Source organism: Bombus fervidus, chromosome 1 (assembly GCF_041682495.2).
Source record: "Bombus fervidus isolate BK054 chromosome 1, iyBomFerv1, whole genome shotgun sequence".
NCBI lineage: Eukaryota > Metazoa > Arthropoda > Insecta > Hymenoptera > Apidae > Bombus > Bombus fervidus.
The window spans coordinates 13,724,472-14,697,875 of record NC_091517.1 but is presented as its reverse complement, the minus strand read 5'-3'; the positions used below and the strand labels follow the sequence as shown (position 1 = coordinate 14,697,875).

General features: G+C 37.9%; 9 protein-coding genes and 1 long non-coding RNA gene across 23 annotated transcripts; 6 read left to right on the top strand and 4 right to left on the bottom strand.

Moving 5' to 3' along the window:
• The first annotated feature begins 11,043 nt into the window (after positions 1 to 11,043).
• On the top strand, positions 11,044 to 124,371 carry LOC139987277 (uncharacterized). 5 transcript variants are annotated; one of them, XM_072003363.1, is made up of 5 exons: positions 11,355 to 15,286; positions 104,933 to 105,174; positions 122,143 to 122,258; positions 123,032 to 123,362; positions 124,019 to 124,371. In XM_072003363.1, the coding sequence occupies exons 2-5, from the start codon at positions 105,142 to 105,144 to the stop codon at positions 124,223 to 124,225; spliced, it is 687 nt and encodes a 228-aa protein (XP_071859464.1). In that variant the 5' UTR covers positions 11,355 to 15,286; positions 104,933 to 105,141; the 3' UTR covers positions 124,226 to 124,371. The 5 variants fall into 5 exon arrangements, 4 of the variants coding, with proteins under 4 accessions (XP_071859464.1, XP_071859491.1, XP_071859481.1 ...); XM_072003390.1 differs by lacking the exon at positions 11,355 to 15,286 and adding an exon at positions 65,336 to 65,615; XM_072003380.1 differs by lacking the exon at positions 11,355 to 15,286 and adding an exon at positions 83,057 to 83,367.
• A 2,576-nt stretch (positions 124,372 to 126,947) lies between these two features.
• LOC139987272 (BTB/POZ domain-containing protein 1) lies at positions 126,948 to 130,694 on the top strand. The gene is given in 8 exon segments (XM_072003331.1): positions 126,948 to 127,305; positions 127,399 to 127,507; positions 127,510 to 127,798; positions 127,912 to 128,598; positions 128,679 to 128,838; positions 128,917 to 129,074; positions 129,154 to 129,388; positions 129,458 to 130,694. Coding segments are annotated over 7 exon segments (1,719 nt in total). The 5' UTR covers positions 126,948 to 127,305; positions 127,399 to 127,479; the 3' UTR covers positions 129,620 to 130,694.
• A 289-nt stretch (positions 130,695 to 130,983) lies between these two features.
• LOC139987228 (uncharacterized) lies at positions 130,984 to 139,192 on the top strand. 7 transcript variants are annotated; one of them, XM_072003250.1, is made up of 17 exons: positions 130,984 to 131,164; positions 131,326 to 131,462; positions 131,533 to 131,665; positions 131,778 to 131,891; positions 131,964 to 132,085; positions 132,169 to 132,365; positions 132,453 to 132,601; positions 132,678 to 132,743; positions 132,817 to 132,974; positions 133,060 to 134,004; positions 134,074 to 134,301; positions 134,391 to 134,443; positions 135,446 to 135,526; positions 135,610 to 135,713; positions 137,175 to 137,219; positions 137,311 to 137,526; positions 137,845 to 139,192. In XM_072003250.1, exons 2-17 carry the CDS (start codon positions 131,421 to 131,423, stop codon positions 138,108 to 138,110), a joined length of 2,919 nt encoding a protein of 972 aa, XP_071859351.1. In that variant the 5' UTR covers positions 130,984 to 131,164; positions 131,326 to 131,420; the 3' UTR covers positions 138,111 to 139,192. The 7 variants fall into 7 exon arrangements, with proteins under 7 accessions (XP_071859351.1, XP_071859344.1, XP_071859393.1 ...); XM_072003243.1 differs by having other exon boundaries at positions 130,984 to 131,168; positions 131,274 to 131,462; XM_072003292.1 differs by lacking the exon at positions 132,678 to 132,743 and having other exon boundaries at positions 130,984 to 131,168; positions 131,274 to 131,462; positions 132,880 to 132,974.
• Positions 139,193 to 139,840: 648 nt separating this feature from the next.
• On the top strand, positions 139,841 to 144,099 carry LOC139987273 (uncharacterized). The gene is made up of 5 exons (XM_072003347.1): positions 139,841 to 141,029; positions 141,275 to 141,570; positions 142,172 to 142,365; positions 142,485 to 142,725; positions 143,224 to 144,099. The coding sequence occupies exons 1-5, from the start codon at positions 140,901 to 140,903 to the stop codon at positions 143,795 to 143,797; spliced, it is 1,434 nt and encodes a 477-aa protein (XP_071859448.1). The 5' UTR covers positions 139,841 to 140,900; the 3' UTR covers positions 143,798 to 144,099.
• Positions 144,100 to 144,423: 324 nt separating this feature from the next.
• On the bottom strand, positions 144,424 to 150,292 carry LOC139985960 (uncharacterized). The gene is made up of 12 exons (XM_072000875.1): positions 149,967 to 150,292; positions 148,007 to 148,927; positions 147,464 to 147,548; positions 147,211 to 147,340; positions 146,482 to 146,623; positions 146,231 to 146,410; positions 145,905 to 146,066; positions 145,292 to 145,532; positions 145,134 to 145,187; positions 144,814 to 145,059; positions 144,735 to 144,757; positions 144,424 to 144,647 (listed from the first exon to the last, which is right to left on the bottom strand). The coding sequence occupies exons 2-12, from the start codon at positions 148,094 to 148,096 to the stop codon at positions 144,429 to 144,431; spliced, it is 1,572 nt and encodes a 523-aa protein (XP_071856976.1). The 5' UTR covers positions 148,097 to 148,927; positions 149,967 to 150,292; the 3' UTR covers positions 144,424 to 144,428.
• Positions 150,293 to 150,537: 245 nt separating this feature from the next.
• Positions 150,538 to 159,260, top strand: LOC139987268 (modular serine protease-like). 2 transcript variants are annotated; one of them, XM_072003315.1, is made up of 10 exons: positions 150,538 to 150,666; positions 151,366 to 151,569; positions 151,675 to 151,867; positions 153,974 to 154,078; positions 154,587 to 154,798; positions 155,913 to 156,128; positions 156,602 to 156,766; positions 157,383 to 157,681; positions 158,029 to 158,185; positions 158,662 to 159,260. In XM_072003315.1, exons 1-10 carry the CDS (start codon positions 150,609 to 150,611, stop codon positions 158,847 to 158,849), a joined length of 1,797 nt encoding a protein of 598 aa, XP_071859416.1. In that variant the 5' UTR covers positions 150,538 to 150,608; the 3' UTR covers positions 158,850 to 159,260. The 2 variants fall into 2 exon arrangements, with proteins under 2 accessions (XP_071859416.1, XP_071859405.1); XM_072003304.1 differs by having other exon boundaries at positions 151,366 to 151,867.
• An 11,960-nt stretch (positions 159,261 to 171,220) lies between these two features.
• LOC139987307 (NAD kinase 2, mitochondrial) lies at positions 171,221 to 174,882 on the bottom strand. Its single transcript, XM_072003413.1, has 4 exons — positions 174,416 to 174,882; positions 172,401 to 172,485; positions 172,048 to 172,306; positions 171,221 to 171,832 (listed from the first exon to the last, which is right to left on the bottom strand). The coding sequence occupies exons 1-4, from the start codon at positions 174,775 to 174,777 to the stop codon at positions 171,603 to 171,605; spliced, it is 936 nt and encodes a 311-aa protein (XP_071859514.1). The 5' UTR covers positions 174,778 to 174,882; the 3' UTR covers positions 171,221 to 171,602.
• Positions 174,883 to 177,717: 2,835 nt separating this feature from the next.
• On the bottom strand, positions 177,718 to 189,509 carry LOC139987222 (uncharacterized). Its single transcript, XM_072003230.1, has 8 exons — positions 187,134 to 189,509; positions 186,516 to 187,060; positions 186,096 to 186,164; positions 185,270 to 186,010; positions 183,806 to 184,230; positions 181,602 to 183,349; positions 181,118 to 181,452; positions 177,718 to 180,619 (listed from the first exon to the last, which is right to left on the bottom strand). The coding sequence occupies exons 2-7, from the start codon at positions 187,034 to 187,036 to the stop codon at positions 181,222 to 181,224; spliced, it is 3,735 nt and encodes a 1,244-aa protein (XP_071859331.1). The 5' UTR covers positions 187,037 to 187,060; positions 187,134 to 189,509; the 3' UTR covers positions 177,718 to 180,619; positions 181,118 to 181,221.
• Positions 189,510 to 234,813: 45,304 nt separating this feature from the next.
• Positions 234,814 to 794,011, top strand: Sema2a (Semaphorin 2a). 3 transcript variants are annotated; one of them, XM_072003211.1, is made up of 13 exons: positions 234,814 to 235,553; positions 358,872 to 359,099; positions 511,504 to 511,630; positions 719,942 to 720,029; positions 733,075 to 733,126; positions 766,937 to 766,999; positions 768,908 to 769,015; positions 770,256 to 770,526; positions 780,217 to 780,447; positions 781,058 to 781,471; positions 782,885 to 783,161; positions 785,242 to 785,689; positions 786,830 to 794,011. In XM_072003211.1, the coding sequence occupies exons 3-13, from the start codon at positions 511,522 to 511,524 to the stop codon at positions 786,902 to 786,904; spliced, it is 2,136 nt and encodes a 711-aa protein (XP_071859312.1). In that variant the 5' UTR covers positions 234,814 to 235,553; positions 358,872 to 359,099; positions 511,504 to 511,521; the 3' UTR covers positions 786,905 to 794,011. The 3 variants fall into 3 exon arrangements, with proteins under 3 accessions (XP_071859312.1, XP_071859304.1, XP_071859292.1); XM_072003203.1 differs by lacking the exon at positions 234,814 to 235,553 and adding an exon at positions 332,231 to 333,295; XM_072003191.1 differs by lacking the exons at positions 234,814 to 235,553; positions 358,872 to 359,099; positions 511,504 to 511,630 and adding an exon at positions 532,032 to 533,475.
• A 3,869-nt stretch (positions 794,012 to 797,880) lies between these two features.
• LOC139987217 (uncharacterized) lies at positions 797,881 to 943,615 on the bottom strand. Its single transcript, XR_011799809.1, has 3 exons — positions 943,326 to 943,615; positions 878,216 to 878,318; positions 797,881 to 799,700 (listed from the first exon to the last, which is right to left on the bottom strand). It is a non-coding gene; the product is annotated as an uncharacterized lncRNA (long non-coding RNA).
• Between the last annotated feature and the right edge of the window lie 29,789 nt (positions 943,616 to 973,404).

The following is a 973,404-nucleotide window of genomic DNA, read 5'->3' as shown; positions in this document are numbered from 1 at the left end:
GGTCTTGCTTTCTTGGCTATTTATTTGTGAGGCCGCAAGACGCAACGGATACGCGACTCCATTCATTTCCGCGAGGCTAGTCCGCGCGTGTACGTTCCGTAATAAAAGACAAAAACTAAAAAATTGCTCGCGGGACATAAACTGTCGGTATCTGAGCGTCGTAAAGTTTTCTCGTTATCCTGCCAGTATCCGGATGCGGCGTTCATCTTCAGCGAATATACATAGAAAGAAAACATGGAGCGAGGACCCCGGTTTCTCGATTTTCATTCAACACGAACTCCGGACGCCCGTACACCGAAGGAATTATGCGTAACGCGTTTTCAGTATGTGAACATTCTTGCCACATCGACTTAGATCTTTTTACACGCTTTTTATTGGCACGAGCGCCGCTCAAATGATATGCATGAATCTCCTCTTCTTTCTGAGATACACGATTCCGTGGAAATTTCACAGGAAATCACGATGAATGCTTTCAATCTTGTCCACTTTATCGTGCCAAAGTATCTGTTTCGCTGTTTTTCAGAGATGCGGTGGCTCACGAAAGTATTTCAATACTTGTAAAGACTTTTTATGAACCTATTACGTGTATTACGCAGAACATTTCGAAACTTCATTAGGTATAGCAAGACGCAACCATCGCGATTACTTTGATAAAGTTTGAAATCTGCTGGAAAATATATGTAATATTTGATGCGGTGGTTTAAGATCGCTATTCATATCGTATACTAATTTTGTACTCGCTATGTGCTGGCAATATACGTCTTGTAACTTGTACATGTGTATATACAATTTTCGATTGTTTCCAAATTTGACCAATATGATCACGACAGTCGTGTTTCGCTATAGTTTGGATGTAATTGGAAAAAGTTTCAAATAACATACATGGTATATTCAGTTCTCTATGCCAAGTGTTCGGATGTTTACATGAACGAACCATATCTCATCATTGCTACGTTGAATATCAAAGTAAAAAAAAAAAAAAAGTAAATTGTATACTTTCCACAATAAATATGTTACGAAAGTTATATTCTCTTGATTTAAAAAATTCGATATATAATATTTCTTCGATCAGCCTTGGCTTTCCTTCGATCAATTATGCTTTATAGCAGAGAGTTCTTCGTGCAATCTTGTTCAGCACCTAAACGTCCATCTCAATGACAACGCAATTATCTCGCACAATGAAATTACTCGCTTATTTACGTGACCTCAAAGCACTCTTTAACGTTGAAGGAAAGCACAAATGAACACTAAACGTCGATTCTCTTCGGAAACCATTTATTAGGAGGTCTCAGAACTATAAAGCGTAGGTGAGGAACAGTCTTGTGAGAGAGTTTACCGAAAGGGAGCCGAGGAAGAAGACATTTCCTTTCGATTGGCCTTCGTAATTCACATTACGCGCTTAAGAGGAACAGCCTCTATGGTTTGGGCGGAACAGGGGCCACAACAGACGTGCATGGGTACGATACAGATTTTTATGGGCGGCGTAAATCTTACGACGGGTGCATCAAATGACTAGGAATAGTGAAAGGCGCGGCCAATTCCCTAATGATTCTGATTTATCGTCGATGGTTTGTTCCGGTAAGTCATTATATCCCGTGTAACGCGTATCATGCACATCTTTCGAAGACCTCACGCAGGATGCGTCAACTCAACATCAAGAAACACCGATTCTTGTTTTATAGCGCGTCCAATAGTCGTATTTCATGAGGGTTCTTGTATATTGGATCTAATTCTTTACGCATCAATTAACAGATTTCGGTTTGGAAAAAAAAAAGAGAAAGAGAAATAAGTTAGAAGCTTTTTTAAAGAGATTATAGTTTTTAAATTTTTCGAGTTTTGTGATTTTTCCAATAATTCCACTATTAAGATTCGTGTGCATGCGTATAAATGGTAAGAATCTGAAGCATATTTTTTCAAAAATGAGCAATTATTTACAGAAAGCATGTCTGTGAATCATTCTGAAATGAATAAAATTTTCATAGTCATAATATATGAAAATCGTCTTTCTCTATAAATTGCACAAGTATTTTAGGCTAATCACAACATTTTTTCTCATGTATATATTTCTTTTAATAAGAAGTCTGAATTTTTCCACGAAAAGATTGATACTTCCAATAGTACACGTGACACTGAATCTTTCCCTCTACGAATTTCCTTAACTGTCGCTCACTTAGAAAGCTATCCATCCAGTCTGTCCCAGTTTCCAGAATTACCCTGTACAACGCCGGTGGTCAGGTCCAAGTACGAAACTGGTGGTTCGTTCGAGGAGAAAGATCCAAACGACAAGTAACGAACCTTCGAAAATAGTTACGTAGATCCACGCAGTCAAATAAAATCAGTGACGAATTGATGCGTGCGCTAAAACAAATTTTCTCGAAGAGAAAGTAGCAGTTGGACATAGACACAGAGACGATCAAACAGAGATTTAATTATTTTCAAGACGTCCCGGTCGAAATAAATATTTTATTACTATTTAATATCCATAGCAAATTGTCTAAAAGCTGCTTTTCTCTTTCCTTTCCTTTCTCTACTTTTCTTCAGACACTCTGCTTTGCTATTGTTGAAATTGTTCTCACCATTGAATACGCAACTTTTTCTTAAATAAAAACATACGAAGAGTAAAGATCATGTATTAAATTCGAAATTGAAAACCATTCATCCATTGAGACGAGAAAGCTCGGTTTCTACTAATATTCAGAAAAATTGCGTCATGCATTTGTTTAAAAAGATCGACACTTTTATTACAATTTATTTGATTTTCTTTTGTTACATATCTTTAATTATAACATTATTGAGTTACGTGTCGGAACGACTCTTAACACTCATTCTCACCTTCCCACACAAAATACCAACTGAACGTGTAATGAAATCTTCTGATGTATAAATACAAGACATAATGAATCGATTTAAATGATCAAATGTACCGATATACATGTTCTATGGAAGTAAGGATAGCGTGGTCGTCAGCCGAGAGTCACGTTACTCAGGAGCTAGCCGGAATAAAGCTATATAGTGCCAGAAGAAGGAGAGAAGCAGGTGACGTGCATCAGATATGGAGGCGACGAAAGTGCGTCGGCGAAGATCCTATCTAAAAGAGGTTTAGGTGTAAATTTTCAGTCATTATAGTTGCCGATACTTCGACATTCTCGGAAAAAGATCTGCATTAGTGGACGTGGCTAGGTTAATAATCTATCCGGCTAACGTGCTATTAAGTAGGCGTTCATGAACTATGAAGATTTTCTACGTCGTTGACATTACCTATGAAACAGTACAATCCAAAGACTAATGCGAATCTCTCGTCTTCGTAATCAGCATATATCAGACTGATTAATAATTACGCTCGACCCGTTTCACTATCCTCTCTGCTTACATACGTAACCGATAATTGAACAGTATTCGATCGAAATAAATTTCTACGCGTTTTGAAAAATCTGTGTTCGTAAGTTATATGCGATTCAGTGATAATGTTAGTAACTTATATCAAACAGGCTAGAATCGCTTTCGTAATATGCTTCCGCTACAAATGAAAGAATTTTACCGAGTGTTATCGTAAAATAATGAAATTTGTCAGTCGAGAAAAACGTTCTCGTTATAGCTTTCAAAAGACAGTTACATGATAAGTAATTAGGAGTATAGTTCTTATCTCCATTCGATGTCGCGGAGATCTTACTTTTCCATGAATTAAAAGGAAATCAATTACGTGATTTTACGACGTTAATTTAAGCTTCTACGAACATTCACTTCATAGAAATCTCATTATACGTGGATAAAAAGCCCGATTTATGAATATTTAAATATACACGGTGAATATTTACGCGGCGGTAGAACTGTGGTAATCAGTTTCACCGTTTCCCGCCGCGTCTGTATATCGACGGTGACAAAAATTTCAGCCTCACCCGTCGAACACCACGTGAAAGAAAGATAAAGCTCGACGTTGGAAAATTTCGTAACATACGAGGAATTCACGTCTCATAGCGAACGGTACTTCACTCGGAACGGCAAAACGGAATTCGTCGTCACAGACGGATAGGAGAGCGCAAAATGTCTCGGCTACATTGCCGTATCTATTTTCATCCGACATGTTTTAGATGCTCCACTATTGAATCCGACAGGCGAAACGAGTTACGCATTGGCTTATGGCAGAAGAACAGACCAACGGAAAATACGAACGAAGAGGACTGATGTTGTATAGTGTGGTTGAACAACGGGACATCCGAGGTATTTCATCCGCCTTTTTATCAAACTATCTTTTAATTTTTCATAAAACTTTACCGAAAGTAGGTTTTTGGTAAAGTCATTTTTATTTAACAATTTTCTCTATTCGTATACCTAACATTTTTTCATTTATTCATTTAATCACCGTTTCACGACCGCAACAATCTAATCTAATCCTATGAAAACAATTTATTTGATATTCTCTACGACATATACCGCTATTCTCAGTTAAAACGTCTTATCTAGCAGTTTTCCATTTTTCGAAATATGTTGAAATATTTAAAGTTGCCCATGTTTTCTTGCCTTCTAAATAAAGTTATTTTAAATTCATTAATTTTAAGTAAAGTTATGTTGGTGTATCTTTGAGATTTTTAAGAATAGTACAGTTAGCACGAGAAAGGAGAAAAATGTTTAGTACGTTATTATTAATGAAGTCAAGAAAACTGTAGTGGAAATGTCTACAACTGTGTAAGCAACTGGTTACATCTGAAAGATTTTATCTTGTAATAGAGGAAGTGCATGCTTACATATTATTAATTTCTTTGTTAAATAACAGATTATTGATCGCACGATTGCAACGTCCCAGTTAATTTGATAAATGAACTGACTTCATAAATATGAAAAGCATCCGCATTGTTAGCACAGAATACAAACTCGTTTCCTAATACATATTCAAAACCATCCGAAAGGTTAAATTCAACGAATTACACGCAATCCTCTAACCTTTTAACAATTCAACTAAACTCAACATTATATAGAAAAATTCGTATCAAAGTCTAGACAAATGTTAAAAATCAACAGTGAGAAAATTTCTCTAAAAGGTCTAAAAGCATTCGGATTAAACTTCACGTGGACAAAGAAACATAATACATATTATTTATCGATTATTTTAAACATTTATAAATAATTCTATCAGAACTACAAAAACGTATGATTCAAAAAATACATATCACGGAGATAGTTCGACCAAGGATGCTTAAACATCGTATGAAATAATTTACAGTTGACCAACGGTGTTCAAGCAGTGACAAAATCGTAGACGCACGTCGATACACGGCGTCGTGCTTGAGCAACGATGCAAGACGAGTTGATACGCTTATCGATGCGCTCCATCGCGAGATGTCAATGTTGAACAGTACCGCAAGAGCGCAGAAAGTATCGATTCCTGGTCGATTGCTCACCAATTCCTGACCAATTTCTGCGGTTCTCTGATTCAGGGCAACGTGACGGTCGCCTCGCCTCTGGCGCCGTGGTCTGTTTAATTTTAGGGTATTACGCGTGCAGGCGGCAGCCTGGCCGATGTTAAAGGGTTCCTCAGCCTCGATATTTGCCGAGATATTATCGTGAAAAAGGGAAAAGGGAGAAGCCGTGGGTAACAAGGAGGGCGTGACCGTTCCTTGGAGCCGGGCCTCTAGGATGCCTCCGACACCGTTTCGCGAATTAGCCCCGTCTCTCATCATCATCGTCCATCGAGAACCGAGGAAATCGTCGTGACTCGGGGCTACTCCCCAATAAGCTAAAAACGTATACTGTTCTTTGAAATCGTACAAGTCGGCTCGCTATCGTTTCAAACAATGATACATGCTATTGGTATGATTGCTTTAATTTCTTGGAAATTTTCTTGAATATTTCGTGTATCATGAAGTTTGTATTGACTTTTCTGATTTTGTTATGTAATTATTTAATTGTTTCCAGCGAACAAAATTTTGGATAGTTTCTTGTAAAAGAAATGTTCGGCGGTATTTTCAGATTGAAATTCTCGTCTTCGTGGGACTGCGTGTTTGTTTTTAAATTATAATAAGTACCAGAAGTTAAATAGAAATGTGCAAGAAATTTAGTAATAAAATGTTGGCAAAAGTAGGCTTAGGAAAAAGAAAGTACAGTGACGGTGATAGTAACTTCGGATAAAAGAAGAGGAACTCGCAATGCATGTACTGCTTTCTCATTTTACGTTTCTCATTTAATCCAAATTATTATTTATTCCTTCGTGAATGATACCATCGTTTAACGATCAAGTACTAAGAATATGTAAATATGCAAATGAAAATTAATCTATGTCTAAAATTTGTTAGATTAAAAAATAAAAGTTAAAATATTCCTTAAAGTACGTCTACATTAGACTTGAAATAGAAATTCTTCTACCTGAGCTATCGAGGCGCCGTGCCACACCGGTTTTTTATCTGCCGATGAAATCGCATAGTACGATTATGATATTTGCATACATTTCTTTCTGGCTGCGAGCGATCGATATTCGCAATGTAAATGAAACCTTCTATTCGAGACAATCATCTCCGGTTTTAATTTGCGGCTTCGAGGGAAAAAGGGGGCGTAATGCACATCATGTTTTCCAACGATTCGGACACGTTAATCTACACCGCGATCACGTATCTATGTTTCTTAGATGCGATCGGTAATAATTAATAAAGTTGCATGATAGATCATTTCGTGGTACGTTAAAAGCGTGTATGTACTAAAGTATAACTTGAATTACTTTTTGCCTTTAGGATGAACAGACATTGAAGACACGCGTTTAAGTATGTTAAGTGATCTGTAATACAGTAGTCTCTTATTATAAGTGATTTAGTATACATGTGTATCTAAAACTTAAAATCTCATTTAAAATTTAAACGATCGCAGTTACTAGAGAATTAACTTTACCATGTTCTTTTGCATGATTGCTTATGCAAATGTATTTTTCCAACGTTAAAAAATATCTCGAGCTTGAACAAAATATGAGAAAACCGTTGTTGATAAGTATGATTGCTTGTTTTAACTTAAAATTAAATATTTTTGTAAAATATTAAAAATCTCTTTTGTTTGCTAACACGAAAGAAAGGTAAAAATATAAAAATTCGATGATTACAGCGGGATTAAATAATACTTATATATTTCAAATCTTTTAGTTCATGTATATTTTGTAAACTCGATTATTCAATAAATAGATAGGAATTTTTCAAATTGAGAAATATGAAAGGATTAAGTTCCTAGTATCTTCATTTATGTATTAAGATTATTTGTTTTATCTAACATTCTCAAACAGAATTCTGATTATTTACAACAGGAAACTGTGTTATCAATAGACAATTATATTCGATACGACTATAAATCTAATCAGATAGTTGCTATAAATAATACCTTTAAAAAAAGTCTCGAAGGCCTAAAGATACAATATCTTAATATACCAAACTTCTTCAGCATTTCCATAGATCAATCTCCAAGCAGAAAGGACGAGCGGTTCGTACGTTAAAGGAATATCGACATGAATTATTATACTAAATAACCACAGGTATAATTATATATCGCAGGAAATATATTATAAAACGATGTACTGTTGAAACTTTGATATACTTAACAGTGACTGCACGATCGAGATATAAGTTTGATATCGCGGTTGCGTGCAGAACCATCGAATTATTATCGACTTACAGCGATTGAATTGCGAAGCGTGCCAACGATCGTGTATAGAATTTATAATCGATTTTTCAATAAACTCGAGAAACATCTATCCATTTTTTTTATACTCAAATTATATAAGTTTCCCATTCATCACAGAGACAATACAAGGAACAAGCAACCGTTACCACATCAAATCAGATCTTTACACCATAGCAGAGTTCTAAAAAACTGAGAAGGCCTCAGTCAAACCAGCTGGCACCAAATGAGATACAGAAGGTCTCCTCATCAACCATCATCATAAAATATAAAGGATCTAAGCCTAATCAGCAAATTAGCCTATAGAATCCTCATTTCAATAGTGATTACTGATATAAAAGGAACCAAAAAAGATTATATAAGTTCGTTCAATCGTTAGCTGTGACAGTATTTTGTGAAATTGTATTTTCTGAGTATACGCTTTATTTCTTTACAAACAACTTACAATTAACATTTATTTCATCGAAAAACTCGGTGATTAAATGTAAATCAGTTTAACATGCAACATACGAGTACACCATAGAGTACGTGAGTTAAATAGCTGCAAGAATAAAGAGTTTAACGAGACTAGAATAATGGCACCATGTATACACGAAGATTTCTCCTTCCTTATAAATTGCAAATAGATCTAAAATGGAAAATCTATAAAACTAGATCAAGGTCAGGTATGGGATAATTACTTCAAGTATTACTTATCGTTTAAGAAGGACTTCAGATTCTAGGTTTTTGACTCTGAACTTATCCTAAAACTTGGAAGACTTGTCCTAAACTTCTATATAGTCTTCTCTAGATTTCTATCCAAGTCCCGGTCTTCGGACCTAGATAACTCTGAGGCACAACTCTAACATCAGATTCCACTCAGACTTTAAAGTCGTAGTACTGGATCTCATTGCTGAACTCTCTTTGATATAGATAGTTTTGGGATATATCGAAGAACCACTTTTTAGTCTGGAGTCTCTCATTGAGACACTGATCAAAATCATAAAAATCTTTACTTTTTGTAAGGTTTGATAGCGCTGATGCGGAACTTGACAAGTACTTTTTCTAGTAAAAGAAATTTGCTGCTCTATGATTTAAGTACGAATGAATAAGCTCATACATAAATTGTGCTTATGCTTTTCTATTATTCAATGTATGCATAAGATCTTGATATATTAAAAAATTAGGTAACTAACGAGTTGAGATACGAATTGCAAACCTGTGAAGTACCCAAATCATAAATTTTCGCATTAGTAATGCTCTACCAAGAAAAATCTCTGTATCAATGTAAGTAGTTACGTAAGAAGAATGATCTAGTGACTACGGACAGTTGTTAAATTTGACAAAAATCATAATCTTGCGCTATAAATCCAGTCAACGCGGGCTTCCTAAGAGCTTTATCTGAAAAGACAGTGCGGATGGAAGGAACTACTCTAATCGAAGTTTAATCCTGTTGTAAGCACCAGCTGAATGTGTCTCGTTTCTCGCTTTATATCGTTCTTAAATCTTTCTCGAGATAAGCCTTACCAGTCTACCAGATTCTAAGGCCGTGTTTCCCTTCGTGAAGTTGCGAAAGAGTGAAATTTGCAGGTGGCGTAAATTCTAGGGTGGATGCATCCATTCTTGGAACGAGAGCAAGGATAATTGAAGTGGTTGCAGTGGCGGGAACTGAGATACCGAAACGGATCATAAACGAGTTCGAAAGATGAGATAAGGAGACCATAATGCTTGACAAGATGAATTGCACAGTACATGAAGGGTAAATCCTCGAAGGTTCTTCGTATTTTATGGTTCATTTTGTTACGCTTTGCTGTTCAGTCCTTACATTGACACCCATCGTTCTTAAATCCTAATTGTTTAAAGACTAGTTGTCTTCAAAACGTACATAACTTGTCAAACGTATTGATGACTTTTATTTAGTGTAGTGCTTCATACCAATTTCTGAATATGAATGAATATAATGTTGGACTATTTGGTGCGAAAAACGCACTTGTAGATTATGACACAACAATAAGTAGTAGTAGAATGTAAATAGTAGTGGTATTCTACGATAATCATATCTTGTAACAAAATTTGTTTCTCCTAATTTAAATTTACTTTTAGCTTTGTACAATATACAAAGTTGATTAAGTTTATTGCTTTCAAATTTACGTAACGATTCTGGTATCTTAATTGAAAAATTAAGCAAAACGGGACACATATGTGTATAATACATATAATTTAGGCGCAATTATTAAGTCGCTTTATTAAAGGTTTCAATGAAAACAGATATAAAAACTGTTAAAGTTAAGAAATAAATAATTTACTATATTGCGCTCAAATCTTTGATATTTAGAAAAATAACTAAATTTTAGGTATTCTTAATTAATTGGACATACATTTATAAATATATCGAAACAAACAACATCATCAATCATTTTTAATTCACCTTATATTAACTAAATATATATTCACATTTATAAGATACCTTATACCACATATTTACGCGTTCTAAAACGACTATTCTTATTAAATTGACAAGTGATTAATCACGAAGGATTTCGTTCACTTTGATAAATTTATCCTATCTCTTACGACTATAACAAAGAATCTACGAGAGATTATAGTTAATGAATTAAAATGAATATAGAATTTTCCAATCTCATTAAATACTCAAGAAATGCTAAATTACCATGCTTCCTGCAAACCAAGCAACATTTAAACATAATCCTATATAACCGGTTAAAGAAAAATCCTTGAAGCAAGAGTATAAGCTTTAAACGATTTCGTGAGACGAAAATAATGTGTATTCAGAAAAACGAGAGGGTTAATATTGGCGCAATTAAAAGGAATTCAGTAATTCGCGTGACTCCGCGTTAAAAATTTTTTCCTGCTATTTTTAGTGCGGCGCCCTGTGTAGAGCGACCAGTATCTCCACGCCTGGTGCATCGAACCCCGCGATCGGTTCCAAGATTGAGGTAAGCGGCTTGCGAAGAAATAAGTAGTTTAAGCCTGTTCGCGTGGACGGAGATTGGTCTGACGTCGTCTTGAAACCGAGAAGTGGGGATGTTTTATGCATGGACCCTGCGTTATGCATCATTCCAGGTGCATCTCGAACAGAACCCGTCGAACTCTGGTTCCGTGCAAAGGACATGTCACGTTCGATCGACGAAGTGTTTCCGATAAAATATCGATTACGTTCGACCGATGCTGCGGTCGAAAAGTCACGACGATTCAACGAATACGTTCATCCTCGGATTCAAAAAAATAAGTGGTAAATTAATGCTATAATTAAATCGATAAAGTGCTGTTAATTAGCTAAAGACTATTAGTAACAAAAATATATTAGTATTACGCGGACTGTGCAGAATATACGAACATTTAATATTAATGCTGTGCAAAAATTGTTGAACATCGCTGATCTGATAATTTTTAAACAAACAGACGGTGAAATGTATCGTTATTTTTAAACTCAAGGTTACTATATGGTTTTAAAATAGCCCTCGGATTTATATAGCAACGTTAAAAGGCAACGCGGGTCACGAGTGAAACGGTGTGCATACACAACTTTTCTAAAATACGGGAATTGGTTGCGTGACGGTTGATCTTCGGCAACGGGGATGTTAGACAGAAGCGTATTGGTGGGGAAACGTCCGAGGGAGAGTGGGGGCGTGCGTTACGCAGGATTTAGGGTTCTACGTGGTGGTGAGGAGCCACGACAGCACGGTACTCGTACCGTGGTGGAGAAGCAGCCAACAGCAGCACCAGCATACACGGTTTTGCCGTTGCGGAGAAGCCTCGCTGCTCTCGGTCAGAGCAGTCTGCGGCGATCATCGGCCCTCACGGTGTTCCGTATGGCCATGCGTCGTTCCAACCTTCCCAGCACCACGCCAAAATTTCTCATCGACCCTGCGCGAAATTACACCGCCGGTAACGTGACCGAGGACACTTTGAGAGCCACGCTCGTCGAACCACGTCGCCGAAACAACACCGGAGGACGAGATACCGCTTCCAGCGTTTCGATCATTAATCGACATTCAGGAGATCTTTCTATCAGGAAGCTGATCGTATTTTACATACGCGAGAAGATAGGAAGAGACACAACTAACGTCGCGAACTTTACGTCGTTGCAGTTACTCGTTAATGCTTGCTCGAAGAAATTGTTTAACGGAACAAACATAACCTTACTTGGTAGCAACAGATTCCCGCGAAAGTGGCGTATAAAAAATAAACTTACCATCATTCCTGACTGGAGTACTGAGAATTCTTTCGATAATATCGTCGTTTCATCCAGAAAGTGTAAGCGCAAATGCGACGACGTTGGTGAAATCAGGAGAAACTTGAAATTCTTGGCCGGTGTTGTTAAACGAACACGAAGTACTCTTAATCACGAGGTCGGTCATTTGGTTAAAAGGAAGGCTATAGATATCGTATTTGTCGAGAACACCGAATATACCGTTGACGCTCTCGCCATTGTTTATCCTATCGATTTTATATCGAGCGGCGTACGCGTTGCAACTATCGCACACGCACCCCGAACTTGCTACGCTTCGCATGCGGGAGGACCAACTCGCACGTACGGTCCACCTATCGCTCCACAACTCGACGATCGAGTCAGTGTTACTCTTGATTTCCACGCGAGCGCCGGTCTCGGCTTACCGGGGACGATACCATCGCGCCACTTCATTCGTTTTCGACGATCCTCCGCGTTTCTGTCGTCTCGCGTTCGGACCAGTCAAACCATAGATCGAGAAATCGAACGAACCGAATTTTCTCGAAAATCGAACCGTGATCGATACGAGTTGCCCACTTTGCCGCCTTTTCTCTGAACGTGGGACGTTCGCGTCGTGTGAAAACATTGAGAAAATGTTCAGTGTCGCAAGTTTATGGAGTTTTCCTTTCGATAATCGTTTACATCGAAGAAACTTTCTGAGAAGTTCGTAGAACGCGTATTGTAATTGTTCGAATTTAATCGGTAATTTCGTTGAAATTCGTAGTCGTTAAATAAGATTACACGAAGGTGGACGATAAAAGTACAAACGTTACGCGAAATGTTGAGTTTCAAAGTGATCAAGTGAATCTTGTGGCACAGGTATTCGTCGAATATAAACGATATTCGAAGATTTCCGATTGAAGAACTTTGACGTTGAACAAGGTTAAAGTGTTAGCTTCGAGTTAAATCACACGAATCGCCTAACGACATCACACGAGATAACCCGTTATCGAAGTATGTGTACCGCGATCTGTATCGATTCGATAAACGTAATTCCTCAGTTATTTTCATGCTTGATGAGAAATTGAATTATCCGCGAGTATTATATTTCTTCACGATTCTTTTCGTTATCGAAGACACGTGTCAGCTCGAATGATTTTATCCATGTTTGAATCAAAATTAATATTCGTTTCGTATGCATTTCGTGTTAATGTGATATATTTTGTCGCGAGAACCACGGAATGGACAAAACTCTTGGAATGGTTACGTAGACAGGCAACGACTGCAATTATGCATTGAACGAGACTAGTGGTGATTTCTCGTAAAAGAAAGTTAAAAGATCTCAGCAAGTGGCGCCAGTATTAACTTCTTCCAATGCATGGTGCAGCGTCGATACCGAGATACATAATTATTTCGAGCCACTTTTGCAGGGAATCTATACCCGTTGCGTAACAGCGAGGAATTATCCTATCTCGTTACGAACGTGTGTGCGTGACGTCGTGACATCGAAATTGTCTAAATTTGTACACGCGATATATATAATATATACGTCGAAGAAAATTATGTGGAAGAACAGGAAATTCCAATTGGTAAATTCTGCAATTTATTAAAAGCCAGCAAGCACTTCATTAGAAGGATTAAAAAGAGCGTAACTGGTTTTGCAAGAAGATTCAGGGAACTTCTTAAGATGGATCAAAATATAAACTGAAAATTCGAATATCGATCGATGACAACGGCCGATCGATGACAAATATTCTACGCAATCTCATTGGAGCAATCTTCATCCCCTCGCACACCGTCCGAATGACTCGTCCAGTCGTCGCGTCGTCTTAGACATATAAAATAATCGTTATTATCAGCGACGCTCAACAGCGACGAGATAACGCGGACAAGAAACCTACCGACCAGAGATCAGATTGCGATCGATCTCGAGAAAAGAAAATTACAAGAGATCCGAACACACCACCTTTTGCCGGTGAATTCTATTACCGCTGGGGGGCAGGTTTCGAGGAGCATAGGAAGGATCGGAAGGAAGTAACGTATAGTCCTCGTCGTTAGCATCTTGGAACGTCATATATCTTGGCAGTAATGCGCACAAATTATGCGTCTCGCGCCACCACGGAGCAACGGCCATTGAGAACCGAGCAACGGTTGCACGTTTACTCTTACGGATAATCCAACATCCATCAATTCCTTCGCCTTTCTTGCTTTCCATATTCTTTCTACGCCTTATTCCACCACGCGTTTCTCCTTCTTCTCTCTTCCATTCTTCCCACCGAGCCCTTTCTCTTCCCTTTTGACGTTAAAGAAACGATCGTCCCATCCATTTGTTCAGACACCGCTTTGGGCGTCGTTTATTCGTGAAATTCGTTCAGTCTGCTTCGACGCTAACGCCTCTGCGGGGCACGAGATGCATTCCTCATCTACGTGACGTGTTGTGTCTTTATGCCGCGTGAATCGTCCTGGCAGCCGAGCAAGGTGCACGCACGTGTGACCGGTGTTCCTAACAGTTTTCGTTGTTCGAGGAAGCCTGTTTCGTGATCGTTGTTATTTGGCAAGATCGCACGCCAAAGTGCCAACGAAATTCCCGATTTGGATTACTAATCTTTCTACATATGGATAACGATGTTTATATCGTGTAGATGATAAACAATTGGTCAAATATTTATCGACGTTTCATAAGGTAATTACCATACGATGGTAGTTTCAAGAAGACAATAGAGATGCTGAAAGAAAGTGAAAACGCGCGATCGAATGTTTTCGAGACGAACAGAAGATCGTGAAGTTAGCGAGAACTTCAAACGTAGACTACAGCGACGCTCTGTCGGGGAACTTTGTATTTAAAATTGACATGGTGCAACGGAAACGTGTGTAGCGATGTTTATTCGGAATCGAGGAGATTGAAACGTTACAAACTGAAACATCTTTAAATATTGTAAGGTAATCTTTCTGCCGACTGTCTGGGGAACTTTTGTGACACTGTTGCACAGCTGTCAGTGAAGATAGGAAACATCGCGTACCGTTATATAGTATTCTACTGAGGCATCGTTCGTTTACCTAGATCTCGAAAGTGAACAGGCACGTGTCGAAAGTGCAATTGCTTCGCATTTCGAAGATTGTCAACGCCCTCGCCAATTGACCCTGAATATTCTTAAGTATTACGAAAGCGATTGTGTCCAAACATATCAGCGCCAAAATGTTCAAGTGTCTAATTATTATATTATTTATACACTTCTCGACATTTTTTATGTTGCGATAACAATTAAGTGAAGATAAAATGAAATATAAATAAATCGTGGAACGACAGTGAAATTGTTCAGTGAAGAATTCATAGAAGAAGAATAGAATTTCGACTTCCAAGATTTTCATCGAAAATACATCATCGCGTCTGTGTTAAGGATAACATCAAGCTTGAAGTGACATTTGCCACGAATGGTACCTGCAGAATTTCGTGCAGTATTCAGTTTGGTGAGTACCTACCATTATTACGCTTTTCAAAATTGCAAAATATATTTGAGGCTTTCGATGCTATTTGACATTTAATGCTTTGAATTGAATTAGAAATATAGGTTAAAATTTACATTTCAGTATGTAATTATATAACGTCTACATATAGTTAAAAGATACTTTAGGTTTTTATTCCTATTAAGAAATGGCCCCAAACATCTAAATACATAGAAAATTATATACGTATATATATCTATACATATTCTATTTAGAAATAGATTTATTAAAATTAACTATTGAGTTATAATAATTAGAAGATTTTTATTTACTTATTATTTAGCATTAAATTAAACATACTACTTGTCAAACGCTTAATGAGATGTATATTATTTAATTATTTATATACAAATTTATTTCTTCGTTCGCTTATATTTTATACAGACGAATTTCTTAAGAGATACATTTAAAAATTGTTTGCTTATCGAAGTATAAACAATCCAAGTTAACGAAGATAATATCAATCAAAGATAGTAGATCGTCAAAACAAAAGATTCATTATTACCGAAGTCTCAATATCGAAATATTTCGACCTACAACTCTGTTATTGTAAAGCAGCCATATTTCACGACTAATTGCAACTTGTGTCTTATAAAGTGTGCAAAACCCATTCATTTGCATGCACAGACATATGAAATAAAAATTCCGAACACGACGCGAATGCATGGTAGATGTGTCCGTTCGTTGACTCTGTTCTTCAAGTTTCGGCGAATCTGTGTTCCGCGTTGTTTCATACTTTAATGCGTTCCGTAGCACAAATCAAGTTTCAAGGGATGCGATTACCTTGATAATAAACTATGGCGTACCATAGTTAGAACATAATACTTTTAACCACTATTTTGTCGCGACTCCAATGACGTAGCATTTAGAGTCCCGGTTGGTGCTAATAAAACATCCAAATATATAGTTCGATATCAATCGAAAGATTAAAATTTTTGCTATTAACACGTAGATTCTGATAAGATACGTTTAACAGTTAAATAGAAACAGTGACAAAAATTTTATATAAGAATCTGGCGTATTTTGTATAAATGGGACAAGTTTATTTATATATTTGTGAAATTTCGCAATTTTTCTATTTGGTTTTATTTTTTTAGCGTTGCTAATAAATCTTAATTTCGAAGTACTAGTTAAGGATATTAGTATCCAATGATCTAGTTAAAAGAAAATGGTTTCTCATTTTTCCTTCAAATAAAATTTCCAACAAAATCTGACAAGATCAAGCAAGTGTTTTCTACGATTATTGAGTAAGATAAGTATCCTTTCGCAAAACACAAACATTCACGCGATGCTTTATTGATTAACCATTACTCCACTTACGATGCCGCCGCGCAGCGATATTACCATGAATTAACATATACGATAAGAATGACGTTAGCATTCTGTAAGTACCTCAATCGTATCTAAAGCTATTCAATCGTTAGTATTGCGAAATTGTGGCGTACGCGTGGTACGCATAGGACACCTCGATACAGTTTGATTTAAGTATACGCGGGCAAGCTTAAAATTCCCCTGTCTGAATATATGGCAAAACCTTGTCTTCAATACGCTACAACAATTTGAAAACGATATTAGAATGCTATTACATTAGAATTCCAGAATTATTAGACTTCTATTACGTTTTACATTCCATCTTATTTATTCGTCACAATTAGAGCCGTTCGCAATGTAACCCAACATTTACCAAGACATATATCTACACACTATTAACTAACGTTAACCTAAATTCGATTTAGTAAAATCAGAAGTAATTCCTATATCAACTCACAAGTTGAAGGCAACTTTTCACCGTTTAACGTCTTAATATACCACTAAATTTTTCAATATTCGCATTCCAAGGTACCATTATGAACTGAATCTGTTCAAAAATGGTTGAAAATTGGCTCAAAACTGTCCAACCTTTAAAACGCAGCCACGCGTCATGCAGTCGCTAATACCATAAACATATTCGAACACGTACGATTGATATCGCCGATAATATTCATCCAGCCTGAATAAACACATCGAGCGAGGTTTAATACGACCACACAGAGGGAAACGAGCGATCGAAGGGAAGAAGCAGGGTTCAGTGCACGTGCGGGCACACCGCGTTCGCGCGCGTTTTCTGTGTAATGATGGTCCGTTAATATCGGTAGAAGAAACAATAAATTCACGTGCGTACCGAGGAAAGGTGCGCAGGTTTCGTAAATGGTAGATAGAAGGTGCGTGAAACGCGAGAGTGTAAATCGTAGTCTTACTGTTTCACCGAGGCACGCCCCGTTAACTCGTGGGTTAAACGTTAAACCCCGCCCATTTTTGGGGTGAGCAGCCAGATTTTGTTCTCCCTTTTACCAGACCGCCTTGTCTCTTCCTTCTCTCCTTACCCAAACACGGTTTTACACGAGAGAGAAGGAGAGGAACGTGGACGACCTCTCCACCGATTTTCTATCGGGTTAAGCAAACAGCGACTGGTTCTCACCTTTATCGTGATAATAGCTGTAATTTCGGCGGTCCTCGTCCTGGCGAGACGCGCACCACGTAAACCGCGTACGTGCAGGTCTTGAGATTGCAGACGCATCGTTGGTTGATTGCATGGCGCAGCTTCTTCGCGCGACCGCGATTTATTACGAGAACCTGTCCCACTCGTGCTGCTCTTCGATCGACACCGGCTGGTTCCCTTAACACATAACATAGGGTGTTCCGTGAATTTGTTTGCGATCGGAAGGAGCAGCTTCGCGATCGTGTACCTTTTTTTCACGGTGTTTATTTGTGTCGTTAGTCGGTGCGGTATAGAGGGTGATGTGAAAAAAGGATCGGGTAATTTAGGGGCGTGTAGTATTTGTTAAAGGAAGCAAAAAACATTCCATCAACGCAAATTAATCTTGGAAATTAATCTGGAAATTTGGGTATCTTTCTTTTGTTTGTTGCCACAGAAATTTGACTTGAAGTATATACTTATCTTCCGAAATATGTTTGTTTATCTATATCGATAGGAAATTGTTTGACTTAATAAGTACTGTATTTATGCCTTTCGGTTATTCGATCATTTTTCTGATCATTCTACATTAATTCCTTGACGAGTTTTAATTATCTTTACGATTGTTTTATTAGTAATTTAAACCCGAAGAAGTATTTAGTATTTAAACGACACGGCATAGATTATTCATTTATCGTTAATTAACTTCCTCGTTGTTATTCGTACATATAATCTAACATTCTTGATCAAACAACTTGACTGTTGCCAGTTCGATACTTTACCGATAGATCGTTGAATAAATTTCGAAAGAACATTTTTCGTCTGTTTTGTTAATTCACTTTCGATAGTATTTCTTAATGAGTTGCCAAATAAGTGTTTGTCTCGCTATGTTCTTTCCAAGATGTCTACTATTTCTTATCCATATCTTAACCACGAAATTTCTAATCGTAAACACTGAATTTTTGTAAGACCTTTCAAAATACTGGTTTTCCATATGATCAACTTATTTATGCAACTTATTTAAATAGAGAAATCTTGAACTTTTCTTCGATATCCCAAGAATTTCTATTATCAATCGTACGATCTTGATAATTAATCGGTTACGTTCAAGGGAAACTGGTGCCATTTCTTATTAATTCACGAAGCTGTAATTTTATTAGAAATTTTCCACATAAAGGAAGCCTGAACGAGACTCATTGCACCCGACGCGAGCAAATCCACCTCGATCGACGTGTTTTAGTTGTTTTGTTCGTTCGGTGTTTGCGCTACGCTGCTTACGAAAGACAAGCGTGTACGCGAGTGTACCCGGGGGTTCAATGAAGTGCACATCCGACAAGCGTGCGTCTAGACGTCGAGGTTCGGTGAGTAATGCTAATGTGGAATACATGATAATCGATGGGTTTGTACGGTAAAAAAAAAAAAAAAACGAACCTTTTTGACGGCCAGGTTATTTCAAGTGAGAAAAGAGCTTGTCCCTGAAAATGGTGTATAGTACTTTCATACGGTATGCCTTTGACGATCTAGCTTCAAGAAGACATTTAACCCTAGAAGTATAACTTTATTGCTTTTCTTCGATCGATCAGTGCCGATTAGGCGATGAAATAAATTTTTCTATATAAATTAGTAAAGAAGTATGCGAGAAAAAGTTTGAAATTCATAAATACGAAGCTTCAGAGAAGTCGACACGTTTACATAAAATTTGCATCTTTTTATAAACATTACTTATCTCGTACATTAAGAAGATGTTGATAAAATTGTCTATAAACATCTATTGCAAATATTATACTTGCTCGTGGAAGATTCGAAAGATTCTAAATCATTTCAAGAATCATGCGCTCGTGATTGAAATTATACAACACCTATAATCACACTATAGAGAAATATCGTGGTTATATTCGACGATCTCGAACCTTGAACATGACAATGTAAATATTACGTAAAGTGCTTCACCGTTTTAATGCATATTTATATAAACGATTATTTCTCCTTTGCGCGGTGCGCCTCTTCAAATTTGCTATTTAAATAGGAAATCGAATTAGGCTTGACGATTAGCACGCGCATCATTGGCCGCCGTTCGCGGGACACTAAATGTCGTGAGCCATGTTTACCTAACGATCGTTCATTCAACGGTTAGTTATCCACTTATTCTTAGTAACTAGTTCCCGTCGCGGAACTATCTCGTTCTCTCGGATTCCTTTTATTTTTAAAAGTTCAAAGCTACGAGTTGACCGTAGGAAACCGACTAGTAGTTCTAAAACTTCCAAGGCTCGGTATGGTTTACTTTCGTGGCCGTTTGAAGTGGCGCTCATCTGCACGGGACCAGACGCTCGCATAGTACACATACGCTTTAGGATTAACGCCTTAGGATTCCATCTCAAAGAGTAAATTTAATTATCCGCGAGAAGAAGTTTACCTTGCGAGACAAAATAACGAACACAATGTTAATTCGTAAAAAGGTATTCCATAATAAATAATATGAAATAACGATATTTCGTAAGGTCGGTATTCTTTAATTTCATAGTTTATATATACTTTATTTCACTCGATAAATCATGTACATATATCAATAGTCAAAAATTCAAGGAACAAATCCACACATTATATATTGTTGCCCTCTACCGGATATGTAACTCCACTCCCATAAACAAACTCCCTTCCACACCCAGCGATAGCCATTTAAATCGTCAAATTAAACCTACCAAAACTTTCCATTCATTTACAAGGAGATTTATTCTGTCGGTCGATACAATGTCATTAAGGAAACACGTAATAATAAGAAAATGGTTGATCGAAACGTCACGGAGAAATGATTCGAATAAAAAAGGGACGCGTTAGTCACGCACGGTTTGGCAAAGTTGAACGAACGTGGGGACCACGACCCGATCGAAATTGGCTCGGCACAGGGAAATCAGCGTTTACCGTTTTCGCCAGTCACTTCCGTTAGTGTAGATCCGGGCCAGCGACGGCACCCTACAGACTGTCCATCTAATTTCGAATGATCTAAGCGCGCCGGTTGTTTAGGCACGACGCGCGTCTGGCAACTACACATAGTAGTAGTTAGAGGAGTGAGAGCGTGTCGAGGGGTGGGGGTAGCTGTGAATGAAGCTAACCACGCGCTCTCTGAATGAAGGCGAAGCCACACTCGGTGGATCTCTCGGTGTATTTCCGTTCGTGTTTATACAGGAATGCGCCCGAGGAGCCCGGGACATTTGAAACGTAGCAGAACCTCTATCTAGAGGCCATCCTTTCTCCAAGGGTGCAACGGATATCCCACGAGGTATCAGTACCCACCGACTGTCGTCGTCCAAATAACGACTATTTTCGGACGCCTACTTATACTCACTTTTACGATCAACGATCCAACTGTTTCGCGCAAAGGGGTTTATTTTCAGTTGATTTTTAATATAATAGAACTGAATTTATTTGAACGAGATTTTAGTTAACGCTCGATTAAATGAACTTAAACCAGTTGAATCCACTTATATGTTGGTTCCTATTACACGAACGAAATATTTTAGGTAGTGAGAAGAATTTATATAATTACCGATAATCACGTGTAGCGCAGTTGAATAATTTCTGTATAATTTTTCTTGAATAATTTCGTTCCCCTTTGATTTATAGAGCGAATAAGAATTTCGTAATAATTCAAGATATACAGATCAATTTTTTAAGAAAATTCCTCAATCGTATTTTAATAAGTTTTCTACTAAAATTTACTCTTCAAGGTGAAAGTCAAATTAGGAATATCTTAAAAAAAATTTATTTGAAGTTTCAGCTAAATCGATAAGTTACTACAGAGTTTTAGCGTCTTAACGTTTTAGCGTCTGTCTTTTTCTTTAAAATTTTGATTTTTATCTGATTTTATAGACGAGATATCTCGCTCATAAACGTAAGCAGCTTATTACCCGACTTTCGTTTCGTTTGTCGCGGTTCGTTTGCAAAAATCTGATTTACAGTCAGTTAGTTTAGCTGCCCCTGGTCCTCCGTTTCGCGACACGCGGCATGACGCCTATTATCTGACATTCATTGCGAGCGATTAATGGCGCTTATCGGGGCTTACAGCGTGGGATTCGGTGGTTTTGTCGGTTGTTTTAAGTAAAAAGGTGTGGTGAAGGTGTGTACTGAAAAGTGGGCGCGGAACTTCTTTATGTAGTGCTTATACGTATTCATGATTTTCGATCAGAATTGTTCTTTTGTTTTTTTGGAGAAAGACAAACACGGACAAGGGCCGTCTTTGTTTCAAGCCCTTCGATCGATTTTTCTTTTATAACATCTGTAACACTAGACATTCGTGTTTATAAAATATTTCTCAGAGAAAGTTATTTATTTCTCCAAGTGTCACTCGACGTTTCAAGTCGTTCGATAAACAAACACATCGATTCTATGCAACATACAAGTTTCATTATCTCTCGATAACGGAGCTTAGAAAAAACTTTTAATGAGAAAAGGCAGAAACGATGTAAAATTCACTTCGATGATAACGCGTTGTTATCAGAAAACGACGCAAAAGAGGTAGTATTTTAGAAAAAAGAAAACAATGGATGCGCTGGCACAATCGATACCGTAACTATGATACATTATATTCCTTTTACGAGACACGTATTCGTGCGTTTTGCTCCATTTCGTGATGGTATACTGGTATACGCCACGGGAACATTGGGTCTTTATCGAAATTTTCACGTGAGATAAGAGAGCTTCTAAGAGAACTCTGTTTAAATAGAGATGTCCGACGCACACCTGTGTTACTGTAAAACGTTCGTTAAAATCTACATAGGCGCCATACGGTGCAGAGAACCAATAGAGGGGGTCGTCTTCTTATCTGCGGAATGTTCGATAAAGAGTTGGCCGATAGTGTTCCTCGGTGTTTTGCTGTTTTGCCGTAAGGTAAAAGTCTCGATCTGTGGTATGAAACTGGTACGTTTCACGAATCGAGTCCATCGCATGTTGTTTATATCCATAACCCTAGCTTTATCGGAGAATTTGTTGACCAAGGCGACCTATCGATCGATTCGAGATATCTTTCAATCCTTTTCTGCAACAATATACCTCTATCGATCACCTATTGGCCGTGATTCTGGAAAATCTTTTATCATTTCTCCATCAAACACGATGGAATTTTATCAGCTGCCTCGAGTGTTCACGTTTTCCAATTTTTTTTTTCCGCTGAGAAATTATCGGTCGAAAGGGCATGCACTTTTTAAAATATCTTTAACATATAGATATAGATAACAAATAAGCGTTGCGTAATTCGAAGGTAATGACCCTTTCATCGCGATTAACAAGTTCGCAGAAAGTTAAAATCTCCCTTCCAAAGACTTATGGCTAATACATAAAACGGAGCAATAAAATGGCAGACGAAAGACTCGTATAAATTCTCGTAGATCCTATGCTGGCCGATGTTTACACGTTAATAGTCGTTGTTCGTAAAACGGATCAAATTATCAGCTCGTAAAACGACGAAATCAAGCCGCTTATCCCTGACGACGAGAGCGACAGTTAATTAAGGAACGAAACTCGCGTGTTCCAGGACTGGTAATCGCTTTAAAGGTAAACGCGTGTGTAACACGTGTGGTTTGGTCGACAAGTCTTGGACCATTTCCGTGGCGATACAATAAAAGACAAAATATGAGACAGACTGAAAGGTGGGATAAAAAGGAACGGTGACCAGGATCGATTAATATCTCTGGGATCCGCCATACTATCGACCGATTTCGTGTCGGTAGATCGATGTTACGGTACCATTTCGTCTACCGTTATAGCCGTGTCCACGACGAACCAATGACGGAGCGTATTCGACGCAACGATACACTGCGATTGGTCGATTACGATGGCAATTAACGAGATAAATTAACCCGGTGAGGTGGCTCGACCGGCTGCTTGGCTAGCTGTCCCTCGATCTCGCCACGGACTTTTCCAGAGATTCGAGCCGGTAAATCGTCTTTACGATGCCGCGATAATTGCAGGCGTCGGTAAGGCGATCACTTTGCCGATCGACTGAAATAGCTTTTGTAACTGTCAGGATTAATTAGTTATGCGCCAGCGATGCGCGGAACCGGCACGGCGTGACAGTTTGTCTCTAAAAGTTGGTGCGCGTCGCGAAATTCTCCCTCGTTTGGTCGCGCCTGCTTATCGGCCTTAACGTTTTAAGCTGACAACCATGAGCTTCGCGGCCGCAGAATAAAACCTTTTGACGAAAGGTCACACTGTACATTTGGCGTATATTCACGATACACGTACGAGTCGGTTTCCCTTTTATTCACCGACAACTACGCGCCAAGGAAAGCCTGCTATCTATCGTAGCAAGTGAGAATTCTGGTCGAAATCCTTAGTCCGCCAAATCTATTTATTGCCATCCATAAAGCCGTATTTGGATAGATTACGGCGTTATTTGTTGTTTAACGCGAAATGTGGATTTTTTAGATCTCTTTTCGAGAGACATAATATATGTTTATATTGGAATTTTCGGATTTTGCGACTTAGGTGTAATTATCGGTCAAGAAGATTAATTTGTTTGTTGTATGAATCATAGAGCGTTATGTATATTTTTATTATTCTTGTTAATCAATCTATATTTGGAAAGTATCAGAGACGATATGTTCTCTCTGGTGAAATACATCTCGCAAAAAGACTAGAAACGATATAGGAAAAATAGCTAAAAGAAAGTTTCTTGGCTTGTTGCTTGACAAACCACACAAGCCACGTGTTTTTGTACGGAAGAGAAACTATTTCAATCAGACATTTATTGTAAAAATGCCACGAACTCGTAATTCATAATTAAAATTGGCAAAAACTAATTCTCTATCGTAGTTATTTTTACATGCGCAGAATAAATTTATGTTTGTAAAAATATATATTAAATACAAAAATTACTTTCATATCAACAGTTCAATACTAGGATGAAGTATTCAGATATTTTATAAATACATGTTCGTATATGTCTACAGTGTATAACCTTTTAAACTGAATTCGTAGTGACTATAAAAAGACAAATGAAAATACCACGAACTGTGAGTGACGGCAAAGAAGCACTCGATGACATGGCGGTGGTACTCAGATTTAAGTACCAAGTACTCGAGATGGAGACGCGAATGACATACACTTTAGGCATTATAATTCCGTTTGTGGACACTTTCTCTTTACGATTTGGTATGTTCTTCTGTAAAATCGTCCGGGAATTCGAAGCGCGACACTTCGTTCGTGGAATCTGTGTCAAAATACTCGAAATCATATAGGTCGAGATTCTGGAACGGTTTTCAAATGTTTCTTTTAGATGTTGAATCTCTGTCATTTCCGAATCGTACGATCATGTTAATAACCTTTATAAATAACATTTTGTATTATGAATATTCAACATTATTTTACGTTCAATATTTAACGAATTTAATTAATGCTTATTTAAGCAATTTGAAATGTTTGATCTTATCGTTTGAAACTCTTAGAATGTCGAATTTGTGTTATTTCGTATTTTTGAGTTTTTGAAGCGTTAAGTTATAAAATCTGCATTTAAATTCCTAGAATTTCCTAGAATTATTTCAATAACGTTTCATGCGAAGATATATTAACACGATTCGATTAAAAATTCTAAACAGAGTATTATTTTAATTGCCTATTTTAATAAACCTATTGCTATGAATATCACGCTTTACTATTAATGTCTTCCACTTAACATTCGAAAGAATCACAGAAAGAAACTCAATTTTTGTCGCTTGCTCGGCTTGTGCAACGTTCGTTGCGAATTAATGATACAGCCTATAAAAAAAAAAAAAAAACTACGAAGACAAATGCTATCATTTTATCCGTGGATTATGAAAGCGCATAGTTCGTTCCGTAAGGAAAACGCACGGTGTAAAATCAGTCATCGTTGCGGGCGTTAAGGTCGTAATTTGTTTCGAAACGTGCGAAGTATGCGTATTAGAGCTGGTATTATTTTTATCGACTGGATCGCGGCTAAGTGGAGCTTTATGCGCGATTGGGCACAATGATGAATTTAATTGAACGTTGATAATTAATCGGTTCTCGGCACGTTGACTGGGTTCACGGTGTCGATTTCAGTATCTGCAATCAGCTTGCCTTCGGGTGGTTTGTCGATTAACGTAGATAATTTTCTTTCTAAAAACAGTGCTATTTCTCTTATGCAATATGTTTAATAACGAAGTTGCCTCCTATTTTCGTCATCAATGCGCGTGATTTAAAAAATCACATCTATTTTAATCCGCGATTCGAGCGTAATACATAATTAGGTTTCGTTTAAAAGCCAAGTTCTTAGAATATAATTTCTAATATCCTTTCGATACGTGGAACGTTTTATCCCACCTTTAACCTCGTGTATAATAAAATATAAGTAAACAAACAACATTCGTAATGGACGACGTTGTATAATCGTCTTTCGATATCACTGCTTGGGAAACGTGTACAAATACTTGGTCGAGGTAGCCCGATAATCTTATCGATGCCGATCTGTGACCCACTTGAATGATTTATAAAGTCTCGTCTCGAGTATAATGAGTTTTTATACGTTTCTAAATATCGAATAGGAGATACGTATAGATCCAAGGATTCTTCGCTATTAGGCTTAATTAACTATTAAGTGTAAATATGTTCATGTTAAAAACAGTAATTATAATTCAGTGCATTTAATACACTAAAACGAAGCATTCGTCTACGTCGTACTGTTCATTTATTCATAGGTTGGAAAGGAAATTCGTTCTTTACGTATCATCATTAAACCCCAAATAGGCATTTTTGCAAATTCATATCTTTATGAATTAAACTAAAAAACAAAAAAAAAAAAAAAGAAAAATGGTATCTCTCTATTTTAAATATGTTTGCCTATTTTGCGCATTTTCGCACCTTTACATGCGTAAAAACCCGGTAGTCTAAACGTAATTAATTATAATATCACGAATATTTTGTATTTGAATTACTTTCGAATTAATTATCGTATCTTACGATTGATATTCATGTATTACGATCGTTGACTGTAGAATTACGAAAGGTGTTTTCAACTGAATGTAAATTTCAGTTGACGCTGCGACATCGCGGAAATCGATTCATGAAACCGCAGAATCTAATTTGAGAATGAACCATAAAGAAGAACGTTTCGGAGTAAGCAACGATCGACGGTGCGTTGACACGTGCCTCTTTATGCGAATTTACGCGACTTTAACCTTCGTCGTATTTTAGTTCTCGGCGTGGAAACGTCGTCAGGTTCGCGTAATGAATTTGTTACCGCGCCATCGATACCGAGAATTCATTTAAATTCGAAGACCAACCGCTTGAGATTTCAACTTGCTTGGAGAAAATTCGAGGGAAAGAAATCCTTTGTGATTGCCACGATACGTTTAAGTCACGTGCATATAGTGTAGTATACATACAATGGATCACGAAAATATTTGAATATCATCTTTGGTTCTTATATCGCGTATGTTATATAAAGCATTTTGAAATTTTCTTAACGCTATAGGGAGATACGACTGTCATTATCATATCGATAAAATTTGGAAGCAATCTGAAAATGTATCTACGATATAGAAATTATAAGATACAAGTCACAAATATACATTGTAAACATATACATGTTTAGTAAAGCCAGTATGACTAACCATCTTAAACATATAATAAGAAAGTATTTTATCGGGAGATTGAAAATTAAATTTTAAGAAATTAATTTTTATTTGGGACATATTTTTAGATTGCTCGAGTTACTTTTATCTTTATTTTATTTGATTAAGATAATTCAAAGGAATGTAAAGATATTTGAAAAGACATTTTTCTTGACTGATAAACATTTGAAAAGATATTTTTATTAATCGATAAAGATATTTTCATTAAATGACTGAAAAGGTATTTTTACTATTCGATTAATATCTGAGGAGATAAGAGGAGGAATGACGATGAAAAGACAAAAGAGATTACGAAAGGGGCATTCGTTGTCACTTAATCGAATTACTATTTCATGCATAACTATGTTCAGTTAATGTGTCAAGTTTAATAAAATTATATAAAATTTAGAATATTTGCATGAAAATTAATTTGAAGAAAAATCTTGAAATAATATCGGAACTTCCATCGATGATTCTGATAATCTGATTGGTTAGTCGTGAATTACTATCGTGAAACGCGCGAATTAAATGTCGAATAATCGAGGGGCAACCGCAACATTAACAGTACACGCGCATGGAAACCGTAGAGCGATTATTATAAAGACGTTCGCGGTAAGTTTACGAGTCTCAACCTTACACGGGGATGCCATTAAGCAGCTTGACTGATAGTAGGTACAAGTTACGTGCAAGTCTTTTGCGGCAACTAGTTATCGTCAGCTATGTAGATGATTTTTCGAACATTAAATAACACCCCGCGGAGGATAGGTTGCGAAGTGATCGCTGTTGGAAGATCGCTGTTGGAAGATCGCAGTAGAGATACGGAAGAAAATCATCTTAGAAAACTCGACGCACCTGAATCTCCACTGCAGAGAAATAAAATTCTCGTAAAATATATTTAAAAATTATTCTACCTCTCTTTTTATGAATATTTAATCTTTGAATATTCATCTTGCTATCTATAAACGCTTCCAATTATTCTTCATTATTCGAACGAATAAATATTATTGATATTCAAAATCATTTAAATTTCATAGCATTATTTCTATAATATATTAGGTTGACGCATATGAAACATCTGTTATCAATTATATCGAAAAAGAACCAGTTTCATTACAAAAAGCTGTGAATACTAAAATCGACGATTGACTGAAGCGACGAAACCAGTTATTTGTTAAAAATATCTATTGATCAGGTTTATGTAAAATATTTTAAAGAAGCCATAAAGATGGCTAAAGATTTATCTTTACTTCGTTTTTATTTTTCCCCTATTCTACATACCTGATAGGTTACAAATTACATACCGCGTTACATTATTAATTAATTACCATAATATCAGCATAAACGTCACTCTTTCCGAATAATTAACATCGCGTGCTGCCATTTGTACAATAACGTGTGTTTCATATTTTTCGTTCAAAGTTGCGTATCGTGTCGCGCGAAAGTTTATTTCTACGGAAATTCTTGTCGGTATCACGAAACGCACTAAATCAGCCTAACGTACAGAGGGTCAGTCGTTTTTCGCGTATTGCGGGAAAGCCAAGGGTCAATTAGCGGCGATTTCACGAGCGAAATGATCGAAACGTTACGAGCGTTTACGCGGCAGTTACGATAAGCAGCATCGTAAATACGATTCACCACGCCACGGTACAATATGATGTTTTGGCACGCCTCGTTTAATGTTCAAGGGTTATACTGTTTTGACAAGGCGGAATTACTGCCATTTTATGCAAACACCGGTTTCTCAGTACCTTGGTATGTAGCAATCTATGTATCGTGATTCATCCTGAAAATTGATGGGGCTGACGTGCTGCCATTTTTATAATTTCTCATAATTTTAACTCTCTGTAATATCACGTGACTTGGGAATTTATTTTTTAATTCTTATTTTATTCAGTTATATTCAATTTTCAGATCACAGTGAGAAGATATGATCAATTTTTTAAAATTATTTTTCCAATGATTCAAATGTATTTGTTTCTTTCCTACTAAAGTTGTAATATATAATTTACGTTAATCTAATAAATGGATACGTACGATGTTACGAAAATAATAAAAGGGGGGAGAAGGTCGCGGCAAATTAATTCGAGAGGATGATGTTTCGCTGTGAAAGTGTAGAAATGTCCACGACTGAAAGTGAAGGTTGTTAAAATTGACACACGATCTCACCTTTGAAATGACGTAATAACGAAGGACTGGGCGGTTTGTTCAATTACATGTGATTGTTTGCTGCGCGATAAGGACACAGAATGTTAAGAATGAACTTAGAGAAGAATAAGTATTTTAATTTATCGGTTTAGGTATACATTAATGCCCAAAGAAATGCAAGTAGTACTATTTCACATGAATCTTAAACAGTTAGCTATTAATATAAAAGTTTTCTAATGGATAAGTAAATAACATTATTGAGTGAACTTAACCACTGAACATTAAAGAATAATATCCATACTAAATGAATAAACTCAACGTATCAAATGTTTAGCAATCTCTAAACACATAATATATTTACGATCTTTTAAACAGATTTCCAGATTTCTATAAATAAAAGAATAAATTTTTACGAACCACCTCACCTCATGTAGTCAAGTAATCGTTCGAGTAAGCAAGTTCGATAAGCAGGAAACACATAAATAAGAACGCCTTTATTATTTCCAGTTTATTGATAACAAGGTTCCGTTTAATGAATCTTTCAAAGACTTAAAGCACCGGTATCAGGCGCAGACTGAACAGGACACATGGATATGAACGTCGGCTATGCAAATCAGGAAATTGACCGTGGGGTTCATTAGCCATGCGTGTAAGACTAATTTTTGTAATCGGCATAATTCCTCATTGGCGCATACCCTTGATGCGAGCAGCATCAATTAAACACATGTAGGATGCTTGATAGACGCGTAATTAGTAGATACGGGTCGCTTATCCAGTTCCTGTTTTCTTGGTGTTCGATGCTGAATTATGAGCAGGCGAATTTTCCTTGCACGCTATCATACTCGCCTTGATGCCTGGTGCACACGAAAGTGGAACGTGATCTTTCATTTGAAAAATATTTGGCATACCTGATCGGATACGAAGCTATCAACGCGCTATAGATTATACGACTATATAACATGCGACACGATCTTAGACCATCCACTTCTATCTGTTAGTTCGTTTTTACAACAAATGATACATTAATGACGTCCAAAGAGCTTTCTTGTAAAGAAGATCGAGTTATAAATACTTTGTATATTTAAAATGGTTGAAATGGCTAATTAAGACATTTGGGATATGTTTGGACACTTTATAATTAACTTTATTGGAAGATTATTTATCTGACGAGAATTTTAGTATTTCCATACAGTAATTATAAATGAAAATCCTTCAGTGTTAGCTTCCCATTTCGTCAATTTTCAAATTGAAATTTTCTTCCGAAGATTCTAAATTTCTTAAGCTACTCTACAAAATTTCAATACTTATTTTATATTTTTCTGTGTTAATATCTTTAAAGATCTCTGAATTAACAATAGAGGATTAGGAATATACAGTACACATAGAAATACATAACACGTAACACACTTATTAATACGAGAACGTTTAGACTTATGAAACAGGCACAAAAATAATCCTTCGATTAACTCTTATCCCTTGTATTTTCGTATAATTCTGAGGACCACCTACACTCTGCTGCATCGATTAGCATCGAGCAATAAGTTACCGAATCCCGTAGCTCGAAGCTATGTGCGTTCCAACATTATCGGCTCATTTGATTCACACTGTCCTGTAATTTTGGTCTTCGCGGAAGAATAATGGTAGAATCCGCAGACTTTCACCCGAGGCAGCCGGATGGAGCTTTTGCAGGTCGTGAAGAGTATAAACCACGTTCGATGCACCTGCCAGATTTACATGACACTCGTTCCCGGTCGATTATCTTAATCACTATATCGTCTTGCACAGTTCGAGACATTTTCTATTCTCGTAAATCCGATAATTCGATTTTGGGAATTGCTCGTTTCGTTTCGAAATTATTAAGGAGTCGTTTCTCTGAAAACAGTATCATTTTACTTCAAATGAATGTTATATTTCGATATATTTATATTATTAAAATATAGTTAGTTTCTAAATACTTGATTTTATTATTCGATATTTTATATTTTACTTCTTTCATGTACTCGGTGTTTCTTATGACTAAAATATTTCAAAAAGAGAAACTATCTGAAGAGATAGAAATATGAAAAAGAAACGAGAAGAACAGCAGCGTTAATGTTAACATTTGATTATTACAATTATATGTTTCTAAATCAGGTTACGAGAAGAATATAATAGGTGAACAGAGTTTGAGAAATATTAATTTAAAAATATTAAATGTCGTTCGAGTGAAAACCGTACGAGTTTGCGAAGTTCACGGAACAAGTGGAGCTTTACATCAATATATAAATTATCTTGATTGGGAGACTGGTATTTAGTTTGCGAAACGCGTTGAGTTTAGACGTTCGTGGATGGGTGCAGTTGATGGACTACGTATGATGATTCTGTTCAGATGAAGCAGTCACGCGTTCATAATCTTCTCGCAGAGAAATTCATTTGCACAGTTGCGGCAAATTTTGCTTGTTAAATTATATTCCTTCAACGATGCAGAATGTTAAACTATCGGATTTAATTTACCTTAGTATAAATATACCGATCGTTTCGTTTTTCGTCTCTACTTAAAACAGATTATACCAACGTACAGTTGACGATGAAATTTCAAAGTGTTTTGTGTAACACGCATAATATATTCACAAAAGATATCTATAAGTATTAATATACATTCGTGAGTCACGGTATATGTGTCTGTTACACGTTTAACGCAAATACAAATACCATGCTCGGCGTCTATTAGAAATGCTTCAAGCAGATAAATACGAACAGATTGGAAATTACGCGGAGTTATCGAGTTTAATTAATAGTTGATCATTTAGAAGATCATCGAAACAAGCGAACCACATTATGAAGTTACTCAACATAGGGCGATTCGTGAGTAAATCGTTGCTCGTTCCACGCTGAGTAGATCGCCGATAAATATTTCACGTCGTTAAACGTGGAGCAAAATGATCGATGACCAAATCAAGAAAAAAGTTTGATTGTGTATCTAAAAGCTTTCAGTAGTACGTTTAATAGATTATATAATAGAGCCAGTGTAAATTAATTACCCAACGAAGATCAATACGCAGCGCATGAGTGGCGGTTATTAGTGAAAACATCGGATTCGATGAACTTCCAGGCGACAATGACACACACTCTCCTTTTCCTTCAAGGACAATGTCGTCGAGGAGGAGAGAGAACTTGCTTAAGAGAACTCGTGCGCTTCTCTCGTGACGGCACTCGATTTCTCTTCATAATCTCGGATGAGCGTGGATGGACAAGCCTGGACAGAAAGGACCAACGATTTATTTGACGGTTAGAACGCTGTTAAGGTGTTGGCGATTTAGATTTAGGATCAGAAGAAATCCTGATAAATTTCCGTGAAGAATTCCTGACCCGTGAAGCTCCTCTGCGAATGTGAACAGTTACCTTTTCCATTGATATGCTAATAAAACGACACACGAGTCGAAGATCCTGGATATTTTTCATTTTTACGGGAAGTTCGGACGTATCGTTCGTCCGACATCGAGCAACGAATACATATTCTCCTCGTCGTAAAATTGCATAACGCGTAGCACCGTTCATCGAGATGTTCGTTCTCTTTAATATTTTTTGTCATTCCGTTTACCACGCACGTGTGTGAAGGACTCACGGATGAAGACTTTTGAACGGCTTGAGAGGACCTATAAACGTCGTAGGTAGTTTCTTCGGTCGTAAAATCGGCTTTTCCTGTCCCGTGCGAGAGTTTTGCGACCTCGGCGTGAAATTCGTGGGTTTCCCGTGTGCGATGAGCGGCCACAGCGTCTGCGTGCCTAACAATAAGTACCTCGAAGATCTCCAAATTACCGTCGTAAAATTAGCAAACGGTAAACGACTGGGCGGCTGACTTTGCCTTGTAGAAATTTGTCGTCGTCGCCGCTACGTGTAATTTTCGACAAGCGCGCAGCGGTTCAGAACGACCGGCTGAAAGCGAACGTTTAATGGTGCCATCCCTCGATATCTCGATTCGATGAAAATATAAAGTCCTATAACGAACGAGTTAAATGTTTTCGTCGGTATGCACGTAAGAGTGCCAAGCTCGTTTAAACTGTGCGTGCGGAAAGGGTTACTTACGTTTCCTGAACTAAGTTTGGATTTCTCCATACTTGACACTAACAATAACTGGCGCGCGATAGCGTGGCACGTTCGCTTTTAGTGTTTGCACGCACTCGAAAATACCGTTCTGAGAACTTCGAAGCTCTAATACGAGTATGCTATGTAAGATTTTTTTTACTATTATAACATGAAATATTTTTCAAATCATGAACAGGATGGAACATATAGGTTCAGCTGGAAAAATAAATAAAAATAATTTTAATAACATGTTCCATTTTGTTGAATTCTGAAAAGTGACTCGTCGTGTTCGTTTTCCGTAGTCTTCGTGTTCCAATAATACCTATTGAAATATTTTCATTCCGGGTCATACAGACTCAAGGAGGATAGAAGGGTTACGAGATTAGACAAGCTGCATGAGGTTCTCGAGGAGAAGAGGTTTGAAATAATACGGTTAAGGTCGTACGTCAGATTACTAATTGAACGAATCAATTGTTTAAATCCTATCTGAGGGTCGATCGGCTGTTGGAAAGCTTTTAGCGGCGATGTAATAGCTGTGGGTCTGATTTACGAATGTTTATTAGATAAACGGCTGTTGGACCGCTGCAGGCACTTCTTGGACCGGTGAAATTCACGCGACCGCATTTACTCGTTGACAATTACGATCACATTGGTACGAATGGCGTAGTCGTTAACGACATTTTACGATTCACGCAAATGTTTGAAAATATACTTTCGCGAATGATTAATATATTTAGTGGGTGGAACACGTTCGCAGTAGCGTTGATTATCTAAAGTCTAAGTAGATCGATTTTGGAGTATTGTACATATATATAAATTATTGTTTAAATCGTTATTGTTAAAATCTGCGAGTTTGAAGAAATGAGAAAGCGAAAGTCCAGTTATTGAAACGAGATTTTAGTTAATGCTCAATTAACTCAATTCTTATGGAATTTATTTATTTTAATGGGAACTCCTATTATGCAAATAGAAGCAGCAAGTAGCGAGATAAAATGACGAACTGCATTATACGAACTTCAATTGTATAAATTATTTCTTCTCTAATAAATTCAAACGAGTAAAGTTCTACTATATGAAATGGATATAATTTCTAGGAAATAATAAAATGTTAACTTTAACATATAAAGTCACAATGAGTGGTAAGATAAGGGATTAGGAAAATAAATTTGCATGAGATTGAAATAGATGAAGCATTAAAGTAAGAATATTTTTATAAATATAACTAAGTACAGTTTATTTACACTTAGCTTTGATTTTATAAGACTCGTTTAAGTGTCTTTACATCTGATTGGGATGGAATGAAAATTTTATTAACTACGTGGAATGTTTTCAAGTTCTATATGCTACAAAGCCTATTTTATTGCTCGTTAATAACCTACGAATTCTCTTATTTTCTCTATAAAATTCGCTATATTAATGGTAGCAAATATTTTTATTCAATTTTATGTACGTATCGAACGTGTTCCATGAGAGGAAAAATTCAGATGACGTTTGACAGGTATAATATTTAATGGTTTTGCATAATGTACAAGTCATAAGGACTATCTATGAAAGGGTATTAGATAGAGTAATTATTGTTGCAACTATTTACCGTTTGTAATAAATGTATCAGTGCCAGGGGAAAAAAGAGACCGCAATACCGATGCTTTATGACTGGACGGATTTTTATGACAACAAGAAATGTCAAAAGATTGCTGTCAGATTAGTTGTAAATTAATGCTGGCGCCAGAATTCATTATAGCTTATGACTCATTAATACCACCACATTTCTCTGCCATAAATAGTGTGTATACTTCTTCTGAAGCGTGACTACGCTGTTTGACATTTTAGATCTTGCAACCTGATGCGGTTGATTGTTAATAAAGCCGTCTCTAAAATGTTAACGTAATGTCCAACGTTATGGACTATTACCAACCAACATTTCAAAAGTACATACACGATGCTTTTCCATTTCTGTTTCACTTTTGACAATTCTTTACAAGTTTCCCTATTATGACGTATATGTATATACATATTCAAAGAGTTAATCTTACTACAGTACGATTATCTCGTTACTATTTATACAACAACATGTCCATTCGCATTAGAACCTTCTAACAGAACTCTGATTAAGGTAATCGTCGTGTCAATAGAGCTAACTCGTTACTTTTTACCAGTTCACCGTTAAAACATACACGTTCCTATTAACCAAACTCTACTGCAAGTCTATCTACTTGAAGAAACAATTTGAAACAAGGTAGAAGACACTAGTTATCGAACTTTCACTATTGCTTTTATCTGAAGATATTCCAACAAAGTCGCATCTTCTTCAAAGATTCTATTCCCTTCGAAATATCCAGGAATTCCTTAAAACGGCACCAAATTAGTATAGTTATCGGTTTTGTTCAAACATCTAATTGTGGGAAATTCCCACACCGTACCGGCCATGAACGTACACGTACAAAAGAAGATAACGAAAGAAATAACAGAGGACGATGCAGCATAAAGATGTTTCATTTTGACGCCTGTACAGATTCCCTTTTATCTTAATTAAAGTTCCATCGGTATTTCTTTTGTAATACCCTTTTGGCTAGGATCTATCGGGTGCCGGTTAGATCCCATCGATCCTTTTTCTTAGCGTTGTCTCGAATCACGAAATCCATCAAAGCGGTACCCCTAATGTCCTTAGAAAACCAAGTCGGCAAACAGGTCACATTAGTACAATTATCGAGCCCCTTTTCTAGGATCTAGCTGTGGGAAAACTGTCCACCGATAAGCGACACGGTGGCGGACGATCCGTGCCCTTCGGTTTGTACAGCCAATTATTATCTTAATGCAGCGCCTCGCTAAAGCCACTGTCACACCTTGTCATTGACCGAGAAAGGAAATGCCTTGCTTCGTCAAAATAAAAATTAATAATGACATTTACGATGTATCTTCGCGTCGGAGAAACGAAAGTTTACGAAGGTATTCGGACACTTACGCGTAGAAACTTTCTATGAACATACTACACGTGTTATGTAAAATATTTTGAAACTTTGTCGCTACCATAATGGAGCACAGCTATCGAGATTACGTTTGGTAAAATTTGAAATCAATCTAAAAATACGTATATTCCATCGATCCTCGATCATGGTCGATAAAGATGCTGAAGTAATTGATAGAGGAGGTTGATTACACACTCGGTAAAAATTGGAATTGCTAGAAAGTTAGGAAGAGATCGGAGAAGTGTGACGTTCAAGAAAGATTGCTCTTAGACATTTTACGTATATTCGATTGGAAGCTGCGTTATGAAGGATTGGCTCGATTTAAGATTCATTGGTTTCCAACGGAGAAAGTTTCTGTGGTTATTTTCTATAACTATCGAGTGCAATCCATACATCATGGGTCAGATACATGATTGCTAGTCTGCGGTATGTCAATGGCGATTATTAAAAGTTGTAAAAAGATGCAAAGTAAAACCAAAGGAAGAAAGTTAAAAACAGTGATATCTTGACTTATAACTTTACGTTTCAAACGTAACGACATCGATAACTTAAGTAGCTAAATATCAATTAATAAATTCTTCGTGACCACCTAAATCACTCTTCACTGTACGTATGTTTAAACTGAAATTAATCGACACTTTCATCCCTCACGAAGCTTTCTCGATTTCAAAAAGGACGACGCTATTTCACCAACAGCATTCCGCTTAACGGTAACGCGTCGTAAATATTCCAGGATCTAAATCTTCTGGCTGGCATCGCTGAAACGCGATCGGTGAATGCCGATGACTCGTTAGAATCGAAGCTGGACGCACGGATTATACACGGGCACGCCGGTTACGAAGTGCGTAACCGCTTTTCAATATGCATTTACACGAGGCGAGATAATATCGGGACGTTTATAACAGCCCTGGGCCGGTCGACTGCACCTTGTATCTTTACGGCGCTCGCAAACTTTCAGGTGCCTCCGTCTGACGCGACCGAATGGAGCTACCTTTCGCGACTTTTCTCGCCTCAACTCGCCGATAGGCGTTTCCCCTTCTTATCCTATGGCACACGCCGCCGCCTTTGCACGTTCAAACTCTGTATAAATCTACGTATGTTCAAACTGCACGCCTTTCGAAATTATATATATAGGTTGTATGGTATTTTTCTTTTTTTTGTTTTCCTCCTCTTTTTTTTTTTTTTTTTTTTATTTTGAAACGATATCGAGTATTGTAAAACGGTTTGCGTCACAACATTTCGACATCACGATAGTATTGTTCTCATTTTTGGATCATCGATGTGAAACGTAGTTCAGCTACTTGATAATGGACGTTTATCGACTTATGGATAAAGGTGGTTGACGGCTATATGCAATTCTGTGCTTTTGTAAGTTGTGAACCTTTGCGTAATATGCGGATAACGATGACGATTGTTTTGGAAAATATGTGTTTACGTAACGTAGCCGGTAACAATGATCGTCGTCGTTCTGATAGACAACTCGTGTTAACCTTTAGGCGAAGATATTTGAATTTGAATTGGTCCATGGGTCGATAAAGTTTATTCTTATTCATTGTGAAGATCAACAGTGTACATATTAATAAAACTAAAACATCGAAGGTTATGTAATTTTTTTTGCAAAAACTTTTTTTGTAACTTTTCAAAAACAGTTATAGAAATTGGTGCTAAAAATGGACCCATTAAATGGCTTATTAATATTTTGGCGATCTGTAAAGCCCTAATATATATCTTGTAACTCCCATATATGGGAAACTAGTTTTCCAATTGATATTTAACCAATACGATCATGACAGTCCTGTTTTATTACAGTGCTAATTAGACGAAATTACAATACGCTTTATACAGCACACGCGATACATAACATAAATAACAGGTTTTTATGGTAAATGTTCAAATACATTCCTAAGCCACTGTACGTGTACACTCGTAATGTATAGAGATGTATAGTCCACGAGGAACAGATGGCTATCTGAATTATAGCACGAGGCATAGCACAAGTTACTGCATGGACACGTGGTTGAAACCGAGTGCTCAGGTAATTTGTTGCGGTGTACGTGCTCTCGAAGCTAGCATTGGACTGGATCCAGTATCACGTTCTCTGGAGCATCCGTGATATCCCATGGTATCCCGATATCCGTCGGTCTCCCGAGATATCGACATGGTAGACAAGTAGCGACGATGGAAGCATTGCGTGATTGAAATTTCTAATCGTCGGCCTGTCGGCTGATTTGATATTCCATGCACAGAAAATCGTCGTAGGTTGGCTGTGTTAAGGGAGCCGAGAGACGACGGTGTTCCACATAAAGAATTCGTAGAAGGACGCGAGGATTATTTAACGCGAGCGGATTCTTAATTGACGGCCGTCTCGTTACCGATATGATATGTCTTCCAAGTTTTGTTTTCATTGTTGCCTTTGATTGGTGATGTAGTCGGTTGTTATTTTTTTGGATTGTTTATGGTTGTTATCAGTTGCAAACAGGATTGCTCGGTCGATGATTTCATACGTATGAATATTGATTCGAAAAACTGGTTCATTTGGTTCCAGTACCTCTAGCTTTCTTATTTTAAAGGATCAAACAAAAATATTGTTGCGTGCGTGTGTATATATAATTTTTAGCCTAAAAACGTTTTGAATATTAGTCTAGTGCTTTTCTTAATAAACTATTTCCGGATGAATAGAATAAGATAAATTAGGAACGTCAGTATGGACAGCGCACAGTATATTGAAAGGATACTATGATAAAAGAAAATGGAACGCCATCTTATTTGCATAAATATTATTCACGGTTGTCAGAAACTACTTTGTTCTTCTTCTCTAATTCATTCTCTACGTAATGTTAAGAGTCAAAATGTTGGAAATATTTTAAACAACTAAAGACTCCAGAAAATTTATATTTTTAATTATATTCATAACTTTGTTTTTCACTGAATAACCGCGTACAAAAGTTTCAAAAATTTAGAATAATTTAAAAAGCTACTGGTAAAGAAACGGGATTTTCTAGCAAACACGCGATTCCTTTGACCTGCAATTATCCTGAAGAAACTGTCTGTCATCATACGTAGAGCATGAAATTGTGGAAAGCTGGTTCCATGGACTCTCCGTGGGGTTCCTTGGGTGCCGTCGTTCGCGTTGCCCCAGAACCCGGCGAGAAGAGGGGCAGAAAAAATGGCTGGTTTCTTAAGCGCCAAGCAGGTTTACGAGACGTTTATTTCCGCTCGGTTGGCGATCCACCAGGCGTATCAGAGACGCACGGTGGCAGTTCTTCGTCCGAGTACGAGTCCTTGTCGCTCGTAAATCTTGCTCGCAACAAGACTAAAGGATACGTTTCGTGAATGAGTTACCGGATCCTCGCTGCATCGGCCTAACGAAATTAGCCCTCGGGGTGGAGTCCGATCGTGAATAAATTCTTCTTTATCCTCGTGTCGCTAATGGACGCGATACTGACACCACAGCAGTCGGCCTTTCGCGCTCCAGCACGCCGTTCAATTTCTTTTTGTTTGCTTTCTTCCTTGATATGATATATGTTACGAATATGTTGGTTTAATGATTTTAAGATGATTGGTTTTGCAATGAAATATACTTCAAGGAAGGGAGTAATGGAATATAATTCATGGAAATTGGTTCGTGTTGGACGTATGAAATATTACGAATTCTTGGTAACCAATTTTGATGGATAATAGAAAATATCTGTATCGTTTTTTAGTAACGTTAAAAATTGGAATTGAATCGAGCGATTTTAAAATATTTTAGCATAGATGTTCTTTTTACTAGTCAGATTATTATCAAAGTAGAAAGAAATAATAATTTTGTATAGAATAATCGATGAGTTACATTTATAGGATTAGTTATGTAGCTTAAAAGCGTTCGCCGTTTAAATCATTTATCAATTTTAATCCAATTTATCTATTGAAACAATTTTCTTGATTTCCGAACCACAGAAACGCGAGAATTTCAAGGAATTCGTTAAAATAGCAGATTAATCCTTAAAAGATTGAAAATCGTTAAGAAATACACGAAATCAGAACTTCTTGTCTGTCTTAATCTTCGTGTATAAATTTAAAAGTACAGAAAATTTTGTTTTGATTCGAGCCTATTAATCTGATACCGTACTAGTTTAACGATCAGACGTTTGTTAATACGTACAAAAGAAATTGTGAAACAAGTTTCAAAGGAGATACCGTTTTGAAAGTCGGTTTGTGACATCCTGATTGTCAATTACAAATATACTTTATATCTCTGTTTCGTATCTTGTCACAGATTCACTCGATTTAATTTACTCGAACGGATACACAAACGAGTAACATGTTTATCCGAGTACGACGTCCTGTTTGCATCGAATGAATTCATAAACGACACGACGAAAACGAAAGGGTTAGACATTCATTAAAGACACTGCGGTTGTCGTCTCGCTATAAATGAATACTATTCGTATTATAATCACACCGTGTAACTTTCTTCTTCCCTATTGTCTTCTTCAACTTCTGTCTTTACGATTCTTCAAGACGTGTCGCACGCACATCGTTATTTCGCTCCAGACACAGTAAAGCCATTTATCGTAACGATTCGGTACTTAAGCCTGCCATTAGTATTCCATTATGATTTCGGTATATCTTGTTCGTTTAGGGGACTTGAATTACATCGGTAACATGTATTACAAATGTGTAAATTCATGGATCGTACTATGAATATACAAAGTATGGATGCGCCAGTGTTATTTGGGAAAAGAAATTTTCATGCATAATCAAACAGAACGAACTAACTAGGAATTTTATATAAATAAAATAGTCGCTCTACCTTTCATGAAATGTCTAGTTTGAACGTAGAGAAACATTCAAAGTTTGGAAATTACTTAATCTATTAAGGACCGAGCAGTAAAAGTTGCTAAAAATGTAGATGAATTTCTATAATTTGAAAAATCTAGGTAATCACATTAATAGAAAATATTTATTCAAATCACATAAGAAAATCCTCGAAGTCTCTTTCAATCTCGGATGTAGGTAATTATAATATTATGTTGTCCGAAAAGTGGCTTTCTTTTACAGACACGTCTTTTACAACAACGCATCTTTATACAAACATGAAACCTAATCTGTCAGACGTTGTGATTTTTACTTTGATAGAACAAAATGGATCATACGCAATTCGATAAAATAATATAAAATGAAAAATATTGTGCGTTCATCATTTCTTTACAAAACGAAAGAAACTTTTCGGACGACCTAATATATAGATTCGATCGATCGTAATGATATAAATCGATTAAAAAGAAATTGCAAATGAAGCGTAGCGTTAACGCCTTAAATTAATATCTTCCCAATTTCATATTTCAGCCTTCCGATTTCTTCACACTTCTCGAAATATAACGGGGGGAAGAAAAGATAGGGAAACGTATCTACGTACGCAATTTGCATATTAAATAGCCTTAGCAACGAGACAAAAAGTTGATCGTAATGACACCATGTGATCGTTCGTGTCAAACAAATTGAGCGTACCGACATAGGGAAAGTCCGTGCGTAAGATTTCAATATGAGAGCGACGTACTCGAAGGTGGCTCCTCTCGCTGTGGAAGGATATCCGGAGTAGCTGGCATTATTTTACACGAGAGTAGACACGTAGACGACCGGTACCAGGGGAAGGCCGAGCTCGAAACAACTCACTCAACCTGATCCAAAGCCGGCAGGCATCAACATGGTTTCTCTCTACTATGTTTGGTCTGTCCGGTTTCGTTCCTCTGTTCGTTCGTCCTGCTTGAACGTTTGTCGGCTGTCGGACAGGATGATCCTTAACGCGTGTTTTGACGCGATTAGCGGCCACGGTTTCTGAACAACGCGGCCCATTGTTCCCGGTGCGTGATCTCGCGTGTGAACCGCCTCGTTTAGACGTGCTTCTGCGTGGTCCTTGCCAAGGACATGTCCATACTCCTCCGCTTTCAGGCCTTTATCAGGATTAATCCCGTAAATCGAACGATTTATTGGGATTTAGAAGCTTTTTTTTCTTCTAGTGTAGGGACTTTGGATGGAATTCTAAGAAGGAATTTTCTTAAGTATGATTATATGCTTTAATCCCTTATTTACGAGTAGCTTTGGAGGGATGTTAAGGTAATTCATAATCATTTTCGATATATTTGTTAAGTTGGTATTTTTATTCTCGTACAATTAGTTGAATCAATCAGGTTGGTTTTAGTGCCTACAAGTATAAGCGTTGTTGCACGATCGAGATTCTTGTTCATTATTATCTTGGTTTACGATAATCTATCAATTATTAAGATATGCAATATACAATCATTTAAATCATGCGTATAACAGTAATTCAGTTTGTCATACAATATTCATAAGAATACTAATCTTAAAACGTCAATATGATATGTTAGTCGATAGAAAATTCTCAGCAAATAGATTTGCGTTAACTCGTTTTTCCCATTCACCGATTCAATAAATTAACGATACGTAAAAGACTGACATGAAAGATCATTTTCTCTTAATTAAAACATCTAGCATACGTAATTAGTACAATTCACCATTACGTCATTGTGTATTTCGTTCGCAACTCCATTTTAATTTTAATTGCATTAAGTGTCGCTCACTCCAAACTTCACATCTCGAAACTTCATTCCTCATCGATAAGCAAATCTTTCCAGGGTCGATTTCTTTTCGGATAATGATTAAATTCCTCGAACGGACGACCCAATGAGAGCTAAATCACGGGACGGCGATAAAATCCAGTCACGCGTTCTTTATCGCGACACCATTGATCGAGCTCGAGCACTTAGCAGTCACGAGTCATTAGGAACCGATCAGGGCGTATTTCAGGTGCCCTGGATGGAACGAAATGCCTTTTCCACGCGACACGGTATAATCAGCGAACAAAGCGATGGCGCGCACGCGACGCGCTGAATCAGGTATCCGCGCGGAACGAACCAACTATGTTGAGCTAAGCTATGTTCTGGCCGCGAGATCGATCGCGAATTTTTTCCTAGCGCCTCGAGACACCGTAACCACCGGATAATATACGCGTTGGCGCACGCATAGGAGCAGGTACGAGCAATTAGATTTTTTTTGATACCGCCAATCGGCGCCAATGTCGTTGTCCGTCTATCATGGAACGTCGATCGGGCCAATAAACGACCGGCTTCGTTGGAGCCGCGCGTAATTTCACCGCGACACGGGCCCGAATGATTGGTAGTTGGATCGGAGGCCGTATTTATCGTTCGATCGTTAGACAAACAACGCGGTCACCTTGCATAATTCTAGCTGGAGGCAGCGGTGGCGGCAGCAGCCACAACAGCGTCCTCGCGTCGTCGTTTCGTGCGCGGTTTTCCCGCCAGACGTTAAATCAACCGCGGCGTTCTTCCGGCTCTCGCGTTCGTTTGCCCTTCGGCGTCGAAATCTGACTGATTTATTGGCTGACACCTGGTTAATGATTGCGCCGGTTCTCCTTCCCCTTTCTTTTTTCCTTCCACTTTTTGCAAACCTCGGCTTCCAGTCGCGATAAATAGTTTGTCGTGGCTGTAACTAATTGTCACGACTCCGTTTCCAGTTCCAGAAGGCTGCCACGTGTTTCTGTGTGATACATTGGCGCACAGGGACCTGCGTGACTATCGTGTTACAGCTTTCCTTCACGCGGGAAGGTTTTTTGGATGTTTGGTTCGATTTTAAGGTGTTCTTGTGAATTGTTTGGAATTGTTTGTAAATTGAATAGGATGAACCGAAGTTGGAAAGCAATTGTTTCGTAAAGATTTCTTAGGCAGAGTAGTTAGGTATGCTTGAATTTGAATAGAAAATGTTATTTTTATAACGAATAATTGTTTAGATAAAAGGAAGGTGTCGATCGAATTTGTATCGCGATATTTTATTTTAACTTCTTCGTCATAAATCACTGGCATCAGAAGTAATCCTATGTTAATTACACCTGACTTTGATTATTTTTAACAAATATATCCTGTTATATATATTTGAAAATATGTATAAATATAAGATTTTACATTTGTATATTCTTTTCGAAACAGTGTTATTTCCAAGAATAAGTTGTAGGATCCAATGCAATCTCGTTATCGTTACCGCGTTTACACATCCATCACAATATTAGTAACAAGCGTAGAACTGTACGGTTATCAGCTTCAATTTCCACGAGTTAAACAGTGGATTCCGAGTATCATCCATTTACCGCTGATATTTTGTCTACGGCCCTTGGTTAGGTATAAACGTTGCTCGGGTCGCGCCACATAACGCGTAAATCATTTGAAAAGACGTGTATACGAATACGCGCGTTTATGCGTCTTTGACTCTCGTATACCTGCTGAATACCATCGTATAAATCGGGTGCTCTAACGCTTGATATATATCTTTTGCATCGGAGGATTTAAACGCGTCAAGCTTGAAACTATTTTAAAATAAACTATTTTGAAATAGAATATGATCTGGATTCTTACAGATGTTAGCGTGGTCTGTCTTAAATATAATTTCGAATTATTTAGCAATAATTTCCGAGGCCAACGATCAAACACTATGTTAATCTCACAATCTATAGATATTTATAATAATACATATGTACGTAATATGTCTCACGGAAATATTTGAACACCTACCGTAAAAATCTTTTGTGTCCATATCGTACGTGTGACGTAAAACATCTTGTAATTTCATTAGCATTGTAACGAGATACGACCGTCACGCTGCAAACATTGACTGATCATATACTTTTGTGATTTCTCTGAAATACATAACTTGTACTAAATACATTATTATTTCTATATATACTTTTAGATTTGTTTCAAACTGTACCAATGTAATCACGATAGTTGAATCTCATAAAAGCGCTAACTAAATTTCAAACTGTTTGATATAACACGCTTAATATATCCGTAAAATGTTCGAATACTTCCTCGAGCCTGTGTACATATTCTCCAACGTAAGTATCCTGTCGAATTCATCGATCGGTTCAATTCACTGTCAGTTTCTATCGCCACTCGATAATCACCAAGCAGCGGAAAACCAAGAAAGGAAAAAGTACAGAAAAAAGAAAGGAATACGTACAAATAGGAACATGTTCGATTATAACTGTTTCGATTATAAGGTACGCATGCCAAACGGGAACTCTCACCGATAAGATGTCGTCTTGGCGTGCCGTCACGCTGGTTGACAGTGCAGTAATTGAGACGCGATTTCTCAGCGATAATCCGACAGGTAAATTACTCCAGATACGTAAGCCGTTGTCTCGTGAAGCGTTTGACCGTCCTCACGGGCCAGTTCCGGCTCGTTATATGCTCGTTTCGCTCGACTGTTCTGCTTTTGGTAACATCGTGTACGGGGAATCACCTGTGCGTGACAAAACCATCGAGAGATTATGTTTTCGTGGATTAAGAACAACGTTGCTTGTTACCGTTTCTGTCATTCATCGCGGATTCGAAGGACCATGAACGGGCACCGATGTTACTCGTTGCTTACACCTATGTCTATTTTTGATAGAGTATGTGTATGTGATCGAATGGCGTGTAGTGTACACGAAGATAATAAGTATGCTAATTTTGTCGATGGGAACGATAGCTGCGTCTTCTTGGCGGATTAACATATAAAAATTGTCGAGAAATACGTTTGTGTAAGATTCATTTATCTCCAGGAAGATGTTTCAATATAAGATTATCGAGATCTTAATAAAAGCGTATCGTGTAACTTTTAACCAACTCTGCTGGATACTTGGAATTTGTGTTTCGTGACACGTAGTTCATAAAGAAGTTATGCAATTATACGATATGTATGTAGATAATACATATAAACGAAGCGTATAGACTCTGTGATACTGATCCTATTATATCGGAGTATTGTGTATTTCAACCAGGAAAATAAATAAAAATAGGTTTCAGAAGGTTGGATATTATAATTTTCACATTTCCTTTCCTCTTGCCACGAAACATAGATATTACTTAAGAATTCGATATTGTAATTTATACATACGATATTTTTACATCTACCTTGTTACGTATTATGAAATTGGAACGACCGAGCCAGTTTTCATCTCTCGTTTAATCTCGACGTATTCGACTTAATCTCACTGCAGAAAGTTCCGACATTTGCCAATAAAGACTTCGATCGGAGAGAAAGCAGTGTCGAGATGGAATTATCTCGGACGGTTTATTCGAACGCGTGTTCTTCATCTTTCGATCGATTCGATTTCACGTTGATTACGGAGCAAACTCGGCCCGAATTTTAAAGCTTAAAGGTAAACGGAACTGGACGCTTGAAATTATCCTGCAGCACCGCGATCGAGAAATTGGAACGTCAACAAATTGTTACGAATCGAGTTAAACTGACGTTTATCTTAATTCCGTTTGAGTATGTTCTTGAATATTCATCGACATTACGAACGTGCGGTGCTATCGATTAGTTCAATTATTCGTGTAGGATAGTACGATACGACGGTGAGAAAGATACGAGCCGCTTTTCCACGTCGTAAAATAAGTTTCTTCGTTTCGTTTCACCATTATCCTGTGTGGTTGGTAGATAAATTTCGTATTCAAACGACCGAGTAGATTCACGGTCCGGTGTACAAATTGAATGCTCTTTCGACCACGAGCCGAGATACCACGGCCCGTCTCTCACGATAGAATCCGAATTTTAAAAGGGGACTAGAGGGAGGAAACTCTTCGCCCAGTGCTAATAAATTCTGTATCTTATTGTGACGCCACGATAAATTCCTGGGGTGGATAAAAGAAGGCGCCGAACAGTCCATGGCGCCTTCTCACACTCCCTCTATGCAGGTAATCTCTTTTATACCTGACCTTTCTTCCATTTCCTTCTTTATATCCTTGTTACAGTTATAATATACAATGTACATGTCGTATATTATGAAACAATCGTAATGAGATCGTTATCTATCCTAGGAAGTAGACGTATACACAGGGTGTTCTAGCTTTCTGACTAAACTTCCATAAATGAGAGAGAAAATGTTACATAAATATCGGTCATTTGAGATTTTATTAATTTATTAAATTAGAATAAAGATAGGAAATATGAAACTATATTAAATTGTCCCAAAAGCTTCTTCCGTTTTATAAGAAAATAATAGACGTACAACTTTTGTTGTTTTATATTATTTTATCGAATTACGTATGATCCATTTTGTTCTATTATTACGAAACAAAAAATGTTGTGTATTTATTATTTCGTTAAAAAATTAAAGAAACTTTTATGGCAACTTAATACCATTCGAAGTAGAAATAGTTGAGCAATATTTATCTACTTAAAGATAGAACAGTATTCTTAGCGCTCTTGAAAATAATTATTACGTAATTGCAAAATTCGTTCCTTGTTGAGGAATAGAAAACAAATAGAAATAGCTGATCGAATTTTTTCTTCGCGGTTAAAAAAAAAATTTCAAATTTATCAAATGTCCAGCTGGACAAATTGTAAAGTACAAATTAAATAATAAAAAAAAAGTTCAATTTCATTTTGTTCCCTCTTGATACAACTAATGGAAGTTGTATCCAATGCATAAACGAACTAGATGTAAATATCGCCAATCTATTTCTGCTTTAATAGCATAGTAAGTTTTCTTATTCTTTTAATAAAGCTTCAAACAACGTATGTTTGTATAATATCTTTTTCCCTATCGATATTCACAGAATACAGTAATAAAATTGGAAAGACCTGGGACCCCCTGTATGTTTATAAACTACCTACAATTTTAGTACCTACTAAAAATTAATATAGAAGTCCTGTGAGTCTCTGTAGATGACGTTTCCGCTTAAACGAATGAGAATTTATTGAAGAAAGATATTTATGCATCTAAACGAGACGCCATTCGAGCGTAATCGTCGGAGGACTAGAATTATTTTAAGCGGCGGGCATCGGACTTAGTTGAGGGAACCAGGAGACAAATATTTTCTTTTCGTCGGGTAAACGCGACAAATCGTGCGTGCTGCGTGAAAGTGTGAACGCATGCACGCACGTCGCACAGAGTTGTTCACACGGTGCATGCGTGCGTGCCTGGAAATCGGAGAATTTTTCATGAAATATCCGTGAACCGTAAATTATAACGCCCGATCCTCTTGTATCGAGGAAAGCGTGTTTGCAATAGGATCTACCATATACAATGGTTCTAAGCTTCGAGGAAATAGAAGCATATGGTCGACACGCTGCTTTCGCTTTCGTCACACTGTTTGTCGCTGTTGCTTTTGTGCTGAATCTTCGAATTTTTGTCAGCCTTTGAAATACTTTTCCGATACATTTTTCTATATCATTCGATACCACATTTAGATATCTCGGATGAAACTCATAATATTAAACTAAACACTTGAAGCATCATAAATTCATTATTTTGAAAGTTAGCATTGGGTTTTATTTTTCTGAAAATCTTCAAATCTTCTTATTCATTTTATAGATGCACAACTTTTTTTATTTTGTATTATTTCATTGAATTATGTATGATTCTCCATCTAGTGGAACAAAATGGATCATACATAATTCAATAAAATAATACAAGACAAAAAATCTTGTTCACCTATAAAACGAAAGAAACTTTTGGGAGAACCTGATAATAAAATCAATAATTAGCATTAATTCCTAGTACTGATTATTTTACCAACTTTCTTTCGAGGTATTATATAGTTTTCTATATAGATGGAACTACTCGGGTTTTCCAAACGTAAATACGTATTAATCTCGAGATTACAACGCAACCAGGACGAGAGATGATCCTAAATGAACTCAGGAAGATCATAAGCCGTCATTGGCATGTCGCTCGAATTCCACCAGGGAAAATCCGACCAGTCACGCTTCTTAATCTGAGGAAGCAACCACGCTAGCCGCAAGACTGCTCCAAAGAACAAATTGTGGAATATAACGAGTGGTCGAACGAGATCGACCGTGGCTCTGACGGCGGGAAAAAATCGTTACTGAAGTTCCACGCGGAGAATTAATCCGATTCATTGAGCGACGACTGATATTTTTATTAAATAAATATGAATCGAACGTGGAGGCACGATGTGTCGATCTATATATCCAGATTAGATGAACTTAATTCCTAGTTGACAACAGTAATGCCCTGTAAACTGCTTTGTCGCGTTAAATATTCGCGCCAATAATCCGCAACATTTTATATTTTGCGTCGATTTTAATCCTTGTTCGATTCTAATCGATTTGATGTAAAGTAAGGTTCTTCGATGACGAATGTTCATCTGCTCTTACTTCGTTTTAATGTTCTCTAATTCTCTCGCAGCAGTAGACATTTTGTGAAAGTTTCAATGTGCATACGTATTTTTCAGAAATTTTTCAGAACACTAATCACTATTTCATTCCTTACTTAATATATAAATTTCGTAGCTTCTGAAACGTCTAATCTTATGATACCCACAATTTTTTACGATTCTCTATATAATCCAAAAATCATACACAACATACAAAGACTTATGAACGCGATAAAAAAAACCACTTCGAAACAGATACTGCCAGAATTAAATCCTATATCTACACACAAGAGCAAATCCTCTTTGAACGGTACATAATAAAGTTTATACCAAACTCGATATATTCGCTGCTGAAATTCTACTTAATACGATCACGTCCAAAAGCTGAGTCCAGCTAATTTCTCTGAGGATGCAGTTAACGAACCAGTAAAAAGAACACTTTCGGTTACATATATGTACTACGTTTGCGGCACAGATAAGTTAAACACAGTATGGAGAATGCGTTCAGCGAGCAACAAGTTGCAAGTTCAATGGAAATACAAGACGTTTACGATTGATAAATACAGATTACGTGGATGAGTCGATTTCGCCAAGAAGACCGAGAATCGCACGAGTCAATAATAAGCGTGTGCAGCTACCTCCATGAACGATCCTCATTTGCATGCGTTCCGCGGAGTTCGTAATATTCGTTTATTTCTTAATAATACGGGAGAAAGCATGCGGATATGCGTACGCGCACGATCGCCTCGTTGAGCGTTCATTGTTGCAAGCTAGTGTTCGTATTTGTATCACATATATGTATATAGATCGAACTAACATAAATCAACAGCTTGCAAATATTCTTCGAAATATCGATTTTTATCGAGTTAAATACCCTCTCTGTAGACACGCGAAAACCTGTAAAGATAATATAATACGAGGAATCTGCGATACGTAGAAACGTGGTACGCCTAATTTCTTTGCCATTCGAATACAATAAACTCGACGAATGATTTATTCGTATAACAATAAACGGTGGAGCAATTCGTTAGGTCATCTAACGCAACGACGTTTCAAGAGGTTATTTCGTGGGAGAGAAACGCATAAAGTGGAGCAGAATTATTATACGTGCAATCTCGTAGCAAAAATGATTCTCTTCTGGTCTAATTTTTCACTTTTCAAAGTTATATAGATTATTAGGAAATCGTAACCACCAGGATATTCTAAGCTTGTCGCGGAACTAGAGAAACCCTGATGATAGTCGTATTTCTCGCGAGTGTCGATATCAACGTGAAAAAGATTCTGGTCTAGCTCGTAACTGTGGAACGACGGGGACGCACATTTATGACGGACATAATTCTTATTAAATTACGCTTCTCGTTACGGATGTGGCCCCGTTCGACGTGGCTACATTCCTGGCTGCGGTGTGACAATACTTTCGAACATAGGGAAATATTATATATTCGACGGCTTGCACGTTCGTATCCATACGATGATTCACGAAAGTATTCGAACATTTGGAGACACATTTTATATTTATTACGCGCGTTATGTGAAACATTTTGAAATTTTATTAGCACTGTGACGAGATCCGATCATCGTGATATTATAATATATATATGTACATTGTCCGATTGGTTTCAAGTGGAGAATCCAAGAAGTTTTATGTAAGTCATTAATCTTTAAATAAAAAAAAAAAGCAAGTTAGATAACATGGAAATATATAGTTTATAGCATATAACATTATATTTTACGATAGCTTTCCTATAAAAGACGGAGGTGTATTTTATCATGTTTCTCCTCTGAAGTTTTCAAATCTTATCGACATAACAATAACGATCCTGTCTCATTACAATGCTATTGAAATTTCAAAAAGTTTTATATTAGCACACGCAATACGCATATAAAAGCTTCCCACGATAGCTGTTCGAATACTTTCGCCAATCATTGCGCACATATAGGCCGTGTACAATTGTCGATTGACGAACCCGATCGACCGGACTCGTAAAACGAAAATAGCGAATCGAGAAACGCGTCCAGCCTGGAGCACGGAATTCGAGATATCGAATCTCAATCGGCGGTCGTTTGGTAGTGTTCCAGGAACCGGAGGGCCTCGTCAGGGGGTCCTCAAAGACAGGACCGACTATGAAATCGAAATCGAAAGCGAAGCGTGCCGGTATTAATCAATTTCGCGCCCCGACTCGAATATGTGAGCGCACCAGGCTACCTTCTCCGGGCCGAGACGCGAGTCGGATTGGCTCGTAGCACGGTTGATCGATTAAAAAGGAGCAGAGCGAAAATCGTACACGGCCCGGCCAATACGTCGCCACGCATGCCACGTAAAATGTAAACGGGATAGGGCGGCGACGCGCGTTTCTTTGCCGTGGAATTTCGCTAACCTGTCGTGCAAACATGCGGCAGACCCGAGGAACGACTATTGACTAGGCTGACCATTTTAATGGCGCCAGAAATACCGCACGGAACGGTCACACTTGAATACGTCTTAGTATTTCCTTCAGGGTAGTTGACTGACGCGAGGAGACCACTTTCTATGGGGATGATGACGATTCTCGAAGATGACAATCTCGTGTCGTCGAGTGAAGAACTTTGATCGTAAAATGATGGTAAGGATATTTTATGGCTGACTTGCCAAATCGTCGGGAATGTATCGATTACGTACTTCGGTAGGGGCAGGTGGGATGAAATATGATGGTAATAAAGTTTTAAAGTCGCCGTATTTATTGTCGTTGGAAGTTAGTCGCAGGTTTATGTTGATACGTTGGTTCGACTGAAATCGTGTTTCGAGGTTAATAATCGGAGAATATTAGGTTTTATGGCGGAGATTTTATTTCGATGACGGTTGGCTTGGTGGTTTTAATACGCGTTGAATAAGCTCCTGTTGGATATGGACTGTTTTTAATCCTGTGAATGCTTGCTTTTAAGAGTGTAATTCAAGCTTTTCGACGTAGTAAAAAATAGCAAAATTATGCGATTCTTTTAATTTAGTACGTAAAAAAAAATAGGCTTCCTTTATCTTTAGTTTTTTTTTTATAAATTACAAGCACAAGTTTGAAACGTTTAGGACTGATCAGAAGGTAATCGAAGAACGAAATAACTCTGTTTAAGCATGAAAACCATCGTTCGAAGAAAATTGCAAACTTCGCGAAGCTCGCGCAGCAATTTAATGGTAAGAAAATAAGAACGAAGAAATAATATACGTGCTATTGAAAGTACTATGCTTGTCGAGGAAAATTAATACTCGTCGCGAGACATTCATTTTCAAACATAATTACTCTCCTTCCTATAATTACAATAATCGTTGCCGACGTGCAGGTTTCGATTACCTACGTTTAATATAATTTAGTATAATTTAGTCGTCCTACAGAAACTCAGATGTTTCTCCTATCGTTTACGTAATATTGTCTCTCCGAGAATTTTTTCCTCGCGTTCGAGTCGCGCGAATAAATTATGCAACGACTAGAATTTCGTGTTTGCCTATGTAATACGAAACCCAAAATTAGTCTTAAGTATACCGATACTATTGTCCAGTCATTCTTTCAACATTATATCTCGTGGTTCTCCTTTGATTCTTTAAATTTAAAACTCTAAATCTAGAAATTTTAATTTAAACGAAAAGACGCGATAGGACACATTTCCTGTCTTTTATAGCACAACAGTTTTAAAAGTCAGTATGCTGTCAACTAATTCTACATCGAAATTATTTTTGCCATTTCACTTTGGCATCGAATAGCTGTTTTTGTCTCTTCACCGTTGAAAAGATATTAAGAATTTGAATCATTATATACAGTCTAATATTAACTGAGTTAAACAGAGACATAATAAACATAACAATTAAACTGTTATTATTCGTCCATCTTTAAAAAATTTGTTTCTTCGAATCTATCAGATTATTCTCTTTCCCGAATATTCAGTACTCGGAGAATACTTCGTTCAGCCTTCAAGTAACATAAAACTCAACGGACAAAAATGAGCATCGTAATATCTTTGCCGTGTAGTCGTCAAATATAGAAATCCAAATGTGAGAAATGTGTTGTTTCCTTCTTATGAAGTAACCAACGTAGCTTTTACGAGTTGAACGATCAGTTTTGTTAGGAAAAATAGCAAAAGATTCATAACACGATAGTGGACGAGAAGTCGGAAAGGAGGAGTTGAGTGGAAATATGTAAAGTGGTTGCTGGCTGGTCGTCTTGTTGCTTGATACGATTCACTGGCACGATAAGAGAGAGAATCGGCCTGCGAACGAGCTAGTTTTACGAACAACGTTGTTTCGCGTTCAGCGTCGAAATGCGTGCGCTCTGTCAACGAAGAAATACAAAATAAAAATGAAACAAGATAAATAATCAGTGCATCATCGATTGGTCACACCTCCTGGTAACTTATTATTCATTACCGTAGCAACGTTGAACTGGTTTAGAAATTGTGCGCCTCCGTAAATAGCGGCCTTGTCTTCGAATTACGATGGATACGTCGACTCTACTTAAGGAGAAACAAAGGCAACAAGTCGACGTAAGATCATTGATTAAATCTACCGCTTAATTTTACTTGACAACTCGTTATCATAGGTCTATCGTGGCCGTGGAGGAATTGTGCTACATCGTATGTGGCTTCCATACTAATGAGCGGGAAAATTGTTTATGTAGCGGAGGAGCAAAGGGCATGATACCGTTTAATAAATTTGAATGTATTATTACAATGTTGCGAGCGAATATTTCTTTCGAGTATCTTCTATTTTCCGTTCATTCTTTCGCTTCAATTTTGCAACAAAGTGCATAGACGTTGAAAAACCGAAATGTGAAGTTTTAATTCGAGTTATTCTTTCGTTTTATAAATTAGCGAATCGAGATTAAAAAAAAAAAATATCAGAAAGCATATAAAATTTGTATCTTTGATTAAAAATGTCTTCGTAAAAATATATTCTCATAGAACTCGTGATGAGCAAATTGGTTAATAATTTGTGTTGCACGTAGTTCGTTTAATGCGCGATCGATTTCATCTAGCATTCGATGAATTTTGTGACAATCCAAGACCCTACCACGTATGCACGCAACTTTGCTTGGAATGTCGCTAACTGGGTATGCAAATACTCATGTCCGGTACTTATACACTGCTATTGGCCGGGCGTGCCATTTAATGGCATCAGAAACTTGAAACCTGGTTCGCGTGCTTCGAATGCACGCATTTCGTGTCTTCGCCTCGTAGAAATTATTTTTGATCCCTTATTACGATTTACTAATCCTAATCGTTCAATTGAGTACAAAAAGATCTTGGAATATGCATAACGACATGCTATGAATTACACTTTTACAATTTTATTATATACTATTTCCTAAGAAAAATAACTACAGTCATTGACAAAAATCTCTGTACACCTTGTAAAAAGTTAATTTCGCCCTATTATTATTATTTCTTTATATGTTAAGGAATAAATATATTTTTATACATCACTATATCTATATAGTTTGATAAAAATTATAGATATATTCATAGATGATTAAATAAATTTATTTATTTCTAAAAAATTTATTTCTAAAAAATTGATACAGTTATCTTCTAAAAGGATATACGAAGACTTTTACAGACAACTGTGTTTAAAATAACTCGTATCACAAATACTAAAAGAAACCATTCTCTAACGAGTTGTCAAGATTATTTCTAAAGACCTTCGAAACAAAATTCTCTGGATCCACTAAAGAGAATAATAAAAGCTAGCTTCGTTAGAGGACATGTGGAAACAGCGTGGTTTGGAAGCACGCGACCGCGCAACGGTCTCTCCTCAGGAGGGAAGAAAAGAGATTTATAAAGCAGCGGAACATTTCAAAGAAGTCGTCCTTCATGGTGCGTTGACATACAACCTCGTGCGACCTACCCATCTAGAACACTACCTAGAAAACTGAATTTGTCGGCTTGGAAACGCGGAACAAGGTAAAGACGCGAGGCAACGGCATCCCGCTGTGCACCCTGTTGCGAAGGGTCAGCACCCTCGTGTTGACCACGTGTATTCCGTACCTTCCAGGCAAATATGCCTGATGAAATCATATCCGTAATATATGTGAAGTGGTCTCGTGTTGATTTCTTTACCATACGAATTGCCATACGAATTGTCACACGCACACACAGATACGAATTGTCGATTCTTCGACGTTTCAATGACCGGCCTCGCTATTGCGAATAAATTTCGCTTTCGAATAGCGTTTCATAGAGATAGAGATGCAAGTATATTGTTGGGTTTATGGGATATGATATTTTGCCTAATAGAGGGAATGCGATATAAATATGGAAATGTGAAAGAAAGAGATGTTTAAGTTTCTTAATTATTTCGTTGGTATCGTTAATTTGTAATTCTATTGTTATCGTTAAATTAAATTTAACATCAAGTCACTCTGCTTATCGATGTAAGGAACGTGATACAAATATCGAAATATGAAAGAGAGAAACGTTTAAGTGTCTTAATTATTTCATTGATATTGGTAGTTTGAAATTGACAAATTTCGTATAAGTAGAGTAGTAAAAGTTGTCAGTGCTGTAATAGTTATACATTACGAATTCTGAATGGGTCGTAAAAGTTTCAAATACAGTTAACGTGATACATTAGTCCATCGTAATGTACTATTAGAGATGTTTAGGTTAATGGCACAGCGATCAAAGTTACAGTACTTTAACTTCCGTATGAAGAAGTTTAGTGCTCGGTCGTTAACGAGCTGCCGCTATGAATTGTTACTATGACTAATAACGAACTATGACTTATACGACGCTCTATATTGTAAATTTTAATGTTATTCAAGATCGTTATTTTATCATAGAAATCTCGCAGGTGACACGTTGAAGCTCGATTTAATTCTAAATATAACTACACGATTAGAAACACGATCTGTGCGCAGGTTTAACAATATTTATCAAATAATATCAATTGAACTTGCAGTGCACGTTCGACACAGAACATTGGTTACGAAATGTATTATATCGTAAACTTTGTTCTTTACTGTCTGATAATTCCGTTCACAATACCCAATTCGAAAAGCTAGAACAAAGCTAGAACAATACGATATCTTAAAACAAAATGTTTATACGTTTGATACGCGCATAAAGTTTATTCTATTCTCGTATTAAAATTGAATAATGCAATGTATTGAATTATTATTAGTAGCTAGAAGCAATTGCATTCCACCGTATAGGACGCAGATGTTGATAATCGCACTTGCTCCGTGATATATCATTGCGTAATATCTTATTTAGCCGGTGCGCGTTTCCTCATCGAAACGTGGACATTTTTCCTCTCGAGAAAACGCGAACACGTTCACGAACAATACTCTCGATCTCAGAATAAGGAAAAATATACGCTCTATCTATATTCGAATATTTTCTTCGATATCACGTAATCGATGGTAAGTTCAAATAAATTCAAAGCGTTATGTTATACCGGAACGATAAGTATACTTCTTGTTTCATAAGAACGTGAATAATTTGATAGGAAACAGTAATATTTAAATAAACGACACTGTTTCACATTCATCTACAATTCCTATGCCAAGATTTCTACCTTCGAAAGGATTAACATGTTACTATGATGTGAGACTAGTTAGAAATAATGGTTCGACTGTCAACCCACCCAAGAGTGGATAACCTAAGATTTTAAATCGATATGACAAGGAACGAACGATATTGCAATCGTTTAGTAATAATGAATATATCTTTATTAGAATTTCAAATTCATTAAGGATAACATGAAAAACTGGATAATTTTCCTGATTTTTCTAACGATTCGATTCCACTCGTTTACAAGATACCTTATCCTGTACGAAGAACTTTCATAATTCATAAGGATCGATTTACATATGAAGCAAGAGACACAGTGCGTACAAAAATTACTCGCATACTATTGTATTTATTATAACATTTACATACTAATTAATTAGGTCCGGGCATATCAAGTTTCGTATCGTTTACTTTTTAAAAATAAAATGTAGAATTTGTTGAAAAAGAAACGGGAGATTTTATTGGAAAATAATGATATACGCAAATATCTTGTTATATTTTTGTAGCCACCGTATCGACAAGTATTTATAATTTCTTGATCAAATTTACAAATTTTTTGCTTATCTATTTTGGAAACTCAGAAATACTCGGAACGCTAAATGTTGCATAATGCAACGTGACACACGAATGTGGTTCCTCCATGTGTTTTTCTGTTTTACGAACCACTTGTGGCCCAAACGAGATTAACCCTAGCTTTCAAAATAAGTGTAAGGGGAAAGTATGTGACTTGCAGTGAAACCTTTTTTTTTCCATGCATGTCGACTGATTTACATGGCAGCGTACCGTGGATCGTAATCCCCATAAGCGCCACATTTCTTTCATGCTCGAGGAACCGACACATGGTTTTGTATTTGTCCCCGGGTGCACCGGTAAAATTACGAGCTCGTAACTGTGAAACGTCGAACGATGGAGTATAATTTATGTGCTTGATTCGCTGCACCCCCATTTTTACCCATATAATTTACTTTTAATTCGAAAAATAACTATGTCAACGTTGAGAAAGTGATTCTGATCGCACGACGATGATTCGATCCGGATTTGTTTCATAATAACAACTGTGATTGCTCGAACGTGAATGCATATATAATAGAACCGTGGAAACGTTTTAAGTTGAAAGCAGATTTTTGATGAGTACAGAGGATAGTGAAAGCAGCGTGAAGTATAACCGGCATTTCTGTCCTCGTTGAGATTCGAAATATCGAACGTCTAAACGGTCATTAATTAGTAGGCAAATTAAGGGTAAACATTTAAAAATCGTTGGAATTCTTTTTTTTCAAGGGCCCACACGTGTGATGCCCGCGTGTGATTCTGAAGTTAACCAACACATCGGTCGTATACACACGCATGTACGTGAATATCATGGCTGTTAGTACTTAACATACATTTTCATATGTCGAGTCCCATACCGGTGATTTATAAATTTCCTTAATGAACCTGCTCGAGAACGACCACGGTGGACACTTGAAGGTTTTTCTGTTCAAGTTCTGCTCTCTGCTGAAGAAGATATCATGTTTTTCTGTATATTTTTTTTCTTTCTTTCTTCTTTTCTTTTTTTCTCTCTTCTTCTTTTTTTTTTGTAACGGAAATTAGAGAAGAATTATTAGAGAAATGGATACGAAGCCAATAATCGCAGCATGAGGTTTGCATTTTATTATCGATTGCCACCATATCCTGCCACGGATCCTGCTTCTCCACATTTGCACATATCGTAAATTTGATTTTAGGGTTGGCAGGTACATCGTAATAATTTATGTGCCACAAGTTGACGTTAAAGCCGCTGCTTCGATTGCGCTGCAAATCAAAACAGTCGTATGATCTACGATCAAAGCTAGTTCCACCGCCTGCGATTCCGAGAAACTCTTGGCACGACGCGACGCTGCTTAGGGACTTCGTCCAACGAGACGCCATTTCGAAACTCGTTCAAACTATCCGGACCTCTTCATGATCATTACAAAAGTGTATCTTTGATACACCATGTCCCTTGTAATAATTTTAACGGCGCTGTCAAATTCTTGCCAAGAAATAAATAATGGCAATATACCGTCTATTGAGTTACGACGAACATAAATCTTTAATTGTCTGGGATTAAGATAGAAAATCTATAATTAAAGTAGGAAGAGTTTTTGTCTATGACAGACTTGCTTTCGGGGACTTTGTTCCAGTTGTTAGCTCTCGATTTATATAATTTTACTTTCGTTCGTTTCTAATTAAATTTCGAATATTTATATAAACTCGTGTTTTCATGAATATGATTAAAAAACTAGCATCTAGACAAAGATTTGTTTCGCTTATTAACCCTTTGCACTCCGAGTTTTATTTCAATTTCGTTACCAGCAGCTGCCAACGCTTTTATGTGTTTTATTTAAAATTTACTTTAACTAAGAAATAAGACAATTTAAATAAATAAAGGAAGAAACAAATTCGCTTAAATACCAGTTTTATTCACAATATTGTTGTATTTTTTAATTTTTAAGTATATGATATATCTTGAAACAATTTCCAGGATGCAATCCTGGTTTTCTTTCGCACCTTTCACAAAAAAAGGTGGGAATGAAAGAATGTCGAGTGGAACTCGACAAAGGAGCTCTTGAGATAAAAACTGATGTCGAGTCACACTCGACATAGGTTAAATATCATAAGGATATTCGGATATTTTATATCCCGTGAATTTTACGTATTTACATCTCTTCAAGCAAAAATTATAAAAATTTTGGAATCCATTCTTAAATCTCCTACTAAGAAGAAGCGAACCTTCAAGCACTATACTTACGTCGCACAGAATGTAAACACGTTAATGATATTCACATTCGTTCCATGTGCATTAAATGTATGATGTATAAACCTCTCTCTAGAACTTTTTAGTAGTTTTTAAACGACGGGTGTTTATCTGGAAGATAAAGGATCCCGAGAAGTTGTGGTAGAACGTGCAGCAGCGAATCTCGTGGCATGACACGAAATGGGATCAATTAGGGACGCTTCTTCTCGGCAGATACAAAGGGCGGGCTAAAGGGGAGGGCGGTGGTTATTTTATTTTCTTGCGAATTTCCATTGCGCCAGAAGGGGCTCACGCCTCTCACCGCCCACAATCCTGTCGACTGTCAGAACTGTCAGTGTTTCGTGTGTCGGTCGGCTCGCTGGTTTTAATCACCAGGCATATCTCGTGTTCTTCGTTTCTCTCCAACTCTTTCATTCTTTCCGTTCTTTCTTCCTTCTTTTTTCATTTTTCTTCTCCCTTTTATTTTGTCCTTTTCGCATTTTTTCCCTTCAAGCAGGCTCGTGACCGTCCGACTTTGATGGAAGTAATTAGTACGTTTCCTACGAAATTAGCGGTGATCTTTTACTCTATTATCTGTTTACGTTCGTCTATTATACTTTATTACCGTGGTTAAACGATAACCAATTATTATCACAAGTTACAACGTTATAAGCGGATACACTGTTAGTTTCGCCTTTACATTTTTATTTGCCTCATTCTCGAAACTTACGTTTACGTTGAATTCTTTTACGTTAGACTTTATCGAACTATATTTCCAATATTACTACCTAATTGTGTGAATAATGCCTCATATAAAGAATACTTTATTCTGTCCTTGTAAGGATAAAACACAAACGATGAATTCACTTTCTATGAAAATTATGACAGCAATTATAAAAATTAAATACTATAACAGAAATTTGGAGAAGCAGGACTTTGCAACAAATATGATGCAACAGGCCTTCGAGTAAATTCCTATGAGAATTATGAAAAGAATTCCAGAAATTAAATACTATAACAGAAATTTGAAGAAATAGGAGTTTCAACAAATACGATACAGAAAAAGAAAAAGGAGTTGTAACAAATATGATGCAACAGGCATTCGAGTAAATTCCTATGAGAATTATGAAAAGAATTTGAGAAACTAAATACTATAACAGAAATTTGAAGAAATAGGAGTTTCAACAAATACGATACGGAAAAAGAAAAAGGAGTTGTAACAAATATGATGCAACAGGCATTCGAGTAAATTCCTATGAGAATTATGAAAAGAATTTGAGAAACTAAATACTATAACAGAAATTTGAAGAAATAGGAGTTTCAACAAATACGATACAGAAAAAGAAAAAGGAGTTGTAACAAATATGATGCAACAGGCATTCGAGTAAATTCCTATGAGAATTATGAAAAGAATTTGAGAAAGTAAATACTATAACAGAAATTTGAAGAAATAGGAGTTTCAACAAATGAGGACGCGGAGAAAGAAAAAGGAGTTGTATCAAATATGATACAACGGACATTCGTATGATAGCTTGTAGAAGATTTATAATTATTATTAGTTTTGCAAGGAGATGTTGGAAGATCAATCGCAATTATCATTCATTCTTTCCAATGATTTGATTTGGAATAAAAAATTTGTCCTAGGAGCAAAAACGTTTCTCGTTAACGCAAAGGTTTCCTTATCGTTTTAAGAAAGGTTGCGACTATTCAAACAACCGGTTAAGTACCACACCGAAAGCGTTAAGATGTGCTAAGAGCCCATGGCATTCACGCGTGCACCCTTGCGGCCGGGTATTTCCGCGGCTTCATAACGTACCGTTTGACAATATTATAAACGCCTTCGTTTAAGCTGCATTCAGCTCGGATTTACGCCATGCAGCCGGCCCAACTTTGACACTTGCTATTTAAGCGATTCGCATTTTCAGAATTACCGACCGAATTCACTACAACTTATTACGATTCTCTTTTTCTCCTTTCAGTTATATCACTCAGTGTATTTTAAAATAACGACGACCTCATTTTGTCAGTTACATACGATATATAGCTTCTGCGATATTGTATGTGCACAAAGAAAATTATAAGAAAGAAAGTTATCACGTTATTGTCCTCGCTGTGATAACGAATTCCAACGAAGATTTAAAGGAAGAATTTTTCTTTTAAGTTTGACTTCAATGTAGATGTTAATTCCATCGGACGATATATGTAACATTCTTGTCGTAAGACTTCTTGAAATTGTCTCATTGTTCCCCCCCCCCCCCGTCTCCATTTTTTGGCTACAAAATTTTAGAAAAATTGTTAGCACGTAGTAGCATTTACTTGGTTAACAAGTAATGATTTACTTGATTAAACTACAATTTGCAATTTACAAATTACCTTTTTTTTGTATTATGTAAGGTTTCCTACGATTTTATTAATTAACAGCTTTTAGCGAGACTTTCACAGTGAAATTAAAAAATTGAATTACATACCTGATTTGAAGGAAAACGTCGATACTGTTGAATCTTCGGCTTTCTCATTCAGTTCTTCCAGACTCGTTCAGCTCGCTGATCTGAATCGTAGAACGTCTTGCATCTTGTAATAAAAATCTTACTATTATCGTGGGCAATCACCTGGACACAGAATTCGTTGACTATATTTAACCTAGTCGACGTCAAATTTCTCACATTGTTGCCCACCGACTGTGTCGTAACATAAATTCCGAAGAACTTGTATTTAACCGCTTGAGACGAGCTTTAATTATGAGACGACTATTAGAAAATTTACGCACAGCCTTGTCAACTACATCGTCTTGTTCTTATCACAGAGCGCCGATAACTGTGAACCATGAATAAGCAAACGAAGCTGAGCTTGTCCGTGGCAAAAGTCGTAAAACTACTTATCGTCAACGACTTCTGTAATATCGTCCCTGATGCACCATGTTTCATTAAGAAATTTCAGAGCATCTTTTTTTTTACTCAACATTCATTGAGACTACGTTCAATAATGACACTTGATAAGAAATGAACGCGGCATCTTGTGTACTGATATGATTTGCGAAACTTTCCTTGGTTATCTATCTTTTAGAATTTAAACTACGAGGATTTGGTTAATTATGCGGAGATGTTCACTAGTTTCCAATGAAATGAAGAGAATAAATTATTTGATAATTGACGGGAAATATTTATGAATAAATGTTCGCTGGCATTATTAATATTTGGTATTCTTTTATATATATATAAAATAAAATATTAAATAAGTATATATGTATTTATTATGACAATTTTTCTGGCTCAGTTAATGGCTTTTTGTTTTATTGAAAAATAACTTGATGTTCCTCTGAAAGAAAATATGGGATTAATTCAAGGTAATCGTGAAACTTGTCATTTTTGTCTGGTTAATCTTTTCGAATAACGAGCAGGTACATATCGATAATCAACGTTTCTGCTAATTATTTCAATTAGTAAGTTGGTAAGAAATGAGTAATTTATATCGCTCCCTGTTCAAGGATATTAGTACGTGAAAAGGCAATGTGAATGTGTCGTGCATATTTCTCAGAATACATTACGTTCAAATTGAAGTAGAAGATAAAGTCATCGTACATAAACGGGAAATTAGTCGAGCATCGAATAAAATATTTTTCTTGAAATAAAGATTCTTCGTTATCTAATTAGTCAATTAGCGAACGCAGAAGAAAAAGTGTTATATATGTCTTTTTGCCGAAAACGAGATAACTATAGAAAATGTTATATAATATTTCTACTTACCTCGAGAATTTTATTACGAATTTTCAAACTTTCATAAGTTTGTAAGGAAACACGCACATTTTTCTATTATAATTTCACGTTGCTCCTAGTTTTCACAAATGAAAAATTTGTACGACTCTTCTTCTCCTAAAATCCCTCAATTAGTAGAATTCTTTGCACGAGGCATCCACAACTATTTTACAAAACCAACTTACACCGCTCCCTGTAGACTATAGACTGTAGACCCTTGAACACATCGAACAGCGACAGCTAATCCAAATGTAAGAATAGTTTCCATGTTCGTGGCTTGAAACCATGGTTTCACGCCAAAAGTAAATACACGAAGGTGTTTCTTATCTAGTGGAAGGGTATTTGTTTGGTCGGTTCGTGTTTCGAACCCTTCTAAAAATTTACATAATTACTGTGAGAATGGTAGCTTCTTGGCTAGCGCCACTCGACGAACCACGAGATATTCCTCTCGTGTTTCACTCACGCCCTTTGATGGATTCGTTTGCTTAGGTGGAAAGAGGCCGATCTTTTGTTTCTGTATCTTGTTGCGCGCACAGGGGATACACTCGTAACGATGGGGTGTGTGCAGCGTCTTATTCCTCGAGGAGCAGCCAAATCGTGGCTAGTTGGAACGCGAAGCTTTTCAGCTTGAGAAGAAGATACGCAGGTAACGCGTCATCTCTTCGAACAAGACGGAATTCCTTTTGAGCCATTCGTCTTGGGGAATTAAAACGTGAGAACGATAAATAATCGAGCCGACGCGAGACATCGCTCGGTTGATCGTGATCCCTATGGATCGCTCTTTTTTAGGAGCTTTGCTTTCATGGCGTGAATAGCGGGAAATTTGAGATTCACGCGGCGGAAAAAAGAGGCGCGTTTTTATATTTTTATTCAAACAGCTGTAATCGAATAATTTTTAACGTTACGAATACGATAAATCCAAAGTGGATACGTAGATGTACTTTGGAAATTCGAATGGGACACATTGCCACAAGTGTGAAAATTTCGTTGTTGGTCATTTTTCGTTAAGTTAATTTTCTTCGCACGAATAGCTAGATGTTCCAAATTTCATCCCACGGAAGAAATAAATTTCAATATCTCGGTGGAAAAACTTTGCATACCGATACCCTAATCAAACAATTTCTAATGGGTATTTCAAATATGATAGATCGAGTAGCGAATCTTACATATAGTCGGAGCTTGATGAATGGAACAGGCAGGGAACGAGTCTCGGCTTGTAAGAAGCATACAGTGAATTTGAAACGTTGGACTAGATTAGATACTGCGAATGTCAGTCAACCGAAATCCAACTCGCTTATTACGCACTCCCCTTCACCCACGCTTAAGAAAATAACATTCTTCGACTTCCTTGAGGCAGCGGGGGTGGCCGGCATAAATATTATTGAAACAGTGCGCTCCGCGTGACGCTCCACAGATCACTGACGTTCCCATATTTTTTTTCTTTCGTTTACCACGAACCACCGGATTCGTAGGTGGCGATGACGCACGTCATCGATACGTAAGAACACTTGGTGGTGACGTTCAAGTACAGTATAATCTACGGCGGGAGCACGTTGAACGTTATCTAAGAGCGGCTGTCGGGTCGCGTAAGTGTAATCTACGATCGAACTCTGCAAAGTGTTAGATAATCGAGTGAGAACGTCATCGACTGCCGGCTGTTAACAGGTCTCTTCGTAACGAAATCGTCGTTCGACCACTCATTCTTGTTACGGGGAGATTCATCGCCCGCCGTATCGTTCCCTTGTGGGGTCAGTCACGAGCGATGTTTCATCGTTTACCAGCAACCAAGCCGGTGATATCCACGTGTTTGATGATATGACATCAGTTGTCTGCGAAACAGTAAGTTCTTTGTGGAACTCCTTAATCTAAGAATAGATTTTCTCTTTTTTGTACGCCAATTGCTGTATAGACACAGTTGTATTTTCCTATCGATGAGCTTGTAATATTTGCTACGTACGCTGGACAGGTTCTAAAAATTGCAAGGGAATACTTTCATAATATTTTTTTAGCGAGTTATTCGTAATATCCTCCATGACGTTTTATCGTCTTTTAATTTTACTACCTATAAGTCAGGTCAAAACGAACGAAGCAGAAACTATGTCGAAGCGGTTATATCTAAAATCTAAAGCTCATTACTAGATTCCATAGATGTAATCCAGTCGCTGGTTTTTGTATATTAGACGAGAATGAAAAATTATCTGTTGGCGATGAATTTCCTCGTATTTTCTATAACTCTACTCTTTTCTATGAGATCTTTCTTTCCGATTTTACGATAGTAACAATCTTCATAGCATTTTTACATTGAACTCTGAAGAAATCACATTAATCGTAGAATAATCTAATAGAATTATCTATTAAAAATTAGAAAAAATACTGTTTGAATATTTCCTGTGCATGTTCGCACCTTTCAGTTTCCCACAAATACATAACAATCGACAGGCTAACAATCACCAACGTGCACGTACGCGATCAAAGAAAATGGATCGATTGAAACGACGAGACAGAAGCAGAACCCGTAGGATGGAGTCGATTAGAGTGGCTTTATGGTACACTGTGTCATATGTGACAGGAACGACAGTGGTCGCAGAAACAGTTCTTATTATTAGCCGGCATCCCCTGTCTCGTACATTGATTTACTTCGACTGTCACTGCTCGATAAGCTGGTCGTAAGTCGTAATGCATTGCTTGGCGGTGGGTTTGCCGTACGGATGCAAATATATCTCGTGGCACCGTGACGCGTTCGGTTGAACCTGGTTCGTTTCTTCGTCTAGTGGCGATCGTATAAATGTTCGTCACTTAACAAGATTCTCGGATTTCAGAGAGGCAGTTCCGCACCAATATGTTGCGTTGAGACAGCACGTTCGTCAGCCTTTTCACGCAGGGTGGTTCGGTGGTCTCCGACAAAGATTGAGTTGGTACAGCTGAATAATGAAACTGTTCATTTGTTACGTGTAAAGTATTCATTTATCTGAAAGAACATTTCAGAAATGAATCGAAGTTGTAAGAGTTGAAATTTCCTTGTCTATTTTGAGGATTTTCTATTTGCAGTTTCTTGAAATTCAAGAGGGAATATATAGAGTGAAATATGGTAAGCCTATTTCTTATTTTCCTAAAGTAAAATGTGTGATTACTCATTGTATGTAAGCATCTAATATAGCACATTGAATGAAATATATTTCTACTTATCTGTTTTTAGATTTACGTAAACGTATAGGAAACAGAGAAAGTTCATTAATCATAAAGAAATAGAACAAATTCACGCTGTCAATTACCAGTCACGTTCATTTAACATATCCTTCGCTTTCTCAATTTCGTCGTGTCCAATGGACTTCTATCTAAACGCACCTGTTTATTATTATGATATATTGGATATATATGTCGGGTTATAGTTAGATTTAGGGGCGTGTAACGAATCTTCATTCGGACTAGTCATCGTTGTTGTACAATAGAGATTATATTTTACTGGTATAAATATGATTTTTACAAAGTTTGACAAATGACCGTGGTGATTAGACACTCGAGATGTTAATGACAATGTTCTTAGGTTCAATAACGAATCCACGGTCAACGGGCTAATTCTTTGTTAAACGTAGAATATATTTTGAAGCACAAAGTAACGTTCGCTGTGACGCTCGGTATATACTATACTTAAAGACGATGTGAAAACTCTCCAAGATGATCGCAAGAATAAGCGACTGATGAAAACTTTCCTCTCCTTACGATCGCGTTCGTTTTGTTGTATGTTGGCCGGGGATAGCAACAAAATTCTAGCCGCCGTTGCTAGGCAGACCCGCGTAGTGGCGACATTGCTCCTGCCCGGGGTTTGATTGTTAATACAACGTGTGTCTCATAATATTGGCACTTCTCTGTTATGTAAAAACGTCCATCCCGTTACCGTGGCTACGTTCAGCGACCAGTTGTGTCACCTCGAACCCAAGACCACTGTCACAAATTTCGGGCAAACATAATCGGATTGAATCGTAACAACTACTTCTAAGTTTTATTATTTAAGTACAGCTATAATAAATAGTCTAGACTATAGTATTGGGGATCTTCCCAAAAATTCCAAAAGAAAGGCCCCGATGTCCTTTCATCTCCGACATATAGTATATTGAATATATCGAATATATCGACTGAAATACTAGTGTATGAAAGAAATTATAACACTAGACATTACCAAAGAAGTACACTTTATAAACTTCATTTTTATGAAAATAACATTACCATGAAAAACCATTATACCAACTACTAATCAATAAATTTCTCAAACCAATGAATTCCTACAATCTCCCTTTAAAAAAAAAATTTTTTTTTAATATCTTCTTCAATCACGTTTAAAAGATGCATTCCTTTGGAAACACGAAACTACAGCGAAGATTATTTTACATTTCGATAGCAATAGAATGTAACCTGAGGACCGATAAATCAATTACAGATTTGTTTCCAATAAATCGCGTATCTTGAATCAATTCGATTTCTTTTCGAGCGTAGATTGCATGCAAATATCCTCAGGGCCACGGAACATTTCAATCAAATCCGGTTCGCCTGCCGTCAATACGCATTAACGTTCTTCATTTACACGGCACTTGTTAAGTCTTGACATTTTATGGTGGCGCCGTCTGACAGGCGTGACAGCATCGGCGCGGCAATGCACGTTGCGGCCAACACTTAATTGCCGCTTAATAACCACCTGAGAAAAGTTCACTGGCATTGTCTACAACCTGAAAAAGAAACGTCGACGATCGATTTGCGATCGCTTTTACTACCAAGGATCGAGAAAGACCGAGAAATAGCAAGAAAGATCAAGAAAGATGAATAAAACGCACCTAACTTTCTCTCCATGCCGGTTTTACCGTGGGTCGATGGTTTTTCGTTCACGCCATCGGAGAATCACCTTATCACCGATTTAATTAACATTTCGCCAGTTGGCGCAGTATCAATGGTCGTGGAATGTTGATTAAAAATTCCAGGTACAGGGGAAAAAAGTCGACAATTCGCTGGTTTCACTCGTTCACGTATGTCTAATAGCGTCAACAGTCTGGTTTCGTTTCGTTCGCGATCCAATTAAATATCTCCGATATCTACGATTTTAGGTTTACCAATGTTCGCACTTTAAAACGTTCGGTTAATCGTACACCCGGTATAATTAGTTTCGATTTTATCCGGGAAAAATGGCTTGTTACCACAGGTTCGATTAGAGGCGACACTTACTAAAAGTGCCACTTATTGACTCCACTCGATTCCAGAAGATTTTTCCAATATTCGTAAGTCGATCGTAAGAAGGTATTGGCTGGTGATAGGAGTTTCTATTCGATACATTGTATGTATTGAGCAATGTTAACTCGATTCGTTTATCGTGAAACGGAGTTACGAGTCGATAAGATAGAACCGCGTTGTTCAACTATTTTCAGAGGTATGCCGTATAGTATATTGGTATACCGGACCGATTTAGCTCTTATATTATGAATTCACAGGCAGATACGATCATCGAGAAAACCATTCGATTTCCAATTTTACTTACTGCCCCTTCAGGTTAATGACGTCCGAGAACTGCACGATACCGCGTTGTACAAATGTGATACTGACACAGAAAGTAAGCATTACTAATTTTGACATAACCATTTCGTAACGTGGTAGAAATAGTTTGCCGATGAAATTTATTCGACTACGAATCACGTGCCGTTTGTTATTTATCGACAAAATTAACTTTCGAATGATTCCTCATACTATTTTCAATTGTGTTCTCAGATATTATTCCACCAAAATATTAACTTACTATCTTCGTCGATTCTCATCGATAGAATATTTGAAAAATAGTCTCGAATTTCAGAATTCTTTTCGTTTAAACAGGATATTCTATTTAAAAGAAATTACGATATCGTATATTGTAGTTCAGTTCACTATATCTGTGGTAACAATACACACGCTAGAAAAAGAATTATTTTCTTTGAAACCTTTCACGCTTCATGTGGTGTACGTGTAACGTCGTATTTTACCATTAATTAAGTAAATAAAAGATGAATGTATCTGTCTCCGGTAAAATCGATCCTAAATTTTAACATCAACATCAGACAAAATTTCTCTCTATAATTAATCATTGATAAAAGAAAATTATTCCCCAGCTTGAAATAAATTCTTTTCTGATGGAATTAATTATGATTTCTCTTATCTCAAAATATGTGAGGTACATATAACTCGTATATAATATAAGATGTGAACCTTATTATCTAGTTAATGTTGTTTACAGGTGGGCATAAATTTTGTACGTCACAGTAGCTTCAACTTAATATGAATAATTCTTCATATAAATATGCTAACTCTCATGTCAATTAAATTCATATCGATTCAGTCCCATTTTACTTAATTTTGATCATCGTCTAAAGACGCACTCGACTTGATTATCACATGTACTAAATCTCCCAGCTAGTTAATAAAGACAAGTGAAGATTCCTTGCTTTACGAATTGCTTAAACAAACTGTCTAATCGATTTGTACCTAAATCGATTTGTGTCTAGATCGATTTGTGTCGACTAAATATACGAGCGTGAATAATCTTTTCATTGCTAAATATATGTATGTATATTACTCGTAACACATGCCCGTAGCCAAGATTTAACCATGACGCAAATTCACGCAGTGATTATAGATTAAAAATCACAGAAAGTCATGCACAGTGACAAGGGAGATCGGTCGATGTAAATAGAGCGAGGGAATTTTTAAGGAGCGGCTCTTTTACATCGAAAGCTGTTCTAAACGCATTTATCATCCCCCTGTTCAATTTAATCCTACTTAATAGCGCGCATACGATAAAACTGGATCGCTTTGTAATATCTAACACCAGGATTATTTTTTTCCCGATTTTAGGTTAATCCGTGATGATTATCTATCTTTGCCTTGCGTTCCATTTTTTTCTTTTTTTGAATAGGAAATCTTGAATATAATAAGAATGTAAATGATGATAATTTATAAAGGCGAAAGGGGGCGCAGAAATGTTAGAAAAAGAATTTTATTAGGTTTCTTTTGGAACAGCGTGTTTGGAATAAAATTAAATGGAAAAATGAGAGACGAATGCCTTTAGAATTACCTACATAAATACCGAATTATATTGTTATATCCATAAAAGTTGTATTGAATTTGATGTGCTTCTACTTTTTAATAATACAAATATTGAACCTCGTTATGTTTAATCTTTAAGAAGAATCGAGACACATTTGATTAGCGTTCGCAAGCAGGTTTCCAATCGTGCGATAAGCTGGCGCGTAATTGGTACAGCTAATTATAATCATATACGGCCATTTCTAATTAGAATCGTAATAACTTTAATAATTGGTCGTGAAATATCGAATCAATGCGAGATAGGTACCTCACCGCGATATTTATTCATGCTATTTATTATTATTTCGCTAGACGTTATCATCCGAGTGTGTTCATACCAGGTGATTATATTATAATTAATTCCAGTTTTAATTTTAGCGTACAACCCTGCGCGCAATTATTCACTAAAAGATTCTCGTTTTTGAACGATGGAACTGGTTCCAGCGGGATAGTGTTTCACCCCTCGTAATTGCCAATGCTAATAAATAATTTGCTCTAGCTATCATATTAAAAAGCAGATTTTCTCGTAAATCAAGCTGTGCTCGTAACAAAATGACACGGTAATCTATTAAAAGGAGTAGGATAATAGCAATCTCCGTGGAGCAACCGTGATTTAAATTAACATTCCTTGATAGTTTGTTTCACTTCAAAATTGCTCTAAGTGGCACAATGTATCTATGTATACCGTGCCCGTATAAATAGCGTTGATATCGTTAGAGAGTAAGGATATCGGAATCGTTTCAATTTTTAGTCAAGCAGCATAAATTTAGTCCGTTGGAGTAATTTATGCAACTTGTCCATTAAGGAAATTGAGCCTAGTGATTTCCATAATGATTTAACGTAGGTTTTTCGCGCAAATCTGACTTTACGGAAGGAAGCTTTTTCTTATGTGCGATGATAAGCGTTTACCTTTAGCGTTGCCATAGCTTTTGTACAAATAGCAATTGATTCTTTATTTTGGAACGAGTAAATAATTAATGAACTAAGTTATGAAATAGGAGTTTGGGATATTGATTATTTAGGAGCGAGAATTTTGATTTCATTGTTGTCAGATAAATTTCGTCATCGTTTCACCTATTTGACATAAGACCTCTATGGGCAATTAATCTTATTATATATGTATCGGGCCCACTCCTGGGTTTACTCACAATGGGACATACGTTATAAAATGGTGGAGATTAAATGTAGGAGTAGACATTTACGATATAATAAATTGTTTACTTGCTAAGCAACTTCAGCGTTACAACAAAGTTTTCGAAGCATTAAACGACCCACTAACATTCTCCATTACTTCGAGTAGGCGATCCTCTCAACAATCTATCATTCCATTAATCATTCCACGTTACAACATTCATTCGATAATTCATCTTTCTACGTTACTTTTCAATCGCATCCTAATTGGTCGTTAATTAGAAAACATTACCAACTAATGAGCATAAATAAAATGAGTATATGAATCATTAATAAGTTAGACTAGCAAGGATCGAATTAAGTAGAATCAGCTCTTTATAAGCAAGCGAGATCGTTGAATTTATAGAGGGGAAATTATTTCATCCTTAAATTTTTTCCAGCGAAATTTTTATTTTATTGAGAAAATGTTTCAAACATTTGGCTTCAAAATCGGTGATATAGTATAGCAAAAACATTAATAAACATTTCACAATTTTGAAAGCCTAGTAAAAAAGTTTCATTGCGTGGACATAAATGGCCCAATTTGCTTACACAGAGCTAACAAATTTTCATTCTAATAGACTCGTCAAATGACATTGTTCAACGAAAACTGTCAAACTAATTGAAATAACTAATTTATAATTTTTTATTATATCCCCATAAATGATTTTTTGTGAACTATAAATGTTTGATTTTGTGTTATATGTAGATATATCTTTTATGTATATAGATACATCTTACACGCTTCTCGTGTGGCTTTCTTGAATACAAATCTTGTACGTATGTCGTCGATAATCCTACTGTCAATGCACTTTAAATCAATGAGAAAGATGAAGGTGGTATAACAAATAAAAATTTCAGAAAGAAATTGAATAAATCGATAGAAGTCTGATAGAGAAGTAACTTCAAAGTGTACGCTTAATGTACACTGTTTCGTAATGCAGAGATCTCCCCCATGTACCGACGCGATTTATCAAGTTGTAAAACGGCCAATGGATGTTAGCTGTCAGGTCGGCCGAGCAACGATTTGTCATCCAGCCGCGGCAGCTGACTCCCGCTACGCAACAGAGGGTTCCACTAACTTTGTTAGGATTCCGTGGCAGTCGGTGCTGATCGCATTCTGACATAGCTTTTACGCGACTGTCAGATCGATATGGCCCCCGCGAAATCGTCTGATAAAAGCGTGACAGTCCCAAAAAATAAGGTGCACTTTAGATGTCACTTAAGTGTGAATAATAAGCTTCCAGAAGGGCAGAGCTGAATAACCTTTTTAGTCTCGAAAGTTTTGTTGCGCGAGGACATAAAAAGCAAAGGGACAGGTGTTTCTTGATAATTGTAAAACTATCGTCTTAGTCATTCTAAACAGGGAAAGATAAATATAGCAATTTAGAGGGCACGAGTCACTCATCACTAAAAAGACTATAACCTTGTGTATGATTGAATTCGTGCTATTTACGAATTTTTAGAAGATTCCTGATCAAAGGTATCTAATCTTTTGCTTTATTATTATTGTTATTTTTTTGTGAATACGTTAGGGTTTGTTATTTACGGATTAGCATGTCTAAAGTAAAAAGAGCGAAACATTGAAATTTCTTAGACAATTTTTATCTGGTAATTGACAGTCCTGTAATTTAGAATAAAAATCAAATTTAATAAAATCGAGCTTCCTTGAATTCACTTTATTCGTTTTAACAGTTTACAGATCTCGTCTTTCAATTTCTGATTATCTCCATACTACATTAAAACTAAGTTAAAACAACGAATTGCTATTTAGAATAAAATATAGCTGATTTGGATGTATAATAAAGTATAATAAAAGATACTTTGTAAAAGTACAACAGGCATTTCATAACACACTATTTGCACACATACGTTATAGTTATCGTAGCTTATAGCTTAGGTTGCTCGTGTATCGAACGATAGAAACATTCATTAATGGTAATTCAAGACCCTCTAAGCTTGCGCATACGACGAATGGAAAGAGTATTAATATTAAACAATAGCTGTCAGAAATAAATAGCAGCGCGTGTCTTATTAGTACCTTTTCACGCATGCTTAACGTGTCTCACGGAGCTCGAGGCCATAGATGAAATAGTAACTCTCCGAACGAATTTGCCTACCGTGACATTTCATTTTACTCGGGACAATTTCATTTGAATTCACAGCAGCCTTCGTTTTTGAGCCACTGTCGCGATATTCAGTCGCTCAATAATATGTAATTAGTCGCAATCATGTCAACAGATATTAATCCTTAGATATTCTTTGAGTAGAAATGACATATTTAGATTGCACGAGTTCTGTCACGTGAAATTCCCGTATCTGAAGAAATACAAACATAGATACATTATACATAATACTATGATACGAAACTTTAGTCAGATCATCTTCCAGGAGCAAATAAAATCATGTCAATTATCGAAGGAAGATAAACGCGTCTCTGTGTTTTGTTTAAAATAATAGCGGATTATTCTTGTGCAATTGTTTCTAAGCTAAAATAAAGGCGTATTTAAATGGAAAATTTAATTAATTAAAGAACATTGGTAAGAGAAAAATTCTGTTATTAGGAATGACAAAATCTTTAATCGTAGGAAACTTAAATTCCAACAGAGAAACTTGTACGCTTCTCAACATGCAAACACATAAGAGTACTTGTTCGTAAAGACTTTGAAGCGATAACAAAATCCTTTAGATGAATAGGATGTTACGTATCGTTTTCTGTACGTAGCTATTTCATTATTAGAGAAACATACGCTTACATATGCTCATTTGCACTGATCTCTTCAAACGATCCAAACACATTTGCTTCAAAATAAGTCGTCAGATAATGAGTTAATGTATGAATGAGACGTAAGTAATATACATGATTGATAGTGCTGCCTGTCAAGACAGTCGCTAATGTATTTGAATTACCTGTAATTATTACTCTACATTGAAATAATCGTCTTTTTCTTCGTCGACGATTTAACAAGCCGCTTTAACCATTACACAAACCGACGCAATGATAGGTACGAGAAAATCTCGCAGTGAGTTAGTGGTCTCGCAACAATGAGAAATTGGAAGCGGTAAACGAAGCATATGGTCGTAGCGGTGCGTTTCCATGCATATTAAGCAGAGAACCCGAGGGGCTCGTAACTATTCCACGTACAAGAATAACTCCGACGTGCTACGCTACTGAGGAGAACCAGTAAGCCGCGTAAACGACCGTAACACAGCCGTAATATTTTTTCACACAACTGACAATTCGCCGTGTCTTTGCGAACACGGCTCCTTACAACTTTATCTACGCCGAGAATCTTGGGAACGACGTCGCGCAAACTATTCGAAACTAAGCGTTCCATCGTTCGAACGTTTCCTCTTCGTTTCACTTTGTTAACTTGTAAACAACTGGTATGGAACTTGCTACATTATCTTTTCAACGTTACCATTACTAAGTTCATATATTATCGTCAGACCTTGCTTTCAAATCAAAGGCATCCTCGCATCCAACGAGTAATGCGACTAACACTTGTGTTAGCGTGACTGAAAAAATCAGGACAATAGGAGGCTCTGGTATGCACCTGCACCGTGTAATTGGAATGTTAAGACGGTCATAGTTTTACGATTGTCTCTTGGATATCTTCAAAATTTAATCGTTCGATGATAAGTAATTTCTTACACTTAATTCTAATACAAATATAGTAATAGAAAAAAGATACGAATAAGGCACAATGGGATATATGTCAGCGATAAACGAGCCATACGAAAGTCAAGTTCATCAACTCTACCACGGGGAATCTTGAAAAGTTAAACACTAGTCACGAACGTATTTCACATTTTGTTTTTGTTTTATTTATCACATTTGGTTTTCACTAGTCAGTAAGTTAAATGTCAAAATCGAAGCATTAAGTTGTCCGAAAATCTTCTTTATTTTATTTTATGAGGAAATAATAGACGCACAACGTTTTTTGTTTTATATTATTTTGTCGAATTACGTACAATCCATTCTGTTCTGTTGAGATAAACACCGCGATATTTCACAGACTTGGTTTCACGTTTGTACGAAGGTGCACTGTTGTAAAAAACACGTTTGCGAAAGAAAGACAATTTTCGGACAACCTAATACATATTATCTTGTATATAGTAACTAAAGGCAATCACGAATATAATACTTAATAAAGTATCCAGTTTAGTTTACGTGTATCAAATTTAACCTCGTACGTAATTGCTCTCAAAGTTTGTGTTGGAAGATGGAACCATATATCGAAAACTTGTTCCCAAATTACCAAACCAAACTGATCAAGAGTAAGTATCCGCTTAAATCCCCTGGTTGGTGTTCGCACCTGTTTTTGCGAAAGATCCACCGGGAATTAAGGCTGTGAAGAGATTGCGGAATGAACGAGACATCTTGGGATTCAGGCTCGTTGGTATGCAGTCGGCTTGGTTTCTTGCAAATTCGCAGTCTCTTTACCGCGTAAAATGACGTTAGACCGTTACAGCTTCCTCATGTTTTCACCCCGTTTATGCATTATGCAAGTAGAAAGCGGGAGGCGAAGAGAAGGTGAGAGGGCCAAGGAAACCGGGCGCGGATAATAAGAGGGCGGTCAATGATGCGGGTTTAATCGTCTCGTGAAACACCTAAAGCCACGTATCCACAGGATATCGCTACTCAAAATATAAATATTAACTGTAACGTTCATCAACGTTCGAATCTTTTAATTTAGATATCTAGCAAACTTTAACAAACGTTGATAAATGAAATGTTTCATCCAGAATATGATCGGTCAAATTTTCTATTTCTTTCTTCTTTTTTACAGAGAAGCTATTTTAAAACTCAGTATATTGTTAAATCTTAAAATTATTATTTTCTTCTACTTTCTACGAACGTAAAGGAACAACACAATTTTCTTTAATGTAGCAACATTGTTTTAAAGCCATACAAATTTTCACGATCGTTTACAATTGCTTACGCTGTACGTCCGCTACCTGCCAAAGAAAATTCACATTAACGAACGTTAGTGAACGTTTACAAACATTGACAAAAGTTTTTCGCGACCAATGGAAATCTGCCTTTAAAAAGCATTCATGACGAATATCTGTTAACGTCAGATACGTGATTTATATATCAATTTCCACGTGCACCAACTTTCTAAAGGCTGAACCGTTTCACAAACCTTCATAAACCACTTGCGTCTGACCAGTGGATACGCGGCTTAATAGCTGTTCCGCGCAGACGTCATTGACCATCTTCACTGACGACGAACGTCTCTCGTTTCTTGCCCTTCGAACACCAGAACGCTGTTTTACATACCATAAATCACTGTAACAATATCGGCTCGACCATGTTAATTTGCCTGATATTTTTCATTATACCGGAAGCGATATACCTGGACTGGTTTTTGGCGACGCTACGCTTTTATGCGTTTTTTTTCCCAGGATTCCTTTCGTCAATGGTCGAATGGATACTTTCGTCGGTGTGGATTTTGATGGAAATTCAGTTCCGGTCAAATGTTACTAACAATCAACGTTCGTAATCGTCGAAGATGAAAAGTGGTAATCGACGAAATTCGATTTTTACGAGTACTTAGTCTTACATTTAACATGTTGCGTTGTAAGACGTAATTATTATAGTAGTGGTTTTAACACGTAGATAGAAACATTGAGAAATTTACAGCGGGTGGTACAGTGGGTTACGCAACTGCTTGTTCTCCCAAACTGCCTATTTCTTCTTCCAAATTATCTCAAAGATAAAAATTTTTATGGTTTCATAAAACCCATCTTACTAATTATAGATTAAAATTTCTATCAAGATACGGAAAAGAAGAATTCTTCCGAAAAGTATGCCAGCAAGATCGTAATTCGTTATTGATCATAATTTATAAAAAAGAAGTATAAACTCATTCCCACGTCGAGATTTATATGAAAAAGAAATACTCTTAATGCATTAATAAATATCTTCGTTTCATCGTTATCTCCTAAATTTCCCATATTATTTATGAAATAACTTGACTCGAGCAATCGTATAGTACCGTTCATCCCCATTGAAATGGTTTTCGAACTTGTTGGTACGCAATATCCGGCGAACGATATCTTCGGACTGGTTCGTCGGTTATTGCACAATACGTGCACGCGCTTTCAAAGCAATCCCCGCAATCAGGAGCACGCAGAGAGCAGTACACTGGCAATTTCGTTAAGTAGCTGTTCTCCCAGTCCCGGCTATTTGCACCAATTGACCGTTTACCGTTAAACAGTTCGTACATACCAGATTCCGTCGCATATAATTACAAGTAGATTGGATACACACGGAGGCTCGGCGCGAAATTCCGATCGTTATCTGCCAGCTCGGACTTAAACGGAACTTATTACTCGTCGTGTTCCCTTCGAGGTCCATAGAATTCGAACGACCTATAAATACCCACCGTTCCACTGGTCTCCCTTCCTTTCTTCGTCCGCTAATCTATTCGTTCTCTTCTCCTTTAACAAACTTGAACCGCTCCGAGAAGAGAAGGTACTTCTTCGGAAGCCACGATCGACTCGGGTAGGAGCGTAAAAGCGGTCTGACCTTTAGCCAATGTGTAACTCGTCGAGATTGGACGTATGGTAAATTACCAAACGACAACCAGTCAGATAGCATCTGACACAACATTTTTACGGTTCTCTGGTTGGCGTACGAGGGGCCATTACTTACTCGTAATGGGATTAAGGGCGCGCTGATGCAATCCTTGCCGCGAACATCGACTCCAGGAGCTGCCCGATCTTCTGGCTGTATTTCTTCTACTACCACCCGCGCTTTGTGGTTCTTATTAACGTCGGATTCGAGTATCTAGCGATAAAACGTTGTCGCTAACGCGGCGCCGCCACACGAGCTATCTGAAATCGAAGCGCGGCGGCGTTAACCCGTGAAATTGTAATTAAATTAGCCCCTGTCTGGTCTTGAGTGCCGATAATTTGCATCATGCAAGAAAGAATACAGAAACGTGACTGCTTATCGATTGCTACCGTGGATCGAACGGTTGCCGCGGTAGGTTCGCGTGTCTCTCATGCATTGATTATGTATTATGGAGATTCTAGCGTTTCCTTACATGACTATACTCGTTTTGACCATCCAATCCTTTATATCGTGACTTGTTTCGTGGAATTATATCGCATATCTTTATTTCTATCATTATATAATTATATCTATATATCTCGTATATTTCAGAAATGATGCATACAGCTCGAACAAGTTTCTTAGGAAAAACGAGAAGCTATGCTTGGAATTGTTTGCAACAGCGGTTAAATATTTTTCTAATTTTCTGTTCGTAGCCCTTGAAACCCTTCCTTGACGATCTTGACGTTCTTCTAACACAGGATTCAATTACACGTTTTGAATTACCACACTTTTTAAATACGCGTACGATGTATGGTGATTTAAATCCAAGTGGATTCGTCGTGCTCCAGGATTTAATTTTCATCGATGCTTTAATCGTTTCGTAACGCTTAATCTTTCATTATCAATCTAACCCACTCAACTTCCTATTACACCCACAAACATTTCTTTTCCTCGGAACTCTACACTAGAACACCTGTCTCGATCCAACCTCATTCACAAAAATCACATCCTGCACAGTACACTCTATAAACAAGTCGAAACAACACTTCGAACCTACCTAACATTAACTTGGCCGGTTCGTTACAGCCGCGCGACACCATGATCACAAATCTAATTGAGCCAGTCGGTAACGAGGTTTCGAATATCCAGCAGCAGAATGACACGAGAGAGTCCAACATCTGGTATACTCTCCCCCCGCGATTTCGAAACGATTCATTCATTCGTCCCACACCGACCGGTTATTTTCATTGCACGAAACTGTTGCTAGGCCCTTGTTACGTGAACACAGGGCACGCGGTTTCCTCGCTAACAATGAGTCGTTGTCGTTGCCACAGTTTACCAGATAAGGCGGACGGCTACCGCTTGGGATTACTCGAGCCCGTTCCCGTGCAACTGGTCTAAAAAGTCGAAATCAACGACACCCGTGTGTCAAGCATTGTCGACTGTATCGACAGTGAATAACGTAACTCTGCTACCCGTAACTATTGCGTGAAGGTAGGATTTCTTGTGTCAAACAAGAGCGTCTAGACGTAGTATGCAGACACGATCAGACAGATTTTCTCTAAGGTTACATGGTTAGGACGTGTGTTTCGACAAAGTGTCGTCTTGATAAGCGAAACATCCGGAGACTGAATCTATATACAGTGGCTGCAGAAATATTTCCACATATTCTTGTTTCTCAATGAAATGTTTTCCTATCAGTCTATACATCCCATTCTTACATTATCAAATCTTCATAGTCACGCGATAGTAGTATACTTTGTGACACGAAGTTTAATATACTTGGAATGAATTAACAGATATGTAAATGCTATAGTAGATAACGGTGTGCAAACACCTTTTGTAGCCTCTGTATTCGATTGCTCGCGTGTTAATTGGGACGACAATTCGTCACAACGCGTATTGACTGTAACCATAGCCTTGAACATACATTGCCGCGTCTCAAATATATCATCTTTCGTTTCTAACTATGGCTTGATTCCATCTGTAATATTTAAAGTTCCAAGAAGTTCTATCAGCCTCCAATCTCATTTCGAATTGCCCACAACTCGGAAACCCGTTCTGGAATCGTCCAAGAAGCCAATCAAACTGTAAAGAGCAAAAAGTCATCGACATTTATCGCCGATAAATCTGCAATCCTCGTTAGTCGACAATTAATCTAAATCCCCGTCAATTAACGCGACGTCGCGATCTGGATCGCGGTTGTCCACAATGTCCACGCCTCGAGCACGGGCGATCGAGACCGCAGATTAAACGTCTCTTTCTCTTCTGCGACGCGTAACCTGAAAAATCGCCGTGACATCGGCCCTTTTAGAATTCTTGTTCCCTTCTTTCCGCATCACAGACTGATCGATACGATCTCGATCGACGATGTCGCTCGATAAATCGATCCCCGATGCGATCTCTTCGTTGGCGTCTGGGATCTTGTGGCGGTGACATGACAGCGAAAATGGGCGCAGCAGCTCGCTTCTGGGTAGCAGACATTCACCGTCTGTTCAACTTTACTTTCAGTTCTTAAGTCAATTATATCTCTTTAACGTTGAAAAATGTCTCAATCTTGAACAAAATATATATAAAAAAAAAATTGTTATCGAGAGGAATAGTTTCTCGTTTCAATTTTGTATGAAATATCTTCTTAAGTCTTAAACCATTACAAATCCTTGTTAATTACTCGAACTAGAGCAAGTACGAGATATAAAAATTCGAGGATCACAGCAGATTTACAGTGGGATTTCTGGCAATGTTGTCAGACGCGTTTATACCGATTTATATGTTTGGACATGATCGAATACGTGTAATAACGTGACTTTGAAGTATTTAACAACGTGACTTCCAAGATTGAAGCGAAATACGAGAAAATTGTCGTGAACAACAGAAGACAATTTACGAATGCATAAAAACGTGTTTACCTTGGAACGTTTTCTGCATCGTCATAATTTAAAAAAGATAATGAGATGACTTGCTTCGAGCAAACACCCTGTATGTTCTCACTTCGTTGTATTAACTCATCAAAGAGTTCTAGTCTTTTTATTTCCGCAATTACTGTAAAAACATCATGTTGAACTATGTTATTGAAATAAAAACGTAATTATACATTTCTTCTCATTGTACTTTATTAATTGTAATCATCAACACGTTTATATAGTATACACACATGGCGGTACGCCCAGTACTTCTAGCGTTAAAAATAACAACTCAACCAGCTCGCATAATCACTCTTCTCACAAGCAATTACCTTTCTCTGCTCATTAAGATAAAATATTAAGCGTCGTACACAAAGCGACCGAGTAATGAAAGCAAATATAATGTTACCGTGAACCGCAAATGGAGCCGGATAGTTTCGACAAATGGCGGTAATTTATATCGTAATTCATCGGTTTGTCGGTCTGTCTTACGAGTCATTCTCACCAGATAAACACGTAAATCGCCGTCTATGGCTAACTACCCTCGTATACATCATATCGGCCGTATTATATTCCTCTTCCTCATCCTTCTTTTCATCCGTTTTCTACGTTCACATACGATTCATCTTGTTTGGCGCGTGCCGAGGGCGATGAGCGAAACGCGCGTTCTCCAACGTGTGTTTAGACCGAATATTTCTTCGGGAACGTGAAATTGCAACGGGAGATATAATTCAAGGCCCATGAAATCACGTTCCATTCCGTTAAGTCGACTCTCGGCTGCTCGATCCGATCGACAATTTATTCGAGAATTATTAATGCGCTGTAGAAAGGAGAAGCAAAAATTGAAGAAACTGTAAAATATGGTTTGAAGCCGTACAATTAGTCAGATTAATCATGTTACTCGAGCTTAAGACTTCTGAGTTTGTTCAAAAATGTTGGATGCGCGTGTATGAGAGAGAAATTAAATATTATAATAGAATTCCATGAATGGAATTCTTATGACTGGAGTTCGCGAGTTAAGTTACATAAATTTGAGATGTTTGAATTTATAGGAATTATCAGATGAAAATAGAACCCTATTTTTGTAAAAACTCCATGATTTATTTAGATATAATTCTTCTATGATACAGCTACATATAGGCTCGTAAAAATTACATAATACGATGAATATTTTGTTGGAAGAAAGGGAAATGTGTCGAACAAAAATTAAAGATGTGCTTCCTTCGGAAGTATCGCCTAAAATTTCGTTCCAATAAATGAATTTCGACCGGTATAATCTAACGTGGTGTTTTCATCAGAGCATCAACAATTTTACGTTACATACGCTTAAGGCGTAGGTATAGCTAAGCGTAACAAAGTAATCGTAAATTCTGTAGAACCGACGAAACAATGACGCTAACTATCTGAAGCAACGTATAATTATCCCCACACGTGTTCTGCTTCCGTACAATAAACGTTTATGCATATTTCATAGTGATTGTCATTTAAATCGGACCTGAGGCAGTTTAAACGGATTCCAGGAACGATCGAACGCTTGAAATGGAAGAAAGAAAAAAAGAAGAAAAGAAAAAAAAATGGGATCGTGAGAATTACACGGTGGAAAAAATGGAAAAAGAAGGGAAACTAGAAAATACTTGTGTCGCGACCGAAACGACGGAAACATTCCCTGTTTAACTTTGAAGTTTACCGAGACGTTGACATCGATACCGTGCTATAGTGATGCAAATGAAGCCGCAACGCGGTTCCCTGGTACTAGTAACAGACCTCGTATGTTTGAACGTTTGTCGCGAGGACGATCTCTACGAAGCGAACGAACTTTTCACGGTTGACCCATCGCTGGAGACGAGAATTTTCAGTGAGTACATATATTGCCCAAAAAAGAAAACATAGCACGTTTGTCGTTCGTTTGTCATTGTGCAGCGGACAGATACTTTGAAACACGGTTCTCAGAATGGTTTTGTTTATGTTGCGCGCTTTTGATTTTCGATTAGAAAGTGCATTCTCCTGAACTATGTTACCCAGACGTTTCTACATAGTGATATCTGGCAACTGGATTCTTATACGTTTGGAGATAGAAAGAGGAATGTTTTGAGGTTTCGTAATAGTTTGTTGTATTGTTATTAAACTGCAGAGTTTCACGCGCTTAAGGGAAATTTAAATGTAAGAAACTTATAGAATACGTGTAATATGCAAAAATTATGTATAAAATTCTGAGGAGTAGGTGAGTTTAACAATGAGTTTAATAGATGAAAGAAATTTCTTTTACTACAAATTATAGATATAGAAAATATTCAGAGAGTCGTACATTTAATATTCTATGTTTAATAATTCCAACTATTATTTCCCATTTCTTGAACTATGTGAAAATATAAAATTCCATAAACGTCTATAGTTTAGTCATGAGTAGACTATAGATACATCTATATTGTCCATGAATTTATGGAAAATTTCAATTTATGTAGAAGTTTGCAGAGCACGTATAAGATGCAGAAAGATTGAAATATTCCATGTATTAAGTAAGTGAAATAAATCTCCATTTAGGCCCCGTTTCTTTTATTATGTTCATAAGGTATAAATATGAAATTGCGTAAATATTCGCACTCTAGTCATGAATATATATAATAAAGAACAAACACTGTCGATTGCATGACCGTTGTCTAATATAAATCGTAAATAATAGTAGTATCAGATATACGCAAGTACGAATAGAGTCGTCACGATACGAAGGTATATATTTTGATTCGTAACATGTGTTTTCAGCTGGGAAACGGTTGTTTGACTCATTTCGTTTTTTATGCGTAAACTGAGAAGGTTGAGCGTAATGATTTATAGCCATTCGAATATTGGATATATCATAAACTGTGCTTGCTTGTTCATGTGTTTAGAAATTCTGATGTATGAATACCGAAATATCTTCATTTTGTATAGCCACGGTTATTTAAATGCACGTATGTTGACAGCGTTTCAATATTCAAAGATGTTTGAACCGTATTCTTATGACAATTTGAAAATCCAGTTCTGTGAATTTCTTGGAGGATTATCGCTTTCTCCAAAAATATTATTTACTATATGAAAAACGGCTTACAAATCACTCGTACATTACTAGATATATTAAATTCTTTTCAATTATTCCAAGTTTGTTCAAGATTATGTTAATTCAATGAGTAATATATTATTCAGATGCAAACTTATTCGACGTATATTATTTGGAAATATACAACAAATCAGTTTAGTAAACTACGTTGTACCTCGATCTCTCCTAAACTTTGTCAGATACGTCCAATTTTCCGAATCAGTCTATTCCTCATCGTAATAAGTTCGAAACGAGATTCGTTTTAATATATAGCAAAGAACTCGACTGTTTTGTATCGTAATTCATACTACGTGCAGTTATATATACAAACTATTTAATTATGTATGAACAAACGCACGTATAAAATTTATATGAACGATAAATTATAAAATCCACAAACAATATCAAATATTCCATATGTCTACGTTTCAATTTTTAACAAATCTGGATTCTAACAGTTGAAACCCGAACGTATTCTTGGGAATCTACAACAAAAATCTCTCGTATCTCATCTCCATAGGAGATAAGTTGGTCGAAAATTTCAGAAAACAAGATTTAGGGATTACCAAATGATGTAGCGAGGAAAGCGGTGTTTAATCAGAGATGCCTGGCTTTCTTCTTTCTTTCGTTGGATTCTCTCGTCTTGTTTTCGGCGTGGTTCTACCTGCCGCATTGCTGGTGGCCGAGTTTCACGTGCCGTTAACCTTGAATCCGGATTTAACGGCTGCGTTTATGCTAATATACCAACCCGGCGAAGAAAGCACGCCGCTCAGGGAACACGAAGTAAGTTCCCCCGTGCACCTTTTTATCCCGCGGGACCACCGTGAACTAATGACAATCGGTTGGAAAGTTGCGTTTTGCGAACGCGTTCTCTCCCCCTTTCTGCATCATTTTAAATGCATCGATAGCATGTTAGACGATAATTGGTCGTAAAGGACGATTAAAACTGTATGCAAATTCGATGTAATTCAGAGAGCCAGGCTTTTCTTTTTTCTCCAGGCAATCACGTGTAATGATAACCGGCGAACATCGAATGTTTGCTTAATAATTTTGAAAGTTACGCTAACCTTGTGTGGGATCGTGATTATGGATCAGCTGTGACGCGAGAGAAACCTGTTGATGGAAATTGATGTTGGCTGTTGTCAGAAAACGAGGTTTATGTAGATGTTTTAACCTGTTAATTGGGTTATTTTAACTGGAAATTTCTATAATCACGAAATTAGAAGTTAAAAATAATTGAAAGAAAGAATTTAAGGAATAAAAGTAATTTTTGTATACGTAAATATGATGTTTAGTTTTAATAGAAATGAAAGAAAATATTACAAAATAGAGGAATTAAATACAAAGATCATTATGTCAAAGAGATTAGGAACTCAATGGAAGCATTAAATTCCTCTTCAGTCAACAGATTAAGTGCCCGTTTCTTGCGTCAAACTCGTTTGTATCAGAATTGGCGAATAATCAGCTTTTTCTATACAATTGCATACGATGTCCGAAATTTTAAATCACATAATACGTAATCTTTTTTGCATATTGTCACTGTTTTGTAATCGTTTTATTCATTTTAATTTTAAATTCTACGTGGTTTCGCTTCATGAATTTAAATTCGATTTCAATGAGACAACACGAAACATTGTTAAGATATGGATGTTTTCAATATTTTTATAGAAATCTGTATTCATTATATATTCATACGAAGCAACTGGAAACATCGTATAAAACTACATTAATTTTCATATTTATCGTTATGATACTTTTAATAAATTTATATTTCTTTACCAGCTGTCAATCATCGCTGTTCGTTTTAAAATGAAAGTTGTGGAATTACTTAATGGTCGTCGTCTTTATGCTAATTCAATTTTTTATTAAACACCTTACACATGATTTACAAAAATATATTTCATACGTCATTTCTTGTTAAAGCAAGATTTAAAATTAAAAACACTTAAATACTACTTCTACAAACAAAATGTTTGGCGTTGCCATTCTAGAAAACCGATTTAAATTAATGCTACACGGAAGCATCATCGAGATCAACGATCGAGTTTCTAAAATTTACATACCAATTTATCGTCACATGTTGGCTAAACAATAGCGCGTTCAACGTGGTCAAAACATTGTCTTCGAAATGTTGAAAAAAATATTTAAACGACTGTAAATGTCCTGGTTGCGGTTTCTCAACGCTGTAGTTCCGTTTTACCTGTAAATGTCGCGGGGGTGGCTTGTTTTAACGCATTTCGCGGTTCGAAGATTTACATCGTTCTGTTCTCTTCCCTTGAGAAACGACGACGTTCAGCGGTTAAGGCATTGTTTGCAACGTGCACCAACTTTCACGAAGTCGATGTCTCCGTTTGTTTTTTTCAGACAACGTGAACGTCAATCTTCATTTTCTTGCTGAGCGATTTCTGCGCGAACCAACTCCGACAGGTTGGCTCCTCGCCGACAGAACGTCAGTTTCCTACTGAATCAGTTGTATACGATATTCGGGTTTCGTTTGAGTTGCACTTGTGCAAGGAATGTATTTCATGATATCGGTAATTGATTGTGATCGTGTAAAATGTGTGGTAACAAAGATTTATTTACGTAACCCAGATATTCCCGAGCATACTTCTCTTTTAAATAATGTCTTTTCGTGTTTGAAATTTAAGTCGAATATGCGATTGTTTATTACGTTACAACTACCTATTTGTTCTAACTACGTGTACATTTACTTGTGATCAAAATTCTTTAGGTCGATAAATTGTTGCTTGTGCAAATATCGCTATCCACCGAACTTGTTTGACACTAGAACTACCACATCAGTCAAATTGACCAGTTTTATAGTTTTATTTTAAAATTCCTACTTCATGTTATATTCTTCCCAATGATGTAATGACTTTTACAACGACAACTAAAAGAATAATATAATGAATTTTACTTTGTTTTTTATGTAATCAAACTCAAAATAATTTCATATCGAAGCTACTTATACCAATACCAGTGAAAACGACTAGTACTTGTCAAAGTGTAAAAGGGTCCTGCAATCTGTTTATCGAACCCCAATTAATCAGTTTCCTTATTTTGTACAACCTTCCACACGTTTTTAAAATTTTTACCGCGTATCATTCGATATGTTGATATCAGTTATCAGGAAAATTCCGGATCGATCGTTAGATCGCTGGATGCTAACGCTAGAAATACCACAGCACTCAAAATGACTGGTTCTATAATTTTATAAATGTGTCAACACTCCTTTAGGTCGATCATGGTCCCCGATGGATTAATAATACCAAAAATGTACTACATGACATGGAATTCTTTCTCTAAGAAAATAATAAATCAATAACTATAAAAATATTCTATTATTACGTATTTTTTAAAGACCAGTCATTTCGATTGGTTTTTAAAATTCTTATCTTTTACATGTAAACACCAACAGCAACGCCAAAGTTTTTCTGGAAACGCGTTTTCGAAAGGACGTAGCATTTGTTAAACCAAGAACGAGGATTTTGCATAAAAATTGAAAGAATTTTCCAAGGTTAAATATGATTTCTAAAGTCATGAGTTTCTTTCTCAGAATATGAAACAAGATACCAACGAGCGGTGATTAATTACAATGGTGTCGTATTGTCCTTACGGTTCATTATTATTAAACAAATCCACGGTCTTGCGGATGTGGCTACCTCGATTTCTACGATTCGTGGCGCCGCATATATCGTGGTAATGAAGGCAATTCATTCGCTTATTCAGCGTGCCGTGTTCGTAGGAGTAAGACATTAATGTGTGCGCGCGCGCGATTACCGCTTCGCCAAAGCGCACCACGAATCTTGCTAGAGAAATATAAACGGCGGGGATGACGTGGGCGAAAACACGCATTGAGATGTGTTTCTTTTCTCGCCGGCTACCCACCCGCAAGTACACGTTGCCCCGTCAGTTCTCTCGTTGATTTTGCACTCTCGGGCCTGCGACAGGAAAGCGAATTGCAGCCGAATGATTCATGTGGTCACGGTGGTCGCGAACGCGTGTGCTTGCTTCGTTTCACGCAAAGGGTGCTGGCCTGTTATGTTTTGTTTCTTTTTATTTAAAAAAAATTTCTTTTTAACGTAATTGGTAAAAGATGGGAGAAAGTTTTTGGACGATATATGCATTTCACGTCCGATAGCTACGTGAAGTATTATGCGATTTTACTTTACATAAATTTTTCTCTTATTTTTTAATTCCTTTCTCTATCTTTATTCTACGGTTTTTCTGAACCTTGGAAAGTTTATGTTAATTTTTATACAGTGTTTTATGGTCTAGTACTTTAGTCGCGAACGTGTGTTCTACAAATGGCTGGTTTCGTTTAACGAAAACCGTGCTGCCTATTTTTATTTCCTTTGTATTCTTGAGAAATATTTTTCCTCGCAAACGCGGAAAAAACGCGAGAGATTTTCCTGCTTTTATCTGCCTTGGCTTGTCGTGGGTATTGAACAGTTTATGTTAAATTTCATAAATGCAAGTTTGGTATCTTTAAAGTTCTGTTTCAATGTTTCTGCAAAATTGCAGTATTGGTATTTATTCTGTGAGAGATGTGAATTTTAAATACGTATAGCTTTATCAGTTAAAAATATATATAGTTTTCCTAGTTAGAAGAGTTGATTATCCGATATCGAGTTTACCGTGTGATCGAAGATAATGAGCTGACTGACACTAGAACGTTTATTGTGGCTAATGTCAGTAGGGTAACATTTGAAATTAAAATTTGTTATTTCAACAGTTCATACTACTCCCATTCAAATCAAAATACGGTGAACGATCCATCGATTGTTTTAGTAGTGTACTATATATCTAATTTAACACTGAAATATCTGAATAATCCATATGCTTTTCGTGTATCTAATTATTTAACTTTGTCGACCCAATGGAATAAAACGTCGTGAAACGAATATACAAAAATCTCATTGCGATATAACCACGAAAGACAATGAGAACCAAGAAAGAAAAATATAAAAGCTATTAAATTATGTTATTAATATATCTGCATAACTTATGGTACTTCTTTTGTATTTCGCTATTCACGATCCTCGATAGCTTTATTGATTCCGCTAAATATCTTCCGAGCAATTGCTCATGCTCGTAGCGTTCGCTTGTATTTCGTATCGACCAATTAATCATTTCCCAGCTGGCGCGTGCATAAAATGTTGAAATTGTCCTGGCTGATCGCGTCGAACGTCTCAACCAGTACTTCCACTTACTTAATCAATCTTCACGAACGAATGAATATTGAAAACTCGTGTATCTGCCGGAAAAGTTCTCTTACACGCGTGTTCGACTATGATAATCGCATAGATGATAAATTCAGGTAGTATCATTTCTAACGATACATCGTTTATCCTCTTTTCATTTTAATTGACTTATGGAATCGGAAGAAGCACAGGTAGGAGTTTGGTAAACGAGCACTCATTTAGGACAAAGTATCAATATGCGTTGTGCTGTTACTCGTCAATTAATTGTACCAGGTATTTGAGTTTATATTTGTAACTGCTTTGTATTAATAGTAATTGTGATTCAATCTTGTTTTGACTCGAGCTTGCTACGATCTGTGGATTCTAATCAAATTAATCTGGTTTTTATTATTTCAAGAGACTTTGTAATTGTATCGTAATGGTAAGAAAGAAAAAATAGGTATTCTTCCTATCTTTTTTAAGATCGAGAGATCTTCAAAAATGACATAAAATATATTTGTCTGTTAAACGAAAAAGATTTCAAGAACCTTGTTACAGGGTATTAGTTCTGATATGTTAGATTCGTCGTCGAATGATAGAAATCTTTTGTTTGATAATAACAAATTTTGGAGAAAATTAAAAAACACATAGCTAAAAGACAAGGATTCGTAAGGAGAACTGGACGAATCCCATGTGTAAGTTCTCAAAGCAAGAAATAAATTCCAAGATAAAAACATATTTAAATCGAAAACTATCCAGGAACTGTAGCGAAATGAAAGAAGTTATAACTAAAGAGTTAATCGCTTATCGTATAAATCCATTCAAAAAAGATCTCACTTTATCCTTCTTCGTTTTTTCTCCGACTGGATTCGCGATTAAATTATCGTCCCATCAAAACGTGTACCTGTTCGTCCACACATAGAAAACACTACGAAATAGCCATGTTCGAAAATATCGAGGTCACCGTGCAATCACCAGGACGAAACGATGCAACGAACACGAATTTCAGGTTTTCGTGGCGAAAAAAATTATTAGAATGGGTTAATGCGTAATAAAGTTGGTCCATCGTGTTTCTTAGCCTGTGTCGCTTTAATTGGCGACTGGTTTCGGAACCAGTCTTCTTTCTCTCTCTCTTGTGTGCCTTCGCTCACCGATGCGTCGGTCTCGCGTACCATTCACAAACAACGTCATGAATGAGTTCTCACCCTCGTCGCGCCATCGGGAACCATTTTTTCCTTTCCTTTCTTCTTTATTTAACGATACACGCAGTCGATATAACTGTATTGGTATAACTGCGCCGTCTATTCGTACGTCATACTCGCGTAAAATTGTAAATTACGCTTCTTCCTACGAACGTTGATTGCATTTTATGATCTTAATCCTCGGCATAATGCTGCACGCCGAAGCGTGAGGTATATTTATTTTAACGATTTAAGTAACACGTCGTGAGAGTTCCTTTTCTTTCCTTTATCGTTTATTCCGTATGGATCAGAGTTGTTTCGTAGAAAGGATTAGTAGAAGTAGAATGAACATCTTTTATGCGCTCGGTTTACAATGTCCAAGTGTGAAGAGAGTGAAATCCTGTGTGGAAGAAACGATTTCGACGGATAGTAAAACAAGCTGGAAAATTGCTTTCGTACGTAGTACGTTGCAAAGCGGATCAAGGGATCGTGAAACGCGTACTAAATTGGCAAGCACTTGGTTGATGTTAAATTGACTGTTATTAGACCCGACGAATGCTATATCGACTTACTTGATACACGCATATCAATCTCTGGAATTAAAGAGTTAAAGTGTGTTCCTTGTAAATTAATTAATTAATCGTAGCCGTAGCTTCGATACTTTCTAACGTTAATAGGATTTCACTCGTTTTCTACTTCCGTCAGTTTTAATCAAGGAACTTATCCATATCTTTGATTGATAAATTATTTATAGAGCTCGGAGAGAAAGTGGTGCGTGTAACGAAATCTTTAATTTGAGTAATTTTATAGAAAAATCTGTATGCTTTCGAACATTAAAATACATCGCTACAGGCAATAATAGAAAGGTAGAAATTTATTAACCGTTTCTAGTAGTGACCATGGTAATAATAATGCTAATAATAATAACATGGACTATTTGCTTAAAAAAAAGAAGTACGTGTAATTTTTAAAGTAGCAAAAATGGAAAAATGAGAAAACTATAACAATGTAATCTCATTACAAATAATATTGAGACGCATAGTGGTTTTTGCAAGAAGCTACATATACACACTTTATTATATATCACTTTTCCACAGGTCCTCGTTATTTAATTATATCTATTATTTTTCTGTCCCGTTATTTTCCATTACATACATTATCTATTACTTCTTCCCACACCAGTAAGTATTAATAAATCTAAGAGAAAAAATACTAGAAATGGCTTGGACAGCTTAATTAGTCAAAACGCAGGTCGCAACTTTCTTCACGGATAAATTTCCAGGGAGCCACTGGCGAACGAAGTTTTTCAATTAAGCTCGTCTACCCCCCTGTTGCGTGCTTTCTCTGTGGGGTTTCCTCGCATGCTAAGACGTCAAATCGCTCACGTTACAAGCCCTTAATAGCCAACGTCCGCAAATTGCCGTACAGCCTCGCTTCGACGGCTGGAAAAATGCGCGATTGTCGAGGGATCACTTTGGAGAAGCTGGTCTTGCGAGGCGTGTCTGAGCAATCGCGTATAAATCACGCGACGACCAGGGTTAAGGAAGTCATTATTAAAGTATGGGCGAGAATCACGTCGTTGTGCGCGAGTCATGAGTGATACGACGTCTAACGGATTTGACGATTAGCCTCGGACACGTTGCTCTTGCTCTACAGCTACTCGTGGGCGTTTTACACCCGGTAGTTGTCAAACGGTTACCACTGGTTCTTATGCAGTTGATTAAGTGCGTCGAGCACTTGACCCTTGCTTCCAGAATCGCGAAAGCCGCACGATGAAAAATCGCGGGACGCGATTAGCAGCCTGAATCCAATTCACGCTCTACTTCGCGGTTTATGATGGTTTCATCTTCTTTTGAAAAAGGTAAATTTGTTCGTTGACGTTGGCAAAATATACCGCAACTACGTGAACTTCTTTCTTACGAAAGATTTTATAATTAGATCGTAAATTTATATTTGTTACACAAGATCCGGGATTTTGTCATTTCAGAGCCCAGCAAAAGATAAAGAAGAATGGCATCGCATCATGAAACGCAGTAAACTGTGACAAATATTTGCATGTATGTTACAATATGTAATACTTCGTTTAATTCCACTGTTTAGTTAGACTTTAATTGTTTTACATCACTGGATTCCTAAAGTTATCGGTTGAGAAGTAGAAATCAGAGAGTCTGATAGATTTTGTTTCTGTAGAATTCAGAAGAAATTTAGGTTCGCTTGAGTTTGCTTGTCAGCCTCTTGAAGGGAAAGGTTTTGAATTACAGTATAGCAACGGACTTGAAGTTTTCTTCTTTCGTAGTACAGGTAACGATAACAAAGGAGTTGTCAAGTTAATTGCAGAATTGCAGAATCTCTGATATAAGAAACTAAAAAGAAACGAAGAAACTTATGAATCGTTTTCTACGAAATGTCTATTATATATTCGCTTCCCGACTCGTAGCAAAGAAGCGCGTGGTCCGCCAAGCACCTTGTGCATATTACCGTTTCTTCGACTGTACAGGAGCAGTGGAAGAAGTCGGCAATGGCTGGTAATGGGACAACTTCTTCGAGCATCCAAGGTATCCAGGTGTTACGGTATAATTTACAAGAAGGGGAGTAATGTTACTTCTCGATGTAACCTCGTTCCAGGCATCGATGTCCCCTCGAGGGCAGCGCGTAGGAGAGTTTATAATACGTAGATCGAATCAGGTTCGGCTCGTCTTACCGATCTCGAGCTTGTGCATTAATCGTTATTTTATGTAAATTGTACCAAATCGATTGGAATATTGAAAGAGGAAGAAAATGAGGAAATCAATGGAAAAAAGTCAGCGATGGATAAAGACGAGGAAATGCCGGGGGACGAAGAAAGAGAAATCGTTTATCGAATAATCTAAACGCGTCCCGCGCTTATTTATCGATACTGATAAATACTTTTTGCTTATATTTGCTATGCGTTTCTCGACTCATTAGAAAAATCCATTCGACTAGTTCCTCCTTGATACACGATCATTGGGTAGGAGTAGTCTTTGTTCGTCTCGGTGATTATTCCATAAAATCTACGGCCATTAAAACGCACGCTATGAAAAGAGAAAAACGAGGAAACAAGAATGAATTAGCAGCTCGTTATCGGTGGAAAGACTGGCGAGTATGAAATTGTAGGTTGCTTGGTGACAAGCAGAAACTATGAATTACATTTTGTAACGTTACCCTAGTTGCTGTATACGCAACGGTGTTTGGAACGCAGACAGATAGCGAGATGGACAGGAAACCTCGCCAACAACGTTTCCGCGCGTAAAATCCACGCCAATCGTCCGAACGCTGTTTGTTTTACTATGCTTCCTCGTTACCGAACACCGTAAGCGACGACGTAAATGAATGGTTGCACGGTCATTAAGACGCGTCGTCTAACCAGGAGTAATTGCAACGTCAAGGGGATCGTAAAATCGTCACGACGCAACTGTTGGATTCTTGCAGCCATTCTGTCGATGGTTTTCCACTCTGACAAGGATATTTATAACAACGAACACGCATTCAGCTTCGGGTTAAGCGACGTTCTTCGCTATTATTTCAGGAATTTGCAATCTCTAGGGTCTACCGCATAAACGAACTGTTGGTATCCTTTGCCTTTCTTAGTTTTTCGAATGTTCTCTGTAGTTTTTTCCTGGGTTGTTAAATGATTACGAAGGAAGAAAATTGAATATAACAAGCTAGGGTTATTTGAGTCGGCTAACTTTCGACATCTTGAAATTCAATTGTGAACTCCGCGTAGAATAATCAAACTTGTTGCATATTATGAAATATCATTGGTCTTTGCTATAACGACGAAAGAACGAGAGAATATCGCGTACTTTAGGTTTCTTGAATCAACGAGGAGGCATTTACGAGAACTAATAAAATGAACAACAAAATTGTTCGCAAAACTAATGTGATGTACACAGGCTACTGAATTATATTATTATAATTCCGAATGGGGATATTAATATTTGACGAACGAACAACTTCTTTCACCTCGATGAGTAAAAGTTACATACTTCGAGAAAAATGTGCTCATCGAGCTGTCAATCTATAAAATATACTTCCGTTTTCGAACGTAGATCGCTTAAGAATCGTTCATAATCAAATTTAGCGAACTTTACGAGGCAAATTATAATACTTAGCTTGTTTGAAATATCCTTCTGATTCATATAATTCTACTTTCACCCTACTTCGTGTGGATCACCCTTGTAAAAAAGATAATCGCGTGTTTCATTCGGATCTTTATCTGAAACTATATCTTGCATTCTAGACTGATCTACACAAAACCAGTTTTTTCTTTTTTCCTTTGCTACAAAGAACGGGCGCCAATGTGCATTAGCTAGTGGCATTAAATGAATCCTATGCACAAAGGATTTATCGCGTTATCGAAGTGCTAAAATAGTATCGTTAATATCCGATTTGATCATTGTTTAATATATTGCAAGAGACATGCTTTTATGTGTTTTCGTTATCATTGATGTTTCGCGATAAGGAATTAGGTATTAATCATCCGTTTCCTTTTTTTACAGTAGAATTTATGTTTCGTGGAAATGCTAATAAAAATAGTGCATATATTTTAATTAATAATTCCTTACGTTCATTAACAAGCTTGTTTATTACATAACGAAGTATATAATTAGGCTATATTATAGCTTCTAATATGCACATATATTGTAATTCAGAATCACAAGGCAAACACGTATGAATTCACTTTTCTTAATTTTATAATTTTAATGTAAATCTGAATGTTATTTGGTGGTTAATATACTTACAGAGTTGGAAGAAAGACTTTTTAAATCCAAAGGTACAAACCTTGCGAAACTTCCCGAAATCTTTTCATTACGAAAATATCTAGGAAGTTTCATAATGAACCGGATCGTAGAACGTTATGACAATCGAAATTCAAGATGAAATAAAGATAAGAAAATTGATAATACAAAATACTGTAAAATATGAGAAATGTCAGGTTTGTCTCCTGTGATCTTCGATTATATGATAATTAATTATTAGATGATGTGTTATGTGCAACGTATTGCAAGATAATTCGAAATGAAGATTCAAATCGTCTAAATAAAAAGTAAGACCAAAAACGTGGTACTTTCAAAAGGTATGAATAAAATGTGATGAAGTAATCATACACAGTTTGTGATTATGAGGCGCCAGTGCTATCGCACTGGAAAACTGCAAGTAATATACGTACTCATCGATATTATCGGAAATCAGTAAGATCTTGTTGGTATATGATTCAAAGCAAGGCGTCTATCAGTTTCCTTTCTGCTAAGTATCGACATCCTATCGCGAATCTTCGTTTATCGAAATTTCATAATAATGTCTATTGCACGAAGAATTTATTCTCGGAGACATTCACAAAGTTAGCAACCACTTTAGATATACCTTGATCGATTGTTCCTTATTTTTTTTAAGCAATTAGAACAATTAAAATCGAAACTTAATTATTTATCCGAGTTCTATGTATATAGTAACTTGTGTAATGAATTTATTATTTATCTCAATACGACCAAATTCGATCTTATAAGATTCATATTTGAATTGGTGTGAGAGGTGATCAGATATTTCCTCTGTGAAGTATAAACATACAATTGTATATGATATCATCGAAATTAGAAAAATATAATCGAACTTTGTCCTGTGCAATTGAATTTTCTGTAACCAGACTTATCAGATCTGACCAGACGACTGTAGAATCTATTGTTACTAGACTCTATCAGACTTTATTGAAAATAATCAAATTACAATCCATTGTACCCTATCGAGCATCACTAGGATCTATTGAACGTCACAATAGTCGATTGGAGTCCATTGATTTCATAAATCATATTCGCTCGAAGCGTTACGGACTTTATCAAACATTATACAACACGATAAAAAATTAGTAGACTTCGTTAGACCGTATTAAACGCAATCTAATGTTGCTTGACTTTCTCGAATTTGATTAGTCATTCTCGGAATTTGAGAAACTCGATTGAACATTGACACGACGTTCATAGCCGTAACAATAGATTGAACTTATAATCATAGATGATTAACATGCCAATTATGCCATCATCTGTATTTCAATTCCATGGGTTAAGGTTAATGTCCTACTTCGAAATTTTGAATCTTCAGTTTAGATTTGCAATTAGATGTATTTTTCAGATCCAGATCTTGTATTCGAGATCGAATTCGTGATCGAAACTTGAGTTTCAGATCTGAGTTTATTATACCGAATGTTAATATCTGTGTGTTGTGCGCGAGTTGGATTCTGGATTGATCTCGTAGTTGAGATTTAAATCAGAAATTTAGCTTTAAGATTGGAATCGTCTTCAACACTGAGGTTCTGATTCTCAGATCAGAATTTAGGCTTGAATTTGTTGCTGGAATCCACCGTGAACACTGAGGTTCTGATTCTCAGATCAGAATTTTGACTTGAATTTATTGCTGGAATTCAACCAATTTCGATGTTCGTTCATAGCTGAGATTTCTGTTTCTTGGTTCTTTAATTTCGGTTCGTGACACTTGGAAATTAAATTCAAAATTTGGTTTGCATCGGAATTTGAATTCAGATCGTTTAGATCCAAGCGTCGGGGTCTAGATTTACATTTACCGCTATATACTTTGTCAATGTACAATTCAGTATGATATAATCTTGATCGTGGGGAAGATCCGTAAGATATTACAATTGGGAGTCTATGATAGGATCTCTTGAACCTTATTCCAATTAAAATCTTTTCGATTCATTCTTTCTGATAAAATAGTGTGGATTGATGTCGTTTGATACGCGATCTAGCTGTATGTAATTGCATGCAATCGTATCTGATATGTTAAATTGAATTTCATCGTGCGATTAGATCTCCAACGATTAACTAATGATATAGAATTCTATGCAAACAAGATTGACTACATTTTTCGATATTTGTTATTATGTAGCGATCTGCTACACTATCCACTAAGTTATAATTAGATCCAGTGACTGTGTTTTAATAGGAAAGCTATCTAGTACGACTAACTGCCTCTAGATCATATAAATCATGAACGACAATATAAAATATAAATTTTTCTCCATACGTAAACTTGAATCGCGAGCCACGATTGGATCGCGTTCCATTGTGTGTAACATTTTAATAGGTTCTTATCTGTCGTACGCTATCAATGTCGCCGATGAAAGACAATTTGTATGTCAAACCGAATTATCTTCATCGATCAATGATCTGTGACCACACATACGTTCATGCGGCGCTGTATACCTTCATTTAGCTATGTAATGACGATAATAACGATCGTTATTGCGCAACTAAAATGAGTAATTACATAACATTGAATACTATCAGGAAACCTAAAAAAATAAAAAGAATAATGGAGAGATTATTATCATTACGAGATGCAATTTACTTGTAATTCCGACGAAACTCGTCGAACTATAAAGTTTCTTGTACAAGTTTAAATCGTTCTCGACTGGCAATTAAAGTGCAGCCTTTCTATCCGGTCCGCGATCGAACAACACGACCTGATCACCGCCGATCGATCCGTAATATTCGCCAATCGATATTTCACTATGCCTCCCCGATAATGTACAGTAATAGCGTGCCATTTGCATTCGAGTCGAATACGCGGACCAAGGCGATACCAAACGTCATAACTTGTCCATTATTCATAAATAACATTTCAATTAAAGCACGATCTGCCCGAGCGTTTTGCAATTTTTCCGCCGTTTTACGAGGACACTTCGAAGCAAGATCGTTTGATTTCCTCGCGATACCGTAAATTACAATTATTTTGATTCGCGTATGTAAAAGGTCGTTCGAGTAGGGGGATTTTTCAAGATTCAGTAGGAAGATTGTAAATTATTCATCTACGACGCGTGTCGCAAAAGTAAAAGCCAGATTACTGTATCGTTATCGTACGTCGAAATCGAGTTCGTATATATTCTACACAAAGGGTTGTTCCATCAAGGAGGAGAAAGTTTCTCGATTTTCGATCGTAGGTGGATATTTTTCATGCACATCGTGATACGGTTTCGTGATCAGTTTCACTTTCTACCAAAAGCTCGCTTCCTGCCTCCGCACTTATGACGAAATGCTTTACGACGCGGAATTCCTCGGTTTATCTTTCCCGATGAATCATGTGCGTGTTCCTAGAGCCGATATTTCTAAGGATAGACGATTCATTGCTCCTAACGAATCTTCTAAATGCCCACTTCGATTTATTCTCATCGATAATAAGAGGAAACTATGCGTAGCTTTACTTCTTGTATTCAGTGTTGTCCCTATTTCTACGTTTCTTCGTATAAAGCCGGAAGAGCTAACTTAACGATTAATCATACGATAAATTGGTACACTAACGGTAAAATAGAAAATTTGATTTACTTCTTCGTTTGTTATATTCCCTATCGATTATGATAGTTTTTTTTTTTTTACTTATCTCTACTTCCTTATCCGTTTCGAAAATTTTTACCCCTGTGATGAACGATCGAAGAATGGACCACTCAACGAGCAAATTATTAAAAATATCTGAATTTTAGCTTATGTGGGTAGAGTTTAATTCTTGAGAAACCAGGCCGTTAATTTATAAAGTTGATCAATTAAAGTTCCGCGTGTTTCAAATATTCCTCTCTAAGAAGATTATATTAAAACGTATACTATAAAAATTATCTAGTATCTTCTTCCAAACTATACAATCTTCTCAAAGATGAAAAGTATAACATTTGTAATATTTTTACGAAAAGCACACCGTACATACGTTTGGGATTTCGATGCGTATCTTTACACAATGTTACCGGCATTTACCAATCAAGATACGCTCATGCAAAAACGAATTAATTCACCGCACAGCGTGTCGAATCGGCGGACACGTGTTCGCGGTTTCGTGAGTCAGGATAACGCAGGAAGGTGTTTGTGACGTTCGGAGCAAGGTGTTCGTGACGTGCCGCTGAGTCTACATCCGATTAGCCATCCACGTCGACGTGTATCGCTGATAAGTCGCGATGATTCAAGCGACGTTCGAAATGTCAGTGCAAGAGGAAACGAGGGCAAGTATGCCGAATCCTTCCAGCTAAACAGTAATTCGATCATCACCGGTGAAAAAACCTAGATAAGAGATTCCGACACCGTCTGTCGCCGAATACCTGCGCGTTATCAACGATTTCGTAAGAGGAGCAGCTATAAATGACCGGTGATGTTATTATACGCTGTGGTCACACGAGTAGCGAAACGATGGACGTTAATTTCGATGGATATTTCAGGCTGCGGTGTAGTAGAATTTAGTTTTATCTCTTATTTATTTGAAAGAGATTTTGGTTAGTGACTGATTAACACGTTCAATACGCAAGACACGGATCGGAGTCAGCATATATCTTTTTCTTTTATTTTATTCTTATGTACTTTTTAATACGCCTTAGATCTTCATGATAGACCTATACATGTACTTACTTTTAAAAAGTCACAAAAATGTAGACTTCAAAATTTGCTCGTTGAAACGAGAGTCGCATTTGTATAAAATGTGTGAAATGAATTTTTATGATCTAGTGGGTTTACCCAAACGCGAACTTCTATTATATGAACGAGAAATCGTAGATAGCGAATCAGTGAATTTATTCCATACTATTGTCTGACCTCTTACTGTTATATAAACTCCAGTTATAAAATCCTATGAATTCCACATATGATCGCACGTATGATATCGTCCCTCGATAAATGAAGTTCTATTGTAATATCCATTTAAATGAATTCCCGTTGATCGAATCCGTTTTTCTGAATGCGAACAATTATATAAAATGATAACGAATCATTGGAAGCATGGAAAACGATTGGATTCCTATGATATGAAACCGTTTGTTCCTCGAAAGGTTTATGTAATCGGAGGTCTGCCGTAACATGAGTATCGATATTATTATAACGTGCGTCATAACACACGTTTTTTTCAATGCTCGAGTGAGCACACCGATAATCCGAAATTATAATCCAAATTTCCAACGTGGCGGCGATAATCCGAAATGATATTCCTAATCCGCTTACGATTACGCGGTAGCCGCGCTTTCATCAAACCGGTGAACGCCCACTCGATTTCATCGAACTTCCCATGAGTTCTTGAGCTACTAGCGAAAAGAGGATTCCACCGAATGGATGATAAACAGGCTGATTCGTGGAATCTGTTGGTGAGTTAGTTTCTCGGTGACGGAGACCGTGATAATGGTTTCGTAAGATCTGCTGATGGATCTTGCGATTATGTAGATGAGTGCATATTTTGGAATCTTTGAATACGTTTGATAGAGTTTGTCAAGCAAAAGCGATCATGTAAGATACACTCACGAATGGTTTGTATTTAGGGAAGTGAAGTTACTGGTGAAATAAATTACATTATTTGAGAAAGTAGGAAAAATGTATGTTTTAAAGAAATGTTTGTGTAACATTTAAATTATATACCGAGTATTTAGTTGTGTCATAAATGCTTCTTGTACAATACATGTACGAAAACAGGATTAATTTATGTATGTTGCAAAACAACCCAATATTTACTGTCCATTAATGATAAATATTTATTATGCAATACCTGATAAATATCATGAATTTCATTTGAAATAGAAAACGAGCAGTTAATTCACTCTAATTACTTACTACTTTTACCGACAAGCGTTCTCTACTATTTAGTAAGAATTTTTGACCGACATTCCTCTGTTTCCTGTTCTTTTAATTGCCGTTCGAGCGATTTCACAAGTGTTTGGCAATAGAGACGATCCACGATAAGACTGTTCTCGGATCGTTGTTTAAAAGTAGATGCAATCAGATCGAGAGTGATTTGCATGGAATAAGCTTTACGATCGTAAAGAAAACACGACGCAGTTACGATGCAAAGCAGTCGACATTTTAACCGAGCCGTTTCGTGTTCACGATGATATTTAAAAATCGTGAAGACCTTTCCCTGTTTATAGTCTCGTTTGACTGTTGCAATCATTTCATTAATTAAAAAAAAAAAAAAAAAAAATGAAACGATCTTAAAATACCGACAGAATTGGAAATTTGAGTACACTTGACAGGCTATATTTATTATATAATTATACTGCATTGTTTAGTATAATTACATAGTATAGAAATGTAGTATAGTAACAATTATAATTCTATAGTATAGGAATGATAATTGTATTTTAAAATAAACATTTATTCACCTCATTTTTTTTAATGAAATAATTTATAGTAATTGATTTATAAATCACTTCACCGATGCCATTGACTCTCTAATACATTCGCCTAATAAATTGGAAAATTAATAATTCAGTGCAACAGGTTTCCGTAATTTAACCACCTACACAATATTTTATATTGTACACTCAGGTGTGTGCGCTTCTTGCTTCGGTCGTCGGAGTCGCGTGGACTTTTTGTCACGAAGCCAAACTGGTTCCGCGAGACTGTGTAATAGGACACCATAAATCTTCCTTTTCTCATCAGAAATATTTTAGCCTCCCTCCTTCCGCAATTAATAAAGTCGCGCCGTTACTTCTTCATCGTTTAAATTAATATGTAAAAAATTAATCGAAACGCTTATGAGGTAAACGCCTATAATGAAACAATTCCATTCCCGCTGAAAATTTGTTCTCGTTTTGTTTTAACGAAGCTTCTGTATTTGATGTAATAAATTATGAAGCTTAAGAAAATGCATGTAATCATATTTGGCTTCTGAAAAACTCGTTTTTAAAATACATTGATTTGTCTTAAGATTTTCGAATAGCGGCGTACCACACTGTATCGATTACAAATGGACAAATTCAAGATCTACGAGGTAGAAATGCTCGAAAATACATTTAAACGAGTATTTGATAGATCGCGCGCGTGAAACCGTGGAAAATCGTTTGCCACCCCGTTTACCGTTCGAAATGTAACTCTCGTCCATTACATTACGTGAGAAGGCGTGTTTACACGGTGTGAAAGGCGTCGCGGCTTCAGGACGGACCAATCGATGATTTCTCGAGAGTCATTAACTCATATAACGAATGATCCTGAGAGCGGTGAGCGTTTGCTGGATCTGTAATACCGCCATGCTATAGCTATGCCTGTCAATCGCGTCGGTTTCAAGAAATCACGGACAGTTTCGCGATCTAAAAACCGACAACGACTGCTCGTTTCACCCTACTTTCAGGTGAAAATCCATCGAATTTCTTTTCGTGTCTTACTGCTGTCTAACTCTCTAACTCCCGTACGCATTCAAATTGCAAATTGATAATTCTACTCAGTGTGTCAATTCATAGCAGCGCCAGTAGAATCTTTGGTTTCGTTTGTTTTTCAATCTTTTCAGTAAGAAATTATAATTTTCAATAGAAAGTTTTCGATAAAAATGAAACATCGTGGTTTGGAAATCGGAAGATTAAATATTTAAAAAATTATTCGCAAATTTGGCAGAGTAATGTGAAAAATATTAAAAGTTATTATACAATTTAACAAATATTATAGATTATCGATAGATCGATATTAATATATACCTGTAGACGTTTAAAAAATTGTCTACTGCGAGTAAATCCGACAGAATAAACTAGCGATAGATATTTTTAGCTATGAACGGCTTTCAAGACATTTTCATGTAATTTATTTATTTGATCGTGACCGGAAAGCGTAGGTTCAATGTTTAGATTTGAGTTTTTATATTCTCTGATTTTACCTGTTTAGTTATCCTTGAAAGCTTTTCCATTTTATCATATATATTATAATGTACATAATATCGCGACATAAACTCGTTGGTTTAGTTTTTGGGATTTTAGTTTAGTTAGCGTTTAGTTTTTAGTTAACGAAGCAAAATATTTACTGTCGTTAAATCACGCGGAAAATTGGTAAAAATAAAGTCGAGAACCATGTTCGAAGGAGAATGCCACACGTGCAACGCTCGAGTTTGAATGCATCAATTCGATAGGTCAGTGCATGTCTGACACGAACGTAATTGGTATCTATCGGAAACACGTCAAGATAAGATATCGGTTAACAACGTTATCGTGCTCGTCCGTGTGACGTGAAACGTGGTTGTCTTCTTTTAACCGAAACGCCGGCGTTTAACTTGGCCTCGTTACTTTTATCGACAAATCTTAAAGATCGATCCAGTCTAGCGCAACGTTTCGCGTCGCGCGATCGTGTCTTCTCCCTGATATTAACACCGTACTTTGCTATTTGTGATACGCCGTTTTCAGTCATCCAGTGAAATATATTCTCAAATAATCGAAATAAAATTCATTATTTTCGTTGTGCTCCATTTCGCGTAATAAATATAAGCTTCGTGGCATGTTGCTCTGCTACAATTGTATTCAACTGAAGTAAAATTCAGTTGCGGTGCGGGTTTATGATGTCATAAGTGACATGTACTAGGTATATTTTTCTTTGGAAACGCGTAGACGTAAAATCGAACTGTTTTTACCGTGGTACATAAACTAACACGTTTTCGAACGAAAGTTCCTGTGGATAGACGTTAATTGATGATGTTCTACTGAGGTGTTAAATTAATCATCGACGGAGGTATCGATAAGACTTTATTAGAAATTCCTCTATTACGGGTTCTCTCGTTATAAATAGAAACGAAGAAGAGAAATATAATACCTTAAGTCAATTTTTCATTATCAAGATTAAATCTTGATCGACCGGGCTGAGTTGTACGGTTGTTGGGTTTCTAACCATTAATCTTGTTTATCGTTTTCTTCTTTGTTTTCTTTTTTTTTTCATACGTCATTTATTATTTTCTGTTATCTTTTTTACATAATATAGGTTATTGCAATTTTCTGCTTTCTTGTTTTCTTCTTTTTGCATTTATATGGCTGTGTATGTATATCTGGTAATAAAAGAACTAAAGAAAACGAGAGAGAAAGAAAGAGAGAAGAATCGTAATTTTCAGTCGTATTATTGTTAATTAATTTGTACGTTAATCATATTACTATTAGGTGTATTACGTATGATACATTTTAATTATATATTTATATCATTTATTTACGTTTTAATTTTTACTAATTATAATTCTCTTTTTTTACAGATCGGCGCAGGAGCCATGTCATCGGATCGGCATCACGGATCGCGAGAAATCGACGTAGAACCGGGAGAATCGGATCACCTGCCGGATACTTTCCGAACCGAGTGAAATCGAATACGAAAGATCGTCGGCCAATAATCGGGGATCGACACACGTGATCGGCCCACAACAGCTTGCAACCTACGGCCTCCCCGCTGGCCTGGCCAGCTACTATGCGAATTGAAGCTCTCAGCACCCTCGTCGCGGTGAGTTTGCCATTTTCAAACCTTTCAACGCGATAGATATCACTTCTTCTCGGTCCATTCTTTCCTATGATCGATATATTTAATATTTGAGGACTGTATCGTCATTTTTGCGTGATCGATTCGGTTTTATTGCGTGAGTTGAAAAAAGTATACGAAAATGACGTTTGCTTTATTTATAGCAGAATACATATACAGGGTATTTCACCTAACTTGACCATCTTAAATGTCTCGTTTATTTTTTATGATGGGGAAAAATTTCGAAGGAAGAGAATATTCGGTTCAAAGGGGCAAATGTAGTGATGGGCGAAAAAATGTTCTCGAGGGCACTTTTTTCGAGATTCAACTATGTACAATGTGTCGCCGAGAAAATCTAAAATTTCTATACTCGTTCGGCGACGGTAAATGAAGGAATCTCAATTTCATTGGAACAGTGTGTTGTGTAAGTGTTCCTGATGCTTAGAAGCAGAATGTTTCCCGATCGTTGGATAGAATGTGGTGCAAGAATTTGATGGCTAGCTCGATCGTCGGGTCTTACGCCACTTGATTCCTTCCTGTAGAGTTTAGAGGATGTGCATCAATTATTATTATAAGTACTTAAAAATGTAGAGAAATCATTCATTTGCCGTCTCCAAAAGCGTATTAAAATTAATTTTAAACACTTTTTGAAATAAATATTTTTCACTGAAACATACTAATCTTACCTTTACCTTCTCTTCATTACGCGAAGATTACGCGAAGATCAACATATTGTACATCGTTGAATTTGTTTTTTTTATGAACTATAAGACTGTTGCAATGAAAATGTGTAGTTCCATTTAAAAATACTTCGATGTCTTTGAAATCTCGAAAAAAGTGTCGCTGAGAAAATGTTTTGCTTATCACCACGTTTGCCCCTTCGAACCGAATATTCTTTTCTTCTGATATTTTTTACTATCATAAAAAATAAGCGAGATACGTAAAATAGATCAAGTTAAGTGATATATAGCAACCTCAATTTTAAGGTAAATGATTGGAAAGAATATATCGAACGATTCAATATATGTATCTAATATGAGATGAGATAGGATTGGAAACTTTTCAGATTTCTTAATATGAAAATTATCAAGATTTTTTTATTTTAGAGCAATTACTTAAATTCCAATATTCCTCACGAAAAACGTAGTAGTACTCGTTATTTCATTGTCTGTTTTCTTTTCTTTTTTTTTAATAGCTTTTTACGGTAATAAAATTTAATTAAACTTCGTTCGTAACAAACGTAAAGAAAAATTACGAACTGCGATTTAACATCTACGTATATTAAGAAGCAGGCTAAACTATAAAGTTACTATATGAATTAGACTTTCCCTGTTCTTTTTATATCAAACAACAGATGTAGCTTGAAAGCACCCCTAAATCGCTTTTGCTAGACGTTGTTGATACAAGAATGCTTCATAGTTTTATTGGCAAAACAGTGCCACGTTTATTTGGCTAGCAGGTGTTAAAATAACATTTGCATAAATCTGGCTTACCGCTACAATAAGTAATGTTGCGCGCATGTTAATGCCGTACAACTCGAATGCCAACACACACGATAACCGTGATAACTATCCGGATTTAAATCATCGCCCATGGAGAGTGGGTGTAATTACCGTACTATTCTCACGTACTTTCGACGACATTCAGCCCACAAGATCAAGAATTGCACGGTTGAAATATATTCCACGATCCAAATGAATATCAAGATTCGTTGTTCGCAGGGTTACAAAATTTTACAATCATATTCTAACGCCGTCTCATCCTTTTTCTTTGACTCATCGTTCCTTTTAGCTCGCCGCTGGGCGTCTTCGGTGTATTTTATTATAATTTTCGGACATAAATCCCTGTGGTCAAGCCAACCAACGGTTAAGTTTTTCTAATGACGAAAATTTCCAACCCACGCGTTCTTTCGTTCATCGTCGGCAACGTGTCTTTCTTTTTAACTATTCTTTCACGAGCGTTAGGAAATAATCCGGCTCAGGGGATAAATAAAGCAATACGAAGTTTATTACCTGATAAATCAACGTCAACTTTGTTGCACTCTGTTCTCTATTACAAGTTTTTATAGGCAATGTGCAAAGCAGTTTCTTCGTGGCTTTGAATAATTATAAATATTTAGCGTCTTGATTCAATAAACATAATACCTTTGAACAAAATATGTTGGAAGTAATAAGATGTAGAAATTTATGTCAGCTCGCCATGAGTTGGTCTTTTACGACCTGAACTATCAAGCTTCGATGTGCATCTAATAACACTAGGTTTAACGATTACAATTAATGTTTTACGACGAAAATAGATATTCGCCTTCTGTATATACGTATACTGCCATGCTCTAAAAATTGTAATGTTACAATATCAAATACTACTACTACTACTATGTAATAAATAACCAGAAAATGTCGTTGTCCCACTATAAATTCCAGTGTGTGTTAAATTAAACCATAACTTCAATCATCGTCTGTCGACCCACGTTTAATGACATGAATAGCGTGTTCGATACCTCAGTTATTCACCCTCATCGTGGAAAAATTTACAATACTCTGGCACCTGCGTGATATAATTCGCTATTCTTTTCGCATTCCACGGTCCGAGATTTTAACGAGATTACAGGAGATATACTGTTTCTTACGGCTTGAAACACGTTACACTGGGCTCGAGGTGTTCGTGAGCTGTTTTAATGACACGGTTATTCGGTCGGCGGCGTTGCGAGAATATCGGGAACGCATTGATTTTTGCGGCGAAGATCGATTACCGTCGGTGCAAATTAATAATACTGCCTTTCACCGCGAGATTTCCAAGGCGATTCGCCAGTCTCGACGCGTAGATCATAATATTAAAACGCATTACGAGCAATGCGACAATGGCGGGAATCGGCGCCGGTCTGGCGTTCGTTCTATAATCAAAAGTCCCTAAAACCAGATGACTCGATATCGAATAGTATTAGAATTACTGAAGTGGATTTACGACGGTACATTTTTGAAGATTTGTATGGCTGTTCGTGTATAGACGAAGATTCGTTCCTTTTTTTATCTCTCCCCTTATCTTTCATTCTGATTTCTTTGGTGCAAGATTTCTTTGTACTTTAGTCATTGATAATTAATATATTGAATTTATTGGAAAAAATATCGATATTCTCATGTTACTCTCTGTTACGCTCGTTGAATATTTAATTTAACAAATTTTAAGAATAAAATCAAAGACGTTGATTCTAATAAAAAATCCTAAAAACTGAAGAAATCTATGGCAAATTATCTTACGATCATTGAACCATCCACTATGATTTGAGCGCATGGAGAATTCTTGTCATCGACGTAACGAATGGCAAATCATTACAATAAGCTTGGAAACTATTAGAATTCCTTCTAAACATATGTATATTTTATATTTTTATCTTTTATAATTTATCACGTACGGTAAAGGAGCGTTAATCCCCCAAAAATCTTACAGCCAACTGTAAATATACCGTGCTGCAACATAAATTCCTACTCGTTAGACTTTGCATCTGAAGATTTCGCGAGGAATCACGATCCTCTGGTTTTAAAGAGATTTGATTTATTACTTGCCGCTGCGAATTTGCCTACTCCTGTTTCGTGGAGGTAATTGTGGTAAAGTATGCGGAAGTTAGCCATGCTAAGATACTCGTGAGTTTTCGCGTTGCTATGTATACATGTTATACACGTGGGAGGTGATTTAAGCGGTTTATTTAATTAGTTTTTTTCTATTTCGTGCCGCTATCCGCTCTTTGTCTCGAGAGAAACGATTATATATCAGTTCTTGGAAACGTTATCACGTTATTAATGGAGAAAATTCCTTTCATCTTGTAGTAAATTTAAGTGCTTCTGTTCTTTGACGAATCTCGTTGTTGAGTTGAATTCTTAATTGGCCAATTCGATACTATTGGTATCTTAAGTAATTTTCTTATCAGCCTCCTTTCCTATAAATAACCTACAAAGATATCTATATATAAACGTTATTAAATCTTAATACTTCTTCGATATAATCATTTCAGTTTATATTACCAAACACCGTAAAATTCATAGTCCATCAGCCAAACTTTATACGTATTCCCTATTAAAATATTCCACAACCTATCATTAAAACTAACAATCGATAAACCACTATTTACGATCGAACTCAAAGTTTCCTCTTCCTTCGATCCACACCACTGTAATCATAACCCCGATATGAACCAGACGAATCCCATTACCATATGTATAATCGCGATTTCTACCAGCTAATTAGGTTTAAAGCTTCCTCTTTCGCACCTGGAATTAATCTATTCTATACCGCTACGCGAGGCGTCATCGAGTTTCCTTCGATCAATTTCTGACCGGAAGCGCACCTCGATCCCAATCATTTCGCGGCTCGCGCGATCGCTATCCCTATTAAAGGCAACGGCCGATATCGCATACCAGTTTTATCTGGGCGACATTATGTGCTGACGTACGAATATCCCTAGCCGATTAATATCACCATCGCGATGTTGTCCCATGATATTGATAAATGATAATCGCCGGTGCGCCGCGGCCACGGCGCGCCCCCTGTAACGCAAATAATTTAATAATGGCAGATTAGCACTGTCGCGGACGAGAGGTAGGATCGGCTTGCGAACGACGCAAGGAAAATCGTCGAGGACATTAGTATGCTAATCGTTTCGTCGGCGCCAATGGCCCCAATAAATAATTCTCTTAACGCGAGAGTCGGACGACAGCCTGTCCGCTGCTTGTAACCGCTACCGTTACCTGTTCATCCCCCATGTGCACTGCCAGCCTCGGTCACGGTCTCTCTTCGATGATTTTCTAGGTTTATCACGGTTTCGCTAAGAAAAAAGAAAGAGAAAAGAAAAAAAGGAAAAAAAAAGATAGACATCGGCGATTCACCCGTAATCGCGCGATAAATTACATAAAACGCTATATTTCACTCGTCGTGTATCATTCGGCTTGTCCCTCGTGTATCATTATCAGGATTCAGGATTATTTTGCTTGCCACAGCGGTTAAAACTCTCCTGCGGACGACGCTCGAAGCGAGACGAGTAAACACGGACCTGGCGTTCCAGTGATAAGAGTTGTTAAGCGCAGGCTCGTTGTTGAGCAACCTAGCAAATCGAGATTTTTCTGGTTTTCTTAGCTTTTCTTCAGGGGATTAGGTGATTGGGAGATTCAGGTTGTGAGTGGAAGATCTTGGCTCGTGATGTAAGGCTGTTTATAGGCAAATCTATATTTATTGCTTGTCGACCTGAGAAGGATACGTTGGGCATTATATGAATGACTGATCGATGTGCTTATCGACGTATTACGCGTTTATTAAAAATTTTATAAGACTTTACAGGTGTCCTGTTATGAAAAGTCATGCAACGATAATTATTCCTAAATCATGATAAATAAAAATACATTGGACTAATTGTATTTTAATACGATAATTTTCGAAACATGATCATATCGAAACATAACACTTTGTGCGTTTGTCATGAACGCGACCCGTGTTTGCCAATATTATCACACGACGTGTGTTATTCGTGTGATTCGATATTATAAGACAATGGGATAATATGACTAGCAGAGGTGTAACAGCGAGTAAGAAAAATCGATCAATCATGAGAATGAGGGGGATTGCGAGTCTAACAACACTATGCTATAGCATCCAGTTACTTTTATGAAACTTTCATGCTAGTTTCTCGTTGATGAAAAGATAACGAAATTTCTTTCGAAAGAAATCACAGTATGTTCTTTTTACAGAGAACTTATTAATCATTAGCTCTTATCCAAAAGCAACGCGAGTTCTTCTCGGATACTGGTTTGAAAATTTCGCCAACGAGAAATAAGGCGAGCGTTAAAAATAAAATTCATCGATCACGCGGTGATTTTGTGGAGCAAAACAACGGGTAAAAATGACAGCACGCGTCAACTTTGGCGTTAGGAAATTAAGTCACGATTAAATACATCGTGTAATTTCTCAGTTTCGCCGGCGTATAATTTGCCCCTCTAATGACAGTGATTGGCTAATTAATTGATCGGTAGCGAATAAATCCATGATTAAATGATCGCGTGTCTCTCGATAATGATACTTTGAATATCGCGCCGGTTAAGTGGAATAAGCGTGCTCTTTCACCAAGCCTCCTGCGAAGAATACCTGACGATCGATCGAATACACCTGCGATCGAGGAAAAAAGGCGAGATCGTCTTTCAGGGTTTCGAAGCCACCACGATTGAAATACCACTCGATTCTATTGGGAATCATGCGATGACGTTGTGTATCGATTTCAAAGCAGCCGGCCTCCTCCGGCTGAATCATCCACCCACGCGTGCTTCTTACTGTTCGTGATCTCCATCACATCGTTCAACTCATCGATCAGTTCGTTCTTTCATTGTTAATTCGTGGAACTATGAAATTAGGTGCGAAATTTTCACGGTGGCAAACCTGTGTAACTTTGAATTACATATTCGTCTTTTTAAAATTTTATTTTAGCTACTTATCATTAGATTGTATCATTATATTAGCACGAATTCATTTATTTATAATAATTATTAATTTCCATGTTATTATAGTTGGTTACTTTTATAGTCAGAAATTCTGTTTATGAAAGAGTAACAATTTTTGACAATCAACGTAGATTAATGTTCATGCAATAAGAATAGTTCGGTGGATATGAAAATTAATTACGTTATTCTGTATCTACTTGGATCTTTAGAATAATTCAAAGTATGAACAAAAAATTTGAGAATCGAGTAATGAAGAATTTAATAAGATATTTTTATGCCAACCAAATTTCTATTTTATATAATTCTATCATAAATAATTAAACAGAATTCTCTGATATTTACACCTTTTCGTCTTTTTTAATTTATACAAGAACATCATTCAGACACGTACAATTAGTGTAGAACGCCTTCTGCTATTATCATCGAAACGCATCGTGGCTATCGAGCCTGTAATTTAAAAGAATTTAAAAATAATATATTACGAATCGTTGTTTGGAAATATAAAAGAGGGTTGGTCCACTCGTGTGGACCCTGTGTTTGCTTTGTTCCGGTTCTTTATCTTCCGGTGATTTAGCATGTCGTGGGTGGATTTTCGCCTCTGGCGCGTTATCCTGTAGAAGGGCTTTTGGTAGAAACCCTCTTTCGATAGAAATCACTTCACAAATGGATGACGTTTCACTATTGAAAAAGTGCATTTACTCGTACAATACGTTTCAAAGCTTGAAGGGAATATGCTTCTTTTACTTGTAATTCATTTTTACTTAATCCTCATTTGATATTATATAACTTAAAATTTTACTGAATTTCAGTATTTTAGTTCGCTTAAAATATTTTTAACCAACCAGATTCATAAATAAGAATTATGAACGAGACGAGGACCATTTTTACGGTATGTAGTAGAAATTCTTTTTTACGTAATCACCAGTTTCCATACGTACCGCAGAACGAAATTTTACTTCAAGGTCCAAAGTTACACATCCTCGAGCTTCAAATATGTGTTCCCCCTTTTTTCTGTAGAAATCTTTCATTTCATCCATGTACTTATCAGATTTCCTTTTTATCATGTATCGTATTATATCATATTCTTCGTAGGAATATCCAATCATTCTATATTAATTTCTGCTTCAACTATAAATAGTTTTTTTCAATCTTAACGCTGATATTTTCTACGATATTCAAATTCTTTCTTTCACGCATACAAAAGTAAATTTCATCGCTGATAAGTCACAGTACGCTTAAACCATGGAATTCGATTCGTTTTCGATCTTTACACTTCTAAATTCAACAAACCACGAAAAAGAAGCGATTCACAGGCATCTGCGTGGGTTTACGCGTGGCGCAAGAATCGTTAATTTGTCGCGTCGGGAAGTACAAGTGTCCTGCGATCTCATGTGGTCCTACTCGCTCGTTTATGAACGACCTTTACTATTGTAAACGTATGCAGGATACGTGGTGCAGGATTTACGCGTGTACGATACACGTACGAAACGGTGAAGCGACTAACCAAATATTTATACATGTCAATCATAAGAGACGACGAAGCGTCGTACGCTGTCTAAACAGGCCGCAGGGGCCTCGTGCAACGCACAAACCATCCGGTAGCGTTCAACATCGTGGACCTTTCCGTTGCTCGTTGCTCTATCTCTAACAAGCCTCTCGATAGTTACCGTTTGTCATGCGCTCCAAGTCGTGTTTGCTTCCCTATGGAAGAAAATCATAGGCCGATCCGTAAGGCCATCTAATTTTCGTCTCGACTGCTGTTTAAGTGAAATTACAGTAGACTATGTTACGTGCTTCGAAAAGTAGTATTGCCTGTTCAGAATAAAGAATGTAATGTTTCTGATTCAAATTGTTTCATGAACTCATTTCTTAGGTATTTCTTTTGTTTGATCTTTCTATTTGTACTTTTACTTTATCTTTTATTGACTTTTCTAATTTTGGTTACCAGCATATTTTTCTTTTCTTAAATAAATAATAAATGTAACGTGCCTTAACACACATTTAATTCAATTATTATTTCTGAAACAGCAATCCTTATACCTATATTTATTTCTGACGTTGAATTACCAGTTAAGATTTATATCTTTCTTCGCACGAAAGAAAAAAAAGAAAGAAATACAATTAATCTAAATCTAATTCAAATTTGCACGAGAGATATAAAACAATGGAAATACTACAAAGTAGCCCAGAAAATGGCAAAAGGCTGTTGTTGAAACTCTCGGTAAACTGCTATAAGTCACAAGTGCGTTCGCTCGTGGCAGATGCACAAAGAGTATGCTAATAATACGAGTCGTTGCATTGACGTTCAATAAACACGAGTTTCGAATTCTATCACGAGTTTATCCAGTAAACCGCTATTAACGTTTGCACACGACAAAACGCGTCAAGATGGGAGGATGCTTCACTTCAAAGCCATTCCATTTAATTCAACGCTCATTGTAACTGCATTTGCACGAATCCTCAACAATCAACCATCACCACGTCGACCACATCATAGACGTTGAGAGTTTCATACAACTTCGATCATCTAATCATCGTAAAAGTTTAAAATCTAAAAAAAAAAAAAAAAAAGAGAAAAAAAAAAGAAGAAAAAGAAGACAGTGTACCATACTCGAAGAAACCTTGCTTTCCTCCACTATTTTATTCGATTAGTTTAAGCAAACACGTATTTAGGTGTATGTATGTAAGTCGGTTACCAATTAACGGCCTGCTTGACAAATTTATCGACGACTCGAAATTCTATCCCGGTCTGCTCGCGAATTTATGATGCGTTCCGCGTTCTACACGCTTTACAACTCTTATTACGCTAATTGGTCCTGCCGTGTGTACGTATCTGTTTACTACCGTTAATTTGCACCTTGGTTTTTATTTCTCGCGTAACGAGCCACCGATCTTTCGTTAATATATGCATACTCGACCGGAGAAAGTTCCTTACAACGGATTACATGCATAATCGACGACTTCTTTCCACTGTCTGTGAGCTGTTGCGGTTGCGGAACGCGATACACGTCCGTAGATCGAGCCTTTTCTGCGGCTCATCGTGTGATCGCAGGTTGTCAAAGGTTAATAAGTTCTGCCACTGACATTTTCGGTTGCCGGATCTTAACACTAGTTACGTCTACGGTTATATGGCTTCTAGGGAATAAACTTAATACTTAGGAAGGATTAGAGTGTACGATTAGCATAATCGAAGTTTACTACTAAAGTACATGGTTGGACAAGTGATTTATGATAGTAAGTTATTATGTACTATTAGTTCAGCGGCTCAACTACAATTTTATTAATACTCGACCTTTTACGATCAACCATGTATTTTGTTTCAGTCTATATCGGTAATTTACGAAGTTAAAGATATTGTACTTAGAAGATTATTCGAGTTGTATCAAATAGTATGAAAATATCTTGATATCTACAGCTTGACATTTGACCATGTTAATTCAATTAGTTCCATTAAACTTATTAATTATGTTGTTCATGGAGCACAACCAATGTTTTAAGTTTCGTTTCTTTGTTTATCGAAATAGGAGCTAAGGGGCTCTCAGATCACGTTCTAAAATTTAAACTTTTCGTCCGATTTTGATATTTTTCTATTATCAACAACGAGCAAAAAGTAGATACTTAATACTAGAAATCTTTAACAACTAGTAATACAGACGCGTAAAGCATTCGATATTGGATGAGAGGCAAAGGAAATAGCTTGTCATAAACCATGAAGATAAAGGCGACAAAAATTGATTTAACAATGGATTGCATCGCCGTCGTCGTATCCTGGTGGCAACATAGCAATTAGGCGTGTCTATGATTTTCTCACGTTCCACGCGTCGATCCGCCGCAAAAAGCGAAACAGGGACGACGGGGATTGCGTAAAATTTTTATGCACATTTCGAAAGACCTTTCGTCGCAGCCAACGATGTCGTAGACGCGATATATTCAAATCACCGCCACCTTATTACGATACGACAAGCTTATTACGATAGGCAGGCGGCGTATATCGAGAGCCACGGGTGTATACGCGCGTCTATCTCCGGTTATTTGCCATATAACGGAACAGTTCTCAGCTCTACGGTGAAACGTTGAGGCTCGTGGAGACCTATAAATTATTGCCGTACGTCTATCCAATCGCAGCTCGGCCGGCTGGTGAGTTAAAAAGAATCACGGACCAATGGTGGCAGAGAATGTCCAACGCTCGTAACTACCGCCTCCGGTTCAGGACGGGCGCAGTAAAATCGGAAATATCGCCGTAGAAATGCGTTACGCTATCCGATCGATCGACGAGCGTATCATATTGTATGATAATCGTGGCCGATATCGGTTGTGGCGATCCATCATACGGAATTCCATTCTCTGACCTGGAAATTCGTCGCCCTGTCGCGCGTTGCACGCGAAACGATGCCAAGGATCTCAAGGAGTAAAAATTGTAGGCGGTAGCCATTTCGATGGTTGATAGGTGAGTTGGTCGTGATGTGATTTCATTGGTTGAAACGGGCAGCTAGGAAACCGTGGAACGATTTCCAGATTGTGAAAACCGTGTCGATTGATCTTGTTTCCTATCCCGGGAGATTTGTTGCTTCGACAGTCTATGCAGGATTTAAGAGACAGTTTAATTAGATGCAGTGTCGTGCTGTGCACGGTGTATGACTTACGTCAGAGAGTAAGAAATAGATTATTTTTTATTTCAGATGAAGTTCTATTGCCTCTTTGTTGTATGCCAGTTGAATGTCTTTCAGATTTTATTGAAGAAGTATTTCGTATTGAAAGTACATTACATATACTCTTTGATATTTCATAGAAAGCAAATCTTATTTTACTTAAGAACGTTCTATTCAAAATTGTTATCTTTAATCATTTTAATGACTACTTATAATACCTGTTTCTCTTTCAATAAAAGCGTTAATTACAGAAATGATGCATTTTCACGTAAAACGAAGTGACTCGATAAAAAATTTCCCCGTTATTCCATCTACTCTTCACCTACAAAATGCTTGTATGCTCATTATTTTAAAATCGCAATAAAATCAAGCAACTCTAGGATTAACTCTTAATTAGCTTTTTCCGTTTAACCACGTTGATCCAGTATATCGAATTAAATTAACTCGGTGCGTACTCGTTCAACGTATTCTTAATAGACCATTAGGCACGACTTGTGGTTGTATTGCATCGTCACTTGGAGCACCACGGACGAGTTCTTCAGGTAGCATAAGTTTTCGCGTGAAATCGTTGCATCGACACACCCTCTTCGTACGGTATACCCTAAACAGACAACACGAACGCATAAACTCTGGTTGTAAGAGATAATCCGGTGTCCGTACACATACAATCCTGATTTTCGACTGGTAACCCAAAGTACAAAGAACCAGATACCAAGCGGGTGCACAAGCGCGAACAGACATAAAGAAACACTTCGATAGGTCCCGTCTTTTCGATACCAGCGTTGCCTCTTTCAATGTTATCGGTCTACCCTGCACGACGCGGTTCATATATCGGGATGTATGTGTATATCGATAGTAGTCTCGCTTGTACAGAATGCTGGTTTCCATTTAGTCAAGGCTACCTGAAATTTTATATTTTGTTTAAATAATTGATGGTCGTTTCTGGTGGTAATAGTATTATTGTATGGAGATTAGGAAGACGATAGATTCCTTACAAGATTCTTTAATCGGATTAAAATATGTATTTAAATTTATTGTATACAGAATTTTTAAGTGAGAAGCTTTGGTTTATATAAAATTTTATTTGAAGATATTAAGAAATAAGTATCACGTTCTTACGATAAATTAGCAGTTTCACGTACGTGTAATATTGTATATGCGGTATTTAATAAGCTATTGATTAATTTCAGTGCTTTTTACGTCTTCTTTACAAGACCATTTAAAAACTATATTTTTTTTATTTTTAATATTAAATTTATTTTTCTCGCACGTTAAAGAGTAACAGAAACGTGTGTTTTTTATATTTAACGTCAATGGTACAATATAATCGATCGTAGCGTGTTTTTGCTACTACATTAACAATTTAGCGATTTATTAAAATACGAGAATGCAGAAGTAGAAGCTTTTGCTAACAAACCTACCATAACATCGTTCAACCACAACAGAGGGTAACGAGGAGATATCGCAAGTTTATAGTGGTAGTTCATCCAAGTCCCAATATCTTGCCCCGGACCCTGATATTACGAGGTTAATCTGAAAGTACATGTCCAATAAATCCTCCCGCCGAATATTTCGTATCTCACATGTAAAAACCACTGGTTGCATTGAACCTCTCATTCCCTGACTTATAGCAGATCGGCTCGTATTTTTTCTCATACAAGAAACCTCATCCCTCTACAGGTACATGATCAGGAAACGAGTTTGCAATTCAAATGCCATACTTCATAGCCTTTTTATACTTTGCGTCTCACATGGATGGTCTTAAATATTTATCCTCTAACATTTTTCCGATCTTAGTGTTCTTGCGAATTAAGAACGATAATCGATGACACAGAACGTGTATCTTTACAAGCTATAGACTATGTCACAGCAAAATTATCACGTTCTTTTTCCTTTATTTTGTCATTTTGATGCATAAGAGAGATTATGCTAATTTATGATTGGAAAATTACAGTTAGAATTAAAAGGAAAGTGGCGGAGCATGGAGGATGTTATAAAATTTAGTATTCAGTAGATGATAGACTTGTGTATTGCAAGTACGTAGTAAGTAGCGTTGTAATAGGTTTGATCAGCTGGTAGTTCATGAAGTGATTTTTATTCTATTAATAAGATCGAAATATATTCGCAAAGAATGAGATCTACGAACTACGCGTGAACATCTAACTATTTTTAATTTTTAACCATTTACAGGCAATCCAGATCGTTCGTTTGATCGAAATTTCACTCAAGAATTAAAAAAGACCCTTACGAGGCTTTTAAACATTTAACTTAACAACTATATAATTGCAAGATTTTAAAGAAGTCTAGAACAGAGAAAAGATGGCTATGGACGTAAATACGAAAAATAGGAACGTACGCTTTGTCATCGTAGGATTAGTTCATCGAATAAATGGTTCACGAAAAATTTCCTCGTCGATTGAAAACTGCACTTTGCAATTTCACTTCGATGATGTGATTAGGGTGAAAATTAGCCGTCTTTCAAAACGTGCCAGTGCACGTTGCTAAAGCACGTCGTAGAGACGTGTCTCGTGGAAATATCCCACGACGATCGTGCGTACGCGAGCTGCCAACGAGCGACCGGCTAATTTCGACTTTCGAAAATACGCTTGGCATACCGGCTGACTGGGCATTTCATTATCAGGCGGAAGACGACTCCGCAACGAATTCGAGACGCTAATTAGCGTGTTTCGGGCCGTGGCTTGCCTCCTAACACATTGGTGGGATCTTTAAATGCGTCGTCGACTCGCAGTACCGCTCGTGAGGGGATGTATACGATTTAACGGAGTTACAGTATCCGCGACGAACACGATGTTACGGTACAATATACTTTATGAGCCGGAATGAGTGGTGCTTTTCAGTCTGAAAGGAGTTTCGTCACTGTTTGTATAGATTTTTTTAACGTGTCACCATAGATACACTCGTGTGGACGTTGTCCGAAATACGCTTTTTGTTTGGTTTCACTTGTTAAAGAAAGGTTTACGCGATGGAAGCTCAGGGCTTTGATTGAGTTATTGCATCGAAGATAGAGGAACCTTGGAATAATGATACAATTTATGATTATGGAAATGTTTGAACATCAAAGTTAAAATTTACGTTATAACAAAAATATGTGCCTCGATTATTGACTATTCATTTAGCAAGGAATAAAAACTGCTTTATAATAAATGGAATTATCAAGTTCGAGTAAGCAAACTCAACAAATTATTAACGATAACTATTTCATAACTAACGAATAAGATTAATAGCTTTGAGCTATAATTTGCTGCGAATGAAAACAATTATCAGAGTGAACGATTGTAACAGAGTTTAGAAGATCGAATTAACAAATATCTAATGTGTTGATTGCCACTGTCGTCGGATACTAAAAGAAGAATTTTCACAGACATATATATACTTAGAGTACTTAGTGGGGGAAGGATGGTTTTAGCCCTTAGTTGCTACACGAGTTGGGTAGATCGTACTTTGCATAAGTTAAACTTTGAAGCAAAAGTAGATGACAGTGGTAACAACAACGTTCGTCAATAAATTCACGTTCAGCAAGCACAACTGAAAAATAAAAAGTAATTATCATTTTCTGATCTTCCTAATAAAATCCCCAAAGCGGTTGAAGTATCCGTACGAAATATCCTAACGACGTGAAATTAAAAAAAAATTACTCGAAACTTTTAGGAATTCGACGTGAATAGCGTTTGGCCAAATTTGGCAAAATCGATAAATCGAGCCTCTGTTTCCTCGTAACTTCCACCGACTCGTGCCGTATCTCAAATTCCAACTCCCACATTCGCAATCAGCACGAAACGTATCTCTTCGAGTACCGTTCACTTGGCGATGATTATTCCAGTATTTCAGTGGAGTCAGCAATTAACGATAAACATTATGTCGTCGTCGTAGTCGGCGTAATGCCGCGTGTATGACGCGGTTCGTATAAGGAGGATCGATTAAAATCGCAGTGCCAGTGAGAGGAGGCCGGTCGGCAATGAGGCAACAAACCGATAAGGATCCGAGAACTCGGTGTGTGGTCCGTTTGTGTGTGAATATCCGGCCGATCAGAAACAGCGTTGGCCACATCGCGACGTCGAGTTCCTCGTACGGGAGGCGCCAGTTAGTTAACCGCCTCAACCCTGAGGGACGATGGCTTAATTAAACGACAGGGGCGCCGAACGCTATCTTTTATTGTCCCATTTCTATAAATCTCTGGAAACCGAGCTCTCTTCGCTATTCTAGACATCGTTGCCTGCCACTGTGCGGGATAGACAGACAACATCGTAGGCGCGACACTGTTGAAATTCTAATTTGTGCTGCTGTATTCGTTGAACGTCGTGAAAAGGAGGGCGTGGAGATTCGTTACGGACGATTGGTGAGACTCGTGCATGTTACAGAAGATTGATAGCGTCGTAAGATAAGCACGATAATGGGAATTTGCGCGCGCTCGATGGATCGTTAATGCGCTAATTTAGAATTCTGATGTGACGATGATTGAGGATTATGGGATAATTAGTCGTTGTAATAGTGAAATATCTGTGAAATAGGATTTCTAGTAGTTAATGGAATTGGGTAGGAGTAGCTTGTAATATGGGAATATTTTTGATACATAGTTTTAAATAATCATAAATTTACGTTAAATGTACGAATTGAGTTTCTAATTCAATACAGAAGTTACCAATGCTGGAATAAAATAGATTTTTGTATAGTTACTAGAATTTTTCATTAATAAGCCTACAATTTTTAACGGAGAATCTGCATTAAAAAAGATAAATAATATTAATAGGTTTTTTTTTTAGCACGATATAGATGAAGGAAAAACGTGTTGGATCTTTACCTATTTATTTAAAGAAAAATGATTTTTCATATTAGTAGTGACATGGAATATTTTAATATCTGAGAACATATGGATCCTTTTATTAAAATTTCAATTCAAATCTTGTCAATTTGAAGATTTTCTTACTTATAGCACTGTTCGCCTGAACTCCTCGATCGATAAAACTAATCAAATTTTACAAAACTTCATTTCATTTCTAATTCGCGAAGTTAATCACGACTTAATCAGACAATGACTTAAGCGATTTATGCAAAATTTCGTAGGACACGATGAGCGTATTATTCAGGTGTTCTCGTCATCGTAAGGGCGAGTCCATAGCATCTCGTGAGAAAGTACCGGTGATACAGGATCGGTATTAACGTGCAATAAACCACTGTGTTAGTCACGCAGCGCACATGAGCGCTGGTACGCGTTTACAGAGGTGAAAACATTAATTCGGCTTATAATTTTTATGCAAAACAGGCCTCTCGGGCGTTCAGCTTCGTTCCGTACGATCGCTCGTCTTCTCTTTCTCCCCTCTTTTGCCAAGACTTTTGGTTTAATTGCAGAATATATCTTGTCGCTAAGAATTAGAAGCCGGATCGCGCGATTCGTTCACCACCATAAGCTATTTAATTCAATTTTATCGATATTTCAAGAGAAAGATTACCCGTTGCTTCCTCCTTCTGGTTGTTCAATGATTTATGTACATTCATTGCTCGATGAATAGTTCGATGAAATCGTAACATCGAAGTTAGCGAACATAGCAAGCTATCGCGTTATATTTGAAAGTATTAATTTTTTATGCAAATATTTAGAGAAAGTTTAAAAGAATTGAAGTATAAAAGAATTTAATTGGCTTATCTTCATCTTCTCGTGTATTTATTTCGAGATTCTTAAAAAATGAATTTTCAATAAATTCCATTGAAACTAATTTATACATAAACTTGGAGCACTTTCACTGAACGTTCACACCGAACCAACGATAAATTAGAGATTCAATGCAACTTTTTCTTTTTTCTTGCAGGTGGTTTGGCTGACCGCAGTCCTGTGCCCGCGGCTTGCTGCCGCCAACAACTTGACTTTATCCTTCTCGTCTCGTAAGGCCAGGCAACATCCATTCAGGGGACATATCTCTCGCTGGTAAGTTTTCACTTTCCTCGTTACTTCTCTCCCTTTTGTTATTATAATATCAATAAACGCGTGTAATTTTGTTATAAGACATACTATGTGTAAAACGATCGACGATACGATCGAGAATACGGTTAACAGAACGAACGACGAAATACCTTGGCATCATTCAAGCTTGGCATCGCGCTCGCAAATTATATCGACACGCCAGTGACACTATTTTGCACGGCTGAATTTCAATTTTCAATCAGCAACCGTGGCGCCCGTATATCTCCTACGCTCCACGACGCTACGCCATTATTTATCCTGTCTGTCACGAACTGTCTTAATTATTATTAATGACTCGTACAAGAGGTTCGACAGGTGAATACGGAATTAGGGGCGAATTATCGGTTCTCGAACGGCTTTTTCACTTGTCTTATGCTACATTCTGTCGCGTGTGGTTTAGACACGAGTCATTTGCTTTTAGAAGCACGCGTGAAATGTTATGCGTTCTCTGTCGGGTTTCAAGTTCTTCGATTGGCTTTGCTTTGAAATGTTACGCATTCTCCCGAGTTTTAAATTCCTTGATCGGCCTTCGAGCTTCTCTTCTTCGTATCGTAGCATAGCTCGTAGCGAAGCCTCGATGATTTCAAGTTCTTCGATTGGTTTTGCTTTAAATGGCGTGCATTCTCGCCGGTTTTAAATTCTTCGACCGGCCTTCAACTTTTTCTAGTTCCTATCATAGTTCAGTGAAATTTCGATGGCTGTTTGAATATTGTCTACATGTCGTCTGAATGTTGTAGGACGCAGACCTTGGAGGACACGACCAAGCGGATGACTTATCGAGAGATGAACATGATTCTACGACACGAAGGAGGCGAGGACGGCCTTCCAGTTGATTGCTGCCCTACGGTAGAGGAAATGGTGGAACCGGTCGGCGGTCGAAATCGGGAAAACATGTACGTCCAGCTGTATCGGGATGGCCAGAACGCCCAGAGGTTCTTCGAGTACTCCTGTAGGCCAGACGTCCTCGACAAGCCGTGCAGGTTCATCGACCGGAAGTTCACCAACCAGTCCAGATGTGTGCAGAAGTTCTCATACACTTACGCTATCATTGAAAATTCTGGATCGACGGTACGTAATGTAAAGTGATCCTGATCTAGTTTCCATTAGGCTTTCGCGAGTGCTTCTTTTCTGTCGATGTTGTGCGATGTGTTCGTTACTCGTGGTACGTATTTCGAGCGATTTTTACTAAATAGAGCCAGAGATTAAAAGAATCTAATTCGTCTATTATTATACATATATTTTTAAAATTTATTTACTATCTTTACAATGGTAGCGAAATTGATTTGGTGTTAATATTATTGTGATTAAAAGGTTCCATTAACAATAGATCGGAGAACAAATTTAGACTTTAAAAATCGATTAAAAAATTGTCCTTATTTTCAACGACAGTATTGTCCACGTTTTTCCTCGATGGAAGAAAGTAGGATGAATGGAAATCAGTTTTCTACAGTCATCGATCTAATCATCTCAAAAACCCTAACTCTATATTATACAGATAATTATTATAATACATATATGTAGATATTAGTATGAACAGAAACTACTTCAAATTGTATGCCAAAAATATCATCAGTTCTTAGAGTATCATAGTGAAAGTGTAAAACTAGCTATTCTTGTTCCTAGAAAATTTAGTGATTTGAAAAGAAACCGAGGTTTCGCCAAGTCAACGCGACTTTAATGTAAAAGAATATATTATCCATTTGAGGAACGTGTTCTGCTTACAGGGCGGAAAGGAGGAACGCGGGAGGCATCGGCACAGAGAACGCATGATCCCTACGTTTCCCGGGAACACGGTGGGTGGATCGATGTGGACGTTGGACTACATTAAGGTGCGAAGTGGGTGCAGCTGCGAGGTCATGCCGAAACCGAAGAAAAAGAAGAAGTACAAGAAGAGCAAGCTAAGGGACCAAGATTTGGATTCGGAGACCTGAGATCTGTATTACCGTGGGATCAGAACAGATCCCTCTACCTCCGTGCACGCGATACCACCGATGAAAAGAAGATTGCGATCCGATCGAAACGCGTTCCAAACTGATACAAAATCTAATGTGACATGGAGAGTATTCGTTTTTCGGATTGTACAGGATTAAAATGTTACCAATGGAAGGGTTCTCTCTTTTAACGAGGGTTAAATATTATCGTTAAAAGTACTTTTTTTTTTACGTTAAAAGTGCCTTGATGGAAGCTTGTATTGTTTCTAGCAATAGATCATCGACGATAGTTATTATTTTAGGACGATTCTATTATCGTATTTATTATATACATATAAGTAGATAACAAACTATGTAATTCAAGAGTATGATAAGGTATTAATAAGATTCTAGAGAAGAGGTTCCGCCAAACTGTATTCCGCTTATTTTTAATAAGATTGATATTTTTAGATAATGGTGAAGTATAAAGTGTAGTAGTACAACAAAGTTAGTAGAATCTCCTTCGAATGAATAAATAGTGGATAGACTGATATTACGATTCAAAGAGTTGAACGTGAAAGGTGTTTGAATATCTGCGTTTTCTAAATTGTTATTGTAATTTCAGAAATGTAATCGTATGCTAAAAGGGAAGCGTACTTGATACATTGTCTTGTATTAGTAGCAGACGAATGTCTCGATTAAATTTGTATTTAACATTTAGGAAATATTTTCATTTTCACCCGCGGCCAGTTACTATAGTGTGCTCCTATAATGCATGTACATTCTAAAGTTACGTTTATTTTTAAGTTAGAGAGGAGAGGTAGATTTTATATTTATAAATTTTACCTCTAATTGTAAGGTATAACGTGTTATGTTTCATAGATCTGCGTATGATTCGTTATATATGGATAACGAGAACCAAACAAAAAACTGCTTAAATTTATTTAACGTAATAAAGCCCTATTTAATTAAGCGATTAAGTCTGTTTTATCTTTTAAAGCACTGACTAGAAGAATTAGAGGGTGCGACGAGCGAAACGTTGCATTAGCTAGTAACCATGACGATTATTAATAAATCTGAATATATAATAAGAAGAAAAGAATAGAAATTTATTGTATAATCTAAAATATAAGTTAAAGGATATGTAGAATTTATTTTACGTATGATGATATATAGGTACTTTTATACGAGAAGATAATTTTTAAACGTATATATAGACAAAAGTCTACATTAATTTAACGCATACGTTACAAATAGAAAGCTGCCATTATTTTAATAAAACTTTACTGATTTATCTGTCGTTTTGTACATATAGAAAAGTACATAAACATTAACATAAATACGCTTTTATGCGTTATATTAGTGTAATGTATAAATTATAAGACAAATAACTTTTACATTTAGAACTAAAAACGTTCGAGAATGTTGTACTTAAATAGTTAAAATCGTATTAATTAGATTAAATAATGAACGTATTATAATACCAGTTTTTTTAGTTTAACATATTTATGAATGTACTATAGTAAATTACGGCGTACGTTTAATTAACGAGGAACCTTTCCAATATGCATATTCTCTTTTTCTATCACTGTAGTTGTCGTATTAATATTCTAACAAGTGGTTTCAACTTGATAACACTCATGTATTATAATCAAGCATTAGGCTTACAGACTTGTTTTCTGTACTGCCATGTATACATTGTACATAAATGATATTAATACAATTGTTATAAAAGTATTCGTTATTTCTCTTCCTGCGTTGAATGCAGTAATTGATTTACATTCTTATTCATAATCATATTTTCTTTTTTCTATTACAAATTCTTTGTTAGTTAATTTATTAAATATGTGTGTTGATTATAACGCGTTACAATGCGATGTATCGAAGGTTCCGTTAGACCAGGCAGATTTATGCCACCAAGAACAATCGGAAAAATGAAATTTTATTGCTACGACCGTAATGTACTACGACCAAAGTACATGAGTAATTTAATGGATTTGCAATATCATGTAATTTTAACTTCTTCTCAGTACTTTTCCACAGTTCAATAGCTGAGACCTTATGGTACCTAATGGTTCCTGAGATATAACTCATACACTTATACTCCATCGGATATTCCACAGGGATGTACATACTACCACCTTGACGTACATCTCCGTATAATACTGAGCCCAGCCTCGATACCCTTTCTAAAAGCATAACGTGCAATGAAAGTGAAGACACGAGGTATTAAAAGTGCTGAAACAGCGCATTTTGGCGGAACTGCAATCATATCTCAGAAAAGTCAAGTTAAATTGCTATAAATTGCTCGCTAATCGCTTCATATGTCGCGAAACCATTTAAGTACATATGATAAAAACATCGCTGCGCATTTCTGTACACATACACACAGCAATTTTGCGCGTGAATATATTAAAAAATCACAATCAATCAATCGTCATCAATCTATCCCCTTCAATCACTCATCGCGGGAGCGAACAATTGCAACCCTTGACCAAACGTGAATCTTTCAGTGGATTCTAAAATGTTTGTATTTAAAATGTTGCGAAAATATTATAAAATATGATTGTAAGTAGTGAGTCTATTATATTTACAGTAAATTTGATAAACTATTCATATTTACAAAATTAGCATTAATATTAGAATACAATATAATATTTTAATGAATCCAAAAATTATCCATTGCATTCTTAATACCTACAACGTCCTCTGTAAGAAATAACGTGAACTGTATTTGCAAACCACGAGTCAATTACGTAGATAACAGTTTTCAACATCTCGTTCTTTTGTTCGTTATCTAGTAAATAAAGAAATAATTATCAACATCATGTAAAAATTCATGAAAGTTTATCTCGAGTAAATGTTAATTGCACAGATTTTAATACGTACTTCCGAATAGAGTAAGTATGTATTTACGTTGTAGATGCACTGACTATACTATAAGCGATCGAATACCTATGCATGAATATCCTGTCGTAATAGATACGGACGCTACGGTATAGTCTGTGGCAACTGGCAATCTAGCAAGCAGAATTTATTTCAGTGCCATTCGTCAAAACACATGTATGTAGCCATTATGAGTGGTACCTGCCAGTGAACAGGTGAAAAAATTTTTTCTATACAATGACATTTCTACTTTTTAACCATTTATTTTAATACTATCATGTCCAATTCTTTGATATTCGTTTGTGCAGAACGTTAAATGAGCGCAACAAGACCAACGAACTGATGTGAATGATCGTGCCGCTTTTGTTGACACGATTCGGAATACTTCGATGAAACGGGATAATACATCAAAAATAATCCGTTTCATTGTGTGAAAATGTCCTCGGAATCTCCCTTGAGCGATGTGCCAACTGTCGTGTCAAGACTGCATAATTTGCGCTTAGGTCAAGAAGACGGTGACGAACTTCAACAGAATGTAAATCTCGCCGTATCTGGCGATTCGTCTCCAGAACCTGTACGAAATACCCAACCTATTGGCAATGTTATCCTTTCACGTGCCAGACGTGCGCTTAATTTCGTTTGCGATGAAGATCAATCAACTTCATCAACAGCAAGAGCTGGAGAGTCCTCATCTTCGAATGGTGATAAGTAAGTACTTTAATAAATCTTTTGTATTTCTTAAAAGTGATAAATTTTAAATCAATTACAATTATAATACTTTTATAAACAACATTTTCATAATGTTGATATTAATTTTTTAGTAGACCTCCAACAAATGTAGCAAATACGTTGCATTTGGTAGGAATATCTCAAGATACTACTGCTTTGGAAAGTACTTCTACGAATGGTCAGGCAACAGTGGCTTATAATTGGCAAGGTACAAAAGCAACAATGCGTGAAAGAATTGTTTTTCTTTTTAACAATGAAATATTGTCGGACGTAAGCTTCATAGTAGGAAGGGGAGTACAAAAGCAGCGTATACCAGCTCATAAACTAGTCTTGTCTTCTGGAAGTGCCGTTTTTGATGCAATGTTTAATGGAACACTTGCAACAGCTTCTTCGGAAATAGAAGTACCTGATGTAGAACCTGCTGCTTTCTTGGCAGTGCTTCTTTTTTTATATACAGATGAGATACAGATAGATCCTGAAACTGTGATGACTACATTATATACAGCTAAAAAGTATGCGGTATCTGCTTTAGAGAAGCACTGTGTGGATTATTTGAAAAATAATTTAACCAGTGATAATGCATTTTTGCTTTTAACGCAAGCTCGACTTTTTGATGAATCACAACTGGCTGCAGTATGTTTGGATACTATTGATAGATTTACTACAGAAGCTTTAAATGCAGATGGATTTACAGATATTGATATTGATACATTAAAAATTGTTTTGGAAAGAGACACCCTTCGTGTTAGAGAATCTAAAATATTTCAAGCAGTTTTAAGGTAGAATAGTATGATATATGAAGTATCTGATATTTGATGAATATGCGTATGTATAATTATTTGTTATTTCATCTAAATAGATGGTCAGAAGCAGAATGTGTAAGGCATCGTTTACCAGTTACCCCAGAAAATCAGCGGTTTGTTTTGGGTAGTGCTTTTTCATTGATTCGTTTTCCCTTAATGTCAAAAGAAGAATTTACAGCTGGCCCAGCAAAATCTGGACTTCTTAATTATTCAGAAGTTAGTATCAACTGTATCATTTAATATATATCCTATATATATTTATGAAATTATTTATTTAAAAACTACTTGTTTTAGGTTCTTTCTTTATTCTCATATTTTATATTAAATCCCAAACCAGTGGTAGGATTTCAAACAATGCCTCGATGTTGCATGACTGGTAAAGAACAAACTGTATGCAGATTTCAACATACCAAAAGTAGATGGGGATACAATGGGACGAGTGACCGTATAAGGTGATTTTCAAGACAAAACGTAAAGAGATTTTCATGTTTATAGTATTTTATATAACTTAGATAGATTTTTCTTTCTTAGATTTAGCGTTGATAGACGCATATTTCTTATTGGCTATGGTGTCTATGGTAGTATGCATGGCTCTGCTATATACGAAGTATTAATAGAATTGATACATACTGCTTCTGGAAAGGTGATTGCTACAAATTCAACAAGTTTCAGCTGTGATGGTTCAAAATACACTTATCGATTAATGTTTAAAGAGTTAGCAGAAATTTTACCAAATACAATTTACACTGCATCAGCAACATTTAAGGTCGGTATATAATAGTTATTTTCAATGTATTATTACGTTGATTATCATTGTGCATTGTAACTATTTTAGGGCCCCTATTCTCATTTTGGAACTAAGGGTTTAAAAACAGTCATGGTAGATAGTGATTCAGGGAATGGAAAAGTTAAGTTTGAATTTAGTATTGAGACTGGAGATAATAATGGAACATCTACTGATGAGGGACAAATTCCTGAACTTATATTTTACACTTAATAACTCATGTACATAGTAACGACATTCCTTTTTATCAGCTTCATTGTCTTTCAGATCTTATTACATTAAATTGTTTTATATAACAAATGTTATATATCAGTTTCTTTGTCAACTATATATTTTATTACAACTGAGTGCAGTTTACATAATGAGCATGGTTAAAAGTCTTTTAAGATCTGTTTGTACTGCAAGTTAAAACATGTTTTATATCTTATATTTATAATTGAAAATATTGAAAGTGGAATTTGTAGATTTTAAAAGGGCCTTATTGGGAGAAGAGACTGATTCGTGCCACTGATGTAAAATTAAAATTGAACTAAATTACTTATTTTTAATTAATTATTTTAATGGCAAATTTCTTCAAAAAGTAATTTTGAAGAAGGTAACCATACATTGAGTAAGTTATAAATATTAATATATTTATGACTAAGGACAATCTATTTTTCTATTTCTTCAAACAATATGTACATGAGTGGTATATTTATATATATAATAGTTAAGCTTTATGTGGCAAAATAATAGATGAATTTTCATTGTCATTGTTTAGAATGTCTTTCTGTCTAGTAACTTTTTTCCTGAGAAATATATAAAATAATGTAAAATTCTAATAAATAATCAAGATTATTATATTCTGCATGAGAAAACAATATAATACAGTCTAAAACTTAACAAATATTTTTTAGAAGAATTATTAATAAAAATGTCTATAATTCTTGGTAGGAAGCTATGTATTATCTAAATGCATACATATAATAACTAAATAGAAACAATATATTGTTATATTTTTTAGTATTATTCAAGTTTAGGAGTTGTAATATTCTAAGAAAGATTAACGCATTTTTTGTAACAATAGTACATAATGAATTTTTCAAGCTGTTCTTTATATTAATTAAATGCGCAAACTAGTCAAATATGATTTGTTTATATTTGCACAATAAACGAAGTATATATATGTATGTCGGCGCGATATTTCTGTCCATAGCACGCAATTATTTATATTTTAATTATATTACAAAATAAGAAGATGCACATATTATAATGAAAGAATTAAATAAACTATTTATTCAATAAAAAATTCCTTATATTATTTCTTTCTTTTCCTCTAAATACATTCTTGAAAAACTATGCTTTAATTTTAATTTAATCTTGATATTCACTATGTGTAATGTAAAAGATATTTCAAATACTTTATATGCTACTTCAATTAAATCTATAATCTATAAAATCTATAATAACTTATCGTAAAATTTTTTAAAGTCATGATTGAGGAATACATGGAAAAATTAAAATATTACTTGTTTAGTTACATAATCTTTTGTTTTTCATATATGTAAAATTAACATGGCAACTTTATCTAATACGCGCAAGTCTGTCACTGTCACAGCGTCTCACACAACGATAGAGTACTAAAAAATGGTAGTAAGTGATTTGTAGTACCGATTAATAATTTTGCGACATCATTTTAAAATTAATTCGCTGTTAAGTATTTTGATCGCGAGTTTGTCATGTGAAATCGTAAATCACTCTTAGATTTAGTAAATAACAGTATGTGTAGCAATAAAATTCAAGTCATTGGTGTTTAATTGGAAATTTATTACTATGTATCTGCAATAACCTAAAATTTATACCATTTACGTGATTTACTTACTGCTAGAAAAGGAAGTATTGTAATGGAGATATTACAATCATTTATTTCCTTTTTCTAGTACGATGAAAAAATGTTCGAATGACGTTAATCCTTTGTATGTTTTGACGTTATGAAAAAAGAAATATCTGACAAAGTTGTATATATTTTATCCCTATGGCTAAAGGAAAACTAAGGGGTTCAGATTCAAACAATAAGGTATGTTCATGAAATAATTTAATTTTGGTATAAGTATTTTTTAAGTCAATTTTATTTCTACAACAAATAGTTAACAACATCAAATGCAACCTTTAAAAATGGGGAAACATATACATCAGAGTTTGAAATTAATGAAATACCACCTAGTGCCCGCACACTGCTTACGAAGGGTTACATACAAGATGAAATTAATTCTTACTCAGGTATATTTTTTATATTTTATAATATTTTCTTATGGAACTCTTTATTCTACATGTTACTTGCATTTCTTTTATATAACAATTATTTATGTTGGACATGTTAATTAACTTTTAGGTGCTACTGTTTCAACACGTGGACGTTTTATGACAGAACAAGAAAAGTTACGTTGCCCTAATGAGCGACCTTTGTATCTTTATATTCAAGGACATGCAAAACATAATGTAGATTGTATGTTTTTTTACTTTTGTTTATTTCTCTTTTGCAAATTGTTAATAATTTAGGATTTTATCCTCTTTATAGCGGCTATACAAAAAATTAACGATATTATTAAAACAGAACATCAAAGTTCTTTAAATAGGCCAAGTAGATTTACTAATGCACCGCCACCTCTTATGAGTTTACATTCCGGAGTTACATCTGTGGTATGCAATACTTTTATATTATGCATAGTTACTAACTATGTGTATATATATGTCTTTTATTGTCATTAAAATTATTTTTATAGGAAAAAATCTGTGTTGGGATAGAAAATGCTCCAGAAGGATTTGATTTAAGAGGCAGAATTATAGGTGCAGGTGGAGCAAATCTATTATACATTAGGGGTGAAACAGGTGCAAATATAACTTTAAGGGGTAGAGGGTCGCAATTCATTGATCCTGTTTTAGGCACTGAATCTCCAGAACCACTGCATTTGTATATAGAGTAAGATGAATTATACATTTTATTATTCTAAAGATAATAATTTTGAATTTATAATAATTAATTATATTATACATTCTGTTTGTATAGGCATCCAAAGCCAGAAGCATTACAAAATGCAAAACAGTTAGCAATTAATTTAATCCAGACAATGCAATCGGAATTACAATCATATATACAGCAGCAACCACCACCAGTACAGTCACAGCAAGTTATAGAACAGTCGCAAATGCCACAAAGTATGAATCAATTACATTTTATAAATATTAAATGTGATTATAGATTTTCATTTGTTATCACTTTCATCTTTTATAGCACAATTTCAAACCATGAACATTGGTACTTTGGGACAGCCTAATGTTGTTACTATACAACATCAAGGTAGAGCACATACACTAATAGTTCATGGCTGTTAGAAATTCTGTCTGTAATTGTCGCAAATCATTCTTAACAGATATTATACAACACCCACAAAGTAGTGTAGTAACATTGCCAGCAACCATTCTGACTGCTACAGTGACTGGTGCACCAGGCTCTGGTATAACAGTTCCTCCACCTGGAGTACACATTCCACCTCATTCTGGACCATTGGTACCACCACCACAAACACAGGTAACAAACAAACAAATTTATAGATGTAGTCACTACTTATTAAATCTAATATTAGTTCTGTTATAATGGAATGTTTTGCTTGAAGGAAATACAAACATTTATGCCACCTCCACCAGTTGGACAAGTGCAATTAATTGGTCCTCCATCAACAGTTAGTCAAGTGCAATATCAAATTCATCCTGGGCAACCGCTACAAATTCAAGGGATTCAACCTGGATCACAATCATCACCGCAACCTGTAGCCCAAATGTATGTCATGAGTCAACCACCACCACAGAGTCCAGCTCAACAAAACTTCATTACAAGTAGTAGTGCGCCAGTTAGTGGTGCGGTTTCTTATGTTTATACACAACCAAATGTACAAAGGCCTTCTACGCCGCCACAAGGGATAATCGAAGCTGTTAACGTGAATTTACAACAGCCACCTCCAACAGCTCCAATTAATATAACTCAACAACCACCTCCACCGTTATTACACCTTCATTTTCCTCCGCCAAACTTCCCGCCAAATCAACCACCACCTCCAGTACCACAAACTTACCAAATACAATATCAGCAGGTGCAAGCAGCTGCATCACAATCTCAAACACAGTTTGTGTTGCAACCTGGGGAGCATATTGTTCCACCACAGTTGCAGCAAAATCATGAACAATCTCAGGCTGTGGCTCAGCATATGTTACCACCACAGTTTGAAGGTCATGCTCCCCAATTTCATTTACAAGTACCTCCTCCGTCTACGCAAACATTTTTGGTCCCTAATGCTCAATCGCCCCAACATCCTCAACAACATCCTCTTCCTCCTGGAGGTGAGGTTCAACATCAACAAGAAGGACCAGTCGATCAAGGGCCACAGCCACAACCAGTACCACCTCCACAAATTGTACCACCGCCCGCTGCTCAAATGTCGAACTCTATGAACGTTCTTACTAGTATTCCACCGCCGACGCAAGCACCTTCTTCACAAAATGCTCCATGGCTATATCAAGCACAACAACCGCAACAAATGATGCAATCGCAGGGTCAACTACAGGTAATGTTATAGTATGTATACATTTTTATGAATTAAAGTATACAGGAATAAGAATGTAAAATTTAATAGGTTCAGATGCCACCCGCAAATATACCTCTACATAATGTACCTCCACCGCAAGTTCAAGCACAGATACAGTATCATGCACAGCATATGCAATATCAGAATGGTCATATACCCCCTCAAGTACATTATACAGTTCAACCACCACCTCAACAGTTTGAACAAAAGCCAGATTCCCCAGAACAAAAGTCTCATGGTGTAAAAAGAAGATTTTCAGACGTTGAAACAAATTCGGTTAGTTTTTAGAATTCATGTTTGATAAAATAAAAATTTACTACTGTGTAAGACATTAAAAACACAAATAAAATTTTGCATTATAATAGGAAGCATCACCTTATCAGTGTGGTCCTCTACCTGCTCAGCGCCATGGAACAGGGTAAGTAAAATCGTTGAAACTTTTATTCATTTACTTCTATTAGTTATAGTTATGTCATTTATACATATGAAGTAAAAGTTTCTTGCAATATGCGAGAACATTAAAATTTATTAGGTGAATAAAGCAGGTTTAATGAACCTCAATTATATTTAAATACATATTTAAAATACAAAATAAACATGTTTATTTATAGTGTCTGATTAATATTAAAGCTGAAAAAGAAATATGTATAATTATACACATTTAATGTTTGCAATTACATTTTGTATTAGTACCAACTGTGATGGAATCTCTAATTTTGTGAAAGCTGCTTAATAATTCATTGCTTAGATATGAAAAAAAATTGTAACTTATATATAGTCATTTTATTTTATATTATAGTAAGCTTAAACACATGCAATTCAATAAAATTAAATTTTTTTCAGAAACCTGCTTTGATCAAGATGTACCAAACTCAATAGATAGCAGGAAGTTTTTTAGTTGTTCCTTACTCACAAATTTATAATTATAAAGAAAGAAAAAAATAAAATAAAATAAAAAATAAAAAAGCTAAATATATTTGATATTATAGAGTAAGGAACATCAATTTATTCTTGCAACTATAATTTGGTATACAAAATTTTATATATTCACAATCAAACTATTTTCAAATATACTTATTCTGTTTTTTACTTGTAAAAAAGTATAAAATTATTATAAAGATAGATCCGAGTACTCAAAATGTTTAAAGTAAATGATTGTGAATATAACTAATTTTTTCACAGAATATTATGCAGAGAAAAAATATTTAGGTATTTATATATTTCTTTTGGCAAACTTTTTTGTAAATATATACACTGTCAGTATTGCTTATTTTATTATTATTATTCTCAATGAAAATAATAAAATGACATTACAATAATAAAATTACAATTTATAAATTGTGTAAAGAGTAATTGGATCTAATTCTTTTAGTATAATATTCTGTGCTATTAAGTTATAACACAATTAAGTACTTTTTAGACAAAGTTTGGTATCATTAACTATAACCTGGAGACACCAGGTGCTTTTAACATTTCAGAAATATCCATGGCTGTGCATCAGGTGATATTTGCTTAAATTTTGAAATGTTTACTTTATAATCATCAATTGTGAATTAATAATTTGAAACTGAATTGTTTAAGCAGAGAAGGTGATCGACAGCAACAAGTCTTACATGGTCCATCACAAGCAGCTGCAGGCCTTCCTCATGGAGATCGAAACAAGCTGCTAATGCCACCTCCACATCCAGGTCTGTAACTAAGAGTATTCAAAATGAAAGAATGCTGGATACCTTTTGAAAATTAACACGAGTGTAGTTCTTCATAGATAATAATGATTAAGTGAAATATATTGAATGTATTTAATAATATACATATATTTTTTCAAAATAAATATTTTAATTTCATTACATGAACTAGTCGGAATTAATAATTTCTATATTTATCAGTACTGTCTTTATATTTTCATTTCAGATGGGTATCTAGCATTGTTTCTTAATACTCTTAGCTTGTAGTACATTACTTACTGTAAATATATTTTTTACTAAACAATACGAATTTGCTCTTACTCTTAATCCATATGTCTTAGCGATTCGCTTTTTCATGTACTCATCCGGACACTTTGCAGATAGACTTCCGGAATTGTCTACGAAGTTTACGATACCACAGATAGATTGCTTTCCATTTATCTTTATTTGTTATTATTTAGAATTAACAAAACTTTCGCTACATTATATTATATAATTAAAATAGTTAACTTAAGCATCCTAATTTTAATGCTTTTTCATATGTTTTTTATTAAAGTATGTATATGTGTTTTCAGATCTCTGTGCAATGAAGTGATTTTATATTTCAGTGATTACTTTTAACCAGTATTAACTATAATTATTATCGTTCGTGTTCTGTTGAAATGCATTCTATGTTTTAATATGAGTATTTTAAGTTTAACAAGTCGAAATGCCAGGGACATGTATCTTGGAATTAGATCTCTGACGCTGGACATGTGAATACATGGAGCAGCAGCCTGTCATATTGACATTAATGATTGGTGTTTACAAATTATTTAATGTAGCTTTTTCTATAAATGTGTACAAAGTTTACAGAGTAAAAATGTTGGATCTTTTAAATAATTGTATGTAATTGATTTCATTATTTGTTTTACAGTGAATTGAATAATAATCTGATGGATGTCTTAAACCAAGAATTTGGATGATGGAGATGAAAACAAATTTTTAATAATAAATTTTATTTTGCAGATCACGAATGAAACAGACAACATAAACTAAGGAGGCTTTACAGCAATCGTGACCTAATGTCATGGATATATTTATTATGCGCTTCCAGATGCATTTAGTCGTCATAATCACTATTTTTTTTCTTTTTTAAGAAATGGTGAACAGCGTGAAATATTGTTAGTGTTCCGTAGAACTTTAAGAAATACTTAAAGAAGTTATCACTGCGCAGCATTGATTTAAACAAATCAACTAATATTTTAATCTGCATATTAACAAATTGTAGCTTGAGTTTTAAGTAAAAGGAAAGGATATAATATAATTTTATTTTATTTTTAATTTATCATTAACTAATAGTTGTATTACAATATTTCATCACGTTATTTGCCATATTTAATTTTATAATATATTTTATATATAGTTATTCCACATCATCTTGTATATGTACTTTATTTCATTTCATGAATTTTCATTATTTAGGTGAGAAACGCAGCTTGGATCAAAAAACTGCAGGCATAAATACAGGTATATCTAACATTTGTTCTGGTATATTTATTTTTATGTTTTCCATGAGCTGGAGAACAGATTTCATTGTATGTATAAATGTATGTAATAGGAAATGAGCAAAATCCGATCGGAGATTCGATAAACATGCATCCTGGAGGTGGACCACCTCTGCCTCCTTCACTTCCACCACAGGCACCATGGCAAACACATCATGTTAGAGTTCCATGGGGCAGACCACCACCAATGCCAAGGGATGGAGAGCATCAAGGAGTGTGTCCTACATTACCTCCAACAAATATGCCACCACCACAAATTAGACCCAGAGGTATTCACAACGAATAACAATACTGTCGATAATTGTATAGTTGTATATGTTTGTAAATAAAATCCACATGATTATGACTCAATTTTAATATGGAACACTTGATTATGTCTGATAAATATTTAAGAGAAGCTTTTAAAATTGTACGCCTACAATTGATGTGGCTTTCAAATTATTGAAAATAATCATTTATTTTTCAATATGTTTTGAAATAGCTTTTCATTCATTTGTAATTTTCTTTACAAGAGTGTTCATTTTTTATATTTTACTCCCAAATTTCGGTATATAGAATAATGATTAAATGTTTTCGTAATTATTTAGGACACATTGAAGGCAATCGTTCGCCTATACAAAATGCGATATTGGAGCATCCGTTGAATGTTGAGTATAATCAAATGCCACCGTATACGACAAAACCTCCTCCTTACAATTCACACCCATTGATGCAATCCATTTGCAATCCACCGCCACCACCACCGCCGCATCATCAGCAGCGACCGCAGCATCCTCAAAATGTGCAGCATTATCAGGTGCCAATTTCACAGACATATCAACCACCGACTTCCTGTCCACCGTGGATGAATTGAAATATGATACAATACGAATGGAGTTCTTACGTTAGTACCTTAAAAGATGGTTGATGCAGTCCGTCCGATTTCACATCGTTCTATCAATAAATTTATACGAATGGCGTTGATTCTGAAGAGCATAATGAACATAAATGGATGGTATTGCATTATCTTATCTTTATCGAATTGTTCCTTGCGATAGTAACTATTTCATTGCTAATATGTCGTTGCAAAGATGCTGTTTTGTAAAAAATGTGTATATTTTACAAATTATTTATAGTGAATGTCTTAAAGGCTTAGGTAGCGAATGATAGTATAAACGAATTTATAAATGCAGCGTTACGAACGAACAATGCGCGTGATCAGTGAGATAAAGAATTTGATCAATGATGCGTAATCATGTAACGCTGAGACCGCGATTGTGAATTGCGATTTGCAAGAAAGAGTATATATGTATTGGGAGCATTGCGAGTGCATACAAGGAGAAACGATTCTGATTAGTTCCAAGAAATGCTTTAGTATTCACGCACATACATAATCACACGAGGACTTAGAAGTATAATTTTTTGTATTCATAGAACGTAATTAATCCAGTCTCAAATTTATCGTATAGGTGTCTATTTCTTCTTTTGTTGTTGGCATACTTTATACATACCGTACATCCATGTAAGATAGTATAACCTCATGGTGTATACGAGTTTCTATACAAACGTGAATAAATCGTTGCCTGTAATCTTACGAGGCGTTGATATTAAAATCGCGGATGTCTCGTTCATGCGAAAGTTTGCTGTAATTTTCATACGGATCTGTAAAAGCAAAATGTAAATTCATTAATTGCCGTTATAGTACAATATTCTTGATTTAACAATTAAGTAAATAGGGTCAGTATCAATGACCATCATTTGTGTTTTTATGAAAACCTTGATGCACTATGATATTTTATTGTTATAAGTTTAAAGCATCAAGCTGGAATCTATTGAATTTTGGTCGATGTATAAAATCTTTCGCTTTCGTTTAAGTCACTATATTTTTATGATTTAATTATAAATATATATCTTCCGGTGAAAAGTGACTTTTTCAATAAATTAATTTGATAGCAATGGTTTCTTTGTATTTTGGATATGTTTCTTTTATGTATAACTTACGTATAACTCATTTAATTAGATCTAAAAGATCTAATACTACATAAATATCCATATCTCTAAATAGAATGTTATTTCTGAATTAATAGTTCTAGACATATTTTTAATAATTTATTTAGAAGAAAGTATTTTCATTCGCTACTTTTATTACAATTTATTACCAAATAGGATACCATACTCCGCTTTGAATTGCGCAATAGCGCATTATCTTTTATGCTTGTATCAGTCGCACGAACTGACAAGCTACTTCTATCTGGAACGAGTGATCATACCAATGGGAATTGTAGTCTGTATAAGATCCCCTGCTGGCGTGTACATTGACCCATGGACACAATAATTTGAGAATTTGCCATGGCATAATTCACGGAAACGATTTGGGACGAACGATTTATACATCGGGTTAGCTTGGAACATTTACAAGAAATAAAGTAGTTGATCCTCATATATGTACGGTAATGGCTATTTTCAAATAGCTATTACTTTAAATTACAACTGTTTTACTTTGATATACTGATGTAATCAAATTGCAAGAGTTTTGGAACTATTTTATTGAATGATATTAAGTTCTTAATTTTTTTAAAATCATCAGCGCATTTTTAATTAACTTCAACCAGTGTCAAATAACATTCCTCAGTTATTTCATCGTTAATTAAAATTATGATAACTAGAAACGATGTATTTTCTGTTGATTATCGATCACGAGATTCGTTCTTATTATTTTTCACCCATTTCCAGTAGCGATTATTTTATTGTATAATTAACTATGCGATTTTTCTTAAGACTGAAAACATTATCAGAGAGTAATATAATTTTCCTTTCTAATGGTTTCTATTTACTTTAATGAAATTGAAATGTGTTTCGTTGATGAAATGTTAACTTAATGATTATCCGATATCACGTAGAAGCTTTGATATACGTTCAACGGATCCACATGTTTGTTTTACAATTATTCATTTTGAAGAAACATGAAATTAACAAGATTTACTGTTCCATTTAGTCAATGGATGTTAAAACAGATCTGTTTTTGCTACCAATCGGCTATCGTTCTAATTAAAGTCGTTAAACGTTTCGATACGAAATGTGCGGTGATCGAATATTGGCTTAGGTTTTCATACTGCACGAAATACTGTTTAATACAAATCCAATGAAATTGTATGCCGCCGGAATTCTCTATCGTTATACAGAGCGAACTACACGCTAAATGCTGTAATAGAATCAGATATCGTAAAATCGTGCTGGTGTTCCGGGTAATTAACAGAAGGCTCTTAGATTTTGTAGGAATAATATACATTTAAAACGGATTGTCTAATTTAAAAATCTTAATTTTTCAGTGATTTAATTTCAAATATATAAATCAACAAAATTTTCATTAAGTAGTTTTAGTTTTAAGAATCGAAAATTTTTCAATACAAGAAATTAAATTTATAAACAGAAGACTGTCGTTAGTTATTGTACTATACTTGTCATTTGTATTAGTTTCGAATTGTTCTCATCGATAGGAGAATCGAATTCGATTTTTTGCAAATTATTCGTGAAATAGCGCGACTCACTTCAACGTCAATTACCATTTTCCCCATAGCAAACTTAACCAATTACTCCGAATGATAAATTGGACATTTTTAAAATTTGGGAAATATTCGAACCGGTTCATACGACTTTTTCAGCCATGTCCCAGGTTTGTCCGTCATCCTCGCATCAACTGGTCGCAGCCGCGGTAGCTTTTCGCCGAGCTCGACGTAAATTTCCGAAAAATTTTGGTTTGTATAGCAACATAGAAGAAACAAAGTTTGATAAGGTATTTTCACTGCTAATATCCTACAAATTTTTTCGGTATTCGTGTTTATGTCATATTATATTGAACCAGGTTATACATGCAAATTAATTTTTTTATGTATCATTCAATGATTCGATCTTAAGAATTCCCAGGCCTTGGGATTCTCAGCTGCTTGATTTAGATTATTAAATTTAGATTAAAGATTTCTGAAGCATTTTTAATAACATTTTTCTGCAAATTATCGTCCTTGACAATGTTGAAATCAGACTGAAAGCGTCAGCGGAAACGAGGAGCTAAACGATCAAGAAAATTCGTCGCTTCCATCGAGAAACTGTTCAAACGGAAGATCGAATCGTGTGGAAGCAAAGGCATTCTGGAACGACGAGTGCGGCGAAAGTGGCTCGATCAAGGAAAACTTACTCCAGAAGCCAATAATCTGCAGTTGTTGTCGTAAACGTAACGATCAATGCAATGCTGGAGATGCACTCGACATCGTCCCAAGCAAAGAGCACAATGGGATCACGCAGAAAAGCGAATTTTTTAAATCGGAACAAACAGAAAGGTATGGCGCGTTTTGTACACGAGAATCGATTATCAGGAACGTTTTAATTTGACAAATATTTTTGTGGCCAGCTGTTTACAGTTATCGTAGGAATTTTAGGAAAATACGTTGTAATTATACGAAGAATATCACATTCTAATTTAATTTTAATATTTCATTTTTCTATATGATAGTAGTGAGATATTCTGAACTAAATTACACAATTACAACACGAATTTATATCTAGTATAGTTTAGTATTCACAATTTATATTAATCACCGACGGAAGTAATATTATTAAATTAATCGTAATATTATTTTATGAGTCTTTATCATTTTTAGCTTCAAGCAATTTTCAGAATGTTATTAAAGACACTAATTTATAAATGATACATCGAAAGCTGAGAATTATGTCAACATGTAGTTCATGTCTTATTGTATATCGTACATTGAGCGATTGTATTCCGAAAATTTTATAAAATTGAAATTTTTAAACTTCTCCTTTTTTCTTTTAATTTTACGTCGGTGAAATAAGAATTTCATTATCGGGTTATCAATTTTGTCGTATAAGCACTAAAAGAATACAAAGAAATAACACATACTCGTTTGCTTCTTTTGTTAGTTGTAACTCGAAGGCAATAAAAAGTTTTATAACGGAACCTCGAAATTCTAGTCGTTGTCGTGGCTCATATTCTTATTTTCCAAGACGAAACCCGAAGGAAACTTCCACTAAATTGGATTCCGTTAATCTTCTGTACGGCTGCGATCAGAACGAAGTGGACAATGTTAAAAGCAGCGACTCGTCCGAGAAACGAAGTAAATCAAAGTTGCTCGCGTTTTTAAATCTGCAGTTGTCGATAAATCGAATTTGTCATTGAATTTGTCGATATGAATTATATTACCGTGAATTACCTTAATAATTTCGTCTTGTTTAGATTGCAATATAAACGAGCACGAGCGTAATGCCGGAGGGAGAGATCATAAATCGTATCATCGAAACTCGCAAAAGGATAACCACCCATCGTCGTCTAGTATTTCGCGCACATTCCGTTGTGCGAAACATTCGACTCTTGATCTTCTACGACCTCATCGGGATTATTGGTATCGTCAGAATCGTCATTATTGCTGCCATTCTCACGATCACTGCCATCATCGTTGCGACAACGAGTACAACAGGTTAATAAAAATAAAGTTGCAGCATAAAACGGGATTAGTTTGTATTATTATAGAACTGTGTCAGAATGGAACTATTTATAACTCCTTTCTTGTTATAAGTGACAAAATATGACAAAAGGTTGTAGGTAACGTTAAATTTTTATTTTACGTTCATAAAAGCTCTTGTAAAGTGCACTTGGTGATAGCAGGTAAACGTAAAACATACGAAATATTTATCTGTTATTCTCTACATTTATCCTATTGAGGATTAAAATCGATATCTTCTATATTTTATTCTATCTTCTATATTTAAGATTATCTTCTATATTTAAAAATACTGGGGCTGTAAATCTTGTTATAAGCGAATAATGGGTTAAAATGTATTTGGAATAAAGTACACTCGGGTTGTACATTTGCAAATTATATAGATTAATCGATCAGACACGAATTTTAATCATTCAATATTATAAGTCGTCAAAGAGTTAGTTCACGATCTTTATTGAAAATTTTCCCAAACAGTTATTCATCAAAGGAAAAGCGCCTCGCGTCAGACACGTGTCTCTGCTCCTCAAACTCCAACAATCAGAGAAATTGCTGTTCCAAGGACCAAACCCCGCACGAATCTATCTGCGGTCACAACTGTTGCGCGAACAATTCAGAAAAGATTTCGACGGTGCAAGAGCAGAACGACGAGGAACTGGACGATTCCGTGGGCACGATCAATCACAAGGACTCTTTGTGTATTCTGGTGGAAAAGTACAAGACTAATAAAAAGTGCAAGCACAAGACATATCCCGGCGGCCCTGAATTTTCGAGCGAACGAACTAAAGACGAATGCGATAAATCGTTCACCTCGGAAAACAGTTGTCAACTGGATGAAATCGTGAACGCGAAACAAGGGGAGAAATATTCGAGCAGCAATAAATGCCGTTTCCGAGACAATCGTGTGTCGATGGGGAGAACGTGCAGACACGGCTGCGGTCCGATCTTCAGGGAAGGGGACTGCAATCAATTCAAAAAACTCAAGTCTCGTTTAATAAAGACTGGTACTTGTTGTTCAGCGAAAGGCACACCGTGGAGACACACGTTTTAAATTCAACGAAGATTCTTCACTTCAAGTTCCACTTTTTCATACCAAGTTTTTGTATTTATATCGTTTCTAGTTCGCACGTTCGTTGGCTACTCGTCCTTTTTACACACAGTAGCTAGCTGCTATAAATGTATTTATATCGCTATTTATTGGTTATTATTTATTATTTATTAAGAAATTCGAGTTTAACAAAAAAGGTAGAAAAAAAGATCATATCACATATATATTTTACCTTTGTACGAAGACATCGCTCTATGTATTTAACAAATTTACATTAAAACCGCTATAAGATTTCTGCATACGAATTTTCACTTCTAATTTTTATCTTTGCCCACAAAAAGGGGCAAAGAAGTTTCGGACAGTAGTTCAATTTCAAGGTTGGCGCATCGTCGCTCCTCCGGATGGTTATTTTTTAAGGTATATTGCGCTAATAAAGTTAATAAACTTATTTTGGAAGTATATTGCTTTAATAAAGTTAATAAACGAGCGCATTTATATCATTCCGCTACAACGGGCTCTGTACCGCCAGCCTCTTGGGCATCATTTGGACACTCTTGCGTCTCTCCTTTTTTCTTTTCCATCTCCTCCACTTTTCCCTCCGTTTCTTCTACTTCTTTTGCCTTCTTCTCTCTCTCTATTCTTCCTCCTTCTCTTTCGTTTCTTTTTCTTCTAATTTTTCATCCTCTTCATCCTCCTCTTCTTCCTTCTCTGCTTCCCTTTCTTCTTCCTCATCTTTCTTCTCTGCTTCCTTTTCTTCTTTCTCTTCTTCCTTCTCTGCTTCCTCTTCTTCCTTCTCTGCTTCCTCTTCTTCCTTCTCTGCTTCCTTTTCTTCCTTCTCTGCTTCTTTTTCTTCCTTCTCTGCTTCTTTTTCTTCCTTCTCTGCTTCCTTTTCTTCTTCCTCTTCTTTTTCCTCTTCTTTTTCCTCTTCTTTTTCCTCTACTACATCTTCTTTCGTCTCACGCACTGTAAGGATTTCGTTATTAATTACCACGCACAGCGTATAAAATTATCATTAATACCTTCATCTTCCTCGATTTCGTCGACGAGTTCTGACCGCTCTGTTTCGGGTTCCGTTTGTAAATCCGGACTTACGGTCAACGGCTCCGTAATTTCAGTTTCTGTCGCTTGCAGTTCTTCCGTTTCTTCTTCTTCTTCTGTCAATGGTTCTTCCCTGTATTCTGTTCTCGATGGTAGAACTCGTGGTTCTACCGGACGATATTTAGGCTTGGGCGCAGGTTCAGTAGGCACAACTTCCTCCACCTCTTCTTTAAATTAAAATTTTCAATTTTTCTCTTATATTATTCTTATATTAATTTTTTGAGTGAAATTTTCCAGTTACTTTGCTCTTTGTATTCTTCCTCGTCCTCCTCGTATTCGCTAGGTTTTAAGTCACCTAATAAAAACCAGTATTATTATGTACATACGGGAAAGCATAATTTTTGAACAGTTCATCACTTATAAGTATCGTATATGTATCACGTATATTAAATGCTGTACTTTCTTTTATTAAGCGGCTCATCTTCATATGTTCTTTGAAAGTAAGCTGAAGTTGCGTGCTCGTGGCCATCATTTCCTCGCGAGTGCCATATTCGGTGGGGATGTCTGGACGTGAGGTGACCTTTTCAAAAATCTTGCGATGTACCGTATCGACGATAGCTTCAGCGATCATTGTCTGCGTTGTCACCAATTGTTGTACGTCGTAGCATCGTCTTCTCGCACGATATTCTTTGTAAGCTCTCTGTTTTAAAAAGAAAAAAGTAAATCTATCGATCATTCGTATTTCCATAAAAAATCCATCAAGGCATTGCGTATTTTACGAGATAATTTTACGTGAATTCAGCAACGAATTAAGATTAACTAGGTAAATTTATTAATTTTGCTGTGGCTGCGGATAAGAATGCTCATTATCATGAATATGGCTAAAACTGTAGACCCTACTATTTCTCAGAACCTACTTATTTTCTTATCTATTAAATATTATAGCGAGTACTATACCTACTTTGCATATTGCATGCATTCTATGCTCTTTTTCACTTTCAAATTTCCCATAAATGTATAAAAATGCGCAGTCTCTCGTTAATCACTACATTCATATGCATCGTATCGTTACCTGGATAATTGCAGCAGCCTCGTTGGCCTTTTCCAATGTTAATCCAGAGTCTTGGTACATCATTTCCATCCAAGCGACCGCTTGAACAGCTTCCACGGGTTCGAGTATACGTTCATCCTTCTTCAGAGGTTCTTCTTCCGTTCCCGCTGCGAACATCAACAGTCATCAACGTCGAATTTTTCAACGTATCCAGAATTTACACCGAATTCGTGACATCACGATCGTGACGTGCAATTACGATCTTACGAGCATCGATCCTCTGATTTCTTCTAGTGTAGTATCCACGATAGGCAAACTATGCGTGATTAATTATCAAATGATTGTTAGTAGCGCCGTGTTAAAGAGAGAAAAATTACTTTTACGAGTCTTGCGGCTTTAGAAATTTCCGCTTGCGTGGCACCAGCTTTTCTCAAGATATCCAGTGTATTCGCCACTGCTCTTTGCCATTGAATCTTCCCTTCAGCTTCGCTCAACACCATTCTCTCGTAATGGCCACGAAACGCAGCCTGATTTTAATTTATCGATCCGATATTTTAATATATTTCACTTCGAAAGTACTTTTAATTTAAACACTGACTTGTATCACTGTGGCAGCACGCTCTGCATCTTCTCGTACAGCTCCCGTAGCTTCTAGGATATCTCGTATCGATATCATAGATTTTTCGTCGCAAGTTGGATCTACGTTTAAGATAGTTGTACGGGAAATTAAAAGCACTCGATATTACTTTGCTGAAATTACTGTAATCACGTGTATTATATTCTTTCATCGAGAGTTCGTGATATAAAATGACGTAGGTAATACTGGTATTTTTAGTTTTACAACCCCCGTTATATCCACTTTATGATAATATAATAACTCTGAGTTAACATATCAAGCCATTCCTTAGCTTTTACCTCCTATATAGATAACCATTCGCATTAACCGAGGATCGTAAAAAAATTTCGATCTAAAGGATCACTAAATTTCCTATGATAACGATCATGGCTACCGAAAAGCCGCACGTATCTTTATTCCGCTTCATTTTATAACTTTACCCTCAAACGAGCCCGCGTTACAGCCGGTCGCTTAAAACAATAACGTTTACCTACCAGTTTCTTTTTACGATTCATTCGCAGTTCTCTTACCTTCGCATGCCTGTACCGGTTGCGTGTCAACCTCGTCCAAATACTCGCGGAATGCTTTCTGGGAAATGAAAAAAAATAAAAAGGAGCGACATACTAAAAGGAAAATTGCAGAAAGGGAAGGAGAAAAGAAAAGGAAGAAAGGACTGGAAATATCGCGTAGCCATCGACAAGCGGTCAGCACGCGACAATAAAATTCACTTGGATCTTCGGAGCCGCGACTGCGATCTGCTCCAAAGTGAAACCAGTCCGGTAAAGTATGCACAGAATAGCTTGGCTCTCAAGTAAAATGTTGTTTACGACTTTAACCGCAACTGAAACGATAGACTTTTAATAACATGGTCGCTCGTGCCGAGAATAAAAAAATAAATAAAGAAAAAAGTAATAAGGCAAGAAGATTGCGGAAGAAGAAGGATACATCGAGGAGAGAAATGTACCTTTCGTGTTTTCGCGTGTGATCAGAAGCGTATCCACGTAATCGGCGATAAAGGCGATTAAATTGGCTGGCTGGGAACGAAGAACCTGTTTCAATTATTAAATTAGGAATTAACCGTTAACACGAGATTAGAGATTACGTCGATAGGGAAATCGAAGAATTTATTGCATTTATGATGGTATTTTATCATTCAGTAGAATGTGTATGTGCTGCTTACATATGTATATGCAGATAAATAGTTTGTTGTTAACGTTAAGTGCTGTCCTCGTTATGCGATTGGAATTTCTTTCAACGTTTAGAAATGAAGATTAAAAAAAAAAACAATTAAAAAGAAAAAAATGTATGGGTTTTACAGATAGAAAGAACTAGACGTAATTCGAACGAATATCTTTTTCTTTATTGAATTTCTATATACGTATTTATAAAAATGACTAAAAGAAATTATTAGTGATTTACATTAAAGAAGTTTTTGTAATTTTATCTCGACCGTAATAAATTTTATATAAAATCGTAGAGTATTTTACGAATTTAGAAAAATGCTTACTTCCCGCGAGATATCAGTACACAATTCCCTTAGTCCTTCTGGTACTTTGTATATATGCTTCGCCCCGTGTGTCTGAAGCACTACGTTCATTTTTTAAATCTATTCAACGGCTGAGTGTAAAAAGGAATCGTGATGTCTATACAAAAAAAAAAAACAACCCTCTATTATTTCGGGCGTTTTAAACGTCGTACTCGATTTTTCAGTCGTTGTTCGAGGCGAAATGAAGTTCTCTTTTGTTTTGCAATTTGCATGACGGCTGCATTCAATTCGTGTTCTAAATGTTCCACGAGATCGTGTTATTAACCTATCAGTGCTTCTACTTTGGAACTACTAAATTTATTAAAAAAGAAAAAAAGTATAATATTTGGTATTTTGATTGTTTCAACGCCCCTGGATGATGCTGCGCGGCGGTCTATCATTTTTTCAGAATTTCCACTACAAATTGAATTATCCTCGAGAATTCGTTAGTATTTGCTATTGCGTCAATCAAATTTTTTTTCCAAACTCGCTGTCTAGTTATTTCGTGTTTAAAACGAGTTTCACACATTCTACGATATTTTCGAGCGAGCGTAATCATCGCGATGACTATGTTGAAGATGCCTGAAACTCGTAGCAATCTAACGAACGAACACACAGATTCAATCTACGTACAAACGAATACATACATACATATGTGATGCTATGAAGATACAGATTCACGTAGAGAATTACGCAATCGCAATCTGTCTTGCGCAACGAATTTCGCATCATCTTTGAACAACTTCATTCAGAATTAATAACTTCTCTGGAAATGCTGGTACACGCGATAAACATCTGTTTTCATCGTAGACAAGCGTAGCAGTTCATATTATACGCTATATTGCCATATCGTCTCCTCCAGAAATGGAATAAAATGTTCTCAGTGAATTCATCTTCTAGAATCTAGAATATTCGCGACGAATCGATTTAAAATGGTATGTTTGTTATACTACGAATATACCGTATATATATATGTCGGGTTGACGTCGGGGCTTGGGTTATGGGCGTGTAAAGAATCTTCGCCTGAGTTGTTCATTGTTGTTGCACAATCGAGATAGCGTTTATTATCACGGATACAGATGAAATAAGATCGACCAGTGACCGCGGTAACTAGACGCTAATGGCAATGACCTTAAGTTCGATATAGCGAATCCACGGTTCACGGGCTCACTCTTTGTTAAACTCAGAATAGAATTTTATGCACAAAAGTAACGTTCGCTGTAACGCTCGGTATATTGCTCTCTAGACGATATGTCACTCTCCAAGGAGATCATAAGAATAATTGACTGATGGAAACTTTCCTCTCCTTACGATCGCGTTAGCTTTGTTGAACGTTAACCCGGGATACCAACAAAACTGCAGCCACCGTTGCTAGGCAGACCCGCGTAGCTGCGACGTTGCTCTTGCCCGGGGTTTGATTATTAACACAACGTGTGTCTCATAATATTGGTACTTTTCTGTTAGGTGGAACGTTCATCCCGTGATCGTGGCTACGCTCGGCGACCGGTTGTCGCCTCGAGCCTAAGCTCATTGTCTCAAGTTTCGAATGAACTGTGTTTGGGTTATTTCGTGAATGCTATTGAGATTTTTCCAAGTAATTCCAACGGGTGACCCCGTTGTCCTTTCATCTCCGACATATATATATATATGCAAAATAGTCGTCCAGGAGTTGTTTCGTATCCATCTATAGAAGGACAATTTGCATGTTTGATTGTGGGCTCGCTGATAAATTGTTTTGTGGAAGTGTCATTTTCAAATATTTTTTCGAGCTTCACACGAGAGACGTCTATTAAACAATCTTAGTCCTTTTTTTTTATAAATGTGATTATTTTTTTCTTTAACGTCTCTTACGGTTTTGTTTATAACGGAATTGTTAATACGGATTTGTTAATTTTTTAGTATTGTTTATACGAGTTTTCGATGAATAATCAATCAAGGATACCTTTCATTCATTTTATCGAACATATCAACATCACATAAGCTCGTGACATTTTAGCGATGATCAAAACAAAGTACGTAAAGAGATCAATCAATTACAGATAATCAAATAAAGTCTAAATAATACAGTATCAAATAGGAAGACCATGAATATTCAAAAATCCCAAAAATCCCAAGAATCATTAATTATAATCAGCCACTCGATTCCACGAAAATCACTTTACGAACAGGTATACGATTTTACGAAATCACTCAAAAAATCTTCCTGTATCAATTATTTTCTCCCGAAGCTTTCTCTTCCTAAATCACAACTAATTACATCCAAAAACATATATGTATATACACACACTTTTAACAGATTGGAATCTTCTGACATGTTCACGGTCATCGTACAGCTGCTATACTGTAGTATAGTTCTCGTAGCATCCTACAGTCGACTTTCAGTTTGGTGATGACGCGAAGTGAAGGCGACTAGTTCATCGTTGCCTATCAAGGTTCCCACTTCTCTTGGAACTCGTGTGTGTGATCGTGGGACGGCCCAGATATTCGTGGACGAGCAACAAATCGGTTTTTAAGTCACCACGATTGTCAGTCATTTCTCCACTATTGTCCATGGTCGCAATGATTTTGTGGAGTTAGCACAGTTATGAATGCGTGCGTTGTACTTTTGGTGGTCTTCTTGTTGACTGATCTATCAGCATCGCGTGAGTAGCTGATGTTAAGGTCGATTTCCATGACTGATCGTCATCAAGTTTCATGGGAGCAAAGAACATGTGCATGGCGTGCATGGGATACATACGGGGTACAAAAGTTGCGCTTCGAGAGATTTTTAAATGGTTGCTATTGGTTGACGCTTTTTTGAAAAGTTTAATTTTTTTTTTAATGTAGGGTAGAGAGTTTAGCGGACGAAAGATAAGTGCGCAGTGAAGATGATTTTGGTGACTGGAAATTATATTGTTTGAGATGAATGATAGTTTAGATGTGTGTTTGAATCATTTTGAGAGACCTGGACGTTTAGCAACACTTTATAAATTAAAATTATCGTTTTACGAAACAGAGCCGAGAATTTCAATACTTTATCATTTTTATCACATGAAGACTTGTATACTTTGAAAAAACAGTATGTTTTTAAATTTATAATTATATGTAGGTGTTCGTCTTTGAACAAATGGTAGATTAATTAATTCACTCATGTTTAAAAAAAGATTCGTTGCATCAAACTTTAGTTATATTTTCTTAAACGCTCACTGAAGTAAACATTTTAATGAGTTCTTTCATAACTCACGCCTCTTCCGGAAGCGATTCGCACGACATAGCGACGAACCGGCGCGGCATAACAATGTGCTCACGATAACGTTTAGAAATTTATCATCACGATACAATTATTATTTCTACCTTGTTAGTGGCCGATCAGAATGACGCTGGCAGATTGAAAAGAAGCCCACAACGGGGACCTTCCCCTGATCCTCCTGGTCGTGGACGAAACAAATTTAATGCACCACGAGGTCCTCCAGGTGGTTGGGGGCCTCCTGGATTAAACCGTGGTGGTGGTCCTCCTGGACTTCCACCTGGATTAAACCGTGGTGGTGGTCCTCCTGGACTTCCACCTGGATTAAATCGTGATGATGGTTCTTCTGGACTTCCACCTGGATTAAACCGTGGTGGTGGTCCTCCTGGATTAAACCGTGGTGGTGGTCCTCCTGGACATGGACCCCCTGGACATAGGCCTCCTGAATACAACCCTGTTGATGATCCAGTTGATAAAGAAAAACAGAATTTTGATTATGACAACGACAAACCACAGAAAAACCATAACGTGTTACCTTCGAGAAATGGTGCACCGCGTGATGATGAGGAAATCGAGATATCCAGTGAACGGTTTTCCGATGACAAAACTCAGTGCAGGTGAGTTTTGTTCTTCAACTAAATAAGAGTGAAAAATATGATTGGTAGATTTTTCGAGGTTATCAAGGTTCATTGATCCTTTTACAACGGATTAAAACATCGAAGAAAGATAAGATAAATGAAATAGAAAATAATTTCTTCATCTGTTACTTCCAATTTTGTATAGAAAGTAAACGTTAACAATTGCATTATGTATGCACATGACGGTTTTTCGGATTAAGTCTTTATCAGACAACGTTGCTTAAAAGTGTTGTATTTAAAAGTGTGAAAGCTTAAAACCGTATAGCAAACGTGCGTATAATACGGTATTTGCATATGTTGAAGCGCGTAGCCACAGACCTGATCATAAGGACTGTATTGTACTGCGTGGTTGATAAATATGCTTGTGAAACTGAGCAATTCGAACGTTCAAGAATAGCTAGTGATACGGTCACGTAGCAACTGAGTATTATAGGATTGATTGTGTGAAAGATACTTGGAATAATTTAGAGATGGCAAGCAGCTTGATGTTAAACGTTATGTTCGTCTAAAATAATAGCAACATTGTTCCTAGATGATCTCGATCTATCTCTGGAATGAGGAATTATCGCAAATTAGTATCGAATGAATATCTAAGTAGATTGTTCAACTTATACCATAATATATTATGAATATATTACGGTACATTTCTTTTTATAATTCCTAATAGTCACGTTAAATTTCGATCGATACGAAATAAAATTATTGAGTACGAAAGAAAAAAGCAAGACAATAGGGATATGGTAAATTTTAATTTATAATTAAGCAAAATGAAAAATATAGCCGATGTATAGCTTGACAGGTTGATAAGTCTGTCTGAATATCCAAGTATAATAAATGGACTCGTATACACTCGGCCGTAATATTTCATAATTTGCATGAAATAAAAATTAAGTATCAGTCAATTCATCCATAGACGGAAACGTTTTATTTCAGAAACGAAGACATATTTTTGGTATTTTTAATATTGCACTTCGAAGTTATTTTTATAGTGTGTTTTTATATATAGCTATTGTATTGTATTTTCGTTATTTGTATAATTCGAAGGAATCGCGTAATAAGCGTGACATACGGTACAAATGACAAACAGATGAACAATAAAATTCGTAACGATTAAATATGATACGACATGATACGATACGATACGATACGATACGAACGGTATCGTATCGCGCGGATTGCTTTTCAGTAAACGCGTATTCGACAATCGAGGCAGTTTTGCTATATCCGGCTATGAAATATTTCGCCCATTCAAATTGTCCTAATGAATTTCAGTTAACTAAAAGTGACAAACGTGCGCCATGGTGAGATTACTGATGGAAACTCGATTCGGGAACACGATCTACTCGGGTAAATAGCGATAGAAACAAGTGTACGTTTGTAGCTTGATTTCGAATCGTTAGTTTCGCTTCCTGTTAACTGATACGTGAAATCCGACATCGCTATACGATTCCATTTTGTATCGAACAATCGTTCCCCATTCTTTTTTTAAATTCTCGTAATTTGTACGTTGTACAATGCTTCATTTTGTATCGGATTTTGTTGGAAGTTGTGAGATATTCGACGAGCAGTTTGGATCCTTAGATTGAGCAAAATGAACCTGAAGCGGAAAAAAATTTGCTGACCGTTTGTATTAAAAATTCCAGTCAGATGATGATTCTAGATTTAGCTTTTCAGTGAACGTTATAATACTATGGAATTTTAGATAAAAGAGCGCAGATAATGGAATATAATATATTTATATTTTAATTCTTTCCAGCGTATACGTCCAAGATTTACTGTAATACAGGATCTCACATAATAATGGCCCTTACTTTAAAAATTATCCTATGAAAATTAGCCTGTCATTATTTCTAGAATTACATTACATCTAGAGCGTATTACAGTTAATGTCATTGCTTTATCGCGTTATGATTAAAAAAAAAAAAATTCGTCCCGAAATGGTTAGACAAATTCCTCGAATTTTTCCCTGATTTCGTTTCTGCTTCCTCTCCTTTATCCGAAGTGCAACGATACAATCGCAGAAATACACTGCACGCCATGTGTTTTCAAACACGTAATCAACGTTTGTTGTCATTTCGAAAACAGGAAAAACGAGTTCCGTTGTGGAAGCGGCGAATGTTTACCGAAGACAGCAAGGTGCAACGATAAATTCGATTGTCGCGATTTGAGCGACGAGCGCGAATGTGTCAAGTAAGTTAATTTACTTTGATGAAAGATAAATACAAGTCACAACAAAATATTTAAGGACCAAGAAAAAGTACGTGTTACACGGGAAATTTTTCGACTGTTTGCGTAGAAAATGTTATGAAAAATGCAAAGATAGCGAAACTCAGCACGTTGATTGTCGTAATGCTCGTCGATGACCCACGTTACTAAAGCTTTTATAATGATTAAAATAATCGTCTTTTTTTTTTTTTTATAATATAATTTTCATGAAATAAAACTTTTTACAATGTAAATGTCTTAGATAACATCGTCGCAGAAAAAATGCACCAATACAATATAATATGTTGCAAGAATTAAATGTCATGGTGTAGTATATTTTATTCCCAAGGAAAAATATATAAAAAACGTGTGACAGTCAACGTGTTAACCAAGAAACGGCAAAAGAAAACTCTGCTGTAACGAATTCAATTATTCTCTTATTTGCTGTCCGTTTAATTACGACACTGTTAATTATCGTGGCTGGACATTGTAGAAAATCGGAAAACGGCTGCGTCCTTCCCGAACAACCCGAAGGTGGAAGTTACGAACTGGGTGGCTGTGGTAAACCTTGCCCGAAACGTCCGGGAGATAAAGTTCCTAGTAACAGCATTCTGAATTACACCTGTCGGCACAATTACATTTTGAACGGAAGTGCCGTTCCTGTTTGCTTCAACGACAAATGGTACAACCTGCCCTCGTGTCTCAGTAAGTTCATTCGATTACGGATTTTACCAAATTAGCGAAAGTAATTTACGTCGAGAATTCTGAAAGAGTAAAACAGTGTCAATCGAAAAGAAAATTCAGAGATCTCGATTTAGAATTATCGACGTATTTATCTTCCGTTAAATTCCAGCTTGACTTTGATGGCTTGATGGTAGTTCCTTGCTTTATGTCACGCTTTATTTAATTTATATTATTTCAACGTATAAGTGATGTAACGATTGCATGTTTCCATGGAATTATTACGAGTTATGATATTTACAAATAGTTAAATATTAGATGTGTACAACAATGATTACTGTCGTGTTTGTGTTGGAATAGTTAGAGATCTAGCGCTAACGTAAAAAGAATCAATTAACTATGCGACTGGACTAATGTAAACGATGGAAGATAAGGAAATAATTGTACGATATCAAAGGTTTAGTCTTACGAAATACTAAAATTTCAAGGTGCATGTGTGACATTTTTTAAAATCTATCTTATGATTTATACTTCACGCACGTATAAAACTGAAATTTTTCGAGAAATATTTATTTGACGAAATATATTACGATAGAAACGAGCGTGAGCCATAAAGATTTCTCGGTTCTACCGTTTACCATTCTACCATTTTCAACTCGAATGATAGTAATAGATTCTAGTACAAACTGATTTCGAATTCGAGAATATTCGCTCGCTTTGTTTACATTAAATCTATATAGTTAACTAAATAGGATGAAATTTATATAATTCACTGGTATTTCGTAAATTAATTGATTAATTACTGTGTTATCCGACGTGTTATTTGAATTATTGATTATTCCCTCTTCGTTGCAGTTTTTCTACCCCAGCTCTTCTGTATAAAATATACATAATTAAGTATCATGTGACAGTAGTTTAAATAATGACATTTCAAACATAATCAAAATAATAACGTTATAATATAATACTTAATAAATGATATATTCAACAATATTTCGTATAGATGGAACAAACCTTTTTATAAAAAATATTGAATTTAAAGTAAAAAGCGAGAAAAATAGAAAGAATCTTTTTATTATTTGTTTAGGAATTAATATTTCACTAATATTTCTCTTTCATCAAAATTTCATTGTAACAGGGATATGTCCACCATTGAACAGTACCACGGTGAATATTTTATGCTCGTACCAAGGAAACGAAGTGTCTTGCAGCGATCGAATTAAACCTGGAACGGTGGCGACTTTGTCGTGCAAATCGTTTTACAAATTGTCCGTGACGAATGACCCAGCGTATCGTACAGTCACTTGTCTAGAAGACGGATTATGGGACCGTCGTCTTTTCCGTTGTCTTCCAGGTAATGATGATTTTACGTATCTTGTTTCCAACATGCTGCTCTGATTCTTGGAACAGAGCAAAGAATAATTTACACGCTTGTAATCATAAATAGTACGTGTGTAAAATTAATAAGAGCAGTTAATGCATTCTTGATAAGTTTTGGTCATTGAGACTGAATAAATTTTGTAAAAAACAACAAACCAGCCAAATACTGTTAAATATTTCCCAAATACATTTTCTACTTGGAATTTCTACTTGGAATCTACTTGGAATCTACTTGGAAATTTCTTTTTTTAAATAAATTAAATTTTTAGAAAAAGGAAGACATAGAAACGACCAATGTTACTGCATGTTGCTAAAAAAAAAAAAAAATATTTTATGAAAAATATGAATCAGACATTTTATGAATTAGCCTTGCTTGTTTCTCCACTGTTATTAATTCAAGGAAAGTTTAATGTATTCGATCTAATTTAATTTATTCTGCTTCGTCAGAGTGTGGAATACCCATTTCACAAGGTAACACGTTGGTCGTGAACGGATTCGAGGCAAAGTTCGGAGTATTTCCGTGGCATGTTGGCATCTACCGCAAAAACTCAGCAAACGAGTACGAGCAAATTTGCGGGGGCACACTTATAAGCAACAATCTAGTTGTATCAGGTAATTTCGTTCGAGAAAATAAATTCCTGCTTCGAAGTCACGCGAATATATTTGACAGTTGCATTTCATATTCACAGATAAAATAAAAGATATCACAAAAATGTGCTTTCCATTAGGTACACTGGCGTTAAGTATTTGCAATTAGTGTGCAATTTAATTACAAGATATTTAGCTCAACTATACATTTCGCATAGAACGCGGAACTATTTAAATGACAATTATCCAATATATTATTAAACATCGACATTCAACGAGATCATATTTAATACTTATTGTATGCTTAAGATGGCTATTCACGCTGTATGTCAATTTCCTACTAAACACATACGTTTGCAATGAAAATCTTGTAATTTTCATATACATTTTCAGATAGTTTTTAGATTCTATCGATATAATTATGACAGTCGTGTCTCATAATAATGCTAATAATATCTCAAAATATTTCATATAACACATACCATATGGACGTTTTCTATGATAAATGTTCGAATACCTTTGAACCAGAGTGTATATTTTACATATTTGCAATAATCTGAAAGTACCCAAATACTACTCGTATACAATATACACAGTAGCACATATCACGGATAAAGGATGGCAAACATTGTTTCGATAGCTGCCCACTGTTTCTACGACGAGGTGTACAATACAGTGCTTGACAAATCGAAGTACGCGGTGGCAACGGGCAAGCACTATCGCGATTGGAACGCGGACGAGAATTACGAGCAAAAATCGATGTTGGCCGAGATTTTGACACCGGAACGATATATAGGGGCGAGAGGGAATTTCGCTCAAGATATAGCCCTTTTGAGATTGACTACTTCTTTCGAGTTAACTGCTCAGGTGCGTCCGATCTGCATGGATTGGGACAATATATACGAACGGAAACAGCTGCAAGTTGGCCAAAACGGAAAGGTAAGATCTTGGTTATTAATTAAGAAATATCCAGCTACGGCAACGTATTACCTTGATTAATTTCAGCCAAGTTGCAACGCTATTTTCTCGCCAGATTTCCGGCCTTTTTACCTACCTTTCCTCTTCCGTGACTGGTTTCAGCTGGCTAATTAAGTCACGCTGGATTATATTTCCGTAATTAATTCACACGCCCGTTATGCCGCGACATCGTTCTATTTCAGCAATTAATTTGATTCCCATCTGCCAGCGATTTTTCTTTCTTTATTTTCTCCGCTTTGTTATGAAAGTAATGTGCTTTTAATTGGGAATCGTGAATGGTTCTAGGTTTTAGACGTTGTTCATTTCAGGCTGTTGGCTGGGGCAAAACGATTGAAGATGAGCCGAGTAAGGTCCTGCAGGAAGTGAACTTGCCGTATATACCGTATGACCAATGTTTATTGGCTGTACCATTTGATTTCCGCGGGTACATTACGTCTGACAAGTTCTGTGCCGGTAATTTGAATGGTAAGTAGACGTTTAGAATGAATTATATTATCAATCGGTGAATTTTATTAATTTTTTAAACTATTGCACAATTCGTATCTATATGTTTAATTAGAACTATATACCTTCCGAGATTATAATCGTATTAATGCAGACACTTTGCGATCCTGTATAAAAAAGTAATAATTATTCCTTTATTTTGTTTTTCTCTTTTTTTTTAAATTTGTAATTTATAATTTCCAAAAACCTACTGCAACGAGCATAATAAATATACCGAGTGATTCTACGCTTCAAAATCAAAAAGTCGATTAAACAGTACACACGCACAGTTGACTTTTATTTGAACGTTTGTTTCCATCGTATCGTACAAATGCTAGTAAAGGAAATACACTGAAACACAGTCATTCGACGAAACTCGATCATTAAACTGCTAAGCTATGTTTATCAGCAGCGGAAATAGAATTGACAATAACCATGATAAATCATTCTATTTGCAGGATCCAGTCTCTGCGAAGGTGACAGCGGAGGAGGACTGTTCTTTCAAATGGAGGAAACCTGGTATCTACGCGGTATAATTAGCGTCAGTCCAGTGAAGGATCATAAGTGTGATTACCACACCTACACGGTGTTTACCTCGACTGGTTTTTTCCGGGACTGGATTCGCGACGCTTTTATCGCTACTTAAACAACACGCACGTTCACTCGTTTCGTAAACTTACAAGTTCGTTCAACGATCGAGAATTGAGCGATTCTGTATCTGATGAACAGCGAGAATGAGTTCGTCACAATGGCTTTCGTCTGAGAATGGAAAACATCACCTCAAATGAGATGAGAGAACGTCATTGTAGAAAATGTTATTTTCGAAACGTTACTTCGTTACAAGCACCAGAATTGCTTTTACACCGGTGAAAATTTGCATACCTTGGAAAGATTAATTTAGGTACGTCAATCTGGAGTAATCATTTCGAACGAATAAACTTTCTATTTTTAAATAAATTAGATAAGTCACTCTGTTTGATTTATGTTGATTAATAACTTGAAAAACTATTTCTCGCGAATTTCTCTTAGAAAATATTTTCCATCATTTATGTGATTATCTCGTCTAATAAATTTCGTAACATTTCTAATTTTTCCAATATCATGCGCAGTTCGTAAACCTTGGCAACTTGGCAAGCGACTGCTAATCTCGCGTAAATCGTACTTTCAGTTTTCAGGAGTGCAATTTTATAGGGTATACGTGCAATATTTTTTGTGCGTCGTGTTTTCGCAGCAATCTCGCCGCGATAAACGTTTTACCAGAGCAACGGCACTGTAACACAAACGGGCAAAGACATTTCGATGATTCACCAAAAAACAAAACAAAAAAAAAAAAAAAAAAAGAAGAGTGCTGTTTGATCTACGACAAAAGCGCGATGGCTGTGGCGCTGAAACGGTCCAACCGGGCTCTAGAACGAATACTACCTTTGATATTGGCTTTATCCGGCCAGGGATCTAAATTAGCACCGGCTCGTTATTTATATCGCAACTCCGTTATTTATGACTCCGGCTCGCCGCTACATGAACTTTTTTGTCCGATCCGAATGTATCGTATTTCCCGTAGGAATTTCCAAACGGTGTTGAGATTTTTTTTTATCTACGACGATGTTCTGCGCCGTAATCCGCGTTGACTTTTATTTCACGGCTTCGTCGGCTTCGATCACTTTCATTTGCGGATAAATTCAACTACGAAATGTGTTTACCGTTAATAGATATTTTAATCAATCCATTCCGGAGAACGCATATTTATAGCGAAGGAAATGGATACCAGTTTTATAGAACGGTGCACGAAATTGGGAAAAATCATATCTTTTTTCTGTTTGCTGTTAGAAACAAATGTTAGAGGAGAAAAAGGAGAATGGTTGCAGAAGGACTAGTTTTATCTCTTTATCGATTTAGGATCGTATATTTTCGTGATTACAATAGGAGGTATATGTGTATTACGAAGTTGCGATATACTGCTCATTAATTATATATGAAATTTGTTATTAAAATAATGTAAACTTTTTGGTTTTCGTATTAGTAAAATACTACGAGTTTTGAATATCAAGTCAACCGTATGTGAATGTTAACGACGATAATGAATAGCGAAAATATCGTGGGATGAGATCTTATTATGGAATATTATACATTTTTTAAAAGGAGAACAATTTTGAAATTTTGTTATTCACCGAAAGTTATCTTGATCTAACATTTAGAACTAAACTGTAATATCTAGGATAGCTAAACAGAAGGTTCTAATCGAACAGTATTTTAGCAATTAAAAACATCACACGTTTGTGAGTCATATTAGAAGATTAGATGTGAACGTGTAAATCTATCATTGCTAATTTGATCCAAGTCTATTTAGTATTATCTCCTGTTTACGATCAAGATTTGCAATATTAACAAATTCTTACTCATCTTCTAGCGCGTATGATGCTGCGTAGTTTTTCTATTTATAATATGAGATTGTACGTAATTAACGAGAAAAATTAGATAAGAACGAAATCGTATTTTGATATAAAGCAAGGAGCGCAGAATCTGCGTGTAATATTGGTCCAATCACATTGGTCTGTCTAATACGATAACAATTAATTATTTAATTAGCTGGTTTGCAATCGTCGACGTCGAATATTGGCAGAATGCTCGTATTGAGCAGTGTGCGAGGTGCGGTATACGTTTGTGGCAATCGATGTTTGCTTTGCATACTATTCATACGTTTATGGCTGACGCGTGTTTGCCCATTTGTGAACGGGCTTGCGATTGTGCAACTAAAGGGGTAGATGGATTATTTGATAAAATTGATACTCGACGTTTAAAACTTTTGTACGTATCACGGACAGCATGAATACGAATACAGCAAATAAAAACGATTCACCGCTTTTTTAATACATATGTATATGTATATGTATATATATATATATATATATATATGTGTTTCAATGTTTGATTACGTGCGTGGCAGCGAGAAATTTTCATTTGGAATTGATAAGCGTGAACAGATATTTAAATCGCAACAAACGCGCGCGTAGTGGGTCAACGTTTGCCTGGATCCATAGTTTGCGCGAGCGAGATATTTCAATATTTGAAGAACGATTGAAATTATTATATAATAGTCTCACACATTTATCAAGGAGAGGAAGGGATCATGCGATTTGTGGAGTTTGGATTTTGAAATAAAAGACTGCGAATAATTAACTTCCATGTTCAGGCTAAATTCCAATGTTGATTTCTCTCCTTTAAATGATTCAAAGTAGATATTTAAATAGCCTGAAAGAATTTTAATATAATGCTTGTATCTTCTATCTATATATGTACACCCTATAAAGGGTGTAATAAGAACACCGGTCAATATGCAAAACAAAATGAAGATATTCTTTGCTTTGTTGGCAATCTGGTCGATCTTCGACGTGCTCAATGTTTTTGGAGTAACAGCCCCGTGGAATCCTTCTTCCGCTGTCGAAAGGAAGTAAGTGTGACGGATTATGCCTTGGTAATTTATTATGTAATAAAAACGGTGACACGTAGTCGATTGGTACTTTAGATGTTGAGATCGTAGATTAATAGCGAAGGTTTTCCTCGATGTCGAGGGGTTTCTTATAAAGGCGAACGATTTATTTCACAGACTTTCAGCACAGTAACAGAAGGTATTTCTCACAGGATCGGCAGTTTTGTAAGCTCGACCTATCATGTAACCAGAAATATGTTCGGACACGTGTTGAGCGCACTACAAAAATTACAGTGACAAGTGTTTCCTTTAAATTTAACAATACACACGACGGGATATTTTTTATCGAAACAACGAACGATTGTTATATTTGTTTGAATGTTTCTGGCTGTAAATATGTAGTTAAATATGTTTACCATGTAACGTGTCCGTATAGTGGCGTAAATAAGAACAAAGCATGAAGTATAATCAGCCGTTTTTATTACAGACGGAGATATTAATTTTGTTAAAAGACCTGGCGAAAAGACGAAAACAAAGAAGAAAGTTCTTTTATGTATGTAAAGACAGCTTGAAGGAAGCTGTAAGGTATTCTCTTCTGGGTTTTCTTGGTCTCGCAATCTTTCGGAAGATTATTGAAGAAAGATCAACAAATGGAAAGCAACTTTTATCCACAAAGACATAGAATATTACTTCTGTTGCCATTTCTCTTTGAAACTTTAATATTTGTTGTTTCATTCTTTTACACTGGACCAGAGATATTTTCCTCGGAAGATGCTTCACACTTTTAACACGTACTATTTTTTATTAGAAATCCAATTATCGAAGAGAATAATTCACATTCACATTCGCATCCATATTCGTTTAAAAGTTAATTATGATCAAAAACCAATTATCCTCTATCTGAAGGTACAAAGAACGAATGTGGGAAGATGGCGAACGAAAAAGTTATTAGTTAGGAGGCAATACGCGTTTTATCATTTCTTTCAATTACCACCTACGATTTGCCTTTATGAATGAGCCTGGAACGAGTGTTTTAGAGACCTCTTACGTCGACGGCGTTAGGGGTCGGTTGGCCGGCGCGTGGCTGTATTTTTCTTTGGGCTTTTAATTAGTCCGGTCATTAATTAAACACAACTTAGCCCGGTTCGGAACCCGGTTGCCGCCGCTGCTCGACATCCGCCGGCTCCTAACCCTTTTTTTCCGGTTCACCATCCACCTTTTCTGTTCCGCTTTGCTACACTCCACGAATTTTTACCTAGTATGCCTCCAACGTGTAAACATGCCGGCGCCAATTTATTTCATCGCGGGGAACATTTTAAAACAGCGGTCCAGGGGATAGTTTCTTCCTCCATCCTTCTCTCTTCGCCCTTACAATCCACCTCCACCGGTTTGTTCTTCCACTTCCTACGAATCTCCATTTTCTCCAAGGATCAAGTTAACGCAATGCTATGTCTGCCAGCTGCGGCTTTTATTAAAAAATGTATTTTATCAAAATTTGTGTTTAAAACAATCAAATGGGTTATAGATGGAAGTACACATCGTTGACGTAGTACGTATTAGAACACTATATTTTTATTGACAAACTCTAACAAACATTGCTTTATTTTAAATTATAAGATACAAAGGGAGAGATTTCTAACGAAAGAAAATTATAAAATAAAAGACTATAATATAAGAAAAAGCACATTTTTTTAAATGATAAAATAACTAGAAAGTAGAAGTAATTAAAAGCATTCAATTTGTACTAAATATTACGTTCTCTGATACTTACGACCGGCAATGCACGTATTCTCCTTTCTTCCAACTTCTATCAATCGTTTCACCGTTTTATCAACCTTCTCCTCCATCTTTGACTTGTCTTCTATCTGTTCTCCGCTGTCTGTCTTTTGCCAAGCGTCGTGTAGTACCAGTTTTTCTCCTTCTCTTTCCGTATGCTTGCCTCTCTCGTGGCGATTTACGAGGTTGCGGAATAGCCGCAGGCTTTGAAACGGAGAAAGCCCGGCAGGGATAAGTGGTCGTTTTGTGTCTACGCCGGCTAGAGGGTGGTATTTCTTGTTCGGTGATTAATGCAGAGTTTTATAGCGGCTAGTATTATCGGGGAATATAATATTTATGTAGGGTGTCGAAATTGATGTTGTACGGGCGCCATTGGTTCCGTGAAATTACCCTTCCGTTGTTGCGACAGAGCGCAACAACGTCGAAGCAAGAATTTGCCTGCGGATACAAGAGGTTTATACTGGTTTGGTTTCGGTATAGGTTACGTATACATATATACATATATATCGTTACGAAATAAGAAGGTTGACTTAAATTTTCGATTTGTAAATTTTCTCTTGAAGTCAAACAGAGAAGATGTTTCCGATCTAATACGAATCGACCTCAAATATTTCTTTCGTATTTGGTGTGTAACGAACGGTGTATATGTCGCGAGGGTTTGGTCTTTTGGAAGCTTCGGAAGCTTCAAATTTCTTTCATTAAATTTACAGACGTAATTCTAAATGTTATTTTGAAACCGGCGCCAACTTTAATTATTCACGTCGTCGATTAAAATTGGGTTCTTTCTAACTTTGAGGATTCCTGGATATTCCTTCTATTAAAAATAAGATGTATCATAGTTACGTTTGCAAGAGTTAGAAGGAAATCAATTGGTCTTTAATAGAACTTCCTGTTCCGAGATTGTTCTGAGAAGCTCTTGCTTCAAACAGAACATAAGATCTGATTGTTAGATTAAAGCGACATGTGAAAAACGAACATACTGTTCAAACTGTTTGATGCAGATTTACAATGTATACTAGATGCATCTTATACCTCATCCTTAGACAATGTCCATAGATAAACAGGTCAAAAGGTACAGCGATCGCGACGTCGAAGACCGAACAAAAATATCTTACAATAATTTAACGATCATCCTCCTTTCAATTGTATTCTCCAAGGAAGGAGGGTCTCCTTTATGTTCTTATCCTTTGAAATCTTTTAATGGGAATTTTCTACGCGGATGGCAAGGTGACTTAACTGACTGACTGATAATATTATTGTACCCTGTAGAAATGGAAGAACTTTTAATACGCAAGTCTGGAACGAATCGAGTTATTTCAAGGCAGAGGCAAGGCCGACGCGACCTCCACGAAGGATGGTAACTGCTTATAAATTGATTTCTGAAGAACTCTTGGACCTACTCACTCTTGTTTCCTTTATTATGAAGTACGATCGATGGTCAAGAAGAACCTCCCTTGTCATAATTGGTTTGGAAATTCGAGAATTGGACAGATTTTAACGTTTAACGTTATTTTTTTATTTTCTAAAACGCGATGTTATTTCCAGTCGTGATTTATATTCCCATCCGTTTGTATGTTTCGACACTGACTATTATTATTTGTTGCTATATTATTATACAATTATTATATTATTGTTTTACCTCTAAATAATTCAATACTACGATAGTCATTAGTCCTTGTTCTTTCGCTAGAACGAAAAATTCCAGTCAATAGCAATCCTTTATTCTGAAAGAAAAATTTCGCTTCTAAAAGTTAAATGATCAAAACGATTGTAGCGCATATTTGGCAAGCTTTCAGATCTTCAAGATATTTGAATAAAAGGTAGACTACTTGTTGTAGTAGAGCAGTTGAAACGTACAACCGATAGTACTTCGATCACAGCTGTAATTACAATCGGTAATTAAAGAAACGATATCACACTAACAATGTTATCCATTCCACGAGATACAAAAGCGTTCGACGCGTTTTCGCTTTGAATTCAACGTCACTGATACTCTTTGAAAAGCAAAGAGAGAGGGTACAGTTTAACGCGATCGCCTGCTGCTGTTGGAATGGTCGCGCTGATAAACCGAATTCCCTGTCACTTCGATAAGGCAGCGAAACAAAATGGTCTATCGCCATCCCTCGCTACCGTCTGCTAGGAAAGAATCGCGTTGCTTTCGTCGGTCTTATTGTGATTTCCGATTCCGTTCGATTTGTCGTCTCGGCCGATTCCGTTCAGTCGCTGAACTTGCAAATGCAGCCAGGTGCATCGATCGCGGACACTCGGCAGCACGACGCGACGCGAGGGTGCAACCAGAGGTTTGGGCGGATGGGGAGGGGAAATGGTCTGGAGGCGTACCTGTGTAAAGGGGAAAACGAGCGACGAGAAACGATCGTGAGAGCTCGTGGAGGGATAGAAACGGGCTGCATAGAGGCGCGCGAAAGAGAAATGGATAAGAAGAGGACGTCCTTGTTGGTGGAGAGCAGACAGAGGGCATCTGATAAAAAGAAAGAGGACGAGAAACAAGCGACGGTGTGAGAGAGACACGTGTAGAGACAAGACGGAGACGACGAGTACAACGAAATGTTAGAGTGAACGGTGATCGTTTTATAGAGAGAAGATGGTGGCGTGGGTCGATCGGCGAACAAGCGACAACCGATGCAAACGAAAGGTAAGATAATGGAAAATCAGAAAGAACGAGCCGGTTGGATTGTCGCGGGACCGGAGACAGGTGGAAATGTAAAATGGCAATACTTCAAATTCATTTGCGTGACAATCTCCGGTTCCTTCCGCTCGATCGACCGTCTCTCCGCCTCGATAAAATCAGAAGTTCGTCTGCTCGAAAATCGGAGGGCTGATACTAATACGAGAGGAGGCCGTCGTTGAGGAAGAAACGTAACACGTAAGGCGGCGGGAGAATCGTTGGACGAAGAAAGAAATAAAGGAAAAGAAGGGAACGAGATGGAAATCATAAAGAGGAAAACGAGAGGTGAATATTCTTGATCCTTTTCGGTAGTTCCGCGGTTCGTTCGCTCCGACGATTTGCCCTCAAAACTCATTGGTCGTGGCGAAAGGGAAATGAGCCTCGGCTCTCTTTCGTTTACCTCCATCGTTCGTCTTTTCGCCCACCCTCGTAACAGCTATCTTCCGAGACATTCGCGTTAATTCGCCGCCGTTGTACGATTCCTTGTACCAAGATTTGGGGTATAATTATCAGATCTACGAGGCTCCATAATATCTTTCGCGTATATTTATCAAGTATCACCGTAGATACATAGAGCTGGAAATTAGTAATAAACTTTAGAAAGGAATAAATTCTTGTACGCCGTCATAACAATCGTTAAATATTTAATCTATTCTGAAAAAAAATTTCGAAATATAAAATAATCAAAAATTCATCCATTATCGATGCAATATGAACGTAATCGATCTTGAACATTGCGCTCTCAAATTGAAATTATCAAATATTTACAAAATTTCCTTTACCCCTAGGAACCGAAAATCTTGTCGATATCGAAATAAAACTTTAACGATACGTACCTACAATTTTTATACCGTTATTAAATATTTTTATCGGATCACGTGTTACGAAAAGAACATTAAACACGGCTAAAGTATTGAGATTCATTTAGCTTTTGTTTCTTGGTAACATCGACGAGTCCAATTTCGTTTTACCGCCTTCCCCCACTCTCACGCGGTTACCGTAGCCATCAAATTTCCTTGCAAAGCCGAAACAGCGTTCACAGAAAGAAGCGGAACAAGAATGAATCAAATTACACAGGCACGCAGGTGGATTAAAACGCTAAAGAGGAAAGAATTTCCATTGGCCTGAAAAAATGACATTAGCGAAATCCCCGTCGGTCCTTTTCGTTTTCACCCTTCCCCCTCTTCCTTCTCTCGTCGCGATTCTTTGTTTCTACCAGTATACGCTCTTCCTTCTTTCGTTTCTCTATCCTCCTTCGTCATTCTCATTTCCCTTGGCCGTTTCGTTTCGGTGCGCTCGTTTTATTTTACCCGCCTCTTGTTCAATGATCCTCCAGTTCCCTTCCGACCTTTTCGAATTAACGTTTCACCACGAATCCGCAAATAAATTTCGCGAACCACTATTACCGGTCCGGTCAGGGGAAGGAAGTAAATCTCCGGATAAGAGAAACCGACCACCGTCGTGGTTATCATTGAAGAATTTATGTGATTTCGAATGTCCATTAACTAGTTTCGTATCGGTGGACAGTTAGCCGAGAATAGAAATTGAAATCAAGCCGCGAGTGAATCGACTGAATCGTTATAGATGAGTGTTCTCGAAATAGGATACATGAATCATCCTGATCGTATCCTGATCTTTAATTATTTCGAAGGGAACGTTCTCGATGGTGAAGCACTCGAGCTTTTCTGTTTGCTAAAAACAACGTTGAAATAGACGTTAAAGATAGTATTCGAATGTATTTGCACTCCGGAAAGATTTAAAGCTTGGAAATTTTAAAGACAGTCTTGAGGGTTCTAGAGTTTCCAATGCTCCAGATTCTCATTGTGAGCGGGGTCGAAGACTTGACGTTAGATTCAAGATTTCGATTGGGTGTAAGGTTTTCATCTGATTTTCAAATTCAATAGGCGACTCATGAATTTGATTGGAATTAAATATTCAGTTGAGTGCAAGGGTCTGATGAAACATAAAGAAATAGAAATACTTCGATTGAAATTAGATGAAATATATTAAATTAGATATAGAGATTCAGTCGAGTGGCATTTCAGAAAATTTTATATTCTGTCGTTCTTTAGATTTTGTAGCTCTTATGTTGCACATTATAAATTCGAGTAAATACCGTAAGCATTGTTATTTCGCTAATGAAAGTAAAATTTGTCTGTCAATTTATGTATTGCTTTAATATTTGTATTGCGTTAAGTAGGTTAATCTATCTTGTCACGCTAGAAATAGGATAATAACAGAGAAGGAAAGAGAACAGGGGAGAAGCAGAAAAGCTGGGTTCACGAGAAGAATAAGACGAAAAGTAAGAGAAGAGAAACGAAGAATTATAGAATTTAGTAGTAACCAAGGGTACAGTGCATTCAGGTCGAATGTTGGGGCGACGTACGCAAATAGAATGCGAAATGTCAATTACGCCGTTCGTACTGTGCTTTATTAAATTCCGTTTCAGTTATTAGAGTTTGCAGAAAGTTCTGGAAATGCTGGAGATACGATACTGTTTCGTTAATGCGATACAGGAACGTAGAAAGGACGATCAACGAATAGACTTTAAAACCATTTTCGTCCTCTCTTCAACAAACTTCCGATATTGTATTAGTCAGTGTTTCAATTCAATATGTATTGAAACCATAGGAAAATTGTGTTTTCAGTTTCTTGGTATCTCGTCTATTCCTCAAACTGCTTTAACACGTGTTAAAAATTTCGTTTACGATTTTTACCTTTCATCTTTTTGACGTCGATTTCACGTTTATTGCTTTTTATAAAATATTTTACCTATTAACTTGGTTGTTTTTCAATTTTGTGTTCAATATTGGAACAAATATGTCTACAATAATACAGTGCATCTTCTCTTAATCAGATCGTGTAATCGTTAATTTCAAAATAAATTTAATTTGATATTATGATAATATTTGATGAATAATTAATAATAAAAAATAATCATCGATCACTATTATCGACCAAATTAAGGGTCACTACAGAAATTGAACAAATTCCGAGAAAGGGGACGATCGATATACTTGAAGTTTCTGTAAAAGTATCAAATTTCGTTGTTCCAAAATTCCCAGTTCTGTTTCCTTTTAGTCGAACCTTTGTTGGGTTGGAAGCGTCTAAAACTTGTGCGAGCAGAAGACAGCGGCGTTCAATTACGAAGTACAAAGGCTTGGTCGATGTCGTCCGTTGTTCTTGGTCGGCCGTGCGTTTGTTTGTCTTCGATGAGTCCGTCTGGGGCGGATCTCCATTGTTCTTCACGGATTGGGTCTTTCGTAGGGATTAATGAGACTGGTTCTTGGTTTCTCAGACTTCCGATTGAGAACCTATTTTAATAAGTTGATGATTCTACTCCCGAATTTTTTTGAATTTATCCTAATTAATCTTCGTAAAGTTGGACACTTTCTAAATCCATTATTCGACTATCTATTATCGACTATTCTATGAAAACAAAATTATCCGAGATCACATGAACAATAATTTGTGTTTGCCTTCTACGAAGATTTTTCCAAGCAACTCTATTCAAATTACTATTCTGATGTTTTCTTGTTTTCATAAATAGAATAAAGAAATTCAGATATACAGTCAACCATAAAAGTCCTCGTACACCAGAAAGGCTATTTCTATTTAAATAAAGCATACGTAACACGATAGCATATTTACTTTCTAACATAGACATAAAGCAATAATAAAATAGCTTTTAGGCGTCTTGGCATAAAACGAACTACCTTTGCACTGAATTTTTGTGACATTTTAGTTTAATAGAAGTGGACTATAAAACATTCCTCTTTATAGAGTATACGAATATTTTTGACGATGAATTGGAACAATGAACTTTTGACTCAGGTATATTCAAACAAAGAGCGAAAAATATTCTTCAAGTCGCAAAATGATTATTGACGCAAGTTCAAGGATGACAATTTTCGGGCATCGTTTTAAATAACACTAAAGTTTCCGACGTATTCGGTTGGTACGCGTAAAGCCCGACCTTTACAGCCTTTCAACTTTTTTACAACGGCTGCTTTACGTGCTTGTCCCGAAAATGTCGGTAGTGGCTACTTTACTTAGGTATCCTGTGTCTCAAGCATTCACAATTTGCGCTCGAGGAGTACGAAAACAGTGCACATAGCCGAACGAGTATGTATATAGTAATATACATATAGGGTGTGTTGTTAACTGACAAATTTCATTTTCAGGCTTCCTAATTACAATTCGTTTAATACATTTGGTAAATTAAAACAATCTTCCGCCAGTTTGAAATAAACAGAAGTAAATGGAACGCCAACAGCGCGCAGCAAAGAATTTCTTATTTAAATAATTACGAAATCTGCTGCAATTAACCTTTGACAAAGTGTACTTACATTTTATTTTCATATCTTTTCATTTCTTTCATTTGTTTGATATACTTCCAGGTTTATTACTACTGTTTTATGACATCGTCTTCTTCCTTGTTCTCGAAATTGCCTGTGAAGTGTACTATTTTAGAGTTTGGAGCGGTGCCACGTATCTTTTTATTTCTATTATACCATTTCTTATCTCGTCGTTTTCATTTTATAACTTCAGTCTTTCTCTTAGAATTTTAAGCTTTCTCTCTTCCTTTTTTCCTTTTTTACTCTTGTATAATTTCATTTTTAATTATCACAGTTCCAGGCGTACTTTCATGTAAGAATACATTTCTGTGAAAGATCTTATCTTCAAAGACATGAGATAGGAGACACGAAGCAGAGTTAACTATATAATAAAGTGCTATTATTTCTGGTTAAGAAATCTAAACCAGGATTCGTGTATTTGACCAGAGCAGCAAGTAAACCATCTTGTATACCTTGCGGACTGTGTGAGTATCTTTGAATGTTTATTCGTACACAAACAGCAAGTATGAACACCTGATCTCGAAGGTCGGGGTGTCTGCGGTTCAGCCAAAACCGAAATTACGGGGTTAATGGAAGTCTGGACGTGGTTCGCCTCCTTGCAAGGAAACGGAAAACGGAGCTGGAAAGGTATTTCACTCTCCCTCTTGTTGTAGAAAAAGACCAGGCTGCCCTTTGCCGGTGAAATAACCGGCTCTTCCTATCTTTTGGCCTCAGACTACCTTCATTTTCGGAACAAATGCGCGCAATTACTTGCTACTTTGCCCTACGCCTTCGTCATTAGAGATAAATAAGAAATCGGACTGCATTAAAGCCGAAAGCGGAAGATCGTAAAAGGAAAAGCTCTCTTGCTTCGTTTGTCCATATGAAAGGAAAATCGTTATTTATTAGATAATTTTTATATGCAATTGCAAAAGTTAGATAAATTAAACGATAGCGAAATTTCGATATTCCGCATAAAATAAATTTTCATAAATGGAATAAGATTAAACAATAGAAAATAAAAATACGAAACGGGAAGTAGAAAAGAGAAATGCGAGAAGAAGTTTACTTTTAATTTGTTGATCAGACACTTATATTCCTGTGAAAAGTTCTACCACACAAGCTCGCTTCCCAGAGAAACTTGTTTTAATGCAGCTACATGATAACTGTACATCAAGTGAGCATGATGCTTCTCAACGAATACTCAGGTTTGATATCGAAAGTTGCGATAGTGCCGTCGTTGAAGGGCAAAGAAATGCTTCCGTCTATCACCAAGCCAGCGTCAAAGCCACAGGATTTCACAGTAAGCTTGTTGCACTTTTGTCTGTCCGGGCAACATTTCTGGTTCTTGCAACGTGTAGTATGATACATTTCGCGGATCATGTATACCATGTTCAAATCCTCTGAAAAAGCATCTGCACTAAAAACGTTTTCTCAGAGCAAGCAAATTCGAGACAAAAGGTTTTATTATTTTTTCCTCTACTTTGTCTTATCATTTCTTATATCATCAGATTTTACCAAAGTTATAATTGTAAATTCTTCATTCACTAGCCGAAACGTTATTACCTTAGCTATTATTTACTTGATCATAGTTACTGACGTTGAACAATTCAGTTACCTGGAGAATAGATGAGAGCTTGATGATATTTGTGGAGTAATTCGTTGGTTTCCTCGTTGCTTAATTTAATGCCGGTGGCTATTTCGACGATACATCGAACGGTTTCGGCCGATTGAATGTTAATAGATTTGTACCAGAATTGGGAGCCAGTACCTGTACAAACGCACATACCTGAACTTCGAACTTGATGCGGCTCTTGATTTTCAATTCTGATTTGTAAAGTTATTGGTCTGACTGCCAAAAATTCTCCTATGAATACCTAAATTTCACGTAAGAAATATCGACCATGAATTATCGAATATTCTTATAAATGTCGTATAGCGCAGGATTAAACGAAATTTCGTGCAACTAACTTCGTTCAATGCCAGCCAAGGTAAAGTCCTCTGCCGTGGTTGAAGTGAGTCCGCTATTTTCCTTTGTGCCGTTCGTGCAAGAGCTCTGAGAATTCAATTAACCTTAATTAAAGCGGTTAATGAGATTGATCAATGCTTGGTCGTGTTTTACATTCGTTTCTTCTTGCGTTTCTGCAGGAACGAAGGTGACGAAGGGAAGAACTTCTCGTCGAAGAATAAGAATACGTAAAAACGTATAAAGCGCTTGGTGCTCGGAGAAACGAGCTTATTTAGTTTTAATGGCATTAATGAAGGACGAGCGTGGAAGAGGACGAAGAAATTTTAATGAAGAGTAATGAAGAACGACGTTAATGATGAACTCTCGATGCATTTAGAATAACGAAACTCCAGCGATAGAGTAATTACATTAATATTAAACGTTTTCCTATAAATAGAAAATTCGATCAATATTAACGAATAATTGCTATTACATTAATTAATAAACTTTTGTTAAGCGTTACAATAGGTGAACTCGGTTGTAAAATATTCACAATATAATCGATAATTGCGTGTATACAATATAATATTTACGATAACAATTATTAATAACTGGATATAATTTCTCATCGACTTGTATTTTTTTTAGTAAATTTTTTTCCTCTATCATACACGAGCAAAGACTTGCGATCGATCTGTACAGATTTATAAATTTTACCTTTACGTTGAGCAACCTTTATAGTGAGTAAATTCGATTATCTAATATTCCTATAGGATAATTAAAGATATCAAAGTGACGATAGCAAATTGAATGCAATTTGTCTCGCATTTTTTTCCGATAAATTGTCCAAATAAATGGAAATCCACGATTCTGCTTTCTTCCATCCGTGTAAATTACGATTTCTCGTAAAATTCCTGTTATATACAATTAAAAAGTTACGTCTTCTTTGTATAACTCGTAACTACACGGTTATTGTAATTTACAAGTTCTAACTGCCGAAGTTCCGGCGTACAGGAGGTTATAACTTGAAACTACTCGGTAGAGAGGACCGGCCGTGAAATGAAGACGCATTACAGCCTTTATGAAAACGTAGAATCGGCGATACGTACGGCTTACTTAAAACTTAAGAGAATAGATTGCCCGGAGAAAGAACTCCGTTATGCGATTCCTTCAAGGAGAGAGTGAGAGAAAGGTAGCTTGTTGCGGGCATTTTATCGTTTTTACCAACGTAATTTAAGTCTAAGAACCACCGAAGGAACGCGTAAAGTTTAATCTGCAGAATGGGAGCCGAAACAAAGACTCGAAACATAGCGTACGTAACAAATTCACGAGAATAAGAAAATAAATATTCTGTTGCTCGCGTGTTATTCTCTGCCTACGTTTTGTTGCACACGTTTTATCAACTAATAATATTAGAGGAGTAATAATATTATGATGGAAGCTATGGCTTATAGATTTCTGTTGCATAATTTTAGTACTTCACGTGATTAGATGGCATTGGATGGCTTGCAATTTGTAAAATTGACGTGTAGAGCTGTACCTGATTTATTATCAAACATGTTACCGTGCCATATAGAAGAATTTATCGACGCTATTAATTTGCAACTGGTGATTTGTAAAACTTCACTAAAAGTAGATACTATATTACTTCAATTGCAATTCTGTTATAAAATGGACAGAGAAATTTATATCGTTTTCAACAACTCTAGAGTTTGTAAATTACAAATTGATAAAAAATGCGTTATGTGAATATCAAAACGCGGTCGTGGATTTCAAGATATGATAGAACGGAAATGACAGGAATATTATGAACATATAGGGCATAATGTAAGTGTGTATGAATTGACAGAAGATTAAAAGTACATCTTGTGAACGAAAGTGGGGAGGAAGGGAAGAAGAGGAATCGAGAGTCTCGAAAAAGAAAAATTTCCTGCAGCTACCGCATTGTAAAAGTAACGAATAAAAATGCACATATTGATTTCTGACAGGGTAGAACAAACGCGGATCAGAGAGAATAACTTCTCTATAATGTACCCACTCGGCTCTTTTCTCTCCTTGTGTACGGCTCTTCTCGTGTATATGAAAAGGTCGTCTGTAAAGTCCTTCTCCATTCATCACTGTTCGAATGCGACTCCGCATCAATAGCGTGTATTTTCCTGTATGAAGTCGCTCAAATATGCTTTCGATGTCCGTCGCGTATTTCGGAGGAAGCGTAAAAATGTTATTGTCGTTCGATCGGATGCTCGGATTGATGCCCAACACAGGTTTCACGTTGTCTGTAATTAATTTGGAGGATAGCAAAAACGTGCCATCTCCACCTATTGGAATCACCAAATCCGCCCAATTCATAAATTTCCATGCGTCTGCTATCCTGTGCAATGAAATATAAATAATATACATGTAACGAAAGTTCGAATATTATCGTAACAAATATTATCATAACAGTGATATTAATAGTATCATCGCAAAATTATTCTAAGCAAACAACGCGAGTTTAAAAGTAACATTCAATATTTAAAAAAAAAAAAAAGGTACACAAATATTAATTTCAAAATTTGGTAGAATTTCTTTCGATAAATAAGAATACTTTGCTGCAAATTTTTAAAATTATAAAAATCGTAAATTTCTTTTTATAGAAATTAATAGATAGTATAATAATTCGGAAATAATGTTTATCGTATCTGCTGAAGAAGAAAATTTAACGAATACGAGTGAAGTTAACGAATAAGAGTGAAGCATCGTTTCTTATAATATGACGAGCGATGAGACACGAAATGATAAATCTATTCGAACGGTTGTCAATGCGTTAATTACAGAGGTAATTAAGCTACTATCTGAAAATATAAAAGTGAGAAATCATAAAGTCATAAAGGGAAAGAAACGCGAACATTTCTGAAGCACCCGTTCCATTTTATCTTTCTTCTTTATATTTGTTGCATACAGGCGTAGCCGTTTCATCGGACATTAAACTTTATTACGTAATAATCTTTCGCGTTACCTTTTCGTAATAGAAAAATTGATGTCGAGCTTTTTTAGAATCGCTGCTAAATTTTGTTCGCAAGTAATCTGTTGTTGATGCTCGGCAAAAATTTCGTTCGGATCCTTTCCACGCTCTTGCAACATTGACAATATTTGATCTTCGTTCAGATTGGGATTCTGTGATCGCAGGAACTCCAACGAGGATAGTTTCGAAACGCAGAGGACTCTACGCGGTCGATAAGGCGTATTGTTTAAACAATTAAAGATTTTCATGATTAATAGCGAAATTGTTCTCGAATGGCAGAAACTTTGTCGATTTAGGTTAGATTATACGAAAAATATTGAAACCTTTGCGAACAACGCTCGGCGCAGTCACTTCAGATCAATACTAATTACACGGGAAAATTAGTTTGGTTTCGTTATGATATTAAATATTGAATCAAGAGATTGTTCCGTTGCCGTTGCTTTCAAACCAAATATCCAATGTATTGTGTAACATTTAAACACTGGCGAAGTTTCAACTTTATTTTAACGAATTATCGACGAGTTTATCCCGTTTATTGAGGGCTGGAAATTTCGTTTCGAGCACCTTTATAACTACATTATTACTTGATAAATCCTGGAGTAACCAGACACATTTACCCTTCTCGCTGATGGTTTATTTCGTTACCTAATTCAATTCTGTGAAATTGAGTGCTTCGTCCGATTTCTAAAAGCATGTCCGAATATTACGTTTAAATTACGAGTAACATTAGGAAATTATAAACGAAATTAAATTTACACATAACGAAGAAAAGTGACTTTGAAGAAGACAGTCATGTATAAAAATTAAATAATTAATATAGTTGCAACGAAAATGGTCAATCTGCATTTTACAGTATGAATTCATTTTATTTGACGAACATACGATATAGAATGCCAAATATTAAATTGAAAGCATGATTCCAAATAAATTAATTAAGTTAAAATATATTTATTTATATTTTCCCTCAATTTTTATTTATTATCAATTAAGGATAAATAATAATAATATCATACCGCTGAATTTGCCACATGATTTCAATCATCGATAAAAAAATTCGCTAATCGAAGAATTTCGCCAATCATCTTTTTTCGTCTAAGCTTCAAAATCTTTCGCCATAGTCCTTACAACCGTTCTCGGTTTTCAAACTCGTGTCCTCGTCTCAACTTTGCAAATCACATCGTCTCTCTGCGGTTTCGTAACGTTGCTTCAACTCGCCAACCGTAGAATATTCGGTACTGATGACGACGTTGCATCGAGGTATACGTGTTCTTCTCAGGATTACTCACGTGTCCTAAGTGATACTTGGCACTCAGGCGGTGGCAGAGGCCGCGTGTCTTGTACGCTGGCTTCTGGCAAACTTCGGGGCGAAGTTGCTTGAAATTTTCGTCTCAATGGACACTGACCATTAAAGCCACTTAAGGTACCAGGATCTTCTCTTAAGCTCGCTCGTACGGGGATGTTACGCCGGCCACGAAATATTCCTGAACAGCGCGCTGTCGAGATTTTAGCAGAGGGACGCTGAAGAGTTCTCGAGTTTCCTTGAAAGCCATCGTTTTATGAGCTTCGTGACATTTTTACCTCTTCCCTCATATTTCCGGATACGCAGTAACCGCTTGGATTCGCCGTTTTTCCCATCGACCTGACCGTGCGATAGTTTTTTCTCTTAGAAAATAACGGGAAAAAGGAGAAGAGAGGAAAAAAGAAGGGAGAAGAAACGAGTTTCCTTGGAGAAAAAATTATAGCGAGGTACAACGCGAGAAAATCGTACTCTCAGTGGCGCATCTTGTACACGGTTTTTGGTGGAGTCGAGGTGGTCTAGTCGAGTTTCCGGTAGCTGGAAGACAGAAGAAGCTCGCGGTAAACTTCGTTGAAGTTTTCGTCTCGAGTATAGCTGACCGCGAAAGCCATTTACGGTACCGGAATGTTCTCTTAAGACCCGTTGTCGCGAAATATCCGAGCGTTTTATATTTTACGAGCCGCAGACTGCTGTTGCAACTTTGCTGCACAACGTCCGCTGTGTTCGTGTATAATATTTCTTTCGCGGGATGTGTGCAATTTCTTCATTGAAGATATGTTATTACCGTTTTTATTTTTATTATTACTTCTATGTGTGTAATTATTGCTTTTATACCTATAGAACATTGTTTAAAAATTAAAAAATAAATAGAAGAAACAAATTTTGATGTACATAATAAGCAGTGCTAAAACTATTTTAGAGTTGTATATAATTCAAAGTAAAATTTTACTCCTTCTACAATATCTTCAAAACTCAGATGTACATTTTCTGTAGATGTATCATTTATTTGCAGTATTTTAAAACTAAAATGAAAGGAATATAGTCAAAATATTGAGAAAGTATATAAGAAAAATTGCATCGTGTTTAAACTGCTAAAGATAATGTACAGGGTAAAATTACTCTTTGCGACAGTAATTATAATTACTTCTTAGCACGGCCCGAATAAACACGTACCTTTTTTTTCCAAAGCAACAAAAATATCACATTTCCTCCCTAGTTTCCTAGCAATTTTCTAAATTTCATGCATATGCAGCGGTAGCGTTTAAAATGCCTTGTTAAAATTGGTACTGCGGGACACGATAATTGTATTTCCCTAGAATTTTTATTACACTCGGCGACATGACAACGAGCCACCCGACAGTAATTACACGTCGTACGCAGGTTTTAGCTTGAAGCGGATGCTCCGGCTCAGAATTTCTGGTACGTTGGCCGCCAACGAACTTTGCAACAAACTTTCACGTTCTTTCCTTCTCCTCGTAGTTGCTGACCACCAGGACCACTTATAATGTCGCGACATCCCTACGGTGAAGAAATTTGTTTAGCCGGAACTTTCAAGCTCGGTCCAAGGAACGCTTCAACTTCTAGTCCCTCCGTTCACGATTTTCAAAATTATTGCACGTTAGGTAAAACGTAACATGTCTTGTAAATCATTTTTTATTGTTGTTTTTTTAAATCATTTTTTATTATTGCTGGGATTCACTGGGCTATATTAACGTATTCACTGTGTCATCTAATTATGCTTTGTATTAGAGCGTACGTAATTAGTGGGTAATTAAAACCTGGTTCATTTTAGATTGTTGTTTAAAGTTACAGCGTGTTTTCACGTTGCTTTGTGAAGGTATCAAAACGATGTTCCAGTCTTGTACTATAAAAATTAACTTTCTTTAAAGAATGTTTACGCTGTGCATTTTTATAGTAAGAAAACAAAAATAGACGTTGCGAAAGAGATATTAAATGGATACGTATAACTATAGTTATTATATCTTACTACATGTATAGTTTCATTGTATACAGTTATGTGAAGAAATTTCTATAATATTATATTTGTATTATTATTGAAAAGCAAATAGTGTGATCTCGGTCGTCTTTACTTTTTTATTATTTTTTGCAACGTTATTATAAACAGCCGCTTCAGTGGTAACATCGTGAACATAAAAATTACGTTGTCGAATAATTACACTTTTGACCCAGCTTAAATACCATGTCAGCACCACGAGTTAAAAGAGTAACAATAACTAGCAGGAGTGTGACGGAATGTCTGATTTGTAGCTGTGTTGTGGCACATGTTCGCGTTCCAAATATTATATCCACTGTTGCACGGATAGTTCCTTCTACTAGTATTGTAAGCTTTGTCGACATTTAAGCAATATCGACCGCACGCATTGTTACAATTCGGAGAGTACCGCGCGCAAATCTCAAGCGATCCTCCAGTTATCGAGCACCCGTAGGTATTATTTATCCTGCGGAGCTGATGGCTTTTGGGGGTCCAACAGTCTGCTGTCGACCAATATTCGTTCGGATTTCTCCATCTGTTCGATGGAACGTGGCACCAACTATTGGCAAACGGTTCGCAAGAATTTATCTCAGTGGCAGTCGAACAAGTAAATCTTGGACCGTTTCTAAGTATTTCGCATTGCGTCATACAATGGCTGGCCGATGGGCGAACGTTAGCACAGTAGGACAGGTGGCCGCTTATTCTCGCGTTTGAAGAACAGCTTTCGTTCATTCGAGTACAAATCGCTCTGCGATTCTTTTCAATTCGCTGCTTCTCGAACCAGATAGACGAACAATTCGATGTTATCGTTTCTAATATATTCCTGCGTGGTTTCCGCGAATTCGTGTCGGTTTCTTTATCGACAGGAAGCGAATCCGCTGGGCCAACACAGATACTTCGTCTTTCACTCCGTTCTTTATTTTGTTTTTCATCGGTATTTGCCATTTCGAGAACTTTGTCATCTTCCTCGTCCGATTCCTGCACCGTCGATAAGCTCTTCTTACTTGCAAGCTCCTCTTGCAACATCGAAATCGTGGACGTCGTGACTATTTCTAGATCGTCGTCCTGTTCTTCCGATTTACAGGATACCATGTCTTCGGTTTTTGAACATTCGGCTATGGTTATGTTTGGACACGTTTCTTGACACATAGGACCGTCTAACTGCGTTCTGATCATGTCAATTGGTATACACGGAATCGTCGCTACTAGACGAAACAAACGAACATCTTCACCTTTGCCGTTCTTTTGGAACAATTGGTGGGATTGGTCTGAGGAGACTTCTCGCCGACAGCTTTCGGAAAAATCCAATTCTGTTACGTTCACGCCTTTGCATCTGTACGCGCGAAGTATCGCACATTGGTCCCCGTAATACTCCGGTACGATCGTTCCAGGTTGTGGTTCCGTTTCTTCGTCGGCTTGTAACGAGGACGGTAGATCCGTCATGGAATATATTTCCGTGGTTATTTGTATGTCATCGGTTTCGATACGTAATTCAGTAGAAGCGTCTTTAGTTCCACTTTTCATCTTGTAATTCGACCCTTGACTGTATTCTATTTCTGACTTTGGCAAGGATGCGTTTCCAGGTTCTTTTAATCTCTTTATCGAGCCATCTTCATTGTCAGTGGAATTGTGTTTGGACTTATAAATGATATTCGTAGCCATTATTATTGTATTTTATAGTAATTTTCTTTGTAAGAATCGTTTCTTTGTTATTCTTGTATCTTTGAAGGAGATAGATTATACCTGATATCTATCTTTCCTGTAATCTTTAAATGACATTTTTGTTCTGATACATGTTACGTTATTTGTAAGGATATTAATTTAAATACATTTTTTAAAGTTTGGCTAAGTAACCACTTTTTGGGGTCAAGCATCGTTCAAAATGAGAATTTGTACTGGTAGCTTCACGAAGATGTTCGGCATATCTCTTGATTATAAGCTTCGTTAACTGTAAACATGATGAGTTACACTTATGATTTATCATGTGTGTCGTATGTTCCAAGTTTTAAGGTTATAAAAAATTATGTCATTTATCCATATAGAACTTGAATATGTTTACAGTACTGTTCCATCTACGTAATGAATACAGGAATTAATTATAGCTCTTTATTGTTGCACTATCCCTGATACTTTTCTCATCTTATACAGGTAGCTTAATATTATGCTTGAATTATTTCAAGATCAACGATAGGATACAGATAATAGTAAGATATAATACTTTTAGAATCACAAATATAAATATAAATATAATAGAAAAAAAATTTTGTATGTTATCAAAACGTTTTACAATTAGATAAGGAATTATCGACTAATATTTACAAGTTTCAACAAATTATTCAATTTAAATATCCAGAAACAATATCCCGTCAAACCGATCCTCTCATAATCTTATTCTACACTTTCACAACACAATAACTACATATATATATATCAAAAGACTTCTTACCACTGATTGAATCATCGCTTCTTCTTTCCGCAAGGTCCGCACACATGATTCGTCCCTAAAAACCCGAAAGCCTTTAGTCGAGTCAACCATACTTTGTATAACATCTATATTTCATTAGATAAATTTGTAGACACGGCACCGTTGTTCGTGCTATTTCCATTCTCTGTTTCAGTCCTATCATAAGCCGCGTGGCTGGCGGACGCGTACGTCGATGAATCGTACGTACCCCTTGTCAAGGTTCGACGGTACACGGATGGACTAACGGTAACTCGTCTCATTCGTCTCTGATGGTCGTAGTTGTCACACCTCGGAGACTGTCTTTCAGCGGCCGCCACCTGTATAGAATATTCAATTTCATCGTTCCGTTTTGTCTGACCATTAATTTCCACCCCTGCCTCCGGCGTAACCACGTTCAATGAATATTCAGCGGAATTTATCCGTTGATTGGTTACGACGGAAGCAAGACGCAAGCCTGTACTCGTACTTCGCTATCGTTCGATCCTGACGATTGTTGATCATCCTCGCCATTTCCATCCAGGTTCGAGTGCAATTTAATACTCATCAGTACTTGCCGCTTTTTGTTGCCTACTTGAAACTCGGACAAGATCTGCGTCAGAATCGTGTTCGACGTTTGCATCTGCACGCTCACGTACATTTTCTTCCCGTTAAAATCTCTCGAGAACTCGATCGGTGCTCCACGATTGTCGACATCGGTCACCTCGTCGACTATTGGCGCTACAATCAATTCTTCTTCAGGTTTCTTTGGCGTGTCTGTGGAAATTTCTGCTTCGTCCATGGCAGTTTCGTTTATCGTAGATTCATCTGGTATGGGAACTTGGGCTGTTTCAGTGGGCGTTACGTTAGAAGTTTCTAATACTTCAGAGATTAATTTCCTCGCGGGTGCTTCTTCTGTAGATGATTCTGCTGTGGTTGTTTCAATCGCAGGTGTGTCTGTACGTGCTGTTTCGCTGTCTGTAGGACCATCGGTTGGATCTGCGGTCGTTTCACCTTCGTCTATAAATGGCGTTTCTATAGATGAATCAACCACAGGTACATTTTCTTTCACAGGTTCTTCAATAGTTGGTTCTACAGTTGCATCAGATGTGTTCATAGTTGCATCAGATGTGTTCACAGTTGCATCAGATGTGTTCACAGTTGCATCAGATGTGTTCACAGCTGCATCAGGTACGTCCACAGTTGCATCAGCATCCACAGTTGTATCAGGTACGTCCACAGTTGTATCAGGTACATCCACAGTTGCATCAGGTGCGTCCATAGTTACATCAGTTGCAGGAGGACTTTCTTCTCCGATTTGGGAAATTTTGGATGGTGGTTTATCTGGACGTACCATTCCTTTCTTCGGGATGCACGAACAAAGATCTGCTACCGGACCAGTCACCTCCGGAACAGTTGAACATATTATACGCACATCCCTGATCAACGTACATTGGACACCTTTTCCGATCACCGTGGATCTTGAAAACATTTTCTCTTGCTTTACCACCTCTTTTTGTATATCTTTCTTTGGAGTCGATACTCCCGTTCTAGAATTGATTTCCGGTCTCCCAGGCGTCAATGGTTGTCTTAGATTCAGAGACGCGGGTATCTGTTTTGACGTCACAGGGTTCAACGAAAGTTTCCTTTTTGACGAAGTAACTGATTTTTTCGGTGTTTTCAGGTTTTCTTTAGAAGAAGAGTGCAATGTGGATTCTGTTTCTTGAATCCTAGGACACTCTTTTCTTTGAGGAGGCGCCCTTCTTTCATCTGCATACGGTTCTAATCGGTTCGCGGTTCTTACTCTCTTGTGATACTCTATAGTTTCTGTGATGTAAGGAGCAGTCGTAGGATCGAGTACCGCGCGAATGGAATTCGCTTGAACGCTCACGTCTAGTTGTATGTTAGTCCTATCCGTTTGTTGGTCTTGAGGAATAAATTGACTCGCTGCTTGATTTTGTTGCTTAGTTACTTGACTTCTCGTATTGGTATTTTCGCGATTATACACGCCCGATGGTTCACCGCGCTTGTTCAGAGCCGTCTGTTTTTTCTTTTGATTGGAAGTATCGCCACCACCCTTTTTGCGAACGCTACCCTGTTTGAGGCATGGTATTTCTTTAGGGGCTGCTTCGTTAGGAGAATATACGTTTGTGTGAACGTTTCTGCTAAGGTTAAAATAGCACTCCCTCTCTGATTGAATCTGTTCTTGCGTGTCGCAGTTAGGTTTCCAATAATCATCTGAAGACAGGTGTTGAAATTTAGATGGAAATATAACTGGAATTAATCAGAGACTTTGTGTAGAAAATGATGGAATAAATGTAGAAATACGAAATATTCGGATTTATAGAAGGAACTATTTATTTCGTGTTATAGTTACAAAATAGTTTGTCATATATTATTAGTATTCCATCGCATTAGATTCGTGTTAGGAGAATTTAACCCTCACACTGCATCCCTGGGCGATTCACGTCCGTGTCATTTCTTCCTTTTCTTGGAACTGCAACGAGCGGTTACAGATTCCGTTTTACGTGTACCCTAAAAAAAATTTGCCAGCTATGGAGACTGCGGAGTGTCAAATTCATACATAAAATATGAAAAAATAATTGATCGTATAATTAACAGAAATTCGACACGAGACGTTCTAGTACATGCAGTGTGAGGGTAATGGAAAAATATTTTAAGGGAGAGACGTACTTTGACACATAGGTGTTTGACATTCAGGCAATCCAGCGATGCTGTCGCAACAGACGTTTCCACAGCAATGCATATCGCAGTTGTTTGATTCCCGTCCTACTATTCCTTGCCAACATGTCCCTTCGTACATGCATTCGTTGTACATTTCCGATTGATTGCATTGGTTGGCGCATGTATTTTCTTCGCAATTTTTCATGCATGTTCCACACGTAGAACGATCCTTCGTGCTCTTCTTCGAACGTTTCAATTTCGAAGATTGTTTCACAATCTGGCCGACACTCGTCGTCACCATTTTGACGAAACATTTATACGTCTCCTGTACCTGTTTTCGGATATCGTCCAATAACGAACGTTCGTCTGTTTCGCATTGCTGACTACAACCAGTTGTCTTTCTCTTGATGTATATGTCACTTTCCGTTTGCGCTCTAGAAAATGATTAGAAAATTATTTAAATGCATTACACTATAAGTATTACAAAGTAAGTACTGTAAGTAATGGTTGAATATATCCAAATATTTCTGCAGAACAAGTACTCTTCTATCGCGTTTCGATTTGTCCAAATTGGAATCACAGTCTATTTGATTTTAGTCAAAAATCAATAGAATCAAGAATTTTAGACTATCACAGTTTAAGTATTTTGATTGTAAACAATACTGAATAATAATATATCTCAACATTTCGATAATCAATTGATAATTTAATTTCCATGGAATCTAGTTACGGTTAATAAGTATTTTGACTGTAAACAATACTGAATAATAATATATCTCAACATTTCGATAATCAATTGATAATTTAATTTCCATGGAATCTAGTTACGGTTAATAATTAGACGTGATTTACACTTCAAATCCTCGAATTATTACAAGTGAAGGGGTTACTGCAGGAGGAAGATCCAACATATAATATAAATTTATAGTTAACTACTAATCGTAATAACAAGCTTTTACGCTATTCAATAAATAAATAAATAATAAATGCAACGTAAATATCAAAGTTTCTTCGTTATCGTTGTAAAGGCTTTAATTACAGTGAAAAATTATGTTTTTCTACGTTGTTGCAAACTGTTAGAATAATCCTACGTATTCTATATGTTGAGGTTATTAGATGTATGTGAACAAAGGAACGCGTGGATAAATTGTAAGGTAGAAAATATATTTTAAATACTGAAGTGTAAATACAAGTCGGAATATAATTGAGCTGGTTCAGATCCGCACGCTAGCAGTGTTACCCTATGACTGAAAACCCTGAAGCCATCGTCGCCTGTCTACAGTTTATGATCTGCCTTCGACGCAGTCTTTTGTCTATACGCTGTCGATGGCTTCAGTGCTCGAGAAAACTCAAAGACCAGATGTAGAGCTTTCTTAGAAGTGATGACCACTTCAACACTATGTAATCCTAGTATAAATTCTACTTTAGTAAGTTGCATCAATATTATACAATCTGAAACACGAACAAACTCACTTGCAATCACGTAGATCCTGAAAACTCACGTTTGCCTGCACGATGCCTATCATCTCAGGGCTGAACGGTTCCTCGGGCATCTGTTCGATCGTGTAGTCATCAAGATACATGCTCATGCTCGCGATTCTATCCGAACAGGTGCGTTCCACGGCACCTGGCCGACCTTTACAACTGGAACTGCACTTCGGCTCGCTCTTCTTCGATTTACTACGACACCTCAACAAGTCGGACTTGTTCCTTTTTACGGCGCTGTATTCTTTCCTCGGAGCGTCGTCTTTCAATAATTTCATCGAGTCGTCGCATTGAAACGCTTGAGCGGAAGTCAGGTTGCTCACGTTTGCCACGCTTTCGCCGATTTCCACGAACAAACTCGCTTTGGACGGTGTGCATTTTCTCGAACAGAACGAACAGGAAGAATGATCAGTTCTCGCGCAATTTTCAGCTCCTGCGAAATGGACGCGCTGCAGACACTGTTTGCTGGACGTGTGACAATCGTCGGGAGAGAAATCGCATTTTGGCTCATTCTCTTCGTAAACTACGCAAGGTTGTTGAGAATTCACATCGAGAGAGCAGCAACAATCGTCGAAGCACTCGTTTTTAGAAGAGAAATCGGTGTTCTGCCACTTTTTACACGAGCCACAGTCGTCGTCCTGTCTTTTCACAGCGTAGGGTTCGCAGTTCCCGCAACAGTTCTCAAAGGTGCAACGGTAGTTCTGAGGGCTTCCAGCAATTTGTTTGCTCCTAGGTTTAATTGGAAGCGAACTTTTTCTATTGGGAATAAACTTTTTCTTGGTTTTAGGTTGTCAGATACTCGCTTTGTTCTTACTTTTTACCGGCTTTTGGTTTGCTCCTGGAAAAGAATCTTCTTCGTTTCTGATCCGATCTTTGATTGGTGCTGTAATACAGTACATGTTTCTTCGTTTGAAGTATTTGAGTACAATCTTAGTACAGTATTATGAAGATTTTGTATGTCAAAAGAAGTGAAACGCGTAAAAAAGCTTTCCTGTTGTATCGTCGATTTCTGTCATTTTAGAATGTTCGGATATATAAACAAAGTTAAAAACACAAATATGAAAATAATTGTAGCTACATTAACAATCATACGAACAATTTAAATAATACTCGTAGATAAATTAATTAGAAAGAATAGAAAAAAAATTGCTGCATCTTATGCCATATATCGCAGAAAAATATTACTCCACATTATCTCATTGTCATAATTACCACGCTAAAATAATGTACTCACTTGTTATAGCAGTGTTTAAAAGAAACATTGTACACCGGCTTTTCCATTCCAACATTTTCACACGTTGGCTGCCGCGAGACAACGCTGATGTTTATTCCGCTTTTGCAGTTCCTGTACGCATCATTAGCTCCATTTGCATCGTATTCAATCACGGTGTTCCCATAATTATCATAAGACAGATTTGGATTTCCGTGTTGCCAAATATTTTCACCCGTGAAATTGCTCGTGTTTCTATCGGAACAGCTTCCCTGGTAGCTCGAATCTTTTCTATGTTCGTACATTTCCGCGTAATTTTCTCTCTGCTGGTTCCCCTTTCGATATTGCTGATTTCGGTGGAAATCCCGTTCGCCACCGTTTTTCACCGACTCGTTCGATCTTATCGGGCCGGTTCCTTGCTTCCTTTTCTTCTCGTTTGTCAGCTGCTGAATTTTTTCGATGTCGTTGTCGTCGAATGTGCCCTGCCGCGATTCTTCCGATCGATTTCGTTGTTCGTCGGCGTAAACGTTCCCGTTGAAATCCATCAAGCGACTGCCCCGCGTTGAAATCTACCGGCATGCAGCACGTTTATTTCGAGCGGGTGTGCGATTACCGAACGGCTGGACGATCATAGTGTATTACCGGTATTATTGACGCAGGCCAAAGGGCACGTACAAATGGCCGGTAATCTCTGAAATAAATTAATCACGGTCGATCGAGATCACAGACTGGAGAATGCTTGTGGTGGATAGGCTAAGGGTGGTTCGCTTTTTAGCGCATTATTATCAATCTGCGACGGTCACGCTGCTTTGCCACGTTCACTCTATGGGTTCATTGTGTCCGGTAAAATGCGTAATGCGCTCTCTGCAAACGTTTATGTGCGTTTAACGTCAGACATGATGAAATATACGTATAAGGTAGATATCTGATTATTAAGCGAGTTGTTTGTCACTGTCTACGGTACGAGTTATTTTTACACATAGCGAGCTGAAAATCATAACGGTGTTAGTCAAGATTTTGTGGATTTGTATTTAGTAAGGTTAAAAACATCGTATCTTTAATTTCATAATCGATTAAGCTATAATTTTATTCTTTGTCAACGGTACGTTTTCGTGATCTAAATAGAAAAATATGATCTATTATTTACGATAATAAACATAGGATACTATTTCATGAAGACTAGCAGTAGACGAGCAATAACCATTATGATTCTCAATCTACGATGGAATTATTTTATTATATAGTTTGGTACTTAAATCTCTCACAACAGGTGTCATATATTGTCTCATTTTTAAAATATATCTGCACTATCAAATTCCTTAAAACGTGTGCATTCATTTATTTGTATAACTATCTATTCCGAAATTATAACAATTAAAATATACCTATATATTTCAGCAATTTAATGGTACAAATATATTTAAAAGACAAGAAGATGGCACAGATATTTTAGATTGTATAAACCGTCCAGACAGAATCTTAGAATTTTCTTTGGAACAACTTTGAACGTACGTTAATTATCAAAGAAATAATAACATGTTTCGTCAAAAAGTCTCTGACATAAACTCAATCCGAATGCTTTTTCAACCACGCGTTTCTCACACTCCATTTAACTCGCTTAACTCATGCAAATAGTTCGTTCCCCAGAAAAATACATTTCCAAATGCTGAGTATCAAACTATAGCTGTAATAAAATTTTACACGAATGTTCACGATCCTCTGTGTGTACGACGGCGATGTAGGGAACGAATGTCCACGTGGTCCAGTAATACCAAAAGTTCGCGACGATGCGATGGTCCAGTTAGTCACATTGTCGAAGCAGCGAAAGGTAACGTTTACTTTGGAACTTGTACAATTTGGAATTTTCCGGGGTTAGTTGTCATTGCCGAATCGAGGGAGGCCGAAGGTTTGGTTATGAGAGATCGAGAAACATTCGCGACTGTTATCGTGAGGCGCAGTTATCGCACGATGTATTTTTACGCTCGCGAGCGCGCGCGCGTGCGTGCGTTCCCGCGTCGCAGAATATTCAGAGGACACCGAAAACAAACGTGGCACACGACTAAAAATATATTCCATATTTTTATAGCATGTTCAATAAATATTTTGAATGTCTATCCATCCGCAAGCTTAAAAGAAGAATTCTATGAATATTTGTCAAATATTGCGAACATCATGGCCCCGATATATGTATCGCGTGTTCACGATGAACGCGGAAGCGTGATATGAATACGTTATATTCGGTGCATCGAAAAACGCTCGAATTACCATGGAAATTACCGTCTGTACGAATGTAATTAATGCCTGTGCGTATTTTGCCACCGATATGTAATGATAAATATGGCGCGCATAACGCGACACTGCGCTTTCACGAAACTGCGATTCTGTTTAGAAAACACGGTAGAAAATGAAGGATAGAGGTGGGAATGATACCTTTCAATGGCCAATACACGAAAGTTCTATGCCACAATATTTTTAACATTGGTTCGAATAAAACTGATGATAACTTTTTATAATTTCTATATCTTCGAACTGAGGAATTTCAATTCATAAAATTTGTTATTTGTTGTATTAAAAATTCAAATTGCAAAAAATTTGAACAACGTTTCCGTTTTCGATTATTTTTCGATATTTCTTATTTCAAGTATATTTTCTTTTAATAATCAGGAAGAGTATGAGTGAAGCAATGAAATTTAAGTTAAATGCCCCTGACTTGAATTCCGGTCTTGATTAATTTCTAATTAAACTGTAGTTAAATGAGACAGATTTTGAAAGATCGATGAAAAGCACGCGGCGAATAATCTTCTGAGAAAACATCATGGAAAATGCAACAGGCAAGAAACCGCTCGTGACTCCTGAAACGCAAGTTGGTTTCCTCGAGTACACCATCCTCGTGGTTTTCCGCGTACATTACGCGTTCTCGTATTTCCTTCAATAGACACAGCTATTACATGATAGAACGTACACCAATTGAACAATATATATCCTCAAAGCTATAAATTTATCCAATGAGAAATATAAATATATCTACGCTTCTGTCCCCGGTATTAATGCAAACATGTATTCATTACGCACTTCATTTGACGTTTTACATCAATGAAAAGGACAATGATTCGCCGACATAATTATTTCAGTAAGACAAACACATTAATACAGACACGTGTATAATACAATTAGCTCGATAAATTCCATTTTTAACAATTTCAATAACGTCTATAAATTAAGACAAAAGCCACGTCTTAATTGTCAACTTACCTTTTACAGTTTTATACGTTTCACATTTTAATCAAAATATACACCTTCATTGTAAGTAAAGTATATATCTTGCACCAGCGCGGATACCATTCTAAAGAGACCATTGCCGTTTCTTTAATCGCGTAGAACGCGTGGTTTCTTTTTCCCCATTGTATCCGTGATTCTTTTCTCTCTACTTCTCGTGTTTTTTTTCCTTCTGTCTTTCTTCAACGATGAATTCGACGATGTTACCATGGCCACAATTTCTCGGCACACAAAAGCCTCGGGTACAGAAAACGCGCACACCAAATGAAACAGCGGAGCGAGTAGCACACCGGTACACGCATGGTCGCATTGTCGCGCAAATTGGAAAAGGAAATAAATCATTGAAGGGACTTAAACGTTCGCGGCTTGAACGTTTACTGTTGGCCTGCGTCGACGAGCGTGGAAATAATAGTGGCGTTCGCTTCTAATTAAACTGGCCGATGCACGGATGCACGCGAGCCGGCCGCTTAAAAAATTTACATCGACAACGAGGTCCCTGTTGTGCTCTCCTCCACCTCTGTTTCGTTTTCTCGCGTGTATATGCGCGAGCGCGCGCGCTCTCACGCGACCTCGAACGAGCGCTGCGTCGCGAACAATACTGAATATTTCACTGTAACGAAGGGTCATGGTTCTCGCGTCTACGGGTCTCAACGTATCGACAAAGGTGAATTTTTACGTTCATTATAATTTTGCATTGTTTACCGGCGGATAATTCCACTCCGACGAAGAACATGGTCGCTCACGGTTCGGGAGAACCAGCGGATTGTAATTTACGGCTTTCAGGTTTAATTCGCCGCCGCTGCAGTCGTGCCCCAACAGCAGCTTGTTGTTGTTGTTGTTATTCTTTCTCTACGCTTGAAAGTGAGTTCCTCTTTTTTAATAGAGAAATTGAAATAGCGGCTCCGCTGTGTGGCTCACGAGAGCAACGAGCAAAACGAACACTGAGTTTAAATTAGCTGATCCTTTTTCGCAGATCGAACTGTGTACGAGTACTGTGCGTTTCTTTTTATGATTCTGTTATTCTGCGTTCTTGTATTTTATTGTGGCAATGATAGATACATATCGTGTTCCTGATTTGAAAACAAAACGACTCGAAGTTCCTGGATCAAATTCATGAGGAAGAAAAATAATTGCTATAAAGTAGGATCGAATGTACGCATAGTAATAACTCAATGACCGCATTTGCAACAAGAGTACGTAATTAATAATTCAAATTGATGTTGTATTTAGTAATGTACGTTCTACGTGAAATTTAATTTAATATGCCACTTTTATTCGTGTATAGAGTAGTTCTTGGAACAGTAATTAAACGAACAGCGTATCAAGTATCAGATGCAAAAAGATCGATCTTGAAAATAACCACAGCGCTTCCCTGCTCCATTCTATCTGTTTCTGTTTTACATCAATCTTTTAGCAGCGTGTAACGGTCGTGACTGCAACATTTTTATAAAGGAGGTCTTTGGAAAAATTGTTCCATTTACGACACAAGATTTCCCTCCACGTAATTGGATCTTTGTACGTCTTCAAACAAATAGAGTTCTTTGTTACGATACCCGATAATTTTCTAACAAATAAGCCATAAACGTCGAATGCTCACCTAGTTTCTCACAAAATTTTCAAATATACGTAAAGCAAAAAATACATTAACCAATAAATAATACAAAAACGACGTTTCAAACAGTAATTATTTCTCGCTCAACAATCCCTATTAAACGATGCACTTTCAAATTAAAAATCTTTCACATGTCCATTGTTCGGTAGACGATGACAATATCATTGGAGGTGTCGTTCTCTTCGAGACGAGTTCACATGACGGATCACACTTGACGAATCCGCCGACGAAACATAGCTTGGTAAGCCATGCAAAAAAGCGTGCAGTCTGGCAGATCTGTAGGGGTTGAGGTGGTTAGCTGTCGCGTATAGTGATGGATGTCTGGAGGTTAAAATTTTGTAGAATTTCTACCGCATCCTGCTTCGTCCTCCCTTCATCGCGAACACCCTTCCCTTCTGCTCTCTCGTATATTTGTGAATCTATCTCCTAGTACATTTACACCCTTCGAGGTGGCCTAACTCACGCGTGGGGTTGGTTAGGCTTCGAGGGAAAAGGGTCACGCATCACAGAAAGGAGCAGACGTTCCGTCCCCGCTTTTCCTTCTCTCCTTTTTATTCTTTACTTCCCTTTCTCTCTCTCTCTCTCTCTCTCTGCATCTCTGTTATTCTTTTTCCCTCTTTCAGGTATGCTTTTTCTTTCCTTTTCATTTGCGTCGTTTCGCCTCTTCGTTCAACCAACGAGAGTCTGCGAGCATCTTTCTTAAAAAAAAAGTAAGCCATAAAATTGTATACCACGTTTTTCGCAAAAAGGGGCAGGATCAAGCAACCCCCGCGAAAACGAGGAGGATTCCCCATGTATTTTGTAAAGGTAATCCGTGGGCGCTTTTCATCTGCGGAATGAAACGTCTCGAGAGGACGGGGAAGCACCGGAAGCCGGATAAATTTCATCCTGCAGGTGCAGAGCCGACGGAAGTTCTGCATCTGAAACGCGAGAACCTTTGCTTATACTTTTATTCCGCGTATAATGTGTAATTCAACCGGTTCGGATGCAAGGAACCCGTAACACAGAACGCGGCTTAAAACTTTATGGTCGTCTTACAGTTTAATGACGTCCTAATGTATGTTGAATTCTGGATAGCTTCCTACTAGTGAGTATTAATTTCACATTTTGGAAATGACAGTGTCTAGACGGAGATACGTAAATGATTCCAGTTAGAATGATAATTATCAATTTTTATTCAAAGGACCTTTATCTCTGTATCTTGCATTCGTTTTGCACTTCCTGCTGCCATTTCTAATTTCGAAATTATTTCTCTTTTAAATCTAGTTTCAACCAAACTCAGATTATGTATAAAATAAATTACGCCAAAAAGTGCAATTTTCCACGCTAATTTATAAAACCCATTAATATAAAAAATATGAAAAATGTCAGGACGCAAGAGTGATACGTTAATGTTACATGAAGAAGTTACTATTTATGAGTACGTCACTCTGGCAATTTTTTAAATAAATATACGCCATAAAATTCCATGAAACCACTATAATAATCAAGATTTCACGTTTTCGCAAACATATTCCCTCTATGAAGAACAAATTAAAATCCATCGAGAAAACGTTCGAGTGTTCTTTCGGTAAGCCAGGCTACACTCGATTTAATCAACGACCGATCGATCTCACCTCGCGTATTGAATCACGTCAGTACGTGCTGATACACGCAGATACCGCATGCATATGTATGGGTACGCTTAAGGGCACGCATTTGTCTTAACGCAACGCGTAAGGGAAAAGCCCGGAGATGCGCATGATACACCGTAGAGTGGGGCTCTTGAGACACCAGACACCCTCTCGCTGTCTGGTCACACGGCAACCCTTTTTAAGTGGCGAGTATTATGTCACTCTTGTGCTTTAATAGACACCTACGCTTCTGCCCTGCCCTGCCCCTAGTCTACGTGTTCAGACTGCGTGCAAAAATGCTTCCCTTTGCGAGCCGAAAAATAAAACGCGGCTCGGAAGGGGCGAGACGCGCCGGAGGATGTCGCGCCTCCTTTCTTTTATGAAAGATACCGAGGACCCCTGCTTGCCGTTTTCAGTTACCTTCCATAACGCTTTTTTAGCGGCGGCACACCTGGGCACACGTAAGTCTGCGCACTGTTTTCTTTTTTTCCAGCGCGCCGTTTGACGTTCAACACCATAGAAAGGATGGCTCCTAGCCGCCAGCAAACACAGCGGAAAACAATTCCGGACTATTCAACTTTCGACTGCAATGTCCTTAGTTTATTTCGACGTAGATTTTTAAAGGCAGCGCAACTTTTTTGAAATCGTAACAGTTCCAGTAACTTTAAGTTTTGGCAATTTAAGATTTTATTTAACAGTCGCGTTATATATTGGGGTAGTTTTACGTTTACAAAGAAGACAAGGCTTATAACACGCAGATACACGTGGTTGGAAATAATAAATTAGAAATTTTAATCTTTAGAATTATATTTATATTTGCTTCAGTTGATCGGTGGGTGTATTATTTAGACATTTTCCGATGCGTGTAACAGGTTGTTCGTTATAATAATATTGTTGGATGTATCACAGACGTCTGTTGCCTCGAGCAAGTTTCTTGTTATCAAAAAAGATTAAAACTCGTCATAAAAACAGACCACGTTGTATCCGTAAAAAAATCTGAATATTCATGAATCCTTCATAAATTAATCTTAATTTAAGCAAGCGAATCATAATTAAATACGAGTCGCAATAAAACCCGCATTTTTCTCTCTATCTAAAACGATTTACGCGATTAAAGGCGGAGAAAGAGGTAAAACAAATTGATACGGAAAGACGAATCATGTAGGAGGGTAAAGTAGAGAAGAACTCTTGGAACGGTCGGCTACACCAGCCTCAATTACGCGGTCCTACGTAAAATGTGCAATTTTCATCGTGCCTTGGGAGGACAGTTTTTGGGAAGGGGGTATGTGCTGCACCGACGTAGAGAAGAGGGATTTAATACCGCAATTTGAATGATACGGTGGTGGGTGCCGCGTAACTGCGGGGGTGGGAAAGTGGCAGGCAGAGAGGCAAGAGAGAAAGTGGACTGAGGTGAGTAAGCTGCAGACAGGGTGGAGAGATAGATAATCAAGGCCAGACTGGAGGCCAGCCAGACATGTTAACCAATCAATCGCGTACGTAGCTGGGCTATACCATCGATGGTCGTACATGCGGGGTGATTCTGGTGTGTACGGGGGTTTGCCGGTACGGCGGATGGAGATCGGAGGCTGGGTGGTGGAAGCTCGATGCTCAGGCAATTACCTAGACCCGATCTAGCCACAGTCCCTCGAGCGTAATCACCAACACGTGCTGCTATTAGGCGTGCACGTGATCGATGTGTTGGACTCCCTGGAAAACCGGCAGTCTGCCGGGATCGGTCAGATTTTATCCGAGGGACAAGAGACACACGCGTCTCCTATCGCAACTCGCTTCTGTCCTACCTTTGCCTTTCACTCTTTTGGTTTTTCTGTTTGATGTCAAGATCGAAGACTGATGTTAAAATAGAGATACCATATTCTATACTTTTTGCGACTAATTAACAATGATGGTTTGTGGTTTGTTAGATTTTATTTTTAAGCAATACGAATAATTGTTTATCTTCTTTTCTATTCTATTTATATAGGTGGCGTGCGAGGCAAAGAATTTATAATCGAGTAGCAATTAACGTTTGAATTTCATATTTTCGTTTTGACCGAGTGAAATTGGAACGATGAAAGAGATCGAGATAGGAAGCAAAAAAAAAAAAAGGGTTGTAAAAATTGGGAAAATAGAAGAGGTACGTTTAACGAGATGAACGCACCCTCGTTTTCTCGCATCGATGGGGAAAAGCGTAGCTTTTTTTCAACCGAGTGACACACATCTAACACATATATTCAATTAGCGTGTAGCGATTGCTCGGTGTGTTTGACACTCAGGGGGCTGTAACGATTCAACAATTTCCTGGGGGCTAACGTGGATACTATTTGGCGATCTCCCAATTGCGATACGCGTATTTTCAAACTTTCCTATCGTTTTCGAGTGAAATTCAGCGTAATCCTCCCAGTAAAACGAGCTGATTTATCAGGCTGATTTCAATCTTCTTACGTTTCGCACGCGAACGACGCATAAAGTACTGTTTCGTACAAAAATACGTACCGGCTCTCGAATGGTATAAAACGTATCGCTTTATCGTAACAGTTGGGAACATTATAAAGGTGTAACAAAAGGCTGGCAAGGAGTTACGATCTTATATACTGATTAATACGCGGAAACGTTGTGCAATAGGCACAGTTCGTTATCTTCAATTGCATCAGATTCGCCGTGTTCGTACCCGCTGATAAATGAAATTCCCTGGAAATTTAATATTGTTACCAGAACCCAGGATTGTTACATTTCATAGAATGCACCGGTGGCGGTCAACTGGTACGTTCTAGCCGGCTTTCTTGTCCTCGCTAAGGAGAAGATATTGCCAGGATTGTACAACAGGATTACGAGGACGCGGTTGCTGCACACGCTTCGAAAATTTATATCGATGTTTCTTGCCGGCGCTTTCGAATCGCGTAGCCAGGCAAGAGGTTTAGTTATTTCAATTTGCAAAAACCAACTCTATAAAATACTGACCGAGTCCTTGGCTCGAGCTGCTGGTCGTGCTGGTGCATCCACTGTTGGTTTTCCCAGTTTGATTAATACGAAAGTGGACTTTATGTGTATTAGCCGGATGATTGTATCGAGTGTTCTCTGCTACTATATGTTCTGCATCAAGTCGTTTGAATTTACTGGAATTTATTCTTGAGTGGATTTATGAGGTTTTAAGATTTGATGGTAGATCGTAGACGTATTTCATCTTGTCGGGATTATTGGTTTCAAACAAGATTTTTATGGATCAATTTGTGAAATTATTTCCGAGAATACGAAATGGAAACTCTACATTTGTAAACGTTGTATGAGCGATTTAAAAGCTAACAATTTACTGTGCCTAGATAAGAGCAAGGACTATTTAACCAAGTTTTTACTCGAAACATTTACGGTTTTATAAATCTTAATTCCTGAAACACATGAAAGGGCTGTATGATAATAACAAACACAAATTTATGGCAATGATATCCGTATAAAATATCTGCCTTACAAATTTTTACATAACTGTGACAAGTTTATTTATTATTTAAGCCTGTTTATCTATCGTATAAAATTATTAAAATCAAACACTCGCTGTGTTCATAAAATTATTAAATTTCCCCTTTGATACGACAGATTATGTACTCCGTATAATTTTGTACACAGCTCCGATCACGTAATTGAAATTTACCTATAGAATGCACTCGATAAAAATCAAATAAAACTGTGATCGTTGGGAAATATTTTTTCGTTGGTAAATCGGAAATCACTTAACCGACGCGTCGCGACGTAGCAACCGTTTTGCCTGGACTTTGCCAATAGGAGCGGGATCAACATCGAAAACACGAAGCTTGGTTTAGCTATTTAGGTAGCTCGGTTGCCGCGCGTCTGTGGGATTTTCAGGATTTCATTACATCCTGTGGGAGAGATCTTATTGGGTCGCCATGGAGACTATGCACGCTCGCTGTAACACACCGCTGTTGCCGCAACCACGACCGCTACACAGCCACCGACGCGATGTCCCATCTCTTGCTTAGTTTTTCCAACGTCGTCGAGTAGGTAAGGAGCTTTTGACAACAACCGGCGTCGTCGTCGACGATGACATCGACGTCGACAACAGCGTCGACGATAGCAAAGAAAAGACTGTAACTTTATCGCGTGATCTTCTCATATTACGCGACGGAACGAAGACTGAAAACGCCTTAACATCGGCCGCGCAAGCTTTTCCTCTTTTCTCTCCTCCGGTTTTTCCTACGCTCTTCGACGCCCTCGTCGTCTCGTTTGTGTCGTGTCAACGCGCGTGTGCGCCTCGTCACGATAAGTGTGCGGTAATTCGAACGCGCGACGATGCACGACGACGACTGAAACGAGAGCCGAAGAACGCGCAACGTACGAAAAGGATAAACTCGTTTTCTCACGACACGACGTATAACTTCCTGAGTTTGTACACTTGTTAAAACTCCGTGATGTAAGAAATGTTTTCAACTCGAGTGACTAACAAATTCTCATGCACTGTCGTTGAGCCGGAACGAAATATGAGACACTGAGTAGAGTAAATTGAAATTGATAGTTCGAAATTGAATAATAAAAATACATTGATCACTGGCTTACCGTTTAGCTCGCCTTATTAGATCTGTTAAATAGATAGTATATTTATATTATACGTGTGAGAGTGAGGGAACGAAGAGCGAGCAGACACATGTACGCATTCCCTCCCTAGAGTGTATGTGAGCGTCGCAGGACGTCCAGGTCTCAGCTGAGACAAAAGGGCGATTAGAAGAAAACAAACAAGCAAGCGAGTGTGTTGTCGAGTCCTTCAGAGAATAACCTACATGTACAGCTAAATGTAGATAATATGTAAATAAATTTTAACTTTTTGTTCTCTCCAAATTCTCTCTATACTTTAACAAGATCGCCGATATATATTTAAATCACAATAAAAAAGCGAAGAAAATGATGGATAACGACCACATATTTTGCAACTTGTCTACCTTTTGAGGAAGAAACCGGAATACATGTATTGGAAAATTATTTTATCCGCCGATGTGTCTTCCTTTTAGTTAACAGAATAGTGAAGTTAGAACACACTAAAATTCTTCACCTGAATAGATATAAAAAATTAGTATACTCTACATATGTATGAACATTTTCGACAATTAAATTTGCAAGCTTAAACATATACCTTTATATTATACTGACCTTTACCATGTCACTTTGCTATATCAATTTTATACCAAAAGGCAAACAAAGTTGTGAAAATAAGGGACGAAGTGAGGTTAATCATTGTTCGCACGCAGCTGGAGTCATCGATCGAATTGCCGATTCGTTAGAAATCGCCTCTTATGTTTATATTATAAGCCATGAAACTTGCTTACGCGGTCAGGATTTACATACGTTATTTAATAACACACGGTTGTATGTAAATATGACATGTAAGCACAATGGGGCCAACGACACGAGATTAACTGGATATCGCGTCTGACTCGCGCGGTCTAATACTACTGTCGTTAACCCAGATTCCAGTAGCCTTCATCGCGAAAGCGCTACTTTCAGAGCCTGTGAGGACGATTTGCATAAATATCCCCGCAGTTTGTATAAAGTTTCATTGGTTCCTATATCCTCGGCTTTAACGCTATCCTGTTAAACAAACCTGTGTTGTTTTTCGTTAGTCTCGCTGTGCTTGTGTACCGATTTTTGGAATTTAACCTTGCATGTTGGTACTGCTTTTTATACGTCTGTTAAATCTGTTATTGTTGTTATTGTTCATAAAGGTGAATCGATTGACGTTACGTTATTTTTATGTTACGCTCGATGCGTGATTCATAGCGCTCGATATCGGTTGAACAGCGGTGACACAAATTGGATGAAATTCATAGTTTATTGGACGATTATGTCACTAAGTGAGCTATCCGAACCGCCGTTTTTAATATATAGTGATTAAACTTAACGAATTTATATGTCTTTATTCACTTGCGAGAGTAGAAACAGTTTAATAAAAAAAAAAAAAAAAAAAAAAAAGAAAGAGGAAAGGAAATATACTGGAAATACACAATATTAATAATGTATCTATATTTAAACAAGATAAAGAATGTTTCGGAATTACAGATGTATTAAACAAAATATCACAAATAAAATAAACTACAAGAACTAGTCGTCACATTTTTGAAACACATCGAGCAAAAAATTATACATTGCTCGATACGAACGTTACGTTGTTTTGTTTTCATATTCAAGTTACGCGTGATCTTTTAATCCTTCGATATTTTAGATTTTTGTACTGCCTCTATCTTCTCTATGGAAATAGCGAATCTATGCAAATGTTAGTCGAATCGCGTGGCTCGTCGCTGGAAAGTAAGAGGTGCTTCCGATCTCCATTTTATTGCGAATTTTCGCCGTAAATCGGACGTAAAATTTTGCTTTTCCGCGCAATTACTTGTTGAGAGACCGAGGTGTCGAGGTGCTTCGCCCGGATGGATTGTAACGTTAAAGCTTCCCAAAGTAGAGGAAGCATCAACGGATCTTGCGTTTCCCTAACCCAGTCGCTCGGCCACGCTCGCCTCCGTTAAAACGAACGATGAAGAATAATCATTTGAATAGAGTAGTACGGATGAAGGGGCAAATTTAATATGCAAATAGCGAGGCATTACATCTCTTTTATTCTGTTCCTGCCGTGGAAAACGGAAGGTCGGGCAAACTGGGAGTGGCGAGAGACGAAGAAACGCTCGATGCAAAAGACGGACCAGTCTGAACGGGTCGAGAGGTAGATGAAACGGGCAAGTGAAACAGACAGTTGGATAAAAGGAATAGAACGAAATGAGGAAAACAGCGAGATGGACCGTCGTGAAAATAAGAGGTGGAGCCAGGTCCAAACGTAGTTTTGCATATCTGCTTCATTATTCTGAAGGAACACGAAGGAACAAGGAACACCTTATATCTGGCTCTGTGAGCCGCGCATTACCCTTTTCCAGCAGCGTCTACGGTTCAACAAACGCCAGGCGAAATGATTACGTCCTCTCGTCTCTTTTCGAGCAGTCCAGTCGTTGAAACGAGGGCTGTGACGAAGGGATGAAGAAGGAAAGGAAGAAGAAAAAAAAATACGTCGAAGGACCCGATGAAACCCCTGAATCGTTGAAAGGTGGTCGTAAGAGAAAGAGTTGACAGATTCTCGTTTGACGACCACCATCACCGTATGTTATTTAAATTTTTTAATTTAATTACGAGTGTTAATGCGACGATATGCCGTTCTCGTCCGGCCGTGAGAGCGTGTCGGGAATGATTAACGTGTTTGTTGGGACGTGGTTTCGTGGCCGCAGACGCGTCGATGACGTGAGCTTCAACGAGTCGTTGGCGCCTTTTTTTACTTCTTTTTACCTTCTCGGCATGCTTTTTCTTGCTCGTTTTATTTTCGTCATTTTTGTAATTTTATTTTTTCGGTACTCAAATGCGATTCGCACGCAGGGCAGTCAAGCGTGGCTGAAGGGTCACGTTTCCTTGATTTCTCGCCTCTCGAAAAGCCCGTCGACGATGTGCAAATCTCGCAGCCGGTAATGTTTGTATTGACGCTTTAAATTGCATCGCCCTCCCGGCCAGGTTGGTCTGATAATTTGATAATTATATTTACTTTCACTTGTGTCGTTGGATAATTATTTCATAGGCAATATCGTGATCGTCGAGAGAAATTATATCATTTGCGTCCTTTTGCCTTGATTATAGATACGTCATTATACGTATAATTCGGGCAGATACGTCAAGGATATCTATATCTGTTTGAGTAAGAATTTTTCTCCCGACAATTAAATAATAGACGTCCAAAATATATCATAGATTAAATTTTCGAAGCTTTCGGCGGTAAGATGCCATTTATCTGAAACCAGCAAGGAATAAATAATTCCAACACTTATTGCTCTATGATTTCTTAAATAAATGGATTCAGTCGACAGGAGTTCATTTAATCGTCACTAATTGAAATTTCGTCTTAATATATATCGTCCAGATAAATGAAGTTCTACCGTATCTACATAATACCAACCATTGAACTATATTTAAAAGTTGAATTCTTCAATTATATTCAGTTAAATAATTCAATTTATTCGTCTTTACTAATACCTCTTAAACACACGAGCTTCATCTCCGCGAATTTCCCATCCTAAATGTTTCGAATACTCGAAACTAAAAGCGGCTACGTTATCCAAGACTGTTTGGCGATTCATTTCCGTGCAGTTTCCAGCTAAACAGCGAGTTTCGAAAATCAGAGAATTTGGAAAACAAAAGGAGCTAGTGGTGTGCGAACCGAGAAAACAAAGGTGGCAGCTGAACGTCGAAAGGCAGGAGAGGAGGGGGCGTAGGAAGTGGGAGACAAGAGGGGAACCGGAAGTCAGGTTTCTCCCTCTCCTCTAGCCTTTTCCGTCCTTTTGTCGTAAAACTCGAGGCTGACGGTTAGCTGCGTCGTAGCGGGGTTCCGTTGATCGAACCGAATGAAAGGCTCGATCGACGTTTTTGACGTCCCACGCGAGAGACCGTCCAGCACTTACCAGATGAGCTTAAAGCACGAGAACGATAAAACCAAATGGCAGTGCCAAGAGAAATTCAGGGAATCGCCACGAGGGTGGATCGAAAGTGACCCTGTACTAGATGGACCAGTCCGAGCCAGTTATTGGTTTTATTACGTGCTTTCGACTTTGGTGAATTTTCCCGTTCTCATTCTCTGAGACGCTCTTTACGGCTCCATAGATAGAGCGGCAGCTCTTTGAACGAAAGAGCCAAGAGCTTTCTAGAATTCGCCTGAAAGACGTATATTATACGCATTTTTGAGGGTTAACGTTAGAAATTGGGACGATCGAAAGGTTGAAAGACGGTTCTTTGATTCGGAGGTTCTTTAATCTGGTCCTTTCATACCATTCGTTCGCGAAATATAAATATTATACATAGTATAAATATTATATTGCTGAGATAAATTGAACCAAGTCAATATCGTGTCTTGATAATTATCGATTTTTTTCTGAAATGATAATTCTATATAGTATAATAAACTAAGTACTTAAATAATGAATCTCAAAGTTTGATATTACGTATTCTAAAATACCGTAAGCGATGCAATAAGAATACAGCTTCATTTTCTATTAACAAAACTCAACAAAAATCAACTCGAAATCAATCAAAATCAAATTACGTTTTAAAAGGTCTTACAAGCTCATGGCCAACTAATATTCGTACTAATAAACATTTACATTTTTTAAATATGAAACCTATAGCTTTCTTCGTCTTTCAATAAACACAATAATCTATCTTCGATAGTAACAAAAATTCGTTTTCGCATCGACGGAATTAATTTCTCAACTGTTTCAGCATAAAGCGAAAATTACCGGAGGTAGTCCTTTACTCGTCATTTTCAGAATTCCTCGATACCCTTTTACACCCATAAAACACTGAGGCGCGTTCGTTCATATAGTCGCGGGAAGAGATGCTCAAAGCGTACTTGGGCTCGAGAAGGACGCTCATCTGCCTTTGGTAGATCGAATGCTTGTATCACTCACATACGCGGGATTACGTATATCGAAATAAAACTGGTAATCTTCATGGTCGTGCATCTTCGAAAGCGGAAGAAAGAATGGAGCGGCGCGGCGTGCTTTTACTCGTCTCCACAAAAGCACTTTCTTCTTGTTTACTTGGACGTCTTTTATATCCTCCTGATCAGCGGCCTTTTCTTGAGCGAAAGAAGCTCGAAATTCGGGTGGAACGTGATCGCCGAGAGATGCTCGCTAGCCGAAGGTTCGTCTACTGACGAACCAGTGGATTTTCAAAAATGACGTGACAGCTGTTGAACGTTCTTTCTTTATTTTGTGAAAAGGAGAGAGGGGAAAGGGAAGCGTCGATGTTACGAGATAAAGTATGCAAATTGGAAGAGGAAAAGTTACGAGGACGAGGCTTGACGACACCCTTCCGGGAGTTTCCTCCAGGATATTATTATTGTAGGAATATTATACTTACGTATTGGCCTCTGTTCATATTCCAGTATAAGAATAACTATCCTCGAGTGATTGCAGTGTAAAGTTTGTATTTTCAATCGTATTTTATGATTTGAAAATTTTGATAGCGTTGAGATTTGCTCTCTTCAATTTTAATAATTCAAAATTCAAAATTGAATTTGAATGAAATACAGCGACCACAAAATATGCCTCTAAATATAAATTTCATGAGAAGGACTGTACACCACAAATTGTCTTAAATGTACCATCAGATATGGAGAGATCAATCCCAGAATGGTAACAAGGTTGAGCCACGATTGTAACCTTCCTAATGAAATGCCGTTCATTTCTTGATGACCACGAGGGATCGTGGTCAACCATCTTAAATAGGGGAGGCGAATACGAGCGAGCAGAAATCGGACCCTTCCTTTCTTCACTCGTAATTCGATCAGAGATATCCGGATTTCGATAAAGTTCACGGCACGATTCGGAAAAAACCGGGAAACGAAGGGAATACCGAGAAGACATAGAAAGAGACAGTGAGAACGAAACATCGGTGATAGAATGTGGCAAGTGTTCCAGGACTTGCGGTTCGACCAGAAGATTTAACCTGACAGGTTACGAAATTTATCCCTTTCTCGCGGTAAAAGACCGAGGCCACGGCACAGTCTAGAGATTGAGAACTAAACCCTAACTGATACTTGAAGAAGCGCTTTCTTAGGTAATTTGTGTGGGAGCTGCCAACTGTGTCTTTTCCTTCGAGCTCTCTCGCTCGCCTTTATTTTTACCATCCCTTCCTCCTCTGTCCATCTTCTTCCTTTCGTTCTCTCTTTTCTTTCGCTTTCTTTCGTCTTATTCTGGCCGTCTATCTTTACAACTCGCACCCACTCGACCCTCTTCTTCCGTTTCTACTCCTCGATCTCAGCCGGTCCATGGGTTACGTGCTTCACCCTCCAATTCTCCCCCTTTCCAACTCTTTTTTCCTTCTCTCTTTATCCTTCTGTTTCTATCCGTCCCTTCAAGGTATAACTTACAGACGCCATTAAATGCCAGCAGCAGGTTTAAACCTCCCAAACCGAGAGCCCTTTGTACCAGGGTGTAAAGATTCCTAGGTCTTGCAGAAGCTCCAGCACCAAGGCGTACCATCCTTTTCTCCTAACTTCGACCACCCTTTGTACCTGTCACCCGATGAAATTTTGACAATCTCTCGGTTGCGCAACGTACACTACACAACCGGAGGAGCGTAAACCCTTCGTTCTCCGACTGGGGCGAGGGTCCTCGAGGAACTCGTTTCGTGATTCCTGCGAGACGAGTGTAACCAAATTGCTTAATGCATCGCGGATCTGCGCGAGACATTTCAGATAGGGCTGATTGTTCCGCGATAATGAAGCTTCTTAACGGCGAATTAATTAATTCGAGCCGCACAGATACGTTCGTTCGTTTACGCCTCAAAGCGAGAAGGGTTGGAAAGGAAACTCTAATGTTTACCTTAGGGCGCGATTAGTCGGTTTCCTCTCGCCCCTTAACTTTGCTTGTTGCCTTTTCATCGTGCCTAAACGCGTTCAACTTCGTTCTTTTTGTATTAATGGTAGATATTGTTGCAAACATATAGATTTCGTTGATTTTGTTGAAATATAGGAACCTCTTCTGAAGAAGAAAGCTACTGGTTCTTGTTGACCGGAAGTTTCGATTGGTCAAAAGACAGTTTACCTCGATGTTGCAGTACCGTTAATTTACGCAATAAAGAATGCAATATAATCGTTTGTGCTTTAAAGGTTACTTTTTTAAAGATTATTCAGTAATTATATTAGGTTATGATGTAGTGTCTGACTTTTAACAATTCATATTTGTTGAAGTGGTCATCACTTCTAAGAAAACTCTACATCTGGTCTTTTAGTTTTCTCAAGCACTGAAGCCATCGACAGCGTATAGACAAAAGAGTGGGTCGAAGGCAAACCATAAACAGTACACAGGCAACGTTGGCTTCAGAGTTTTCAATCATAGGATAACACTGCTAGCGTGCGGATCTGAGCCAGCTCAATTATATTCCGACTTGTATTTACACTTCAGTATTTAAAATATATTTTCTACCTTACAATTTATCCACGCGTTCCTTTGTTCACATACATCTAATAACCTCAACAATATTCCACTGGATCGATGGAAAAATATATCAAAAATATATTTTTAAGAATACATCACGCGAAGCAAAACTTTCAAATGATTGGCCTTGTTCGACAAGATGGAACATTTCATATCTCGTGATCCAATAATTAGTAACGCGCGTGAGGAGCGATAATATTATTGAAATTCGAATAAAAGTTATTATTAATCGGGAGGTGCTTAGCGAAAATTTCTTAGTGAGCGACGGTTACACGATTTTGATCGCAACCAACGCCGAATTACGGTCCCAAGTGCGCTGTATCTCGAATTGAACGCGCGTACACCCTCCATCGGGAATAACCGTTATTGATCGACAAGAACGACACCTCATATCGACAAGAATGACATCTATTTCCGTGCGCTACTTAAACGTGGGATGAATCAAATTGCGCCACCTGTATAAATCCTTGGAGTTACGCCGTTGTGCCGCAGATGTTTCGCAGTGATTGTCCTCCATAAAAAAGCTTCCCTTAGTTGGCGATAAAGCAGTCTTGGGCCTGATGGAAATTGAAAAATGCAAAGAACCAGCTACCTCTTCAGCTGCCTCGCCTTTCTTTCTTTCTCTTCGAACGCATCTGACAACGTTGCTTTTCTTTGAAAATAGAGAGAGTTGCAGCGAGGATTTTAAAGCTGTCTGCCAGGATCTTTTCTTCCCTATTCTTTGAATTCCTTCCGCTTTTCCTTACACCTTACATTTATTTTAATCAATATCTTACCGTTGTTAAAACTTTCATGTTACGTAGACAATATTTGATATTAAATAATACCGATATATTTAGAAGATTTTGGTATCAAGAGGTAGGGTAGGGCGGGAAGATCACACGATACTAGGGATAGTAATTCGTTTTGTGAATGATGCTTTGCAGATCGGGATGACGCGAGATTGGGGTTGCTCTTAATCTCTTTCTTACCATACCTTTTCCCTTAACGTACCCTGTATCATAATAAACTCGATCAAAATTCTGTCGATTGATTCCATGAAATAAATTTGAAACCAGTAGTCGACGTTCTGGATACTAAATATCTATGATACTGTAGGGAAATTAACTCTAGTGCGATGTTTTAAACTATGTTCTTATCTTGAAAAAAAAAACCAGTCTCCGATATAAAGTTAATAACGATTTATTCCCGTTCGTTTGGAAATTAGAGGGAGTGATTTAAAACAAAGACTACGATTAGATCAAAAACGACCCAAGAGTCGTAGCAGAATAAGCAGGGAATGCTATAGGGAAATCAATTCCTTTATAAAAACGGAAAATATGGTAGAACAAAATTTATTTCTAATACAAACGTTTTAACAATCAAATGACGCTTTATAATTTTCTCATTCTTCGTTAAATTATCGAAATAAAATGTTTCACTCCATTTTACTATTTAACCGGAAACACAAATTCGTTCAAAAAGTAGAACAAATGGAAACGATTACATCCCTCACACACAGATACCGGGATTTTACACGTTAAGTCCTTCCGCCGTTTCGGTGGATTCAAAACATCCCCTTTTCCCGTAACCACTAACCCCTGACGTGTGAAAAAACATTGCAGGTTATCGGAATAAAAAATATTGATCTTATAACACGTGTCTCGCAAGGGCTAGCCTACATTCTTCGCGCAGGTTTGTCGTCTGCCGGTCCTAAATCAACATGGACCCATGGCTTTCCTTTCGCGGCATGTTGACACCGGCTTTTTGGCCCGTTTACGTCACCTTTACGACGCTCTTCAAGAATATACATGTTGATATCGAGCAATCTCCGACGGCTGGGCACAAAATCGAACCCACGAATATTTCATTTCCGTGGATGTCGGAGAACCGTAATCCTGAAATGTGCTGATCGAACTCTGAATTAGAAAACGCTTCAACGGATATCCTCTAAATCGATAAGATTATCCAGGAGTTATAAGCCTCGCGTATCGTTCTGCGCGAATATGGAATCTCTATCGGCAGGCTTTCACCTACGAATAAATTTTCGTGATAATTTTCGGACGTTACGTGAAAAATTTCTGGATCCTGCATCGATTAACGAAGCATCGTTCGAACCGAGCCAAGTAATTTCACGGAAAGGTAGCTTCCTTCGATACTTCGATTCGGCGTTTTTTGATATCGAACAGAGTCCTAAGATTTATTTTACTAATTTTCCTTTTGAAAATATTATCTGCTTGGCCAACGATGATACTAGGAAATAAGCGAATATATAATACTTTAATATTTTATCGAGGAATTTATTGCATAGTTATTATTCTCCAGTATAGAGTACTGAAATTCCACCACCCCAATCTTGCTGGAATTTATAAATATTTTATTGGAAGTCTATCGTTCCCTTCGAACACGCACTTTATTTCGCTTATCGCGAGTTGAGAAATGAACAGGATTTTACATTTAAGGGACTGATACATAATTTCATAAACGTGGAAAGGACAAGGAACTTGCAAAGCGGCAAACAGAATATCGTTGAACATCAATGCAACGTTCGTAGTCACGTTACACGGCTTTACGTGCGTTTTAGCATGGTAGCATGTACGTTGTCTAACCAGTTAATCAATTTCACGTCCTGTACTCCTATTTTAGGGTACGTACATCAGTCCATTTGAATTGCGAGGACAATTAGAAGCCTGCCGTGTAATGGGATCCTGGATCTGTCTACCGGTTTGTAGATCATGGGTTTGTACTACTTGACGGTGCATCGAGTAAGAAATAATTAGTCCTTTATTTAAAACCACGACGGATTTCAGCTCTTGTAAGACTCAAAAATTTATCTTATTTCCTATATTCATTCATGAATTAAATACAGAATGTCCTTAGAATGATAATCTCGAAAATTATAGAAATTATATTCTAGTTAAATAATTTATTCTCTGATTATTTATATAATTTGATCATTTTAGTGCCGAGAACTTGTAGGATATTTAAAAATACACAGGATATACAAATAATATCACGAATGAAAATAATAATTTTAGTTGAAATCTGAATTTTTACGTAGATGTCGGTTTTTAAATCCTTTATCACGTTACCTCTTTAAAGGTATTCAGCGCACACGCGAAAACCATGCATCTCTTTGCGCGGAAAATTCCATCAACATTCCTAGAATTCATTTATACAAATATTTCACCCGTAACCAAGCCTCAATGCCAAACAGTCGCTCGATTATTTTCGCTGTTTAACAAACATTTCTTTGCATGATGTTCGAATAGTTCATTCATAGATAAAAACAGAAATATTTATTCGTTTACAAAATGTTCAAACACTTTAATTCATTTAACAAAAGTAATTCCATTGTCAGAGTCACAGAAAATTTCTCACCATTTCTCCTTTGAGCCATTGTTGCTTGAACATTCAAACCGAGCAATTCAACCACTTATTCTCGTAGTTTCCACTTCGATTATCTCACACCTGCGCTCAACATGATCTCTGTGATCTTCTGCTCCGTCGAAATCGCTTATGCTGCAGAAAACACGTCGCTGTAACTACCCACCATACAAGCGTGTGTTTGTACGCGTATGTTAGAGAGGTGAGAGAAAGATATACACGGACACAAAAGAGATACACGCACGGGAGATTAATTTTCGCCCATGGCGCTAAGTCGGACTGATAGCACAGCCACTCGAGCCACTTGAGACATACTTATTCACACCCTCGTCAAGGGCATCATGCACCTTCTCTTTCGACCACCGACAACTCTTTTTCACCACCCCATTACGGAAATTTTCTCTAAGCCCCGTCTGAGGAGGTTCGCCGTCTTTGAATTCGGTCCGTGCGCGTTGACGAGCCGTGCATCGACGTATCTTCACAGTGAACTTGCTGGTGGGGAAAACCAGCGATATGATAGAACTCCGAGTGCTTCATAGCCACGACGATACGATAAGTATTCGGATAGAAAGTGCGCGGCGTCGCGTGAATAACCACAGGGCTTACAATTGCGGCTCTAGCTATTCGAAAAAAGTGGACCTGGTCATTTTCGTCTGAGATGGCTAAATGTTTTGTGGTCGTGATATACAGTGGCTATAAAAGGTATTTGCACATAGCATGTTATATAGTATAGTATAGCATTTAAATATTAATCCATCAGATACAGGTATACTAAATTTTGTATCGTTTAGTTGTACTTTCATATGACTGTAAAAATTTGATACTATGGAAACGAAATATAGAAGCTGATAATAAAATGCTTCATTGGGAAGTAAAGGTAAGGTGGAAATATTCTTTGTAGCAACTATATGTGATAGAAATGGGTGGAATTGTCGGATAGAAATATTGATGATTTTATGTAAAAAGAAAGAAATAGATATGATTATACAATTTACTACAAAAGGAATATGGAGACTTGTCGAATTCGATACAAGAAGAAATAGATGAAATTAGCGGATACTTAGATTTATGAAAATGTTGGATTTTGTTAGATTCGAAAGCGATGAATTATTATAGTGGAACTAATCAGAAATAGCGTCTGTACATTGTAGCTTCATCTCCTTGAGACCAGGCGTAGCTATTATTCATCTGTTCATAGTGTTTTTTTATTAGCAGCTCCATGCTTATATTAATTAATAAAAATTGCGGCAACGGACCGGTGAAAGAGGCATAAAGGGGGATCGTAAAGGAGACGAAGATCCAGCGGAAATGAGCGTTAGCGCGGTCCGCGGTTGAAAGAGATTGAATCCTTCGAGGAGACGGAATCACCTGTTAGGGCAACCGTTAAAGGACTTCGTCCTGCGTCCTTCCTTCAAAGGAAGCTGAGAAGAAAGGAATTCTGCCGTTCTCATCACGTCAAATTGCCAACCCTCCATCTCTTCCTCTATTAGTGGCGCAAAGAAAATCTCCCCAGGCTGTGTAATTAATTTCAAATGGCTTGGTTCGTCGGGACGTGTGCGATGTTGTCGTTAAATTGATAATATACTTTCTCGCGGATCATCTGACGTGTTTCTTTCAACACCTTACAGATTATTACTCAATTTTTTTCATTATTTAGGAGCGATAGTTAAACGTTACATTGATCTAAATTTGATAATATAAATTTAATAAAAGAAGAAATAACATGTATTTATTTTTATAATATATTCTTGATTAATAAACGAGGAATATCGTATTAAGATTCATAGAATATTACTATTGAATAATACATTATTTCACATTTAATCGTAAATATAAAACAATGATAAAAATTTGTATATCAATAATTATGTTAATAATATTGTATAGGAAATACATGTATGTGTATAATGATTCCTGGTATGTGCTATGACACATGTAAAGCTATGACATACGCGAAACATCAGTGTCAATTCTCATGCCATTACCCACAGGATTAGCTTTTTATTGAAAATGAAGTTTGATAAACGAATGTCTCGTTGTTCTCAAGGACAATAATCAAACGATGCTAACAACCCTTATGGCAAGCGACGCTCGTCTGAACTATCGAGTAACGGTACTTAGGATCTCATTACTCGCAGCGTCCTATTACGACGTACTGGGTTAACGAAGGGAGCCACAGATTATCTGTCTTCCGTTACGATCTCCGCATCAAGATCTTCTATCCACTTAGGCGAACAAGGACGTTATGTACCCAACCTATTTGTGAATATAACTACGACATAATCTGACCGTAGAAATTGCATTAACCCTGATTATTTCCTGTTCCTTGTTATCTGGTTAACTTGTCTTCGGTGAATACTAACCGACTGAAAGGAATACACAATTTTACTTTCACCGTCCTTATTTCATTTTTATCTTTTTCATTCTTATGTCGAGTGCCAGCTGTCGAGTTCATTAATCTTTCAATTATTTAAATCAAAACAAGATAGATTATACATAATTATTATTCGATCGGTCGAAATTATTTGCTCCAGTAATCATTTAATTTGAATTTACAGAAACCTAATAAATATCAAACATCAGAAAAATTGTAGAATTTTGTAAAATGACACGAAACTTTTAGAGATGAAGAATAGAAAATAAGACCCAGAGTGTACATTTTAATTCAATAGAAACGAGAACATCGCATTTAAACAAAATCTTCGTCGATGTTTGTAAACGATACAAAACGAACTACCCTCAGGCATAACATTCGCGCGGTTAATAACGTGCGTGCATACGTTCGATCCGCCGTGCGCCGGTCGGCTTATGGTTCCGGTTTTGCCCCGAAATCAAGAGTATATTTTTAGGAAATCTTTTTTTTTTTGTCGACAGTGGACACACAGAGAACGTCGGGACGTTGTCAAAGTTGGAACAATTTTTCTACGCGTCTGCTTGATGGGGAGCCGTATATATTCGAAGCCATGGGCACGATAAAATTTAAAATATACGGCGACACCTTCGCGGCTCCGAAGTGGCTTTAAATTTCCGTTATGCGCCAGCCTAGATATTTCGAGTTATGGACTTCTTTCTGATCCGCCTTGCGCCCGCCATTTTTTACTCCCCTTCCGCACGCTGCGACGCCAAGGCTGACACTTTTAATACGTCGCTACATATAACCGTAACACCGTACAACCTCGTTTCCATCTCGCATCTATCTCGGAAAAATTGTCTGTGTTCGTCTCGCCGGCGCAATTTATTCTTCGCCGCCCCCGGATAAATTTCTCGTCGATCGTTCCGTGAAATGAGATCGCGCCCGTAGTCGTGCGGTCAACGGCCAAGTTTGTGTGTTTTCGTATTCGTGTGCGTATTCATGCACGTAGCGAAGTACGCGTCGACGTTTTCAAAATCAATGTTTTAAGGATTTCGGCGTAGACAAGTCAATGATAGATGGAGTGATAAAAAGTATAAGGAGTATTGAAGACGTTGATAGGGTTGAAAGGAGGAGTTCGTTAAAAGGTACGTTTGATCGGTAGAAGATCTTTACGTGGAAATTCGTGACTGCTTGCGTAGACTGATTCGATTAGGGATGACTTTCCTATTACTTCGATTTTGAGAGAGGCAAAGCAGCAAGTGCACTTAGGGGCTCGTCCAAGTTCGTATTAGGCGTAGTCAACTTGTTAAGGATCTATCCCTCTTGCTGAAACTTGATATACTGATGTTCATGGAGCGAAAGCAGTATGCGAAGTTGAGTATTCTAGACTTTAGACAGCTATTAATTCAGTGCGTAAGTATGCACATTCAATATATTTTTTCTTTTGTACTATATCGTCAGGGGTTGTTGCTGATATCAAGTCCGACATTTAAATCGGTATTAAATACCTTGATTAGTTACTTCTTATATAAAAAATGTACTACTCTAAGTTCTTAAAATACGTTTATATAGATAAGAAATACTGTGTTAGCTTTTATTGGTTCTTTTATATTGACTGGATAGGAAACATCGATTTATCATATAAAATTATATTCCGAAGATAATCTATTAATCTTCTACCATGCTTAACGAAGTTTATGAATGGTCTACAAGTAACAAAGGAGACAAAAAGTTTTGGATCGATTATCTATAAATATCTGATTGATGAGAAGAAAGAAATCGGATACAGTTGTGATTTTACTTAAAACGCACAGAGAATAGAACAGGGTATAGCACTGTTTTGCGAAACTAACGTGTTCGCTTCTCTTGGTACTTTTATTACTCGGTATTTATAAAAGAACAAAAGCTCGTGAGTTTGCACTTTATGGTGTTAATGTATCATAGATTAAGACATTATAAAAGCACTCTTATAAAATTTCGACATCTTTAAAGCATTAATCTATTTCATATTATATCACACATTAATTTATTTTCTGTCTACCTAGAGGTCCCAACATTTTACAATGCAATTCCCTTTCCCATTTTTCAACGCGGCTTTCCTACCAGTACCAAGTGCCTTTTCTAAGCAACGACGTCCCATAACTGTTAGAAATTTCCATCTACCATACAGTAACGTAGAGTAGTTATCCACCTGCTAGTTTGCAATTAGATGGAATCGAAGATGACTATCTGATTTTTCCATAGCGATGACCCATGATTGTAATTTCCATAGAGGTCAGCGACGCACACGCGAATGACATTAATAACAATACGCTGGTACGGGGGAGAAGGAGGGATAGCGAGGGTGGTTGGAAGAATAACGAGCTGCATCCAGACCAGCCACGGTCCAAAAATTTCCTGGATCGAACAATTCATCAGCCGCTTTGTTCGTGTTTGATAGATGGTACCAGTGCAAATACACGAAATTCCGGCTGTGCCCGAGCGGCGCAGTCGCAAAAGTGTCACTTTGATTCCGCTGATTACCACGAATTAATGGACTATTTCTATTTCGAGATTGAATACAATTTCGGTTTATTACGAACGCGAATTCGTTATTCAGCTGACGGCGAGCTGTAACGATTATTATTCGTTTTGTTCGTTCGATTCATTCGAACAGGGGGAGGTAGACGGAATTAGTATGTATAAACTCAAACCAGAATCGCGCCGCGGATATATTAGCTAAAGTAATCCTAGCAACTTGACATGATGCGATTTCCATCGGAGTCATAATGAGAATTCCGTGTTGTTGATCGGTCGCTGGTTGTTACACGTTGATCCTACTTTATAACGTTCCATTTCTCGAATAATGACGTTCGATCGTAATTTATCTGTTTGTAGTTTGCGAATCTGTTTTGGCAGACGTATTAACATGAAGCCTATGAAATTGTAGTTTTCGACCGTCAAACGTGCCGTCACACAATGAGGCATTTGAATGGGGATACGAAGCAAAAATTAAAATTCGCAGGCCACGTTCGCACGTTTCACAGCATGACATTTGAATGAGGATACGGGACAAACATAAAAAGAAACGCGTATAATGTGCAGTTCTCCAAAAATCTGATAACAGGGGATCCGCAAAAATCATTTATCCTCCCTTCCGTTTCGTCAGATATGGCGCTGATATTTAGTAAAGAACAGAGTTTTTATGTAACATCAAAACTTTTTTTTTTAAATACGTGTAGTCAGAAATGCATTCTTTAACCAAATCGCGGTTACGAATGTATTTTACTAAACAGTTAAAGAATATCCAGTGTAGCAGTTTGTAACAGAAAAGAATTATATGGCAATATAACATAATGCATTCTTTGTACAAAACAATCAAAATTACAGGATGGTTCGAACGGTTCTCTTAAACTGCTTTATTTAAAGAAAGAAAGAAATGTTCTGACTGGTAATTAAAATTATACATATTTCTATTCGAATTTTCCATATGTAAGGTGTGAAAAACACTACTTCACAAGAATTAACAAACAAGAATGTATAATGAACGAGTGAGCTAATTTTCATTAGTTGTCTAATCCTCTACCCGATTTCTGTGCAGTTATTGCTTACAATTATTATATTATTTATATTATTAACTTACATATTGACGATGATGGTCGTAACGAGCAATGTTTATCTCACAACAGCTTGCATCAATTACACGACAGAATATTCGTGCGAATCGTCTTGAAACGCGAAAAGTCGAGCAGTTTTCGTTACTCTACGAGACGTCTATATTAAAAACTAGACCGGTATTAACGTTAGTTAGTCGTAATTAAGATTTAAGGAGGGCTGTAAAAGAGCTCCCCTATATCAGAGGATTGGCTCAAAGCTGGTAAAAGATATTACAACCGAACCGTTGCCTTTCAGCCGCTTTAAAGATCTTATTCTATGGAAATGTTTATTAAAAAATGGGAACAGACCGCGATTATCGAGGAATATAAAGCAATGAGGGTCGCGGTCCGAACCCTCTTTTAACGATGTACCTTCCCCGCCGTGTTTCTTTTAGAAAGTAAAATATAGAAATTATTCCGGGTTAAGAGAAATGATGGTGACTCAACGATGGTGGTATTAACAATTTTTTGGGAGCAATACTACATTATCGTGCGTGTACCTCCGGTCAACTCGTAAATCAACGAACGAATGAATATTTATGGTGGTTATTAATGGGGTTACGTTGTTGAGGATTATTCGTAGAGTACCGGCGAGGGGTGAAACGACACAATGAGAGAACATAATGCAACATGCGGTTTCCCAATACTATCGCTTACTATCTTGTAGAAAGCATCATATATACGTAAATCGTGACGCGATTTGATCATTTTGCTTTCTCGCTTAATGAATCGTGTACATAGGTATTCTACTATGAAGTTAGACGACTCTTGAAAACGCTTTTATGATTATGGTTTAATAGTTCTTTATAATAACGATGTTTATGAAAAGGAAGTGCATAGTAATTCTATTTATTTCTGTTTATCTAGCGATACGACTTTGTTCATTTCTTATATATTACGTGACAATTATGAAATTTCATTTTAATTATTTCCCAAAGCTATAATTTGAGGCTCATAAAGACAGAAAGAACTGAATTTGTTCGACTTCTATAATTTTCCAATCTATAATTATAAATTCTATAAATTTCCAATTAAAAATTGGATTTTTTAAATCTAGATGTTAATTAATCGGAATTGATTAGAACGAATACCTAACAATTATATAGATGAAAAAATCAATCACGAAGTATATACGAATTGTGAATATTACGTGATTATTACTATGAATATTACTTAACTTGTTTTCAAGTTTTCAAGTTAAATAACGTTGTGTATTTTCTAGTTAAGTTTTGTTATTAAGCGATTTTGTACGCGCGATTAATGATGGTTTGTCTTCCTGTAGAGATCTTTCTCATTCTAGCGAGAAAGCAGGACAAGCGTATCGGCTTTGGACGTCGGTCACTTTGAGCGATCGATGGTGTGGGTATGAAATTGAAATAGCACTTTCAAGTGCACTGTGGTGCGTAGCGACAACATTACCAGCAATCCTATTTGCGTTGCCTTCGTCTATCAATCAGGGACAAAGGGATTTGTGGATCGGTGCATCCATGAGATGCGTGGATTCCAGCTCGTTTGTGTATAGTCCATTCAACAGCTATTCCAAAGTGACACCATCGACATTTTATGTCAGTAACATTCCTATAAACGTAAACGATCGTTTTGAATAGGCAGAATTTGCGGAAGTCAGTGAATAACTAACTGCGATACAGTTTGATCATCGCCGATTCACCGATGATTTAATAATGCAACGTACGTGGTTCGAATTTTTTTAACCCCCTTTTATCTTTTATTTTTCATTTGATATCTTTTGCAAATATTTAAATATATCGTTTTTTTGAAATTAAAAATAGAGGAAACACGCGATTATTAAATTTTCCCATTTTCGCATTTTCGATATCGCATCTCTACGTACAAACACGCGTGTTACGAATAAATTTATCGGTCGATTTAATGCACGCGATAAATCAAAATGGCGTGTAACGATGAGATTTTAATCCACAGCATAATTTATTAACAAGATATTTTAATGCAGATTATCGTCACTGCAACGCAATATTATAATACCTATAACATCCGCGCTATTACATTACGCTAAATAGCATGTTACCTTAATTTAATCCTGGATTATTTCAATTTTCTAGAAAGACGTACGCAACGAAACGGTTCATCTAACGTAGCGAGCGCGTAATGAAAATACTATTAAAAATATGGTAATTCCGATTGCATTTGCTTACACAGAAAGAGTAGATTTGACGTTCACTCCGTTACGGCATTAGCTTCATTATTTCACTTAATGATGCGTTTGATCAAACGGCGCTGCGGTGACGCTATTTGTACGAGTAAATTGGTTGGATGTTACTAAAGGGAAGGAAGCTGAGGTACTTGCGTGTGAAACCAAGCTTGATGGAATGCAGAGTTTGGCAGGGGTTGCACGCACAAGGGATAGAGGAATAGAAAAGTGGAGAAAATTTAAGGCATGGCAAAGCACGAAGATATACTTCAAAGTCTCTATTATCAATGGAAAATTGTAATATCTCAGGAGAAAATTATTTCACATAAATTGGAATTACTCTTACACATGTTAAATTTCAACGTTGAATGTTGAAGATTTAATCGAACAATTTTTCACACTAAATTTGGGACTTTATTCTAGATTCTACTAGATTCTTAAGATTTCTTCTAGATTCTTAAAATTTATAATAGATTAAAATACCCAAACATTATCTGTGACAATTTTTCTTCCTTTACTAAATATCAAAATATATGTATACCGTATTTAAACTTTGATCTACTGATCTATACTCTCAAAAACTAAACTAATCAACTGTACTTGTTGATTCGATTCGATTCTCGAAAAACAAACGATCGAGAGAAGAAATCACTTATTTTTAAACATTTATTTACTGCAAGAAGATGGTATAAATAATAATAAGTTCCAAAGTGTTTGCAACGTTACCAGGTTTCTTTACTTTTCAATTTATGGAATTTATGGAATTTCACTGAAGTTTCTGAACGACGCACACGTTTCAATATAAAGCGATGAATATCCAAGAACTGTTAATTTTACATCACCCATTTCCTTTCAAAGAATCAAACACAAAATTCCCTAATCCTATGGTTCAGTGCCACGTTCTTTACCCGAGCTTCCAGCATTCGTGCGAGGAAATTTCGCAGCGTAAGATCGAAATCTTGTCAGAATCAAATCGTCTCCGCATCATCAACGAGTCCTTGAAACTTCAAAGGGGCGAATAAGAAATCCGAATTCAGACGCGACGCTTTTCTATATCATTTGAAGCGGAACGGTTCGTACGCGTATTCTCTCCCACCGGGGGTGGCTAGAAAGTTTAGGTATTGGAGATGGTTGGTTTATATGGATACAAAGCGTAAAGGTGTGCGCACGGCTGAGTGCGTACGAGCAATCGGTTTAGAGACGGCCGACCGACGATAACAAGGCTGGGCCTGGTAAAAGGAAACGAAACATCGCAGAATATGCGTGCGGAATTTTTCATGCAATCCCATAAATGGAACGCGCGGCATGGCGCGCACCTTTGCCTTGTATGATCGTCTCGCTTCTGCTCGAATGACTCTGCTCTCTCTCTCTCTCTCTCTCTCTGTCTCTCTCTGAGAGGAGAGAACGACGAAAACTCCTCGTGCACTGGTTGCACGTCCCATTGCGCAAATGCGCCGTTTGGATTCTGCCGACGGCCGCGCTCCAGAGATATATTTTATGACCAGGTTGTGTGCGCTATGGAACACGCAGACCCCATAGGAAGTCCATTCCAGAATCACGGATAAAGGTGGCCCTATGTTGCTTTCCGAAGAAAGACTCTCCCTCCGATTGTTTTCTCGTTTAATTGGCCACGTTCAGACCGAAACCCTTCGAATGTCTCAGGATACGGAGCTCGGTTTTTCAAATTGAACTCACACTACGATTGCTGGCTTAATGTTGCTCTTTGCCGTATTGCTTTCAAGAGAATCTCATCGAGGTGTGTTCCTCGAGTTAATGTTTATGAAATTTGTTCGGTATGGTGTGGTTGTAGTATGTTGTATTCGACAAGTTGAATTGTGAAGCAGATTTATATATTTCGATTGTTAATGGGATGTGTGTAATACGTACATTGTACGTTTTTAGAATAAAATATGTTATATAATGTTTTTAATAGAAAATAATAATATAATTTAATACACACGTCTTAGAACTAGAAAGTAAACTGGATTAAAAGATTGCTGAAAGTACATTTACATAGAGAGAAGAATTATACTCTGCAAAATGACTGAGAGTCAATTGAGTTAACCCTAGGCAGTCGTTCAATGTACGCTGTCGTCGTATCCAGTTAGATCATTACCATAATTAGTTGAATTTGATCGCGGTTCTATGTGCTTTTGGGGCTTATTGGCTTGTTCGTCGTTTAATCAATGCCATTACCTCTAGCACTACTGTTTTATACCTATGAGAGTCGTGAGATGAAGAGACGGAACGCAACTTCCTTGTGCAAGAGTGCGCGTGGGTACCATAAATCACGTGACAATCGATGAAAACCAATACTGCGACGTATCGTTAATTAATGTAAAAACAATAATTTCTATGAGAAGTTGTGGTATACTAAACAGCAAACAGAAACGAAAGTTTAGCCGGTATTGCAATGCAATTATACAATATGATTAATAAATGAAACTTTCGGAATGTATGAAATGGATGTTTGCTTGATTAATTAACGGTTTTTAAATCTTTAAGTTTCAGATTGAAGTGTACTATAAATTGTTATTTATAACATTTACCAATGGAACGGATAATGAAATAATTGAATGAAACGAACGAATGAAATTAATCTGAACGTAGATTTCCTGTAGATTTAATTAATATTTCTAGCAGTTATTGGTCATAATTGATTTAATTAAATAAATTAAAACATATTGTACATAAAAGTGTAGACTGAGTTATAGCAAAATAGATAAATAGATAGGGTATACAAATTTTACATTAGACAGGTATTGGTTCACTCATCAATATACTCCCTCTTCTTCTTTCCCTTTCGACATCGATAATTTCATCCTCTTCTTCCTTCTTTTCTTTCCATTACTTGTCTCTCCCTCTCCCTTTGTTTTTTCTTTTTTTTTTACTTTTCTTCTATCTTCTTTTCTTCCTTCTCTCCCTTTTTTCCTCCTTTGAGTGTACGTATTAGATCAACAGCATCCACAGGGTTAAGAAGATTTCACGACTCATATATATATATCTCGATGGAGCCCCACGAATTATAACTTGGATCATATTACGTCATATGCCGAGGTAGCGTGACGACGTGGCCCCACTACAAATATTTCTTAAAGAAATAAGGTTCTATCGCCTAATATGTAATAACTCGTCAGTGATGCCCCCGGCACAATATTTCTCTCGGCAGAATCAACGCGTTCTCCGCCGACACTGAGGCGAACAAAAGTGTGCCGGGGCATTTTTACAACACCAGTGAAGGAGAAGGACGAAGGAAGCAAAATCGCCCCGGAGAGTAGTACATCCTTCCCCTATACGAAAGAAAATCGAGGATGGTGTCGTAAAAAGGAATTTACTGGACGACTTATGTGCCCATAGAAGAAAGAGCGGCAATAACACTGGTCAGGAAAAGAGCAAGGGGTTCGGGGGTCAAAAGGCACGCGTACAAACCCTTTAATTAAGCCCATTTGACGAGCCACGTAGCGTTGAATTTTGCATTCTTTCTAATTGAGAAGGTCCCAAGGTACTTTTCTAATTAAAAAACTTTTTGGCTAGAAAACATTATCTTGCGGAGTTGAATCTTGCTGGTTGTCTCTATACGCAACGCTATTGTAAAATACAACAAAGTGTACTCATGACAAGATTAAAACATTCGGGCAAAATTTCTATTTATTTAGCTAGATTTCAGAGCTTCCGCAATTTTCATTGTAATATCGATATAGTATATGAATTACCTGGTTGATAAAAACGAGTGTGCACTTCGAAAATAATTTAGTAACACTTGAACAAAAAGTATTCGAAAGATTCGCTTACTGAAATTTATCAGGTGACGAAATAATTCTATCTCGATGCCAAAGTTTGTGAAGAAGGATTTCCAAAAATATTTTCACGACTCGCTAGGATTCTATGTTTCTGCATTTTTATTACACGAAACTTCTTATCGTTAGCTAACAGCTGTTACAACTGAAGATATATCTGTGGCGAATATAAATTGGCAATTAAGAGCAAAAGTTTTGAAACGGCACTTATGCGTGGTGGCATGAAAGGGATTCAGCTTGCGGAAGAAAGCAAGGAACGGGCCAAAGTGACATCTCGAAAGTTTCTCATTCTTGAAACTTAAGTTTGCCTTTCAGAGGTTGGCCAAAGGGTGAGGGACCGAGTCTCTTCATCTGTCAGGTGCAACCAGTTATCGAGTTACTTAAAGCGTTCCTCCTTGTAAACGTATCTTACGATGCGCTGCTCACGGTTATGTCAAAGAGAAAGATGCCGCTGGTTACAGCACAGAGATTCGTGTGATCCATTTTCTTCGCGCGTCCCTTAAACTGATTGCGTATGTGGGGCGAAACGACTTCTTTTTTGCGAAGCGCGCTAGTAAAACGCACGGATGGCCAACATCTTAATTAAATCTGCGCTCCAGTTACTTCTTATTTAAAGAAGACCATCCTTTCTTGCTACATAAAAATATCAAGTTAACGTACAATACAGAGATTACGATGTTCTTGCAAGATCTCTTTCGGAGTGGATGTCCTAGAATATTTTGCCCCAAGTGGAAATAAAAAGACTACAGTTCTCGGCTATCTTTCTGGAACCATTAATTAATTGAAAGAAAACTTCCTAAAGATTTTACAATCTCGTGTATTCGGTAACAGTAATAACAGTATATTTTGTAAGTTTGTTAACATTGTATTTTAATTATGTAAAATGTTTTCAGTCAGTGGTAATAAATTTAAAAACGAGTGCCAGGCGGGTAAATAAAAGGAAGCTCAATCTACGGACGCGGCGTAACGTATAAATTCATTTCACGGGGGCAGAACTCAATTTATATAAAGCGCTGGCTTTCGCGTTTTTACGATCTTCTCTGATAAAACAACAACGTACCATTCGAAGAACGAAAAGGTATAGGGCAAAGTTAGCCAAGAAATCGGACAAATGGAGTAGCGACTAGCGACAGTCCGTCGGCTGAGAATAGTTTGCAAAGTTAGGAGGCTGACAGATGATGACGGTGTGACGACATTAATAACACCTTATTAGCGCTAAGTACAATTCGCATACAGTTCCCATATAGATGAGATTGTAGTAAACTTTCTACAAGAAACGGTTCGCTTATGGCATTGAGATGTAAAGCTCAGACATATATCATTCACAATTCATTCAATTTCCCTTTTCAATTTTAATTACAACTAATTAAGTATTTACCACTAAAAGATTTAAATACTTGTTATACGAAGTTGCTATTGTTTCGTTCTTTTATTATAAATTATTTAGTTATATTATTAATTATTATTACTAATTTATAAATTATTTAGTTTTCATAGAGTAAATAAGATAAGCTACGTCAAAATAAAACCTCTTTAATTAACAGGATATTTTAACATTTTAAAGAAGTAAATAATTCCTTTATCTGCGATGGCCTAAATAGAATATTACGTTATTTAATGTAGACGGAATAAAGGTAAAATATTCGAAGAGGAAAGTAATACATTAAATACTATAAAATTGTTTAACATTTCGCAATCTCTGCTGGCAATGATAACCGTAAATATAACACTGATGCAGATGCACGTACGAAATCTTAGCGAATTTACGAGCAGCGTAAAAAGGACACCGTATAACCAATACAGAATAGAACTTTATGAAGCTTTTACGAGCGCGCGCAAAAAATATAAAATTTATACACCGACAGTCATGAAAGGTACAATTTTGTCGCGCATTGCTTTAATGCTTGGTTTTATGATTAGAACCTCCCGTATATTAAATTCTACGGCATCGCTAAGCATACGCTCGTCACTGTTAATTCAAGCTTACCCTATCGTATTATGGAATCCATTTTCGAACTAATAAATTCAAAGCACGCAGCGATTCAAACTCACGAACAAGCGATTGTACACATTCACTTGATATAATTTCGTGACGACTCGTTGCAAATAAAAATTTCCATAAAAAATTTTAGTATTCTCTAATAGAATGCGTGATAAAACGGGACATTTTTATTCGTTAAAATAGTCTTCGTTACTTTAACGTTTGTTCCATAAATCTACCCAAACAAATAATCGCAATCGACCTATTCTAAATATAAAAATACTTTTCAATTTATATAATTATCAGATTTAAAAAGAATGACAATTTTCTCTCAATATGCAGATACGATCCGTTTTCTACAAATCTTTGTGTCGAAACATGATTAATCGCGATTAGCAAGTCCCGTGATTTGTTCGACCTGCTCGTAGAAATGAACGCGAAATAGGCGTGGACTTGTCGTTATTCGCGGTCGGTACACTCGGCTTGGAAAAGTTCGTGCCAGGTCCCGAAATGGCGCTGGGTGGACAGAATCAAATAACAGAACGCGGTTTGTTTGCAAGCCACCCCCGAACGGCTGGCACAGGAACATACAAACCATCCCCCCTGAAAACAGCGAGTCCAGTCGCGAGCCCTCCGTTCGCTACTCAACCCCCATGAACACCCCCGACCACCCCCTTCGAGCCAGAGCAATGCGACTGTAGCAGGACACAGCAATCAACGCGAACGACAGTAGCAACGTTCACCGCATACAGATATCCACGGTTTTATTTAGGGCTTTCGGTTAGAAGGTATAGACAAGTACAAACACGGCCGGAATCCAGCAGCTATACGACAGGGGTGTATTTATATATAGACATGAATAAGCTGGTTTATAGGTATACAGGTTTTGTCTATGTGTGCCTGTACACACATATCCGACGTATAGTTGCCCTGCGCGTATCCAAGAGCCGGTGGAAATTCATTTTAAGTTTAATGGGGATTTCGCGGGACTAATCCGACTCTTGAGCGATTTCGCCCACCAGGGAAAGCTTTAATTAAGGACTTTACCAGGTAGTCGACGTGTGCGTACACAGAGACAGAGGGGGCGCGTATACATCCGAAGACGAAATTGTCCACTACCACTATTTGAATGGATAGAGGAAGCTCGAGGGCCGGATGCATAATTGAACAATGCGCTGAAACGAAAGCCGATTTCTCTACGCTCATTAGCTCAATTGCATTTTTACGATTTAAATAATGGAATCGGTCTGTATTAATTAGCCGAGCCGGTGACAACACGATCAGCTAATGCGTTCCGCGTCCACCAAAGTGAGTAAATTAGTACGTAAACTGTAAATGTTCGAACGATGAAATTACGAAGTGGCACACCAATCTAATCGAAGTGGTAATGTAATAGAGATATAAATATCGATTTACTTTTTACCTGTAATTTCCGATAATTTTGCTTCGCATGTAGAGACGTTTCGATGTTCTGCTTTATTTTTAATTCTTATAAGTATAGACACATTCAGAACTAAGGAATTCTATTAAAAACAAAGTTTCGCAGATGTACTAGAAATTGAATTAACCGAGACTTAAGATAACTCGTATTAAATAAACCACCATCGACACGTTCTGGTCTCATTATTTGCCTTTCTAATAACCGGTGCGCGTTCACAAAGGCTTGAAATCTTCAACGGTAGTGGTTCGTTGCATAATTGACGACACAGCGACGAGAGTAATTCGCCTCGTTTACCCGGTACACTCGAAGGTGGGCACTTTTCACCGGTGAATAATAATCGTAAAACGACGATTTTAATGAATCGACTCTCTGCTTGATTATTATACGCGGAAGAGCAAGTAATGAGATTGCCGCGCTTGATACATCCGGCTAGTGGCGAGCAAGGTCCTCGAGCATACAATATGAACCCTTAAACGTGGCATGGCGTATCGCTGGTGAAGGGGAACGACTAGTGTCTATGCATTTACCTTTACCTGGTATACAATCTCGACATACTTGTACAAACATCAAGCGTTTGACGTCAAGGGATCTTGAATAAGGAACACGTAGAGTGGTAAACACGTCGTATCGCGTTGTTCTCCACGCGAAATCTATACACAGACACTATCGATAACTACTACGATTTTCACGAGGCTCGTGCTAGCAACGTGTACATATCCTCACATCGTTTGGTCGCAGAGAACTTAATAAAGACCATTGGGGCGTATTGTAATTTGCACGTATGATGCTCGGTTTGCTGAGTGAAAGCTGGCCAGTACGATGAGAAATAACAGGGGGCGATAGGATCGTGGGCTAAAAGCGGATAGGAGACGCGACGCGAATAGCAAAATTATTAAATTCGTCGGATATCTCATCTTGGTCCTTTTACCTTCTCCCCTGCCTCTTACGCTCGTTTCACTCCCCTTTTATCCCAAGTATTGGTGTCTTTCTGTAGATCAATCTTTCCTGCATCTGCAACTGCATTTCCCGTTAAGATGAAATTCCCAGCCGGCGAGTGGATATAGAGTTGGGTCTCAGTCGAATGGATAGGAAAAGGGTATGGATTACCGCGCTTCGAACGGGATATAGACTGGCTTAAATTTTCCTCGCGTTTTCTTCTCTTAGAAAATTGATTCATATTCCTAGTACTGTTGCTAACAATAATCGTTTATATATTAAGACATAAGAAGGGACAATTATCTTAGTTCTATTATATTAGTTCTAGTATTACAATACACTACATCATATTATAATATATTTCATTTCAACAATGTAATATTTTAACTGATACGGTTCTTTTTAGCTTCAACCAGTATATTTGATTGGGTTCTGTCTAAAATAGCGAATCTTTAATGGAAATGCCGTCAACACGCTATGATTTGCTTTCGTAAAGATTTCCACGGGTGCAAGTAAAGTGTAATATCCGGTAGAGTGAAAAATTTCTGCGTGCTACGCTGACAAGGATTCGTATGCACGACAAGAGGGCTGCAAGTTTCCAGAACTTTTAATTGACTCCATCGTGAAACTTAACAGACACGACTTTGATCGTCTTGCTTTCGTTTATCCTAGTCCCGCAATCTTGTGGAGAGACTTGGATTTGACAAGTACGAGAAACGATTTTTACCGCCACGCGAAAGTTTGACAGTTTAAAATAAAAATTAGAAGGTTCGCGTTTGGTTTAACCATGACTCGATAAAAAATTTAACTTCTTCGGATAAAGATAGCGAAAATGTATGTATGACAAGGAATAATAAATAATAAATGCCGAATAAAGGCAAATAACTTTTAGTACACAGGTAATTAATCCTCTATTAAAGTTTTAGTCTAATAATGTTATATACTTCATATAACAGCAGTGAGCTAAGCAGCTTACCATTAAATTAAAAATTAGTAGAGAACGAATAAACGAATTCTAATTTCGCGTAAAATATTTAATTATATAAATGTTCCGTAAATGCTGAAAAATGTATTATACAGTACTTGATACAGTAATAGAAAAGACAGTTCTGTGGATAGGTATTTAATTCCTTGTTTATTAAGTATACTCCACTTACATAATTGTGTTTAAAGCGAAAATTTGTGGGAAATGTTACTATCATTTTAGCTTCTTTTACGTCTATTTTTTCTCTGAAATTTATCATGATAGATAAATATTACTTATTGAGTATGGTTAATTGTTAGTGGAGTTTTAAATTAATCTCCATCGTACTCGCTCGACTCTGCATTGAAACTTTATATGCTACACATGTGTGTATAGAAAACGTGTTTGTTCGCGAAGAGAACCTTCTCGCTTGTTTACCTGGAAATTACATTTCGTGTTGCATGCATTGCCTCATGCTGTGGACGGCTGGAATTACAGATGAAGCAATAGATGGGAAATGAAAAAGAGGAAAGGAAGAAAGAAGATAATCATATAAATAAATTGCAATCTGCTAAGCAGAATGAAATGTTGTACAATTCTTTTGTCAACTCAGCTTTTCATAATTGCCTTATTTTATGCTTTGTCTAAGATATATATTAATACTTACACGAACGTTTGCAATGAATCTTCAAGCATTATAGTATTTTCTTAAAACAGACACAGGAAGTAAAGATGATATACGATTAAAATATTTCTACCGACCACTTTACAATGATTAAAAACGTTTAATTTGTAGAATAATAAAAATAATTAATTATGCTTCTTTTTCTCAGTAAAGTGAATATTCCACTTGGAAAATGACGATGATTTGCTTTCTTGGTCTAATGATCTTCCACTCTATTAAGAGCACTGTGCTTCGTTAAAATTCTAGCAGAAAATTGCACCTAGGCATGGCAGACGTGAAAAACGAAGTGCCACGAGGTTGTACGGGGTGAAAGAGGAGTGACGTTGAACGTATAGACTCCGCGAAACTGCTTCAAGCAAGCAGAGAAGTAAGAGAAAATGGAAGAAGAAGAGGAGAACTGGGCCAGCGTGAATAAATTGCGCCTCCGGCAAGATGAGCGTTGCGTACAGTTTGACTGGTCAGAGGTAACTGAGGATCTGACGAGTTTGCAAGCTAATATTTGTAAAATACAACACACGAAAATATACTTTGATTCGATACGGTTCAGTTCCGATTTAGATGAAACTCTATGAGCTTGAAGAATAGCCAAAAATATTAGACAGGTTAGTATTATTTTAGCTGCGATAGCTCAAGTTTAAGAAAGTGTCAAGTTTCTAAGCTTTTTAACAATTACTCAGAGGCGATTATAAGTAAAGAAAAGAATCTTTTTCCTCCCAAAATTTACATTTTTCATTTCAATAATTCAATAATTAAACTAGCATCTCATGGATTCTACGCCATGAACTGGTGTTGAATTGTTTGCTGATACGCTGCTTGCTAAATAAATTTCTTATATTCTAGATATAATAGAAAAGCTTCTATTGTATATTACTGCCGACCACTTATCACCCCTCACTTACCCACCAAATTATAGATTACAGGCAAGTAGCGTAGATTACACACATTATATATAAACAACGTGTGTAATTCATAAATGGTTTCATAAATGATGCGAATATAAAAATTTGTTAGATATAGAATCATATAGTACGTACTCGTACATGTTGAAGAACGTTAAGACAATAGAATGAGAGAGCGAAAGTAGAAAGTGGGCCAGCGAGAATAAATGGTACTTCTGATAAGAATGTCCGCCGTACAAGAGATAAGAATTTACAAGCCATTCGAATTTTGATGCGCTGTGAATTAATTCCCATAAAGCTGCGCTAACGCCTTATACGTACCACTTTAAGAGGCTTTATCATTTTGATACAAACATTGTTAACATTATCCCTGATTTTGTCCAATCATAGAAAATAAATACAAAATTACATTTTATAAATTATTCGTCTTCGTATTAAGATGTACTGAATATGTTGTTACCCGTAAAACAAAGAGTTATTTCGAATCTACAGGGAAAATATAAAGTAGGAAACCAGATCATTGTGAAGAAGCTACGGTATCCGCAAGAAAAATTCAACTTATGTGCGGAACAACCGACCGAGATTCTGAACTACGTATCCAAGGAAACAGACGTAAGAAAATGTTTATAAAAGCACGTACAACCGTAGCAAGGCATTTTCACGGATGATGGAAATGAAACATTTTATCGCATTTATTCCTTTCCATTGGAATCGCAAGTTATTCGCCTCTCGCAGCGGAATTCTTTCGAGAAATAATGATTGCGTTTCCTATCTCCTCTTACCACCCATTTGGAACCCTATTAAAATTTGAATTTCAAGCACGAAGAACAATCCTTTGTCCTTTGGGGCTGAAAGCATAGTCACCAGCAGATATTGCTCTTTGTCATTACTTCTAGAAATCACGCTCGATGCAATTTACATAGCTTCGTTATAACACCAATAGTGTCGACCGTTCAAGATTGAACAGCAAAAATACAATGACGATGTACAGGCGTATTTTCTGCATTGTCAAGATGTATTATCTGAATCGATATCCGGTCTGTGCTAAGAAATGGTGTTCTTATTTCAGCTGATAAAACAAGTCGTTCGTTCTAGCATTTAACAAAAGTAATTCTCAGATCAAGTATACCAGATTTTCAAAATACGTATTCGATAAAGTACTTATAAGTATTTATAAATATAAGTATATTTTTCTTAATATTTCTTAACTCTTATTCCTTAGACACCGAAATTGAATTTTCTAAAGACCCAGTTTTTCTAAAATTTTTCTAAAATCTTCTAAGCTATAAATGTAATCATAAATACCCCAGCATATAGCGGTCCAAAAGTGATATATAGCTAGACAAGCAGACAACAAGGGAGTATTTAGTATCGAAGACGATCGGTGTTCATAAAACAAAAGGTGATACAAAGCATAGTGAAACAACGGCGAAAAGCGAAAAGCGCGGTCGTGATGGCAGAGAAACGAAGATAAAAGGAGAAAGGCAGATAGCAAAGGACGTGTAAGAAAGTGGGCCAGCGCGAATAGATCGCAAGTTCGGATAAGAAGAGCAGCCCGTGTGTATTCCGTCCGGTCAGAGACAAGCAAGGAGCTATTTTCCCTGGAACCACCAGCTATCCAGCTTCGCAACCACGACCAAGCACGAATAGGGTAACGTAACGGCACGAAAGCTGGCGCTAGCAAAATATACGAGCGGCTCGTGGCCCTTACCCACCCCTTCGTCACGATGTTCGCAACGCTTGCATGCTAAGGGCCCGTGTGCTCGTGCCTCGTGCCACGAGAACGTGAGGAGAGTTCGCTGCACCGCGAAAGTCGCTGAGCGCCGTGCTGCGAGCTTTAACCCGTTTACCGTTAGGTACTACGTTCTTAAGCCGCTTACATCGCTCCGCCGCCCCTCTTAGAAAACCACCAAGGCTAGACGATACCGATTCGTCGACGGTCACGTGTAGATAGTGTTTTGCTCGACATTTCGGACCCGAGGATCCTACAAAGACGTTTGCGCCGTGTCGCGTCGCAAACTTTTTATCAGCCTGTACGAAAACCTCCAGTGGTGCTTTTGCTTGTGTATTCACGTTCGTAGAATGCTGCAGGGATAGAAATGCTTTTTCCTCGAAACAGGGATAGAAAAACGTGACTGTGCAATGTTATGGTTGCCTTTTTAGCATAGTTCTTTTTATTAGACTTTATTTATTGGACTTCTATTATTTTATACACGTGTTATGTATATTTTTGAATTTGTTGGTAAATTGATTTTTATTAATGTAGTAACGTAGTAGAGGATGGGTGTTTTATTTGATCGTATATCCGAGCTTTTGGAAAGGCTATAAGTAATTTTCATTATGTAATATTGCAACGAGAACATCGAAGATCAGTGGCTAAGATACCTGGTAGCCAGCGTGTGAAGATCGCAGGTACGTTAAACTGGCGAGAAAGAAAAAATTGCGACATGCTAGAGCCGTCATGGCAGCGATAATACCTACTTAGAGACGATTATTCTGACGAGACTGGCACGAGAACATGCATACGCCTAGTTGAACGTATGTAAGATACCGAAGTTAGTTGTGGGCGATATCAATTTTCACACGGTTACATGCAGAATGTCAGGAGACGGTAGCTGAACTTCTAGTTATAAATGCGAGTGTTATGAACCAACCTAACGCTCTGAAATGACATTGATCGTCGGGTTTAGATAGGTCTTACATTTCGTCATGCGGTTTTGCAGTAGTTCCACTGCAAACTACGTAAACGAGAATTGTGAAGAATTTCTAAAACAAAATTTTTTGGAAGTTCTATTTGATTATCGTGTACCGAGTTTCTAAAATTTTGTTTTCTTGAGTCATTAACGTAAAAACCCATTTTCTTTATAACGGCAATGTCACAAGGAGAAACAGTTGAAGTTTCAGGTTATTGCATTACGAGAATGTGGATCTCCGGAGAGTCGAACTTGTTTTCCAGTTATGCACTCTTGAGAGTAATACTGAATCAAGTTTATAAGACTTTGGGCAGAGCGCGTTCAACTGCTGTAGAGTGAACACTCGAAATACAGTTCATATTTGATTAAGCATATTTCATCAAGCATATTTGATTGGTACAAAGATTGATATATATTTGTGAAAAGAATTACTAGAGTTGTAATTCTTCTATCTTAATATTTTGTAATTTACTATTCTATAGGAACATATATCAATAGGTACAAACGTTGATACAACGAGTGGAGCTTGAAATCAGGTATTGTGTTTTGTGTTGTCTTGTGCAGGAGAAAGCGATTATTATACTAACATTGTCTCCTTTAATGTTCTAAAGATCATTAAACTCATAATCGCGACGAAGTTGAAAGTTATGCTACTCGTCATGCCGTCTTTGATAATTCTTGCTTTTGTTAGAAACCACGATGCAATCCCGGCGGCGGTATTGCAACTAAATTGAATTAATCTCTTACTTAGTAGCGACTTTAGACCGCCTAACAATTCGCTTATCAGGAACAGACGGTACTAGAGAGAGTAGCGATGACGACGACGTTCAGCGTCGACCTCGGCACGTCACAACGAATCTATTCGGTTGTTACAGCTGTCGAAACTATGAAATTCAATGCATCCAATTTGCATGCTAATCCAGACGTCGTAAACTAGGCATGTATAGACCGCGTGGATCCGTCTAAGTTGTAATTGAATGAAGACACCAACGTTGTCCAATGTAACCGAATAACTTGGTTAAGTCGCGTAGCTAACGACTTTAACAACCTATACACTGTGCAGATACGACACGTACTCGATATACAACTAGCGTGACAACAAATTTTTAATTCGTAGAGGCGTCAGAGATTTCCTCTGTCTTTTATGCCGCGTATAACATCGTTCGAGAGCGAGAAACATCATCCCTAGTTATGAAGTATAAACAATTCGGGACAAGTGGTAACGAAGGGCAAGCACGTTACGAGGAAGCGATGTTATGTTGATTATTCCGGCGAATTTTCTGCGTTTCTACTTTTGTTGCGTGCATGCTCCTTTTCCATTGTTAGAAATTGTTGTTTTCACATTTATTTAATTTTATTGCGCCTGAACAATTGTTTTATTGCGCATGTCTGCTAAGCGACCAATCACGGTCTAACGAATCGATATTTAATTACGTAAATCCGAGATGAAATAAATAAATCGGATGATCATTTGCCTATGGAGGTTCGTTTAGCGGATTCAATTAAAGTGCTTGTCCTTTCTGCGTCGATATTACCAGACATAGAATTAATGGAAATAATGGAGTATTATACAATATTAATGGAAATTTGTGATGTGTCCATTTTCCATGAATATTGCGAATTGTAAGAATAATTACGAAAAGCGTGTAAAGATTATACCGATAATAACTAGCTAATTATTTTTGAAATACTTCATATATGAGTATTTCTAAAATTTGTTACCAATGTTATTCGCAGAAAAGTATGTGAAAAGGTACAAATTGACCGTAGTCACGTAAATACATATCGATATCATTCCGTAATTTCCCTATATAAATGCGTACAGTGGAATACCCAAAAAGGCCATCGACTCGTAATAGTAAATTTTCAAGTAACAGAGAATTTATTTCCAAATTGTTGGCAAAGCTATCACCGCTGTGTTGCTAGATATTTGGCATTTTCGATCAATTCGGTACCCCAGAGATCGCGGAAAAATGAGGGATCGATAGCAGCCGCGAGAGTGCGTGCGAGCCGTGATCAACGAGTTAACAATTGCGACGATTCATCTATCACGCCATACTCTTATTATAGCTATGTTACCACGATAAAGCTCATCCTAGCAGGCAGGTTAACCCAGGCCATGGTATACCCACTGAATTCCATTTAATGTTAAACCGGTGGCAGAGGGAAAACGTAACTGGACACGAGGCCGAGCGAGATAGCTGACTGAATTATGTTTTCCAGTACACAACGGCACGCTGGCCGATAAGCAATCGTAAGAATTACAATAGCACCTAATATATAAATTTAGATAACAGACGATATTTCAACGCGCCTGCGTTCTATCGCCATGATTCGTAGAGCAAAAATATCCCCTTCTCCCCAAAATAGATCTCTCTAGTATTCCTTTCGTTTCTCCACTCTATGACGAAAATAAATAAATAAATAATTCCTGCTGTGTAAAATATTCCAGCGATTTCGCGGCCGTCGCGAAACGCAGACACAACTATGCGCCGTCTGGAAGCAGAATGCATTACCGAATGTTTCGGAGGCTTCGTAGAATATTCGAAATTGTTTGCAATCCTTTCTTTCGTTGCCTGCTGGAATATTTGAAGAATCAAGTCGTTTGATTCCTACTTAAATTCGAATGTAATTTGTGTAAAAGGTGAATGCAATCATTCAGTTTTACTATTATTACGCTTTGCATTATTAGAATACTTATTTCATTGAAATGCATAACAATGTCATACAATTTTTAGAGTGCGTTTTAGTCTTTTATGTAGCAATTAAAGTAGCTAGGAATTTTTCTGTACTTTTATTTCTTCCTTTTATATGTTCTAATTTTCTTCTACCACAATTTTATATTACATTCACTCATAAACTGTACGAATATTTTCTGCAGTTTATAGAATTTTTTTATTCCTATATATTTACTGAAAGTTTAACGCCTGATGTATGTTTCACCGAAGAATATATTAATGTGCAATTGTGACACAATTAAAATAGTACAATCTATGTGCAATCTTGCGTGTGTATTCCTTTGTATTCTAGGTAATGCAGCGATTTCAGGGAATAAGGAAAGAAATACGTGTCACGTAATGATGTAAAACCTAATGGTCAATCACAGAGCGAGCCATTACCATTCGCGTAGCTCATTTTTTACGAGGCTGTCAAGTTGGCGTACGACGCCAGGCACTTGCTAGTTAAATTATTTCGGATTTATGTCGGTTACAGCTATAGCTCTTTTCGCCGAATGCTTCGACAATTGCAAGTTCGGGGAATGCGTTGACGACAGAAGAAATGAAAATGCCAAGTGGGATCTACAGAAAGACATTTAAAGTGAAAAATTGAAGAGAAACGCCAAAATGGGGAAGAGACGAGGAGATATACAGGAAAAGCTTAGAGAAATGGACAGATATTCAAACATAAAAAATGTGCGAAGAATTGAAGCAAAATTACGTTGCTTCTTCAATTATAGATTGATATTTCGATTCATATGCAATATATAGTACTTTATAGAATTTCATACACTTTGCGGATATTTTATCAACAACTATTTATATAAATTTATTGGTTATAAAAAATGAAACAGACATTGTTGGATACAAATTGAATGATGATTCAGTATTTATACAGATCGATACGGTATAAAGATTATTATAGATTTATTCTTGAATAACATATATGCATAAATATGAAATTCATGGAATTTTTAAAAAACAGTAGAAGTAATACAGTTGAGCCATAATATATGGTTGAGTGAAAGTGAATTAAAGAATGAGGGCAGAACTTTTATTGCCGCATTTAGCACTTTATTTATTCACTCAAATTTAATTAATTTTCATTGCTCGTATTTAATGGTATATATTGTTACGATATGTTTAAAACTGTTTTCCAATGTTATATATTTTTCGATTGAGATATAAAATGAATAGACATATCCATTGAAACCCCGAGTAATGTACGAAACGGTTCAGATAATACTTATTACGAGGTAACTTGTTGGAATTAATATTTAATGTCTCGTTATTTCATTGAATATTTTGTTTAATACATCAATTCAACGTATTAACAATTCATACGCACGTAGGCACAATCACTATGTAAAATGTACGTTAAACGCATAATTTGTATGCACTAGAGTAAAATACAATAACGAGATGTTTAAAAGCGTAAAATTCAATGACAACAATTAAATATCGTTGAAAATAGCCACTCAAGCATATTATATAGACAAGTAATTGACGTTACATATTGTATATCATACTAGAAGAAACAATGATTGAATGTTTCCCGATTAAAAGCAATAATATTATGATTTTCACATTCTATTTGAAAATTTAAATTTTTTTGCAATAACTAACTTTGATGTTTTCGAACAACATAACCTACAAATGTCATACCAGATAACAATACGGGCATATACAATATTTAAACAGATAATGTGATTACGGATCTAATGTTTAGATTACAGCATAATTAAACTTACCTTATGTTGATATTTGTAATGTTTTGCGATTATATCACGCCTGTAATTCTTCTATATCGCTCATCCACTATTCTTCTTTACTGTTATCTCCTTATTATTTTCTTACCTTTGGTTTACTTTTACGATACTACAATTTCACAACGCAATTTCACTGTCACACTTTGTAACACGATTTCAAATTCCGATTTAATTGTTATGTTTATGATATTGATTAATACTTAATTATATAATACGATATAGCTCAATCCCGCGCACACGATTGCCATATTTGACAATTACGTTGTCTCATTAGGCGTATCGAGATATCGAGATCCTCGACTCCCACCCGTTATGTGAAGCTTTCCTTTACGGTTTGTTTATGTCGCATGCGCACTATTTGCCTCAAGAGCAGCAGACGCTTGGTCACTCTTCCAGTCGTCGGGAAGCGTGCGGATGTTTTACATCTCTTGTGACTTGTTCGTGAAATTTGCCTCGAAACGAATATCAACAGTATCGAATTGCGTATGTTATCGGTGTCGTATTGATTCCTAGCCGTCGTTTACCGGCAGGAAAGTGTGTCGTCGTTCGTATCGTGCGAAGTTCTCGGTGAATCAAACAACTCTCGTTTTGGCGCGAATACCGCGGATAACCTCACAATCGAACGCCAATTGTTTCGGCGCTGGTGAATTAAAAAGACGCTGAAATACGTGAAATGTGTTATTCTCGTACGAATGTGATCGAAAATGTGGCGAAATATTTGATTAACGCGTTACGAATGTAGAGGTATCACTTTTACATGTGTTTCCATTTAATACGGTTAATAATTGATGATATAATAAAAGTGCGAAGATTGACAATTTCTATGTAGATTGAAAGGTTATCGTTTTCAAATAATCGAAATAGATATTTATGGAATAATTCGTATATAGTAGTTTTTCGGTGTGAATGATGTATTATTAATTTATGAAAAATAGGTCATTATATCCGATCACGAGGATATTTTTTACGTTAGCTAGAGAAACTCGTTGACTCGAATTCAATAATATTCAGAAACGTGTGTGAATTGATGAAACTTTGCGTGTAATGCCAAACTACGGCGGAAACTTTAGAGATTAGTACAATGTGAAAGGATTACAAGGATCGTTGTGTTGGAGTACTGTTCAACGCGTCAGTGGTAAGTCGTATTATGTTAAAATGTCCATTTATTTAACTAAAAAAACGTACAAAATTATTTGTCGTGTATTATGCTAGTTTAGTATATTTAACAGGATATATCGAAGATTTCTGTTTGTATGTAATTCCATTGAATTGTATTACGTTTTCTGTTTACGTTTTCTTTTGTGCATCAACAAGTTTTTAAGCACAACCGATTTTGTAATAAAGCACTTTCAATATACATACGTATGTATAAAACATTCTTATTCATATACACAGGTATTCTTAATGGCATATTTTTAATTAACGAAAATCAAAGGACCGACATTTTATCGAAAAATATTGACCACGCGTTTAAAAAATATTCTACTATTCGACCGAAAATCGAAGAAAATCGTTATTCGGAAATTTCTCTGACCACGTCGAAGCAAACGTTTCAAACGAAATTCGTCCGTTTCATATCGCATTTACACTTAATGGATTTTCGATACCACGTGAAAGCGCATCGCGGGTAAACGCCACTATTCCTCTTTATTCGTTTCTTCATAATTATCTCTTCAATTAATTAAACGCACGCAATTTCATAAAATGTATATATGTATGTGTATACCTTTTTTCGTGAGGATATTAACGTGTCTACCGCGCACAAAGCATTTGTTTTTCAGCGACATGCGGAGCCATTTTATTTTTTTTCATACCTTCGGGTCATGTAGGTAGCGTTATTATCGTAGCTCAGCACAGGGGGGCCGGCTAATTGAAATTCGGATAATGGACGAATCGATGAACGCTACCGTTGCTTCGGGCGAGAACGTCGTTTTTGTCGACATCGTTACGCGGAATTTAATTTTCATGCCTCGCTAATGTTACCACGACATTCTGTGCACATCGGCCCGTCATGGTGTTTCTATCGGTCCGTCTGAAGGGTGTTTCGTGAATCACGCCCAACTTCCTTCGCGTTATCTTAATTCCGCCAAATATCTACGGTAATTATTAGATTTTAGCGGTAATGACTTTTCATTGACAGTGATTGGCCGTTAACTAGGCAAGGTTAATTGATTCATTAAACGGGTAAGGTCGTCCCTGAAATCCTGAGGGATCGATGGCTTGCAGAGGTCTCGTTAGCGTCCTTAGCTTGTTTAGGTGCTGTGAATCATAGCCGAGTTCACGGATAACAATATTTATATACGTCCAATGTATACCAGGAGAAAGTTTGTGTCTAAGGGCAATCTTATTTATTAAAGGCCAGAATAGGGGTATTTTGGTTGGTTATTTTATCTTTATTGGTCGAATAAAAAGGTATTGATACAGTGAATAGAATTTACGGCTTTGCATGCAGAAAATCTCTAAATCTGTAGATAATACGATAATTATAATTACGTAATACCATGAGTTGGTATATTTAATCGCGTTCAATGTTGTATTTACACAAATAACAACAGCAGATTAAAATTATCGTTACTGTATTCTGCATGCTGCAAAATTACTGCTCATGTTGTAGATGCTTGCTCGCATTGTAGATGTTTCTAATCAAGAGCAATACCAATAACATCAGTTCATTAATTAAATTGACAATCTGAATAATATTGCGTAACTGTATGGCCAACAATTATTACGTAATAATATAATACAAATTCTTCGCTCTTTATTATACATCACTCTTTTTACTTCAATTATGATTTCAAAATAATATGTTATAAAACACATATACATATATACCACTAAAGAACTTCACGATTTATTATACTACGTATTTCGAAACGAAACTTTTCGTATTAAGCAAGTTGCTTCTAATACATCAGTATAAATACTCCGATCAGTTGCATCGCTACTACACGACTATACATTGTGAAAACTGATACTCCGACGGAGTTTCTACCGGAGAAAAGCTTAGGTGTGTCGTGCATAAATCACCAGACAGTTTCCACTTAGATTCTACAATTTGGTTTTGTCCAGCAGCGGTGGCGTCGGCGTACGGTATTAACGATAGCTACACGATTAATTTCCAGGGTCGTGCTCGTGTGACACTCGAAATTCGCATACGCAAGCAACGTTTGCCAGTAGGGGCGGGAGGGGGAGGGAGGGAGAGGGTGAGGGTCGATTTTGCAACAACGACTCAGCGCGTTTAGCGTCTTCCCGCGTGCCGGTGTAATAAAGAGCTTCATAATTTAAAGTGACCTGTCTAGATAGGGACTTATAAATTGTTTCGGCTGGCAGGGTGGTCAGCATTATCGCGTCATCGGAATTACGAATGCTAGCAGGCTTCCCGAACCTACTTTTGCCTCCACCTCCTCCTATACACACCCTTCGTGGAGTATGGCATCTTTATTGTTTTCCACGTAGTTATGGTATCATCCCTCGTGCGTGCATGGTATTCGAATGGAGGTCCGGATTCATTGCGAGGACCCGTTGGCTGTGTTTCGAGTGAAACGTTGCGCGAGATAGCCATTTCAATAGATACTCCGTGCACCGCATACCGGTAATTAGAAGCAAATATTCATACGGGATGGGAGTTCATGAATAACGACTTTTGCTGGAAAACTTTCGGTGATCGATTTTAGGATTGTATTTGCCAATGGGAGAACCGACGATGTTCTAAATTCGAGGATTTATAGAAATCGAATTATTTTTAGAATAATTTGGTGGAATTAATTTCAGAACAATGACTTGCGCAAGAGCGTTCATTTAATAGGTCTAACGTATTTCTGGTATAACAGAATAAGATTATTTCAACCAGTTTAGGTTTCTGAGGATTTGGGATATGTAAATATAAAACGAAATAGAATAGTGTTTGAAGCCTCGTTAAATCTCTTACGTTTTTTGATTTTGAAATAAATTTATTTTAATACAAAATGTAAACCGTTGGCTCTTATTCGAGTTATTATCGGGTAACATGAATATTCGATTTAAGTTGTATTACATTAAACTACATTTGCACGAAATTTAAGTAGGTAGTTATAGTTTAGCGGATGAGAGGTATTATTATTCAAAATATATTGTATAGAATATACGTTTTCGCGAAATATTTAAACATCGATTGATGGATAGGTCATATACATGCATATTATATTCTTCATTCCAGTACCTTTAGTCGAGAGATGTGTTGCCTTATCCTATTCAAAAATTTATCCTGATAGTCCACCGACCGTTCTGTCAGAATTCAAATCGAAGGGATGATCGAGTTTTTAAATATGCATCGATCGTTCCGCCGTTTGGAGAGTTTTGGAGGAAGCAAAACGCGTCATATCGTAGACATCTTACGTTAGTAGTAAGCGATAAATTTTTCAGAGTTTTACGAGGCAGCAAGGAAATATACGCGATTCATACAAGAGAAGCCGTTTATACGCAAGGAAAACACCTTAGGATACAAGATATATCGATGCACCTTTCGTGCGAATTGATGTATATTCTTCCTTCCTCACTATGTTTTCACTATTCTTTTTCACTTCTGTCTCTCTTTGTACCCTTTCAACTTTCGATACAGCTGTTTTCTCACTGTACGAAATTCACGGACTTATTTGACCGCTTACTTTCCTTTTGACGAAAATGTTCCTTTGAAGTGCGAAAATTTGTCTTCACCGTTACACAGAGGAAGTTGCTGCGCGACTATAATTCCGTTACTAACCTCTCTGCTTTCTTGAACATTTCTCGCACACCTATACACCCAGATACAGACCATCGTGGAATAGAACGAACCCGACAAGCAGAAGATGTTAATACTTTCTTCTTCTTTTTCCGCCAACCATTTTTGTCAACAAAATTTTCCAGCTTTCTCGCGTCTAGGTTAAGAGTTTTCTATCTACAGTTACCAAAACGCGAAACTCCAGTCAAGGATCGCCTACTTTCGAAGGTTTGCCGTTTTCTTCCACACAGAGATACAACGAAGAAGCAGGACTCCGAGCTCGTACGGCTTTTTCGTGTTTGCGAGTGTCTGCTGGAAGGGAAACGAGTTCCGCGAACTTAGGCGGAGAGGGATGCTTCAGTTTCCGCGTTGCGAAAAGTTCCTCGATCCCCGAGAGGTCCGGGAATCTGCGTTCTTAGCCCGAGACGTTTCCATTGAAAGCTTTCTTTTCGGGTCGCACCTGACGGATCGACTTATCGCAAGTTTCGCCGTTCCTTTTCCGTTCAATGCGGACGGAGGGATAAAATGGGTGGGCGCGAACGAGTTCGAGCTGGGGAAAAAAGGCAACGGGGTCTCGTGGAATACGAATTCTCCCGAATAAGAATAGGATCTGGATACTCAAGGTCGACAAGCAGCTAAGGGCGAGAAATAAAGTTAGTTAGAAACCGGCGAGAAGTAGCGAAATATTCCGGTGAGATTGGAAGAATTCCAGGAATACGGAGAAGCCACGAGACTTCCACTACCGTCGGTGAATAGATTAAAGATTAAAGAAGAGCTGCGAAGAGGATTTCGAGGTTTTATTAAATATTCAACTACCCCTGCGTTTATAACATAGATATTGGTTATAGAAAAACTGGAGGAAAGTCTGTTATCTACGAACTTGCTACTGCTCCAGTCCTTTAGAAAATTGAAATTTAAGCTGCTCTTGTTGAAAGGCTTGGAAAAAGCTACAGTCGCTACCTTCTCCACGTTATTAATTATACGTATTCGATAATACGTAATATGACCACGTTAAAGATAACAAATTCTACGAATCGTCGAATTCCCAATATTTGAAGTAGAATTATTGATAGCCGTGTAAAAGTTAATTTGAGTTTGTTTTATTGAAGCACTCGATCGAGGTTGCATTCTAGAGCATACATATAATGCTAAAATGGAACACGGGTTAACATAATGTAAAATTGGTTAATTGAGTAACATTGTTCATTTTTGAAAGTGATATTGGCGAATCATCATGGCAAACATTTCAACAGGTTATCCTCAGGGATACCGACAGATTTAATGTACATGTGGGGGATTAAAAAATTTCCATGTAATTTACTATCTCCGTGTAGCGAGGATGTAAACGAAAGAAATAAAAAATTCACGTCATAAATAATCATATCTTATAATTGCGACTTCACTGTGCCGCAAACCAGTTCTTCGTTTCATATTTTATAGATACGAAATTCCATATAATTTGTTCCATTTCATGAAATTTCAGACTTCATTTTCAGAATGTGTCCAGCGAATGTACCATCTAAGAATATTGACACGAAGGATGTTCGTATTGAGCTTTTCGTAACACGCGTGGAGACCTCAAAGGTCTCGGTAAAGGACCCTACACGTAACCTTACTCCTGTCGTAAAAATGCAAAGCGTTCCGTGCGAATAAAAAGCTTCCCCCGATCGGTGCGAAGCTCATGAAACTTTCAGAAGAAGCGACTATAGCGCCACCAGGAGCATTGCGTACAGAATGCGTTCACGATGTATACCTTCTTCTCTCGCCATTTTTTCCTTTCTTTTCTTCCATTTCGTATCCGGCCGGAAGCGCGGGGTTTCCGCTGCAATGCGTTACGTGACTGCGTTCGTACTTTCCCAACCGACGATTTCATCCGAGTAGCTTTGCACTTCCTTGTGGCATTTCCTTTGAGAACTTAATTCTCCTTCACTGTGAGCTTTACTCTCGGAACCTTCGTTTAATAAATGATCAATTGTATTCAACAGGGAAAGTAAGTACGTAAAGATCTGCGAGACATTTTTCTTTGTTGGAACTTCGTTTCACGTTTAAACGTGGCGTGGTATTATTTTTCTTTCGATAAAATAATTCATAAGGCACTGTTTACCGTTGTTCTTTCATTAAAACTTATCGCCGAAAAGAATAGAAAATAATATTGTAAGTAATAAAGTAATTTCGTAAGAGGCAATTATTCTTGTGGAGAAAGGGGAAATAGAAAATAGAGATTCATCTTAGTTAATACCAATTTCAGGTAGATAATGCGAAGTACTTTTTTTTTTTATAGACTTCTTCTTCTAACAAAATCTCTTTTCTCGGCGTTAGATAGATACGAGTGATTTAACACCATTTCTTTTCCATTTGCTTGGCTGATTTCTTATTTTCTTGAGACGAAGAAGAGTTATTCGGAGAATATGGATCACCGACATTAACTCTATTTCTTGAGATTCGTAAATCTCAGTCTATTATACAATAAATCTTATTTCGCCAAAAGAATGGCTATATTCTTCAATTTCTTGCATCGAATTCAAGAAGCTCTGAACAAATGAAAAAGATAGATAAAAATGATAGAAATTGAAGCAGAAAGGAGAAGTTCCATTTCGCTTGAAATATAAATTTTATCGGTCAATACAATTATTTAATGAAATATTTTTCCAATATTTTAAGTATCTCTTGACTCTACTAATTTAGTTTTTACCCCCTTTTAACGTTTCTTTGAACATCCGTATCCTTAGAATTTTCTCCGATAGATTTGATCAAAGACACCCAGAAAGACTTTTTCGTGTACAGTTGTTAGAAGCTCTCTTACCTCTTTTCAAAACTCTTTCAACTAAAAAATGTAAAGAAAGGATACCTAAACACGAGGGGAATAATGATAATGGATATTACCTGTACTCTTTTAACTTGCTCCTCTTTGTACCTATTTTCTTTACTATTTTAAGATCAAAGTACCTCCCTCATTTTGAATCTGTACATTCTTTCGTTATTGTAAAACTTTTGAACAATTTAATTACTGTTAAATACCGTAGTGTACGTATGATAATTCATTTTGACTTTTCTCTCCTTTACATTTCTCTTGGGTTTTTTGACTTCTTATAGTTTCTTTCTTCCTCCCCACGGAAAGAAACCTACCCCTGTACCTTGTAATCCACAAGGCAGAGATCTGCTTTTCTCGTTCGACGGATCTTCGAACGAGTTTCTTTTATTTCGTCGGTACTGTTACCGGAAATCACAATGCACGTGGACTGTCTTCCACAACGAGAAACGTGCCAGCCTTACCCTCCATGTTTGACAATTCGTCAGAGAAAGGGAGGGGTATACATCCGATAGTAACAGAGACCTTGCGTGCTAAATTCTGTCTTTTTGGTCGTTTCTTTCCTTCTTGTTACAGCTTGCCTCCGGATGACGAGGTTTCGTGACAGAGCGCTACGTGACGGTCTCTATACTCGTTTATTCGACCTAGCCGATCTTTCTGTTTCCTTATATCGCGAGGATACCGACGGAAATGCCAACGAGAAAGAACGAGCCCGATCAGAAATTGTTTCTTTAACTTCAGCCAATACGTGTTGTATTTTTGGTGAACCGACAGTTACGGTAATTGAAACTGTACGATACGAAGGCTACTAAATTACTCGAAGACGTTCCGCTAATTTCATTCTTTTGCTCTGAAATCTGTCCATTTTTCACGAACTTGAGGTTGAAACATAAATCTGGATAAACTTGGCGATATATTCATCGAGATATCTACTTTTAATATTATACCTGTAATAATATCGTATTTGAAATTGTTCCTTAATACCTTTATGTAGATTATTGCAAACTGTCAGTATATATGTACATGTTAATTGCAAAAGACCAAGCATTCATGATACATGAAAATCTACAATGAACTTAATGACTTTAATTTTCTATTCGTCTTCCAAATCCATTAAAACAAAAAAAAAAAAAAAAAAAACACGTCCTTTATTTCCCACCAATAAAAAGCTTCCTATGTGTAAATAAATGGAAGGTGGTTGAGGGACAATTTCATTGTGGAGCAACAATTTCTTTTGAAGCTGGAATGGCCCACCAGTGGGGCAGAACGAGCCGATGCGTGGAGCTAAGGCAGTTAAGATGTTATCGTATTTCGTTGTGGCTAACTCAAGGGAATATCCTCCAGTACCCTTCTCGTCCTGTTTCCTTTCCCGTTTCTCTTAGTCTCGGCGAGCCGGTGCAGCCCCCACGAGCCGGCCAGTCCGATTCTTATCGATTTTGGCCTCGCCACCTCCAATCGCGATAGAGTTTCGCCTTTCTTTTCGCCTTGATACCCGTTTTCTTCCATTGCTTCCCAAATCGCACTGAATCTTCTTAATGGGCCGCTGTACTACGCATTAATGTCAGATGCATTGGTTTCCAAGTTTGACCTGGTTTCTGAAATATCGATGTCATCATTCAGAGTGTTTCACGATTCCTCGACGTCAAAAGTTATGGGGTTCTTCGCCGTGATTTATCGTTGCATAAGTTCGTATAATTATTCCATTATTCAAATATGAATATTATAATTTCTTTGCCATTTTTTCTTCATAACGAAAACTGTTTATTCGTTCGTTCGCTAAAATTTGGTAATGATTGATAGCCAACGATCGTTCGACAGTACCTTTAGCTAGTACCTTTCTTTATCGACTTTAATAATCGATTGTTAGTATCCAATTCATGTCTGACACATCAAAACAAAAAGAGCATTACATTTACGTGGCGCACAGGGGACCTCTGCTATCTCGATGGCCCAAGACCTTTATCTTCGATCTTGCAAAGGCTCCACGGATTGATCTTTCACTCCGTGCTATTGTTATGTCTTTCGAATCTCCTTGATAGCCGAAGGGCGGATGTAGCGCTTAATACAGCGATCATTACTTCTAGCTTCTTCCGAGTTTCCTTAAGATCTTCACGGATATGGAGACTAATAGCTTTCCCGGATCGCTATAACTCCGGATTAAAACGGTGATTCCAGACGATCAGAATCGCCTCGATCGAAAGCTAGACCCTTTAAAGCTACACCCTTTGTCTTGTCTTTCTATTTTTTATAGAAGACTTTCCTACGTATAATCTCTCGAGATGGTTTAATTCCCGTCAATCTTCTTTTTTCGTTTAGGTTTCGATAGATTTTGGTATAGAAGATTTAATGGTCAAATTTGATCAAAGACAACTATGACCTGTCATTCGAATCATAAATCCGCACCCTCCGACGAGAATTTCGTTTTATCACCGAAGAAAATGGATGTCGCCGATTTAGCTTCCACTCTGCTACACATTTTTCTTACTTTTTCCGGTGTACGTATATTCGTATTTCTAGACTTAAATTTTACGGTCTTATTTCTTATACGATAGTTTTTCTACGACTTTTATTGCAGAAGATATTGTATTTGTAATGTAGTGTATAAATAGTATAGTGTATAAATTATTAGACAATACTTTCGGTACTATTATCTGTTGATAAAGATTGTAGTAAAGATAAAGAGAAGCATAAAAGTATCCATTATTGTTACAGAAATAATTTCTTCTAAATAAGAAATCAAATATTATATAATTAAATAAGAAATCGACGAAAGATCAGTTATTAATCATGGCAGGCATAATATCTTTTCGCAATTATATTTATTTGAAGATTTTTCAATTATTCTTCGCGTCTAAATGATCTTATACTCACAGAATACTGTGTTTGAGTTGATTGATCAATTTAACAGCACGAACTTCCTTGTTCATATTAATTCGATGATTATAGAGACAATAGAGACATAGGAAGACTTACACGCCCTTTCCTTTCCATGTATTTCTACGATGATTTAAGGGCTCAATGTTCATGATCAAAGGGCTTAGAGGGAAATCCTTTGTCTGCCGGCGCATGTGATTAAAGCAGTTCAACGATGTCTCGACATTCAGCCAATATAGCCTCAACTCCCCGTAGAGAATTTTCTAACGGAAAATAACATGGTTTCTCGTTTCATAAACGCAACTCTGATATCACAACTGACTAATCGATCAGAGAGACCTTCTGACCATTCTATTACGAATGAAAAGCTGTGTATTTCTCTGAAACATTGATACGTTATTGAAAATTCTGAGAATTTTCTATAAACAGACCAGAGAAATTATTTTGTACCTTAATAAGAGTTACACACAGTTGGCGTTTGCGAGAGGTTTGTGTTTTATAACTTTAGGAGCCTTGGAAATTTATGTGATGGCAAAGGGGAAGTTGAAGTGGCGCGTAGAATTAGCGAATGGCGGGTGTAATTCCCGTGAGCGATTTAAGATGAAGGGAAATGAGTTTCCACCCCTTCGTTATTATTCACATGTAAATAATTAATATAAATTTAGGTTGCGAATATAGACTGCGTATTTCACGTTTATTTGCGTACACATAACTTCTTGGTAATTGGAACCTGGCTGACAGGATATTTCAAATATTAGTTACTTTAGTTAGAGCGAGTAAACTCTGGCCAAATTTGATTTGAACTGAAAAATTGATTACGAATTTGAATATTCAACTGGCGTGTATACGTCGAGTTAATCCTTGATATTTGTAGATATTTTATCTGCACGACTAACAGCCACTAGTTCGCTGACTCACTGGATCGATCTAGTCGTAAGTACAAAATAGGGAGAATGGGAAAGAAAGATATAACGATTAGCGCGCCGTAACCTAACGAGGAAACAATCCAGGAAGTAGAAAGGCGTGGTCAGATAAAATGGCCCCGATCCTCACTTTTACACAGGATTGGGTTTTCTAGTATCACTCGTCGTTCTTAATACCGACGATTAACACGGACCAACTGTTTGTATCTCTTTTTATCTTTTTGTGCGACATTACTTTTATTCCAAACTCGACGTTAATCCTCTAAATTAAGACAATTATTCTCCAGACAATTTGTTATAGTTTTTATTTATCTTTTTCGAAGGATACAAACATTTATAGTCATTAGGAACAGCTTTCACGGTAACCATTCGTTAAGATATTCGTGAAAAATAAAACATGTACAATGCTTTTGAGGCAATATCTTTAATTTGAGGAAAATGTAGCTAAAGTTCATCCATGATAGGAAAAATTGCATGCTTGTAAATACTAAAATATCTTACTCATACAATTTATACGTAGAATTATGTAATCATAATTTTGTAAATTAATACAATTTTGCAAATAAATCCAGATGTTATATTGCTTTTGAAAGAAGAAATGCATCTATATCACTGTTTCATTGGGTTTCTCTTTATTATCAAATGCATCACAAATGCAGAATGTTTTATAACTCTGCAAAGGCCAGTAAATCTTCGTTTTAATCGGAACATATTTTCGAGCATTTTCAGTACCTGATCGTTCAACCAAGAATCGATTTGCATGACGCTTTACCATTAGATTTTGTAATTGGAGTTCGATTCAGCTGGAAATATTTTTACATTTACGCGATTCGACGTTAATATGTCGTTGCAATTTCTGTTCCCTTTAAAGAGAGAAGATACAGCCCGGCAGATAGGGAAGATTAACGCAACGTCACAGATAAATCGAGTAAAAAGCGGAAATGAAAGTGCTCCACTTTACAACGAGTTAACAATTTGAGCTTCGTCGTCGCGCGAGGAAATACACTCGTTTAAAAATCTTTGATGCCTCCCGTGAAGGAAGAAGTAGGTCGGTGCTTCGGGGCAAGAACCGAGGAGAATTAAGCTCTCGCCTCCTTTCGCGCCACCATTTTTCTACTCTCTTGGTCGTCCTCCGTTCGTATTCCTGTCTTGAACTCGTGTATACCTACAACATGCCTCGTGGCGTCCATTTTGCAGCAGAGTTTCGAATTTACATCGTCGTATTCCGCTTTGTTCCCGACTTTAAACCATCGTGTTTATTTTAAATGAAAAATAAAGGGATAACTGACGTTATAATGATAAGATTCGTAAGATTTTATGAAACATCGAAAATTAATTGTTTATGCAAAATGAACATGATATTTTATTAATATCGATATTAGATATAATATTAGATTCAGTGAATTAAAGTTAGTTAAAACACTAGCACAAATTCGCAGAGGAAAATGTCTTTGCTCTACTGCATACGCTGCAGAATGTCGAATATATCTTTATATTCTGTAAAATCGATAAAATGCTTACTTTATGCAGGAAGAAATTCCATGAACTATCGTAGAAATCGTTTTGAACCAAAGTGAGTGAAGGAATTTAATATTTATCAAATATTAAACGTTAATAATAATCCGTTTATATCAATATTCGTTTGAAACTATTTCTTTAGATTTCTATCCTCATAGCTCACTGCATGTATTTCTATAACTCAGTAAGTTCCACGAATCTGTTTTCTTTTTCTTTTGCAACTGTACCTTTCTCAATAAAATGTTCTTTTCCCTACATTTTTGTGCAACAAGAAATCGATAATGGACTTCATACAATCTCTACTTTTTCCAGTTAAATCCCAAACTTGCTGAAATATGACACGTGCATGGAAGTAAAACGACAAAATACATATTTACAGTTTTCTTAAAAAAAAAACTAGGAAATTTTATATTTTATTCTGCGTTATATTTTCTATCGCATAATTGAGAAATTATTTATCCAAGAAAGAACACGATTAACTTAGGAACGATTCAACAATTCACAACTTATTCTACAATTTAATATATTTTAGATATTTTAAGCCTACAGGCTTTGTTTCTTGTATATGTGGCTTATTTAATCCCAGCAACGAATACGTGTGTTTTACAACGTATAACATTGTAGCTGTTGTCTTTCTGGCGCGCAGTAGCTTCAGTAGCAATGAGATTAACTCGATTTGTCGAACGACAAGGGGTAGATGAAATACAATTCGGTGAAAACGGGCTCGCATGTTTGCATGTGAATAATTATGGCGTGTTGCGACGAGAGCATCTGCTGCAATCACTTGTAAAAACTGCAGAAAATGCACGGACGATTCCTACGATGTATAATCCTCTGCAGCGTCAATTAGTACACGGTAAATTTGCGTTAACGGATCGGGAATTAGCAGGGATTTTTTTCCTCCCTTAAATAGTACTATTATGCGTGCACGATAAAAATTTAGTCGACGAGATGTCTGTTTCCGTTTTATTCATTTTGCATAGCACTTTATCTCATCATGTAATCGAAGCAAAATTCTCTGATATTTCTTGCATTTTTTGATGTATTCAGAAAATTTAATCTCGACCGTTTAATACAATTGTCTCTCTCTTTCATCAAGTATATTTAACTTAAACGTATTTCATTTTCGAGGGCCATTGAGTGGAAAAATTTCATGGAAAATTTTCCTTATTTAATACCTTCGAAATGTTAAATCGAGAATCTTTAATTTTCAGTTGTAATTTTTATCGCGGCAGTAGTTCCTTTATCCGCAAGAAGAATTCGAAATTAAAATTACATAGAACATGAATAATAATCTTTCGTTATCCATTCTTCTCTCCTTTAACTCGATTGTAAGAAAGAAACGTACAAATATTAATAATTTTCTTACCGACTGTTTTCTCTGTTATTATCTTTTACCTTGTTCAGTGATCACTAAAAGGATTCACAATAATATGATCTTTAATTTTCACTTATAATATCTCGCGTTTCTGCTGTGTCTGTACAGCGAAACACTTGTACTACTTAATATCTTACTCTCCACTTAACTTATTATACAAGCTAAAAGGCGTCGTATTTCATGCGTAAAACACTATGTAACGTAATCCATCAGATTAAGACTTCACAGAAATCCTCACTGTTTATGTATATACGTAAAAAAGTAACGTAATAAACATAAACAAAAAGGAGTGATACCAACGATGTTTTGCAGTTTTCCGAAACTTGCTGGACTAACGACGGAATCATGTTCCTTACATACTATTCCGATTGAAGTAACCATGTCAGTGATCAGAGCCGCACAAAGCGCACAAAGCGAGTGTATTTTTCACGCTGACGATGGGAGAAAGTTCCCGTATCGATACGAGAAACGTACCGATTCTTTACACGAATTGCTGTAGCTGCAACACGCCACAGAACTCGTCCGATTCCTTTGTGAAACTGCACAGAAGCTTTTTACTGCATCGAATCAGAATTGTTCATGGTTAATGGAGTATTCTGCTTTGGTGAATGAAAAAGATCGAGTTTCTAACTTTTGCATTTTTTTTTTCTTTTTTTTTTTTTTTAGTTTGAAAACGAACATTTGAAAAACGTTTGAAATCTCGAAAACGTGCTTTTTCAAATATTTTGACGAGGAAGACTCTTTCTTTCTTTATGTAGAAAAAAGATTTATGAATGTCGCGATTCATCTACACTAAAAAAATGTTGGACATTGATCTTACAGAACCTTTTGCAAGTGGAGTTTAAATGTATATTCTGTGGTACATTACTTGTTCAAGTTTCACGATGTTTTCATTCTCTCGAAGAGTTATTTCGTTACCAGTCCTGCAAACAGCGATTCTAACGGAACAGTAAGTCCACGAGGCACAACAAGATATTTTCTTTTCGTATTTTTCGTCGGGGATTCAGCGGCAAGAAAGAAACTTTACTCGTCCATGAAAATACACAGAAGAACTGGTCATTACCTGAGAAATAAACGAACACGGCCTAGAAGAAGAGCGCGATAAAGAAAATGAAGGAGATTTCTTTGACCTTGTTAAACGATACGTAAATATATAACCATAAGTCTCGGACTTGTAGGTTGGATTTTTTGAAACTGTTAATTAAAATGTTTTATTAATTGCGGAAAGAGAAAATGGATGATTCCACGTCTTTTCAACCATCGTGCATAATTTCAGTTAATTTTGTTTAGAATGAATATTGGAAGTTATCTCTCAGCAGGTTATACAAAACATAATCTTGGCTTTTATTGGAAAAGGTATAAACAGATTGTAATAAAAGTGAAGGATTAATTTCACCTTATCTTTCTACATCTGATATTAGCATTGATAATCAGATTGATTATGCTTTCTGCATACGTGGTTTTAACTGATAAACAACCGAAGTAATCTTCTGATTTCGTTCACTATCGGTATACTACTTCACGTAACACGAAATTCCATAACATATTATTCTCCACACAACCCGCTTTCGCCGTAACATAATGAACGAGCTTCGGCATGTGAGAATTTTTACATCCACTCCATACCACGTTGTAGGTGTGTGTACTTTGAAAAATGGTGGAAGGATGTTCTCTTATAAAAGTTCCGCTTCAACTTTGATGAAAAACTTTCGGTTAGAATGTAGAATCTCGTAAATACTTTAACCGTAATTTATTCGCCACGATGCGATGTTGGGAAGGAGGCAAAAAAAAAAAAAAAAAAAAGAGAAGGTGGAAGAGAAGTTGGTTATTAGTTCTTCCTAGAGTAACGGTGCTCGAGATTTTTAGGAAATGAGGTCGATCTATTGACTTTAAATTAAAGCCACTGATCTTGTTATGCCATTCCCTTATTCGATCACACCGAGACTTTCGCGTATATTACGATCGTTGGGCGTTATAGCGTATATTTCATTTCCTTTGAAAGTTGAAAACGATCGATCGCAGGAGTACGTACAGGGCCCCGTCTCCGGATTCGATAAGAAGCCTTGTTGACCCGTCTCGGTTCAGTCGTTCTTGTATTTTTTCCCTCTCGACCGGCTATCGAGAGATAATGCGTCCGCGAATCTATAGATTCAGCGGTGAAGTATAAGCTTCGAAATTGAAGGTAAATTAATGATCGCAGCAGCCGGAGGAGTCGTCCGGCAGTAATTACCGATCCCATTGGGATTCGAGTTCGCGAGGTTCTTAGGGAGACAGCTGAAACGAAAGAGAAACGACTAGGCGGATAGAGAGGAGAAGGAAAACGAAGAGGGTAGATGGTACGGACAGACAGACTTAGAGCAGCAGAAAGAGAAAAGGAAAGAGAGCGGTTGAAAGCAAAAGGCTGAGGAAGAGGAGGTGGAAGAAGGAATTTAACCAAACCTTCCTGTAATTTCTCGTTCATCCCTTCGCAAACTTGACGGTGCCTAGGGTTATTCTGAAGGAGTCTCGAGGTGACGCTGGTGGATGAGGGGTAGCGGCGGAGCAAGCAGAAATGGGACGGAAGATAGAAGAGAGAAAGAGAGAGAGAGAGAGAGAGAGAGAGAGGATGACGAGGTTGCTGTTGGAAGGAGCAAGTTCCCTCTTCGAAGGTCGGCGTGCAGTAGGTGAGTTATCGGCGTTACGTTAGACGTCACATGCAGTGCAGACCTGGCAAACCTCCGCTCGAGTGCTCTAGCGCCTTCCTATCTTCGGCAAGTAAGACGCAACGTCAGATGCAAGACAAACATCTCAATCCTAAGCAGATGAACGCGTGAACAGTATCGGCGAACCTATCGTCATACCCTTGTTCTTGTATTTCGTCACGTAATGAGCGTTGTAATTTGATAGTCGCGTTTGTGAACTTTTTGCCTTGCAAGAAAAGGGTTAGAGATTAGGAAAGTCGTACTGGCATATAGAAAAATATAAGACAATTTAGAGCATTCGTGATAGTTACGGCTATCTTTCTTTAATTAGAATTACTTCGGTGCGTGAAAACAGCGACAATATATCCACGAAGAGGAGATTCAAGTTTCTGAGAACTGGGAAAAAGTTTCAAAGCCCTATACGAAAGTTTTCTGGGACACGGAGGTTTATAAGCTGAGCAAACATTTGTCAACAACGCCGCATCTTCGTTCAAAAGAGCGGACAGGCACGCAACCAGAGAGGCAACGGAGAAACGAAAAAAAGAAACGGTCTAATGATTAATACAGTTGGCTCGCGCGAGTGTCACGTACAATTGTATCCGTCTACCACAGGTAATCGTAGTCGCGAGCGAGACATTTCTGTCGTATGCTACGGGTAAAGACAAGAAAGAGTGTATCAAGCTACGAAATCCCGAGAAAAACGAGCCTGCATTGTTCTCTATTGACTTCCTGATCGTCGGTGTCCTGTACTCGCACGCTGCGGTACAAGAGAAATGTTCCGTTGCCAGATGAATAACGAAAATGGGCAACCGTTGTAGCGGCAGTTTTTCTTCTGTCGCGGAGAAGAATACGACATTGTCGACCTAACGGTTGGAATATATCGAGGGTCATCTTTTTCGATCATTGAAAACGATAACTGTAGCTCGCCACGTGATGTTTCGAGAATCATGATTGCGTTTCGATGAAAATCAATGGATTTTTGTTAGTGATTTATCGATACGCACGAAATTGAATTTCTCTTTCTCAATCGAAACAGTTGTGCATCTAGCGGTGCTGTGAAATTGGATCAGTTGATCCTCAATGATGCTCTGAGCTCAATGACAATTAGTGTCGGTGGTTCACCGATTACGTTTTGGAACTGTTAATTAATATCGATCTCGTGGAACTAATAAGCGAAGATATACCGTATGCGCTACCGATAGAACGGAACACGGAAACTCGTGCAAAATGTTGGGCTTAACGCGATGTGGCGTGACATAGAATAACGATATGCAATCGGTTCAGTGCGACGTTATCTTGTACGTATTACTTTACATTTCTTTCAGTCGATAATACTTAGGAAGTCTCGAGAGAGTTGGTGCAAGGGTATCTTATCCGCGGACAGGACACGATGGTGATTTATATTCGGGAATTAATTACGTGTCAACGTTACCACGGGGTTTAATTAAAGGTACGGAGAAGTATAAAAATGAGACATTTACGTCTATTTTTTTCGATTTCGGTCTAAACTAAAGCCATCCATATGTATAAAAATTAAACGAACTGCATTTGTTTATTAAATCGTACATTTTGTCAAACGATGTGCCATGATATGTACCTATATACCTTTTTGTCCACTGTTTTATTTGATAACATTTTCATAAGCTATCTGGAACGATCATATGTACAGGCAACATTCGTAATGGATATTTCATTACATGTATTACTTTTGTCAGTTGTCAAGTTAAACGAGAAACAGTGTAGTTGATAGTCGGAGAGAGAATTATAAGGACTTAATAGCACAAATACATATAACCTCGGTATTGCTGGTGATCGATCAAAGTCAAAGGTCGATTGGAAGCTGCCAGTTCTCTCTTCAGGTCGAGAGTAGGTCGATGCTAGCAATGCTTTATTTGTTCCTGTCGATATTGAAAGCTGGTTACTCTGTATCGCGATCATCGTCCTATTGGTCTCGCTTCAAGGTTTATCATGTTAATCTCTTTATCAGTTGCAAGAAAGCATGGTCCTTTAGAATTTGTTGAACTTGGTTAAACTCGATGATTTTACCATCAATGAAAATGAACATAACGCGTAATCCGTTATAAGTAGGATAGATATTTCATTGGTCGTTGTAATTCGTTTATACTTTACACGTATCTTACATTACCGGTCCAATCGAAATTGTGGCGTGATTCTGCGTTTATTCGGATTTCGACGATGACGAATACTCGCATTATTCATGTGTAAATTTGTATACGCTGACACGACAGCTCTTATAAATTATTACTTTCAAATGCGATAATATTGTCGCCTGAACATGAAACAATCATCACGATATTGGTGTGTGACGTTAAACACACTGAATTCGTATCTGATTTTGCTCAGCGTACTGTTTTGCATATAAATTCATGAACCTGATAATACAAACGAAGAAAGCATAAGTGAAATCGTAAGCTGAACTGTATTATTCGTGACAAATTTATAAACCCTTTAATATTTACATTATACAGCAAGCTACAGAGAGGGAAGAATTCAGTGGGAATAATACATTAAAATTCAACGTGGCTTGTTCAATGAATATATGTATCTAACAGAGTATGAAAAAATTTTATTAATAGCGGCCAAAATGATATTTTCAACGAATCTCAATATTCACACTTCATCGACTTATTTACTTCACAATGCGTTAAAAATATCAGCAATTCAACTTGAGTCTTTGGGGGGAGGCATTTATTCTCATAGAGAGAATTTTTTAATAATATTCATCAAAATTATTCCGACAAATCAAAGTATAAAAACTGCCCTATTTTATCTACTTTGTAAATTTGATAAAAACAATAAAAAATCCAGGAAAGTGGTACTAAATTTTCACGTGGATTATTGAAAGAACGCATTTACTGGCGTATTGTCGTTTTTTTTTTAGCATTATGGAAATAGGATTACCTAGCCAGGGAATAGGCACAGCTTTTCAATACGTATGGCGGTTTCCTTTTAAGCAGGTTCAATCGATTCGTACGCCATCGACCATGTAGGAAAATCCTGGACATTATCATGAAGCATCGATCTAAATCGCGTCGAATATTCCGCGATCAAGTGATGCATAATAACACGTAGTCCTCTTCGATAAGCGGAATAAGAGGTTATTCGAGTCAAAGTACATTTATCTTGACTCGGTGTGGTACATCGGCGTATATTTGTGAGGAGACACCTTCAACCCCATGCTGGCCTGTTTCCGGCTTCGCCTCTTGATGGAATACGTGCGTGGACTGCGTTTCCAACCACGGCCCCCGGAATTTTACGATTTTTACGTAAGGACGACATCCTCGTTTCGGGTTGACGACAAACTTTCCACCTCTCCGACTCGATCAGTGTCACCGTCAAAAATCGAATTTGTCGGATAAAACGTCGTCGTTCGTGACACGTTGCCTGTCGTCCGATCATTCCGCTTTGCCTTGAAATTTGTCAAACCGGAGAAAAGTGAAAGACGAATGTCCGAATGATACTAGAAAAATTTCACTGATTATTCGTCATTAATAGAGTTTCCTTATTCGCATTAACCGTGATAGTAATCGAATATTAAGTCTGTTCAGTTTCCCCGGAGAAAAAAATATTTTTTTTTTCGTTCTACGATATTATCTTTTATTCGAAGAATTTGCATTGTTCGTATCATCAAGTATGATCGCGTGCATATTTTGAAATAATAAAATCTCTTAATTATTCTTTTTCGTAAACATTGAAATATTGTCTGTGCTATGTATATACCGTTAGTTAATTTTTTAGTAGAATATAAAGATAGATTAACAAATAGTATTGTACATGTCCAATAGGAGAGAAGATTAGTCTCCAAGAGAGAAAGTACGGGAACAAATTTTAGAAATGAGGAATTTGTGGTATGATAGCGTATAACAAAGCAGTAAAAACAATAGAGAAAAAAGGAGAGCTTCTATAGTTGGAAGAAAAATGAAAACTGTACTAGAAAAACAAAAATGAAAAAAGAAGGGGAAAAAAGTGCAAACCTTTACACAGGAGGAAAAAAAGAAATAGAAAAAGTTATCCGCGTACCGTCAAAAAGCTTTATCCGGAATCCGGAAATCTGATTCGTACCGAGGAGAAAACAGAAACAAGGGGCTTTCAGTGCGGGATTTGATGTCATGCTAGTGCTGGAAGTCAACACGTAGTGATTTGTTATCGTAACGTCACGATGATGTTTGCGTAACAAATCCTTAGCGCGGTCTACGAGGCGTAGACTTCCTCTTTACACCTACAGCGACGCTCCGGGCACGAAATTCCACCCCTTGCAAAAACATCAGCACATCTTCGATAGAAATCGGTTGCACCATTTATCCTAGCGGACTGTTAAAATGATCAACGATCTGTAGGAAGTTTGTACTTTATCATGGTTGTCAGGGATTAGTACGAGAAATTGATCGAATTCTTTCATTGTCCATAAATAGCAAAAGCTTTATTATTATTCGGAAACTAATACAATTTGTTTTGATTATTTAAGAAAAACAAAGGTATAGCCAGTTTTTTCTTCTGTACAGCAGATAGGATTAAACATGTGTATGTGACGTTACATATTGTATGTCATAAAATGAATGTTGGATTCTTTTTAAATTTATACTTTTTTAATTTATATCATAAATTATTCTATAACAAGGAAATGAAAAATTTCGGATCCGGAAAATCACGGATCGTCAACTCTTCACACTGTCTATCGATAAGACTGATTTGATTAACTCAAATTCCTAATCGAACTACATACTTCGACTTCAGTCTTCTATTTAAACCATTGACAGCAACACTAGATCTGCTTTGATACTTAAAACTATGGTCCCAGATACTTTTTATTGTATCGTGGATCACAAAGTTACACCCCTTACCAAATTCCATAACCAAATTCATCAGAGATGTTTACCCAAATCTGATACATCGGCATTTTGGTCTTTAAGTTCTTTACCCCTACTTGTGCCCGGATCTCAGATATCTCAAGATATCTAGAGATATCTAAAGTAGAAATGAAGGAGATGCAGAGTCTCATTTTCAGAGAGGGGATGGCCTGGGACTGAGGGGGAGAATTCAAGTGGGGCTCTCGGATCGATGCCCGTGATCCATGTAGCGGTTTGGGCCGGGTGTCAGGATGTTAGAGTGTGTGTTGAGTCTGGGGTTGAGGTCACAGGTTAGAATAGGAATCCCAGATCAATGTGTTGAGTCTCAGGGGAGAAGGATTTCGAGCTTAGGTCTACAGTTCAACTAAATCTAGATCAAAGTACATACTGGTTTGTTTTAACGTTTCTAATTACTACACCATCGTGTATCTCTAACGAGTCTGCTGAGAAAAGGCTGTAAATAATCGCGCAGTTGGAGATGCGGAAATCGATCGACTCGTAAGCATCTCTTATCGGGCACTGCTGTCGATGCTGGAAGTTAACTACAAACTGTGCCACGACCTAGACGCGAGTAGCATCCTCTCTCCTTGTTGCAACCTATATTTCAAATGGCAATAAATCAGCTAAGATTCCGGAAATTTACGCGCGACCCGAATCTCTCATGGCTAGCGTACTAGGAATAGCGACAGGAGGATGTCCGAGAGGCGGAGAGAAGAGCGGCAGACTGAGGAGAGACGACTTTTAAAATGGTCGAACAGGGAACGAAGAGAGGAAAGAGGAGGTTAAGGGTGAAACGACCTTCGCGATCAGACGTCGTAACTCAACCAGCTAGAGGCACGTAAAGCGAGAATATCGATTCTTTCTGGTCTGTGAATTCTTCGCAGCGGTTCAACTGACCGTTGCGTTGGCTATTGGATGCAGTGGCCTCAATGACCGACTTTTGTTGGAAAGCGATTTCACTGAATATGCTCATTACCGGATGCACACGATCAAAGGTAATATGTGTATGTTATTTATCGTTGTTGAATGGACTTTCCCGAAGAGTAGCATCGGTGTATGTTAAAAGATAATTCAAATAGAAAGCACGAAAAACCAGATATTCCTTCTTAATCCAGGATTTTCATTCGGGAATTTAATTTCTTTTTATCTTTCCTTTTTTTTTATTTTTATACTTTGAATAGATAAGATGTAAAAACAAAATCATGAAATTAGAACGTGGCGGAATTGTGTGGTTCGGATCAACTCATGCAACCGCCGATAATATTCTCCGTGCTATAGTCCAGGATTTTCATTCCGGATTTTGATGTCTTTTCTTTTATTTTTATACTTTGAACAGAGAAGATATAGAAAGAGGATCGTGAGTTTAGAACGTGGCGGAATTGTGTCAATCGGATTAAGTCATGCAACCACCGATAATATTCTGAATTTTACAATATCCGTCTACGAGCAGGCAAGCGTCTACTTTGTTTTACGCCTCAATTTCAGCCAGTATGTGTACTCGTAATTATGTGATCACGTTTAAACAGCGCATGGCCGGCATCAGCGAATTTACTTCACCAAGTAGATTGCAGTTTAATATCGTCAGACCGTAACTACTAATTATGTACTAATTTGGAGTTAGCTAATAACGTGGTGCTAGATAACGATGTCCGGACTACCGTCAGCTGCTCCCATTGGCAGTGGTATAGTGGCTACGGATGGAAACGATCTGCCCTTTGTCCAAATCTGCTCATCTTTCATTGAATTAGTTATGAATAATAAATCGTTAACATTAAAAGCTCAAGAAAATAAAGATAAAGAATAGGATAAAGATAAAAAGTTAAATATGTCGTATAAGATTATTGAGAAATTCAGTACATACAGACTGAACTGTATTACACTCACATCTTTCTTCTCGGACCCTTAACTTTAATTCGTGTCACTTGTACTATGCAGTCGTCAAAAGATACTAAAATAACGACGATAGTCGATTCTGTATGGCAGATACGTATTAGAACAGCGCGTTATCGTAATGCCATCGTTCCCTGTGTTATAGCCGACATGTGTCGCGTGAACAAGTCCGTCTACCTGTAGAATGTAGTATCTATAGCCCCTTGTTGCCTGAAAAGCTGCACGTAACGACTCGACGTCGTCAGCCGTCATAACGAGACTCGTAATGCGAAATTTATTGTGCGAACAGCTTTAAAAATTAGCTCTCTTGCATTCCTGACGTTTAGCACCTGTTGGGTGGCATTGTGTTACGTATACTTGGTTTTCTTGAACCTCGCGCATACACCAACGTCAACCAAAATTCAATGCCGATTCTATAGCCAATACGATAACCAAAATTCTATTCCAATTCGATAGTCAAAATTACCATCGATGTTTACGAAAATGGTTTGTCAATATTTATTAAGGAAACACATGGGATAAAAGAATAATTAATCGAATTTAAGTAAATGAAAAATAATTTACTCGTGCCTTTAGACGTTATTGATTCGTGGAACCTTTGAAATTGCCAGTCGAATGCCGTATTTCGAACGTTCATTCGGCAAACACCATTAACCGAACCGGTAAATTAAAGTTTATTGTTTCTCCGGCGAAAGACGGATTTCGAATGCGACAGAGAATAATTCTGGCTAGAGGTCCATATGTTTGATCGATTTATAGCGTTGCTAGACCTTGTCTCACACATAGGTTGCCGGAATACGAGATCAAAAGCTACCGGTATTTCGGGGCGATAAAGCGTGTCGCGCCACCAGGGAAAGGTGCGTTAATTAAAGTGTCTCATTACTGGTTCCGCCTCTCTCACGGACAGAGGTGAAATCATCGTTTCCCGTCTCCACTCGTCGCCTCCAATGAATTAAATCACCTATTTATCTCGATTTTTTTATTCATCTCGACATTTTGAAAAATAACAATAAAAGGGAGCTTGAAAGCGAAGGGTAGGTTCAGATAGTCGGAAGTTTTTAATTAGCACACGTACAAAACCAAAGCTTCTATTCGACCTTTTGGCACTTGCTCGTAATAAATGAGTTATCAGTGAGAAAATACCAGCGAACGTAAACATTTCTAATTTTTACGGCGTCATTGTGAAGCAAGAGGGAAAAGTTGGCGTGCTTCGCGTTACTCCTAGGTTTCTGTTCGCAATAAGAAATTGGATCGCAGTAATTCCTACCCTGAATTAATGAATCTAGTTAATTTAGTCTGAAATAACGTAGCATTTATTGCTACAATATATCGACTTTGACCGAAGCGTATTTAGTTAGAGATTCTGCAGCAATCTAATTTTATCTCGAGTTGTTCAAACGTGAGTTAATTTGAATAAATGAAAATTGTTTTATAAGAGGAGGAAGCGAGGAATTTAGAGTTATTTATTCGTATTTTATCCATCTCTTATAAAATTTGCTTTTTTCTAGTCAGGTATTAAAAAAGAAAGAAAGAAAGAAAGAAATTATACAAAATTATGAAACCATATTTAATAGACAACGCATCTACATTTAAGAATGTAATCATCAGAGGACAATGCTTTGAAAAAGAATTTTAATTAGAATGAAAATTCTTCCCTACAGGTAACTATATCTTACACGCGACGATATAGAAATATTTGTAGATTCAGTCGAATAGGCGAATAGCTGCACTATCGATACACAGACGTGACGGTATTGTAGATAAAACATAACAGATCGAGCATGGGATTCCATGAAGCGGTCCTCGTTATAGGTTCCCTCGTTCGCCATCGATCTCACCCTTCAGAGTTCCCAATTATTTTGGTCGGTCGTAAAACTCTCGCAGGCTTGATTTTACGAGATGCGATGTCGTCAATTTTACTAGCAATCGATAGACAATTCGCTCCCGTTGCGTGTCCACGATTTCGCGGAACAAATGCAAACTCTCGCTCTTGTCACGCTCAGCTGCCCTCGTGGAACCCGCAATTCAAAGTCCTTGTTTTGCGCCACGTGGAAACGTGGTAAACCGGAAGGATTGGATTTCGTGTATTTCCGACCAAGCCCGCAATAGCTTTCCACTTTTATTAATCGCGTCTGCCGGGCTTTTTTCGCAATTTTTGCGTTTATCCCGTGAAAGAGATTGAAAACTAGCTCCGCTCGGACACGCTACCATTTTTTTACTCTCTTTTCCCGAATTTATCCAATTTCGTGTTATGGAATTCGCCAAACGATCGACGAATTAAAATTTTTCAGAAAATCTGTACGAGATTCCAGGCATTTTCAACATACTGGCACGTCATTATAAATTTCACGAAATGGACATTGTTATAAGAATATTTCGATGCGAGTTATTCGGTACGTTGAACTTTTAAATGAAACTGATAAACACCTATATTCTATAAAGAAAAACGTTAACATTGTATTTAGTAGCTTTTTTAAAATAAATTCCGTGGCAAAGAACAGTGACTACAAAAAATATTTACATATATCCTTCGTTTCCAATGAAATATTTTCCTATCAAGTTTTACATTTCATTTCCATAGTACATTTTATTTGTACTATCTCAATAAACGAAACCTATCTAAATATTCTACTTTTATATGAACATCCAGAAAGGTTAACAATCTTCTAATCGACTTTCATCACTTGAAATCCTCGTGAGAATAAATTCCCTCGCACAAAATCGGAACGGGTATTCAGTATCTTCTGTTTTGTATCGAACGAGTATTCGTATCGCCACGAATATTCCTTTTACAGACCACTTCGGGCAATAAAATTGCATTCCGTCTGCCTTCGAGAATGGAACATGTTTTTCGCCTTTGTCGAGCTTCATTCGTTTTACTGTTTCCGCGAGACTAACGCGTCTGGTGCAAACATCAAATCGGGTTTACAGCGTCGATGCGCGATACACTAGCGAAGTGAAAAGCTATCGTGGCATTTTCTGAAGCCATGCACGCTTGTCTCAGGTGCTCGAGGCTACGTTTAGCAACACAAATCGACGAACTATTCGGAAGCGATGATAATCTCATTTGACGAGAAAATGTTTGCAGCTTCAGTTTCTTAGTGAATCCTCAATCTCGACCATAGAGACTCTCCTTTATAGAATTCCAGCCTACCATTTCGATGCTTTTAGTTAGTTCCGTGGTAAGAGTTGCATTATTTCTTCAGATGCTTGTATGCGATATACCTTGAATTTACTGTATCGCGGTTGGAGGGGGTGGAGGAGAGCGGAATTATGTTGACTCACAGGTGAACCTCCCTTTCCATATCTTCCCACGCAATCGCAGATCGAGTGACTGAGTTTCTGGGTTACTTTCAGGGTGGATTGTAACTAGATACAGGAAGTAGAATTTGTCCGTTTCTGACGGTTTTTGTTTATCGATTAAAGATATTGGAAGGTTCGCTTCCATAATTCTTTATGAATTATTACTTTATTTCCTTACCTTATTTGAAACATCATATTAGTAAGTCGTCCGAAAAGTTTCTTTCGTTTTATAAGGAAATAATGGATGCACAATATTTTCCGTTTTATATTATTTTATCGAATTACGTATGATCCATTTTGTTCTATCAAAATAAAGATCACAACGTTCGACAGATTAGGTTTCATGTTTGTATAGAGACGCATCGTTGTAAAAGACGTGTCTGTAAAAGAAAACCACTTTTCGGACAACTTAATATAAAGAGTACATCTTAGAAAACAATTTACAAGTATAATTTAAATAAACGAGATTATAAGAATAAACAGTTCAAAGATATATAAGATGAAATAAAATAATCATATGATAATCAAAATTACTTGCTTAAACTTTAAGTTCGCTATCTTACAGAAAATTTCCTCTGAAATAAAATTCTCATTTTTCCTATTACTCAAGAAATCTGCACCTTAGAAAAATCGTACTTAGTTATCTGTTGACGTTATTAGATGTATGCGAATACAAAGGAACCCGTGAATAAATTGTAAGGTAGAAAATATATATTTTGAATACTGAAGTGTAAATACAAATCGGAATATAATTGAGTTGATCTAGATCCGCAGTGTTACGCTATGACTGAAAAACCCTGAAGCCAACGTCGCCTATCTACTGTTTATGGTTTGTCTTCGACCCAGTCTTTTGTCTATACGCTGTCGATGGCTTCAGTGCTTGAGAAAACTAAAAGACTAGATGTAGAGTTTTCTTAGAAGTGATGACCACTTTAACATTATCCAACATTTCAAATACGATTCACGATCAGCGTATATATAATTACATTATTCTTAAACATTCATTGAGGACATTGCATCCTGTTCGACGCAATATTCGAAAAAAACATCCCCCACATATAAATTCTCTTTGCCAAGTCGAAAATTCTGTTCGCTTAATTAAACGTCGCGACAAACGATCGCATCGATCAAGTATCAGCCGTCCTTATCAGCAGGGTTGCGACAGAGGGATAAAGGATTTGCGAGAATAGGGGCGAGACAAGTGGCACCGGTGAGTAACGCCGAGGGTGGCGGAAGGTTGATGTTATCGAAAGGTATCGATGCAGAGTGCGGCAAAGCCGCGACGTGTCGAGTCGTTTCGGGCCCTCGGGGCTTCCCTGTGTGTTTGCCACGAAGTCTCGAAGAACGTGGCTACCAGTCGAGTTACTGGTTCCTCGTTTTCTCGGTGCGAACGAGCTGTTAAAGAATCCCGCCCCTCTTTCTCTCTTTCACCCTCATGAGTGAATTGCACTTCTACATAGCGATGGGAACAAGATGTTTCGAGTCTACGGTCAAAGTTTCCTCCAGGCTGTCCTCGAGAATTTTCCAAGTTGGTTGAATTTACGAAATCGCACGAGTTCTATGTAGGAAAGACGACACTTCACGCCTTGTACGAGAGTGTTTCAAGATGTTGCTGCAGTTTTGAATGATTTGCGAACAGTGCAGCTTTTTGTTTGCGATTGTTGAGTTGTTGATTGGGAGGTAGAAGGTATCTTAGCTTTGTATATTTATGGATTTTTTGAAATTACAGCGAAAAATTAGAGGTACAAACTACTTTTCAGTGCTAAATATTGTAATTCTATGGATGATTCATGAATTGATGTATTTATGTACTGATGTCATCGTAGAATAGAAAATTCTAGCGTGTTATCACTTTTCTGAAAAAAATACGATATTGTTATTCCATTTTGTTCTATTATTACAAAATTGATCATCCATAATTCAATAAAATAATACAAAACAGAAAATGTTGTGTATTTATTGTTTCCTCATAAAACGAAAAACACTTTTGGGACAACCTAATATATTGCGTACGTATGTAGATTTTTATTCTGCGCTCACTCTTCGTCCTTTTTAATCACTCTATTTACGCTTTTTAATCCACGTTTCGTCATAACCAATATACCGGTGTAGAATACATTCGCTCGATGCATGTTCCACTCATTCGATCCACAAACTTAATTATCCTTAATAGTCAGTAATTGAGTACACAAATAAACATTGATGATCAATCTCAATTACTATCTCTTGTTTTATTTCATGGCTTATTTTCAAATTATATCAACCAGTCAATATTATAACGTAAAAGCTAAACAGATATTATTTATTAAAAAAAATAATTTCATTCATTATGTTCATTCGTTAGCTATTTTTGAGAGACCTATACCGTCCAATTCATCATGTTATTCCTTTCTTCAACTATTCTGTATTAAAATCCTCCTTTTAAAGGAGCATTAAAATCCTTCTTAAAGGGCATAAAAATTAGAAAATTAACAGAAATTGATTTATCACATTTTTCCCAAGTAGTCTTCACGTAATAACAAGTGATCATCGAACGTTCGAACTGCGCGAGTCTGAGAATTTTTAATCACTGAACTTGACTGATCGTGAGAACTGCGGGTATTCGAAGCGAAAAGCAGTTGCAGACGTTCGAGAGACTAATTTGATCCAGGGGCTTGCGTGCGGTGCATCGAAGACCCATCGCTGCTGGCGTGTATACGAATGCACAATCTTGTTTACGCGGTGACGGGTGTAGGTGAGCACATGAGTACACATCGCCCGGTATGTTTTGCCTTGTTGTGGCCTCGGCAGGTCGGGGGTGCGGCAGAATGGAAATCCGCGAGTTCACCGTCGAACCCCATCAGACGTCTGCGTAGCTGGGGTGTCTGAAGCAGCCCTCCACCGTCCCTTTCTCTTTCTCTCAAGCGGCTGCCTACCACCTTCTCGTATCACACCTCATTATGCCACTGCTTCGTTAGTGCTGGCCGACGTCGGGATCATCGTGGAACAAAGAACGCGCGATCGACGGCGAGTAATTTGTCGGCTGAGCTTGAAAGATTCGGCGGTTCGCTGAACAAAGCTGGCTCGTCACGTTTTACTCGACGTTTCCGGGGCCGAATCATGGCAGAGGAAAAAAATCATACGAAATTTCTGGTGCACGACCGAATCGGGAAATAACAATCGTGCTTTCCCGACGTTCGAGAGTCGACGACTGATCTACCATAGACACGCCGTTCGATTATTATCGTCGTACTGGCAATTGAAATTTCATTCCCGGTTTCGTCGTTTCATTTTTCAAGATTGTATTGCACGTTCGACACGTGGTTGGTGTTGTTATTGTGACACGTTGCGAAGAACGTTTAGAAGTGTAATATAATGTTGCATTGTGTAGTAAGATTGCGAGTGTGGAGTTCTTTAATAATAATAAATTTTTGTATATGTGAAGAATTGTAAGTACAGTCGATAGAAATTTTGACATTGAAATAAGTATTTGAATAATTGAAAAATGAAATCTCTGATATCAACGAATTTTAATATTCATTAATTTAATATTCGTTAAAGTATCTTTTTATTTATTAAAACATCTAATTTTGATTCCAAAGACCGCATGAAATGAAATTAAATAATTTAATATTTAATATTTTATATTTTATATTAAATATTTAGTATTTAATATTTGGTATTTAATGTTTAATATTATTCATAAAAAATAATAATTAAGTAATTTAAAATACTTTAATATTTTAAGTCCGACGTTAAACATAATTATTCCACGGTGAAAGTCCAGTGGATTCTGATTTGCATAAACAGCAAATGTACGCACGCACGTGCAATCGTTGCAAAAGGAGAATCACAGAGAGATAAGCTCGTGGTCCGCACTCGTAAACCAGAAACTTGCGCAATCACAAGTTGGCAGAAGTCTACCGGGAACGGGTGCGGCTGAAACTCATAAAACTACCGTAATTGTAAAACACGAAAGGGCGAAGGCGGAGACCAAAAGCGGTGGGTGGTCAGCGTATGCCACCAAGCTCAAATTGTGATCTATTTCACTTGTTGAAATTATTAAGCTTTTCCTTCTATTAGTTAATCAACTTTAACATTCTATGGATATTGAAATTACGTCCTTAGGTTAAAAATATTCTCTCACATATCTTCGTAAAGTAGACACTTTCAAAAAAACTTTTCCTAATTTAAATTACTATAGCCAGCGTTTTCAGCAGTTCGCAAGTTAACATATAATAGTAATTGATATCACGTGAAAATGGCAAAATTCGTATCATTATGAAAGTTAAAATTATATAGAGGTTCAACCGAGGAAAACGAACAAGAACATTTTGAAAAAGCCAAGTCGTTTTGCTTCAATAGACCGTCGTTGAAAGTTCGAATCGTGTATATCGTAGCGAAAGATTCTCAAAGCACGATTTCCTTTTATCGGAAGTCGATATTCCTTTCCGGCCAAGCAAAAGCTGCTTCGAGCAATCTCACCAATCTACTTTCTTCGCCAAATCTAACCGCATCAGTGACCGTGTCCTTTGGTCATTGTTGCTAATGTCCCATGTCCTCGCGATTTTTTTATTTCCGGCAACATTAGTGAAGTACCAGCTTATGTAAGTTCGCCATGTGAAATTGAGTAGCTGTAGACGTACAGATATAATAATAATTTTTATCTGAACGATAAAAAAAATATATATATACATATGTGTATCTAGAAATCTCTCTAGGAATTTTTCTTCTCCCACCTTTCTTCCAAATTATAATTTTCATCTCTTCGTGCTCTCTACTATAGTGGTTAATTCTAATTAAGATTCTGATTTTTGCGTGAGTTAACGCTAAATGCGTCAAAAGTGATATCGAGATTTGTAATTATCGGCAATTGAATTCTGTGGGTTTGTGTTACGTACACATTATCCTTTGATTTAAAATCTAATTTAGTTAGAGAATGGTAATCTAGATCTATAAATCTCATGAAAGCATCGATCTCTCGTTCTTGGACATATTTAAAGTAATGTTGGAGAAAGAGAAAGAGAGAGAGAGAGAGAGAGAGAGAGAGAGAGAGAGAGAGAGATTTCTATAAAGGAAAGGAAACAAAATGAATCCAGTGTATACTACAGCTTACACTCTACGTTTATTTATCGCAAATTATTTTATACTTAATCACTTTACATTTACATATCTCCGCGTTTCTCTCAATCAAAATGTCAAATCAGATTAAGAAAGAAGTTTAACCCGTCTCATGAAACAGATACTGAATCCAGTTGTTTTTAAAAGCTGTCTGACGATATTTAAAACTGCATTCACCTTCATAGAAATGGACAAAACCGTTTTGGAATTTCGCAGACGTGCAAAGGGGCTGTACGGTCGTTATATAGTAAAATCTCCCATAAACGTTCGCAGTCAGAAGTTCTGTTCTGCAAATTCATTCGCGCCGATGCCCGTTGAAACGACGCATAAAGGATATTCACTCGAAATTGAAGAGCGAAGTAACTACCGGCTAAAGTGCAACAGGACTATTCCGCTTCTTGTGAAAGGTGCATATGAATGGATCATGTTTAAGAAGATTTCAACGACGCCGCCATACGTGCGACTGTGTATATTTAAAAAATTCATACGAATATTCACAGTGAAATTTTGAGAAGCTTAACGCGAAGTATTCATCGGAATTCTCTCGTTACGCGTTAAATTCTTCCAAGTACAAAGCGTCGAGCATTTAACGATCAGAGACCTTTAATGCAAGTTGCGAAAGATTAAAAGACGATATTCTCTTTTTTACGCGGTTGCACGGTTGCCCGATTATCTTGGCTACTGAAAGCAATCGATCTAGAGTGTTGCACAACATGAATATTTCAACAATAATCTTTTCTGTCAGGTATTTTTCGCGATACCGAGAATTTCCCTCTTTTCTAACTCAAGGAAATTAAGTTTCAGCTACCAGGCTTTGGTAATCGAGGCGAACTTTGGTAACTTAGATCGATCCTTTCATTCTCTCTATTTTTTCATTCCTTTTTCATCCTGCCTTTTCCCTAGCGATGAACTATATCGATTTAGTTAACGTCCTTACCGATCTCCCGGTTGGCGGCGTGCTCGAAAGTTAATACGTAAGTGTAATGAAATTTAAAAACTTAGTTATAAGTTTCACCACGTTCGCGCCATTTATCGGCCAGTTGACCCCAGGAATCTTACATCAAATTGCTCGCGAACTCCCTGCTCTCGTCGTGTCGGGCTTTCTTGCTTATTGTAGTTGCTTAATACGGCGGAAGAGAATTCCTACGAGTAGCACCCTGTAAAAGTTACCCCTACGACTATATACCGTCTCCCATAGTTGCGACTAACTACAGTCGTCGTCATTATATCCTTTATGAAAGAACGGTGGCTGGGAACTTTCGGAAGTAATGAAAAATTTATAACGAACAACGTAACACGCTGCTAGACTAATCTTGTTAAAATCGTAATGGGAAAACAGGAAATGTAAGACGCGAGCAACTCTAAACAACGTCCTTTAACAGGAAAAGTTTTTGGGTGGAATTTACGTGGATTTTATCGAATGTTGGTCGAAACAGGAAACGAAGAATCTCGTGGAACAATTTGCGAAGAAAAATAGGGGAGGAAACCCGTGGAAACGAGCGGGAGTCAGAAACAGTACCGAGGAGTCGCGAAATGAGGAAATCAAATCAGGAAAGAGAGAGCTTACTCTGAATGAAGAAAAAAAAAAAAAAAATAAAATAGACAGTAGTAGGGTACAAAGGGAAGCGAAAAAAGAAGAGCTTTGCTGAAAATAATAGAGTCGTATACGTCTTTCGTCCTGATACATCGTTACCTTCTTCCCTTGTATACATTCATCTCAGGTGCACTCTTGTTTCTCTTCGAACCTTCCAAATCACAGCCGTCTTGGCACTTGGCCTGCATACTGCCTTTAGACAATTTTACGTTTCTGCACGAGCTAAGTGTTTATTCGATAAGCAGACGAGAAACGGGTAAAGGCCTTTTAACGGCTCGGAATCGGGGTCGCCGGCAAATTAAATGTTTACCTGCTCGCGTCTATTTTAACCCCAATTGCCCGTAACGAATTTTAAAAACATTGGAAATAGGAACTGCGGTGTTAGCTTCGTGGAATTTTTTATGGAAGTGAATTTTTCGAGAGTATCGTCAGGATTAATTTAGATTTTTATTATTAATGAGATGTCTTAGATTTTTTATCGAAGACAAGTTCGATATCTGATTCGTTTCACTAAATTTTGTATCTATGTTTAAGAACGTGGACATGATTCTGGATAGAAGAATGACATGGAAACAATATATCGTAGATAAATCCAAATAACTTAAATCAGAATTTAAAAAATTCTACTAGCTCATTGGCAGACGTTCCAACTTAAGCGCGCAGAGTAAAATAATGCTATATAAGGCCATATTAAAACCTGTTTGGACCTATGGAATCCAACTATGGGAAACAGCAAGTAATTTCAACGATTCCAATCTCTAAAAACTCTAAGATCCTTAATAGATGAACCTTGGTATGTTACCAACGAAATAATACATTGCGACTTCAAGATACCCACAGTCAAAGAAGAAATATTCAAATTCAGTAATAGATATAACATAAGAGTTAAGAACCACCAAAACCCACTAGTTACTCAATTACTTGACGCGTCGAAAAAAACATCACCCTTTAGATTTAAGCACTAGATTCAACTAGAATCAAACACACGATAAACACTTATTAAACACGATATAGTACCACGCCAGAAAAATTTACTTATAATTCTCAATGTGAATTGATTGTAAAATTCATCCAAATAAAAAAAGAAAAAAAAATGTTTAAGAACGTGATTGGCATTGAATTCATTTCATTAAGCTTCGAATGTTATCATTAGAAGAACCGTTCGTATTAAATTCGTTTGACCAAACCTTACAAACAAGCTAGAAAACCTTAATCGGATAGAATAGATGAAGATTGTAATAATTAGATCTGTATACTTTCAGTATCTATTGTAAGCGATTAAATTACAACAAAAAGGGAAACGTATAAAAGACTCTTGTCCAACATATTACAAATTCATCTTAAAATTCAATATGTTTCTCTCGAATTTGCATTTCGCATAAATACACCACGATACATAAATGGTCGATAGTAGCTAGCCAGTTTTTCACAGTTTATTAAAAATTCATAAATACAAGCTGGCAAAAAGATCTTCCTCATTTACATGTAATGCATATAGAAGGAAATATGTGCACTTTAAAACATGGTTGTAATGCACACGTGAACAGCTTCGTATTCTCAGAAGCCCGAGACTTATGGATATTTTTTCGGCGCAGGTTAGTGGTTTTCATCGAGTTCGTTACGCATTTACAGACCAACGCGAATTGACCGAGCAAATGGGACGGTAAAATGAAAGATTAGCAACGAGGGTGCGACAATATCCCCAAAAGGAAGAGCACCCTTGAACGCTTCAAAGATCCTTCGTCTTGATAACCCAGACACCCGATCTAACGGGGCCCTTAGATGTGCTACGGAATTATTTAGTGGTGCGTGAGCCACAGGGTCGGTTGGAAGGAAGGTTAATAGCTTCGATTCCCAGTAGTACGTTTACCCGGCTCTCAAACTTGCCGTTACTTCATTGGTTCTCAGCCTAGAATTGTGTAAATAATACATAATATGGTCTTTGCGCAGTTAAGCTGCTTGAGACTTTATGACTCCATCGAAATTTACGGTACGTCGCGATACCGAAAGCTACGCGTTATTAACGTCCTATTCGATACTAAGCTTTCGTAGAGTTCTCTCGGTGTCGGCCTTAATAGAATTCCAGGCGCGATAAAAGGAATTCTATATTTGTCATTCATAAACAGTAGCTCAGACCGCCCTGATAGCATAAATATTCTACTTCTTAAATTCTACTCTGGAAGAAATTTCTTTATATATGTATATATTTCCGCTTAAAGATTTTAGGTCATTCGTATTTTTAATAAAACTGATATTTCATGTAGATTATGTATTTTAAATTACACGCCTTTTTTTCATAAAATTGCTACTAATATATTAATATGGTATACTTCTTTTATCGTATAAACTGTTAAGCTAAATGAGTTCTTAGAGTAAATATAATACCTGTTCTAACACTATTAAGCGGAAATAAAGTTCGATTACTCTCGACATAACAGCACCATGACCCACCAAATTCTAAATTATTCAAGGATCGTAACATAGCTGTAGTACGTTCAAACATCTACAGAAACGTACGCAACAAGAACGTTCGAATACGAAGAACAGTCGGCACCTGTTTTGTCACAGTTCGATAGCGATTCATGGACACTTGATATGACAATTTCACGGTGATTAATAGATACTCGATATATTATGTAAATTTTGGAATTAGCTCGATAATTTCAAAATTATTAGGTGGGTGTTATTTAACTGGTCAGCGAGTTCTGGTCCATATACGCCGCAGCTACCGCACATGGTGGCCATTTGGTCGCTAAACGTCAAATCCACCTCTAGCCCTGGGCGAACGTCATGTTCGTTAAAGGTAACGACACACGTACAGTCACAGATATTTGTATGCGCAGTGGTGAGAATGACTGCGCCGGATATCAGGGTCCCGCAGTGCAGCGAACCTACATCGAATAAGCTTTCCGACGGAGGTCTACCAACACTGGCTAACATTGGTAAATTCTGGATCGCACGAAAGAGAATGGGACAGGGCAATGAAGAGCGGTGAACACCGAATAGAGGCGGTGAACGAGGCGAAGGAGCAAGAAGAGGAGAGCAATCGAGAGGCTTGGTTGGCATTAAACGGCCTTCTCCTCCGCTGCCATTTGCGCTCGAACCGATTGAATCCTTTCTGGATTAAAGCCGCTGCGATTCTTCCTGGCGCTGTCGATCATGGCTGTCTATGGCCTACCTAGTAGATTTGTACGAAAACTGGAAACGAATTGGCATGTGAATTTTCTACGTATATTGGTTCATAAAAGTATTTGGACGATTACGATATATTATGACAAATAATAATATAAAGATATAATAAGTAAAATATTTGTTACAGTCACCGTAGAATTGTATCAAAATTCGAAACGAATTCATACGTGAATTCCATACGTCCATAAAAATATTGCCCAAATTACGGTATACTGTAATAAATAAATAATAGTATAACAACATAACAAATAAAATATTTATAGAAGCCACTGTAGAATCGTATCAAAGCGTGGGACGAGTTGATATATGAATTTACCACTTACGTTGACTCACATTGAACAATTTCTCTGTATGTTATAATAAATACAACGTTGTGCAAATACTCCTCGTAACCGCTATTATATTATTGCATGATGAACGAAATCAATGGGATGATACAAGACCAAGTAATCGAGACCAGATACCTCTCACTCGCGTATTAAATCTGCTCATGTTGATTATAATAGTGTTCAAGTGACGTACTACGAGGTTTACCAAGAACTTAAAACTTAGATGAAGATGTAGAAGAAACTCGCATGAAACAACAGGAGGAGGAAGCAGATGGGCGCGATACGCGGCGCATCTTGGAGGACGAACGGCAGCATTATATTATGTGCCGTGCGGCTAAATTGAATTCTCGCGCCGGCGCTTTCTGGAAATAATATTATGTTTTATGTGCCGGGCACCCGCGCAACCCTATTGGAATCCCTTAATAGGAATTTTTCACATTTTCCGCCCGTTCTCGACGAATAAGACCAGCGAGACGCAGCAGCATCCATTGGCACAGATTCCGATGCGCCAGGGGCGGGAAAACAGGAAGGAAAGGCGAAGGGATCTATCTAGCTCTCTCTCTCTCTCTCTCTCTCTCTCTCTCTCTCTCTCTCTCTCGTTTTCTCCTCTTCTTTTTTCCTCTCTCGTTTTCTCCGCGAGCAACGAAATGAGAGGACAGATGGGCCACAGGCGGCGGGGGTGGCAGACTGCCCCTGTTTGCTTTTGCTCTTTGCTTTTTCCCACGGTGATGGAAGCAAGGAAAATTCCAACGCCGCCAGCACCAGCATTCACCGCCGATATCAGCTTCCACCACCATCGCCGCCACCGTCGACGCCGCTACCGCCATCATCATCGCCGCAACTTTCCACTACTACAGATAAAAAGCTCGGGGAAGCTCCACTTTTCGAGATGGCGTGGTGCACGCGACGCTCGATAACACTTCAGAGGACGAAGTTAATTCCCGTCGAGCAGCTGCATCCAACCTTCGCCGGCTTCGGCCTTCCCGAACGCCCCGGAATATTTGAATTTAACGATGAACCTCTCTGTTTCCTCTTTTCGTTATTTTCTTCCTTGCTTTTTGCGTGTTCCGCTTTTTATTCCTTCCGCCGTTTTCGTTTTCCTTTTCGTTCTCAGTTTTTGCACAGCCGACCGAGAAATGTGCGAGCTTATCGTATCCATCCGCGTACCTTTTCTCAGCGGAAACCGAACTGGCGGTTTCGATCGTGTGTTCTCGAAATCCGTCTATCCCGATTGATAGGTTTCCCGATTGATAGGAAAGAAACTGAAACGTTCAGCGTGCACTACTGGCAAAAGAATATTTTTTGGTAAAATCGTGATATCGTATATCGATTATCGAATTCGTCTCAAACGAAATTTTATTATAAATATAATTAAAATGCTGTCAGATATCAATGACTTGGAAGATAGTAGTGGACGAATCAATGATTTGCTGTATAGAATATGTTCTCCTTATTTGAATATCAAAATTCAATAATAGTCGAGTACCATAACAATACAATTTTCCTTCCTTTCAAGCCATGATCCTCGCTAGCGTGAAAAATGTGGAATATCCGAGTCGTTTTAAGATTCGTCTATTAAGAATACACTCAGATCGATGAATTGGAATTTGAAGCAATGAAATATCAATCGCGAATATCTCTAAAATATCTATTATACGAGTCCCAAATTTCTATACAGATTAATGAAATCTAGCAGTATTTAATCTTTCACCTACATCGTTAACCGTCTTGTAATCTATGTACCAATTAATCCTTGCTTTGAATTCGTAACAATCATGTCAAATGCGATATTCAACTAGCAGAATATACAATAGAATATTCTACAGGGCTTCTAATCGATTCATCAAATAATAACGCATCGCTAGTGAAAATTGACGAGAAAACTAGAGAATAGGATAGAAGCGGTTGGAAGACGAAATAATTTAAGCGCAGACACGCGTGCGGCGCGCGAAACACAAGTTGCAGTTTATTCGCGATTCAAAATAGTAAAAGCGATGATCGGTGAATGTAATCGTGAAAAACGTTTGCGGGTTGTACGAGTGAATATTTCAGGCGTGTATATCGGGCGTTCTGTTTTCAAGCAAGCCCACCGTGTACACAATGTTCTCGCGGTTAAATTCGCGATGTGCCATTGCAAACAATGCGCGAGCAACGAGGCTTCTAAACTATCTCGCGGTCTGTTCGTAACTAGAACGTGAATTTTTCAAACTTACAGATGTTTACCTGCCAACGCCGGCACACATTCAGCGCGTTGATCGCGCTCGTTATCGATCCCTCGTTTCCTTCCCCAAGCGCGTGTCGTTATTGTACATTGCAAAGATTCTAATCGACCAGCGGATGCGATATCGATGCAATGCGCGTCGTTACACGTATTATTTGGGTCATCTACATAGAAAGTAAAACAAATTGGCATGTACGATATAGTGGCACGTTACGTGAGCTACATTCATTATTTCGCGTCGAGTGTAATTTAATCACATCGGGTCTTTGAACCGTCTTGCATAACGGGTGCTAACAACGCATTTCAGGAAACATCGATTCGAATAATCACCTGTTGTCGTTTACACGCGTTCGAACTCTCTCTTAATCCAAATCATAAACGACGTGCAAAAGGTTAGGGATGTTTTCACGTGATTAATATACTCAGTGATCGAGAGCGGTGAGTTTTGGAATTCCATTTGATCCCATCATGAATTTTTTTGTTATTTTGAATATTACCGATATAGTTACCAATATGTTACGAACTTTGAAACAGCCCGAGGCATAAAAATGCATTAGGTAATAAATCTACTTTGTACCTTGCTTTCATCCAAACATTTGACAGTTCGGTGTTCGCTCATTCTGTCGAACGTTTTTTCGTTACTCAAAAGAATAACGAGAGGCTTTGCAGCAACGGCGAAATTATCATCCATATTTTCCGGTTTTCGCCATGCTCTGAAATTTCGCAAAGTGTCATTTCACATCATGTAACTTCAAAAATTTGTTTACATCGTTCCACCATTACCACGGTGCACGTATTTTGTTCATTTATTTCGTATGTTGCTGCGTCGTTGCAACATTTCACGAGCGCGTTGAAGCTCACTTGTCGCTGGCTGTACGCCATCGTTTCGTTGAACAACGGGGAGGAAAAAAGAGGGAAAAAATAGATTTTCTCCGGTGCAAGTTTTGCGTAAACACGCGACCAGTTTGTTCCGTTTGGATATGTGATAGATTTTTGGCGCGTTATCGACGTGCATGGCACTCGAAAACTCCGGAAACTGTCGACTATGCAGCTCGTCTGCAGGCTGGCCGCCGGATCGCGTTAGCATAAACGCATTCGGTCACGACAGTTATAGATAACGGTAGCATTCTGCGTTTCGAATGAGATTCAAATGTATTCCAAGGAGATGTTTCTTCAGGCTTGGAACAGCTCGCTGTTTTACGAGTTCATCCGTGGGCGCGCGCCGTTTCACGTATTTCGTTTCCGGCCGGCGGAATAACGACGGATACCGAGATACGATTTGAAATTACACCTTGATGTTTTCGTGAAACTTTATCGTTCGCCTTGGCGTGGATCGGCGGCGCGAAATGGCTGACGTTAATCAGCGGATTATGTGCCTTTAAGTGTTTCCTTTCTGCTACGCGCAACCGGAAGGATTTATCCCAGATCACTTTTCTCGCTGACTGATGGCATTATTACGCGCCGCAGAACTTTCCCTCGTCAAGCGGTTGGCTGGTTGTATTTTATCGGGGGTGACAGTAGAAAAAATGACGAATGTCAGGATTTTCTATGTTGAACGTTACGAAACTGAACGATCGTGTTTTGTCAAAACTCTTCAAAGTGTAAACCAGAGAAATATTTTCTTTTTATTCAATTAAATAAAATAGGAATTATTTTCATTTCGTTTTTATTTCATTAGTGTTGTGAAAGTAACAGTTAAATAATTCGTGATCTAGTAATGACAGGAAACAGACATGATAAAGAAATGTTGATTTTTCTCCTGTTATCCATTCTCCATTATGAATCGACCCCATATATATTGACAATAATACGAGAGATATTTAAAAAATATTGAAAATAGCGTTTTATATAAATATTACAAACGAGGATGAATATTTCCAATTCACTCGATATTGCGTGAATATATGACTTTCAATGGCATGTCATAAAGACAAAAATTTCATTACATAATAATATATAATACAAAATTCTACCGTAATTAATGTTAGGATAACTTGGTCCGACTTGTCATCGACCAATCTCCTGTATGTCGGATTAACGTAGATTAATACTACTATGGTACTTATTGATTCGTGCGTGTTAATTGTCAAACAAACGTGCATCTTATTTCCATCACGTAGTTTTCAATCATTGACACGTATTGAAGGAATTTTTAATGAGTAGAATATATGTATGCATAGACATGTAAATAGAGCGAAATTGATAATCTTCAACGTGGGAGGCAATTATTACCTTCAAAGCAAATCAGTTATCCGGTAAATAAATGCAATTATGTTATAACCGTGGCAAATGAAAGAGTAAATACGTGAAATGTATAAAAGATATACCAATATTCAAGGTTATTGGTTATTCATTTTGGCAATACGGTATGCTATTTTTTTGCCCTAAAATTCTACCAGATATTTTTCTATAGAAGTACTGAATTCACAGTTTCAACTTTAAAACGTTCAAATCGATATGCTTGATATTGCACTTTTTAAACATTCCTGTAAATGCCGAGCAGAAATTTAATTAGAAAACTGAAAAATGTTAATATTTGTATTTGATCTGAATGTGTGGTAACGTACAATAAATTTCTTTATTCCGCTTTATTGTTTCGGTAACGAAATTTCACAACTTTCCTACAATGATTCAGTTCCTACTACATAACTTTATCAATAATCTATCCATCTAACTTTCTCCATCTATTTCATAGCTAACCTCGCCTATTCAAATATTCTGTCTAAATACTGTTTCGGTTCAACAGTTCCATTTACACGCATATTCGTTCCACACGATTCGGTATTTCCCATACGATTCGAAAATTCTCTTTTTTCCATCTAGTAGAAACTCAACCCGAGAAATCTCCAATTTTAGCAAATAAATAAATATTCTCTATAAATATCCGAATGACGATGTTGCAACATATTTGTTTAGATACGACGATTGATACGCAGGTTGTTGTCTTTATCCGATGTCGAGATACGTACTAGGTACATGGATCGAGGCTATGGTGCTTTAATACCTGCATAAATGGAACGGTGCTAAATCAAACGGTGTAGCGATTGGGTTCGCCCGATCGAACCTCATAAAAGTTCGGTTGTCGATGTCGATAGTGTATGCGAGAAAGAGGAGGACAAAACCGCGGGTGGAAAAAAGTAAGAGCTTATGATTGCGTGCTAAGGTTTCGTAAAGCACGTTTCTTGCCGTGAGACTTATCGAACTATCGGCTTTCCTTCCAAAGACTAACCCTCCCCTTCATTGGCCCAGATAAAGAAAGCCGCAGCCTCGTTTGTAGATGGCTGCTGGCTCGTTCCTCCGATGGCTCGACGTTTATCGACGAAAGATATATGGAAATTACGAGAATGAAGCAATTTCACCGTTTTCCCCATTTTTCTTCCCCTCCTTCGTGTCTCTCTTTCTATCTGTTTCCCCTACCTATTTGCCCGTTTTACGTTTCACTATGAAACTCGGGTAACGAAGAGTCGCCCTAGCGACGAGTTATTCGATGAGTTTAGGCTTATCCGCGAATCACCCAGAGGATGCACAGTACGCATAAAGCCGATCGTAATTCGATAGCTAGACGTAATCTTCTCTAATGACGGGATAGAAGTCGCGACGTGCTTTCGAGATTGAAATTCTTTTCTTGGCTCTTGGACTCGCTGCGTCATGTCGAACTTAATCGATCTGTGAAATTAAAGTATTAAATTATAGGTAGACGTTTAAGATCTCTTCTCTTTCTCACTCTTTTTATTAAAGGACTTTTATTAAAGGACAAGGGAAAACCGAATGGATCGCGAGTACCGCGACAAATTTGACCGACGCGACGCGAAGATTTTATTCGCCGACGAATAGCTTTGTTCTCGAGCGATCGTAACGGAAGCCTTTTGTCAATTGTTTGACGATGAAAAGTTTCGATTGGTCGTTATCTGTTGCGTTCGGTCGTGAAAGCATTTAACCGATGAAAGTTAATTTATCGTGATTTCGATCCATCGTGTTTTATCGTTTCCCCTTTTATCGGTTTTCGCACTCACTTCCTATCTATACAGCTCTCTTTCTTTTTGTCCTTCTTCCTTGTTTACAAATGGTTAAAGTTCGCGACTGTTAGGAAAGTTCGATTTATCGCCCAACAAATCAGACACTCGTTTCTTTTACCGTGGTAAGCGTGGTTAACTTCACAGTGAAATTCCCTAATTTCATACTTTATTGAAGATATAACGAACAATATTATTTCACATTAGCCACTTTCCTACTCGAATTCTATTCCAATCTAAGTGCGAATCTAAATACGAAGGGAACCAAAGGGAACGTAAATTTCGCTTCATTTCCATTTGAACCAAGTCAAAGATAAGCCGAGTATCGTAATGAAGCATAGATAACGGAGAACGAAAGAAACTGAAAGGACCCAATTCTTGAACTTAACAGCACGAAAATGTATGAGAGAAGATGGTAATGCGGTCATAATAATTATTGACCGTGATCTTATTAACGTCTCTTATTAACGTATCCGTGTTTCATTTTCGTATGAAACGAACGTTTAACGAGAGGACCGTGGACATCGGAGTTGGCCGATTAGAAAGTAGACACGCGAGAAAAATAGAGGGCGCGGTGAAAACGTCGTGTCACTGCACTTGTCGTTGGCAGGGGCGCACGAAACGAAACGGGGGTTGCCGCGTTACGTCAGCGACATCGGAATTGCAAAAATTCACGTGCGGTCCACCCGTTTTTCCTCGACTTTCGCTTGTTTTCTGCCTCCTTCTCTCTTTCCACCGATTCTCCACCGACCGCCGCACATTTTCTCCATTTGTTTCGTTTCGTTATACACGACTGAACGAGAAATTCTCATTTACAACGGAATGTGCGTGGTGGGCACGTCGGTGATACGAGAGCCTCGGGACTTGGTATCATTCACGCTCCTTCGTTGGACTCAACAAAGCCGAATATTGATTAAACCATGCCGCACACAGACTGCGTGCGGATAATTAGTAGATGCACGGAGTTTTAATGGCCCTTTAATAACACGCAACATCAAATTAGAAGGGTGGGGTCGTAGACCCTTCCCGTTCTCCCGCTGCTTTTCCATCTTTTCCCTTCCGCGATATATTTCACCAGCCATCGTCGTCGTGCGGCGCAGTGATTACTCGCGGCCTTGTCAAGCAATTTCGCTACGAACGGTCATCCGACTAACTTATTCGGCTAATAGAGTTATGAGACCAGGCGCTTATTAAGAAGCATTCTACCGCAACGTATTGGTTGTTTATATGCAGTCTGCCGGTGGATTTAAGCGAAATGTTGCGTTTCATGGCAGTGTTAAATCTTTAGGTTACGTATCTCTGTCCTGAATGTATCTGAAGTAAGAAATCCTCGTAGAACGAAATATGTGAGATAAGCGGAAGTGTTAGGTGTGAAGAATATATGTGTCGTAATTACGAAGTGAAGTAAAGTCAGGTATTGTGAATTTTACTGTCGAGCAAGGATTTATTAACCAGGATATGTGTTACGTAAATCAGATGTATGATTTAATCAAGGAATATTCCACGTATCCTGCGCGTTTACTGTAAATAAGGATATATTTGCTCATTAAATATGATCTCATTTTCGCAGTATATTATATGAACTTTGTAATACTTCACGATATAAACTTTGCTTTCGTCTGGTCGAGTTTCTGCTTGCTAGTAATTTCCAACAAAAACACGTGCCTATTAGACGAAGCTTTAATCATTGATCGAAATGAAAGATATATACATTGAAAACAAAGAAAGTTCTTAAGGAACGATAAAAAGGTTAGTGGAACTTTTTCAAGTCTTTTTTTATTAGAATATCAACGATACAATCGACGGCGAGCTCTTCTGGTCTAGCACGACAGAAATGAAGAAAAATTAACCGAACATGTACCTACTTCAATGCGTGAATTTCGTATGGAGAGGCCAGTTGAAATGGTTATTCGTAATGTTTGCCAAGTACGCTACGCTCTTTGTGCGATATAACTAGCCTTTACGTTAGCAGCGCAATTATGGGCTGCGCGAGCCGCCGTGTCATGAAAGAAATACATTAATACGACGTTAAAGCTCGTAAATTATTAAGCGTACAAACGTCCGGCGAAATTACGGGAGAACGATCCACCAGGAGGTCTACGGCGAGCCACGGTGAAAATTTAATAACGCACGTTCGTCCTGTCTGATTGCAATCCAATTAATTACACGGGGATATTTATTAATCGGTCGTTTCCGAGTTGCGGACCCGAACGGGCTTATTGCGTTTGCTAGGCAAACAGACGAAATTGCAGAACGTTCGGGGCGGGAGTCCGACAACTTTTCGAAGTTAATTTTATCATATACACGGTAGAATACGCCAGGGTCCTTGGAAAACCGATCATCAAATTATTCGAACGGAATCGAACTTAAGCCAGTTCTCTTCAGTTTTTCCAAGTTTCCTGTCTATCCATATTCTTTTTTTCTCTCCACATTTTTCTCCAGTTATTTTACCTATTTCGTACGATATATTGCGATATATTAATATATTACGCGTTCGTTATGCCACGTTTCCCGAATAAAATTCCATGTATGTACGCGTGTTCTCTTCTTTTCAGAGTTATTGCGCGATCCTGTTCGAGAGGTTTACGCTGTTCACAGCGGCCGATAATTTCAAATTTACGTAGCACGAATAGGAACAGCCGAAGTTAAATAGAGTCGGATATCGAAGGATACGCTGAATTTCCATGACTAGTACTGGATTATACGATTCTGTCTGAGTGCTCTAACCGTGACTGTCCATAACGGGCCGCGGTTTTATTTTGTCCGAGTAATCTGAACCTTTTTCAATTTCTGTTCGAACGATAACTCCGAAAAAGCTTTCTTTCTCTCTCTCTGCTCTTTTCTCTTGGTGTTTATCCGGTTCTCTAACTATCGTGCCAACCATGGCAACGATAATCTGTTACAATCGATCTTGCGAATGAACTGCGAGTACAATTTTCGATGAATCGTAGAGTAGGTTTGTCTGCGGTGGCTCATGCAAGAACTCGAGACGGGATTATGCATCGAGCGACTCGATAATTGGTGGTAAAGAAATGAATTGGTCTGTGCTAAACGATCTAGTCGGAATCGTGCAAAGTTAATCAATCGTTTAACCGTACTTTGCTCGTCCGATAATTCACCGCTTCGAAGTCTATTAAAGTACACATAGTTTAATATCATTGGGGAACGATCCGGGAACCACTGTGGGAGCGAAACCTCGAACGTGGCTAATTCTCTTGCTCTAAAATCAACCGTAATTTCCAGGAAAAAGGAGGAGGTGAGATAGAGACAAGGAACGTTACAAACGAAAGAGAAGGAGAGATATAATCTCGTTTGTGTAGTTCTGTCTCGTGGATTATTATTAATTTATTAGCGGTTTGCAGCGAGCGTACGCTGTATTACTGGCGCGCAAATCGTTAGCGAAAAATAATTAAAACGAGAGGATTTTATCGAACCCATATAACGGCAATTACCGAAGGGTACCAGCTCCAAAGCAATTAAACCCAGTTCGGTTTCTCTCTCGTTGTTGCCTAGCCGTTTGATCTGTCCATAGAGAAAAGCCTGCGTCTGCTACCGATACTTTGCTGGTCGATAGTACCACGATTGGCATGCTTCTCGATAATTGTTACATCGTCTTTTGTAAAGCCGGGAAATACGATATATCGATTTTTAATACTCATATAGTGATCTTTATGTCGACGTTTCTACGTATTACAGATATTAAATATAAGGTGGTAGAGTTGCAGCAATTTTGCTTTCTGTAACTCGGTATATTCTGCGTCATCTCTTTCAACACCTTTTTCATTTATTCTAATTTAGTAGCTGCTTATTTTCTTGTTATTCGTGCCTATGAGCAATCGTTTGATTCGAATCGTAATTATTAACGAATAAATGTAATTAATTACATTTATTGATATTATATAACAAATATTATCGCTTAGCTATTAAACATTTTTTCTAAATCTGAGATTTTCTTTCATTTTAAACGTGGAATCAGGTATACTTGTGATTAATCAAAATCATAGACGTTGAAAACGAAATATTAAGTACAAATTGGAAGGAAATGAAATCAAATATTTATCTAGAAATTGCACCGAATTGTTTCAAAGATTTTTCATTTTCGTCCCTTATCCTTTAACATATTGTCACCAATTTTAAGCCTGTCGTACCATTTCCTTATTATTCCGTGCATTCCATATATATCACTCTACTCGTGTTAGTATTACATGCAGTAGAAAACAGACGAGTAGGTTAAGTCAATACAAGTAACAGAGCAAATATAGGTAACAGAGCATACGTTCATTCTGCAAATCTGCGGATGCGATTGGTCTGAAGATATCGGAAACGGTTGCCCGATAGCGATCGGTCGTCACTCTGGTAGCTCGCAATATTAATTGGTTTAATTAACTTGCCGAATTGCTGCCGCTCTCGTGGCTTGGCCTGGATTAATGTGTGATCAGATACGGAGCAACGTCTTGCCTACGGGAGGACGTCATGAAATGTGTTACATGCTGCTCGAACAACCCGACCTATGGTAAATTCAGGCTATTAATTAGCTTCGACGATTCATTCAATGATTGAACATCGTTTAATTTGTAGACAACTCTTGATGATAGAGAAACGTATACTACAGTATAAAAGAATGTCGATCGGTTAGTTGAATAATTTATAGCTGTTTTTGTAATTTGCCATTTCGAGGATGCAAATGATAGTAAATATTAATTAAAAGTATTTGGTGGACTTCATATAAATTAATTTATACCGTTGCTTGAATAAGTAATAAGGATACAGTGGATGTTATTACGATTAAACGAACTTTAAGATGTTTATGAATATCTTTGTTACTGTCGAGTATCTGGAATATATAATAAAATTGTATTTTTTTTTTTTTTGTTTTTGCTCCTTGATCGATAATTGGGCAATATGAAAATAACTGGTCAAGAACAGATAAATTACGATTAAATGGTTACCTGAGGCAGAATTACTCCATTTTACTGTTAATGTAAATTAATTAAGACTAATTAGCGATACAGAGGAAATGTAAACTTATCCTTATTTTTCGGATTGCGTTACTTAATGGTTGCATTTAATTGGCAATTAATATTCTATCGAGATTGAACGACTTATTGGGGCATTTAAATTGCAGGTTACGATGAAATATTTAAAGAAACCCATTGTCACATTCAGAGAACGATGTAATTATTTACTAAAATATTTGACACACTACATATGATGAATTGTATAAAAATGTTTGAAATGTTCTCATCTCTTATATTTACAGCGATTCTTTATTCAAATTTATTACGTTGCTCTTTATAATACTTTATTTCTTTTTATCATACATATATACATGGTACGAGGATATATTTCGTATATATATTATTAACAATCTGATGAAGTTAAAATTATTCATAAATTAATAATTATTGATTTTTTGTAATCATTTGTATAATAGTAACGAAACAAATCTTTATTTTACATCTTCTCAAAATTACTTATTTGAAAATAGGATTGATATATAATAAACTACATTAGATAATTCTAAATCCACTTTGTCGTTTCCATTAATTTCTGTACGCAATGTTTCCTGCGGGAAGATAACATTTTATACCTGTTATAACTCAGCGTATATTTGAAGATTAGGATATATCATCAAAAGTTTATGGAGATGAGGCAGAGGTGATTTGAAGCGAATGAAGTGTCACAAATATAATCTCCGGATTACGGTTCTTGCTTATGAAACATGACTATACTTATATGGCATTAGCCTGAAACTGCACGGTTTCGATTTTATGCGGGACGCTGGAGTTTCACAAGAAAATTAAATTACGTTTACGACGTCTTCTACGGTCGGCCAGAAAGAAATACAGAAGGTATTCTTTAATACGAACGGGCTTACTTAAAACAGCTTTATGCGCTGCGGCTAAGAGATATAATTTTCTTTAATATACTCAAGCTTGCTATGAGAACCCTGAAATTCCGCTTAATTAAATCTCTTTCGCGAGAATAAAATTGCTCTTTAAGGATTTTTTAAACGCTACAATTACCGAGTTCGCGACCAATTTTCTCTTAGATTTTATTATTTTGCTACGCATCCTCATGTAACACTTAAACATTAGAATAATAGAAGAACCAAGGACCAATGAGGAGGAAATTGCAATGACTTATGGAATTTTGAGACTAACGAAGATTTATTAGCCTGAGATACTTTTTATATCTCGCGTAAATAAAATAATAATATTAATTTACAATAGGGAACCTTGACAATTGATTTTATGTGTTATATGTAGAATTAGTACAATATATTATTACAATGTTAGTTAAGTTCTGTTTAACTGTTTTAATAAAATAGTAATATTTAACAAGCTTATTTAAAGCAATAACACAGTTTGAAATCGACAACAATAGTTAGCAACGTTTGTCCGAGCTACCTGTAAACCGCCCCATACCTGTACCACCTTTTCATTGAGCAGCTCGAGTCACATATACTATATTTCAGTCACATTTAACTTATTAATCCTCGTAACAATGAATGCCATTGCGTTACACACCGAGGAACTAAATATACAATAAATACCAGCTTATCTCTCTCTCTCTAATATTTATCCTGAACGACTATATGTCCTGGATGGCCAGTTGAATGAATAGATTGTGTACAGCTATGTAAAACAATAAAACGCTACATTAACATATTCACATAAGTAAAACATCGTTGTTTCGAGAGAAAAAGCGGTTCATCTAAAATCTCGAGATTGAAATTTTCCTGCGATATTCGATAGAATGCAACATGTCCACTTGAAGTAATAATATATTTGGATCAGATTAAACAAGTTAGCCTGTAATTCCCCGAATTCTGTTTGCAACAATTTTTGGACGAACCGCGTTTAAAGACATACTCGATGAAACAAGTTTGATTATTCTGTACAAGGTGCAGGATCGAATCCTAAGATACCTCGAGCAATCCTTCCTCACATATCTCCTGCCATCGTAACTCCGCTTTTATCGATCTCTACTTTAACAGATGTAATAACGCAGGTTCGATCACAGACCAATTCCATTGGTCGTAATAGGGCCAGGATGGGCGCGCTCGGAGTCTCGTTTCCGTTCTACTCACCGCTTCACGGATGAGAAACGATCCTTCCCGCATTTCGGAAACAGGATTCTCACGAGACGTCTGGTATCCTGGCCACACGTGATCCTATACCGCAAGGACTGTCAACCCTCGGCTCTCCGGCCCGTCGTCTTACAGTTTTGATACGCTATTCCATCGCCAGTGATGCGAGATAGAGGAAACTGCTAGGTCCGCCCGTCAACAGGGGTAAGGCGTGTGGAAGCAGGAAGAAAAGGCTCGGAAAAGGAGCATCTCGGGAAATAAGATTCTGACTTTCTTCTTGACGTATCTGTCTTCCGGCGGCGGATCTTCAGAGGTGCAACGGTGTAGAGTATCCGAGTAAGGAAAGCAACGAAGAAGAGAGAGGAGGATGAGGAACAGAGCGAAAGAATAAGAGCCGAGAGAATAGTGGAAATTCTTCTAGACGGCTGATGCTATGCATTGTCTTTGTTTGTTCGTTGCGGTGCGTCACGAGTACGCGTACATCAGACAGAATTTACATACGTGTTCGCTAGTGCTCTTTCCTACGGACTCTAAGAAAAATGCGCGGACCCTGACGCACGATATCCCGAAAGTATGAATTTCGTTCGCTTCGGAATTTTATATTCCACGGATTGCAGGCTTCCAATCGAATTTCTTTTTCCCATCATCAGATTTCTTTCTTCAAAGATTCACTCGGTGCGTTTAAATTCTTTTTCCTAGGGTAAGCTGCTTTCACGCAGCAACTGTTACAGAATTTTTACGTACGATTTTTACAGAGTCGAATGATTCTTTGTAACCTACGTAGGTAAAGAGTCGTTCCTTTTTCTTGCATCCTATGTCTTTCCACGTTGATTCCTGTTTCGGAAAATTCTATATTTTAGTCGTTGGTAGTACCATCATTGAAAACGGTTGCTATTATCAACAGTAAAATTCCTAGGACATCTCGAACGTGATCTTCCGATTGGGAGAGTTACAAAGGTATAGTATAAATTATAATCCTAAATAGTTGCACAAAAACTATAATTACAATTAGTTTCTCATCGATTCATTCAATTTTGTATTAAACGGATTATTAACGCGGATTGAGAAATGACATAGAATGACGTATATATCATTTAAACGGGTTTAGAATACCTAGAATTTCAATGCTGCGATCGGTGGAACACTAGCAACACACAAACTACATTATTACCAGCGAGCGCGAGTTCAACTAAAAATTTCTCCAATTTTTGCACGGCGAAAAAGTTGCTTGCGATGCGAATCACGGTAATTGCGAGCGGTGCTCGCAATTATGCATTTAGTTAGTGTTTATAATTAAAATGAAACACGGAATCGAGAGCAGAGACGTGGCTGGCCGGTCTAACGAGACAATTTAACGTTACAAAGCTGTACAGAGTAATTTTCTCAAATGTTTATTTCAAGATCGTTCCCTGGCGGTAAACGCTGGTCGTTCCGGTTTTCGTTCTTCGAAAGGCAGGCAAAAGGGCAGCTGGTGGATCGCGACAAAGCAGCGCGACACGGAGTTGCGAGTTATCGAATTTCGATCACGTCTCTTTTCCGTGTACTTTCTGTGAATTGGCGCGACTATCGCCAGAAAACCTCTCGTCGCGCTTTCGCGGTCACAAATTCGATTTTCCACGTGAGTTTGTGTCCGTGTGCAACAAAAAGAGGTTACTCCGTGGAAGTGAAGAGAAAAAAAAAAGTAATTCGAAGAAGAGGAAGGGAATGAAAGTACAACGTTAATCAAACAGAAAGGTGCAGTACGTGAGCGTGAGCGTGTAATTGCGGACACGAATTTTCCGTGGAGTCTCTAATCAGCGCGCCTTGATTAATCAGACTGCATGTCCGGTTACTTCCGACCGCGATCTTCTTTAAGTGAACCAATCTGAAAAGTAATCACGGTTTACATAGAGCATTCGGGTGCAGAGCGTCTAACCCTTCGTCTTAAGAAAGTAAGAAACTTTGGTGCAAATCGCACGGTCACTCGGCCAATCACGATTTACGTTCCGTGTCTGTTTTCTTGCAATTTGTAGCAAGACACAAGACAGCAAGCGTTCGGGTTTTAAATTATAGAACAACGTTTCATTAACTTCGTTACGTTTCTCAATTCATTTTTTAGCCAATCTATTTGTTAACAAATTCTTTAAATTTAAAGAATAAATGAAGGAACGAATAAAATAATTCTTGCTAGAAGCTCTTCTGTTCAAATATTAAAAGTCTTTTTTCTTTCTTAGAACCTATTTAAAATCCAACCATAAAAGTTTGAGTATCGTAGTTGACTTCGTTGTATCAATTTCTGAAAATAATTACGAATCCTAATTAACCGTACGACACGAAGCGTTCATCTATTGACTGTAAGTCGTGATTTCGTCCATATTCGTCCTCTTCTTTTTTTATCTTTTTAGCCTATGTCTTCCTTATAAACTCTTCTGGAACGGATCTGACCGGAAGGTTAACCAGGGTTGATGTATTGAAAACAACCCTCGTCCGCTATCTGGACAGCTTATCATATCCATCATTCCACCCTATTTGTACGGTCCGCATGGGCTTGGCTTGCGCGTAGAAAACGCAGATCGTCGGCGTATGTATGTACAAACAATCTCGCCAGTGTTTGACTGCTCTGTTTTTCATACATAAACCAAACCTAGCTGTGCATCGAGCTTTTTTTCTCATAAGCGTGTAATGTGCAGAGGTAAATGGAATGATAGACGTGAAAAGAATGCAATTAAGTGGAGACGTACGTTTCGTGTGTTAAAAGGAAGCCCTTTTTAATTGAAACAACCGAAATGATCTGCTACTAAGGCATCAAAAGAGAATCATATACAGGAACGTGGAATTAATTAAAAGCCATAGAATCGTTTATATCGTTTTAAAGGAAACTGCTGATAAAGTAAACCCACGACTTAAGTCTGGAAAATTGTTCGGATAGCGATTAACGAGCATCCACCTCTGACGTGAAATTGCATTTTTAATAATCGCCCTTTAAACCGACGAAACGTTATTAACTGCTGCAGCCTGGTTTACGAATAGCATCTGCCCGTATCGCGTTTGATCCCGTTTTAGAAAGAAAAAATTCTATTTTAATCGCCACCAGTAAAAGCATAAAAGTATATTTTCCTTAGCGTCGCATCGGTCACATTGTTTAGAACATTGGACGATTGGTTTCCTCTTTTTCGGCTATCACCGACAACGTTCATAACGCCCTTTCATTTCGCAGCAAGAAACTCTGTTATGTTTTTCGCTCCTATTATCAGTAAACGCATCTAATTACTTCTTTCTAGCGAGTGGAATCTACACAAAAAATAAGAAATCTAACAGTCGAACAACAATGTTGCATAAAATTAGTATGCTATGGTATCTATGGGAAATCGCAGTAGAGAAATTTAAATTCAGCGAGTCAAACCTACCTAAATATACAAAATCAATTTCCCGAATGTAAATTTTTCAAAATCCGATATGACGCGATAAATTAGAAAATAGGTCAAACGAATTTACGAGGAGTATTATTCAATCGACGACGAAGTCGCGTAGATTTCTTGACACGGTTGGAAATGGCGCGCTAAAGAGCTCGCAAAATACTCTTTTAAGAACGTTATTGGCAATTAGGTTAAAAACTATATATTTTATTTTTTAGCACACAGTGAGCTTCAAATAGAATTTTCCTGACTTTATGTATCACAATATTTTTAAAAATGAATACAAAGAGCTTCTCTTCGTCGATCAATACGTTGAATAAGCGACGTATCGACGCGTAATCGTCGTACAAAATAACATCTTACTTATTTAGTTTTCCTCCGCTTCTAAAACTACAGCTAGCTCTTAAACCAATCGCCAATAGCGTTCTCTTAAATATTTTTACGAGTCTCGTAGTACGTTCTTTCGATCGATATTAAAGAATCTGTGTGATTTCAATATCGATTAAACGGTGCTCCTTGTTAGACGTTTCATCAATGAATTCGAAATTATACGTCACGAACAAACTACGGACGGTTTGTATCGTTTGGTGGTTGACGACATACAAAAAGCAGAATAATTTGAAAGAATATAATTTCAAACTGTATGATCGCCTATTATATAAACAAATAATATCGATAGGCTATTAGAAAGGAAATAGAAGACATTGCATGATTCACTTGAATCTTCTATCAATTTAGCGAGGTCCAGTAAGTTTATAAAAATTCACATTCACGGGGACTTTGAGAAGTTTGAGAACCCTACTTTGTATCTATTTATTTTGGAAATAGCCGTGGCGAGCATATGCACGCTTATAAATATTAACAAGGACAAGTTATTATTTTACATTTTGAACGCATAAGCCATATTTACGAGCAACGTCCCTTCCCGCTTCCAAGCAGAAAAGTTTCGACTCGAATTGCTCCCCTGGGTCTTCTAATGCTTTCATTCTACTATTTATTCCGTGTAATGAATCACCTTGATCATATTATTTGCATTCACATCTGATGACGTTTTATTCTACTTACAATATTTTCCCGGGCCAATCTCATATCAAATTTAATTTTTCCTTTTATAATTTTAATTTAATTTACATTTACCGGGAAAAAAACTATCCAGAGTGATACAAAGTGATGTAACAGAGAAAGAGAGAAAATAAATTAAGCCGATAACATTTGTTGTAGACGCTTGGCTAAGCAAGAAGAAAACGAAAACGGATAAACTGATGAGGCAAAGCTATTGACGTGTAGTATCGGACGGTTGAAGTAACTGAAGTAGCCATATAATATACGATGGCGTTCGATCCATAATAGGTCAGAATGACGGAAGTTTTCGGGTGGAAAATTACGATTAAATTTATTAATAATGTTCTGGCACATAATAAAATCGTACAAAGCTTTACGAACAAATACAGCTATTTTTCTTCTGTTTTCTAAAATTATACGATTAAGCACTACTTCCTTTAGCATTTGATCATTGCAGTGGCATTCGGCTTCTAACGTGTCTTGCAGCTAAACGAAGAAGCTTATGTTGAACCCCTCGAGCGTAATAATATATTTTCTATAGTAATCATTGAAATGTATAATATAAGGATGTTGCCAATTCATTCAAATCGATTCAATTTACTAGAAAATTAATTTTCTGAAACAGAGGAACTCCAACTGAAATACAATTCGACACAATTCACTGGTTCATTGGTCAATGAATTGGTCGAGAGCAGAACGGCCATTCTTCTACGTCGTTTGGGATTGAATCAATAATCATCTTGGCGCGTCGAACTCGAAATCTCGAAGATACGAAATAATAGAAGGTAGAGGAGAAAATGAGTTCCTCGGACGAGGTAGCGACGGAGGAAAGACGGTGTAGAGATAATCTAAACGCGAGGTGATGGAGAAGTGGCAGGTCAGACTAGGCGAGTTGTCAGCTCATGATGGATGGACGTACGGCATGTACGAACGAAGATTCTTTTCTCTTTTTGCACAGACTTCGCCTTATTTTCCTCCGGTTCTATCTTTTTCCACACTTTTTCTGCCACCGTATTGTCTTTCGTTCCCTCGGTCCGCAATTTCTCGATTTCTTGCACCGAACAACATATGGCAGTTGTTCGATCCAATTTCTTCCTGTTCAGAAACTACAGCTGTAAAAGCAGCCTGCTATTTGTACCACATAAACAATGCTCGCTATTCTCACAGGTTTATTCAACCGAGATGTATCGTCCTAGGAATATGTCTACATCGAAGTACCGCAATAATGGCGGGGAAAGAATAATTTGCTTTGATCCGATTGTTTTTTAACTAGAAACTTTCGTGAAACAATTTGTACAGGAGTAAAAGTGGTAAAAGAAGTAAAAATGAAATGAAATCAATATCACTTACGTTGGCTTTTACTTTTTTCAAATCTTATTCGATCACCTCTTTAGTCTTGAGATGAAACGGCACGTAAAGGAGATATTCCTAAATAAATATTCCAATATTCAGACATATTCAACGATAGAAGTAAACCTAAATGAAATGAAATTGCTCCACGTGCAATTCCAATAGACACATAGCTATCGATTTCAAAAGTAATCGGAGAAGTACATCGCGAAATAATTCAGTACTTTATTTAAAGCGTTCGACGATCGAAAACTTCCTTCGTGCCGTTTAATCGAAACTTCGATCGGGAAGCGATATCGTATCCACTTCATAATCGAATCGGTCGTCTCGAAGCCCTACGTGAAATATCTCTGCGAAAGATATTTTTCAAAGAGACAATTCCACCGCTCTCTGGGGTTTTCCCCGTTCTATGCCGCGCTTCGTGTTCAGAACGTTGAAACCTGGCTAGATTACCGGTGCCATCTAACCTATTCCTTCGTTTTTACCGTATTCTTCGGTGTCTGTTCGCCAAGTCCTCGTTCTTGGAGGCGTGCAGCGTGTTCACGCCCCAATTCTCCCGTTTCTATGGGCGTATCGACGGCGAAAGAGAAGAGCGCAGCAGAATATCAGAAATATCGTAACAATATACATGCATAAAGTTGCTTTGTTCGCATCCTTTTTATACGACACGGCTGTGTTCCACAGAAATTTAGAATATTCTTACGCTGCGCTAGCACGTTGAAATGCAAACGTTATACCTGGCATGCGTACATACGTCCTTGCGATGTCGTTCTTTCTTCTTTTTCAGTTTCATTGCGAGACCGTGTGTCGTGTTAAACGGGCACGAATCTTGTTCTAGCTTTTCTGCTCGACTTAATTACCCTGCTTTCCCTTAGTCGGTACTCGACTTAGATAGCTGCGTGCTTAACACTGTTTCTTCGATCCAATTAGCACGTAACCCTTTCAACGATGTAACACGTTATATATACATACGAATGAAACTTGCATCTCGGGAATTTCAATGGATAGCCTACTTATAGGTACTCCATCTAGTTTGCTGACCTATACTATTTTCCACCTGCGAAATTTTACATTACGTTTACGGTCTAATTCTAGCGAAATTCTCTCAAAATTTTCACAGTATTTTGGGAATATTATCTTCTCCTCTGCATTCGGTATGTGAAAATGAAGAATTGTCAAAATTATCAAAATGTAGAAACGCTGTTATCGACACGTTACATCGATGCTGTTAAATAATTGCATCGCCGTAACTGTTGCATTCTCGTTTTCTATTCCAACAAAATTCGTTAGACAATTAACCAAGGCGGTTAACCGTATATTATTACGATGGTACTGCTATTCTTAAAGTAATGATTCTTACGAAAAAAAGATATGCAGTTTCATAGGCGTGTTTTAGTACCAACGAATGAACTAATCACCAAACAACGCGATTTCCTGTCTATGTCATGCCTTTTCGAGGACAAACACCGATTCGGAACACACAGTCAACCAACGAGGATCGATAGAACTTCGACGGGTCAGTACCTTAATCAAGTCGAGTCGACTAAATCGCGACGGTTTCCCGTGACGCGCTCGTTCCCAGCTAGTTTTCAGACGGTTCGCTGGCTTCTGGTTACGCGTTATTCCACGTCTGCGTCCGCTCATCAGCGTCCCGGGTCTCAAGACAGACGATATGTTCACGCTCTAATTCCCTGGCTGTAGCGGTTGTGTACGGGATTGAAAGGGTGAGACGGCAGGGCGAGGGAGAGGGGTAGCGCCTAATACCCCTTTTCCTTCGTGCCTAGAGCGACAGTTAGAATCCACGTATTCCGCCGTATATACACAAAGACCGTAGAGAACGTGTATACGTGTCCTTTTGCTCGCACACCATTGCCGGGACTGGTACAAACGAGAGTCCAGTCGACTGGAAGGTGAGCTCGCACGGAGCGTCCGCCTCAAGCCTGCAAACGTGTCTACCGTTTCCGCAATTTGTGCTTGCGGCTTCTCCCAGACGAAGCCAGACGTACTGGTAACGAGCGTTCGTGCACGATGACGAGCACGAGTGCATTTTTCACCGCACTGGCCGCGACTTCGTACGCGTCCGCTGCTGGTGTTCCGCGCTGTTTCGTGACGCTCCGCCGGGGAAACCAGCGGAAAACGTTTATTAAATGTCGTCGAGACGCAGCCAGATGCTGTACGCGAACAGACCACGTTGTTTTACAATTATGTGAAGCGAATTTATATCGCACCGTGCGCTAACGATAATGATTCTCGCAGCTTAAGGGACAAGCGAATTTGTACATTCGCGTGGAATACACGTGTGCGTATGGTCTCATTTAGTTTGGTAAAACGTGGACTCACTTTGTTGAGATATAGAATTTATCGTGAAAGATGAAGTTAGTAGGAGTGTGTTACTGTAAGCTTTGCGTCTCATTCATATTTTGGATTTTAGTTACATAGTTAAACGCTACAGAAGTAAGTGAATGTGTATATGAAAATACTTTGAGTATTGGTATTTTATACCTTGAGTATTATCGTCCGAAAAGTTTCTTTCGTTTTATAAGGAAATAATGGATGTACAACATTTTCCGTTTTATATTATTTTATCGAATTACGTATGATCAATTTTGTTCTATCAAAATAAAGATCATAACGTTCGACAGATTAGGTTTCATGTTTGTATAAAGATGCATCGTTGTAAAACACGTGTCTGTAAAAGAAAGGCACTTTTCGGACAACCTAATACTATGAAGCTCTATGAAGATTAAAACAAACGAAGGTTCCACATTTATTCCCTTAGAAATTTACTTTCTTGCAACATTTATTTCGTGGAAGGAAAGTATCGTTATGTTTCTGACTTTAAATACAAAACTTCTGAAAAATAAAAATTAATTAGCTCCACTTTCTGTACACTTCTCAATCTCATCACTCAGTTACATAATCCACTTTATATTTTCCCGTTTTTTAATTTATGAAATAACTCGGTACAGCTGCCGTACAGTTCACGTGTCTTTCGAACATTGAATTCACTTCCCGAATATATATAATATATGTAAGCTGAAGGCAGCTCATGCCCGGAAATATTAACACCGTCATATCACAAAATTCTCCAACTTTTCACCCGATACCGAGCATACCGAATTGGTATCAAAGCCAACAATCGACTGCGAGCAGACGGGTATCCGATACATATAACGATACGTTGAATCGTAGTGGCGATGATCGTTCGAACTGTTCGTCAACGAACGGACCACTAATCGGATCAGCGTTTTAGCCCGGGCGACAGGTGGAGAGTCGGCTTTCCGCTTTTTTCACGCCAGCCAAAAAATTTGCCCTCGCGGCGATTATACGATGTACTCTCGTCTGGATTATACTCGCACGCTGACAGCGACGGGGGCTAATGTTTCCGTTGCACTGGCGAAACGGTTTTAAAAATGCAGCAGGACGTACTCGTAAATGTCCAGACTGCGCCTGGGGTGTAGCGTCGCGAAACACAGCTCGAGAGGGGTTTCACAGGGCGTCGAGGGTCGCATCAGGTCGCGCGGGGGTTGCTGGTCTGTAAGCGTCGTGTTCGCGACGACCTGCAGCGCGCGGCAATAAATTTGTTTTAAAAAGCGCTTTTGTTCGTTCCGGCTGTGTGTGTGTATCACGCGATTGTGTGCGTGGCACGCGCTAAAAAAAACGAGCAGGTCGAGCGCTAAATCTCGGCAAAATACGATCCGGCGGGCATAGAGTACCGCACGGGGGTGGAAGGATCCTGAACGTAGGAACCGACGATCAACGTATGCGGACTTTCATGAATATCGCCGTGGCATTTCCTACGAGAATGAATTTACGCGAACCCTTGGCAACCGGCGGTAGGGGTCAGCCGGCGATATTTTATACCGATTCGCGTGAATTACTACCGAGTTCACGGTTATAAATAAAGTTCAATGGACGTTAGGCTCTGCACGTTGCTTTTAACGTTTCGTGTTTGACTTGCTGAATGGATCGAGCGGAATCGTTCTCCGTTGTTTGCGCTGACAAAACGTTCGCTGGTCTCGGGAAATGTACAGAACGTTCGACTAATAAGGTCGATTAGTAGCTTCGGCCATGATTGTATTGAATCAGATGATATATGGTATTATCTCGATTACTTCAATATGGTCGTTGCTTGAATGATACTCGTGCAATACGGTAGTAAATATTACGACGAAAATTTGCAAGAATAAATATCACAAACTTCCAGAAGCCGCATTAATCAATTTCATAAATTGTGAAGTATGTATAGAAAAGGCTTCTTTTAAATGTATCTCAGAATATTATTTATCATATCGTTGCGATGAATTAACTTACGGAAGTAAATCGCTCGTTTCTTTGAGAATGAAACATTAATCATTAGCTTGTATACCTTCTCCGTTTAACACGCATAATCGTAAGATGTGTCTACAAGTGTTCGAATACATCTATATGTATAGCGGAAATTCCAATTCTCGGGGTATCGAGTCAAACAATTAACGTAGTAGAAACGCGTTACGCCTAACTCACGATGTTCCTCGAACTCGGAGATAAACGCGCGAGAAGACCAGTTAGTCGCGACGATTTGTCGGATGAGGGATATCTAAACGATTCTATGGTAACTGGAAGAGGATCGAGAACGAGGATGAACGAGATGGAAAATCGCAGGAAGCAGGGGAATCAGCATGAAAATCCCAGCCACCGTTTACTTAATGATGGAAGTTTCTACCTCTGTGAACGAGACTCCAGCTTCCGGAAGCTCTTAAACCGGATTTAAGGTGGACGGGAAACTACGAAAGCGCGCGTCGACCGTGGTGTCACGTCGGTTCTACGGAATCGGTCTGGAATTTGCTACCGAAAGTTACGGCCGATTTGAGCGTGATAAGCCCTGTGCCTGGATTTACTGCGAATGCACATATTAGTCGGGTACGTGCACACGTTCCCAGCGCCACGCGGTTGATATTAAATATTCGAGAAAATAACAGGCCGAAATAAAATACGAACGCGACCGTAGTCGGTGTACGATTTTTCGCTTTTTGGTGCGATTCGTTTTACTTCTGCCGTCGCAGCGAAATTTTACGTCGTCCAGACGGACGTTAGCTACGGGACTCTCCAGGTATTTATGCGTTCAGACAGTCGAGTGGGTTCGTACATGATGAGTATGCGAATTGCGACACTGCGGTTCGTAGGAAATTTTTTGGTGTTGGAGTCTTGTCTTATGAAAATGAAATTTTATATAAATTTGTTCTATGTTTAACCTTGAGATGATATGTCTTTTCCGGATTATTATACGTCACGTTGATTTCGCGTGGCTTTTATACATTTCCAATACATAATAAATTACACAAAGATTTTATTAAAATGCTTTCAAGTATGTAGTTTAAGGATATAAAATTCAAATGCCCAAAGAAAGTTAAAGAAACATTTTATATATGCAATCATTTTGATGTAGAGTTACTAAAATTCTGCTAGGGTTATTAAAGAGTCCAATGTATCACTTCAGGATTGATACTAGTTTGTTTGAAAATTTAGGCGAACTCTTTCGTAAAAATTTGGAAGGCAGATAAAATATTACGTGGAATAATTTCTTAATTGTACATTATAATAGAATTACAAATGAAATTAATCTAAAATAAAATAAAATATCGTAATCATTTAGATATACGATAGTATCGGTTCATTTAGGATGTGAAATTTATAGCCGATTAATTAATCTTAATGTCGAATAATTCCAACTATAAATATTTTAAATAATTCAATTACGAAGCGTATGTGACGACTGTATATGGTATGCAATCCTGATACGTCGATTCCTGATTCTTCGATTAAAATGAAATTGCGTGGTTCGATATATATTACGAATTTATATATGCAAAATAAAACTATGTATCCTGTGGAGTCGCGGCGCGAATATCGTTGCGATTCGTTCCCGGCAAATTAAGCGACAGACACATTTATGGATCATACGTATCGTGTACACTTTTAATTAGCATTCATGAACCGTACTTTTGCAAATGATATTTCGCTTATGATCAATCCGCAATTCGAAAATTTTCATTTTACAATATTTCATAGCACGAATGTTTTCGAGCGTGAATGTTAAATATAAAGCACTCGTAGATATTTTCACGACAGCTATTTAAATAGGTTCATTATACATTTAAATTCAATTTAAAATTGCATCCGTATTTTGAAACCAATGTAACGTTGTAAATTTTGTTAATTTTCTTTTTATGCAATATATGGATTATGAAATTCTCGTAATATTTTTGGTAGATGATATTACAAAATTGATTTATAAATAGCAATCATATTTGTCAGGTTTAATTAGAGGCTTTTTTAATTATTTGGTCGTATGATGTTTCTTTTCTCAGATAGAAAAAGTGTATTATATAACTAAAACTGCTTACTCCGTATACATTCTTTCATTTACTTTTAATATTTCTTACCACGTTATAGTCGGTAAATACAAACATCATATATATATAACAGAAATTCAATTTCCCCGTTCACTTTTCATATTACCTTTACTCTACTTACAATCACAATCTCAAGCTGCAATGATAAACAAAATTCTCGCTCTTTCGATAATTCTACACCACGAGAACAAAGTAACAGAAGAGCGGTAATCCTCGTCATAAATCACATCCGCCCACAAATTCGACACGGATGTCATCAACGATCCCCGTAATAACCTATTTGCTATTAGACCTCATTCGATATCGCTACTTCAGCATGACGTGTTCGATTCTATACACCTAATACTTATTTTCTTTCGGAAGTTTCCTTTCAAGGAGTCATCGTGACAAAATACACGAAACACTCAGGATCGCAAGATAAACCTACGAAAGTACGACACGAAGGAAATCCACAGTCAAAGTAAAACAGTAATTTCATCTTTACCAGATTGATCACTAATATGTCGTATGTCACGAGTGCTTCCAACGACGAGTACCTAATACACGTAGCCAATGTAGTCATACATAACGCCGAGGATAATACCTCGCAATTATGGCGCTCAAGAGATTCACTTACTCGGATTATCCCGGAGGAAGCGTCGAAAGTTCGACGCCGGTGTAATATGTAAAGGCGGACGAAGAGCTGGCCATGTAATACAGCGGCGATAGAAAGACGCCATTTTCACCGGGCTCGAGTACCATCCCAGGAGATGGTATAAGAAGAGAAGAGGAAAATCCCATCAAAGTTGAAAGTGCCGAAAGTTAACACCGCCCGACCGGTCGGCTCGGTTTGGTTCTGAGTTTTTCTCCGGCGGAGATCCACCCCGTAGGGTTGCACCATCTCCTCGTGCCATCCCCTTTTTCTCGTTCGGGCCCGAGCGAACAAGAGGAAAAGTCGTGGGCGTAACTTCGTCGCGGTGACAGGGTTGCGCTTCTTTCTTTCTCGTCGAGTTCCATAGCGAGCAGCAACGCGGATGACTGGTAGGGGAAGGAAGGAAGGAAAAGTGCCGCAGGGGAAATAATACGGTCGAAAATCTAGCTACTCCTGTAACGCTCGCGGGGACGAAATAACGGCGAGTTGCTACCGCGGAAAATTTAGAGTCAACGACAGCGTTATTGTTTTTCGAGAGTTTCCGGTATGAGTATGGGCATGACGTAGACCATGCAAGAGACGGCGGCAATGACGATGGTTAGTCGTGGAACCAGGGTGACAGAGCGAAGGCGACTCCCTTTTATAACGTCGAGGTTGTGTTCGAGGTAATGCTATTTTAGCGTGCGACGACTTACTTTGAAATATCGTCGCCGTGGCGAAACATCGTTATGTTCTTGAGATCAGACCGAAACTACAGAAATTCGGGTGGTACAGCGTCACGATGCTCGGCGACGCCTGACGGCATGCCGCGTTGTAACGATATTTAATAACGACGTAACGCTCCAGCTTTGTTAAATATTCGCGCGTCGCTTAAACGAATCGAAAATTGATACGCGCCGATTGTTGGGGGCTTTGGAACAATAATTTGGACGATACCTCCGGGGAAATAAAATACGTGCGGCGTTTTCGAAACGTAACGTTTGCAAAATAGACGAGAGCTTCATACAGGTAATGTTAGCGCCAGTGACAAATGTTTCTACCGCAAATATCGATTCCTATGACATGAGTGGTATTTTTTGTTAATACACGAAGTAGTTAAAATAAATTCATCTGAATGCTCAATATTTATAAAATAACAGAGACGAAATGTTTGGCCAAAAATATACGGTATTTCAAACTGTACAATAGAATTGAACGATACACGGTCACAATGATTCAGATGCGCGATTCATATCCGAGCGTGTGTAGCTGGCACAAAGTCGTTTCAAGATCTCCAGCACATTATTCATCCAATTGTATATTCTATGCATTCAAAACACTTACAACAATTACGATGTCCCCCAGCGCACGTACTCCAAACAAGCAACGGTTATGTTCTGCGGCTAAATTGGTCCAGACTCCTAAATGGTATCCACCCCGCCTGACCATCTACCAAATAAACCTACGCTGATGTTCCCGTAGCACTGACAATCATAAGCGTAAAACACAAAAAACAAGGAAAAATGAAAGCATAGTACACGCACAATCCGGCGAATATTACCTTGTCCATTTTGTTTGATCGCCGCCGAAAAACTGGACGCCCCCTTTGTGCCACGACGTATCAGCAAAGAGAGGGAAAGAGGGAGAGAAAGAGTGAAACCAGAGAGGGAGACAAGGTCGGATGGGGATTTTCGTTCTTTTTTTCCAGCAGTCTGCAAATAACTCGCGCACGTTCGCCGAGAGATTCCCGGCCTGTCCCCGTGGGAGACCGCATCTAATCAGGATGAATGGCCTCGCCTAGTAGCCTGAGCGTATCCCAACCGACGACTTACGCCGACACACTCTGCCCACCCCCGGCATTTCACTCGATTCCGGGCCAAGCCCCGGTTGTCATCGGTCTTCATTATAAAAGAGGTCCACCACGCGACGGGAGACTAAATCTCGTTTGCTTGTCTCTCGTCGATGTTCTCTCAGAGATCTCGAGGCTCTCTCGCATTCGACGAAAAACCAAGCGGACCCGCTTGTTGGTTTCGAGCCGACCGATTCAGAAGGGGAATAGGGCGATTTCAAGTAGAAGGACCTCTTCAACTTTTCGCCTGGAGTGCCACCTTGTCGATTATCCGGGGCACGTGATACGTCAACCGGCTCGTTCCAACGAGGGCTTGGAAAAACACTTGGACGAAAGCGATGAAAAAGAAAAAGAAAAAAAGGAGAAAGGAAAGAGGAAAGTGGGCCAATGAACACGCAGACGCGTGGCGGTCGACGATCGATTTTCACTTTCGTTCCCGGAAATCACGGGGGTGTGCGTCGTCTACCTTATGGAGGGAACGATCGTTTTAGGGCGGATCGTCGGATGGGGGAATTTGGTAAACGTTCACACATTCGTCTTCCAAAGTGGCTAGGCAATGTATTGTTTCTTGTCGTTTTTTCTTTTAAAGACAGAGAGAGAGAGAGAGAGAGAGAGAGAGAGAGAGAGAGATTCGTAAAGAGCGTTGACTTGATTAGTGCTTAATTGTTTGGTGGATGTAATATCCATGGAGCAATTTTCTTTCCACGTGATAACGTTTATTCGTAGTTTGAATTTTTTGATTGGTGCGTAATCTGATAATAAGAATACATTGAATGTTTTATTATTAGAATTACAGGTTGGATATAATATAGGAAATCGATGTATCGAACGATAAAACAGCTTATCGTTTAGATTTTGATCGCCCTTGATCTTCATAACACAAGTCAGGATAATTTACATAGCCTGAAATATGATGCAGTTAAAGACGAAGAAATTTATTTTACTTTATTTGATGTTGAAATCACACGAACATTTACGATGTAGTTATATCGGTATAACCCGTATCTCCTATATCAAACTCAACGAGATAAAATCGTTTTTTATTTCGACGCGTCTGTCTTGAATGCTACATTCCCCGATACGAAAAACCACTCAGGATTAAACGGCGAACGTTAATAAATATACATGCCACGATAAAACGCTCTTTGCTGCATAATTTCGACGCGTTTCGGGAAGATACGAGGAAAATTCGCGTTGCATCCGAAGATTTGGCAGCTGTTACAGAATAAGAAAACAGAATATTGGAGAGATAGGAAAATGGGTTAACGGTGGCTGCTCACAGAGGGTTGTTGTCGTGTTCTGACGGAATGGGATGCTTCGGAGTTTCGGTGAGACGATCGCCGCACGAATGTGTCATATTCTACGTGGACATTCATAGACTTCTTCGTGGCAGTCGTAGCCGTTCGGGATAAATAATTGATGAACAGAAAGTAGTAGTTGGTGTCGCGCCACTTGCTCAACGTTCTGCCGTTTCCGCGCCAGAAGCGTCGTAATGCAGACGTAAAGTATCGAGCGGCTTCGAACGTACCGTAACTTCCTTCTCATTTATTCTATCGAAGCAACGTTCTACATTTTTCACGAAGACTGGTTGTTGAAAAGGGACGATTTTCCAGTTGATGCGTGAGCTCCGGCCTTACGATGACTATGGTCGCAAAAACAGGATGTTTTATACATACATTTACACGCTAATGTCCAGGGAAATTCAAGAGAACAGTTTGTTCTAGACAGAAACTTTGCAGAACTTTGTAGATAAAGTGGAAGAGTTTGTTTCTGGTGTTCATAGACCCACAGGGATTCGTAGGATTAATGAATTGTCTATAGTTTCCTATTTCTTCAAAAGTAAATCGCATTATCGTTGTCCGTGTCTGTTACTCTTGTATTTAATCCAAAAGATTTATTTTCATCTCCTTCGTTGGAAAATTAATCTTAATTCAATATAATAATATAACGATCGTGAATAAATAATACAATGTTTAGAGTTATATAATTACAATCAATCGGTAATTACTCAATTTGCCATTACGAATTAATTAATTTTGATCATCGACAAATTACCATATTATATAATCTTGCAATTTCGACATTTGTTACCTTCCCTTTCGAAATAGATGAATGTGATCTATGTTTCTAATTCGTGGATGTAATTCACAAATTTATATTTTCTATGTATTTCTTTGTATCCAAGCTTTCGGATATTTCATAATATTACAGGTTTGGTATTCCAATGTAAATATCGAAGCAATCACGAAAATCGTTTGCTATTAGATACTCGGAGGGCAGTGGACAGCTAAAGTGACCTTAGGCCACTCGTTTGGGAAAATTGTACGTGAAGCGGCTTTTGTTAGTCCTGAATGGCACTTGAAATCAAGTGTATCCTCCTCTCTTTCTAACTCTGATAGAGAGAAGGAGGAAACCGTTCGACTCACAGTCTCTTTCTCGGCGTCCTCTCGAGAGTATCTGTTTCTTCTTCGATAAGTTTCTCCCCTTGTCCCGTGGAGGCGCGGCGTCTACGTCGTCCAGGCAAATCCTTAAATCGACTGTCACTGTCAAAGGAAGGGAAATTTCTTCCCCACCAATCTTTATTCACAGCAGTCGTACGTGAAATGATGCGTTAAATTTGCGAGCTCGAGAGAGGGCGTGAGGAAAATGGGATATCGAACAGGGCTCAAAAGATTTTCGACCGCTGGAAAATCAGTAAATTTCCACGGAGCTTGAGAGTGTTCGCAAATCTATCTGCGAGTATTGTGCGCGAATGAAAGTGAGGAACGCTCGAAGATTGGAAGGAAACATATTATTCGACGACATTGGATCAAATTTTTTCCTAAAAGGGCGACGGAAAAAAGAAATGAAATAGTCAGTTGGATTTAAATCGACTATTCGAATTCTTTTTTCCCACTTCAAAAGCAATACATTTGGAATAGAGTAGAAACGTATAGGAAAATGTACTGTTATCGATCTTTCGTGCTACACTTCGTTAACGATCCTTAACTGTTCAATCGGATCATTAATTTTTAATCGATTCTCTTCACGATTTATTTCTGTGGCTTCGTCGCTCGACTGAGATTTTTCAGGACGGAGAAGGAAAAGTACCGGGATTTCTTGATCCAAATTATGAGTGTCTAGAAAAGGCTGCTAACGAAGCGAGCCAATCCTTCGAAGATACTGATTTACTATCCTTCTGTTTCATTGCTTAAATCCCTGCTAAACGATCCCGGTGGCAGGTTTGTCCTTAGACTTATAGAATTATTTACGTCGTAGTTGGTGCTCGCTATCAGAAAAAGATAGGAGAGACGGTTTCTTAGCGAAGCGAGAAATGCGTTCTCGGACGAACGACGAATCAAGGCGACGAATTAAGAGTCCGTCGGGACGATTAACCCCGGAAATTTAATCTCGCTGAAAATGAGGGACGATTTAGATTGGTACGGCGTCCTTAATAGTTTCTGCAAAAAGAAACGAATAAAATTGGCCTCCCTTCCGGTTCTCAGCTGCGAAACATTCTCGCTCACCTTCTCTGTCTCTGTCTGTCTGTCTCTCTCTTTCTCTCATTCTTTCTCTCTGTTGGATCTCAGAAGTTGCGAACGCGGGAGGATACGGTTAATTGGCAGAATTACTACGATTCGAAGGAAAAATAATAAGAGGAAAACACATTACTGGATACTAATTCGCTCGGACTGGCTGAGTGTCGACTGCGAACCGGGAAAGAAGAAAAATTCGTAGCGAGAATTCCCTGGTCCGAAGAGAGCTCGTATTACTCGAATCACAAATGTACGCGCGCTAGAGCGCATTACGAATGAACAGTAATTAACGTGTTTCTCCTTTTTTTGCCTGGTCCTTTCATCTGTCTGCATTTATTATTCCTTTCCTCCTCGAGCTATTGCGCGCATTCTGGTCGTAATCACGGAAAGAGAAGAAACTAGGAACGATGCCTCTAGACTACAAGCACCCCTTGCTCTCAAAAAAAGTGAAAGATAAAAAAGGAAAAGAAAATAAAGTAAAACATTTACTCCGAAAGGAGTCGTTAGAATGCATCACATCGCCGGTTCTCATAAACAGACTAATAGTGGGTTAAATCGTTGGAAGTTCTCGTCGTGCCACGATTAAGTTAACAAAGTGCGCGGCAGTTTACATACATTACAAGTAACAGGACCGAAACTTTCGAGACTCCCTTTTCCTTCTGTTACGAACGCAAGTCTGGCTACATTTTGGAAAACGGTGCATGCATAATTAAGACGTTGCAACTTTGACGTGCATTGTGTCCTGAACCTTGGCAGATATGTATGCTGCGTTCGCTATGATAAGACATTCGTCGCTGGCTGTCCTTGAAAAGACTTCTTATCAATTGATTAGGGTTAATCTTTATGAATCGTACGTTACGCGTATAGCAACGATGGACTTTGAACGTGAAAAATTGTAATACTGTTGCTTTGCCTATTATCGTGATTTAAAAAAATTGTTTATATTTTAACGTTTGTCCTACATAAAATAATTTTTGCAACTTTCGTTCAGTATCAAAGTTTGATTAGATGTCATTTAACAAAATACTTAGTTTAAGTATCGTCGATAAATCGTAGTTGAAATACAAAGAAGAGATTTATAAGCTAAATCATCCAATTAGAACAATCTTTTAGAGACATAAATTATTAACTAAATGAAAGATATAAAAATCATCCGTTATTTTTATCAGTTCATAAAAATCCTTTCCCTCGCTAGTACACTGATATATATATAGTTCACCAATGTTATAAAAATACCACAAAAAGACATAATTGAAACGAACGGAAAAGTGATACATAATACATTTATTACAAAAGAAGAAGCGTTAATCCGTTATACATACATGTCGAAGTAGTAGCTTGTATAGAATAACCAAGTTACAGGCACGTCGCTGATAAATTATTAATATCGTCAACGCTGTATTACTTGGAGCACAGTCGGCCGTGCTCAAGGTTAATGACTAGGATGCTTCGGAATAAATTGCCGTCTCATTTTCCCCGACGAACGAGATTCACCCGTGTTACATAGTTTTTAGCTACCTACCGAGGCAGCAGAATCTGCGTCGCTTTTGTTCCGCTCACCCTTGGCGATTATCCTCGGCGGCGATCAATTATTACGTTAGATTACAGCGGGCGTAAGAACAGGTTTTTAGCGCGGGAAAGATAATACCGTGGCGAAGTTGTTCGCGGCCGCTAAAAGTTTCACGACGTAGCACGTAGCCGTAAGCCGCCGGTACCTCCTAAGTCGACGATGAAAATTTCACCCTGGGCCCTTTATTTCCAAGCTTCCACGTGTTATCCCAGAAATCCCGTTCAACGCGCCGCTGATGAATGGTCCGTTGCATCCTTTTCGTTAATCCGCAGCCGTGTTCTAATTGTGCGGCCGCCGCTTTGTGTTAAATGTTTCAAAGCTGTTAATTGGATCATAGAATTTATAAGGATGTTTTATAGGTAATTGCGAATTATGTTTTTGTTACGAATGTTGAATGATCATGTTGCAGGTATACGAAGAACTGCTTGGACATTTTCACTCGATTTTAGTGAAGAATTTTCATTGATTTTCACGTGAGCGAATAATACAAAGCGGAGTTACTATTTTACGAGTATTTTAAAGTGGAGAGTGAAAAGTTCATTGAAGTTGTCCATGTTATCCGACTTTATTTTGAGTTATTACTGGTTAAGAAGTTCTTAAAGCTGGGTCAAAAGGGTTCAAAGAATGAAGATTTTATGAGACTCGCTCTATAAAGCCACGCTATGTATTTAATCCTTTTAATCAACTTTATTTAAAGGACTCTATGAGTACGTATATTATTTAATACTTAATTTATCATGTTACGGTGGACAGTATTCCAAATTATCTGGGTAATTAATTATCATATAATGATACAGGAAAGACAGAATTTACCATGTCGCACAACAAATCTCTGAAAGGCAATTAATTAGAAACAAACTTACACCCTTTGAAACCTTTTTACTCAGTTTCTTTTTCTATTTTCCAAGTTAAATTGTAATTCTTAGTAATCCAAGTTTCATCAACGTCCTCGTAACTTTCACTAAGGGCAATATCCTGGCGCGTATGTACCATTTTATACCCTTTAATCAGCAGCAGCGATTGCGTTGCTGATTATTGCCATAAAATATACAGCGAGATTCATTTTAGCCCCATAGCGAGCTAGTCTGGTACAGGGATTAATTATTAAATCGCTAATACGGAAACATCGTACCTTTAATGAAAAGTTAAACGTAATCTTTAAAATCCCGCAAAGTTTGCATCTCCGAGCGACGTGCGGTTATAATTACGTGGTACGTGCGTATTTACGCCGGTGTACGAACACCTATGCGCCTCGAATGTCAGCTCTTGGTCCTTTCCCTTCTGTTTTGAAAAATTCATTAACATTATGACCGGCATGCTAATTTTAGCAAAGTGTCCCGCAAGCCATGAATAATTTAGACAATGGAATGGTCTGCCACTCCGAGAATATATTTCATGCCTACACCGCAGAGAATACCTGTCCCGCGTTCTGTTGCATGCATTATTTGCACGTATCCGCTTAAATACGCTTGTCTAGAGACCATCGCGTCGTCGCTGTAGCGATTTCAAACGCGTCACATCGCGGACGCTATCACCCTCTACCTATCTAAATTAATGGAATTCCAGACAACCCTCGTAATGATAAGCGCTTTCGATGATTATTTCTTAACCTTCTTCTTCGTGCCCCTTCGATGGCTACGGTATAGTTCAATTTCTACGAGACGCACGTTACATAGCGTCACGTTTTTCGTCTGGCTAACAGCGAGATTAGTGGATTGCTATGATCCAAGCGGGTCAGAAAGGATTAGAATAGGTCAGAGGGAATTAAGACAATACGTGACGAGGGTCAACCGAATTGGGTCGCAAATTCGGCTTCCGAATAACGATCGAAGTCGTCTCTGATACCGTATATTCGATGAAACTGTCCAATTTCACCGAATACGCACTTCGTACGAATATCACAACCTAAATTTATATAGTTGATTGGTATAGCTACTGAATGACTCATGTATAGAGACTCGTCGATATAACGTATAATAGACTACTTAAATAAATGTACGCCTCTTATGAAGCGTACATTTGCAATAAATATCTCCTAACTTCTATGCATACTCTTCTATTTACATGATGACTATGAGAATGAGACTTAGCAGCGACAGTGGAGTACAGCTATTGAGATATGTATAATTTTGTGTGCTAGACTAGATTAGCCGCATAGTAGTGACACACGTATGTGAATATGAGTGTGCGGAAGTATGTGTGTGCGCGGTGTCTCTAAAAACAGATGAATGTAACTGTTCCGTTGGCAGTGTGGTATGGAAGATGGTGAGACGCGTGCAAATGTATATCGTCGAAGATCTTGGAAATCGTTTATTAAATAAATCTAAAACTATTTTAATATGAATTCTAAGTATAACCTTAATATTCCTTTACTTTTATTTCGGCAATTAAGATCCACAATTCTCAACAACAGCGATTAAATAACTCAATTTCTCAACCGGATAAAAACACGGCAGTGTTTAATGTCAGTTGACGTCTTCCTCTGTCCGCATCGGTCTTGCGGCGCGAATATCTCCCGTTGAACGAAGCCCTAGCCGTCTATCCGCGTTGTTCGCAACTTCAGGTAAAGCGTTGCAAGCCCGTTGAGGTGAGTCCTTGTCAGTTGTGAACGCGGCAAGTTCACGGTGGAATTGGTTGCGGGTGGGTGATTGCTGGCGCGGAAGGGGTGCACGCGGGGGTGGCTAGAGAGCCAGACTTCTGAGAAGGGCTTCGCGGTATTATGCTAATCTCGTTAAACTGAGAGCAGGTCAGACGGTACTAGACCTTACACTATCGTATTAAGATAATAACAATGAAAGGGTTGGCGCGACGAGGCATCGGCCGGCGTCGTTGCATTATTAGCTCAACGACGCCGTACCAGCGTAATCTTCTCAACGCTTACCAGATAGGTACACAGGTACGCGTCTCGCCGAGCCGATAATAATTTATTCGACGAACTTTCCCGCCGTGCATTTTCAACCCGTCGCGGCTGTTCTCGTCGCTTTTGTCCACACAACATCGATGGCTATTTTGTAATCGCGAGCTAGGGGGACAAAAAACTGAACGTTGCTTGTTTGATGGTTGGCCAATTTTGGATTGTTTGCGGTGAGCAATTTGCCTAAAGTTACATGATATGTGTTTCGATACGAATCATTGCGGTGGAATTGGTTACACGGCACATATAGGATAGTCTCTCTCTCTCTCTCTCTCTCTCTCTTTCCCTCTTCGTTCGCCAAGAGATTTAAATCGGAACTTGATTTATTTTGCTTCGAAATTGTATATTTCGAGTACATGACTAAACGTAGAACTATCACAGCTTCGTGACTGTGCTTACTGATTATAGTGAGTATTAGTGTTCTATGTGAGTTTGATCTTTGAAAATTCATTCTTGTTATCATCTGTATTCTGAACTCTTTCATTAATATATTTTGTGTTGTTTAATATTATCAAAAATAATAATTATCAATACAATTTTCAGAATATAGACAACGATATTCCTTCTCAGTCGTTTCAAATTTAACTCATTGTTTTCATTAAAAGAATAAATAGAAGAGAATCAAAATTTTAAAAGAGTTTTAAAAGAATAAAGTACCATTAAGGATTTAAATTTATAGTTATTTTTCTGATATTAGATAATATAATGTAATTTTGCGCCACGAAACTTATGAAGTGTATATCACAATGTCTTAATTTGAATTGCAATGCATCTTTCTAATTCCGTGCTCTTACTATGCATTGTTATTTCCTTAAACAGACAACACGGCTCGCTCATTTTTATTATTTGCTGGCGTTACGTAAAAGTCTGGAACTTTAATGCGGAAGAATTCCCTTTGTTTTGGCGAAATATGTTGCCCGATAAGAGCGATAGAGAATGGACGGCGTAATTGCATTCTGAAAAGTTTTTGCGGAATGTAAGCAGAAGGAACGTAGCTATGAGATGCGAAAGAAAGTGCGGCGGGAGTGCAAGTGAACCGAGGATAATCGGGAAACCGTGAAAAAGCTGGTTGCACGAGGGATAAAATTTTATAACTGGTCCGTGAAATTTCATAAACTGCTTTAAATGTGCGCATCTGAAAACTCGCGTAGAATTAATGCCTCTGAGAGTGCTTTTCGGAAAAGAAGTTAAACTGTTTTCAATATTTTGAATAGAAAGTTTAATGAAAGTTTACACTAGTTAAATAATGTAAATTTTTTAATGGAAACTGTTTTTCAGTATAATTTAGTTCACAGTAGCTATTATCACTGGTAAAATTTTTGAACCTAAAATTTAAAGTTATGTTCAAGTTGCGTGCCTACTAGATATTTCAATGTTATCGATGAAACTTTAATATCTGTAGAATGTTAAAGGTTTAAGATGCAAATATCTATAGATGTTAAAGAAAAGGTAAAGAGAAGGATAAGCAGTTTGTTAAATGATTTATTTTATAAAGTAAAGTTTGGAAAGAGAAAGTTACAGGCTAATATCCAAAGATGCTTGAAGCTTCAAACTTTTTTAAGAATTCAATACCATGTAACTTTAAACTTTATTCAGAGAAATGAACTTGAAAGTAAACTCTAGTAATTTACGCTCTTTAATTAACTCACATAATTAACAATCCCTTATTAAACCTACATTTTAAAATAAATAGAAACACTCTATTTGTACAAATTAAAAAGAGTGCTCGCTCTTTATGTTCATATCTTCACCATACGAAACTAAACGAATTCCTTCATAAAATCTTTCGCCAATATCTCCGACTCTCCCAAACCATGGGATTGAATTCATCCAGCATAAAACCCAGAAGCGACATCATTGGGAACACGTATGGACGCGCCTGATACTGCACGATTCATAATCGAAATTACATTACTGGTATGAACGAGAGGTGGAAGAGGCTTCTCTATTCCCCGCAGCGTCATCATCTTGGATTCTGATTAATAATTACGTTAAAGCCACCGAGTCCTGGAGCCAGTGTCGTACCTTCCGACAGATTATGATAATGTAGTCCGTTTTGAACTACGGAGGAAAATTTTCCGCGAGGAATGCCGGTCCGCGCATAAATATGGAAGAGGCTGATTGAAGGGAGGCGAGGGAAACGGCCAGATCCCCGCGCGCAAGCTCCGTGTTGACTCAAAGGAACGATGAAAAGGAGCAAAAGATGGGAAAGCGAAAGAGAGCAGAGCCGCGATAAAGCAACCCCTCCTGGCTTTCCTTTTTCTCCCTTTCTATCCTCGTTCCCCTGGCTGAGAACTGAAAAAACCGGGCGAAGGATTGAAGCTGGTCCGATTGGGACCAGGTGTGGCTTGATTGTCACGTAATATGCGCGGCTTAAGTTTATTCAAGGAGAAGATTTGTCGCTTTAACGCGCCGGTCGAATTTCTTTTAATAAAACCGCTCACGTGACGCGGCTCGCAATCTCGCGAATCAGATCCTATTGTAGGCTGACTCTGAATCAACAATTTCAGCTGATTCCCGTGGATTCTATTTCGCTGGGAATGACGTGACTCGCCAGTTCTCTCCGCGCGCCGCGATGGAAGAAATGGTGTAGCATTTTTAGCGGGTACCTCGAAGTGGATAAATTAATTCAATGGTTTGTCGAACTTGGTTTAAACTGGAGAAAAATGTAAAAACAGCAGTATTTAATTAAGTGGCATTGCTAATCAATAGAAAGGTAAATAAGGGTGATAAGAGTGGTCATTTCTGATGGTAATATGATTACATTTTATAATCGATTTGGAGTAAATACTATCCTCGACGCTATATGAGAATTTATATTATTATACTAATGAACGGGCAATCAACAGCATTCAATTTAGTGCACAAATATAACTCTTTAGTGGCGTGATAATTGAAATTACTTGCTTGCCAATTAAAGAACAGTTTATATATACATCAACAGTATCACATTCAGGACATTACGATTATCGCGTTCGACAGCATTTTTGGCCATTCAAGCAATGAGATTTCTACGATTTAATTTACCTTTCTTCGCCTAACAATCGAATCTGCGTTAAAATAAACAAACATTCCCTTCTTTTTATCGAAGAATCAGGGATGACAAAGTAGCATTCCGAGAACTGAGAGCATAGGGAAATGGTTTTCCGCTAATCAGATCGCAAGGACAAAGCTTATGATACATTGCGCCGCAGATTGCGGAGAATATTATTAAATGGGCCACGTTCCTGAACACGAAGGTCTTCCCTCGAGCTCTTTAGCTGTAGGATTAAGTAAAACGCTGGACGTTCCTATTCCGGCGCAACAGGTGAGACGCTATGTCATTTTTTAACGGACATTACTAAGCATGTGTTGCGAGGCCATTCATCGAAAATTTATGTGACCTGTTCGCCAGGAACAGGCAAAAAACCCGACCACCTCCTCTCGATGCAAATAACGCGACATTATTCACCTTTTAATATTATATTAACCATCTTGTGGCTCGGTTGAAGCGCATAAATAAATCATACTACATGATACCAACTAGAGAAGAGAACGCCAGCGGATGAAGAATCTTGGTTCCCCGTTGGTGAAAGCTTCGCCTTCGGCACCAACCTCCGATAAGGTAAATCTCTTCCCGATACTCGCACGAGTTGGAACAAAACACGAGTCAGCAACAGACTAAGACGAACGTTGCTAGGATAATCTATTAATGGCGGAGTCGTCCAGGTGCGTTTAAAATGCAGGAAGCTTAGCGTGCCTGTGCAAGGATTGCAGCTGGCCTCTAGCCAGCTTGCTAAGTGGTCCACGTTTTCCATCGGTACGTCGGCCTCCTTGCATTTTCCGTCTTCGATGCTTTCCCTTTCCAACCTTTCTCTTGCATTCATACGCATCCGCACGTTCCGTTCCGATGTACTTTTCGCATCGACGAGTGCCTCTACGTTTCCCCTGTTTTAATCGATCAACGATCCACACCTCTCACGAAGAAAAATTAACTTGGAGAGATCGTAACTTAAGTCCCCGGCCATCCCCTCGATTTGCATGTCGCTGGTTCGTTGTGGAGTTTTACATTCGTTCCTAGGTTTGGATGAATGTAGCGTTCTTCGTTAGTAGGAAAAGAATTATCACGGAATACGCTGGCGGTGTGCCGATTAGCAAGTTGACGAAGGTGATCTTGGTACTGTTCGTGACTGGGAAGTTGTTTAATGGAGAGAATGCAGATTTGATGGGTTTATAGCGTAGTAGGACTATATTTTGTGACATTCTTTTTGTTATTGGTCAAAATTGTTACATTTACGGATCATCTACGTTTGCAGCTCAAAAATAGGTATTCAAATAGTATTCTCGCTGAGCAACGTGTTTCAGTCAGCAATAGTAATTAGTTAACGTTATTTAAAGAATGTTTTGACATTTATAGATTTATTTAATATTCGAATATATATAAAACAACATTTTAATATTCAATCATATTTATAGATTTATAGAAAATCGTTTCAGAATTGGATGATATCGTACCAATGGATTCGTGATAGATAATTAAAAATACTTAAATCCTTCTTGTGACATAATAGTTAATTACGACGAGACAATTGTAAAATGCATATAAATTTTGAGAACTTTGTGATGCAGAAGAAAATCTGATATTTTTTGATCGATACTTGAACATTGAAAATAAATGAATAGCGTGTAATACACAGGGATATTTAGTGTACATAGTAGATGTTCCACCGTAGGCGTAGTGTTTCTTGCGAAACTTCTTTCACAAGCGATAAATTGGCTTTAATTAGCCTAGATTAAGCGTAGGGTAAGAATAGTTTAAGTAATTGTAAAATAAATTTAACGTCGAGGAAAGAAAATACGTTGAAAAAGTTTTAAAGGGAGATTCTCGGGAAGCATCTTAAAAGCTTAATAGCTTTCACCGATTAAAACTTTAATTCGTAGTAATCAATGGTAAAATGTGGAAGCTCCTGAAAATTTTCAAATATGTATTCACCAGTAAATTAAATCGCCGTAATCTTAATTAGTTGCGACGTGTTGCACGCGATTAACTTTCAAAGAATGGGCTCGGCCTGGCACAACAAGGTTTCCCGTACCACAGCTCGTGGTTATGAGCTTTACCACAGACCATTTTATATAAAAAGAAAGAATTTAGATTCCCCAATATGAATCCCCAATAATATGAATAAAATTTGGGGTGAAGAAAATTGACCCTCGAGTTCCATGTGGATAATAAATTTAATAATAGAAAAAAAAAAGAGAAATAATTGAACAGAAACGCAAGCTATTGAACTATTGAGTTTAATTAAAGATTGGGAAGTGTTCCGCGAAATATACACGTTAACATGTTTGATTAAATCAACCGGGGTTACGAAAAGAATTGTAAAGAAATATTCACGACCGTCAATGGCACTCATAAATCGTAACACACTTATGTTATCACGGGGAACGGTAATTAATACTTATACCGTAGGAATCACAGACAGTAAATTATACAAGAAAATAGAAGTAAATCGGTACGCGAAATCTCTTGACCGCTAACACGCGCAGAAGAACGGTATACGCGCGCTTGTGTGACGGGGGTGAGACCGCCGGCCGCAGGTCACGCTAACTCAGGTACCGTCGTTTAACGCGCGGGCGGAGTACAACGCTGTGGATGACACAGACACAACTCACTTACTCACGCCCCGTAAAGCCAAGAAGAAGTCAAGGAAGCCAAATAATAAACGATTCACTCCACTACACCCGCGATTCCGCGCTCCCGTTCCGCCCAGGGAGCAACCACCCTACAGAACAACGCAATATGCGACCCTTGCTGAGGCCGGATCGATCACCTTCGCATAATCCACTCTTTGCGTTCGCAAAGATAAAAATTCACTCTAATTACAAAGAGAATGTCGCCGGAAAAACAAAAGAGGATCGCAATCGCTTTAATTTGTGCCAAAGTAGTCAGACACGTTTTTTTTTCAAGATGACTGCTCTTCCTTTTTTCCTTGATATGTTAATACTAAGATGGTTTCTGATCCGAATGAAAATAACAAAGGAAACTAGATGAATTCTGAAATTTCAATTAATTTGGCAAAGAAACATTGTTTTTTTTTTTATAATGTAATTGACATTGTCTTTACATTTCGAGGGCGTCGAATAAAATACTGCTTACTATTGGGAAAAGAATCGAATCTCTATCTTGTTCCAGTTGAATAGTCTAATTTTATTGCACAACTACGATATTCGCATCTTAATAAATAATTCACTTTTAGAGGTAAATTTCTGTAGATACCTCAAAGGAAACAGTTTTTTAGATGTGCCGCGCTTCTATCAAACCAACGGTATATACATACGAGTCTTACACATAGGCGTTGCGCAAATCTCAAACTAATTGGACGTGGGTTACGCGTCGGAGGGTTAGAACAGATAGAATTAGGAATTGTGGAAACGGCGACGTGTAGAGTGAGACGATACTCGGCACGCTAATTAACATCGTACGCGGGTACACGCGTTAGCATATTTCCTCGTTAGAAACTGTCTATCGTGTCTTTGTTATTGTTCCAACCGTTTCCAGCCCCCCGGATGCGTTCAAAGGTATTACGGTTTCTCTCCCTCTCTTATTATTATCAGGCGGAGGATGCGTCCTTTCGCTAATTATACTCAAAATCGATTAAACTTAACTTCGTAGGAATCCGCGAAGGAGGTAACGATGAATTTAATCACGTTTCATGTGCACTCCAGGTGTAAAATGTAATCACGCCGCGAGCGTGCAGCCAAAGTCATCAGGAGTTTACACTCCAACGGTTTGTTAGCTATAGTTACACGCGGCGCCACGATAATCGCGACGCTTAGTTTAGAAGTCACAGGAACATTGTCAAACTACGAGCATCGCGATCTACCTCACGCCAAATGCAGATCGCGAATCATTGATTCTGCAATTAAAATCTTCCGTATGTAACGACGAACCGGAAACACGTGACAGAAAATGGGTTGTATCTCCGTAAAAGTTTCGGGTATGTATATATCTGCTATTTATATATATTTGTGTACAATGGATACTTTTTAACCTCCATCTGGATTTGAAATATTACATATACAGGATAAAAATCTATTTCGAAATATTCTCTGTCGTATTCTTCTGCTATTTTAAATAAGACATCTACCTTCGCCTTTTAAATGTAAATAATGATTGGTTATTATTTACTTATTTTTCAATTTGTACTTCGAATAGATCAATATTACGCTTGTGTTAAAGGGAGAGTAATATTTGTTATTTTCGTTCAATTAAGCGATTGTTGTTTATCGAGGATACTCCTCGTGAAAAACAGGATTCTTAAACACGTTGAATACATCTCAGGTATCGAAGCGATTCGATTTCGTTGCCTATTGGTATTTCGTGACACGAAAATCACATGCCGTGACAATGGCTAGGAAAGAAATTTTTAACGAGATTGAATTTAACGGACCGAAGTTAAAGCTCCTGAAAGTTGTACGGATCATAGAATTTTGGTTCACAAATATACCTGATAACAGCTTCGATAAATTCTACCATTAGTTCTTTTTTAAAATTCTGTTATACTGAATTTGTATTGAGTCCATTATCCAATACAAAACGTTAACTTGTTTCTAATACTCGTCAGTATTAACATTTTCTTTCAAGTTACACATCGAAAGCGGGTCAAGACGTTCTTTAAATTTCTTAGGCGGATGTAATTAACAATTTGAAACACGAAAGTAACTATATTGCATAATAGCAAAGAAAGTACTCCTTAACAATGAAATTAGTTAATAAAATTCTATCGTCACTATTAACGACGCAATTATCTTTTCCCTGCTTTGCATAGAAATATAGAATAATCTGGCTACCGCAAATGCATAGTTTGCTGTATTAAATCGCACGTAGACTATTCCTCTTTATGCGCATTACACTCTCATATTTCAACTCTCCAGTGCATGCTCGATTACTGATTTAGCAGTGCATGAATAACTTTCGAATGGAATAGCATTTTCGAGTAGCATCTCGGATACTGGTCTGCGTATCAATTGGGAGTTCCACGCAGCGAGCATCGATGCGTACATGTTGCACGCTCGCGGACTTTACACGTGAGTGATTACACGTGATTATGTCGACGAGATTTTGCTCGCGCGGAACGTTGGCTCCGAGAAAACGACGAGAAAAATCATTGTCCCGACGACGGGATAGGGGAAAGGAGAATAAAACGGAGCTGTAAAATGAAAGTTGATTAAAGAGGCTGGAAGATAGATCGTTCTCTTTCTTCGGCTGTGAACAATGAAGTATGTGCGACGATTGAACTTGTAGTTAAGAAAATAATGTGTCGAAAAGAATGGTATTGACGATGTATGTATGATCGACTGACTGACTGACACAGTAATAGTATTAAATTAAGAGATATGTTTTCAATAGCAATTTTAATCAAATACACATCAAAACTTTTATTATATCTTTCCTTACGTTTTTAATTATAATAAAAATTTTTTTCTTTTCCATTTAGCGATGTAATTAAAAATCTTTTGGAATCTAATGTGTGAAATATTTTAACGAAGCAAGAGTATACACATATGTGTACGCAAGGTGGAATTATTTATTAAGCAAAATTTTAATCCCTATCACGTGGAATGAAAAAATATATGTCACGAGAAGGACATTTAATTTAGAGGCAACTAAAAGTTTTAGTCTTTCTTAAAAAACGTGACTGGTATTATCAGTCTCTACACATCACTATGTTTCTACTTACTGGCTGTTGGCATACAAACCTATTTCACTTTCGCGTCTGACTGCTGTTACTAGCAACCAGTGCAATATTACTATATCCGCTGATTATTTTGTTTCAACCAATTTATCTCATTAAAGGATCAATATTATTGTGAATATTTAAGGTTCTCAACAGTGTCGTAAGTAAGACACTGTCTCACTCTACACGTTCGACATATATTGTCAGTAGAATCTTGAAAACCTTAAATATTTACAACAGTATCAACAACAATATTGATCGTCTAGTTACAATGCAAAATTGGTAGTAGGAGTAAGAATCTATTTACACGATAATATGTCCATTGTTTCTAGCAAGAGGGAAAAACAACTGTACGTCTCTCAACGTAGCAACATTGCTATAGTCCATGGCTTAGACAGAGAAATCTGCTTAGTAAGCGTTGCGTCTTGGCCGATATTATGTAGCAACGTCGGATGCTATCTATGGGATCGATTTCTCAAATCCGTATGATCGGCTCTGTCTGCTATTGCCCAAAGGAGATTTGGCCACGACTTGAATTAGATTCCTAAATAATTAAATGATCGTAGGCGATCGTGCGAATCATCGTCTTGTTGAAGGTCTGCTTGTCCACGACCTGCTTTCTGTTTAACGCGACGCTGACCACGTGATGGTTACAATTATCGTCAAAGATACCATTACCGCGAGACATTTCGCGCGTGGTGAATTTCTAGCTAGTGTAATGTGAAGTGGCACGGGGCCACGTTACATTAGACTTGTCACGTAAATGGGCTCACCGTAACGTAGACATTAGAGACGCGGTCGCCTCTAAATTTCGATGTGACGCGCTACTATCGGCCCCTAAATTTCGTCACAGTGAATGGAAATTGTAACTCAAGTCCGATGCCTGTAAATTGAATCTACCAAAATAGCTTTGTTTGCCAAGAAATTCGGTACCTGTATAAAAGCGATTTATTCCAATTTTTACGTTCAAGTCTTTTTATTTTCAGTTGTTCAATTCATTTCTGTTATCGTCGCGACTATATTACACGTATTTGTCTCTGTTGATTTTTTAGCAAAGGAAAGAAAAATTTTGTTAGAGTAAAAATATGTTTCATATCGTTTCATATTGATTGTTAAAGAGATGATTTCAATATTATCATTTGCGCTGGATAATTTCTATACTATCATGAATGGGCACTTGCGCGTAATAAATCGATCTGTGTTCATAATTAATTGGAAAATTAAGAACCGTAATTTTGAAATTTGTTAATACTCACTCAATTTTGTTAATATCCACCACACGTTTTTCGTGCCTCGTTTGATATTATCCATATCGGTGATATGATATAAAACCTTGACGTGGCGCACGTAACCAGTAGTTTCGAGTTATAACCCTTAGGTCCAATTCCCAACAATGCTTGGTATAGTACTGCACAGATCATTCGCAACACGGCGGTAAAATAGTACAACTACGTTTACCTATGGACTTAACGGGACCTTAATCCCAACAATCACGTGACTTAAAACTTACAAATATTTATACAATAATTTTTCATACCCTATCTCCCTAGGATTAAATATTAAAAACAAATCTTTTCCTATTCGTGCAAAGATAAATAAACATAAAAAATTCCTACCAGAAATAACCGTGTTCAAAGTTCTTTAAAAACGTCAGATTACCCGCAGCGATCCTAGAGGAGCGTGCAACGCGATACATTCCCCAGAAGCGGTGGTGAGATTTTGCCTGGAATATGTATCGTGTTACATGGCAGATTGAATGCGCACGCGAGACAGGACACACGAGGCGTATTCTTGCTCCTGTTAAACGAGCGAGTCGAATAATTTCTCTGGTAACGTGAATTTCGAGATCACACAAAGGAGCAAGCAGCAGCCAGAGCATTGGTCGCGCTGTGAAATGACGTCTGCGAGCGTGGAACAGCAACGATGGAAATTATAGGAAGTTCCTTTTAATTACCTGCGATAGGGGGACTGCGAGATATCGAAGAAAAGGTGGAACGAAGAGGTTCAATTTAATTAGCCGATTCTGTCGATCGATTCCATTCGGTCTAACAATCCGGTCGTTACCGGCGGCAACGACAAGGAGGCCGATCGTTAACGCGATTCCGAACTCCACAACGATATTACTCGCTCGAATCCGACGCGATTGAATCGAATTCAGTCTCGGTCGGTTGTCTTCCGCTCGGGCAGAGTTAGTTTCCACGGACTTTAAAGGTTCTTTCACACGGTTCGTTGGCCTTGCTTGCTTCGAATCAGCCGTTCACCCGGTCAAGAGTTCGCCTTGCAGGCAAAGTCTTCCGAAGCTCCCTCCCTGTTTCGTCTTGCGCGACGAAAGACGTTTCATAGACACGGCGGCACGCCGTATCGTTCCAATTTCTCTAACGAACCTTTGATCGAGTACTGTCCTTTCATTATTCTGGCCGCCTTAATAGAATTTCTTTGAAAACTACTAATTGCCCTATTGCCGTTGACGTGTGCACACGCCCCGTCGAAATAACTACTTCTATAAATCGTGAAGAGAGAAGAGCAGCAGCAGCAGCAGATGTTGCTACCGCTTTACCATTAATGCGTCGTTCCAAACTCTGGACTTGTTTTCAAAGCGGCGAGTTTTGATCGCGTTGCGTGGTCTATTCGCGAGATCCGCAAACGTTGATCAACGAGTAATGGAGTGTTTCGTGTCGCGTGCTTCGTTCCATTTCGTTTCTACTGAAATACATAGTTTTTAGACCAGAGGTATATAACAATTTCAGTTTCGTTCTGGTCGAAATTCGTTCTAGTGATATTAGATATTTTTTCAAGTATAGATATGGTTTAATTTCTAAGTTACTTAGGCGAGAATTATCGTAAAATATGTCTTTTATGAAATTAGAAGGAAATAAAGCAAAAAAAAAAAAAAAAAAAAAAATAGTACAAGACGGAAACGGTCCTGAAATGGAAAACCAGTGGTGTGCAACGTGCAACTGGCAAGCGAGAAAGAAGAGCACAATCAACCGGCGACTTGGTCAATTAGGCTTCCGGAAGAGAAATCAGCTTGGCTAACACAGTTAGGTCGCTTTTACGGGATTGAAAACAGCTCGACAAAATGGTCACGCGACCACGTGTACAAATCTAATTTCCGAGATTTATTAGAGTTGCGAGAACTCGATGAAAAGGAGGGAAGAAACGATAGATTTTTCAAATAGAATATTATGAGATCGTTAAAAGATAATTACGAGCACAGGTGTCCCATTTTTTGCCTAAAATTACATAAGAATAAAATTCGACGAAGCTATTTTTAACCATCTTAATTTTCCAGCTGGGAAAGTAGAATAATTATCGCGGACGTATAATAACATAACCGGATAACGAGTGAATAGTCGAGAAACGGAGAAAGGTTTAAAGAAGGATATGCATATAATCGCCCGTGTGTGTTCAGTTCTGTTCATGGTTTTTGTAAACCGCCGGGTATTCTTTAGCCACTGTGCTTTTCATATTCCCTCTGTCAAGCAAATTTTAACAACTTAAACAGATAAATGAAAAGAGATGTAAGCAGAGTAATAGCTTGCTTTGATTCAAAGAAGATAATTAAAATAAGTGCGCTTTAATCCCTTCTCTTGCTTATCAGTCTTCGTTTTTTCCCTTTCCTCTTTTCGCTCTCTACTGCTAATCCATTTACATCAAACCGATTCGGAAGGAAAATATGACAAAAAAGTATACGCAGAAATATGTTCTAATAGATGTCGTTAGACGTAATTGCGATGAAATACGACCCAAGAGGTTGAGAACCTCTTACCGGAAGCACGGATTACGATATTTGTCGTAACGAAGTGTATAAATTAATTAATACGATATACATAACTCGGATCAATATGATATTCGTGTGTCTTCTTGCGAGCGTATTGTCGCCGCAAACCACCATCAACACACTTATGCGCTCCCGTGTGCGCTCCTAAGTGCCACGAAAGGAAGACACCAGCATACCCGACAAAGCGGAAATAATGCCTCAGACGTTGTCTATCCAGCCTTCCTTCGTGCTCTCGCACGAACTACAATAATTGGTTGGATTATCGGGTAGGATATGGTTATGGGAAGTGCGAAGCCCCAGGCCTCGTCGGGGTAATCTCCACTCTGATTGCGTTTGACGCGTCATTGAGCGGAATGATGAAGGCGCGCGTGAATCTCGGCTATATCGCGTCACAACAGCTCGTTCTTCTACTCATTATTCCACGAGCATTGTAATTTTTGACGCCCCTAAGCGCCGAAAAGCCGATCGATTCTCCGCGTTTTTCATATCGTTCGTTTTTTTCGCTTATCGCGCTGGAAATCACTGCAATTTTCGATCCCCCTCACTATCGTAGACTGAATTAATTTCCAACCGTAACATTGAATTCAATTCTTTTTTTTTTTTATTTTCGAACGATACGCCACTTTTTTATGGTGATTACTTTTTTTTGTATAAATTTGTAAACATTTCGAATATAAAAGACTCAAGTTTATTTGTATTTATTTTACGATGGTTCTCGTTTTTCGACAATGATTTATCATGTAAACATACTTGGATATAATTCAAGGCATTTAACGAGTAAACATTTTTAATTGATATTAATTTGAAAGCCATGCTTAACAGAAGGAGGATATATAAATTGGCTCGAAATTAAGTGCTCGGAGCACGCACGTTATTAGTTCGCATAAATCTCGAAATTGCTGATAATGAGTAAGTGGTGGCACGTTATAGACTTACTTTAAGTTCCACGCACGAACATTATACTATAGTTTGTAATAAATTACCAGTTTGATACTAAGCACTTGATAGTTACTTATCGCGTCTTGAAATCTGTCTGCTTACTTTCTCGCGTTGAATGTCATCAACCCTCTAGCTTTTTCAAAACCATTGACGCGTATGATCGAAAAACTCTTCCGCTTTATTATTTAAAAAAAAAACTTACGCATAAAAGTCACATAAAAGTACGCATAAATGATATGACTTATCGTACTTCAATACGATTTTCGCTCTTACTAAATCATTTCTGAAATCATTTCAAAGATATCTAAAGAATCTTACATTTAAAAAAAATGTTTGACATAATAATGTTTGTGAATACAGTTCAATCTAAAAGTACGACAGAGTAATAATATAGAACAATATTCTATAGAACAGTATAAATGAATCTTTCAAAAGGTAACCCGATGAATTCACTTTTATTAATTTCTTAATTTTATTTCATAAGTGGTCTGTTATTATTCAATTGTCAAGAAACCTTTGACTTACTTTCATGAATTTGTTCATTGTAAGGTGACGAAAGTATTGGAAAATTTTTAAGTAAGTTTAGAAAACAATGTTCGTAACGTTGTCACTTTCCTGTATTTTTTAACTTATGAAGCTGATCAATATGGCTCCTGAACGGCACAAATATAAAAATTAAATATCATTTATTACAAAGAAGTTACTTGCAAGAACTTAAGAAGCTACTCCTTTTAAAATTTCTTTCCCATTGACTCGTCTGGTCTTTGTCGTTTCATTTCCCTCCTCTTTAGCCAATAAGTTGAAAAGTTTCGCGATATTAATCGTCCGCACGAACAAACGGGAACATTTCCAGGTAAATCAGTTCGACAGATATTCCATGGCATTTAAGCTGCAGCAGTCTGGTCGAGTATATTCTCTTTCGTTAGACTTACCACGTTTGATCAACGTTTCCTAGACGAATGTCATGCGATGAAAGGAAAGAAAGTAAAAGAGTAACAGTTTGGAGGACGAGTTTTCCAAAACTCGCGTCTCTGAGAAACTACGGAAACAGAGTTGCTCTGAAACCGATCGAAAAAGTTCACGGTCCTCCACGGAGTTTTATCCTGGATGTTCCCCTTGTCCTGTCTCTCGGTCACTTTTCTTCCGTTCGGTTGTTTTTTGTCTGGCTAAGGCAGACGCCTTACACGGCCGAACTTAATTAAATCGGCTACGATTTATTTCAGAATTTCAGCCGAGACGGCGTTAACTTACGATCTATTTAATGCTTCATTTCGTTCGTTTTCGTCCTGAATTCGATCGCGCCGATTAGCACGCAGTCGCGTCGATGAGACGCGTATCCGGAGGGACTAGCTTCGTTTCTCTACCCTAAAGAAACTTCCCTTTTCTCTTCACCGACGTGGAAAGAAGTGAATTTAATTTCGCGTAATGTATTCTCCTCTAGCGTTGCATGTTAGAGAAAGAAGCTGGTTCATCGCGTCGTAGCTTTATAGTATTCGTGTTTTTCCTCTTAAAGGTATTACGATACTTTTGGAACGACAAGACAACAGATTGAAAGCTCTAAGAGTAACAAAAGCTAGGACAAGTCGTTGAAAGGGAACAGAGATTCCTCTGATTCCTCTGCGAGTGCTGTTAATATTGTTTCGTGAAACAGTTTTCGCGTTGCTATTTATAGGGTGAATACGTTAGCAGCCGGCGTCGATCGGCGTGCTTTGACCCGAGGCATTAAGCGTGCGCAACGCTACGTCGCGTGATAGAAGGCAACCTCGATTAATTACCTATTTATCTTGAGGATTATCGGTGTACGGTGAAATGTATGGCGTACAAGAATATTAGCGTAGCGTGAGTTTCGGGACGCATTAGTGTAAGATACCGTGGTATCTTCACCCGAGGATTTTGTGCTTTTAATCTTTCGATCGACCGTACGATCGCATAACGTTTTAATTACCCTTACCTGGATGGTGAAATATCGTGAATAATTCTGACGTATCTAAAACAATTTCAGAAAGATAAAAATTGTAAACTAAGGAAAGTAATAAATTTGAGGAGTACAATCGTGGTTTCCAAAATATAGATATCTATCACCATCAACAGAAAAATGTATGAAAGGAAAGTTCCATCGAATGGATTATATCTAATAATAGCACAGTCGTATTATCATTTTTATATTGCATTACGATATACCATTGAGCTTCATTCATTTTTTATTACGTAGAACTTTTTATACTTTGAGAGCAAACAATAAAAAAATCGATGCTGGTGACGAGAAGGAACCCAGCGTTAATTAAATATTGTTCCCTGAAAATATATTGTTTAACGGAAACCCGTCTTTCGGAGCAGAGAATTTCCATTACGCTGCACTTCGATTCCGTGTTTGCATACTGACACAAATATACGGCGTATTATTTTATTCGAAAAAGCTTCATCGTTCCGGTGATCGATGGACCGGCGCGTACGTCATTCTTTCTCCGTCTACGTAGTTTTCCACCAGTTACAATTCAACGACAAATAAATGCGTGAATGGGCTGACAATCATGGCTACCTATGTGTGCGCGACACTGCTGCCGCGCAAAGTAACTCGTGATCGGCAAAGCTATGGTACCGAAGTTCCACAATCCTAACAATGGATATATTGGTTCATCCCTTCGACGCACTTCCGACCTCAATCAAAATCCCAAACTACCTTCCCATCCACTTCTCGTGGACTAACTCGTCTCCCTCTTTCTCCTACGCTCACTTCTCTCCTTCTCGTATTCTCCACCTCCCTTTCTCTTTTCATCTTCGGACAAGAGTGAACGAGGCTGTCTCATCCCCGAATTCCTTACAACAATGCCTCTCTAATCCGTCATGTTTGCCCTGGCATTGAGTACACGATTGTTGCTGCTACCGTTCTGGAATGTTTCGATAGCGTCAAACACGCTTCCGCTTGCATGACAATTCGTTTTCGAAGTTCCATTGTTCATTGATTAAACGAATTGTGATAGGAGCAGGCAGGAAGGACGGGTGGCCACGAGGTAGGGCAGAACCAACGTCAGCAGAAAAACGCGAACGTTTCGCGCGTCTACGATTCGATTTTATGAGAAAGTTATGTCCGATAGCTTCTTCCCTCTTTGCTCGTTTTGCTATCGTATCGACTTTTATGGTTGGGCATGGAACATCGAATGTGCGCGCTATTTTCTAATTCAGGAATGATTTGCGTCTCGGTGGCGGAACGAAGCTGACAGGGAAAGTTACAAATCGCTTTTTGTAACATTTCAATAGAAACGCAGGGTCTTTTGTGTGGTGGAAATCTTTGGGAAGTAGTCGCGTCGCGTATGAAAGGGCGAAACGTTCCCCCGCCAAAAAAAAAGACCAGAATTCGAGAAGAATTTTTCTCTATTCAGCCGCTTTATGCTCCACCCTTTTGGCTGCATCGGCGATCCCTGGTAAATCGTCGAGTCTCAATTTTCGATCTTGTCATTTCCCCTTGTTTCACGAATCGACGACAATCGACGAGAGTTTACGAGTTGTCGCCGGGCTTGTCGTCCACCACTACGGCCTGCGTGGACCCTTTGTCGAAAAGGGCTGGGAGGTAAGGCGCCTTCATTGTCGATTGCTGACTGGTCTTGGTTTTTATCACTGACCCTCGGGGAACGCGGAGACATCCGAGCTTCTGGAAAAGTAGGTTTGCCATCTTTCCGTACGTTTGACGAGTCCCAGAGGGAACATCGGTAACCTGACAGCCCATCTACTCTAGTTTCTACATTTTTCGCATGTCGCCGAGGACCGTGCACCTGGACATCGACACCCATCCCTCCTTCCACCCTCATTCCAGCATGCAGGTATTTTAGAAACTCTGTCCTAAGTAAAGCTTTGTCTGCAAGCTATTAACGAACTTTCTATACCGGAAAGGTTTCACGATATATGTATACGGTGGTTAACAGTAGACAAAGAAAGCAGGAACGTAACTTTATTACCTCTAATCAGCTCGTTAATATATGGCTTCGTTAACTGAATTTATCAGTTTCGTTTTCGCATAACATAGAAGAGGCTATTTACGTACGGACGTTTTTCACTGGAACTTTTTTAATGCCCTGTTCAGACTTCCGGTTGTGTTTTACGACGTCACGCTGCGTACGACACGAACGACCGCATACTGGACGTAACTGTACAGTCGGTCAAGGGAGGGAAGTGTTTCGAATAATTCTTTGTTAAAGTATTCAAGCATTCGCGTGTGTACATAGATGGTCGACCGTAATTAAGATTCATCCCTCGAATGCTGTAGAAAAAGAAAAAATAAATAGCCGAACAAAAAGTGGCTGGCTTGTTAATCCTTGTAGGCACTTAAGTCAACATGCTAACAGCCGTCTCGAGTGGCCGTACGATAGCCCTGGGTCTGTTAGTCCGAGAGCGCTAGCCAACGCTACAACGATCATGTGCACGAGCTCTGTGTACGAGAAAACGTCTGGAACCACTACGAGTAAGCGTCATCTCGTGTGTACTCGCGTGTAAGTTCACGTGTATTCGCTTACATGCACCCCCGGAATGAATGTCAGGGCACAATACGTTGCTAGGCATATCATGCCGTCGTATCTTGGTTACTTTCAGCTCGTTAAAAGGACGCGCATACATACATATATGTGTATGTATGTGACGTACATGTAAGGGATTGCTTGCAGTTACCCACGAAAGTATTCGAATACTTGTAGAAATATTTTATGAATGTATTATATATCGCATACGAAACATTCTGAATTTTCATTAGCGTTCTGAGCGAACTCGACTATCGTGATTAAAGTAAAGTATAACTATCATGAGTAAAGTTTCAAACAATTCTGAAACTCTACATGGAAGCTACAAGATATTTAGCGCAAGTTTAGTATATGTATATTTCGCAAAGATCATGAAAGTATTTAAATGGTCATTTAACCATTATTGCTTTAATAAGCTTTAGTATTCTAAAGACTACTTAATATTCTTATATAAGATAGCAGTTCACGTTGTATACTAATTTTTTATTAAATATATATTTGCGGTAAGTATCTTGTAACTTCTATGTGTATTTTCGGGTTGGTTTCAAACTTTACCAATATAATCACGATATATTACGTGCATTTCGTATAACGCACATAACATATTCATAAAAATTTTCTGTGGTAAATGTTCGAATACTTTCGCGTGCCGCTGTATGTCAAACTTGCTCGGTGAAGTACACCCCGAGCAATATCGAGTTGCCAGGGTAAAAGAAAAACTGGCTGGGGAATTCTTGCCTTCGCGTACTTGAACGATCTTCGTTGCTTCCGCGCAGATAATTCCGAGGCACGCTATACACGAACCTCTCGACGTTTCCACCGTTTCCTTCCTGATATTTATTTGGCCACTCTTTCCGACCACTCGCCTCTCTCTCTGTGCATTTATGCAAACCTATTTTAAACGGAAAAACGCTAGACCGGTACGGTACGGTTGAACGATGTGGTATCGTATAAATGCATTTCTGCTTATGGTTCTTCGTAACCCGCGCGACGTTTAATTCGTCGTATCCTCCCAAGCGAAAAATCGTTCTATCAAGCGAAAGTGAAGCGAAAGTAAATATTAACAAAACGTCTGTGTTTGCGCGTGCATATATTTGCGATTGTTTTAACATCGTGTCGAGAATTGTGGCTCGGTTTCGTGTCATAATGGACCAATTCATTAAGGCATTCCAACGTTCCCGTATAATGAAAGTGCAATTAGAGATATGCAAAACGCCGTTTATACCGACAGTGGAAAGTAGAAGGCCGAAGATGCCATTTGAATTGTGAAATACTTGGAGAGATTCCAATATTAACTGCTCGAATGCCGGTGAAAATAATGGAAGTAAAGTGGTGCTCGTTATGACGAACGACTTTTCGGACGAAGGAAACCACGCACACTCGCAGTGTATCGATAAAACTGTATCGCGTCACCAAAAGAGAGAAAGATTTAGAAAATAAGATAAAGTAAGCCCGGAGAAATAGATCGAAAAAAAAAAGAGGCAGATGAACCCGACGTGTACGATAAAATAATTTCGTCCATGAGATAACCTGGAAACCAATCCAAAACATTTCTCGGAAATGTTTCTGAGTAAAGTGTAAACCAAATTCGGGATTCGTTTGCGTGTAAAAGCGAGAGGATTTCATCCTTGTTTTTTTTTTTTTTTTATCTTCTGGTTCTATCGAAAAAATGGTTGGAACGATCCCGTTCCATGTATCTAAACAACGGACCATCCGTTACGCACGATACAAGGCATGTAAACCACACTCCAACATTTATCAAGGATAGAGACCGCAAACTGAAAGTTCCAAAAAGTTCGTCGAGCTGCGTGAAACTTTTTAACGGGCATCCAGCGGAAAGTTGGCCTGTTCGGGATGATCTACGACTTGAGGGGAGGTAGGTGACCTAACGCGTAGCATCGACTCGACACCCTTTTACCGATTGAAGAGCATATCAAGGCAAGAACACGTAGCTTGTCTCCGTACTAGCAAAGTTGCAGAGTCACAGACCATCACACGTCGGACGATTCTTCTCTTTGATAGAGAAAAGAAACAGTAACCGCGATTAAGGCTTTTGGTCGCGACTATACCGCGTCCATGTGCCAGTTTCCCGTAATGCGCGTTACGGCCGACAGAAGCTAAAGTTACGCTGGAGCGTTGCTAGAAGAAATGGTTCATGGATTCGGTCGGGGTGGTTTCCACCCGCTGAGCAGCTTTCTCAGTGTTCTGCGACTCCTCCGCGCTATAAATACCGACACCGAGTTCCAGCTACCATGAAAAAAAAAAAAAAAAAAAAAAAAAAAGAAAAGAAAACGGGATACGGAAGGAGCCAGTGCTTGACCAAGAGAGAGATACCAGGAAGAAAGATGTCAGATCGTCCAGGGATGTTGCAGACAAGAGCAGCAGTTTTTTCCTCTCGGTTCTACGGCTTTTTGTGGTTAGAAAAATGAAGCTTTATGAGCTGTGAAGCTAACCCGGTACATTCTCGGCCTTCGTTATGGGTAATTTCGTTTGTCCGACCTGGTGCTCCTCTTCGGGTTAAAATAATTGCCACGTGCACGAGGATTGCACTGGCGGAGCATATAAAGTTCGATTTTGTGTTCCTAGTTTCGTCGACAAGTGTACGAATTAAAAATAAATTTAAGTTTCAATCAATATTCCCCATTTCACGTATATTTCTTGGAACATTTTATCATACGGATTTTACTTAAGTATCTTCTAGTAATTTGAATAAAGTGTATGAGGAAGATTCGATAAAACGAAAGGAATAACCCGAAATCGTTTCATGTTACATTTCGGTCTATATTTCACGAGGGAAAGGTAAGGGCGGTTGTGTCGGAAAAGTTGGAAATCGTTATTTCAGATCCCACGTTCATTCCGGCTATCACATGTTTTTCCACGTTGATACGTCCCTAAGGAAGAAGGCTATCAGTTTACTAGGTTCACCGCCAATACATATGCAATCACATTCCTCTTCAAACCCTGAGCGTGGTACAGTGACGGATATAGAGACGTAAGGGACGAGCCTTTAGGCTATTTACCTAATCAGCGGCTGGGGTGGTAAGATCGAGGGGGCATGGAAAAGGGCATCCGTCCGTCGAGACTTGGCACAAGTCGTAAACTCCTGACAAGCGGCATTAAATCGTGCAGAATCCAGATAGGTTTGAGGTTACGAGAGGGATACAGGTTGTATGAATGTAGACGAGTGTAAAGGGTGCTTCAAGCCGCACGGCCCCCATCGTTATAATTCCGTTTCCATTTTTACACGGTAAATTTGCATAGTACGGGAGTGCAGCTTGCGAACGAAGAAATATTATCGTTAAAATTGATACATTTAAATCAGGTACGCGGCTGATTTCGATAGCGCGGTGCGTACAATTTAATCGTTTCTACTTTATTAAGCGCGTAAAACATAGTTAGAGTGTTACGAGCGTTTCCAATGGAAAATTTCGTGAAATCGTCGGCGATAAACGTTACGTGGAGACCGTTTGCTCGCGTAAGGTACACGTAGAGAAGCCATTATACGTAGATGGATCGCACGAAGGAAGGGGTTAACCGTATTATTTCCTAGAAGAACGATGGAAAGCGTTTGCGGTGTCTGTGCGAGTAGGCAATCAGAGATAGAGGAATCCGATAGAACACGTGTAATTGAATTGGAGTTTAATTGAAAGTCGAGTTTCTTCATTTTGCACGTTATATTCGACACGATCATGGAAACTGGTGGCAACGTAGATATGTCGTGTATCGGGTTTGAAGAGCGACCTGAATGGTTTTATATCTGATAGAAGACTTCATCACGATTCCCGATACTTCAATGGATCTGTAGGGAACCTACGAGGGAGCAAGGAAATTGAAAGACGAAAATAAATTCCAAAATACTTCTTCCTACAGAATGAAAGTACCCTCGTTTTCTTTGGACGAACAGGAATTTTATACTCCCGTTTCACGGTGTATAGTAAAATATCGTTTGCTTTCGATATGTAAGATAGGGTGATATCAATAACGCATCTTAAGAGAAGATAAGTGAAAAAATGTGAACCAAGGAAAATGTTACTATATGAAACATATACACGGGCGCACGAAAGAGTAGATAACTTTTATGAATATACTACGTGTGCTGTATGAAATACATTTAAATTTCGCCAACACTGTTACGACATTCGACTATGATGATTATACTGACTAAATTTTACTGACAGAATTGATAATATTTGTAGAAGTTACAAGATATTTTATTCAATTCTTTATTTATATTAACTAAATAAAGTTACTTAATCAAATAAGTTAAATGAAGATAAACTAAATTTTTACTGAATATAATAAAACCAGTACGTCGTTATATTTACGTTAACGAAACTCTTGCACATTATAAAATATTTACGCCAACCGTTCGAAATTCCCTGGACCCAGGATAGTCTACCTTTTGAATCGTGGATTACCTTCACAGATCGCGCGCATACTGAGATGTATACCGTACCAGTAGCTCGTTAACATAAATGATTTTCTGGCCCAAAGACATTGCCTTGTTGCTGAGCTAATAATGAAACCACTTGCTTGTTCAATGTACCCATCCGTGTACACTTACGATACATAATGTATACGCAATGAAACAACCAAACGCATTAGATACGTTATATCGTCGTAGGCTGGTATTTATCAACGATTCATCCGATGAATCGAAGCGTATCGATAGTCAAACACGGGAGTCGGTGATCACGATCGAGGAACACTCGTCATCGTTTAAGCTCGACGCGAATTTATGCGATGTGCTCATTCGAAAGTGATATCGGTGGAAGCAATAAAATCTCGTGCACACGCGTTGCCACGCAGTATTCCTACATTTGCGGTGCTGCACGATTCCGCGTGCTACGGGACGAAAAGTGATAACGCGATTGTGTGACAAGCCATCGATTACGGAGAACGGAACAACACGCACTACGTTCCGTCAACCACGACTAACGCTCTCAGCCCTGTCACTATTATGCGTCCGGTCTTTCATCCGTTGTATTACGATTATCACGCTCATATATACGGCGGACAAGAGCCACGGGGAACATAGAGAGGTGCTGTTGGACGAAGTCCTATTGTCAGCTTTGGCTGGACATGTTGGTAACGAGCCGGTTGTTGCTACAAACTATGCGAACGTGGATCACGGCCGTATCGAGCGATTTACCGAGTCAGAAACTGGTCAATATCGATACCCGAATAGAGCAGATGAATTGATTTAATCGATCTCATTTATCGATAGAAAGTACTACTTGATCATTTAGATTTTACCCCAGTCCAGTTATTCGTTATTAATGGTCCTGTATTTTTGTATCGATAAGCTCGTACGATAGAATATTGAAACAATATCAACATATCATGTTTAAAAAGAAGTAACGAATATTAAATGTACTATAGAAACGTTCAATTAGGATGATGTGGAGTAATAGAGGATTTATTCGAGTTGATTTCAGCATTTCATTTGGAACTTTATGATAATCGATGGTTTTAGGTAGAGGCTTTATTGTAATAGCTTCGTTTTAAAAATAGATATAAAAACGCTTACTTTGTTGGGTAATCGCGTGGAATTTACTTGGCGTGGTGCAATGGATGATAGGATCAGGAAAAATAATTCTTTTATAGTCGTCAAAGGTATACGTATTCTCTTTTATTTTTTTTTTTTTTTTTTTTTTTTTAATCAAGCCTTTACGGTTACACTATAGTAGGTATTTATTTATAGTAGGAATTTTTATATCTTCTTGCCTTCTTACAGTACACAATTACTTTTTCTATGTTATTTCAGCGAAATTACTATTATCTTTATTTTGCATGACAGCACAGCAATCTCGTTTAAATAATCTATTTCGTTCCATGCAAAATTTTCTTGCTTTTTCATAACTAACGCTTATAAAAAATTAATGTTCAAAATATCATCAGGATTTTCATGCAAACTTTAAGTAACCATAAACAGATACAAAATAAATATATAATCTACAAACTGAATTATACAAACTTTACGTGGAATATTCAACCTCTCTCTTATACTTTATTGTATTTTATACTGTAACTCATATACGTACGAAATTCATCATACGAATTAATCCATTCACGGAGCTGCGAATTCGAGGGAAAAAATTGAAACGTAACATCGACGGAATACCCGAGTCTTCGTCGGCAATATCGAGCCTCCTCGCGACTGTATCTTCCCGCACACCCTATAACTTTCCCCGTCTATGAAAACGTGCGCAGAGCCCTCCTTGGCGTGATACACTTTCCCGCCTAGGCCGCTACGAGAACAAATTAATTTATCATTTCGTAGTGTTACGGTTAACAACATTCCGGGGAAATAATGGCCAGTAATAAAGGCACGTAGCGAGCCTAAAGAACCCTGTGTGCGCCTACGAAGAGTGATCAAGAGAAAGAGAGAGAGAGAGAGGGAGAGAGAGAGAGAGAGAGAGAGAGCTAGGGAAAAGACGATCCAGGATGAAACGACGAGAAAGAAGGTGTGCGAGCGAGGTGAAGCGAGGAAACGAGCGTAACCGCGTAGACGGAAGCGAGAACGAAAATGTGAAGGACAGTCGAACGAGGAGCGAGAAGGAATAAGGAACGGTATACGCATGCGTAAAGCATGGGTGTATCTTCAGCCACCCTTTCCAGTTACCCCCACCCTTTCGACAGACTCGCCTGTTTTCCTCGTCGCTCGTCCCTCGTCCACCGCTCGATTCAGTCACCGGGCCGTTTCGCGAGCGGAGGGTTTCCGCGCCTTTTCTCTCCGTGCCTTTTGCTATTTCGTCGTTCGACGATCGTACAAGGGCCTACGAATTTTTGCTTCTGCGCTGAGCCATATATTCGCGAAATCGTTATCGAACGACGAATAATAACGCGCGGGTTTACTCGTGCCGTTTTTCTGGTCAATTCGACGAGTGGCCCACTTTCGGTACGGTCACATGTGCACATCGTGTCGCGAAGTGTCGTCGCCACGAGAATATTCGCGACATCGTAGCCTTCGGATTTGTCGAACGTCGAGTGTGTGTTCTACGACGAACTCGAATCGAGGTTAAGTTCAGTGTGGTTCTCGCGGTATTCATGCTTCAGTGCTGTCTGTCGGCGATTGCTCCGGACTAAACGATTACAAGGCAACGATATTTCTCTGAGAGGATTTATGACGCTTCGTGCGAATGAGGATTCCGAGTTTGTGGATGGAGTCGCGGTCAGAGCATGAAGCTGGTATACGGTAAATACGCAGCAGACGAGAAATTGACATTCTCGAAGACAAAGATCGCTGCTGATTCGTGACATTGACGACTGATCGAGTGTCGCTTGCGGCCGGGGGACTCTTGTTTTTGTTTTCTTCTCTACGTGGCGCCCGCTGCGTTCGTAGAATGAGTTCGCGACACGCTGTACGAGGTCGTGTTGATTTATCGCGAAACGTGTCTGTGGTCGAGTAACAGTGTGATGTTTACGTGACAGCCGGTGTAAGGAACAACCGCGTGAGAGCGTGGCGGGAGTTTCGAACAGTGCAGCTAGTTTCTTGATGCAACGTGACTCGCGACGTTATGCCAGTGCAACGATACGTCGGTACGTCGAAAACGTTGCTAGACAGTGTTCTTCGCCAGATACGGCATCGATAGTGCGTACAAGTGAACGAGCTTTGACGTGTAACGCGTTACCTTGATTACGTTACATAATTAATTAATCATACACCGTCACAAATGGTACACTAACGTTGCATAATTGAGTGACGCCGCTGGAAGTCGCGACGCGTTGCCGAACACGACATCTTCGAGGTATGGAAATTTCTAATTAAACGAAAGTCCCTCTTAAGCATGCCTACTTTCCTTTCTTTCTTAAACGAGCTCGAGAGATTTAGCTTCGTGATTCTCTCACACGGGGTTAAATGAGAAATTTTAACACGTAAAATATAAGCTACCTGAGTTAATTAAGAAATCGTACATAAACGACAAATCCTTTAATTCGCTGTTATAAATAAATGTATATTAATCGTTAGGAAAATGAAACAAATATTAAATGCAGATAACGCGTGCCTTGGATATAGCAATAGTTTATTAAATTCTTCGTTTACATAAATTGTGGGAAATATTAGTCGAAAAAATATACAAAAAAATTTTCAATATCTTGATCAATCAATTTGGAAATTTTTCCTGGAATAACACGCGGGATTTATTTTTCGTTGCTCGTAAAATGGTTTTTTTAATCGAATTCGACTGAATACGATTGTATTGTATTTTAATCAGAAATTCGTGAAATCGTGAAATAAACTGTGGAATTCATAAAAAATCAATTCTCGGATAAAAATATATTAATACAATGATGTTGAATTCAAGTATTTATCCAAACACGTGATTTTCGATGTCTAGCTGGTTCCAGGCAATATATTCGAATAACAAGAACGAAGTATCTTTTGTCTTATTTTCTCGTTGTCGTATGCTTGAGACTAACCCATATTTAAAAACATCCGGGAAACCCTGAAAGCTTTTATCTATAACCACCGTGTTTACCCAAGAATGTCGCAGTGCGCCTACGGCGACACGTTTGCATCTCGCCTTTTTCCTCTGGAATTAGTCTCCTCTGGTTTACTTTTCCTCCGTGTACCGTTTTCCATTTTTGTTCTCATCTTCTTTTTTTGTATTCATCTCGATGCTTTTGTTCCTCGGATCTCTGTCATTTACGGACAGAGTGGATTAGGTTTTAAGCATCTAAAGTGATTTTGAAAACTGGGACAGTCTGCTGGGACTCTTTTGTAAGCGATAGCAGAAAAGGAAAGCGCTACGTGAAATGTTCCTTTGACGATATCTCTTAGATTGCACGACTATTCTCTGGAATGGTTTCATGAATTTTATTTAAACACTCTCATACCTTTATGGCTTATGCTTTTAAAACTCTTCAAGCTATCTCAAAACATTATTTCGGGACAATCGAAGCGATAATTGAAGGTTCAGATCCATTTATTTAATTTACATATTCATAATATACATCATTTACATATTCATCTTGTTAATAAATAGCTACTTCGATGATACGGCGATATATACGTTCGCAAATTCATAACTGTATCTCTCATCTATTCATATAGCCCTGTATAAACAGTTTATTCGAAAAGCGCTACTAAAATATGTGCAAGAGTGAAAGTTTACTTTCGCCGTTAACAACGATCCAATTTACGAAACTTCTATTACGCAAAATTCCAAGCATTAATGTCAACGATCGTAGAAAATTCCAGGAATATTATTAGTTAATATTGCCGGTTATATAGCAACATATACGGTGACGAAATCGATGCAGAGAAAACGGTGAGACTGATCGACGTGATCCTTGATAAAATGTTGCCTAGGTTCTCGTTTGATTTTACACTAACGGGACGATATTCGTGGATGGGAGATTGTCAGTCGATGAACAGGAGCGAGTAGCATCTATTGAAATGATATCCTTTCTACTGGCGGAAAGGGTGGAGATGCTTCGGGGCGAATATGAGATTTCAGTGTATCTACTTCGCTTATTGCTTGACATATGTACCTATGTATTAAATGGCCCCATCCCGGGTGGCGTGCATCGAAGCTTTTCATAGCCTGGACTGAGAATGAAATACGAAAAGTGGGAAGGGAAGAAGAATATATCCCTACGGTGACTACCTTTTAGCCTCGCGTCCTTGCAACCGCCGCGTATATACCTTTACAGGACATGTGAAGTCGCGCAGTACACGCTTTGTGCGCTTACCATCAGTTATTTATTCCGTCGATCGCTTTAACGTCGACAGACTTTCCATTATTCGCTGCAACATCCTTTAAACGGGTTTTCTCTCTTTCTCTTTCTGGTTTCTCCCTTCGTTGTTTAATCACTGTGTTGCTTGATGTACTTTTTATTTTTATTTACGCGCAGGAAGTTGGCGGTCGTTCGTGTTACAAAAAAACATGTAGACAGTTATTGACATTTTTTTACGTTTTAAAATAAAAAATTTAGAAATAATTGTTTGAGAAATATTTTTAGTAATATTAACATTAATCTGTGACTGTTACTTTAAATACTTTAGACGTTACAAACATTGTCATTTCACTATCATATAACGGACGATATCCCGGTAATCGTCAATCATATATTTCACGATTACGATTTATAAAATCAAATTAAAATTTTTGTTAACATATCTCTATTTAACTGTACAAATTAAAGTTTAACGAGACATATGTGTACATTGTAATCCTATCTTGTTTTAAAAATTTGTCGTTATTTAAATTGAATTTATATTTCATTTAATTTCAAACAGATTTCAGCAACGTCAAATAATATTGCACCCATTAGTACAGAATCCAAATACCAATAATTAAACCGGCATGTCGTCATACAGTATATATAGTAGTACAAACATATAAATAGGGAGACGATCATTTATATTCGTAAATCGCATTATAGTAATAATCTGCTTAAATAAAACTAGTATTTTGGAATAGTCGATTCCCGTACTTCGTTTTCAAACCATTCGCCAGATAATCAGAGGATCTGAAATTTTGGTCTATTTATACCTTTTACAGCCCTTTTCCGATTCACCGATGGATTGGGACCGCGCCGAGGTCAGAATACCCGGGTAACCGAATATTGGTGCCATTGATATGCATAATCCTTTTACTTCAATATCGCGAACCGAATGTTCGAAGTAATCGATACACACACCTGGCTGGCACGTTCATTATACATGCAGTATCAACGTATATTACGACGCACGTTCGTCCATGGAATTACTAACGAAGAACGACAAAAAGTTAAAAACTTTTCCACTGCGAACGATGGAATATCTTTCCGCGGTTTTTACAGCATCTAATGCGAGCGTGGCGTTCCCGGGGAAAGAAAAATATTTGGGATATGAAAATATTTTCGATATTCGAATCGTTCGCGAGCAACAATATTTATACGATTCGTTGGTCGCGAACGAATTCAATTACGAGCCAAACGAAACTTTTTGCCATCGCTATATAAAATTCTCGGTGGCATCGCTGACCAATGTCGAGGTTCCGTTCAGAAAATTATATTCACCGGTTTTTTAATAGAAAAGCGAATTTTCCCGACTCTGTTGCCCAACGAATGCATTCGCCCACACGCAAACGGTTTCCTGATATTTCGTTTAATCGAAACCTGGAGTTTGTAACTGAGTTATCGAAGTCGGGCGAATTCGTTTGAAAATCTTCAAGTGTTTCCCTCCCTCGAGTTGTTCTCCGTCCGTAGCTGCGTACTAGAGAAGCACATCGATCCGTATCGATACACTCCCTGTTGAATTCACCAACCGAATTTTCGTTTCGTCGATTACGTTAAAGTTAACAACGGCTTCCGTTAATTCTTCGTTTTCGATCGCGTTGACTACTTTAGACTACTTTTTCCTTCTCTTTTCCTTCCTTTTCTCGGTCTTTGCGAGGCGAAGGCGGTAGTTGATGTCGCGTTCGCTCGATTACAAATGTGAAATCGATCTTTCATTGTCGAAGAATCGGCAGGGTACGATGGTACTGCCGTTGCTAAATCGATTCTCTGGAGATAGGTAGCTGAGAACGAACGAACCGCCATTCCCGTTTTCTAGTAAGGACGAAGTCTCGTTAGTCAAGCTGGTAATCAAAGCTTCGCTTCGATCTCGCTTCAAATTACTTCTCGTGCCTTCTCTGCTGGAAAAAGACTAACTTTTCGCGTATATTTCGCCCTGTAAAGTCTGACGATCACGTTCTGCAGGCGATGTTCTCTCGTAAGCAATAACGGCCGTTTCCTGTTGCCGTTCTTTATAAGTATACGGTGTAAAACTAATAGAATTTATTGGAACTGTCGATAATCATTAATAGGATGTTCCGTATGCTTCGTATGAAATATTAAATGAACTAACATAGAAATAATCCGTAAACTTATTAATTAAGTTCAAATTTATTTTATTTAAAAATTTTGCTTATTTTCCTTTATCTCTTATAATTAAATGCCTTTGTATAGTAAATTAATTCAGGATTTGGATTCGTTATCATAGCATCAAAAGAAAATTCATTAGCTGAGAGAAAGGAAATTTTATATAATTGGTCAAGAGCAAACTTTATTACAGTATTTTAATTTCTACCATAAATATATTATATTAATTTCGGATCTATTTGTCTATAGATAATGAAACGTAAACAATAATTATCTGACATAACAAACAATTACAGAACCGTGTTGTTGTCATACATTGAATAATGAACTTTTAATTTTATCAAAAATTTTACCACGATCGCCGCACGAAACTTCAGCGTGGAAAATTGCATTTGCGCTTAACGAGACAACTAATTCGATCACGTGGAAACAGATTTCAGAAGATTGCAGTTGAGTATTTAATACTCTTAATGAAACTTTACTCTCATTAAAGCATTGATCATGCAACATTATACATGTGTAATGTGAAATAATCGAGCTTGCAGAATGTAATTTGTTAAATATGTGCCGTTTGTGCAAACAATTGCATAATTCTCGCAAGTACTTGTTTGTTATAAATCCGATTTTATAGAAATACCTAATGAGCACGAAAGAATATTTTAATAAATTCCTGCAATTGTATGTATTTTTAATCACGTTTAAGATTATGATTGAATCTTTTATTCGCATATTCCAATAATATATTGTGAATTATTTAATTCATTACCATTGTATAACTTTTTACTACATTCACCTTTCGATCAGTTTCAAGTGATAAGAGAGTAAACGAATGAAACAAAAGAAAAACCTTCGATGAATAATAAATACACGGAAAATTGATTAATAAATACGAAATAGATGTCTACGCACATTTCAACTCTCGTTTTGATCACAAAAATGAAATTCTATTTTCGAGGTCATTGATTCCTTTGAAAATGTTGCGCAACGACGAGGTCAAGTGAACTGCTGCGGCAAGAAAACCTTCATAACTACATCGTTGAACGAGATGTGTACTTCGAATACATCTGATAATATTTGCAAACACTTCTGAAGGTGGTTATCTCAATCGAGTTTAATTTATTCAAATAATTCATCGTCTATTTTTGTCATTTATAATTGCAATTGGAGAGTACCCGTTAATTTATTAATTAAATAGTAATATAGCCGTTTATTAAATTTTCACTTGTATTATATGACTAATAAACAAGATTCATTGTGTTTACTATGGATGTCAATTACTGTAATTATATCTTAATTTAAAATTGCCTGACAATATAATTTAATAATTAATACGATTTAATAATATAGAAATCTTTGTATTTACATCCTCTAAAATACACGTTTTGTAATATATTACGTCTGAAAACATAATTGTACATGGAGGCAACGGCTAAATTACAGTCTTCGTAAAATTCACAATGTCATTTTATTCTGTGCTTACGCGATAAACTTCCCCACAAAGAGATCGTCCCTCGTAGTTCAAGTACCCTACACGAAACAACTATTCGTTCTCATCTAATCGCATCAGAGGACGCATAAAGGATCGCGATTGCGTTCGAATGCAGTGGTCCTGCGGCTTTAAAGCATGGGATGCATCATTCGATCTTATCTCGCGACGTGCTCGTTACGCTTGCGGCATATTAATGTCGTACCAGCGATTTCAAAAGAATCTGTCAGGCAAGTGATTTAATCGAATTTCTTTCTTAACGACATTTATGTGCTACACTTGGCGAGGGAGGGTTCAGATTAGTAACTATGTCTGTGCGAGTTCTTTTATAGTTGACTGCGAGTAAAAGTAAATACTGCATATGTATGATCTTTCATAAACACTGAAAATGGAAATTAATTATGGTGTAGGATTGAGCATTCGAATTGTTCTCAATGTTTCTGAGGTCTCTTTCAATCACGTTTCTTATTTTTTAATACACTCCCTATTTCAAATAGACAAACATGAAGACATTATGTAAACTTAGATTATAAATATCAAATTCATTTTTTTCACGAATAAGGAAACATTTTCAAAGAAACGAAAGCAAGATTAGGCAGAAGAAACTTGGAATAATATCGTAATAAGATTAAGCTGAAATATTCCTCTATATTTTTTGTAAAATTCATCGTTCATTGGATATTTCTCTCATTGTGTAAATCGATATCAATTTCCATTGGCGTTTTAACGGAGAGCGTAGAATTTAGAATGGGTTTCGATCCACCGAGCATAGAGCACAGAGTTTCCAAATAGTCACCCATGTAGTTCTATAGCATATAAGCTAAACCGTGCTCACTGTAGCTTAACTTTGCTGATCGGACGAAAACCAGTTCGCCCCGTTTTCTGCTACAGCAGTTGCTTCGCAATATAACCAGTTGTACCAAGATTTTTAATCGTCCAAATTCTGCTCGTCTCTGCCGATTGCAGTTTCACTGTTACAATTTCCTCAACTAATTCTCCTAACTATAATTTCTATTCTCATCTTAATATCCGTTAACGACATCTCGTATGCACGTGGACGCTCGTAGACATTGATTTCAGTTCCAGTTTCCCATCGTACGAAATTGCAGGATTTCGTATCGGTTAAATACCGGTTGTCGCGCGATCGGTCACGTTTACCCTTTCACTTCCCACACCTATCGCGTATATTGGACCGTGTTCTATTTAAACGTGCTAATAATAATCGGGAAGCCGGCAATCTCCACCGTTCAAACGTGCAATCTCTTCTAAATACAGTCCGAGGGTGTTTCGAATCAAAACATCGTGGTGTGCGCACGGCTGCTTTGGCCCGTTGGGCTATTTAACCAGCGACCGACTTCAAAGTGTGCATGTTTGAAGCGTTTACTCAGCAACGGGAGAAAGCTCGAACGAGCTTACTAGGTAGGGAGAGAGAGAGGGAGAGGGAGAGAGAGAGAAAGAGAGAGAGAGAGAGAGAGGATAAGAAAGCTGAAGCAGGGATAACACTCAGTGAGAAGGCATAGGAGAGTGAGAGTAAGGCACGAACCGTTTGGGAACAGTAGAAGCGTTCCGATTTACACAGACGTACCGCACATAATCCTCGCTGAAGAATTATCGCGAGCGTAGGCGAAAAACAAGAGAACTTTGCGAGAAGTTTCAGCCCCTCCCCATTGACGCAATTCGCTCCATATTTCCGAATTAACGGGTTAAACGATAATCCGGAATTATGTTACGTGGCGTAGTGTTGAAGCACACTAGCTTTGTCTGAAATTTCACGAGTTACGACGGCTCTTCATAATGTTTCTCTAGTCTCTCACAAATTGCCTGTTGTTGTACAAATTTACATGTATCACGTTAAAATTTGCTTGTTTAATAATTATTAGGGATGGAATGGTACTTTTTTACAAAGAATGTTTACGAAAAATTGATATATTAGATCTTTTTAATTTTCAGTGACGAACCTTTTTAAATATATAGTTAAAGTAGGAAATCGTATGCATTAATATTAACTTAGTTGTGTTTGGCTTAAAACGAGGAAACGTAGAAAAATAGAAGGAAAAGATAAGAAAAGGAAGTTCCGTTGTAGTTTTCTATCATATTTCTTTTTATTTTTGTTAATTATCAGTTTGATTATGTATAGCTATTTACCAAACCTTGGTTATCTCCAACTTCATTTGGAAATTCAAGCGGATCTGTTTCCATTAACTGAACGCGATGGCCGTTTATTTTAGTATATTGGTTTACAAATTGCGTTACTAACACCGATTAGTCAATCCATTATTTCTGCTCGTGATTATTTGCAGGTATTATGGCTATTAATATTGCTAATGCGAATATAAACACGGTCACTGATACTTACATACGCGATATGATGAACAACTTCTCAGCAGCTGTTAAAATGCTCATCAATGATTTATAAGAGCCGCTTTTAAACCTATACAAATATTTGAATATATTTTCCTTATCAAAACTTTGAGATTCAATTTATCTGCAGCGTACGTTCAACTTTCCATTTCGATGGATATTCAGTGGATTGAATATTTGTAAACATCTATTTCGTCGATTTTCCTTCTCTTTTATTCGATCCCTATTTTGGCAATTTTAGGAGGGACGAGACAAGAGATCATCGAGACTCGAGAATCACGCTCGAAGAGATTTGTTTTCACGAGTAACGGAATATAATACATAATTGTTCAGCTAATTTCTCGAAACTCTTACCCGTTCGTCCGAATATAAAGCCGGCACTTATGTTCTGAGAGATAGCAGCCTCGAGTGCAAAGGTATTGGAAAATAATGAAGAGGTTCACCCTCGCAGCTGTTGAGCCTCCCCGTGGCTCAATGGTGGTCTGTCGATGACAACGGGGTAATTACTTTTCAAGTAGCAGACGTGCAAATGAACGGCGGTTTAATCTGCCGATAATGTTCCAGTATCGCTGCCGTTTTTATATCACCCTTCGTACGAACGTAGGCAAAGACGATCGTATCGAACAGAAAATTTATTTCCGTCCGTGATTCGATTCGTCTGCGAGAATTGCTATAATCGGATCACGCAGTGTCGCGAGATGATATACCATAATGAAAATGTCTCGCGACTGGACTAGACTATTGTCCGAACGTGGTCCCTCTCGAACTCTGTCGTTGAAAGAATTTTAAATTTTCATTTATCGCCGAATCAAGATTGATGTCTTCTGATCAACGATCAGGTAATGTTTATTGCAAACGTAGCAGCGAAAGGGTAATTAATCTTGCGACTATGACTCATCGCGAGATTTTCACGTGTCGTATATCTCGTCAGCGATTTCGTTACGTTAATGCGGCCGATGTATGTAGCTCGTAACGTTTCGTCGCATTAGGAGCGTAATAATGAAATACGGGTTATTTACTTAATCGTCGTAACGTTTCTCTAGTCGCAGTATATTTCATAATTAAAGTAATGCATTAATATCACGGTGCGAAGCTTTTCCCCGTCTCTGTTAATTCGCGCCGCGACGAATTCTCGGAAGCAACTGAAATCTCGTTGATTACTAACCTGGCCGTTCTTCGTTCCACGTCACGTAATCCTATCGTTCATCGTGTACCATTAGAATTTATCGCGCTGAATCAAAGCGAACTCGGTTTAGAATCGGTGTCGAGAGTTTCTCGGGAACTCGCCCGCGACACACCTTTGCCCCGAATTAATCTCGCGCTATATAGCTATACGTTATTTTCTCATTTCTACGATTTCATCGTCGTTCTCTTTTCTGTGTATTATATACTTGGAACACACTTGGCCGGTGTATTATTACTGCAAAAAAGAATTTAAAGCTTGCACGTAATGCGCTTCTCGATAAATCATGGCTTATTGAACGCGCGAGGCTCAGTTTTGAAGCCCACCAACGGGGTGCCCGGCGTTGTTCGTTCGCCGTGATACGTCATAAGTCACAGCTGGTAGCACGTTGCGACGACATCATCCAACCGTCTACCCTTCCTGCCACCCCTTCTGTCAGCCACCCCCGTGGTGGCCCCTGCCTCGCTAGAGTTTGGCCAGCCTAGACATAATAGTGCCATTAACCGATTCTGTATCTTAGCAACGTAACGCTGCTCTCTCCTTCGTTGGACCCGTTTATTGCATTCTATGATTGATACTGTAAAATATGGTGTTTGTGCGTAGAAACCTCGCAGGAGGCCGACAATCGGTTTGCCCGACATTTCCACATCTATCCTAGTACCGTGTTGCCTTTGGAAATAAACAGATATATTGATCGAGTTACAAATTGTATCAAGGTTCTACTCAGAAGTCTCCAGTGTCTATAAATGGAATTGTCTACAAGTATCGGACGTATAGTTTGGTGTAAATGTAACAGATGAAGATCGTTTAAATATTATACTTCTCCAATGTACTTGTCGTAATACGATCGCTTCGCACTGACAGGGAATCTTCCTGAGTGAACGCTGTATCAAATTAAAAGTATCCGAACACATATGTTTGACACTTATAGGAAATTCTAGCTTAACACGACCCACGATCGAGTTCTTTATCATCGTAGAAAGAAAATATTTTCTCTAGACTGGAGAGAGTGAACGATTAACGTCAATAAACGTGACACGTAGTTCATATATCACGGATATGAAGATCAAAGGTTCCAAACAGGCTGGGAAGGATCTAATTGTGTTTGAAAAGACGAATGGGAGCGACGATGGTTGTTGATATTGTTTATGACCATGTCAGAAGCATGTGCTGGCTGTCTTTGAAGGACCCCCATTGGAAAATTGGACGACCTTTTATCTCGCTCGCGTCTAATCTTTCTTATTGCGTATATCTAATTTTTATTTCCGCGTTTCGCTTGATTTTTCAAGCCTAGTGCATCGTGATTGTCTTCTCGTTTGTTATGTACCAATCATTCGTTTGACGTTTCTTTGTTTACCCTGTCCTCTGCGTCACTTGCACCGTTACAGCGCTGAAAATATTTTCCACTACCGCAAGCTATCAGCTTTCGGTCGCGAAATATCCATGGTATTCTTCGAAATTCGCTCGCGGTCGATCATATATTGATAATTAACAATGGCCGCGATGATTATCTCGCGGAAGATAGAAGCGATATCGGCGATAGAATCTGGCGAATAATGCTGTCAACCGTGATGGACAGCTGTAGTCACGCGACGACCAGATAACGCGTAAGCAAGTTTACCGAATGGTCGTGTTTGTTTAACGTATTGTCCGAGCAAATAAATGTTTTATGTCCGTCAACGCGATAGATCTCTCAATTCGCGCCGGTTTTCATACATACCGGCAATATTTCTCTTTCATTCATAAATCGTCGTCGTAGCGAGGCGGTGGCGTTTACCTTGCTACTACTTTTGTCACAGACAAAGATCCTAACAGCGGTCATTAAAAATCACACCACAGAGGGGTTGCGATCAGACAAGGGTTGTAAGGACTCGAAGGGGTAAGTTGCCGTATGGCGGTTCGGAAAATCGTGTAGAATACAGCCCTCCTTTCCATTCGCGAGCATATTACGCGCCACCTTGAAATGCCTGTAACCATCGATCAAACCGTAATTCCCATACATGTCGCCGTTTTTCGAGCCTGTTGAACTTCGATAGAAGCGTGTAATGCGATTCTCGAAGAGGTATATTTTTACGTTCACTGGGTTCATGTTCCAGCGGATTAATCCTTCGAGGAACAAATATCTTGAAAAATAATATGGAAGATCTGTTCAATTTCTGATTAACTTCTAACACATCGATCGTTGATATTAGATTAACTTGGGCTAAGATTTGTTGCTTTGAAGTTTCACAAGACGAATACAAAATTTTCGACAGCTTCCTACTTCCTTTTCTTTCATGATCAAATAGATAAAATCGAATTTTGATTAACAAATAAATTATTTCCGTTCATAGAAGTGTCTATCTTCGATAGGTAGAGGATAATTTACGACACTAAAATTATGGATTCCGTGTTAATACATATTCACGCAAGTCAACAGCATATGTGCATCGATATGGTAACTATTATCAGACTATAGCGGGTTTGTTGAACTATACCGAAAGAAAACAAATGGTGATGGATGCTAAATAAGCGCGCAATATCACGTTGGAAGTAATCAATCCTACCTAACGCCACTTTCCGTACCGCTCTATTCTCCGATTATGCAGATCATTTTGCACGTTCCATTGAATTATTGCGATGATATTACGCGTTTGAGCTCTTCGCTCGTGACGCGATTCTACTTTAATACGACATTAAACACTATTCATTCTGAATCGATATTTCGATAGACAATAAATTGTATTGTCGTAGCGTGTTCAATGAATAAAACAAGTGTTTGGATCTCGGTCTTCGTTGTTAGAGATTTTTCACTACTTATACATTCTCATGTGGTCGCATTTTGGAACTTAAATCCGGGTCGTTTTTTTGTACAAACGCGCGTGATCTCATTTATGGATCCGTGTAACGATAAAAAGCGGGTGCATTTTACGTTGGAGCACAGTTACGGATGAACGTGAAAATAAAACATCGAATCAAGTGATCATTTGATAAAACTTTAACAAAATGCCAGAAGCTATCCCTGCTCGGTTAAACAATAACAAAAAGCGATGCCAATATTGCTAAATGTTTATGTCACTTGTCAAGATCCAATTGAATATTTTACGAAATATATTTGACGTGGAAAAATAAAAATTGCAGAACAAATAAAAATTTTGGTAACGTTCCTGTTTGAATTTTTAACCGCGATTTAACTGATATTTATTTTATCGGTTCCCTGTGTTTTATTGCTAAATGTTTTTTTCTTACTCGAAATTTTCGACAAATATTGTATATATATTTTTATTTTAAATAAATCCTTTTATTCTGCTCACAATGATCAGACGCTATAAAAAGAAATTTTACAAAATTTCACCATTCAATTAAGCATTCTGGAAAAATATGAAATCAAATTGCCAAAACGCAACGTATTTATTTTCGTTCGAAACATGTCGGCACGTACAAAATTCTCTTATTAAATCCATCGTTCAATTTTTATCTTAATCCCACCTTGACCTCTCTCTTCGGTGATCTTTCTTGGTAAACCATTTTTCCCTCTTTCTCTTTCCTCTGGATTTACAGAACGCTATAGAGATACTTTTCTTCATACGCGGATGTAATTCCCCGTACAAATGGAGGTTGTTCCAGGCGAACTCTTGGGTCACGTCGACGACCTAACTGTCCTGACACCACCCAGCCTTTTATACCAAGGGTTACCACGCGAAAGTTCGGATGAAGGAAGGGGAGAATCCATAAGCCGTCCTTCTGGCCTGGCCCTCATCCTCCGACATCTTCTACCCCCGTCTTCCACTCGCACCATGGACGCATCTCACCATAGACTCCGCTATATGCAATCTTGCGTCTTGCTCTCGTACTCACAATCTCACGTGTCTGCCAGACCTACGCCCAATTTCTTATCGTATCTGCTTCTTTCAGTTTTTTATTTTCGCCTCGAAACAGATATTCCCGGATCCTTTCATCTTGTCATATGTCATTTGATCACTTCCACGTTCCGTGCTTCGCCCTTTTAAAAAGGGAAAAGCCTGCTAGTCGTTTGTAGCCCTTTGTGAATTCTTATCGTGGGGACTGTACAAGATAATGATAGGGAAAATGGTTTTGTTCTGAATTTTGCATCGATACTGATCGATGTGTCAGCTGTAGGATTCTCTTTGATGGTTGTTACTAAATATTGTGAAGTGAAAATTTAGCGATCGAGGTCATTTTTTAACTATTACTTTAGCATGTGGAGATATAGAATGGTTACAGTCATTTGTATTGTAGCATTTATATTAATTATTTATATTAGTTAGTAGATACTAATATTAATAATATATTATTAATTGATTAAATTCAAGCGTATTAAGATATATAATTTACAAAAATTTCATATTGTGAAAAAGAAATACAGAACCTGAAATAGAATTTCATAATGAAAAGTAGATTCATATTCGATTCAGTCATGTTTGGTTATCGTTAAAAAATTACTTAAGTTAGAAGAAAATGTGGGAGATTCATCATCAATATACCTACGTTTTATGTTAAAGTCCTTCCTAAAATTGTTTACTTATCGAAACAGTGGCAAGATTGTAACGCGAAAAGATCATATTAGGATTAAATGTGGAATTTATCTATTTTCTTATATTCAAAATCATATCAAGCAAATCATATTCAGCAGATATACTAGTATATTCGAAGTAGTTTCGCACAAACTTCAACTTCACTCAAAGTATATCTCTCAACCATTCCACTCCATTCATAGCATTTACACCGCTTGGCCAATGGCCGCTTCTATTGGACTTTCTGACGAAATGGTAAATCTAAGCAGTTCGTAGAGCCAGTTAAACTCTCTTGGAAGATTGATGTTTTTAGAAAGGAATTAGCCCGTGAAAGGAAAAGGAGAGGTCCTCTTAAATGGAAAAGTTAAGTTCGACGAAAATGCAGTCTGTAAACTATGAATCCAATTTTAGTCGGTTGCTCCTTATCAGTGCCGAACCGGCGAAACTCCAGGGCTCTGGTAAACTTTCGCCGTCTGCTGTCACTTCAAGCAGAATCATTAAATTAACAAATCCGCTCGCCACACGCCGGACAATTTCTTTTATTGAATCGGAGAAAGTTTGAACGTTGAGTAATCCGTTTGAAAATAAGAGGAAGAGTCGTTGGGAAGACGATACGGGCTACGGACAGCGAATTAAGAGAGGTTTCAAAGTTATGATTCCTGGTTTGAAGCGTCGAGAATGGATTACTGCCGGCAGCTCGAAAATAAAAGTTTCGAGAAGAGGAGATCCGCCACGTCGTCGACGGCGCACCGATAGAAAGCAGTTGGTAGTCGGTCAAGAATGGAGCGACGCGTCGTTCGAACGTTCGCGCAACGATATCCTGGACGATAAGAGGGAATTGCTCTTCGAAGGGGATAGCTGAAATTCCACGATGAATTTGAACTATTTTAATAAAACTTGGCCAACGAGTCCGGCACGCGTGTGTATCTACGTGTGAGCGTTCGCGCATTGTCAAATTTCAATGGTTAAAATTAAACCGCCAAGAAAGTTTTAGACACTGGCTGGTGAAACCTGGAACAAGGAAATTAAACTTTTCCGTCGCTTCTCACTTTTCACGGGATCGCACTTTCCCCGTGAAATTTTAATCGTCCGGTTTCGTAAAATCCTCTCTAGAACTGTATTTTATAATAGTAACTCTGTTATTCTCTATGTAACTGTCAGACGATAATTCTATTCTCGTTCGATTATTCGCTAGAATACACGTTGACATATTTTGGGAGATATTTACTCTAATCTCATATCGTACCTTTTAATTAGACGGATTAATTCTTGTAAAGAGAGTCGGATAATCGATTCCAGATATCTGATCGCTGACTAAACGAATAGATGTGTAATCCGAATACTGCTCCATTTGATCGTATGTAACCTGTGTTGGCGATGTAACGTGTAATCCTTGGAGACCAGACCCAGGGCTACGTAAAAAGAATAATTAATATCACGTTCACGTTATTATCAGAAGCTGCGCGTAAGCTTCTATTTTCTTTTATGGTAACGGTTAATAACTGCTTTTGAGGGTGCGCCAAGTCCCACGGCTACGGATAATCGTATTTAATACTCTTTTACTTCGATATATGATGACGTCTATGCATTGGTTCATAACTGCTGATTCTCCGTATTTTACAAATCCTAAGGTACCATTGCCCTTTTCGTTTTTATTAATTCTCTTTGAACGACATGTCTATTCGATTCGTCAAAATATTTATAAAGGAAAATGAGAATTATCAGAATTCGTTTTAAAGTGTTTTCAATCGGTTTTGATCTCAAATTTTCTGTCGATTAATACTTTGGATGTAGGTAACGAGACACGGGTTTGATAAAGAGCGGCTGTTAATTTGAATCGCTTAGAACGCGCGGTATTTCGATTAATTGAGCTCGATAACAAGCTTTCCCACGCGCGTCTCATTTTCTCCATTATGAACGATTTTCGTTGAGTCTCGGGCAAAATAAGATCACGTTCCAGCCATAAATCTTTGTCTTGCTTGACTCAGAGAGTCCCTTTATTGCCACTAGAAAAATCGTTGACTCTTCTCCCGTCTTCGCGCGGCGTTTCTTCATAAAATACTCATTGCGTCAGATATATTCTCTCCATGAAAACGACATTGTACGTTATTTTCTAGAAACGTCTCAAACATATCTAAATGTGACACTATACAGACGAGGTACAGAATAGACTTATCACTTTATGAAGCTTTGTACTCCATGTTTTGAAATACAAAGTTGTTAAAGACAATAAATATAAAACGATCTTCACTGTGATTTTCTTTCTTCAAGTTAAATTTAATAATTTAAATTCCAGCTACATTTGTGCTCCTCCCATTAATTTACACGATAGGTCTATGCCAAAATATTCTTCTTGTCAATTTATATTGAAAATCTATATGAATGCTCAATTTCGAGGGATTTCGCTATTTTAACGTAGATATTGGGATCGATGAAAAAAAAAAAATATGTATCAAATATTTTCCCTAAAACTACCTGCCTATCAAAATATCAACTTTCGACATGTTCTCTGTTAACTCTCGAACGAACAAATTTGTATTTCCATTTTCGATTTAACCAATCGCATTGGTATATATAGTAATTCCGCAGTGGTACTAGCAATTTACCGGACGTTCTACATATTCTGTGAAAGCAAGCAGTTCCGGTGGAATTGTCGCTTCTGTGCGAAAATGCAACTGGCTAGGAAAGCTCGGCGAGTTACAGCTCCATCAAGTACCGCTCTCACGTGTAATTACCGCTGTTTGTAAATCTGATTGTGCAAATATCGCGCGGCGATTATAACTTACTCGACGATTCTAATCAGCAAAGTCGTAGACGCTTCGTAATCAGAGCATTAGCTTTCTCGTTCGTAGCAGATAGAGAAGTACGCTGCGAAACGGAGGACATCGAGCACGTAACGAGCTCTCTTCGTGACGGTTTAAGACGCTATACGGAGCCAAGAAAGTTAGTTATTTACTCGAGAGAAGCTCTGACAGCTCGTTTACGTACGCAACGGTATTTCATTTCCTAGACGCTTCCGGATAGGTACTCGTGCTTTCGCGCAAACACATTAAGCCACCCCTAACTTGCGTTTCGTTCCAGTATACTTGATTTTATGATCTTCTACTTCTCCCACTTTTTCTATATTCGATCTTTTTCTATACGTCAGCGCGAGACGATGTGTTGGACGACGCAACACGCAAGCTTTTTTGACATCTTAATGATTCTCTGTAGCTCGAGAGCGTAAGCTGACCCGTTTATCTCACACCTTGTTTATTGCTTTTCCGGTGAAGTATTTTCAGCGAAGATTCGAAGCGTGTTCGCGAGGTTCGTTTATTTAATCTACGTATGAAATTGTGATATTATATCATAGCGAATGAATAATATTAGAAGAATCATGGTATGTTATACGAGTTTTATGATACGCGTCCTCGTTACAGTAGAATGCGTACAGTACATGTCAGACGTCTACTGCAATTCCAATTGCTTGATTATCGATAATTTCAACGGATGAATAAAAACATTTGTCGAGGTTTTCTTGTGCTTTTTATTAAGTTTGGATAACTATTGATTTAGCAAATTTATATCACTATTTATTGACTTTGATGTTTACTTTCTTTTCCTATTCATCTGAATGCTCTGTCTAAACAATCGACAATCGATGCATTATTGCCAAATTATCAGACTAATTAAACCGTTCAAAAAACACATTGATCAATTTTATAAATCGATGAACAGGAAAAGGTGGTGGCATCGGTAAACGTTATTTTTTAAATTTACTTTGGCAACGAATATTAATCATATACTTGTGTAATGAAATATAAGAAATTGATAAATGAGTTGATCAGTTTGCCTATTGAGCCAATAAGATTAATATTTTATCCAATGTGAATCGCTAGTTATGTAACCTATTTTTGGTTATAAGGGACCAAGTGCTTTATTAATATACTCTTAATAAATGAATTATACAATATCATGGCGCGAAGTCATTAGGGCGTGTTAAAGCTTGAAGACAAGTTCGCATCCAGGAGAAAGTCTCTAGTGCCCAGAAAAGATTTATACGACGAGGGGCGAAAATTCATGCTACGCAGTTTCCGCCCAACGAATAATTGTCCAAGATTCCGGTCACGAGTCACCGGAACTGAAAGCCGTTAAGTCGGAACTAATTGAACTGTTGTTAAGGGGCAGCAAGAGGTGAAGCAAGGGTATTATAGCGATATCCTGACCGAGAACTACCAAATCCCCGGTGATAGATCCATACGAACAATGTCACTGAAGGACGGAATCATTAATATATCAAGGTTTCGCCATTAATCGAAAAATTAACGCGAAGCAACAATTTTTAATTTGGAAAACACGCGCGTACAAACACGGGCATAAAATTCGATGGACAATGGAATTTTTTACGATATTTGACGTGATCTGTTTCATTCTTTTTCTGAAGAAAAATATGAAGATTAATTATTACAGAAGGTTATACGATTTATTTAATTTCATCTTACAATTAGTTGTGTCCAGTATCAAAAGTTTGCAAGAAAGTAATCGCAAAATTTTGGTGATATAAATTGTTAAATTTATTTCTCCTTAAATAATGAAATTTATTCTTGTAATTCTTAATTCAACTATATAAACGTGTATTATTATATTCATTGATTAGAGGAATGTAGTAACTCTAGTGTTAGAAACTATAGATAATAGAACTGAATTAAATGACACTGATAACAATATCAGAATTATGAGAACAAATAGTAGGGACAATGGGAATACGGAAATTGATATTCTCAAGATTCTACGTCCGCGTGACTCGAAATTGAAGACATCTAAGTCGTAACAGTCGAAGATCCTGGGGTCAGGAGAATCTATACAGACAATATCAGAATCGTAAGAGACAAATACCAGCATACTGGAATCCTAGAAGTTATAATCGAGAACAGTAGAACTGAGGAAGTGAATATCGAGGTCATCAGAATTGTGAAAACTAATATCGTAGATATATAATATTGTAGTAGCTGATACTATGAACGTCAGCAGCAAGACAGACGTTACCAAATTATTAGGATCGCAGAAACTGATATTAAAGATTCAAAGCATGAGAATTGGTATTAATGGCGAAGCATTGTTAATAGGCACAAAGAATGCCGTGAAGCTGAAGTTCTTAAAGAACCAAAAGGCCTTGGAGTTCAAAAAAATCTTTGAGGTTTCGTAGGTCTTAAGGGCTTTGAACATCCTAGAAATGTCGAGGATCTTATGAAAAGACTGTGTACTTCAGAGGCCACAAAAATTCTAAAGATTCTATAAAGTTTCATGCTTTCAGTATCGATACAACGTTCAATGCATGTTAAAATTACATAGATTCTGAAATATTTGTAATTTTTATATCATTAATATTCTGTTTGACTATTCGTGATTTATTAACGATTTCCTCATTGAAACAATTAAAGATATTTGTTTATATAATGTATTAGTCTGTTAACGAAGCGTATGTTCCAACGTTTTAGATCTTTCACATTGATTGTATGATTTATATATAAATTTAACCTGACTCGTTATGATAACACTACTCCTGTAGTAATATTCCTGTAGTTGTTTAGAGTTCTACTGGTAAATGTACTATTCGCTGTTGCTACTCTAAGTTGTACGATATCAATCTTGAAAATGAATAACCAGGTAGAACTACAAATATTTATCTAAAATAGGATCAGAGACATGGTGCCTCGCTGGTAATCCATCAATCCCAATGAAACAGACCTTTCATTAATAAACATTTATAAAAAGCAAACCGAAAAACTGTACATGTCATACATCACAGTCTAATAATACATACTATTATTCTTATAAATCATCCTAAATCTGTACAGCATCAGTTTTACTCTATATGACAGTTATTCACCATATATACCATGCTGGTGCGTCATATTTTGTTGACGTTGACTCATATGTTGATAATAAAATTATAGATCGTAACCGCAATCTTCAAACACAATATATCGTTATATTTCAGAGAAAGATGATTCCATACAGTTCTTTGAGGTCATATTTACCCTTAATGCATCTCTCCCTCTCTTTGTGTTGAATCAAGCAACTCATTACTTTACATTGTGGAACCCGTCGACAATGGCAGCCTTTTCTCCTCTACCTCGCCGCTCATAAAGCGAAAGAGCGGTCTACTGCGAGAAGAAACCGATGAATGGGTATTCGCTGTACTTATACGACCTCCACTCGATCTTCGAATTCACATTCGACCATTCCCGTGCATATTTCCTTTTATCGAGACGGTTTTTTCCGGCTCGCATTATATCGATTTCATGGAGCAATTATTATTGCGTTCACTGAATCTCGAGTGAGGCAGCGTTCACTATGAGACGAATGTCGTCAAGTGGTCGATGTTTTCGATAAAAGATTGGACGTCAAGCTAACGAACGTCAAAGAATACTACACGAAATCTTTTATGTTATTAGACATTCAGATATACAGATTGAAAGTATTGGAACACTTGTAGGCATCTGTTATGAATACATCATGTGTGTTATACGTAACATTTTGAATTTTTATTAGCACTGTTACGAGAGTCGACTATCATAACTGTATTTATGAATTTTGGAACGAATCTCAAAATACATATAACGGTTGTAAGATATTTAGTACAAGATATGTATCTTGCAGAGATCACAGAAATATTTAAATAGTCCATTACATACAATATTTATAATCTCAATATTTATTTAACGTTTATTATATACTTAAAATGGATTAATGTATATAAATTTTTTACCAGATACACGTTTGCAATGAATATCTTGCAATTTCTATATATATATTGTTTTTTTCGATTATTTTCAAATTTTACGTATCCACAGTGCTAATGAAACTTCAAGATTTTCTATGTAACACACATAATATGAACACGAATGTTGTCTGTGGTAAATACTCAAAAATACTTTTGTGAGGCAGTATACTTCAAAAGAAATCGATATTACAATCGCACTTGTTGCAATTTAAATAAATTAACATATTAAAATTAACTGCTTTTCGTGTATCCTACTGTTTAATCGGTCTTCATTTGAATGTGTCGTTTGTTACATAACTTCACGCCATTTGCATTTTAAGCGAGAACTTTTATTTAAATCTGGATCGAAAAAGTCACTTGAAAATACTAATTTACCACTTTATTATTCATAATTAATCTAACATTTCCTCGTCACTCGTTCAACGACCGAGTCTACTTGAATTCGAAACTCCGCCTTTGGATTTCTACGACATTGTTAGAAGTCCATGTGCAAGTCCAAGCTCCGTATAAAATAATCTCGCGAGTCGACTAAACGTCATTGAATCGTAGACGGTTTTGGCAGCGAAATTCGCGGAGCGGAAAAGCGGGAAAAAGTGGCGCGGCGGACGGTCGTACGCGACGATAAGAGGGCGAGCCAGGCGAGCGACAGTTTTGTTTCGTCGGAGCGGAAAGGAAAATTTCACCGTGAAATCCTGGACGTCCAGCGCGTTGGTTGTTTACCGCGCGCCCTTTTCTACCCTCTCTGGTTCCCGTTCTTTTCTCTTCCTGTTTCCCTCTCGACGACGAGACGCACATACGTATCCAGACATAATATTGTTACTAAGCGGTAGCATATTACTTTCGAACAGCGCGAGAAAATGAGCGGCCACGGTAGAAAGGGGAAGATGAAATGAAAATAAAGCATGGACAAACCAGCCGAGCCCCTTTCGTTTTTTAACGAGCAGCAGCAGCAGCAGCAGCGAGTCAGCAGCAACACGGTCGCCGCTGGGAAGGCGCGCCGCGACTTGGAAACAAAAGAATTCGGAAGCTTCCTGTTTCGTAGTCTGCGCTGTGCGTGCGACTGCTCACCGCCGTACACGGAAGGTGTGAATGCGGGTACTTTCGTAAATGTACTCGACTCGATTCGAAGAAGCTGAAGTCTCGACGTTAGCAACGGGAAGAATGGGGGCTCTACCCTGGGCACGAAATTCGAGAAGTAGGGACGGTGCAAGGGAACCGGGGAAAAAACGAGTGGAGGAGAGTAACGTTTCCATTGTTATACAAGTTTATAATTTGAATAATGGTCGAGCACGGTCGTGGCGACGATTTTTATTGAAATAATAAGAACCGGGGCGTACTCGTGAAAGCTTGTTGCTCGTTCTTACTCCCTTCGTGCGTCACGCCGCACAGAAAACGTTCTAAAAAAGGAAACGCAAGAGGTGTTACAGAGAAATCTGAAACGAATCGAGTCGAGTACCAGTTTCCGTGTAATGTGTCGCGGATTATATAGGCATTGAAAAATTGTATTCGAGCCGCGGAATGGTCGCGTCGTGGCTGCTGTGTAATAACTTGGCAAAGAGAATCGCCGCAAACGGGTCGGAAGGATACAGTCGTTTTTTGCTCGTTCGTTCTTCTGCCTGATTAAAAATGATATTTTGCTCGTATCGAAATGAAACTTCTATGATGTATACGTATCCGGACGAGGCGTCCAAAGACTGCGAGTAATTGCGAGTAATTAGAAGTAATGGGAAACGGCAGCTCGCGTCATTAAATCAGAAATCGGTGGCTCGTATGATTTACACAGACGATGTTGTACTTACAGCTCGGCGAGTAGCAACCGCCGTCGTTGGCTTGTACAGCGCAGAAAATTGTTTTCCGCGCTGCTGTGCCGGGAAGCACGCGTCGCGAGTAGGAAGCGAGGGCGAGACATCGTTGTCGTCGTTGTAGCTCTCTTAAAAAAGAAGTCAGACACACGTGAAGAGAGTGAGAGGCCCGCGAGCAACAGAGTGTGAGCGAAAAACGGAAAGTGAAGGATAGAAAACGAGAGAGGGGGAGGAAGAGAACGAGAGAGGGTCGTTGGGTGGAAAAAAGACACTGTATACTCCCTGTCGGCGACGCACACACTGGCATAAAAGCAGACACGCGTGTGTTGAAAAGAAAGGGCGTTGTCGTCCGTCTAGCGGGGCGTCTCGTCCCATTGTCCATGCACGCGGATGGGTTGGCTCTTTACTGAAATGCAAGCCGAGGTTTTTTCGAGGGATGGAAGCACGAGCCTGGGACGGAACGTTGGTAGAAGAGAGAAGATCATGTACGAGTGAAAAAGAGGGAGAGAGACAGGCGAGGGGTGGCCAGGCGGCTTCGCGACCCCCGACGCGACTCTTCGATTCGAGACAGGCGAGAACAGGCGGGTATGTTGGGGGTGCGTAGGTATTTTCCACCCCCTGGGGATCGCCGGCGGTCCCGCGACGCTCTCTCCTTCCGATTGTTACCTACACCGGTTGCTTGCACTGTTTTAACGTTATTCGAGACAGCTCCCTTTGTCTACCGATACGTTGCGCCTTCGGCGGAATGCCGGCCGAGGGTTCACATAGAAAGAAGTAGAGGGGAAGAGGGATGTAGACGACGCGAAGACAAGGGGGCGGAACACCGTCATTAATTCCACACGTTCCTTTACTTTTCTTCTATTTTTCCTTCTTCCTCTTCTTTTTCGTCACTCTTCGTTGCTTCTTCCTCCAACATCGACATCGCGGAGGAGCGGCGCGGACTGGCGTGATCGTCGCGCGATCGTGAATTTTTCATTAAATTAACGCGGCCTGTCGATTCCTTTGGCAGACAGCTTTCGGACGTGATTGTGCTCGGCTACCTAGGCGCCGACACGGACCAGATAAAAAGTTAGTTCTTCGGCGAGCACGCGAGCGCACGCGCACGTGTACCACACGCTTCGCGCGTTTAAGTATTCATTATTTTGGAGCGTTTCAGACGGACGCGTGTGCTCGCACGTACGGTTTTAATGGCGTTGTGCAGAAGTCGAGACAGCGCGAGCCAGCGGTTCCCAAATTGCTTGCTTCAAAGAGCTTCTCGAAAGAGAACACGTACTGTTTTCGGCGACGAAAAAAAAAAAAGAGGGGTGGGCGGGAATTTCGCCGGATTTCGTAATCGAGAACGCCAGCTTTGTTCGCGTTGTTATTTCGACAAAGGAATTTTTGTCGGCAGAAAATACGATTTCGAGGAATGTTAAGCATATATAAAGGGTAGTTAATCATTTCCATGGGACGTTTAATCTAATCGAGAAGATTCGTTACATGAAATTACGTCCTACTTTGTTCATTCCCTGCGGAAAGTTATAAAATTACACGTTTCGACCGTGACGTAATTAGATTTCACCGTACGTATTATTTCTGTTTTCGTCTGCATTCCACTAATTAACAATTTCCCACCGGACATAACCCGGCAGCTTCAAATATTTTTGTGTATGGCGTCTTCGGTTCTCGGTTATACTCTTTCATTATGATTCATTGTTATGAGTTGTACGTGTTATCATAAATTATTAATAATCCTACCTAGGGGATCTATAAAATAACCAAAACAATATACTCTCGTTACATTATCGTCCAGTTGGATATAATTCTTCCTATAATCTCTGAAAATGCCGTGCTCGGTTCCGTTTAAATCAAACATCTATATCCTGTGTAACCAAGAATATCATAAAATACGCTAACCGAAGAGATCTATAATTCTCTTTTATTCCTTTCTGTGCGCCGCCACGTACGATACGAGATCCCTTACGAGGCCCGGAATTGGTTCACTGGAGGGCACGCGAACTCATGAAAAAAGACAATGGACAGTGTCAAAGCGTAGTCGTCGTGTCGCCCCTCTTACTATCACCGACGGTAATACACGTATCTACCTACTTTCCTCATTCCCAACCCCTCTCGACTATCTGCTTGCCCTCTCCATTCTACACTACCTCGTTCCGTGCGTTTTATTCGCTCCCCGTCCTCCGACACTCTTCACCACCGCCGGACATGTTAGTTCTGTCGATTTAAGATTGTCGAAGTTATAAAGCTTCTCAAGCATTCCCTCGGGTTCGCAACTTTTACTCGAACTTGCTCGATCCTCGTTCGTCCTCGTTGTGTCTCCGTTCTTCCAGTGCCGTCGTCGCTGCTACCATCCCCTTTTTCCAATCGAGATTGCTCGCAACGTGTCGAAGGAGTAATTTTCCTGTTTTGTGGCGCAACTTTCTCTCAGTTACTCGCTCATAAATGGCGGAGAGTGTTCGTACACACGTGTACATAAGTCACGGAACACTTGCTAGTTTTAAATATAAACTTTCGTCCAGCAGATGGTCGATTATTGTTGACGCAATTGTGGAATATTCTATTTTATAAAGATAGGTAAAATCGAATAACAACGTTTTTTACCGCTGTGTGACGACTAAATTACATAAAACATAGAATTCATATGTTATAGTTTAGTAAAATCATGATACTTCAGTTTAACCATAAACCATAACCAGAACATAATGAATATGAAGTATTTACATCTTCAAAACGTAGTATAATTTAATCATTGCATCGTTGCATTTTTGTTAACTTACTTCTAATTGATAGTGAGAAGTTAGAAAATGGAGGGGAATAGTCTTACTGGAATCCGAAGTTACTAGAAAAGTTTGTTTTTGTGTTCTTGTTTCTACGTTTAATCGCTACGCTAAGTATATCTTTACGAGAAAATCTAGAAAGTTTGGAATTTGTTGTTAGAGTTAAACGCGTTTTGAAATTTGGAAGTCAAAATCTTAGAACTTTGGAAATATCTGAACCTTGCAGCTGAGAGGTACAGAAGTTTTGATCCTGTACTCCTATCCATCCTTTAATCGCGCAAGATCTACCTCGAATTTTTTAAAAATTCTCTAAAGACTATCGATGAAACGATTAATTATCTTTGTCCCTCTAAAAGTTAAATATTTTTCTGAGCAATGTCTTCAATATCAACTTAAACATATCAAATATTCTAAATAACTGAAAGACAAGAAATTGAAAATCTTAAAATTTAGATATTAACTTCACTCGACGATCAATTTCACTGTTCTATTGAAGTTTGCGACAGCAGTTGTTTCTTAAATTTCCTTGGTTCCTTATAATATCTTACGATATATTCGATCTTCAGAAGACGTTTATCTTTTTTGCAGAAATGATAACTCTAGACGAAGCTCGCCGGTCGGAAGTCAGGAAGATGCAACTTCGTTCGTGTAACAGTGTTCTGTGACAGCAATTACCGTGACATGAAGTGAAGAAACGGGTCGTCTGAAGAGACTGCAAAATCCTGGGAAGCCACTGCAAAGAAGCGAGACTTCGTTCTGAAAACTTGTCCGCGAGATAAGACGTCGACGCGAGTAACGAAAAGTGCAACTATAACGGTGAGTAAGGTTTTAAGTTTCATCAGCAGGTCGAATAATGAACCTCGTGAACGAGAAGTCGCTACCCTTCGTCAACTAGTAGTTATTTAAAAATTATTGAAAAAATTTAAACCAATGTTTGATATATATATAATCACCATATATAATCTTATAGATAACAATCATATATAATAATAAAATATATAATAATAATCGAAAAGAAAATAATTTCCATGTAAAACGAAGAAAGTTCATACATTTCCATTCGTACTAGTGCGATGATCTTTCGCGTTTTCATTACGTTTATCGACGAATGATTTTTCAATTTCCCACATCTTTGACCCATTGTGACCACAGTCGGGCATATATCCTTGTTTCAAGCCGAGCCAATATCGACGTTTTTGGCAATTGATTCCCTGCTCGCTCGCTTTTAATATCGGCGACCATGAATAATTTCTAGGCAACATTCGTATTCCGACACTCATGGCAAACATTCATCACCCTTTGCATTTGTAGTACATAGAGCGGTGTGTTTATTTACGGCAAAAGTTGACGATCAACAAAGTACGCACGAAACGAATGCAATCGACGTAACGTGTACGATTGAAATCAAAAAATATTGTAAACCGATACAACAAGTCTGTTCGTACGAAGCTTCTACAGACTGAATTACCTTTGATTTTTCCTAATTTCGTTAATTCGATATTTCTTGCAATTCCATCGGACTGAGAGCTGGGAAGAGCTTTAAGACGTAGAAAGTTTGTTCGTTAGACACTCCGCGGAAGCCCGTTAATTATATTAAATCAAACTTGTTCGTATTTTCCAGACGCTCTCTTTTCCGTCTGGAAACGCTTTACAACTTCGTTAAACAAAGCTCCCACCTCTCTGTTGCGCGGCAAGTCTGATTCCACAGAGTGGTACATCGACGTTGAACTTTTGCTCTGCGGCGTGTCTATCTTTGCCTGAGTTCGCCTTGTCTGTTTATTCCAAGTAGCCTGCATTTTAAAAAATCCCTTCGATCCTCCAGCGAATTCGTAATTTTCACTTCTTTCGTTTCAATTGCACGATTGATAGAGCATAGAGGCCACAGAAGAGTCTCAACTAGTTCACCTAAGCGATAGTTTCTCTCGGAAGCCAGTCTCAGGACGAACATAACACGTGTAGATATTCAAAGGGTCCTAGAGATCGGCGCATAAAGACGCGAAATAAATACAAATACCTCGTGACGTTGGTAAGAACGAAGCAGGCCAAGAGTGATTTTTTTCACACATTATCGCATAGACGCGAGTGTGTTGCGCACACGAACACTCGACGGAATGCATATGAAACGTCAAATGCACTCGGTACGGTCCATCAAAATGCAAATATCTTTTATCCGCGCCGGTAAAATATGCGTCCGTGGAGAATCAGTATTCAGGCCGAGTACGGCCGATCCGCCCCTATGGTATCGAAACCGGTATGTGTGCACCAGCGTGGATACACACGCCGCAGGGTTACCGTTGGGGCAAAGTAACCCCTCCGAAAAAGACCACGGGAGCCACCCTCTTGGCCAAATCTTTATTTTACGACCGATCTGCCGGATCGATGGCCCCTTCTCGATGACAGGCCACGCAGGCTGAATCTCTCGAACGTACCGTAACCAATTTTAATTGATACCACCTCCTCGATGCTTCCCGGAACTCTGGGGACAAGTGGATCTCGAACGAATTTCTCTGATGCGACAGTCCATCGACTATAAATCATGGAATAGAGTAGGGTTCTCTTTTATCGTTTTAATTTACATTTCTTTATTTTCTGCGTGGGTGGTTTTGTGAAGCATACGTTGCCGATATATCGATTTTACTTCTGTTTAAAATGTTCGTTGTTATTAAAATACGGTTAACTACCTTTAGTTCCTTTGATCAGCAACTGTTTTATTTCGAATAATAATATTTATTTCACATATGCTTCCATTGCTTTTTCTAGGTTATTTTGTTTGAACGCACGGAATGTAAAAGCGAGAGTTACGTCAATAAGCAGTAGCGTTACTTAAATAATTGAATTGATGCAACACATACACCGATAACAGGTTATATGCGTATTGAATCGATACAACATATGCGTCAATAGCATGTTAATGAATGTTGGTTTAGTAGGAACAATATGAGGATGAAGTTATCGAAGCGAATTCGAATTAATCCACGCGTTCGAATTTTATAGAGAAATTTCGAAAAGCATCTGGATCTGAGATTTACTGGAGAGTCGAACAGCTGGAACGAAAACTGGCGGCAGGATGTGCTCGAAAGAGCGAACATCGACCGATGTTTCTAACTTTCACCTCGTTCTCTTGGTTCCATGAAATTTCATTTCCGTTTCTTCTTGCAAAATAGTTGATGCATTATTGATCGCGTTATATTATCGCGCCATTATTGCTATTACTATTACCTGCATCGTTTACTTTTTACATTTTCCCATTGATGTACCTTCGATTGATTTTAATCTCTTCTCTACCTATGAAAACAATTTTCCTCTTTGAAAGATATCGAATTCTCCATCCATGCAGTGAAACATTTTAACGAAACGATTTCAAAATCACGAACGATCCGTATTTTCCGTGCAACTTCGTATTTATTTGTTTCTATTAGATTTACATTTGTAGGATAGAGACGGTGGAACGTTTCTATTTCCCATGGTAGTTGGACGATGATCGATACACGGACAAAATGTAGACCAAGCGAGCACACTTCTAACCTATCGAACTATATCAATCATTTATGTAAACTCGATAACAGGACTCTTGGTCCATCGAATAAAATCCTGTAGTCTTTTTCTTTTCCAAGTTCGATATCAAAGTCGAACGTTAGCTTAAACGATTAGATCGAGTATTTTGTTTGATCGAATTTATATTTTTATGAGCAGAACCTCGAAGAAAATCAGTTTGCAATTTTTGTTTCCAATCAATGGCGTAAAACTAGAAAAATTCGCGAGTTATTTTGCAGCAATGTTTTTTTGGAATATTTTTTAATTAAACACTGTCAGATATTTTGTAACATTTCCGCAGTTACAGTATCTTTCAGAAACCCGTTCAATTTCGCGCAACTGTTACTCTGGCATGTTTCGTCTCGGTGGTATAACTATTGGTTTGTAGGTCGAACAACACGGCGTTTTTATTCAGATTAAAAAGGGTTGTGCCTCTGAAAGGGGCGGTTTGCAAGCTATGTTTGTCGAAACATCTTTCCTCGTTCTGTATACAATTTTTCTGCGCTGTTTGCTGACACAGTTTTTAGCGACTCTATGGATTTACGGCGCCGCTTTCCATCACAATGAACGTACACGCTGTTCCGTGTCGCGTATTGGTAACATTTAATTTCGTATTATTTTCATAAATTATGCGAATTCTATCGGTCGTGCGTGTTTGAAACAAACGTTAGCAAATATCTTAAACAGATTAAAAGATTACCGGAACTGTTGTGCATTTCGTTACTGGTGTTTTATTACTTGCAGTTTCTATGTATTTTGCGTGCTAGTTCTTTGCGTGTACTTTAATAGAAAATAGTTATTATGGAAACTTGAACAAAGATTAATAGAAAATTAAAAAATCTGCAAGTTGACGTTTCAGCTTTTTCTAGGCTGACCCGATAAAATTCTTACAAAAATTCAATTTCTATCCGTTTACGTGCTTCATAAGAAGCGATTGTTAGACAAAGATTAATAGAACAAAAGCTAATAAGAAGTAAAACGAAGTGTTTGAATTAGCATTTTAGCTTTATCGGGTCTGATCTGACAGAGTTCTTTAAAAAATTCCATTTTTATCCATTTATTTCATCTATCGCGAAATATTTTTTATTTATCTGAAAATTCCTCTTGTCGCTCGTAAACCCATGGTCACTTCGATCAAGCCAATTATCTTTTTCATTATCTAAAAAAAAAAGCTCGGTTATTAAATCCAACAAAATAGACCGCTTGGAGGATTTTCGAGAGTACTTGACGTCCCAATAGCGAAAGGCTGAGCCCCTTTTTCTGCGGAAATCTCGAACGGCTGGAAGTTCGAGGTCCCTTACGAAAGCTCCGACGAATCGGACGTTTAGAAAAACGGACGATTTTATCGCGAGGTAAATTGAATCGGGCCGCGCTGGATGGCGAGATCGAGAGGGTGGTGGAAAGTGAACAAGGAGAAAAGGATACGAGCAAGAGAAATACAGCGGCGCATTACGCATCCCTTGTTACCGGTTGTAGTATATATTTCACGTGTATTTGCATACAAAAGGCCTTCCTTTATGAGTTGGTAGTATTACTGTTACTTAGTATTTCCCAATCGACTGAAGATGCTCCGTTTGCGCGCACACAGCACCAAAGAAATATCGTTCCTTCGCTTGTGAAGAAGAATTGAAACGTTATTGAGAGATGTATTGATCTTCTGCTGCAGACACATCTTCTTCGTATCGAATTAGACTTCTTTAACTTCAAGTTTTATATTAATATTCTTTTCGATCGTTGAACTTTATTCAAGATTTTATAGTTAAATTTTATAATTTTATATGTTAAAGGTTGCCCTTTGATTTGATTTATGAGTATGCGATTTTTAGATCGTTGCCATTTACATTAGGAATATTACACTGTTACAGTGTTTCTTAATTAAATTTACTTCGTCATTAATCACGATGTTGAGTAAGTTGGCCATCAATCAATTTAGAAATTGTTGCCAGTTCTTACGATAGTTTAACCATATTTCAGGAACCTTATTACGCAATGTTCATTAATCAATTACATCGCATGTTACATAATTCTCCACCATCCTATTTTACCGAAATTTAATGATTCTAATTGTGTAACCGATATTCTGTATTTAGTATGCGTCCTCGGGAAACTACGCGCTTGATATAGTATAATTACATAGATATCGATTAGTTTTACATGAAACAGTAAAGAATTAACCCTTACAAGTATTGCAATCGAATACGTCCAATTATTTAATTGCACGTAATTCGCGTTCTTGTTAAAAGGAAAAAAAATTATTCCTCGTGTTACGCGTCGACATGATTCGCTATTTTCTTTTCCTGAAACGTAATCTGTATGATTTCTGTGCTTGTCAGGCACTAAAAGCACTTTAAGATTTTTCGTTTTGTTTACCACGCTGCTAACCTTGTTTGCTGGTCGTTTTAAAAGTAGCAGTTCCTAGCCTCCGTGAAACGACGTCAGATAGAAATAAAAAAAAAAAAAAAAAAGAGCGGGGAAAAAAGTCGCTCGCCGTGAGAATCAAGTAATTCTTTATGTATGCTTCGCTATAGGTGAGGCTATCTCAAGTATCCTCGCTAGCTGTGCTAACAAACCCGGTTTTCCCAGAAAATATATGCGCGTAATATTTACCAAGAAGAAATATTATTCACGAAACGAAGTTTCGAAACATGGCAGTCTTGCAGCAAAAAATTTCAAACTGAAGTGACGCAAGAATATTCAAAATATTTGAATTCTCATATCTTTTTGTACCTGCAATATAGAATCAACTAACGCAAGCATATTCAAAATATTTGAATTCTCATATCTTTTTGTACCTTCGATATAGAATCAACTAACGCTTATAATTCAATTCTTAATATAAAGTACATTTCGGTTAATTTTAAAATAGCGTTGCACTGTATCTCATTCCTTAACAATGTACACTGTACATTACATGAGAAATCTGCACATTTTTAGTCACACAATTTTAAGTTACATTTTGTAATTTTAACGCATTCAAGACCGATTGCATAGCATACATGCTGTATCTGTACCACCATAAACGACGACAAGTCAGTATTTTCAGTTAATCTTGAAAAATGCCTCAGTAGGCATAAATATTACTATATACACGTTGTATGATCTTCTCATCCTTAAAATAAATATCATTACCTTTTGCGTCTTTATCTTTTTGAAATTTTAACTAAAACAATCATATAAATGGATATTTTACATGATCATCTGACGTCAGAATTATTACGGATGCCCGATCACATACCGTGACCTCTATCTATTTTTAAATACAAATTATCTAAAATGTGTTTCTTTTTATTCCTACACTGACGAGTTTCGCTTGCTTCTTATTATTAATTCAAAAATGTTTTCAATCATTCGGGAGAGCTTTGTTCAAAAATACCGATCCTGAAAGTGTTAAGGTATATTACTTGTTATATTATAATATAAAAATTTTAAAGTTTCGTTCGGTATTTATTATTTATAAATATGAGCTTTCAATTTATCACTATTTTCCCAAATCGTTATTAATTAAATCACGCAGCAAGTCCACAAAACTGTCATAATTCTGACGATAGACCGACAAGAGTAAATCAAGTTCCAAACGAATAATAATTTCGATAACGATTTCAATTTAGATACCGTGGTCGCGGAAAATTACGTTCCCTGACCGATCGATGCTCACCCTTCGTTTTACGATGAAATCGGCCCATGAAAGCAATCGTTTTCGAGGGCATCGAAAAGAGAGAATGCTCGCAGGAGAAAGTATTTTTCACGTGGTGGCCGCCGCTGAAAGTTCCCGGTGAAATGCCCGATTTCGTTCGATTGAACTGCCTCGAACGAGTACGCTATTTAACCGAACGCCAGTAAAAAGCCTAAATGAGATTCTTCGCCTCTCTTCACCGGCTTGTGGAAAAGCACACGCGCGATTTTCCGGCTTCAGCTATTCTGCATATCCTATTTCGCGGCTCGCGTGCTTCCTCTCCCTTGTTTCTGTTTTTCCCCTCCATTTCTTCTATTTTTTTGTACAGCCTTTCTCTCCTCGTTTCTGCCCTTCGTTTCACTTCCGCTCTTCCTACATAGCCGCCTAGTTGTTGCGCGGCACACTTGTATTAATTTATTTCTTCATTATTACACGCTGGTTCGCACATTCGATCCTGCCGATTTTCTTTAAAAAGGAAACAAGAGAAGAGAGGCCGGACGAGGATTTTCGCGCGAATTTACGCGTGGCTACGCCACGGTTAAACGGTCTTAGGAACATATTTTCCGCATTTATGGAAAGCGATATTTATTAAGAACATATATCACGAAGGGACGAGAAGAGACTGCCTCTGGTCGCGTTAAAAATAAAGCCCGCCATCGTTTCATGTGTACCACTTGCTGGGATACCGGATTAACGTATTAGTGGCCAATAACTGTAATTTATTTTTCACTAAATTGTCCAACGTATTTAATCTCTCTTTTTGCACGGGAATTAATTTCGGACGATGGTAGAATATCGGTGTGTGTTCTCTTCTTTCTAGTTTTTATTAAAGTGCATTCAACAGCAATTTAAACACGTGCACATAATCTTCCGTATATTAATTCATCTCGAATATTTTGATGAAAGCATGGAATCCGTACACAGCAATTCATAAAACGATAAAAATATAACCACTATCTCTGTTCGTACGAATAAGAGCGAATATAATAAATACGTATATAATAATTTGTACAAAGAGGAAGTAAATGTACTCTTGTTGTGTAACAATGAATATACAATCGATGTCAGCCGAGTAAAAACTTAACGAATAAAACCAACGAATAAAAGCTGCAGCCACGAGGGACTTAGTTATCGTGGAAAGAAATAACGAAGAAAGTTAAAGGGAGAAACAAGAGTAAAGGCAAAGAACTGTGACTGAGATACAAAAAGCAGCGGCAAGAATTATAAAGGGTTGGGCGTAAAAAGGCAGAACGAAGATGGAGAGCAACAATGAGAGGAAAATGCATATTTTTATTCTGCGGAGAATTTACAATTCAAGTACAAAAGATACAATAGAGCATGACATTACTTTTTTCCGGTAAAGAAAGTTAGACCTGCTGAATGATCGTACAAAGAGCGGCTGCATACACTATAAAAGTTATAATGGAACGTAACCGTAGAATGTAACAATTCCCGCTTTTTATTCGAAATTGTGTCAACGTCACGCGTAAAGTGCTCGATAATTTACGAGCAATTGAAGTTACGATTGCTATTAACTTATTTCGCGCGCATTCCACTTTGTTTTAATCGAGCGATTAAAACTATGAATATCGTTAAATAAGCTGTTTAACTTTTCGACACAGAAACGCGCACCGTATAAATTCCTTGTTCAGTGATAACTCTGAATCAAATAAAGGGAAACATGAAAAGATGTGTAGCTGTTATATCACGTGCAACATATAATAGAACTAGCGATCGTTCCGAGGAATTCATAAACTGTATCTGTGGTTATCAAGCCCGGTTATAACAAGCTAGCGTAGACAAGCGCGTTATCATCTACCAGCTATCAATAATGGAAGGACCGCCTTGCACATTCGCATCACCGACGTGACGAAACGGGCAATCTTGTCTACATAAACCTGTAGATTATCACCGAAACTTCCTGTTTTCGAATGGAATATTGTAGTATACATTCAACACCTTTGACTGGCTATGTACATCTGTTCTCTTGGCGATAAACTGTTACATTGTCTTCTCGAATAATATTCTTATCTTTACCATTCTCGATAATTCTATTAATTTTAGTAACTTCATAATTCAGTAAATACGTTATCGATATCGTTATATAGAGAACGTCGACAATTTTTCACGTCCAAGGAGGTTATCCAGCAGAATCCGCTTTTCGGCAATTTAATCATTCCCATGTACGTATTTCGTTGCGTTCGCTACCGTGAAGCGGAAAGCGCATCTTTCCGTGTTTAACGACGTTAAATTCGCGGTTGATGAGGGTCCCCTTCCAACTTAACGAATTTTCGTCGCATCAAACAGAAATTTCAGCAAAGCGGTCGTAATGGCCTGCGAATTGGCCATATAAAACGCAGTTTACCGTCACCGTGCACTCCCCCCCCCCCCCCCTAGCCGAGTCGTACGTCTGGATTCTAACAATTCCACGAGTTTCGTGGTTCGAGCGTGTCGCAACCAGACCGAGTTTTCTGCAGCAATGTTACGGCCGCAAAAGGTCCAACTCGCCTCTGCTGGCCAGCGGTATACATTCGTTATTACATTGGCCCGATGTCGGACGTAGCTCGAGCGTGTCTATCGATCGAAAGAGTGAGAATGCCACTCCGCCGGACGAGATTCTTATCGTTATCCTCGCCACCGTTCGCGGAGAAAGGAATATTATTCCGTCCGCGCATGTTCGAAGGGCTACCGATGTCAAACCACGATCCTTAAACAACTGGTGAGCTCTCAGTGTCCAATACGGTCACGGAGGGGCTGCTTCCCAGCTGCGGAAGCTTCTACGGCTCTTGCCATCCCTTTCTCGCGCGTACTCACTCCCGCTGAACTTCTTCCTTTCCTCATCCGCATCCGAGCTGATCAGAGACAACTGATAGCCGCGCCTCACGAAAGGGGTTTTAATTCCAAGCTGACTCAGCCGCACGCATTTGCCCGGAAAGCAATAAAGTTAAGTGTAAACAGCAGTCTCTGCGAGACGACCCTCCGCCCGGATGGGGTTACGCCTTTCTCTCGTGTCTTCTTCGTCGTCGCTCGTCCACCGTCCGTTCTCCGGTGTCGTGTGACACGCGTGTCTGAGGGTGTTCATGCGTTAATCGTGACTAACGTGAAGGGTTCCTTGGATTTAGAGATACTAGGGCGAGCACGCGCGACGACGCTTCAAAGAGGCGATTTCTTCGCGGGGAAACATGCCGCCTCTGATTCGTCCGCTCGATATCGATGCAGGAATGCGTCCCTTTCTGAGAGAAATTGTGCATTCAGAGAGAAAAGTGAGATGATATGTCTGGATGTTTGCATTTGTAAATCTGTTGAAATATTATATTGTTATCTTGCTTTTATGGAAACATCGTAGGAATTGTGCTTGTAGCTCTCGCTATTAGGAAAATTTCTTTCCTTATATCTCGTTCCTTCAATTTCAATCGTTCGTTCTTCTGAAATAATAATTTTAGTGTAATTATTTAATTTATTTAATTATTTAATAAATTTAATTATTCGTAGATAGTGGATCTATATCAAGATTTTGGCAAAATTCACTTTACGGTAGAATCTTCTTCAGTTAGCTCGACAGAGGCTACCGCTGGTGCGTGTTAATAAAATACAAATTACGAAGAAAATTTTGTTTCCTTTCTTCTGAAACAACGAAGGCGCAAATTATTTATTCGTACAAAGCGAACGTTGTATCAAGATTTTGACGAAATTCACTTTAGGGTCCGCTTTTCTTAGGGTAACCTGACAACGCAGAGGAGGGATAGCATTCGTGCGTGTTAATAAAATACAAGCCACGAATGCATGTGGGCTTCCTATACGAGCTGATCCCAGTTTGTTAGATTCTATTCGATATTTTCAAGGCTGTGACACGCATGTTAAAACGGTAGCACGGAACCTCCCCGAAACCGTGGATCGCTTTCAGTAGCAATAACGGACAAAGAAAAACGCGGAACATGCGAGACACATAAATATGGCCCCTGTTCGGCGGCATTAGGAGCTTATCGTTATTCTGCACACGTTGGCCGTTCGTCGCAGCCCACAGGCACTAACTACTTGCGTTACGAGTCGACCAAGAACCTCCCCCCGTAGATAAACAACTAGGGGGAACGACCACCACCATCGTCGCCCTTCTACAGAGCCTACCTCTCGATAGCTATAAGCATTTAATTTGCATAGAAACGCGACTAACTTTGGCTATTAAACGTTCTGCGCCTTGAGGCTCACGCCAGCTTTCAATTACTCGAACAGCAAATCCTTGAATTCACCCATCTCCCTTATTGCTAATCCACGAAGGATTGTTACCGGCTGATCATTTCAGTACACGGTGAATCGTGTACTATCGAGCTCCGAGAATATCCTTTGACGATTCTCGAGTATTTACTCCTCGTGTTCTTCATAATTGTATTATCCAAGTAACATGTATAATAGAAAAAAGTTTAGTTGATGAGAATTCGTATCTAAGAAGGATCAAAGTAATGTGTCTTAGAGGTAGAGACTGCTATGTTTATGAATTTATGGGAAATTAGATTAATACACAAATTTACAGAATATATGTAATATAAATATAATAAATATAGAAAATATCCAAAATAGAATACTTACAGATTTATGATATTTAAAGTGTAAAGCAGATTTCTATTTAGGTTCCACTCTTTAGTTGCGTCCATAAAAATGTGAATTTGCAGAAATATCTACAGTCCATTTATAAATACCCTATAATTGAAAATATTTTTTCGAATGCAAGTTACAAATTTTTGGATTCAAAAGCAAATTTAAATTTAGAAATCTCATTCAACGCTAAATAGTCTTGGGAAAATATTCTCTCACTTAAAAGAGAAAATAAACCAACCTGTTATATATAAGTACAACCGTTTTACTGTACTTAGTTCGATGGAATACGATCTACTCGAATCAGTTCGTAGTACTACGACTATTAGAAATTACCTTTAATTTCGATCAGGATACAGATATACACACCGCAAATAGTGGTTTTCAGACCTCAAATACCGAGTCCCTGAATCCTGGATCTTGCCACTACTCCCGCAAAGTTGTGAGACCTTATTCGACAAAACCCTCGATTCGAGGAACATGTCTAGTCCAACATGTAAAACTTCGACCGCTAAGACCTTCTGTATGTGGAACCAGTCCCGAACTGCCAAAGGATCCCGGACCTTAACCGCACCAGCCACGCAGCCGGGGTTCCAAGGACTGGGTTGCCCAGGATTACTTGAAGATTATAAAAGCATCAGTGACGATACCTCGCAACTTTGAGACCTACCACGAACTACCTCGATAATCGTAGGTCTTCGATTAGTAAGATCTTGAAAACATGGAACCCGTCTGGTGCCTCCCTAACTGCTACGTGGGTGAAAAGATGACTCGCACAAATGTGTCCCATGGACAGCATAAGGACAAGAGATATACTACTGTGTTCACTCCTCTTTTGCTGTGTGAATGTAGATGCTCTTAACCAGTAATGAAAATATGTGTGCTATGTTTTTAATATTGTGACAGAAGAATGTAGTTCTATTACATAACATTATAAACAATTAGGTTTATGTTTCTTCGTCTAGTAAATATTTTGCTTTGAATCACCGTGTCAAGTGATTAGAACCTATAGTTCTGATTACATGTGATTCCGATAGCAGGAGGTTCTGGACATTCCACAGTTCTGAGATCTGATAATCCGGCGTTAGATTAAGCGGCTCCTAGGAAATAGGATCGCAAAGCTTCTGGAACCTCAAGATCCTATTAATCACGCATTCAACCATCTTCGAGGGCTAATTATTTTATATTTTTTAATTTCTCTACATTTAACACCGTAGTCTTCGTACTCATCCCTCTGACGGCTAAATTTTCCGTGATACGTGAGATATTAAATATGTTCAGCTATGATTGCAATGTTTCAGAAACTAGTATTCCCTTAGCAAGTTATCTCGTCTTAGGAACTGTATGTACCTGCTCTGAATGGAATAAATACCTTTCATGATTATAAATTATATAAGCTAGAGTGTTATGAAAAGAGTCATATCGTTTCTCCGTCAAACATTTTCGAAAATTGTTCGATACTCTGCTATATGCGTTTTTATATTTCTTAAGTTCATAGGTTGTTATCCCAAAAACATTAATCCAATTAGCTTTATACAATAGACCTGTTTCTCGATATTCTACTGTAGTTTCCCAACGCGTTTCTACGAAATGTTATTTAATTATTTATGTAAAAGTATAAGCTAGTATTTAATGAAGTCTAGTTCAGAATACATATTACTTAAATTGTTGTGTCTGCTACTATTTCTGGTACGAATGTACGTTTTCTTTCACCTCCCGACAAGATGTTTATTCACCATAAGTGGCGGCTTCTTGCTGCTTCAACTTCGCCATCCTTCGGTATTGTGAATAGCTACCGTGATGGCTCTTTTCACGAACTACTTTCCATCATCCGTTATCACTCTGAGCATCTGTGGCCTCATTTGCAACCATGTATGGGCTGTTCCGCCCAGTTCTTTTCCCTTCTTCGTCTTTCTCTCTTTATTCGTTTCTTCAGCTTTCTCAACTTCTCGCCCGTTTAATCTCACTGGCTTTTCACTGAGCGAAAACTTTTTCTTCTTCGACTTTTCTTTCTTCGAACCGAGCCTTTTCACGGAATACTGCAACTCCGTTCGTATTCCTTCTCTTTTTCCTGCATGCATCCAATATGAAATCTTTTTTATCCACCAAATTATATTTTGCGCTATAAATTTCCACTATTAACCTCGATGAATTTCGAAACTGCGATCTATAATTGCTTTTCGTAAATCCCACGTTAATTGGTAAGCTACGATCAGGCGTGCAATTGGACATCGAACAACCTGCACCTAACTGTAGTCGTGTGTATCTAGCGTATGATTCACCTCGTCCCTCGTATTCCCTTGAATCGCACACTGGCACACTATAGTATTTCAACATTTACTATAGAAAACTTCTGTGTCCATATTGAATACGTCATATAAAACACTTTGAAATTCTGTTGGCATTGTGTTGAGATATCATTGATTATATTAGTCGGATTTGAAACCAATCTGAAAATGTATCTATCTATGTATGTAGAAATTACAAGATCATTGAAAAAATTTAATGTACGGATAAATAGACATTTTAAACAGATATGTGTCAAATATAGTTCCACTGCATATTTATTTAATAAATATTAGCCGTTTAAATACTTTTGATCGGATATCCAAACGTGTATTTTCCTGAGTCTGTACGTACAAGTGTGTACGCATTAGAAATATGCCTCTAATACAGGTTTAAGCGTGCGTTAAATTTCCAATGTGGAGGACGACGTAACGTATGTGAAGAGCATCGCAATCCCGGTATCGTCTCTAGCCTGGCGGCATCAAAGCTTATATTGCTGGAAATAGGGGTGTCTTGGAAAGGGTCTAGCGATAGAACAACTCGTAAACTGCCGCTATTCCGTGTCATCATCGAACTTGTTTCCGCCTAAGCAGGCGTTTTGAAAGCGGCAGATTGCACGGCCCAATTGAAAGGACGGCTGGTGCAGGAAACAGCGGCCGTAGATGTGGAGGCGGAAAAAAGTTGGCGATTTACATGTGCAATTTTCCGCGAGGCCAATGGACGCACGTGCGCCGCGTTACGACCGCGTTCTTGCCTCGTGTTACGCGTTACGAAAGTAGCTTCGTATTTCCAGGCGTAATCGGCGTGGCCATTTCGCGTCGTCGAGCTCAGATCGTCGTCGACGCTTTTCTTCGTTTTCGCGAACGCCGTGAAGATATAAAGTGTGCTTATTACCATTATCACTGGACGATAACGTTGCATTAATTCTCGCGAAATTATCGGTAATATCGGTATGATAACGCGAGAAGCCGCCATGACGATGGCGTGAATTGCAGAAAGTTGGGGACGGTCAAATGGACTCGAAACGAAGGAGCAACGGTTGTTTGCTTGGCGCGGGAATGACACGAGTACACGTGAATTTTCGACTGGAATCACGATGTACACGCTCTCAAGGAAACACCAGGAGTGAGACCGCTTTTAATTGCGTTTACGAGCTTGCGTTTCTACTTGTCGTCGTTAATTAAATTACATTTAGACGACGAGGCTCGGACAGAGATCCGAAGAAAATATGCATAAACCTGAAACGTAGAGTAATTGGTGGCTTTCAGCTTTGATTCGGCGGAACGTGCGAAATGTCGCTTAACCCTTAAATAAATGCGCTTGCCGTGATGTGGGTCGTTATATACAAAACATGGTAAACATCGCCGGTACGTGCCCTGGAAAAGAATTTTATCCTAGAATTTGGCTTTATCGTTATTGCAAGGTGTTATTACTTTTATCTGGTTGGTATTCTCAAGATTATTTACATTTTGTGTATTCTTTAATACGAATGTATTTATATCGCTTGTTTTACGTGTGGTGTTTATTTTTAATGCTAGGAAATTGTTTATTTCTTTTTTGTAACTTTACAAATTGTATGCAACTGCGTATATTAAACTCGGAAATAAAAATATTACTGATAAATAAATACACAGTAATATCGTTTAAGCAATGTATTATATTTTTTGCGGAATTATCATGAAGTAATTGCGTTATTTGCTCAAGTGAAACTTTTAAAATGGATGCTAATTATACAATCGTTGCATGCGTTCTATATTATAAGACATTATCTTATTAAACAGTTTGCAAACAAAATTTTACCAAACCTGATAAAAGTAGTCGTTAAAATATTAGATTACTTTTTACAACGCAGTGTTATCTTATAATAAATTACCAAATAGAATTTCTTAAGGCTTAATTTAAATTATTAACATCAAAAGAGGAAACCTAATATTTCCATGAATTTTTGAAATATTTCGTACTAGAAAACCTACCCCAAATATCTATAATATTAAAGCGCGAATAACCAAAACGCGTTTCCTTTTTCCCTCTCTGGCAATAAGTCTTGTCTCCCTCCGCCATACGTTAAGCATTGTCACAGTGCGCGGCGGAACATACCGAAATCGGGGCAACTTAGAGATATTCTGGGCAGGCCTCCGATAACTTTTACGCACCCTCGGTGCTTTATAGGCGCGTACGCGGACCGGCAGAAATGGTTTTACATATATCACATCGGTGAAATTCGATAAGGGTAGAATGGTGTTCGCGTGGGGTAGAGAAGTTCTCTCGTGGCCTGGGCCGACTTGGAGCTTTTTCAAGCCCTGGTAAGCTTAGTCGATTAACGAGAAAAGCCCGTGTGTACGTGGTTCCTCCTATACTACGAGAGAGAGCGAGACTGGGAAGAAACGCGACTGGTAACTCCGTCGTCCGACGAACATGAAAATTGTACGTAGCCACAGCACGACCACCTTCTTCCAACGCCTTCTCTACCTGCGCCATCCACCTCACGTGCAGACCACGATGTCTCTGGTCTTTGCAAGGGCCTGGCTAGAACTGAGGTTTCCTTTAAATATTCATTCCGTGTAGCGGCTCTGCCCTGCCCACTTTAATGTTCTCCCGTTATCCCAGACACTGTTCTGCTTTTTGCATATGAGCGTCAAGCTGCGTGTTTTTTTTTTCTCTGCCTTTTCTAACCGGGACTGCAAGAAGAACGAATGAAGGCAACTCTGGTACGCGGGGCGAGGGACTTTACAGACGCGAATATCCCCAAGGTACAGATTTAATATTTATTCCTACGAGAGGACGCTCGTTGCCTGTACGAAACTTCTGTTCGCCGTTATATTTCTACCTTCCCTGAGAACTTCCCGTGTTCTCTCATTCGTCCTAGTCCCTTGTGTCGTTCGAGCTGTATATTTAACCCTGACGCGCTGCCACTCGTGAGCTAATCCGTGTCCTGACGCTCGTTCTTGCATATCTTCCTCGCCGTTTTCAGTGGCTCGAAGGATAGTGGGGAAGTTGATTGTAGCAGCGATGGAAGTTTGCTGTGAGATCGAATACCTTTATGTTGTACTATGTACGTGTATGAAATTTGGAAGAAGTGCATTAACGTTATTTATACAAGTATAGTTGTTATATACGAATTAATACGTAGTAATATACGTATTTGCATATCTTTAATTATAAAGGAACGATAAAAGATTTATTTCAGTCTGTAATGTAATCGTTATTATTTTTTATACTTCCTTGCTATCTTAATGATTTTTAACACTTGTTTTGTTGGATCGTGTCACGGAAAGCACAAAAGTGCACAGAAATTTATTGACTGATAAATAGAAACAACTTACTGTATAATTATTTATATTCAACAATGAGTAAACGAAAAGTCAAGATGATTATTCATAAAACATAAAGAATATGCTGAAGATACACCAACATTTCAATACTCAAATAAATATTCAAACAAACAGATAAACATATCCTACTAAATCATACTTCACGATAAATAGGTGGTTACATATATAACTCGCGCTGCAAGCTTCATTTTCCCTCCGAGTTCAATTTGCTCCTAGAACATACTACACAAGATCTTATACGGCGGTTTTTCGCCAGGTGTAGTACCTTTATATTCGTAATGACGACGTTCTATCAATACTTTACTTTTCGATGGTTCCATCTGTTCATCGATCCCACTTGCAGCTCAACCGTCTCTAGGCACAAAAGATTTTCATGTTTTTGGCGATCTACATTTTCACATCCCCTTAGATAGGTCGCGAAATAGTCTTCTGTTCGAACCTTTGATATTCAACAAATCGATGGTAGTAGCTATCGTGTAAACGCATACACTGTGTTGCATTGTAGCCCCTGTGATGGCCTAGCTTTGGCAGTCCTTGAGCATACTCGAGCACACACGCGAGCGGTTGTAATCGTGGCGCGGTCTCAGGTGCAGCGTGACCGACCCATTGACACGTAGGCGTCGTTAAAGGGAAAAGGCAATCGTGTTTCAAAGGAGCCATTATTTCGGCGTCGTGGCACACCGGTAACACCGGTGCGCATCGGTTCTTCCTCAGTGACATCGCTTCCGCTTTCATTGCCTTCTCTTTCGGGCAAACCGACGCATAGCATAGCGTTAGGGGTAGCGCGGCATGGTGTAACGCGACGAGTCGTAGTGTTCGTTTAAACCACCTTCCGTAATGCTGCAATCAACCGTACGTTGACCGCAGTAGTAAAAGTAACTATTCCGCTGTTGGAAAGCTTGCCGATTGCTTATACCCTGACTCTAACAGTCGGCTCTAACAGTCAGCTACCAGTTGGTTAAAAAAGGCTAGGCGAAGCTTGGCTGGAAACACCGTCGTAGCAAATCTTGTCGGTGACCACGTATCCGCTCACGATTGCGATAAAAGCTGGATTAAAGGTCTTTAGAGTCGCCTGAGTATTTTAGTCGACCATGTAAGAAGAATGCGAGCAAAACGTTTACGAGCCACGATCAAATAAACGGATGGAAGAAACGGCCAATTCGAACTTCGTCGTCTTCTCGGTGGCAGAATTATTAATTAGCCGCGCGCGTGTGTCTGGCACGCGAGAGATTTATAGGGGATGATTTTTGAACGCTGGCAGGGGAAGATATAATTAATCGTCGAACGTGTGCGACCTGAAAGAAAGTGGTCTTAATTTGACTCGAAGGGTAGTCGGACAGTGTAATAGTGAGAAATCGTGTGTTTGAAAATTATGTTCGAATTACGTTTTGGTATGCGGGAAACATATTTTACAGTCATGAAATTACTACGATCACGTAACATTAACGTCCTCGGATAATGTATCGTGAAATTCGTGTTAAAATACGCTTGCGAGCGAATTTAAAACGAAGACATATGGTACCTATGTTCCGCGTTTGAATGGGTACAATGCGACTGGACAAAATATTTATCGTTTAATGTTATTGATTTTTTATTACTGGAAAAGTTGGCTATCTGCATAATTTCAAATTGAATTTGTGATTAACTTAAACTGGTCGAATTTGCTTGTATATAGAGTGAAAATTGATTCGTTTCGACGAGTTTCACGTTATCGACATCGTCTTCCAATTTCATTGGCGTTTAATCCAAGAATGAAATGAGGTTGAAATACGATTGGTATTAAGCTTTTAAATGATATATTTATCTTTGTGTAGAAATATCATCATTCATTTGAGATATTCATGAATTACCCAAATGATAACATGCGGAATGCTTTCTTTCAAAAGACCTTTATATGGCTTAAAAGATATATATGTGTGTGTGTGTAAGATTCATATCATATATTACAGCGAACAGAATATTTATGAGCAACTTTGATATATCAGCTGTTCATAAGTATCTTTATTGCGCGCAGTATCTAAGTTGAAGGTAGCTCACACTATATATTATTGTTTTATTGGTCGCGTGCAAAAGTATAGGTGGCACTGACATGATATCCTCGAGGGACCAAAGGCCCTTATCTGCACTGCAGGCAATGCACCTAGCTGCAATCCTGTCGATTCCGGCCTCTCTCATCTTTGTTCTGTTTCGTTTCCTCTATTGTTTGAATCTCCAAATTCTCTCTCTCCTTTGCCGATCTGACGTAATAAAATATTAAATGCAACAAGATCTTGCATCATGCAATGAAAAAATAATAAACAAAACAATTGAGTAAAGAAATCCATTTAACACTCCTATATTTTCAAACGTAATATTAGCTTGTTCGGAAAATTCATCGTGCATTTCACAAAGAATTCTGTGTTATATTCAGTATGGTTGGAGGAGGATTATTTATCATGAATTTCTGTCAGATATTTAAATACTAAATTTAAAAGTAAAAAGATTTCTGCTTTAAACGAAACATCATTGTACGATATCTGCAATGTTTAATTGCATTCGTCCTATTCTTTGAATATAGCATAATATTACAATCGAATATTCTTGTTTTTGAAAATGTTAAATAGTTTGTTGAAAAAAGGAACTACTCGATTCATAACACAAAATAATCGAAATTCAATAAAATATTAATTCTTTAAGAATACATTACCTTTAAATTTGTTTTACATTCCGATAGATAAAGTGAATTTTATCAGAAATTATATATAATATACATCAAGGAGCGACAAATTAAAATGAAAGCGTATGTTAAAAATGTGACACAGAACAATGATCTACAATCGCTACTTTAAGAATATTTCCCAGCATCGTCGTGACACAAAAAGTTACACAAGAAAATGCCATATGATTCTTTCGTAAGATCATCCTTTTTCTCAACCGATGTAACCTTAATGGAGCAATCTTGTGCGAAGTTCACAGATTAATTGGCTTAACCGATGAACATCGATCCGATTCTTTTCTACCCTCGCGTTTCTGGTAATCGTGGGTTATCGCGCCACCCGCCTTCCCCATTTCCACCCTCGCCGAGCTATCATGGAACGTGTAATCTTTCACCGACACCGTATTTCTCTGTTCCTCGTTTTGCCGTTTCTTTCTTCTCTGTTCCACGTCCATCGCGATCCTACCTTTTAATTCGATTACAAGTGAACCCGTGAACGTACACGAACAATGTAAACTGTTACAGATTACTTAATCACGCGGTATGATCGCTACATTCGTGGTTCGCATATACGACTATCGTTCCTTTCACCGACTTTATTGCGAAATCTCGAATCATATCTGTTTCGTTTTTATACTTTGTTCCGCTTTATCTTATCATCGTGGCTATATCACATTTTATTATAACTAGACGGCGGATTCTTATACGAAATTTACACTTTTATGCTTAATTTTCCATGCAAATTTATATGAGCACAAGTACTACTTAAATCATTTATATTTACCTGAAGAAATTGAATTTAGAGATTTGTTCCATGCTCTAAATATAACAATGTAAAGTTTTCCTTCGATCTTTTACATTCTCTTTTCTTTTGTTTCTTTGACTTTGCTATGAATGCATAAACATTCGCAGTCTGGCAACGTGAGCGCGTTATTGTCGTTTTTTCTCTCCTTGAATATGGAAATGATAATTTCGCAATTATTTATGTTTATACGAAAAAAGATACGATGTCATATGAAATGATTATAGTCGATAGTACAGATTGTTGAAATTTCGTTTGCAAAGTAACAAGTTCGGTGACTAGAGGTACCCACTGTTTCAGTGACTAGCCCGCGCAGCCGGCAGCGATCAATACAACCCCAAACCTCGGTTCGCGTATTTCCGAACCCAGTTTACCAACTGGTCGACGAAAACGCCCGAAATTCTATCATGCAATTGCAATTTCTGGAACCCGAAGAATGCGCGTTAAACAGCGTTGCCGGTTGTTTATCGCGATATATTTCTTCGATGCCGTAATTTTCCCATATACAATATACACGATACGAGAGATATCGTCGATATTTGTCAGCCACGTGAAATTATAATCAATTCGGGTTCGATACGCAATATGGATTATCAAGTTCACGTAAGAATCGCGAAATGATATTTTTAATTCACGGACTTATTCATCAGCAATCGACAATAATACATGGAAACATTTAACTTAATATGAACCTTGCTTGCAATTTATGCAAACAGATTCGATTACCTTCGTAATTTCGAATCGTGCTAAATATCTAAATGCATCATGCCAAATCTTCATAGGAAATTAATCGAATCGTGGATATTTCAGGAATGATACTGTATAATATTTCGTCATTAAATCTATTAATTGTTTTCTATGTGCAACGTACTGAAAAAGTAAAAGTAAAAAAAAATAAAATCTCCCTATGTAAATAAAACATCTAAAAATATTTTGATATATTTAAGAACCTGAAAGAAATACAAGTAAGAAAAGCAGCACTTGGATGTTTTAAAGCTCTTGTTAATACTTAACGACTTACGTTTTAATTCGGTAGCTCAGATTTGATGATACGATTCACACTTTTTTATATTTTCTTACTCCCCATGATTTTCCATGATTAATTTCAAAGTATTCCAACATAGTGACACAAAGCAAATGATCGAGCACGAAATTTGGATTTTAAATACTATTTTCTCAGGCAATTGCCGCGAGCTAGACATAGGAAAGGCATTGTCGTGTTTAGAGTGGAAAAGTCTCAGGCTTCCGGATGCAACGATATTGTCGACGGACTTCTTTTCCTATAGAGATTACAGGTAGCCAGGCCGTAGTTCAAACGTGCGTGCAATTAAGTCGTAGAGACGCGAACCTCTAAATTAACTTATTAAACGCGAATGTGCCGGTGAACACGAACGCTTAACGCGCCTACGAAGCCGTAAATAACATTCAGAGCCGCATTTTCTAGCCGTATATCAGTGCAACCCCACGTGGAAGAAGGCACATGTAAACGAGCAGGATGCACGCTGTTCTGCGAAAGAAGATTGTACTTTATTGCATCGAGCTTCGTGGTGTGATTTCATTTTTTAAAGAAAGGGCAATTGCACGTTTCTGGGCGTTTCTGAAAATTTGTTGTAATATTATAATATCATATAATTGACAAATATGTAGACTGTGAATGTTTATACATTTGTGAAAAATTTAACCCTTTCATAGCGTAACGTGAGAAAAATTCGGCCAGGTCGTCAAATCCATTGATATAAAATTATTTCCTGTGAAAAAGTATATTATTTTTGTAGCCAATTTTAGAATTGCAAGAAATTTCGACGATAAAGAAACGATTATTTTCTAAATCGTTCGTTCTGAACTCTTTGTCATTTTACTATTCTGTTGAAGAATTAAATGTGCGAAAATACTCAGAATTTGTATAACACGCATGAATATGCAAAGTATACAAAGTAAGAAGCTCGTTAGAAACAAATGTCTATTTAAATTTTCCTTCATTATTTGTATTCGTATGTACTTACAATTATAAATTTGCATAAATATTCACTGTTCACTCATATTTATTGTTTTACACTATATTAAGATAGATCTTTAATATTTAATATTTACTTAATTTGAAGTTTCTGGAATCTACAAATAGTTGTTATTGAGAGAAAATCTGTATAAATGTACTTCATATTTGCATCCATGTTTCTCAGCTACAGACAGTTTTGCTTTGATCTTCCTCAAAGTAGTTATATGTATTTAGAATCCTACTTACATGCGTCCTTCTGCATAAACTATTTGTAGAATTTCAGTTTATTTCATCTCTACATAGATCATAAAATCATAAAGTATATCATAAATAAATCATAAATAAATATATCATAAATAATAAATATCATACAGTTTGTCGTGTTAGTCTTTTAAAATAATACGACCAAAAGGAACATTGATTAGCCATAAATTTATCAGAGACGCATGTTGCAAAACAAAATTACATATAGATGCCCGTACAATACTTCTTTCTGTAAAATAATATCGAAATATGTTCTGATATGTCGAATCAATATATTATCCATTTTCAAGGGATATTAATTCTCGTTATTTTCTACTACAGTAACGTATTATAGTCAAACGCAAATTCTCTCTTCATAAACGAACAAGAGTTCACATAAAATTAATTTCAAACGAAATTATATACAACGAATATAGAAGTTTTCAACAGAACACGTAGAGCGTAGAATATCTAAAACTCTGTCATAAACTATCAGTACATCGTCGCTGCTGGATTTCGCCAATCAACACGCTTTTCCACATGAATTTTCTTCAGGGTCGTCGACTCGCAAATACAACTTCGCCGCAAATCCGAATTCCGTGGGGGGCAAAGATGATCTGTTTCCCTCTCTACTGCTCTTTATCGGGCTTCCGTAATCCAGAAGCAGCTCTGAAAGTTTTGAAGTCCGATAAAGCGAACTGCGATTATGAAAGTTTCCTCTCACTGCTCTCTCACTCACTCTCTTTCTCTCTTCCTCCTCCCGTTTGGTTTAACTGTCCAACGTTGCACGATGTACGGTTCGACGGGATTCAAAATTAAATCCATAACAGGCTTTGTTTGGCTTTCGTCTTTTTTTTTCCACCCCGTACAGCTGCAACTGAAAGGTGAAACGGTGAGATTTGAGTCTGGTACCAGTGCGGTGCCTCGTATTTTACAATCGGTTTCACCGGATGACGAGACAGTTAATTACTCGGCGAATCTATTCTAGACATTTCGATCCTAGTTCTATTCTGGTGAAAGATTTGTTTAAAACGCTGCTTTTATGAAAATATTCTTTATAAAAGATTTTAACTTAGGTATACGGTTAATTTTAGATTGAATTAGTCTCGTTTGCTGTAATTAACGTTTAAATCTGCAAGCGTTTTTGTACTTTTATGCATATAGATTTACTCGAATAAAAATTATTGTTCGCTTTTAATTATCAAATGGAAAGATCTGTAGTACGAACTTTGGAATTGAGAAAGAGTTTTTTTTTTTTTTTGTAAAAAAAAGATTTGACTCTCGTAAATCAATGGGAAGTCAGGCCGCACTGAATCGATTGCGGAATCGATTCTTTCGCTGGCGGTTCACTAAATAAAGGTCTGGCTCCAGTGACTTTTGGTACGATAGCTTCTAGATCCCTTTCACTCACGCCAGTCGGTCCGGATCCTGTAATCTGTTATCGTAAAAATCCTGCTCGCTCACTGGCTTTAAAGGGAGAGAGGGACGTGCTGTATGAGACACGAGATTCGGAGTCGGGGTTTTTAGGATAAAAAAGAAGGGAGAGAGCGCGTGATGGAGAAAAGGGACGAGACGTCACCCTTCGAGAGATGGAGGAGTATCAATATCACGCCTCACTGCCGTCTCCGCTAAAATCCCTACCTAGCCGTCTCTTTTCGCCCGTCCCTTATTATCGGCTTGGAAAAATAATCTTCGAATACCTAGCCGAGGGAATGCAGCCTGTCGAATACGGGTCTGATCGCGGTTTAATTTCTGCCGTTTCGTTGTTCGTGATTTTCGATTTCGAAACAAAGTAGATTTGCCGAATCCATTCCGCGACTTCACGGATCACGGTCGACTCTAGATCGATTTGACTTTCGGAAATAATATGTAGCGGCGATTTATTCGCGGTGCGTTTCACGCGAATAAACACATCGATAAATCAATGTTTTGTTCCCTGACACGGCATTCTGCGAATTTTGCGTTTTACACCCGTTACTATGCTATTTAAAATAATCAAAATCGACTCTCTCTCTCTCTCTTTCTCTCTCTCTGTGTGTGTTCATCCGCACGGGCACCCGTACCACAGCTGAGCGACCACGCGCGTGCGGAAACGTTTTCGAAACTGTCCCACGGAATGATAAATAACGTCGAAGGAAAAGGGTTCCGTGGATCATTGGTAATTCGGTGGGAGAGACCGAGCCGATAACTTTTTTTCGCAGCCCTGCCGTTTCACCGGCTAGCCGCGTTTCAAAGGGTGACAAAGTGTACGCTCAGCGTTATATCGTGAAGTTGAAATATCGTTTCGGTGAATTGTTCGAAATAGCGACACTTTCACGAGGTATCGCTGGGGAATGAGAATGGAAAAGAAAACGATAGAAGGGTGCTCCACGTAGATGGTTGACGGTAAATAAATCTTTGAAGAGTATTTAAATTTATCTTGGACCAGTTGCCGGTATTAACGGTTGGGCAAATTTGTATTCGTTGCATTATCTATACTTTGGCGAACAAAGAACCCGACGCCTCGCTTAATAGTGTCTAAAAGGTGTCACCAATTTAAACAAAACCCGGAGAAACTGAGCGACAATATTTTCAGGATAGAAGAGTACACCGAGACAGCCATCCCAAGTCACCAATTAAGCCTCGGTACTCTCCTGGAACACGTTCCCGTCAAAATCAACAAGCTGACACTTTTCCAAGTACAGATTCCCTTGTTTGCCGATTTTCCTCTTCCTTTATTTACCCCCGTTTCGCTGCTGCGCCACCCCTGTTCGGTCTCGCGGCCTCTTTCATTCGAGTTCTTCCTCCTCGCTGTTGCCAAAAGTCGATTTGCTGGGGAACGAACCCTCGTGACCGGTCGGTCCCTGCAAATTGCATAAGGGGTCGCTTTAAAGCGAAGTCCGCTCCCGACCGACCAAATTCTCTCGCGAAATGTCTCGCGAGGACGATGAACCCGCTTCGTTTCCGGAGGATGTCGTAAAAGTTGAACGAGGTAATCCTTGACGAGTCGCTGGATACCTTTAATGCTTTCTTAACGAGGTCTTAGGGTCGTCGTTGAAAAAGTGATTTGATCACGATCAGATTTCACACAGTATGTCTGGTTTAGGTTGTTGCCCTTAGCATTTCCTCGAAGGAGAACGTTCCATTACGGTGGAAAAATTCTTCCGTTGCTTCATACTATTTTCGGTATTTAGACTTAGAAAAATAACTTGTCCTTTTCATATTTAGAATTCATTTCTTTTCCTTCATTTATGTCGTTAATAACATACTTGAGTTGTATACGATACACAAATATTTTCGCTAGACGATCTTCAACCATCATTAAAAGTATATTAAAGTATATTTCATAGCTAAAACATGTTTTCTCTGCTATGTTCAATTTTTTTCTGTAAATTTTGCCTAACGGATAAATCTATAGATCTTATCTTTCACAGAGGATTAATCTTTTCAGTTCCAAATATTTTCTGCGCCAGAGTAAACATGTTTTCATTTCCAATGCAGGTAATATCGACTATATACAACATTATTTCAATAAAGTATTAAAAAATTTAGCAAAACTAATATAACGATACGAATATTTACTCATATGAATCTTTGTTTTACGGTGAATGTTTCGTACCTATAACCATATATACAAGAAGGGTTGTAAAAAGATTAAACACCAGTCTGAAACACAATGAACTCAACTGAACATTTAAGCACGTTAATGTACATGTTTTACGATGGCGAGCATAGCGTAATCGTCACCTGAATGTTGCATCCCTCGCAGCGCTAGGGAGAATCGAGCTTTATTCTCTCGGTTTCTCTCCTATCCGCCAGCGAATAGCAGACATCGGGCTACGTGGCGTGGGATGGATTCGAGGGATTTTATATTTGATGAGCGTGAAGCATGAAACGGGACTGGCGAATGCGCAGCGATGCGTTGCAGCTCGGAAATTGGGAATTTCAATGACTCGTACGCGACTGCAGCTCGTCTCGGACCGATCATTTTTATGCAACCGTCTCGTAGCTCGCGTTGATGAAAGGCAGAAAAGATGAAGATCCCGAAGAAATGAATCCATTAAATACGATTTTCAAAAGCGTTGTCCGAAGCTTCGAGCTGTTACGTCACGCGGAAGTGTGGTTTTACACGGTGAAATTCAAATTAATTACAAAATGATTTCGCGCGAAATTGGAGCTCCGGATAAGTTACTAGAAACACGATGTATTTGTATAGTTATATATAATTAGATGGAAAACGCGAAACCGCAAGGTACATCGAATCGGAACCGGAAATCATTATGTTCACTTAGCCGATGTATATTCGTAATAATGAAATTACCAAACTGTTGATTTCACAATGTTTGATATTACTCAAGGTTTGATCGTTCTTACGAATCAATCGATCAATGTTGGTTGCAAAGGTATGTATAGTTCAAAGAGATTTATATATCTTGCTATGTAGAAAAATAGTAAAGATACGAGTACGTTAAGAAAAACGATAAGATCTTATACAAAGAAACATCGGTTCTGTTACTAATCGAATCTCCCTCGATTGTTTGCTAATTTGCTATACAATAGTATTCTTAAGGTCAAGACTTTCCATATCTGAAGTATATGTAATTATAACATGTAAAAGAACCGGTTCATATAGTCACTTTTTGAGATAGCAGCGGGTTACCTTCGTCTTTTGCAAATAGATCTTCGGTGTAAGAAGGTTTTACAAGCAATTTAAAAACTCTCTCGTATTTTCATTCGACATAATTTCCTCGGTAAAAGAAAATAAGGCAGGAAAATCCGAGGAAAGTCTATCCTCTTTCCACAATTATAAAAATGTAGGAAAGAAATCTGTTTGTCGAAAGGAGGAGCTGCCTTCTGTCTATTTAAACGCGTAATATTCTATTGGATGCTTTGTTGGATGAACATTCTTGCGCTTCGTTGTAATAATTAACATTAAGCGGGTAGAAATGATTAAACATTTCTGGAGAATACTTAGCTAGACGAGGCAGGAAGAAAAACGGACGAGGTACGTGCGGCTAAGTATTTAAGTAGAATCCTCTTTATGAAGGCTTTGGACTTATTAGCACCACCGCCATGGCAAATATTTTCCCCGTATGTCAGCGCATGCGGGGAATTTTTCTTGCATCTCTCTCTCTCTCTCTCTCTCTCTCTCTTTCTCCCTCTCTATGTCGTTTCCGGCCCATCGTTTCGTTTGGCCCAGTCGATACTCTTTCTCCGTGTTTTTTACGGTGTTCCAGCATTTTTCGGCTGCGTCACCCCTTTGAAGAGGGTTCGTCTATATGCCATCCTGTACGCTCGTTAACTCAGCCTGTTTGTTTTACCTCCGTAATTATCGATTTCGATCCTGTAACGCCTGACCGTAAACTGCATAATTTATCCAACGATAAACGACCCATGGTAAAAATAAAGAAACATTTTTCCAAGTTTCATATGTTTCAACACGCGACAGGAACATCGCGCGATTTTCCGCTACTCCGTAGCTATTACTACGAGGATTGCGACCAGCGGCACGATGCATTTGCAATTATCGTGCCACGAAATTGCTCTGGAATTATACAATTTCGCCACAATTTTTCCCTCCGCCTTTTACAACATCGACCGATTCGATGTCGTTGATTTCATCGCGCGCGCCGTTTCGTCGAGCACGCTTTCCTTTTAATATCGCAGTCAATTAGTCTCATTAAAATTAGAAGAATATTACTGAACGTATAATTACACGAATTATCGTTCTTAACTTCTTCCCACTTTTAACGGTCTGCTTGCGATATGTTCGTTTTACACAGTATATTTTATTTTGCAACTTTCTCCCCGTGTAATTATTTAACGTTATTCACCCCGACGATCTTGGTGGCCTTTCAACGTCGAGTCTCTCCACTATAGCGAGCGAGAGCAACAAGAAATGATCTATCGAGACGAAAGTCGTATCGCAATGCACGTTTTAGTACGGTAAAATGCCGATTTACCCGGGGACATGGTTCCATGCATCTGCGCGACGGCGCATACTATGGCTATTTTAAAATAGCGGTTTCAGGTACACGATTCTTGCTCTCCAACGTTCATTGTTGTGCAGCTGGCATATGCCCGTGTTGCATATATAACAGCATCGCGTGGTAAAATTGCGCGCGGAGAAATTTCCGCGCTTCTCCTTCGCTTTTACCTCTCTTTTCTTTATTCTCACTGCTTCCATTCTAGCTTGCACCGCTCGTGTGCTTCACGCGCATTTGCGCACCCTTTTATCGGTATTTCAAATCATCGTGGAATTCCATCAACCTATCAACGTTGCTCATCCGCCAGGTGTACGCGAGAATGCACGGCTCATGAAAGTCGAGCGTGCTCTTTTCTTTGGCTTTCCATTCTAGTTAAGCGACGATACTTGGAACGGACGTATATTCTTTTCCTCTTTTTATTCTTTCTCTTTTTTCATTGTTCTTTCATTTTTCTCCTCGCCTCTTTGTGCAGATGAATACCGTAGATCTGGAAATTTCGTTGACACACGCTTGAAATAATTTCAGGACCGATGACGAGAAAGGTATGGAAATGATACTAATAGAGGTTCGATTCGCCGCACCCACGCACGTGAAAGGAAGCTCGGTAATAATGTACGCTAGCCAGACGTCTGGCTAAACACGGACCCCTTCTACTTTCCAGACGGCGTTTCAATGCTCAGTTTCTTAAGATTCCTTCTTCCTCTGGTTTGAGAATTAAGTTAGGGTTCGCGCGTAATTTCTGTTTCGTATTAATTACGTGATTTATGCAACATATCGGTGCATGTTAATTTCGAATAGATATTTCATCATGAAATAGTCGAATAAGACAATAAGACGTTTTATTATCAAAATATAAAAGTTCTTCCTTGACGTAAATGATTTTGCGATATTGCTTTATGAGCTTATGTTCTGCTACTGAAAATAACAATAATATATAGAATATTCGATTTTATATATACAATTTCAATCGGAAGAATTTTACATGTCAATTGACTAACATTAGCTACATAAGACAATATTTTCTTATACTTGTCTATGTATCGAATTAATAATCAGATATAAAAATTGAAATGCAAACGAAGGACGAATACGATAATACCTTTTTTTTTACCAATCTATGTATAAACCACAACTTGTCCACAAAGTGAAATACATACATTGTAATATATTTTGTAAATATGTATTTGTTACGCTCTGAAGGTTTAATTCTATCCAACTTTTCGACTTCCTACGAGTATTTACATAGGTGTTCAGAGACTCTGTTCCATTCTGCCGTAGGCTAGTAGCTTCACGGAGACCGTGTCCAACCATCCTGTGGTCAATCAGTGGTCACTTTCACCGAGACAACAGTAGAACGTCCGGAAATCAGAATACCTTGCCCGACTTCGTGGTCATTGGACCACAACTTGCCTATCTAGAAGGTGATACACGTCGATTCGTGTGTCGCTAGAACTCTGTTTGATTCGCCTGGTGGACATAAAACCCCATAAAACATTACTAAGTTTAATAAATTACTTACAAAAATCGCGATATTTAAATTTTCTGACCACGGAAAGTCATAATTGACACACATATTCTGTAGTCATGACACTTATTCATGACCTAGGATCATAAAAGCCATCTTGAGATACCTCTGGAATGTTACATCTAGACTTGTCTTACTTCTGTCTTGTAACATTCATAGCAGGCTTATGGAAAACAGACTAAATTGGTTCCAGATGTCATAGAACTTTAACCTACCGACCTCGGTATCACGGAGTACTCGGAAGAGGACTCTGAAGTTTAGGAACAAGAGATCTTATTGTCTCGTGATTCTGCTGTGTCCCATTGAAACGCTTGAAAGATATTTATATCTTCATTTCTTATTTTCGTGTTTCTTTTTTAATCGTTACGTGTCAAATTCTTGTACGTTTCAAATACTTCGAAAGTAAATAACGCAGAATAGAAATTCAGACTAATTAGGCGATTTCAAAAATTGATTTTTCTTCTTCTATCACCATTTAATGTTTTTATAGCAGTATAATAGTATAATTTTACTTATTCGTTTTTCAAAATTTGTAACCTAAGAGTAAAAGAAAAGTAGTGTACCTTAATTGTAAATATAATTTGTTTGACAATGTGCAATGTACTATATACTACAAAATAATTTCCATATGGTAATTATAATTGGATTAATAAAAATAGAAAAAACGTAATTTCTACTGTTACCTTTTATATAAATACAAATTGTATCAACTGTTTGTACTATGCCTACACTTTAGCATCGAACATGAACGGTATCGAGCTGCTTACGTTTCATCAAAACGTAGAAATTTCAGGAGGCGGTAGACAGACAAATTCCCTGAATCTTATTAAGTTATTAAAGCAATGCATCAAGCACCCTTTTCATGAACGGCGTCGTCCTTGGTAATCGCTGGTCGTTCGCTCATTTTTAAGTCTGCGACTTGAATCATAAGATTCTTTTGCCCCGAGCTCCGGGTTGCTAAGAGCGGTAGACGTTCCGCGGCGACGACGACGACGACGACGTTAATTACCGAATTCTTTGTACGTGCTTTACAACCGCCTTCCCCGGCAGTCTTCCTCTCCCTGAATTAAGTCCCCGGAATATTATCTTTTAATAAGTGAGATCCGACTTCGGTTTCAATGAGCAGCGGGAATAGCTATGAGGGAAAAGCGCATTGCGCTATGAAAATCCAAGCGAGAACCTGCTCTGCGTGCCTGGCTTTTATTATCTTTCGTTCCACGCTCCTCTTCTTTTTTCTCCTGGCGACCACGCAGCTTTTTTCACGATCGACTCGTAGAGTGCGAATCGGTCGTTGCTCGAATACAACGCGGTCTTTCACGTCAAAGTTCTTGCCGTCACACGTATTCTGTTTACAAAAGACAGCATTCCTCGATCTCTTGAATCACATTCACTCCTTCGTAACTTCGCCATGGATGATCATAGGTAAAGAATCTAATAGACTACATTTTTCGTTTTTTATTGAAAAACAATTTTAAGATTCGATATGTCGTCAACAAATGTTATGTGACAATTATATTCCTCTTTGATTTTGATTTAAATATTTGTAGGTATGTTTTTGTTATTCCCTCGAACACTGAACAAGCATTAATAACACTAAATATTCTAATATTAATTAGGTTAAATTAATATAACAGTTGAGCTAATGTTATTCGTGTTTTACAAAATATAGATTTATCAGGTATTTTTCAAAGATTTATGTTATATCGTTAAACCTATTAGCCTATTCATTTCTTCAATGGTTTTAAATCAAAATATTTCTTCCTAACCAAAATGATAACTAAAATAAGCTTATCATACTTTTTCCATGCGATCTTCCATTACGAAAGAAATACAGAATCTATATTACAATATTCTAGGAGGGAAAGGAGAATATTTCAGAAAAATATCGTTTATCGTGCAAGTTCTTGTTTTAAAAATATACACACTAGTAGAACAAGCAATTTTATTTTCAGCAATCTAACTTAGTTAGAAGTTAACAGGAAACATTTGAAAACCCCTTCAGTTTTATGTTTCAGTTGTTTTATTTCGTAAATGAAATGAATGCTAAAATAATACACAGTTCAAATATTCAGCGAAAAAATGTCGGAACGTGTATTTCAAGCGTAATAACGACTTTCAAACAATATTTCATTAGTGGTCAAATATGATGAAGAACTACAATGAAAACCAACCCGTTTGTGGTTTTATAAAGCGAAAGCCACAATAATGCGTTCTAGCTAGGCATAAACGGCAAATTAGAAGGGTGAGGGTTTATTCATTTTCTCTGATGAATTCTGCATGCACGATGGAGTTCTCCTCGATAAACTTCCTACGTGACTGAATGCAAGTTGATGGGCGCGTAAGGTTTCCCGAGGGCCCTCGGTATGACAGAGATTGTCATACAAATTAATTCAAATATTTGACGTTGCCTGGTTTAATTCTTCATTCTGTCTTGTCTTAGGATTCCCTGTGTATTCAGACTTATGGGGAAACAAACAGAAATCTGTCGCACCGCATATACTTTTTCGATTGAGACACAATAATAATTTATAACAAAGATGAAATATAATATATTCGTCGATCTATCGTAACGCTTTAATGTTCAAGCTTATCATTAAAAATGTTGCTCTTTCTATTAAGGAAAATCTAAAATTGATAAAAATAATTCGATTTACTTTTCATTGAGTTTATTTTTAATTTGATCATTACGAATTCATCAAATCCGTTGATTAATCGCACGGGCACCTTCGTCAGCAATCAATATATTATTAGATGTATTATTTGATTTTAACCAACGCTGGTGAAAAATATCTTAATACATATAAATTATTTTTATCTGCGGAAGATCGATGTAGAAGAACAAACACTGCTGCGCATATCGCGGAATGAAAGTAAACAAATCTTTATTACACCTACCTGTGAAATGCATAAAACTGTACAACTTGCTCGCAGAACGATCTTTTCCTCTTTTTTCCACAGGTTATGCGATATTCTATATTTTCCAAAAAAATCAGAATTGAAAAATTGTCATTGATAATTTTCTCCGACGATCGTTCGTATCTGTTACCAAAATTTGGCTACTATCTGACAGAAGGAGCATACTTTCTCTGCAAGATACCTTTCATCGTTTGTTCTCTTGTATTGTTTCTTCCTCTAAAGTTTTTTATTAAAACATATAAAAACAAAAATCTAACAATTGCGTCACTTGTTACGATTAAAAATTGAGCAACTGAGTTTTAAGTAATAAAATTGAATAATGCAACAGCGAATATATTGATCAGTACCTAATATATTTTCGTCAAATTCTTTTATAATCACAAGATAGATATTAGATATCTCTTTTTAATTAATTATATTTCTTTTAACCTCGTTGCTTAACATTTTGTCCGTCCTTCTAAATTATCTTATTAGAATACGTAAAACCAAAAATTTCTCCAACATTTACATGGGTACTATTACTAAGCTTCAAGTAATTAAGAAGCGACGAGTGTGTCATAACGAATTATCAAATGTGACAAGAACTAGTTTCGCTCGGAGATGATTCGATCACCGTTAAAATACGTCGATGATACAGCAACGAATTACCAATTATTCCGTAATTTACGAGTTTTCGCACACGAGATACCATCGATATGCTCTCGCTCGATTGGTTATTTGTATCATTACAGCCACGTATGGGATAAAGAACAGGAAGAATTAAATTCTATCCCACGTAGCCACGCTTTGAATTTTCATTTGGTTAATGCGTCGCCGTAAACCGATCGTTGCTTGCGCTCTCGTCGACCGGACGATATAATTGATTTAGTACAGTGGATTTAACAGGGAAATGAATTTTATTTGTAATCCGTCGCTGCGAATTATTTACCTTTAATGCGACCTATGAATAATAATTGCGTTTACGGTGTTCGCCCTTAGCGAACTCGTTCGCTTTCTCCCTCTTCCTCCCCTGATATCTCTTTTTCCCGCGAGTTATAATTGAAAATTACTGTAAAACACAAAATGGAAGAGCGTTTCGTTGACGATGGTCGATATAAATTATTCTCTTTCGTACGATCACGTACTTTCTGAGCACGGATCGACATGGATTGCATTTATCACATGGGTTCGCGTTGTATCCGAGAATAAACCATTAGCATGTGAATTTCCGTCAGAAAATAATAAAAGCTTCTGGCGTTAAAAATTGTTTTAATCAGCAGTCATATTGTAACCTGGAATGTTTGCAACGTCGTATGATAGTTGCGTGGTTCATTGGTATCACTTGCAAAGAATCTTTGTGTATTCTTCCATTAGCTACCGAACGAGAATTATGCGAATAACAGTTACTTGTAAGGACACTAGTAACGAAAACGGCTGAATTATTATCCATTATGTTCCCCATTCGCAAAAACATACTTAGCTTCACTCACAGTGGGATTGTAATTGGTCTGTGTAATTTATGGTTAGATATATTATTCTAATGGAACCTCTGCGCTACATTCTGCTGATGGTCTGCTATTAGGTTACATCCGTAGATCATTTGCGAGTTTGGTTTAACTCAAATACATTTACGTAGAAAGCGGGAATACATGGAAACGTGCAAGATCAAATATCTTGCGAGTGTAATAATTTGGCACTAATTTATAACGCAATTAAGATATTTGTTTCTGACTTAAAATATCGCATAGTTCTTGTTGTAATAAATTCTAAGTAATAAAGTACATCATTAAAATTCTATGTTTACTTCGTACGATGTTATTTCAACGAAAATTATACTTTCATTGGTACATTTACTCTTCTATATGTCCACCGTATTTATTTCTCGCTTGTCCAGCAGACTTAATATTCCAGAGCATCGGTGAAGTTATTATTTCAGCTGAACGCGTGTAAAGAAGCCGGATCTTGCGATAGACCCTCCCTCTCCGGTCGGAGACACCTTGGGAAAAAGTTTTCGGAACTCGTCGCGGAATCGTGGCGCGAATATCGAGTTTTCACGCGGCAACTTCGCCTCGGTCCTGAATTATTATCACGCTTGGCCGGTCTAATGTAAAAGGGAGAGAAAAAAAAAAAATAAAAATTCGGCGACGCGTCGTAAATTTCCTTCCCAAGTCTCTGCCGTTCTGCGTCATAGGTCTAATTTGAATTTCAATTCCGTTCGCGATTGACTCGCGAGGATCGTTTACGAGACTTCAAACGTTAAAAACGCGTTCCGTTGGTTAACAAGAAAAAAAATCGCAAGAAGAGTAAAAGAGTTGCAAATATAAAAAAAAATGCTTGTGAAAACTAAAGAGAAACGTAATTCGAGCGTTCGGCGAATATCGCCGAATATCGTGCATCCATCGTTCGGTTATACTCGACAGCTTTAGCGACGAAAATATTCGACGCTCCAGCCTTTCGCCAAAACGGGGAATTAAATCGCTAGCATGATACCTCTCGACGTATCCAGGGCTCGCAATAGCATTAGCATGGCGCGCGCGTTTATCGAAAAGCGATCGTATACAGTGTTCATCGTGCAGAGGCGGCGCGTAAAATATGCAAGCAGGGCATCAGTTATTTAACATGTAGGGGAAAGTTATCGCACAGAGTGTCAGTCTGGCTTCGATATGATTGTGCGTTCGAGCGTACCGATTCAACGATAGACGACAACGTAACGCGAGATGCGGATCCACCCGACTGTATGTCGAATTAGTTGGACGTCGCAGCTCGACCAGATTTGGCGTATAGTTCGCGTCGAATTCGAATTAGCCTGGACGTACGTACTTACACGGACGTAGGTACATACAATGAATGGGCCCGTGATGATTTCTCGGGTAAACAGGTCATAAAGTATACTTGACATTAATTTTCCAGACAAATTAATTATGAACTTCTGGATTGAACGTTTGATGTAAATTGACCTTAATTTCGAATATTGACCGAGAAAAAGCGTTTAATTGGAGTCAAAGAAAATTACATTTGGCTGTATATACTGTCGCAGAATTTCCACTTTATCACTGAAGAGTTCCTATTAATATTCGTGACAAAATGATGACACTCTAAAAATTCATGAATATTGATGTCGACTATTTTATCAAATCAAATATTAAGAACACATGAATTAATTTAATAAGTGAACTTTATTCGAACGAATTCTTCGTCCTTATTTTAATATATATTCCATATTATATCTAGAAAAGTACAACTATAAAGAGTTCCTTATCAAAGTTGCCTATACTTGACAATCGTGTTACGAAACTCGTTGAAAGGAATTTTAGCACGATTAATCAGAAAAGTTTCAATAAGGCAGAAGTTAATGCCTGATGGCATGCACGTGGGCATTTCCCGGCGAATTACATTGTAATACAGAAGTTACAAGTTTCGTAAAGAGGGGAAAATATTTTCGGAAGGATTATGAGTAAGATACAATTTATGAATTTCATCGTGCAGCTCCTTGCATAAGGCGCGCTTTATTGAGCGATGTTGCGCACGCTATGATACTATCGGAAGAATTCCTTTCGTCGAGTTTCAAACGCGATATTAAGCAAATTATGCTACGAAGGAACGTCGCTATCGTCCTTCGAAATTTTTCTACTTTCCGTTTTGTTTCCGGTAAATGAGAATCACCGCAAACTTGATGGATTAATTTATTTTAGAAGCAAATTAATATTTACGTATCATGTCGATAGGAATGAAAACATTTTAACACAGTGTTAAATTTAAAATTAGGATGTTGTAGTGAAGAAAAGTAGTACTTGCGCGATAGTATTTTTGATCGTCTCTTTCTCCGCTCAAAAGTTTTTGTAGAATTGGCTGAAAAAGTGAAAAAATTGAATATATAATAAAGACGAGAAATTATATTTATACGATAAAGAAAACACACATTATTGATATATTATTTCATTAAAACAGCCGTGCAATTTGAAATTTACAATCTGCGCCAAATATAAAATATCAAACATCAAGTATCAAGTATGAAAATTTTATTAAAAATAGATATTATAGGCTTTTTAGCTGAAGTGTATTCACCTCGTTTGAAGAGTAGATATAATAGAGGATATCTTCATTTGTCCAATAAGAATTTCATTTCCGTCAACCGATGAATCGTCAATGATATAACCCAAAGCACGAATATTTTAATGAAATTAGCGAAACTTTGTTTGTTAAAATGAAATTTATTCAGAAGAGCGGGCCATGCTAGCCTTTCGTAATTTCGTTTCGCGTTTCACAAAACGCGAATATTGTTACGAGTTCAACTCTCTGCGCGTTGATCGAATCTCTGGATGACATTTCTGGCAGTGCGCTTGAATCTACGAAATTTCGCTAAAGGTTTAAAACGTGGTTAGAATAACTTTAACGATTGTGTCGTGCTTGAACTTGGCCGCGGTAACCTGTTTTTTTTTTTTTTTTTAAGAATGCCAAAACAATTTTCAAAGAGAAACTTGAAAGTTCTCTTTTTACTTACAAACTGATAATACTACTGTTGCTGGTTTATTCATAAATAAGTAGATAACTAGAGTTGAAACGAAAATTTCCTCGAGTTGAACAACTACGAGTAATTAAATAGCAATTTTTAATCAATCTGTAACAAAATATAAACTTGTTGCGTAGAAAGTACTTTTAGAATGAGTACCTCTGCAGAATATAAAATATTAACAATTAAAAGAGCTCAGTTTAGTGGATACAGTATACTATAAAAATTTAAAATACACCTACAGTATTATTCATAATCTTCTTTGCTACATCCTTTTTCTCATTTAGAACCACATTGAACGTGTCCAACAAATCACTCAGAAGTGAACCATTCGAAAGCAACATCGATCAACTCTGTAAATTGGAAAGTACAGAAAAGTGACGATGTTACAACCGTTGTTTTCTAAATTTACCTTAGAATGTATCGTTATTAACATCATTTTTTTACGATGAACGAACTTGTTTCTGAAGAATTGATTATTAATCGTATACTTATGTAATGAAATTGAGAGAGTAATGAAAAGTTGATCAAAGGCATGAATTAAGTAAGATTATTAACAGGATACTATATACAGTCAACGACTACTCTGTCCTTTGAAAACAAGAACCCTTACACGCCAGGAAACATTTCAGTTACAAAAGACACCTAAATCCAGTAGCAGCGCGAAACTAACAAGGGTAGATAAGCTTTTACACGACTCCGAGGCACGGTCGAACTGCGATGCTGAACATCGGTCGCCGATTGCGGGAAGCGTTATTTGCATCGTGGAAGGTTAATTTAGCAAACTAGTAGCAGAAACGAGCGCGGAGAGACAATGGAAAACTCGACAGAGCAGTATCAGTGTCGGCTGACTAAAGCTCTCTCGTGTCATTATTTGTTACCGCTACGAAAATATTGATGCAGATCAAGCAATCAGGTTCGCATGGTTCCTCGCGTTCTAACCCGATTATATAGTAATTCAGAGCTCGATGTTATCGAGCCTCTTTAATACATTACAATTCGATAATATTGTCACGCGATGCGGTAAATTTTGCTGACATAAACTGGGAAAGGGCGTAACATAGTTCATAGAGGACATTGCGGATATCGTGTCGGGAAAATTCGAAATTCCGCGCGCGTCGCACAATGTCAATCGAGGCAAAAGCAAAATGCCAATCCGTCGATATTATGTTACGCGTCGTTATTCTCGTAGGGACACTGAGGCCGATCGACGTGCATTGTAACCAATCGCGTGCCAGTACACCGCTATCCATTAATCTGCAGACACGCGCGGCCACCTCCACCTATGCACGCCACGTATATTTGGCGGACTGGCCTGTTCCAAACCTCTGACACACCTGTGCACGCATGCACTTCGACACTGGTCAATACGAGGTAACCCATGGAATTTGATCAGCTTGATTGTTTCTGTCATTTGTGCTTGTTGAACTAGGCTTCTTTGTCTTTTTCGATAACTTGACCGCGAAACACCGTGCCCGAACTTTTGCTTCTTTCTTGTTGCACGGTGTTGACCCACTGGTCTTTTTTTTTCAAATGATTCTTTCATAGAAACACAAATGCCTTTTGTAATGGGAAAATTCTGAAATTTTTATAGAGTACAGGCGCCAGGGATATTGCTACTTGCATCTTTTAACTCGAGAATTGAAATTAGTAAGGAAAGCGATATAAAATATTAATAGAGACGTAGCCTGAGGATACTTTCCCGACATGTTTAACTTGAGTTTAGTAATTACTATTTATCTCGACAGTCTACATTCCAGACGTGCAAGGCTGTATTTGTAATTTGAATATTTCGCTCGGGAATTAATTAAAGGCCGGTATTAACTATTGAGATCGATATACATACATGTATGTACGTACATGTGTATCGATATTATTTCTTCTGCTATGAAAATATAGATATTAAATATAAATAAAAATTTTGTTTATAGATTTTAGATTGCTTTTTATTTTACACGAATAATCGCATAAAGTCGAACGAATAGCAAACGACACGACTTTCCAAAATATGTTTCAAATCCGTAAACTGTGATAAATTCGTGAACACGATTCGATGATAATGTAGCGGCACATGAGTTAAAGGACAATTCAAATCATGTTGTTGTTTTGCCTCGGAATATCAAGATCGTTAGAATACACGTAATGTAATAATAAATAAACTCCGGGCAAAACAATGTTGCCGCTACGTGCAACCGTCGAACAAAGACTAATTTGAATTTTCCGACTTTCCCCTGACCAGTATAAATGGACGCAACCGAAAAGAGTTCAATATATACCCAGTATCTATCAGCATCTACGAGTTATCGATCAATATCGACGAGTATTTATCAGCGAATATTGCCTTTATAATAATTTATTTAATTCATTTTAAATATATTCGACGGTTTCAACAACAAGCAATAACGTCTAATAAATCTCACGATCAAACATCCTCTACAATAATTTTCCTTTTTACCCAAAGTTACGTATGAATTTTATGTGTTTTAATTTATATCGGGGGAGAATGTTGTCCAGGAAGAACGTTAATTTTAGGATCTGATGGGGTGCACGCGCGCGCGTAGTAGGTATCCCTTGTTCGTGGTCAATATCGTGTGTGGATGAGCGTGCAGACGGACAAGGTCTCGTCGTAAATTGAATTGCAGCTTGATGAGAGGTTTATGCTCCTAATGAATTATTTGCCCTGTCCACGTAAAACAAACTCCAAGATTGCGGAAGCGCCCGTGTTTGCACACGTTCGCTAATAAATACAACTGGTATCTTAGATTGTCCTGGTAAGCAGAATTCTTCGTTAAGCGTAGAAACATTTGTTGGCTCACTGTACCGTCTACAATCGCTACGCTTTACAGCGTCTAATTTCGAACGAAAGCTATTATTTGAAATTATTCGTGTAACCATAAAACGTTGAAATTTATCGCGTTAAAAATATACCGTTTGAATATTTCTCAAATTGTTACCATACTTTCGAATTTTAAAAGAAGAATGTGTAAAAATGTAATATATAGTATGAGATAGAGAGTCTTGAATAAACCGCGAAAGAGCGAAGAGAGATCCATTTTTAGAATTGAATTGTTATTCTTTTATCGTTATTTTCGTTTTCCCAGTTCATTTTCTGTTATACTCGCCGAGTAAAATTCTGGCTACAACTCAGCATTCGTACTATTATTATTATTTTAATGTTTTTGTTCGTTGTTAGACGGCCAGTCATGCAAGCAACAAAAACACAACAGGCGCATAGGTTTGTAGCGGGAACCTTTGAATTTTGCACTGGATGCCAGTTCGTTCATTAACTGGGGCTAGAGGGCCAACGATAATGGCTTTTCTACCTACGCTTCCTGTGCTGAAAGCTTGGTGAAATATTCGTATCCGCGGTACTCTGAAATTAATTTTTGCACAAATATATTCTGATAATGGTATCTAGCACGGCGTATGTACTTCGTACCTGTTATGGTCTTTGCGATGAACTGTAAGATGAAATACGTAGTGTTTATTGCAGCGTTGATTATGCGTGTTCTCGCATTTTAAGTGGTAATTATAACGTGTGTCTTATTGTTATTCAGCTAGTTAAACAATCCAGTTAGCCGAATGAAAAAACTATGTAATTTGCATACACGTTATCGAGATATATCGATCGGTATAGTGTGAATAATACAACCAACGTCAATCAATGCAATCGAATATCTCATTAACGATCAAACGGACGTTTGAAAACGTATCTACGAGTATTTATATTTATACGTATGTTATAGTAATTATAACTTTATTTCACATTGGTAACAACGATTCTCTGTAGACGAAATTTAATGTGATATTGGATGCACAAGGTGAATGAGAAGATAATTTTAATCGGCATTAATGACACGCGTAATCATGATCATCAATATTACTACCGCATAAATGGAACGTATTACTCGGCTTGTATTGCTTTGAAGTGCAAGTAATATCCTAAATTTCCTCTTGTTTATGCATTCACCATTCCCATCGTTAAGGGGTAAATACGTGCGTACACATGCATATGCACAGCGCCTAAATGAACATGTCAAGAGCATAATGCACTTGTACTAATGCACGTTGCGTGTTGGTATTGAGAAGTGTCTGCGGCTCGAGCATTGTCGTAAATTCGATATCCATCGAGCTGATGATTATTGGCTAAACGTAAGACGTTTCTATCCTTTCGATCTACTCTTGTCGATAACTCATACATAAAATAGACTTTGCACGAAGAACAAACACTCGAATGGTCGAAAATTTTTTTAAACATACTGTGCTTTTAATATCATGTAATATATAACAATTTATACAAGAAACAGATTATTCAATTGCCAATGTATTTTTATAATTACCTATATATATTATAGAATAAATACAGCGCACCCGTAGACTTCACTTATTCTTCATCGTTAGAATAGTCAACATGTCTGTACCGGGTCTCTACCCTTAAATCAATCATTTACTTAACTTGTACCTACGCACCAGTGTAACTATCTTCTTTACAAAGTTGTTGGGATCAACATTGATTTATACGTGTTAATTCAGTGTAAACTCAATTGAACCATTCTTATTATCGTAACAGAAATAAGGGGATCGATCAGTTCGTGGTGTCGATTATCTAATCGTAACGAGATTTTACGACTCCCGTTGACGTGCTTTCTCGCGATCGCGTCTCTCCGTGAATGGTCGATTAAACACAGAGTATCATTGAATTCTTCAACGAACACGCCACGACTAGAAATTTTCAAAAATTATCCAAACATCTTAGTAAAATGTGACATGTAACACGTAACATGCAACAATATTGCAAAAAAGAAAAGAGGCCATCGTAAAAAATTATCCTGCGTTTTTGTTCAATGGATCACTTAATACCTAAGGTAGTGGATAAATTTCTTTAGTAGATCGTCGAGTTCGAAAGACAGAATTCCCTAAAAATCACACATATCGTGCGATTTTTTCCATGTCTCGAATAACTAGTTTACTTTACGCGCGTTCGCCTACCAAGAAAATCAAGTTACTTGAGGGCACGAGGGTGAGCCAGGAGCAGAAACGCGTGGAGCATGGGTCGCACGCACTCGTGCGTGAGCCGTTCAAAGTCGCGGTAACAAACGCTTTCCAAAATTGCATTAAGAGCCGTTCCCACTTCACCACGTATCCGTAGTCAGGTAGCGTTTGAGAGGTGCCGAATGAATGCAATTCTTGCGTATAAAGTACACGCGGTTTTTAAACACCACCGTAAAGGGCGCACGCGGCCCGTGAGAGAGAAAAGCACGCCTTTGAGGGAATTCTCTACGCGAGCTACCTCGCCCGAACAAGGAAGAATCTACTTTTCCTTCTTTTTTCACTGCCGTCTCTCTCCTTCGTTTTCTTCCTTTTTTCATTCTTTTTTCTTCTTTTTTACCTTTTTTCCCATTCCTGCTCTTTATCACATTCCACGTCGGGAGACAAGCACCAAGCTTACTACAGACACGCTCACCCAGCAGAACACCGTCATGATAATTGCAAAGAAGTTAATTAAGAACGCCGTAGGAATGTACCAATTTACATTTACGCCCTTCCGTTTGCTTTCATCTCACCGCGGAATAGAGGCACACATTGGGCCTTGCACGCCACACAGTCGCGAGAAGTCTCCTCTCTGTATCGGATCTTTCTCATCCCTTGGTTCTCTGGTCTTTTCCTCTTATTTCTCTCAACCGTGTGTGTCCTGCTCTCGTGCACGGCCTTTTACCCTCCCATTAATCTTACTTCCTTTGTTAGCCACTCTAATTGTATCCTCTATCTCTCTTCAATCTGTCCCACAACTTTATCCGTAGACTCTGGTTGCTTCTTGTCCACCTTCGTCCTTCGTCGAGGCTTTTCCTCGATATTCTATGTCGTATTTCACCCGACGATGTTTCTATCCGCGATCACGACGTCTTTTCTCTGCGTTTCCCCTTCTTAATCGCTCATTATTCTACGTTGCTCCCGCTCTCTCTTTTACTTTCTCTTCAGTTTTTCTCGCATTCATCCTGCGTTTCGTCTTTTTTTTTTTTTTTCTTTAACTGCTTGCTACCCTTCACTTTCCGGTTTCTCTTCAGCTCTTAAACAAATTTCATTGCAGTTCGGTTAAGCGAAACTCCTCGCGCAGTGTCGGTTCGGAAGAGGGAAATCCCCGGGAAGAGAGCAACGTAGGAACCGGAAGGATGAAAAAAAAAACCCGAGCGGAAGACTGGGTGGGTGTACAGGAGGGAATCTTCCACTCACCTTTTCGACTTTTGTTGGTGTGCCCATGCGTCGACGGACTCGTGAAAGCGTCCTCGAGACCAACCCTTTCCGACGACCGCAGTTCCTTTGACCATTAACAGTCAGCTTTTTAGACATTCGTCGGCCATTGTGCGAAACTTCCTTCCTCTTCTCTGCGATAACGCATGCGGATCTTTGTGCCAACGTATCATTCTGATCCTACACCAGCCGAGAATGATTTATGAAAAAAGAGCCGCTATTCTTGGAAACCATCGTGTCTGAGAGTATTTCGGGGTTTGACTACGAAATGACTGTTGAGCACTGTTGTCACGAGTTAAAAATGCTTTGTGAAAAGTTTTTTGTCGACCAAATATTTCATTTAGTTAGTAATAATTTTATCCAAAAGATACCTTTATATTCTATTCAGATGTTTTTAAGCTAGTAGTAATTCAGTAATAGATATAACATAAGAGTTAACAACCACAAAAACCCACTAGTTACTCAATTACTTGACACGTCGGATCAGATTCGCAGGCTAAAAAGACATTACCCTTTAGATTTAAGCACTAGATTCAACTAGACTCAAACACACGATAAACTCTTATTAAACACGACGTAGGGACCACACCAGAAAAATTTACTTATAATTTTCAATGAGAATTGATTGTAAAATACATCCAAATAAAAGAAAAGCTAGTAGTAATTTTGCTGTTTTTAAATATAATTTTAATTATTATTATAATGATATTTAATACGAGAGCCAGAGACGAGTAAAATATATTTTTGAATTTTTAAAAGTTTTTGATATGAAAAAACGTGAAAAAGTGTAAAAAAAAAAACGGATATAAAGAACAGAGAGAAAATATCAAATACAATTATAAAATGTCGAGCAAAACAAGTTATCGAATATAGAATATCACAAGAAAACTGGAGAATCATCACAGTATATTTGAAATTAAAAGAGACAAAAAAAAAAAAAAAAGAAATATAAAGGACGTTTAGTACTTAAAAATATGCATATAAAATATGAAATGTGTATTTTCTGAAAAAAGGATGGAAGAGTGAAGGAGCAATAAATCAAAAAGTTCGTTATTAAACCGAAAAAAAGAGGAAACATTTGACATATGAAATTTTAATGACATTTTTAAAATATCTCCCGTTATCAAATTTTAACATATTATCTATATATCTCCTGTATAGCTGTACTTGTAAACATTTACCAAAAATCGACTGTCAAAAGTGCCTACAGCTATTTGTTTCTCTCTGTACGATTAACGTTCCACGATGATTACCTTTTCGTCGAATTGTAATAGCTAGCTTCGGAGAGACAGCGGTTTTATTTTATGTTTCATTTTTTCCTCGTGCAAACGAGAAATTAACTTCCTCGTCCTCTCGATGTTTACTGCCATGCAGTTTTCGATTAAATCAAAAAGCAAAAAAAAAAAGAAAAAAAAAAGAAATGAAAAAACAATGAGCCGTGAGTAAACGCGAATGGCAGCGATCACAATTTACGTCGAAAATTTCTATTTTCTCTCATCTCCTTCGCTTCATCGTCGAAAAAGTAGATAAACGATACACGAGTGTCAATAGATTTTTCTTCCCGTTGAAAAGCGTGTAACAATTTATCCTCATCGTCGCTCTATGCCATCGATAAAAACAGTTGCATTCGTCTTCCAACGTGTGGACGTTTATCGCGAATCGACGAAAGAAACTCGTAAGAAATAATTTCGAACATAAGGGAAAATGCATTTATAAAGAATCGTTAGTTTCTTCTAACTATAAGTAATTTTTGCAGTTTCTATTTGAAAAGTGCACGATCAAATTTTTCTATTTCGAAATTCTAAAGATTTTATGAAGCTCTCTCCTTGTTCAAATTCGATTCTTTTGTAATCCTACAGATTTTAGAAATTTCTAAAACAGTCGTGTTATTGATATACGATTTAAGAAAGACTTTTACAGTAAAATGAAACACTTTTTCATTCATGAAATTTATCTTCAATGATTCATCTTTCACCCTAACATAAGACTACAGTGAACTGTTCCATGTAATTTTAAAATATTATTTATATACATATATATTTTAGTATAAAAGGAAAATTAAAGTTTTTTGTCTTCTGACATTTTTCTTGTTAAATAGCATAATTCTATTACGTAAATTAACGATACTCCGAACCTAAAAAAATAGTTCATATTTTAAATTAATTCTTGCAAGTATCACAGAATTAACGAATTTTTATCGTTCTTCTAATAAACGACAATGTCATTTCGTTCAAGTTTGAGAACAAAGTTTTATGACCTATTTGTTCTCTCACGATGTTTCTACTCAACGAGTCACCACATCGAAGTAACGACAACACTTCGGTCGTCCTCGAATCTCGACAGACAGGTGACTCTAATTCGTTGTAGATCACGCGCAGACAGCCTCGCGTTAGCGTCCTCGTCGCGTTCCTTGTATCCCCGTTTATCCATTCCCGAAGGATAATGCATGCGCCCATCAGTATTCGTTCGAACTCAATATTGGTACGCGGAAGGCGTGCCCGCCACGTCGAATTTCCATACAGGCCTCCTGCAGACGGTATGGAAATGCGAGAGTGAAAAACAACCAAGGCTGGCACTGTACCTGGCCGCCTCTTTCTCCGTCTCTTGTCGCGCCTCTCGTGAAACTCAAACGCAAATCCTCCGGACGACCGCATTATTTGACGAGACCGGTCTCGCTGAAAATTCCACGGAAACAATTTTATTCGGACGTGGTCTGTACCCTTGAAGAAAAGCTTTGCTATTAGGCGCATGCAAAAAAGTAACGACCGATACGCTCGTGCGAGTATTATCGAAACGAGATTGAACGCGGATACGTGGAAGAAATTAATCAATTAATTGAAAGTAACTGGACGATGGTAGATGAAAATTTGAAAGAAATAGGTGGAATTCAATTACGAAGAAGATAAACGTTTCGCGTAGTGTCTGAATGATTATTAAATTAGGGTGGTTTGTGTATTTATGAAAAATTTAAAGTACAAAAATGTACGGAACGTTAGACGCCCTTTTATCAAAATAGAAAAGAAATTGGTAAATTCTAAATGGACTAAAAGAGTAATGGGATGAAAGTGAAAGTAGAATAAGATCGTAGTAGTCAGACAAGCAACTACGTATCTAGCATTTGGTGTAAAATATCTCCTGCTGCCGTAATCGACAATTTATCGATAATACTTTTTACTATACATAAAAACAAGCACAATCAAACCTGCGTGATACGTTTTCTCGTATAAAATACTGCGTCTTTATTCGTCATTCCATTTTATACCACGATAACATAAATAAACGTATAGATACTAAATCTATGAAATAAATCCTTATTTCGTTAAAAGCACAACAAAATGTTCATGCGAAAAAGATTGTTCTGTATACAAGTTTGATATGTTAATACGTTCTGTTTTATTCAAAAGATACATTGTGGGAATTTGTAATATCGATCTGAAGAAGCCATATATAGAGGATTAACGGGGACTGTCATGCAGCCGCGCCTACTCACCATCAACCGATAAAAACGTTATTCTCGACGTAGTTCAATAAACCATTATACGAAATTTCCTAATTTCTACATCTGTTAGTTCATTACCGAGCTTTCCACATAGAGTTTCCCAACTGCTATTCTCCATCCTTTCTATCGGTTTTCGATCCACCCTACGATCGATTATACAACCTGCATTCGAATATCTATGCAATCGAATCTTTAATCTGTACGACCGAATATCTTTCCAATTCCAATATCCACATTCATTCTAACTCTGTAGATTTTCATTTCGTTTAAAAAAGATTAATATTATTCTTATTGACAATCGTTGTTCAAAATTTCTAGCTTCTAGCATTATACAAACAATCCTAGCATATGTTTTTAGGAAAAAAACAAGCTGAGTTGTATTTAACTGACATTTGAAACCTGCGTTTTTTAATTCTGTTCAAAACTTGTCACCCCGCGTCTAAATTTTTTTTTGTTATTTTTCTTTTTTTTTTTACTATATTTTACCACCAGTGTGAGTGACTAGTGGTGAACGGCTCGATATTTTGTAGAACAGAAGTGGTGTAAGTGTTGAATATGTATATATTCTATGCGAAATTTAAAAAATATACTTTGTATATTTTTCTGAAAATTCCCTTCATTTTTCTGAGAACTCACTGAAATGAATACGTTTGATTTGCACTCGATTAATTTAAAAATAAGATAGTAATATATAATAAATCTTACGTTTAATCATTGTCCTATGATCATAAATCATAAGTCTTGCTTTTTATTTTCTCAATACGTACACAACAAAGGTACTGATTCAAATGACCCGGCCAGTATATGTATAGTAGCTTGCTAGCTGCCCATTGTCTGGCGCATCTTTCATCTCAAAATGAAGCAGCACTATTCCGGATAGAAGTTCCTTTTTCAAATTTCTCCTTTTCTTTTTTCGCGCGCAAAGTGCACCTTTGTATTCACACATTGTCGGTATTTTACAACCAAATGGTTATCAAAGAAAGGAGTTAAAAAACAATTGAAAAAACAAGACAGAGAAGCGGAGAAGATAAAAACTATTTAAAAAAAAAGAGAGACAGAATAACACACTACTGACTTTTCAAGTGATCGATCGCGCAATTTGTATTTTAGCTGGAATATCGTTTGTAAAGTTTAAACGTTTGTGTTGCATCGAACATTCGAACGCGTGTATTTCGAAAGTTGAACGCCGAAATGTTGGAATTGAAATTCACGAAGAAAAACAAACTGCGGCGGATGTCGCGGGGGTGACGTGGGGAAAAAAAAGCAATCGACGAAAGCGGATGGCAGCGGTGTGGTCAATTTTATCGGTTTTATTCGTCCGTTCGCTGTCGTTCGCAAGCATCTCGCCTTAAGCCGATAACTTCCTTATTCCGGCGCTCTTTGCAGCCATTTAAAGCATTTAAGAGATTTCTCTGGATCTCTTAAGGAGTGACAACGTTGGAGGGATTAGTGGAAAAGTAAATACCATTGAAGAAGACTTCACAATTTATTAAGACCGCGCTGGAGGAGAGATCTCTCTCGATTTCTTTCTAAGAATCGCTCAAAGGTCGAGCATAAAGTATCTGCAATTAAATTTACGAAAGCTCTTTATTTAGGAAAATATTCGATATTAACGAACACTTGCAAGGCGAGGTCTTGCCAGTTTGTTCGAGATGAATCGACGCACCGGATCCACCCGGTACTTCTCATAGAATTACAGGAGGATTTGCTTTGAAATGTTTCGAATTGAATTTAAGCAAGTTTTCCCTTTAACGGAACTTCAGACACGAATAAACATATCTGAAAGAAGATTTTCCCCTGTATATCTTTGAAAGGAAAATACTGATTCTTTCGATGTTCTCTCTGTTAGGTTTCAGTTAGTTTTAATTCGCTTTCAGGAACTGTACGAAGTTTCTGTAACATACTATGGGTTAAATCAACGAATCTCTGTTCTAACTTTCATTAACGTTAAACATACTTATACACCCCGTGAAAGATAGAAGATTTGCCGTTTAAACAAGCAGTTGAAAGGATTTGGTTCACTCGTGAAATACCGGACCGATTCCACGAAAATTCCTCACAGATAAACTCAGTACTGTTTCTAACTTTCATAATTCCATCACTTAAATACAACTATAGATTTACTGCCGTTACAGTAGGTATATGTACGTAACCTTATTTTCCCAGGAAACGATTTTTTTATCATATCTTCTATATTTCATCTTCGTAGTATTAAGTCAATTAGCTTCATTTTATATGTTAAATACAATCCCACTGAATATTCAAATTTCTTACTGTAATGGATAATTGGTTATTTAAATACTTTGATAATGTCTACGAAATGTATCATTCTATTAAATAACTTACAATTTCTATATACATTTTCAGATTTCTTATTGCAAACTTTACGATTATAATCATGGTAGTTAGATCTCGTAACAGTGTTAATGAAATTTCAAAATGTTTTACGTCACTAAAAAGTGTCTACGAATGCCCGAATATTTTCGCCAGCCTGTGTACGCGAAAACTCGAAACTGGAAGAAACATGAAATACCGAGCAACAAATTTAATGCAAACAATGAAACAATTTTCTTGAACAGCCACCGCTTTTAAAGCTCCTTGTTTGATCGTTTTGACGAGTACGGAAAACAATCGAAAACCAGTGACGGGTTAAGGTACGTGGCATCGATTTTACCTGAATTCACGGGGTTGAATTCACCCCTAGTGCGTGATTCGTTGTCCACGCTAGGGTCTCTGGGCTGGGTTTGCGGTCTTGAACGAGCACTTTCCTCCTGGCCGAATAACGCGAGCTTTTGGGCGATCGATGGCTCACCCTCGTAGATTCCTGATGCTTTGTGTGCCGCCGTGTATTTCCCATATACGTGGCACAATCAGCGGCAGGTGTTTACTCGGCCTGATTAACGTTGTTCCTCCACCGTTGCGCCTCGGCTGTGAACCACGTCTATGTATACCGGATATATCCGGTACGCCTGCTTTCGCTCGGATTTCAACCTGGATTTAACTGTCATTCTTTACGTGTTCGCCGTTTGCGCTTCGCGAATATAAATAGCCTTAATTGTTTCCTGGCACTCTGTCACGTACGTGTAATTATGGGAACGGAAATTACATTGGGAGATAGAGAAATAAACGATTGTTCGAGCTCTCCTTCGACGATGATGGACAACGTAGGATTCGTTTGTTACTAGAGAACGATCTGCTGCTGTTTCGATGACGCTGTATGCTTGCCTCTGTACTCGATGAAGATTATTACGTGATGAAGTAATTGGGTGAACGCAAGATTGGATAAGCCTAATTTTTGAATTTTTCAGGGTGTTTGAAGCTTTTAAAATTCGAAAATTCCGAGCTCTGAATTTTGTAGAAATTCAAGTTTTTCAATAGTAAAGGGTTTGAAGTTTTGAGAGCTTAAAAGTTTGACATTTTTGAAATTTGGTACTTGACAGATTAAAATATTCATTATCGGTAACGTAACGAAATGAATCTTCTTTGCTATTCGTTGAATTAAATACCGTTGTTTAATCCCTCTTTTAAGCATGAAATATTTTGAAACAGTATCATTTTTCAACTTCTTCGTTCTAAATTGAATTTCTAGAATTGGACATTCCGTTATATCTGAGATATACGCCGTCGTGTTGTAACGAAAATACAATCTGAAATCTAAAATGTATCTGATATTTCAAATATCTCGTATGATATTCTCTCAAGTCACATGAGAGAAACAGATTCTACGGATATTTTAAATCTGGAGAGTACAATATGAAATGGATTTATTAAAGTGTTCTGGGAAAATGTCGTTTTTAGAGGGTCACGTCGCAGATTGCAATAGTTCTCTCGGGGGATGGTTTAGCGGACGCGTGTCCTATTTCGGAGCCGAAAGATATGACTCTTCCGTTTCCCTTCTTAAGATTGCCCTCAAATATCGAAATCGTATACACAAAATTGACGCGTGTTATGAGAATGCTTGTAATCAATTGATCAATATCAGGGAATAAATATTTTATATAAATAAAACGGTTTCATATACGATGGAATTTAAATACTAAAGTATATGTATTCGATAATTTAAAATAACAATAGTAAATGGAACAACCGACAAAGGTTTGGTAATCTATTACGATTTGGTAACAGATATACATATATATTGTACAGAAGCGTTGATACAATGGAGTACAATTGGATAAGTAGAAAGAGATTACAACATGCCAGGCATAGTTGGGGTTGGTTAATCCTAGTGAAAACCTAATGGATAAAGCGTCGGTAAAATCGCTTACCGTCGGTTAGTTTTCGCCATCCCTACTTGCCCGTTAGTGGCCGCTAGAGCTCGCTCTTAACAACGCCATCTGTTGGAAAGGAAGATTAATCGATCTGGGGGTAGTACGGAAAAATACATCGCTGTGAGTTTAGATGGCGCCAAAACGTATCCCTTGTTTGTTGTGACCCGACTACAAGATTTAGTCTATCGTAATTATAGTATACCTTTTAGAAACATAAAGATAACTATTTGATACTTTTATAACATATATTGATAGATCTTCCTCGAAAGAAAGATAATAATAAGTTAATTTATAAAATTAAAAAGACCGAAGAATTGTGAAACACCATATTTAGAACCCTTTGAAGCTACTGGAACTATTTCAAAATTCTTTTTTTCCCCTCTGTTTTGATTTTTAAATTCTCAATCTCACGCAAAAATAAAGCAACTATAGAAGATACAATAGAAAACGAAACTTGACTCACTTTCAAGATAAATCACGAAATATCGGCGTTAACTACAAAATTAAATTAAGCGAATCGAAATACTGCCCAAAACAACGAAAATAAATCCAGCGTATTTAATGGAGGAGAAATACGAAAACGCGCAAGAATACGTTGTCGTTTACGTAGTTTTAGAATCCTTAATCGTCAGCAAGCTGAACGTGTAACAGTACTACAGAGAGGATAAGATGAGAGACGAGAGGAAAGAGTTTTACAAAAGAGCCTTAAATTTATCTTTTCGACGGTAACGCTCGTCACCCCTGTAAAAACTAGACAAAACCGATCGACAGTGGTTTCCGGGGACGACGGTGGGACGGCTATTACGTAAAAGCTTGCGATTAGCGACGACCACGTTGGTCCGGGATCCCTTTGATCGCGAAGCCGGACTCCGCGTATAATCATGCTGCTACCCCAACTTCTCTCCTCTGCCTCGTCCCTTTTTCTTCTGCTTCTTCTTTGTACTCACGGTGGATGGCGATAATTGTTTCATGCCCGCAGGAAGTAAAGCTCTTTATGTTGGGAGCTTTATTTTGCGGCTGCCGTGCCGGGCATCTAGAGGAGAGCCAGGATTAATTAATAACTATGCTCCATCCACTCTTTCTCTTTCTTTCTCTCTCTCTCTCTCTCTCTCTCTCTCTCTCTCTCTCTCTCTCTCTCTCTCTCTCTCTTCCACCCTCTCTTCGTCTTCTTGTCTCTTTATTCTTATTTCCGCTCTATTTTCCTCTCTTTCTCTTCGTTTCTTCCTATTTTCTCCCTTTTTTTATCGCACGACCTTCGTCGTTCTCTTTGTTTTTTCACTTGGATCCTCTTTATCCCTTACTATCCATCGTTTTTCTCTTCTTTCTCTCGCTTCTGTTTTTCCCCTTCCGCGACGACATTAAGGCTAATCTGCAGCAACGAGTTCGAGGCAGGCAGCCCGAGCGAAACCCGGTCGAGTGAAAATTAAATCAGAGCTTATTTGTCATAAGCGACCGTCTGCCTTTTTTATTCATCGCGGACTTTGCGACGGATTAACGCCGACCGCGCTCACCCGTCCGTCTGACTACCGCTCGACCGTATCTACTTGCGGTCGCCCACCGATGACGCGCCGACACCGTCGCATCGCCTCCTCCTGTTGCTGTTCTCCCCTATCGTGATCTGCATACCGCCAGGATTAGCGAATTAACTGTATGAGATATACGTATCGTGTTGAAGCAAGTGGTTATGCACGTGTATTTTAATATTAGAAATATATTTCGCTCTATCGAATTCCATCGCGAATAAGAATTAAGTAAATTAAATTAAAATGCTGAGGAAGTTGTTTGAAATTTTTGAGATAACAAACAATCCATAGCTTCTCTGATAAATAAAATAAGGATATATGTGGAATTCATAAACCCTATTAGCTGACATACATACGTATCAGTATACGTGTATTTCAGTAGTATAATGCAGTGTTAATCAGCTGTATGATCCAGTAACAGAATTTAAATTACCGATAGTCTTGTGTATACTTAGGACTAAACGTTCTTGAAAAGAGATATTCTATTTCCTCAATTGTGCAGAAAATGCGTTAAAAAAAGGAAAAATACGTTTGTGCGCCCACTGGCACTGTCTTCATCGAAATAAATGAGATCTTCAAGAAATATCTCTATAACGATATCTTGAAAATCTATCTCTACATAAAATTAAATAAACCGTAACATTTACAATTGCAACATAGAAGCACGCACATTTTCTAGACTTCGTATTCTCCTCTGTAAACAGCTTTCACTTTTCCAACATCTCGTCCAATAACTGAAGCCATACTTATAGCCTGAATTCGATCGGCCATTTATCGAGACGTATACGTCCGCGATGCCTCAGTGGCGATATAATTTTATATAACAAAGTATAGCGTGTAACCCTAAAACGCGATGAAGCCGACAAAACTCGAGGCTCGCGCTAATGGAAAATCTCGTGCAACCAGAGCACAAACTCTAACCACGTCATAGTCGAAATCATGCAGACTTGCGTTTGTTCGAAAGGGGAAGGCCTCTCACCATTATGCCTTTCTTCACCCGCACGATTTTCCGATCGGATATTTGAAAAGCGATCGCGTTATCGAAGTATCGCGGCGGTCAATGGTTTCTGATCGGGGCAAACGAGCGCGAGTCGACATTGTTATGTACGATTGTCGAAGGGTGTCCGTGGCAACGCGTGTTATTTCGTGAAACGGATCTATTTTGAGGGTGCCTGACCCTTAAGTGATATGTGCCAGGAATAGGAAAGGATCTGGAGCCTATGGTTGAAGGGGTCGTGCGACAAGGAGGAAACGAGGTAAAGTAAGCTGGCGAACGAATCGAGAGGGAACCAAAGAGAGGAACTTGTTTGCGCTCAACGAAAGAAAGAATTCAACGTGGGGCTGATCGCACGTCCGGGCATCTACATGTATTTTCCATTCGTTTGGGATCCTCTCGATACGAGGAGACCGAGGCAAGGAGGGAAAAGAGAATCAACGGCCGACAAGCAAGAGGACAAGGGTAGGGGAGGAGGGTTAGAAACTGTGAGAAAGAATGGAAAAAAAAAGAAAGAAATCGAGGCGCACAGTGTGGTCGATACCTTTTTATCCTATAGACCTTCGTCATCGACAAAGTCTTTCTCTCCGCAATACCTGTGTGCTCGTACAGTCTCGCTCCTTCACTCGACGCTATCGTCTTGCCGGAACTCACGACCTGGAACCTCGAAGCCGGCCACCCCTACACCATCCTCTCTGCCCACTTTTGCAAGGCACTTTTCTTCCGGAACGCTGGCCCGACAATCGTATTCCCCATTCCGCCATTACGTTCGTCCCGGCTGTTCCATTCCTTCAATCTGGCCGCGTTATATAAGGAGTTCTTTCCTGTCTTCTCTCTCGCTCTTTCTTCCTTGCTTTCTTCTCCTTTATTGTACCGCACCGCCACACCCGTTTCTCCGTACGTCTCTAACTCTTTCCGTTCTCCGCCAGTCGCGTCAAGTCAGATTGGAAAGTGTGTGCTCCGTGGAGAATTCAAAAGGAGAAAAGAGTCAGGGGCGGCGTCGCCTTCACTTCTGGTCGGTCAGCTCTCGAAATTCGACGAGAATGTGGATACCTGTTGAAGGAAAGGCTCGGCTGTCTCGTCGTACGCGACGTTCGATGATATTTTTCGTGGAACGGCTTGCGATATAAACTTGAGAAATTGTTTGGATTTGCCTCGTCCCTTATCGCGGGATAGTTCGCGTTTTCGCGTCTTCGAAATTTGATAAAATTGGATGATCCAGTTTCTCGTCTCTCTCGACGTTGTCTGATTGAATACTGAAACCGAGATGTAAGTGGCTTCTAGAAGACAGGCATTTGTAAGTAATATTCTATTTCACAGATGGATGAAACATAAGAGATTAGTAAGATCGAACAAAGAGGATATCACAACCTTATATAAAATTATTATAATCTAGACTACGGATATTTATAGCAATTCATATTTTCATGAACGTAATTGAAGAAACCTAAACAGAGGTTTGTTTCACCAAATATTATAACAATTCCTTTACCTTGCTAATTTTACCTATTTTTTCATATCACGAGCACTCTGTAAATTATCGTGGCTCTAAATTTTACATAAATGTATAGACATTCACAGTCTAACGACCGCTGTCACGATTCTAATATAACCAATACCGATTGCAATTTCTGCAACCAACGACCGGATCGATATTCCTAACGGTACGACATTGCTTTTCTCTAGTCCTCCTTACTTCCACGCGGCAAAATCCGATGGTGCCGCCATGGCGCACGATCGAAGCTCCGGTATTGCGGAAGCGAGCGCGACGAGCGACAAATTCTCGCGCGCTTTATATTCGCGACAAGTGCAGACGTGCATTCCCGTAAGATTGGAGTGGAAACTTTCCTCAGCGTCGTTGAATATTGCCAGACTGTAGGTAGTAACGCGCGCGACGCCCCGGAACTCGACGTTCCTCGTTCGAACGAGGATCGTCCGTGAAATCGCGCGTGCTGCCCGCGACGCGGCCGGATACAGTGGCTGTGTGCAGCGTGCACGCGCATCTCGGTGGCTCGTAAAATCTGTAGCCTTTACTGCTTTGCGAGATTGAAGAATCAGGTTGTAAAGGGCTGAATCCGCGCGGATAAAACGCGTCGAGGGGATGAGCGAGTGGTGCGGAGGATACGTGTGGAAACCGGAGAGAAAGAGACGAGAAAATCGGCATAGTAGAGGGGCAGGGGATAAAGGGTGGTGGTACGCAACGAAGGGTTTGTCGAAATTGGGCTAGCGACGACGTCGGCGAGGACGTCGACAGGTTTCATAGAGTCGGCGATAGGGAATGTTGAAATATAAAATAAATATCTTAAATCCGGCTTGATCCTGGCTTTAATTAAAAGTTGATCCTGGCGTTCGATACTGTCGAAAAGATTCCAGTGGCGCAATCCAATTTGCGTGTGGATAATTTATCAGACGGCCCTTTCAAACCGCCCGTTCATCTCACCTTCTCCGTTTCAAATTCGCTTTTCGTCGCGCTGCCAATTATATCGCCGTTGCTCTTTTAATATTCTACGTAGATGGATGTATATACGCTCGTATCCTACGTACGTAGACATACATACGTTTCTATGTGGAATTAAATACAATACCTGTATTCATATATGGTTGCCAATGCCCCCGTCAATTATTTTAAGGTACCATTTTTACCATTCGTCAACAAAAGACATAGAAACGATATTTGTGGCACCGGTTCGAACGGTGATTTCTTATTGGCTGCCACGACGTACCTCATCCCCCGAATCCAGAACCTCTTGACAGTGGAAACTTACGAGCTTCCATTTAACTCTGGAACCGCGAATCCTCCTTGTATTTCATCGTCACGCCGCGAATTCTGTTTCAATTTTCGAAGCTCGCCTCGGCTTCTGCCTTCCGCTGCCAACATTGCACTCTCTTGTCCCCATCTCCAAACTCTCACCCCTTCCATCATCGCGAGAATGCTAACGCGAAAATTCTAACCCAGGAATGCTAACTCAACAAACTATTCGCCATCGCAACCATCGAGAAGGAGGTAAATCGCGAATAGATCGAACGATGAAAAATCTCCTTTCGCTCTCGTGTTGGATTTTTGCGAGAAATCGCTTCACGCCCTGTCTCTCTCTCTTTTTTTCGCCGACTGGGATGGGATACGATCGGACGACACGGACCAGGAGACGACAGGCAACGAGACAGGATACGAGGGTAATCAGGGGGCGTGGAAGAGAGACAATCCATCAGCAAGAGCCGCCGCGTGGCTGTTACCCACTGCCATCGGTGTCGTCTGCCATTGGCAGACTTTCACCCCCTGGCGAGTACGCTAACTTCAACGGTGGTGTCGAGTGAGACAGAGACTCGATGGTACGAGCGAAAGTTCCACGATGCGCTGCAACCGCGGTTTTTTTCTATTTTTTCCTGTTCCTTTTTTTTTTTTTTTTTTCTTTCTTTTGCAACAACTGCCACGGCAATGGCGGCAGTCAGATGCAGATACAGATCATCCGGCCGATGCGAACGGCCGACAACTGTTCTCCACGGCGCGCGCTGACAGTTCGTCTGTTCGGCACGTGTTCGAACGAGTTGGAAATTAGTAGGCGGCGGCTGAAGGATTTAGGAGAAAGTTGAACGTCGTTTCGGAGTTTTTGGTGCTTCGAATCTCCCGTTCGGTGAGATTAAATCGTGCTACAGACAGTTTTGGGGATTCTAAATTGAAACCATGTCAGCGGTGATGTGGTCACGTTGGAATGAAGATAAGCATTCTTGAATTTAGGTTTCTTTATTCTTTTATTTCTTCATATTAAGCATTCTTTATGTTTTTCTTTCTTTTCTTTTTCGTGAATAGAAATGTAAAAGTATTCAGAGAATATAAGATTCTTTTCGTGTATAGTTTGGCAAATTTATGTTCTAGGAAAGAATCAGATACTCTAAATTCGAAGCGAAAATTCTGTCGGTTGTTGACTTACAATTAGAAATTTTCATCTTGTCTGCTCCCATTTACGAATCGCATCCAAATATTTTACAAAATGATACCTAAAATAGAATAAAGAAATATAACATAGAGATAAATCAACAATATCATCCGCGAACTCTTTATTTCCAAACGTGAAACCAAATCTACAAGAAAAGTAGCTAAGGACAGATTATTTCTTGTATATTCTAAAGCATCAAAAAGCTTTGTCACGAAAGCAAACGAACGAATTACACAGATGTTCCGGCATAATTTCCCAACAACTCGAATCAATTAACATGACCAAGAGTCGTAATGGAATCATATCACTAGCAAAGGTATTTTCAACGTCACTGTACATAGCGTCGTGGGTTTTTGAAAAACGGCAGTAAAGAACGGCGGCAGAGTGACGCGAGACGATAGAGGTATCGTAATGTAAACCGCAGGGTTAATTATCCACCGGTAGAGCTGTGACTGACGTATGTGGCAACAGCGGGAACGACCTGCTTCAATATTGCTGTGTTGACATAGAAAACAGCCACGTGAAGTCAGCCAGCCAGGTATGTCCGCGTTTAAAACAGTTAGCGGTATCGATTCGGCCTGTAAACGAGAACAAGAAGAAAAAGGCGTCTGACGTTCCACTGCGATAAAAATATGCGAAAATGTGGCGAATAACCGTGGTCACGTTTTCGTGACTCTGCGAATAGAGTATTTTCAAAATGTGAGATAATTGAGAAAGTGATACAATGATAAGAATAATTTTTGCTTAATAGTCAAATGATTGATTTCATAATTCTGTGATGTAATTTCTTTGTGATATATTCTGTGATATAGTAAAGTTCTAAACTCTAAACTCTAGGTTCTATTTCTTTGTAGATGTTCATGATAGCGTGAATTTCACACAGACATTCGTTATCTCTTTATTAGTAAAAGCTCAAACTCGATCTATAGTGGCACGTATATGTTCATTAGACAAAATTATTCCTTTTATCGTACCTTGTCACTTCTGCTTGATTGATCTGTGGTTCTAAAACATGCTGTATTGTTATTGCATTTACGAGACGAATGGTCTAGCGTATTATCTGTTTAATGCGTCGTGGCCCTGGAACATCACCCTAATGGGCTTGCAAACGAGAATAATCCTGTTTCACGCGTGAAGGGTTGTAGTAATGACGATAGCTATTCTTTGCCGCATTTGTCTTTCTCTTGCCCACGTTTTGCCCCTCGTTCACGATCGCTGCAACTACACTGTGTAAAACTCAAGGTCATCGGACTAGATATTACAGCATAGACTATTTTCTCTTTCTTCTTTTTTAAATCCTTTAAATAGGCACATGCGTTAATTACCTAAAACTCGTTTCTTACTAATCCTTATATCTTTGTCAAAATCGAATCTATCCATCTGTGCGAATTCTCAACAATCCAGCAATCAGTCCCACGACACACGGCAAAGATTCATCCTACTAATTCTCTGAAATTACTACCCTATACTGTTAACCATCTACTCTATCGCTAGTCTAATTATTTACTTCTTTCAATCTGAGAATATATTCGACACGAAAAAAAATACCGGAATACTTGAAGAGAGCGGGCTTGCGTAGAAATTAATAATTCAAGGTCGACTTTGGCGGATAAAACGCGCTCGTAGACAAGAAGCGAAAACAGGGACAAAGACGCGGGCTCGAGAGCGAGAGTAACAAGATAAGAACAAAGATGGATGAATGAAGGGAGAAAGGTAGCCTAGTCACCGAGAAGACCTCTATGCATAAGCCAAGCTTTAAGGATGAGAGATACGTGTCTAACGAGGTACGGGGCAAGGAGTTGGTGCCGCGAGAAGAGAGATGACGGAGAGGGGTGAGACGCGAGGAAAATTATTAATCACGGCTGGGATTTCATAAAGCTCCGTTTAAGCTGTGCACAGTGCATCGTTTATTACCAGGTTCTCCGTGGAGGCTTTACGCAACCAGGAAATACACTGGTACTGGCTGCTTCCAACGGGCCCTCCCGTATATTACGTATCAAGGCGGAGCCGGTTGATCTTGCCCGCTAGAATAACTTGCTCGGCCTCCTTTGCGAAAATTGAACGTCGCCGCCCCCGCGGTTCGAATTACGACCGACGACGTCGTCCGTGGTCCGTGGGCTTTGAGTAAACTCGAGGACGCGGTTTGTTTAGACAGACGGCAACCCGCCAAATTATATCGGGGGACCAGATTTCCTGATCCCCCGCTTCCGGTAATATTCAAGTTTCTGGAAACTCGTCGACTGTCGTCCCGTCATATCTAAATTTCATCTTGAGTCTCGTTAAGTTTCTTGTCTCTTTTGTGAGGCAGGTTCTTTTATTTGTACGTTATTCCTTTTTATGGGATCATGTCACCGTGTCCTTTCTTTATGCGAGCTAGGAAAGTTTAAGGTTCGTGCAGTACATTCCTCTGTTTCTTTCGACGATTTGTGTCACTCGAGCGCGCTGAAAGGCAGTGTCGGGTTTCCCTGCTATTACTAGGGTTGGGTTCAACCCTTTGCTCTCTCTTTTCTTCAAGGATCCCTTTAGAAAGGACGGAGATGTTTGCGTATGCAGATATTTATTACATGGTACAGTTGTATTGTTCTCTTTTATTTATTTACCTGTTAATGTTTCTATGCTTTTTCCGTAATTGTACAGTTATTCATATTGATTATTGTAACTCTGATAATGACCAGATAATTTCCTTTTGTTTCAGGTAAGTGCTACTTGCAGAATATAGTTCCTTTCGGATGACGACGTAAGTGATACTTTTGAGATATACATATTGCTTAACCGATACAGATTTCTGAAAATACATTAGAAACTGCGTTTACGAGCTACATGAACAGCCAGCACGTTATTTATTATCTCTAAAAACATTTTCATTATAATATGATTATCGCGTGAAAAGCCGGTATTTCGCAAGTAAATTTAATTTCAACGATATAAATGTTAACGATACTTAATGAAATAATTACTACACTTCCATAAACCCAATCTAAACAGGACGCAAAAGTAGCATTTGTATTTTTAATTACAAACAAGCTCAAGATAATTAACCGTCAGATTAAAAAATTAATTCTCAATTTTACGTAAGAGTAATAATTTTACATTTCGCCACACGAATCATATCGCGCCTCGTTTTAACATTCCGCAGACCATCAGAACAAATTTTCAACTTGAACATCCTACATTTTTAACATTCGTTTAACGTCGAATACTTTCGCATATCACGAAGCATTCTGTGACATTCTTCCACCAATTTCGTCAATCGATGACGATGCATCGTAACCTCTGCTTCATCGAGAACCAGTCGAGAGCGCTCTTCTGGTAACGGAAGCGCGCACGTGCGTTGTGCGAGCGCGTGCACGTGACACGCGAGGGACGGGATCAAGGAGGGTGGTTTTCCCTGTAAACTAAGTAGTACAGTCAGAGCGAGGTATCGAGTGAGGGGTCAGCTCAAGGCGTACTAGGAAGGGATTATCCGAGTCGGTATTCGGTAATTGCTGCTAGCAATTTACTCCGGCAAATCCCCATTAACCGAGCCGACGAACCTGTCGGATGTATTCCTTCACGCAACGACAGCCGTGTGTGCGTACTCGTGTAGTCGTGCGTGTGCCACGAACACTTTCCATGACTGAACGATGAATCTAATCGAACGAATGCTGAGCGCGACAGGCGAAGTCTCCTTTGATTTTTATTCATAAGCGACGACAGATTTGACAATGCCACGTGTGAAAGCGCGTGCGTCTAAAGAAGACGGTAATTGTGAATGACGATTGCGAAAGATTCTTGCGTGATTACTATAGATAGAGTGATGTGATATTTGAATATGTTGAAAAACTTTAATATATCGTACATTGCTTGTGAAGATGTGAATTATCAAGGAATACCATTGCTGATTTTAGTCGATCACAGATAAATTATATTTAATCTTGATATGTACCAGTAATTGATATCATATCGTTTTTGTAATATAAAAAATCTTGTAACGTTACCGTGAATTAATCGAAGATCAAATAAGTAAATGGCGTTTTTGAGAAGTACACGAATGAAATATATTCACGCTTGAATAAAATTGGGTTAATTTGTATGATAGAGAAATCAATCTGTAACGGAAATATAATTCTAAACATCGTGTACTCTTAATGAAACAAAGCTCTGTTGCATTTTATGTCCATATTTCTTCACCCAAAGGTACGATCTATTCTGTGAAATATAGTTTAATAACAATAACTCACTGAAACTATATTAACGTGTATCAACATATAAATCAAACAATCTTTCAAAAAGGTTTTGAACAACCTTTCATCTTAGTACAAGCGAAAAGTACACCCTTGAAACTCCATTTTTAAGACTTAAAAAATCCTCTTACGGCACCATATACCAGCGATCTCATCTTGTAGGCATTAAGCTCGCCATAAGACGCTACGTTGGCGAAGAAACCGACTCCAAACAATCGATGCTAGAATAGATCTCGTACGAGAGGAAGGCTAATACGACATGTAACGTGACGTTGAGTCGAAATCGAGCAACTCCCCGTACTATCGTGAGCTTGTGAAGCAACTGTTCCTTCGAGACATAGCGCAGATATCGCGGCAACGTAGGTCGGATTAGGATCTATCCTTTACCCTGCCATTCCTTTCTCGAGTAACTTGACGGTGCTTCACGAGGAAGGTCCAAAACGTGGAACGACAGTGTGGCAGTGGTTGACTGGGAATAGGATAGAGGGAAAAGGAGGAGCCGATTTCTCTGCATCTGGGGAAATGTGCCGAGATTACGGATCCAATTCCAATAAAGTTTAGCACGTGAGCCGACTGACAGCGGGCCAATTATTATTTAACCGAACTGGTTCCGCTCTTGAGCTTCCAGTTGAACCCGCTCAAGGAGAGAAAAAAAAGACACTTCAGGTATTCACGAAAATCTTCTGGAACGTGCCGCGAAAGAAACTGTCTCCGATCGGCTGTAGGATAGTGGAAAAATGGTAACGATTTATATCTGTCTTTGGAATTTCTCTCTTTCGTTGCTGCACGTGTACATGCAGTTACTCACGAAAGAATTCGAACATTTATAGAAACTTTATGAATGTATTATGTGAATGTATTATATGAAACATTTTACAATTTCAGTAGTATTATATTGAGATTCGACTATCGTGCTTACGTTGCTAAGATCTGAAATATTTAAAATATACATAGAAGCTACAAGATATTTAGTTAGGTACATACTTCGTGGAGATCATAATAATATTCAAACAGTCAATAATTCATTATATTAATAAGCCTCGATATTCATTGGAATTACATTTAACTCTTATTATGCGCTTCAAATGGTCATTCATAATTTACACTAATTCCTTTTTCTAATTTATTTTTTCAAAATATATCAATATATTAATTATACCTTAAAATGTATCGTATGATATAACACACATAAATATGTACATGAAAATTTCCTACAGCGAGTGTCCAAATACTTTCTTGAGCCAATGCACTTCAAGATGGAATGTATACGTTGACGAGATTACAGGCGCAATTTAATTTATCGTGGAGCCTAAGTACAATCTTAAAGAACGCTTCTTATTGTCGCGTAATTGCTGAAGTTATTATTTCGAGCAGTAATTAAGCAGCGCTGGTGTATCAAAAGAAGGCTTTTTTGATCCTTTATCCGATAGTAACATCAAACGATTCCGTCTCCCGTTTGATCCTTCTTCGTTAATAGCAATAAGAAGCACGCGGCTGCGTTCCCGCTTCTCTCTATCGAACTATGATTCTTTTCCTTCAGCTTTTATACGTAACCGTTTGTTCAGGCTGTAACGACGTTTCTTTTGTCGAATGCTCGTCGAGTTTTCCTTATAATTGAAAAAGGTGACGTTCCATAGATCGCATTGCTGTCATTCTTCTGCGCCAACCTATCCTTATGTACGCTATTCCTATAGTAGTTTACACTTTACATGTTCCCTGGAGAGACCGTTCCTTAGTTTTTCGAACTGTTCGTATTCGCGTCTAAAAAGTTTTCTAATTATGATACTTTAAATTGATCTCATCTACACGACGCCACGTAGCTCCATAAATTCGACAAAATTCCTTAACAGCGGCTGTATGTTACTTACATCGGTAGCCACGCGAATTATATTTATTTTGTCGTAGAAGACGTAATACATTGAAATATACTACACCATAACATTCGATATTTTATAAAATATTGACCTGCGCGCTTTTCCTCTAGTAAATATTATTTAAGCCATTCATATTCTTGAACATTTCTTATTCCATGAAATTTATCCGGTTTTAATTATTCCAAATAATTTAATAAGATGCGTTGCATGACTTGCCGATGCCACGGTTAACAGTCTTCTCCGAAGACAGTCATATTACGTTACTATTATTACTAAACATAATAATTACTACTAAATATGACAACTACTGAATCTTAAGCTACGATTATAGTGATTCCGTGTTCCGACGAATTGTAGAATTTTCTGCAGTACGTACAATGTACTAATCGAATCTTTTCAAAATTCAACAGACCGCTTCTCTTTCAATTCGATTCACATCGATTATATACACCGAGTGTCTACCAATATTGTTCATCGGCCCGTGCCAATAATCGGCAACGTCCAATTAATATTAATTATTTGAGAGTTCTTTCACGGAGCGCGAATTTTTCGGATTAAACAGATCGGGAAACAACGAGAGCGCCTGGCAGCGCGAAATAGGGGACAAGGAGAGAGTTCATTCGAAACGGCGACATCATTGATCCCCTGTTCCGCTTTCTGGTTCGATGCTTAGCGGCGTTAATCAATACACAACGGCAGCCAGTCGGTTGCAATTTAGAGTGAGCGCAATTGTCGCTGGTCGCCCATCACCGTTTCATCCATTCATTAGGCATTTTCTATCGCGTAGACGTTTTTCCATTGCGTCGACGTTGTTTTCGCCTGCGCTCCAGCACTACCCGCCACGGTGTAGCCACGTTAATTGGCTTGCGGTGTCGGGCAACGCTCTCGTAATTAATTACCCTGGTGTCGGCTATACACCGTGATGACATTATGCGACGACATGTACGCGAAGATGGCAAAAGATTATCGGTAAAACCGGGTGTGTCACGGTTCCCGGGTTACGCATACGTGGAATCGCCCAGCTATCTAATGTCTCGTAACAAGATCGGCATAGGAACAAGATCCCTGCAACGAGAGGTAGTCGAGCTCTTCGCCCTCGTTTACGCTCACCGGTGAGTTCTCTCGCTCTAATTGTTGACGATCAGTGCTCGATGCATGCTAAATTATATAGCTACAAACAGCGAGTTAAATTCATTCGACGGAGCTCCGTTCGAAATTGCTCGTCGAGGTCTATTGTTGCTTTAGGACTAATACCGATTGATGCAATTCCCAATTGATTCATTGGGATCTATAGCTCCGGGTCATATCCGATTCGATGAATTTCTAATTGGAAGGAAGGTTCTTGGTTCGTGAAAATATATGAAATATCTGTTAAAGATTAATTAAGAAAAGGAATCATGTTTTAATATCGATAGTTATGTTTATGCAGAATATCATTTTTGAATGATGATATCATGGCTGCTCGTGTGCATATCGCCTCAAGATATTCATTCTTAGATAGCGCTATGAAAGAAAATTATTGTACATTCTAGCATTTAAATAAACTAGTCACATTCTTTAAACAAATAAAATATTCTTCGATGCTTAATAAACGAAGATAATTTTCAATTTAAAACCAAAGATCGTCAACAGTGACGGAACAATGTGACGTATCAGCTAATAGTATAATTTCTCTATTTCTCAATTTACCTTAGAAGACTGGTTTATTTCTTTAGAATTATAAATTTGATATGTCCCTAGAAAAAAGAAAAACATTTTCCAGCCATGCGTATGCACAATTGATGCCCGTAAATATTTCGATGCCTCTTTGTTCCGGACCCCGTTTCGCGTGCAAATACACCGCTCGAAGGCTTGCGCCACTACTATGGAAATTTATGTAAATGCAAAACGAAATTCAATGAGTAATTTTTCACTTCGAAACGAATTAACGTTCCGAACCGAGAAAACACTCCCCTGCCATGGCGTAAGAGCGCAACAAACACACGTAATCAATTAACGCAGGTAGACCATCGACTAATCGTATCTTAATTGCAAGCACAAATTCAGTCGAAATGCTGTTTTTTCAGTGTTAATTATTTTTATACTAATTAAATTAAGTAATACCTACTATTTGTATCATTACACGGTTTTCACACGCCAGCTCAAGTTTCAAGAACTTGATGCTTCGTAACGCTATGCAGTCAACTTCCGGTATGATGAAAACGTTCATGGTTAGTTTAGGTCCAATGCAGGCAAGCGACGCGACGCTACCGTATGTCATATAGTAATCTGAAACTGTAAAAACTCAAAGTTCGAATTTTCAATCTCGTAGGATATTCAAAAAGTTTTCTGATTTCTAATCCGAGAAAGTATCCTTTCGCTCGAAAGTCTTAAAACGGTTTCTATGTTTTCTTTAAAATGAGAAAAATTGAGATAACTATTAAAAGATCATTTGATTTGATACTGTATACGGTAAATAATTTACATATGAAATACTGATATGATATGATATCAATCGTATGATGTTTAGTAAAAAATACATGCAATTTGAAATTTATAACGCGTCAAGCATTGAATGTTTATTAAAAATGAGAGGTATCCTAAAAGTGTACGTACTTCTATACAATTGGCTCATAACTTAGCCTTTTAACTTGTAATCTCGCTACATCTGTCTCGCGTTAACGCGTCGTAGTATTATTAGAAACATAAACCTACCAAATTGCACGATGTCATCACTGCCAAATCACAGCCCAACATCATATCGCTCGTCTGCATCAGACCTGAACAAACATCGTCCCTGACAAACGTTATTTCACATATGAAATTCTTTTATCGTTTGAAACGCGATGCTTAACCTGCATTAACACACGACGTGTCACAAAAGCAAATGATTTTGATATTTCTGCTAATATCGCGCTGTAACTCACGGTAATTCAATGGGTTCACGCGTTTGCTCGCATTTAATTTCTCATCTGTCGCGACGGCGCGGCGTGTCGTGATGCCAGCCACTAGCTACGAAAATTTTACTGTGAAATATAAATGCGGCTGTTAATTCGTCCACAGGTCCGCGCTTTTTCAGTCTGAATTTATTATTTAAGATTTGTCCCTACGCGTCCATGGCATTGCGGGAGAAACGATGGCTCGTTGGTTGTCGAGCCTCGCTCGAATGGGCTTGCTGGAAGTAAAATACGAGCTTTGGGTCCTGTGCATTGAATTACAGTAACTACAACAATAATTTTAAACCTGCGGATTTTTTTTTTATTTTTTATGTTGCAGTAATTTCAATCTGAAGAGGAAACGCAATTTAATTTTATGGTTAATTTTATGGCGAGGTTGTAATATATTTTTAAACTATTCTCGAATTCCTCACCGTTTTTACGAGATTTTTAATTCGATCATTTGGGGAAAATTTTATTATGATTAAACGTATTCTAATATTCTGAAATAATTACTTCTTTGAATTAATTAGCAATGAAGTTAATATATTTATTGCATACCTAATACACATATGTATGTAATATAAAAATTGTCGCAATAGTTTGAAAGCAACCAAGACCAAGTCTGGCGCTTTAAATCGTTGTTAAGGTCTGGGATTGTCGAGTGTAATTATTCTCGCTGTTAATATTATACTATCGTAATTGCACGACGACAAAATTAGCTATCATACAATATACTAATACACTGGCACCCTAATGGCATATTAAAAGAAGTGGGACTTTTTATGCTTTTGTAGAATTAAAATGTATTACCTTTTTACTGTTTTTATAACGACGTGTACCATTCCTATCGAACTCATATCGCAATTTCGACCTATATAATCTATTTATATGTACCGTTATAAGAGAAATTGGATTAAATTGTCTAATAATATCAAAACATTTCAAGTACATTGTAAAATTATAAAACTTCAACATTTAAAGTTCCTTTTAACTTGTCAATGCGACGATATTTTACAACATTATCTTTCGACGTCTTTTAAATTTCATATTACTATTTTTCATAAGGACATACAAATTTCTGTATTGCACGTTTTCAAAGAAAAGTCACATAAAAGTATAAATAAAAAAATTTAATAAAATTTCATTAACTCGTTACAAACAGCAAAAAGAACTTCGTGATAGACAATTTTCTAATCAACAAGAGCGAAGGGTCTCGGATTCTCTAGGGAAAACGTAAATGACCACGATCATTACAGAGGTACGTTTCTTGCAACGTCAGAGCTCAATGATTTAGCAATTTACCCCCTGCAAGAGTCGCGATGTAGACAATAACGAGACGAGTACACGTACCGACCATTCTACAAATACTTTGAATGACAGATTACTCACCGGCTCGCCGCAAATCCCACGAAGATGCGTCGAAACTTTCGAGTCGCGTTGGTAGGTGTAACGTGAGCCGGGAATGGCGTTGGGACGTCAATCATGCGCGTCTCTTCGTGATGGTAACGGCGGGCTACCGCTTCCGTGTCGAGTCAGAAGTCAGGTATTAAACGTAATAATTACAATCGGCGTAGCCGCGTTGCGGTATGTTCACGTGACGACCAACGGGAGAACGATCGTTTCGTGGAAAATTGTGAAGCTGTCAAGCACACGAAAGGAACACGTTCGTCCTATCAAAACAAGAGAACGATCGATCAAGATAGAAATATATGGAAAAAGAAAGCATAAAGAAGAACAAGACGAAGGAGGAAGAGAAAGGGGATGAAGAACGGAAGAAGAAAACAAGGATAAAGAGAGAATCAACCCTATACAAGGTTAGAGAGCTCACGTATACGCGACATGCAAGGACGTATCGATTGAGCTACAGCGTTAGATCCCTGTTGCACGTAGAGCAAATGACTACGTATTATTCCCCACTTACTCCTGCCGTTAGCTCGGCAAAGAATACGGGAACACGACGTGAAATCGCTCGCGTGCCGCATGAATCATCATTCATTTCGTGTTACGCGGGCTGACGTACGTGTCGGTGTTGTGCACCTGCAGCTAAGTCTACGTGTGCAGAAGCGTGTCCACGCGGTCTCTGAACGACGCCGGTCTGGTGGACGCCGGACTTTTATCTCTAGAATCGGTTTACATGACCGGCATCTGATAACACCGTCACCGAACACACCGGGATACCCCTTATTTACTCCGTTTTTACGCCGCCTATCCTCTTCCACCTTATACGTTCTCGCTCTTTTCCTCTCTTGGGTTTAGTTTCCATCGTAGTCCTCGTCGAGGGTACTTTCAGGGACAACCATGTAGGAGAAGCTACGATGCGATCTTTATCGTCGCTGTAGTTGTCTTCGAAATAGTCCATCGGTCGCTGATGGAATTCCGGGGAATCGTTTCCGTTAGTGTTTGGAAATGAGGTTCGAGCGAATAGCTCGACTGAAAGGTAACGAGCAAAGCTAGTTTGAGGACTTACGGAACGTATGGTTCATCTTATACCCGGTTCTAGACTGGAATTGCATAGTGTTATTGCCGAGACAGGGAGTTGCTAATAGGATGCTGGTCGATCTTCTTCCTGAATTTAAGGGATGGAATATTATTTATTGTGTGCCAGTAGGGCCAGATCGTGAAAATTCGAGAGGAAGATGCTTTAATGAAGCTTAATTTTGATTAGCTTTGTTCGGTATTAGGATTTTTTCTACGTTTTATAATAAAGATAGAAAATAAGATATATAATTAAAATGGATAGCTTGTAATAAGAAAATATAATAAGAATTGAAAATATGTCTGATTAGTATAATCATACGTACATTTAAATCTTTAAATCTTTCAATTTTCTGTATCATTAACTCGTTGAATTAATTTATTGTGTTTTATTCCATCAACTAAATTAATCGACAAACTCTGTCTTTTAAGGTCCAATTTTCAAAATTATCAGGATTAAGTATCAGGAAAAGAATACAAAAACGGGACAGAACACATCCTATCTCTGGAAATCTAAAATATCTATTACATATCAGATCTTTCTCTTATCAAATACACAAATACCTTCTTCTCTGACATAATCATCGAAAACATCATCTACGAGATTCGTCTCATACTCTATTCTCTCCAAACGGATTATTCATTACCAGCTTCCGGATAGAACGCGTCCCAGTGAAAGATCCCACGTGCAACAGCTCGACGAAGCGGATGATACGCTTAAATATCCAGTAGACCGGTGACAGTAGGAAGGAAGAGATCGCAGGACCGGCAAGCTGGTATCGAGGGTTGAACGTGCAAATCACGATTTTTAAGTGATCGTTACTCTCGTCAGCACTTAAGCTTCATTCACCGACAGACCATCCAAGCTATGTAGAGTAAGAAGATCGTAGCTCAGAAAATCTTTCTACTAGTACAGGCGCACAAGCTTTTCTCATTGGGCTCCTCGTCTTACGAATAATCGGGAAGATTCCGGAGGACGTGTTACGATGACAAAATGGTAGGTCGGAAGACCAGACAGCGTACTTGGTTTTCAGGGGTTCACCACTGTTACGTGGTAGGGATATCAAACAAATTGAGTGGAGATCCGGTCGTCTGCTCGTTTATAATGATATCAACGCGTCTGTCAACCTCCTCTTCCCTCTTCTTCTCTCTTCGTTCCTGCATTTCTCTATTCTTTATTCCCTCTCACTCAATGGCCCTTTGTTTGCCTCTCACTTGTTCCGTCTCGTTCTCTGTTTCGCTTTGATTTCGCGCCACGTCGTTACCCTTTTTTCCCTGATTTTCCCACTACGTACCTCTTTCTCATCCCCTCTCTCTCAATCCTAACAACACCGTCCCTCTTGTGTATACAAACGATCGACAACACACACGCGTAGCTTCCACGCGCATTTTGACGCGTAGTCGCGCGTGAACACGCACCGTATCGACGCGTTGCACAAAACTGGTATCATTACGGAGACCGAGCGTACAATGGAATCGCAGAACGTCATCGCGTTTCTCTTCTCACGGCTGTTGTCCGCTCGTTGTTCTCCACGAGACATCATTGCGCGGTGATTCTTTCATCCAGAGCAATACGCGAACGCAGGAGGTCGCGACGTCGACGATTCCTCATCGTCGCATGATTCTTCCCACTGTGTTTCTGTTTTAGTGTTTGATCGCCAGAAAACCGTGTGTAATTCGCCGCGTTCCGTGTCGGTGGGAATTTTAACGAGCAGACAAATTGTCTCGTCGAATTGATCGTCAGTCGGATTCACGGCGCCCGCGCGGTCAATAGCAGCGCGACAGTTTATCGACAGGGAAAATTGTTTCGCGTAATTTGTATTAATACTCGAAAGCAGTCTCGTTAATAGTTAAGCGTTCCGCATTAATTGCGATGCACTGCGGTTAATGAAATGTACCAGCGTGACAGCGTTGCCGTTTGACAATTCTGTGTGACGCGTTCCGTGTCACCCGCCGCGCTGGCGAGATCCAGTTTCCCGGAAACGTTGACGGCGTTTAACAAAAGTTCGTAACGAGATTTCGATGAACGCTACCATCTGTATATTTAATGCTTGCAAGCATCATAAACGTTTCGCGTAATTGTTTATTATTAGCATGTGTTTGGCTCGAACGAATGGTATAAATATTTATCCTTTTAACGGGATAGGATGCCGCGTTGAATGTCATTGTTTATTCATTAAATCGATTTGTATTTATGCCTTTTATACATCGAAAAATATAGTAGTACTCACTTGACTGTCACGCTGTGCTCGTTGCAGTAACGTATAATCAATGATAATGTAGTTACTAAGAAGTCGCTGGAATGATAAAATATTTATATTCTTTACTTCAAAGCTAGGAAATTATTGTAATGAAGTTAATGAAGTTCTGCCGAAAACAATTATACCGAATATGTTGGTATTTAAATCACTTTTATACGATGATAATATATAGTTGAGCAACAAATGTCAGACGAACATTGTTATGTTAACAGTAAACATCAACCTACCACTCTCAGTAATTGTCACAACTCAGAGTATACTAAGTAATGGGTATGTGAGTATCGCTATAGCTGTTTATAAATTGCGTCGGACTGAACATATTTTTATAACAAGCGGGAAACATCACACGGTATTCCAAATGGAATTCAAATTGGAAACGAAATTGTTTCGGCCGACGTAGAAAAATTAATAAAATCGTTTTCCATTTTCCTGCCTGGCTGATCTCCCGACCCCTTGAAAACCATTGGACGCTCGGAAACATTAATAAAAAGAGATAATCTACCGAAATTGATTTCATGTGTTGGTACGCGAATAAAACTGTCCATAAAATAACAGGGAAATGCATGCGTACATAGCTTACAACAGATTCTTTAAATTGTCAAAAATTGCAACAAAAATAACTAGAATTTCGTAACTTGTAAAGCTTCTCTAAGAAGAATTCTTAAACCTTCTCACTCTATTTTATTAGTATACGTCATCTTCACAACACCGTAAAAGTGATGTACAGAATCGCTCATTACATTATTTAAACGATTTCAAAAATCGACGAACATCGTTTGAGTAATCTCAATTTAAGACACGTTCAGTTTCTAACCAATAATACAATCAAAACAGTGTTCCAACCTATTGTTTTAACAACTCCATTTAACAACATTGTTCCAAAAGGTAAACTTTAAACTTCCAAATCCCAAAATCTATCATCTGCTTATAAAAACATTCTCTCAGTTTCCAAAGTCTGTGTCTTCCTTAAAATCTCATTGATCTTTGCAACCAACTATACTTCGCTTTCGCCCCTCAAACTTGTCACGAAAAACTTTTCGTCCCTTATTCGGAATGTGATTATCCACGGCGCGTTTTCGTCAATCGGGAAAAAGTCTCGCGGAGAATCGTAACCTCGTTTGAGCATCTGTTTAGAGTTTAGATCCATACGATTACGTGGAATCCGAAAGAGTAGTTTTTCGGGAGGATTAAGCCGAGGATGATTTTTCCCAGGCGAGCATCGCCGATTTTGCTCGAAGGATTTCGCGACACGACATTGCTCACAGGCTCGAGCGATGATTAATGACATCGGCCTGATATATCACCATCATTTTTCACGCATAGATGGGAGTCGTTGATGTTCCCTTTGGCTCGAGCCCGCTAACGCACATTCACACTTCATAAATGGTGCGTATTACATATATAGATATGTGTGATGCGCATTCGCTGGAAGTATCTACTGCGACAACTAACGACTTGATTAGTGTAAAGAATGAAACAGGTTATTATATATGAAAGAAGAAACGATGATTAGCGATGAATGAATGTATTAAAACTGTATTATGAAAGGTTTTGATATGAGATTTTGTTTCAAGCGAAAATCACTTAGAACGCCCATAGAGAAATCCGTTTTGGCAAATATTAGCAAAGTACACGTATACTGGATTAATTTTCAAAGCCATTTGACGTTCATGCACTGTTCAGGTTGATACAGCCTGGAACGTTAATTGGGAATTTAATAACTTTTCAGTAAAATATTTAACACATGTGTAATTTATAAAGTTTTGTTTGTACGATGTAACGAACATGTTTCGCGTGGGAATGAAATTGTTTCAACGTAAATCTTATTTGTATATTTAACGTACATTATATGATATAAAAGTATTTAACAATTATAATAATATAAAATTACATAATGCGAAGTGAGAAAAATATAGTTACTAAGAGAAAATTATACGGTAGACATTTGTTTTTTTATAGAATATCGCTAAAATTCAGTGAAAGAATAAATACGAATAGGTGGACACAAGATAAAATAAACTTAAAGCTGGTACTGCAAACAAATCGGGTAAAATTTCGAACGAACCAATCGCCCGTGTGCCAATATTATCGGCGTGACTTTTCATCAATTTCTTGCACAATACACGTGATTTATACCGTGTGGCGGGAGCGGGTAAATATCGAAAGCGACGAGCACGCGAGAGAAGCACTTATCGCGCTAGTCATCGTGAAATATGTTATTGAAGCATCTTTCTCGCGGCGGACAAGAGTAGTCCCACGTAGAGTCTGTCGTTCTGTAATTTACACACCAGAACGTATATTCTTGTGACGCGTCTACACGCGAGAATCGATAGAGTCGTATCTCTCGTCTGCATTTCACCCGTTCGATCGCTTTTTATGACTTTTCTACGAACGTTCTTCATTTTTTACGAATTGAGAAAAATCGTTGTTTCAATCGTTAGTTTTTGCAATTTTGAAATATCGTTTTGATAAATGTCATGTTTATTGTTTGATCGATATGCTTGTGCTATGAGTCAGTGAAAAATATTTCATTAAATTAATTATCAATTATGATGATAGTTTACAACAACGGAACGGTATCTTGCACAGCACAGTCCACAAAAATTGCTAGCAGATGTCGTTTGATGAAGAAAGTTCATATCGTGCAATAAAGCAAATCGATTAGAATCTTATAAAACATATGATCCTAGCCAATCTTATCTTTCTACCAAATAAAATTCTTGCTCAATTTGAAATCATCTATCTCTTCAACAAAAATTGAAAGATATTTAAACATCGTGAAAAATCATGGTCACAGATCATTATACGAGTAAATCGTTGCGTTTTCGTCGCGTTAAAAATTCGTGAATAAAAATTCGTGAAAAGAATGTGAATGAAGAAAGCCTGAGATGTATTTAATATTTAAACAGAGCGAGGGTCAGACTAATCCGCAAATCCCAAGAGATTTTCGCCGCTTAAACTATAACTTACGTTGCGACGAGGAACTTGTCGAGGAACAATCGAGTTTCTCGACCGTGTTTTTCTTACGACAAGTGGTTAACATACCAGAAAGCTAAAAATTCGTTCTCAGCGTGCAAAAATACAACGTCTTCGTTTCCTACAATGCGAATGACGCGCTCGTAAACGAGATGCCTTTAATTTGGCCAGCGAGAGACCAGCTTCATCTAGATACGGAACGTGACTAGGCTAGTGAGGAATTATTAAACTGGCTCGTAATTGAATCTGACCGGCTTTTGACCAGGTAGATACACATTCCAGGCTGCAGTCAATGCAGTGTCTTTACTCTTTCGCTAAAAGCACGCATACACGACCGATCCCCCGTCAAACCACACGAGAATCGACACTGTAGTCAACGATTTTTATTTTCCTCTTCTTTTTTCGAAAACTCGTTCATAGATATCCTGTTCTAAAATTTCTCTGGCAACGGTTTTCGTGACGTTAAATATTAACGCTCTAAAAAATCTAGATATTTGAGGGCGACCAGGGTTTTGACATCATCGATGTTTTACGTTCTTGTTAGAGCAAATGGCTACAGGTTAGTGACGCTTCGTAGTAGGCTGGATGAACAAATGTTAAAGTTCGTGTAGAATGAATATTGGAATTTCTTACCAGAAAAGTTATTTTCGTAAGGAAAGAGGTTTAAATTTAAGATAGGAAAAAGAGGATTTAGATCGCGAAAGATCAGGATAAAAACGGCTCTGACGCTGAAACTATTAAGTCAAAAAGATATGAGCGAAAAAACTCTACCTTAGAATCCCGACGATCAAGAAATCTTTAATCTTGAAAGTTTGGATTCAAGGATAACCTTGGAAAGTTTTGATAAATGTTTTAAGATAGCTAAGGAGCTTTAGAAATTTTAAGTTGATGTTTAATACTTGCTTGATATTTCTATCATTGATTTTATACGGATTGATTTACTAAGATAATATTTATTAGAACATTTAATAGAACAACTTTGGAAAAACTCAATAACCCTGTTACAAATTCTTATTTATTTTAAATAGGACGATTCGTGCACGTTTTACTTTAACGAGCAAACATTAGTATGAATGTCGTGCTCGCCAGTCCGCAGCAATACTTGTTCCACTGCAGGAGATGCGAATGTTTCATGAATATACCAAGGCCGTTTAGTATCTCGCGGTACGTGTGCACATGAATGCTCAGAAAATTATGAATTTAAAAACTTTGCTTAATACGACTACGTACGCGATTCGGACTTGAAATCTTCATCCGCTAAATATAAAGCAAAACAAACGTTGATCGTTCCCGCAATCCTAAATCTTCTCAAAATACCTTCAACTTTAGCGTATATTCAAATACATAAATGCAAAATGTAAGGCCATGATCCCATGAAAATTCAACGAAAACATGGAATATAATTTTGTAATATTAAAAACTAAGACATATACTTTTGAAAAAGACAAGAAGGATTTGTCCCAAGTTAACATCCAAGTTAACGTCTTATCCCTCAGAATTGTTTCTCACTACACATTTCTGTACTCGAAACGTGTAAATTTCATCTCTTCGTTGATTTTACTATGCTATATCGTCTCCACCTACAGTACCCCTGCACAAAGAGGGCAGTTGGCGAATATTAGGTTCATCGTTTCCGCGAGGCGAGCAACCGAGTGCGGAAACACGAAGTGAAAGAGGGGGGTTGGCTGAGAAAGCGAGCAGACAAGGGTAGGGAAGGAAAAGAAGGAAGAGAACCGGAGTAGAAGGCGACGCTTTTCCATCGATGGAAGATTGAATAATTCAAAAGCGTCTTGCCCAGCGATTTTCAAACGGCGAGCGCCCACTTGTGCTTGCGGCCGCAATCCCTGGTCTAATTCCGCGTCTCCGAATAAATGCATACTATTAATGGAGAGGGGAGACGCTTTTACGTCTCGAATCGTATATCCAGCTCTCGCCTTAGCCGAGGCACACCAGGAATAGGGAATTCCTCGGTCCGATCTCGATATTCACGACGATCGTCTACGGCCTCTCGCTCGGATAGGAAAATCGAAGGTAAGAGGTCTTAACTTTTTTCCTACAAGCTATGCGTGCACGCTCTGATATTCCACGTTTCCACGCTTCGATATTCCGCTGAAACTTTCCGTGGCCAGCCCATTAAATCGCATCTAAGAATGAAATGGCCCACTCTCCCTCTGGGAGAAACTAACTTACTTAGCGTTTTGCGAATCATTAGAGTTGATGTTTCTAGAGAATTAATCGTGGTGTTGTTGAAATAAGGATGAAGATAGAAGTTGAAATTTTTTACCAATTGTGAGAGAGATCATTGAGGTGAGAATGACTAAGGATTAATTAAAAAAGTATATCTGGAGTTTATCTATACGTATATTTGTTAATCCTACTGTTCTCTTGACTTCTCTCCACATTTGCATCTCTTCAAATAAGAAAGTAAGGAAACTAAATGTTTAAAAATGATTTGAATTTTATCGATACCTACTGTGATATAATACCCATCAAATCCGAGGAGAACAGGGTTAAATATAATACCTATATATACTGTTTTTGTAAAGTTGGTAAATTAAAGAATCATTTTGTTAACAACAGTACGCTAATCCATCTCCAAGTCTAATTGGTCTATTCGAACTTTACTAAACTTCAAACTTCCTATATCTTTCAGAATATTACATGCTTCATACCCACTTTACGAAAAATTTCGATTCTCCCAATTAACATCCCTTTAACTCCTACCGTATTCGTAAAATAGTTAACAAGATTATAATTGCATATCGCTTTTATAAGTTTCACAAATTTAATGAAGAATTCGTTCACACGTTACGTAACGTGAATTGAAAATAAAAATATTCGATAAATCAACCAGATGATACAATGATTGGATTATACAGATCCAAATACGTATAAACCTAACGAGTTAAAAAAAGATGACGAAAGTACAAACTTTACCCTAATCCCACGCCTTCATTCACAATCTCTCCCACCGCAACCGTGTCGAACTTACATGCAATGACGAGCGATCAAAGCGTTCGACAGTCGAGGAACCAGGGTCAAAGGTGTCTGAAGCGTCGCGTCTGGTGCCCCGAGTGTCTCGTGTATCCGACTGGACGCACACAGTTACGCGCTGGCGCACGACACATGCAGCCTGTCCGTGTTCATCGCGTTGCAGCCAGTGCAGCACCGGAGGTTTTCGAACGTTGCGGATACAGCCACCCCACTAGACAGAAGAGCGTCTAGTGTCAAGTGGCAGCGCGGAGCCGAGGGATATCCTCGATGCCGCGGAAGAAGGGGAGGCGATGATTGTCGGCGAGAGGGATGGGCGAGCCCTGCGGTGGGGTGGCTTAGTGGTGAAAGGGAGCACGAGGATGGGCAGTAACGACGGCTTGTCGCATGCAGAATCGCGACTCGATGATTGTGATAAAACGCCGCCATTATTGTCGCCGTATAAAGCTGCGTCGAACGCCTCTGACTTCTTCTAGTTTAGACTTTAAGGCTCGTACGGACACGTCCAGTAATTTAGACAAGTTGCAAATAATTTAGTAACTTATCATGTGTGGACACTAAAATTTAGTTGAGCAGTTTAGTAAAAGGTCCAATAATTTAGTCGAATTGTGAGTAATTTAGTAATTTATCGTGTGTGAACACTAAGATTTAGTCAAGAAGATTGTCAGCCCCTACTATTCACCTCACCAGTTAAATCTGTAACTCAGCTGTACTAATCCCGAATTATTTACATACGCTAAATCATCCAGCCTTTAAACTCAGTCTAATTAATATTCCGGAAGATTTTAGGACATTTGAATGTAAAATGCGTGTTGAAGGATTGATACAAGCGACTTTTTATTTTGAAGATTTGTTTCATTGAAAGCAGTTATAGTGTTAGTAATGTTAGGAGTGGTGTTTGAGATTTTAAAGCTTTGGTTTTAGAGGTTCGTAGAGGGATGATACGATATGATGTCGGTTTGAGAAGTTTAATGCCACGGTTAGGTTGGATGCTGGAGGATAAGTGGATTATGCCGCACAGTGTACAGACCATGTATATGAAATGTGTGTATGTACATAATGTCTGTATGCACATCATACATCGTGACGTTGAAGAATTTATGAGGGGTCTGAAGGTATTGTTATATTATGCTTTTTGTATTATATGATATAACATTCGTACATAACAGTTTAAAAATTGAATTCGTCAGAATTAGAACTGATCAATATATTTTAGAAGTAATACATAGAATTTTGATAGAAGAAAAATAGAACTAATAAATATTTTTGACTTCGTACAAATTTAGAAACTACACTTTCCTTTTGTAAGTTAAAAATAACGTAAAATATCCACTGTCTGTTGAACTTATCACGATACTATAAAATTCTCAAAAACACTTTCTTTTTCTGCTCAGAATAAAAACCCGTAGCTTAAGTAGCTCATCCATAAATCGTTTTACTTGAAAACCCTTTATTCAAAATTTATTAGAAGTCTTCCAAGAAAAATTCTATTTAAAATAGCCACGACATTTTACCAAAAGGAAAATGTCAAAGTCGCGGGTATTACTATGCCTCTCAAACCCTTGAATCGAATCGGGCGCGGAATTCGACCATATTCTTCGAGGATTTGCCAAGATTTACAGCAGCGAATAAACTCGCGTTCACGCAGTGTTCCGGATTCTGTAACTGCATTCAATGCGCTCGAGCCTGAAATATGGGTAAACGTTACACTGCAAGTATTACCGCGTCACCGACGATGAAGGTGTTATATTTCCGCGCTGTTACGCGGAATCTCGCCCCGACACGCGGCTTACGCCAGATCCCCTGCAGTCGAATAGGTTCACGCTGAAACTACCTGAATATCGTATTTCATGTGTGTATATCACGCACCGCAGTTCCTGTTTCATTCGTGGCGGAACGTTGATTGGAACGCGATCTAGCCGATGCGACGTTCTTCTCTTGGTTACGTGAAATTTTATTTGCCCCGTGAGTAGGTACGAACGTCCACGATTCAACGAGAAAGAGCAAGAACCCTAGAAACGAGCATTTGGTTGATTCCCTTTCAGCATTAATTGAAACAATGTTGGTGATACGATTACTCTGAATTATTTTTATTTTCCAGATATTTTATTTTTGTATAATTTTAAATGAAGAGATGCTATGTTTTTACATTCATACTTTACTACTGAATGTACTAGTGAACAATAGTCAAATATTAAGTGAAACATTTAAGTCATTGATAACTGATTGGTGAAATTGTTAAAAAAAAAAAAAAAAAAATAGAGGATTATTTATAAGTGTGTACTGTACAAGCAGATTGTTACGGAAAGTTGAATACCTCGACTGTACAAAATAAGAAAACATCGTCAACTAACTTCTTCGAATAATTGAGATTAAGGAAAGAAATTTGAGTTATGCAACAAAGAAGCTTAAGATTACAATAAGACTTATGAAAATATAGTAGCATTATTGCCATGAAGGAAATAATTGTGGAAAGGAAAGATTATGGTATTGTGACAAAAGTTCGTGAAACATCGTCTCGCAGTTGGCAAATGGTTGACCGAGACATTTCTTTATATTAGGATCATAAAGGCTTTAGCCAGAGATTGCTACGTTTCTCATTCTCTCCAAACTCGTTCTCCAGTAGTCGCATGCCGAGTTCAAGCTAATTTTACAGTACACCACTGAGACGGTCTGTTCCTATTTTCACATTTCATGAATTATTTGATATTTTCCTTTGTCAATGCCTGTGACATTTGAAATGCCAAAGTCTGTGCGACTACTTCAATATCTTAATAACTTTAACTTCGTCCTTGTTGCACTTTGTACATTTTAGAATGAATTTTTAGTGTATTGATCTATTCACGATATGACCACCTTATTCTCCTTTCAATTTTCTAATAAAACTAAATAAAACATGCTAGTAGGAATAAAGAAAAAAAGATCAGTCTGCGAATTTTTATATATTTATATGGACACGATTAAAGAAATAAAACTCAAATAGGTATTCGCTTTACTTATTAACAATTATAATAAGTACTCTATTTTGGATATTTTGTATATTTTTATATATTATATATACATTATACTATATGATAAACGTAGTATAAAAAAGATGTAGCACAGTGAAGAAAACACGCGGATAGATCGAAGACGAGAAAAAACGAGTAACAAGTAGAACGAGACTTTCGTGGAAGAGGGCTAGATGGAGAGACAGTAAGTAAGCGAGAGAGACCGTTACTGTCGTATAGAAGAGTGCGCATGAGTGTACAGTGTAGAGAAAAGTAAGCAACAGGGGGTTAAGGGTGGCGAAATAGCGTTCTTTGTGCCCGCTAGTCTTACTAGCGTCTCACTCGTTTTATGGCGCTGCTCGGCCATAACGACACCCATTGCATTGTGCTCCGTATAAAGCGGTTGACTAAATCTCGGCCCTGGCATCGAGACCAGAATCTTCGTGAACCTTTCCTCCTTTCTCCTATGCCATTCGACCAGCCTGTTTCCCTTCTAATGTGCCAGATGACAAAAGAAACGAATCGGCTCTTCGCTGCCAACCTCCACTTCACCTCTACGCAAATGATCCTCCATCGTAGACCAAGTGGAAAGAAGTTCATGACGTTTCTCCGCAGTGAAATTTACCGACGATCGTACGATGTGGCCTTTCAGCCGAAAATTTGCCGCTCGGAGAAAATAGCGGAATGGGAATTAAGATATAGAATTGCTTCTATTAAAATTTAAGCCGTCTCGCGTTTTTACGAAGGTTATTTTTGTCGCTTTCACGTGGTCGTTTGAAGGGAGGGCTTTCTTTTACGGGGAAAGGTGTCAAGAATTTTTAGGACACAAGGTGAGTAAGGATGAAAAGGAAAGCGTTTTGGAATATTTTAATTTACTTTCGTTCACAACGTTTTAAACTTAATTTGCTTAGTATTGTAGGAATGTTCGAGTAAAGCTTTCTCACTCTGCAATGGAAATATGTGAGTCATTTGACTTCATATTCGAAAAAGTCGATACATTTCAATATCAAAAAGTATGCATAATTAATTTTTAATACTGGAGAAATCTAACGATTAAATTCGATGAAATTAAATTTAACTTCTATGTGTATCATATAATCAATATAACGTTCGTCATATTATACGTTCGTCATACCTAAGCTCGTATATATCACTATTCGTAAGATTATTTAACAGAACTTAAAATTATTTAAGCTCTGTAGTACACAACCTAAAGTTTTCTCCCTTCAGAAACTTCCATTTATATCATACATAAACCCTTAATCGAAAGACGAATCTTTGAATACTTTTCTCTTTTATATGTATAATAATGAATATCATGCTTAATAAACTCGCAGAATATCAGACAACAGATTAAGTAGTATTAAACGCACTACTTTTTAATGGTTGCTCCATTAAAGTTTCACATTAACGCGTAAAAACATCGTAACGAGTCGGTAGTTCATTTTTTCAAGTATCAGATCTCTGGGGTGTTGCGTTTAACCACGGACGCGTCTGGCGATTATTTCCGGGCCCTTGGAGGTTTATATCCTTTCCCCGAGCTAGAGGCATGATAATAGAGAGCCGGTTGACGCGCCACTGTTTTTGGAACTGGAATTATTGCCGGTTCCACGAACGCCTGATTTACATTTATTGCGCTGCTTGCGTAATGGTGTCGCTATATCTTCGGTTATTCCAACTAATTATACTCCCATTCCGATAAAATATGACCTACGCGCGTCGGCCGCTCGTTTTGCGTTGGCTCGTCCCGCGATTCGTAAGAATTATCCATTGTTTTTTCCTGCAATCGATTAATCGGCGTCATTGTCATGTCGTGTTATTTCATTAAAATTCTGAATTCCTAAATGAGTTATCGGGTAAACTATCGTTTTCCGAATGCATCGATGCGAATGTGTCCACAGTTCGATAAATCACGTGATAACATTCTTTATGCACGAAACTTTGTTTTCGTTTGTAAAGGAATTTTACGAGTTTTTTTCTCTTAAAGAGTAAAAACACGTATTACAGTTTTGCTTGGTGACGTAACATCGTTCTTTCATCCTTTAGCAACTTCATGCTCGTAAAGTTTTTAAACTCTTCCGTGTTGTTAAACATGTCGGAAAATAAAAAACATTTGTATTATATCTTGCACATATGGTTTGCGCAATAAAATAAAAAGGAAGTCGAATCCAACTACAACCGAATAAAATTACGGAATGAAGAATATAATTTATCTGAAATATCGTAGTTATCCCTGAAAGTTCAAAAACTAATTGCACGCGTGACAAGGAAGCAAAAGTCAAAAGAGACGTTACTCTCAGAAACTAATCAATCAATCTATTTCTGACATCACAAGCTGAAACCTTTCACGCGTTTGATCTGTACCGTGCGCTGATCCACGAGCGGGAGGAAACTTACACACCGTACGATCCTGACTTGGAGATAATTTTCGTGGTCGACAGGTAATTACATTTAGAGCTGAAACGGACGGAAGACTCGGCTACGTAGTCAGAACTGCCGAATAATCCTGTTCCCGATAACGGCGGTGCAGATTCCTCTGGATGGTGGTCGGCCGCGTTCCCAGAGCTTCGGTTTCTCGGATCGTCCGCTGTCTCAGCAACCGCTTCGCTTCTTAATTGGCCTCGTTCGTTACGATTACTCGAACGATACATCCTTTTTATTGGCGACCGTCGTACTATTATTCAACCGCGAACCACTGTGCCGTCACGGCTCGTTCCATGGATTCCTGGTCAATATTTGATGAAGGAAGAAGAAACTTCGATAAATGCTTTCGATTAATTTATTCCGGATCGTCATCCGCTCGAACAACGTGTACATTGTATATCGAACTCTCCACGACCACTAGAGACGGACATCATGCTTTATCGCACATACTTTGGAAACTTCTATTTAGCACTGATCGCAAATTGCGTGAACAACCAGCGATCAGTCGAGTGGGTGGCTCGTGGCTCCGTCAAGCACTTTCCGCGTATGCTTTCGACGGTTGATGGCTCTGCATAGATAATGTGGACAATTAGTGCTGGTCGAAACGACGAACTCGTCGGTTTAGAACGAATATCTTTGCGTTTTGAACGTGTTCTCGATTTTTAAAAGATATTACAGGTTCACGTTTAAATGAATATAGAAATTGCATATTTGTATTCAATTAAATCGAAATTATTGAAATTATTTAAAAATACATGGAAAACATACAGTTTCTATTTATGGGAGGTATACATGTATGACATAAAACACGTGAAACCTTGTCATACATTTCTTTAATATACATGTATTGTAAAGCTTGTCGACAAACGATACCAGTCGAACAAGGGTTGAAGAAGAGTCAGCGCTTGAGACTGGATTTGCACGCATGTAAATATGTATATTATATATCTCTGTAACTTTGAGGCATTTCTACATCCTGAAGGACAAACGTGAGAAAAAAAACAGGCAAGGAGGATACAGAATAAAAAGGAATGGAAGAAAAGAAGGGGAGTTTTGTCATAATTCATTGAAGATCCTTGATCTTTATATTTATCCGAAACATCAACACATCTCTTTTTTTACTCCGACGAATCTTGTCACGAATTGTTTCCGTAATCCACGATATATCGCGAATAACAAAGTCAAACGACAGAGAGCAAATCATGATCGGGGAAGGAAATAAAATTCGAACCCACGAGGCAACAAAGCAGCAACAAAACGCGTCGAATTTCCTCTTTCGATTTCGCGAGCACTATTCAATTTCCCGAGGTACCGCGACCAAGGGACATTTCTTCCTTCACCCTTCGCTGTTTTTTTCCGAAATACTTTTTCTACTTCGTTCCGCCTTTCTGTCTGACACGACGGTGATTGCCGGCCGCAATTCCGCTCTCTGCTCGTTCGAGGGTTCGGTTGACTCGAAGCGAGAAGAAATGGCCTTGCCGCGAGTAACGTAGTTAGACGAACGCGTGGCCAATGAGCCATTTGCTCTCCAACCCCTCTGGGCTTATTTTTCCGTCTCTTCTCTCCGAGAACACCAGCCACCAACTGCCTTTTGTGCTGCTTTCTACTTTCGTTTCTCTGCTCGATCGTTCTGGTGTTGGATTGGTTCCCGTTAACGGGAGACTGGTAATTGGGTACAATGGTTGATAATATTGTACTAGATTTGGTTATCCCAACCATTCCGGCGCCACTATGAACTGTGATTCAGATATAATTGAGTTACGAAAGTATGTGTGTACGCCTGATGTAAATGGTTTATCAAATCAAGTTATTATTCACTGCTGCAGTTGGAAGAACTGTTTTAAATAACCAAGTTGACAACAATGATAATATTTTTGTAACTTATTGTATTTTTATAATAATGAAATTATGTGCAGTATATATTTAAATCATTTCGTTTTCACAGTGTTGGTATCTTCAAACAAACATCGATGAATAATGTATGCAACATTTAAGAAGTATCATATGGAAAATTAATATTGAACAATGAGTATCGTAAATATAAAGTGGAATTTTTTTAGTTTGATTCGGAAGCAAATACGTTTATTTCTGATGTAGCAAAGACTATGCTAATACAACTTTCTAAATCCTGATATGTATGGTATTTAATTGTTAATCCCTCGAGGAAGAATGTCTAACTTTCAATTGAATTCCAAATGTTCCATCTCACAGATGCACACGTTGAATCGTTTAAATTTTGAAACGGAGCACTTGTCTTCATTCAATTCTCTTTTCCACTCGTCGCTTTCTCCCGTTGTTCTTCTCCACCTTGCCAAGCTGAAAGCTCGTCTCGTCTCCTCATCCTCGAGACCAGTTACCATCGAGATTTGCCCCTTTTTCCGATTATCTTAGATTAAGCGAAGGCTCGAGTCCTTAGGACCGAAGATTTCAGGCCAGAGAAAGAGAGAAAGGGAAGAAGGACGTATCGAGATATGTCGGCTGTGAAGCTAATCGAATTTCTTTTACCGCGTTGATGCCGACCACGCTTATCAGGCGGAATTTCCTACCGTACCGAGATAAGTATTTTCTATGAAAGTTTAATTTATCGACTGCGGAGCCATCGAGAAGGAATTCGTTCCATCGCACCGTTGCGTTCGCTAATGGCCGGTAAATATTGAATCGGCACGAATAATTAATTCCCTCGGAAATTCTAGTTTATGCGTCAGTGGTAATAAAAACTAGAGCATTTATCGGGGTAAGGTTCGATCTGATCGACGACGTTTAACCGTATCAGAATTTAAATGAGAATTCGCGATCCGTCCTGTTTTAATCTCGCCACGACGTCGCGATTGAAAATTGCGTCTATACCGCAAATAATGCAAGAAACCAAACGTCTATTTAATAAGACCAAGAAATTTTTATTCAAAGTTCTAATTATGTAACATATTCGAGTCACGTTCCTTTTTAATTATTTTAGCTCATGACGTTTGTCTTATTTAAGTTTGCTCTTTATCACAGAAAAAGGAATATTGGCGTCAAGTTTGCAGGAGCATTTATACGAGTGTTTATTCTGCGAAGTACCCTTTCAAGGGTCAAGCTTTTTGCTTTTTACTCAGTATGAGTATATTCAACGAGAAGTATGTAGTAGTTTCCGGTATAGTGCAAAACGGATTTATCATACAATAATTATATTAATATAATATATCTAGAAAAATTCTAAATAATTTTCTGTACAATGTTCAATTATTCTAAATTCTAAGAATAAAAATAGATAAAGTAATTCGAAATTAACGAACTTTGTATTCGACCAACGTAATTAACATTCCCGTTCACTCACGGTCGTCGCTGAAATCCCCTTTAATCAAACGTTTCGATAATCGATGGCCGGATTTTGTCGTAAATCGACGTTGTCGTGTGCAACGAAGGTCGAAAACTTCTTTTCGCGTTGGGCAAAGTTGCTGAGACGGGGTACGGGTACGGACGCGGTGCTTGGTAAAGTAAAGTAAATAATGATTAGGGCGATTTGTATTTTTACGTCGTGCCTGATTTCCGTTGGGTAAATATTGCGAGTTTTCTTAAGACCGTACTTCTGCTTTCCCCGACCACCGGCATCGTTCTGTCTCCCCGTCGACTTTCCGCTTTTCCTCGAGCAACGACGCCGTGAGTTTCGTCGAATACAGGTCTTAGGACAAGGTTCTTCCGTTTACACACGAGTGTTAAACATCTTTCTCGAACAGTTCCGAATCTACTTCGTCTTCCGGGTATTTGAGAATCATTTTTCTTGCCGATGCTATCCGCCATCGTAGCCGCGTAGTCGGAACTGTTCTTTGCGAAAGGAATAAAGTTGTGATGACGAAGATTAAATGAGTGTTTACTGGTTGTACTTATAAAGAGGATTTTGAGATATAATTTGTAAAAATATATTTAACAGATGCAGATATTTTATGACTGTACAGAACAACTGAACTACTGATCATTTGCAGAGATATTACCGTAATAAGTTCGAAATTGTAGACTCAATGTATCTTTCAAGTATTACAAATTCTAATTTAATATAATTAATTAATAATATAACTAATGATATAATAATATAATTAATGACATAACTAATATAATAAATTAACAATTTCGACAAAAAGTATCTCTTGAATCATCGTGAATATACGTTCCAAAATAAAATCACCTATTGCATTTCAAATATTGAACCTAGAGCGATAGAATTCATCCACAAAGGAATCAGTATACTCAACTTAATCAACGAAAGTAGCTAAACGATCCGCAAAACGCGGTTACGATAACAGGCATCTGTCCCATGCTACCGGACATTAGAAGCAGCAGAATTCCCAATAACGAAGCGTCGAAACTAACCGATGGGTTATAGCAGAATTCTGGAATGTAGTTAAATCGCACAAGAACGTTAATCGTGTGTCTGGATCGTTCGATGCTCCTAGAATGAAACAGTCTGCTAATTTAATTGAAGAACGGTATGCACCGCTTCGATGGTACGAGCCAAGCTATAAAGACCATCTCGTTGAGCAACGCAGTTCCTCTCGCAAAATATATCAAATCGCACGCGAAACTTTCTAGCAAACAAGAAAAATGGGAATGGAACGCGTTCATCCGGGCGAGTAGTGCTCGATGTTCTACGGAAATGTGAATTGGTTGCCTTCGGTACCAATTTTTTACCCTTTTTTCTTCTTTTTTCCGTCTCTTTTTTATTTTTTTTTCTTCTTCTTCTTTTTTTTTGTTCCGTCAAACCATTCTAGCTTACACGTTTGTAAAATCACGGGCGAAATGATGTACAGACACGATGTTCAGCAGCGACCGTTCAAGTGGAATCGGTTGTAGTAGGCTGAGGAGCCGTGTTTTCGTAGCCCATGCGGAAACCAGCGGAACATCGGTTCGTTCGCGTGTACGCGTGCCTTCAAAGAGCGATTTTTTATAGCTTTTTTTTGGCGAGGGGCAAATTTTGTCGGTTTTATTCGATCGCTACACGTATCGTTGGTTGGCGCGCGATCGCAGACCACGTTTCTTTATTCATCTCCGTATTCCGAAATGGATACCTTACCGATGTAATTGAACGCGGAATGCTGTGAAAGGAGTGAAAGGGACATTCTAGACAGGTGCAAAAATGGAGGCAAGAAAAGTGTGCACGAAATGAGTTGTAATTTATATCTGTGTATGGGATTATATTATATATATAATTTCTGAATATCGTTATTCGTTAGAGACGAAATGTTTCATTAAGGGTATGTATTAATATTACGTTATTAATTTCGTTTAATTATTAAATTATTATTTTAGAACTTAGTAATTTCCAGCCACCAACTTAGTTTTTGAATTGTCACTCGAAATAATATTTTTAAGAAAACATAATCAAATTTCATCAAATGTAATAATTATAAATACAATCTGTAGAAAATCTGTAGCTCAAACATTATTAAATTTCTTCGAAATAGTCTGTTGAAATATGTATGCACTTGTATCATAATAACACTGTCAGAAGATGGATGACTTTCAACAGAAAGTACTGTTAAATCATTATTACTAAACTTTAAATTGTAATGAACTGAAATGAGACTAAGTGATAATGTTCTATAGTGCATCTCATAATGCAACACTTAATATTGATACGTTCACAATATAAGGTACTTAAGTGTGGGAAAAGTATACTTTGTCTGATCAGTAAAGATCGTAACTACTAATTATCGTAATACTGTACATCTCGTATTAAATATTCTTGCCACCTTCCCTCAAATAAATTTATGCAAGCACAAAACACAAGTTCGTGTTCACACGCGAATATGGAAATTTGCATGTTTCACTGAGCCGGCGTATCATGTATGGAAACATCTTCCGAGAAATTTCAATTGTAATCAAAATTCCTCCATCATCTATAATACACTCGACAGCGCATGCAATTTTTGCCACATATTTTGCATGTTTAAGGAAGCCCTATTTTCGTATCGATACAACGTTTGCATTGGCATCAAGGAACCACTTATAATAGGAATTCTAATAAACGAAAGATCTTTTGATATAATTAACGCTACGAATCAAAATTAACTAAAAAAGACGTTGTAGATTTTATCGGTTATTAAATGTATATAAACGTTTTGTAAAATTAGTGTCGAGTGTTATTGAAATTAATTATAATTATCTGTGCATAATATATTTAGAAATATACGTACGCATATACTTCCGTTCAAAAGCTGAAACAACCTTTTTTCTGGACGAAATATGCTTTTTTGTACATTTTTCTACGAAATATATTATAATCATAATTTTCATTTTTAAATATAATTAATTATACTTTCAACAAAAACCAATCTATAAAATCGGTTGCTTAATCAATAATAAATTAGCAAAGCAAATATTACACAGTTCATTTAACCACTTTGATGGTTACTTAATTTCCAAATATCCTGATTATAACTCGCTAAATTTTCTCTCCTGATAAAAAGGAGTACCTTCTGTTTAAATTTCGTGCTTGAAACGTCCTTTTATCCGAGATGCTGAGAGTCGAGCTAACTTTTCCAGCTACAAATTAGGGAGTAAATGGCGCGAAACGGGTTGTCGCAGTATTCCAGAGGATATTGCAGCGATGTATCGCATTACTGTAACGCGAACCAACGGTCTCGCTCGTATCGTTGGCAATGGCGACGACAACGACAAGGAAGAGGAAGAAGAAGGAGAAGAAGGGCTGGAAATGGTGGAAGAAGTCGGAAGAAGAAACGAAACGGTCCAGGATCGCGGAAACTACGCTCGTCGGCCGAGTTTCATCGGATCCGCGTTAACGGCTAACTCGAAGCTACGTTAAATTAAACAGAGGGGAGATAAGTTTGGACGTGTCGCTAACTTTGCTCCTCTCGAACCATCCCTTCTTGCAAACTGGCCTTCTTCATCTCCGGCAATCTCGGCTGTTGCCACGTTTTAGCCACTGTCGCGATACGAACATGCCAAATGTTGAAAGTTACCTCTTGGATCTTTCGTATTATATATTTGATATCGATAATATCATAGGGATAGTGTAGAGTGTCAGTAGCTAAAAGAATAATCTTTTTGGTATATAAGCAATATTTAAAATCAGTGAAATAAATTTGTGACGACATATGAGCGATTGGATTTGTTTTTAAATAATGTTATGAATGTTGATCTCTTTCGTAAAAGATTGAAATGTGACGTTTGATTTTGTTACTACATATGCTATCTTGTTATCAGAAATAGGCAAACAGAATTAAAAAAATAGTATCTGTTGCAAGAATTAATGAAGCATTAGTGTAATCCCAAAATTAGGTAAAATCGAGCATACATTTTTATTATATATTTCGAATCCGTTTCAGAAATTTAACATTACGATTTTATTATATAAAATTAGCCATTCATCTCTGGAGTATCGAAAATATATGAGTCTGTCGTAAATCGTTATAAAATTTCATGGGTTACGGTTCCCAGAAATTAAAATTAAATTTAATATTAGCGTTACGTGAAATAATATTTTATTACGAACGCAATTCGCATTTAAGCACAATTAGACCTTAACCATGAGTGTGGCGCGATATTACAGAACAAAGGGTTAGGTTACACTCTATATATGGAAAACTTGGGTGGTGTCGAGCTGCTCGATGCGCAGACATTATCGACATGCGCAAAAATAACGAGCCTCCTTCGGACACAACGAACGAGAATGTGTGAATAATAATAGGCGATACATATTTCCGGTTGATGTTCCAGTTTAGCCAAAAGGGAAACGTGTTCGCATTCGGTATCAAACCTGTTTTTGCCAACGATTCGTTCGCTAAAATAAATAATGATAAAAATAGGATTAACTTACTGCAAGGTTTATACGTTTCCATCAAATCGCTATTAGAAAATCGATGTTCCTTATAAAAAATTTAAATTTGTTCTATTAGTATATTGTATTATAATGTATATATATATTAATAGAAATAGAAATATAATCTATAGATATAATTCTAAATTTATAGCAAATGAAAACAGCTTTAATAAAGACAATCATTTCGCAAATTCAATCGATGAAAAATAATATAAGTAACTAACTTCTTCAATGAGAAGAAAATTTGTTCTCATAAAGTTCAGAATGAAAAAGTGAAGAAATTTGAAACATCGTATACTTAAATAAAATATTCACCCTCCGAGTCTGTCGAAAACAAATTCGGTCGAACAATCTAAAATTCTCTAAACAAAACACACTAATTTGTGCCTTTGTACGTCTCTTAAATTTCAATAAATCAATATCTATATGCTAAGTGTATCGCGCTTTGCTTATACGATCGGTTCAACAATGATACGATCACACAAATTAATACTTGAACGCGTTGCATACAACCGTTACGTGTCATTGTTTCAACTTTCATAGACGTAGAAAATCCAAAGTGTCTGAGAAAACCGGTCGCTAAGCCGACAGCGGAAGTACAATGACTGGCATCGTGGCCCTAACAGAGCCTTCGTATTTTATCTAAATGACGTGAAAAGGGAGGCAATGTTCGAAGTCAGGTCGGGTCGCGCCCTTAACATCCAGTCCCTTTCTATCCACTCATCCTTTCCTTCGAGGCCATCTTCACCCTGTCCGTGCGCCGTTTCCTCTCTCGAACTTTCCTTCCCCGTCTCACCACCATAGGGAGCGCTTTAAAACCCGTGGAACACCGAGGTCGAACTCCCTTCCCAGGTATTATCTCGTCGGCTGTTCCATCGCGTAATGCGGAACCACGGTATACCGTCGCATTTAAGGGCAAAAATAGCGACACCCCTCGTGGCCTCTCTTTATTCGTGCTTCGGTCCATGAGCCGCGGGGACAGGTGGAAAGCGTGGCGTGGAAAAGTCTCGTGCGTGCGGGACGCGCGAACCGCGGCTAATGGAGATGCTATGTAGGCGGATCGTATAAAATTTTATGGGCATAACCCGGTCGCCGGCCGCCGGTTGCTCTAGAGGAGGGTTTCTACTCCTTTATGGTCTTTTCCCTTGCATCGGGAACGTATTTCTTTGGAACGACCGTTCGTTAAATTTTTCACATATATACGAACCATTTATTTACTAAATTAATTAACTTCGCGAAACTGAAAATAGAGAAAATCGATGTGACTGTATAAGATAAACATCGATCACGAGTGCTTTGGCACTAGAATCTGAAAACCCTCATAGGCGGAGTTAATCACTTTGGTCTATGTATGATATGTACTATATGTAAATTCAATGTAATAGGAGAATCAGATGATGGATAATGTTTAATCGAAAAACGTGTTCTGGTTAATTAATGGTCTGAAATTATTTGTGGAGAAGTCAGATCGGTGCTAGGGTTATTTTTACCCTTGTAGATAGAAGGGTGTTGCGAACCCTACTTGTATTTATAGGTATGAAACACTTGAGATTTTTATTGCTTCTTATCATGGAAGGTATAATTACTTGTTGTATGAATAGTCCATTATCTAAAAGACACTGATTCTTAAAAAATAAATATAATAATATATTATGTAAGTGTAATGCTACTAACAATAATATAGTGCAATGCTGATAGTAATTAACTTTGCACTATTATATCGTACGATGATCATGCAATCCCCCTACAAAGCTGTAGATAATTTTAAGATCCTTTTTATTGCAACATCTACTTTCTTCAGTCAAGTAACATGTCCCAAACTTTTCTACGGTACTCTAAATATACAACTGCTTAAATTCTATATAATGAATTTGCAATTCAACGATTTAATTCAGAATCTGGATATTGGAACGACGCGACTGTATAGCTAATATGAATTCTTTCTCTGGATTCATACGAGAAAGAAAGCACTCGAACCTTCGACCCTTATTGAAACCGCTTGTTGGCCACAGTTAGCAATGGATATAGGCCGCGATGTAAATGGTACGTAGAAGTGGCATTCGACTAGATGGAAACTGACTCGACGAATGCATATCCGACGGTAAAAATTGGAATATCCTAGCGTAGAATACGAAAATCGACGGCGGAGAGGGACAACGTGTGATTTATATTCAATGGAGAATGGTTCTTCAAATTTTCGCCGGCACCGGGAAATCGACCGAGTTATATTGAACTACGATATTTTATGTAACTTCTGGCTATTTGCATGAGCCGATAGTTCAAGCGGTCGTACGTTTTATTCTGGATCATTTACATTTGTAATGCTGGCGAGTATATTTTCAAATTTCGATCAGATTGAGTCGTAAGGATTTGTGCATTATGTTTTTGTGCTAGTTTGGGAATTGCTCGATAATTAAAAATGATCGAGGTAAACTATTCCACGATTTTTTAAATAAAATAGATGTTTTCCAAGAATATGTTCGCAACCATTGCAATATTACAATTTTAATCGTCGGGGGAAACTTGTATAATCTCTTAATACTTATCAGTCCTCAAGTCCTTATCAAATTTGTATTTAAAAAATATATTTCCTCAGAAACTATACGAAATAAATTACTAATGTGATTTGTGATAAATAATGACAAAAATATTTTTTTAGCTCTAAAGCTACAATCTCTAAAATCCTCGAACTTCCCCTCGAAACTTCTGAAATACTTGCCAACTCTTCGATAGCTCATCAATTTTTATAAAATCATCCAACTACCTATACCCTAAATCATTTCTTCATCAAAATATTTTCAAAAGTAAACTAACGTATCTTCGTCTTCAGCTCATGTCCGCCACCACTAATGAATCTAACCTGTACCGTTTCCTCCATCGTTCGAGTCGTTTGATCCAACAATGAAGTTCGATGTCAAGCATCTTCCGACACGTTTGTTCTGCAAGAATCGAGAACAATGCGGTAGCTAAACGAATCAAAGTGCTCCTCTTTATTTCGGTCCCTGGAGAGTATCCGTTAATCAGGTACGTACGTACACGCAAGGAAGGTAGGAAGGAAGGAAGGAAGGAAGGAAGGAAAGACCCTTGCGTTCCAGTCCATGTCCACGTGCACCGGCAGAGCCCATTCGGGGCCCGGTTGTTTGTTAAATATGCCACTTAGCCGTCAAGTCGAGCGCGGTTAGTTGTTTGTTTTACTTGAAGCACTCGCGATAATTATTCATCGTTGCCTTTATGGCACGCCTCGCCCTTCGAGAGCATGCCAGCCGAGGAATAACGACGAGGTCCTCTCTCTATTGACTTGATGGTACTCGCGAGAGGCCCCCTGCTTCTCAATCGTTCGACTTCACGAAGAATAAACTGCGAAAAGGACTCGTTCTCTTGCACACTTGCTCCCCGTTATGCTCCGCATTCAAGCCGAATGCAATCGTTCCCTTTTTCTGTCTCTTTCCCTTCCTTGATCCCTTGCAGCGGTGATTCTACCCTCTTCTCCGGTTTCTATCCTTCTTCTTTTTTTTTTTATCTTCTTTCTCCCCTACTCCAGATGGCATTGTGGCCGTCAAACGACGTAATAACGATAAGAGCGTTCTCTCGCAGAGAAAAGAAAAAGAATTTCTTGTCGTTGCTCGACCCAGGACTGACTGTTCGTGTCTTGTCGTGAAGCCGAGACACGAACGGAGCGTATTATTGTTTCGTTACCTACGAACGGACTTCCATCGATTTCTGTTTAGTTGAAAACGGCTGAGTGCCACGCTATTTCGTTCCATCATCGGCTCTAAACGCGACAACCAAGTAATGGGGGGAGAAAAAACGAGTCGAGGCAGAGTTCACCTGGGCGTCGATCGCTGATGGAAATGTTTGATGAAACGTGAAATAAAGACGATTGGAATGTCGAGATTAATGGCACATTAATGACTAAGAAATTACTTCGATCTCTGTGTTCTTTTCAATTTATACTTTTAACACGACAAAGCAATATCAAAAATATAACTCACTATAACCTAGTACGTTTATTTAATTTGTAGACACTACGTTCAAGATGTACATTGATCTTACAATTAGAAATCTAAGCTGCTCTAAAATGTACAATATTTCATAGGAATTCCTTTACGCACTTTTCAAATAAATCTTTCAATGTTGTTGCTTCATTACAATTCTACATTTTAAAAATCGCGCGAAATATATCAAAGGATTATTATTAACCCTAATTATTACACATCGTTCAATCGCTACAATAAAATAGTCATCTGTATCATATTATTATAAAATGGAAAAACAGGAAACTCTTTTCGTTCTATGACACTCGTGAAGATATAACAAAAAGATCGTCCCAATTAATCCCAACTAAATCTACTCAATCGTGTGATTCATGTCGTGTTCCAAACATACTTAACCATCCTCGTATGAAAGCAACCGTCTCATAAGCATCGCAAAATAACCGGATCCTGGGAGGAACGAGGGGGTAACACGTTGTGGCGTAGTCGGCTCGCCCCTAGCGTGAAAATTCCGATTCGCTCGAGTGTGCCGCTTTCACTCGTCGTTAAAGTCTCGGCGGGCCTTCATCGTCGCGGTTTAATTTCGGCTACAAGGCGAAACTTTCCGGCCGCGCGAGATCGAGCGAAAGCCATTGGACCAGCGCCGACGACGGACGATCCCCGTGGCCGAAGCTAACGACGACGTCGGGGGACGATGTTTGTACTCTCTTCTACCCCAAAAACCTGAAAGGGTTCTCCTGTAGATTAGAAAGACCGCGGTATACGTATTTCGCCTACGAAAGGGTAGATTGGCTTTCTGTCTCTATTAGACCGCGTCTCGCCCTTCCTTCTGCTTCTCTACCGCCAAACTATCCCTCCGACTATCTCATGCCGTTGGCCTACCCTGGCCTTTTCTGGCGCCGCGATATTAACTCCGGGCCTTCCAGACTATCCTTTCATTCTCGTACGCCGGGAAATCGTGCCAGCGACGCGATGCAGATAATCGACGACTGGCTGTTCACCGTGAATAAGCGACCTGCAGCTGTGAAATTCCGGCTGTTTGAATCAATTAAGCCTCTATTTTTAGATAGTTTTATTCTGTTTCTGTTGAGATACCGTGTAGATGTTTTTCTTTTTCTACGGGCAAAGTTCGTATCTTATTACAATTGACTTTCTCTGTGAATTATGTGAAACTACAGGCCGTGATGATGTTACGAGGAAATGGAAATCTTAACAAATATTCGGAGATTTTAGATATATACAAAGGTCATAAAAAATGTTGGCGTAATTTTATTTTTCAACGAAGCATTTTTTTTATCTGGTTCTATATGTTTCATTCTCATAGTATCAAATTTTTATAGCAATGCTAGACGATATGAAGTGTGCTTGTATTGTACTGATTAATTAAATAGTACGCCAATACTTTTCGTAGCAACTGTAGACAAATTTTATTAATCACGTGAAATCGTTGGATTATAGATTTTTCTACGACTAAAGTATTTATCTTTCTGGTCACGTGAAGAATATTTTGAAACAAAATAAGTGAATACTTAAAAGGAAGAAATATATCGTTTAAATTATTTTGTGAATCCATTATTTTACATACGTGGAATTTTCTATTTTATTTTTTGTCATATCTATCTGTTCCATGTTATCTTTAAATTCCAACAGCAATTAATTTGATTGCGTTAAAATTTACGATCGTTCTATTCGTATGTTTCAGATGGTGAGTGTTTCAGACACAAAATACGCAATTTCATGATTTCACAGGAGAATAATAGTATTCAGGTAAACGTTATCACACGAATTTTCCACGTTAGTTTTCACCGATGAATAGCTTATCGAAGCTGTCGAAGATTAACTTTTCAAATACCGTCCGCAGAAATGAATTTTATCAGGAACGCGTTGAACCCCTAACAAATGGTATTACGTTCCCCTCGGTTATCTGATCAACATAACTCAATGCGGCCAGTGACCACCGTAACGCGATACACTGACCAAAACAATGCATGCGTTTACGGCGGTTTACGACCTTTGATAATTACGATATATCAATCATTTTAAATGAATTAAGCAAAGAAATACAATTAAATCAATCGATGAAAATTAATATTTATAAATTTATCATATCAATATGGTCTTGTTATTTCGAACAATATCGGTAAATGGAGCAAGTTAATCGTTAACTCTGTTACAATCGTTAATTATATTTTTTAATTCGAGTTTCGTATATCGTCCTCTCAATGAAAATTTTTTGTGTTCATCTCGTTCATCCATCAAATTAAAATACTTTAAAGTAATGCAGCATTGAATACCTGTACAATATTGAAGAAATTGTTTAATTAGTTAAAGAACTTTAACATTATTTTTCGTAAGTTTCCAATTACTCATTTATTACAACTGGATTATGGATGTTTGTGCAAATTTATATTCTACTTCACAAGTATAATTTCAAAAATGGTAGCTATATGGAAATTCTTTTCACCTACTATACATTATAATGTAGGTATAGAAGTAACTCACTTCAAATATTTGATATATGTATGTATTTAAATTTCCAAATATTTAACTTGTATTTAAATTTACAAATATTTAAATTTGATTTAAAACTTATTTAAATTTTCAAATATCCAAATTTTCAAGTATTCATATTCAAATCTTTTTAAGACTTGAAATTTTCCATAAATTCGCAAACATCCACAGTCTAAGCACGACGAACGAATCGTTGCCTTAATGTATTCCTATTTTTATCACCTTGCCTTATAATTTCTCTGGGCAACAAATTTCCTTCTCGGATATTTAACGTATTGCTCACGTTAACTATGTACGAACTAAACACTCAAAGCGTTAAAGACAAATCCTCAAGCCAGTCCCCAATTTCGAATCGACACGAAACCGACGGCAAGCAGATACGCGTAAGCCGCGTTTCTCCTCGAAATCATTATCGTCTCTGAGTTGCAGCAACCACGCGTGTAAACATTTTCACAGTAAGCGTACCGAGGAATAGGAAGAGTAATTGATGGGAGAAACCGCGGACCTCCGATTGAATGTCTCGCGATTTTCATACGCGGGGCGGGCGATTGATAATAATCACGGAGCGTATTCATCGGTTACAAACGAGATTACTCAGGTGGCCGGTGCGTTGATCAAAGCAGGATTCCCGGCGAAATACTCTAATTGGCGCGTGCATGCTTTGCCGGGGAATTTGATTTGCTTTCCGTTTGACGGAGGTCCGCAGATTGACCCTGACGATATTGCGATCCGTGTACTCTCGTTGGTGCTTCGGGTCAGAGAAGATTCAAGGCAATCTGAGGTCTGTGCACTCGCGCGCTCGCTGCATATATGAATACCAACAGTAGAAGGAAGTTTATTGGGAGGTCGGGAAGGGCAGGATTACTCGTTAAGTCAAGTTTAGATCGTGGTTAATCTTAGCTTCCCACCCCCGAAGTTATCGGCTGATAAACAGGAAAACGATGTACCGTTTATATTTGCTCGCTTCTATTTGCGTATCGCGAAACCTGCAGCCGGAGGTAATGTTGCGTCTGTGGTTGATCCAACAACACCGTTTTACGCCGACTATCATGGACTTAAATTATGGAGAAAAATTTTTTACATTTCTTGTACGAAGATGCACTGATAGTTGAAATTTTTGTTTTATTGAATCTTTTGTGAGATTACTAGTTTGTGTAAATTTCCGTGATTACTTGAAATTAATATTTTAACGATTGGGACAGACTCATTGATTGCCTGCGCGAAATAGTCAAATTGCAATATTAAATATGAGATGAATGGTTTACGTAAGTATTCGAACACTTGTAGATACTTTTCATCAATGTATTATGTGTGATATACGAAACATTTTGATCTTTCAGTAGCACTGTAATGAAAACCAAGTTTGAAACAACACTGAGAATACATGCATATACAGATTTCAAGATATTTAGTGCGAGTATGTGTAAATATATTTCACAAAAATTGCACATGTATATAGTAATCGATCATCTATCATATTAATAAGCTTTCATATTCTGTAGAACCATCTGTATACTAATTCTTTATTAAATATATGTCTGCAGTATAGATTTCTAACTTCTATATACATTTACAGACTGGTGTCAAATTTTATCAATATAATCATAGTTGTGTCTCGTGATGCCATTAATGAAATTTCAAAAAGTTTTATATAACACACATACATATATTATAATTGTTTCCTGTGCTAAGTGTTCAAATACTTTGGAAATTGGCAAATGGGCATCACGCTATAAATTGTCTTCGATATTCAACTGTTTTAAGTCACGTTAAAGAATAAGAAATTTGCTGCAGTAACTTTATTATTTGAATCTTTCTTATGAATTTAAACTCTGGAAACGTATCTTGAAAGTTGCTGAAAGTATAAATTTATCGGTTGAAAAGTTAGAACTTGTACAATGCAAGATTCATAATCTTTCATCGAAAACTAACTAAAGACTATGGCCGAAAACTGTCATTGGTATTAAAGTTTTATGCGCAAGATGAAAGATAATAGACATTCTGAAAATAAGTAAGACATATCCATTTAATTATTTCCAATAAATATAGATTAGAATATGAAATTTTTCGTATTTCCTCTATTCTTTAGATTTTATACTTATGGATTATTATTATTATATTATTATTTTCCAGACACAGTATCTCAATTTTAGAACTGACGAAAGCGCGAAATATTGAAATTATATTTAGTATGTCAAAATTAATCTCCAGGAATATCACCAATAGAATTACAAAGAAATTATTTTATTGATAATATGTTTTCCAACTGAAATAGGAAAAGAAGTTTAACGTGCTATGTGATGCTCACTAAAACATTTTATTGAAACGAACTGCTTACAAAAATGTCCCAATTTATAGTTTTACGACGAAATTTTTACGTGAGGCGAAACGAAATGTATGAGAAAATAAGAAAGGTCGCGTTCTATTTAATACACGCGGCCTTGCAACATGCAACCGAATTTAATGCAGAAAATAGGAACAGTCGCTATTCTACTCGGGAAGTTTGCATTCTAACGTTACTAATTACGAGTTAACTCTACATAGACACTTGAGTATCTCAAGTTTCTTTGTAAAATATCAGTTTCAAACTTAGCCGAAACTTCATGTTGCATCTCGTAAACAATTAGCGAATATGGGGGATAGCTTGAACTTGCGTGACATGTCCAAGATACCGAGCCAGTGGATGTAACGTGTCTCTTTTGAGGAACATCGTATCCTCTTAGTTATATCATAACCTCGCAGCACCTTTTAATTAGCACGTAAATACTCTCGCAACAGTTTCCCTTACAAATACTGTAACTTCGCGGAAACGTGCAAAACGAGGAACGAAGGAAATGTTACATGCAAATTACGACTATGGATGATAATTAAAAATGGAAATTCTATTATGCTTATAGATCGTGATCACAGGTCGTGTTTATAATAGCGTGAATCATCGTTGCATACAAATTCATTCTAAAAAAAAAAGGAAATTTGTCAGAGGAAAATATACTTTGATTTTATAAAATCATATACACAAATAAAAAGGAAAATTACAGTTCTTTCAAAAACGTTCCACATATATTCTCAATAGTTCCATCTAAACTTTGTAGCTTCTGTAGTATATCGAACCATGTTCCAATATTTCAACACATTAACACAATCTTCAATCTTCATTAAACATCATAAGAAAAATATCAACTTTTCTACCACACATGTATTAAAATAGCAGTAAAGTCACACCTAACGAATTCTATCTAACAATTGAAAATAAATTAGACACGTGCTAACCTTATCTTGTATCCCGCTTTCGTCGAGGATAAACTGAACGATCTTGGAGGATGCGTATTAGCCGCGATTCGACGAGGACAGATAAGCCATCAGTGTCAGTTTCAGAGATCTGAAAGCGTCCACTCGACAGTTACGTTAAAACGGGTTGATATCTATCGTCCTGCCCAGCCGAATGTCCTGTCAGGACTTTGTGATCCCCATCACGAGAGTCATACACGTCACCGGCATACCCGGGCTTGGTCCGTTTCGCAGATAACTCATATCCATCTATATTAATTCTCGGCGGTCGGTGTGCATGCGCACCCTCGGAAATTAAACTTCGTCTTTGCGTCCTGACGTGCCTCTGATTGTCATCGATCTGAAATTCCGGACCTTTATCCGACCTTTGCGATAATTACGATATATCTTGGACGCGTTATTAGTTTCGGCTTGACAGGGTATCTAATAGAATCGACGGGTGCGGGTTTCTGTTATGATGAAACTCGTGGGAAGTCAGCGATGAAACGGGAGGTGAAGATTTCTTGGATGATGAAGATTTATTTTATCTGTTTCATTTCTTTGAGAATTCAGCTCCTACTTTTTCTTCTTCTTATATAATCAAGTCGTTTTAATTTCGATGAATTTCATTTGGAAATATATCAACATAGATATTCCATATAATCAAAATTTTATGATTCAAATTCTAGCGCTGTTTTATTCATATAGGAATATCTCCCGTTTTAAATCTTTTTTTATCAATCATTTGAAGCCTGTATGATGGTTTATTTCAACTTACATTAAATTAAATTAAATTATTTAATTTTGTCTGGCTGTGTATGCATATAATAATTTTTATATACAATCTTTTTTGTTCATACGAAAAACTATCTGCAGAACTGACATTTTTTGCTAAACTTTAATTGACAACGTTCGAGAACTTTGTCAAATCTCTCTCTCTCTCTCTCTCTCTCTTTCTCTCTCTCTCTCTCTCTCTCTTTCTCTCTCTCTCTCTCTCTTTCTCTCTCTCTCTCTCTCTCTCTTTCTCTCTCTCTCTCTCTCTCTCTCTTTCTCTCTCTCTCTCTCTCTCTCTCTCTACTTTGTCGAAAAGCCGGAATTGTTAATAATGTAATCAATCGATAAATCGACGTATGAACGCGTCGTTGTTCAGTAACAGAAGTTCAATTGACCGATGAAAGCTTAATGCCGGCCAACAAGATTATAGCAAGTATACAGTGCTAATTCGCTAATAAAGTTAAATTCGGCCGAACATCGCCATCTCGTACCTCGTTACGTAACTTTCGTTCGTTAAATAAACAACCGGCACGAAAAAACGTAATCTTCGTCGGTTTTTTCGATTCAATTTTCGCAACAACCGACGCGTGCAACGTCGCTTTCCCCTTTACGCACTATGAGAAGAGGAAAGGAAGGAAAAAATAGCGAAAAAAGAATGTTGCAAAAAAGTAACACAAGTATCGTTAGTTTTATGCGAACTTTCATGCTGAGAGAAAAACTACGAATTTCATATTTTCTCTATTTTTCGTTTCCCGACCCCATCGATGCTTCGTTATTCCTTCTTCGCGAATGAAAATAGTTTTCAAACACGTTGAATCAGAAATACGACGTTTATAGAGTTTCTCAAGATCAATAAAATTACGTTGGATTTATCTACTGTTTGTTACGCAAATACTTATTTGCTTCGTGATCCAATAGTATTACACAATATTACAATTTCGTTTAGATCGTATAAGAAGTTCGGCTTCTTGACAAGTACACCTAACTTAGAAACTGTTCGCAACTTTTCTACGAGACTTTCTTTCAGAATTATTTTCCTCTCTTCGATGAAATGGAAACAAAAGTGTTTGCTTCCATATCGCTTTCGGCACGATGTTTTTACGAAACACGATAACTGAAACGGACACGATATACCGAGAGTTGTATTATACACTTATGGTTAGTGTAATAGCACAAGTTGAGACTCACAATATTGCAATTGCAGGAAATGTAACTTGCCTCGAGCGGATATCGCGAACGTTGCTATTTACGTTACAACTAGCTTGTTTAATTTGTTATATAATTCAAAAGAAAGGGATTCATTGAATTATACTCGTTTCAGTGTTAATACCCGTAACCAAAAGTAGTCTATTGCCTAAATATAGATTTTTAACAGTGATTGATAGAAGGATATAAATGTGGAAGTAAACAAATAATCAGCGCAGCAGTAACAGTAGTAATCTGCTGCAGAAATAATCTACTCTGATTGATATTAGAAATCATTAATGGTGGATTGTAAATTCCTCTGACTAACTCTTTGCCTCTGTTACATTGATATATAATATAGCTATATAGAAATTGTTATTCTACGCAAATTCCCTTAAAATAATGTTTGATTCACAACAATAAGTTCGTTCTAGTGAGATGAATCTGCAGCGCAGATCGCTAAATATTTGATTTGTATGAAGCTAACGTAATATGGGATACTATGATTAATCAAATCTTTGACGATAATAAAAGAAAAAACTGTAGAAAATTGGAATATTTGTACAATAGACAAACCATTGGTTTACAAATCGGTTATCGTAAAATTGGTTATCGTAACAACACTTCCGACTAAAAAAAAATTGGATTTACTTGAAACAGAAAATCGTGGGTAACAATCGAACTGCTCGTTTGCCTCGAATTATTTCCCAGTTCGCGTCCTAACCCATTTTCTCCGAGAACAATCGCTTTTCCATCGTTAACGAGTGAATTATCAAACGGGTGCTCGCCTACAGGGAAAAACAATCGAACGAAGGGAAAAGGAGCGCGAATTTTCATAGATGCGGCGGGCTCCAATCGCGATACGTTATCGAGCGGAAAGCGCGAACGCCCGTCACGGTTCGTTCCAATTAACGGGGAGGCTCGTTTCTCATTTAAGAACGCTTTAGAATGCGGCGCACCGTGAACGACTCATCGACCCGGCAACAACAAACAATTTATACATTTAATAACCTCCGTCTTCGACGATATCGCGCCAGTTTATTTGTTAAAGCTAATTGAACTTGCGTTTTAATAAACGTACGCGGTCAATTGAAAACGCGGCCTAATTGGCGCTGTTCCCGATTTTCGGGGCTTGCGTTTTCATGCGCGACTACGCTGCAAACCGCTTAGGCACGCTGCCCTGGCTCCGCGATTCTCGCGACAGCTTTTCGCAATAGCTAACATGCGTGAAACATACCTAATTCTTTCGAAAAGGCACGAAATGGACGCGCGTGCAATTTTGAAGGCCCGATTGCCAGTTTCCGGTTGGTGTAACGAGCTAGCCGCAAGTAAATCCGCGCGGTTGCACGCCTCGCCGACCACGCTTCGACTGGCTTTGCTGATTCGATAATGGAATATTTGCTGGTCTACCTTTGCGTCTTATTCGATGGTCAATTGATTAGAATTTTTGTTCGCGATTCGCGGTTTGTGAGATGTAATTAAAGAACGACAATGATGTTTGGTGGTGTAGCTGAGAGACAAAAGTACAACGAAGCGTGAGGCAGAAATCATTTCAGCTTTGCCCTGAGAAAATGAACTGCGATAAGAAAACGACCCGACGTTGTCGAAACATTGGAGCAAAGCACAACGTTCTATTAAAATTACGATCGATTGCCGAATATCATCTAATAATCATCGCGAAAGTTTAAGATCTAGAAGTTTCTTTATTAAAAATTTTCTCCATTTCGTTGCTATTTTGATAGATGAATAGGAAGTGAACAAATTGTCCAATTCTAGATCAAACATAATTCTTCCATCCGTTCTGGTCGAAGAGTGAAAGTGAATAGAACCTGTCCACTTATTCTCGAAACTGGCTGTCATTAGACGCACAAGAGATAAAGTAATTGCAGCTAGATTTTATATCTTTGCAACAGCAACTCTCTAACGCGAACAAAGTCGACAAGCTCGCGATAACAAGGCCAGTCATTAGTCGTTGGTACACCAGGGAAAATAGTAGTTCGCACGTGCGCAACAACGACAACGTAAAGAAAAAGAAAGCAGCGGTTTTACTTTTTCTCGCGGAAGAGGACTCGAAAATTGTAGTGGGTGCACATGCACTTGGACGTACCGCGCGCGGAAAACCGTCATTCGCGTGTCGTTCGAGCCGGTCCGCTGCTGGTCGGTGTGCTAATTAAGATGGACGAGCCACCAGGGGGATTAATGACACCCGTCGAGTCTGCCTCCGACTATCGTTACAACGTTCCGCTCGAAAGCATCGGAATACTCTTCCTAATTGCCTATCGGGCAAGAATGTTTTCGTCGTTGCTGCTGAATTAATCTGATAAGACGCGTATGCAGCGGGGATTAGACTGAAGAATGAAACGTGAATTTGTTGTACCCTTCTAACGAATTCATCGTTTAGCCTCGTTACGGAGTCGAACAATTTGTTATGTCGTGATTTCGTTTCATCGGGTCTTCTTGTCTTTAGACATCGTACGAAATTCTGGTGGCATTTAAAAAATTAATAAATACGTATGGAAAGTAGAAAGCTTGTCTATAAAGAATGACGATAGTGTTAAGAAAGATCTGGTAAACATAATATGGTAGATGCTTTCTTTTTTTATGACGCATGTATGTTGTGACCTACAAATGTATTTTCATGAAGTACATATCTTCTGTATTTTTCCTTGTTGTACCTTTCAATTTTATGATCTTATGATCGTGACTAAGTGGTTGTTGAATCAGTTGATTTCTGTGTGTACGTAATATTTCATATGTCATCTGATGTTATATAAAATTATTTTACATTATAAAGTACAATTGGAGTTTTGCTCCAGATTGTTGATAATCGACGTACCACATACTCTAAGGCATATAGGAACTTTGTAGCGTAATTTAGTTAATAAATTTTTATTTGGTTGTTTTATTACAATAATAAAGCCACATTATCTACGTATCTAGTTTTCAATTTATGAAATAAATGGTTTATGTCGTTTAGAGCAGCGAAAGAAGTCGAGTACAAAACAGTCTTCAAACTGGACAGGTAGCAATTGCGTTATCTCTGAATGCCTTAATGTCGCTAGCTGAGATTTTATTCTATGTACGTCTTATACTGATGACGACTGAGTAACAGCGACTCACGCAATTGTGCAGTCAACTGATTACCACGAAATATACAACAGAAAAGTCACACACTCTTCACCTTTATAATTTCTTCCTGATCGAGATTAAATGTCGACATGCTCAACGATTACAACTACCTAGAACTTTTCCCTCATCTTTTACTCTCATCTTCCACGTTCCTTAACATGCATCTTAAACGAGCGACGCTAGCTTGATAAATACAGAACATTCTTTCGAAGCAGGACACCGTCACGTTGAAAGAAAGCAAGCGCATAATTAATATACGAATAAGAAAAGCTAGGTCCGCTGGTATATAATATATTAAAGCGTTTTTCATCGACATCGTTCTAGACACATCCCGCTATAAATTCGCAAATACGCTTAATTCGTGTCGTTGATGGTTTTATCTCCGGACCAAGGCGTTGGCAAAAAGCAATTTCTTCCACGTAGTACATACACCAGAGATAGGACCATCCCCTCGCTATCAAACCTGGAAACGTATGAATTTCTACTTTACATCCGCTCTGTGAGTTAAGTAGGCCATATTTCCAGTGTGGCAAACAGGGAGACCGTGGAATTTATTACGGAACAGATGTCCCCAAAAATAGAAGAAAGGACATCGTACGCGCTGATACTACTCGCATAGTAGATGGACGTGTATTAATAAGATTATAAAATCGCTCAGTGATCGAAGTTGAAAATTTTCGATAAAAGTTAAGTATCAAGTAGCATTTGCATCAGTTTTTTTTTTTACGTAAATTCCTATCAACGTTAACAATTCAACGATGTGTCATAAAAGCGACCTAATAGTTTACGTTTTCGATTATGCCATAGTAAAATCCTCATATTGAATCATAAAGTAACATTAAAATTAAAAAAATCTTTAAAAATGCATCAATCACATTTTTCTTCTTGTTTGTCGTCTTTAATTGCTGCGATTGTCAAAAGTTGGAAACTTTAACCACTGACCGATTTTACGACCTCGCTGTATCGTTTTCTTTAGGTATACGCGCAACTTTATGCTGTTTAACGACAGATCGATGGCATTCTCGACAACTTCTCCCTTCTGGCTTGTTCGGCTCATGTAGATCGTATATCTATATGGAATGGATCGCGATGGTAGAGAAGCGGTGCAACGCATATAATTTCACGAAATTAGGTTATCCTTTAATGCATGCCGGCTATTCATAATGCGGCAGTTCGCGAACACGTTGCGGTGTCTAGCCTAGCTATCAGAGTGCATATTCCTGTCTCATCGGGCTCGATTCATTCGCGTTTCCTCTTGCTGGTATCGTTCTGCTCTCGTCTTTTTGCATCCACCTAATGCGCGCTAAATTAATTCTTCGCACCGTTAGTTGATCCTCCGAGCCGATGCGAAAATGCAGGCAAATGGAGAGAATGTTCGGATCATCGGCGGGAAAATAATTATCGGAACGTGACTCGACGCTGAAAACCGAATATTATAAAAGAAACGTGTACGTATGTAAGTGAATTTGATGGGTGTCTTTCAAGAAGTATAAAAGAAACAAGGGGTATAAAATGGAAGCTAAGATGTGGAAGCAAAGTAGCGATTTATTAATCAGTTGTTGATTGTATTCGTGAGATTTTTAATGTTATTTGCAACTTCTTACTACTCTTATAATTTCTTTTTCCTGGTAGCTTTCTTCAGAAAATGATCTCAATTATCAGCTATTCTATAAATAGCTTTTGTAGAAAACGATTGCGACGGAATGAAATTATTTCTCTCATTTTCAGAAAGCAGCAACGCGTAGATTTGTTCCCGAGAAATCTGATCTCATCATTTGTAATAACAATCAGGTAATTGTACTAATATTTTCGTTCAGCATTTACAATAACGCATAACCTAGTAACCTATGTTTAACATTCATAACGGTAACAAGGTTTATTTAACATTTATATTTAACAATCTCTCTGATATTGCAATGTATATTCCGCATAAATATTCTGCCTTACAAAACAAAGTAGGGAACGATATATTTAACAATTCGCATGTGTAATACTGACAGAAATTAAAATACGTATGTATCAATATTCAACTAAGTATACATATAATAATTACCTATAATGCTAATCAAAAATTTTTCAATCTACCTAACCCTCAAGTTAGCCTATTTAAGTCAATCTACCTAATTCTATACCGAACCTCTCGCTACTTTTGCTGTTAATCCGAAATTAATGTTATCTTTAGAGAGAAATCAACAATTATTTCTTTTATTTCCACAGATTTTCGATATTTGAAGATTAATGAAAAGAATCGTTTCTCTGGGGTAACAAAAGAGAATTTTAAGATAACATCTTGTTATAGTTTTGCACTCTATGAAATTTGCAGGATCACGTGGATAGTTGTCTATTCATAAATAATATATAATTCCAAACTTAGTGATAGTGATTGACAAATTTCTGGACAGGGGATTATTGTTAACTAAATTTATGAAAACTAAATTTGAAATCTTGCCAAGCACACGTGAACTTATTGACTCCTTTTTATGTGACTATTAAAAATAAAATTCCTTATACTACAAACATCGAGAGACGATTTCAAACGTTGACAAAAGGAGTCCAGTCTTTAAGAAGAGGGCAGGAACGTCTCATTTCCGCGATATAATGAAATTTAGCGACTGACGGAGTTCCTTCTCTCGGAAAAGGATATCGGGACGACAGGATCCATTGTGCAGCGGTATGGCAGCAAGTTGTTCGCAATCGAAGACACGAATCGTAGTGTACGGTTGGAGAGATGATAAAAGACGAAAGGGAAACGGAACGGAGAACATCGCATTACGTACGGGAAGACAGACGGTTAGAGGCTGGGACGACCCGTGTAAATCTCGTCGGTGTACCGGCGTGGCGAAGCATAAATTTCCTTTCGGTCGACCTCTCGTCCGACGCCCCTTACATCCACCTGAACGTTTCTGCGCTGGATACTACTTATCTGTCGGAACCGTTCTCGCGGGCTAACGCGTCGTTCCTTTTGTTTCCGTCAGCCGACATATTGTGCGTCGAGTGCGTCCTAGACGTTATCGGTGTCCCGTCGGAGAACACCGTGTATCCTTTCGCGGGATGCTGCAACGTCAGATGCCTGCGGGCTGCTTACAATGCGCGATAATGTTGTCTGCTTGAAAGCATTCGGGCGTTCCCCGTGAGAGCGATACACGAATCTGAAATTATGGTTGGATGTCCTGACGAACTGTCGTTTTGACACGTGAAACGTTTGAAAACTGAGATGCTGTACTTGTAAGATTGTATATACGTAGTTGACTGATTTGATATATTCTTGTATTCATTAGAATCATAGTTGGAATAATAGTCCACGGATATATAATATAAGACGCGGCGTTTTCGAGTTTCAAATATCACATGTTTTGTATGATCATAAATACCATAAAGCTCATAAAGATGTTGAGACAGTAAAACTATGTTCCTGTATACGCTTTAGCGAGAATTAGATTCTATATACAAGATTTAAGGTGTTTCGCACACAGATGTTTTCGTTTTGCTCATGGAGAAGTTAATTGAGGATCAACGGAATAAGGAATGGAAAAAAGCAGCTGTGACCGAAAGATAATTGCTCAGGAGATAGGATTAAAAGATAAAGGAAGATTGACTCGCGAAATTCTATAGACGTGTCGTTGCTTAACTTAAAAATATTTTAGTTAAACACTGATACATATACTCGTACAAGCAAAACTCGTACTATCCGTTCAGTTACAAAATTTCAAGCTTCAGATTCTTTCCAGTTCCTTGAACAACATTCAAACTTCACCACTAATAAACTCTTGTATTCAGTCGTTATCGTGACTGTCAATGAAACCTTTGAATCTTCTCACTCACCCACATGAACCATAACGAAACTAGGAAACGCGTAAATCTCGAGTACAACTTACAAAGCACTTCGTATCGCTATCCAGATTGTGCAGGAAGGTCAAATACAATGATTCCTACGCACGGTGGCGAACAATTCGTAGCGGGAAACGCACGGAGGAAAGTGCGAATGCACTTGACGGTAAAAATTAAAGGGAAAAGGGTGCTCGCGCGGTGCAAAGTTTCCGTCGCGGGTCAGGTGAGTGCGTACCATCGGGGTGCAAGAGAGAGAAGGAAGAGCGAAAGTCGGAGGAAGTTGGAGCGAGGGAAAAACGTGGATTCGAGGAAGAGAGACCAGCATCGTAACAGAGAAAGAGGCGAGGGAAATAGGTGGAAAGAGCTCGGCCGCTCGACTCCCTTCGGTGTTTGTAAGCACTTACCCCGCGGCTTATTGTTACCGCAGCCCTCTTTGTCGGGATTTGTAAAAGCACTCGGTGCGTTAATTCCAGGGTGCCGGATGCGGCACATCGGCCGGCGTGCGTGCGCACTTCTGACACACACGATTTGTTTGCCTGTATTCCGACCGCTTAATCTTTTTTCCTTTGCCTACGGAACCGTCTGCCGCCAGAAGAACCACCGGGAGAAGAGAAATAGCCACGAAGGTGCAAACATTTGACATGTAAACCGCAGCGTATGCCGGGTTACACGTACTGGACCCGACTGATCTCTTGCGTCAACTCGGACAAATTATTTTTTTCAAAGTTGGTAATTGGCTACTATATGTTTGCCACGTGTGTGTTTCTGCTCGTATACCTCCAATGGTCGTAGAAACGTTTGGATGTTTGACGAGGGTTTAAATAATGTCGGGAATCGTTTAGGGTGTTAGAATTTGAATATTATCATTCTAGTAAAAAGTTAGATGTACGTCTTTATATGATGAAATTTTTATTGTAATAACGTTTTAACTGTTCAGAAACAGAACTTCATTTTCCAATCTTTCTCTTTCTTCAACTTTATTTTTTGTCAATTCCTTACTATCATTACATAGATACTTACACGATTAACGTTCAATTTCGAACAATTAAGTTGTTATTATGTTGTTATATATAAGTTATGCTACCATAAATTCACTTATCCCAAGAAGATTAATAACAACAAATCCTAAGGTAAAAATCTGTAGCACGACATATAATATATGTAAATTTATTTCGTAGCTGTCGAACGACAAGGCAAAACCATGACAATCATCCTAAAACTGTGACGATTCTACCTCAACTTTCCAGAATCAATATCATTTGCCTGGCTAATGCGATATTTACAAAGTTCGTTATTATGCCACGAACGAGACAACGAGTAGAGAACGTGAGACGTTTCCTAGATCTGGTCACGCGCAATCAACGGGCGATAACCTTAAATCGCTTCCAACAGAAATCGCACTCAGTGTTTGACACGATCGACCGGAATCAGCCGGTAGCAACATGCTTGGTCCACGAAAGCTTTCGGTCGAGCATGACGCTCGATTTCCTACGACAAAGATCTGCTCTCACAAGAGCAACTTCTGCCCTCCGATTGCTTTCTTTTCTTTCTTCGCCCAGTGGCCTGTGTACGTGGGCGTGACCAGCTAACAACGAAGAAGACTAAGAACGCGGAGGGATGCAGAGGGTTGGCGAACGTAGAAGCTTTGTGGGAAGTATCTTCTTATGGGTGAAGAACAGAGTGGCGGTAACGCGAAGGGATTTTCGATATCACGCTAGAGCGACGCTGATTATCGGCAAATTGTTGCGATAAGTCGCAGCTTGACGCTTCACGGAACAACGAGAGCGCCCGGTTTTTATTCAATTGAACGATACCCAGCCTGTGGAACGGTGGACAGTATAACAGAGAATAAACGATTTTGCTAGCCGATCATTCTGCCGTCGATGAAAGAGAATAAAGTTAGGATGAATTTTCTTGAGGCAACCTGGAACGTTTATTTGAAAATATTGACAGGAAGTTCTTCAGAATTTATTTAGGAGTAGTTTCTTGAAATAAATTTGGACTTCGATTGTTTCTATATTACAGTACTGTCTGAGGTTGCAGGAAATTTGTTTAATTTATTCTCTAAATAATGGCGCAACAGTTAATGATTTAAGGTGATCTAGAAACGCACTGCATCAAATTCTTATACAAATTTAGAAATTCTAATTGATTCATTTAAATCCTAAGTATAGTGGAAATCCTGGCTATATACTCTCTTTAAATTCACTAAATCTAATAAAGTAGAAAATATCATTCTAATAAGAATTGAAAATTATCTAAATCCTCGTGGATCTCTGTGCTCAAAAAAGTTGCCAACGCTATAAAAATATAATATAAATAGTTAGCTAAGAAAGTACAATTTATTATCAATAATTAATTGACCCGTTTAATTTTCTCTGAAGAATATACGATTCAAACAAGTCTACAAATCTCACTAATCCCACTATGAAATTCAATCGTACTTACGATCAGCTCACTTCTTTTCTTTAAGAACAACCTAAGCTCGTGTACCAATTACTCAGCCAAATAGGTAGAGCGCTCATATAAAATGGGCAAACGATATCGCGCGACTCGAAATTGCAAAGTACGCGTGTATCGATCGGCACGCGTATCCGGCGGTGTTATAAGCGGTAGCAGACTTTATTAGCTTTTGGAACGCGCATACCGTTTAATGTATTCCATTGTGCGGTGGTGGCAGCGGTAGTGCTAATTCCGAAATTCCGGGTATTATGCCCTCCCGAAGTGAATTTCGGCATTTGCGTACTCCGCGAGGCACGGAACGCCTTCTCTTCCCTCTTTTGCGGTAGTGTGTCAGCGAATCGGCCCCCAAACCGTTGAAAATCCGACTGGGAGATCCGGGCTGTCGTTTACGAGAGTCCATAAATTCGCGACATTTCATTTTAAATTATCCCGCGCCCGCGGCGTAATCTCGTTCGACCGAAATACAAGCCTAGAATTCGCGGGCGATGTTGATATTAAATTTCCATGGCAATCGAAAGTCGAGCTGCTTGAAGATATTGTTAGTCGTGAAACGAGATTCAGTAGCAGGTCATATTGTTGCTACTGCGAGTAATATTCATCTCTGTGTAGATAAGTGTCAATGCTTTGTCGACAGACTGCTTTAATTGCGGACGACGATTTTGTTTCAATTGCGTGTTTTAAATTCATCAAAATATTGAAATGAAAATCTATCTGTATATACGTATACATCTATTAAAGAGATTTCGATATTTATTTCTGCATTATTGATTTAATATTATTTATAAATACTTGTGTCCCATGGTTACGTAGGGAGATCTAAGGATCATAAATGAGATCACCGCTATTTTTCATATAATAAAGTTCTGCGTATATTACTATAAAAAATTCATTATAGTCTTTCATGGCATGAAATTGTATTGCAGCAAAAGATAAAGTTATAGCTTGATTAATTGTGAAATTGAATGGATGATAATTTTAAGAATTGAGATACATGACTGGATATAAATTCTCAGAATCTGGACTCACATCGCTGTGATTTTCAGATCGCCGTAATCCGTTGCAATCGTTTCATATCGGATAGCACTTGGCTAGTCTCATCATTAAAATGTTCAGAATAATTGAAACAAGCAAAGCGTGAATTAACTATGTGTAAAATATACTAACAATAAGTACTTCTCGCTATTGCATATGTTTCTACGGAATTGACCTAGAAGCAATCGAGGATAAATATTCTTTTGTCATTATACGCTACATATATCGTGTATACTGTGCACCAGATTCAGTGAATTATTCAGTAGTGAAATTCAAATTCCTATGTGTCGACAAGCAATCGTTTCAATGAATCTAACTTACACAATACACGGATTACGGATCAGTAGATCCGTGATTTGTGACGCTACGGTTGGGTTTGCAGTTCATTGTTCGGCATCTGTTTTCTCGTCTTTCTTCCCTATTTGTCAATAACTTGTCGATGGGCTTCTATTTTAAAACTTAGCAATCACCGGTTGGTTATTGGCCCAGTTTTGCAGCGACGCGAGCGAGGGTTCCTAAACTCGACGAAGGCAAACACGTCATCGGCAGAGTTGTCTTTTCCCCGAGGGAAACGTGCCAACGTCGAACGTGGAAGTCTGTATACGTCGAAGAATCGACGAAATTCACGTTTTCTGTCGTATCGGTAATATCGAGATATTCGGCATTGTACGTTATGTAGAGAAGAGATTCGCGGAATTGAAATATGCAACGGGTTGTTTGTTCTGAGCTGGAGTATTCGAAACGCTGTCTGGATCATGTGAGATCAGATTGAACAGATTAATCAAACGTAAATTGGATATCACACAAGTGGTATAGATATGTATATCGAGTTATTTTAATTAAGTATTGCGACCTAAATTCGAGAAAAACATGAAACAAGGTTAAAATAAGGTAAAAGAAAGTAAAATAAAGAGGTCTGTATGCTGTATACAATACCACATTTTTTAATACTAAATTTTTAGTAACATAGATCCTGGGATCTTGATTCTTGATCCTAGAATTTTTCTCTCTATTCCCGAACATTGACTTCTGACCGTTTCTTGATCCGCGTATCTGGTTGAGTTCTGGTCTAAAGTCCTATGAATCTCTTTTTGTTCCTTGGATTTCTGAGGTTTTTTCACAGGGATACCTTTTATAATGTTTTGAGTTTTTGGTTCTGTCTTAGATTAGATATAACTTTCTAAATTTTTTTATTAACTTGCTTATCTTAGTCATTTTAATTAATTTGTTAATTTAATTTAAAGCGGCAACCGATTTTCATCACGTTGCGATTAATTTTCACCCCTAGTTAGACACTAGAAATTTCCAGTCTAGTTCCTTTCGTATACTATTATTGCTTTCCATGTAATGGTGACGCAGGGTCTTGCAGGGTCTTATTAGAATTTCTCTTTGTTGTGTATTAGGTGTTACGGCACTTAGTAGCATAGCGCAGCAGCATTTCCCACGTGCAACCTCTTACACTGTCGTACTTCAGTGTAACGTATGCCACTCGAGACAATCTCCGTCGTAATGGTATTATTAAGTTGCAAGAATTGTATTATTTTAATGTAAATTGTAACTTGGTTACGGTGTCGTATTCTAATTAACATAATTCCCACAAGGATACGTACGAAAAGTATTGCTCTTGCTACATCAGAGAAGCGTTTTATCTGCTTTGTATATTGATAAAATAAAAATGAACCAAAAGGGATTTTGGTTGTACTTAAGTTTCATTCAAACTCAAACTTGAAAATTCGATGAAGATTGAATCTTACAGATGATTTGTAATTTCAAACTTTAAACGACGTTTTCTTTTTCTATCCAAAATTTCTGTAAATTGCACGAAGTAAATTTTCATATTTTTGAAATATTTTTTGGAAACATATTCCACTTTCATAACTGAAAAGTACATAATCTTCATGAACACGCTTCACGCTCAAGGAATCTTGTATCCCAGAACGTGTGATGAATATTGAAGATGAAGTTGCATCGGGGTTTGTCCGTGCATGAACATACACACGTAGAATAACAGGTAAATGTGTCATCCACGGCGACTTGCCGACTACTACGAGAAGTCTGGCAGACAATCGAAGCGAAACGAGGAAGCACGACCATTTGCTATATCGGAAATAGAAGTTCGAGCATTACCATTTCCAAACGTCCTCGCCGTTGTCGTCGGCTTCGTCGCGACATAATTCATCGACGTCGAGCGCCGTGCCGCTGAATTATGCCAATTAGCAGCAGACGCGATGAACTTCGCACCCCGGAGCGGATTATCTTAAATAGTCCCGTGGCGTACGTATCGAGAACCATGACGAGATTCAGACCTGTTAATTGACTTGCCTGTTCTTTGTTGAAGTTTCGACTCTCGGTTTCGGTGTGTCGTGCTTGCGTGTCTTGATTTGTTTGTATTTCGTTAATTGGAAATTTGATCGAGTGTTCTTTGTGTACTTGCAGAAACTCGAGTATTTTATTCCCCGTGGATAATAGTATTTTTAAAAAATAATTAGATATCAAGGCACGTGATCATTGATAATAATTAGACATTGATTAGAGTATGTTGGAATTACTGTTACTTTTTTAGAAGATAGAGTTACTTGATACAATAACTTGTCGTTAGTGTTTCCTTATGTCACGCTAAGATTAAATATTCTTCAATTTTGTGTGCAGTTAAAAATTTCGTTGAATCAGAAGCTTTATGAAAATTAACGCATCAGACTTTCTATACTTTTTCTCTTAATATTTATGTCTTTACTATTAGTTAACGCATTAGAAAAATACAAAGCGACCGAATTTGTCGTGCAATATCTAGATCAGAATTTTTTAATAATATTTCGATCTACTTTAGGATGATTGACGTTATTTATAAGTGATGCAGGGCAGTAACCGGTTAATTACACGGAGGTATTCATAGATTCGTTCTTAATTGATATTCTCCGCTAGGAGAGGCAGTTTCTCTGTGCTATACAATTAAGTTACAAGAATGAACAAGTTCAAAAGCAGCTACCGAGGTGAAGTAAACCAAACAATCCCGAAATAAAACAAGACGATTGAAGGATACTTCTGCAAGATACTCGTAGATATCAATTATTATCGAGAGGTATTGGATTCATTGAAATAGCGAGAATGATTGATTTCGAATTAAATCACGAACTATCGCTAACAGAAACGAGAGCTCGATCGCTTGGAGCGACTTGAAAGGGCTGTACAAGGAGCTAAAGGAAATTTTATCATCGTAATTAAACGATCTTCTACGTTTGCCGCTATTCGCGCAATTTCGCTTTTTCTACTCTCTTCCTTCCACGAAGTGATAAACAACGAGAATATTGTATTCCTACTTTCTCACCGGCTTAACTTCTTATGACATCAACCAGATTAAATGTGCTAAAAAGAAAATTGCTTCTAATTTGATTTTAAACTTCGATACCTTAATGAACGGAATAATTTTCTTGATAAACGAAAGACTCGAGATAATTTGAGTCCAGCGTGCCTACTTTGCCTACTTTATTGTCCCGTATAGCCAACTTTCACAATTTTTAAAATTCCCCTGATATTTGGTGAATTTTCCAAATAACTGTTACAACAGTCTCCCCGTTCGACCTTATTCACACAATTACTTAGACCGTGTTAAGGAATCTTGTTAGCTCGCACTTCGACAATTTCTCTCGGTTTAACGAGCAAGACTTCGCGATCCCTTAAAGCAGCCCACGGGCTCGCGTTTCCACGAACAGCTCCAGAAACAGGAACGTTCGACCATTAGAGCGGAATTTACGAACAGAAGTAACACCTAGTCGCGACTTCTCGGAACGAAAGACAAAGGGGGGTCGATAAGGATCTGGAAGGAATCTGCATTGCAGCAGGCAAGAGTCTGTCGCGCGGAAAGAAGCCACGCAACCAGACCCATTCATCGTGAAATGTGGAATAAGAATCCGAAAAAGAGGAACGCGGATCCGGTCGTATGCAAATTGCGCACGTGGGAAAGGTAGGATACAGCGAAACGTTAAATGATACACAGCTCGCTTGGGAAGAGAGGTTTTGCCTGGTAAATTTATTACCAAAACAGGATAGCGAATCGCTCGAATTATCACGAGCTGTTTCGATCGTTTAATTCTTCTGTAATATTCTATCCTAATGTTCTTTTGTAATGCTTTCACAAGGCTATAGCAATTTCATGCGAAAATGAAACGTGGAACTTGATATAAGAAGGCTTCGTTGAAAGATTAAAATATGTATAAATACCTGTGTTGTCATTGTATATATGCATATTACATAGTCGCTGTTGAATTTTAGTTTTTATTAAAAACAATGGAAGCGTAGCAACAATTTGTCAATGAGAAATTTACTCGTTTGGTTTGATACTGACTCTGGTATCCTCGAGAATAAATTCTGCTGCGGTCTGAAAGTTTTGATCAAAGTAGCTGTTTATTCTGTGTGCAGTTTGCGTTTTGTTCGGAGTATGTTGTTCGAACTAAGTCTGATACAACAACTCATAATATTGTACTTATGTAGATGTTAAATTTCCTATGAAAGATTAAGAAAGACGATATTGAAGAGGAATATCGGTCAGAATAGAATAGAACATTCCTATATCATCTAATTAGAAATAAAATTAACAAAATCATTTTTATTTTTTGTATCGATATTTAATGACATTAATGTAATAAAATGTGCGTGAGACTATCCACAACTATTATACTATTATGTCCATAGCTATTACGAAGGAATGAAATCTCATCTGATCTTCGTATTATGGTGAAGAGGTGTTGTGCTCGAAATTGCATCCTACTCATAACTAATACTAACATGGAGTAAGATCGATAAATGCACGTTATATTTAGAAAACGACTCGTTGGTAATATTCATATAAATTTTGGATGATGTCATTCAAGACTTCTACTTCAATTCTTAACAGTAGCATATCAATATATAAATGACAGAATATATTCCCGTATTTTCTTAAACGAATTTCATGAAGATTGATGTTCGTAGTTCTTAATAATTAATAAACGTATTATAAAAACAATCTGAGATATGATGTGTTTGATACATCACCATTTCTCCACGATATATAAATTATTATAAGACAGAAATCTAAGTTGCATGTAACAGGAAGTAGTTGTAAAGGCACAGTACCCTCTAAAATACATTATGAGAAGAATAAATTGAAATGCTCGACGATATAATGGAAGGAAATTAAGATGGAAGAAGGAACCGAGGACAGTGTGCATAGATGCGTGCTTACGAGAGATAAATGGGGTAGGCCGACAAGAAGGGCTGGAAACTAGGGGGTGCAAATGAATGAATGACTGACTTGACCGCAGCAGAATGTACAACCGGTCCTGCTGCCACTTTTTCTTCCTGGAATTCGAGCTCCTCGACAATAGTCGGACGTGTTCAATGGGATGTGTGTTTTTGTTCTATAGCTACGATTCTTTTGACTCAATAGAGAAAAGCAGCAACGGGTTAAGAGAGTGCAGAATGCAAGGTGTTAAGATTTATATCTATCGTTCATGAATGAACGACACTTTATATTTTCTATATATTCGTAAATGATTAGTTTCGTGATAAAACTAAGATTAATTTGAGAATTATTTGTGATATCTTCACAATGATGAAGATTTTCTTTTTATTAAAGTCATATTTTTTAAAATCTTCCATCATTTTCTATCAATTTAATTATTGTCTTATTTATTTACATAATATTCTTACTTTCTGTTTTAATTAAGGAGAAGAAAAAGAGATAAATTGAGAGAAAAAGGTACAAATGAATGAAAATAGATCTAAGAAATATACGAGTGTCACGAATAGGTTAATAAGTTAAAGGAATTTCGAAACTAAAAGCAAATATAGAGATCATTGAAATACGCAGTATAGTTCCTTTCAGCAAAGTTTTACAGTCTACGTTAACGGGATAGCAGTTCATCGTGATGTTGCTTCGTGTAACGTTCAAAGAACTTTGGAGTAAATTTTCTGTTTAGCCTATTTCTTTGTTAATTTTTCGATGGACTGGTTTCCCACGGTGAACAACGTTCGTTTTCGCGGGAGGATATTCAAGACAAGCGAGTATAATAGTTCGTAGTTAACGTGCTCGTTTCCATCGTGCACGAAGGAACGCCGAAGCTAAAAGTAATCGCGCTTTGACTTGCGAATGAGCGAACAATATAACTTCATACGCAATTTACATATAATTCTACAAATTGAGTTTCTCACTGTGCAGTCCGCCGAGCCGGGCAAATTATAAAATAATAGAATCATTATGCATTTATGCAGATACGCTCGCAGCGAAATAACAGTGTCCCGCGAGCGTGCCGCATTTTCAAAATAATTGGTTTTATTTTGCCGCTCTTTCATTCCCTTCTAACAAGTTTTAGCCAATGCGAAGAAGGTACCAGCGTAAGTCCATTTCGCGTGCGAGTGGCTAACGTAACGCGGTATTGTATTTTGTTAAATAAAATTTATTTCAACCGCAAAGCGTATAATAATGTTTGCTATTTGTCGAATAAATTTAAATCAATGTTTTTGAAATACTGAGTTTATTTGACTTTAACAGATCTGTATTTGTGTCTTGTTAGTTAAAAAGGAGAAACATCGATATAACTATTTTTATTAGTTTCTATAGGGAATCGATAAGCTGAAAATTCGATTAATAAAAATAGTAGATGATCGTAAGAAACGATTTTATGCATAATATAAAGTATAATTTAAAATTCACTGTGCTATAACCATATTGTTGCAAACTCCAAAGTTAGGAAAATCATTTAATTTATAATATTCATCTAACTTGTATATTAAATCAATTACTTCTTAATATTCTTGCGAAATTAGATAAATAATTCTGCCTCTATCCTTCGATGTTTATTATTAACTTATACCTTGTTAGGTAAATCTAACAATTTATTCATGTTTCAAACAATTCTGACATATCAAACTTTGAAATGACAATTGCTCATGCATTTATTTAATTCACCAATGCGATTTCTGATATGAACGTCGACTAATGCTATCTTTGGTATCTTATTTAGAATGTTTGTACTATAGTTAAATCTTTTGGTCAGAAACCACAGTCTCGAAACTATTTTATGAACGTAAGAATCTTCATTTCTATGGGCTATACGAGCTGCTAGACCTTGGTGTCTGCACACTAAATAGCGATGGACGTGTCGTAAACTCATAACATGGTGCACAAGTAGTTGGAGGACACGAGGTCTGCTTACCCTTGGGTCTAGTCCTCGTACTTCTCCTTACGAGGTTGGCTGGTCGACGTCTTAGGAGGAATACTCAGGTTCTGGAACACCCACCCGTACGTTAACCATATTATCGTCCATTTTTCATAATATGATATAAGAACTGGTTCGATAGATCTTCAATTTTCGCCACATAAAATGCTTCTTTTTTGAAATTATCACACGTAAGATTAAGTTAGCGTGTAAAGAACGTGCAGAAACCACATAGTTTGTACATAGTTTCTACATTACCACGTAGTAACGTCGTCAGAAAATACATCTATATCACACGGACTCATCTTTTAATTTTTCATCTAACGCAATATTATAATCGTACAATAAAAATCAACTGTGTACCACGACAAATTTCCATAATATTCAAAATTAAAATGAACAACCTTGTCATGGCGTGGTTATAATATCCGAAGTAAGTAGAAAATAAGATAAGTAATCCGGAGGAATAATTCAAAAGTATCCAACTCTTGGCAGATAGAACCGTGTTCCGCGGTCGGAATTGAAATTTTTGGCTCGTAAAGTCGGCCTGTTCACGGCATCGAGTCCCTACAATACGCATGGTCTCAACCGCGTGTCCTTTTACGAGTCGATAAAAAATGCGATTTCAACCGGTATAAAAATGATTGCACGACGTATGAAGTGGGCAACATCGGCGGGGAAAAAAGTCACGGGTTCACGCGGGATTGTAACCAAGTTTATTACACGGAGACAAGTTGGATTTTCGCGCTATTGTCTCGCTCACGGTCGCGTGTTCACCGGCACATTTTTATCGTGTTCAGTCTAACAATGAACGAGCCACTCGTATTGCCACCTGTTCCCGACAGCTTGTTGATTTCCGCGAATATCACGCTGTTTTAATCCTCGGGACGGTTGTCGTGCAACTGCGCCGCCGGTTATTTCGGCGTTATGATGTAAAGCCGCGTTAAACGATTTAACGTTGCATGAATTGCCCGCCATTAGAGTCGCGATGTCACTTCCGGAAGATCGAAGATTGCTAGGAGATTGTAAATCGAGTCAAAAGTCCGCGATTTTCTAAAATTTTCTTGAAGAAAAGTTTAAAGGAAGAAAAAAGGATTCAAAGATCCTTTGAATAGTTGATTATACTTTCGTTAAATCGTGTCATATCTGTTACTAGTGTTTCTTAGATTTATGAACGATATTAATATAGATGGATATCGAGTAATTCAAGTATGATCTTCGATTATCTTCAAATAATCATATTACGATATTATGTTGCCATTGAAGTCATTGCATGGAGTCTTATGAACTATATTCATTCTGATATCTATTGAAATAACTTTTACTGATTTCATTTTGTGAACGAGTGTCGATGGCAAGACTTGTTTCCTAACAGTCCTTTGATTGATATTACTCGTAAATTATTATGTACAGAACATATTACAATTGAAGTAGTTAGAACGAGCTTGTACTTATTGTTAAATTGTTTGATAGTCTTTCAAATTTCATTTCTGATAATTCCAGTTAAAAATTGAGTAACTACAACATTTTCAAGATACGAGATAATAATTCACAAAAATACGTGTCTACAAACACTTGCAACATTTAGCTGGTAACATATACTGTATGAGAGCAACTATTTGATAATTCCATATCGGAAGTATTAACAAGAAACAGTAACCTAAAGAAAAAACTGTTCTAGTCTATCGCTAAAAATGTCGCTATTATGTATCTCGTTGAAATTATCTTACTCAAAAAAGGTGAAACTAGCATGTCTTACGCGAAACCCCTTTCCGAAGCACGATGTTTGTTTTAAGCGATTTTTACGTTGTTGGTCGAAAGAAGATTTATGCCTTGGAAGATCCATGAAACCGATTAGCTTGCAAGCTCGTCACAACTCGATATCGCGAGTTTAAAATTGCATTTAAGCCTGTTAGCGTGTCGCGTGACAGATCACCTTTAAAACTTATGCTTCTTCGGCTTCACCGGAAGGAGGGCATTCTTCTCGATAGGCAAATCGATCGTACTTAAGGGTCGCTTGGCGAATGTTTGCCGTCTATACGTACGAATACGATATGCAAGATCCATAAGCGCGATGTAGTCAGCAGGAGATTATGATTCGGGTCACGATACCGAGGAATGCGAGCTACGTAACGTATAAAACGTTGCTTGATGCGTTTCACCCTTGGAAAGTACTTTTCTTTTCGCTTGAAAAAGTTCGTTCAGTGTATATAAACGTATAAAGTATCGCTAATGACAATAATCCTGCTTTTGACAGATTTCTCATTATCTCTTCATTTGCATAAAAATAGAAAGGATATCACGCCGTTATTTCTCTCACGAAACTGTTCGTATAAATTCGAATACAAATTCTATATCATAGAAACTGTACAGTTAAGAAGATGAAATTTTATATCGAACACTACTCGAACTCGTTTCTCGTAGATTATAATTTCCAAAAGGATAGCTGGATAAAATCAGAGACCTGTAAAGGATCAGAAATGCAAAATCAAATATTCGTTATACATGGAATTCATAATTTCGTGGCTTAACAGCCTCGATTTAAATAATAAACGAGGCCGGCTAGCCGTTTCGTTAAGGTTCCCGCTTTCGTTCCGATCCGATGATCTTCGAGAGGCGAATTTCGAGTGGCGAAGCTTGGAAAAATTCGGCCCGGCAATAACCATACATTTGCAAAGTTAATCCCGTTGAAAATCGTGCCGTGAATCACGAACACGCGAGAATTTATTCCAGCCGCGTAAGTTATCGACAAACTTCTATCCCGTAAATCTACGTTATTAGTAGCGAACAAATTCATTTCTCGCGACCTGGCAACATTTTCCTCCACGTCTTTCGTGGCCACGATCCATAGGAAAGGATCAAAACTTTCCTCTGGAAAGCTTAATCGACGGACGAAAGGTGCCATTACACGGCGAATTCTTCGCGACACATCGATGCCTAAGCTTGGTCAAAGTATAAACGCAATGTCTCTATGAGCTGGTTTAATTAAGGACACCGGTGGAGAAGACCTTTCCTTCGAACAGGTTATAAGCCAGGGGAAACGCCGAAATGCTTCAACGACCAATGGCACGATGCGTCCCCCGTAATAAGGGTAAATGAGAGATAATATGGCACTCTTCGGCCATACGCAGCTACAACGACGTGACTTGATCCTGGACGTAAATTGAAGGATGCTGTGTGTGTGTATGTGTATGTGAGAGTGATAATTCGAAAAATATAGGGTAGGCAAAGACCCATGATGTTCTGCGCCCCTTTTAGATTACTTTCGTTTTTGCTTACTTATGTGGAAAATGGAGTTAATTTATTGATTCCGTCGAATAATGAAATACAGTTTTTTATTATATCACATATCACATTTTTTTAATCTTTGATATAGGTAAGATTTCAGAATTTTTAATCATTTAACGATTTATTAAATTACATAATGTAAATTACATTAGTTTAAAGATCGATTAAATTAATGAAAAAGATATTCTTAAATATCTACTGTATATCAAAGGATGACCAACGAATTGTAAAATAATTTTAAGATTTATTTTAGTCCTTCGTGTATAACAACAAAATTCAGTAACGAATCACATAAAACAGTGTTGATAACACTAATCATGCGTTAATGTAATGAAGTTAAGGCTATCGAAAATAAAGTTATACATCTATCAGATTCTGATAACAATGAGATCATTTTAAATGTACATTTGAAACACTAAACTGTCATTCTAAAATATTAACACTAAAATGCAAGGTATTTCAATAGAATTTCCATCGGCATTTACACCAGGTTGGTACATTTATAAGTAACAAAGCAAGTAGCAGGCCGTACCAGAAACCTCTCAACAAATCTCCTCTCTCTCCCTCTCGCTCTGTCAACATTCAAATTTCACTCGTAGCTTTCCACCCTCTATCTCAATGGATGCTCTTGCTATTCACCATGACTTCACGCTGTGATTCTGCGAGACCGTTCGAGAGATACAGAGATCAAGCAACAAATCTGGGGAAACGAGGTCGGATAGCCGCGCTTTTGTACCCTCGTTAGTTCGTTAAGACGTCGCACGATGGATTATTATTAAACGTCGAATCATAAACGGTACTTTGCATTTACGCGGGCGGAATTCACTTTTTCTTGATGCTCGACATTTCTTTTTGAACCAAGATGTTAGTTAGTTTTTCTTTCAATGTCTGTACGACAATTTAGTGTTGTTGCTAATTATATCCATTTGCGATGATCCATTGAGGATAAGACAGTTCGACGTACTGTTGACCTGATTTCACTAACCAGAACATTGCTTTCGTTTCAACTTCTTAATTGTTAAGATATACTTTACTTACTTCATCGAGGATGAAAGCTCTTTCGTTAGTTCGTGACGCGTCTTTGTAACGTCTACTGAAACGAATGAAACGTTAACTGTGGAGCCAGCGTGAAAGGGTTCGGGCCTTTGTACGTTCCTGGTACTGCTTGATGAAGTGTGAGAGCTTTGAATTTTCTTTGATATCCACGTAACAAGAAGATTTGTGACAATTTACGATAATTATAACTATTATCATAACGTGTATAAACGTAATATAATTATGAAAAATACGAAAAGGGGCCTTTATTTTGTGGTACAGTAAAACTCCATTTATAGTTTATACAAACCCTACTTACTCGGACGGAGTTTCAGTTAGTGTCTGATTAAAACTTCCGCTGTCTGGATCCACTTGCTCGTGTGTAAACTGTTATATGAATGAAAAATCACTGTTAAGTGTACGTATAAACTGTTTCTCCTACAACACGTTCGCATAAAGAGAATTCTAGTGCATGTTACAGGTCAAAGTCAATAAACACGAGACGACTTTTACATGTAGATGCAGTGTGTAGCAGGATTGCTTTTGTTCTATCGTCTAAGAGCCTTCTACTATACTAAGCGCGATTACAAATTAAATTGTAAAGCAAAGGGTTAATTACGAATTGTACGTCACATCTACTCTACTTGTAATATTCGTGAAAGGGAACTATATGTCCGATGTAGAAAGATTAAATCTTCGGTGAATTTAGGATTGTGAAAATTTCTTAAATGTTCTTCGATATGGACAGTCTGCTCTTTCACAATTCTATTTCATTATTGAAATGAAAACGTAGAAACGAATATATATTTGTGTAACACAGAGAAATGATTACGAATGTTTTGCGCGTATTAAATAATTCGGATACTCTGATTAACAGCTAAGGGAAAACAGAAGAGGTCTTCTTAATCCGAAAGTATCTGGAATGCCTTCAGGGGCGAAGTCCAGAATTCTTGAAGTAGTCGGAGCCAGATGCTACCCAAATTATCAACGTAAATGCCTAACGTCCCCAGAGTCCCTTATTAATCCGTAAATTAATTCCGCGAAACTACAGTATCATAACCGCTTGCTCGTCCGTAGTGTACCCCTTGCGATTTCACATTTTCGCTTATTAAGCGAAGCAGCCAGATTGCCAGCGAGCTCATCAATCTTGAATGTCTTTCACATCTTTCGAATTTTTCGGTATACATTTTGCATACGAAAGCTATAAAAAGTTGATAAAATAACGCTACGAATTTAAATTCCCTGATATTTAAATATTTGATTATTAAAACCTTTTAAGAATTATTAAACGTAAGTTTATGTTCTTTTAAAAGATATGAAATTTAAGTTCATATACTAGACGATTTTTAAATTAAGGGATCTGATAATAGGGATGGTAGGGTTTGTTGGATTCGATAAGAACAACACAGCCTCTGGAAACAACTTCGAACTTTCGAAACAGACAATTTTGGAGAATTATAGGACTATAGGAAACCCACACCATCGACTTTAAGTTCGAGAAGCTTGATGGTAAGACTCTTCGACTCTTGGGATCCGACGAAGGTGATCGCGAACTTTTAGAAACTTGTTGAAGCGATCTGATGTAATGCCATTCGATACAAATGGTTCTAAACTCCGAGAATTTGATAAAAGAAACCTCAAACACTAACAGGTGTAATCTAAAAGGAATAATTTCGAACTTGTACACTGTAAAAAAAGGAACTGATAATGACAATATCAGGTTGTATTCAAATACCAGGTAAAATTCAATAGAAAATTCTAAAGTCTTCAAGATCTCAATAACTTTTGGAAGTAACAGCATACGTGATCCTTTACAAAATTTCCAAAACGAATATCTTGAGAATCTTTAAGTTCCTAATATTTCGAGATCTTCGAATGCCAGTGGTTTATCGAATATCAAATTCAAGATCGCACCTATCGCATCTCACCAACCAAAAGTCTTCTCTATGGAATTGTTAATGTTGAAAATGCTTCCTGTCCGGTTGCGTGAGATCAAAGTCATTCGTGTTAAGTTTCACGAGTCCGAGATGCACTCTATCGAGTTTCAAAAGTCCAGAATAATCTCAATCGAATTTCACGAGAGCAAAGTTATCTCCAACGAATTTCACGAGTTCGGAATCATATCTCTTTAACCGAATCTCCTTTCTGTCATATTCTTCATTGTCTGGATTGTTTCTATGAAAACCCAGCAACTTAGGAGATATTTATAAGATACTACTAGTTGGTTTTATAATTCTCATTGACCTTTCATGATATAGAATTATATATGTATATTATCTATACATGATTATAGATCATTCAAATTTGCAATACTTTATTATTTTTCGATTATGATACGTTGAATTCAAATTCCAAGAATAGTGTTGCATTTTTCGCTGAAATAATAATTTTTCTGTTTTTCTTGCGCGTATACACGAAGACTTTAACATTGGCTTTAAATTCCAATCTCTACTAAATAAAATGTTATAACTAAAACGACAATATTTTCTCAATAAGATAGTAACCAATAATTTACATCTATACAACTATAAGACTTTCCAGTAGTTGTTAGCATGACAAAATGATTAAGCAGACGATAAACATAAAAATCACGCATAATTATCATCGAAGATTTACCAAAGCTATCGTGTAGCATTAACCAAACGCGATGTCACAAAGCACAGTAGACGCAGATACTTTCGTTAGGCGGTTCGACTCGTAAAAGAGCACTCAACTCTCGAAAGTAACAAGGACATACTTTCTTCGAGCGCGACCAGGTCGCCTTTTCAGGCTCGAAGGCGTCTGTATGGATAACGTCGGCAATTCATTAGCGCGCACCTATAGCCGATAATTGCATTTTCAGGCCATTTTACTAAAACGCTCGGCCCTGGCGCCTGTCTCGTCGGGAGGAGCGCTAACGTCCTCCCGTGCGAAACCAAGGGCCACCGAAAGGGGGACCGGCTAACTGCATTAACCTTTCTGCCACCCCATTGAGAGGTGCAGACAGAGCAACGGAGCCCGGCAGAGCGCCCAGAGAGAATCCGGTACCACTCAGGCGGCGGTCGCTTCTCTTCTGCCGCCGGTTAATTACGTTCAATGATTTTGAACACCGGCACTAAGCGAATCTCAAATCCGATTTTCATGCCTGGCATTTGATGCACCGCCAGCGACGCTGTTGCCTTCTTATCGCCTGCTGGTTTTTAAGCTATGAAGCTATCAACCATCCACATTCGAGATAACAGAAGCGTTTTCAAAGTCGAACGTCGTCTATTTCCAAATTGTTGATTTAGATTTATCGTATAGGCAAAGTAACGATTCGATAATCGAAGTTTACACTGTGACTCAAGAGATAATGAATCGATTGGTACTTTTCGTAGTAGGTTTGATATCATTAATATTTTTAATGTTAGTACCGTATAGTATTTATGTATATCTTCATATAATATTTACCAAGTACTAAACACTTCAAGTTTTTTCAGCCAATGATTATAAGAATAATGTAACTGAACATAAATACGTTCAGTTATCCTCACAACAAAGTGCTCGATGACTCGAGTTGAACGACTTTTTTCCGCTTACCGTTTGCCGGTATTCAGTCTCGTCAATTTCGTCGTGACCGCGATACACCGGTAGCCTAAAGCCATCCAAAACAAGCGGCAATCACGACTGCGGTTAATAATTCGAGGCCGCAAACGGTGCACGCGAGAGCGATAGATGGAATACCGAGGCGAGCGTGGTCGCAACGTAAAACCGCGGACCCGGTAAAATCCGGACGTTTCCAACGACCGAAATATTGCTCGGTCTTGCCGCGCTGACGTGAAAATAAGTTTCGACGAATTAATCGGGCATAGAGCGACGGGTACGCGGTACACGCGCGGCCGTGCGCGCTTTAACGCGCAGTCTCTGCGCTGCGGTTGCTCGCTTCGAGCGCTAATATCACCGCACATGAATCATGAGGATCGACGCTGCTCATTATTTATTACGATCCTTCTGACGCGCTATAACTTCCATAGCAACGAGAGAAACCGCCTATTATTGATATTTTTTTTATTATCTTTGCATTTCTTCTGTCGAGTATTTTTAAGTTTAACAATTAGGGGTCGAATTTGTTCTTTCGTTGTAATATAAAGATATTGCAATGTTTTTAAGATATTGCGTTCCTATTGAATACTTTTAGGGTATTTAAGATATTTTCGTTGTAGTAGTAGTAGTAGTTGTGAGAGTCTCTAGAATAATAGCAAATGTAATTGAATACGATTGCGGTAAAAATTAATTAATTTCGATATTTATATGTCGGAAAAGAAGAGATTGAAATTGTAAGAAGACATTTCATATTACACAGCATTGGGTTAACATCATGTAACGTTGAAAGATTTTAAGAAATGTCAAAGTATGGAAGAAGATAAATTTTATTATCTGTCGATAGTTGGATATTAAATTCATTGTCGTGAGAGAAAACAAACGCGGCAATATACAAGTACATATCCACGTTTGTATTATTTAAAGAAATGAATTTTTTAGCTGTAAAGAAAAATGGGTGTTTAAGCAACTTTATCGAAGGGAGATTATTAGTTCAACGTCGAATCGATTTTCGTGCTTTGCGAACCAAAACTTTCTCCGTTATAGCAAAGTTATAGTCAATTCCATTATTGCTGTTATATTATTCAATCGTTGAACGTTTCTCCAATACTTCGATACATTAGTAACTTCTCGCAGCCTGAAAGTTATTTACATGAGCCGCCGAACATCTTCTTAGTGAAAAACTCCTTCAGTATCTTCATGGACGCTCAAGTGCTTTTTGTTCAAATAACATTTCGTTTTACAGAAACATCATTTACGTTTAAATTGTGAAACCATAGACTTGAGATACAAAGTACAAAGAGCATGTCATTTATTTGAATGGATAAAGATTGGTCTGTTGATATATTTAAACGGAATACGTACTATTTTATTGACACCCGATGATAAGAAGTATTTTGATTCTAATTATCATCTAAAGAAAGTTGTTCTCGATAGAATAATATTTATGTTAAAAATATATATTCATGTGACAAACGATTTCATTTTCATGATTTCGATTTGACAAAGAACAGTCTTCTAATATCCCAACTTCGTAAATCCTTCAAATTTATATGAAACTTAGTCCAAACCATCGAACACAATTGTTACACAGAGACACTGTGCTTCAACAAGATTACGTCATTAACGATCTTCGATGAAATATTAAAATATAATATTAAAAGAAACATACAAACGATAAAATCGATACAATTTGGCTCAGTCTTAGCTGACTTCGGTGTATCAAATAAGCCAATCTAGTCCAAGCCAAACAACAAGCAACAGTATTACAAGTACGAACAATTAAATAATTGACAATTAAAAAATCCACAAGAAACAGACATTCTCTCATTTGTCAAAAGATCATTCCATGACTCGTGCTTACAATTGTTTACTCAAGTACTGTTCATTCGAACCCCGTCAAACAGCTAACGTAATGATTAAAACAATCAACGACCCTAAACCGGTGCTCGTTCAATTTCGCCGGGTGTGGCTGTTCCGTAACAAGAAAGCGCCGACTTCCGGCGACATTGGCTGAACAAGTTTCCAACGGCTGGGGCCCGCGGCGAAGGCAAAACCGTCGGCGAGGAGGACAATCTCGAATTTTCATAAAGCGTCCGTGTGTCTGGTACATTACTCACGATAATCCAGCCGGCGGTTGCTCTGCTTGTGGAGTATGAAACCGCAAACCAAAGCCTCGATGGGGACGAGAGAGCCTGGTGGGAAGGGTACGCCGTTGCTCGACCAGCCTCGCGTGCTTTACACCAGCGCGCGCAAACTTACCGTCCAAGTTTTAATTCAAACTTTTATTTATACGAATCGTGCATTATCGTAAGCCCGTCGGAAACGGCGCTCGGTCCGCCGCCTGTCCGCTGCGTTCAATTGCCATTGCCTCTCTCCATTCTTCGCTTTGTGTTGTTCGCTGAGCTGCCTCTGGCCCTAGGTATTATCCCATGGGAGAATTTTTCAGTGGAATTTCCAACGATGCCGTGTTTTATAGTCGCATCGCTCCGAAAAGAAATGATTGTTTCATTGGTTTTCGATACTCGAGACATTGCAGAGTGTTTCAGGTGTTTTGATATTTCTTGGTGAAATTCTGTGGATCTGAGCGCTAGAGTTCGTGAATGAGTCAGAATCGCATTGGAAATTGTGCTGTGTTATAAAGTTATGCTGTTGGTTTACGTATTCACTGTGAAACGTACGGTGTTTGCTATGGCACTATCAAAGGGTAGTTAAACAGAGGTTATATAGGTATCTGACAGTCGATATACAGATCATTTACGGCCAGAAAATCTGATTACGCTATTTGACGATAAATTTAAAATTGTGTAGATATGGTAGAAAAATGGGCAAGGAATAAATAAAGTCACACTCTGGTTGCTCATCCAGCTCTTTGAATTTAATTACAATTAATAAGCACGGATTCGTCGAAACGATTCTAGGTGAGATCTTGCAAAACTGCGTACTGTTCTGGTTTACTTTACGCTCCGTAGGGATTTCAGGGACGTATTTAAGCGAGCAACCCCTCCCCATACCTTCCACCCTTCTGCTTCCTGGTTAGCATCGCAATCGTCTCGAGAATTTTTCTGCGATCTCGTGGCCAAGAGTCTCAATCTTACGCTGTATAACGAGCCGATTGCCATCTTGGCTGCGGAAAGGAAAGAAAATTACGTAAGTCTCGGTTAAACTTTATCCGGTAACTGAAAATTATCGTGTATTACGGGGCGGTTATTAAAGCTGCCGTAGCGGATGAACCACATAAATTTCCAGTGCCCTGGAAGCGGAATTTTTTCCAACAGAATGATATCCTCTGAGGATGAAGTAGCTCACGAGGTAGCGTGGATTTATTATTTTAATGCGATTTCCTTTGTCATTGTAAGTTCCTTCGACTGATATTTCTTAATGCTTGCAATACTATTGAATCCATGGATCTATGACTTAATTTTGATACATTTGTCTGTGATTAAATTTTTTAATTTTGTTTAACTCAATTTAAAATAGTTGCGTGGGAATATTTAATTCTGAATTACCAGATCCATCTTGGAACCATTTTCTCTTTTTAACAGCGTTCCCGTATAATACTTTTCCTAGTCACTGTAGAAACATCAGTGTAATCACAAAATTGCCTATTAAATTTACATTACATCTCCATGATGGTATTGCCAACAAAGTTCCACCCTACATATAAGTTCTTATATTTCTTCCAAACCAGCTGTCCCTCTCTTTTCTAGAAAAATCACCAGTACCAGATAACCGCATCCTACTAATACGTATTATTTACCAAATAGACTTTAGACAATCGCAAAATCCGAACGTTCCAGATACTCTAGAAATTACGTTAACATCCGACCATCGGGATCTCGCAGGCTTGAATCCACATTGAAGATCAAGCGCGTTACGTCGCAGCCGTCCGTTGGCTCTCGTTTATCTAAACATACCGTGCTCGTGTACATGAATCGTAATCACCAGGCGGACGAGTGACGTATTATCTGTAGCCGCGAGGAGAAATTGTATTTGCGACTACGATTACCTAACGTCGAGGGATGGAATCAAAATCCATAATTCGATCGGTGTGGGATACAGGCGCTGGTAAATGCGTGTAAGTATATACATTCATACTGGCGTGTTCGCGTGCGCACTCACTCGCGTGGCTCGTCCGCTTCGTTCCCTTATTGTACATCAATAAAGCGGAAATGAGAACTGGGCGAACTTATGCTAGCGAATTGCCTTTGAAACGATCCGCTCGAATCCGGTTTGGGATCAGAACTGTACCTAGCGTATTTCAATTATTCTGAATTACGCGTGTTGTGCTGGGTACGCGAGCTTTTATTGGCCCCTCGAGCGGGTAACAGCGAGCCGCCCGTATTCAGGATCGGTCGACAAGCCGACTTACGTTTCCATCTTGGCTGCGACGCGACGTCTCTTTCGCCGTCGGAAATAAGACGAGATTGCGATTCCCGGAAATCCCATATACGAGCGTGACTGACAATAAGAGTATGAAATCCTTCGACGCGAGAAATCGATAATGCATGCGCCGCTTACGATCTTCGTTATCGTGCTACGTGGGATTGGATGGGTGCTCTGCTACTTTGATTTGTCGTTTCATATGGTTGTAGGCTCGAGTGAAGGACTGTTATCGTTTAGGGTTGAGATGTAACAGCTTCGTTTATACATAGTTGTTCAGTTGGTGTATATAATTTCTTTTCTTTCTTCTTTTTTTCATTAATTTAGATGATTTTCTCTTTGTAATATTTTTATATCAATGTTTCTTATGGAACCTATGAAACTTTGATGGAGATTTACTTTACGTCACACGAGTGTATTTGATTATATATAAATATTTGCAATTGATATATCATATCGATAATTAATTAACCAGAAAATAGATGAATGTTTGAAGATCTTCAGTAGTATCGTAATTAGAAGAATCACAAATATGAAACAAAGGAAAGATTTTGAAATTAGACTCTTTGCATTTCAGTTCATTTATGTTATTAATACATATTTAACCTAATAGACACAATTTAAGAACGAATTTACCCAAATTTCCTCAAAATTTATCTGAACCTTCTCCTATTTTTTATAGTTCTTTCTTCTATAACCGGAGTTTAGGTTCGGATAAATCGCTTCAATCCACAAGAATTGATTTAATCGATTTGATGATCGAATGAATTTCACTCCGATTAATAGAGTTTCGCTGTAACTGAAGTAACATGAACGAAGAGGCTTAACGTAATTGTTACCATGCTCCGTTTTTGGGAAAAGATCGCGAGACATCGCGAGAAAAAACTTGAAGGGGCCACTCGTAACGACGTACGCGAAAGTTCGAACGAAGGGAAGGAGCGAAGAAGAAGTACCTCGGTGAAGACAAAACGAAAACTCGCAAAAAGAAGAAGTCCCAGCCTCGTCGAGCGTTAAAGCCTTTTGAACTTCATTTTGCTCAGAAAAGAACCGTTTTCCACGGTTCTCTCGTCTTTCTCTGCTCGAACTTTTCGGCGGTGGAACGCTTGTGATTCACGACGCCGCATCGTGTCTTAACGAATCATTCTTTCAACGTAACAGTCCTCGAATTAACAATTCATCAAGGAGGACGAAAGACAGAGAAATAGATAGAAAGACAGATAAGGATACACGAGTAGATTAACCGTTTCATAATATAATAAAATAATGAAAAATTCAGAATGAATGATTTAGAAAATAATTACTTCATTATCATCGAAATTTTGTGTAGCTTTGGTAATTCTCCTGATATCACTGAGACCGTATTGGTTTATGGCGTCTGATTATCAATGAAGCTACGTGAGTTGTTTAAAAAATTATGATTAACCTATTTTTTTTTTTTTTTCAAATTTGACTATATTTCAATATGTATTATCATATTATTGTATTCATTCTTAATGGTAACATTCTTATAGTATTATATTTGACAGCTTCCCTAAGTCTCTCTTAAACTACATTAGGTATGAAGACGTTAAAAATATATTTCTTAGTTTATGTGATCTAGCGAATTTGTCAAAGGTTAATTTTAGCGAGAATAAGGTGTAATTATCGAGGCACGCACAAAAATTGTTAAGCGAGAACTAGGAAAATGAGATGTATGGAAGAAAAACTTTTTCGAAAGGAAGAGCTCGTTTGATTTACTTTTCGTTTGAAAGCTGTTCACGAATCAAAGGACTGACCCGGTATCCTTTTGCTGTCTTTCCCTTTCTTTTAATCATTTCAATTTCCCTTGAAAAAACGACAAACTTGGTTTACAAAAGCCCGCTCTCTACAGTTTTTTTACTGTTATTCGTTGCGAGACAATTTTCTGTACGTCTGTTATGCAGCGTGCATACACAGTTTAAGCGAAAAGATCCGATCTAAATTAATAATTTTCAGCATTGACAGATGTCTTCTTTTCTCTTCATTATTCGTTGTAAATCTTGTTGTAAATCTCATACAAAAGATTCTTATCAGCATGTAGTGTTAAATTCCATAAACATTTACGAAGATTGATTTATCCCAATCCACGCACAATAAGCTGTGTTCATTTAAACAATGATCTTCCTGACGTGTATCTTTTAATTCTTAAATTCTTATTCTTGAACATAACTCTGTTAATTATTTATACTTATATTCGTGTATCTTCTCGGTCATGAAATATCGATATTAATGATGGATAAGTTTATTCTTCATCTCTATCTTCAACTTTCAGATGTATGAAACCTACAACATTGATCTATAAAATTGACCCCGAAAATATTCACAGAAGATACAAAGAATCAACAGGAAGATCCTGACAGGAATATACCAATCGCATAGTTTTAAAAAAAATCTGTTTTATCTCTTGACACGTTTGTCGTGGTAACAAGCAAGCAGACATGGCGCGTCATGACATAGGTAAATGATGAATCGAACTGTTGCAAGAGTCTGTAGACAGAATTTCAGTGAAATAGCGCCGTTACGCTCAACTCTATCTATCACGGGGTGCGTTTATGAGAAAAACGTAGGGGGACAAAAATTCTGGGTAGTACTCCGTCAAATTAAGCCATGGCTCGACCATAAATTGATAGATGCCCGCCGATAGTTGCCTCTACATTCATAAACAAGACATTATCGCGCGAATATCGCGATAATGCGTTCCATCCACCCACGCGTCGAGAAGAAATTCCCCTGAAGAGGATGGAACGATGAAGTTGGGTAATGCGAAAATAACAGGTCGATGGATGAATCATGGTCGATCTGACTGCCGCCAGGCACGTCAGAGGTTAGCCATTCAGAAACAAGACTGCTCCCAGCCGACCACTGACCAATAGACGCTGGATATTTTACAAAGGCGGATATGGTCCACTCTGGATACACTTGGTTACAAAACGCCAACATTTTCTTGCTTGAAAGGCCAGATATCGGAGAAGAGTTTCGTGTATCGCTTTGGGGGTGATTGCTGTGACGTTTGAACCATTTGACAAATGGATGTGTGCTGAGGAAAAGTTAAAAGAATGTTTGTCCGTCTTTTATTTCTCGAAGTTGGGGAAGAAAGTTGGAAACTTAGAATATTGGCTCTTACGTGGAAGTTTGCGAAACAGGTCAAGTGGTTAATGGATGTTTCGTTAATCGAGTAACTATTCGAAATAAATATAGTAATATAGAGAAATTTCGAAACGAAGTCAAACGAAGATGCATCCCACTAAAAGAGCCTCCAAAGAATTTGAAAAGTCCTATGATTATCATTTCCTATAAATGCGAACAACAGCAACTGTCAAACGGAAGTCTCAACTTCCTCTAAAGAAACAATCTTCAAGTATACCTGAAAAACATTTCAGAAGTACCGATTTCATATACGACAGGAAGTTTCATAAGATCTTGACGCCATGCCTTGTCTGTGTCACTCCCATAAAAGTCACATTCATGAATTTTTATTTTCACTGACAGATTCCAGCTATTCTCACATAACATTGTTTACCACGTTTTCGTCTATCACCGGTTCCTTTATCAGAAAACAGGAGAGTAGTTCTCGGATCGATTGCAGGTCGTAAAAGGTCCATCGCGAGGATACCCTCCGCAATGACATATTTTCAAGCGACGGACCGGCTTATACGTAAGTCGATCGGCGCGACGCATCAAAGATAGCTCGAGTGTCTCGAATGAAACGATAGCCGGGAAACGAGTGGCTGGCTGTTATTTCGTTCGCGTTTACTGTATCATTAACAAATTATACGAGGCAACGATAAACGCGAAATAAAGCTGGGTCGGTGTAAAGAGATTTACGACGCTTGGCCGCGTTATACGACGCGTGGAAACGTGTAAAAGGCGAAACTGATGTGGGTGGCCGGAAGGAACAAGGAGAAAAGATCAGGATGCGTAAGTTGACCAAATTTCTGCACTTGGACCGCGACGCCGATAAGTTTACGATCCTGTTGGCTGTACGCTCCTTTTCCGATTATCTTCCGCAATGGAAGACGTCAACGTTACCGTCCCAGACGTAAACCTCGCCGGGATCCTCGTTCTCTCGTTCCCTTCTGTTATCGTAACGTTTAAAATCCAGAGGATTTCTTTGCTCACCCGTGAACGTTCACGATCGCGTCATTGTGGTATTATCTGACTATTGGCAACAATAGCTGCTTGAAACTGGGTAGAGGAGTAAACGAGTGTTACGAATGTCGTACAATTACACGGGACAAAAGGGGTGGATTTGGAAAGAAAGGAGATGGAAGGGTTGACCAATCTTTAATTTCAATCTTACGAGATTAGAGTAATTTTGTGTGGTGTATGTACTGTAAGTACATATCATTTCGATTTTCTTTTAACGCTTAGAAACTGTTAGCTTCCTTTTCTATTTTAATTACAGTACGATTTTCTATATAGTATTTTGAGTACAGAAACAAGAAAGAAGATGAATAACAAATCATATTTCTGTTAAATGTATGATAAATCTTGTAGTTACTTCTTCTGTTTCTCATTGCAAAATAACTCATTTCAGTTAGAAACATTGACACGATTAATGTTTACTGTCTTAAATCTAAGAACATAAGAGGATGCATTCATTCTTTCCTTTATTTCAAACTTTCCTCCATTATCAAGTACTTTTAAAATTCCATTGGATGTAAATATAAATGTATCTGAGACATTAACATAGCATTAATTAAAATACACGATAACTCCAAATAATTAATCTACTTTTTAATCGAACAGTAATTTCCCACCAAATTACATATATTTATTAAACCTATAATTTTGCAAACGAATGTCCCTCGTCACCGCAACCACAATTTATCGCTCACCAAAATTCTATCAAGCCAGTTTTCAAAAACTTGTCTCCGCAGCATCGAATCATCCTTTCAAGAGAAATCGCCCTGCAACCATTCCGTATCGCAACTTTCGCCTCGTCCCATACAAGCGTTATCGTCAACGTAAAGTTTAAACGTAACAGGACATAAATCGGGACGGAGATGCCGCGTAACGACCCGGTTACCCGGAATCGTTGCCGGCTGTTTTACCTTTTTCAACGGAGAGACACTGGCGCTTAACCGCGATACGACGCTCATCGCAAAATGAAATTGGAGATAAAACGGAAGAACGTTTCTCGCCGGGAATATTGAATGTCGTGTGGTCGCGCGACGGACTGACGCGCGTCGACTCGTTTTCATAAATTAATGCGCAATTATTTTTCCACCGGAAAAGAATAATGGCAGTGACACGACAGGGTCGAACGAGAAGCGACGCATTCGCGTATTTGTTGGCTCTCACCGGCACATCGCCTTTTGTGCTGCTCGTATTATTTCTCTGCGCTTCCGCAAGAACTCTCGCGTAAAATGTAATGTAACGAAGTAATTCGTTGCTTTTTGGCACAATGGAAGTTGTAAATTAAGATCATAGGGCTTGTAGAGCTTTCGTTAAAATTGTTTTTCCTTTAGTATATTAAGCACTTGCATTGGCATTGAAAGTTTCACTTTAATTAGCTCCTACAAGATAAGCCACTTTCGGAAGAGAAATTACATTCGTACAATTATATATTCTACATAATTATAACGTAGAAGAGTACGTTCTATGTGTTAAGACTGGGACGAATTGGATAAAATAGGATGTCGAGCTTAATATAGAGACACAAAGGGTTAAATGAGGTATAAAATTGTAATATTCTCAAGCGGGGAATAAAGCGTATTTATATAAACAGAATGAAAATGAATTGGAAGCAGAAAAGATACATCGTAAGAATTAAGGTAGCGTTATTATAACAAAAATTATCAGATTAAGGAAACTCGAGAATACTAGGAATACCCAAAATCCATGTCTGTTAAAGCATAATCAACCTAATTCTTCTATTAGAACAAATATTTGTCATTAATTCATATATCTAATTGCTTAATAATACCAAAGTTATAATTGCTTAATAATACCAATATTACCATCAGTAAGCCTTAATAATACCAAATTACCTTTTAACGTGTGGTCACACGTAATCCCTTTTTGCACACAACCTAATTGTCTGACGATTTTAATCCTGATTCTTAATCATAATATTGACCCAATTCTCCGTCTATTTCCAGTTCCCCCGATACAAGAGCAATTAATTAACTCATAACCTGAAACTATTACGCATCACGAGGAACGTTAGAAAACGATCGACAGGTGATCGAACCATGCTAAACGGCTTCCATATTATTCAACCGTAGCGCGATTGGTTTCATGAAATATTAAAATTCAATTGAACGTCAAGCGCGATACCAGGCTAAAAATCTGACGGATCCGTTTCGTAACGAGCATCAAAATTTGCCGATGAATATTTAAACACCTATTAGCTAAACGGCCGAAATTAGATGGCAATTTTGATGGGCGTTCTTCGACCTGATCAAATATGTACACGGGTCGGAAGTACTTCCATGAATGATAAACGAATACCCTCCATCATGGTCACGGGGCAAAACGTTCTTCCTAAATCCCTGGCGAGGCCGAAGAAGCTAATTCGGTTGGGGTGGTGTGTTCGATTGTCCGTGATAATCAACTGGTACCCTACTTCGACAATGCCGACATTTTTCCTTGTTCTTACAACCAGAGAACGAACGAACGCACCCTAAAAAACGATTTCAACTCGAACACATCCAATGGAATCATCAAAAAAGGAAAAGGAATAGTGGGAAAGGTAGATAGGGATGGATACGAAGAGAGGGAAATTCTGAGGGGTGGATGAGCTGCTTACCGGCACGTAACAAAGGACAAGCGCTCGTTCAAGTAGCGAGCGTACACTTTAATATTTTTAAAGTACGTCCGATCCTCTATGAAGGGTCTTCCGCTAACGAAGCAGAATCGAAGCGACGAGCCGGAAAATGGAAGGGGTTGCGAAGAAAGGGAGGTCGAGGTCGTGTAAGGTAGACCTAAAAGGAGAGAGAGTCTTCGGGGCTTTGGATCTCGCGGCCGTGTTGTAGGAAAAAGGCGTCGCCATTGGGGATAGAAGGAAAAGGAATCGCAAGCAAAGATATCGAGCCGGCGGCGGAAATAGAGAAGAGTTTGGCGTAGCCGCGCGCAAATTAATCGTTTTAATGCACCGTCTGACAGCGTAGTCGGCTGCTACGAACGCATCGTAGCCTAGCACCAGCTTCCTAACAGCTTTTACCTCGATATGGGGTGTATAGGTACCTTTATCACGTTATCCCGTTATCCCGAGGCCGCGCTTTGAGCGAGATCTCGTTCTCCTTCGAGACGGTTCGTGACTGATGGGAACACTCGTTTGAACCCTTTGTCCACCGCCTTGAGTCGTCTTCTCTTCCATAAATATTCTCGAAAATTTGCAACGAGACACTGCATGAATCTTCTCCTTTTGCCTGAGAGTAAGGTAGTATTAGTTGAATCAGAAGGATACGTAATTCGGCACATTGGTTGGGAACAATTTTCAAGCGATCCACGTTTGAGAAAACAGACTATTATTTAACTTGTTATCAGTGGTGTGATAAACAGTGAGATATTATATGGAAGATTAACTAAGAATCTCATAACATACAAGTTTAATCATTCTACGCAAAGTTCAAGATTGAATCTTAAGATATTTAGGTGACTTAAATAACGTTACCTTGCTATATCCTTTCTATGGTTATTTCATCGGCTAGTTGCATCAATCGTGGCGATGTTTGCTGACGACTTCCGACAATTCATTCGAATCGTTTGCATCGTCCATCACTTTGCATTCTCTTTTATTCGATAAAGATTCTTGAAAATTTATAACGAAACGTTAAATAAATGTTCTTCTTTTGTTCTATCCCTTTTTTCGTGATTTCTGCGATGTATCACCTAGTTGAAATAGGTTTGGAATAAATTCGGGCTTAACTGCGACGAACATGGCCGTGTTCATTCACGACTTCCGTCAACTCATCCGAACTTTTAATAACGTCGCTGTCCGTTTCCATAAGTGAGTTATCGGGATGAAGTTTCGCCTTGTTGCACGTTTGAATTGCCGCGAGTGGAACGGCTCGCTCAGAGAAATTTGTTTATAGGTGATGATTGCATAATTAGATCACGCGAGCCGGCTCGTGTTGTTCAAAGCAAAAACTGGCGACTGTAACTCGTACATGAGACGTGTAAATCTGGTTAATACCTGTACTAGATTATAGTACGTATGACTTCCAGACTTGCTTTATTCACACCATTGGATTGAATTATGTGGAGCTACGGACGAGGTCCTGTTAGGATTAAGACTGACGGTTTAACGCATGTTACTCTTAGAAAATTTATAGAATATAAGTTTGGAAGTGTGCAATGAATGATATACTCAAATGGAATAATTGGTAATAATTTTAACAATGATAATTTTCTCTTCTTTGCATTTAATAGAATGTGACATAGAACATGGCACAGTAACAAAAAAATTATTTTTTGCACACCTGTTATAAGAAAAAAGACAGTATTTAAAAATTGAATATTCCTAATCGAATATTCCTAATCGTATTAAAATTTTCAAGCTATTCCACACTAGTTTCCATCGTTCATTTAAAAACATATATCACATACAGGAAGTCTGCCCTATACGTTCTTATTCTACTTCGTTGTCATTTCGCTGCGGAAATACGTTTCGTCGAATACGTCACGTCAAATCGCGAATAATATACTGGATCCCATTATACACACGGCGTTAGGATTCCCGAAATGACAAACCGAGTAGCCTACGAATATGTTGCCGATCTCTCGATGAGCGCTATTCATCATCCTTTTCTTATTTTTTTTTTTTTTTTTTCTATTTATCTTCGTCGTATAAAGTAAACGCACGAATTTGAATGCCTTAGAAGATGGACCCACTCCGTCAGTGAAAGAAATATAAGCAACGATACTTTTTCATTAACGCGCGAGCAAGGATTATCGCATCTACAGAAGCCGCAGGCCGAAGTAATCAAATTATATTCGCAGCGCAATCAGCTTCGTGAAAAAAGGCATCAGAACTGACAGCCGATAGAAGCGGAAGAAAGAAAAAAGAAAATAGGAAGTACAAAAGGAAGAAACGTGTGTGAATTGTCGGATGGAGCGAACTGTCGAAGTTCGCGATTCGAGAATTATTTAAGAGAATTTAATAAGCGCGGTCATAGAAAAGGGAAGAAGATAGAACGAACGAGAGCCTCGGAGGAATTCTAAATTCAATTGTTACTTGGTGCTCGTGGAATGCATTTCGCAGCCGTTGATTGATTCTCGAACGTCGAACGATTCAATTATAAAAGGCTATTGTAATATTTTTCCATTTAAAAAACCAGGCTTACTTGATATTGGCAATTACGCGTGACTATTTGCGTATTGTAATGTCGTTGCTCGTTTCCACGGCAGAGAGAAGCACTCGAAGCAACGGAAACTCATTTACGATCTCCTTCGATCGGTCATCGACGATGTTCGATATTAAATTCTTTAATTGTTTGTTAATAAAATACGTTAGTTTAGCTTCTTCTTTTTTAACTGTACCCTTGTCTTCTTGGTCGGGGATGAGGGAAGGGAATATCGCAAGTATAATTATTATTCATACCATCTTCTTTAGCTCCTTTATGGATTTAATGGAAAATTGGAGCATTCGTTTATTATATTTTTATTACTAACTACATTTTTACCTCGTCAGCACAAATTATGCAAACGGTATAATTAAATTGAGGCACTTTTATGAATATTTATCGTCTTTTTATTTATGCAAAGTCCCTTTACAAGCAAGTATATTGTGCAAACTAAACATTAATGTGCAAAAATAAATATTGTAGTATATTTTATAAATAGATATATACAAAAATAGAATTTTATTTATACGAATTCTACTTATTTGAACGAAATCTTAGCATTCGATTAAATGGTCTTACAGTCTGGATTTATTTATTTCAACGTGAATACTTATTACATAAATGAAAAATTACAGGTAGTGGGGAGAATCGGTGAAACCCTGAAAAGTTTATCTAAATAAAGTTCTACTTTGTTACGTCGAAATGTGTATAAATAAATAAATATGATATACTTTCAAAATTACATTTTTATACAAAAAATATTATCCTATTTAATTGATAGAAATTTCTTTAATTAGTCGTGGAATCTTTTCTAAAGCATCGAATCGTTTTGCGTTTTCTAATCGGGGAATTCTCGATAGCAAAACATGAAGTGACACGTTTAAACAACTTCACGCCAGCCGGCGTGAATGACCAGAGCGTGCAGCAGTCGTAATTGGTCGGATGATAGAGTAGAAATTAACGATTGCAAGTTCGGGAGCGTTTTCAATAGCCGGAAAGTCTATTTCGTGTCCGTAGCAGCTGTTCAGAGACGTCTGACCGCGGATTAGTCTTTTCACGAACGAAGACTACGGACAGATGTTTCCAAACAAATGGCCACGAAACTTTCTATAATTGAAATTAATGATTTATCATCTCGTAAGCTTTTAATAGCTAAAACACGGCAACGAGCCATTAAATCGAAAATGTTCATTATATAAATGGATTGTAAACTTTCGAACGACGTGGATAAATATGTCTTCTTTGTCTCTTCCGATGGTGTAGCGTCTCTCAATTTTCCTGGATTATAGAGCCGTTCGTGTCTATGTAACGACCACATTTTTTAATAATCGTACATATACACTCACGTAGATTGTGCGATAGTGTGATCGTAAATACTTGCATGAAACGTTGCAATTTGGCGAAAGATTAACTTCATTTTGAAAGTTAATCCACCGATTAACTTGATTTTTGCAATTCCCTGTTCCATGTCAAATTTATATCATCGCATTTCGTTATCAACGATTTAAGTTCATAGGAAAAGATAGTTTCGTAATAGTGTTTTTCCGTGCAAAATCTATTACGAAATTCGTCCTGGTGTATTTGCAAGATAAAATTGTACAGTGATGCGATGTAAATAAAGAATGTTAAATATTTGATGGTTAAAACGACAATTGGTGTGAGAATGATACGTGAAAACGCAAAACAATTACTATTACTATTAACTGTACAGTATTACTAAAACGTTGGAACAAAGTTTAGAATAGTACATTTCTCATAATGTGTATGTACTATTCCTGATTCCATGCAAACACAAAATTTCGAAACTATTTCGATTATAGAACACTCTCGCAATTCGTTTCGTCTAATTATCGGTTACGCATTTACATTATCGTTGATCGTTAAAATTAAGTTCTCTAGTACCACTACTGAGTAGAACACCCATACATGTACATGCATGTGCAGCAAATCACAGATACACAAGAAACCACGGTTGTTTCCCAAAAATAACCACGGCCGATCGATCCTACCAAATCTAATTCCTTCGTTCGCTTCACACTTCCCATAAAATTCACTCCATCCCTTCGATTCACACGGCTGGAGTGTGAACTAGCCGAAACTCGAGCCCTCGAGCTCTCGTCGAAGACGAGAACGCTTGCCACGTTGGATCGTCATAAAATCGCGTCACCAAACCGGTGAACGCAATCTACCAAGTAACTAACTCGGTTACCAAGCACTTGTACACCACCCGACGTCGTCGTCGTCGTCGTCTCTCTCTCTCTCTCTCTCTTACTCTCGCGTGCTCCACGACATGCGGTCGCGACGTCTTCGTCCCTCTCTCGAGCTTCAACCCTTTCCTCTCTCGAGGACCGCTCTCTTTGCAACGCTGCTGGCGGCGCGTGTACCTGCCCATTATGGCTAAAAGCGTAGCACACTCGATTATCACGTCGTCGCGCGTGGCTGAAAACTGAAAATGCCGTGGGCCTTTGACAGTGTAAGAGCCCCTTCGTACCGGCGATAAGGCATTAGCCACGCCGTGAAAATTCTGCTAACAGCCTTACCGCGAACTTGCCGATGCAGTCCCGTCGTCACCATGGGTCCTGATCGATCCCACCCGTTTTCAGCATACCAGCTAACGACTATTTCCAACCGTAGACAGAAACCGTTTCTCGCTTGTTCCTTCCAAGTACGCGAGCCTCTGTAATGATTTATATCCTCGGACTACGATGAGGTTTTCATCCAGTTCTGGAATGGATATGTTTCGACATCGAGTACGGATCATTTTGTATACTTTTTCGATTTGATATAACTTGTCGAGATAAATGATGATCTTTACGGTAATTCGCTGATAGAAAGATACAATAGTATGCGTACGTGTTGGAGAATTGGGGTAGTGACCTGTTAATTCTGTATTTTATAATTTCGATATATTTGAGATTATATGTTAGTTATTTTAAGGGAGCTTGTATGTTTGTTCTTGCGATCGGATTAGAGGAGTAAGTTAAAATGCGTAAATTATTTTAGTGGAACGTTAATTTCACCCGTAATGTAAATAATTTAATAACAGGATTTTTTCGTGTAGTTTAAAGTACATCGATAATCCGATACGAGTTTGAATATGTACAATAATTCTATTTTGTACTTGTTTTCTCTATTAGATCTTGCTTGAACGACATTTCTTATTTTTAATGAAACTTTATTTAACATAAATTATAAATTTCATACTGCACGCGTGTCTTTATTATTATACAATATTAAACTTTCTTCCTATTACATAATATACTTAAAGAGCCAATCGAACGTATCGGAAATTCTAATTCTTAATAAATGCTAAAGAAGAAATGTTTTGACGCCGATGAAAATCTGCGTACACATTTAGAAGTCCGAAATTAAAATTTATATCGCCTTCGTCTTATTGTATTTATGAGTTCGAAAAGATCGTTCACGGCAGCAGAGCTCAGCGAGAATTTGCATTTGAACGCGTCAGCGAAATTCTTAAGGCGGCATATACTTACCTGCCGAACGGTAGGTTAAGAAAGGAACCCTCGTTCCATGGAGGTTCAACCACACCCTCGAATCATTATTAGGAAAGCTACACCGTTGTGATTTCAGGGAAAGACGACCCTTCGTTTTCGAGGCACGAGAACGGGAACGTCGTTTAACGACGTCATGTGCTTCAAAATCCTTACAACAAAGTTTTTGTTTGCACGAAATCCGAGACCTTTCCCGGCTATCCTTACGGAGCTCGTAAGGAATCCCTTGTAAAGGGACTCGATAATGACGAGACACAGTGCTCCAGAGATAAAATCTTGCCATTGTATCAAAACTCTGTAGCGTTCCTTTTTTTGAACATCTTAATTGTCTTCATCCACAATTGTACAATAATACTTTTAAGGGAAAAACGAGTGGCGTAACATCTTACTTGTAAAATGTGGAAATTTTGCCTTTTTATTTTAATATTCTCCTGTTCCCTGATTTGGTAAAATGTTGGTAGGCCAAGTTTTTTCCTTGCGTTTTCTCTTGACGTTTTTTGTTTATTATAGATGGTTTTGTATATGATTAACTGTAATGCAGCTTATAGATATTAGCAACGAATTCACGATATTAATAGCGACGTATGTAGAATAGTCCTCACGAATCTTGCATTAAGCTAATAAACCTCAGCCAGGCTGCAGATAAATAGTTTATGTCAACATAAATGTACTTCATCCTTTGCGGTGTAGTCGTGTATATATCTTCACTGACGCTTATACATCATGCTAACAGTTAATTAAGCGAAGCAGAGACGCGAATAGCGATTAAATGTAGAAACCTAGCAAACAAATCCTGTTTGAATTATATTTTCTTCTGAAACAAATTCTTATAATCGAATTTCGAACAAAAAATATTAACGATATAAATTATTATAAAATTTCAAATTTCCATCGAAAAATTAAAAGGTAGAAAAGTGAATTCCAATGAAACGCCTGTTCGAAATGCTCTTTTCCTTCGATACACAGGAAAATTGTAGCGGGACAGCAAATTCTCTGTCCCCACGGAGATGCTTTTCCACTTTGCTTTTTATGCACCTGTCACCTCACACCCCATGAAAGTCCCTGTACATCGAGCGTAACCGCACAGCTTTCAGAAACTTCAAAGACTCACTCAACCGTCAGTCTTATCCTTTTACGTTCTTTTCAACATGCGCGTGTACTACATTTTACCTGTACATATATGCATCAACGTAGCCGCTGTAACCGCAAGCCGTCCAACATACTGATTACAATCTACCGGTAGCTGGAAGGAACGTCTTACTCGACAATCGGCTAGCGGAGAATTGCACAAAGGACGAAATCGCTTGTGGAGACGTTGATTTCTGACGCTCTCTCGACCCGTCACTTGATGCAATTGCGCTAACGAGACGGCACCGCCTCGTGAAAAACAGAGTTGCGAAACAATTTGGATCGAGGTTAATAAATCGTGACGCCTTCTTCATGGAGTAGCGAATAATTGGGAAACATACCGGAGGCGAATTTTGAAACTTTTTGTAAACAATTCATAAACAAGTAAATAATTCTTCTAATTTTTGTAATAGTTAAATACCTTCATACAACGTTCTTTTATTCTTGAGTATCAACTCTTAATTTTAAGTTACAGTTGATTTAAAGTGAAATTTATATCAATTGTTTTAAGCAGAAATTTTCTCGATAAAACAGATTACTAGGAGAATATTGTTACGTATTATGAACGTTCATTTATGGAATATAATTAATGCTAATTCTGCTTGCAAAATCTCATTGGAACATATTTTTTGCTCTGATTAATTCTTCGAGTATCTCTAGCAAAACTTCATCGTGACTGAAACATCGCTTTTAAAATAGTTTCTTTGATAAAACAGTAATTAACTCCTTCCTTAGAGCCGTACGGATCTTCATTAACCGCTAAAAGGATAGTCTTGGAATAAATAGTTTTTGCAAGTAATATTTAATCGGCCGGCGAGGACGCAGAGCATTAAACGTGGCCAAGAAAACGACGACGATGAATCTCGTTTGGTAGTCTCAGACACGAATCCTGCAGGACCCTTGGTCGTCTAGAATCGAGATTATAAATATTGATCCTGAGCGTCCTTCAACTTTGAGTGCACTCGAGGAGTCCCTCTTGTCCCGCATTTCTATACCCGGCTGTACAGTCGAGGGGGATTCTTCGTGGCGAAATTGAAATCCGAGAGGTTCCTCCTGCTCGTTCCGCCAGAAAGAGAGTCAAAGTCGCTCGGGCAAATTAAAATTGTAGGGCACGGCCGTGGACAACTGGCCTTTGATGGCCGCGCCAACGGTCACGGATCATCTAGTCTGCGGAATAAGGAAGAATCGCCGTTACCAGGCAAGGCATTTCTTTATGGGGGTTGCGTCGGGATGCGTTGAAGCCTGGAAAAGGGACGTCAGCCTCCTTCGAGCTGTGGACCTTCAAATCCGCGGAAATTGGATGCTTTATAAATGGATCGGGGGTGAGGGTTAAATAAAATCGCAGTTTGTTGTTATAATACTATATTTGCTTGGGTAAGATAAAGTATATCTATGTATTTTAGATTTGAAAATAAACTAAGATAAGGTCGGGGAACCTATAATTATCAACGTAAAAAATTGTCTTGGTAATTTTAAACGTAGGGGGAAATTATTTAACAGTTCAAGAACGTCGTTAATTATTTAACAATTTAAGAAGTAGTAGAGTCTTGTGAGTCTTGCGATGTGCACAGAGAATAACTGAACTCATGAAACACTTCGATTCCTACATCGTTTGTGGAACGAATCTCAGCGCATCTTACGATTATAAGTATCATACAAACATAGAACTCTACGTAATAAAAGGGTAGAAATTTGATTTTGTTTATTAATAATAACTATGATTGAACAATAAGTGTGTGAATTTTTTTTCTTTGATTTTATAACCAGTAAATATTTTATACTAGCAGCGACGTTAATTTAAAGTTATCTTTTATCCGCCATTATCCTTTAATAAAGTTCATATCCTTGAGAAGAAAGGACAAACTTTACTCAGGCTTAAAAAATAAAGGAAATTCTTGATAAGGGACAAGAGAATGGAGAGAATAGAGGGTCAGTAGCCTAAGCTGAGTTGAAGGACGCAGACTTCAGAAGATCAGTGACTGGCGTTAGGCTGTCCGTCCCTTCGTCTCGTTTTGCCCTCTAAATCGGTTTAATCGAGCTCTCGTTAACTTCGTTATCGCTAATGCCCGTTGCAATGTAGCTAAGTGGCTGTTGCTGCCTCGAGCTGCACTGCCCTCCAGGCTCATATCCTTTGGCAATTACTTTACTACCGCCGAAGTCCTGATTCGATTAATCAATTAACGTAAGTTCATTCCGAGAGTGATACGCTTTCGGTTTAAACAGTCTGGCCGATATATCGTTTCGAAAATATCGTAGTTTTACATTTTGACAAGACAAGAACTACGAAGATTTTATGGAAACAAAATTTTAAAGATCTTATCACTGTTCACAAGAGTTGGAATTTGATGAAATTGAATGAAAGTTATAATTGTAGTTTATTTTTGTATAATTCATTTGGGAAAATATAATACGTTTAACATTAATTAATACAATGTTGTGAGTATGTAAACATCTATAGTGTGAAACTCAACAAGTCTTCATCACATCTGAGATACTGATTAAATAAAGAGGAGTCAGTCAGAACAGTTGGAGTGGAAAATATTTGACACTGTATAAAATTACATAGCGATATTATATTATAATATTGTAATTATAAGACCATGAGTGATATATAAAAATGGTATATTCGGTATGACACACAATAAAAATAATTAAGCAAAGAATCTAATAACATACATCAATGTGTGTGTATTCTAAAGGGAATACTACAAGTTCTTCAATTTGCTTACTGGATTATATAAATACTGTTAATTCTCATTCGACTAGAGCTTAATCTTAAATAATGTGTAATAGCATAGAAAATCACCTTATTTGTATTTCGTAGCTATGAGAACCTTGCGAAAGTCAGAGTTCTAAGGATGACCGTCCTAGAAATTCCGAAACGGTGCTAAGTTGAATCGATCTTGTGAATCGTTTTAGTACGCTGAGTCTGCATCAGGCCTTCAAAGTGCAATCGAGTTCGCCGATTCCGAGAGAGCGTGAAACGTTACTCTACTATTCAGAGATGCTATAGGTGTTCTCTTCATCTTCATCACTCTGTCCCTATCGTTCGTCTGTTCACCACTCATCTTCTTCTCTTGCCGCATGCAATTACTCTGATTTCACCTTCAGAAACGTGTAATTACCATCTCCGGGCTAGTTATAATTAATAATAATGAATTCGACATATATTCCTCACTTTCTGTCCTTTTCCTAATTTCTGCGTTCGTTAGTCGTTGTCTTTGTCCACTTCCTCTTAAAGTCGTAAAAGATTTGGATGAAAGGCACCTTTAGTGCAGTACGTACAGTACGTAGAAAGTGACAAGAGAGATGCTTTCAAATTTAATAAAAAATCTTATTTTACAGATAAAATCAAATTTTTCGTGTTTGATAGAAGAGCAATTTCAAAATTCAGAATCTATCAAGTTCTTGCTTTTTTCAACCACTTCATATCGAGACATTTCTTAGTTACCAAAATGACATGGAAGTAACAAAAATAACCGAAAATTAACAAAAATGGAATTACGATATTTCTTCGTAATTCATAAATCATACTTTACATATAATTATAATTCATAAATTATAATTTAAGTCTAATAGATAATATTATTTGCATAATATGGAATCATATTTATCCAAAGAAAAGATGAAAAATTCGCGAGACGTGTTAGAACGCAGCGACGCGTCGTTAAGTGACGCATTGAGTTCGCTTTTAGTCTCATTCCGAGCGCGAATTTTGTTGCCAGACGCTTCTTAGGCCATGCGTCGACTAGAGGTGTATTTTCAAGTTGAGGTAAACGTCACTGCCAGAAAAGTACATTTCTGATTCCCGTGAATCAAACCTAATGAGCTACTAGAGATGAGCTACATTGTCGCGCGAAGTTTGTGCCCGTAATTTTGTCATACTTGTAGCTTCGAACAGGTAGGTACTGATAAAACAACGTATTGTCGAGAAATTTTGAACGAACGACAAACTCGATAAACTCAAATATTTCCAACAATTTTTCTGCATAAAAATAGAAGCGGCTGCTGTAGCAGTTAAAATAGAGCTGGTAAAATAAACTAAAATACAGAAAACTAAAGCATTGTAACGTTCGCCACATTTTTACAGCGTTTTCAACGCTACATTGCACTCTCCCGAAAATGTGTACGTACAGATTCAAAGTGTTCGAACATTCATCGAACTATCACATTTTATTAACACTGTAACGTGATACAGCTAGCCATTTGTATTAAAAAAATTTTTAACCAATATGAAAATGTACATATATGAAAGTCATAAGACATTTACTGCAAACATATATTTACTAAAGAATTAGTACAGAGGATGAACAGACATTTTAAACATAGAAGTAGTAAGCATGGTCCAACCGAATATCGAGGATCATACTCGTGATCTCTACATATACTTTACTTGTACTAACGATTTTGCACATTCGGTGTACATTTTCCTTTCAAACTTTACCAATACAATTATGAAAATTGTGTGTCGTTACAATTCCAATGAAATTTTTAAATGCTTCCTATAACATACTTCCACGAGCTGTTCCACATTCCATTAAATTAATATCCTTCCGATTTTAAAAGCTTCAGCAAAATCCCACTATCGAAAACGAGAAAGGAGAAAACCACTGGTAACATAAATATACCTTCGCTGCGTTCGACGAGTACGAATAATCCCCGTCGGCAGAAGACAGCCTTTAGGTGAGAAAGTTTTGATTTACGATAGCAGGTTCGTCCGATACCAAAGGTCAGGACCAGAAACGGTGCAGCGGGAGAAGTTTACCGGCGACCGAGTACGCTCTATTAGTATCTACCATTCGTTATTTTCTTTCCTAGTTCGCGCAACCATGCAAGAACGACGAAGAAACATCCTCGAGTTGGTTAGTAAAAAAGAGCCGGTTCCCCAAAGGATATCCGTTCGTGGTTCAAGACACTCGGCTTGCTTTCTCGTCATGGAAAACTGGTTATTGATACTGCACCGTGAACTTGTTTGGAGAAGGAAGGAGAGGAAAAGTTTGCGCGCCGGTGTCGGAGCATCCCTTCCGGTGCTGGGTGCTAGCCATTGATAAAAACATATTTGCCCGGGACCAAGCGATGTTAACAACCTCGCGCTCGTATCGTTTGTCATTATTGCCGTTACGTGGCGGGGGACTCGATCAACTGGCGAACGAGTACGAAAAGTTTCGCGTCTAAGGAAAGTTCGACGCTGTCACGGACCGTGGAACCGATGAATCGTGATTTTCTCGATAGTGTCTTAACTGGCTCGAGTCCGAGTGTCGAGGAAAATCTTGGCCGATTGCCGACCTTTGATCTCTCCTTCCTACTGGCTACGTAGTCAGAATTTTATTAGGGAAAAATGCAGGGGACCGAGACAATCAGCTACAGTGTTTTCTTAATTTTTCATTTATTTTATTCTTTCGTAAATTGTGTTGCACTTAAGATAATTGTTTTAAGTTTCTATACAAAGTCAAGTGGAAGAAACGAGTTTGTATGAATTTATTTTCGAAGATGATTTATTAAAAAATTATAAGATATAGGAGATAAGATTTCATCAAGGAGAATGAATTGATATTGTTCTTGTAGTATGCTCGTCGACCGAATGCCTTGAATGTTTGCTGTTAATTATTACCGATAAGTAATTAAAACAGAGAAACATCGTGCAATTTCGCTTAACGACAACGATTTTTTCATTCCTTACGAAACTGTAGGAGATTAGGTTTGGACAAAAATGAGAAAATAATACGGCGAACCGATTAGTGAGGTTACGTAACAAAGCTTTACCTTTGACAGGTGGTAACGTTTAGTATTAGAGCACGACGGGTTTGGATGTAGAAATCGATAGTTGTACGGGAACTTGTGTAAATAGAGATTAACGGGAAGCTTTTGTGTGTAGCAAATATTATGGGTGTTGCCATAACATCAATCGTCCAATGCTAAGACCGATGTTTGAATATTGTTGATTATTGAACTTGATCGCTTCCGTCATCATACACATAGTTTAAAATCTCTGAATAATGTTATACAAATAGTGATCGAAACTATTATTCAAATTTTAGATTAAACTAAAATTTACAAATATTTTGAGACATTTTTTACATAGATATGTCTATATACTATTTATAAATGTATTTCGAGGATCAGACTTCGTCTTGTACGTAAAAAAATCCAATTCTGTTGCAGTGTTTGAGTGTTAGCGCGATGGATACGTCAAGGAATCGAACGTGGCTGAGAAGAATGGCTAGTCTGCTTTGGCTCGTCTTCCTATTTGTCGGAGTTTCGGCTGGAACTCTAGAGAAACTGCACGAAGGTGAGTTGGTAGCATTATGTCAGCCAAATTCTTCTTACTGTATAATCAGACGCGTATTGAATAAATATTTTCAATATGTTCCATGTAACTGATCGATTTCTCCAAAATAGCTGATATTATCGAAGTTAATAATTATACGGGATCGTGTCGCACAATAGGCGCAACGCCATTATCCCAGCCTTGTCTGTGAAAGTGAAAAATATAGACCGAAAAGTCATTATCATTCCTGTCCCTGACGCGTACCTTTGCACGGCGTCACCGACAGCGTTCGAGTGACGATGATAAATTTCTGTTTAATGTATTGAACACCCCGTGAGATTTATTACGTCTACAATAGCAGGAAATCGGTCTTTATCGATAGCATCGCTTCGCGACCCAACAGCGTTGCCAACATTGCTGAAATTCCTACTAAACGCACTCACGAAGGTTCTTAAACAGGTTCTTCGTTGCGCTATATTCAAAAAGTGAATATGCACACTATGCACAGAAACGTTTAAACGGTCTTCAAAGGATAAGAAAAACGTCGAAAATGTATTTACAGTTCGCAAAACGAGCAGAGATAGTCGTAAAAGAAACGACGCTGAGACCACTTTAAACCGCGGTATGACCACTGATATCTTTCGACCGCTTTCGTTCCTTTAGGCTACGATCTGGTTATCCTGATTTCGTACCGCGCCGTCAACGAGACACGGCAAAGCGTTAACGATCGCGGGACAGCGCGTGCGGAGAGCACCATATGATTTAACCATAAATTCGATCTGCATAACAAGGCGACCCCTCATGAATAAAGTCATTCGTATTTCGATATTAATCATGCTTCGCCACGCCATCCGGAACAACGAGTTTAGAGGTCTGCCCTCCCTTTCATCACCCGCCTCTGTTTTCCTTCTCCGCTCTCGCGTTTCACGTGAAACGCGCCTCTGTCAGAGGCCGACGCGTCTCTTTCGCGCTGTCTGCTCGCCTCGTACCATCGCTATCGAAAATTTCAGTCTCCGCTCGCCTGTTCGTCGCGTTCAAATGCGTAAGTGTTATTCGCCGACTGAACCGATCGTTCGTTTATAATTAATGACGCTACATGTTATTCGTTTCCACGGAAGCTGAGATTTTTGTTAATGGTATTTATAGTGGAAGCGTAGCGAAGTGGATTTGCGTCGTAACGTTTCGTTAAATAATCGGAAGAACTGTCAGGATGGAATATTACACGTTTCCCTTTTCGAACCATATACGTACATAGGTGATATATATGTATATTGTAGGAATTAGATTATAAATGGTCACTGTTGAGTAAAATATATTGGGATATTAATAGTAAGTGAAAGATTTGCCTAATATGAACGAAAGGATATTTGAGGAAGATGTGAGATTCCTGATGTTAGAATTAATAAGATATGTTACGATCATTTAAACATTTTCACTAATAACGGTAAAATAGATCGAAGCTAATTTGCTATATCGTCTAATCTGAATTGAAACTGTACATTTATGACGGAGACTCATGTAAGATTAGGTTGTAACCTATTAAAACGTTAGAGCATTACTAGAATCATTCTGCTTCTCTAATTATCTTATCTCCCTCCGACACCGATAATTTCATTCTAACTAACCTTACCCAACCGAATCGAAAAATCCCTCCCAACTAACTCCGATTCTCAACTTAACCCGTACTAAACTCACAAACCAAGAACCGCCCACGTACATACGTTCACCTGATTGCACGAACGTACATATAGCTGAAGATACATATTTCCACGACTAGGATCCAAGGAAACCAGAGCAAAGTAATTTCTGATAGCGGTTAGGAGCGGAAAGGATAAATGTATCGGGTGTACCGAACGTAATTAGAAACATTCGAGGAAATGGATTGTGGGATAGGAATGCGGGTTTTCGTTGCTCGACCAATGGACGCGACAAGCGAAACGGTTTTATCGAGTTTTCCAGAGAATTATCTATCGCGACCACGGTAGATAAAGTATCTACGTCTTCCGGCCGATAGGTCCTCCACTATTCCCATCTCTCTTTTCCTTCCTGTCTCTTTGCTCCTCTTCTCTGCCCGAGTACGCCTTCCCCTTCTCCCTCCGTTCTGTGAAAGCCAGCAAGCTCCGTTGCAACTTCCGACTGAATAAGCATCACCTCACTTCCGTTTCCGACGATGTAGCCTTTGACGTAATACGTGCGCCGTTTTCTGTGTCCCATTGCCTATCCCATTTCGTCGACCTCTCGTTCTCTTTCTCAGTTTCCAGTCTGCGTATCTACTTCCTCTTTGATACTTCCCTTTCTCTTCCGGCCTTCCCTCTCCCCTTTCTGTATTTCTTTATGGATCCACGAACTATTCTTTGCGGTGTTACCATTATTGCCGCATCTTCGTCCGTGTCCTCGGCTTCTTGTTTTAATACCACTCATCGAACTTTTCAGCCACGTTGTTTCTTTTAAGCGATCTCCCTTTGACATTGCTTTTTACGCGATCACGCAAAACGGGTCACTTAACGCTTTGTCGATTGTTAGGAGTACTTTGCTGGTCGTTTTGATATGAAAGTTTCTCGAGTTTTTTAATATTTATCGTTTTCAGCGATCTATCTTTTGCGTTTCGGTACTTCAGTTTCTTTACGCGGAATCTTAACTGCGAAATTAACGACTGACTGTTGCCGGGCTTGTGTTATTGCATTTACTCTTGAAGCACGTAACAGAGTCAATTTGTTTGAGACGTTCAAAGAGAAATCTACTTTTTCTTTGTTAATGGAAATATATTGGTTTCGAAATTTTTTACAATACAAACAAAAGAAAGAAAAAAAAAGAATAAAACGAACGTTTAGATGTAATTGAATCCTTTGATGTAATTTTGTCATTAATGTAGAATGCATTACGAATGCATATGCTTCGTATTAAGGTAACAAAAACTATTGAGCGTTAGACAAGAAGCATTGTTTCCAGCAATATCTCCATCTACTCGAATATCTTTTTTGTATTGCTTGTATAGTGAGATAAGTTTGTACGAGATGAGATTGCTAATGGTTCCTTGAATTGAATTATAAACGGCAAATAAAGATAGAGTACCTGTTAAAATCTCGTTCCGTCTATTTACCGTCAGAAGAGGCACATTAGAACCATCAAAATTTGTACATCGCTGAACGTTAATTTTCTACCGCCGGAAGGTTAATTCAATTCCACACAAAATACCAACGCGTTTTCAATCTGTGATTCGAAAACTAGAGTTTCACGTGTCAGGAAGAAACCTCGGCTACGTTTCTCGTAAAATACAAATGCGACGTTCTTATTTTCTACTCCATCAAAGACAAACTATCCGACGGATGTCCTGTGTCGTCGCGTTATTAAATCTTTCCACGACTAAAAATTGAATCTACCTTTTGTTTTCGATATCCATCGCGAACTCATGCTCAGTTTTCCGTGATGTAAAATCTAAAACGGATTATTCCTTTTGCTCGAACTTAAACAACGCGACATCAAACGAAGCCAATGATCACTTGAATTGCTGTTTAAAAGATTAAGATTGAACACGCTTTATTTCATGGTTGACAACGTTGACATGCGGTCACGGTGGTCCTGTTAACAGATTGATTGCTGGGCGAATTTTATATCTGTGTATTGCACATAGCGTTGATATATTGTCGTTTCTTTCAGTACAATAAATTATTATACTCCTATATAATATCTTGTCAGACAGAAATGTTTAGTAATTTTCAGAAGGTTGTACTATAGGTTATACATACGCTGGTAGTCGTGAAATTATATGTTGGTTGTATTATATATTGATTAACAATACAAGATAAAAATTCCTAGAATTTTATAGATCTCCTAGAAATAGATTTTATAGATAAATGTTCCATAGTGCATTTCACATTTCAAATTATTATTATAGTATTAACAGTATTATAAAGTTTACGAAGATCGAAATATTTCAATTAATTCTGACATAATTGGTTATCGGTGGACCACATGGCGTCACTGTCAAGTTTAACGCCATTCACCGGTAAATCCGCAACGTTCGTGTCAAAGATTCTACGAATGTTCCTCTATCGTGTCATGTCAGAAACATACGGAGGAAATATACATAGATATTAGTTGCATTATAAATGAAAAATGACAACAATTATGTGAGCTAACAAGATAACAGCGGTGCATCAAACGAGCTTAATCTCTTTCTATCGTGATTCTCATAACGTTGCTAGTTTTTTTATCGAAGCTAGACACGCATCTGGCCGCAACTTTATTTCTTCTCGGAACGTGTTCCACGTGTTCGCCGATCCCGCTTCCGGTTTCCGCTAGACTTCCGGCGCGACGGCATCCGTGAAAAATTGCGTTTGGTCCGCTATTGCCTGACCGGTGAAGCGTTACGTCGACTGATGACGCAAGCCACGATGAAATCTCTTCTCTTACCAGCTCACGGTTCCATTTCCCCTCTCGCTCAGGAGCAACCTTTCGTCCTTTTGTTTTCGTATCCGATGAACACATGATCCCGGTTTCCGGTATCCTCGACGGGCCACGTTCTCCTCTTAGTCTTTGCATCCGACTTTTTTGAATTCCTCCTCGGCGTTGTATCAGAAGATGGTGTGTCCCCACTCTGCGCGGAAACGTCGACATCCATCATCCGAGGAAACCGAATCTCAGCACTTGCTATCCTCTTCTCTGCCACCGTTCTCAACGATCCTGGCGACTGTGTTCGCAATGGCTGTGAGACAGTGGTGAACGATCTACCAGATGGGAGATAATTTTAATGACAAGCTTTAAGCGGAACTACGAAAAGAAAAGTACCGTTGGAACTAGGTTTCAATGTTATCTTTCATCCTCATTCTGAATTATGGAGCGAATAAATCTTTGCTTCTCGCGTGAAAAATGTTATTAATTTTCTGGTAATATGTATAGGTAGAAAAAGGTATCGTTGACCGAGAAGTAAATATTTGGAGCGAAATCAGGAGAATGCAGTTATCGTTAGCGGATAGAGGAAAGGCAATTTCGAGAAGAAGACATGGAGGTTCGCATAAATTTGACGGAACACAGCACGCCATAAAACCAACTGCAGATTGTATGCGCAAATGCAAGGTACATGTTCTCGTAGTCGTTTTTGCCAGCGTCCGCGAACCGAGCCAACAAGCTAGGCATCCTCTTGCCAACACTGTCTTTCGCTTCTTATCTCTCAGTCGTAAAGTGCATTCGCTCTTGATAATAGTACGTAACGAAAGGCGACTCTCGAATTATCGCAATAACGCACTTTGCGATACATCGCCGGGAAACATTCCGCGCCAAAGGAATTCCCCTACTATATCCCTGCAAGTAAATGGGTCCATTAAGAAATTTAATATCTTTCAGTACGACTGCAGTGCTGATATTAGCAAATTGCGTACTATTTTTCGCAATACTTTCATCAGATCGGAAATGAAATGATTATATTCGAAAATTTCAATATATATCTTTCATATATACCGAGATATATTATCAATAAATTTAATAAAATATTTCTATCTGTATTTTCCTATCGACGAAAGTTTTATGTTAAATACTTACAAAATTTATTCACGAATATTGCTAGCTTTTCTATTCATCTCTGAAGCAGAAATACTTAAGCAGGAATAATCTCGTATTTATATTTCCAAAAATAAAAGATATCAGCTTTTAACTTCGTGGCTATAGATATTCTTGACTAATGAATGATTGATGCTGAACGAAGAACGATGCTGCGAACAGATAGAAGGATAATCTTTTTAAATTTCTATGAGGCTATTGCACAAATTCTATTGGAATTAATATGGAAATGTTCGTGTTCGTTCGTCGTCAACCGAGATCAAACGATCCTAAACCTAACGGTGTTCCACCAAAGTGGGAAAAAGGAAATCAATTTGTTCTCGCGTTTCAATCGACGGATTAGAAGTTCTCGGGTATTTTTTCCCCCTGAATTCGTGGAAATCGTTGCCAGGTGCGAGTTTATGCAAGTTGCCGGTTCCTGTTGTTCCTGGTGATTGGAAATCGCTTTTGTCGTTAAGCCAAATCGCATTTCTAGATTGCCTCGTTACCTCGAGCTATTCTGGACACCTCGGACAACGCCAACACGAGAACGAACGAGAAGGGATCGGTTAAAGCCTGTATTGCGAAAGCCTCGTCCAATTATCAGCGTCTACAGGGCTCAAAGCAGTCGCTCCTTTATTGTGTTTACTGATTGCTGACGACGCTCCCGAAGGTAGCTTCGCTTATGCGGAAGCACTCAATATCCAAACACCCGAATTTTCAGTCGACCCTCTATTGAGAAACGTCGTTCTCCGCTTGCATCAATACCAAACTGGGATTCCGTTTAACTTGGCCGCATATCAGTTTTAGCAAAATTGATGCACTTGCTCCCGAGCACTACGTAATCCTCTGTTATAACTAGATAGAGGAAATAGGCAAACCTTCGATGAATTCTAATTTGTTAGTCCTTTTATCCCATTTATTTGGTTGGTATACGAGTACGAAATGTCATTTTTAAGTCATAAATAACACATAGGAAAACCATGATAATTCGTTTAAAAGACTTTACTTGCTTACTTTTTTACTTTTATGTTATTTGGTAGTTTCAAAAGTGCAACGATTAATATTAGAATATATTTAATGTTGCTAGAATTGACAGTTTTGGATTCTCACGATTAAATAACAGTACAGTTCTGGTTACGTGGAATTGATTAGTAAATTTTAAGGTTGTATATTATGTTCCTGTGGTGTTTATTGTATTTATTATCAATATAATATATTGTATTAATCTCATACGAGAAAATATTCTAATCGAATATTCTCATTGTTCATGGTAGACAATATTTAACAAAGTTTAGGTATTTTTGTTATAAATCTTCTTTATATTTTTGTTATATTTTGTTGTAAATTTTGTTGTATTTTGTTATAAATCTGATTCAGAGCAAATTGTCGATAGTATAAAGAATGAGTAGTATGAATCGTCAATTTCAAACTTTGAAAAATCTGACCTAATATGTTTCGTAAAAATATATTCGATTTTTCACAGAATTTTCGATGATCGTGGAATATTTAACTATGCAATGCAATCAGAAAGGTTCGAAACTCGCTCGCTTTTATCAGATTCATATTTCATCGGACTATCAAGTAGTTTGATCGAATTTTCGCATCGTCTTATCGTTGCTCCTCCATGTACCGACTGACCGCGTTAGCAGGTCAGCCAGGCAACTTTTAAATTTCCCATGCACGGCGATACCCGGCCATTGGCATAACGAGAAGGAAACTTGGCCGACAGAGAATCGAGCCGTAAGTGGAATGGGGAGGCAGAGGGGAAAAAAATTCTTGCGAACTACTCACGACGGAGACCGCCAGGATGGAGAAGAATAGCGAGCGTTGAATAGAAAGACGGCGGTGGAAAGTTCGAAAATTCGTTGAAGCGAGGCCAAGTCCGACGTCGTATACAGAGGGCAGAAAATGGCGGACAGAGTCACGTTTGTCTTGGAGTTCTTGCGGGGCTTAGCGTCGCTCACCCCCGTTGCTACCGTTTGTTCTTTTGATTCTTTCCAGTCACTTCACCGCCACCGTCGTCCACCTACTCTCCGCCGTTACCTTCCAGAGTAACCTCGGCAATCTTTCTCGAAAAGTTTGGTTATTTAATTTCCTAGCCGCGGTCTGCCAGAGGAGCGCCGCGTCTGCTCCTTTTCCCTATTCGCGTTAAGAGAACGTCCATCTCGTGTGCCCCCAGATGAACATTTTTTCCTTGTCAACCTTCTTATCGCGTGCTGCAAATGATTGTCGAGCTTCGTGAACTCCCTGTGAACAAATTACATTTAGATTGATCAGTTTAAGGGGAACGTGACCTCGCATTAAAACTTCTACATTTCATAGAATTATTATTATTTTATTAAGTAGAAATCAGTAAGATTATAAATAGGATTAGCAACGATCAGAAAACAAATTTACATATTATCTATCGTAAGTTTCGTAACTTTGGAATTTTTAACGAAACTGTCACGATATCGTTTCTTTGAACGAAATTTCACCGGCTCAGAAATATTTCACTGAGAACGAAACGCGAGATAGCGTTTGATAAAGCACGCGTCGATATCGAAGAGACAGCAACATCGCAGAGACGGATACCCGACGGAAAAATAACGCGTCGTCACGCACAGCTTCTCACGATTACGCGGTCTCGCACGCGACGAAGTCCCCGGCAACGATTTCTCGGAACTGTCCCTTTCCCCGACGGTTCTTTTGAATGCTCGTTATCATGCAAACGGCGATACTGCGAAAAAACGTATCCGGTCGAGAGGGAGTTTCGAAGGAACGCGTATCGGCTTCAATACGGAACAGCTTCTTCGCGACTGCACGGATAAGAATCTCTTTGGCCACTTTATAGAATCGCGTCTGGTCGTCTCAGGGCTTTTTCGTCGCGCCATTCAATAGTCACACGCTATCCAAACGAATCTTTCGACGCAAGGGTCCACCAGGGAGAACGTTCGGTCCGGATATTCGTTGTATATACAACCACCTCGATAGAGCTGTGCTTGCAACTGCGATCCTTCCACTATGTTCGTTTGTATACGTACATGTTCGCAAACTGTGTGCACGGACATACCAGCGCCGACGTATAATTCAGTTTTACCCTGAAACGACTCATTTATATGCGTTCGTTTGATTGAATCTCTCCCGCGTAGCCCTGACTCCCTCTCCGCATCGTTTCTTTCCTCCTTCTCGTTCCTCCCTTTCATCTCGCTTCCACCACGCAGATTTTCACCCTGTCCCTGTCTCTGTATTTCTTTCTCCCTTCGTTCTCTTCGTTCTCTGTCCTCTGATCCCTTCCCCAAGTTCTTCTCTCATTTCGACTCTACCCATCTCTCATCTCTCTTGCCTTTTCTCTTGTTACCACCCTCGTCGACACCAACGCGGTTAGCTGTTTCAATTTCCCCTCGCCTCACAAAACTGAAAGGCGTGCCCATCATCTGCCGTGTCCTCTCGCTACGCTTCTACTTTTCGTCCTTCGTACACGCCTTTCTATCTTCTGTTCGCGCGATCGTCGCCCGTTTTCAACCGTTCCAGCTAGTCCACGCGACGTCTGTCCCCGTCTGTCATGGATATATCGTTTATAATTTATAATAGTAGTCTACGTTGCTGACGCACGTTTGGATAGGTCGATGGAATTTGATCGTTGCGCAAGTACGATTGTTTGCCCGGTGTCGACGGTTTTCCAGGAATTTTCAGCGACTTTCAACTTTCTGTCCTGTTTATCGGTTCGTGCTTAGAGGCAATTCGGGTTATAGAAGCCTGCGAAACGATCGTCTGGGGGGGAGTAATGGCCAGTTGATTCGATAGAACTAGCTATGGATTGCTTCGACTCTGTTAGAAGCCTCTCGCGTTAGGCTCCGTTTAAGTTACTTTTTACAGGTTCCCCGATGGCGATGATATAAAGTTTCGTTGGCAAACTTCGACCGAGTAGAAGTATCGCTCGATTTGTGACCGTTTATAGAAATTGAGAAGGTAAAAAAAGGAGAAAGAATTACGCCTATGATATTTCTTTGTATATATATATTTCCTGCCATACGCTTTTCAGGAACACGTTCCATTTCCACTTATCGATTTTGCTGTCACTCAGGCTCTCTTTTACCGTCGAAATTCAATTTGTCACGCGGGCAGGCAGCTTACTTAAATTGAAGTTTACAGCACTTTCTGCCAGTATTTTTGTTTTACATCGGAGCGCTTCGCATCTTACGCGGAATTTTCACCGTAGACGCGCGAGATAACGCAATTTCGTCAGCCACCGGGGTGGAAACGCGTAAAACGCGACTGATTATCCGGCAGGAATCGAAACGACGAAGGGTTTCGTGGGAAGCGGGCTTGATGTAGTTCGGGATGTACGACTAATGCAATTATATCTCCACCCTCTGACTTTCGGTTCATGAATATCACCGTTTGATTTGTATAATGTCGAGTTATTGTTCCGGATTCGAGGGGAGCAACCATTTTATATCGAATATCTTCAACTAAATCGATTTCAGTGAAACGTGAAAACGTACGAAACATTCGAGAAAATACAGTTTCGAATTATTTGAAAAAAGAAGAACTGCATTCGTGAAACCCATCTATAGAGCATTTTTGAATTGTGCGAATTTTCCCCCTGAATATTCGTTCGAAACAACTTCTCCGTCCTTTCTTCTCCATCTTTTATCTTTCCTTTTTTTTTTTTGTGTGTGTGTGAGATAAATGTATACTCGATAAAATTACGAGAAAGAACCACCTGGATGAAGCATTAATTGAAACGAAGAAAAGCTTTTTTTTATGCATATTTCGTTATAAATTATTCAATATCGATGTCCTTAACAATATTACGGTGGACGTGGAGAGCGAAGGAAAGTTTGAGAATCATTACCGTCTCTGTTCGTGTTACCGTAGCGCCTTCAATCAAGCTCCGTTGTCTAGACAATTAACCGGACGGTCGATGCAATTAAAAGCAATTGTTACTAGCGTGTGTGTGTGTGTGCGCGCGCGACCGCGACAGTGCGACTGGGAATTAATGTTCCTGCATTAGAACAAACGGATCGCTCGCCAAACTCCCAGGATTTCAATAACAATTTTATTCTACTGAAAATTCATTTTTTATTCATGTGCTGGTTATCGACGCGTAAATAAATTAATAAGTTATTGTATAATCGGCTATTTCGTTTTGTTCTATTCAATATCAGTCGGAAACATAACACGATTAAACGAAATATCAAGTTTCCTATTGGATATCTATCTATAACATTATTCGATTTTTCTCTATTTTAAAAATATTTAGGTTGTCTCATCATCGAAATAACGTAACCTATTTTATTCCCACCTCGGTTATAAAACCGTATTTAATTTTCTAATCATTTCGCAGTTTCCAATCCTTCCAATAAATTCTTAAATTCTAATACAATTAATCAGACATCAACGTTGCACAAAGATTAGACGATTTTTATCTTTCATCGGTCTCGTCCACGATCACTTTCCTTCCTCCGTTAATCTTTAAACACTCAAGTCTTTTTTGTGCTTTAAATGAAAAATGGAGGTTAGAGAAAAGCAGTCCTTTCTTCGATCTTCATTATACCTGGATGGGATTTTTCGTTTTCTCGTTTAACCGGCGTAATTGACGTCTCGAGGGTCGGGAAAACCTCGGTTATCTCGGTGGCACGCATCGATCCGTCCCGTCGGCGCAAAACGCTTTTTAGGATAGGCCGTTTATTCCGGTTGCTTGCCGGCCTGGTGACTAATTACTTCGGTTAACTGCTCGTGAAAAATGCACTACTGGCCGAATCCCCTGAAACGGAATGTATAATCAGGCCGGATTGCTCGGCGATCGGGACCAGAGAAATACGCGACGGGGAACGGCTCGATCGTTTCGAATGGACATCACTGTAATCACTGGTAATGCAGATGGCGGTAGTCCGCCGATGGGCGCATCGACAATCAGCTATATAATTAGCGAGGCCTCGCCCACCAATTAAGCTGCATTCATTGGATGCGATCGTTAGCCCCGCCGTAAGCATATTGCCGTGAAAAATGTATACGCTGTTCGCTAAACGTTGCTTAACACGGTCGTTGACGCGATTATCGATCCGCTGATGAAAAATGACAAGGTATCGTTTCACCTCGCGAATACATCGATGCTTTGCTGATCGATGCTGATCGTTATCTCGTGGAATAAAAATGAAAGAGTAAGAAACAGTATCAGAGATGACTTCGATATGGTCCGCTATAAGTCTTCTCGTTTTTATATCGATGGAAAGCATAATTAGATTTTATATAGTGCACGGGTACTATTGTATTGAAGAAAGAGTAATTTTGTGATCATTCCTTGTTCTTGTTCGGCATCCTGTCAGTCAATGCGATACTATCGATCTCCGCGATACTGTTACTTATTCCGTGTTAGTTATTTTTTGGGGAAATTGTGGTAACGTGAAATAGGGGTAAAGTCACGAGGGAAGTGCAGCGACTATGCCAATTTTTGAACTGTGTATGCGTGTGTGTGTGAATCTCAAAGTGACAAGGTTCCATGGTTAGTTTTATTTTAGGTTGCTTTCTCTCTAATTTAGTTCTGAATATAATACACATATGCGAACAAAAATGTCAGTGAACGGATAAATGATCAAGTTTCTATTATTCACTCGTCTGCGTGATGAAGTGAATTTCTTACTTTCATGAGCTGTGAACATTTTCAAGATAGTAGTATCTAAAAGTATCTAAAATTGACATAGAAATCATTGACAAGATCAAAACTAACATCGAGACCAGACAGGTGTAATTCAACATTCACATTTGTGTCTTTCAAATATTAGGAATTAAGAGAAGAACGTCAATTCGAACGTTAATTTATCTATAGAGAGACAAATAAAAATAGAAACTAAAATTCGAGATACAGATAGAGATAATCCATTAAAATATTATAAGGCGAGTATTGATTAAACACTGACAAAAATATTAACTGAACAATTTCCAATGTTTAAAGTAATTTTATTTTCCTCGATCCACTACATTAAACACACGAGAACGTTGGGACACCTAATTGTGGAAACACTCGCAAGGACGCGAAGCGTAAAACCATGGCGAAACTAAAGCTACAGGAAGAAAGTTCTCTGCGGTGAAACAACCGGGTCGAAAGAAATCCAAATTTCATTAACTGGCGGATCGATCTTAGCCACAGAGCGGAAAAGTACGCAATGGAAGCAATCGAACCTCTCTTTCAAGGGAATAGCACGGTCTTTATCGTCTGAAAAATCGAACAGCGGAAAGGTTCGCGTTCCTGTGGTTGCAACGTACGACATTAGCGGATACCTATCCCTCGTCGACGTTATTTTGGAGCACGGTAACCACAGCTCGTCCGGTAATCCTGTTCACGAGCTTGAAAGCTCTCCTCTCTTCTTGCCTCTTTCATTGCGCGTGGTTACTCGAGATCGCGGTCATTTCGAAGGTTTGTCGGGGCCACGTCGGGAGAAGAAGAAGAAGATTCCCTCTCGTTCACCTTATCGAGAACGATTCTGCTCGACGAGAGAGCTCCGCCTCTCGCGATTACGCTATACCGACTTCCATTCCACTCTTTCGATTCTGTAAAGAACAAACAGCCACTGAATCGCGACTCCATCCGCGCTTTACACGCCCCAGTTTCGTCGTGATCGATCTTTTCTCCGTACAGGATTCCTCCTTGACGTTGTTACAAAACGACCGCGATCTGGCTGAACGATCGCGATGCTTCGTGTTGCCCGCTGGCATTCCGATCGAGAAAGAGAAAGTAAACGCGTTTATTTCGTACGATCGAACAAGATGTTTGTAAGATTGATACAGTTGGTGTGCGATAACTTTTCTTTCTTTTAAGGAGGAACGTAAAAATATGGGATTTTAGAGCATTTATAAGTGTGTAAGTATCACACAGATGTTTGTGTCATGTTGGAACGATGATTTTCTATTTAAGGAGAATGATTAGAATTCTTTAGTTCTTTAAAAAGTTTGTAAAAGATTGTACGGTTGATTCCTATAATCACTTAATGTTGGATAATGTGAAATATTATATGTGCTAAAAACAACTCGATCTATTACGATCAATAAAGCAGTTCCTTCATGATCAATCTCAATTTTATATTCAACATTATGCAGGAGTGTTTATTGATAAATAAAATATACTAGCTGTATTTTACACCTTTTTCAATTCTTCAAGAAGATGAGAACTCCTATCAATGTCTCAAGAAATCGATACGTTACACTTACGAAAGTGTAAAAATCCATGCGCGCGCTAAACGTAAGCTCGTCGCCAGCATCGATTACATTTTCCAATAAAGTCGTTCATAAATCAGATTTCGCGCCCGAGACACCGGCCAGGACGTTAAATTCACCGCGCAAACTTTCGCAAGAGCCTCTTGCCCTCGGCTTTATGAAACCGCTATCCGAAAGGCGACAACGTGGTCCGGGCAGGGTGCAACGTAAAAAAACCCCATCGTCGTTCTACAAGGTTCATTTTATCGAGGGTTGGCGTGTGATCCATCTCTTTTAGACTCGCTCTACATTGCGTTCCCTGTGAGCCAACTATCCTTGACCACGATCGCGGACGCGCCTTGCAGTTTTCGCAGGGATGCGCCCGGGGAAAGTGTTTCACGTCGAGATGTCTTTTTCCCAACGTCTAATATTTTTGTTATTATCCCCGGACGTCTATCGCATCGATATGGAGGATGTATCGGCAGCTGTCGCCTCCGTATAAACGCTAACCGTGTGCGCGTATACGCACACTTGTACACAGGCATGAAGCTAGAAGGGACTAGGTTAACGTACGCGTTTCATGACGGAGAGAGAGTTTAATACGGACGGATGACCGTAAAGCCCCGGTTTCGCTAGGCAAGAGGAAGGTCGAGAGATATATAGAGGGTTAGGCGAGGTAGAGAACGAAGAGAGAGGATGGCATTGGGGCGGTCCAGGTGTCGATATAATCGAGAGACTTGCTCGTCATCAAAGTGCCCCCGTGGTTCTCCTAGCGCAGCCCAGTAGCGGCAACACAACGGCTACAACGGCGAAGCTGGCGGCCCTCGTTAACGCAAAAACGCGAGAGATGATGGATGGATGCTAAATTGCATTAATTAAATCCACCGTGACACCCTAGGCCGGCAGCCTTGGTATCACTCGGCGGCTACGGCTCGGGCCTGCTTGTCTGTGATCGAGGTGTGAGCCGTTTAAAGGGGTATGGGTCACTTTGATGATTACACCCCGTACAGACCACTCTCATCCCCTTTCCCCGTAGACGGTCTTCCTGCTCCTTCCTACTCCATCTTCGGACCACTCCAACCTACCAGAGAGCCATTCTCGTAGCCTATCCAGACCCGTTCATAGTACACGTACCTACCTTAGTACTCGAAGGTTCCGCGTCGAATCTCCGGCTGCACCGACCGAAGCGAAGACGTCTTAACTATCAAAGTCGTTCCCTAGATTAGGCCGCAATACGATACGACTCTGGCAAGAGCACTCCTAGGAGGATACCGGATCCTTTTGTCGTTATTGAATGACGACCTACTCGTTGTTTCGCCGACCAAACCTTGGCACAATTTCGCGCGCCTCTATTGACTGGTTTCCTTTGATCGTGATTCGTTTAGCAGTTGCAAGGCCCGAACTCCGCGTTCCTCTGTATCGGAAAGTAATTTTCTTCTTCGCGCGAATCGATCGGTCGTCTAGATTGATTATTCGCAGGTTTTTTAATACGCAGACTCATTGCGGGGTAAAAAGGACGATTATTCAGCGATGAAATGTATTTCTCTCCCGGATGAAGTCAATTATACCGGCAATCGTTATGGATTTTTTACTTTCAGTGACGCGCAACACCGCCTGGAGCCAATTCTGCGTTTATTTAAATTTAATAGCTCCGTGGGGCGCCACGCGATCTTACTCCGGAGAGACGTGAATCGAATGAACGCCTCGTAACACTTTTTCAAATTCTTACCTTCGTCTTTACTGAGTCATTCTGGAAGACCTTACGATACAATGTCTTTTTATTTTTTTGTATAAAGTAACACTTACTCTGGAAATCCTTCGACTTTACTAACATTTCCTTCCAAGAAATGTGAAAAATGGTGCAAATGGAATTTAATTAAAAAAGTATCATACTCACCTTTTATAGGTTTTATAGGTCGTATAAGATCGTATCAAAATTATTCAAGGTTATCGAAGAAGACATCAAGAATTAAAAATTAAGTCAAAGTTATATATCACGTACTTATGTACTTCTTACGTAGCCAGAATCTTCGCAAAGTTATTCATAGACAACGCCCATTTTCTCCCTTCGATCCCTCGTAAATCTTTGGTTCGATAGGATCAAGAGAGAAGTACGGCTCCGTGAGGGTGAAATATCATTCTGTTTGTAGCCGTTGTATTTCAAGTTCGGAGGGAGGAAATTAAATGAGATCATCCTTTCGCTGTACCTTTTGGAATTGCGTCCTACGCTTTGATGTTCTAATTTGATCCGCGTCGGCGCGGGTAGGAAACACGGGGTTAAGTGGATTTCGTCGAATAAAAGAACACCGGCGCGAGACTCGTATGGCAAAGTAAGACATTATCCCGAGCCAGTGGCGAGAAGAATCGGTCGGATTCTGTTCTTCGACTTCGCAAACGAGATGATGAGATCTCGATGCTGTCGCGTACCATGTGTTTCGCCGCGGAGATAAGTGAGGGTTACGCTGCGTGGATATTGGGTATAATTTAGTAGGTTGAGGCCTCGTCGATGTTTCATCAGCCGGAAGAAAGAAAAAGGTAGACGATAGCAGAAGAAAAAGGAAAGTTACATTTGGTATGGTATCGTGCAGTGTATTATGTCTTGATTATTTCCAGGATAAACGCGAATCGAGCGTGTTTCTCGGCTAAAAATCATAAGTCGGAATAATAAAAAGCAAGAGACTGGCGCAATTATCTCACCACTCGCATGCTCGCGTGCACCAGTTGGATGGGAACCGTTGCCTTACGAGGCGTGGATCGATGTCGAGAAGCAATTGGGACGGTTAGTTTGTCGCAATTAGAGTTCGTAATGACGATCTAATGATCTCCGTGAATTGTGTTTCTTAGCCGTTGAAAGAGCGGCGCGAAAACGCGGTTAATATTTCATCCCTGTGACGCGTAACAACGTCCAACGATTAAAAGAGGAGGAAATTGGGTCGACGTAATTGTTGAATTTTTAAGTCGACGTTTCACTCTTCCCCTGCTGCTGCTTCTTCTCTCTCGTTTGATGAACGCGCTGTTTGTTCAATTAGGCCAAGAGATTCGTTACCCGCGTAAATCATTTTTATTTTCATTGAAAAATATTACACTAGGGACGGAAACGTGAGAAACGGTAAAATTAGAGTGTCATGAGGGGACGCTTTGCTATTTAGGGGGAAAAGCGTGGAAATGCATTTTGAAACAAGCGGAAAAGACGAAAAATTTCTACACTGACAGCGCGCAACGAAACGCAAAGGAAATTCTGCTTGCCTCTCTTTCTTTATATTTTAACTCTTCCTCCATTTCTTTACCCGCTAGATTTTGTTGATCTTCGCGGGTGACAAATATTTTCGAATCGTACGTACTAAAGAGGGATCCGTCGATTCGCTCTTCGGAAGCGACGAAGCATGGCAGCTTCAAAGACGCAGAAGTACCTTCGCGGAATAAGAGGATAATGTGGACTCGATTTGGCGTTCTTGAATATTTAATATCTCGCGAAAGCCTTCTCATCGCGCGGCCGCTCTTTTTACGACAAACCAACCATTTGCTCTTGTCGAAGCGGAACTAAACGAAGAATCCGACTGTGTCCGATGTAGCATCCATAGGATACGCGACCGATCGTCCCTTCTTCTGATTGATCTGCCGTCATGGTGTTCAAGGAATCGTTTAATACCCTCGGATTTTATAGTTTCACGGCTGTCAAAGAATCGTAAAACGGGAACAGGAGGGAATATGGAAATAACGTAAAATTATTTCCACTGGAAATACGGATTCGAACAGAGGCGAAATCGTTTTATTCGAACACGATTAAGTATACGAATACGTGGTTATATTTTCAGTCGTCTTCTTCTCGAAACTTGATTTTTATCTTCTCTCTCGGATAGAATTGAAACACAAACACAAGCGCAGGTTCTTGTTACTGATACTATGTACTTCGGAAATCGTTTCTAATAAAACAGTATTTATGATCTTCAAGTCAACATCGAGATACCATTATTGCTTCAATCGATCACTTATAAAATTATATCGGTTCTTTGTAATACAAAGAACTGTTTAATTTATAAGATATTGCTACAGCATAAGAAAAGAGACATATATTCTTTCTTGGTCATAAGGACGAGATCCTATTAAACTGGGTTTCACACGTCTATAAATCAAACACGAAACATTAAACGGTAACTTAACTTCGCTAAAACTTATCACATCCCCCTTCCCTCGAATCGCCTGTTTCTGCGTTGCACGGAGGTCCATTCAGGCCTTCGTCGTTCCATAAGTCAGAACTTCCATGGGAACTTGCTGAAATTTAACCAGGCGTCGGGAAATTCACGGAGCCTCCCCCATCAACCGCATCACGAAATGCTGTCCAGCAATGAATGCCGCGGAACAGCCGACATTATAATGCCTTCTTTCTTATTCAAGACGAATCGTTCGTAAGAAGTTCCAAAGTTAAAACGTCGTTTCTCTCGGATATGTCACTCATCTAAACATGAAAGGGTGTATTATACGTGCTCTGAGGCGAGAACCATTGCATTGCACTACTCAACGGTTGCTTTACCCATTTTCGATTACGTTGCATTTAGGAAAAATAATTGCACACTTGCCAGATTGTATAATAATTTTGAGTGTTTTAAATAATCCATTTTTTCGTTGATATGTGGAATATGTATATATATACACATGGAAATAATCATATGCAAAAAGGTCTTGGAACTAAATAACTTAGAAATATATATTTTGATACTTTGTCATAAAAACATTGGCGTTCTAAATAAATTATCTTCCATTTTCTTTTCGTCATTATTACTAAATTGTATAGATAAATTTATTTACTGCCTTATTATACATTATAAGTAAATGTAGAAAAATCAAAAACTTCTTTTCTTCTTCAACAATAGTTCTAACAAGTAACTTCTGCGACTTCTTCTTTAGACTAAAACTACCATAGGGATATAGTTCAAACGTTGCATTTACTTGGTAAGTAAATTAGTCCAAATGCTTCTCCGACAGAGCTCTTTGGCAAGAATAGAGATTCTGGTGTCTGCATGTGTCGTATCCTAACAATTTATATTCCAGATACTAACCACGGCAAAAGTCACGTCTATACGGACAATACTTTCAACGATCTTCTTTCGAAACGGAGGAAAGGTTGAACGTTCGCGCTTAGAAGCCACGCAAGAGAGAGGATTCGTTGGCCCGGTAAGAAACGACAAAGGAAAAGGGGTAGGGGTGGCTCATGCAATTCTAAACTATTTCAATGAAATGGGATAGCGGTTGGTAGATTTGTTGGTCGCGGTGCAACCGGCTAGTTCCTAGACTAGAAGACAAGGCAAAAGGTGGAAGAGAGAGAGAGAAAGTTAAGAAAAGCCAGGCTTCTGTAAGGACTCGGCTCTCTTCCTTTGTTCTAAAATTCTTACGACTTCCCTTACGTCTTGCTAGGTTCCATTCTCCCTCTTCAGGGAGGACAACAAAGGGAGTGGCCTGCGTCAAGCATGGTGGTAATGGCGGCACCGCAGCCGCTGGATGATACAAAATTGTTTCTTCTTTCGCGCTTGGTCGGGGAACACTTTGTAGGTAGCGAAACGGGCCGGATATGCCTTGCAACTTTCTTTGCCCGTCAGCTCAACGTTGGCTCAGCTAACTTCGAGGGTTTTTACATTAGCATATCGACTTATTCATACAATCCGCTTCTCTCTTCGTGTTCCGTGACGGATGAACGCGCGCGCAACATTCGTGCTTTCCTCCAGGCTATACGGGACCGTCGATGATCACGCTGTTGAAGACGTACCACGCTTTTTGAGGGGCTTTGAATTTCGCCTTCGACCCTCCGGGGAATACGTTACGACGTGTTTCGATACATTGATTTCGTTAAGTTCGAGTGCTGACTGCTGCGTCCTCGAACCGACTTCGAAACACCATATTAACTTTTTCGAAATATAATATAATTTTTAAACAATTAAATCATATTGGTAAGCGTAAATCGAAATCTCTACTTATATAGATATACAGTGTTTTTCAATTGTACATGGACGTTTCACGGGGTTAATTTGGAGTACAAACTTAGCATCATTATATAGTACGGACAGTTTGTATTAATATTGGAAAAGTTCCACGTAGTTCAACTTTGACGAAACAAAAATAGCTCCATATGCCTATTATAACATTTGCGTCATCTTACACCATTAAACGCGATCGATATGTAGATTGCAATCGTCTTTACACACTGTATGTTAAGGGTTAAGTGAATGCACTTTTCAACGATCGTACAAGTTACTTGTGAAGAGAAAAAGGAGTTGATACGAGTGTCAAGGACTCGAAACATTAGACACAGAAAAATCTGTAATAGAGGGTAGATAACAGGGTTTCACGATAAATCGGGGACACTTCATAATTCAAGCCTTCGCAACGAGAGTAGAACGCTCCAGAGAGTTCAATTCCGAACAGCCGTTTCGTTGGTGTGTCCGTATTGGCCCCACGTAGTCGAAAATTTTTCATACGAGCTATAAAAAGCGTCCCCGGGGCGAGGGTTAAGAGAAATATCAGGGGTGACGCTTCTTCGGACATTCGTTCAAACTGGTAGACGACGAACGACTCGGATTGGAAAGAAACTAGCGTGGATCATAGAGTCGCAGAGCACGAGCAGCGCTTGCCGACCGTAGTCGAAGTTTGCCGAGCGCGGCCGACCGCCTGTGAACGCGGCAACTCGCATACGACTGTACAGTCGTGCCGCGGCCTCCATAGAGGGAGGTTTATACAATCTGTGCCGCTCACAGCGCTTCGTTTCGTCGTGAGAAAGCGTCGTAAGACGCGTGTTCTATCTCGACACGCCGATGGACACAAAACCATGTTGTGACACTTGTACGAACGATCGTTCGACAATCGTGATGTCACGGGATTAAGGAAAGGCTGGCTCGTTCGTGGAGTAAAATTCGGCGACTCGATCGTGGGCCAAGCAACAGATGTGACGTCGCGGGACGCGCTCTTTATATTTAGTTGCCAACGATATCCTCGGTTGTTTCTTCGTACGCACGAATATATACGTATACGTTCTCGTGTGTCGGTTCAACGGTCGCATGCGACTGTGAATTACTTCGACAGTGACGTAATATGGCGCGAACGAAAGTGTATCACGGACGTCAGTGACATAGAGCTTTACGTCGATAGAAGGGTTAGGTTGCATGTTTAACCGTTTATCATAGATACAAGCCTTGAAACGATTCAGAGGTATTCCGTTCCTATTAGCGATCTTTACTTCGTAACTTTGCGTGTACGATCACGTTCGTGTATGCCACGTAACATACAAGAAGAAAAAAGAGAAAAATAAGAAAGAGAAAGTGGAGAATCTTGAGCGATTGTTAAGCCTGTATCCGGTGCTCGTCGAACGACCCTATCTCAAGGCCCTCTACCTGCGACTAAGAATACTGTAAGGACACGAGGTACTGGCGCGTCGTTCCTGAAGCAGGAAAGAGAGCCACAGGAAGAATTCCTTTGTCCTCGAGGGCAGAGTTGGTGAAGCTGGTGGACGAGAAGCGGCGAACGTAGCGGCTGAAGTGGAAGGGAGAGAAGGAAGCACAGCACGCGGTCGAGTTTCTACCTTGTCGATCGTATATACCTGGCGTGCGTGAGAGAGAGACGGCGCGATCGTCGGTGAGTGAGACGGACAGTGAAAACGAGCCTTGTGGCATCGGTGAACGTCCGTCAGCGCGTTGCCAACGGCAAAGGGCAACAACCACGCCGTGAACACAGATTGTAGCGCGCTGTTAACCAAGGCCAGGTCGAATTTAACGCTACAATACGCATTTTCACTTGACAGTGACCTTTCCTGTTCTCTCTTGCAATTCACGTGAAATTTTCAATCGGTCTCGATACACGTGTTACGCTTTGTAGTGTAATGCCTTTGGTCGATTAGCGTCAGTTGTGCACGCTTTTCGTTTGAAATTCGCGCTTCAAAGTGTCCAGCTGGGTTTGCGTGTGCCCTTTCCGTGAATCGTGCCCGAGGATGCAACGACGAAGATTACCGGATGCCATGTTGCTGCTGGTCAGAGCAGCTGTTCTCGCAGCTGTCTTGGGACTGTTCCTGGGATCGAGCCATGCAAACAGGCCCGCCGGTGCGCATCCCGGCCACGCGTACTTCGAGCAACCTTGCTGCGGACGCTCTCATCTCAGGCATCATAAAGGTTAGAATCCTACATACAGCCTTTTCCTACTTTTTTCTTCGAATAGGTGCGGTTAGGATTCGTGTGTTAGTATAGATAGCGGATATGCTGGACGTGTTCGGGGAAACGATCCTGTGTTTACATAAACGAACTGTATCTCGTAGTTGGAGCGATAAGTCGAATGAATTCTATAGAATGTACTGTTGCGTGCAAGCGATATTACATATATATGTGGTATATTTTGAGGTAATTCTAGGGATATTTTCTTCGGTGGAAGAGGAAAATTTTAACGTAATTCTTGTGGTATAATAGGAAAATGGTTCTGAAAGTTGTTTAGGTTATTCTGCGTTTAAATAAAAATACACAATTTTTGTGGTATATCCTGTAGATGGAGTTAATACGTAGTTTGTAGCATAATAATTATGACGGTAAAGTACAAACTGTGTCGTTAAATATAAAGTTCTTTAAGATGAGGATTTTTAATCAGTATAATTAACAATCAGCCGAATCGATAGATTTTCTCTCTATGATGTTTTTGCTGTTGCGCAGCAGAGTTTGATCAAGTGTATATTTGCAAATGGTTCGAATTCAAGTGGTTCGAAAATCGTATTCCTGCGTGTTGTGTTTACCTTGGTATTATTACATCAATGAAGTGAACGATCAAATTGAAATTTTCTGGATAAAAGAGTACAAACAAAAACAATTATCGGACATCCTATATTCCATACCATCAAACTGACTGAAATAAAATTTCGCTTATATTTATTATGCAATAACCTAATATAACTTGCAGGTATATGTCTAATCAAATTCAAAGAAAACAAGGCTTAAGGTTCCAAAGAATTGACTTCTATTCTTTCGAGTTGAAAAATTGCAAAAGTGCAAGTTCAATTCAATTAGAGTATTGTGAAAGATTTTGAAGTACTTAGGGTATCTAAACAGACGTGAGATACGTAATACGATGTTAGATAACCAACTCGCGTAGTTAAAGTTACACAAATGTTTTTATCAGTTTGAAAAATTTTCGACTTGGCCAATTACTGACTTAGAATTTTCGAATCTTTGTTTTAACGAATTTCTCAGCGCGTGATGTAAAGTTCCTTCGGAGGTTATACGTGATTTCCTATGATTTGAAGAAAAATGTAAAATCACATTAAACTGCCTTGAAGTGCATGTAAGTAGGTTCGCAAAACGGAACATTGGAAACACGGAAAAATTGAATTTGGAGAACACCCAAAGTATAATAAAAATCGGGCCCGGCCATTTGCCGCTATACGAAACGTAATACCTGTCTCCTGTAAGTTGGAAAAATCCCGGGATCTTCGAACGGATTTAAACTTTCAGTTCAAGCATGTCTGTTTACCGACTCGCGTTCAGAATTCATCAGTAGGGTACACAGTTTGTCAATCTTCCCTTAAATCCACCGGACGTTCTATGTACGTCCCACTGGTGAAGATTTTCACCAACTATGAAACTTCCTTTCGACCACTTGTCTCCCGAACTAAAATATCGAAAACTTTCGGCTGGCAAACTTCTACCAAAACGTCGGGCATTAACGCTTCGACATGTTCGATAGCTAGCGAAAGCTGATTCATAATGCGCTTTTCATTAATTACCGGGTAATAATGATTTCGTTGCATCCGTCGCCTAGTGCCGAGTACTCGTCGGGAAATCTCGGGGAACAATGTGTCGTTACTGCCACGTAAATACCCTTTCATTAATTAATATTATGAGTTTCACTTCTGTCGGCCGCTCTAAATACCAGCCACCCTCGCGTTCATGGAACAATGTGGCCCGCAACCCGTATAAATCGCCAACTTTCAAACATTCCACATCGTCCAGTCGGCCCTTGCCTATAAAAGACCAACCCACAGACACCCTCGGTGGCTGAAGGTTAACGAAGTCTCCGATGGTGGTTTACTCTTGGAATTTTCAATGGTCGCGTGAAAAAAAAAAAAAAGATCGCTTTTCGCCACCGGTATACATGTACGAGGACAGTAAGGGTGGGATTAAAAGGGTGAAATTTTTTCTTTAGCCGGAAGGGGGTGGCACTGGCGGGGTGGGCGACGTAGAGATAGTGACCGACCCCCGTGCGCGTTCTCTTTTTCGCGGTAAATCATTTAAGAGGACACGCCGGTACGAAAGGGACGTAAAAACGACGTAGCCCGGTACCGAAAAGCCCGTTAGCATACATCACCAATATTATCTCGGGGAGGGCCCTGCCACACGATATTACCGGGGCTTAGAACGCCAGGACTGACTTCATTATGTGCCGGGGGAGAGAGAACCGTCGAATGGAATGTGGAATGGTTGGTTGGTCGGGCAGAGCCGGCTGCTGGCTGGTTGCTTGGCTGCCTCTCTGCTAGTCGAGAGCCACCGAACGCAGGCCCCTCTCTTTTCCACGTATGCATACTCTTCGCCCTGTATATGCACGAGTTGTGTTTGGAAAATGCGTGGTTTAGAGGCGTATGAGTTTCGATGGGGATGCAGGAGAAAGGTAGCAGGTCGAGGGTAGCGGTGGCACACGTGAGAAAGGCGGTCCATCGGTGGCATTCTCGCGCGGAGAGCAACGGAAGGGAGCTTTCCGCAAGAAATTTTTCAACTCGCACACCGTCGACCAACAGGCCAGACGAGACACGAAATTCTCGTTTAGTTTTTTGTTGGTCGCGCGTTTCGCTTTCTTTGCTCGCGCGAACGTAATTTTAATTGCGCGGTTGTCCGCCTTGTTATGCGAATTTGCTCGCCACTTTTTCCTCTCGTTCCACGCGAAATTGCTGTTACTGAGGCCGGAGGGAACACCGAACCTCTCGTCGAGTTTCTCGTTTCTCTCTCTCTCCCTTCCTCTCTTGGCTGAGTTCGTACCAGGTTGGCCAGGGGCGAAACGAAAATTTTCACCCGTTCTCCTTTTCGTTGTTGATTCCACGCTGCTTGGTTTATCGCCTACGGTTGTTTCTCGCGTGGGGGTTTGTTTCATTATCGGTTCACGGAGCAAATGGATGTTAGGGGTTGTCGTAACGATGATGCTGAACCCTCGATCTCTCGTTCGATTCTCGGACGAATGGGCCGTCTAATCTTTTGTTGAACGATTCTGCGTTCGGAGTATGACGTTACATATCGTGCGTGCTGCTAAGCTGCGTAACTGAAGATATATAAATACCATGGAAGCGTATTCTATGCGAGTTATTGTAACGCGAGATCGACGATAAGGGAGCATTACGTGCTGATTTCTGCAGAGAAATCGATGTTGATAACGTGCTTGATAACGAACATTCGTGGCTTTATGGACGTTTTATAATGTGCATATAGCATGTATATAACGAAAACTTCTAATGCATTTTATTTTTTAAACATTTCATAGTTGACATGCAATCAATTTATGTAAAAAGTCTTTTCTCTAGTAACGCGATAGAATAACGTATCGAAAATTCCTGTTAGCGCAGAAAACAAATTTACATAGAGCAGAGTTATTTTTATGGTAACGTCGTTTTTTACAATTACCTTTTCCGCGAGTGTTTTAAATAGCGGAAATGCACGCTACTGGATGCAGAACACGTCTACTTTTTCATTGCGCAAAAACTGGAATATATTGCAAAACCGCAGGTCACGGTTTTCCGTTATTCAGATACCAAACAGTACGTTAATTTAATCCGTACTTGTGGCTGCAACTGTACGCCATGATACGATCATGAATCGTAAACCCCAAGTATCGAGTCTCTCTGGTAACTAACAGAACGGATATTAATTTCGACGAGCTTCTCAAACTGACCCATTGATCTAATTTGCACGCACGTGTAACGTGTTCTGCCTGTATATCCATCTAAGATGAAATGAAATTTACACGAAACGCGTCTAACTTGGGCAAACACGGTTTTCCTCCCTTTTGATTGCTAACTTGTCTCTTTCTTAATTTCGTAAGTTTGTTGGTAGCAGAGAAGTTGTCGTTGTACAAAGTCTTAAAGAAGTATCACAGAAGTACGTGAATTAGAAAGTATGTTGTATATGAAATTTCTGGAAACTTTTTGTTTTAAATGAACGAAGGATAAAGTTTAAGAAAGTCGAAAGATAATCGTAACAGTTAATTCCTTTTTACCAGTAAAGATAAATTGTGGTTCTTTGATTACACGATTTATTCTAAGGTAACACAAGTTCTGAGTAACTATCGTTCGAGAAGAGAATTCACAAATTTAAGAAGAAGTTTCGTTGCTAATTTATCAGATCTTTATAATTCGTTTATAGGCGATGCAATCTCCTTTGATAAACGGAAACTCAGGGTAGTTTTGAAAAATAACTCGATTGCCGATCGAACGGCAACTCCTTGAGCTGTTTCGAACTTCGTAGACTTTCAGCCGAAGGAAAATTTTCATAGTCGGAAATCGTTCCATTTAACGAGTCGCGAACTTTCTTAGAAAGGGTCACGAAATTTTATAAACGAAAAACTGACCCCGACTTCGATAATTAGTCCTGGCACAAGAGAGCCTTCACCCTCTTTCTTTCTTTCTTCCTCTATTTTCGACCGTTCTTTCCTTCCCTTTCTATCTGCTCTCGTGCAAGATTTGCCCCGACTCCTGAATTACCCCGCGTAAATCCTTAATTCGACCGTAAACTCGAGGAGCTTGCCGGGATACTTTCTTTGCTCTGCCTAGAAATCTACGAATGATGTTTGCGTAAGTATCCAGGTAGAGAAAGACAGACAGACAGACAGAGAGGGACAGAATTATCGAAAGGTGGCGGCGGATCGAGGAGTTTGAAAACGAGAGAACCGGCCGACAGTCTCGATGAGAGAGCTTCCCTTTGGTCGTCGCCAAACGTCCTAAAGATTTCGAAGATTAAAAGCTAGCACATTCACTGTCCTTCCTACTCCCTCTCTCTGTCTCACGAGATTTCGTCCGAGCAACCCTCTCGAACGCTCGCAAGGAAGGCCGACTGGCTAATGAAGGATGATAGCAGAGACTCATCTACCATGCGGTATTTGAAGCCGCGCATTCCTGTGGTCGAGACCACGACCCCCCATGAATGCCGAGACATTGACTTTGCTGGCCGTGCTCCGGAAGTTGGAACGTGGCTCCTCGAAGCTTTTGGATGCGGCCTGCTCAGCCCCATCGCGGTTGAATTATCCCCTTTGAAAGCCTCTTGCGCACTACCTCCTTCAAGATATCCCGTTGAAAGAGTTACCGATCCTCGGCACGTATTCATCCCAGAAATCATTAGCCAACTTTTCTTGCCCGGTTCAGGTTGTTTGATGAGAAGGAAGATTTTCGTTCTACAGGACAGGGGTGAAAAGATGCTGAGAGAAGGTTAGATCGACTTGGTTCTTTCGCGTATTAGTCGCGTGCCATGTCGACTCCGTGTTTTTATGTCTGCCGCGAACTGCAAGTTCCTCTTGCAAGTTCTCGAAACCCGCGATGAAACGGAAACGCGGGAGAAAAAGCTGGCTGTAAGAGTTGGTAAAGGCGCGCTACGGATGGCTGTGCGAAGGGTGGACGAAGTCTGAGGGCGAAGAAGAGGGAAAACGGAGAAAACGCAACAGAACAGCGGTTATTTTCCGTCTTGGAATCCATAGATCGTAGAGAAGTCTGTTTTAAGGTGGTGACGCCAGTCTGTCCAGATCATTGGCTCGATGAAAGAGCAACAACGCGGTAAAAATTCGAAACAAATTCGTGTCTCAATTTTTGCCCTTGGTGTATAGCAAATTCTGTTCTTCTTTAAGCAGATTTTTGTGGAGTGAAATCCAGTTTCTTTTCATCGATTATTAGTACAAAAAGTGAAGATTATTACTATAAAGAAAACTGTTTCCCTTCTGAAGATTCATATTAGAAATACGTTGAGCCGAATTCTTTTACAGAAAAAAAAAAAAAAAGAAATCTGAAAGTAAGCATAGTACGTATAATTTAATTGTGAGTTAAAAAATTAGAGGGTCCTTCTCCTTTCTGTTTGAACGATGCTTTCAAACGCATCCTCGCATGGCGGCTGAAAAACAAATCGTTTACGCTGCGGTGGTTTAGGAAACCATCGGGATAAATTAATCGGCTCGCCCGGGGCAATCCTCCTAACTCGAGCCTGGGTAGCAATTAAAAAATAATTTCCCTTAAGGAACATTCAACCAGACCAAAGAACACAGTGTGAGTTTTAATTAACATGCAGAGGAAGCTCATCCCCTTTAGTAAAGAGTTACCGCGTCGAATTAAAAGCGATACTTTGGTTACGTGTACGCACTGAAAATCCGACGAACAGTAACAACAACGACAGCTTGTAGAACGGGATGTCCAGAATGAGGGAAAAAGCAGCTTTACCTGCATTAGCTCGCGTCTTTTCTTTACTTTAAGCGAGATCCGGCCGCGATGTAAGCTTAGCTCGTGTTTGGCGCATGAAGCGCAAGGCAAAAAGGTTGGGATAGCGAAAGCCCGACGACGACGAAGACGGGAACAACGAAAGAGGAAGGCAACATCGTGCCGGTCTTGTCGGATATTCCAACGACAGGATTACAGTCACCCTCGAGAGTGCCTTCCTCTTCTTTTCTCTCCCCTCCCTTTCGCGTGCCATCTCTTCACTCTCAGCCCCCTCTTGCCTGTCCTCTTTCTCTTTATTCCGCTGGAAAACACTTTGTAGCCGGCGTGTAAACGTGCGAAAGTGCCCTGCCAGAGCGCTCGACGAGAGAAAACGATTCCGTGAAGCGAGACCAAGAGAGCCCCGGTATTCCGGACGACGATAAAAAGGATAATGAGGATATAATGTGGCGCGCGGTGTTCCGGATGTTTAGGCGAAACGCGCGTTATCGCGTCCAGCTGGTTAAGGTGTTCGTGTAATGAGCGTGCAGAAGAGAGAGGAAAAAAAAGAGCATCAGATTGCGTAACCCGTTGCTGCCGCCATGCGCCAGCCGTACTGGCTTTTACGAAAGAGAAAACGCGCATCGTGCCACGAGGCTCTATGGTCCACTGGAATTTTAATGAAATTTTTGCCTTCGCCATTGGTTGGCCAGAGAAAGGGATAGATAGCAAAAGAGAGAATCGCCCTTTTTTTTTCTCGCTACCAAAACGGTTCAGAGAGCTTCGATTCCATCCACTAGTATATATTCCTCGATGGACCATAGCGTGGAAAATAGACGCTCCTAATGGTCGTATGTTCGTTCTGTTCTCATCGACACGATTTTCACGGATGCAAATCACATCTGTTTATTATTTCATGAATGGTGCATTTGATGTGGGGGAGAGAGAGAGAGAGAAAGAGAGAGAGAAGCTTCAGTCAATTCGTGAAATAATGAAACGTTGTTTCAATTGTTCGGTCGGTGTGTGCATGCGGACCATGCTGATCGAAACGTTGGAAAACCTGGTCAGTTTTTTGGATACATTCCTCAACGCAGAGTTTTGCGCTGAAAGCACTGTTAATTCGCCGTTTAAATCGAATAAACGTCGTATAATCGCGTTCGCGACTGGAATAGATTTCTCGTACGCTAATTCAGGAATTTAATGCGCTTTTATATTCCAAGCTTCCACGATAACGCGCAACAATGAAAAATTCTTTCTTCTCTCTTACTTTTTTTTTTTTTTCCCTCCAAAAACATATTTCCATAAAGCACCGCCGGGAAATTATTTCAAACGTTCATTCCGCCAGAATTCCGCTTTATTCAATTAGAGGCATTAAGGTATTAACGACGATAAAACACGCGGAGCGTTTCTCCTCGGAATTCGAGCGTGTTCGAAAGCTTCTACGTCTTCTCCCCGCGAAACGGGGTTAACGTTGAAACTAGTTTCTCCCCGAAGACGCACGCCGGCTTGAAACGAAGGAAAACGCCGGAAATGCGCAAGTTTCTCTGCCCAACCGCGACTACGTTGAAATAACAACGTTCGCTTCGCGTTACTTTTCTCTCTCGTGCGAAAAATCTCTTGCCTTAAGTCTTAGGTTTATGGCAGTCGTTGGATGCGTCGTGTTGTAAACTAGCCGGTATTACGTTCTCGCGCGCCTTACCGTTCGAATGCGTTTTAACCGGCAACTTCTTCCTTTGCGTGGACGGTTTAACGAGATTCTTCTCGCTGGGGACGCAACGAGATATCGTTCTCATTCAATCGAAAGTTTCCCTCCCTAAACCGGGAGCTCAGAAAACTATACGGCGCGACGTCCGTAGATTCAATCTTACGTATAATTTATAAGAGGCATGATTCGTAAAGCAGCTTGGGCGCGCGATTTTTAAGACGGTGAACAGTTGCGATTTATCGCAACGGAGCGGCAAACAGTGTAATTAGAGGGGAACATTAAAAGGCGAAATGTTCCTGGCCTTTAATCTGCGATAGCATGTATCAAGAGTACGTTATGTGAAAGAGAGTATGATTTATTAATGTGTTTGAAACAAAAGGATGAGAAATGCGTTTCATGTTTTACTTTTGAATTTAATTATTGAATTTGAATATTAATTAAGTTTGACATGTAAGCCACATAAAAGTTACAGCGCAAACAATTTTATCAAGATAAATCGTTTTGTTTCTGAGAAGTTAGACACTGCTACCAAACTTGAGTAAGCAAGGTATTTAGATTAGATCACTTACTGTAGCCCATATATTTCATAGCGAAATATAATTACAAGTGATTATTAATATGAATCTTCTTTCCACTAATCTATTATTCTCAAAAATTTCTTCACGCTTGTAAACATTCTGTACCGCATATTATATCCCAAAGTGAACGAACAACGCTTTAAGATAAGATCTTATTATCCACTTAATGTAGCCAAAAGACATTCAATTTTTTCTTATCAGTACGTTAACCCTCGCATTCATATCATGGATGCCATTAACGTCGAAATATCTTCGAATAGATTGTCAATCACCGCACACCTGTCTCTGAATTTTTTAACCTGTTTAAAATCTTTTCACGTATTATCTGGTGTGCGCTTCACACTTTCGTTCGGTAGTCGATATCACTTGGCGGCAGGGATCTTAGATCTTCCTCTTCACCCTTATTCGCGTGGCGTTAATACAAGAGAAAGGTAAAATTGAATCTTGCTTTATCTCGAGAAGAGATATTGGAACGAAGGCGGAGCTTCTTCGCAAGGGACCAGACGCTCCCTTCGTGGCGCGCGTCGCTCGACTGAATAAATTGTTACAACCGCTATCAACAGCTCCGCGATACGAGCATTCTCACCCTTTTGCCCGCCATTCTGCTCGTATTCGGTATTTCCAGATCGACACATTCATCCACTCCTCTCTGTTGTAGAAATTCTAGACTACAATCTTCAGTTCGGATTTCCTATTTCCGAGAGTACGGGATATCAGTCGTTGAGTGTGATTTTAATACATTTTCGTTTTGAAATGTACAAATGGAATTAATGAATAGAAATTTTGGATAGGAAAACAAGTTTGGAGATATTGTATTGTTTTATGGAATAATTAAAAGTTAATTCAGTAGATGAGTATTTGTAACATATTTTACATTAAAAATATCCTAGTTTTGCGGTCGAAATGCTAGAAGCATTTTACGTTTATCTATTATTCTTGTTTCTTAATTTTGTATTAAAGATTCTATTTACCTACTTCATTTTTATAACTATTTATTATAACAGTAAAACAAACATTTTTCATATCTTCTATCAATTCAATTATGACCGTCACTGTTTTTTAAAGAGAATTTTTCTTTTCTAATTATTACAATTTTATCAAACATTCTCTTGATGATTTGTAATTGTTAAGGCTATAGGATGGATGTGGAATTAAAGAAACGCGTGGGTAAATTGTAAGGTATTGAAAATATATAATTTATTGTGAAAGTATAAAGTGTGGAATATATGTAAGCTGGTCCAGATCCGCACGCTAGCAATGTTACCCTGAGACTAAAAGAACGCCGAAAAAAAAAACGTCGCACGTGTGCCGCTTATCGTCTGTCGTCGACGCATTCTTTTGTCTATGCTCTATCGATGACATCGGCGCTTTGTGAAAGCCGAAGACTAGATGTAGAGTTTTCTCAGAAGTATCGATCACTTCAACAATAATCATACTATCGATAAAACACTTCGAAGCCCGTATCTATCAATTCCTAATCTAACTTTCTAATCCACACGAAGAAGCATCGAAAGAATCTTGGAATGAGATTTTATCGCTAGAATTTAGCCTCGCCGGTAATTTCGAGTATTCTGGTATATTTCTGTCGGCGCGACGCGGACTCTCAAGAAGCCAATTAAAAGAGGCCGTCTGGAGGTCGACGAATTGCCTTATCAGAAAAATTTCAAGCTCACGCAGTCGGAGCGCGGTGGTGGGAACGCGTATAAATTAACTTTACGTAACGAACGACGGCTGTCGCGAATACATACACATGTTTTCAGTGAGCTGTCGCGGCGACGACGGTGCTTCCGTTTTCCGTATACGTCTGTCCGTGATTACGGACGAGCGTACGACCACCGCGGCTCACGAACCCGCTCGCCGGGACCTAATTACACTAACGACCGGCAATAAAAAGCAGCCGACGCGGCGACGTCGCGGAATTCGCGCGCAATTACCACGGGATTCGCGAGAGAGGAGAGGGGTCAGGTATCGCGCACACTTAGCAGCCACTCGAGAGACGTTCGCAGACAGAAGTCCTTTAACCCTCGCTTCGAATCGACGATCGCATCGTCGAACGCGCGCCTATCAACCGGCTCTAAGTAATCGCGTGCGCGTTTATCCGGCAATCGCGTGCGTTCGACGACGTGCAGGACTGTTCTCGCGCTCGTTATGCGCAGTTGGACGCCCGCGCGCTTCAAATTGCACCGATTAGGACAAAAGAGGAATCGCCGATCACTTCTATCTTGAGTCTGCTGTTGCAAAATTCTACTGACGTATAATCGCGATTCTAATTAACCATACCGCTTATTATTTCTCGGTTTGTATGAGTTTCGGTTAATTATTCCGTGGTTCAATGGAGAAACGATTTTTCGATTGTGAGACAGCTGGTAGTTAGAGGTGGAATGATGTACTAGCTTCGATCTGGTAATTGATAGGAAGGTGAAAGGTGAGATTAATATTGAATTACAGACTGAATGTAAGAGAGATGCAGTTTGGGAAGGTTAATGGGATTTTATTGAGAATCAAGAGTATTTCAAATCTTGATATGTCTTAATAAACTTTTATCGATTTTGGACTGTGGTAAATAAAGAAAACACTCGTGAATAGAATCAGAAGCATCGCAAAAGAAATAAAGAGGAATTAAAATATCCATGACGTTCATTTTTTTCTATCGTATTAGTTTAATAATCCTATGTGGCTAAAAAATGTTTCGCCAAGAGCGCAAAGGATGTAATTCCGCGTTATTACACTGTAATTGGACCTCGATATAACTTGACGACTTCGAGTTTATTACTACCTCGTAGTGCGTGGAAGAATGAAGTCGTTGAAAGGCAAGCCCGTTCCTTAAGCACGAAGGGCCGTTGTGGTAGGTTAATTATTCCACAACTCCGGTTCCAGGTACGTCTTTCCCCTGCGTATGCATCATCGTTCTCTCGACCCCTGGGTATTTCGCATATCATAGATTTCGTATTGTATATTACACTGTATATTTCATATGTTACATTTGTTTCTTGGGAGCCATCATTGAATGAGGAAATTGTATGGAATGTAAATTGTTTCATCAAACATGTCGAATTATTCAACGTTTATTCGCATTCAAACGTTTGAAATAATTCTCAAATAGGAAAAGTTGTATTTTACTTTAAAAACTTGCAAAATTTGAGATTGGAATTTGTTTCTTCGAAACCATTATTAAATCAGAAAATTCCTTCCCTGTGAATTCTCTCATCAACCATGTCGAATGATTTAACGTTCATTCGCGTTGAAACGTTTGAAATAATTATCAGAAAGAGATATAGATATTATATATTAACTTGGGAACTTGATAAAATTTGAAATTAAAATAAGTACATGTTCCAATTTTAATAGGTATTTTTCAAGTATCTTACGAGCCTCGTTTGTATAGGTACTTTATGTCTCATTTAGCGTTTCGCACGTTTACTCGTCCGGATGAGAGACTCTCGCTCGTTCACTCATTATTCACATACCAACACAGATATACCTCTCATTTGTCGATAGCACTCGTTTGTCACGAATCACTCATCTCATTCGCGCTTTCTCTCGCTTTCATTACGATGTTCGTTACACAACCTGACGCTGATGAGTTTAAAAAGCCTCTTATACCCGAGTTTTACCAAACGTATAAAATCAAGTAGTATTAACGAGTTGAATATAAGATGTCAAATAATTCCTATACCGATTTACATATTATTAAACCCCTTTCGCGAGTGCAGATTGAAAAGTTTCCGTAATCGCCGCTAGGAGTTATTTTATTTATTATTGTCATTGTTTTTGTTTATTATCCTGTAATACTTAATTCTCGTAAACCACTAATCTCCTTAAGCATTCTCGTTAATGGTTTACTAAAAACCACGGGTAACAGTCCATATGTTTCGAGAACATTACGAGGAAAAGGGTGAGGAATTCGGGTTGGCTCGTTTTGGCAAACGAACGATATGTGGAAGTTACTCTTTACCTGACTAGCGTGTCGGGATTATGGTTTCGTGTCAGTCGAAGGTAGAGTGGAGACGACGAAGCATGGCGCGAGGGTGAGCGAAAAACGTAGCAACAAAGGGCAATTGGAAACTGGTCTTGCCTCGAAAACGCGGTATCGTCGGGCCGAAAAGAAGTATTATAACCGTTGCTACGGGGGTAATAGTCGACAGGGCCAGTTAATGCCTCGTAATGGTTGAACGAAAGGGGCCACGATCGCCCCTCGTAACGACCTGTACCGGCGTAACACGACCGCATGGCCCCATCAAATCTGATACCGGTGTACAGGCGTACTAGAAACATGTTGCCGAGGCCCCGGAACCTTGCTTGAATAGTCAGAAAAAATGTGTACTACATTCGGTGGAACGGGCTTCGTGCGAAACTTTACGGGTATCGCAGGTTACTTCCGCGTGCACAGTGCATACAAAGTGCAGACAAAGGGTCACTAGCGGTAATTTGTACTAGGTCTAATGACAGAGAGAGGAGGAATTAATAGTAGGTGTTTGAGTTTGAGAGGAAGCTTGGGTTCGGAGATAATAATGTGTTTCAAGGTAGGGTAAGATCGTTCTGTTGAAAGATTAGTGTCTGGAGGAATTATATGAACCTCTCAAAAGTCTAATAACTAAGATTTTTTTAAATTTCTCAATTTCGTTACACAGAGAATACAATTAATGTTGAGGTCCTTAACAAAAAAGAAAACACTTATCACAAGTTATGACAGAAGGTAACTTCTACAGGTAAAGGTAAATTCTACGATCAATTGAAAAAATATCATTCCCTACTTCGCAATTGCTCCATAAGAATGTGTTTTCTGAGCGGCTTGTATAAAGAGGTAAACGTTTTAATGAGTTAAAGCTATGTGTATATAAATAAAAATGGTCTAAAAATGGAGTGTATTTAGAGATTCAACAGAGCTTAACAAATTAAACGAGGGTATTTTAATCTTCATATTTTGGAGATTCTGAAAGCTTGTCCAAACAGAATTTCACGCATGCGTACACAACTATACAGTTGGACTACAGTTATAATTACGTAAAACTTTATTGCATAAAGAAGAATAATTAAAATACCATCACGTATTATTTAACTTTAACATTTTACCATTGCATCGATAAAAGTCGTCCACATATACCGAAAAATCTCTCTTAGCTTTGTTCGTGCTGCGAAATATCGCTTTTCCATCTAACTTTGGCGAAATGAATAATTTTTCTGGGGAAACTGCGGCTCCATCATAGACCGCTGGTTCATTATCTTCGCCGCTACTAATAGTTCTAATTGTCGACAGCTTTTAAGGGAACGAGCCTGGAATACTGTATGAAACGGCGACAGGCTTGTTTTGGTGTACGTGCACGAAACTCGCGTGAAAACTCACTGCTCCTCTTTCAACGTTCGCACGGCGCTAGCTGCAGCGCGCTGCATTTCTTAATTGTTCCCTAACAAGAGGAGTTGGCACTTGGCACCGTTTGTTGGCCTGCCTCACCTCTTTCAGGGCCCTCGACCCACTACCATGAAACAGCCACCAGCCAGGGCTCGTACTTCTTGTAGTCGCCTTGGCTAACCTCGAAGGAAACAGCTTTCCTCTCTAACCTCTCTGTCTTTCGCTTGCTTGCTGTTACAAGCGTGTTACAAAGTGATTAGTCGAGTAATAGTACCGGCTAGTCTCTGGTTGTGGTATGTCGTTAATGTTCCGCCCGGACTTGCAGCTGCAGCTGCACTTCGCTTCCGCTTCTTCAGAACTTAGACACGCGACCAATCGGTGGTTGCCATTGGAAGATTTAGAGCAGAATTTCCGTGGTTAGATCCCTGTGTGACCAAGTTGAAATTTCGATGTTTCGTCTGATTTCTTCCGCGGTGAATGTAATATGGAGCTTAGAATTTTTGTCCAACCTCTGTGATGTATACGTTTCATAGAAATAGTCGGAAGCGTTGTTTCTTTTATAAATGAAATCTAAGATTATAGAGGAAGAACGTGATAGATCGGATTTCCTATGTTTTTACAAGCAGTTTTGAAGTTCAATACATTGTCGATCAATTAGTTTTCTTTTTACTTGATTTTGGAGTTAGATACGTGTTTTTTCATCCCCTTCAATATTTTTAAAATGTTGCACGTTATGACACCAGAAAATTACTTGTCTTTCGCTTCCACAAAGTTTAGCCAATTTAACAATTTTTAAAAAAACCTTCAAAACATCTATATTCTCTGTATTAAAATGCATTTATATAGTCATAGAGTAACATAAAAACTGGAAACAACAAAAATTACTATATTTTCAATGAATTATTATATTTTTCATCTGTGATAATAACCACAATAACGATGAAGACGATGATAATAGTCAAACGATATCTTCGATATTATTATATTTAGAAATAAGGATTTTTATCCTTCTTTCAAGAGAGATCTTTTATTAATCGTTTAGGCTTAGCAGATGCAAAATCGAACTTTAATTCAGAATAAGCAGTTTAATTTCTTGCATGAAAAATATGAATAAATATTAACACAGTATGACGTCACATCTTTGACTTAATTGGGTCATTTAATTGCAATCTGTTAAGATCCCGCATTATAGTGTCATGTTTGACAAACGTTCTTCGAGACGCGCAGCTGCTGCTATTTCATTAGAATTAACGATGCGTGTAAAAGTTCCTCGTGCACGATTCTCCGTTCACACGCACCTATGTAGTCGATGCAGTTTAGGCTAAATTATTTCTACGTTCGCGATGTTATTTATACAAGCGTATCGCGCGCACGTGGTGTGATAGGTTGCGGCGAACACACGGTTCCGTATGAATGATTCAAAGCGTAGGCGGCCGAATGTAAATGGCTTGAACGATCGATAAATTTATTAATTGTTTGCGTCAGCGATTCAATTTGATTAATTAATTCGGTCATTCCATTGTTCCGAGCAACGATAATTTCATTAATTTTGTAACGTTCGCGTGGAAAAGATAGATATTAAAACCGATCGGTTATTTCAATTTTATATTTTAGATCTGTATTCGTTTGCGACCTGCTTGCAATAAAACACAGTTTCATTCATTTTTCGAATGATTTCGTATATATGAAGTTCTGTTTCATGTGGAATTAACGTATTCTGCTTTTAGTTAACCTCATTTGAGTAGACCTTTTAATATTATAGTTTATTAATTTTTATATCCAATTAACAGATTCATATATTAAATAAAATTCGAATGGAGGGAAAGGAAAGTTAGATATATACATATATAATACAGTTTAAAATACATCATTTTATACTTTAGTACAATATTATACAATATACGATATTATTCATCATTTTCATAGCTGTTGACCATTTTAAATTCGTTTTATTGAAATGAAGTCATTTCAATTTGAAGTAGATTCTAGATTTAATCATCATAATTACCACGATCTCGCAGTGTCGTTCAATAAGAACGGAGACCGCGTGGTCATATTTTTACAAGAAATTTCAACAAGTGCACGTTTTCTTGTTCGATATATCTACATATATGTACACGTCCACAATTTAGCGATGAAATTGCAAATTTTCCACACCTGTGTGGAAAATACTTTTTCCTTTTTTACGAACTCGTTTCAATTCAAACCAAACTTATAATTACGTAACGGCGTACCTCGGCGTTCCACGTATATTTTCTTGCTTATATTATACTAAAATGGTACATCTATATATATATATATACAGTTCTTCCTTTAATACTTTCTTGCAATGTCTAACTCTTAAAAGTAAAGCGAAGAAACGTGCACGCGAATTGTTCATTTTCGAAAGAAAAAGTTGTCGAGGTCTTAATACAAGCGTCACCGGATGTGCACACCGTTCTTCCTGCGAACGCAGCTGTCAGTGGCTGGGAGATTCGGCCTCTGTATAGTCAGATACCGCGTGCTTGGCATACTACTCGCTCTGCTAGTTCGGTTCAGTAAAAATTAACTTTTTAACGATACCGAGCCACGTAACACATGTGCATATCTGACGAATGTTGCAGTCTGCCTGACTGGATACGAATGTTGCATTTTTTTCTTTCTGTTAGAAATTCCTCTATTTGCGTTGGCATGTTGTTGTATGTTGAAATTCAATATATTTGAAATAAATCAATTAAATCAGTAAATAATGCAATCCGATTTACTGAATTGATCGATACGATTCACATAAAAATTGCTCTCGTAACTTTAAATTCCTCTTTTCAAAAGAAATACTCAATATTTGCGTAACACACATAATATATTGACTACTGACACATTCTTAAGTCCAATTTCGTATATCATAATATTTCAAAGCATTAACAACATTAGAGTTCTAATCATTCTTATTAAGCATTATATCCTCGACCATCAACTTTCCTTGCCATAACACATTAAACTCTCCAAACCATGTAATTTGTACAATATTTATTACCCTCCGTAACATGCACATCTGCTATTCAACGCACGTAATCTCGCTCATGATTCTCAAATATTTCCATACTTTTCTACAAAACCCATTTCCTTTTCCTTCGCTACATAAAAACTCACCACCAAATTCAAGCTTTTAGCCGATACTGCTTCTTCCCTCAACATGCACTTGCAAAAACACATTTGCGAAAATTAACTCGCGTCACTCGAAATTATGCATGCGTACATTCTCTCGAAAGGAACGAATGTCGCGTCGTTGCGACAGTAGCAAGCGGGATAGGTTAACACGGATCGCGTTTTATCGGATCCGCAACTAGCGTTCCTGCTAGGCGTCCGATTATCCTCCGGACTGGGCACATTCGTGGGAATAATTCCACCCCCGCGCAGCTGGCATTCTTGGGGGAGACGGGGCGGTTATTTTGATCGACCGACATTATAAGCCGTCGCCGCTGCTTCCGCAACCGTGAAACGAGCTCTCGCGTATTAAGACGATGATATTCGCCGGTTGCCGGAACCACGACTCGAAGCCGCGTATAGATTATATTACCTCTGGATGGGATGTAAAGAACGAAATTATATAATGGACGGGGTGATATCATAGGAATTAGACCAGAATGCAATCCTGCTGAACATTTGAAGAGTCGTTACGTTTTAATGCCTGTCGATTATCTCGCTATTTAAAAGAAATGCTATGCTATTATAACATTATAGTTCGAACGAAAGAACGTGGAGCGAATAAGCCGATACTCGGTAGTATGATAGAAGCGATTCGATAATTGATTTTCAGATAATGAATAATTATTCTTAGAACTCGCCGGATTGGAAGGTCGACGGTGTCGTTAACCGCTGAAAAGATGATGCCCTCTTTTTCTTTCTATTCCGAGGTTGTTCATTATTTGGACTGGTTCAAACAATGAGTAAAGTTTCATCGGCTTACTTGAGAAGAAGTGACCCTTTTTCTCGGCTCTTTTAAATACCGCGCTCCCCAGAGGTGATTCTCGTTATCATCAAAAATAAGAAAATCGTTATTGGGGAGCATTCGAAACACGGTCTAAGATGGAGAAGAGGAAGATCGAAAGGACTTTGTGCGAGAGAACGTTCGATCCCCCCGGAGAGTCGATATTAATTTTTGTCGACGAAGGAATCGCCGCGGGGAGGCGATAAAGAATGAGAGCAACCGCGAAGGGCGAGGTTTAGAATGATTGGAGGAAAAGCAGGGTGCGACAAGGTAGAAGGAAGGGAAACCGTGAACGCAGCGATTTTAAGTTTTCCCGAAGCAATCGTTCCGCGCCGCATCGAGTTTCGCAGATGTCTCGTTTCGTCTCGCTGCGGCGAAATGGCGAGCGAATAATTAGCAGCCTGGCAGTGTGTTGGTACCGCGATGGAAATAAATTTCGGCCGTAAACAGCCATGAAGTTGGTATTTAACTGTACGTCGCATTTGTGCTACTCTGTATTTCTACACGCTGCTGATCGTATCTCTCTCTCTCTCTCTCTCTTCCTCTTTCGTTTTTGTTTTAACATTTCTCTGTTGCGCCGTTGCTCTTTCAGCGGTTGTTTTCTCTTTCCGTTCCTTTGCCAAGCGTGGAGGCGATTGCCTTTGCCACGGTTAACTTCGGCGGAACACAATACCGAAAACGGCAGCGAAACTCCCGACGTGTCTACGAATCCGCCTTTATCGTCCGTTGCAAGCGACGCCACTTCTTTGGAAAAGGCACGTACCACCTGCAGCGAAAGGAGAATACGAGCAAAATGCCTTAATGGTCGCATCTATTTCTGCCTTTTCGTGGCGAAGCTGGAGCTCAACTAGCAACAGGGGTTGCCTCCTGGCTGACTGTATCGTTGGATGTGTTAATCGGTGCGATTCGTGCGATTCTTCTTTTGTTCTGTTTCGGTATAAAATTGCTGGAAATGCACTGGAAACGATATCCGTGGAATGAAAACTGTTTCGTTATTACGACCCCGTGGAGTCGGTTCCAGGCTCATTTGAGTGGTTTAACTGCTCTTGAGAAAATAACCGACTTGTTTCACCGAGTTCTTCTTTTTTAATGAATAAGTAGCAGATTGTATCACTTACTTCGCGATACAGTCTAATATTCCTGCCTCGAATTTTATAGCGAATTTTAATCTTACGGATATAAACTTTGGATTAAAACGACGTGATTGCTAATTTTATGTACGTAAGTATTACGTAGTTGCTGGAAAAAAGTAACAGCGAAATAATTCTTTGTTTTTGAAAAATAATAAACTTCATTAAAATTCCAAATGAAACTGACAAGCGAGCCGTGACAGGCGAAACCGCAACAGCAATTCCAGTTTTTGGACAAACGTAAGCGAAAAATAAATGAAAACGATGTCTGTGTACTGGCATTCTTTACCGAGAAAAATTGTAACATTTTTTAGATGTTTGTGTTTACTGGTGCCATGCGCACGATGAACAAACAGTATTGCCATTTTACGCGACGGGTGGCGTTTTAAACCGTTTAAACAGGAATTCAACGATTTATTCACCACGGTGGATGATATTTTTAATATGTCAACTGAAATGAAAAATAGAAACCAAAAATTTGTATGACGTCGAATTGTTTGGAATACTGGCGTTGGCATTTTGTCTCGCACTATTTTCATTCATTTTAAATTGTAATCAATATTATATAATGTATTAAAAGTTGTAATAAAGAAACAAATCTTATAACTTTTATCAAAAGATAAAAATATCGAGAATTTTATCGGCAAACTTGGATTATGATATAATTTTTACGTTATATATTATCTTTTCTCAATTGAAAAAATATATTGGACAAAATTTACGTTTCAGAGAATTAATCGAAAATACCATAAAATCGAAACGTGTAAGTTGTAAAACAGCTTGTGTGAGAAATAAGCGAAACATTTGTATATGTAATTCTGTCCGAGGGATACAAATTGCTAGCAGTCTGGCGTTAAAATGCGGTCGTTTATTTATGATAATTTAACGCATTATTCGCGCGATCGTTACGCATTTGCATGTAATTTGCACACATCGAAAGGGTTAATAGATTAATGCAATCAGATTGATTATCATCGTGAATAAACGTAGAGTATGTTGCGTTAATCACGTATTTTCTGTTGTTAACTCTAGTCGAGTATTATAGAAACGGCAATACTATAGAGGATTAGTAATTTTGGATCTCGTTGTGGAGATAAAATTTGTACACGTTACACGCTATATTACTTATCGTTTATGAATGTTCCTAAAAGTTTTTAACCTTTTTGTTTAAAAAAATAAAACATAGACTACGATATTTGCTTTTTTTTGCAATCGGTTATTAAAATTTTCAAATCAACTATTACAAATATAGATAATAGTTAATAATAGAAAGTCACTACGTTAAGACGATAAAATTCTATCGGAATATTCATTGCTTCCAGTTCGCGCTTCTTTCTGCTTGATCTAACGAGTAAATTGCGGTTTTAATTAAATGTCGAATCACTTTCCAAGCTGTGCATCAGATTCCACAAGAAATCGTGCAAAATGCGCGTACGATTGCTTGTAACCGTGTCATTTGCTACTTTCACTCGCGTTAAGATCAAACGCGACTACCGTTTTACACATCTCGACAATGAAAAATTGTTCGTTCCCAAATCGTATCTTAATCTCTTAACGCGTTAATCGAAAGTTTTATTCTCCAATAAAACTTGGTATTCTTCGAACGATTAATATCGTTCAGTCTTTCTCTTTTGTCGCAAGAGTCGATGTTGAAACGTAGCGTCTACTAGGAACACAGGGAAACGAGAGAGCTTTTCTTACGTGGCTCTCGCGAACGGTGGTAAACAGCGTTAGGTACAATCGTAAAACGGTGTAGAGTCTGGTAAAAAGTGAAATTCCGATGCAGTTCGCAGGCGCGAAAACGAAGGAAGCAATTACTCGTTAAACTTTCGTCTTGCTCTCATCGAGGAATAACTTCCTTTCAACGTCGGTGATTATCGAAGCTGGTCAAAGGAGAGAGAGAGAGAAAATTCGACCGGTTCGATTATTTTAACGACCTGCTGCGATTCTCCTAAGATGCTCCTGGCCTTCTGTCGATCGTTCCAATCGATTTCCCTGCGGTGTAATTTCGTTTCGCTTCGACAAACTTCTACCCGATCGTACCTTCGCACCGTTTCAACGACGACTCCGTTGTTTTCTGCGAGAAATCATGGTTCGACAGTTTGTTCCGTAGCTTTTCAAACAATCGCGCCTGAGTAGAATGAAAAACGATGTATTCGAGTTGAATCATTATGTAGGATTTACAAAGATTGTCTTAAAATAAAGGAAATATTTCTCATCGAGTCAATTACATCAAGAAATTACTGTTTCAAATATTATTGCAATTTTATCCGCATTCATTGATTGATTAAAATTTAATTAAACGTGCCGATCGGTTCTTTTAACAAGATCACTTGTGTTGGACGCATCGTGTATGTTAATTTTATCAGAGCTCGTTAATCCGTTCGAGTGTCCTATACTTCCCTTCGGCTCAAGGATGTCTGCATTATTCATTGTTTTTCAAGTGGATATTAAGCTTACTCCGTTAAAAGAAACACACATATCGAGTTGAATTTCGTACGCAATACAAAGTTGAGATAACTATGACGCGTTTATAATTTGTGAATCATCTTTCTGTACCTTGCTCGATTTTTATGTTCGTATGATTAATTCAAAGAATATTTCCATTGCGACATGTAACATATAAAGTAACTGGAAATGTTATAGCAATACTATCAATGTTTATAATATATGATCGATACACTTGTAACGTTATTGCAACTTTTTACGATAGGAATTAAATTTATTTTTCTTTTATCTCCACTCACAGAAATTCTTTTCGAAAACGTCATTCTGATAAATTTGAGTACTTGATTACAATGTTCTCTTTCAAGCTATATGTCGTTTCTAAATCCGAAATTTCTGAAAGTAACGAACGCTATAAAGTTGCACGGATTAGGCTCTGTATACCATAACATCATTGGACGATAGAAGGCAGGCAACATTAACGTCAAGTGGGAAGTGGTAGCGTGAAAATCAACGCTTGCGAGTAATATCTAGTTAATTGACGAGGGATTAAATTACCTTCGAAAACGAATTGGCATCGTGATGCCGCGTTGAATGACGACGAACGGCGTGTGCCATGGCGCTCCAACGATCAACGCCGAGGCTGCTTCCGTTTCGAGGCGTGCGTCGCTCTCAATATTCCTGGTTGTGTAGTTCACAGCCGTTGCACGCACGTACGATACATCGAATACGTATAGGTATGTACACGTGTATGTATGTGTATGTACACGTATGAGTATGTATATGCATTGTCGAAGCGTTCGAATTCAACGAATGCGATCATATTCAGACGAGACGTTGGAAGTCTGTACAATGTGAAATACGCATTTTTCCGATAATTTCCCTAGCTCTATATTTATGAGTCCAGTGAATTTGCCGAAGAGAAATAATTTTGTGGGTGAAACTAGGTGAAAAGAGTATTAATCGATATAGTTTTTAAATTTAAATTCGTTTCAGACGGGATCTAAGTGATTAGGTATAAATTAATTTGTAGGTTAATATATTTTCTAACACGAGCATAGTAAAAGTTTTAGCAGTATTTTAGGTCCGAGACAAAATATTTTATTGGAACGAATTATTAACATTTTAATTAAGCAAAGACAGTATTCGTGTCAAACTTCTATCATTTCCATTTTCTCTTGGATTTATACTAAATGGATGATGTGATAAATATTTTTATGTAATTACTTGGAAATGTAAGTGGAACAATTAGCATCTCGTTAAGTAAAGTATATCGGTAAGATACCTTGGAATAGGAATGCTTGTTATAGATGTTCGAGATATGAGATTTAACAATAGATTTAAACACCAGCTGATTTCTTTTATAATTCAACATGTAGGATCGGAGTAGAATATTCACCTTTTTAAATCAAAAGATGATTTAAAATTTAAGTGATCGGTGCCAAAAATTCGAAAGAAAGTGTAGTAATTATGTTTTTTAAATAAACGTGGAGATTAAAATTGCACTATACTTTTTGAAACTGAACCAATTTTATGAATCTACCAAATATCTATAAATAACTACTATGGTAGTTTTGCAACATCCAATATGTAAATGATATAAGATCAATTATTTCTCTTTTATCGTTGGGTCACGAAATTGGCAACTCGACGCAGTGGCGTATTTAATGTATGAATCGTATAACATGGCTACGAGTTACACGCGATAGCCGTAACGTTTTCTAAAGTACGTGTTAGCTGGGTTGAAAATGCTGGCAGCCGTGTGTCAGCCTTGCAGAGACACCGTTACAAACGTTTTATCCTCCGTTCTGCGGCAAAGCGCGAAATCGTCGACGGCCTCGGATTTACGAGCGTCGAGCACCAAGAACGTCCGCAAGAAACTCAGACCTGGTAATTTAGTGATGCGCATATTCGGGAATTGAGACGTTTCGCGTCAAGTTGGTCTCGAATGGATGCGGTTAGACATTGATAAATATTGATAAATTATATTGATAGATATTTAGAAGAGCAGAAATGTATCTAGTTAAATTAGACGTTGCTAATGAATATAGAGGTGTTGGTAATGGCTGTTAAGATTGGAACGATGTAATCATATTGTTACATAGTCTGTTTTATAGTTTTATTTTATTCTAAAATAGAAGGTGGTTTTTTTCATGGAATTGAACTTTGAACTCTAATATATCATGTCGCTTTTTAAAATATTCGTCACAGTGGCAACAGAATGGGTCAGGTAAAAACGATAAAGTAATTAAAATTTAAAATATATGACGCGGGATTTCAGCATCAAAATAAAAGTTTTTACGTATGTCACGAACTAATAAAATATTAGTTTTATGAATTCCATGTCATCGTTTAAAATAAAAAACATATTCTATTCAGTTCTACTTTTTAAGACATTTAGTTCAATTCTGCTACATTTTTCATCAATTTGAATTTTTTAACAAACAAAAGCAACATAGGAACGTACAATACGATTATATTATATATTTTTCCGGAAATAGTGTCCTGTGGAATCGTTTACGTCAATGTTTCGACATGAAAGTAGAAGAGCGTTTAATTTCAGTTTTCCACAGTAAAAAAGGATTTCCTACACCGAATACGATGCACGATGATATTAATCTCCAGTATTAGGATTTCAGTATTCAAAATTAATTCGGATTTTCGTATTAAGATCGAAGAGATTCTTAGCACTTAAGCTTAAAATCGAAAACAGAAATCCAACGGGATTCGAATAACGCAGGCCTTAAATGAAATCGGGCGGCGGGTGGACGTTCAAAAACAATGAAATGGTACGCATATAAATAACGATATTTGCGAAGGTCCTTATGCGCCCCTTGTAAAAAATCAAATACGCGGAAGCTGCAAAAAAAAAAGGCAAGGAGATCCAAAGAAGTTACAGCACACCATGGCTTGGTTATATCCGTGGATTGGCGCACGAATAAAACATAAAACACAGAGAACGAGAAATAGAGGCGAGAAAAAGGAAGGAATTGTCGGTAACGAGTACGCCAAGCGCTCTGTGGAAATTAGCAAATAAACTTCCTCTCGAAATTAATAAAACCTCGATGATAAGATACGCAAAAGGAATTCAGGAAATTGCAATTCGTACGAACGTGGGCAGGATCTGCATAGACTAGTGTGCGCGCTGAATCTTTCAAAGCGACATTAAAATTCCATTAAATAGACGTATTTAACGTTGTACCGCCGGATATAAGGAGAACACACGAACATAGGGATCGGTATATAGGCGTAGTTACTGCGATGCGCCTCTGAGCCAGTGAACCACATCTTCTCTACCTTTTCTATCTTCTATCCTCTATCTTCTTTCTCTTTTTCTCTTTTCTTGTCGTTCTCTACTGTTCACTGTCGTACGTTTAACAAAAACGAACAAAATTCTGGCTCATCATTTGAAGCAGCTAGGTTCGTGGGATACGAGCTTTCGTCGAAGCGGTAGCTCTCGTCCTTTTTCGGGGAGCGCTTCAATGCCGCGGAATCATTTCTCTTGTTCGCGTTGCTACGCGCGCGGCCTATGGAAAAACAGCTGGAGAGGGGATCATGTAACAACGCGGTAAAAAGTGTTAAATGCGTTTCGAGCACTTGAAATGGCTGGTCTTGTATATGGAGTACCCACTACAAAGCGACCCATTTTTCTATTTTTTCCCTTTCTTCTCTATCTTCTTTTATTATTTAACCCGTATATTTCACGTGAGCAATGGTAACCTGCATTGTGAACTGTTCACTTTGAAATCATCGTTCGATTCGCTAATCCCAAAGTAATCCGTTCAGTCGTTGAATTACACGACGCTGCGTGCATTTAGCCGCGATGAATACCGCGTCTCTGGAAATTCAGTAAAAGCGTCCTCTCCTCGTTCTTGTTGCGAGATAGCGTAGCTGCCCTTTTCAGAAACTGGGACGAATTCTACTACGTAGGTAGTCACTTTGGAAGAAATTCGCGTTTTTTGTGCATGGCTTGTTACTCAGACTGAATGTAATGAGACCACGTCGGGACTTTAGTGAAAATTCACCTGAACATTTGTTTAACGATTAAGTTTCTTACGGTGCTTTAGGTGCTCGAAACTGGAACAATTTTTAATGACGGTCTTAAAAGTATTTTACCAATTGGGTTATATTTGGAAACAAAGTCCAGTTGCTCGGCATATTTTTCGAGCTAGTCGTTAAAGAAATTTTAATAAGAACCGTGGTATAATGCTTTTCGCAACATGAATAGATAAACACACATTCGTCTCACGTTTTGTACAATATAAATTACGAGTCACGTTACTCAACATCGTCTTAAATTTTCTATCAATTTCGATTCAGTAAGTACCAATAACAAATTTGATCAACTAACTTTTTACCAACCACCTCGGCAATAAACAAGATCCACCCATCATTTCCCAAATCCACCTTTTCACTATACCTCTTTAGTCAACCTCCATGTTCGATCTTTTAGGATCACAGGAAATATTCGCGTGCATCGTCAAAGGAAATAAACCCGAAATATTTATAAGAGCGTTCAACAAGAAACGGATCACGGACAGTTAATCGCTCTCGCGTTTCTATCGTTTTAACAGCGTGAAAACGGGGGCATACTGACAGAGATTAGCGTAGATTTCGAGATCTACGTTACGGGACGGCGTCCCGTGGCGCGATAATTTACGGAGTGTAATGCTGCGCGGCGAGTAGAAAACGAATATAAGGTCCAACGAAGAACGATATGGCGGCGCGTAGCACGTCGACGCTTTCTTTTCGTACATTGCTCTGTCTCTTTGGTACTCTGTTTTTCGAACGAGCTTCTAAACGCAGCGCGTGAGTCGAGGCTGTGGTTTTAAAACGATACCATGTGCCATGTGCCGATGGCATTTCCGTTTGCGCACCATCGTACCGAGACGTTCGCTCTTGGGGAGGAGCAGGTTCCCTTCTTCTCTAGAAATAGCCTTGCACACGTTAGATAGATGCTAACTTGTCTCGTATCCGTGCTCGAAACGCCAGGATGTTTTGTGGTTCGCTTCCGTGAACAAGAAACTCGGAGAAAATTGTTTATTGAACCATCTTGAAGGTGTTATACGAGAGCCGCGAATAATTGTGAAAATAAAATTATATACTTGCATTGTTTCTCGTATGATAAACGATAAAAGTGTTTTTCGTAGACGTGAAAATGAATGAAATGAAAGCTATGCTGTTGTAATACATGCTGTTGTCGTTGCATATGTTTATTCATTTGAAGAGTTACGGAGGCGATCGTTGAATCACGACTATAGTTGGTTTATTTTTAGTATTGTACACGTTGATGCAATCGTCCTTTTCGTTTCTTGTTAATGTCTTCGATGCATAAAATTGTAAATGCAGAACCAGCGTCAGCAGTGGTATCAGTTATACGGTTTACATTCGGGAACACTCGTTGCTCTTGAGATTAGCGTATAAGCAATGGAGTAGTCTTTCGATTACAGTGCGATTGCCTTGTTTGGAAGAAAGGATTCTAGGAATGCGTGCACGACGCAGCATGAGTGCCTGGTCAGAAGTACTGTGCACCAAAGTAAGAGCTCTCGAGAGTGAACAGTAGTATCGGTGGTGAACGAAGACAGAATGTTTAGTATGCTTTTACGAAACACGATTCTATTTCCATAAAAATATTATTAAAAGATTTGATATAGCACTAAAAAGTAAATAACTTTTATTATATCTTTGTAAAATTACGGATGACTAACACATTACAAGTAGCACAAACCGCGTTTATTTACAAGTATCGACAATGATATTCTGGTCCCTGTAACATAGAGTTCGCTTTCAAGAATTTACAGAATCCCGTTAAATCCCTACTCGACGAATTGCCACTAATTTCTAAAGCAAACTCGTCACTTAACAGATTTCCAATCTGCTCGTAGGCCACGTATACACGCACCAGCCTCCTCCCAACGCGATTTTCTGAAGTCGAGCGGAAGCGAGAGAGCCAATCTTCCTTTCGTGGTCACAGCACAAAGTCTCATTTGCGCGACTCGAACTTCGAAACGAAACACGTTCTTGCTCTCGACTAAGTTTGCTCACATAATAATGCAAAGGCTTCCACCGACTACAAACAATCCTTTTACGAAACAGAATCTCGCACGGTAATGTCGAAAGCGTTACCGGAAGTCCCATAGTGTTGCGCGTCTTTTTAGCGTGATGCCGCTGGGTTTCCAAGAAAATTTCATTTATTACGACGAAACACGGAACTTCTAGAGTTATTCTTTGCTTCTAAAGTATTCTGAATTAGAAGCTAGGGTATTTAAAACCATAAATTCGAAGAGATTTTGTATTGAGATTAGAAAGTATATCAATTCATTTCCCTCTACTTTACAATTAACTGTTCTTTATTACTCGGTAAAACAGAGTTTTTTACTTCGAGTAATCCTTCGATTTCGTTGTCTTTGATTAAAAAGAAAAAAAAAAGAATTAGTTATACGATCTTACAATCTATAAAGCATCGTAATTATAAAATTCTACATTGCGATGAAAAAGCTCAAATATTTATACTTCGAATCGAGATAACTCGACTGACCTGAAATTTGTTCTCAGTTCCATGGAATTTTTTTTTTCTCGTGTAGAAAGTCCGTAGCAGAAAAATTCCGGGAACACGACTTACATCATTCTGACTTTAATCGGTCCATATAATTTTCTCGATAATAGCCTGATCATAATTCTCCGAAGCCCTTCGATAAGACCTCTCGTAGCCACCACGCTGGAACAAAAATGCCCCCGTCGAAAACTCCATTCTTGAATAATGGACTTCACATTTGCACGATTTATCATCTCTTTGCCCTCCGTAGCGGCATCAACCGTTAAACATAGTCACGAGGATTTGATATTCAACGAGAATATGGGTTACTTGATTATGACGCGTGTCGCCATTCAGTTACGAAACGACGACCAAATTTTCCATGCTTTGTGCTTCCTATAGGTCGTTGTTCTCGTTTCGATTTGTGGAAGATTCCAAAATTGTAAGATTGTATACTAAAATTTTCACTCTTAATTTTGAGGATGTCACACAGATGTTTATTTTAGTAATACCTTGTTAAATATCGATACGATAAAAGTTGGAACGAACTATTATCGAAATTCCTAAGTTTCTACGAAGAGCTAATATGTGATAGACATCGACAAGTTCCGTGTAACTTGGTTATTCGCAAGTTTCAGTTTTAGTAATAATAAGGTCATGTTTTCCTGCCGAATTGCTACGAAAGATTTCGAGAGTTAGAGTTTGCTTCGTTACCTTGAGCTCCTGCACAGACCTTTGAAGTATTAATTAACCCTTGAATATTCTGATCGTGGAAACTTTCGATTCTGAAGCTCTCTAAAGAAAGAATCCTTATCCTTAAATGGCTGGCAGAATCCTAGTTTAGACAATCGATCTACCAATGATTTCCTTTCTTACTAAAATTAGCAATAAATTTCAAATTTTTCGATCTTCTTATCTTGATATCTCCAATTTAGAATCTTGACGATCGTAAATGTGCATATTAAAAAGATTTGACGTTCATGTAAGAAACATAAAGTTGGATCTGAGAAGTATTGAAAAAAAAAGGAATTTAATAACGCGAAGCCACGTCAGTATTTCGAATGGGATCAAGACGTTGCCATAACATTTGCACGCATCCTAAAGAGATACGACGGCAACAGCTGGCTTGCACGCCGGCTTTTTTCTCTCTGTTTGCGGAATGTGGGTCAATCGAGAGCTGTCAACGATCCCGATAGATTTCGCTCTCGGTTCTTTATCGGAGTTTCTTATCGAATCGAAGAGACAGCCGTGACGCGAACGGATCGCCGTACGATTAGCCTGGGAGATCTCGAAACGATTCGAGAAACTCGTTCGTGCCGCGGTGTTCCTCCGGCGACGAGGGAACCACATTTCGCATTCCTCGTTCGAGAAAAGCCGGCATTGTAGCTTATCGATTGAGTGCAAAGTTTGGCCCGTTGCGAAACATAATTTTCTGGAAGTCGTCGGAGGCCACGAATTTCACGGGAACACGGATTACTCGCAGAAGTTTATCGAGACGTCTATCGACTTTTCTCTTGTTGCACGTTTTCAACGAAGAATATTCGGTTTCTTTTCGGGTCTCTTGTGTTCCGTTCGTGTTTCAACGGAAGAGCATTCGATGGCCAAGAATGCAGAAAGGAAAAAACGGGCAAGTAAGTTCGTCTCCTAAAAGTGCGAGGAAATATTCGTTTTATTATGTAGTTGTTCACGAAAATATTTGATTATTTGTTATAGAAAATATTTATTAAGATTTTGAAGCTTCGTTGGTAATAATAAAGCGCCACTAGTATGATTATATTGCTAGAATTTGAAATTCATTTGGAAACATTTATAGAGGTTATAAGACATTTATCGCAAATATATAGAGCATATAATTAATATAACATGTAATATGTGAGTATTTAAATAATAATGATGGCCCCATTGAATATTGATGGTTGTTAATGTAATGGATACTTGAATATTTAAATACTTTTGTATTAAATATCTGGCAATTTTTGTATATATGAATTCCAAATTTGTTTTAAACATTGTTAATATGATAACGCCATTTGAATCTGATACTGATACTAATGAAATTTCACAATGTTTGATATAGCACATAAAACATTTATAAAAGGTGTTTACACTACAAGTGTTGGAGTACTTTCGTAAGCGATGGTAGTTTCGATGCTGTGTTTACGCGAAGCAGAGAATTGTTGTAATATTTTGAACGAACAGGTCGAATCCGATCCCTATGGTCGAATGTTTATCGGTATTCCGTAATTAGTATCGGAAAAATGGGGGGAACACGCGAGATACAAAGCATTTATCCATTAAATCGATGGAATTTTGCGGGGAAGATCGGATATTAAAATCGCTTGCGATATACAATTTAATTTTTCGCTGCACGAGTTGCTCGATTAACATCCAATTCCGTGTCCAATCCCGAGCGTACAGCAACGCTATGGCGTCCATACAGCCGGTTCAACACATCGTTCCCACGGATTACATTTCTCGCTGGTGGAAATACAAAACTGACATGGATAAAAGCAACGGACTCCATTGAAATCGAGGCATTTGCGTTCCGATCAAACAGCAGTTTCTCTTCACAAACAAAACGCGTCCTGTGTAAATATATGTAATACTTTTTGTTCGTTTCATTCCGAGGATTTCTTAAGTGTACGCTGCTGCGTTTTCGTTCTTTTCGTTCGATGAATGGACCACGAACGTATAATTTTACCTGCAAAGTGTTTTAAAGTTTCCTTTAATTAAAACGTACTTCGACGCAGAGGAGAATGCCATGTACAGAGGATGTGAATAGAGATATCGAATTGCCAGATCGAAGCTGAAACCCGGATCTTTCGCACGTCGGATGACTGCTTCGTAGGCAATGAGTTGCGTGGGTCGATGTGAAATTTTTGATGTTAGTCGTATCTATACAATGTATCTATATGATGATTGACGTTTATTCGTATTAGTCCTGACAATGTAGTTATTTCTATTTCATTCCATTCTCTATATATAGAGTCATTTATTTACTTGAGTTATGAAATCAAATTTAACAGCATAATTAAGGATATTCCAATTCAGCCATGTAGATATAATCAATCATTTTCTTTCTATACAAAAGTCTTTGTTTCGTGTATACACAACATCACTGCAAAAGAAATTACATTCATCTATTGTCATCGTACACCATAACAGCAGAAAGTGTCTTCTTCTGACGAGAATTTGTATTTAGGACCGTTCATATTCATATTTATTAATTAAACAACATATCGTGACAATATCTCGTCTCCATAGCACATTTTAGTACACTCAGACCTAACCAACAAATTCATAAATACGATATCAAATAGAAAATATGCAAATAAATTTCCACCCTATACAAATTTCACTCGATAATTAAACGCACCATGGCACTATCCCAAGTACATTAACATATCGACAACCCTACCAATACTCCAATCCTTAGTTCTGCCTCCCCAACCGCCATAGAGGAAGGTCCTCCTTTACTCCCGCGTTTGACGATCAGCCGATCGCGCGAAGATGTTCCGTTCAGAGTAACGAAAGGCGCGCCCATATATCGAGACACGCGGCGGTCGACATCCATATTCATGAAGGCAGAATAGAGTCGAAACAGGCGGAGAGGATCGGCCTAATTAAGTTGTTGTCTTCTTGGAAAACAAGGCGAGCTGCGGTGGCTTTGGGCCGAGCGTTGGCGGCCCTTTCTCTTCCTCTCTTCGTCTCTGTCTATCGTCACCTCGTCCCACCTTGCCCGGATTGCCAAGCCCACCACGTCTCTATCTCTTCCATAGCCTGTCGTTGTCGTTGGTCGACCAAGGTCCGTCCACCTTCGCCCGTAACCTCGTCAGCCTCGTCAACCTCGTTGCGGTCGAGCGTGGAACTCGTTGCCGACGACTATCCGTGAACAGTTCAGCCGGTCTGTAAATTGTTTGATGTCTTATTTACTTGATTCCTGGAATCGTGCAGGATGCGTCACAGGCTTTATTTGCGATCGTTAGAGATCCGAAGAGAATGTCGTCAGTCGCGAGAGAAAGTGGGAAGCTGTAATTTATCGTTGAATGGCCCGTTAAGGTCACTGTACACCTCCTGCTTGGAATAAGTCCGAATAAGTAAGAGTACGATAATTCCGGTGGTTCGTTGGAATTTCTTGATATACACTGAGAGACCTATATTTGATTTGAATGGATCGTATTTGGAGAGCAGAGTGTGGAATTCTTATTCTTAAAATTTCGTGTAGCACGGAATATGTTGTTGTTTAGGTTTAGCTTATCCTTATCCTTATTTTTGAGAGGATACTATTTTTTCTACCTGTGGAATTATTACTATGACTTGGTTGCTAGGTTGACATTTTTCTTAAATTTAAATTCAGTATGTGTCCGACGTGTTAATTACCAGTTATCCTTGCGCCGATTTGCTATCGAAAAGTAGAAAGAGCCTTCCCATTTTCCTTTAGATTATTTCATTAATACTTAAGAATTAATCCTTAGAAAAATGTAAAATAAAATGTATTTATTTACTCCTATAGTATTATGTAGTATTATGTATTGTTTTCCCCCCGGATAATTGTTTCTCTAGTTAATCAAAACTAAGAGTTGGAGGAAGTTTGTTTGTGTATTCCAAAGTAGTATCAATGGTGAATGCGCTTGGATTTCCTTTGCAGTTGTTAGTTATTGTACTATCTTGAAAGGCTTCTCCGATATTCCTGTGGTTCAATTACTAGTTTGCATCTAGGTCGAACGATATAGTAAATCAATTCATTTCTCCTTACGTAAAAATCTCTTAGATATACGATATATAAAACTTGTTCTTTCAATTTATCTTTGTTGAAGGCCGATAACTGAAGATTATATAGGTTAACGATTATTTTAAATACTATTGCTAAAATGCAAAATGATAACTGTTGAAAGTTATTCAAATATAGTCAAATTACAGTTACATTTTATAGAATAAAAAACTATGTAGAATGAAAAAGTTTACTACACAAACAATACATATATACTTCTACCTCAAAAAAAAATAATAAAAAAATAAATAAATAAAAAAGAAAAAAAACGAGGAAGGAAGCGAATTTAAATCTCTGAAACATTTCCAATTCAAAAAATATCTCATACATCGCACAATGTGCATTCTACGCGAAAACAATTTATCTTATGAATTCATCGAAATAATCTGAATTTATTTTTTCTATCATCGAACGTTTTTTCCACCTACATATGATATCCTATATATACTTTCTATTAAACAAGAAAAATAGTAGCATCGCATCTACCAAACCATTTTAACCTATACACGAAAGATCATAAATACAAGCACATAAGTGAAAATCGAGAGTCAAAAACGAGGGTTTTGAAATCGGATTACTAGAGAGAAGCTACTAAATATTTCTTATCCCATCGTCAGGTGGTCTATGGTGGTGTCTTCCATCAGGGATACGGTCAATTTCCGGTGGCATCTTTGCGGTCGCGTTCCAACGTCGCTCGTAAAGTGGCAGTTCCCTATCTGCTCTCAACAATGAGGACCTTCTTATGCGAAACGGACCGGACCGCGTGTATAATGGTGCGACTATCAACGTGGATGCAGCCGATCGGTATTCGACCATTATTGAACAGTAAATCGAGTCCGTTTAACAGGATATTTATGGAGAGCTCGCATGCGCTTGCAAAGGGAACTGGAGTGGGCTGATAGTAGGTGTATGCCGACTCGTATGTATCATGATGGCTCACGGACCATCTAGCAATGTTCACGCGTCGATATTCGGCTCTACTTATCGCGTGATTCTTCTCCCGGGGAGTCATCGTCGCGTTTATGGCGTCGCGGGCAAATTTTTACGAAGATTTCAATTTTTTATACATAGACACGATGTATGTTTTCCGTAACTGAAGATACAATAGGATTCTATGTAGAATTTTATGTAGAATTCTAAGAGGATTCTTGGAAAGGAAGATGGCCTAAATATAGAATATGTATCTAGATGTTTTTTTTTTTTTTTTGTTTTTTTTTTGAAGAAAATTGTGTTTGGAGGTTTGTGTGGGATTACTTGAGAAATTTTGTCATGTGTTTCAAGAATATACTCGTCACCAGAAGGATATGCACCGAAACATTATTTCTCAGAAGTTCTACTTAGTCATCCTCTCTATACAAATAAACCGTTTTTAGCCTACAGTGCTGATGAATTTACTAGAAAGTTTCGAATGAAATGTAGAATTTCAGTTTCTTGTTTATTTTGTTCTCTTTGTTAAAATGCCACGTGTGAATTGATTAATTTGCTTAAAACAGTGATAGTTTATGTTATTGTACATCTTCAAATACCAGTTATCAAATATGAAAAAGTTAAAGCGTCTTAAGTATCACTTCGGAATTGAAGATTATGATTTTCTTATTTTCTTCATATAATCTCTGTCGCTCTTCGTTCAAATTAAAATTCACGAAAGTATTCGAACACGTGTAGACATCTCTTATGGAGACGTTATACCTGTTATATAAACCATTTAGAAATTTCGTAAGTAGTATTATGAGACTCGACTGTCGTATTTATATCGGCAAACTTTAAAACAGATCCGAATATATTTCGAGTATCTATTTCGCAAAGATCACAGAAGTATTTAAACAGTTGATAATCCATTATGTTATTAATAAACCTCGATATTCCGTGAGACGATATTTGCAATAAATACCTTACGTACATTTTCAGACTGATTTCAAATTTCATCAGTATGATCATGACAGGCCTCTTTCGCTAAAGTGCTAACGTTACCTCAAATCGTTTTAAATACACACACATAGAAATTTCCTAGATATGTCTGTGAGCCAGTGTACATAGCGAACATGTACCCAACAAATGTCTTGAAAACATCAAAATCATATTGCACGATGTTTTATTTATTTTTTCCACCTAAAATGACCGCACTCCAATCAAACCACCAAGTATGAAACACTCTGTATATCGATGTATTCCCATTACCACTAGCGTCAACCTATTTTTATCGACAATTTTCCTCACCGGGTTTCTGCGCCACGATGGAAGTCGAATCTATAAATCTTCCACCCTCCAAGAAGGATCTTCGGTCCGTTGGATTTCAATCGCGCGCCGACTGAATCCCGGAGAAACGGAATTGTTTCGACGCGGAAGAAATGCAACGTTCGTCGGTCCAGCATGCCTGGAAGTTTGTTTTGTGCCTTGTTCCATTGCTTCGCTCGTTGTTCTTCGACTAGTTAGCTGGTTTCTTTCGTGTCCGGTGGAGTTCGTTAACGGCGGCCCCGTGTAACGACGTATTCGATCAAAGTGCTGGTGCGTTCGTGCCTTCGCAAGACAGCAGGTTGGCCGCGTGTGTAGACGAAACTGTTCCGCGGATAAAAATAGCGAGAACCATGCCGTTCGAAGTCGATGCTGGGAGTTCCGTTATATTATCATGAATAATGATCGAGGAAATGGTAACGACTTGAACTTGCTCTGATTTTCAGATATTTATAAAACTTGTTTTATGAGTTTATGGTTACAAGGGTGTTTTATGACTGTACTGTGTAAACTGAGAAAAATATTTTCTTTTTTGCTTTACTAGAAGAACTCGCTTATAAAGCAAGGATTAAGGCATAAACTATGTTACTAATTCCAACTTTTTCGAATATTTCGCTCTTTCGATAGAGAATATTTAGCTGTTAAAAGATTTAAACATTTTCAACGTTCTGAAACTTTTAGCGTCTTTAACAACGCATTTAAAAATATGGGTAGTTCGCGTGGTAAATTCATTATGAAAACACTCTGAATTGTTTAAATAATCTAATACTATCTTTTTATCGAAAGGTATATAATTTCTATTGCTAAACGAATACAATCTATTGCAATACGAATACGAACTACCGCAATATATCGTCGTAAATATGTAACTGTATAAATTAGTGAATCAAGATTCAAATACATCTGTAATGAATGGCGTGCGGCATCTCCGTCAATTCAGTGGGAGATCGAGTGGAGTATAGGGCAAGGGTCAGGTACCCAACATTTTGATTATGTCGAGGTGTTTTCGTACGAGCGACACGCCAGGGCAAAGCGTTAAATATAGACCGCGCACGGCTAAACAAACGATCAGCCCGTGGCTTAACCAGAGCTTATGCTTGAGCGTTAACTAGGGTTTATGTTTATACTCGCGGTGCAGCTGTTAACTAGTTCGCCGTTGTCGAAACAGTGACACACATCGCGCGTTCTGGTCCACGAGCATCGATCTCCAGCAAAGCAAACTCCGAAATCCTTGGATAAGTCTTCAGACGAACGCCTATCGTCTAATCCGTGATAATTTTAAAGATTACTTTTGAACATTGCTTTCAAGAGTAAAGAATCGACTGATATTCTATCCTATTTCTTAATTTTGTTAGCTTTGAAATTTTATTTTCAAAAAGTTTGGAATACAAATAAACGAGAAGAATATAAAAGTATAGCTTTATAGTAATTCTTAATGTTAATCGTAATTAACAAGATATTGAAAAATAATATTCTTAAAATTGCCAAGCGTGATTTAAAAACTGCTTCATTATAAAAATAGAAAATGTAATTCATCACGCTATCATGCTGTAACTTTACATATATAGTATATATACATCTACGTAAGTATCTATAGTTAGGATTTCTCTACTGCAACAATTTATCTTCTCGCAAGACCATATGTATCTTCATCATAGTCAAGAAAATCATAACCGAGATAAAACTAAAGGGATTAGCGCACATGAGATTCAATCTCGCGAGATTAATTTGTCACGTGTGCGCGTTGTTGATTACTGTAGTCAACAAAGCAAGGGAAGCAAACTAGGGCGATAGAAGTCGAAAATAAATTGGCCAAATCAACCGACGGTCGAACGTTTATGATCCTTTGAGACAAACGAAGCTGTTCTATTATTCAGCGTGTTAACCTAATTAAACGGGACTTTCCTGTCTCTAGACACAACAAAGGAACAGACCGAGCATCCAGCTGTTGTTTTTGGACGGAGTGCCGCGCCGAGCGGAGTTTCGCGAATGAATAATTCGCTTAAATGTTTCGTGCACGCGAGTTTAATTATTCGATGTAGCGGAAACCTGAAGAGATGCGTTGGTGAAGCGTTAATGGATACTTCGAGAATCAAAGTTCGACGCCGTTTAATTTGCGTCCAAGTACGAAAATTCATCAAAACACTCCGCGTTGTTTTTGACACGAATTTTTAACCCATTTACATCATGGCTCTAATTAAGAGGACTGGTCCCTATTACCGTGCGCAGTCGGTCGTAGGTGCAGTAAACGACATCCCAATTCTTCATGCAGTTTATCGAAAATTTACTGTTCAAAACGATTGGTAAACGCATCTTACATTCTTTACAACAGAGGAAAAAAGTAAAAATTGTTTATTTAAAACAAAATTATTTCGATTAAAATAGAAATAAAAAAAAAGTAGTCGCAGCGCGCATAATAATCCGCGCGTGGTGATAGAAGACAGTCACAGCGCGCGGATTAATTCGCGCTTGGATGCAAATGGGTTAAGAAGGCTATAGTTGGATACTGATTTTAGTAGAATTTCCGCGCTCAGGCCAGCTTGGAACTTTTTCGAATTATTTTCATACTTTTCCTTTCTTTCGCGCGTATTAACCCAATTAACGTCAATCATTATGAACATCCTGAGATTTACTGTACGAGCATCGTTTGTTGATACTTGTTGCTTTTGTGCATTGTGCGTAGGTTGTCGAAGTAAGTACATCGTGAAATATCAGTCCCTTGAAACGTTCCTTGTTTCTTTTTTTGAAAAGAGTATTGAATCGATGTTTGTATTTACTTTATGAGCGAATTAAGCTGCTCCTCGTGTTATTGTGTATTGAAGGAAGTATAACGGAGAAAGAGCAACGGAAAGAATAAGAGAATATTTGAAAGGGAAGAAATTAGGAAAAGCGACGTTGACTGTATGCGTTTGAAACGACTGATGATACTTGTGAATTCGTAGATTGTAGAGTCAAATCTCAACGTTTCTATTTTTCGCAGATTTTTCACCCTTCTTCTATATAATAATATTCTCTTGCTCGTGCAATATTGTTCACGATATTATCTGCTAAATTACAATAATAATTACATCACTTCCAACGTAAATAATTTGTGTAATAACTTGCTGCATATTGCTATTAGTATTAATCTAGTCTTATTACTATTAATTTTTATGTACTTATTAATTTTTAAGCAATCAAGGAAGGGGCAATTATTGCATATTTTTCTTGAAAAATAAAAGAATGTTTAGAAAATTGCTTGATCTTGTCTGAACGGAAAAAATGTCTACAAGCTTCGTGTAACACGGATTAGAAAAAACCTTCAGGATAAATTGATAAGATAATAAGAGCTTCGAATAGTACGATCGTCGAACAGAGGTCCTTGTTGGCCTGGGTTGCTTAAGAAAGAAAATTAAAACGGATGGCTGCTGTCGATGGCAGAACCGGACCCGTTTCTTTTTGCAGCTGCGGTTAATGCTCGACGAGTAGGGGAGGCGAATAGAACGAAGATCTCTCGATTCAACCGCTATCGTTCGACCTAATAGGACAACTCATCAACCTACTCTCCGTTTCCATTTTATCTCAGCAGATTTGCACGGCATTAAAGTGGAGCTTTGATCGAAATCTATTCTAATCGAAATGAGCTAGAGAAAAAGAAGAACGTCAAGCAAACGTGTAAATCCGCAGACAAGTGTTGGCAATTCCAAATGAGTATTCTTTTTATACTTAGCAATTTGCAAGATTCATTTTTATATTCAAGAATTTTGTAAGACATTTGACGACGTTTTGGAATAGTAATTACGATGCAGCTGTAGCGTATCAATTAAAATCATAATTACCATAAATTTTAGTATCTATATGAATTAAGATATAACGTATCTTTGATTCAATGAAATAAATAATTCTGATGTTTCCTTTCATTTCGCTAGATTAACATTGTAATTTCGATTTAGACTATTTATCGTATATGGGGAATTTTCATCTTCAAAAGTCCAGTATTCCAGCATCGATGGCATTTTAATATCTCCCTGTTTGACATACAAGTTCTATTAAAAGCAGAATAAATTCACGAAAAAAATTCACACGCAGCTTGTTTGTTCTTCGTTCCTCAAAAAATCATCCTCTGACGTATCAATGAATACGAAATGCTGCTCTGCTTGAAAAAAAATTCAAACACACATTCCCGACATTCGTTTTTTCATACCAAGCATCGTAACCCATGGCGATTTAACGTCACCTAAACTCGATGAACTGAATCCGAGCATTTTGCGTTTTATCGGAAAAGGAATCGGTGTGAAAGGGGACGAGGAATCGTTGCAGACAAACTAGCAGGGGGAACGATTCGATGTTCCATTTGGTCCTATCGCGAATGCTCGTTCGTTATAGGATTTATGCGCGCGTTCATGAAAATTGACTCCTAATAACGGAGTACGGACCGCCGAGACTGCCGCCTGCCCGACGCGTTACGCATCTGATTTAAAATTTATATGAACATAATTGCGCGTACACGGACTATAGAACGGAAACCACGCGAATCCAGCCAGTTGTCAGCGCTTCCGGATAACTGAACATCGCGTAATCCCTCAACCAAGCGCCTAGTATAATCGCCACGCATTGACTCCCTCCAGTTTCAGCCTATGTATGCATATATTTCGTTCTCAGGCATGCGATTTATCGAACATTATGAAATTTCTTTTATTCTTTATTTCCTTTTTTTCTCGTTGAACTTGAATCATATTTTCGATTTTTCGCTGATTTGCGGAGCAAATGGATCTCGTTGCTTTTGTAATTCAAATGTTTCATTGTGTCTGAGTCAATGGAGCAGCGATTGATCCAGCAGATCTCTCTAAAATTCTATTTATTTTATTAAAATACACGCAGAGAGAAATTGAGGCTAGTTTCGTAGTGGTTAGATATTCAAATGAGACCTCAACCCAAACGATTAAATAAAGGTCGGAGTATATCTGCAACCACTATATTCGATTTTAAGAAAACAGAGATTCATCGTGAATTTCGATAACACGCAGGAATAAAATCGAAAGCTAGTAATTGGTATCATATAACCAACAAGATCCCACAAAACTGACTATGCACTCAACTCGCTTAAACTTTCCCCTACGGTAACAGTTTCATTCTCATTGCATGACTCAGAGTCCAGCATCGCTACATAACATAGAAATCTACCTCAGAGAGACCGTTGCCACCCTTTGCTTGAACAAAACCTGTTGATGAAAAACTACATACATCGCGTTTCCTTCGAAAGCCACGCACGCGTCGCATACACCTGTTAACGTACCCACGAGCCAGTGTACCACGACCGATCTCGAGTTCAAATTAAATCGGCAACTCCGTCGTGGAGAGTAGGAAAACGCAGGTGAAAGGGACAGCGAGAGGCTGCTGGACGAAAAGAACGTTTGCGTGTCCTGAAAGATTCATGGCTGCTTTATTTAGTACCGAACTCGATTAGTAATTATGCTGTTTGACTAACAAACTTCTCCTTTTGTTTCAGGTAAGCCCCCAGACGGTTTCAAAGTGAGTCGTGCACGCGTTCGGGGTCGGGAACGGGGCTCGTTCGCATTTTCGGTGAGTAAACAGCGCGTATCGACGCACGCATAATTAGTAGCCGACACCCCCGGAAGGCCGTCGAATTTTCTGACGGGCAGGGTTGCTCGCTAGGGTTTTTCTGTAACGAGGATACCCTTTTATCCCCGCGCCTCGATCCTCTCGCACGCAACCGAGGCCTCGTGTATACATGCGCGTACACGCAGGGTTCGTTTAACGTCGTTCTTTTAGCTCACCCCGCTGCCAGCTGGCCTTGCATTTTTGTTAACTAGCAAGAGGGTGCGCCTCGACTCGAGCTGATATAGTTTATTTACGCTCGCAATTAACACTCGAAGCGACCGACCAGCTAGGGCCTCTACAGTTGAAAATTCTTTTCCCTTGGAAATTGTATTTTTCCTTCCCCGCGGTGCTTAGGAAAATTGCATTTTTTTTCTATTGTTATGTTCTGGTAGTATACTCTGCATAATCGAATGTTGGTATTTCTACGAATTTGATATTCTTTTTACGAGAAACGAAATTTGAAATTACTTGTCAGATAATTTCGCTGTTTGACGTGGAAGTTTGGTTTACTAAACTATATATTTCTATACGTTTATGGGAATTTTAAACACGAGATGGCCACAGTACGTAAAATAATAAAAGTGTACTATTATGATACTGCTTGGATAAATTCTCTTTCTTTCATCATGTTCGTAAAAATATAAATTTGCGTAAGCATCCAATGTCTACTCATTACATAAGGTGGAAATATTTCTTTTCGCTACGGTAGATAATTTACACTTCAAACGTAAAACGTATTTTCGTCGCGATGATATTGATAATTTGCACTTCAAACGGTACATATCTAAACGAGTCTCACTCAATAAGGACTGTGATGGGGGATTGCTGTGTGTAAGAAACAGAGATGACAGGGATGGTTCGAGCTGCAAATGAATCAGCCCGAGGGGAAGACATCGGGTCATCTGTACTGTGTGGAGTTGCCATTAAGTACGCCACAAACAGAACGCTGGGCTGACGGAGGCTGTGCGGTTCAATTAATCGCATGATAAAGGCAGTGGAAATAGATTTCCTCTATTTAGAATCGTGTCTTAGAGGCTCGTTAAGCTTGGTTGTCTAAAAACCTTGTCGACCAAATCCAAACGATGCAACTTTAACGATCCTTCTGCGCCGTTTCTTGCGGCGTGGAAACGACCAGCGAGAAAATGAAAAATAAGTAATTTAGAAACGGAGAGAATTACAACTGAAAGTATTTCGGTATAATATCGACAGTAATAATTGATAAACTTTCTATTTAAAAAGAACTATCTAATTACAACTTGATAACTTGCTTATGCGCAGACAGTGATTTAATCCGATAGAAATACATTTGAAATATTTTTATATGTATTTTGAAGTTCATATTTAAAGCTACATATAGCTTAAATACACAATGGAGGGTAGTTGTTGTATGATACACTACGTTTTCATGTGTTCATTGCTTTGGGCTGCAGAGAGGTGGATGAACCAACGAATGGAAAAGAGAAGAGAAATATAAAAGATACAGAAGAGGATATACAGAGTGAAAGAGGGAGGAAAAAGTGAAAGTAAAGTGTAGAGACTAAAGAACAAAAAGCTTTTAATCTATTTGTTTCACTTTCTGCTATGAATGATCACAATTTCAAAAAGAAACTCAGTCTTAAAATTTATACTCCAATCTTTTCCTTCCTTTCAATAAAATGTAGAAAGTGATTATAATACTTAACATTTACAATAGCAATATTGTCGTAAACATTCCAATTCATAAAACACGGTAAAGCTGTCGCTGAGCATAGGAACCAATCAAAAAGCATCCCCATGTTTAGGAATGTTTGCGGGAGGGTTCAAGATGATTAGCAAAAGCGCTTGAAATATCCAGGAAGTTTCTGTGATTTAAGAGTCGTCGGTGCAATATTGCGGCGCGGTTCGAGCGGATTGCCCGGAAGAATCGTGGTTGTCACAAATCAGCGAATGGCAATATAAGGCTACGGGGCGGCGGTTTAGTGCGAGAACGCTCGATTACGCGCGCGCTATAAATATTGCGTGCAATCGGGCCGTAGGGCGCGAAAGTGAGAAGGGCGTGTGTTACGAGGCAGAATTCTCTCGTCCTCGTCGAAGCTCTCTGGCTTTTACTTCGTCCGGGGAAAGCCAATTCGCCAATGCTGGTTAATTTATCGGTGGTGCCGTTTATTTATTGGCAGCCCTTTCATTCAACGAAAGTCGAACGCGACTCCATCGGAATTATCTTCGTGAAAAAATCGATTCGTTGCTTCTCATTGCTAGATTTAAATGCGAAATTCATTTTTTAATCTGATTTATGGTATGTTAGTTGCTGGAAGCATCGTCTAGTTTTATTTTTGTAGCTCTGAATTATTATCGTCTGTATGTCGTATTATTACTTGTGGATAATTTTGTAGCTTGGTTGTAATTTCAGAGTTTAACGAATAAAGAAATATTGAACCGAGAATAATAATATTAGATTAATATTAGAAAATGTAATGGATATATCAGGAAATTCATTGTCATTGAAAATAAATCTTAATAAACGTAAATTTAATATCTAATTACAGTGTAGTCGTGCTTTGGATTTATCTGCAATATAAATACTAGAAGTAGATCGTAGAATGTTTCCTGAATTTGCTCTTATGTTATTTATTACATATTATTTATCACATGTAATTAAATCGCCTACAATCAAATCTCATGTATAACATTTCATTCAATTACAAGTTAATAACATCGGTATAAAACGATTGAATTACACGATGGACGAACGATTAAGCTTTCGTGGAATACTTCTGATCTAATTTAATTAAACCGGCTGCTATTTTCGTCTAATTTCCGATGCTGTCCGCGTTACACACGCGAAACTCGTCTACAGACGGCAAGGCGTATTCTCGCCGCGTCTTCTCGACTAGGTCCGCGTGATCGCTGTGAATAATTGAGAAGTTCCTGGAAGTTCTTGAAAACCGATCAACGGGAAACTTGCAGAGGCCCTGCGTCCAAAGGTGCGACGTGTATGACGGTTATTAAGAAGACTAGGATAATCGCATATCGAAGAACTCCAATTAATTCTTAATTACGTTGCTCGATCATCCGGTGAACGCGACTCTACGCCACGCCGGTATATCGACATTTCTGCTCGATAGCGGTGCGGCTCTCTGTTTGACTTATCGTTCACGACTCTGGGAACGCATACTAATTTTCAGCTCGTTCGTTCATTCGCCACACTCTAACGGGCCGAGAAACGAAGTTAAGAAACTTGACGATTTATCAGTTGATTCAAATCGAGAAAATTGAGCTTCTATTGATATTAAATTGAGCGAATTTATTTAGGGTGCTATTAAAGCACAGGTTCAATCGAAGAAAGCTTTCTTTGAAAAGCAATGGATAAATATCGTTGATTAATTAACATTTTTATATCTAAGACGAATGGAAATTAGTTTGTAGTCTGAAATTAATTTAATAGGAATATAATTCCTGAGTTAGTTTATTTCTTACTTAGTAGTAATTAATAGATTGTGAACTTATGGTTAATGCACTTATAAGGAATCTAGGTGTGTAAAAGTGTAAAGAGTGTGCGCAATGTGCAGAAACGTATAAAATTTCCAAAATAAGCTTTTTTATTTAATTAATTAGTTATAATAGTTGATGGATGAAGCGAATTTTTTAGGTTCTTTATACTTAGGTAATTGGATATGTGGTTTTAAGTTTGTACAAAATTGAATTATACATTTATAGATGTGTTACTTCACATTTTTCAGAGCATTTAAGTGAAATTTGTAATTTAGACAATTCTACATTCGATCACACGTTAGTAGAAGCTTTCGATTTGATAAAAATTCACGAATAAAAATAGAAAAAATTTAGTCACGAGTCGAATCGTTCGCCGCAAAATTAGAAGTTAGAACGAATTTCCGAAAATACCTCAAACTAACATCATAGTGTATTTTTAACCTTGTCTGTTCGATCGTGAAAATAACGAGTAATTCGCGATGCTTCGTTAACGCGACTAACACGTGTTTTGCGTTACGGACATGAGAAACGCGCTTTGATCTTCGTTGAGTGCCGCTAAATCGCGACGGGATTATTTACGAGTTCTAAACGAGAAGTCAAATACCGACTTTCTGTTTGAGATATCACTGTGATTACTCAGTTATTTTTTATGGAAAGAGGAATCGTGTCGAAATATCAACAATATTTTGTTTTCTCAGAAAACAAATTAGCAACATCTTTCAACTTTGTTAGTAGATTTTGACATATTTGTTCAGACGTTGTCGTTTTAACAAAAAGGAAACAAAACCCACTTCACAATAATCGTAACAATAAATTCTCAAATATAAACTTAAGTTTAAGTCGTGTACATAAACATAACCTGCGTTAGAGTTTATTTATATAGATTCTAAAAATATTATATTCAAAGTATTTATGTCGATACGTTACGAAGTATAGTAAGCTATACTACTCGACGTAGGCAGCAACGTTAAATTCAAAATGGTCGATCGTAAAATTCAATCGACGTTTCGCAAAAAGTGCGTCGAGAAAAGCATCTAACCGACTGAGAAGATTAATGTGCGACCAATAGAGACATCCATTGCACGATAAACGCGTTGCAAACGCGACCTAATGGCTCGAAATCACAGCCGATAACATGTTACCTTTGACTTCTTGCTTCGGAAATTCGCTTTCTGCTATTCACGACTCTGTCCGCTTTAACCGAAAATAAGAGGAAGCTCGACAAAGCTTAAAAATTACATTTCATCGTTATTCAGTGGATCAATGAGAAACAAGAGGTTAGTTCGCTCATTAACACCTAGGGACAACAATAGAAAATCGCTGGTTTACCAAGGGAAACATATTTTCGTTGTTGTTTCAAGCGGTCGAGCAATTTTGTGGTCGGGTTCAATAAGCGTCCGCGTCAATTTGTTCAGATTTCGAAGAGAAGAGGCTGAGTACATAGCTCTTGATTCTCGCTCCTGTTCGTGAAAGTGGCGTGTATCGATAGGTGCCATTGCATGGAAAGGTAAACCGTTTGGATTTACGTCAGCCGGAATGGCGTATGTGTACACGATATTTCAACTCGAGATTTTCCTTTGTAGTCGCGGTAGAAAGATTCTGGACGATGGGAATGATAAGAATGGAAGGTGGTTGATGCACATTTCTCTCGAACTCTTTCGAACGATATTAGAGGTTTTAAGATTTATCGATGTTTTCTTCAATGCATCTATGCGTTGATCGCACGCTTTCGATATTTCGAACTATCTTCTCTCTCTCTTGCTTTCTTTTCCTTTTTCTTTTTCTGTTTTTTTTTTAAATTTCCATTCATACCGCTCGCGTTATATCAATAGAACCACCATTTAATTTTTCTTGAAAAGGAAGTCATAGGTTAATAATTATTTGCTATCACGCGATCTCCATTAATAAATCGTACTTATTAAAATTATGTAACTAAGGTACCACCAAGTTGAGGCTATTTTCTGTAAATAAATCTTTTATACCGTGGTCGTACGATGCTTTTCGGATTCTCAGGAAACTTCTAATGATTTCAATATAGAACCATTTGAGAAAGTCTTTGAAAGACTTGAAAGATAATGCTTAGGTAATAAAGGGACGATCGATCCTTTTTATTCTAAAAAAGGGAGGAAAAAATAGAATCTCCTCATAGTAGATTACCATATATACACCTTTTAATAATATTCAAAATAGATGTGATGAGTTTATTTTCACACACAACCCTCTGCCTTATCGATTAACAAAAGGAGGACTTCACCATACACGGGAATAAAGCAGGACGTTAATTGAAATAGCGGCAGTGGTTTGAAATGCCGACGTGTTTAATCATTAGTAATCTGTGGACTAACGAAAAAGAAAAAGAAAAAAAGAAACAAAGCACTCTCTGCGTTCCAGCGTGTCGGTAACCCTTAATAACGTTAATTGCCGTTCGGACTATTGTTCCTAAACCCGAAACCATATGTCCACGTCAAAGGAGGGCTGATGTGGCGCTTCGTTTTTCTGATCAAACCCCGCCAATTATCGTCACTGCAGGGTAGGCGTAGTTGGAACGCGTGACACCCCTAACATTCGAGGTTTCTGTTGGGCCGGCATGTGGCTCCGAGCAAGAAAATACACAGATTACCGCGACGTGTTCCAGTAACGTGCCGATTAATGACTGGACCACGTGTCGCGTGACAGACATAGGGTAGGATTATTTTATCGAACTATCGATTCGATCCTTGCGATATAACTATTCGACTGTCAACTCTAGCATTTATATCACAAATTCATCTTACGCGTAGAATGATCGATATTATCTATCCAGTACTAATTTGTTATGGAATTATTCTGATTCTGATAACATACGAGAGAAAACATGAGAATAGCTTGATTATGTTAGAATGAGGTTGAGATTAGAGCATAAAATTATCCGAGATTTGAGTGCCTGATTTTGTTCTATTAATTACTTTTGTTCAAATTACGAAGTTTAATTACAAATGCTAAGTACGCAAAGGCTATTACGATCGAAGGAATAATACATTCCATATGTTGTTTCAATCGAGATGTATTTACCCAGTCATTTTATTTTTATATTTCATAGCGATTAATAATACATTTGTATTATACAATGTTTTAACATTATACTGTATACTATGTGGGACTATTTCCAAATCCCCACGTCGTATAAATAGAATTTCCAACGAAGCCTCGTTAACCTATTCCAGGAAATCTCAACATCTAACGTAGTCCATTTCAAACAGTCTTCCACGTCTCGTTCACCTGTTCTCTCTTCTGAAACGACACACAATCGACTCTGCGGTTGTGCTTCTCACCCTTTTCGATCGTTCTTCCCCATTGTCGTGGTCGTTGCTCGCTTTATTGCATTTTTTCTTCGCAGGCGCATCGATAGGTACACGGATAGTCGAGGCGATCGTGTGTCTCGAGGCTTTGTGCAGGCTCGAAGGAAACCACCACTGGCTGTAATCTCTTTTTTAACTCACCCTGGTTTCTCGACCGGCTCAAAGCTAACGATTACACGCCAGTTAACGATCCCTTGTACGCGAACCTTCGTTCATACTCCTTGCCTTCCAGTCTCCTTTCCTGTCTATTTTCTTTCCTTCTGCACGAAGGCCACTCGCCACACGTTCTTCCGCTGCTTTCTCGATCGATCGATCGCCCAGTAATCGCCTGCGGTGTATTGTTTAGCGGTCGACTTGCTTGACTATGTGTAGTTTAGAAACTCGTATAACCTATAAAGTTCGAAATTTTCGAGTTAAAGGAAAGGTAGTTTCCTTTGGTGCCCATACAACCACTGTAGTTTATCGTTAATGGTAATCGCCGTATAAGCGAGTTTCATTCTTTATCAAAGGATGTCGCCAAGATTAAATCCATAAATTCATCAGCTTTTTATGGGTTATGAAGTTTATACAGATAGAAAATTCATCGATCGAAGATTTTTGGGAAACTAAAATCCATACAAATTTTTACGCATAAAATCTCAGATCTTATAGTCTTCCGGATCAGTTAACCTACTTTTCTTCTTCTGATGTATTAACCAGGAAAGACAAGTTAACATATCATTTAGGATTTATGTCTCTTAAATATGCTAGTTTCTTTCTTTTCTTCAGAATTTTCTGTACCTTTACGTGTCGTTTCTATTAAAAATAAATTATGTTACATTCACATTTACATTGATTAGAACCGACCTAAATTAATCTCTCTTTATTAGCTTCCAATTACGTGATTAGAAAGATTTCTATCTAAATGATGACTCGATTAACAGATCAATATCTCTGATAATCACCAGACCATTTGACTTATTTCTACGAAGAATCCGTAAAATTTGTGACTCGCGTCTAGGTAACTTCGCAAGGAAGAACGTGAAGGATATAAAATATGATAGCAAACTTTCAAAGCTACATATTGACAGCTCGGAGAACGCTTGTATACACGGTCCGTGTACTCGGATTTTACCCTCCGTGTCCTCTTATCGAAGATACTTAATCTGCGTTTCTATGGCATAGAGAGAACTGGGGGTTCGAGTTCATCGGCAGGGGTTCCATTGAACAGTCCAGGCAGAGATGTCGATACGAAACCCCCATTGAAAGGGGCCGCGCACTAGGTTTACGGAGGGATCGATAGTTTTCCTAGGAACGGTAAATACAGCACGTTAATCCCGTGTTTACAGTTCATTCGCCTATTTATCTGCTCTCGTGCACCATTTCTCCTTTCCGATGCGAATAAATCTACAAAATCGAAACGCAATCAACACCCGGTCGATCTTGATAGATCGTAAAATCGTTTTTTAAGAAACCAAGCTGAAAACAAGGCTGAAAGAATGTGGCAGCGTGCAGGTTTCAGTTGGTGAACGCGATGAAAACGGAAAGCGATATCGCTAATTACGGCCGTTAAGAAGCAGAAGAAGCGGGGAAGTGGCACGAAAACGTGGCACAAGCACGGTTACTGTAATGAAAGAACATGGAGCGTTTTTTTCTAACCAACTTTCTTCGAGCAACTTGCCTCCGTGCTTTTTCCTTTCCCTTGGCTAGAATTCGCGAAAGAAAGAAGACGAACAACGCCGTGCTAAGGTAGATTGCTCGAGTAGAAGTAGAGCGACGATATTTGAAGAAGAGCGAGAGGAAAAGCAACACGATGAAAAGACGAGAGAGCGACGCGTTTACGAGTGGCAAGAATGAAATACGCCGGAACACCGAGCCACAGCCTTTGCTTTCAAATTATTGTATAATTGTATATTGCGGAACAAAGTTGGACGGAGACGTCCGCGACGTAATAACGCGACGAACGTTTGCGTATAAAAAGGCTGGCTGGCATCCTCCGTTGCTATCATTCTCTGTTCTGTCTCACAGACTTTCTCGTTTTTCCTTTCGTGCAACTTGCCACTTGTCTTCGTCTCTCTATTTCTCTGTTTCTTGTTCGCTTGGTTTCGCGAAGAAGAGGACTCGTTTTTGCCAGGATAGAACGAAGAAACGGCAGACTCGAACGCGCAACGAAGAACAAGGATTTATGAATTTGCCATCGGACGGCTTCGAATCTTAACGATTCTCCTTGGTGTTTTACGCGAGCCGGAAACGCGATGAAAAGCGAGACTGTGATTTACAGAAAGAAGAAAGACGAGTCTCGCCTCTTTGGGAACGCTAAGTTTTCTCTTTAGTCGAGCATGCTCTTGACCGATTGTTTTCTTTTCCTTCGAAATTCCCAACGATACCTCTATTAAATAATTCTCTCCGCGAGAAAGAAGTTTTTCGGAGACTGTCTTCGATTGTATTATAACGTCTATTTGAGGAATTTCCTAATCGATGTCTCGAGGATATTAGAAAAGTGTGTCAGACGTGAAGATATATTAAATGAAACATAAGAACCATTAGTTTATTTATAGAAGGAGTACAAACAAACATTTCATGTCCTATCGTTCACGATAATGTTGTGTAATCTCGCCAATAAAGCGACAAAAATATTATTACGCTTTATATCAACTAAATTCATATCAAACAGAATTCCACGTAATTAATTTTACAACAAAATTACATCAGAGAAATCCGAGTACTTTTAAAACAGGTGTCAAAATATATCTCATTTATTCTACGTCGATCAATTAGCTACCGCTGATTATTTCTAATATACCGACATCATTCTAACAACACGCGTCGCGCGCAGTGATCCCAGGGAATTTTTGAGTGGAGCCGATGAAGACGTCAAACGCTTCCAAAAAATGTCTTGGACGTTTATCGATAGATAGACGTACCCTCGTGTGAAGACTTTCCACCCTATCGCAACCGACGTGTTACGATGTTCCTTTTTCCCCCCCGGTTTCTCCATCTTCAGCCTCGTGTCTCCTCTCACAACGTTATCGACACCTTCCACATTGCCACGTCATGGCGCCTCTCGTCGTTCTATATAGGCATTCGTGTTCTATGCAATAGAGAAACGAGATATCGTTGACGACTACTGGTCGACCGGTAGCCAGTGTTAGATATCGTAATGGGGGATACACGTTACACAAGACAGCAGACAAGTGTGAGCGAACATGGTCCCATCGATATCTCGTAGTCTTTGGCTGGCCACCACTTTGCGTTCCATTATAGTTACATATGTTAGGCTCTTCTCGGCTGATTTCCTCGGAATTTCCAGATAAATTTTCCTTAACCCGTTAACGAGCCATCCGAGTAACGACTACATAGTTCTTTGACACCGTCGTCCAGTTTTTCCTGGTTCCTTTTGTGCCTCGAAGGGATTGGAATCGATCGATGCTACCCTTTGTAATTGACACGTACGGATTTGCCGGACGATCCGGAGCAAAATTACACCGCGCGCCATAGAGAGGCTGTGCTGCTGCTGCCTCGGAGTTCTAGCTCGGCTTGGCGATTCAGCGTTTTTAATGGAAAATTCCGGACCGGACGGAAGCGATGTTTTCAAATCGATTTCACGAGGAAAATGGTTTTAAGTGATGGGATTAGGGAAGTACAGTGTAAAAGCGATGTTGAAGATTAATAAGAATTAATAGTTTTTTCAATTGTAGAGCATTTTTTTCAATATGTACATATTGTAACTAGATTACAGCTGTTGCTTGTACGAATGTTGTATATGTTGTATACATTGTATTTATTACACCAGATACATATACATATAGTAGGTTCAAGTATGTTAAATTTCGTATCATATGACTGCAAAAATACCACATTATGAAAACGAAATTCACATGATAGAAAATCTCGTTGCTTCATTGAAGGAAACTCGCTATACTTCGCGAACGAATCTGTAATGAGATCGTTATTACGATATTATATATTTCATTCTGTGTTTAGAAAAGAGTAGGAATTCTTAATTGAGGAAATTTGTTGAAACTTCTACAAAGAGCTACGATATCAGCAATCGCATGCTTATTCTGGAAATCCAATTTATGACGTTTCCGGATGTTGAGATCATTCTGCTCCACTCTGCCATTATGTGCATAAGAGGGAAAAAACCGAATGAATTGCCACGAAATTAACTCGCAATCTGCACAAAGAATCGAGAGGCTTCCTTCAGATTTGTCTAATACGAGCCATTCACTTAATTAACGCGGAGACCCTTTTTCATTCGCGGTAATGCGCGCTCGAGTAGAAAAAAGGAGCTCTTCTAGCACGGTCGTTGTATTGTGTTTGCCCTCATTTGCGTATAAATCCTGATTAGAGTGGGACCGTATCGCGGCTCTGAATCGTGCAGCTATCTTTCTCTTTCTCTCTTTCTCTTTCTCATTCTCCAGTTTCCTCTCTTTATTTGCCTTCGTTCGAGCAATACATCGCTCACGGCGGAATTTTTCTTTGGAACTTTGCAAAAGATGAATTCTGATACTTGCGAACATAGTCGAGAATGAATTTCAGAATCTCGGTCATGTGTAGGTTTGCGACGCATGGGAGGATGTCTGGCTTGGTAGGTCGAGAGTGTCAAAGGCGGAGAAGAGGCGGCGGTCTTAGGGCGGGCAAATATTTTGGAGCGTCGCCAGGAAGCGCCTTCGCCTCACCGTGAAAAGTTTGACCGAAGAATCTCAGTGACTCCAAAAATAATGCCTCATAATTCGCCGAGTAATAATAATGCTTGGCCGACTCTGTGATTATGCGGTCGAACCGTTCGAAATGGTTAAATCGAGTTATCAACTAGAAAATCCGCCCGCGGAGATTCTTCCCTGTTTCTTGGACATTTTTGCGGAGAACTTTTTTGATGAGGTGGTACTCGAGGTCGAGATGCTTGAAAGGTGTCTTCACTATGTACCGTGTAGTGGAATATTTTAAATTCAGGTCAAGCGACATGATTAAGCCACATTTTTTCTTCTTCTTTTAATTTGTTTGAAAATTTTAAAAATTTCTTTCAGGCTCTGTTTATACCTTTTAATACGATGAAACGAGTTGATCGTATAAATGAATATAATTAGAGCGGAGTTAGAATGCACAGGATTTATTATTTAAAGATACGTAATCTTCTCTTATCAACAGTAATTACTATGATATACGTGCCTGTCTGAAATTGTAATATTTATTATTGATTGAATTGACAATTAACAGCAACCATTAATTCTAACATAAAAATTAAAAATTATTTATTACACGAGAGATTAAAAATACAACAACGTCCGACAAAAATACCACATATCATCTCCTATTTTCTCAAACAGACCAATTTCAATTCGTATCATAAATATCCAAAGGATACAATCACTTGGCTTTTACATACAAAATCTTCGCCACCATAGACGTAATCGATTTCAGGTCGTTCGTTGTGGAAATCAAAATTCTTATCCGACTAGGTTATTAGCCTCGATCCGGAGAAAACACACAGCGTCCAAACAAACGCAAACCGACGCGACAGGACACTGTTCTCCGTGGATCATAGCGTGTAGTAGGTCGGATCGTGCCAAATTCGACTGTTTGTTCCGAAGTTGGCTTTTTTTTTTGCCTCGCGCATAGGAGCGAAGAGGATTGACCATACACCGTCGATAGGTCGGGAATCGTTCGAACAGCATTTATCGAGATTGGCCCTGGGCGTTTGAACAATTCGCTGTATCGGAGGCGAGTGGCGGCTAGATGCTGTCGGATTTTCGAAAATCTCGAAAAGCTTGCCGAGCATACGATCGGTAGCGCGATAAATATACTCACTCGTGCGTATAACGTATGCGCGAATAGCGATTTTGTATTCGACACGCGGCCTCGTCGATCGCCTCTCCCCTCTTGCTCGCTCTCTATCTCCCTTCCGCTGTTTGCAGTGTATTTCGATTGCATTACCTTTTCCGCGCCATTGGCCTCTCCTGTTTGCAGGAAAAATTCGTGCACGCCCGATACGCTTTCCACGGGCCGATTTTTATTTTTTAGAGATTTTTATGCGTTCGCTCGTATACCCTGGCGGTACCCCCCTTTTTTTTGCCCCGCATTTTTTCTTCGCTCGTTATAAACGGCAGATGCTGTTGTGGTTGTTTCAGCGAGGAGTTTCGATACATATGAATATTATACACATGGATCGTTTTTACTACACGTGGCTGGTATTTATTTAAGCATGGTATTTCGCGTGATTTTTTTATGAATAAATAACTAGAATTTATGGCTTTGGCTTAGCAGAGGTATTTAGCATCCATGGATATTACAGCGGCGGGAAATTCTCCAACTTTTTATTAGTTTCTCAAAAAGTTATATGTATTCGCATCAGATACGAGTACTATTCCCACTCCTAATTTCGATATCGTCACGATCATGTGGCTTCAAGTTAAAAATTAATATACGCTTCGCAGATCCTATTACGTGGTGATTCGTCAAGCACCAATTACGGCTCGTAAATGATTATCTTTCCATACCGTGAAGATAAACTTACCTGCTAATTTGTACCTTCCGAACATTTTACATATCATAGATCGAAAATCTGCTTTAACCCGTTTGGTTATCGCGCTGGCTAGTTTTCACACTTCTGTTTCGTTCGATAAAACAGTGAATCGTAATTACGTGCGAAAGAAAGAGGCCGTTCTTACATCGTGGCGTGATTACGAGCAACAAAAGGCGTAAGAAAAGTTCGTGAAAAACATCGGTAGCAGGTGAAAAGAAGTTAAGTATCGCGTCAAAAGGCATACGCCAATGGAAATGCTACTGATTAAGCTATCCCTTACGATACATGCAATTCTCACAGACAGAAACCGTCGGAAATACTTCATTTCGCGGTCGATTACAACTTGAAACACAGTTTCTAGAACAGGCTTTACTTTCTACACGAGGAAGAGGTAACCCTGTATTGTATATAGTTTTTGCTCTTTTCCTTCTTTTTCTTTCTTTTTTTAACTATGGTCTCGCATGGTGTTCGTTAAGCGACAAGATTGGATAAGGAAATCACTCGCGTCTCGACGCTGTAACACTTCTCTCGATAGCATCGACCGGAAGCGGCGAGCTCGCGTGCCACACTCCACTTCGATTGCGTACTTTGCAAATATGTAGAGGCACGAAAGTTCCTTTTTTTTTTCTGCTCAGCGAAAATCATGCTAGTTCCGCGCTCGTAAACCGTTTCGGGGATTGGTACGAATTACGAGTGAATTACGGGTTTGCCACATGGCTGCTTACGTGAATACGATTGCAGTTGCTGAAGAAGTTGACGGCGATCAAATGAAAAATAATCGTCGACTGATCGTAAGGATGATAGGCGCGAGTTTATGTACGAGGTGCACTCCTGATGGAATTATCGATAAAATATGTTATGTTTAAGGTGAAATTGCTTTTGAACTTGGATTAAAATCTTGTTTATGAGTTTTCAGACACAGTGTTTTTAATAAGTCTCGTGAAAAATGTGACTGCTTTTTAAACGATGAAATGTGGAGATTTTTCGTGATTTGAACGCATATTTCGTTTGATTAGGCATATTCAATTGATATTTGCTACGAATGGCATACTTCTTGCAATTTATATTTCCTCCTTATTCCTAATGTAATTTGTATGTATATAACTATTTATAAAGGAGAATACAATATAACGTAAAATTTATTAGAATTTTCCAACAAATATAATTAATAAATGTCTTAGTAAGTACTTGTGACCGGCGGTGTAGCTTCGTACTTCATATTTGATATTTTCTATTCTATTTTAAATTTAATTGGTACTATTTAGATGCAAGGAATCGAGACCAATTCCATTTAACGTAGGCAAAACTCCTGGTAATCTGGTTAATCGCAGTTTTATCTCCTATCTGCTATATATATTAGGACAACATTTAACTTTTTCGCGAAGGATGCCGGCCACCGATATTCAGCATTTCTCTAGCTTTAGATTCCATAGATTGGTCGGGGTCAACAGAACGCGAATTCTCACGGCGATCGATTACGCTTAGCCTGTTCGAATCCCTCTGAAATACGATCTGGGAATCGTGCACAGACTCCTGGTTCACCGCGAAAGAGGAAAGTCCTGACGAAGGACTCCTTCGGGAATATTCGTTCGCCATGCCACGATTACGGGATACATGCATCCTTTCTCCTCTGTGTTTCCGCCAGCCTGCACCACACCGACAATACAAGGGGAAATCGTTGATGATACTGTTTCGTGAGTGTCCGTTTCTACGTTTTGGATCAATGAGATCGTGCGATGCTGGAGACATTTTGGTCGTTGTGGATCTTGTTATCGTTTGATGCGGGATAAAAATGCAGTTTAATATATTAGGTCGTCCGAAAAGTTTCTTTCGTTTTATATGGAAATAATAAATGCACAACATTTTCAGTTTTATATTATTTTATCGAATTACCTACGATCCATTTTGTTCTATCAAACTAAAGATCACAACGTTCGACAGATTAGGTTTCATGTTTGTATAAAGATGCATCATAGAAAAAAACGTGTCTGTAAAAGGAAGACACTTTCCGGACAACTTAATATTTAGGAGACAATTAAAGTAAGAAGTTGCAATGTTGTTCTTGTTCAGTTGCACCAATGTTATTGGTAACAAGTTGCAAATTACACGTCATGAAACAACAAGCTTGGTAAATGTCAATTTTATAAATTACAAGTCAGTTGTTTGCTCCATTTGGTCTAATTTTGTAAAATTTTAACTTACGAATTGTAGTTTATAAATTATTGTGTGAGAAGGCCCTGGTCATATTCTTAAATCCATTTATCGATTTATATATTATATGAAAGATTTCATTAACCACTACATACAGTGTTTCGATACCACATCACGAATGATCAATCACCATGCTCCCATTTCCTCTCGATTAAGAAATATATTACAGAGGAAACTCATCGATCAAACCCAATGCAATCGAAATCACGGGTGTAACTCAATTACATGTTTATAACAAGTGTAATTAAAATCTCACTACGGACCTTTCTCTGTTCTCGAAAATACTTGGTAGCAGCCGATCTATCATCTTCTATACATATACCATGAATACAATTTGAAACAGCTGCAATCTGGAAAATGTATTTCGTAGCTCGTATAATCATCATTCTTGCGCAGATGCATAAATTTGTTTCACTCGTTAATCTCGCAACAAATACTATACTTCTTTGAATTTTTTCATCTTTAATTCCATAAATACATAAACGTTCTCAGTGTAACTGTAACAATTCCGCCAACTAAAACTGATCTTGAAATATATTATACTGGTTTCGTAAGAATGAAGAAAAGCCAACGAAACTGAAAATCCTAATAAATCAAGGTATGTGTTCGCGAGATACCATCAATCAGGGCAGAAGCATCTTTAACGGTGTAACTTCCGTGGAACTATTATCAAGACGTATTAAACTGAACGTGCGTATCGACGCGTTAACGAACCCGATTCCAATGGCCTTTAGCCGTTGGAGGGTGGTCGCGTATCTCCCGAGATTTGCATCATCATTGCGTCATTAGCGCGTATTCGTCGGGACGTCGAGGTGTACAGTCTGTGCAGCCTGCGATAATTGTATCGACGCTATCAGAGAGATTCCCTCGTGGGTTGCCTCTGTGCTGTATCTCTGGCGGTTGCTTCTCGCGTCAAAACGTTTTGGAATATTGAAAGCCAGGGTTCACGGGCCAGAAGCTGTCTGTTCCGGTTACGTGGAACAATTTTTGCAAGAAAAGACAGGCAGCCGGATCTGGCAAGGTGAAGGTAAAAATCAGATAGAGAAAAAAGAAAAAGAAGGAAAAAGGACGGGCGAGGACCGAAGCAGAATGACGAGGTATAGGCTTGACTCGAGGGTGAGATGCAGTCGATGGAAATAGAGAGAAACCAGAACGGTGAGCGGCGCCACGAGGGGTGCAGTGGGTGGGAGGCACTCGCGGATGAAGCACAGTTCACCGAACACCGTTTGTTCTTTCCGGGTCGCTGGACCGTGCAATCTTTTCGCAAATCCAGGTTACTGCGGAACTACGGGGTCGTCCTGTCGGTCGGTTGGTCAACCTTCTGTTGTTGTCAACAAGTATTTTGTTCCGCGAGTCGTGCTATTTCCGGGAATTCATGAATCTTCCACTGATACCCGCTGGAGAATATCCCGGCGCGTCCTCGACACGCGATTCCACCAGCCAGTTTTATCGTCCTCGGCACAGCAGATACATATTTCTTTTTTCGCTCCACCACGCAACGATTGATACGCTTGAAAGTTATTGGTATTTTTATAGCAAAGCTTTTCGGGTAACGTATCTTAGCAGCTATTGCTTTGAAATGGTTGGACGAAGGTTGATCCTAAAGGCATAATAAAATACGTTTATGAAGCTCGTATTGGATAAGTGGCTGTATACAGACGTTTATTTACGAAGGATACAATTTTATGGATTTATATTGGAGTTTGCAACGAGTTATCAACTTGTTGAAAAAACTACAGTTTGCACTTTTGATGTGATTAGCTTTCAATTCTAACGTAGTCGAGTGGTATAATGCATTATTACCGGAATAATAGCGTCGATTAAATTTTAAGGAATGATAGATTCAGTTTGGAATTCTATTTCCTTTTAATTTGTTATTGTATTATCCTCTTCGATTCATTAAAATAGTCAGATTACATCTATACCTACGTACTTTACCACTTGCACGTTCAACTCTTCCAACTCATAGTTCTCAGTTATTATTTTATTCTATTATTAGAATTTCTATATATAATTTTTTTTTTTAATTATACGCATTATTTCACGAATAAGATTTACAGTTGAACCCGTGAACAGATGTGTAATATAAGAGTAACAATAGAACACGAACGAATGAAAATGTAAAGCAGATAAAACTAATGTAATCGGAACGAGGATATCGCTGATCAGTCGCCAGGAGATGCGCTACGTCGAATCCTAATGACGTCGATTCTAACGATGTTGATCGTAACAACGTTCCGGTGGCTATTACGTCAGTTGCTAGGATCCACGCTACTTAATGCGATCGAACTGCTTGGACTCTGCTTAGTTACGTAAACTCTCTGGAACTAGCGATCGAGGCTGCGTGTTATTCATTGTCCGTCTTACAGATATGCCTTAGGTTTCTCTCGCACTAGATCAACGGACCCGTAGACCGAGCGGTAGATTAGTCTATGTCCGACGTGCATACGCGCCGGCAACGTTACGGTCATTAATTTCATTAATTAAGGCAAGCCTGTCCTCTGTTTGCAACGATGCGCTGACTGCTTGCAAATTCGACGAAGATTTTATACCAAGATCGGTCAACCGAGAGCTATCGGACTCGACCCGAGGTGAATTTATTGGTTGCAACGATATTAATTAACTCAATGGTGCGATTTCATTGAAAGTGACGAAGGAACTATAGTAAAAATATTAATGAAAAAGACGATGCAATATTCCCTTTTCTTTACGCGGAAATATTTTTTCTTAATATTTATAGTCAAGTTTTACTGTTTTATTTTTCTTAACTCAATTAAGATGCGAGTAATTGAATGATGTGAAAGTTGTACAAGCTCAACGATATTTGTTGAAAAACATTATTTCGTAAAGGTACAGAATATATATTAAAAATGGATATTTTTATAGAAGCTCATTACACAAAACAGGGAGATAATATTTACTTTTGTGATTTATAAAACAATTTCTCAGTATGCTATAAATAATTCAATCTCTTAAAATTTGATCAAAGTGTAGAATCTAGATTTCGCATTTGTCTTTCGAAACAACGATATGACAAAATAGAATTCCATGATATAAACTAACAGAGAGAGAGAGAGAGAGAGAGAGAGAGAGAGAATGAAACGTTGCTTTAACGTTAAAAATACAACGAATCGCATTTTGATTTTACATGTATATTTGTATCACCTGCCGAACTTGTGCTTAGTATCGTGATCCAGGGTCATCGCTCTCTCGATTAATCGAATCATTTGCCATTCGAAACAATTCGACAATCCATAATTGACGTTTCGCACACTTCCATCTATCACCCGAAATCCCAACATAGCATAGCTGTTAATTCCCTCCGCAAGCCGTTTCAGCAAATAACTTGACGCAAAAACGAAACACGGTACACCGCTATAAAAACAAAACGAGAGAAAAAATAAGGAAAACAAGAAGGACACGGAAGGATTTTCTGAAATGTTTGCTCAACTTTGTTGCAAACATTTCAGTGTGCAGAGAACGGAGTATCCGTGGAATGTTCTCATTTATCTAGTAAATAAAGCTTTAGACCGATCTTCGATGTACACTTGTTCATTGTTATTTTTCACCCCCCCCTCGGTTTTTATTCTTTTCGTTGCTTTTTTTTTGTCTCGCTCAATCCTGTGCACACAGGGTTCTCACTGGCGAGCACATATTGACGTTATTGCGCAAACAGTACAGCTGCCCCGGGTCCGATGAATATATTGTTGATTCCGCGACAATTTATGCGACCGTGCTGCCCGACCACATTTCAATCGCGAATTATTCAGCTCCGGCTGACAAGCACTCCATCAAAGTGCATTCATATAAATAATTACATCGGCCGGCATTATTAAATCATTAATTTCAATTCCGTTCGACCGCGCGCAGCAACAACCTATTAGTTATCGTTCGCCGAGCGGGCCAACGATGAAATTCCGACAATTCGTCATAATCTCGCGCAAATGTTGCCCTCGCGAGATATTATCGTCTGCTGCCGAACACCGTTGGGCTGCTTTGTGCTTGTAACTCCTTGCTTTCTGCTATGTATAAAGTTACTACGTGTTATGTTGCTATATACACCAGGTGTTAGGTATGCAGGAAAACATTCGCAATGAAAATTACGAAATATCTAAAGGAAATGAGTTTTCATGGATTTAGCGTAAGTCTTTCTTACGTAGTAAGAATAGTTCGCCTTTATTGATAATCTCTTCGAATAGCTTTTACATAGCTTCTGAAGTATTTCATTTTTTATCTGTCTTTAAATAAATTTTGCCAGGACCACCGTAAATAATAAGACTATGAGACTCACGCGATTCAGAATGGAACAAATAAAATTGAGCATTCCCGTTAACATTCAAATTTTCATTCGAAGATTCTTCGAAGTTTTGTTCTTGTATGAGGCCCAACTTTGTCTTACCAAAGAAGATCCTTATCCATGATTCTCATTAGTATTCAAGTTAAAAGTAATATTTGTTCGAACGTTTCATTATTTGATAGGAGTTGATAATAGCATTATGAAGTTTGTAAAAGATTCGATATTACGCATGGTTTTGGAAAATTGTTAGACAAACTTGGTTTCTTCGTGAATTGAAATTTTTGAATTGAAACATACAGTGTTTGGTAGCGTTTTTGTATGATAGGAGAGGTATATGATACAGTATTGATTTCTAATTAAGATAGCCTGTTCCATTTGTCATGCGGTGGATTTTTGAGTTCGATAGGTTTTATGTCTGAATATTTATAACGATTGAACAAAAGCATCCCGCTATAAATATAAATATTCATATTATTCAAGAAACGCTGATAGTGGACTTTGGTTGCTTGTCATGCGAACCTTCGTAATGCAGCATTGGAAAAATTGATGGAATTTTTTCTAAATATTCTAGAAATTCCTTACAATGGAAAAAAAATATGACGATATTAATATCTTGAAAGTTATAGAATTGTTACTCTTTCAAATCTATTATTTTCTTTTGTATGTCTGTTTGGAAAGTCTATCTGATTTAGTGTTAAAAGCTTTTTGGATCTCAGTCTGATTCGCTATCAAAACCATCAGCTATTGTATATGTTTCCTGTTTCAAACCATTTATCATTCCACTTAAAATATCACAGTTTTGAAACCACTTTAAATCGTACAAAACATTGTGTCGATCACTTCACCCGACAGGAACAATAATGGCTCGAAATTTTACCTCTCAACAGTTTCGGTTCGAACAGTACTTTTGGATTTGTCAGTTATCATTCACATAATGTTCTGCAACTTCGATAAACTTATTGTGAGAAATGCGGATTGTATTTAAAATACTTGTATATTGACGCAATAATTTTTTACCCTTAATTTTGTAAACTCTGCGTCGATATTATTTCTAGATGAAGTTCTATTTTACCTTCAACCGACACATTGTACGTTCGTAGATTTCAAAGATCCATTTGTTCTAGTAGAATCCTAAGATAGAAGAAGTTATAGCTATCCACTAATAGATTTACTACGTACTAGTAGACTTCAGTTCAAATACCAGGAATAGACTTGGAGATTAGATAAGGAACAATGAAAGCAATCGGAGTGTTCAAAAATACCAGTAATTCTAAAAATAATTATTCACAATCCTGATGTAATTTCGAGAGTTCAGAATCTAATATCGATAAAGCTTTCAAGAACATCGAAGATGATGTCTAGAATTTTCAATCTGATGTATGTATGGTACTATACACAGACATCTTTTGATTATCCAAGGTCTGGGAATATTCTGATTAAATTTGAACAACATAAACAGATCTATATCAAAAGTAATGAACACGAAACCATCGAGTTCGACATTCGGAAGCTGTCTGTATCGCAATCTATAGACGCGATACCATTTTTGTTGAGTCGAATGGATATGGAATTGTCTGTATCGGAGTGAATTGTTCGGAGGTCGTCCGTACCGAGTCCAATAGATTCGTGGTCGTCTGTATCACGCTGCATGCAACCGGTGTTGTCTTTGTCAAACTGATGGGAACCAAGCTTATGTCTATCTGACGGGTACTTCTGGGGTCGTCTATATAGGATTTGATGGAGCCCGTGGTCTTCTATATCAAGCCGAATCGAACTAGATTTACCTGTATTGAGACGAGTGGATTCACAATTGTCTGTTAGAAGTTTATCGAACCAACAGTTGTTGGTTTCGAGGTTTACGAATCTCGTGACTTCTGTATATGTGCCATTCATCTAAAACAATCTGTATTGGAGATTGTCAATTCTGAATTATTTATATTTCTTATAAGTTTACGAATATCGTTTGTATCTTATGTAGAGTCGTTACTCAGTCGCGAATTCTTAATTGCGTGAATACATAGAATTTTTTATTATATTAATATGATATACGTATTATCCAAGATTAAGAATATTGTACAAGGGAAAAAGTTAACGTTATATAAATTTCTGTATCATTTTCAATTCTCATATTATAATTATTACACCGTAGAAACCGTGATATACCTACAAGAATATATTTTATTCTGCATATGTCATAGGATATAATACTTCTACGTCACAAAATAAATGCTATTACATTTGGATTAATATCCTGTTAAGCTCTCAATGCTAGAACTACTGGATCATAACGTGTGTGTAAATATTCTAAAATGGTACATGGTAAATGTAAAAAAATTGAATATACGTAATTATACTTCTGTTTGAATAAAAATCCCATTACTTTCATCGAAAGCGCTTTACAGTTTTAAGTACATACTTACTTGTATGTAATTGCAAAAGCAAGAAATCTGAAACCCATCAATTTAACTGATTTAACAATTATAGTTGTAATTAATCTATCAACAAAACCGTAAAAGTCGTGCAGTTAGTTACTCTATCGAATTTAATTACCGCTTTCTCTAATACCACTATACATTACATACAAGATTCTTCACGCTTCCAGTCAGCAGTACCGGAATCGTTCCAGTTGAATAACCATGCGCGGTTCGGATCTTATAGAATCTATGTGATTTCGTGGTTGGAAATCTCAGTGACTAGGTACTCGATACACGAGAGAGCAAACTCTCATATTCGATACGCGATTATACGCGAATACTTGGCTGGAGGACGCGATGCACGCCAATGTAGAGATGAATGGCCGGTTATTTGCGACGGGCCTGGCGGAGGCGTCGGCCGACGATGCGGCTCCACACGCCGTGTAATTAAATATTTGCACTGCCATCGCCGATCGCGCCGCTTGATACCCGAATTGATAGTGTTCCATTTTATACAACGCTTACGCGCTGTCCGCCTGCTGTCCGGTGTCGATAAACACGGGGTTTGTAGGATCAGCGTGTACCCTTTTGCAGGACTGGCCACGCTACAAATCGCGAGATTTGCGTTTGTTTTTTCCGATTTTTGCCCCTACCTTGCTCTCTACGCCGCCTCTTTTTTTCATTTTTATTTTAAATACATGTCCGTCCGGTCAGTTTTCACATGGCAAGCTTTCTCTTTTGGCGTTCAGCGTGGACACAAAGCGATCGAAAATTTCCTGTTCGATGAAACTGTCATCGATGAAAGATGATTTCGTTTGGTTGGTCGATTGTATGTCGACTTTTATAGAGAGCGTTTCACTTGCAAGTTTTGCGTGTCTTTCGTGTGTGAACCGTGTTTTTGGAATATACAGAATCTATAACGTGAAACATGAGCCTGTGACATACAGGATGATCTCATTTAACGATACTAGTCCGAGACGTACAGAACAATTTCATTGAACGATAGTTTCCTCCATTGTTCTGAGAATTAAGATGTAACCCAGTTAGAGATCAGTCGTTTGATAATAGTATAATGTATCGTATCGAGAATATTTTATATTTTATAATCGTGTTAAACAATTTCATTTATCGCTAATATTTTCTCAGCCGATCGTTGAAAGTTTTTCATCACTTTCAAAATTGCATTTACATCGCGAACCAACGCGCGTATAGTATATCGCCAATATCGGAATCAATTACGTACGAACTCGATCGAAATTGAAATTTGAAAATGGTCGCGTTAAGAAAGCTCGAACGAGCCCGTCGATGGTCGATGTTTAAAATCGTACAGGTGAACAGCGATGAAACTGCGAACGAGAAATCTCGTTAGAGCACAAGAACGCGTTGTTTTTCCAGGCTGGGTGCCCCGATTCATCGAGCACCGGCGTACAAAGCTCAATTTGCCTTTGAAAGTCGATGCTTCGCGGTTCGCTTTTATCGCTGGAAAATTTGGTCGCGCGCGCGTTACAGCGTTATGTATTCATCGCAGGACGCTCGACGCGTGCGTACTTCAATTTTATTATCTAATTATGCAGAACGCGATCCTTCTCGTTCCGATACGAGCGTATTAATTTCAACGTTCGCGGGGGCCGGGTAATTCCGTCATTTCGCCGTAGGAACGTAGTTTTCTCGGGCCGCTTTCATCGAGGAAGCAAACGCAAAGATGCCTCGTACACGTCGATTTTAACCGTCGAATATATATTTAACGGAGCAGAAAAGCTTCTTTGCCTTCGTTTGACGCCTTTCGCCGCTTGCGAAAACTGGGACGCATAAACAAAAAGACCGAGAAAAAGAGGAAGCACACAGACTTAACGTCCTTTCTCAACGAGTTTAAATAATTTACTGTCGAAGCAAAGCCGGGATTTTCGTCAGGGAATATTCTGCAGAGGGCTCGTTTCCTATGGAAAACGAACTCTCTCTCTCTCTCTCTCTCTCTCTCTCTCTCTCTCTCTGCTTCGTCCGCTGTTTTATTGTTCGCTCGAGAGGAAAACACTCGTCGCTTCGTTTCATTTTGCAGCGTGTTAACGAGGAAAGTGTATGTAAATTGAACCGCGCCGTGAAGGATCGAACGAATTGAAACGTGCAATTAAGGATTTCTCCCGATACGTGCCACCGATAACGGCGATCGTTTTTCTACAACGCTGCCAGCTTACTACAGGCTTGTTATTTGCGTTTACCACTGCGATCGTAGAGCTGTCATAAATACACGTTTTGCAGAAAAACGAGGGCAATTGAAACCAATTACATCGCACCGCATATCGAAATTAACTTGGTTGCAGAAACTCTGAGCAACATTCAACGTTTTATAGGATTTTCTGCGACGTTTTTTCTCCTGATGATGTGTGAACGAGAGCGTTTAATTTAAATATTATCTATGGAATTTATTATCGAGCAAATATGAATACGATTAATTTTAAAAGCATGACGAATGAACTTGTAAATTACGCTAAAATTATATATTGTGTATATATTATGCGCGTATCTGTTTACTAATTTGTTACAATAAATTCTATTAGATGTCATACATACATTAGGTATCTCAGTGCGGTAAACAAATTGAGCATCTGTCTATTTAGAGTAGAAAGTGTTTCAATCTCTGTGAAAATATTCTAAAGCATTTTATAGGGACGCTTTTAGCGGCGTTCGAAGTGTTGGCGTGCATCAGACGAGACGAATCGATAACGAACCCCGTTCTGCTTCATCGACGACCAGAAGCCCTCGCATTCCATATGATTACGTATTATAAAAACGATCAATCGCTTGTGAAAATTCGTGAAAGGTCCCGTTACCGACCGTTTCCAGAGTGGCGATCGCGTTGCCCCTTTTGTCTGAAATCGCCGGTTGAAATCTTCGACGGCCAGCAGATTCAAATGGAAAGGGTGAAACGTTTGTCTTTCACTCGGCCTTTTCCTTTGATAATTCAACTATCGGCCGATTCCAATGAACATTATCCTTTATCCGGGGTAAATCGATGGAAGGGAGCTCTAAGAACGCGCGACTTGTGAATAAATCAAAGAAACAGATTCTTAAGATGTAGATATATTATCATTCAGAATGCTAATTTTATCTTATTTACCTTCCGTGTATCTTTTAACTGTATCAAGAGTCTTTCATAATTCTGAAAACTTTCAAGTTTCAAAAATAAGAAATTCCCACAGCACGAGGATACTTATTTTCATATAATCTGTTGAATAGAGAAAACTCTTATTTAATTATTTTCTTGTCTGATTTCTTTATGTGTCGTACAATTTCTGTTGAATATACACTATACCGTATCCACAGTTACTAAAACTAAAATCTACCTAATCGAAATTGAATTATCTTCAGTAACTTGTAATTCCATTACTGAGGAAGTTTCTGATTGATGGATAATCAAGTTAACAGTTTAATATTAGTCACAAATATAAAATAACTCAATCTTCTCAATGGTAATATTACATATAGACTACAGGCAACATTTATGCATTTACAGGAAATTTAAACATGCAAAAATGCATAGACTGTGTATAATATATGAAAATGTAATGTCAAAGCACATTTATAGGGTGAAACAAATTTTCTATTTATTTCTTTAATTGCGTCTATATATAATTTCGTAACCACTGCATAAACCTATGGATTCATATATGTAATCAAGTGATTGCCTTGTTTCAACTTATTCACTCTGCATTGGATGAAACTTGGATTTTGGAGGAATTATTTGTTCGTGGGTGGATCAAGCAAGAGACACGTTCGAACTTCTCACGATGATTAATCGGCGTCAAGCCGTGCGTTAGTCGGGTAAATTACTCTTTCGCTATGTAATTTGCCGACTGTTAAATAGGTGATTTAAAGTCGCGCGATAATCCGCCAGGAAACGAAATACGCGGGAACACGCATTATGATCGCGTTTAGTAAACGCGGTGCTAATAACTCCAGCGATTCATTCGTGCGAATTATCGAATTTTATCATTGAAGTTTTCAACTTGAAGATCGTTTCAACGACGAAAAATAGCGATGTTGAATCCTTTGGCACTTTTAATTTATCGAATTAGAAAGTGGCGTGTCAGCGTTGAACGCGTAAACAAGATAATATACATAACGTAGAACAGAAATTGAAATTTGCGAAGTGATAGCTGTTTAAGTATCTCAAAAAGAAACTGGATTATTGTGGATCGTAATATTATAATAACACTATAATAACAACTATTAACGTGTTCGCGTTTCAAAATATTGAACATAATGGTGTTGAATATTTTTATTTATATTATATTTATAATTTGTAAATTTCATTAATTTTACTCCAAGGATATTATCCAACGACGTTAATTAAATACGTTAATCCGAGATCTTTAATTAAAATTCTTAATATAAAACTAAGATTAACGATTACAGTCCTCTCTTAGTGTACCCACTATCTCTTCAAGATACTCTCAATTCATTTTACCATTAAGCAAGGTTTAATTACTAACGCAACTTATCAAAAATGTTTATCAACGAGTACTATCATCGACTACTGTCGACATTAACCAAATTAAATATGCAGCCTCGAAATCAGCTTACCAGCGATAATGTTGACCTCCACAAAATTCGTAGAGTTAGTTATCGAGTAAATGAAACAGTTATCTGCTAACGCGCTTATGAATCGATAATATAGTATGCAATCATAAATTAGTCGAAACGAAGGAAAAATTAGTTGCAAATGTCGCGAAGTAAAGAAACACGTTTGTCAAAGACTTTAATACGAAAAAGGGACAAAGTTTAGAAGGGGTGTCGCTCCTAAGTTGATTCTCGTTGCTTTGGAAGCGCAGCTGTTACAGCAGCGACGAAGCAATTACGAAGGAAGGCAAGGAGCTTTATCGCGAAAATAGCCGTGTTGCGATAAACCGGCTGCGGGCAAGGCCGAATTATTGCGTAGCCAGCCGCGTAAACGGCCAAGTCCCCGGGCATTGGGCACGGGCCCTCGTTAATAGGCGGGCCACTTCCATTTCGAGACTCTGCTAATTAATAGAGATTATAATTGGCAATTAAATGCGTCTGAGCGAAGATACGAGGTGGTACGTGTGTGTTCCACAAAATTCGGCTCGAGATCCTGTGGGAACGACTCGAAAGAAAATTGAAGAACTGCAAGCCTATGTGTGTTTATCCAACTAGCTGTTTAGGCGATTGATTGACAGAATTGATTGGTTTATGGGGAAATGAATGGTGAGAACTTTTAACATCTTATCGAAGATGCAAATGCGTTGATTACTTATTCGTAAATTGAATAATTCTATGCAAGTTTGAATTTTTATCAACATAAATAAAGGAACGATACTTAAGTACAGATTTGTTTCATCCTATAAATAACTACTTTAATTTGAATATCTTGTACATTTTTGTATATTATGTACCTATGTCCGTGTACATATCTGCACATGAACATTTCCTGTTAATGCATGAACATTCGCAGTCTATTTATTTAACGTGCGAAGTGCGAATAGAAATTATAATCTCATCGTTCTAGCACTGTATTTTTAGAAGAAACGAAAATAAAAAAGGAGAAGAATCTCAATTTGCATTAGCATGAATTTCCTTCAAGTTCTTGTTGAATTTACTAAACCAAGTCTTTATTTGTTAGACGCTAATTGATTGCGATCTTGATACATAACATTGCTGAACAAAGCACTTAGCTCGATGGCACGTAACATCGAAAGTCAAATATGAAAGTAAATGTATAGAAAAAGGAATGGTCGTAGCGGTTTTCGACCAAGTAATGACGAAGATAAACTTCTTCCTGTTGAAACATATTATTTACACGATCGTAATTACTATTTACATTACCTGATTACCAAACGTGTTATTTAATAACTTTGTCGCGTGCACTCGTGCGTTTTAGTTCACAAGCTGCTAATCTCTTTTTTAGCGTTTTCTAATTTCCTAATATTTTTATCTATATGATATTTCAACGGTATAATCAAGATGTTTGTATGATAATATAATGTCAAAATTACATATGAATTTACGTATATCGGATTATATTTCGAATTACTCATTAACTTTGAATTTGAGTTCATCAACTCTCTTGCCGAATACTTTATGCTACTCGCGAATCAGAAATAGCGAGCGAAGTTAAAGTTAGTGAGACAGATGTCTGGACGTGAATGAATTCGACTCTATCACGGTGATGCTATAGACTATGCTGTACGTGTTAAGATTGTTAATTAATACTCTAACTTCTAACGCTTCCAACTTAGATATAATACCTACGAAGTTACTGAGGAACGTGGATCAAATGTAAATGTCGATGAATCTGATTTCATTAGGTTGAAAGACGTCGTGGTAGGGAAGAAGTTGAAGATCTATATCGAACTTTGGCTATTACATTTTGACTATTTTTCATACAAATTCTTCAACGTAATTCAATCCTTCCGTTCAATTTATCATTGAACCAAATTTGGCATACAATCTTAGATACGCAACCTTAGATATGAACCTTCAATTTCTGTTTCATCTAGCACGAAAATTTTAAATTAATTTTTATATTCTATATATATGTAATGCAAGTATAAATAGAAATCTAAACACTGGTAACTCAGCAGTATCTGGCCTATCCATAGACTATTTTCTCAGTCGCCTATGTTTTTTTAGCACAGCGTATCACGTCAAAAGTTGCGATATTTCGCACGACATGTAATATTTCCCATAAAAAATCATGCCCCCTTTACGATCCTCCTATCAAGCTCCTCCACGCGGAATTCACCTGATCAACTTTGTTGCATCTAGACTCAGCAGTAAACAGACGGCCATCCGTATGTCATTCCCGGAATTTCTCAACGACGCGACGATATGTATCATAACCGCGAACGTGCACGCCGTGTCTCAGCCGAAATTTTCGCGATAAATTAAACGACGGCCAAGCCTGTCAAGGCGAGAGAACGAGCCGCGATTTAACACGACGAGGAAGCATCTGCGATTCTTTCGATTCTGCAGTACGGTCGCCAGCTAAGTAGATCAGCGTTTGATGTACGATGCCAAAAAGAGATAACTCGACAGCGTATTGACGTCGATTGGTAGCATCAATCACACGGCGTGTTCAACACGCGTGTATCAATCACCGAGCGACGCTATCGAGAGCTACGATATCCGTGCCCGCCACTGTATGTCGGGGTCGCGAGCTTTTTTGTCGACGAAAACCCTATCAATCGGAGATAAGAAAGGACAACCCTCCGGTGATCCTCGCACCCAAAAATAGAATATCCCTAGCGTCGCGACGCTGATCACCGCTCATACAGACGGAATATGATATCTTGTTCTCGGCGACGCAATCTGGCGAGAACGATTCACTGTGCAAAGGGTGAGAAACGTCTGTCGATTATACGAGGGTTAGGTTTGGGAAAAACTATATGGGTATTGTGCAATTGATTTTTTTGGTTTGCGAAAGGTTATGTGGGTGTTTTATTTATCGATATATCGCAGAATATAGAGACAAGCTAAAGTTCTGAATCCCTGTTTAAAATGATTGTTTCTTTTTTTTTCGCAAGATGATTTATATTCATATAGAGACATAACGATTTTTAAAGAAAGATTTAGAAAATTATATCTTTTTTTCAAAACTTCTTGCAATATTTAGACAATATTTACTATCTTCGTGCAACAATGGTATTTAATGAAAAAGATTTTTATTGTTAGAATATCATAGCAATCGAAGAATATGTTTGTTTCTATGCAGCCAAAGTAATAAAGCTTTTCAATGATATTTTTTCGAAATTTTATCAAACTGCTATATCTACCTCTCCCAAAATTCGCCTCGAAAGTTTTAAAAATTATTTCATCGTTGCTTGGTAAATCAGTAAACGGATTCCAACATGAACCAATTTAGATAATCTTAAAATATCCAACCCTCTCTATATACATATATATTCGCGTATTAATGCATTCACTTCAAATAACATAAAAGGAGAGAGGACAAAAATCAACGAACATCAGGAGTTAACTTTAGCCCCTAATACACTGGGATCCTGGTGTATCAGTTACGTTCGCTGGCAGGAAATAAGATAAAAAAATTCGCAAGCTGAGCCAGCCAGACTGTTCGTTCAGAGGTGCCGTGATGAAAGGGGACAGAGAGATATAGAAAACGAGGGTGACTGAGATAAGGGCCTGCAAGGGTTACGACCTTGGGGAAGGAAGTCGAGTAGGATTAAAAGGCGCGCGCGCGCGCTCGATTCGGCAAAAGCATAGACGTCGACGATCGTGGAAAATACTAGCATTGAAAGGTTGAATTGCGTTTCGGGTGAGAAAAAACTCACGATTCACCGATCCGCTAGAGGCAGTCGTCGCTTGGACAACGAAATCGCGTTCTAATCAGAATATTCGATCTTAGGGTGCCATTTCATATTTGGAGTTTCTTTTAACGCTTCAAACCGCCTCAAATTTCTTTTAGTACTTCACTTTGATACACTGTAAACGCATGATAATGTAATAAGAATAATACGTATGAGGTATTGATTATTGTCTTCCACGTCTTTCTACAGCAAGAACTTGGTGATTAAAATTTTGAAAGAAGATATGAAACATTTTCTGTTTTCTATGAAACACATTTTCTACCTCTATTGTTAGATAGATATTGTGTAATATTACTCATTCTCCTATAAACCAGTTAATTATAGATTTATTAAATATTAATACTATCAATATTGTAGAATTGCGTATGTTATTATATCTCATATATTATAATACGTTGTTATATCACAGCTTAATAATTAAACTACTGAAATATTACAAGTTCGATATGAAATTATGGATCATCAAATTGTATAACATACGCAATGTATCGTATACGATGTAACATGTACGAAGTACTGTGATAACACTTCGCTCCATATTTACTGATATTGATCTTCATACAAACGACCTTCTTAACGAGGAAAAATTCTTTTTAATCATGGCGCATACAACCTTTTTGACTTCCACTCTTCGAATATCGTCTCCCACATATTCCTCGAACGTTTTTCTTCTAATACCTACATCGATCCAAATCATCAGTGATCCCTGATTCCAGGATCACGTCATATAGGATTCGCTATCGGTGCATGTTTGCAATTCTAGCGGAAGCAGCGGCGTGACCAAAGTCGCAAAGATAGCACCGACCTCATGGAGAGGGAAACGGCAAAGGTCAGAAGTTGCGGGTGGAAAGTTGGTCGTTATCGTCGTAGCTTTTCACGGGGAGGAAATGGGGGCCGATTAAGCCTCGCCATTTTCCAATTAACGCCTTAATTAAATCCTCCCACCGCTGGCGTCGACGACGGAGTCAGCCGCGCGTCGTCTGCTAGCCGGCGAAAAGAGACGCGCGCTTAAAATTGCTCCGGCGTGGCACGAGGTCGGCGCGACGCAACGTGGCAACCGGTACGCCGCAACCCTGGATTGCGCGCTACGTTTCGCCGGCTGATCCGTAATTGCGTTCTTGCGCGGCGAAATTGCCGACCTCTCGTCTTTCCTTCCTTCGACCTCGTCGACAACCGACGCGACGCTGACAAGCTCTTTCAGACTCGATCGAACGATCATCGCTCGATTACCGTCCCTGCGTTGTTAGGTAATCGATTGTTCTTTGTGACGGAACGTTTAATGATCGATCGTTTAATTTTATGATTATGTGCGGCAGTCTGTGCGACACGCAGATATTGTAGATGACATAGATAGAAGTTAGATCAGTTATTTTACATATAAGAAGACGAAGAGGAATATTCGTGCATTTACGTGGTATTGATTTAGTATCGTTATAAGAGTCGCTTAGGTATCATAGTGTAATTTAACTTTATACGTTAAATTGCAGAAGGGAATGGCAATTACACACGTTGAAGCTTTAAAAATAAGATTTCCTTTCGTGATGTTGAATTTTAATTATGTACATGTGTTGAGGTTATTAGATGTATGCGAATACAAAGGAACGCGTGGATCAATTGTAAGGTAGAAAATATATATTTTAAAATACTAAAGTGTAAATACAAGTTCGGAATATAATATGAGCTGATCCAGATCCGCACGCTAGCAGTGTTACCCTATGACTTAAGCCAACGTTGCCTATGTACAGTCTATGGTTTGCCTTCGACACAGTCTTTTGTCTATAGGCTGTCGATGGCTTCACCGCTTGAGAAAACTAAAAGACCAGATGTAGAGTTTTCTTAGAAGTGATGACCACTTCAACAACATGCGTAATGTAAAATTTATAACTTTATAAAAAGTAGCCAAAATTGATGAATTTGACTTCCTTCGAAAGGATCATGTGCCATGTGATAGGATTTATTGTTAGAATTTTATACGATTCTGTTCAAATTTTCATTGTGTGAAACTATACTCACGGCAGATAATAAGTTAAATAGAAATACATTGAAAGTTGAATGTTTTTAATGTCAATTTACAATCGACTCGCTGTCTAAAAGAAAAATTCACCAAAAAAATGTCTTGTTATCGTCTTTGTGTATCTTTTTAGAAGACTTGGATCACTGCCGATCGCTTTGTGCAACGTCCAATGTAAATTCTAACAACCGGTTTGGAATATCCAAGCAACTCGGTCAATCACATTCTCATCTGTTTCCATGCAGGATTCTATCATTTATGCTACCGTTACAAAAAACTAGACGGTATTTTCAACATTGACTGATGTAACCTGCAATCGTTAACTCGATTACGGCTATCGATCGTATTCACGAAAGAAGTACAGTACAGAGATGGGGAAGAACCATGAATTTCAAATGCACGTTCCGTCGTATAAGCGTAATCGAAGTATCGGTATACGTTTTTCTCGCTATCGATTCTATGACATCGAAGCCGAGGAGGCGGACATCATCGTCGTCAAATGACACCTCTCGATTCGTTCTCCTCATTCTATCCTCCGCTCAGAATCGTTGACTTCCGAGTTATAGCCTTCACCTTCGTGACTGTCGCTTAAACGATTTGCGAACGTTGTGATTTATCGTTGTCCACCGGCGAAGAACCAGGAATGGGTTTGAAAGTCGCTTGAAAACCTACCCGAATGCATCGACGAGCAGTTCGATCGAATAATTGAGTTTGTTAAGTTAAGCTGGAACCTTACTGAAGCAACGACGAGCAACTTTTTGTTAATGTTCCACGTGTCTTGACAAAGTCGTTGATTGTTACCCGATATTTCTCCATGTTTCTTTACGTTTCTGTTGTCGGTAATAGAAGTTGTTGCTTGTTTGCTATTTACAACGACGAAGATGGAAGAAAAATAAGAAACACAAAGCAACACGTCGCAAGGAAGAAACAGCGTTCGTTTAGCGCGTACAGTTTGTCGATTGTTCCACAATGCATTTTCGTGTGGATGACTTATTGTTAGGACCGAGTGTCGCTTTGAAACCGAAACAAAACCCAAATGCACCTCTGATTACATTGTTTCAGCGCGGACAGAATGTTTCTTACGAATCGATATTTGTTAGTTACCGTTCGAACGACCCAGAAACAACAGCTAACAAAAAGTTCTTCATTGTTACTTGAACGAGGACGTAGCTTTAACCTGTGTCTTTCTCTTCGTTGGCAGTTGCCAACGTTTTATCAACGACAGTGGCTCTCTTGCTTCGTTTCCACGTTTCTAACCTTCACATTCGTTTCATTTTTAACCTAACAACGTTCCCTGATGGTACTCGATAATGCACGAAGAGAATCTGCTAACCGGTGACTACCGTGACCGCGGTTCTTTATAATGCAAGTACCAATCGCGAGCACATGGAATGCCAACCGGTATGGATGATCTAGCCGATTGGTTTATTTATCAGCTGGAAAACGATCCCGAATAGATAGCCTGTACAAGAATGAAGAAATATATGCAGCACGTACACCATACTGAACCGATGCACTTTTCGAGATGGAGCTTCTTTCAGACGATTGACCCGTTAGGGAAAAAATACTATCGATGATGATGCCGTGATAGGAGGCTGACATTATCGTCGTGGATCAGAGTGAATCGTAATTTTCGAGAGATCAGGATAGGGAATGCATAGGGGATTCTCTTCTCTATTCACTGGAAAATCGATACGCTCGCTTCAGTTGCTGAATTCCACGTTGCTCGATCGTTTTCTCGAAACGCGGGAATGCAGAGGGAGCGAGTACAGGATTTTACGACGAAATTGCATTATCGTTAATCCTTGGTTTATTTTAGTTAGAGGCGATAGCCGTTTAATTTGTTTCGAAGTCGTAAAGCACCGTCGTTTGGTCACCGCCTCTGGCGAACAGTTCTATTGCAATATTAGAAAGTTTTATAAACGCGATTAATACAGGAGGGGGATATTTAATAGACGCTTGACCGGATGCTTCTCAGTGTATTTCACACTTGATATTTATCGCTTTGACACACTTCAAGTCATTATTAATTAATACAGCGCAATCAGAAATTAAAATTAGTGCCACGATCGCGAGAAAAAAAAAGACGGATACGATGACATCATCGAAAGGACAGACGAATAAAGATATCGAGCTGTAACCGGTCTGTGCTTGAAATAACACATTCCTGGTGACGATCGTCTAATAAAGTGACAAAACCAGTTATCCCTCTTGCCCTTTTCCCATCATTAGTTGCCATTCGTCCAACGAAACCGGCCAATTTTCGAGTAATGTCTTAATCAAAAGCCGCCACCTTCCGAAACACATTCTTCATTTTATACTGATCATGAAATTTGTATCACGTAATAAAATGCAAATGGGATGTGCTCATTAATGGTGGGCCCACCATAATTCTTGGTAAAATTTACAAGTGTCTTTGGTTCCTTGGAATTCGGTATCTGTACATAAATTTTCAGCTCGAGCTGCGAACGTTTATGACGTATTATGAATAAGTTATGGGAAGTTGCGTTGCATAATGAATCAAGACATATCTGTAGAAACGTGTTATAATATAAGAATGTTACAGGCGCTTATTATTTATTGATGCGATAAACGTGTTTTAATACGGCTATATGTAGAAAAATTAGATCTTTCTGCGCTAAACCTGTTTTTCGTAATATCGTAATGCAAATCGGAAGAATGGACATATTTAAAGTAATATAAATTAACGAAACTGCGCGATCATTTTTATTTACGTATTTGTCTTTTTGTTTCAGGTAAGCTGAGAAATTTGCATTTTGCTTGTATTCAGCCTGATCCAGCCCTGACGTGTACGTGAGTACTAATATTTAAAACTTGAATAATTGTTACGAAATTATCACGAGTGTATTCGCAATCGGGGATACCGTATATAATACATCCAACCGAAGCCTCATATTTACAATAATTATCAAAATAAATTCTTTTAAAAAACGTGCTTTTTCAAACGCATAAAAATAAGTAGTATATATCCTTCGACTTCAATTTCAGAATCACAATATAAATTATCTCCTGCATTTTAGTATCAATAACAACCATATTCTACATAAATTCAGTTGTGCTTATTATACTTCCGAAAGATTTTGGCAGGGTATATCTAATCTTATTTTGCGATTTCTCAATACTATCCTGACTGCCCAATGTTTATTAGAAAAGTGAACATCTATTTAAAGATCAATGTTGATCGATTCATTCAATAAGTCTATTTAAAAATCAAACAAACAGTGTAAAAATATAGAAAATAATAGAAATAAAATAAAAATCGGAAATTTAACCATTACGTTTAATCTGGCATCTAAACCAAAAAAAGTGCGACATAATTTTGAAGTATCGTGAAAATTCAAGTATTATACTTCTCTCGGTTAAATTTCTACTTGAACCATGTAAACGAAGCCTTTGACGGCGCACGAAGAATCAAAGCCAGCACGTAGCCGCGGCGAGAATTTACAGTTCTAAAGGACCGTTCGCGCGAGAAGACGTTCGCCCGTGGCCACATTCGACAATGGTCGTCGAAGTACCGGTCAGACCGGCTCTCCGAGTGCCTGCCGCTTACGGGAGGTCTGGATGCGCGAGCAGGGTACACTAGCTCTCTTGTTCGTCTTTTATTTTCTCCGTCATTGCCGTCGGGCTGCTCGACTAGCCGCCGCTCTCGCTCTCCACGTGAAAACGAGAGAGAAGAACAAAGAAATCGCCTGCACGACTCTCTTTAAGCCCGGCCCTCCGCGTCGTCAGCAAACCAGCAAAAAAGATCGAATCGACGTGGGATCGAAAGCGGTCGACGAAGCCTGTAAACGTCTAATCGCGGAATTCCTCTGGCAGAGGCAATTCCACCTGGCAACTCCTGAGAGAGCGTTCGATCGCGAAAGTGGGACACCGTGTTCCACTTCTATCGACGCAAAGTGCGGACGGGAAGTGTCGGGATGGACGCGGTCCCTTGAGCGCACCTCGTTCTGGACGCTTTTAAACCGGATGAAGATTTCGCCAAGTGCTAAATTGATCGGGATCGTGGTCCAGTTTTGAATCTAAATTCGATTCGAGCACTTCGTCGATACGTTTCCTTGTTTCTTGTTTCTGGTTTTGCACGTGGTAACTAATATACACGTTAGCCTGCGTTTTCAGACTGCGAGTGCAAGCTCTTCTTAAGGCATTTGAGTGCAAATAGTTCTTAATAGATTGTAGGAGAGTATCGTGGCTTTGATGTTGTTTATATTTTTTAAAATGGTTTCTTTTATTTGTATAAAATTTTGGAAGATGAGAGTTTTCAGTCGATAGTTGGAGCAAGTAAAGAATTAAGTCATCGATGGTGTATAACTTGTTGTGAGTCGAGAACTTACTGCTTGTAAAAAATTATTTTCTTTATTTATATAAAATAGTACTTTCATAAAAAATCACGCGTTCTAGCTTCATCTACATTTTATCTCTAATATTGTCTTCTATTTATTAATCCCAATTCTTCTTCGTCTTCTTCTTCCTCTTCTTAAAATTCCCAACGCAGCGCTGCATATTAAAGCAGAAGCAGTTATCGAATTATAAAACTTCCATGAATCAGTATTCTACCCGAGTATTCGAAGAATTTCATGAATCAAAATTCTCGCATTATCGATCATTCGCAGGAACTGCATACCGGTTGAAAGTTTCATCACGAATTATCGGAGACGAAAATTTAAAAAAGCTCGCGGGACTCGGTCGTAACCGGTGGCTTAGCGACCGGAAAGACCGGGAAGAACATAAGCGATTATATCCACCTAGTAATCCTCCGTAATCCTTAGCTCCATAAAGCAGGATGCTGGCGCTTGCGCGTCCTGTATACCTCTAATAAACTCCTCGTCAGCCGCTACTGAATATTCCAGTCTGTCCTACATAAGTTGCGGAATATCCTTGTAGTGTTCTGAGAACGCTCCAACCAGGGACTAATTCGTTTTTCCCTGGGTAACTTAGCTCCGTTTTCTTAGATAAAGACGCGTTTTGACCTAATTCTTCCCATTGTAATATTTACAAATGTTTCCACCAATGTCATTTATCGAGTGGAGATACCATCTCTTAAATTTCCCACATATTTCAGTCATTAGAGTAATTTTCAAAAAGTATCGTGATATAAGAGAAACGTAAATTAATTTTAGTAATTTTCATCCTTCGAATTTAAATTTTTGTGACCACGCCTAAGAAAAGATTTGTTTCATCCGTTCAATGTTCCAACGATTATTTCGATATTTTATATATATTTTTGTACGTTATGTGTACTTTGTATATCTTTGTATCTTTAAATTACTTGCAACTAAGTTTAACACGTTCTAAATAACTGCGACCCTAAAATGGCAGACGACACAGATAAAGAAGATCAGGAATTTAGCTTCGTGTACCTACTTTACTCGGATTTGAATTACTGCCAAAACGATTACTTTTCTCCAACCAACCACTGTACAAATATACTTTCGACTTTATAAATGAAGCTAGCACACGAATTTCACGATATCTCGGTTACCACTTTGGCAAAAATTTTCCTCGCAATATCGTGCATATCATACGCGATAAATTCTTACGTAGAATTATAAAATATATGGTTTAATCTTCTTCGACAAAATCGAACCAGCAATCGCAATTGGTATAATAAAAATCGCCTATCGAATGCTCTGACCGGTCAAGGCCCATGTATTTCACTATCGTTTCGAACCGGAGAGGTGGCCCGGTCGAAGGATTGAGCTTAATCCAGTCCCGTTCGCCGGTAACCGGGATCCACGGGAGAAGATTCAGAGGAACGATGACTTTCGAGAGAAAAGGAGGATTAGCTGTGGATGAGTGGCAAGACTTTCCATTGCCGCCTCGTGCTCGTTTTTCTTCATTCTTTCTCTCCGTGTACACGCGGGATAACCGGTCCGGGACCGAGAACTATACAGCGTGAGTAAAAGGGATGAAAGTGTAGATGGATGTATCAAAAAGAGAAAGAAAGTGGAAGATAAAAGATGGAGGCTAAAAAGATAAAGAGTCGTGAGAGATGTGACGGGGCGATAGAGTGTAAAACAGAAATGTTGATGTGATGGTGTGGCAGTATGGCCGAATAGTAGAGTTGGAAAGTGATCTCCTGAGGGAAGAACAGGCGGGAAAGGATAGAGAAACGGAAACGTACCGCATTTTCACGTAGCAGTATACAAGTGTCCGTTTAAGGAAGACCCAGAAAACGCGAAAGATAAGCCAGAAATGTCGTGAATACAGATGGACTGGGCGATAAGTTGACTCGTTTGCTTTACGAACCCTTGCCTACGAACCCGCTTTACGAACCCTACATCTCCTTCGTATCGCCTTGTCACGACGCCCCACGTGTCACTTGCTTGCTTCGCTTTTGCCTGTCGGCTCTGTTTACTATATTCCTCTTTCGTGAATGCAGAAACAACCTCGTGATAACGCCTGGTCCACTACGTGATAAGAAGGACCGGTCGGTTCCCTCTATTGCCCTACGTGACTCCGGGCAAACCGTTTTTCCGTCCCGGTATCCGCTTCTTTTTCCATCTACAGTCTATAGACATAGTTGTAGGCTAGCGGGTTAAGATATTTTTGTTATAGTCCGATGCTCGAATCGAGATGAAAAGAGACGCAGCTATGGGTTGAAGTAATAAAATGTTGGTGGTATGTGCAAATTTTATTTGTATGCAGTATTAGATATAGATACGTTGGTAAAGTCCAATTGTTGGTGAAGTGAAGAATGGAAAATACAAGTATTATTTGATTTTTTGAAAATCAGGCTGTCATTATAGATATTAAAATGTACGATAAAAGAGGTCAAAGGAATATGATATAATAGATACTGCGGTTAAAGATCTCAAAACGGTTATTTCATTTCCTCGAAAATTAAACACTTGATACTTTATATGACAAAGAAAATATCTAATGTGCTAGCGTATTAAAATTTTTGCTACAAAATCTGTATAATTTAAAATTTATAAACAAAGACAAAGTCTTAACACTTTCGACTAGCAATATACGAGATCTATCCGGAAGGTAGTGAGAATGAAATAACATGTTCCTTTGGATTAAACAAGCGGAGGGGGGGGGGAGAGTTCAAGGTCACTTCAGGTGGAAATCTTAGATATATGAAAAAACCCTTATTAATTGCGTTGTAACCGCATTCATACGAGTGTTTTTCTGCATCTTTTTTCTTCAGTTCCTCGTCTCGAATACCACGATAATGCACCAAACCATTCGTTCATAGCTATGATAGTGTTGTTGGCGAAAAAATTCATTTCAATCCTTCCACATTCACCCTACAGTCTCAACCTGGCATCTTGCTACTATTTTTTGTTCTCCAAAATAAAAACTAAATTAAAAGGCACCGTGGAAAGCGTCGAAAAAGCTGTGACGAAGGGTTTGAACAGAATAACACGGGAGGACTTCTTGCTACAAAGAATGACAGATGCGTTGCCTCAAGCAATATGCTTTCAAGAGGATAACATAGCTTTGTGAATTTATTCGATAAATATATTTTTATAAAATAATTTTCGTTACTTCACTGGCAGATCTTGCATATTTTTTATTACCAACAGCTATTAATCAAAACTATACAACCAGTCGAATAAGAAAGGATATAAAATTTCGAACTTTCTTTTAAAATTATTTAAATCATATTTCGCCAAAAATTTCAATCGACAGTAATAATATATATATTGTTTTCTACACAGAGTACAAGATTTTTCAATTCGATTGCAACATTCAAAGATCTTCTCTCGGCGAATCACACGATTAGCACAGGTTTACCTCGTCCATAGAAACTGGCCATAGGTGGGATTTAAACTGGCGAGTCACGCGATCGACTCGCCGATCGGGATATCTAGAACGCGATAGATCCTGAGACACGAGCCGATGTGTGCCGCGGATCTCGGCTGAATGTGTAAATCTCCTGAATGCGACCTCCGATGGCAGAAGGCGAAACTGATAACCGCGGACCACGCGAGTAAATCAACGGCTATGACGTCGAAAAGGGTTAGCGGCGTGGAATTCCATTTCTCGGGGCGATATCGTCGCGGCGTTTATATCACGCCGGCAGGAGGAACGGCCGAAGTTAATCATGGACTGCTATTCCGGAGCGAAAAGGAACGAGTTGCAGTCGAACAATGCTCGCCCGTCTCTGCGGCAAGATTGAAACTCTCCTAGCTGCGAGTTGTTTCACTGTGAACAGCCAACTGAATGTTTCTCACACGAAATGTTAAAGTAACTTTCTCTTATTCTTAGAGTGCATCTTGAATAAGAAATTAGAATTTGAGGGTATTTGTGACAGGATTGAGGTTCTATTCGTTGACATTCGAAATAGGGGAGATTTTTAAATAAGATCGAAGACTTGTACGATTGACACGTATGATATATGACTATACGTATACATAAATTGTGATATTATAGATTTAAATTTTTAATTTCAACTAAAGTTACTGTTTCTAAAAGGAGAATTTTGTCTGTGACGATTTACTTTTTTTATATTTTCTATAACACGAGGAAGCAGATAGAAAATATCTCATGTTGCTTGGATATATGTATTGACATATATAGATTTTTGACGTTCAGATATATAGGTAGATAGGATATATAGATTTGAATATATAGCATTAATATTATACTTTTGATGCTAATCTCAGAATTTGGTATGTTTTTATATCGCTGCGCGATCTCATGGACGTGAATATTTTTCTTCGTGTATTTTTCTAAGCGAAGTCTTATGCTTGATATTTATCTTATAATACAAGCATTGTGTTCCCGTTTTTAATGAGTTTATTTTGTGTGCGGGATAAGAATTTCATTTTTAACCTAAAACGCTATATGACGCAAACATATTACACAAAAAGATAAATTCAAGGAAGCAAAACTTACATTTTATATAGGAGCGTGGCAAAATATGGTTCGAGATATTGCTGTATAAACTGTGCTCCTGGATCGAAATAATGTTTCGCGGCACATGAAAGCACATTTTTACGATAAGAATTTCCATTTTTTTAATAACGAAAAGTTAAGTTCACACCAGGTACTTTCAAGTATGAGTAAAAAAGAATTATTATAGTCTCGTTGTAATAATTCTATGCAGTTTTTTTTAGACATTTCTTAAGATAAATAACATACTTACACGCACAGTTCTACCTTTAATCGCACAAAAATTGTTCTGTCTTCGATTCAAGCTACGCAGACCTTTCCGAATATATCTATATCAAAGCCAAGAAGTCGTCACAAATAATAGGAATCTTTCCCTCTCGAAACAAAGAGCACACGTTCAGAAAGCTCGCGGCTAATTATGACGAATCGGTCGTCCGTCGACGTGACAGAAAGAAAATGAGCGATCCCAGGAAAAAAAAGGAAAGTCATGGGGGCTCGGTGATGGCTCTACTTGGAAGTCCCGAGATGCGCGGCATAGTGCTCTTCCCGCCGCTTCCAGAGCAAATCTTATTCGAGCAAGATTAATTCCCTTGTTCCTCTTTCCACCGGTCGAATCGCCAGTACGTGCTCACGCTCGAGAGAACGAAGGGTAACATTGAGAGAAAACGAACAAGGAGAAGAAAACGACGAGGGGAAAGAAAAGAGAAAGAAAAAAGGAAGAAAAAACAGAGAAAGAAGGGTAGGATCTAAGAAGAGATTGCCTCTTACTAATAATCATTCACAGCCCATTACCACCAATGACTCATCCGTCGCGGAAAGACGCGGAACGTCGAACGGCGCCCGACTAAATCATCGAACCGTGTTTCCTCTCTCTAACCCTGGGATATATGGACAGTAGCTATACGAGGGTTGATGGGGAGTTGTAGATGAATTTCCAGGACCGCGAAGAAGACGCTGGCCGCCGATTCGATTCGAATCGAGTCCGGCGCGCATCAAACAATGCTCGCAATTACGGTGCGGCCAGAGCACCGCTGTTCGGTCACCCCGACGCCTATCGACAATGCCTGGTAAATGTACCGTCTCATTTGCCAATATTGTCCCACTTTTGTGCCTCCGTTGACCGGTGTGCGTGCGTGCATACACGGGTTCGGCCACCGATCGATCCTGACTTTTGTATCCAGACGACAATGGGAGGCTGTGCACGCTCCACCGGCCAGGGGAAGAGGCGTGAATATGGATTTACACTGGACAGTTTTTCGGAACGCGAGTCTTAGAAGCAGCAAGGGAGAGTTGGGTGATATCGATCCAATGAAATCTTCTGGAAAGAAACGACGTTGACACCGTAGCATTTGTTTTTAAATCGGAGAACGAGTCAGGGAGATAGATCATGGAGATTTTTAATTTATAAGGATATTGAAAAATCTTCGTTTTGTATTTACAATACTACGCGTAATTGGGATTCCACATACGTATACAATGCCTATACAAATTTGTGCACCATTGTAGCTGTTATAGTACTTAGATACTAATTGATCAGGTCCAGGTATATTTAATTTCGTATCACTTAGTAGTCATATGACTACAAAAATTTGACACTATGAAAATGGAATGTAAAATTTAATAAAAATATGCTCCGATGGAAAGTAAGGCTACGTTTATGCAAATGCATTCTATAGCCACGATACGTGATATGAACACAAACACTGAATATTTGTTCATATTATCCAAATTGTCGTAAAAGTAGGATAGCCTAGAATAAAGAAATTTGTATGAATTTTGAGAACAGGTTAAACTTTCGTGTGGTTTGCCAAAACTAAACCACTGGTACATACGTTGGTTGAGTTCCGGAAATTGAGCATTCTTCGACCGGTAGAACACTTGGTCCGTTCGAAAATTAACGATTCCTGGCTTTAGAAAAGAAAGTTTCCTCATTATACTGAGATCTTTTCTTTATTAATCCGGAAAGTATAACTCCGCTAAACTGAAAGTCCAGTTCGAATCCTGATTTTTCTTGCAATAAGTTTCAGAAAAGCGAACTTCGTCGCGGGAAAGTTTAACAACCGGGCCGCTTCGGCTTCGAAAACTTTCGATTCGTCATTTTTTGTTTTCCGTAAATCCGCACGATGATCATCGCGTTATCCAGAACTTAAAGTATCCAAACATTCTTTCTCCTTTACGCAGAATACCATCCTCTGAATAACATTTTTATTACGTTTAAAAATTCTACTACTTTTCGTCGAAAGTATTTCACCATCGTTTCGCGAGTTACACGAACACCGAAACCTTTCCTACTAACTATCGACAAGTACATTCGAAAACGTCAGTTTTGCAAGATCAAGCGCGACAAGTTGCTAAATCACCGTTCGACCGTCAGCTCTTCAAATTGCGCGTAATATTCCTTGGTTGCCTGTTCGCGAGCTTACGATCAAAGACTTCATAAAGACTTGGTAGCTGGCTGCATTCGAAAGGTTCCGCGTTCCTTCCCCTTTCAAAATGCTCGGAAACCCCCTAAACTTGCCACGTGGAAAAGAATCAATGAGCTCTTACAGTTACAAAATTACGAAACTTCGGCTCCCATTGAAGGAGGCGGCGTGTGTTCGCGTCTTTCCGTGCTTTTCGTCGAATATTGCTCGCGGGCCCATGCACCGTGTAAATGTAACTCCGGAGACGATAAGATCGAGCATAGTAACGCGTGAACACGTTGCAATATATATTCCCGTTGCGTACTTGCTACAAATAACGAAGAGAGCTGCGTACGTTGATGGCGGCAGACACATACCAAGGGGGAGAAGAGAAATCATAGAAACGTTATCACACCAGTTCTCCAGCGAACGATGAAATACTCGTCGGTTCCTGTTCGTTCTATCGCTGTACAGTTCCGTGTCGCTTCGTAGTTTCTGTTTCTGCATGTACACGTGTATGTGCGTTATATGGAGTAGATACGTGCACATGCGTCTACAGGATGTTTCTAAAACGGTCTCCTAAACTTTACGGATGCGTTCTCTTCACCTTTAAAGAGAGAATAGTGGAATACGCATGTATGTTAAAACACGAGTTTCCTTTTGGTTTCGAGTCGTTGACTGTTGACTTGAAATTTTGTGAGAATGGAGAAGTCTTGTTTTACGAATCGTAAGTGAAAATGTAGACGACACGTATTCTCAGATCGAATATGTAAAAACATTTATTGTATTGTTATTTTTATTTTATTCTTGTATCTGGAACTCCTGACCCTAGGAAGCAAGTTTCCCTTCATTTCTATGTACGTTTCATGTTTCAGTTTTTGCAGAAATATAATTTTTGCCGTCAACTCGGTAATCTAAAGCAAGTAATAACATTTTATTTACTTTCCGAGGATAGGTATAACGATAGATCTACATTTCCACATTTCCTACATTTTCATGTCAGATGTAAAAGATACATACTTTTAAGCTTGTATAGAAGACAAATACCAACAAATATGAAATAATGAAATTTAAGACGTAAAATTTATACCACTATACTGTTCGAGGATTAATTAATTAAAATCTATTAAATAAAATACCAACCTAAATCAAGTTGCTCATCCGATCTACACGATGATACAGTCAGAGTTCATCCACCGCGTAACCTGTCCTACAAAAAATATCGATCCAACCGAGAAGAACTGAAAAAATATGCACATCTGAACAATGAAACATTTGGAACAGTATATCTTTGTCAGTGTGCCGGAATCAAGTAGAACGTTGCTTTAAAATTCGGGCGTCCACTTTAGCAGGCAGCCAAGTACACGTAGTACGCGAAGAAGTGGAAGGCTTTTGCCAGCGAGGCTTCACCGTTTACGGTCCATTAATATCACTTTAGTAAGTGGGAGTGTAGTTGGACGAAAGGCAATCCGTTTTCATCCGCTCGTCGTCGTATCCTCGATGGAGAAGATAGGCGGAGACGGCTAGATAGATAGGAAGGAAGGAAGTAAAAGGAAAGAAGTTCGTTTTGCACGAGCAGGAACGTGGCTCTCCGTGAACGGATGCAATAATTAAGGTAGATACTCGCAAAGAACTCGAGCGAGAGAAGAGTGTGCACCGGACGCGTAAAGATGGAGCACGCCCCCTTAATACCGAGATATAGAAACCATTAATTTACGTCACATTACGCCGCCGGTGTACGATTTCAGTCGTACCACCGTAATAGGGTCTCTGCCAACCCTGTATATACTCTAATTTGTTCGCAACGTCGTTACCGTTATGCTAGTTTCCGCTCCCTTTCCTGATGCGCCTAGAGTTTTGGTAACCCGGATGAAATGCACTTTTTTCGGTCTCCATCCTCTTTGATTTATGACCTACAATTAGAATGAATTTTAGACACGAGGAAAGAAGCTTCTTCTCTTTTCGTGGTTATTCATTTTCATTTTATTGAAACACTTTGGTATTTGGTTACCTTCATTGGATTATATTAGGTTGTCCGAAAAGTGTTTTTTACAGACACGTCTTTTACAAGAACGCATCTTTATACAAACATGAAACCTAATCTGTCGAGCGTTGTGATCTTTATTTTGATAGAACAGAGTGGATCATACGTAATTCGATAAAATAATATAAAACGGAAACTGTTGTACATACATTATTTCCTTATAAAACTTTTCAGACAACCTAATAGATATACCAGAAGAGATTTGGTCGAGTTACGTAATTTTTGGAATATTTTATTCTTGTTAGTATTTAAATTTTGCGCGCTAAAGACTACCACTTGTATCTATAAAATAGGTATGCGATTAAAGACTTTAAGATTAAGCGATGTCATTTAAATATAATTCAAAGTGTCATTATCACGCATGGTCCAGATACTAATTAGAGATTAAGTTTCCTCGACTTTTTACTTTAACTTGTGATGGATAATTTTTATTGTACTTTTCATTAGATACTATAGTTGTAAGTCTAGGAACCGTGCGCAATAAGGATTTGGTTCTTTCCTTTCTTCGATTGATATATCTAATCGTCTTACATAATACGTATTTATGCAAACAGAAAGGAAATCTACTTTCGCAATTATTATTGAAATATTGGAATACTCCACTAATGACGGTAGATTTAATGAGAGATCAAGGATCAAGGCAGGCAAGTGTAAGCTAGATCTTGATCGCGATACAGCAATTTCTGCTCAAATGTGATGAATGGCTATGCCAAGTCAAAGCTATTAAGCAATTTAATCGCACCGTTCTTCTTAATGATTATCCGTCTTTCATTGTATTTATAAACTAAAATTAATTTCGAGTAATTCATTAAATCGTTGTTTCAGTGTCAGACGTGCCTGTATTGGTCGTTTTGAGGAGCGTATCGTTGTCAATGAACGTTACCTTCAGCATTTATATGTCCATAACAGGAAATTGCGACAAAATTTAATCTCTCTTTTAGTACCTAACATCATCTGAAGTCCATAGAATGTATTTTTATATTTATCTACTAAAAGCTGCCATAAAAAGAAATGTATTCCCGCTTGTAAAAGAGTACAAATGCCTTACCTCAAAAATGTGAGAAAAACGACAGGACAAAATTTGTTCATTCTACGGTATTATCCTTACAACATTATATAAGTTAAATCTTGAACATTTCTTCCCTAAGTTACATTTTGATCATTTAAAACAAAACAGATATTTAACTTGTTTAACCTATTCAGAATACCCAGCCTATATTTTTCACTCTAACAAGATCCAGTTTTTTCCATTTATGTCACTTTCAGGTAAAATGCATAGGAGATACTTGGGATATTTTTATCCCCTAAGAGTTTGCTACTGCTCTTCTGTATTCATCCTCTGTTCAGGACGCTTAGCTTCTTATCTAAACTCAGGACGATCGCCACGGCGATGATCCGCGGTGAAACGTCGCCGTTCGTTATCTCAAAAGTTAATCACCCATCGCGCGCGATCTGGATAGACACGGATAGACTGTTACAGCGAGGAGTTAATGCGAAGTGAAATTAATGGGATCGAGAGCTGGCGTGGTATCGTGCCAAGGAAACCTCGTCGTAATCCGTCAGCTTATTACGGTAGAACGAGTAAAGCGACGTCGCGCGGCGTGCGTATGCAAGTCCTCCTCTTGGACTTTGCACTACCAGTGACACCGGCATGGGACAGCACGCGCCAGTTTTCCTCTAGGAATTCGGCTTTGACGCATTCCTGCGCGAAGAACTACAAATTCCATCAGAACGATCTATCAGAGATTATTCTATGTTTCTTTTCCTCGATATCTTCTCACGAGTTTAATGGGATTGGGGTCTACCTTTGTGCAGCCTGGATACTCATAGAGAGTGTAAGTGTTCAATAAATAAATGATAATTAGCAATAGCATAGATGATTCGTAGCGAGTATTTCATGGCGATAGATTTATGACGCTATAATTAATTTGGATTATGCATTTGTTCATACAGACACGAAAAGGTACCGTTAAATTGTAGGTGTTTGGAAAGAGTTTGTGATCTCGTTATCAAAAATATAAAACTACAAAATCTCTCACACAGTGTCGCCACTATGAAATTACAACGATTTTACATTGCTCATATGCAGCCAGGCTAATTCTTTGCACCGAGCTTGAGATTATAAAATACCATTTCTTTTCTATCGCGTATTTATTTCGTTTTTCAAAGAATTTTCTTTGTTCCCCCTACAAATTCGCCACAAATAAATATTAAATATTTGCAGTGAAAATTTCGAAAATTTCTATGTAAACACGCATGTAAATTTTGTTATTCTTCCCTGTTGGTCGAATATTTTACACGAACGTAAATCCTCTAAAGTTGATAAACAGTAAAACAGAAATATTTAACCAAAGTAAACCTCAGAAAATCGTAATGTCCGAATGAGTTTTTAACGCGAACGAAATCATTATAGGTACGTATTTGCGCAGGATTGTAGTTTCTATAAGTGGAACGATTTATTTATTCGCCCTTGTATATCCCTTACGGCGAGAGCTAAGTAATTTCCATATTGCCCGAACATTCAAAATCGTTGTTCAATATATGTACTTCTCGATGGATGATCCTTGTTATCCGTTCGCCTCCTGCTTCAAACTTTTTACTTGGACGTTTATAGATTTTTCGAGGAATTATTCATAAGTCTATTCGCGAGCTCTTCTCGAAGGAGAGACTGTCGATATCGATCAAACGGAAGTTTGTTGAACAAGAAGTTCATATCCTGGATGATATAAATGATATTTGTTTCGAACATATTCCACCTGATGTATATTTTGTTAGTTAAAATGTTCGTTCTTTTATCAAACACGTAGAAGGAAGATCGTTTTCTTACTTATTAGGCGTGCAAATACACTGCTTCAATTGAGATACTTGGGACATTTATTTTAAATATTATTTAAATACAATCGATGAACAATTCAATTGCTGAAGTTTAATTTCAAATTGATTTGTTATTCAAGACTGAAAAATGTGAAGAAATCACTGAATTTTAGCTGAATCGTCCTATTCAGAACTTCTGAGACAAAGTCAATAGTCAAGTCTCGTATCAAAGCAAAGAGGAAATATTAAAGATTATTGGAATTGTACTTCGACAAAAATGGTTCGTGTGCTTGTTGAAAATCACGAAACGCAAAATATTTAATTGTTTCAATTTAAGAACAGAAAAATAGACACTCTGAAATTCAATAAATTTTTGCACACACGTTTCCGAAATCCGATTCGTTTGATATTTGTAAAATCCAAATCTTGAATACCAGCGCTCATTATGCAAGAAGAAAAATACCCAACTTTAGCCTATATAATCGCTTGACAGCAACTTTCGAGCGGAATAACAAATAACGTTCATTTCCAGCGTTCAGCTTTGGAATACGTGGAAACAGGAACATATTACCACGCTCTCTACTAAACATACGCAACAACGGGGCATAAAAATCCCCAAGGGTAGCTCGAACGATCCTCGATTCCTTCGGGTGGGTAAAACGACACTGCGAGGCGTCATTGTGGTAAACAAAGAGGGAGACAGCAACTCGGAATTTTGTCGTCCAGCTAGCGGTCGGTTTTCACGAAGGTGTCCGGCGAGAGTCCATGCACGGTGTATCCGGTAAACGTGCTATCCATAAAAGTCAATGGCCGGACGTTCTTCTCGCGTTGTTGTCTCTCGCAAATGCCAGATAAATGGCTCTCCAGAGTCTCGACGACACCAACTAATACCCAACTCGTATTCTCCTGCTCTTCGCCTATCCCTAGCGTGTAAAAGCATACGCACGTCTCCATATATACGTATAGGTGTTTGCGTGTTTTGGTGGAAGCAGATAGGTCAGCCGATATCAATATAGGAAACTGGACATCGGGGACCAGAACAGGTCTCGTAAGGCTACGCCTTCTCGACAGCCGTGCTCGCTAATATCGAAGGCGAATGACTTATGGGCAGTGTCCCGTGTTCACCGGGACCTTTTGACCAGCTTCGCGGAACCGAAGCGTCGACAAGGGTTGCACGAGGCCGCTGCACCCCTTGATACCAGTCGAAGGGACCTTCGAAGTTAGGGACGGAACGACTCCAAGTCGCGTGTGACTCGCATACGAATGGAAACAGACACAATGGAAATGTAATTTCATTCGACGGCCGCCTAGGACGCGGGACATATTGAATTCTTCTTTTGACTGGGTAGAGGAACACGCCACGGCGGCTTGTTGTAATCGTTATTCGCCCTCTCTTCGCGAAGAGAGTGTTTCCTTTCTTGGATGACCCGGAGGGATAGTTTGAATTTTTTCTGCTCATTGGCCTGAGGGGCTTGAAAGAATGGGGTTGTTCGTATCTGTACTAGGTTATACTCGCCGCTTTGTTTGATATCGCGTTAAATATTAATAAATACGAAGCACGCGTCCGTTGAAAACTGCATCGCACCGTGCTCGCTGTAAACTGAATATATCCGTGATAAACCTGTGGGCAAGTTTCCTCTCATACGATCTTTATAGGTCATACGTATAGAATGAAATTGGCATGACAGAAGTGTCGTGACTCAGGTTTATTTAGTTTTTTCTAGGAAAATTGCTTTGATCGTTTATTTGGAAATTTGGCGACAGCTATCCTTGGATAAGTTTTATCGTCGCGCAATATTGTAATATATCCATTTGAAACTGTCTTAAAGTTACTACGCAAGAGAAAGGTAATATCTGCTTGAAGTGGCCGAATGAACAATTAGCTATAATTCGGTCTATATATTATACATATCTAATTAAATTTTAATCCTTTAACAGATTTATAACTTTCTATCTATATACATACTCAAATAGTGCAATTCTCGAAATAGTTTTAAGATTTGCAAAGATTCGATTACAAGAATTTTCGAAATCTTATCGTAGCTTTGGTAAATTTCAAACAACGACGATACGGATACGTTGGTCGATACGTGTCGTGCGTAGCTCGAATCGTCAGACTTCTCCCTTCGGGGAAAATGCTTCTATTCTTGACAGAATTGGGGGACGCTTCTACGCAGAATGTAAACTGGTCTCCGGAGGTTTCCGTAGATCGCCTGGTATTCGACAAGATCAACTACCAGTACGTTTCAACTGGCCATAAATCGCCGCAATGGCAAAAAATAAGACTCCTTCGGGGTGTTTGTCACCGTGAACTGTTTTTCCTCCGGACATTATTTGGGGAATTCTTCTCTGATAGTTTTGCCCCTTCATGGTACTTTCTTTCGAACGATATCCGCTTACTGTAATGGCTGCTGGAAGTGGTTCTTCTTTTAAAACACTTTGAATTGAAATCTTTGATCTGAGATTAAATAAGTCACGAAGATATTTCAAATCTTCCAGTTTATTCCATGTCTATCGGATTATTGTCTTCTATTTCTTAATTTATTGTTGTCAGAAGATAATATTGTTACAGAAAAGGAAAGCAAAACATACCTCACAAAGGCGATCCTATCCTTTGATACAGTTTCTTGTATAATGTCGTATTGATTATAACTTTTTTACCGTAATAACAAGGAGAAAGAAAAGGAAAATACCGCAGATATTTATCATGACTTTAATTCAATTTTTGTATACAAAAAAAGTAGAGGAAATAATTGTTACATAACATTTTAAATCTTCCGTTTACTATATTCACGATCCAAATACAAGAAAAGGAACATAAAACGAAAACAGAACCACAAAACAAACAATCATAACAAATTAACCATTTAAAGGCCAAACAATGGCAGTGATTTCCTCGGAAGCCTCAATGGATCTCGATGTCACATTCACCGGCGCGATTGTCGAGCCGATCGTCGAGCTTCTGTTTGATAACCGAACTCTTCGGGAACGAACTCGCGGCAGTGACTTTGCAAGGAATTTCTGGCAAGCACTTGTGGGTGTCGTAGATCGCGTGGCATTCACCGTCTCCGGTCTGAACGGGGCTATTCTTCCATTGAGAGCCGACTGGGCGTGGAACGAGTCTTGCAGCATCTAAATTACTCGAATTCCAAGAGCCACGGAACGATCAAGCGAGGATCGGTGTTCTCTCGTAGGCGCAGGTTTGCACGCTAGGTGACTTCGTGGTATGGCGATCGTCGTTTTCAGAAGGCCGTCTTTGTGGATCCTTCGTGCACTAACGGTGAATGCCTGAAAATATCCCAACGGTGTTTGTCAAGGTCTCGAAACGGTGAGTAACAACGGCAATATGGCAAACTCTGTCCCCTTTAGGTCGCGTTGTCGCAGATCGGCCGACGTTCATTTTATTGACCCCATCGGGGTAAGTCGAACCCCTCGGTCTACCGGCATAACTGGCCTCCCTAATGGTTCTTGATTGAAATCTTACTGATTTCTGACCTTCCTGCACCGCCTCGGACAACGGGCGACGTTTATTGATTCGTCATATTTTACCCGCCTCCATTCCTTTTTTCTTTTTTTTTTTTTATAGTTTGTAAAGTTTGAAAAAACTTGTGTGAAATTTGAGCGAATATTTTGGTAAAGAACATCTGGGTATTTCGTTTCTCATTCTTACTGAATATTTAAGTAAGCGTGGTTTTATTAAGTAACTCATTGGTTAGTGTAGTAGTAATTCAGTATTATACGTACATTTCCTTAATATTATAATTCTTTCTATTTACCAGTATAATTTTATGGGGTATAACAATTTACTTTAATCGGGTTTAATTTTAAACCTATTTTACTATGCACAAATTTTGTCAAATCATTTCGACGAATACTCACAATCAATAAGAACATAACATGAAAGAATCACAGTATTAAAAGTAACAGTCAAACATTTCTCATGCGCGCACCTTTTCACACGCACTATCGCATACACAACACTGTCTATACCTTTAAAATCTCCTAACCAACACACGTGCTCAATTATCAACTCAACTCAACTCATCCGGAAGTCGCATTTTTTCAGTGTCAGTCGTCCGCTACGCAAAGGCGACGACCCAAGCGAATTAGCGTTTTATCCTCGGCAGGCTATCGCGGCGTAGTTCGCGGTGAAAAGTTGGAAAATTTCGATCTAACAAAGAGACCGCCGATCCCGAAGGTGCTCGCCGGCTCGGAGTTACGCCGTTGAAATTGAACTTCGCCGACCCTTTGGAGCAGCCGTAGTAACTATCGGAAATTGAACACTCATAGCGGCACGCGCTGATGGTGCATGTGCACGCACACACGCGGCGGAAAATGACGAGAACTCCCGGTGGCCACTCGTATATAGCCGGCAGCGACCGGAAACGCAATTCTGCCGCGTCCAGGTCGAATTCACGGCCGATCAGGCCGTTTCGAGAAATCAATAACGCTTTAAATCGCGACGATTAAAATCTTGGCCTATCACGTTGCGCGGCTAGCGCCCATTTCTTTGTTGTGTCGCTCGGATTTCGCTTCGAAGTGAACCAAATACCTTCGATAGCGACACTCAGAAGGGTTATTTAATTGGTTTCCTATCGAATGGAAATGGAAATGGAAGCTGGATGAAATTTATTAAACTCGTGCAGGATCGTTTTATTTAATTTCTATTCCTAGAGAGGAGATTTAATTCAGCTATAGAGGAACGCAAAATTATTTGTTTGCGCACCTAGAATATTTTTCTTACTTTTTGCCTCTGCGAGGAATCGTTTGCTTTGATGCAGCAAATGTTTAGAGAAGCGGTGTTTATATTTGTTCGGGTAGTCGTGTTTGTTCAAAGTTTAAGGCTTTTGATATCTTTTTCCAAACGAGATCACGCGTTTTAATCTCTGTGTTACCGTTTCCACGTTACACTGTTTGCGGAAACTATATTTACGTAAGTAGTATTATTTAAAAAGGAGCAAAAAATTTGGAGAAGCATTTTAACCAATCATTTTTCTACTACCCTGCGAAGTACTACGACTGTTACATGTTGCGTTTTCGTTTCACTCCAATTCTTCTTGCAGCCATGAAAAAAGGGAAAAAGAAGGACTTAAAGCCAGGATTTGTAATGTACTCGGCGGAATAAATTCAAATCTGAGAGCTCGCGTGCGACGTACGAGGATAAAACGGTTCCAAGTGAAATTGAAATTCGTTACGTCGACAGAACAAGATATTCGACGTGCCAAAATCTATGAGCGAGCCGACGTGCCAACCGGCGGAGAAACAACTTGTCGAATACTAAAGTAGCCCGAAGTTTTACGCGAGCGATTCGCGGTGTCGGAACGAATGTGCCGGATTGCATCGGTTTCTACCCCGGCCAGAAATCGAAATTGCTGGACCGCGAACTTCTGGCTGGGAATGTCGGCCAGCCGCGGGGGATTATTTCCTGCGTTGTCGATTGTTACGTAAATGGAAACTTGCTTGGCAATTATTCCACCATGCAATAATTATCGGAAGCGGCCAAGTTTCAGCGATGGAAGTGGTAATTAATCGTTCCATCGATACTTCTTGCATTTTTGGTGGTTGCGCGTAAGTACCTCGTGACACGTTTTTAATACAAATAACGTGGAATTATAACATGTAGTTCTGAATTTCGCTTTAATTCTCTCCATTTACTTTATAACGTATTTTAGAATTATTGTAGGTCAACTCTGCTTCTGATAGTAGAATGAAAGTGTCAGAAACAGTTTTACCTAATAAACGTGTGTTTGACTTTGATTTATTTCTTTAATAAAGATATTTCAAAAGTGAAGTAGAAATATTTCATCGGTATCGCACAGTTATGAGTGAAAAGATTATATAATTCTTTTCCAAGATACTTTTCCAAGATGTTCTTTTAATCGATGTTTCGTAAGAATGGCATATGCTATTGTTACGTTAATTTGGAATAACTAGACGTTGCCTGTGATTGATTTAGAGAGAAGCTAGTAATCTGTTAGTTAAACAAGCCACTCGATTGACTGCTTCAGTTTGAACAATGCGAATTACGTTCGTGACCGATCACAAGACCTATTGAATCATACATGGGACATTGTTTTTGTAAGCAGTACTTGAGTTACTGCGCTTAGGGATTGCTCCATTAAGTAAACTAGTCGCTTCTCTGGAAATATTGTTCGAGGCTATTTTTATAGGTCAGAAGTATGAAGACGCATATAAATAGTCTAAAATTAAATCTTTTAACGATGACAATTTTTATAAATAAGGAAATTGACAAAAAATACTTGACATCCGTAGAAATAATATACCAAAATGAACCTAATTGTCACTAAGATTAACTGGACACAAACTTCATTTAGTATTTACTACTATAAAAATCAGATTCCAATAACAAAATAGGTACTCAGCTAACGTACGCCTCATTCTCGCGAATCGTTTTCATGTTGCATCGTCTTATTGCGTATATTTCAATTACCTTTTAAGACCAACAAAACTACACTTATATAACCTATACTTACCTCGAGCCTTTGTTCACGACACTTTGTTCCGGAAATACCTCCGATTATGAGTCTCCATTAACTTAAGCAGGATAAAATAAGCGCAGTATAAATATGATCAGGGAATTTCCAAGGACTTGATTCGATTATCATCGGCTGTATCAGATTCAGATCGGAATTTCTCGGCAGTCGTCCGAATACCGTTAACTCAAGTAAGTAACTCCGCGAGCTATTTGGTTTCATGAACGAGCTCAAAGGATAACGGGGGAGGGGAGGGGGTGGATGGGTCGATGATCAGCGCAAATGCTCCGGGCAAGGGGCTCGAAATCATCGGTTTCGCGATATGTACGCTCTCCCAGGCGGTGCTGGAACCTCGAGGGCCCCGACACAACGCTCGATACGCGCTTATCGTACAGAGACGGATGCTCCATTATGTCCACATGCTCGACATGCCGGCCGCTTCAATTGAATCGTTCGCCAGATTACCCAATGACGCATAATGCCCGCCCGTGCTGGCCTCTACGTCTGTACGTGAAATCGTACACACGTATACTGGCATGCAAACACAACGCCGATTGGGGCACGCGCGCACCCTCTTGCTCACCTCTCTTACCCGATCGTCCTCATTCTCTTCCACCCCTATGCAGTTACTGGCCCCCATGCACAGCCTTTCACCCGCCACTACCACCATCGTCGTTGCCGAACGGATGCAGGTATGCAGCTTCGCGGACTATTGTGGCCCTCTGAGTAATTCCAGACACGTAAAAGCAATTCTCGGAATCCTCCTCATTGTTATGCAATCACGGCTGCCGGCCAGCGCAAACCGAACGGGATCATAATTTTGTCGAGAAGCCGGTAATGCCGCGGCGGCCGTGCCGCTGACGCGCCAAGTGTCCTGTTTCCTTTGACGCACGTAACGTATGCGACGATACGCGGACTACCACGCGATCAGGGGGTTGCTGCCTTGGCCACGCGACTGCGTACCACCCCGCGGCTCGGCCGCAATCGCTGGAATTCGCATTGGACACCGTCTGCACCGAACGATCGCTCATACTGATGACAAGTACAGGACCGGTACTCCTCTATGTGAATCAAAGACAATTGACGCTTACTGAGCGTTGGGTCTGAAGTGGCATTGTGGATTATTTTATTATTATTTGAAAAAGAATACGAGAAGGAATAATTTCTTTTTTAAGTATTAGAAATAATCGAATAACATTCGAGGATCTATGTATATATAAGATATTCAGAATCTTGTAATAAATGAACTCACGAAAGTATTTGTTTTTCGAGAATCGAACATTGATAGTACACTTCTGCAAGGAAATTGAAAAATTGGCAAAGGATGAAGTTGATCAGTTTGGGTTCCAAGAGATTTATATAAGAAGTTTACAGAGAACTTCACTGATAATTTTCTAAAGTAAGAGGAGGGATCATTTTACTTCGATTCGAAGTTAAATTTTCTTATACTGATAACAAAACGTATGGTTGTACGTATATACTGTATTATTATTGTTATTATGTTAATATAGTAATGATAGGAAGAAGAGGAATCAGTATACTTTACAGTATTCTTTCTCTATTCTTTTATTCATATCTCGATTCCATTATCTTGATTCAGGTTTCATTGAAAGTCAGGAAATGAAAAGTTGAAAATACTAACCACAGTACACCTCAACACGAAACAACACAGCAAGGTATACTTAGGAACGCAACCAGTTTATTACAGCGTAGTTCGAGCATCCAATCTAACTGTTGGCCTAGACTCTGTTCCGTGAAGATTTGAGAGTCCACGCTACGAATGTTTCAGCCGTGAAAGTTTTCAAATTATAAATCACTCAATTCCAGAGATTAACCGCGTCTACTGAGGATACTTCCTAAGAGTGGTAATTTATCACGTTTTCGTAGTTGCTCGGACGATGCTCGAGGCATTCGTCAGTTTTCAGCAGCAATTACATGTACCCTGTTATTCGTAGAGCCGTTTCCCGAGCAACAGTTATTATGTTCCTCAGTTATATAGCACCAGCAGGAACCGTTCTTCGAAGTCGAGCCACGCGCGAGGCATCAAACATGGACTCGGATCTGGGAAAACTTATCTACGTTTCCTTCAGAAACCAGCTTCAGATCGCCAGCTTTAAAGCCTCTCGAGATATATCTCGAGTACACGTATATACTTTCTCGAGCCGGCACTCCGATGCTTCTGAAAATTTTGTAGGAGGAAACGAAACATCGAGTGCAGTCGATGTATCCGCTATCGAGTAGGATAAAAACGGCGGGAAATCAAAGGGGCACGGCTTCCGGCTGCAGGAACGTTTGCTTTCGGTCGACGATGAACGTGCTAGCAAAGAGCGGCTGGCACGCGAGTTTCAACCGTATCGAACCAATGAACTCTTCCGTTGAGAAACGATTACATTGATATTTCCTTACTTACCTATGCTCTATGTGAAGGAAATAAATTTAACATGATCGTAAGTTGAAGCTTCGAATGACGTCACGGATTGACGTAATACGTAGAGTTGCGTATATTTCACGGTACGGTTTTACGTATATCAGCAAATAGAAAATACATATAGAACTCTGTTTTATGCTGCGTCATATCTAAGGTAACAAACGAACGCGTTTATGCTAAAATTGTTTTTTAATAAAGTAGAAGATATGTTATCCAATTAACGTACTTCTTATTGAGCCCTAATGAGTATATAATGAAACAGCAATCTATATGTATGTAACATATTTTTAATATCAATTTACTTGCAAATGAAGCTTTCTTGTAATAGAAGATCAATCGGTATATCCAGTTCATTTATTTCTTATCAAACTCTGGTGAATATATATTTTTGTCAAATCTTTAATCCACCTCTTTGAAAGTGAAGTTTGTAATAAAATCAATTTATATAGTCAATATACTTAACCATATAAAGTTGTCTCTTTTTGTGTTGCACCATTACTTTAGTATCAACTGCGAACTTCACTATACTTCACACCATCCGTGACAAGGTCTCAAGTCCTGACTGATTTTACAATCACGTTACGCGTTTAATAACGAGAATACGTAGAGATATAGCGGTATCGCGTTGGTAACTATAGATGGAAGAGCATGTGACAGGCGTAAGAGACGCGTAGGTGGGCCCTCGCACCGGTTTAAAGGTAACTTTCGACGAAGTACGGCTGCCAGGTTCACACTCTCGGGTCACATTGTTTTGCCGCGGGAAACTTGCGAGCTATTTAACGCCTTGCTTAAACTGCTCCGTTCTGCCGCAAGAACCTGAAACCCGCGTCGTGTATCTTCCACCTCTAGTCGCCCTCTTTCGGCTTGGCCCACGCTCTTGCACTCTGTTAACTACCCCCTCCGTTTAGAAACCCATGAGCCTGTTCCATCGACCAACTTCGAGCCAACTTCGCCTACATATTGTTCCCGTGAACGTGAGAGGAAGTGGCCCACCTCGAGCTTCCGGCATTAAGGAAAAGCTTGACATGTTCACCCTTCAAAATTTCAAGAAACAACACCCGATGCACCTCCGAGATTAAAAGGTTTCACTTTCGAAGTAGATACGGAAAGACTTTTTTACTGATCTTTCCATTTCTTTTCTCCTTTTTTTTTTTTTTTTTTTAATAAATAACATTGAACGAATGATGATACGTGTTGCGTAAAATATATGTTTGGAGAACGTTTTTAGCGGTAGAGCAAATTTTATATTAAAAATGTGTTTGTTTTGTATCAAGGGTTGCTCCACTATGGGTATTTAATCGTTGAAGTAGCCGGGTTTTATGTTTCATGTTTAATCATAGATATTGTTCCGTATCGCGATCCAGTCTTTACATACTCGTCCATTTCTTCATCCACAACAACCTTTCGAGAATAGCAGTTTTTAATATTCTACATCTGCCCTACATCTTTTTATACTTTTATTTCTCTGCTTACGCTTTCCTTAACATATTCATATGTTAGGGAATTCAGAACAATTTCTTCATGATACCTTCATTTTTAATAAAAATGTTTATCCAAATGGATACTATCTTTCATACTTACGATATTTAAATGTGGTAATTCGAATAAAGTAATTGTAATATAAACGTAATCAATGTAAATCATATTCCACAACTAGTTTCGAGTATATCTGAAAGCAGAATTTCCTTTTTAATATAATTTCGATAAAAGTAGCGAAATTAGAATATGGAGCAGATATTTTAACTTTATTATCCTTTTGAAATGATGATACTGCAAATATCAGAGGTCACAGTTTCTCGAACGCATTTGATTCTCATATGGAAGCTGAGTTTCCATCAGTCACGGAAATAGGTTCGAGTTTCAAGGTAGGAACGGTATCAATTATTCGTCCCACTTTATTCCCCGTATAGACACGGTTTCCAGATATAATTTTATCCACGAGTGCATTTCAATTTTCACCCGTGGCCCCATTTTCTTGGCGATATTAAATTAACGACAGTAATACGCTCGTGGCCCACACATTAGATGCATCATTGTCACGTGGCGAGGGCGCGGGACAACCTCGAAATTAAACTTTTCCTTTAGAACGAAGTGGGGCGCGATAATGACCGCATACTCGCCTAGGAACACGTAATTGAGTCACAATGACTGTACCATCGGTTACGGTTTATGGCCATTATAGCTGCTCCTAGTGGAATGCGTGATTTTACACCGTGAACTGATTGCACTAATGTCGTGTACCAAAAATAACGATCGTGATTAGTAATTTTATTTCATGATGTACTTGTGCATCAAATTTCGCGATAAATTTGCCAGAAAAATCTGAAACGAGATAGTAATAATTAATATATTTCAAATAGTGTAACTCAGCTGTAGAGATTTTGTAATAGTTTTATTTTTTTCGTGTGCAGCCATTAGAAATAAAAGTTGATGTATTTTCATTAAGAGTAAGAAAAATGTCTTTTTTGTCTGAGAAAAAATTTCTATTTTTGTAAATAAAATATTTGAGCTTTCGAGTATTTAGTGGAATACAGGGGTAACTTGCATATATTGAAACGTTCAAGTATGCTATTATAATACAATTAATTTATGATTGATATAATTTCTGGTGACCGATCTAAATTCGGCCCTACCCCCTTTGCTAAAAGTATTGACATTCTTGTGTTAATAAGCAAATAGAAACGACAGATGCAAACTGCATTAGGAATATTATATTTGACTGGAAGATACGTATCTTAGTAGGTGTGTCTCGCTCACATGGGAATATTCCAATTTCCTCTTCCAAGAATCATTTTATCTTTCTCAAGATCCTGCATCGTACGAAGAATGAAGTACCCTCGATCAATTTATGGATATCCAAGAATTTCATAATTTCTTTGTAAAAACTTTCACGATATTGCCTGTTATCCGTGTAAGAGGATCTTCTACCCTTTTCTGCTTTCCTAACATCATAATTATTCGCATAAGAGGATCTTACAATCTTAGTAATGTAAAAATACCATCACGACATAGTACCACATCAGAAAAATTTACTTATAATTCTCAATGAGAATTGATTGTAAAATTCATCCAAATAAAAAAAGAAAAAATACCATAACCTAGAAAGATAAAAAGAAAGTGTAAATCGTAAGGTTGTAAAATGTGAGACATAGCATATTTGCTATTTTTAATGTTAACTTTGATTTAGACTTACAAATCATATAGTATACATTTTTTTAATTAATTGAGATATAAGTACATATAACAATTGAAGAATGCTTGAAACAAATTTCCATTGGTATTTGTACATTAGCTATATATATATGCCACATTTTTCAAAATACACAGTATGTCAAATTCTCATATCTCATATGTTTACACTCTATATATATAACTCTATATATAACTAATTTTGTAAATTTGATTTACATGTAAGTCATGGCATTTGTATTGATCTCTGGAAGACTCTTTTTCATTACTTAGCGTCCATCGAGTCTCGTTCTTGCTTCTCCCGTTGATTTATACGTCGCGTGGACCACGCCCGAGGTGCACAAGCCGCATAATATTTATAAGCGACCATGTGCACCGGCGGCACGGTGCTTCACACACGTCCGCCCGCGTCGTGAGACAATGAGGCCGACATAAAGGAAGTAAAAGCGCGGGAACGCTGCAATTGAGGTGAATGCGTGCCACATGAGATATGCGCGGCTGCGCGAGGCACCAACCGGAAATATATCGCGAAACCCGCGAACGATATTGTTATAACGAATGGTCCTTTGCGGGCTGCGTTTCGCTGCGATTCATCGTTTGAATTGGAAATCGAAATTAGAGGAATCGAGGATGAAACCGTTGGATTTGTTTCGATAACAGTATTCTCTGTAGTTGCATAATATTCGGAAAATTGAGAATGAAACAGACAAACTATGAAACGAGCGATTAAAATTATCAGTTGCGTGAAAGCAAAAAAGAAATGAAAAGACTGCGGACACATAAATTGTTAGATATATGGGAATGTTGTATCTGCTTTCTGCTGCATAAATTACGTAAATATGAAAGCTGCTAAAAAAGGCACATAGTACGTGACTGAAAAATTATTCCTTTTTTTTTCTGTGTGGTATATTTTATACAATGGCGGTTCTATAAATTTAGTAATTAATTTGACAACGTAGGGAAAATTGCAAGAATATAAAGTAATTTTTTAAGTTCCATCAAGACGTTCCGTGGCGAATTATTTAGACAAGATATGAAACGCACGTATGTATTTAAAGATACATTTCTTTGACCTCCTACATAGGAAAGCTTGAAATTGCGGAAACGCTATTTACGTTCTCGAACTATGTCGCTGGTTTAATCTGGGACATTTTTCAATAGTTTCTCGTTGACGGTATATACGGGCCATCAGTTATAAAATAATCACAGACGATATTTAAAACGCGCACGGAATGGCGAGTTTCTCGCGCATCAGCGGTCCGTTGAAAATGATATTTAAGCAAAACAAGATTCGAGCCGGCGTAATTGCGGTAAAACAAGGTTTTCGTGTACCGTGATTTCCGGCGATTACCGTTTCGCTTCCATCAACGACGAAACTTGAGGGATCGTAAGATTAACATTTATAACGCAGCGTTTCATTGCGTGTTTTTTAAATCTCCCTACCCTTTCGATCGAGGCCGATCGGCCGCAATTTTTTCGTCAGTTTCTGCGTTCCACTTTCGTTTCGTTTCGCTTCGTTTCGTTTCGTTTTGTTTCCTGAATACTCTATACACTTCGACGTATACACAACGCAGCGCGCGTATTTTCTCTCTCCGTTTTGTGCTTTCATGGTAACGAGCTATGTATCTGCAACGATAATTAAAAATTTGATGGATCGCGTGATGGTTGTAAAAAGTAATTTGGAGAGATGCAATCAAAACCCTGAATACAGGTCACAGCGGGTATACTCGAAAGGAAAATAGCTGCACGATGACCGTACCAAGCGGCTTCATTACGAACAGATAGATTTTATCGTTTGTTTCACTTTAATGGCGTTTCGCCACGATGAAAACGGAACGAATAAAAACGCGTAGTACATGGTGAACCGTTTGGGATACTCGAACGTTCCAACGATAGCTGTGTCTCTGTTTTACCTTCATCTCGTCCTGTGAATGATTAATCATCGTTTAAATATAGCTTGTCCCTTGCAGGACGCACATGGGGGTTGATTTCTTGTGTAAGAAATAGGTGGTGGGCCGCTTTTCGGCAATTATCCCCTGTCACATGCCTCGAACGATCTTCGAACCATTGATCTTTCCCTCTGTACGATCTGACAATGGCAATAACGGTAACGTTCTCGATTCCATTGTGCAGCAACGATTTACAATATTGCGACATTATCGCAGTCCCTTGCCGTGAGAACCGCCATAAAACGAAATATAAAACCAGACTTTAGGTAGGAGTATTCTTACTATCATCGTCTATGAATGTTTTACTGCCGAAACTTTATAGTTAATAAGGTAAATTTGGTCGATATTAAAAACGAAATCATTTCTTTACATATTTACGAACTGGATAGTTTTGTGCGTGTATACGTCGCAGGTGAAAAATTCAATCAATTTTAAATGTAGCTGGTACCTTAAATAAAAAATTATCATACGTTTATACGAAAAAATTGAAATATCTTTTCTTTTGTTTCAGGTAAGTTTCTCTGTTAAACTCGGAGGCTAGTCTAGCGACGCGTAAAGTGAGTATGTGCGTTTTAGCGAAACCATAAAATATTCAGTGTTACAAAGGCGGCTTTTTTCGATTGCCGTTTTATCTATTTGCATATGATTTGCTCTTACATTTCTCATTCTTCTGCAATTATACTGAAAGAGCAGAAAAGAAAGTAAACGATAAAAGATGAGGAAAGAAGAAAACAGCGAACCCACGTAATTTCACTTTGTCTCGCGCTCATCGAACAATTACACGGAATTGCGCAAAGTGCTCGCATTAAACATTTTAACGAGAATTAATGGGCGGCTGTTGCTCGGCGATCGACCCTCTGCTGTGCAAAATGAAGGAAAAAGTTGAGGTTATTGTCATTATCGGATCAGTTACGTGGCGCTTAATCCATTCGTTGTAATTAACGCGTCTAGTACTTAACGCTCGAGTAGAAAATGGTCGGATCTTCCGCGTGAGATACTGCACGAAAATTGAATTTATTGGATTTTAGTCTAGAAGCAAAATCGATGAATAATTTGCTAATTAGAACGCCGTTAAATGTAGTAAATCAATTAATAGAAAATTTTTGCCAAGTTAAACAGCTCTATATTTCATCGGAGTAAACATTGTTTCTATCGTATTACAATTTTAACAATTGATTGATTGACCAATTACTTGAACAAGTGCAGCCTCGTTTTACCATTAATTCTACACTATAATTACGCCTGTTAGTTAATCGAACCGATATAGCTAGTCGAATTACTCGTTCGAAAACAAATGGTCGATTTCCGCTCCCTGAATATTGAAGCTTGATGTTAAATAATTTGTACTTTCGATTTGTACGGCTGCCACCTGTCGATATTGCATCGTGCGTAATCTTTTTTTTTTTTATGTTCAACTCGTTATAATTTCTGTTATGTTTGAAATCTTATATTCAAACATCGTAGCTTGTATAGGAAGTATAAAAATAAAAAGTTGGGATAATTGAACTATTTTTATGTGCATACTGTATAGATTGCAATATACGCTAGAAATTATAAAGCTAGATTGAAACGTGTGTATCATGAATATACGAATCGATACTACTAAACTACTAATTTTCTACATACGTACGTAATTTGAAACGCAGTTATAGATTATTCCCCAAAATATCGCAAAATTGATTGCTCGAAACGGTTGTAATGACAATGCGATTGCTTCAGGAAAATTTGATTAAACGAATAATTAAACTATTTCTTAACAACGACAAACTAAAGTACGTATTTCCTATACAGAATTTACGCACTTTTCTTCAGGTTAAATTTAAAGTTATTGTAGATAAAAGATTTGTATTTCAAGTGATAGTAACTCAGTTCGCAAGAAACGAAGCTTCGTATTCCATTGAACGAGATAGTGTCTTTGGTAGCGAATCACATAGCGAATTCACGAGTCCCCAATTATAATGCCGCAACGTTGTGTTTTGGAAACAATGGCTACTATAATGACTAACAGGCAGCCTGCAGGTATTCGTACTAAACGGTGCATTTCCGTGCATTTACGGAAGCAAATGCAATGCACCCCATTGCCGAAATTGTGCCGGCTGGCATTGCAAGGAATTGTATCGATAACATATGCGTGGAATCGAGGTCTCATTTCGTGGTAAATAAATAACAACGGGTAGAAAATTGTTCTTGAATACGTGTAGCTCAGAATCATACATCAAGTACAAACATCACCGATATCATTAACGAAATTAATAGAATATTAAGACAATCTAAATGCAGGTTAGCATATTTTTTATTTTAATATATTTTTCTCTATGTATTTTTCCTCTACACATAAAATTCCTTCATATAATACACTGTCACTTAAAAAATGAACAACATTTTATAAAGAGTGAATGGAAAACTTTCATTGTTCGTTAATTAACTTGTTCCAACATTAACAAACGAATTTATTTTAATATTTCTACTTTAACAAATTTGTCGACATTAACGATTTTAATTATGAATCCAATTAAAGTTAGTATATCGGGTTTTACATTTATCAACAAGGGAGGCAACGAAATTAATGTTTACAACAGTTGTACCGTAAATCGTGAGTATTCTCCGTTCAGTTACCACTACTTTTACAATTTTCCATTGAATTCATTTCTCGAAAATATAAAATTTATGCCGGTGGCCAATCGAAAGTATGCTGTTGTCCCGTGTAATACAATGATTCAAGGTGGAAATGCATACTCGTTTATCTTATTTCATTGTTTATTTCGAAAATATAACAGATGAAATCATAGATTAATCTGGCTCAGGCTAAATAAGCTTCGGAAGCTTCCAACGTTCACAAATGATGACGTAGAAATATTACTGAGAATCATTAGATTATTGGCACCATTTAATATATAAAACAATCTATGTCTTTGTGTATATTTAAGAGTAATAAAATTTCGAAATTGGAGAATCCATAATGGAAACATTATTTGTAACGTAAGAAAGTGTTGCTTACAATGAAATTGAAATAGTAAAGACAGCAAAGTAGTGTAATAAAACATTATATACAATGACAAAAGTGAAAATCCATATCGTCTTATTTATTATTTACAATAGAAAATATAAAGTGAGATTGCGTACAAAATTTATTTATAACTATAACAATCTGAAACTCAACTGACAAATTTACAACTCATTTTCTTCGCCTATCACCATTCCACACCAAACTACTTCCTCGCGTCGTTACAGTAACATTCTTGAAAAAAAACTGTCAGTGGAAATGAACAAAATTCCATTCAACGCCATTTCATTCGTTGCCCATTTAATAAACCGTATTTATTACGTGACCACGTACAGGCAATGAAATATCGAGAGAAAAAGAGAGAGCGAGAGAGGGGGGGGGAGAGAAAGTGGAAGAAAGAACAGAAAAAAAAGCAAGACCAACTCGTATAACGAAGCGCGATATTTCGGAACTAGGTTCCACGGCCGTATACCTATTTGACGTGTCTGCGCGAGAAAGCGGGGGAAAAGATAGAGGGGGTTGAATCCAATTCAACTATGGCATCGACTTGTTTTGGTCATCGAAATCCTTTTTTTCCCCTGCCCTCTCTGCAACGTGTCGCGGCGAAGTCCGACAAAAACGAGCAAGTGTAGCGTGTAACGAGCGAGGTACACCTTCCTATTTTTTATTTTTCTTTGTTGCTTTTTCCCTTTTTTTCTATCGCTAGCACCCGCCGTTGGCATCCGCAGCGACAAGAGAAATGTCGCGAGTAGAAAAACGCGAGCGCCCGATCGACACGCGTCCTACCGTGAAATCGCTTGTTAACTTTTCTTAGTCGATTGTCGTTTCTTCTACTTTCGGAGATCTATTCGTGAAGTTCAAGTCTTTACGCGAGGGCAGAACTGTGAAGCTAGTGGTTTAAATGAAATCGTATAGCGACGAACTGTCGTTCTAATAAATACGTCAGAAGAATCTATGACATAGTTCAAAAGATGTCATTAATTTCATTATTATTAAGTTATAGTACAGGTAAAATTAGGTACTCCTTTCCTTATACAAATTTTATTATAATTTAAATAAAATTAGATAAAATTGTTATTTGTCTAAGATACTATAATCTCTATCTCAATTTAAGATTTCGAATCAGACAGTAATTCACAAAGGTTTCATTTCAATTTTCTAATAACATTTGAGACTCATATTTCGTCAGCTTTATATTTATCAGCTCATATTTAATGAGCTTCATATTTTATTCATTCGTCAGATCAATAGTTCGTCGGAATACGTATCCACTGTTTAATTATATCCTGAAACGAGGATTCGTTCGATGACAGAGAACGCTGAAAATTCGAATACGATATACAGAGTTGGAGAAGAATGATTACGAGAATTGCGTGGTAGAATGCAGATCGTATGGGTGGCGATAGACTTCGAAAGAATGCAGTAGGAAGAATGCAGATCGCGACGGAGACGGTTAGGCTTTGAAAGAATGTTGGCGAAAGAATGCAAATTATGAGGATAGCGACAGGGTTTTAAAAAATGCGGTTGCGAGAGCGTATGGACTACGTGGACAATAGGACACTTGGAAAGAATAGTGTGGAAATTGAAATGTCGATGGGAGTGTCAATAGGATAGTATCTATCGATTGCCAAATTGTGAAGGATACTGTTTACGTAATACTTCTGTTGACGAGATCTGTAGGGATCAATGGAATTCACTGGTTTAGGAGGTTTAGAAAATCGAACACATTCGCTGTGTGTAATATCGATTTGAATAAAAAATGCAAATTGAAAGTCACGAAAGCTTGAGAGAATATTTCGTAATAGTATATGCAAAGAACGTATATATAGTTTCATAATAAATCTTATAGAAAAAAGCATATTTAGGACAGTAATAAAGATGAGATATATAGTGAAGGGATTAAAAGATTCCATCGTATTGTAAATTATTAGTTTCGTGAAATTACACGTATAATATAATAATCTTTAATCTGGAATTATTATATGCATTAATACGTTTCTTGTAAATTGTTGGAGACTCGTAAAAAATGAAACTCGATTATCGTATAAGTTAAGAATACTCGTAGGATTAACGATTTGTCCAGTACATATTTAGACTAATGTCTAAAATCTAAAAGAGGTAAATACGAACAGTACTCGTATCGTTCCGTCAACCGTGTTTTCCAAGAAATACCGTTTTATCAGCTATCTTTTCAAGTATCCTTGAGGATAGTCTATAGCCTGGCACTAGGAACCAACGGGTTATAAATAGAGAAATGCAGGGAAAGAACAGTTGTTAAGTAACAAAGCGCATTAATTTCATAACTATACTTAAAACCAAGTACTATCTGGATTAACAACTGAAATCTAATATTACCTCGATTCACACTATACACCTTCGACCAGGGTTCGTTTTAAATATACCTGTACATACGTTAATGGCTACACGTCAGTACCTTATCCACTCTTGCAAACGTAGACCATTACTTTACTTATTTTTACACGTTTCCTACACTTCGTAAGTAATTGGTCTATCGATCAACTCTCACATTTATTCACATCAGTATACTACTAAAAATATAAGACAGTTTGTCGAAATAAAACATTTCTATATTTTAGTTACACTATAATTTGATTTAATGCATTATGTCTTCAAACCTATCCCAAAGATCTGTTTGTTCTATTCACAATTAAGAATAGATAATATTTCCGGTAGGATAAACAGAATTCAATCCTAGAAGGAATAAAACTCGAGTACAAAGAGTTACATTTCAAGTCATAATCAACGAGCAAGCATCTTTCCATCATTGCCGGCGAACTATTCGAAAAAATGCGTTCCTATTAATTAATAACTAATAAACAGTAAAAACTAATTTTGTTCGTAAGCTGAAATAGGTGAAATTGTGTTATGAGGGGGTTAAAATCTAAGCTGAAAACATGTACATTCTAATCCATCAAAATTACCAAGCAATTACTACTGGACATAATAAAACCACGAAGCTCGTCTATCGCACTTTTCTTCCATTCTCGGAAAACATGGCCTGGTCACCACCCACGTGTTCCGCTCGCACACGCGAGGTTAACCCACGCGTTCCCTCGATGTTCGCGCGATTCGCAAGCCGATAGCGCTCCCGCGAATCGTCACGACTTCTCATCATTCCTTTTCATGCCATTGCAAGCCAACTGGTTTCGATAACTGAATTTGGTTCGTGCGCGCGCACGTGCTATCCCGGAACATCGCTCGAGCGAAATTAACGCGCGCGTTGGCAAATAAGCACGGGGAACACGCGATGCTGCCGGTTGAGCGTCGCGTTGGCCGCTGTTGCGGTGTGCATTACAGATGTAATTAAGATAACTGAGGTGAGGGCAGCTATGCACAATAGCTGATATATGCGCCGATGGATTCGCGCAAGCGGCGGCTAGGCCGGTTACATAATCGTATCTGAGCGGCTATCCGCAGAAATCTTGGCTCTGGACGTCCGTTCCGCGTACCGATTTCCCTTTGATGTCGATTCATGAGTAATGGCTGCTACGAGCCGCGTCACAATTTTTCACCAGGCTTCACTTGCACGCGTGTCACCGGGTATTGTTCGAACCGGTTCGCGTGCGATCAGTTTCCGATTGGTTGATAAAAATCTCGTTACAACCGTACTCGAATTATAGAAAGGTAACTTAACAGGAACACGACAGAGATCGTATCTTTATTTCGAACGTTTGAATCCCTTCGCGTGTGCAAATGTGTTTTTGCGAAAGCTAATGATGCATTCCTAGGGGAATAGATTCTTGAGGTTGGGTTTGATGCGATTGTTTCGTGATTTCAAGTGTCAAGAACTGTAAACAATATTGTAAGCAACTATAGATGTGCATTATTGATAGCGCCCTTGTTTATTTGTACATTTATATATTTGTTTTTTACGTACTTTCTTTTAGGCGATTTTGGTGCTACTGGAAATATGGAAATATAAAACATAAGCAGATGGTACAGTGGTTCGTCAAAGTATTCGAGTTGTTATAATTATTAATCATGATAGTTGTGTTTCATTACAGTGCTAATAAAATTTCGAAATGTGTTATATAACATACACAATAATATTCATAAAAGGTTTCTGAAACTGTTCCGATACTTTCGCGAGCAACTCTATATGGGAATCAAAATTTTTGTATAATTTCATGTAGCATAAATCACATACTAATTACTAACTTACATTTGGTATATTGATATTTTATCATAAATGGAATATGATCTTCCCTAGTTTCTGACTTAGCTAACTTTTTAGGTCTTTGCGACATAATAACTAGTAATAAAATATAAAAAACTGCAATGGTAACTTTCTCAAGCATTATAAAAAAAATCTATAAAAATGTATCAAAATAAAAGGAAGTTCGAAACGATTATTCGTATGTATCACGCAATTCGTCAAAATATTCATCGGCAACGGCGTGCACGAAGCAATTCGCTGCAGCAATTTCCCATAGAAACTAGTCTACATCCATCTCGCACGAGGTATAGAATTTTGCACATTAACCTACTCCTGTTATGTAACTTCCAAAGCATTCACGATAGTTCTGGAAGTATCTGTTAAACGTATGCAGGCAATGTTACCTTTCGAAAATTTATCGAAGAAATATCGAGAAACATTTGTGTTATATCGCGTACAAGTATAAAGTAGTAGTGTACAAAATATTCTCTGCTCTGTTTCTGTTATAATTCTGTTTCTATTTTTGTTTCTATTTTCAGTAAAAGTTTTCTATAGGTTTTTCGAGAAATATCGAACTCGTTTCACATTAACCGCTGGTGGAACAATGGACAAAACGTTTCTTGTAAAATAGAATGTTTTTCATTCTATACACGGTGGATATTTGAATTCTGACATCGATCCGTATTGCTTGAATAAGCAGAAGAAATTCTATTTCAATACTTGCCTTGAAGTTGCTTGCTGCCTTTCGCTGTAATTTAACAGTTTCTTATTAAGTTCCTGTCGAATGTAGTTCTATGGCTGCAGGAAGTTCGAAAATGCGGTACGGCATACATTTTCGAAATATTTAAGCTCATTCAGAGACGGCGTCGCGCGTTCAATTCGAGTTTGTTCAAGTGATTAATGAAGTCGCGGCGAAACGTAAGCCCCGCGAAGCGCGCGCCGAAAGCGTTCAATCAATCTGATTTATGTTTGATCGTGATTAACGCATTCACGGGCCGGACGCGCCGGATTTTTACAGCCGCTCGGACGAATGGACTTCATGAAGCGCGAACAAATACGCTGGCTAACTCGATTTTTGCAAGCGCCACGCGTAGTCTCCTGTTTCGATTGTAATTTACAAAACTTCGCATTATGAAATTTTACACCGTCCGTTTGAATTTTATGTATTTCGACGCTTATAATTGATAATTAAATATTCGCGGTTCAATTAATTCACGGGATTTTGCACGCTTTCATGTATTTTAATTTTTGCTGCAATTTCATTTTATGCAAGATTTGCTTTATATTCCTTTCAAGTCGTGTAATATCGTTTACTAGAAATATTCATTTAAAAAATTCTTGTACCCTATTATGATTATGCTGAATCAAGAGAAAATCATTTATTCGAAAAACATCTCACATAATTTTTTACATTTCGTCTACTAATTCGCAAGAATGATTCTTTCTCACAAAACTATTTCTTTTATTTCGTAACTTTCAAAAGTATTCTTTGGGTGTTAATTACTACAAGAAAATAGTACTACGATTCATTATTCATGCACGCTTTATGCACAAAGTATCAAAAGCATTCATCTACTTTTTTCTTCATCACGAGACTTTTCCCCATTACTTTTATTAGTTTCGTATTTTCTACCACATGTGAACACCTACATAGAGTGTCTGTAATCGTATTGGAAGATCATCGGGCTGCCATGAACACGAGCATCAATAAAACCACGTCTACTAGGCTTAACGATGAATCATTACGAGCATTTTGTTTATCAGTCGATGTACACTCTATACTTTACCTCATTATAGCCTACGAAACTTTCTTTTTGATTTCTATTTTCTTACTGATCTCTATCTCTCCGAATTCCATATTTCTTACAGAATTTGATACAGAATTTATATAACTAAAATCTCAATTAAGTATAATTGTGACTCAATTAAAGTTTCGGAAATATTTTATGCTACATGAATATCAAGGAACTAGAAAGTTCCGTAATTATACAGAAATGTTTAAGCATACATGATTTTTGTCTTTCGTTTAGAGATAAATGGACGAAGCGTAATTGATTATTTCATAGTTTGTATCGATATAATTTTGCAAGTACACTCGTGATCAATGTGACGCTTCTTCATCATGAGTACACATGTATTAAACACAATTTTTAATAAAACCTAAAAAATAATCCCCCGTTGTTATTTCTCTCGTATAAATAAATTAAGAACATTTCGTTCGAGAGCGCAGTACGCAACCAACCGGACAGAATTATGCAATAAGCTACAAATGAGAAAAAAGAAAGAGAGAGAGAACGCTAAAATGAAACAGTATCAGGAGCCTCGTGAAAGTTGTCTTAAAAAATCTCTCATTTCTGTGGACGCGTGGTTCATCAACGGTGAAACGAGTCGCAGTTAAAAATTTGATGGGGCAAAGCCACCGTTTCGCTATTTAAATGCAACGATCGATCATTTCCATCTGCTTCCTTTTCTAATTCCGTTTCGCGTATCTATCGAGCGAGTGAATTACCGCTGAAAGGAAGAGTTCGTTGCAGATTAATCAGATATCGGTGCACCGACATGGTTCATTAAGTTTGCGAAGATATCGCAAATTGGATCACCCTTACAAATACCCAGTTCGCGTACCTATCTTGAATATTCCTCCGTGAATTTATTTCGTTATTCGGCGGAATTCAAGAGAGAAGCGTGAAACGGTGGAACATCGCCGCCGCTTGTTTGAAAAGATAACAATATGAACCGTAAAATTTCACACGTTGCCATTCCCCTGAATAATAACTTCAAACTGGTTTAAACACGGTCCCTCGGTTACACACGGATTCACGAAACTGAAATTTTCCACGCTTTCCTAATTTATCTCTGCAAATATAACCTGCGAAACGTTATACGAAGATTTCAGATTGCAACATTCGAAACGCTGAGTCCATCTAAGGTATTGCTGACGATTCAGGATTCAGTGGGCTTCAGACAGATGACATTGAATACGTGTGTCCCGATACGATCAATTTCAGATATATTTAACTCGATACGGGTCATCTCAGGATCATTCAACATGAACCTAGTTCAATTTGTTACTGTTTAAATATCGTTGAGGTTGTAGAATGCAACATGGACAATTCTGTGTCTTTGATTTCGGATAACTCGGAATCCGTCAATTCTGCGTTGTCTGACTATGTTGATCGAATCTACCGTGAATGTTGTCCGAGGAGATACCATTAAAGACCTCGCAGATCCGATCAACCAGGTGACAATGGGAACCATGAAAATTGTAGGCGACCCTTAAGAGCAAATATTGCTGAAATTTTGGAAATTTTTAAGGTTCTGCAAAAATTGGAATAATCTTGGAATCTATAAAACTCCAGATATCATATTAACTCTAGGAAGTCTGAGAAGCCTAGTAAATTCTAGAAAATTCTAGAGAACCTAAATACATCTATTATCCATTCTACGTTTGAAAAATCAGGATAATCTACACTTTCTTGGAATCTTCGAAGATTGTTGATAACCTTACAACTTTCGAAGACTCCTATGCTTCTTGATGACCTTGGAATCTCAGATGGTTATGAATACCTTAGATAGTGTTGGAACCTACTCTGGATAACTTTAAAAAATTCTTTTGACAAATTATATACAATTCCCAAAAACACGTATCGGTACGTAGATTTTATCTTCAGATAAAATGTAAACTCCATGTTTTGGTTCCTCTCTTACTTCTCTTATCCTCTCAATGGGTACCGCTTCTAGCTAAATTGTCTCATGATCGTTTGATAGTAGTGGATCTAATTATACAGGCTAAACCGAGCTTGTCCCATAACCTAGTTTGCGGAATATCTTGGACAGTCGAATCTCTACGTGTACAAATGTAGTCCATGTCGGAACATGTTCTCGTATCGAATATTTGTATCGTAACGTCGTATTTTATCTTTTCTTTTTCCTTTTCCTTAAATCCACGTTACATTTGAGATTCATATCGCAATCTTTTTGGTAAAAAAGTTATATAATGAGAATTAAAATATCGTCGAATTATAAAAGTTTCGTAGATGGCTATGTATGGGAAAAGTTAGAGAATTGGAATTAAAATTTGAAACTTCATAGTATTCTAGATTATGCTCGTTTTTAAAACTGAAATTGCAATACTTCCGTGTTCTTCCTCTAATATTTAACGTTCTTATCCCGCGACTTACACTTAATTTTTTTAAAAGAATTTTTTTAAAAGAATTTTGTATGCTTTAATCGTTCTGTCTGTTATCGCGATAACTATGTAAAGTTTGCAATCTTTCATACTTTTGAAATGATCGATACCAAGACCGCAGCACATTCCTAAAATCCTTCATAATTAATTCATTTGCACTTATCGTCTACATTCTAGATGAAATTACTCTGAAACAATATTCTCTAGTTTCTTTTCCATGCACCTGGCCATTGAACTTGTGTCAGCTGCACGAATACGCCAGAAAGCTTTGACTTTCTAGCAATCGAAACGGCTGCAAACGATGCCATCTGCGTAGATGTTGTATCTATAATGAATAAGGGAATATGACGATGGTAGTTAAAGTCGCTGTTTGTCCCTTGTAGTCTCTATATCGTGAAAGAACATGTGAGTTGCACCGATGGCCGAACAGAGTGTCATTATTTTCGCATTTAAGCGTATTATACCGGGTTCGATACTATCGCAATAGTCGAATAATAGAATAAGGGTTAAAAAGAATTTCTTGCAAAAAAACGTGCGCTAACAGCACTGGTTTTAACTTAACGATAACGCGAATTCATTGTACGTGTAATTATTAACAGATTATTTGTTGAAATATATTTCAAACGGACAGTCTTTAATTTTAGAATTCTTGTGAGAATTTACGTGGAGTTTTTTTTAGAGAATATTGTAGCTTTCAATATTTCAAAAAAAGTTAAATTACTAAATAGAACGTACGAATTAAAACGAACAAAATAGGAAAACAGATTCCAAATTTGGATCCACTCAATTGCAATTCAAAATATATTGAATCCAAATCTTCCTACAATTGTCGTAACTTTAAAAAGAAACGAAAATGGAAAGACCAAAATTATCACATCTTCGAGACAAGCAATTGATTCCTCGAAATTCCAAGCTGCCCTTCCTTGCAATCCACCCTCCGTTTTATCGCAATAAACGAATTTCGATGGCGCTTCCGTTTAATTAGCAATATCATGGGACGATCGCGATGAAATTCGTTCCGTCGGAGGCAATATTATTTTCGTTTAAAGAATCGGACCCGTGAGAGGGTGTCTCGCTAAACAAGGGACAAGTCTACCCCAACGATCAACAGAAAGGGGAGGAAGATTTTCAGACTGGCTGACGTCGGCTGGCCACTTGAAATGCCTGGCTGTCTGAAACCCAAATTATCGATACTGTGCATAGATTATTCCGCTATTATTATGCTACATTCCACGTTATCCCGCCGTTCAAACGCGAAAATATCAATCTTTCGAGCGCAACACCGATAATCCATGGTTCGAGACCGTCGTCACTCCATGATCCCGTCACACGCCATTACCTTTACCTCGTGCAACGCATCGAAAATGCTTTTTTTATGTTTCATCTTCTTTGTCCTTCTCTTTTTTCCTACTTTTTTCTCTTCCTTTCTCTTTCTCTTTTTCCTTTTTTTCTTCTTTTTTTTTTTTTTTTTTTTTTATTTGCGCATTGTTCCCGATAGCACGAACGATAATACCACGCATTGGGACTTCGTTCCGGCAACATCGACGTTAATCTGGAGAGCGCGACAGAGACGAGCGTGAGAGAGACAGGGTGATTTAGAGGGGTAGGTCGGATAGAGGGGTGGGGACGAGACGCGCCGGTTGCGCCGAGGGGATGAAATTCGCATACCTGCACAAATATTTCGTGCATGTGCGTGGAAAATATCGAACCAACTTTCTCTTCGGTCCGTGGCGCGCGATACCTCGAATACCCTGAGCACAGGTTCCCTCCGATATAGACAAGAAGGGGATAAATTCTTTCGCTGGATTTATGCCAGTAATTAGAGAAACGTTATATCCCCTTACCTCGTCCCCCTTCACCTATCCTACCTCGCTATTGGCTGTATTAAATTTACGCCAGAGAAACGAAAGCTATTGTGGAATAAATAAATCCTTACTCGTTAAGCAAGTCTCGAATTGTATTACCTTCAGAAACATTCGACTCGTGTCGTGTGTAGTTTCACTTGGAATTGTTGGATTGTTTTATCGTTATGCGTGCTGTGGCCGAATTTATTTAATATCTGCTTTCTAGATTTTCGAGATAGAAAGGTTTGAAATAGTTTAGAGAATGTATTGTATATCGTATGTGGAAATTTTGCTGGCAATATTATGAAATATATTGAAACTAAAATGTTGAAGATCCAGCCTCGACCTGGTTTCGAAACTGCAATTTCGATGGAAAATCATAGGAATTCTATATGTTAAATGTTATGTAAAAATATGTGGTCAGTTGTAATTTTCATTACTATATTTCTAACTTGAAAAAATTCTCAGTATTTTTATGATCGTGAGCAGAACGAGATGTCGTGGGAAATTGGTTCGCTGCAGTTTGATTTCTAAATGTCAAGCTCGTTAGGGTAAATGAGTTTCGTGGTCAGTAACATCATTATTATACGTTCTCTTTATCAAAATTTCATTTTTTTCTCCAGAGATTACAATTTGTTCTACAAATCCTGTTAAAAATTATTCTACATTTTTAATTTAGCTCATAAAGGAATAAATAACGAGCGAAATAATAATCACAAAATTTGGATAAAAATATTACATACGAAATTTTTACAATCTAAATGCTTTACTAATGACCATTACTATAAATAGAGAAATCTCGAAAAATACGTATATCTATATTTTTGCACGCTTTTTCAAATACGCTTCATCTCGATGCTTAAGCAAATATGATTTCACGTCGGAAGCGATAATTTCGTTATCGTAAGTGAAGATTCGTCAACAGAATATCAAAATTCCTAGAGTCGAACTTGTATTGAGACGTGTTTTGGTCAGCGGCAGAGTGTGCCATAAAAATCCGCGTTTTCGTCCGCAGAGAATAAATTGGCTCGTATATCAAAGCAAATTAACGCCGGCGTCCGCGCGGACAATTAACGATTTTCTATAGGCCACGAACCCACAGAGAGGTAGAAAGAGAGGAAGAGGCGTCGTTCGTTTTCCGGCTATAAATTTCGTCGACCTCGGCTCGGGCATTTTGCACATTCTACAGCTGCCGCCAATTTTATGTCTCGCCTGTTATGCTAGCTCTGTTATGGGCCTACGGTTAACGCTTACCTGTTGGCCGGTCTTATATCTTGATAACGACATGATCATCGGGTTGGCTCGATTTTTGCGTTGTTTTATATCAGACCAGCTACTCCGTCGATTTATTTTCTTATTGAGATGTGGTCGATCAAGATAAAAAAATTAAGTAAAGGAGAGGAAAAAAAACGGAAAAAAAAGAAAGAAAGAAAAAAGAACAAAGTACAAAGAGGAAAGATAGTATAGATACGCGCGAAGCTTCTTTAAACGAACACATTATAAAAATTGTTGGTAAAAAATAATCATACGATACACGATAATTAAATCTGTATGTAGCGTATAGATACAGATTGAAACATGTTCAGAGAGAGATTAATATACGATTATACTATTAAAAGGAGAATATATACAGATTTAATATTATGTCGATCATATGAACATAAACGTGTATTAGTTCTGTATATTTCTCTATAGCTCGTTATGAATAGAATTAAATTTGACGGTAGCGTATTTCATTGAAAGCGCTTCGGCAACACGAACAAGACCGGCTTTCATCCAGTTTGTCAGTAAAACGGCTTTAACCCCAGTTTTAAACACTTTCAAAGCTGCAATTTGTACTTTTAGCCGATGCCAACAATCCTTTCCACTTTTACGACTAATTACAATCGCGTTTCATCGTCTATTTTCGAGCTAAAGAGTAATACTCGAAATGGTAACAGGCAAAGCATAATAGAGGTGCATATTAATTGGCTCTCTCGTCACCTAGTTCCTCTGCTTTCCGGTCTCCCCTCGTAATATCTTGTTATGTAACGCGTACGCCAAGAAACTTCGCCGTGTAATTTTCGACATTCTTGATAGTCGGGATTGAAGTTTAGCGAGACAGTTTCCGACTTTACGGACTATAAAACAAAAACTTACGACTCAGTTATTGTTACGTTACTAGGAGTTTTGAAGATAATTTGTTCTCCTGCTACATCAAACTTTATATCTATCAATAAGATATATATATAACGTAAGTTCTGCAGTTACTTCGTCTATGGACTAATAAGTAACATATTAATTGTATCGTAAATAAATGAAACTGTTGAAGTAATTACTTCAAGAAAAACTCTACACTTTTTCTTTTGTATATCTGTGACATGGAGACGGCTGTTACAACGAGCACAGAATTTAGTGAAACAAAAAGTTCAAAATAAGGAGGGGTCCGTATTATTGTACCTTTGAATATAAATTTTGTTTTGAGTTACATGGTCTAGAAACAAAAAACCTATAAGCAGATTTCTATTGTTGTTTCTTGTAGCCTTCAGCTAAAGCTACACACCAAGGTTAACTTTTTGGTAATGTCCTTTGCTATAAATATATGAACATACTCCCTATATTCTTCCTATTGTATTGTAACATTGTAAGAGTGAGGATCAGCAAGTACAGTTATATAACTATAACTGTACTTATTTCAATATCTTTTTCTATTACAAATTTATCTACTCGTTCCTCTGTCAGTCAACCTCAACGGAAACTACAATTAAATTCATAGTAATATATCAATAATTAAAATGCATTACAAGAAATATCGTTGGTTGATCAAATGACATCGTATCTTGAGAATCGAATTATTGAAAACTTAAAAAAACGGTGAAGCTTCCAACAAACTACGTATAAACAAGAGTGTAAAACATATAGATTTTAAAACACCAAAGGAGAAAACTTCATAGACAAGACATAAAGAAACTTGCGCTTATATCGTCATCGAATCTATAACATTTAACACGAACCACACTTCACTTACCTACTTCAGCTCGCAATTGCACATCTCGAAAAACCTTGAATACTCTCGCGTTACACTATCTATGATGAACCAACGAATCTTCACCCAGTAAAATTCTATAATTCTCCCGCAATTGTTCCTTTTCAAAATTTTCGCCAATTCGAATTCAAGCCGCGGGTTTTTCGCTGGGCGTTTGTATAAGCTTGCGACAGAGATAAATATTTTATGGAGTATCGGTTCTCTTCGCCAGCGTAGATCCGTTAACAGCAAAATTCCTGGAACTGTACGTTCGTGAAAGTTTTATTTTAGGTCGCGATTTCGATCGAGTGACAGTTTAACGAACGTGTTTCCGTTGGGTAGGCGCGCTGCTGCTGCCCAACCATAAGTTCGAACAGACGTCACTCCCGTGGGCAATGCATGTTTCATCAGATCGATTTCCAAGTGACGTCATGTAGGTATTAACCGCGGTTTCTTTGAATTATTAAAACCGCCTGCACCCGACGTAACCCCACTGCCTTGCATGCATTCCTTCCTACGTAAGTTCAGTACTTTGACCTGTCGAGGATTACGTAGCACAACCATGTTATATGTTGCACCGTTCTCTATCTTATCTCCTCGTCGGCCGAGGAAAAACCGTGGCGAGGGATGCAACTATTTTTTTTATGAGGGTTGCGTCGTTGGATCGGCCAGGCACAAGAGATTCATTCCAGATTATGTTTACGATTTTGTGGAAAATTGGCGGAGAAGTTGGTTCACAGAGAGAATCGATAAATATCTAGCTGGTTTTGTAGACAGAAAGAATTGCAGAGATTTCTGCTTTTGTATCCTCCTTCCTTTTTGTAGCAGGTATTATAATGTTTTATTCTTATTGTGAGTAGTATTTCAGTTTAAGAAGGCTCATTTCATAGATAGAACTCTTAGGGAATTGTAGTTTTAGAGAGATATAGAGATTTGTTAGTTTATAAATTCAGAGATTTAATTACTTGAATTGTTTGAAAACTTGTTTTCGCCAAGTTTATAGTCTAAGGGAATATTTGATCGACGTTAACAGTTTTTATACCGGAATTTGTATGTTTGTACAACAATAATGAATAATATAGAGAATAATATGTGAGAAGTTTTCTACGATTTATATATCTTTATTATATATATTAATTTTATATATTATATATATTTATTTATATATGATAGTGTAGAACATAGCTTGAACATCGTCGATTCGTTAATATGCAATAGTTAATAAAATGTTTAAAATAAGAACAACATTTTGTAAGCTAAAATATAGATATTTAGCAAAGTGTAACTTCAATTTGAAATTTCACAAACTAAATATAAATATAAATATGTTATTCGAATACAACATGTAGGTCTAATAAATGAAGACTGTATCTTGATACTTGTAAAAAACGATATTTACACGATAGAAGTGAGCAAACTTTTCGCGAGATAACTACAGCATACTTTTACGATTATAGTTCAGGAGGCGATTATACGGTGCCTGAAAAGTTGGGAAGAGTGCTTTGGGAAGTTTTTAAATGTAAGTTCACCGTTTCCTTGGGAATCTTAAGCAACTCTTCCTCGTTGCTCTCATATCGTTTCCTCGAATTTAAAAATGTATACAAGGCGCAGTTAAAAAAATTACATAACCGTGACGCAGTAATAACAATTTTCTAGTATGTTGTTATGCTGTATCTATCGATTTCTCGTATGTAGTATTGGCAAGTTACAAGTGTTAAGCAACAACGATATTCCCAACAATATTTCAGATAATAATTTACTAAATTATTATCAATTGCGTGAGATGGCACATTAATCTATTTTTGACGACGTGCCAAATTGAAAATGTGCCAAGTTGCTGGTAGGCGCCAGATCGCGCGCTTTATAAATGTCTGCTAATGTTAATGAACTATATATATATATTGTATATGTAGAGCAACCAATAATAGATGCTAAGATATTAAATATGTTCAACATTTCAACGATATTGATTGTTCCAACAGAAAATAGAACAATTATAATTAGTTGTATGACATCGTTATATCGAAAAAATTTGTAACAGTAGGAATGGAAGTGTAGATAACTTTTGTCGAGAAGAATGAAACTTTTCATAGATCTATTCCCAAAGCGTTGATCAACTTGAAATTGAATTACGTCGAATCTCGTTTTTGCAATTCAAAATCCGCAATTATTGCCCGACGTCTGACCATAATTAGAAGAGTATGACGGCTTTGATCTTTATACCTTCGGTAATCTAGTTAAGCGTAAGATCAAAGGGACATTTTTTGCATTTTTTCAATTTCGCGCGTTATCGTATTCGCCGAATATCGCGCGTACTTTGATAATTTAAAGAAATCTCATTTCAGTCTTGACCGTAATTATTAAATTTCTGGTTATCAAGATCCCTGATTTTTCTTAGATCGGAGATTCACAGTTTGGTTTGATCAAGAAATTTGGAATTTAATTTATTCTGCAAATGCAAAATTTGTTGTGCTACTCTAAATACATCTCTGATAGAAAACATAAAACAGAACAAGACACATGAGAACGAGAGAAGCGCAGTATGTCAGACGACCATAGTCGGTCGTAGTATGTAGAGATTACTTCATGGCAAGTGACTATAGTCGTTTGTAATAGTTAAAGGGTTAAGATGGAGAATCTTGGAACTAAAGACAGTTTAACCTGGTAACCGGAGTCATTGATCAATCAGAAACTTCTGCAACCACGTTATAGAATATTAATGACGCCAAATCAATTTCAAGTAGTTTGTTAGTTCTTGCAAATTTAAATACAATATAAAATGTATTCCTATGGGATATACAAATCACTGAAACGATTTTAAGTATAAAAATAACAGTAGTATAAAAATATACTAGTCTACTGAACAACCCTTATCGGTTCACGCGTGAAACTATCGAGAGGTGCGGATAATCGTCGCGAAATTCGATTAAGCACTTACTTTGGTGTAGTCTGGACACCAGGTCGTTTATAACGGTGCGAAACGTGGCCAGGCCAGTCGCAGGCGTTAGCTAGTCGCGTACATAACGAGACAACACACAGGTAACAGGTTCGAGAGAATAATTGCGAGTCGTCCAGCTGGGTCCGCTTTTTCGCGTTCAATGTACAATTATCGATCCAATTACGCGAAATAGAACGGTCGATTGTGTCGTTCGTTTAAGTAAGCTTTATTCAATTCCGGCGGTAATTGTGTTTTGACTTTGACGGGCTTTATACCGCGTGCAGTGGAAACGGGAAAGAGGGAACGAAACACAGGAAGAGAGACAGCCACTGTTGATCCGTGACGTGTCAAGCCGGACCGGAAATACAAACCGGAAATATCGCCACCACTTTGGCGCAACGATCGCTGTAAATCCCTCGATATCCGCGTTGCGTTCGCCTTCTGCCGCGTTTGCACGAGCAGAAAAACACTGTTTGCAAGGAACAATGAGGCCTGGATCACAATACTCGGCAAATAGATTGTTTGGAACATATCGGTCTGAACGCGTCGTATTGTCGCGTATTCCTGTTAAAAAGGTACATCGACTGACAAAAGTGTTCGCGGGGCTTTGAGAAACAATAAAAAGAGATCGAGCGAGAGAGGCCAACCAGGGAAACGAGCGTCGCATCGTTCAATCGTTCGACGCGACGCAACCTGCTGAATCAATGTATCCTCTGTTCGTGACGCGTAGGTAGGCTACGTGCATTCCAACTATTGTACCGTTTCTTTCGTTTCGTGCACTTCTTTCATTCCGTAATTGTCCCTGTTTGTAATCGGTTAGGCAGTTGATTTTTTAAACGACGGCTCTTGCTGAATGTGTAACATCGATTTCTTTCGATGCAATGTCGTTAACTTGTTTTGTTTTAAATAAGTGTTTACAGCATGTAAATAGATAGAAAATTCTTACTTAGAGTTTCATAGGTTTCGAGCATTGAATGTGCATATATATCATCCGAAGGGCTTTTAAAGAAATGAAATTTCTGTAAACATTCGTACAAAGATCTTCATGGTCCTACAACGAATTGTGAAATTTTGAGAAAAAACTTTTTGAGAAATTTGAAATATATATTGTGTATACCTACTTACAGAGAGAAAGATAATATATCAACAATAATAATCGAAGTACGAAAATAAAGACGAACTTGTTATTTTGAGTGACTTGGTCTGGTAGATTGGCATCTTCCCCATTGGGCCACTAGGGACAACTATCATTTGTCTCGCATTACTAATCGTCGTGCACTCGTTTAACGCTTAGAATGACACCCGTCGTAATACACGGACGTTATCTGTAGAGGCAGCAACGTGACAGAGCGATGCCAGTTGGTTATATGGGGTCGTTGATCGATAAGACGATACCAGTTAACTGCGCGAGATACGACACCCTAAGCTTCTATCAAACTCCAAGTAACGCAGCCGTGAGAAACGTGCACGAAAAGATGCGTTTCTGCGATCATTTCCTTAACAGTTAAATGCATAGTTTTCTTGTCGTAATATAGGTTTCTATAAACTGGTCATTTATTTATCGTTTATTCTAACAAAAATGGTCATAAGGTATATTCTTTATTCTCCGTTTAATTTGATTTTTTAAATAAACAGTATTTAAAGTAAAAATATTAATTTGTAATCGAAGAATCAAATGTTTAAGTATTTTGATGTTACAGTATATTTTATGAATATATTACCATTTATATTACACAAATGTAGAATTCAAACAAACTGTACTCAACGCGACGTTTTTAAAACGTTCGTATTTCCACAAATTTTATAATTTATCAAAACATCTCTACAAAACTGCTCATAAAATATCTTATTGCAAACCGTCGGTTTTTTCCAAATAAAAATATCCACGATTTAACATGAGCGTAACGTTCAAAAGGGCGTAAATTGGCCGGCTAATCGTACGCGTGTTTACTCAGTTAGGTTCTTTAATTAATCCAATGCTCGAAGCAACGAGTGCCTCGTGACCCACCGTCGTTGGTCCCGCTCTATGCAAATAACCGATATAACGTTTCTAAAGCTGGTACGAAGCTTAGTCGTCGAGTTACGCTCGTTAAAATCGGTCGAATCCATCAATCTCGGGCCGCGTCTCCTGTCTGCGACGTTTATCCCCGTCGATTCGAAGGGCCACCCTACCGGGTTCAAAGAAAACATATTTTCCAAAGGGCCTCCGGCTAAAAATTAATATTCTTCTGCTGGTATCCTTTCGTTCCCTCGAACGATTCGACGTGTAACGTCCAAATAAGCAGGATCGAAAGAGGCGGAAAGCATTTCCCAAACTGTCAACCAATTAATCTTATTAATTTGTCCCCGCGTTCCAACGATCCCCTCGCGGTCTGCGTGATTTATGAAACGTTTAATTAAAGGTTTCATAAAGACGCTCAACGCCCCGTCTTTGGGTAACGCTCGAACGACCGATCCGTGCTCGTTGATCCGCGTTAATGATCGACTGAGGAGACGAGGCAAACGGTTACAAAGAAAATGAAAGTCTACGAGGTTTTCACGATCGATACACCCTGGCATGAATTGAATAATCGCGCGATTACTCGTGGAAGTTACGGCAGGTTACGTGGTAATTAGTTAGGATCGAGGTTTTCACGGCGCATTGGCCTGCTTTCGCCGTAAATAGCGGTAATCGTTTACATAATGCCGTTGTTAATAATCTGTATCGAAAGCGCTTTGTAGAGAGTTCGTCGTGATAATGGCAAAGAAGAATCGACGTATTATGTGCCTGGTAAATCGTCCCCTGCCGTTCTTTTATACTCAGGTCTGAATATTTTTGTGATTTATAAGAATCAATTGTTCATTGTTCGGGTCGATGAAAGAATGAAAAATAGTTGATACGGAAATGAAATTTTCATTCGCGTTATTGTTCGCGCTTATGATCGATCGTTATGTTTAAATTTTATTTTTAAGAAAGTTTCAGGAATTTCATTCTCAGAAAGTTTTAGAGTTCGTTGATTCAAAGTTACGATTCACGCGAATAGTAATTAGTCGCAGAAGAGAATTTAAAACGGATACGTAGATTTCTTAACGCGGTTCATGGACACGAAACTCTTTTATCAGTTATCTTTGATCAAATTAGCTTAACGATCATTTCGAATAGTTTAACATGCAGCGAGCAGAAAGTTCCAGCGTAAATTTTCTAGCGGGAAAGAGAGCCAAAGGTACTAATTAGACGGATCCTAGTTATTCGAAGCGGTGTGCAGCTGGCGCGTGTGCGATGTTGACAGTTAACGGGAACCTCGATTATCCCGCGTGCAACGCGAACGAAGCTAACGTTACTCACGTCTCTGTTCAAACGTTCCATAATTACGATGGGTAATTACGTTGTCGATTCTATTGAGCGAGCATGGCTTCTAAGGTTGCAAGATGATGTCATTCTTTAGCTATCGACGATCAACGATCGTTTTAACTTTCGCACGGTTAATGCTAGCAGCTCATTATAAAAATGAAATTATAAAAGCAACAAATTTGATCAATATGCGTTTCTCTTTATATTTTCCTTTCTATTCTTGTAATTAGGTTAAACGATAAAATGTATCTTTTTGTGTATGATTATAGTAAGTCTACATTTTCATTTATATTTTTATAAGAACAATATGAGTTGAAACTAGAAGAAAAGTTTATATCATTTCATAATAAAAATAGTTGCTGTTTAAACTGTACGCGTTAGTTCTGAAATATCTAGAGCGAAGGAAAAAATATGTTCTAAAGTCAGTCCATCTTTCGTCAAACGAATGCCTTAACCAATTCGCTTATTCGAGCTGTGAACTGGTCCTCGTCCAAAATTTAATATCCCAATCAGCTGTCACCCCCAGAAAAGAGCGTCAGTCCCTTTTGTCCGAGAATTGTCGAGATTTGACCAACTGACCGAATGGAAGTGCCATTTTCGATCATGACGAGAACGAACTTAATTAAACGTCGCTTTGCTTGGAATGAAATCATTCGGAAGCATCCGTGTCTGTAACAGCAACTTGATATCACGTCTAGTAATTACTTCGTCCAGGGTATCTTCAAAGGTACTTTGAGAACGTCTCTTTGAATCTTTTTTAGTCAACGATGGCCTTTCCATGGCTAGTGAACTAGAAGCACGAATCAGTCGATTACAGCTACGATCTTTTCGCAAAGAATACCATATTATTACTAACCTCTTGATTTTTCTCCAGGCGTAATAGTCGTGCAATACGGTTTTTTATCAGAACAAATGAAATACAACGAGTTTATCATGTACAGAATTAATCCGATTAATCGAATCGCTTATTTTTGTAGATACGAGGAAACGTTTATGTAGATTAATTTTTTGTTTACGATATAAACAATTATGAAATATTTGTAATTGCAAGCTATAAAACTCTCTATTTGAACCATAAACTCGTTTGGTACTTAATTTTACCTATCATCGTTAGACTGTGGATGAACACGAAAATGTTCGGAATGCGCGTAATATGTAAAAGTATAAAAAAGTATATGAAGTGAAGTAGTCATTGTAAAATTTAGGGGATGAAACAAATCTACTATATAGATTCTATTTCTTTAACTATTTCTACAAAAATATTTGCATGAAAATCTGCAGTCTGATTATTATGATTCATAGTTAAAAGTGTAACTTCTGACAGATTCATCGATGGTAATGTTTCTCGCGTTATTAAAAATCAAGACATCGATTGAAAAAATGACTAAACAGAATGTTTGTAAACCACGTAACAATGTTCAAATGGTAAATTACAGCCGTCACGAAGAAATTTGCATGTGAATAGTGTCGAACGGATTCGACATTTTCGCACGCGGGGAAAAGAATTTACGCGCGCCATTAGCGTCCCGACGATGGTTAAATGTTTTTGTAAAGCTGTCACCGTTCAGTTTTATAGCGGTGATCGCTGCGGAACTTTTACATTTTCGTCCAGGCGATGATTCACTGGTTGAACTAGGGCCGTAATCAAGAACGAATCGTTGCGAAAAATCCTGCGACCGAAATAGGGATAGGGACAGACACTCGTTTCGTGAACGAGTTTTCAATCCTACGATTCAATTAGCCTTTTTTCAATTTGCATTAATGACACAGCATGCGATGCAAGCGAATTGCCTGTATAAATAAAATTTGATTTTTTTCCTGTTGGCTTTAAAAAAAAGCTTTATAGAACTGGTTCATAAAAGTCCAAGCATTTTATGTTGTTAGGTTTCGCCAAAAAATTGCTGGAATTGTTACAATACATAGGGAAAGTTTTAAACAATACTGAGATTGGTAACGCGTATGTATATATGTACTTGTATTATATATAATCATAGGAAATTACTTTGAAAGAGTTCTGTATGTATAACGTTTGAGAATAGTATATACTAAGGAATCAGCAAAAAGCTTAATATAAAAAGAACAGAAATTACTATATAAATTTCTCGCGTAATAAAGACGTCAAATAAATCATTCGTTAGTTCTACTAGTGGCAAGTTAATTTACTTATGAATTGCTTACTTAGCTTACTTTGCTACCATGATAAAAGTAAAGTAAAGTATAAAAGTTCAAATAATTACGATCGATACTGTACACGCAGTATTTTCTTATTCTAGAACCTGCAAATCCATCCTAGTTTTAAGCCTGTTCCATCGGAGATTTTCTAAGCTGTTACTATTACCCTTGGCGAACAATCACCCCAACATCGGATTGCGCGTAGAGAACGCGTGAAATGCGCGTACCGTTCGGCCGCATGAGAATACATACGGTGTTGCCGCAGTAGATAAGGTTTACAACACGATAACTGATAGGAAGGTGATAGTGTAGGACGATATATCCTTGCGTGTCGGCCTCCCGATAAAGCTTCTATCGTCTTGCCGCTGCCAGGGCTGCGCTGCGAGCCTTTCGTGACACGTTGCATGATGATCCACGTGAACCGCGACGGTTTATTGCCAGGATCGATCGCCAACATCGAAGATCTACCTTCCCATCAGCGGTAGAACTCCTTTCATTAAAGTTCCGCAGAGAAATTGGGCCACTCGCGCTCGGATAAGACGACGACACCATCGGAAATTCCGAAAACTTCCGCTCGATATATTGGTTTTAAAGTTTCCCGGCTGCGTAGCTGGCGGAGTTATTGCGAGAAGATTAAAAAAGGAGAAAAGAGAGAGCGAAGAACGTGTGCTCGATAACGCGAGTTTTATTACGAAGGGTCGGTGTGATAGAATGCGATGGAAATTGGGTAATTTATGAAATTCTCTTTCACGCTGGAATTCCAAAGGAATTTTGGGTTTAAGAGTGTAGCGTATCTGCTGCGTTCGTTTTGAATTGCTCTTTTTTTTTTTGTCTTTTTTTCTTTCTTTCGAAGAAGAATCGAAATGACGCTTCGATGAGACTCGTTTCTGTTTGATCTGCAAATATCAATTTATTTTTCATACAGGCAAAGAATATAACGTTATCGTTTTTCGGGCGGAATTTTTTATTTTATTTTTTAGCGATAAAGGTCTCCAACTATAAACGTACATGAAAGTTTTGTTAGTTTATTTATTAAAATGTAAATGACGATGTGGAAATAAGTAGGTATAAACCATGTGAAAAAATATTTTCCTATTGTCAAATCCACTACAAATTATTAAGATCAATTTGATATACATTTGTTCCTTCTATCGCGTATCTCTAAAAGGAAAAAGGAACCATAATGACGGGAATAGTTGGATGGAGTCCATTCTCAGGGAATTACCCGAAAGCTCCATAAAAATTATTTTCCACCGCGGACAGCTCGTCTTCCAATTTATTCCCATTCGACTCGCTCCCGATACATATTCAAGAATCGATATTCCCCGCCCGCCCCCGAAAAAAATTCTTTTGTGCCAAATATTGGAATTGCTTTTTTCCTCGAAAGCCGCCTTTGTGCTCGCAAGCCACGCGAACCGAAAACGGGATGAAAAGAGCACGTGGATGTCATGCAGGTACACGTAAGCGCCACCCTCCATTCCTGTTCTTTCTTTCTCTTTCATTTTCCCCTTCCCTCCATCCTTTCCTCTTCCTTTTCTTTTTTATTTTAACCCATGAAAATTAGGGCAATGACCGAGATAAGGGCGACACCACGCAACCAACCCCTGTTGGTTTCGACCCTCGTTAACGCGACCCAGTACCGACTCCTGGCATAACCAGGCACAGAAACGCTGAAATCGTACTCCCATTAGTTCCGGAAACCGTGGCAGAACGATATTGTTGCGGAACATTATTTTAAGCGCACGCGAACATAAATGCAACGACGAGAACTTATTGCAGAGTGAAACCGTGGCAGATATTTTGTGACTAACAAAAGGAAAAAACACAACGAAGACAAAGCAGGAGGCAATCGTTGATTGCTTTAAAATTGCAGCGTTGACTGGTAATACGCTTCTAATTGGCATGTTTGCGCGCATAAATCGATAAGGAGATTTTCTAGCGAAAAATTCCTGAAACCTCTATGCACCGAAGGTGGCAATTTGTTTGCCTTAAAAATGGGTCAAATACGTTGGGTATGTAGTTTTCATGACAATGGTTCTTTTCTTTTTCCTTTTTTTTTTCGTTTTTCTTTTTCTCTATAATTGGTAGATTTTTAATGTATTGATATATTTCTTTTTATAATTAAGTTGGAGAGTAAGTGTACTTGATATTTAATGAAGTCGTGAAATCTTAATAATTAAAAATGTGCAACGATGAATATTATGAACTTGGAGAAAGAAATAGAGGAAAAACAGATAAAGCGGTAATTGGTCAAGACCATTTCGTTTTTTTCTGCATCAAACCACAGATGTAACCGCGCTTGCATTAGAGCCGATTGCACGTAAACGTTTTTCTTTTTTCTTCGTCGAAATTTTCTCCGGTGCCATTACAAAGACCGTGGAGTTTTTTCGGAACTGGGTCGGATTTATTTAAACCGAATTCCACTGGCCAGTTACGAAGTCGCCAACGGCGTCGAACGTGTCACTGGAACAATCATCGATTTTCCTCCAATCGTACAGGCAAATGTAGCAGACTTCGAAAACGCAATCACCGATTCCATTCCCAGTCATTACAAACCAACGCGTATCGAAATTACAAAAAAAAGGAGAACATACAACGGTACGGTTCGCTTCGAAACGAAAATATCGAAAAAGGAAAAAAGTAAAAAAAGAGGGAAGGATCGTATCAAAGAGATCCCCCTGTGTGCGAGTTCTATCGAATCAGCAGAAGGAAAATAAACTTACAATCAAAGAACAACAGCGACTGGTCGCTAACTTCGTTCCGTTAAGAACAAAGACGGAGAAACGGAAAAGCAAAAGAGAAAAGAGGAAAAACGATAAAGACGATACGGCAATCGTTGGGCTAAAGTATCCTTCTCCTCGACAAATGGATCGATACACTCGGCAAACGATAAACTGTAGACACGCGTTTAAATAAAGCGCGGATCCTCTTCATGACGAAGTCTCTACTTTCTCTTCGAGGAGACTCGGCCCTGAGCGGAGACACGCGGCGACCGACACATGGGAGGTGGAGAACAGCTTAGAGGGGGTGAATACACACTCGAGGCGTTACTGGTACCGGGGGATGATGCGTGCTTTCAAGGCTATTTGTTGCGTGCCTCGCCACGTGCTGTCTAGATATTCTGTTTGATGGAACGGTTCGGCAAAGACTTTGTGTGTCACTACCGTGACATACCGTGCAACTCGAACCTTTATGCGCACGCACTTGGCCGCGATAATGCGTGTACGTTGTGTCACGTGCTAGCTAACACCAAATATGGTCCACAGAAACGGTTTCAATATCCAATATTTTCCGAACGATATTACGCGACTGCCATTTACAGACTGTCTCCTCGTGGATGTTGGATGTTAACGAATTCCTTGGACGTCGTAATGTTTCGATGGGCTTTTGAAGTTTTATGGGAAATAAAGGGGGAACAATACGTTATAGCCTCGCCGGGGATGGAAAAAAGGAGCATCGCACAACGATGAGTTATAGAAGTTTTCCCGGGAAGAAAATTGATGGGTCCCGATGGTAAGTGGTCTTTCGACTTTGACGGCCTTTCGTTCCGAAGGATTCCGATTGCTATCGACCAGTTCTTCTCCTTGTCCAGTATCTGAGGGTAAACTTTGTGAAAGTGAGTTCTCTAATCTTTCGATGTTTCTAAAATTCGCTAAATTTGTCTCAGATAGAGATCAGCCGTTTGCTTCGTTTTTTAAATGATTTTGAAAGCATATTATTTTGGAAGGTTATATATAGGAAATGTAAAAGTGACTCCACGGTTCAATAAAGTTACACTTGAAAGACACTTAGAACATCTTTACAAATTGTACAAATTGTTTATGTGTTTAATAGTATAATTACTTACGTTTACGCAAATTAATGTTTCTGCAATATTGATAAAATAATTTCAATTTTATTGCATGCATATCGATCGTAAGTTAATCATATTGATATTTCTTGTAGCATATTCTGGCAATGAAATATCAGTTTCCCAGTTATCGTTTAATCAACGATACTTACAGAGCTTATTTTAAACAAAGCCAACTAGGGGTCGAAGAGATTACGCGAAACGCAGCTTGAAACGAGAGGAGAAACGTGAAAATATATTATGATGTCGTTCAGATAGCAATGGTGTGCACGCCATTTACCACTCTCATAGCTATTCTCGAACTCTTCGCGACGCGTTTTCTCTAAGAAAGAGCTTCCAAGAAACCAACAAACCACCACTCGTGACACGGTTTCCTAAGAAAAGCGTTGGAAAGAAGGAAGATCTGCGATTTACTTAAAATGAATTTTCACCCGTTTACTTGAAATTCTATCTCATTTTCCTACCAATATTCGGTTCATGTTACATATATGTACTAATACCAATTTATTTTTCGCATATTATTGATATGACTTGTAAACAGAGACAATTAAAAGAAAAATAACAAATAATAAAATGATTGTAAATTAACAAAGGCGAAAAGAACAATTTCAATCAATTACCTTAATTTAACATTAGAAACCTTTTTTCTAAATATCTCTAACGACTTTATAAACGTTATACATCCATTTCTCGAAACGCAAAATGTTCACGTTGTTTCAATTGCAAGCCAGCTTTGATCGTGTTTTATACGAATCCGTGGTAACAGGCAACTAGAAACGAGTAGATTAGCCTGCACGCGCTCGATCACAGAAATTGAACAAAGCCGAGGTAGCCTCTCTGACAAGTAATAACAGTAATACCGACGTAAACTTTCGAAACAAGTCGACCGCCAAGGTATACACGAAATTAATGTTACCGGGGTTATCGCGGACGGAAGGCATGGTTGACGACCTTTTCCTCGAGCTCTGAAAGCGTCGCAAGCTTCGTTCACCGATGAAACCCCGAAGCTGTAAGCACGTCGTAAACTGGCCACATTTCGTCGCGACACTTCGCCGCATTATCCCGCCGTTTCTCTTTTTAATTAAAGTTAACGACTCGTTACTCCTTATTCGTTCCCAAGAGGAATCGTTTGCTTTGCAGCGTAAGCTCGTTTTCCTTCGCGTCTACACGAGTTGAATAACAAAAACAAGACCAATATAATCGTTTGATTTAGTGGGTCGATAATGGCCATTACAAGTTTCCTTCTTGGGAGGTATTTTATTAATTCTTGCAATAAAGACGTTACGATGTCTTATTTCGTAATATTAGATCCAGGTGAGAATTTTAAAAAGTAGCTATTTCGTGTTTTAGTTGATTTATTTTATGTTGCTTAGTTTAATAGATTTTACTTTTCACAATTGTTAAGGATATAGAGGATTTTATAGAATCGTAACTTTTCTGACATAAGATTATTTGTTCGTTATTGAAAGTTGGTAAACTTGAATGTGTTAATAGTCTCACAGAGAATACGATTTATCGACTGTTGATTCAATATGATAATTTGATGTTCACGTGATACGATATCGATAACTCTGAGTCGATGTAAATCAATAGAATGGCTTCCGATGTAATTCAATGCCGATGTCAGACTGGTTGTAGGGCTGGATTATGACGACCCTGTTGTTATGGGAACCAATATAATCGCTAGACGCGTGACACTTGGTATACGTTTCTGTGAGAAAGTCTTATACCGTTTATATTATCAATTTCAAAACATATGTTTAATTATTCTTATCATATTCGTATTAAACTATATTAATATTTTTCTATCGTTTGATAAACCAACGAAACATTTCTGACCGAAATATTGTTCATTGAACAAAAACCGTATTTATCCGAATCTTCATTTTACATTTGATCCCAATTCTTTAAATTAAATATTATTGTATTAAATATTTATATTATTCGAAAGCAAATTTAAATTAATTTTAAGGAGCGTAACCATAAAATAAATCATACGAAAAGGGGTTGATTTCAGTACAAAGTCGTATCAAACCTGTCATTTTTTTCCCTTGCCTACGAAGAACAACGACAGTGCTGCGAAATGTACTCGCATAAGCTTGTCGACATCGCATTTTTGGTAATTCCGGTGAGCGCGTTATACCCTCCCATTTATGTGTTCCGAGCAGTCGACGCGGCATTGTCGTGTAACTAATGGAAATTTAAGCCCGTCCTGTGAATCCAGCCTTTACTCCTCACTGGCATGCGTGTCACGTATCACTTTCCACCGAGCCTTCAGCAAACACGCCTGTTTACGATATCCTCGGATGATAACAACCAGTCTTATCTCGCATTGTCGTTCAACACGAATTTGTTGCGCCGATACAATTACTAACTATTCCATTTTTTTTATGTTCCAGGTGAGTTCGAAATTTATACACGTGCCTGCACCTGATTCTACTGCCTGCGGAAGAAAGTCATGTTGGTAATTGAAGTGTATAATTAAACTCTCGGACGTAATTTGGTATACCAATTATTATTCATATTTTTTTCGTATATAGTGGTTAATTTCATCTGAAAATTTTCGAGCTTCAGTTTGACACTTTGGATATTATTTCAAATTCTTTAAATTCCAATCAAATTTGGGAAAGGGAAATTATATCAACCCTTTGTGGTCCTATGCTTTCAAGCACCAAAATAAAAAAACATTCAGAGATACGTAAGATTCAGAGTGACACTGTACCATGAAATTGGAAATATTGACGATGGTCTTCGTTTTGAATCTTTAGACATTTGCTTCGATTACATTATCAATATTCGTTCGTTGAAAATTTAATTGCGATTATCTTACGCGAACTCTAAACGACCAAAAAGAATTAATCTGATATGAGCCATACTAATCGGTCCTTAGAATAGTTCCAAAAGAAACAGTAGGATTTTTTAGAATCTTATCGTTATTGATAAATAGTTGAAAAATTTCTTTTTCGATCATTTCATTTCTTCCCCTCAAATTCTTATTTTCCGTGAGACAGACAAAGATCTCATGAATGCGACATCACAGTCCCTAAACTACGATAATTCGTTCGGACCTGAAACACCAAATAGAAACGAATATCCTCCTACATCGAAAGTCAACTGTAAAACAGTCGAAACAGTTTAAGGCGTCTTATCTTCTTTCCATTTCAATAACGTTGTCCTTGTAGTTCCCGTGTGGCAACCAGCTAAATATAAATATACGAACGTCTTCTTCGCAAGACGAGAGGGAGGAAAGAATTGCGGAAAAGTACAGATAGCAGGTGCATTAGTCGAAGTCGTGTGTATGGGTCCCCAGGAGAAATCATAAGGTCTTACCCTTCGGCCGTTGGTAGCGTCGGTACCCGCGAGGGTGAGCGGCCCTAATAAATCCTAATACTAAATCACCCCCTCGTCCGACTCGCTCCTATTACTCATATTTTGTACGCGGTGCGTGGTGCAGACGGGCACGTAGAACGCACACGAAACCAGCTTTGTTTTCGAAATACTAGACGGGTTTACGTTTCATTAAATGTGACGTGACCTTCTCGACCAGCTGGCATTAGATAATTGCCTTACTAGGGGATTCAAGCAGTATCGATTATTTTTTAAATCGAACTGCCAGCCTTTAATTAGGGTAATATCCCCGGTTATCCACCCTCGTCTTATAGCGAGCGGCGTCTGTAATTTGCCCCCTCTATTCCAGACGCTTTGTGATCTCCTTGCTCTAGCGTTAACTTCCTGACGTGGAAAGTTTATTCGCCGCTTTATTTCTTGGTGTCTGAGTTTGTTTCTTAGATAGAAAGGAGGCATTTTACATTTATTTTATTTAGAATGAGAATTTGAATTAGGTTTATTATAAGTAGTTTGTTGTATCGGTTTTACGTATGGGGATCGTTACTATTGTATAGTTGATTCGCAGAGTTGAAAAATAAGGTTGGAAAGTAAGGAGAGTTGCGGTGCATGTTGATCTGGAACATTAATCAAGTTTTCCGCGAGATTTCATCGCGAATAAAAGTGTAATGACTAGTGACTGTAATAAAACGTTTATCTTTCGACCATTGAATGAAAGAAATCGTTTCAGTACGATAGTTTCGAAAAGAAAAAATGGGTTAATATGTTTCTTTGTTTACAACATTCGAATAACTTTCAAAAATTGGGAAGAGAAATGAAAAATAATTACAGCTTTGTAATAACTGTATATATATATTCAAATTAAAATCTTCAAACACAATCCTCCTCTTATACGAACATTACAAATATCACCGTTACAAAAAGTCGTAGCAAAAGTCTATTAGAAAAGAGGAACTGGGAATACCAGCACCTCGTTACCGAGCAATTTGGCGGATCGTAAACGAACCGGTGCACAGGTCGCTATTCAAAATTTATCTCGCGTCGAGGCAACACGGGGACGGTCATTTGTCCGGAACAGCGGTGCTACGCGATATCAATATCCGTTTTGTCGAATTATGTTCATGCCTGTTCGGCGTCAGCGCAAAATCAGCGGCCGCCTACGTGTAACCGAAATGTAATTACAAACGCCGGCCTGGTAAACACGTGCGTCTGATATCCATACACACGTGCCGGCCGTTCGCACGGCCGCCGGACGTTCGCTCTCTCGCTTATAACCCCCGTTGTATCAGCACGGAAGAACAATAATCGTATACTAGCCGCGAGGATATTATGAACGAGCCACTGCGGCGCTACGAAACAACCGAGTTTTCACCCGTACTTTTGTTTCTCTCAGTACGCGATCGGCGAGTTGACGTGTCTGAAAGTACCGTTTTTACATCGCCCGGCTTTTGTGTCTTCGTAACAGCAGCGGATAATTATATACATAACGCAACGGTTGTCGCGTTTTACGCCATAGAATGGCGACACGACCGTTCCAGGCATTGTCCTTCGGCAACGCGCGTGAAACTACGCTTTAAACGCAAGAAACTGGCGAGACTCTTTCAATCCTCCTCTCGTGTTTCGGTTTTGTGGTCCCCCTTTAGTCGAGAGATTACACTCTCGCGTCTTTTTATTGTCTTGATGCGCGCGTTTTATGTATTACTCACGAGCGCTTGGAATTTAACGTGCGTATTGTGTGTTGCGTTGATGACATTGCAGGTTAATTGGATGCGAGTTGGATGCATGCGAAGAGATGCTTTCGTAGCTTGTTCGTGTAAACTTTGGAAATTCGTGGTTCTTTGTGTCTTTTGAAATTTTTCTGTTGAAATAGTAATAGTAATAGGTTGAAACGTGGACTTTGGAAAGGTTTACTTGCTTCTGTGTAACTCGTTGAAGATATATACATGTCGTAAATATAGAATATAATTTTCACTTTGCCCTAATTTGTAGCTATTCTCGATTGATCACAGGCTTGTTCAGTTTCTCAGTTCGCATATTCGTTTGAAAACTCGCGTCGTCACGGACACTTATTCTCGAAAAATCGATATTCATCAGATACCTATTACATTCTCCGAACACTTACAAGAACGTCTTAAAATAATGTTAGCGATTAGGATTACCATTTATACTTTTACTACTACTACTTCTCAAAAATACCTTGCTGTCGCCCGACTCAAAATCGTGAAACGAACAAAATATCGACGGTCACGTATAATCAACCGGCCATTACCAACATTACATTCCAATCACGAGTATATCATAGACCTGTGATAAATAATTTACGCGGTCCTGTAGTGTGTTTCGCGTATCTACTGTCGCACATCGATAACGAGCCAATTAGTGTGTAACGATACAACACGTCCCATCGATTGGCGAGTCGCATAATCGTTTAAAAGTTAGCACGCACAAAGTGAAAAGTGTGTGAGAGAGAGAGAAAGAAAGAGAGAGAGAGAGAGAGAGGGAGCGAAAGTGTTGAATTCGCGGTGGTGGAACTCGCGTTTCTTCTCTCTGTGTGTGCTACGCGGCATGCTGTTCCCGCGCCAACGGGGAATTAATAATTGAACGAGTCTTCTCGTCCAATTATACCGCGGCTGCGTTATTTTATCGTGGCGATCGCGGCATAGGCAGCCGTCAATTAATTTCAGGAAGCACGTTTCGATGCGTCGATCGTCATTTTCTTTCCGTGTTCAATTACCGGCCTGGCAAATGAGATAATTGCACGAGAAGGAAAGGAGGAACCCCCGCTTCCCTGGCTATCTTCTTCATTTTCTTCTTCCTTTTCCTCTTCTTTTTCGTTTTCTCCTTCAATTTTCGTTCGAGGAACTTCCTCTATCCAACGAATATATATCAGAGGCTGATTCGAATTCCTCAGGCCAGTTGGCGTGATTGCAAGCAATTACGCAGTTTCTTACATGGCCCTTTTCCCTCGGAACAATTATTTGCTTTTGTCGAAATTAACCGTAAATTGCAGAGGGACTCACGAATCATGCCCTCCCTTTTCACAGAGCTTGATCTAACCACCGCGTCATTCTGGTTCGTGGAATAGCGTTATTAGTCGAAGGTATCGCTTTTAGTCAACCGCTCCATAATTATTGTGCTTCTGGTAATGGACCAGGTGGTTATTCGTTACATCTAAGTACGAATCGTAAGTAGAACTTACTTCGTACATGCTATATCGGTCATGAATTCTTTATAATTCGTTAATCGTCTTCTGTGAAAACCTACGTCTTTCAAGCATGTTCCCCGTTGCTTTCAGTACGTGATAAAAGAAAGTGCGAAAGTTTAAGACGTTTGTTCGATTATATATAAGTTTGCACAAACTTTCCTCCGGTACACATTCGCTGTTATTTAGAAGTACGTTGAGTTAATTCAATTATGTAAATGTTAATTGTTGCATTTTATAATTATGTGCGTATCAACAAAAGGACTTAAAAAGACAAATGAAGCCACTGACAGAGTATTGGGAGAAACGTTGTTATTTAAAATAAAGTTACTTCTGATTGATTAAATATCCACGAAGGGATAAATAAACCTATAATTATAATTTAGCCTGAAGCAAGCTTAGTTTATTGTATATCGTTTATTTCCTTATACTTGGAGCTGTAAAAATTCCCATGACATAAAATATAGATCGAGAATAGACAGACACGCGTTGTGCGGTCGAAGATAATCCCAGAAAATATCCCAACGCGTGGAGCAAGTGTTTCGCTACGCAATCGAACACCACAAACAATGCTGTTTGATCGTTGGGTTAACGGCGATCTATTAGCGCGAAATTCTGGTTAAGGCAGATAATAACGTCGATGCCGCGAAATTATTATTGATTCGCGTTGTAGACTGGCCTCGCGGCAATAAATTTCCTATTATCCTTGGAAAACGATCAAATTGATCGAAAAATGGAATTCCAGCGAATTCTATTCCGCAATGAACCATTGATGCAACGTTTAAAAAGTTGTTTTAATCTTTTAAATAATTATTCTAGTAATTGTAGGTATTAATGAATTCGAATAAAATATTCGATGAATAAATGGGTGGTTATAATATCGCCCTTTAAGTTATATAACATTGGAAAACTAAACGTATTAAAACGACGTATTAAAATTATTAAGAATTCTTACGTAAAATAAGCATACCTAGAATGAATTTTTATTTGGAGAACATTAGAGGGAATGTTTTATACAATGGCAATATAAAACCAATGAATAATCGCTACATTGTTTATCCAACACAGAACTTTGCCGTTGAAACCGCCCGTTCCCTCCTCGATATTTCTAATTACAATTTGTTGCGTTCTCGCAAACATTTCAATATCACCAGTTAAGTAAAAAAGCATCCCAGTATAGCGGGAATATTCCCGTGAAAGTTCGAGCTGGCGATAATTCACGACGGGATAATTCGCGTAGAATGGTATTATTAATTTATATCCCCTTTTCCACGCATTCCCCAAGGATTCCTCGACGCCAGAAAATAAAACCACCACCCTCCATCCTCCAACGACCAGGTAACCATCGCGCGTTCTCGCCTCGACGCTCGTATGCTCTCGCGATCAAAAAACGCCGCGGAACAGAATTAAACAACAAAACCGAAACACACAAAAAAATGGAGGGGGGAACAAAATATCAGGTGAAAAAAAGAAAGCGAAAGAGGGAGATGGGTGGGAGGGGGTAGTATGGAAAAAGAGAAAAAGAAGAAAAATCAGAGAAAAAATTCACGCGCACGCAATTTCGCGTTTCGCGCGTATCGGCAGGCAACGTGTGGCCCTGGCTGTGGCGTTCGAGGTGGCGGAACCGGTACCGACGCGGCGGTGGCCTGCTATTTGCATACGTGGCGCGCGGGGGTGGTGGACGAGACGGTTGGAGGCGGCGGAGGAAGGCAGGCTTTAATGCCCATGCATCATGCATATTCAAACCCCCGGCACGGTACAGCTGTACACGGAAGCTAAATCCCAACGCGCGTCTCCGCCGTTGGCCCCTCCAACCCCCCTCAACACCCCTTCACCTCTCTATCTTTGTCTCTCTTCCCAAACGAAACTGCTCCTCGTCTACGTTTCTACGCAGCTGTATTCGCGTGTACGTACATAACTGTTCCGGACCGTGTCTCCGCTCTGTCTCTTATTGAAAATCAAAATTCAAGCGAATTAGTTGGATGGAGGCCTTGGGGAGAGGAACGGCCCTCACGGCATCCAGCCCGTCTTTCCGCGTCCTCTCGTGTTTCCTGAGCTTAGCACCGAGCATCGTGATTTTCCTTTCTATAGATACTAGAACCGTAATAGTGGGATAGAGAAAGAGAGAAATCCTCCAAGGCCTGGATTTCGTATGTTTGCTCGTGGACGAGTGTGTATGTATGTATAAGAGTCAGCTAGGGAGAAGTATAATTGCTCAATCGTAACCTGGCCAGTGCTGTAAGTGGATCCACGGTACCCTCACCTGCGCCCGGGATAATTAAACTTCGCAGACGTGGTGGCGCGCTAGCCCCGCCGACTCTACGATGCGTCAGGAGGAGAGGTTCTGGAAAGTCGCGACTCTCGATCGCGGCTAGACCCAGTCGATGAGAAAGGGTGGTAGAAATCGTTATAAGGGGGATGAGTGGGTTGGATATTCGATATCCCAAGGGTTCGGTAAGCTTTTTCTCTTGTTCTTTGCTGTCGTTCCTTTTTGAGGCGAGTGCGAAGATTGCTGATAGTGATACTTAAATGGATAGAATTAGTTAGATTCTATTTATATGTTAACTGGTATATTTGTTGTTTATTGGAAATTGTGATTTGTTAATTTACTGAAATTAATTGCGAAGAAGTGTGTCAATTAATAATTAAACTGGCACGCTTTTACGGTAATTGTACGTCCGTACGTGCGTAAAAAGTGAAACGAGAATATTAATTTCTGTTTTATATCCGATTTTTAATAACATCGTGGCAGAATAATATTCATGCCGTGACACCGTAGGAAATATGGAAATATTCCGCTCACGCATGCATATCATTATCGTTTCTGTAATATTACAGAGATGAAAATCGTTTTATATTAAAATGAACCGATTGGTAATCGTTGCATACGTTTACATTGCAAACATCAGAGGACTTGTCCATTCAATCGGGATGTTACGTAAAACGATCCGATTAATATTACATATCGATGTTAATTTCATTTTAATTCTGCTTCTCATTTAACAGGAAACAGGAGGTTTTATTTTAATTTGCAAAGCTTATCTCGCTTTAAGTAGAATGATGTTTACATGGCCAGACAAATGTTTTTTTGTATTTTTTACGATTTCCACTCGAAGATGATAAGTTTATTTGTTATACATGTGTATAACAAGTGTTCATTTAGTGTAAAGTCAAGTGTTTAATTATCTCTCTTGTACACATTCACTGGTCTATTTCAAAAAAACTTTTTTCTCTCACTAAACTTCAGTTAACATGCACATTGTTCACGTAATCTGCGTCGAACGCGCTGGTTCGCACGCGTTTTATTCAGTTTCGTCGGTAATGCATCTTTTTCGGTTTAGCTACCGTTTGATCCTCTTTTTCCTGTATACTATCGACTGTTAGCGTATTGCGCTTCGTATCACAAAAGACTCTAAAATTGAAAGCACATTTTTCATAAACTCCCTGTGACAGAACTATTAAAAAGTACGAATTCGCTGAAAATGGTATGCTGGTGTGAAAATAAATTACGATATATCTCTGCTTCTATCATTTCGAAAACTTAATTTTATCATTTAGAAAATCTTCGATCACTATTTCAAAGGAAAACTATTTGATTAATATCTTATTTTATTTTCTCTTTTTCTTATGCATCGAATCGTAGCTTGCTTCGTTTCGAATCTATTTAATTAATCTGTAGCATCGTCGGGAAAAAATAATCGAAAAAGTGAAATACATAAACACATACATCTTTTTGGTAACAAAATATCAGTCAATAATCGAACTGTTCAAAAACTACATTGATCTACCCATAAATTGGAAACTATAGAAATAATAATATTGTAAACAATATTGTTTTTCTCTTTCTCAAACTTACTTCAGGATTTACCATTATTTATGGCATTCGTTTATGACAGATGAATTTATGAAAGTAAATCATTTGTTCCTTAAGAATCGAACATTAATCGAATACTTATGTAATGAAATTAAAAAATTAACAAAAAGTGGAGTTAGCGTGAGAGAGCTCAACTATTATATATGGAAAAACTTATAAACTACCTCGCGCAAAAAGATATTCTATTTTACATTTTATAATAAGACTTCCAAATAATCCCAACATCTCTAACACGCAACAACATCCGCACGCAGGAAGCCGGTTTTCAAACAGAAGAAACGCAATTTCAGCATCAATTACCTTACTTCCATTTCTCTGTAAGCGTCTCCTTATCCAGAGCCCGAAAATGATCGCTCGAAAACGTATAATGGTTATCCGGCAAGCCAGCTGATCGTGAGGCAATCTCTCCTCGCCAGTCGTGGCTTATTTCGCTCGGGTGACGTCGGGGCATCGATGCACGACGGTTGCCGCGAATCGCGTTAGGGAACGATGAATGGGTGCCGGTGCTGTTCACGAAGAGCGGACGCGATTCCGTGTAAAATTGGAAACGAAGCGGTAATAAAAAGTTCCAATTTCCCCATCGTTTCTCTTACTTCGTTCAGACAGGGCCCATAATGTTTCCATTTCTCTCTTTCTCTGGTCGTGGTTCGCTCTTAGCTCTCTTGGAACAGCTAGTCGAAGGGGGTTGGAATGGGCTGGTGGATGCAGGAACATCGTGGCGACGCCTCGGGGGCTAACGGCGCTGAATAGAGGCAGGAAGAAGGCAGACGAGGGTGCAAAACCCGGCTCGACCCGGGAGAGTAGACAGTTTAGCCAACTTTCAGATTTACACCCTTGCAGTTCGTTCACGGGCCGGCTGCTTCGGCAGACGAGAAAAGGGTGAAGGAGGAACAGAGAGGACTGCTTCGGGGTCGGATGGGACACGCTCGGGATCCTCGGCTTCTTATGCCGTACAATACTCGATTTTCTTGCGCGTGTGTGCGTACCAGTGTCTACAAGGACCCCCCTCGAATCGGCTGCAACCCAACGATCCGTCTGCTTGGGGAAGTTCCCGTTTCGCAACGCGCGCGAACAGGTTGAAAGTTCGATCTCGCCAGTGTGAATGTCGGGACCTGGCTTTTGTGAAAACTAAGCCACGTTCCCTCATTCCCCGCGATTTAGTGCGTCGATTACTGCGATTAGGATGAAGGCGTAGCGTTCTTCTTAACCCCTTGAATCTCTTATCCCTTTGCTTGGTTTATCGTCGATGGAGTTTCGAATCTTTTGTTGTATGTTGTGAAGTCGTAGATCGATGTCGTGGGATTTATGGAAAATTATGTTTTTGTGGATGGTTGTGTTAAAATTCGTTGTGAATAGGTCTGGATAAATTCGTTGCTTGTTTCTTGATGTTAGAATTATGTCTTGTACAGATTAGCCAGGTTATCTGATTCAAGTATCTCGACAGTAAATCTGTATTCATGGAAATCCAGTAACGAATTTGAATGAGACATACACAACGTGTTATTAATTAAAATAAGCTAGCTAAATCTAATAAGTCAGTCAACATGCATTAGACAAACATCAGCATTAATCTGTACGTCTCTTCCATTTGCCTTTGGACTTTGCTGATGTAATATTAACGATAGACGAGTATTCGTAATATTTTTCGATACTAATCCTCTGTTAAAACTACAACAAGTACGCATAAAAATTGAACCTTAACATCACTTGCAGGGAATCTACAATCTAAAGCCGGTCTTTCTTTTTACAATAACCACCTCTTTTATTAACTCCGCTACAATTTTTTTCGCACACGGAAGAATCTATCACGTCCCGCATCGAAAAAGCACGTTAAAGACAGCGGAAAACACGAACACCCGTGTCTAACAATTTTCCGATAATCCGTAAACCGCCACAAAGACGGAAACCACCGCCCGCAGCGTAGAAAAATCCGGGCAGCGTGTCGCGTGTGTACACGTTCCTTGAAGAGAGGGTCTCGTCGGTACACGCGTGTGTAGGTGTTTGAGCGAACTAACCGACCTCCTCCTCGTGCTCTCTCCATTGCCCTCTTCATCCTTAATAAACGACGGAAGTCTAATGTACTTATCGCCCTCGCTAAATAAGCCGAGCGCTCTTCGGCGTCAAAGAAATGTAAGCAGCTTATTTATTTCGTCGTTTGATAAATACCGGCAATTAAGCTTAAAGAGCGCGGCCGGAACGCGAAAGGCCTCGCTAGGGCTAGGAGAGACAGGAAGGGATGGCAAAGGAGATGGGAGAACACAGAGCGAGAGAGAAAACTGAAGCAAGATGGAAAAAGGAGGCGAAAAAGGGAGAGAGATAAAGGGAAAGCGTGGATGCTCGCTCAGACATTCAGTGGATTCACGGCTGCTCGATCGTGGCAGAGGGCAAAAGACGGAAATGTCAAAGGACAAGCGGAGGATAGTTGCGCGAAAGCGGAAGACCCGCAACAGCTACGAGGAATGAGAGAGGAACCGAGTCTTTCTCTTCTTATCTACAAGTTCCAATATACCGACTCGACCCCAGTTTTCCGTTCGCGCGAGGCCCTCGACGCCTCGACGTCGTCTTAATGCAATAAATGATCTCATTTCGGTGATAACTGTCTTGATATATCGCGAGCAGAGAGGGAGAGGCTGATCTTCCAAGTTGCGGCTCACGAAGCAACGTAGGAAGGGGACGACGGTCAGGAAACGAACCGAACTTCCTTTCCATCGGCTACAAGACTACCGGAGATCATCCCGAGCCGATAGATAAGCTCCTCTACAGCCATTCGTCCGTTTATCTGTCCACTCACCTATGCATGCTTCTTTATCTCCCTATGCTACGTCTGTATAAACCAGTTTACTTGTGATCTTTTTTCGAGTTACTGGGTTCTCGGAGAATTTGGTTACTATATCTATGTAATAGGTTAGATTTAGGGATTTGATTTGGGTCTCATGTTTTCAGCTGTTGAATATCTGAATTGTAAATTTGCTCAAACGATTTGTAACGGGATCTTGGTGAAATTGATATAATACGGAGTTGATATTATACTTGAGATACTTGAGTTTTGGTTCGTAACAATTAGATTTCACAATTATAGATTTAGGTCACAGCCATGACGCGATGTAATATCGTTTATCTTTATCTGTTAACGCTCATTTCACTTCGTGTTCATACGAATTCAACGATTATAATATTAACGACATTAACTTGTTTTTACTCCGGCTGTTTTATTAGAAAAAACGTGGGAACACATTTCTACATTTCCTGTTTGAGTCATGCAACGTGATACAAACAGTAAGGTATTTCTATGAGTCATCGTGTATCTATCGATGTTTCTAGAGATTATCAAGGTATGTTTAAAATTAATTACTAAATTACCAAACTAAATTAAAATATGCTATCAAACTACCATAGTATACTTCAAACATTTCAATTCAAACTTACTAGTTTTCACGCACAAATGCGATATGTACCCTCAAGATTACACATCGTTTAGTCCCCAGATCAAACGTATCTATGTATTTCTAAAATAAGTTCAAATCTCCAAAACTATACCTATACGATCCAACGTTAATATAAGAATTCCATGCCCAATAGTCTGATGATAGACAAACGCTTGGTTCTATTCCCGACACGTGACGTTTGCGTTCCTGTTCCCTTTTTACGTGAACGTGATGCATACATATTTGTTCGTTGACCCATGATTTATGCCCCAGTTGGGTCGATCTAGGCTTCACCTACTAGATGGACGTGCACGAGCGTAGAATATTCGCGAGTTAGGCAGGTGTCTGCTATTGGATTCTGTGCGCGGAATCCCGAATACGAGAACAGCTTCTCTATTCAACTTCAAACTTGGATCGTGTCGAACGCATCCGTTGACTTATTCAAAAAAATTATATCCACTTCTTTCCATTAGAAAATAAAAAAATCCAGGATGAAACCTTTTAACCATACTCGTTATCTCAATTTTTACAAGAGAGTGACAGACATTTCCAATTCCAACCACCGATGACGTTTGAAACGTCGAGACGAAGCCAGGCTTTCTCTCGAAACCGTGAATTTTTATTCGTCCGGGTTCGAATACCATGTACATCCCCCATCAGCCTGGCCAGCAAGTATCGGGGTAGAAAAGTAGTATATTTTCGGGCGTATTTCACTATAGAAGACAGGTGGAAGAGTTTCTTATCCCTCCGGTCGCGTTGACCTTTACTTCTCTTTGGAGTTTTCGTTGGCGTAAATTGTGGAGGGACTCCCGAGTCGTGGACTCTCTTCTGTTGGAGTTCGATCCAACTGCCATAGCGACACGTGGAATCGCAATATAATCGAAACTTGATGTTGATAGCTTGTTTATAACTTGATGATGGTTACAGCGACAGTTATTCATTATATTGAAATACAGTCGAACTTTATATCGTCTCGTTCGAAATGGAAAATTTAATTGGCACCCGACTGAACGATTACTTGCTGTTTGAACCCATCAATTTAAACTTTTTTTATTTTTATTATATGAACGAAAAATAATAGCTAATACGAAAAATTGGTTACTTCCTATTATATAAACTATTTGCCTTGCGAATAATTCATATCAACAGAATTTCTATTGTATGTAGGAGAATTTGGAATAAACGAACTTACAAATAGAACTTATTTCGTGCGTACCATCACATTGATCACGATTTCTTTCTTATATATACGGTTCTGCTTTTGTAATCGCTTCTTTTTTTTTAAATGTCTAATTCTTTCAAGACTTTTAATTCTTCGTGCTTACACCCCCCTGGTCAGGAGCTATCGCGATGGGAAAGTAGTAGATTTTCGAGCGTATTTCACCGTCGAAGACAGGTGGTAGAGTTTCTTCCCCTACCGATGGACGTCGACCTTTACTTCTCATTGGAGTTTTCGCCGACGTTTCCGGGGGAAACAAGCGCTCCGCCGCGGCGAACTTCGTGTCGGAATCAACGGAGCGGTCGAGCCGAGCCGTGCCGGGTTGTATATCAGAAGGAAAACGTGGCTAGGTACACCGGCCAGGGACGAGGTTTAACGGCTCCCTCTAGGGCTGCCAGTTACCACGGTCCGATGCCTACCCTCTCGACCTGTCCGTTCTGGAATAAAGATGGCCGAGGGTTGCAGGAGCATCCGCACCGGGGTTATCCTCATGGGATTGCACAAGGGTACGGGGTGTATACATGTAGCAGCCGGTCGTGGTATACGAGAACGAACGATGTACGGAGAGGGGGATTTTTTGCTCCACGATGCAACCACGACAGACTTGACGAGATGTAAATTCTACGCACCACGGAAGAAAATACCTAGTGTAACACATACGCTGTATTTCAGAAGTAGATAGAAATATTGGTCGATTTGATGCTAGGATATTTGAATTTGATGAAAATGTGCAAATTAGTAGTACATAAATGTGACGATGATGGCAATGGATTGATCATTGGAAGCGACACTTACTACATTATTTATATTATTTAGTAAAAGATCTAACTATGATATATTTTATGATTTGGCATATGCATTTTTTTATTTAAATATCATTATATATGCTTGCATCAACGTTGGAAAATATTCTATCAGTTCAAAGGAACCTTCGTATTCTGATTTGAAAATCGCAATAAAAAAGATCCAAAGATAAAGAGGTTGTTACATGCTAAAGCAGTTCTACAAGTTTTGACAATTCCAAGCGTCAATTTTAAATTGCGCATTCAATTTTAGAAATCAATTTAACTGTTCCGTAGTATACTTGTACGTAGCTATGACGATTACAAGGAACAAATTGTAGTTTGACCTACATATCTATAATTCTGTAAGGTACATTTCGTCTAAAATAACTGTGGAAACTAAAGAACTAAAATAACTGTAGCGTACATCGACCGAAGTTAAAGCCAAATTGCCTCACGTGCGCGATTGTACTAGTCAATTATGAGATTGGTTCGTATTTAATTTTCGTCGTACGGTCTAGAGTTCGCCGTGATTCTACATTCGTTTGTTCGGATAGTTTGTTGAAATTGATCATATTAGCTGTATGGATAATTCGTTGCCTGGAAGCGTGGACTGTAATTGATTAAGCAGATTGTTTGCAGTTTGACAATTACAACGTGTATTCTTATGTAGAGGAACATTCGGTATCGCGATGATCGCGAGTCACGCCGTTAATTCTATTACCATATTCGAAACATAATTATTATTGTTCCGTGAGGTTGCATGCGCGGTTAGTAACCGTGATTAATTTCAGATTTATCGCGGAATTATCGCCCTCTGTCGCGTGTAATCAATCAATCTCCTTTACGATATGCTTCACGACTCTATTGGCCCATGTTACACCTATTCGCTAGTCTTTTCGCGTAAACGATACTATGGTCAAGAAATTCTTCCATCGTGTCACAGAAGTTCGTGCAAGAGTCCATTAAAAATCCTCGAATTTAGAATTCAATATTCGACTTAGAATTCAACGAGTGATCTTGTTGCGATATGTCCAAAATTTATATCGTCACGTAGTTTCTGAATATCAAGTAGCATGTATCTATGTATTAGCACTTGTGTAATATTACGAGGTTATAGAACTTGTTTTGTCTGAATAGTATATCTAAATGTACCAAATTGAATATGACACAAAATTCTGATAAAATAATACAATAGTTCGATTACACATATAAAGTTTTACGATATAGAAGTTATTCGAATACGAAGAACGATAATTATTTGTTAGCATACGGTAATGTAAGTGATAAAAATCGGTCTATAGTGAACCTGTTAATTTTTGATTTTACACAACGTTGTATATCTTGTATACGATATATCTTCTAAAAGAATTTCCGCTCTTATCATCATTGCCAAACGAAAATGTTAATTTTGCACGGATAACGTTTAGCAAACTTCCTTGGCACCACGTATATCTTGTTCAACGCAATCGATGAAACGTGATTTCGGCCGAATTACAGGGCCTAGCAGGCGTGTTAAAACACGGTGAAATGCGGTAACATGGATGTGAAAAGTACAGCGCATAAAATGGCCGTGTATTTTCATGATCAAAAATGAAATTTATAGGTTGGATTTGGTCGGTGTTGCTCGCTTGTTGCTAGAACGCGACCCGGGCCGGAATCGGATTTGGCCGGGTGATCGATGATCTTTCGACAGGCCATGGCCGATAGGAAATTTCGAGGTCGGTTAGATAACCGGCAATCTTGTGATATATCGGTTAACGATATTAAAAGCCGAAAAGGGCATGCATATTCAGGGCGCCGCTTACGTTTTATCTGATCGACGCTGGCAGGCGCCGCCAGGGAATCTTGACGCCCGACGTAAACCTGCCAGAAGTTGATGGATTGCGATGCCGGCAGAAAGCGGGTTACCCCGAAGAACTCGAACCACCCAGCCGGTGTTATACTTCGCTCCGGCGTCGGTCTAATTTGAATTTAATAAGGGGTTAAATTACTGTTTATTCCTTCGAGCTTGTACGCCTTGTATCGCGTTATTTGTAACAGCGGTGAAGATGTTTCATGGGGTTTGAGAGGGGAAACACGACCCCCTGAAATTATATTTTTTTTCTGTAGGAAAAAGGATGTTGGTGTATAAAGGATCCATGGAATATTAAATATTCGTGGAATATTAAATTGGAGAGTATAAATTTTAATTTTAAGATGTAGTTGTCTGTGTGGTGGTAAGTGGATTGTAAACGTGAACCTATGCTGTGAGAAGTTGAATGCTCTTTAAATTCAAGCTACAGCTCATTTTCAAGTAGACTTTAACTCTTGAACCTTTTTGATGTAATTTAATGTAACTTGGAATATCTCTTCAAATTTCAAGTGAAGTTGAGACTCTTTTGTCTATTCTTTAGCCTTAAGGGAATTGGTTTCAATTTTGTCTTCAGTCATTGTAGAGCACTAAATTCTTTTTCGGACGTTTTGACATGCTTTTTATATCCTTCTTCGTCTTCTCTACGTCTACTTCTTTTAACAAGATATGAGATATGTTAAAGCAATTGCTTCTGCAAATCCATTTTCTTATCCAAATTCACCGTATCTCCATAGATATCGTACATTAATTCTTGTTGTTCGTCAACAATTCATCTTAAATCGCTCAATGTATCTTAGTAAGCAAGTAAGTTGACTCGTTTGAATACCAATCTCAGTCAACTTGAATTCAGCTGGTCCTATTTGAACGATATTTCACCAAACATCATTTATCTACATTTACTGGTACTTTTCTCTAACCAGATTAAACTCACGTTCCCAACCTTTCCTCTATCATCGGTTACACCAAAAGCCCTTAATCCGTGCCATCAAATTCTTCGAGTCCTCGTCGAGCTCTCAATCGAACGTTTGCAGACATCCATTACGCGTATGAAACCTCCTAAATTTGTTTCTCCGTGGAAGCCCAGTCCGCGGAATCGCAACGAGCAGCGAACGAGAGGTAGGGATCGGTGGTGGAGGCAAATAGACGCACAAACATACGAACAAAGGGAGCAGTTCGGTCTCTCCTGGCGAAATATTAGGCAGGTCTTCGGTAGAGCCGCATTGTGTTTTGTACTCCGGGAAATAGCGACGTTCCCGGTCGGCCTCGAATCAGCTTGAAATATACGACAGAGGGTGGCCCGTTGCAGCTGCATCCGCAGTTGCAGGCCACAGTTTCTCGCTGGCGAGCGAGTGAACCGACGAACGAACGAGCCTCCTCGTCTCTTCGCCGTTGGACGATGGAGGCTAAAAAGAGAATAAATAGAGAGATACGAGAAAAGGGCTCGAGCAAAGGACGAACGAACGAACGGGCAGCCGCATACGGTATTATACGGGCATTCGTCGATGCGCCAGCTCGTGTGCTATATCGTGGTTAAATCCCAAACCGTTCCCGTGAATTATTTCCGACATTACGAAAAGTGGGACGGCATACTTTAACCGGCGCGACGCGCCAAGCGCTTCGGCTTCTACTTAATTAATCGTTCCACGGGATTTATCGTTGTCTCTGGTGCCACTAGTCGCCACGATTTCGCGAACCTTTCTGCAAGACGCCATTTATTCAACCGGCTCTCGCCTCCGATTCGTTTGTCGCGATCCTACGTTCAAGCAATTTGGGACTTTTGGATGAATTATACGAAACAATATCGGAGTTAGCCAAATGTTCACCGTGTTTAGGCACACGTGATGTATTCGTGTATGGGTTATTAGAAAAGTTGTTGTACGATGGGTAGACGACACAAGTGGCTGAGAAGGGACTATTTATGGAATAAGGGTTATAGGCTCCAATTTTGGAGAGTTACTGGGCTTGGTTAAACGGACAGGAAAGGTGTACGAACGAAAGGATTTAGGAGTTATTATCTAGATATTGTTAGGTGCTTCTTGCTAAATTTTTGGAGGCTGCGTTTTTGCTTAATATATAGAATACCACTGAGGTTTTAATAGAAGTATTAGGATATTATACAAAAGTGTTATATTAAAAATGTTTAAATATTTTATTCACACGTTTATTAGGATTTTTCTATTCTGTTAATAAAAGTTTAGAGACAAAATGAAATGTTAAATCTTTTAAACGAAATACGAGGGAAGCTTTTAAACCAAAAAGTAGGATTATTAAAAGACTGAATATTACACGAGCAAAAAACGTTGTACTCTAAACTTAACGATGCGATAAAAAGATAATGCCATCGTCGAATTAAAACGTTTTACGCCTCAAATATAATAGCATAGATAGTAACACTATCTGTACTTGAAAAAAAGAGATGAATAAAGTGCAGAAATTGAAGCAGACTATTTCCCTCTCGAAGGAAAGAAGAGGTAAAACCGACTACATTCGCGTTACGTATTCGCACGGCGAGAGAACTCGGTCCGTGAAGCGGCGCGAAGCGTAGCGAATTTCGACGGAACGCGGCGAACAAAACGGGGCTGAAGCAGAAGAGGATGAGCTTCAAGGGGCAAATCAGCTTTTGTCGTGTACACGACAAGTCTTTTCAACGCGTACCATCTTAATAGAGCGTGCGAGAAACATCCAGTTCAACGAAGACAGAGGGAAGGAGGGGAGACAGGAGGGAAAATTCCCGTTCACGGATGTCAGAATCCTGATATTATCCCTCATATTACTTTTTTTCCTCTCCCTTCGCGCCTGTAGCTTCGTTTTATGAGCGTATGATGGCTATGTCGACGACACCGTTTCGAATGAAACTGTTCTTGGAGATTCGAGATATTTCTCATACAACGGCCAATACTCCTGTTACTTTTTTCGTTGTGACTTAATAATGTAGCTCTGTTACACAACAAAACAGTAAAAAATCGACAAAATTAAAGATGAAGAAGAAATTAGGTAGTGGATTTGTATTACAGAGAATCTTCTTTTTATTAAGATTCTATTCTTTTTTAACTAGCGCCACGTGAGTATATTTATTTATTTTTTAATGCACTTGTTTAATTATTTACTATTACTGTACTTCTCTCTTTTTATTTCTCAAAAATTCAAAGTTATTAAATTCTTCTATGAACGTAAGAAAAATTATATCTTTATTCTGCTTATTCTTGAAAATTATACTCGAAGCTAGCGCATCTATTGACAGGCTCAATTTTCAAATCTCTAGGAACAATAAAAAATTCCCATTTAAAATTTCCCATTATTTCCCTACTCCGTTTGTTATCCGTTTCTACAGGTGTTGCAGCGGATATATAAGTCTTTCTGTTGATCTCTTCTCGCATCTTCGCGATGAACGATAAAGGCTTCTAAACTGCGAAACGATCACACCCCATCTAAACCGTTATATTTATTCAACGGATATTTACTCTTTTATTTCCATTTACAAACAGCCTGGAAACAGAAGGTATCGCGATAAGAACAACGAAAAAAGTAGAAAAGAGAAAAGAAATGAAAGGGAGCTGATTTACGTTTCCTCGATCTACCGACATGAAACGTGTGCACGTATACGCTCGCTATTCATCATACTCTACGGACATTCGTCGTGAAACTAGGCAATTTATGCGTGTTTTGATATTCTCGCTCGCGTTTTATTCTTTTTCTCTGCTTTTACGTATTTTTCGTTTCTTTTTCGTCAACTCGCGTCGCGAATATATTAGGCAGGGGCGAGGAAAGCGACACGAGGCGGAGTCGCGTTACAGATAACATCGCGAGACCAACGAACGAGCGACTGCTATCCTAATAAACTCGTGCTTCTGATCCCATAAAAATGCATTGGATTCTCCAAGTTCGTACGCGAGAACGCACCCTTCGTGAGTGTCCCTGTTGGAGATAGTGCGCTGGGAAAATGGCTGAAAATGGAAGAAAATATTTGTGAACATATCAAATTGGTGTCTGATATACGTTATGAACAGATTGTGACAGTATTCGTGATGTTATCAATGGATTAATAAGCAGAGAGATTGTCGAGTTCAGATTATAACCGTGAAAAATTTCTTTTGTTGTCGCGTGTAATATGTCCACTATATATATAAATCTATTGCGTACACTGAATATTGTACAGGAATATTGTACAGATAGATGTACATGACAATTGAACAGAAAGAAACAAATAGAAATAGAATTGAAATGAAATGAATATAGAAAATAGATATTCCTCGGTAATTAAATTCTTGTAAGCTATATTACGTATAATGATACGTCCTAAAACTATCCTTTTAATCTCAATCGTTATATTTATAGACTTATTAATATCTTCAGAAACGACAAAACTTCCATTAATATACGAAATATACATAAATATAGGAACAAAGGCAAAGGAAAGAAAAAGAGAAGCAAATCCTCACGTCTATGCCGAAAATCGGAATAGAGGATGCCGTAAGTCTTTTGAGAAACCGAATGCAACCGGTGGATTTTTATTTCAATTCGCGGCGCAATATATTATTTGTAAAGCTCCGGCTTGTGAGCGCTCGCATACGGGACCATCCTCATCTACCACAAATCCTATCCGTGAAAGCGCGGAACCTTTCGCCAGGGCCAAATGTTTTCTATACGTCTGTAACGACGCGAATAACTTTTATGCATCAACCCTTCGTCGATACTCGTACGCCTCTTCTCCCTCTTTCGAGGAGATCCTGCTACCCCTCGCGAGTTCGTTCGTTCCGTCGTTTCGCGATCGAGATTTATTTTCCACGCACGAACGCAGTGATTGGCCAGGCACATCGAGCAACACGATCTAGAGCATTACGTCGCTACGTACTTTCTCTTTTATTTTGAAATAGTTAAAGAATGGAGGGTGCTCTGTGAGACATTGGTGAATTTTAATTTTAAATGTAGAATCTGGTTGTACTGTGACCTTAGTTTTTATGGAATCAAAGAGTTCCTATTAATTAATCCTTTACCTTATGATTCATTTCTTGGTTACACTTATCGCTAAAACAGTATGATTAATGAAAAAATCATCAAGATACTATAAGTTAGATTTAATGTTTCGCAATCCTATGAATTGGAACGAATTTTTCAATGAAATGAAAGTTTCGAATCAAACGTAGTTTTTGTATGTAGTTTTGTATAGTTTGTAGTGTATCGCGAGTGAATCGTTGTGTAATGTTTTGCTGTTAATTGGTAAAATAGAAGGAAATTACGGAAATTATACTAAACGTTAACGCCTTAATCCTTACTGTTCCTTTAATTTAGGTGTATTCAGCTTCTATCTCCGTTCTTTGAATCACGTCAATAATTCCACGATAAAGTTGCTTCGTTCTTTATTTCCGACCCAGTTAAGAGAGCACGTATAATTCTCGAGCTAATCCAGCTGCTTAATCCGACCATTGCCTCACAACATTAATGTCTAGAAACTCTATACCTCCGCAACCATTCAAAATCGATTCATTGACCTGATATTCTTTGTTGGAAATCCTTCTTAAACCACCTCCTACCAAAGTATGTATTGACATTTGCATCCAAGTGAATCCGAGTACTAGACAAACAGATAAATCTAATAAAACGCGACATTCTCTGGTAATTTCATGCGTCTGACCGCGTTTGACTCGCGTTGGACAGTCACAATTCTCGTCGAATGGATTTCTGACCGTGGTCTGGAATCGACAGCTTCCAATAGCCGGGCTGATATCCTAGGATAATCAATTCGACCGCAGCCAGAGTTCGAGTCGAACGATACGCGATGCGAGATCGCCTTCGCTAGAGAGGCTCGTCCTAATTCGAGCTAGTCGGTCATGTTTAATTCAGACGTAATGCGAATTTCACGTGAATCGTTTCATCGTCAAAGGTCTCGGAGTCAACTCACTTCGTGAGTTTAAAGGCTACGAGATCTTCGAATCGGTATTGGCGGTAATTCGGTTCCGAACTTATCGTTCATGTTTAATTCAACGTTGACCGGGTGCACCCAAGATGGGCATAGTTTCGCGCAGGAAGCGAGAATAGTTCGACAAAAGGGGTGCAAAAGCGATAAAGAACTGTAAAAAAAAAAAAGAAAAAGAAACGGTCGGGGTAGTACAGGTTTGCCGAAAGTATCTGGCGAAGATTTACTTTTATACGTTGGCGATGCATGTAAAATACGTCTTTACATAAAATGTCGTGGAGTTTTTACTCCGCAACTGAAATTGCCGCTCGTAAATTCTGGCATTGCAGTGATATCGACGACGCCCACCTGGACAATCCCGAGCTTTATTCCGGAATAAATCAACGCTATCGTTGCATAACGAAGCAACTGCAACCTTCTTTCCCTTTTCCACTTGGGAAACAATATTCGGACACGATACTCGTGTCTACATGTTACGTGCTTTAGGCTGTGGTAACTAGTCGGCTGTGTGAACTGACGTTCACACGAAATCGATATATCAAAGCAATCAAATATAGTAATGTAGGGTTATTTGAGTTACCTAAGCCAAACATCTTCATTCAATCGTGACATTGAACTTGCAGAAATAATTTAATTATGGTAATTTCAACTAACAATATCACTTTTAGCTGAACAAATTTTTTTCCACAGAAGTTATAATAGAAGTCATATCCTTATAGAAGAATATAGCTGTCAAGTTGTGAATATAAGTGGACGATATATTCCATTCTTTATCACATCACTAATAACGAATTAAATAGTCTGTTCTTAAATGTAAATGTCTCAAAGCTATTCATAATTGAATTTGACAAATTTTCTTGATTGGCTCCTTATAATATTCTTCTAAATCCAAATAGATCCCTACCCTTACTCTATGTACATTTTTTTTTTTTTTTATGAGTGTATGCATAGCAGTTTTCGAATGTTTCATTCGTCAGACATCAGTTGCCACAAAATCGCATCCACTGCAAAAGCACAACTTTATTTCGACTCGTTTCTCTTCAATATTTCTTTCAGTCCTTTACAAGGAAAAGATGGAGTGCCGCTAAAGAGATGTCCCTGATCGTTTCACAAACGATATGGGATAGTTTAGAATCAGAAGTCGATTATTCGATGGCCGTTTGAACGAGCAGCGAGGCTCGATCTAGCATCTTCAACAGTTGCCACGAACGGTGCGTGTTCTGGACAGGGGATGTCCAGTGTCCCGTGGGACAATCTTGTCGGCAGGCCTTCGCCATTACCTGGCTACATTGTACGTCCACCCAGTGATCCTAGGCACACGATATTGCATCTGATGCGAAATCTGCCAGGCTGATCGTGGTGCCCCGGTACCTCTAGTCTGCATGGTTACCTTCGATAACCTCGTTCGGTCCTTTAACCGGTCGCTTGTTTGCAGCCGGTCTGGAGGAAGAGAGACAAAGGATGAGGTTTGAGGGAGTGGACATGAGACACGTCGACGGCACTAGTGGGATTATAGGGTCGACGGTCATAGAGGTCTTTTGAGTCAGAAGAAGGTCGCAGGATTGAATTATCTGCCATCAGGAGGGGTTTTGACCTCGGCTATCGCGATAGTGGAAAGTCGGAGAAAACCGAGTGGCCACTAATCATATAACCCCGAAATATAAGAAGGAAAACTCTGCTAGGATGAAACTGCCGGATATTGCCAGGAACAAAGAAAACAACCGTCTACCGTGGCCGAACGTTGGCATCCTCTTAAATCATCTCTATAGCCCGTAGCTAGAGTCTCCGTAGAGTTTATTGCTAGGAGGCTGCGACGCTTGCCACAGATTTCAACGTTGGTCACGATTGATGTTGTACGTTTGATAGGTAAACGTATTTTAGTGTCTATTTGTTACGAAAGGGGAAAAAAGAAAAGAAAAAGGAAATTCGTTTGTTCTTTTCACGATCTTTATGGCTATTTCGAGTTGGAGTTGATTTGTTTCACTAAAGTTAGAAACGGATCGGTCCTACTACTGTACAATATCGGATCGGTCCTACAATAGTATCTTTGGTAGAGTTGTTTGTTCGAATAGTTCGGTTGAAATATTCGTATACTTCAGTTAAGATGATTTGAACTATTCACATCTTCATGATATCGTTGCAAAAGAGAGTACTAAAGAGTTTCCAACACTATTTTCAACAAAAGATACAAGAAACAAAGTCGACTTTCTATTCTGATATAATCAAGATAAAGATTACGAAACATTCAAGTGACCATTTCATACATTGCAACTTAATATTAACTTATTATTTTACCATATTAGAATATATCCCATTAAAAAATACGTATGTGTATATTTTCGTCGTTCACATCCACTATCCTTGGTCGTCCGGTGCATGCCAGAACGGTCCGCTTTGACATGAATCAAGGATCAGACTCGCTGGGGTCCTGTTCAAGCAACGGGGTCAAAGGGCTGCTCGTCGAAGTGATGGCGTTCGAACGTATCCGCCGCAAACATTCCACAGAACAGGAGGACAGATGTGGTATATTACATCAGCAGTTGGTGGCGGAACCTCTCCGTCGTGACGGTATCCTTTGGGGTATCCGCAGATGTGCCGAAAGCCACACTCCTACGAGAACGCGCGCGCGTTATATATATAGTATATAGGAAACCGCCAGCACGAGCCTGGCTATTCGTGGTTTTGACAAGGTCGGGACAGGCTACCTGTCCTTCCAGCCCTGAAATTCTCGGTCAATGATTATTAAGCGTCACATCTTGTGGCAACGACGGAACCGCGAAACGTGCCAAGTTCCTAATTATCAGGAACGTTTTGGTTGGATAATTCATGCCCCGTCTTGTGGAAATTCCCGTGAAAGCGACTTTCCTCATTGCTTGAGAGTCTGGTGGATGGTCGATTCGAGGAAGAAGGTTATTTTTATGTTACCTTGCTTTGAGAAAGATTCACGACTCGGTCAAATCTATTTATTTGCTTTCTCAGTTTCCTTTAATGTTATTAGAATAAATCAGATTGTCCAATTTTCCAAACTTAATATTCTAAGAACTTGTGATTTTTCTCTTGAAGCTCTCTGCAAATATAAATTCTTCCTTCTTATTTCTGTTTACATCTTTGTCATTTAATTTTATATTTTACTTTACCTTTCTAGAATATCACTCCACATTATCAACCAAAATATCTAAAACTCCAACGATTAACAGTATCGTATCTCCGTCTTCTCGTGCCGACAGCATCGCTCCACCAGGAATCGGAAGTGGTCGGTTCCGGAATTATTATCACTATTATCATATATATTGGCCGTGCCGGCGTAAAGCCGCGTACGGTGCTAACGCATTTGATTTAGCGCTAATAAATAACCATTATTGTAGAAGCTGGAGTGGCGAATGCCGTATGCGGGGCCGGTTGCCAGCTTCCCGAGGGAGAGAAAATAGAATCGACAACGTAGTTTCCATTATTGTGCCTGATAAGGGGATGAGTACGCGGGGGCAGCTCGGTATCACGTCCATACGTGTGGATAGGGTTGATTGTACGACTATAATAATCCGCTAAAAGGGCAGCAGATGGCTCAGACCACCCAAGTCGCGAAACTTGTGCGTCGTTTTTGCATTCATCTAAAAAACGCACCACGTGGTGAATAGTGGACTAGGAACTTTCCCACAGTTCTCGTGAAACGTGAAAAGGCACGGAACACGAAGAAAATTGCGTGTAATGATGGTGTTTGATCTTGCGAACTTTCGTGTTTTAGCACATAATTATTTAGAGCGTAAGATGTTTCAGTACCTTTAGAAGGAGATTTTCTATAGAAATTTAGATTAGATTAGTACTGGTATATGTATTTATAATATAACTAAAAGCGTGATATTATTTAAGCCTCTCAGAAGTCAAACTGATCGACTACACTTCTTATAAAATCTTCGATTCACAAATTAAGAACGTAATTAATATTCAACGCTTTATAAAATAAACAAATCTTTTCATCAATTTACCTGTCATAAAGAGGGAAGGGAGAACGAAATGTCTATTATAAAAATATTACACGAAACAATCCACATTTTACGATTAATATTCAACACGATAATTACTTATTCCCCGTTACCTAAATTAGCGAATAATCAAAAACGCGACGCACACCGTCCAAAATCGAAAGCACCATCAGAGGGATCATATTATTCATCGTCGTAGAATCTAATTGCACGAAAGCCGCAGGCCTCCTATGTATCGATGTTCGCTAACGGAATCGCTAATCCCATCTCGAAAACTCCAAGTTTCCCTAGAACTATAATTGTATAGCCGTGGCGTTCAATGAAACTGTTCCGGAGTCAAAGCATTCCTTCGTTTCACCGGTCAGACAGTGTTCCGCAGTCGTACCGACAAAAGGCCACTCTCGCTCTCTCATCTTCCTCCACCCGTTGCAGCCTACAGTAACCAAAATACAACTCAGACAGCAGTAGCACCCACCACCTATTCGTTGTTGCTCGAAGCAACGGCATCGTAACATTATTCAAAACGAAGAGAGAAGGGAGACAGTAATAACAACGCAACGTTGCGTTACCATTCTGCGCGTCGTGTAGTCGGCTGGTTAGTGCTTTACGCGGCGAATAACATCGTAACATTGTATGGAATGGCTCTTTCGTAGATTTCGATGATGGACCCGGTGTAGTTCGCATTCCCTCGAAGCCCGGCAACCTGTCCGAGGCTGACTCTAGTGCCGTCACATTCGTCACAGGCTCGCCACCCTTCTTGCCTGCAAGCCGTGGCTACTACTCCCCGGTCTGAAACGTGTAAACACGCCGGCGTAATAGCGAGCAGCGACCCTGCCGCTCCAACGGCATTGTGTGCGCATACTGATGTTTCATTAGCCGACTGTTCATGCTTCTCCCGGGCCGTCAATCAAGTTCTCCAGCCTGCGGCTGGCTCCTCAGTTTCACCAGACGTCCGTCCCGATCCCGGCCACAGTATCGGCCTGTTAGGATCGCTTTATAAGGGGATTACAATTATCCGATGTTTGATTACCCCTTCCGCGGTTGCAATCTGTTTAGACGCATTTACGTGCAGTAGCTACCGTATATATCTACGTACCCGTGCTCTTCTCTCCTCACTTACTGTACCGCAGGGAGACCGATGGAACGCGCTAGCATTTGCTACCTACGATTGTCGTGGCAGCCATTTGTTTCGCGATAAAAGGATCGATTAACCGTACCACTGCTGCTACTTGTTCTTCATTCGATTGATAAAAAGGTAGGTCGACTTTTCGCTGGAGAGACGACGATGTATGTATCCGTTGTTCGATGGATACACTTGACGGCTTAATTGTACTGGAGAAATCGTGAGTGTGGACTGCTGCGAGGGGAATATTTTAAGGGGCCGCGTCGAGGAGCGTTTCAGAGATTGGAAAGATTCATTGTTTTGAGGACCTCTCGTCGTGATCATGATTACGTGTACTGTGGTTGATGGTTTTTTTTAGATTTGGAGCTACGGTAACTCGGGGAATTATCATTTGAGTAGATTTCATCGATTCGCTGAAATGATATGAATATGCGATTGGCTGGTATAAATAATTAGATGGAAATTTGTTTGTTTTTTTTTTCTTTTCTTGTGATACGTAATAAGCGTGAATTAGATTGTTATATGTCATAGTGAATAATTTAGAGATACGAAAGAAATGAGATTGCTATGTTAGAGTGTTAAATACAAGTGACAAGAGGTTCCGAGAATATATACGTAGGTATTGTTAGAGATTTGATTACACGGTAATTTCTAATAAAAATATATATTGTACATTCGCGGTCTTTATGAATGCGGTATGATTAATAAGAAAGAGAGTCGTCATTAGAGCGGTACATGAGTCATCAGAGAGTCTTTCAAAAGTCATTACTGAGTCACTGCGGGCTCGTGGCAGAATCGTTAAAAAGCATCTTGCAAACGTATTAACTAAGTGCATAATCAAATGCATACTTATTTATTCTAGCTATAAATTAAACATACTCTCTATAATTCTTTTTATTGCCTTAATGCAACACTCACATTCGACTTCTTCGCAACAGCGTTTATTATTCGTATCTAGAACAGCAAAATTCGCAGGTTTGCAACAACGTATCGTTATTATCAACTGCTGGAATAGCAAACACTATACCATTTTCAGGCTGTGTAGTATTCTCGCGGTAAAGGTGAAACCATTTCGCCAGGAATTCAGCTTCGTTAGACGTTAACGTGGTTTTATGATACGATCTCGCGTATCGTTTCCTAGAAAGCGTGTATGACATTACGATATTCCATTACACGTGCTGTTTATTGTTAGTCATTTCGCTTCGACCACGCTAATCGCGACGTAACTTATCGTTTCGATTTCTGGCGCGTTTTGAAATTTAAATAGAGGGAGGTGGAATCGAGAGGCGCGCCAAATGGAAATACGCGACCATACCGAAATCAATTTATAAGAGGATCACAATTATCTCCGCGGTCGATCCACCATCCCCCTTTCGAATTTACGCTACGGTTCGGAGTTATGCCGGCGGCGGGCCAGTGATGAACTGCAACGCAAATTCGAACCGCACTGTGGCGATGCCGATGGTCGATTGTTAGCGATGTCGCGCGGCCCGCCCGCAATTGTACACGTTTCATTTCAACGATCCAGATTATGTAAGTTTCGAGGCAATTACGCATTGGTTATTTTGGTCATGTGGGTTATTCATGTTCGACGTTATGCAGATTTTGTTTCGGGAATAGAAGAAGGGGAAAATTAAATGAAGTATAGAGAGATTTTTCTATGTTTCTATATGAATATGAATGATTTGATACGTTTCATATATATTTCTGTGTACAGTGGCTCACGAAAGTATTTGAATAGTTATCATAGAGAAGTTTTATGCCCATAATACGTGTGTTATATGAAACATTTTCAACTTTTATTAACACCGTAATGAGGTACGATTGTCATGATTATATTGGTTAAATTTGAAATAAATATTATGATGTATATAGAAACTGCAAGATACTTATTGCAAATATGCATTTAATAAAAAGTTAGTATTTATCTGGCATAAATAATGTTTCTCTATAAATATAAAAATCATTTAAAACTTTGCTCTGTAAATGCACTTGAAATCCTGGTCCTCTGTTCAATGATTGTTTGATGTGGACGGATTAAACTTATCCAGTTCCGTTTGATTATCAGTTTGAACTGAAAATCCACTCGTGCCGAATCACGACGATGTCGCGTGCACGAATCTCCGGAATCCTTTTGACGAATCTTTCTCGATGATTCACCACGACACGAACGTCTCAACGTTCTTGTAAACTAACGAGTAATTAAATTAGCTCCGAACACTAGCGCTTTTATGAAGTTAAATTGCACAGCGTTCGTAAAGGGAACAGCAATTTGACCGTAAGGTTACCTGCCTCAGAGAATGCTTTATCCAACGAAGGGAACATGTGTAAATTAATGGGAGAAATATCGCTGGAATAAGATTGTTTAACATAATTTAAAAGACATGTAAGCCTCTACTTTTCAGGGTCATTCAAGACATAGTAAATATTATTCCAAGGTCATTTTTTACACCTTTCACGACCGTTCTAAGATTTTTTTATAGATCAATTTAAAGTTTTACTAGTTTCATTTCGTTATAAAACGTTACGACTTGCCTGAACACATAAAATTGTATAGTTTTCTATTAAGAATAGAGAACTTCTTTATACACAAAAAGGAGGGACACGAAGAGTATAACCATACAACGTATATCTATAAGTCTCTATAATGCCACATTACAAGTACGTAATTTCCCAATTAAATGTCAGGTTTCATAACCAATCCTAATCAACGGTTCTAACCGCATAACAAACCAGCATGCAACGTTACCTAACCACGAGTAACATTAATGTAATCATCGAGTCGATTACGAAGACAACGAGTATTATCAAAAAGGAGAATCAACCTAACATTTAACGCAACCTACTACAAATTCCCGTCAAACTGGGACAGCGTCAAAACCAGCCGAATCCCATGAAGGAATGCGAACACGACAGTCCTTTCACTATCGCGCGGGTAACCTTTGACGCGTAGACGCGGTGTTGATTCGTGCACAGAGAAAACATGGAAAAGAGGGACCGAGGAGAAATAAAAAAAGAACGCAGAGCGACGATGCGTTTCAACGCGAACGAGATTGCTTTGTCAACTGCAGCGTAAGTGACAAGTACGATTGGCCCGCGCGGCGTATTATCCCGCCGATGTTTCATTACACTGTCAATCACCATGTTTGTCCAGAGGCCCTTGCCCGCAAACCGATCGACTCGTTCTCATCAACCGAGCCAAATCGCTTTCGCCGCTCGCTTTATAAAGGGATTACAATCATCCACTGTTTGATTACCTTTCCGGGCGTGTGCGAGTTAGTTAGCCCTGGCCGCGATACATACGCAAGAGAGCGCGATGTCAACAGCGTGTGCCAGCTAGTAGGACGATTCCCGCCGATCTATCCGCGCTCTGGCCACGGCAATCATATCGCGATATGCTTTACAGCGAAACCTATTAACCGTCGATGGGCCAATTCTGCGACACATTTACACAAACTTCACCGGATCCCTTCCGCAAAGTGCCAATGTAATTTAATAGCACGGTGGTTGCGGACGCATTGCCCATTGGGAACGCGGCTACGAGACGCGTGCATCGGTCCAAGAAATAAGGGAAAGAGTCAAATGCGTTTTGTATTTGTGGTGAAGATTGCAGGATCGTTTGATAATTTTAATGGTATACAGTACGAGATTATTTATTTGAATATTTGAGGGACAAGTGGTTTGTAGAATTGGAGTACACCGATACTTTCTGTTTGCCACAGTGGTACAGGAAAATGTTCGGACGCTTCTAATAGAGAAGTTTCATGTATATATAGCCTGCGATATATGAAACAGTTTGAAATTTTTCGTTGGCACCTTAATGACATACGGTTGGCATGATTATATTAGTAAGAGGAACCAGTTTAAAATTGCAGGTTGTAAATTGCCTCTCTCTTCTACGATATTACGGATTCTTGAACTTGAATTTGAACATTATAGATTCTAATAATTATAATTATAGATAAGGTGAAAGGTTAGTGTTACATGTTATAACTTACACAATATCGTAAGAGAACAGAAGCTTATATTGATTATACAATGTACAACGTAAGAGAAAGTGTAATCAGACAGAAAGTCCTCGTTTACTTTATATTTTTGTCCATCACAATCACAGCTGCAACTATTTCCAATTATCCTCACAAAAGTTATCCAGCTGGAAACATGTAAAATACCAAACTTGATCTTACACATCATCAATCACTGCCGGCGCCTAGAAATTCAACATTTTGACTTATGAACTTACGACTTCGTTGCAATCCTTCTACCAATACGTCACACTTATACATGCATAGCACGAGAGAAGTCATAATACATTCACGTTAACTTCTCCTTATTATAGATGACAAGGCAAGCACCTTGGTGCATAGGTTGCAGTAGAAGCGATTGTATTAGTAAGACCGAGGGACCAAACTGCGCGTATCGTGTCGACGGCTGCCGTAGTCTGTAATTTCCCCGAAATCTTTAATTACCATCCTCGCGAGAGTCTCTTCTCCTCTCTCCTCCTCTCTCCTCCTCATGCTCTCTCTTTCTATCTGTGCACAGCCGTCGATCGTTGGAACGTTACGACGCGAACGTTCGAGGGTTCGTAATACGCCGCACCATCGAAATCCGTCCGGTGCATGTACGTGTAGCCGAATGGAATTTACAATGGGACGATAATTTATGCTCGACGAGAGGCTTGCCCCGACCGACGACGGAACGCTCTGAGAGGGGTCTCGTGACGAGCTTCGGTGGGGGAAAGGAATCGAGAATTTACGACGCGCCGTTGCTCGGGGATACATTCATAAAAACGCCCCGTGATTCCCGTGGCCATTAAAAACTGCCACACGGTAAACTGCGAATATCTTTGTTGATACAGCGACGATGTCTCGACATGAGCTACGTACGTTGCACGCTTTTCTAACGAATGTTCTTCATCGATGGATAAGAAGAGGTGGAAAGAGAAAAAGGAACGAGCAGGGTCCTCTTGCATGATATTATTTGAGAAATTTTACATTTTCTTATATATTTGGCTTGTAGAAATGAGATAACGAAATAAAGAAAATTTTCTAAGTAGGTTTTTTAGTTAATAAATTATTCGAATGATATTCGGATTCGGAACTTTGCGATATTTTTTTTCGTTTTAGATCTCGAGATTGTCTCTTTTTAAGTTCATCTCTTTTACTAATCATTTCTTAAACACTGTTCTAATATTTTCTTCGTCGTTTTTTCATCGTATGAAATTTATAAAAAACGGAAATATTTATAACGTCATGACTACTGATTGGTCCTTAATGAATTATGAATGACAATAAATAGCGATGTCAGACTGAATGTTTTGCCAATAGCGCAAAAAGAGAATAGAGAATTCGCGGGACATTTCGTCGAGTTTTCTACATCTATGTATCTGATCATCCTCGAAAACAGTGGAGGATACAAGGGAGAGGGGGATGATGCGTGGTCTGCACCCTCGGTCAGCTCCTCGTGGACGTTGGAAAGGGTGAAACAGGGGCTGGTTTGTGCAACGTGTGTGATTACGTTGGCAATTACTCCCACCCTAGACTCGGATATGCCGTTGGCCTCCTTCCACTCTGGCATTCTCCGCGTCGTTCTCGACCGACGGCGGAAGGGTTGTAACTCGTTATTAGCGAGGAACAGAGACGGTAGAGGGGCAGGTGATTACAGCCTCGAAGTAGATTCCCCGGTGATGATAAACGCGGGTCCGCAGATCCGATCGTCGGTTCTGCCCTTTGAGTCTCTCCCTTTCTACCTCGATTTCTCGTACTTTCTCCATCTCAGACTACGTTTCCGTTTACCTCCATCCTTAGCTCGTCTTTCTACTCGAAAGTCGAAAGGAAACATCGGTGTCTTGATTACCGATCTAAAAGCTCGGAGCAAAATAACCTCGAGTTTAACCCTCTTAGCGCGTCCGTTTACCCTCCTAAGAGTTTCTTTCGATGTATCTAGATAAGAACGTAGCGGCCTTGAAGTGAACCATTTCGTCGCGTGTAAGTGGGAGTGTAAATCGTTTTATTGGACCCCGTTGGATATAGAAGCTGCTATTAAGACTGAGGTTAATCGTAAGGTTATATCGCCGAAGGGAGGTTAGATCGCTGCGAGACAGAAGTGATACTGTGGCCTCGGCTTTGCGTAAGCTTTTTTCGCGAAATCTTCGATGTATACGCGGAACGTCCACAGGTTGAAAGAGAACGTGCAGGCGTCAGGGGGTTTATCTAGATCCGGCGGCGTCACGCGAAAGTGCTTGCAAACGATGCGGGAATAAATCATCCATAGTTGAAGAATCGTAGTTACCGGCGTCGACGGTCGTTTCGCGAGAACAGCGGCTGTCTTTTGACGGTTGCATTCGGAACCGGTTGTCTCGTGCTCGTTACGCACTCGAGAAGCAGTCCGATTAAAGAACTCCGATATACCCAGGCCACGAAATTTGCCGACGGAGGAAATGGAGATCGGTGAAAAGGAAGGAATGTTGGACGGTGAATGAAACGAACGCACAGAGGAATAGGGAGTTCGAAAATATGAAAATGACGACAGGAGACGAGGAAAGAGAAAGGCAAAGTAAAAAAGAAGATGCCAAGGGTCAATCAGGAAGAAGGGTCCTTAAGGATCAGTCGGAGAGAAAGAGAGATAGAAATAGTATCTCACAGATCGGATTCTTTTGTGTATATACGTGTATATCTACTATATAACGTTTCGACGAGAATGCTCCGCCATAGAATAGACTTGGAGAGCTCTCTAAAAATGACTGCACCTTTCGCGGTAGCGCACGCAGCGAAGGTATTAGCGGAGTCGATGGTAGGTAGAAGTTCTATAGGTATATACGCGTTACGCCAGATATACTATGATGGAAGCTATACGCGTGGAACGAAAAGATAACGCAATTTATTTCAACCTTTATTCATCCTCTTTTCGCTTTCCCCCTCCTCTGCTGGCTCGTGTGTACCAGCCAACTCTACGTAGCTAAACACTTTTCACCATTTCCTTTTTTTCTTTCGCCTCTCCTCTTTGTTCCTCCTCTTCATTTATTATTTTTTCTCTTAACCCTCACCTGATGCGCCCACTCCTCGCATCTTCTACCATTAAAGGTCCACTCTTCGCCATTATTATCGTTGTGGATTTAAATGCATCCACTTTACACGGCTTCGTTGCGATAAAATCTTAAGTCCTCCTTTATCCCCTCACAGGGATTTTCTCAGAGAGGGTTTTCCAAGTAGTGTTTCACCTTTTTGTTTTCGAAATAGCGTGGTCCTATCTTTGTGACGAGGAACAGTATGACCGATCGAAATAGGTACGAATACCTAGCTGATGATTATCGTTCAAAGTATTATTCATAGCTTCCTTGCATTTTTGTTTCAGCGACTTAGTCGCTCACTTTGTCTCCAAGAATTAGGGTCATTCTACATACCATTTCTTCCACGTGCAAAAATCCTTCTGCGAATTTATCTTTCAACTTTCTTTGCATTTCATACAGCAGAAACATTTTTTTTATTAATATGCAGGTGTTTTATAAATTGTGCAGCTAAGCTGAGAAACGTATAACTATAATAGGATCACTGTAATAAGATACGTCTGACATGATAATATTGACTGTTTAAATAACTTCGTAATTCTGTGAAATACGTACTTACATTAAATATCCTGTAACTCTTATACACATTTTTAAATTTGTTTCAAACTTTACCGATACAATCGTAATAGTAGCTCCTCATCATGGTATTAATGAAGTTTCAAAATGTTTCGTGCAACATACGCTCATGAAAGGTTTCTAAACATGTTTGAATGCTTTCCTGAACAACCTTAGCTTGCAATGCAGTCAAGTGCTCTTTACAAATGATATTCCTTCTTTCTTCTGACTTTTTTCCCTCTGTTATTCGCAAGACTAACAAGATTATACGCCTCGAACGAAATCCTACTCACGTCGTTTCGCTATTAAGACGAATTTTCCGTGGTTGACGAAAGCTGCTGGCGGAAATTTCATTTGTTGTTTGTAGATGCCGCTAAATCTGTCCGTAGCCGAGCTAAAATCCAACGGCCGACTAATCCAACTCGATCGCGCTTAATCCAAACTCGCACGCTTCTCATTTCCGGCTGCCTGGAATTCTGGCATGTCGCGATGCACGCGATTCATCGTTATGCTCTGTGGTTTTCCAAGAGGGAGCTAAGCCGAGTGGGCGCGATACGATTAACATACCAGAAGTTGCGTCGTTATTTGAATCAACCGTTTGAGTTGCACGACTGTTGAAACTCCGCGTGTACGGGACGCATGCATCAAGCAACCGGTAATTTGGGTCATCGGGCTGACTGCCTTCTGGAAACATCCCTACGGAACGTGTGTATACGTGTGTGCCTTAGTTCCGTTAGTACTAACGTAATGTACATTCCCAATATCTTGCAGTCATAGACCTCCCGTGTGCGTTTCTTCGACGCGTATTCCAGTGAAATTGAATTTTCACCGCCTGACAACCGATCGAAAACGCGGATCACGGTTGACGATTGCGCGGTTTCTGTGGCTTCTTGGCGATTTAGAGCATTATTTATAACCTTATCTGCGAATGATGTTAGGTTAGTATACTGAATTTCGAGTTTGATGGGATACTAAATGGAATATGTATTAAAAAGTCGTAGGAATAATGGTAAAAATAGGGTGGCTATACGAAATATTTATACATCATTGTATTTATTGTAGTATCTTCATATTTATTGATTAAACGTATAATTATACGGTACGTGGAAATGTCGTATCATTAATCGTACTTTCATACAACTACAAAAATTTGATACTATGAAAATTAGATGCAGTACCTGATAGAAAAAGTTTTCTTTAAAAAGGCTTTTTTCTGCTAAACGAACAAGTTAATTTATAAAACAGTTGTACACAACGAAGTACGATTGTCTTTTGAAAAAAAATTGGCAGTAAACTTAACTTGCCTTTGTTTCGCCGTACCGTATTCTTATCTCGCCAATTAAATTCACTATAACCTTTGCATGCCAATTTACGAGATCTTCGTTCTGTCTTCACTCGACTGTCCTAAACGTAGCCGCTTCAACTACGATTGTCCCTTCTCATCAGCGAAATACTCGACATTTGCAGAAAGGTTGTCTAAGAATGAGATACAAACGGCATTCCAGATTGAGCCACGCTAGACTCAACTTTCTACAAGACTCGACGAAAATGTCATGAGCATCTTTACCAGTAGTTTGATGCCGGAGTTCTCCAAGAACGTGTACTTAACGCTTGCTTTAATTCTACATGCCTGACCTCGTTTTCGACACAGTGTTGCATTGTATCCCATAATCACCCTCGCTTATGAACACGTCAGCCAATTATTGCAGTAGGGACTATCTCATTACCAATTAAGCCCTTTTCAACTGGGCTGGAACAGGGCACAATGAATTTTTTATCAAAATTTCGGCGTATCGAGGCCTTGGAAATTATAATAGACACCGTTCCGCTGAGTTCATAGTTACTCGTGGGAAACTATCGAGGGGCGCGTGTTTACGGTACCGACAGTCGTCTGCTAGACGGAACTAACGTTTCTTCGCTGAGAAAGTTCGACGTACAATCTACAGACCGAACCTGATCTGAATCTTGTATGGCTACGTCATTAGATTAACGAGTCCTTAATATAATTAGAGTTTCACAGGAACAAGTCGAAAGTAGAACGGAACGGAAGAGTGTTTCCTTTGTTCGATCAGCGTGCGACACGCGTTTCTCTTCCATTCTTTGCTTCTTTTTGATTCGATCCTGTCATAATCTTGATGACTTAGGAGAAAAAGGAGAAAGCGAGTCGTGGTGTATTAATAAGAGAATTTTGTAGTTTCGGTCGTTTATACAAGAGTGTAGACAGGATATGAGTAAGGAATAATTAGGAATTTATATGGGGATTATAGTAGCGATAATATGTTTCTTATATGAGTCATACAGAAGTCAAACTAATTAAATTCATTGAGAATAGTTACAAGATTTTTGAAAAGCATAAATGATGTATTTTGGTATCGTTAATTAAGAATTCTTGAAAAACCGCATTTAATTCAATATGAGCTTCTAAGTAGCTCTCACACGTGATGGTTTAATTGATCAGAATTTTTTAAACAGTCTAGATTTGGACAACTGAATCTGTTCAATCATGAATGAGAACATTCTACAAGAATAAAATAAAGAATATATTTCAAGAGCGATATACCAGAGAGAATAGAGTTCTACAAGTCGTTATCTACATTCACCGACTTTTATAATCGCTTTTAAAAACATCTCCATTTCATCAACGTGGTTAGCTACACGTCATACAAAGACCATGAACTACACGCTACTTTAATGGAAAGTAGTAGATTACAGGTTCGAGTTGCAGGCGTTCAACCTAGAACGAGGCGATACCCGCTCGCGAAAAAGGTGTTTGCCATTAATCTCTAAGCGTGACCCGGTGATGTAAGCCTATTACCTTGATTAAAATATCCAATAATCGAATTCATTCGAGTACGATAACGACAGGGTAACCGAACGATAGAAAAACAAAAATGCAACAGAACGAGGAAGACAGAGAGAACGAGGGGATAGATTTGTAAGAGGAAGATAGGTTAACGCGGTAGGGTGGTAGGGAGTTGATTAATGAGAAGGGAGTGACGTGGCGGTACGCCGCGCACCAGCCACGCTTCGCCCCATTTCATCTTTTGCTTTCCCCTCCGTTTCGATTTCGTCCTCTCGTATCTCTCTCTTTCCACCCTGCCAGCTTGTTTTCTCCCTCCTTTCACTTTTCCTCTCTTTCCTTTTGTTTTATTCCGCGTCCTATCTCGAAAGGTTTCCGTCTTTTTTCGCTTAACTTCGTGACTCCTTTGTTCATGGTGGCCCATTCGCCGCCTGCTTCGTGGCGCCTTGTCTGCGTGTAGTTTTTTCTCCTAAGAAGTTTTCTGAGTGTCTAATGTTCATCGGGAAGTATCGATTCGGTGGTAGTTTTATATTCTCATGTTGCAGTTATGCGTTATCGTTGACGGATACGAAGGCCACGGGTGAAAATCGTGATAAGTCTCGCCTTTATATTTACAGTATATTTCAATATCCACGTGCATATATTTTTCGTATTGACAAAAAACATCGTCTTGCGCGGAAGAAATGCTTTCACTTTCTTAGAGCGCCTTAGCAAAAAGGCAAATAAAAATGTAGAACGTCAGACTAATTTTGAACGTATAAAAATTTAGTTTGTTTATCACATAGCAAAGTAAATAAAGAAAGGTGGGAAAGTTCGAGAACGAAGGTAGAAGGATGTTATAAAGACATCGGGAGAATGGACCAGAGCTGTGCACTTAGCGGTCCTTTTTTTCCCACGTGTTATGAAACAATGGGCTAGCAAATAATAGCACAGCGGTAAGCCGCCATCAAAAGCCAAACACGGAATCGCCTCACCATGTCAACCTTTTCGAACCATAGCCTGCTGCACTGAGTAAAAATGAACCCAGTGACCTCGTATTTTTTAACCAGGTAACGCGTGTCGGTAACAGCCCACATTGTTTAAAGGTAACTTCGAGACGCCGTAATTCCATTCACTGCTACGATTAAAGCGTCGTTATTAGGGTCAACGAGAAACCTGTCATCATAGGAAAAATTGTATAGCCGGCAAAACTAATAACGACTGTTTTTCAACTGTTGAACGTTTCGTTCCCTCTTTTTTTGAACCGTTTCTTCCATCCGTCTTTTGCTTCTTCTAACAGCGCAGATTTACGCTGTTTCGTGTTCCAAGTCGTAGAATCGGCGTAGCGCCAACTATCGCCACTTTCCCAGATAGGCAAGCGAGTCGAAAGTCAACGTGTCATTATCGATACGCCTCCGTCCACGCGATTTTTGCAAGACTTGTTTCTCATTTTCACCCCTGTTCCCATTTCACGAGATCGTTCACGTGCACGATTGCACTTCCTCCTTTCAACGCTCGCCCTTCGAGTATTCTATGCGACCGAAGGATACCTCGAAGGCTACTCTTATCTTGATTTATTCCACCAAGGTGTGATCCCTAGGGAAGACCTCCCTATTTATTTAAAAGACTCTCCCGTAGGCCAACTTGGCCCGGAGAACCCTTAAAAGTAATCGCCAGATCTTTCAATTTCGTTAAATGGCAATGTAGTCTGCACGTTTTACTAAATTTTTTTATTTATAGATAAAGGTCATGGGTAAATAACATAATAAAGTTATTACAAAAGAACAGTGTTGAAATTTAATATGTTGTTAACCAATTTCACATCCATTCGTTTTTGATATTAAATATGTGTTCTTGGTTTTCTTGAATATTTAAAAAAATATTAGTACTAACGCAAACTAACGTAATAGCTAAGCTAAGCTTACTCGTTTCTCAAACAAAACATCATGGATTTGTTATTTATTTTCGAAAGTCTTGGGTTTTTGAATTCCTTCTTCAATTGTTATATTAAAATACCGACTTTTAGCTACCAAGCGATATAAAAGTCAGGAACTGAACAAAACTGGACTTGTCATGTTCTTCCTGTATGGCTGTCAAACGTCATTTTAGTCAAATTTGAACTTTCAACTGCGAATTTTACGCTGCTTCTACGTTATGTGGAATTAAACTCTATTTCTCCGTAAGTACAAGACGCGAGCACTATCTGCTTCTGCATTAATGCTTCTACATTAATTACCGAGAAAATTGCAAACTCCTCAAAGCGAAAAGTAATAAAATTGTTTCAACAAACTTCGGATAGGATCGATATCTCGCCTCTCGATCCGAACGCCGCCATCGTTTCAAGTGCCCCAGACATTCGTAATCAAATAACTTTCCCTCTCATTAGAGACACTCGAACGGTCCCAAACGAGGCAGCCTTGCATTCAATGCACTCTGCGTTTCTGGGGGAGCGCTTTGTATATCGTCTTTCTCTTGCTATTCTTTCCCTGCTGGCGAAAATGTACCGGTATAAGTCATCAATTAAAACTTTTCAGCGTCTATCGACGAACGTAATTCCGCGATGGTGGTACATACCTGAATCAAAAAAGTCCTTTCGACATCATAGTTTGGGAGGCAAGGAACATTTTATCCTATAATTTCAACAAACTTATTTCATTAATTTTATTCTTATTCTGATTCTTAAGATTACTAAAAGTAGAACGGAAATCTGACGGCAGACTTCCGTTTTTAAGCGTAAAAAACGGCTAAATTATCATAGGCTCTGCTAAGTTTCAAAATATTTGCTTCTATACGCACAACATACGGAACGCAACTATTTTTCAACTTAACACAGTAAGACACAGCTGAGTTCAATTTTCCGTAAACCCTTGGCTTAAAAATAAGCGTGGAACTGATGATCCAAGTTTACTGATACGCCACACAAAAAATGTCCACTTGCTTCCGGACTACCGCTAGATTCCCTGCGAGCACTTGAAACTTCGATACACCTCCTGGTTGAATCGTCGTATGTTTGAGAAGAGTGTATTGTCATGTCGAGGTCGGCCCATCCGTAATCAGCGCGCACAAGTTGGAAACATGTCAATTCCGTAAGGAGGCGTGAACTAGAGATGTCGAGGGTGTACGCATTCACATCTGGCCATAGAACCTACCCTCGATCGTCAACTCTTGATGGACACGGAGGAGGAAGAGAGCGTTTCAGACCGGATAAAGGCTTCTAGAAACGCGTCAGCAGGGTCAGATCCCACGAGCCGAACTATCTCCGATCAAAAAGTGATCCGATGTTCCATTTAAATCGGCTTATATAGCGAATGCGTTTCTGAGATTGTTCATTATTTGGCCAACTTGTTCCATATACTGAGTTTGTGAGATTTTTTTATGTGGGATACATGTGGAGTGGTTTGTTGAAAGTTGTCGAAGGTTTGATGACGTTGTATATTGAGCAAGGTAATAAGGGAAATTGATCGTTGGATTATTTTGGGCAGTGAATTGATTGATGGGGCTGATGGAAGTATGTACATATATGGCGCATTTAATGCAACGTTTATGTAGGTACAATTAGGGCAGGATGTATGAACAGGTTTTAACAGAAGGTTTGATTTAGGATTTCTGGGGTAGGTATGATTTCCATGGCTCTTTTAAAACCTAGTATATCTTTAAACACCTACTTTGAGTTTTAGTTTGATTGCTTCGGGTTTTTAACTTAACTAGATCTATTAGTGGCAATGCAGTAAATCTTTACTCATAATCCTAAACTTTATTTCCACGTTCCGTGGAATATTTCACGAACAATTTGCTACTGGAATATATAAAATACAGATTTGTTCTCTTCATTAAAGTAATACAAGTTTCACAAAAAATATTTCTTTCGTAACTCGAAATTTACTATGAATGAAAGATTGTCGCAATCTTGGAAGAGACTTTCTAAGTAAAAGAATATTTCGCTTGATACGTAATTTATCACTTGAATTACAATTGAAATGCGAATAATTAAGTTGGAAGTGAATTCGATCAAGATCAGGCGTGAAGTTGCAAGGGAAAATCCACATTTTCTTGAAGAAACTTTCAATCGACGCCTTCGAAACGGTCGACGGAATAATTTACACCGATACGATCTCGAACACACGTTGCAGAAGGAAGTGTCGCAGTGCTGTGAACGTTTTGCGAACTGAAACGCGAGCGATCGAGATAACCGGAAGGCCCGAAGTTCCCTGTCCCCTTATCTTTTATCGTTCGTTTGCGATCCACTCGATTTCAGTTAATTTGAACTTCGCGCAAACTATCGCGACTCGTCTACCTTCGCCTATCATTTTCACAGAATAATGCGAAAAGTGAGGAAAATACGAATGTCGCGCGAACTTTAGTCTAAAGTAAATTATAAATTGTAAAAGAGAGAGAGGGAGACAGAGAGAGGACAGGCGTTAAATAAACAATTTTATCCTATACACTGTATCCTTGCTTCGAAAGCGATTCAGAAACGTTAATTTTTATTCAAATGTAAAAAATTGTCCTTGAACATAATAGCACGACATTTTGCTACTTTATGTGTCGGAATTGGATCGAGTATCGTTTTATTATTTTTAATTTACGATCGTATAAACTGTTAATGATTATTTTACAAAGATAGTTTACAATGAAGTTAGATTACTTTTGGAGAAAAGTTTGCTAAATTTATTAATATTATTTATGAATAGTATTAGAACTGTATAAGACGATAAGGAACGAAAATTTTATCTTCATTAAAAATACTGAAAGGATTGTTAATTAGCTAATGGAATAAATATTATATTCCATTTACTATATTCTTTTTAGAATGTCTGTATACATTCAAATACAAAAATGTACGATGGTCTAAAAGAAAGTATGAAGATGGTATAAAAGAAAAATAGAACGACATCCATTCATGCATCGTGTGTATCATAAGCACGAATGAAACTCCAGTTTCATACAGAGTTTCCTTGTTTTTCATGGATTTTTAAACAAACTATGTTATTTCAAATACATATCGTGTTCTGAACTCAGCTTTTTGATCTCAAAAATTCAGAATGTTATTCTTACATACAGTTGAATAGGTGTTTTTACATTGACCTGTGTGAGATGTGTGACATCAGACAGACACCTTGCTGAACTCGGGGGATTAAAATAATAATAACGTTGGAAATTGGACACGGTGGTGGCTGTACCCTCGTAATCTTCCGTGGCCATATGCCGGTGCCGGCTGGAACGAAGCCAGGCGAACGTGAAAAAAAAGGAGAACGATCGCATACCTAATCTGACATTGTGAGAGCGGGTTAGGGCGCCTAACTTTATTCAATCGCGGCTACGTTTCGTTATGGTCTCGCATTTCGAAAGAAGACGAATGCGAAGGGTCACGGAATAGGGTCATTCCAGGCGCACGTGTCGCGAAATCCGCTTTTTCCATGATAAGATGACGCTGATAAAGTCACTATCGAGTGAATCCCATAGCATACGTCATGTGTATTATCGTCTATCGCATTAGCATAGCTTTAAATTTATTTTCAATTATAGTTTTGTATATTACGTTCATTTCTTTTTTAACGCAAGATAGCGATGAGGGTTATGAATGTGATGAATTTGTTTTTTAAATATGGATAAATGAAGGTTCTGATGGGAATGTATACAGTAATATTATAGTATACTTGCGTATTAAGTAAAGAAAATAATGCCACGCGTTTGATTTGTACAGACAATTGTAAGTAAAGGCAAGAACTTATTTCGTATGTATCTTAATAGTATATAATATTAGCATGATCCATTATAATTGTCTACGCAATAGTCTGCTAAATTATTCCTTATTTAGAAACATATTTCAAATAGAACTTCTTATTTCAAGGAAATGATTTTACGATAGACATTAGTCTTAGCTAAGTAAAAAAATAGAACTATAAACCTTCGTTTAGTTAGATGTAGCTTCGTGTAGCTCACTTCAAGTAGAGTTTATTCACCTGTCTTACATCTCCTGATACTATTCGCTTGTGATAAATAGATTTACTTTCCGAGATATTAAATACCAGTTTATATACTTAAATGATAAAATTCAGAGATAGTCGAGGAATGGAGTTGGTCAACTTGGCTTCCAAGAAACTCAAATAACACGCCATATCATCGTAGCGTAAATTCAGCGAAAGTATCGATCGCATAGGTGAAACTATTCAATTGCAAGTGAATTCCGCGCGTCGAAAAGCCGAACGAGAGAAATTTCCGTCGCTACTGTTCTTACTGCACGTGGCACGCGATCCGTCTGCGTGCCGATAAGGCGTCGCACGTATAAACACGTAAAACTAGACAGAGGATAGTATGACGCGTGAACATGTATGTGACGACTCGACAAGGGAGGCCAGCGTTCGAAACGCCCGTTCACATCGCCATTCGCGTTCCCCGGGAGCTTAACGGGGATCTACCGAGCTTGCGTGAAAGCCTCGATGACGTCCGGGTGAATCGGTTGTTTGCGCTTCTACGTGCGCCCACTTTCAAGGGAGCATTAGTTTCAATTTTTCTCTGCGAGATTTCCGGAGAGGCAACGTAATAAAGCGGAACAACACTGAAATAATAATTTATCGTTGCTCGACCGTAACTTGCGTTTCGATGGTTACACGATAAAAGGATGATTTTTTGATATGACTGTGGCAATATGAAAATATAAATGAAATTGTAGCAAGAAATATTATAGTTTTGTTTAATATTCTCGGCATCAGAGATTTAAAGTTATCGATGAAGATATTAAAGCGATTTTTGTAAGCGATGGAAGTGAAAGAGTGTCGGATGTTTTAGGTATTCTAGAGAAATTGATTGAAGAAATTATTGGCCGTAATTGCAGATAATGAGCTCGTTCTACTGGAATTAGAATCATCGATCAGCCATAAATATGCCAGCTATATTGCATAAACATTCTGCAATAAATTCGCATTACTTTGCAATAATATAGGCTAATTATGTTCAACAATCGATCGAATTGATTTTCCACGCTTTCAAGGAATAAATCGCCCTCCATTGCCTTCCGCATGCTGAGATTATTAGTAGAAATATCGCCCCCGCGATTTTAATATCACCACGAACCATACTTCGAGGTCGCGTTAGCGGGGATACGAATCGATTTATTAAATTCGAAGCACTTTCTAGGGAACGTTTATTCCGATACGGTTCGTGAAGAAATGAGGCGTTTCAAAACGTCGTTTAGAGATGGAGGAATGAAACTTATGAAAATTTTCGGCTTCTCGTTCACATAACTCTGATGTTGTACTCTGTCGAATTCAATTTGGTGTGGGATATTGTTCCATGTATTATAATTCCACGTTCCATTTTTACAATGTGTCATGTGTATCATTTGATATCGTATTTTAATATAAATCATATTATTCACACAAATGGTGCGAGTAGATGATTCGAAGCTGAAGTAGTAAAAACAAAATTTGTCAGACAGTTTTCTGGAGTATTTCCTCGAACATGGCGAGAGATACATCGTTACATTGTTATTAATAATATTTTTATTTATATGTTTTTTTATATCTTCCGTATCAAGTTTACTTGTAACACAACATCCGTACGGAACATTAAAAAAAAATTTATAAAATCAATGGAAACATACGAACAACAAAAACATATAATTTCACCAGGGCAGATTCAATCTCGTTTTCATTACCCGCAATGGAAGTATCCTGAAAACCGTTTCGATCACCAGAATGCACGCGTGTTGCGCGCAGTGCCAGATTTTGTAGAGCGAAAATTTACAGCCGCATAAGGAAAAACGTGACCCAGATTCATCTTGCGAAACCGTGTTAACTTCGTTTCGAACGCATGATCGCGTTTCACTCTGTTAACGATATCGATATCCAGCTATTTCCGCAGCTTTCAGTTTTCCGAGGAATCTACGGAAGATCACTGTATACGCAAGGGGTTCAACCGAAAGTAGATCAAGCGTTTTTCAACGATCTTTAAACAGTTGTGTTCAGAATAGCGTAACAAATGCATGAAATTTCCGTTTCGTTAGCAACACTTAGTTTCGGATCGTTTGTTTCTGCACTTTGCAACGATTTTAAATGTTTTCGCTTTTGTTTTTCATTTATATTATTAACTCCTTGCCTTATGGTACTGAATCATATATTCGTGATTGAGGTATGGTTCCGATTAACATTAAAACTACCGATAGTTAAGCTATCGAAGCTATTTCTACCAAAACGCGTCAAAATGACTGATCTTTAAAAAATACGTAATAATAGAATATTTTTATATTTATTGATTTATTACTTTCTTACAGAAGCAATACCATGTTATGTAGTACATTTTTGGTATTATTAATCCGTCTGGGACCATGACCCCTAAATGAGGGTTCGAACCAGTCATTTTGCTGCTGTGGTATTTCTAGTGTTAGCATCTAGCGATCTAGCGATCAATCCGGAATTTTCCTGATAACTGATATCATCATATCGAATGATACGCGGTAAAAATTTTAAAAACGTTTGGGAAGTTGTACAAAACGAGGAAACTGGTTAATTGGGGTTCGATAAACAGATTGCAGGATTCTTTTACACTTTGACAAGTACCAATCATTTTGTCAGATATTGATATAAGTAGCTTTGATACCAACTTATTTTCAGTTTGAATACATGAAAAACAAAATAAAATTCATTATATTATTCTTGTAGTTCTCGTTGCAAAAGTCATTACATCATTGTAATATAATGGAAAAAAATATAACATGCAGTAGAAATTTTAAAATAAAATTGTAAAACCAGTTAATTTAACTGGTGTGGTAGTTCCAGTGTTAAATAGAAGGAAAGTTTACTTTGTACTCTAATTTTTAATTCTCCCCTTGGTACGGATTGCGAATTATTTATCTAGCTACATTTCCTTAGTCACGGTCATTTTTTATCTAATTGTGTTCCTTTCACCATTAAACAATTTTACAAGTTTGAAATATTTTTAATATACGTGATTTCTCGTTTCAGTTTTACGTTAAAAAACATTGAATATCTTTCTGTTCGATCTTTCTGAAACAAAAGCAAAATTGACATATAGAAATTGCAAAACGACAGAGTTCAGTACAAATTACGTATTGTATTGTATTGAATACTTCCAAATTGCATCCGACATAGTATTATCCCGATGAATACCTGATTTAAGTAGTTACTAAAGCAATCGTAAGACACGGTTTTAATTATAACAATTGTCTGATCATCAAGATAATTTACAGAGGGACAAACGATCTGAAATTTAGCTGGATAATTTGTACTTCCAAATTGTTAAAAATCGAACGAGGTCGGCATGGAATTTCAGGGTTTCCCCATTTGCAAAGCGACGAGCAAAGACACTAAAATCGTTCGAATTGGAAGCGCGGCCAAGGCTCGTGTAATTAAAGCAGAAAGTACTCGAATCCCTGTGCAATAACAAGTAATGACCAGCCTCTGTTCATAAACTGTGCACGCGTGCAACAGGATGGTACGCTCGTTTTCGACATGTCGAGTATCCGTGTGCGCGTGAACCAAGGGAAAAGTAAAATATGCGCGCGAATTCAGTTCGTCCGACGAGTTCCCTGGGCGATGACGGTCTCTCGTGAGGATCGAGTTCTTTGAAATTGGAGAGAGACGGTGGAAAAAGCTTCGTCCGTGCCTCTCGCGAGTATTGATTGTTCATACTTGGATTTTCTCTGTTCCGTCGGACGGTCAATCCGCTTCGAGAACAAAGTTTCGAAAGAAATTGAAGCAGGCGAGATCCCAATTTTCCTTCGTCCCCGTTTAAAATCGCACCCGTGAATTCTTCTCTTTTATTTCTTTTTTTTTTTTTTGTATCGTTAGCGTTGGAAAAAGGGACGATCGACGAAACAATTTTTTTTCACGGTCCGAGTGACTTTAATAGTTCCGATCTTTCTGACGCGTGAAATCATTCGACTATGAATGCTCTCATATTGGGTTCTTTCGCTTTTTCCTCTTTTTTCTTTAATCGACCGTGCGGGTTAAATTTTTACTCGACCGGATTTTTTTCGATATCATTTCGATTTTTTCCTGGAATTATCGAATCCATCATTGAAAAATTTATACGTTTTAATATCATAGAAATATTTGCATTATTTTGGCAACATTTTAACATTTTTGTCTGTCGGTTATCGAATACTTTGAGCATTCTAAAGAAGAAATGGTCGTTTAACTTGTGTCATATTAACTTTTGTTAACTTTTGATTATCGAAATAAAAAAGATACGTACGTGATGTTTAGGAGTGCATAGAAAATTTAACAATAAAAAGTTTCACTGCCATATCGTCATAGGCTGTTCTACGTATCATGTCCATAACGTACGTGAATACATCTTGAAAGAGAATCGGTCCAACGTCATCCTTCATCAAAATCACATAAAAGAACTACCACTTCTACCTGTCTCTAATAAAAATTACCACTGGAACACCATCGAACAATTCACTTAACATCTCTAATGCATTAATCTGTCTCCGCTCCAAATCTGCTAATGTTAATGACACTCATTGTCAACATCTGGTTGACTAATGGAGAGGAGTGTTCACACTTTGACATGTTCGTCAAGGTAATCAAACGAGACCTACATTTTGAAAATACATGGCTGCCGGTACTCTAACTTGCAATCTATCTTTCATGGCACACACAAGTTAGTGATCCATTAGACAATTCGTTAGAAGCCTAAGCATCTATCATCAATCGTCTGGTGAACGCGCGTACGTAACGTCGCAGCGAAAGGTCTGGCCGCCTTTAGCGAGTCGAGTAATGATAAAAAATTACATGAACGGACAGTTCGGGGTCGAAGGGAAGATAGAGTGGCCGCGTTTTAACGATAGCATCTCGTTTGTCGTGGTTAACGGAGTCGAGCAGGCTTTTCTTTCGTATCGAGTCTAGCGAACGCGATTACGAGGGCTCGCGAGGGCCGACAATGGCAGACGAAAAACAGAAGGGAAGAGAAAACGAAGCGACATCGACTCGGTTAATTGAGAAATACCGCTTAAGCGAATTAACCCACTGCCGGAACCACCGAATTCAAATGGATAGTTTCCGGTCCCGGGCTCGTTTAGCGTTATCTCTCTGCGTTAACAACCCCAGAGGAACGATCTTATCGTCCCGCGATACCTAAAGGCTCTTTTTCGACCACTCGAAGGCAATTTACAGTAAATAATCGCATCTACGGTGTTTTTAATGGCACACAAGTGTGTAATAAATGGTCTGTGGAAGTCGTTAGTTTTGTTTAAATGAAAGCAGCCTATTGTCAGAGTCTCAAAATTAATATAATTCACTTTCCTCATCAGTTTTATCTTGCGATTAATCGGATCATCCCTCGATTAAAAATTTCTATCATTAGAAAGTTAAAAATTACTCGATTCATTTGAAATTATATTTATTTTTCTATATTATAAACTATTGCGATATATTTTACATTTTTATTTTGATGTATTGGGTTATTATTTGAAAGATGTTTACACTTCTAACGGATGGTAAAATTATTAAAGCTTCGAATTTCGGTTCTAATTGCACGATTATACAGAATTTGACGAATTACATATAGCTGTTCTAAACGATCGTGGCAATTTTGGCAAGCAAAGGTTCTTGCAAATATTTGGTAATTAGTGATCTACATTCGCCGCTTAGTGTATTATTTCCTCGATAAATACGCAAACACCGAAATGCTGGTACGATGCTCCGTTACAGAGATTATTAGTAATTATTTGAACGAGCAGTTTGCAGCTAATATCGAGTCATATTTCCTGTTAATACTTTCGATTCATTGATCGACAGTTGTAAATTATACGAACAGTTTTCGCAAGAATTTACAATAATTTCTTATGCAAAATTATTTGTTTGTATAGTTATTAATATGTAGACAATGAAAATCAGGGAAATTAACAACCTTAGCATGAAGTGAACACGAATGCTATCAAATAGGACATAGAAATAGAAACAAAATTCGAATCGTGCTATTTCTTTATTCAAACCGAGCGTAAAATTAAGTCCTCCGCATTCATTGTTCGCAAAAGCATTTTTTCTCTTCGATTGAATACAGAGAACTTAAATAAATTTCTTTCCAAAATCCACTACGATTAACATTAATAACTTTTCTGCTCCCCGGAATTAATTTACGCTGAATCTACGAATCACCAAAGTGATTGAAAATAATCAATTCCTAATAATTTTCACAGAAATTTTGCAGGTTAGTTTTCACTCACAAGCTATTGACCTTTGAATGATTTTTTATCAAATATATATAAGCAGTTTTAACATTAATTAAAACATAATGAAAAACAAACCACGTATGCTTATATTCTCAAAATATGTCTTTCAAATCTTCGTACGATCAAAACTACGAGATGCCTGGTTTATAAATCGGCAAGGGTTAATTTCAACGCTGATGTACGATCGAACCAGTAACCTCAAGAACTCTGGAACTCACAGCGCCACGAACAATCTTGTAGCAATGGTCGAGGTTTGATAAAGTTGGCGAAAGTTGGCTGACCTCAGCGACTACCGCGAAGATCACCGAGGAAGAAAACGATTTTATGTCTGGTCGAAAATAGAAGCGTTCGAACGAATGTGGAGAACGATGCAGTTATATCAACTGACCGAACGAGCGGCAGGTGCAGACATCATCTTCTATGCACGCGATGCGATACGATTTTATTACGGCAATAAAATCGGAATAATGCGCGCGACGAACGCACTGCTGGCCCTCGCTGACGAGCCGGAAAAACGAACCGTCGTATTTGCGAGGGAATATAAATTTTCAGTCTTCCCCGGGAGGACGATACGGCCCTGGGCCGCCGCGGTTTATCCGCGCCGATCTAACGAACTGCGTGCCGATGTTGCGCTTCGGAAGGTATACTGCAAAAACGTTCCAGCGTATCCAGCTTTTCCGAATTTTATTGACGCCGAGTGTTTTGATGGTCTAAGTGTATTTTCTGCGTGTTAGCTTTAGTGCATTCAGGATTTATAGCGAGCACGATATATGTAGAAATGCCGGTGTTTCTATTATGATCGATATTTGATAACAGATTTCAAGTTAGAATGATTAGAACGGATAGAATAATTAGTTCGATGAATCGAAGACCAGTTCATTCTGATATTTTATAAAATAGGCTTACCCCTCGTGTTTCCAAGATTTCATTGATTTTTTAATGAACACGGTTATGCCAATTCAAACGAACGTATAGCTATTAATAATTTGATGAATTTTTGGAATTTTTTTTGAGGGATTTTTTGTATTAGTGGATGATGAGAAAATCTCTATATGGTAACACTAATTTTCCTTTTCGTATCGAAGTGTATATCGAAACCTACTTCGTTTAATTATTAATTGTTCTTAAATGTAGAAAATCTCTCGTGCAGAGAAGCAATTAAAGAATTGAGAGAACATGAAAATTACAAGTTTGAGGAAGGATAAAACTATATGATTAATATCGGTATACTATCTTGAAAAATCTCGAACTATCTGCTTGAAGAGTTCAATCTTGGCCATTCGTGATTGAAATTCAGGTTATAATCCACGATTAAAAAGCTCGATGAGCCGAGTAGATATACGTAACGATCTATTACACTCGTACAAAAGTACTATTGTTACCGGATCCACCAATGAACATCAATTCGAGTTAGCCTCGTATTAAGCTCGACCGCATCGCTACGCCACTTGGTCGGGAGATAAAGGACGAGAGATCAGGTTTTTGCATTCATTCATGGGCTCGCGGGCAAAGAACTCGTGAAGGGAACGAGAGTCAGCTAGAATCGTTCGGTGCCGGTGTAAACATGAGAAAGATAGAGAGAAAAAAGAGAGGCTCGTGTGTCTGTGCAGCGACGCCACACTTGGACCCCTTTCATTCGACGTCAGCCCCTTCTGATACCGCATAAAATATAGTATTGTTCGCGCTCTGTTAGTCTAGAGTGGAGAACGAGTATATTTAGGAAAGGGCGGCTTTCTTTCATATGTTAAGCAGATCAGTGTCGGCCGACGAGATAGAGGGTGAAAAGGGTGTTTGTGAAAGGTGTGGGGGATGGTGGCGAAGAGTATAGCGAGAGGATGGTACGAACGTCCCTTACGACTTTTACCCAAGAGAACTGTGCAGGAGCGCGCGCTCCTAAATGATTGCTGGCTTGACTTAATGTTGTGAAAAATAGCCGCGCACTCCCGCGCATCTTACGGATATTTTTCTTTATAAAAAGGCGAAAGCAAAGTGATGAATCCAATTTTTTAGCATGGTATAATTCGAAGTTTCCCCGCTCGGCATGACTCGTAGCTGCGATTTCGACGATTTATATTCGTCGCGTATGCTATACGCCTCTTTCACGATCGCTAGATCGTGAAACTTCTTTCGTTTACGAGTTATTCCTCGAGCGTTTCAAAGAGGGATAAATTCGTTTGCCGGTACGTTTTAAGATTCGAGATTAATTCAATACTTTGGTTAAGCACGTTCTAAAAGCCGGCTATATTTCAGGTCGTACGATTTTTCTTTGTCGATGGTACAGTGAAATTTTTATCGCCCGATGCTTCCTTGCGCGTGCACGAACCGTACGCTCGTGAATTAATGCTGTCTCGACTTTACGATCAAAGAATATCGGAACCAAGTGTCTCGTAACATTATCTTTTGATGCAGCAAGAAACAAGGTCCTAGTGTAAAGTAGCACGATCTTTGCATAATCTTAGTAACCTTAATCTCATTAAAAGAACGTGTAATATTAAATACCTGCAATATTTATGAAGTGTGTAAAATTGCTTTCATCCAAGTGTTGTGGTACCCAAATTTATTGAACTTCAGACTATAAAATCCAAGCCCTAAACCTTATAATTCTCAAAGTTCAGCACTTTAAAACCTCCAACCTCTACGATCCCAGAACCTTCAAAATCGATTTTACAGAGCTCAGATCCTAGACCTTTGTTAGACTCCAGAGCCTAGGATCCTCGAACCCTAGAATCTAGCATCTGAAAGCTCAAGATTGCGTATACATAATCTTGCTTTGATTCCCCGGAGACTCGATTATGATCGTACTAAAGTAAATCCAAAATGTTCCGTCATATTACCGGTTCGGTAGCTCCACACTCACGCATAAGCTGCCATTCATCCTTAATAACCTTAATTGACGTTTTACTCGAGAACATTTGCACGGCCGAGTCCCCGTCTCCGCCAATTGAGGTCCATTTGCTGCTTCGATGTTCACGTCGCCCCCGTTCCGCAATAAAACCGCCACCCAGTCGATGAAACGAGAAATGTCACGTTGTTACGTGTCGTGTAATTCTAACGAGTTTTATGACGGCGATATAAGTCGCCTGTTGGCTTTGCTCGGCTTACTGCGAGATGCGAAATGAAAAGAGAGCAGAAGATAGAGCAACGCGAACGAGAGAACGAGGAGAACAAACGGCGAGCGTTATTATAAAAGTCATAATGAAAATCTAACGATCCGTCAGGCGAGGCGCGCAGCGGCCAGAGAAATGAATTTCCTCGAGGTCCACCTTTCGTTGCTCAGTGTTTAATCTCTTTGTTTACTTTTGCTTGCAGAACACGTGAGGGAATTCAGCTGCGGGATGCTGTATTACAGGACGTTGTACCTGGACAGTAAGAGGGACGCCCTATACGTCGGCGCTATGTAAGTACTGTTTCTTCCCTTCCGTACTAACCCGCAAACCGGCTCCGCGTTCATCGCTTTTTCTCACATAATAAAATGTCGTAGAATGAAAATCCTGTCTCGGTAAAAGTTGCGCTTCATTCGTCGTCAAAGTGCCAGAAGCGGGACCTCGCTGGATAAAATGGAAGGATGGAGGCGGGTATACGTGTGTGTACGTGCCGCGAAACGGATTTTTATGATTCTCGTGATTAAAATTCTGCACGGAATGCGAACGCAAGAGGGGATGGAAGCGTGACGATTGATTAAATTTCTCGGTGACGTCGAACATCGTATAATCCATGTTTTGAAATACTCTGTGTATTACAGGGATGCTGATACACGCCGGCTTTCGCCATGATAATTATCGTCGCGCTGATTGCACCGAATTGCTACCCCTCTCGCCGTCGTCCCCTATTTCCACACACCCCTTTCGACCTATCGGCCGTGCAACGTTCAACGACAGATTGTTTTTTATTCGAGGCCTTATATCGACGCGCGTGCGCACTGAATCGGCGTGCAATTTTGCTCGTTATTTATCCCGCATTCGAGATTGAAATGAAAAGTAACGTTCCGTTCGATGGCGTAACTAGGTCACGCGTGAAATGTTTCGTGCGTTCGCCCTGTCTCGACCAAGCTCTCCGTACGTTGCGGAATGATTGACAGAGAGGGTTGGCGAACAGTTGGTTGGCTATTCCGCTTTAGATTATTTCCAGCGGAATCGTGAAGTTTGCTCGTTTAAGGTAGAAAAAAGTAAGCTGTTATTGAAGGTGATTAAAAATATCGTCAAGCGAGAAAAGTATTCGAAACTGTACCTCATTCTGTTTTTATATTTTTCGTTTTAATAGCACAATAATCGAAATTTTTATTTTTCCTGTAGATTCTTTGAGAGTTATTTCGAATGAATTTGATTGATAATAAATGTTTAATCAGTCGAGTTGAATTAAAAACAATAAAATTATAATCAATCGAATAAATCCGACTAATCAGCTGTGAAAAATTTCATAAATTTTATAGAATTGGGTTTGCGATAACAATAACAATCAATCATATAAAAATACATATGTAGATTATATATTAATATTCATTTAATAAAAGGGAAATTGTGTATAATAATTTAGTTCTCGTCAAGTCGATTGTTTAACTTTCTGTTTCGCTTCGTCGTCATAACATACTCACGCAAGCTTCGCGTTCGTGCACTCCTTTTCGTAATCGGGCCCTTTTCTGCGGTATTTGCACGCACTCTTAGCTCGAGCACTGAAATATATACCCGCGTTTATGTACCGGGTCGTTCCTCTGTACACGAGGGGAATGGCTAGGTTTCGTTTGCTAAACGTTTCAATTTGCAGAAAGGTAATTTACTGAGACCTTCGGGGCACGGCGGAAACTCTGGAACGAAAGACGAAAGAGCGGATTAAATTCCTTTGCTACTTTTTAAAGAACATTTCCGATTAATCTTAACATTCAAGTGAATGAAGAAATATCCTCAACGATTACATGTAATCGAGACGTAAAATTGTTTTTGCGGACGATGGCTCTTAATTGGCGAGATTTAATTCAGCGAAATTATACGCCTGGAATATTCATGTTAATATATTCAAATTTGTTGATTACTTTGAGTAGACCGTATTACTGATATAAATAGAGAGAGAGCGAGGCTCGAAATTTATGTAGTTAGAGCTAGCCTTTTCCACAAATTAGTTGCCTTTCTCGATTTTATAAATTAGTAGAGTTAATTATCTCTATCAAAAATTCTTCCATTCTTGGATATTTATATTAAGATGATATTTATAATAAAATAAAACACGCTTACGTTTCTTTTAATAATATAAAATTTACTATCATTTTTACTGTAAATTTGTTATAAATTATTATTTCTGAATATTCTTGGATTAGTAATGAGATCAAAATTAAAAATATCTTGTTTGAATAAAGTAATAGAAGAGAAATAATAAATCGGTATAGTAATCTTAGTCGTGAGCCAAAATATCTTTCGTTGTCAACTCGAATACTCTTCGTTGTAGCAAGCAAAGCACGAATCTCTTGCGCCATCGTCGTATGGTGGTAATACAATATTCTAATGGTGGCTATCTTTTCTCCTTTAGAACGAAGGTCGTCGTTGAGGGAACGGAACAGGGGGTTGCTTCGTCTGGAATGGATAAAGAGATTTTGACAGGGAACACTGCATCATTACTATACGAGTATTATTTCTTGATTCGGTTCCAACCTTTTCTTTCCCCCGCGTTACTATCCTGCCGGCCATTCACTCGCGTTTTCCTTTGTGAGCCTCCCTTCTTAATTTCGTAAATGCCAGCAAAATGCTACACGGCCCTGGTAATGGAGAGGTCACCAGGGCAACGCGTCTCTGAAAGACATAGCCAGATACACAAACCAGAAGAACGTCTCCTATACGAGCCAAAAATAAGAAGTCGTGTAATATATTTATTGCGACAGAAAAATTATGTCGTGCTTTATGTTTTAGCAGATAGATGAAACTGTGTGGTTGTTACATGTGAAGCAAAAAACCAAATTAATAGTAATGTGTTGTTTCTTGATGAAGTTAATATTTAATCAAGTTGGTTGAAGCGAATTCTACCACTTTATTTTTGAATATTATTTAGAATTAAATGTAACGTATGTAATCTGTAATTGAGTTTGCAAAGGGTACTAAAAGATACAGTTTTAAGTAAGATCTTATAAGGGTATCTTATAAGAGTAATAGATCAACGTTCGGGAAAAGCGTACTTTTGATTTCAATAGCATAAAGTGTATGCTTGTGTTATGATTTATTTATCTGGCTTACAATAGCTATAGCTAGCGAAGGGTGCATATCGAATAGAGTGGATTAAGCAAGAAACTTCTATATACTGTAAGAACATAATATTTCAAAAATCTTTTTACCATTTTACAATACACGTGCATTATGCATAGTGGCTATATACAAACTGTTTTATGTAAAAGTGAAGAAATATTAAAAAGCATTCGTTTTCATAAATTCGATTGTAAATAAAAATATGTTACACGTAGAAGTATAATTACGATATATTCTCGTCATAGTACATTTTTAAGCATGTTTTTGATCTAGTAGAAATTTAATTTACATCTGCTATTATTTATAATGGTAAATGGATGAAAATCTCATTAGGAATTGCTATCTTATGATTATTAGGACCATTTTACCGGGATCGTATTACGTTTTGTTGGAATTACAAATACAAATCGTGATCATTGTACTAGAACGGATCACAAGGTATTCTCGGGGACGATTTATTTTGCTGATATTTAACATATCTGTCGGTGCTTGTGTGGTCCATTTGCTAAATAGTCGGAATAATGAAGGTTTAATCCTGGCGGTGTTCAATAAAGTAGCATTATGTAAATGTAATAGGTAATTCCGGAACAACTGATAGATATTGAATTTCAAAGCGCATCCACGAATAATCTATTAAATTTACTGTCTCGATAAATTCATTTTTACACAAACTGTATATCGATGATTGTTCGATGTTGTTATGCAAAAATTAACATTAAAATTTATGTCGGCTGCGTTTATTTTCCATTTTCAATTTTATTCAGTACAACGTCCCGTGAGTTATTATCATCTTTGACAATGTTAATGAAATTGGAATTAAAAAAGGATTCATTTAAAATTGTTCTTAGACTTGTGCTCTGTATTCCATTTATGCATCGATTTGTATTATTCATTCTATGTGCTAATTCCGTGATCTATTCCTTTCATTATTCCACAAAATTGTATACAAATTGAACATCTCCTTTCATTGTTTTTTATCCTTTTTTTCTAATTCTATTACATACTAACTACACTTAGATAAAAAAAGAAACGTTGCAATATACTATTGATATATTGTCGCTCAAAAATAAGAAATTTAGCGAAACAAGATAACATTCAAATTCTCGTCGACCTGAGAATCGAATAAACCGAAAGCCCCAGTACAGTTCTCAAGATTTCCAAACGAACGTAACCTTATTACACGCGGCAGCGAACGCGTGACACGCGCGGGGTGCGAAATAATTTCAGTCAAAACGAGAGGACCGAGGATGAGATTCTCTCAAAGGTGGAGGAAACGGGATTACGAACGGGGAGAATAAATCGGATAAAGGCGACGACGAGGTAAGAAATGACAAGCGCGTAAGATCCTTCCTTTTAAAAACGATTCCCTTCGTCCTGGTAACAAGACGGGAGCGCCTGCGCGTACCAAAGCGCATAAGGGGTGAAAAGGTAAAAACGCGACTTACGATAAATTGCATTTTCCAACGAGCAAGAGCGAGCAGGAGTTTAACGTTTCCTGTTTTCTGGCTTCGTTCCATGGCCTCGTTTCTAGTTTCCCTTCGACTATCCACCTGCACACGCAGCCACCCCTCCCGCAATATCGAATTCCGATAAGAATCCTCGCGCAAAAGGAAAACGATTCCGACATTCCTTTTCCAATGATGCGAAACGATTAAGCTCTATGATCCCCGAGAACGCGGCGTTTCAATGATGTGACTCTCGATTTCAGACGGAACATCAGCGTACCGCCCTCTCAGCTGTGGGGGCGTAGTTTAATTAAAAGGCTCCGGATAAAACGCAGCGCGTTATTCGCAAATTCGAGTCGATTCCGCGCTTTGTAAAAAGCGAATTGTGCCCGGTTTCCCACTGAGCGATACTGTTAATCGTTCGCGAGCCGGTTAATTGGATTTCCAGATGATATTCTTTGAAAATGGGGTGATCGATGACCTGGTGTAAATGATAAATTGCTACGTTGAGATTGGATTCGATGCGGTTTCTTTTCTTCTTTTTTTCTTTTTTTTTTTTTTTTTTTTTAATAAGCTATTGTGAAGGTAGAATCGTTACTATTGTACAGAATTTTTTAAATTTGAAAGGTAGTTGTAGGGCTCCAGGGTGATATTCTTTGTAAAGGGGTAGATCGATGATTTATAAGTGATACATTCTTATGATGAAAATCGTTTCCGTGGTGCTCCCTTTTGATAGAATCCTTATATTTGAGATTGCCTGCAGGTGGAAATCGTAGAATATAGGTCAATATTATAAATTTAGAACATGGGTGGTTGAAACTTTTGTAATTTCAATATGAACATGATAATTATTAATTGCGTGTATTAAGATGAAAATGAAATTATTATCAATTATTATAAAAGCGGTTTATGTCTTGTCAATTTTTGTTACCTATGTGAATATACATATTTCGCCACTTTATCCTATAGAATTAAAAGTGGAATCTGTCAAAGAAAATTTATCTTTCAATTAAAAAATTGAATCAACAAATTTTGTTGTATTGAACGCTAATAACAACTTAGAAATATTTGCCTCCTCATCGATCGACACGTTCTTTTTCATAAAAGTACAATTCCTGTCGTTTCTATAGAAAAATACTGACGTGTTAATTACCTACTTCCCTCGAATTACGAAATCCAATATTAGTTCGATAATGAGCCACACTGCAATTAGTAACCTCGGTGTTAGCAAACGTAGACCTAGTAACAATTAATGTACACGAGTTTCGCCTAACCGTAAACTATTCTGATTAATTTTGCCAATCCTAAAACTTCGACAATGGCGTGCCACAAATATCCTTACATTTGAATTCCTGTAAAAATATGTGACAGGTGAAAAATGTCACGAGTAAAATAAACATGCATGTCAAATGTATAACGATTTATTTGAATTATTTACGAACGTCAATCTCAATAGAACAATTACGCTCAGTGAAATTACAATTGGTTCTAGCGCTTCAGTTCAATGCGATTCATGCGAAATGGAGAAAAACAACGTGCTGTGGTCAGGCTATTTCATAAAACACAGTATGGTAGCATAATAGATCGTGTCGATGGAATGAAAAATAAAAAAGATAAGCGTTTCCGCTTGGAAAAATGGACAAAGGAAAGGGGCGATGGAGTTAAATCGATACCTCAAAACAAATTGCTCGATAATGCCTCGACCTCTTGGCCCGTGATAATAAATTTTTCCTCGCCGCCTAAGAACCACACGCGCTCGTGCATCGTCGATGCCAGCTAGGGTAAACCGTCGAGGAAAAATGCCGGTACAGATGTGTGTGTATGTGTTTGTGTGTGTGTAAGTGAAAACAATGAACGAAAAAGCGAGCAAGAGCAGGAAAAATAGAAGAACGAAATAAAGGTCAAAAAAAGGAGGGAAAAAAAGAAGAATAAAAAAAGAGGAAAAGGGGGAGGTGTGTAATCGACGCACGTTTCAGATCGTCGTTGATGGTGATAAGTGGCGAACGATCACACTTTCGCTTCATGCGAATTGCTCGTGTCGCACGGCTCGCGTCCTGCACATGTTCCTAACCGTACCCCATCATGATTCCCTTCGTCCCTCTTCCCTTTATCCTTTATGATCCCTTTTTACCTTGTTGTATCGTCAGCATAGGATCGATACTACGTACGAGCATCGTTGCTCGTTAATTAGAAAGGTGATACCCATTAATTGTAGTTGGAGAATCGATGGCTGCGTTGCGGTTCGCTCCGCCATTAAGACACGCTAATCGAACGCTTGCAATTATCAGACTTCCGGCCGAGTTGCCGAGTCGAGGAAAAAAGAAAGAAGTCGTTCTTTACTCTACGAGAGTAGCGAGGATTAGCATCGCGGTGTCGAACATTGGAATCTCGTCTTCTTGAAATGATATTGCGATACGGAAATCTTTGGCGTTCCATCACGACCCTGTTAGCAACCTGTGGAACAGAAGCCTTATCTTGCTTTTTCTGCGATTTTATGGAACTTATCTGTTACTCTTTTATCTTCTTCTGTGTGTTTTCCTTTTTTTTCTTTTTATCTCTTTGATTGTATTCTATAGTTGAGTCGTTATCTTTTGACAAACCATTTTGTTTTTCTTTTATTTCCCCAAATGTATTTTACTGGGATAAGTTTTAAGGCTTATTCTTACTTTTTTTTTTTTTTTTTTGCATATCGATTGGACAGAGGTAAGAATTCGTGATATTGGAAAGCGTTGTCCACGTGATGCGTGAAAAAGGAGTGGAATTATGTGAATGCCTTGCGAGATTGCGCTGTCGAGTATGTGCTTCCATTGTCGATATTGAAGTGCTACGGAAAAATGACATCGATTAGTCCCATCATTCTCGACAATAAACGACTCTCATGTCGAGATTTAGATGTATCGAGTACCGTGTTAATGCACTTCAAGAGGATCACTCTATTTGTAGTACTTTTGAGACTTTTGATGTTCTCTTGTGAATAATCTTTCTATAATAGTTTTATCACACACACATACACATCCAAGCATTTGCTACTGAAACTTTCTAGCAAGTTATAGGAATTGCTAAAAGTTTTCGTTATTCGCAAGTCAAGTTTAATTTTCATTGAAAACTAAATCGTATTCCATGATATGGAAAATGAAAGGAAGTATGTACGTTTATATGAGTAGATGTTCATAAAAGTTTACACGTGACCGCTTAACTTTGTTTCGCTTGGCTAATTTGAAACTCCTTTGTCGCTCGAATAATGAGATGCATTGCGCTTCGTTCATCGAATAGAGTCCAATTCAGTCCGTGTCACGGTTCGTTCTCTATTCTAATTCAACATACCTCATTGGTCGACCTACGAGCATACAGCGGAACGTCTCTTAATGAAAGTAAAGCCTGGCCACTGGGAAATCGATTTTATGTTACGGGCGAATTGATTTTATTTTTACTACATTTCCTTCATTTTGTTGACGATTCTTTTGATATAAAAGTGTAGGGAATTGTAGAACACTGATCGTAAATTGTAGAATACATTGTAATGAGTATTGTATTATAATTAAATAATAGTATTGTATTAATAGTAAATAGTATTGCATACGTACAAAATAATATCAAAAAGACAAAATAAATCTTTTGCACCTGCATTAGAAGAAAGAAAGAAAATGAAAGAGAAAAAGAAGAAAATCAAAAGTAGGAAATCTATGAACGAATAAGTGTATTTATAAGTTTATTTAAATTAAATTCGTCGATAAGATATTGTTCCAAATATTGGTAGTGTCGATTGCAGAATTGTATTGAACCGTTTTATGTGTCTGATACTTAGATGAGGATCTAAGTAACAAAAGATGCGACAATGTTCAATGTAACCGCTATCGTTATCATACATAAAATATAAAAATCTGGTAATCGAAGTATCTAAACGTTAAACGATGTCCCTATATTTTACATAATTAAACGGGCAACGGTGTGGTACGATTCTGGAAACACGGCAAACGCATTTAGCGAATCAATCGAAATCCGACGGATGTGATTAGATTTCACGCATTCGATCAGAATCGAGCGTTCCAGCATTGAAATGGCCGTAATACAGCCATGGACGTTTGAAATCGATAAGTATCATATAATGTTAGAGATAATTGTATCGGCAAACAATTTATATTTTTTCCTCTTTTGTCTTTTTACACTTCTATTGTTCGACTAATAAGCAGCAGCCAAACACTGTTCGATGTGTTTTTCGAAAGAAATCGACGCGCAGTAAATTTCACAATCGAATCTATCGAAAAAGTTTCATCGTTCTGGAATGAAATTTCTCGTTATACGGGATTTGCGTGAGATAAAACTCTTTTGAAGGATTTTACTGCGCCATATTTGCTCGATCATCGTGATATTAGTTCATCGCCGTTTAAACGCCGCGATATTAACTTTCGATGAAAGACAGTGGATCGATAACAGATTCTGACAGCATTTTCCCTCTTTTATGACAAGTAAAAATTCCTGTTATTGTTTTATTCAATATGTATTTGGTACTGGTGATATTAAATCAAATGGTTCGGAAAAAAGAGAAAAGTTGTGGAGCAGCGCTGAACCGAGACGCGCTTGTTTCGTTTTTAATTAACGAACGAAAATTTTGTAGGGTCTTGTTTAAAATCAATCAATTCGGTGTAATTAAAACCGAGGTACAATTTCTTCTTCGTTCCTTTATATCTCATAATTAAAATAGGACACAAAATTTAACGAAGTTTTTATCGTTCGGAGAAAATTTTAAGCAAATAAATCAGTATATTATGTGGTAATATATAACACGAAAATTTTAATCTTCTTCTTTAGATTAAAAAAAGTGGGTCATATTATAAAATATGATTATATTAAAAATAATAAAAAAAAGACATCTAATAGAACAAATCTTTTAATTATTTAATATTCTATAATAACACGTTATATCTCTTAAGTTTGTCTCATTTAAACTTTTAGCCTATAGACAGTAAAGGTTTATATTTCGTTTAAAATCAAGTCAAATTATATATATGTGTATTCGTTAAGTGATTCATACCTCGAATTGTTAAAATTCATCTATTATGTTACATCGCAGAAAATACATTATTCTTGCAAAGCTTTTGATGCTAATAACAACGGTACCTCTTCCCTGACGTGCGTTTCGCCATCGAAAATTTAAGGGGGAAGATGGGGACTGGATCTCGACACAGTGGATAATGCATTGCAGGTCGGAGCTGTCTGTCACGTCACGTGCAACACCAAGTCAGACACCGACGCTTTTCTGATTTACTGGCTAGTGAATTTCCAAGTTTGTCGAGTACGTTACTTTACTTTGATATGAAACTACTTTGAAATATTTATTTTCATTGTGTAATCGCTCGTGATTTCTATCTATTCTGGCAACTTAGAAATGCATCAAACAAGAATTTATTCAACTATTTTGATACAGATTTGTTTAACAGTAATGTCTCGAGTTTCAGTAGAGAATTTATTGTAAATCTAAGAATCAATTAAAAAGGGGAAATTCAAAAATAAAATTTAGTGAATGATAGTACTATTGTTATTTTAGGTTATCACACTTTTATCATGTAACAAATACATTTACTATTGGTATTACAAAATCGGCAGAGATAACACCTCTATCAAACTAGTTTAAATCGAAGCATCATACCTTGAAACATTTTACAAAGCTAATTAAATATTATAACCATACCAAGCCAATCTTCTTTAACTTTATTGTTGATTAAATACCAATAGAAATGATCAAAAATCTATCAGCAAATTGTTTAAATATAACAATAAATTTGTAATTCATTTCGACATAAACTACCATACGTTCAATCGAAAGAAGAAAAGAATAAAAAGAAATTCAACTACAAAAGACATCAGACCAGAAACATATATCGTCACGTCTACGATTCTATCAAAATTCTTGCAAGTAACTCGCTCCGTGAGGCAATCGAAAAATTACAGAATGAAAAGCTGAAGGAAAAGGGAAACGGTAGAAATTCTCAACTGGCTCGAAAGAGATCGGATACCACGGTCCGGCATTTCGAAGCTGACTGGGCGGTTTTTTTAAATCGAAAACACGATGACTTTACGCTCGCGTTCCCGCCGCCATCGATCACCCCCGCAAATTGCTTTCGTACAAATTTTTTCCCCCGTTCTTTCCGGTTGTCTCGAGCGACGAGCTTGCACGTACAAGGTCTCGCCCCGCCTTTCCCATTCACCTGTTCACGTCAGCCCTTCAGGAAACTTCTCCAGAAAGCGAGAAGCCGGCGTAGCCGGATTCCAAACTACGGATTTGTTTTTCCACGTCGCTATTTACTTTTTCACGGCAGCGTGCATCGGATGAATGAGCAAGGGAAACCTTCGAAGGGAAAGCAAACGACTGCCTTTCTCACCCTTATTTCTCTCTTTCGTCTTTTTCCATCGTTTTATGCTTTTTTTTCTTTTTCTTCGTCTTTCTTCTTCTTACTTTTTTTTTCTGAACCCGCATTCCATCCGACTGCGTGTTTTCTATTGAAGGCCAATGACGAACGGTTATTGGAATAAAGTTATGTGGCGCGCCGGCGCTAATGTTGCGAAACATTTCGAAACTGGGTAAATTCGATTTACCCCAGCCACCGATGCTCGCTGTTCCATGTACCATTTCGCTCGATCCGCCGACACGCACTTTTGTTTTCACCCACGATTCGATCTCGTTGTAGATGTAACGGGAAATCGCGATCATTTTCCGACCGCATCGTCCTGCGGAGTTTTTGCTAATTAGCGCGTCCGTGGAAACGATTCGGTTTTGTCGACTGGATTTTACGAATAGCACGGTTGAAGTAATCGTGTAGGGTATTTGAAAATCGAGTACGTGTTTGTAGACTTGGAAGTGTGCATGGTATTTTATTGTAATGATGAACATAATGTGAGAAATTGAATGAGGATGAACTTTTTTATTTTCGAAGTGAATTAAAATATTCCGTTTTTGTGAACTTTTTGTGCTTCGAGTATATTTAAAGATTTATTGTTGTAAGACATTCTAAAAATATTTCAAAGTAATATTGTCTTTCTGTGTAACAATCAAAGATTATTTATGATTTGTACTAATATTCTTAGTAATTGTATTATTCGAAATCCCCAGGAAATGGAAAAGTTTAATTATCGATGAAAGAAAGTATTTTGGGATAAGAAATTTATAATGATTTCAATTTGTAAGCACTTTATTCGCATGGTATTTATCAGTTTCACTAATTTTACCATTTATCATATAAACGAAAACGGTTAATGCAGTTAAACATGATCACACTCGTAAACAAATATTATACCAGTTTCTATACACGTATGTCTATGTTTCACTTTTAAAGTCAGTAAAATGTATCCCAATGTTCAGTTATCAATATAAGAAAAATTTCTTATATTATGCAGAAAACTCGAAGGTTTCTATTTTCTATGTCAGGCAACTACGAATTTCCTCGTTGTGAATAACTCGCCGAATCCTTACGAAGGTGCCGTGGAAACGAAAATTAAATATGCCTACGAGCTGTATGTAATCCAAGCTCTAGCTTCAGTTCCAGCTTCAATCGTTCCGAATTCCCGGTTCCGGGCGATTCCGTGGAACACGTAGCTTCGGCCATACAAACGTTTAGTTTAACGCCATTGGAATTTCTAGAGGGAATGTAGAGAGTTGTATTCGCTGAATTGAGGAAAAATCTTCCAAATGAGAAACCCCGTTGCCTTGATTCTTTATTATTAGATGTATTTTTATGCAGTTATGATGAATTTAAAAATACAAAGATCCAAAGAATGCATGACTGCATGAATGCATACTGAAACGTATAAAATATCAGGTTGTCCGAAAAGTGCCTTTCTTTCGCAAACATGTTTTTTACAAACGTGAAACCAAGTCTGTGAAATGTCAACAGAACAAAATGGATCGTACGTAATTCGACAAAATAATATAAAACAAAAAACGTTGTGCGTCTATTATTTTCTCATAAAAAGAAAGAAACTTTTCGGACAACCTAATATCTAGAGTGGAGTACTCGCCATAGTTTTTAGATTATACGAAACAAATCACTGTATGGAATGACAGAGAAAAGAAAATTGATAAAATAAAAGGCACATAAAGACACTATATTTTTATGAACTCGATCTATGTTTAATAAGAGTAACGAATAAATATAATATATACCACAGAATAGATAAGTATTGTGAATATGATAAAAAACTTTTGATACAAAAATTACTGAAATTGATAGTGTATAAATTTTAAACTTTCATTTATCCGCTACAGTAGTCATTCGCCAGTTCTACAATTCTTTTTATAAAGATATGAAATTACATGACAATCCACATCCTCGTTATTGTCTTATGACATGTGCGTATATTTTTTGTTTAATAACCTTGGGCCTAGCCGAAGGATCATGCGTCAAAGGAAATCCTAATAAAAAGTAAGCGATAGAACGGAAACGAAGAAAGTTAGGGCTCCGTCGAGGAAGAAGATACAGGAGATTGGTAGACGTAGGGACGAGGGTTTCCTTCCTTCGATGCTCATAGAAATTCCGTGGCGTTCGCGAGCAGTTCCGCCGTGCCGGGTAGAATGCCGTAAGCAAAGTGCCACACGCCTCCTACACAACCATACATAACCGTGACTAGATAAGGCGAGCCTGCAGCCCAGCAGGGGTAATGTATCTCACAGACGTACGGAATGAAAATTTATACCCCGAGCTTTCGGCTATCGCCGCGTTTAATGCGAATTGTTGTTACGCCACCGTTGGCTCATTTTCGTTTTTCTCGTTTGTTACAGGGACAAGGTGTTCAGGCTGAATCTGAGCAACATCAGTCATTCTAATTGCGAGGTGAGTAATTCACAGTCTTTTAACACATAGGGTGACTACAAAAAGTATTTGCACGCATATTCTTATTTTCCAACGAATCGTTTTTCTTTTTATACTTTCTCATTGCTTATTCCATATTTTCATTATATACTTTCATTTTCATAGCCTCACATTTTTGTGGTCACATTGGAATAATACTAATATAATGTCATTTCCCAATGTTGCGTTCTTTCATCAGATTCTACACTTCATTTTCATAGTATTTTATAATAGTAGATAATGAGGTAATGAGATACATAGTATTTTATATAATAAATTGTGAAGTTTGATTCTTGGGTATAAAAAATACCACTCACTGAAATTTTCTTTAAATATTATAGACCATAGCGCAGAAATATTATCCTCATTTCTAGTTCGAATGGTTTATTACTGGTAGTATAATCGACAACTTCTGGAATTTTATATGATATTAAAGTTTCTGATCATGGTGTCTAATAACTTTTAATGTCAGTTTCAAAAGTTCCACGATGGAAGAAAGTAAGCTTCGAGTGAAAACTTTAAAGTACTCTTAGAGTGGTCAAGAACTATGTATAGGAGCTATGAAAATTGGGGACTCGCATAAAAAATTCTTCTTACAAAAGAAAATTATATTTTTTGTTAACCAGTAGTACATTTGAATGAAAAGAACTTTATAGCATTATTAACAGAGATTACATTACTATTATACGCATAGTAGCTATTTTAATCTTTTATACTTATATTTATTGTAGCTATATTATCGTCAATAATGAGCACCTAAATGTTATTGCTTAATGTATCATATATGAAAATGATGAATCTTGTAAAATATAATTAATTATACTTCGTGCCTTGACTGGTGCATTTTTCATGATTCACTTCGAATCAATAACTGAACTATAGATTCTTATGCATTTCTGATTACATTCAAAGTTATATGAATATATAGAGTATAGGAAAAATAATAAAACTTTTCTAAAATTGACAATATTTGACGAAGGAAATAAATGTATCTATTGAGATATGTATAATTTTGTGTGCTAGACTAGATTGGCCGCGTAGTAGTGACACACGTATGTGAATATAAGTGTGTGCAAATATGTGTGCGCGGCGTCTCGAAAAATAGATGAATGTAACTGTTCCGTTGGCAGTCTGGTATAGAAGATGGTGAGACAAAGAGAGTGCTGAGACGCGTACAAATGTATATCGACGAAGATCCTGGAAATCGTTTATTAAATAAATCTAAAACCATTTTAATATGAATTCTAAGTGTAACCTTAGTGTTCTTTTACTTTTATTTCGGCAATTAAGATCCACAATTCTCAACAGTATTTTTAAGTCTTATTTCTTCAGCGTTCATAAAAATGTGTATTTGCAACAAATATTTGCAATTCATTAAGAATACTAATAGATTAATGAAAAGTAATTTACACTTAATCACTCCTTAAAATACACATTCGCCTAAAATTCATAGATCGAAACAGCCCGCTACTTTTCAAACAAACAGAATATCAACTTCGTTTTCATAAAACTCCCCTCTGTATGCTCACGATTTTACCCCCCGTTGTTTCTGCCCGGTACACGCAGGGATCGCACAGCTGGCAGCGAAACAACAAAAGTAGTAATTTACATTTATAACCTCCGTCCGCCTCAAATTCCAGTTGGCGCAATAAAAATGAATCTATACGCAGGATCTTACGACCGGTCGCAGTCGACGCATCTTCGCGCGCCATTTTACGAATCGCGTACCATTTAATTCAAGGAAACAACGAACAAACGTAGCAACATTCGAAAACCGCCTTCTGTTGCAGCATCACGCTTCGATTAGTATCAAACGTCGCGTAACGCTTGACCCCCTCGTGCGCCACGATAAAACTCCGTTCTGCTCGTAAATCCGAAAAACGGTCTTCGTCGTCCCCCATAAAACTGTCAATCATCCCGGCAGAAACGTCGCCTACATCATCGTGACAGCTGACGACTCTACTCGCCTCTAAGCGATCCATTGTAGACGAACGTTGCGTGTCCCGCTTTTTCCACGCACTCTTTTCTTCCATTTCGCCTGCATGCACTCGCGCGACTCTGTTCTCGTCGTGCCGCGAACGTCGAACAATCGATGTCGGCTTAATGCACGCAGACTGGAAATGGTGGTCGCCGTGAAATTTCATATTTTGTGAAGCCCTTTCTTTTAGAGAGAGAGAGAAGGAAGATTTTTGCCTTTTTAGTTGGTTTCGTATTATATTTGGAAAAAAATGGAATTTTCGTGCAAGTCTAATTGCGCGAGTGAGAGTGGACAAGTTCTGTCGTTGAATACGTGTGAAGGCGTTAGGTGTTATGATATTCGGATTGTAAATTATCAGAATAAACGTATTTAAATTTAAGTTTATCCTGAATGTAACCCAGAATCTTGAAAGGGGATGTTTCCACTGCATAATTAATTCTTTGGTTATTCTTAAAAAGTTTCGATTTTAGAAGCAAGAAAGGGGAATTCTTTAGCCTTCATCTTTTTCTGTGTTCCTTATGTTGTGTCTTTGTATATTTTCAGAGTGAAAAAAGTCAATTTTAATGGTACACATATCTGTGTAAATTCCCAGAATAAGAGGACTCAGTTACGATGACACGTTGAGTAAAGTCCAATCAATTTCCGTAGACGAACGCACAAAGATTAATCCATGTATACGTATAAGCGTACTAAGAACTACATTTCATTATCGATACCTTTGATAAAGCGATATTTATCGTTTTATTTTATCATTTAGAAGCTAATTCTAAATCCAACTACAACAAATTTTCTACGAAACAAAGTACAGTTTCCTCAATTTCCTAAGACAAAACAAGGAACAGAGAAGCACACCAGCCGTATTAAGAACACCAAAGAAGCATAATTGCGCCAATGAAATTGCTGCAATCTTCTTTATACGCCGCTTTGAATCACGTCCACGCTTTCGTTTAGCATCTCGCCGAACCGCACCTGGTTAAATTTTTCCTGCGCCCAGGTGCACTTCTTGTTGAGCGGCGCTGCACTTGGCGCTCGTTTTCCACGGATACCATCGTTGTGGTTCGTTCAGGAAGATTGAATCGGAATTGCTTTGTCGGTACCGATGTCGGTGATGCCGATGTGACCGTGGTCACCTGCAGTCCGATTGTTCGACATTGTCAGGGAAGGAAAATTGCTTTTTAACCTTGTCGAACGATCGCAAGTCTCGAGACGGCCGACCATTTTCCTCTGTGCCGACCACATTGTAACGCTTTTTAAAAAGACCGAAATCCGATCCGTAGATACCTCGTTCGCGTGTCTTTTTCTCTTCTTTCTGTCCATTACTCGAAACGCCTCCATCGAAATTGCCATTAACCTTCATTCCGTCGTTTCTTTCGTTCTTCTTTAGTTTTGTCCGCCCTTTCGTTTCGCGATCGACTTCAGCCTCGATAACGGGCTATCTTGAACGACCAACCGATCTTATTTTCGATTCCTGTTTCGTCGAGAAGGCCAATCTGACGATGGAATTGATTTTTCTAAACGACGTTTCAATCGGATTGTTATGGATATCGGGCAGTTCAATGCTATTGTATTAGCTCTCAGAAGATCATTTTATTTCGTCTTATGTAAGTGTTATTTTATGAGATATTCTATGAGGTCTTTTTTCGTATTACGCTTTAAATTCTTATCTTTTGTATGTGATATTTTCGACAAGGATTTCATGTTGCATGAATAATCTTCTACAGAGTGTCACAAAATATGTAGGTGATATTAATAAGTTTGATTCTAGAGATCAAAGCGATGATAAAAGTTCCTTTACAAAAATAACGTTTAGGGCTCAGTCTTCAAGTTATAAATAACTTTATTTTACTCTGCAAGTATACTGGTTAGAGTGAGGAACATGAAATGTGAGCAACATTCTATATGGATTTTAACTGGATTGATACAAGAAAGGAAGATCTATAAATTTGTGAAACGATCGCTATTAAAGATAAAGAAATAAGAAACTTATTAATGCTTCATAAAAATTCATAATTAACTTTATTCATAAAAATACTTCGTCTCAAATTCATTTTTGTTTTCGTTCCGAAATTGTATTCATTTGTGATATCTTAATTAAAACATGAATATAATATGATTTGACGTTTCTGTGTTCATTATACAACAACCTTTTATACAATTTCCACGAAGCCACGGTTATTTCTACACTTTTACATTTTAAAGCCGAGGAATAATAAAATTCCGTATAAAAATTTCCCGACCGATCCATTTTAAAATATGAAAGACTATTTCCCTCGATTGTTCGCGGAGAGTGGAGAAAAAAAAATGATTTCGGTATGGCGTCATTCTTTGGCGCAATATCGCGCGAACACGACCGCGATCCTCCAGAGCGTTGCACGAAAAGCGACGACGACAAAGTGTTAGTGTACAGAGGAACAAGAAGAGCCGCAGTTATTGATGACAAGCGGAGATAACGAGCACGTGGAACGTTATTAAATTTCGAGTGGATTGTAGCCAATAAATTGAAAAGCGCGCGTTACACTCGAACGACGCAAAACACACACGCGGACGCTTCGAATCAATCGCGAGGGTCCTCGGATTTGATAAATTTCCTCGCATAACGAGTAGCACAAAGAGACAAGATTAATTGTAATAGAAAAAAAAAATAATAATAATAGATAAAAAAGAAAAAGAAATAAGAAAGATAGAAAGGGCTGGTGAAAAGAAGATGGAAGAAGCAGAGGGAGAGACGTAAGAGAAAACAATTTTCGAGGTATCGGACGTACCTCGAAGAGTAGCTTTTCACGTATCTTTACCTTCTACAGTCCATTGAAATCGGCCATTGAATTCCACCGGATTCCCCTGAGGGGCGAAGAGTTTCGACGGGGATGAAGAAAAAGTCTTTCTCGATACTGGTTTCATGGTTGGGCACAAAGAACGGTGAAACGACGTTCCACCATGAGGGAGGAAACGACAATTCGAAAACGCAATTATTCGGGCAACGTATCGTTGCCGTACCACCTGTCGCGAAACCGAAAACCACCCCAAATAGAGAATCAAAAGAAAAAATATATAAAAGAGGAAAAAGAAACGTTGAAGAGTAAAAGAGATAAAGAGGGGAGAAAGGGAGAAAGAAACTAGAGAACCAACCCCGTTCTCGTTGCCTCTATGGCCAGATGTGACGATTGTTACGAAAAAAAATAATTTAAAAGCAGAGAATAACGCGCGCGATCGCTGGACGTATGCCGGAAAAAGGATAAAGCTCGAGTTTCGTTCTTTCGACAGGGACCATGGTCAGCCGCTTACAGATCATGTTTCCAGCGTGGCCTTTTTTCTTTAATTATGATCGTCGCGTCGGTCCGGTTCGCGAATGGTAAATTGAAGCACGTAAAACAGTCGCGTATCGTATTTCTCACGCCTGTCCCGATGGCTCTTAACGCTAGCGTGCTTTGTGCCGTTTGGCATTCGAACTGGGTGTGAAATTGAAATTTTTCGGAGAATTGACGTGACGATTTGATTGGTAAGAGACAGAGGATGATAAAAGTGTGGTACAAGAGTAGTATGAGGAAGAGATATTATTTTACAAGATGATTGTGTTACGATGATATATAGAACAATTCAGGTGTATTTGTGTCATATGTATGGGCTGCTTTAATTTCAAAATGTGGATAAAAGTAGGAAAGATTTCAATTATACTTATAAAAATGTGTGAAATATTTCATTTATATTGATATTGATATAGTGATATGATGATATTTAAATTTATTCGGTGTACTTTTTAAGTGTAAATAAATAAATCATTGTTTAATACGATAATATGAAGATGTAATGAACATTTGTTAAAGAAATCGGATGTCTTCAACCTTTTCCGCCAAGTTTCATCTCTAACGCTCGATTAAACTTGTATCTTCCTGTTGTACATGACAGTTCGTACTCACGAGAAGTTCATCTTTTATCTTGTCACGTTACGGTGCTGTTCTGTGTTTAAAGTTGCTCAACACGAACGGTTACACCGTAACAGTTGCAATAAAATTCCATCGCGAGGCTGACGTTACCGCAGAGTTTAGTTCCATAGAGAATTCCGGGTGACTGTGGTTTCGACTTTGTTCATTGCGGTACCATCATGGCGTGGTCAAACATTAACACGTCCATCGTTTAGCGTCTGGTTTTCAAACGCCACATCATCCATCCATATCGACTTACCTTCAAAATCTTTACGTTTCACTGTCGCTGAAACATTTTAACTAACATAAGATTCTTGTTTCAATCATCAAACATAGACTTATTTCAGTTGAAGTTTAACATTAGTGACAGAAGAGGCGTTCATTTCTTGGACTTTGAGGACGGACGAGCACCGTAATGTCAGGATTGTTATCCACCTTTAAAATTACAAGTGAAACATTTGTAACGTACTTTTAGAAAAATATTTCTATCGTTTTGAGTAGGCGCATGCATATCTCATAATATTTCTCGTGTGAAAACTGAGGCTCGACCCTAATCCTGCTCGTTGCCAGATACTGCCGCAGCGAAACAAAGTTGAAATAATACAGCTGAAATCCTCTTAAAAACTCGCGAGTAATTGAAACGCTCGACCAATTTCAATTTTCCCATTAATAAATGCCATATTACCATTCTCGCAAAGAATCTTCCATCTGCTGTTCCACGAACTTCCGAGGTTCCCTGGTGTCATTACAAAGTACGGGTCCACGGTGGGACGAACAACACAACCGAGACACCTTGGAACGTGAATTTCCGCGGTGGGACTTTACATACTTGTTACCAGAAAGTAAAATTCGAACGAGAGAGGGTTAAACTCGATCTCGACGTTGCTTAAGGCTCGAAGAGTGGGAGCGTGAAAAATTCGCGAAAGTTAGCCGGCCCGGAGTCGGGCGCAGTTACAATGAAATCCCATTGCGAGGCCGGCGTTGCCACCGCAGAGTTCGATTCCATGGAGAATTAACGGGAATGGGATTTCGATTTTACTCGTGGTAGTGGCGTGGTAACGTGGCCGTAAAACGTTAGCGCAGGCTCAGCCAGGCCACAGAACCGTCCATCCCCCCTGTGACCGAACCCCCGGGGGTGTTTCGCGCTGGCCAAGTAAGGGGACCGTTGCGTTACGTGGTGAACTGTAAAGCGAAAAAAAAAAAGAAGAGAAAAAAGAGAAAAGGAGGGAAAAAGGAGAAAAGAGTGAGTTAGGGAAGGTAAGAAGACGGGCATAGGCGCTTTCTGATGCAATTTCGTGTTTTGCATACATGTATAGCGATTGCGGTCTGGAAGCAGACCGCAGCGGCGGTATATTCTGGTTTAGACGGCTACGGGAAATTGATACGCTCAAAGATACTTCCGTCCTTCTATGCTTCGCACTTTCTGTTTGTTCATGCTCAGATCCATTCGAAATAGAACGTCTTATTATGCTCTTTGTTGTCCGTTGGAAGGTAACAGATGGGTGAGAATAAAAGAATACCCTGTTTTCATCGAGGATATTGATCATTTCTTGAGGATAATGTTTGAGTAGCTCAGATCAGGTAGAAGATTGATATTATCGGTGGTTGATGTAAGTTGTGATTGTTCAGTGATTTATGATAATTCCTAAATGAAGCACAATTTGCGATGTTGGGTATATTCATGATGATGAAGAAAGGAAGCTGTGTATATTTAAGTGACTCTGTCCTCGTAAACCAATATTCATTGTATAATATTTATTATAAAAAGTCTACCTTTGTATATCAATTTATTTATTGCCAAACTTCTTAAAAGATCAATGTCCTCTCAATATGTACAGGGGTTAGACAAAATAATGGAACATCTCTTATATGTCATATACATATACAGATATGACATATACCAGGTGTTTTATTGTTTTATTTAACCCTATGTCACATTTGTATATGTATGTGACATATAAGAGATGTTTCCATTATTTTGTCCAACCCTGGTATAAGGAAAGAAGATATATATAATACAAGAAACTATAAATCATTTTGTCAAAAATTTAAGAATGAAAAAATTGATAATTTTTATAAATACAGAATGAAATTAGATAATTATTAGGAAGATTACACAATTGAGTATAATTACAGGAAACTCATTTTAATGAAATATCCAAGGATCTACATACGTTTAAGAAATCTGACTTAAAAAAAAGGTATCATTCCGTATTGCACAAACCTAATAGACAGAGCTCAGTAAGGAAATACAATTTGCAACTTCTCCTCATCGTCAAACGGAATATTAAACACGAAGCGCGGTATGGTGTGGTGTAATCAAAGACACGATCAATCAATCCTAATCCAGGGTCGACGAGAGTCCATTCCGTGAGTAACGCGTATACCAAATTACCTCATTGGCACTGGGTATAGTTCGCTAGCTGTCTATTTCCATAATGAAGCGTTTGAACGCGACAGAATTGGTTCGCGAGAGGGAACGATCGTCGGATCCATTAATTTCACCGACTTAAATCGAACCAGACCCGTTGACGACGAACGGGGAACAATGAAAATAGAGTCGGAAAACGCGGTCTTAGCCCGTCCATCTCGCGTAACACGGGATCGATTCGATGGTATCGCAGCGTGGTTCCGCGACATAACGCGTCACGCGAACGTGTGCGTTTTTCCCTGGCGCACAGGCCAGACAATGGGCTCCATGCTAATCCGTGTCTGCGTTACAATTTCATAAGGGGGAGAAGAAAAGTTTCGAGGCCGTGCGTCAGTCCTGAGGGAACTGCTCCGCGCCCCATACGTTTCACGCAAGTTATAACACGTGGTGCTCACAATGGACGACCGGGGACATACTCGTCGGTGCTCGTGCATCTTGCAGAAGCGTTGGCGCCATACTCGCGAAAACACGTGGAACAAATCATTCGTACCCGGTAATTTTCTTACTTCGCTGTTGCTTCGTGTACTTTTTTTTCCAACGAATTAACAAACTGAACTCTCGGTTGCTCGATGCTATGGAAAAGTATCGATTGCGGTATTAGATTGATACGAGGGATTGACACGAGGTCGTCGCCTGGAAGGGAATCGCACAACTTTTTCTATCTTTCGTTGTTTCTTTAGATTGCGGAATAATGACGGCTCGCGAAGTTGGTGGATAAAGTTATTTCAGTCCTGAGGTTTAGGCGCTTCTTTATCGATCTATCTTATTGTGTTAAATTGTATAGTACGTATGTTCTCTGTAATATGGTAGTTGATACGTATACTGTTGAAATACGTTTAATAGGAGAGTGGTTATTTTTATATTCTAACATCTTTTACTAATTTTTCATCAATATTTTATGAATAATAAGAAACATAGAAATATTGCTGTTATTAAGTTAGCACGAGTCTGCACGTCCCTATATCATCGAGTCTAAGGTAAATGTAAATCACTCCTCCAAAATCTCGTATAACATATCTATATATGTCAATTTTACTATTCTTTTCGATGTCCAATCACCGACTAATCAATCGAAAAATCCTTTGAAATTTATCCTCGAATGTTACTCTCGAAACGGTGAGCCGAGTGGACGCGATGTAGAGGATTCTTCAAAGGAAACCCATGATTTAGAGCCAGACAATCTCAGTATCTTTATCGTCGACTACGGAGACATGCATCGAATGATAAAATCAGCCAGGCCGGATTCTGCATTTTATCCAGCGCTGCTCTTTCAGCGTGAAAGGTAAAGTGTTCTATGTAAAGACAAAGAGGAAGAAGCAGAAAAAATAGGAAAAAGTACGTGGTACGAAACAACGAAGAAAGAACGATTGGTTTGCATCGATCGAGATCGATCGACGAGGAAAATCGTCGTGTCCGTCGATCAAAAATACGGAACTCCAAATCGTGTCTGAGTGGCGTGGTACACAGAAACAGGATAGAGTGGAGGCAGGAAAGAGGAAAAAGGTTAAAGTTCAAACGAGAGAAGCTCAAGTGGTTTCATCGGGCCGGAGAAAATCGGAATCTATAAAACACCGGTACGCCCAATAAAACAACGTCCAATCCGGGTGAAGATCAGGATTCACGATATCGGCTGATACCACCTACGCGTTTCGAAGTAACCGCATCGCATCAGCCCCGACTGAAACTACTGGCGCAACAGCGACGACTGCAACTCCGGAAGATTGGACGCTGGGGTGGTTTTACGTTTACATGACGGCAGTAAAGTATTAAGAAGCCCTCCGTGGGATTTACACGGCTGTAAAGCCGCGGATGAGATACCCGTTGCGCCTCTCTCTCAGATTTGCTGATGCTGCGGCTGAGAGAGCTTCCGGTGGTGCTAGTCGGCTGGTTGGATTGTATTGGTCCACGTCCGGGAGATTTATGCGCTTTTTATGCCCGCGGAACGCGGTAATAATGAGTTCGGCTGCTTTATTATTTCAACCATGATCACCGTAGCTCTTCTATTTTGATTTTCGTCTGACAAGCGACCGCTTTGTTCCTCGGGCAGAAGTGATTGAAGAAATAATTTCATGTATGGCGTTAGGGAATATGATGAAATTCACAGGTGGTATAAATAAATTAATGATAAAACACACAGAGATTTTTGATCATTGTTGATCTCTGTTGTACAGTGACACTTTCGATGAAAAATATAACGCACAGGTCTTTCGTAGGAGCAAGAAATGGATTCTGGAAATTGTATGGCGATATTCATTTACGATAATTCCTCGCACGTTCGTTACATTTTCCCTCTGATTTTATATCGGTATTAAGCTGAAGAGTACACTTGTTCGTTTAATGAAAATCGTGTCTCTGACGAATGTAACGTACCACCGGTACCAGATGTGTTAATCGTGATTTATCTGACGAGTTCACGTGAAATGCAACACAATAGGGTGGCAACCCCTCCGTGCAGCGTGTAATTTTAGCGATATTAATTTCTAACGCTTTTAATTCTTTGCGCTGTGTAAATATTTTTTGAATAAATAGAGCGATTGATCGAGACTATAGAGAATGTGCCTTGGGTATTGCATTAATCAGGAGGAATTTCCGAAACTGCTATTCTTCAGCACGACGTATAGTGGTCCCAGGATGAGATAGTACCGCGATGATGAATAATTATTTGCTTCCAAGTATTTTCAAATCAATGATTATTGTGTTTTATGTATTATATTATTAGACACTATGTAATACACAATTTATTATATGTAAATATACATTTTTGATATAAATATAAATAATTATATACACTTTATATGAACAAACTTATTACCATGTATTATATAATTGAACACTGTTATATATTATTATATTATATTAATTTGTTCCGCCAAATCGGTCATTCGAACTACTATGCGACGTTCTCTGCAATTTTGAAAGAAACTCCGGCACCCTGAAGATTGCAAAAAAAAAATCATTTTGTCGCCTCAAATTTCGCGGTGACCTAGAAATACAGCAGCGTTCAGAAAGAGCAACGACTGGGGAATACGGAGAATGATTAAAAACTTCTCATTCAGCCTTCCTTATTTTTACTCTACCCTTATTACGATGTGGGACCGAGCGTTATCTCGACGCGAAATTAAGAGATCTTACCCAAGCTACCGCCTACTTCTCATCCTCCGTACTTTTCTTTTCACTTCGCGGAGAGAAGAAAATATGGAACGAAGATTCTTCGAAATATAGTCAACATTTTTAATTATACGACAAGTTAAAAGAAGAATATCCGAAAACAACGATAGAATACACGACGAGAGTACTCTGCCGATATTTCCTTTTTTCTTCTTTTTCCTTTTCTTTTTTTTTTTTTTTTTTTTTATGTGTGTACATGTACAAGGTGACATGGCTGAATATCGAGGGGTTGGGAGCGAAAGAAAAAGTAGCAAACAATTCTGCCAAGCACTGAAATATAAACGGGCAGGTCCGCTGCTTTCTAGAATGATGGCATTAAATATACATTTCGCGCGCAGGCCACTCTGTATAACTTCGAGACTCCTGCTTTGCCTTCGGAATTTCTATCCCTAACGCCTCGTGTTCACCCTCGTGTTTCTTTCCTCCTTTCCCTTTTCTCGCCTGTCGCGTTTTGGAGCCGACATCCCTCGTCTCGGGGTGGGAGGGAGGGGAATAGGCACTAGTCGTGTACAAGCTGTAACGCGGAGTTTATTGCAACGATGAATTTAGGATAAGACCCCGGCGAAATTTCAGTTTGATGAGGCTCTTCTGCGCCGCCAGCCGCCGCATTCGAGAGACCAATAGCTCTTTCTCTCATTCTTCTTCTCTCTCTCTCTCTCTCTTTCTCTCTCCTTCTTGCTTTTTGACTCTCTGGTGACAATCTCGCCTCTCGAATACGCGAACTAGGGTAAAAAAGGAAAACCCTTTTCTCTCTTGGGTTAACCGTAAATTTATGCTTCTACATTTCCATCCCGCTTTCTCGGAAATCTATTTACCCTGGGATGAGATAGTTGATTTTGAAGCAGTTGACAAACGTTCGATTAATTTGAATTGGTAACAAAAATGTTCTATCACGTACGTGAAATTAATTTTTATATTTACCTGGGACGTGATTTGTCATTCGATATGGTTAAGAATTGATGTTTCTCGTCTTACAAGATATACATTGGATCTGTTAGGCTTTAGTATACTTATTGTCACAATTTTCGAGTTAAGCTACGATTAATTGTATTAGGATAGCATTGACGAAATATTCATTTTTAATAATTTGGTTTCAACGAGATATTCACATTTGTGAACGCGCTTTAAAGTACAATAAATCGGCGATAATAAAAAGACGTAATTCCATTTCTTTAAAAAATGTGTTCATATTGGGATTTCTATAAATAATTCAAAAACTCGGTATATCTTTTCTCCATCTCTGATATCATATATATCTTATACATAGATACTTACTTTTAAGTAGCATTAAGTATATTTAAACCAGATATCTCTTATTTTATTTTATTATAGTATAAGTACCCAATCTTTCTTTTCCTCAAGAACTCTATCAGTAGTAAACTTGAGATGTTGAGGAGACGTTCAGAATATTACGTTCTATTCTATAGTACATTCTACTCATAATACATTCTACTACCTCTACAGTCATTTTCAGCGATATACGTATGTTCTGCTCGTGTTTTGCATAGATACGCAAGCGATGAATTCGGGAAAAAAGAAATCCTTAAGGATTTCGCGCACCAACTCTCTTTTCCTCTTTTTTACTTGGGTATTTAGACACGGCGCGACGCTGTTCTTGGAAACTTGTAAATAAATGTAATGACGGTGGCGCACCGGTGTTCGTAGAGCCGGCGCTAACGCAGTTTTAAATCCGTTCCGCGGATAATCACGGCAAAGGCAGCGGCAACCGGGCCGCATCGCGAAGAAGAAAAGACAAACAAAATTTTACGAAAGTTGCGATGAAAAATTCTCACGGTTCTGTTCGCGAAATCCTCCTTATACTAGTTTCTTTTTTTTTCCTTCCCGTGTAAACTTGTTTACACTTTTCATTTTCCCGATTTTTCGTTCTCGTTTCACGCCCAAATAAAATTATTCCTTGAGTATGGTCTTTGGTAATCCTAGACTTGGTTAACACCGCAACGACGTAGTTCTTCTTTCCCTTGTCTTTTTTTTTTTTTTTTACTCTACTTGGAAACGATAAATCTAAAGAAAACTTTCACGTTGGACTTTGTTCCTCGCATTCATTACACCTCTTCCGTTTTTAATACCGTGTTGTCGTTAAAAAATAAAGAGTAGACGCGCCGGTACAGAGCCGTGGCGACGTTCATTTGATCGCGGGCCGAGTTTGTCTTGCCGAAGATTTCTTTCCTCACTTCGCGCGCGACACCGAGAAATCGGGAGTCTAGAAAGTTTCGTCGGGGTCGCCGTTGCGGAGTAGCGGTTGGCGAACCGTCTCGACCGAGCAGGGTAAAAAAGGAAAAGAACGAGATAAGAGGGAGAGAAAACATCGTAGAAGTAGATAAAGAAGGAGGAGCAGGGAGAAGACTGTATACGAGACTGGACAGAATGGTAAGATTTCTACGAACATCGAGTTTGCGGTGGGGAAACCCTTCCTTCGTCGTCGAACAAACATCGAAATTGTAAACAGTGCAACAGAAAAGAGAGAGAGAGAGAGAATTCTTAGCTAGCGTGCTACTTTAGAAGGCTCGCGTTAGATGGTTCCCGACGATGCCGGTAATTGGAGCTTACGAAACGGTTCTATTATCCGAAGAAGTAACTGTCAAGCTTGTCTATCTCTTTCTCGAACCATGCTACACTCACTGCTTAGCCTTATTCCGCGCTTAGTCCACAGAGTTGTTTCATCCAAGTTACTGTTTCTATTCTCTCTAGCTATTTCATCCAAGTCGAACCAACCTCTCTTTCTCCTCTTGTATTTGTCCTTCACTTTGCGCTGCCTTCGCGATTGTATCGCTACTTAGCAGCTTAACTTTTTAATTACCACGGTGACTCTTGTTTATCGTTGCTTTGTTTCTTGTGCTCCTCGCTTTTCACCTCTGCTCTTCCCTCTCCTTATTCCACGTGGTCTGCCGGTTCTCTCAGCAAGTTGCTTGTCGCGTTTTCGAAGACCGACTGAAACCCCCCAACACTCGAGTCGCGCTAACGAGCCTCGAATCGGCCGAAAGGCGCGACACGCCGCTGCTATAAGTACAAACAGTACGCGCGAGGAGGCAAGAGGAGAGGCGAGCACAAAACGAGAATACGAAAGGGAGAAGGATCGGCGCATTGCGCGGCGCGAACGAGACTCGAGTACCCTCTCGCGCGAATTTATGGCGAAAGTGTTCAAATAGCCATACAACCCCTGCCTGCAGTGGCACTGGCTGCGTCCTTGTCGCCGTCTCGCCCCGTCGTCGTCATCATTCTCGTTGTCGCGCAAAATGCCTCTGCTACTAAACCGCGAAAACCCAAGAAAAAAAGACGCATACAGCAGCGGCCCGCTTCAGCGCGATCTGAAGCGTGATAATCCGTAATTGTTCCGTGCTTATTGACGGACGAGATTGGGTTTTCTGCGAAATTTATCGTCTCGTCGCCGCTTCGTTCCTTGATATTAATATTCTGCACGTGAATGAAAGTATATGGATGAATATAAGAAGACAGCTGTGTTTTCGTAATCTTCGCGTGAAATGATTCTTGGATCGATAAATATTGGTAGAAATGTCTTCTTCTCTTTCGTTTCTGAAACTTTTTAAAAGTTATACAGACCCATTATATTACAGTTGCAGATGTATTTTATTGCACTTGAATACGAAATTTCAACTTTCACATTGAAGTCACATGGAAGTCACATTGATGAATTTTATAAATTGGAAGATGCAGAAAACTAATGATATTGTTAACATTATGTTTTCAAATTTATTTTAGAATTTATTATTATTCGTGCCTGTTGAAGTGGTCATCACTTCTAAGAAAACTCTACATCTGGTCTTTTTAGTTTTCTCAAGCACTGAAGCCATCGACAGCGTATAGGCAATAGACTGGGACGAAGGCAGACCATAGACAGTAGACAGGCGACGATGGCTTCGGGGTTTTCAGTCATGGGGTAACAATGCTACCGTGCGGATCGGGACCAGCTCGAATTATATTCCTACTTGTACTTACACTTCTGTATTAAAATATATTTTCTACTTTACAATTTATCCACGCATTCCTCTGTTCATACATCTAATAACCTCAACAGTGCCATACAACCTTCGAGACAATTGAATCGTTCGGAAGTCACATTGATGAATTTCATAAATTGGAAGATGCAGAAAACTGATGATATTGTTAACATTGTGTTTTTTAATTTACCTTAGAATTTACTATTATTCGTGCCATACAACTTTCGAAACAATTCAATCATTTGGAAGTCACATTGATGAATTTCATAAATTGGAAGATGCAAGAAACTGATGATATTGGTAACATTGTGTTTTTTAATTTACCTTAGAATCTACTATTATTCGTGCCATACAACTTTAACAACTATTCATTAAAACGTTTTCTTGTAACATTATGTCTTGTGTAACGAAAGTGAATATACCGAATATTACTCGATAGTAATCCCGTGCAAGAAATCCCTCAATCCAGAGCATCGAGGATTTACGATCGTCCCATTTGATCGTTAAAATCCACGTCACCGATGCAATTCACCTCGAGCATAGTTCCGGATAATTTATCGAGATATATCGCGCGAACGAGTTCGTCATTGGCAAAATCAAGCCTGATAATTTGTTATCTGCGCGTTGTGGACGTTTACCCTCCGCGGACACTAATGTCCTGGAACTTTGGTCGTTAGATGTTTCTTCTACCTCATTGACTTCCTATAATTGGTACGGATGACGCGAAGGATTCAGCCGCTTCTCACGTCCCTCGATTGCGAAACTTTGCTCCTGCAAATGCCTGGTGGACACAGGAGATTAGAATCGTGAACAAAGGAATGTGACAAAAATTATAGTTCAAGCGTGAATAGAGATAACTTCGAAGTTGTGTAGTTTGGTTTTAAACATTTAACAAGACGATATTTGTTTTAACAGAAATTCGTATCTAATGGTGTCACTAAATATAAATTTTGGGTAGATTTATTTGTATCAATTTTAATATGTTAGTAATTTGTTTTTCAATTTATAACAGCATTAACTCGTAAAATTGTTACTTTGGAACTCATTGGTAATATACACTTATTATTGATAAAGATATAAAAAGATTGAATTGATATCAACGTACAAGCTAGCGATTAAAATTAATTATTAAGATTCATGTAGAACATAAAACACATTTATGCGGATAATAATTTCTATGATATTTATGATACTATGATATCACGAATATAAATAAATTACAAAATGTTATAAGTTGATGGCTATTTCTCAAATGATTCCACAATCTCACTCGTACAAATTATTATAATACATCTTCTACCAATATCTCGTTCTAACTTTATATTTGTACGACATTTTACTTTTCAAAAAGCATCGTTTTCTTGATTTTAGTAGAATCGTCAATGCATCCCCATTCTCCCTAACGATGAATCGCATGATCGATGAGAACGTGACATCGGTATGCATTGGAGTTGACTTTCGAAAATCTCCGGCGGCCTTTTTCATTGCGTAGATAATTTTCACGCCGCCGGTGTAAGAAGTAAATCACAAAAATTGGAATCCACGATATCGGATTGAAATCAATATTGAATGCAGATTGAATCCCGGTTTTTCGCTCCTTTTACCTCCCCATCCACCTCCCATTCTCTTATCCTGTTTTTCCCTTCGATGTGCGCACACGATGTGCGTGTATTCGCCATCCACTCTGTTTCTCCATTTTCAGCTCTTCCTGCTACACTTCCTTTCTGTCTCTATCTTTCGCGTCGGATCGCAGAAGGGCGCGCGAGTTTGACGGTTTCCATTAAGAAAAAGTGACTTACGGTAGTGATCGACAACGAAAGGCACTTTTCGGTCTCATCGCTTCTGATCGCGAAAATTTTATGCGTATGATCACTTATGTACGACGAAGCTCGAGTGTTTAGTTGCAAGGCGAATCGAATACAGGTATTGTCACTTGGTCTATGACACGGAATTATCTAAATTTCAGTTTTAGCACTCTTGATCTCGTTTTCGACGAGTTTTTAGTTTTTCGTGAATTACGTGATTGGAAGGTTTCGAAAAATTCTATCGAGAAGATAATTTAAGTTTCTGAAATTTTTATTTCGTTGTTAGAAAATAGTGGTGAGGAAGCTAGGAATTAAATATTTTCAATTGTGATCGAATAACAGTAAAATATTTACATTAGATTGAACTAGATTTTACAACATAGCGTTTTAATAATTTAGACACCGAGTAACCTGAAAGACCACACCTCCGAGATAGTGGCAGAAATATGATTGTCTATATTTAAGGAATACACTTTTCTTTTCCTAGTATCGTATTCAAATTACAAATGTAATGGCTAATATAGATACATCGCATGATATAGAGAATTTTCAGTTGGCGCCAACAATTGAAAAATGAACGTAAATCTTCCAACTTCATTCCCTGTGTTAACAATTTTTCCTCATGGATGGTTATTAGTATATAGCACACGTAGCGACAAGAAACGATTCTATCTTCTAACGGTTCACTACCGTGCGTTACTATTTGATGAGATAAAAAGCGGCGCGGTGGCTCAGCCCGATGAATTTTTAACCACGCCTCCCAGGTACCATTACGGGCCTCGAATTTCGAAGGTTAGGGGGTGTCGATACCCCTGAGAAAACCGTGGGTCTTGGTCGTTTCAATAATTTAGCACGGTAAATTGTACCAGTCGCCGTATAGACTGACGTTCCACTTTCTTTTACTTCCGATCAAAATGTCATTCGTAAAAAGACGACGGGCTCCCTAAATATTTCATTCTACCCTTGACCATAAATGTAGTTCGATTTCACTTTTATGCAATTCTGTTTCGAGTATAAATGAAGTTGTATCGGTGTGGAATGATTTATCAAGCAGAGGGAAAGGGCATTACATTTTCATGGCACGCTATATCCTGCATGAGCGAAATTGAATTTTAGATTTTATTTTCTGCTACTTTTTATCTTTATAGTTTTGTTTCGATCAATGGTAATATGTTTTCTGTTCTCCTTATCACAGAGGAAACGAAATTTCAATAATATAAATACATAGATATGCGTGTGCTTCTTTAAGTCACGTCTTTATTATATACTTAAATGTACCACATAATTCCAATTAACACAATATGATGAATATAAACAGCTATTTTTTATGAGTCATTTCCTATTTCTTTTAACTTTGTATTACGTATCATACTCTTTCCCTGACCACCGTAATTAAATCATTCCAAATTATAGAGAAATTCCAAATCTTCTTCTAAAAATTGCATCGTTACCTTTCTTCGTTACTAATCTTCGAAACTTTGAGTCTTCAAAAGACAAGGCTATACCTGAAGTAATAATTTCATTACGACCAATCTCGCGTCCTAAAAGGAAGCCAATCGAGGGACCAAACCTGCGTAGTAAAGGGACCAGCGCTTCTGCTCCGCTAAGATTAATCAAAAAGCGTCGCGCATCTTAAGGATCAACCGCTATCAGGACTTTTAGTTAACGATTCTTGGCTCGCTATTGGGCCGAGGAATTCGCAGACGCGCGACATCGCGGCGATGATTAAACCGTCGAAACAAGAGATGGGAAGAGGCAAAGAGGAGGTACGGAACGAAGGAGCAACGAGTTCGTCGTAGTTTAACGACCAGATGACAACCTCTGGGTGTTCTATTCGCGACATCATCGCCTCGCCACGAGCTTAATCAAGCCGGATGCCGAAAGTCTAAAGCCACCCTCTGAGGAGCCTAGCACCGCGCGGAGACCTCTTGAATAGAAGAAGCGCAGACGGCAGAGAACCGTGGCTGATTTGAAGACGTAGAGGCGCAAAGCAAGGGAGTTTTGGTCCGAACTGGGACACGAGCGGTGATTACATGTGGACACTCTGCTTTGGATGTTCGCGCAGAGTCCTCATCTTTGTTACATAATCAGGCCGCCTTTCTTGCACCCGGTTGCACCTTTTGGAGATAGTTCTCTTCGCCTCGATCCACACGTCGAAAAGATTCCGTCCTACTAGTGATTACGTTGCTCGTTTAGAAACCTGACCGATTTTTCTCTGCCTTCACTCAATGTATGACCTGGTTTTGCGGATTTTAGAGATTTTTATTTAAATTTGGCTGACGATAAATCGCTCAGGGCGAAAAATATAGGATGACATGTTTCGGAGGATTGATTTGCTGAGGTTTAGGATTTGGATTTGGGTTATTTGCTTGTGAAATTGTTGTTGCTCGAGGGTCAAATGTATGATAAATTAGTAATACAATCGAACTCTGTTTATGAGAATTTTATTTAATTAACGAAATTTTTTCGAATTTTTGCTGTTTGAATATACTTATCCGATCGTGAACCATTATATGAACAATGAATTACGGGAATTTAAGAGAATCAATGGACCCCTTTTTATATAAAATATTTGTCTCCCGGAAAATTCATATAAACGCAGTTCTAAGTAAAATATTCTAATAATAAGTTTTAATAATAAAATATTTGCTAGTAATTTATACACCGGTGTCATTGAAAATATATTACGAAGTTTAGAAATGTTTCTTCGTTATTTCTTCATTAGTATAGTATTTGTTAACGTAGTTAATTGTAACGAGACTATGTTGAACTTTCTTTGTTAACGATGAATGATGATATACAATATACATAGAAGAAGATTAAAAGATTTATCGTGTGCATAATATTAAATTCTGAAAGTTTCGATCTATCGAAAACACGATTACATCGTTTAATTGAAGTAGGAAAATTGCAAAGGAAAATGTTCAATTAAAATACAGAGGAAAGGATGTAAGGTATATATAACACGCGATAACGAATATTATACGGCAGTACTTTAGAAGTATATATTTCGCCGCTAAGAAGATTCTTTGTCTTTGATGGCATGGCTCCGCAAACCAACCTTCAAAAGCCTCGACCTATTTTTCAGCCATACTTTTCGTTGCTTTTGTTTCCTAACGGCTAAATGAGGAAGCGACGGAGTCTAATGAAATGCAAAGATGCTGCAGCCGCATAGAAAGAAGTGAAAAAGCCAAGATGCTTTGAGAAGTATGTTAATACCAGAAGCTACAAGCGCATAAAACTACCAGACAACTTCATTTATTGGAACGATATTTTATTTCGTACTCGAATAAAATTACAAATATGCGACTAATTACGCGGTTCAATGTAAAATTGTTAGGGAATTTAATTTTTAACTTAGCCTCTCGGAAACTAAACCGATCAACTTTATGTTTTTATTAATTCCTCGATTTCATTATATACATAAAAACGTAATTAACAACCAATTTTCAAGATACGAATGACTTGCCTAAGTTCATTCGTCGAAAGAAAATGATATCAATAATGATAAATTTTAAAAGAAATTTCCTAATGAGAAAGAGAAAATAATATTCTACGTGTTTCTCCATAAACCCCCGAAATCCTTCCAGTCAAATATCCACTCGTGTAATTTCTTCAAACTCGAGATTCAACACCTTTGCAAGTTGTCAGGCTGCGAGGCAACATTTCAGCATACGGTGCGACGAGGTTGAAATTCGGTGTCGTCGTCTCAAAATGCAAGCGTCAACGACTTTTCGTCGTCTGTAAGACGACGGACAGACTTCTTCCTCTAGGACTGCTTACTGAGCGTGTAAACGCGGCTTGGGGACGCCCCGTGGCCTCGCACTCGATCCTCGTCGACTTTTCTGCCTGCAGCAAATCCGCGGAAATCCGGCTCCCTCGATGGAGTTTGAGGTCGGAACACATACAACCAACGTGCAGGGAGACGGTAGATATTTCTGTTTAATAGTCAGCGTACCATGGCCGATAATGGAAGTCGAGGCGTTTGCATGCCGCCAGGCACACCGGTGCCGTAAAGTTAATGGCATCGTAGGCAACGCGATAAAATGATGCACCCCGGCCAGCTGACAAAATTATTGCCAGCATCCATACGTGACCTGGTGAGATTGGCAACCTGGTTCAACCTTTAAAGACACATAGAACGTATCCATGTTAGGCTTAAACGTGGCTGTGGTTGTGAAACGGTAGGCTTGTGAGAGATATGACGTTTTTGATTATTATTGAATAATCTTATGGAATTAATTGTGTAGAATATTTGTCATATTTTCAGATTTGGATATTTTGGTTTATTCTTAGTTAAGTAATCGTAGGAAAATATAAAATATTAACGTTCCGTATTATTTTGAATATTTTGTAATATTTTATAGTGTGATATATAGACATTTATGTTCTTTCCCGAAGATTGGAATAGATATATATATATATATATATATATATATATATATATATATTGCCTTTTATGAAAGCTAAAATTGTGGTATTGTATCAATGATTACTTAATGGAGGCAATGACAGAGGATAAGACAAGATACGTTATTTTGTATCGAATCACACAGAATAATATTCTTATAGGAATTTCCTCTGACACTACGAGTATATTTCAGCAAACTGACAATTTCGTTTATAACTTTTTAAAGTTTCAACCGACTGGCTCCAAATTTCTCAGTTCATACAATTATACAATATCTTATACAATTTGTAAATGATTTAAAATATCGAGTATATATTTTGATTCTCATCGTATCAATAAATTTACAATAAAAATATTTCTTGTTCACACTTTACAAAGACTATAAAGGAGCGTTAAAACAACATTGAAACCTTTACAGTAACATTCCAAACAGAAAGAAAACATTAATTCCACTATCACATTCTCTTTTCTGATCTAGACAACTATACATTTAAGTCGGACATACCAAGTGGGTAGTAGGTTACTATATAGGTAACTTGCACCTGTTCTTTCCTTTCTCTCTCTCTCTCTCTCTCTCTTTCTCTCTCTCTCTCTCTGTTTCTCTTACTCTTTCTTAGTCTGAAGTTGCTCGCGTCTCTTGGTTCTCCGTCTGCCTGCTCGAGAACTTTCTGCTGCTCTTTAGTGAATTAAGGACTAGAGAACATAGCCTTTAATCAGAAACCGAGCGAGATTAAGGTGCGTTCCCATTTCGCGAGCTCGTTAACGGGTCCCTGGTAATACGAGAGGTTCGTTAGAAAAACGACGTAGAAGGAGGCCTGATATCGGGGTTGTAATCTGAAATTGAACCGTTAGACGAATCGTCGGCCTCGCTTGGTCTCGCGTGGTTCTTTCTTTGCTTACGTGACTCCGAGATCTATGATCGATATTGAACAAACACTGGTTTTTCCTTATCGATTTTACATTCAACCTCTTGTCTCGTTTCCTATTTCTGCTTTTCTAAATTATAGCCGTATTGTAACTAATGCAAATTGTATTCACGATAAAATTTCATTTTATTTCTGAATCTCATTTCAGCGTACTGTATCGAAACTTTATTGAACTGAAATTATTTCTGAATTTTCATTTAACGTAAGTACTGCATAACATAACTTTATTTAAGAGAGAAATGTTTATAAAACAAGGAGCTAAAATTTCAAGTATAAGTGACGTATAAAATTATGTATTCTTCTTTTATTTTTAAAATCAGAAGCTATGTCGGTGTAGTTTATTCGAATATGTTATCGTTAAATAATTTCTTTTTTGTTTAATTGTGAAAAAGAGGCAAGCATAGTTTATGAAACGTTCTGCGGTTATTAAGTTACATTTTCAAGAACTGTGCTACGCATGGGTTATTAATATTAACTAAACGTAATGGCGAGAAAATTTTACGAGTTACATAAACTTTTATGTCGGCCAGCTCACGATGGTAATGGAAAAACGTCGTGAGTTGGTTCCGATATTAGATTCTATGACTCATTTACTGTTACTATAGCTCACAAATGAGCGTTCTTAATTAACGACACGCTGTCGACGTGTGAGAGTAGAATTATAATGTTTCACGATTTCGATCTCGCTGGAAAACAGTAGTAAAAACATTTTACGCTTCTGTATCCTGTAACTTTTTCTATAATTATTTCACTCTCACAGAATTATTCACAATATTACTATTTATAAAAAATATCGTATCCGATTAATTATGAAAGATATATTTATTAACTTTTAACATAAAATGATGTACAGGAGACGTTGCAAAATTTAACAGCTATTAAATGAATGAATTAGACAGATAAAAGGTAGTCGCAAACAATAATGAATATTACAACAAAAATTAATTAATAGAAATATCAATTAAAACAATCAATTTCTCTTCTTTCAACGAAGAAAGAGCAACGAACTCTTCCTATCAACTTAACACATCTAAGATTAAACTATCGTTTTTTTCCATAGCCATCAGTTTTCACAGTCAAAGAGATTTTTCACGCTCGTAGAAAATCGAATGAAACACGAATGAACATAAATGCATAAACAAGTTACAAAGCAGGTCTTTCGATAGATTAATGACTCAACACGAGTTTCTTTCCTCTGAACGAGGAGCATTTGCATTTCGTCGTCGCACCTTTTCCGTGTAGCCAATACCATTAACATGTTTCATTTCACTCGACCCTTCGACACGCGTACAAAAAGAGGAAAGAAGAAAAGAAAAAAAGGGAGCGAAGGAGTAACTCGAGCACAGCCTCAGCCACGGTCTTCGTTTCGTTCTTCCTTTCGAAGATACTTTCACCCACACCTCGATCCAGCGCCTTCATTTCCCGGCAGCCTCGCTATTTCTAACTCGGCGTACACCACCGGATAGTAATGATTAGTGTAACGAGAAGATCCTTGGCTGGGTTGCAGTTAAGTGCGGATACCGGGAATGGCTCCGCTTTTAATTACCGGCGAGCCCGGTGTGTACATCGTAGCCTTAATGCACCAGGCTGCTTAACGAGTAATACGTCGTTATCAATGGCCACGCGCAGCTGTACCAGAGCCTGGCATCGTTAAATGATTTTAACGGGCCAACCGGTGGAATTTACACGAGGCAAACGCCTTCCCTTCCGTTTTTCCTCCTTATGATTAACTGGATTGTTTCTACAGGCATACGAACCATATCAAATAGGAGGTGGATATTTTGAGAATTAGAACGGTGCGTCATCGTAATTTTGATACGTTTAGGAGACACGAGGTGTACTTAGGGAAAGAAAGAAGAAATAACAGGTTAAAGTGAAATTTATACGAGGCAAACGCCTTCCTTTTCGTTTTCATCCCATGTGATCAACTGGATGCTTAGAAGAAGAAGAAGGTGAATATTTTGAGAATTACGACAGTGTGTGGGAGTCACTCTGTGCTAGCAGATCTATTGGGAGATTTTTCTTATAAATAAGAATTTTCGTAGTATAATGAAGAGAATAGAATAACAAAATTTGGCATGACCAAAGCTATTTACACACCAAATTGATTTCCCGCGAAAGACGATAAAGGATAGACTCGTATAATATAAATTTTCCTTTAAAAAATGAAATCGTGGTATTTAAATGTATTAGGTTGTTTGAAAAGTTTCTTTCGTTTTATGAGGAAATAATAGACGCACAATGTTTTTTGTTTTATATTATTTTGTCGTATTAAGTATGATCCATTTTGTTCTGTTGAGATAAACACCGCGACATTTCACAGACTTGGTTTCACGTTTGCATGAAGGTGCATTGTTGTAGCGAGTCCGCATATTGAATAATTGTATCGTTGTATTTTTAAACAAATGTCAATTGATACAAGATGTCGATTCATACAAAGATATGGAAGCAGGGTAATACAATGAAAGGAATCTGAATGAAAACGTGTCATGTCGAAAGTGGGGCGAATTCGACAAAAGCAACAGATAACTAGCTTCAGACAATTGTTAAAATCAATATTAGAATGGCGGTTAAATCGAGTCGAACGTGAAGATGTCAAACAGGAAGATAGTGCGGGATCTATTCAGTTATTACCTAGTTAACCATCGTTTTGCATAGGAAATTCCAAGCGCATATAAGCGACTTCGAGACGAACTAGTTCTCCAGCCACGTGCTTGGTATTTTGAGAATAATTGTACCGAGCGAGCGAACGTAACGTAGTTCGTAAGTAGATTATCTTTATACGCGGCCAGATCTCTGAAAATTACTATCTCGCTAACGTTCCTCCTTTAACAAATATTTCGCGAACGTTAAGTTTCCTGAAACGATATAGACTCGCCGTCCTTATTTCCGCCCAATTTTAATGCTTTATCGTATAAATTATATTTTCAGGAAACTCTGCCTTGAAAAGCCTGTAATACAATTTAATTAGAGAGATTCTGTTACAAGATCTTTACATTCTTGAAGAAGAATCTCGTTTGCTCTGTTTCAAGAAATAATAAACACAGTTATACAGTAACGAAAAGAACCGTAGGTTTTAATATCAAATCACAGTAACACGAAGATCGGAGATCATTTTTAATTTTTCTCTTTTTTAGCACTAAAATTATTCCAGAAGAATTGCAGATATTTTATAAAAAATCATCAAAATGTCCAAAAATACTACGAATTAGTGCGACTATTCCATTGCATAGTAACTTCATGCAATGTGAATCACAGAACTTTGCTAAAAAATAATCAATATGTTGCCTAATGTTCAATTGAAAAGAATATAATCATTGCATTTCAATTTACCCGCTATTTTATAATTATAATACACTGTGTCAAAATAAACGAGTGTCCAGATGTCTTCAGAAATCGTTTTAATTTTACTCATCTCACTAATTCAACTTCACAAAATACCAATTAGTAGCCAACCAGTCACGACGGGTCATCTTCGTACAAGTCAATCGTGTTCAAACGTAATTAACATTCTATCGGACGAACACGATCAAAGCCAAAGTAGAGAGTCGCTACTCGTGTTGCGATTCTTATCGCGAGTTTCCCATTGCAAGTTAGAATCCTTTGAAACGATACCGATCGAACGTGCATTTCGTTCCAACGGGAAAAATCTCGTTGTCTCGTGAATGAAATTAACTTTGTGGATCGAATTAGAAATCGAAACGATAAAGGCCAAAGGCCAACGACTTATTTCGAGAACAAGACGTGTACACGCAATTCTACGCTCGTTCAAGCGCAATCGTGTAATCACAGAATCGCGAGTGGCGCTCGCGCGCTTCGCTGTTTAGCTATGGCAGGTTTGCAGCTTGATTACGCATTCGTGTGCGTGCGTGTCCACCTGTGCACCCCCTTGTTCCAACGTGCACGTGCGTGATCCGCAGCCTGTCGCGCACGTGTTTGTGCACGATTATATATTCGTACGTACACAGGTAAGCAAGGCTACATATATGTTGGAGGGACGGGTGCTAGTGTTTGAGGACAAGCGTGTTTGTGGACGCACGCGTGTGATTACCCGATGTCGCGGATGTACAGCTGCGATCGAACGTTTCCGTGATTGTACGAATGTACTGTACGTTGATCGGTATTGTTGCTTTATGATATGCCATATATGGAATTGTAGTTTAATGCTTTGCCATATGAGCCGCATTAGACATTTTATTTTAACTAGTTTTTATCACATTGCGTACGGTGCTCTGCGCGCTCAACGCGCTCCCAGGGTCTGCATATTTTTCATCAGCACAGATCTACCGATTTACTGACTATACTGACCGATTGTTTTTACATGCTTGGAATGTCAACAGTTCAGTTGTTTTGCTAATCATTTGTCAGAAGAATGTGCAAGGCTTCATTACCCAGGTAACATTACAAAAACATTTCTCTCTAGTTGCTTAAGTCATCGATTTAGTCGAAAAAACATGAAAACGAGATATCTCGTGACCCGGCTACATCGTTCGGCTTGCTAACAACAAGATATCTCGTGACCCGTACGCAATATGTTATCACCATACATTATAACGTATTGTTAATATGTATCGATATCGACATATTTTTATTAAATGAAAGAGCATTACTTTTGAAGGCTACATGTGTAATTTAGACGTACTTTGGCAATCAATATGGTGTATCAATAATGACGTATTTTTATTAAATAGAAGAGTGTGTTTTACGTGTTGAAAGGAAAAGGAATCGAATGAAATCAAACATCGAGTCTACTAGTGTGACACGACACTCGCGTAACCTGTTTCTGAAATGTTATTAATGTGCTTTTGATAAACACCTTTTCTGACAAGTAGAAAAAGGACTTTAATCGAACATGAAAATGCTGTGCGCACGGTATAAATCCTTTGTTTCAATTAATATATTCCGCGCGTGTATAATGACAGAAATACCAGTGCTATGTCACAAAGTGATTGCATGTTCGAGACGTGTTTAAGAATCGTCCAGTTAACAGCCACGGGTCAAGGAAAACAGAGGCTACTAATTATTTGTAAACGAGGAGTTCTATTTCCATTTTAAGAAACCCATTTTCCACGGGTAGAAACGCAGCCATGCAAGAAATAATATATCCGTACAAACGGAGTCCAATTACAAAGACGTTTACTGAACTGAAAGCAAAACTTCTACGTTAAGAACGTGTAAAAACGTGAGTATCTCTATTTAAAAGAAAAAAAAGAAAAAAAGGAATGTTTAACTTACTTAATTCCCCTGAATATAATAATTCGCAGTATAAAAAACTTACCCATAAATCAAAAGTAAATTTACTTTTTCAAGCAGTCGGAATCGACCTCATTTCATTCGTGGAAAGTTCAATAATGAAGTTAACGTAGCAGCTAATGGTTATTCTACCTCAATAAAACTTTCATTTATTATCCAGCTCGTTTGAAACGCTAAGAGATCAAAGGATTTAAAAACATTAATATCGCGAGTTAAAAATTGAAATTAGAAACTTAACCATCGCGTGAAAGAGTTAGCACACGAGAAACGTTATCCACAGAAACGAAATTGGACGATATCGAGCCAAACAAATTCGGGTAATTTTCTCTTTACAGCGGAGCGTAAAGTTGGTCTTTGCTCGGCCGAAAATTTCCCTTCTGGCGTATTCGGTGTGTTCCAAGCGATCGGAATCGTAGCGAATATCGGAGAGGTTCAAATCGAGCCGCGTAAATCGTGGTACGCGCCGGGTTTGCTCGAGTCGCGCGATTCGCGAACTTCCAGCGACCAAAAGCTCGTAGAATAGAATTCCTCGCAGGAATTCCATTTTACACGGCCATTGCCGGGAGCCAGACGATTCGATTCGGTTCGAGGCGATTCATTCTACCTTCTACCCGAACAAATAATTTTCCACGTTCGCCAAAAACCTATCGCGAGATCAAATACCACATATTGTCTCTAACGTATGCGACGTCGCAAAAACGCAATTTATCGTGTACTCCGGAGAACGTGTAATTTTTCTACAGGAAATAATTTCCTCCTTTGGTTACTTTCAATGCATCGCATTAAAGAACGTGTTTCGTCTGCTAAAATTATCTCATTGTATCTTAGTTTTACTATCGAACTTTTGGATTGTAGATGTAACTAATTAAAAGTTTCGATTTTTGTAAAAATATTTCTTCCAACGCATTATTGGATTAAAAAGTTTCGAGTGTAACAGAAGTTCTTTTATTTGTATTCATAACTGAAATATCTTGATATTTTCTTGTGCCCTAAATTTCTTTCACTCGATATTTCAACATATTTTTAGCTTCTTTCGTTGTTCGCTCGAATTGATTATGTGCTATATGTAAAATATCTGATATCTGAACAGTATACTCTGAATTCTATTTTATACATAAGTTTAGACATGGTCAAATAAGATCAGAAAAAAATTGTCCACGTATAATTCCTAACATCTGCAGCATTGCTTTATGTATTTCCGATATGTCAACTGAATAGCTGTATACATATTTACATAGCAAACCATATAGCGAATTAAACTGTTGAACACATACAATAGAATTTTTTAATTTATCTCAAATCAGTAATACACTATCGTCCATAAATATTAGAATACCTGGTGCGATTCGATTAACAAAAAGAATACTTGAATTGCACAAATTTCACGTTTGTTTGCAATGAATAATCGACACTTCATAAAATGTATAGAAAGTTTTAACATGAAACTAACAAGATATTTTAATTACTCTAAGATCAGTTGATCTCGCTATAATTATTGTTTTTTTTTTTTTTAACTATTATTGTTATCAATATCTATCAATTGTAGATGTTTGTCTGAGACAAATCCAGAAGGCAAAACGAGATTAAAGAGCTTCATTTCAAGTATATTTATATTTTATATATTCGCAATTATTTATAAACAGCGGCATAAAGACTCGGAACTTGTAACACCACAAGCCACGTTTAATTCATCGTAGTTGATGATTAACTCCATCAGTGAAACATACCACAAAAAAAAAAAAAAAAAGACGTGGCACCATCGAGATTCTAAAAATCAGACGCATGAAAACCAGGCGTGTCGCATAATTTGCCCGTTTCGAGTGCGTCCCCCGTTACTGTCCTCCGCATCGTCGGAATAAATATCACAGTGTGGTCGCGTGCGCAAGCAAAAACAATTCTTTCGTTAATTTATTAGCCGTAAATCACTGTCACAGGACGGTGTTTCGGGTTTCTCCCCCCTGCGTTCTCCCAGGCTAGGACAATTTCGAGGATCAACGCGGTTTCTGGCCGTGACATCAGCGGGGAGCGGCACGCGACGTCCGCAGGAGATCGATCGTTAAAGGCAACGCGTTTCGGACGATTGACCGTGCAAACGAACCACTTCCTTTTCCGGATCGTGTCTACGACCTCTGGCACACGAAACGCTTTGGCTGAATGGGAGACGGTGAACGAGGGGTTGCTCCACCAAGGCGTCGAAATCTATGGCCGAAGGGTCTGCAACTCGCGGTTTCCGTTTTTCCGGTTTACCGGAGGAAGACCTTGCGGCTTTACTGTCACAGATCAATTTCAATAAAATTCCTTGTGACGTTTCGTAAAAATGGCGATATTTAGCTTGGTTTAATTCGGATGTTGAATCGCCCAAGTTGAGCGAAGAATGGACGAAGGGATAACTGGAAATTCGTGCTGTCGGATATTTTATAAATTTGATATGAAATGTATGGAAAAACGTATTTGTAGTATTTATGAAGATGGTTATGTTGTTAAAATGAGGGAACAAAAGTGCTTTGAATAATTTTAGTGAAAACAATGCTCATAGTCACTGGTGTACAAAGGATATTTATTTAGTTTAAACGTTCCATTGTTTATAGACAGTTAAAAACGATGTTCGAATCATTAATAATTCCTGCTGTCCTGTTATTTTATAAATATTAATGTAAATATAGTAACAAATACAACAATATATACAAATTTGTCATATTTCTGTGAAAGGAGAGAACAAAAATGAATCGAATAATTTTAACGAAAGCGTAGTTGAATGGAGTACAAAACGTAATTATTTTCGACAAGTTAATCTCTGGACTTTCATATTAATAGAACGTTGCAGAAGAATTATAGAAATAAATCGTGATTTCTCGCTGTTAAATAATATTGTTTAGATTATTTGAATTTCCTGTTTATTATAAATCATTTAATGAATTCCGCTATGCAATTACGGTGAAAAAACAATTCTGTCTTAGTATATGAATCGATTACAGTTCAAATATTGCTGCTCAATTAATTATATTTTTGTCCGTAGATATTTTTGTAGTAGATATAAATACGACGTTTTTAAAGTTTGAATTAATTATTTAGCAGCGTAAGAAATAACAGTTGAAATAATTATAATAATTGGAACAATTTATAGCTTTATATAAATAATATATTTGAAACGATTACATTTTGCAGTTGAATGCAATTGAAATAAACTTTCATAAGAGATTTGTCATTTTCGTCTGATCAGATATCTATTACAGGTTTTTAAAACTTCAAATGATTAAATTCATATTTAGCATCCTATTTTGCAAGAATTGCTTGTGCTGGAAACAAACGATGCGATCAATAATTCAGTCGCATAATTTGGTTAGTTTCTTCTCCGATAATAAACGGACTTTTTTTACCGGTTTCCTTGACAAATAAATGATCTTATTTTAAGATTGTTTATCGCTTGATTCTACGAAGATCAAGCTATTATCGGCGTAAAGCCCTCAAAATGCTAGGAATAATACCGACTTGATAGTTGAGAAAAATAAAATGCAGGAGAATCGTGATGGAAAATATAGATTCGAATAAAGGTATAAGGAAGTACAAATATTGGATATCGTATTTTATTCTTGTATCATATGTATAGACGTCCAATCCTGTTTGATAGCCATTCAAAGTTTCGAGAAATGTTCCCTAAGGAAATATTTCTTTAATATTTTACTTCTTCGAAAGTATGTGAATATTTCACTTCTACTTAAAATATGTACGCGTATATATTTTACAATTTTTTGCTGTATACGATGCTGACAACACGAGAAATAAATAAAAAGTCCTGATAGTGATTAAGATACGTTTGTGTCTTGTGTTACTATCAAAGAAAGCAATGGCTTGGCTGGATGTATGAATAAGAATAATTTCAAAAAGCTCTGTTTGCTAAAACTTGCTCTTTCTAAACTCGCTAGACTATGTACTTTTCGTCTTTAGGAAGACTCATCGTCACAGACATGCGCACACATAAGCATTCACAGACAGTACTTCATCTTTCCAAAGTACACGTAGACTTGTCAAATCTTAGCTTTCAGACGTGATACGGTATCTGTTAGAAAAAATCTTAAATTATTTTATTTCAAGATGTAATTTCGAAATTCAATGAAAAATAAAAAATGCTGATTCAACGGATATGAATTTTAACAACTTCGTATAACTATCCGCAAGTTTGCCGAACTTATAGGCTACAAGTTATAACCTTCACTGAATAAAAATTTGTCAAGATCTAGCTAGAAATATTTACACGATTCGTACTTTGAGCTTCTTAAATCTCCTAAACTGATCAACTCCATTTTTTATCAATTTCTTCATTTCGTTACGTAAATGCACAATCGATATTCGATTCTCGAGAAACTTGACCTACTTCTACAAGTTAACACATTACAGGAAGATGACACAAATAATGTAAATTCTAAGCTAAATTTATAAAACAATGTTGCTAACATCATTTTTCTGTACCCCTCAATTTGAGCATTCGATTAACGTGGTTCATGAATGATCCATATGATATGCCAACAAACATCGATATTAACTAAAAATCATGCTAAAACCACGTCGTATCAAAAAACTGGATCAACATGATAAGTAGACATCCATTTGCCGACGACCGCGTAAATAGCAAAAGACGAGCCTCCGGAAGTTCTGTTAGAATCGAGAGTGAAACATCAAAGAGCAGCAGCACTCTCGTCGCGGAATTCGCGAGCAATGACACGTACACCGGACTTGATACGGTGCTCTTTACTTTTTTCAATTCCGTAACTCCGTCTGTTGACCTTATTCCGGGCGACACATTCGCAAGGGAGCTTTGGAAAAGCAAGTGGCGTCCGTCTGCCACGGCGTCGCGATCCGCACAATGACACAAGTGCAGCCTCTTCTTCGCGCTTGCGAACCGTCGAGCACACTCTCGTCACGCCTCTTCACGTTGTCGACCGTAAGGTCGACCGTGTCGAGCAGTCGACGGTTGCAAGAATGCCGCTGAGGTGAGGAGTGCTGTATGGGAAAGGAGAAAAGACGATGGCTGGCAACGAACGAACGTCAAACGTACGAAACGTAAGAATGCGAGTTCCAGTCAAGAAGAGATTCGGCCTCCGAATGACTCGTAATTATGGCGCTCGTCTTAGAAATACAATTTTCTGGCTTTCATCGCGACCTTTCGAGGGACGAGTGATTCATCGTGTTGCAGGAAACGATTCATTTTCATGGCGGATCTCTTACCGACCGAGACTTTTTCATCTCTGAAAATGACGCAAGATAGACGTGCAAACGAAGTTAGAAAGCACAGTTGCGCGTAAAGAAAATTTTAATATCGATACACTGCGAATTTTAATAACTCTTCGTATTAAAAATTTTTTTGCGATATTGATATCATTCGTTCTTTGATATATTTATATTATACGAATTCGTTGCTCTTATTAGGAAAAAATTCATTTTTTTAAATTATAATATCTTCATATCTCTTATTTTATAAAGTTTCTTGTGACCACCTGTATATCGCGTCAAGTACGTGTTAATCGAATTTATCGAGAGACTTTGATGTTTGAGCTTGTTAACGATCGTCCCATTTTTGGCTATCAGCAACTACCTGGCGAGATTCAATCTCGTAATCTCGTAGCTGTACGCTTTTAATCGTTTCATCTGTATTTGCGACTGTTAACAGCATTTAACCGTCGGTATGCAAATTTGTGTAATTTTTTTTATTTGAGATTCTGAACAGTCATAGTGAACGAAAGTATTCATTTGGGGACGAATGAGATAAGAGTACATTCAGCTAACTATTAAATAAATGTGCTGCATATTTGATTTCACGATAAAGTATATAGTAGGATAATAAAATAAATGTGGTACATATCTAATATTATAGTAAGGTATATTACAGAACGATAAAATAACTCATTTGATTTCGTTTCTTTTACAGAGGGACGCGCTTAATCTGGAGCCCAGCAACGTGGCAAATTGTGTGTCCAAAGGGAAATCAGAGGTGAATTACTTCTTTATTTCATTATCGCATTTACCGGTCCGGCTCGCGTCGTTTCTCGATGGAATTTTAATAACAGCGTAATCTAATTAAAGCATCGCTTAAAATAGAAACGCCGAGCTGATGTAATTACGAAAATGTAGAAAAGTAGAGGAAAGACAAATGGCAGGGATAAAATTTCGTAAACAATTCTCCATCGTGAAAGAAAAACGAACAAATTACAGTTTCTTTAGATTTGCTCGACAAAGGAGAACAAATGAAAAGAAACACGGTTTCTATGGACTTTGATGAACGCGATGATATCCCTTTGTATCAAAGGTAAAAAACGTATCGATAATCCCTGGTGAAACGCGAATTAAGGATATAATTAAAAGTAGACGAAAAAAAAGGAAACGTTCTTTTGGAATTGTCTACGATATTTCAAATAAAAGGACGGTCGCACGCGATATCGTTTATTCGTTCTTTGTGAGAAAAAGTAACTCGAGTTCATTTGAAGGCATCGTAACGCATTGCCTTCGTTATTTCTTGTTGTTCGTCGTTTTACATGTAAAATAAATGGATCGCGTATAAGAGACAAAGAAGAAATGGAAGCGAAATAGGGAGAAAAGAGTGAAATCCCGTTTAACGGGCCGTGCGTTTCAATTTTATGGCCGCGGAATGTATCTAAACGAAATTTGATATCGAACAGATTCGTTAAAAGCTGTCAACGAGCTGCGCAACTTTTACTGAAACGGAATAATGGAAACAACTTTAGACGAAAAATGTTTCCCCGTTTGGAGCCATTCGTTTTATGGAGTATCGATCGGCCGCGTTGACGTTGCTTTAATTGAGAACGGATTCGTTCGTCTGATGACGTTTCCAATTTGGCGGTGATAATGTTTTCATATAGCGATAATTTCCCAACGAGATGGAAGACCTCGGCCCCACTCACGCTAATTGCAGATTTCTCAACGATATTTACGTTTGGACGCGAACATCGTTTCCATTTATTTTATTCCATTTCGTGAGCGTATTGTGTCTGAAAAAGTAATTACCAGAGATGTATATTAGATGCTCCTTTTTCAATGTTTATAACTGTACTTTTAACGCTACGCGTACTCCCGTGATTCTTTCCTTTTAATTCGTAATCTACAATTATCAACATATGGAAAGCGCCAAATTAAAATTTGAACGATTAAAATAATTATAAATATGGATTCTTTGCAACAAGATAATAACGTACGAAAATAATTTATCATTCGAGAGGTACGAGTGAAATACATAATAAGCTACATTTTATGAACGAACAGTTTTAAAATTCCATATCCAAAATTCCTGTTGCCAATCAGTTTCATATCAAAGCAATTTTTCCATTTAATTTTCCATTCAATTACGTATACGTCTTTATCATATTCTTGAACATTTCAATGTATAACATTAAATTGACAACTCTTTCCAATCACCAAAAATGAATTTATCATATTCTTTTACGTTCAGTATTCATTCGAGATAAAAATACAAAATCTTGTCGCTAATAATCCTCGATTTGTTCCTTCTTCATCGCTTCATCTGCCCCCAAGCTGTAACGGGTGACTTTTTAAGGTGCACAATTCGCCGGCCGCTTATCGCTGCTTCATTCTGTATTCATCGTGCACGCATCGGCGAGGTGTAAGGTCCACGCAAATACTCTCTACGTGACGACAAAACCAATTTATTTTCCGTGCGCCAATTCGCAGCGAAATACGCGAAGCGACGTGATCGACCATCGGCGGAACCCTTTGCCTCGACCTCGTTCTATATAATTTTCTGAAAAATCCCTGTCCACGCATCGAACTCTTGTCCTCGCCGCGCCGCCGCCTCTTTCCACACCCCGAGCCACGTTTCTTCGCACGTATCCGTCGAAAATTCAATTTTCTTCCCCTTCTTTCACAGCACTTCGACTGCCGGAATCACATAAGGGTGATCCAACCAATGGGGGATGGCAATCGGCTCTACATGTGCGGCACGAACGCTCACTCGCCCAAGGATTGGGTGATTTATGTAAGTATCTGTGTGTTTGTTCTTCATTTCGGCCGTTTGTTTCACCAACCGCATCGTCCAACTCACGGTTTCCGTGTCGAAGGATTTTTTAGCGTTACAAATCCGAATGTATGCCAATGGTAAATACGCGAATGAAATTTTGGAGCTTTTTAACAGCGTGTTGTATTGTATCTTTTTGATCAGAAATTTGTGATTTTCAAGGTTATAGTTTTATACGTAGAATACGTGAAACGAAGAATTTTATTATAATTGAAATACGCTGTACTTTTAGTTAGCATGTCTAGTAGGATGATTGTAAGATAATTCGTGTAACTATTAGATTATTAGAGTGCTTAGCGAAGTTTAAGGAAAATTTGGTGAAGAGCGAAGAATTCTATAGAATAAAATACATTTTCTTTGTTTTAAATAGGAGCAGGACTTAATAAATTCAATGGGTAATTAACGATAAGTAGTATATTAGGTAAGATAGATAGGCAGAATTTAGTCTCGACGGTGTCTACGTCGATGTTGCTGCTTCGTTACCGTGTAATTTAGGTATCAATTCCTCGAGTGGTATCTGCTACTAACACAGCGCCATTGGCGTTACAGTTACGCAACAAGGTAAATGAATCGTGCGTTCAAGTACCCGTGTAATGAAGTCAAAGAATATATTGGTCTCGCTTTGTCGAAGATTACGACTCCCGTGCGTGTAATAGAGTTTCCTACAGTAACGTACAACTTTTGCATAGGAACGTATTATTTTAGCCCCAAAATTTCCGTCACCTGTACAGCTATTTTTCTTCGATATGCCACTTATTATCAACCACGTTAATTTTTTGTCTGATAAGGTATTATTATTAATATGTATCATTATATATTAACATTTGAAGGAAGGTTGAAAAATTAAGAATCGTAGTATTATAGTTAATATTCAAAAACCTTAGATATTAGAATTTTAGGATTCAGAGATTTTTAATTCTTCGTTTTCTTATTCTAACGTTTGTTATTGTACAAAATACATAGAAGTTAATACGTTTGTTATTTAATTATAAGCATTCTTCGCAATTACACGAATGTTAGCATTCACGCAAAGTAGAAACTAAACTAGAAGAAGCTAAACTACCAGCACGATACTATCTTTTTACTTCATTCTTAAGAATTCTGCTAAACGTTTTAAAATTCAAACAACACGAAACACGACAACAACATAAGTGAACATTATCGTTTACCTTTGTGTGTCCAATGTGAATATCTGTTGCAGAGCAATCTAACCCATTTGCCTCGCCACGAATTCGTCCCTGGCGTGGGAATGGGCATAGCGAAGTGTCCTTACGATCCTGCGGACAATTCGACGGCGGTGTGGGTGGAAAAGGGCAATCCTGGGGACCTGCCAGCTCTTTATTCCGGAACCAACGCCGAATTCACGAAAGCCGATACCGTAATCTTCCGTACGGATCTGTACAATTTAACCACCGGTCGCAGAGCGTTCAGCTTCAAGAGGACGCTGAAGTACGACTCGAAATGGCTGGACAGTAAGTGCCCTTCTGCACAGCAATTTCTTTTACTTCTTCTTCTTCGTCTTCTTCTTAGTCTGAAACGAGGCAATATCCGCGGAAAATTAGTGCTCCACCTTACTGGAACTTTTATACCGACTGGTAGAGCCTAACGAGATGAAATCGTCGTAATAATACTATAAATTTGAAACCGTGTTATCGGGATAGGGATTTGAAGGTATCGGTTTCTGTGATGAGAGCCAGCTAACAGAGAAGATTTTCTTTTCTATCGAATTTTCGAGTTGGAGAATTATTATCGAGCAAAATTATAGAAATCATTTTTATCGATTTTCTATAATGCCTTTCTTGGCCCAGATACCTAACATTTGTTCATTTTTCAAAACATTGAACTATTTAAAGTTGCTTGTATTTTTTACCTTTTAAGCCAAACTTATGTTGTACAGATTCTCATGAAACGATGATCAAATATTTTATATTGAAAAATGAAATACAAAGATCGTAAAAAAGGTAAGTTCTCTCGGATACTTCGGAATGCTACATAATATATTGTAACTAAGAAGGATAATATACTTCATATTAAAACAAAAAAGATTTGTATCTTCTCAGAGAATCATGTAACTAATTCAGAACTGGTTCTTTAAGGCATTTAAAAAAAATTTATACCAATTAAGAAAGCTAAAATAAGTCTAATTGAATTCTAATTATTTTCGAGGATAAATTGTTTGAATTTAATCTATTATTTCTGCGAGGATAAACTTCTTTGGCCGTCTTTACTTTGTTTGCTTTATTGTTGGTAAATATAAAAGAATCGATAGATTTTCATGTATAATGCAACATCGGTTAATAATCTTCTATCACGGAAATAGAGCGGTAAGCCCCTCGAATTCCGGAGCTTAACTAGCTTAACGTGCTTTAATTGATCCTTACTAACTGGTGATTGACAGCTAATTACTGTGACGATAAACGCTGACTGATAGCTGCTTGAAGATTAATTTTGATTGTCTTTCAAAATAATACAGCTTGAACTTTTAAGTATTTGTATCTAATTATTGATTATTCTATCTTTTATCCTATTGTATCCTGATTTATTTATTTCTCTTTCTAATCCTCCCGTTTTGTTATTGCATATATTTATTAAATTAATAAATTCATCGGTTAATCTACCATATCGCATTGTAACTCATCTTTTACAATATTATATTTTAGAGCATACTTCTCTGCTTTTCAATATTTATGCAAAATCTTGTTCCTATCATCTTCTTGACATTCCAAGTTTATAGTATACTTTCTTACCACGCGAAACCGACATTTCTTTGATAATTTACATAAAGAAATACTCGTAGTAATATTTGACATAGAAATATTAAACGTTTCAAATTTTCACTATTAAGTATATCATTCCACAAGAGCCTACCGAGTGTAAACCAAACATAATATTCTCAACCTTTTCTCCACCCACAAGTTTTAATGAAAGATCGCTATCTCTAACGACCTTGCCATGAATCCGGCCAACGGGACTCTATCCAACAGAGAGTATAAAATTGAAAACATCAATTTCTCACCCATACTGAATATTCATCGATTCCCAGTGTGCCCGCCAGACGCGATAGAAGTCAGCGTTCACCACTTAAGACGCTTGTTACGGCTCGCACCATCAACAAAGAAACTTTCATTACAATCTGAACGCGGATTTCCCGTCGGAAATATGCGGAACAGCGAAAGGAGAAGAAGAAAAAAAAAAAAGATAAGAAAGGAAGAAACTGAAAGAGAAAAATGAGCCCCTCGTTACAGGACGCAAGACCTTTTGAAGCGAAGCCTGAACGTTGCAAGAAACGCGTATAACCTCGCTTAAATAGTTGCGTATAAAGCCGATACCGCGGCGTCTGTTCTCCGAAAAGGGTCGAAAGGACTGACATTTCCGTCTTTTGAGCGTGCTCCACGCTTTTCCACGGTAAACTGTGTAAAGAAGGTTGTCGTCGTGGCAAGGGAAAGATATAGAAAGCGGTTCGAAGGGTAACGCGACCAGCTAGTATACAGTCGGGCTTTGGAGCGAGGGTGTCGGTTCTAAAAATCGACGGGGTAATAAAATAACACCCGACCACTGGTTTTTCTTCGACTAAATGTTCGTCGGTGGCAGGCTTTCTCCGAAAGAAGAGAACATTTTCTCGCGTCGATGCCGCAGAGAAACTCCCTTTTTACCATGGGCTCTGTATTCCGATCTTTAATCAGTTTTAGCTAGGTCGTTGAATCGGAGAGGGGTGAGAGAGCCGGGATTATTGCGATTCGTTGGATTTTTCGTTACCGAACGAAACACCAGTTGGAATTCGAGAGAGGGGGTTGAAATTGGAAAATGTAGATTAGAACGTGTTCCGGGTATCGGATCGCGGAATGCGGTAATCAGATTCAAACGCGTTCGAACAGCTTTGATTTGTTTGAATTACGTTTGTTTGGTTCGTTTGATTGTGATTACCTTCTGTAATGTCGGCGCCGCGGTAATTGCGTAAGTGTGTAATAACGGAGTGATATTAACGATGCTGTTTGTTTGGGAAAATATTGGAAAGGCGCAAAGGTACCGTTTGCAATTTTGAGGATACTCGATGTTGTTAGGCAATGATTTTAATGTATTCCTTGGATGCACGTGTTATTTTAAAATTCACATTCAGCACCTCTAATTTGCAGTTGCAAGCTTAATATGTACGTTATAAGATTGTACACACTTCTTTATGTTCTGTTATGTTTCGTATGTTCTACCATCGAAAAATCTTACAAACAATTTTACATTAAACGAACAGGAACAATAGTTTGACACAATTAAAACAAAAATGTGTACACAATGCGATGTTCCGATAAATTTGACTCATTTAGAAAGATTCCTATAAGCAATAAATTGGGTAAATCGATATCCATGTAATTATCGGTAACCAACGAAATTATATAAGTATCTGAAAAATGACTCAAAGTATAATTTCAAAGTTCTTTGTAACATATGCAAAAACTAGAAATTCGTTAGAATTATGCCGCTAGCTGAGCTATTAATCAAACTGTGTACACGTAGAATCCTTGAACGTAACGAACGAATCCTCGTTTCTTCTTCGTCGTCTATAAGCGAAAACGCATGCTCGAAAGTAAAAGCAGGCGTGAAAACAGCGACGAACCACCGCGTCTCCGTGTTCGCGAAGAATAGTCCTTCGAAGGAGAATAGTCACGTAGACAGTGGCGAAACAATTTCATTCGCGCCGCGTGCCGCGAAGGTATTTCTTACAGCCGTAGTTGAAACCGAATCATAAATCTCAAGCGAAGTTATCAATTAATTTCAACTTCGTCCCGTGTATCTTGTCTACGATAATTCTGTGCCGGTGAACTGCGGCGAGTTTCGCGTTTGCCACGCGAAATAATAGCATCTCGGACCGGTAGTTTGCCTTATATTTCTCATTAGGGTGTCGTTCTCATGCGAAGCGTGGCGGTAACGTTCGACCTTGCTTTACCCCTTCGTCTCTCCGACTGTTGGATTTCCAAAGGGTCGCGAGAAACGAAAGGAGTAACACAAAGTGAAGGAGAACGACGACGTCGACCCCACTTTGTATCTTCCTGGCCCTTCTCGTCCCCTCTTCGCATCAGCTACTAGCGGGATGCATGATTAGCCGTTTGTTTCGTCGTTTAATTTGAAGGCGGTACCCTTTCACCTTTCCTCTCGCCCCTCACGCTCTTTTGCCCTCGCTTTCAAGGCCAGCACTGTTACCATCAAGAGCCATTTCCCCGCATCGAGTTTGTCTATTAACAGAGGCGTTGATTAAATGCAGGAGAGAGACCCGAGAGACGGATAGGTTCACGTGCTCCGCTGCTTGTACGCTCCTCTGTTTCCAACCTCTCTTCCTCTCTCTCTCTCTCTCTCTCTCTTCCTCTCTCTCTCTCTCCCCCCCCTCTCTCTCTCTCTTTCTCACTGATCCTCTCACTCCTTCGATTCTCGAGCGTCTCGTTCGTGCGTACGCGGTAAAGTATGTGGAATGAAGATCGATGCGATTTGCGGGTGCGAGCAGGGGTGGATAAAGGATCGCGCGTTCTGTGAACGGAAGCACTGGAACACACCGGGTGGCTGAGGTAAAAAGAGCGGTGGCTGGCTGGGATAGAGCTTAACGAGTCCTGAATAATCGACCGACCACTTTCACGGATCCTTGCCCGTGTCAAACGACGATCCGATGCTTCTCGGTCATTTGTTTCCTTCTACGGGACGCTGTCGTGCCTGCAACGCTGCGAAGAATGCCGAGTTCTTGGTCGCGTTCATTTGTGTGCTTCTAACGACACTGAACGTTCGGGAGAGGAACAGCGGCCGTGGATTTATTAATCTTTCGCATACAATGATTATGATTTAATTAAATGAAAATGGTTCGCGTGAGATTTTATTATATTAAGAATTTTCGTTGATCGACCATCGTGCTTTCGTTCGTTTATTATTCTATTTAGAGTAATGATTACGTTGAACGGTTAGTAACTACACTGATTTATAAAAATTCATTTAGAGACAAAACGAAATAAATTGAATAATACGAATTTGCCGGGGAACAAGTAGTTTATACGTATAATTAGAGCTCGTGTAACAGGAGTTCTCTTCACTATCTATGATTTTCCGTTTATATAATAGGAATTCACGCGCAAATAAGTGAATTCAACCACCGAGAGTTCACTTAATCAGGCGCTGGTTGTAATTTTGTACAAATAAATGGAATTCCACTTACATTTTATTCAAATTGACTGGTTTTACAATTTTATTTTAAAATTTCTACTGCATGTTATATTTTTTCCGCAATGATGTAATGACCTTTGCATAATGAGTTTTATTTTATTTTTTATGTATCTAAACTGAAAATAATATTGTATCAAGGCTACTTATACCAATACCAATCGAAATGACTGGTACCTGTCAAAGTGTAAAAGGGTTCTGCAATCTGTTTATCGAACCCCAATTAACCAGTTTCCTCGTTTTGTATAATTTGTCGCACGTTTTTTAAATTTTTATCGCGTACCATTCAATATGATGATATCAGTTATCAGGAAAATTTCAGATCGATCGCTAACACTAGCAATACCACACCAGTCAAAATGGTTCTACAATTTTATAAATGTGTCAATTCTTGTTTAGGGATGATAATCCCAGATGGATTAATAATACTAAAAATGTACTACATAACATGGAATTGCTTCTGTAAGAAAGTAATAAATCAATAAATATAAAAATATTTTATTATTACGTATTTTTAAAGACCAGTCATTGTGGCTAGTTTTGGTAGAAATAGCTTCGTGTTAACCCATTTGCATCATGGATCTACTTAAGAGGACTGATCCCTATCACCGCGCGCAGTCAGTCGTAGGTGTAGTAAATGACATCCGAATTCTTCATGCAGTTTATCGAAAATTTACTGTTCAAAACGATTGATAGACGATGTTACTTCGCAAACATCGCATCTTACATTCTTTATAACAGAGGAAAAAATAAAAATTATTTATTTAAAAAAAATTATTTAGATTAAAATAAATAAATAAAATAAATTATTTAGAAATTTAAAAAAAGCAGTCGCAACGCGCGTAATAACCCGTGCTTGGATGCAAATGGGTTAATTATTGGTAGTTTTAGTGTTAAGGAGTAATAGAATATTTGTGCAATCTGTTCTTTTCCAACCGAATGGAACAATTTATAAATTGATTCGATACTACTTCTTATCTTGCTAATATCTCATTCAAATGAAATTCGAATCTAAAGGAAATGTATTTAAAAGCTCAACAGAGTTAACAGGTTATTGCTCGCGTCAGGCAATGGTTGACGTATTCTACTTAAAATACACGAACGCGTATGATTTGCATAATCTATCCTTACTCTTTCTTCAATCCACTTGCTTTACAATGTCTGTTTCTGTTTCTTCCACGCAAAAAATTAACATCAGTGTTTAATCGATCATTCGCGGAGAGACGCGATCGCGAGAAAGCAAGTCAACGGGAGTCGTAAATTCCCGTTACGATTAGATAATCGACGCCACGAACTGATCGATCCCCTTATTTCTATTAGGATAATAAAGGTGGTTCAATTGAGTTTACACTGAATTAACACGTATAACATAATGTTTATTCCAACAACTTTGTAAAAGAGGATAGTTACGCTGATGCGTAGGTACAAGTTAAGTTAGTGATTGATTTAAGGGTAGAGACCCGTTACAGATATGTGTTGACTATTCTAACGGTGAAGAATAAGTGAAGTTCAATGATGATGCTGTGTCGGAGGAAAGCTAGTGATGGGTGTGCCTAGCGCACGGGGCCATCGGATTTGTTGATGACATTTTTGGTTAGGAAAGTGAGGGCAGTAAACATTGTTTCTGATTGGATAATAAGAAGGTTGGTGGACTAGGAAGGGTCTTAGCCGCCCTCGATAGAAAGTTGATAGTGGGAAGCATCGTACGTGAGAAAAACTAACTTTCCCGTGTCTTCTCGTAATTATAAAACAATAAACCTTAGAAAAAGGTTTAGTAAAAAGATCTTTGTTCGGTCTGAAGGACTTCAGCTAAAAAATTCCTGAGATTTATGGTCGGTCCTTAAGACTATTGAGGGTACGCGGTACAAGGATGTGTGGACATCTGGATGCCATCTTGCCCGCGGTGAGTGATCTGGTTTAGGCAGTGAGTCGGCCGTCGAACAATCAGAAATCGGCCCTAAACATCGCATTCAATTAATCTGGCGAAACTGCGTTTATCGTCGGTCAAGTCTGTCAAACTAATATAAACTTCCTCGAAACTTGGCTCTGAGCGTGAAGAAGGGCTACACAGGTTACAGGAAAAGACTGACGCGAATTTGGAAACTCCATGGAAACATCGTCGCGGGTTAGGGTTCTGTAGGAAGAGAAGAGCAAGTTCGCGAATATTAACCGGTCGCGAGTAATTTGGCGTATTTATTAACGAGATGTCGTCTCTAATGGGTAGCATGGACGCGGCCGAGCCGCGGAAAATAGAATTTCATATTTGGCCGCGTGAGAGATGACGTTTCTCCGCGTTACTTGTAAACTTTATGAAACTAGCCCCAAGGGTGATTTCATTATTCCTCTCGGGGCGCGAAATCGAGAGTGCCATGGCTAGAGCGTTTTCCGCGTCTGCTCTTCTACAATACCGTTTCACCTCGACGAGAGGAGTCCAATCAAAACTCGTCGGTCCCGCCGTGTTTCTCTCGAATCGAGACATTTCCTTTTTCCTGTCCCAGCCGCCGTGTTTCTCCTCGTCTCTACTATCCCCCTCTCCTCTTTTATCTTGTCGCGTTTCCCATCTCGTCCCTCCTCTCTCTCCGACTTCCGTGCCTCAATATATCAAACTTCCAGCGGCGAAGCGTCAGACAATCGATTTAATCGGTGAACTGTGAAAGAGATTGCGGCCTCTCCGCTCCGTGCGCCATCGCATAATGTAAAATCGACAGAGAGAGAGAAAGAGAGAGAGCCTTCAGTGCTGGCGCGCGGTGCGATTTAAACGCGGCGGAAAAAAATTCGATTTCCGTCTGTACGCCGCTCGTGGCATCGGCCGGCATCGATGTTTTTCCACGACGTTCCACGGTAAACTACTCGCCGATATCGCGTGAAATCGCTTCGGTTGGTGAACAGGCAATTAGGGAGGCGTGACTCGAATACACGGCTAATTGATCGAGGAATAAAATTCGACGCGTGGGCGGACGACGCCGGTTCGTTCGGGATTCCCCTAGATATTTTTCGATAAATTTACGAGATCGTCGCTGATATTTTGCGAGGGATGCTCTTTTCTGGGGGAGGGGGGGCGACTATCGTGGATGAAATGGGTGAAGAGAATTCCGGTGGTTGTAAAATACTAGCTGATGTACGTATGTTCTTGTTTTATTATCGTTGTGATATTGATTTATGGAGTTTATAGTAGGAAAAGTTAACAGTTATTTATTTATTTTTATTCTCATATTTATTTGTGTTTGGTACAAGCAGAAATATTATAAATGCATTTTTAATGGATTTATACAATGGATTGTGTGACTTTTATATCATTCAGTGGCTAAGAAGAAATATTGTGGGAAATATTGTTTAAAATAGATGACAAATCTACGATGTTTTGCAAGTAATAAATAATACTAGTTTAGTCTTTACGCTAGTTTATTAATATTTTTTAGATATACGGGAAAACGACGAAAACGCATATTTCGTACGAAAATCAAATGAAAAAATAATCTTCACGCGGAATTGCTTTATAACGTACTGAATTTTGAAATTGTTTTTCTATGCAACATAAAAAATGTGACTTATCATATTCATTTATCGTGGTCTTCGTATAGAACTTCACAGTTTACATAGGAAAATCTTGTTTTCATTAGCTTGGAAAATCCGCAAAATTATCGATGCTCGAGCTATAGTAACGAGCGTGCCGTTAAACGGTTTTACGATTGTAGATCGTAAAAACGATAAGTGGATGCTCGTTAAGCATGCGTTCAAGTTGGTCGCTTCATCTTGGTGCTAAATGAAAACTAGAAAAGTCGTTCCTCCTTCGAGTGTAAAACTTAGCTCACCGTGTCGTAACTCCAGCTCCTCGGACGTTTGTTTTATAGTTTTTCTCATTGTTCCGCCTGTTCCTTGAATTTCGAAGTTTTTCGAGAGCTTTCACGATCGTTTCCTCACTCGTAACCCTTTCGCGTAATTTCTTGTGGTTGAACTTTTGTTTCTCTAACGAGCGTCCGTGGCGATATCCTCCAATGGAACATCAACGTAAATCGTCCAATACGTCATGTTAAGTAAAATATCAACGTTACCAAAGTTAACTTTTGTGGCCGCAATTGAGAGCTAAATTACCTCGAATATTGGAAGATTTCTTAGGATTACGATCATTGTATATTTCGAACGTAATAAAATAACGGTCGACTTTTATTTTTAATTTAGAGTTACGCTTAACATTCAGTATTATTATCATTCTATAGCTTTAATAATTTTATGTCTGTATTATAAAAAATTGTGTCATACAATACCGCGAATTCCAATTGCAATTGTAGATTATACGAAATTGATATTTTTAAGTAGCTTCCCGTAATCTCTACAAACGCGAGAAATCTTTCAGTTGCATGACTTTCGCAGTGTTGATTTTTAACAGAACCAAAAGAATGCCGACCATGGTAGGAGATTTGCATCCTAATTTGCTCGACGGTATTTAAAGAGCAAATCGTTCGGCGGAAATCTTCGAGTGGAATTTCATCCACGATAGAATCCTAGCGCGCCTGGTAGTCTCCATCGAAATTACTGTTTCTCTGGATCTGACACGAAATTCCACTTCATTTTTACGCTCTGCTTGGTATTTCCATAAATTTCACCACGACTGGGAACCGACGTTCGACTCGGATTAGATTTGTCAAGAAATACTTATTGAACGTTAAACATAATTCTGTGATTTCGCTTTAATATACGGAATAGTGGCATCGCAAACTGATATTAGTCTATTATTTTATACATTTTACATCTATGGAAAATTTTATTTCTCAAGTAAAAGCTCTATTGTAATAGTGAAATTTTGAATTAGAAGATAATAAACATTTCTGTAAGATTAAAGACTTCTTGGAATTGAATTTTGCAACCTCGTTTCTTCAACGCAATATCGAACTTTGTCAAACTTTTGCCAGAATCTGCGGAAAACCGAGTTTTCTTGATCGAATAACTGTTATTCTTTGTGACTGTTTCAGAACCTAATTTCGTGGGATCTTACGACATCGGCAGCCACGTATTCTTCTTCTTTCGCGAGACGGCAGTGGAATACATAAATTGCGGCAAAAGTGTGTATTCCCGCGTGGCGAGAGTTTGCAAAAGGGACACCGGCGGCAAAAATATCTTGTCGCAAAACTGGTCGACTTATTTGAAAGCCAGGCTGAATTGTTCGATACCTGGTGAATTTCCATTTTACTTCAACGAAATACGTAAGTTTTTATTCAATATCAATTATTCGAGCTTAACTAATTAACCAAGTAAAACAGTGCTTTCGTGACCATTTTTCAAACATGAAATTTTTTTGAATGTATTTTTATATACACACACTTACACACACACACATATATATAATTTGCTTAAATTTTTATATCTATTTTTCGCGTCCTATGTATTTTAAAATTTATAATTTTTATATGCATTGAAAAATCCCCATATTATTCGTGTTTGAAAGTTTAATTTTTCGAACGTAATGATTCAAAATTCAGGTACTCGCAATGCTGCAAACTTCAACCAAAGAATAATATAATTATTTAAGAGGTTCCGAGGAATAAAATTTTTGAGGTCGAATTATCGATAAATTTCAGTAATAAAATCAGCCTGCTTGTAAATTGAAACAAGTTATATGTATTGACAAATTATTAGAAACTCGTAATAAGATCCTCTACATAAATATGAATTGTATAATATATAATTGTCTCAGCTTATCTTGTTTTTGGAAAAAATATATTATTTATCTACCGAATCTTGCACTTGATGTCTAATAAAATTTGTTTAATTTATCAGGAAGTTAATAGTTGCTCGTATTTTGTATATTTGCAGAGAGCATCTACAAAGTGCCCGGCGATGACACCCACTTTTACGGTACTTTTACCACGTCGACGAACGGATTGATGGGTTCGGCGATTTGCTCGTTCCATATCGACGCGATTCAAGAGGCGTTCCGTGGAAAATTCAAAGAACAGGCGACGAGCAGCAGCGCTTGGCTTCCGGTGCTTTCCAACAAAGTTCCTGAACCGCGACCCGGTCAATGTGTGAACGACACTGAATCGTTCCCGGACACGGTGCTGAACTTCATTCGATCTCATCCCTTGATGGACTCGGCCATATCGCACGAGAACGAAAAACCCGTCTTTTATAAACGCGACGTGATGCTCACACGGCTGGTCGTGGATAAACTACGAATCGATTTCGTTGGACTCGATTTGGATTATACGGTCTACTATGCAGGATCCAGTGAGTATTAATTTCATACGTTAAAGGATTATACATTTCGTCGATTTGCTATGATTATATGTTCTGTTCAACGATTAATTGATTTTCATTTCGAAATTGATGAATCTTATCTCGTTTGTAATTAACATTTTCTTATATTTCTTTATATTGGCCGTATTTATGCTTCCTAATTATTACTCCAATATATTAATTATTATTATAATAATTTGAATAAATATTGTACCATGTACTTTAGACTCAATACTTTACAATTTTAGACAAGATATTAATAAAAATACAATAGAACTTTATTTCTTCTATCAAACCGTTAATAACTGTCAACTTTATTTTGCGAGTATAAAATTAATTTATCATTATTCTAAACAAAATATCTAGAGATTTATGAACCCCAGAAGCTGTTTTTCCAGTTGTAGCATTTTTGCTTATAGCGACTTGCTGCAGTAGTTTCACAACTTACATTTTTCATCGTGCCAGGATTAAACTTTAAATCGGGAAATTGTGATAAGAAATTTAATTCGGGACTCGTAGCTAGGTTGGAGCGCGTTTTGCGCTGATATCCGTTGGCCGATTTGTCGTCGAGAAACTCGGCAAGATAATCATGAGCGAACTTCAAAGTTCTTGCAGTTGACTCGTACAATCTGCTATCGCAATCGCAGCTCTCGTCTCACAGTCAACTGTCTAGTGTCTATTACCGCTAAAAACTAATATAATCAGAAGTCTCCTGTACATTTGCAAACTGTACAAGAAACAAGTTACAAAAACACGACATAAGTCCGTGACTAATTACACGTTGTAACTTCCATTATCGATTAATATCAGGATCTTCTAATTGCACGAACGAAACAAATTACTTTCTATCATCGCGGTATGTATCAAGAATAGAACAAAAATCTGTAGAGAAGGAAGCGCTTCTTTCAACAAGATCGGAGTTCAGAAAAGTGCAAGAGTCTTGTCAGTAATTTAATTCCAAGTGAAGCAGTTACTTCGGAATATTTAACATGTTTCGCGCTGTAAGAAGATTAACTTTTAATGGAACTTTATGGAAATATAGCAGTTACACCTAATTCTTAACATTTCGATCTTCTTTAAAATCCTGAGCCAGGTCAAAACGAGTCTTTGATGAAATCGATTGGAAAAAATATCTCTTTGCCTCTTGAAATCATTGCCTTTGATATTTATTACGTTATCGATGGTATTTGCGATATAAAACGCATTAATTATACAAAAGTAACACTTGCGTATTTCAATCTTCTGCATTTTAATCTTCTTTTGTATTTTGCTGTCGACTGTTATGAATTACCCACGTGATAGAAAGTCTGTAACATAAAAATTTGTTAATCGACAAAGGTAAATTTAATAGAACGTTGTCTGTCTTAATTGTGTTTGTGAACGCGTTATTCTCGTTTGTTACAGGTGACGGACGTGTACACAAAGTTGTTCAATGGATAGACAATAATGGCGATTCGCAATCTATTCTGTTGGATGTTTTTGACGTGACGCCAGGCGAACCAATTCAGGCGATGGAAATCTCGAAGGAACATAAGGCTCTTTACGTCGCTTCTGACCATCGAATAAAACAGATCGACTTGGTGATGTGCACCCGTAGATACGACAATTGTCTCCGTTGCGTTCACGATCCTTACTGCGGCTGGGACAAGGACACGAACACGTGCAAACCTTACGAACCTGGGTGAGTGTATTGCTTTATCGTTATTCGAAGTTCCAAAAATGGCATTGAATCCAATGCGATTAGATCTAACGATGTAATGTAATTGGAAAGAGAATTCGAGTTTGGAATTCAATAAAAATTTATTGTTATACCCTTTAAGAATTATGTCCAGAAATGGAATTACAGATATTATCTTATATTATACTTAATACTTAGGTTTTGGCGTATTTTGTAATGACAGTCAAGATTTTTGCAAGTATTTTACGTTAACCTTGTTGCATTCTTTCGGTCATCTTCGATCCATTGTACATTTTTCAATATTGGAAAATATCTCAAGTTTGAGCATAACACGAAAGAATTGTTATATATACGCGTTCCTGTTTCGACTTTATATTGAAGGTTTTCTTAACAGATTATAAGTCTTCTTAAGGAGCATTAATCAGACGATTAATGTTGTTGTCAATATTTCAGAGTTCTCAACATTCTATTGACAATATATATCGATCGTCTAAATAGTTACAGCTCATTTAATCGTAAAGATAAGAGTAAGGTTGTTACATAAAAATTCGCAAATCGCAGCAGGTTTATCATCTTTGTCGGTATATTTATACAAAAATTTGGAGTTTATATTTTATCATATTTATTACAAAAAGTGCGATTCAAATTAAAACGTCGATTTTTTCAACGTATAACAATTTTAAAGAACACAATGGTAGATCTTGACTGTACATGAAAAATACATGAAATGGTAGAAATAAGACATTGACAAAATACTTTGTGCAAATATTATTATTTTATAAATGCTGACTGTTATATATATATTTATATTATATATATTTGACGAGTTTAGTATTCTACAAATTTATTATATTTCATAGCGAGAGGTAGTTACAGCGTAGGTAACAAATGGTACAAGAATAATACGTGGAAGAAAAAAATGTAATTCGATAAAGTACTTCTTAGAGTTAAACATTATCATGTTTTCAATGTTCAACATTTCACGGTGAACTTTCATGCACAGAATGACCTAGTTAAGTTGGTCCAGTTTAATAAATTCGAACGAACATTGCCCCGACTCCACTGTTTTCCTTCCTGAAATTTCCATAACCCGCTTAAATCCTTTTGAACACAGTCCGTTCCATCTATCCGATCGGTTATACATTTAAAGATACATACATTTGTTATAACATATAATGCAAAGTTTTGTTTTATCTCCGGTCATAATGGATGATATTCGACTCATATTAATAGGAAATTATTTTTCTCTCTAATAACAATGAATTTAATATATTTCACGAATGTTTTAAAATTTGTGAGAAATAATGTTAAAAAAAAAAGAAAAAAATGTTAAGCGTATATCGAAGAAATTGAAATGAAAAACAGATATAATACGAAAGGGAATAAATCTCTATTTTTTCAAGAAGCTGCTTTACAAAAAAATTATTGAAATCCTCAAAGATCTAACTTCAATCTATAAAATTTATGAATTGATTATTTCGAGTATTCTGATAGTCCTAATGTTAATATATATAATATACAATATATATGTAATAAAACAATAGGAGGGTTGTGTAGTATATACATTGGATAAAAACAAATAAAGCAATCATTTAGGAATAGCTCATAAGCTTTGGAGTCCAAGAAAATAATTTTTACAATTTTTCTCTGTCCGTTTCTTTGTCTGTTTGTTGTATATAAAAGCTATCGAGCGGATTTTGATGGAGTTTTTTCTGTTGTATCGCTTACTGCCCGAGGGGGAAAAAATAGAATATATTTTATCTTGATTCGTTTTGTAGAAGCTAAGAAGTAGCTTGGTATCTGAATTGTATGTGCTTCTATGTTTGGTAGAGATCAAACAACGATGTTTATTGTTTACGTGTTTGTTTTGAAATGGAACTTTTTTATAATTTAATATCATTTACTAGCCTAACTGTCTATATAAAAAATATTTCATTCATAGAAATCCATCTGCTTATAGACTGTTCCGAATATTAGTAGCCCACGCGAAAATTGCAAATGCTATTAAATAATAAAGTTTCACAACAAAAATATGAATAATACGAAACACTATGCTTATGATCGTATTTTTATTGTTTTACAGGCTTCTCCAGGACGTGTCAAACAGTACGGCAGACGTTTGCGACAGCAGCGTGGGTAAACGGAAGCTCGTAGTCACCTGGGGTCAGTCGGTGCATCTCGGTTGCTTCGTGAAGATGCCGGAAGTGCTGGCGAATCAGGAAGTCAGGTGGTACCACTACAGCAAGGAGAAAGGCAGGTATCAGATAGCCTACAAGTACGGTGCTGGAGGGGACAAGTTCATCGAGACGTCCGAGAAGGGCTTGGTGATCGTTGGCGTGAACGAGCAAGACGCCGGAAGATACGATTGTTGGCTCGGTGGTTCGCTCCTCTGCTCGTACAACATCACAGTGGACGCACACAGATGCTCTGCGCCAGCCAAGTCAAACGACTATCAGAAGATATACTCGGATTGGTGTCACGAATTCGAGAAGTACAAGTCGGCCATGAAGAGTTGGGAAAGGAAGCAAGCGGTAAGTCGACATGCTTTGATCCCATGAATATATTTGTGTTGATGCTTGCGATCGAACTTGGAAACCTTTGATGAAATATGAATGAAAATATTCTTTTTGTAATCTTCTATGATCCTGTTGGCAAGAATTTTTCTATTTCTGTACTTTTATTCGTGGTTTTAGTTATCTTGTATTCTTTGCTTGTCGAGAAATCAATGTCATTAATTCGTTTCGTTTGTAAGTATGATTGCTTATATATACAGCTGATAACAAATCTGAAAAGTTTTATAAAGAAACGTGGTTTGCGAGAAGAAATCGTTTGATATATCGCTGGCAAATATGTAATGCGAAGTTCCCTAGAAAATTGAATTCATCCTTGAAAAAACAAAAGCTCCGTAGCAAGCTAATGTTTACTTTTCACGCGAGATTTCTTTTCCTTTACTGCACGTGGCTACGATCTAAAGAGCTTTGTATAATGCAATACAAATTGAAGATAAAAACTACCAAAGGTCTTTCATACGTATGTCCATTCTATCGAAAAGGAAATACGATATTCGTCAGAGGTTTCCCTTTCCTTTTTGCATAAATGCGAATATAAACGCTGTAGAGTGTAATTTGATGTAATTGAAATATATGTGATTGTAACTTGAAATAAAAAAAGTAAACTGGTAAAATTACTTGCGTTATAAAATAGTCGTTCTATGAATTACGTACAATGTGTCATCATTGCAAATATTTCTCACAGAAAGTGAGTTATGGGAAAGCTATTAGAACTATTCCAGTTACGCAAGACAACTTTCTTCGAAATACCTTTGTGTTTTTAAATGCATTGTTAGGCTTTCGATTTCATAATCAAGAATATATAAAGATATGCTTCAAATTATAAACAAACTGATTGCCCCGATCGATATAAAATTACAAAATTGTAAAAACTCTTTGTAATACAAAAGTCTATAACTAAGATATGCTACAATTTCTTATTCCTCAATTCATTAATATCATTATTTGCATAATAGAATCCAAATGATAGATTTTTTAATCCAATCGTATAATTCGCTTTTATTCATTTTGGAAAAAACTTAAATATATTTACCTCTCAATTATTACGTAACGTTCAACTTATCGCCTGCTTGAGGAACCCCACCATTTTCTCTGTTGTAGCAATGCGCATCGAGGCAAAACGACAGCAATCAAAATTTACACACGAACGAGGTGTACGGCACCCCCTTAGTCTGATGGAGCCGATCATTGGAGCCCTCGTCGAGCCGAGATCCCGACATACTGCCACGCGCGAGCGTCTTACCGAAGAATCGCGGTCCATCCACGATCAGTTGGACGAGGCTCACTCTCCTTCTGACCGGTTACACCACTGCCTTTGTCCTTCTTGCTGCCGACGATCTTTCGTCCAAGTGAAAGCCACGAAACGCGTCCGTATCAAAAGAACCGGCAAATCGAATGACCGAAACGCGAGCATCATGTTCACCGCGACATCCATCCTCGATCGGTTGGACGAGCCTCACTCACCTTCTGACCGGTTACACCACTGCCTTTGTCTTTCTTGCCGCTGACGATTTTTCGTCCAAGTGAAAGCCACGAAAATACATGCGCAGCAAATACCCGGCAAGTCAAATGTCTGAAGTACAAGTACATTTTCATCACATTCACAGTGACGTTCGTCTTCGATCGTTCGAACGAGCCTCGTTCTGATTGGCCTCATCACCCGCCCGGAACGTGTCTCTCGCTTAACTCTCAAGTTTCTGCGAGATAAATAAAAAGATAATATCCCTACGAAATAGAAATATTCAAATGAAAGAGAGAAATATTCACAGAAATATCGATATTTCGAGGTTACTTGTAACCAATTGGTGTAACGAGGCTGTCCGCAACGCGCAGTGTTCATCGCACGATCGCTCGTCATTGTTACATCAATCATAGTATCATTTATATTCTCTATTGCCATAATGTCATAATGCACGTGTACGGTGGAGCACTGTCAAAGATTCGGTTTCGTTTCTAATGGGCAACCCTCTCCACGAATATTTTTCATTAACCCCGTGTATAAATAAATGATACGCGACGCGGTCAAGAAGAACGCGATTCCAGGATCGTCTCGAGAGAAAGTGCGCCTTAAACGCGAACGACGATAGGAATAACTCGGCCGGAAGGGCAACAATAATACACGTGGACTGCACACGCTGATACACACACGGTTCCTAAGCTTTCTCACGCCGTGGATCGGTTCCTCGAGCGAGGAAGATACAAGGTCAGGGAAGGGTCATTAGAAGAGATCGTCGAGATTGATCGTCCGTGGTGGCGGAGGTTGATCGGTGATCACGAAAACGCGGCTCGAATCGAGGCGTCCGTCCGCGAAGTAACGCGTTTAGAAACCGGAAATCAATCCTCCTGTTTCCTTAGATCTGTGATACGAACGAAACGAGACGAGAGAGAGAGAGAGAGAGAGAGAGAGAAAGAGAGAAAGAAAGAGAGAGAGAGAGAGAGGTTGGTCGCTCTATCGAGAATAGGGAGGTTACAGGAGCAAACAACCGAGAGTAAAAGGCGACCACGAGATCGAAAAGAGAAGAGAGAAAATAAATACCATAAGGTCGAGCTTCAGTGTAGTTTTACAGAGTCAAAGATAACGAGTCAGGATCGACACGATCTTGTATGTAAGTTGTATATCGATTTGCTAATGAAGAAAGTGAAATTGGGAGAGAATGGAAAAGAATGGAACGCGTCCAGGGAGAGAACGCGACATAACGTCGACGCGTTTTCGAACGTCACGCAAAGTTACACATGAGATTATTAATCGGCTACCACGTAGGTGGCGCGCGCGCGATCACCTCGACTTATTATTAGCTTGTTAGCTTTTCCATATCAACAGTTTTCGCGACGTGCACCGCCGCCTTTGTCTTCGACTCGCACGATTTCTTTCATCACCCTCACTCGACCAAACATTCGTTTTCAACTTGTTTTTATCTTTTTTTTTTATAGCGTAGATGCATCGATCGATCGATGCGATTCTGTTCCTCGCCCCATAGATCATAGTTATAGCATTGTAGTTTTTGGGTTCTTTTGTCGCGATTCTATTGAAATGTCTTTGAAATTAACATTTCTCAAGTTTTGTCAGTATTCGGATATAATATCTTGGAGATAATGAGAAAGGAAAGTTAGTTACTCAGTTTCATGAATGTGACAATTGTTGAATTCTAAACGTGCAGAAAGAAATTGTATCGATTAACGGGAATTAGGTATTCTTCCAATAATTTCATGAATCACGAACTCGTGTATTTAAATTTTAATCGAAAATCTTTAATGTCGGATTTAGAATTCGATATTTAGGAAAAAACTAGAAAGCCAGACTAGCAAAAATTCGATGACAATCTAATTAGCCTAATTTATTAACATTTATAAATATAAGTGTTTCGAATTGTGTTAAGATTTTAATCGATCGTTCTCTTTTCCTTCGTATGATTCTACATTACCAAAATGCTAACCAAGACAATTCCATCCATATCGCTATAATCGAGCCCGTATTCACAGCCATCCTAATCACTCAACGATATCACTGTTACCATAATCATTCACGAGAACTCTAAAGGTGCTACGTAGGTGCGTCTGACGCGTATTGGAGATCGGTAATAAGGCCTGTCATCCTCATATTCACTATACGCCTTCAAATCTATACAAACACACACACAAAAGACAAACACATACTTGTATACTTGGATAGAAATACACGCAGATTTATCACACGAATCTATCTGCATCCAACTTCTACGTTTACTCGAATTTCCTCGAGTACTTATCTTTTTGGATGCCAAAGATTCAAACAGATTCTCGTATATATCTCCGAGCCTAGGAGTAGAATAATTCTGTTTTTGCTCGACGATTTTCGCCAGATTGAATCGGGTCTCGATCGAGCTTAAATCGTTCAGCAAATCGACGTAAATCGCGGGTCAATCGGACAGACGATCGGTTCGAGACAGTTTCGAAATCCACGCGCTCGTGAACACGGATGTCTCGTTTCGAGCAGCAAGCAGCTTCGACAGCAAGACAAATGTCGGCGAGCAATACGTTCTCTTGTTCGTTTTCCGTTCGTTCGATCGCGTCGTTCGATTAAGTAACATTGATCGACGATTTACCGGTCTTGTTCTAATATTTCCATGTATGTCCGTAGCGAAGCGCGTTTAGGTTTCCCGCTGTTCGATTAAACGTATAAAGTCGTTTCTCTTCCGGTCCGGGAACGTCCGTATGTAAATAGGATCGTCATAGTGCATGGTATTTTTATAAAAATTCTCTTCGGAACGATACAATCGTAGACGCGAGGAATAATAGCGTTCTCTGTTCTCCGCAAGTTTTCCTTTCATCTCCACTAGTTCTTATTTCGTACGATTTTTCCGCGATAATTTAATATTTTAATCCTTTATAGTATATTTACACGTAGCATTAGTTTATCGTATAATATTTTAAACGTAGATACTCGGATCGTCAGAAGTAATCGAGAACTGGAAATGGTAAACGATGTAAGCGTCAAAAATGAAAATTTTCGGTATGAATAAGAGATATTAGCTTAAAATTCAGACTTACTACTTATTAACTAATAAAATTATCGAATTATTATTCAGATAATTCTAGTCCTTGAAACTAAATTAAATTATCAAGCATGGAATTGGTATCGTTTTTTTACTGTTAAAGAAAAATCATTCTCTATTTTTCTAACATTTACAATTTATTTGCCATCTTTACCATTTTAACCGTTTAAACTCTTCGATACAAACTTCTCGACGATCACAATTGCTTCTACCGACGGAGATGGATGCTTACCGGTGCTGTATTAAACAATTCGTGGAACGGTCGCTGTTTCCTGAAGACCCAGTTCGCCATCGCTAGTATACATACGTAGGTTATAAAATATAGACCGTAGCGAGGTGGTGACACCTCTCGTTTTGTGTGTATGTATATGTATGTATGTGTGTGTGTATGTGTGTGTGAGCGCGCGCGCGTATGCACGGACCGGAGTTCCCTCAGAGGCGAAGGACGACGATCGAAATGCTGCAAAATGAGATACGGTGAACGATAAATGAAATAATAAGTATAATAATGTAGACAAGCGAAAAAGAAGAAGAAGAAGAAGAAGAAAAAGAGGAGAAGAAAAAGAATAAAAAGAGAAAAACACCGATGTATCGGTGATAGTTTCGCTCTTGCCCTTAAGTTTGTACATAAACGTTCGTATTGTTGAGAGGTTCACGTCGCGGCCGTTCCTGACCCGCGCGTCATTTTTTCCTCGCCGTGTGTGAAGCTTTAACTTCAACCGGAAGTCACGAGGACCGCGGGCCAATCGGAGGTAGACTCGACGCGCGCGAACCGTTAGTTATTCTTGTACAGAGGTTTGGAACGCCGTGCTCGACGATTTTCTGTTCTGTATCTATCGCGTCGACGGCATACAAAGGTACACTGTCAGATATAGTATGAGAAAACGAATGTATGCGTGATATAGCGTGAACGAGTGCTTGATAAGCACGAGAGAATGAAGAGATATAAATGTATATGAAAAAGGGAGAGGAAAGATGGTAGCAGCGTAAGGTTAATATACAATAATCGGTAATTTAATCTTCAAATATGTACTTATTATGAGCTTCAAACAAGTATTGAATAGTATTATGTCGTAAGGTTAAGGACTTAATTTTCGAGCAAATAAGATGATGAACAGAGAAATACCTTAGACTGTGTCCTATAATCGCGGATCGTGAGTTCAAGAGTTGCCTTCGAGACGATCGGAGAAAAGAAATTTTTCTCTTCGGGTTCGTCTACTTGTAATTCTCGAGGATCATTCACGGAAACGTTTCGCGTCGACTGTAGAACGAAACTGACTGGCAATGAGAATATTTCAGCTATAGTTAGAATATTCCAAAGTAATCGACGCGATGTGTGAGTGGATAGCGAGGGCTAACGAGAATCTAAATGACGAATAACGAAGACAGAATGAAAGGGAGACTGTATCAAGACGAGTGTGTGTCGTGACGAAGCGATACGCGAAGAATAATAGTAACTTACCTATATCGTACCTCTATGAAAAGCTATTTAAAAAGACAAAAAGAGGGGAAATAATAAAAGACGAATAACAGAGGGGAGCAGTAAAAGAGCATAAGAAAGTAGTAAGAGAGCGCAATATTAGAGAAAGCGGAACTGAAAACAGGACAAAGACGCAGAGGATTACTAAGGTACACAATAATCTTGAACCACGAGTCTCTCGTGTACGCGTCGACGGCCAGCGAGGAAGAAAAGCGGGCGCGATCGATAAAACGATCGAGCGATGAAACGCCAATTTAAACGATCCGTTGCCGCGAATGATCCTAGTTCGAGCCCTCGACGAGTGCACATTCAGACTCCGTAGAACGAGTCGGCGTGATCACGGAAAGCAATCTAAGATGAACTTAACGTTGTTAGATATATTATTTGTAATATTATCGGAGTACTGTATATTGCGTAGACACAATCGTGGCTGCTGGATCGCGATGGAAGCAGATGGAGGTAGGAGGAGTATACTGACCGGAGATAGAAGAGCTCATTTTCGTCTGGGAATCGAGATTGTCGTTCTCGTAAATTGATCGATCGGCTGACTGTAAGAATAAGAAGATACGGTTCGGTTATTTAACGTGTGAATCAACGGTTTCAAAGTGAAAATGGCTTGGGGACCATCGCGTTTATGGAACTCCGATCGATCTGATCCAGTGGCGACAATCGTGTCAGCAAAGATAGGTTATAGCTCGATTTAGTGTACGCTGTACGAAAAGACGTCTCCGTGACGACAGTTACTCGAGATACATGAAAGCGAGAGTGAAAAAATGCAAGAGAGGAAGAATGATGGAAGAATGCGAATGCCCTAAATGAAACACTTAACTACGATGACTTATTACTACGATATAAGGAGGAGAGTAGGGTAGCCGGTAACGACTAATTCAAATATATCATTAGGACTAGCCGACGACTGTCTTAGGTTCTCTAGATTTCTGTACGGAAACGGTTTTTATTTTCTGGTGAACGTGGGGTGGGAGGGTGATCTACCGAACCGACATTTTTTTAACGTGCTTCATTCATCGCCTCTCTGCAAACATTTTGTAAGCGAATTTATCACACATGACCACGCTCGTGAACCTTTTTTTTATTCCTAATTTCACACACTATCCGATATCCCATTTCTTTTTACGTTTTGCGCGTCATCGATTGTCTTCTCGTAACGTTTCCGTTTTGACATCGTTTCGACGACAATCTCCACCGATTGCGACAGAGAAATTCTGCGAGAGAAAAAACGAGAGTAAGAGAGAATGCTGCGTGAGATTCATCATTTCGCCACTGTGTAACTTGTTTCTCATCATCATCATCGTTATTATTTTTACCGTCCTTGCCATTCGATTTTATTTCCTTCCTATTTTTATCCTCTTTCGTTCTGTAACTTTTCTACCGTTTGTACGAGTTTCTTTTCTTTTTATTTTTTGTATAGCGCTCGTCCCTCTCGACTACAGCGATCAAGGGTAGAAAATAGAGTCGGACCAAAGTACATCGTGAATCCGAGAATCTCTTTTATTTTACGAGCGAAGAAATTTATTTTAGATCAAAAGAGGCGTGGCCTGCGTCTCGGCTCGTTTCGAAAGTTCCTTCGCTTTCTATCGAATAGTCATTCGAGTTCGTGCGTTGATACCCGTTCGAAACATTCTGTTCGAATGGCAATGGTGCATGTAACGTAATTAAGGCTATTATTCGGTTTTCTTCCCTATCGGAGAAAAACGGACGTTGCACGCTCTTTCTCTGCTATCGATTAAATTTTCTACTGTTTGCGCGTTGGTTGGCACGAACTGACGCGTATATCGCGACAATTTCGTGTACGAACGAGCTCCGAGAAATTTGGACGCTTTACTCTTTTATATATTAACGAGATATATTATTTATATATTAATATTATTTTATATATTTTCGATTTATATTCGATTGTGACTGTCAATTTTTATAATTTAATTAGCACGAGATAAAAGATCCTTAGGGTAGTTTGTTAGTTTTTTAATTTTTTCGATATTTTCTTTGGATTCACGCTGCACTTGCGCCACCAATGGAAAATTCACACGTATCTACGCGTTCGCGCGATTGTCATCGTTAAACACACGACTGTAGACACTTCTTTTAGTTCGAACAACTTCGTACGGTAAGAGACCCTTTAGATATTCACCTAATACTTAAACCTAAACATCCAATCGCTATTTTTATCAAAAAAAAACATGTTAAAAATCTTTAATAGTTATCCATTGTTCACTATTGCTATAATAAAGTTTTGCTTTAATAAACGATGGATTCGTATGTGCTATTTATTCACGTATACCCTTATGAGAAGTCCATTGTCTTTTGCATAATAAATGACGCGTACGGAATCTTGGATTGTCCGGATGTTCTGTTTTCTTTCGTTACGAGACGTGACACGCATATGGGATTTTATGGTAAGTATATTTTATTCTTTATTACTCTTAAAAGTCTTTCGATAGTATAAATGCTTTTCCGAAATAATATTATATACATTTATGAAACTTGGAAGATTTTTAAATTCAAATGGTTTGTATTTCTTACCTTTGCATCAGTGAGAGTTGTTCGAAAAATACCATTGAAGATTCGTATCCAAATCTGTAGCATTTTATATGCATGTATAATAAAAGCAAATAAAAAATGCCTACTTAAATGTTACAATTTCTTACCTCGTGCTGCCAATTGCATAAATGAGATTATGTTCGGCAAAAGTATACTATTTAATATACGCTCTAATAATAAAATAACAAAGCACTTCAAAAAATAATTCCGTTTCCATATACAATGTATCATAAGAGAACAAATAAAGGCAACGATTCTAAATCTGGAATCATCTAAACGTGGTAATTCGATCGAAGACACGGATCCGTTTCAAGACAACATAGAATATTACAGTCTTTTGTAGACTGAAAAGAATCCCGCGAACAAATTTAGATCAAAATCCGTGGCGATGATTCGGTTACATTTAATAAGGTTAACAATAAGACAAAGCCAGCCGGCGCAACGCGGTCAAAACTTACGTTTCAACCGCGTCTGTTCGACCATTGCCCGATCAATAGAGCAACCTGAACTTCAAGCTATCCCCTGAGTTTGAATAATTACGTGCAACTACTAACTCTCTCCAAGGGAGTTATGCACCCTGTCTATACGCTTTCTACCCTCTCACTCATTGAACTGACGTCGTCACGGCTGACTTCTACGCTCGTAGTCCGCGACGTCATCGCTGTTTGGATTTGTTTCCCCTGTGACGTCATCCTGGGAACCTTTGAGACAGAGTCGCGTCATCTATCGATCATTCAACTTTCCCGATGAAAGTTTACCGCGTGAACGATCGCACGTTTTACAACACGAGAAAGCGTGCATCTCCGTCACGATAAAAAGGTCGTGAGAAAGCGCATCTGATGGCTCTTTACCGAGGAGATTAAATATAGAGCGGCTGTTTGAAGAGGACAATGCTGATCGACTCGGTGATAGAGGCAAGCAAAAAGTGTGCCGGCTTGATCAGGCTTCAAAAGTGAAGTTTTTGTTGGTCTGCTGTTAGCAGAAATGTTTGCGCGTGATTCGTGATCAGAGATGTTTTGATTAATGGCAGCTGTCCTGTTCAAGTTTTAGAAGTTTTTAGACACTAGGTAGCTGTTTCGGAACGGTAAGAACAGAAAGTATAATATTTGCTGTATTTCGGGGAACTTTTAAAGCTCCTTTGTCATTTTAATCCTTGGAGGATGGTTAAATTCGGCTGAAGAACCGAATTCAAAATACGTAAGTAATTCAGCAATATGATAAAATGATTCATGAAATGATCTGATGTTCAGGATTAATATTGTATTTAATTAGATTATAATGTATTTTTTTCAAGATCACTTAACAAATAAATAAATGGAATTCATAACTACCGCTGTAATTATTACCAATCACATTCTGTAAATTCTGCCATTGAGCGTAACTTATCGAGTGCACTAGAATAAAGATAACGAAGAAGACATTAAAGAAATTTTCATTATATTCGATATTTAAATTCTTCCACAAAGAGAACGTGTATAAAAATTCGAACAAAGCTTAATGTAACTGAAACGCAATTCTGCCACATTGGTTTATCAAAATAACGACGCAGCGGATCATGTAAAAAAAATATCGATTTTCGCGTTATCATTATCGACGAAATTAACACTCGAATGTTCACAGGCCGTCAATCGAGGATATTCATTAACTTAAATAATTGAGCGAAGCGCGCTGTCAATTTTTATCAACCATCGACACTTTCACACCGGATTGGTTTCAATTGATCGAAGCGTTTAAACGTTAATGACGAGAGTTTCACTCAAACATGGCCGGCTGGCGTTCGATCTTTTCAATGCTTCGATTGATTATTTATTTCATTAAATCAAATGACATTCATTTACCGAACCCATCAAGATATTTTAAACAAAATTTTCCAGAGATGTCTAAAAAACATTTTATTCGAAAATCGTGAAAGGGAAAAAATATGTCGATAAACTGCTGGATAAAAGTAAAGTGATTTCGTTTAACGATATCAGCGAAAAAACGACGCAGGATAGAATTTGATTTCGTTCAATTTTATGACAATTCACTGCAAGGATACTGTATTCGCGCTTTCATCGAGCCCATTACCGGCAATGAGACTTCTGAAACTGTTACCGAACGTATTTAGAAACGGTTTAGACGCGATATGTTGACGATAATCTGAACGTGGACGAAACTGTGCTGTGCAATTGGCAGCAAAGCGTTGCGTTTATGACCGTCTTTATTGCCTTTCGGCGGCATCGCTATACGTTTGTGAACATTTTAGCCGTTGAGGAAGCGCGAAACTGACGATGAAATCACGGTGACGGTTCAAGTTTTTGTGAATGCGCATCGACTCGTTTCAACCAGATATCCTGCTGCACAATGTCATCGTATTTAACGTTTTGAATGATAAGCTGCGATACGTAGTTTCGACACGAAAAAAAGTATGAAATTAAGTGTGATTAATAATGATTTATGAATAACGAAAAGAAGCTAGAAAAGAATGATATGAAAATTGGATTTTAGTTTTATCGAAATATTATGCTATAGTTTTGTTTCTTAGATGAAATGTTTCATCTATCATTCCGAAATATTGGAGAACAAATTTTTTTATATCTTTGTATGTATATTATAACTAACTTTGTATTTTCTTATTCAATATAAAACGTCGAATCATTATTTTTCAATGTTTTGCATAATATTACTTTACTTCAAAGGTAGAAACATGGAGATGTTAACTATTTTAACATTTTAAAATGTTTAACTATTTTAATGCATTTTGAAAAATGAAGAAATAGTTACGTACAATAAAATATATTTTCGCGCTTTAAATAATCGAGTTCCCTTTCCGATCAACAGAAAGCTAGTGCATTTTAAGTAGGTGACTTGTTAATTATTATATCGTAACTGTACCTCTCGAATTTCTGTTTTTACGATCCAATGCACGTTATTAAAATAAATGTTAAATCAGTCGCCGATCGGATTAACTAGAGCGAGTGATTCGATAAATCGATAAAAATATATGTCAAAGGCAGCCGCGCCAGTAGCTGCGAGAATGAAAAATTCGTCGTGTACACGTGATAAAAAAACGGAGTAACGTAACTCACGAATGAGCGGGAGCTATTTTTTCTCGGTGAAAATTGCTCGATGGCGCGATCACGGTCTGGACCATCAGCGTTGATCACAAGTTCGTTCATAGAACAAAAGAATTATGTTGTATTCTTTCACATAAAGTCAAGGTAAATTACACGAGAAAAGAAGCAATTTATTATTCAAGTCATTCGATTAACGGATGCTAGTTTTTCTCTATACATATGTACATCGATCAGGTCTTCAAAAAAAAAAAAAAAAGATTAATCTATGTGTGTTCAGTCCATTAGTACAAATTCGTCGGATAAATTTACGTTCAATTAGTTAAATAACGCCTTAAAATCTTAGTAGAATAAAATTACTTAATAATCACCGAAATCTTCTTTGCTGCGGACAATATGATATTTCGCCATCATTAATTTCATTTTAGAGGTATAAGTGCCACGTAAATACGGAGCAATGTACATTAATATAAACGTGACAACAAAAATTCCATTTTATCTATCAAAATATGTGAGAAAACCTATGATTCATTCCATTAAGTTTCGTATAATAAGATATGTGTAAGACAAACGGTTCACCGTGGAAACGCGTGCATACGCGTTTCAAAAGGGGACGATCAATTTTGTGAGATACATATTTGGAAACCACGCGCACCGCTTAAGCTGGCTTTAGCGTATGACGTATGCTACGAGTCGTTCCGCTCGATGAGAATCGCAAAATCTTATGGGGGTTGGTTAATCTGTAAAATATTGCGGACATATCCTTACTTACGCGCTTTGCCGCGTGGAAAAGCGTACATACGCCGTAAAAAGAGTTTATTCTGTTGGAAAGTACTTATACACGTATGGCGTATATTTTTTCAAAATGATGTTTGGCCTCGCTTGTATGGGAGTTTTTCAATCGTTCAAAATGTCCAAACAACTATTCTACGAGAGTGCTACTTTTCGATACCTAGTTATTCATTGTTTCAAGTTTCAATAATTATATTTATATTCTGGTTACCTTTGGATTAATTTTACAGTGTTACGTGAATTTAAATATTGATGGATAATTAGATTATATAAGCTAAAATTTAAGTTTTCTATAAAGAAAGTAAATTTTGGATATACTATGAACGCAATAAATACAGAAAATCTCATATAGATCCACTGGTGATTGATATATTTGAAATAGTAATAGTAATTAGCATAGGGTATATCTGAATCGTCTGACGCATATTTACTTTCATATCAGTTGCATAATGCTACATTCATTTCGTTCTCCATTGTTTTTTCCTCCGTTGTACTTTTTCTCGAAGCTTTCTTGCGATTACATTGTTCCACAATAAAAGATTGCTTTTTGTTAAACACTTATTGTTGTTACTCACTGTTAGACACACATGCAACCAAACGTATCAAGAGACAGAATAGAATTCACAATAAAGTAGACAGCATTCTTCCTATCATCTCAATCGTAAATTCATTCTTTTGGTTTCTTTCATATAACAGATTCATTTATAAAACAATACTGATATCTTACTAATAACATGAATGCATTCTATTGAAACTACTTTATTAATTAACGTTAGAATTACTTAAAAGAAACAGAGGTACGCGTAGAACGAATTAATAAAGTAAATTCTCATCTCACAAGAAAAATGCAGCTAATTCAACAAACGAATCACTACTGCTGATTGGCTTTCAATTACGAACCAACGCTGACTAGAACAGACTTCATCCAACGTCCTGGTCATTCGGTTATCTTGTTCATTGACGCAACGATTCTTTATTCCAACGTTTTTCTTCTGTCTGCAGCCTCGATTTCCTATTTATTAGTAAATCGTCCAGCCTGGCATTTATCTTTCAATTCCGGTTTCGGAAATATAATTCACTCGTTTAAAGCTGCGCTTGGCGTTGAAGATGGCCTTTATCCGAGAGGCTTTCAGAGCTCGACGATAACAGCCTGCCGCGGAGTGGGCCCGAGGAAAACAATGAAAATAAGGATACGTCCGACGAGTGTGTCCCGTTAATTAAATTTCCGTTTCCTGCTTGTCCGGCTTCTCATCTCTCCCATCCTTCCATATTTCTTCCTTTTTTCCCTCGTTTTCAACCGCACGTACTTACTGCCCATTTCATTTACCCTGTTTCTCCGAATTCTCCTCTTCGATTTTCTTCCTACCTCTCTGCTTTTTTCTCTCCATTTATTTCAGCCGTTTGAAAACTCAGGTTTTCCGATGTCGTCTCGTGACATCGTTGGAAATAGCGAAGCTTAGATAAAGCTTGCGATAAGGTCTATAGAATTGTTTGGTCAATCGATACTGTTTCATCTTTTTCTGAGATGTGGCGGGATGAAACATGATTCCTTGGACCTAGGAGTTGTAGAAGGTAGAAAGTATTCAAGCGATAGCTTTAGTTTTCAGGAAATCAGGATTTATGTTCAAACATACATGCATTGGTACTTTACGAATGCTGTTCCAGTGCATTCTGTGTGACACTAAAAGTCTTCATCACGTAAATCAGACTTATTGAACAAATGTTCTATCATTTCTATTTATTAATAGAGAATTTGATATTAGAACTGCTAAATTTCTAATGCTGATCATTTTAATTCCAACAATAACTCACGAATATTATTTAAAATTCTACAAATACAATTTTAATAAAATTGTCTTTGACAGTTTCTCTTATCATTCATACGTATACCCAAAATTCCCATAAAACCAACTAAAGATTTAAAAGAAAGATCATGCAATTTTTCTCAATTCCAAATAGCTTGACACGAAATATTCTTTCAACAAATATCTTTATGCGTTACATGTTTCATCCAAAAAGGTCAAATAGCTACAGATAAAAAGTTATACCTTCGTTCCATTTTGTGTCCCGTTAATTTTTATAGCGCCACACGTCGATCGACGAGGATGCCTATCGCGCGTCTTCTTGTATTCTCTGCGTGGCGGGAGGAATTTATAATACCGTTCTCGAGCGGCTTGGATCGGGGCGTTAAAGTTAACGGCTTCCAATATCCGACGTATAGGGCTATACAGCACTCAACAGCCTGATAATGCTTTACTTGCATTATGGAAAACAGTTCGTTAAAACCGTATTATCCGCTCCGTCGAGCGACGACGCTGGTCAGAGGCTCAGCTGTGTGCCAGAAGTCTCTAGGATCCAATACATCGCTATATATTGTTATACACAGTTTAGGATAGGTTTCTCAAAAATTCCAAATGTTCTTCAATAGATAACGATTAAACATTAATCAATGGAGAAAGATGAAATTTGTATAGATGAGAATTAAAGGAGAAAAATTAGAGGAAGATTTTTTAAATATTCTAAAAATATTAACGAATATAAACACTGAAAGTAGTGGTAATTAAAATACAAAATTAGTACTAAAGAAATTAGAATGAAAGACATATGAAAAAATGTATACTATAAGAGGGACATATATTTAAACAATATATTCTATAAAAAAAATTCGAATTCTCAGAAATGTATCCTTGTAAATTTATGTAACTTCTACATAAAATTACGAAGCGGTCAATTTGACTGTTCAATGTTAAGCAATTTGATTCAGATTTTAGCAAACCGATTGATAAATTGGTAAATTGGTTTGCTAAACACAGCATTAAGAATAAATTATATTTGATGATTGACATCAGTGCCATTACTTTTGAACGTGACGAGTAAATATTCAAATGTTAACGAACCGTCAAGCGTACTAAAAGAGCCATTTAGGAGAAATACTTTAAGCATAAATGACTGTTGATGACTTTACTTGCGGATTAATTTCGGCATACACGTACCTCCATGTAGAGGATATATAAATTTCGGCTAATGGAACCACGGTACTATGAATTTCTGGAAAGTGACGGATAACAACGATAAGTGCTTCGCTCGAACTTGCTGGTATCAATGTGGGGAATACACTGTTAAGGAAATTGAGCATCGTCAATCTAGTAAACGATAAATTCCCTTATTAGTTTTTAGAGAACGACTCGTCGCAAATAAGTATAGTAAATTAAAAGAATGTAATATGTATGTATAAATGAACTTCTCAAATAACATTTATACATCTCGTATAAAATCGTTTGAGCGGAGAATATTTCATTAAAATCCGTTTCTTAAGGTAGAAAATATTAAGTAGAACTACTTTACTGACATTAAAATGTACGATGAAAATAATTTACGAAGTATCTAAGTCTACTTTTACAAATTTACGTTAGTTTTAAATTATTTCCAAGGATTTCCTCTACGATCGAATTAATAATACTAGAGAAATTTTACAATCTTTCACCCCTAATAATATTTGCAAATAATTTTTACAAGTTTCCCTATCTTCATATTGCATGAACACGAAATCATGATCGATTGATAATTTTCTGGACAATTCGACTTAATTGTTACATCTTACATAAAACCAGAAAGTATTCTAATAGTATTCAAAATATGAGTGTTTGTGCATACATTATTAATTTTCTATATTTTCTAGTTAAAGAGAAAGGCCTGATTTAATTATCGAAATATTATTAACAGAACAATGAAGTATTCAATGGAAGTTACACGTGCTTATTGCCTCGCATTTATCATATACGAATCTTTCTACCATCCCATGTCGTCGAAACGCGACAGATGGAAGCATGTACAAAACTGGATGGTGAATCGTCGCGTGAACATATCTCACCCCAATCCGAGAAGACAGCGAATTCGAGCCGGCATTGTTCCAGCGCTCTGCCTTATCACCGTTCTCCAATTCCCTTTGGAAGTGTCCCCTACATCTCCAAGGAGCCTCCGTGCAATTCTCAAGGCTTCGACCGGAGCCAACTCGATCCTCGGCCGTGTCGTGTATCCACGCCCACCGGCTGCACCGAGTCGATGGCCATTGTACTTTAAACAAAGCGGCCGGCGTGAATTGTACGGGATTTAATGAAAGAAGATCGGCCCACCCTTTCTATCCGTCCGGTAGAATGGCAGCCACTCTCGACTGTCTTTAACCGGCACCGATTTCTGAATTATTGAGAACACTCCTGGTGAAACCGGCCGCGCCTGGTCCCGTGGAATTTGTTAAACGAACTGTGAACCGACGTCGGAGAATTTTTCATACCGGAAGGCTGGACGAATTCGTCTGGCTGCTCTCACGAATCGTTTCTCGTTCATTGTCATCGATTTTATTTGAAGGTCGCGCCAAATTAATGGAATAGATAGGCTGTGAAATTTTCCCTGATTTTCGCGGGGAAATACGTGTAGAAACGTAAGGAGGTGATCACGTTCGGAGTGTCAATGAATGGAGCTAATGGGTTTCGTTGTTCTTTAAGCGCACAATTGAAAAGCATTTGGAAATAGGATGAAGTAATTTAGAATCGAAATAAACTGTTTATGCCTTCATATTTCAGATAGAGTATTTATATGTCGGTTCTTCTTTGGAAAACAGGGCGTGCGATGAGTTTTGCTGCGAGTTGTCCATAGTTGTCTTATACCAGATGATGTTTATTTATGGGAATGTATTACAAAAGTTAACAAGTGATATCGATGATTGAGTGCTCGAGATGCCTATGACGATGAATTTAGGTTCGATAACGAATACACGATCAACGGGATGACGATTGCGATTAGGAACTCGATGTACGTGTTCACTGGGCTAATCGAACTTATCGGATTGCACCTCAGTCCAAGTGGAACTACCCTTATATACTCCTCTCCGTATTCCTCAGGTCAATCCCTGTTTTTAAGGAGAGTTATTTAATTACTTTATACCTCTATTAGGTACACGTCCCTCCCGTGACTGTGGCTACATTCAATGACCCATTATGTCACTTCGAGCCGAAGCCCACTGTCATAAATCTCGGATAATCATAATTGACTTAACTCATAAACAACTATTTCTCAGTTTTATTATTTAAGTACGAATATAATAAAAATTCTGAACTAAAGTATTGGGGATCTTCCCAAATATTCCGAAAGAAAGGCTCCGGTGTCCCTTCATCTCCGACATATAAATACATATTTTTGGAGGAAAGTGATAAGCTCTATAAGAATAATTACAAATATATCCTACTAAAAAGTGATTATCGTCCTTCTAGATAACGAACATCTTCCCGAAAGGTTATTTCTCTTTAAATCGCCTGATAAAAATACGAAAGTTTAATTGACATATCCAATTTAATAAAGAAGCGTCATTCTAAAAAATGCTTAACGGAAGTTACATATCCGAGTTAAATAATATGAGGTGGAGTTAGATGTAAGGTGCCCAAGAAATACTCTCGATGTTCAACAATATAATTTATTTAACAATCAACAGTCAACAACCAACAATCAACAATCCTCGCTCCTCGACTATGTTTGCTTCGCTGTTAAACTTGACCCTTCGCACTTCGCTGTTCAAAACTGAATGAATCTTTGGACAAATTCTTTTCTTTCGTTGCCCCTCGATATCCCCACTATGCACGCGTTTGTTAGACGTCCGCGACCGTTGCCGCGTACGCATTCTTTCAAATATTCGGCAGAAGGACTATAGGGATATCGATGGCACATTAGGCATGTCAGCCTTACGCTTTGATGACATTATGCTTTGTGTCGCGAAGCCGTCGGAAAGTTCCGTCGTCGAATGCCGTCACAAATATAACGAAGATTAAAATTCAATCATCAATAAGTACCCGTCCCTCCAAGATTAAGAATGCCCCGACAATCGTTCAACGAACAGCAATATTTTCAACGTTCCACAGATTCCTCCATCTCAGCGTGCCTCATAGCCTTAAGAAAACAAGCCTTATCACGCTTATTTAAACTTTCTTCCAAGCTTATTACACTACCCCAAATTCCTCAGGACTCCCCATCGTGAGTTGTTCCAGTCTCGGTCATCAAACTTCGAAATGCCGCGTCGTGCAGAGGGTGCTCGTATCGAGGAGAGTCCAAAACGAGGCACGAAAATCCGTCGGAAGTTTCTCGTTGGCCCGAGAATCGTCACGAGACTGGCAGTTTCGCGGACGGAAGCGGAAAAAGGTGCGGGTAACTTAAACAGAACCGCCACTACAATGTAATTACCCCGGGGGTGAACTTTTTACTTTGCTCGCGGATAACTGCACGGTCTCTCAGCGCTGCATCCCGCCGAAGTTTACGGGCGGACGTTCCTCTCGACGTGTCCGCGACGATGGCGCGTCCGTCGGAAATTCCTCGGGAACCTCTCCGGTGAGAAAGTATTCCCGGGGAAAAGTTGCCGACGCGTTCAACCTTCTCCTGTACTATCCAGCGCTTAGTTTCACGCGCCGAGGAAAAACCTCGTTCCGTGACGAAAGTTTGCGTACGCTCTTCCTCTTTCTTTCTCTTTCTCGTGTTCTCGTTGACAAGAAGAGGAGAGACAAAGAGCTCTCTGCACGGCGATTTGCTACGCCTCGTAGCGAAAATACTCTGAGCCCGGTCGAAGAGTGGGAATGAAGAGGGTGGCTTAACGACGGACCGCCAGGGATAAGAGAGAAACGATTTGAACTTTTTGACGACTGGCAGCAGCGAGCGGCGAGATAAACGTCGCCCTTTTACGAGTGCCGTCAGTGACAGTAGATAGTGGCCGGCACAGGTCAGCCGGGCCGACATTCACGTAACGACTTGTTTTGTCAGGCGCCACCTCGAGAGGCACAAATCACTCACGCGACAACACGATGTAGCGGAGGGTACAGGAAAACGATCGAACGACTTTATCGCGGGAATCGTTGCGATGGTCGTTCGAAGAGTTTTCCGTGAAAGAGTGACACCTATTAGGAAGATCGGAAGAATCTTTGGTTTGGGAAGAAATAGAAAAAAGTTTTGGTATCGATGGTGAGGAGACGCAGGGTGAGAATATTTCGGAAGTTGTGCGAAGGGTGTGCGAAATGAGAAATTTTTGAGCTTTCGATATTTGCCTTGAATGTAGGTTTTTGATTGGAGTAAGATGAAATGTAGTAAAATACAAATTTTAAACGATGATACATTTAATGATGTAGTATTACGTTTACTTATTTTGTGATTACTATATGGACAATTACCAATAGCATTCTAGAAAAGAGAATTTTTTATTCATTTAAATGAATAAAATGAGTTAATTGTAAGAATATGTAGTTTGTAGATTAATTTTTATTTAATAATTAATATGAATCGTGGTTGTCCAAGTTGATCTGCACAAGATTGTAATAATTGTGCATAATTTTTATTTAACTTTACAAAACTAGAGTTTCATCTAGTTTTTCGTAAAATTTATTTAGAAATGTTGTAATAAATAAATTGAAAGTATACAGCTTATGAATCATTAATTAACGTGATGAGATAGAGTTGCGTTATGTACGTCACTCATCCATGGAATTAAACGAACAGCCAACTTTTCCATAGTGTCCACCGTAGGATGGTAATGGTGTCGATTATATTTGGAGATATATAGGAAATTGAAAGCTAATTGCGTCGAGAATTAAAGGCACCCACGTAGCTCGTTACAACGTAATATCACGTATGCATCGTGGGTGCCAAGGGATCAATAAAACCATTTAAAGCCGATTTCGCATTTAGCGAATAAACGAACTTTGGTTACCGGCGGTTAAAGTGAAATAATAATACCAGGGCTGCTCACATGTTGATGGAGATTATTAAATTTCGTCCGAAAAGATGGATGACATGCAATTATGTCGCATGTTCGTATAAAACCTATAGTCTCGATGGAATTTGATTTAATGATAATTCTTCTTAAATTTAATCATTTTAAATCCACTTAATCACAAATCACATTGTGATTCAATCTCTTGTTATTGTGTATAATAGATTAGGAATAGCTAAATACTTCATTTTTGAGCGAATACGAGATTGATGATTTTTATTTGGTTGGAAATATTGAAGTAAATTCATATATTTTGTATATTATTTGTTTATTTGCTTGTAATACCAAAGAAACCGTGCCTAATATCGCGAAATAAAAGTTTTTATATTATATGAGTCACCTCTAATTGTTAACGCGTGTTAAAAGAATATAAGGTACATTTTCCGTTTCTTAAATATTTCATTAATACATCCTTAAAAGATTTTATTTGCACGTTTTAGCATGAATGCTTTTATATTATATGTACATCAAAATCTTTTCAAATCTTACCTTACGAACTTCAATATATTTACATTTTGAAATTAACAATCGTATTTTATCCTTGTTACAACTTCTCTATAATTCCACCAACAACATGCCATTTTAACCTCACTCAACGTATCAACATGTTTTCCTTTTGTTAAACGTTTCATGTTCGGCCACGAAAAACGAATGATTTCCTCTGGAGGAAATTTCGGCCAGGTTAGCGTGCATAAAGAGTTAATCGACCGAGTTGGTGGAAATTTCTGGAGCGGCCGCGGTTCCAAGCGAAAGAAAGAAAACAGATCGGAGCAGGAAGCGGACAGGAACCGGATACCGCGGCGGAGCGACGAAGTTTCGGGCTTTCGCAGCCTTCCACGCGGAAACGTTCTCTGATCTATCGCTACTTTAAACCAAAAGGGAAAGCTGTGGCGATCTCGTGGAACGCGTTGCTTCTAAACGAGGGGAAATCGAACTTTTCCAATTGATTCGACTTAAACTGACGAAGGGAACCGCCGTCGATAGAAATCGCCCGGTTTGTGCGCCGACTATCTCTGCCTTTTTCTCCGACTTGTCCTTCTCTGCTCCGTTCCACCATTGCTCTTATGACTGCAAGTTGCACCCCTTGCTTTTCCTTTTCCAGTTTTATCGCCTCGACTTCACTCCGACCCCACCCAGACGACTTTACCATCGAATATTGCGAGAACTTTATCGAACCAATGTTCTCGCAGCGTGCAAAGCTACCAGATTTGTTTTCACTTTCACGCTGGTTCATTTCGTGTTTGAAATTCGCTGGTTACTGCAGAGACATTGATATATCGTGGAGTTTAGTGAGAGGTTTGAGACTTTCATGGCAAAGATTGGTCGAACTATTAATTGAGATTTCTGAACTTTGATCAATTGTTCTTATATTTCAATTCAATATTATATTTTGCTAGGAGCACAGCTGGCTCCGGACAACGTAGTAGTACATTATGCAATTCTGAGGTATAAAAGTCCTCCATGTACAATGACTCCTTTATCCGAATTGACGAGTCAGTTTTGTGGTACTCTACAATTCTTGTACATTTATTCTCATAGATCATCTTATAATGTTTAACACGTTGTCAACATTCGACAATTTTTATTTAAAGACCCATCGACTATTTCGTATATTCTAGGATTGAATTTTGTAACGCAACACATCTTCCTCATATTATGAACTATCTCTTAGCTCGTTTCTACGCTTGCAACGAAGATCCATAATTATATTTCGATCCATTTTCAAGTTCAACTTCTATACTCGACGATAAAAACCTGAAAAAGATTCGCTTTTTTCAAGGCGAACCAACTTCGCGACTCTAAAGAAGAGAAATTAAACTCCGCGTATGTGAGATGATGGCGCGTCGTGGTACCACGTTCATTCCGTGATTTTCAGTGTTCCGCGCGCATGTAGTTTCATTGTTTTTCAAAGTCTTCCCGGGGATCTGCAGGAACTTTGGTAGGGTGTGAGTTGAACAAGTCTCCGCGGAGACAATACCGGAAGGAAAACTAATTTCGTCTCGGTGGACGAAAGACGAGAGGCAGAAGGAAATAGGAGCGATCCTATTCGAAAGGAAGGTTCGTAACGTGATTTCAAGACACAAAACCGCGAGGCTATGATGCGCGATAACGTAGCACGTGCTCTACCGCCTAGAGAGATTGTCAGGCCAATAATGCATTTCTCGTGGAAAAATCCAGCAAAGAGTACGTTCAGTCCAGAGATTTAGTCATTTAAAATGCATAGAGTTCATAACTTATTCCCAGACGACTGCCGCCGTCCCGCGCTAGCTATTGCAACCTTGACGCACCTCCCTTTCGTTCCTACGGAAAACCTCACAGGCAATGTGTTTTCATGCTCGACACTCTTACGTTGTTTCACCGGGGAAACGATTTCCCTTTTGACATTTTACATTGTCAGGTCGCATCACTACGATGATGGAACGCGATATTAAATTTACAGCATCGAATTCTGGAAATGAAAAGTTGACGGTGCTCACCACTTTTCATTGCGCATTGATTTTATATCGAATCATCGCGATTTATCACTTTCATCGTAATGGATCTTTTCTTTGACTCATACAGTTCATCTTTACGTTCTTTGATACTTTCGTTTCAGAACGATAGGAGATTTGTAAAATTGGATACGAGTATACAAGCAATGTTACAAATATGTTGCAAATGTTTTGGCATTTATGGTTTAAAGATGTAGAAATATAAGGGATGCATAGAATGCACATAATTACGCAAAAATGTACGAAATATCAAAGACGTAGTTATTTAGCGGATGAAAGAGAAGAGAGATAAAAATTAATTTGCATAAAAATCCATAGTCTGGTAAGAAGTTTTTGGTTATCTAAATTTAGCTAAATGTAAGATACGAAAATTGTAACAGAAAAATGAAACAATTTTCTCGCGAGCCATCTGAATGAAAATTATACCTTCCCTTTTGATTCAACTACCTGAAAATTACTTCATTAGTCTCTACGAAATTGCAGTGACAAACTAACACGAGAAAAAAACATTTCCTTTCTATATCTGAATGACGTTAAGCGTTTTTCACTCGATCATACCTGTCTCTCACCGCCGCACCGCGCCAAAGAAATTCTCTAACGCAATTACGCGCAACGAATAACAGCATTTTCCAGCAACATTCCATCGAATTAATGTCCGCGACGCGCACAAAGGAACAATTTTAACGGGTTAAAAGCGATCCAGAGTTGTCTTCGTTAACCGTTCCTCGACGCGATAAAACGCTGGTATCGATCGATAACACGTGCCGTTAATAATCGAAATCGCTCTTAAGTGACTCCTCTAAAAGTCCATGTCTCTGTTTTGCTCTTTTTACTACACACTTTTATATCTTTTCTCTTTTTTTAGTTACTTAATTCTCATATTATGACGCAGTATTGGAAATCCTGTTCATTTCTATGTCTATAGACATAGCAAACAAGTTTAAACAGTTTACTTCGAAATACACATAAAATACTTTATTACAAATTACAAATTATTTTACGATAGTTCATTATCTTATATTTCATTATTTCAACCCTTTCGGAATCGAGTATTTTAGGAATAAATTTTTTTCTAATGATTTTATAAATATCACATGGTGCATTAAGATTTAATATCAACTTTATTATCATGTTAATAAAAAAATGCTACAAATAGTAATATATTAGATTCACAACATTATTTCAATATCATATCTGTGTGTAACACCTAAAGATTCATTTTCTCTAATTTTCAATTAATCAAGCTGATCGATATAGTTCCTGAACGGTTCAATTAACATACCGAAATAGATATTAAACCGCGGAATTAATCACCAGGAAGCATTAGTACCTATAAACGATCAATTTCCTCATCCCATAGAATAAATACCTAAAAACTGCCACCTGTATAAATGCTAATGTGAATTGAGGAAAATTGTGAAATTTTTTTCCGGTCAAAAGATAAGATAAAGAATTTAAGAGGGACGCAAGTCCACAGCAAAGGGTTTAACGAGCACGAGCCAGCGACAAATGCGAATTCCCTTTATTGTAACGCGCAAGTAAAACGCGAGAAACTGTGCAACACTGGTTAAAAGCGGCGAGGCGAGCGAAAGCTGACGCGAGAATGCAAGTGAATTATTGCACGGCGCCGAGATTTTATATTTCTCTTGGCTTCCGCCGCGCGACTCACCTTTCGCGCCTCCGCATAATGGTTTAATTGGACTCCAACACACGCGTCTAACAATTAACCGCACACATAGGAAGCCGCCCTCCCTTGAACGTGCCACCGCCGCGGCTAAATGTCACCATAAAGCCGAATTATATTCGGATTAAGCTCGGTAAAAATATATTTCGCCCTTGACGCCGGCCACGCGTTACGCCCGACAGATTCTCGCCTCCTTCGCGTGAATATTATCGTCGATACGCGTTTCCAACCAAATTCGTCTCTCATACTGCGCGCTGCTAGTGGAATTGTCTGTTCTCGCTGTTTAAGTCGACACAGCTGACTACTACTGAGAGTTGTTTCGTTCGTTCCTTTAAAAAGTTTCGTCTCCGCTTCTGTTGAAGTTAGCTTAGGGGAAATTACGGAGGAATTTGTTATCTTCCGCATTTTGGTAATTGCGTTGTGAATTTTGATTTAGGAAGTCGTTAGTATGTTATCGTGTGGTGATACGAAGTATTGTTTTTTATGATAGGATAAAGAAAGTTTATTAATTGTCAATTGTCTGTCGTGATTTCTGTTGTGTATTTTTACAGTAAACAAAAATGAAAATTAAACAAACAAAGGTAAATCTAAATTGTTAATTCAGTTTAAGGATTGATATAGATTTTCTATATTCTTTAATTCTGGTATTTCTGTGTTGTTAATGATTTGATGGATTTTAACTTAATTGAATTATATAAAAAAATGGTAGTTTACACGTTTGTACCTTAACTCTATTCCATGCTGAGAATTCACTATACGTATATGTGAAATTATACATGCATTATCACATTATGAATATACACTTTATAATAATGTATATGAAATTTGATGCAATCAGGTTTACAAATATACATGTAATTTATCATTTCGTTCTGTTCCTTTGTATTCAAAAATGTTAGAAGAGTCAGGAAGAATAACTGCTAAATGTTGTAGCACAGATATTATGTTACAGATGTTACTTTAAGGATGTAGAATGCAGAAAAGAAGGAAAACGACTCCTCTTCAGTTTTCATTGCACATTAGAATACGGTTAGTAACCTTATGCTTTACAAAGTGGAGAAAATATAGTTTTATCCGTTAAAGAGGATGAAAGGATCTAAAGAGGTACCGTCAAGAAATTAGTTTTCTTATGGAAATAAGAAACTTTTCAACTTGCTCTATTCACGGCATACTTTCTCTTCAGAAAGATAATTAACGTTATATGGATTTTATACACAAACCTTCAAGTAAAACTGACTATATTGTAGTAACGACTAAAAGTGAATCAATAAGTTTTTGAAAACACATAGAAAAACTAATAAAATTTTTCTGATTTCTAAAAGTATTTTTCAGCTTGAGATTTGAAAAATATCTTTATCCCTTATATCAGGTTTTTTAAAATAAATGCAATTATCTGCACATGTATGTGAAAGTTTAATAAATGAAAAGCTGATCTAATGCTTGGAAGAAATAGTTTTTGTAAATGCACCGGTAATAATTACAGACGCAAGCGAAATATTACCAACCTGCTGAGCTTGTTCGTGCTGGAGCAGCGGTATCAAGAAATTACTGGAACGTGAAATTAAATTATTTGAGTTATTTCGCACGTAACACGCTTACATTGCCGCAGGAACAAAATTAAGATATGAAGTTTCAGTCGTTCCCTGCAGCAAGTTATGTATATATTATTATTATCTAAACGTAGCGGGTCTTCAATGTTAAATGCTTAGAATTGACCAAGCTACATGGTACGAATAAAATATATCGTTCAAAGATAGCGGCGAAGTTACAAATTTTACAAAAATCTAGAATTAAAAAATTAGAACGTCGAAAAATTACATTTAAATTGTTTCATCCCCTACATTCCGGTAACATGTAACGCATATAAGTATAATATTTATTATCGTATACTGAAGTTTTGTAAAATTCCAAAGCATAATAAATTCTCCAAGCATAATAAATTCTCACACTTATATTTCCTACCTAACACCGATATTTCCTATCATTGCTAAATTATCAATTTAAAATATTCGGCCAAGCAGTTTTTTTCCATATCACAAGATCTCAACGGCTATAAAAATTTATCGATGCTAATGAGACGAGTCCGTGACGAGAAGATGAAGTTTGTCCTGCGAAGTTGCCTTTCGTCATTGAAATTGCATTCGGCCTTACCCCTTTCACGGGTTCTTTGAGTTTCACATTAAATATTGATGAAGTCGAACCGACCGAGTGTTCTGAGAGCTTGGGGGGAGGGCCGCTTAATAGAGCCACTTTCCGAGGATTTCTCCACATTTTCATGCTTACTGCTTCTTTAGTCACATTGGTAAGGATATCCAGCAGGGGGATAACGTCTTAGGGCGAACACCAGTTTCCAGCAACAGCTTCAGCAATGATTTAATAATGTGTAGAGCATTAGTCGAGTAACGTAAGCGGGGATAATCCTTTTAACCAGTTGTCTAGCAATCCCTTTAACCCTTAAACCTGGGCGACAACTAATTCCACTAGATATTGTGGGGTAACAGGGACTTATATAAAGGGCCATTAGTGTCGAGCGTCATACGTAACGTGCATATGTTAAGAGGATACGTACACTTCCGTTCAAAAGTTTCATTTTTAATACAACAACATAATATTTGATGTAAATTATAAACTTTAAATTATATGCAGTTTTTAATAAAATGTTTAATATTTCATATTAGCTACTTTCTCCGTCGTATAAGGTATCAAATTAAACGATATTCCATGTATTATAAGTCCCACCCATTTATTTTTATTTAATTCTTTTTTAGTTTTGAAGCAAATATAATAACTACCCTAAAATTTTTAAACAGCGATGTACATATGTATGTGCTGTGTATGTGTGTGCGTATCAAGTAGTAAACGTAAATTTTTCGAAAATCCAAATGCTTGCAGCTTCTTTAATTAAAGAAACTGCCACTTGTACCAATTTTCCTCTAAATTCCTCTGTCAGAAGAAAAGTCAAAAGAGAAATTTTTAGAAGTATTTTGCTGTACATTGACATAAGGAAGCTCACATTTGGAACATCCCAAAATGCAATCCCGCCTTTTTTTTTAACACGCTTTACACGCTATTCAGAAACAATAATATTTTTAATTTGAATATTTCATAAATTTTACTTGGCAATAAGTTGCCACGAGGAACTAAAATTCGAAATTACTGAGGCTAAGGCGGAATTATATTTCTAAGGTATTAATAAAATTCCTGGTGCGTTATTCTTGCACTAATTACGAGAATCCCAAGTAAACTTCCGGCATTTTCGCGTTTCTGTCCCTGGTAAGTAGATATGCCGGGCTATGAAATTCGACGGAACTCACCACCTAGAGGGGCGGACTTATTACAAGACTTTCAAGTTTACTACCGAAAGGGATGGACCAGTGCGTCGACCAATTTTAGACTCCTTTGCTTTCGCATGGGAATACGTCTTTCCCCTCCAGGACCGTCGGTCGGCCTCTTAATGGTAATTGGTCCGTATTTCTAACGAGTCTCAGGAGAACCTGCGTGACATTGATTTAAATAATCCATAGGGTTGAATGGATGCTTTAATTAGGCGGGTTGGTGCGACGTTACTGCTTCGTGCCCTCTTCTAAATTCTTTGTCCAAATACGCGGCTTCGAAAACGGTCCCGATTCTCTCGAGTATTATTCCTGCAAACCTTTTATTGTATCGTATGTAATGAATATTCATGTTATCTTCTGCGTGCGTTAATAACCCTCGAAATTGGTCACCCTTTAGGTTGCTTCATGTTTCGAACGGTTCTGATCGAAGATAATTTACTTTACACTAATTTGTCATTTATTGGTTGATTTTAAAGAACATAGGAGAGTAGATTGGTGTTTTATTATTATAGGATATTAGCGTATATTATAGTACACTATGATACGTGTAATACAGAAATTAAAGAAAGTGGATATTGTCATTAATAACGTGTCATTAACATTTTAATCTTTAAAGCGTTCGAGTCAATTGTTAAGAAGATTTTGTTATAAAAAGTCACAGAAAAATCATTTCCTCTTATGTAATGTAGCCAACAAACTAGACAATTAGTTACGCTTTAAGTCACAAATATCAATTTATTATTTAAACAGACAACTCGTATAAGAAATCAATGAATTTCAATAAAATGTACTAAATCGCCATGTTGAAAATGCATTGATATCTACACGCGATATTAAAAATCGTAAGTGGGTACACATGAATTATCGGAATGTGTGTAAGGTGAACAGAAATCCGGATTGGACTGTGAAAAGAGCAAACTGTCCAGTTTACCCAGTAAACAGTTGCCCTTCGCATAAGTCAACGGTTTGGAGCTGTACCTACGACACGACTGAAATCCGCTTAACAAACTTATCTATCGTTCTCTGCCGTATGAGAATATTTAATTGCGAGTCTAATAATCCCGCAACACGTTTACGCGTGTGTTCTACTTGAGAATTTTCCAATGGTACATACGTGTAATCATAATTAATTCAAACACTTTGATATACGATTATCACGATGATTGTATAGACATTATTAACCTGTTACAATTAGAAAATCTACTTGCCGGTATCTTGAAATTAATTTATTTTTTATGTTCGTTTAGAAAAAATAAAAACGTGATTTAACCGAAAATTATTTCGTCTTTATTAAGATCTAATTTCTTATCAACTAAGAAACCACGAAAACAGATTAAATAATAATAATAGATTATGAAATTTCAATGCATCTACGAATTTCAAATTTCTCTGATGAATAGATTATAAGGAAAAGCAATTACTGATAATTACAATTTTATCATGCTTGTAATTCAGTATGTAAATTGGGTAATATCAAACGGTTTAATTAATTGATTAAATATCAATTTTTCAAACACTCGGTTATAAAAGCAATTAATGTTAATAATAATGCATCCTTGGTAGGATTGGTGAAACACAAATTTGTCGACGGTGTTTTGCGTTACATAGCATACAGCCGCGTCGGACGAATTTTAAACTAGTTTCCGCGACGCATAATTCATTTCTCATCTGATAAATGTAATTACGCTCGACAACGTATCGTTAGTTGCTTTAAAATCATAAAAGTTATTTTATAGTTCCACGTGACGTTAATACATGACCGCTTGTAACCCGAGTCGTTTATTTAATTATCATCCCGCTTTTAATTAGCTACAATTATTATTAGAAGATAGCGCGTTCAACAGGAACGATAATTCTTGATGTCTTTATGATATACCTTCAGCGCTTCGGTTTTAATTGCAGCTTTACCTTGCTTTCATTTCCTTGCACAAAGGATAAATTGATATTACGAACCTGGTAAAAAGATCTTGTTCCCTTGCTGTGTTATCGTGTGTGGTATAATAAACGGCGGAACTATAAAGGGAAAAACAGTAAACGTAATGAAGTCTGATGAAATGTAATAACACATGGATATCTATATAAATCATAGCTTTTAAACAACTTATCAAAAAATTAAGTTTTTATAAATCTTATAAATGTCCAACAACACGAGAATTATTGCTAAAGTGTTAAATTGTTCCAGTATACTGGAAATAGTATTATATTCGGTGCTATATTTATAATCACTATTAACTTTCGTATGATATAGAAATGAATTGAGAAAGTTACATAAATTTCATTAAATTTAATGTTGCCAGATTTTAATAAGCTAAAATTTGTACACGAAGACACGTAATATTTTTAATAAAATATAGTTTTTATCTAATTTCCTATTTTATTTCTTCACGCTTGCCATCGGATTTCACTTGAAAACATAAATTTTTATTTATAAAGGTAATTCATATACAACATTCGTTCCTCCATTAACCATTAACGTCAGTCCGCACCCGTTTCTCTTCTTTCATTCAAGTACGCTCGACATTGTCAAGAAAGGTCTGTTGCTTGAAATCTGTCTACTTGTGGTCGGTTCGTGCTGCAAACGGCGTTCTCTGTACTTACCCCATGGACTCTTCGTCCTCGGAGAAAAGTAATTTCCCAAACGGTGGCAGAAGTTGAAGGAACAAGATGATTCCTTTTTTCTCGTGAACCGTGTTAAATTGTAAAGTTTGCACAGTGACACATAACTCGTCCAATGGAAAACCGCGGAGAGGCCTTTCCTCTCAGTTTTTCGATCTTACTTTTACATTACTCTATTTGCGTTGATAGCGTAGACATTTGATGTCATACTTTCACGTGCAACGTTATTCTCCTTATTCTTACAGCGATGTTAGTTTTATTCGTCATGCTAGACGAGGAATTCTATGCTTTGGTGGACAAAACTGTAGCTTCTATTCTTAAGAAAGTGAAATAGTCTTAAAATGGTCAGCCATTAAAATATTTTTCATCACCAGTGACTTTTCTTTATCTTTTAAACGTTTTGTCTCGCTGTCAACAATTTTTATAACTTTTTCAAACTTTCCAAATTTTTAATATTAAATTTATGGTACCGGTTTTTACACGCAGTATGCTTTTCGGTACAGAGAAGATCTAACCGCTGTAATAGCTTCAGAAGCTGCTACTCAGCTAAAACACGAACACATCCTCAAAAAGGAAACGCTTTAAGGCAACAAGATACTGTAATTTGAAGTAATGCCATAGTTTGTAAAACTGAACACATAGGATTTTTATATACCACGACTTTAATATCGTTGGTAAAAGTGAAAACAAAAAGAGAATATGATATTATATGACGGACGCAGTATTACATCACTATTTCTGGTACACGAGAGAACTGTGTCAGCGACTACAATTTTTAATTCACAAAGGAGCATGCTACTCTACTGTCGACAACTTTTAATATGTAAAACACGGTGATATTGCGTATTGACAACAATTTTCAATTCCCATAAAAATGTACGCCATTGACTATAATTTTTAATTCACGAGAAGACACATGTAGATCATTGATTACTATTTTTACATAGAAATGTATAACTAGATTATCGACTATAATTTTCAATTCATGAAAAAACGTCGCGTTATATCACTGATGATGACAATGTTAAGACAACGCCGTTCTAACCACAGAGAACGAAAGCGAACCTTTACCAGCATATTATAACGCAATCATCGCGATGTGTGCCGGGTTTACGAGCTCGTAAACCGATACGAGCCTTGATATAAGAATGTTATAGTTTGCTATTCATAAATTTGCCAACTAGCCAATGTTGCCTCGATGCAACGGCGCGTTCGCGATTTATTAGCCGGATAATCGAAAGTTGTCGCGTGAGCACGCGGTCTCGAGCCACGGGTTTCTACATAGGCGACGAGTTCATGCATACGCTGTACAGGGATTTACGTGCCCGAGATACCGAGCTGCCTGTTCAATTTTACTGCATTCCGAACGATTGTGTTCGATGGTTTACAATAATATGGTTGTTTCGATGCGAGGGATTGCATCGTGATACGGTTACACCCGTATCGAATCAAACGAGTTCGCATCTACGATATTTGTTTCGAGGGTTGCTTCTTGTTTTGCCAACGTAATCGTATTCCTATGGAAGAATAATTTGTCTAAAAAACTTAGGTTATTGTCATTGAATGTAACACGTAATTCTAGTAAATTAGAGAGAACGTATTGTAGGATCTTATATTACAATTAGTTTATTTAGAATAAATAGATTAAACAGATGTTGATTAAACAGGAAACGATGATTGTTTAACGTGAACTAAATACAATGACGTACTATAATTAAGACAACTAGATAGTTAATTAGCAACTCTCGTCACTACGGACGCTCTCTCTCACGCGGACTACACTCTCTCGACAACGCTAGCAATACTCTCTGACTTCTCAACTAACACTCTCCGGCTTCTCCACTGACTGTTAATTCGTCTATGTCCCTTAGCATCCCTTTATCTTCTATCTTAGCCCCACCACGCACGTGTTCGTCGATGACACATTGATAGGCCTGTCGGCACTTCGGCTTCCTGGCGACATTGTTTATAGCTCGCCCGATATCTTTTAGGCCTTCCGTCCACGATACTACAGTATAATTAATGATCGTACATATGATATACATATACATGTAAATAACTGATATTGACGAAAGGTGAAAGACAATTTATAAGACAGCCTGTTTTGTACATAATGATAATTCTAACTTGTGAAATGAATTCTGAAATCAGAAATCAATGTAATTTGTTATGAAATGAAATCGTCTAAGAAAGATAATCTAAGTAATTTAACTAATGTTAAACATGTCGAAATACACAGAAACCGATCATATTTTCAAAGTATAATTTTCCTCCACATTCGCTTATCCTTCTTCCCTGAATTTTATCCCCATTTTCGACAACGCAATAACTTGAGCCACCACGAGCGCGTAATTGCCACGCAGCAAACGGAAGTACTGAATATAGAAGAGGATAGAAGGAACAGTTGCTCAGCAGGCAAGAACTTCCCAACCCTGGTCCCGTATATCTGGTGAGTAGGTATATTTCGGAATTTTTAATCTCGCGAAATTTTACACTGGCATAAGGAACGCGTGTAATCCTCCTTCCTACCGTACCAGCTGTATTTAGATGCGAAATACGCATGTACTATCGCGCCGAACGCCATTGTACGTTTATTAAACGCGTACCCCACACCAGCTTCTGGAAATATATGAGGCGATTCATTCTTATTTCTTGGTAGCGTGATTCCAGCAAAAGCGTGAAAACGCGCTATAAACCACTTCCACGAAGAGTCATCCGATTGTTGGCGCCTTGAAAGTGTCTTATCTAAGAACTGATATAATTTTAGCCAATTTTTATGATCAGTGAATAGCTTGAAATTCTACTATTAATTTAAAAAATAAGAAAATGTTTTTTAAATCTCCAACGCGGCTGTTCCTATGAATAAGAAAGAACACATAAACCAAATCTGTCACTCACAACCTTGCAACTTTACAACAATGTTGCATTCAACGTTTGATTTAAAAGTTATACAGGTTATTCAAAGTTGCTGTGCGTGCATATAATTTCATCATTAAATGTCATGTTACGATTGTAGACACGATAAAAACAGTCAAACAAGTCTTTCCAAAAGACATCAGTACCTACTTTTCCACGTTGACGTAATGCATCAAGTACTCACTGAACGCACAAATCTTTTATATATTAGATTGTCCGAAAAGTTTCTTTCGTTTTATAAGGAAATAACAGACGCACAATATTTTTTGTTTTATATTAGTTTATTGAATTATGCACGAACATAATAATAGAAATATAACGAAATGGATCATACCTAATTCAATAAAATAATATAAAACAGAAATTGTTGTTCATTTATTATCACCTTATGAAACGAAAAAAACTTTTCGGACAACCTAATAATATTATTAAGATTTCAAGAATAAGATTTCCACTATGTACTCCTCAGAGTACTATATTTATACTATATTCATTGTTTCTGAACATTTGTTTTTCAGAGTTTACTATATTCATTACTCGTAAACATTTGTTTGAAAATTTGGCCTATTTTATATCTAAATGCCATTAAGACTACTTTCACGTGAAGTTCAAAAAGAATAAATTTGACGTAATTAACAGGCTTTTTTTTATCATCAAACAATCAAAGCCTAAAATGCGGACAAAGTGTGGAGCGCGAAAGGAACAGCACAGTTTGCAACAAAACTGCGTTGACTAACGTCGGCGAAGGGAAAAGCAAAGTCTCGTGGGAAAACGTACCGGCGCGTTGCACCTGCGTAGACAGTTATTCACCGCGAAACAGTGACAGTTCGATTTTTTTCGGCTGCGGCATTTTTTCTTTTTTCTTCTTTTTTTTTTTTTTGTACGACGCGGTGGACGCAACTACCGATGATTGATTCCAATCAATGACGTTGCCGGTGTATTTTACAGAAAAGGGAATCGGGCGTACGAGGGCTCGAAATAGCTGCAGGGACTCTTGCAACAGTATCGTCGATCCATTACACGGTTTAACGTTAGCGTTAAGTGCACGCGGCTATACATACAGGTGTCAGAGCATCGTAGGTAATAGTGCTCCGTCCTAGAGTGCTGTAGGTGTTTCGTATACCAATGGAAACCGATTACCGTGAACCCGTCGACGATCGAACCGAGATTACCTTTGATACTGGAAAACGAAAAATCAAAATTAAAAGCGTCGTAAAGGAATATTCCTGTTACGATTTAAATTTTGCATTTTTCTATGTATTCTTGGCAGATGGTAAGTATTTAAATAGCTCAGCAAGGAAAATTAAAGAGTCTTTGATCGTGGAGTTTCTAAAGTGTTGGGTATATTTAAATTATTATGTTTAAATTATTAGGTAGTTAGATATAGAAATTGACGTGAAAGTTTCTATTTTGATTTGGTTTGTATAATTGTGAGTAATTGGAACAGAAAATTCAAGGTAATCTGTGAAATCCAGTAATAATTAGCAGCGGTGTAAATCGAGATTTTGTTGTACGATTCTTACAAATATCATCCCTTTAGTTTCACAGTTAAAAGAACGTAATGAATTTTGGAAAATAACAGGTATAGAATATAGTATCATAGAATATAGAATATAGTATCATAGAAAACAACAGTACACTGACTTACATGGCTATATGATACTCAGCCAATCGATCGTCTAAGATCAAAGAATCTTGAATTCATTTTAGTAATTCATTGTAATAACAAAAGGAAGGAAGCAGATAAATTCAAAGAACGGACGCATGCAAAATTGATCAAACCTCTTACAAACGCGACTCTAACGACAAGAACGTCGTGTTTTCTACTTAGCGGGACATCTTGTGATAACGTGGATATAACTTTCGGGGAAATTGAGCAGCCAGCAAACAGAGTCGAATTTGCAAGCAAACAAGATTTTCATAAACAAAGTAAAAGTGTACGATGAAGAAGCTTAGCGTGGATTGAGTTCGGTTACAAATTGCAATGGCTGAACGAACCGTGACACAATGCCCCGCCGATTAACTACACAATCGAGCAGCCGCAACGAAAAAGCTCTATTATTGGATTTCGTTTAACCTTACGAATATCCCCATAAATATTTATCGAAACGCCTTCGTGAAAGTCAGTCGATTTCATTGAACCATGTCCCGGCAAGCCTCTTTCGTGAAACATTCCGGCTCCTGTTCTCACCGCACGCCTCTCGTCCTCTGAATCGTATCCACTCGGGAAAAACTTTATTTCTGAAAGTAGAAAACTTGTCGTCGGATCGATTTACACCGTAAACGATGATCAGCTCTCTCCCCCGCGGAAAAATGTAAATGTTCTGGAATCGACGATCGCGTTTACCACTACGTTAAACTTCTCCGATGTAATTCGGATCCATAGCAAACAAAATGCGAACGAATAATGAAATTCGGATTTTTCTCGTTTCATTTGCGGAAATGAAAACAAATAAAGTTTGCCAACAATTGGTTTCACTTGTTTTTCAAATTACAAATCGCTTTTCATTTCGACCCTTTCTTTGTTGTTGGCTCGTAAATAATTGAAAATCAAATCGATACGATTCCAATCGTTTACTAATTAAAAAATAATATGTAAATCATACGTTTTAAGTTTCATAAAAATTGTTTAATGTAGGACAGTTCTCATATGAACGTTTTAGCCTTGGGAAATTGGATTTTGCTAGGTATATACATAAATGTCGACGAGTTTGGGCTTTATGTTTTAACCTGATTTCAAAATTCCTTTTGATATGTAATTTTAATATGTAACAAACACATTAATTCGCATTACGAATGGAAAGGGGAGGGATTTCATAGCTTTGGTATTAAAATTTGGATTAATTTTGTTCAGATGAAACGAGCAAACAAAAGAGTTATTTATATAATCAGTAATGGAATTGGAATTAAAACTGTATCTGTGAGATTAGTTCTCGAATGTATATTGACCAATATTTAACCAACATTTTATCAACTAATTTACCTAGTTCTACTTTTCCTCCAACACTCTCTTCTTTTCTTTTTTTTCTTTCACTCTCCCGCAAAGATCTAACAATAACGTTGTTACCTAATTATCACATAATTGAACATAAATTTTGAACTTTCACCAAAGTCAAGCTTCAACATCCATTGTTTCTACGAAATTCGTTGTTCCTCGCGCTTGTCGTACAGTATTTTACAAAACGCGAACGGACAATTGAATGAAGAGAAGTAAACGAGGGCGAACAATAAACTAAAAAGAGAGATACGCTCCGGTGCAAACAGTCAATGAGCTTCATAATTCCGCGACATTATATTATGGTTTCCTCTTGGCCGGTTCGCATTCACGCGGTGCATTGCCGTCAACGTTCCAGCAAAGTGTTGACGGTCGACGTAATTAAACAAAAGCTTAATTTACAGAGAGACCGGCGAAGGTGATACGAAATGTTCGGTTCGCCCCTCTGGAATCCTTTATTCGCGCCCTTCCGTCAGTTTATTAATGCGCATTGCGAGCGTGCCAACGCGGCCAAAAATTTTCCGTGCAATTAAACCGATTTGTATTTTCGGAAGTAGCGGCATCGCTGATAGCTCGCCCCGACACGGTAAATCACCTTCCTATCACACTTTTTTTTCCGCGAATGCAGAATTACTGGGATCGCGCGAATAAATTGTAATATAAATTTTTCGTTTTTGTTGAAAGTGATAATACAACAATGGCGATAAAACATCGTGGTTGGCTTGTCTCTGTTTTTACTGCACGCCGACAGAAGCATGCTGGAATGGACGCTAACGAGGGGCTAAGTCCTTTCATTGGGAATTATTTTCGTATTTATAATTTTGAAGAATCAGAATCACTCTTTTCATCAATTTAATCAAATAACCTTTTCCATAAAACGATTGGAAGATCTGATCTATGCAAATCTATGCAAGAAGAATCATGTTCAAAAAAGTATAAAAAAGATGTAGTTGTAGAATGCATGCTGCGTGTTGTACTCGTGAAAACATATGCTACTGAAAGTATAATTTATTCTGTTTAAAGTATTCCCTTGTTTCCTCCAACGTACTTTCTAATGGAAGTTAGAAAAAAATAGAAACACCAGTTGCGGCGCAAGCTTTGCATAATTTTTACGAAAACGAAAGGTCTTTTAATTTAGAATTGGAAATAGAAGAAATATTTATAATATTACAAAAATAGAAATGGAAAGTATGTTACTATTACGATGATTAATTTTTGATAGGTAATGTCTCAATTGGAAATCGTCCCGAAACAATTCGCAATCTGGACTCGAATTATAAAGTTGTATAATTGGAAATGAAATGGAACATAAGAGACGCGACACACGTTCAAAATTACTGCTCGTGCGCGGCTAGGTTGCACGCGATTGTTCAAAACTTTTCTCCGGGTTATTCACCCTCTGTGTCTGTGGCTCTCTAAAGGAAGAAATAATTGTGTACCTGGAAGACTGTTTCTTTTTCATTGGTTAACTGCGGCAAAAAATTGCCTGTAACAATATTCGCGATAATATCGGGCGATGCGAAAAGTTCAGCGAGTAATTGACGTCAGCGCAACCAAGAGCTCGCATTGCATGTGACCGTTTGCTGTGTTTGCTCGCCGATTATTCCTTCATTTGTTTAAAAATTCTATCGGGCTTTTTTCCACTGTTCAAAGCAATTATGTAATCACGTTTCCAGCTTATTTTCTATGGATTAATATTTTTTTGCTACGTGCACTGGTCAGGTTATAACAGATGAATTACAGGATTAACATTTTAATTGGTTATTTCATTTAACTGTGTTATGTAAAAATATACCTCCTGAAATGTATTAATTAGATTCGAATCTCTTATTAGACGTTTTCATTGTTTGACTTATTAAAACAATTTTTATTTACGAAAGTTAGATTATTCAAAGAAATTACATAAAGTGGCCATATAATTTTATAGTATATTCTAAAGTATATATATAGAAGAAGTATATAAATTCAATTCTTTTACTTTATTAGGTGGAATTAATAGTAATTATTAATTGTTTAGTTCTTTATTTAATTCTTTAATTAATTTAACTTCTAAATGTTTAAATAAGATTTAAATAAGGACTTTTATCGTTACAGTAATATTAATTTAAGCAATGAGCAATAAAGATATTTCGAATATTGCGACACTCGAAAGGCATTCCCAGTTTATTACAGCATATAGGGCAATTTACAATTTGTCCCACATATTTAATGAATTATTCTATCTTAGAACACGCGTATTTTAACGAACCTTATTTACACGATTATCTATAGGGGTAAACTGGTTCTTGGTGGCTTGCAACGTTGCATAATCTAAGGAAACACGAATTGGCAGTAGGTTTACGAGCCAAGATTGTACGATTACAGCAACACTTGACCCACTATCGACTCGTTAAACTTCCGTCAACGTGTACTCTTGGAAATATTCCAGAAACTTTTGTAATAAGACATTCCCATAATCGGAATAAAATTATACACGTAGCTCACTAACATTTATTCTTCAATCCTTGCGACTCTTACGTGCCTCAAAATCAAAACTCTATGTTTCTTTTATGTTTCATTCTTCGCCAATCAAGAGACAAACGTAAATTTAACGAAACAAAAGATTCGAGTTTTCTAGTAAAACGAGGAACGATCCATTCTATCGATTTCTCTGAAGAATCGTGTTTATTAATCCTCAAATATCGCGGGAAGACAAGTGTATTATTTGTGTGTGTGTGTAACCAAAAATAAAATTACACAGAAACGTAGAATGTTAAAATGTGAGCAAATCGTGTCTTTTTTTTTTTTTTTTGTTGGTTAACTGCAGGAAAAAATTTGTTTATAACAGTATTGGGAACAGCAGAGCAACTGATATCAGAAGAACCAACATAAGCGTGACTAATGTGATTAAAAATTGAAAACTTCAAGGCAAAAGATAGATGATCCGTTCTGTCGATCTCGCTTAAAACGGTGAACGTTATCCTCAGAAACACAACGAGGAGGCAAGTGTACCGATCGTATGAATTTTGTATTCTCCAGATAAATTAGGTCATCCGCGCATGTTAATTGAATTTTCTGGTTAAAAGGCAATCATCTTTGCCACACTTGCGCCTCTATTAGCCACGTCGCTCTCGAATAATTTTCGGGAAATTGCTCGTATAATGGAATATTCGCTCGATCGTCACTCTGTTAGTTACATTATAACGACACGGAAAAATGTAGAATTAGCTGACGCGTCCGGCCGGTAATTGCTTCGTCTATCGTTGTCCTGTGTGTCAGCCCGTGGACGTCGCTTTAGGTCGTAATAATTTCACCGTCGAAATTTTTCGTCGCCGTGGGAAAAAAGTGGAGCTCGTCGCCAGGATGACATCGCCGGAGGAGGCGTCGCCTCGATTTCGCTCCACGAAATTTACGCGAAACTCCGCTTTTTTCTTTCTCTCGCTCTCGTTGCTCGTCTACTGGGTTTGTCGACTGAACTTGTGCATCTAAATTGATGTTCGCTCGAATTTGTCTACAGTTTTTTGATTAATGAGTGTTTTAGACTGAGTCGTTTGGTCCTATACTGTACTGAAAAGTGCAATCCACTTTGACGATATTATTGGTTTTTTGCCGGATTTCTGTTAGTTATATTTCATAGCGAAGTTAACTGACGAACGTTGAATTCACTTTCGGTAAACTCATGTTTTTTGAGAATTTTACGATAAAAATTATTAGATTTGCATATGAGATATGTATATAAGATATTGTATATAAGTACGTATAATTTGGTATAGGTGTATTTTAATGCAGATAGTTTGAAATGAAATTTCACAGTAAAAGATTAATGGTTCGTCAACAGTAAATTCGGAGTTTCTGCCGTGTCTTTTCTTTCCGTTGTGGTTTCTTTTACTAAACTTCTATTTCGTATTATTGTTTCGTAAGGACATTCATTGTAATATTTTCTACATGAAATCACGATAAGATATAACGCAAGCTACGTATTAGGTTGTCCGAAAGTGTCTTTCTTTCGCAAACGTGTTTTTTACAACAGTGCACCTTCATATAAACGCGAAACCAAATCTGTGAAATGTTTATCTCAACAGAACGAAATGGATCGTGCGTAATTCGACAAAATAATATAAAACAAAAGACGTTGTGCGTCTATTACTTCCTCATGAAACGAAAGAAACTTTTCGGACAACTTAATAATATATCGTGAAAGATAATTAACCACTGATTAACATTTAATGTGTTTTGATGAGAAACAGGACTACCATATATATGCACTATTACAATAATTAAATCAAATAACCAGCTTAGAAAAAATACATAGATTTCAATCACGTAATACAATTAAAGAAAATCGCCATTTGAAAAATACATAAAGTCAAGATACTAAATATTTCATTAACGTTTCATTCTCCTATAACCGGTTTCAATAAACCAATAAATATCCTGACGTGCCACACGCTTCAACAATTCAGCCTAATCACATCCAAATTCCAAGCAAAAGCCGTCTTAAATCAAAACAGAAGGAAAACCATAAAATCGCTCCATTCTCTATCGATTTCCCATCCCCTTCTAAGAAAAGATATACAACCTCATATTCGAATTCTTTCCGCGCTAAAGCGCGCTACGCGCCACAACGTGCAAGCCAGGTGCAAGAATCGTGCACGCTTTCGTGTCCGGTGTTCTAAACGAGAATAAAACGAACTTCAGAAACGACACGACGTGGTGCTTATCGAGGGAACGCATTCTCCCGGCCATTTACAAGCGCACACACGTTCGAACACGGGCGTGCCATGCCACGGCGAATGCGTTTATCGACGTGGCCCGTGCGGCCTGGAAACAGGATCACGGCTCTCTCGAGGCGTAGGTATTCATACGGACGAGCGGCACACGGCTGATCTACCGGGATTCGTAGTGACAATAATAGAGGGAAATCGATGCTGTCGTGCGAGCCGCATGCGCCCGCCGCGCGACTAATAATGCGTAATAATGCATCGCTACATATGTACGAATATTATCCGCCGTGTATAACCGGCCGTGTAGCCGGTGTTGATGATGATGATGATGATGATAGGGCCATACCGCCACCTCGGATACCTGTACCAGCTTCTGCCCTCGATCATGTTGTTACCGTTTCCAGATTAGCGTAATTATCGGCGTATCGATCAGTCGACGTAAACGAGGATTTAGATTTAGATTTAGATTTTCCTGCGGAGATCTGCACGGGGTAGCGCGGACAGAACGTACGAGAGCGTTTTACTTGTTTCGCAGGAAATTATGGTTGAAACCAGATAGGCCAGATAGAATGGTTAGGGATGAGATCGTTGGATTAATTTGAAGTTCAACGAGCCTATCGATATCCCGCTCAACGAAATCGCGATGGTTTTGAGTAATTCAATGCCCCGCGAAGGGTGAACGCGTAATCTTGTTTAAAGGATTGTATCATACGATGAAAAATCGTCCGGGGCTGTGTGATTTAGGGGAATCATATTTGTTAGGAGTTTTAGGTCGTGTGAATTAATTTGATTCGAATTATAGCGTAGACGCGAGTGGTGTTAATTAAAATTTGTCTTCTGAGTGAAAGTAATTGAAATTGATCATCTCGCGTTGATTTTTTCCCCTGTTCGTGAGTTCCTTTCAACGAATTGGTAATTGATAATTGATAATAGTACAACTTTCTTTTTTGACATTTTTGAGATAGTTTAGTCGTGTATGTGTATACAATTATATAATTATAAGAAAGAAATTAATTTATTTTTAATATCTTTTTCAGAGAAACAATTTAAGTATAACATATTTCACTTCAAACATTTATTTTTTTTATTCGGAAAATGATCGGTTATTACAAGTACCCTGTTTGAGACTAATTCATCGAACATTTTCGATGCCGCCAGTGCCGCGGATGATCCCTCGAACGATCGGCGTTCCAACAAAGTTGAGTGGCAGTGGCGCCCTTCGTGCATACATATTTGTCGAGAGTTTCCGATATGCACATATTTGGGAGGAAAATCGATCGTGGCTGTAGCGAAGAAGCGGCAGTTAAAAACGTAGAAGAACGAAGCTGTTGCTTTGACGCGTTTTTCCATTACAGCTACATACTTTTCATCGTAAATTGTTCAAGCATCGTTTAATTATTATTATCGGCTTCTTCAAATGAAACTAATGTATCATACGGCAAGTACGAAGCATAAAAAATACAACTAATATAATTCTCAGTACAAAAGCATGCGGTTCAATTTTTTATTTCATAACTAATTATCTCAGAAATTAATATAAATTACTTACTATAAAATAAAATAAAAAATATGATCTACAAAATTATTTTATAACGATACAGAATGTCCTTAAAACATCTCATTAGCATTTCTAAATTATTTGAGAAATCACGATTCTTTATCTTTTTCATTTTTTCTTCAAATTTCGAAAATTTTCGTAAACGAACGATCGAAATTCATCGAGCAATCGGCAGACAGAAGCCGAAGGGCGTGCACGCTAATTCCAGGATAGTTTGCAAAGAAGCCATGCGGATTTCTCGGTGAGCCGATGTCACATCACGGTTTAGGTAGCAGAATGAGATTACGAACAGTTAACGATATTCCGTACGGACGGTAGGTAGGACCGAACTAATCTAATAACCGCGGAGATCGTAGTGGATGTGCCTCCTACTTCCCTCGTGGCAGCTTGTAGTTGAAGGCCTGATCGTACCTGTTTTCCTGACGATCCCGAATGAACTGACCCGGTAAACCTGGCGTCGCTTCGCTTTTCCACAATTAACGCTCGGTATCCGCACGAAGGACTCGTCCCTCGCGATGGACCGCAGTCCTAAAACAACGAAACTGACGCGTGCCTCGACTACCAGATCGCTCAACTGCCGTATTGACTCGGGTTCACGATCTCAGACCACCGATGTATCGTGATTTTAGAATCAGTACGCGCAGAGTTTGAAAGTGGACCGGAACACAAGTTTTGTATTTAAATTTAATTTCGCGTTCCACCGTTGTGTTTTAGTAGAATAGCAATGCGGTGTTCTTTTTATGAATAATTTGGAGAAATTATGAGACGGAGAGGGTGTAAAAGAGGATATATAATTAAACGATAACATCATCAAGAATATTTTTGTTATGGAAAGTTTCGACGGTTATAAAGTGAAAAAAGCAGAAAACATTATTCGATCCTGTTTTATGAGAATTATTTTTCTTGATGGTAAGTTTGATTAAGAAATATCTAGGAATTTGTATCAATGCTTGAAATGTTTAGATAGTAAGCCTATGAAGTTTTGAACAGGAACGATCAAACACAGAAACCTGGTGAATCTTCCAACGCTTTCTGAATTCCTATCGTCAGCGAAGCACTCGCGAGATATAAAATTCGATGGGTCAGCACCACTGTCCACAACGTTGTTTCACGCTAACGAACGTTTATGTACACGCGTGACACGCGGGAAAAAATATTTGCGAACGAACATACTTGCAAATGCAAAGGAATAACACATTCCAATAAATACACACTGTCACACTGGTTCAACTTTCCAACTCGGTATTTCAAAAGTGTAAAAAGACATTATTTAAAAAATTCGAAAGCAAAAAAATTTATCTGTAAACTGGAAGATTTTTGTCATGTATGAAAATGAAATTTTGATGTATTTGCCTTAATGAAATTTTATAATATTATCAATCGTCGTGCATTTTTAATTATATATATACATGTATTATTACACGTATAATAATTATTTTTGTTATAACAGAATATTGTATATGTCTAATTCAAATCTTATACTCTGTCTTATAATCTAAATAACAAATAATATAAGTATCTAAAAAACAAATTGTAATAACGATTTTAATTTCTCGCAAATAAAACACTAAAATCTATGAGGGATTAATCGTTATTTATTTATAATATGGCTCATTATATACATATAGAGTCCTCTCTTAAATGGAAAGTTACCTATGCAAAATTGAAAATAATTTATATTTTCAGTTTACACTTGCGTACAGTTTACAAACAATTAAGCGTAACAGACAAAAAGTGAAAAGCATCGGGATAGTTAAATCGTATAATAAAATCTAGTGCTGAATAGCTCTCAGCCCTCAGTGGCTTTTGACCAGACGACAGGGACGGAAAAATAAAAGTGAAGTAGTACGGTCGGTAACTAGTCAGACACGATTGGAAATAGCCATAGTTTCCCGTTTCAAGATCGCACGTCACACGCAACTGCAGCCCGGTGTCCAGAACAAAAGGGCTTCAGACGGTTGTTTGTTACGCGGGTTCACGCAAAATTGCGCGCCCAGTTAACTTCGGACCTGGTCGAAAGTTATCCTAGATTGTGCTCTGGTCCCGTGGCTCGATAAGTTAATCTCCTCTGTCTGCTCCTCCATGTGCTCGTGACACCGGCCTTTGATTTATTAGAACGTCGATCAGTGTCGTCCGATGGCCCGGTATCGAATTTCGAATGCGTCTGTTTGCCTGTCGCTCCTTTTACGAAGCTTTTGTAGAATGACGTGACAACCTCGACGCCGGGCGAAGGAAAATATTAGCCTGGACAAAGATTGCCTCTCTATATTGATTGCGACAGGACACAGCGCGACGCGTCGAATATGGACGTTAGAAAACTGAGAATCAGTTTGTTGATTTCTTTTCTTCGATCGGCTATCATAGAAACGATGATCGTTTTTGGTCCTTCGACAGTTTAATAAAGCGAAGAACAGTACAGAATGTACGACTTAGAGAAGACACCATGTGTTTCTCATATCAGGTGTGAAAAGATAGTTTTAGTTCTTTAGGGATCGAGGATCACGAAGAGAAATAAAGTATAATACTTGCACAAACGTGACATTATTAAGAGACATAAATTGATATAGAACATTGTTTTACCGAAATATAAAAGATTTATTGGAGGCTTTATAAAAACACGCAATATAAATCAGGGATATTAACAGAGTTATTATTTAAAAACAAGTTTAACTAGTACAAATACCTCAAGTTCATCAAAATTTCATAAATTTGGAAAATTTAAAGGGAAGAAGAAATAGTAACGAAACATAATATTAAGCAACCCCTGGAATTCTCCTTTAAAAATTCTCCCCCTATAAGAAGAACGGAATTCAATAATGTAAACTAACTGAAAACAATTAAAAATATGTTATGTATGAATGTTACATATATGAAAATTAAAGACGCTACAATATTAGTGATAATCAAGACAATGGAAACTGATTCACGATACGGGATTTGATTACAAAAGAGAGAATAACGGGACGATCAATCGATACTATCGACTCGTTAACAATTTTCGTGATTGAAATTAGCCACGTTAAAGCTGTTACGCCACAAAGAAATGTGCGGGCGGAACGCAATTCAAATTTCAATCACTAACGGTACCCGGACCATGGAGATAATGTTCACGAGGGTGTGCACGCGTGTGTTAATAAGAGTATCAAATAATGCGCTTGTCCAAAAATCACTTTGGAAACCGCGCGCGCGATAAATGAACACCCGTGTATTCGAATCGATATAAATCACGCGCTCTACCGAGGCGCTGGTAATTAATATTCAGTGATTATCGGTAATCGAGTTCTTCCGGAGTAATTGAACGAGATTGAAATCATTCTACACGGAGAAGTTCATTAACATCACCGTAAATCATCGAATCGCCCACGTACAATCGTAGTATTTAATTATTATATTTAAATATTTGGAAAATATTCTCGAGATTCTCCAGATCGAAATAAAAATACAACGAAGTATTATTAAGGTACTTGAGTAATACTGTTGAAAAGTATTCGGACACTTGCTTATTTTTGACGAAATGTATTTTAATTGTAAAGTCTTCATAATCACCATAGTTATAGATATTATATACTAATTCACCTGCTAGGTATCTTACTTTTTCTCATGAAACAATTTAGTTCCCTTTTTTTATAAGATGACATTTAAAAAATAATCGTGTTAAGCGTTTAACGTATAACGTAAAGGAAAGATACAAAAAGATTGATAAAATACACGCGAAACTACTATAAAGACATTCTTTACAACAAACACATTTATCAATTCTCTATAAAAAGAAAAAAAAAATACATTTCCAAATTTTCATCAAATTTTCTGTGTTTCTAAAGCATAATGCAACGGTTTGAAATTTCGATAGAACGATTCTACGCACCAGATTCACCTGCGTGTGTATCGATCTCGTTTCTCTGATTATCATTTAAACACCGTCGACGCGATGTACCCGAATGTACTCGGGGATCCTCTCGAATACCTGGAACTTCTTCGATCCATCTTCGTTCCATGAATATCTGCGATCTAAACGATCGTAGCGTAGTTAAGCGGACGGACGAGACGTATAATCGCATGGTGCAACCGGGTTTCCATGGGAATCCACGAAACAGGGCGGCCACGATAGGCGGCCGGAAAACTCATCAGGTATGCAGATATCAATAAAGGGGGATTCTAGACTAGGCCATAGCATCCGACGCCGTGCAGGATTCGATCGGCTCGTTCTGAGCAATTCGCGGCATGCTTCCAGTCGAGCAATACCAGCAGCATCGAAACCGTAAGGGTTGGCGCTATGCCGACCCCTTCGTTTAAGGGGGCAATAACATACCGTGCGCCACCCCCGAGGCACTACGAATAATGGAGCCTCTCGACTATCCATGATTAACGCGGCAATAACGATTATTTATAGGCCTAAAACAATGTTTCACGGTGTCCACCCCATAGCTGGACGGCCGGTCTCGTCCGCTTCTCCCGTGGTTTCTCTACGGCTTGAATCAGCAGTTAGTACTTTCTCCCCCTGCTCCCTTCTGTATTTGTAACTTTGTGCCACGCGACAGGTGCGGATTTATGCAAAAATCTCCGAATGTCTCCATGGGGTGCCACTACGCGCCTAATTAATCGCAACCACCGGCAAACCATGCTCGTGTCCACCGTCTCGTATTATCGCCTGGCTACTGATTGGAAAACTCGACGGATTTAGCACCTGCGAAATTGGGGCTTTTATGAAACTCGCGCACAACGAGTCTACCCTTCCCCATTGTCTGTCTCTGTTTTACCTATTTCGAAGAGATATCGGTCTGGAAATGGTATTTCAGAGGGTAGGATTGGTCATCACGATGGACGTGATATTGGGGTAATTTACGGTACGTATCCGCGAGATTGGGTAGGTAGGGGTTAAGAGGGACTAACGTGAAATTTATGCAATTTTTGTCTCGATCGAAGATACACGTGTCATCTGATGTTACGATATTTTCTTCTGTTTTAGACGCCATTAGATATATTTACCTGTGACCCATGAAAGATTAAAAATGGGTATGTGTAATTATCGTTAAATAGAAAACTTCCTAATATTCTGTGTATTTCTATCGTTCCTTCTATAACATAATACGTATTAAATGCCATGTAGAAACTTGAAATTACTACACATTCCATAGGATCCAGTAATGTAGAATAATTAATTAAAATATCAACCAAACTGATGATGAATTTATTTGCAGGATTAATTTCGAATCGATAATGAAATTCACAGAAAATTTGCTATGAATTCTACTGAGAAGTAATTCTGAACTTTTGGATCTTTTATATCATGCATATACTTCATTAGTAAAACAATTGTTCTACTACCAATTTATATTTATTCACACGTGCACGTATCCGCAAGGAAACAGTTCGCGTGTCGAAAATCCGTGCGCGATGTCCCGGTTAATCCCAAACTTTTGATTACTTTCCCGTGGAATCCTTTCCAAAACCGGCGGATAGCTAGTCACTACGATTGATCCTTTCGACCGTATAACGAACTAGGAGGAAGTCCAATTTGAAATTTCTCTGGCTGGGTTCAATCAGCTTAACGAAAGAACGTCGCGGCAGGAGAAGAGCATGAAGAGGGGAAAAAAGGAGTCAGAGATCAGATATTTTTCATCCTGTTTACCAGTGTGTGTGGATGGGAGAAGGGATACTTTCTACGACGTCATTGTTTGTACGGGTCAGCGGAGGCATAATAATAACCAGTGGTGGGGGAATAGAATAAAAGAACAGAGAGTTTGGTCCAAGAAAACATATCCATTCCAGAGGGATAGAAGACGGCTGAGGGAAACGCGGAGGAAACAAACTAAATATTACCAGGCAGAGGGGAAGAAACTAGAGGGAAAGACAAATAAAGAAGACAGAGAAACTCGAGAAAGTGGCGAATAGGTTGGATCGAAGAAGGAGAAGAAATAAGATAACTTCTTTCTTTTCGTTCGTTCAGATTAGTCATGTTACTTCAGTTGAAGTCGCTCGAATTTACTTTCAAGCTCATATACATGTTACTGTAGTTAAATTATCTTAAAACTGTTCAAATTCAAATAATTTAATTTAAAATATGGATGAAAAATGGATACTTCAAATGGTATTTATGATTTAATATCTAGTTTTGTATATTGGAAAAAGTGAAGAAGAGAGAATATAAAACCTACCTCGGAATGTTTATCGAAAAGTTTGAAGTCTACTAATTGTCAGTATGATTGTTCACGAATATTAAGAATATTATATCATCCAACAATTAGTGTTCCTTTCAAGAAATCGTTAAAAAAGTTCCAACTTTATTTACAACTTGAAAAGATATTTCGAGTCAAAGATACCAGATTCACATTAATGAAACGTTTCGAATGCATTCGAGCAACTTGCAGTGAAATGACTTCACTTCGATTCAAATAAATAACATTCGTTTCGGCGAAAAAGTTTCAAACCGCTTAAATTGCTCCATTCAAATTGTTCGAACTCGAGTAACTTGACTAATCCGAATAAAGTTTTATACGGATGGTTCGATGATTTTCGACATTTTGCTCTCGATAATTCGGCATCGAAATTCCATTGCTTTGCTCGGTTACTTTTGGCCACGCTCGTCCAGGATGAATATTATTTGCGATAAGAATTTTTCGTATTTCGGGGAGGAATGGTCAGGGTCGAGCGGTCATTTCTATGCGGACGTCGGAGTTCGCTGGTGCGTGCTGGTTCAGCCGTAACCGGCAAGCAATTTCCCAAAGAATCCGTAGAATTCGATGCATACCTATGGGCTCCCGAACGGATGAATAAATTAGACATACGTCGCTGACGTTATATCATCGCTGATACATCCGAATGGATTGGATTCAGAGCGGAATTCGTTATCGTCCACGATGTTACTGATATGGTTGTTAACGGCACGCTTAAGGTCTTGTGTTTCCTTATGAAAATGGAAACGCAAACGCATGCTCTGAACGCATAACTATAAGGAAGAAAGAGTAACGTTGATTGGAAATGATACTGAATGACAATTTTATGTACTTAATGTACTGTTTTCATATAGTTTAAAGAGTATTATAATCGAAGAGACTTGTAGTCAAAGAATTTTTAACTAATTAAATCAGTATATTAAGAGGTATTTTGTTACATATTAAATATTTTAATTATTAAATCAAATTATTCCTCCACAACTTTTATACATAACTCTATAAAACATATCATAGAAGTATTTGTGTTAGTATTGAAGAAATCTGATAGAAGTTCAAACGAAAACATTATAAATAATAGTATATTTGCAAATGATTAATTCTGACAATAAGCGATTGGATTTTTATTTGTCGTAATACAACTACATATATTGAGAACAAGATTACCATCATACACTCATATCACTTAATATAATCGAGTTATTCTTTCAACATTCGTACGCGATCCTTTATGTTTCATATTTTACAGTGAATTTTGATTGAATCTCTACATTATTGCTGCGAAGTGTAGAATTATACGCGTGATTATAGGTAGTTGAAACGAAAGATCCAGCATACATTACGTAGGAGATTCGAAGGAAAGTCATAATGGGGCTCAGGCCATGAAAGCTGTTAGGGTTGACAAATACGATACAATACTACTGCATCTCCTCTCTCTCTCTCTCTCTCCTCTGTGTTCTACGTATACGTGTACTAAGCTGGCCGATCGTAACAGTGAATGATTGACAGTGTGGAGATGGGAAATAGAGAGCAGAAATAGCAAACCGTATCAATCAGACATGGGAACTTAGCCATCGACGTGGGTATAGCAGCTCTCAGGTTCAATGAATTATTTACAACGCTTACACGTTTCTACGTAAAGATAGGAGCATGGTAAATTGAAATGGAAGCTTCTTCGTACATTTATCGTTTACCTATGAATTTAATCAAGACTGATCATAATCATTTGCAAAACTTTTCCATTATGTCATTTTATTAATAAAATTTCGAAGATGTACAAATATTGTTTCTCTAATAAGTATAATGTAGTATCACCATTCTCTAATGTGGTAGATTAACAATTATGTAAATTAACACATACGACTATATTCAACAAGTTTTTTCGTCTTCCACTTATATTTTCTTCTTCTATCCATTTCCTGTTTTTTTCATTTTACATACTCACTATACATCCCCACCAATAATTCGATGATCTATGGAGTTCCAATAGTCAGGCAAGTTTTGAATCTATTGTCTAATCTACTACGTGTATACTATGAAGCGTGATTTATGTCGTACATTCCAATTGTCCTGTACATTATTTCAGGCCGTGGAACAACGTTCGCTCGAAGATGAATTAAAAGTTTTCACGTCGACAACGGGTGGCCCGTGAAGTAAATGCACGAAAGGCAAGCACGGCTGCAAACAGAGCGGCATCGACAAACGAATGTAAACGAGACAGAGTGCGATAATTCATGCAACGAGAGTTTGATACTTGTTTACGTGTGTTTGTCTTTGCTTCTCGATGTTGTTGGTGCAACTGCCGCGGTGTTCTTTCCCAAGTATGCGCGTGTCTATTAAGGTGTTCGTTTCTGAACCTCTTTCTTTCTAATATTGTCTTTTAACGCAAATTAGCTTTTATTAATTATTTGGTTTTTGATACCTTTTCTAATTACAATCATAATTCTTATACCTGATATTATAATAATTTGTGATCGTATAATCTAGGCAGATTCAAGAGCACATTTATTTATTATAAATCACCATAAATCTCCCAGAACTTTTTATATCATATTAAATATAAAAATTATTCACAAGAATTCATTCATCTCACATAATATCCTCGATGGATAATGATATAATGACAAATACAATTTTTACACAGAAACGAAAATAGGTAATGTTTCATTGGATCGCTGATATTTGATCCATAAATATAAATACAACATAAAATATTATCATATTTATAAACTAAATTAAAGGTAGAAAATTATTCAGTCGTGTCAATAATAACGGGTATTTCATAAACAGATGAATGAAAGGTAGTTCGTTGGTTACGCTAAAATTTCCCCTGCTCGTTCAACGTCCAATCGCTACGATGTCACGTTTAGCAAATCACTCGGATGTTAATTCGTTTTTACAGCGGACAACGAGGCCGGGAATAGGACAGCGGGGAAATCGATAAAACCAATAAACTCTGGCAATAACGTGCTAATATCCTGAAGACCATTCTCGCCTACGGCATTTCTCCACCCCTTTACTGCCTCGTAAAGTGTAAACGATGTCCGAATGCCTTTGTAATTGCTTCTCTATGACTTGCTCTTGTCAGCAGACTCGGTCGTGAAATAATATCTATAAGTAGTTCAGTGTGGTGTAGCCGAAACTAACCATGTATTTGTATTACAGTCGAAAAATCAATGGTAAATATAGTATTATAAAATAAAGAATGCTATTTGACGTAATATTTCGGAAACCTTTAACGTTTGATTTGACATTTTTATTGAAATATTCGTTGAAGTTACGAAAGATTTACTAACAAGTTTAGAATATTGAATGCAATAATTTGCTTCAAAAATTCGAATTTATTGTTAGTGAATTTTTATTTAATCTAAGGATCAACGAAAGATAATTGTATATTGGCACAATCATCCGTCACAATGAAGTACGAATATGTGTTTAATTAAAGAACAACGTATAGTAAATAATAAAATTGTCTGATTGTTAAGAAGTTATATATTGTATAATTATGAAGTATAAAGTTGAAGATTTAACTTTATTGGATATAATATAAGATAATTAATATACCATGGGAAAATATCGAAGTAATATTTTCTGAATCCACAAAATTGTTCTCATCTTTTACATTCATAATTTGATAATGCAGAGAATTTCACGATCGAAAATTTATACAAAATCCAAAGCGACAGATAATACATCCCAATTGAAGCTAATTTATAATAAACATTCATATTTTAATCGATTCCCAGCGTCGTTCAAATAATTCAGCTACCTTGCAGTTCATTCGAAATCACGAATAATTGCCATTAATTACTAATACAATTATTCTATAACATACAGTGAACGTGTTGTCGCAACGGATTCAATCAATCTTTTTACCTAAACATATCGCGATGGCCGTTCAATATAATTAACATTTGAAATCTAAATTAAACGCAATACATCCTTTCATTTTTATCAAACGTGAAAACCACAATAACAAAATAAGCAACGCCATGATATATTATTTGTACGTGTTCATTGGGTTATTTTCAAGAAAAAGAGTAATCCTGGAAATATCGGCGGATCAGCCGTTAATCTGACGTGAAAAATCTCACTCCAAATAATCGCGTATTTTCGACTAAAACACTAACGACGTCATTTACTAAGGCACTAGCTGATTGAGTGGCTTTTCCAGGGAGAGTTCAAATATTAACGTTCATGAAGATACTAATTGACAGATTTATCGATAATCTAAGAAACCAATACCAGAATTTATCTATTAATTAATTAATACTTGTATTAATACAAATCGAGAACACTCTCGAATTAACGGTATCTGTTAGCTCATACCCTTAGCTCATATCAAAATGCTTCCTTTAACCGCAAAATGACATATGAGACGGAAAATCAAGAAAAATTCTAATCACATTTTTCTCTCTATGGTCTTCGATTACATAGTAGACATATTTAGCTTCCAAACCATTTTCTCATAAACAAGCAAACAAAATATAATAGGATCTTATTTTTAAAGAATTTGTAACAACAAAATTCAAAATTCTAATGGAACAGAATCGTCAAATTATTTTGATATCATTATTTCCAAACAAATCGTTTTAAATAGGAGTCGGAAAATTCATTTGAAAATTTATATAGTTGACACGGACGTCAGAAAGAGAGGCAAACAACCAGTTCGATTTAGGGTGCGAGGAAGACTACATAGTTTCACGACCTGTCGTGTTACGACTGCCGTCGATCCCGAGAATTAGGGAATTAAATCGAGCCACTACGCCCACCTTCTACGCCCCCTTGCACCTGACGTATTTCAAATACGGGCATTGGATAGGAGGGTCGGACGTCTGACGGCAAGTTCACGAATACATAGATGCTCGAGTCGCTCGACGCTGGAGGCGCGTAGTTACTTGCCGGCTCGACGGCATTATTGACAGGAGAAGGCCAAGTGTGTAACTTTGTTGGGTTGAGACTAAGGAGAAGCAACCTTGTGCGTCGAAACCGCTATGGGGCTCACCGAATTCCCGCATACCAATAGAAAATAATTATTGTGTACGTGGAATTATTAAGATGACGTTTATCTGTCGAGAATCATAAATGTTTCGTACGTTAAATTGATTTTCAGTGTTTCTAATCTGTGATTAGTAAAGTGGGATCTGTTAAATTTCAGCAATTGAAGGGGTTGTTACAATAAGGTGGCGAATCCACTTTTTAGTAGAGTAAACCAACCATGTCTGAGTAAGTCAACAAAAACTAAATCAGAGACAATTTAAGTCAAATCTGTTTGAAACGTATTATAAATTAATATTTGTACTAGTGAAGTTTGACAATTTTGAATATGAAACCTATATTTCTCCTTTTTTCCCGATAAGTACAATTTAGACATTGGATTTGCCTTCTTATTGCTGTAAAATCCTTTTTTTTCCGCCTTCAATTTTCTCTTTTTGATATCTGTCAAGCGTTTTGATATCTGTCAACTAACGAAGTTTCGAACTTCTAACTTTTAACCATAGGTTTCCACTTTGATCTAAACATAAGAAATTAATTAATTATTTAATAGAAAATATTTTTTTATTGATTTTAATTAGTTTTAATTACCTTTTAATAAATTTACTTAATTTTAATCTATTTATTTATAAGAAATAAATTATTACAAACTGTTGAGTGACAATACAGTGACATAGCAGTAAAATATAGTTTACGATGATAAATAAGTAGAATAAGACTTTAATGCAGACATATAGGGATATCGCTACAAATTATGTAGCATCGAAGAAGGTTACAATTACAATACTCTAAAAACAACAGTAATATTCATAGTATATTTAATAACATATTTGATTGTACGAACTTTTACGTCATAAGAAGGAACACTAAGTTGCCAGGGAGTTCAAGTATTAAATCTTACGTTCAGGGGATTATTGGTATCGAAATCAACGATACTGGAATCACCGGTATCCGATATAGTTTCATAACCATCGAGTTCTATAATGTATAGATCGTTAGTTCCGTTTCCGGCTATTCCAATAGACTCATGTTCCGTGAATACGAGAATCCTCTGCAATGATCTTTGAGGCTAGCAGGTTGTGACCACGAACATTAAAGTGCCAAGTGTTGTTTCTAACGATCCCAGACGTGCCGGTATCAATACCAATATCTTTGCCAATAGGTGTCGCCCGAAATGGGTTTGAGAAGCACCGTGGAAATTGTGCCATTTGATAAAGCAATGATGCGCAGATTGGACCATTTGTGGAACATGCTAGACTACGACGAAAATTTGAATCGATAAACTCTATTTTTTTTTTTTTTTTTTTTTATCAATTTCGTTAGACAAGTACGACTTACTACCATAAATTTATTCATCGCAAAAATACTGGTAAATTCTAAGGGTTTAAAAAAGACGTTTTTCTAGAAAACTTGATCAATGTCGTTTCATTATCATTCGTATCATTCTACGTAATCTGTTTCTTTTACGAAAATACCTCAATATATAACTTTCGGAAAATAAACGTAGCATTAGAAACATAAAAAAGGAATATTATAAATATCAGAATCATATTGGGAGGATTAGAAGATAATCCGATTACAATATTCATTTGAAATGTCCCACACAATGAGACGACAACATTATTTATCCATATAATTCTCATGGCACTTAAATGTAGATGATCCAAATAATTGGAAATAGGATAAACAATTTCGTTCGCGATATTCCACTGAAAGTACATTAGAGAAAACGCAATTGTAAATTAATAAAATAGGATAGTTTGCCGTTTATTATAACAATTATGCAGACTCGTAAATATGTGGAAATGCTTGGATATCACGTTATTGTGGTCCAATCGTTCCGATTTCGGTGCATTGCGCTCCCACAGGACATCGATTCCCGTTACAAAATCCCTTGCAGCAGTCGAAGAGGATGAAGGGTGGGGAGGTCAGACAGGGTGGACATCCATTGCATCGATCTGGGTCTGCTCGTGCCACCGCAAAGAGCAACAGTTGGTTTTTATATAGACTAATATTCGGCGAGCGTGACAGGGGACGATTTCAAGTTGGAATTGCTCCCTCGTAACGGCATCGTTGCGCCTCGTGCTACTTCTATTTTCCGCATCGTCTTTCGGAACTTTCTCTTTTCTTCATTTCAAAGCCGACGCGACGTCAGCCGCGTTTCATTGTTTTCGATCGTCGTGTACCGATGAAACGAAACGTTTCTGTTTGAACGTCTGAAGCTTGAGCGCAAGGATTTATTGAAGCGTATATGTTTAAAAAATTGGTTGAATTTATTACCCCTCTTTTATTTTATTTTAATCGATTCTTTATTCATGTATTAACCATTGCCATTTTAATTTTTGCAAGGTAATTGGCTTACTTTAAACATTTTAACAATTCTAATGTTTAATTAAAATTTTGTATAAAAAGGGAATTGTTTTTAATGATTTATCGATTACCGGAGCGTATACTTTCACGAATTAATCGACGTAAATTCTCTAACGGTTAGAATCCAACGAACAGAGAATACGTTGATCGTACTTCTAGTACTTCGCAAAGGAAATCCGACATAATCTCTGTTGAACTAGTTTAAACTAATCCGTAATATATGGTATTTAATGTAATTACCAATTGTGCCAGCCGTACCTCAAATATCATTAATTAATCTTACCGGTGCGTTTACATTCGCCATACGTTTGCTCGTGTCCCACTTAATGTAACTTACGTTAGAAATCGCGACATTTCCTACGGCAAGATTCTCTACGAGATTACGTTACCATCTCTTCATCGAGACAACGTTGCTAACGGCGTTTCTTCAAAAGCAATGATTCGAACGAGATTTATTAGAAACATTGTTTTAGGATTATACTGCTAATTGTTATAAAAAATGCGGGCTCAGTTAATAAGAGAAATAGACATATAGAACCTTTCTTTCTCATACTTTATTACATTGTGGAATTATAATCTGTTTATTATCATCTACAACACTAAATACGAGATACACAATCTGGTAATTTGTTCACTCGGCTTTAAATTTATCATTTCGTGAAATTATAACTTATTTAATTTAAATTATAAACTTACTCGTACGTTCTTGTTCTTAAATTGTTATATGTTGAAACCCAAACATGTAGCAATTAATGGCAAGATATTCGAAGTGTCATTTTAGACATTAATACCGTCAACAACTTTCTTAACACTATTAGTATTTCTTCACTGTTTCACGAACATGCTTTAAGATTAATAATCTTGATAAATAATAACTTCCCAGTAACATTAATAATACTAACATATCATGTCATAAAACTACATGTAATTGCAACGCATACTACATTAATCCATTGTCGCAGGCTTGCATACCCTACGTAAATAATATCCTTCGAGTGCACAAATCTGTCCGCATAGCAATCTTATTCTTACAATAAATTAATCCTTATCAATGCGAGTATTCGCGCGATCTCCCATAATAAAACCGATACTACACCTGTATATTTTTACTAGCTTTCTGCCTGAATAAAAGATAACCATCGGTAAATCGCACGGTGTAATGAATATTCCTCTGTGCATTTACAACACCTCAGGAATTCCATATTAATACATTATAAATAAGCTGGAGACGGGAGAAGGTATCGTAAGGGGGATGAAATACGTAGGGGAATAATCTGCGTGATCGTATTTAAACTAGTGACTTGGGCACGCAATGCCACGTGTACCAGGATCATTTTCTTGCGTCTACGGGGCGCAGACTATCCGGATTACAGACCAATTTCATATTAATTTCCGGCCGCGGACCAAGACGAGTACACGAGGCTTAACGCCTGCCCTCGACTCGGTATTTGTTAATGTCCTCGCGAAATTGTCTACAGTTCCGAGATTTGCACGGGGTATCGATGGAGTTTTATTACGATATCGTACACGGTAGCGGTAATCCATTCTTCTTTATTAATCTTTTATCAAGTGATCCATTTCTCTCTGTTTCTTTACAATATCTAATATATTGAATAATTGCTAGAAATCTGAACACCGGGTAATTTGCTATTTTATAATATAAAATTGCTCTTTTGCAACGAGTTTGTTATCACATTTGAATTACAGTTACTAATAATAATGTCAAAGAAAATCAAGTGTAATCGATCATGGATAAATGAAATTCTATTTCATTATTATTGTTATTCATTATTCACTATTATTATTTCGATTGGGTATTTGTTATCCGATTGATGGTTTATCATGTCAGTAGTACGTAGTTGATTACTTGTCTATATCAATTATTTTTAAAGTTTTCTGGCGATGGAGGGATTTGGTGAAAGTGATACATCATTGATGAGTAATGGACAATGAATTATTAATAGTAGAGTTGCATAGAGAGATCGAGTGTTTGAGATTATGGAGGCGAAGATTATGAAAGAATAATTTCCCAAGGTATATAATTGTTTGTATTGTGAGAATGGTTGTTTAGTTCATTTAATGCGAGTAGAAGAAACGATGAGTTACAGGGAGATAGAATGTGGACGTGTTAAAATATATTTATCTACACATCTTTATACATAATAGAAAGATACGTTAAGGTGTGTTAAATCTATGAGAATTAACTGCTGAATCATGATCACTGACATATCTTGCATTATTCTGTGTTTAGCTGTGTTGTACTTTATTTTTTGGAATTACTTTCAATATTTTCAACTACAATTTCATTTCCATATCAAAATTGCTTTACAATCTTTTCATCGCACCAGACGTAATCTAATAAAAATTCTATCGCAATAATTCTTTGGCTTAAAAATAGAAACAGACGTATGTACTATGACAAAGTCACCTTTGACAGAAATTTTTTAGTCTAACCGATATTGCTTTGTACCGAAAGAAATGTACAATAATATTGTATTACCATACGTATCGATATTCGAAAATGGATCACAATTCGGACGGCGATTTACATTCCTTGAGAATTCATTGTGAAACTGCTTTTCCATTTGTAAGAGAGAATTCTATGGGACTGAGAGGAAGAATAGATCGTTCGGTCAAATTCTGGCGGACCTTTGATGATGCATCAGAGGTTCAACGAGACAAAATCAATTCGCGTGGCGGCATGCTTCTTCATTTTTTGAGTTCCGTGCCTCACGTCGCGTCGTACGGTTACCTTCGAATTCTATACGTTCTCGTGGATATTTCACCTGGCACGTTCGAAAGGGCATCGAACCGTTTCGTCGTAAATTTCTTTCGAAATTTGTACGATCGCCCTGAAATATCGGAGCTAGCGCATACTTTATTAGATTTGGAAAATTTTCCCCGGTGATTTTATATAAAGTATTTATAGACAGGATCTCCTCCGTCCATGATTTGAAATTACATCTTTTTCGATTTATAGAGCGTCATCGAAAATTCTATGAATTATTAATATTTGTACTTTTCATTCGATTGATTCGTTTCAAAGATTGTTTAACAAGTAAATCAAATGGGTTTCGCCTTGAACGTTTGAAAATATGTATGAAAATCGATTGGGAAATACTTAGACGAATTAAGTAATACAATTAAACAATCAATACTTCTAGTCAAGCGAACTGTTATATTATTACTGTGAGGTTAAATTACGAATTTTTAATAGTATTCCGACAATCGAGATTGACAGACGTCGAATGGAAAATAGTGAAGGAAGCATGTGAAATTTCCATGAACTGAGGCACACGTGTTGAAATAATATTATTCGTCAGAATATTTGTGATTAAATATCTGAAAATGCAAGCAATGAAGATAAGGTAAATGTCTCCGCGATTTTCATTATTATATCAAGAAATTCGATACCTCGACTCGATAAGGAAGTACAAATTTATCTTTTATTATTGAATATACGAAATCTATATGACAATATCGTCTGCTACGTGTCTAATCCACTGGGAAAGCACCGTGTCGTCATTTAATCCTCGCGATCCCACTCATAATCAGAAACCAAACATAGATGTACAAAAGAAAGATCATATCTATTGACTTGTAAGAGATAAATAATGAAGATAGAATATCATGCTAAATTAATATATCCAGGATTATACAAATTTGAATATCTCTATCGAATGTTAAACTGAGAATATTTGATTTTCTCTATTGGAAATTGTTATAAAGTACTATACATATATATAGATATCAATTTCACAAGTTACTAATTTCAAATAAATGAAATATTCTATGTTATACATATATTCTGAAATATATTTTTTAGTTTTGAATATTTGTGATTTATCCCTTTTTTCTTGATATATATCATTAATTTTCTTGTATTGAATCTACATATTTATTTGTTTAGGAATTGAAAATAGAAAATGTGTATTATACTGAATTAGACCATAATAGAGCGTGAAATTGAATTTATCGAACGAAATTAATTTATTTCTATAGCAAATTTCCAGAGCACTCTAAATCGCGAAAAGAGTAGATACGACTTTAAATTTACTTTCTGACCGGGTAATGTTTGTGTTATCGACCTTTTGCAACGTGATGAATGCAAACGAAAGATCTAAATGACGGCGAAAAATAACACCTCCCAGGAACAACGTAATTTCAGATGTAGACAGATGTTCGTTATTCCATTCTCTTCTTCCTCAGGTGAACAGTTCGTGTTATTTCTGGTACCTGCTTGAAATCGAACAAAATGATTACTTTGCCCGATACCTTTTTCCATTCGCGATTCCCCCAATATTTCACACGTTAGCTATGAATTTTAATTAAATATTATCACTTGTGCAAAATGTATTTCAAATGTATTTATCAATGTAATCTTTGTTGAAATTACAATCTTTCCTTAACAAGTGAGAAATACTATAAAAAGAATATTTTAATATAATATTCTTGTATTTAAAGTAAATCAGGTAACTCCATCGTTTATTCTACAGACACACATCGCGAGCTAAAAAATTATTACATCAAGTGCCTCCTTTGTTTCGTTCAAATATCTCAGAAAGATATTCCGTAGATACAAGCACAAGTTTTAAGTAGTTCTTGTCTAAGAACCAGCTCAACATGCATTCTTAAAACCGGATAAAAAGTAGAGATTATTTCAAGTAATTCCACTTCCTCTGTTCTTCCAGAAGAGGAATAAAGGCCGTGCATTTAAGTGATCATAAAATAGTACACAAAATTTTGCTGAACTTTCAATATCTGTAGGTTAAGTCCCACTATAATAATACTAACAACTATAATAATAAATTTCAGTAAAAATATCCTATATTTAATTAGAGCATTAATTTAGAATATTACTAAAATCTTCGTTTACAAAAGATATTATTTTCCAAGAACTAAATTACTTATTACGCGTAAACGTCAATATTTAAATATTATAGTATTAAATATGTTGAAGTGGTCATCACTTCTAAGAAAACTCTACATCTGGTTTTTTTAGTTTTCTCAAGCAGTGAAGCCATCGACAGTGTATAGACAAAAGACTGGGACGAAGGCAGACCATGAACAGTAAGCTTCAGGGCTTTCAGTCATAGGGTAACACTGTTAGCGTGCGGATCTGGACCAGCTCAAATTATATTCCTTCTTGTATTTATACTTCTGTATTAAAATATATTGTCTACCTTACAATTTATCCACGCGTTCCTATGTTCACACATCTAATAACCTCAACAAAATAAAATATAAAAATTACGATATTTAACATAAATTAATACCAAATATTATACTAAAGTATTTCAGAAACAAACATTGAACATTAAACAAAGTTTATTTGCATCCAAATACATCTGTCTGAATCTCCTTGCACGTGGAGATCAACGTGCTCGAAGAAGCATATACCGATTCAAATCACACAGCGTGGTGGTGCGAATCGAGCCGAGTGTTTATTAGGTCGGAAATCACACGGGAAGGAAGATGATTTATCGTCGTCCGAGATACATTCACCGATACGTCGTAGCAACTGAGACGGATGACGTTTCGCGAGACTGACGATGATTTAAATATCTTCGTGGCGCTAGAGGGGAGTCGGGAATCTACCCCTAAAGTGAACGTGCCCGCTTCGTTTCTTCTTTTTCGTTCCATCGCATCATGAAAGAATAAGATTTCCCCGCTCATGGCCGCCCTGTCAGTCAACTGCCGCCTCTTCCAACCCTCTTGCTCGTTTAAAGGGATATTATCTCCGGGACACGCCGCTCCCAATACCGCATTGTGACGATGAATCATTGAAACCTTCATTCCCGTGTACCGTATCCGAGGGCTCGTTTAAAAAATTCAGAGGGCTACGGTGACGTTAATTAAGGCGCGACCGAATCAGGGTTCTTCGAGCGAACCGAGAAGCTGCGTTCCACGCAGCCGAAATTCAAGCTATTGTGACGCCACGGGCGGTGGTAAAAAATTGTCCGACATTGATCAGTCGTATGTAAGTGCAGAAAAGTGTAATACTATTCAAAAGTATCCGGAACATGGTTACTTTTGACAAGATATATTTTAATTGCCGAAAGGGGAGAACCTAATTACACGAGAGGATTTTACTTTATCCTTTATAGTCGTCACAGCTACACTAGGAGTATTTGAACATTTCCAAATCGTTGGAGATAAGAAAAATATTTTTGAGATGAAATTCTAGTAATTTGATTTTGCCTTCTGATCTTTCCTCATCAAAGAATTATGTACAATTAATAACAATTGATAAAAACGTTAGTGAATATTATCTGATATAAGTAAAAGAAGAATAATTGAAAATGAATGAAAATTGATCCTACGTAGACATTTGAGTCAAGTGATTTTAAATGTGTCTGCTCAATGTCGAAATCTTGAAACGATTGAAATACATATTTGCGTAGCCACGTTCTGAAGACGTAAAAGTTTAATAGAAGATTTTTCGACGTAATGAAAAAAATAATTTTTAAACGATAAATGTACGTAGTAATATATAAAATAAATAACAAAAATATTGTTACTGTGCCTTTAACATGTAATTTAAATTGATTAATTATTGATTCATCATTGCTCAAATTCGAATATTAGTGCTACAGATTGAACAGAGTGTCCGGATACTTAGAAATATAAAGTCTACATGAATACTTTCTAAGTATTTTTGAATCTAGGTGATTGCAGGAATCTGGGACGACTAGATTAAGTGGGTTTTGTAATTTCGTTTCGTGCGGATTGAAGGATGGGAGTGGTTTCCACCGTGGATTTTGTTTCTTTTATTTACCCGTTGCGCTTCGCTGTTTGTTTGCAGGATTTTATTTCGTGCTATTGATACTCTTGGGAGGTAGGTATTTATGAAATACGGGAAAGTAGGTTGGAAAACAGTGATATCGATTCGTTGTACCCGATTGTGCGAATTGTTCGGATTAAAAATCTCCCTGTTTCATCGGATTTCTGATGTTTTTTTAATAGGAGCATCAATGCATTAATATCGAGTTATTATTTATTCGTTACGAAGGATTTAATAAATGGAAACCACAAGAGGAAACTTCGTAAGTTACATCTTTTTTTTTTCAGGAGTAATTTTTAATTTCAATACGCTACCTGTATTAACAAACCAGTTCACTTATTTCATTTTTGGGATTAAACGGATCTATCTGTATCACATAAAAAATTTAACTTTTTACGGACCTTCATACATTTATAAATAAAGCTTAAGTTTTTAGATCAAACAGGTTGCCCCACTTTCGAAATATGTCACATTGAAGTATTCGCTTTTAAATCGATAGAAATGTATTTGTGGCGCATCTAATTGTGTTTGAGTACAGAATAATTGATTGATATAAAAAGTTTGAAATTTGAAAATAATCTTCTACATCTTTCCTACCATTCAAATGTATTACGATCAACTATGATGTCATTCTTAACTTTAAAATTCTATATTCTTCGCTTATCTCCGTGCTGTTCTTTCTCATTTCTATTTTCCGACAACCTCATATTAAAAAATCAAAGATAATAATAATAGATAGATAACAATAGAAGATAATAATTTTGAATCAGTTTCATGCGAATGTTACTAATATAGTTAGTTTCAATTCGAACCACTGCTATTCTTAATCGACAATGTCGAACATCATACGAAAATTGTAAAGGGGGTTAGGTAAAATGTAGAACAAACCACAAAAAGCATTGTATGTCACGTCTATTTTGTACCTCGCCTGTGACGTTGTTAAGAACATCGATACCAGCAATCGATCCGAGGGAAGGCGAGAGTTGATTTTTAGTGTGGCACAGGGGCGTCAAGAGTTTTTCTCCATTAACGTGGCAGCCGACCCTTTTGATTCCCAGGGGGACCAGTGCCGTGCAAAGGTCACTCATATGCAGCACGCTCATAGATCATGGTTAGTCGGACCCCTAGTTGCCTGGTGGTTAGCCATAAGACTTTACCTTAGCATCCTCAATTATCCACGGGACGGTTCGTTTCCCCAAGGAGCTCCAGCATTGTCGGTTTCCCGCAGAACTTTCCCTTATAATTAAATCATTAATTAGACACTGACTTTTCTCTGTTTTTCAACGGGAACGCGATCGGCTGCCTCGTCGATGATCATTAGTCTGATTAGTGCCGTGAAACATTAATCGACTAAGCTTCCCTACTCTTTCGTCTTCGTAAATTTATAGAATGAAGAAGCATTAAGAATATTTAAGCTATTTCAGTTATACTATATCGTTTGAGGATGATTAAGTTCTTTGTATTAATCTATGATCTAGAATCTAGGAGATATGAAAAGAAAGATGTGAAAAGCGTTGAAATATCAAAGATTGTTTATTGGTACTTTTTCTCTATATTGAAAAAAGGAGATCGACATATTTTCGTTAAAGGTATTAGGTTGTCCGAAAAGTTTCTTTCGTTTCATAAAGTGATAATAGATGAACAACAATTTCTGTTTTATATTATTTTATTGAATTAGGTATGATCCATTTCGTTATATTTCTATTATTATGTTCGTGCATAATTCAATAAACTAATATAAAACAAAAAACATTGTGAGTCTATTATTTCCTTATAAAACGAAAAAATCTTTTCGGACAACCTAATATATGAATGAAGAGATTGAGTGATAAGAGAATCTAACAATAAGAAGATATTCGTTTAGTGTGTTAGCTTTAGTGTATTATTTTTGTAGTCTAACAATACTCCTACTAACATTTCATATTTTCACGAGGATAGAATAAAATGAAAAGAGTACGATGGAATGGGACAGAAAATATTTTAAATATACGCAATTGTGAATCGTAATTCACGTATAATTATAATTAGTACGTGATTAAGAGGGCTAGATATAATTATTGATATTTAAACTTCTGATCTTCTACATTTGCAACACATTAAATAATAAAAATGCGCAGAAACATTTAAAGGGCGTGACATTTTATCTCGTTTATTAAACGCCGATTCATTTGTCGCTTTTTACGCAATCAATTTGTGCTTCCATGCTGCGTATCGACAGTTCCTTTGAACGCAGAATGTTTTATTTTCATCTCGTTCGTTTTCACGTGCCGTTTTGATAATGTCATGTATGATTTTGTTTCGACGAGAGGCATTTACGTTAAGCGATTTCACTGGCACTCGCGTCGCGAAAAACGCTTTTTAATCAAAAACATTCTTATGACTGTTTTACATGTCAAAAAACAGAAAAGGTAGAAAATAACTTATTACGAAATAATTATGAATTGTTATCAGATACTTAACAAATTGATAATTCTAAAATTAATTTCACAAGTACATATTTATTTTCATTTTAAATACACGTTTTTATACTCGTGCTTTTCAATCTTTGAATATGCTGAATTTATTATCGTGGTATTTAAGAATAAATCAAAATAAACAAATTCTCAATATTAAATATATATCTTAATAGTACAAACCAAATTTTTATCTACTTCTAAATACTGTGCATAATTTTCAAATTTTCCCTCCATCCTCAACTGAATTCCTACAATAACGTTAATACGCTATCTAAAACTTGTTCGATGGTGTTTCTTTGTTTCCGCGCGGTATTTGCAGCGCAGCAAGGACAATTCGATTAATTCATCCCGAACTAACTATTCCTCAATTTTCCTCGCCGCCTGTACGTACGTACATTCGTATACGTGGTTGGCAATTAAGCGTCAACGATACGGTTTCCGATTGTATTAACTTCGAAATTGGGTCACAGCGTTCGTTATCAAAAGGATTATCAGTTAATTTATATTGCACCGTAACCGCGGGCGTAATTCCGGGAATCTCTCTTCCATCTCCTTTGTCTCAGCCTGTGTAATTTGTGCACCGTTTCGTGCGTTTCATCTGCTCCATTTCTTTCTTCCTGTTCTTTCTTTTTCATTTCTAGCCACGTTACCACGTTCTCCCTTTTTCTTTGTTGCACGCGTATCCGCGATATGAAACGCTGACTTATGAAAAAGAAAAAACAAAAGGAAGAAGAAGAAAAGAAAAAAGAAAAAAAAACACGATCGAATAGTCGCATACATATACGTCTGGAAGGGATTAATTTGTGAAAGATACCACCGAGCTCTAAATCGAATGGGCGCGACCGAATCTGTTCCTACCTCGTTTCACTTCTCTGTTTCTTTTCTCTGTGTTTCTATCTCTGTTCCGCTTTACCCAGATAGCTCTTTTTCCCTTCACCGTGGCAAAGGCAAACGCGTATGCATCTGGGTTATCCAGCTGCCGGCGAAAAACGCATTCATCGATGGGATTTATTTTTCCGGCGGCTATACAGCCGCCTCCATATCCCAGGAACGTGCCATGTTTTGCTGGCAAATAATGACCATCGTCGATGAAAACGAGGATCCCGCATGCTCGTAACTTTCGCGATCGACGGCTTCTGCTTTCGAGACGCGGAGAGAAAACTACTCGCTCGATCATCAAGCTCGCGAGTAATCGCCACAGGATCCGCACAATTCTTCCTTTGCTCCCATATAATTTACGATACACGTTCTATTACTATAATTTGCAGAATATTTTTTGAAAAAAATGTCTAACCGTTGAATGAATTTGTCAATGAAATTGATAAACTTTGGGAAATTCAGTATTATTGGATATCTGGTATGTCTGACACTTACGGCGTAACAAATTTTATCAGTACGATTTCCTTTTTAAAAAAGTAATTAATAAGCGAATTTGATATAGGAGAAAGTGAACAATATTGACGTTGATATTATTGTCAATTCAACAAAATATTGGTCAAATACAATAAGGGTATAATATGTATCATTTCATGCTTCATTAAAATTTAGTTTCTATTGGAACTTCAAATGTAATATTAAAATGTAAATTTGAATGACAACGTAAAATCGACAGTGAAATTACAACTGTTAGGTAGTTATCCGTTTTTACTTTGGTAAAGAAAAGTGGCATGTATATTAAAAATAAATATTACGCTATTTCAGTTTGTGACGCTCAATTATCCGATAAATCTACTTTCTTGCTGAAGTTTTTATGCCTGTAACTATGTGCCTGACTTACAAGTTAATTATTCCAGATAATGATATTTCAAATATTTCTTGGCGATGTCAGATTGTTATCTCTACGATCAACCTGCCGAAACTTCAGGTTGATAATGTACAGATGAGAAACGTCATCTCGTTGTCATTGTTTATTGTAGAAGAGAAAATTACTTTTTGGTAGTTTAATCGCTATCTTCAACTGAACGTAGTCCATTTATTTCGCAATTCTATTTTACGTAATTGAATTACATTTGCCAATTAAAAGAGAAATTAACTTTCGAAAAGTTCCTGTCAGTTCTATTTTCCAAACGTTATCAAATTTTCATTTAAAAACTCGTGTAGGCTATTAATTAAAATAAGATCTTCGCAAGTAGAAAACAATATTTAATTAAAGATAAAGAACATATAAAATGGCCTAATAATTTCGTAATAATAAATATCACAAGCAATAAATTAACGACACAATAAACCTTTAAAAGCAGAGACCGGAAACCTGTAAAAATGAAAAATCGATTATTCCTCTGGAGTTCTACTTTTCGCGTCGCTATCGCGTCACTGTCACGAAAACGACCAGGATTTCCATTACATAATGTCAGCCCTTGATCCGACAAAAAATTCTCCCTTTAATTTTCCCATTTAAACCATATTTCCCGAGATTTCCGGTAACTTCCACAGAGAAATTCGACTCGATTCCCCCGATGGAATATTAATTCTTGACATCGTATCCCAACGACGAGTAACCATCGTGATTGCTCTTCGATAAGTTACGTTCACCTGTCAGCTTACGTTCGTTATCGTACTGTCATTCGTGCACGAACTCGAAACCACCAACTGTTCTCTATTTTATTCATAAACTGTTCACCAGTCCATGGTGAACGAACTTGAACGAATCGATGGATCGATCGACGGATACACGACGAGGAGAGAGGCTCCGGCGTCTTATCGGCGAAACGGAATCGAACGTTAGCCGGAGGGCGAGCTTCGAGTCAAATTACGAAAGTTTTAATTGGTGAAGCAATTAATTTTCCCGTAAATTAATTAAAATAATATCGGCCGCCTTTGGCGAAGTAGTTGCCGCTTCGTGAACCGGTTGCTCTCCTTTCGCCACGCAAAGACGCACCTCCTTTTCTCCCCGTTTCATTCTCTTTTTTTTCTTTTCATTTAATTTTGCGGTCGAATCCCGGTCTCGTTATTGCTTTCGTGGAAATATCTGGGACGGATGATGAAGCGTTTTGTAACTCTTTTCATAATTTCCTTTCACATTCGTCGTTTCGACCAAAGGAATTTTGTTCATTTTGTTTCTTTCTTTTCCCACTGGTTCCTTTGAGCTTTTAGCGACTAATTTAGAACGTGAAACGTAAATGTAAATTTGAATATGTGGATTTGTATAGAAAATGTGGATCCTTTTGAAACCGAAATGATTTGAATGGCGATGATCATTTTATTTGCTGTAATAATTTCAAAATGCGAATGAGTCCAAAAATTTTGCTATCTTTCATTTGACTGTTATCATATGTATGTTTTCATAAATATGTTTAACATTATTCAAATATTTTAACATATTATTCGATTAGTATATTCAATATTTAATACAGAAGATGGAAGAATCATTGAGTTACTATTTAAATACGTTCTCTTCCCTGTGATAGTAAATAACAAAACGGGTAATCTTTAAATATTATAATTTTCAAACTCCTAATAGGAATGACAACAATAATTCGTGGAAATTTCAGTTGTTTAAACACTCTGAATGAAATTTTTAATAAAATTCTCATTTTTAATTCCTCTACATTTGAAATGCGTTCGCTGATCGATTACAGATGTATAATCTTATCTAACGAGTGAAATTTTTATCCGACACTTGAAACATCAAAATAAAATTTCTTTATCCGTATTTAATTTTCTTTTCATCATTGCGATGTAGTACCTACTTACCTTTTACCGTCTCTTTAAACATTTCAGGTGTTGACACTTAAGAATTAATTCGTAAGAAGCTCATATCGTTATAAGGAAAAAAGAATCGACAAGAAATTAGGAGGTCAGAATCGTCGTGAAGTATACGGAAGCTTAAATTGGACTTAATTAGAGAATTCGAAGCGAAGAAGTACTTTTTCTACGGTAAAAGAGGATATGGTTCTTGTATCGCAACGAAATGCGAGTACCGACTAAAAGCACGTCGTATCGTAGTTTAATTGGAGCGGAATTAACGTTCACGACGACTAAATGTAAGTGAAGGAAACACAGACGCAAGCGAATCGTCTTTAGGTTTCTGTTTCTGGCTATCTATTCTGTTATTTCGGCATTATGTTCAATGTAATCTCATTGCCACTGCCAAGTTACTTTCAGAAGATGTATATATCTGTTCAGGCGTAAATCATCATCCGAAAGTATACTATAAATATACTCCATAGAACGTATTTATGTGTAGAATAAATTACTTAATCAATAAATCATTAACAATATCTTCTTAATTATCAAAGAAAATTGACGAACAGCCGTCTAGTACTAAACAATAATTGATGATAAATGCTAGAATAAATACAAATATCTTTCATGATGCAACTGTATTTTATTTAAAAAAACCTTTCAAATTTCCTATAAATGCAATAAAGTCCGCAAATCTAATCATCGCCCTAGCAGTACCAATAACGACAGCATAGAAACAACTGTAGCTCTATTCGATGACAGCGATCAGAATCGACGTGGCAAACGAAAACGAATGGCCGGAGAAGGATGTTAGAAATCCATTTTGCTGGGGATCAGAATAATCTAGGCCGAGAGATTTAAATAATAATGTAACTCGATCCCGTGCCGACGGTTTTCCCGCGTCACGGTTTTCCGTCTCGCTTCGCTGTCCTTCCTCCACGTCGGGACAAAGCAAATTTGCGAGATTGCGTTCCAACGAACACAGGGATGCGCGGCCTCGAAATAGCTGGGTAAGGGTAGTCGCGGGATTAGAGCGTAGCTGTCTCTACAAGCGAGAAAAGCGAACGAGGAAGAGAAAGGGAATGTGAGATAGAAGACGAAGGAGTAAGAGACGCGAAACACTCGAAGAAGACGGGACAAGGAAGAACGAAGATGCTGGTAAAGAGGCAAGTTCCATTCGCGGGCCACGCGACGGATGGGTCGAAGTTTTAAATGACTTTGGTATTAAAACTTTGATGGCATTTGTCAGTTTCCCGAGGCTCCGCGAATTGTTTCGCAACTCTTAAGCCATTTTAAAGCGCCATTATTGACTGGTCGTTTCCTAGCGGCTCTGCTCCGTCCTGTCCTGCTCGTTTCGCAATCGAAAGTCCGCTTCCGCCTCCAGTGTCCTTCTTTCGCGCCTGTTAAATTAATACGAGCTGCTTACGACCTTCTTTGATGGCCTGCCGTGTTATCGGATCACGTTATATAGCGGCGATGATTGACAAATTTAGAGACATTGGTTTCGAGCTTCGGAAGCGTGGAAGAATTTGGTTTTTAAATTTCGGATGTGTTTTATAGTTACGAGAGACTGCACTGTGTCGCTCAGAAATCATACCGATTAATTTCATATTCAGGGTCGAGTTTGGTATATTTGAATGAATTTATACTAGAACAGATGGTGACAAATTTTTTCCTATCACTCGTTATAAGATAAAACTTAGTCAGCAACTTTGGAGGGAACTTGACTAAAAGCAGCTACGAGTCAGGTTTTATACATGTATCGAGACTATGTACACATGTATCGATCGAACGTTGTTTCTTTTCTTAGTAAAAGAGAGGGAAGGATTTAATTTGAACTTCTTAGAAAATATTTACCTAATCTAAGAATAATCTAGGAAGTAAGACTACTTAATATTTATGTTGTACAAATATTAATAGTAAAATTAATTAAATACGTGTTTCAGACTTTTATTTTTACGCTATTCACCTTTTTTAATATAACTATCTAACAAATATAACATAGAATTATTAGTAATTACTGATAGTTATACATATTATTCATATTATTTTCATATTATTTTATCATATTATTTTACTACGCATGAACCCACTTTATAGTTTCAAATAAGCATAATGAAACTAATTTTCACAAATAATCTTGACACCCCTCCTATTATATTTTATAATTATTAAACATCTTTATATCGAATAATATAATGTAATAAATGATAAAACAGAACAGAACAATAGTCATAAAAGCGACGATTCAAGCGGCACCATTTAGCTATTCTCGTGCGTTCTCTACGCCCAAGGGACATGTTCCTTTCAGCCATCATTGCACTTACACCTGGAAACTATGTCTGCCAGCGTCCGTGACATTCGAGATGGCAATCCTCCCGAGTAGTCCCTCGGTTCGAATCAACGTGGGGTTGCTAGGAAAACCTTCTTCTTTGGCTTCAAACGGCAACGAGAAAGCGCATTAGCGATAATTGCCGGGTTATGTCAACTTTTTGTTGCACTCTTATTCTGTTTCGGATGCAGCAACTGGTAGGCGAAATAATTGAACGCGACATTAAAAATGCACCCTGTTCCTTCGTTCTCGCTACAATTTCTCCGGTAAGTAATGGGAAATACGGATACTGTTTTACTAACTTTCATGGTAAATTGAAATTAGAAATGAAGTTGTTCTATGAATATTTCTTTAGAAGATTGATATATTATAAGCATGAAACGTTTTATGATTATTGTATATTGTTAACTACAAAACAATCGTTTATGGACATCTTATATTTATTAAGATTTTTATTTTCAAAAGTATCAGAGAATTGTTATAGCACTGAATCGAAAGACAAAAAATTGAACCAATAATTGAACTCGATATCGACTTACATACATATATATTTCAGGAGACTTAAGTGTAATTTAAGAAAACTAGGAAGAGCGATTCAAATGTTCCTTATGATTATTTCGGGATCAAAAGCCCAAGGTTAGGACCTTGAGTGGATATAAAATTAAATTTCTAACTAATTTCTAATCTAAGCTAAAAATAATTTTAAGATAAATTTGATGTGATTTTTTGATGTAAAAAAAGAAAGGGAACCATTACATCGGACTGACTAGGTAGCGTTTCCTCGTCATCAGAAATACACTCTGTCGCCGCCTAAAATTACCTTCACCTTTGACCTCAGTGAACTATAAGCAGTCCATATATATATATGCTATATTGATCTGATATATCAAATACTATCTTGTTCCAGTATTTAATTTAAAGGAATGAACGACGACAATTATCATCTAAATAGAAATTTGGTTGTCCTGTCGACCAGGACAACCAAAATGTTTTATTTAAAATACTAAAATTAAAAAATCATATTTCAGTGCCTATTGATAATAACATTTTAACATATTTTAACTTTCTTACATAACATATTTATTATCTGATACGTATACGAAATATCTATATTTTAAGACGAAAAAAAAAAACATCTTGAAGTTGCAGTGATGAACGAACAGACAATAATTATCGCGTGACAAACAAACACAATACGCGCGATTAAGGGAAAAGCTAACGACGATAGCGGGACGAAAAGGCGGAATGGCAAAAAGTCGACGAAAGGTACAATGGGAAGGAAACGAAGACGCGGAGTGTAAAAGGGACGAAGGATTAATTCCAAAGATTTACAGCGCGGCTCAACCATTATCGCGTTTCGTCGGCTGGATAAGAGTTTGCCCTCCGGGCTTTTAATTCCCCCGCAGACGCCGCACCTTAGTCTCTCGCTTTTCTTCTTTTCTCATTTTTTTTTTTTTTTTTTTTTTTCTTCAACACTTGCCATAGCCTTAACCCCTTAACCGCCTTAATGCGCCCGGCTACGCGTCGCTTCCGCCCTGGTGTGTCTGACACTTAATTAGAACCGTTGTACATGAAAACGGAGCTGCTGCTCGAAGTGCGTTCCCGCGAGGGAAACCTACAGAATTCTGTCAGCCAACCGCGAGAAAATCCATCTACGTAACGGTCTACGAATACCTTTTCGCCAACCATTTGCGGCGAACCATGAGGAAGATTGACGTTCGATCCTTCCATACGAATCGAACAATCGTGAAATGTCTGTTTGATAAAACATTGAAAAACGGAGCCGGCAGGATTGTCATTGTGGGACAAAGAGCGTCAACGATATTTCTATTCTTTTGTTGGAATTCTTTCTGTCGTGTGAAATACTATCGCAAAGAAATAAGCATTTTGTAGAGAAAGAGATGTTACTCTTATTATGTTGTTTCATATTCGTTTGACAGTTAAAAATTTCATGTGCAATTATCATGAATGATGGGTTATAGTTTATTAAGAGAATTGGAAGCAAATGAGAGTGAATATACTATGATAATTACAATAGATTATTCCCTCTTGATATTCTGACAATTAATACACTTTACAATTATTTGTGATGTATCCATTTATGTTGAAGAAAAGTTGTCTGCAATTTTTCCTACTACTACTACGTCACTTGTCAAATATATACTGTCTCTCATCTGGGCACAAATTCAATCAATAGATTTCTACGAGAAACTTAATTTCTTTCTCTTGAGACTTTGTTTGTTACAATTTTCGATTAGAACCTGTTTATGATATTACATTTATTTCTTAGAATATTTAGTTCCTTTCTCTTGTTGACTCGTACTTTGTCTTCTATAATCTTCACTTAAAATATGTTTGTGATGTTATCAGGTGATTTATTTCTTAGAATTTAAAATAGTAAGAATATTTCGCGTGGACGATTTATTCGCGCGAAAAAATAGTAAGATTGAGATTAAACTTTTGAATTTTATGTTCTTCCAGTTTAATATATTTTAACGTGCACAGATATTGAAACACGAGGCCTTCTTACATGCTATAAACCATAAAATCCGTGAGGACGTTCCAACGTTTCCGCAGTTCACGGAAAAAGTCATAACACCAGGAATATGGTAATATAACTTGAATCAAAAGGCGAGAGATAAAAAGGCTCGAACACGAAATCACTTAAACTTCAATAGCGAGACGTGCCAATGAAATTCTGAAACCACGCTAGATCTATGGTGAGGGCCGATTTTACGAGCTATACTGACAAAACTTGCAGACAATTTTAAGTCTACGTTCTTTTCAACCCCAGACGACTTTATTACATCAGCAGTTTCTCTTTTTAACCGTAGCTGAATAGTATGTCTGCTAAAGAATCATATTGATTCATTTGGAAGAAATTCGTAATCCGCTTCGAAAAAATTCCAAGCAGAAAATGAAAATTTCTTTCGTTCATGGTCCAAGAAGATGTTTATGAGAGCGAAAGCTTCTACTTTCACTTCGCACAGAGTCGAATAATATGACGAATTATCTGTTAAACCACGTTTGAAGAAATTTTAAGATTCTAGTCGTAGATATGCTGTTCTATTACGATAATCCTAAATTGCACGTTACTCATAGCAATCTATATCAATCCCTTTACTATATAAAGGGAATCACGAACTTCAACTTGACTAAAGACTAAGAAAATATAGGACACAATTAATTAAAAATAATTAGAACATTAATTATGTCAATCAATATTCCCAACTTTTAGAATAATAAAATAAAGATTCAAAGTTTCAGAATAGCAGTACCTAAAACATCGTCTGACATTATAAAGAAATACTTGAGAATCTAGGCACTATCGATGTTTCAATTCTCATGGCCGATATAAATAGGTAGATATAAATTTCCTGGCACGTTTCGTTTCCATTCAGGCTGTCCGTCCCTCTTCCTCCTGTTTCTCTTCCTCCGTGATTCTCCCCTTTATCCACAAAACGATGTGGATCTCCCTAACACCGACAACATGGTCGGAGTTTAGTTTGACAGGTAGTCTAGTGAGCTGACATAAAGCTCACCACCAAACATAGCCAGGCAACCGGTCCGCGGCTGCGAAACACCGTCTGCGAACTGTGGCCGACTTCGCACCGGGCACACACAGAATTTGAATAATCCTGATTCAAAATTACGTCACGTACGACGAAATTGCGATGATTACGGAACTTGAGAATTTCCAGAGAATTCATCGTCGAGTTTGCATTTTGCTGGACTCGCGCCGCGATATACGGGTCGGGTCGGCTGAAAATCTAGCTAATCAATAACGATCACGAAGCATCCTCAAATTTAAAAAACTTCATGTCGAATTATGCGCCACTACTTTGTCCTATATTTTGAAGTGTCCACTTCTTTGTTCGTTTTTGCAGGATCTTCAATTTTTTCTTTTTTTTTTTTTTGTGAACGAATTGTGTAATCATTAATTATAATGAAATTCCGATTTCTTTCTAATATTTGTCTCTTTATGTTCTTTTGTTTCGAAATGTTACGCTGGTTGTAATAAATATTCCTATAGCATTGTATTTATTATTACTTTTACGTACTAATTCATCAGATCGAAGTATGTGTACATTAAATTTCTTATAATTTGGTAATATTTTCACAAGACCACAAAAAATTTGTTACTATAAAGATAAAGTGTAGATACTGATAAAAAAAATGCCCCATTGGAAAATAACGGTATGATCCAATACTTTTTGTAGCGGCTATAAACCAACGTCAATCACGAAGCACTCTCGAAGTTCTTTGTAGAAAACTTCGCGCGAAATTACGCTACTTCTTTGTCCTCAATTTCAAAAGATCGTTTCTTCGACAATTTTTACCGGACTTTTTCTTCTTTTTTTTTTTTTTTTTTTTTGAGCAAATTGCGTCCCCATTAACTACAAAAAGTTCCAGTTTTTTTTCTAGTATTCGTCGCTTCGTGTTATCCTTTTGTTTCGAAATATTTCGGGCTCGTAGTTTATGTGAATACACGGGCGCGTGTATTGTAATTATTTTGAAACTGGGTTGAATACCACTGCCACGAAATAATTTCTATAAACGTATGCTTAGCTCCCGTGCATTCCGCGTTCATTTGCACAAAAATGATTCCCTAATTGAAGAAATGTTGCCAGTGAAATTTTTACTAGTTCGCCAGGGCGACACGAGTGCGAAGTTACGTTTACGAGTTGCTGGAACTTCGTGATACACCCGACAATGTATAGCGCGTTCTAAAAGATAAATATAGTGCGAGAGTTGGGTCGAGCTAGTAAACTTTGTTCAACTACGATTAAAACACAACTGTATTTCCCAATTGTTAAAAAATTTCTGCAACTTCATACAAGTATAACAGAATCATTATTAATATGCGCAACTTTAATTTTATGTTAAAAAAATAAATACCTTTAAAACAAAATAAAAGTCTTTTTATCTGTTGAGACAAAAGTGAGATTTAGAAAATCGAGAACCGTAATACGGTTAATTAACGACAATAAATTATATATCTATCGTACAAACTGTACACTTTTGACATATATAATTATTAGAACGTGGAGTTTTGTGCATTTATGCAAAATTTTGAAGGTGCAAAAATGCATAGAATGCATATAGTATGCAAAAATATATAAAATATCCAAAGTAGAGCATACGTTATATTTTTTTAGTAGCTGAAATAAATCTCCATCTAAATTGTATTTTTTCCTGTTTTGCTCCTATTAATAAAAGCACAAATTTGCATAGAAATCTTACTGATTATTTTCTGGTATCGTTTCTCTCTAAATTTCACAAGTCATAATCACTCGAGTCTTAAAAGTTTAATGTCGCAGGTTATCAGTTATTTTTCTGATTGAAAGGGCGTCTTCTCGACTGGCTTACCGTAATAAAAACTCCGTATGAGTCTCCGTTTCCTCCGGATGGAACGAGAAAAGATGCAAAGCAACAACGTTCGTGCCAACGTCAGACGATTTCGACGATTTCACGGACTGGTGCTTTCATAGATTTTGTCGGTGCGTAGACGAACGAATACAAACAGTCCTGGTCATGGACTCTCTCGCTTTCTTTATCTATTCGTACGTATCTGTCACGGAGGGAGGATCAGATTGATGGTAGATATCAATTTTACGTCTAACGTTATTGCTACACTGTTTGCGTTCACTCGCATACATCAAGGTATAAATCGCGGATCCTCTATGAGGAGTTTTCCTCTTGCTGGAGACGTTTTCACGTTGCCCTCTGCGAACTATCCAACCGAGTGATTTGTATCCTCGAATATCAATCAACGAACTTCACTGTTCGTAACTTCTTTCTCGAAATCCTCGAATAATTCCTGACTGGTTTGATCTCATGGACAAACCTTCTAAATGTTACATTTCTATTACAGCTATGCACGTTTACATTAGGAAATTTTACACCGGAGATAAAGAAAATTTACATTAAACTAAATACATTCTCCTGATCCATTCTTAATTTTTCTTGTACTGAAAAAATTCTGAACAACCAATGAAGTCTATGTTTATTTTAGATTAGATCAAAGTTCAGTTTTTGAAGGTCATTTTTGAATTACTTCTCCAAAATGTTGATAAAGGAATCAAAACGTGTTCAAACTGAAAGCGTGTCGTACTATTTAGAACGTTTCATCGATGTTAATCCCTGACGCAAAAGTCTCCCGTACAAATTTTACATCGTGGATGCTTAAATTACACATTCTAGATTGATCAAGTCTATCTAATCGTAAAGACAGAAAATTGTATGATTAATTTAATATTATTATAAACCATCGTTAATATAAGAAGATAATTACTAATTATTTTTGATTTCATTAAACATACGTGTACGTAGAATCCACTAGAATTAGAAATGCAAACCAATCTACAAATCAAACAGTATCCATAATTTAAACTCTCTATCTCTCGCAAAACGTCTCTCACCTATAATCCCTCAAATTCAAAGGGAATGATTTCAGCACTCTCAGAGTTTTCATCGACCAATACAATCTTGCACGGCGCAGTTTAACGTTAAAAGAACATTTCCTTCTGCTCTAAAATCGAAAAGTTTGCAAGCACACGGAAACGGTTTCTCCTGCGTAATAGAAACTTCATTTCGTCTCTGTATCCCAGTAGATCAAATTTACGATCCGTAGAATTTGACCTGTCGTTTCGCGATCTACTTAAAGAGAAACCTTTCGCCGTATCTACAACCGGATGAAAAGAAACCGTACGGCCATCGTTGGTTTCATTTCCTTCCACCTTCTCTTACAATCTTTTTTCCTCTTCGCTAGGGCCATAAATGCCCCGCTATTAACGTCGATTTGTAGCCTCTTAAGTCCGGTGAATTTATCGGAAATCTGGCCGCGTGTCCTTCCGCTCTTTAATCGATCAGTCTCGTCGATCAATTACGTTTCGTGCCATTTACTGGTGACCGTAGAAAGCCACGGAAATCGAGAATCGTGGCTCGCTTTCGAAGGCTCGTCGTTTAAGCTGCTGCACGTGTATCACTTTCCTCTTGACTCGATTCAAACCGTGACGAGACTCGCGAGTGGGTTTAGCCGCGAGGTAAATACAAGCCACGCAATTCGTTCCGTCGACGAATATCAGCACGTTTACGGTTGCCATCGCGAGTTAAAGCGTCCTTATACTCTGTGCAACCACCTGAGGCCGTAGCCCATCTATATACATTCTTTATTTGCAAAGCGATGCAAGCTGTGCACAAGCTGAAAGAGAAATTCCTGCGATATTCGTCCATGGATGGCAAAAGGAAGTGTACTTCGTGGTTGGAAAGTTGACGAAGGAACGCAGCTTTCATTGGTTTAGAATGTAAAAGGATCACTTTCACGATTATAAAAACAGCACAGAGATACATATTTTTGCCACTGGTGGAAATTATCATACTTTAAATTAACCATCTGCATCTACAGACTGAATGAGGAGCAAAATATATCTCTTATTTTTACACAACCTTTCAATTTTATTAGATTGTTCGAAAAGTTTCTTTTATAAGGAAATAATAGACGCACAATGTTTTCTGGTTTATGTTAGTTTATTCAATTATGTACGAATATAATAATAGAAATAAGACGAAATGGATCATAGCTAATCCAATAAAATAATATGAGACAAAAATTGTTCTTCATCTATCACCATATGAAACGAAAGAAACTTTTTGGACAACCTAATATATGGCAGGTTAGGAAGAAGAGGACTGACTTAGCCGGATAATCTTTTCATCCATCTGTCAATAGATTGATAAATGAGTAACAATACATTTTATTGATGAATGTAAACTATTCTCTAGCATAAAGCAAATGGGCTGTACAAATATGGTGAAAAATATGCGAGTAATCTATTCATGAAGCTCTTTTTATCTGGTCACGATTTTGTGATGTATGCTTGTGCATATGGACATCTGTGGTAAATTATTAATACCAATGAATAGTGTATAATTGAATGGCCGGCGCGGCTGACGATCTATAAATCATAAGAATTTATTACATGTGACGTATAAAGGAACTATGACAAGAATTTATTATATTTAACTTAGTAATTAAGTTTCGACTTCTTTAGTGGGCAGTTGTGAAGATGTACCACGAATCTTCACATATCCTCGTACACAGTGTCTCTATCTTTCACAGGATTTTTCTCCGTTTCAACACCAGCTACGATTTCCATTATGTTGCTCGAATAGACTACCACGCTGAAGTTCTGAGATTTTGGAAACTTTTCACATCCAGGGACGAATATAATCCTTGCAAAATATATAGAGAACACTAACTTTTGGAGTTGCACTCGGCAGATAACATGTAAACGTGTTGCTTCACCTGGATACTAAAATGAAAGTTCACAAACGAGAATAAAACGAGAGAATATGAAACAAGTCTGTAGATCAAAAATACCATCTCGATACCAGAAGATAATTCAAAGAGGCAGAGCAGTTAGACTGCTTTGAAGATACAAATTTTCATTTACTGTTCTATCGTTTCAATCGATTAAATTTTGTCTCGTACAAATGTACAAAGAATTGTGTGCCATTTTCACCAGAAAGCCTCTGAAAACCACAATCGATTATAGAATTCATTGATTCGAAAATCGCTTTCGATATTAAGAAGTAATTCACCTGTACTTTCGATTATACTTTATTTCATTAACTTTATTACTCGATAATACTTTATCGCCTTCTCTCATTAATTCAAAATTAAACCTGGTAAATTTTTAGATTCCAATCTCTCGTCTGTAATTAGCAAACATTTTGTTGGTGCTTTAAATATTATTTAGACGATTTGAATAATGTCATTTTAAATGCGTAACAAGATTTCATACTTTCGTACGTTCTTCAAGCTTAAAAAATTTATTAACGATAAAATTCCAACTCGATTGAAACTCCAAAATAATGCAAAGAACGCAGTGGAAATTAGGATAATTAAGATAATTGTAAATCGTCATAAATTAAGATAATTCTAACAAAAGGTATAGCTGTACCAATTCTCTAGAGTCCATGTATAATCTCGTATCTTATAGTCGGCTGTAATCGCAGCCAACAACTCCACATCGAACAATCTGTTCTAAAAAGAAAAGTCACCGAACTAATACACTCCAAAGTCTCGACTTGCTACCCCATCGAATGCAACGAAGTAGTGCCTCGCCAGCATTGGCGTAGCTTCCAGGTAAGTACCGTGCCAGCAACTTATCGTAGGGTCGGAGGAAACGTAATCTAGGGACACGTTGGGATACAGGAGGGACGCTGAGCCTGGCTGCCGGGACGGTATAACTTCGAACTTGGTTATGGAGTTGGTTGAATTATGTGTCACGTAGCTAGTCGCGCGCGAACGCGCCAACCCCAAATAGGCTGGGGAACCCTCTTGGATGTTGTACTGCTTCGCGAACGTGTGTGCCACGCTCGATACAAGCAGCTGTGAACGATATTACGTGTATGTATATACATCCAAGTAAATTATTGTATGCGTAACGTTTACATCGGCAACTTGCGAGTACATGTACCTTGCAAATTCATCCTTCGTCCTATTTACACGCTAGCTTACTCGCGAATCAATCAACGGTTGATTGGCAACCCTGCAGATTTATAATAGTAAACGATTGCCGCAAAACATTTCCATTTTCAACTAACCTATGTCCGCGACTTAGTTCGCCTGGACTACTGATATACGGAACAATTTTTCAGCAGATGAATTTTTATGAATGAAATACCTACATATCCTTTATATCAACAGTCGGATTATTCTCCGTAGTAAAAACTATTTAATTATGAACAGGTTCGATTTCAGTACAAACAACTTTCATTCATTATTGCTTACGAATAAAAAGCATTCGTTGCTTGATCTCTGCCGAACATATGTGCGCTTACGACTCGGATGCCAGGTTATTTCTGAGCTTCTACAAAACGGATCGAGATGAAACATACTGTGTTTTCTTTCCTGAACATTAAGCTATACAACGGAGAAAACCCCATCAAAATCCGTGCAGTAATTTTTCGTGATACGAGTACAAACAGATAAGCAAACGGACAGATAAAAATTTCAAAAATTAGTTGTTTGGACTTAAGAGTTTATGAGCTGTTGTGAGAAATGAGTGATTGTTTTTTTTTCTTCATTCAATGTACAGATAATACCCTTTTACTGTCTTATTATATGTATAGATATTTCCCTGAAAAATATTTTTTAATATAGTTTTGGATGATTTAAAGCTTTTTATTTGATATTTTTATTGCCATGTGTCGTGTCAAATCAAGTTATTGAACTTCTTCTGTATACTGGTAGAGGTTATAGAATAGTTGGCAGACGAAACTTCTTTTGGGGTAAGACTTCTCTTAGACCTTAGTATACGAATTTCTGAACGTTCTATTGTTCTCATTTTTCATTTTGCAACCTGAGAATTATCATGTCATATCACATACAGACACTTCGATGAAACCTATTTATTATATTTATTATGTCTCAAAAATGTATAAATACAGTCGCGTTTCTTTTATCTTATAACAAGAATAAAATTAAAATTTGTCTCATAAAAGAGAACAAAACGCGTAAAAAAGAAAGGACGTATAATGAATACAAGATTCTGTTCACCTTATAATAAGAACAATATTAAAACATCACAATTTATCTCATCTCAAACAAAGAACAAAAAAATGAAAGAAAGAAAAGACGTACAAGTAGATTGACGTTTCTTTTACAATAAGAACGAAAATACAAAACCAAAATTCCTCCCAAAAAAAAAAAAAGAATAGAAAATATAAAAAAGGAAAGTTATTCGATTGATCAACTATCCGTTTACCTACCCCGAGCCCGTGATACGTCCAAGTCGCGTCTTTGTGGAGGCAAAGTCGCACTCGATACAGAATGTAGTCCTGTTTGCGAGGCAAAGCGGCTGGTAAAGTTTCGGGCCAACTTCTCTCCCGCAGTATTATACGAGAATTGATAATGCCGAAGTTGTTAATGCATTCTCGGATCACTGCGCCATTTATGGACCGTAGGAGGACGGACCAGTGTTCCCAACCCCTTCTTTCCTCCCTCGTTGAAACGTCTCCTTTCGCGTGCACCGCTCGACCGAAATTCGAGGCGCGAACCGAGCCACGGCCAGTGATTAATTCGTTTGGAAAGTTCGCAAAGGCGACGACACTCTATCTCTCGACGAGTATTCAAACGTGTTTACGTGCATGATACTGACAGAGAGAAAAGTGGTGACTGTTGAACAATCGTGGGCGAAACACTAAACTGAGAATGTCCATGCATTTATGGGAAACATAAATGTAATTTTCAAATATTGAAATTTAAATAAACGTACAAAATACATATGATATATATTTTTATATAAAATATCAAAAATAAAGTATTTATTTATAATATTTGAAGGGTGAAATAAATTTTAATATAAATTCTATTTCTTTAGTAATGGTCATAAGAATATGAATTTGCATAAACATCCGCAATTTGCTCGTGAATGATGGATGGTTTAATAATTTAAATGCCCGATTTTTACTGACAATTCATAATACGAATGTGCGTTTTCAATGACGTTTGTTGTATTGTTGCGAAACGTGTGTACTAAATAAAAGGATTTTTATTCCATAAACTCGTAAGCAACGACAATTTTGTCCATTTACTTCGTTCATTTTGTTTCGCGAGTTTTTGAATTCCTCCAATGAGCTTGCTGCGAAAGAAAATCGCTGGTGATTCGGAGAATCGCTGAGATCTCACAATCTTCCTTCTAATTCTATACTTCTCGTTTCGAGGCAAGCATCGTGGTACAAAGTTGAACGAAAATTGCAAGATAAGATATTTCCAAGCTATCTACAAATTTTCACGGGATCAAAATTGAAAATGTAAAGAGTATGAAGGATTTAAATTCAGAAAGGAAATCTGACGAACACAAAAATAACGTGTAATAATACATTATCCATCCATTTTTATATGTATATAACCATTAAACATCGAACAATGAACACGCTTTCAACGAAACAAGCTATTTTCTGAGGTTTAATATTTTCTACTTATACAGATTTTCAATTTTTTTACGCCAACGTAAACCTCGATATGCTGCTGCGATGCGCACGTTAAATTCCTGTTTTTGTTTTTTTCTTCTATCAGACCGTGGTTTTGCTAATTAAAAAAATGTTATGAACATGCATGCAGTCGACAATTTTCCAATAGGTACACTCGTATACGTATTTATATAGTACTTTGTTCCCTATGATGTCGCGTTCATACAGCGCAGCTGGAATTTACGTACATAGGTAAAACGAGTATGCAGCCCAACAGCGTGCACTTTTATTATTAACGAAATAGACGGATCCGTTGATGGATCTGCCCGATGATATTATTGGTTGTTGCGTTCATTTTTTCTCTTTTTTACATTTTTTTAAAGGGGATCGTGGCATCGTGTAACATTTAGAGACCGTGAAAACATCGATGCTGTATCAATTTGCTAATTAATAAAGCAAAAAAACCAACAGCACATGGGAAAGCGCGTGTACCAATTATCACAACCACACTACCGTCAAATGTTACACGAATTTTAGTACTTCGGTTCTCTTTGTACGAATTCGTTTTATTGAACCAGAATTCTTTGACCCAACGCTGGCAAACACTGTTTGTCACCCATATGCCCCGGAGATTTAAATATATGAAAGTAGCAAACGAAGTAATGGATATTAATAAAATATACGTAGGAAGAAAAATTGAATACCGATCAAAGATTTTCTACGATTCTATATTTACTTCGATAATTTTCAGTATTTCATCCATTGTTTCTATAACTGTTGTACAATTAACTATACAATTAATTTATTGTATATCGTGAATGCGTAGCACAACTTACTCTAATCGTTTAATTATTACATAATTATAATGTAATAATTACTAAATCATTTCCCTAAATCCGATAAAACCATTCTCCGTAAATCCAACGACTTATTTCCAAAAACACACGATCAGGACACAATATGAGAAACGTAAAGGGTTAAAATTATAATTACATTTCATCACTCCCTTCAAAACAGGACCACTATCCAGTGGTATAATTTCTCCAAGTGCAATAACCATCTTCCATAAAACCATCGACTTAGTTCCAGCAATATATTATGAGAAAAATTAAAACAAAAGTAAAGTATAGCAGCGAATTACTGAATTCGAAGGATCAAATGGGGAAGAGGTGAAGTAGTCTGAGCGAGTTTGTCCCGCTTGATCGTTCGCGCTTCACTGCTCTTCAATGCCTGCCATCGCCACGTCCTAATTATTCTGGTAATTATTCTAGCCATTATCGTGCCGACAGAGGATCGATAAGAGCGGTCCCGGGATCGTTTATGAGATAAAGTTGGGAGAGAATATGCCTTACAGAGTCACCATGCCACCCCTGCCTTAGCTTTCATCGTCCATCGATAATCTTCGATGGTGGCTGCGACGCGCATCGTTGCCACGGCTAAAGCCGACCACGGATTTTCGCGTGACGCTGGCTACACGCTCTAACGAGAATCCAATAATCCTCAATTCCCCGGGATGATGCACGCCAAATAGAAGTTTATTCGAAAGGCGCGGCTCGGTCACGATGGACACGAAGATCCACGGATAAATACGGAGCTCGCGTTTAACTAACACGCGTTCTGACGCGCCATCAAACTTCGTTGAGTTCGAGGTAACCCTTTTCTGCTTGCGGTTTGCAGTCCGATTTCTGAGGCGTTCATAGACCATGCAGATCCATGGTGACTGAGCGTTATGATAGCGGGATTCACGCCCAATTTGATTTGTAATGGAACCACGTACCTCCGGGCACTGTTTAATGTAACGAGTTGTTCGGTACATGGATGTGGAGTTCATGTGGCGTGTTAATGTTTCAGATTAAATGCATTTGATAATCAGATTTTAGCGAAGAGTGGTGGATGTAGATTCTGGTCTGTTTTGGTGATGAATTTCGGAGGGAATTTTGGACTAGGTGTTGTAATAATATTATAAATAATTTGTCAGCTAATACAAGCTTTCAAATTTTGAATACCATCCAATATCAAATGATTGAATTACATTAAATGATATCGTAAATCTGATCGAAACAAAAGATTATACTTAGTATTAATGCTGAATCTGATTTAAATAAAAATTTAGTATTGTAGACGATTGAAAGATGTTTGGTTTATATCGATAACTGATAGTGCATTAAAGGAATTCTGATAGAATTATTTAAGTCTCATTCAATAACCAATTATTCGAAAACACTGTTTACTATTGCAATAATTTAAAGGAAAGTGTTCGGGTATATCGATTAAGAGCTTTGGATAGCAACAAAATTTCAACCTTAACTTCTTGGAAATTTTACGAGAAATAGAGCTCCCGCCGTTTTACAAAAATCCTCGTAGGAAATTAATTTTACCCAAGCTACTTTGTAGATAGACCACGGTTAATTTAAGAGAAGAGTTAGTCTCCCCGCATCTCGTACACCTTGGTTTAACGGGTCCTTTAATCGACGTTTCACGAACAACAAAAAGCCTCCGATACCTCAGATAATTTCACAGCTCTCGGCTACGTGAAAGTAAACCTTTCCTCGGACGCGATACGAGCACATACAGGCCAACGAAAAAAGACCAGAATATACGAAACGTTCTCCAGTTAACACCAGAAAACGATTCTTTCCTGCGGCATCGTAGAAAACACTATTTGCTCTTACGAACGCAACCGATGGAAAATAAAGATAGAAAAAGTAAAAGACGAAAAAATAAAGCACGAGGAAGAAAAACGAAAATAAACAGAAACAACGAATGAAATCGATAACCGCAATAAAGAACCGTGAAGCAAACTGCGAGCTCACGAGCCAAATTACTCGATTTGTGACCTAACGATAACGCTACGAATCCAACAAATTATCTAGCCCTCTTTCGTCGAAAATAAATCGACGAGTTGCCGAACTCGCATTTCTTCCTCGTTACGGTGCGTGTCGTAATTACTTATTAGCCACTAAGAAGGTCTCTGGCTCGCACTTTTCTCAAACCCTTTTTCTCCCCCTTGATTTTTCCCTTTTTTCTCTCGTTTCTTTTTTTCCTCCTTTTTTCACGTCGACGCGGAGCAGCCAATGCCAGAGGGTCGACGAATTTCAACGATTTATTCCATATTATGTAAATGACGGACCAACGAGGAGGAGAGGGGGAAAAAGGAAACGAGAGAGCGAGGGAAGACAGCGAAGGCGGAAAGGGTGATCCGAGAATCAACGAACGAGCCGGTGTGGACCAGAGCCGCAGCTTCTTTCATCTTCGGATATTAATTTCACGGTGAAAGAAGGGAGAAGGAGACGACCGATTCGAAGAGAGAAGAATCCAGGGAACAGAAAGAACGCGGTAATCCAATTTACCAATGTCTCTCTCGAGCTTGAGCTTTGTCTGGATACCTCGACCGATCTTTCTTCCGTGTCTCTGTCCTCCAACAACGCGAGAACCACTTCTTCCATTGGATGTCCCGTCCTCTTCCGATGCCGCCAACCTTCGTACTTGAAAATTCAAAAAGGCACGACCACGACTAGACCGATGCGTCGCGACGTTTCTTCGCTGTGTCTCAAGTATCGCGTTGATACTGGCTACTTATTAGCCTTGCATTGCCGCTGCGACTTTTGGTAACTGTGTGAGATGACATCAAGAAATACATCGAATCTTTTTATTTTTATTTTCATCGTGAAAGGATTGTCTTTAAGACCTACGTTGACTACCCAAGCATTTTTTAGCCATTTCGGTAAGAGCTCTTTAATTCTTACATCCTTTTTAATCGCCCTATTTATGGAATTATGCAATTTTCGTTAAAGATCGGAAAGAGCGACGTCAGAATTATTAAGAATTTTAGTATTATCAGCGTTCTTGGTATTATCTGGAAAATAATCGTAAAAAAGAATCATCTACGCGAAGGAAATCTAATCTTTTTGAGCACAGAAATGTCGAAAAACAGGAAAGTATGTAGATATCTAACCTCATCTCCTGTTTTTAATAGTAAGGAATACAAATAAATAACAATTTAGTAAAAACTGTTAAGACTCAACTCAATATTGTTTCGTAGAATCATAAAAAAAGGTTTTTATCATCGCTAAATAATCGGGTTATATTAATAACTTTCCACTTCTATGCAATCTGTTGAAAAAAAGTCCACTGTTTTTAGTTACGCTATTCTTCCATCCAATCGACGATACTTGGATCTATAGACCGAACAAGTTTCTTTCCTTCCAAACTTATTCTAATTTCATCGTATGCGCGGGATATTTGGCGTAAAACTGAGCGGCTTTTTTCCCAAGCATCCAGGAGATATCGCAGCGAATCGCCGAAAACTTTCAACCGATGGTAAACATCAGCAGGGATGGCGGGTTGGCTCCCTTCGTTGAAAATACCATTACGTTCCCGAGCTTCATCCCCATCGTGCCCCGTTTCTTCGTCACACCCGTCCCATACAATTCTTCGTCTTCGTCGGACGAAAAGCCGTGGGTTATATTACAAGCCATAGTGGTAACCCTAGCCAGCATGCACTTAGACCCGACCGGTATCCCTCTTGCTCCTTAAATGCCTCAGGATCCCTTTAGGAAAGTATTCCTGATGGCATTACTTCTCACTGGACTTCGAAAAACCAGCCCTCCGGTTTCTACGTAAGCTCGGATACGTCTAACGTAAGTAGATTTCGTGCGTTTGCCGTGAAATACCACGATTCGATTAGTCAATGAAGAAGTTGCGTGTGTCCTAATGCTCACTGTCTCTAGAGTCGCTGTCAGAAACGATATTTCCTTCAGCCGCTAAAGGGATTCTCTTGTACGAGACTACAAGGATAGAGCTCAGATGCGATAGGGTAAAGAGGACATTAGCTGTAAGGTATAGAAGAAGAATTTAAGAAAGTCGTATGACTGTAACTGTAAATGTATATAGGTGTCTTTATAATAATACAGAAGTAACTATTACTTTTTGATGCTTGTCTTGTTACTTTGATATTTGGACAGTAATGACAGTAAAAATCATCTCTCTGCGAAACAGATCCAATAAATTTAGAACGGAGTGCGAATAGGATAAGAAAAGGAGGAAATTATTTGTGAGAAGTTTCAACTCGTGTACTGAAGTTGAAAGTCCTTTTCTTCGAGAAAAACAGTAGAACGTAAAAAGACTCTGGACACCCGTACAACGCCTCCCGTTAAAGATTGGCGGGTTCGTTTTAGGTTTGATACGTTCCTTTTCCTCCCCGTTCTTTGAGGACTGAGAAGAACATAATTTCGAGCCACGTTTTATTTCAGCGGCGAAGTGTTTGTCGTTAAGCGCGCCAGGTTGGCCTTCCTCAATAAAGTAGAAAGCGTTTGTGGCGTGGATACCGTGGATAATAAGATGAACATTGAAATACGCATGGCCTGCGAGATGAACCGGCGGCCTTCAAAGGGTTACTCAACGCTCAGGATTGTATCTCGCCGGCGTGGAAACCGTAATTACCTTCAAATGACGCCGTTAAGCGCAAACATTTAATCCGGACGAACGCAATGAAAGGCATTAAAACAAATCCACTTCCGGGTAATGTAGAAATTTCAGTGAAATAGATGGCCGTTCGAGAATCTGATTGCAATTTTACCTCAGCTACTTTAACTTGCGTCGTACATCAAAAAGATAGGGAAATGATAGATAAGAAAAAAAAGGAAAATTAATGAAGACCGAAATATGTAATATGACCAGTTTCCAAATATTGGGAATAATTAACGTATACCAGGTCCATGATTCGGTGTTTCGTTCACCATTTTATTATTTATTATAGATTGGACTTTCCATACATAATGTTATTTTGACAGAAAGTTACGAGTTCAATGGCAAATTTCCAAAGTTGATAACCAAGATAATTAAATTAATTAATTAAATTTAATTAACCAAGTTAATAGTTGAAAGGTAATACACGTGCATAGGTAAATAATGGTTAGCAATAAACACAGAGGGGATAATTCAAAGCTTTTGGAGAGGGTTGTTATATCTAGGTCAAAAAGATAATGAAATAGTTAAGAGGGACCCAGTGCATCTCGGCTTGAGTTTGTTCTTCAAATGAATATTTCGCTACGAAAGTTCACTTTCTCGTGTCGTTCATTTTTCTTTTTTTCTTTTTTTTTTTTTTTTTTTTTTATCATGCTGGCGACTATTATAATACCATTACGAAGATTCCATGCACTATCTTTTTGCTTTGTTTTATCACTTTGCTTCTTCTTTTTTTCGCTTTTACCCTTTTGTCTCGACCAATTCACAATCTTCTCTCCATTTTCTCCTATTTTCTTTCTGGACCTCCGATAGCCGCAAGTTGCACCATTAACGTGTAAACCATAAAGTGCGGTCTCTGTGTTTCGTAACTGTCGGAAAAATCCGTCGTTTCAGCGCGTGATAACCCGTTGCTCGAATTCGACGATAAGTTTCGTCGTCGTTCGGTTCCAATTTTCCCTCGCGAACCAACCGACACTGACCCGCTTCCAACGAAACGGACCACGTATCTAGTTGCAAGTCACAAATAACGGAAGTAAATGTCAGCAGGAACGACGGGGATGCTTCTCGTGTTTTATAAATGGTAATTGCGCTGAACACTCGCTCGAAACGATCGAAAGATTGCTACTTACGAGAAAATTGTCGTGGTATCTTCTTCGTTACAGCAACAGTTACTGTAACGATTGGGAGAAATTTATAAAGATTGTTACTAGGTTCGATTTATTTAATGTCTTCTAATTAGATCGAAGTTTCGAAGTGCTGAAATTAAATTCTCACTTAACCCCTTGCTATGTGATTTTTAGATATACTCAGATTCTGTGAAGATAATTTTAGACTAGAATTGGTAGTAAGTTTAGATTAATTGTAACTTCATTTTCAATTCTCAGATTGAGAATTGTTAAATACAGGTTTTTTAGAATATTTCTATACAACGTCGTTTAACAAGGTGTTACAATGATTAATTAATCCTTATTTATGTAGATACTAGAGAAAACGAAGTATTGTGAAAATTTCTTTTGGGAATATAATTTACGATAATCAACGTTCTCATATTCGCCATACTTTAATTGATTTACTATTAAGTGATTAGCCGTGACATCAAATTAATTGCAGCAGCTTCTATGAAGTTATCGAGGATTTTTTATATTTCATTTTTAATTCTTATCAAGGAGATTTTATTTAATACAAGAATTTTCCAAAAATGTTTAGCAAAATCTTTATACGTGTATACGACTAATTGATATACAAGTGGAAGGAGTACACTTTCAGCAATATCCGATTAACCTTTGAAACAGTTTCTTAGAAACTTGCGTCGTATCGTTTAGATCGTGGCACGATCTCGTTCGTCAGCTAAATTCCTGCGCGCTGCGACTTGTGAATAAAGGATACAGAAAGAAGGAATTATATTTCCATAAATGCTCGTCTGGGACGCGTAAAAGATGTAATTTCACGGGGGAATTCCAGGTTGCTGAATTAATAAAAAAAACATCAGCTTTATCTGAATACGCCCCTTAATCTATCGTAGTATTATTATTTCAGTTTGTAAATCAACATATAAATTTACCGGTTGATATCTTTAGCTTGAAATTTCATTATATTTATTTGTTGTTTCGAATGTAATTCCAAAAACATAAGTTACGATTACTAGCCCAGAAATTCACACAATTTTATTTTATAAATTTCAGTTTATAAATAAACATATAAATTTACCGGTTGATATCTTTAGCTTGAAATTTCATTATATTTATTTGTTGCTTCGAATGTAATTCCAAAAACGTAAGTTACGATCACTAATCCAGAAATTCACACGATTTTAAATTTCACACGATACTCTAAATTAAATACCAAAGTTTTTATTTAAACGATCAATAATTACCAAAGTAAAGTATGGATTGCCAAGAATACAATGCATCGAAAGAAAAGAGCAGCACGATGATGGAACGGTATTTCACTGGAAGGAGGAGAGAAGCTTTTCCGTAGTTTACCCAGCGTTTCTCGCGAGCATTCCGCACTTTGTGCTTTAGCGTTTGTTCCGTTAAATTGCTTTAAACGCTATCGTGGTGCTCGAATGGAGCAAACGACCTGCTATGGTGTTAACCTTTCGTTGGTCAGGCTATAACCTTTATCTGGTGACAAAATCGGTAATAATCTCGACCAATGAGTACCACCTCTGGCGACTCGTATTTCGAGAATTTCGGCCAGGGAATTTCGTTCGCAAAGTTATCTGAATATTTACGAGATGTTTGTTCGGATCAGACTTGCAGCATTCGTTGTAAATAAATGTAAGTGTATACATAGGTGTGTATATATATATATACGAGTTATTTGTTTGAGTAAAAAATTTCGACGATAGCAAAGGGCTGGGGTTGTCGGGTACCGTTATCGTCCTCGGGTAAACGGTTCTTCTTTCTATTGCAATTGTACAGAAAACGAATGTCTCCTGCAGTGGTACATACTGTAAATATCAGTTTGCCTTGACTGAGCACCAAGTCGTTACAGACGATTTACGATCCATTCTGGAGGCCAAACTGTCCTGACGCAACATAAGCATTAATGTTCGGAGGACGATTACTCGATGTGTTACTAGGTCACTGTTATTTCTTGAACCGAGAAGATAAAACTAGCTAAGTCCTTTTTGGATGAAATAATATCTTTTAAATAGATCGTAAGAGATAAAACAGAAAACTGAGCTTTTCTCATACAAAATACATTTCTTTTTAAATATAAGTAGACTGAGTTATTATTTACACATGTAACAAGTATTAGGCTGTCCGGAAAGTTTCTTTCGTTTTATAAGGAAATGATAGACGCACAATGTTTTTTGTTTTATATTAGTTTTCTGAATTATGCATGAACATAATAATAGAAATATAACGAAATGGATCATACCTAATTCAATAAAATAATATAAAATAGAAATTGTTGTTCATCTATTATCATCTTATGAAACGAAAGAAACTTTTCGGACAACCTAGTATCTGTTATTCGTAGGAGGAAATGTTTTCTGATTATTGAAAAGCTTAAGATCTAGCAAGTTTTCGGGATATTGCTTCGGAATACTCGAGATTTCTTGTGTCATAAGTAGCAAACTTATTGATTTTTGTTAATTCTTATTTTGAATAATTTTATATTAATAAATTTGCGGCAGTGAAATTATGAAGATTGATCGAACATGCATAATTTATCAAGGATACCAGAATTATGTTAGAAGATTAAGGAACATAGCGTACTCACGGAAACCTACGTCTGACATATTGTACAGCTTGATTCCTGTCTTACGCATGCAGACGTATGCTGTGGCTCGGAAGATTCAGATCGCATTTAATGTTCATAATTTCTGAAATAAAACAAATTAAAAGATAATGTGCTTGCATTCTGGTTCAGTATTTCTTATTTCTAGTAGGTTTAATAATCGTTTGTTTGCTTCTGCACAATAATATGTGTCTTTTATCTCCGTGAGTGAAAATATTTTATTACTCTTTTGTACAACTGCTATTATACTGTTTCTTAGATTATGGAATCTTTCAATTCGAAATTATTTTATTTCCGCTCAGCAATACTCTTGGGAACATATGCCCGACAGTGACCGAATGAAAGAGCTTCTTTCTAGAAACACGTGGAAGGAAAAGAAGAAACAGAATCAATGAAAGAGGAAGAAGATAATGTCAGAAGTTAAAATAAAAATACAAAACTGTGCAAGCAGAACCTAGATAAGCGGAAAAAGATTTGCAAGCAAACGAAAGAAAGAAAATAAAAAAGGAAAGGAGGATAGTGAAATAAAAATAGGATCTTCCATCCTGCGCCATCGCTTGTCTTCGATTTCTTCCAGCTATTGGTAGTCCTGAAGGTGTAACGTAGGTATATAAAAGTTGGTTTACGATCGAATCACGCGGCCAAACCGACGCGACCCAAAATCGATGAGAACTCGTAAAAGTGCATCGATTCCTTCGTCGGCGAGCATCGGTAAGAAGAAGGCAAATGAAGGCTTAGAGAAGAAAGGGGGTTTACGTCTAGAAAGATTGATTCCAAGATGTGGGGAAGTGGTGCCTGTCATTTGCTCGTTCGGCTTAACGAAATGCGTCCCGTCGTATCTATCCACTGCATACTAAGAAAACTGACCAAGCTTACCAATGCGGACTGCAAGCTCTCAGACGTAAAATTTTCTAAAACCAATTTTTGCGGTCTTTGATGAAATGGATTTGATGGAATATTCCAAGGAATTTTCAAGATATCTACATTTGATATCTAACTTGCCACAGATAAATTTTTATAAAGTTATGAATAAGAAGACGAGAAATTCTTTCGAGATATCTATATCGTAGAGATTTCTTTAAATTTATTATTTCAGAGATACTTTTAAGATATCTGTATTTCACATCTAGATTGTAATAAAAAAATTTTGGGTAACGTTATGAACAGAGAAATAAGAGATTAATTTTTTATAAAATTATACATCGGTGGCCTATATTATAAAGAAATTGTCCCAAATATATACATACGTCTTCTATGGCTGATGATTGACTAAAATCGACATGGACTATAAGTAACGTACCTGTCCTTTATAATATAATTGGTTCCTACGTATCCTAAATAATATTTCAGCTCCTAACCGACACATTCAAAACGTTTTCCATTATACATCACATGTTCCTATATCCCAGATTCCCTTTTTCTTATGAGTACAGTCATTTTCACCAACAGCCACTTTCGTTCTTCGGACGACATCACCGCATATACCCACAAAACCTACCAAACATCAGCGAGACGCAGTGTCACTTGCACCATTATAAGCTGAACAAGCCACGTAACACGAGCGCGTTAATACGCCCGGCTTCCAAAATCTGCTCGCCAAAATCCCGCGAGACAAAAATGAACCTCGTTATACTCAACACGAACATTCTCCGTTTTCGAACAATAGAAGCAAGTCGATCGGCCTGGAATCTGTAGATAAAAAAGACAATTGACTACTAGAAAGAATAAAACGTGGTCCTACAGAAGTGCTATCACATTTGATCTCTCATGAATGCGAGAATAAAAGCGTAGGAATAAACAGGAGTACGTAATTTTGTGAAATAAGGGTAACGAAGAACGAGCTCTCTTCTTGTTTCGTCGGAGTTATACGCGTCCCCGATGGTCGTACGCTAAAAAACATACGCGAGCCAGGCGTAGTCGTAAAAAGAAAAGGTTATGCCTGGTTTTACACCGGACCATAAGTGAAATGTGCATCCGGCGGCGAAGCTCTCCCGTTACGTATATGACAGGCCAACTTTCGGGTGAACTCGGGCGCGCGGATTTACACGTCCGCGAAATCACTACCTCCGTTCAGCGAGCGTGGAACCGAGCTACCGGTCGCTCATTGTGTGTACGTTACGTCTTTAGCCTAGTTCGTGAACAGACGCACGCTGTCGTAATCCCTTCGCTGGTTTATCGCAAAATTTCCGAATTACGCGGTCGCGTACACACGCGATGTACAAGATTCAACAACGCGGCGCGGAGACGCGATGAAATTTACGCGGTTTCCGCGACGGTGAAACTTCACGAAATGAAGATAGTTCGTGTTTCTACCAGTTACTTTTCGTTACGTTTTGTGTCTAGCAGAGGCAACTGGTTGATGGAGGGTTGATATATATTAGATCGATTTCTCATTTTTTATTGAGAAATATTTAGTTGATTAGCTCGGTACTTGAAGAGTAGAAATATGTTATTTTATGAATAGTGAAGATGTAATGGTATGAACTATTGAGTATTTAAATTTGACAATTAAGTTGAGACATTAATAAGTTAGACTTTAAGGTAAACATACAGGTTATAGGAATTAATATATTATATGTACAAACGTTAGATAATAAGACATTAAATCTAGAAAATGTACGAGAAAGTGCAATCATATATTTTATGTATAATACGACAAAATTGCAAGCAAACCTAGATCTAAAACTTAGAACAATATAGTAAAGTCTCATTCATATTAATCAAATTACTTGCGGTTGAAGAAAACGAGAAATGATTTGATGACTAAGGAGGAAGATAGAAATTTAAAACAACACTTCAAACCAGACATATTACTAGTAGAAGACCACTAGTAAGGTCTCAAGTTGTTTGAATTCAGATAAAAGAATCATACAGAAAACCATACGCGTCTCTGTGCATATTCTGCTTCGTCAAACGTAACAAAATTCATCGGACCATGACGGTAAACGAGGCCATTCCATACCCATAGGCTCTCCCCGAGTGCAATCGTCATAACGACGACACGACACAGCAACTCTCTCATCACTTAGAAATCTATGTCATCAAAGAGAACGGGTTAATCTCCTTTACGTGGTCCGGATGAAAATTCATGAGCTAAGTAGCAGGAACCCGGAGCAGGTTTCTTCGAACGTAGAACCGAAACGTATTTCGGAGAGTGCACGGTAAATATCTGCGGGACCCTTTTAGTTCGGCAAACGCGTGTTAACAGAGAAACCACGAGAGATAGGAAGAGAGAGAAGGAAAGAAAGAGAACACCGTTAGATATAATCGAGAGGGGCTTCCGATGGTCGAGACCGATGCGACGGTGGCTGGGGACAGGATAGCGTTTTCTCTAGCTGAAAGTCGCTTTACTTCATAATCGCCCAGTTACACGGGGAATTACCATCGTCGTGGGGCTTGCGACGTCGAGTACTGTGAACGTGTCTTTAATCCAAGGAGACTCGCCTCCGCTTCGTGGAGGGGGTTTGTGGATAAAAGGGGCGAAGGTACGCAGAGAAGGGAATGACAGAAAGAGAGAGAGAAAGAGAGAGAGGATAGGCAAGTTGTGGCAACGTAACAGCCGGCAACCTTTCCTTCCTTCGACGTGCTCTCTCCGCATTAAATATGCATGCCTGACTTGACTGCGTCCTGCGGGAAATGGAGATTTTATTACTCCGGTACAACCTAATGTCTCGTGCAACTTTGAATTACCGTTGTAGGACGAGGCTACGCAGACGCTTAAGCGCTTCATAAACGTTATTACTAACGTAGGACAACGAGAGCTGTGTGCTTTCCACAATCATACGTTTTGGTAAAGGTGAGAGGAATTGCTTGTACAAGGTGACTAAGTAGTCTTATTAGCAGTGTTGACGCTTTGTGCCGGTTTAGCAGCTGTTCTGAAAGAAAATCTTCGACTACTGCGATTATTCATAAGTTCGTGGTAAATTATTTCTAGGAAGGTTGTATTTTAATTGAACGGAGAGATCCCATTGTTGCGATAAGAAAGTCAGTGAGCGTGCATCTACATCCATATATATTTATCGCAGAACGATTTCATTAAATATGCTTGTTAATCTCGAGTATTTGTGGACTCTCGCTCGCTTTGAACGCGGGCGGATCATTTTAAAATTCCTAATCTACACACAAAGATAATTATTGATATTGCAATTATCATCAAACGATTCACGAAACTAGCAACATTTCTCGTTGAATATGCAAATTTTCTTCATTACTGAATATCCTGAAGAAGAGAAGATGTTTTCCTCCCTACTATCCTGGAATAAAAAGCCTGTACTTCTGTATGAAATGACTAATAGGTTCACCGATACTGCCATAAAAGAAAGCAAAGAGGGGAGGAAAGCCATTTTGATTGAAATCTGCTGGTGGACTCACCGACGAGGCTTCCTAACATACCAGTGACTTTGATGTCAGAAGAATGAAAATCCAGACGAGACTGGTAAATATTTTCCAAAATTCTATTTCTGGTAAGGAGCGTAGAACGATGGTAATGAAATTTTAGAACGTTTCATATGACGCACATAATATATTCATAAAAGTTATCCGTAAGTGCTCGTATAGTTTCGTGAACCTGTATAGCCTAGAATTATAGGGGCGTTTGAATAAAATTAGCGATAGAGGAACGCGATAGTCCTCATTATTCGATGGAACACGTTAATATATGGCTGGTCACACGTGTCGGTTGTCCGTGATTGTACATGAACAATAGAGTTCGACGTAGTGCAAACAGCCGGCGTGTTATTATGAGTTAGAAGTGTATAAAACTGGCGACAATGACACCGATGATAGCGATGACGCGTTCATTATCCGTGATTCGACCGGATTGTGCGGCTCTATCGGCGGGTCTCAGTTGATAAATGCGGTAAAGAGATAGAGTTAATTCGGTGTTATCGAAATGCAATTTATGCGCACGCGATTCGGCCACGGAACGCTGGAGGACGCGCGAGAACGCGATATCATTTAACGTCAACGTTCACTGTGGTCAGCGTTGTATGTATCTCTTTTAGATCATCCGTATCGTTGATTCTTCAGTCGACCAGCCACCAAACCACCAGCTCCAATTAATTGATTTATGAAATCTTCCACCGCGATCGAGTGTTACTCGATGGAATGTGAACTGGCGAGATAAGCGAGGTTATACGAGGGAAACAATGCTATTGTTTGCCCACGGATACGCTAATATCTCTTCATGAAACCCAGTTTATTGTACGTTAATGTATAGTTAGAACTTTTAATGAAAGTTTCTACATGAGTTTCTCAAATTTGCAATTTTAATAGAACAGTAAAATTAATGCATAGCTTAATAGAATATAATAATTGAGCTCCTCAGAAGCCAAATTGATCAACATACACAAGTACGTGATCAATATACGATTCTTAATACACAAATGATGTACTTTCATAAATTTATTTATCCTACGGAAATGACATAAATAACAGTGAATTCTGAAATTAAAAGTTAAAAAACAGTGTTTGTAATATCGTTACATTTGTATTACATATTTTTCAATTTATGGGGTTTATTTAATATAACTTCTGAGCGGCTCAATTAATAAACTATATGTCAAACGAATATGTCTTCTTCCCGAATCGTTAATGTTTCTCCTTTTTTAGCAAAGAATGCTCAAAAGACACTGATATAAAATATATTCTTATAAAATAATAATCCAGTTTGTTATCCGTAATATCTTCACTGAAAAAAAGATCTAATCTCGAATCTCAAAATGGAACTCTATTTTTGCGATACATCTTTCTATTAGCTATGTGAACCGATTTATATGCATTCAGCGTATCAAAAAAAAAGGAACACCGTACATAATAACCTATTCCATAGAATTATAAAATGATCCAATAAATTATTTCGTCCTTATCAATGTTTACTTGTACCTTTTCATACGTGACTTGAATGCTTACTCGTACGTTGCTTGCACCTTTCCTTCGTACGTTCTCCTCGGAAAAACGACTATTCCAAGAAATCTTGCAAACCAACCAGCATACCAATCGTGTAACAGATACTCCATCTCCCGCGAAATGAGCCAGTAAAAGCATGCCAAGGGTTTTTCGAGCGTGGAGGACGTTCTCCGGACAGGCAGTCCGGAGCAACAGCGGAGAGCTTTCTTTCACGGTGTTCTATTACCCGACTTCAGCTTTGGTGTAAAATCTTAAAGCCCTCCCAGAGTCTCGTGTTCTCCCATTCCTTCATAACGTCTCGTTAGGAAAGACGCCCGAAGATAATAACGACGCGACATAACTAAGGTTATTCACGAGTAACAACGTCTCGCATTTGGAACCAGAACGTGAGTGGATTTCGATGGCCCTTCGCGTTGTATTCTACCTTGTCAGTGAATGTATGAACGGTGGTGTGCGTCATCACTCATTCATCGAATGAAAAAACAAGGACGCCTCGCGGCTGGATATTTCAGGCGGCTCGTGTTCAGAACAGCGAGGAAAGGAAACGAAGGTAGTCTCCCATGGGATGCGGTAACGTCGACCTTTGCGTGAACCCTCGCCAAGGTAGCCCTTGTTTTCCTATAAAAGTGAACTACCGTTGCGTGCAATGGCCATGGTTATGCTTGAAATGATAGCGAAAGGAAGGCCACTCTTTCATCCGGTGCACGAATAACCAAATTTGACTACGCACGTGGAAGGGGGACTGTGGTGGCATAATAGGTCACGATATAAAGAAAGGCACTAAATCAAATAAATATTTCTGACCTCGCATAGTGGAAGTTCCTTTCTGTTTAAGGGTTCTGAATATAAACCGGCTCAAGATAGTATTCGAATATTTAACATAGAAAAGTTTTACATCCATACTATATGCGTTATATAAAACTATTGAAATATGTATAATTTTATGTGCTATACTAGATTAGCCGTGTAACACACGTATGTGAATATGAGTATATGGAAGTATGTGTGTGCACAGCGTCTTGAAAAACAGATGAATGCAACTGTTCCGTTGGCAGTCTGGTACAGAAGATGGTGAGACAAAGAGAATGCTGAGACGCGTGCAACTGTATATCGACGAAGATCCTGGAAATCCTTTATTAAATAAATGTAAAACTGTTTTAATATAAATTCTAAGTGTAATCTTAGTGTTCCTTTACTTTTATTTCGGCAATTAAGATCCAGAATTACAATCATATTGTCACGATTATATTGGCAAAACTTAAGATCGATCTGAAAACGTATATAATAGTTACAAGATATTTATTGCAGACACATATCCGTAAAAAATTAAATATCATCTCACTGAATATTTAGATTTATGAATACAATGGATAATTGACAATTTAAATACACTTGCTGTTTCTGCGAAATATATCTGCATTAAATATTTATGAACACTCAAATTTATCTTAAACCTTACGAAATAAGATACGATAGTCTCATTACAGTGCTAATGAAGTTCCAAAATATTTCGTACAGGACACATAACATATTCATAAAAATACAACTATTCAAATACTTTCACGAGTCTATCTATAGATACGTAAATAACGAAAAATCGTCGATGCTGGGCCAACATTTTCGACCGATTTTTTGTTTGCCTGTTCAGTTTCGTTCGTCCGATATCGACTGATGTTTGTTTAATTAGTTTCCTTTATATTGGCACGGAGTATTGGAACGTTCAGCTGGTTTCGCTTAAAAAGCAAATTGCCAGATTGACCTCCGTTTTGTTACTTTTTCGATATCAGGTTAATCGTATACCAATGTACACGTTAGTTTATGCGCGAGCACGTTTTTAATAAACCATTAACAACACAACGTACACGTTGGCTCTTCGTGATGATACATTAACCGCGTATCAATGGTCTGTTTCCTGGATCGTTCGAAACTTATTCTCATCGGGACGGATTTTAATTAGTACGGTGACATTTTACCAAGTATCGTGTGGTGATTTCAGATAAAATTCCTTTGTTACCATGAGACGATATGCATATACAAAGTCGAGGGGGATCCATGGGCACGATCTCTGCTTGTCGCAGTCGTGGTAATAAAAACGCACGCCTCGCGCGTGCTCTTGCGCGATACGCACGAAGGACAGGGCCACCGTTCTCGTTAAATATTTTACGCTCGATTTTACGAACCTTCGGTGGTACTGTTTCTCCTTTTTTTATGAACGGTCACTGTATATCTTGCACGAGAGACATGAAAGTGGCTGTCACGACAACGAACGTGAAAAAAGGTTCGCGCTGCATTGTGCGACAGCGAAAAACCTCCTGTTTCGTCATCATTCAAGAATTTGTGGAACGTTCGCTAAATTGTGAGTATATATACCACGCGTGGCTTTCTGTTGGGTATATCTATATTATTGAACAATGTATCTTCTAATTAGTTTAATGTTTAGCAAATATTAGTCAAATAGTAGTAATAATTTGCGTTAAATTGATTTACTTTAGCTGATTCTATGTAGAATATTAATGTGATATATTACATTATAAATTAAATTAGTAACACGCAAGTTTGGTGGATATTAATTGCTCCTAAATTGATTTTTGTATCATTTATTACATCTAGCCTACGGCCCATAAATATCTGAATATTTGTTAGTGTAAATGTATAATATATATTTGCAATAATTTAACTAAATAAAACTCTTCAATTTAATTGTGGCTCTGATATTGTGTCAGATAATCATAAACAGTTACCAGACATCACAGTAAAAATGGATAAAAGAGGAATAATCGAAGTTGGATAAAAATAGGTGCTCCGTAGATACCTGGGTTCAATAGTCTCAAGCATCCAAATACTGAAATGTCAGTCATGACGTATGAATAAAGAGGAAGCTTTCTAAAGCGGTGTGGAAATTTTTCTTATTTTAATTTTAATTTAATAAAATCAGGTTTGACTCAGCATGGCAAAAAAGGAGAAACTAACAGTAGTTATTTTATAATAAATAAATAAATTCAAGGCAACAAAATGCAACAAAAATATAGATATTTTGGTAAAATTGTATCTAATGTACATATAAATACTTATATACGATAGTATATATGATTCAATCAGTTGATTAACTTAGTTTTAAGTTTTTCCAAGTTCAATTAACGGGAAGAATAACAGACACGCACTTTACGTCTATTCTAATCTATCGTACCCAAACTTCCACTTTTATGCCGTAAAAGTTCTCCCCTCTGTTATCTGCTTAAACTAGCATGCAAAAGCTAATACGACTCTGTCAAAACGGAAAAAAAGGGGATGAATCAGCCGGAACAGTTCGTCGAGAAAACAGTTCTAATTGACTATCTCTGATCGAGAGTTTCGCTACCCTATTTTCTTCTACCCTCGACTAAACCAAATGTCCTGGTGACGGGTGTGTTGCGTCGAATCACCACAGGGAATATCGTTTAACGTTTGTTTACCCGTAAATCGGGCGAGCAGATGTACACGCAAATGCGACTCCGAACTTTTTAGGAATCCTCGTCGCAAAAACGACAAATACGATGATAATTATAAATTTGATTTAAGTAAAACATTTGACAAAATTGTTTGTCACACTTAGAATACCAACAATATAAAAGTGCGCTCTTTCAAATTTTTTTTGCAAAATTAGTATACTATCTTATTCAAAGAAATAATTATGTAACTGAAAGTTCAACGTCACTTTGATAGATTCTAGTTTGTTTTGAAATTTATTAAAATAAGATAAGAGAATCAATCTAACGCGACATGTTTCATATCATATTTTACTGCATTTTTTCTGATCATTTTATATAATTCACTCAATGTATCGCGATACTATGCAACTAATCTGAAGAAGCAGTTCAAACTTAGTCTAACCAATAGTTGGACTAAATACAAAATAGACTGACAAAATACAGCTCAGTATACACCAAGAATAATCCAAGTTCTCGAATTGAACGGAAGAAACTAAACTCAAGAAACAATAACTAATTCATTTTCAAAATCAGTGTTACATATTATATCGCCATGCGTATGCTTTATCGAAGTATACCCTCATCAGCCTCGTTTTTAAATCGTTCGCGGCGCAATATAGAGACGTGCAGACACGCGGGAAGTAGAAACGGGTCGTGTGCCTCCGTTGTACGATCGTTTTTCCGAAGGCGAGACGATGCAATTGCTCGAAGGGATCTCACGCTAGGAATCGTAGCGCGTCGTGGATACGTCGGTTCGTAGTTGTGCCGGTATTCCTTGTTCGAACTCGTTTGTACGGGACGAGGACACCGTTTCGTAAATGTCTTCTCGTATAACGGCTTCTTATTGCCCCACGTACGATACCGACACGACTCTCTGTCCCGTTTCCAACTGAGTACGTCCTTCGATCGCAACCAACCTTCGGTTCTTCGCTTCGCTCTGAAACCTGGCACGGTATTCGATGTAACCTCACCATCCTCTTCCTTTCTTCATTCTTTTAACCGTAGTTCTTGCATTTTTAGCGATTCCAACTACCAGAAACGCCGCATTCGCTTCGAAATTCCGGCTTTTTGAACTGACTCTCTTTACTATAGTACTTCGTGCTCAGTCTCATTCCACTTCCCATCTCTTTTTGGTTCACATATTTTCTTGCTTGTTTGCTTCCCACTAAAAATTCTTTTCTCTTTAATTCACACTTTTTCTTGCCTGTTTGCTTGCCTCTTTCCAGTAAATCTCCTCCGTTTGTTCCTGCTTTTGATCCTCTCAAATCGTACTTCATTCCACTCTGATGTAACTTCGCATTCTACAGCACTCTGAAAAGCTCGTATTCACTTTCTGGTCTTCTTATTTTAGTCTAGTTATACTGATTACGAGAAATTTAAAGTAGTCTACGTTTTTTCGATGCTCGAATATTTTTGATACCTTTGAAATTTTTTACGACTGGTATAACTTTGAAAATGAAAGAACTTCGTACGTTTTAAATCATATTTAACTTCAACTGCGTTCAACCGTGTCTACGTTTATTTCTCACGAAGGAAAAATAAAAATGTCAATTTTTAATTAAATCAGTGATCGGGTCAATTTTAATGTCTGACATCAACTTTTACTACCCTAAAGATAAATACGTATTAAATCTTATTAAATTCATCCGTTTTAACTTCTTCCTTCCTGCTTCGTTCTCGTTCGCCCTCCCCACACTTTTCCACGTTGATCTCCTTCTTGAAATTCCCTTTTACACTTTCTTTTCCATATTCCACTCTCCATGGGGAAGACAAACGCGTCGCGAATTCGCTGTAGCTTCTGGCTTTAATATCTCGGCTGGATGGAGTCGTGATTCTCGCGACTGACTGTCGAAGTTCTCACGCGACGAAAAATGGAAATATACCGTCGTAGTTGAGCTGTTCGAGAGGCTTACGCTTGCGGAATAAGTCGAAGTGATTTGGGATCGATAGAGCGACGCGTTATAGTATACTGAATGTTATTCGCGCGTAAAGGCTTCTGCTCGCGTAGTGCATATTCGTCGCGTCCCCGTGTGAAAATGGAGCAAAAACTAGATCTGCCGTTGTGAAAGCATTAGGCGTAAAATATATTTTTTCCGTGCTTTCTGTACGCGTCCGAACATTCGCGGTTGTGAGCGCAAGAAATGAGTTGCAAGCCAGACAGATAGATTACAAAATGGACTGTATCAACTATATCAACTGTTATATCGTGTCTGACGGTCGCATCACGACCCTTGAACTTTGTGAGACGGGAATGAGCCGTATTCGACGAATGACTGTTCGTATGTATTGGGTTGGCAACTAAGTGATTGCGGATTTTGTCATTAGGTGGTAATGACAAATGAACTATAACTACTCTGTCGTGTCTGGCGGTTGGACCACGACCGTTGATATTCGTAAGGCGGAGCAAAATTGTGCGCTACAACTGACTGTTGGTATCTGACCCTGAATCTGCCTCGTCATGTCCGGCAGTCATATCACCACCTGACCTTTGGTTTACATAAGATGGAAGACAACAGGTATTGGCGAGTGAGTCTTCGCATCTGCCCCGCAGTTGTTCGCTCAAGATGGAAGTGGGGGTTAAAAGTAAAAAGTTTGCTCCTCTTACCGAATGTTTTATGATACTGTTGACCCGTCAAAAGTTTTTCGACCCTAGATCCCTTTCAATGATTTCAGACGCTTTCTGTAAAAAGGATTATTTCAGGTGCAACCCCATGTTAATGTATGCTAAATCGTTTGTACAATGAGATTTAATGGAAATATTTATTATCATTATCGTTATTCCTATTTTACTTTGTCCAACTGGATCAACTACAATTAAAAAAAAAATACTTTAATTAAAAAGCAAACGCAATATTTTTGTCCTCCTCGATGTTATTTCTTCTCCCTTTTGCACAATACAATAGCCATCGTAATTTTTATGAAACGTTACCCCCGTTCCGTGGATGACGTTTAGTCGTTTCAACCAGTGTTTCCCATCCGTAAATTTTTGAATACACGCGAACATATTTAGAGAAGTATTTTATTTGTAATCGTCACGCGAGGCGAAAAAGCTATCGATTTTGACCGTGGTGTACAGATTTATCGCCATTATGTGCTTAAATTAAAGTAATAGTTCCCTTATTTGTATATTGTTAATTTAGGATTGAAAATATTAATGCGATTTTAAAATCTGTGCCACATGAATTCCAATTTCACATGTTGCTCATACACGTGTAATCCATTATCGCAATTAGAGTCAGCTAAATATGGAACTTTTTCCCATGCGAAACAACTAATTAAGTATTGTTATCTATGCAATCTACCTCGAGATCTTAATTTTTTGAATATATTTCAAATTCTCGAAATTATAAAATATTCGACTATTTAAAAAAATATTACATTTTTTAGTACATAGCATTGCGATTAATATAAAGAATATTTAGAATTCCCTTCTTTAGATAATTAACAATTTATTAGCAGCAATGTGACTAAAGGTTCGCAATATTTGCTTCGATACGTATCTACCAAGTTTTAGTATCTGTAAATATTATATATTTATATATTTTAATATTTTTCTTATTAGGCATCGTATCTGAGATTAAAAGTTAATTCCCGCAATCATGTAATACGATCGACATAACAACCCGTACAATTCTCTCTATCTAAACCAAATAAAAAGAAACATTTATAGTGCTCGTCAAGATGACAAATATTACATACACCTATAAAACATTCACACAGTCTCGCGTTTATTACCTCATCAAAGATACGATAAGCATCAAAGGTTCAAACGCGTAGCAAGCAGATAAAACCTAGGGAAAAAATAAAAGCAGGAAATAAAAGGTCGAAAAAAAAAAGACTAACGAACGATAATCACGAGAAGAACAGAGTCAATTCAAACACGCGACTCATCAGCTGTACTATTAAACACACCGCGCTGTTATCTTTACATGTGTCGATGAACGCTTGCGCGCGCGTTTGACCTAACACGGTTCCGAGTTAATACGTTCCGCGTTAATTTATACACCTCTTAAACAGTGGCGTGCTCTCGGACGAACAATATCGATTGCTGTCCGGGCACAATCGTTCGCAAACATAAAGCTTCGAATTTGTAGAAGCATTTAGTGCGAAGCACATTACACTAATGAGCGACGAATTATGTACATTGCCGCAAATGTATTGCCGTGCTTGCACATCACGGCCGCGATGCGTCGTTACGTCTGGTAACAATTTCGGACGCGGAAGTATTAATCGTGTCGCGTAAACACGCTCGGCACTGTATAATTTACTGGTTCGCGCGCGCCCGGTTAACGCGATCTTATGCAAGCGAAATTTGTATGGTTGAACGGATGAACGTAATGTCACGTTATTAATTCCTTGACACGCTCCCGTATTTCCATGTCCATCTTTCTCTCCCAATTTTACTCAATCTGTTCACCCAATTCGCGTGTACGAGACTTGTTAGTTACTCTTGTTCGGTGATACGAGATCAAATAGCATAAATAAATTACAATGGTAATTGGACAATCTCGTGAAAACATAGGTACGTTATCGGTCTAAATATTAGGACCTATCTAAAAAGTCTAACAAATTTTACTTCCTTTAATATTTTATATTGTAAGACCAGAATGATACAAACGAAATGGCGGAGTTATAATGAAATAACTAGGAGATAAAAGCAGTGAAAAAAGTATTCAATTTATACGGAATATTTTCAGGTGTCGCAATACTTATAGCTAACAGTGTAAATATGTCAGGTACGTCTAGAAAGTAATGAGACAGATTCCGGTCAATGTCGCGATGATGTTTGAGACGTAATATTTTTACTCTACCTTCAGCAGATCGATTCAGCTAACACGAGCGATTTCGCAGCAATTTCAGAAAAATGTGTTTTAGTGGCACGTTATGGAAATGGAACGGCGACATATCCAGCAGTGTCCTACACTGCACATTCTGTAAATGAATCTTTGGTCAACGAAAGTATTCTTGTGATTCCATAGCTTCCACACGTCTTAGGCTTGAATCTATATGAACTTTTTCTTTTCTCAAACATCAGAAGAATCATTTTAAGGAACATCATTATGGAACTATGAGTAATGTCCAAAACGTCGTAACTGACTAACTGAAAGCAGTTTCGGTAGAAGAATTCAAGTAATGTTTCCAGAAATGAGAGGACCGCATTCGGAGATGTGTAACTTCTCAAGGAAACTATCTTGAAGCGGACGATGTATATTTTTGGTTAAATGGCATATAAACACTTTTGCAGGATCAGTCTCGTTGCTTTTTAGACACGCCGTATATAGAATAACATGCGTTCAGTGTTAGAGTTTGATTGAATAGACACACTGGTGTTGTTACAAACATAGAATCATTGCTTTTAGGATATTTCAGATGATAAGCACATTTTGTGATTACGTTGTGATACGTTCGATGCAACTTCACAACCGTCTGATAAGGTTCTTCGAATTTAGGTATGCGATAGTAAGACAACTGATGTCTCAGAATGTAAATAAAAACCTTTCACTTCGTGGAATATTAACAATCATGAAATCGAAAAAAATGAGTTACTTTACAATGAAAAAGTTGAAGATAAGCCAGCCATAATCTTACAATCCAATACTGATTACGTCAGCCTTATAGAACCATGTCTGGTTGATCTCTGAAACTTCAAAGTATTATCTTATCATCGAGGAATCTCTAAATTCCAAACCCAAAATCGTTGATCCGCTGTTTGATATTTTCAAAACCGAAAATTCCTACCTTCATGAATCCAAACTAAAAGTACGTGTATCAAACTACCATGATACCACGAAACCTCGAGAGTCGCAAAAATCCGTCCTTCAGAAGTAACTGGTTTAAACCACCCTTTAGAGTTCTCATCGAAGACTGCCACGGAAAACCTTTAGATTCGCGTCACAAAGCTGTTAAAGAAGAAACTGAAGAAACTGCAAGGGAAGGAAACGTTTTGAAATAGAGGGTTAGGTGACACGTTAAAGGCAGGGTAGAGAGAAGAAAAGGGATAGTCGATTTCGTGGGACATGTTGTTCGCGAAAACGGCGTGGCAGGAGAATGGAAGCGAAGGGAAGGGAAAGACACATTGGTGGGTGCTCGGGTTTTAGTTGACAGTGTCAGCGTTTTTTAACATACTGCCATTTCGGCGTTTCATCTACCGTGTGTGCGATACCGTGTGCGTGCAGGACCAGGAAATTCATGGAAAATGGAGAGCGTCGCGATACCACGATTCAAATCAGTCATAATTTTCGTATCAATGTAACGCGCGTAACACGTAATCGTCGACGCTATCTGCTAATTTATAATTTTTACCATGCAAATAACAATATTCCGTGTTGAATGAATATCGGCTACATCTCGTTAAAGTGGCTCACGTTTATGTTTTTCTCTATTGCGTTCTGTATAAATAATTTATTACATGCGAAAGTATCGTGCAACTGACGCATTCAACGTTCGTTATTAGAAAGCTATGTGTTGATCGTAGAAGAAAATGATTTTTACGAGGTGACTTTCTTTGAGAATGAGATTATCTTTCATTTAACAAAGCAACGTTTACATTCGCGATTATGCTATTATGGATGTAAAAGTAGCACGGATATTAAGCTCATTTCACTACTTTCTTCTTGTACACTGTTATACATACGAATTTTATTCTTGGATACTTGGAATATACTTGGTCGATTTATCGTCAAAAATAGGAAAATATATTTCACTACCCGCACGGACCGCCGATTTTTATTGCTTCTAGATATTGCCGGTACAACTCGTTCGAGATTGTCATACGTTTATCCACGATCTTACGCGCGAAAGCATACAACGACGTGTGTTGTCGCGCGAATGTAAAGGATTCTCGTGGAACACATCCGAATTCCGTTGCTGTCTGCACGCACCGCTCAGCGATATTGCGATATGTATTCCAATAAAATATTGAGACAGGTAGCCAGTGGCGGAGGCACAACGCCTGGCAATAATATATTGAATATTCCCCCGTCGGATTCTGCGGAATATAAAAACGAGGCACAAAATAACCGTTATGCCTGTTTTGAATATTAATATCCGACGTGTGTAAAAATTCACGCACACACAGTCGCAGACACACGTCGCGTCGCACGCCAATATACGGAACACCATGCACATGCAGATTTCTGACGCGTGCTGGCAAGAGTCGACCGATTTCTCCAAAAGGCTTAGAATCGCAGAGAATATTTGATGGTCTCTCTGATTTCAATTCATAGCTATGACATAGATACATTGAATTTATTACTATTTTTTTCTCTTTTTCTTTTTGCTATTTCAGTATATAAACAGTTATTTGCCATGTGGACATTTAGTACATAATATAATTTTTATGATCCATGATTGATATTTCTTCCGTAAAGTTTAATTGTGTATTATTAATATAATATTAGTATATCGTAAAAAGAATTAGTCCTGTTTAATATCGTTGTACAAAACATATTAACGTAGTACTAATAGAGCATAATCTTTGTGAGTATAAGTTGTCAGTGTTAATTTTTTTATTAAATATTTGAAGTTATTTTAAAAACAAATTCGTTTTGCAGAATTGTGGAACATTGTTGTATATACTTCGGGTATTGGTATTTTCGAAAAAATTTTCTGAATTTCGTTGGTTGTAATTGCTACTTTTATTTTCCATTGTTAAAATAATGGACTCTCTTTATCGTTATAAAGAGCAATCACCTGTATGCATCTGGTTTTGGCACTCTATTATGGAAATTAATTACATAATCGATAAACGTTTCAGTATATCGTGCTGCACATATGTTCGGAATTATTATATTGTTATTATAAAAGAATCGACAGCAGCACGTTACCAAAATATTTAAAACGCAACCGGTAACCAGAAATTGTTCATGCATGTTTATTTATGCACTCGATAATACATTAATTTGTCATAATTGTAAGTGAACGACGTAATTATTCAAAATTTATTACTCTTTCCTAAGTACTTGGTGCTATTCGATAAGTTAAAGTGCAAATTCAGCGATCATTAATTTGTCAACGAAGCAGAATATGCATGCAACTATTCCAATCTACTCGAAATACAAATGCAAATACAACTTTTTCACAGGCATAATTTTTACATTTTTCTCAGAAATTCATTTATTCATTTGTCTAATATATTGTTCAACGGAATTCTTTTTCCAAGTTATGATTTTGCACAATGTAATTACACGTTGTCACATTGCACGTCGACATAAAAGTATCTCCAAAATTTTCTCCAAAACACAATTTTTACATTTCCCTCGTATTTTTTTATTTGCCAAATATTTCATCCAATCTTTTTGCAAATCACAATTTTCGTCAGTAGCACACCCCTTCGTTTTGATAACACAGACTGTAGATTTACGTACGAAATTTATGGGATCGCACCTATTTCCGCGGATAATTAGCAAACATTCGAGTTCTTCATTAGAGGCACGAACGCTTCTATGATCGATGTATACGAGAGATGCAAAGTTATGTAAGATCCGTCACGCGCCATTCATTAATACCGTATTTTCCTATGATCTCGCAGTACCTGCGCATACATGATCAAGGTAAGTGGCATCAACGGCCGGAAGTAATGGACGATGGTAGAAATTCCCAAAGGATGGCGTAACGTGTGCACAATCATCCCTTACACACACGGCTGATTAGCGGCTTATTAAAATTGAAAAAGAAACTACTAATTATTACTGTTACGACGGGTATCAACGGTTGAATCTGTTGGGCGTAAACTGGCGGCCGGCACGCAGCGCACGATAACGTAATAAAGATGGCATACTTCAGATAGAAAACGTAGTAAACTAGGGAAGCACGCTCAACGGTGGACCGAAAATAACCATATTTCTCTCGTCATTACCCCGCTATAACGCAGCATATCGTTTGAACGACCGAACGATAGCCGCAGTATTATAAACGTTTATTAGCTCGAAATTATCTAACTGGGTAGAGTAGAGCGGAGGAGAACTAAGTACGAACAATTACTCAAATTTTCGGCTGCACGTTTAACCAAAAATTATGGTCTTTGAGTTTGTTTTGTAGACGTATAATTGATACGACAATTAACTCGCGATTATACGTAATATTTATTTTTCTCTCGATTAAAATAGACTAACTACTTAAACTGTTAAGAAGTTACTATTCAATTTACTATTTAATTATTTGTCTTCTATTAGTTAAAGACTAAATGGTACCGTTCGACAGAAATGTAAAGCAAGGAAGAAGGTTTGTAAAGATTAAAGGAAACGTGTATAAGCTGGCGCGGAAGTGGAGAGATTTCTTGATCCAATATAATCCAGAAACGCAAAAAGAAGCCCAGGTGTGTTCGAAATAAAAACAAGAGAAAAAAGAAGGAAGAATTCTCGTGTACATTTCGATTCGTGTTCAGGAATCTTAAAAACAGCTGGTACTTGTGCCCATCTGCAATTAGTCGCAGTTAACCTGCTTCGGGAAAATCTTCGCCTCGGCTAAGTAGGTTAACCAATCTGAATAAAACGAGCGTTAGATGCGGATCCACGGCGATCAGAAAAAGGTAGCTTGCTGAACGGATTAAAGGCTGTAGGTCGGGTTTTCCCGGGCGAACGACCTTCTTCCATTGTTTTGCAGTTCCTTGAATATTCATACGAGGAAGGCGTCTCGCTGCTTTCTTATTCCATGATGGATGAGATCGGGAAAGCAGAACGAAGCCAAAGAGACCTACTTCTTGGATGGACAAAGGCGCCATCCATCACGTTTCCTGGTCAGCCGAACATTATCTTCCTCGCCCTTAATTCTCATCCGATACGTGATCCTTGTTGCGAGCGATGCTCGCATGCAAATCCACGTAAATTAAGGATGAAAAGTGATTTATTTGGGAAGTAATTTCTGCGCTCCGATGATTTCACGAATTAACCCACTTTAGACGTTTTCGAAAAAGAAGGTTAACTGCGACTAATTGCACGCACGTCGTTCTTAAAGCTTCCGAACACGAAACGAGAACACTTTAATGTCTTTTCTTTTCCATTTTTTTCTTTTTTTTTTTTAGTGTAATGCACATATTTCTTATGTGGTTGGATTATCTTTCATCGAAAAAGAAATGTCGTAAAATGCAAAAGACTTCGTGAAGACATGTAAGAAAAATTAGAAAATTATTCTGTAATTTTTTAATAAGTACAATGTTATAGCGTAATTTCGGAGAAAATTCAAGTCGAGCGATTAATTTCATAAAATGTGAATATTTATATTATTGACAGAATGGTTAATATATCATATGTATTGTGTTATCATCATCGTATGTTCAATTATCGATCAATGGTATGTTAAGTGAATCCGTTGCAATAAAAATTACGTTTTGACTATTCAATATGCTAAATGAATTTTAAGCACCGATGAAATCTACATATATTACATGTCAATGCATGTTCCGCAGGCCGAGTTTGATAATATGTAGATTTGTTCGGATGTTTCGGAGAATCTCTAGGTGAAGCATTCGCGAAACATATCATGACCGAAACATTTAATTCTTCTTTGTTATAGTCAATTAAAATCCGCTTTATTTCACCTTATCATTCATACTTTTACATCATTTCATATTGTGAAACTTTAATGCCAAACATGTTGTATTAATAATTTTCTGATAAACCAGAAGTTAACTTAAATGAGCCTCTTAGGAGTGAAACTGGTAACATTTTATAAAGTTCTCAAATTCACGAACCTAATACATAATTAGAAAACAAAACGACTTATTTATCTGAATTAATTTATCGCAAGATATCAAAAATTAGAAATTCTAATCGAATATTAGAAAATTTTCATTTTTATCTGCGTTTCAATTTATGGAGTTGATCAGCGTTGCTTCTGAGAGATTCGAATAAACCTTACAGTTACTCGTGCGAGAGTATGTAGCATTTATGAGTATAATTACAAATAAAATTTCTTTCAGGCAACGATAGAAATTGCCTCTTCCGACATAAATTTATGGTAATTCACGTACAGTCGTATATTCACCCAGCTATTACAGTTCCATCGATAAAACTGATTTTTTGAATTGCTGCATCGTGCGGTTCGAGCAAAGAAGAAGGCAGAAAATCGAGCGAATCGTAAGAAGCAAACCGCTCGGTGTTCACGGGATCACGCACGCGATTATTCGCAACAACGACGACGTCGACGTTAGCCGATCGGGGTGACTGGGGTGTTCATAAGTACGGCAATCTTGGCCTGGTAATTTTGTGCAAATAGTAATATCGTGCAGACCAACTGGCTGTGAAAGGTTGCTGCTACTGCTGCTGTTGCTCGCAACCGCCGCTTTCGAGCGCGCCGCGTTTCCTTTTCCCCCAGAAGTGGCCTACGTTGGATTCGCGTGTCAGCCTATCGTTTCCATTATGCCCACCTTTGCCGCTATAGTCAGATAAAACCAATTATAACCTATCCACCCTCGTCGACATCAAGCCAAACGTTGTCAGCGGCCCCGAGCCGTGTGGCTCACTGCGGAGACGATTTTACTTGCAAACCAGACATTTCACCCTCGTAAATATCTGGCCGCTAGCTTACGTGGCGCGGTCGATCATCCTCCTTTTCGCCAATTTCAGAAATCACTTTGACCATAGACGAAACCCACCACATGGTCTACCCGTTTTCCATCCCTCCGTATTCTTCTTTAACCGAAATTAAGGGCAATTTAGTAAACTTCTTTCTGATTTATTAAAGGGTGTATATGATAAGTGTGAGGTGGTTTATTATACGTGCTGGTTTATTAAAGAGACGAGTGATAAAATTGTAATAGTCAGTGTAAAATTGTACAAATCACTTTAAATACAAGTACACAGATAGCGTATGCAGGTCGTAATCGTCGCACGTTCAATGCCACTGTTCAACTCTACGCTCGCTATTCGACTGTCTATGACACGCTACAATGATTGTCCTAGAGAGCATGTTCGTCTATTTGTATCGACCAATGGTATTACAAAAAGCTCAAATGTAACTTCGGTTGACGATTACAAATAACGGCGATAATGTTTTGTCCGGAGTTCGTTTACCTTTGAACCTAGCAAACGAAAACAACGTTGGCACTCCAAGGCACAACAATATGAGTCTCTCCCGATTCGAATCTTCCGTTGACTCATGTGCCGCTATAAATGTTTGGTTAGACGAAGAGTGGATAGGATAATTTGGTAGAAATTGTAAAAAAATGTATCTGAGAGAACGTTTCTCGACAGATATTTTTAAATTTGGGAATATTATACTTTAACTTTTATACTACAACTGAGAAGATTCCTGACAAGAAGGATCTGCAGTGCCTAAATATGTAGGTGCCGAGTGTATTTTCTAATTGAATAGTTGAATTATGAGATTTTTATGTATTTTGTAAATATATGAAACGGACAAAGTTTTTCAATAGCCAGTACAATTACCAATTCAAATGTAACTAAAATTATGAAACTAGCATTAAAAACTTTCATCGTAACTGACTCGATCTATCATTTTGTCTCCTTTTTTCCAGAAAACTCTTCAATTATACTTGAATTTACAAAAAGATGATACATCTTACTGAGAAAAGAGAAAAGTTGCACAGAAAAATTGACTAACTGTAACCAAAGAGCAGCAAGAGTACATTTGTCTTTGTACTTTTTTATTACTCCATGAAACTTCTTTACCGATTTTGTTTCAAAAATCCACGCAAAACCCGCAAACCAATTTATGTAAATCCGAGAGAAAGACGAGAAAATTATGGGGCAACTTCAAAATTTCACGAAGTCCGTTCGAACGTAACATAGCGTAGAAAGATAAGAAGAAAGATGGAGAAGCTCGAAAAGGTCGTGAATCTATGCGATCGATAAATCTATCGGCCAAGTGTCGAGCGTACGCGATTTTTCAACAAAAGGACGCATTTGATACACATAAGTAGAAACGTGGCTGGCTGTCGTACGAAGAAACACGACTTTCGAACACGGAATTCCATTCCTGGCCGAGCTGCATTGATCGCGGCGTATAAACGTTTCTGGGAAAAACGACGTGCCGTGTCGGCTAGAATTAAGTAACCACGTGTCGTTTCGTATCGCGGGACTATGAAACTACGCATGGCCGCGTGTCGTCACGAGAAAAGGCAGTATCAGCCGCGGCAGAAATTATAATGCGTGTTCAGCCGACGAAAAACAAGTCGGCGCCGTTCTGCGTCGCGACAACGATGAAAATGTTCCCCGCATTCTCTCACGGAAACGTCGATTCCCATTCCTGTTGTTATATCGATTCAATTTTTAATACGTCTGCTTCGCCACGTTAAAAGCACATACGTTTGCTTTTAAACCGATATAGCACCGTGGATGAACTTTTAAGCGATACTGTTAAATTACGAATGATTACAACAATTTAGATCTAGATCAGATCTGGGTTGGGTTGCACATGTTTATGGTATTTAACACTCGTTTTTTTATTCTTCTATATCGTTAATTCACTTTCATATTACTTGAAGGAATGGTAATAAAAAATATTCAACAAATTTTTGCAATTGCTTTCTCTAATTACAATGTGTATTCGATGAAAGTAAATAAGAACTAAACAACAATTTTTAAAAAGGAATTATCTATACAAATTATCTATCGTGTTATCGCAACGTTAACTTTTAGGGGTTAATAGAGTTTTGAAGCTCTTAGGCAAAAACTAAAATGGTTACTAATTTTCCACTATTTTCTCTGAATACACAGTGCATTTATTTCACTGCAATTTTCGCCATAAATCGTAACGCCAACGATTTAAATTATTCACTACATTTGAAATATATAATCTTTTAAAAGGAAAACGATACGATCAATAAAATTTTATCGTATTACAATACACTTGATCGTGAAAAGCTTGGGAAATTGATAGTAATCGGACGAATTGCCACGTGGTCCTCGATATATATCGCTGTCACAGTGATTTTCGCGTTTGTATGTCGGTATTACGGTTCGAATAACAGGAACGGACAAATTGTCCACTGTAATAACTGTCGTTCGAAGTTACGTCTCAGCTGGACAAGGGGAGATGATAAAAATGGTAGACATCGACAGCGAACGAATATACAGTAGAGATGGGTCGACACTCAGCGTCGAAGACGGGCAACAGAAGCAAAAAGGAAGTCGAAGATCGTAGGTTATATAGCCGCCATCCTCGGTGCCTTGGCTAATCCACTTGTCTTCCCGGCAAACTCAGACTAGCCTGAACTGACCTATCACGTCAGACGGGAAGCTTGCTTTCCGTCAGATTGCATTACACGGCTAAACTTTCATTAGCCTCGTCCAGCAAGCGACAGCTTAACCTTTCTCTGCCGTTTCTACCTTCTGTCTAGTCGTAACTGATAATTCACTCAACATCGCGACATCCCATGGGCTCATACTTCAAGGGCGTCTGCTCTCCCTTTCTTCCGTCTCTTTCATTCCGAGAGAAGAACCTTGAAAAGTTTCAAGGGAACGCCGACTGAGAATTCAACGAAAGTTAGGTACAAGTTTTAGTAAAGAACATTGTATGCAGCGCTTTTGTTCGTCGAGGGCATGCGTTTGGGAATGGGTGGAAGTAGACAGTAAATGTTAGTGATGAATTGGCCAACTTCTTTACAGCACCGCAATTTCAGGTGAAAAGTGTTTTATACAGTACTCGCGAGAGCACTTGAATATTTATCATAGACAATTTTTATGTCTACATCGTAAGTGTTATGCAAAACATTTTGAAAATTTCATTGGTATTATCACAAGACTGTCATGATTGTATTGATAAAATTCGAAATCAATCTGAAGATATGCATACACAAGTTACACGATATTTACTGTTAAAAAATTGACGTATAGTACGAATAGCTGTCTGAAACTTATAATAAACGTGGATTTAGTAAAGTAATAATATTTTTGCCATCTCTGCGAAATATATACTAGCAATAAATATTTCCTCCCTATATATACTTTCAGATTTGTTTCAAACTTTGCCAATATAATCGTAATAGTCAAGTTTCGTAACAGTGCTAATGAAATTTCAGAATGTTTTATGTAACACACATAATGTATATTCATCACATGTGTCCTACAGGTGTTCTAATAATTTCGTAAACTTGTGTATTTGTTAGGTTGTCCGAAAAGTTTCTTTCGTTTCATAAGGTGATAATAGATGAACAACAATTTCTGTTTTATATTATTTTACTGAATTAAATCTGATCCATTTCGTTATATTTCTATCATTATATTCGTGCATAATTCAAAAAACTAATATAAAACGAAAAACATTGTGCTTCTATTATTTCCTTATAAAACGAAAGAAACTTTTCGGACAACCTAATATATCGCATGTCGTATAACTTTCCAACGTGCATGAAAAATTATAACAATTATAGTAACTTTGTTTTAATAATCGCACTTGTAGATACTAATTGGAGCATAGATATTGTAATTGCTGTGAGCATCTAGTATAACTAGCGTAATTTGATAGATACTTATGCAGTTCCATTGACAACGACGAACTCAATGAAATAACAAACTAGACTTGAACAGTTCTATTGAAAATATCATGCTACCGGAAACAATTTATCCTAACTGGATGTGTGACGAACGTCAATTTGAAAAAAAAAGAGAAAAATAAAAAAAAAGATAGAGAATTAAATAAAATCGATTATTCTAAATAAAATGTTTGATAAACGATGCAATAGAATTACATTCGCAATCGTAGCAAACCTTTTTTTTCACTAACGACTTGCCCATTTCGTTTTTCGTTAACGACTGTGTTACTAAATGTTACAAACTCTCTGTAATCTCTGTAATCTACTAGTTCGTTGTATCACAGAATGGGCAAATATTTACCGTGCATGAAACAGAAACAACTACATATGAAAATCTACGATTGATTGAAGTGACTTGATCAACAGACGAGTCGTCAATGTTTGCTCTTTCGTTCAACTTGGTTAGCCGCGCGTGACATTTTTCGCGCGCATTACACTGTAATACGTATATCGATTTCCGATGTTTAATGAATGTGGGCGCAATCGAATTGTCTCGATAATGATGTCTATCAGTGATTAATGTCGATGTAACAGAATAGCTGAAATTTTCCTGGGGATGAACTATTCGATAACTTTTAATTTCGATTAAAACTATTATCTATGTTGCAATGAAAAAAATTTGTTCTTTTGATCCATAAATTTCTGAATAATATAAAAAGATAATTGAAAGTTTCATTCGAAAGCAGTGAAGAATTGAGGTTATATATTTTTTAATTAAATTCATCGGTTATTGTTGTTAGAAAGCATAATCTGCTGCATTTGTGTCATTTACTCTACTGGAACGAAATGATAACGAACAAATAATCGTGTTTCGCTTAAAGCTCGAGTTCGATCAGATAACGTCAGCCATAATTTTCTTAGTTGCGCTGTGCTTTCATACGCAATTAATTTCCCAGGTAAGCTACATATGTGCGGCATAGTTTTGAAATATGCTTTCACAGGAAGAATTGAAACGCGTTTATTTTACGGATTACTATCTCGTATTGATTTTCAAGCTCTTGCGGCCGTGTACGAATACGAATAATACGCGCTTTTAACTGTTTATTTCGTTATTCGCTTATATTAAGTTAAATTCTAGCAGCTTTTTTATTTTTTTTTTTCTCTGTTATCGTCACGCATGATGGCTTCGTATCACGGCAAAATCGAGCTGGTTAATTCCCAAAGACAAATGGTTTACAACTGTTTTGGTAACATTCGATTATTCTCTGTGCTCCACCGAATGGGCTGGCTGTATAAAATCCACGCTTAAAGTCACCGACTTTTATTTTAATTCTAACAATGTACTTGAAATTGACAATTTTTTAACCGTATGTCGGAAGTTTGTTTCACATGAAATTTAGAGTTTTTAGCACTTGACAGAGCAGAATATGAATCACAGTTTTATCGCGTATTACTATTTAGTTGCTTCTTAACCGAATTTTAGTGGAATTAAAAATTAATGCAACTCGTATGAATGACTGTTATCATCATTAGACGAAATATAGTCGAAATCAATTTTATCTAGAATTCAAATTTAAAATACATATATCGATATTAACTAATTTCTAAAAATCATATTTCAAAAAGAATTGGATAGCGTCGCGTAAAGTGCTGTGAAAAATAACAAAGTAAAATTATATTACGATTATCCTTCTGCAAGAATCATACGCCTACATAAAGTAAAAATCGAACGTAATTATCTGGAAGGTACCAAGTTCGTTCAAAAGCTCTGACACATGTGTTGCACAAATTGAAAATTGATTGAAAAGATATAAAGTACGTAACAATGATAGTAAAAACTAATAATAAAAGACACAAGTAATTCAATATTATAGAAGCTGCATTTTTGTAAAGTTATATTCACTTTGGACCCTCAGTGTATCAACGACAACATTAATTTCCAATATAATTTCAAAATCGATTTTCTCAAAAAGCAAAATCTTATTTAAACTTAATCTCTTTGTTCTTCATTTTCAATTTATCCTTCCGTGAACAATCATACCTTGTACTACACACTGTGATTGTGAGACACCAGGATATGATATATTCCACTACTATCACGTGGTAAAGGTTGTTAACGACAGTTCACGTCCGTCTTGCCAGCAGAGAATGACCGCGGACAAAAGAAGCGTCCGCCGGTCGCGTAGCAATTGCAGCTCCCCTCTTGGGAATTGCATCTGAATATCCAGTGCGTACTCAGCCGGTTGATTTGTACTGCAACCCTCCGGGTAATCGAATGAGGCGTCACCCAATCTTCGCTCGTACATGTACGAGCGTGTGTCCCGATCCCGGTTCGGCCTACGAACAGTTCTATGCCGTTTAAAACGGCGCGGCCGAGTGGCTATTTCGCGAGGGTTCGCGAATTTACGCGCGCGTAGACGAACGCACGACGCGTACGTGTGCGAGCGTACAATACGAACCCGGAGAATCCCTAACGAATTCCTCGAGCAGGGGCTCCATGATATCCCTCCCTATGAAATTCTCCTCTCATTCTCCACTATTGATTTTCCCCGCCGACGATTTAATTGAACCCTCCCTCTCGCCTCTTTAATTAGAAAATTAAATCACGAAAGAACGTTGCCACTATGAAAACAGTTGTACCTAGTGTTGTTCTTTGCCATCTCTCTAGTAATGGGATAGTGCCCCTCGGATCATAACATTTGTGTGGTGCGTTATGATATGTAAAGGGGAAATTATGAAACCGAAATTAATAACGAGTATTTATCGATGATGTTCATGCGTTCGTAAGATACTTATAGGAGGCGGAAATGCACATAATATACGAAATTATGGAAAGTATCTGAAGTGTAATATGTTATTGTACGAAGATTATACGACAAATTACTATTATTTTTAATTATATTCAATAACAAAAAATAATAGCAAAAATTCGTATAATAAAGTTCATACTGTTTCTAGTTGTGATTAGCGTATCATATTTGAATTCGGGAACGCGATGATTATATTATAAATGTACCGAATAGTTTTCAAGTTTTCTATGTCTATTGATATTGGTATTTTATTAATAAACGTATTCACAAACGAATAGATATGAATCACGATATGATAATCTACCAATGATATCGATTTTTTATCCGAAAGAATCGTTCTAGTTTTAATAACTGAAATGCATAATCAGATGTCTGCAATCCATCAAATAATTAGCAGCTGGTATTAGAAGCAACTCTATTACCATTTATTTAGAATGCAATCGAGATCTAAAATAATTTTCGATTAAATTTTTATTCTTTCATCTTCGATATTAAATTCTTAAATTTCGTTGGAAATTATACAGTAACATAATATTATATTTTTGTCGTTATCTAACTCTTCAACAACAAATTCAATTTTATAGAATTCGAGTTGAACGATTGCATTAAAATTGAGAATATAGAAATACTTTTTCTATACCAGGGAAAGAAATATTAAGCGAGCAACGAGAAGGAAATACTCGAAATAGAAGCGTACGAGCTCTTTCGTAGTAAATCGAGATGAAAACTCGGGGGTGGAGGTATCGGTTCGAGTCGAAACGCTCTGGGACGCTTTTTTCTCTTTTTCCGCCAGTTTCCCCTTCTTTTGCTCTCCTATCGGCGATCCTGGAGTTGTAAGGGGCAGAATATCTTCGATAATCGACACAAAGCCGACCGATCAGCTTCTGCTACGGTTCGTCGACGTCCGAAAGGGAAAACTGGGCCAACGTCTAAAAGGCTGGCCATTTTCCACTTTGTTCGTTGGATGTATTTCAAGATGTATTTCCGGTTACATCGATATTTCGCGGCTAACATACAAATTAAACTGTTACTCGTCCGACAAAGACACAGACCAACTTAATCGATAACTCCTAACTTTCTTATAAAATTCATTAGAAATGTTACGTGATACAAATGAAAATTGATATTGAAAATTATGATGGAACGCGATATTCGTTTATGAATGTAAGTAAACGAAATAAAAATGAATCGAATATTTTGTAATTCCATCAGCGAATATGATGGGAGATACTTTGTAATTTTCAAAAACATTATATTCGTCTTATTACGCATAAATCTGTTTTTAAGTTAGATCTCAATTTATGCTCCATATAAAATATGTTATAAAAAAAATGAATATTATATAGTAACGTATTTTATATATATTTTCCATATGCCAATTTTATGCAGACCTGAAGGTACAATATCCAATCCTCATTGATATTTGAATATTTTCCTTTGTCCCTCGCTTCTTTTCTTTTTTATATAAATATACCCTCGATATTCGCCGATTATCATTTTATGCGTATAACATAATCGATGTTTCCTTTCTTAGACCCTCTGCAAACCTTTCTTGCGACACATAACGCTTTCTCCCGATATTACCGAGTATGTCTCTTCACTGTGTTCTTTCCATGGGAAAATATCGACACATCTGTCCAATAAGTATCCAGCACATCTGTTGTAACGTTTCTATTTATTGAACGTATTATATTATATATGACCGATAGCTTTACGATTTACTTAAATCGTTTTCTCTATATCAATATACTCTTTATCTTACGTATTTTATAGATTCTATTAATACCAATACAAACCTCTCCACTTCCATTCTCATATCGTTTCTTACATTTGTATGATTTTAGTATAACAATATTGCCAGTATTAATATAAATTTATATTTTTATGATATTTTATTCATAATTTAAAAAACGGAATTTAAACAAAGATTTGCATTATCTACTAATATAAAGAGTACTACATTTTTGATACCTTATATGTATACTATATGTATATTCTTTTTAGTATATTATATTTAGTATATTTAGTATATGTATATTCTGTGCAATTTTTCACCTTTAAATAAATGTACAAACATCCGCAGTTCGTTAAATAACGATCGTTGTCACCAAAATTCGGTGAAATCGGAAAAGTATCTAACCGAAGAAAGCAGGCAAAAAGATGACAGTATCACCACCCTTGCCGTAAATCCACGGGGGGCAGCAAATGAGTTTAATTTTAGTTGTATTTCAATGAAAAGGGCAATTCTCCGGTGGCTGTGCATCCATCATGGAGAATAACGTGAGCCGGCCGGTGGGATTAGCATGGATATGACTGAATTATACAGAGACTATGCGCCAGACTGCGTGTACCATACGCCACTCTCTCATTCGTTCTCTACCCCTCTCGCGCTGTCTTTCTGACTCTCGCGCTTCTGCCTCTCCGGAGAGCCGTCATTTCAAACTGGCTGTATGATGTTTAATATACCGGTAATGCGGTAAGCTTTAGGAGGTATACGAGGAAATAGTGTCGACTGCCTGGACCCTTCGTGATTGAATTTATCCATTCCGTAAGCAAAACTTCTGTATTATGAAAATAATTATACCGACTTCTCAGGTTTCCTAATTTATTTTCTTCTGTGTCTATGATTCTTGGTTGTAACTTGCTTTTGAGATTATAACGAAGAGAAGTAACGTGAACGTAAGAAACAAGACAATAATTATAATTACAGATTAATCAAACAATAAAGTTTAATGAGTTTATACAATTGATAAAAATATATAATAAATTAATAAATATAATGGAAATTGAATGTAGTGTCGTCTGCATAAAATTATAAGAACGAACGAATATAACTGTAGAAAATATTTAATCAAAAATTATTTTTGATAGGTAATGTCTACTTTTTTATAAATGTAATAACTCTAATATACATACATTGATACGTATCTACAATAGCATGCAGAGAACTAAGATCTCTTCTAGAAATACGATATCTGTAATACGTAGTCAGTATCAAATTTTTAAAAAATACATGGAGCAACTATTATTTGTTTTTATTAGTTAATAAATTATAATAAATATATGCAGACTGTGAAATTTGCATGCAGTGCAGAAAATCTGATCGCACTTCCTTCAAAGTTAATATTATCTGTATTACCGTCTAAATTTACCAGTATACACGAAAGACAAATACAATTTTCAACAGTAGTACCGGCATTATGCATGAGTTTAATAGCAGCTTGCACGCTACATTACTGTACTTATCAATTATTAAATTACAGTACCTTTACTTAGATGTAAGCGTACTTGTGATCGCTAGTGAAATTAATTATTTTATATATAGCCCGTATCTGTCGTTAATTCAGAATTTACCGTAAGATGAAATGATACATAAATAGCGATAACGTTGATTTTTACGAAAGCATGACTTCAGATTAATATATTGACATGAACTTTTGAAGAAATTGTAGTCATAATCAAGTTAGGAAATTTTACAGACATTGGTGTTGTTCAATAACTTTACGAGCAATTATACATCCTAATATATATATAATTATATAATTATTATTATATTATTATATATATAATTATTATATTATATTATTATATATATATAGGAATTTTACCAACCAGATTAAACAATATTATTCTACTAGGTCTAAAAATAGAAAAGGTCGTGGATAAATGTTGTGCATGCTTTAACAGGCTCTATAGCACGATTTTACATGTAATCAAACTTTTTATATAAATTTATTTCTCGGGCAAACACATATAAGGGGAACAAGCTAACATTATCGAAAATTCAGTATGTTGATTTTAGACGCCTGCTAACGAGCAATTTTCGATACGCCGGTCCACTTTGTTGAATTTCAATAACATCCTAATTACATCAAATATAAATCTGATTTACCAAAATTGGATGTGAAATTGGTTAAATATTTGTTAGAAAAACTATTCCACGATCATTCATTTTTATCATCCCTTTGCTTACCCACGATGACCAATCCATAAACCTAAATCATTCTGTATACTCTAGTTACAAAACTACCCAAATCAGCTGCTCGTTCCAGGAAACGAGAGCAGGCTGCTCGATGGCATGTTTCTCTCGTCCTTGAGAAATCTCATTGGTCCGTAGGTCTTTTTCGGCGCGAAAGAAACCGTGCTACTTCGAAAAACTTCTCGTCGGCTTTCTCATCCCTCCGCGGACCGAAAGTTGGCCGGCCGGGTCAAGAGGATTCTACATCGGTGAATGGAAAGGCTGGGGGTGGTTTGCTGTTCGTAGTAGTGCTTGTACTCAACTAACAAAGAGAAAGAGAAAGAGAGAAAGAGAGAGAGAGAGAAGCAAAGTAGGTGGCAGTAGGAAAGGTGGCCTTTGGATATGGGGTGAGGCTTATCCCTTATCGTAAAGCGAGTTTAGACGTAGACGGGCCGAAGCCGGCTCTGTATTTCCCCGGAGCTCCGCAAAGTCCGTATAGGAAATCAAGTTAAATTTGTTGAGCCGATAAGGGCAGTAGGTAGAGGTTACCAAGGTATGGGATGATGGGGAAGGAGGGGTTAGGTGATGGAGGGGACCAACGACGGGGCTGGAATCGAGCTCGATAACGGGCGAAAGCTGTCTTTATGTACCACTACACTCTCGCATAGGTGCAAGCTATTTCTCTCTTACCCTCTTACTCTCTTTCCTTCTGTGTATATGTATGTGTGTTAACATTTCGGCCTTTGGATCGTGTTCATGGGAGAGCGGGTACGTGTGAACTGCCGCAGGAAATCCCGATCGGGCGTGGAAAGCTCGATCTACGAACATCGATTGATTCCTCGTGAATTCTATCCCCAGTACCCGGTGGCTGTGCTAGCCCGGAAAGCGATCGGGCACCGAGAGACGGACGACTTTGCTCGTGGAAAGGCAGCACGGGCCGGGAATTAGCTGTACGCCCGTTGACGTGCAAAGCCCGTTCCCGATGTCGATTTCGACCGTAAAATCCAGTCGGCGACGTGTGCCGTGTCACGATTACCAGTCTGCTCTGGCCACCGCACACCGCGTTGCCCTGGCGTGTTGATAATTCCTGCTGATCGTCGCATTATTTATGAACCTCGATACCGTTCGTTGACCGCCTGTCGATCCAGATCGACTTTTATGCAAAATCGTGCGGCACGATTTCGTTTCGTACAGGTTAGAGCCGTGTAAGTCGGGAATAACGTTGTTGCGAGCAAACTTGGACGAAACGGAGCGAGCGAATGCGCTTTATCCATGCAAATCGACTCGTTTATCGGTTTTGTCAAGGACTTTGTTACTTGCAATTTATAGATGTTATTAATTTTTTAAGTTTAGATTTTTGTAGATTTTAAAATATATATTGTATCACGAAATGTAATGTATTAGGTCGTCTGAGAAGTTTCTTTCGTTTTACAAGGAAATAATGGATGCACAACATTTTCCGTTTTATATTATTTTATCAAATTACGTATAATCCATTTTGTTCTATCAAAATAAAGATCACAATGTTCGACAGATTAGATTTCATGTTTGTGTGAAGATGCATCGTTGTAAAAGACGTGTCTGTAAAAGAAAGACACTTTTCGGGCAACCTAATACATTTCTTGTATATTGTTGTATACAAAGAAATTGATGGTTTATTTCCAGTTCGTTTAACGAAATTGTTTTATCTTTACTTTTGATAATGTAGTAAAAGCATTTATCATAATGAGGATATTCTCACGTTTCCTGTCATGTTATTTCTTTTGGCGAGAACGAATGGAAATTTGATGGAAACGTTGGTCATTCCACTGATTTATTCAGCTTCACCCATACGCATATACCATTGTTGATTACTGTCGTTAGTGATCGAGTTAATGGCTCGAGAATAAATTGATAATTAGACGCGTACGTTGTTCACAGGCTATCGATGTACATAATTTATCACAGAAAATTAGGCTGCTAATGGAATCGCTTAGTGCCGCGTTAGAACCAGAAACTATGTACTACCTAATAAGTCATTGTATGGTTCATTGTATACTGTCGTAACATCGAGTTATCCAGTTCTAGATGCAGATGAATAAATAAGCACGTAGTAAAACTTTTATTTGCTTCTATCTTTAATAATTTTCCAGAAATATTTTACAGATATGGTTTAATCAATTGATTGAAAACATTTTATGAATGTTTGAATGATTTTAATGCAACTTTGATACTTGTTAAAAGTATGTCCTCTAAATACCTGCTGAATTTACATGTTAGAAAATAATGATACCAAATGAAACGATATGGTCTACATCGTTTTATGAATTCAAAATTTTTACGTAAATGTAGGAACAAAAATTGAAACCATATTGATAAGCAACATATTCCTTGTAATAATCAGTTTATTATCGCAGATGACTAATATATTCTCTGATTTCGTTAAAAATCACATCCGCAGAGGATAAAAGAAAAATTGCCGTTGTCCATAATTCTTTGTTATCGAATATAGTCGCCTTAATCACAACAGAACGGAAGTCATAAATCGAGGATGTTCATAAAGTGGCCCACTTTTCCGAGGCTACCATTGAAAATTATCATCGTCTGGGAATACTTGTAGCCAGTTAATTAAAAAACGTGGTACAGGAGGCGGCGCGGCGTGGCCCGTTGTCATTGAAATGTTGCCAAAAATTTTATTTCCGGCGAGCCACGCCGCCGGCCACGTTTCCGTCGAGCAAACATTGGAAGCCAGCGCATCCGTTTGCCCTCTCCTCTCTAGTTTTCGAATTTTGCATTGAAACGCAATTACCCCGTCGCGCAAAATATCTACATTTCAATTCTGTTACACTCGGTCGCCAGTTTTCCTTGGGAAAATTGTTCGCCGTTATGCTTCACGAGAGCGTTCCCCGTGCCGAGATATTTTCCAAATTTCGTTAACCAATAGTCGCGCAACGATGTGGAACATTCTGTTTGATTACCTAAATTGTTGTTTGCAGCCTTGATTCGTGTTGATTCGTGCCGAAGAATGGAGTTAATTAGGTAGTTAGTATAATAAAATAACGCAACCGCCTCTATAATACATAGATACGATATTGTTACGATCGTCGAATCAATGGAAAATTTTAGTGGAATAATAGTTGAATTTTGAGTTCCGAAAATCCTAAATTTATAGACTTTCGTAAATATAAAATATGGAACTGTTTTCATATATTCGTAAATTAAATAAATTTTTAGTGGAATAATAGTTGAATTTTGAGTTCCGAAAATCCTAAATTTATAGACTTTCGTAAATATAAAATATGGAACTGTTTTCATATATTCGTACGATTTACAAATTCATTTCATATTGGTAATTACTTTCTTATATCAATTTAGTTGTCATACTACTGATTTAATTTTGATGTGACCTTTTAGATGAAAATATCTCACATTTGTGGAAAATGTTTAAAAAGCGTCGTTAGTATACGTTAGAAATTATATGTCAAAGACATTCTTAAAATATAAAAAGGCCTTTTCGTTTATTGAAACGAGAACAAAATCACCAACATTGCAACAGGGTTAAAACCAATATACAGGGTATGATCTTCTAAATCCATTTCTTTCTTTTCCTAATACATGAAAGGAACAACAAATTTTACAAACATATTTCGTTACAAGAAAAGATGTAAATATTAATTTTCATCTAACAAATAAAAGGAAGACATAGATATTCGTCATACCAGATCATATACCTAGTTCGACTTTCAACTTTCTGAAAGCTATATATAAAAAGACGCCCATTAATCAACGTGGTCGAAGTGATCAAGTCATCAATTAAAATCGCAAAAATTTTGTCCAAAATGCTTCACCAATGCTTCATAGTCAGCCAGGAACGTTCGTAACCGTTCGACACAAGACATTAAGCTAATGGTTATTCCCGCTCGAATTTTCCCTGCGTTCTGGGTAATAGGATCGAACGAGGGGCATCGAGACTGCACATAAAGCGCAACCCTCGACCGCAGCAGTCGGATACACGGTCCGAAGAAAAATGTGCGGATGGACGTACCAGTAGCCGCGCCTAAGATCGTTGCCGCATGCGGCTAGCGGCCAGAAAAAATAGGGGCGAAGGAGAGAGGCAGCCAGAATGCCGTTGAAATAGAGGGAGGCATCTCGAAAAAACGAGCGGTTCGTTTACAGGATATTTAGCCAACTTTAATTAGCATAATGAACTATCGTCCAAAGTGTGGTTACTATTTCAGCTACCCTCGCTGCGGGGGTGGATGAGGTCGCGTTATCCACAGTCGTTGGAAAAAGGGGTTACGGTTTTGCATGCCAGGTAATCGTCGAAAAACCCGAAGAATTCACAGCATACCAGTCCACGCGTAACGAACTGTCTCTTCCGACGAACAATTTTATTATTAGTTTCGAAGTATGCAGGGCGTTCACGTAAAATTTGCGTCGTGAACCAGAGGTAGCCAGAGGTTACCGCGATTCCGTCATTTCTGGTTGGCTCGATTAATTTTTAATTAATTAGCCGCACATCCTCGCGCGATCTCCCACTATCTCGCAACGCGGCCTCACTGATAATTACGTATGAAATTCTGTTCGACGAGTCTCGTTACAGAGAGCACTTTGTTCGTTTCGCGGTCTCAGCTGGGGAAGTTGCGTATTAAATTTTCAGGTATTAATTGGCGAGTAACGCATCAGGAAAAAGGCAGCTTGGCTTCTATGAACTGCACGTTCGTTGGATATCAATTCGTATTCTATGAAGGAATTTACCTGCGAATTGGATATTCGTAGCTTTTGTCGCGAATAATATTAGAATTGGAAGAATGTAGATGGCCAACTCTTTTAGCTAATTCAATAAAGAATCTGCTTATTTTTTTCAGATTTCCTTAATATTTTACGAATATTTATTTTTATTCGTCTACTTCAACTCCCTCCTCGCAAATATCATCATATATGACAACTCGAAGTTACCACATAATCCAGGAAAGATTTTTGGCAACTGCCAAATACAGTCTAATGTAATTCAAGAAACAATACACGACGTCCGAAAAACACAGTGAACGAGGATTACACCGAGGACAGCACCTTCCATTTCCCTCGCTCCGCTATATAAAAAGGAGCGCACAACAGTTGAGGTCGTGGATGTTTCAACAATGCAAATAGAGTCGTTCGTTTAGTGGCCTATAACAAAAGAGCGAGTCCGCTGAAAACAAAGAGGAAGCACTGGCAATGAAACCGGGACTCGGCAGGATACAAACGCGGTAGTCGTGCTCGTTCCATCTTCCCTCGTGGAACCGGCGTCGTTGCTGCACGCGCAGTCACCATTTCCCTGCCGCAAAGGTAAGCTGCGTTACTACTAGCTGTCTCCGCGAAGTTACTGCCGCGATCTGTTGCTCTATGGGCCGTGAAGCTCGAAACGCGGCAATAACGTAACCTTCTTACCAATCCAGTTGTTTCTCCGCCATCGTCGTCCATACAAGAATCACGGACTTGGTCGATGTCGCGCACGTAAATCTGGCAGGGCGGTTTTACTAACGGCGATGCTGTCGATGGCGGGCGCTGCTTGTGTTCTGTAGTAGTAGCAACGAGCAACAGCGGTTACGAAGCTGGTTGCAACGATTACCCTCCCCATTTGAGAAAGGGTCCCGTCTGGTTAGTTTTGGTTCTTCTCTTCGGGTAGTTTAATTGCTAAATTGGCCTTGGTAGATTCAGTGGACTGGCTGTACCACGCGCCTCGCCACCGATTCCATTCAACCCCCTTCTTCGTCCTCCAATTCAGACGATGTACACGTTCAGAATGCTGACGATACTATAGTCGTTGAACCTCGATCAATGGCACACCATGACCAAACTGTGGAAGAAGGGGCATCTGATCCTTCACAGACTTTTTAAAGCAGCAAGATTTAGCAAAGATATTCGATAGAAACGTTCGTCTTCTGGCGACGTCTCCTCGAGACGAACGAGACTGCGGCTGGGAAATTAGCGTGAAATTGTGTTCCGGCTAATGCGAGTTTCATTCGGCAAGAGGATTAAATTCCAACGCATAGCCGAGTTACCGGGTTTTATTGCGCGTCCCCGGTGGTTTGCTACCTGGATAAATGAAAATTCGCGCTCAGTTGCGAATTGGCAGCTGAAAGAATATACATCGCGAAACGCGATGTTGATTTAACAATTGCGGTGTGTGAATGTGTGGTAAGATTGTGTTGCGGATGACTTTGCATCGTACAACGATGATGCATTGTATGTGCATATAAATTGTTTCGCTGCTTCCCTCACAGCAGTTCTAAATTTTGTCGTACTTGATACGCTATTAGTTGACCAAAGACACAGATAGCTGAAGTACATATTATATATATTTGTGAAATTCTCTTTTTTCACATGCTGCGTTCATAGATTACTTGATATTACGAATGGACAGATCGATGTGGCATATGGTACGATAAAAATGTTTTATCAACGTTTCAATATACCAAACGCTATAAGAGGCACGCTGAACAGTCTATATTGTGACCATAAAGAGAAGATAAGGGGCTTCCTATTTTATTATCTCGGACGTATTCGTTATGGGTAATACACAAAATCCTGGAATAATAGGACCGAGATCCTAGAGCTCGCTACACACGAGATTTGTGTCTTCTTCAACCGCCGAATAACGACGATTTTCGGTTCCCATTTTACCATGGAATTTCCTTCGTTCGCGAACTGTCTGGCCGATAACGTCTGATTTTTCGAACAGAACACGTACCGTCGTTCGTTTCACGATATTCTTGGAAGCCTTCCGTGTTCGCCTACGATGTACTTTTAAATGGAACGTTCTGTTCAAAATACAGCGAGAAAAACCTTAACAATTCATACGGTATAGCTTAACGTTTGAATATAACGAGGTGAAGTAACGTGAAGTTTTTAGCTAAAAGTATATACCATCGAAATATGGAACTTACAGATCCATTAAAAAGTCTTCAACCGGATAATCAAGGGTTTCACTAAGGATACTTTCCTCAATTAATGGTTAATTAATGGTTAAACTGCAACGTGTAGAAACCACTTTTGCTAATTAAACGTTTCATTCCACCAAATCCTCCTTGTCGCGATTACAATTTTCGTAGAGTGCTTTCGTGGTGGTTTCGTAAACTCGAGATTCGAGAACGACATTAATTCTCATATTTTCATCTTAGCTGCAATTTAATTCAAGTACCTCCGCCACCACGTGTTGCTCGCGTCCGGCTTGCAGCGGCTGTATTGCCTTTATTAGAATCCCGCTGAGCTGCCACTTCTAAATGTTTCCCTTGTTCCATGATTACGCCACGTTGATAGCGTTTTAAGAGAAGGGCGCTACGACGAGGTGTTATATACTCCCGGGATTATTTTATTAATTAAATGCGCCGACGATAAAATGTACTCTCCAAGGTAGAGGATAATGATGGATTTTGTTTAGCATGGTTAGGGTACATTTTCCTTTTTACCTCATTTATATTTAGGGCGAAAGGAAGATTATTTTAGAAAAATAAAACACAGCAAAATATTACAGGTATGATAATAGAGGAAACGTGTGATTGCATTTTGTAAGAACATTTAAATGATATGAAACGCAATAATCCTTTGTTCTTACGCATTTGCAAATATTTTACTCTATTGAGAATGCAATAATTATCAGTTTCGATGCATAACAGGGACTCGACGAATTATAAGGAAGGGAAATCAATTCCCTTTGTTCCAACGGAATTTTTTCATTTCTTTCTCAAACAAAGCGAATTCTGATAGGGGATACGGGCAGGCTTTCCACGTGGCTCAGTCGTGCGGCATAATTTTCAATTACAATAGATTATATCGCGTTGAATTTAAACTGGGATCAGAATCACAGGACCTTGGTTCTTGTTTTGACAGTATCGCTGCGACGAAACCGTCGCTTCTCGCATACTGATATTAAAAATCGGGTAATGACAGTTATCCTGATATAATTAAAATACAAACAACTCGTATCTTATAAATATATTGAAATAAACCTGCATCAAGTTTACGAACGTTTGATAAAAAGAAAAAAAAAAAAAACGAAAAGACATAAACGAACTAAAAGATCGTTTGCTAAACACCAATTTCCACACCAAATTATATAATCACATTCTCTGAAACTCTACGATACTATAACTCCCATTTCATAATTTTATGTCAATTATTCCCTGTTCCTTATCAATTACGTACGCTTTTACGACCGGAAGGGGATGCAATTTTTTGCATGGTCAGCATAGCTCGTCGGCGACCAAGATCGTGACCGGGCTATAAACGGTCGGTTTGCGTAAACGCACAAAAATCGTCGAAACTGCATGCCGGCCGGTTACACGCGGAATATTAATTAAGCTGGTCGGGTAAAAGCCGCGTGTCGAGCAGCGGTGACGCTCGTAACGCCCGTTGTACGCGTTGAATCTCCATTACGAACGGTCGCACGTTTCCCGCGTCCGTTTTGAATTACGAGCGGAAAGTATGGAGCGATCGTAAAGCTCGTCTCTGTGGCAGCTACGAGGGAACGCGTTTAAAAGGTCAAGACCCGGCCTGACGACGCTGTCCTACGCACGCGAGGACAATGTTAATAAGCGAACGGTGAATTATTGCCACGGAATTCTAACGACATCTATCGTATATAAGTTTCTGGTTTCGTAGGGCCAGAATTTAGACATTTTCGATGTTTAGATGTTATAGCGAAAGAGGCCTTGGTTAACGTTTCAAAGGCGACGTTGATCGTTTAAGTTAACCCGGTAAAATTACGCTCATGAATTTCTTCGAAGAACAGTTTCATCTTTCTTGGAAAGTTTTTTACACATTTGAATTTAAAATTCATTGTGAACAGGTAGCAGGGACTTCAATAAGCATTCTTGAGCTTTTTTAATCTTTTGGAAATATTGAACAACGAACAATATAAAACGAGCCAGTTTGCCCATGGAAAGTGTCAAAATAGTATGTTTGCTCAGGAAGGGCTGATATATATTTCCTTTGCTGTGTTATTTATTGGTTTTGCAATAAAAATTCTAAACTTCCTCATAGGTCGTGATTGATCCGGAAGAATCAATCGATGAAAATAAAATTATTATTGAAGAACCATCCAAGATATAGGACTCGGAAATATCTACATGTTCGAACACTACAAGGACTATAAATTAAAATAACAAGAAGCGTGATGAGAACTCCTCGCTAATATTTTTATATGATCTACATAACATTTATACTAGCTAAACTGATAAACTTATAATAATAAATACTTACTTGTATCACAATAAAATACATAGGGAGATTTTTTTTATATTGATTGCAGGGAAATTAACGCGGAGATTTCGATGAAAATAGAGGTAGAGTAAAGGAAATTATATCACTCCAAAATGCAGCGAATGATGGTTACAATTTAATTATACGTAAATTTAGTTAATTTATTAGTGCAATTATTATTAGATATTATAGGGATGAGGTCCCTTTTTGGAATAACATTTAAAATATCAAATCTCCCAGAGTATTTCGGGCAATTTCTAATTACTAGATATTAAGTATTTACATCATTAAGACAGATTAAGAAGTCAAACAAGTTTAGCATCCCGATTAAACGGAATTGTTATTTGATTAAATTTTAACATGAAGTTATGAAGCTTGATGATCGTAAAAAGTGTTCCGTACCATCGGTAAAATAGAAATATCGCAAAGCCTTTGACGCGTTAAATATGTTTGATTAAACGTTGTTCCGTTGTTAATTACCTCGTTAATTACAATACTGACCTATTTAGTGAATAAAATTAATTGCCTTTCCAATAAGTACTTCACAGGCAATATTCAAGAAGAGAAAACTTACACAATGTGTACATACTGTAACATTTTAAATTGTAAAATTCTCCCCAAGCATTTGAGAATGAAACTAAGTGCATTTATATAAGATATAACGTTACTGAATCATGCTACCAATACATAATCTGTTGTAGTGTAATATATATCATCCAATAATAAAATATTGCATCCTAATGTCAAACAAAATCTATGAATCTAACTTTAACTGGGAAAATTTCGAAATATATCAAACACGAAGCAAGTAAATACTATCCTCGCTTAAATCCAAATTCAACGAAGAATAAATTCTGGTGACATTCACGGGCAACGTCATTGTCGATCTCGTTAACTTTCGCCGTTTTGAAACCTTTTAATGCAACCGGCTGCTTTTTCCCTTGATTTTGAAATTCGTATTTAATTCACCTCTGCGTGATACGCGCGCAATATTAATTTTCCACTCGCGGGCGGTCTTAATTTTGGATTCAACGGGGATGTACGAACGTCAGAAGTGGAATCAGGAGACGGTTAGACACACCACCTTCAGCGGATACCCTAGGCAGCGTGATAATGTCATGCTAAGATCAATTTTGTATTCCGAGCGTCACTTCGCAGACTCAAGTTAAGTACGAGCTTTTCGAAATTCCGCCCATTAACGACGAAGCTTCCTGCTTCTGTCTACATTTACGAGTGCTCTTACGCTGCGTTTATTTACTCTCCCGACTGTTTTATTCGGCTTCAACGTTTTCCTTTTTGTCGCGGCGCGGTATTTTTAAATCGATACATTAGGCTTCGCAGCTCAAATATTTCTTTCCCCATTTGGATCATTTAGATTTTAATATTGGAAGAATTCATAAATAAACTTTTATATTCCTATACGAATAAGATGTAGAGATAGACTCGAAAGCGTAAATATTCCCTAATTTTTCTATATCGATCAATTTCTTCTGTTTTTTATTATCGTATTTAGATTTTTATATGGATAATGTTCAAAACAAATCTTTTCATTTTTATATGGATAAAAACCTACGGATTTTGGATAAATAGTAATAGTAGTATCAGAAAATAAATCGTCATCGCGCCAGACAGAAGTTATGACAAGCAGCGGTACGTCTAAATATTCGCGATTTCTCATTTTGTAGGTAACACCTGACTTACCTGTAAATTAGATACGGGTCAGATCACTGGGTTAAACCTACGCCGATATCTGGCTTAACTAGCCGGAATTGGTGCATTTGCATTAGGTCGAATTTGTGGTATTGGTTACGGTTTGGCTAAAAGTAAGCCCAAATTATACGTACTAATTTGCTGGCTCGTGTTACGTACGATCGTGTCGTGGTAAATTTATATGTGTTATGCGCAACGTTTATCGTGCTTAACGTCGGTAAGTGGCTTTCGCAATGAGAAGCATCAGATTTTCGATTTATCCATCCCCAAATAACAATCGGGAACACGTTTACAATCGATCGCTGATAAACAACTAGACTTTATCACTTAACGTGTACAAATCATACATGAATACCTTCGCGATTCACTATGGTTTCAAATGCAAACCACTGATTCCTCTCTGTTAAAGATAATTAACGTTCTGTTCTAATTCGTCATTTACAGCTTCTACATTTAATTGTATCCGTAATCATTCGTGACTAATCGGTTAATTAAATTGTATTCATTTAATAAACTCGAATAACGTAGCCAACTATATCATCGCGACGTATAGCAGTTTCTAAAAAATATATATATATATAGATCTACACGTTTGACGGAGAAACATTTAATATACTTTGCGGAACAGAGACTTGCTGCTGTTTCTCCCGACGCGAGTGTCCCGGGGCCCAGGTCGCTTCAGTCGTGTTTCTTAGGCAACGACTATGTATATGCTCTCGTTACATTCGAATAGAAGTTAACACGAAATTCCCTGGCGGCGTATGCGTCGCGACAACGCCACTTCCGGTGGTACAGAACAATAAGGGCTACACGAGGACGACGAAGAAGATGTAAATTGAAACCGGAATGAAGAATAGGAAAAAGATGAAAGTGAGTGAATGACAAGGGAAATATGATGTACAGGTGCAAAAGAAACGATCAGGGGAGGGGGGAAGATAGCCAAAGAAGCTTCAGAAATCGAGAAAGAAGCAAGAGAGGCGTGAAAGATAAATGTGGAAAGATAATGGAAATAGAAAGATGAAAGTGAAGATGAAATGTATGTGGAAGATTACATGGAAATGAAAGGATACAAAAAGATAGCTTGTAGGAATGAAAAGAGAGATGAGTGAAAGCAGTAAAGAAATGGGAGAAAAATTACTATTCTTTCAAGTGAATAAAAGGTGATCCTATCTTGTTCCGTTCGCCAATAATCCAACTAGTTAACAATTGTTGGAACAGGAAAATAAATTCAACGGTGAAGTGATCTCCGTGTAGTTAGCGAATATAAAAAAAGGACAACGATACTCAGAAACACGATAAAGTGAAACAGAAACTGCAAGAGCATAGGAATTAACTAACAGACGAAGTGAAACAAACACAAAAAAAAGAACATCGAGCTGAAAGACAAAGTTTTCCAAGGGAAGAAATCAGAAAATCATCGTACAAATGAAAACGAGAGTGAAACGAAAAGGGGAAAAGGGGAGAAGTCACAACGAATCCTGGAAACTTCAAACTGGCTTTGGCAGTTTAAAAGTTGCACGAAGGCGTCGCGTTGCGTCTCAACGCCGGGAAACCTTATCATGGCACGTACACTCGCTCCTTGGCCAACGTCTTGCTACGATATTATTTCCGGTAAATTCCAGGCCGGAAACTGCAGCTTCTCAGCGAATCGGCGACGAAGAAGGCGTAAGCCTGGCTTGTTTGAAAAGATTTCGATTCGTCGCCATCGGGAACGCGGAGGGAAATCGTAGTGCGACGAAGAGAAACGGAGCCGCAGAAAGGTAAAAAGGAAGGGACGACGGTAGCAGAAGGTGAGGGATTCGAGTTCGAAAATTGGCTTCCAGTTTTCCAGGGCAACTTCAAACACAAATATCATCGGATCTCGCTATTTCTTGGATGGAACACAACATTTCCTGTTTCAGAGTTGGTGAATCTCTGATGCTTCTTCTTTCTCCCTGGGGCTCTTTCATCTAGATCAGATTGATTCCTTTTAAATTTACGTGAGACGTTGTCACGAATCTTGCTGGAGCTATATAAACGTTCGAAATAAACGTTCCTCTTACCCTATCCATCCAATGAAATTAATCGATGAATTTTTGACTTGAAATTTAATTAATGCGTTGTTATGTAAAAATTTCATTTTTACACATCGCCCCGATATTTGAGGAAAAAGAACGAACAGCAAGTGCAATGATATTAAAAATACGTTGAAGAATTAAAAACGAGATTAATGTTTATTTCCACAGCAAACATTTTGCGCCTCGTTTTTTGTCACGAACTCCTCTCATTAGCATGCGAAATAAACGCGAACATCCTCGCTACGTGCAAAACATTAATTAAATACGAAGCAGGAGAAAAAAAAATATATATAACAGACTGGCAGGAACAAACTTTTTGCCAAACGAATGGCTCGTTAATAGCCCGATTCAACGTTTATCCGGGCTACTCGTCCGAAGAACAATGTATTATTTAAATATCGCATCGTGGAAAAAACATACGAGTCAAATGGCGAGCCATCGTTACCCGCTGAATTATTCATTAATTATAACGGGATTACTTCTCGAATCTTCACATGCGTATAAAAACCTGCGCGTTACGTTACGGTAAAAAAGCACTCGTTTAATTGTAGAAGTTGTCAGTGTTCGCGAGAAAAACGAAACAAAACAAAAAAAAAAAAAAAAAAGAATGAATGGGCCAACGCACGGTCGCCACTTCACCGGCAACAATTCATATTAATAAACAAACTTCCCAGCCGTGTAACGTGTTTTTACGCCAGCCCGTAAAAATAAAACTTAATACGCGACGGCTCGTACCTTTCATCTGCCCCTCGCTTCTTTTCCCCTCCCTTCTCTTCCCCATTTTCCGCTTTTAATCAACCCTTAAGATCACCCGTAGGAAATTAAAATTGTTTATAATTGATAATTAGTTCTGGTTAGGAAAAAAAAACAGCGTGGCTAATAGTCCGCTAGGTACTGTTTCGCTGTTTAATCAAGCGTTTTACGATGTGCTTAAACAAACTTTTCGTTAACATCGGTGAACTTATGATCGATGCTGAGCATTAAGCCGTATTTCGTTGCGTCGTTGTATAGTTAATATCAAGGACGTTGAGAGAAGTTCCTTGAGAACTTTCAGAATGGAAATTGCCATTGTTACCATCGGAGAGAAGTATAAACGAAGTCTGGCGTACCGTTTGAAAGTTGTATGAGTTCGTCGCCGTCGTTCAACTGTCATAATTTCGAGTACATTTGATTTTAATTTTAATCTCGTCCAAACGTAAAACACTTAGGACGGATTAAAACTTGTCCCCTCGTTCAAATTCTGCCGCGAAGTACGAAAATAGTTTCGCAGAAATCGACAATTGTTTGCGGTTATTTTGCGAATCGGCTTCTTAGTTAAGAGAACAGCCAAGTTGCAGGAAGTTTCGTCGAGTTCTCTTCCGCTTTTGCGTGAAAATTTAGCTCCGCTCAAATTTTCCTTTGATGTTGTTGCGGCGACTGGTTCTTTGATCAGTAGGATTCTTCGAAACTGTTAGGTTCTTAGATGCTTAAGAACAATGGGTTATTTCGCTTCGGTTGCTCAAAAATTATTGAAAAATAATTAAAAAATAATAAGTAATTATTGTGGAGAAAACCAAAATTAGTAATACAAGTTATTAATGAACTAAGAAATAGAAATAAATATTGAATCTTCTTGATAAAAAAGAGAGAACATTTAGAAAAATATTTTGACATAAATATAAACTCGTAAGTGCTTAGCAAATTCCTGAGTGTAGTTCGTATCTGAGGTAATGGATCGTGATAGTGAGAGGAAGAAGCATTTGAGTATATTTAATAATAAAAATTTATTAATTTATATTCAAGGTGTATACTTAGCGTAGGACTCGCGATTATTAAATTAGCGGCTTGCGGTTATTATTAGTAGCGGTTCGTGATTCGCAATTGCAAGTTCGACTTCTGGTCGCGATGCGTTTGGATGCGCGATATAATTTCGGATGATGATTGCCTAAGATGCCGAGGAACTCTGATCAATTATTAGGAACTGCCAACTATTGTTTCGGACCGATATGTAACGATTGACTTTCCGTCACGATGATGCCGCGGAGGAAAACTGTGATGGGGTGTGTCTAAGGATGCGAGATCACGGATTCGTTAAGGAAAGCCTTGGTTCGGAAAGTGAAGGAAGTGGACGTCGTTGTTAATTGGCTAATTTTGTATTGGTGATTAGAAAAGGATGCTAACAGCCTTTGAAAGAAAGTTGCTAGCGGGAAGCATCGTACGTGAGAAAAACAGATTTCTCGTATCTTCCCGTAGGAGGTGATAGGTTTAGGGACTGCTAAGAGAAAGACTGTTTGTCCCTTTGGAGAACCTTAGCCAAATAAATTCTAAGATTTATAGCAGGTCCTTAGGCTAGCTGAAAATATTCCGGGTCCTTGTGTAGCGAGCCACGGGACAAAAACCGTTGGAAAGTTTACTGTCGACTGCCGCTACACATCATTCTCTTGTTGGAAACTCGCTATACACTAATGATACTAGTTGATCTCCTATTTCATTATCGGTAATGGTCCCTGAATATTATAATTTTCTAAATAACGATAATAATTTTTCTCCTACTTCGCAAAACAGAATCACCTTGACACGAATTTCTGGTTTAATAATCGTATATGGCCAAAAAATGAGGTTGTAGGAATTTCCCCGAAATCAGAAGCTGCGCAATCTTCGAAAAATTCATGGATTTCGCTAAAAGTATCGTGTTCACAGACAATTCAAAAAGAGAGAGAATGGCATTTCAGCACCGTTTCGACGGTAACGCCACGCTAAAAGAGAAACGGAACGTTCTCGCGTTCGCCAGCGTCGGATTGCAAGCGGTTACCTCTCGTCTTCCGTCGAACGAGTGACAAGAGGCAAACAGAAAATGGCGTTGAACGGCGAACGAGAATGCGCGAGGTAGAGATTCGAAAAAGTATTCGCAAGGAGCACGTTACTCGCATACCATGTGTACCCATACAACGTACTCTTCTTTCTTGTAAAATATCGCAGCTTTTCGAAACTGGAGCCTGTGTTAAGAATCTGCCTAAGTATTTCGTGCCCGGACCAAGCATCGCACGTGATACGGACTTCGGAACGGAAACTGAAGATATCGCAGAAAACTCGTGCTCTTGTACGTTTTCAGATATCTTGAAAGGGATCCATCGATCTTTCGTCGAAAATCAATAACGTGAGTCGATGATAAATTGTGAAAATTGTATTGATTACACGTACATATAATCATATCATAATTATAGCTAATTAGAATTATACTGTTAATTGTAGGATTAGCATGATTATTATTGGTCGTATAAATTTAAATACAGGCACGTAACAGGGTAATACAATCTATTTAATATAATCAATCTTATAATATAGAAAAACACTGAAAAAGATAGTATTGACTTACGATGATTAATTTTCTATAATATCATGAGGATCTCTTTACTAAATTGTCTTTTTTTCTATTATCCATTATGCACTTGATAAGACTAAAAATGTAAAATTAAAAGCAAACAGAAACCGAGATATATATATGTGAATATAGTTTGTATAACTCGACATTTGTTCTCCAAGAATTCTTTCATTCAAAAACTATAGATAATATAAATCAAATGACGGCGCGAAATATGCAGAATTTCTCGTGACGTAATATAAAAACCTGCAACCCTACATTTCAATAACCACCACGTATTCCACGTAACCACGATGTAAATTATAAAATCCAATAGCTTTTCCTTGAAATTTACTAATTGCAACGGTAAATACAAAAGTATGCCCATGTGCCAACCAACTCACAATATTTGGCGCGTCCTATTAGCGGCAACGGAGTTCGCGTGAAACTTTCAAAGTTAACCACACGCACAAGGGGGGCAGCTGCTAGCTTGGTATCAGCCTGGTGACTGAGCCAAGTGCTGATAGTCTGACATCGCTATTAGTCGAGGGGCGAAGATAGAGAAGGGTTACAGGTTTGGTTTAACGGAGTTATTTAGACATGGTGTTGTTCTGGCTCGCGTAGTATGTGGGCCGCCGGCGGCTTATTGGCGCGGGTAAGCCTCATGAAACATGAGTACCCACTGGAATGGCACAGCTATCTGCTTTATGGAGATGGAAGCTTATGCATGAATCGTAAGGACAGTGAGATCCTTCTGTTCCTTGGGCAGCAGCTTGTCTACGACACGGTGGAGTATGCTTGATGCTTTTAAGTAACAGTCCGTCAAGTAAGGCGCGCATCCTCGTAATCTTCGATGCGTTCATTATGAAGTTGAAGGGTGGGAGAAAGAAGAAAACTGAAGAGAACAAGCACTTCGGCAAGCATAACCCTGTCTGGTAGTAAAATTTCGGCGTGTAAGGGTACACTGTCGTTCTACGCTCAGTTTACGAACGTTCGGTGAGAAAGTTTTGGATTCACCTCGTCACCGCGAGGGCCAAACGACTGTTATAAACTCGGCGAAGTTTCGCGTGGGGGAGAATGCAGAGTAACTTTTCTCACGGTACGCTGCGCAAATTTTTCAATGACATCGAGGATGTGTGACAACTATGCTAAACCAGCGGTCGATGGTTCGTCACAAAGTAGTAGTAGGTATGAAAGGTTATTGGCGGATGGAATCGGTAGCAAAATTCCTGTGCCAAGTACAACGTCTAGTTATCTTGGAACGAAGAATGCTATGTTTATTAAAAAGGTATGTTTTCTTCTAAAAATTACAGTAAATATTGGTTGCTGTAGAATAAAATTTATACGGTTAATTTAATATACTCCCAAACGTAGATACACATCAATTTCTTGTTTTCCATAGAATATTCTATAACGTATCATACAGTATTCTCTATCTCCCCTTCACACGAGAGTATTTTCATATTTTATATCAGTTAGCAGAACAGACTTCGAACTGAAGGACAATAAAATTCGTCCAGGAACGATAAATCTGAACGATAACCCCCGCAAGGGAGCAGGAAGTCGCATACACTTTACATAATTGCGATCGCGCCTCGAATAAATCGTTTTCGAAACGATCCCGCGCGCTTTTGTACTCCCGGTTCGCCACAGGGAACAAGGAATATTCGATTGGTAGGATGTCCCCGAGCAAACGAAGTACCATCGCGTCCAGCCCTGGGAAGAGGTGAATTTCGTAAATTGAACTTACGTCTGGATCCGTTTAATATGCATTAAAGCGCTTCACTCGCTTAATCGCCTCGAATTCCCACGACGTTTCATAATTAAGCGGAAATCGGACGCGGCCTGGATCAGTTCGCGATATTAAATTCAATTATTATCAATTCTCGTAAATAATCGAGCTCGAAGTCGAAGGAGCTGAGACCTCGTTCAGTCTACTTTAATTTATTCGTCGCGATCGGATCATGAGAAGTTTCCATTAAAAGGAAGGCGCAACTTTTTCACGATCCACGACAGCTGGGTGTCGCCGAGTGGAAGATTTGCGACAGCCTAGCGGCGCAATAACGAAGAACGCCCCGGCTAGAAAGTAATATGTAAGAGGAAATAAGCTCTCGCTGTACGTTCCGCGATATCTGATGCGACCATCTCGAGACCCCGAGGGATCGTTGAAAACTTAACTCTTTCTTTCTCTGCCTAAGCCAGCCGCGAAGCTGCGCACAGCCTGGGATCTAGCCGTGATATTTATACGACTTTTCGCTTAATTGCCCTCGCTTGGAAAGAAGTTGCTGGCGTAATTAACGCTATCGTTCGCGGGAAATCGTCGCGTCTTCCTCTGTTACCTACGTATACGTAATATATTTTGGTGTTGGTGAAATCCGTCCCAGCTGTTTGATTTATTTTATCTACAGATTAATCGGTAACAAAAAACTTGAATTTTGGATGGAATCTTGGATGGAGAAATTCGTGTAATATTTTTTAAATTCTACTGTTATTATATTTACATACTTGAGGTAGATATTATTATACGTGTTGGTTTATTAAAGAGACGAGTGATAAAATTGTAATAGTCAGTGTATATTAAAATCACTTTAAATACAAGTACAGAGATAGTGTATGCCGGTTGTAATCGTCGATCGTTCAATGCTGCTATTCAACTCTACGCTCGCTATTCGACTGAATGACTCGTTATAATGATTCGTCCTAGAGAGCACGTTCGTTTATTTGTATCGACCGGTGGTATTGTAAAAAGTTCAAATGTAATTCCGCTTCACGATTACAAGTAACTACGATAATGTTTTGTCCGAAGTTCGTTTACCTTTGAACCTAGCAAACCAAAACAACGTTGGCAGTCCGGGGCACAACAATGTGACTCTCTCCCGATTCGAATCTTCCGTTGACTCATGTACATACTAATACTATTCATACTACTACTACTACTACTACTACTACTACTACTACTATATTTCGATAGATATTATTAAGGTATAGATAGTGATTTAACTTTAATAATAAGTATATTGAAATTTTACTAATATTTATATATTTCACTGTTCGTAAATAATGCAAAAAAAGCTATCTCTGAAGAATACGTGAGAAGATCAGTAGGGTTAAAAGAAGCTATAGTGATTCTGTTTCTTTATATCAGCTTATGATTCTCATAAGGCAAGGGGAATACTTATGAAAGTAGAAAACGAGATTTTTTTACGATCCCTCCAAGTACGTAATATAGAAGACGCGAAATGGTTGAAGGCGTGCTTTAAATCAATTATACGATCGAATATTAAAATGTCACGAGGTTTAGATTAAATATGTTTCGATCGTTCACGAACGTTGTTATATCGGTAAAATGTAATCCATGCAGGATTTCAGAGGGATCTGGCTGATGGAAAAGGGACGTCGAGAAGACATAACACTGTTTCAGCTACGTAAAAATAAGCCATTACAAACACGTGTCCTTGTCGATTAGCATAATGGTCGGACTTTTTGTACTTGCAACGATCCTCTTGCAAAAAATGTTAATACAGCGCGCTGTCGCGAGCAGATTTAGAACTAGGGACCCAGATGCTGTGCATGTGCTTACCGGAAGTCATTACACTTCTTCAGGGTGCCGTTCAAGAAGATCCACCTCTCTGCTCTGACAAACTTGGTTATCCAGAGTGAATCGATAAATTTATAGACCACTTCGTTTTTTTATCGTCGCGTTCTCTGCAAGATAGGAGGACTTATCGTGCTCGTATTAAAATAATGTCGTCTTCAATTCTGTAACTCCTAATTTCTAATCTATTTAAAGATATTATATGTAATTTATAATATTATAGTATACGTTAGACTTTACTATAGGGTGTCGAGACTGGTCCACTAACCGGGACAGCGAGAACACCAGTGCAGTGGTGCTTGATATAATTAATACGATTTTAACCTCATATCTACAACATAACACTCAAACTTCAAATCTCAAATTCTAGACCTCGCACTTCGCAATCCAGTAACCAGATCTCACATCGTATAATTGAAATCCCAAACCGCAGGCTTTAGGTCTCAGACCATGTACTTTAAGTTTTAGATACAAATCTAAGTATCCTAATTTAAAATCCTAGACCTTAAAATCCAGACCCATATTTATTTTTCGAGTTCCTCCATCTGCGTATGATTAGTCCTGTGATTTTGTTGGAAACGTGCGCTTTTCCACAACATTCACAAGAACGAAATTTATTACGTTTACGAGTTCACATTATGGTGCCGTGTTTGCAGATGTTCCAGAAGACAATCTAATACGTAATTAACCAGGACGCGGGAATGTCGCGGCAACAAACGCAACAAAATCCGTAAAAGCAATTTCTGAAGCTGCTCGAGTCAACGGGCTGTCTGTACTAAGGGAGACGCGCAAGAACATTGTGCCGCACCTTGTACGACGGACAAAGAAGGAAGCCTCTTAACTGACACGACGGCAGAGCTAATTAAGCGCACGTAACGTTTTGCAAGGCGATTAAACCGGCAAGAGGAATTCCGTTCTTATCTCGCCAGGTTTCCTCGAGGCGGCTTCAACCACCAACCCTTGCCATCCCATTCTTCCTCACACCATCGTCGCTTCTTCGTTCGTTCGCGAAATTATATCACGAATCTCGGCGTATCGTTATTTGTTTATAATTAGCGCCCGACTGACGTCGTTCGAGGATAAAATGGAGGCCATGGAACGCGTACGAGCCCCTTCAGATTTGGCTGGTATAACGTTTAAACCGTAGAATGGCAGTGGTCTGTGTGACATCATTAACAACTTTCTGGCATTGTTTTCCGTGCGACCGACAAACTGGGCTAATTGCTTCAACTTCTGACCCGTTTCAGTTAGAACGCTGTAACTAGCTGCTTCTCCCGAGCGGAGACGATTGTCCTCGGCCGTTGCGAATGCCACTCTCGCGCAGGCTTGCATAAAATTCATCCCCTCACGGCGACGAGCACCACTACGCGACCGACGCCGCTTGCAATCGTCGTGGCTTATTAACCCGACGATAATTAGCCGTAATCGCGGGGACGTGAACTACCCGTTTCTCTTCGTGGCCTCCTCCTACCGGCGCGTCGTGGACTCACGCGTCAGAGGTCACTGCTTATTTCTTTGAAAGCTCGTCTGAACAGTTATGCTCGCGTGACGGTGATGTTAATCGGTAGTTAGACGGATTAGAATTGGAGAAAACACAACTTTGACGATAGATAGTGATAGATACTGTCAAAGATATCTACGGTGACTCATAAAGTTAATAAAACATTTTCTCACTATGAGCATGCTTATAGTAATTTATAGTAATGACAAAAAGATTGATTAGAAGATATATAGATTAAAGATAGAAGAAGATTATATATTAAACGATATATCGTTTTTACTTTAAAAAAGTGTAACGAAAGATAATAGCGGAACTTGTTCAAATATGAGAGTTTCAGGTTTGTTCAGGTATTTTCAGGTGTCTCTGCCTTTTGGTGTCAAAGGGTAGGTTTGAAATTATAGAAAGTTGTCGAAATTCTTACAGTTTCTTAGGAAAAGTTTAACATTCCCTAATTACGTGGGAGAGGAATAAAGAATCATACGTCTATGAGGATTTTATTTTAGAAGAATACCAATTGAAAGATGCAATGTAAAAACGGAAAAGTCTGTAGCATCAATAAGGTAACTGTAAAAAAAATTTAAGTCGAAAGTGTTCTTCATGCGAGGAGTCCATTTTTGGATTGTTCTCTTTGAAAAGAAAGGAAGTTAATCTCTTTAAAATCGGACAAAGTTGTAGCAAAAGCATCTATAAAAGTCGGATAATTACGCAAATGAAAAATTTCTCCAGCTACTTGTTCGTTTTCAGTAACAAAGCAAGTTCGATTAGCTTCGTAACGCTGATCGTTTCATCAACTTACGCCGCAGTTTTTACAAAGTATAATTAAGAACAATTGATTCGCTATCGTTCATAAAACTCCTTGTTTACATCGCTGGCCAATTTGCAGATCTATAAGAAATATTGTGTAAAATCGTCTCGGTGTAAGGAAAAAGAATAATACTGCAAATCAACCGTTGTCAGTCGCGCCAATTATTTGTTCGTGAAAGTTGCTTAAGTATCTGTTCCTTACTCTCTCAAACATAATTCACGTATTTTACAAAAGACAATCGCGAAAAAATGAAAGAGCAAACAGCGACAAAAAAGAACACTGGTTCTTGTCCTTTAAATCGGATCAATTGTTAACGAGCTACCTTGAAGAAAGATTTTTTAAGTCGAGTCTTTTCTTTTACTTATAAATAAGACTAAGGAGACGAAGGATTTTAAGAACTTGCATACAGGAATATTCCGTTTTTCTGACTCGATTTCGTTTCGTTACATTGGCTTTCTTGAAACCGAAAAAAAGATTCTTTAAAAGCAGTCTAGTTTATCTTAAGAAAACAATTGTTCAGTAAAATTGGTAAGAGAATATTTAATTAGAAATTTTTATCTATAATTATATCAAAAAAATATTCATATTTAAATTTCTGTAATTATACTTTGAGATTTTAACGAATATTTCGTACTATTTGTTGCGTTATTCTTTCAATTTCAATTTTTACAATTAGACTGTTATAAATATTAGACTTGTATATATTATATATTAGACTTAGATTACTGTATTCATTCTTACATACTATATTTATTATAAAATCTGTCGTGTAATATTTCGCTAACAAAATATTTTATAAATTAAATTCATCAGTTTTCACTCTTTCATTATACTTTCATGCGCGTTATGCAAAATTTTTCGCTCTAACGATATTTACTTTACAGTAGATTTACGTATATCGACTAAACGAGTTCTTTCTATGAATTTGCATATAGAAACGGTAGAGAATGTTAATGCATACGCGTTCATCACATGGTTGAATTTACAAATCCACGGATTAGTTTCACGATCGTAATGTAACGATGCAGCCACATATACGATACGCTCTCCTATTTCATCGGAGGAAATATGGTATTTCAGAGATGCGTTTTTCACCATAATAACAAATTTCATCGTTAAGCACCGTTTTCATTTGAACTGAAAATTATGATTGCCCAACCCTTCGATATTTATGCAAAGAGCGAATCAGATGGCACTCGACTGTTTGAAATCGCCGCGACTTTTTGCTGCGTACCACCCTTTTTCCAACTGCATATAAACGATAATCGATAGAAGAATAATTAACGAACAAAGTAGCCGAACGTTTTTCATTTGCAGTAATTTTAGATTTTGTCGAGTTATCGTTACGAGATACGTCGGGGAAATTCAATTTTATACCTATTTCCCTTTCTGATTTTAATTATACACAATATCCTCGTTTACCTGTCTCGAATGCAATTTTTAATGGCTTCCATCTCTACGTTTTAATACTTGTCGACGTATTTGTACTAAAATGCATATGTACAATCAGCAAAATTTCAGAATATTCACAAAATTTCACAAATATTTTTATGAATTGAAATTGAAATGCCTACGCTATCAAGTTCAGCTAAACACACCTAATTTATCGTTTATCAAGATTTAAATATTTGATGATCAGTAAATGCTTTCCATCGATGATATATTTGACGTTTATAAAAAATAAACGAGAAATACTTTCCAATAATCATTGTTTTCCCGTAACGATATCTTTCCTACTCGATCTAAATTCTAAAATTCTACAAAGTTTGCTGGCTGGTACTTTAAATGAATCTACTGCTCGATCTTTATTTTGCAACGATGCAAGAAATAGAAAAAACGGGAACAAAGAAGAAACGAAAGAAAAGAACGATCACAAAAGTTTTATCCCAAAGTGGAACAGTATTCCCGTGGCCTGACCGCAAAGGATACCGCGTTTAAGTTAATTTGGCATAGTTTATGTTACAGTCCCATAAAGAAGTGAAATTTTACAATGACCATCGTAAGTTGTTTGTCCGGTGGAAGAGCCTCGGCTATTTTTATTCAAGAGATGTACCACTGCTTCTGCTGCGGTTTCTTAATTAGCATGTTTAAGTTACTCCTCGGTAAAATTTATGTTCAGCGTCGAAGCACAACGAAATATCAAGTACGTCGTATGGAAAAATGAAACTCGCGAATTTCATTAGCAACAGCAAATTTGTAGCTACTGCTCCTGTCTCGTGCAAATCTATTGTCAGTATTGAAATTTTTATTTTATAATCCTTGAATTTTATTTTATAAGATATCTCAGAAGCATAAAATTGGAATAAGATGATTCTCTTAAATCTTGCAAGAGTAAATTGTTATATCTACTTTATATACTTACATACGTATATATTTTTCATATCTACCTGGAATTATTCTTATAAATTCTGAAATTCCGATATCAGAAATGAAAGCAAACATTCTAAATTCATTTTCAGCTAAAGAACCATAATTTTCGTTAGGTATCTCTTATTAAACTATCTTATTCTTTATTCTAATGTTGATACTGTTTAATATTGTTCTATCCAACCAATGTCCTGGATATCGGTAAAAACTGATCGTCTATTTAATTTTCTGCCGCGATACACGTTGGCTTTGACGTTCCACACTGTGATTATTAAATACTCGTAACAATATAACATTATTGCTAGACAACAAATGTGTATGCAATTTTAAATTTTTACAAACATAACTATAAAAATAAATTCTACAAGTCACGAGATAAAATACCAACACTCTTATCAAAAGAGCATTTCTTGGTAGTACCCATCGAACGGGAGCCGTATTAAATTTTAAATCACCGCGCACGGGAAAAAACTTCGCATCGACCACCAAAAAAGGATTATGAAAAATATCATGGAAAAAGGAATAAAGGGAAGACGAGAGAGAAGCGCAAAATTATTCAGTGGAAAGCGCGCAGAGGACGCGCGACAGAGTCCCGCTGAGAGTGTATCCGCATGGCACGTAAACGGTGAGAGGACGTGAACGCCGCAGGCACCTCATTTACGCACATTTTGCATCCACTCAAGTTTCGTTTGAGCGTTGGAGATTACATAGAATATTATTTCGTCGGTGAAGTGGCTGGCACGTCGCGCGCGAGATGGTGAGGTGTGCGTGGGACGCCCTACGCTCTGGGTCGACTTTAGCCCGCTTTGATACACATGGCGGTCGAGAGTAGACCAGAGAGCACTTCGTTCGACGGTTTGAGCCTCGATCTATACAAACACTAGCGTTTCATGTACCATCGCGTCGATTCGGTGTACAATATCCAACCTGTGAACACTATCCACGAATTTGCAATACGTTTGATAAGTATACCTTTCAGAGCAGAAGAGAAGGAAGAGAAAATGCTGCCATTACAATATCAATCTACTATGTCATCTTTTGTCTTTCCTATTTCTTGGACCATACATATTTTCTTTTCTCTTGTGCACTTTAAATGTACTTTCATGATGTATTTTGGACTTTTACAATCATATTTATGGTTGTCCTTTGATACTGATTCTTGTAATTTCTCTCATTACATTGTTTTTTCTGTAGGTAGATGTTCTTTATATTTTCGTTTTGCTGTAGAGACAATCTCGTAATATGCGCGTTTATTCAAACGATATGGATGAAGGTGGAAAGAATTTCTTGGTACTTTATATATTTCCACGTCTGTTTTTTAAATGTTTTTACATCTATGATATGTGTACATCTTCTTTATCTTTATTTGGTCTATTTTTACTGTTAATTATTCGTTCTTCTGCCATCTGTTTTTAAAGATGTAACTTTTTACTTCTCTATCGTATTACTGCAGTTCACTCGCAAACAATAATGTAACTCTATATAAATTCATAAGCTCTCCAAGCACTTTCTTGCTTCTCTTTTTGCTGATTCTCTCTTTTTTTTTTTTTTCGTTTCTTTAATCTCGCCTTATATAAGTACCTTATCTTGTACCTCCGCTCCTTTTTCTCCACCTTATCTTCTATCCACCTTCCTTCTAGTTATGATTTTTCTCGCATACTCTTCACCCTTTCCATCCGTTGCCTCCTCTTTTCAACGTTTTCTCCTTAGCTGTATGTCTCGCGAATTTAATTAACTCAGTCTGAGCTTCATTGAGCCGCGTTAAGTCACATCCTTCGCGTAATCTTTGTATTATACCATTCAAAACGTATTTCTCTGCCGTGCTTGCATGGCGATAAGCCTCATGGAACAAGACTTGTACAAGAAAGTTACGCTTGCAAGAAGTGTCTCGCTGTTTCTAGGACGAAACGTCCCACGCTGCTTTTATCCGACGAGCTAAGTGCCTCGAAAAGGAAAGAATATCAGCAAGTGATGTACCTGGTGCACGTTTGCAAACTTCACATGTTGTTTATGCTTGCCTCTTCTAAACAACTTACCAAAGTTCGTATTCCACCCTACATGCGCACTACATCCGCCGTAATCTCGTCATAAAATATTAATTTCTTTAAAGCATTTGATAATACGCGAAACGTCGTAAGTAACATTTTTGGGCTGATATTTTTTTTCTTAATATTTTAATGAGATGTCTAACTTCCAGCAGGATTAAATTCTGGCAAATCAGGTTATAGAAAATTAGAGATTTAGATCAGAAATAGCTTTGTTTGGAAATAGGAAGTTAATTGTATTTAAGTAAACGAGTTTCTAGAGAGTTTGAAGGAAACTTTGAGCCTTATTTGACTATATATCATCGCGTGTTAGTGTGTGCAATTATTGGGATTAGTTTAATCTGAGACTGTCATAACGAAGTCAGAACTTTGTTTGGCAAATATATTCGCGTTAGAAAGCAAAATATTAGCGAAGTTACGACTTTGCAACGAGATAAAGCGAAATAACTTTTGTCAAACATCAACATCCTTATTATTTCTATATCACTAAACTAAGGATGTCTCAGAGAATTAAGTTGAACTTGTGTAATCAGATAATATATTAAAACCATAATATATTAATCATAAAAAACTTTTTTCTATATGTTATGTACGTTGTAATATAAAATATATAGAAATTTCTAAGACACGGTCATCGTGATTACACTGATCGAATTTAAAACCAATGTGGAAATGCATATAGAAGTTACAAGAAATTTACTGCAGACATATATTTAATAAAAAAATTAACAGCTGCCTTAAGTATATGTGGCGGCACTCGACAGTAAAATATCACCACTCGACACTAACTAGTGTCGAACGACGGCCTTAGGTTACGCTTTAGGTTACGAACGTTCGGAACCCGGGTTCAAATCCCGGCGACCGGAGTCCGATTTTTCTTCCGCGACATCAAAAATGGGAAGAAAATTCAGCAGTACCCCCAGCAACGACACCGGCGACCCGCAGCAGAACCTGTCTCTCACTCTACACACGAGCAGTAGCGCACTATCACAACTAACTATACCGGCTAGCGCACTACTACTACTTACTATCCACCTCATACGTAATAAGTCATTAAAAATGACTTCACCGAATATTGAGACGAATATGACAATTAGACCTCATTGCAGTGTCAATGAAAATTCAAAATGATTCATACAACATACATAATATATTTGTAAAATATTTCTAATAGATCGTCCGAAAACTTTCTTTCGTTTTATAAGGAAATAATGGATGCACAACATTTTCCATTTTATATTATTTTATCGAATTACGTATGATTCATTTTGTTCTATAAAGTTAAAGATCACAACGTTCGACAGATTAGGTTTCATGTTTGTATAAAGATGCGTTGTTGTAAAAGACGTGTCTGTAAAAGAAAGATACTGTTCGGACAACCTAATATAAAGATTTAAATACGTTTGCATAGCCACTGTATATAAATATTAGCAGCGAACGTTTTAAAGAGCAGTTAACTTGGAAGAGAATTTACAAGTTTGAAAATCGTGATTAGTGGACAAGATTCTGCGTCTGATGGTCGGTTATTATTCGGTGAGATCAAGCAGGTCGCGACAGTAAAAATTTCCAATTTAAATTCACGCCGACGCGTTTAAAAATTATTAAGACAGCGAGGATGTCTGCGCCGACAGGTAGTTTGCATTCGTGGCCGACTATAAAGATTTCACGTAGCTTCAACGAGTCGGTAATAGAGTCCGTAAGCAAGTCTCGCCAGGTACTTGAAAGTTTTTCCTTCTCCTCTCAAAGGAGGAGGTGAAAGTTCCTCAAATCCAGAGCATCCTCAAGTCTCAGGAGTACAGCCGTAACATGTTGCAGACGCATCAACCAAAAAGTGAAAAGAAAGAAACTATGAATATCTTCGGACGAGTAAAACAGTGTATGATTGAGGGATAACCACGTAACTTGAAAATATTCCCTTATGTATTGACATAAACATCTTAATGGCATAAACATTCATAATATGAGGCTTATAATTGTAGATATAAAATGTTTAAATTTCTAATTGAATACATGTATCTTTACATAGACTGTCTGAATGAAATTTAATGAAATGGCTTTTGAAATTTAGTATGAATATTCGATTATTAATATATTATTCATCATTCGCGAGTATTTTATTACTCCTATACTATAATATATTCTATAATATAACGCAGTTAAGAACTTATCTTCAATAAAGTTGACTTCAATAAAAGAAGAATCGTAGATGTCGCACAATATACTAATTTGAAAAAGAAGAAAACAGAAATTGACAAAGAGCTGAAACGTACTGTACGTTGAACGCTATATTCTTAAAGAAGCCGTAGAAAGGATTTCAACTGGGCGAAACCCGCGCGATCAAGCAATATTATCGTTGCTTAAATATAATGAATCGTTTAACGAGTTCTCTTGCTTCGGGAATCTTTTCCTGGGTTTCCCGAGAACTTCCTTTAAACTCCTTCAATTATCTCCGAGTTGTTTACATTTCGCTAAACATTATCCAGGTCAGAGGCTCCTCGGAATAACGCTATAATAACGCGGTCCAAGAAGCTCATTTTTCACAATCCGACGGACTGGGTTAGCTCGGTCACGTTGGTTCGCACCAACGTGTTTGTAAAACTAATTGAAAAATTCCTTTGCACCCTGTCAGGAACGAAAATAAAAGCTCTGGCTGTGATAAACGAGAAAGAAGGAACCCGTGGACGACCGGCCAGGGAAAAAAATGTTCATCGGGCTTAAACCGACTTCGGTTCCCAACCAGAAATTAGTCAACGTTTTTCAAGTTTTGATGGACAACGACGATGGAACGCGCGAGGGTTTTCCTGTGTTTCAAATTTCCAACCTCCTCGAGGACCCTCTTCGCGTCGAATGGGAGCACGAGTTCGAATCTGTCAAAGAGAAGAGCATTAATGTTTCGTCCCTTCAGCGCTTAATTTCGTAGCCGCGTCACGTTCGTTGTTGGCTCCGTAAGTGTCACCATCGATAACGAAACAGGACCGATCGTCGTTGTGTATATCCGTGGTTTTATTGGCTTTCGACGAGGGATCGACGAGAAATTGAAAGTGAAATGAAAAGCCACGGTTGAGTATCGTTGGCTACAGGTCGTAAATTCGCTTGACATTTGCAGTGGTTGATATGAAGGATAGTGATTGGTTACTTTTGTGACAAATTAATGGAACGAAGTCATGTTGGTGTAAGGCGCAAGTTATATAGAACTTCTATACAATGTTGGTTATTACGTAGCAGAAAATGTTACGCAGCGTAACAGAAAATGGAATTATATAGTTTTCAATTGTGTTGGATACAATAACGAGTTTTACAACGTGTGGATTGGTTGCTGCGATTTTTGAGTGGATTATTGAAAAGGGGATTTTGTTATTGTAGTTGAAAGCGCATGATACAATCATTTATTTATTTCATTTCGAAGATTTAGGATTCAGAATTTCTATTAGGTGAATTTTCGGTATTGGTGCTTGCAGTAAGAATATAATTCATCACCTATAGTAATATCTGAAAAATTAATTCCGTTGAAATACGAATAAATTGATTTTCGAACGTGCTATTGAACATTTTTTCAAATCGTGAGATAACGTTATTATCATATAATTCTATCATATATTTCTTATTATCATAACTACCTTCATCTTTTACTATTACAATATGCATTTCTTGCGAAAAGGAAAGTAAGAAAAAAAGTAAATAATTAATAATAAATAATGAAATTAAATAAATATCTAAATTAAAAATAGCTAACATTGTAAATAAATAAATTTCCCCATCCCCTTTGCGACACGTAGAACGTTTGCAAATTTATTTCAAACGCTTAACATGTAATTCCAAATGAAATCTACTGTAATTATACCGCACGTATCTACGATGTGCTCCTTTAAATTGGTGGAAATGATCTCTCGCGGTATGTAATGGAACTGGGTGTATTCCGTCTCGAATAAATAACGCGCTGTCTAAAGGCAGAAACCACAACGAGGGAATTACGAAAAACGGAAATGAATGGTAAAGCAAGCGGGCAGACTTGAAGGAAGCGAAAGATCGATGAGATCTCTCCAAAGGGAGAAGCACAGTTACCCAACTCTCGTATCTCAAGTGGATGCCTTTTCTGAAAGACTCGCTGGAATATATTGCGAGTTCTGGATGCTCGTTATACATCCCGGTGAAATTAGAAGAAAGAGATAGCCTTGGATTTAAAGAATATTTCTTTCGCATATATAACTTGACCAAGATTCATTGTACAATGAAAGGAAAACGAGGCACCTGAATAAGATACTACATAAAAATTCAGGCTTTAAATGTAAACAATACAATAAGAATTTAATTGTATAATAAACCGATTGATTAATTGTTGTTTTAATTTCTATTGCTAGTACATTTATTAAGATGCGATGAAAATATTTAAGTAGAACAATTGCTAATACGTTTTATGGAAAAGAATAATTCAACTAATCTATCCTTTTTCAATTGTCTCACAGAATTTGTCGTAATTAAAGCTATGAAAATTTCTTTCAATTACTGGTATCGACTCATAGTTCCTCCCGATATTTCATCAGATATTTAAATCTGACAAAGTAATGGATACTTCATTTAATGGAATATTAGTGAAAGATGTTCTGCCTTTCACATCACGTGCAAATGGCATTGAGAAAATGCTTTAAGTGTTTTATCGTGAAGACGAAAATACGACATTACGATTTCCAATATCCATATCTCGACAACGTAATAAATCATGTCACACGCGTCGTAAAAACATCTCTATTCTTCAAACATCTCTTCCAAAAGTGAATTAAACGACTGAAAGCTTCGAATTGGCTAACGATAAATATATTATTAAAAAGATACAAACGACCATCTATAAGTATTATATATACGTGGTTTCAAGCTCACGTTAAGGTTCAGAAGAAAATTACCGTTTAATCACGAGAAAGAGGCATCTAGCCCACTAATTACGACAAAAACGTGAATGTTCCACGGAACCATCGGCGCGAACCGTCTGAAGAAGCGTATGCGAATAATTTTCACGAAATTCCCGCCGGTGCTGGTATCGCATTAACCATGCTGTTACCGTTTAACGATACTGCCAAAGTAATAGGATCCCACTCAAAATCCGTTCTTTCACCAAGGCATTGCACACGTTACACGTCAAGCTACTCTCGCGATCGTTTTACAAGGGCCGCCAGGAATTTCGCGAAAGGACTCCATCTCGCTCCGGGATTAACCGGTGCACATTCTAAAAGTAAATGTAACGATGGCAGGTCGTTCATTGATTTTGTTTTAAGCATCTCGGAAATTCCGTGAATTTTCCTCGCTCGATTTACCAGTCGTTTAGTAAGGAACAACGTTGCGACGATGGTCGTATTACGAAACAAAGTTAAATAAATTTATTTTATTTAGTGACATAGTGTTCGAATTAATGTTACCAAGTGCCTAATTCGTAATTAAGTAGTATGGTAACTGGTGAAAATTTTGTGGATTTTTAAAGATATGAATAGACTCCGGATTTTCATGCATTTACGTGAAATTTAAATGTGTGACAATGAATAGGATATATATATATATATGTCGGGTTTGAGTTGTTGGGGCTTGGGTTATGGGCGTGTAAAGAATTTTCGCCTGGGTTGTTCATTGTTGTTGTATAATCAAGATATCGTTTATTATCACGGATACAGATGAAATAAGATCGACCAGTGACCGCGGTAACTAGACGCTAATGGCAATGACCTTAGATATTATATTGCTCTCTAGACGATGTGTCACTCACCAAGGAGATCACAAGAATAATTGACTGATGGAAACTTTCCTCTCCTTACGATTGCGTTAGCTTTGTTGAACGTTGGCTCGGGATACCAACAAAACTGCAGCCACCGTTGCTAGGCAGACCCGCGTAGCTGCGACATTGCTCTTGCCCGGGGTTTGATTGTTAACACAACGTGTGTCTCATAATATTGGTACTTTTCTGTTAGGTGGAACGTTCGTCCCGTGACCGTGGCTACGCTCGGCGACCGGTTGTCGCCTCGAGCCTAAGCTCATTGTCTTAAGTTTCGAATGACTGTGTCTGGGTTATTTTGTGAATGCTATTGAGGTTTTTCCAAGTAATTCCAACGGGTGATCCCGTTGTCCTTTCATCTCCGACATATACGTATATATATATTATATATATACATATATAATACGTATATATGTATATATATATATACATATAATATTGTGGCGCTCGAGTATAAAACCAATAAACATAGAACCCGGTATTACATCGAGAGTAAACATCGACAAGATATTGTTTTTGGTCGACGAAACGACGCCTGCGGCGTTATTCTTTTATTTACGCTGGTATTTATGAGAATGATCTAAGTCAAGGAACTAAAGACAATGAATTTATCAGTTATTTTGTGTTTGCATACATTTACATTACAATAATGTAAAACCAGTTTTGTAAGGTAGTAAAAATTTAGTCGATTGATTGCAGTATCATTAAACAGAATGCAATTTATGTGTTAAATGCAAAACGTTAAATATGTCGAAACAAAAAATATATGACTAGGCCACTTTCATGATTACCAGCATATTTCGGACCTTATGGTTCGATGGTTGGATTTATCGATCTTTAAAAGTTCTGGATCCTTCTACCGTGAGACCGAAAAGCCTCATCTCCAATGAATCAACATGGAGCAACTTTTTATCGCAGCTTGTTACTGCATATTTAAAAACATTTTCAATAAACAATTTACAGACATATGTCCATACTAAAACAACGTTCGACAATAGGCGGTGATTGTCTGAAGGAACAGGAACAGCAACAAAAATTTGCTCGATACTACTTTAACGAAGATGAGACTAAAGAGTAACATAACGAACAACACCTTCCTATAGAAAATAATGTAGCCTACCTTGTCTGTATCCTCCGTTATCGACAGGATTCTCCAGAGATCCTCACCAGGCATTGCTTTCTGGCACAAATTCACATACAAAATGGCGCGTACGAAACCGAAATGCATAAAGAATCACGTATAAATACGTAGATCGTAGAAACTTTGTACGATGGGTAAAGCCAATAAACTACGCAATATACCCATACAACAACAATTCGTTCACAGCATCAAAACAAAGATGTTAATTGATGTCGCGAAGTACGCGTATTACGTTCAACTGAAATAAGAAACGAGTCCTTCCGTCTGTTACGTGTGGGGAAATTTCCCCACCCCTCGTCGTATCCCTCCATCTGCCGTGCTATCGATTATCGATATCTAATCGCGAACTCCGTCGAAAGTGAGATCGATGCTCTCGTAAAACCCAACGCGCATCTGAGCCGCGCAGCTAGGCTTTCGGCGGTTTCAACCGAATTCCTATAGTTACGCTCTTTTCCTTTTCCGTCATAATGTCAGAATAAACGAAAACATACAAAGTATTCAAAGTAAATTACTCGTTATAATATCTAAATCGAGAGGCAAATTACTTTTTATATATTAATGACAAATAGTAATAATGGAAAAATAGTAATAAAGGGTGGTTAATTTCGAATGCATGAATGACAATGAAAGAAATGTATATATTTCTTTACAATATTTAATAATGAGTTACATTTTTAATTAGAACATCAAAAAGTTACGAAACATTATACATTAATATCCATTTCAAATATATTATTATAAGTATTAATAGCATTGAATAATACGGAATAAAATTGCTCGATTTTTCTCCAATGAACACTTTTTAAACTTATATAAGCTTTATATCAATGGTTTTATTACAAAGCATGATTTTATCATTATTTTTTACTATATCGTATAGCTCGGGGATAATTTTCATAACATAGGATATTCGCAACGCGTCTACATATATATCTGTGAAATTTTGTTCCAACGTGAAATTTAATTTAACATTAAAGGAAACTTTGACTTTAATAAATTGTTTAAACATGAAAATGGGGCAAAAGGTATGGAATATCTTTTCTATATTAAATATTAATACCTTGTTTTACAATATATATGAGATTTAATGAAAGAAATATAAAGAATTGAATCGACAAGTTGCTTTATGTAATAACGCTTGAGACATGATCAAACAACGCAGTGTTCCGGCAAAACCACTTCAAAGGGCTTCCTTGCAATCCTATTGAGTTTGAAGCGTTAAAGCAAAAACTTTTCAATTTGTGCTCGAAATCTTTAGTGTTTTTAATTAAAGAGATTTGACTACGTAAAAGTCGACGGAATCCTTTTGAAAAAATCTTCGATACACGCTGCAAAACTTGTATTAGATTTTTTTTTGGTTCATGTTCCATTTAAAATTTTATTTCCTATAAGTTTTTCTCCAACGTTTTTCATATATTTATATATGTTACTAAGAAGATACATATTGCATCTTCAAGTAAGATTTAAGTAGCAGTCTTCTTACTCTCAGAGATATCCGGATTAACATAAAATTCTCAAAAATCCTCTAATCACCCCGACTATGCAATTACTTCTTTTAATGTCCTTTGATGTTACCGTGTACATATATCTAAAGCACAGATCTGCTTCGTACAGAAATGTATCTTCTTTTCTTCACTCTGTTGCTTCTTTTCTTTATCTTTCTCCTTATTAGAGCGTCGCAATATCAATAAATATATGATATTTATTACTTCTAGATTCTAGATTTTTATGCATTTATTGGAAATCTAAAAGTACAAAAATGCACACAATATGCACAAATATATATATATATATATATATATATATAAGATGTCCAAAATATAGTAGCTGTTAATGAATGTTTAAATAATTAATGAATAAAATAAATCTTCGCTTAGATTTTTATATATCTAGATCCTCAATCTTTACTTGTATTCATAAAGATATGAATTTGCATAAATATCGGCAGTGTAGTTACTTATATGTATATTTATATTGGGATACTATTTGCACTAAAATCAAATAAGATATTTTTAACAATTTCGTGTACATGCATTGTGCTAGCTCTGTTATTGATGGAACTGTATCGAGTACGAGAGTATATCGATGTTTAATCCGTCCGTGTCAGGAAATTCAAAGTAAGTGAGTTTACAGGAGCTACTTCTGCAGCAGCACCGAAACCAATTATCCTTCTGCATTCGGGCTTTGAGCTTTGGCAAGGGTATACGGCAGGGCCTCTCGAATCACCTTGTCAATCATTTGCCAATTAATCTTGAGAAATTATTGCTTGGATTGATTCACCTACCTAACGCACCTGACAACTAGATCAAGTGTGCAAAGTGCACTTGCGTCTGACTTCGAGTAGACCGGAGACTGACTCATTGATTTCTCGAAACGGAGCGGCGACATGCACTTGGTAGCACGTACCAATTTCGTGCAATATCTGCACGTGAGCTGACATATAGATTTTCCGACATTTTGTATGCTTTCGTTGAGATAGTTACTATAAAATCGTTGAAAGCTTTACATATTCTATTCCTTTAGAATATTTCATAAATTTTACAATGAATCGTCTTTGTTACTCAACAAAATTAATAAATTATCATTAATATCATTAATATCATTAATATCATATGTAAACAGAAGGAAATCTGAAATTCTATACAGAATATAATAAATTTAACTATATGTCACTTTGATACACGGTATCAAAATTTTCAACAAGAAATTTATCAGTTCTAGCTCTTCTATAGTTAAAATAGGAAAAATTTATCACAAAGATAGCTGACTACCTTCCAAACAAGTCCCTTGAATAGCCACATAAAACTAACTATTAATCTTCTCTCACTAGATACTGTTCAATTGTATAGGTCTGACAAAGCAGCCTCCTATTCTACTCGTCTCACCAGACACGATTCTATTCTACTTGTTCGATCAAAATACTTTTCAATTCTGTCTTCCTGACCATGCACTCTTTTGTACTTCCGCATTACATTATTTCCATTACACTGGATAAAATTTAAGTTGAAATTAAAATTTAAAATTAATCGTATTTCCAAGCGCGAAATATAATATTACTATCGTAAAACAAAATAGTACATTGTTGCCCAGTCGTACAATAATATGGTTCTACTAATTATAGAATCCATGTTTATTTAATTTGCTGCCAAAATACAATGAATAAAGGATGTTCTGCATTTATGCTAATAATAAACGTCCCATGTTCTCTGTAACTATTACCATTATTAAACTAACCAGAATGAAAGGCAAAGGTTTTTGCTTCGTCGGTTATTTTCATGTAAATTTATTAAAAAGACAACCAGCTAAAATATCGCTGTACCGTGACATTCTGCGGCAAATTAGATTACTACTCACTCATCAATTCCCCTTTCTTTCCAGCGGCTGCGTTATCCGAAGAATTAATAAAGGCTAGATGGAAAAGAAGAGGGTGGGCGTAGAAGAGGAAAAGAAGGAGAGAGCATTGATGAAGCGCCACGCGATAAAGAGGAAGACAGAGCATGAACAAGTACCACTCTCGATTCCGTATTTACATAAAATAATCTATAGCGTTCAGGACGTGGTGAGAAATTACATCGTGCCTTCAGCAAGCCCGAGTATTTGTGCCGAGAGGAAGTATTTATTATAGACAATCGATTTTCGAACTCTGCAAACATCGAACGTTAAGTGAAATTTAAACGTTGAAGAACAATAAGTATTTTCTTGTGGAATTCTATCCTTTAGCAGGATCACGTTTCTGTTGAATTATTTAATATCGATGACTGATTAAGGAAGAATGTGTTTCTCCAGGAAAAAGATACAATGTGATGGAAATGTAAAAAATAATTTGAAAGAAAGTGAAATAATTGGGAAATATAGAGTGTTCTTTAAAGTAAGTGAAAATTATCCTATCAATATTTTTCTAAATTTATCCGGAAATAAATACATGTCCTTGTTTTGAAGTCGATTGTGTAGTACAGGATACTATATATCGTGACGTGTAGAATTTCTGTCTCTTTTATGGAGCTGTCAAATTTGCATCGAAATAGAAAATGGAAACATGTATCATTTATAGAGAAACTGGGGCAAAAATTCTATTTCAGACATTCATCATTATTTTGATCTAGTTTTTACGAAATTTTGTGGAACGTTTATTTATTCTATTAATGAATACTGCATGATCTAAAATTATCCCATCATGTTTTCAAATTGTTTGGTATAATCTATGTTTTATATCCATTAACGATGTACGATGTTCCTAATTTTGCTACCGATATAGAGAAATTTTCCAAAGAACCACTACGACAAGATAAATATGTCTACCTTTCTAAAATTGTCTTTTTTATAAAATTTAATAACCACTGATATACTTTGAATATTATTTTTACAATTTTCTTCTATTGTTATTAAAATTCAATTACTATTTCATCTGAATATTTTATCTTTAGAAATAAAAGAAATTTTCTGAGAACAGCTACATCCTAAAAGAACATGCGCAATATAAAGTCAATTTCTTACTTTCAAATTGGAATCTTTTCCATCTGTTTTTCGACAGAAGATTTATGAAACTGTACAGTCAAATCACATAACTTAAATTAAGATTGCAATATCGTCCACTAAATTTCTCGGAAACGAGTCGAAATGCATCGTCTACCCGATCGAACCGCTTTGAACAGGTCTTTGAAAAAGATAGCCTGGCTGCTACATTATCCTTCTCCACTTTCACATCGTTTCACATACGTTAGGTAGAAAATTCCTTTGTATTAAAATAAAAATCCGAAACAAAGAGAGTCCTCGTATAATAAAGCCATCGGATTAGTTTTTCACTATCTTTTCTTTTCATTTCGACTAAAAAAGGCGAAAAATGAATTGATTCACGTTCGTTCAGCGAAAGCTCGGTCATAATTATAACATTTAACAATAAAATTCACTTAGAAATTAAAACTGCTTAACGGAATGATAATACGTTAGAGTAGCTTAGGGAGTAATAAACATAAAATATACATATATAGTACAAAGTACATTTTATGTCAAAATTGCCCCAGCTCCCGAGAGTTCGCGCTCTATTTTCGGCGAAAAAAAAGCATCTCAAATTTATTTGACTCGAAATCCTCGCAATAGTCGTTAACCACGCAGGACCTAAACTATCTGAGATCGTTAGAATCGCTCCAAAGCCCTGGTCATTTCGTCAAACGGCTAACTTTGTGGTCGAGAAAGCAATTTCTTACTGCCGATCATATATCTCAAATCAGTTTTACGAGTGTGGTGTTCACGAAACAGGGGTTAGGGGGCTGAAAGGGGCAAGGAAAGATGTGGAAGAATGTTCAGAGTCTGTAGCATCGATGCGTTGGAAATGGAAGTATAAGAGGAAAAACAGTATTAAAGCCGGAGGTCACGTCATTTTGTGTTATTAAATTTATATAGATGGCACGGAGCTCTGATCCCCACGACGTAGATTTGTCAGAAGGCACGGCAAAGGGGGTGGAATGGGGTTGAAGAGCGGCGACCCCGCAGGCCTTGCGGGAATTCAATATTGCACTTCCCCGTGTCCATCGTAGCGTGCTGTTCCTCCTCAACCCTCTTGGGAAACCGACGCAACCGGTAAATGTTTGTGAATCTAATGCAACCGTTCTCAGATTTGATGGTACGGAGAGAAAATGTGACGCCATTCAGCCTAGCTGACAGATGATACGTTGAAAAACGGTCGGATTACGAGACTCACCAGTGGAGAATGACGGGGAAGAAGGGAAATCACATATTGGGGTTAATAAAAGGGAAATATGAAATAGACGATCAGCAAAGACGTGACTCTTTAGTGGGATTTTACTTTAAGGAAAAAATGAAATGACGCGTGAAAACTGTTATTAGGATAAATAATTACTTGTGCTTCGTTTAGTTTCGTTTGGATCTTGAAAAGGTTAATTATTTTTTAAGTTGTCGGAATTTGTTTCACGTTTGCGTGCTTGTTTTTTTTTTTTTTTTGGATTTATTCTTTTCTTGCGTGTAATATCAAACATTCCATCGAGTATACGAAACATTACGCTGTACTTTTTGAAGATAAATAAATTCATGTCGTCCAAGTTTTCTCTCTAGACTCGCAAATAGATAAATTTTTAATACTTTATACAATAAATGAAACAGGTTCGTTAAATGTAAAATGGATATCTTGTGTCTTATGTCACGTGGAAGATATCTACGACAACATGTATTGGCATGTATATGTATATATACTTAGGACATTTAACTGAATTTTCATTTGGATGCTAAAGAATACCTTTTAATTAATTAATCCTCGTGTTTCGATAAATTTAATTCGGTCCATTTGGATAAGAACGCGGAATATGGAATTAATAAAATCAGGGTTTTCGAATGAATATGGTTCGTTTTTCATTTATCAAAATATAAATTTGCTTTGTGAAGACTCTATGTCCGACGGAATATATCTCCTGCTTCAAACTGAAACATCGTTTTCATTATTTCAATAACGTCAGATCTCGACTCTCAACCTGTTAACCTTTCTGACCCTTCCCGATTGGATTTTCCATTCCGTGTACACAAAAGACGGGGGAAATTCGAGTTTCCAAGAATTCGATCGGCGACGTGGCGGGGTCTGAAACAAGAAAGTGGGCGAACACGATTAGCGGAGAATCCGATCAGAGGATCAACGTCGTCCTTTTACGGCCGTGAAGGGATATCGGAACCGGCTATTTCCTTTTTTTCTTCTTTCTTCCTTTTTTTCAAAAACAAACTACCTGATATTCCAGTCGTGTACACAAGCCGTATGTTTACCTCGCGGTAATAGGCGGCAGAGCGTGCTTTGGTTTCTTAATTTTTCACTTCCCCTCTTCGATAGATCAAGTAGAAGTTGGAGTGCGCGACTCCACGAATCAGGAAAGAAAGTAAATAAAAAAGTTCGGTTAAAAGACTAAAACTTTCCTTAGTTGGCAAGAAATCAATGATTTGGAGCGGCAGTTTTAAAAGAAAAAAGGTATCGAATTTCGCTATACGTTTTTTCAAAATAGAAAGAAAATGATTTATGATCTCAAAATGGACAGAATCCCCGGTAACTTTCGATCTTATCTTATTGCTTATCTATTTTAATGTGCAAATAATTTTAGAACAAGGACATTTTGTAAGTCTTCCATTAAATAATAAAGATACAGTCACTACATAGAAAAGGTATTTGCACTTGCTCTTACTTTCCAATGAACCATCTTGTTAGTCAAATCCTACATTTCATTTCCATAGTATCAAATTTCTGTAGTCACATGAAGATATTACCGTACGATACGAAATTCACTGTATCATTATTTTAATATTAAATGTAATTAATTGTTATGCAGATTCTATAATAAGTAGAATGGTGTGCACATACATTTTTTAGCCACAATATATGTATTTTTATCAAATACAAGAAAGAGATGTAACAACTAAAACATCTTAAAGGATACATCATCTATAACTGATGTAGTAAATATGTTCTGGAACTTTTATGAACATTTATGGTCGTTTGTATCGACATCCGGAGGATAAAGGATGAGAGTTAAGAAAAAGTCGAAGGCGAGGTGAGTTAGTAAAAAGAAGGCGAAGAATAGGAAAAATAACGATAGAGTGCAAGTAGAAACACGAGAGCAAACGAAGACACTCACAGCATGTGAAACAGTTGCTCAAAGCGTAGCGGAGCTCTTCTATTTTTCTTTGCCCTCCTTTCCACCCTTACTTTAATGATGAGGCTGACCCACCCTCGTTCTCTACGATCCGTGGTGCAAATGTAACCCACGTGGCATACGTGCCAGTTTTTTGTGGTACCAGATGAGAACCACCTTGTAAATGAAATGGACTACCAGCCACTGTCGATGAAACTTCACCGCTTCATATATTTCTCTTGCTCCGGGATATAGAAAAATTATATTTGTACATATATCTAACAAAGGAGAAAAAAGAGTTCAACTCCTTTTATACAAATCGTTCGAAATAAATTGAAAACTTTGCGTGCCTGAACAATTTCGCGCTTAATTTCATTTTTCGGGGTATTTATTTAAATTGCATTAATTCGCACACATTTTTCATATATTTAATGAAACAATTTTCCAATGTTTCCTCGCTGAATTATGTTGGAAAATATGCCTGGAACGTTTTCGTATATTAAGTGAGTAATTTTATTTGCTTTTACGATAATTGGTTTTTTAACAACTTCACATTGTTACGTTCCACCCTTGAATGCTTGCATGCGTGTATGTAACGTAGGAACATAGATAAAATATAAAAATTTTTACTTTCGACTCTGATGGGTTAATATTTACTCGATTAATACGAAACTATAGATACTTAGATATTTAAAAGATACTATAGATATTTAAATTTATATTGTTCAAACCAGCTAATTTATAAGTTACGATATATACACTCATCTTATTAAAGTACCTCGTCTTAACTCTGCTGCATTTTCTGAATGATTTTCGACCCAATTGTATCTTACTATCGTCTTCTTTTGTTTGAAGAAAAGTGAAGTAATCGTTAATTGTACTGTGTAATATTTAGTTTCAATATTTTGTTCATTATCTTGTCGTCTTTTGTCGTTAGATCGAGACTGTGTTCCAGACATAAAAATTAAAATTACAATTATTTCCTAAATTCATTCAATTTTTGGAGACGTGCAAATATGAAACAAGCAACTCTCGTCTAAACAAGTTACTCGTTCGTTGTCTTCTCCGTAGTGAATACAAAAATTAAAAATTGAATTACCTAATATTTCAAAATATCTGGAACAAAATAACTCTATACCATCAGGATCGCGAAAACTATGTATAATAAGTACCACCACAATATTAATCGACACTGAACTCGACCTTTCCCAAGAACTTCTGTCGTTCATCTTCGTGGACTACCATTCTCCAGAGAAAGTCCTTTAAATTCGCGTATCACAGGCGACATCTCGATACCATCTTTCATCCTGCTTCCGGCCAGTTCCGTTCATCGCTCAGTCATGAAGCTCACTTTCATTCAAAGTTAAATACTCGGCGTAGAACTTCCATTCCCGGCATGGATCCCCACCTTTAATGATTGATACCGACTCACACCCGCCTCGAATGTATAAATAACTAATTAGCTCGGTGACACGGACAAGGGAAGGGCGCTGGGGATGCATAATTTAAACGTCCATTACTGTACACGCCATAGTTCTTCCTTAATACGCACGAGGAACCGTGCACTTTAATTTGTCTCGTGGGAATTCGAGTTGTTTCCAATCTTCCTTGTGCAACCAACCAACGTCCTTGACTTACCCTTATCTGGTAGAATTGACGTGGTTTATTAAACGTGTTGGTTGGTTTATTAAAGAGACGAGTGATAAAATTGTAATAGTCAGTGTATATTAAAATCACTTTAAATACAAGTACAGAAATAGTGTATGCCGTTTGTATCGTCGATTGTTCAATGCTGCTGTTCAACTCTACGCTCGCTATTCGACTGTCTATGGACTCGCTACAATGATTGTCCTAGAGAGCATGTTCGTCTATTTGTATCGACCGGTGGTATTACAAAAAGCTCAAATGTAACTCCGGTTGACGATTATAAATAACAACGATAATGTTTTGTCCGGAGTTTGTTTACCTTTGAACTTAGCAACCCAAAACAACGTTGCCAGTCCAAGGAACAACAAGGAACATGAGTCTCTCCCGATTCGAATCTTCCATTGACCGCTATAGAACCACGAGGCAAGGAAAATGTCTGATTACGCTTTCTAATGTTCCTTACGAACAATTGAATATAGAAATAATCGGAATCGAAGACATTCAAGAGATAAGTTAAGTCTACTGAAAGCGATTAGGTTTCTTGGATCTTTTCGATAAAAGGAAATATAAAGTATTAGAAATTTCTTTTAATGCATTATGAATTTCCTCTTTTGTTTAGCTTTTGTTGGGAAAGAAGAAAATATAGAAATAGAAAGATTTATATTAACAGATTTTTGTCAGTGATATTATAAATGTTTTTGTTTCTTTATACTCTTAATTTGTATTTTAAATATAATCTGATATGTCTTATGCAGTAGAATGAAATAATGGTGCAATACTGGAGATGATAATTGATAATTGCTTCAATCATTTTAAATCGCTTCAATATCCTAGTACATACAACCATGTACAAAATATGCAGCAATACTATTAAACCTTTAATCGATCTCAATTATAATTAACAGTGACATAGCTGACATTTGTTATTTTATTTTTAATGACCCTATGTTGCATAACAATTAGCTCCCTAAATTAATTGTGAAAGATAGTTTAACTCATCGTCAAAAACTACATAATTCTTTATTTCCATCTAAACTAAAATATTAAACCATTAAGAGAACTCAGCCAGAAAATCTAACTGTGATTTCAAAGGTTGTGATAGAAAATCAAGAAAATAATATTTAACCGTTGCGTCCTAGAGTTTACTTTTTTTCTTGGCAACATTATGTATTTGATAAATAATCTTCTTGTTAGCTTGTCAATAATTTTTCCCGAAAAATCAGTTTAAGTAGTGCCACATTCAAAATAGACGTGTGATATGTAAAAAAGAAAGTACCCAAAAAAGGGTGGAAAAAATCCTCTGGTAAAATAAAACTGGAAGTGCGATGGGTTAATTAACGAGGAGCCATTAAGGGAAGTAAAACACGAAACGAAGAGAAAGTGTGTTTTCAATAACGAAAATGAAAGCAAACGCGAAGCAGGTCGCCTTCCTTCTAGTTGAAACTTATGGACGACACCCAATATTGAGATTGCTAGCGAACAGAATGTCGCGCGACGTGTACGTACGACCACCATAGAGGCAATGGTATCAAAACGAAAACAAAAGAATAGGGAGAGGAGGGATGAGAGGGATGAGAGAACGATCGGTCCTCTCTCTCGATCAACGTGGAAACAGGTTGACAGATTGGAAACAGGCCGAGACTTTTATGGCAGCTGTTTCTCGAGCGGTCATAAATCCTTTATCTAGATTGTTTATCGCTCAACGGGAGAGAGAATTTCTCATTTGCGTTAAAATTGTCCCCTGGAATCGCGTGTAGGGTGTCGTCGTTTACGATCCTTCTACGTCCATTGTTGTCGATCTTAGAAGCAATTTTAACGAAGGAACTACGATTGAATAAAAATGGTGTGTGTAAATTTGCTTTTGGGATTTCGATATGTTTTATCTTCTTGTTCTCATTTATTGTTTTCTTTTTCATTGTTCTCTGTATGTTTGTTATTCAATAGTTAAAATCAAACGCTGAATGCTTTATAGCACACGACTATTTCTAAAAAATCTGTTAATAAAACAACTGAATGTAGCATTTTCTGATGTCTATTCATGATGTTTGTAAAAATTTTTCTATGTTTTTTCAATATTTTATATCTTCTGTATGTTATAACGTATACGTATTTATTTAATCTTTCGTATTTCTTAATTGTATTTTCAGTGTGTCATGTTTTCGATCTTTTGGTAAAAATAATTGAATTGATTTTTTAATTCAGTCATATGATCTTCAGAAATTATTACGATCTGTTGCAGAATCCTGTTAATCTTCTATATTACGAATTAAATTGTGTAAAATCACAGAAAATTTTTCTTTCCACTTTTCATTAAACACGAGTCTGTTTTGTTATGACGATTTTCTTGAATTATATAAAATCGGAAATCATTCTAATAACAAACGAAGGTAAAGGATTGTTGCGTTCAATTGAATGCGATCGTACCCATATGTATTCGATGTGACTATCCATATCAGGGAAATGTTCAATTTTATGGGTCATTTCTCGAGGCTTCGTGTCGTTGAAACCGAGATAAACCGAATCTGGTGAGAAAATTGTGACAATGAAAAGTTGGATCCTTGACGACGACGTCCATCGTCATTCTGCCGCGAAATTAAGGAAGACGTTTCGACTCGATCAATTAAACAGAACGTCGAGAGGATGGGAAAATAATAAAGCAGAGCCTTTATGGGGAATGGAAAATCACCCGCTGAATAATGGGTATTTCGATTCAATTTGCATTTAATTGGTCCATTGATATTGATACGCTGTATGTCAGGAACCATTTCGAACTATGAGCGTCTGAAAAACCAAATTGATTATATTAATTTTTTAATTGCATTACATAAAAAAATAAAATTTTTTAAATTACTTAAAGAAATTTGAGGTTTAATAGATTCGCAAGTAGTGTCTTGTTGAAGTAAAATAATAGAATAACGTAACATCTCATTATACGACTTTTTAAAATTAAGAGATAATCAATTTCTATTACAAGTACCTACTCGATCTTGGATCAATTGATAAACGTTATAACGTTTACTTTTCGTTCATTCACGACCAACTAGTGTCTCTAGTTTTCATTCCTATCAATTCATACTTTTTCTTTTGCTACTCTGCTCCCATGATAACTTTCCAAACTACATACGAAATTACAGAAAATATTCTTGCAATACTACATACACGCAACTGGATCACCAAAATGCAGGCGCGGATACAAGATTACCATAGCAACAGCGATAGATCCCAAGCGTCTCCACGGTCCACCAAACAGATCGAAGCAATTATCCGTAACAAAGCAACGAATATCCTACTAATAGGATTAATGCACCGTATTAACCCCGACAGAGTCGTATCTAGAGGCGTCGAAACATTTCGCAGACATTTGTAAAGCTCCATCGAACCATAGCAATAACGAAGTAACGTTCGACTCTTTGCAGTTGTCGAATTTCATCAAGCTGGCCGCGATTTGGTTGCGTGTAGGCGATGTGTTTCGCACCCGTGTTTCCCTACTCACCTGCACAAGCGCGATGCCGACGTTTTGGTGCAAACGCCGTGTATTATCCAAATTGCATTATCGTCCGCTGTTTGCACGGTTATATCGTCACAGCCGGATGTATTTGCCGTGGAGCACTTTGCCCGTGCGTAGCCAGTCAAATGGCTTAATTGCTTTGTCCACGCAATTACGAAATTGCTTACAATTTACAATCAGCCTGTCTAGTGCATGGCGCGCTACTCTCTTCGGGCCGCGTTGATCAATTTTATGAATGACTGGCCCCGTACGGCCCGACCTTTTTCGCTTTAACTCCGTCCCGATGCATAAATCAGCAACCCGGGTCCACCGACAAATGCGCGTTTGTATAAAAAGATCCATTCGGTGGTTTTAATCGATGATACTTATGCACGTTCGAAGTGATGAAGTGGTGGATTTTCATTTTGCATAAAGGAACATGGATTTGAATTAGAGGGAGATATAGGATTGTGCGATGACTATCTTGTGCTTAAATCGAATATCTAAGAAGCCATATTTAGCGATTACATAAAGTGGAAAACGTATGGAAAAGGATGATATTACAGACAATAATTAAAAAACTAAATATAAGAAAAAGAATTTTTTAACATTTTTTTTAGAATTCATTATTGTCTATGTCATCTCGTGGTAAAGGAATTTATTGAATTACCTAAGTCATTCGTTTCTTTAGAATTGAACGATAAAATTAAAATAATTGCAAGAGGTTCATTTATTAAGTTACCCATTTTTCTATTTTCTATAGTCTTCATTTTATAATTATTTCATTATAAATCCGTTGTTTCATTTGCATTTGTACATGCCTTATAGCGCAAGATACTGGATAAAGTAAGCCATGTAAATTGATCAATTTACGTCTACCTCAAGCTACTCCATCATTTTCCCCAAACATTTAACATATTCAAAGCCACATTCCACAAATGGCACATCCATGAAATAAAAAGTAGTAGCCATCATGAGGAACGAGTTATTTCCATAATATCTAGATTATTCATTCGTACAGACGTCTTTAATAAAATGTCAGCATCAGGGATGCTTACGTCAACCTGGACGTTCAGATATCATCGTTTGATCTTTAATAAAAGGAGCAGTAGTTGTTGTTTGTCCACAAATAACTGACACTGTTACGATGACGCCAGCAGTTTCGCTCAGTGACTTTCATCCACGCAAACACTAACTCGCTCGCTTCCAGCTGCCGGAAATTTTCATAAAATTCCACCCGTTTTTTGTCTCATCTTTTTTCTGTTTTGTTTTCTCTATCTTCTCTCCCCTCTCTCTTTTTTTCTACGTCTCCTCCGCTCCTGCGGTTTTAATAAATAGCCACGCTAGGCTCCGTCGCTCATTTTTTTAATCTGCGCGCAGCGTACGCGTCCCGCATTGCTCGTATTTCACAAATATCGAATCGCTTACGGGTCGTAAAACGTTCCCCGAAATTCCGGCCCGTTTAAAACAACCGCCAGACCAGGCGACCGTATTTTAGCAAATTTATTTTTGCGTACGGCCGGTTGACAGGCTGAGTTTAACCCTGTCGTTGTCGTCAGCAACTCGCCGGACGAGCCACGGTCACGTAGTCTAAGGCCGAGCTTTTTTTCCGCGGTACGTTGAAATTAATGTTTCGTCAGGCCTGCGGCGACGTTTCGCGTGCGCTGGAACATAAACGATTCCCAGATACGCGAATCGAGAACGTTTTGATTCAATATAGTCCAGAGCACAGATTTTTTTCGACGTTCAAGTCTTTTAATTGCGAATTTCGCTTGAACTACCCTATTTTTAGAACGTAGTTCGGTTTTTTCGAGCTAGTGGAACTGCATGTTTCTATTTGTTGCCTATTTTCGAAGAGTGTGTGTGCAGTCTCATTTGAAATTTTTTGGATAGTTGCTGGGTTTAATAGAACTCTTATATTCGATGTGAATTACCATATTTATAGATTTTCGCTAAAGTTGTTGATCTATGAGCATCGAGCACTTTTTTCAACTAATACAAAGTGTTAAATAAACTAACAACCCTTCGTATTTCTTAATAATTTCCTAATTTTTTCCAAATCTGGATTAGGTAAGCATTAAGTATGCAAAAGTTTTCCAGTTATATTTTTCACTTCATATTCCAAAAACGACATAAAAATGAATTTTGAGTAGTATTGAGTATAAGACATAACAAGCGGAGGAAGATAAACGCAAGTGTATAATTATAGGATATTACTTATATAGCTATACAAATTGTAATGATATATATTTGTGTACGTTAATTATAGAACTAAAAGTTGATTCAGAATACAGCCTTTATTAATTTCTTTATATCGATTAATTTGCATTTTGAAATTATTTAGAAATAATCCAAAATGTCATCGACAGAAATCAAATTAACAAGCAACCCGACATTGCTCGATTCCAACAGTATGGAACAAAAATTTCAAATACAATTTGCGATGATCGAGTTTCACGCTTTAATAGTAATAATTGACCGTCGGGATAGAGTTTTAATTTCAGTTCGCTAACCAGGCGAAACCGGCTGTTTCGCTCTGAACTGTAAACAGTACGGTTCATCACACAAAAGTAGCCATTCAGCGAAAATTCATTTATGTTCGAGATTCGCGATCGATCAAGTGTTAATCGACTAGATAAAACGTACACGCGTGTGTGGAAAGTGGAACCAACACGGTTGCAACGTTCGATCATCGATGATAAAAGAGCGTTCATGGCTTAGATAGCAACGCCATCGATTTTTTCGCGGTAGATAACAACTATTCCATATAATTACACAGTGACCAGGATAATTTAATAGCGCCGCTGGCTACGTTGAATGTATTTAACAATCAACCAGAGGACTCAAACGTTCCCTTGCTTTCGGCTATTTTTGATGCGCGAGCCTCGATAATAAAATTATAACGGATGATCCCGAAACGACTGCAGTGTTTTTTCGTAAAATCCAATAAAGCGCCTATCGAACTGACACAGGGAAGGAGAAAAAATGTCGGCCAGTCTGGTTTTCGAGAGCCTCTTTCCATCGCGACCGCTCTCGCTTCCTGCTTCGCTTCCTGTTCGCGCGGCCCTTTTCGAAAACTACGCCCGTACTGTGAATTCTCATTGTTTACCCAACATCGTGGCTGTCACGAAAAATATCCATCGCCAAAATATCGAGCCTTTTGACCATCCACCAGTGTATCGACGATGACGAATGAAGTCGCGGGAATTGGCGAAACGATTCGTGAACGGGTTTTGTTGACCGATCTTTTGTCAAGACAACGTGTTGCCAAGTGATTATTCTCCGTAAAATTTTTCACATTTCCCATTTTGTGTCGAAAATGTTTTTCTCTCTTTTTTAACTAAGAAGATATAGGGAAGAATGATTTAGGCTAGGTGACGGATTTGTTTATGAGAAGCAAAGGTTTTAATTCCCAAAGGTTCTGAAACTAAGTTTCGCTATTGGACAGTGATTGATACAGTAATTGATAAAGATTGAGCGTTTCTAGTTCTAATTCTGACCACGATCGATAAATAGCCTAGTTTCTAAACATGGTGCTCAACGATTAATTCGTTGCTCGTTAAACTTCTGTTAAATTACTATTGACCTAACTACATATTTTGTATTATGAATTCTGAACAGTAGGTAAATCGTAGGTTCTACTTGTTGATCCCTGTATAATTTGGAAATCACAGGAGAAAAACAGGACAAGTATATTTTTGTTGATTTTCTAGTTTTAATGTTAGAAGTTAAGAGGAGGATTTCAATGTGACATAATTGAGAACGAAACCAATCGGTTCAGCCGAAAGATTTAAAAATAGCTGATTGGTCGACGAAGTTTTGTGGATGCCAAGGGTATAATTATTGAGCCAAACCACATTTTAATATTATCACAATATCGGACAATATTTTTAACATTTTGAAGAATATGAAAAAACACAATAAAAAGACAATTTTTGTATTGACACGTACTGAATTTTAAAACTGTTCCTCTATAAAAAAATAAAAAATTAGACGTCCTGTTCTTCCCCTATATTCTTCATTCACTAAGTATCCATCAACAATACAATTACTGAATGCATTCCTCCCCCATTCTTGTTTTCTCGCGCAAAGTAAATATACACACTAGCTGGAATCAGCAACCGATTCAGAAAAGGCAAATTTCTCCAGCAGAATCGAATCAGTGAAATTAGCTTGAGTCGTTTCTCTTCGAACGAACAGAGGGAACTCAGTCAGCCATAAGATTCTCGATATATTATTAAGAATCGAACGGTATAGGGCGGTTGATTCATCGTGTTCGAGAGTAATCCGAAGGAATCGGCCCATTACGTGTCGGCTCGTAAAGCATACGACAGCGAAAGAAAAGAAAATAAAACGTGATCAAGGAGAAAAGGAGTCCTATGAAAACCGAGAAGACGCAATAACACGCGAAGGATCATCGATCGAGCAAAAGTCAACGATATTCCGTGCTCAGGGACGAGAACGCTCGCGTAGCGTTGTCTCGTATCGAAACGATATGGCGCGCCGCGCTGGAATTCCTAAACGCAGTCCAATAAAAACTTTTCCAATTGACTTCCCTTGGCTTAATTCACCCAAGTCGAAGGTAAGTAGCGAGCTGGGTTATACGACCGCTCTGTGAACGAGGAACGTTATTCGTCGAGCATCTGCAACAGCGATGGGGATGGATAAGGGTAAAAGTAGGAAGGGTGGTTGACTGGCGAGCATCGTTGCCCTAAAGCAGAAGATCAATGAGAATTTTTTTCAGATTGGAGGCTGTGATTCTTAAATAGTTTGACTTTCTTAAAGTGCTAGAAATCGTTCTCGTTGGTTTAATAATTGCAGGCTTGATAACCGCAGGCTAATCGCAATGTTTCGAATTAATATTACAGAGAATGTCGTCCTGTAGAACTGTAGAGGGTAATACAGTGCCTGCATACAATTTTCGGATGATCCAACTTTTATAACTGCTGTCTGTATTATTTATTTTTCATTTTCTCTTACTATAATTGCATAATGTATTTACACATCATTTAATTTACTATGTGGGGTATTAAATTATTTATAATAAATGTATTAAATTTTCTATTATTTACTAGAGTTTTCATATGGCTACAAAAAATTGATGTTATGAAAATGAGATGTAGAATCTGATTAAAAAATCGGAAAAAAAAATAAAATTGTTTCTTGTTTGTTACTGAAGACTAGAGTATCGGGAGAAACAGTGGGTATGACAGACGAATGCTTTAATTACGACCCTGCGACGGGATACTTTATTCTTTCAAAACTTTATCTATTTAACAAAGGAGAAACTTTTAATAGAAGCTATATGCTTTCATACTAATTTTAATTTGATGTATTAAACAGTTCAACAGGGGAACATAATATCTCAGCTTGTTTTAACTTAATATAATAACTCGTCAATTTTTGTATTCATATTTCTTTGCTACATTCTTGTATAATTTTATTCTTTAATTATACAAAGTAATTTAAAACATTAGTTCTTAAATATTAAATATTCATTTTAAATCTTGAATATTATTTCTATTTAGAAAAATTGATTCATCAACAGTATAATATTATAAAACGATATCATTTTTACAGAAAAGCACGAACGCGCAAGTGATTTCCTGGAGATTTCCGCAATATAGCAGATTCCACGTAGGTATTTCCGAGTTAATAGCAATTACAGAATGAAGCATAGTTACTAGAAAGTGACAAGCATTGCTCTCTTGTAAAAGCGACTCTACGCCTAGCAATACTAAATGAATCATTCGATTGGGAAATAGCATCTGTTTCTGATTTTGAAAAGAGCGAAGTTATTGAAATCATGCTGTTGTTTGAATAAACTGAACAAACGATTTCTCTCGCCGTAATGTCGTTTAGTTCGGATGAGACGTTCGATTAAAACGTATCTCCTTCGACTCATTTTCCATGCATGCAGCGTACAGTTTTTAAAACGAAACCCATCAATGTCCTGCCTTTGAAATACAAATCATGTACTCTGCTTAAAGGTACATTCTCCTTTAATGGAGTAACAATGTGCATAATGTGAATATGTACATATGTGTTACGTTACGTATAAAAAAACGTCAGATTGGTCACTTTCTACTTGATTAAAAATTTGCATGGCCGAGGAGTACGTGAAAGTATATATATAAGATGAAATTATTTCTCCGAATTTTTCTTTTTTTTTTTTTTTTTAATCGAAATCTGAAACTGTTCGGATTTAAAGTTTCGTATGCTTCCCACTTGCCATAAAGTAAATCGATATTAAATACAAAGCGAATTCCGATTCGCGATGACGTGAATACAAATTTCGGATCTCGAACTCTAAAGATTTACAATGTTAAACGTCTCACAGTTTCTATTTCCATCCCTATACATAGGGCGAGTCACGTAACTCGTCGTATCTCTTTCTTGGTTGAAGTTAGAGGAAAATATTAAAGAAAGAAGATGGATGGTTCAAGCAGGACCACATTTTCGTGACTATATTTATTTCCTAAGTGCAAAGATGCATAAACATTTTATTCTATTTTTTAAAGTGAAAGGCATACAGTCTGCTGCATAGATCGAATCATTTCGTTCTAAGAAGAGAAGGAAGCTCTGTTCCACCCTGTATATTGTATATTACATGCTACAAACGACCTAGTGATCCATCTCTTTTACAAAATTATACACTTTCAACTTCTTGCATGAATCGTCTTCGAAAGAAATTCTCTTCCCTGCTTCGTAGATAAGAAGATAAAACCCATCCGATTCCACGTATTATTCGTAACTCTCTCATCGATTCGATGACTGATGGAGAAAAAAATATAACGGAACAAAGTCTCAAAAAGGAAAATAGTTTCTGCGCTGTGCTTCGATTTACCTCGAGAAGCAAGGATCCCTTTGTAGGATAATTCGTAACGAAAGGGTTTGTACGAGGGCAAGAGAGACAGCGACCGGATATCAGCGCAGTTCCGTGAAGTTTCGATAAGTCGGTCTCGAAGCGTTTACTTCCTGGTGAGCACGACTGCCTCGAATAGGATAGAAGACTGGAGAAAGTCTAGACTTTGAAAGATCAAAAGGCATCGGCGGCCTGGAAGTAACACGGTCCTGGTGTCTGGCTTCTCAGTAGGAGAGCTTCCAGAGAGTACCCTCCTTTTCGCTTCTTCATTCTCCCTCCGTCATCCTTTTTGCCGGGTCTTCCTCTTCTTCTCCGCTTGTTCCTGTCTTAGTTCCTATTTCAATCGCCCTGCCCTCTTTGTCGAACCTATTTGCCTCTCTCCTCTTTTTTCTCTTTTCCTCTCTACGCCATCGTGCGCCGTCTTTATAGGTTATGCAATCGTCCTTAAACGCTTTACAATATCCAGCAGTTTGATATCGAATCCTGGGATCATCGTAGAAATTGTGGTATTACCTCGCGACCGATGTTCTCGTTGTAAAATGTAATGCGCGAAATGGACACGGTTAAATGAACCGGGTAACAACCGGTGCCGTGGGAATCCATGTAATTGACTGGATTATGGTACGAAAGAGGAGGATCCTGTTTTTGGTTGACCGATTACAGGACACGGTTTGTAAATTCTTTGAAATGCTGCTATTGATTTCGACATAAATAGATACTCGTGCGATAGTTAAATGTTTATCGTTGACACTAACGGCAGTTGATTTTAGAAAATATCGAATATATTGCATTTTTTTTATATGTAATTATGATAGATATATTTCAAATAATATCTAATTTAAATAATGTTAATTGTTTTATACGGAAATAATGATCGGGACTTATTTAACATATTCCGCAATTTTTATATCAATTTCTTGATCGGTTTAAATGTTTGTCTCATAGGTTACAGTGTCTAACATATTCAAATTACGCTAGAAAAAAGAAGAATGCAATATAATATATTGATCGATCGTATGTATAATTCATATAACCGATTAATATAATTTTAAGTTTAATCATCTCTTCATTATTTTCTCTATCAAATTGCGAATATTCAACTGTAACACTTAGAATCTTTATAGCTACAGTCTCGGATATTATACAAATTTTCCGGAATAAATAACTACAGAATCAAATATCGCAATTTTCTACTTTTTCTTGTAAGATATCAGTATCTTATATCAGATAAAGGTGATAAAATAGTTCGTTAAATGATAGGACAAGGTTTAGGGATTTTTATAAAGCGGATTATTCAGTAAAAAAGCAACATCTTTACGCCGTGCTTCTTCATCCTTCATTATCCTTTGCTCAGCTCTTTTTTCCATCTATTTCTTCTTCATTCTTAAAGATTTTGCGCGGGATCAAAGCACGCGATGGGAAATTTGATGCGATTATAAGTTCGAAGGTAAGAAACGAGGGAGCTAATTGCATCTTTTTCCGAAGGAGCAAAGGATAAGCTTTTCCTTCCTTTGGAATCGAGGAGCAAACTAAACGGTCGACCTCGTTCTCGTGGCGTGCTCGAATCGGGATTCTATTAACCCATTTCCCTGAAATCGTGCGTCAACTCTACAAAAACGAACTTTAACGACGTTTTTACATCCTCTACCCCGGCGACACGATTGCACATCACAGAGAGATCTTTGTTCCAAACAGTTACAACCCCTGAAATTACTTCTCGCGCCACATTGAAAGAATAAAAGTTTCAATCGTCTCTTTGCGTCAGACGTGGATGAAGTAATACTCGACTTCAAACTCGACGTCGCAAATAAAGTTCATCTACATTACACAACCAATATGCTGCAATATAACAATATGCTATACGTTTCTGCTTAATTAATTTTAAATTAAACATCTATCGATTTATTTTTACTTCTGTGTGCGATGAATTTAATACTTTTATATTGCAAATATAGCTTCGAGAATTATATTAGTACGGATTTTTGTTTCTACCGAACAATACGTTCGTTCTTTGTGAAGCGTAGAATATTATTTATCTTTGATATTTATTTCTCCATCGTGTAGTTTTTATATCAGATTAGCTTTTTGTATATAGAAAGAAAATTAATAGCGAATCAATTAGCTTTAGCAATTAAAAATGAGCATAAAGGAGGTTGATTAAAAGTAGGATTCTTTTCACGTGTATTCATTTTAATTGACGATACACTAAATATTAAAAGAACTAAAAGAATAAAACTGATGTTCATGATTTTTTTTTCTTTAGCTCTCAAGCTTCAATAATGAAATAATATATTTAAACTAATTACAAGGTCCACTTAAGAGATTCACTTTTTTTATTCACGGCATTGCAATAATTAACGCAAATACGTGTCTCTGTTAGACTACACAATGGCCTTCAATTTATTTTACATTTTGAGCATAGACATTTATTTAAGAGTTAAGTACCTATACAAGGTGTGGATCCTACATAAATTACATTTTAATGTAACAACGTTGTTCAGTCGTTAAAACGAGAAACTAGAATATCTGTCCTACCGAGCAGAATAAATGTAACAACAACAAATGACAGTAGCCAAAATGTGCATAGAATTCGTTTACACGAGCCAGCTGACACTAATGATGCTGCGTTTACGAAACACAGGGGTGCCATGTTTTTCGGCCATTCCGCTTAAAATGTACAATTGTTTCGTTGTTATTATTATCATTATCGCGATGTCTATTTAATTTCACTGCTTCTACTTCGCTCGTAACGATTAAATAGACATCGAATGGTCGCGTGCCAATTTATGGCACGACTGTATCGCGAAGCACTTTGCTGATTACACGCATCGATGCTCGCATAAATGTCCAAATAAAATTCAACGCCATCGATTCTCCGTGATAATTCCATAAAACGCGGAAACGTGATCATCGAGCCGTTTCATCGGCCGTAAAAGAATCGCATCGCAGCGAGTGATTTCGTCGCTGCAATCTTTCGCTTTATGTGAACGCTTGGAAATTCAGGTTTCGTTAGTGGATGTTTGTTCCGCCGAGTTGATGTTTATTCGATCGAGTTGAAATTGAATATCGTGTACAATTTTTACGACGATTGTAAGTTAATTAATGAAGATTTTCTTTTTGGTACAGTTGCTAAATGTTATTGAAGCTCTGTTCGGTATGAATTTTACGTTACAATTATTTGTTTGTAGACAATTTAAATCTTGAAACAATTAGAAAGTTACATTTTATATCGATAGTACTTTGAGAGTTGAATGTTAATAGTAGTTTTAGTTAAGTTCTAAGCTTTTCTTATTAACTGTGGAATTAAAACTTAAAACTTGCAGCAAGAAATGAAAATGAGAGAAGTTGCAAAATTGTATTGGTATGGATCTATAAAATTTCTCTGAAAAATTATGAACTAGTTATTTTAACTACTTCGTTAATTCTAACGTTAAATGCTTCTCCTCATATCATAAATTTAAATTGTATAAATTTTATATATTCTCGTACTTAATCTTACGAATCTCATTAGTTTCAGGAACTTCATTAACGCAGAAAAGGCCCATCCAAAGGAGAGTTCCTGTTATCCGGCTATATTGACTTTTAGATAATCGTCGGCGGTCCTCGTCAGAGAGTACAATCAAAAATACAAGATTCGTTTGCATAACGAAGCAATTGAAGAAAGTAAATTCCAATTTCCCAAGAAAATGATATCCCTTGCGTGGATTGTTCCATCATAGAGCAAGTAGTTTAAAATTACTGCCACTCCATGTAAACCAGAACAACGAGCATAAACGTTGCAACAGGAGGTAGGAACTGAGCGTTTCGCACGGAACACGGGTTATTTCAGACTAGTTCGCAAGAACGAAAGTTCATAGCGCAAGAGTTATAATTGCAAATAATGAAATATTTCGTTGGAGTTGTGTCTGTGTGTCTTCGTGCATTCACATACACAAGATGAAGAGGGCGTAGTGCTGGCGACGAGGAGAAACTTATTCTCGTCGTTCAAACTTTCTCGTCTCTAATTACCAAAACAGCCACGTTCGTTTTGGATCTAATTCGCAGATGATAATTTGCTTGACGCGAATTAAAAGCAGAGACACAAGGAAAATGCGTTGACGCGCGCCTGAGCTTTGATAAAGCTTCCTCTTTTCGTTCGTTGGTTCTTTCGTGCACCAATTATCCAGTGAATATCGAAACGACGAGGTAGACAGCGAGATAGGAAAGACAGGGACGAACGAGTACGTTTCCACTGGTTCGATAAAAAGACGCTTTCAATATATCCAGCAAAAGGAATTACAAAAATTCGGATATTAGTTCGGTGCAGATCGATCGTAATCGTGTGTGAGAAACCGTCAGTCCATGGGAACACGATGGAGCGAGATGGGGAACGCGATGGAGAGGAAAAAGCTGCAGGGGTGGCGTAAGCGAGGGTACAGAGGCTCGACTTCTCCTTTGAGATCGTGCCAAAGAACGTTCCATATGAAAATAAACCAAATAAATCGCGTGTTTCAGACGTTCACGTAATAGGAAACGAAATAGGATGTCGATAGATCGAGCTGTTTTTAGTTGTTCTTTCCTTCATCCATCCCCCTCGATCAAACTGTTCACCCTTCTTTCTCTCAACGTTCGTCATCCCTTTCGTTTTCCCTCCTTTTTTCTTCTTTTTTATTTTCCTATGTATGTATGTTTCAATGGAATGTTTCGCGTGTTACCATTTCTCCTTCCCCTTCTTTTCGTCTTCGTCGTCGTCGTCGTCGTGGAGGTCGTTGTGTGCACATTTTGCGTTCCTCTAGCGAAAGAACGAAACTCACAGTTTCCTCTGATGTACGTGCGTCTTGTTCGACTGGCTGTCGAAGAAAAAGCCAGGTGCGCACCTTTTCCGGAAAGAAATATCCAATCTTCCCCTGTCGGTCAAAGTGCGCCGCAAAAAGGGCCGAAGAATGAAGCGAGGCGTAGCTGCGTTGATGTACGCTGCCAGGCTATCGGAAACGTCTTTACATCAATATCAGATCGACGTTGAGAAGCTTCTAACGCGACCTCCTCCATTGAAAAACTGTGAAAATACCACGGAGCATTTCCAATGCTTAATTTGCAGATCGAAGAGACAGTAAATGTGATCTTCTAGTTTTGAGATAATAATTACATGGTATTTTTAATCGAACTAGATTATTTGTTGATTGTAATTTATTAGTATAATGTTCGGAAATGTACTATTTAAAAGATTATCAATTCTATAGTCTACAATTGTATAAAAAAATTCAATTTTAAATATTCTTAGATATTAGTAGTCATAAATTTGACCTAAATTCTTCATAGAGAATCCAGCGTTTTTCTTTCTCCTTCTTCTTCGTATTACACGAATGAAAACCGTTCGACCATTAATCCTGCATATTCCCTTCGCGAAACACCAGGCCGGCGTACTATTTTCTCGTCGGGTCCGCGCTTCTACCGAGGTCGTGGCTGGCAGAGGTCGCAATAAAATTGCATGCCCTACTCGCGCAGAGGTCTAAGAAATCGCTCATGTGTCACTGGTGGACGTGTTCCTTGATACCAGCAGATGCTTTTCGGTAGGATTTACAGGGCAACGGTACGTGAAGCGCAAGTACCTCGGGTACCAAGCCGGAAAAGCCTTTGCCGGATACGGGTTCACAGCCGAGACAGACCGTTCGTGGTGCTGTATTTGGTGGTAGGGGGGCAACAGGCAACGATAAAACCAGCACCAGAGGCGTATTGGGCGGGATGTTTTTAAAACTTACTCCTCTGCTCGTCGGCACACCCACACCATTAGGAAGCAGGTTCTGAATCTTCTCCTTCCTTCGTTCCTTCTTTTTCTTCTCTCCTTGCCTCTTCTTGTTTACCATCTTTCTTTCGAAGCCGCACCGCGTTCTGCACCTCGCGTTTCCTCGCGAGAGGGCCCCGCAAAAGTCTGAGCACTACGTCTTTCGGCCTCACCCTGACAAGAATACACGTTACGCTTGAACAACTAGCTCTTCCTTCCTTCCCATCTCCCCGACCAACCCTCTATCCCAACCCCTCGCCATTCCCTGTTTCTTTTGCTCGTTCACCGAGGCTTGCTTTCAGTGCACAACGCTCAAGATACACCAAGGTTCCAGACGAACACTCCCGCCCCCTTGTCTTCGAGATTTCGGCTCCGAGTACGGATTTAAATATCTGAAAACGGGAAAGACGGCCTTTCCCGCTGCCTTTAGTCAAGTCTATCCCCTTTCCTTTTTTCACTTTCTCCTTGCCTCCGCTGCTATCGTTTGTTCGCTCAGGTGCACCACGATCGAGAAGATCTATCCGTCTGTCTTTCTTTCCCCTCCTTCTGGAGCGCGAGCGTCAATTTCCCATCGGACGAGTTGAAAACCTTCACGGTCTTACCGTTAAAAGCCTGGCTCCTTCGCGCTCCACTTTTCCGACCGATTTCTTTTCGTCTTTCATTCCCCTCATTTCCGCTGGAACACCTCGCGCCGTTTACTCCACCATGCTCCCCGTGTGTACACGACGAGCCACACGAGGGAGCAAAATTCCAGGAGTCGTCAGGATGAGGTTCAACGAGGTTCAACGAGGTTCAACAAAATACGAGGTGTAATTAAGGAATGAAAATGGTAAACGAGGTAAATGACAATTTTTATAGTATCGTAGAAGAATCTTACTAGAACGAGCATAATCAATCAGCATTAATTTAAGAAGATAATGTGATGTTTGAAAGTGTTGATGGAGGCAAAATTAATAATAAAAGCACAGTGTCCAGAAAAAATATTTGCACGTATTATTAGTTTTCGAATGAAGCATTTTTTATCGAGTTCTACGTTGTTTCATTGTCGTAATATGAAATTTTTTATAATCTTTGTAATTTATATGGAAGTACTACTAAATGATACGAAATTTAATATATTTGATTAAGTCAGAGATATATCGCTATCATTCTCTGTCACACAATTGTCGTTCTACGTACATAGAATAATTTTTAATTGTCGACGCATATGGAATTCAAATACCCGAATACAAAAATATTTGCACGAAAAATTTTAATCGGCTTGGAACTCTGAAAATACCGAGAAAGAAGCCAAGTTATTCGATCGAATAATATTCTGATTATTTTTTAATCGGTCGTTTTTGTAATTTTATTCGACCAACATTTCAATGAACGAACATTAACTTCCCAATTTACATACCTTTCTTTTTTTTCGCTTTTATTGTACTATATTTTTCATAAACCTGAGTTTTAATCAAAACATTTATTAAATTGTTCGGACACCGGTGGAAGCATGCAAAATTCGTTAATACTGATGAGCCGGCAAGATAAAAAACGGAACAGCGATCGAAATGGTAGGAAATATTTCGATGGCGCGTACTATACGATCATTGAAATAAACATTGCATAAATGACGCGAAACTGTACGACGGCCGTGAGCATTGCGGGTTATAAAACACTGAACATTCGAAAATTTATAATTTCGCACGTCAGCGTGTCGCGGCTCGAAACCACAGACAGAAAAACAGAGGTAAAAAGCGACAAAGAGAAAGAGAGAAAGAAGTACGTCGGCGTGAAAGAGAGGCAGAAAATAATTTTGAGTCGTTGAAACGAAAAAAGAGCTGTTAATTAAGCCAGATCTCAATGAACATGTATTTACCCTGAGCAAACTATATCCCGTATCAATATTAACTTTAAATATTCCATTTTCTCACAAACATAAATATATGGCTGGTTGCAAAATCGTTCGCGTCTCGAACGTGAAAAGAGCAGTGCCATTTTGAATTTTTCGCAGCGTCGATTCGCCCGAGGAAGATTTGCCGTTTTAATATAATTTATCCTATTAATCTTATACACGTGCGGACTGTGTCAGTATTCCCAGGAAATATATTTTAATTACGAAAAAGCTAATTTGTGAACGTTAATATATCATTATTATTAGCGTGTGTAGAAAGAAACGCGCCCTCACCGTTTCGTAACGCTTTTCCTTTGCTTTACGCCGTAAACGTAAATAATAATTATTCTAATGGGAATAAACCGTACCTGAAAGGATTGCAACGCTCTTTCCGTATTATTTTCCATGGGATTTCTAGTTTTTTAATTCATTTCATTCTATTCGATTCTACATTTGCGGATATAACGTGTGTTCAAGGTAAACACATATTGGCCAGTGTATGAATAACGCTTGAATATCGCACGAAAAGCAAAGTTTCGTGACTGGAACAAATAATTAAAGGATCATAAAAAGAAGATTTTATCTCGAGGTATTCAAATCACGAAAGATTTTTGGGATAATTTTATACAATTTCACATTTATCGTGAATATAATGAATAGACTAAATTAATCTAAAATACAATGATCTAAATCTTGCAAGACATTTCAAAAAGTTTTTCCGCATGAGGAGTGAAACATTAACACGACTATTCCTGTTGTTCCCCATAATCGTACTTTTTATTACAAATGCTTCACGAATGGCCTTTAACAGTAAGAGAAATTTCCGACAAAATGATTGCTAATTAATATTCCCGTTGGCCAAACAAAATTCTCGGAAACCAATCGACGCTACTTTCTCTCGATCGAATCTTGTTAGCAATCCCATTAAGAGCGACGTCTCTCGATTGCACGAACATTCTGGCATTCCCCGAATTATATACACGATCGTTAATAGGATCGACGACACGATGATAATAGCGAAACCCTCGCATTCGCGCGATAATACCAATCTCGGTCTTGAGTTCGACGATTTGAGGTGGTTAGAAAACGAAGAACGACGGGGGATGGACTCTCATTTTTTGGACGAGCGTCTTTAATTAAGATCTTCCGTCGAAATTTCCCCGGCGTATTCGGTTTCTGGGGTTCGAACGAAAGCGGCCGCAATTCTCGATAAACCGTGCTGAAAGGAAACTCGTTAAAAGCAATCCAGCAGCGATCGAATCGATCGTTTTGCGCCGTTCGTCTGCACGCGGTTAGAAAGCCCGCGGAAGAATGAGACGAAAGTAAGAGGGTGGTACAAGGAAGAAAAAAGAAACAGGGTAGATTAAAAGAGGACGCTTTTCAAGAAGATAGAAACAGAGGGGATAAACAAGAAACAGAATATTTGTACCCTGTGTGTGTTTATAGGACGAGTGATCCTTGCTTCAGATAAAGCAGGATACAGTTATTTGTGACAAATAATTAACGATAAGTAGTTTGTCCTGCAGTTCGTCCAATTTAATTGTGAACAATTTTTATGAACATTTGGAAACAGCCTATTTGGCTTATTTTCAATGGCGTGATAAATGTGTCGAGTAAGTATTTACATTGACAGCTTGACAACGTTAATTTTTTATGAGGACATAAATTCTACTTATTAAAGAGAAGGTTTGACGAATTAATATTAATATTAGCAGTTGTAATTATCATAATTCGATAGCTTGTGCGTATTATTTATGCTTTATTCATAGAAGTTACGTCGTCGTTTATTTTATCACGTTGTTCTTTGTCATATCTCTTCGCTGATTCAAACAACTCTACCGTAAGATTATTGGAATTATTTTCTCGTTTTTCATATTTTCTTTTAATGAACGTAAAGTACACGGTACTTTCTCTTTTTAATGCTATTTCATAATATACATATAACAAGCTCGATTATTCCATGCAAGGTTCAAGACCGAATCTCAAGATGTTGAAGCTCGTGTGATTCTAATACCTCTACCTTATACTACCTTGAAGGTTAACCATTTGCGAGGACAGTCGGGCGAATGATTTAATTAAAAAGCTTGAACGTAATATACGGAGACATTCTTTGTCTCGATTTACAATTTTCGAGATGTCGAAATCGACCGACGGAAAAAAAGGGAAAGAAGAAAGAAAGAAAGAACAGAGTGTCGTCTGGTTGGAGACGATTCCTGTGATCGTCTCGAGTTAGGTAAGAAATGGGCCAACGAGCGTGAAAGGAAACGGAAGAAAATTAACGAAAAACAGAAGGATGGCGAGGAGCAAAGTACCGAGAGCAGAAACGAAATCAGACATTGGGAAGGACGTGGAAAGTTGGGCAGAAATCAGGATGAAAAGAGGAAGGGACAAGTAGTGCGGATCGCGCGGCAGATAGCAGACGTAGAAAGTGAACGTGGCTGGCAGGACGCAAAGGGTAGATAATTAGACAAGAAACACAGACTCGTTCCCTTTCTCTCTCGTCACCTAGAGTTTCTTCCAGCCATTCCGACTTTCTCTTTTCGCTCGAGCCCGTATCCTCCTTAATTAAATATAAGCGCCGGCTTACCTCTGCTTCTCAAACCTTACCGCCTGAGTCCGTCGTTTCATCCCCGTTCCTCCACCATTCTCTTCCTATTTCTTCTTCTTCTTTCCTCTTCCTTCCTGTCCTTCTCTCCTGTTCCCAAAAGTACACCGTTAAGCCAACGTTTCTCGTTCGCGAGGTACTCTCGCGTGCGCGTATGTACTTTCAGTTGTTTGCACAAATTCAGCCCGTGTGCACGAA

Coding starts and splice junctions, on each gene's coding strand:
- LOC139987277 (XM_072003363.1), top strand. CDS start 105,142: ATGCGAATTGAAGCTCTCAGCACCCTCGTCGCG. Junction 122,259..123,031: donor AGGGGACATATCTCTCGCTG/GTAAGTTTTCAC, acceptor TGAATGTTGTAG/GACGCAGACCTTGGAGGACA. Junction 123,363..124,018: donor TTGAAAATTCTGGATCGACG/GTACGTAATGTA, acceptor TTCTGCTTACAG/GGCGGAAAGGAGGAACGCGG.
- LOC139987228 (XM_072003250.1), top strand. CDS start 131,421: ATGGCTAAAGGAAAACTAAGGGGTTCAGATTCAAACAATAAG. Junction 134,444..135,445: donor GCTCAGCGCCATGGAACAGG/GTAAGTAAAATC, acceptor AGTACTTTTTAG/ACAAAGTTTGGTATCATTAA. Junction 135,527..135,609: donor TATCCATGGCTGTGCATCAG/GTGATATTTGCT, acceptor TTGTTTAAGCAG/AGAAGGTGATCGACAGCAAC.
- LOC139987273 (XM_072003347.1), top strand. CDS start 140,901: ATGTCCCAGGTTTGTCCGTCATCCTCGCATCAACTGGTCGCAGCCGCG. Junction 141,571..142,171: donor AAATCGGAACAAACAGAAAG/GTATGGCGCGTT, acceptor TTCTTTTGTTAG/TTGTAACTCGAAGGCAATAA. Junction 142,726..143,223: donor TGCGACAACGAGTACAACAG/GTTAATAAAAAT, acceptor TTTCCCAAACAG/TTATTCATCAAAGGAAAAGC.
- LOC139985960 (XM_072000875.1), bottom strand. CDS start 148,096: ATGAACGTAGTGCTTCAGACACACGGGGCGAAGCATATATACAAAGTA. Junction 145,060..145,133: donor GGAAGAATACAAAGAGCAAA/GTAACTGGAAAA, acceptor TTTAATTTAAAG/AAGAGGTGGAGGAAGTTGTG. Junction 144,758..144,813: donor CGAAATCGAGGAAGATGAAG/GTATTAATGATA, acceptor AAATCCTTACAG/TGCGTGAGACGAAAGAAGAT.
- LOC139987268 (XM_072003304.1), top strand. CDS start 150,609: ATGAATGCGTGCGTTGTACTTTTGGTGGTCTTCTTGTTGACTGATCTA. Junction 156,767..157,382: donor CAACAATCTAGTTGTATCAG/GTAATTTCGTTC, acceptor TTGTTTCGATAG/CTGCCCACTGTTTCTACGAC. Junction 157,682..158,028: donor AAGTTGGCCAAAACGGAAAG/GTAAGATCTTGG, acceptor TGTTCATTTCAG/GCTGTTGGCTGGGGCAAAAC.
- LOC139987307 (XM_072003413.1), bottom strand. CDS start 174,777: ATGTATATTATTTATATTTCATTGCACAGGATAGCAGACGCATGGAAA. Junction 172,486..174,415: donor CAAGGAGAGAAAAGAGCCGA/GTGGGTACATTA, acceptor TTGAATTCTCAG/AGCTCTTGCACGAACGGCAC. Junction 172,307..172,400: donor CTTGGCTGGCATTGAACGAA/GTTAGTTGCACG, acceptor CGTGAAATTTAG/GTATTCATAGGAGAATTTTT.
- LOC139987222 (XM_072003230.1), bottom strand. CDS start 187,036: ATGGATTTCAACGGGAACGTTTACGCCGACGAACAACGAAATCGATCG. Junction 186,011..186,095: donor AAACCAAAAGCCGGTAAAAA/GTAAGAACAAAG, acceptor AATTAAACCTAG/GAGCAAACAAATTGCTGGAA. Junction 183,350..183,805: donor TCAAACACCTATGTGTCAAA/GTACGTCTCTCC, acceptor ACCTGTCTTCAG/ATGATTATTGGAAACCTAAC.
- Sema2a (XM_072003191.1), top strand. CDS start 533,298: ATGCAACGACGAAGATTACCGGATGCCATGTTGCTGCTGGTCAGAGCA. Junction 780,448..781,057: donor ATTTTACTTCAACGAAATAC/GTAAGTTTTTAT, acceptor GTATATTTGCAG/AGAGCATCTACAAAGTGCCC. Junction 785,690..786,829: donor GTTGGGAAAGGAAGCAAGCG/GTAAGTCGACAT, acceptor TCTCTGTTGTAG/CAATGCGCATCGAGGCAAAA.